General features: G+C 37.8%; 6 protein-coding genes, 2 long non-coding RNA genes and 1 other non-coding gene across 32 annotated transcripts; 3 read left to right on the top strand and 6 right to left on the bottom strand.

The window, feature by feature from the left end:
- Positions 1-616: 616 nt before the first annotated feature.
- RBM47 (RNA binding motif protein 47) lies at positions 617-163,101 on the bottom strand. 11 transcript variants are annotated; one of them, XM_007496534.3, is made up of 6 exons: positions 162,957-163,101; positions 95,013-95,105; positions 8,135-9,291; positions 6,841-7,047; positions 3,760-3,965; positions 617-1,183 (listed from the first exon to the last, which is right to left on the bottom strand). In XM_007496534.3, exons 3-6 carry the CDS (start codon positions 9,258-9,260, stop codon positions 944-946), a joined length of 1,779 nt encoding a protein of 592 aa, XP_007496596.1. In that variant the 5' UTR covers positions 9,261-9,291; positions 95,013-95,105; positions 162,957-163,101; the 3' UTR covers positions 617-943. The 11 variants fall into 11 exon arrangements, with proteins under 11 accessions (XP_007496596.1, XP_007496598.1, XP_056658534.1 ...); XM_007496536.3 differs by lacking the exon at positions 162,957-163,101 and adding an exon at positions 162,184-162,317; XM_056802556.1 differs by lacking the exon at positions 162,957-163,101 and adding an exon at positions 161,683-162,135 and having other exon boundaries at positions 6,841-7,044.
- Positions 163,102-221,298: 58,197 nt separating this feature from the next.
- Positions 221,299-271,122, bottom strand: LOC130455052 (uncharacterized). Of its 2 annotated transcripts, none has more exons than XR_008912862.1 (3): positions 270,837-271,122; positions 230,500-230,543; positions 221,299-221,774 (listed from the first exon to the last, which is right to left on the bottom strand). It is a non-coding gene; the product is annotated as an uncharacterized LOC130455052 (long non-coding RNA). The 2 variants fall into 2 exon arrangements; XR_008912861.1 differs by lacking the exons at positions 221,299-221,774; positions 230,500-230,543 and adding exons at positions 236,809-236,981; positions 246,055-246,152 and having other exon boundaries at positions 270,837-271,117.
- Positions 271,123-330,357: 59,235 nt separating this feature from the next.
- On the bottom strand, positions 330,358-335,229 carry LOC103096209 (uncharacterized). The gene is made up of 2 exons (XR_469013.2): positions 334,897-335,229; positions 330,358-330,778 (listed from the first exon to the last, which is right to left on the bottom strand). It is a non-coding gene; the product is annotated as an uncharacterized LOC103096209 (long non-coding RNA).
- A 67-nt stretch (positions 335,230-335,296) lies between these two features.
- NSUN7 (NOP2/Sun RNA methyltransferase family member 7) lies at positions 335,297-446,800 on the top strand. Its single transcript, XM_007496519.3, has 12 exons — positions 335,297-335,450; positions 335,887-336,298; positions 355,952-356,010; positions 356,393-356,520; positions 374,458-374,610; positions 375,169-375,352; positions 377,331-377,541; positions 386,975-387,118; positions 389,630-389,731; positions 405,157-405,277; positions 435,751-435,874; positions 439,045-446,800. Exons 2-12 carry the CDS (start codon positions 335,986-335,988, stop codon positions 439,678-439,680), a joined length of 2,175 nt encoding a protein of 724 aa, XP_007496581.1. The 5' UTR covers positions 335,297-335,450; positions 335,887-335,985; the 3' UTR covers positions 439,681-446,800.
- Positions 383,277-383,688, bottom strand: LOC103100060 (ubiquitin-fold modifier 1-like). Its single transcript, XM_056803550.1, has one exon. It carries the CDS (start codon positions 383,682-383,684, stop codon positions 383,277-383,279), a length of 408 nt encoding a protein of 135 aa, XP_056659528.1. The 5' UTR covers positions 383,685-383,688.
- Positions 409,101-410,437, bottom strand: LOC100616851 (ester hydrolase C11orf54 homolog). Its single transcript, XM_056802567.1, has one exon. The coding sequence runs from the start codon at positions 410,420-410,422 to the stop codon at positions 409,421-409,423; it is 1,002 nt and encodes a 333-aa protein (XP_056658545.1). The 5' UTR covers positions 410,423-410,437; the 3' UTR covers positions 409,101-409,420.
- APBB2 (amyloid beta precursor protein binding family B member 2) lies at positions 444,060-860,141 on the bottom strand. 13 transcript variants are annotated; one of them, XM_007496524.3, is made up of 17 exons: positions 859,675-860,141; positions 775,254-775,369; positions 736,861-736,970; positions 694,755-694,872; positions 652,435-653,253; positions 583,673-583,878; positions 578,782-578,844; positions 578,282-578,367; positions 578,124-578,184; positions 540,637-540,783; positions 529,922-530,049; positions 464,051-464,165; positions 460,371-460,458; positions 458,587-458,670; positions 456,441-456,556; positions 451,592-451,771; positions 444,060-448,234 (listed from the first exon to the last, which is right to left on the bottom strand). In XM_007496524.3, the coding sequence occupies exons 4-17, from the start codon at positions 694,798-694,800 to the stop codon at positions 448,067-448,069; spliced, it is 2,307 nt and encodes a 768-aa protein (XP_007496586.1). In that variant the 5' UTR covers positions 694,801-694,872; positions 736,861-736,970; positions 775,254-775,369; positions 859,675-860,141; the 3' UTR covers positions 444,060-448,066. The 13 variants fall into 13 exon arrangements, with proteins under 13 accessions (XP_007496586.1, XP_001373407.3, XP_056658541.1 ...); XM_001373370.5 differs by having other exon boundaries at positions 583,673-583,881; XM_056802563.1 differs by lacking the exon at positions 694,755-694,872 and adding an exon at positions 668,812-668,880 and having other exon boundaries at positions 859,675-860,068.
- On the top strand, positions 756,210-756,312 carry LOC130455321 (U6 spliceosomal RNA). The gene has a single exon (XR_008913235.1). It is a non-coding gene; the product is annotated as a U6 spliceosomal RNA (small nuclear RNA).
- A 67,678-nt stretch (positions 860,142-927,819) lies between the features above and the next one.
- On the top strand, positions 927,820-939,753 carry UCHL1 (ubiquitin C-terminal hydrolase L1). Its single transcript, XM_001365380.5, has 9 exons — positions 927,820-927,974; positions 928,097-928,108; positions 928,722-928,850; positions 932,414-932,564; positions 934,031-934,116; positions 934,194-934,241; positions 934,903-934,969; positions 935,376-935,434; positions 939,275-939,753. The coding sequence occupies exons 1-9, from the start codon at positions 927,942-927,944 to the stop codon at positions 939,359-939,361; spliced, it is 672 nt and encodes a 223-aa protein (XP_001365417.1). The 5' UTR covers positions 927,820-927,941; the 3' UTR covers positions 939,362-939,753.
- Positions 939,754-996,306: the final 56,553 nt, after the last annotated feature.

Consider the following 996,306-nt stretch of genomic DNA (forward strand, 5'->3'; position numbering starts at 1 on the left):
AAATTTCAGTTTTGGCCTGGAGGATGAATAAGCTAGGTAAAGGCACTCTCTTGCAGGCTGTCCAAGTCCTGCTTCATTTAGCACATGCTTTGAAGGCGAGCACCAAAGCACAGATAAAAAGATACCATCAAAAAAGTAGCAAAGTGGAATCATAAGCAATTTCTTCTTTGTCTCTAACAACTCCCTCACCAAACATCCAATGAGGAAGAGCAACAGTAGGTGGGAGAGGCAGAAATCTAAGAGACCTCTCGGGAAATCTCAGACCACTTCTTCCTCGAGGAAGGAGAGTCTGGAGGTTTCAATTTTTGTCAGAAAGAGAATGTATCCTAGATGGCTCCATCATCCCATTGGCCGGTACAAACACAGTGGCTTCACAAATCTTAAAATTGCACTTTCCAGGATTATTTTTTAAATAAGGTACTCAGGGTTGGTTTTCTCGTTTTTAAATAGCACTACCTTTTTTTGTATCTTTAAATATCGAATATATATTTTCAAAATATTACCTAGCTGCATGGATGTTCTGAACATATAGTCAATATATTTACTAAAGGCACTACAAAATAAACATCTCTGGAGTGCAGAAGTTAAGAAAATAACCTTCATACCGAAAATATAATTGCTAAAAAAAAAACCTTTATAAACATACTCTTGTATACACATAAGCAATGAATGGTATTAAGGCACAGCAAGTGGAACCCTCTGAGAAATGTAGGCATACAGGTGCATTCACCTTAAAAGTCACAAAAACTAGTGACTTCATGAGTAGAAAATATTTCAACATTAATATTTGATAATATTCTTCACTTTTAGGGTTTTATATATATATATAATTACTAAAAGTTCAAGCCTGCTCTTCTTCAGTAGGTTCTTTCTTCATAAATAGTAAAGTGTTCCTTCAGTGGTTTTCTGTTTGTTTTCATGACATCCCCCACCCCTACCAATCTCAGTATGTCTGGTAGACATCGTGTATGGGAACCTGAATGGTAGCCGTAGGGAATGGCTGAGGTATATAGCCACCATAACCTCCATAAACGGCAGCGGCGGCTGCGGCGCTCTTCTGTATTGTGGCTAATGTGGCTGAGGCAGGAGCAGCAAAGGGGACATAACTGGCACCGTAGATCCCAGCCGCAGGAATTCTCTGGACGTTCGGAGCCACTGTGTATACTGGAGTTATTGGGCGTCCCTAAAGAATGTGGAGGGGAAAAAAAAGATCCTGGTGTTAGTATCCATTGTGAACAGGTCTGTGGCACTGGGAGTAGAAACAAAACCAAAATGGAGTGAATTTTGAGCAGATTTCCAGTCAAAAATCTAGTTTTGAATATTTTGTTTGGGATTTTTTTTTCCTTCTGTTAATTTATAAACTGTGGGACCTTAGGCAAGTCACTTCCCAGTCTGATGCTCTTCATCTGGAAAATAGTACTGAATGAGGAGATAAGAGAATGTGTATCAAAGTTGATGCATTTCACAAATTTTAGGGACCAGTATTTTACTGTATTTTATAATCACTCCATTAAAAATGTATGTCTTTAAAACAGACCACAAAGAGCTGTAGAATATTGTGTATGCCTATATTATATATTGCATATAAACAATGTATGCATATACACATGTGTATATATATTCAATATTGTACATATTGTATCTATCAATACAAATCTAGTAAATCTAGAAACAGATACTATATATATATATGAATATATGATATATTACTGCAGTGTTTTAAAGGTTTTACTCTGTGTGTGTATATCATGTAGATACAGAGAAACAGAAAGAGAAATACTTCTAACAAGCAAAAAATTTTAACATGCATATTAAATGGTTTCAGTTTGCGGTAAACCACTATGTACACTTGCAACAACTTTTAAAATGTATATTCAGTTCTACAATAATGCTTATTGGTGTAATTATAAATTTCTCTTTTGCTTATGTGTTGGGATTGCAGAAATCTGTGTTGTGTCACAATACCTCAACCCTTCTGACCCATTTCCATTAGCAAACTTCAAGCATCTTTCAAAGTAAAATGACCATATTTGTTGTCTATCATCTGGTGCAGGAGGAGCTATAGTCAGAAGGCTGTCATTTCCCCCAGCTCCTACCATGGTCCTGTGTGCAGGAGTTTTGGCCTGCCCCCTTGCCTTGATCATTGTCAGCAAAAAAAACAGCAAGTAAGCCAAGCAATAGCCCAAGGCTATAGATACTGTCATTATTTCTTGTAACGTTTACATATTTCTTTACCGTTTAACAACAAGACAATTGTACATCATTTTTATTTGGTTACCTTTATTTTTTATTGTGACATTGGTGAAGTTTTTTGAGTGCTGCGCTATTTCCCCATAGGCTCTGTTTTTTAATTCCATGATTTTGCATAGTGTTCACTTTTTAGGGATTCATATTGAATTCTATACTGAAGCAATTGTACATTAGAAGACATTTAGAAATTTCTCATTAGAAACATCATCTTTCTGTTGGTAAATGGAAGTTGTCTATGTACACAGTGAAGTATAGACATAGCATTTCTAACACTTGTTATGCCAGACATTTTGCAATGAGACATGTTGATAAAAAACTTTTAAGTATGAGGATCCTTTTTAAAGGTTAAAAAAATAGAGGTTCTCTCCTGATAGCTGATAATCAATACTTTGCCAAGGTTTTGAAGTAGATAAAACAAAAACACAGACTCTTACAAGAGTCTCATAGTTCATCTGGCCTAATTTTGCCTATCATTAATCACTTCTACAATTTTTCAATAATTGTTCATCCCACCTCTGAGAAGTCCTTCAGTGAATAGAAGTTCCACTATCTTCTCAGGCATCCAATTTCACTTTTGGACAGCTCTAATATGATACAGGTTCTTTGGGTTTTTTAAAAAATATATATCAAGGTTAAATCTGCCTGTTGGCAACTTCCACCTCTGTCCTCAGTTCTTCCCTATGTGGTCAAATAGAAAAAGTCTAGCTTCTCTTCCACAGGATGGATCTTTAAATATCTGCTTTAAGTTTTCTCTTCTCCATGTTAAATGTCCCCAATTCATTCCATCAATTCTCATACGACACTTCTTTGCACCATGTTCATTGCTGTCTTCTGTACATTTTCTAATTTAATTTTTTCCCCTAAAATATGTCGCCTAGAGCTGAAGGACAAGGAATTGATATGACCCTCACTTTAGACATTATGCTTCCCTTAATAAAGTCTGGGATAGCATTAATTCTTAGCTACACAACCACACACACTCATTCTGAGACTATTGTCTATTGCAACTCTCAGATCTTTTGCACTGAAACTACTGACTTGTCAACCTCCATTTCCATCCTATACTTGTGAAAGTGATATTTTTTTAAGCCAACAACATTACATTAGTCTTTTATAAAATTTCATATTATTCAGCTTTTTATTTATCTAGCTCAAGATCTTTTGGGGGGTTTGGATTTTGCCCATTCAATATATTAGCTATACATTTAAACTTCATGCCACATGTTCCTATGTCTTCGTGTGCAACAAAAATAATGGGATACCCCATCGACAGGTCTTCTTTGAAGATGGTATCAACAACTTAATATTAAAGCTGTTATTCAGTATATCTATCAATGTCTGACAGCTTCCTAACAGCAGGAACCCGTGTTTAAAATGAATATGGCTTACTTTATCTTATTGTGGGCCACAGAGTTCTAGGCACATAAGGAACTCAGAACCTAACAATACACAGAGAAATAGTGGAAAGAAATACACTTCCCATAAATTTCCATGACATAAGAACCTTACCTGGAAAGGTGGAGGGGTGGAAACAGCAGGCATGACGGCAGCAGCAGCGGCGGCGGCAGCAGCAGCAGCGGCACTGGCTGGGTCTGGTTGTACTGCTATGGGGTTGATCATATGTTCCATTGTATGGATTTTGCCATCTTCCAGCATCTTGGGAGCAGGGGCAGTCTGAAACATGGAATACTGGGCCCCAATAGCAGGGATTGCCACTAAAACAAGATTCGGAATGGGGAAAACCAAACTGATTAAGATTAATATATTTGTTCTATGGCGCAAAATCAAATACACCAGCCAGAAGTTCCCACTAGATGAGAAATGATCCATCAATAGTAACATTCAGTATGGAGTAATTTCTTTCATCTCTATAGTTGGAGGGGGTCTCCTATGTTTTAACCAAATAGGGTCTAAATTGGAAACTGGTCAAGATCTTGAGATCTAGACCAGACCTTAGAAGAGTGAGCCAGTCCCCTGCATTATCACTTTATCACTAGTAGCCTTTCTTGGTTTTATTGTTTTTTAAGAGACAAGAAAGGCCAGGGTTTCATTACAAACTTAGAGGAATAGATTCATGCTCTTAGCTCTAAATTTGATATTTAACTCTAGACTACTGAAATACAATGGGAGAATACAATGTGTAAAATTAAAGATAGAGTAATTTTAAGGCAATGATTTCCAGGGTGCTTTCTGAATGCATCACCCAACTGGCAAGTCTTTTTACTGGGTGTAAAGATAAAGGCATTTCAATCAAAGTTTCAGAAAGCTAGCAATATTTCCTGAATGTTTACTTGGTGGAACCCTGTGGGGAGACAATAAGAAAACACAGGTGGAGATTACAGTATAGTATAGAATAGGGAATTGAAATGTATAAAGAAGTTATTTTATATGAATGATTATTTTCCCAATTATAAAAGTGTTTAAGATAATAAATTGATTTAAAAAAAGAATATGAATTTACTAAAGCATAGAAATTTGTAATTTATATATAATTTGCTAGAATTTGCTTCTATTTATTTACACACACACACACACACACACACACACACACACACACACACACACACACACACACACACAAAATGATAAAGAGCTTTGCAGTGCCTAAAGCTGTTAAAATGAATGGAGTAATAGACAAAAGAGTTCAGGGAAGTGTTCAAAGGTTAGTCACTGAAGGAGAAAGAAAGAAGAAACTATTTCCTATGAAAAAGTTTATAACTCTAAAGGCTGTTTCCCTTTCATATTATTGCAAACTAGAGAATCATCAAGAGGTCATGCTATGCCATTAAAGACATTCATCTTTCACAAGATACTAAATTCTTTTATCAAGCCTTGCCCCCAAATTAGATGTTGGCACTTAACTAGCTCACCTTTTATTAGGCAATTCTGCTCATCTTTATCATTTCCAGATCCCTAATGAAGGTTAGTCTTAAGAAGGTAGAAAAGAAGAGTCCTGGCTTGAATGCCATCTTTTCTAAGATGGACAGGTGGAACACATAAAGAGAGCACACCTTCTAAAATACAAAATGCTTTTCTTGATAAAAAGAAACACAGAAGATGAGAGAAAACTAAGGCTAACCAAGACCTAAAATAGTTTAGTTGGGACCTTTCAGTTCACTGTATTTTCTTCTGCAGGACTCTGAACATTTTATCTAGCTGGAGGCTATACTAAATCTCTCTATCCATTCAACAAATCATCCATCCATCCATCCATCCATCCATCCATCCATCCATGTACCTATCACTTTGTCTTTTCTATCATTGACCCTTACATTTTTGACAATTACAAACAGGAAGCTCCTTCCCAGGAAGTAGAAGACAGAACTTGTGAAACCTGGGTCAGTTTCATGCACATGGAGGAGAGACAAGAGAATCCTTAGATGAAAGGTTTAGTTTGACACTTGCTTCATAATGTGAATGATGGAGATCTGGTCAGAGAAGCTCTCTGTTGGCAGAAAGGATATCTCTTTGAAGAGAACCTCTAGAATTAGGCAAATACTTTCTTCTTCTATGGACCAATCCAAGACTATAATCAAAATGCAATGATCTCCTTGGGTCTATGATATTTGGGTAAAGTTTGTACAACTCTGACCCATGGATGGATTAAGACATGAAAGGTATAACTAGTTAATGTTGCCTCCTTTTGGAGGCAAATGCTTTAGTGGAAATAATCCTCTCAAGAAATCTTCAAGTTACACTTGTTGAGCCAAGTATGGCATCAAATAGAAATATGGAGCAACTTTGCTACTAACACCAAATCACTGACAAAGATGTGTGTGTGTGTATGCACGCATGCATAGATATACACACATGTACACATCTATGGTGAATGTACTGTTTTGATGTTTTTCCTATATTCACTTGGAATGTAAGCTTCTTGAGGGGACAGGGATGCTGATGTTTTCTCTTTCTCTAGAGTTTTCCACAGCACCCAAGGCCCAGTTCTGCAGATGGTAGTGGATTAATAAGTCACAAATACTGAGGACTATTTGAGAAAGAATGTTGTAGAGCTCCTGAGGAGTTGGCAGTTTTTATTGGGATCCAGTGGCTTGACTTTTTACCTGTATCCTCACTACTTGGCTGGATTTAAAAGAAGGGGGTGTTATAACTAAGACTGATACTTATTAGATGGTGATGCAGAAATTATAGTGTCTAATATTTCACTTCCATGCCATTTCTAGATCACCAATTCACTAAGGCCATAATTACAAAGGAGAGACAGTGGTCCTGACTACTGAAGTAAGAGCTTCCACCCTTCTCTACCAACTCTTCTAACAGATTTAAGGTGTCACAGGAGAGAAAGGAATTTCCCTTGGTCACATTCAGCCCAATCAACTCTTATTCAGCCTCTCTCTCTCTCTCCACAGAAGGCAAAAGGTCTCACCATTGGTGAGTCCATCAGGTTATCCGAAACTGGTAAACACAAAAGAGTCGAAGCATCTACCTCTGTTGGCTTTGTCTAAGAAACCCCAAAAGGTGAAGGCACCTATTTGCCTGTATCCAAGCCTGAGAAAGGCTTAGGTTCCATTTAAAGAGAAGTCTGTGGTTTTGGCTGAATGGACAAGGCCCATCCTTCAGATTTATACTGACCTGTACCGGGTTTAATAGGAACTGGATTGACAGCAGATAATTCCAAATTCGGTACAAGCTCATATCCTTTTTCTTGCTGCTTTCCTTTCCCTTCATGATATCGGCTATATATGCCACGGCCTGCAGAGTATCCCCCGAGGTAAGATCCCCTAGGGCCCGGTGCTCTGTTGCCAGCTGCACCTCGCCCTCGGCCTCTTACGCTCCCTGCTTATAGAAACAACACAAAACTGGGATGAATAATCACGAGTGACAGTGCCAGGAGGCAGAGCTTCACAAAGCTGAAGACTCCAAGTATCCTGACATTTGGCTATTTACAAAGAGTCAAAATTGCCCATGCTAAAACCTTCTCGTTTCAATGAAGTATTATAGATGCCCAAAGGAGCTTCCTATTCCTGAGTGAAATTACTATATACATTTTTCAATCCACCTGCAAAGTAAATACAATGTGTTTTAGTGCAGTTTAAAGCTACAGAAGTGTAAAAATGCACTAAGACTTTCGTTCATATATTCTCCCTATATGTAGTCACAATTCTTGGCCTATTAAGAACATACCATGTCAATGAATGACATTTCCATCATTGAGATGCCCATTTAAAATCACCACCTTTAAGACTTCTATTTTACAAATTGGAGAAATTTAGGCACCCAAATCTACAGTCATGGTGCAACAGGTAGACTTGGCATAAGATATCCTAAGAAAATGTGGTTTAAAATCTAGGTTAAACTCCTGGTTCTACTAACTAGCTGTGTGACCTTGAAGAAGTCATTTGATCTTTCTGAGCCTCAGTTTTTCCATCTATTATGTGCAATAATAATACCTGGATTACCTACTCTATATGATTGTGTTGTGAGAATCAAATTTAATGATGCTTGGCAAAGCATTTTGTGAAGTATCATGCAAAAAATGAATATAGGCAACATGACACAATGGATTGGCTCTGAAACCCCAGAATATGGGCTTAAAACCCACTTAATTTTCAGCAAATCATTAACTTTTTCTGGGCCTCAATTCTGGGTATGCTAGATTCCCTTTCAGCTCTTAAGATCACTGTATGATTTTACTTTTTAAGCAGATAGTAATGAGCTCTATGCTTTATAATGACTAAGACAGATGCAGACGGCTTCAATTCTGACAATGATTGATCAAAATTAGTATATTTTGAAAAAAAAGCACTCCATGCATATTACAACATACAATTGAAGCAAATTGATGGGCTAGAAAGTGATGATTAAGGGAAGGCAATGAATGATTCTTTAGGTTAATAAATAAAAACGCCCCAAAGAGCGAACCTACCTTTCACAAAATAATCTCTGTTGGGCCCAATGAGAGCATTGTAGGGATAGCTATAGTAGGCCAAGGTATAGGGATCGCATGAGTAAACATAGTTAGGCTGCTGGGGCGTCACTTCTGCCGTCGCACTTCCTTTGGCTGCCTTCTGATAGCGTGTGTATTGCTCTTTGTCTACCGGTTTGGCCAAAGTAACTTCCAGACACGAGCCTTCGAGCTCGGTGCCATTGAGGCTGTTCATCGCATGGACGGCATCTTCCCGGCTGGTGAAGTGAACAAAGGCGTAATCGCGGATCTTTTTGACTCGCTCCACACAGCCAGGATTAAACTGGCCAAAGCTCTTTTTGATGGTCTCCTCGGTGGTTTCGATCATCAGATTTCTCACGTACAGGATCTTCACGGTTTCCATGACATCTTCATCCACATCGATCTCCGGCTCTGCCCAGTCCACCGCGATCTGGTGTCCCCACAGCTGGATCCTTCCGGGCATGAGCTTCCTCCTGGCCATGGCCGCTGCCCGGTGGCTCTCGTACTCCACGAAGGCAAAGCCTCTGTTCTTCATCTTATCCGCGGCACTCGCGTACACGATAACATCCAGAACGCCTTCGGTCACCTTAGAGATCTCTTCCAGGATCTCCTCTCTCTTTTTCATCTTCGGGATGCCACCGATGAAGAGCCGGCAATTATCCACACTGCAGCAGACGCCGAGAAGTCGACCCGGTCTGATTTCGTAATTGTTCAGTTCCCTGACGGCCCGCTTGGCTTCGTGCTTGTGAGTATACATGACAAAAGCGTAGCCGCGGTTCTTCCCGTCGAAGTCCATCATCAACCGCATCTCGTAGATACGCCCGACGGACTCGAATACTGGCACCAGCTCGTCTTCATACACGTCTCGGGGAATTTTACCGACGAAGACCTCACAGCCGCGCGGGGGGTGCAGCCCTTCCCATCCAGGGGGAGGACCACCATACTTGCGCTGACCATTTTCCTGTATCATACTATAACCCGTACGCTCCATGAGAGCCAACAGGGCAGCCTCATTAGGCGCCCCGGCTATACCTTCAGGAACTTTGGCTGCCGACACATTGGTGGAATCGTTGCTCATGGTTGTAGTGGAATCTTCTGCTGTCATTATGTCAAAATCATTCAAAATTTGATGAAATCTGAAGGAGAATAGAAAAAGGATTTTAATGTATTCTTTTAGTTCTGTGCTTTAAAAAAAATTACTGTTCATCTTAGAATTAATAGCTAGGCAGTGAAGGTTGCCCAAGGTCATACAGCTAAAAAGTATCTGTGGGCAGATTTGAATTCAAGATCTCTTCTCTCTAGGTCTGGTTCTCAATCCACTGAGCACTTAGCGGCCCCTTTTTATTACATTCTTTTTTAAAAATCAATTTAGTCAATTTAGAACATTATTCATTGGTTAAAATAATCACATTATTTCCCTCCCTCCCCTCCACCCACCCTTCCTGCAGCCAACACACAATTTCATTGGATATTACATGTGTCCGTGATCAGAACCTATTTCCATGTTGTTGATGTTTGCATTAGGATGTTCATTTAGAATTTACATCCTCAATCATATTCCCCTTAACTCATGTGATCAAGCTATGGGAGGGGGTGGGAGGAGGGGAGGGAAAGAACATGAATCATGTAACCATGGGAAAATTTTCTTATTTAATCAATTAAGTTAATAAATAAATAAAAATAAGGTTAGGACTGCAATTTTATGTCTTAAATGAGTCGCATGTATCAATCTTAGTTGAAAACCAGAGTTTAACCCAGTGGAATCATGCGTCAGCTATGGGGGGGGGGGGGGGGGGGGGAGAATGATCTTTGTCTCCAATGAATAATGTTTTGAAATGACCAAATAAAATATTGTTAAAAAAAAAAAAGAAAACCAGAGTTTAAAATATTAAAAAACAGAAACAAGCAAACAAAACTAGGGGACACATTTATAAATACAATAGTTTCAAAGAGCCAAATTATTACATTAAAAATGGTTAATTATTTGATAAAAATTATAATATTTTAGCAACTGAAATTTTTTAAAAAAGAACAATTCTGGAACAGAACAATATCTATTCTAAATATTATTTCCCCACCCTCTAAATTCTGACCAGACCTAGAATTTCCTTGATGTATAGGCAGTTCCCAGAACTTCCTCTATTAGTGTAAATTGGCACCTTCTTTGAAAGTTTTAAGAGTTTCCTGGTAGACTGGTATGTTTAATGATTTACCCAGGATTAAATAACCAACACATATCAGAATACTGTCAAAGGGAAATATTCCTTCTACAAAAGCAAAAACAATTCTAATAATAAATAAGATATTGCCAACTTGGATTTTTTAAAAGCTTGCATCTTGACACTTCTTTATAAATGAACACAGACTTTTTGATTATAAGAATTTAAAAAGAAATTCTCCTACAAAGAAATGGTTACACGATGAATTCTCTGGCATTCAAAGTCCTTCATAACTTGTTTTTTTCCTCCCTAATCTGACAACTTTCCGGTTTTCTCACACTTTATACACTATCCCAACCCTACCTCCCATCATATTCTTCAGTTCAATGCAGCAGCTTCCTTGCAGTTTCTCAAATAAGAGTGACTTTGTATCATCTGACACCATGCTATACTAGACTTGAGAATATACTGAAGGAAAGTCAGGAATATTCATGGCAAATCTTTGTGGTAGCAAAAACAAAAGAAAACAAAACAAAACTGAAACAAAAGTGGGTGCTAACTGACTTGAATAATGGCTGGGCAAAGGGCAGTTTGTAAGTAAGGGGATGCTATGCTCCCTTAAAAGATGGATATAGAAATTTAAAGAAACTTGGGAGGATCTGTATGATATGATGGAGTGATGAAAGCAGAAACAAGAGAACACAATGATCCTGTAAAAGAAAACAGCACTAACATCCTCTAGCCCTCCGATCGATGCAGGAAGTAACCTTATTCTAGAAGGTTAGGATGACACATCTCTCCCCTTGCTGGAGAGGTGGAACGTGAGGGATGCTGTCAGGCAAGACAATGCATTGGCTCCTTTTGTGTAGTGGTACTTGTCTGTTACAATGGCAGGGGACACAGTAGAGGGGTGGAGTGCGAGGCATGAGTCTATTGTGGGTAATGAGAAACAAGAGCACTATTTAAAAAAGCACCAAAAACACTGGAAAAAAGATGGACATCTTCAATGTTTTTAAAAAGAAACCAGGAAAACAAATAAAAGCTGATAGGCGCAAATAGGGCAAAAGGAAAGAAATCACTTCAAAGTCCCAATTCCAGAGGAAGTCACCATAAAATGGCTGTATCCAGGCTGGAATCTGGTGGTGACTGTAACCTACCTTCTACTGATGACCGAATGAAAAAGTCATCACAAAGTGGCTAGTAGATCTTCTTGTACTTAAGGAGTTCAGTGTATTACTCACATTCCCAAATTACGAATATACTATCCTCCGGACTGCTGACCAGGCTTTGACATATTTTTAAAAATTCCATAAAAGTAGGGGCCATCACAAGAGGGCCCATTCTGAAAAAGGAATGCAACCCCCTCCCCCCATCATGATTGAAAATCCCTTTCTTCTCCCATCTGCCTACGTAATGCACGATTATATTACATATTATATTAAATATAGGAAATGAGGGAGCAGCTGGGTGGCTCAGTGGATTGAGATGGGAGGTCCTGGGTTAAATCTGGATCAGACATTTCCTAGCTGGGTGACCCTGGGCAAGTCACTTGACCTCCACTGCCTAGCCCTTAACACTCTTCTGCCTTGGAACCAATACAAGAGTATTATTTCTAAGACAGAAGTTAACAAACAAATAAATGAATTTTTAAGGATAGAATTCCCAAAGTCCTAGTGCAGTCTTAAGCTATTAAAGCTGAAAATAAGTATCCTGGTAGTACAGGTGTTCTCAGAAATACATATCTGGATGCCCTTGTAGACATACAAGTGATTTCTCTAATGTCATCCCTCAAATTGGTAGAATTGTTTACAAATCTATACACCAATGATGCCTTAGGCAAACATAAAAAAACTATTTATCACTAAATAAAATTCTAAAGATGAAAACTTTGCAAGACATTTTATACACAATTCTCTATAGCACCACAGATATTATTCTCCTTTTTCATAGAAATGATACTCAAGAGTTTAAATGACTCACCTATGATCAAAAAAGATACTAAGTGCCCAAGGTTGGACTTGAACCCAGATCTTAGTTTGGTCTAGCATTCTGCTCGCTACCTATGCTGTCTCAAGAGCAAGAGAGAAAATAATTGAAAGTTTAATTCGAGCTAATGTAATCGTACAGAACAATTACATGGAATGGTTTAAAATTTAATTGACTAGAAAAAAAATCAGAACCCTATCCACAACCCTTGTTTTTTAATCTTCCTACTCTTCAAATTTTAATTACATTGATCTTACCTCTTTCCTAGCATTTTGGATTTGAGAGACAAAAATATTTAATACTAAAAATGTCTTAAGGATACAAAAAAATTTTTTTTAATTTAATAAGCATATTCCCGTCTGATTTCTACCTAGTATGTGCTCAACCAATATTGGAATTAAATCATTTATTAAGTCCTTTCAAACGAGTGCCATATATCTACCTTCACTCTTTCCTCTCTAATCCTTCATCTGTCAATTCCAAGCCATCTGTTATACCTCCTTAATAAACTTATAATTCTCTGAATTATAGCTATCTGTGTTTTATTCCTTCATTTCTCTAGGTTGTGTCTTACCCCATTATTAGTCTGCCTTTTCTATGTCAAGCCCTATCTTCTGGACTCCAGGTCTCCATCCTTTTGCACTGGCTGGTTGTCCCTCATGCCTAAAAAGAAGTCCCTCCTCACCACAATCTCGCAGGATTTTTCTCTTCATTCAAGCTACAGCTTAAGCACCACCTTCTACATGAAGCCTTTCATGATTCACCCAACTGCTAATGTCCTTTCTCTATCCTTAGCATTCATTCATTTTATCCTGAACATTCTTATTTATATAAATGCAAGTTCCTTGCAAATAAGGATTGTTTCATTCTTTAGATTTCTGTGGATAGTCAAGAGTTATAAACTTCACGAGGTCAGGGATCATATCAATAGCAAAATAAAATTTTTGATAGCTATAGATTTGTTGTCTATTCTGTGTATGAATCCCCAGGAATTCTGAAATGCTCTCATGAAGATTCATGTCTCCTGTTTCATCTAGACTCCCCCAGTGTGCACAGAGTAGGGGTTTAATAAATGTTTATTGAATGGAATATAAGAACGATGGCACCCTGTAGATTTCGGTACTGGCCCACATGCTTTCTGGCATAGCAACCAGTCTTCCAAAAATATCTGTACGTGCCAACTTTCTAATGACAAAAGATAACATAGTTAATTTTAATTATATGCAATGAAAAAGCTTTATATCCGGTATCTCTTTCTAATAAGGAACTGGCATCCAAGATTCATTAATCAATAGATTACATCAATCATACATTAATAAAATATATTATATATGACAATATATAATAATACATTAATCAATGTTCCAGGCACTGTGGTCAAAATAAAATTAATTCTCAAAAGAAGATTTGAAAACTATTAAAAACGTTATGAAAATATAGTCCAGATCACTAATAAGTAAAATGCTAACCAAAAGACTTTTTTTTTTTAAACCCTGACCTTCCGTCTTGGAGTCAATACTCTGTATTGGCTCCAAGGCAGAAGAGTGGTAAGGGCTAGGCAATGGGGGTCAAGTGACTTGCCCAGGGTCACACAGCTAGGAAGTGTCTGAGGCCAGATTTGAACCTACTTGATGGTGTTTTTTTTTAAATTAAACCCTTACCTTCCGTCTTGGAGTCAATACTGAGTATTGGCTCCAAGGCAGAAGAGTGGTAAGGGCTAGGCAATGGGGGTCAAGTGACTTGCCCAGGGTCACACAGCTGGGAAGTGTCTGAGGTCAGATTTGAACCTAGGACCTCCTGTCTCTAGGCTTGGCTCTCAAGCCACTGAGCTACCCAGCTGCCCCCCAAAAGACTATTATTGGCAAAGGTGACAAAAGATGGGAAGAGTTCATGTTGGACCAGTGAGGCTGTAAATTGGTCAAATCATTCTGTTAAGTAATTTGGAATAATGCAAAGAAAATAACTAAAAAGTCCATATCCTTTTACCTAGAATCCACTGCCAAGCAAAAACCCCATGATAAATGTTAAAATGATAAAAAATAAAGGCGATATTTATAGTAAAGCCTTTTGTGATAGCAAACAACAAACAAACAAACAACCCCCCCCCCAAACTGGAAACAAAGTAGATTGTTGATTGGGAAAAGCTAAACAAGTTACAGAGGTAAATGTAATAGATTAATGTGCTTTAAGAACTAATGAATATGATGAATATTAAAAAGTGCATGGGAAGAATATGAACTGATGCAAAGTGAAGTAGGCAGAACTAGGAAAGAACCCCACAACTACTGTAATGATGTAAGTGGGAAGCACAATAACAATTAAGAAGATAACCCCTTCCCTTCTTTGTAGGTGGAACATAATTATGGTTATGGAACACTAGAGATATCAGAGAACTTTTAGATATATTGGTAAGTTTTGCTAAATTGTTTTGCCCCTTATGCTTTCTTTGTTAAAAAGAATGATTCTCTGTGTGACCCTGGGCAAGTCACTTGACCCCCATTGCCCAGCCCTTACCACTCTTCTGCCTTGGAGCCAATACACAGTATTGACTCCAAGACGGAAGGTAAGGGTTTAAAAAAAACGAATGATTCTTTGGGAGGAGAAGGATAGAAGGTTATGTTGGAAAATGTAGATGTAAAAACAAAAGATATTAATAAAAAAATTTTAAATATATTTCATAAGATTAATTTTTTAGAGAGTAAGCAAGATATCTGATCTTAATTTGTGAATGTACTCTAGGCAGATACACCCAAGGCTTTCTAAAAAAATCACTAACCCCAATAGAGTAGCTGGCAAATACTCTCATTATCTTTGCGTCTTCAGTGCCTAGCACAGTGCTGGCCACATAGTAGGGGCTTTGAAAAATGCCTGAATTGAGTTTCATGACTCAACTTGTTGTTTATTATGTAAGTGAGGGATCAGGGCCAAATCAGCTATAAGTATACATCACACCCAGGCAACAATTTAGTTTGAATGGACCTTCCCAACACATTTCTTGATTTAGGAGTTAAAAATGGCTCACCACGAGGCTGCTCAGATTAAACCACTGTTTGCCCAACAAAATCTTCTGAGAGCACTTCATTCTTGTCTTGTCATAGAAATATAAAAATATCAATATCCTTTCAAGTCAAACAATGATCTCGAACAAACAGCCAGATTTCTTTCTTTCATTTTAGTTCCAGTTAAGGTTTGCTTTATTAAAACAATAAATTAGTTTATATTTGAAAACCAGATCAAAAGTCTATGTTTTCCAGGTTGAACTAGCTTGCTATTTGCTTTTGATTAAAACTTCAACTTTAACAGCACTATGATATCTCAGAAGGGCATTCTGGCAATGGAAGAATTCCCAACATTTACCCCTCTTTGCATGCAGTCAGAAGACAGGGTGGCTTTCAGTTCTGGTATTATTCAAATGTGCCTATTATTACATAAAAACTAGTTTTTATTTCTTGGAAAAATCTGGGTTTCTAAGAGATAGTTCCTCATTTGTTACTTGACTGACAAAGCCTAAGGGGACATATTAATCTGGAAATACTGACCTCAACTAGATTGGCTTCTATTCTTCCGAGTGTCTTATGCTTTTGGTAAGAGGGGATTCTATTTTTTGGGTTTTTGTTTTGTTTTTTAACTTAACAGCTCTGCTTTGACATTCTGTATCAATACCATGAAATGTCAGTATTTTTCTAATACCATTAGCCTTTATGTAGAGCAATGCACAAATCACAACACTGTTTAGAAAACTGAACAGCGGACATCACCCCAAAATGCCAAAAAATCCATTTTATGTAGCTAGCTCTGGAAAAAAGGTAGAGTCAAAAGAGCAAAGCATCTCTTTATGTATAAACCACCAGAATTGGATCTTTTAGCCCCCTCCCAACTCTAGCTCTGTGATTCTATGATGTTGCGAATAAAGGGTGTCTTGTACAGAAAACGGAAATATTTTATGAAGCAATGAATACTGCCACAACCCCATAAAAGTTTCAAGGAACAACCTCGGCTGACCTAACCTTGCCCATTTATCTCACTGACTGGTGCCAAGCTGACACCGCCCATTAGAATAAACAGCTAAGTGAATACTCCCACAAATAGGCAGGCCTCTGGCACTGGGTCATTTTTATTACCTTAGGGTTTTCAAAGTGAAAAAGTACAGCTCAAAATGGAGGTAAGAAGGATTAAAGTACAGAACATTTTAGCTTACGTTCAAAATAGTTAAGAAAAAGGTCTTTCTTTTTCTGAGTAGAAATCTGGTTCAAATGTCACGCCAGCAATTTAATTCTCTCTCCTAAAAGTGCCTCCTAGGAATAAAGGACATCAGAGGGATGGCCTCTGGAGGTCGACAAAACCCAAATCAACTTTTATCAGAGGTTGTTAAAGGTTCGCATCTTTTCCAAAAGGATCTTAAAGGGTTTTTTGGACTCCTCTCTTCCCACAGTCCTAATTTAAGACTAATTCAAGAAAAAAATAATGCTTACACGGTTTGGCTTATACAGAATGTTATTCATTCAATAAGTTACGATGCTTGATGAACAAATGTGAAATTAAATAACTTAAATTTCCTAAATGCTATTTTATTTTTTTTTAGATACGTATCTAAAGATGATGGTCTCTGGTAGTTCCCTTACTGATTCCAAACATGTAAATTGGTTTACCATGGTGAGGGTAAAGGGCTGTCTGTCTTCCCCAATTATTAAGAGATTTTCAGGGGTAATAATAATAGTTCACATTTATAGAGAGCCTTAAAGAATACAAAGCCCTTTTGCCTAGATAATCTCATTGGATTCTGAGGATGACAGTGTTTTGTTTGGTGCTACATAATAGCCTACCTAGAGAAGAGGTAGGTCACACATCCAGGGCCTTTTGGTGTCAGGATTTCTACCCAGGTTTTTCTAACTCCAGGGACTTTGCTCTATTTACCAGACCACACTGCCTTTCATTCATACAAAGTACACAGGAGGTGGCACCTGAGTTCTGGTCTGGGGAATTCTAAGATGCAGAGGTGAGGAGGAAGTAGGTTTCAGGTACAGGGGACCACCCGAAATAAGGCACTTAAGCAGAAAATGAACTGTCCTTTATAAGGAAACAATCCTCTAAGATCCCACAAGGATGACGCTTTTCAATGGAGAAAGGAACAAACCTACGGTGATGAAATCATGGATTAAAAAAAAAATGCTTACACAATATCAGTTCCGAGATAGAAGAGTGGTAAGGGCTAGGCAATGGGAATTAAGTGACTTGCCCAGGGTCCCTCAGCTAGAAATGGCTTGCGGTCACGTTTGAACCCCGGACCCCCCTTATCTCGCTCCTGAGCCACCTCGCTGCCCCAAAATCTTGGACTCTTGAAGAATGAATACCTCAGTATTTCAGTACGTTCTAACCAGGACCTTCAACTTTTTTCTTCCTCTTTTTATCAGGATTGTTCTGGGAGGTAGATAGGAAGAATTAAAGAGAACATGGCCAGTATAATTCATAACTAGATTTTCAGCTCCTTAATAATCTAACAGTTGCTATTCTCCTATCGCAAGATGCCACATTGCTAATGGTGGTGGTGTTATCTGTATGCTGCAGCGTGGCTAGGTCTAATACATGACCTTTGTCATCTGTTATTGAGTTGTTTTCGCCACTGTGTCTTTTGGACCCGACTGTCTCTGTACTTTTCTTTTGTCATATTTTTATATCTACGAATGCCAAGGATAACCCAAAGGGTCTCCGAGGTCCAGACTGCATTATTACTTGAAAGGACACACTTGGCTCTCAGCAATATTACCAAATAGCCCCCCACACACACACACACACACCTTTTCTGAGGGGAAAAAAGGCAACAAAAAAAGATAAATAATATTCACAAATCAAAGGATTTAGAGCCAGAAGACGCCTTAGAGATACAATCCCTTCATTCTATAGAGGATGAAGCTCAAGCCTAGAGAAGTTAAGTGACTTATCACACAGACAGGAAATGATAGAGTTGGGATTTCAGCCTCGAACCTATTTAACTGACTTCTAAAAAACTACACAATACTTATTGAATAGAATTCTTCAATGATATCATTGAATCAGGCAGGCAGGACAGCTGCTCAACTTATTAGAGAACTGTTAAGTTAAAACCTGAGAATAAAGTTCCCATAAAAAAACTTGGCCATTGAGAACTAAAGGCTTTTTATTAAACAAGTCAAGGCACAATTGATCATGAACCAAACTGAGCCTGGTGTCAATAGTATTTGATCCTCTTCATAAAAACCTCCTCAAGGAAGGGAGACCACACGAATCATACAACCTTGGAAAACTTATGTATAGATTTGTTACTAGAATAAAATAAAGGAAATTAAAAATATAATAATAAAGACCTCCTCAAAGAGGGAGACCAAATGAATCATACAACCTTGGAAAACTTATGTATAGATTTGTTACTAGAATAAAATAAAGGAAATTAAAAATATAATAATAAAGACCTCCTCAAAGAGGGAGACCAAATGAATCATACAACCTTGGAAAACTTATGTATAGATTTGTTACTAGAATAAAATAAAGGAAATTAAAAATAATAATAATAAAGACTTCCTCAAAGAGGGAGACCAAATGAATCGTGCAACCTTGGAAAACTTATGTATAGATTTGTTACTAGAATAAAATAAAGGAAATTAAAATAATAATATATAATAATAATAAAATAAATAAATGATGATGATGATAATAATAATAATAACCTCCTCAAGTGATATCAGTGGTGGGACAGTGGATGGTTCTGTAAAATGCTCCAGCAACAGGCTGGTGGACAAGTGCCCTTTGAAAAAAAAAATCAAAAAAAGGAAGTAAGAACATCAATGAAACATTTAAAAAATGCACAAAAAGGGCAAAAGGAAGGTGGACTGGAGAAAGAGAAAAGCAGGGTGTTATGTTACTATGTTAAATGTATTCACTGCACAGTTTCATATACAATCATCTTTTTCTATTCTTTAAATACCCATGTGCTCATTCATACTTGTTGGCATTGGCTGAATTGATAATAAAAATAATTTTAAAGAGAAAAAAATTAGGAATGACGAGTGATATAGCTAAATAACTACCATCCACTTGAACATCTACTTAAATACATTTTAAACTGAATTGAAAATTCTGCCTATGAAGGAAGTTAACTCTTAATGAAGAATAATGTCCTAATGTAGGATTTCTTAACGTGTCACGGACTCCTTAGTAATATGGTAACATCTATGACCCTCTTCATGAAACAGTATTTTTAAATGCATAAAATAAAATACATAAAATTACAAAGGAAACAAATTACAATGAAATATAGTTAGCAAAGTATTTTTCTAAATAAGTTAAAAGGTCCCAAGGAAAGCTAGGTGGCACAAGGGGATAGAATGCCATGACTGGAGTCAGGAAGACTCATCTTCCTGAGTTCAAATGTGACCTTGGACACTTGCTAACTGTGTGAATCTGGGCAAATCACTGCGTCCTGTTAGCCTCAGTTTTCTCACCTGTAAAATGAGCTGGAGAAGGAAGTGGCAAACCACTCCAGTATCTTTGCCAAGAAAATCCTAAAGGGGGATCATTTCAGATACAATTGAAAAACAACATCAGCAAAGTTGAGAGCCCCTGCTCTATGCTCATTTTGATGCTAAATCAGTGGGGAAATGGAAGGGAGGAGGGATATAGTTTTCTTTTATTCTAGGAAGAAAGAGGGTCTAGGAGGGGATGAGGCTAAGAGGAACTGACGGTACTTTATATAGATGCAATGATTAACAACAGTAATAAATCATTATCAAACCATCAAGTCTTTTACAATCTTGTTAGAGCATGTTGCTTGATCCTAAAAATTGTCAGGTATTATATCCATTTTACAGATGAGGAATCTGAAGCTGCCAACCTCTCAAATCCTTTTAAGGAACAACCTTGTAATCGTATGAATTTCAAACTACATGCATGCTAATGCCAAGATTTAAACTAGCCGGGTGTATTAATTACACATGATGTATAGTATGTATTTTGCAATATTAACGTGTAAGGAGTATCACATGTCAGCTTATAAAATGGAATGCCACAGTGCCTGCTCTGAAACCAAAGGCTTGAATTACAAATGATACATTACCTTCCATTTTAGGCGTTACTTCCCAGTTTTGTTGAGATTGCTAGGTTCATCCTACCTCTGGAATTCAATTGTGACTATGAAAGCACACCTACCACCACAGAGAAAACCAGATCCTGTTCAGCAAGATTTCTTTGTATCATATTTACTTGAAGAAAAAAAAAAGTTACTAATGCCATATATCAGGTGACTTATCCAATGGGAAACTCGTCCATTACATCCTTGCACTGGTGCCCAAGCTGGTGTAAAAGGCATTTAAAAAGTAGAGCCATTTAAAAATGCTGCAGCCATGTTTAAAAATATAACTATTTATAGGATGTTTGGGGTGAGAATCTAAAAAGGAAGTGAAAACACTAGGAGACAGTTTGAAGGCAACATAAGTTTCAAGTGTAACATTTGCCCTGACTCAAAGAAAAAAAAAGTAAAACTATTTTCTCTTTGTTATACTTCTTTTATCGATTTTTGTTCTTTGCAGGGAGACATTTAGGCCTTCACTGCATACTGAGTGAAAGGAATGAATCCATCCTGCTATGCAATAAAAATGGCAGAAATCAGAAAGCTTTTGGCAAAGAATAATTTAATCCTTTTATGTGAAAACCTAGGTACAACAGCAGGCATCAAATGGAAAAAGAAGGGCTTGCCAGGGAGCTGGGGATAAGAGAAAACATGGGTATTTTTTTAGGGGGAAGGGAAGGGCAGAGGTCTGTGATCAGCATTATTTGCTAACAAAATGGTGAGCTTGATGCATCCTATTAGATTATTAATTACCATTCTGAATCTGAGGCAAATTACATTTACCACAAAGTAAACAGACATCTTGATTGTATTATAAGTGGAACCTTTCCAGGGTTTGGTAACGAGAAGAAGAAAAAAGTAAAATATGTTTTAACATGGAAATGTCACATTAGGTGCCTTTTAAAGGCAATCTTTTTAATTTCCTTTTAAATGGTACTTGAAATATGCTAGAAAAAAACTTCCCTACTATGATGTATAATATGTAATAAATTGGACTCAACAGGCATAAAACAATGTGCTTTTCTTCCACAAGGAAACTGGTAGGATAAACTCACAAATTTACTTCTCAGAAAGATGCTATTCACATACAGAGAAAGAACTGTGGGAGTAGAAATGCAGAAGAAAAACATATGATTGATCACATGGTTCAATGGGTACATGATTGGGGATTTTGGCTTTAAATGATCACTCTATTGCAAATATTAATAATAATATGGAAATAGGTTTTGAACAATGATACATGTAAAACCCAGTGAAATGGCTTGTCTGCTCTAGGAGGGAGAAGGGGAGGGAAAGAAAATGAATCATGTAACCATGGGGAAATATTCTAAATTAATTAATGTATTAAAATTTTTTTCTCTTCTCAGTTCAATTTCTTATCATTTATAATGATCATAAACTAGCTAGAGACATGTTTTCTCCCCCTCCCCTTTTTTTCCCAGTTTGATGATACACTTCACTACGCCTGTTTTGCAATGTAACTATTCTCTGGACATAATAGAAATAGACATGTAGAATATGATTTAATGGCGTGTCTTTATGTCCAAGGGCAACTCAGAGAGATAGACTAACAAAATGACTATTAAAAGGTATGGACAGCTTTTTAATGGTTTACTTCCCAGTCACTAAATTAGGATGATCCAAGAGTAACAGAATTATAATGATTTGCCTCTGCCCTCTTTTTAAATACACCCAGAAATCAACTATCCAAGAGATCATTATCCCTTGCATATTAGTGAGGAATCACTTTTGTTTTCTTCTCCTTTTTACTCTTTGTCTTCTTACTTGAAAAAGCTCATGATTTTGGTAAAGACTACTAATATTTCATGGGGATGGGGGGTGGGGAGGAGAGGCAGCTTGGTGGCCCAGTGGATAGAGTTAGCCCCGGAGAGAGGAGGTCCTGGGTTCAAATCTGATCTCAGATCTATCTTAGTTGTGTGACCCAGGGCAAGTCACTTAATTTTTTTTGACCCTGGTTTCCAAATCAAACATCATCAGTTCACAAGGTTGTTGTAATTACGGATGAAATAAAAGCCCAATGAAAGTGCTTTGAAAATCTTAAAGTGATATATAAAGGTAAATTATTATAATTACTATTGAAGTTAAGTGGCAATAACAATAATTCACATTTAAGTAATGCTTTCCAACATTAAAAAAGTTTTACTGGTAAATTTTACTATAAAATTTACTGGTAACAGTAATGCAAGGACTATTATCTCCATTGTTCAGTTGAGGAAATTGAGGCTCAGTGCAATTAAATTTAAATTAAATTAATTTCCCAGGTTTTCATGGTTAGAAGAAAACTGGGATATAATCAGGAGAAAGCCATTGTGGTAAGTAGGACTTTCTTCAGCTTTTCCCCCTTTCCCCTCTCTCTCTTTTGTTCTACTTCTTCCCTTTCCTCCTCTTTCCTTGGTTATGCCTATTCCTACCTTCCTTTTTATTTAATATCTCTGCATTTAGTGTCTAGTAAAGGGTACCCTAGAACTATCAACTTACAAAGATCTTAGTGTCTGTTCAGAGTTGTTTTGCTATTGAGCTTTGTAAAACGTAGACTTTTCAATGAATTTTCAATCTTTTGACTCCCATCTCCAATGATCTCAGTAAGCCACAAAACATCTCCAGTTTCCTACAACTATGTACAGCAGCAGATCTGAACAGGTAGAAGGACTCTCTCTCTCTCTCCCTCTCCTTCTCTCCCCCTCTCCCTCCCTCCCCTCTACCCCCCCAATCCACAATAAATATTAGTACCAATGGGGAAGAGCAGTAAGGGTTGGGCAACTAGGGTTCAGTGACTTACCTAGAGCTAGGAAGTATCTGCGGCCAAATTTGAACCCAGGACCTCCTGTCTCCAAGCCTTGGTCCCTATCCACCAAGTCAACATGAGCTGTGATTTATTTTTTATACAGTGGTTTAGTGAAAATACATGCTATATTCTGTTCATGATAATTTTTCTATGGCCAAGTTCCTAATGATGTAGAGCTAAATAAATTTCAGTATGATTGACAGAAGAAATAAAGCCTGGTTGTTTTCACCTTTGAAAAATAGCGTGGACCCTAACAAAACTGCCTTCTGGACACAACCTACAATGTTATCTACCATTCTTCTCTCCTAGGTGCTTTCATTAAGCATGTTTACATCAAAAGCTTCCTGGAGCTAGATGAGCTCTGTCTCCTGGTTACCAGAGCTGACGGTTCCCACCATCTCTTCCTCTTCGGCTTGCTTGTCTGTTGGGAAACCACCTGCTTAATAAATTGGCTTCCCTACCGAAGGCTTCACTATGATGATGAGCTCAGAATTACCAGTGAAGCTAGAAAAGGAGAAGACAACCGAAAGTGCAGAAATGCAGAAAATTAAAAAACAAGATAACCCCCTTTTTAACAAAGTTTTCACGGTTCCCTTTTGGAGTAAAAACGAAAAACTTAATTAGGGAAAAAAATTTAGGCAATTTGATTTACATATTTTTCTTTTAATATTGCCGATATAAATTAACGAAGCCAAAGGGTGCTTAAAAGGTGAACTACTTATTTTAATAAATACGTGAAATATATCGATCGACAAGTAAATCTGAAGCTTGGTTCCCAAGAATTAAAAAAAAGGACAAAAACCGAACTTCAAATGAGATATTTCTTCTCTGGTTTCACCATTAAGGAATTTTTCGAAGATCAACCAACTCCCATTTTTACAAAGTCCTTCTCCAAAACTTATTATAGCCCCGAGATGACTCTAAATTCTTATAGCTGGACACATGTAAAACCCAGTGGAATTGCAAGTTGGCTACGGGAGGGGGGAGGGGGAGGACAGGGAAAGAACATGAATCTTATAGCCAAGGGAAAATATTCTAAATTAATTAATTAAATAAAATTTCCCGAATAAAGGTACTGAACATGGTGACCACTGAGAGACATCACAACAATCAAAATTATTAATCAATTTACTAACAGGTAACATTCTTATAGTGCTTACTATGTGTCAGGTCCTGTGCTAAGCACTTTACAATTGTTATCTTATTGGAGCCTCACAACCACCTTGCAACGTGGGTGCTATTATTAACTTCATTTCACAGCTGAGGAAACGGAAGCAAACATAGGTGAAAGGACTTGCCCAGGGTCACACAGCTATTAAGTTGGTGAGATGGCATTTGATCACAGTCCCTTATGAATCTGGACTTGGCACTCTATCCATTATGTCACCTAGCTGCTTCATAGATTAGCAAAGGAATAAATTGGTTAAATATTCACAAATCAGTTTTCTAGATATAGTCACAGTACCAAATAGTTAGGATAAACCCGAAAATAATACAAAATTAGAAGAATAAAAATGGGCAAAAATATGGCTCAATCTTGACCTATTCAAACAACTGCTTTAATGAAAACTGGATGGGGGGGGGGGGCGCCATAGTAACACTTAACTATAATAATCTCACATGATTTCTAAGGATATTAAGCAATTACTATAATTAGTAGAACAATAACCTGATTGGCACCTACCTTAGTCGATTAACATATGATTTACTCAGTAGAAAGAGATGACTGCCAAAGGCTATATTGATTTAGAATACAAATTTGTTTGTAAAATTTTAATGAGAAGATGATGGGAGGCTATAATCAATATTATCTCCTAAAGTAGAGATATAGTACAAGATAAACCCAATTGAAGGAAGCCTTGGTGAGTGATTTTCAAACCACACCATGCTATTGAGGGCAGTTGCAGATAAAAATGGAAAGATGACAACCAACAGAAGAAAAATATCTATAAAGATGTTTATAATGGATTGTTTTCCAATGAAATCAAGATAAAGTAAGATAGTATTTTGTGACGTGTTTAGCACAGTGCCAGGAACATGGGAGGCATCATATAAATGTTCATCCCCATATTCTACTAACAAGGACTGCAATGCCACCACCCTGAGACTTTACCATCATAATCTCAAATGTATTTATGAAAAAAAGGTAGCAATGGAACTAAAGAGAAGAATAAAGAGATTGCCGAAGGGGGCAGCTGGGTGGTTCAGTGGATTGAGAGCCAGGTCTAGAGAGGGGAGGTCCTAGGTTCAAACCTGGCCTCAGACACTTCCTAGCTGTGTGACCCTGGGCACTTGACCCCCCCCCCACCCCCCCCCATTGCCTAGTCCTTACCACTCTTCTTTTGCCCTGGAACCAATATACAGTATTGACTCAAGACGGAAGGTAAGGGTTAAAAAAAAAAGAAGGAAAGAAATTGGTGAAGCTGGTGGGTTACACCTGTAAGCATCCAAAGCAGTGGGTTTGTCTACCCAGAAAAATCCAATCAGATCAAGAGTTATCTATTACCCATTTTATAATATGCAATTGGCTCTGTCCAAAGAACCTTTAGTACTGGTCTATCATGATATGGCTTATGCAATACAAAGGGACAATTGGTACCCAAAATTAAATAAGCAGGTAGAGTGCAAACTAGAATGCCTTTAGGAAATTATAAAGCTCCCTTACTGACCCAAGACTGCTCCCTAAAATCAAGGCTCCCTGTTAAATATTCACATCCTACTAGAGTTGTTCCAAATGGAACCCAACATTCACCATAGGGCCCAGAGAGAAGAGTGTTTTGTAGAAGCAGGTTGCAACACAGAACAAATAAGGAACTCTGAAGAAGAAAGATGTCATCAGGGAAACTTAGAGCCAAAAGAGAAGAGGATGCAGTCATAAGAGACAGGCAAGGAAGGAATAAAAGGTAGATAGACCAAGTAGCCCAATAGTGTCTGTGACATGAGGAGAAAATGGTACTAGGAATACCTCGTGTCAAAGGGATGGGAAAGGATATAAGGAAAAAAAATCAGCAGGCATGGAAAAGTTGCAATCTTCTATCCAAAATGATGTCATTACAGAATCATTCGAGCTAAACTCCTATATAAAACATGAAAAGGTAGAAAGCAGCCTAAGACTAACTGTCTTGCTGAGAAAATCCACCTAAATCTTTCTCCTGTGTACAGGCAGGGCAGATAACGTCAACACCAGACAAATAAGGAAATTGAGGTTACGAAGTTAAATACCTTGCGTTAGGTCTCACGGCTAGTTTGTGTCAGAGACGATGACAAGAATCCTAGATGGTATGAGGAGCTATTTATACAGTGAAGCATGAAAAAAGGCTCCAATCCTTTAGTATAAAATGTTCCTCTCAAATTCAATTGAATAAACATTAATTAAATTCCTGCTATGTGTAAGGTCCTGGGTTTAGCCTGAGTTGCTAAAATAAAATTGCAATAATCCTTTCCCTGAATCAGCTTACTTCCTTTTTTTTTAAAAAAAGCAAAAAAACAAACCCCTTACCTTCTGTTTTAGTATCATTGTAAGACAGAAGAACAGCAAGGGCTAAACAATTGGGGTTAAATAATTTGCCCAGAGTCACACAACAAGGAGACTAAATTTGAACTCAGTTTCCTCCTGACTATCCACTGTGCTTCCTAGCTACCCCTGAATTAATTTACTTTCTACTGTATAGTTAGAAATTCTTGAACCCCTAAAACTACATTACCCAAAGTTCCTTTCTGTATTACCTAGAATCCTTTTCCCTTTTCCTGAGTCCTTGCATTTTGCATGATTGTGTTTAAGTGGACTGTAATTATTCCTCCCACACCTTTTTTTGTCTCTCCACCCAGGCTGAGTTCAGGTACTTCCTTTTACGTTGGTTATTATTAATAAAGTGTTTAAAATATAATATTTAGTAATTGAATATTAATTTTAAAATCCACACTATGGAGGGGTAGAAGGGAGGGGTGGTGACAAAAGGTCAGGGGTAGGACAAGATGTTAACACATACTGATAGGTAAAAAGAAGTTTGAAGATAAAGGAGAAAATGTTTAAAAAATTAAATTTCGTGGAAAGAACAGCTTTTTTTTTGAGGGTATGTACTAGGACGGAAAAGTAGATATGGAAGGGAAAGAAATGGGACCCTTGAGGGAAATACTAACCACTAACAAGACAACCTTCATTTCAAAATTCTCCCTAGAAGCTGTTTCTGATCAATCTCATCCCATTGACCCATTCCCTGGTTTAAACTAGCTCAGCATTTATAGTTTATGTAATCTCCACAATGAGGTAACAGCAAGGTCCATGAATTTAGGTTTCAATTCAGGTTTTTCTAGATGATTTTGGGCAAGTCATTCTATTTCTCTAGAAAACAATTGCTTTATTTGTTGGACCAGGTTAAGAGCCTATCCAGGTCTAAGCATGTTAATGCCAGTGATCGCTCTTTGACAGTTGAGGAAACGGAGGTTAAGAGGAATCAAATGACTTACTCAAGATCATAACAAACTACGTAATAACAAAGGCCATCACTGGATTTCGCATCCCCTATCTCTTAGCTCAAATGGTCCAGTACTCTCCACAATAAACCCAACACTTCCCCAAATTTCTCCCCAAACCATTTTTTAATAGTTGAAATTCAGAAATTACAAAGAAATTTGGTTTACAGAACAATGAATGTTCCTGGTTCCTAACTTATCATTTACTAAAGCACTTATTATCCTTTAAATATATTCTCTAAACAGTGTGTTGTTAGTGATCTGAAAATGTTCCATTCTGATACGTGCCAGGTCAAAGTTTACAACAAATTTGAGAAATCAATTAGAATTCAGACCACAAATTCTTATTGACCTAAAAACAAACAAACAAAAAAAAAACACACCACCTTACCCCCTGCTTCATTAGAGTGGTTAGGGCAAGGCAATTGGGGCTAGGTGCCCAGGGTCACAGGGCTAGGAAGTCATATTTGAACCCAGGTTTTAAGAACTCTAGACCTGGCTCTCTATCCACTGAGCCACTTTTGAAGCTGGTCACATGAACAACATAAAAATGTATAATCCACTGATTAAGACTTGAACTTCTTGACTAATCAAAATGTAAAAATAAAATGTACTTGTTCATTAGATTCTACTGGGAAAGAAGTTAGAAAGATAGTGTTCTCATGACTGTCAAGGTTTATGATTTGTTTTTGTTTTTTTTTGGTGAATGATGTTTTTTTAAGTCAAATCTCAAAAGTAGGGCTGTGCACACAGGAAAAGCCACAATAAGGGTTCCAGTTCAGTCCTGTTTTCATATGTATGTTCAAAGATATCCTCATTTTAAACAAACAAACAAAAAAACCCCCATCCTTTACTCTGATATGTATCATGGCCTCTAGATGTCAAATGATAAGAAACGGTAATAGTCCATTGTCTACTGTTGGTGAGTAAGGAAAAAACTTCCCATCTATTTAGAGATCTAGATAGCCCTGACACAGGAGAGAGATGATGCCCCTGATAGCTTTCCAGACACCTGGCACTGTTCCTGACTTTGTGAGTAACTTGTTCCCTAATTTCTTCATTTTTCTTTTTTTCAAAGCCTGGTTGCCTCAGTTTGCTCATCTGTAAAGTGAGATGGAGAGGGAAATGGCAAACCACTCCAGTATCTTTGCCAAGAAAACCCCAAACAGGTGATGAAGAGTTGGACTAGACTAGAAACAACTACAGAACAACAAATAACATCCAAGGCCACTGGTTTTAATTCCTTATTTCTTGTTTCCAATGCTCATGATGTTGAAGTGTATATAGACAAACCTGGCAGCTAACCTCCTTTTTCTTTTTAAACCCTTACCTTTCATCTTGGAATTAATACTGTGTATTGGTTCCAAGGCAGAAGAGTGGTAAGGGCTGGGCAATGGGGGTTAAGTGACTTGCCCAGGGTCACACAGCTGGGAAGTATCTGAGGCCAGATTTGAACCTAGGACCTCCGGTCTATAGGCCTGACTCTCAACATACTGAGCTACCCAGCTGCCCCCTGGCAGCTAAACTTCTTAAGCCACTGTCAGTCTCTGAAAATACTTTCAAAAAAAGGAGTGGTGCCACAGGATTGGAGAAGAATTAACTGTTATGATTTTCAAAAAGAAGAAAAAACCTCAAACTTTAGGCTAGTGAGCTTGACACCTATTAATGGGAAAAAATCCAGAATGCATTATTAAAGTATTAGTTCGTGAGGCAGCATGGTTTAGTTGGGAAAACCCACTGGATCTAGTGGCAGAGAATTAAGGCTCTGATCTCAACTCTAATAACTAGTATACCAGAATTATCTTAAGAAAATTACCTAACTTTTCTGGGTCTTTGCTTTAGTCTATAAAACTGTGACTTTCCACTAGGCTAGTTCTCAATTCCCTTCTACTTCTGAAAAGGAAGTTGTAATCACTAAGAATAGTTATGGCTTCTTACCACCACTGGGTAAGAGATAATAAGGAAAAAGACTTGTACAAAAATATTCATAGTTTTACTCTTTGTGGTGGCAAAAAATTGGAAAATTGGGGGAGGGGAGGAGCCCTTCAATTGGGGAATGACTGAACAAATTGTCCTATCTGCTGGTAATGGAATACTATTGTGCTAAAAGGAATAATAAAGTGGAGGAATTCCATGGAGACTGGAAAGATCTCCAGGAAGTGATGCAAAGTAAAGGGAGCAGAACCAGGAGACCTTTGCACACAGAGACGCACGCACTGTGGCACAATCAAATGTAACGGGGGACTTCTCTACCAGCAGCAATGCAATGATCCAGGACAGTTCTAAGGGACTCCTGAGAAAGAACTCTCTCCATATCCAGAGAAAGAACTGTGGGAGTAGAAACACAGAAGAAAGAGTAAAAGACTGTCTGCCCTTTGATCCAGCCTTAGCACTGCTGGGTCTATATCCCAAAGAGATAATAAGGAAAAAGACTTGTACAAGAATATTCATAGCTGCACTCTTTGTGGTGGCAAAAAATTGGAAAATGAGGGGATGTCCTTCAATTGGGGAATGGCTGAACAAATTGTGGTATATGTTGGTGATGGAGTACTATTGTGCTCAAAGGAATAATAAAGTGGAGGAATTCCATGGAGACTGGAACAACCTCCAGGAAGTGATGCAGAGTGAGAGGAGCAGAACCAGGAAAACACTGTACACAGAGACTGATACACTGTGGTACAATCGAACGTAATGGACTTCTCTACTAGCAACAATGCAATGATCCAAGACCATTCTGAGGGACTGAAGAAAAAAAAACACTATCCACATCCAGAGGAAGAACTGTGGGAGTAGAAACACAGAAGAAAAACAACTGCTTGATCACATGGATTGATGGGGATAAGACTGGGGATGCAGACTCTAAGCGATCATTCTAGTATAAATAAGTCTTGATCAAGGACTTATGTAAAACCCAGTGGAATTGCTCATTGGCTACAGGAGGGGAGAGAAAGAACATGAATCCTGTAACCATGGAAAAATATTCTAAATTAATTAAAGGTTTTCAATCTGGAATACAAATAAATAAATGATTGAACAAACAAAGAAATAAAGATCCCTCATGAAGGCAATATATTCACAAGTAGCATGTGCCTAAGGATAAGACATTTGATGTTGCTAAACTATTCTGTGAGAGTTAACTTAATTTTAAATAAAGATTATCAAGAATAAAAAACAAGAATGAGCCAAATCCTCTTAAGACAAGTTTTACATTCCTAAATGTAAGTCTCTATACTTGGATCCAAAATATCAACTTGATGAATAAAAGACATGAGTACCTTAGATAAAAGACCGGAGGCAAATTTATACTTTAGTAAGATGGGAGCCATCAGTGAGATCTGACAACCACTAAGTGCTAATATTTTTTGAGGATGTAATGAGATGGTTAGATTATTCACAATGAAGGCGATAAGAGTACTGCTGAACTGTGCCCTGCTCAAAGAACATCTGGAATATTGTACTCAGTTCTAGAAATATACAGAAGGTCCAAAAAAGAAAAGGAAATAGAGGCCATGCCATATAATAATCAGGTTGAAATAATGTGGGACATTTAGCCAAAAGAAAAGACAAGGATGACATTATAATTCTCTTCAAACATTTGACATATCATTAAGGTGAATCAGGCTTACTCTCCTTGGTCCGAATTAGGAACCATGGACAGAAGTTTTAGAGAGGCAGATTTTGGCTCCATGCAAGAAAAAAACATATTTGGGGGCAGCTGGGTATCTCAGTGTATTGAGAGCCAGGCCTAGAGATGGTAGGTCCTAGGTTCAAATCTAACCTCAGACACTTCCCAGCTGTGTGACCCTGGGCAAGTCACCTGACCCCCATTGCCTAGCCCTTACCACTCTTTTGCCTTGGAGTCAATACACAGTATTGACTCTAAGATGGAAGGCAAGGGTTTAAAAAAAAAAAAGAAAAAACATTTAATAACAATGAGAGTGGAAGAGGCTAACTTATAAGGTAGTAAATTCCTCGATACTTGAGGTCTTCAAGTTAAGGTTAGATGATTATCAATGAATCAATATGCAATTAATTATTACTTCATTGAGAAAGTTGTAGATGAAATTCATGTAGGTTGGATTAGATTACCTTTGAGGTCCCTTCCATGATGTTGCCATCCCTGTAGAAATGGGCGATATTGATGGATATTACAAACAACATCAAACAATTTGCTCTACCTTCTGTAGATTCTTCCCCTACCATCTCCAGTGGCTATTCTCTCTTATGCTAGCTTTGTAGATGAGACCGGGTGAATCTACTGCTCAAGAAAAACCTGCTGGATTGGAGGTTAATGATAATAATAATATTAATCACATTTATTCAGCACTTTAACGTTTGCAAAGCACTTTACAAATATTATTTTATTTTATCCTCACAACAACCCTGGGAAGTTGGTGTTATTATCAACATCATTTGCCAGATGTAGAAACTGAGGCTGACAATGATTGAATGACTTGTCGAGGGTCACGGAGTTAGTAAATAACTAAGGCTATGTTTGAATTCAGGTCTTGCTGAGTCCAGGTCCAGTCTTCTCTGTACCGCAGGTGCCATGGAAGAATCAGAACGCCTCTAGCATGTATGGTGGAAGAATACCTTAATTGTAGTCTGTAAGGGAGGCTCTTTTGTAAAAATCTGACTTAATATGAATATGAATGAATAAATATTTTATATAATTTCTATTGCTCAGAGGAGATTTTAACCGAAAAGACCCAGGCTAGTTTATAGTGAGCATTTCTGTTCAAGCCAAGCCCAGTCCATCAATAAATGAGATGAGAAGATACAATATGAGGAATCAATAAACCCTCATCTATTTTTTTAAAAGTCTAGCAATATGATCATATTCTTGACTTAAAATCTGTTGTACAAGGTAGTCAGATATATCATCCATCCTTCTAAAGCAGCAGATAATTTATAATTCATAAGAAATCACAGAAAATAAAATCTACCTTAAATCTTCCTTTCAGCCAAGCAACCTTGCAAAAGCACCCATTATGACAGGAAATTTTACATTAACATTGTGTACAAATTGAACCGGGGTCTGTTTTTAATGTGTGTCTCTACACTGTCAACTTCTTTCTAAATACACTCTGAAACAAATCACAGTGAGAAAACAGGCTTCCTCTGAAAAGGTCCCAGCAATGCTCCACTGGAAAGTGTTCAAAGTGTTTGTTTCAATGTGTAGCATCTGGAATGAGCAAACTGTAGGAATGCATATGTGTGAAGTGAATTCTACAATGTGGCATCTTTTCCTCATCGCTCATTATAATAAAAATAGGCAACTTTTACAGTCAACCTTTCTGATGGATGTACTAACTTGCTGAAATAGAAGCAACTAGTAAAGATGTAAATGTTTCTTGTGAAGAGACTATGATTTGTATCCTGTAATCATTAATAAAGGGAAAAAAAGGAAGAATCCTGGCAGATTCTGCCACTTCTCACTACACAAATTTTACTCAATGAAATTCCTAGAACAAGTCATTGGAGACACCTTTTCCAAATCTATCACATCATAGATGAAAACCACAGAAATTACATGACTTTCCTGGGATTACAGTAGGCCAGCTAGCTAAGATACTGACAAAGACAAATGAGAGGAATTCATTTGGTCATTCAAAGGGAGGTTAGAGTCAAATTGAATTCCAGAAAAAGGGCTGGGATAATCATGGCCTTTGAAGGTTTGGTGGCAGCCCAATGATGTCGTTAGCTCTGTATTTCAAAAATTAATTTAGAAGTAATGCAAACAGCAAATTTTGGGGGGAAGCCAGTTAAAAGACTACTGTATTAGTTTAGGTGAGAAATAATGGAAATCTGGACTGGGATTCAGAGTGAGAATAGCTGTGGGGGAAAAAAGGTTTAGGAGTTGAATTAAGAGGTCATGAACACCAAGTGACTCATGAATGATGAAGGAGAGGTTAAAGTCAAGATTAACAATAAGATTTCAAGCACTGGTAGGTGGAAGATGCCATTATGGGTTTACAGAACATACTGATCATTTCCTCGATTTGACAAAATTTTATTAATTGGTCATTTAATTTCCCCATCAAAAGAGACTCCAACTTAACTTGAAAGTTTCTTTGACACTGCCCACTTTCCCTGTCTTGAAGTCACTATTCTGGACCAAAAAGACACTTAGAATGACCCTTACAAGTAAACATAGAATTTTGAAATTTCTACTGCTACACCCCCCAAAAAATCATTTCCGTATTCAGTGGCAATTGAAAGTATAAAAAAACAACAACTTTGTTTCTAAGTTTACTTGCTTTTTAGAAAAACATATGGTTAAGTACTATGTTTATTTTTCAAGGGTAGAATTTAGAAAAACATTAAGGACTGCAGTCCATAAGTCATGTTGACCTTCTTTTGTGATACCATTATGACTATCAATACCCAAAGAATAAAGATAAATTTATATTCATTTGTATTATAATTTTTACTAAACAGCACTTGAATCAGAGCATATTATGTTACAGTTAGACTTGAGACTGGGTGTTGTTTTTTTTTTTTTAATAGAAAAAAACTTATCAGAAAGTAGCACTGAGCCTTCTGTATTCAATTGCATATATTTAGAAATCCTGACATACTGAGAAAGAGAATATAACATTTTGTACATGTGCGAGGGGCAGACAGAAGCAGCAATGGCAGAAGGATACATAGATACTGCAGCAATATCTTAATCTCAGAAAACACTAAGCTTTATCCTTTTCATACATATGAACCGTTCACTGGACTGGACTTTGCTTTTTTTTGTCAGTTGTGAATTTTCATCTGATGCTTTCATGAATCAACAGAAACCGCAAGAAATGTTTAATAAACTACAGAGAGGTCATTGTGCTTTCTATCTCAACCAACAACCTTCTATCTATTACAGGACAGCACTGTGATGAATTGTGCCCCACAAAGCTTCTGGTTAATATACACGAATGGTTTATTTTTTAGGAGTACATCAAGTGAACATAAAATCACCTCCAAGAAGGACGACGATTTTTAAAACAAGCAAGCAGAGCAACAGAAACCCCTCATTCACTGTATTTGGAATCGTGGATAATGATTATGAGCTATTACTTTTTTCCTTTATGTGTTGACATTTGACCCTTTTTAGAATATGCGCCTAGTACCAGTGAAACTTAAGGCACCAGCTAGTTACTTATTAAGCTCAGGTACCAATGGCTGACTTGTACAAATCATGATGTTAACTACCCTGTGCCTGGCTTGTGTGCAAAAGTGGAAAGAAGCAATCATCAGAGCTGTGAAATTCTGTCATATCGGCAGAATTGGGCTGCAAAGTACAGCAATTTGTGTTTGACCTCTGATCTGCGAAGTTTGCCTAAACCTTTGAACCTCAGCTTGGAATTGAGAAATAGCATTTCCTAGCACTAGGAGGAGATGTGGCCAGCAGTTGCTCACCTTTCTGTAGTTAATACTGTGAATGACCACTTTCCTTCCCCAATGGTTAACCAACAAAGATTTGGGAGCAAGCCTACAAAGACAGACTTCTTATAAATCATTATTTTGAACGAACAACAGGGAGAAAAATTTCAGGGAGGGAACGTAAGGATAACTCGGACATCCCAGGCTTCTAAACTGTCCCAGATGGTACTTTTGATTCTTATTTTTCAAAATCTCATTAAATGGCATACTTTACTGAATTATAAAAATGGAGACATGTGGCTTTAACCCACATTTGATTTGGTGGATGTGACAGGAAAGAGTCTAACACAAAATGGTAAATTCTAGGACAAAATAAAGAGTTAACTACTATCTTTTTTGTTTCAAAGCTGCCCCACCTTTGATATATTTTTATTCAGTGTGTTATCTAATCTCTGTTATAAAGTACAAGGTTATATTAAGCCATAAATGGGATGAGGGTGAGGAAATGAATTAAATTGTGAGAGAAAAAATTTTTTTTTGCCTGAAATTTATTTCTCAGCACTGAATGTCATAGAATATAGGTTGAAATTTCTCTATTCTATTTCCTTAAAATATTGGTCATGGAAAATGAAAGTTAGCTTCTATTAAATATGCATTAGGAAAACAACTTTTTCTGCACAGGAACTTTCAAATCCAGCTTTGGATTCATCCAAACTGTGTGACGCTGGGAAAAGTCACTTAACCACCACTGCTTAACCCTTACCACTCTTCTGCCTTGGAACCAATAGTTACTATTGATTCTAAGGCTGACGGGAAGGAAGAAGAAAGAAGAGGACAGGAAGAAAATACTAGTTTTATTTCTCTAGTTTCTTTGAGTTGATATTATTATGGCACATAAAGCACAAATAAATTACACGTATAACTTAATTTAATTTTTTGTACTCTAACATGCATAAAAATCTCACTTTAACACAGAATATAAGCTCCCAGAGGTCTGGGACTAGTTTGTTTTGGTCTGTGTACCTATAATGTTTGGCATACTCTAGGTGTTTGTCAATTGACTGATTTCATTTTGTCAACAATCATTTTGAGGAAATATTATAATGGACTTTGCTAGGAAGAACTTCTATACTATTAGTAGAATATTTGAGGTACAAGTACTAATTCTAGCATATTTGTGTATTTTTAAAAGATCAAAAGTTTTAGAATTCTTGCATTAATTCTCCAAAGCCTAATTCTCAAATGACTTTAAGAAAACACAGACTGAGTGCATTAAGTAAATTCTTTTTCACACGCTACTGTTTTAAAATAGCAGCCAGGTATGGAAAATACTCATGGCATTTTGCAGAGGTTTTTTTAATAGGTGAAAAGGTGGTTAAGACACACAGATGTGGCTTTAAGTTTTCTGTTGTTATTGGCACATCCCCTTCACAGAATTTAGAGTAAATTTACACTGATCCCAGAGCCTAATGAATTATTTCCTTTCCAAGTACTGTTATTTCGTTCACTCGGTGAAAACGAAGATACCCTCCTCATTTACAGACTCACCAAATTTGATGTAAATCAGTGAAATAAAACATACCCACCCTCCCATCCTTCTTAAAACAAATGAGGGTTTCCCTACCTTTTCAGTCTCAGGACCCATGCACAACAACAGGTTAACAGTAACAACACTTTAGCTTAAGTAACCTTTCCTCTCAATCACAAGAGCTGTGTACCTCGGTTACACCTTGCACACATCTCTTTATTGGTCAATGAGCTTTGGCCATTTGAATTCCTTGGAAGTAATTTGCTAAGAGGACCTGAATGAGTCTGAATGGGTGGGACAGAAAGAAAAGGGGCTGTTAAATACTGCCAAATACAGAACTCTCATGGAAATTAATAGAAAACCAGCTGTAAGGAATGGATATCTAGAGAGTCGTTTTAAATCTGGAAAAAAAAAAAGTAGTCAAAAGGCTTTGACATTTTTACAGGGGAGAGAATTTAACTGATCTAGTTCATTCACACTCCGAAACTGGCCCAAAGAGAATGAATCATACACAAACACCACCATCCTGGCACAGGAGGGGTGGAGTAGATAAGGGAAGGGCAGATTTTACCCAGTAATGTTATATTTTCAACAAACCATTTCTCTCTCTCTCTCTCTCTCTCTCTCTCTCTCTCTCTCTCTCTCTCTCTCTCTCTCTCTCTCTCTCTCTCTCTCTTCTCTCTGTCTGTCTGTCTGTCTGTCTGTCTGTCTGTCTGTCTGTCTGTCTCTGTCTCTGTCTCTGTCTGTCTGTCTGTCTGTCTTCCTGGTGCTAGTGTAGGCGACTTTAGACATTGTATTTTATTTGTAATCAGTACTTACTAAAAGTAAGTCAAATAGGCAAGTTATTCAACACCGATGACAGAAATCATACTCATAAGCAACCCTCCAAGTATTATTTCTCTTTGCTTACAAAGGGGGCACCCAAAAGGATCTTGCCTGAAAGGAGAGGGGGAAAAGGGCAGGTACAGAAGAAATAAAAGCCAGCGGATAATAAAACATGATTCACGACAATAAAAATAGTCTGTACATAACAACGGAGCAGTAGGCCCTGAAGCTCTTAAGCAAAGTAAATAACACTCCTTTTCGAGCAGTTAAGAGAAGGAACCACACAAACTCTTTTCCTGTGTAGAATTTTTCAGTTCAGCTGGCATGATAGGATAACCAACTTGGAGCAAACAGGGGAGTGTGTTTCAGAATGTCATGATCAGTGTCTGAGACCCAACTACTTCTGAACCTCCTTTCAAACCAACAAAAATAAAAACTACAGCATTGACAGGCACAGAAATGTAGTTTCCAAGTCTTCCTAAAAACACATAGAAACACCCACAAAATATGGCTAGAGGGTTTCAGCTTCTCCTTAACAGTCATTCTGCAGAGTTCTGTCTTAACCACTTTATCAAAACCAGAAAACCTCACACTTTAGAATAATGGAAAATTGGGAATAGATAAAAAAAGATCAGGAAAATAAGGAAGATAAGAGTCTGGGATTCTGGTGGCCTCAGGCACTTTCTAGCAACATGACCCTGGGCAAGAGACTAGGCAAGCCTCCATGGCCTAGCCCTCACTGCTCTTCAATCTTGGAAACAATGCATAGCATTGATATTAAGATGGAAGGTCAATGTTTTAAAAAAAAAAGAGGGGGGGGGAGACTTAGGAAGAGTGATACACATTGACCTCTTCCAGGACACAGTTTTGAATCACTATTTTTAAGTTGCTAAAAAGTTACTGATTACATATTAAGACTCAAAATAAATAGTTCTGTATTCATAATAGAACAATGAACCAAAATGAACTCCTAGACTTCAAAGGTGAAGGCACTCTAAACTAATCTTCGTTTTACTATCCTAAGATTGTGAACTATATTAGCATTGTGTGTGTGTGTGTGTGTGTGTGTGTGTGTGTGTGTGTGCAAATTAATAGAAAACCAGCTGTAACTAATGGATTTGTGAAGGGCAAGTTTAAGAAAAAAAGTAGTCAAAGGGCTTTGACATTTTCACAATCTTTTATTTTTTAATCAGTCTCTACCTAGGAAAAGGGTTCTGCCTATTTGTCATGTGATGAAGTAAGCGTGACATGAAGACTTTTCTTTATAGAACCTCCCTCATCTCAAGGCCTAGTTCATTTACATTCTAAGTGACCCAAAGAGAATGAATCATATACAAAAATAGGTAAGTCACGTGGCCCTTCTGTGCTTCAGTCTCTTTTATAAATCAGTTTCCTCTTCTATAAATCAAGAGGGTGGACTAGTGATCTATCAGGTCTCTTAGAGGGGAAGGAGGAAGGGAGAGGGAGAGGGAGAGGGAGAGGGGAAGAGAGAGAGAGAGAGAGAGAGAGAGAGAGAGAGAGAGAGAGAGAGAGAGAGAGAGAGAGAGAGAGAGAGAGAGAGAGAGAGAGAGAGAGAGAGAGAGAGAGAGCGCTTTACTTTGGAAAACTAGATTTTAAAATACTGTAGCGATACTAGTTGTCTCTGAATAGATAGATCTATAGATAGCTATAGAGAGTTAAATATCTCTATCAAGCATAATATTTGCTTTAGAAAACTAGATTCAAAATGTTATGGTGATGCTATTTGTCTTTATATTACAACCATTAATTGGGAGGAGGGTAAAATTCTCATTTCCAAATGGAACCCTCCCTCAAGACCAAGAAAGCGTTAAAGAAAAAGATTTGGGGGAAAAAAATGACTGGATTCCATGATAGCACTGATAATGTTCACAACATTGTACCCTGATAACGCTTCATTCCCCCACCTCTGCCATGAGGGAAAAAGGTAACTGCTTAATGATCTGTTCTCTGGGATCATTGTTGAAAACCTATGGATTAATTAATTTTTCTTATCTACAAATAAGATCCCAAACGTTTCAGAAGGAAATTTTAAATGTTTGATGTAATAAGAATCTCATGTGATTTCTAGATGATATAGATGATTACAAGTTCAAAATGGTAGAGTCTGAGTTGACAGTATGTATGTTTCAAGGGCTAGAGTGAGTGAACGCCCTCATGGCACTTGTTTGTAATTCTCATACACTTTCTACTCGTTCGCCGTACTAATAAAATTTAAGCTCTGTGGGAGCAAACACTAAGTTTTCTTTATCTTCATATCTTCATTTTGTATATAGTAGATGCTGAATATCAAATTGAATTACTTTAGATTTCTCAAGGAAAACTAATAGAATTCCCCAAAATATGATGACTTAGAGATTATATTAAGTGAATAAATCTCTAAATTTCTAAAGATATGAATGGGATACTACATCACACTTAAAACAAGTGAGATATGATATACCCATATTGCTATGGCAGCAGACTAACCTAAACCAGTCTTATCAAATCCAAGCTCTGAATTCAGCCATCTTTCATCACTGAAAACTAGAATCTTCTTTTCTAATTTTTCCAACTGGCTCAAAAATCCAGTTCCTCTTCCTTTAAGTTGGGTTAAATCAATCTTTTATTTTTTAATCAGTCTCACTCTAAGAAAAGGGCTCTGCCTATTTCTCATGTGATGAAGTAAGCCTGGCATGATGGCTTTTCTTTATAGAACCTCCCTCATCTCAGAGTATAATTATTCAGGGAGAAAGAATCATATGCAAACTGAGGAAAGGCAAATCTGTGGCTTGTGAAGGGAGGGGAAGGAAAGAAACAAAAGCAGAAGCTTAGTTAGGGAAGAAAGGTGATAGCACATGGGACAGGTTGGCATGAAGGGAGAGGCCAGAAAGCAGACAGTGGTGATGTAGGTATGATTTCTCCCCTAAAAGGCTAACCACCCTGGAAGAAAACAGCATGAAAGTTGAAATACTGAGATGATTTAGTGACTTTGATGGTACTCATTGTTATAAACTTTTAACCTATCAGAACCTTCCCCAACAAGAATAATTAGAGAGTAATTTGTTCTTTATGTACATTACTAATTAATCACATTATAGCCACAACTCCAAATCCTGGCCATCACTATGACCTTGCTCAACTAAATCCTACTGTATTTCCATAGAGAAGTCTAAATATGTTCCTTTTATAGGTCTAAAGAAACATAGGTGTCCCCTAGAAAATTAAATAGTATTCATCTCTAAGCCTATGATCAAAAGATACTATTATCTGGCAAATAGTACTGCCACAGTACAACAGGCTACTACAGAGAGTTTAAAAAAAGTGCTAGGTGAAACCTGTCACATGTATAGTTAAACCAGCTACCATTTAATCAGCAAACATAGCATACAAAGTAAAACAACATTTAGGATGAACTTCATTGAAGATCCAGATTATTTATTAAGTTACTGTAAGTTACCAAACTTCCAATGGCCTATAGTTAATTCAAGAAGATCCATTTTAACCCTATACAAAACAAATTTTCTATTTAAAGTAGGACTTCTATGGTAGCAGAGAAGGAAATAAAGAAGTCCTATTGCCTAGGGAATGGCTAAACAAATTTTGGCACATTTATGTAATTGAACATCACTCCTTGGTAAGAAATGACGACTATGATAAATACAAACAACTCTTTCAAGATTTAGATGAATGTTTAAAAAAAAAAAAAGAAGAGTCAAATCAGGCCGTAACAACACAGACTGGAAAAAGCAATAACAACAAAAACAATTAAAATGAGATATTGTGAAATTATAATAACCAAGTTTGCCGCCAAAGAAGGGATAAAAGGAGACACTTCCCTGACAGATTTGCAGAACAGTTGTGGAACACACCATATAACGTGAGACATTTCTGATACATTGATTCATTTTGATGAACTTTTTAGAAATTATCTTAAGGGATGGCTCTCTCAGAGAGAGTAGAGAAGGCATAATATCAGCCATGTAGGTGATATGAAAATATAATCATAAATATTTTTTAAAACAAGCATATGGGAGGGGGGATTGGCAGAGAAATAAGTAAGGAAGGTTTAACCAACTTATATATGAGGAATCAGATGGATGGCATTCGGAGAATTATATAAAAGAACCTGGGGAGATTTTAATATGTCTTTAGGAAAGAAAGATTTAATCTAGGCTTAACTATTGTAGGATCTATCAACCCTTCCTTTTACCCTACTTCCATAATTCCTCTTTCCTAACAGCAATCTCCAATCCCACCCAAAATTTTCCTGATGAGTCTTTGTGTCTTTTAGAAATTTACAAGTCAGACAACAGTGACTCAAGGAAAGAAGGAGGCACTGTCTAATTTTTTTAAACTCATACCTTCCATCTTTGAATCAACACTATGTATTGGTTCCAAGGCAGAAGAGAAGTAAGGGTTAGGCAATGGGGATTGGTCAGATTTGAGCCCAGGACCTCCTCTCTCTGAGCCTAGCTGTAGCCTCCTCAACCCCCCCCCCCCCTCAGTTTTCTCGACACTACATTATGCTATACATGTAAACACAACCACAAACAACAGGAGTAGAAACAAAGGCCCAAGCAGCTCATGCTATCTAAGAGGCGTTCCAGTGTGTGTGGCAGGGGCACAAATTCATTAAGTGATACTGACATTAAAAAGCAGTCAAATTCTTACTAATTGGAAAGAACAATCTGGGTCCAGGAGAATTGATTTTCACTGTCATTTCCTTTTCAATTGGGTTCCCTTAATCTAAAGGCTTTAAGGAAACAAAAAGTTACCTTTCCTTCTTGGTATGCCTGTTCTTTACAACTAGATTCCAGTCTTCATGGAGTCTTAATTAATGGAATCATTTTGCAAATGTTTATTGAGTGTTTTACTGTGCACGAGGCGCTGCCTCTCAGATACTAAAGCACAAGGCAGAGCCCCTGCCCTTGAGGAACTTACATTCTATGAGTACAGCATGTTTGTAGCTATAAAGGCAGTACAGTGAAAATGGAGCCAAGGGAGAACAGTAATGGCGGAGAAAGAGAAGTCGCCTGACTTAAGCCTAAAAGGAAGACAGAGGGACAGAGGTGAAGAGAATGCATTCAAGATGGGGAATGCAAGACAGAGTATTGAGTTTGTAGTAATCCAATTTGGCTGGAACATGAGTTCAGAAAGGAGAATATTAGGAAATAAAGATGAAAAGGGGAGTGGGAGCCAGATTGAAGTAGAGCTTAAATGGCTGGCTAAGAAGATTAAGTTTTATCCCATAAGAATTAGGGCAAGGGTTTTTAACCCTAGGGTCCATAAACATTTTTAAAGTATCTATATCCACACAAACAACTATATCTTAATGATTGTTTTCCTTTGTAATTCTATGCATTTAAGTACATTATTCTAAGAAGGAATCCATTGGCTGAGCCAGACTGCCAAAGAAACCCATGACACACACCAAAAAAAAAAGGTTAACAATATCCTCATTAGGGTCACCATTGAACAGGAGAATGGCATGGTCAAACCTGTTTTTTAGAAAGATTAATTTGGCATATATAACAAAGATTGTAGATCCACTTATATACATTGGGTAAAACCAGAACTGTAATTTTAGACATAAATATACTAGAAAAGATAACGATAAATACATCTATCCAGCCCAGGGTGGAAATTTTTCACAGAGACCATTCAGAATATTTTCATATGGTAGCAATTTTGTTCATTCAAAAGCAAAGAAAACCCCAGGAAAAAGCAGAGCTGTCATGAGAGGTTATCATCTGCTTCCCTGGGTTTATGGATTCACTTGATATCTAAAGGCAAAAAAAACACACATAACTCAACATTTTCTGTTGCTTCTTTCTGCCTTTCTTACCCCCAAACCTGTTTTTCTTCCCTTTCTTTTGCTCTCTGTCCCTTCTGGAAGCGGCGCTATTTCTTAAAGTAATATAAACAATGAAATCAAGAAAAAGAAGGACGTGGCAAATTGCTGAATTCTCTGTGGAAAGATCTACTAGAGAATGTATATACTTCAAAGGCAGGAGGATATGGTTTACTACTGCCTTCTTGAAGTATCACCAGATTGTGAGTGTTTCCTGTGCTTTAGGAACTTTGACTTTACAGATCAGGGGGAGGAAGTTGACTGGGCTGCTTTTTGGCCCTGTGGTCACCATGGGTTGAAATCCATCCCCAATTGTGATGGCCCTACCCACACTAAATGGGGAAGCACTCTGCTCTAGAATTTTATTTAACAATAGCATGAAAAGAATCTTCAGCCAAGATAGACAACTGCTCTCCCTCCTTCACATTTGCCATGGTGGCATACCCAATCAAAAGGGTGCTTTAATTCATATTACTCAGAAGGAGTTCTGCCTACATACAGAGCTTTTTTATGCTTTAAGCAACTGGGAAGCTATTGAAATAAATGGTTTGATGGTTGGCCCCCCCTGGAAGAATTAAAGACGCCAGGATGAGTTCCATGACTTTTTAGGGGAAAAATAAGCTTCTGACTCCCTGGGTCTCAACCAGATTAGTAGTAGATGTTGTTCCTAACACAGATAACATGTCACCATGGTGACAAATAAGACAAAAGAGGAAAAAAGGAGAGGCAAGTCTAAGGAGGGAGACAACTGTTTTACACATGCTAAATTCAAGGTGCTGATAGAATATCCAGATAGAGATGCCCATTGTGCAGGCAGCTGGGTATACAAATCTAGGGAAATACAGATTTGTGGTTATCTTCTAGGTGATAATTGAAGTCATGGGGAGGAAGGTAACCATCAATAAAGAGACCTTATGGAAGAAAAAAAAAGCTAAGTATAAGATGAGAAGTAAAGCAATGAAGTTGCCAGGGAGGTACCCACTGGACTTCAATGTCCTTTGGGGGCAACTGCTTAGATCTGATGTGATTGAGGAATATACATATATATATAATCACAAAAGTAATTCATTTAGTCAAGAAAAACAGTTGTTAGTGGGAAAGATGGGGTGAGAGGGAAGAGAACAAAAAAGAAAGCAAAAAAGAACAATATGTGCAATTTGAGGAAAAGGAATTCTGGATCAGGGTAGAAGTTTCTTTGGTATTGGAAGCCAGGGCTAAATTATCCCCCAAAGTTAAGGAGACTGAATAAACCTGAACTTTTGGTGTTCTCAATTTAACCTCCGTCTGGTCATTTATTTGTTGATGGTTCCCCACCCCCCTAATTCTGAAAAATAGCATTGAGATATTATCAGTTATTTTCCTTTAAGTGTCTTATTTCATGGTTATCAAAGAAATTAAATGTCTCTGAAGGTCCCATACTGATGACCTCATATTTAATTAGGTATCAAAATACCCACACTATCAGACCCACAAGATGTACCTACTTTAAAAGGGATTACTAGAATGGTTCAAGGAGCTCCTAGGATATTTTTGAATAAATCAAAATATTTCAGGATCAAAATTCTTGAAATTATCTTTCTGATATCATAACAGTACATTTTATATATCTGGTAAAGACATTAGCTGGATAGTTTTTTGATATAAAATGTGCCTTTTCTACAATCTATGAATTATAATCTGGCATTAGGGCTCAAAAGAAGCTTTCTTTATGCATGGAGAAACAAATAATTTGTTATTGTCATTTTTCCATAACTTAAAACTGAGACCAAAAAAAGAAAGTCTAACATCTTTCTTTCTCTAGGTTAAAAACATTGGTAAGCTTGATTTCCCAAAGACCACCCCGAAAACTTGATTCTTTGAACCTGTTTATTTTGTTTGTAAATTGGGTTTTCATATCTTCCACCCTGCTCTTCATTTATTCATTATTATCTGTTTCCTCTCTATCTGTAAGGAACAGAGAAGGAAGGTAAAACTGGAATCCTTTTTCCTACTTAACTTATACTTAGTAGCAATTTTAGCAAAAGGTTTGGGGTGTAGGAAAATGGAAACAGTTTAGTATAGACAAAGTAGGGAACTGAGAGAAGATTTGTGTTTTTGGTCTTACCTCACAGTAAGATTAGGGGGGGTATATATGGGAAGTCTAACATGAACTGAGGCAGTTAAATAACTACGAAAACAATAATCTTAATGATTACAATGAAAACAAAAAGAGCAGAGCAAGTAAAACCAAAGGCTGTGTGTCACTATAATGACCTTGTTTGTTCCTGAAGAAGAGAGGAGAAAGCATACTTCCTCGCTTTAATGGAAGACAGGAGAGTGGGGAGGGGAAGAGACCATGGGTTTAAAATAACACATAGCCTCAGTTTATTTAAATTCACTACTCTTCTTTACTTCTCCTTCTCTCTCTTCCCCCCTTTCCCTCTTCCCCTTCTTTATTTGGAAATAAAAATGTTATAAAAAACAAAAAAAGATGTCATTAAATTTTTTTTTTATTTAAAAAGACTTAAAGGGCTGTTAGCAAGACCAAGAGACAGAACAATGGCACTATCATGACCAACTCACAGATGGAAGCCCCACAATTTAGAAATCATAAAAAGTAAATCACAAGCTGGACTTTATGGTTCAGAAAACCTACTGCTACTTCCAAGCCATGTTAATTAAGGCAGGTCACCTTATTTTGCCAAACCAGAGTCCTCTCATCTGCAAAAAGGGGAATATAAACACTTACATGATTTACCTCCCAAGACTATTGATGGAGAAAAAAATAAAGATGAGCAATATTATAAAATTATACCCGTGTATAAAAGTTTAAGGAATAAATAATAAGATATTACAAGGGGAATGTACAACTTAAGAAAACTGTTTCCATAAACTTTCTGATCCTAGAGCTTAGAGCTGGAAGGGACCTGAGAGGTCTTTTTTTTTAAAAAAAAAGGATTTGTTTTACTATTCTTCAAGGATCTGGAAATTTCAATCACTAGTATTATAAGACTTAAGAGGTAGATAGCACGGCTCAGTTACTTTAAAGAAAAAGGAAATAAGCTACAATTAGATACATGAAGCCCATGGATATAATAATATATCAAAGATGTTCATTCACATCATTTATTTCTTTGAGATAGTGAAGGAGGCAAGGACTAGAGCTGTCATGGCAAAATCTTGTGGAGATGGGACTGAGATCAGATGGATCCTAGGCATACGTTCCAAAAGCGGATGGAAATCTCCTGCCATCATTTCCCCACTTTTCTTTGGGTTGATTGGAGACAGTAGGAAATGAGACATAGACAGTGAGCAGCTGTCAGATGTCTTTGCTAGCTAACAGAGAAGGGGAAGAGTTGCTGGAGATGTAGAGGATCTATTTTTGAAAAAGGGAATGTTTACGGTAAGGAGAATAGAGTGTAATCTATAAACACAGACGAGTGAACTTGATGAGGATTCTGGTCAAAATTCTATTGGTAGGCGTCTAGAAAAGAAAGTAAAACCAGTATGGCTTTACAAGGAAGAAGTCATAGCAGATGGACCTCGTTTCTTATTTGTGACAATTACAAGAAAGGCACTATATGTAGCAGGGGGATATTTGTAGCTGTTATTTACCTTCATTTCAGCAGAGTATGATCAGTCTCTTGTGTTCTCCATGAGGACAAAATGGAGCAATATGGTAGAGGAATAGTACACTTGGGAGGATTCAGAACTGGTTGAATAACTGGGCCAAGAGAAATCAACTTTGACAATGGATCAATTTCCTCTTGAATTCCACAGGTACATGTCCTTCACCATGGGCTACTAGACACTGTTATCTATCAGTGGCTTTAATAGCATGCCTATTGAATCTGCCAAGGGCACAAAGCCAACAGGGAGTAGCTATTATGTTAAATAACTTTGGGATTCATCATGCTAGTGGGTTTGTTTGAATCTTATCAGGTGAATTTAAGTTCACAAAATTAAATTTGTTAAAAATAAAATTTTAAATTAATATTGTTAAAAGTATATTGAACTGAAAAACACCCCCAAAATAAACATGCTCATCATCAGATGACATTTAATGGGGAAAAATGTAGAGTAATCCTCAATGATTCTCTAGGAGATAGATAGTTATGATGGAACAAAACAGAAAGGCCTGGTTCTCAATCCACTGACTCACCTACCTGCCCCCCATTTATTGCTTTTTTGTATGTTATATTTGGGAGTAGTGGGCAGGGCAGAGCAGTCACAGGGCCAGTAGAACTGCCAGTTCCCTCTGAGTCTATCATCAGAAAGTCTTACCCCTGGGATCAAAAACAACAACAAAAACAACAAAACAAAAAAAACCAGCATCACAAATAAAAGATGGGGAAGAAGTAACAAGAAATCAGCTCAAAAAGATCTGGCAGTTTTAATAGATAATGTCCCAGAATCTTAGTGCAATTTTACGTCACAAAAGTCTAAAGCTACACTAAAGTGTAGCATCAACAGTGTGTGATACGCCAGCCCCAAACCTTAACATGATCTGTGGCTACATTTATTTAGGAAGCAGAGTGATACAAAGGAGACAGCATGGTGTAGCTAGATTCTGGAGTCTTGAAGACCAAGGTTCAAATCAATGATGTCAAATTCAAATAGAAATGGAGGCCACTAAAAAAAAGCTCCCCATTCTTGAATGTTGACTTAGAACACCACAAATTAGCATTATCTATGTCCTGTTGTATTATGTTTTATAAGTCAACAAATACTCAATAAACATTTATTAAGCACCTACTACATACCAGGCATGGTGCTAAGTGCACCTACATTTTAATCTGTTTCAAGCAACAGTTGAGAGGTTTGCAGGAAAATTGTCTCCTCTTTGACACCTCTGGCTCAAATCACACACATTTGATGCTTTATTATATATTTTCATTTTAAGCATGTAACAAACTCCCTGGATTTCTATTTCTTCTTTTAAAATAAAATCCTTTCCTTCCATCTTAAGATCAATACTGCATATTGGTTCCAAGGTAGAAGAGTGGTAAGGGCTACGCAATGGGAGTCAAGTGACTTGCCCAGGGTCACATAGGAAGCTTCTGAGGCCAAATTTGAACCCAGAATCTCCCGTTTTTAGGCCTGGCTCCCAATCTACTAAGTCACCCAGCTGCCCCCCGGACTTGTATTTCTTCAGCTGTAAAATGAGAGGAATGAACTAGCTGGTCCCTGAAGTCCCTTCCAGATCTCAATCTATTAGCCTAAGAAAGGCCAGAAGGAGGAACACGATAATCCTTTTGAGGAAGGATATTGTTAAGCTAGAAAGCATTCAGAAGATAGCAATCATAGTTTTGGAACTAGATGAAACCATAGAGATAATTTCGTTCAAAATCCTCATTTTACAGATGAGGAAAATGAGGCCATGGAGGTCATTCAGTAAGTCACAGTGCTGGGACACCAAATCCAGGGCTCCTTCCAGGATGCTGGTGACTCTGGACTCCTTACTGTTCCTCACACAAGACCCTCAGCTACCAACATTCAGGCATTTTCACTGCCTTCTCATCCTCAGCCCTTGTGTTCTTTCCCCCTTCAGCTAAAATCCCACCTTCTAGAAGAAGCATTTTCTGATCCCTTAATGCTCTGGAGCCTCTTCCTTCTGGGATTACCTCCATTTGGACTTGCATTAATCTTGTTCATACAGATGTTTGCATATTGTCTCTCCTGGGAACTCTTTGAGGGCAGGGATGGGGGAGGGGGGCACCCTATTTTTTTATTCCTAATGGTTAGCACAGTGCTTGCCATAGAGCAGACACCAAATACTGGCTTGTTGACTGATGCGTGGCTTCAAAATTATGCTATGAGAAGGGATTAAATTAAATAAATAAAATTACATTAAATAAGAGATATATAGTCTAAAGAGTGGAAAATGTAAGGAAAATGCCATTGCTATCTTCAAGCCTTTAAAGATTACTATGTGGAAGAAGACAGATTAAACTTGGTCTGTTTGGCCCCAGAGAGCAATGCTTATGGGGTCAGCTTGCATAGAGGCACAATTAGGTGGGATATAAGGGGAAGCTTCTTAATAATTAGAGGTGCCATTAAAAAAAAAAAGCTGGATGATTACCTGTCAGGAATGCCGGAGGGGAGGGAGTATGGATTCTTTAGTTAGGACTGGAGTTCTTTTACCACTCTGAAAATCCATGATTCTGGAGGATTTCCCTCTACTAGTACTTCAAGTCACCAGGCCAGCTAGGTGGTGTAGTAGAATGCTGGCCCTGGAGTCAGGAAGATCTGAGTTCAAATCTAGTCTCAGACACCTACTATCTGTGTCAGCTTGGGCAAGTCACTTAAACCATATTTGCCTCACTTCCCCATCTGTAAAATGGGGACACACTGGAAAAGGAAATGGCAAACTACTCCAGTATCTTTACCAAGAAAACCCCAAAGGGCTTACCACATAACTGGGCATCACTCTATAAGAATAAGAACTTTAGTTGGGCACCTTATTAAAAGGAAAATCCTACTAAATAGATTAAACTACAAAGCAGGGTTCTATATAACAAAGCCAGTCTCATTGAAGGTCCATTGTAATAGGGTCTCTCTCATTTCTTGAGGATGAATCAGTCTGGATGATAATTGCTCTGCTTTCTCTGGTCTTTGAACACAAAGTACCTGATTGTGTGCCTTGAAGTTGAAAGCTCTCCCTAGATGAGCTAAAGGGGACTTTTTGGTAACTAATAGCAACAATTACCATTTTTACCCCAAATATCCCAAACACCCCACCCAGAAAAACTCACCTAAAGTCCCAAAGCAGCCATCGACAACAAAAAAGTACGGGAAATGTCACAGCAATTAAAAAGAAAGAGGTGGAGGTGACCCTTGAAGCAATTCAGCACTAGATGTACAAAGTACACTTTTCATTTGTTAATTCATCACAGAAAGGCAAAGTAGCAGTTTTATTTTCGTCTGGAACCCTTTGGACTGGGAATGCATTTTTTAAAGCAATTATATTAAAATTACATAAATTATATTAAATTGGGAACAAATAAATTAAATAGGCAATTAGGATTCCCTAGGAGCTAAGGAAATTTGCACCTCCTATCTAGGAAATGTTAAGACAACAGAATCATGGTATTTAAGAGCAGGAAAGAAAACTGAATCTTTGGCTTAACCCCTATATTTTACATGAGAAAGCCAAAGGTGATAAGAGATTTATTAATAGAACTCACCCTTGGTCACACAGATAATAAACATCTACATCAAGATTTGAACTTGGGTCTCTGGATTCCAAATCCAGAGCTTTTTATGCTCTACTGCCCTGCTCTAATAGTTATATTTTGTTGTTGTTATTGAGTTGTAGCTAACTCTTCTTTTTCTCATTTGGGGTTTTCTTGGCAAAGATACTGGACTGGTTTGCTTTTTCCCTCTCCAGCTCCTTTTACAGATGAGGAAACCGAGGCAGGCAGGGTTAAGGGACTTGCCTAGGGTCACACAACTAATAAGTGTCTGAGGCTGGACTTGAATTCAGGTCTTCCTAAATCCAAGCCTGGTGCTCTATTCACTAGCTGTCCTAATAGTCCTATAAGCAAGTGTATCATCATCATTATTATTAACAATTCCAAATCATCTTACCACTCTTCTGCCTTGGAGCCAATACACAGTATTGACTCCTAGACAGAAGGTAAGGGCTTTAAAATTAAAAATTTAAAAAAAAAAACAATTCCAAATCATGGCTCAGAAAAGGTTAATGAACTTTTAGTTAAGGCAGCTAAAGGGGCACAGTGAAAAGTGCTAGACTTGAAGGCAGAAAAATCCGAGTTCAAATCCTATTTCTGGTTCTCACTCTAGCTGTGTGGTCTTTAATTTCTCTTAGCAAGGTCCCCTTCCAACTCTGAAACTGTGATTCTAAAGCATTCGCCTCAAATGCTCTTCTTTCTTCCTTTTTTACTTTAAAATTAGATTTCTTATCATAAATGTAAATCAGCAGTTTCTCAATCATGTCAGGTGAGATATTCATTCTGAGAACAATCTTGCCCAAATTACGAAACCTCAATAAGCTATCAAGCCGTGTAGCTGAGTCGACAAAAATAGCAATTTTTATGATCGTGAAGGGCTGTGGCGGTACAAAGTGCACACTGTCATTCAACATTTGGGGCCCAGGAATCAGGATCCAAGGAGAATACTGCCGAATAGGGTGGTTTCTCAGAACCCGAGATCAGATAAGCGTGGAAAGCTCCAGAGGGCTGGCTCAGGGTCCCTTATTTATCTTGCCACTATCACCTGAGCCCAGAAGTAATGACTGGTGTGAGGCAGTGAGAAGCCCACTGACATATCTGATCATTTCCCTCATGTCCCAGCTAGGGGAAGCTGCTTACCGTCCTCACAGAAAGGTGGAATCCAGGTCTGCTGGGACTTCCAAAATCTTGTCTCTTCCTGTTGCAAACACAGGACTCCCCCCTGATCCACGCTCACGAGGGGGGGGAGACTAATGCATGAACGCCAAGACCTCTTTCCCAAAGAGCAAGACAGAGGAGTTAACGCAGTTCAACAGCCATTTAACCACTGAGTGGCTGTGGAGGGCATGAGAGATAGAGGTCCAGTTTTTCTGCTTTGACCTTGTAGAGTCGCCGATAAGTCACAGCCTTTCTGGACTCCAATTTTCTTATTTGTTAAGTACAGAGATTGGAACAGTTGATCTTGAAAGCTCCTCCCTTCCAGCTCTAACTCTTGTGATCCTATGACCTACCAATTGCAATATGGGCTAAAAAGGCATGCAGTCAAACTGCTTTTTCCACCTCTGTCCTTGGGCCACTTCTGCTCCAATCAAAGTAACAGTCTATGCCTGTAGGGTAGCTCCATTGGAAGTGTCCTCTCTTAAATTCTGGTCTTCCAACCTGCTCTCCCATGGAGGTACTCTGAAAAAGCTAAGGCACCATCAGAAGACTCTCCTTGGTCCTTATCAATCCTTTCCTCCTGTTTGCCATAGCCGGAGGGCACTCCCTTTGGAATCCACCCAAAGGCCATAGAAGATCAGAACTCATAACTTATATGGATGACTCTACAATCTCAGCAATATGGATGATCCTTCCCCAGGACCCAGATAGCAATCCACATTAGAACTCATAACTTATATGGATGACTCTACAATCTCAGCAATATGGATGATCCTTCCCCAGGACCCAGATAGCAATCCACTCTCACTATTTGTAATGCTTGCCCATGTTCTATAAATCTCCCAAATTTTTTCTGCGTTCTCATTAATTTGTGGTATACATCCATACTCATGTATATACACATATAGCCATTACAAATTTCTAAATTCACTCAGGAATTCTGAATTCCCATGGATTCTCTAAGTATAAATGCATACACTGTCTAAAGAAAATGGTAGACCAGATTGAATTGCTTTTTAACTCTACGAGGGGGAAGGGGAGAAAGAAGGGAGACAACATGAATGATATCACTTTGGAAAACTTGGGTGGAAATTTGTTGTTAAAATAAAATTATGATATGAGGGGACATGACTGAGGAGAGACTCTAAATGGACCCCCTAATGCAAATACCAACAACATGAAAATGGGTTTGAATCAAGGACACATGTGATACCCAGTGGAACCGTGCGTCAGCTATGGGAGGGGTGGTGGGAGGGGGGGAGGAAAAGAAAATTATCTTTGTTTCCAATGAATAATGTGTGAAAATGACCAAATAAAATAATGTTTAAAAAAAAACACAACAAAATAAAATTATGACATTAAAAAAATAAAAGAAAATGGTAGAGAAAACACATTATTTGTGGTGTATTTCTTTACATGGAGAAAGGTATACTGAAAATCAGTGAGAGTTCAAAAATATTTCAGAAATTCAATTACATTCAACTTGCATAATAAAAAATACAAATTTTATATGTATATCTGTCTAATCATTCAGAGGAAAAACTGTGGGAGTGGAAACACAGAAGAAAAAACAACTGCTTGATTACATGGGTCGAGGGGATATGGCTAGAGAGGTAGACTCTAAATGATCATCCTAGTGCAAACATCAACAACATGGAAATAGGTTCTGATTAAGGACACATGTAATACCCAATGAAATTGCTGAGGGAAGGGTGGGGGGAGGGAGAGGGAAATAATATAATTCTTATAACCAAGGAATAATGTTCTAAATTGACTAAATAAACTTAAATTAAAAAAATAAAGGTATACAGTGAAGGAAAAAAACTATATGTCTATATTACGTGCATGTATATATTGTATTGTAATCTAGAAAGCATAGATGAGGGTGAAAAACAATTAGGTGCTCTTCTCATATCCTTCAGCATTATGTTGTCCCCTTGTTTTAACTAGTCTTCCTCAAATCAAGGACAATTTGTACCGCCTACCTACCTATGACCTTTAATGTTACCAAGTGAAAATATTAACAATAAGGATATAGATTAATTAAGATTTAAAAATACCTTCAGAGTAGATAATATGAATTTTGTAGGATCACGTTTTAGAAAAAATGAGGCCCAGATATTCAATTTTCTGAAATGTCTTCCCCATTATCTTACTCTCTGATCATATCCATTCCATAAGAAACTTGGACTGCATCCATACCTCCTTGAACTCTCAGAGGTGAGCTTCTGCCTTATCTCACCCAGGTCCCATGTCTCTAGGATATTTCCTACAGTTTCCTCCTCATGAGCCTTCTTGAGTGTGAACTGAACTCTCCTAATACCCCAATATATCTTGTCTACTCCTACAGATTCTCGAGGATAAGGATGTCTTGCTTTGCTTGTACCTGTGTGCCCCGTGCCCAGTGCTGATGCTCCTTTAGAGGCAGATAGTGAGCACTTACTAAACGTTCTACCTGTCCGCTGTTCTTGTGTTCATCATTTATCTCTGAGCCTGTGGGCACACTGCTATAAAGTATCAGATTTGGCTTTTGAACCTAGGGTCCATGACTTCAACTATCTCATTAACTACGGTTCTAATGTTGGAGCTTTCCAAGTCTTTGTGTGTATTCATTTGTTTGGGTATGTGTAGAGTCTACGTATGTGTACACACAAACATGTACACAGTGGTATAGGATCAAAAGGTAGAGTATATACAAGTAGGACTTACAGTCAAAAGTCTTTGGTTCTAATCCTTCCTTTTATACATTCTAGCTGTGTGATCCTGGGTAAATCACTTAATCTTTCATTGCATCAGAAAACTCTGAAGAGCACCAGTTAAGGGCTTTTTTCACCTAGAGTTCTCTGTAATTCAGGTCCATTAAAAATAATAACAATGAACTATATGCTTATATATGTACATGTGTGTCTGCTTACATGTGATGCATCATATGCAAATATGATTACTCTTTTCCCCTTCATTCCTTGCTACTAAATTGGGAAATTTCCCTCATGATCCCTGGGAAACAAACTATGATTCTGTGTTAAATTAGTTGTGTCTTAACTGATATAATACATTCCAGTTGCTAGAATACATAAGATTATGCTTTAGTTCTGGAAATAGAGGTTTTGAACTTCCAATAAAGCTAGAAGTGATTTTTCTGTCATTGGACCACAAAACCCTGGTTGATTCTTTAGGTAGCATGTATCCCTAGTCAGTGCCTAGCAGTGTGTGGTACACAGTAGGCATTCAAAAGATTGTTGGAGTGATATTGCAAAAATAACACTGATGGGGGGAAAGATTTGTGTAATGTACATCTGCACTCTATTTTTGTATTTATGCATGCCATGGGCAAAATTGGTTTTTATAAAAAAATTTTATAAAATGTATATAAATTTTATATAATTAACAAATTTTTTATTAAAATTTTATAAAAAATGTTTAAAGGGGCAAATTTTGTCTGTAGCACCCCCATTTTCTCTTCTGGCATTTCTCCCAATCAGAGGCTAGGTATCCTCACTGAAGAGTCATGGCTTTCCAGAGCCTCCTCATTCTTCCTAGGGAGCAGAAGGACACAATTCAATATTATTGGTCCCTCCACACCATTATCCAAATCCCCATTTCCTCAAGTGTCCCCATCCAGCTACCTGTTCTGAGGAAATAAACCTAGTAAACTAAGTCAGAAGCTCATATTGATTTCAGATTCAAAGTTGGTTTCTGGCTCAGAACTCTTCAGTGGTATCCTGCCCATCAGGGCAAGGTCAAATGCTCTTGCCTAGAATTCAAGGCCCTCTACCGTCTGGCACTACTATTACATTTCCAGCTTTGTCCCACATTGCTTTGTTCCATAGATGCTCTCTCCCTCCCCATATCTGTCTTTAGTGGACAGCACTTGACTTAAAAGTTTCAGGCACCCAAGTTCAAATCCTGCCTCAATCATCAATGGGCAAGTCACATAATTTGCCTTGGTTTCCTCAACTGTAAAATGTAGGCAAAAAGAGTAGCTCCTTTACAGGTTTTTTGTGTTTTTTTTTTTTGAGGATCAAATGAGGTAATATATGTAAAAGGCTTTTGTAAAACTTAAAACAACATTATAAATGTTGGCTCTTAAGTCTGTAATTTCTTTTGTCTCCCTTCTTTACCTGTAGAATTCCTAGATAGCATCCTCTAAAGCCCAATTCAAATGCCGATTGCTCCATGAATCTTTCTCTACTACCTTCTATCCCCACCTTTTTTTTTCCTAGATCTCTGGGAGAACTTCATTTTTTATGCTATAACCCACTTCTAGGACACTCAACAATGACCTCTGTTGGTTTTTTGGCTCCAAGGTGGCAGGACCTTCTTATCTAAACTGAATCTCCTTTAATGCTTACCACAGTGTTCTACACCTAGTAAATGTTGAGTAAGTGCTGAAATTAAAGCAATCTCTTCTCTGGTGGGGGAAAAGAGCAGAATATCTCCACTAGAAAGTACATATTATAGGCAAAATAACACCCAATTAATATTTAAAGATTTTTTCTCAATCTAATAATAATAATAATAATAATAATTTTAATACTGAGCCAAACAAGCATGGTAAGACAATAATTAGTCTTGCTAACAGGAATATTTGAAAAATGTATCCCTTTTTATTCAATATAAAAACATTTTTATTCCTTGTATTTTGCCTTTCCTTATCCTCAGTGCTTAGCACAGTTAAGTGTTTAATAAGTGCTTGTTGACTAACTAATAAAGGCACCAGTTGAATAAAGAAACCACTAGGGTAAGAGCAGAAGAATGAACATAAGCATAATCCGTCAGTAATTTGTTTTCATTAAAGCCCTACTTTGATACCATCAGTAGAAGAGCAAGGATGATATGAAAGTCTTTGAAGGGACAGTTTAATGGTCAGTCATTATCTTGCCTATGAAATGCTCTTTATTAAAAAGTGTTTTGGGGGTGGGAGAATAGCAGCTAAGTGGCTCAATGGTTGAGAATCAGGCCAGGAAATGGGAGGTCCTGGGTTCAAATCTGCCCTTACTTCTTAGCTGTGTGATCCTGGGCAAGTCACTTAACCCCCATTGCCTAGTCCTTACCACTCTTCTGCCTTAGAACTGACACACAGTATTGATTCTAAGATGGAAGGTAAAGGTCTAAAAAAAAAATATTGGGAATTTAGCTAACATGGTACCTGTACTTTGAGGTACTGGTGGTTACACATTAACCATACACATTTGTGTTTAACTTTCTACTAATTTTCATTCCCACACTCTAGAATTTAAAAAAAAAATGTGGACATCCCAGTTTTTGGAAAATAAGTAAAGCTTCAAATAAAAGCTTTAGAATAATAACAACTAAAGTGCTTCTAATTTATCTAAAAATGAAGTGTTAAGGATTAATACGATGGACTTTCAAAATCAGTGAATGTTGACCTAATGTCAGCCAGAGACCGCCAACCCCCTCAAAATTACACCACAGGCTTTGTTGAATATCACAATGCATCTCTTCCCTGCAAAAATTGCAGTGTGGCGCTTTCAAAAAAAAGATTTTAAAGATAACTAAATTGCATTCTCAAGCATTTTGAGGACGATTTCTTAACTCTTTGAAGTCAATCAGAAATACTCCAGATCATTATATAAATACTGAATCACTTCGGGTAAATTAAGAAATGAGAGGTAGCCTGAATTTATTCTGTGCCTACTACGTCTGCCCAAGTCAATTACCTCAGGGTGCCACGCTTACCTCTTTTGTCAATTTCCATAAAGTAAAGATGAAAAACTAAGAGAGCTTCTAAACAGTATTAACATTAACAAGAAGACGCTGAAAGGTATCTGTAGAATTCTAAAACAACTGGTGAGGCACAAAAAAATTCAACCAGTTATATTGGACTATTCAATACTAAGAAGCCAATTTGATTTGGGGGAGGCTGGATTGCAGTCACATAAAAACTACATGTCAGAAATTGCCCAAGAGATCAGTTTGGGAGCTTCTATGAAAACATTATGCCAAGCAACATTAATGAGCATGTCTTATGCACCAACTAGGAATACTGTGACAGTCAGTGGGGGCGCAAAGGCATGGATGAAAAAGGCAGGCCCTACCCTAAATCAAATGGGGTCCTAGAGCAGGAATGAAGGCCATATAAGTACAAATAAAATATATGCAAGGTAATTTGGAGAGGAGGTTGCCAGGATGTGTTACAGATAAAGGCTGAAACTGAAGTCAGAAAAATGTGAGTTTTAAAACTGGATTCAGAGCTATGTGAACCTGTGCAAATCACAACCTCTCTTGGCCTCAGTTCCTCATCTATAAAATGGGGATAAAATAGTCCATATCTCCTAATGGTGTTCAAATGAGGTTAAGTATTTGGAAAGTGTTTTGCAAATGTTAAAGCAAAGCACTCCACAGGTACTAACTAGAAAAGGCTGCACATAGACGGTGGTGTTTGAACTGAACTTTGAAGGTAATGATTCTAAGAGGCAGACATAAGGAGGAAACAGATTCTAAGATAGCTTGTGCCAAGAGAGCAAAAGAAAGGGAAAAAGGTGGGAAGGAGAGAAGGAAGAAAATAAACATTTATAATAGGGTTTTAATATGTTAAAAGCACCATGCTAAGAATTTTTATATGTATGATCTTATTTGGTCCTCTTCTACTCTTCTACCTCTAGGTAGTTGCTATTTTCTCTATATTACAGTTGTGGAAATTGAAGCAAACAAGGGTCCCACAGCTGCTAAGTGCTTGAGGCTGGATCTGAACTGAGGTCTTCTGGATTCAATCCCTATCCCTTCCCATCACCAAAGGACATCAAGAAGATTAGTTGTCTAGACCCACATAAAGGATTGCATAAAGGATTAAGTAATGTATAATAAGGCAGGAATGGCAGATTAGAGTCAGTGTGGAGCAATTTAAAAGCCAAATAGAAGACTTCTGGTTTGATCCCTAAGGCAATAGAGAGTCAACGGTTTTTCCTGAGCAGGAGACAATAAACATATACTGAGGGAAAGGCAACTCATGGAAAATCATTCTGACAGCTATGTGGAAGGCGGACTGGAGAGTGGAGAAGCTTGAAGGAGCCAGGAAAGAGATGTCTTGAGCGCAGGTAGTACCCTTGTGAATGCAGAGGAGACAGATTGCAAGAGATGTTAGAATGATGAAAGTTTGAAAATAATGTAGAGACTAAGGAGTGACGAGAAGCTGAAGATATCCCGAGACTGCAAACCTGGATGATTGCAAGATGGGATGTTGAGTGTGATGAAATAAATAAACAAATAAATGAATGAATGAATAAATAAATAAATGGATTCTGGTTTGGACATGTCGAGGTGCCAACAGGTGCCTACCAAGCAAGTCACACATCCAGCAAGAAACACAGCAGTATTAGGTGCAATAACTTACCAAGGGGCTAATTTTCCATAGAAATTCTATTCCCAATAGCTATTCAACTAATATCCTGAATGAGTTTTAATGATTTTACAGAGGGGTTAGGCATATAAAAGCACTTAGTGATGTGAATGTGAAAACATTGGGTCAGGACAAATTTATGCAAAGTTTGCTTATATTCGTTTCATAAAGGAATACCTATTGTAAAGAAACAGCTACTATAGAATAACAATGGAGTAGAAATCCAGAAGAAAACATGTGATTTATCACTTATTTGTAAGGGTATGTGATTTGAGGTTTGGGTTTTAAAGGATTACTTTTTACAAAAATGAATAATATGAAAATGGGTTCAGGTGGTAATATATATGTATAGCACAATGGAATTGCTTGTCAGTTGCAGGAAGAGTGAGAAAATATGAATTGTGCAATCATGGAAAAAAATTTAAATTTAAAAAGTAATAATAAACTAAAGCACACAGGATTTGCTTTAAAAATGGGAGGGATAACATTTCTATTCAACAATAACTTTTTATTAATAAAAATAATTTTTTATTAATAAAAAATATTGTGAGGCACAATAGAATGTAATGGACTTCTCTATTAGCAGCAATACAATGATCCAGGACAATTCTGAGGGACTTATGAGAAAGAATGTATCCACATCCAGAGGAAGAACTGTGGGAGCAGAAACACAGAAGAAAAACAATTGATTGATCACTATTCAATGGGGATATGATTGGGGATGTAGATGCTTAAGTGATCACTCTATTGCAAATATTGATAACATGGAAATAGGTTTTGAAAAATGATATATGTAAAACCCAGTGGAATTGCTTTTTGGCTCCAGGAAGAGGGAGGGAAAGAACATGAATCATGAAACCATGGAAAAATACTCCAAATTAACTAATTAAATTAAAAAAAAAATAAGCCCTCACTGAAAGCAAGCTACAAGTATTGTTCTCAGTATTATTTGACCCTATTTCATAGCTCTTATTCACCATTTAAGTGTTGATCTTTTGAAAGACAATATGGTGAAGTGAATAGAGTTATTGGGTCAAGGGAAATAGGTTGAAAACATGCTTCAGCTATACTAACCTTATGATTACAACCAACTCAATTAAATTCTCAGGCTAGGTTTTCTTAGTTGCAAAAGGGAGATGGAATTCTTAATATTCCACCAACTTGTGAGACTTGGTTATAAGGATTTACAAACTTTAAAGCCTCATAAAAACATGAGTTATTGGGGGTATCTGGGTGGATCAGTGGATTGAGAACCAGGCCTAGAGACAAGAGGTCCTGAGTTCAAATTTGATTTCAGATACTTCCTAGCTGTGAGATCCTGGGAAAGTCACTTAACCCCTATTTCCTACCCCTAACCACTCTTCTGCTTTGGAACCAATACATGGCAAAGACTCTAAGACAAAAGGTGAGAGTTTAAAAAAAAATTTTTAAGGAGTTATTATTGACATGTTTTACTAGGTTTTCAATAAGTTTAGTGGGCAGAGCAATATTTCGGCTGAACAAAGGATCAGCTATTTTATCTTTCATCTGTCCAAGACTACTAAATTTTGGCTACCTCAAAGTCCAAAAGTAGCCCTGAGGAGGTCAGCACTGGGTAAAGGTTTCTCACTTCTTTCTCAAACTCAGTGCAATATTCTGAGAACAGGTCATAGCCAGGGGAGAATTAGGTAGGCAGCATATGTGTCTGCACAACCCTGAGAGTGGACACACTGAACCTCACATCATGCATCCGAGTTGGGCAATTTCTTAAATCTGGTGCCTCCATCATGAGACCGGTCAGTCAGGTTAGAAGACCAGAAGATCATGGAGAAAGCTTAAGTTCAGAAGTCTTATAGACTCAGGATCTCTTCTGAGAAGTAGCAGTTTAAAGAAGAAAGAAGGAGATCTTTGTAGTAGTAAGAGCGTAGTTTAGGCGAGATTTGAATCCTTTGACGTCTTTAAAATGTGGAAATAACATTTTGTACCTAGCAAAACTGTTGTGAAGATTCAAGGAAACTATGTGTACAGAATAGTGATCCCTTCCACATCACTCATTTCCTTCCTCATCATGGTTTCACTATGTTGTGAGAATTTATATTCTATATTTAAGAAATAAAATGGGAATTCTGGGCAAAGTGTTGGGGAAGCTACAGATGACATGTGAAGGCCAGCTGACAACACAGAAAAAGTTCAGAAACTCAGAAATGCATACTTAGCCCAAAATTTTCATGGAAGAAAAAGAAAAAAATTCAGGCCTCTTCTCTGGTATGAAGAGAGGGCCAAAAAGTTTTACTTGGATTTTCTAGCTCTCTGGGGTATCATGCTCTTAACCCCTCCATGATGTGGAGGAAACAACTGAACAAGCAAATGAACTAGTAAGTATCAAATGAAACACTTAACTAAGAGAGACAATGGGTAACCTTTTTGGCCAGCATGGGAATGGATGGTTTAGATTTAGCACTTTTTTTTACTGGTCAAATTTCTCAAATTAACTGTGATTTAGTTGTTTTTTAATAGTGTATGCCTCTGTGACCCCATTTAAGATTTTCTTGACAAAGATACATTTCCTTTTCCAGCTCATTTTACAGATGAGGAAACTGAGGCAAACAGGGTGATGTGACCTTCCCAGTGGGATCACATACCTCTTGAGTGTCTGAAGCTAGATTTGAATTCAGGAAGAAGTCTTCTGGCTCTAAGACTCCAGCACTCTCTCCACTGTGCCATCTAGCTGCCCAAGCTCATAGTCAGTCAATAAAAGTTTATTAAGTACCTACTATATGTCAGCCATTATTCTGAGTGCTGGGAATACAAAGAAAGGATAGGAGACAGTGCCTGCTCTCAAGGAGCTCAGTTTAATGGGAGACAACCTACTAAAAACTATGTACAAATAAAATGTAGACAGGATAAATTTGAAATAGTCAGCAGAGTTAGTTTACCAAAGGACCTGATGAGAGTTCCCAAACCTCAGTAATTTAAGTGGCTTTTGCCCAGTCCTTCAGTTACTTCCACAGAAGCGAACTGGAATAGTGAGAAAAGTGCTCAATTAGCAGTCAGGGGACAGAATCAGAACCTGGATCTGCCAGTGACTAAACAACTCACTAAGACCTTTTGAGGTTGCTCAGTTTCTATAGTATAAACTGAAGAGGATGGACTAGATGACCTCTAAGTTCTTTTCTAACTATAAATCATGACTCAATGATCCATCCAGAAAAAGTAAATTTTAACACTCCTAATATGGGAAGAACTCCTTAATCTCTCATTTGACCTTTTTATATTGCCATGAAATTTCATTGATTGAGCATGCAGTTTACTAGATGTTAACAATGACCACATAACCATTCTCACCCATTGCTGCTCCCCTAAACTTCTAAATATAAATGAGAATCAAAACTAACCAAGCAGTTAGTCCAATTTGCTGATATTTCAATGTCTGATTCAGTGATTACATTAAAGAATCATCCAGAGAGAAGATGTTAAAGGGAGATGGGGAAGGAGAGGGAGGGAGGAGGAGGGGAGAGAGAGAACATTTAAACCCTTATCTTCTGTTTTAGAATCAGTTCTAACAGAAACACCGAATAAAAACAACTGCTTGGGGGCAGCTGGGTGGCTCAGTGGATTGAGAGTCAGGCTTAGAGACGGGAGGTCCTGGGTTCAAATCTGGCCTCAGACACTTCCCAGCTGTGTGATCCTGGACAAGTCACTTGAATCCCATTGTCTAGCCCTTACCACTCTTCTGCCTTGGAACCAATACACAGTATTGATTCCAAGACAGAAGGTAAGGGTTTAAAAAAAAAATCAAACAACAAAAAACAACTGCTATGATCACATGGGTTGATGGGGATGTGATTGAGGATGTAGACTCTAAAAGATCACCCTGGTGCAATTATTGTCAATAATATAGAAATGGATCTTGATCAAGGACACATGTAAAACCCAGTGGAGTTGCTCATCAGCTATGGGAGGGGGATGAGGGAAAGAACACGAATCTTCCAGAAGGTCAAATATGGTCATTTAAAAATTCTCTTGACACTGGTTTGGCTGTTTCACTTCGTGTCCCACTTTGGGCTACCTTATTGAACCAATCTACAAACCTCTCATCCAGCTGGCACATTCTTTTCAATATCTCCATTACCCTCTGGAAAGGGGGATAGAATCTCAGTCTGTGGATTGGGTCTTGGTGGAATAAAAAGCAAGTCAAGAATGAAAGTAGAAATGGACTTTCTGCAGTTCCCTGAATTCTGCCAAGAAATACCTTCTTCGGCTAAAATGGTGCCAATTCTCTCCTCTCCCAGGTGGGAAGTGGTTACAGACTGTGTGTAAATTCAACCACAGCCCATCTGAAAATGTGGCTTAATTTGTTAAGCCTGCAGAGACTCAGGGAAACGTCCTGACGTAGACTCGAGAGAACAGATGACTAATGCTTAATGTGTACACTCCCCACTTCCTTGGCTAATGATTTAAGAAGCAAGACAAGAGCTGCCTGAATCAAAGCTGATAACCCCAAATCACAGAACAGAGCTAATCAAAAGATTCTGAGTCTCAACAGCTTGAGTCGTGAGAACCTAGCAAAAAAGCCTGAGGGAAGCTTGGGATCTGCCCTCATTCTTGCAAGCACCAGCAGCTCACTATGGGCAGTGGTAGGTAAGGGCACAGCTTCAGGAGTCTGAGCTTCAGTGGCAGCTGGCTCTGAGACCAACTAGCTTTTATACCCTCAGACAGGTCACTTACCCTTTGGGGGACTCACTTCCTAATCTATAAAATGAGGATAAAACCCTGGTGCTTCCTACCTCACAGGCTTGGTGTGTCAGGAAAATAAAGGGAGGAGGTCTGGGAAGTTAGGTGGTTGAGCGGACAGTGGTGGACCTGGAATCAGGAAGATCCGAGTTCGAATTAGGACTCAAAACACTTACTAGGTGTGTGACCCTAGGCAAGTCATTTAATCTTGTTTGCCTCAGTTTCCTCATCTGTAAAAAGAGCTGGAGAAGGAAATGGTACACCACTCCAGTATTTCCAGCCCCCAGGGGTTACAGAGAGTTGGACAAGACAAAAAACAACTGAACAACAAAGGAAGAGTGTACGAATTAGTTTGTTTTCATTCCAGAATAAAGGCTTTTTGTAATACTGAGAGAAAGATAGAATGGTAAGTTTCCTTCTGGATTTGAGTAATACGGGTCATGGAGAACTTCCCTTGGGAATTCTGCAGATGCTCAGGAGATTAAACAACCTGAAAAAAAGTGAATTGAGCAGTATTCTGACAAGGCTACTTCGAGAGGCTGCGTACTTCTCCTCCCTGTTACTCCTATATACTATCCCTTACAATAGACACCCATATATGATTTTTATTGCTATTAGGTAGACAGCTGCAACTTTCATTTCTATAAGAGAATTTAGGTTGTATCATCATTTACATTAAAAGTCATTTTTATGATGAAAGATGAGATGTCAAGATACACAAACTTAAACTTGAAGTTATAAGTTCTGCCCTCTGGGGCAACTTGGTGGCTCAGTGGACTGAGAACCAGGCTTAGAGACAGGCCGTCCTGGGTTCAAATCTGGTCTCAGTTACTTCCTAGCTGTGTAACTCTGGGCAAGTCACTGAACTCCAATTCCCCAGCCCTTACTGCTCTTCTGCCTTGGAAGAGCATTTGGTTCCATACCTCAGTCAATTTATTCAAGTTTTGGATTTTATCTATTCAATAAAAATTCTTCATTTTTAAACATTGTCTTTGGGGGAGAAAAATTATATCCTGCACAATTTGTATGAACTTAATTTGTCCATGTCCTCTACAACTTCAGTTTTCAGTAGACCTTTAGCTCAGAAAGTAAACATTGGTAAAATATTGGTAGATATCTTTAGTAACTGGTAAAATTGGCAAAATATCTCTTAGTAATCATAACAGCTCCCATTACTATAATGCTTTAAGGATGACAAAGGGCTTTGAAAAGACTGTATTTATCCTTACGACCCTGGGAAGTAAGTGCTATTATTATCCTCATTTTACTAATGAGGAAAGGAAGGCAGAAAGTGGTTAAATGACCTGCCTGTGGGCACTCTGGCTGGATTTGAACTGAATTTGGGGCTCCCTACATACACGATAACACATGGCCGATGAGCAGTGCTAGGGAATCCTACAAGATATCTATATTTTAGCAAAGAAACTGATCTTCCAAATCAAATGCAAAATAAAAACCAGAGAAAGAAACCAGAGAATATGTACCCAAGAGAACAAAGATAGGGAAGGCTTCATGAATCAGCATGTCCTCCTTGTGCAGGGGGCATCATGCTAATTAATCTTTTGGCTATTAATGCAACTGTCATACCCTTGCAGGATACCTATATATTTTTAAAACACTGATTTAATTTTTACTTTTCAAAATCTTCCCTCTCAACTGATTTCTGTAAGAGTTCTATAGAAAGAGGGCAACTGATAACTCAGATTGCATGAGAAAGGTCATTTAATGCTTAAGTAACTTGCTGAAAGCACACAGCTAAATTAATGGCAATGCTGGGATTTGAACAAGTCCCTGGTCTCTTTCCACAACACTACATTCCCTCTTCATACTTATTTGAACCCCAGTATGCAAGAATAGTTTTCTCCATTTTGAAAAGTATAATAGATCCACAGAATAGTAACAATGATACTATCTAGCATTGGTATAACACTTTAAGGTTAGTGAAGCAAATCTCATTTGATCCAACTCTCCCCCGCCTCCGCCCCCCAAGAAGGTAGGTGCTATTACTAGCCCCGTTTTACAGATGAGGAAAGTGGTTACTTCCTAAATAGATATAGATCAAAATCTCTCCGAGTCCTTTCTTTTCCTGTACAATTCTTTCCCATATAGTTCCATAAGTCTTTCATAGAAACACGCCTTGCACAATCTAGATTGGTCTCTTTCCCAGGCAACTCCAATCTTCACAAATGAAGATTTTTCAAACAGAACAGAAGCTTCATTGAATTAATTTAATTTTACTAGTTAACACTGTAAATAGTCTTCAAGCATGACATAGCAAAAACATTCAACTCAACAAGCATTTAAATGTTTAGCAGAAATGTGAAAACTTCTCTGTTCTCTGAAATTAGAGATAAACTTCAGCAGGGACAATCGATTCACCTTATGATTATGATTCAAGAGTGAAAAACAGGTCCTACTGAGAGTTGCACTTAGGTTAAGAAATGTCTTCTTTCAAGCCCACAGAACAAAAGTCTTTGTTTCATATTTTTAAATGGAGCCAAAGGTTGCATTTGTGACTGACAAGGAGATCAGGATTGCTTAAACAATGGCTAGGTTAAATTCTGAGGTTTCACAATCCCTTAAAAAAAAAAAAAGGCATACATGGCACTGTTCAATCTATTGAATCTGTTATTAAGCAAGAGTTCAGTGACTGCCCAGTTCCTGTTACGTGTGCCAACTTCCTTCCAGGGAATCCTATTCAGGAGGGAGGGAGAAGGTAAAAGAGAAAGAAGGAAGAAGAGACAGACACAGAGAGGGTGGGGAGAGAGGGAGGGAAGGAGGAAGGGAAGGAGAGGGCGGGGGGGAGACAGAGAGACAGAGACAGAGACAGAGACAGAGAGACAGAGAGACAGAGAGAGAGAGAGAGAGAGAGAGAGAGAGAGAGAGAGAGAGAGAGAGAGAGAGAGAGAGACTGAGACTTAAAGTGATTCTCTCAGATGGAAATAATTCTGTTCTCTCTCTTACCTGAGAAGATGGATTCGCTTTGGTTGTCTATTTCAGGTTTGTTATCCTTGGGATTATTCCAATAATGGTGGCTCTTCCATGAAGTAAAGTTGCCCTGCTTTCAGTAGGGTGGCATTGTGGAATAATGAAAGAGAGCCCAACCAGAAGTCAGGAGGCTGGGTTTCTAGTCCCAGATCCAACACTAACCAGCTCGTGACTGTGGGCAAAATTACTTCACCTTCTCTGAAGTTCAGTTTCCTCATTTGCAAATGTGTGGGGGTTGGACTAGATGATTTCTACACTCTCATCTCTAATACTATAAAATGCTACATTTTTATCATCTCTGCATGGCCTGTCCCACAGTGTGGTGGTGAGGATTAGGTGACATAATGGTTATAAAGGTATTTTAAAAATATACAGGGGATTATTCATTTATTAGCCAGTCACCAGCATGCGTATGCACTCAGTTCCCTCCTCTGCCTTTTGGTGTTCCATTCAAAGGAACGCAACCATGTAAGACATGAGGATTTATGCTGCTATAGAGAAGTTTAATTTTTTCCTTTCTTTCCTTTTTTTCTCTTTTTTTCTTCCTTCCTTCCTATCTTCCTTTTTTCTTTCCCTCCCTTCCTTGCTTGCTTCCTTTAATTTTTTTTAAACCCTTTCCTCTCATCTTAGAATCAATACTATGTGTTGGTTCTAAGCCAGAAAAGCAGTAAGGGCTAAGCAATGGGGGTTAATTGATTTGTCCAGAATCACGCAGCTAGGAAGTGTCTGAGACCAAATTTGAACCCAGGACCTCCCATCTCTAGGTCTGGCTCCCAATCCCCTAAGCCACCCAGCTGCTCCCCTTACATCCTTTCAAACCTCTTACTTTCTATCTTAGTAGCAACTCTAAGACAAAAAGCCAAGGGCTAGGCAAACAGGGTTTAGTGACTTGCCCAGGATAATACAGCTAGGAAGTATCTGGGGCCAGATTTGAACCCTCATTCTCCTTAACTCCAGGCCTGGTGTTCTATCCACTAAGCCCCATAGCTCCTCTGGGAAGTATAACTTTTGGAGTAGGTAGAGAAAGAGAGGGCGGTTATCTTCCTGAATAGTAAGGTGGTGTGGATTTAAAGATCAGATATTAGAAGCAGAGCAGAGGCTGACCTCCCTCTGAAGTTGCCTCAATGATATGTCCAAGAAGACTAGGTAGTAACTTCATAGATTTCCAACTGGAAAGGATCTTAAAGGTCATCTAGTTCAACACTTATTTTACAGATGAGGAAACTGAGGGGAGGGAAATGAAAAAAGAGAAGAAAAAAGGGGGAATAGAGAGAGAAGGAATGAGGAGAGATGGAGGGAGAAAGAGAGAGGGAGAATGACATTGCATGACTTGTTTGAGGCTACACTGGCATAAAGTAACAGCCAAGATTCAAACTCAAGTCCTTTACTTCTATCACCAGCATTCAAAGATGGCGGACTCATGGATGCCCCAAGGATATACTATCTTCACAGTGAAGTTCACTAGATCATTTCCCATTTTCTTGTCCTACCACTGTGCCTATACTGTGTTACTATATGAGAAATCTGTAATATCATTACTTTGATCTTTGGGGAAAAGACTAATTTGGATATCTAGATCACTGTGGTTTGGGGGATTTTTCCCCAAAAAAGTGATGCCATGAATCAAAGGAGTGGGGCAGCTTGAGGGCTTCCTTTCCTTGGTATACTTCTTTCCTTTGGATCTAGAGAGGAAAGTCCTCTATTGTCAGGCATATGTTGAGACACACCAATATGTGGTACCTTCTCTGCCAACTGATTCTTTAAGGTGGTTTCCTCTACTTTCAGATACTTAGCAAATGTTTTTGAGACATAGCAAGATGAAATTCATGCACTTTAGATCATGATGAAAGCTGGAAATGGGGTACTGTTAATTTTTTCCATCCTTACTTTCCATCTCAGAATCAATACTGAATATCTGTTCCAAGGCAGAAGAGTGATAAGGACTAAATAATTGGCATTAAGTCACTTATTCAGGGCCACACAGCTAGGAAATGTCTGAGGCTAGATTTGAACCCAGAACTTCTTATCTCCAGGTCTGACTCTCTATCTACTGGAACACCTAGTTGCCCCAAGAGGGGCACTGTTAATTGCAAACACAGTTAAACACTATTTAGGAGGTCATGTTACCCAGCAGAAAGATTTACAGATTAGGAAGAAAGAGGCCCCAAATCCTTATCCTACTTCTGTTACTAACTTGTTTGTCTTTAACTTCTAAGACTCAGTTTCTCCATCTGTAAAAGGATGAAAATAATTGCCAGACCTATACATCTCCCTGGTATGTTTTTAGAAAATGAAATAACATTGAGATTGTCTGAGAGAATAAAAACCACTGCACAAACACAAGGTAGTTTTTGGTGTCCTTAATAAAAACTGAAAATAACCAATTCATAAATAACTTTGAGGACTTGTTTCCAAGAGCCTATCACAAAAGGGGCCTGACTCTTACCTGTGGAAAAAAATCTGGCCTTTTCACAAGAATATCAGAGTATTTCCGGATCTTTCTAATAATAGTTAAAAATGTCAAATTTCTACTGCAGAGGTATGTATACAAGTACTCTTGGAGGGGAAAAAAAGTTTGGTCATTGTAATTAGCTCACTCAAGGACAAGATCAAATGAGGAAGGGTCACAAGTGTCTTGACATTTTAATACAAAGCTAATTAATTAATTGTCATTTAAATTTAAATTAATTTAAAAATTAATAATTATTTTAATAATTTTAACAGCATTTTTAAAAAGTTGAATGCAGCATGATGTTATGTTATTTCCACAAGAAACAGGGTCTTGATATGTTTTTGCGATAGCTGACAAGGGAATATCTATTGTTCTTTTGGGGGAAGATATTACATTGGATGGAACATTTCTCCCATCCCACCGAAGAAGATAGAAATCAAAAAGTAACCTAAAAGAATTAAAAGGCTCTGAAAGACTTCAGTTAAATGGGTTCCAAAAGCTAGGCTGAATCCAAGACCTTGACCACCTACTGTCATCTTTCTGGGAACTTCAGTACACTGGGAACACAGTACACATTATTCCCCAGTCTCATACTCATGAGCCCTTGGCCACCCCTATATTTTCTTAGGCAATTCCTTCTTGAAACTCACTCAACTTTAGGGTGATTGGATATTTCTTTGGGAAAAGGTAGCAAAACCAGATCTTAAAAGAAACACAAGAGACTAAGTCAGAATAAACCAATTAACCTGAAAAGGGGGAGAGGGGGAAGCATCTCCAAATATAAATGATCTAGAAATAAAGATCATATTTTTTGGGGGGAAACCTCTCAAGAATAGAAATCCTTTAAGAAAATAAAAATAGTATGTTCTGAAGAAAGGAGATGAGGAAATGACATAAAGACACAGGTCCAAAGGAAAGCTATCTAATGAAGGACAGAATTCTATATTATATATAGCAAAAGCTGAATCTTGAGGGGAAAAAATTTTAAAAGCCTAATAGTTAACCCAGTGCTTTTCTTGATCAGGAAATGGTTCATTACAATTCATTTCTCTAATCTTTAGCTTAGTTTTAAACGTTTTAGTCAATTAAAAAAAATCAATCATCACCTTTGGAAAGCCAATTTATTTTTATGGAGAAGTCAGAGAGAGGAAAATTTCTCTGATATTTCATCACTATAACAATTTGTACACTTCAATGGACATCCCTGGTTTGGTCTTAAAAAAAAATACATGTTATTTTCCTCCTTCTGATATTTCTAAGAGGAGGAGAAAGAGAAGGAGGAACAAAGGGGGGAGCAAAGAGACAAAAAATAGTATATAACATGATTTATTTGGCATTGTTGGGAGTTGTCCTGAAGTTTTTTCTCTGTCACTCACACACACATAATCATTTTAGACAAATATTTGTACAATTTTACGCTTTCTTAAAGAAAATATAATGAGCATAACTAAATCTTGTAATGACTCGGTCATTATGAAAGTCATTCATTTTACTCTGGTGAACTGCATGCAACTGTAAGAAATATAAATGACATCTCTGAGCTTTACTCAGGGAATAATATACACCTATAATTTAGATGGCCACTTGATTTCTGTGCTTTTTGAGTTCTTATGTCAACTTCTTAGTTTTTCTACCTCTCTTCATTGTCAGTTAATCTTGCTTGCTACTACAAATGCTATTTCTAATCTGTTGTGCACTAGAAAACAAATAGCCAAACTTGTTATCATTCTGTGTCATAGTCAATAGGCTCTGAAAAAGGCAGAAATTATGCTCCTTACGATTAATAAATATTTGCTCGATTATCATAGCCTCCTATGAGCAAGGACTACTTGTTGTTTGTCTTTGTGTTTCCCACAAAGCCAGAACATTAACACAGGAAGAGCTAAATGAATTTGGTATCTATCATTGAATGCTGGCTACTGTGGGACCAATACCTGGATTTGGGGCTCTGCTCTGTATAGGTCAGGACAAGTGCCCTGCTGTATAGTTTCAGGGTTTCAATTATCACATGGATGAAGTTAAATTCAACATTTTTTAAGTACCTATTAGGTGAGGGACAGAGTCCGGACGATCTACGTTCAAGTCCCTCCTCCCTTTTCCAAGTAACATACATGACAAAAGAGCTACTGATCTGCAGAAATTGAGGGTGTAATCAACTCACTACAGACACCTCCAGATATTTTTTACAAATTGCCAATAGGTCTTAAGAGACTTTTACTTTCTTTAAAGGTCAACATCTATCCCCTCATGAATAACCACATTTTCTCTGAAATTATTCTGGGCAAAATCAAAACAATGTCAAATCTGGGTCATCTTGATCCAATTCTCTCATTTTAGAGAGGAATAAATGGCAGCTTAGAGGGAAATACTGATTTACTCTAGGTCAGAGAACAAATTGAGAGCAAAGGAGGGGCTGAAACACAGGTCTCCTCGGTGCACTATATCACAGTCATATATTTCTTTTCTGAACAAATCCCCTACACTAAGGATCACTAGAATCACCTACTGGTGCACCATGGGAAGACTGGCGAATCTGCATTTAAGAAACCCAAGTCTCAACTTCCTTAAACTTCAATCTGCTGAGCTAGCCCAGATACCTTCACAGGTCCCTTTCAGCTCTAAATACTTCCCTATATAACATCTGCCATCACCATTGGCCACACCTTGGTGTATATGTGTGGCCACATAAGCCAGAACAGTAGCTTGTCTTGTACTTTTATGTAAAATAAGCACAAAATTTAAAACACTAGATTCATTCCAAAATTTAATCCAGTAAACTTTGACAAGATCAAAAAGAATCTCTAAAAATTGATAGGAAAGTAGACCCATTTTCCAGATTTAAGAGATAATAAGACAAATAAAGAGATTAGAAATGCCTGGAAACCATCTTGTATTATTGTCCATTTACTGTAGTCCAAGCTCCTTTGTATTCTAATCATTAACCAAGAAATCGAGTTCCCTGGACATAAATGAAACAAAGCCATATTTGTTCACTCCTTGAACTTGATTTTCAACTTTTTGCCAATCAAACCCTTTTTTATCCAATAACATTTAAGATTTGTAATTCTATCAATTCACCCAAATGAAATCAGTATCTGAGTTTACCTTGTTTTTCTGAAAGATATTACTGGGTATAATTATTTTTTTCATGGGCTTAGCAGTCATTAGGTGATCAAAATGACACATCTTTGAGATTCATCCTCTCTTTGCAAGAGTTCTTAACCCAGGGATCATAAACTTAAACAAAATTTTGATCACTTTGTTTCAACAGAATTGGTTCCTTTTGCCATCCTTTGTATTTGTGCATTTAAAAATACTATTCTGAGAAGAAGTTTAGGCAAGTTTCAAAGGGATCCAGACGCACAAAAAGTTTTAAGAACTCCTACTTTAAGGGAGGAAACTGAAGGAAGGCAGAAAAACCAATTTATATCAAGTTTTAGTGGTCTGGGTATAAAATAACTCCTGGCTCCCACAACCTTGCCACTAAATAAATGATCCATATTTTCTGATGCAATAGTTAAGAAAAATAGTTCTTTGCAAATGGAATGGATGTCCCCTGGCAGGAGGAGGGAGGTCATTAGATTAACACTATTTGCCCGTGTACACATTAGTTACAGAGCTTTTCCTAAGCAAGTCCCAGGATTCAGCCTTCCCTGCCCTCACTCTTTGTATTATTTTTATTTATTTACTTTTAAACATTATTTCATTTGGTCATTTTCAAACATTAGTCATTGGAAACAAAATATATTATTTTTAAAAGCAATGCTAAGGCTTATAGGAAGTGAGACTTTGGGGAAAGGCTTTTCAGCCTTGCCTGAGATAGGAGAGAGAACCTTTATTTTTGCCATTGCCAAGGTCATCTGGCCAAATTGTATCCAAATCCCATACTTTATTTATTGGCCATCCAGTTGCTCAACTTTGGTAACATCCGTGTGTCTGTCCTGTGTACCTCCCATGTGGCTACAGTGAGTAATCAAATCCTTTTGCGTATCATATTGAAAAAATACTTCCTTGAACTTTGACCCGATCTAGTAAGGGGCTGAACTCTATATTTCAAGTCCTTTCTGCAGGAACTGGCCACATTTTACAAATGACAAGGCTAAGGACATAGAGATTCTAGCTTTAACCAAAAATAAAGTCAAATTTGATTAAGGCACATGGCAATTCACCATATGTATAAATCTAACAAAAAAAATTCATATCTCCTTTTTATGGTTTGTTAGGTTACTCCTCATTAATAATCTCAGCATATTATAATTCCTATTAAATTGGTTTCTGCCAGCACAAAGTAAGCCTGATATCTTTAAAGTCATTCCTAGCCTCTATACCTTAAACAGAGATAATGAAGATTAAACAGTCTTAACCCAAGCACTGTGGCAAACAGAATGAAAAAAAGGTTCCTAAAAGCACTAAAAAGGCATTTTCAGATTTACTAGTTAGTGAGCCTTTTTACTATAACAAGTCACTAATCGTAGCCTAAACACAGTTCACTATCTTATCAGAACCTCCTAGAACCTCGGCGGTGTGTTTTAAATTCTTCATTAAAGCAAAAATCTTGCTCAAATCATTGTAAAAACTCAACCACAAGTATGTTAGAAGTCTCTGTGTCACTTTTCTCTAGCAAAACTGAAAACCATCAATCAAAACTGACGGACACAAACAAGTCTGGAAAAATACAACACGAAGGAAAAGCAGGAGGATTTCCCCACACACACTCTTGCCCCTCCAACAGCCCCCCAACTGAATACAAATCACATTTTATCTCCCATTTTAAATATGATCAATATTAAAGCAAAAGTCGGTACCTGCCAAATACCTGTTGTTCTGCTTTCCCTGCCTTGTACTCTCCTCCTCCACTCTGGCAACGGAATGCCCTTCAAAACCATGGCTCACTGCTTTTGGTAAATGTTTTACGAGGCACTAAACAACCTTGTGTCCCACCCTCAGTGCAAACACCATTGAGAGAACACAATATAATGGTCACAAAGATATCCATGTGATGTACAGTAATGTAAATGAAAGAACAGGGTCCTATTTCCACACTTCCCCCTTAAAAGAATGCTAAGAAGAAGGGGAAAAGTCACCAAATATAACATCAAGACAGTAGAAATGGTAGATTTTTTTAAAGAAAAAGATGATTTATAAAGTTCTCATTGTTCCAAATCCCAAGCAAGCCTGGACAAGTCTAACTGGGGAAAAAAAACAACTGTGCACGGGAAGAGTTAATAAAGCATAGTGTTTATAAATAAATCCGAATAGGCAACACCAGACAGCTGCAAACGTGCAGCTGTGCTATGGATACATTTATTTATAAGAAGGAATTAAACCCAAATTTTGGAAAAGAGAAAATAAAGAACTTAAAACCTACAACCCACCGTCAGAGACCTATCACCCTCAGTAAGGAATGGTAAGGAGTCCCCTTTTCAGTAGCCTTCAAGTTAGCCTCAGCTCAAAGCCAATTTCTCCAAACCAGAAGTGTTGCATTCCATTCAAGTTAACAATTACAAATGGAGGATCACTGAAAATGGCTGGCGTTGGAGCACTATAGGTTCCAGAACGTCAGGCAAACGGAGATGCCACCATAGTTATTAATGAGATGGAGGGGAAGATGCTCTAAGTAAATTCTGCATGAATCTGGAGAAGCTACATGTGGAAATTGCTAAATACTATCAAGTACTTATACGGAAAAGATATACGTCCCTTCCCCAGTACTATGAAGAGGAAGGCTGGTGTGGCATTTCAAAGAGAGAAGAGTAAGGAAGTTTACTCAGCCTGGCTCGCCATTCAAAGGTGATAGGATGGTTCAGGTCTTCTTGAAACAAAGTAGGGTGGAAGCCTGTCTCACTTTGCCCCCACCACATATGCATGAAATATACCCAGAGGCAAGTTAGAAAAATGAGAAATGTCATGCTCCAGTACTCGATCTAAACCCATTAAGGAAACACTAATACAACTCTCAAAAATTTATATCCACTGTAGAATTTGTCTTTTTTCCTCCATTGGGTTGTATCTTATTTTGTTTCCTTACTTTACTTTTATCTTAGTAAGTAGGAAGAAGGTAAAAGGGCAATGTGAGAAGCCCGAGTTTCATTCCCACCTTCTCTGATTTGGGGCAAGTCAATTTCTCTTAGACTTCATTTTGACCTATTTGGAATAGCCGTGGTAAATGACTGGAAATCTCTGCCTCAAAAGGATGGAGTGAGAAGACTTTCAATATTTCATCCCCTTCTATCTAGTTAGTCAGCTCCTTCTGGCTACTTTTTGAAATGATCTGTCCTCTCCTCTCTAAAGTGACCGAATCCCTCCTCTGGAGTGTCTCCTGTTCTTCAGGTAACAATAAAATAATGACAACTTTTAGAATGCTTTACAATTTTCAAAATGTTCTTAAATCTACTTCATCCTAATAATGAATGTTAATGAGAGAGGACATTCTCATTCCCATTTCAGAGAAGAGAAATTTAATTTATTTATTTAGAAATTTAAAGAGAAAAATTAAACACAAAGAAGTTTAATGACTTACAGAAATGATACTATGAGGCAAAGCTGAAGCTAGAACCCACTAGATGGGGGGGGGGGGGTTCTAGCCAAAAATAATACTTGGCACATGTCAAACACTTATTAAATATTTACTGAATAAACCCAGAGATCCTGACTCCTATTTCTTTCTTTTCTACTGATCTCCTGCTACATTCATTATAATGTATAGATTTCACTAACTCTTGAATTCTTTTTTAGCTTGTTCCCTCTATATATTTTTTCTTTGATCATCTCCCTTTTACACTCCTCTATTTACCAGACACCAACAAATCTATGTCTTATCTTCAATTCTTCTTGACTAGTAAACCCAACACTATTTGGCTTCTTGTTCTTATTTTCAAGGTGGTTTCTTTCATTCTTTTCTCATATATGCTCATCCTTACATTGATCTCCAGAATAATAGTGGTGCAACGTGCTTTAAGCAAACCCAATCCAAATGAGTTCTGAACTCTTAAATAGGGTATGTGCAAAAGCTTGCTTATAAACCAATTGTTTGGAATTTGAAGCTAAAATTTCCCAGAGACCAGTCCACAAAAGACTGTTTAGCCTAGGATTTCCTCTAACACAGTGCTCTGCACTATTTTTTAAATTAACACTTATAAAGAGCCTACTATATTCCAGGTAGCATGCAAAGAATGATGGGGATATAAAAATAGGCAAAGACAGTCCCTCCGCAAGGAGTTCATACTCTAATGAGTTGCAAACAACTATTATAATTGAGATGGATACAGAATAAATCGGAGACATCAGCCAGACATAGCATCAAGGGGCATCAGGGAAGGCTTCTTATAGAAGGCTGGATTTTAACTAGGGCTTAAAGCCAGATGAAGGGGGAGAACAGCCAATGAAAATGCCCAGAGTAAGGAGATAGAATGTTTTATTCAAGGAACAAGAGCAGGGTTCCTGGATCACAGAGTATGTGGGAATGAGTAAACATGCAAGACTGGAATGTTAGGGGTGAGAGTGGAATAAGGTCAGGTTAGGAAAGTCTTTTAACTGCCAGAAGATTTTATATTTGATCCTGAAGGTGAAAGAGGTCACTGGAATTTATTAGTTCTATGGAATTGAACCATCATTATAATATTGTTTTGACATAGGTACATTCAATTTTCCAACATGTACATGCAAAAATAAATACAAAACATACAGATAATACCATGGAATTCAAGATGAAGTGAATGCTAAAAAGTTGGGGGGAGAGAGGGAGAAGGGTCCAAAAAGGCTTTGAATAGGAGGTAGCACCTGACCTGTACTTTAAGGAAGACTAGCTATTTAGTGTAAAATCCAACTCATTGTCTTGATTTAGCACAGCTTATGTTCCCAACTTCTGAGATCCCAGAATCACTTCCATACCTTGGAAGGAAGTGTGAAAGGGAATTCTTTATTCTCTTGTTTATTTTTAAATTATCAACCAAAAGCTTAAACACTCCTACTTAACACTAAGTAAGGGAGTTCACCTATCACTTACTTGGAGAATTCCACCCTTCTAACTAAATCAGTCAGAAACTTGTAAATCCTTTGATGAAGAGTTTACACCCTCAGAGGATGAGGTGGCAATCCCAGAGACTGTCCTGCCCCGCCCCTGGGCAGTATTAGGCAAATTTAAAGACTGCAATTGGTTCCTATAGAGTGGAGGAAGGGACAGGAAGAGATGGGGAAAAATTACTATAAATAAAGTCCTTCTTCAAGTTTGAAGCTTGGACTGGTGACCTGCCTTTTGGAGGTGACTTTGGACTTGGACCTCGGCTCTTGGATGGGTGAGGCCTTCCTTTCCTGGCTTCTGGAGAGATTAGTTCCAGAGAGGCCTTCCCCTCTTGGAGGAGGCTGCCTGGGTGGAACACGAGGTCCTCCTGTGGAGGGTTAACAAGCCCTGCCTGGCTGAGCAGACCACCAGAGCAATATTTAGTGTGATAGGCTAGACTTCTTCCTCTACTCTCTTTTACATTTCTCTACTTTCACTCTTTCCACCTCTTTGTAAATAAAGCTACTGAAAGTCAATTTGACTTGAGCTATAATATTTTTAAATTGGTGACCACAGTATTATCTTAGAATTCTCAGTCAAACCCTTAATTTTAATTCCTTACAGAGGCCAGTTATCACTATAATAATCTCTACCTACTCAACCTTTATTCATTCATTCAGCAAATAGTTGTCAGGCATCTACTAGGTTCAAACCTATCTGCAAAATTCATTTTTAAGAGGATCTTCCTTTAAAAACAATGAACCAGACTACCCATTCCATTGTTTCCCAATGGACCTCAATGTAAGAAAAAAAAAACAACCCAAACAAGTAGCACAGGTATATGTTTTTACATCTTCATGGTCTGATTGGTCACATTTTATTCTTTAAGATTAAATGCAATGTCTATACATGTTCTACATACAATACCTAATATACTGTTAGTATTTACATTGCATTACATTACAGCATTACCAGTAAGATGTTAGGTTTCTAGCATGGAATGTGCCTTCTCTTGTGTTTGTACAATATTGGAATTTTGTAATAATTGGTATTTAAATAAAAAATCAGAGATATTTTGTGGAAATAGTTAAGTGTTGTATATTGTTCTAGGAAGCATTATACACCCAGAGGCTAGTGCAGTGCTAAGCACCTAATAGATACTTATGGTCAAAATCCTATTCATTTTTTCAAAACAGCTCAACTGTTACTTTTTTTTGTAAGTTTCCCTTATCACTTTTGCTTAAAATGATCTTTCCCACTCAATATTTTTACTACTCATGTTTGACTTTATAACATCTTTATAGGTATGCACTGTCTAATTTCTTCTGTTCCACAATGCCAAGGCTTATCCACTGCATGGCAAAAAACACTGATGAAATACTATGCTTACTTTCGGTATTATACTGGTGCAATGGGAAGATGGCCAGATTTGGAGTTGGAGAACCCAGTTTCAAATCTTGACTCAAAAACTTACTCTCTCTGGAGCTACTCAGTATCTTGGAGGTTTTTTTGTTTTAATAACAAAATAAGGAGGTTGGATTGGAAGACCTTTAAGGTTCATTTTAGTTCTAAATGAAGGAATCATTTTTTTGTCATGGACTCCTCTGGAAGTCTGGTGAAAGTTTTCTCAAAATAAGGCTTTAAATACATAAAATGCATAAGACTACAAAGGAAACCAAATATTTTGATATATAGTTATAAAAAATGTTTAAATCAGATTTATGGACCTTAGGTTAAGAATCCATACCTAATTCTATGAACCTACGATTTATTTGTATTTGTTAACATGCCCTATTACCTGGCAAAATGTTATGCATACAGTATGGGCTTAATAAATACTTTTTAAATGTATGTATTTATTTAGAATATGTATCCATGGTCACAAGTTTCATGTTCTTCCCCCACCTCCTGGAGCTGACAAGCAATTCCACTGGGTTATACATGTATCATTGTTCTTAATAATTATTTGGGATGTATGGGGTGCTCAGGGAGAGGTAATATCTCTGGTATGGAGGGCTTGTCGTGCCCTTCTAGGGCAGCTCTCCAGCCACTGACCCTCACCTGACACCCAGCTCTCACTTGTGGCTCCTAGTAGCTGCTAGCATGTGGCAGCGGCCACACTCCGGGCAACGGCTTCGACAGGCCGGCTAAACCTTGTGTGGGTAGGGTCGACGTCGACCCCTGGTGAACCAGGCTTTGCTCACCCAGCATGTGAAGACTGCTTCGGTGGAATAGGCGGAAGAAACCAACAAGAAGGTTCAACGGCTGAGATGGCGATGCAGCAAGGCACTGTGGAGTGCTTAGGGCGTGATAGAGCACAAAAGACAACATGGTCATCCAATGCAGCTGAGGAAGTCTCCAGGTGTAACGACTTTTCGTGCCAATGGACCCAGGCTTCCAATGCCGAGAGAGTGGGACCGTCTCTGTGCATTGACTTTTCCACTTAAATCTTCATGCACAGGTGTCTTTGTGCACAAAAACGCACAAAGACAATCATCATCCTCGGTTCAAGACACAACCAACAATAATTATTTACTGAACTGATTTTAAGGGTAAGCAAAATTCCAGCTATGTAATTCCAGCTATGTAAAAGAATTCTTTCTATACAACTCTGTGTTCTATTGGACAACATAAAGAACTATGATCTATTTCTTAAGAATGGCATGACTAGTAATTAATATATAATCTATTAAATCTACTGTAATTAAACACATTTCACATTATTTCCTTATTTGTTCCCTCAAGAAGCCCTAAAAGTTGGCACAAATATCAGAAGACAATTAACTCTCATAGCACTGGGCAATGCCCACCACCCTTTCCTATCCCTCTGTAGAAGGACAATGGTAAATTCACAGTGTTTGAAGTCATCCAGGTTGCATGGGGGTTTGGGTGGGAGAAAGAGAAGCAGTGAGTGTAAGTAAGGATCAACCAGATAGGGGCTACATTCAGTCTACATCATCAAAGTCCACTTGACATGATTAATGAGTTGTTTGGTTAGAATGTATTAACAATGTTCTTGAAAAATGACTTTGGTTCAGACAACATCATTATCTGGGCCCTACCATAGGCACAGGTGCAGAGGATTAGTAGAGGATTAGCAGAGTTATTGAATGGGGTGGCACCTGAACATAAGAAGTGCCTCAAGACCAAGGTGTGCCCTCTCTATCACCAAAAGCTTTCTGGCAGAAAAAGAGACCACATCCTAATTCCTGCTGTTATTCCTCTGCGTCTTGAAGTCTTCACTCAAATTCCAATTTCATTCAGTAGTTCTCCCCTTTAATCAGACCTTCTCACTTTTCCCCTTGTTCTTCCTTGTCCCCAACCCCAATCACATGGCAGTTTTCCTTGAACTTCCAGCACCCTTTAATCTAAAGCTAAATTCCTAGAGTCTGTTCTATGTGGAGTATGGTTTAGTGGAGGTAAATTAACAACTGTAGCCCAAATCCAGTTTTACGTTTCTTTTCTACAAAACTCATACCTGTAGCAATTAACTATCAGACGAGGAATTCCACTGGGTGAGGTTTGTTTTTTCTGGAAGGACATGGGGATGGACACGGACATGGAGGCAGACAGACAGACAGACAGACAGACAGACACACACACACACACACACACACACACACACACACACACACACACACACACAAGATAGTGTATCCAATGAGATAAAAGAAAGGTTTTATTGAGCATCTGTAAGATGAAAGAGGGGTGGTAACCTGTTGAAATAACTGAAATTCACTTTCTGCCCATTGTGCTTGTGTCTGGCCTCTTTCTTTGTGCTGAAGAAAACCTTGCCCATTCCCCCCAAAGAGGCCAGACAGTTTAGCACATAGAAAAGTAAAAAATTTGAAGAATGAGATTGAAATGAGAAGGGTTGATTTTACTAGATAAGATTTCTGGGTTTCCCCTCTGCAATTTGTCATGGTGATTGGCCAAAAGGTTTAGGCAAAAGAGCTACCAAAAAGATGATCTGGGGAATGCTCGCCATGTAAATATATATATATATACACACACACACACACACAAGGCAAGGAGAAATTGGATACGAACTGCAGAAAGCAGGTTATTCTGCTGCTTCTGCCAAAATCTTGGTTAAGCTGTGTATAAACAGAGTCCTCATTAGGCTTTGGTAACACAAGCAGTATTTTCATCTCTACTAGCCACTAATAGTGTTCCAGATGAAGAAAGAAAATACAAGAAATTAATATCCAGTTTAAGATGGTCTCCAAGAGTCAGACTTGGATTGCTGGATCACAACTTAAAATACAGGAATGAAAGGCTCTTAACAAAGAATAGGATGTATCTATCTAACAAGGAGTTACAAAAGTATAGTTGTTTAGAATACTGCCAATATAATTAAAAAGTCTTACATTCTGTGCCATACCAATCAAATTACCAAAAAACTATTTCATAGAACTAGAAAATAATAACAAAATTCATCTGCAATAACAAAAAGTCAAGAATAACAAGAGAACGAATGAAAAAATGCAGATGGTAGTTATCAGATCTCAAACTGTGCTATAAAGCAGTAATCATTGAAATAATCTGGCACTGGCTAAGAAATAGAATGCTATTGTGCTCTGAGAAATGAGCAAAATGATTTCAGAAAAAAGTTGGAATGATCTGCAGGAACTGATACAGAGCAAAATAAGCAAAACCAGGAGAACACTGTACACAGGACACAGAAATATTGGACGATGATTATCTGTGAAAACTTGGCTACTCTGAGCAATGCAATGATCTGAGACAATCTTGAAAGACTTATGATAGGGAAGGCTATCCATTTCCAGAGAAAGAACTGTTGGAGTTGTCTTTCACATCACTGTATTTAAAGTTTTATTTGGGGGGTTTGGTTATGTATGAGTGTGCTCTTGCGATAATAACCAATATGGAAGTGTGTTTTGTATGACAAGGAAAAAAAATTAAAAAAAAAAAAAGGCCTTTCACACAATCAAATGTAATAGACTTCTCTATTAGCAGAAATGCAATGATCAAGGGGACAGCTGGGTGGATGGATCAGTGGATTGAGAGCCAGGCCTAGAGATGGAAGGTCCTAGGTTCAAATCTGACCTCAGACACTTCCCAGCTGTGTGATCCTGGACAAGTCACTTGACCCCCATTGCCTAGCCCTTACCACTCTTCTGCCTTGGAACCAATACACAGTATTGATTCCAAGATGGAAGGTAAGGGTTTAAAAAAAAAAAAGTGAAGGTATGTGTACAGTAACAGTGCAGGGACTCACTGGAGGCAGAAACAAGAGGTAATACTGCTATTAATGAATTTTTAGTATAGATCACAAGCCTGACATAAAGGCATGATATTATAGGGTAAGAGGAATTCATGCCACTACTACTCGAACATCTGCTGGAACTGTCCCTTTGCCCCTCTCCCCCCAAAAAAAGCATCAAACAAATTTGTAATTTGCCTAAATGGAAATTTCATTCTTTAAAAGTTAAGAGGAAGCAGCAAGGGGAACTGCTATTCTGGATTGTGTTCTCACTGAAAAGGAGGAACTAGTTGCTGAGGAAGAAACGTCAGAACTTTGGGGGAAAGTGACCGTTCTACCTTAGAGTTCATGAAAAAGGAAAGAAAAAGCCAATATAGCATCTATAATACACTATATATTTGGGTGAGCAGGTTTAAAAGGATTCAGAGAAAGGACAAATAGAATCCAATGTTTTAATGTTGTACTCTAAGAAATGTTGGCCCAGGAATTTCATTCTCAAGAAGTAAATTGAGACGTAAGCAGAAATAAATTGGAAGAAGAGGAATAAGAAGAATTGAGAGACCAACCAATATGAATACACATGGAAGTCAATGATAATTCAGATTTTTAAAAAGACATATAGACTTGAAGCAGAAGCACTGTTTAATTTTTCTACTGAATCAAAAGTTTATTTTGTGTCTTTTTTTTTGGGAGAGAGTTTATTTTGTAAAGAATACTTATAATTCAGGACTAAATTAATGGAGTTAATCTAAAGTTGGAAGGGAAACAGAGAGATGAATGGCCTGGGCACCCTCTATAAGGGAGTATTTGGTGGAACAATTTGCTCCACCCTCCATTCAAAGGGCTCCCTGGAGCAGAGGGTACTGATGAGGGTTGAATAATAAGAATGATGTGATGTGATGTGTGTGTGCTTGAGACACACACGATAAAAAATTTTGAATGAAGTCAGGTGGGAAATGATGAGGAGAATGAAACCAAAAAAGACCCAAGGTCACAGAACCAAAGAATTAGCACTGAAATATTAAGGTTATCTAGTCCAATTTCCTCATTCAGATAAGAATATTGTCAAGAGAAGTTAAGTAACGTGTGACAATGGGACAGTCTATTTAATCTCCCTTGGCTTGGGTTCCCCATCTAGACAGAGATAGACAGACAGGCAGATACATAGATGCAGATAGATATACAGAGTGAAAGAGATGGGCAGATAGAGATAGAAATATAATGACAGGTAGAGAGATCTAGAAAGGTAGAGACAAACCAAAAACAAAGAAATAGGCAGAAAGAAATGACCAGAAAGACAGGCAGACATAGACATTGACAGACAAAAAAGATAAGACATACAGACAATAGACTGACAGAAATGATAGTCAGATAGGAGAGACATACAGATATAGATATAGACAGAAAGGATAGACAGATAGGAGACAAGCAAACAGAAATTAGACAGATATCCAAAGGTAGAGACAGGAAGGTAGACAGATTTTAAAGGTATTATCCCTTTTGGACATGAACAGTTTGGTTGCTGCTAAAAAAAATAAACAAACAAACAAACAAACAAACAAGCAGAAAAAGAGCGTTTATGTCAAGAAGTGGATAAAAATCCACTTGTGACCAAACAGCCTTTATGACAAAATACTGAGAAGACGCACTCTGAGGGCTGGATAAGAACTGTCACTCAGGTGAATATACTAAGAGGTTCTGTTTGAAGGTAGAGCAATGACTTAAGGGAATGATGACTACAGACATTGTAGTCAATCAATTTATTTACATGTGACTATTGCCAATTTATTAACTGATGAAATTATAAATCAAATATTTAGTTTGTGGTGGCCAAAAATTGGAAAATGAGGGGATGCCCTCCAATTGGGGAATGGCAGAACAAATTGTGGTATCTGTTGGTGATGGAATACTGTTGTGCTCAAAGGAATAATAAAATGGAGGAATTCCATGGAGACTGGAACAACCTCCAGGAATTGATGCAGAGCAGAGACTGATACACCGTGGAACAATCGAATGTAATGAACTTCTCTACTAGCAGCAATGCAGTGATTCAGGACAATTCTGAGGGACTTCTGAGAAAGAAGACTATCCACATCCAGAGGAAGAACTGTGGGAGCAGAAACGCAGAAGAAAAACAACTGCTTGATCACATGGGGATGGGGCTATAACTGGGAAAGCGGACTAAAAGATCACCCTAGTGCAAATATCAATAATATGGAAATGGGTCTTGATTCATGTCGCGTGTTAAACCTAGTAGAATTGTGCGTCAGATATGGGAAGGGGGTGGGAGGAGGGGAGGGGAAGGAACATGATGGAAAAAAAATTTTAAATCATCTAATGAAATAAATTTTTTTTAAAAATCAAATATTTATTTGGGAGTACTCAGAAGTCATGAAGAGAAGAGACAAGAAGCCCACAGGAGGAGAAGCTTTGAGAAAAGGTATAGGGTTGCGTAGAAGAAGAAAGAGGAGGTAAGATGACTACAGGAAGAATCCAAAGAAGCTGGAGACAAAGGACAGAAAAGGCTTCTAGCATAGCCAGCTGATCTTTCAGTTGTGACTGGAAGATAAGGCATCCTTTTGCTGATTGGCTGGGGAAGGGTTGGAGCAGCTACTGGAAGCCTATTGGTTGATAGCTAAATATGCTGCTCTGTGAAGAGCTAGTGGGACCATTGCTTGAAAAGTGCTGAGATAGTGGGGTATGATACCTCTCAGGGGTGCCTATTCTCTCAGGTTTGAAAGGAAATTATGACTTGGGGAGACAGTCCAAGGCTTTGCATCTACTTTACCAGGAGCTGTGCTTTGCTATGAGAAGAGTCTTGGAACAAAGCAGCAACCACTACTATTTGCAGATGTGAGAAGGATGGAATTCTCTCCTGTCAATGAAATGATGAAATGCTTTTTTGAGATGCATCTGTGCAGGCTGCCCTGTTAAGGGGGACTACAAGCTCAAAGAACTTACCCTTGTTTCAATAGTTCAAGAGCAAAAGGTGAGTGATTTTGCCCAGAAAATGAACAATGAGGACCTAAAGGACAGCAGCTACCAGAAAAGTGGCTTCACAGGGCACAAACTGTCCCTGAAAGAATCGAGAACATCATATCCAGAAGCCCAAAGCTGGCAGTGTCCCTGGGCACATAGGTCTCTACAGGAATGTGGGTTCCCCCCTCATTTGCCACCCTGCTAAAAGTTTTCATAAGTGTGCACACTCTTCCCACCAGCACTGTGTACATTGGTCAGAGTATGACTTAAAGTTTATGAATGAATTCTTTTTTTATTGCTCCTACTTTTGCCTTCTGATGAATGTGCTTCTGCCATATTAAGTAAATGTGTTGAGTTTAAGAATTAATAGTGGGGGCAGCTGGGTAGCTCAGTGGATTGAGAGCCAGGTCTAGTGACAGGTGGTCCTAAGTTCAAATATGGCCTCAGACACTTCCTAGCTGTGTGACTCTGGGCAAGTCACTTAACCCCCATTGCCTAGACCTTACCACTCTTCTGCCTTGGAGCCAATACACAGTACTGATTCTAAGACGGAAGGTAAAGGTTAAAAAAAAAAAGAGAGAGAGACAGAGTTAATAGTGACAGAGTGACCTATTTTGTGTAAATGGGAAGTATTCCACAGAGGATTCCATCTACAATGGCAAGAAATAGGATTCTATCCCCACCTTTCCCTCATCTCCATCCACAGACACACAAGGACTCTGATCAGGGAGATGTGAGTAGTAACTGTGGTAGTGACCCTGCTCTCAGAGTCCCAGGCTTGCTACTCTTGAGTACAGGCTGAGGGGAACAAATTAGCCCAGAGCACATGGTGGGCTGTGCTTCAATAGGATATCCTTGCATAGGGACACGAAATACTTATATTACTTTCTCAACTCACAGAATTATTAGGAAGCGCAATGAGTATAAACCACTTTCCACAGGTCCTCACGGTTATACAATTAACTATTTCAGTTACTTCTATGGCTGAGGGGGGAATCTATCCTCTTCTTGCTACTATGAAACTTCTACCCTTTCCTGAAAACCATGGGATTCAAGTGATCCAACTGTCCCTGGCCTCACTAAGCTTAGGACAGAAGAAGCTCAGAGAATCCGTTTGGACCAGGAAATGAATAATGCAACTTTACAAAACTTAGCATCACATGTAATTTGTTTTCCGCCATGAGATCCAGGAGGATTTTAACTTTAAGGAATGTGAATTTGGAATCAGACAATACTAGAATAGTAGCTGGTTTACTTTGGTCTGATCACGAATGCATCTCACCTCTGAGATTCCTTGTGGAATCTCAGGCAAGTTCCCTCACTTCCCTAGACTTTGATTTCCTCGTGTGTAAAATGAGAGTTAGAGCTGATGGCATCCAAGATTCCTTCTGGTTCTAGCCCATTGGTTCAGCATTTCTCACTATTAACCAATGGTCTAATGTTGCTGTTGTTGGGAAGGGGCATGACTTCTCCCTTTACATCTTGAGGATCTCCATTTCCAAGGCTTCAATGATGCTTTCTACAGAGATGACTGACAAATCCTCATTGCCCAATCGGATTTCCCGCCTGAGTTCCAGGCCCACATTTTTAACTGCCTGCTAGACATTTACACCTGGAAGTCCTCTCAGACAATTCAAATCCAAAGCAAAATGTATTCTTTTCTTCCACAAGCCAGCAGACTCACATATTATTGAGAGGGAACAAATAGCATCCTTTAGTCACTAAAGATAACAACCTCTTGAGTCTTCTCAGTCCATCACCAACTATGTCTAGTCATTTTCCAGGTTTGTAGATTTCAGAGTTCCAAGAATCCATCCAATAGGGACCCAGTCCTCCTTTGCCTGCTTCACCTCCAATCTACCCAACACTGAATCCTTATACACCTTAGTGTAAATTACTTTCATCAAGAAGTGGCCAAAACTCTAAGTAAATTTAAATCCTGGTAAGTTTTCTGGACTGCCCTTTTCATTCCTGTTTGGATTGACAAAGAAGGGAAAGCTGGAGCTTAAAAGCAGGTCTGGCTGGACCAGGTGACTATGAAGCAAGGAAGAAGAAACAGGGGTTGAAAAGGGGTTCAAGAAGGGCAGCTACAAGGCACAGAGTATTTGCCAGAAAGTTTGAATCCTGCGGGACACTTCCTAGCCCCTTGACTCCAGGCTTAGCCATTCTCTGCTTGGACTTCCTTATCTCTCAAATGGAGATAGGAGGAGCCCTTTCCCTTTAGGTAAAGATAAATGCAAAGCACTTTGTAAAACCTTAAAGTACTATATAAATGCTAGAAGATTCCACATGAATTTGTATATGACCCTCCCACCAAACTGTGCTGATGCTGGAGTGAAGAAGACACTAGAACCAGTTCAGGAAACTAAAAACCTCAACTTCTCCCAATCTGTCCCAATCTCTGCATTTTAGTACATCTAGTCCCAGCTCCTCCCTCCAAGTAGCAGTTAGAGGAGGCGGCAACATGGTGTAGTAGAAAGAGTTTGGAGACAAAGGACTTGGATTCAAATCCTGACTCTGCTACTCTGTAACTGCATGCAAGCCAGTTTTAACTTCTCTGGGCTATAATATCTTTATCTATTAAATGAGGAGGCTGGCCAGTGGGAGCTCTGTCCGTGATCCCTATGTAATAGGCATAAGCCATTCTCTCACTCCTGCTTTCTTTAGTATCACCACAAAAATTATTCTCTGGATTTCCCTATTTTTAGAACCTTAAACATATTTCCCTTGTCTACCCAGGCTCTACAGAGGATGATGAAGTACAAAACACTGAGATTTTCTTAATTCCCAGAGCCAAGACCTGATCTCTGAAGGTAAATATTTGTCTCAGGTATCTGCTTGGTGGTTTGGCTTACCTATTTTCGGGGAATGTACTTTAATAAGCATCTGTTCAGTCAGAAAAAGATCTCTCAAAGAATCAAAACTAAATTCTTGATCGAAATGAATGTTGTTTCTATCACGCGATTTCTGCTTTCCTCAGTGGCATCTCCAGACACATACAGGATGAAAGAATTATACCAGGGAGTTGAAGCTAACGGCAAACTTCCCCTCTGGTCTATGCCAACATTAACAGGTGTGCACCTTTCAGATTCTTTGACATCCACTTAAGCCCAAAAAACATGGAGTTCTGTCCCTCTGCGCTAAAGTTATCAGTCCTGAGTGACTTTTCAGAAAGCCATTTGCTTCTAGCAGCTGGGACAGGATTTTCAGCTAAGCTGCACGAATTTGCCAGGTGTCAACAGCATCTACTAGCCTCCTCTGTATGACTCTAGTTAACTCAGCATTATAATCACCAGACAACCTCTTGAGAGAAAGCTAATGAATTCTCTACTTCAGAATAAATCTTAAATCTGGGAGATCTCAAAATTTCTGTCATTCCCTATTGTCTCTAGGAATAATTTATTTAGTTTTAATTTTTATTTATTTTAATTTTAATTATTACTATTATTTTTTAAACTCTTACATTCTGTCTCAGAATCAATTCAACTACCGGTTCCAAAACAGAAGAGTGGAAAGGGCTAGGCAAATGGGGTTGCCTAGGGTCACACAGCTGAGATGTGTCTAAGGCCAGATTTGAACCTGGGTCCTCCTGACTCCAGGCTTGGCATTCTATCCACTGAGCCACTTAGCTGCCCCTGCCTCTAGGATTTATAAAACAAACAAAAACTCATTTTGGCAGTTACATTCTTTTACAGTTTGGATCCTTAAATCATCAGCATTTCTATATATTTCCAACACAACTCAGCAGCAAGAGTTAAAGAGAAACTCCATTTAAAAATCACTTTAGACAATGTAAAATATTTAGGAATTCTATGTTCCAGACAAACACAGGAACTAAATAAGCACAACTACACAACACTTTTCACACAATTAAAACTAGATCTAAATAAGTGGAAAAATGTTAATTGTTCATGGGTAGGATGAGCTATTATAATAAAAATGACAATCCTACCCAAATTAATTTACTTATTTAGTGCCATACCTATCAAACTACCAAGAAAATTTTTTATAGAATTAGGAAAAACTATAAATGAAGTTTATCTGGAAAAAGAAAAGATCAAGAATATCAAGAGAACTAATGGAAAAAATGTGAAGGATGGAGGCCTAGTAATACCAGATCTCAAAAAAATACTATAAAGCAGTTGTAAACCTCAAAATTTCTCAGACTTATGAATGTTAGGGGTTTCCCCATTGGGGAATCTTCTACTTAAAAAAAATTCCCTAGAAGATGGTGAGAACTCTACTTGAGTGTGGGGGCTCCTTGCCTTGGGAATATCCCTACTCCACCCTACTTAGGACTGCTTTAGGACAGAGAGCTCCTTGAGAACAATGAAAAGTACTTTGATCCATGCTTATGGAAGGGACAGGAAGTTCTTTGAGTCATGACTGTTTTAGAATTGATACAATGGGATACTAAGTACCTATAAAGGTGAGGCAACTTGTAAACTACTTAAACCTAAAAGGGTGATAACTTATTCAGAGGTTTTTTCTAATGAAATTTGTCAACACAGCAGCATTTTTTCCCTGACTTACTAAAGAGATTAAAACTACTCAGCTGTGAATTCAAAATGGGCGGTCCTTTAGAAACATCTACAGTGATTGGTAGATGTAAGGACTTAGGGGAGGTGACAGAGAAAATTTTGCCCTTAAAAATAAGAGCTTGGATCTCATTCAAGAATCTCGATTTCTGACTCTCATTCTGGAGGAGAGCTCCTTGAGAAGCTCCTCTGAGGGGCTCTGTCCCTCTGGGGTAGGAGCTCTGGAGGCTCTTGAGAGAGGTACTTTGAAACAATCTCTAGCTGGAAGACTCTTTGAGGAAGGAAGCTGGCCTGGTGTCACTAGTATCCTTGTTTAGTCAGACCTTGTGGTGAATGCTAAAAAACTGACTAATTTCTCTTTTAAGACTCAGATCTAGGCCATATTGGCTTGAGGCCCTTCATACTTATTCCTTTCTTACTCTCTCTTTCTTTGATTACTCATTGTATTGTTAATTAAAATCTCTATAAAACCCAATTGACTTGGGTATTTGAATAATTGGGAATATTTCCCTGGCGACCATCTTATATTTGATTTTAAAACCCAAGACACTGTAGTGAAACATATTTCTGCGGTCAAATTTACTCACCCTCTCTTATATCTATCACAATCTATATCTTCCACTATTTTAATCACTACAGTTTAAGACCTCAACCATTTTAAATCTCACACAGTGGTCATCAAAACAGTATGGTATTGTCTAAGAGACAGAAGAGAGGATCAATGGAATAGACTAGGGGTAAATGACCTCAGCAAGACAGGGTACAATAAACCCAGAGATCCCAGCTTTTGGGACAAGAACTCATTATTTGACAAAAAATGCTGGGAAAATTGGAAAACAGTATGGGGAAAACTAAGTTTAGATCAACATCTTACACCCTACACCAAGATAAATTCAAAATGGAAAAATGACTTAAATATAAAAAGTGAAATCATAAATTAGGTGAACATAGAATAAATACTATATACCTGTCAGATCTATAGGAAAGGAAGGAATTTAAGACCAAGCAAGAGACAGAGAACAGTACAAAATATAAAATAATTATATTATACGAAAATTAAAAAGGTTTTGTACAAACAAAACCAATGCAACCGAAATTAGAAGGGAAGCAACAAATTGGGGGAAAAGTTTTTATAACAAAATTCTCTGACAGAGATCTAATTTCCCAAATATATAAGTCAAATGTACAAGAAATCAAGCCATTTCCCAATTGACAAATGGTCAAGGGAGATGAAGACAGTTTTCAGATGAATAAAAATAAAGTATAATAATCATGAAAATATATTCTAAAATCCTTCCAATTAGAGAAATGCAAATAAAAAATGCAATTTGCATCCTGTCTTTCTTTCCAGTTAAAGTGACCTACTACTATTATTTCTCAAATACAACACAGCATCTCCCATCTCCATGACCATGCCCAGGTCATTCCCCATAACTGTACTTCTGCACTACTTCTACATCTCACTTAGAGCTTTAGAATCTCTAGCTTCCTTCAAGGTGACAATGTGTCCCCTCATATAGATCTTTCATGATTTCCCCCAGCTATTACTCCCTCACTGCCCCTACAAAAACAATTTCCTTTGCATTTTTCTTGCCTTAATTTATAATAATCCCTCTACATACAGTCCTCTCAATAGAGTGTAACTCCTTGAAAGAGTCAAAAAATATTTATTAAGCACTTATGGTGTGCAATGCATTGTACCAAGTGCTAGGGACATAAAGGGTTAAAAAAAAAAGCCAATGAATGCCTCAGGGAGCTCCCATCTAACAAGGAAATGACAATAAGCAAGTAGATACAAGACTTATATTATGTAAATGGAAGGTAATCAAAGAAGGAAAGTATTATGGAGAGGGAGCAGAGGGAGGAAATGTTTCCTATAGAAAGTGAGATTTGAGCCAAGTCATGAAAAACCCAGGAAATCTAGGAGGCAGAAGTGAAGAGAGAATATTCAAGGCAAGGGGTTGGGGAGGCCAGTGAGTGAAAAAACAAGACAAAACATGGAATATCCAATGGAACATCAAGAAGGCCAATGTTATTAAATCATAGCATATATGAAAGAGAGCTAAGACAAAGAAGCCTAGAGAAATAGCCAGTACTAGATCTCAAACTATACTACAAAGCAGCAATCATCAAAATTATTAAGTACTGGCTGAAAAAGAAAGGTTGATCAATGGACTTAAGTGCATAACGTATAATCCAAGGAGCTGGGGGAAATCATGAAAAATAGATGGGGGGGGGGGGCACATTTTCACCTTGAAGGAAGCTAAAGATTCTAATGGTCTAAGTAAGGGTGAGGACTCAAAATTCTACAAAAATGTAAGGAAAATCGTAAAGCAATTTAGCAAAAATTAGGTTTAGATTAACATCTCCTAACACAAATCACAGATGGATACATGACTTAGAATAAGTGTTAATATAATTCAGTACAACTTTTACCATACTACACTAGATGCCTGCTCAATTTAATTCAATCCAACTATTTACTAAGCAATTTATCAATCTTTTTATTCTAAAACTCTTACCCTCTATCTTAGAATCAATACAGTATCAGTTATAAGGCCAAAGAGTGGTATGGGTTAGGTAACCAGGGTTAAATGACTTGCCCAGGGTCACATAGCTAGAAATTCTGAACTTTTGAACTCAGGACCTCCCATCTCCATAGCTAACTCTCTAGCCACAAAGTCACCTAGTTGCTCCATAGTACTTACTTTATGGCAGCCCGATAATTTAAGACATAGTTCCTGCTCTGAGACTGTTTATAATCTCATTAGAGGAAACAAAACATTCTGTACAAATGAATCAGATATAAGATATTGCATTATTAATGGCTAAGTGACAAATTTAATGGGAGAAGCACTAAGTGAAATGGGATTTCAGAAAAGACAATGAAAGTGGTCAGGAGCCACCTTCACTTGGGCTGCTTAAAATTGATGGAATTTGGGTGATTCATGTCTAAAGCAATTTATATTCTACTGGAGTTCTGGATCGCTTCTGGGCCTTTGGGCTAAGATCAAGTGTAGTACTGGAGTTCTGGAACTCAGGTTCAAAAGGGCCTGGACCACATTTTCAGAACTTCTGCCCTGAGGCAGTTTACCTCTCTGAGTTTAATTTCCTCATCTGTAAAACGAGAGAGTTGGGCTAGATGACCTCTAAGAGTCTCTCTACTCCCAATCATATGAGCCCATGAAATGCTTAATGAGGAGCAGCGGGCAGACACATCATCATTCTGACCTCTGGTGTCCACATTTCTATGGCAGTCAAGTGGCTTTCTTCACCTTGAGGAAGATCCAGTGCTGACATGGATGTTTATTTTTTTTTGAGAAGTAAAAGAAGCCTGCCAACCCTTTTCACACTGATGATGTTAATTAGAACTTAATAACTATATTCCTCCATGGCTCAGAAATATTTACTTTCTTTCAGTATAAAATTTCTCTTCTTCCTTCAAAAAATCCCACTGTCCTTCCTTCTGTGTTGCCAGAACGTGAAACAAGCTTTTCAATGCCAGCTTCTTCCCATCTCTAAGGAGATTTTAGGTCTGATGAAAAGAATCTAAGCGTTGAGTCATTTCTTGAAGTCCTTAAAGTTCAGGGAATTTTTTGGAATTTCATAGTTGAAAATCAGTCCTGGTTAAGGGCATCTGCAAAGTTTGGGACAACTAAACAGTGACAAGTGGAAATCCCTTTCTCACTTGTCAACGTACTCTAACGTCCAAAGCCAAACAAAACAATTCAGCTCTGCCTATGGGATATTTTCTATGTCATAGAAAATGACTCAATAGTGCAACAGGGTCCCATTTTATTCCCTATAGTAAGATTTTTATTGAAGTCCTTTATGTGCCAGTTACAATGCGAGAAGCCAATACAAAGGCAAAATAAAACCCAAATTTTTTTCCTGTTAAGGAACTAACTTCTCCTGGAGATTGGAATCACCAAATAGTCTATTGTCCCAACAGTTGGAAAAATTAGCAGATGACCTTCTCAAGTGGAGCTCTCCTCCTAGAACCCATTCAATTTATTTGTAATGCCTATACCAACTGGTACAAAACACACACACACACACGCACGCACGCACGCACACACACGCACACACACGCAAATTAACTTTCCAATTAAATTAAATGTAGGAAATGGAGAAAGAGTGGGAACATCTTCATGAAAATAACTAGATTTACACTTTAAAATCTGGACTACTTTTTTACAGTTATTGTAGCAGTTTCTTGTGTGAGCTTAGCAATGCATTAGATAACAAGTCTCACATACATAGGACCATGCTAGGACTTAAAGAAATATATAATCCAAACATTCTGGAGGGCAATTTGGAACTATGTGCTAAAAGACTGCCCTTTGATCCAGCCATAGCACCTCCAGGAATTGATGCAGAGTGAGAGGAGCAGAACCAGAGGAACATTATATGGAGACTGATACACTGTGGTACAATTGAACATAATGGACTTCTCCATTAGTGGCAATGCAGTGATCCTGAATAACCCTGAGGGAGGTATGAGAAAGAACGTTATCCACATTCAGAGGAAAAACTGTGGGAGTAGAAACTCAGAAGAAAAACAACTGCTTGAGTACATGGGTCGATGGGGATATGGTTGGGGAGGTAGACTCTAAATGAACATCCTGATGCAAACATCAACAACATGGAAATGGGTTCTGATCAAGGACACATGCAATAGCCAGTGGAATTGTGCATCGGCTACAGGAAGGGGAGGGGGAGGGGAGGGAGGGATAGAATATGATTCTTATAACCAAGGAATAATGTTTGAAATTGACCAAACCAAAGTAAAAAATAAAAATAAAGAAATATATAGCAAATCTCTCTCATGAAGTGAGTGGGGTGGGGGCGAATTTTCTAATTTTCGGATTAGATTCTATGCAACATAGACCCCCCCTATTCAGACATTTATATTCTTTCAGACCCAGGTGAATAGACGGTTAACTTGAGGAGACTTGAAAGATGCAAACAACATAAGATTTTACTCTCCTTGTTTGCTGATTACTCCTCTTTCCCGAAAAAGCCCTCAAATGAGGCTCCCTTTACAAGTTTTTTTACAGTAAGTTCTCTCTATACCATAACCTCAAGAACATTCAAAACTCTGTGGAGGATAGTAGCTAGAAACAGCTTCTGACAATAAACATAAGATGGAGCAGGACAAAGAGAAGCAGACTCACCAAAAGTATCTGCCTCTGAGACGGAGGAGAGCCAATGAAGATGGAAGGTCAAGCAGGGAGTGTCTGTGAATAGTGGAAGTCCTCCAGATGCTCCTGTGAGGGGGGACAACATTGTGTTGAGCAAATTGAACTTCACAGACTTTTATAGTCTCCAGGTAGAGACCTGCAATCCCACAAAGACTTTCAATGGCCCAGATTTCAATATGCATCCATTCCCCTCCCTTGCAGCCTCCGCAGAACTAAAGGTGAGCATCGCAAAGTGGGGCACAATGAGTATGAATTGACTACAACATATAACCAAAAGAGGCACTCCTTAGCAAAAAGCAAGAGTAAAGTGTCATGAAAAAGTTGTGTGGCACATGTAAAACCCAATGGAATTGCTATGAGGGGAGGGGGGGAAATAGGATTCTTGTAACCAAGGAATAATGATCTAAATTGACTAACTAAAATTTTCAAAGACTAAAAATAAAAAGTTGTGTGTCAGAAAGACAGGACTGGCTATTCAAGAGGCTACAACAAAAAATGTCTGGTGGGCAGCTAGAGTGCTTCACTGGTACCCTAAAGATTGTCATGAGAAATCATGGAAGGACCAACACTTTGGGTGGGCCAGCAGTGGTGCAATTTTGGGAGAAGGTGGAAGATCAACAGGGATGCCTGGATTGTAATCTGCATCTCTAAAGGTAATTCTCAAATCATGAAATTATAGGTCCGTCCACATGGCTCTTATAAAGGTTTGCTCATTCTGTGATATTAGCCCTGTAGCTAGATTCAAAGGTATTTGTTGTGACTGAGAATAAATGTGCAATAAAGTGAATAAGTGCATCTCAGAGAGCTCATCTTGGGCACAAACTATATAGCAGATAAAAGGACTCTTTCTATGGCCACTAGACATATTCTGTAAGAGAAGCAGGAAGACTTGGATTGAAATCTCACTGTTTGTTTTTTCCTTTTTGTTGGTTTTATTTGAAACTAGTTTCTAGAACTCTTTCCTCAAATTGGGCATTTTCCAGATCATAGGCCGTTCACCCCTGCTCTTCCCTTAAAAATGTTCTCATTCTCTACCGCCCTGTGCCCACGGTGCCTGAATTCTAGTTCTAATCAAGTTAGAAGACCCCAAGACAGGGCAGCTATGTGGTACAGTGGGTAGAGTCAAACCTGGAGTTGAGAAGACTCTTCCTGAGTTCAAATATGGCCTCAGACACTAACTAGCTTTGGCAAATCATTTCACTTTGCCTCAGTTTCCTCATCTATAAAATGAGCTGGAGAAGAAAATGACAAACAATTCTAATACCTCTGCCAAGAAAACCCCAAATGAGGTCACAAAGAGTGGGACACAACTGAAATGACCAAATAACAAGATAACTAATCTCAAGAAGAGTTTTTGCTACATGTTAAAGACTTCCAGCCCTCTTAGATACCCCAGTAACACCCCTGAGGAGGAAAGAAGGGGTACTCAGGCAGAGGAGAAAGTTTGGCCTTGGCTTTCTCTTTGGCTTAAGTCTCCCTTCCCTCCCTCCTCCTTCACCACCTGCAAGAGGGGATTTTGTGAGTTTCTACAGTTCCAGAAGTTATTGAACTTCTCATCTTCCCATCAGCACCCCTGGGTCAGCTGATAGCAATCTCAGCATTAGGAGCAAGGACAAACTGGACAGAGATTCATGAAGCCACAAAGCCCAACAGCATACCCAAGGAGAATTTCTCTCATTGCTTTATGTGTTCTCTTCTTTTCCCGCAGAAGTTCTGGAAGTTGTGGAAGTGCACCTCGAACAGCTCTTTTTCTCAAAGCTACTTGAACAATCTGAATAAATTGATCCAAATGATAATGTGGAGAACATCCCAGGAGGAGCTTGTGACAATGTCACTGAAGGCTCCTCAAGAGTCCTCCTAAAACCCTGACGGTTAAAACGTAGCCTTGCTCTAGGAGGCAAGGCTTACTGGCGAGAGTGGAACGTTGGACAGGGATGCTCAGAGCTCATCCAGGCTACAGAAACAGGACCATTTGATAAGAACAAGAGCTTAAAGCCCAAGCCATGTGGTATAGTCCCTATTTCTTTTCCCTAGATTTAACCCCCCCAATATGCTTTTTTAAAAAATCCTTACTTTCTGAATTAGTAACAACTCTAAGACAGAAGGATACAGATTAGACAAATAGTGTAAGGGACTTGTCCAGTGTCACACAGCTAGGAAGTAGGTGAGGCAACATTTGAACCCAGGTTCTCCCGACTCTTATCCCCTATTCCACCCTGATGGCCCTGCTCCCAATGCGCATTTTTGATGCTTCTATTAGCTCTTTTTTCTTTTAAGTTTAATTTTTTTTAATATATAACATCATATGCAACACAACAATAATATAGCACACATGATCTGTTATAAATATAATTATAATATACTTATTCAAAAGAAATTCTCACGCTAACCATGGCCAAAAAATCTGTCTCCTTCTTTTTCCCCCTCCCCAAGAAGGCAAATAATACGACAGAGGTTGTACAATTATTATCATATAAAATATATGCCCACATTCATCACATGAAATGTGTCGGAATTTCTCCAGGGGTATTTGTGCTTCATCAGAGATGCTTTTTTCTGCTACTTGAAAAACAAAACCCCAGAGTTGGTAACAATGTAATTAAAAAACCAAAACGGGATATTGTGCCTCTGTGGCTGCTGCTACCAAAAGTTTGGAGTGTGGATTCTATGGTGTCCGGTTTGCTAGCTTCTCACAACCTCTGGAATCGTTGTGTTGGAGCCTTCTCTGAAGAGGAGCCTGGGTTTAAATTACTGCACCAGCTGTTCAGGGAGCCAAGAACTCATTGGTGTGCTTTCTAGCTTGCCATAAGATGTTCTACTTGTACCTCAATTACCTGAACTGTGAAATGGAAAAGATAATAACGTTGACCCAGAGACAGGGTAATGAAGGGTAAGTAATTAATGACCACTAAGTAGATGGTGGGGGGAAAGCATGAGGCAGTAATATTACAATGTTTCATTATCATCACTACACTTTTTTTGTCTAGTTCCAAGAAGGAGCTGTAACCTCCATTGGGGAAAGGTACATTTTCACTGGTCCACATGGATAGACAGAGAAAATAGGTAACTTCCATTTTCCATTCATTTTCATGCAAGCTAAGAAACATTCTTTTTTGGGGGGCAACTCTCAAAGATATCTTGGGAAATGGATTAGTTATCGAAAATGTTTGTAGAGCTTTAAGTACCTTTAAATTGATTAAGATTTAAATTGATTTAAATAAGATTTGAAAAAGATTACTAGCTGTGTGACCCTGAGCAAGTCACTTAACCCCATTGCCTAGCCCTTACCACTCTTCTGCCTTGGAACCAATACACAGTTGGTTCCAAGACAGAAGGTAAAGGTTTAAAAAAAAAAGAGAGAGTAACTTTACTTCCTATTCCAAAGTATGGGACATAATCTGCTGAGAAAATTCTTAGCAAATGGTCAGTTCTATTTTCCAATCAATTAATAGGATTACGTAGAACCTGACTTTTAAAATTACTTTTCAGCAAGCCTTGTAAATTGTGAACTACCCAAGCCTGAATAAAAGGTAGTGATAGTAGTTAGCAGTGCCATAGATAAATTACTTGATAAAAGAAAAGGAGGCTTGGGAAAGAAAAACTCTTGACTGTCCTCCCCCATAATTCCCCTCCAGCCCAGGACAACCTAGAGCCTACATCCAGGTGGTAAATATGATTACACACACAGAGAAATGCTGCCAATTTCTGGAGCTACTCTTTGCAATCATCTGTTCCAAAGTTCTTCCCAATATACTTGCATAATTAACCAAGGTTGAGTTTTTGATTAACATACAGTGCTTGAAGGAACTGTGACCCATAGAAACTTGGCGTTTCACTCCCTCCTCCTTCTCCTCCTCCACCCTGTCACGAGTACAAATTTCAAGGGCAATAAAGGTCTTGGCTGTTTGCTTACAGCAAATGGAAGAGGTGCTGTGTCACAATAAAATTTCACCCTGTAATGTCCACCAGTCACCTGTCAAAGGCACTTGGAGATTTCTTTTTGGAAGAAAATAAAGGAGCAGACATTTTCCAACTGAAAAGCGCCTTAATTCTTCTAGCCTTTCAATAAAAGACGATTTATGGAAATACTAGTTATTTTAAGCAAGACAAATATCAACCTAAGACCAAAGTTACCAAAGAAGAGACAGGTGCTTAAAAAAAAGGCTTCAGCTTTTTCAGTCCTGATTAGCAAAATACTCTAATTGTTTTCAGGTTCCCCCTCAGTGCATGATTTATCCTCCCTGAGGCAACATCACAGGACCCCAGCAATCATTTAACAATGGGGAGCAGACACATACCCAGGAAGTTAACTCTAGGACCTGGAGTTCCCTGAGCAAAGATCCCTAGTAGTCTTCTTCCTTTGGGCAGCTCAGCATTAGGTTTTTAAAATGATTACTTCTAGACCTTTGTTTTATATTTAAACACTGCTGGGTAGTTCATGATGTTATTTCTTATTTTCTGGGTTTTTCCCAAGCCAAGATTTTTTTGTACAACCAACTTACATTTTCTGCCTTTGTGGATCATCTAGTTATGGCCTGGGCCAGATTTCCTGCTTCTCTTTTTCTTCCTTTCTGAATTTTTCCATATTTTGGCACATGTAGGAATAGGTGTGCACACAGACATAATGAAGAATTAAAAACTCAATCCACTCAATCAGGTTACTTCAGAAAGAAAATCTAAAGCTAGAATGAAGCTTAGAAATCCTCTAGGCAAAACTTCTCCTTTTCTACCCCCTACCCTTTATCTTACAGATGAGGACACTGAGGCCAGGAAGCCATCACTTATACTTACCTGAAGTTAAAGAAGTTAGAAGTGGCAACATTGGGATTCCAACCTAAGTCCTGTGTTCCAAATCTAGCACCCTCCATATTGGTCAGCAGATTGGGTAATAGGTTTCACTGGGGACAAGGTTAATGCTAATGATTAAAGCAAATTTTAAAATGGATTTGCCTTAGCTACCTCAAGAGACTTGTGGGTAAAACATGCTACATAAAGGAGTTTTCAAATAAGGAAACTGAGACAGAGCATTTAAGAGACACACTTGAAGTCTGAGTAAATCAGTTGCTTATTAAAGAATAAAAAGATTCAGTGGCTGAATCCTGAATTCACCGCCCAAAAGGCTCTCTCCCTTATTTGTGCTGAGCTAATTCAAGACCAGAAAATATTTACTGAGGTCTTGGAAATTGTCCCATAGCTATGTTTCATGCTTGATCAGTTAGACTAGTAAATTAAATCTATCAAGAGGCAAGCCAGTTCAGGGGAGGGGGTGGGAGCCAATTTAGAGTCCCACACTCCATTTCCACACTTAGATAGGTAAGAAGGCACAATGTTAATATCAGTAGTCTCTTGGTAAGGGCAAAAATTCTCCCAAAGCCCTCCTCACTGCAATAAATAGTACAGATAGCCATCAAAACAGTAAAAAAAAAGTTCATGGGCTGTGAGTTAAGAACTCCTGCTTATCAAGTCAAGGAAGATCAAATCAAAGCTTTATTAAGCACCTATTCTGCTCAAATATTCTGCAAAGCCCTGTGAATACAAAGAAAAGCAATCTTTGCTCTCAAGGGGCTCAGAATCCATTGGGGAAAGTAACATGCAAACAACTAGGTACCAACAAAATAACCTGAGATCATCACAGAGGGGAGGGGAGAGGGGTCTGGGAAAGGATTCTTGCAGATGGCATTTTAGGTGAGATTGGAAAGAAAGCGGGAAAGTAGGAAGGAAGACCACAATGATATGGTGAAATGCATGATCAGGGAGTTGGAGTGCCTGGTTGGAAGAACTGCAAGATGGCCATAGCCACTGGTTATTTCAGAGTTTATGAAGAGGAATAAGGTGTAAAGCTGATTGGAAAGGAAAGAGATAAAGGGTTTGAAAATCTGAACAAGGACAGACAGGTGGCTGCTCTGTAGATAGAGCGTCATTCCTAAAGAGGTCTGGGGTTCAAATTTGGCCTCAGATACTTCCTAGTGGTGTGACCCTGGGCAAGTCACTTAACCTCAATTGCCTAACCTTTACTTTTCTTCTGTTATGGAACCAATACTTAGGATTGATTATAAGATAGAAGTAAGGTTTAAAAAAAAAACCCTAAAAGGTGGGTTTTATATTTCATCCTAGCAGAAGTCACATTTACGAAGTTCTCCTACCAGGCACAAAGTACACCCAGGCACTGGGTGATAGAGAAGTTTACATAAAACACACACTTATCCCTGGCAGAACTGTAGTCCAAGAGGGGGATAATGACAGATACAAATAACAAGTTTTAAAAATACGCCCTCAGGAAAATGACAAAGTGCTTTATGAAATAGATGGAAAGTCCACTGTCGAGTGGAATATCAGGGTGGGATTTAATGTGGTCTTTAAAGAATAAACAGGTATTAATTAAATAGACTGGGGTGGGGACTCCAGTATGCCAGGCATAAGGCACAAAGGCACCAATACAGAAAAGTCAAGGGAAAGAGGAGGAGGAATATATGATTTCAGTTTCGTTTTGAGGAAGAATGTCAAATGAGGCTAGGATAGGGACAAATTCCTGCACCCCTCTCTTCCAGAACTGCACTAAAATGATTCTGAAGTCCATTTACCAGAAACCATAGGGCACGATCCCAGCCCACAGTTTATAACATAGTGGGAGAGATAAGGCACATATGGAAATAACCTCATCCATGGATAAGATATAAGAAAGTTCTATAATAATCATGAGCAGGGAGGGCTTAGGAAAGGAGTGATCTGGCCACAGCCCAGCTGTCCAATGCTCAACAGCTGGAAGAATGGAGTCAAGAAAAGATTCCCTCCAAACAACTATCATTTATTTAACACTTTTTAATCACCTGAATGTGAAAGTAGTGAAAGTACCCATATGGGTGGATCAGATTTGCTAAGGATATCCTTATCTCAAAAAACATTTAACAAAAAATTTCTATTTCATATTAGTATAATTAGAAAACCCAAATGAGTAATAGTTAAACTGCTAATAATATTTAGTAATGATGAATTATAACATCTGGAAAAAGTTGGTTACACAAGATGTGGCATTCCCCACCCATAGTGCTCCACCTCTGCAAGTCACTTAAACTCTGATTGCCTCAACTGTAAAATGGAGAAAATAATATCACCCACTTGCCAGGGCTGATATAAAGTAGTATTCAATAGCACTCAAGTTGTAAGTAGAATGGCTGAATCCAAATCCTGGCCGTCTGACCCCAAATTCAGCACAGTTTTTATTCTGCCACATTGTCTCTAGGGATGCTTTATATATCAGTGGAGTAGGGGGAAGGGGAAATGGAGAAAAAAAAGATTTTCACAGAAGGATGATTTATTAGAAAACTTTCTATTTCCATAAAACTGTCACTCTTAAAAATGATTTAGCAAGTGGTAAATGCTGGTACAAAGTGGTACAAAGCTGGCTAAGGATATAAGCATTCCTAATACAAAAAAAAAAGGAAAATTTAAAAATACTAAAAAGTATTTTATTCCTGTCACCCCTCAACAAATTCTAAAGCATACCAGTTTTCCCCTGACTCACTCAAAAGCTGCCCTCTCGTGGACTTAACAGGTATGTTCTGAGCAAAGTAGCCAGTTGTCACGTTATTTATGAAACAATGCTACACTACGCCTTACAAATATTTTCAGAAAAAACTAACCTGACTGAATTTTCAGCTTTCTTCTACCTGCTCCAGGCAGAATCTTAAGTGAATGAGAACATATGTTCAACATAAAATACAAGGGGCTCAAAACTGTCAATCTAGATTCTAACTTTTTTCCTTTTTAAATATACTTCCTCTTTCCTCATAATATAAAAGTAATGACAGATATAGTCTCAGATTCTAAATAAAGGAAGAGGAGGAAGGGCAGAACAAAAATCCCAATTATACTGTTTATGTATTTCCAATATTCATAAGAAATTTTCAATATTCATTAAGAAAAACAAAAACTTAAATACCTGATGGAGTCATGAAGAAATAGAAAGAAAACAGGACAGAATTTCCACCGGATATGTGGAAGAAATATAGCTACATGAATACAGGAATCAATCTCGTGGTTCAGTTATTCACTTGTTTCCTATTCTTTATGATTCCATGGACCACAGAATGCCAATATGATCTATGGCAGTGGTGGCAAAATTATGGCACAGGTTCCAAAGATGGCACACAGAGAGCTCAGAGGGTACTCACCCACCCCACCCCATCAAGACTAGGGTGGAGCTGATCCTCTCCCCCTCTCCAATGCCCCTGATGACATTTTTTCACATTTCCTGCCCCCTCTGACCAGAAGTCCAATGGGAGTGCTTTCTCCCTCCCCGGCGTGGGGTGTGGGGTAAGGGGTAGGAGGCGGGCACAACACTCTGGGGGGTTGGGAAGGGGGCAGGGGCCAGCACTTCATCTCTAAAAAGGTTCATTATCACTGGTCTATGTGATTTTTTTTGACAAAGATACTGAGGGGCTTTGCTATTTCCTTCTCCCGTAGATGAAGGCAAACAGAGATTAAGTGACTTACCCAGGGACCCAGTTAGTACATAAGGGCAGATTTGAATTTTGGTCTCATAGATCAGCAATATACAAACATATATTCAGCACCCAACAGTGCCAGACTTTGAAAATACAAAGACAAAAATCCAGCAGTTCCTGCCCTCAAGGAGCTTACATCCTATCAAAGGGAAATAACTTGTACATGTTTAAGCATAAAGGTTCACCCTTGACAATGTGGTTTACTCCCACAGAATTTAATAGCAGAAGGCACAATGAATCAAAAATATGAACAAAAGTTCTTAATTTGAAAAAAATGAAGGCTCTGGCAAAAGGATATTCAAAAAGTATACAAATTAAATTCTGTAGCTGCATATAATATTCTCTTGGTTCTACTCATTTTGCTTTTCATAATATCATGTAGGTTTTTTCCATTTTTTAAAATTAACTTGCTCATCATTTCTTACAGCACAATAGTATTCCATCACAATTATATGCCATAGCTTGTTTATTTATCACCAGTTGATGGGCATCCCCTCAATTTCTAGTTCTTTGCTATCACAAAATGGGATGCTTTTAATATTTTAGAACATATAGGTTCTTTTTTCTTTTTCCTTATCACCCTGGGAAAGAGACCCAGTAGTGGTACTGCTAAGGGTCTACGGGTAAGTTTCATAACTCTGGGCATTTGGTTTTTTGAAGAGGGGTTTGCCATGATAAAATCTTTGAATTAAGAAGTTCCCTTTGGCAGATATGTGAAGGATGGGATTATAGAATGGAAGTCAGGAGACCAGATTAGTAGGCTATTTATTACTACCCTTAAACAACTGACTTAACCATTCTAGAATTAAATTTTTTCTCCATTTGTATAATTGAAAATCTGTTACCCTAAAAAAAGAACTACATTTCCCACTGACTTCCTGTCATTCCGTACTTCCTGTAGACAAGAGGATATTAGAAGTGGGCAGTCCTCTTGGGCCTCTGGCACAATGAAGTTGAGCTTGGTGGTGGTGATAAGCTAAGCAAGGGGATTTTGAAATGGCTAATCAGCCATGGGCATGTGGTCTTTTATTTTGTATCCCTCTTATTCCTTTAATTCTAATGATCATTAATAAATCTCCTAAAATATAATATTTTATTATTGAGACTAAGTTTAATTTTTGCACATTTAAGTAAAGGGATTCAATTAGATCAGCAGTTCTCAATCTTTTTGGTTTCAGCATCCCTTTATATTCTTAAAAATTACTGAGGACCCCCAAAGAGTGTTGTTTATATAAAATTCATGATGATAATGAAGTAAATTGTTTTGACTTCATGTACCCCCAGAAAAGGAATGGGGGTGGGGCCTCCAGAGACCCAAACCTTGAGGACAATGGACTAAATGATCTTTAAGATCTTTCCCACCCTAAAAAATTTGTGATATCTATATCATTAAAGGGAGAACCCACAAGAAGAGTTCTCCACAATGATTAAATCACCAGATACTTCCCCAATACTCTTCTCTTCTCCCAAAGTGCTAATAATTTTTAAAGGCCCTGACAATACAAAGATAAAAAAAATCCATAGTTCCTGAATTTCAGGTGCTTCAGATTGAAAGGGAGGCAAGGTAAATAGAATATTAAGACTATGACTAAGGAAAAGTAAAGAGAAGCTCAGAAAAAAAAAAAACAATTTTATTCCTATTTCTCAGTCCCTCTGGATCAACATTGGTGAAGGTGAAATACTAGCACGAATGCAGAGTATGGGGGGGGGTCTCCGTTCCCCCTCTTCCCAGAGCCCAGAGGACATTTTTTGCATGCCCCACCCCCCTGCCCAGCCACCCAAAGGAAGCGCTTCCTCCCTCTGCTCTTTGGGGTAATGAGGGAGGCTCACAGGCAGCTTAAAGTTGAAGTATGGGCACACAAACTTTAAAACCTTCACCAATTCTTCCCTAGACTATGTGCCCCTTAACAAGCAGGTCTTACTCTTTTCTCTCTAAAAGTTACGTCATGTATGTATATATCTGTGTGTAAATTATATTGCATTATGTTAAATATAAAAATCTATCCAGCAAGTCTATTAGACATGGGATGATCATCAGCGAAGAATTGAATCAAACAATTCTTATAGTGACTCTGGTCTGAAGACAGAGCAGGTCTTATTGGAGTCCATTAAATTAAGTAAAAATTTAGCATTATCAAAAAGCCTGTCTACAAAAAAAATTTTTTCCAGGTTATAAGTGTGACTCAATTTCCCCCTTAACTCCAGATCCCAGTAAAATGTAAATATATATTTCTAGGGAGTGGTAACTCAAGAATTGGCATCCATGAGCAGATTAGTTTATCAGATTAGCCTCAGAGGATAAACCTGGCCCTGAGGCAATGAGATTTAAAAACAGGTAAATTTTGTATAGGAAAATCATAGGAAGACCAGATTCCAATCAAGTTGGGTGGAGTGGAAAGGATCTCCTTGGGGCAGGTGGGGAATAGGGTGAGGCAATTTATAACAGAGATGCTACCAAAGCTAGGGCTGGAGGCCAAGGTGTGTGGAGTGAGAAATTAAGTGCTATTCTCAAATAATATCTAAAAGTTAGTGCCATCGGGCTGCTCCCATATCCTTACAAAAGCTTTCCAGCTTTAAGTGTGACTGTCTAGGAACTGCCCTAGGCAGGAGTCTCTGGGGGATGGTCTTAGATCCTGAAGTCTGCATGCATTCAAATCTTAAGTAGCGATCTTGAGTACCCTTTTGTTTTAGAAGACCCTCCTAGTGTATGTTTGTATTGGGATTATTGAAGCTGCTTCAAGCCCAAAGAAGAGGTCAAGCCCAAAGGCTAGACTGATCCTCTCATCAACCCTTCCTAGGTAATCCAGTCCAGAATTACTCCCCTCTTGGCATCAGTCTCCAACTACCTGATCATTTCTTTAAAATATTGATTTGCTTGGATGCATCCATTGTGAAGTTATTTATTCTCCCAATTTCTTGAAGATGTTAATTAGCTCAAAATTTGTTCATTGTAAGCCAAAGTACAACTATTCCACACTACTGTAAAATGTTATAATCCCTTTTAGGAGACTTTATTACATCAGGATTCTCCTATAAATAGGAGATTCTTCTGTGACTAGTCTTGGGTCAACAACTGGAGGCAGTGCCCCTCCCCCCATCTTTTTCTTCTTCTACCACCCCCAATAAAGCATTTTATTTTTAAATTTTTTTTAATTTTATTTAGACGATTCCATGGTGCAAGACCCTTAGCCCCACCCATATATCATGCACAATTCTGCTGGGTTTAACATGTGTCATCGATCAAGACCCATTTCCTTATTATTAGTATTAAAGCATTTTATTTTAAATGATTGGTTTCCAAGGTCGTATATTTAATAAGTGGTAAAAGAGTGAATTTTGAAATTTCCAAAGCCCCTCAATTTCCACGCCACACAAAGGTAAGGAATACCTAACAAATTCTGCCTTGCTCAGACTAGCTTTGCCAGAAGGATGAGAGAGAGGAAAGATAAAGTTCAGATTCTTCCCCCTTTTAAATGTGAATTCAGAAATATTCCCAATGGTCTTCCAAAACTCATCTGACCCCATTTAGAATGGATTCCTTTTTCATGGGGATTATTATTCAAAGAACTATTCCTCGCTCACTCCCAATCAGCAAGCTTCTCTAGAAATGCCACAGCGGCCCAAACACTCGAAAGGTCAGGTCACGTGAGCATGTTAAAAAACACGCTTACATAACCTTGTGAGTTTCTTTCCAGACTTTTGCTCCTGATAGCCCAGACTGCATTAAGGCCCAAGGACCGCAGGAAACGGAATTCGACAATGTGAATGAATGGCTCTTCTGCCCGGTGCCCTCCTCACCCATGACAACTGGCGCAGACTGGAGTTGACCAAAGCACCATGGAACAGTACTAGTCTAGAGTGGACCACCCTAGGCTTATTCCAGTGAGTGCCAACTACTCTGCAAGCCCCTAAAGGGAGACAGCATAAAACGGTGAAGAAACACACATTTGCTTCAAGATTCAGTTTCTTATTGAAATACTAATAAAAATTCAAGGAAGTTTTTCTCCGACTTTCTCTGTATATACAGCCTTCCTATGGTTTAGTCACAGATCTGGGAGAGTATGCTGAGTGCTTTGTAGGATGAGACTAAATATCAAGATTTGGCTACGGTCAGCGGCAGAGAATATTTGGAAAATTACCCTTCTTGTTAAACTTTTTCTTTAAGTGTAAACTTCTCCAGTATCCACATCCAGAGAAAGAACTGTGGGAGTAGAAATGCAGAAGAAAAACAACTGCTTGATCACATGGATCAATGGGGATATAATTAGGGATTGACTTTTTTTTTTTTAAACCCTTACCTTCTGTCTTGGAGTCAATACTGGGTATTGGCTCCAAGGCAGAAGAGTGCTAAGGGCTAGGCAATGGGATTCAAGTGACTTGCCCAAGGTCACACAACTAGGAAGTGGCTGAGGCCAGATTTGAACCTAGGACCTCCCATCTCTAGGCCTGGCTCTCAGTCCACTGAGCCACCCAGCTGCCCCCAGGGATTGACTTTTAATGATCACTCTATTGCAAATACTAATAGTATGGAAATAAGTTTTAAACAATAACCCAGTGGAATTGTTTGTCCACTTCAGGAAGGAGGACTGGAGAGAAAGAACATGAATCATGTAACCATGGAAAAATATTCTAAATAAATAAATTTTTAAAAATCAATTAATTAAAAATTTAAAAAACAAGTATAAGTTTTATTTTATTGTGATCCTGGGTTATTAAAATAAAATCTATAAGGGAGGATATTGATAGATGCTTTCAAGCATTTGGAGCATCATCCTTTGGAAGAGGAGAGGGATTACAGTTGTTTTTGCTTGGCCCCAGAGGGCAGAACTAGAATAGTGCTCAACAAATTTAAGAAAGAACCACTTGGACTTGCTATACAAACTTTCTAAAATTGAGAGTGGTCAGACACAAGTAATACCCAATGAAATTGCACGTGGGCTGTGGGAAGGATGGGTGGAGGGGAGGGAGGGAAATAACATAATTATTGTAACCAAGGAATAATGTTCTAAATTGACTAAATAAATTCAGATTAAAAAAAAATAAAAATAAAAATGAGAGTGGTCCAAAGTGGCATGGCATGCCTTGAAGGGATCCATGAAAGTGATGACCACTTGTCAGAAATGTTATAAGGAGAATTTCTGTTCCTGGGATAAAATCCTTAATAAGATTTCCAGCTGAAAGGAATTTAAGGGATCAGATTACAAATCAGGGAAACTGAGGCCCAAAGAGAGTGACTACACGGAAGTCACACAAAAAGCAGATTAGACCAGCTCTCTAAGAGTCTCTTTTGAAGTATCATATTTCATGAAGTTTCTTAATAAATACTTAAAGCATAAGGAAAATAATAACCTCAGTAAAGAAAGAAAGCTCCCTGGGACCCAGGGAGAGCACAGAGCACCATTGGAAGAGAGAGAAAAGGCAGAGTTACACACAACTTATTTAACAAACGTGAGGATCCAATGTGGTTGAAGGGAAAAGGATTCTGGGAGATGAAGTTCAAAGGTTCAAGATTTCTAACTACACACTTTCCACTGAGAACTGATTTTATTAAAATGTGTTTATGCCTCTAGAAGCTTATTTGAATTGTCTTGTGTTTCACAATAGGGAACCAATAGTCATTATTACCTGGATGGACATCACAAAATGATCGCCAAATTTCTACAGCAATTATTTTGAGTATAAATTGTCATTTTGAGCATAAATGAGTACAAATTGTCTAAATCATGAACCTGTGTTTTGTGACCCCAACTAGAAGCAAACTTGAGTTTTTTATAGCATCTTTACCATAGCATAGAGTCCATTTTTATCTATATTTTTACCAGGGAAGATTAAAGGCCAGGCTAAGAGGATTGGGGGAAGAAGCATTTATTAAGCATATATTGTTTGACACTTTATAAATATCTGGGGGAGGGGGATAGTAGCTTGAGAGTCAGACCAGACAGAGATGAGGGATCCTGGGTTCAAATCTGACCTGACACTCCTAGTTGTGTGACCCTGGGCAAGTCACTTGACCTCCCCATTCTTCTGCCACGGAACCAATACACTGTACTGTTTCTAAGACTTGCTTGATCTTCACAAGAACCCTGAGGTACATGCCGAAATTATCTTTATTTTACAAATAAGAAAATTGAGGCAATCCGAGATTAAATGATTTACCCAGGGTCCCATGGCTACTAAGTATCTGACACTGTATTTGAACTCAATTCTGACTCATACAATTGAGTTGTGATACAACCTCAAATTGCTTAAGATTACAAATTATGAATTAATAGCACACTCTGACCACTTTGTATCAGGAAGCCTTGCCCAAACCTCTGCCTCCCAGCCAACCTGTCACTCCATCTTATCCACCCACCAACCCTGTGATTCACCAGACCAAAACACCCCCTCCCTGGCCACCACACCCCATTTATGTGTGCCCTTTCTTAGATGCGAGTGCCTTGAGGGCAAAGGGCTAATTGGCTTTCCTATTTCTGCCTCAGTTTTAGCACTGTATCTTCTGCACACCTTAGGTCAGTGCTTAATAAATACCTTTAAAATTTTTATTGTCAATTAACTCCTTCCTTCTCTCCCTCCCTTCTCCCCAAATGGCTCCTTGGGTAATCCTTAAACCCCAGTGGCCAAATGCCTCCTACGCGGATGAAACTGAAGTCTGTCCAGGCCCCCAAAAGAAAGCGATGTTGTTTGAAATCTGCAAAAAAAATGCAGTAATTATTCCTCATAAAGTATCTTTGAGTCCAATGCACCACGATCTCATAAAATGGATTTCTTTATTAGTTTCAGAATAAGCAAATTCGATTACAAATATACTGAGGGCAGAAACCTTATCTAATAAGTCTGCATTTTTCTCCTGGGTCCTCACAGAGTGGCTGCCTTGCAAAGGAGACAACAGTCATATAAAAGGTTTGCAAAGCACTTTGTGGAAACAGTAGGGACCCACCTCTATGGGGGACACAGTCCAAGACCTACCACAGATATAAGTAAGCCCCTGCTGCTCCCGATCTATACGTATTCTGTCTCCCCTCACCCTGTATCTCATCCGGTGCTTCTCTGCCTCTTGACACCCCTCCTCTAAAAAAATAAATAAATAAAAGTGGAAAAAAGTAAAAATGAAAGCAGAAGAGATAGATGAGTATCTGAAACCTCTGGGCATTCAAGGTAACTGAAACCAAACTGTGGAAAATGGAAGAGAAGGGGGCCCTACTGCATTCTCTCATTTGAACCTAAAAACAATAAAAAATAAAAAAAGAGATAGGCGTAATTATTGATCCCATATTTTTTTACAGATGAGCAAACCGAGGCATGACTTGCCCAGCTAGTAAGGGTTCAAAGCAGGATTTGAATCTCTCAAGTACAAGGGTTTATCTACTTTGCCACCTAGCTGCCACAAAAAGATCTGTGGTCAATGAACAGTTCGTCAAGAAATAACAACGCCCCTCAAAGCACATCTTTGTAAAATGAAAGCATGAAACATGGTTATTTTCTAATATGCAGATTAACTCTACCCTTTGACAATCATCATTGACCATTCATTCATGGTTACTCTTCATGCTCATTTTGCAGGTAAAGAAATTGAGAAAACTGGCTGTTTCTAGGATCTCCTGAAGCGACAGCATTTCAACACTCCTACAATTCTGGCTGCTGTGCGAGCTAACCCAAAACACTGTTATTTTGAAAAAGGGATTTCATTCTACGTTTAAGAAGCGCTTATGTTAGAGCCATCACATGGCTGCTGAACACTGGTGTTAGAAAACTGGATCGATGCCTGATGCCCCATCATCAGTACCAGAGAACATAATGGTTTGACTTCCAGGTAATCCAAATCCACATAACTAGAATGGGTTTCAGTCTTAGAATGGACAGAAAATGTTTGTGTTCTCTGTTTTTTGCTAAAATTCCAGAGTGCAGAACAAAGGTCAAATGAAACAAACCAAAGAGGGGATTTATTTGAACATGGAAAAAAAGATAAAAATTAGGATGAAGAGGGAAGAAAAGATCATCTATCTCTTGGCTCTAGGCATCTTCTCTGGCTGGCTTCCATACCCAGAATCCTCTCCTGCTCATGTCCACCTCCTTCAAGTCCCAAGAAGCCTTTCTTCACTCCTCTGAATTCCAGGGCTTTCCCTCTGTAAATTATTTTCTGTTTAGCCTGTCTATGGCTTGTTTGTACATATTCGCTTGTTGTTTCTTACATTAAATTGTGAGCTCCCTGAGGGTAGTCTTTTGACTCTTTATGTCCCTAGTGCTTGGCATCTATATAGTAGATGAGGAACAAATATTTATTGACTGACAGCATCTGTTTAAGGGCTTACTATGTGCCAGGCACTCTGCTATAAGCATTTAAGGAAGGCAAAAAACAGTCCTAGTTCTTAAGACGATCTAAAGAAAGTCTCAAATTGTTATTGGGTTTTTTTAAACTTGGAATACAAGTTCTGACTGTGGAATGGAAGTTCTGGTGTTAGCCAAAAGCCAGGCTCTGTCCTCCAGAAGTTTACAATCTAATAAAAATTGAGGTTTCAAAAAACTATCAGATTTTTGTAACCAAGGAACAATGTTTGAAATTGAAAAAATAATTTAAAAAAAACTTATCAAATGCAAGTTCTGGCTGTCTAAAATGATGGCTAAGTCCATTATAAAGAAATTCTTGATTCAGCAAAATTCTAGTTTTTTTGAAGCATTCCTTCCACCACCCTACAGTTTCTGCCGAGATCACAGAGACTCTCAGGCTATAAAAAAATGAAGATTTCGGGTCACTAACTAAAGACTTTTACTTGAGAGTTGAGTAAATGAAGGCAACTAGGTGGTACAGTAGATAACCAAGCCTGGAAATGGCAGGTCCTGGGCTCAAATCTTGTGTCAGACACTTCCTAGTTGTGTGGTCCTGGGTAAATCACTTAATCCTAACTGTCTAGCCCTTACTGTTCTTTGGCCTTTGAACTGATGCCTAGTATTGAATCTAAGACTGAAGGTAAGGGTTTTTAAAAAAGAATAGAGTAAGTGTTCTTTAGCCCTTGATTTTTTAATTCTTGTGTGAAGCACAAAAAAGCGACAAATCTACATTCCTTCAAATCAGTGCCCATAATAATTACCTTTTAAAATTCAAATTCTTCCCTTTCCTAATCCACCAGCTGCACAGCTAATCAAAGCTATTCCTAAACTACAAGTCACTCCCTAAAAATCTCCAATGGCTCCCTATTGCCTCTGGGATAAAATAAAAAAGTATCTGTTTGCCCTTTAAAGCCCTTCAAAATCTGGCTCCAAAGTACCTTATTAAGTCCTTCTGACTTTTCAGAATCCAGACAAATTGGCCTGTTTGCTCTTCCCCCCAGAGGGCATTCTAGCTCTCATTTCTAGACCTTTTTATAGGTTGTACCCTAGGCCTAGTTGGGTTGAGCCAGGTAGAAGCACTTGGTCTAGAGTCAAGAAGACTCATCCTTCTGAGTTCCAATCTAATCTCAGATACTTATTAGCTGTGCGACCCTCGGCAAGTCGCTCCATCCCATTTGCCTCAATTTCCCCATCTGTAAAATGAGCTGGAGAAAGAAATGGCAAATCACTTTGCCAAAAAAACTCCCAGGGACAGTATTGTTGTGTTATGGTCAGTTCACGGGACACCAATAATCATCAATCCATCAATGAGTGTTCATTAGGTACTTAATATATCCCAGGCACTGGGCTAAGTGGATACCCAGAAAAGGTAACTCACAAGGAGTCAGATGGGGGAGCAAAAGGTAGATAAGATATAGATAGTAGATAAGATATAGTAGGAAGCAGGCAATCTGGAAAGAAGGCACCTACAAAGCAGTTTTCCCAAATCTCCTTAGGCGGAAGACACTAATGAGTGAGTTTCCTGTTTGTTTATTTCTATTTGTTTATTTCTGTACATCTAGGATTTCAAATATAGTGGGAAGTTAATTATCACTCGCTGATTAATTTAGGAAATGATATAAATTAATAAATAGGGCTGTGAATCACTAAGAATGTAATTATTATTCAGACATTACACATTTCTTAAATATATATCCAGAACCCCTTAGAAGAGTCTACTACTCAACCAAGGCTGAAAATGGGATTATTCTAGAAGTCAAAACAAAAACCAGGGAGGCTTATCAGGAATGTCCCAGGGTCACTTGGGAACCAAAAGTTTCCCCTACATAATTTAGAGAATCTTAATCTGATCTTTGGAAAATGCAAGAAAAGCATCTACAAAGCTTTATCTGGTTCCAGAAAAAAGAGATTTCAGGTGACCCAAGCATAGAAATCCTCAGTTATGATTGTCTCAAATATCCCAAAGCTGCAGGTGCTTCAGAGAAGTAATTTCACAGACTCTACAGAATTTCCTTCCACAAATCAATGGTTCTCCACCCTCTTTCCCTCCTTAAGTGACTCACTGAGCTCCAAACTTGCAGTAATAAAACACTTTTCTGATAGGAGCTCAATGATACAGTTAACTCTCCAATTATCCAGAGGTTAATTGCCTAGGACCCTCGCTTTCTCTGATCTTTGATCCCATACCTGCTCCTCTGTCACTTCTTTACTGGTTAGACACTCCACTGGAAGCTATGCAGAGCAGGAAGAAAGCAAACTATATCCTTTTCTGCATTGTGGTTAGCTTTTCAGCCCTCATCCTCTTCAACAAATGGCTCAAACGGTGTTTGGGTATCCATGGAAACAAAAAATTATCTCTTTTGCCTTTTTTTCCTTACAAAAAAGTAATTCTTCCTCTCCCACAATCGGGCATCCTTCCGCTACCAGACAGCCTAAGGCTTCTCTCTGTGAGGATATAAAAGAGAAAAAGCAAGACTCCAGAGACCAAAGAATCTACTAGAGAATACATTTAGAAAACTCAAATCAGGGTTTTCATTGATTACCTAAATTTGTGTCAAGAGATTAAGGCCATTGTAGCTGAGTCTTCATGTTCCTATTTGGGATTATCTTGGCAAAGATATTGGGGGTGGTTTGCCATTTCTAAATTCCAGTTTATTTTATAGATGAGGAAACTGAGGCAAACAGAATTAAGTGACTAGTCCAGGGTCACACCACTAGTATGTTTGAGGCTATATTTGAATTCAAGTCTTCCTGGACCTCCCCTCGCCCAACTCCCGCCTGGAGCATCTCTCCCCACAAATCCCATTCAAATTCTCCTCAAGATACAGTCATTTTAGATTCCAAGCAAGCTGATCAAAATGTTCAGAATTCCCACTTTAAGGAATACTGGCATTAAAAAAAAATCAAATCAATCCCTAATTGGTAAAGTGTAGGTAAAGGAGTCCCTTTGGAGGAAAGGGGCTTTCCATGGTCCCCTGCAAGTCTAGCTCCGTCCTCTATTCACTCCCCTCGTAATAAAAGGTTAGAAACTCTTCCACCAACAGAAAGCCCGTGCTTCAACAAAAAGCAACATAACACCATGATGATACTGATGACTGCAGTTGGGTTATGGACTTGGAAGAAAGAGCTGGCCTTAAAATACCAACTGGACAAGTTACCGAGGCGCTCTCTTCATATTTAATGGGGAGCAGAAAATAATAAAATCATAAAATGCGAAGCAGGAAACAAGATAGCAGAGCTGGTGTGAGAATCAAATGAGAGTTATGTAAAACACTTTGTAAACTTTAACCTAAAATACAAATGTGAAATATTAAAAATGTGATATAAAATGAGCTGGTGTGAGAATCAAATGAGAGTTATGTAAAACACTTTGTAAACTTTAACCTAAAATACAAATGTGAAATATTAAAAATGTGATATAAAATGAGCTGGTGTGAGAATCAAATGAAAGAATTCTGTAAAACGCTTTGTAAACTTTAACCTAAAATACAAATGTGAAATATTAAAAATGTGAATTAAAAATGAGCTGGTGTGAGAATCAAATGAAAGAATTATGTAAAATGCTTTGTAAACTTTAACCTAAAATACAAATGTGAAATATTAAAAAATCTGAACAATGTGCATTTCTTGACCCATCTGATACGAATGGGTCCCATGAAAACGACTCCATGCTGGGAAAGGCTGGGAGACAATGTCATGGAAGAAGAGAGAGGGGAGGAGGTTCTGGGGAAGCAAAACAAACCTGTATGAAGAATGGAGAGCAAGAGGCTAAAGGTGAGTCCAATAGTCTTTGTGGAGTTCCTTGTGCTACTATAGAAACTTAAGGAGATACCTCCTGAAATCACCAGTCCAGACTCACACAACTCACCTAACTAGAGATGAAGCTATTGGTCTATCTCAACAGAAACCACCATCTTGTTTCATTGAGGATTGACGTTCCCCATTTGGTACAAAATTTCTCCACCATTTCTTCATCCCTTAACTCCTCCTCTCCACAGCTCCTAAACCCAGAAGAAATTTCTCTCTGTCCATCGATTCCAAGTTCAGAAATAGTAGGTGGCTGTCAATTTAGGAAATGATGTATTAGTTAAACAGTGTGTTTTTATTAGTTCTTATCATGTCAAGAGAAAATGAATAGGCTCTCTGACAATCTAGGTAGGTTATCCCTCCATCTGATTAATTTTGAGTATGTGAATGGGGTGGAATGGGGTTTTTTCAATGTTTTAAGAAATGAAGACATATAAGAATACTTAATAAAAAATTTGGGCACATCTTGCTTGCTTGGGGGGGGGGGGGGAGAGGGTGCTACACTTATCCCAAAACCCCAGGTAACAAACACAAGTGAAAGTGTAGAATGACTTCATGATCTTTAATAATTCATTTAGTGTCTCTAAGCCTTAGTTTACTCTATCTTAAAAAGGGAACATGAATACTTATATTACCTTCTTCATAAAGCTAAGAAGAGAGTAATTTATAAACTATAGAACATTTTATTTAAATTGTTATTATTACATATTTCATAAGTTGGCAGATAACATACTCTAAAAATAAAATCTTTCAAATATTCTAAAACTCCTATACTATAATGGTTGTGACCCAGCAGAGCACCATAAATTGATACATACTTAATAAAGCAGTCTTTGGTTGGTGATAAATATCTTCCCCTTCTTTTAGGCTATAAAATGTGAACACTGATACACTTTTAGTGGAAATGTGAATTCTGGAAACTATATACCCAAAGTGATTAAACTGTGCATACTTTTGAGCCTAGCAATACCAAGAGAAGGCCTATATCCCACAAGGATAAAAATGAAGGACATGATTAGAAGTGTCCATCCAGGCTGGCACTGTATCTTCTTTTGTAGCTTCCTCCCTTCCACTCCAGGGTATCTGCAAATATCACCACTGGTAATGATGGCCAAAGACTCTCTCCTCTAACCAGTTCGACCTTATTTACAGTAAACACCTTGAGATTTCAAATTGGAGAATGTATGTAAAGAATTTTGCAAACCTTAAAAAGGTACTAAATGGCACAATTATTGCTTCTCTTGTTTCAGTGGAACATGCAGAAGAAACCAATAGGAAGGTTCAACGGCTGAGATGGCGACGCAGCAAAGCACTGTGGAGTGCTTAGGGCGTGTTGGAGCACAAAAGACAACACGGCCATCCAATGCAGCTGAGGAAGTCTCCAGGTGTAACGACTTTTTGTACCACTGGACCCAGGCTTCCAAGAGAGAGTGGGACTGTCTCTGTGCATCGACTTTTCCACTTAAATCTCCTTCACACACAAGTTATCTTTGTGCACACTCATCTATCCTAACCCGCAAAGCCATATGAGGGTACATCAATAGATTAAAACGCACAAAGACAATTGTCATTCTCGGTCACCGAGAGACGACCACTACTGATGCTGCAACTGACAATGTGGGTAGAAACACTGCCCACCCAGCAAGGGCAAGGCCACTGGATGTTGAAAAATTCCTCCTGATAAGAAAAGAAGTGTCCGTGGGCTCACCTGTGTTTCCCGCTCCCACCACCCTTCATTCCTCTTCCGTTGCACCGCACCCGTCACCATGCAGTCTGGACCTTGAGGCCTTGGGTCCCAGGAGGGAACATGTTTTTTGCTATGTGAGCTCTCTCTGATGTTGTAAGGGGACAGGGTCAAGGTTGCAATTGCTACCAGTGCTTCTCTGCTTGCATATGATGAAGACAACCAGATAGTGAAGGAGGAGGGAACCCAAGGCCAGAGACAGTGTGTTTCAGGTGCATCCTGGTGCGGCCTCCTTGGGACAATAATAGCCAGTTCAATTCATAAGATTGATTAAATGCCTCCTATGTTCCAAATAATGGGCTAAGTCTTGGGAATTAATTAAAAAAAAAAAAAGGAAAACTACCTCCAAGGAGCTTATATTCTATTGGGGGATAGGAAGGAACATCTTTACATACAAAATATATTTGTTGTTGTTTTTTCAGTCACGTTCAGCTCTTTATGACCTCATTTGGGGGTTCCCTTGGCAAAGATATTGAAGTGCTTTGCCATTTCCTTCTTCATCTCATTTTATAGATGGGGAAACTGAGGCAAACGGAGTGAAGCAACTTGTCTAGGGTCACACAACTATTAAGTGTCTTTGAGACCAGATTTGAATTCAGGGAAATGGGACTTCCATTAATTTCTCATGGGAAGAGAAGCATTAATGATTCAGTGGTGATGGTGGTGGTATCAGTAGAGCTTCTTGACATAGATGATGCTTGAGCTTTAAATGGAGGTAGGGATGCCAAGGGGCAAAAGTGAGGAGGGAAAACTTTCTAGAGAGCATGAAGGACATCTGTACAACCATCCCAAGATAGGACATAAAACTGTCACACACAGGGAATGGCAGGTAAGTCAGTGTGACTAGAAGGGAAAGGACAGGATGGGAAATCGTGGAAAGGGACAGCTATGTGGCCCAGGGGTTAAGAGTGCCAGGTCTTGGGCTAGGAGGAGCTAGGTTCAAATCTGGCTTAGTCACTTAATCCTGTTTGCCCAACCACTGCCCTTCTGTTCCAAGGTTGTTATCAAGACACAAAGTATTTTTTTTTTAAGTAATGGGAAATATTTCCAGTTATCTGGATATAGGATTGGGAAAGACTTGGAATGCCAAATACAGAAGTTATATTTTTTCTGAGAAGCTTGTGAGTGGCACAGACAGACCTGTGGTTTAGGAATATTGATCTGTTAGCTAGAGGATGGATGGAAGGAAGGTAGTGGTGGGGATGGCCGTAAAACAAAAAAGGAAATGATTGTAATTATTCAGTTAAAGATCTGAACTAGTGGATTGGTGGGGGAGGGAGGGGAGAGATAGATGGGGAAGAATGGAGTTAGAATAGGCAAGTGTGACTGGAGATGGGAGGCAGGGAGGCCAAGGGGATGAGAAACAGGGAGATGAAGGTTGTGATCCTGACAGTCAGTCAAATCAGTGACCAAGTATTTATTAATCATCTACTCTTTACGTGCCAGGCACTATGCAAAGCAGCAGGGACACACAGAAAGGCGAAAGACAATTCCTGCCCTCAAGGACCTCATGGTCTAGTGGAGGAAACAACAAACAAGCAATTATGAACCAACAACTATATACAGGATAAATAGGAAATAATTAACCAAAAGGTGCTAAAATTGAGAGGTGTCAGGAAAGACTTGTAGTAGAAGGTAGGATTTTAGTTAGGACTTGAAGAAAAGTCAAGGAAGCTCTCAATTCACTGAGCCACCCAGCTGCCCCCTGTTTAGGGAATTTAATGTACATTTTCTCTATTATTTCATACAACTTTTAAGTTAAAAAAAAAAATAAAACAAAATCAACAGTCAGGTGATGCAACAGATCAGAGTTTGGGCCTTAAAAAGAACGGAATAATATCAAAGTTCAAACCCCACCTTAGAGAATATTGCATATTATTGTACCTCTTTGGGATCTCAATTCCCCCAAGTGTAAAATGAGCTAGTTGGATTCAATAACCTTCCAAATCCCTTCCAGTTCTACACTGATGCTTTAATAATGCCATGAAATTTCCATTAATTACCAAAGCATAAACAATCTATTAACAATGTTTTACAAAACACAGAATCCACTGAAGGCAAAGAGTCCATCAGCTTTTTATTTCCAAAACAAAATGCTGATAATATTTCAATGAAATTGGCTTCCTCTGCAATATTATATATTTTAATTTCTGCTTCTAAAAACATTATTCAGGAGAGGTCCACAGGTTTCATCAGACTCAAAAGGGAGCACGACACACAAAAGGGGTGAGAACTTCCGGCTAAAGGACCCCCTGAGAAAAGAAGTCCCCTTCCCTTTGCTCTTGCTGCACATACTGTACTTAGCTGGGCTACCCGTAGGTCCAAGTGTTAGAACAGCAAGTGCTGCCTATAACTCACTTATTACCACAGAGCTGTCTTTCTGTTCCTTCTGTAGTCACTTCCTGAAACCTGGCCCCATAGAATGGCAGGCCATTGAATTATGTGTCATTGAATAGGACCAGCTTCAGCTCTGGCTAAGATGCTAATCACAATCTCTGTCCTAGCTGTTTTCTCCAAGATAGGAATGACTGATGGCCTACAAGTAATCCCAGAGATAGGAGCTTCCTCAAATCCTGGGAATGCCTGAAATCCTAGAAGCTAGCAGTCATTCCGGAGAACACAGTCCTTGCAATGGTGAAAAACTAGAGATAAAAGAGTTATGCGAATGGGAATGTGGGTCCTCGTCAGAGCTCTGCTATGAACCACTGAATGAGGATCATATTTAGTTCTACAGAAACAGCTGGAGTGGCCACTCTAAAGGCTGGCCAGACCGGGCCCTCGTTTCTCCTTCTATCTCATTTCTTTTCTCTGTTGTTTATTAAAAAATGTGTTTTGCGTCAAGTGTTTGCCTCCTTTGGGTTTTTTTCCACATTAAAAAAAAAAAAAAGCAAGTGGAATAAGCTTCTCGACCAACAAGAAGCAGGAATGTGGCCAAACAAGAAACCAAATACTTCCCATTTCCTCTTTATCCCAAAGCCTTAGGAAGCTCTGGAATTTTTTTTCTCTTTTGGCAAAAAATAATTTTTGATTGGACGGGTCTAGCTCAACTTTGCTGTTACTGGATAAAAGACCTGACAGATACCTCAGACATGATTCTTTTGCACATTTGCTACACTTGTTTTATTAGCAGCCTTTCTAGATCTTCACTGATCTAAGTCCAGTCTCTGTATTTTTCACTATCTAGTTGTTTATAAATATTTTTATTTATTTAACATATATATTTTATACTAAAATATATATATATTTATTTAACATATATGTTATCTAAGTTATATATACTTATAAACTTAGATGTATATGTGTATATATACAAAACCAATTTATAAACATATATACATATTTTATATTAAAAATATATATATTTAACATGTTATCTAAGTTATATATATACTTATAAATTTAGATGTATATGTGTATATATACAAAACCAATTTATAAACATATATACATATATAAAACTAATTGATAAACTTATACAGTTTAATATAACCAATTATTATTCATTTCAATACTACTGTTCCATATGCAAATGGCCTGAAATACATACTAGGGTAACACACCAACACAAATTTGCAGATACACTCACAGACAGACACTCACAGACAGACACACATATGGAAAATGGCACTTAATGGACAGTTTCTTGAAGATAATGTTAAAGGAAAAATGATAATATTGTGTCTACGGACTTATATTCTTTTTTAGAGCATATGGATACTTCTCATCATCTCTAGGAGTTCCCTGAACCCTTCCCTGGAGTAAGGGGGTTGCAGAAAACTGCCATTCATAAAAATGCTTTTGCCTGGCTCTGGAATAAGAATTTGGTAGAGCTAGATTTGTGGAAGTCATCCATCTCTGAGGATCCCACTTGATACACTGGTGTAGCAACATTAAAAAGTAGCATGGGGTGGCAGGGAGGAATTCAAACAGGGAATAAACTAGGCAAAGTTCAAATCTGGCTTCAGACACCTATTAGCTAGGTGACCCTGGACAAGTCACCTCACCCTGTTTGCCTCAGTTTCCTCATCTGTAAAATGAGCTGGGGAAGGAAATGGCAAACCACTGGAGTATCTTTGCCAAGAAAACCCAAATGGAATAGCTGAACGAATTGTGGTACATACATGGTGATGGAATGCTATTATGCCACAAGAATTGGTAAGCAGGATGATTTCAGACAAAGCTGGAAAGATCTGCAGGAACAGATGCAGAGTGAAATAAGCAGAGCTGGGAGAACAGTGTACACGGTAACAGCTATAGTGGATGATTATCTAGAAAACTTGGCTATTCTCGGAGATGCAGTGATCTGGGACAACCCTCAAATATTTATGCTGGGAAATGCTATCCTCCTCCAGAGAAAGAACTGTTAAGAGTTGGATGGATGCGGATCAAAGCATACTATGTGTCCCATCCGTGTATTTATGGTTTTATTTGGGGTTTTGGTTATGTATGACTTTGCTCTTACAATAAGGACCAATATTGTGTTTTGTGTTTTGCATGACAAAAAAAGAAGGAAAAAAGCAACCAAATGAGGTCACGAAGGGTCGGAAATGAATAAAAAAATGACTGAACAATAATAACACTGTGGCTGCTCAAGTCCTCTACATGGAATCATATCACTCCAGTGCAATTATCAATAATATGGAAACAGGTCTTGATCAATGATACACGTAAAACCCAGTGGAATGCTACAGGGGGTGGAGAGGGGAGGGAACGAACATGAATCATGTAACCATGGGAAAATACTCTAAATTAATTAATTAAATAAAAATTTTCAGTTCTACATGGAATCATAAACTGTTGGCCCATCTGTGAAAAGGGCCTGATGCTCTGAATGTCATCCTATTTGATCCTTCTGTTAGCTTTTTTGGCATCAGATAAAATGACATCTTGCCTAGACGCTCATTTTGGTCTTAGTCATTTTTTTCTATCATAGCTCACTGACTATATTTCTTATGTTCATGTCTACTCCATACAATTTTAAATCAGTCAAGAGTGGGCAGCAAACTCTGGTGCTTCTCCTCTCTCCCCACAGCATCCGGAATAGTGCCAGTGGATAGTCACTAAATATGTATTCACACTTAAGGAGTAAATAAACCTACACCAAATGTTTGAATGAATGAATGTAGATTCCTCCAAACAGGGCTCTGTGCTGATTTTTTTCAAAACAAAACATTATTCTACCAACACTGAGAATTTTAAAAATGAGCACGATACCTCCTGACAAGTTCTTTCCCAATAACCATCTATCAATAGCTCATCCAATGTATTGGATACCACCTGAAAACCTGGCTTAACCAGTTGGGCTGCTTAAACTGTCAAATTCCCTTCAGTGGGAAATCCCCATGAAAAACAGAAGTGACTGTGTTTGCTTGGAAAGAATGTCCAGCGATCATATAGATTTTCCCCCTCAGGTTCATTTATTATGTCTTGATTGATTTGCTTCTCTACGTAATTCACAAGAGTGCATAATCATTCCCTACCCAAATTTTTACTTAGATTGATCTTTTCCAAATGGTCATCACCCCATGATTAATGCTCAATCTCATCTACAAAGTAGCCCCCCAACAAAAGCACATGAACTGTGTCACTTTACAGATCAAAAAGTTGGGAAGGTAAACAAGATCAAGAAATAGGAATAGGGGGCAGCTGGGTGGCTCAGTGGATTGAGAGCCAGGCCTAGAGACGGGAGGTCCTAGGTTCAAATCTGGCCTCAGACACTTCCCAGCTGTGTGACCCTGAGCAAGTCACTTGACCCCCATTGCCTAGCGCCCTTACCACTCTTCTGCCTTGCAGCTCCAAGACGGAAGGTAAGGGTTTTATTTAAGAAGAGAAGAGAAGAGAAGAGAAGAGAAGAGAAGAGAAGAGAAGAGAAGAGAAGAGAAGAGAAGAGAAGAGAAGAGAAGAGAAGAGAAGAGAAGAGAAGAGAAGAGAAGAGAAGAGAAGAGAAGAGAAGAGAAGAGAAGAGAAGAGAAGAGAAGAGAAGAGAAGAGAAGAGAAGAGAAGAGAAGAGAAGAGAAGAGAAGAGAAGAGAAGAGAAGAGAAGAGAAGAGAAGAGAAGAGAAGAGAAGAGAAGAGAAGAGAAGAGAAGAGAAGAGAAGAGAAGAGAAGAGAAGAGAAGAGAAGAGAAGAGAAGACAAGACAAGACAAGACAAGACAAGACAAGACAAGACAAGACAAGACAAGACAAGACAAGACAAGACAAGACAAGACAAGACAAGACAAGACAAGACAAGACAAGACAAGACAAGACAAGACAAGACAAGACAGAAAATAGGAATGGCTAATAAATTATCTCCTGAATGAGAATAAGAAGGTAGCTTGGTCGAGGAGAAAGTACACTGAATTTAAGTGAGAGGACCTACTTATTTCTATAATCTTTCATTGAAAAGTCCTAGAAAAGGACTACAATCGACACTGCTGGGCTAAACAACTTTGATGTCTCTACTTTTTTTTTTTTACTTGGGGTCATAAAATAAATACTTTTTCCACGTGACTAATCTAATTAAAAGATTTTATTCCAACAAACCTTTGTTTGCAACAGCAAATAAGTAAAGAGGATTAGGTGTTTCTCTGTTAGTCACACTAGGAAACAGAGAAGTTGCTGTTCATTTAAAAATTTGCTAACCAGTTGGAGGAGGTGAGAAGCTGGCAGGGGAAAGAAATTAATCTGCTATAAGAAAAAAGAAGTTAAGTTTTCTTTTAGCTAAATTCCATGGTATCCTTTTTTCATAACTGCTATCAACACAACGGGACAAAAGATACACTATTTTGACTAATCCTTTTAAAAAACATCATAGCTGTAGCAAGAAAGTAGCTCAAAGGCCACATACACACCACACTCCACAAATAGGGGTTTTTAACTGTCCTGTTAGACTTCAACAAGGAATCTTGATTTTTTTTAAGGATATACAAAATATAACCACACACAAGATCCAGTAACTAAGCGCCCCTTACCTGGCTCCAAGAACTAGCAGTCTTGATTTGCTGGAGGGACCTCAAGAGCTGGTGTGTTAATGTCTCCCAGTACAACTCCAGCCTGTTTCAGCCTTTGGATTTTTCAATCAAAACTAAAACAAAACCCCAGCAACACCCCAATATGGGGGGGGGGGGGGGGGGTTTCAGCACATGACCAGATCTAACAAATGTGCTCCTAATATTATTAGCAGAGACCAGGAGAGGTTTACACAACAGTTATCGGTAGCTCATACCTACTTAGAACAGCATAGGGTTATTAATTCTATTAAGCAAGGACAGAGCAGGCATTGCTTCACATGCTTAGAGATACAGCTGTGAGAGGCCCTGACCCAATGGAAGAAGTGCTTTGACTTCCTCGCTGATTCTTGTATTATTACTTCTCCCCTTTCCCTCAATTCATTTGTTGTCATGGCTCTATTTGGGGTTTTCTTGGCAAAGATACTGAAGGGGTTTGTCAATTCCTCTTCTGCAGCTCATTTTACAGATGGGCAAACTGAGGCAAATAGGGCCAAGTGACTTCGCCAGGGTCACACAGCTAGTACGTGTCAGGGGCTGGATTTGAACTCAGAAAGAGGAGTCTTCCTGACCCAGCTGCCCCTTCAAAGGAAAAACAAAACAAAACACTGGTTCTCAATTCAAATACTGGCTCCAACCCTAACTACCATTCCCTCAGAGGCAAAATGAGGACGTTTGGACTGAATAGCCTGGGGCAGCCTGTGAATTCAACTCAAGTATTTATGGTCCCCAGAAGGACCTATATTAGACCTTTAGGGGACACAAGACCTATTGGCCAGAGTCCAGAGCTACAGGGGAAAGTATATAAGTGAACTGATTAGAATGAGAAAACAGATTATCAACGTTTAAACAGATGCAACTAGGTTGGGGCAGTAGATAGAGGGGCAGATGGAGTAAAGGAAGACCTGACTTCCAAGGAAGCCTCAGATATTTACTTGCTACATAGCTCTAAGCAAGGCATTTCATTTCTGTCTGCCTCAGTTTCCTCATCTATAAAATGGAGATAATAATACGTGCCTCCAGAACATTTTTGTTAGCAGTCAATCAACACCTCTAGATTGAAATTATTCAGGAATATTTTTGTTTTTCATTTTTCATCCCCCTCTGTAAAATTCATGAAGCCTGTTGTTATTATTAGAGGCCCAAGAAGAAGAATATGGAAAGCACGTGGCGCTGTGCCTGGCATATAGCGATGCTGTATAAATGCTTATAATCATTACTATAATTAAATAATACATATTCTATTACTGTAATATAGTATAGATAAGTATAGAGAGGGAAGAGAGAAAGAAACATGTGCTGGAATAGTCCTGGAAGGCTTACAAACCTCCACGCTTGTAACAAGAAGTTGGGTCCTTTTGTTTATCCTTAATAAAACCATTCAATCCCCCTTTTCAGGCTTCTCAAAACCCCCTTCCTCTGCAGCAGACTTCCCCCTTCTTTACTGAAGGGTTCGAATCTATCACACATACGGATTTCTTCTCTCTCCCTCTGATTTCCTCTACATTTCTCTTTATTTCCCTCCCTTGGGTATGAGGTGCCCCTCCCCTTCCCAAGACTAGTGCCCTCGCTGCATCATCCATCCCATTCTCTTCTGTTTCCTCCAAGAGTTTGGTCCATTCACCATCTAGCTGTTTCTTTGCATGTGTTCTCCATCCTCCTCCACTGCTGGATCCTTCTGTTGTGCCTACAACCTTCTACCAAACCCTTCTCCTAGTATCCCTAACCTATTAAATCCATCTCTGACAACCTCTTAAAAATTAAAAAAAAAAAAACAAACAAAAAAACCTCACCTTATATTTTAGAATTCATATATCGGTTCTAAGGCAAAGGAGTGGTAAGGGCTAGGCAATAAGGGTTAAGTGACTTGCCCAGAGTCCTACAGCTTGGATGTGTCTGAAGTCAAATTTGAACCCAGGACCTTCCATCTCTAGACCTGGCTATCTGCTGAATCACCTAGCTGCCCCTCTGATGAATACTTAAGCTCCTTTATGTCTCCACTTCTTCCCCATTCATTTGCTCTCAAATCTTTACAGTATCATCTAGTAAGTAGCAAAGCTAAGATTTGAATCCCAGCCCTGACTCCAAACTAGCACTAGTTTGCAACCACTCTCTGCAACCACACTTATCCATTCCCCAATTTCATATTATCCAAATATTGATAATTTTGAAAACGTGACTAAGGAGTGGTTTGTACTACTTAGATATTTAGTGGTGCTGGGATCTCAGGAAAGTCATTTAACACCCCTGAGTCTCCATTTTCACCTGTGTAATCTAAGAGCATACACTGAATTTAAGAAAAGCGTGTAGAGTGGTAATTACAAATAGCAGGGGAGCAAGCTTCTAAAAGAAGCTTCTCTTCTCTTCTCCCTCTCCCTCTCTCTCTTCTCTCTCTCTTTTGTCTCCACCACTGCAGCTCTGTCTTCTCTCTATTTCTCTCTCTCCTCTCTCTCTCTCCCTCTCCTCTCTCTGCTCTCTCTCTTCTGTTTCCACCACTGCCTGTCTTCTCTCTCTCTCTCTCCCTCTCTCCCCTCTCCCTCTCCTCTCCCCCTCTCTCCTGTTCCTCTCTCTCCCCCCTCTCTCTCTCTCTCTCTTTCTGTCTCTCCCTCTGTCTCTCCTCCCTTTCTCTCTGTCTCTTCTCTCTCCCCCCTCTCTCTCCTGTTCCTCTCTCTCTCTCTCCCCTCTCTGTCTCTCTCCCTCTCTCCTGTTCCTCTCTCTGTCTCTGTCTCTCTCCCCCTCTCTTTCTCTCTCTCTGTCTCTCTCCTGTTCCTCTCTCTGTCTCTCTCTCCCCCTGTCTCTCCTCTCTCTCCCCCCCTTCTCTCTGTCTCTTCTCTCTCCCCCTCTCTCTCCTGTTCCTCTCTCTCCCTCTCTCTTTCTCTCTCTCCCTCTCTCCTGTTCCTCTCTGTCTCTGTCTCTCTCTGTCTTTCTCTCCCCCTCTCTCTTTCTCTCTCTCTCTCTCCTCTCTCTCTCCCCCCCCTTTCTCTCTGTCTCTCTCTCTCTCCCCCTCTCTCTTTCTCTCTCTCTCTCCTGTTCCGCTCTGTCTCTCTCCCCCTCTCTCTCTCCTGTTCCTCTCTCTGTCTCTGTCTCTCTCCCCCTCTCTTTCTCTCTGTCTCTCTCCTGTTCCTCTCTCTGTCTCTCTCTCCCCCTGTCTCTCCTCTCTCTCCCCCCTTCTCTCTGTCTCTTCTCTCTCCCCCTCTCTCTCCTGTTCCTCTCTCTCCCTCTCTCTTTCTCTCTCTCCCTCTCTCCTGTTCCTCTCTCTGTCTCTCTCCCCCTCTCTCTTTCTCTGTCTCTCTCTCTCCTGTTCCTCTCTGTCTTTCTCTCCCCCTCTCTCTTTCTCTCTCTCTCTCCTCTCTCTCTCCCCCCCCCCTTTCTCTCTGTCTCTCTCTCTCTCCCCCTCTCTCTTTCTCTCTCTCTCTCCTGTTCCGCTCTGTCTCTCTCTCCCCCTCTCTCTCTCTCCTGTTCCTCTCTGTCTCTCTCTCCCCCCCCTCTCTCTCTGTCTCTCTCTCTCCCTCTCCCCCTCCCTCTCTCCCCTTCCTGCAGAACTGTCTCTCTCCTTCATTAACTCCTCCAAAGTAACTCCCTCTTAATATTAGGTTATAGCTAAGCGCTGGGGGTTCCATTTGAAGAGTTCCCCATACTAAGGAAATCAAGTCTGTATGAAACAGTAAAACTTGCCCGTGTCTCACTGACTTGCTGTCCAGAGAAAGTTCTGCAACACGGGAGAGCACTTTGTAACATGCCGGCTGAATGTTGGCTACTGTGGCTATTCCTGCATATCTTACTCCATTCGGCTGTGAGTTCCTGGCGCTCAGGGGCTGTCTTTTAGCTTTCTTTGAACCCCTTGCATTTAGCACAGTGTCTGGCACGCAGTAAGGGCTTAGTACTCATTGACTAAATGAGAAGGCCCTGGAAAGGACCTTATAATCAGGGATCTGGGATCCTGTAAACCCCAGGGGAAGTGAGTTAATCTCTTCCTGCCCCAAGCAAGTTCTGCTGGTGAGCTAGCCACCCACACTGAAAGAATCCCAGGTCCAATTATGGAAGCTGACCTACATTAGGACAGACTGGTTTCCTCCTGAAGCTTCTTTATTCACATGAAATCACAGTTCCTAGTCCTATTTGACTCTTCTTTTTTTTTTTTGGACAGAAATTTATGTTCTCTCCCCAACTTGTTATCCTTCTAAGGCAGAGGATATAGGAGTCAAGAAGACCCAAGCTCCCTTCCCCACCACCCAAAGAACCATCTCAGTTCAAACCTGGTTTCAGATATAGCTGTATGACCCTGGACAAGTCACTTAAACTTTCTGTCTCCGTTTCTTCATCTTTAAAATAACAGCTGCACCTACCTGACAAGGTTGTTGGGAGCATCAAATGAGACAATATTTGTAAAGCACTTAGCACAGTGCCTGGCACATAGTTAGCACTTAATAAATGCTTGTTTTTCTTAAAGTGTCTTGGAGATAATAGGGAAAATACCTGTACAAGAATATTTATAGCCACCCTCTTTGTGGTGGCAAAAAACTGGAAAATGAGGGGATGCCCTTCAATTGGGGAATGGCTGAACAAATTGTGGTATATGTTGGTGATGGAATACTATTGTGCTCAAAGGAGTAATAAAGTGGAGGAATTCCATGGAGACTGGAACAACCTCCAGGAAGTGATGCAGAGCGAAAGGAGCAGAACCAGGAAAACATTGTACTCAGAGGCTGTGGCACAATTTAATGTAATGGACTTCTCTACTAGTAGCAACGCAATGATCCAAGACAGTTCTGAGGGACTTGGGGGTAAGGCTTTTAAATAAATAATAAACAAATAATAATAATAATAAAGGATCTCATAAAAAATTGAATTTAGGAAATGTGCAGTGAATATTTAAGGAAAAGGAAGTTTAGAGCTTTAGGTCAAGATAGTTGAAGTTTATGGTCAATCAGTGAAACTGAGCTATGCAGCAATACCTGTATTGGGGCAGCCAGGTGGCTTAGTGGGTAAGAGCACTAGGATTGGAGATGGGAGGTCCTGGGTTCAAATCTAGCCCTTGATACTTCCTAGCTATATAACCTTGGGCAAGTCTCAACCTCATTATCTAGCCCTAACCAAAATCCAGTATTGAGTCTAAGATGGAAGGTAAGGTTTTTTTAAAAAAGTAACTATTGCTATGACTAGGCCGCTGGGCAGTATCTATGGGGTTTTTAATACTGATTTCAGGGAAGCAACCCTGATGGAAGGAAGCAGTTTCCAGGTAGTCTGAAAAAAAGATTAGCCCATCAACCATCCCACCACAAACAGGTCTCTCCCCTGCTCACATACATCAAGCTACCTTTTTGCAATTCTGTTTTCCGTACAAGTTCATTTCATCTGACTTCCCCAATACAAATATTGGATATGGGCAGCAAGGTGGCCCAGAGGACAGCATCTTGAGCCTGGAGTCTGAATGACTCATCTTCATAAGATCCAATCTGGCCCCAGGCACTTACTAGCTGTGTGACCCTGGGCAAGTCACTTAACTGTTGGTCTCAGTTTCCTCATCTGTAAAATGTAAGATTAAAATGCATATCCAATAACTCCAAGTATTATATTTTATAAGATTTATTAATAATCACTTGAAGTAGAAGAAAAAAGAGAAGTAAGCCCTGAGTAAAAGTCTCCTGGCTCTCACCTCACCCCACCTCCATAAACCATGATCAGGGGAAAAGAGAGTGAGGGGTAGAGGTATGCAAAACTTACATCCTCCCTACCTTAGCGTGAAAGGGAACATGGGAAGCTGGGATTTAGAGTTCCGGGGAGCAAATCTCAATTACACAAAAATGAGCCTAAAAAGGAAATGAGTCCTTTCCAGTTATTTCGGCCAAGAAAACCCCAAATGGGAACATGAAGAGTCAGACGTGGAACCACAACAAAAAGATGATGAGAAAATGTAGACTCTTGGAAAAAGAAATGATTTACCTAAGACATCTAGATCTGAGATCTGAACTTGGCTCTTCTGACTCCAAATCCAGTGTTCATTCACTACACTGCCACCTCCTTTGCGCCTTAAAGCTTTAAGATCTATCAACAGAGAGCTTTACATACATGAACTGTGAATTTTAAATTTATTCCGCCCTGCTTAGTCTAACAAAACAGTTATGTCTACACCCCTACTTAAGGATTAAGGATGGCCTATGACAGACATGTGCTAGCAAAAGACAAATTAGAAACAACTGACAGACCCCTGGGCCACCCTAAGTCAAGCTTAAGCTACCATTGGTACATGTGAGACACAGGAAAGTGATGTAAAAATGGTCTATATATTTGGCGTCACTTCCTCTCTCCGGCCTCTAGCGGCAGCGTGCTGAGCTTCTTGGCATTTTTGGCATGGCAGCAGCTATTGTCCAGTTTGGCAGTGAGAGTCCTTGAGATACTACTGGAGGAAGCTTATTAACCTAGTTCAGGTGAGGTGTCTTCTCTGAGCTCTCTCGGAGTTTAGGCTGATTCTTTTCTCTTTTACCTTCCAAAACACTATTCTCTTAGGAAAGCCTCTAATCTTCTAAAAAGAAATAGTATTTCCATCACCAACACATACCACAATTTGTTCAGCCATTCGCCAATTGAAGGGCATCCCCTCATTTTCCAATTTTTTGCCACCACAAAGAGCGCAGCTATGAATATTCTTGTACATGTATTTTCCCTATTATCTCCCAAGATACTTTTAAAAAACAAGCATTTATTAAGTGCTAACTACTCCTCGTGGCAGAGGTCTTTGAACTCCCCCTGGCACAGGCCAGGAGGGAGAAATCCTGTACCCCTTCCCTCTCTCTTCTCCTTAATTCCTTCCCTCTATATTAATTAAACCACCATAAAATTTCCATTGGGTATTTTTATTTGGGATACTCCCTGGCAACCAATAAAAATTAGATTAAGTCACAACCCTAAAATTACCCCTTACAGAACAAAGATTTGGCAAAATAATGTAAAGGTAGGCCAATGAGCATTTATTCAATACCTTCTATATGCAAGGGAGGCAACTGGGTGGTACAGTGGATGCAGAGCACTAGGCTTAAATCAAGAAGACTCATCTTCCTGAGATCCAATTCAGCCTCATACACTTATTAGCAGTGGGAATCTGGATAAGTCGCTTATGCCTGTTTGCCTCAGTTTCCTCAGATGTAAAATGAACTGGAGAATTGCAAACCACTCCAGTGTCTTTGCAAGAAAAATCCGGAGACAGAAGGTTCGAATGTAACCACAGATACTTAACTCTTAACTATATGACTGGACAAGTCACTTAACCTCTATTGCCTAGCCTTTACCACTCTTCTGTATCGCAATCAATACTTGGTATGGATTCTAAAGACAAAAGGGCTTAAAAAATAACAGATAACATTTGTACATTGTTTACTAGGCACCAAGCACTGGGAAAACACTTTCCAATCATTGTCTCAAACCACTCTGGAAGACATTTTATTATTTATCATAAAATATTTATTTATTACATAGCATTATCTTCCTTTTATTGTTTATTATATATTTATTATATATTATTAATCTTCCTTTTACTATTTGTTATATATTTATTACATATCATTATCTTCCTTTTATTATTATAAAATATTTATTTATTACATAGTATTATCTTCCTTTTATTATTTATTATGTATTTGTTTATTATATATTATTAATCTTCCTTTTACTATTTGTTATATATTTATTACATATCATTATCTTCCTTTTATTATTTATTATATAATATTTATTTATTGCATATCATTATCTTCCTTTTATTATTTATTATATAATATTTATTTATTGCATATCATTATCTTCCTTTTATTATTTATTATATAATATTTATTTATTGCATATCATTATCTTCCTTTTATTATTTATTATATAATATTTATTTGTTACATATATCTTCCTTTTATTATTTATTATATAATATTTATTTATTACATATTATTAATCTTCCTTTTAACAGATGAGTGAGGAAGCTGAGGTAAGCAGAGATTAAGTGACTTGCCCAGGATCACACAGCCAGTCAGTGTCTTAGGCTAGATTGGAACTTGGGTTTTCCAGGACCCTTAATAGTTATTGAATGACCAACCAAGAAAGGAGGCGAGGAGGAAAAGCTGTCATATTCAGTAATAATATTAAATTGGTTTCAAAAGGTACCTCTCTTCCCAAATACTCACCGAGCAAGGAGAACCAGTTATCATTTGGTTTTTAATAGAGGGAGAGCAGAACCATAAAGCAATTCCTTGAACGGAAACAGAACCTAAAAAGAATGTCTGTTTTCAGAGAAAAGTAGTGATCGGGATGGTAGTGGTGGAGACGTGTCAAAATAGATCTTCTCTAAGAACAGCTGGAGAAGAAATGCAGATGAAAACATATGATTTATCACTTGTTTATTTGGGGATAAGATTTGGGGTTTGGGTTTTAAAAGATGACTCGATTACAAAAATGAATAATATGGAAACGGGTTTGGAGTGAAAATATATGTATAATCCAGTGGAATTGCTTGTCATCTCCAGGAAGGGGGAGGAAAGAGGGGACGGAGACAACAAGAATCATGGAATTATGGGTAAGTACATATAAATTTGTTAACTGGAATAAAATAAAGACAAAAACTGCGGAAAATTTTTTTTTTACTTCTCAACTATAGTCATTTACGTGGTTGAGCCTCCCCACAATTCTGGACCCTTTTAAGGTCCAATCCAGTTCCCACTCACTGATACCCAAGACCTGATTTCTCTAGGCAGCTTCCAGGAGTAGAAAATGCACAGATAATTCCATTAGGATAAATCCTACCTCTGCTATTGACCACCTGTGTGTCCCTGAGAGGCTGCAAAAAGAAGAGGTTGGATGAAAGGCTCCCTCAAACACTGTCTCTGGGACCCTGGGCAAGTCACTGGTTTAACCTCAGTTTCTCACCTATAAAATGGGATAGTTGGGCTCCATGGTCTCTAAGGTTCCTTCCAGCTCTAAATCTCTGACCCTATGCAATAAATTTCAGAGCCAGGATTTGAACCCAGGACTTCCTCATTGAAGGTCCTGCCCTCAGTCCAAAGTTTCTAGTTAAGGGTTTAAAACTTGGGGTGTCTGAACTTTTTAAGAAATATTTTCACAGGTATTCCAATAATTGTTTTCTTTCATAATCCTATGTATCCCACTGTGCCGCCCGGCTGCCCCCAATAAATCTGGCATCATCTCACAAATTTAATGCATACAACTCAATTTTCTATATTCCAAAAATCTTTGATTTTGTCAATGTGGTCAATTCCTCTGGAAATGCAGATCCCAAACCCTCAAGTGCCCCAAAAATTCAATCTGATGCTGAGCCTCTCCTTTAGGTAGTCTGGTCTTCAGAAGCCAGAAATAATCCATCACTGGGCCCAACTCAAAGATTTTCCAGCCCGGCAAGACCTGCAGAACTCGTACCATGTTGACACAGTCTTTGAGAACATTAAATAGTCGCTATCCAATAAATACACTTCATGAGTCAACACAGTAAATAGGTTCTGCCCTAAGACCTCCAAGCCAAAGGGAAAGCCTGAGATCTTCTTCCCTTCAGCCTTTCCTCTATCCTTCTGAAAATCCACATTTTACAACGTTCAAAATAGGAGCCATCCTTCTGCCAGAAAAGCTCTTTTTGGACAGGACGGCAAAATGGAAGAGGATGAAAAGTCGGCCAGTTGGTGAAATGACTCTTGATTGGAAGATGACAATGGCGGGGAGGCCCTCCCAGAATGCCTCTCTCCCTCTGGCTCATCCTACAGCATGGGCCATCATCTAGTTCATCTTTCCCACCAACTTCTCGTATCAGTGCGGAAATGGCATGGGATAAAGCCCACATAGCCAGTTGGGTCCGCCATTTATGAAAGGTGCTGCCATGCCGCCTGATCACAAGGCATTGAACTGAAATTGAAAATCACGGAATTGAAAAAAATTAAGAGACATTTCAGCTCATCACTAATGTGTTCAAAACACATGTTTGTAATATAAAGTATTCCTACAGGACTATAAAAATCTAGTTGGGGAGGTCATTGGGCTACATAAATGTAGTATGATAAACTACCTCAAGACAATAGGATTCTCTCTCTTTGTATACACATAAATACATATAAACACATGTGTATATACACATATGTATGTGTTTAAAACAATGAATCTTACAAGTTCAATTCAAAAGTAAAACTGTAAAAATAATCATTTTTATCCTAATTCCAAAACTGTGTGAGCAAAAGCCGAATCAAATCACTTCTCAGTGATCATAAAGCGAATATTAGAATCCCTGAGATTTCCTTATCAACAGCTACATTTTGTTAAGCCTAGAGCACTAGGGCAGGAGTCCAGAAGGCCTGAATTCAAGTCTGGCCTCAGACACTAGGCTTTGTGGCCCTGTGCTAGCCTCTCCCCCATCTTACCAAAATTCCTCATCTTTAAAATGAACTGGAGAAGGAAATGGCAAACCATTCCAGTATCTTTGCCAGGAAAACTCCAATGGAAGCCCCAAGAGGTGGACATGATTAAAGATGACTTAACGACATTTTCTTAGTATTCAATCAAAATTCGTACCTGTATTTAGATTGTCCAACATTACTTTAATACTTTAACCTATCATCCACTTCCATAAAATTCATTAAGACTTACAGATTACATTGCTGGTGGAGTTGTGAACTGACCCAAGCATTCTGGAGGGCAATTTGGAACTCTGCCCAAAGGGCTTTAAGAAACTGCCTGCCTTTTGATCCTGCCATAGCACTGCTGGGTTTGTACCCCAAAGAGATATGGGTAAAGACCTGTACAAAAAAGATTTATAGCCTCCTTCTTTGTGGTGGCAAAAAATTGGAAAATGAGGGGATGCCCTTCAATTGGGGAATGGCTGAACAAATTGTGGTACATGTTGGTGATGGAGTACTATTGTGCTCAAAGGAATAATGAACTGGAGGAATTCCATGGAGACTGGAACAACCTCCAGGAAGTGATGCAGAGTGAGAGGAGCAGAACCAGGAGAGGATTGTACACAGAGACTGATACACTGTGGTACAATCGAACATTAATGGGCTTCTCTACTAGCAGCAATACAATGATTTAGGAGAAAGAACGTTATCCACATTCAGAGGAAGAACTGTGGGAGTAGAAACACAGAAGAAAAACAACTGCTTGATCACATGGGTCAATGGGGATCTGACTGGGGATGTAGACTCTAAAGAATCACCCTACTGCAAATATCAATATGGAAATAGGTCTTGATCAATACACATGTAAAACCCAGTGGAATTGCTCGTTGGCTACAAGAGGGGGGTGGGAGGAGGGGAGGGAAAGAACATGAATCATGTAACCATGGAAAAATATTCTTAATTAATCAATAAAATAAAAAAACAATATATATCATTACTATAATATATATGATCATACATAAAAAATAGTTTTTTCCTATCACCAAAAAAAAAATGTAGTATAAGGCAGAGGAGAACAAAAGGGATAGAATGAAAAGTTCTGTGTAATAGGCTACTATTTGGGGAAAAGAACTTCTCATCTTGATGCTCTGGGTTTCTCATAATCAGGCTCCATTGTACCCATCCAGCTTCTATTTCTTCTTTATCCGTTCTACATTCCAGTGTAGCTGGACTATTAGCTATTCCCTAAACTCACTGTAATTTGCACTCTGAGAATTCTTAGCTTCCTTTAAGGCTCAACCCAGACACCATTTCTTTCTTGAAACCTGCCATGACCACCCCCTATGTTATTAGTGTTCTCTCCTTCCTCATATTACCTTATATTTTTTAATCTGGGTACATGCTGTATTTTTCTACCCAGCAGTCCATAAAATATAACTTCCTTGAGGGGAGGGACTCTATTTTTATAGGTATTCCAAGTGCCTAATTCAGAATATAATGTATATTTGTTGAATGTAATATTTGTTGTACTTTTCTACGATTACAAATAAACTTACTTGTAAACCTTTGCAAGATAGGTCCCTCTCCACAAAATCTGTTGAAATTAAATCAATATATATTTTAGATTGTCAGATATCCCATCCTGTTTTTCTAGAAACCAATGAATTCTCTATCAGTTTCATTAAACACTTCACTTTGCTCCTACTGAAAGCTACAAGTAGAAACAATTCAATGTGGTGTATTTTCAAATCTGGCCTCAGACACTTCCAAGCTGTGTGACCCTGGGCAAGTCACTTAACCCCCATTGCCTAGCCCTTATCCCTCTTCTGCCTTGGAGCCAATACACAGTATATTGACTCCAAGACGGAAGGTAAGGGTTTTATAAAAATAAAAAAAATAAAAAAATAAACTCACAAAGTGGTGTATTTTTTTTTCCTCTTTCTGCTAACTGGCCAGATATTTATGACAAGATTTTATGGGGCCTTTGATTCCCTATCTCACTCCCCACAGAGGCTCTTCTAAACCTCCTCTGCTCTGTTTAAGCAGCCCACAGTGCACCCCATTCCTCCTGCCCTGTGGTCCCCAGACTGAGAAAAAATTAAGACCATTCAAAGTGAGTGAGCTCCCTTTGATCTCTCACCTTCTCACTCCAAAACTACTAGACATTACCCTGACTCTTCCCCTCCTTTCCTCGAGTAGCTAATACACCAAATTCTTAGCTTCCTTTAAGACTTAACTCAGACACCATTTCTTTCTTCAAACCTGCCATGATTACAAGTTTGCCCAGGAAAACTCTTATTTATTTTCTCTTTATAATAATTTATCTAAAAATGTTCCTGTGATATTGATGATGAAATTGCTCTTTTCCCGCTATAGGTGCCTTTGATGTTGAATATCCAGCTTCTATCTTCTACCAAAGTCGGACAACCCTGCATCATTCCTCTCTAATCTTCAGTCTCTCTTTATCTACAAGTTCTTTCCCAATAGCCTTTGTTTTCTGTTGCATTTGACTCTTCATAACCTCATTTGGGATTTTCGCCTCTGGCTTGGAAACTGAGGCAAAAGGGGTTAATTGGTAAAAATTAACAAATTTTTTTAAAAATAAATGGGTTGGGAGAGGGAGAGGGAGAGGGAGAGGGAGAGAGAGAGGGAGAGAGAGAGAGAAAGGGAGAGGGAGAGGGGGGGAGAGAGAGGGGGGGAGAGAGAGAGAGACAGAGAGAGAGAGAGAGAGAGAGGGAGAGGGAGAGGGAGAGGGAGAGGGAGAGGGAGAGGGAGAGGGAGAGAGAGAGAGAGAGGGAGAGGGAGAGGGGGGGAGAGAGGGGGGGGGGAGAGAGAGAGAGACAGAGAGAGAGAGAGAGAGAGAGGGAGAGGGAGAGAGAAAGGGAGAGAGGGGGGGGGAGAGAGAGAGAGAGAAAGAGGGAGAGAGAGAGAGAGAGAGAGGGAGGGAGGGAGGGAGGGAGAGAGGGAGGGAGAGAGAGAGAGAGAGAGAGAGAGAGAGAGCGCGCACAAGCGCAAGGAAAAGGTGAAACACCTAGAGAGAAAGGAGCTAGAAGTAGAGCATGAGTTCCCTGGTCAGCTGCTCTTCTGAGGACACAAAAAAGGATAAGAGAGAACTCAAATCTTAAAGAGCTTTCAAGTCTTTTAATTCTTAATCCTAGTCTCACAGTGAAAACAAAAAACCAAAATGAATGTTTATTTTATTTTTGCAGCCTTACTTCTAAAATCAGAATTTACAGTAAATACTGCCAATAAAAGTTTGTCCCAAGAAAAGCCTCACATAGTTTTCCTTTTTTATCTTTAAATAATGTGTCCGAAAGTGTGCATTCATTAACTAAAAACAAGGCCATCAGAGAGAAAAAAAGGATTCATGTCTGTCAGCAAAAATGGAGGTGTTAAACAACGGGCAACTCCATGCAGCCAGCAATACACTCCTGAATGAATGCAGTCTGGACCAATCTGAAATCGAAGTGGGAACTATTTTAAAAAATAAATTAATAATAGCCAGCAGGGATCTGTGTCCGTACAGATTAATGGCCTCCAGTTTCTATCGAAGTTTGACATCACTGACCTAAAGCACCCCTAAATTCTTCTATATGTTTAAGCATTTTCAATCTCCAGATTTGCCAGGGATTCTCCATTAATTCTATGACCAAAGAGCAACATGGATTCCACACAATGTGAGCTTTTTTTCTTTTAAAGGCAGGAGCTGCTCTAAGTTCTCAACCTCTGCTTTCTGGAAATTCCTTAGTGTATTACCAGAGAGCAGAATGGTGTGACAAGGATAAAGAGATTAAAATTAATTTCAGTTAACTCCTTCTAGCTAAAATAGACAAAGAACAGCTCAACTAAAGGCTACCAGAATTCTTTATGGAAAATTTGGTACATCAAGGAGATTTATAGTGGCCAAAAGTTATAAGGATTAAAAAATTCTGTTTCGGGGTTAAGATACATTTTAATTGATTTTTTACATTACCTAAATTCCTCCTCTATAATCCTCCTTTCCCTCTCACAGTAATCCTAACAAGTTAAAAAAAAGAGAGAGAAAGAAGCCAAAAAAAAAACCCCAAAATCTGAAATATATTTAATGTTTCATACCCATAAACCTACTATCTCTGCCAAAAATGGGACAGAAAAGGGGTGTCTTCTCAAATCTCTTTCATGGGATTAAGTTTTTTAATTTTAAATTTCTTCACATTCATTTCTGATTGTTTTGTGGTGACTGTTCTTTCTCTAAAAATGATGGTTTTTAAAAATCAAGGTGATCACATGGTTCAATGGGGATATAAACTCTAAAAAAATCACCCTAGTGCAAATATTAATAATATGGAAATGGGTCTTGATCAATGACACATACAGTGGAACTGCTCATTGGCTGAGGGAAGAGGGGAGGGAAAGAACATGAATCTTGTAACCATGGAAAAATATTCTAAATTAAATAAGTAAATAAATTCAAAGCAAAAAAAAAAATCAAGAGAGACAGATAAAGACGATTTTACAAACTAACAAATATTAAAACAGTAAGAACACCATGAAAAGGGACGAAAACTTGAAATGTTTATCCCGCATCTAAGCTTCTGTGGGGCATTGATTTGGTCCTTTTTGAAGCTCTCTACTCCCTCTCTGTCAAAGCCTTCCTTAGTCTCTCTCATCCTCCCCAATATGTACCGGCATTCTTTAGGCTCCAAGTCTGTCCCAGGAGCGACTATTCTTTTATAGCTGTCAATCTAACTACTACAATGTCTGTACTTATAGGGCTATAACACTAATATGCTTATTATCTCTCATTAACAATATCATCAAATAATTAGTGCTGTTGTATAATTCAATGACTCACGATGAGAAGAATGTAATAGAGGAGGAAGATAATTGTGCGTATCCTCATAGGGTGCTTTTAATGGAGACACACACAGAGATGGGTACAAGGAGGCTTTCAAAACCTCCTTTAACCCAGAAAAAATGTCAGCAGGCCATGCTTTGCATCATTGAGACAGGCACGGCACCCCTGTCATTTTCAGGTATCTTACAAGCTGCCGTGCAAAAGAGGAAGCAAACGTCTTCTGCGTTGTCCCAAGGGCAGAGCTAGGACCAAATGAGTGGAAGTTACAAGGAAGTCATTTCAGCTCAGGAAAAACCTCATCACAAATGGAGCTGTCCCCAAATAAAGCTGGAAGTCATCCCTGAAATTCAACACAAGGTCCAGGTGACCTTTATTATTCCTTCCAGCTCAAAGATTCCAGTCATCTCTACGCATCCATACAAAAGTGTCATAGCCATGGGTTTAATATACAATAAAGTATTATATTTTATAAACTTTATTAATAACTACTAGAATAAAAGCTACCTAAACCACCCAGCCCGCTGGGGAAAGAAAAGAGGAGAGAGAGGGAGGAGCTCCAGAATTTATAACCAACCTTGAACAAAAGGAAACAGATTCTAAGTAATACAGAAAGGAATTTTGGGTAATGTAGTTTTAGGGGTTCAAACATTTCTAACTATACATATCTGTCAAAGTATAAAAAAATTGAAGTTATTCCAAAAGACAGAGGTCAAGATTTTAAATTGCAAAAACGGGGGGCAGCTGGGTAGCTCAGTGGATTGAGAGCCAGGCAGGAGGTCCTAGACACTTCCTAGCTGTGTGACCCTGGGCAAGTCACTTAACTTCCATTGCCTAGCTCTTACCACTCTTCTGCCTTGGAACCAATACACAATACTGATTTAAGACAGAAAGTAAGGATCTTAAATCAAAAAAGTATATTGGAGAAGCTGGGCATCTCAGTGGATAGAGAGCCAAGCCTAGAGATGGAAGGTCCAAATTTGACCTCCAGAACTTCCTAGCTGTGTGATCTGGAAAAATCATTTAACTGGATTTGCCTAGTCTTTTTTTTTTTTTTAAATAAACCCTTACCTTCCGTCTTGGAGTCAATACTGTGTATTGGCTCCAAGGCAGAAGAGTGGTATGGGCTAGGCAATGGGGGTCAAGTGACTTGCCCAGGGTCACACAGCTGGGAAGTGTCTGAGGCCAGATTTGAACCTAGGACCTCCCGTCTCTAGGCCTGGTTCTCAATCCATTGAGCCACCCAGCTGCCCCCTTGCCTAGTCTTTACCTTTTTGTTTTAAAAAATTTTACTAGAACAGAAATGGTTTAAAGAAATTGTTTTAAAGAATAGTAATAAAATTCCTATCTGTGTCCCCTTTTGAAATTTTTTTTTTATCACTACCTACAGAATTTTTTACCTTTTGCTCCTAAATTTACTCATGCTATCATCCTCTCCTTCTATCCAATGATATTAGCAGGTCCAAAGGTCCCTTGGAACGACAAAAAGATCCACCATAATTCCTCCAGGGTTAGTTATATCAAATTATTTGTATATATCAAATCAAATGATTAGTTCTATCAAAATGAAAGACAGCAGCACGGGAAAGAGAAGTCCATTAATTATGGCGTTAATCTAAATGACTCATTTTTAGCAAAGCTGCCTAATCTCTTACACAACTGGCATTTAGTTATCTTCGATGGTACAGTAACTGCATAATCACAACAGCAATAACTCCTGGTGTTTGCAAGCTGGTGAGCCCTGTAAAGCCCTTACTCTAGCTTGACAGAGAAGCCTTGACCCGAGAGGTTAATAACACAATCAAGAACATGTGCACAGCCACCAAGATTCTAAGGCAGGATTCTCACCCGGATCCCGGTCCAACCAAGCCATGCCTCTGGCCACCATGACACACTGACTCTTTTAAGACTCTGCTTTTCCTGGAGAGAAGCAGGTTGGAGAAGTATTTTGTCTTCATTCCTTTGACAGATCCCAGATTTAATCAATGTGGGTGAAGCCAAAATAGGCTTATCACAACAGATCCACACCCTTGCTCAAAGTAATAACCAAAAGTGAGAAGGTAAGACTTCATGCTTTTGCTCAGAGGCCAAATCCTTGTATAGTCTTAATGCCGGTTCGCTCATTTTCAGCATCCCCGGCTACGTCCAGTTTCATGTCTTTCAGCATTTTAAGGCTGCTCCAGGAGTTTCCAATTAGCAAAAGGCACTGGAGTGGTTTGCCATTTCTTTCTCCAGTTTTACACAGGCAGGTTAAGTGACTTCTCCAGGGTCACACAGCTAGGAAGTGTCTGAGGTCAGATTTTAATTCTGGTCTTTCTGATTCCAAGCCTAGTACTCTTATCCACAGAGCCACCTTGTAGTAATGCTAGTCACAGCAAGAAAAGCCCATTCTTTGCTATTCAAATGGAAACAAGCTTATTGATTCAGGTGTTTTTTTTTTCCTCCTGTCAAATAGACTAGTTCATGCCAAGCAAACATGCAAATCCTCAACTTTAGAGGTTGCTGGAACATTAATTATTCTAACTTTGAAAATCACCTCTTTGCCAAGCCACTTGTTAAAGCATTGGCTCTGGGAATTCCTGTCTGCAGTGTTAGTTAAGGGCACGTAAGATAATGACGAAAAGAAACATACAGCTCACAAACATAGGCACATTTTTAAAAAAACTTACTTTCTGTCTTAGAATCAATACTAAATATCTTCCCAGCTGTGTGCCCCTGGGCAAGTCACTTGACCCCCATTGCCTAGCCCTTACCACTCTTCTGCCTTGGAGCCAATACACAGTACTGATTCCAAGGCGGAAGATAAAGGTTAAAAAAAAAGGAAAAAGAAAAGAAAAAGCATCCTACTAGGGATGAGAAAGACAAGTGAAACATTCCCTTTTTTAGACCTACAAAACCATCCCCATTGAGGCCCGCAATATTGTGGGTGGGTATGTGTGTGCATGCGTGATCTTCCCCAGGATGCTCTCGTGGATCAGCCGTTCTTTTAGGTCAACAGAAACAGAAAACACAGAAGTCTCTAAATTTTAACCGACAAGAAAGGAGGCACAGTCAAAGGAATAATAAAGTGGAGGAACTCCATGTGAACTGGAAGACCTCCAGGAAGTGATGCAGAGCGAAAGGAGCAGAACCAGGAGAACATTGTACACAGAGACCCATACATTGTGGTACAATCAAATGTAATGGACTTCTCTACTAGCAGCAATGCAATGATCCAGGACAATTCTTATAAGAAAGAATGCTATCCACATCCAGAGAAAGAACTGTGGGAGTAGAAACGCAGAAGAAAAACAACTGCTTGATCACATGGGTTGAAGGGAATATGACTGAGGATGTAGACTCTAAATGAACATCCTAGCGCAAACACCAACAACATGGAAATAGGTTCTGATCAAGGACACAAGTAATAGCCAATGAAATTGCACATTGGCTGCAGGAAGAATGGGGGGAGGGAAGGGAGGGAAATAATGTGATTATTGTAACCAAGGAATAATGTTCTAAATTGACTAAATAAATTACTTTTTAAAAAATAAAGATAAAAAATAGAATGCAAAAAAATGATTTAAAGGATAAAAAAAAGAAAGGGGGCACAGAACAAAAATAGCTTTTGCTTAGTTGGTTTTGGTTAATTATTTGGTTCTATTGATTTAAATTGGAGTCTCACCTAAGATTACACTCCTTTTTATCTCCTTGTTTTTGTTGATGGCTATGAAGTTTTTCATTTGTCAGTACAAGCACTGGCAGGTCAGAACTAACTGGGAAGTTTTCCAAGCATGGGGCCTGACAGTGTGTCTGTCACTTGGGACTCAACCGGCTGAGGTGGAAGATACTCATCCCCAGAATCCTGCTGCCTAGTCAGAGTCGAGCCACAGTGCAAAATGGTCTCTTAAGGTGTGGAGACGGTGTCATCGGCACCAGTGGAGAGAACATAAATGCCAACGAGGTCATGGATTTCTTGACACATCTATGGAGAGTCATCACGGGGTTTGCGATAGAAAAGAAATTACTTGGAGATAGGAAGCAGAATGATAAAGACGTTCTTCCTTCCTTCTCTAGGTAGAAATATCAGCAGAGGGATCCCTTAGAAATTTAAGCCAATGCGGTTTTTATTAAGATATTTTTCCTCAAATGACCTTGAAAAGGACACACACAGTAATCTTCAAATATTGCTGAGAATAAACAAGAAGACTATTTCCCCAGGCTGGTTTGGTGAGCCAGAAGTTAAATGTGCACTTAAATTACAGGGGGAAGGGAGCAGCTGAGTGGCTCAGTGGAATGAGAGTCAGGCCTAGAGACAGGAGATCCTGGGTTCAAATCTGGAATCAGACATTTCTTAGCTGTGTGACTCTGGGCAAGTCACTTGACCTCCCATTGCCTAGCCCTTACCACTCTTAGACCCAATACACAGTAGCAATTCTAAGACTGCTGAAATATGGAATTGCTATAACATGGAGGAACTCCATGCGAACTGGAACAACCTCCAGGAAGTGATGCAGAGTGAAAGGAGCAGAACCAGGAAAACATTGTACACAGAGATGGATACACTGTGGTACAATCAAATGTAATAGACTTCTCCATTAGTGGCAATGCAGTGAAGATAAGGATGTTTTGTTTTGTTTTTAATTCCCGGTGGCAGGAGAATCCAAACTACATATACAGAAAGATAGTCTTCAAATTATAATCTCCAGTTCAATAAAAGGATTGTTAGTCTGAACCTGGAGTCCACAGAACTCCTACTCTGCCTCAATACCCCCTCCCAGGGGTCAGGAACAGATTTGAGGTAGGGAAGTCTGTGAAGTTAAATGAGAAAAAAATATTGCAAGTCACTTAACCCCAATTGCTAGGTCCTTCCTTCTCGGCTGCCTTCACACCTATACTTAGTGCTGATTCTAAGATGTAAAGGAAGGATTTAAAGGAAAAAAAAAACCTACTCAGAAGAAGCCTGTCCAGATCCCCCCTATTATCAGTGCTCACTCCCTTCTGAAATGGCCTCCCCATAAAAGGAAAGCTTCTTGAGGCCAGGTTTTCATTTCACCCCGTGTTATGCACAGTACAAAGCTTTGCATAATAAACAAGTTGGATGGTGTCCAGGTAGGCCTCACTTTGGCTACCAATTCATATCTATGGACACCCAAGTTGCCTTTGTAAGCATCATCCAGTGACTGGTTCCATTTGCCAGCTTCCCAAGGTGGGGGCTAATGTTCACTGAAGAGTAATGTCAACTTAGCCATGTCTCGATTTTGGAGCACTTCTCCCTCAAGAATTACTATGCACTCCCACCTGTAAAATTTAAATTATATCTCTAGTAATAAAAAATATTATATTATGAGGTTTATTAAGGATTATTAGAAATCAAGGAATAAAGAAGATACAAAATAAAACCTACGTGCCCATGGCTGATTAGCCCATTTAAATCCCCGAGCTTAGCTTACTTGCTACACTTGCTACATCATTGCAATGCCAGAGAGAGAGAGATCAAGTGAGGTGTTAATGCCAGTTAAATACCAATTGTGATCTCGTCACTCAGGTGAGATTATGGGGAATTCTGGGAAATGCCAGGGATCTCTGGGGATTGAAGTCTGTGGTTCAACATCTCCATTTTTACACATCGCCTAGCCATTCTGGCTCTTCTGCCTCAGAAATGATACACAGCATTGATTCTAAGATGGAAGGTGAGGGTTTAAAAAAAAAGATTACAAAGCCCTATTTAGGTATTTATTCTATGTAAAATTAATAAACAGAATTAAGCACAGGGCTCTCATTCTACACAATGTTCCGTTTTGGTTGAGTGTTTTCTGTGTTGAGTGGAGGGAGTTTCCTAGCAGTTTTCTTAGGGTTCTATTCTTGAGCTGGTTCCATTTAATATTTCAAAAAGTGATTTGGAGAAAAGTATTGACAGTAGATCAAATAACTACACTGGAGGAGAAGAAGATAAACACGCAAAAGATCTCAGAAACTAGAAAGTGTCAAAAAATTTTTAAAACTATATAAGCACAAAAGACGTGTTTTAATCATTTACAGGAAAAAAAGAGAGGTTTTCATTAAATGAAAAAAATGTATAGGATTACATGGCTCAGTGGATAGAGTAACCCATCCTGATGTCAGGAAAACTCACCTTGCCAACTTCAGAGAGTTAACTAGCTGTGTGACCCTGGGCAAGTTGCTTAACCCTGTTTGCCTCAGTTTCCTCATCTGTACAATGAGCTGGAGAAAGAAATGGCAAACCACTCCAGTACCTCTGCCAAGAAAACCCAAAATGGGGTCATGAAGAGTTGGACACGACAGAAATGACTGAACAATAGAGGATTGCGTGAAAATGAAAGCAACGAAACAAAACAACCAGCTATGCACAGATCTGGGCTAAAACAGGTCACACTGGGTATACGCTGTATTATGGGAGCATAGATTTAGAGTTGAGTGGGACCCAAGAAGCCATTGTGTTTGACCCATGAGGAAGCTGAGACTTGGGAGGGAAGGTGGTGGCTGACTCAGTCACAAAGCCTGTAACATAGGATCTGAAGTCAGGTGTTCCTAATTTCAGACCTCTTGGCTTTTTCAAATCTCAGAGTCCAGCACTCCTCTCCACTCTGCCCTGGGGGGAGGGGGCAATATCAATGACCTATGACTTCATTAGTAAAGGGAACTCCTGGGTGAGGAAACTCTTTCTACTAATTCAGATTGGCACCTTCCCTACAATTTAGAATCTAGGGAGCTGCCTAGAGCACTGAGAAGATAAGGGACCTGCCGCCCTGGGGCATACAGCTGGTATGTGTTAGGGACAGGATTTGAACTAATACCCAGTATTGATTCCAAAGCAGAATGTAAGGGTTAAAAAAAAAAATTCAATATACCCAATAGAATTGCGCATCAGATATGAAAGGGGTGGGGGAAAGGGAAAGAACATGAATCTTGTAACCATGGAAAAATAATCACCTGATTAAATAAAATTTTCAAAAAATAATTCAATATAAATATTGTGCTGAAAGGAACTGGAGGAATTCCATGTGAACTGGAATGATCCAGATGCAGAGTGAAAGGTGCAGAACCAAGAGAACATTGTATAGAGACTGATAGACACTGTGGTACAATCAAATGTAATAGACTTCTCTACTAGCAGCAATGCAATGATCCAGGACAATCCAGAGGAACTTATGAGTAAGAATACTATCCACATCCAAAGGAAGAACCGTGGGAGAAGAAAAGCATATGATCGATCATCCCATAGTTCGATGGGTATATGATAGGGCTTTTGATGTTAAAAGATCTACTGCAAATATGAATAACATGGAAATAAGCTTTGAACAATGATACATGGATTAACCCAGTAGAACTGCTTGTTGGATTCGGGAGGGGGTAGGAAAGAGCAGGGGGTGGGGATCCTGAATCATGTAACCATGGAAAAATATCCTAAATTTAAAAAAAGGGGAAAAAAGTATTCAATGAGAAAAACTATAAATTCAAAAGTCAATTCAATAGTCAGTCACAGAGCCACCTTATTTCTTGTACCCTTCAAGCGGTCCTTGAATTCTTACCAAAAAATAGGTAGACAAGTACCTATTCTCCAAAGTACCCTCTTTCCTAAAAACGGAAGCTAATTTTGAAGTCTTCGGGGCCCACAAAGCCTTTTGGAAACTAACCATTTATATTTAAACCGAAAGTGAACCCAACCTCTCATTTGGTCCAGTGCAGCCATTGCTTTGCACCTCTTACAATTCAATTGGGATGCTTAACTGGTTATATTCATAAAATAATTTCCAATGAAACTCCCCCTTCTTACCCAGCACGGTGGTGTGCTCCTACTCACTGAAATCACTTCTTTTAGCAAGCAAACTTTCCACTGTTTCTATTCAAAGTCCCTCCTCCCCCACCCCTGCCCAATGCGGAAGATCCTTGTTTTTGAGAATAAACACAGAAAATCTGAATGTAGATGGCACCAACCATTTCAAGAATATAAACTGAGTGGTTCTCCTTCGAAAATTCAAGTTCTGTACGGCGAGTCTCCTCTGGGGGAAAAGTCCCCATTCGGCTAACTACAAGTTGCTTATTAGTGGAATTTATTTATCATTTTTAATATCAGTGGAAATTTTCCTAACCTGTGGAGCATATCCTGATTGAGCAGGCTTGGAAGGCTTTGGAAGTGAGTGAGGTTGAAAGCATGTATGCTAGCAACATAAATCAGGATTCCCCCCCACCTTTTTTTAAATCCTTATTTTCTGTCTTAGAATTAATACTAAGTATCAGTTCCAAGGCAGAAAAGCAGTAAGGGCTGGGTAATTGGGGTTAAGTGACTTGCCCAGGGTCACACAGTTGGGAAGTGTCTGAAGTCACTTTTGATTCCACAGAGCCACTCAGCTGCCCTCGCTGGCTGTCAACTTTTTAGGGGCCACTAAAAAGCCAGTAATTCTGCACTAGGCAATGAATTGTCACCGTTTTTTGTTTTTTTTAAACCCTTACGTTCTGTCTTGGCATCAATGCTGTGTATTGGTTCCAAGGTGGAAGAGTGGTAAAGGCTAGGCAATGGGACTCAAGTGACTTGCCCAGGGTCATCCACTATTAAGTGTCTAAGGCCAGATTTGAACTACAGGTCTGGCTCAATCCACTGAGCCACCCAGCTGCACCCCCACCCCCAATTGGTTATCTTTTAACAATTAAGTGTGAACAAATCCAATACCAACCTGTGGCAATCTGGGTAATGACTTGACTATATATGTGGCCACATGCAAATGGATTTTATGTATAGCACCTACTTCTTCAACTTTGTGGAATCTTACTCATAGTTGAGAACAGTTCTATCAAACATCCTATTAGCTAAGCTACTGCCAGTTCTGAACTAAAACTTCTAAAGAAAGGAGTGAGGGGACAGCTGGGTGGCTCAGTGGATTGAAAGCCAGGCCTAGAGACGGGAGGTCCTGGGTTCAAATTTGACCTCAGACACTTCCCAGCTGTGTGACACTGGGCAAGTCACTTAACCCTCATTGCCCAGCCCTTACTGCTCATCTGCCTTGGAACCAATACACAGTATTGATTCTAAGACAGAAGGTAAGGGTTAAAAAAAAAAAAGTACAGTTCTCACTTCTCTTATCCTAGAAAGTCAGTTTTAAATTAAATTAATTTAATTTTTAATTAAATTAATTATTTATATTAATTCAATTAATTTTTATTGTATTGTATTATATTTCTATATAATATTATATTATATAATACATAAATATAATTAATTAATTTAAATTAATTAAATTAAATTAAATTAAAAGTTTTCAAATTAAGGGATAGAGCTTAGGCAGGATAGACTGAGGGGCTTTTTTGTGATTCAGGAAAGCTTCAGAAAAAGTGGTTTGTTTTTTAACCCCAGTTCTGGGAAATACTAAATACGCAGATATCATAACACCAACAATTGCATTTCATTATAGGCCAAGGCAAAACAGCTCTGTAACGGAAGGAAATTCAGAGGAATTTCTACAGCAATCCAGTTGGCATTTGGCAAATCCCCAGAGGTCGAAAGACACTAAGGAAACATCGAACTTGTCTTGACAGTTACTTTCGTGACAACCATTCATTCTCTCTCATTGAACGAAAATAAGAAAAGCCATAAGCCATCTGGTAAAGAGAGTTCCTAAACTTTCATCTTCTTTACGGCACAAAACACACCAGCCTGATTCAAAATAGAGGGCTGAAGGATTTCGATCAAACTTCTAAAAAGATTGCAAAAGATGAAGCTTTCATTTAGAAACAGGAAAGAGCTGAACTGATTACAACATCTCTCCTGCAGCAGAGCACGATGCTTCATTAGTCATCCAACCTCTATCAAGGACCATGGGGCAAACTGAAAAAAGGGACACCACAAGCCAACATGGAGTTCTCTGAACACTCATTTGTTTGCAGGGCAGGAAAAACAGTCCTTTACCAACACCAACACCAAACAGCACATCCGCACGCATCAAGAAGTGTGTGAACATGCATCAGAAGTACCTCCAGGTTATAAACTGTCATTCCACTCTAGTATAAACTTATTTTGCTGTCAAGTTAAAATGAAAAACTTTTAAGATGTTTACATTTAAATTTTTTTAATTTTATTTAATTTAAAAAATATTTAATATGATATATAACTGTAATGATTAGAATGGGTGGTCGCCAAAATTGTCATTAACCTTTAAGTCACGAGACTGTTAATAGCTAGATTTATTAGGAAGAAAAAGAAAATAAAGAGAGAAATCTAGGAAGGTGAAGAATTGCCTAGCCTAATAATTCAGTGTCTCCGAATCTCAGTCTCAGAAAACAAATGTTATATCATATAATACACACACACACACTCACTCACTCTCTCTCTCTTTGTACTTCTATATCTCAGTTCAATTCAATTTAGTCAACATTTATTAAGCCCTTACACTATGTGAAAGGCACCTGTGCAGACCAAGAAGAAGCCGTGTGCTGTCATGGAGAGAAAAGCTCATCTTAGAATTAGGAAGTCTCAAGTTCCATCCTAAATCTCTCAAGGTTCCTAGCAAAAAAAAAAAATTAAACCCTTCTTTTCTGACTTAAAACCAATACTCCGGTTCAAATCTGGCCTCAGACACTTCCCAGCTGTGTGACCCTGGGCAAGTCACTTGACCCCCATTGCCTAGCCCTTACCACTTTTCTGCCTTGGAGCCAATATATAGTATTGACTCCAAGACAAGGTAAGGGTCAAAAAAAAATACCAATGCTCCATGTTAGTTTCAAGGCAGAAGAGAGGTAAGGGCTAGGCAATGAGGGTTAAGTGACTTGCTCAAGCTCCCAAGGCTAGGAAGTATCTGAGGCCAGAATCTAGGACTTCTCAGCTATAGCCTGGGCTCTCAATCCACTGGGCCACATAGCTGCCCCATTCCCTTTTCCTTTTAACTTTTATTCCCTGTAAAATGAATGCCTATAAATGACCATAAATAAATTTCCTTTGTATTATCTTAGCCATTTAGGAGTTTAAACCCTAGTATTTAATTCCAAGACCTAGCTGTAAAGTACTATCTTTCCTGTTTCCATTAGAGAAGTCAGAATTTATTCAGTGCCTTTTTAGTAACAGACACTGTACTAGGCACTCGGGATACAAAGGCAAAAATGGAAAATGTCCCTGCCCTGGAGGAGCTTCCATTCTATGAAGGAAAGAGCAATGTGTGCATATAGAAAATGAAATACAACATAAAGAACCCCTGTGCTTTAAAGGATAATGGAAATCATTACAAGGAGGAGGTGAGAAGGGAGTACATTCCAGGTAGAGATTGCCTATGCCAAGGGGTGGAGCAGGAGATGGAACAGAACGTGGGAAGAAAGAGCCACAGGACAAGCTAGGCTGGGCCTTGGAATCTGGGAAGGAAAGAAATAGAGACTAAGGCTAGGAGAGCAGATTGGAGGCCGACTATGAAAACTTTAAATGAGAAACAGGAGTGTGCAGTTGAGCCTTAGAGATGAAAGGAAAGTTCTAAGACAGAAGGTAAAGGTTTAAAAAAAAGAGAGATGAGAGAGGGGACAATGAAGCTTCTGGGAAGCTGAGAGCTGGGAAGTGATCTGATTAGACTGAGCATATCAAGAGGGAAGTTGTGTGAAGGATGGATTAGAAATGGGAAAGACTTGGGGCAGGGAATCTAATTAGGACACTATTTTCAGGCAATGCCAATAAGGACCTAAACCAGAGAGGTAGCTGTGTGAGTGGAGAGGAGAAATGGATGTGATGGCACAAAGGTAAATGAACAAGACTTGGCAACTGAGTGGATACATCAGGAAGAGGAAGAAGATGGCGTGAGTGCCTTTTTAGGGGCAGATTTTAGGTGGAGAGAGATAATGAGTTTTGTTTTGAGCGTGCTGAATCCAACTGAAGACAAATCAATTGGCAATTGATGATGATTTGGGTAGACTAAGGCAGAATATAAAGATCCAGGACTCATCTGCATAGAGGTGATACTTGTCATCGTCATCAAAAACAGAAAGGTAATGGGGTGTGAACTGGAAAAGCTTCTAGGAATTGATGCAGAGTGAGAGGAGCAGAACCAGGAGAACAATGTACACAGAGACTGATACACTGGGGTGCAATCGAATGTAATGGACTTCTCTACTAGCAGCAATGCAATGATCCAGGACAATTTGGAGGGACTTCTGAGAAAGAACACTATCCACATCCAGAGGAAGAACTGTGGGAGCAGAAACACAGAAGAAAAACATGATCGCATGGGTCAGTGGGGCTATGAGTGGGAAAGTAGACTCTAAAAGATCACCCTAGTGCAAATATTAATAATAAGAAAATGGGTCTTGATCAATGGCACATGTTAAACCCAGTGGAATTGCGCATCAGATATGGGAGGGGGGTGGAAGGAGGGGAAGGAAAGAACATGAGTCGTGTAACCATGGAAAATTATTCTAAATCATCTAATTAAATAAAAAAAATTTTTAATGTTAAAAAAAAAGGTAACGGGGGCCCCAATGCATCCCAGAATATATCTATACTTTAGGGGTTGACAAAGCATAAGGATCCAGCAAAAGAAAGTGAGTAAATAGGAGAAAACATGTCATTAAACCCCAGGCATTCAAGGCTATCTTTAAAAATGTTCAACAATGTCACATACTCTTAAGAGGTCAAGAAGGGCAGAGGCTGAGAAAAAGAATGTTGGATTTGGTAATTAATATATAGATCACTGGTAATTTTGTAGAGTGCCATTTTAAATGAAAATCAAGCAAATGAACCTTAGAAGAAAATCATAGGAAAACTGAAGAGCTTCATTATGAAAGGGAAGAAATATAGGATGATAACTTGAGGGGATGGTAGAGTCAAATGCAAGTATTTTTTAAGGATGAGGGAGATCTGGGGAATGAATAATAGTAAAGAAGTTAGTACTTAAGGAGAGACTGAGAGAGTGCTGAGGAGAGAAGGGAGGAAGAGAAACAATTTGGATCATAGAATTTCAGAAAACTTATGTGGAAAATTGTTATTACATGTAATTGGCAAAATAAGATATCTTTACAAAAAAAAGGTTAGAGTGCAGTAAGAAATGACAAAAAGGATAGTTTAACCAAAACTTGGGATAACACATATGAACAGATGGCACAGGGAAGGGCACAGAACCAGGAAAATTTGTAGAGTAGCACAGGGGAACTCTGATGAATGCCATGATCAATGATGATTCCAGAGGACCAATGACCTCTGGGAACATACTATCTAGTTCCAAATACAAAATAAAATGCAATTTTTGGAAATGACCAATGAAAGAATGTGTTTTGCTTGATTAGGCATATTAGTTATAAGGTTTTCGTTTTTCTTTGTTCTTTTCCCCCAGTGGAGTAGAAATGGGAAGGAATAAAAGCAAATGATTGCAAAAAAAAAAACAAAAACTAAAAAAACTAAATAAGGGTTGGTTGTTTTTTTTTTTTTAAGTAGAGTAAGGGGATAAGTAAAGGTTGGCTTTTGCAAGTCTACTTTCAAATGTAGGTCAAGGGGGGGGGGGGGTTCAATAGATAAGACTCAAATTTCGAAGAAGTATTTGCAAAGCATTCTGCTGTCAAAGTATAGATGAAGGATGATATTGGTAGCCGGAGAGGTTAGACAGCTGCAAAGTAAAGATACTTTTTTTTTTTTTTAATTAAAACCCTTACCTTTTCACAGCAAGGGCCAGGCAATTGGGATTAAGTGATTTACCCAGGTCACACAGCCAATCTATATTTGAACTCAGGTCCTCTCAACTCCAGACCTGGTACTCCATCTAGCTGCTCCAAGTGTGGATACTTATAAACACCCTAGAAATCAACTCTTGGATGGGATCAGCCTGAAGTAGCAAGGCTATGTTACATATCCAGGAAAATCTTAAATTCCATCTTATTTGAGTTGGCAATTTTTGTTTGCTCCTTGAAAAATTATATATATATATACATATATATATATATATATATGTTAAGGGGGCAGCTGGGTGGCTCAGTGGATTGAGAGCCAAGCTGAGATAGGGGAAGTCCTAGGCTCAAATCTGGCCTCAGCCACTTCCTAGCTGTGTGACCCTGGGCAAGTCACTTGACCCCCATTGCCTAGCCCTTACCACTTTTCTGCCTTGAAACCAATACACAGTACCAATTCTAAGACAAAAGGTTAAGGGTTTTTATTTTTTTAAAAACTTAAGTAGCCAAGAGTGATATATTTGTGTTGGTAAAATTAGGGGGGCAAGTCTTAATTGTGGTTTACATTTAAGTAAGAAGGGCTAATTGAATGGCTTTCCAAATGTGATCTGTGGACCTCTGGGGCTCCCTAAAATCCTTTCAATGGGTTCTCTAGGTCAAAATTGTTTTCCTAATAATACTAAAACAATTTACCTATTAAAATACTCTTCCCTTTTCCAATTGCATCTGTGAAGCCAAATTTTCTTCATAAACTTCAATCAAAGCTACAGATTGCATTCAGGCGTTTATAAGAATCTCAATGTCTTTTAGTAAGCCAGATAATAGAAAAAGATTTGAAAAATATGTATAGCAAGGCCTTTCTTCTCACTATTTTCATGTTTTAGAAAATAGTTACTTTCATTAAGTAGTTAACATTTAATAATAGATGTGTGTATTATCTTTTAAAGTGAATTAATATGCTTTCAAATTTGTCAGTTTTAATATGGTCAATATTAACAGACATAAACAAAAAGTCTTTGGAGTCATCAATATTTTTAGAGTATAAAGTGGTACTCAATTAAATTTTTAGAAGTATAAATAGGTCCTGGGACTAAAAGTTTGAGAACACCTGGGCCAAACTGACCACATTTTTAGTATCTTAAAGAAAAGTTTACTTGGCCACATCTTGTTCACCACCTCTCCTCCATACCTTATGTCCTATGAAAAACAAACCAACTCCCAAAGTAAAATGGTTCTATAAACAACACTGTAAGTTCATAAATTTCTGTTATCCTAAGTACTAACTTGACTTGTCTTTCCTCACCAAACTATTTCTCATCTCATCCTTTCAAAATAAAAATCCTAAGGTCCCTTCCCATTAATAACGCCCTTCTCACACCCCCAACCTAAATAGGTATCCAGAATTCCTATGTGCTTGTTTAGATTGCTATGTTTAGCCAGCAAATGGAAAGTAAAATGAGGAAAAAGTTCGTACCTCTTTAAGTGCTGTTACCATACCTACATAAATTTTGCTTCAAAATTGACCCTGACTATAAAACCTCTGGTTAGGGTTCACCGTTATCCTCATATCATTTCTCCCTTGACAAATTTATTGGGAAAAGGGGGTAGGAGACAGAGGATGAATCCTGTCAGCAAGCTGCCCTGTCTTAATAGCTTTTCCATAAAAATTTATATTTGCTTTTTTTGAGATAAGTGAAGGTGTTTTGCCCTTTCTTTTTTATAATAAAGGTTATCTAATATTTGATCTAGATGCCTGCCAAGCATTTAGCTGCTTACAGAATTAACACAGCTGGCAGGAGGCACTGAGGTTAGGTGAGTCACACAGGTATTCAGTGTCAAACTTAGGATTTGAACCCAGAACCTCTAACTCCCAACCCAATACTCTTTCTACTATATAAAGCTAGAATGTGCAAACTCTCATTTGGCTTATTTTGCATGCTGAGGCTCTTTTTGAGCTCATTTTCAGAACTTTATATCAGAGTACTTTTTTTTAATAGTAAAAATTCAGCCGAGTTTAGGCATTCATCAAAACTCATAGCAATTTGTCAATCTAGAATAAAGTTTCCCCACAAGTAATATAAAACCTAGAAACAAAACCAAAGTAATTCTATAAAAATACTGATCGACTCCTTCAGTGGCAAAGATCATTTAATCAGAGCCAAGGTTTGTTAAAAGAATCCTGTGCTCCTACCACCAGGGTAGACTCAAATGGGTTGAGACTTTTAGTATGGAGTAAAATTACATAATAAAAATCCCAAACAGAAAATCAGTTAACTTTGAACTTTACTGGTAATTCTGATTCCGTTGATACATTCACCATCACACTCAAATTTTTCATTTCTAATATGGTCAATATTCATCTCTTTTCTCCCCATAGGACCAAGTTCTGTTGTTTGTCATCGGGCCAAACTCCCACAGACTTTAAGGCAGAGGGAAGGATAGCAGAACTGAGTCTGAGTCTTCAGTAGCAGCATACAGCTGCTTTTGTCTTTAACCACCTAACTGGGATCAAAGGTGAATCTGCAACTCTGCATTCTTCAGTGTGAAAGCTATATTCTAAAATAATAAGGTCATCTGTGTTGAGAAAGAACTCAATCATGGATTTTAGCAGATAAAATGTAAAAAACATCAGGCCATTGAGTTTTCAGTTAATAATAAGTTGTTGTGCTCCATTAAGTTTTCTGTGTCACCAAAACCTCCCAGTCATAGCTAACAAAGCCCACATTGTCTTTAGAAGGCTACTGAGAAGATGTGCCTAATCTTGGCAGGAGCTTGGTGTACCCAGAACCATGTTTTTTTTTTTAATACAATAATAAAAAGAAATATCCTTTAAATTGTCTTCTTTTCAAAGATAAGTAGCAGTGTCATTCTCAATTTTTAGAGGTATAAGAATTTCACCTGAAACTAGAATTCAGATCACATATATGTTCAAAAATAGGGTATCAAATGATTTTAAAACCATTCTGTGATAAGTTCATTTTGTTTTTATACAAAACTTTTTCCCCCATGGGAAGTGCTATAGAAAACATTTTATCCAATTCTCAGGACTCTGAGTATGTTGAAAGTACATTTTTAGAGGTTCACATTTCCTAGGTCAGGTAAGAGTAGCTTGCTAAGCCCAGTTTTTGATTTCACAATACTTTTGTATGCATTTACATGCCCACTGGCATGCAATTGATGCATATAGTTCACAGTTATCCCAGAGGAGACTGTCAATGTTGTATATTGAACAAGTGGACCAAACCAGTTTTAATCCTGGCTCTGTCACTTTTGGACCAAAGGCAATTTGCTTACCTCTGGGAGCCAGTTCCCTTAGGTCTAATGGGTATAATAGTTTTACATACCAACTGCCCATAGGTCAATCCTGCCTTCTCACTATACACATGAGGAGAGGCTGACACAGGGAGTCTGACCCAAAGTCACAAAAAAAATAAGAGCTAAATTTGAACCCAGGCCTTCAGATTCCCTCCATTGCACCAAACTGGAAAACAATTTCATCATCAGGTACTTAGTCCAACCCTTTCATTATTGAGATGAAAAAACTGGGCTACAGAATGAAAGCATGATTTTGACTCCCCATTTGACATTTCTCTGCCACTCAGCATGCCTGAACCTTCCTTCCCCTTAATATGCAAAGGATAAACAAAATTTTACATTAGTCTAATTTCTAATTAGAAAGGCTACATCTCCCTTCTCTCCCTTTCCATTTCTCCCCAAAATAATACAACCAAGTATCAACTTACTCACTCTGGATCTCAGTTTTCCTATGTGTCATGACATGATTGGACTAGACTGTCCAAAAAAGATCCCTTCTGAGGTTTAATCTATGACCTCATAACAGTCAAACTGCAAAATTAAGAGAATTCTTGGGGAAAATTGGTCTTTTTCCCTTAATTTCCACCATTTTGTGTGGTTGAGTGAATTATATTTTTAAAATGTAGATTTTTAAAGAACCGGGCATGGGAAGCTGGAAGGCTAAAATTGAAGAAACAACTTCCTGAAAAGTACGTATTTTTATTTAATTTTAAAACACTGCTAATTGTAAAGTCACTGGATACTTTCATCAAAAGGATAGTCATTGTAATCATGTTTTCTTTTATATATATATACATATATGAATAACAGACATAGAATCTAAAGTCACCTTTAAGAACTAAAGAGAAGTGATATTGGCCTCCTGGCTGTTTCCAAGAATAGGGTAACTCCATTTCTCTGCTCCAGGTATTTTCTCTGGTGGTACCTCACCAGGAAAGGTCTTCCTCTTCTGCTGATCACCTTTGTCTTCCCAACTGAAATCCCACCTTCTGCAAGAAACCTTCCTAAATAGCTCTTAATTCCCTTGCTTTCCTTCTGTTAAATATCTATTTGTCTTGTATAGTTTTCTTTATATCAATTTGTTTGCATGTTGTATTATTATATGGTAAGCTCCTGGAGGCCAAGGCCTCTTTTGCACCTTTTTTGTATTCCCCAGCATTGAGGTGTTGCAAAGGAGAGAGCATATCAGGTCTGGAGTCAGGACTTATCTCCCTAAATTCAAATCTGACTTGACACTAGCTGTGTGACCCTAGGTAGGTCATTTCACTCTGTTTGCCTCAATTTCCTCATCTGTAAAATGAGCTAGGGAAGGAAATGGCAAACTACTATAATATCTCTGCCAAGAAAAACCCAAGTGGAGTCACAAAGGGTGGGACAAAATTTGAACAACAAAACATTTAACACAGTACCTGACACATAGTAGGCACTTAATAGATGTTTATTAATTGATTATCTGGTCCTTATGTAAATAAGTAATCCAAGGATCTTGTTAGCTATCATTCTATAGATGAGGAAACTCAGGGAAGACCAGAGTTAGGTTTTAGATCCACTTGGATGGATCCAAGCCACTTAGATCTAAAGCTAGTATTCTTTTTGCAGCACAGCTGTCTCCTAGTCTTCTGGGAGGATTTAGGAACAATCCAGAACGTGTTTGTTACACATATATAAATAATTACACAAAACACATAACAGATAGTAACCCAATGTTTTTATAGTATACATACACCTAGCTTATCAGATAAAAGTCAAAACACTGAAAAAGAGACTGAAAAGAAAGGGAAAAAGGAGGAGTGGAATGGCTGGAGCTTTTTGTGATCAGTTTATTTCTGATACAACAGGAGATAGCATCTTCAAACATTCCAACTGGAAGTTCAAGGCAGAGTACTAGGAGAATCTGAATTATAAAAGGAAGTTAAACCTAGAATTATCCAAGTTGAGTTGCTTTAAAAAAAAAATCAATCCTCTCTAATAGCCAGGAAACATTTATGATCTCCACATGAGCTATATATAATGAAGCTGTACACCCTTATTTCCAACCTGGTCAGAATCACTTATTGGATGACCTCATAGCTCCCTTAACCTTCTCCTTCCACTGGAAGAGGAGATGTTCCCAAACTTTCCATTGATTTATACTCAGTAAACTTTAGTCATTAAGATTCTCTTTACTCTTCACACACACACACACACACACACACACACACACACACACACACACACACACACACACACACACACACACACACATATGCTGAGATGAGGGGAGATGGCAAACCAGGAACCAAATCCTGGCAGGAACCAACCAGGTGAACTGAAACCATACCAGTAGGATTTTAAGGGCTGGATGCCTATTCCCTTTGAATTCAAAGACTGTAACAATTCATAAGGTGGCAATGAGTGCTCAATCATCCCCATATTTCACTCTGAAAATTTCCAAAGGCCACTATTCACACAATCTTTGTAACCCAAGTTACTTGAATATTACTGAAAATCTTTTCCTTTCCACCACTGGTTATTTCAGCGAATAACCTCAACTATTATTAAAACAGGAAATCGACATCAAGATGCCATTATTTCTATTAAGCAGGAAAGTGAAAATTCTCATCAGATCAATATTAGCAAATTTCCAATGAAATCTTTAGTCAATTCTGACATACATACAATGTATGACGAACAAGAGGGCAAAATTTTAGTAATGGAAACTTGAATCCAAGGTAAAGCTTTTCTGGTTTCTGAATTTTGTTGTGAATTACCAACTTGAGTTGTTATTATTAGAAGAGAGGTTTCCCAAGCTTTCCATGTTTTCCTAGTGAACTTTAAAGTTTCAAGTAAGCTTAGACTGAGTTTGGGATGAACTTCCCCCTCCCTCTTAACTAGCCAAAGTGAGAGGAGGGACTTCAAAACCTTAGGTGGAAACTGTGTGAGGTTTCACCATCTCTTTAAAAATAGTCAAAGTCCAATCAGTGCTTTGCATCAAGTTTCATTTTTAAATTTTTGGAGTAAAAGTAAAATTTGAAAAGCAAATTTAACCACTGGTAGGAAAGTAAACTCAGCCATATAGTCTCATACCGCTAACATTTTTGTCCTTAAAAGTCTACTATTATTAAAAGCCCCTAAAAGCTGACTAAGTCTTTAACCAAAAAGAATTTCCCCCAAAATACACCCACTCAATCTTAATGTTCATAACATTAAAGAAAATATCATAAATTTTAGATAGGACCACGATTTACAAATAATAGCTTCCTTGTGTTCTCCCACTCTTTCAACTACAGTAGTATAAACTACTGGCTAAAGAATTCATCACAAGAAACAAATGATAATGACATTGTCTATAAAAGTGCTCCTCTCCCCAAACCCCATTTTAAAAAATGTTCAGGGCACAATGATATTTAAGTACCATTCCAACATACATCTGTAATCTCAGTATTCAGGGAAATGATAAAAAAAAAATAATGAACATATCTCTGATTATTAAAATATATTCACATGGTCCTTTAAAAAAGCTTAATTTATTTTTATTATTAATTTATTATTATATAATAATTGTTATTATTATAATTAATAATTAATGAGATCCCCTTCACAATGGCTAACTGATATCCAGAAATAGTTTAGAGAGGCACAGAATTTTAATAGCTCTTGACTACAGCTATAGTTATAAGTACTGGATTTTTATGGTAACTCATTTTTCCCATCTCATATTAAAAATCTAATAATGAAATCAACACTGTGTTGGAGTGACTGTGTCTTTTAACGTTCACCTAGTATATTTAGTAAGTCAAGAAAGCCAAATGAATGCTTGTATCTAAAAGGGAAGAGGACACGAGTAAATAAGCGAATCGTGTGAAAAAAAACAAAACTTTTTTTTAACGTTCTACCCTCCCTCCAACTCCTTCCCTTTGTAAACCTCCTGTTTAATTTGCCTCTGTTATCTTTTGTATTGTGAACTTTGCTAATAATTCCAAACTGGATTGCTCTTGAAGATAAACACAAAAAGTACTATCATATTTTCCTCTTTTTTGTTAGCCCGAGTTGCTTTAAGGTTTTTTCTTATGCCAGGCTCAGCTTGATACCACCCGATGACCTTTCACCTTTCGGATCTGGCACCTGCAATTCTCAAATGTGCTTAGAACAATTGCCAGCACACTGGTATTTGTGGTCTGGATTGTAGCTATTTCAACATACTTGTGCCTACTAGTGAAAAGCTTCCCCCCCCCCCCACCTCCTTCCTTAAAATCATGTGAGTTTGGCTTTAAAAGAAAACATTGTTGCTCTAAGTTATTCTTCAAGAAAACAGTGATTCATAAAAAATGAGAGTAAAAGTGGCTGGCTTTTTATTTCGTTTTGCTAATGTTCTTCTTAAGGACAAAACCTTTTTTATCAAGTTTCTCTGTCCTAGAAGCAAGGTCATACCCTAAAATGTCTCAGGGGGCTGCCTAGAATAAAATACAGAAAATCAGCTCTCTTAAAATCTTCACTTGGTCTTCTTTTCATTGACCCGCCCGCTAGCAGCGGAGAGACAATACGGGTAATATAATATTAATGCCACCACAGGCGTTCTGTAGAGATTCTTTTTTGTTTAAAACAAAATAGCCCACCTCCTTGAAGCTAAGGTGACCTCACCGGTAAGTCAGTCGCTCTAGAATAGGGTTTGATTCGGGACTGGCGAATATGTAAGGAGAATTCTTTAAGAGACACGCACGGAGCCACAACCTGGGCTGAATTACCTCATTTTATTCACCTGTGCCTCTTGACAGATCCAACCAAATCTTTTCCACGCATGAAAAAAAAAAAACTTGATTTCTTGCCCTGGAAATGAAATGATTGGGCATCACGAGAAAAGCGATACTTTGCCAAAGTTGCTAGGACTTTCTAGTTTTGTAGAAGCCGAAGCGTTTAAATCCTTTCCTAAATAATTTACTTCCTCTAAAAGGCCGATGCTCCTAGCAGGAGGAGATTGGGGGGGTGGGGAAGGGGGGCGCCGACGAAGCTAAAGAAAAGGGCTGGGGGTAGGGGGAGGCGTTAAAGAAAAACCCCTCAGGAAAAGGAAAACTAGTAAGAGAAAAGAGAGCAAAATAACCTCCCCCCCCTCCAACGGTCAAGAACAAAAACACCCACCTACCTGTATTAAGGGTTGGAAGTCAACCACCGGAGAAGTGAACCAGCATTCACAGCAGAGCAAAATACAGGAGTGGGAAGTAACCTACCGCGGCATCCTCCCCCCCTCCCTCCCTCTCCCTTTTTTCTAATGTAAAATCAAAATAAGGAGTGTCAGGCTACTCCTACAGTGCCTGCTTAAAGCAACAGATCTTTTTCAGGATTAGCTCCCTGGCGAGCGTGTGCGGAAGTTTTTTGAGTCCCTAGGAATGCTGAAAACCTGCAGAAAGCCACTCAGCAAGTCGCAGAACCAGGCGAAGTTCATTCAGCTCCTGGCTCCTCTCTGACCTAAGCCGCGCATTCCAGCGTTCTACAGGAGCACTAATCAGAAAAGGCAACTCTCCAACCAAATTCCTGCCCGGACGCAAAGCGCAGCAAAGTTCGGCTACGACCCTCTCCGAGGCTCCCGTTTCCTTCTGCCCCCCCCTCCCCCGCCCCCGGCTTGGGAGGCTGGGCGAGACCTCACCTAAAAACCCGCGAAGGTGAAGAGGGAAATGGTCAGTGGCCCATCTCGGGCTGCCTTTCCCTCGGCCGCGCTCCCCCCGCCCCCTTTCCTGGTTCTCTCCGTTCACAGTAGCAAGGTTGTCTCTTGTATACTCCCTTCCCTTAAACTCACCAAACCAGATTTTTACTCCCTAACACCAGCAACTTCCCGTAAATCTGAACTGAAATTTTATCCTCTTCACTGAGCCTCAGCTGGCTGAAGGCCAGCGCAGCATTCTTGTTGTTTTAGGAGCGCGGATACCTCTGCTGGACGTTGTCCTTCTTTGGTAAATAAATAAATAAGTAAACCGGCTCCGGTGGAAAGCCCGAGCCCCGCGGAGAAGCCTAGGCACCCGGGCCGGACTCCGACAAACTCTCCTCCCCACCCCACCCCCTCCCGCCTTGGAAAACCAAACACACATCCAGCCGGGGTAATTGACGCCTATTTACAAGAGAAATTAATAAAAATAACTGGGACGAGCTCATTACAGAAGCACCTGTCTCACCTGCTCACACGGGGTCAAACCTACCCCCCCGCCCCCGTCCCGAGGTTCTGAGAAACAAAACCAGAAGCACATTGGAGGAATAAGGAACCAGCTACTGAATGATCAGAGGTCAAGTCCAAACGCGAGCCTCTTCCCCCACCGCGGCCCCAGACCCGAAGGAAAGAAAAGATTTCAATTCTCCTTCTAAGATTAGGCTTCTCGGCTCGTGCTGCCCCTCCGAGCGAGAGGCAGGAAAACAGAGCTGACTCACCTGAAGCATAGTGTGTGTGGAAGCCACGCAGGAAGGTGCGTCACTGGGAGAAACCCATGACCTTTACTGATCCATTGTCAGCAGAGCGCGGCTGGGGCCCGCAGAAGAAGTGGCGCTTCATCTTAGCAGGCTCTGCCCCAAAGTGACATCTGCTTTCTAGAAGGGGAACAAAAACACTCATCCAAAAGCAAGGGCAGAACGCTCTCGACCGGGGGCCGGCTCTCTCAGGGTGTCTCCCTTTCGGGTCAGCTCAGGCTTCGGCCCCCACCCCCACGATCCAAAAGAAACAATGAAGCCAGACGATAAATGAGGCCGCCCCTTTTACATTACCTGTTTATTCAAAGGGTCAGGAGGCCGATGGGCTTCCACCACCCTTCAGCTGGTTTATTGTCAATAGGATTAGCCTACACGAATTTCATTTAGTGCTGGAGACCCGACTAGCTGGAAGGGGAACCGGGCAACTACAGAAACCTAAAAAAGAATCCTGATTTCGGGGTTCCACCGTCATGCAACTGAAACAATTTATAGGGTTTGGTTTTTTGTTGGGGGGTTTTTTCAACATTATTTTTCAGTAAAAAATAATTCCACTTATTTGCAGAGGAAGGGGAGATTAAATAGAAAGATCAAAGAGTGGGAATTTTTCGAGAAGATCCTAGGGACCTTAAAAGTCATCTAGCCCCAAGCCCATGTTTTACAAATGAAGAAACTGAGGCCCAGAATGATACCTAAAGTCTGCCAGTCAATAAATATTTACTAAACACCTACTAGATGGTGGACGTTCAAAGAAAAATAAAAGTCTGTCCCTGCTCTCCAGGAATTCACAATCTAAAGGAGGAGACATGAGTAAGAACACATTCGATAAAGGATAAATGAGAATCTTCCACAGGAGGCGCTTGAATAAAGTGGGATTAGTAAAGGATTCTGGGAGAAGGCGGGATTTTAGGGGAGACTTGAAGGAAGCCTGGAGGCAGATAAGAACCAGAGCTTTCTAGGCTTGGAGTCCAGCTAGTGACAATGCTGGGAGCCAAGAGATGGAGGGGCCGGTTTGCAGAGCTGCAAAGAGACCAGTGTCAATGGATCAAAGGTAGAGTGACTGGTCCTATGTCTCCCAGGTTGCAAGCATTCCTTCAGGGCTTTAAACCTAAATCCTATCTCTGCTCACCACCCTTTTCTAGTCTCCCTTCTGGCAACCGCCCTGGATGACCTTGAGAAAAATATTTGCCCTCTCTGGTCCCTACTCTGCTCATCCCTAAAACGAAGGGACTGATCTACATGCAGTTTATAGCATGTAAACTGTTTGCCATTAGGGATTTTTTCATTCTTTATATTTGCCCTGTTCCCCACTGCCTGCTACAGCACTAAGCACATAGTAGGTTCATCATACTTGCTTGTTGATGGATTTACTTTACGATTCTGATTATTTGACCTGTCATTTTACCAATTTTAAAGATTTTTAATGGATTGTAAGGTAAGTCCTAATGACAACTCCCACTTGGGAAGGAAAAGAACACTAAACTTCTTTCTTAAAATTCAGGAGCCATTGTTTGGGACCCAAGAAAGAAGCAAAATCATTCAATTAAGAACTTGTTACGTACCTACTATGTGCTTGGTACGGTGCAGACTTTGGGGTTACAAAGACAGAAGTGAAAGAGCCCCTGATCTCAAGGATGGGGGGGATCGGGTCCAGAACACACACACACACACACACACACACACACACACACACACACACACACGGAGGACTGTGCTAGAACCAGGTTTATGCAGGAGAGCTCATTGTTTGATTTTCAATACTAGCATTTATATTTCTGAAATCCTAGCTACAAATCAGGACTTGACTTAATTTGTTGATGGTCTGGACTTGCAAAAGTATTAATAATGCAGATTGAACTTAAAGGCATGTGTATACAGCCCAAGATCAATCTAATTTTTATTAAGTGCCTGCTATGTACAAGGCATTATGCTATGTATGGTGATCCCAAAAGAGGCCAAAAGATAATGCCTGCCCCCTTAAGGAGTTTATAAGCTAAGGGGGGGAAGCAACAAACAAACATACACAAAAGCAAGTTATATATAAAATAAACAGGAAATAATTAACAGAGATAGAGAAAGGCCTCTTAGAGAAGGTAGAAATTTAGCTGTGCCTTAAAGGAAGCCAATAAAGTAAGGAGGCAGAGTTGAGGAGGAAGTACTCCAGGTAGAGAGAGCAGATAAATGCCTAGAGAATACCTTGTTTGTGGAATAGCCAAAGGGCCAGGCCAGTGGATCATAGAGAACATGCCAAGGAGGAAGGTGCCAAAAGACTGGAAAGCAAGGCATATTGGTGGTTTAGTAGACAGAATGCCAGCCCCCGAGTTCAAATTTAGCCTCAGACACGTCCTCCCTGGGTCACTTCATCCTAGTTATGTACCTCTTACTGCTCTTCTGCCTTGGAATTGATGCTTAGTAACCATTCGAAGACAGAAAGATGGTAAGGCTTTTTCTTTGGGTGGGGGGAGACTAAAAAGGTAGGAAGTGGCTAGTTTATCAAGAAAGGGCTTTGAATGCCATACAGAGGTCTTGTACTTGATCTGGAGGCCAGAGAGTACCACTGGAGTCTACTGAATTGAAGGTGACATGTTTGGATCTGTATTTTAGGAAAATCTTTTTATCGGCTGAATGGGGAATGCATTGGAGAGGGGAGAGATAAGGGGAATGCAAATCCACCAGCAACCCTACTCTAGAACTGAGGAGGTGAAAATGGACCTAAAAAGGTAGCAGTATCAGAGGAGAGAAGGGGGCCTATTCAGTAGATGTTTCCAATGCAACAGGTCTTGGCTACAGTAGGAGTAGGGAGGTGAGAGATCATGAAGAGTTCAGGATGACCATGAGGTTGTGAGCCTGAGGGACTGGGAGGAAGGTGATACTCTCTATAATAAGAGAGAAGGTAGAAAAGGTGGAGGGAGTGTTATGGGGGAGAATAATGAGCTGTTTTGGACATATTCAGTTTAAGATGCCCACTGGATATCCAGTTTGAGATGTCTGAAAGGCGCTTGGAGATGCTCCATTTGAGGTCAGCAGAGAGCTTGGAACAGAATAGGTGAATGTAAAAATCATCAGCATAGGGAGGGTCATTAAATCCATGGGACCTGCTGTCCAAGTGAAATTGTATAGAGGGGGAAGAGATGTCCCAGGACATTCCCCTGCAGGACACCTATGATTCTTGGGCATGATCTGGATAAGGATCCAGCAAAATAGACAGAGAAGAAGCAGTCAGATAGGTAGGAGAAAAAAGAGGGGGGGGGAGGGAGAAAAAGAGAGGGGGGGAAGAGAGAGAGAGAGAAAGAGAGAGAGAGAGAGAGAGAGAGAGAGAGAGAGAGAGAGAGAGAGAGAGAGAGAGAGGAGGAGTATCCCCAAAGAGAGACAGAGACAGAGACAGAGAAACTGAGAGAGGAATAGTATCCCCAAGAGAGAGAGAGAGAGAGGAGAGAATATCCCCAGAGAGAGAGAGACAGACAGACAGACAGACAGACAGACAGACAGACAGACAATCAGAGACACAGAGAGAGAGGGAGAGAGAGGAGAGACAGAAACAGAGAGAGAGAGGAGTATCCCCAAAGAGAGAGAGAGAGAGAGAAATTGAGAGAGAGGAGGAGTATCCCCAAAGAGAGACAGAGACAGAGACAGAGAAACTGAGAGAGGAATAGTATCCCCAAGAGAGAGAGAGAGAGGAGAGAATATCCCCAGAGAGAGAGACAGACAGACAGACAGACAGACAGACAGACAGACAGACAGACAGACAATCAGAGACACAGAGAGAGAAGAAGAGAGAGGAGAGACAGAAACAGAGAGAGAGAGGAGTATCCCCAAAACCAAGAGAGAAGAAAATATCAAGGAGAGGATGATTAACAATCAAAGTATCAAGGAAAATGAGGATTGAGAAGGAAAATAAGGATTGAGAAAAGGCCATTAGTTTTGGCAACTAAGAAATCATTAGAAACTTTGGAGAAAGCCATGTGAGTGGAATGAAAAGGTTGGAAGGTAGATTATAATGGATGGAAGGATTAAATGAGAGATATTCTTAGAATGGAGGAGACAGGCATATTTGTAAGCAGTAAGGAATGAGTCAGTAGATGGGAAGAAATTAAAGATGAGTGATAGAATGGGGATGACAGATGGAGCAATCTATTGGAGGAGTTGGGATGAAATGGAATCACTTTTTTTTTTTTTGGTAAACCCTTACCTTCCATCTTAGAATCAATACGATATATTAGCTCCAAGGCAAAAGAGTGGTAAGGGCTAGGCAATGGAGAGAATGACGAGATATGCTTTAGGAAAATCATTTTGACTGCTGCCTGGAGTATTGGAATGATGTGGAGAGACTTGAGGCAGGGTGACTAATAAAGACTGTTTAATAGTCCTTGGGAGAAAAGATGGGAAGGGCTATCTCATCCTCAGAGACTAAAATGAAAGAGGAGATGGGAGTGGGATAGAAGACAGAAAGAGGACAGAAGTTCATGTTTAATTACCTCAATTTTTTTTCTATGAAGCAAGGTCTTCAGCAGAGGTACTGAAGGGAGATAGAAGCAAGGGAGGCTTGAGGAGAGAAGAAAATTGCTGCTCTGGTAAATGGATAAGGAACCAAGTAAAGAATACTATGATTACCTTCAACTTCTATCTGAATTTCATCAGCATAATTTGTGGGGACCCTGGTAAGCAAGCACTGTTTCATGGTTTCCTGCAGTTCCATTCAGCAACAGGTATGATCAGAGAAGGCAGAAGTAGATAATCCACCCCAGGATTGGGGTTTGACAAAATATGATTAGTGATTGGATGAGTGAATAATAGCAAGAAGAGTAGAGACTTGAGTTGACATGGTTTCACTAAGGACTTGAGACTGAGAAGCGAAGAAAGTATATTCAGAGCAGAGACCAAGAAATAAAATATGGAGAAATGTAAAGATTAAAATTTAGGGGAGACTGAGGCAGGTAGAAATTAGTTTCTCTCTGCAAGGAGTATTATATTTTTAGAGGTTTATTAAAAGTTAAGGATTAAAAGAAAATACAGGATAAGGAAAACGTGCCTAGGCCAGGGAGGCCTAGAAAAGACCTCACCTACATTATGGAAAAAGCTATGTCTGCCCCAAAATGGAAGTCCAAAAAAGCCAAAAGCTTTTGCAATCAGGTTAAATACCTTCTCGATCTTGGCCCAGGTGAGATTACAAAGCATTCTGGGGAAGTGGAGCAAAGGCTTGTGGGGATTGAAGTCCTGGATTCCAGTCCATTTTTACAGAAAGAAGAGAGCCCAGGACAGAGACTTGGGGGTACTGTCAATTACTATTATACACTAGTTAATTCAATTTTTAGCTTAGACATTTAAATTGATGTTTTCATCCCTTCCAATTATTATCCCATCTCTCTCCTGAATTTTGTGGCTAAACTCCTTGAGAAGACTGTCTACAATTATTACTCAACCAAAAGTATTTTCTCCACAGTTCCCAAAGATTTCTTAATTGCCAAATCCCACTGGATTTTTCTAAATCCATATCTTTCTTAACATCCACAGCTTCTAAAATGGTAAGTCACCCTCTTCTCTTTGATATTCTCTTCTCTCTCAGTGTTTCAGACACCAAAATATCACTACCAAAGTGATTTTTCTCAGAGATCCAACTATGTCCTCATCCAGTAGCTCCCGACACTGCCAGAATTAAGTATAAAATGTTCTGTTACACATTCAAAGCACCTTGGAACTTAACTCTCCCACCTTCTTTATTATAAATATGTTTTATTTTACCAAATACATGTAACAACAAATTTCAACATAAGTTTTCCAAAATTAAATGATCCAAATTGTCTCTTTACCTCTCCCCTCCCAGACATGGCAAGCAATTCACTCTGGGCTATACATGTTATGTATTCAAAACATTTCCATATTGTTCATTTTTGTAAGAGAATATGAAACCAAAACCTCAGAATAAAAATCCAAGTAAACTAACGTGCTTTGATCTGCATTCTGACTCCAACAATTCTTTCTCTGGAGGTGGATAGCATTTTTTGTGGCAAGTCCCTCAGAATTATCCTGGATCATCCTATTGCTGAGAGGAGCCAAGTCTTTCACAGTTGATCATTCCACTACATTTTATGTTACTATGTACAATGTTCTGGTTCTGCTTATTTCATTCTGCATCAATTCATGTAGGTCTTCCTAGCCCTATTGGAAGTCATCCTGTTCATCATTTCTTACAGCACAATAGTCATCATCATCATATTCTCCCACCTTTTAAAAAATTTCTTGCACTTTACAACCCATTTCTACTTTACTCTTCAATCCAGTGACACGGGTCTCTTTGCTATTCTTTGAAGAAAATACTGTCAGCTCCGGACATTTTTTGTGGCTATCCCCTCTGCTTGGTTTGCTTTCCCTTCTCACCTCCACCTCTTGGCTCCCTTCAAGTTCCAGCTAAAATATCTCCTACAGGAAGCCTTTCCAAATACTTTTCCTTCTTCTTTTCCTCCACCTCCTTCTCTTGCTTCCCTTACCTTCAATCTTAGAATCAAAACCAAGTGTTGGTTCCAAGGCAAAAGAGTGATAAGTGCTAGGAAATTAGAATTAAGTGACTTGTCCAGGGTCACAGAATGAGGAAGTGACTGAGGCCATATTTGAATCCAGGACTTCCTGTCTCTAAGCCTGCCTGCCTCTCTATCCACGAAGCCACTTAGCTGCCCTTTTCCCAATCCTTTTTAATTCAAGTGCCATCTTCTGTGGATTATTTCTTATTTATGTAGTACATAACTTTTTCATACATAATTGTTTGAGTGTTGTTTTCCCCATTTGATCATGAACTCCTCCAGAGCAGGAACTGTCTTTTGCCTTACTTTGTATCCCCATCATTTTACACTATGCTTGGTATAGAATAGGCCCTTAATAATTGCTTATTAACTGTTTAAATGACTGACTTGTTTTTGATCTATGACTCTTTAACAGCTATCTGTTTCCTTGTCAGTTATTGGTGGTAAACTACTAAACAAATCATCATCATCATCATCATCATCATCGTTAAAACATACAGGGGGGATTCCTCCTCTAATAAACCTTCTTTGGTATCTTACTCAGCCCTTCCTCAACCAAAAGTTGTCTTCCTTAAATTTTCCCAGATGAATTTTTCTATATCTTTCCACCTTCCTGTGATTGGGGGAAATAGCAAATTTCAGATAGTTTCAGATATTTGACTAGATCTAAATGTGGCACTTGTCACTTTTATGGAAAGAAATAATATTTAAATATGTACAAAGTTTTGCTAGTTTTATAATATAATGCAAGTATCAGGTATTTATTCTGAAAAAGGAGTTCTTTTCTTTTTTATCCTAGCTTATTATATCCAAGTTCTTCTGACCTTTCCTGTGAAATTGGCTCTAACCCAGGTTAAGTTAACATTTTTCAGTATCTACATTTATTCTTCAATGCTGCCTACACAGGTCATAGTAAATTGTTCATTTACAATGTGAAAAATTCCAAAATATCACTTCTAAAGTCAATCACTCAAAAAAGCATTTATTAAAAAGTCTACTAGGTACCATAGATTATGCTAGGCATTGGACAAAAATACAAAGAGATCAGAAATGCTAACTATGCCTTTTTATAATCCATAATGTAATTAAGATAGTAATCAGTTTAGGGAGCAAATAGAAAAGACACATATCTCAATGAAGATTTAACAATGAAGTCCAAAATAATAACAAAATCATTTTAAAAATCAATAAATCCATGGAGGACAATAATAATAATGAGACTATATTCCAAAATTTTGGGGATAGTGTTGGAAAGGTGAACACATTAACACATTTGTAGCAGTGCTATGAAATTATATAATTATTCTGGAAAGCAATTTGGAATTGTGGAAATAAAGTCACTCAAATATCTCTACCTATTAATCCAGAGATTCCCCTGTGAAACATTTGCCCCAAGGAAGCCAGTGACAAAAATAAATAAATAAATAAAATATGACAACATATTTGTAGCAGCATTTTTTGTAGTAGTAAAGAACTGAGCACAAAGGAGGTACCCACTGACTGGGCAATGGCCAAACAAACCATGGTGCATAAATATAATGAACAATTATTGTGTTATAAGAAAGGATGAATATGACGAATACAAAGAAGCAAGAAAAGACTGTATAAACCTATGCAAAACGAAACATTAAACCCAGAAAAAAACATTTACAATCACAATAATGAAAATAAAAACAACCAAACAATCAAAACTGAATGCTCTGAATTTAAAATAACTTATCTTGGCCCAAAGAAGATATATTAGAAGAAAGCTTTCTCTCCTTCTTTGCAAAAATGTGTTTGTGTATGTTGGAGGAATAGGGGGGTAGTCTGTGGAGCCAGCCCTGAGTGTGGAATACTAAATACACTGTCTGGTGGTTTGGGTATATTGCTTTAGTTTTAATAACATTCCTCCCCTCCCCCTTTCTTCCTAAAGAAGGCTCTTTGAGAAAGCTTAGGGAGGGATATAATGGAAAGTATACATTAAATAAAAACAAGGGATAACAACAACTTTTTAAAATGATGGTTGTCCTGTCACATTGTTGAACTTGTGGTTCACTAAAACTAACATCTTTTTCAGGTGAGTATTTATCTAAAAATCATGCCTCCCCTGTTTTATGCTTGTGCACTTCATTATTATTATTATTTTTAACCCAAAGGTAGAATTTAATATTTATCATTATTGAATTTCATCTTCTTTGATTCAAGTCCATCAATCTAAACTATTAAAATCTTTGAGGATCCTGATTGTCATCCATGTTATTACCTCACTTCAACTCAGCTTTGTGGCAGCCACAAATTTGATGAGCATACCACTTTTGTCTTCATTCAAGTCGTTGATTGATAAAAAAAAGTTGCTGATGGAAAAAAATTTGATTAATAATCATAGCACAAGAACAGATCCTAGGGACCCTCTACTACAGACCTCCCAAGTAAATACCAACCTTAATAACTACACTTTGGGTTTTAGGATTAAATTACTTCTGAATTGAGTCACTTTTTTTTTCATTTAGCCCACAAAATAGCCTCTATTTTGCTCACTGGGATAATATAAGAGACTTTGTCTAAGCTTTGTTAAAATCCAGATATGCTATGTCTGAAGTATTCACTGGATCAACTAGTCTAGTAACCCTGTCAAAAAAAGAAATGAGGTTAATCTGGCTTGACTTGTTCTTAATAAAGCCATGCTGGTTCTTGGGGTTTAGGAACAAAGATAGATACATTCAATTCAATTTAGATGCCTTTCAAGTCTTCATCACCTTTGCCTAGACCAACTGGTCTCCTGGCATCCATCCTCTCCCTTCTTTAATCCATCATTCACTTCCTTTGCACTTTACTACTTAAGTAGATTTGTGATCTCATCAATGTGGGCATTCCCTGCATTAATGAAGGTATTACAGACCTATATTATTAGATGCTTGCCTGCTTAGCTAGGATGTTGTGAGCAGGATGACTGGTATCATCCACCCACCAACAGGTGTTGGAGACGTGCCTTCTCAGTCAACTTTGCCAATACTGTAATTATCACCTGACTCCTTCTAGCTATTTGAAATGGCCAGGCATAATATCTGTACCTTCCTCTGCTCTGCTTCAGTCCAGAAAAAAAGTCTCTAATGAGTCAGGAAAATCGAATTGAGAAGGGGCTGAAAATCTGAGGGACTTCCCTCAGAAAAGGAGAGACACCTCCAGGGACCTCCTATCTGGCAGAGCTTGGAATGCAGAAGATAAGATATTGTCTCTAGCTTGAAAAAGGGAGGAGCTGAGGAAAAGGCCAGAAAATAGGAGCCTGTTCTCAGAATGAGCAGAAGTAATGAGTGAGGTGGGAGTAGAAACACCGAAGAAAAACGACTCCTTGACTGCGTGGGTGGAGGGGATATGGTTGGGGATGTAGACTCTAAATGAACATCCTAATGCAAACACCAACAACATGGAAATGGGTTCTGATCAAGGACACATGCAATACCCAGTGGAATTGCACTTCAGCTGTGGGAAAGGTGGGGATAGGAGAGGGAGGGAAATAATGTTCTAAATTGACTAAATAAATTAATTAAAAGGAGGGAAATAATGTTCTAAATTGACTAAATAAATAAATTTAATTTTAAAAAGACAAAAAAAAAGAAGTAATGAGTGAGGTTGGAAGACTTTCTGCTCTCTTTTCAACTCTCCTTTCATTTGAGCAGGAGACTTGAGATTTGGCTCTACTCTTCTCCCACTTTCTCCTTGATGGAGTGAGCTACTCTGTTAGCTCAATGGAAAATGCTGCTAAATCTAAGCTACAAACCAGTTGGTGATCCATTATTGTCCTCTCTCCAGGAACACCTATTTCTCAGAATTTTGAGATGACTATAAAGAATTCTGTTTCTGGGAGCAGCTAGGTGGCTAAGTAGATAGAAAGTTAGGTCCTGGGTTCAAATCTAAATTTAGACACTTCCTAGCTATGTGACCCTGGAGAAGTCACTTAACTGCCATTGCCTAGCCCTTATCACTGTTCTGCCCTGATCCCAATACAAAGTATTGACTCTAAGATAAAAAGTAAGGTGTTTTTTTTAAAGAATTGTTTCCATTATATATTATGTTTGATAAATATGCATGAACTAATAATTTCCTTCAACATGCTATAGCCTGCTTATGTCCATCATATCTCTCTCTATTGTCACTGGGTTTATGTACAATTAAGATTTTTCTGAAATGATGGTTTTCCAAATGCCTATAACTATATAGCTAGGGAACCATTTGGATTGAAAATGCATGTTTCCCCCCCTCAGTTTAGGATTATTAAACACACTGCCAAGTTTCCCAAATGCAATCCAATACATTCTCTTCTTCCTTCTAAATTCTGAGAACTCTTATCTATGCATAATCTGCCTGGAGCCCTTCTAAGCAAAGGTACTACTTCATTATTAGAAGTACATTCTACTACCTGGCATGATCTAAAGATTTTTTTCATCTATTTTGTTTTTCCTAGATAGATTGTAAGGCTAATATTTCCTTCTCTCTCTCTCTCTCTCTCTCTCTCTCTCTCTCTCTCTCTCTCTCTCTCTCTCTCTCTCTCTCCCTTCCTTCCTTCCTTCCTTCCTTCCTTCCTTCCTTTCTTTCTTCCTTCCTTTCTTTCTTCCTTTTTCCTTCTTTCTTTCTTTCTTTCTTTCTTTCTTTCTTTCTTTCTTTCTTTCTTTCTTTCTTTCTTTCTTTCTTTCTTTCTTTCTTTCTTTCTTTCTTCCTTCCTTCCTTCCTTCCTTCCTTCCTTCCTTCCTTCCTTCCTTCCTTCCTTCCTTCCTTCCTTTCTTCCTTTCTTTCTATAAACCCTTACCTTCCATCTTGGAGTCAATACTGTGTGTATTGGCTCCAAGGCAGAAGGGTGATAAGGGCTAGGCAATGGGGGTTAAGTGACTTGCCCAGGATCACACAGCTGGGAAGTGTCTAAGACCACACATTTGAACCTAGAATCTCCAGTCTCTGGGCCTGACTCTCAATCCACTGAGCCACCCAGCTGCCCCCTAGGCTGATATTTCTTGAATATTCATGAAGACATAGTGGTTCAGAAGAAGAAATAATGGATTTGGAGTCAAAGAATCTGGGTTCAAATTTTAGTATTACATAATTTCTCTGAGACTCAGTTTCATTATCTATAAAATAAAAGGGATTATACTAGATATTTTAAAAAATCTGTTCCAGCTCTAAATTTATAATGTGATAATTATGGATCAAACTGAGGAAGACCTGTAATAATTTTCAGCTTGGTGGAATTAGCTTCCTCTTATCCACATACAAAAGTAAGAGGCTGCCATTTATAAGAGGCTCTCTCTTATTTAGAACTCACAATATCCTCCCTAGCAATTGAAAATATATTTGTCTAGCATGTATCTCTCTATTCACATTAATAACCAGAGGGTCATTAAATAAAGTTATCTCTGTGATTGCATTTTTCGAGAAACTTTGTAGAATATGAATATATGCATGAGACTCTGCATTGGAGAAAAGCCTTTAAGGTGCACTTTGCACCAGCTGGTCAGCTGTTTGTATGTGTGTAGTACTCTGCAGCATTTTATAAATTCATTTTTATTCTGAATCATTATTATCCTTGACTGTCATCTTATTCTGCTTGGCACGGACATCAAGTATTTGCTGGCTAAATCAGTTAATAGACTTTTCAAGCCTCTTCATTGTAGTGATTGTCTTGCTTATTGTGTATGTGTGTGTGAGTGTTTGTGTAGATTATAAAATCACAATCAATACAACAAGATCTTCTTGTCTTTGATCCACTGATGAGAAGGGAAGGTGAATAGAGATACAGTCTTGGACAAGTTTTGGAACAATTGCCAGTCTACATTAGTAATGGGAGTTTCTTTTCCAAGATTTCCTTCTACCAATGACATAATAAGTAGATTTAGACCCACAATAGGGCAGCTATGTGGCACAGTAGATAGAATGCTTGGTCTAAAGTCAAGAAGACTCATCTTCCTGAGTTCAACTGTGGCTTCATACTTACAAACTACGTGACTCTGGGCAAGTCACTTAATCCTGTTTGCCTCAGTTTCCTCCTCCCTAAAATAGTCTGGAGAAGGAAAAAGCAAATCACTCCAGTGTCCAGTTTGTCAGGAAGACCCTGAATGGGGGGTCACAGAATCAGATACAACTGGAATGACTGAACAACAAAAGATCCCCCCAAAACGCTAATAAATTCATTCTGTTTTTCTCTCTTTATTCTCTTCCCATTTTCATGGGATGAGATAGCTCATTCAGATCTTGAGATAGGCAATCTGTAGGCTTTGCTTCATACTGTTTTTGCTATTTTATAAGGCAGTAATGCTTGTAATCTCCCACCATTCTCCTCTGTAGTATTTTACAAATTAGTTTATTTTTTATATCAGTGTTATCATTGATTGTCATCTTACTCTGTTTGGTGCAGACATCAACTATTTTCTGGCCAAGTCAGTTTATAGACTCTTTAAGCCACATCATTGTGGTAACTATCTTACATTGGTGAAACTGTTAACAAGGAATGGGGAGAACCCTGGTCAGTATTCTTTACCTTTTAAATGTCCCGTGTTTTGGCAGAGCCTTCTTAGAATACATCAGTTAGGTTGAAGCTATTGCCATCCTTTGCAGGGTTTCCTCATTTTTTAGACTGTTCTAATTTGATGGAGATTTTGGCTTTTGTCCTCACTAGTCTGTAGCCTGATGATCTGGTCAATTGATTTGGAAATGGCTCTCTCATCAATAACCAGTTATTTTCTGCCTCTTAACATCAAGTCAATTTCTTTCCTGAATTTATGAAGTCCTATTTGATGTTTTCCACGTCCATTGCCTTCTGACTTTCTTCCAGAACAAAGTATTCATGATTTAGAGCCTAGAATCTTCTGGTCTGTTTATTTATTTATTTATTTTTAGGGCTTAGAACATTTTTATTTAATTAATTAATTTAGAATATTTTCTCATGGTTACATGATTCATGTTCTTCCTGCCCCCTCCAATAGCCAAGGAGCAATTCCACTGGGTTTTTATGTGTATCATTGATCAAGACCTATTTCCATATTATTGATATTTGCACTAGAGTGATTGTTTCCTTCTGGGCAATTTATAAGTCTTTAACATCTTTGATTTTTCAGACCTGAACGACATTCCCCAAAATAGGATCATAGAATCAGAGATCTAAAGTTGGAAGAACCTCAGAAGTCATCTAGTTCAACTCTCTTATTTTACAGATGAGGAAATAGAGGCTGAGGGTGTCTGAGGTCATACATACATACACAGTTAAGGATCAGAGGAGAGAATTTAGCTCCAACTTGCCTGACTCTAGAGCTGGTCCCAGTCTGTATTCAAGGACACTATTCAGTATTCACTCTATGTCCATCTTCACTCTGAAGTCACCGAGTCTCAAGATGTAGGTTGACTTGGTTTGAAAGACCTAACCATGTTCTTTGTAGAGTCTTCAACCTCTGCAAGAGAGATTGGCCCATAAGCTTCAATTATCTTCCTGGTAGTTACAGGCACTCCTTGTGGAGATGATCCATCCTTTCTGGAAATGTCCAAATAATCTCACTAATGCACAAGTCTGACTGTCCACCCCTTGTTTGAAAAGGCAAGAAAAGAGGCATTTTGCCAAGTGCTGGGAATACAAAAACGAGCAAAAGCAAAATTGTCCCTATCCTCCAAGAGAAGGGAGACCACACACAAGAAGAAGGTGAAAAGCAGGGGAGGAGGCAGGAGGAAAGAGGGAGGGAGTACAGAAAATAGGGCCAAGAGGATAATTAAAGGTAGTCTGGCTGGCCTGGGTTCTTCCACAAAATGGAGGGTTCAAAAGGAACTCCCCAATGGGAATAGAGGGGTAGGTCTTGCCAAGGGATATTCCATGGTGAGTTGGCCACAGGGGAGAGGATGTTTCAGGGTCAGAAAGCTAGGAAGGGGCTGGGCTGGGTTGCTAGCTTGGACCCCTCCCCAAAATAGAAGTTTCTGGGAGGAATTCATCAGTGGAAAAGGGGGGCTGGAATTAAGCAAGGCATTCTGGGGCGTTCCAGGGTGAGGCAGCCCCAGGCATTTCCCTGAAGAGAAGTGGCCATTGAGGCAAAATAATAAAGCTCAGAAAGCCAGAAAACCTTCAGAGATCCCTTATTGGGTATGGGGGAGGGGGGGGAGACAAACTCCTTAGTCTGGCATTCAGGACCTTCTGCAATCTGAGTCTAATCTACTTTGCAGCCTTATTTCAAATAACTCCTCTCCATGTCCTGTTTTCCAACCAAACTGGCCTAACAGGTGTTCTCTGATCTCATCTGAACTCATCTACCTCTGTGAATTCATGCATTTTGTCCCCCAAGCCTAGGATGCATTCCCTTCTTATCTCTCTCTATTGAAATCCTTCTCTTTTTTCACGATTTCCTTCAGGAGCCACCTTCTCCAAGAAGCTCCCTGGGTTTCCCCCAGCTGAAGGCAAGAGCTTCACTCTCAAATTTTCCGAGAAAACTGCAAATCTTCCCTTTGCTCCTAATATTAAAACCTGTTTCATAAAGAAATATACATATATTCTGCTCCACCCCACCTCTAGCTTTTATGCTCTGTGAGGAGAGGAATGACATACTTTTATTTATTTTTATTTATTTTTTATGTCATTTATTTCCATTTATTTATTTATTTTTGTTTTATTTATTTATTTTAAAAATCTTTTGGGGGACAGTTGGGTGGCTCAATGGGATTGAGAGTCAGATCTAGAGGCCTGCAGGTCCTGGGTTCAAATCTAGCCTAAAGCACTTCCTAGCTGTATAACCCCCATTGCCTTGCCCTTAGTGCTCTTCTGCCTTAGAACCAATACACACTAGTGATTCTAAGATGGAGAGCTCTTAAATAAAGAAAGAAACAAATAAACAAACAAAATATATTTTTTTATTTTTGCCAGTTACATGTGATAACAAATTTCCACACAAGTTTTTCTAAGTTATATGATTGAACTTATCTTCCTCCCTCTCTTCCCTTTCCCCCTCCCAGTGCTGGCAGGAGATTCCATCTGGATTATACAGGTATTATTATATAAAGCAATTGTTGATTTTTGTGAGTAATCTTAGGACCCAAACCCCCAAACATAAGCCCAAATAAACACGTGATAAATCTCATGTTCCATCTGCATTCTGACTCCCACAGTTCCTTCTTTGTCCTAAGTCCCTCAGAATTGTTCTAGATCATTAGAATTCTGATAAGAGCCAAGTCTATCACCCTGGACCATCCCCCAATGTTGTCCTGTTTCTGTTCATTTCACTCTGCATCCGTTCATGCAGGTTTCTCCGGCTCTTTCTGAAATCCTCCAGTTCATCATTCCTTACAGCACAGGAGTGTTCCATCACCATCACATACCACGATTTGTTTTGCCGTTCCCCAAAGGATGTCCATCTCTTTAATTTCCAATTCTTTGCTACCAAGGAAGGGTATACTTTAAAAAAAAATTTTTTTTTTATCTTTAGCACTTAGCATAATGCACATAATAGGAGCTTAATAAAAGTTTGTTGAAAGAAATTTAGCGTCACTACTCTTGTCCTTTACCCCTCAGTTATAGTTCTTTTACCACACCATAGATCTATGAAGGCAGGGACTATCTCTTATCTAAACGCTATCTGTGTTCTCATCTAGAAAATAAGCTAGAGAAGGAAATGGCAAACCAAGCCAGTATCTTTGCAAAGAAAACCCCAAATACGATCATGAAGAGTCAAACAACTGAAACAGTGATTGTGTGACCTTGGGTAAGTCACTTATTAAGTCAATTTCCCTAGGCAACTCTCTAAGATCGAAAAATCACAGATGAATTGCTGATTTACAACGGTGGAGGTAGACTCTACACTAGGTATTTCTTATATCAGTGGAATATTAGATCCAGACATTCCCTCTTTCTATCCCTCCCTAAAAAACTCCAAAACAAAACAGCAAAAAATAAACCCTTTATCTACTTCATAGGATTGTTGTGAGGAAAGTAAATGCTTTGTAGAACATTAGTTAAAATACTATAAAAATGTGGTTCAATTTGGGCAGTAATGGCAAAAAGCAATTATTGTCATACTACTCTTAGGAATAATAAACATGTACTTCCTAATTCATATTAAATGTAATAAGATAAAGTTTAATTGGAATAAATATCTAGTGCTAAACTCGGTTTCAAAAATTCAGCTAAATGAATATAGGACGCCAGAGACATGGTTCCTAGGAAGAGATCAAGAGGTCTTAGTGGAATGCAAGCTCAGTGAATTAACAATTCAGTCCATCTCAAAAAGTTCTCATTAAGGGCCAGGTCTGTGCCAGAATTCCTATTAGGTATCAGTGACACAAAGTTTAAAAAAATGAGAAAATTCCATTGGATGCTGTTCCATGACGTGCTGTGGTAACCAAAGAAGCCAGCGAGGAAACAATTATTTTACAACTTTCTGTTTTAGGGAGTTGCCTGGGGAACCAAGAATGTGAAGTGACTTGTCCAGAGCAATACACATACAGGAAGTATCATGGAGAGGACTTAACCCCAGATCTCCCTGACTCAAGAGGCGGGGCTTCTGCTCTTCCTGCCATGTTTCCTCTCTGCCCTGTTAGGCTGCATTTATAAAACTATTTTAGATCTAAGATGGTATTAGCATGCTGGAACGCATCCAAAAGCAGCGATTGGACCATGCCATACCATGAGGAGATGAAAGAATTGGGGATATATATATTTTTTTTTTCTTAATTTTTTTTAAACCCCTACCTTCAGTCTTGGAGTCAATACTGTGTATTGGCTCCAAGGCAGAAGAGCAGTAAGGGCTAGGCAATGGGGGTCAAGTGACTTGCCCAGGGTCACACAGCTGGGAAGTGTCTGAGGGCAGATTTGAACCTAGGACCTCACATCTTTAGGCCTGACTCTCAATCCATTGAGTCACCCATAGCTGCCTCAATTGAGGATATTTAATCTGGAAATAAAAACCTTCAGGTCTTCCTGAAGTATTTACTGGGTTGCTATGTAGAAAAAGAAGTAAATTCTATTTTGCTCCAGGGGGTAGAAATTAAAAAAAAAATGGGTAGAAGTCATAGTTGGGGAAAGGAAAGGGGATAGGTATTTGTATAGCACCTACTGTGTGCTAGGCACTATCCCTGAGTGCTTTACAAATATTTCATCCCTGCAACAATTCTGCTATTAGGATCCTTGTTTTCAGTTGAGGAAACTGAGGCAAAGAGAGGTTAAGTGACTTGCCCAGGGTTAGGTGGCATTGTTTGAGTGAAGCAGACACTTAACTGATATTTTTCCTCTATGCTTCCTCTCTGGATCACCTCATCTGTCACCCTGGATTTAAAGACTACCCCTAGGCGAGTAAGTCCCCAAATCTATGCATAGCAGATCTACTATCTCACCCTGAAATCCAAGGGCAGATTGGAGCCTGTGATGATCTACTAGGGTTCCCTCCCACCTCCCCGAAAAGGAACAACTCAGCCCCTGGAAGGCCTTTTGCTGGAGTTCTCAAGATGTTCTCCTCAGTACAGTGTGGTTTTGTGACTGGATTTTTTCACGTCTAGTCTGTCCTTGGCTCCCAGCTCTGGCACACCATTTCCATACCTCACCCATCTAATCAACTGCCAGATCTTCTTGTTTCTACATCTACAACATCTTCATACATCCCTGTTATCTACTCTTTTTTTTTTTAACTCTTACTTACCTTCTGTCTTAGAATTGATAAGCATTGTTTCCATTCCAGGGCAGAAGAGTGATGAAGACTAGGTAGTTGGGGTTGAGTGACTCGCCCAGGGTCACACAGCTAGGACCTCTCCCAAGTCCTTCTCACCACTCTAATTCAGGCCCTCATTATCCCTTGCTTGGACTTCTTATTGGTCTCCCTAAATTTCAGAGAAGATGTCAACCTACATCTTTGGTAGAAGAGATTTCCTCATCTGAGAATTCCTGTATAAGTATAATTCCTTTTCCCTATATTTTGTATGTGTTAAGCATGTGCATGTTCTACAAGGAGCCCTTTCCTCTTTTTGGTATCCCCAGACTGGAACATACATAGCAGTTCTTCTCTGTCACACTGACAAATGGCTGCTGGTTGACATATGGAGAAAACAACCTAACAATTTGAGTTAGTTCAAAGTGGAAATGGGCCACCTAGACAGAGGAGCTTCAGACTGGGGCCAGATGTCTACTTGTTGGAGATAGTGTCAAAGGAATTTCTGTTCAGGTATAAGTTAGACCAGATGACCCTGGTGATATCAAAATGAGTCAAAGTATGAGAGTAGTGTGGCAAGTGATGCAAGGCAACCAGGGTTATGTCTAGGGCAGAGCTTACCTAGGGTGAGCAGGAGTTGGTTCTTGGCCATCCAGAAAGCAGGGTGATCTCATTTGGCCAGTCAGCTTTTTCCTCTTGTCTCCTCCTGGGCCTCTCTCTATTCTTCCTTCCTCTGAGGTGCTCATTTGGCCAGGACCTATTACATAAGTACATCTCTAATCCTTATGTGCCTTCCAAGATCTAAGTGAAGACAAATCAATGAACATGAATGCAAAAGACAAAATGATGATATCAGAAACCAACAAGTGCCAACTTTATCACTTCCCATGTGGCCAAAAGAACCTTCTTTCCCAAATCTATAACTAGTTTTCTTCTCCTTACTGGAAGCTCAATCATGAATTATCATTCATTGAAGTTGTACTGTGATAGCTGATCATGGCAGTGCTGATGTGAATTTTAGATTTTCTCCACCCTGATCAGTCTTTAAAATCCTAGCAACCAGGAATGTACACACCCCTACTTAAGGATTAGGTGCTGAGGAGGATGGCCTGGGACAGACATGTGCTAGCAAGTGACAAATCACAAACAACTGACAGACCCCTGGGCTGTCCTAAGTCAAGCTTAAGCTACCATTGGTACATGTGAGATGCAGGAAGTGATGTAAAGAATGGTCTATATATTTCGTGTCACTTTCTCTCTCCGGCCTCTCTCGAGGAGACGTTGGGCTCTTTCAGCATTGGGAGCTCGTGGCGGCATCCTTAGCGTGCTTAGTGAGTAGTTTAGGTTGATTCCTTTTTTCCTTTACCTCCTAAAAAGCTATCCTCCCAGGAGAGGGAGGAAGTGCTCCATTTGGGCTGCTTGGCAGAGGGGTGTGGGATGAGAGAAATGTCCTCAGGTGCAGTGGAGAGGGGGAAGGGAGTAGCCTCCTCCAACATGCTCTGGCACAGGTGCCATAGGTTCACCAATATGGTTATAGACAGGGAGTCTTGGATTCTAGTTTTGTCTCTGACAATAATTGTAATCTTTGTTTATTACATTTAACCTTAGTCTCAGTTTCCTTATCTATAAAATGGTCAGACTTACAGAATTGTTGTGATGATTAAGTAAGATCCTATATGTAAAAAAACTTTATAAAGCACTTTGCATTTATATTGCCTTCAAGTACTTTAAGTGGGAATGATTAATGTTCATAACAAGGGCAGCTAGGCGGCACAGAGGATAGAGTGCAGGGCCTGGAGTCAGGAAGATTCATCTTCATGAGTTCAAATTTGGCCTCTAATATTTACTAGCGGAGTGACCCTGGACAAGTCACTTCACCCTTTTGCTTTACTTCACCTGTTTGCTTTAGTACCTTATCTGTAAAATGATCTGGAGAAGGAAATGGCAAACTACTCCAGTATTTTTGCCAGGAAAACTCCAAATGGGGTCACAAAGAGTTGGACATGACTGAATAAAAGCAATTTTCATAATAAGTATTATCCAAAGCATAGGATCATTTCAACAAAGGGCTGGAATCTAAAGCAGTATTTAAATGAAAGTTGTTAGCTTTCTCCCAGGGTTGTTGTGAGAAAAGTTTTGTAAAGAAAGATAATCTCTCATTCTCCAAAATGTTCCTTGAAAGCAGACAGTCTGCTTAACTGATCACTAAATGTGAAAACACCCTGAAGTTCAGAAATGGCTGTAGCACTTCAGGGAAGAGAAATGCATTTTAGGACAACTTTAATGGAAAGGCAATGTAAGGATGTATAGCAGTGATGGCAAACCTTTTAGAGACTGAGTGCCCAAACTGCAACCCTCACACTGCAAGTGAGTCCCCCTCCTACATGGTTTTCTGAACTTAGTCATCTCTAACACATATACCTCACTGAAGACTAATAATCAATAGGGAAAATATTAGCATAACATATACTTCATAGAAGCATTTTTAGATGACTTAGAAGATAAATGTATTGACTGCCAATCGCAGATTTGCATTTTCTTTTTTTTTCATTATAAGTTATTTATTTAGTCAATGTAGAATATTATTCCTTGGTTATAGGAATCATATTCTTTCCCTCCCTCCCCTCCCCTCCACACTTCCCATAGCTGACATGCAATTCCACTGGGTATTACTTGTGTCCTTGATCAAAACCTATTTCCATGTTGTTGATGTTTGCACTAGGATGCTCATTTAGAGTCTACATCCCCAACCATATCCCCTTGACCCATGTGATCAAGCAGTTGTTTTTCTTCTGAGTTTCTGCTCCCACAGTTCTTCCTCTGGATGTGGATAGCATTCTTTCTCATAAGTCCCTCAGAATTGTCCTGGATCATTGCATTGCTGCTAGTAGAGAAGTTCATTACATTTGTTTGTGCCATGATGTATCCATTTCTGTGTACAATGTTTTTCTGGTTCTGCTCCTCTAGCTCTGCATCACTTCCTGGAGGATGTTCCAGTCTCCATGGAATTCCTCCACTTTATTATTCCTTTTAGCACAATACAATTCCATCACCAACATATACCACTATTTGTTCAGCCATTCCCCAATTGAAGGGCATCCCCTCATTTTCCAATTTTTTGCCACCACAAAGAGTGCAGCTATGAATATTCTTGTACAAATCTTTTTCCTTCAGATTTGCATTTTCTATTCAGCTCTGGGACTATTATCTCTGTTGAGTAATTAAGTAATGGTAAACCACCTATTAACAACTTGCCTGTGTCTTTGCCTCTGCATTGCCTTCTTGTGGAGAGAATAGAACCCAAATTTTATATTTTGGTGGAAACAAAACAGATTTCAAAATTGAATAAAGTTTGTGGTCTGGAACCAAAGTTCCACCATTTTAGGGATGGGGTAAAGAAGGGGGTATATTGCAAAAAACCCTTAAGAAGATGTTTTAAATCACATGTTTTGAAGAGAGGTTGGTCTAAATGATCTTTAAAAGTTTCCTCCATCATGTTATGAAATCCATAGTAGTCTATTATGTGAAGGATTGAAGACCATTTTATTCTTGGGGAGCCCTTTAAATTGAGAGAATTTAGCAAATTTGAAAAACCATTCATGAGGTCAAAAATGGCCAGGGGCCTTCAGTCCCCTGTGGAAGTCTAGTCCAGATTTCATGATTCCATGCTACACTTAGAAACGTTTCTAAGTAAAGAAAAAAAAATTAATTTACTTCATTGAAAAGTGAATGAAATCCATTAAAGTAAGCTTCATTGACATATCCTGCAATTACAGAAAGATTAAGGAATCCTTGGACCCTTCCTTATTTCCACCCAAGTGCTTTCATCAGCCTACTTTCCTTCTATCTCTAAAGTGGCTACAGAGGTAACACCCTGAAAACCAAGAGGTGGTTTTGTTTTTACAACAAATTTGGTTCTTCTTCTCTCTCACACTGACATATTTCTCACTGGAGGATTCTTGGGTTTGTTTTGATAATTTCACAATGTAAAATATTTTGACGTAATATAAACGAAGTAGGAAATAGCTTACTAGAAGTAGAATAAGATCATGTAAACCCAAATAAAATTGAATGTTCTTATTCCTATACTCTGTGTGTCTAGGAATGGATGCGGTTAGTTGAGAGGGTACAAAGTGGGCTCCCAGGCTTAGATAAGTTTAGAGAATGAACAAGTGTGTGTTTTCATATAGGTACATTCACACAATCTTTCAGCTGAGTGGCTCAGTGGATTGAGAGCCAGGTTTGAAGGATGGGCAGTCCTAGGTTCAAATGTGGCCTGAGATACTTCCTAGCTGTGTGACCCTGGGCAAGTCACTTAACCCCAACTACCTAACCTTTAACCCTCTTCTGCATTCTGCTAACAATATAAATAGAAAAAAAGAACAAGAATACAAATTGAACACCATAGGTGGTACAGTGGAAAGAACACCAGATCTGGAGTTAGGAAGACCTTAGTTCAAATCTGGCCTTAGACACTAACTAGATACCTTGGGCAAGTCACTTAACCTCCATTGCTTAGCCCTTCTGGCCCTTCTGCATTGGAACCAATACACAGTGTTGCTTCTAAGAGTTTAAAAAAAAAAGTTAAAGATAAGTATATGATCATGCCAGTTTGATCTGACAGCCCCCCTCTACCTCCACACTCCCAATACATATATGCAACAACCAGGTGTTTATAGGATCAGATCTTATTCATTCTGCTCTTCATCTAAACTTGAAATCATTAAAATTTGGAAATCTGTTCTTAAAATGGGGCTAGCATGTGAGTTTTGCTGTTGTTCAATTGTTTCTGCTGTGTCAAACTCTTTGTGACCCCATTTGGGGTTTTCTTGGTAAATACACTAATGGTTTGCTGTTTCCTTCTCCAGTTCATTTTAGAGATGAGGAAACTGAAGCAAACAGGATTAGGTGACTTGCCCAGGGTCACACAGCTAGGAAGTATCTGAGGCCGGATTTGAACTTAGGAAGATCAGTTTTCCTGCCTCTGCTCACTGCATCAATTGGCACTGGAGATGTTTCTGTTTTTCCCTTGTTTGCCAACAGGGTTATTAAGTGGATGCTTTACATGGGGATTTCTACAAAGGTCACATAGTCATTTCCAAGGACTGTGTCATGTTGGATGAAGTACCAAATTCTCCTGACTCTATGCACTGTGCTACCCAGCTGCTCCAGACAAAGCCTTACTTTTAACAAAAGCACCTGTTGTTGCCTTGTCACCAGCCTCTGTCTCTGCTCTAAAACCAAGAGTAGAAGCTGAAACTAGGCAACGTCAGGGAATCTGACAGCTTCATTTGACTAAAAGGGAACTTGGCAACAGGGGAAATCCATCATTGTAATATTTAATAAGACTGCTTCCATAGAAGAGAGTTGAGGCAGAAACTTCCTGACATCTTGTAAGAATTGCAAAGAGTGAATTCAGTTCCACAAAATGAAACGAAATTGAATTTAAATTAGTGAATATCCTTTATTGTCAGCTCTGTGAAATGCACTTGCTATGCTAGCTGCTGAATAGAAACATCTTGCTTCCCATAGAAAATGATGGGAGAAGAGCTCGAGTCCTGCTGGTCAGCAAGGATATACTTATATATTTACATTAAGAAATGGAAAATATTGAGACTTTTGATCAAAATTAATTTTACTATTGATCCCTTTATTTGTATGTTGCTGCATAGAGACTTACTGGGCAGTTAAGGTGGTACAATGGATTATGTTTAGGCCTGGAGTCAGGAAGATTCATCTTCTTGAGTTCAAATCTGACCTTAGACACTTACCAGCTGTGTGACCCTGGGCAAGACACTTCACTCTGTTTACCTCAGTTTCTTGTCTATAGAATGAGCTGGAGAAGTTAATGGCAAGTTACTTTTAACATCTTTGTCAATAAAATCCCAAAAAATAAATGAAATTATGTAGACTTTCTCTCTTCCTCTTTGTCTGTCTATGTCTCTCTGTCCCTACCTATCTATCACTATCTTCTATCTGTCTGTCTCTCTATCACAGTCTCTGTCTCTATTTATCTGTTTCTATCTGCTTCTATTTGTCTGTCTATCTATCTATCCATCTATCATCTACCTACCTACCTATCTCTCCATCCATCTATCATCTATCTATCTATCTGTCTATCTCAAACTGTTTTTATTTATCTGTCTCAATATGCCTCTATTTAATTGTCATTTACCTATCTATCTATCCATCCATCATCTATCTACCTACCTACCTATCTACCTCTCCATCCATCTATCATCTATCTCTCCATCCATCCATCTATCCATCTATCATCTATCTCTCCATCTCTCCATCTATATCTATCTCCCCATCCATCCATCTATCCATCTATCTATCTATCTCAAATTGTTTTTATTTATCTGCCTCAATATGCCTCTATTTAATTGTTATTATCTATCTATCTATCCATCCATTTATGATCTATCTATCTACCTACCTACCTATCCCATCCATCCATTCATCATCTTTCTGTCTCTTCATCCATCATCTATCTATCTATCCATCCATCATCTATCTATCTCTCCATCATCTATCTATCTCTCTATCCATCTATCTCTCCATCCATCATCCATCTATCATCTCTCCATCCATCCATCATCTATCTCTCCATCCATCTATCATCTATCTATCTCTCCACCCATCCATCATCCATCTATCTATCCATCTATCATCTATCTATCATCTCTCCACCCATCTATCATCCATCTATCTATCCATCTATCATCTATCTATCTATCATCTATCTCTCCATCCATCTATCATCTATCTATCTCTCCACCCATCCATCATCTATCTCTCCATCCATCATCTATCTATCTATCTATCCATCTATCCATCTATCTCTCCATCCATCTATCTATCTATCTATCCACAACCATGTGTTTATATGTGTATATACAAATTTGCCAATCTTTAAATGTTATGTAAAATATTATTACTATTATTTTAAAAAATTATTACTATTATTTAAAAATATTTTTTAAAAAATGGGGTCATGAAGAGTTGGACATGATTGAAACAACTTAACAACAACAACAAGCACAGAGATTTATTAGCAGTATGAACCCAAAGAAGTTAAAGAAAACAGAGAGCCTGGGCCACTCAGAAACTCAGGATTGGAATTGTAGCCTACTGGAGAGAGCTAAGGATGCCCGTGGGCATACCTGTTTAGCAGTTCATAGCAGAAAGGGCCAGCATAGTGGCACACCCAACAGAGAAGCCCATACCAGCAGAGTAACATGTTAGTAAGTGACTACTTGGACTGCAGTTTCCATAAAACCAGCAGAAACCTCTGGCCATAAAACTAGGGGTGATATCCTCAACCAGGAATAAGCCCAGGGGTGCCAGAAGGCATCAGGGACATTGCAATGTTAGAGGAGTGAGCTGCCCCTCCACAAGCTTACCCCATTGGTGGTTTCCTCACAGGTGATCCCTCTGCATGCTCACTTTCACCCCTGAAGGAATGTAGATTTATGGGAGAGGATACCTCTGATTTATGGGGAAGAGGGAATGTTCTATAACAGATCCTAGCGTGCTATTAAATTAAATGCCCTTTGCTTTGAATTAATTATATCCTGTGGCTGAGTAGAGAAAAAAAGTAAATATATTAGTAGAACACATGATTTATAATTGTGAGTTGCTATAGACCTAACAGAGTACCTCGAAGGTAGAATTGCTCCTCTAGAGGGTCCACCTATGAGTGAGGGCTGTCCTAGGTTCTACATCTAAGATCACATAGCAGCACAAGGCAGCCTGAAGGGAGCCAGCCCTAGGAAGGCAATGGAAAGAGTTCTGGAGTCATTGGACCTGAGTTCAAATACCATCTCTGAAGCTTACTGCGTGATCTTGGGTAAGTAACTTAAGCTCTCTGTGACTCAGTTTCCTTAACTGTAGAATAAGGGGATTAGATTAGATGGTTTCTAGAGTTCTCTAGAACTATAATCCCATGGCCTATTAAGCCAGTGACGAAATCTTCATAACGGCTATTGGAGAAATGGAAAAATTGGTTATTCGTGGAACCAGACAATACTGATGGATTGCCAAAGGGCAGCTAACGGATGCTCATATGCTATTGCTTTCATGACGTGCTATTATGCTTGTATCAATGCTCTCATGGGTGCCGTATTTTCCTGCACACACATGTACATACGCATGAGTCATACTTGGGCACAGAATTGTTTCCTGACCTTCCTAACATATGCTATACACATGTCATTCCCATGCACTAAGGCACTAACTGTTTATAATGAGAGAATCCCACATAGGTGCCTTGTGCCCACATCAGCTTGTCTTGTTGGCGATTTGCCCCTGGGGGCTGGACATTTTTCCTGAAGGGCAATGGAGGGTGACTGAGGCATTCATTGGCCAAAATACTGACCCCACCATGGACAGATATGCAGAATAAACAGAGGAATGTGGGTGGGGGACGCTGACCTTTCCTCTTCTTCTTTCAAAACTTCTTTTTGTTTGGGCTCAAATTCATTTGCAGCTGAGCCAAGAAGAAGCATCCAAACTGGTATCCACCCCTCTGTTAGATGATTATCTAGAAGAGAGCACTTTGATCTCTCCCCAGACCGAGGGGCAGGCGGGGAGAGGGCAGGAATCCTCATCTTAGCCCTAGAGCAAGCCCCCAGCCTGTTTTCTGCTGGGGATGGTGGCTCGGACTAAGGAAGGTCCCCAGCCTTATCAGAGAGGTCCTGGTCACTCCCCTCACCCAGCTCACTGAAGATGAGATAGATCACTTGGAGAAGAGGAGCCCAGAAGTGGTCAGAATCCCATTCAGCAGTCTAGCAAAGTGACCCACCCGAACAGAGAAGCCCACAGCAGCTGAACAACCGGCCTAACCAGAGGCTCGGGTGGTCTGCAGTCACCGCAAGGCCGGTGGACACCTGTAGAAACCCAGAGAAGACAATGCTTCCGGCTAGGAGCGGGCCCAGTGCAGCGTTGGAGGAGAGAGCTGCCTCTCCACAAGCTTTCCCCATGGGTGGCCTCCTCTGTGTGCTCACTTTCACAAGGATCTATGGGAAACGGTCCCCTACATTTGTGGGGAAGGAAATCTTGGTCTATTATTTAGTGAAATGTTCTTTGGCGTGAGCTCATTCTATCATCCGGCTGACCAGAGAAAAGAGAGTATTAAGAGAGAGTGAGTGTTTAAAAAATGTGTGCCCTAGGGACTTCATTTCCCAGAATTCTTTACTCTTCCCAGGATTCCCTCGTCTTGCTTCCCTGTGTTCTCTTTGGTGGTTGGGTGGAGAGCTTTTGACAAAGAGTTGAATTATAAAGTATCTTGAACCTAGAATGACCCATCTGGAGGTCCATGTGTGACTGGGGGCTGTCCCAGGTTCTACGTTTAAGATCACCTACACATCTTTCTTCAGTTTGATTGCAGAGATAGTGATTGACAAGAAGCACCTATTTTTTTGGCCTTGATGGGTGTCTGTCTGATCCCTTGTTCCAGGGGAATTGCTGGCTATTGGAGATCTTTTGTTAGTATTCCTCATTCCCCACCAAAATCAGTTTGTCAAAAAGCGGTGTGAGGAGCTGCAAGAGGGCTCCATATACAGAGAGCCAGGCTGGGAGATAAGAGGTCCTGGGTTCAAATTTGACCTCAGATACTTCCTAGCTATGTGATCCTTGACAAGTCACTTGCTCTTCTGTCTTGTAATCATTTTTTAGTATATATATATATATGTATATATATATATTAAAAAATGATATACTAAATATATATATATGTATATATATATATATATATATATATATATATATATATATATATATATATACTAAAAAAAAAATCTCATAACCTCAAAAGAACTGTGCCATTAGTCAATTCAATTCAACTGACATTTATGAAGAACCTTCTATGTGCCACTGTGTTAGGCACTTGGAATACCAAAAAAAAAGTTTTTACCTTCAGAGAGTTTATAGTCTACTGTGGGGTCACAACATACATGCAGAGAAGTAAAGATTAGTTTTGTACAAAGTGAGTGTTTAAAAAATGTGTACCCTGGAGACTTCATTTCCCAGCATTCTTTACTCTTCCCAGGGTTCCCTTGTCTAGCATCCCTGTGTTGTGCCCTGGGCTGGGTTTATTTATAAATTTGCTGAAACCCACATTGTGGGGCTTTTTTTTCTTTGGCTTGTGCGTGGCAGGATTCTGGGTCTCTGGCTCTTTGCTCTGATCACTAGGCTGAAGGAACCCCTTTCTCTCTCACTTTGTTGTTATCAAATCCTATAAATTTAAATACTTGGAGTATTCATTTTTAGTCTTATAAAAATATTTTTTTTTTGTTGTAGATAAAGAATTAGGACACAATGGAGAGAGCTCCAAGACTAGATTCACGAGACTCATCTTTCTGAGTTCAAATATGGCCCCAGACACTTAGTAATTGTGTGTCCCTGTGCAAGATACTCAACCCGGTTTGCCTCAGTTTCATCCTCTGTAAAATGAGCTAGAGAAGGAACTGGCAAACCATACCAGTATCTTTGCCAAGAAAACGCCAAATAGGGTCATGGAGAGTTAGCCGTGGCTAAAAAATGACCAAATAACAGCAAACCAAAATGGCAGATCCAGAATGGAACTTCAAGTTTGTGAGCCTTAGATTACTCCACCCTACTTAGTTGAACAAAAACAGGAATGTCTACACCCATACTTCAGGATTAAGGATTTAGGAGGATGGCCTATGACAGACATGTACTAGCAAATGACAAATCACAAACAACTGACAGACCCCAGGCTGTCCTAAGTCAAGTTTAAGCTACCATTGGTACATGTGAGACATAGGAAAGTGATGTAAAAACTGTCTATATATTTTGTGTCACTTCCTCTCTCCGGCCTCTTTGGTGGCAGAGAGGTGGCTGGCGTCAGCGTGCTGAGCGTTTTGGCATCTTGGCGTGGCAGCTGCTATTGTCTGAGTTTAGTGGTGAGTTTTCCTTGATACTATACAGGAGGAAGCTGAGTAGCCTAGTTCAGTTGAGGCATCTTACTGAGCTTTCTTGGAGTTTAGGCTGATTCTTTCTCCTTTACCTTCCAAACACTATCCTCTAGAAAGCCTCTAATCTTCTTCAAAACCCTCGTGGCAGAGGACTTTGAACTCCCCCTGGCACAGGCCAGGCGGGAGAAATCCTATACCCTTTCCCTTTCTCTTCTCTTTAATTCCTTCCCTCTATATTAATTAAACCACCATAAATTTCCAAACTGACTTGGGTATTTTATTTGGGATATTCCCTGGCGACAAAAATTAATTTAGATTAGGTCAGAAGACTAAAATTATCCTTACAAGTTCCAAGGGGCAAAGATGAAAAGGGAGAGCATTCCAGGCAGAGGGACTAGGCTATACAATGGCATGAAGGACATTTACGAAGAACAACAATGAGGTGATGAGGTCAGTTTGGCTAGAACATGGGACATATGACTGGGGGTTGGGGGTTAGGTCAGATACCCTTATGACAGGTTTCAAATGCTAAGCATGTATTTTAGCATAGCTAGGCAGGAGGGAATCATTCACACAGTCAGACCTATGTTTTTAGAATAGTAGTTTGGTAGCCATGAGAAGGCAGAGACAGAATGTGGAAATATAATAATTGTCTTCGACATCTGAAGACTTGGTATAGGGAAGAAAGATTAGGCTTTCCCCCAAACTGGCAGAACTAGAGACAGAAGGTAGCCACGATGGGGAGGCAGGTTTAAGCTCAACACAAAGATAAAATTCTGAACAATTCGATGTGTCCAAATGGGCTGCCTGAGGAAGTTGGGGAGTGAATTTCCCATTAGGGGAAAGTTTCAACGGAAAGCTCTATGACCACATACTTGACAGCAGTGCTGCAGAGCTTAGCACATAGTTGGCATGCCGTTTGTTGTAGTTGAATGGTTCCAGTCGTGTCCGACTTTGTGACCCTATTTGCGGTTTTCCAGGCAAAGATACTAGAGTGTTTGCCACGCCTGCGCCAGCTCATTTTACAGATGAGGAACTGATTCAAAAGGAGTTGAGTGACTTGCCCAGGGTCACACAGCCAGGTATCTTGACTGGACACAGCAGGTGCTTATTAATTTTAACAACAACAATAACTAACATTTATATAGCACTTATATCTTAAGAACTCTGTTTAGAGCTTTACAGTTATTATCTTATTTAATACTCACAATAACCCTTGGTGGTAGGTGCTATTATTATCCCTATTTTATTAATGAGGAAAATGAGGCAAACAAGTTAAATGACTTGATTAGGGTCACATTACTTATAGCTAGTAAGTGTATGAGGTCAAATTTGAATTCAAGTCTTTCGGATTCCAGGCCAAGTGCTCTATCCACTGAGCCACCGAGCGGCCCCTAATAAATGCTTATTGACTGATCGATTGACAGGACATTTCTGTTGAGGTCCTATTAGACAAGATGCCCTCTGAGGCATCTTTCAACCTGGAAATTACATGATTTTGTAATGTTTCCCATAAGAAGTACTATTCTATTGGACTCATCTGTTCTAAAACACAATATTACTGTTAACATTTGGCTTCCAGTAATGAACTCAGAATAATCAGGCAAGTGCTATCTCAATTCTATGACTAGATAGTATGCTGTCTTTCTACTTTTTAGCTTGCTAATGTCTTCATTTAAAAACAAAGACAAAAAAACTTTTTAAAACACTTATCTTCCATTATAGAATCAATATTGTATATTAGTTCCAAGGCGGAAGAGTAATAAGGACTAGACAATGGAGGTTAGGTGACTTGCCCAGGGTCACACAGCTAGGAAATGTCTTGAGGTCAGACTTGAACCCAGGACCTTCCATCTCTGAGCTTGGCTCTCAATTCTCTGGACCACCTACCTGCTTCCTGATAATGCTTTTATGAAAAGAATTTTGGTCATTGGCCTATGAATGGTTTATTCTTCATGCTTTATGAATAGTCATTGATTTATGAAGAAAATGTAGGTCTATTTTGAGATGGGACGATGAGATAAGAAGGTGAGAAGAGAAGGGAATAAGAATTGAAATATAACATCTGCTATGTGCCTGGCACCACACTAAGCATTTTTACAAATATTTTTGTTTCTCTTTTTTTGTTGTTTCTCATTTATTTTTTTCTTTTGTTTCTCCTTGACAGCAGTGCTATAGAGCTTAGCATAGTAGTCTCTTCTTAATTTTTCTTCTTTTTCGTTTCTCATTTAATTCTCACAATAATCCTGAGAGGTAGGTGATATTATTTTCATTTTATAACTCAGGGAAACTGAGGTAAGTAGAGGTTCAGTGACTTGCCCAGTGTTAAACAGCCAGTGAGTGTCTGAAGCTAGATTTGAACTCCAGGCCAAGTGCTCTATCCCCAGGGTTAGCCAGCTGCCTCTAATACAGAGATAAAACAGAGCTTAATGGATAATTCAAAAGTTTTGGTTTAAAAAGTTCTGACATTTGACTGACTTTTGAACCAGGGCTTGATAAAGCTTGTGAAACTTTTAAAAAGTGCTTGCCTGGGATCTGACTTTTCCCAGTTCCTAATATTGGTCAGAGCCAAAGGAGGAAATATAGAATCACCCTGGGAATGAGGAGAACTTCAGTACTTTCAACATTTCCAGAAGCAGGAAGTCTTAGGTATGTCATGAGAAAGCCTCTTGTTGCCACCCTAAGAGAAGAACAATGAAAACTGGGAGGAGAGTCACATTACTGTAGCTGTGGTTTCAAACAACCCTCACTAGTCTTATGACTGTTATAGCTCAAGTATCACAGTTGTGTAAACCCTGATATCAAAAATGATCTTCTCAACTCATTTCATTGTACCAGGAAAAAAGTCTGTGTTGAGTCATTTGGGTTTTTAAAAAAGTTTTTTACATATATGTTACTCTTCCAATCAGGAGACAGAGATTCTAGGCTCAGCTCCTGCCATCTGGGCAAGGTACCACTTTGGCCCTTAACATCCTCATTTGTAAAATTGTAAAATAAGGGGGTTGGATTCAGGATGATTCTGAGGGACTTATGAGAAAGAACATTATCCACATCCAGAGGAAGAACTGTGGGAGCAGAAACACAAGAAAAACAACTGCTTGATCACATGAGTTGATAAGGATATTATTGGGGATGTAGAATCTAAACTAGGGGTCCCCAAACTACGGCCTGTGGGCCACATGGGGCCCTCTGAGGCCATGTATCCAGCCCCCACCAAACTTCCGAAAGGGGCACCTCTTTCATTGGTGGTCAGTGAGAGGAGCACAGGATGCAGCGGCATCCTGTGCAAAGTGTGGTGTCGTTCATGTACATTACTATTTCCGGTGACATAATCCTTTGCATGGCGCCTTGTTCTGAGAGTAACTGAACAAGAACGAGGCACCACACAAAGGATTATGTGGCTGCACAATTGAAGATGTCAGTATGGTGAGCAGTGATCTGGGGGAGGGGATTCTTCACTGTGTACACTGCTGCCTGCTATAGTGGTGGAGGTGATGGGCCCGTGCAAAGAGTGAGAGGCCCATCACAGCCAGCACTGCAGCCTCCGCTATCCTAGACAGTGGTATACAGTGTCATAGACCCAGCACTGCCTCCAGTACTGTATATAGACATCAGATAGCAGTGATCTGGCCTGTGATATCAACAGTAGGCCTTTACTGTGAGAAGCCCACCACTGCCACTGGGTGTTTTATAAGACACCTCCTGTTTTTTTGGGTGAAATTAATATAAGACGGTGTCTTATTTTCGGGGCAACATGGTAGGACAATGCCTCTTTAATAGGGGTGTGCATCTGGGGGAGTATGGGAGCCATTGTACTATGTGGGGGAAGTGAGGCATGTATTTTTCATATTACGGTCTATAATTACAGATCCATAAATATGGACCACAAGAGGACACACACTAATGTCGTGCCTTCTTTTTTTTCTGCTGTGGAATCTGATCGCATGTGTGATACCCATGTGTGAGTTCACAGATCGCAATGTGGTTCACACAGGGTCGTGTGAACTGGAAAGGTGGTGGAGGAACCGGCTCTGTAATCGTGCTGGTTCCTGCACCGTATCAGTGTGAGCCTGAGATAAAAGTGGCGTTCCACCAATATGGCCACTGGTGAGGCTGAAATGATGTGGACTGGGAAGGCTGCGTTAATGGACACAGATCAGACTTTATTGATGGGCAGTGCAATCTATATGCCTCTGCATGGGCAAAATTATTGTTGATATATTGTTTGTGTAGGGCTGTATCTATCTATCTATCTATCTATCTATCTATCTATCTATCTATCTATCTATCTACCTATCTATTGATATTTTACTAATAGCAATTTGGAATCCCTAGGAAACAATGATGTCAAGAAAGAGAAAAATTGACTCGGAGTGTAGGATAGTCAAAGAACAGTGGACTTATGATTACTTTTTCATGCAGTACAAGGAAAGAGCTGTGTGTTTGATATGCCAGAATATAGTGTCTGTGTTCAAAGAATACAACTTGCGTCAACACTATCAAACTCAACATAAAGATAAATATGATTTTTTGGTTGGAGATGTGAGAAAAGATAAAATATTAAAACTTAAAAATACATTGACAACTCAGCAAAATACTTTTGTGAAGCAGAAGCAGCTAAATATTTCATCACTGCAAGCAAATAGCACGTACTGGCAGACCATTCATGGAGGGATAATTTGTTAAAGCATGCCTTCTTTCTGTTGTCAAAGAGATGTGTCCAGAAAGGCACATTTATTTAGTACAGTTAGTCTTTCAGGATCTACAATTACATGAAGGACTGAAGAAATGGGAGACAATTTGCATCAGCATTTGCAAAACTCCTACAGAAAACTTTCCTATTTTTCCTTGGCACTCGACAAGAGCAATGATGTTCATGATTCTGCACAACTTCTAATTTTTATTTGTGGGACGAATGACAATTTTGAAGTCACAGAAGAGCTTGCTGCACTGCAAAGCATTAAAAGAACAACTACAGGAGAGGAAATCTATGAAAAGGTTTCCCAAACTGTGAAGGATTTGGAGCTGGACTGGGCTAAACTAGCCAGTGTGACAACTGATGGTGCTCCTAGCATGGTGGGGTCTAAGAAAGGAGTAGTTGCTCGCCATTAACCAAGAGATGGACAAACGTAACCATTCTCATCCAATAGCCATACACTGCCTCATCCACCAACAAGCACTGCTATGTATGTAGTAAATCACTGAAGTGGGATTCTGTTATGAAAACTGTGGCATCTTGTATTAACTTCATTAGAGTTAATACACTAAACCACAGACAATTTCAGGAATTTGTCTGAGCTAAATGTTGCCTATGAAGATGTTCTATACCACACAGAAGTCTGTTGGCTGAGTCGAGGGAGAGTTTTGAGATATTTCTATGACTTATTTCCACAGCTTTTATGCTTTCAAAAAACAAAGAAGTACCAGAGCTCAATGATGCAGATGGCACTTTGCCTTTCTGACAGATGTAACAGAGTTATTCAACAGTTTCAATGTGCAACTTCAAGGAAAAAGGGAAGCTCATTTGTGATATGCAATCACATGTGAAAGCATCTGAAGTAAAATTAGGCCTCCTTATCAAGCAAGTGAAGGAGAAAAATTTCTGTCATTTCCCTTTAACTCAAAATCTGCTAGCAAAAAACCCTTGATTGCATTCCTAAAAGACACATGTGTGGATTCACTGGAAAAGTTGCAAAAGGAGTTCCAATTCAGATTTCAAGAGCTTCATCTCCATGAATAGGACATACAGCTTTTCCGTAACTATTGACATTAAAAATGTGGATACAATTTACCAAATGGAACTGGCTGAACTGCAGAATTGTGGCTCTCTGAAAGTCGCATTCAAGTCAAGCAGCTTGCCTAGTTTCTATGCATCTCTCCCCTCTGAGACATATCCTAATCTCAGGAACCATGCACTCAAAATGGCAACCATCTTTGGCAGCACTTATGTCTGTGAGCAGACTTTTTCCAGAATGAAGCATCTGAAATCTCCAACCAGATCTAGACTAGCTGATGCACACTTGCATCACTTGTTACGGCTAGCAGTGACAAATATGGAACCGGACATTGACCATCTCATTAGCCAAAAGCAGGCCCGTAGTTCCCATTGAAATACTGGTCAGTTCGTTGATTTAAATTTACTTGTTCTTTATTTTAAATATTGTATTTGTTCCTATTTTTTTTTTCTTTAAAATAAGATATGTACAATGGCTGAGGGGACATGACAGAGGAAAGACTCGGAGCGAACACTCTGATGCAAATACTAACAACATGGCAATGGGTTCAAGTCAAGAACACATATGATACCAGTGGAATCACACGTCGGCCACGGGGGGTGGGAGGGAGGAAAAGAAAATGATCTTTGTCTTTAATGAAAAATGCATGGAAATGATCAAATAAAATACTATAAAATTAAAAAAAAATAAGATATGTACAGTGTGTGTAGGGATTTGTTCATAGTTTTTTTTTTTTTTAATAGTCCAGCCTGAGGGACAGTGAACTGGCCCCCTGTGTAAAAAGTTTGGACCCCTGCTCTAAGCGATCACCCTAGTGCAAATATATATATATATATATATGTATATATATATATATTTTTTTTTTTTTAAACCCTTACCTTCAGTGGCTCCAAGGCAGAAGAGTGGTAAGGGCTAGGCAATGGGCATTAAGTGACTTGCCCAGGGTTACACATCTGGGAAGCATCTGAGGCCAGATTTGAACCTAGGACCTCTGGTCTCTAGGCCTGGCTCTCAATCCACTGAGCTACCCAGCTGCCCCCACTAGTGCAAATATGAATAATATGGAAATTGGTCTTGATCAATGACATATATTAAACCCAGTGGGTTGCTCCTTTGTTACAGGAGTGGGGTGGGAGGAGGGGAGGGAAAGAACATGAATCCTGTAACCATGGAAAAATATTCTAAATTAATTAATTAAACAAAAAAAGACCAAAAAAAAAGGGGGTTCGACTAGATCAGTTATGGGAAACCTTTAGGAACTTTTTAGGGACCATGCCATACCCAGACTATGTGCAGGAATGTGGCCATCAAGGATAACAGTATGTACCCTTAGAGCAGAGGTGGTTCTCAACCTGTGGGTTGTGACCCCGGTGGGGGTCGAACGACCAAAACACTGGGGTCGCCTAAAGCCATCGGAAAATACATATTTCCGATGGCTTTAGCCGCTGAGAAATCGGCTAATTTACAACAAGATCTTGGGAAGAACGGGGACCCTGCTGCCTGCACATTGTACTAATATTAGTTACCTATCAGCAGCCCTCCCCCTATGAGGGGAAATGGATTTACCCTGTTGCCTGGAGACCGGACTCAAACAGAGACCCAGAGAGAGCACCTGGGCACTGGCTCTGGAGGGGTTAAGAAGGAGTCCTGGAGCTGATAACTCCTGGAGCAGATAACCACCGACTACAGGAAGAAGAAGGCAGTGTCTGCAGACCCCCTCCCCAGGCAGGACTTACCTCCCACCCCAGTGCTCAGGCTGCCTCCTGCTGGATTAATATTTCTCAACATATAATTAAATATTGTTTTTGTGATTAATCACTATGTTTAAATTATGTTTGATTTGTAGCAATGAGAATACATAATGCATATCAGGTACTTACATTTTGAATCATAACTGTAGCAAAATTACAGTTTTGAAGTAGCCATTATTTTATATTATAAAATTATTTTTATTTTTTATTATTATAATATATATATAAATAAATATATAACATACATATATAAATAATATATATTATAAAAAAATTATTTTGAATTTTTTGGTTTGGGGTCACCGCAACATGAGGGTTGCAGGGTCACGGCATTAGAAAGGTTGAGAACCACTGCCTTAGAGGAATAGATCCTCATTCCTTTCCTGGAGCTGACAGAGTTCCTAGTGCAATTTCTACACAGCTTAGAAAAGTCTAAGCACTTATACCATGCACCTGGGGCAAAGTGAAAGGCTGCCTAGAATTTAGGGAGATACAAATGTCCTGGAAGCCTCAGGCATTTGGTGGCACTTTTTGAGTGCTTTTGAGGCACTGAGACTAGGGGCCCCAGATTTTCTTTTCTTTGAGGACCTGCTTCAGCTACTGCTAATTGAATTAGCTGGATGCACATAGTTCCAGACCCAGGAGGAACCCACCACCTGTTTCTTGGAGGATAAAGGGTTTCATGGGAGAGAGCCAAGCCCATGTTTTACAGGGGTGGGTGGATAGGATGGCTCCATGGGCTCCTTGGCTGGGGGATGACCCTTCTTTTGGGCGGGGTATGTGAGTTCTCCAGCCTCCTTGGAAGGAGGAGGGAAGATCAGATGAGTGTATTCCCTTAGGGCTCCGTGGGTGGGGCTCAGCCCTAGATTTGCTCCGGGTTATTTTAATTAGGATTCCAGCAATCAGGAGGGCCTGGACATCATTCTTTGCTTACAAAAGCAGGGCTGTTACCTGCTCTATTTACCCTGTAGGGGTCCACAAAGACTAAAAGGCCTTCTACCTTTTGCTGGGGGATAGGCATGGCCAATCTGAGACCTGCTGCTGGGCTCCTGGGGCCCTAGGGCCTGCCCGGGGCCTGGGGGTAGGGTGGGAGGGGGGTGGCCACAACTGAGGCTGAGCTGTGTTTGTTAGAATTCTTTGGAAATTCTCCACGTGGGTTCTATGGTAAGAAAGGAGAAGTGAAGGGTCTGGATAAGGGAAGAAAAAATATGTAAAATAATAAAATTCTCTAATACTGAGACGTTTTGCTAACAGAGGTGCTGTTTGACTATACACACTGGAAAATCAGGTGGAAAAACATGAGTCAATTACAAATTAATCATCAGGAATCAATGCAAGATCTCAGAAATTAATCAATTAACATCCATTTATTAAGCATCTACCATGTGCAAGATGCCATGCTAGGAGATGAGGATACAAAGACAAAAAGACAAACAACCAACCAGTCCTTGCCCTTGAATAGCTAACATTCTATCAGTTAATCAGTAAGACTATTGGACTGCCTCCAGAATGAAATTAAATGACAGCTAGGATTTTTACCAGGGAAGGAAGTAAAAATAAGTTGTAATACAAAAGATCAGTACTTAAAATGGCAAATCTAGAATGTTATATCCCTTTCCACAGTGGCGTGAGTTCCCAAGCCATCTTTCCCTTGATTAGCAGAAAAATATTTAAGATGTTATGTGAAAGCAATTAAAGAATTAAAGAAAGTTATTATCAATAAAGAGGGCATGGTAGAAGCCATGTCTGACATATAGGTTGTGCTTTCCTTTGTCCCCTTATCCCTGATGCTTGATTGGTTCAGGGGATCCAGGCTTCAGCCATGAATGCAGCTTCCTGGCCACTTGGAGAATAAAAGTCCGGACATGAAGGGTTAATAAGTACCCTTCAGGTTGTGGGAAGGGTGGGGGGGGGGGAGGGAGGGAAATATTGTGATTATTGTAACCAAGGAATAATGTTCTAAATTGACTAAATAAATTAATTCAAATTGGAAAAAAAAAGTGCCCTTCAGATCTCGTAGGGGCCCCATAAGTCATCATATAAGGATATGGCAGACCTCATCTACTGGAACCATTCACAATGATTTGCTTTGGAGGAACCCCACGCTATTAGAGACTGGGCAGTGAGAATTTTCCCAGTCCTCCAATATCCAGGAGTTGAGGAAACTGTATTTTCTGGGCTACAGCTAAATAAGCTTCTTTGGGTTAACTGTTGTTGGCCTATTATTTGTCTGATTTTTGGTACAATTCCAAAAGTGAAGAACTAGACAGATCTTAGTGAGGCTTGGCCTACAGCTGAGTCAAGGAAGACTTCTTGGAAGAGGTAGCATGAGTTAGGTTTTAAAGAATGGGTAGGTATTCAATAAATGTAGATCAAGAGAGAGAACATTCTCTCCATAAGGACTAGCTGAAATGAAGGCAGAAGGCAGGAGAGGGGTTGGGACAGGTTTGGGAGGGTAGCGCTGTTAGGTTGGAGCACAGAGTACACAGATTAGACGAATGAGAGGGATGAGAAGATAGTGTGGAACTAGATTGTAGAAGGCCATAGGAGTCAATCCGACCTTTACCAGGCAGGCAAAGGGCGATACTGAGCAGAGAAGTTAATTAATTAACTAATTAATTAATCTAACCACCTATGGGAGATCATATTCACCTTTTACACTTTTCTGAAATGACAGCAGGTAGCTGCAATGGATGGACACAAGGGAAAAACTGCCTAGTGTCCAAGCACATTGAAATGTTCTAGTAGAATTTACTATGCACACCTACGTTTTGGGGAGGATGGATTGCTGAAGCAATCTCAGGAAAATCCTGTCCATGGTCTGTCCATGATTTCTAAGTGGCTTAGTCACAGTTCTTGTATTGTATCTAGCAATAGAGCTTAGCATCTCTTCCTTGAGAGCATCTTTGCTCTTTTTCTCTCCAAAGGCTTATTCCCCATTTGCCATCAAACCAATGTAAGAAGTAGTATGGTATAGAAAATAGCAAGATCCAGAGTACTATTCCATACTACTTCTTATGTTGGCTTTATTCTTGCCAAAATCCTCTTTTTTTTCTTAGTCCTTATTCTCTTCCATGGTCTGCTCCATAGCCTTTGACCTTCTTGATCTCTGTCTTGGAACTCTCCTTTCTCCTTCCTTCCTTTCTTTCTTCCTTCTTCTTTTCTTCCTTCCTTCCTCTTTCCTTCCTCTTTTTCCTTCCTTCCTTCCTTCCTTCCTTCCTTCCTTCCTTCCTTCCTTCCTTCCTTCCTTCCTTCCTTCCTTCCTTCCTTCCTTCCTTCCTTCCTTCCTTCCTTCCTTCCTTCCTTCCTTCCTTCCTTCCTTCCTTCCTTCCTCTCTCCCTCCTTCCCTCCCTCCCTCCCTCCCTTCCTTCCTTTTCTTTTCTTTCTTTCCTTCCTTCTTTCTTGATTTGAACAAAGGACCTTTCATCTTCAGACATGGCTCTCTACCCACTGAACCACCTAGCTACCTCTCTAATAATTTTTAAAAATTAATTATTGCTAATATACCTCTAGTTCTTTTTACATCTAGGGAGGAAAAAAATCTAGCTAAAAACTCTGGGTCTTGCTAACCTGTTAACATTTATGTTAACATTATGTTAACTCTATGTTTCTTCCAGTTTTGTTTTGTTTTTCCAACTTCACTGGGACTTTAGAGTTTGGCTTAAATAGGTTTCTGCTTTTCCAGGGGAAAACCCTTAGTATAGATAGATTTTTTCTTCTCTTCTGCAAAAATGAATTTGTGCTTCCCTATATAGTCAAAGCATAAAAATCCCTCTTGGCAGCTAGGTGGGACCTTGGATAGAGTACCCACCCTGAAGTCAGGAAGACTCATCTTTATGAGTTCAAATCTGGCTTCAGACACTTACTAGACAAGTTGTGTGGCCCTGGTCAGGTCACTTAAGACTCTGTTTGCCTCAATTCTCTCATCTATAAAATGAGTTGAAGAAGGAAATGATAAAACACTCCAGTATTTTTGCCAAGAAAACCCCAAATGGAGTCATGGAGAGTCCAACACAACTAAAATGACTCAACAACAACATTCATTTGGTAGCTAGTTGGTTCACTAGCTAGAGTGTGAGCTTAGATTCTCTCTCAGAGTAGCTGCCTGATCTTGGTATTTAGATGGGCAGATGAAATAGAAATGATTCCCTCCATGGGATCCTTCTTCCCTCTAGGACAAACATCTAGACTCAACACTATGGAAGGCCATCTCTCAGCCTCAGTTTCCACATTGGGGATAATTTCACCTGCCTTTTTTATTGTTCTGAGGCTCTCAAGAGATAAAATTGAAATGCCAGCTATTATTTACTCTTCCTACTTATTAAAATAAAAACTGAAAGTGAAAAAACAGGATGACATGTGGCATAAGACAGATATTCTCTCTTAATAGGCTCCTTTTTTAAAAGTTTTATAAAATTTTATTTAATTAATTAATTTAGAATATTTTCCCATGGTTACATGATTCTTATTCTTTCCCAATCCTCCCCCTCACCTCCCTTCCATAGCCAACACATAATTCCATTGGGTTTTACATGTATCACTGATCAAGAATAATTTCCATATTATCGATATTTTCATTAGCATGATCATTTAGAGTCTATATCTCCAATCATATCTCCATCGACCCATGTGATCAAGCAGTTGTTTTTCTTCTGTGTTTCTACTCCCACAGTTCTTCCTCTGGGTGTGGATAGTGTTCTTTCTTTTAAGTCCCTCAGAATTGTCCTGGATCATTGCATTGCTGCTAGTGGAGAAGTCCTTTACATTTCGATTGTACCACAGTGTATCAGTCTCTGTGTACAATCCTCTCCTGGTTTTGCTCCTTTCACTCTGCATCACTTCCTGGAGGTCGTTCCAGTTCCCATGGAATGCCCCCACTTTATTGTTCCTTTGAGCACAATAGTATTCCATCACCAACATATACCACAACTTGTTCAGCCATTCCCCAATTAAAGGGCATCCCCTCATTTTCCAATTTTTTGCCACTTCAAAGAGCGCAGCTATGAATATTCTTGTACAAGTCTTTCCCCTTATTATCTCTTTGGGGTACAAACCCAGCAGTGCTGTGGCTGGATCAAAGGGCAGACAGTTTTTTAGTGCCCTTTGGGCATAGTTTCAAATTGCCATCCAGAATGGTTGGATCAGTTCACAACTCCACTTAATAGGCTCTTCCTGATCAGGAAATATATCCCTTGGTGATCTAATTTCTGCTTTCTCACTTCACTAAGGAGAGAATAAGGTGGCCCTTCTTCAGATTGACCATTAAGTGTCTTCTGTGATTGAATAAGACTTTTACCCTTGGATATCTCACATAGAAAAGGCAAGACTGTGCCTCAGTCAGGCAGATTTAAAGGCGGAGATAATCACAGCTATGCAGTCAATTGAAAGAGGCTGCATCCAACCATATGGTACTTAATACCTGCATGTACTGGTCAGAAACAGGCTCTGGCATTTCCTTTGAATCCATGTTAGGCGGTCTGGATATTGATCAAACTCTTGTTATAAGGGATTTTGCCTTTTTGTAGTTTTTGAACCTTTAAGCAAAAGTTTTAACAAAACCATTTAAGTACACAGTGGTACAATGGTACCTCAGGCTTTCTTTCCTCCATATTGCCTCTTATGTTCATATTCAGGAAAGTTTCTGCTTGAAATGTCTTGATGACTCACTAGTTAGGTGTGCACCCAAATTTAGCATAGGCTTAGTTTCTTTTGTGACCTCAGAAGACCTTGCTTTATAAGCCATGGATCATCAACTAACAAGCATTAAATATTTACCATGCATCAGTGAGTGTAAATGCAAAACAATTAAACAATATTTGCCCTTAAGGAGCTTACATTCTATGTGAATGGACGGATGATATAGAATTGGCTTCTACCCTAGGATCCCTGTTTCTGTCAAAACAAATGCATATTATTAACCCAAGTTCCTAACACTATGGAAGAAAATCTCAAGATATTGTAACAACTTACAGATGAGGATATGGAAGGAAGGAAGGAAGGGAAGGGAGGGAGGGAGGGAGGGAGAGAGAGAGGGAGGAAGGAAGGAAGGAAGGAAGGAAGGAAGGAAGGAAGGAAGGAAGGAAGGAAGGAAGGAAGGAAGGAAGGAAGGAAGGAAGAAATCCCAAGACTACCACTGGTGAAGGGGCACTCCTAGATCTGCTTCTTTTTCATAGTCTAAGTAGGTCTTAATCCACACTATGGCAAAGTAGAATTTCCCTGTCTTTCCTAGAACTAAGTGGACTAGTGTATCAGCACCAGTCCTTTTCCTAAGCTTGCTTTAATAGGCCTACTCCCCACAAATAATTATAGAGAATGATTAGAAACAGCTGCCCCAAGTGGCTGTCAGGATGCTACTATGCCTATTGTTCTAGCATCCTGTGTTTCAGTAGGTGTTCATCCTTGTGGAGGTATGCCAACTCTGACTTCTTTGCTGAACTATCTAAGGAGGATATAGAAGGAAGGAAGGAAGGAAGGAAGGAAGGAAGGAAGGAAGGAAGGAAGGAAGGAAGGAAGGAAGGAAGGAAGGAAGGAAGGAAGGAAGGAAGGAAGGAAGGAAGGAAGGAAGGAAGGAAGGAAGGAAGGTAGGTACAGGAAAATAGGTGCTCCTAGAAGACTCTCCCTCAACCTACATCTTCCTATTCCTTATGACATTATATAAAGCCTAAATTTTCCTCCTTGCTACTTCTAACAACTGCTTCTCATTATTGCCTCTGGGAGCAAGTGAGCAGATTTACTCTTTTATCTTACACAACAGCTCTTCAAATGTATCACAGCAGCCATCACATTCTCTTTACTTCAATACACAGGTTGTCTTTAGCTAATCCTCTTAAGGCAGGACCTTGAGACTTTTCACCATCTTGATTGCTCTCCTTTCCATGATCTCCAGCTTCCCAATATCCTTTCTAAAATATGGTGCCCAGAAATGGCCATAGTACTTTAGTTGTGATCTAACTAAGGCAGAGAAGAGCAGGATCATCTCATTTTAGGTCTTGGTCATTATACTCTCAATGCAGCCTAAGAGTCTATTAGTTTTCTTGACTGCCATGTCATAATACTAACCAATACCAAGCTTGTAGTATATAGTAAAACTCCTAGGTCATTTTAGGACCTCCCAACATTGTATTTGGGAAATTTAGCTGTTATTTTTAACCCATCCATAAGGTTTTATAAGCATCCCTGTTAAATTTCATCTTTTTCAATTTGATGCATTGTTCTAGATCTGTCAAGATTTTTTTGGATCCTGTCTGCCATCCCCCTAACGTTGTGTCTTCAAAATAGATAAACATGGCATAGAAATGTTTACTAAGTCATTGATAAAAATATTAACTAGCACAGGATCAGAAATCTCTTTGAAGTAATGCAGTGAATATTGTCTTCCAGACATCAAACTTTGGTTTTATTTGGAACCAGAAGGTATTTATTCCTTATTAAAGGAGAACCCAATAGATTCAGATCATGCTTCCCTACTGTACTGATAAATTGTCAGGCAGACCCTTAATGGGCTAAGGTTCCTGCAGTGCTTCCAAAGTACTGTCTTGTTGGTAATGGAGTCAGAAACATTCTATGGATTAGTTTTCTATGAAGCAGAAACAACCTGATTTTAACAGCCACAAAAGGGTGTAGGTCTTGGGACTGAGATGTGGATAGTGTTTCTACCCCAATGCTTTGACATTCCCCCCACCCCCTACAAAATGGTATCTGGAGGTTTTATGGTTCTAGAGTCAGTACCATTATGCATGTAAATTGACAGCATTTCCTAGCCTCTCAAGCAACTTGGGATTCAGTCAGGCAATCAGTTCCTAATCTATTTCATTGTATTGTTACTGAACCAACATTTTCCCATCTTATTCAGAAAGACAGCATAAGAAATTTGACCAAATATTTTGCTAAAATCTATGTAAGTTATATCTGCTGATCTGAGTTAGTGACTGCATCAAAAAAAAAAAAGGAAGTAAAGTTATTCTGGCATGACCTATTTTCTTTTTCATTTTTTTTAACCCTTATTTTCTACCTTAGAATTGATGCTAAGTATCCATTCCAAGGCAGAAAGGCATTTAAGAGCTAGGCAATTGGGGTTAAGTGATTTGCCCTGAGTCACAAAACTAGAAGTGTCTGAGGTCATATTTGAACCCAGGACTTCCTGTCTCTAGGCTTGGCTCCTTTTCTTTCCTTCTGGGTTATACATGTATTATCATATAAAACACATTTCCATATTATTCATTTTTGTAAGTGAATAATCTTATAAAACCCAAACCTCAAATAATATATCCAAATAAAGAAGTAATAAATCATATGTTTTCATGTGCATTTCTACTCCAACAGTTCTTTCTCTAGATGTGGATAGCATTCTTTTTTATAAGTCCCTCAGAATTATCTTGGATCATTGTATTGCTATTAGTATCAAAGTCTTTCACACAATCATTCCACAGTATTTCAATTACTATGTATAATGTTCTCTTGGTTCTTCTTATTTCATTCTGCATCAGTTCACATAAGTCTTTCCAGTTCTTTTTGAAATCACCCTGTTCATCATTCCTTACAGCACAGTAGTATTCCATTACCATTATGTACCACATTTTGTTCAGCCATTCTAACTGAAGGACGTCCCTTTAGTTTCCAATTCTTTGTCACCACAAAAAAAATGTAGCTATAAATATTTTTGTACAAACAGGTCCTTTTCCATTATTCTTGGCTCTTAATCCATTAAGTCATCTAGCTTTCCCTGGCATAATCTATTTTTTTTAAACCCTTATCTTCTGTCTTGGAACAATACATAGTATTGATTCCAAGGCAGAAGAGGGGTATAAGGGTTAAACTGGGATTTTGACTAAATAAGAGAGTTATAAAAAGTGGTCACTGATTATTATCTCTTAAGTCAGGAAAATTATTAGCAGCTTTTAACAATTTTGTTTAATTGGGATATTAGTAAAACAGAGGGAATTGTGGAAGGGAAAGAGGTAAGGAGGCTGCCTAGCTTACCCTAAATGCTGAACCAGTAAAATGAAAAGTTATGAAGGCATATTCCAAGCGCTCTGGCACATGGTCAAAATTTGAAAGATTAAGGCAGGAGGCAGGGAAAATACCAACAACATTTTTTGATAGACGGATAGGTTGTAGAGAGAAATGGCTAGAAATAGATATTTTATCTGATGATAACACAGACCATATTTGAAGACCATTTGTGAAGAATTCTTGTCCCTCTGTAAGAAACTGTTTTTTTAAATTTTATAGTATTTTATTTGATCATTTCCATTATTATTCAAAACAAAGATCTTTTTCTTTTCCTCCTCCCCCACCCCCATAGCCAACGCGTGATTCCACTGGGTATCACATGTGTTCTTGATTCGAACCCATTGCTACGTTGCTAATATTTGCATTAGAGTGTTCCTTTAGAGTCTCTCCTCTGTCATGTCCCCTCAACCGCTGTAGTCAGGCAGTTGCTTTTCCTTGGTGTTTCTATACCCACAGTTTGTCCTCTGCTTATGAATAGTGTTTTTTCTCCTAGATCCCTGCAGATTGTTCAGGGACATTGCATTGCCATTAATGGAGAAGTCCAATACGTTCAATTATACCACAGTGTATTAGTCTCTGTGTACAATGTTCTCCTGGTTCTGCTCCTCTCGCTCTGCATCACTTCCTGGAGGTCATTCCAGTCTCCATGGAATTCCTCCACTTTATTATTCCTTTTAGCACAATAGTATTTCATCACTAACATATACCACAATTTGTTCAGCCATTCCCCAATCGAGGGGCATCCCCTCGTTTTCCAGTTTTTGGCCACCACAAAGAGCGCAGCTATGAATATTTTTGTACAAGTCTTTTTGTCCATTATCTTTTTGGGATACAAGCCCAGCAGTGCTATGGCTGGATCAAAGGGCAGACATTCTTTTGTTGCCCTTTGGACATAGTTCCAAATTGCCCTCCAGAATGGTTGGATCAGTTCACAACTCCACCAGCAATGAATTAATGTCCCTACTTTGCCACATCCCCTCCAGCATTCATTACTTTCCTTTGCTGTCATGTTAGCCAGTCTGCTGGGTGTGAGGTGATACCTCACAGTTGTTTTGATTTGCATCTCTCTGATTATAAGAGATTTAGAACACTTCTTCATGTGCTTATTAATAGTTTTGATTTCTGTATCTGAAAACTGCCTATCCATGTCCCTTGCCCATTTGTCAATTGGAGAATGGCTTGATTTTTTTGTACAACTGATTTAGCTCTTTATAAATTTGAGTAATTAAAGCTTTGTCAGAGGTTTTTATGAAGATTTTCCCCCAATTTGTTGTTTCCCTTCTGATTTTAGTTACATTGGTTTTGTTTGTACAAAAGCTTTTTAATTTGATGTAGTTGAAATTATTTATTTTACATATTGTGATTCTTTCTACGTCTTGCTTGGTTTTAAAGTCTTTCCCCTCCCAAAGGTCTGACATGTATACTATTCTGTGTTTACCCAATTTACTTATGGTTTCCTTCTTTAGGTTTAAGTCTTTCACCCATTTTGAATTTATCTTGGTGTAGGGTATGAGGTGTTGATCAATTCCTAATCTCTCCCACACTGTCTTCCAATTTTCCCAGCAGTTTTTATCGAATAGTGGATTTTTGTCCCAAAAGCTGGGATCTTTGGGTTTATCGTATACTGTCTTGCCCCCAGTCTATTCCACTGATCCTCCTTTCTGTCTCTTAGCCAGTACCAAATTGTTTTGATGACTGCTGCTTTGTAATATAGTTTCAGGTCTGGGACTGCAAGGCCCCCCTCATTTGTGTTTTTTTTTCATTATTTCCCTGGATATCCTTGATCTTTTGTTATTCCAAATGAAATTTGTTATGTTTTTTTTCTAAATCAGTAAAGAAATTTTTTGGGAGTTCCATGGGTATGGCGCTAAATAGATAAATAAGTTTGGGTAGGATGGTCATTTTTATTATATTGGCTCGTCCTATCCATGAGCAGTTAATGTTCTTCCAATTGCTCAAGTCTAGTTTTAGTTGTGTGGAAAGTGTTTTGTAGTTGTGTTCATATAGTTCCTGTGTTTGTCTCAGGAGGTAGATTCCTAGGTATTTTATTTTGTCTAAGGTGATTTTGAATGGGATTTCTCTTTCTAGTTTTTGCTGCTGAGCTGTGTTGGAGATATATAGAAAAGCTGATGACTTATGTGGGTTTATTTTGTATCCTGCAACTTTGCTAAAGTTGTTGATTATTTCAATTAGCTTTTTGGTTGAATCTCTAGGATTCTTTAAGTAGACCATCATGTCATCTGCAAAGAGTGATAACTTGGTCTCCTCCTTGCCTATTTTGATGCCTTCAATTTCTTTTTCTTCTCTAATTGCTACTGCTAGTGTTTCTAGTACAATGTCAAATAGTAGAGGTGATAATGGGCATCCTTGTTTCACTCCTGATCTTATTGGGAATGCATCTAGTTTATCCCCATTGCAGATGATATTAGCTGATGGTTTTAGATATATACTGTTTATTATTTTTAGGAATGACCCTTCTATTCCTATGCTTTCTAGTGTTTTTAGTAGGAATGGGTGTTGTATTTTATCAAAGGCTTTTTCTGCATCTATTGAGATAATCATGTGGTTCTTGCTAGTTTGCTTGTTGATGTGGTCAATTATGTGGATGGTTTTCCTAATATTGAACCAGCCCTGCATCCCTGGTATAAATCCTACTTGATCATGGTGGATGACCCTTCTGATCACTTGCTGGCGTCTTTTTGATAGTATCCTATTTAAGATTTTTGCATCTATATTCATTAGGGAGATTGGTCTATAGTTTTCTTTCTCTGTTTTTGACCTGCCTGGTTTTGGAATCAGTACCATGTTTGTGTCATAAAAGGAGTTTGGTAGAACTCCCTCTTTGCTTATTATGTCAAATAGTTTGTATAGTATTGGGATTAACTGTTCTCTGAATGTTTGATAGAATTCACTGGTGCATCCATTAGGCCCTGGGGATTTTTTCTTAGGAAGTTCTTTGACGGCCTGTTGGATTTCATTTTCTGATATGGGATTATTTAAGAATTCTATTTCTTCTTCTGTTAGTTTAGGCAGTTTGTATTTTTGTATATATTCATCCACATCACCTAAATTGATGTATTTATTGCCATATAATTGGGCAAAGTAATTTTTAATGATTGCCTTAATTTCCTCTTCATCGGAGGTGATGTCCCCCTTTTCATCTTTGATGCTGTTAATTTGCTTTTCTTCCTTCCTTTTTTAAATTAGATTGACCAGTACTTTGTCTATTTTGTTTGTTTTTTCAAAGTACCAGCTTCTTGTCTTATTTATTAAATCAATAGTTCTATCACTTTCGATTTTATTAATTTCTCCCTTAATTTTTAGGATTTCTAGTTTGGTTTTCTGCTGGGGGTTTTTAATTTGGTCACTTTCGAGTTTTTTTATTTGCATTTCCAATTGATTGATCTCTGCTCTCCCTAGTTTGTTAATATATGCACTCAGGGATATGAATTTACCTCTGATTACCACTTTGACTACATCCCAAAAGGTTTGAAAGGATGTCTCACCATTGTCATTTTCCTCGATGAAATTATTAATTGTTTCTATGATTTCTTCTCTAACTAAACAATTTTGGAGTATCATATTGTTTAATTTCCAATTAGTTTTTGATTTGGTTTTCCATGTACCATTACTGATCATTATTTTTATTGCCTTGTGGTCTGAAAAGGCTGCATTTATTATTTCTGCTTTTCTGCATTTGTGTGCCATGTTTCTGTGACCTAATGTATGGTCAATCTTTGTGAATGTGCCATGTGGTGCTGAGAAGAAGGTGTATTCCTTTTTATCCCTATTTATTTTTCTCGATATGTCTATTAATTCTAATTTTTCTAAGATTTCATTCACTTCTTTTACCTCTTTCTTATTTATTTTTTGATTTGATAATGGTTGGTTCAAGTCTCCCACTAATATGGTTTTACTGTCTATTTCTTCCTTCAATTCTCCTAGTTTCTCCATTAGAAATTTGGGTGCTATATTATTTGGTGCATACATGTTGATTAGTGATGTTTCCTCATTATCTAAAGTCCCTTTTAACAAAATATAATTACCTTCCCTATCCCTTTTGATCAGGTCTATTTTTGCTTTGGCTTTATCAGATATCATGATTGCCACTCCTGCCTTCTTTCTGTCAGTTGAGGCCCAGAAGGTCTTACTCCATCCTTTAATTCTGACCTTGTAGGTGTCTACCCGCCTCATGTGTGTTTCTTGAAGACAACATATGGTAGGGTTTTGGATTCTAATCCATTCTGCTATTTGTCTACGTTTTATGGGTGAGTTCATCCCATTCACGTTCAAAGTTATGATTGTCATTTGTGGACTCCCTGGCATTTTGATATCCTTCCCTAATTCTAACCTTTCCTCTTCAGCTCTACCTTTTAGTTCAGCTATTTACTTTAAACCAGTCCCCCTTGTACTTCCCTTTCTACCCCCTCCCTTCTTATTCCCTCCCTTATTTTCCCCTGTAGTCTTTTAAAAATTCCCCCCCACCCTCTCCCTCCTTTGTATTGCTTCCCTCCCCACCAGTCTATTTTTTACCCTTCTACTCCCCTATAGGGAGCAAATCTATTCTCTTCCCCAATGGATTAGATTGTTCTTCCCTCTTTGGGTCAGTTTCAAAGTACGTAAGAGTTGAGTATTTCCTATCTCCAACCTCTTTACCCTTCCAGTGTATCGATGTTCTCCCCCCTCCCGCCATGAGCTTCTTTGTGACATATAAATTTACCCCCATTTGTTTCTTTTCTCATTTCTTTTGGTCATAACCTCTTTTCTTTTTTAGCTTTAGTCATGTATATATATATATACATATATATATACATATACATGTATATGTATTTATGCATGCATATATCTATATACCTTTTTATGTCTTGTCCTTTCATCCTATACAGTTTGTCACTGTTCCCTCTGAGTGTAGTTCTTCTAGTTGCTCAGGTGATAGCAACAGTTTTTAAGAGTTGCCAATGACCTCTTTTCTTATAGGGATACATATCATTTTAACTTATTGAGTCTCTTAAAAAATTTGTTGTTGTTGTTGTTGTTGTTTCTTCCCCTCTTTTTTAATTACCTTTTGATGATTCTCTTGAGTTCTGTGGTTGGACTTCAAATTTTCTGTTCAGGTCTGGTCTTTTATTTATGAATGCTTGGAACTCTTCTGTTGTGTTAAATGACCATACTTTCCCCTGTAAGAATATAGTCAGTTTTGATGGGTATTTTATTCTTGTCTGTAGACCTAGTTCCCTTGCTTTCCGGAATATCGTATTCCATGCCTTTTGGTCCTTCAGTGTGGATGCAGACAGATCCTGTGTTATCCTCACCGTGTTTCCATGGTATCTGAATGGCTTCTTCTTGGCAGCTTGTAATATCTGTTCTTTCATCTGATTGTTTTTGAATTTGGCTATAACATTTCTTGGTGTTGTCAGTTGGGGATTAAATACAGGGGGTGATCTGTGGATTCTTTCAATCTCCACTTTCCCCTCGTGTTCTAGGATCTCGGGACATTTTTCCTCTAGAAAAAGCCTAGACATAATACTAGAGGAAATTATCTAATTTCCTCTAGTATTATGTCTAGGCTTTTTCTTTTGTCGTGGTCTTCTGGTAGTCCAATTATTCTTAAATTGTCTCTTCTTGAACGATTTTCTAAAACATCTGTTTTGTGAATGAGATGCTTCACATTTTCCTCAATTTTTTCATTCTTTTTGTATTGTTTTATAGTGTCCTGCTGCCTTGTGAGGTCACTGTCCTGCTGCCTTGTGAGGTCACTTGATTCTAGTTGTTTTACTCTGGTTCTTAAAGATTGGATTTCATCTCTGGCTTTTTGGTCATCTTTTTCCTTCTGGTCTGATTTTCTTTGAAGATCATCTTTCATCCTCTTTACTTCGTCTTTCATCTCCTTTGCCTCATCTTTCATCTCCTTTGCCTCATTTTCCAGCTGGATGATTTTGGCTTTCAGGACACTATTTTCTTGTTTTAGTTCAAGTGTCTCTGTTTCCAGATGATTTATTTTAATTTTTAAGTTCTTTTCCCAATTGTCTTCAGCCTCTCTTAGTTGTGTTTTGAGTTCTTCCACAGCCTGTATCCAATTTGCTGGGATTTCTGGTTTATCATTTGCTGATCTCTCCCCCTCTGTTCCATTTGCTGAGTAGTAGCTGTCTATTGTAGTTTCTTTCTTCTGTTTCTGTTGTTTGTTCAAATTCACCCCTTCTTTACTCCCCGTATTTGTCTGTGCTCTTGTTCCTCTCATTTTTTTGTTTTTTGGGGACTTCTATTGGTCTCCCCTCATTCTTTTTGGTTTGATTTATCGAGTTCTTATAGAGGAAGGTTCAGGTTTCCCACTAGTATAGTTTTTCTATCTATTTCATCCTTGAGCTCCACCAGTTTCTCCCTTAGAAATTTGGATGCTTTGCCATTTGGTGCATACAAGTTGAGTACTGATATTTCCTCATTGTCTATATTGCCTTTTATCAGGATGTAGTGGCCTTCCCTATCTCTTTTAACTAGATTTATTTTTACTTTGGCTTTGTCAGATATCATGATTACAATTCCTGCCTTCTTTTTATCAGTTGATGCCCAATAGATTTGGCTCCATCCTCTTACTTTCACCCTATGTGTATCTACCCTCCTCATGTGTGTTTCTTGTAAGCAGCATATGGTAGGGTTTTGGATTCTAATCCACTCTGCAAATATGCTTGCATTTTATGGGTGAGTTCATTCCATTCATATTCAGAGTTATGATTACTAGCTGTGTATTTCCCAGCATTTTGATTTCTACTCCTGGTCCTGCCTTTTCTTCTTTCACAATTTTCTCATACACCAATGTTTGTTTTTAATCAGTCCCCCAAGTTCCCACCCTTATTTTACTTCCCTTTCTACCTCTCCCTTCTTATCCCCCCTTATTTTCCCTGTAGTCTTTCTAAAACTACCCTCCCACCCTCTCCCTACTTTGTATTGCTTCCCTCCCCACCAGTCCATTTGTTACCCTTCTACTCCCCTTTAGGGTGCAAATCTATTCTCTGCCCCAATGGATTGAATTGTTCTTCCTTCTTTGGGTCAATTTCAATGCACATAAGAGTTGAGTATTTCTTATCTCCAACCTCTTTACCCTTCCAGTGCATTGATGTTCTTCTCCCTCCCACCATGAGCTTCTTTGTGACATATCAATTTGCTCTCATTTGTTTCTTTTCCCATTTCTTTTAGTATTTTTTTTAGCTCCAGTTGTATGTATATATATATATACACACACATAGATGTATTTATGCATGCATATATCTATATACCTATTTATGTCTTGTCCTTTCCTCCTATATAGTTTGTCACTGTTCCCTCTAAGTGTAATTCTTCTAGCTGCCCAGGTGATAACAACTGTTTTTAAGAGTTACCAATGACCTCTTTTCTTATAGAGATACATAACATTTTAACTTATTGAGTTTCTTTAAAAAAAGGGTTTTGGTTTTTTTGTTTTGTTTTGTTTTTCTTTCCCCCCTCTTTTTAAAATTACCTTTTGATGATTCTCTTGAGTTCTGTGTTTGGGCATCAAATTTTTTGTTCAGGTCTGGTAGAATTCTTCTATTTTGTTGAATGACCATACTGTCCCCTGTAAGAATATAGTCAGTTTTGCTGAGTAGTTGATTCTTGGTTGTAGACCTAGTTCCCTTGCTTTCCAGAATATCCTATTCCATGCCTTTCGGTCCTTCAGTGTGGATGCAGCCAGATCCTGCATTATCCTCACTGTGGTTCCATGGTATCTGAATGACTTCTTCTTGGCAGCTTGTAATATCTTTTCTTTGGTCTGATAATTTTTGAGTTTGGCTATAACATTCCTGGGTGTTGCCAGTTGGGGATTAAATACAGGAGGTGATCTATGGATTCTTTCAACCTCCACTTTTCCCTCTTGTTCTAGAATATCGGGGCAGGTTTTTTGAATAATTTTCTGTAGTATTATGTCCAGGCTTTTTCTTTTGTCATGGTCTTCTGGTAGACCAATGATTCTTAAATTGTCTATCCTCAAATGATTTCCTAAATCCTCTGTTTTGTGAATGAGATGCTTCATATTTTCCTCAATTTTTTTCATTCTTTTGGTTTTGTTTTATAGTGTCCTGCTGCCTTGTGAGGTCACTTAATTCTAGCTGTTGTATTCTGGTTCTTAAATACTGGATTTCATTCCTGGCTTTTTGATCATTCTTCTCCTTCTGGTCTGATTTTCTTTGGAGATCATCTTTCATCCTCTTTACCTCATCTTTCATCTCCTTTTCATCTTCTTTGCCTCATCTTTTATCTCCTTTGTCTCATTTTCTAGCTGGTTGATTTTGGCTTTCAAGACACTATTTTCTCATTTTAGTTCAAGTGCCTCTGTTTCCAGATGACTTATCCTAGTTTTTAAGTTCTTTTCCCAATTGGCTTCAGGCTCTCTTAATTGTGTTTTGAATTGCATTTTGAATTCTTCCAAAGCCTGTATCCAATTCACTGGGATTTCTGATTTATCGTTTGCTGATTCCTCCCCCTCTGTTCCGGTTGCTGAATAGAAGCTGTCTTTTGTAATTTATGTCTTCTTTTTCTGTTGTTTGCTCATATTTACCCCTTCTTTGCTCTTCATAATTGTCTGTGCTCTTGCTCCTCTCATTTTTTTGGTTTGTGGAGCTTCTGTCAGTCTCCCCTCTTGGAGCTTTGACAGATCTCTCGGTGCAGTCTGTGGGGGAGGGTTGTTGGAGTTTGAGCTTCCCTGCCCTCTGGAGGCTTTTGATTGGATTAAAGTCCAGCAGTCAGTGAGGGAGGGGTGTGGAACCTCGCCTTCCCTAAGTTCCAAAGATTTGCGATGGGATTAAGTTGAACTGGGTTGGGCTGGATGTGTCCTGAGGCCAAAACCTCCTGGAAGGCTGGAGCAATATGGAGGATCTCCACAGCTCTGACCAGGCTGCCAGCTCTATGCTCCCTTTCCAGCTCCTTCCCTGTCGTCTGTGTTCAACACTCTGAGCTTGGCACAGCCCTACCTGCAAGGTATACCCTCCAGACCAGCACCTTTGTCCATTCAGAGGTTCCCGCTGCTGCTGGAGGCTCAGCGCTCTAGGTGTGTGTGGGGGAAGGGGTCCTGGGACTTTCTTTCTGCCTTCCCCTTAAACCCGAGTATTCTCAGATTCTGGCTCTTGGAGGAGGTGTACCTTTTGAATTGAGTCCAGCAGGAGGGTTTCTTGGCTCTGTCTTGTTAGGCTTGATTTTCAGTCCCCTAGGGGCATTGTTTGTGATCAGTAAGGAAAGATATTCAGAGGTCTGAACTTCTGCTCCTTCTAGGCCACCATATTGACTCCTCACATAATGTTTGAGAGGAGATCCCAGCAGTCAAGCATGCCACAGCGACAAGAAGACAAGTTTCTAGCCCAGAGGAAAAGATTTTAAAGCATCCCAGAGGAAAAGCATCAAGAAAAGCTGCTAGAGAGAAGAAACAAAGAAGAAAAGCCAAAATGAACAGCTAAGACTATGAACTTTGTAAATTGGTATATACAAAAAGAGGACATACTGAAAATGGGACTTATATGTAAGTCTGAGTGTGGCGAAAGCATAAACAAAATTAATTTCATATATTAGGAAAATAGCATGCAATACTACATAACTTGGAAGAAAGAAGAGAGCCATCAGTCAACATGAGAAGTGGAAATCTGAAGAAATTAGATAAGTATCCATTTAATACAACAGTACTAGACAAAATTACAAACTGATATATACATATACATATATATATGTGTATATATATATATTTGGAGTCCTTGTATAAATAAACGAGTGTCTGAAATTGCATTTATGCAAAATGTAAATATGTATATAGTTAGTTCCATAAGGTCTTAGACAAATAGAAAGATCAATAGATATTTCTATTTAACTAACATCAGGATGTGGGAACAATGTATATTATTGTACTATATGTAAATAATGTATATATTATAATTAGGTTATTAACATAGTGATACGGTCTATAAATATGTAGCATAGTATGTATATATGTTGTACATAAGATTAGGTTATAGATTAGACTAGGGACTTAGAGAATAGTTATAAGTAGGGAATGGATTAGGAGTAAGTAAAGTTAAGCATAGCATAGATAGTTAGTTGTACTTAGGAATAGACTTGAGCTGCATTTTCAGATAGATAGTCAACTTTTAATAGTTTATTGTAAAGCTGATGCTGAAATTGTGTTTAATGAAAATATAAGATATTTTAGATAAATATATAAGATATATAATATAAAATATATAATAAAATATAAGATATTTTAGATAAAATCATTTGCAAATAATTATAGATAAAGTAGGAAAACTATATTAGTTTTACTTATCAAGAGTAAGTAGTATTAGCATTAAGATTCACATTTCTTTGTAATGGTTTTGTTCAAACATTTATTGTACTGAATTGATTGTAAAATCTCAAAACTACAAGAATCCAAAACTTTCCTGCATAAAATTCCTTAGATTAGATAAGAGTAGCATAGAATAGAGATAGAGTAATTGAGGGAAGTGTATTATTTTGGGGGGAGTAGTTAGAAAGTAGATTTAGTAGTTTGGTAAATATAATAAATATAAGTGACCTTGGGAAGGTCACAACAAAAAAAGGGTACGATTGTGGAAAGGAAAACTGAATCAAGCTTTGGGCCTTTCTGCCACTCAGGTGGAACAGACAGCAGTTGGAATGTTGGAGTGAAGATTGATGGACAGTGATGACAGTTGGTGAATGGAGGGGAAAGTTGGAGAGTGACAGTTGCTCTTAAGGTCTCTCTTTCTTGGCCTTCAGACTGGATGGAGTCTCTCTCCCTATATCAGGATAGAAGTACTCTATTTCTGAATTTTTCCCAAATGTGTATTCTACCTGGATTCCTGTGATCGTGCCATCAAACTAAAGGATTTAAGGGGTGCAGCTTGAACTGTAAGGCCAGTATTTAGTACATTAGCCCAAAGATACAGGCCCAACCAGCTCTGAAAGTAAGAAACTTTTCTTCTTCTTGCTGTCTACTGCTAAGACTTTGAACTTAAGAAAGCTAGCATAGATTAGCATAGATAGGAATAAAAGAAACCCTCCACCAACTTGTGAGGCCTGGCCTCAGCTCAAAAGCTGAGAGAGACTCAAACCCAATCTATAGCAAAGTATAGGGAAATCCCCCTTCCCTCTACCCTGATATCTTCCTAATCCAAATTTGTTATTAAATTCATCTTGAGTTAAATAACCCACAATTAGATAAGAGGACTATCATTTCAGGGGACATAGAGGGAGCAGAACCTAAGGACAGTCATTCAACCATAAACAGTCCTTATTGGACCCCTGCTGGGGGACCTTGGTCTAGGAGGGAGCCTTGTCCCTCAGGAGGGTCCGTGCTTACCTGTTCTGGGGTATCTTCAACATCAATCAATAGAGAAGACATCCCCTCAGGCTATCATAGTTGGCCCATTTCTCAGGAACCCCATTTTTCAGAGACAGCGTCTCAGTAGGGGGTATCTCTCTCCTTTTACCTCACCTGTATCCATATTACCTCTGTCCCTGCAGCTCCTCCATTCCCTGTTACAAAACCTTCCTTATACCCTCTACCTCTTCAATTCTCTATAATTCCTTTAACTATTATACTCCCCAACAAGAGCTCCAATCTCCACATGGGAATCCTAGTCACTTACCAGCAAGCTGGGTAGGATCCAGGCAAAGCCCCAATGCAGAAAAAACATTGTGAGCTAAGCTCAGTAAGGCAGCAGTGAACCCAAGAAGCTCCAAAGCCGAAAGTCAAAATCCCAAAGCTGAAAATTCCAGTTGAAAGACCCAAAGCTCCAAGTCAAAGTCAAAGTAAACCTCAAAGAGAAGTCCCTTGGATAGAAAGTTCAGGACTTTTTATAGTCCTTTTTCTTCCTTTCACTTCCTGTCCCTTCCCCACTTTCCAGGAACCAATAACAGTCTTTCAATTTGCCTAGCACTGTGGGATGGGGGGGGGGGGGAGTAGTTGGGGGCAGTGGCCTCTGGAGTTGTCACCCACTCTAGCAAGTGACTTGTGAACTCTCTCATACTTAGTGACTTAGTGACTGGTAAAGGTACTAAGTGGAGGTACTTAAAATTTTGATTAACTTAAAAGTCCATGATTGATAGAGTTTGATTCACTTTTCACAGTGGTAAGGGCTAGGCAATGGAGGTCAAGTGACTTGCCCAGGGTCACATAGCTGGGAAGTATAAACTATTTTTTGATGATGTTGTGTGGGTTCTTTTTCTAGATGTTCACTAATGAGTATGTTAAAACATTTTAGACCTTCTCTAGGAACGGAATTCAAACACATTGGGCAATAATTTGCATGTTCTATTTTCTTCCTTTTTTTTAAAAAGCCAAAGAATATTTGTATTTCTGCAACTTGCAATACCACTTCTTTTCTCTACTATTTTTTAGACAATGGTTTGGAAATCACATCTGCCAGTTCTTGGATGTGTAATGTAATCTGAACTGATCTAGAGCAGCTATCTCTTGAAGGAATATTAATTAATATGAATATCAATTTCATATAAGTAATTTTTAAAAAACCCTTGCCTTCTGTCTTGGAGTCAATACTGTGTATTGGTTCCAAGGCAGAAGAGTGGTAAGGGCTAGGCAATGGGGGTCAAGTGACTTGCCCAGGGTCACACAGCTGGGAAGTGTCTGAGGCCAGGTTTCAACCTAGGACTTCCCGTCTCTAGACCTGACTCACAATTCACTGAGCTACCCAGCTGCCCCCTCATATAAGTCATTTTTGTTCTGCTCTTTCCAGAGCAAAGATTTTTCCACCCTTTGGTAGAAAAAACACAATTACAGATATAAGCAGTTTCTTGTTTTTGCTCTCATCTTAGCCACCCCAATAGTGATTCCTTTTTTTGTATTCCCTTTTTTCCCCAAAATAACTTTTAAAAAAAGTTGTTTTCCTTGTCAGTTTCAACTTTGAAATTTACATTTATTTATTCAGTTTATATTTAGGTGTACATAGAATACACGCACATTTTTTTTCTTTGTATCTTTGTGCCTAGCCAAAAGTCTGGTTGCTTGCTCATTGACAAAGGCACACATTTGCCATGTCCACAAATGCATGTTTCATTCTGTACCAGTGGTCCATCACCTCTCTGTTGGGAGGTAGGTAGTATTCTTCAACCTTGGTTTTTCTGGAGTCAAGTTGATGACTTCAGAATCTTCACTCCAATTCTCTCTTCCATGCTTCTCCCTTCTGGAGGAACATATGCACTTATTAACCCAGTGCTAATTCCCTCCCTCCTTTCTTTTCCCCCTATCCTGTTTTTGAGACATGATGCCCTTCCAGAGCCATATTCCAGTTTTGTCCTAGAATCTTATTTTATTGTTTACCTCCCTGTTAATAAGAACATGGCATTTTCTTTTGTACCTTTCTAATGACTTATCCTGCAACCATTTGTATCATATTATTTGAATTTGTTTCCGTTCCCTCCCTATGTGAGTTCCATGGGGGCAGGGATGATGTCTTATCTACATTATTTATTGTTGAAGTTTTAGAAGTATATTTTGTAAGAATAACTCATAATTAAAAAGTGCTTTAAAGCTGACAATTGATAGTCTCACAACAATGTTATGAAGTATTATTATTCTTTTTTGGCTGATAAAGAAGCTGAGCTTGAAAAAGGGTAAGAGACTTACCCATGCGTGGTCATAACCAGTAAGGATGTTCATTAGTGCTTTGTGACAGTGACTCTGTAACTTTTCCTTCAATGTAAATGTCTATAATAATAGCCTGCATTTACATAGTACTTTCAGGGTTTGCAGTGGGCTTTGTATACTTTTCTGCAAGTGTAAAGCATTGTAGAGTGAGACAACATGCTAGTAGAGACTATCATAGAAAAAGGAATCTTTAATATCATTTAGTTCCATTCTCTCTTCATACAGATGAGGATATGGGAGCAAAAGAGCTTCCATGATTTCCTAAAGTAAATAAAGCCCTAAAGCAGCATCCTTCAGTATAGAAAAGCTAGAGAGGAGGTAGGAAAGTAGATAGAGTGTCAGATGAATTCAAATCTGGCCTCAAATACTAACTATGTGACCCTGAGCAAATCATTTTGCCTTGTTTGCCTCAGTTTCCTTGTCTGTAAAATGAACTCGAGAAGGAAATGGCAAACCACTCAGTATCTTTGCCAAAAAACAAACAAAAAACAATGAAAACCCAAATGGGGTCACTAAGAGTCTGAAATGACTAAACAAGAGTTTCTGCTGTATAATTTTAGCCATCTAATCTTATCTTTAGTACATCATTATCATCCTGTTAAATCTCTTTTTTCTTTTTCATAATACTTTGAAGGTAAGGTTCTAACAATAGAATTACAAAGTGATATCAGCTTTGCTATTCTTATTATCCATTTCTATACTGATCTCCAAAAATTTTCCAGTTGTGTAGCATCAAAAGGAGCTAATTCCACAAAGATATAACAGTAACAGAAGATACTCCCCAATATTGACTACACTTAAATTCTTTTTCATGGTAGAAACAAGTATGGTTACATCTGATTTATTCTTCATTTTTATCCTTTGTGCTTTCAAGGTGCCCTTAGTGTGGCAAAGAGTGCTGAACACATATTAATCTTTTAAGTCTATTCTTCACTATTTAGAGAGATCTTCAGTCTGAATATTTGTTTTCCAAGTGCCCTACAAGCACTAATTAGTGAGATGTTACATCCATTTTAATTCTTAAAAACTGAAATATATTATGGAAATGGTTCTTACCAGTCTCACAATAAGAAAGAAGCAAACCAGAAACAAAGCATGGTGTTCTATGAAAAAAACCCTGCAGCTTTAGGAATGAGACTGGGATTCTAGTTTCTTTCTCTCTCTCTCTCTCTCTCTCTCTCTCTCTCTCTCTCTCTCTCTCTCTGTCTCTCTCTGTCTCTGTCTGTCTGTCTGTCTGTCTGTCTGTCTCTGTCTGTCTGTCTGTCTCTGTCTGTCTGTCTCTCTCTGTCTGTCTGTCTCTCTCTGTCTGTCTGTCTCTCACTGTCTCTCTGTCTCTCTGTCTCTCTGTCTCTCTCTGTCTGTCTCTCTCTGTCTGTCTGTCTGTCTCTCTCTCTCTCTCTCTGTCTCTCTCCCCCCCCCCCCAAACTTTGCTACTTATTATCTGTATAAAATTCAATAAGTTACTTAAATCTTTCTGGACCACAGTTGCCTTATCTATACGACGGAAATAACAATACTTGTCCTGCTTGAAAGAAAGAGGCTGGATCAGATAATCTCAGGGATTTGGACTATTAGATGCCTAATATATGAAAGTCCTGTGATTTCCTCAGTGCAGAAACCTTTTTCATGGATACAAGTTACAAACCATCTTTAATTTAAATCTTAGAAAGTTGCCTCTCTAAAGTTTAGTGATTTACCCATTGCTACCCTGCAAGTGAGAGTTAGAGGCAGGATTTAAACCCAGGTCTTCCTGAATCCAAGTCTAATCCTACCATTTTACCTGTCAAAATGTTAAAAAATAAATAAATATGGAAATATGGAAAACAAGGAAGCACAATGAAAAATGTGATCGGCAGAACTGTAATAGTACATATATTGTCTAAAATTATATGTGAATTTGAGTATTTGTATGTTATATATTAAAAACATATATGAGAGGGCAGCTAGATGGCTCAGTGGATTGAGAGCCAGGCCTGGAGACAGGATGGGTTCAAATATGGTTTCAGACACTTCCTAGCTGTGTGACCCTGGGAAAGTCCCTTAATGCCCATTTCTTAGCTCTCATCACTCTTCTGTCTTGGAACCAATACATAGTATTGATTCTAAGATGGAAGGTGAGGGTTTAAAAGAAAAGAGTATATGTACATACATACATACATATATACATGTATCTCCTAGAAGGGTGTTTCATGCCCCAATTCTAATTAATGTAACTTATATAATATTCTTCTATACCCTGATACCTTTATCAGATGATACTAATGTATACACTAGGTATGAATAATTCCTAGATGCCTCTATTGAATCAATTGATCAAAAGCATAAATTAAGTTTGGAAGAAATCTTTCATTAATTTAGAAGGAGTGAAATGCTTCCAGCCATTAAATGAATGGAATCACAGTGTTCTGGAATTAGTTGAAGACAATTAGTCAGGGCTTATGGCACTAATTAGCCATTTCAGAATCCAGCATTCCAACAGCAAACCAGCATAATGGTGTAGCTGTTCCTGTTAAATCCTTGGGAGGGTGGGAAAAGGGAATGAAGAGGAGAGAGTCTTCCTCCTCCCAACCAAAGGAATGTCTTGTAACTTTGAAGGATTGGAAGATCTGGAGTTCTCATAGGCAACAATATCAGTACTCCAGTAGAGGTGGCCCGAATACATCAAGCCTGCACCTTGGTGTAGATACACCAAGGAAATACAGCCTTAGGATCCTGTAAAGGTTCTGGCTAACAGAGGTCATGGAGCAAAAGTCTCTATCACTGGGGAACTTCATGAGGACTCCAGGAAGAGGGATTTCTGTCTTATCAAGGAACTATAAACTACCCCTTTGCCATATGTGCACTTTAAGCTTGAGACCATCATCCCTTGAACTTGATAGGTACTTTAGGAAAGTATATTCTAGATATTTTTTGGGAGGGGAGTGTGATGATGTATTTTCTTTAGTCTGTCTATATCTTCTTTGTAAATACAGTGATCCCTCACCTATTGCAGGAGCTACGTTCCAGAGACCCCTGCAATAGGGGAAAATCCATGAAGTAGTAGTATTATATTTATTTTTATTATTTATATATATTTTAAGCTTTATAAACCCTTCCCACTCTCCTATAAACCTTTCTTACACTCTTATTAACCTATAGTCACTGAACCAATCAGCACCCAGGATACAGAACACAGCACTGTGGTTGGTTGCCTTTCATTCCATCAGCCAATAGTGTGCACCAATAAGTGTAACTCTGTGATACAGAATTAGATAATATATATTTTTTAAAAAAACCGATACAGTGAAGCCCTAATAAGTGAACTTCAATATAGTGAGGGACGATTGTTTTCCTTTGTAAGAGCTAACTGATATTAACTAGTTAAATTATATTAGTTGATTGATACTAAAACTTCATCACTTCTAATCTTCTCACCTTTCTGCTAACTCAGATCTTGATTGACACCGTTTTCCTCAGGTTCCTCTACTCTATGATTGAGGGTGAGGACCAAACTCTTCCCAATGCCCTCCTTTTTAGAGAATAGAAGCTGTATATCCTGCTCACTCCATCATGCATCTTAAGCCCTGTTAAGATTCAATTCTATGAACAAAATATCCCCATATCAGGTACCCTCTGGTGTCTGACCCCCCCTTACCCTCAAACCTGCTTTCCCACCTCCTTTTGTGTGTAGTCTCCTCCTACTAGATTTTAAGCTACTTGAGGGCAGGGATTTTTGTTCCTTATTTTGAAAAAATTAATTGTAGCTTCCAGCACTTAGCACAGTGCCTGCCATATAGTAGGGGTTTAATAAATGTTTATTGGATTAGAATGGATATGGGGGCTCATGAGCAATAATATTAACTTCAGGGTTACTAGAATCCTGGGAGAAGTCAGTCACATGGGGCTCTGAACCATCAATGGGAATAGGAGTAAAGAACAATGAACCCAGAAGAGAGGTGTGTATGTGTGTGTGTGTGTGTGTGTGTTCAATTAATTATATACATATAACATATGTATGTGTGTGTATATATATATATATATATATATATATATATATATATATATATATAAAACAAAGACAAATAGAACTTTAGGCAGATTATAAAGGGGAAACAGAACAAACATACTTTTTTACCTGGTTTGACTTTGTTTAGATGTACGTTATAGTTTGAGCTTATGTATGATTTATTGCTTATTTTTTAATATTTATTTATTTTTTATTGATGGTGATATAATTTATAATAAATTTCTTTTAAAAAATGAAGTCAATATATTTCAAGAATTCCTCCTTTCAAAACTGACATTTAAAAATGCACTTTAATATTTGAAAAGCTATGTTGTGGAAAGGATATTCCCTCTCCCCTCCCTGCCCCCATTTTGTTAATGAGCACCATGGAATTTAATTTTGTTTTAGCTAACCACCTCTAGCTATTAGAATGTTAATCTGTTTAAACCCATTCAGCTTCACTGGTTTGCAAGTCAATCACCAGGGGCTTATATATCAAAGAGACTCCAGCTAATACAGTTTTGAGTGAATACATACACATATTTGTGTTATATATACACATATACAGATCTATGTGTCTGTCTATCTCTTTCTCTCTCTCTCTCTCTATCTCTCCATCCATCTATCTATCTGTCTATCTATCTATCTATCTATCTATCTATCTATCTATCTATCTATCTGTCTGTCTGTCTGTCTGTCTGTCTGTCTCTGTCTGTCTATCAATCAATCTATCAATCTATCTATCTATCTATCTATCTATCTATCTGTCTGTCTCTGTCTATCTGTCTGTCTATCAATCAATCTATCAATCTATCTATTCATCTATCTATCTATCTATCTATCTATCTATCTATCTATCTATCTGTCTGTCTATCAACCAATCTAGCAATCAATCTGTCTGTTTATCTATCCATCCATCCATCCATCCATCCATCCATCCATCCATCCATCTATCCGTCCATCCATCCGTCCGTCCGTCCATCCATCCATCCGTCCGTCCGTCTGTCCATCCGTCCGTCTGTCCATCTGTCCATCCGTCCGTCCGTCCGTCCGTCCGTCTGTCTGTCTGTCTGTCTATTTAACTTTCAGGGCTCAGGGTAATCACAGAAACTCAGGCAACCTTTTCATATCAGTGTCTAAAAGGAGCAAAACCCTGCCTCATTGTGTGTGTAAGAGACCTGGGAAGATGGGAAAGGATAAACCTGGCTCTGCCCAACATACTGAATAGAGAGAGTCCTCAGTGATCAGAGTAATGTTCGAGTGGCCCCGGGTCGCTGCCTTGCTCCCGAGTGTTTAGAATGGTGTCCCGAGGGTGGGGCCTGGTCTCCATGTGTGCAATGCAGATTTAGGAACCAGCTGCTGTGCAGAGGAGACACAAATGCAGTGTGTGTAGCCCTGAGCTTAGAACAGGTTGAGACGGATGCTTAGAGCAAATGACAACAAGAAGGTATTTTTTCCTTCTCTTTTCAAGTCTCTGGCTTGACGTAAAACAATGTGTACAAACGGCTGTCCGCCAGGACAGTGGCGTGCCAGGAGAGGGACTGATGGCCATCTCTGTAGAGGTTAGAGAAGCCGGATGGTCTTTTCAGGGACAATATAGAGGGCCTGTAATGCAGCTGCTCATTGGCCGAGATGGCCCCGAGGTCACTCCTCCCTCTGGATCTCTAAGGGATCAGTCTGGGCTTCTTCTGGAGGCGTGTCTGTAGGGCCCATGAAAATACATATGGTGGTCTTTTGTGCACAAAGTTGACCCAGAACTTTGCGCATAAAAAGGTGTTCTATAAACCCTTCCTCTGGAAAAAAAAAAGATATATCTGGTAGTATAGCTGAGTGTATAGGGTTAGCGGAATACATTCTAGGTACCATGGGGAAGACACTATGCACTAGACTCAGATCAAGACTTGGGTTTGACAATATGGAAATGTGTATTATGGAAAGTATGGCTATAACCTATATCAGACTATTCATCACCTCAGGATCAGAGAGGGTAAGGAGGGAGATAATCTGAATTTTAAAATGCCCCAAAAATTGTCAAAATTGCTTCTATGTGTAATCTTAAAAAATTGAGGGAAAAGGTGTGAATTTAATATAAAATTATACTCCTCTTTCCTTTTAAAAAGGAAAAGTTGTTTTTTTTTAAACCCTTACCTTCCATCTTGGAGTCAATACTGTGTGTTGGCTCCAAGGCAGAAGAGTGGTAAGGGCTAGGCAATGGGGGTCAAGTGACTTGCCCAGGGTCACACAGCTAGGAAGTGTCTGAGGCCAGATTTGAACCCAGGATTTCCCATCTCTAGGCCTGGCTCGCAATCCACTGAGCTACCTAGCTGCTCCCATGGGGGGAATTTTTTTTTTATTTTATTAAATTGTATTTTTTTAAACCCTTACTTTCCACCTTGGAATCAACTTGCTTGATGGAGCAGCTCCCCACGCAGTTGCTTTGTTAGTGAATAAAGACATGATGTGAGCAGCAAATTCATATTAGCTAAGCAACAGGCCATGTGATTATATGCCTTTTCTCTCACCAACCCCCTTTCATTATCTAATAAATAATTCTAAATTTGTATAGTCTTTAGAGAATTTTAATGCTAACTGAAAAAAAAAATAAAAAAACAAAATGACTTGGGTTTGAATCCTAACTCGGACACTTACTAATATCATGACTTCAGACAGGTCATTCATATCTCAGCCTTAGTTTCCCCATCTCCAAAATGGAAATCATATAGCATTTACTTCTCAGATGTTTCATGGATCAAATGAGATAATATACAGTTATAAATGGCATTATCACTCTACATTTATTTGACTTAACACGACCAAGAATGAATTCTTGCTTTTTTCTATGTGCATTGATCTCTCACTTCTTTATGAAACACTGTTGTCAAGGTGTTATTTTTTCCTCTTATCACTATCATCTTTTTTCACTTAAAACCCAGACCTCAGAGGTACAAGGAGGAGCAGAGCTCCATGCATTTGCTCTACTTCATCTAAGAATAAATCTTTTAAAAAGTGAAGGCATAATCTGGGGACTAGCATTATTTTGCTCACCCCATGAAGCTAAAAAAGCAAGAAATTAATGAAGGAAAGACAGGAAAGGGAAGAGAAGGGAGATTTTCAGTAGGAAAAAGACTCTACATAAGTTTCAGATGTGACTATTTTTGTGATTAAGTTGTGTTAAGGTAGATTGGGACCAGAAAGTTAGTCTGAGGATTTTACCTAAGCAAATGGTTTTAATGTTTTGGGTTTTTTTTTTTTTTTGTTTTTTTGCCATAGACCCCATATGAGTTATTAATGAGTAGCAAAAAATATCACTGGATTTCCTATCTTCTTTCCCAATTATATGTAATAACGAATTTCTACACCCATTCCTATTAAAAACACCAGAAAGCATAGGAATAAATGGGCCATTCCTTAGAATAAGCAGTATCTATCTTAGACTATCAGTAAATATCATCTGCAATGGAGATAAGTTAGAAACTTTCTCACTAAGATCAGGAGTGAAGCAAGGATGCCCATTAGCACCACTATTATTTAATGTTGTATTAGACTAGCTTCAGCAATAAAAAAAGAAAAAGAAATTGAAGGAATTTAAGTAGGCAACGAGGACTCTAAAAGATCACTTTGCAGAAGATGTGATGGTGTATACTTAGAGAATTCTAGAGAATCAACTAAAAAACTAGTAGAAAATAATTAATGACCATAGCAAAGTTGTAGGATACAAAATAAACCCATATAAATCATCAATATTTCTATATATTACCAAGAAAATTTAGCAGCAAGAGATAAAGAAATTCCACTTAAAAATAAATCTAGAAAATATAAAATACCTGGGAATGTACCTGCCAAGACAAAGAAGAGAAAGAGCATTAAACGAAGTAAAATGAATAATTTGTTGTTTCCCTTTTAATCTTGGTCACATCGGTTTTGTTTGTACTCCTACCTTTTTACTGATTAATATATTGTACTCTATAATGGATCTCATTAGCATGGACTTAAAATAAAGTTTGATTTTGTGGTGTCATTAACAAATCTAATTGTAAAAATAATTATTTATAGGTTGTTCTATAAGCCTCAACAATAACAAAAAAAAATCAACGACCATGTCATGAATGCCAGAAAAATATAGATGCAGGGCTTGGAGATTCAGGAGACAGGAAGTCACCAGCTCCACCAAGATAACATGGATACAGAGAATGGATCAGAAGATGTAAAGATACCTGAAGAAGTTTCTACCAAATCTGTATAAAGTTGATCCATAAATAAAATCTGGCTTCTTTACCTTTCTTGTCAATGAAGCCAGCCTATGGGAGCTTTCTGAGAAATCTGTGGATGAAAAAGAGAACCTTTTAAATTAAAATTAAATTTTAATTAATTAAATTAATTAATTTTAAAATTAAAATTTTTAATTAAAAAATTAAAAATTAAAATAATAACAACAGCTAGTATTTACATAGCATTTTAAGGTTTGTGAAGTTCCTTATACATATTATCTCTCAAAATAATCCCGGGAGATAAGTGCCATTATGATCCCCATTTTATTGATGAAGAAAGTGAGGCAGACAGAGGTTAGAAACTCACAGAGTCATACAGCTAGTAAGTGTCTGAGGCTGGATTTGAATTCAGGTCTTCCTGACTCTAAGTTTAACCATCTATCTCTTAATCCACCAAGGGCAAAAGCTTTCCACTGAAGGAACCCAAGACATACCTAAAGAAGAGTCTGTGTGTTGTTCCAGATGTGGAAATGGCCAAAAACATATCATTTTTGAACAAGAATTTTGATTCAAGATGTGACCTTTGATAGATATAATAGAGGCTTTTTATATTTCTCAGCCCCTCAATGACTCCAGGAAGGACTGCATAGTATAAGCCAAGTTCCTTGAGAATTTTCTATCAATAGCACACAGCATTCTCCAGATAAACGTTGTAATCAATGACTAACAACAGTCATTCACTGGTTTAAAAACATTTTTTTTGAATGGTTACATGATTCATGCTCTTTCCCTTCCCTTTTCTTCCCCACTCCCAGAGCTGACAAGCAATCCCCCTGGGTTTTACATGCATTATCACTCAATACCTATTTCTATATTATTCATTTTTATAATAAAGTAACCTTTTAAAAGCCAAAAACCCACATCCTATACCCATATAAACAAGTGATAAATCGAACGTTTTCCTTCTGCGTTTCTATCTCAATAGTTCTTTCTCTCAATGTGGATAGCACTTTCTCATAAGTTCCTCAGGAAAATCCTGCATCATTGCATTGCTGTTAGTAGCAAAGTTGGTTACATATGATCATTCCATAATGTCAGTTTCTGTGTACAATGTTCTCCTGGTTCTGCTCATTTCACTCGGCATCAACTCCGGAAGGTCTTTCTAGCTTGTATAGAAATCAAGTGGTTTAGGGTCCCTTATTGCACAATAGTATTCCATCACCATCATATACCACAATTTGTTCAGTTATTCCCCAATTGAAGGGCATCCCCTCATTTTCCAATTTTTTGCCACCTCAAAGAGCACAGCTATGAATATTTTTGTACAACTATTTCCCCTTATTATCTCTTTGGGGTACAAACTTAGTAGTGCTATGGCTGGATCAAAGGACATGCAGTCTTTTAAAGCCCTTTGGGCATAGTTCCAAATTGCCTTCCAGAATGGTTGGATCAATTCACAACTCCAGCAGCAGTTTATTAGTGTCCCAATTCCCAATTTTGCCACATCCCCTCCAACAATTTATTTTCCTTTACTGTCATATTGGCATATGTGTGTGTGAGGTGTAAGATGGTACCTCAGAATTATTCTGATTTTTGTTTCTCTAATCAGAAGGGATTTAGAACACTTTTTCATAGTAATAGTTTTTATTTCTTCATCTGAAATCTGCCTATTCATAACCTTTGAACATTTGTAAGTTGGGGAATGGCTTGATTTCTTGTAAATTTGACTTGGTTCCTCATGTATTTTTCTTGTAAATTTGACTTGGTTCCTCATGTATTTGGGAAATTAGATCTTTGTCAGAGAATTTTGTTATAAAATTTTTTCCCCAGTTTGTTGCTTCCCTTCTAATTTCGGTTACATTGGTTTTGTTTGTACAAAAACATTTTAATTTAATGTAATCAAAAGTATTCATTTAACATTTTAGAATGTTTTCTGTCTCTTGCTTGGTCTTAAATTCCTTCCTTTCTCATAGATCTGACAGGTATACTATTCTATGTTCACCTAATTTATTTATGATTTTACTCTTTATATTTAAGTCATTTACCCATTTTGGATTTATCTTGGTATAGGGTGTGAGATGTTGATCTAAATCTAAGTTTTCCTATACTGTTGTCTAATTTTCCCAACAGTTTTTGTCAAATAGTGAGTTCTTATTCTAAAAGTTGGGATTTGGGGGTTTATCAAACACTAGCTTGCTCAGGTTATTTACCCCTAGTCTATTCCATTGATCCATACCTCTATCTCTTAGCCAGTACCATATTGTTTTGATGATTGTGATTTAAGATTCATTTGTAAGAATCGTTCCAGAAAAAAGATGGCTCCAAGACAAGATTGGATGACTGAGAGAGAGCATGTTCCCATGGTTCAAAAAGGACATTGTCATTTGCCCTCATTTTTAGCTAGTGAAAAGTTTTATTTTATTAGTTTTTAGCATAACCAGTGAAAAGCAAATCTCATGACTAGTGATATTATCCTCATGGCCAATTTGCAACATGGATAAAGTGATTTTATATTCCAGGCAAACAAGTGCTATGTCTATTTATTTTGGCTTTATATAATGAAGAGAAGCTAGTAACATCGATGAAAATCTACTCCCTTTTAAACTTAGTGAGATTTGAATTATAGAAAAAAAATTCCACAGTAAGAAAAGGGCAGGGGAAAAAATCTAAAGAAATCTGTCTGGCTCTCTTATGAGATCATAGTATAAAAAGGGTCCTATAGTCAAAGATGAATAAAAAATACAGGAAGAATGATGACAGGAAGGCTAGAATTCAGAATATACTGAGTCTTGTGAAAAATTCTGATGAAAGGTTTTGAACAATAAAAAGGATTTAAAAAATTATGTTTGAAACAAGAAAATGTGCAAGGACGTAACACTTTTACTTCTTGGGGAAGATGTTATAATATTCACAGATGAGAGAAGGCAACTTCAACTCCTATTTTGTTTGCCTTCTCTTAGGTCATCAAATTTACTTAAGGGATCTTAGAAGTCATCTAGCCAATGTTTTAATGAGAATTGTAACAAACAAACATAAAGTGGGAACTAGAGATGAAGACAAGAGAGGAGTTAATAGGGAATTCTTGGTTACTTTGCATGAGTTCAAGTTTCTAGAATCAGATAAATTCTATGCCAGGGTGATAAGGGAAATTAATCCAGGCTGGATGATGACAACAAAAGTAATGATAATAAGGGGCATTTGTGTGGTACTTTAAACTTTACATAGCATTCTCTCCTTATAGTTTACTCTGTAAACTAAACAATGAAAATAATTAGTAACCCATTTTTAGAGGTCAAGAAACTGAGGCACAATGAGAACACTATTCAGGTGGATTTGCAATGGGCTGAACAATCCTATCTAGAGAGAGATGATTAATCTATCTTTTTCAATATCTAGAGAAGCCTCCAGTGCAGTGATGTTAAACTTAAATTTTAAAATGGTTTGTATTTTTATTTATTTTGTTCAACATATCCCCATTACACTTTGACCTGGGTCAGGGTACGCGGGCTGAATTGCCACCCGGAAGTCCATATTATTACACAATGCAAATCTTTTAAGCATGATCTAGTACAGGAGTTCTTAACTTTGTGTGTGTGTGTGTTATAGAAGCCCTCGGCAGTCTGGCAAATCCTGTGGATTCCTCCTCAGAAGAATATTTTTAAGTGTATGAAATAGGACACATGGGATTTCCAAGGAAATCAATTCTAGTGAAATACAGTTATGAAAAAGGTTTTTTTACAAATCCAATAGCCACAAGTTCAAAGACCCACCGGTAAGATGGGGAAAATGTCAGAGGAATCTCATGATAGTCTCCTGGATTTGTCCTTACTCTTGAAGTGATCCTGGCTGGCTCTAGATCCTCAAGCCAAGTCAGAGACAGTGCACGTAGGAGAAGGGTAACGCTGGCACGGGCTCCCCTGGCTCCCTGCCCAGAGAGCTGGCACACCAGTGGAACCTCCACAACCCCAATAAAGGGGAAACCCCCCCAGGTACCTAGCTAAGCACCGCCATATTTTTCATCGGGTACCAGGCTCTGACTGGACCAGACTCTCAGTTTTAGCAGGAAACTACATGCAAAGAAGAGTTTTTGGTGACTCCTCTGATACCCCAGCAAAAGTAATCCTTTCTTCAGCTTCCTAAATGCCCTCCGTGAAGCAGACCCCTGTCGCTTGGCTAAGAGTGGTAGAGGCACTCCTGAAGGGAGCTGGCATCTTCCCTTCTGCTACCACAGTGGTTGTGGTTTGCCCCCCCCCCCCTTTTTTATCATGCTAATAGGCACGAGGACATCCCGTCCAACATTTTCATCAGTTACTTAGATTAGGACTCAAAAGGCTTGTTTATCACATTTACAGATGATACAAGGCTAGAAGAAATTACTACATTGATGGATGGCAGAAACGAGATTTGAAATGACCTCAAGAGGCTGGAGTGCTGGACTGAAAACAGAAATATTAAACTGAACAGGGATAAAGCTTTAAAAAAAAAAGGCAATCGCCCTCGTCCGGAGTAGGAGAAACCTTGTTTGGAAGTCGTTTGTATGAAAAATATTGAAGGGTTTTGGTTGGTAATGAAGTTCACATGATCCAAGTCTGTTATAGCTCCTGAGAAAACAAATGCATGTTGAAGCTTCATTAAGGAATATGACATGAAGCAGTGAGGGTTCCAGAGAAATCCACCCTGATCAGATCACACCCAGAGCACCGCTTTCATTTCTGGGCATCACACGCTGACAGCAACACTGGCAAACTGAGGAGGGCAGACAAGATAATAAGGCCTTGGAGATGAAAATGTGTCCTACAAAGAGGAATGGCTGAAAGTACTGTGGATATTTAGCTAAGAAAAGGGAAGGCTGAGGGAAGAAATGAAAGCCATCTTCAAATACTGTCTGTGATGTAGGAGAAAAAAAACTGGTGCTTAAAAAAAATGGGAGCAATAGATGGAAGTTTCAGGGTGACCCATTCAACACTCTAGTTATTGGTTCAGGAAACTGGGGCAGGCAGAGGTTAAATGACTTACCTAGGAACACCTTGTAAGTATCTGAGGTCAGATTTGAACTTGGGTTTCCTAAACTCCAGGTCTAGTGCTCTAGCCAGTGTGTCAATTAGCTGCTTGTCCTCTGTGTGAACTTTAGATTACTCCACCCTACTTAGTCCAACAAAAACAGGAATGTCTACACCCATACTTGAGGATTAAGGATTTAGGAGGATGGCCTATGACAGACATGTGCTAGTAAATGACAAATCAGAAACAACTGACAGACCCCTGGGCTGTCCTAAGTCAAGCTTAAGCTACCATTGGTACATGTGAGACACAGGAAAGTGATGTAAAAACCGTCTATATATTTCGTGTCACTTCCTCTCTCTGGCCTCTTTCCGTGGAGAGGTGGCTCTGGCTGGCAGCATGCTGGGCGTTTTGGCATCTTGGCATGATGGCAGCTGTTGTCCAGTTGGGCGGTGAGTTTTCCTTAATACTATACTGGGAGAAGCTGAGTAGCCTAGTTTAAGTGTGGCATCTTACTGAGCTCTCTTGGAGTTTAGGCTGATTCTTTCTCCTTTACCTTCCAAACACTATCCTCTTAGAAAAGCCTCTAATCTTCAAAGACCTTGCGGCAGAGATCTTTGAACTTCCTTGGGCACAGGACAGGTGGGAGAAATCCTATACCCTCTTCTCTCTCTTCTTAATTCCTTCCCTCTATATTAATTAAAATCACCATAAATTTCCAAACTGACTTGGGTATTTTATTTGGAATTTTCTCTGGTGACCAAATTAATTTAGATTAGCTCACAACCCTAAAATTATCCTTACACCTGTCAAGGACTACATATTTGACTTTCTTTGTATTTCCAGTGTTTAATACAATGCCTGGCACATTCTTAGCACTTAATAAATATTTGCTGACTGATTGAGATGAAATCCCTGATCTTGAAGTCTACCTATACATTGAAAAAATAAAAGGACTTAATGACACCAATCTACTCCACTATGGTTTCTCTCACTGGACTTCAGCTTTTTCCACCTGCTAAATAACCATCTGGGACATTCAGATCCCCTGGGTCATCAGGTTTGGCCTCCCTGTTACCTCTCCCCAAATCTGGGAGGCTAGACCTGATGACCCAGGGGATCTGAATTTCCCATAGTAGGGGCATATGGGGTGTTCTGGGAGGATAAGAGCCTCTGCTGTTAGAGCTTGTCAAGTCTTTTCAGAGCTGCTCATACTCCTTTGGTGTCTACCTTTCACCTGTGGCTCCGAGAAGCTGTAGCAGTGCTACTGCTATATCCCAGTAAACCATCTTGGCAGATGGGCTGCACCAAGTTAAGGGTAACCAATGGTGACTTAGGGGGAATGTCTACCCCAAGCATACGAAGACTTGCCCTGGTGGAATGGCCAGATGAGGACAATTCGTTCCAATGGCCATGAAAGCAGCAGAAGCCAACTGTATGGAGGGAGGGCTTTGGCTTGGTCAGACATCAAAGAAGGCAAGGGTGTCCACTGCATTGGGACCATCATCAGTTGTCTTGACTTTTGTCTCGCCACTGAACTTTGATGACTCTGGAAAAGAGAATGAGGCTGACAATGTTGGGCAACTCTCTCTCATATAAATCCAATCCACACACAAGTCAAATCGTCACTCATGACATCACGGGACCTCTTTGAAATGAAGGATAAATAACAAGCACATATTAAGTGTTTAACAAATGCTTTTTCACTCATTCATTCATTTATTCAAAGAGCAAACTACAAAGGAGTGTAACTTCCTGTAGAATATACTGTTTGCTTCTTACTTTTGACATTTAAGCAGATAAAGCCAATCCTCAACATTTTCAGAGTATGGGTTCAAGGAGTAGGGAAATCTGAGAAATTTATAAAAATAGAAATAATAATACTTTTATATACTGATAGGTCTATGACTATCTATCTCTCTATCCATCTACCTTTGATGCTGCTTCTCCTTCATACTTCTTGATTGGTAATATTCGGCAGACTACTCATGCCTGTCATGCTCTTTTTATTATCCTTTAGTTGACCTGTACTCTGATCCCTAAGAGTGCGGTTTCTTCTATGTAGAAGAAATGGATTTAAATTGATTAAATTTAATGGGATTTAAATGGATATGCCTTTGTTTCAGGAAGAAACTTGGGGGGCAGCTGGGTAGCTCAGTGGATTGAGAGCCAGGACTAGAGATGGGAGGTCCTAGGTTCAGTCTGGACTCAGAAACTTCCCAGTTGTGTGACCCTGGACAAGTCACTTAATCGACATTGCCTAGTCCTAACCACTCTTCTGCCTTGGAACCAATACACAGTATTGATTCCAAGATGGAAGGTAAGGGTTTAAAATTAAAAAAAAAAAAGAGGAAGAAACTTGGCATTCAAAACACTACATCATAGCAGCACTCTTTGTGGTGGCAAAAAATTGGAAAATGAGGGGATGTTCAATTGAGGAATGGCTGAACAAATTGTGGTATATGTTGGTGATGGAATACTATTGTGCTAAAAGGAATAATGAACTGGAGGAATTCCATGGAGACTGGAAGGACCTCCAGGAATTGATGCAGAATGAAAGGAGCAGAACCAGGAGAGCATTGTACACAGAGACTGATACACTGTGGTACAGTCGAATGTAATGAACTCCCACATTGGTGGTAATGCAGTGATCCTGAACAACTCAGAGGGTTACAAGAGAAAAAACACTATCCATATCCAGAGGAAGAACTGTGGGAGTAGAAACACAGAAGAAAAACATCTGCTTGAATACATGGGTCGAGGGGATATGATTGGGGATGTAGACATCCTAGTGCAAATAACAACAGCATGGAAATAGGTTCTGATCAAGGACCCAAGTAATACCCAATGAAATAGCTCATCAGCTGCAGGAAGGGTAGGAGGAGGGGAGGGAGGGAAATAATGTGATTATTGTAACCAAGGAATAATGTTCTAAATTGACTAAATAATTTAATTTAAAAAATTAAAAATAAATAAAAATTTTAAACTACATAATTTTTTCAAATAGAAACTAGCCTTCTATTTTTTATCCTCTTCAATTCTGGGTACAGTTCATTGTCTATTTGTAGCCTCCCTCCAGGAGGCATTCTTTATCATAAATAATTGTTCAGGGGGAGCAGGTGGCTAGACTTGGAGTTGGGAAGACCTGGGTTTAAATTTGACCTGAGACACTTCGCACCTGTGTGACCTTAGGTGAGTTCCTGAACCCTGACCCTGACTGTTCTTCGGCCTTGGAACTGATACTTCTATCAATTCTAAGAGAAGGAAAGAGTTTAAGAAAATCAAAGAAAAACCTGTTCATCTCAGAATGCTGTACCTGTGATAAAGGAGCAGAGTGGAGGGATGCTTTCTCCTCCCTCCGTGCCCTTTTCTTCCTTTTCCTAGTTCCCTAATACCAGAGGGGCAGAGTTTGTTTAGGGAGACACTGGGTTGAAGTGAGAAGCTAGACAGAACTTGCCTAAGCTGGGGAGAGTGAGCAAAAGGCGGCTGCAGCAGGAAGCCTTCCAAATAGACTTTGATATCTTAACAGAAACCGTAACTCCGTACGTGTGCCAAAATTAGAGCATCGCGCTGATATTCAGTGACAAACGCACTGCTACCAGGGCCACAGGCAAAACGACAGCGAGGCGATGTTTGTCCTGGGCATCTTTCCATCTCCCGCTCCGAACCCGTGGGCTCCTCGCCTTGTTTCCCAGGTTCTCTCTGCCTTGGCGTTGTCCAGTTTCTACCTTCGTGTAAACCCGGCTTTCCAATCCAAGGGTGCTTTTCCTTCTACACTATCCCAATCTCAGGCTGGACTTTAAATCTGGTCCTAGACACTCTCCCTGTGTGATGCTGAGCAAACCATGCGATCTCTATCTCCATTTCCTTGTCTGTAAATTGGAAATAAGTGCGCAGGTCTCCCAGGGTTGTGAAGATAAAATGAGATCTTTGCAAAGTGCTTTGCAAACCTTAAATGCTATTGAAGTGGTAGTTTGTTTTTTTTTGGAAAAAATCTTTATTTAATGAATTAATTTAGAATATTTTTCCATGGTTACAAGATTCATTTCCTCCCTCCCCCCCCCCCCAGCTGATATATAGTTCCACTGGGTTTTACATGTGTCATTGATCAAGATCTATTTCCATATTATTGATATTTGCATGAGAGTAATTGTTTAGTCTATATCCCCAATCATATCTCCATCAAACCATGTGATCAAGCAGTTGTTTTTCTTCTGTGTTTCTGCTCCCACAGTTCTTCCTCTGGATGTGGATAGTGTTCTTTCTCATAAGTCCCTCAGAATTGTCTTGGATCACTGCATTGCTGCTAATAGAGAAGTCTATTACGTAGAAGTGGTAGATTTCCTTAAAATCTGATTATTTTGTTAAAGCAATGCAAACTCTAGTGCAAAATGTCAGATGTGGACACAGGTTCAAGACGTTAGATTCTGTGTTCATAGTCATACAGTTCATATCAAAGGTGAGATTTGATTCCAGGTCTCTCCTGAACCCAACTCTCTTTTATTGTTTGACTCAAACGCAATTATACAAACAGACCTTAGAGATCCATGGGAGAACTGTTCTTCGAAGTAGATCCTTTAGGAGACTGTGCAATCATTATAGCTCTGATAGTATTGTTTGAAGCATTTTAATAACTTTCCTCTTGGGACTGCCTTTGCAGCCAATTTATGAAAAAGCAGTCCCATTGTATCATAAAAGAGAAAGATTCTCTAGGTAGAAGTGTTTTGCTGGGCAAAAGGAGGAAGGATACAGCTCACTGAGGACTTCCCATTTCAGGTGTCTAATATACCTCAGAAAGAGTTACCAAGGTTTTAGTCATTGGCACTTGCCAGTATAATGGAAATTTTATTTGACTGTGGGTGTAAAAAAAAACCCGTTTAAAACAAAAATAAAATTTAAAAACCCCTGTTTGTTTTTTCCATCCCCACCTAGAACCAGACTTAACTGCTCTTAAGTTCTGTTGAAGTCCCTCTCTTGCTTTAATTCAAGTGCAATAGGTTCCTTGATGCTGTCCTGGTACCCCCCAGGGAGAAAATGATCTCTCCTTCAGTTCCTTCTAGCATTTTGCCTCCATTTCTCCTTTCCACTTATCTCACTCTTTTTTTGATACTTGTGTCCATATTTATTCCCTTCCATTTGGCTGGAAGGATTTGAAGAAGAGGGAATGTGTTATCTACATCTTGGTATACTCAGCACAATAATAAATAAATGTCTATTTAAAACACATATAGATTTTGTTTATGTAATCCATCATGCATTATTATTACCTATTTATTTTTATTTTAAAGGAAAATTCTGATGAGAATTAATGGTGATATGGTTATGTGGGTTTTTTTAAACATTCATTGACTAAGTAAAAATATCTTCTAGGAAAGACAGTGATTAACATTGTCCTTCCAGAAGCTTCAATGCATGTCCTCTAGGGCTGACTGTACACAGAATCAACATGAACATGATCCATCCTCTTGTAAGAGCCACTCCAGTAAATATGCAAGGGCAGACGCTATTACCTAACCATTGGAATGAAAGCAATACTACTCTCATGATTAATCAGGAGGAAATTCTCAGGAAAGTGGCACTCCTTGAACATTAAGGTGGAAATCATGTATGACTAGTAGTGAGAGAGTCAACCCAAGGTTTCTTCTTTTCTCTGAGCTTATGGTTTCTTAATTATGACTTGTGACAGTTCTTTTGACATTTCTCTTTATTAATTTTTACAGGGATGACATCTTCTAGAAAATAAAATTAAAAATTAAAACAATATACTGCTGAATAGGTAAAAAAACTTAGGCAATTCTGTTCATCTGAAAGAATCTTCTATCCATTTATATTCATATGCTTAATAGTTATTTCTTGGTCTTGTTAATCTGGTGACTCCCAGGGTTGGAATGCTATTAAGGCACAAGTTGAAAACTGACATTCATCTCTCTGATTTCTTACTTGCCCATGTGACATACTGAAAATGCTGTTCATATAGAATCCTAGATCAAATATTAGATATTCTTCTAGGAATCTATAAAAAAAATCACACTTCTCAATGGGGATTCTTTGCCCAAATATCTTTATTTTGGATAATTTTGCTTCAAGTCTGGATAACTTCCATCTTTTTCTGAAATGACTGAAGCTCTTTTATTCATAATTGGGAGGATGTGTGGAATCTGCTTTACCTGTTACTCTCACTGGTCTCATTGCCTTCATTTCCCTGGAAATTTCTCTCTTCTTCTTAGACTCAACCATGTTTATGAATCATGTCGTCTTATTACAAGTTATTAAAAACTAATAAATATTTATTTTGAAACCATAATCTTATCAATACATACCTCTGACTCAAACAAATCGCCTCCCCTCTTCCATGAACTCTTCCTCCAACCTCTCTCTCTCTCTCAATATCCTGGGGTTGAAATTTTGGTAGTCTGACCTCTCCCCCACCTATCTCCCACTGCTGAAGGAAGGGGGAATCAGGCAGCTCATGGTCTCTGCTCAGACCTCTCAACTTAGCAGGAAGAGAGAGATCATTAATTTACTCATAGCACTTTCTAGGAAAGTTGGTGACATGACATACAGTGGGATTAACCAAGTAAGTAGATGATGCTCGGGACTTTTTTTTCTAGCTTAGTCATCTTGAATGGAATGGTGGGCAGCGATCTTAGAACTTCTCATCTTCTTCCTTTCAGTGTCAGGGTACCATCAGTAGGACAAAGAGAATGGAGATTTTAACTGAAAACTGAGGCTAGAGAACTATGATGAGCAAAAATCTTTCAGCTCCATCTGGCCATTCTTTGAATGAACAGAGTCTTTTTGGTAGAGCTTCCTCTCTCCAATGGCCTATAAAAGTGAGACAACAACCCTTCTTTGCCTTCTTTCTTATTCAGATATTCTGTTTTGGTTGGCAGACTCCCTTTTCCCTTCTAAGAATCAATGCCTCAAGGAATTACATGTGCTCATCCATTATGTTTGTCCAGGGCAAGAACTGTAAACCTGATGGACTTTCAGTCCAAGAGATGGAAGTCATGGATATGACAGAGTTTTGGCTGAAGAATGTGGCCAATGCAAAATGGACTCGTTCACATGGCCCAAGAGATGAATTCATGGACGATGATCGTTGATCCTAAACCTCTCATGCAGAGGAGGGAAATTTTGATTTACTAGTAATCAAAATCCCCAAATCCAACCAACTAGTCAAGAAAAGGAAATTTGGGGGGTAGTGCCAGCCTTGGAATTTAATCTCATGAGAAAACCCCAAATCAAGTATAGATTTGATTTGTATAGATATATACATATATATGTATATATATATATAGAGAGAAAGAGTATAGATACAGATTTGGCCTTCTTGATTTCCAAGCTTGTCTTTTGGGGTTACCCTTCAAGATTGGCCCCAGTCTTTCTGAGAGTCTTGGGACCAGGGAAAGAGAGAGAACATGATTTACAGGAAAATATGAATTAAACAGCTATACTACACTCTGTAGTATCTTTACTAACAAAAAGACTTCTCAAAGTTTCCTATTACAAACTACCACAACTGTAATTTCTTTCATATACTTAAATGATGTAGTTGTGCAGACTCTACCAGAACAGAGCATATTCCCCTCCCTCCCCCTGTTAATATAGGGGAAATAGTATAAGAATGATTCTGACGATTTCTAAGTTTGATTTTTCCATGGTTGACCCTGATAAGACATGTTAATTAAACTCCACTTTTTGGTAATCAGGGAGGATTATTCTGAATAAATTTATTTCCTTGTTGAGATAGGGAGGATACTGAAGGAAGTATCATTAGTCTGAAGGAGAAAACATTTGAGAAAACAGCCAATGCTCTATGCTCACCATGTCGAGGATCACATAGACCAAAAGGGTTCCTGAGAAGTTTGTAATAGCTGACTTACATCTTCCCAAAGTCTGACGCTACACTTATCTCTTGATTAGCCTAGGTCTTATTTGATTTTTTTTAAACAAAGAACAAACTTGTAGAGGCATTTCTTAACTGAACTCATATTTCAACTTGCTCTGGGTGCCCTGAACTATGCCACTTACAGGTGTGTACAAGTCGATTTATGCTCAAGTTTCAACATTCCTCTTCCTGTTAATTACCAGCACTGGAGTCTGAATTTGCTCCCCACATGCTAGCCTCCCCCCCCCCAATACACACACACACACACACACACACACATGACTCATTTGATTCTTATGTATTTCTGAGGAAGCAGTATTTGGGATTTTATTATTCTTTTCTGTAGAAATTTTGCTATTGAGTTACATCAGATTAGCAGAGAGCTGCAAACAAACAGATATGGAGGCAGAGAAATGAATGAATAAATAAATGATCTGTTTTAGCAACCTAAAAAATATCTACCAGCCCAGGGTGACAGAAAGGATAGGTTACATGGGATCCTATACAGAACATATGAATTATTAAAGCACCACTGAAGAAAGTAATATTTTCCATTTTACTTTCCCCACACACTGATGTACTGTAGGTGAGACTAGCAGGTAATGCAAGCGAAACCTTCCAGGTAAAAGGCAAAAGACTAGGAGAAAGGGGAACAATGGAAGGGCTCAGATACTTCTAGCAATTCATTTCCAATTCATGTATCATACAAAAAAAAAGGTGATCTGAGAGCTTGTGCAACTCTGTTTTAAGCCACAGATCTAATTCTCTCTTTTTGCAAGACTCCACTAGTTGAGTTCCAACAACTTTTTCAATTTATTTGTAGTTAGCCAGGAGGGTTGGACACCAACAAGCCTTAATTACAGAAGAAAATTAGACTTTTAAAAAATGGTTCTCTGTTAAGGACAGTTGTCAATGGCTTGCTTTATTCTGTAAGCTGATCTGGAATGTATTTAATAAAATTCTTTTGCTTGCTGAAAACCGCTGACTAAAGGAAAATGGCTGGTTTAATAACGTTGATAGCTGCTCAAGTCCTGTTGTGTTAATCATGTACGTGAGTGTTGTGCCCTCAAACTGGGATGGACAAAGAAAAGAATGAGTAATGAAAAATGGTTCTTAAATATCTAGGTGGTTAGTCCTAAAAGATATAAATGCTTAAACCTTTCAGGGTCAGAATATTAGAGATTTAGTCCTAGACATATACAACATATTTCATTATACTTTACTCCCACCCCATCACATAAAGGCCAGACAGTCTAATTAGTTAATTAATTAGCTTTGAGACTAAAATTTGTTAAACATTCAACTTTAAATCATATTTTATTTATCAAACTAAAGAAATATAACAATCAACTAAATTTGTTAAAAGATATTGTATTTTCCAATTACATGTAATAATGATTTTCAACATCCATTTCTTGACATTATAAGATCTAAATTGTCTCCGTCTAGATGGGTTAATCATACAATGAAGAATTGCATTATCATGCAAAACATGTTTCCATAGTAATCATTGTTGTAAGAAAACACTCATATAAAACTAAAACCCCCAAATAAAAACATAAATAATGTGAAAAATACTATGCTTCTTCTGAATTCTAACTCCAATAGTTCTTTAGAACTTTCCTAGATCACTGTATTGCTGAGAGTAACTAAGTATTCTATAGTTTAATCAACTAAACTTTTTAAAAATTAGGAAGCAAATTTTATTTTTAGTTGCTAACTTAGTGGTGAAGCCAAGATGATGGAATAAAAGCAGGGACTCATCTGAGCTCTCTTCTAAACAACTTTAAAATAATGCTTCAAATTGAATTATAGAGTGGCAGAACCAACAAAAGGTTGAGGTGAAAGAATTTTCTACCCCAGAACAACTTAGGAGATGGGTCAGAAGATTATAGGGCACCCCTTGCTGGCACTGGGTGCATTACTCATATGCAATTTCAGGTCTCAATCCTAGAGTTGAGAGGAATACGAGTTTATTAGTGCTTGCTGTGGGTACAGAAGTTCTGGTCACAGTAACAGGGCATGGTGCTTGTGGTCAGTCATACACCAGGGCACAGGTCAGAGGAGCAGTAACACATCTGTCCTAAGATCATACCATCTTGGAAGAACTGAAAACATACAGAACCTCAGAACAAGCTTTGAAAAGAGCAGCAAGAATGACCTGAAGGTGGGCCCCAAAGGAATTCCTGAAAAAACCCTCCAAAAGCAGAATTGGAAAAATGGCAAAAGATATAAAAATTCAAGGAAGCTAGTGTTCCTCTCAACTCTATACAGTCCTACACCCAGTGCCAGCAAAGGTTGCCTTATAATCTGATCAATCTCTTAAATTGTTCTAGGCTAGAAAACTGTTTTACCTTTTGTTGGTTCTGCCACTCCACAATGAAGAAAAGAACTCCTCAAAAAAGCAGAATTGGACAAATGGAAAAGCTCAAAAAAGTCACTGAAATACAAAAATACAAAAACTCACTGAAGACAACAATTTCTTTTAAAAAAAAAGTATTGGGCAAGTCAAAGCTAATGTCTCCACGAAATAGCAAGAAACAATAAAACAAAATAAAAAAATGAAAAGAAAAAGAATAAAATGTTAAATAACTCTTTGGAAAAATAACTGATTTGAAATTAGATCAAGGAGAGATTATTTTTAAAAAGCCCTTTCTGTCTTAGAATCAATAATAGTAATTCTCAGGCAGAAGAATGGGAAAGATTAGGCAATTGAGGTCAAGTGACTTACCTAGTGTCACACAGCTAGGAAGTTTCTATGACCAGATTTGAAGCCAATATCTTTTGTCTCTAGGCTTGGCTCTCTATCCATTGAGATACTTCACTGCCCTACAGAGAGATAAATTAAGAATTTTTGAATTATCTGAAAACCATGATAAAAAAGAGCCTAAGTCTCATATTTCAAGTAATTATCAAAGAAAATTGCCCCAATATTCTAGAATCAGAGAGTAGAACAGAAACTGAAAGCTGATTGCCTCATGAAATAAATTCCCAAATTAAAACTCTCCCAAGAATATTAAAGCCAAATTCCAGAGATCCCAGATCTAGGAGAAAATATTTTGAGCATCCTGAAAGAAAAATTTCAAATATAATGTAACCATAGTCAGGATACATAAGATTTAATAGCTTTCACATTAAAGGATCAGAGGGTTTTGCCACACAGCAAAGGAGCTTTGATTACACCAAGAATTATCTACTCAGCAAAACTGATTATAATCTTTCAGAAGGAAAACAGATATTAAATGAAATAGAGGACTTTCAAGCATTCCTTATGAAAAGACCAGAGCTGAATAGAAAAAATGACTTTGAAATAAAAAGCTCAAGGGAAGCATAAAAAGGTAAACATAAAAGAGCAATCATTAGGGATTCAGTAAGGCTAAATTGTTTACAGCTCTCCTAGGAAGATGATACTTGTAACTCCTAAAAACTTTATCATTATTAGAACAATTAGAAGGAGTTTACATAGACAGAGGGCACAAATATGAGTTGGCTATGATGGGATGATTTTTTTAAAAATAGCATTCTGGAAGGGCAGCTTTGTGGCTCAGTGGATTGAAAGCCAGGCCTAGAGGCAGGAGGTGTTGGATTCAAATCTGGACTCAGACACTTCTTAGCTGTGTGATCCTGGGCAAGTCACTTAACCCCCATTGCCTACCCCTTACTGCTCTTCTGCCTTGGAACCAATACACAGTATTGATTCTAAGGCAGAAAGTAAGGATTTAAAAATAAAATAAAATTATGGAGTGAGAAAGAGGGAAGCATTGGGGACAAGGGAAAAGGGAAAGGTAGAATATGGAAAAATTACCTCACATGAAAGAGGAATGAAAGGTAAAGCTTTTAAAGTGGAGGGGAAGATGGATATGGGTATCAGTCATGATTTCAGACAAAGAAAAAGCAAAAATAGATCTAATTAAAAGAGAAAAACAGAGGAACTACATTTTGCTAAAAGATACCATAGATCAAGATGGGTATATGATTTGGATATAAAGGGTGATATTACAAGTAAATTAATGAAACATAATAGTTTACCTGTCAGATCTATGGAAAAGGGAAAAATTTATGACCAAAAAAGAGATAAAGGACAATACGAGAGGTTAAATGAATACTTTTGACTATATTAAATTTAAAAGGTTTTGGACAAACAAAACCAATGTAACCAAAATTAGAAAGGAAGGAATAAATTAGGAAAAAATTATTATAATTTTCTCTCATAAAGGTCTCGTTTCTCAAATATACAGAGAACTAAGTGAAATTTGTAAGAATACAACTCAATTGGCAAGTGGCCAAAGGATATAAAAAAGCAATTTTCAGATGAAGAAGTCAAAGCTATTAATAATCATATAAAGTGTTTTAAATCACTCTTGATTAAAGAAATGCAAATTAAAACAACTCTGAGGTACCACCTTACACCTATCAGATTGGCCAATATGACAGTTAAGGAAAGTGATAAATGTTGGACAGGATGTGGTAAAATTAGGACACTAATACATTGTTGGTGGAGTTGTAAACTGATCCAACCATTCTGAAGGGCAATTCAGAACTATGCCCAAAAAAACAATTTGATCCAGGAATACCACTACTAGGTTTATATCTCAAGGAGATTTTTAAAAAAGGAGGGAAAAGCCTGCTTGTACAAAAATATTTATAGCAGCTCTTTTCGTGGTGACAAATAATTGGAAATTAAAATTAATGTTCATCAGCTAAGGAAAGGCAGAACAAATTGTGGTATATATTGGAGCTGGAATACTATTGTGCTATAAGAAAGATGAACAGGATGATGTCAGTAAGAGATGGAAAGACCTACATAAAATGATACAGAGTGAAAAAAAGAGAACCAAGAAAACACTGTACACAGTAATAGCAATATTGTGGAATGATCAACAGCAATACAATGATCTGGGACAATTTTGTGGGTCTTATGACAAAAAATGAATATCTACCTCCAGAGAAAGAACTATTAGAGTTGGAATGCAGATCAAAACATGATTTTTCATTTTAGCTTATTTGTATTTTTATTTTGGGCTTTTGGTTTTATATGAGTATTCTCTTACAAAAATGAACAATATGGAAATATGTTTTGCATGATAATATATGCCTAACCCAGATCAAATTGCTTACCAGCTCTTGGAGAAAGGAGGGAGAGAGGGAGACATATAACTTCAGAATTATATGACTTTAGCATCATATAACTTCAGAAAACTTATGTGGAAAATTGTTTTTACATGTAATGGGTAAAATAAAATATCTTTACAAAAAAGGACAATAGGCAATGAAGTAATACCAATACCAAACACATATGCATCCAATGGTATAGCATCCAAATTCTTAAAGGAAAAAAAATGAGTTATAGGATGAAATAGATAGTAAAACTATATCACTAGGAGACCTTAACTTTCCACTCTCAGAGCCAGATAAATCTAACCAAAATATAAACAAGAAAGAATTTAAGGAGATGAACAAATTTTTAGAAAAGTTAAATATGATAGAAAATTGAATGGGAATGGAAAAGAATATACTTCTTTCAGTGGTATATGGCATTGACACAAAAATGAGTCATGTATTAGGGCATAAAAACTTCACAATCAAATGCAGAAAATCAAAAATACTAATGCATCCTTTTCAGATTATAACGCAATATAAATTACATTCAATAAGGGGTCATGGAAACAGAGATGAAAATAATTGGAAAATAACTCATCTAATTCTAAAGAATGAGTTAGTAAAATAACAAATCCTAGTTATAATCAATACACTAGAATTAAAGAAAAGTCCTCCAACACAGAGGTGTAAGCACTGAGACGAAGCTCAAAGTGTACAATGCAGTGGTCCTCAGTTTGCTCTTGTACGGTTGCAAGACATGGACACTGTACCGGAAGCACAGGAAACAGCTGGAGCAATTCCACCAACGCTCCCTCCGATCAATCATGAGGATCCGATGGCAGGACCGAATCATCAATCAGGAAGTCCTCGACAGAGCCAACTCCACCAGCATCGAAGTCATGGTCCTCCAAACCCAGCTACGATGGTCTGGACACGTCATCCGCATGGACTCACAGCGAATACCAAGACAGGTATTCTATGGTGAACTGTCAGCTGGACTCAGGAAACCAGGCCGACCAAAGAAAAGATTCAAGGATCAGCTAAAGTCCAACTTGAAGTGGGCTGGCATCACACCAAAACAACTAGAACTCGCTGCCTCTGACAGAAGCAGCTGGCGAACCCACATTCACCAGGCCGCCACCACCTTTGAAGATGAGTGACGTCGACGTCTTGCCACTGCGTGTGAACACCGACACCAGGCCACAGCTGCCCGTCCCGTAACAACTGGAGTCCCAGGCCCCATGTGCCACAAACTCTGAGCCTCAGCCTTTGGACTCCAAAGCCACATGAGGGTACACCAATAGATGATAATGCACAAAGACAATTGTCATTCTCGATCACCAAGAGACTACCACTAACTAGAATTAATGAAATGTTGCCAAAGCAGTACTTAGGGAGAAATTTCTCTATCAACAAAATAGAAAAAGACTAAATCAATGAGTCATGCATGGAACTGAAAAAAAAACAAACCAAACAACTAAAAAAAATTGAAAGCCCTCAATTAAACACCAAATTGGAAATCTTGAAAATCAAAAGAGAGATTACTAAAATTGAAGTTAAAAAACCATTGAACTAATAAATAGAACTAAAAGCTGGTTTTGTTTTTCAAAAACCCACACACAATAAAAAATAGAAATCATTGATTAATTTGATGAAATAAAAAGAGGAAAATCAAATTACCAATACCAAAAATGAAAAGAATAGGGGAAGCTACGTGGTTCAGTGGATTAAGAGCCAGTCCTAAAGAAAGGATGCCCCACATTCAAATGTGGCCTCAGATACTTCCTGGCTCTGTGATCCTGGGCAATTCACTTAACCTCCATTGCTTAACCCTTACCACTCACACATAGTATTGGTTCTGTCAGAAGGAAAAGGTTTTTTAAAAAATGAAAAGAATCAATTCATCACTAATGAAGAGGAAATTAAAATTACTATTAACAGATATTTAATCAATTATATGTCATTAAATCTGACAACCTAAGTGAAATAGATGAATATTTACAAAAATATAAATTGCACAGGTTAATAGAGGAAGAAATAGAATACTTCTATGGCCCTATTTTGGAAAAAAGAAATTGAGCAGTTCTTCAATGAGCTCCCTAAAAAAAATTGACCAGGACTAGATAGATTCACAAATGAATTCTACCAGGGCAGTTGGGTGGCTCAGTAGATTGAGAGCCAGTTCTAGAGACAGGAGAGGTCCTGGGTTCAAATGTGACCTCAGACACTTCCTAGCTGTGTGACCCTGGCCAAATCACTCAACTCCCCATTGCCTAGCTCTTACTGCTCTTCTGCCTTGGAACCAATACACATTATTGATTCTAAGATGAAAGTTAAGGATTTCAAACAAACAAACAAGTGAATTCTAACAAAAATTTAAAGAACAATTCATTTTAATCCTATGTAATCTATTTGGAAAATAGGCAAAGATTCAGACCTACAGATTCTTTTATGACACAAATGTGGTATTGATACCTAAATCAAGAAGAATGAAAACAGAGAAAGAAAACTATTGAACAACTTCCTTCATGGATATTGATACAAAATTTTAAAATACTAGCAAAGAGATTATAGCAATTTATCACAAATATCATACAACATGACCAGGTGGAACTTATACCAGGAATGCAGGGCTATTTAATATCAGGAAAACTATCAGCATAACTGACTATATCAATAATTAAAACAACAAAAACCATCTGATTATCTCAATAGATGCAGAAAAACTTGCTGAAACACAACACTCATTCATACTAAAATCACTGGAAAGCATAGGAATAAATGGAGCTTTCCTTAAGTGACAAACAGTTTCTATTGAAATCTACCATCAAACATTATCTATAATGTGGATAAACTAGAAGCCTTCTCAATAAGATTTGGGGAGAAGCAAGGAAGCCCTTTATCACTATTATTCAATATTGTACTAAAAATTAAAGTTGTAGCAATTAGATTAGAAATTTTGTTGAGTAATAGAATAGGCAATAAGGAAAAAAAATAGCACTCTTTGCAGAGATATGATAGTATATACTTAGAGAATCTTAGAGAATCAACTAAAAAGCTATTTGAAATAATGTCAACTTCAGCAAAGTTGTAGGATATAAAATAAACCCACACAATTCATCAATATTTCTGTATATTACCAATGAAGTCCAGCAGCAAGAGAAAGGGAAATTCCATTTAAGATAACTCTAGACAGTAGAAAATACTTGGGAGTCTTCTTACCAAGATAAACCCAGGAATTATATGAACACAATTATAAAACACTTATCACACAAATACATTTAGAGATAAGTTACTGGAGAAATATTAATTGCTCATGTGTAGCCAAGTCAATATAATACAATTTGTAATTCTAACTAAATTAATTGACTTATTCAATGCCACACCAATTAGACTTCCAAAAATTATTTTATAGAGATAGAAAAAAATAACAAAATTCATCTGTCAGAACAAAAGATAAAAAATATCAAGGGAATTAATGGGAAAAAATGTGAAGGAAGACTATCTAGCCTTACAAGATGTCAAACTATTAAAAAATGGTAATAATTACAATAAATCTTATACTGATTAAGAAATAGAGAAGTCAACTGGTAGAATAAATTAGGTATACAATGCACACTAGTACATGACCATAATTATCTTATATTTGATAAGCCCAAAGATCCAAATTCTAGGAGAGAAGAAGTCACTATTTGGCAAAAATTGCTGGGAAAACTGAAGAATAGTTTGGCATAAACAAAGTATAGACCAACATCTCATACAGTATTCCAAGGAATGGTCAAAATGGATCCACGATTTAGACATAAAGGGTGATATCATAAGCAAATTAGGGGAACATAGAATATTTTACCTGTAAGATCCATGGGTAGTGTGAACTTTCCCTTTGTCTATTTTTAGATAATCCAATCAAGAACTTAAAGTACCCCTACTTACCATTAAGTATGAGAGTTCACATGTCACTTACTAGAATTACAACTCCAAAGTCCACTACCTCCCACTCTCACCCTCCCCCCCCCCCCCCCACCTTGGGCAGTGCTAGGCAAATGGAAAGACTGCCATTGGTTTCTGTGAAGAAGGGGGAGTGACAGGAAGTGATGTGGAAAAAGGGGGTATAAAAGAGACCAGCATGGTCTAGTATTCATTCCTTTCCTGGTTTCTGGAGAGATTGGTTCTGAAGATTCATTCCCTTCCTGGCATTTGGAGAGATTGGTTCCAGAGATTTCTTTCCTGACTGAAAAGAGACCTTTTCCCTGGATCCTACATTGGCTTGCTGGGTGAGTGACTGGGATTCCTGCTTTGGCTTTGGAGGAGGCTGTATAGATGGAACCCTGGCTAAAGACACCACCAGGACTTTTGACTGAGGGTTACTGGGAAATCCATGTGGAGACAGAGTCTTGAGGAAGCCCCGCTGGGGCTGAGGTTGGCTTCTCAGGAGAAGGCTGACAGGCTTATTAGAATCTTTCTCTTTATCTACATTTTTCCACTTTCACTCTTTCCAACTCTTTGTAAATAAAGCTGCTAAAAGTCATTTGGCTTAAGTGATAATATTTTTAAATAGGCAATAACAATATTACTTTAGAATTTTCATATTTAGCATAAAACCTAAATTTAAACTCTTACAGTTGTAAAGAATTTATTATAAAACAAGAGATAGAAAGCATTATAGGAAGTAAAATGGATAATTTTGATTACATTAAGTTAAAAACTTTTTATACAAATAAAACCAAATGCAGCCAAGATTAGAGGGAAAGCAGAAAACTGGGAAAACATTTTTTTCCAGCAAGTATCTCTGACAAAGGCCTCATTTCTCAAAGGTATAGAGGGAATAGAGTCAACTTTGTATGAGCATTTAATTCTCCAAATGGTAAATGATCAAAGGATATCAATAGGCAGTTTTCAGAAGAAGAAATCAAGGCTATCTATAGTCATGTGGAAAAATGCTCTAACTCACTACCCATTAGAGAAATGCAAATTAAAAGTAACTCTGAAGTAATCCCTCATACCTATCATATTGGTTAACACGACAGCAATATTTATGATGATCAGCTATTAATGACAGCTATTTCCAGCAATATAATGATCCAAGACAATTCCAAAGTGCTTATGATAAAAAAAATGCTACCCACCTCCAGAAAAAGAACTGATAGAGTCTGAATGCAGACCAAAGAATATATATGTGGATATACACAGATCCACAAAAAATTACATACATATAGTTTAACTTTCTTTTTGGTCTGAGTTTTCTTTTGCAACCTATCTAATATGGAAATACATTTTACTTGACTACACATGTATAGTCTATATCAAATTGCTTGCTTTCTAAAGGAGGTGGAAGATGAAAGGAGGGAGAGAATTTGGAATGCAAAAGTTTTTTAAAGTGTTAAAATTTGTTTTTAAATGTAATTGGATAAAAAAAATATTTTTTTTTAAAAATGCAAACTTAAAAAGTGACACAGATCATCACCAGAATGTCAAATACTTAATTTTTTTTTTTAAACCCTTACCTTACCTTCTGTCTTGGAGTCAATACTGTGTATTGGCTCCAAGGCAGAAGAGTGGTAAGGGCTAGGCAATGGGGGTCAAGTGACTTGCCCAGGGTCACACAGCTAGGAAGTGGCTGAAGCCAGATTTGAACCTAGGACCTCCCATCTTCAAATACTTAATTAAAAAAAAATTTACCAGGAGTACCATAGCAAACCTTGAAACAGATTAAAATGCAGGTTCACTTTTAATCACATGTCCTTCTCTTATCAAATGTGGCAGAAGAGCAAGAAAGACAGTATGGAGATCTTGAATCATAAAGTTCTTTCTTTTTTATGTATTTTTTAGCATAAACCCTTACCTTCTGTCTTAGAATCTACGCTAAGTATCGGCTCTAAGGCAGAAGAGTGGAAATGATTAAGCAGTTGGGGTTAAGTGACTTGCCCAAGGTTATACAGCTAAAAAGTTTTGAGGCCAATTTGAACCCAAGACCTCCCATCTCCAGATCTGGCTCTCCAACCACTGAGTGCCACGTGCCTTCCCTAGAATCAAAAGGTTCTTAAACTATTTAGGAACATTAATTTTACCACTCTTTTTCTGAAAGAGTAATATTGGTCCAGCAAACACTGAATAAACACACTATCTGAACCACATCCATGTTGACATTTCTTGATATGAATGAAACTGAAAGACATAAAGGAGTTGCAAAAAATTAAGTAGAAAGATGGCTTACCAAATTCCTTTGGAGAACACATGAAAAATTGGTGGTAGAGGCAGGTAGGTGGCTCAGTGGATTGAGAGCCAAGACCACAGATGGGATCAAATTTGATCTTAGACACTTCCTTAGCTATGTGAACCTGGGCAAATCACTTAACACTAATTGTCTAATTAAGGGTTTACAAAAAAGAATTGGTGATGTTGATTTTATTGTGGGTCTGAAGACAAAAAACCCACATAAGACTCCCAGTCCTTTCTAATTGTAGTGCATATAATAAATAGAAACCAACACATCACCAGTAGCTAGGTGGTACAATAGATAGAGAGCTGGCCCTGGAGTCAGGAAGATCTGAGTTCAAATTTGACCTCAGGTCCTTGCCAGCTGTGTCCTGTATCTTGGCGAAGAAAACCCCAAATGGCTGCATGAAGAACTGGACACGTCTGAAAAACCACTCAACAATCAACAACACATCACCAGGAAGGTAAATTGCAGTCAGTTTGCCAATATCTTTGAATGAGAACAAAGAAGTAGTATGGTACCATGGCAAGGTTCTAGCTTTGGGACTGAAGGACTTTAATTCAAACCCCACTTCCAACTCTGTCAGGGTGATCCTAAGCAAGTCACTCGAATTCCTAGGGCTTTAGTTTCTTCTCTAAAATATGGTTGGACGAGATAATCTCTGAAAGCCTTCCCAAATCTAACCCGTGATCAAAACTTTTTGGAGACATAAAGATTTGCCTGAGGACAACTGAAAAACCCTACATACAGTGGACAACCCATTTTTAGGCTTTCCCTTATAAAAACTGAAATTCACTTTGATGAACTTCTTTTTCTCAGAGAGTTACAAATGCCCAGTTAACAGGAATTTCTCAAATGTCTCTTCTGTTTCAAGTACTTGCTAATTTATTATTTCACTTTTTTCTCATTACAGACATGTGAGGAAATTTAGGAAAGATATACTTTATTAGATTCATTCTACAAAAGAGGAAGCTAAGGAGCAGAGTTAGAATAGATCACCAAAGTCCTTTAGTCCAACCAATGCCTGAAACATAAATCCCTTTATACCATTATCAGTGAAGGTTCATGCAGCCTTTGCTTGAAGACTTCAAGAAACTGAAGAATTAATTGTCTTTCAAGGTAACCCTTGGGATATTAGATCCTTCTAATTAGATTAGATACTTCAAAGTTATGAAAATTTCCTTAAATGATGACAACACCCACCTCTTGAAAACTTCTAACCACTTCTAGTACTAACTTCTGGTTTTAACATTGATTTTTCTTCTTAATTGCCAGTACCGTAGTCTGTGTAGCATACCAGGTATGTTAACGTCATGGAAGTATTATTGATGTATTGATATTGTATCCTATGTGTTCATATACCAGACTCATGGTCATGTTACTTATTGATTACTGTATTGCCAAATCTTCAGTCCAAAGGATAAAAAGAATTCCTGAGCAGGACATTATTTGCCACAGGGTCCTAGCTCACACCTTGTTAGACCACATTCCTTTCTAAGTCACATGTTTGATTAATCTCCTCCTCTTTTGATCACGTGATTGTCAATTGAGCCAATGTTAAAGCCTATGCCATGTCACATGTTCATTAGTTACCTCCCACTCCACATTCCTAAACTCTCCAATAAAAGTTTGAGGGAGCGTGTGGAGCATCCTCTCAATTCCATCTGAGGAGCACGGCAACATGTAGCCCATATTTTTTAACTCCTTGTCTCTGAGTTTAATTTAATTAAAAAAAATAAGTTTAATTCCTATGTCTCTTTCTCTCCTCTCTCCATTTTCCCTCAGTTTCCAATTTCCTTCTCAAATGTCCATCCATGAGAATTTTAAGATGTAACTACAAGAGGTTACAGTCTGAATTTTCAAAAGGAAACTAGAATCTCACCTGATAATCAAAGAGAAATATTCTTGTCCTCTTCAGTAAGACATCCCTAGTGTCTTAATAGTTTCCTACAATACAGTCTCTCACTATCTTGTTTTTTCTTAATCTGGGCATAATTTTGCCAATGTACTTCCTAAAATTCAATAGACATTAAGCAGCTGTCAGAGTCCTGTGCTAGACATTAGAGATAAAAAGATAAAATAAAATAATCCCTGTCCTCAAGCCGCTTACATTTCTACTGACAGGCTTATATTTGACTATAAAATAGGGTGCCTAGAAATGGATACAATTCAGATGTTTGCCCATGACAGAACACGGAAAGACCCTTTTATCCACGTAGCCTGAGTAATTTTTTCTTTAAATTGTTGTTCCAGATATTACACACTATTAACTTTTGTTAAACTTGTTCAGTAACTCCACCTGGTTCTTTTCACATGAACTTTTGCTGAGTCACATTTCTCCTAGCATATCTATATCTATGTAGCTAAATGTTGAGTTGATGTAAAGCTTTAGACTTATCCCTATCAAATTTAATCCCACTAGATTAAGCCTAGGATTCTATTTCATTGAGCTATTTTTGTATCCTAATTCTGTTATCCAAAGTATTTGTTAGCCTCAGTTTTTGTGTAATCTAAAAATCTGATATGTAAGCCATCTAGGTCTTTATCCAAATCACTGATAAAGGTCAAGGATAGAGATTTCTGTGGTATGCCACTGGAGATGCCCACCTAGATTGACATTACAATCTTTATTATGGTCATTTCATCGGTTTTGAGAATTTTATCTAAGTGTATCATTATCCAGCCATGACTCCATCTTGTTCACAAGAATATTGTGAAGGATTTGCAAATACTTTACTGAGTTTCAGATACACTATGTCAATGGCTTTCTTCTGATCTATCAATTTAGTTAATTTGTCAAAGAAGGAAATGAGTTCGTTTATAGCAAGGCTTTTAACCTAGGGCCCATTTACACTTAAAATATTTTGATAAGTGGATTTTGATATAATTGGCTGCCTTTGCAATCCTATTTATTTTATTCTTAATATTTAAAAACATTCTGAGGAAGGTTTTCAAAAGGCTTCATTAGTCTTTTAGAGGGGTCTATGACATAAAACACAAAAATTAAGAACTTCAAATTAGAACTATTACTTATTTATGGATTTATGCTGACTTTTTGTGATCACTGCCTCAATTTTCAAGTGCTCACAAAATATCCTTTTAATAATTCTATAAATTTGCCAACAATGGGAGTCAAGTTCACTAGACTACAGCTTGAAGAATTAATCTTTTACCTCTAGGACAACCTGTAACCATCTTCAAAAACATCCCTCCCATTTGATATGACTTCTAATAGATGACTAATAAATAGTTAATCACATCACTGAGTTCTTTCTGAGCTCTGGGCTATAGTTAATCTGGTTCTTAGTTCTGAACTTTTACAGGATTTTGCTAGTTTTTTGTTTTTTAACTGGGCACACCTGGTAAAACCTCCTCTGCTAATGGACTAAATCGGGTTGAAGGTAATTGACAGATTAGTGACTTACAGAGATGTCTACCCCAAGCATGTGAAGACTTCCCCTTGCAGAATGGGTAGATGAGAACAATTTGTTCTAGCATCCATGAAGGTGGCTGAAGCAATTGCTGTGTAATGCCTTGAGTCTGGTCAGACATTAAAGTTGCCAAGGTCTTATATAAATGGAGATTTTGAGCCTTTGGACTTCATCCCCCAGAAGTCCCTTAGAATTTCCCAAAATTCCACTTTTCCTGTGTCCCCACGTTTTGCATGATTGTATTTAAGTGGCTGTAACTCCTCCCTGCAGTTCTTTTGCTTTAGTTATCATTAATAAGACTTTATAAAATATATTATTTAGTTATTGATTATGAATTAATTTTAAAACCCACAGTTTTCCACCGTCATCACCAGTCATCCTGACTTTTGTATTACCATTGGATTTCCATGACTCTGGAAGAGAGGGTGAGAATGATCACTTCATGCAGCTCTGCCTCACTTAAATACAATGCACATCTAAGTAAAGAAATGACTCTATGATGTCACTGGTTCTCTTTTTCCCCCAAAGATTTTACTTTCCCCATCATATAAATGACAATTTCCAACACACATTTTCCAAAATTATAAGATCCAAACTGTCTTCCTCCATCTCTTCCTTCCCCCTGATCAGAGATGTTAAGCAATTTGATCTGGATTATACATGTATTATCATGCATAACATACTTCTATATTGGTCACTGTTATAAGAGAATATTCAGCTACATTGGTCCTCTTTAAAGTAAGGACAAATGAATCTTTATTTTTTAAAAAACTCTTAGCTTCCATCTTGGAATCAACACTGTGAATTGGTTCCAAGGCAGAAGAGTGGTAAGGGCTAGGCAATGGGAGTTAAGTGACTTGCCCAGGGTCACACAGCTGGGAAGTGTCTGAGGCCAGATTTGAACCCAGGACCTCCCGTCTCTAGGCCTGTGGAGTGTTTCATAAAGCCGTATTATATTATGTAGTGATCAGTTTTACTGAATGTAAAACTCTTCTCTTAAAAAAATTGTTATAAATGATGTATCTCTACCAAAGAAAACCCAGAAACTACATGAAAACAATTATAAAACACTTTTTGTACAAATAAAGTCAGACCAACTATTGGGGAAATATTAATTGCTCATGGATAGGCAGAATATAATAAAAATGACATTGTTACCTAAATTAATTTACCTATTTAATGCCATACCAATTAAACTAACCAAAAATTATTTCCTAGAATTAGAAAAAAATAATATTTCATCTGGAAGAACAAAAGGTCAAGAATATTAAGAGAATTAATATAAAAACCATGAAGGAAGGAGGATTAGTCATACCAAATTTCAAACTTTACTGTAAAGTGATAATAATCAAAACAATCTGTTACTGGCTAAGAAATAGAGTAATGGATCAATGGAAACTAACACAAAGCAGTTAATGACCATAGTAAGCTAAGTGTTTGATAAACCCAAAGGTCAAGCTATTGGTGGAGGAACTCACTATTTGCCAAAAATTACTAAGAAAACTGGAAAACAATATGTCAGAAACTGGACATAGACCAACATCTCACACTATATATCAAGATAAAGTCAAAATGGATACTTGGTTTACAAATAAAGAGGGATACCAAAAACAAATTAGCAGAACATAGAACAGTGTACTTGCCAGACTTATGGATAAGGGAAGAATTTATGAGCAAACAAGGCATAGAGAACATTACAAAAATGAAATGGATAATGTTGATTACACTATTTAAAAAAGTTTCTGCACAAACAAAAACAATGCAACCAAGATTGGAAGGGAAACAACAAATTGAGGGGGAAAAACTATAGCAAGTCTTTCTGACAAAGGCCTTATTTCTCAAATACATAGAGAATTGAGCCAAATTTATAAAAATACAAAGCATTTCCCAATTGAAAAATGGTTAAAGGATATGAGTAGGCAGTTCTCAGATGAAGAAATTAAAACTATCTATGGTCATGAGGAAATGTTCCAAATCACTATTGATCGAAGAAATGCAAATTAAAACAACATTGAGCTCCATCTTACACTTATCAGATTGGCTAATATGACCAAAAAAGAAAATGATAAATGTGGGAAAGTTGGGATACCAATGCCGAGTTGGTGGAACTGTGAACTGATGCAACCATTCTGGAGAGCAATATGGAATCACGTCTAAAGCACCATAAAACTATGCATACCCTTTGATCCAGCAAAACCACAACTGGGTCTACATCTCAAAAAGACTGGACTATATTTGTAGTGGTAAAGAACTGGAAACTGAGGGGGTGTCCATCAACTGTATTGAAGGAGGAAAGTCCGACATCCTCTGTGTTTGGAAGGACTCTTTCTTTGGCATGGAGTCAGAAGATTATAATCACTTGCTACCTTCCTCTAGGTTCCTGTCAGGAAGTTGGGACACCTAAACTTTAGACCTGGTTTACTACTGGTTGGCTATATGGCCCTACAGCCTTCATCAAGTAACTTTACATTTTGGGGTCTCAGTTTCCCCATCTGTAAAATTAGAAATTGCTCTTCCTTTCAAGTCATATAACCCCCGATGCCTAGCCCTTACTGCTCTTCTGCCTTGGAACCAGTATTTAGTATTGATTTTCCAAGACAGAAGTTAAGGGTTATTAAAAAAAAAAAGACTGTCAGATCTGGCCAATGTTTTGGTTTATTTTATTTAGTCATACTTTCTTATTAGGGAGGCTTCTATTGAACAAGGAAAGGCTAAGTCATAAGGAAGTGATACTGATGTAAGAAAAAAGTGTCAGTAAAACATTTATTTAAAAAGACAAAAAATTCTAATTTGAAGACAGAGAGGAAAAATAGTTTCAGAATCTGGTTCATGGCCTTTTATCACATTATTTATCATTGTACCCAGATGATTTTAAGATATTTGGGTCAGAAATTTCTCTTCAGTACAACAGAACAGTCAGAACACTGAAGGAAAGAGTTACAAAAGAGAAATAAATAGATTGAAATAGAGGTGATAATCCCTGTCCTCAAATAACATCTTGGACTATATGGGAAGATAGCACATCCAGCCGCCCGTCTCTCCCCCAGTCCTTGAACCCAATGAGAGAGCACTTAATGGTTTTCACTTAAAAAATATGTTTTGTGGATACTGGTTGACTTCACATCACCTCCTTTATATTCACTTCTTCAAGTCTTATTAGGATCGACATAGAAGGGAGAGGGGATTTTTACTGAGACATTGTTTGGATTAGAGGGCCACCGAAGACCCACAACCCATAGTTGTGATTCTGTGATTCTCTTCTTCCTAATTTTCTACCAAAGTGCAAAAAATTCCAAATCCTTGACTACGTATACACTCTATGTCTCCTTCAAAACAGGAGTTTGTACATTATGTAAGCATGGGATGAAAGGCCTGTGTTTGCTAAACTGGATTCAAATGGAACTAAGTCGGTAGGGCACAGGCTGGAGGCATAGGCCTTTTGGACTCCTCTAGGCCACAAAGTCATTTCATGACTTTAGTAACAATCTCTTTGGTGCAGATGATGGATGCAGAACTGGCAGAAATCACCTAGGTCATCTTGTTCAACTCCCTTATTCTAGAAATGGAAAATTGAGGCCTGACAAGGTCAAGAAATGAATCCAAAGTCAAAGAGAGAGTAAATATCAGTGTGAGGTCTCAAACCTACTCTGACTGGGGCAACTAGATGGTGCAGTGGGTAGTGTGCTGGGCCAAGAGTCGAGAAGACGCCTCTTCCGGAGTTCAAATCTGGCCTCAGATACTTCTTCCCCCCGCGCTCCCCCCAATGGTTTGCCCAGATTCATGCATCTTTATTTTTTTTCCTCTTTCTTTCTCTGTCTTTATTTATTTTTTATTAAATTAATTTATTTAGTCATTTAGAACATCTCAGATACTTCTTATTGTGTGACCCTAGCAAATCATTTCATGTTTGCCTCTGTTTCCTAATCTGTAAAATGAGCTGGAGAAGAACATGGCAAATCATTCCAGTACCATTGCCAAGAAGACTACAATTGGGGTAATGAAGAATTGGACAAAATTGAAAAATGACAACAACAACTGCTGTGTCTGGATTAGAGGCACAGGATTGGATTCCTTCCATCTACAAAATTTTATTCTTCATGATAGGGCATTGACTAGATATACGTCATTCCCTATGTATCCACTAGGATCTGATAAGAAACAAAGCATTTTTGTTTCCTTCGATTATTTATTTTTGAGGCTCAGATAGGCTGTTACCTGTCTTTGATGACCCAAGTCCAATTGTGTCTGTTCTGGAGCCAACGATTCTTTCTAGATGATTTTCTGCCTATGAATCATCCTACATGCATGAATGCATCAGCCGAGTACAAAGTGTGACTTTGAAAGAATAAAACAGACTTGTCATGGGGCACGCATAGAGAAAGCTTCATCTCTTTAGAACCTCAGTGCCTAGGCAGCTTGATTATGTGAGTCTCTGAGTGAACAGGACTATTATTTGATTCCTGATAGTGTGGTTTAGGAGAGAAAACATTGGAGGATGGAGAGGTCTAGGTTGGTAGTGTTGTGAAAAGCTGGTTGGATTTAGAGTTGGAACCTGGGTAGTGGGAACCCAGTGACTTGTAAGGCTCCTTCTAGACTAAATCTAGAATTTAGAGTTGGAACCTGGGTAGTGGGGAAGCCAATGACTTATATTTCCTTATAGTACTCAATCTAGGATTTAGAGTTGGGACCCAGTGACTTGTGAGGCTCCTTCTAGTACTCAATCTATGATCTCAGTGCCTCCTGTGACACTGGTTGGCTGTGCAACCATGGGCAAGTCACTGAGCCTCAGATGATCTGTAAAATAGGGATAATAATAACTATACTACCTGCCTCGCATTGTTATGGCCAGGTTCAAGCAAGCTGATGTATATATGGCTTAATATAATAGTCATGAAAGTGAACTTTTTCTCCATGTCAACAGGATTTCAATGAGTGAAGCCAATACAGGAGGAGGGGCACTCAGCCAATGCCCACTGGCAGATCCTGGATAAGGAAGGCTCTGTGGCAGAAAGAAAGAACAGTTAGACTGCCAAAAAATCAAAGCTTAACAAATAAACGTCATCCTGCCTTAGGACACCTAGTAATGATAGCTCTACCATTGCCAATGTCAGCAGCAAAACAGGTGCAGAACCCCCTGAACAGTTCTTTCTCAAACAGAATTGCATTCAGAGAGGAGCAATGGCCCAGGAAGCTGCATTTCTTGAAACTCTGGATTGAATCTGGAGAATTCCCAGGTAAACATTGTGTTGTTAGAAGAGCAACATCCTGGGGAGTGTACCAAGCAGTTTCATAGGCAGACTTTAGGATCAGGTATGGAAAATCTCAGAAAATGTTCCAGCTGGAAGGGACATAGAGATTACCTTGTCTAACTACCTCATTTCATAGATGAATTATCTTTACACAGAAATTGTCTTTGGCCATTGGAGTCTCTTATCAATAAACATGTGCTTTTGAACAGATAAGCCAAGCCGAGACATTTTTACTGGGGACTCAGAGCACTCCATAATAAATAAATATGGGAACTGCTTATATGTACTGTCTTCTATGGTTAAGTTTGCTTAACCTTGGGAGCATGTAACAGATTTGTCCCCAATTCTCTCACTTTTATTTTATCCCCTGATATAGAATTGAATGTCAATGTAGATTTAAATATTTTCCCCTAGGACAAGGTATTTTAAGTGTCTGACATCACTCCACCAAAATATCATTTAGTTTAGCTGTGTTAGAACTTTTTGGAGATGCTACAGAAATACTGACGATATCCATAGTCTATCCTATGGACCATTCAAACTTGCCATATACCTGCCTCCAGTATCCTCTGGATCAGAGAATATTGCCTCAGACACTTAAGTCTTTTGGTTCTGGAATTATGGCTCTGAGACTTACTCTCTTCTGACTGGTGAAAGCTCTCCATGGCTCATTATATCCAGCTAGCTTTAGTCATCCCACATTCCACCCTGGCTGCATTTTTATTATCTATTTTGCTACCATAATTCCTTGTTCTCCTGCTACCTCCCCTCTTCCTCATTTCTACTATTTCCAAACTAGTTTTCCAAATCTGAAAGTATAATCAAATCAGAGCTGCCATTGTTACTGGAAAGAAGCCAACAAACTTCTCTTTTATTCCATTCACCATTCCTGTGACTTCTCAAAGCAAAATATCCTTCATCTCTATGTGTTGTCTACCTCTTTTAGAAAGCAAGTTCCTTGAGAACCAGGACTGCCTTCCTTTTATATTTGTATCCCTAACACTTAGTACAGTGATTGGCACATAGTGATTTCTTAAATACATTTTCATATCATTTGTTCATTCATCAAATAGATATAAACAGAAAGGAAAAGCAGGAAAAGAGCTCTCTGAAGGCAGCACCTACACAATTAGAAATGGCAACAACAGCTTATCTTGCTAAAGAGAAGGACATTTAATCATCACCTCTTCTATGGATTCAATATACTCTGGCTGACATTTTAAGGTCTTTCAGAAATTTGGGCTTCTTCCAAGCACATGCAACACTAGAATGGAGAAATCATATAGATTGCTATCTTCTCTCTCCTTCACTCCCCCGGAGACACTGACAATGATTCTTTGTAAGATGTCTCAGTACATTTGAGGAAGTTATACACAATATTTTGCAGGAATCTGTCAAAATCTGATTACTGCAGTTTATATAATGTGGATATTCTATTTCATAAGAATCATGTGTCATACACTTAAAATTTACAGAAAGCCAGCATGATTTACTAGCTGCAGGTTGTATTAATGGTGAAGATTTTAAGGCTTGGCTTCTAAGGCTGGTGCCCTTTAATCATAGAGAAGAAGAGAGAAAGAGAGACACAGAGAGAGAAACAGAGAAACAGAGAGACAAGGAGAGACAGGGAGAAAGAAACAGAGAGGGAGAGACAGAGACAGGGAGGTAGAGAGAGAGAGAAAGTGAGAGAGAGAGAGAGAGAGAGAGAGAGAGAGAGAGAGAGAGAGAGAGAGAGAGACAGAGAGACAGAGAGAGAAAGAGAGAGAGACAGAGAGAGACAGAGAGAGACAGAGAGAGGCAGAGAGAGAGACAGAGAGAGAGACGGAGAGAGAGAAACAGAGAGAGAGACAGACAGAGAGACAGAGAAAGGAATAGACAACTGTGGTGATTGGTAGATTCAGACTGGAAAAGGAGATGCAAAAGTAGAGTAGCTAGAAATCATGTGCCCAATATGATATCAGGCACCAGGAAATAAGCCCAGAACAGGGGTAGAATACTTATATTTTCATCTAGTACCTCACCTTTCATTATAGTGCATCTTAGAATTCTTGAGTATGCACCAAAGATGACAATAAAAGATTACCATGACATAACAACATTTGATTATCCATAGTAGGGAGCCAGCAAAAATCACTGAAATCCAAAGGTTTGCCTTGTTCTAATTTTAATCAATAGTTGAAACTTCTATCCCCACCAAATATTTTATCTCAGGTAATATAATGACTAAATGGGATATTATCCTTTTTTTCCTTGTCCACTTTCTGCTAAGAGTTATACTGAGTAAAGACATGGCCTAAAGAAGAAGAAAGGAAGTCAGGACTCCTGATAATCTCCAAGCCACAAAAAAAGATTCTGGAGAACATCTGAGTATACCACCAGTACCTTGCGATAATGTCATTGCAGCATATCAGACTTCCCAGATTAATTCTCAGAATCAACTGCTTCAGACAAATTTAGATTTTCCTTTCAGAACTCATAGCTATAGCTTATGTTCCGTACTTGCTACAATTTTTACTTGGGAATTCAATTAGTACCAACCCTTAATTTTCTCAGAAATTGAGCTATCAATTAGTTCTATCCTTTACCTTATTTATTGAAGATTGCATTTCTTCATATCCTAATTTCAGGCTCCCTCAAGAAACATTATTTTCTTTTAAAATTTGTTGTTCTGAATTTAAAACAAAAAGCCCACAAAACATTTCCACATAATAGTAGAAATCAATAATAATAATAGCTAGCATTTATATAATACTCTAAGGTTTACAAAGCATTTTGTAAATATTATCTCATTTTATCCTTAAAACCACTCTGGGAGATGGGTGCCATTTTTATCATCATTTTTACAGATGAGGAAACTGTAGGCAGACAGAGATTAAGAGATCAACCCAGGGTTACATAATTAGGACATATCCGAGACTGGATTTGAACACTAGACTTCCTGATTTCAGGTCTAGTGCTCTACCCACTTTGACAACAATGAAAATGCAAATCTCCTTTTCATACTACTTGCTAAAAAAATTATATAATTAGCACCATACACCCGTGGGTGATTAATGTCTTTGATGATGATGTTATTCTCTCTCATATGGGGAGGGAGGACACTGAACTCACCAAATCTAAAAGCTTCAAGTTACCAAAAAAAAAAAAAAATATATATATATATATATACCCACATATATGTATGTATATTAAATAAATTCCACATTATTTTAAAACTGTCTTGCTTGTCTTTGTTTTCTTCCTTCTGTTCTCTTCTGTAGCAGATACAGGAAGTGGGGGAAGGGGGTACAGGTTATTTCCTGATACTTACACCAGCCAATTTTTGCCCTAAATTACGGAACACATAGTATCTACCCTGATTTCCCAGAATCCTAGTCAATAAAGGAAAAAGGAATTTTGACAAGTCATCTTGTTAGACTTGGGAATTCCAACCAAGTCTTCAGGTGGAGCCATCAAGCTAGATGAGAATCTCACCTGTGTTTTACAGACTTCTTATGAAAGCAAAGATTTCCTCATATTTTCCGAATTGGTTTCCAACCAGTCTCCCTAAACAGGTTTCAACCCACTCTCTTTCATGTAGGTTTTATTTCCAAGCCTAACATAACTTTCTTCTCTAGCTTCATTACTTGTCAGCATAAGCCAACATCAACTCCACCCGACCTGGCATCATTCCATTTGTTTGGGGGTACATTTAGCATTTCTTTTTAGTAAACCAACATTTCAGCAGCTTATTAAGAATAGTATAAAAACGACTAACCAGCTACAGGATATTTTATGAGAACTTTTCTAGATCATGTCCCTTGTGACTAATTAGATTTTCAAGTAAAATAAACTGTTAAATGTAAATTTAATTCTTAGAAATTCAAGTCATATCCAATGGACATTTTGCCCCTTTCCGATTTATCCTTTGGGAATCTTATTGTTGACCTTAGAGTGGTTCTCTTATTTATGTCATTAGACTCATCTTGTTAACGGATTCTTCTATTGTTCTTTTTTTTGGCCATTAGCATTTACTAATCAAAGGAACTGAGAAAATTCCCATGTAAATTAGCAAAGAGGGAAAAGAGAAGAAGAGGGTCTAGGACAGAGCCCCATGGGACACTGATCTTTGGTGGGCATGACCAGGACAAAGATCTAATAAAGGAGTCTAAGAGGAAATGATCAGCTGGGTAGGTCACAAAAGCTTAGCACATTTTGTTTCTGTTTCCAGTGGAAGACCTTCAACCAAGTCTTCATCTTTCATGCTAACTCTGCCAGGTAAAATTCAGATTTCTTTGGTTTATTTGTCTGTAGAACTTTTTAATATATTGCATCAATGGATCTCATGGGATAGTGGATAGAGGGCTGACTTTAGAGTCAGGAGGACTCTGATTCAAATTCTGCCTCAGACACATACATGGAACACTTCACTTCTATCTCGGATTTCTTATGTTTATTGTGAGGATTCAAATAACCAACTGATAACCATGATTAGGCGTCTACTATGTACCACGAGGGGACAGTTAGGTGACACAGTGTATAGATTGCCAGGCCAGGAGTAGAAATTCATCTTTCTAAGTTCAAATCTGGCCTCAGACACTTACACAAGTCACTTACTCTGTTTGGTTCAGTTCCCTCATTTGTAAAATAACCTGGAGAAAGAAATGGTAAACCACTCTTTTTGTTGTGAAAAGTCCAAATGGGGTCATGAAGAGTCAAAATGAAAAACGACTGACCTGATGTATAGGGATGGATGGAAGATAAATCTTAGAGTCAAAAAGACCAGAGTTCAAGTCCCACATCTGACACACTTGGAATCTCATTTGGATTATTACATTAGGCTACTTCCTATTTTTAGGTCCTTCCTGCCCAAATCTTTCCCTACTCCAACGGATGCTCCATTCGTTCACCAAAGTGATTTTCCTAAAGTAGCATTTCCCCTACTCAATAAACTCCAGTGGTTCTCTATAGCCTCCTTGAATGAAATACAAAATCTTGCATTTGGTTTTAAAAGCCTTTCGTAAGCTAGCACCATTTCTACCTTTCCAACTTTCTTATACTTTACTCCTTGCCATATACCTTTTCCCCCATTTGAATTAATTTATTTAGTCAATTTAGAACATTATTCCTTGGATACAATAATCATATTATTTCCCTCCCTCCCCTCCACCCACTCTTCCTGCAGCCAACGGCAATTTCATTGGGTATTACTTGTGTCCTTGATCAGAACCCATTTCCATGTTGGTGTTTGCACTAGGATGTTCATTTAGAGTCTACGTCCCCAACCATATCCCCTCGACCCATGTAGTCAAGCAGTCGTTTTCCTTCTGTGTTTCTACTCCAACAATTTTTCCTCTGAATGTGGATAGAGTTGTTTTGTTTTGTTTTGTTTTTTCTTGTAGATCCCTCCAGGTTGTTCAGGATCATTGCATTGCCACTAATGAAGAAGTCCATTGCATTCGATTGCCATCCACTTTTTGATCCAGTGATACTGGCCTCCTTGCAATTCCACAGATGCAGACACTCCATTTCTAGGCTCCTGGCATTTTCACCGGCTGCCCTCCATGCCTATAATTGCACCTCTCCTAAACTCCACCTCTAGTCTTCCTTTAAGAGGCAACCAAAATCCCATCTTCTGTAGAAAGTTTTCCCCAATTGTTCTTAATTCTAATGTCTTCCCTCATGAATTCTTTCCTTTTTTTTCCTGTATGTTGCTTGCTTGTATATATTTGTTGCTTATTTTCTCCTCTATTAGACTGTGGGCTCCTGGGGCACTTGTCTCCCAGTGCTCAACTCAGTGTTTGGCAGAGAAGGTGCTTAATAAATAATTATTGATTGAGTGACTGACACATATCCTAGCCAAGGTCAAGTTGATGAACCCTTCAGTGCCCAAGCAACTTTCTAAGACTTATACAAATTATACAACAGTTACTATATCATAACCAACAGTATATAATAATTATACTAATTGCATAACAATTGCTGGATCTTCTTTGGCAGAAAATATTAGTTTTAGCTCTGGGACCTCCCAATAGCCATTAAATTCCAGATCTCAGCAATGATAACATCAACAAGCAGGAGGCATTTGGCTAGGCATGGGGGATGCTAAATGAAAAGTAAAATAGCTCCTGTTCTTGAGAACTTTACGTTCTACTTGGGGGAATATAACATATTCATAGTTAAGTAAATATAAGATAAATAAAAATACGTAGTGATTAGGGAAGAGCACTAATAAATAAGATCATGTATGCAAAGCACTTCGTAGACTTTAAAGTACTAATGCTATTATTTTGTTGGATATTAATCTCAATCCATAATTCATACTTATTTTTCTTTTATTCACAAGACAGATGCACATATGATATTTTACTTAACATAATAAAGGGAAATAGTCAAGAAGTGATCAAACATCAAGGACACATGTAATACCCAGTGGAATTGCTCTAGGGCTATGGGAGGGGCAGGGGAAGGGGAGGGAGGAATAGAATATGATTTTTGTAACCAAGGAATAATGTTTGAAATTGACCAAATTAAAAAAAAAAAAGAAGGGATTAAACAACCAAAACCATTATCCATTCTTCACCTTATTATGAGCGTTGGAAGCTTCTATGGTGCCCAAAGGGCTTTAACAGAATGCCTGCCCTTTGATCCAGCAATACTACTACTAGGTGTGTACCCCAAAGAGAAAATAAGGAAAAAGGATTGCACAAAAATATTCATAGCAGCAGTCTTTGGGGGGAGGGAATCAGAAAATGAGGGGGCGTCCCTGATTGGGGAATGGCTGAACAAATTGTGGCATATGAGAGTTGGAAGCTTCTCATATAGGAATTGAAAAAATGGGATTCCACAAATATAATATTTAAATTATTCGCAAGAAAGAGACCAATTACCACTAGAACCCAAGACTGTTCCAGAAGTCTTAATAAAAGCAAAGCCCTAAAGAGTTTCATTACTGCTCCAGTCTAGTTATAATAATGAAAATAAAGCACATTCTTTCTCCATTAGAAAATTTTTCCTCTTCTTTACAAAAGGGGGGAGCAACTAGGTCAACCCCGGGGGTAAGATGTGGCGAGGAAGAGTTTTCAGGGGCCATTTTGAGCAATTCAAACTATTTTTTAAAATTGCTTTCATGGAGTATAAATATTAAAAAAAATAAAAATATATAAATATAAATATAAAAATAAACAAAGGACGCTCGTTTTAATCTTCTCATTTGAAACATCAGAAAAGGTGAGAAGAATGGCTAATTATAGTTCTCTAGCACAGAGCGGGCACTCCGTTTATTCTGGACCATGGACACACCATGCTCCAGCTAGAATCTTCTCCGGAGATGAACTTTAGCTGCTATACTCAAAACGATCGGCGCTAATTGGCCAATCGGAAAAATGGGCATACAAACCCAGACCACAGAATGTATTCCTATTACAAAGTTCTTTTTAAAAAATGAAGCAATATTCTAATCCAAAGCAAATGAAACGATTTTGGCTACCCATTACATGCGGTATTTGCCAGGAATGGTGACCACCAAAGTTAGTACCTTGAATTGCTGTAATGCCTTCTTTCCGCGAAGATCCAAGCTCTTCCCCAAAATAATCTCACTGATCTGCACAATCCCCCTGCAGAATGCACGAGGAACACGTTTTACCAAGTGGAAAACCAAAGGACAGAGAGCCAAAGATTTATCTAGGAATACGATGGATGGATGTAGTGCAAAAGTCAGGGCTGAGCTCCCGGGCTCCCTTCAAGGTCGCCTCTCACGCCCTGGCCTCCTCCGCACTCGTTTGGACGGAGTTGCCTCCTACAGCACGCCAGATCTGCCCCAGTCTGTTTTAGGGGGCGGGATTTCGGGGGAACCTTTGCACGCGATGTTGCCTTGTTTTCACTTATTCCAGGTAAACATTTGAAAAAGAAAACAAAACAGAAGAAACAGCAGGTCTCTAAGCTAACTAATGAACACCGGACTGATTTTTAAATAGGCAAGATCCCATGGGGATGGGGGGGGGGGGGAGAGGCAAATTATTGAAATGAGAGATGGTAGCAGGGCTGCTTATTTATTGCACGGGGGCTGGTTTTTTCTGGGTGCTAATGAACAGTTTGTTGCCACTGCTGCTTTTGTCATCTTCTGGTTACAATACTAAAATGTAATTTATGTGAAAATCTTTTCAATTATCATGCATCACTGAGAAAGAAGGAGAGGGACAGAGATGGAGAGACAAAGAGAGAGAAATGGAGGAAAGAAGGAAAGAAGGAAGGGATGAAGGAAAGAAGGAAGAAAGGAGGGAGGGAGGGAGGAAGGAAGGAAGAAGGAAGAAAGGGAGGAAGGGAAGAAGGAAGAAAGGAAGGAGGGAGGAAGGAAGGAAGGGATGAAGGAAGAAAGGGAGAAAGGGAAGAAGGAAGGAAGGGAAGAAGGAAGGGAGGAAGGAAGGAAGGGATGAAGGAAAGAAGGAAGAAAGGAGGGAGGGAGGAAGGAAGGGATGAAGGGAGAAAGGGAGAAAGGGAAGAAGGAAGGGAAGAAGGAAGGGAGGAAGGAAGGAAGGGATGAAGGAAGGAAGGGATGAAGGAAGGAAGGAAGAAAGGAGGGAGGAAGGAAGGAAAGAAGGAAGGAAGGAAGGGAGGGAAGGAGGAAGGAAGGGAAGAAGAAAGAAAGAAGGGAGGAACAGAAGCAGGTAGGGAAGGAAAGAAAGAAGAAGGAGGGAGAGAGATGAGAGAAGGAAAAAGAGAGGGAGAGATGGAATGGAGAAGAAAGAATGAAAGAGAAGGAAAGATAATTTAAATAAGCACTATCACCTGCAAAGGTACCTTGATAGACTCTCCAGCTTTAAATATAAAAGTGAAATAGTCTTTACTTACAAAGGGCTAAGATTCTAGTGGGAGATAGCATAAATAAGGGGGTGGTAGGTAAGAAAGGGAGTTTTTGTCTGGGAAGTCACAGGAATGGTGACTCACCAATAATTTATATTCCAAGAAAACTTGGAAGTTTTTTTTGTAGTAGCGTTTGTCAAAGAATGAAAACACCAGAATTCTGTTTTGGCATGTTTCATGTTTAAAAAGGCTCTTCTGGGCCTGATGATAATTTTTGTTGTATCCTACATTAAAGTTTAAATTATTTTAAAATATCATTTGCTGTGTTAGCAGTACAAATAATCTAGAGTGTGTTGATACTTATTGTCTTTGCATTTTATAGTGGCCTGCTTTTTGAAACCCAGAGTTACTATAATTCTTCCTTAAAATTAAACTAATATACAAATATATCAAAATTATAATTTAAAAACCAAATGAAACATAAGTTATTACATTTCAGCTTCTAGTACACACAAATAGCTATATTTTCATATTAAAATTACACTATTGCCCATGACAGTTTAAAAACACAAAATCAAAAAGTACAAAAACTAAAAAATTTTGAGGCAATATATACAAACCATTCAGCCTTTAACTTCTCTTTATGTAAAACACCATCCTACCCAATGTGAGTTAGTGTGCCTCCATCTGCCTTGCCTATATTTATTTATCAAATTGAAAAATTTTATTTAAATTAATTAATTTAGAATATTTTTCTATGGTTACATGATTCATGTTCTTTCCCTCCCCTCCTTCCTAACCCCTCCATAGCCAATGTGCAATTCCACTGGAATTTACATGTGTCATTGATCAAGATCTATTTCCATATTATTAATATTTGCACTAGGGTGATCATTTAGGGTCCACATCCCCAATCATATCCCCATTGACCCATGTGATCAAGCAGTTTTTTTTCTTCTGTTTCTACTTCCACAGTTCTTTTTCTGGATGTGAAGAGCATTTTTTCTCATAAATCCCTCAGAACTGCCTTGCCTTTAGAAGGAAGACATTTTCAGTTTAAGTTTGTTACAGTTTCTGTCATAATATCAATGGTGGATATATATTAAAAGCAAATTTGAAGAAATAGTGACCCATTTTGTGAATTACTTAGAATTTAGGTGAAGCATGCAGAATTTTTAAACAACCAATGTTGAACATGTAAATTCTAAGAAGCAAATATAGGACGTCCAGTGAAATTAACTGCTCAGAACACAGAGTACGCTACTAATAGCAATACTTAAATTATTTTAAATTAATATTTTAGTGAGTAAGGGTGTTTTCACCAGTAATAAATAAACTATTTTAAATTATTTATTTTACATTTATCTTCTTTTCATATCTATTTTTTGTTTCTACATCCTGAAGAAACATATTAGTATAATAGTACATTCATATGATTTATAAATAAATAAGATTGAGAAAATAGTGTATTGTCAAAATAATTTGGAGAACATTGACCTAAGGCTTCTAGAGTTTAAAGTGATCACACAGTTAGGACAGGAGAGCTGCTGTCCTGTTCTGAGCCAAGCTGCCTCTTGACAGCTCCTTCCATCGAGGTAAAATCTGCCTCTGCAGATCATCCTCACTACTTCCAGCCCCCTATCTCCCAAGCAATACAGAACAAAAAAGTACATGGCCAAATCCAAATGCTCCATTTCTGAGGTTTAAAGCTAGTGAATGAGCGGTCTAGCCTAGGGGACAGAGTAGGGGGAGTCCTGAACTAGGAGTCTGGAAGACCTAAATTCCAATCCTGTTTCAGATAATTACTGGCAGGGTGAACCTAAACAAATTACTTAGCCTTCTTAATTTCAGTCCACTTCCCAGGGTTGGGGGCATTAAACGAAATATATAAAACTCTCTGCAAATCTTAAAACACCGAGTAAGTCAATACATAACCAGTTATGTAAATGCTAGCAACTATTATGTTTCCACAGGAGCATTTGGAGCATGACATCAATGAGTCACTTTTGCGCTTCCTGGCCTCATCCTGCTGTTGGAGAGAAGATGGTATTATTGATTTTGGCCAAGTCATTTGTCTCTGCCTTCCGGAAATCTTTGGGGATCCTGGAGAAGACCCCCCCTACCCTGTAGTGTCTTGGGTAAGAAATTCAAGGATGGAATGGAGGACTTCAGAGAGGATTAGAAAAAATCAAGCCATGGTATCTGGATTGAGAGGAGAAGCAGCCATCTATGACCCTGTTTCCAGTATGTGATCCCACCCTGGATTCAGAGCCCCTTAACCAACTGCTCATACAACCTGATGGGGGATTTGGGGGGGCCCTAAATTCAGTCCAGCTGGGCCAAAGTGTTTTGGAATAGCTTGAGGACTTGTTACAGACCTCAGCTCTGAATCCAGAGCTTTTACCTTTAGTACAGGTGATTCAGAATTATTTGTGTTTTATTCTGCATTTTTACCTTAATTTTTTGTGCCTGTCATCTCAAGATGTGAGGCTCAGAGAAAGGGACAGCTTGTTTGGGTCTAAGTGTTGTGCCACCACCCAGGGATGAGGATTTTGGGAAAATGAAGGTCCCTAGAGTTACAGTCTAGGATACGGTTCCAGTTGGGGCTAAAGGGAACACTGGTGGGGTACCTATCAAGATGGTCAATGTGGATGGCTGGATGATTCTCCTCTTGAAATTTTTACTTGTTTCAGAAGCTCTAAGACTTTTTCAAGGGTAAAAGTCTGAAATGATGTTGGGGGGGGGGCGGCGAGAGGAAGATCAAGAGATACCCTGGTAGGTCTAGTCTTGTTCTTGGAAGTTGCTAGTGAGCTAGAGTTCAAGTCTGCTTAAAGGTAAATCCAAGGGGTACTCTCGGGATCCATCTCTGGAGTAGGGCCAATAAGTCATATAATAAGTCAATAAATACATATTTATTAAGCATTTACCATGTGCCAGACATTGTGCCCTGAAGTTACAAAGCAAGGCAAAACCATTATTACATATGTAGTCCTGGGGGTACGACACCCCACAGAGTTCCTTAGAGTGAATCAACTAGTTGATAAGCAGTAATGTAAAAAATAGACTCGAGTACAGGACTACAATCCCCATGAGCCTTTGCTCCACTTCCCCAGAATGCCTTGTAATCTCACCTGGGCCGAGATGACAAGGTATTTAAGCGGATTCAAAGGCTGTTGAAGGGGGTCTTGTCTTGGCTCTTGGCTTTTTTTGGACTTCCGTTTTGGAGCAGAGGCGTCTCTTCCATGATGTGAGGTTATTTTGTCTAGGCCTCTGGCCTAGGCACATGTTTCTTACTTGTATATTCTTAATCTTTAACCTTTAATAAACCTCTAAAAAATATAATACTCCTTGCAGAGAGAAACTCATTTCTACCTACCTCAGATGCCTCAGTCTCCCCCTCTCCCCTAAATTTTAATCTTTACAGTAAGTATCTCCTATGAGCCAGGGACTACAAAAGATCTGCCTTCAAGGAGCTCACAGTCTAATGGAGGAAAAAGCAAGCAAACAAATATGCACACACAAGCTATAAACAACACAAACGGGAAATAACTAATGGAGGAAAGGTACTAGAGTTAGGAAGGGGATGGAGAAGGCTTCCAGTAAAGCAAGGGGTTTTGGTTGGAACTTAAGAGAGGCTAAAGAGTCAGGAGGTAGAGTGGAGAAGGGATTGCATTCCAGGCATAGGGAATAGTTAGAGTAAATGCCTAGAGCTGAGAGATAGAGCATCTTGCTTGGAATAGCAAGGCAGGTGTTGACCTCATCACAACCCATTTGCTTCTGTTTGGGTTCATTTGCACAAAGTATGCCATGCCTCCTGTTTTTACTTCCTTTTTCTTCTAGGTCTAGCCTGGAGCTAGCCAATATTATCACTTCTGTCAACTTAAAGACTATATGATGTGGCCCTTTGTTTTGGAAGTTTAGGAAGTATATCCTCCCTACTCCCCTTCCTTTGCCCCTGACCATCAGAGTGTCTGGCTGAGAGAAATCAAGATGACTGGTTGACTGAAGCTCAATGGGGCAGACTCCTGCCAGAGGAGCTGACCTCTAGCTAAACAGACTCATTTACATTCATCTTCCAGCCTTGGTTGGTACCTTTGATAGACAGACCAACATATATAGCATAGCAGAACTGCATTAAAGGGGAGAAAAAAACTGTATTCATGTACAACTTCCCCCTTTTACACAGGAGCAGTAATGGTAACCTGGGGCAGAAGTCCACAGAAATGGTAGATATGTGCTTACTTATAGCCTAAGGGAGATACTTTGGGGTAGGAGATAGAATATTGGACCTGGAATCAGAAATATCTGAGTTTGAGTCTTGTCTCAGATATTTGCTAGCTGGGCAGCTTATTTAACCTTCTTAGTCACAATGATCTTGTCTGTAAAATGGTGATGATAATGTTAATAATAATAATACCTCATAAGGCTGTTGTGAAGATCAAATGAGATATTATATGAAAAATATCCTACAAATTTTTAAGTGACACATAAATGGTAGCTATTATTCAAAGTGATCCTGAGGCTGACTTATGTGAACTTTAGATTACTCCACCCTACTTAGTCGAACAAAAACAGGAATGTTTACACCCACATTTAAGGATTAAGTATTTAGGAGGATGGCCTATGACAGACATGTGCTAGCAAATGACAAATCAGAAAAAACTGACAGACCCTTGGGCTGTCCTAAGTTAAGCTTAAGCTACCATTGGTACATGTGAGACACAGGAAAGTGATGTAAAAACTGTCTATATATTTTGTGTCACTTCCTCACTTGGGCCTCTTTGGTGGTGGAGAGGTGGCTGGCGGAGCATGTTGAACGTTTTGGCATCTTAGTTGGTGGCTGGTATTGTCTGGGTTTAGCGGTAAGTTTTCCTTGATACCATACTGGAGGAAACTGAGTAGCCTAGTTCAGTCGAGGCATCTTTACTGAGCCCTCTCGGAGTTTAGGCTGATTCTTTCTCCTTTACCTTCCAAACACTACTTCCTTACTTTCTCCTTTACTTCCAAACTCTTTTCCTCTTAGAAAGCCACAAATCTTCTTCAGAGACCTCATGGCAGAGGACTTTGAACTCCCCCTGGCACAGGCCAGGCAGGAGAAATCCTATACCTTTTCCCTCTCCCTTCTCCTTAATTCCTTCCCTCTATATTAATTAAACCACCATAAATTTGCAAACTGACTTGGGTATTTTATTTGGGATATTCCCTGGCAACCAAAATTAATTTAGATTAGGTCACAATCCTAAAATTATCCTTACACTTACCAATTTTCTACAGAAGCACAAATAGCAGAAGATAGGTTTATTTAATTTGTCTGAAAGGACATGGCATGGATGATGTTTGTGACTCCCCCCCCCCCCCCCCCCCCCACCAATTTCCACGTGAAGGAAAAGGGGTTTTGAATTCCTTAGGCAGTGTGATCCTGGAATCCAGCCTTCCAGCCAGGAAAGGAAGACTCTCTAGACAGCAATAGTCTTGGTTGGAGAGTTCCCAAAGTTGAGATTTCAGGCAATGGCATTCTAAAGATGTAATATTTCCTTAACAGCCTACTTCTTAGAGAAAGAACACTGGCAATGTAGTCCTTATAGCTGTTAGGATAAAGTCATGTGGAAGAACAAGAGATGGGACCCTGACATCTTTGCTATTATTAAGAACTTGGACAGTGCTGGTCTGATGGAAAGGGGATTCAACATTTCTCAAAGTATGTATACCTTAAAGCAGATGGTAGTACCATGAGTCTTAGGGGGTAGTTTGAAGCCCTGGGTGGGAAGGGATTCATCAGAATATCAAAGAATTGTCCTGATAGTACTCAAGTTCAGTTCCCTTCTTGAGACATCTGGAGTTCTTTTCATTTCTTTTGTATTTTCTAGGAGGTGAAAGAAAGGCTGTTCCATACTCTGTTTGCATTTGATACCTTGAAGAACTAGGAACTTAATTATCCACCTTTCCTGAAACCCTCCCTTATAACAAAGAAAAGCAGTAAAACAAAACCAACTAATACAGCAGTCATGTCTCTCTCAATCAAATGTGTGACATTTGGAATAGAAATAGAACCACTTCCCCCACTAACTTGAGTCCATCATCATTTGTTTCCTATGACCAATATTGATAATTGTCTTTAATTTGAGTCTAGCTGCCTCATATTGTGGATTTCCTTAATGTTATTCTAGTAAGCAAGGGAGTTCTAGAAAAACATCTACTTCTATTTCATTAAGCACACTAAAGCTTTTGGTTGTAAGGATCAAGACAAAATGAGGCAAGTCCTCAAAGAGATGGGAGTATCAATTCCTATCACTTGTCTCCTGAGGAACCTGTATGCAGACTAAGAAACAGTTCAAACTAAACATTGGAAAAGAAGTATGAAAAGGCTCTGTGTCATCACCACGCGTATTTCGCTTATATGCAGAGCATATCATGAAAAATGCTGGATGAATGACTCAAAGCCAGAATTAAGGTCACTGGGATAAACATCAGCTCAGGTATACAGACAATACCATTATGATGGCAGAAAGTGAAGAATAAAAACAAAGTTTCTTAGGAGGATGAAAAAGGAGAGTGTAAAAGCTGACTTTAAGCTTAACATTAAAAAACCTCTGATCTTGGCAACCCGTCCCACCACTTCCCAGCAAACAGAGCCGGAAGAAATGGAGGCAGTCTGTCAAATTTTATATTCTTAGTCTCAAAAATCACTGTAGTGGCAACTGTAGACACAACATTCAAACACTTGCTCCTTAGAAGGAAAGCTATGGCAAATCTGGACAGCATACAAAAAAGCAGAGACAAAGGTTGACAAAGGTTCATATAGTCAAAGTCATGCTTTTTCCAGTAGCAATGCATGGCTTTGAGGTCTGACTCTGTGAAAAGATTAAATGACTGAACAAAAACACTCTTTAACTGCTATTGACTCATTTTCCTTATCAGTTCTTATTTGGACTTCTAAAGCAATCTTTTTTTTTTGTATTTGAAAAAAAAAATTAATTAATTAATTTAGGATATTTTTCCATGGTTAGTTACATGATTCATGTTCTTTCCTTGCCCTCTTCCAACTCTCCTCCCATAACCAACAAGCAAATCCACTGGGTTTTACATGTCATTGATCAAGTCCTATTTCCATATTATTAATATTTGCATTAGGGTGATCATTTAGAGTCTACATCCCCAACCACATCCCCATAGACTCATGTGATCAAGCAGTTGTTTTTCTTCTGTGTTTCTACTCCCACAGTTCTTTCTCTGCTTGTGGATAGTTTCTTTCTCATAAGTCCCTCAGGACTGTCCTGGGTCATTGCATTGCTGCTAGTAGCAAAGTCAGTTATATTCGATCGTACCACAGTATATCAGTCTCTGTGTACAATGTTCTCCTGGTTCTGCTCCTCTCACTCTGCATAGTTCCTGGAGGTCATTCCAGTTCCCATGGAATTCCTCCAGTTCATTATTCCTTTGAGCACAATAGTATTTCATCACCAACATATACTACAATTTGTTCAGCCATTCCCCAATTGAGGGGCATCCCTTCAGTTTCCAATTTTTTGCCACCACAAAGAGCGCAGCTAGAAATATTCTTGTACATGTCTTTTTCCTTATTATCTCTTTGGAGTATAAACCCAGCAGTGGTATGGATGGATCAAAAGCAGACAGTCATTTAAAGCCCTTTGGGCATAGTTTCTAAAGCAATCTATTGGAATGCTTTGATATTTTTCTTATAAGTTAATTAAAATGTGCAAACTCTCATTACCCAATTAGCTATGAGCTCACCTCAGTTTATTAAATATTAAATAAGCCCGAGAAACCTCTGAGCTTTTACTTAACTTTATGTCAAATTATACATCAAAATTATTAGCTATATAATTAATTACCAGTTTAATATATGTATAGTTAGCACTTATGTAGCACTTTAAGATTCACAAAATATTTTACATGTTGTAGAATTTCATCCTCATAACAACTCTTTGGGATTGGTGTTTTTATTATGCTTATTTTATAGATGAGGAAACTGAGGCTTGGAGAAATTAAATGACTCGTCAAGAGTCACATAGCTAATGAGTGTTTGTGATAGGATTTGTGAAAATAGAATTATCAAGAATATTCCTAATTATCTTGGTTTGGTGGGGTTTCATTTTTATCCAGAAAATGAAATTAACAGGGAAACAGAGGTAGTCAAACAGTCCACAGAGATAGCTCCAGCTCAGGCCTGACTTACTGATGACTTTTTGTTCTCCCTGCTACTAGCAAATCAGGGGCCCTCAGACTACTGGAACCTTCTGATAACAAGCAATTCTGAAGACCTATCTTGAGCCTTTGCTTCCTGCCTTGAGATTTGCAATGTTCCCTGCCATTTTGTCTGAATGACCCAATCCCACATGCTTTGTTGGAATGTTCCAATCTCTACACACTCCAGTGTTAATGCACTTCCCCAAGAACTCTTCAAAGAGGCAGACAAGCAATAGGCTTACTGCTCCATATATATGCTCCTTTACTCAATAAAAGGGTTTGTTCCTGACTCCTTTTTCACATTTACGGATGGTATCAGAAGTGGGGTTGAATTGAAGATCTCTATGAGCCTGGTCTAACTTGTGCATATGAGCAAGGTACTACTTGCTGAATCTCATTGAGCCCCATTGTTGCCATGGAGGTTTTGACTAGTTAAGTGGAATTTCAGTTTCAATCCCTGGATCCCCAGCTCTTAAGGTAGTATTCTCTACCTTCTTTTCCTTTTATTGAGTGGAGTCTGGACCAGTCTTGATCGTTGGTAGCAATGAAGATCCTGGGTAAGTCTCCACTGTGGTAACTCTAAGCAAACTCAAAGAGTGACTCCAGCTATGAGGAAGGCCCTATAGGGACCAAAAGATCCTGGTTTTGTCCAGATAAGTTTGAGGAAGTGATTTCCTACCTATGGAGTAGGTACTCAAATGTCTGGCATTCTCCTACAGGTAAAAGGACCTAGCAGTTTGGATAAGGCACCTCTGTTCTATATTTTTCCATCGGTGACTCAATGATCCAATCTCCTCTCTAAAAACCTTATAGTCCCTTGTACTAGCCCATGCAAGCCCCTTTTTCCAGTCTGAGAGTCCAGTGGATATGGAGGTGCCTTCTCCATGATCCAAGAGCAATAAAAGCCATTGTTATTCCCTGTGTTCCAGTGGTTGCTGACCTCCATACTGTACTTAATCTGGTTTCCTCTGAAGACCAATTTGTCACCTTTGTAGTATATTCTTCTCAGTAAGAATCTCTTCTGACAGCCTTACCTGGGTAGGTAGCCAGTATACCTGGATGGTCCTATCACAGGATTATACTGAATCTCTCTCTTATTGTTCCCAAGTATTATGTTATGGCTTGGCAGATCTCGCCTTTTCTAGGGGCTCCACTCTGCGACAGTCCCTGAGGAATCCTGTAACTTCTTTAGAGATTGGATTGTTTCCAAAAACAACTCTTAGAAGATTCCCACTGATGCTAAGACCAAGGACTCAGAACTCTGGGCTCTGGGACGTTGCCCGAGGGCCCATCCCACTGATGGCACCAGAAGGACATCCACTCCCTGTGTTCAGATCCCTGGAATCTCCTTTTGGCTTGACAACAGCATGAACCTGATCTTCTCCAACAGTAAGATCCAGCAAACAGCCATGAGCAGTCACTCTCAGGACGTTAGATGTTCCAGTTCAGTTGGGACTCTCACAGGGTCACCAACAATTTGGATGATGCCAAATGACTTAATTCTGTGTGGAGATCAAGCATCCTGGACCTTCCATAGTACTGGATTGGCAGATATGGATTTGTTTACCTAGCTCCTGCTGTCGGGATGCTCCGAGCCCCACCACACTCATCCAATTTGTATTTGCCCCCCCAACCATGCTGTGTGCAACATGCCATTTGGCAGGTTGAATGAAACTTTGGTTGGTGGGTTGTACTTGTCACATATTTTTAGGAGCCAATTTTCTTAACCTTGAGAAAATCATGGCCAACGTGTCCACTGAGATCTGAAACTCCCTCAACACCTCCTCTTTGGTCCTCTCAAAACTCCATCAAGAAGTCGACTCACTCTCTAGGGTTGTCCTACAACATCACTGGGTCCTGGACGCCCTCACAGGAGCCCAAGCCAGGGTCTGCAAGTACATTGGTAGAAAATGTTGTTTCTATGTCAATGAGTCCAGTTCATTCTTTTATTTATTTTTATTTTTTATTAAAACCCTTACCTTCCATCTTGGAGTCAATAGTGTGTATTGGTTCCAAGGCAGGAGAGTGGTAAGGGCTAGGCAATGGGGGGTTAAGTGACTTGCCCAGGGTCACACAGCTGGGAAGAGTCTGAGGCCAGATTTGAGCCTAGGACTTCCCATCTCTAGGCCTGACTCTCAATCCACTGCCCCCAGTCCAGTTCAGTCTTAAGGGACCTGTCTCATATCTGGTACCCTCAGTGACTGGGCCTCTGTCCTTGATATAGATTTCTTTAATTGGCTTCTTGATGGCTTCGATTCAATTATTAGGTCCATTTGGGGCTGGAATTATTAGCCCTCTACATATTTGACCACTTTAAGTGGTTTAATGCCATCCTGCCCTGCCACTCTTATCACATTGGTAGCAAAGTTGTTCCAAGCAACAATAACTCCTTGGTCTTTAGGGGGAGCCTGAGCGCTCCCTGGACCAGAAGGAGAGAATGTGAAATTGGAATTATCAAGAATATTTCTAATCATTTTGTTTGAATGGAGCTCTGTTTTTATACCGAAAGCAATGAAAGTACCTGGGAAACAGAGGTGCTCAAAGAGGGCACAGAGATATCCCCAGCTCAGGCCTGACATATTGATGGCATCTTGTCCTCTGACTAGCAAGTCAGAGAGCTGCAGATAGCTGGAACCTCCTGATGACAAGCAATCTGAAGACCCACCTTGAGATCTCCAATGGTCCTTCCCACCCTCTGTTTCTTGCCATGTTATCTGAATGGTCCAAACCTCACAGGCTCCAGTGTTAATGTGTCACCCCAAGAACCACATATGAAGCTTCTGTGGGGTCTCCTCAGAGAGTCAGTCAAGCAATTGGCTTCCTGCTCCACATATATGTTCCTTCACTCAATAAAAGGTTTTGTACCTGACTTTTTTGTGCCTCAGTTTACAGATTCAAAACTGAGTCTTCCTGACTCTAAGACCAGTGTCTATGTACTGCCACCTGGTTGCTTCAATAAACAATAAAATGAAATATTTCAATAGCTCAACAACGTTTCCAAGTAAAAAATATTATAGTCCAAAATCCAACAATTCGGCTTCCTTAATATTCTAGTTAAAGTCTCTTTTCAAGAATTTTTTTCATAATAGAAGATAAAAATTAAACTCATTTATTTCAGGAAATGCCACTTCCAGCTCTTTCTCCTAGACAGTTAAATTGCTCAGTTTCCCAAGAAAGAGTTTTCTTATTCCTTTTTCTCAGTCTTTCTTTAATTGCGATAATTAAACTGTCAGTATTTCATAGACTCTTCTCAGATAAATGTTGTCATATCTTCCCATGATCCTATTCCTTCTTAAAGATTCAGTAACATTACTCCATTGTCATGCATTCATTTGCTAAAGTTTTTAGCTGTTTTCCAATCAATAGGCATCCACTTATTTCTATTTTTTTGCAACCACAGAAAGTGCTACTCTATATTCTTTGGTATATATCCTATATTTCCAGTGCTGTGCTGCTAAATGTTTAACAACCAGTCCTCCACGGAAAAAAAAAAAATTATACATGACATACTTTTAAGTTTAATCTGCATTATTAACATTTTCTTTATCACTTTCATAAGTTTAGAAAACAACAAAAATGATAAATCAAGCCTTGATTTTCAAGATTTGTGAATTTCTGGGATATAAATTTTCACACTGAAAAATCATCAACAGGCAAACCCTCAACATATCCCCATCTGAGTTAGGGTTCCATACAATGATTCAACCATCCATTTAATAAGAATAGACTTAAATATTCCCAGGTAAAAGCAGTCTTCAAGGCAGCTAATAAGCAATTCACAAGAAGGTTAAAAATAAGTAAAAGCTGGTGGCAAAGAGGTGAAAAGCAAAGAGCAGCAAGTTTACTGGGTTTAAGAGCTCCCTGTCACAAGTATTTGGCTGATTTTATCAACTCCTTGCCCAAAGAGCCCAGAGATGGATCCCAGATCAATTTGCCTGGAGGCAAATTTAACTTCAACTATCTAAAATCTGCTCCATAGTGTCTCTACTTATAGTAATCTTGAATATTGTTGGGTTCCACCAGTATCCTGAATTATAGCCATCCCTGTTACCTGTCCAGCAAGGGCACAACCATCTTTCTTTCTTTTTCATTTTTAAACCCTTGCCTTTCATCTTAAAATCAACAATGTGTATTGGTTCAAAGGCAGGAGATCTTGCCCAAAGGTCACACAGCTAGGAAATGTCTGAGGCTGGATTTGAACTCGGGACCTCCATCTCCAAGCTTGGCTCTCAATCCATGGAGTGACCTGGCTGTGTAGGGTTGAGTTGTTCTTCATCATGACCCGTTTTGAGATTTTCTTGGCAAAAATACTGGTTGGGTTGTTTTTCACTCATTTTCTCACTCTTAGTGTTCCCCTTCCCAAACTACCTTGTATTACTTTTGTATATATTCTGTATATATTTATATGTTGTCTTCCCCACTAGAATGTGAGCTCCTTAAAAACAGGGACTATTTTCATTGCTGTTCTGTATTTCCAGAACTTAGCACAGTGCCTGACACATAATCAATATTAATAAATGTTGAATTGCTGGAAACAGGGCTTTTCCTTTTGTCTTTGTTCTCCTTGGAATATATGTTCAGAAGTAGGGTTACTGGGTTAAAGGATATGAATGGCAGTATCACTTGACTTGCACAATTCCAGTTTTTTAGAAGGTTTGGATCAGAGATTTGCTGAAACCAATTTACAACCCCACCAAGGACATTTTAGTGAGTCTACATTCTCAGTGCCCTGAGGAGGACCTTCCTAAGAGTAAGAGATTTTAGTTGAGATTATTGGAATTTGTGATTTCTCTAGGGATCCCCAAAAGTAAGAGAGACTATCATTGCACAGAATGATTTAAATCTCATTCTGCCTTAAGGGAGAAAGATGATTCAAAGATCCCTTATCAAGGTACAGATTCCACCCTGAGATTGCTCAAGATTCCAGGGCTAATGATGTTTCATAAATATGAAACTTTTCATCAAGATTTGGCTTTGACTCACTTTCAGAAATGGGCTTACCTATTTTTCACATTTTTCCTGTATGCAAAAATAGGCCACTTCCCAAGCAGTAAATTAATAAGAGAATTGAAACAGAAATGTCTCAACTCTTATTAATATAAAAATACTTAATAATTCATGATGTTACTTAATTTGTTCTAATTTTACGTCAAATACTGAGGTTAAAGGAGATTAATGTTAACAATAATAATGGCATTAATTAAGTGATCATTCTCACTAATCCTTCCATTCCTGAAGTTAAAAATCAATGGCTTTCTGCAAAATCAATGACCTTCTGCAAAATAAGAACAAAATCAACTTCTATGGTTAATAAGGAAAGAGTGACCATTCATTGTCCTTGTTTGGAATCAGGGTACTCTACAGTACCAGGCAAGAAGTAGAAATCGTGGTTCTTGGTTAAAAAGAAATGTGGAAGGGCAATGTGTAACCACTTCAATCAGGTTAGCTATACATGTTAGCAGAGGAACATTTCTACAAGAAAACTCATGAGTAATGCTGCAAAGAATGTGTAAATTACTTTTCCTAGCTTTCAAGGACACAGTGGTACCTGGGTAGACAAAGAGAATATTGTGTCCACTAGAGTAAAACAGGGTTCAAATTCATACAATGAAGAGGCTATCTATGAAGACTACTTCCATAGTGAGCACTTTTGAGAACTTGGTAAAAAACTGGCACAGAGGTAAGCGAGATCTTTTTATCTGAAAATGATATCTTGTTTAACTTGAAAACTTTAGGAAACCATAACAAAATTTTAACATAGAAAAGTTGCTATTTGGTTGGTAGAAATCTGAATTTTTCTTGTTGTGACCTAGCCAGAATCAAGAGCAAAGAAGTTATGCAATGAATGGAAGTCTGTTTTTAGATTCAGTTTATTTTGACACTTGATTTTCATAGATAACGGAGCCAAAAGACACCTTAACAAGATATGTCCATCAAAATAGAAGCATTGGATCATCGGTTGTGCTTACTCCTTTTTTCAGTACTGACCAACAATTATGCAATGGTTTTTGATGAAATTCAGCTGGTAAAGGGGTAGTGAGGTAACTCAGTGGATTGAGAGCCAAGTCTGGAGTCCATAGGACCTGGGTTCTGACCTAATCTCAGACACTTACTAGCTGTGTGACCCTGAGCAAGTCACGTAACCCCTATTTGCCTTGTCCTTGACCTTTTGTCTTAGAGTTATTACTAGAAGAGAATCTGGTAAGGGATTAAAAGAAAATTCAGCTAGTAAATTTCCATATTCCCTAATATAATCAATTATTCTTTCAAACTAATCAGAATGTGCTGAATATTTGTATTTTTAACAATCCGACTCAAAACCTACCGTAACTCTGCAGAATTAAAAACCCTTTTGAAAATCTTATTCCCATGTTTTTTTTCTCTAAGAGCATAGATGTGAGAATAATCTCATCTCAGATACTTAATAGCTGTGTGACCCTGAGCAAGTCACTTAACCCTATTTGCCTAGTCCTTGACCTTTTGCCTTAGAGTTATTACTAGAACAGAATCTGGTGAGGGTTTTTTAAAAAAAATTCAGCTAGTAAATTTCTATATTCCCTAATATAATCAATTATTCTTTCAAACTAATCAGAATGTGCTGAATATTTGTATTTTTAACAATCCGACTCAAAAACCTACCGTAACTCTGCAGAATTAAAAACCCTTTTGAAAATCTTATTCCCATGTTTTTTTTCTCTAAGAGCATAGATGTGAGAATAATCTCATCTCAGATACTTAATAGCTGTGTGACCCTGAGCAAGTCACTTAATGTGTTTGCTTTAGTTTCTTCACCTGTAAAATGGGAATAGTAATAGTCTCTACCTCTGAGTGTTCTTGTGAGGATCACATGAGAGAATTATTTGTAAACTTCAAAGCTCTGTACAAAGGCTGGCTATCATTGTTATATTCTTTTTAGCAACCTACCAAGTATTTACTTTGTACCAGGCACTGTGCCATGCACTAGAGCTATAGTATAAAGAGTGAAACAATCCCTAGTGTTAAGGACCTCACATTCGAATGAAAGAGATAACATACCATAACATTAAGTACACATAAAAATATAAACAGCTTAAATAGGAAGTTAATGAATCCAAATAGAGCATAGTTAAATATCCCTCCCACCCCCTGAAAGAAAGAAAAATGTGTTTGGTGGGTTATCTTACTCCTGGCCACTTTTCTTGAGCACAGAATCTACTCCCTACAGGGTGTTTGCAGCAGTCATTATGCACCTGGAGGAGTGTGGGGGAAGGAATTTTGCCTAAATAGCTAGAGTAGATATCAGGGTGTATGATTAGGTTGTAACCACCCTCAGGGCTGACATTCTAGGTGTAGTTATAGTAGCAGTAGATAAGCAAAGGAAAGAATAAAGAGTAGGGAGTATTGAACTATATCATGGGTGAAGAGGGTGCTGTGGTTGTTATGGAAATAAACCCATAAATGGCTCTCTATCACAGAGAGTGGGATGCAACCCATCTTCTCATTGTCTGACTAGTTCATAACTCCCTCCTTGGAGTTGGGTAATCTCCCTACTTTGGAAGCCATTGATCTAAAGGATCCTGAAAAACAAAACCATTGAAAAACTGCTCCATGTATTTGTTTTGGCAGCCAGTGTAAGAAAGAGGTGCTAGTGTAAAAGAATGTGGGTCAAAAGAAATTCCTTAACCAACTACATATGATTTTTGGGCATTTTTATTATTTGAACTCCCTTTCTTGAAACTAACTAAAGGCCACTGAACACATTTTGTAAATGTGTTGGTAAGAACATAAATGAAATCGTGTGTGAAATCAAACTTAATAATTAAATCTATAACTAGCCCATGAATTGTTCAGTATATGAGAAGTTTGAATCCTGTTTCAAACTCTTCTTAGTTGTGTGTAAGGTTCACAACCTCTTGGGACCTCAGTTTTTTCATCCATAAAATGGAATTCTTTTGGTGATGATATATGGTTATCAGTTATGTAATTCTCCATGAATTAAACTTTGGGTCAACCTAAAAAATAATGGAGAGTTGGATAGTAGACATGAGGAGACTGTTCAAGAAAAGCCACATGAAAAATATCAGTGTAGGAATGTAGAAGATGAGGTGGGCTGGTCATGAAGCAAGAGTAAGAGACAATCAAAGTATTGCCTAGGTGTTTCAATGGAATCAAAACACCATGAAGAGGTCTAGAAGGAGACCTCCAGAATGTTGGGTAAAAATACTATGTAGGATTTATAGGAAGACATGAAAAAAAATCACAGAAAACAAGACAATATGAATGGGCTGTGATGCACACCAAACAGGAGTTCTCACATAAATTAAATGAAAGATAAATTGAAGTTTTAAAGAAGTATTTACTTTATAGGTTTGTTACAAGGAAAACGCTCTTCAGAACTTAAAATCCTATAGACTAGCTAACCAACAATGCTTATTGTATTCTTCGTCCTCCCCATATGATCAGATCACCTCGCTTTCAGATCATATATTTAGGGATGTTCCTTTTGCTATTTCTTACCTTCTTACCTTCTGTCTTAGAATCAATATGGTGTATTGGTTCCAAGGCAGAAGAGTGGCACAGGCTAGGCAATGGGGATTAAGTGACTTGCCCAGGGTCACACAGTAAGGAAGTGTCTGAGACCAGATTTTAACCCAGAACACCCCATCCCTAGGCCTGGCTCTCAATCTACTGAGGAACCTACCTGCCACCCAGAGCACAGGTTAGTAATAGAAATGCTTCAAGCTACTTAAACTCATGAAGCACACTTCCATTATCCTCTGGTTCCCAGAAAACTTTGATTCTTTAGAGACTATTATGTAACAATAATAGAGATTAACCAAATGAATGCTTATAATGAAAAAACAGATTATTCATTTATTCAGTTATATATTATATATGAATATTGCACATATTTGTATATGTGTGTGTATATTTGATATCAAAGTGGTCTTTCCTGATGGGTTTTTTTTTTCCTTGTTTACATAATGGTGATCTGGTGTATCCTTAGGGCACCTCAGATGGTGTCTCCACATGAAGGATATTGGGCAGAAGATGGCCTCTCTCCATATGGATGGTGTTAGGGAGCTATTTTCAGGAGGATCCTGTGGTTGTATAAGGGAGGTGAGACAGGTTATGGAGCCAATGTAGACATTCTGTAACTGACTCTGGTTGGCTAACCATGTATTGAAGAGGAAACTCTGGTTGTGGAAGCATTCAAAAAGGCTTATTAGCTTCAGCTAGAGTTTCTTTACTCCAGCATTCTTGGGGAAGCTTGGCAATCAGTGAGAGGAGTAGAGCCTTATGAATACAAAATATCAGAGGGCTCCTTGGCATTTCATCTTTCCAGTTTGTGTGTGTATTCAAAGCAGCACTGATCACTCTGAGGTGTGAAGGAAGGGAAGCCTACGTTGGCTCAGTGTCCTTTGGGAATAACTTTTGGGACCCCAGCCTAGAGGTAGCCAGGCTCATCCAGCAGACATATTCCAAGTGGATGTGAACTTAGTAGGAATAATGCCATATAGGAATTGGGATTATGATTATTCCTTTTTTTTTTACTTCTCCAGAGACTGAGGTAGGACAGGAAAGAATATACCACTAAGGTGTTAGAAGGAGGAAAACGTCTGCATATTTGCTCAATCTATTTTTAATAGAAAATGGCTTTTTTTTAAGCAAATACAATATTAAGTAGTTAACACTAGTCAGAAGTGGTCTGATTAGGTAAACCAGAAATTTATGCTTAATATTCATTTTTTTAAAGCAGAGAAATAAAAATTCTTCATCTAGTTGGTAGTAAAAACAAATGATATTTCTATATCATCCTAAAGATTTCAGAACATTTTACATACATCATATCTTTGAACCTCACAATCACTCTTTAAGTTGTATACAACAGAATTTATAATATGCATTTTATATGAGGAAACCAGGGCTCAACTAAGTTAAGTAACTTGTCAATGGTCACATAGTTATTAAAAATCACAATCAAGATATGACTACAGTTATTACTAACTCAATGCTCAACATTTTATCCACTGTCATAAAATTAATTAGAATGAGTATAATAGATTTGCTGAATTTACTAGTATTACTAATTAGAGAAATAAGAAAGAAAAACAGTATTTTTAGTTCATCCACAACAAAGTAGACTTGTCAGGAAATTACTCCATATAAAGCTAACTTTAAGTATATTCTTTTTCAGCATCTGTAGGATAAAATTTTAAGTCCAGTTGTAAAAAAGGAAAATTAGGGACCTAGGCTGGAACACTTTAACATCAAGAAATCAATGATCAGTGTGGGATGATGACACCTGAAGAATTTTAGGACTCTGGGCTCTACTATCCAGCTGTGAGCTCCTCAACAGCAGGGACTGTTTTTTATCTCCTCCCGGCCCCATCCAATATCTCAAGAACTTAGCACATTAGGAGTCATCAAGTACAATTACCTCATTTTTCAAATATAGATATCAAAGTTCAGAGAAATCAAATGATTTGCCCAAGGTCACTCGGGTAATTAGTGGTACAGCTGGAAAGAGAACCTAAATTTTCTGACTTCTAGCATTCTGTTACAACATACCTTTTTTCAGTATGCCTATAAACAGAAAATATAGTGAGTATGTGAAATAGTCATCCAGGCAACAAATAGAATATAACAAAACACTCAAATTTTGGCTTACCCTGGAAAGCCAAAATATCTGATGATTATGCCAACTTCTTCAGTAAGTTCTCAACTAATAAAACATCATAGTCAGTCCACAAGAGAGCAATGCAAAAAGCCTATTAGGAATGCAGAGATAAATAATCATTAATGTGCACAGAATAAATACTTGTTGACCTTAGTCCAATCCCAGTGAATTAAGTGAAAATTTGGTTTTTTAGCAGTTACTAGTAAATTAAATATTACTGTGACAAAACCTTAGTGAAGGCACTCAAATGAGTCTTGGAATAGTCCAGAAGTCAGCGTTTTGTGACAAGCATTGTCATAGAAGCATAGAATGTCAAAGCTAGAAGGGGCCTTACAGATTATTCAGTTCAGCTGAGGTCCAGAGAGCTGAAGGGATCTACTCAAGGTCCCCATTTAGATAGGGGTAGGGGCAAAACCCAGACTCAGTTTTCCTGAATTTTTAAGTAACATGATCATCGCCACACACAAGACAATTGTCCAGTTAATGGAATGGAGGATGAATGAATGAAAGGAACAGGGGAGGAGATAAGCCTACTCTGTAACTCTTCTCTTAGCATCTGCTTCCATCTTGGAATTTTCCAGGTAGTGTAGTTAAGTCTTTGGAATGTTCCTAACATTACATCTACTAATTTATAATACGTAAACTCACACCTGTGTAGGAACTAGAATCAATCCTCAGTGAACAAGTATTTATTGAGCACCAGCTTGGTCCCAGGCAATGTTCTAGGTAGGGAGGATACATATCCTGAGAGAAATTACATTATTCTGAGGGCTACATGTTCATAGATAAGTAAATACAGAATATACACAAAATACACAGGGATCTGGGGGGCACTAACAACTGGAGGAATCAACAGGAGTTTCTTGAAGGAAGTGGCATTTGAACTTATTTGGGAGGGAGCTCCTAGCATGGGGGCAGGGAGCATAGTCTAAGCAAAGGCTCCGCAAAAGATGATAAAATGTCATATATGGGGAAAAATAAGAAGGTCAATTTGGCTGTGTCTAGAGGATGAGTGTGTGGGGAAGTAATGTATAATCAGCTTAGAAGGATAGACTAGAAACTGATTGTGAAGGACATTAAATGTCAAACCCAAAAGAATGTCCTTTATTAGAAAGGCAATGGGGAATCCAGTTAAGTAATGTGCAAGGGAAGGATACGGTGAGATTTGTACTTTAGGAATATCTGGTAGCTACAAGGGGGACAGGTTGGAGAGGGGAGAGAGTGGATGCAGGGACGCCAATTAAGAAGCTGTTATAGTCATCCAGGCAAGAAGTGATGAGGGCATAAGCCAAAGTGCTTGTGGAATGGATGAGAGATGGTGAGGACATGGAATCCAAAAGATTTGATATAGGTGGGGTGAGAGGAAAGAGTTGAGGATGCCTCCTGGATTACAAACCTAGGTGACTAGAAGTGCTGGTGATCTTCATAGAAACAGACAAGTTTGAATGAAAGGTGGGGGCAAATCTAGGGGAGAAAGATGATAAATTCTGCTTTTGACAGAAATTTTATAGCTTGAAATGCTTATGGAACATCCCGGTGGAAACATCTAGCATGCAGGACTGGCATTAAAGAGAGGGGAGGCTGCTGTATATATAAATTTCGAGTATTTGTATAGAGATGGCAGTTGAACTAGTGGTCAATGAGAATATCTTGAAAAGAGAAGAGAGAAGATTCAGAACAGAGTCCTGGGGTGCAGGCAAAGTCATAGTGGAAGGAAGGTCTATTTGGGGTGGGTCTGCCTCATGCCAGTATCTTGTTAGTTCAGGTTCAATGTTGGAACAAGATGGGGCTCTTGTAGGCTAATTCAGTAGTTTATAAGAGGAGATTTACTTACCATAGCATACTATGGAAATATATCTGGCCAGCAGGCCAAGGTGTGGTGACTTCTCTAGTTCTGGGACACACACCCCGTGTGAAGAACTTGAATTCCATGTTGGTTGGCCTTTTTATTCCATATCAATACATCCAGAGGCTCCCTAGAAGTAGGCTTAGCCTCCTAGGCCAGTCAAGTCCAGGGTACAACTTTGTTGCCTTTCAGGTAAAAGTAGCTTAAACTTCCTTGGGGGAAGAGCTTAGGCTATTCCTCTCACCGCATCATCAATTATATTCTAGTACAAGAGACAAAGAAAGATGGTGGGAAAAGCAGGAAGAAAACCATGGCAGAGAAGTACCTTGAAAATCTGGAGAGAAGGGAGTAACCAGAAGGAAGGGATAGTCAATAATTTAAATTAAATTAAATTTTAAAAAATAAAAAATTAAATTAAATTACAGGGAGGTGAAGAAGGATGAAACCAAGGGGGGAAATCTGGATTTTGCAATAAAAAGATCATTGCTGACAGTGGAGAACAATTTGGTAGAATAGTGGAGTCAGCAGCCAGATTGCAAGGATTTGAGAAGTGGGTAAGAGGAGAGGAATTGGAAGCCATGAGTATAAACAGCTTTTCTGGGGAATTGTGAAAGGAAGGAGACAGGAGGCTAATTTGAGAGGATAGTAGGGTCAAGATTTTTTTTTTTTAAATTAAGGGTGAAAGAGATCTGAGTATGTTTGAAGGTAGCCAGTTGCTATAAAGAGATAGAACATCAGTGAGAGAAGAAATGTTCAAAAGGAGTGACTGGGTTCAAAAGGCACTAGTAAAGATTACTTTGGAAAGATTGCTTTTCCCCAGTCCAAATAAGAGATGGATAATTTTAGGGTTCTCAATATAATGGTTAGACCCAATAGGGAAAGGATTTACTTTTCCATGGCATCCTGCATCCAGAGAATGAGAATTGTTTGGAGAAGAGCAAGGACTCACTTTTCCATGATGTCTTGAGTTCAGGAAATCCAGGCTGCCTGGAGGACAGCAGAAACTACTCAAAACAAGGAATCCAGACACACAGAAAATTGAGAGACCTGTAGGAAAAGGCATAGCAGTTAGCAAGTGGATGACCCAGGTTCAGTGACCAGTGACTACTCCTGAAGAAAAGTGAAAAGTACCAGAGATAAGCAGATGATGGGTGAACTGAAAAAATACTGGCTCTCATAGCCAACAGAAGCAATCAGGATCACAGCTAAATAGATGCAGACTATGTCTATGGAAACTGGAGACAACTGGGATGGTGCTGAGATCCGATACAAACAACTGTCTTTAACAAACTTCTCCAATTCTATCTACTTTATGGGGACTTCACCTATTAGTGTTCTGAGTTTTATAGAGTTCTATAAGACTTAGGCCTGAGTTCCATTTTGTCCTTTTTTCATTTGTTATAAATATTTTTATTTGAATAAGAAAGGAATTTAATTGAAAAGTTGCCAAATTGACTACCTCTATGTGGCTACAACACAAACTACAGAAAATATTAATTATTTTTAAAATGTTGTGTTGTTAACTTTTGTGTTTACAATATTCATTATCCCTTAACCTTGTTCCCCAAATGAATCCTTCAGAGCAGCAAAACAATAACGAAAAAAAAATAATCAAAATCAAACCAGAACATGAACCATGTCTGCCAGCAATTAGAGGAAGGAGGTATGTTTCATTATTAGTTTTCTAGTGCTAAGACTATTTGTCAGAGTCTGACTGCCATTAGTCATGGTTAGACATATAAATTGTTCTCTCGTTTATGTTTTCATTGTCCTTTCCCTTTGAATAGATCTTCCCATTTTTCTTCGAATTTCTCTTATACCTCAATAATATTCCATTAACTCACGTACCATGGTGTGTAGTCATTTACTGATGAATGAGTAATCATTTAATTTCTTCTTTTTTTTTTTACCACAGAATGCTTCTAAGCTTTCATATATATAGGATCTTTCTGGCATTGACATCCTTGGTGTGTTTGGGCATGTATACACCCTCCCACATTATTTTTGCTAGCTTTATATGTATATACATGGGTAGTATCTTTGGTATGGAGGGCTTGTTGTGCCCTCCTAGGGCAGCTCTCCAGCCTCTGACTCTCACCTGACACCCAGCTCTCACTTGTGGCTCCTAGTAGCTGCTAGCATGTGGCAGTGGCCACACCCCGGGCAAAGGCTTCAACAGGCCAGCTAAACCTTGTGAGGGTAGCCATCGGGTCGTCATGGACCCCTGGTGAACCAGGGCTTTGCTCACCCAGCATGTGAAGACTGTTTCGGCGGAACAGGTGGAAGAAACCAACAAGAAGGTTCAACGGCTGAGAGGGCGACGCAGCAAAGCACTGTGGAGTGCTTAGGGCGTGTTGGAGCACAAAAGACAACACGGCCATCCAATGCAGCTGAGGAAGTCTCCAGGTGTAACAACTTTTCTTATCACTGGACCCAGGCTTCCAATGCCGAGAGAGTGGGACTGTCTCTGTGCATCGACTTTTCCACTTAAATCTCCTTCACGCACAAGTGTCTTTGTCTTTGTGCACACTCATCTATACACCATAGATGAAAATGCACAATCGTCATCCTCGGTTACTGAGAGACTACTACTATATGCATATATACACATGTATGTATGGACACATGTACATATACATACCCAGTAGTAGAATTTATGAGTAAAAACATACAAATGATTTAGTGATTTTTCTCACACAATTCCAAATTTTCCTAAATGGTTAGACCACTTCATAAGGCCCTGCCAATGGTATATTAGTGCAAGTGTCTTCCCACCCACTCTCCAATATCAATTGCTTCTCTTTAAGAATACTTTTTATTGCCTGCCCTTTGATCCAGTCATACTAATGCTGGGTTTATACTCTAAAGAGATCATAAGGAAAAAGACTCGTACAAGAATATTCATAGCTGTGCTCTTTGTGGTGGCAAAAATTTGGAAAATGAGGGGATGCCCTTCAATTGGGGAATGGCTGAACAGATTGTGGTATATGTTGGTGATGGAATACTATTGTGCCCAAAGGAATAATAAAGTGGAGGAATTCCATGGAGACTGGAATGACCTCTAGGAATTAATGCAGAGTGAGAGGAGCAGAACCAGGAAAACATTGTACACAGAGACAGATACACTGTGGTACAATTGAATGTAATGGACTTCTCTACTATGCAATGCAATGATCCAGGGCAGTCCTGAGGGACTTATGAGAAAGTACACTATCCACATCCAGAGAAAGAACTGTGGGAGTAGAAACACAGAAGAAAAACATAACATTGCTCTCATGGCTCAATGGGGATATGATTGTGGATATAGACTCTAAATGATCACCTTAGTGCAAATATCAATAATATGGAAATAGGTCTTGATCAATGACACATGTAAATCCCAGTGGAAATACTCATTGGATATGGGAGGGGGCTGGAAGGAGGGGAGGGAAAGAATCATGTAATCACAGTAAAATATTCTAAATTAATTAATTAAATAAAAATTTCCAAAATAAAAATACTTTTTGCCAATTTAGGGAGCAGGAGATGGAGAGTGTTAATTGCTGACAAAAAGTCCTCACCATTGACACTGGGTCTCCATCTGCCTAGATACTTTTTAAATGTATGATGTGCTACCATTTTAGGGTCTACATAGCAGGAACTACCTGTTTATAGCTGGCAGGGTCTGATTACACTACTGAATGAAATGAAACCTTCTTCCTATTTTAACCTGAAGCCCCTTTCAACTATTGCAGAAAATCTGTTTCTAGCTCACAAGTCAGTCTCTCATCAATCTCCTTAAGCTCCTTGAGTCTTGAAAACAACTTTTTTAAGCCCACAAGATCACTGGAGAGTATTTTATTGTACTTCTTCAAGGCCACCCACCTTCTATTTGTCTATCTTTATTGAAACCAGCTGGATGCTGACAACATAAAACTACTTGAACTTCCCTCTATTGCAACAGTATTTTTTGCACGTCATGATCACAGGAAGAACCACCCAATTTTTTGTGGCCCTTTCTATCAGTCATAGTTGAAATTTGAATAGCATTTCTATCTTAGACTCCAACTATTCATTTTTAACCAGAAACACATATAAATGGCAAAAGAATGGCAAGCCAAATCAGAACATTTTTGGTGGTGTCTCACAGAAAAGATAGTTCAGGGGACATTTTAGGTACTAACCAGGTAAGAGTAGACTGAAGCTTCTAAAAACAACTCTAACTGTCCCTCTAACTCCCCTTGCTGGCCAGTTTGAAGAGTGACACCAGAGTTGTTTTGTTAAGCATCTACTCTGCTTAATAGGATGTGGTTGCCTCAGATTCCAAAGGGGAAATACATTATTTGAAAAAGTCAACAGATTGGATTTAAAATGAAGAACCTAATTTATTGCCTCATTTTAAAACTGTGAGTAAATGAAGCAGGATATATCCTGAGCTGTGTTATCTAGTGAAAGTCATTTCATTTTTTCTTCTGTTCTCTTCCCTCCATTCTCCCAGGCCAGATTACAGCCCCTGTCCAAACTAGACTGATCTGGAATCATTTAGGTCTCATCTAGTCCAAATCACACTGCTTCAATTTACAGGTTAGGCTGGGGTCAGAGAAAGCAAGGAAGATATAGCCTCCAATAGAATGCCATCTGTGCTTCTGAGAATGAATGTCCAAGGTGCCATAGAAGTCAATTGATGGAACTATATTCCCTAACTTGATTCCTCAAGTAAATCTAGAAAGCGCCTTTATGACCTATAGGGCTTTCTGAATCTCAGAAGATACAGGATAGGATGGGACCTTGAAGGAGGCTTTGGTGTGTTGAAGGACAACATCACAGATTCCATTCTTCTGAGCCAAAGAACTTGACTGTTGTTTTATAGCGGGGCCTGCATTCACCCTCAAACCTTAATCAGTAGTCTTTCAGATAGAGCCATTGGTTACAAAAAGATGAGAGAATATTCCTAGATCAATGCAAATTCACCACAGCAACAGATACAATTATTTAAAAGCTACTAACAGCATTGCCAAGGGAAATTTTGACTTGGGTTAAAACATTTGTTCTGCTCTCCAAGCACAGGGAGAAAAGAGGGAAGAGGAGAAGAGGGGGGGGGAGAAAAAAAGGAAAGGGAATGAGATTCATTTATTGATTAAAAATCTTTATAGGAAATTTTTATTGAGATATGACCCCTACCCAAAAACACAACCCAATACATTTGCCTACCCGTAAGCATTTCTTTAAACCATAACCTTATGTCTTAGAATCAGTACTAAATATAAATTCCAGAGCTAGATAATTGGGGTTAAGTGATTTGCCCAGGGTCAGATAGCCAGGAAATACTGGGGTCAAATTTGAACCTAGGTCCTCCCAACTCCAGAACTGGTTCTTTATTCACTGAGCCACCTAGCTGCCCCTTCCTTAAATATATTCTTGAGGAATATATTTAAAAATCAGTCACATAATATTCATATTTCAGCAAAATGAAACATCAGGTAGGGTGTATTAACTTCCATTTATACAGTACTGGACATATATCTTGTGTATAGTTATCTGTATTCCATTGAAATGTGAATTCCTTGAATACAGAGGGTTTTGTTTATTTGTTTTTGCACACCCAACACTTTAGCCTGATACATAGTAAGAGCTTTACTGTACATCTTTGTCCCTCAGTCATTTTAATTCAGTCAATAAATCAAAGATTTCAATGAAGTCTAGATTTTTCTACTGAATCAATCATTCTACTTTTAAAGTATTTACCTTAAATTAACCAAGCAAGAATCAATCCATGATCGTAGACTAGATGAAATAGAATCATGCTGAAGAAGGGGAATTTAGACTGGTCAAAGAAGCTTGGGCATTGCCTGTGGGTCCTTCTATAAAAGTCATTCCAAGTCAGTAGGAAAACTAGGATTTGAATGTCTAGCAAGAGAAGAATCAAGAGACATTCCAGCCAAGTCGCTGAGGGGGGACCTAAACCTTGGTCTCTCCATCTATCCCCATCCTCGATCAAAGGAGGACCTTGTGAACTCTGAAAGTCCAGAACATTCTGGTCCTCTGAACAGCACTCTAATAACATCCTTGGTATAGTTGATAGCAGTGTCTGCAATGAGAAGTGAGGACAACATTAGACAGTCTAAGGAAAGGTAGCTTCAGGACTCAATGAGGAGTTGAGAAAGCTGTACCAGAACTAAGGGGAACACCATGTCCAGGACAATTCTGAACTTTGGACAAAGGACTTATGACAAAGAATGCTATCTGTCTCCAGAGAAGGAACTGTTGGAGTCAGATGCAGATCAAAGCTTACTATCTTTCACATTAGTTTATTTATGTTTTTATTTTGGAGTTTTGGTTTCATAAGAGTATTCTCTTACAACAATGACCAATATAGATGTATGTTTTGCAAAAAAAAAAAATACTTGTATACCCCAGATCAAAGTGCTTACTATCTCTGAGAGGGGGAGAAAGGAAGGGGGGCGGGGAAGAAGACAATTTGGGTCTTATAATTTCGGGAAATGTGGAAAATCATTATTACATGTAATTGGAAAAAAATCTTTTTTAAAAAGTTGGGGGAGACATCACGATGACTCTAGGAAAATGACTTTCTCTAGGAGCTGTGAATTACTTCCTTTGCCTATTTGTGGGAGAATGTGGTACAGATTACTAGAGGGATGTTCCCAACTGTTTTTGAAATAGTACTTTAATGAATACCCCTAAACAAGAATTAATTAAGTATGGCTGATTAACTAGTTAACCAATAACAATGTGGGAAAATATACAAGTAAGGGCTCATAATTCTTTCCCTTCCCCAACTTTTCAGGGTCCCCCAGAAGCCTGAGGGGAGAGGTAGTAGTTAGTCTCTGGGGACCCAACCTGCAAGTAGAAGTGATGGTTGGGAGAGTAGCTTCAGAGCATGTGCTACACTTGCAAACTTTCACACATTGCAGCACTATAATATAATACAATAATATACAATACATAATATAATATGTACACAAAACAATATACAATATAATACAATATACAACTATGATAATTATATATAATCCTATTATACAATATTTATAGGATTAATTTCTTTGCAAAATGCATCTTATTTTTGTCTTTTACTAAAATGTTTTATTTATAAAATTTTGGTATGAGATCTTATTTATTTGAAAATTAAGAGAAAATATAGTTAGAAATAATTCGAAGTTGTATTTTTGTAAAATATATATGTAGAACATATATCCTTTTGTAATCCAATTTTAAAAATTGTAAACAACTACTGTGCTTTATCATAATAGAATGAAATTATGCCCCCAAATTTCCAGATTGTAACTTATTCATAAAAAGTTACATTTAGAAAAAAATAGCTCTTACCTTCTATCTTAGAAACAATACTAAGTATCAGTTCCAAGAGAGGAGCGTGGTAAGGGCTAGGCAATAGGAGTTAAATGACTTATCCAGGGTCACACAGTTAGGAAGTATCTGAAATCTAGATTGGAACCTAGGACTTCCCATGTCTAGGCCTGGCTCTCTTCCTTTGGAGTCACCAAGTTGCCCCTGCAAAGTAACATTTTAAATGCAATTCAGGAAAGATGCAATTTCACATAGTTTATTTATTAAGCACCTACTATGTACATGGCACTAAGTACTGGGGATTCAAAGAAAGTCAAAAGACAACCCCTATACTTAAGGAGCTTACACTCTAGTGGAGGAGACCACAGTCTAATGGCAGAGGCAGCATGCAAACAACTCTACGCACACAAGACATATATAAGATAAATTGGAAATAATCACTTATCAGTTTCCTTTTGTGCATTGTCTCACCCATTAGTTTGCAAACTCCTCAAGGACAGAGACTTTCTTTTTCTTATTTGTATTCCCAGGGCTTAGTACAGTGCCTGACAATTAATAAATCTTTTTCATATTATGCAGCAGGGGAATTAGCATTAAAGAAGATCAAAAAAGGCTTCTTGTAGAAATTGTATTTTAACTGGAACTTGAGTTAGTTCAGAGGAGCCAGCGGGAGAAGAGCATAACAAGATGAGACTGTATTATCTATCACATTGTCAAAATGCAGAAGTGAATACCCAGAGTTGAAAAAAATCGTAAACCATCAGTTTAAGGCAGAAGTTTAAGAACCATTATGCATAAATGCATACATCTAATATAAATATTTTTGTTAATAATTATATCAAATATAATTATATTTTGTTCTAATGTATATTTAGTATTTTTTTTAGTTGAATAGAGTCTGTATTGGCCATATGTGAACAGAATTGTTTATAGAGGGTAGGCCACTGAACCAGAAGTTTAGAAAGACTAGAGTTTGAATCCTACCTCAGACTTTTACTAACTATATAATCCTGAGCAAGTACGTTAACCATTCTCAGTCTTAGTTTCCTCATTTATAAAATGAGGAGGAGAATCAAATCAGATAATACATATAAAACACTTTTTAAACCTTAAAGAATGATACAAATTTTAGTTATTATCCTTACTGTCATTTTCTTTGAAATTCATAGATTTTAGAATGGATGTAAAAAACAATATCAAAGACAGTAAGAGAACCATTGAACTAATAAATAAGACTAGGATTTAGTTTTATGAAAAAATAAATAAAATAGAGCATTAGTGAATTTTGATTAGAAAAGGGAAGAAGAAAGTGAAATAATCACTATCAAAAATGAAAAGGGTGAACTCACCACCAATTAAGAGGAAATTAAAGCCATTCTTAGGAGCTATTCTGCCCAATTATATGACAATAAATCTGACAATCTAAGCAAAATGAATATTTACAAAAACATAAATTGTCCAGGATCACAAATGAGGAAATAGAATAGTTAAATAATCTCATCTCAGAAAAAGAAATTGAATGAACCATCAATGAACTCCCTAAGAAAAAATCCCCAGGGCCAGATGGATTCATAAGAGAATTCTATCAAACATTTAAAGAACAACTAATCCCAATACTATATGAGCTATATGGGAAAATAAGCAGAGAAGAAATCCTACCAAATTCTTTTCTATGACACAAATATGGTGCTGTTACCTAAGCCAGGAAGAGCAAAAACAGAGAAAGAAAATTATAGTCCAATTTAATCAATGAATACAGATGCAAAAAATTTAAATAAAGTATTAGCAAAGAGACTACAGCCATATATCACAAAGATTATTCAGTATGACCAGGTGGGATTTATACCAGGAATGCAGGATAGTTTAACATTAGGAAAATTATCATAATTGACTATATCAACAATCAAACTAGGAGAAGTTCAATGATTATCTCAAGGGATGCAGAAAAAAGCCTTTGGCAAAATGCAATGCCCATTCCTATTAAAATAATAATAATAATAATATAATAATAATAATAATAATATAATAATAATAAAATCATAAAAAAACTAGAAAATATAGGAATAAAAGGGCTTTTCCTTAAAATAAAAAAAAAACAGTATATATCTAAAACCATTAGCAAGCATCATCTGCAATGGAGATAAGTTGGAAGTCTACCCAATAAGATCAGGAGTGCAGCAGGGATGCCCATTATCACCACTACTATTTAATATTGTACTAGAAATGTTTGTTTAGGTGTGCAGCCCTCTTCTGGACTATAGGGTCCCCGTAATTTAAACTGGCATTCCTTCCCCTTTTGTCAGTCCTGCCTACCAATGCTAGATGAACAGAATACCCTCCCCTCCTATAGGAAAGATATAACATGAATAAAATGCCTTCTTGTCATAAATAGCAGATTGTTTCAGACAGGCTGGGTAGCAAAAATCTGTGTTGTCCCTTGCCCTAACTTCAGGTAGCTTAATTTATATTACCAGAGTAAAGTCTGACTTTTTAGAGTATAGTTTTGACACCTTCATGAAGCAAATAATCCTCACTCTTAAAAAATTTCTCTTATTGAAACCGCATGACATTCACCTTAATTCCCTCCTGAGGAGGAGAAATGAGTTAATATGGACAAGATTTGAAACTAAGGCTCCATGAAATCTAGATAATTATGGACCAATATTTAAAGGGATAATCCAGCTTGCCCAATTGATCAAATTGGTGGATTAAAGTCAATTAAAAAAATTTAAACCGTGAGACGAATTATGCTGAATCACAAATATATGCATGCACATAGGCACATATCATCAGTTCAGTAGCTAGGAAAACCACATTTTAAAATTCCTCAGGAAGACAATTCTTCATTATTCTGTGATATACAAATAAAAATGGCATTATACTTACTACACCTAATCTTATAAAAATATAGTCCTGGAAAATGAGGTTCCCCAATAGGCAAACTAACAGAAGCTGACATTTCTATAGTGTGTTTAAAAAAAAAACAACCCTTATCTTCCATCTTAGAATCAATTTTGGGTTCCAAGGTAGAAGAGCTCTAAAGACTAAGCAATGGGGGTTAAATGACTCACCCAGGGTCACACAGCTAGGAAGTATCTAAGGCTAGCTATGAACCCAGGACGTCAATCTCCAGATCTGCCTCTCTAACCACCAATCCACCTAGCTGCCCCATGTAGTATTTTAAGGTTTTATTATATGTTAATAACATTCATTGTCACAACCTTGTTAGATATATACAAGTCTTATAGATGAGAGAAATGGAGGCTCAGGGAAGAGTGAATCTTAAAATTCCTTAGACTATACCTTAGAAGATTTGGTTAAGCAAATTCCCCTATTGTAACGATACAGGTACTAGGTCAGGAATGTATTGAGAACTTTAAAATTACTCCACCAATACTTGGGCATACTTTAGGGAAAGATAAAGTTGTAAAATTCCTTACTGAACAATGAAAAGTCCCCAACTCATGCTTATAGTGAAGCAAAAACCCTAAGCTAAGTCTATTTTTAGATCTAATACAAAAGGGTGCTAAGTACCTATGAAGGTCAAATTAATCACTAAAAAGGTCAAGCAACTTACAAAAGGCAAGAGGTGTGAAGTTTTAGTCTACTCAGAGAAGGTGATAACAAAAGAAGATGTGAACTAAGAATGGTCAGTCCTGGGGAAACTTCTACTGTCATTGGTAGATGTGAAAATTTAGGGGAGGTGACATAAGAGAAATTTCTCTTTAAAAGGAGCTGGCTCTCTGAATTTAGGGGGAAGTTTGGAGGAGCTGGCTCTCTGAATGGAGTTGGAATTTGGAGTTAATTTGGAGGAGCTGGGTCTCTGAACTCAGTTCAGGAGTTGAGGATTTTAGTGAAGGACTGGAGTTTTGCCTGGGACCATCTTGTCGTGAGTGATTAAAGACTGACTAGTCTCTCTTAAGGCTCAGGCCTAGGCCATTTGGCCTAGGCCCTTCATACTATTTTCTCTTATTCTCTCTCTCTCTCCCTTTCCTTAATTCTTTCATTTGTATTAATTAAAATCTCCATAAAACTCAGCTGACTTGGCTATTTTCATATTTGGGAATTTTTCCCATGGCGACCATATATGGCGATCTATACAGTTTGGCAATTCATAGTCTTTTTTTTTTTAACATTATTTTATTTGGTCATTTTCATACATTATTCATTGGAAACAGATCATTTTCTTTTCCTTCCCTCCCTCTTCCCGCCCCCCCTCCCCTAGCCAACTCGCCATTCCACTGGGTATCACATGTGTCCTTGCTCCGAACCCATTTCCTTGTTGTTGGTATTTGCATTAGAGTGTTCATTTAGAGTCTCTCCTCAATCATATCCCCTCCACCCCTGTAGTCAAACAGTTGCTTTTCCTCGGTGTTTTTACTCCCACAGTTTGTCCTCTGCTTGAGGATAGTTTGTTTTTTTCTCATAGATCCCTGCAGATTGTTCAGGGACATTGCATTGAGACTAATGGAGAAGTCCATTACAGTCAATTGTACCACAGTGTATCAGTCTCTGTGTACAATGTTTTCCTGGTTCTGCTCCTTTCACTCTGCATCACTTCTTGGAGGTTGTTCCAGTCTCCATGGAACTCCTCCACTTTATTATTCCTTTTAGCACAATAGTATTCCATCACCAACATATATCATAATCTGTTCAGCCATTCCCCAATTGGAGGGCATCCCCTCATTTTCCAATTTTTGGCCACCACAAAGAGCGCAGCTATGAATATTCTTGTACAAGTCTTTTTCCTTATTATCTCTTTGGGGTACAAATCCAGCAGTGCTATGGCTGGATCAAAGGGCAGATAGTTTTTTATCGCCCTTTGGGCATACTTCCAGATTGCCCTCCAGAATGGTTGGAGCAATTCAAACCTCCACCAGCAATGCATTGTTGCCACATCCCCTCCAGCATTCATTACTTTCCTTTGCTGTCATGTTGGCTAATCTGATAGGTGTGAGGTGATACCTCAGAGTTGTTTTAATTTGCATCTCTCTGATTATAAGAGATTTAGAGCATTTTTTCATGTGCTTATTAATAGTTTTGATTTCTTTAACTGAAAACTGTCTATTCATGTCCCTTGCCCATTTTTCAATTGGAGAATGGCTTCATTTTTTGTACAACTGGTTTAACTCTTTATAAATTTGAGTAATTAGACCTTTGTCAGAGGTTTTTGTAATGAAGATTTTTCCCAATTTGTTGCCTCCCTTCTAATTTTAGTTACATTGGTTTTGTTTGAACAGAAACTTTTTAATTTGATGTAGTCAAAATTATTTCTTTTACATTTTGTGACTCTTTCTAAGACTTGCTTGGTTTTAAAATCTTTCCCTTCCCAAAGGTCTGACCTGTATACTATTCTGTGTTCACCTAATTTACTTATAGTTTCCTTCTTTATTTTCAGGTCATTCACCCATTCTGAGTTTATCTTGGTGTAGGGTATGAGGTTTTAATCCAAACCTAATCTCTCCCACACTGTCTTCCAATTTTCCCAGCAGTTTCCAAGCCTAGAGGTGGGAGGTCCTAGGTTCGAATCCAGCCTCAGCCACTTCCCAGCTGTGTGAACCTGGGCAAGTCACTTGACCCCCATTGCCTAGCCCTTACCACTCTTCTGCCTTGGAGCCAATACACAGTATATATATATATATATATATATACATACATACATATACATATACATATACATATACATATACATATATATAATATACAGTATATAATATACAGTATATATATATAAGGGTTTAAAAAAAAGAAATAACTTGACTGGCATCGATGAATAGAATTAACATTTTTGTCTCAAAAGCTGGGGTCTTTGGGTTTGTCATAAACTGTCTTGCTGAGGTCATTTACCCCAAGTCTATTCCACTGATCCTCCTTTCTGTCTCTTAGGCAGTACCAAATTGTTTTGATGACCGCTGCTTTGTAATATAGTTTGAGATCTGGGACTGCAAGGCCACCTTCCTTTGTATTTTTTTTTTCATTATTTCCCTGGATATCCTTGATCCTTTGTTCTTTCAAATGAACTTTGTTATGGTTTTTTCTAATTCAGTAAAATAGTTTTTTGGAAGTTCAATGGGAATGGCACTAAATAGATAAGTTTGGGTAGGATGGTCATTTTTATTATGTTAGCTCATCCCACCCATGAGCAATCAATGTTTTTCCAATCATTTAGATCTAGTTTTAATTGTGTGGAGAGTGTTTTGTAGTTGTGTTCATATAGTTCCTGTGTTTGTCTTGGCAGATAGATTCCTAAGTATTTTATATTGTCTCGGGTGACTTTAAATGGAATTTCTCTTTCTAATTCTTGTTGCTGAAATGGGTTGGAGATATATAGAAATGCTGATGACTTATGCGGGCTTATTTTGTATCCTGCAACTTTGCTAAAGTTGTTGATTGTTTCAACTAGCTTTTTGGTTGATTCTCTAGGATTCTTTAAGTAAATCATCATATGATCCACAAATAGTGACAGCTTGGTCTCCTCATTGCCAATTTTAATACCTTCACTTTCTTTTTCTTCTCTAATTGCTACTGCTAGTGTTTCTAGTACAATATTAAATAATAAAGGTGATAATGGGCATCCTTGTTTTACTCCTGATCTTATTGGGAAGGCTTCGAGTTTATCCCCATTGCAGATGATGTTTGCTGATGGTTTTAGATATATACTGTTTATTATTTTTAGGAAAGACCCTTCTATTCCTATACTTTCTAGTGTTTTCAATAGGAATGGGTGTTGTATTTTATCAAAGGCTTTTTCTGCATCTATTAAGATAATCATGTGATTTTTGTCAGTTTGCTTGTTAATATGGTCAATTATGTGGATGGTTTTCCTAATATTGAACCATCCTTGCATTCCTGGTATGAACCCTACCTGATCATAGTGGATAACCCTTGTGATGACTTGCTGGAGTCTTTTTGCTAGTATCCTATTTAAGATTTTTGCGTCTATATTCATTAGGGAGATTGGCCTATAGCTTTCTTTCTCTGTTTTTAATCTGCCTGGCTTTGGGTTCAGTATCATGTTTGTGTCATAAAAAGAATTTGGTAGAACCTCTTCTTGGCTTATTCTGTCAAATAGTTTGTATAATATTGGGATAGAACAATAGAACGTAATGGACTTTTCTACTAGCAGCAATGCAATGATCCAGGACAATTCTGAGGGACTTATGAGAAAGAATGCTATCCACATCCAGAGAAAGAACTGTGGGAGTAGAAACACAGAAGAAAAATAACTGCTGGATCACATGGGTCGATGGGGATATGATTGGGGATGTAGACTCTAAACAATCACCCTAATGCAAATATCAATAATATAGAGCTAGAACTTGATCAATGACACATGTAAATCCCAGTGGAATTGCTTCTTGACTATGGGAGAGGGTTGGGGGAAGGAAAGAACATGATTATGTAACCATGGAAAAATAGTCAAAATTAATTAAATAAATAAATGAACTTTTTAAAGAAGTATGGTGAGGGGGATGAAGAACTGAGTTTGGGGAATAGTAAGGAAGCTAGTTTGGATATGGAATTATATTTCTGATAAACTGGAGCCAAGACCTAAGGGACTTTGATTTCAAAATACAAAGTTTCTACTTGATCCTAGAAATAATAGGGTGACAATGGAATTTATTGAGTAGAGTGACATGGAAGGCTATGTTCTTTGGGATGGATTGTCAAGTGAGAAACCTCAGGCAGGGAGATCAATTAAGAGGCTATTACAATAATCCCTCTAGAGGATTATTAGGGTGGTAGCTATGTGATACAAGAGACGTGCATATTAATATTAAAAAAAAAAAGAAAGATGGAGAAAAAAAGAGTGAGGCATTGATTGGCTATGTGGGATGAAAGTGGGACCTTTACAGAAGGATTAAGTTGTGCCCATGACAGAAACTGGGAAGTTTGTTAGAGGGATATCTATCTATAAGGTTTTGGATGTGTTGAGTTTGAAATGCTTATGGACATACAATTTGAAATGTCAAATAGATAGTTTGTAATGTGGACTGTAGCTGTACTAACGAATGTGGAGGGTAGTAAAAGACATTCAGGAATATTTTTCCTCCTTTCTAAATTCCAAGAGCACTTATTTCTCTGACATGCTGCTTCACCATAAATGAAGACATTGTGGTGTAGCAGAAGTTCTTTAGATCTGTAGCAAAGGGACTTCCAACTCTTATACTTATGACCTGCATAATCTTGAACAAGTCACTTTAACTCCCCTTTCTCACTCACCTCAATTTCTTTTGGAAAATTCTAGGAGGTCACTTTGTGGTTTCTAAGTTCCATGATTCTATCACCATCACAGCACCAGCAACTGATTGTGTGGCAAGGAGGATAGAGTGCTGAACCTAAAGTCAGAAAGAACTAAAGTTGAATCCTGTCTTCAACACTTCCTGGCTGAGTGACTATGAAGAAGAAACTTCTCTCATCTATAACGTTTCCTCACCTGCAAAACAGACAATAATACCTATAGAAATTACCTCACAAGGTAATTGCAACTCATGTGATATGATTTCAGACTTCAAAACACTGTAGAAATGCTGGTTATCATAATAAATAATTTATAATATTTAATATCTTAATATACAAGAATTTAATAATAAATAATCTTTATTTCATGTAGTTTCACTTTCTCCATATACAAAACAAACTTGGTTCATTCAATAAATGTCTGAGTCCTTATTTCATACAATGTGCTATTATACATTCTAATTCTTTTCTCCCCAAATGCTGAGCATATAACAGTAGATGTTTATGACATAAGTCAGATCAGTGACTTGTATTGTCATTGCTGTTTAACAAATATTTGATTTGACTAATAGATCATGAAAAACAATTTCAATTTCAACCCACTTTTTAGATAATGACAGAACAGCTCTCACCCAGTTGTCATAAAATGCATTTTTACATGTTGACCACAGGTGTGAAAAGCAAGCTATAATTTTACAATTAAATGGCTAAGGCAGGTAATTATATCCTAAGTAACAGATTATATTACAATGGATTATTTTAATAGCCTCTGTAATTACTTACCAGAAAAGAAATTACAGGCTATTCCACAGTCTCTATGTACTGACCACAGTATTTATATACTTGAGAGTTTTAAATTTCAGTTTGTACATTAATTATCCCATTGATAACATTTTATGTGGTTACCATTCTCCTTTAGAGATTCAAAGAGTGAGAGGGTAGTTTTTGTGACCCATTTTGTGAACATATCTACAGCCATCAATTTAGTAATAACATCTCGATCTTCAGGCTACTAGTCTTACCACCCAAACCAGCAAATAATCTAAATATCTATATGAATACATACTGCATAAAAATAATTGTAATCATGAAGTACCATCTGTTCGTGCCTTACCAGCATTCGTTCTTTCTGCAAATTTTGACTAGGCAATGAAGAATTTCAACAAACCTGTGAGGTTATGGGTTATTCTTCTGGGAAAAAAAAGACAATTATAAGTTGTTTTCTTCACATGAAGAAGAAGCAATGGGCAGAATACAGAGACATTCCCCTCCAGTCCATTAACTTAGTTTTTCTTGATTAAAAAAAAAAAACCATACAGTTCCTTGAAGCTAAGCCATGTCAAAAGTATCTATTCATCAGATTGCCTGCTATCTTTCAGGACCATGCATTATTTCCTTTTAAAAGCACTTTGACAACAGTATAAAGAACATCAGAGAAGCACAACAGACAGGAACAGGCTCTCAACAGAAGAGCTACAACAGAAGGGAAGATCACGCTAACACTGTCTAACAGTGTCTAACAATGGGGCTGTGTATTTGAAACAGCTGGTGCCCTCTGTAGTGAATTCACTCGTGTATATTTTCTGTACATCAGTCTTTAAGGTTCGCTCTTTTGTAAAAAGGCATAAAAGTCATTTCAGGTATGAATTCAACTTTAATTACTGAATATGGGTTTTTATCCAGACTCAGAACTTCTCCAATTAGCAGGGCTCATTCTTGGTATAATAGAGTATATTTTTAGTCTTATGTTATCACCAAGATTCCCAGATAAATGAGAAGGATAGATGAGCAAGTTTCACAGAATGTGAATTTTGATGAATAAACTGAGTTACAGAGTTACTCCGTGGAGATTCAATGATGTATTTCTTAGGAAACAAAGTTGGAAAGAGAGGAATATTCTTTCAGTAATTTAGTATGCTTGTCCTGAAAAGTCAATCTCCTGTGATTCAGTGGAGGGGAGGGAAGAACATTTTGATAGGACACAAGCACAATATCAAAATGAGGAGAAAGTGGTTAGAATAAAGCCTTATAACACTGCGTCTTACTGGTTTCTCTCACCAACCTTAAAGTAGATTCCAATGAAGTTTGGTGACCTAAAGAAGTCCTAGACTGCTCATCCCACCCTATGTATCCTATAATTCTAGAGAAGGAGCTGAAATGGTGAAGGCCACCTATGGAAAGTTGGTGATCAGAGATGCTCCACTCCCATCCCTTTGGTTTTGATACTGTAGTTACTTGCCTGTAATCACCCTGCAACAAGAATCCTTTTTTGTAACAAAGAAAAGCATTTAAACCAAACCCAGAGAACACAGTAACTGCATATGACAGTATGTTCCATAGTCTGACTCTGTAATCTGATCTTTCTTTGGAAAAGAGGAAGAGAGTTACTTATCAATTCACTAAGACTCAGATTGATCCATAAATTTATCAGTTTTTACTGTTTGAGGTATGTTGTGATTGTTGTTGTTTTTTTACATTATTGATTCTGCTTTCTTCACTTTATTTCACATGCATCTTCTCATATTTCTGATTTTCTTATATTTATTGTTTCTTATAGTGTAACTATGCTACCCTATTCTTATATTATCATTTGTTCCAACAGCCCTCAGTAAAAGGTACTCCCCATTTTTCATTTTTTTGCTACAACAAAAAAAGTCTAGGTATTTTATTATATATAGAAACTTGCTTTCAGTCACTGACCTCTTGGGTTTATACACTTGATCAAAAAGTAGGAAGTTTAGTGACTTTTCTTGCACAATTTTTTCCCCCAGAATGGTTGGTCCAATTTACAGCTCCAACAGATGTGTCCAAAAGATGGAGTATATGATTCCAATGTCTTTGTTTATAGACTATCAAAAACAGCTGATTCAGTTAAGCAAAACATCTCAGTAGCTTTCTTCCAACAAGATGTCTCCCATGATCATGTCAATATTATACACAATTTCTTGAAAGATGTAACAACATATCTTGTTTGATGATTTTCTTACCATCAATAGCAAATGAAGCATAAAACAGGGAGACATATGCTTACCAAGATGTTTGTCCCTGTCATGGAGGAGTTACAGCAGAATCTAAAATGAGGAGCATTTACAATACATAATGAATCCTTTTGGATATTCTTATTTAATATAATGCTTATTGCATCAAGCCTCTGGAACATCCTAGAGCTTTCTGAATAAGACCTAAGTACTCAGTGGAGTTTGACCCTATTATAAACATGCTATATTAAGAGCATAATCCCCTCTTCCCTCCCATTCCCCTATATGAGTTGTTAAAAAAAAGGTGACAAAGTAAGTAGTTGATTGGCCCAGGGGTGGGACAAAGTTCAAACTGTGCTTCTCTTAATTTCCAGGTGACTTATGGCTATGCTGACCTAATTTCTGGTTGGCTGACCCAGGGGCATAACAAGTTTCCATCCATGCATGAACAGGCTCCCTCCCATCTGATGGATATCTGAAGATCACACGAGTTACCATTTCTTGACCTGCTGGCCAGATGAGTTTTCATATGGAGACAAGGAGGAACAGCATCTATAGAAAATAAATGCCAGTGTAACCTTGCTGCATATTTTACTGGGTTACAGCTAAGTAAACCTCCTTTAGTTCCCTGTCCAATAGCTTATGAGTACCTCATTTTGTCCTGGCATCAAACCTGAAATAATAGGGTGCCACTAACAGGGTGGGGTCAATATGTATACAGAAAGAGAAATATAAGGTCATTTGAGGAGGAGGAGGCTATTAACAACTAAGGAAAGAGAAAAGGTGCTACCTGAGTTGAATCATGAAGAAGATAAAACAATTTTAAATAAAATAGAAGCATTATGTTAAAAGATACCATGGATAACAAATCAATATCAAATTATATATATATGCATAAAACATATATACATACATGCACACATATACATACATGTATATACATATACATACATTCATGCATGCATCCAAATACTCAAAGGGAAAATCAATTAAATTGCAGGGAGAAATAGTTACAAGTTTGGACTAGATGACCGCTATGGTCTCTTCCAACTTTGAGAAGCTGTGATTTGATCTTGTGTGGTTAGGATTCTCCTTTGCTGGTTGAAAGTCCCAAGGAGCATCAGTCTACTTCATTAGTAAGGGAAAGAGTGATTGCTTTGCTAAAGATTTGTGGGAAAGGAATTCACACGTTAGAATACATTTCTACAACTTCTGTTTTCATCACTGATAACAATGTTACTGACCCTAAAGTATTTTGGGAATGTGTGCTGTTAGTCAAAAAGCTTTTTGCTGTAATATATTTTATGTTAGTGTAATGACTAAAACAAATACCTATTTTTTCTAATGATTTCAAATATAGTTTTTCACTTATCAAACTAGAATTTCAGAACATTGGAGGGTAGGAACAATACTGTGTACTTTTCCTGTCTCTTAGCTAGGTGGTACAGTAGATAAGCACAGGGACTATAATTAGTTCAAATTCAGCTGCAGACATTTAGTAGCTGTATGACCCTAGACAAAGCCACTTGGTTTGATTTAGTTTCCTCATTTGTAAAATGAGCTGGAGAAGGAAATGACAAACCATTCCAGCATCTTTTCCAAGAAAACCTCAAATGGGGTCACAAAGAGACTGACAGAAGTGAAAAGCAATTCAATAATCACTCCCAGCCAAGTAATTTAACCTCTTTTTGTCTCAATTTCCTCAACTGTAAAATGGGAATAATGAGTAGCACCAACCTCCTAGGGTTATCATGAGTATTAAAGGAAATAATATTTGTAAAGTACTTAGCTTAGCATCTGGTACATAGCAGGAATTTTATAAATGCTTATTTAGTTCCCTTCTTTTTTCTCCAAAATATTTAGGACAATTTCGAGGCATATTAAAGATAATTCACGTGCGAATTCTGTGCAAGAGAATACAAAGATAAAACCCTCAATACTTACCCTCAAAGAGGGCCTTACTCAACCTCAAATCTATCTTCCCTTACAGCAGTCTCCATTCTAATGAAGAATACGACATAGACAGATAGATAGAAAGAGAGACAGATACATGCAAGAGAATTTGAAGAGGGAAGGAAGAAAAAGAATTTAGGGAAAGGAAGGAATCTGGGCTGAGCCTTGAAGTGTGATATGGATTAAGAGAGACCGATATGAGTCAGTGAACTACAGGATTGTGTTGGGGAAGGGGCATTATTAATGCAAATAATTAAAAGCAAGAGTTGAAATGATGAGTTTGGGAAACAGCTTATAGTCTAGTTTGTCTAGAATGTGGAATGTGTAAAAGAGAGTAACATGAAACAAGACTGAAAATGAAGGTTGGAGCCTTTAAATATCTGGCTAAAGTCTGTGCTCCTCGCCCGTGTTATACTCAACAGACTCCTGTCATCTGTTTCAGAGCAGAACCTGCCTGAATCACAATGTAGCTTCCGACCAGATCGCAGCACCATCGACATGGTCTTCACGGTGAGGCAAATGCAGGAAAAATGCCTTGAGCAGAACCTGAGTCTCTACATTGTCTTCATAGACCTGACATAGACTGCATTCGACACAGTAAACAGGGATGCATTGTGGGTAATCCTTAGCAAGCTCGGTTGCCCAGCAAAATTCGTCAAACTGATCCAGCTCTTTCATGTCGACATGACTGGGGAAGTCCTATCTGGTGGAGAGACTTCCAATCGCTTCAACATCTCCAATGGCGTGAAACAAGGCTGTGTCCTTGCTCCAGTACTATTCAACCTATTTTTTACCCAAGTATTACGACATGCTGTGATGGATCTAGACCTGGGCGTCTACATCAAATACCGACTGGATGGCTCACTATTCGACCTTCGCCGCCTGACTGCAAAAAGAAAGACAACAGAGAGACTCATCCTGGAAGCTCTCTTTGCAGATGACTGTGCTCTCATGGCCCACCAAGAAAATCATCTTCAAACCATTGTGGACAGGTTCTCCACCGCAACAAAACTGTTTGGCCTGACCATCAGCCTCAGCAAAACAGAGGTGCTGTTCCAACCTGCACCAGGGAGGCCAACGAACCAGCCGTGCATCATAATCGATGGCACGCAGCTTTCTAATGTCAACACTTTCAAGTACCTGGGCAGCACCATCACCAACGACAGGTCCCTAGACCACAAGATTAATGCCAGGATCCAAAAGGCCAGCCAGGCACTTGGGCGGCTGCGCTCCAAAGTCCTCCAACACAGCGGTGTAAGCACTGCGACGAAGCTCAAAGTGTACAACACAGTGGTCCTCAGCTCGCTCCTGTACGGTTGTGAGACATGGACACTGTACCGGAAGCACATGAAACAGCTGGAGCAATTCCACCAACGCTCCCTCTGGTCAATCATGAGGATCCGATGGCAGGACCGAATCACCAATCAGGAAGTCCTCGACAGAGCCAGCTCCACCAGCATCGAAGTCCTGGTCCTCCAAACCCAGCTACGATGGTCTGGACACGTCATCCGCATGGACCCACAGCGAATACCAAGACAGGTATTGTATGGTGAACTGTCAGCTGGACTCAGGAAACAAGGCCAACCATAGAAAAGATTCAAGGATCAGCTAAAGTCCAACTTGAAGTGGGCTGGCAATACACCAAAGCAACTAGAACTCGCTGCCTCTGACAGAAGCAGCTGGCGAACCCACATTCACCATGCCGCCACCACCTTTGAAGATGAATGACGACGATGTCTTGCCGCTGCGCGTGAACGCCGACACCAGGCCACAACCGCACCTCCCGTAACAACTGGTGTCCCAGGCCCCATGTGCCACAAACTGTGCGCCTCAGCCTTTGGACTCCAAAGCCACAGGAGGGTACATCAATAGATGATAATGCACAAAGACAATCGTCATTCTCGGTCACCGAGAGGCTACTACTAATTTTGGCAATAATTTTTAAAAATAATGCCATTTTCTCATGAAAGGTAACAATGATCTAAAATAGAATAGTAGAATAGCAACCATTAGGGTGAAGAGAAGGGAAAGAATGTGAGAGATGTGATGGTAGAACTAAAGGGATGTAGCCATTAGATAGGTGGGTGTGAAAGAAAAAGAGTTAGGGTAATATCAGAGTTTTAAAAAATAGTGATCCTTTGATACAGCAATACTACTACGAGGTCTATATAGCAAAGAGATAAAAAAAAAGGAAAAGGGCCTATATGTACAAAATATTTATAGCCGCTCTTCTTGTGGTGGCAGAGAATTGGAAATTGAAGAGATGCCCATCATTTGAGGAATGGCTAAACAAGTCATGGTATAAGGAATACTATTGTGCTATAAGAAATGACAGGCAGGATAATTTTGGAAAAACTTGGAAAGATTTACATAAACTGATGCAAAGTATAATGAGTGGGATCAGGAGAACATTGTACATAGTAACAATAATATATGATGATCAATAGTGAATGACTTAGGGGGCAGCTTGGTAACTCAGTGGATTGAGAGCCAGGACTAGAGATGGGAGGTCCTAGGTTCAAATCTGGCCTCAGACACTTCCCAGCTGTGTGACCCTGGGCAAGTCACTTAACCCCCATTGCCTAGCCCTTACCACTCTTCTGCCTTGGAACCAATGCACAGTATTGATTCCAAAATAGAAGGTAAGGGTTAAAAAAAATTAGTGAATGACTTAGTTTTCTTCAGCAATATGATGACCTAAGACAATTCCAAATCACTTATGATGAAAAATGCTATTCACCTCCAGAGAAAGAACTGATAGAATCTGAATGCAGATAGAAGGATACTTTTAAACACTATTTTCCTTGGTTTTACATTTTTCTTGGTCTGCATTTTCTTTTACAACATAACTAATTCAGAAATATGTTTCACATAACTATATATGTAATTTGGAACTTAAAGTTTTTTTGAATGACCTTTAAAATTGTTTTTGTGTATAATTTTTTTAGTGTTTTTTAAATTTTATTTTTTAATTAATTATTTGTTTGTCACATTAAAATACACAGTTAAATCCCACACTCCCCTTCCTCCATTGGAGAAGGTATCATCTGACAAAAAGTTACATGTATATTTAAATCTATGTCTTATTTCTATTTATCAGTTCTTTTTCAGGAGGTCTACATACACAAGCACAAACTCTTAGAGTTTGGCATTTAAAGACCTTCACAATTTGACTCCAAAGTACCTTTGCCACCTTATACCTGCTTTCCCTTCTTGCACTCTACAGTCTACCCAAACTAATGTTTTTGCTCTCACTTGTGGCTCCCAGTAGCTGCTAGCATGTGGCAGTGGCCACACCCCAGGCAACAGCGGCTAAACCTTGTGAGGGTAGCCATCGGGTCCTTGACCCCTGGTGAACCAGGGCTTTGCTCACCCAGCATGTGAAGACTGTTTTGGCCGAACAGGCAGAAGAAACCAATAAGAAGGTTCAATGGCTGAGAGGGCGACGCAGCAAAGCACTGTGGAGTGCTTAGGGCGTGTTGGAGCACAAAAGACAACACGGCCATCCAATGCAGCTGAGGAAGTCTCCAGGTGTAATGACTTTTTGTGCCACTGGACCCAGGCTTCCAATGCCGAGAGAGTGGGACTGTCTCTGTGCATTGACTTTTCCACTTAAATCTTCATGCACAGATGCCTTTGTGCACAAAAACGCACAAAGACAATCTTCATCCTTGGTTACCGAGAGACTTCTACTACTACTACTAATAATAATGTACTCTATTTCTTGTCTCTGTGATTTTACACAGGCTATCCCTTATGCCTATAATACAGCTCGTCCTCAATTTCTACCTGTTAGATACTCTACTTTCCTTCAGAGCTAAATCAAGTATCATCTTCTATTTGAGTCATCTGCATAGAGATAATCACTGAACCCAGAGGATCAAAGAGGAGAATTCTACAAAACAAAACTTTGGGAGATAGAAGATGGATTATGAATTAGCAGAGCTGACAGTGAACCTGGAGAGAACATTGTCAAAGAAACCAAAAGGAGGAGAGAGGATATGGGAGGAAACAGAAAATTTTGTGCAAGTGACAAGAAAGATGCCTATCTTGGAGGTAGGTGAGGAAGGGCAAAAGGGGAAAGCAAAAACCAGACTCATGAAGGTAAGATATTAGGGAAGGAGCTCAGCTTTTTTTTTTTTTTTTAAATCATCTGGAAGCTTACAAACCAATCCAACTTACTAGAGTATGAGTTTGGTGCTGTAATTACCAAGACAAAATGAGAAGCAGTCCATGACCCTAAGGAGCTAGTATTCCACAAGGGGGCAGACACTGCTTGTAAACAGATAAGGATATATGTGATATCATTTGAGGAAGGTGATTCAATTATGATGAACAAGAAAGGTTTCCCATAAAAGACAGTTCCTGAATTTTGCCTTGAAGGAACTTGAATTTCTGGCATTGGAGACAACTTATGCAAAGGCATAATTGGCCATTTTGGCTTCTGGGTTAAAGCATACAGGGGAATTAATGTGAAATAAGACTGGAAAGGTAGGCTGAAACCAGGTTGGTTTTAAAATGCCAATTTGAAGAGTGTCTAGTCTATTCTAGAGGCAAATAGGAGCCATGAAGCTTCTAAAACAGCAAGAGATCCTGGTTAGCCTTGAGCCTTAGAAAAGCTATTTTATTGGAAAATGAGGGGATGCCCTTCGATTGGGAAATGGTTGAACAAATTGTGGGTTATGTTGGTGATGGAATACTATTGTGCCCAAAGGAATAATGAACTGGGAGGAATTCCATGGGAACTGGAACAACCTCCAGGAAGTGATGAATAGTGAAAAGAGCAAAACCAAGAGAACCTTATACACAGAGACAGATACACTGTGGCACAATCTAATATAGTGGACTTTTCTACTAGGAGCAATGCAATGATCCAGGACAATTCTGAAGGACTCATAAGAAAGAACACTATCCACATCCAGAGGAAGAACTGTAGGAGTAGAAACACAGAAGAAAAACAACTGTTTAATCACATGGGTCAATGGGGATACGATGAGGACTCTAAAGGATCACTCTAGTGCAAATATCAATAATATGGAAATAGGTCTGATCAATGACACATGTAAAACCCAGTGGAATTGCTCATTGGCTACAGGAGAGGGATGGAAGGAGGGGAGGGAAAGAACATGAATCATGTAACCATGGAAAAATATTCTAAATTAATTAAATAACGATTTTCAAATAAAAAAAGAAAAACTATTTTAGGAGCCATGTGAAGAGAAAAAAAAGACTAGATGTTCTGAGGCTAATTAGGAGGCTATTACAATAGTCCAAAGAGAGCTGATGAGGCCCTGAACTGAGATGAAATATTGTAGGTAGAAAGGTTGTATGCAAGAGATGTATAGGGAGAGAGAAGTTGTGTAGGTAGAACCAATGAGGCTTCATAACGAATTGGATATGGAATGGAGAGATAAAGGAGGGAGAAGTATCTAAGCTGTTGAAAACCTGAATGATTGAAAGAACTGATACCCTCAAAAATTGTGAAGTTTAGAGGCAGGGTAGAGGTCTAAGTAGAAAAGAGAAATTTTCACTTAGATATGTTAAATTTGAGGTATCTATAGGACATGTTGGTATTATTATTCAGTTGTGTCTGAATCTTCACGACTCCATTTAGGGTTTTCTATAGCTCATTTTAAGATAAGGAACAGAGGCAAACAAGGTTAAGTGAGTAGTTCAGTGTCACAAAATCACTAAGTAGCAGAGGACAGATTTGGAATCAGGAAGATGATTCTTCAAGACAGCACTTTATCTATTTTGCCACTAGCTGCACTAGGGAATGTGTAGTTGGAGCTGTCCAGTTTAGGCAGTCCATATGCACACACATACATATATGTACATATACATATATATATATTTATATATTGCTGTATAGAGATAGTATATATACATATTATAGGAATGCCACTTCCTGTCCTGAACTGGGACAGGAAGGCTGCTGCTGTCTTCTGAGTTTTTCCTACCGTAACCTTTTGCGGGAGAAGGAAACTTTAAACTGTCTTTGGAGGTTCCTTTTTCACTGGAGAGACATCTTACAGAAGATCTATCTATACCTACTGTTTTTACCAACACTGCCCGAGAGAAGGTTTACCTGAAGATCCTGTTTGTTGGGCTCTGAGACAACTTCTGAGATAAATAACTAAACCAACAACTGAGAATTGTAGTTAGGTAGATTAGAAAGGTTTGGTGGGAAACTGGCTAAAGCCAGGAAGAAATATAGTAGCTGGAAGACCTGAAGAGTCCATCGTGAGATGCACATAGATTGAAGGGTTGGAGTATTAGGACTTAGAACTAGGGCATCCTTGTACTTAATCCTCATATTCTACTCTTGGTTTCTAAATAAACATAGTTACTTTTTATACAAATTAGTATCCAAGGCTTGTGCGCACTGGCCCAGTGAAGGAAGACTCACTTTGCCTTCCCTTCACAAAAGGCAACTGAGATACTAACAGACAGCCAATTAAGTATCTAACCCAGTTTCCTATTGTGGATATCATCATCTATCCACATTATTTCTTCAATATGCATATTTCCATAAGGATACATATATTACATAGATAATAATATAGATACATAGATAATATTATATATATATATATAAACATATACAAATTTACTGTGGAAGTAAGTATATAAATAAGTCATCTTTAAAAAGATTCTTGAACCCATGGGAGCTAAAGCCCCTTGAAGGCAGCACCAGGAACCACTGGTTGAGTTGTAAAGAAGCCAAATGAAGTTTTCTGGAAAACTTTCTGATATTTATACAGGGCTCAAAGTAGAATGGGATGCCTCAAGAGACTCCCTGTGTTTGGGAAAAACATTTTTTTAAACTCTTACCTCCCATCTTAGAATCAATGTTGTGTATTGCATCTAAGGCTTTTAAAGAGCAGTAAGGGTTAAGCAACTTGCTCAGGGTCATACAACTAAGAAGTGTCTAAGGTTAGATTTGAACCCAGGACCTACCTCCTGGCTCTAGGCCTGTCTCTCAATCCACTGAACCACCTAGCTGCCCCCCTCCCATTTCCTCTTCCTCTTCCCCTTCTCCATTTGGAAATCTTAAAGCAGAGGCTGCATAGACACTTATGAGGATATCATAGTGAAGATTTCTTTCAAGTAATGATGGGCTAAAAGGCTGATAAGATCTGTAACAACTTCCAGATTCTGCCATCACTCTGCGAGAGTATAGAAAAAGAGGGCCCAGCAAAATCGAATGTAATGAACTTCTCTACTAGCAGCAATGCAATGACCCGGGATAATCCAGAGGAACTTAGGAGAAAGAATGCTATCCACATCCAGAGAAAGAACTGTGGGAGCAGAAACACTGAAGAAAAACATGATGGATCACATGGTTCCTTGGGGATATGATTGAGATTTTGTTGCCAAAAGATCACTCTATTGGAAAAATGAAAAATATGGAAATAGGTTTTGAACAATTATACCCTTATAACTCAGTGGAACTGCTTGTCAGCTTCGGAAGTGGGGCTCGAGAAGAGGGGTGGGAAAAATCAGGAATCATGTGACCACGGAAAAATATTCTAAATAAACTAAAAAAAAGAGAGAGGGCAGGACAGAAGTAGGGGAGACAGAAGGAGGTGGTTCAATAATAAGGAAAGGAGGCCAAGGAGGGAGTGGTCAAACAGGTAGGAGGAGAACCTGGAGGGGCCAATTTCTGGAAAGCTACTGGATGAGAAAGTACAGGAATGCAGGGGCACACACGCGCAATTGGAGCGGCTAACCATGTTCATGTGGCGAGAGAATAAGCCATGGAATTTCACCTTTCAGATATTTAGTAATCTTGGAGAAAGACACTTCCATTTGAACGTGGAGCTGGGAACCAAACGATAAGGCTCAGAGAAGTGAGGGGGAGGGGAGGAAGTGGATGCAAGAACAGACTACCTTTTCTAGGATTTCGATTGTAAAAGGTTTGAGAACAATAGGTTGACATGATAGGTTTTTTTTTTTTAATTCTATTACTAAATAAGTGCTAGAGTGGCCAGCCTAGGCTGTGGGGAAGGAAGAGACTTGGGTCTGACGCCTTTTCTCCCCGACTCCAATCAGAACATAACCTGTGCAAAGGCACCTAACATGTCTCCCTCCTCCTGTTGATGGCTGGCCTTGGATGATAGGACCCAGAAAGAGAGGGGCAAAAGGCCTGAACTCTCCCGACCCCCTTTCCCAAGCAGCCCCCAGGTAACGTGAAGGGGAAGAGGTTCGCGGAGGAGTGAAAGCTTTAGGAGTGGGGGTTTCCCAGGCCCTTTAGGGAAAAGGAGGGGGAGCTCCAGGCTCAAGGTGGACCGGGCTCTGGAGAAGGGGCGGGGTGGTCCTCTCTCCAACTAGGTGCGGCCAACCTTTCCCCAATAGGGAAAGGTTTAAAAAAAAAAAAAGCCCGGGGAGGGCCCTCCTCCGGGACTAGTAACTCCGACAGCGGAGGGTTCGTGGAGATGCGAAGCTGGATGTCCGAGGCTTGTCAAGTGAAGACTGGGAGGGTAGATGACTTCACAAGGAAGGTGGTTTCGGCTGGGAGGAGAGGTGAGAGTCTCAGGATCACAGCTCTGCCCATCCCTGATCTCATCTTACATTAGAGGAATTTACGACCTTCCCCTACCCGCTCCCCTCCCCTTCTCTCCCCCCCCCCCCCCCACCGAAAGGGAATTTACACGTGGGAAGGGGCCAGATAAAGTGGCACTGAGATAGGGTAGGACCACTAAGAATGTATATGTACTTTGTAGAGAGGGTGAGCCCTCTGATATGAGAGGACCGGACTATCCCTCCCTTGATACCGCCCAGGTCTCTCCCCTGATTCCCATGCTGAATTTACTTAAAAAACTGAGCCTCTTTCTTGTGAGACTTCCTTCCAGTTTCTAACTTTTCTCTAGCAACTTATTGGCATAGACTAATAGGAGAAATATATAGTTAAATACAAAAGCTGGGCAACACTGAGTCACAGAGCTATTGGGTATTTATTATAGGACGAATAACTTTTGCCTGGTTGTGGCCCTCCTGCAGAGATGGAAATTTGGGAAATGTATTGGACAGATAGTATTTATAAATTAGAGTTGTTGCTTCCTCAGGCAACTCAAGTCCTCTATGTGGAAGAATTGTCAAAAGGTAAAAGGTCTTCTCTTTTGGGAATGTGGCAAACCTCAATGCCTGGTGGAGGGGGTTATGGGGGAGAAGCAGAACTAAACAGGATTCTACCTATCCTGGGCTAAGGGTTTCTGTTGTTGTCATGTCTGACCAGGACCCCATTTGAGGTTTTCTTGGCAGAGATACTGGAGTGGTTTGTCATTTCCTTCTCCAGCTTATTTTACACATGAGGAAACGGAGGCAAGCAAGGTTAAGCAACTTGCCTAGGATCATCCAGCTAGTACCCATTTGAACTCAAGTCTTCTTGACTCCAGATCTAGAGCTCTATCCACTTCCTCAACTAGCTGCCCTAAAGGTTTCTACTCTTTTTGAAAGAGTACAGTAGTACCCTGGCTGGGAACTGCAGCCGAGCCAGAAGTTGTGGGTATTAAGGATATATAGCTGTTCATATAGAAGTGAAGCCAGATGACTGATCAGTCCAACAGAGATTATTGTCTTTTTTTCTTTTTAAAATATTTTATTTCCCCCCAATTTCATGTAAAAACAATTTTTTAATATTTATTTTTTAAAATGTTGAGTTCTAAATTCTCTCCCTCCTTAGCCTCTCTCATTTCCTCCCACCTTTCTCCCATCCCTAAGTTAGTAAGCAATCTGATATCATTTTACAAGTGCAATAATATAAAATATTTTTCAATATTAATCATTTTGTGGAAGAAAGTGAAATATAGTATGTTCCAGTCTGCATTCAGACTCCGTCAGTTCTCTCTTGGAGGGCAGATGACATTTTTAAAAATTATGAGTCTCTGGGATGTCTTGGATCACGGCATTGCTGAGAATAACTTGGTCATTCACAGTTGTTTAACAAAAAAAAAAATGCTGCCACTGTTTGTTCTTCTGGTTCTGCTCACTTTGGTTTACCGCAGTTCATGTTCTCTTTCCAGATTTTTCTGAAATCATCTTGTCATTTCTTATAGCATAATAGTATTCTATCACAATCATATACTACAACTTGTTCAGCAATTCCTTGATTAATGGATAAACACTTCAGTTTCCAAGTTTTTGCTTCCACAAAAAGAGCTGCAGTAAATATTTTTGTACAAATAGGTCCTTTTCCCTTTTAAGAGATGCCTTTGAGAGAAGACCAGCTAAGCAATTTCTCCTAGTATTGATACCCTGTATAAAAAGAGGGAAGACACATGTGTGCCTCACAAATGCTATACTCTTATGAGGCTTCTCTTTCATGTATGATTGTTGTATTTGTGAGAGAGTGTGCTCCAGGCTTATGGATAGGAAAGCCTTGTTAAGTTCTGTTTTTACTCATGCTCTTTACCAAGAATAATTGAGTTTATTGACAGATTGTTAATGGGAAAAATGTCTAGGTTTGTGAGCACCATTCTCCCCTAGAACGTATAATAGTAGTAGCTACCCATTAGGGTGCATAGCACCCTATGCTATGAATGCACTTATTTGTCTGAACAATTCAATTAATAGGTCTTTCTGAAGCAATATGTATATGTATACATATATAATATCTTGAAACTAGACTGATACTATCTTAAAATGCAACATTTCAGTTTGAGACTACATGGCCAAGAGCTTATAGAAGTGTAGAAGAGAAGGAATTCACTAAATGGGAGAATAGAGAAATGACAAGCGAGAAAAAAGAGGACAGTATAAGGAGAAAAACACACAGAAGGCAGGATGAGATTGCTCATGCTTTCTACAATTGCTGTTATGTAGACTTTCAATTCATGTCTATTCATAGTTTATATAAACCATTCACTTCTATTTGGAGACTGCCAGGTTCATAGAAAACATTTTTGAGTTACTTAACACCCTGTCAGACAAAATATAGAGAATATTGTCCTAAACTTATAGCAAGAAAAGCCTTTGTGTGCAGTCTGTATCAAAGTTTCCCTCAAATCAAAATGAAAATGGCTAACATTGACATATCATGAACTTACCAGAAGATGGCTCCCCAAAACTAATTTAGAAAACAGCCTATTACTCTTTTGTACAACTGTACAAATAATCCTTTGATATTTTTTGCAATTTAAATACACATTTAGCTTTTCTTTTTCTTATAAATTAACAAACAAGATCCCAAGATTTAGTTATTTATAATTTCTAACTTCTTATGAATCAAGTGGAAAGAAGCCCCCTTTCAAAATCTAGTATTTCTCTTCTACTTTTCCTCAAGCATTGAAGTTCTGGTAGATCATAAACTCAGAAAGCTACTTTTGGTGTAATACTGCTTTCTTAAAGAATGGATTCTTGGTGGTAACAGCCAGGGAGGAGGAGATAGCCATGTCAGAGTTCATATCCTTGCCAATGAGGCAATGGATCCAAGACTAATACTTAGGGAAATGGCACATCTCCCCTCTCTTTACATAAAACACAACTAAAATGACTAATAGAGAATCATAGAATTATTTGGAAGGGACTTTAGAGGCCAATCTAGTCCAACCCATACTCAAATAAAAGAATCCTTTATATGATGTCTTCAGCAAGTTGCCTGGAAATCTTTAGAGAGGAATCCCACAACTCTCCTCAGGTAGCTCATTCCATTTTTGGATAATTCTTTTTTTTTAATTGAAAATTTTTATTTAATTAATTTAGAATATTTTTCCATGGTTACATGATTCATGTTCTCCCCCCCACCCCCCAGCCGATGTACAATTCCACTGGGTTTTACATGTGTCGTTGATCAAGACCTATTTCCATATTATTGATAATTGCACTAGGGAGATTGTATAGAGTCTATATCCCCAATTGTATCCCCATTGACCCATGTGATCAAGCAGTTGTTTCTCTTCTGTGTTTCTACTTCTACAGTTCTTTATCTGGCTGTGGATAGTGTTCTTTCTCATAAATTCCTCAAAATTGTCCTGGATTGATCCTAGCATTGCTGCTAGTAGAGAATTTCATTACATTACATTCGATTGTGCCACAGTGTATCAGTCTCTGTGTACAATGTTCTCCTGGTTCTGCTCCTCTCGCTCTGCATCACTTCCTGGAGGTTGTTCCAGTCTCCATGGAACTCCTCCACTTTATTATTCCTTTTAGCACAATAGTATTCCATCACCAACATATACCACAATTTGTTCAGCCATTCCCCAATTGATGGGCATTTGGCTAGTTCTGATGATTAGGATGTTTTCCTAAATTTGCCACTTTTGTCATTAGTCCCATCCTCTGGTGTCAGTTCCTCAGCTAAAGGTCTGTATGATTATGCAGGCATTTAGTGATGACATTCAAATCATAGATTTGGCAACATGTTGAGAAGAACTAACTATAACTCTATCAAATCTTTTGTTGGACAATGCCAAAATAATGCAGCTGATAACCCAGGAAGAAACAAGACTATTTTTGCTGATAAATATTGCAAAGGAAAGAATTATTTTTTGATTCCATTTCTATTTTAGAAGTCAGGCTTTTTAAAACTGCAGGTCTTCATTGCAGATTCATAGTCAGCTGTAAAACTTTTTAGGCAGAACATAAGAATAGAAACAAAAGACTTTTTTTTCATAGATATTTTCATCCTTGGACAGTTAGGTGGGGAAATGGATAGAGGGTGGGAGGAGTCAGAAAGATTTATTTTTTAAAAAGTTTAAATCTGGCCTCAGACACTTAATTAATTGTGTGACCCTGGGCAAGTCATTTAACCTTGTTTGCTTTAGTTTCTTTATCTGTAAAATGAGCTGGAGAAGGAAATGGCAAACCACTCCAATATCTGTTGACACAGCTAAAACAACTGAACAAGAACAAAAATTCTCTACCTCATATAAATTAGGCATAATTATTTTAATAGCATATTCATTACAAAAAATAGATGATAAAATATCTATTACTTTATTATTTTCTTCACCTTCTTGTGTGAATAAGTTTAAAAAGGTAGTGGATCTTAAAAATAAACATGGAAACAAATTGCTTATTGTTTGGAAATCTAGGATCCTATGTGTTTTTGCCCAAATTAAATACAGTATTTCTCTTATGTAAAGTGATAAATAAGCTAATTTTTAAAAAAGGTCACAACCAGATTATCCTTCCCTATTTGTTTTTTGCCCTTATTTTCAGTAGTTTATTTTTAGTAATAAGCTTCTGTTACCTAAGTCCATAGAACAATGTGCCCTGGGCATGTTTGTACCTGAAGAGCTAGTTTGTTTACTTACTTGGAGCTCTTTGTATTTATATATATATATATATATATATATATATATATATATATATATATATATATATATATATTCTTTTTGAGAAAAAAACACTTCTCCCTCAGGTCAAAAAATTAACAAATTTCTTGAGATAAGGATCAATTATCCTTGAGATAGCCTAAAATATGATATCAGTACTATTCTAGCAATGACTACTCCCCAAAAGTAAAGATATGACATTTACTCATTTGATTTGATCATAACTTAAAAGTCAATCTGGATAATTCCAGCCAAAAAAAAATCACCATGGAGTTTAAATTATATAAATTGACACTTAATACTGATCAGATTAATGCAATAAGACTTCTTAACTTCATTAAAACATGTGTAGACATAGCCACAGGGAAAGAATATAAGCTGCGACTTAATACTATTAGTTACCTACTTATGCTTTGTATAGTAGGGATAACATTTAGTTCTTAAAATAATCTTATAGATGGGAACTATGAACCCAAATTAAAGCTTCCCTTTCTAGCTCCTTGGTAACTCATTGTACTATTTAAAGGAGTAGAATCCAATATCTTGTTTTTTATTTGCTTTTCAAGTAGTATTGGGCATGGACTGTTGTCTGAGGACTAGTCTGGTTAAAGTTGGGAAGGCTCATGGTTAGGTTGGCTCTTACAAGGTGATGAAATCTGTCCTTAACACGTAACAAAGGATAAAGGAGGGGCACCAGCAAAATGACACATCCATGAAGCATGAAAACATTTGCTTTCTACACAAATGATTCTTTTAATGTTGATGTAGCTGGGTATTTTATTCCAAATCCACTGTATAATCAAAATGCAGAAAAATAACTTTTCACCTATTCTCTATCCACCATTCCTTTTTGCCTTTTGGAACTAGGGATTACAGAGACAAAAAGGAAACTGTCCAAATTCATACAAGGGAATCTAAGGAAGGAAAGATCATGAAGAAAAGGGACATCAAGGGAGGCTTCACAGAGGAGATGATACTCTAGTTGAGCCTTGAAGATAAGGATTTTGACTAGTGGAGATGAAGTGAGAGCACATTCCAGGAATCATATTAACTACAGAGACTGGAAATGAAATATCAAAGTCAGGGAACAGCTAGTATTCCAATTTGCCTGAACTGTAAAATATCTGAAGGTAAGTAATGTGAAATATGGTCAGGAAGGCAGGATGGAGCCAGATGATGGAGAGGCTTTTATGCTAGGCTGAGGAATTAATATTTTATCCTAGAGGTAATAAGGAGTTAGTTAAGTGTCTTGAACCTTTAAAAAATTTTGTAACTACATGATACAAGCATCAGGGCATATAGTGCCTTGTAAGTTATATTATTGAGGTGGGAGTGATTGATTCATTTGAGAAACCTGGGCCTTCTGTGCTTGATTGGAGTAGGACAGTTGACCCCCACCTGGTAAATAATAGTTGGGACAAATAGGAAAACACAACTCAAGAAAAAATTAATTTTTTTGGATATATTCAACTCATTTAAAAAAGTATCCCTCTTGTATCATCTAATATATTAGGAAAGAAAGAAGCATTTTATTAAGTGCCTACTACTAAGTGGCCTAGCAGGGCCAGGCATTGTGCTAAGCACATTATAAATATTACCTCATTTGATCCTCACAACAATCCTGTGTGGAAAGGAAACTAGAACAAGTTCTGGACTTTCTGCCACTGTGTTGGCAGGAATATTAGAGAGAGAAGAAAGTGACAAGACTGACAGTTGGTGGGGGAAGGGGCAACTGGGAGTGGCAGTTGGTCTTGTGAAGAGAGCACTTCCTGCTGGCATGGGAAGTGGGAGGGGCTTTGGCTTCCCAGTCTGGATAGAGCGCCTCTATTTTCTTCAGCCAGAAGAAACAGGCCCAACCAGCTCTGAAAGTCTTAACTTTTCTTGTTGCTTGCTGTCTACTGCTATGATTTTAAATTAAGAAAACTAGCACAGATATAGTATAGAGAGGAATAAGAGAAACCCTCCACCAGTCTGTGAGGCCTGGCCTCAGCTCCAAAGATAAGAAAGACTCCAACCTTATTTAGGGACATCCCTCTTCCCTTTTCCCTGATACCTCTCCAATCTGAACTGGTTATTAAAATTTATCTTATTTCAATATCACAGTCAGATAACTGGACTATCTTTTCTGGGGCATAGAGGGAGCTGAACCTCAGTTTAGTTATCCAATTACAAATGTTCCTTATCAGACCCCTGCTGGGTGACCAAATTCTGGGGAAAGGCTTGTCCCTCAGGAGGGTCCGTGTTTACCTGCTCTGGGGCAACTTCGGCAGAAATCCAGCGAGAAGACATCCCCGCAGGCTATCATAAGTGGCTCATTTCTTTGACACTCCATTTTGTTCAAAATATAGCCTCTTGGCAGGGGCATCTCTCTCCTTTGCCTCACCGGCAGCCATATTCCCTCTCACCCTTCAACTCATCCATTCCCTGCTACAAACCTTCTGTATTCCCTGTTTTTTCAATCCCCCATATTTCTGCTATAAATATTACACCTGGGAGGTAGGTGCAATTATTCTTTCCATTTTATAGGCAAGGAAACTGAGGGGGACTGAGTTAAGTGACTTGTCCAAGGTCATATAGCTAGTAAGTGTCCGAGGCCAAATTTGAATTTAGGATGTGCTCATGCCAGGCCCAGTGCTCTATGCACTGTGCCACTAAGCTATCCATTAGCTTTCCTTCCTTCCTTCCTCCTTCTTGTTATGAACAAATTTGACATTCAAATAATCTAAATTATTGATTAAACTATTTAATAAAAACAGTATTAATAGATCCCTGTGGCACTTGGTGCTAAGCACGTTGGATAAACAAATGGTTCCAGATCTTGAGGAACTTACATTCTACTAGTTAGATACCACAAATACACCGATAAATAAATGCAAAGTACAGTGTACAAATTAAACTTAACTTTAGTTGGGGGAGAGGGGATGTCATAAAAGGAGGTTATTCCTGAGCTGAGCTTTGAAAGAAGCTAGAAATTCTAAGAGGCCTCAGAGGTGTGTAAGGAAGGCATGACAGGTAAGGAGGACATCCTGGACCAACACAAGAGGCTGGAGATGAAATTACATTAGAAGAACAAGTAGAGCTCTTTTGTATGGGCCACAGAGATAAGTGGGAGCAATGCAAAATAAGTTGGGAAAAATGGACTGATGTATAATCTACTGATAATTTGGTGGTAGCAAAAACTGGAAATGATATCAATTGGAGAATTGGTGAACAAATTTTGATGTATGCAGAAAATGCAATATAAAATCATCAAGTAATTAGATAGTACTTAAAGGTTTTCAAAGTACTTCATATATATTATTTCATTTGATACAAAAACCCTGAGTGAAATGGCTATTATTCTTCCCTCTTAACAGATAAGAACTGACTGAGACAAGTTGAGTTGGCCAAAGACAAATACCTAGTTGAGTTCTTGATGCCAAATCTTGGGTCTGTTTACTATGCCACCTAGCAGCCTTCAGTATTGCTGCCCAAGAAAAAATGACCACTGTGAAGAATTCAGGGAAACAAGGGAGTCTGACTTGGGTAAATCAGTGTGGAGCAAAGAAAGCAGATGTAAGGGAATCGATATATATAATGACTATACTAACATATGGGAACAGCATAAAAAACAGTTCAATTCAAACTAGCAATTGTCTCATTGAACTTCCAGGGATCAGGCCCTGAGACTAGGCTATCCAAATTGGTTAGGCTGTACCCTATCTATCTAGTCCCAGACCCAACTATGTTCTTTCCCTGCCATCATTTCCAACCTGCCATTGCAAAATTCACATACCCCCTCTCAACTCTTTCCATTTCTTACTCTGGGAAATTTTAATCAAATAGATATTAACATTGATTCTTATGAGGGCACATCAAAGAACTATTGTTTCACCATCTACACCTAGAGGGCAGACTATAGATGATGATGATCCAGTAAGGTGACTAAGAGTGGTCAAACAGGTAGGAAACCAGGAATAGAAGAATTGGGAAAAGTCAGGGAAGACCAAGTGTCTGGGTGTCCTAGGGTGTAATCAGCTGTGTCAAATAAAGGTAGGTCAAAAAAGAAAAGTCCTTTGGATTTAGCAGTCATGAGATCCTTTGAGAGAGCACTATTTATCCAGGAGTGGGGTTGAATTATTATGAATAAATTGCACAAATTCTCATGTCATGTAGTTCTAGGATGATAAGAACTCTGGCGTAGTCCACCCTAATAATTGTGTTTTTCACCTGGAAATAAAAAAAAGAGAGAGAAAAAGGATGTGTGTTAGTCTGAGAATTTCATTGATAATAGGGAACTCTCCTTTGAGAAAACTTTCCTCTGTTAAAGGTTGATCATTATATTCTTCTCAATTTTAGAATCTTAGAAATTTACTAATATCCATTTTAGTACTCTATTTTTGGATGAATTTGGCCAATGAAGTTGGATTAACTGTAACTACTGAATTATTTAATTTTATCTATTGTTATTATACCTTATATTTAGTTGGCATATATAATAATCCAGTTGCATAAGAGAGTAAATTGAGTATTCTGTACAGAACAATACTGTTTCCATAACATTATAGAGGAGACTACTAAACAAAACATGAAACTTAATTCTAGTTTATATGAATGGAAGTTGAAAGGCTAGGAAAATAAGTTTTGTCTTTCTACTATCAGCAGTTACAAAAAATTATAGACATGAAAAATGAATCTATTACTATGTAGCTTTTTTATTCTAAAAGTTTTCATTTAAAAGATTGAGTTCAAGTAAATTTGGTTATTTCATCTTAGTCTAAATCTGAAACTTTATATTAAAGTTTTTTTTTTTTAAATACCCTTACCTTCTGTCTTAGAATCAGTACTAAGTATTGGTCCCAAGACAGAAAAAGATAAGGTCTAGGCGATAGGAATTAAATGACCTGCCAGGATCACACAGCTAGGAAGTGTCTGAGACCAAATTTGAATTCTGTCTCCTGGTCTGGCTTTCTATCCACTGAGATACCTAGCTGCCCTACTTTGTAGTAAATTTATAGAACATATATTCAGTCTCTATTTATTGAAACATACTTAGCACTGTTCCAGAGTCAGGAAGATCTGAGTTCAAATCCAGCTTTAGATACTTCTTAGCTATGTGGCCCTACTCAAGTCATTTAAGCTCTACCTCAGTTTCCTTAACTGTAGAATTAGGATAATAGCAACTTCCTCCCAAGGTTGTTATGAGGATTAGGTGAGATAATGTTTGCAAAGCACTTAGCAATTCTTTGGCATGTAGTTGGTTCTTAATAAATGCTTATTTCTTTCTCCTTCCTTTCTAGATACTTTTTTTGATGGCCAAAATGAAGTTGCCAAATTACTATGGATATTTATTTATGTAATATGCATATGTATGTACAGTATATAATTATTTGTGTATTTGGTTATTTAGAAACTGGGTCTCTCTACCTCACCCAGAATGGAAGTACAGAGTCTTTAATGGATAGTTTCCATAGCTCTGAATCTTTGACCTGCTCAGTTTTTGAACTGGACCAATTTTTTCTTTCTTAGGTAGCTTCTTGACTTGGGGCTCACAATATTGGTGCCAGGTATAGCACAGACACCTAATAGGCCCAGGCTCAAGTGCTCCACCAGCCTAAATCTCTCCAATAGTAGGCAGGGACTATGGGCATGTACCACCTCTAGACCCCCACCCCCCCATGACCTCCCCTTTCATTAAAAAACAACAACAACAAAAACTATAACATATTTTCTTTGTAATTGATTTTAGCTTGATAAATGTTAATCTTGACATTAAAAATACATTTTAGAAAAAGCCTTAATAGCTAAGTCAAAAAGTGTTATTTTTTAACTCACTTTTCATATTACTTTAACATTTTTTTCATCTATTTTTCAGTATGTAATCTAGTACATTTTCATGGTGTATGATTGAAAATCTGTTACCCTAAAAAAGAACTACATATCCCAAGAGCCCACTGACTTCTTGTCATTATGTACTTCCTGTAGACAGAGGATAAAGGGCGTGGGCTTTGGAGGCTCCTGCTTTCTGGGATGTAGAATCAGCATTGATGGTGGTGAGTGGGGTTGACTAAAAAAATGGCTAACCAACCATGGACACGTGATCTTTATTTTGTATCTTCTTTATTCCTTGATCCTTAATAAATCTCTTAAAATATAATATTATTATTGAGATTTAATTTTAATTTTTACAATGGCTACACAGATGGAAGACAAGAGAAAATAAGGAAGATCTATAAGATTAGGTAGAGTATTCCAACTGACATGAAAGTCAGTTCAAAAGACTTTATGGTTCCTGCTGCTGAAGTTCAGGGATTTAGAGGCCATTGGAAATAGATAAAATTGATATGGTAAAAGATAAAAAGGTAATTTTTCAATATTTGAACATCCAACTTGGAGATTAAAAACTATAAGTCCTTAACTTCCACATTCAGTTTACAAAATGCCCCAACCTTGTTTCATTTGATTTTCAAAGACTGGTTTATATAATTGTTCAGTAAGGATACACATATACTTAAATATCTGTATCAGTTCCAGACTTCCTTTGATGGCATTAAGAAACTCAGATTTGGATCAAGAGTTCTCAAAAATTAGATATACAGTTAAAACCTGTAGTCCTCTTCAATGCCCATAGCACCATCCCAGTGTTGAGAAAACATTTAACCTATAAGTGTGGTTCCAGAAGAATGTAAGCTCCTTGAAGTCAGGGATTGGTTTCATTTTAGTCTTTGGATATCCCTTGAACCCCTTAAAACCTGGTGGATAAGCGGCTTAGTTCTATAAATCTCTAGGCTTTTATATACTTGCAATGATATGAGTTGGCCAACCAAATATTTATTAATTTCCTTTTATTTTCCAGATATTGAATTAGCTACCCAAGACACAAAGATAAAAATATATTAAGCCATCACTGCCCTCAAGGAGTTTACATTTTATGTGGGAGAAAACATGTAAATAATTTATACATAAACATTTTTAAAAACAAGGTGGTTTCAGAGAACGGGCTCTTGTAATTCGGTGGTGGGATCTGGAAAGACTGCTAGAGTTGTGTCTATGTGATGGAAAAGGGGGGGGGGGGAAGTACATTCCAAGTATGGGAGAGGACCAGAGCAAAAGGTGGCAAGGAATGGAGATGTGATGAGGAACTGGGGAGGACAATTTGACTAGACTATAGCGTGCTGGATAGAGAGTAATTTATAATGTGATTGGGAAGATAGATTGATAGTGGGTTATGAAGGGCATGAAAAAGCCAAACAGGGACGATAGGGAACTACTATAATTTGTCGATTTCTCAAGCCTCATGGTCAGATCCGAATTACTAAATACACTTTGGCAGCTTTTCAGGGAGGATGCATTGCAGTGTGGAGATGAAGTCTAGGATACAACTAAGAAGCTGAGACAATAATAAGGTGAGAGATGAGGAGGACACCTCCCCTAAGAGTGAGTTAAGAAAAGGGTTCATATTAGGGAGTTGTTACAGAGGAAGAAAAGGCAGCTGATGGGCTACCCAGAAATAAGAAAGGATTATTAGAAGGTAGGGTTTGGAATACACATTTAATACTTTACATTATATTAATATTTTACATATATTACATTGGGGGCGGGGAAGAATGAACAATAGATCATTTTTATCCACCTCAACTTTTTTTTTTTAATTGGTGCTCATTTATTCAACAAATATTACCTCAACCCCTATTCTGCTATCAGGAATTTTTTTTTTTTGATGATTCTAAAACTTTATTTCCACAAGTATTTCTTCCAGATCTGAAATTCACAAAGGATCATATACATAAGGTAGTCCTCAAACAGATAAAATTAAGATATAAATATTAACACCTTAAATGAATAGTCAAATAAGATTCTAGTATCAGAAGATACTAGGAAAAAAAGTTATAACACCAACAGCAACAAAAGTTTTCACCCCATGATACAATATCCATTGCTATCAGGAATTTTTAAGACTTGGTCCAGCTGTCCAGGAGATTTTTAAACATTACCGTGGACACTCCACAGGGGCAGGAAGTGGGTTAAGATTGATGATGGAGCTTGTACTTTGGGCCAGAGAATGAGGGACTCACGAGTCTATCTTATATGTGTGAAAGAAGGTTAAGGGTCACTACGTAAGGGCTTAGGCTTCTGGTATTTCCCTAGAAGTATCTAAATATCTTATTAGGGGAGAAAGGAGCGAAGGAAGGATGGAGGAATGGAGAGAATTGTGGGATAAGGAAAGGAAAGAGGAAAGGGAAGTGGGGGAAGCCGACATGTAGCAGAAACGCTAGCACTCCGAAGAAGGAAGAAGACAGCGTGAAGAACTCCACCAGCTTCGGTCATCCCAGCCCAGGAGAGCTCACCCGCCCCGCCTCGTTACTATGGAGATCCAGGCGTCAGACCGTACGATTTCCTCTGAGAAGGGGGAACCTAGTCCTTGAGACAGTCTGTCCTCTGCTGTATTCCCTTATTCTTCCGTTTCCTTCAGCTTCTCGAGACGCAAAGGTACCATGATATAGTACGAGGTCTCCAGAGTTTGGAGGTTCACCCAGCAGAGGGACTAGCAGACCAAAGCGTGGGCGCTTTGCTCCTGGGCAGAAGAACGCATTGGCACCTTCTATATTTGAATGAAACGGACTCCCCGGGTCCCTCTCGCCGGGGTCTGAGGGGTGGGGCGGAGGGATTGTGGGGCCGCGCGCAATGCGGGGGAGGGGCTGGGGCCCCGCCTCTTCCGTGTCCCGAGGCAATTGAGGCAGGGGAGCGGCCCTAGCTACTGTGACTGTGATTGTCTTCGCCCTCCACCTGTTGTAGTATCCTCCTGCCCTTACCCGGAGTAGAGTTAGTACCTCACCCCTCTTTGGGGTAAAACACCATCTACCCCGCTAGCTGGGGAAGCCTCGCCATCTACCCCCTGTGGGTAAGGGTAGCTCTTCTCATTTTTATCCACCTCAACTTTTATCCACTTTCAACCGGAAAGGACGTTCCCCACTTCCTGGGCAACCCTCATCCGACCCCTTGGAGAGCCCAGCCTGGGGGCAAGAGGGCAGGCTGGCGGCTGGGCTCTGGGAGTAAAGAGGCTCCGAATGGGTTGGGCTCCTCGTCCCCTCCGTTTGATCCCCTCTTTTATCCTTCCACGCCGTGAAATTGGGGAAGAAGGCTTGGGTTGCACCTCCTAGTTTTAATAACTGACTACCACTTGCTACCCTCATATGCTCGAGAGAAAAGGTCCTTTTTTCCAGAGAAAGCCCTAGATGAGAGCCAAGCAACCCCCACCCCCGCCCCCGCCCCGAACCCCGTCCAATGGGGCATAGAGGGCGGTTTGACTGACGGATATCCCTTTTCTTCCTCCGCAGAGACCATGATCAGCATGCGGGGAAAAACCATCACTCATGGATTCATAAATTAATCATAAGTCATTCAAGCTTATTTTACTTATTTAATTACGGGGAAGTATGCTGAACTCTACAAATGAACTGGAGTTTTCCGAAGAAGAAATAAAAAATGAAATATCAAAAATCACTTCCCTAGAACAGACGGAAGATTTGGGATCCAAAGAAAAGAGTGGAATAAGTTTAAATGAAAAAAATGGCTATCAGGATACTGTTTATATAAAGGCAGCTAATATTTTTCAGGGCATTAAAATTGAAAAGGCACCGGACAAAGTTTTGGTAAGGTATGGCAATGAGCCAGTGCTGTCCTTGCCGGATTTTGAAGATGAGCAATCCCAGCGTTTATCCTATGAACTAGCTTTCAGTGCTCTGAAATGTAAGTAGAAACAGGATTTCAAGGTGTTGGAGAAATGGATAACAGATTTTTAGGAGTGTGAATGATGACCTCCTTTGACTGAAGTGTGTCTTAAGTCAGTTTGCAAGTTTTCAAGAGAATTCTTGGCAGTTCCACTGAAATGGGAAATAAGGGCAATTCCAGGGGACAATAGTTTTCTCGATGAAGCATGTCTGTATTTTAAAATATTGCTTACTTCCCCTAAGTGTACTTCTCCCTTTTCTCTGTATTTTTGTATCATTTCTCATCTTACTTGTGAAATTCTATGCTAGGAACTTACATATATGATGTAGTTATAAAGTTGACTAACAATTAATAGTAAGTAACTGCATCCATTCCAGGGAAATTTTCCCCCCTTCAGAGCTCATAATGTATATACAAAGGACTAGGGTATGTATATGTGTGTGTGTACATACATAGATTCACATACATATATCTATCACATATATTTACATAATGCTACTTTTTAAAATAACATACTTTTTAGAATGGCTTTCAGAGTGTGCTCTTTTAAATATCATTTGTAGATAAAAATCTTTAAAGTCTTTGAAGGTGAATTTGATTTTTCAAAATGCTATATTCTTAGACCCTAGAAAGTCTGGTTGTATTTAGATGGAAATGTGATTAGAAAAGTTTTAAAATTGATTTTTGAGGCTAGTAAATTGATATTCTCTTTTTTAAAACTCTTAGCTTTAGTCTTAGAATCAATACTGTGCATTGGATCTAAGGCAGAAGAGTTGTAAGGACTAGAGGCAATAGGGGTTAAGTAATTTGCCCAGGGTCACACAGCTAGGAAGTGTATGAGGTGGGGTTTGAACCCCCATCACTGGGCCTGGTTCTCATTCCACTGAACCATCTAATTGCCACCTAGCTGTCCCTAGCAAATTGACATTCTAAAATACTTTGAGCAATGATAATATTGTTGGAGTAATACATGTAAGCTCTGATATGTTTATTTTTTAAAATCTGTCATTACAATTTTGTTTCTCTGAATATTTTCTAAGACATTGATGGTACTGTTTCCTTAATCCCAGTGTTTTACTAATCTTACTGATTGCTTAAACATCACCAAATAGCTTTAGTGGTCTACAGACATAATATAGCCCAAATTTGAACACAAATTTAATATATTTTTATAGGAAAAATGCCATGGCATTAATTTTAGCATTTGTAATTTCCCTTTAGTTTTTATATATTATTTTATATATCTTAAGCCTATGTCTTCCTGAAATCTACATTAGTTCTTTTTTTCCATTTAAATTTTTTTCAGTTTTTTTTTAATGATATTCTTGTGTTGCCCAGCCCTGGACTCCTAGGGAAGAATTGAGTCCCACTGACTGTGTCCCTGGGGATGGATGGCAGGGCTAACTTTGACCTATACTCCCTTGAGCTCCCAGAGTGTATTTTATATTTTGTATTGGGGCTCTAACTCCTCTTTCCCCTACCACACTCCATCCCAAATTCCTGGGGCAGGTGGAGGGGTGGGGTGGTTGTACTCTGGTCCTGTTGGTAGTAGACTGGACTCTGGGCACAGCCTTCACCTTGTGGTGCTAGGAGTAGGGCAGAACTAGTTCCATGCCCAAGGCCCTTCCTACTTCAGCCCAGCCCTGAAGAGCAGCCAATATGCGCTCAGGGATCACTTTGCCACAGCTCTGTGTTTGTCTCCAATAAAATTTCTGTGACTTAAAAAAAATAGATATGGAGATATTTGGACTAGATAATAATACAGTTAAATTTATCTCTAGTGCAAAGCCACAGGACACTTTTCTTGATCTTTTAACATAAAAGATAACCAATATGACTTGGATGAAGGCATAATTGGCATATTAAAGTTGCAGTTAAGAGTAAACAGGTTTAGTGACACAAACAGGATCCAAAATTATGCAGAATTAACCAAATCTAATAAGATGAAACTGTACAATTAGAATTTTGAACCCCAGGGCTCTCTCTCCCAGCATTCCATGTTTCTTCTCATGTTATGTGCTAATGTAGGAAGTATATGTTTTGTGTAGCTCTGGCCTCTCGAGCTTTTTTTCTGGATCATGGTTTGTGGAGGTGGGGTGAGTCCCAGGCAGGAGAATTTTTCTCGTGTCTTTACTCAGGTTTTTACTTTTGTTCTTGTGTTTTTTCTGCTTCAAGTGATTATTAATAAATCTTATAAAATATAATACTTTGATTTATTGGATATTAATTTAAATCTTTCAAAACTTAATAAGGATGTAGATCTGCTTAGGTGTAGATATTCCTGAATCCTATTTGTCAGGGAAAATGTGAATCTTATTGACTTTTTGCTAAGGTATGAACTGATCCTACCCTGGGAAACTGTGTGATAATTTATTTTGTTAGCCTGGGTGCTTACATAAGAACTAAAGACACTTTGTCCTCTCTCTAGAAACAAAGATGAAAATGAAATTCTTATATTACTAGAGACACTTTAAAAAAGTTCTTTTTGCTAGAAGTTTCTAAAATTGAACCCTATTCCATTTAAACTCAGAGATATACTGGACTGTAGATTGTAGGGATAAATGCACTGTTTTGTTCATGGATTCAGAAAATAAAGTAGGGGCTGGAAAAAGCTTGGCCAGAAAGCATTTAATCTGATTTTACTAAATTGTAAGCTTAGTATAAACCAACAGTATCAAAAAGTCAGCAGAAAAGCTAATAATAGGTGGAATTGAAGGGCCTTTTTTAGGACTAGTGATTCTGCTCTTGTCAGACCATATTCAGAATATTGTATTCAGTTCCTGGTTCTGCCACTTTTTAGGAAGAACACTAATAAGTTCGGTAAAGTCTAGAGGAGAGCAACAGGAAATATGAAGACTTTTGATATCATGCCATAAAGAGGAGCAGTTGAAAGAATTGGACATCTTTAGGAGGCTAAAGAAGGGGAGCCTGGAAGTGGGAGAACATGATAGGCTATCTCCATGTCTTTTGAAGGCTGTCTTAAGGAACGATTAGATATGAAATTAGACATTCAGAACTATTAGACAGTTCTGGACTTAGATGGCAGAACTAGAAAGAATGAGTAGAGACTATAGAGAAGATGATTTTGGCTTTTTTTTGGGAAAAAATTTTTATTCTGAATTTAAACACTAAAAGTATTTCTATCATGCAGCAGAACATAAAAGAGTATTTGATATGCCTCATACTGTATACTTTTAAAAAATAATAAATTATTTATGTTACTTTCAAAACTATTCTGTTTGTCTGTGCTTTCTTAACTTCTTTGCATTTTACAAAATATTATCATGGACCTCTTTTTTTAAAAATTGCTATTGCTAACCCCACCTCCTACAAATAAAAATCAAGAGGAAAATAAAAGCTCTGCAATAAAAAACAACAACCCATAGTCAAGAAAAAAAACACATTAAAAAATGTATCTCTTTCTGTACATTTTTTCCAACCCCTCTCTGTTGGGAGTGAGAAACATGTTTCATCATAGGTTTTTCTGGAGACATAGGTGGTAAATTGCCTTAATCAAAGTTTTAAGCTTTTCAAGGTGGTTTTTCTGTACAATAAGGCTGGCCTTGTAGAAATTGTTGTGGTTCCACTGACTTCACTCTGTATCAGTTTATACTATTCGAAAGAGTTTCTCTCTGAATTCACCTCTTTGTTGTCATTTCTTTTTCTTTTTCTGTCTTTTTTTTGCTCATATTTGCCCCTTCTTTCCCCCCTGTAGTTGCCTGCACTCTTGCTCCTTTCATAATGTGTTGGATCTGTGGGTTTGGGCTTTTCTGTCAACCTTCACCCTTGGAGTTTAGCAAGGCTCTCAGAGAAGTCTATGGGGGAGGGGTGTTGGAGCTTGAGCTTCCTGGCCCTCTGAAAGCTGGATCAGATTAAGCCATGCAGAGTTGAACTTGAAGGGCTTGGAGGTGCCCTGAGTCCAAAACCTCAGGAAAGAGGAGGGGCAATATGGAGTGTCTCAGCTGCAATTCTTGGAGTTTGCCTTCTTGGAGGTTTTCCTCCAGCTGCCCTCCCCTCCCCACTGTGATCAAAGCCCTGAGTCTGTCACTGCTTCGCCCACAAAGTACTCCCTCTAGACTGGTGCCCTTGCCTGCCCAGAGATTCTAGCCACTGCTGGAGGCTCAGTACTGTGGGTGGGGGAGAGGTCCTTCATTCTTCCTTCAGGCTTTCTGGGGACGAACCTTTTAAGCTGAGTCCAACAGGAGGGTTCCTTAGCTCTGTACTGTTGTTAGATTTGGTTTTTCAGTCCCCTAGGAGCATTTGATTTTTAATTGGTTAGGAAGGGTTTTCAGAGGTCTGAACTTTTGCTGCCTCTACACCTCCATCTTGACTCCGCCCTCAGTTGTCTCTTTGTTGTCATTTCTTATAGCATCATACTGTTATATTCCATTTCCCAATTGTGTAAGAGATAATGTATGTCTCTACCCTTCCCCCCTCAGTTGTTAGTTTTTTTGCTTTTCTTCCTCCTTTCCTTCTATCTTTTAATTCCTTAACTCAGGAAATTGGTTTTGCCAATGGTTATTCACTTCCCTCTTAAGGACTACCCCCTCCCATCCCTGCTTGTTTCGCTTTGAGTCTGATGTATCATTTCTACACCAAACTGTATGCATGTGTTCAATCTTCCTTTATTGTTTTCTGTTACAGGTTTCTTTTATGTTCACTCCTTGAACCCCTAATCCTTTTCAAATGTTATTCATTCTTCCTTTAGATTTCTATATTTGCAATAATTTTTGATACTGTGAAGTGTTTTCTTTGATTTATTCTATAGGTTGATGCAGTTTTGGGTAAAGCAATTGACCCTTTTTATTATTCTTTCCTATGGCTCTTGGTGCCAACTTCCATGACCTCCCCAGGTTTGGCCTTCTTGGATCTTTGAGGCTCAGAGTGCTAGAATTTGAGGGTACTCTCTGATATCTCAAGAAAGCCTAGGCAGTCCTGGGTTCACTTCCTGTTGCCACTTGGTGGAGATTCCAAGATCATTAACCTGGGTGTTTCTGACTAACTTGGGGCTTTCTCAGGGGTAGTCTTCCACTGTGGAGACAGTACTTTCTGAATGAATTCCAGGCTATCTCTAGGAGGCTGGGCAGCTATCCTTGCTATCCATAGTTTTGGTAGATCAGCTCCCTTTCCTACTGCCCTTGAACTTCTGGCTGACCTCTTCTGCAATTCTGGGGCAGAAGCTCATTTCTACTGGAGATCTAGATAATTATTTGATGTGCTGTGAACTTCAGAGGTTGCTTGGAACAAGAATATGAGTGCTGGTCAGTCAGTATGTCTTCCTTGTGAATGGAAGCCTCAAGGAAACACTAACTCTGATTCTTAAATCTTTTTTTTTTCTGTCGTGGACCCCCTTTGGCAGTACTTCCACACAGACTAATGATTGTTGAACCTGCATTCATAATTGAAAGAAATGTAAATTTCAGTTAGAAGTTAGCAAAAAATAAAGGTGTCATTTTTTTTTCCCATTCAAGGTCACATATCCAAGTTAAGAACTCCATTTCTAGAGTTATTCCAAAATGAAATGGGTTGCTTCAGGAGGGAGTGAATTTTTCCTTACTGGGAATTTTCAAGCAAAGACTCATGACTTCTTGTATGTGTAGTAGAAGGGGGTTCTTGTTGCAATGGATGGCCTCCAAATTTCTGCCAATGCTATGACTTATGATATTGCCTTATTTCCTTATTATCCCTGTTTTTGTTAACTAAAAGCTGGAACTTAAATAGAAGAGCTATGACTTCAAGCAAGTCAGCATTTTTACTGTTTTCAGTAATATATAACAAAATTTAAACTTAGATTTTAATTTATTTATTTAATTTATTTTTATTTTCCGGTTACAACAATCACTTTATTTCCCTCGCTCCCCTCCACCCACCCTTTCTGCAGCCAACAGGCAATTTCATTGGGTATTACTTGTGTCTTTCATCAGAACCAATTTCCATGTTGTTTGCACTAGGATGTTCGTTTAAGAGTCTACATCCCCAACCATATCCCTTCAACCCATGTAATCAAGCAGTTGTTTTTCTTTGGTGTTTTTACTCCCACAGTGTTTCCTCTGAATGTGGATAGTGGTTTTTCTTGTAGATTCCTCCAAGTTGTTTAGGATCACTGCATTGCCATTAATGGGGAAGTCCATTACATTCGATTGTACCACAGTGTATCAGTCTTTGTGTACAATGTTTTCCTGGTTCTGCTCCTCTCACTCTGCATCAATTCTTGGAGGCTGTTCCAATTCCCATGGAATTCCTCCAGTTCATTATTCCTTTTAGCACAATAGTATTCCATCACCAACATATACCACAAGTTGTTCAGCCATTCCCCAATTGAAGGGCATCCCCTCATTTTCCAATTTTTGGCCACCACAAAGAGTACATCTATGAATATTCTTGTACATGTCTTTTTCCTTATTATCTCTTTGGGGTACAATCCCAGCAGTGCTATGGCTGGATCAAAGGGCAGACAGTCTTTTAGTGCCCTTTGGGCATAGTTCCAAATTGTCCTCCAGAATGGTTGGATCAATTCACAACTCCACCAGCAATGAATTAATGTCGCAATTTTGCCACATCCTCTCCAACATTTATTACTTTCCTTTGCTGTGTGAGGTGTGAGGTGATACCTCAGAGTTGTTTTGATTTGCATTTTTCTGATTATAAGATATTTAGAACACTTTTTCATGTGCTTATTAATAGTTTTGATTTCTTTGACAGAAAATTGCCTATTCATGTCCCTTGCCCATTTATCAATTGGTGAATGGCTTGATTTTTTTTTGTTTTTAAAACATTATTTTATTTGGTCATTTTCATACATTGTTCATTGGAAACAGATCATTTTCTTTTCTTCCCCCCACCCCCCGCCCTTCCCTAGCCGAGGCATGATTGGTCTGGGTATCACATGTGTCCTTGCTCTGAACCCATTTCCTTGTTGTTGGTATTTGCATTAGGGTGCTCATTTAGAGTCTCTCCTCGATCATGTCCCCTCAACCTCTGTAGTCAGGCAGTTGCTTTTCCTCAGTGTTTTTACTCCCTCAGTTTGTCCTCTGTTTGAGGATAGTTTTGTTTTTTTTTTCCTCGTAGATCGCTGCAGGTTGTTCAGGGACATTGTAAATCGAATGGCTTGATTTTTTTGTACAATTGGTTTAGCTCTTTATAAATTTGAGTAATTAGACCTTGGTCAGATGTTTTTGTAATGAAGATTGTTTCCCTATTTATTGCTTCCCTTCCAATTTTGGATGCATTAGTTTTGTTTGCACAAAAACTTTTAAATTTGTGTAATCAAAATTATTGATTTTACATTTTGTGATTTTTTTTCTAGCTCTTGCTTGGTTTTAAAGTCTTTCCTTTATCAATGATCTGACAAGTATACTATTCTGTGTTTGCCTAATTTACTTATAGTTTCCTTCTTTATATTCAGGTCATTCTCCCATTCTGAGTTAATCTTGGTGTAGGGTGTGAGATGTTGATCCAAAACTAATCTCTCCCACACTGTCTTCCAATTTTCCCAGCAGTTTTTATCAAATAGTGGGTTTTTGTCCCAAAAGCTTGGATCTTTGGGCTTGTCATAAACTGTCTTGCTGAGATAATTTACGCCAAGTCTATTCCACTGATCCTCTTGTCTCTTAGCCAGTACCAAATTGTTTTGATAACCACTGCTTTATAGTATAGTTTGAGATCTGGGACTGCAAGTCCTCCTTCCTTTGCATTTTTTTTCATGATTTCCCTGGATATCCTTGATCTTTTGTTCTTCCAAATGAACTTAGTTATTGTTTTTTCTAATTCAGTAAAGAAATTTTTTTGGTAGTTCAATGGGTATGGCACTAAATAAGTAAATTAATTTGGGCAGGATTGCATTTTTATTATGTTAGCTCGTCCCACCCATGAGCAATCAATGTTTTTCCAATTGTTTAGATCTAGTTTTAGCTGTGTGGAAAGTATTTTGTAGTTGAGTTCATATAGTTCCTGTGTTTGTCTCTGCAGATAGATTCCTAAGTATTTTATATTGTCTAAGGTGATTTTGAATGGTATTTCATTTTCTAATTCTTGCTGCTGAAATGGGTTAGAGATATATAGAAATGCTGATGACTTTTGCGGGTTTATTTTGTATCCTGCAACTTTGCTAAAGTTGTTGATTATTTCGAGTAACTTTTTGGTTGATTCTCTAGGATTCCTTAAGTAAACCATCATATCATCTGCAAAGAGTGATAGCTTGGTCTCCTCATTGCCAATTTTAATACCTTCAATTTCTTTTTCTTCTCTAATTGCTATTGCTAGTGTTTCTCTTACAATGTTAAAGAATAGAGGTGATAATGGGCATTCTTATTTCACTTCTGATCTTATTGAGAAGGCTTCGAGTTTATCCCCATCACAGATGATGTTTGCTGATGGTTTACATATATATATATATACATATATATATATTTTTTTTAACGAAAGGCCTTTCTATTCCTATACTTTCTAGTGTTTTCAATAGGAATGGGTGTTGTATTTTATCAAAGACTTTTTCTGCATCTATTGAGATAATCATGTGATTTTTGTCAGTTTGCTTGTTAATATGGTCAATTATGTGGATGGTTTTCCTAATATTGAATCATCCTTGCATTCCTGGTATGAATCCTGCCTGGTTATAGTGGATGACCCTTGTGATGACTTGCTGGAGTCTTTTTGCTAGTATCCTATTTAAGATTTTTGCATCTATATTCATTAGGGAGATTGGTCTATAGTTTCCTTTCTCTGTTTTTGACCTGCCTGGCTTTGGGATCAGTACCATGTTTGTGTCGTAGAATGAATTTGGTAGAACTCCTTCTTTGCTTATTCTGTCAAATAGTTTGTATAATATTGGGATTAGTTGTTCTTTGAATGTTTTATAGAATTTATTTGTGAATCCATCAGGCCCTGGGGATTTTTCTTAGGGAGTTCTTTGATGGCTTGTTCAATTTCTTTTTCTGATATGGGGTTGTTTAGGTAATCTATTTCTTCTTCTGTTAGTCTAGGCAATTTATATTTTTGTAAATATTTATCCATATCACCTAGACTGGCATATTTGTTGCCATATAATTGGGCATAATAGTTTTTAATGATTGCCTTAATTTCCTCTTCATTAGAGGTGAGGTCTCCCTTTTCATCTTGGATACTGTCAATTTGGTTTTCTTCTTTCCTTTTTAAAATTAGACCGACCAGTTCTTTGTTTATTTGTTTTTTCAAGTACCAGCTTCTATTATTAAATTATTAATAAATAAATAAAATAAATAAATAAATAAAATAATAAATAATTAAAACTATTAAATCAATAGTTCTTTGACTTTCAATTTTATTAATTTCTCCTTTGATTTTAGGATCTCTAATTTAGTCTTCATCTGAGGATTTTTAATTTGTTTGCTTTCTAGTTTTTTAATTTGCCTGCCCAATTCACTGACCTCTGTCCTCCTTTAATTTGTTAATATATGAACTAAAGAATATAAATTTCCCCCAAGTACTGCTTTGGCTGCATCCCATAGGTTTTTGAAAGGAAGTCTCATCATTGTCATTTTCGTCAATGAAATTGTTTCTATGATTTGTTTTTTGACCAACCGGTTTTGGCGAATCGTATTGTTCAATCTCCAATTAATTTTTGATTTACCTCTCCATGTACCCTTGCTAATTATTATTTTCATTGCATTGTGATCTGAGAAAGTTGCATTTATTTATTTCTCCTCTTTTGCACTTGTTTGCAATGTTTTTATGCCCTAATACATGGTCAATTTTTGTGAATGTGCCATATGCTACTGAAAAGAAGGTATATTACTTTTTGTCCCTATTTATTTTTCTCCATATATCTATTAACTCTAATTTTTCTAAGATTTCATTCACTTCTCTTACCTCTTTCTTATTTATTTTTTGGTTTGATTTATCTAGTTCTGATAGAGGAAGGTTCATGTCTCCCACTAGTATAGTTTTTCTATCTATTTCATCCTTGAGCTCCACTAGTTTCTCCTTTAGAAATTTGGATGCTATGCCATTTGGTGCATACATGTTGAGTATTGATATTTCCTCATTGTCTATACTGCTTTTTATCAGGATGTAATTACCTTCCCTATCTCTTTTCATTAGATGTATTTTAACTTTGGATTTGTCAGATATCATGATTGAGATTCCTGCCTTCTTTTTATCAGTTGATGCCCAATAGATTTGGCTCCATCCTTTTACTTTTACCCTATGCATATCTACCTTCCTCATGTGTGTTTCTTGTAGATAGCATATGTTAGGGTTTTGGATTCTAATCCACTCTGCTATTTTCTTGCGTTTTATGGATGAGTTCATTCCATTCACATTCAGAGTTATGATTACCAGCTGTGTATTTCCCAGCATTTTGATTTCTACTCCTAGTCCTGCCTTTTCTTCTTTCACTATTTTCTCCTGCACCAATGTTTGTTTTTAATTAGTCCCCCTAGTTCTCACCCTTATTTTACTTCCCTTTCTACCCCTCCCTTCTTATTCCCCCCCTTATTTTCTTTGCAGTCTTTTTAAAACTACCCCCCCCTTGTACTGCTTTCTTCCCCACCAGTCCATTGGTTACCCTTCTACTCCCATATAGGGTGTGAATCTATTCTCTGCCCCAATGGATTGGATTGTTCTTCCCTCTTTGGGTCAATTTCGATGCATATAAGAGTTGAATATTTCCTATCTCCAACCTCTTTACCCTTTCAGTGTATTGATGTTCTCCTCCCCCCCACACCACCACCACCATGAGCTTCTTTGTGACATATAAATTTACCCCCTTTTGTTTCTTTTCCCTTTTCTTTTAGTATTAACCTCTTTTTTTTAGCTCTAGTTGTATATACACACACACACACACACAAACACACACACATATATGTATTTATGTATACATATATCTATATACCTATTTATGTCTTGTCCTTTCATCCTATACAGTTTGTCACTGTTTCCCTCTAAGTGTAATTCTTTTAGCTGCCCAGGTGATAACAATAGTTTTTAAGAGTTACCAATGACCTCTTTTCTTATAGGGATACATATTTTATTGAGTCCTTTAAAAAAAGACTTTTTTTGTTCTTTTGTTTTGTTTTTTTTCTTTTTTCCCTCTTTTTTAAATTACCTTTTGATTATTCTCTTGAGTTCTGTGCATGCACATCAAATTTTCTGTTCAGGTCTGGTCTTTTCTTTATAAATTCTTGGAATTCTTCTATTTTGTTGAATGAACATACTTTCCCCTGTAAGAATATAGTCAGTTTTGCTGGGTAGTTGATTCTTGGTTGTAGATCTAGTTCCCTTGCTTTCCAGAATATCCTATTCCATGACTTTTGGTCCTTCGTTGTAGATACAGTCAGATCCTGTGTTATCCTCACTGTGGTTCCATGGTATCTGAATGACTTCTTGGCAGCTTGTAATATCTTTTATTTGGTCTGATAGTTCTTGAATTTGGCTTTAACATTCCTGGGTGTTGTCAGTTGAGGATTAAGTACAGGAAGTGATCTGTGGATTCTTTCAATCTCTACTTTTCCCTCTTGTTCTAGAATATCGGGGCAGTTTTCCTGAATAATTTCCTGTAGTATTATGTCCAGGATTTTTCTTTTGTCATTGTCTTCTGGTAGACCAATGATTCTTAAATTATCTCTCCTTGAACGATTTTCTAAATATTCTATTTTGTGAATGAGATGCTTCATATTTTCCTCAATTTTTTCATTCTTTTGGTTTTGTTTTATAGTGTCCTGCTGCCTTGTGAGGTCACTTAATTCTAGTTGTTATTCTGTTATTCTGGTTCTTAAATACTGGATTTCATCCCTGGCTTTTTGGTAATCCTTCTCCTTCTGGTCTGATTTTCTTTGGAGGTCATCTTTCATTCTCTTTACCTCATCTCTCATCTCTTTTGCTTCATCTTTCATCTTCTTTGCCTCATCTTTCATCTCCTTTGTCTCATTTTCAAGGTGGTTGATTTTGGCTTTCAAGACACTATTTTCTGTTTCCAGATGACTTATCTTAGTTTTTAAGTTCTTTTCCCCATTGTCTTCAGTCTCTCTTAATTGTGTTTTGAACTGCATTTTGAGTTCTTCCAAAGCCTGTATCCAATTCGCTGGGATTGCTGATTTATAGTTTGATGATCCCTCCTCTTCTGTTCCATTTGCTCTTTGTTCATTGCCTGTATAGAAGCTGTCTATTGTAATTTCTTTCTTCTTTTTTTGTTGTTTGCTCATATTTACCCCTTTACTCCCCTTATTTGTCTGTGCTTTTGCTCCTCTCATTTTTTTTTTTTTGGTTTTGGGGTTTTCTGTCAGTCTCCCTTCTTGGAGCTTTGACAGAAGATCTCTCTGTACAGTCTGTGGGGGAGATTTGTTGGGGTTTGAGCTTCCCTGTCCTCTGGAGGCTTTTGATTGGATTAAAGTCTAGCAGTCTGTGGGGGAGGGGTGTTGGAGCTTGGGCTTCCCTGACCTCTGAAGGCTTTTGATGGGATTAAGTTCAGCTGGGTTGGGCTGGATGTGTCCTGAGGCCAAAACCTCCTGGATGGCTGGAGCAATATGGAGGGTCTCCACCTCTGTGACCAGGCTTGCCCACTCTTTGCTCCCTTTCCAGTTCCTTCCCCACTGCCTGTGTTAGACGCTCTGGGCCTGGCACAGCCTTGCCCGCAAGGTAGACCCTCCAGACAAATGCCTTTGCCTGCCCAGAGGTTTCTGCTGCCGTTGGAGGCTTAATGCTCGGGGGTGGGGGGCAAGGGGTCCTGGGACCTTCCTTCTTCCTTCCCCTAAACCCAAGTGTTCTCATATTCTGGCTTTTGGAGGGTGTACTTTTTGGATTGGGTCTAGCAGGAGGGTTCCTTGGCTCTGTCTTGTTAGGTTTGCTTTTCAGTTCCCTAGGAGCATTTAGTTTGTGAATGGTAAGGAAGCGTATTCAGAGGTCTGAACTTTTGCTGCTTCTATGCCGCCATCTTGACTCCACCTGAAGGTCAAACTTAGATTTTTAGAATAAAAGTCCAAAGGATCTTCAGCAGTGAAGCTAATGCTTATTAATCTGATAAGCACATTATCTTTATCCCTGTAGTCTGTGTACATTCTTTTTTAAAATCTACTACAGTTATTTTTAATTTTTATAATTGAATATCTTTATTTAATTAGTTAAGAATATTTTTCCATGGTTACATGATTCATGTTCTTTCCCTCCCCCCCACCCCCAGCTAATGAGCATTTCCTCTGTGTACATTCTAATGGAGAAAGACAATATAGAAATAACTAGTTGCATACAAGATATAGAAGAGGTAGAAAGTAATCTGAAAAGGAAGGATATTAGCTGCTAGGGGAACTGAGAAGAGCCTCCTACAGAGCTTGGTCTTTGAACTGAGCCTTGAAAGAATCTAAGGAAACTAAAAGCCAGAGGTGAAGGGAGCAGAACATTCTATTAGAGAATGTGCTGCAGATACTCATATGTACTAGACAGAGCCAATTATTACATTTTCAAGGTGTGAGCAACTATACCTTGACAATTGGTAGACACTACATCAGAGCTTGATTTATTATTTTGTTGATTGTCTAGACTTATGAAAGTGATGAAGAGGTTGTTACTGATACAGATAAAATTTTAAGGTATGTTGTACAAGGGGCAGCTGGGTGGCTCAGTGCATAGAATGTGAGGCCTGGAGGAGGTCCTGGGTTCAAATCTGGCCTCAGACTTTTCCTAGCTGTGTGACCTTGGGCAAGTCTTTTAATCCTAGTTATCTAGCCCTTACCAATCTTCTGCCTCAAGATAGAAGGTAGAAGGTAAGGTTTGTTGATTTTTTTTTAAAGCTGTACATACATATTTGTTTGTTTCTTTCTGGACAGCTGGTTGTTAACCATTTGCCAAGGCACTTGATTCCAGGCATGGAGAACAGGCAGGGCAATGGCATGGAAATGAGATCAATGTGCCATGTCCCAGGAACTGTCAGTAGGCCAGTAGCACTGTGTGGAGGGGAAAGGAGGAAGAACCATGAATATAGAAAGCTGAGAAAGGTAGGAAGGGGCCAGACTGGGAAGAGCTTTTATTGCCAAACAGAGGTTCAGCTTTGAATCCTGGAAGCTGCAGGAAGCAGTGAGCATTCATCAGGGCATAAAATAGTCAGGCCTGGGCTTTAAAAAAAAACCCAGAGCCTGGGGAGCAGAGGATGGATGAGCACGCTGTAGTGCTCTGAAGCAATTAGAAGGGCAAGGTGGTATTCCAGGAAGAGTTGGTGGGGGCCTACACCCAGGGTCCTGACTACATGAAGGAATAGAAGAAGAGAAGAGACATATCATATAGGAGAGATATTGGGAAGGGCAAAATTTGGAAACAAATTGATTACATGGGGTGACTGAGAGTGAGGAGAACACTGAGACTGTGAATTGGTGTGACTGAGAGAGATTTAGGGGAGTGCCTGTGACAATAGGGGGAGTTTAGAAAGTATAGAATGCTGGGCCAAAAGTCAGATGGACTAATCTTCCTGAGTTCAAAACTGGTCTCAGATGCTAGCTATGTGACTTTGGGCGAGTCACTTCATTCTGTTTGCCTCAGTTTCCTCATCTATAAAATTAGTTGGAGAAGGAAATGGCAAATCACTCCAGTATCTCTGCCAAGACCCCTTAAATGGGGTCATGAAGAGTCAGACAGAACTGAAATGACTAAATAAGTCTGCAGTTTCCATTTTGCTCTTTTTAACAGCAGCTAGCATGTATATGGCCCTTATCATGTGCCAGATTCAATACAAATATTACTTTATTTGATCTTCTGAACAATTTAGGAAGTAGGTGCTATTATTATCCCCATTTTATAGTGAAGGAAACTACTTCAAACAATTGTGACATTTGGGTCTTCCTGATTCCAGGCTCAGTGCTCTCTCCACTATGCCATCTAATTGCATCTAGTATTTAGATTATTTCTTTCCTTTTTCTATATTGTTTTATGTGTTCCACTTACTTCAGTGGCATCTATCAGTTGATGAGCCTTCCCAGGTTTCTTTGGCTAATAGACTAATAATCATTTATTAAGCACCTACTATGTGCTAGACCCTGTGCTAAATGTTGGGGATGCAAAGAAAGGATAAGACAATCCCTGCCCTTACGAAGCTTATTGTCTAATGGAGGAGACAACAATAAAAAGTAGCTGAAAAAGGAGGTGGGTGGGGTTACTCAAGATTGGGGAATGATGAAGCTGTCTGGGGTGGGCAATAATCTGATCTGAGAAGGTGTGCGTTTCTAAGTTGATTTCATCCTGTAGAATTAGTTTCTGGAGATGATGAAGACCAGGAAAATAGCCAGGTGGGAAATGATTATATTCTTCATATTCACCGGTATTTAATTCTCACCTAAAATTTTACCTGTGGCTTCAAGAAGCTGTAGCATGCATAGCAGCCACACCCCTGTAAACCATCTTGACAGATGGGCCAAACTAGGTTGAGGGTAACAGTTGGTCCACAAGCTTGCCCTGGTGGAATGAATGGATGAAGACAATTTGTTCCAATGGCCATGAAGGCTGTAGAAGCAGACACTTAAAGCCTGGTCAGAAATTGAAGACACCAAAGTCATCTCCTACATCCTGGGCCATCACCAGTTGTCTTGACTTTTGTCTTACCATTGGACTTGGATGAATCTGGAAGGGAGAGTCAGGCTGATGACTTTGTGCTACTCTGCCTCACTTAAATCCTATTCATGTATAAGTCAAGACATCAACCTGTGGTGTCATCTGTTCTCTTCAAAAATGAAGGACAAGCAATAATTTCTTAAAGTACTATGATACCACTACTCCTATCTAATCATTTTTCCTTTGTGGTAGTTTTTTCTTATTTTCTTGACATATTCTCCTGGTACCTCTTCCCCCATTTGGACTTAAATTCACCGAAGATCTCTTAGGTTAGCATTGGTCTAATTAAACTTATTTAAACTTAAACACACACACACACATACAGAGTAAAAGTTCAACCAACATTATTTGGTAACTAGATGCCCCTTACTCATTCACCTTTGTAAATGGTTCACTGCATTCCATCTGGGAGGATAGGAGTAGGAGAGAAAGGGATGGTAGAGAGCATTTTGATTCAGCATTATGGAATGCAGAGCTTTTAGATTTACAAAGCACCTTGGGTATGTTATTTTATTTGATTCTCACAACCCTATGAAGTAGGTGTTATTTTACATTTTACAGATGAGGAAACTGAGGCAGACAGCAGTTAAATGACTTGCTCAGGGTCACAGAACTAGTAAGTGGCTGAGGCAGATTTGTTTTCCTGACCTTAAGTCCCTGAGAGATTATCCTAGGAAGTGGACATGTGTTGAAAATGACTGGATGAATCTGACTGAGATCAGGCTCTTAACAGAGAAACAGCATTATCCTTGGTGGAGAATTTGCCTTGTTCTGCTACTGGACCTTTTGAATTCATTTTCTCTTATCCCCTACTTTATACAGCGACTAAAGTTAGACCTTGGACCAGAGATAGACTTTATCATGCATCCTCACCAAGTTTGAGGTATCCATGTCTAAAGGAGGCTGCATGCTTTGTAAGCCGCTCTCCATTTCTCCCCTGTCTCATCCCTACCTGGCTCACATTTTGTAACTGTATAGTTGATGTGAATCTGTGTGATATTTTAATATATTAAATTAGAGGGAGTTACCTAGAGAATGCCTGAAGCCTTCTGGTAAGGGGAACAGTGATTTGGGAAAAGAGGAAAAGAATCTGAGAAAATGTCAATCTATTGATACCTCTGTATACAGGAGGGTTACGCTACTGAATAATTTTCCTAAAATGTAGGTTTGACCATATTGCTCCCTTGCTTAATAAACTCCAGAGGTTTCATCTTGCTTTTAAAGATCAAATATGACGTTTGGGGGGGAGTGCGGAGGGGTTATTTAAAGGCCTTCAGAGTCTAGACCCTTTTTACTTTTCTGATCTTTTTATATCCTTTTGTCCTCCATTCTCTCTATGTCCTGTCATTTTGGGCTGCTTGTTGCTTATACTCAACAGTGCATCTCATAGCTCCCCCAGCCCAGAATGTTCTCCTAACCTACTCTTAGAGCCTTTGACTGCAAGATTCACACCTTCTCCAGGGAGCCTTTCTAAATGTCCTTTGAATTCCATCTTTTTTGGATTACCTCTTATCTTCTCTTTATTTACTTTGTTCTGTTTGTATATGTTGTCTTCCCCACTATAATGCAAACTCCTGGATGGCAAATACTCTTTTTGCTTTTTCTGAGGTCTAGATTTAGATTCAAGTATTGGTTCTGCTCCTTGTTACCTTCTTGTAAATGGTCAAGTCACTTACGCTGTCTGCACAGATTATATGATATCAGAGCACTGGATTTGGAGTCAGGGGCACATCTCTGGGTCTCACTTTCCCCTTTTGTAAAAAAGGAGGTTGGGGGGGCATCTGGGTGGCTCAGTGGATTGAGAGCCAGGGCTAGAGACAGGAGGTCCTGGGTTCAAATTTGGCATCAGACACTTCCCAGCTGTGTGACCCTGGGAAAGTCACTTAATCCCCATTGCCTAGCCCTTATCACTCTTCTGCCTTGGAGCCAAAAGACAGCATTGACTCCAAGATGGAAGTGTAAGGGTTTAAAAATAAAAATAAAAAAAAATAAAATAAGGAGGTTGTATTAAATGTCTTCTAAGGTTCCTTTCACCTCAAAATCTATGACCATTTTAGGCCAGAGCTTCTTTAGCTGAAAAATGAAGGAATTGCAGTAGATGATCTGAATTCCTATCCAGATTAGAAGTCTATGAAATTTATATAATATCATATTATAATTTACAAATTACTTTATATATACTTATATATATATTGCATCATTTTGATTCTCACAAAACCTTATGAGTTATCTAAGGCATGTATTATTAGCTCCACTTTTCAGATGAGGAAAATGAAGCTGAGGTTATGAGACCAGTGGGGTCACAGATAGTAAATGGTAAAGTCAGACTGAAACCTGAGTTGTATGGATCCTGGATTGTCAAATCCATTGCACTTTACATTCTACCAGAATGCCTACTATAAAGACTTGGAGAAAATGAATGCCAATTAACCAAGTAGTTACTCTTATAAAAGTCCTGTGTTATTTCATGATTGTACTGGCCAGTCATTTCATGAGATTCTTAACAAAGTCACCAAGTTGAAAGACATTCATGTTCAAATTGAATTGAATTCAGAATAACTTGTGTGCAGTAGAATTTACACATTAAGATTATAGGGTTTGATCTCAAATATGAAAATGTAGGCAATGTGTGGAGTTGCCTAGTTTTTCTACTCCTAACCCTACTCACTATCTCTGACTTGAATATACTTGTTGGTTCTGCATTGTTGCTGCTGACTGAGGTTTCAGGTCTGGTAAATAAGAACCATGGAGTCATAGTGAGATCAGGGGAGAACAGGGATAGAAGGAGGTAAAAAATCCAAGAACTTCAGCTTCCAGCTTCTGTCCAGAATATTCTAGATCATTTAGCACTCTGCCTATGTCAGCAAAGGGAGAGGAATGCCAGAGTGAGCTGCACAGTGCTCCAAGAAGAATTACCTGATAATTCTCCAGGAAGGTGGGCTCTTTAAGGGATTCTACATCAGTAAGCCAATTTTGAAGACATTATTTAAGAAAGGCAAATACAATTTAATTTTAAGAGACCTGGAAAAGTTCTTTGTGAAAGTCTAGTCTTGGTGGGCCTGAATTCTTTTTCTTCTATATGTCTGTTTGCTAAGTTGTAGTCTCTTGGCTGGAGAAAGTATTCAAGGGTGTAATTTGTCTTATCTTGTTTTCCTGGGAAATGATCAGGGAAGAATTATTTAGCTATTTGTAGGTAAGAAGCATCTCCTTTCACCCATTTACTCATGGGAGAAATGGGATCTCAGCAAGTAGACCCAGAGGAGCTTATCCAGAGATAAATATACAAAGACAAAGTCAGACTCAGAAGTTGACTTTTCAGAAGCTTCCCCTTTCTGTGAAGACATGCCTACTTTAGAGTAGAAACTGAAAGATGGGTCTAATATACTTGATTTTGTGGAAATTTTAAAAAACTTATTCATTTATTTAGAATATTTTCCCATGGTTACATGATTTATGAGTTTTTCCCAACCCTCTTCCCTTCCCCTTCCTGGAACTGATAAGCAATTCCACTCATTGTTCCAAACTAATTAAAAAAAAATGTGATCAAGAATTCGTAATATACCGCAGCAATTTAGTTTTTTGCTTTCTTCTGAAATAATTGAGGTTCATAATAGATTGTTAAATAATTATACACTATTAAGGGACTTTAAGGTTTGCAAAAAGATTATTACAAAAACCCTATGAGATGCATAGTACAGATATTATGTACTCATTTTAAAGATGAAGAAAACATCAGAATTTCTGAATTACTCATGAATAACATGTTGGTTCATCAAGTATATTCTAGTTTAAATTATTTACCCTGTTCAAAGGATAAATACAGTTTTGATTTTATCTCTGGGTTCTTAAATTGTTATGGAGAAATGGAGTAATTTTTAAAAAAATTTAAAACCCTTACCTTCCGTCTTGGAATCAATATCTCCTGTCTCTAGACCTGGCTCTCAATCCACTGAGCTACCTAGTTGCTCCCAGTGGAGTAATTTTTGAAGGAAAAAAAATCAATAATAAATGCTTTTAATGAGATTACTTGAAATATTATAAGTTTGTTATTTTAAAAGTTTCAGAGATATTCATATTAAAGACTAATATTTCTTTGTCTTTTAGATCAAGATATTTTGGAAAGTATATTAATAGACAGCTGTTTCTACCCAAATGTATCAATAGTAAGTAGATAATTTTTATATAATTTGGGATATCTTTGTACTTTCTGAGGTTTTTTTAAGTCATCTATAACTATTAATCATTGATTGCTTAATACTAGAAAAGTCAATAAAAATTTTAACAAGGTGGTGACACCGAGAAATAGTTGCTAAAAATTGTGGTTTTTTACCACTTCTAATATTGACTCCATGCTCATTCTTCTTGGATCCATACAAATAGCTGTAGTGAAAAGATGAATTTATAAGTTCTTTTTTAGTAAGTAAAAACTATTAAATGACATTCTGCTTTTTTCAGATTAACTGATTACCAAAGAATAGAAAATAATTGCTATCATATATCACTTTATGTACTTTATTTTCTTTGTGTGCATTTCATTTTTGGTAGCCAGATGCTTTGACCAGCCTTGTTGTTGTGATGCTGTATGACTTCCAAGACAGAAAATTTCAAAGTCGACTCATTTCTAATGAACAAGCAATTTCAGAAGTTCAAGAAGTAGAGAATCTTCTTAACAGGTATTATTAACATCAAAAAGGAAAAACAAAATTTCTTTAAAGTTAGTATTTTCATTGACAAGAGAGAGAACACATGATGTTCTTTTTAGATAGGTGTCAGAAACCTGTAGGGAATGTTACTGAGTGATGGATAGCTTCAGCAATTTACCAAGTTTTGTTTCAGAAATTGCCTTAGGACCAAGTTCATTAAAAAGAACTATTTTAAAACTGAACAGATTTTAAAAGTTTAGTTTGAAAGGCAGATCTTGTATACATAATGGGAATAGTGAAAATTTTCCTAAATTTGTTTTTATTAGAAAGCATGACAATTGGATGTATTTTTCAGTCTATTATGAGCAAATTAAAACACAGCAATACATGTATGTGTGGGTTCCTATGTTCAGGTTTTTTCTAAGGTTACTTATTGCTTTAGAAACATCTGTCTGGGTTGAACAAGAAAAAAAATTAGTTATATTTGTTATGATTTAGAATATACTATGATTTGAACTAAGAAGTTATTATAAACATTAATATAGTTTAAATATTATTTTTCTGTTCATAGTTTGTTTACTAAAGATAGCAAATTATACAACCAGGGAGAATTTTTAAAAATTACAGTGGCAGGTATAAGATTTTAATTAGTTTTCCTTAAGGCATAATATATCTATAGAAATACTGTTATTCAACTGCTAAATTTCAAGTCACTCAAATATTTTCCTTTGTAACACAAAGATGCCAGAGATATTTTAACAGTTATGAACATAGTCCTGATATTTTTTCTTCATGAACATTTTTGTATGATTTAAAGATACTATTTAGAATATCACCTTTTTAGGGTACTGGTCTTTACATGTGAAATATATTTTCACTGTGATTAAAGAAATGCATGAAGATTTATGGGAAATTAAAAAAATATCAAAGTCTTGAAGTTTGAAGATTTATTTTAACATCTGCTATGAATGATCCGACATATCTTGAGGGTTTTTTTTCCATTCAAATATGTTGTTATATCTTTCAAAAAATCTTTTCACTTGTGTGGAAGGCAACCTTTTGAAGGGGGAGAAAGAATATTTAATGTGGTGTTTTGCTCTGATGGTTCAAGTGCTTTTTAATGTTGATTAAACAATAAGCACAGTGGGATCTTATTATCCACATCTCTTAGTCAGTTGTGTGATTACAAATATATGATCTGTTGTGGAATATCACTGATGAAAGTGACTATTTCTTTTTAATACTCTCAAGTATGCCCTCAATGCCTTGTGTAGACTCTTCTCATGAAAATTTGATATAGATGGGAAGTTAGGCATATGGGTTGGTAATTATTGTTATTCTCCAGGTCATGTATTATTATTATTATCATTCTAATAAAGTCTGAGACTTTTTTTACACTATTTATTAGTAATTTCCCCTTCTGAACTGATCTCTCAAACCATTAAAAATTGGGTTTGTTCCAGCAAGATTTTCCTCTGTGTATAATTGATCTAGTCTAGATGTTTTTACCATCTTCTTTTCAGTGCTAGTTAAATCTTTCTTGAAGTTTATCCAGAACTGTGATATTAATAATCTTAAACATGATGATTTCAGTGTACTCAATGAAAAGCCATATCATAAAATCTTTGCAGATCTTTTTATGTTTCATTTGTTCTCCTTTTAGATTGATTCTCAAATGTCCTCAGGATGTCTTTGCTTAGGTTTCTTGCCAAGTTTTCTTTAAACTTTTTTTTTCCTTCACTGTAGCTCTGTTCTGTTGCTGTTATGAGGTGAAACTGCTGATAATCACTTAAACACTAGGGATACCAAAAAAAAAAAGCACCCAAAATAGGCTTTGTCCTCAAAGAACTTTTTTTCTGCCACACTTTTTGGTGAGATTTTATAAATAGGTATGTATTCAAAAGACATAGTGATGGGGGAGCTGGTCTCAAAGCCAGAGGGACCTGGGATTCAACTCCCTCTTCTGACATATAATAACCATACGGCCCTAGACAAATCACTTAGGCCTTTGGTGTCCTAGGCAACTCTTTAGACTATAAGTTGCAGGGAAGATGCTGACTAGTATTGGGAAAGGTTGTTTCTTCACTTAGGTGCACTTAGATGACTGAAATCACAGGCCTAGTTTTTAATCTCCATATGTTTTAAACTGGTCTTATTTTTGTTTGCCATGTTTTTCTGTTTGACAAGTAAGTTAAGCATCTGATGACCAAGTGGGTCTTTAAGCTTTTCTGGCCTCCTAATTATGGTATTGATTTGTATTGGTCAAACTCATGTATTCAATTATTTTATTCTATGACAATGCCTTGTATCTCTTCTCTACTTTTAGCATCAATAACATATTTAACTAGGTCAGATTAGAGTTGTTTTTTTTTAAGACCCTTATCTTCCATATTGGAATCAATACTGTATATTGGCAGACGAGTAGTAAGGGGTAGGCAATGGGGGTTAAGTGACTTGCCTAGGGTCACACAGCTAGGAAGTGTCTGAGGCCAGATTTGAACCTAGGACCTCCCATCTCTGGGCCCGCTGTCTATCCACTGAGCCACCCAGCTGCCCCCTAAATGAAATTGTATTCTTTATAGTTTTTCTTAATTTTTATTCTTTTAACATTATATTAATTTTTATCTTTGTTCTAACAAAGTAGTCTGACTGTACAAATATGATTGATTCAGGAATAATTCCCCCATCACTAGAAAGTGGTTTTCTGTCTCTTAAAATGTAATTAATTACAGTTTTGTGGGAATATTCAATATATATCATGTTCAATGACTTCTTTGTTTCTCAAAGAAAATGTTTATTATGGATAGGTATAAGCCCTTGGTATAGTCTACAAGTTTTTGTCTTCTCCAATTCCTTACTACTGAACCATATTCTTTAACATAATTTTTAACATTTTTTTTGCCAAATGTGATAGGACCAGCATTTTCTTCCCCACGGTAGCTTTTCCTCTACATATTAGTTTTTAATTTTTTGTTTTTGTTCCTTCATTTTCTGCTAGGAAAATTGCCCAGTACTTGGCTATCATTTTTGTTTTTGTTGTTAAGGGTTTTATTTCCTCTGCATTTTTATTTTTATTTCTAGTTTTTTTAATTTTGTGTTCTTGTCCTTGTTCTTGCCCACTTAAAGACTTGGGATTTGTTGCTCATTTTGTTTTTTGTTTTGTGTTGCATTTCCTTTCCTTGGTACTCCTTATGATTAGAGAACTGTTGAGTGAAAGCCCTATAAGTATTTAAGTGAAGGAAGCCCTATAAGCATTTAAATGATTGAAGATCCTCTAGAACAGCGGTTCTCAACCTCTCAATTTGTAGCAATGAGAATACAGGTATTTACATTCCGAATCATAACTGTAGCAAAATTACAGTTTTGAAGCAGCCACCAAAATAATTTTTTGGTTTGGGGTTACTGCAACATGAGGAACTGTATTGTGGGGTCACGGCATTAGAAAGGTTGAGAACCACTGCTCTAGAAGATACTCAGATCCTTGCTTCCAAGAGGCAGAACGTAATAGGACCAGCATTTTCTTCCCTTTCATAGTTCCTGTTTTCTTTGCATAGCTTCCTTCCCACTACAATTTTGTGACCAACATAAGGGGTCTTTGATCCTGTTGGTTGGCATTCTACCAATATCCTTCTACAGACCTCAGTGTTCTGTCATTTGAAACCTCTATAGAAATTGGGGTTCCCCATGGTCTTCATTTGGAATCCTCTGGGATTATTGTAACTTGCCTGTCAATATCTGGAGCCCTTTATATATTTGGTGTCCCCTTCTTTCCAGGCCACCTTCATATGGCCTCAAGTCCCCTTGAGTTTCTACAGCTAGAATTTGGACCTCAGTATAATCTCAGCCTTGACCCCAGGCAGTTTCATCCTCAAAATCCCTCATATCTGAATGAGGCATCTGAGTTTAGGGCTTTCAAGCAGGGTGAGAGCATTAGGGGATAACTTGGAGAGGAGCCGAAGGACCATAGTTGCCCATTTTCCAGGATTTCTGGGCATAATTTCACTAGTAGCCCATAGATTGCTGATCAGCTACTTTCTTATCCATTGTTTCAAAAGCCCTTTTCTGGGAAAGGGTTTCATCATCTCCCCACTTGGCAGAGTGGCAAATATGGGGTCTTTTCCTACTACTCTCAGGGTACTTGTTTAAACCCACAGCTATATTTTCCCTGATGGCCACTAGCATCCTAATTTCCTACTCAAATTTTATCAGTTAATCTGCTCAGACCTCTTTTGGATAGAGGAAGACTTATAACTAAAGCTTTCTTTCATTCTGGTGGTTGTTAAAACTATTTCAGCCCTATACAATTCTTTGTGACCCCATTTGGGGTTTTCTTGGAAAACTGGAGTAGTTTGCCATTTCCTTCTCCAACTCATTTTACAGATGAGGAAACTGAGGCACACAGGGTTAAGTGACCTGATTAGAGGATGTGGCTGGGCTTGGAGGAACTGGACAAATTCAGTTTATTAAATTAATTTCCTTTAGGAGCTTCACTTCCTCCTTTATAGATCTCTAGGGAGAGCTGTCTGAAATGAGAATTCATATTTATGGGTAGGAGTGACTCCTTATTTCAACAGCCTAGTGTCAAAGAATATCCTCATCTGGAACCTGTAATTCACTTAAGTGACTCTGTAGAAGTTAGTTTCCAGAAAGCTCCCAAATCTGAAAGTTGGCAACAAAAAGAATCCCTTCATTGGTTCCATTAGAACATGCCCTCAGGAACCATCCTTCTTTTGACTCATGGGGTAGTTGTTTGAACTTCTCTCTATCCTAAAAGGTTCCTTTGTAGTGAAAACTGATCCAACCTTTGTTCCTCTAGTGAAAGAAATCCCATTCTGAGGTGTAGTAATACCATAAACCTAGGGCTATTCTCATATAGGTTTTCAAGTCCCTTTCTTACTATGACTATCATCTTCTATCTTATGACTGATTTCAGCCAGATCCAATGCGACCTCTTCTTCTGAGATCATCCACTTGTTTCTTTCTAGGTCTGTGGGTTTTCAGCTGGGAATTATGTTTCTAGTCCCTTCAGGAGACCAGAGAGCTCTGCCTTCAGTAGCTGGATAACTTTTGCCCAGTCCTATTATGCTGGCAGTTGGGCTTTTGTAGAATGGATTATAATAACCAGGCATCGCTAGACTTTACCTTCCCTTTCAGCACCTTGCTCTGGATTGAAGGGAATCTATTCCCCATCTCGTTGAAAGGATTCTACACATATATCTAGAAAGGCTTTAGCAACTTAAGATGTCTCATCATTGGATCATCCCATCCACCCTCTAGATTTGCAGTGCTGGCTTAACCAAGATATGGGTCATGAGGTCAATTGATCCTTCTGGCCAAATATTGGTTCAGGTTCAGTGTTGGGCTGAAATGAGGCACTACTGAGTCACTGATCATTTAACAAAGGAGGTTTAATTTGCCCCAATTGTAGGGATATTCAGCAAGGACACAGTGGCACTTGTCTTTAGCTTTTGCAGATGACACCTCCCTTTCACAAAGACTATGGGATATGATCATCTTGTATTGCCCAATACCAAGTCTTGAAAGGCCATAGTTCATGTGGCTTGCACTTTTTATTGGCTCTAGTCCAGGAAACTGGAGCCTGAGTTAGAGAAACTGGAGCCAATCATGTTTTGGGGATAAGGGGAAAGATGTTATACTGGCGAAGCCACTAGAGAAGTTGGGGTGGAAGGAAATAAGTTATGGGGAGGAAGCTTTAGCAGGGAGGCAAAGGCTGAAGGATATTGTGTGCAGGGAGGAAGCCTTGCAGGGAAGCCAGGCAGAAGAAAGTGCTAGTTCTATCACTGTGATAGTGAACCTATGGCACGGGTGCCAAAAAGGGCACAGAGAGCCCTATCTGGGGGCATGCCTGCTGTTGCCCCCCACAGTTTGTTACTAGAAAGCCAGAGGGTTTCAGGGCAGAGCTGTTCCCCTCCCCCTCTCCACATGTCTGAAGACATTCCTCATTTCCCCTGCCCCTCTGCCTAGCAGCTTCCTCTTCCCCATCTGGGTAAGATGTTGGATGGGTATGTGGGGGTCACATGAGGATGAACTGTAGAAGGCCTTTTAAGTCTATGGGGAAGGTGAGTCCTGTAGTGGGTTTGGAGAGAGGAGCTAGGTTTGAGGGGAGCATAGCTCTCAGCATGGCACATAGCTGGAGGGGAATAGAGCACTGGGGCTGTTCTCCTCTCCCTCTACACATGCACCTCTCATCACCTGCCCCTCTGCCCAGCAGCCCAGTGGGAGTGCTTCTTTCCTCCACTGGGGTAAAGGGGAAGCTGGGGATATGGTGATTAGGGGGCTGCACTCAGTCTCTGATGGGTCAGGGCATGGTACTCTGTCTCTGGGGGGCACAGAACTCAGTTGGGGGCAGGGCCTGGCACTCCATCTCTAAAAGTTGCACCATCACTGTCTTATCACAACATATAACTATGTTTACTCATAAAATGCTTGGCATATTCAGTTTTAGAATGCATTATACACTAAGTGAATTTTAATTTTAATGTGGACACATAAATGTGTTCTCCCTCCCTTCAGTAAACTCTGGTGGCTCCCAATTACTTCCAGGATCAAATTTTAGGTATTCTTTTTGGCTTTTAAAGCTCTTCACAATCTGGCTTCTTTCTACTTTTCCAATTTTCTTACTCCTTACTCCCATCTCAGAGACACTGGGTTTTTGGATGTTTCTTGAATAGGACATTGAATTTCTCAACTAGGTGCCATTTCACTGACTATCCTCCTACCTCTATCAATCCCCTTACCTCTATCTCCTGGTTCTTTTGGTCCTTAAGATTCAGCATAACTCCCACCTTTTGCTGGAAGTCTTTCTCTTCCCCTCTCCTACCTTATTAGTGCTTTTCCCTCTGAGCTTACAGTTTGACCACACTGAATAAATCTTGTATGTACATCATTGTTTTCATTTTACCCCTCCCATTAGATTGAGCTGATTGATGGTAACAACTGTGTTCTGCCATTCTTTGAATTCCCAGTGTTTAGCACATAGTCAGTGCTTTTTGGCCAAGTGGAAGACTGCTAAATTTTAAGATATTTGGCATTGTAGTTTTTGCTAGCATATCAGAAACAAGAACAAATTTTAGAACAGGAAAAAACGAATATAAAATCAAGGAAGTTATTATACTTTCTGTCCCTAACTCATCATGAAACCATGGATTATAGTCTAGTAAAATGAAATAACAGTGCACTTAAATTCTTAAATTTATGTATGCGAATCTTCAATTCAAGAGATATTCTGTAATATGAATGAGTTGACAAAATTCTTCCTGTTTCTTTGTCTTTATTTTCTTTGGTCTTCATAAATGGAAACATACTTATTCTCAAAAAAGTTTGATTTCTTAAAAGTCAATAAGAGATGTTTGTTAAGAATGTAATTTCTCATTTTCATAGTGTTATTGAAGAAATTTGCCTTAGCATATTCAGAGAGTTCTGCATTTTCATTCAGTAGGCATGTCCTGTTAGTACAGTATTCCTTATACTTCTGGGTATCTTAACATTCAACTATTATTCTCATGAAGAATGTCCATGTTTTTTAGTAAAATTTCAGAGTATCACCATTCATATGCCCAGACAGTGCTTTGTTTATTACCCTTGTGCAGATTGCATTACCTATTCACAACTTAACCCTAAAAGGTTTTTTGTTCAATTAATGTTTGCTAGGCAAATGACTGTCTTAATAATTTGGAGACTGCTTGCCAGTATGCTCTGACAATTATTGAAAAATGTTGTTGAAAAAGAAGAATGCTTTGCTTTTGCAAGATTTCATTCAATTATTCTTAATTTTTTAGATGTCTTTTCAATGATGAAGTCATTGAAGGTTTTTATTTGGGTATATAGTAGCTTACTATAAATTGGCTGCTTGAGAATATTATCAAGAAAACTTTAGTGATAATTTGATGTTCTAGAAGCAATAGCAGTAAGAACACTTTCTTTTGAAAATTTAATTTATTTAAAGTAAAAAAAATTGACTCCTTCCTACATTCCTTCCATTGGAAAAAAAAAAGAAAACTCTTGTAACAAACATGGATAGTTAGGCAAAACAAATTCTTGAATTGGTATGTTCAAAAATAAATTTAAATTTTTACCTCTCAAGTTGAAATAAGGAAAATATTTGAACCTGTACTAATGACAGAGGTTTGTCCAGTACTGTACTCTGTCTCAATGATAACAGACTGTAGGCCAGTATAGTAGGTCTCACCTGCAGATGTTGAAGGGTTTAATGCAATCTGACTGCTTCTTGATCTCATAAACAGTAACTTGGTTTATTAACTATTTTCAACACAGGGAAGGGAAGGAGGGCCAGGGAATGGTTTTCCTAATCTATTTCCTCTAATTATCCTCCCTCCAGTCTATGGATTTCTCATGAAATCCTCTTCTTTTTTTTCCTATTTCCTATGCTTTTCCATTTCCTATACTCTGTCTTGAAACCCCAAAACCCTATCTAGCTTCCTGACCAATTTGCCCTCCAAACCTTGATGGTGGTAGAGTTTATAGTTCATCAGGAACTGATAGGGTGAGGTAAATGATGGAGTCACCTTAGTGGGCCTGAGACAAATATGGCTACAGCCTCACTTCCAGACAGACAGGTCAATAGCCTCTTGTTGGCTTCTTCTTGTCTAGGATGAAATCTATTTTGATACCGGAACACACGAACTCCATTGATGGAAACAATTGAAATCAGATTGGACAGGATCTCTCTCTTGAAGACACGATGGTTGGGTGGATGATTCACAGAACAGGGCAAATGGCTTCCCAAAGTAAGTCAGGTCACCAGCACAGGAAGTGATCTCTCCAAACTCTTGAAGAGACAGGAACACTTTCCTCCAACTCCCTCTGTGAATTTCCTTTTATATGTTCCTCACACTCCATGGAATCTCTCCTGCTTAGTTACATATGTGAGCCAGCCCTTCTTCTGCAAAGCCATGCATCAGACTTCTGCAAAAGATACAACCTGTCTTCTTTCCCTCTTAAAAAGTGGATAGAATAGCCTTCTGAAATTATGGTTGGTTATTCTAGTCTTTCAAAGTTGTTTTGTCTTTATAGTGTTGCTGTTATTATATAAAATTTCTTTCTGTTTGTATTGATTTAGAATCTTGAACCCTAGAGACTACATTTCCCGCAATTCTCTTTCCCTTTTCCTGTTTGTATGTCTCCTTTTGTGGATTGAGTTTTTGAGTTTCTGTTTCCAGCCCATGTGGTCTCTCTTGCTTGAACCAGTGTGGAGGAGGGAGTGGTTTTATGCCTTTCTCTGTTTTTTAAAAATTTCTCTGGTTGTTTTTGATTTCTCTCTGCTCTAAGTGGATTTTAATAAATAGTATTAAAATAATACACTCACATTGTTTGGTCTACCTCATTTGCATTCACATTGTTTTATCTACCTTATTTGCACTCACACTGAGGATCATGGTAAGTCAAAGAGGAAATGAATCTTATTTTTTGAAAACTAGTCTCTACCTCTGTAATTATGAAATAAACACATTTTAACATTTTGTTTTCTTCCTATATGTTTCATACAGTATTTGATTCGTTCCCTTCTTTTCTCATTTTTTGCCTTTGAAACATGTCACTAGTATTGAAAAGGATTTTTAAAAACTATTTTTACTTTTTGCAACAGAATAAGCTAAGATATCCATTTACCTAACATATAAAGAGCATACCCAAAAAGGCTTTGGACTATGGCAATCTGCCACTAGTTATTTAAATTTTCTGAGACTTTTGCTTGATGACTATGTCTAATCAAAGGAGAAACGGACCACAAAGGAGCACAGAATTTGACCTACAAATTGCCAAACGAGCACAAAAAGGTAAAAGAAACTAAACCAATCCTGTGGGGGATTGATGAAATTCTGCACAAAAAGCAAAATGACTTGATCATGTGTGAGACCCAAGGTTGTGGCTATTTAACATGTTAAATGCGGGACTTCCTTGTACCACACTCCATATCAAGCATATAACATCGATTGTTCTGGTTCCATTATCCCAAAAAGGCGAAAGAAAGGTTGAATCAGGGAATTCTATTTCCCATTTGTTTCGAGATCTAGTCCCTTTTTCTATGTTCTCTCATGATGTGACAACTTACTGTAGTTTAGACTGCTAAATTGGGTTAGTGACTGATTGTTGTTGTACACTCATGGGATCACTACAAGAACCTGTTGTGAGTTGTGATAGTTTTTCTGTTTTCCTTCTTCCCAGAATTTTTTTCAAGTTTTCTTTTTATATTTTTTATCTGACTCAGAGGTTATTTTTAAAATTCCTTTGACTTCGTATAATTAAAAATCTGTTACCCTAAAAAAGATCTACATTTCCCAGGAGCCCACTGACTTCCTGTCATTACATACTTCCTGTAGATAGGGGATATTAGGCGGGGATGTGGAAGGTCCCACCTCTTTACTTCCTATCCTGAGCTTGGTGGTAGTAAGGTGGGTGTTTGAACTGGCTGATCAGCCATGGATATGTGGTCTTTATTTTGTATCTTCTTTATTCCTTGATTTCTAAAGATCATTAATAAATGTCTTAAAATATAATATTTTTATTATTGAGATTTAATTTTAACTTTTACACTTTTTGGATATTTTTTGATACTTGATTCTTGTGCCTTATGACTTGGCCATGTATCCCTGTGTAATTCCTATGTGTATCCCTGTATCCTCCTCAGGGGGGTAATATATTATTATTTTCCTTAGGGGGGACTATATTATTGTTGTGAACCTTGACTTGAATTTGAGCCTAATTTAGAACAAGAGACTACCTCCCAGGATCTAGAAGGCACCATGAAAAGGCCTGCAGAGCCCACATACTGCACCAGAAGATCCAGATTGAACTTTGAGATATGGCGAATTTGAACTTTGGTGGGGTTGAATGCTTTTGTTTTGAATGTATACTCTCATGCCAAAGGGGACTGCCCCCTAATTGGCTTTTTGTCAATGCACCTGTTTTTTATTTTGTTCCTTTTCTCTTTGTATTTTCCTCTTATTGTATTTTCCCTTTAAAAACTGTATTTGTATATACTTCTAGTTCAAGTTATAAGTTAGTTATGTTTTCATGGTCCTTTGGGGAAACTGGTCTCCCAAAGGATCATGCGGAGATGTATTGATTTAGAATCTTGAACCCTAGAGACTACATTTCCCACAATCCTCTTTCCCTTTTCCTGTTTGTGCATCTCCTTACATGGATTGAGTTTTTCAGTTTCTGTTTCCAGCCCACGTGGGCTCTCTGGCTTGTACCAGCATGGAGGAGGGAGTGTTTTTTTGCCTTTCTCTGGTTTTTTTAAATTTCACTGGTTGTTTTTAATTTCTCTCTGCAATAAGTGGATTTCAATAAATAGTATTAAAATAATACTTGGAGTATTGAATATTAATTTTAATCTTTACACGGTTCTGTTCACTTCATTCTGCATCTATTCATGCAAGTCTTCCCAGGTTACTCTGAAATTATCATTTCTGTCATTAACCAATGATGTTCAATTATATTCATATACCATAATTTGTTTACCTAGTTGATGCCTTCAACTGGAATTGATTTCTAGTTCTTTCCCACTATTTAAAGGACTGCTAAAAATATTATTTATAGAGACATGTCCTTTTCTTCTTTCTTTACTCTCTTTGGCAGTACAGGCCTAATTATGGTATTGCTATGGACAATTTGGTAACTTTTTTGGCTTAGTTCCAAATTGTTTTCCGGAATAGCCAGACCATTTTATAGCTCTTTCTTGTTATTCAGTCATTTTTCAGTTATGTCTGACTCTTTATGACCCTACTTGGGATTTTCTTGGCAAGGATACTGGAGTATTTTGCCAGTTTCCTCTGCCAGCTCATTTTACAAATGAGGAAGCAGGCAGAGGGTTAAGTGACTTGCTGGATTTTCATAGCTAAGAAGCATCTAAGACCAGATTTAAACTCAAGAAGATGAATTTTCCTGATTCTAGGCCTGGCTATCTACTTGTTGTATCACCTTGCTGCCCCAATTCACAGCTCTACCAATAGTGAATTTGTATGAATGTTTTTTCAAAGGTCCTCCAACATTTGTAATACTTTGCTATTCTAATGGATGTAAGGTGGAACCTCAGAGTTGTTTTAAATTATATTTCTCTCATTACTAGTGATTTGCATCATTTTCTCATATGGCTATTGGAATCTTGGTTTTCTTCCTTTGAAAACTATCTAGAATGACCACTTTAATAGTATCATAGAATGGAACTTTGGAAGTCATTGAGTTTGTGTCTATCTAAAATTATCTAACACTATCTAAACTCCTTGCCTCATCCAATCTTTTGCCAAGACCAGTCAATTTTCACCTCTGTAACATCAGAAATATGCCCCCTTCTCCTTTGACTGAGCCAGTACTTTAAAACAGGAACTCATCACCTCATGCTTGGACTATTGTAATAAGCTAACCATAGGACTGCCTTCCTCAGTTCACTCCCCACTCTAATCCATCCTCTATTCACTCACTAAAGTGATTTTCCTAAAACAAAAATCTGACCAAACCCCAATGGCTCCCTATTGCCTCCAGGATCAAACACAAAACAGTTCTGTTTGATATTCAAAGCCCTTCATAAACTAACCCCCATCTATTTTTCCAGACTTCTTATATCTTAAACTTCAAGAACACTGGCCTCCTCTCTATTCCAGGAACAAAATACTCTATCTCTTGACTTTGGAGAGAATACTCTTTCTCCCCTATCTTACCTACTTGACACTTCCCTTGCTTCCTAACTAAAATCCTTTCTTTTCTGGAAGCTTTCTCCAACCCCTCTTAATTCCATGCTTTCCCTTTCCTAATCACTTCTATTTATCCTGTATATAGCTTGCTTTATATATATAGTATGTTTGTTTGCATGTTGTTTTCCCCATTAGATTATAAGCTTCTTGAGGTCAGGGACTATCTTTTGCCTCTTTTTATATTCTTAATTTTTAGCTCTGTTATTAGCTCATGGTAGTGTGAGAAATTAAAATTAAGGTCTAAATATATGAAAATTATAAATAATATGGTGGTTGCTGATTTAAAATATTATAGGTCAAGTCAAAATGACTTTTGACAGTTTTTATTTACAAAATAGGTAGAGAGAATGAAAGTTGAGAAATGCAAACAGAGGATAGAGAAGATATTTAGCCTATCACACTAAACATTGCTTGACTCAGCCTAGCAAGACATGTTAACTCTTGACCAGAATTAATCTCTCTCCAGAAGTCAGGAAAGGAAAGCCAGCTATTCCTTCACTCAAGTTCCCTCCAAGAGGCAGTTTGAGCTAAAGACAATGACCTGTTGAGGATGACTCCTGAAGCTGACCTCTAGCTCCAGAAATTCAGGGCTTTTATAGTAACTTCTTGTCCTTTCCCCTCTTCACAGGGGCCAGTCACAACTTCCAAATTATCTAGCATTGCCTAGGGGGTCAGAGTCTTATGGAATCCACTTCTCATCCTCTGGAGGTATTAACTTTATCAAATGGTTTCACAACTTCCTGACTGATTGAGTTGTTACCCACTTTAGCAAATGTCTTGCAAACACTCTTCTTAGTATCTGGTGAGGTACCAAGTAGGGATACTAAAAGAAAGTCTGATTCACACTTCATAGTCTGGTGAGGTATTAAGTAGGATAATGTTATTAAGGAGGTATTAAGTTAGTGTTACAAGTGTGTTAACTCAAAATAGACAAAGAGAATAAAGAATTGCCTTTCACAATAGGCACTTATTATAAGTTGATTGATTAATTAATTCCATCATTTTACTAATGAAGAAATTGAGCCCCACAAAGGTTAAGTGATTTGCTAAGGGATATGCAACTTCTGATGTGAGATAAAAACCCAAGTCTTCCTGACAAAACAATGTGTTTTATCTACTATGCCATGCCACCTTTAAGATCAAGAATAATGGAAAACAATTTTTAATACTTGTAGTTCTACTTAGGAATTATTTTTTTTGTTTGTAGCATATTACTTTTATATAAGGATATGTTTGTTTATCCTAATGGCATTTGGAAGTGTATGTTTCATTTGACAGTATTTAATTTTTTTCTTTTCAAAATAACTTGTGTTAGAAAATGTTAACATATGCTTTTTTTAAGTTGGTCTCATAATTTTGTTGAGGGGAAAATTTTTAAATGTTTAGTATATATAAAACAAATCATAGTATATGCAAATTTAGTAATGGAATTACCTTTAAGTTTGAGCAATAAGTAATTCCTGTGCCTGATTGTTAAAGCTATGTATAGCTTTAATAATACATTAAATTAATGGGAATTCAGTTATAACTTAAGCCTTTTGATAGAGCTATAACCCCATTGATATGAACCTTCCTTGTATCCACTGGTGCACTTTGTAGCCTAATCATGCTCTCTCATTCTGCATTGATGATTCTGCATTTTGTTATAGATCTTCCATTAAGGAGGTACCTATATGATGGAATTAGTTTGCTAGTTCTTTCATTATTTCATGGATATCAATGTTAGTGCTTAGGCTTACCATTTTCCTTTACACTATTAATTAGTCTACTTCCTTTTAAAATAATACATGGCCTTGATGTCTTTCATACATTTCTCAAGTGCTAGTTATTATTTGTTTTATACTGCTTCCTAAATAACACTTATCATGCCCCTTTTTGTTGCAATTGATTCTTAGATTATGGTGTTCTCTGTTGGGTAGATATTTAGATCACATTAAGAATGAGTGAGTGTCTGGTGTCCCAGAGATGAGCTTTTGTGACATCGAGTAGCTTGGGATTCTTTGAAGATGTAACTAAATTTCCCAAATGTTATACTGCTTTCATCTTTTCCTTCTTTTCAATTCAGTGAGTCTTGCTCATTGAAACATATTTTTAAAAATAAGATAGTGTCCCCTCTGGCTTGCTCCTAACTTTCACCTGAAGGTTGGTGCACCGAAGAAGGTGTCTGTTATATCAGGTTATACTTTATGGGCAGCCGCTTCTACTAGTGTTCTTCATTAGCTTTTACTCCTATGCTTCCCATTAAGTCAGCCAATTGGCACAATTTGTTCTTTACAAAGTCTTTTCCTATCATGGCATGGTAAAAAATAGTAGCTACAAAAGATTGTCTCCCCTCACCTCCAAATACCTTAGTTATACCCCCCCACAAATATACAGTACTCATAGGAAAAGAGAGCGCAGACTCAGAGGGCAATGGTTGAAACACCACATGTAGGAAATTAGGGTATAAAGGTGATAGCTGTGAATCTCTTCAGAGAGTCTTCTTTTGGGTGTTTCTGGGTGAATTGTGGTTAGTTCCTAGTCTGGCTCTCTTCTTTGCTTCAAGTTATTCTCCTTGAAAAGGTTATGTGCGTTCTTTCTGTATCTATCATGGCAGGTGTGCTTTCTGCTGGTTACAATGCTTTTTATAGGTTGAATAATTTCCTTCCCTGATACATAGCTTAGGAAAATACTCTTAATTCATTCTAAAACATCTGTAATATCTATTTGGGAAAGGAAATAGGATTGGGAAAAATGGGATAAATGGGGAATAATGGGAGGTTTGTTTAGGGGTAAGGAGGAGTTAAAGGGAGAGAGGGAATATTGCTTGGTGAGGCAAGGGAGGGAGATGCCCCCTGCTGAGAGGAAACAGCAGGGGTCCTATAAGGATGGTTTGTCTTTGAATGACTGAAACTGAAGTTCAGCTCCCTCTATGACCAGAAAAGCTAGTCCACTCATCTGACTGTGAATTCAAATAACATAAAGTTTAATAATGCAGTTGGAATTGGAGTTTTCCTTACCTTCAGAGTATAGGGCCAGGCCCTAGAGGCTGGCAGAGAGTTTGTCCCACTCCCGTCTACTCTCGTTGTTCTAATTCAGAATCTTAGCAGTACACAGAAAGCAAACAAGAACAATTCTAACCTTTAGAAGCCTGTGTCTTTGGGCTGAACCAAGAAGAGCATGCCACTCCAGACTGGGCTGAACAAGCTCCTCTCTCCTCCGATACCCGGAAGCCAGTCCCCCGCCGGCAGGAAGCCAGTGCTAGTCACAAGACCCCACTGCCACTCCCAGTTGGCCCCTTCCCCCACAAACTGTCAGCCTTGTTTCCTTTCCACACATAGTTGCATGTTCTGAATTTAGACAAATTTGCAATAGGATAGAAAGGGACTTTAGAGCCACTGGTTCAATTTCTTAACCTTGCAAATTAAGGAAATGCAGCCTCCTGGAAGTTGAGATTGTGTTAAAGTCATATTCCTAGTAAATGGACTGAGCTAGGGCTTAACTCTTAGATCCTAAAAGACTAAATATAATTATTTACACTGTATTGTGTTGCTCTAGTTCTGTATTACTCTTGGTCCTTGGGAGAGAGGAATTATAAAAAGCTCATATTGCTGAGAATTACATAAAAGACTCAATTTTCCTAATTTAATTAATTATTTGAAGGATTTAAGGCCAGCAAACAACATCTGAATACTTTATCATAGAAATATTTTATTTACCAGTGTTTTAAAATATAGACTCTAAACTTTAAAAATTTTCAGGAAGAAAAAAAATTACTCAGACAAAACCTGGAAAAAAGTGTTTACAGTTTTCCCCCCCTATAATTCCCCACTATAATGAGGTGATATACAATTACCTGGGGTTAGTAATGGATGTTTTTTCTCAGGACTTAACATTTCCAGTGACTTGACATACAGTAAAAATTAAATATGGGCTCTGCCCAGCAGGAGGAGCACTCTATGTAAAATACACAGTAGCAGCTCACCTTTATGAATTAGAAATCCTGACCAGTTATCATTATTCTTTGAATTAACAGCAGTTTAATATGCACATATGTAGCATCTTTTACTGTGGTATTATATAACTCTTAGACAAAGGAACCAAAACAATCTAATTTTGTTGTGGTAGAAGCTTTTTCCAGAAGTGGCAGCCTTTGATCTCATGTTTTTGGAGGATTTTATGCTTCAGGGTGGGGGATTGGGTATCTTTAGTGGTATATTGAATTAAACTTAGGGAGGCATTTGGTAGGAGAAAGAGGAATTGAGACAAATAATTGATAAAAATGAACACCTTCTGAATTCATTTATAACCTCTTTATCATTCTTCTTACTATCTATTTTCCATCCTTGAAGAACCTCAGGTAGGACTATGACAGATGCCTAGCAACAACTCTTCTCACTCCATCCCCTTTCTGTGAACACTCAGGGCTTATTGCTCCCTTTGTGATTTTTTTCCCTTCGAGGGAAAAAAAAAGTATTCGAGGGTGTCTTTATTATTCATCTAAACCATATTTCAACTATAAAAAAATCAGAGGGGTGCTGTCTAATATTTACCGAATATGTGTAATTTGTCCTGGACAGACCTCCATCACTTTAGAAATACATAGATTAGGTCTGTGTTGCATTGTGAAGCAATGGCCCATGTGCCCAGGCATGCAGGAGAGGACTGCTCCGAGTTCCCTCTTCACTGTGCCTGAGGACATTTTTCATATGCCCTGACCCTCCGTCCAGCTGCTGAATGCAAGCCCTTCCTCCCCCCACTGTCTGGAGTTAACAGGTGGGTGGAGAGGTGACTCACAGGCAGCTTGAAAGTGAAGTTTGGGCACGTGATCTCAAAAATGTTCACCAATGCTGGCCTAGGTTATATCATCATAATTTGGGTTTTTATAATAAGACATCCTTTTTTTAGGTTTGGAATTTTTAGGATACTGTCTAAACTTTTTTTGTTTCTTTGTCTAGAGGCATTGTTATTTAGGGGATTGTTAGGAGAAGGGAAGGCCAGAATTAGGTACATGTAAGTTATTAAGCCTTAAGACTATAATGTTGATGTTTATAACAGCAATTAACAGTGAAAAAGAGACTTAGGGAGATGCAGAGAGACACAAGGCAAAGGAGTAGATATTGTAAGAGGGGAGAACAAGAAAATGAATAGGTTACTAGATTTTCCATTTCAAAATTTAGAGTGGAATTTATTAACCTTTTTAGTGGGAGGTTGCTAGCCCTGTGTCTTCAGTAAAAAGTGGATTTTATATTTTTAGTTTTAAAACAAAATTGGCTGCAGCTCTGGCAAGATGTCGAATTAAACATGATGCTCTTTCAATTTACCACATTCTACCAGAAACTGTTAGAAAACAGGAACAAAGAGCTTCTACTTTGCCACTTTATGCTTGGATAAATACTTGCAAAATCAGGTGAGTAATTCAGATAATATACTTTCCTCACATGCATGTCATTTAACTTCTCCTTGTAACTCTCTAAGACTAAGTTTCAGAGAAAGTGGCAACCTGTGTTGGTAGAGGGAAATTTCCTCTTATGGTAGTTGCCCATACCAATGAAATCACAGATCCAGCCAGTACCAATCCCCCATATACTTTCTTTATGGTAAAACATAAAAAGTAAACTAAGTTTAAATTTGAGATAATCTTCAACCTTTGCTGATGGTGAATATTTGTATAAAATAAATGTAATCTTAATTTGTATTTTAAATCTTATTCCTGGTTAATTTAAGATTTTAATTCTAAATTAAAGTTAATTATATCAATCCTTTTATAACCTAAAGCAGGCTAAACTCTGCAAAATTGTAATAGTTACCTATAAGAATATTTTTTATGTTGTCCAAATTAGGCTTCTTGAGTGATATTGACTATTTTTCATATTAATAAAGTAAAAACGAGGTAATATACATTTTATGTTTAATTTCACCTATTGTAATTGTGATCAGAATAAATAACTGAATGTTTTATCAACAGTCCCGAAGATATTTGTGATGATTTGATGAAAGAAGGATTCATTAGAGTCAAATCCGCATTTGACCTTGACTGTAAATCTTTTTGTATGGACCAACATTGCAGTGATGTCTTAATTTTCCCATCTCATCTTAAAAGCGAACTTCTTAATATAGAACTTTGCACAGAGTATAAACTTTTATTTCAGGTGAGCTAACTTTTGCTTTTAAAGGTTCTCCTTATTAATAAGTTGAATAGTCCTAATTTTTTCCCTTAATATAACCTCCTCACGGGCTTGCATGCCTCAACATTATATCCTATCAAAATAGTAAATGTGAAATGCTGACTTTCTATTCTTCCTTCTTATGGATCATTAGAGAGATTTACAGATTTCTCTCATAATTTCAACATAATTTAACCAAGCACCTCCAAAACTTATTAAAACTTGTGAAGCAGGATAGAAATGACTTTTCCTTCTTTGCCAGTATTGACTTGACTTATTCTTGTGTTACTGGTGTCAACTCTGAAAAGCATAGAACCACTAAAGTAGTCATAAAACCAAATCTTTAATGAGGAAAAGAGACAAGTCCTTAATATTTGGCTACCACACAGAGTCAAAACTTTGGGGCCCTGGGGACAGTCCCTCTGAGAGAATCACCACCAAAGATGATTTTCCCAATAATAATAGAACTTGGGGACTTAAATACCTTTTGGGAATATAGAACAGCAAACATACACTGGTGGGTTACAAGCAGACTTGGGAAAGAGGCTGTAGCTAGAGGCTGGTAGATTAGGGTGTGGCCTAATTTACAATGGATACAAAAAGTATGGTTCCTGCCAGGTGTTGGTTTTTTTTGGGGGAAAGGATTTCTGATACCATGGGGAAACTTCTAAGAGAAAAAGGGTAACTGAGGATTTGAGCATTTCTATCACTCCTATCCAGGACACTTAATGGACATTTGGTGATCCCTTGTTCAGTCTAAGACAAGGTCAGTTTCGGACATTCCCTAAAGGCAAGTTTCCAAGGGACAAAGGCAAACTTGGGGCTCCCAAAAACTCATTTGACACTGGCATCTGGGAATGGGCTAATTTCATCTGGGTTAAGAAGCGTATCTTGGGAAATCTGTATATTAAGTGATCTCTGAATGTCCAAAGATCACAGCTTCCTGGAAAAGACATTGAAGCCTAAATGCCATTTATGCCGCAACTAACAACTGAATTCTGGAGGAAATTAAATTCCAAAACTTAACTTTAACATTTAGATTAACATTTCATCATCAAAAGATTAAGTAAGAATTAAATAAGGCAGAATGAGAGTACTTAGAAAGCTGGTCTTAGAGGCAAGAAGACCAAAGTCAAACTCTGTCTCTGACACAAAGGTTTGGGGCCTGGAAAAGTAATTTAACCTCTGCTTTCTAGGCAACTCTCTAACACTATAAGTTGCAGAGAATATCCTGACTTGCATTGCTTTCTTCATCTGGGAATTGCCTATAATAATGTAATTATAGGTAATGTAATTATAGGCCTTGTCCTTATTGCTATCCTTATCTTTATATTATAGCCAAAAGTAACCCCAACTTATAAATGATTTGTGTTCCAAAAGTTCATTTGCAAGTCAGTGTTTTGAAACTCAGAATATATTTTTCCTATGGAAACAACAATGTTAACCAAGTATTAAGCATCTATTTTTGCCAGGCACTGTGGTAGCCCCTCGTTAAATCCTCAGGCTTGCAAGCAAAAGCCTCCTTAAGGCATCCTTAGGACTTATTATTTCTGAGCCCCAATTCCCTTGCTCTGTGCTCCTTGAACCTGGGCATCCCTGAGCTGTGGCACCAAAGATGACAATAGAGTGTGACTGGGATATGGGCTCCTGTGGTTGATCAGTTCCTATAGCAATGAAGATGACTCTTTTTATAACGATTGGGCATTTTTATAATAAGTCAACTCCTACATATTTTGTCTTATTTTACAATGTGAAAGACAAAACACAACATGCATATTTTAAGTAAATTAAGTTCAGTGTTCTATATTTATCAACTAGATTTGCTACCTATTTAGGCTACTTTGGCTAAAAACAAACTAAAATACTTAAAAAGTTAATAGTATTTCTACTAATGTAGAATTCAAATAAATAATTTGAATAAAAATTTTTGTGACTTCTAATAGCCCTATTTGTTCCTATGTAGGATAAATCTCGAAGTCTTGCTGTCCATTCTGTAAAGACCTTACTGAATATGGATGATGACATCTTACTGGTTAACATGGGTTCCTGGTACACTGTTGCTCATATGTCAACATTGACGAATCAAAGTACCTCAAAAATATATGTATGCGGAGTAAAATCACAAGCTAAGGAATCAGAAATGAAGGAGCTTTTTACAAATATGGGATGTAAAAGTAGGTATCAGATATCAATTTGTTTGGAGTTTAGCACTTTCTTACATTTTGGACATGATTTATTTTAATGTATTTTAATTTTATTTTTCTTCATAAAACAATCTTAGAATCTTTCATCTGTATGTTGGTATATAAGAGTTTCTGTAGTAGAATTTTGTTAATTTTGGTTGAATTGCAGATTAGAATTTTTATGCTTTGACATGAGAAGCAACATGAATAAATGCCTTATATTTATATATAACATTAAAAAATTAAATGCCTGCCTTTTTAAATCTATGTTGATTCTCACCACAAGCTATTAAAGTAGGTTGGTTGGCATTCTTACTACTAAATGAATGAAGAAACAGAAAAACTGAGATTAAGTGATTGGGTCACAAGTAACACAATCAACAGTAGAACCAAAGCTTTTAGATTACAAATAATAAGAAAACTAATTCAATTGTACACTGCATTGAAAGAGGTATAGTTTTCAAAATAAGGGAGGCAATGTTCTTCTACTTCTAGAAATTATATTTTAGGAAAGACATTGAGAAGCTGACACAGATCCAGAAAAGGGTAAATAGGTTGTTGGAGGGACTGTAGAGGGTTAATTGAAAGAACTGGGAATATTTATCCTGGAGAAGAGAAAATTTCAGGAGGATATGATATATGTTTTCAAATATTTGTTATCTGAGAGAAGAAAAATTATAAGACTATTTCTGCTTGGTCCAAGTTGGCAGAAGCAGGAGAAATTGAAGAGAGGCAGGTTTTGTTTTTTTTTTAATGTAAAGAGAAACTTCCTAACAATCAGAGCTATTCAAAGATAGAATAGATAACTCTATTTTTTTTAAACCCTTACCTTCGGTCTTGGAGTCAATCCTGTGTATTGGCTCCAAGGCAGAAGAGTGGTAAGGGCTAGGCAATGGGGGTCAAGTGACCTGCCCAGGGTCACACGAGGTGTCTGAGGCCAGATTTGAACCTAGGACCTCCCATCTCTAGGCCTGGCTCTCAAACCACTGAGCTACCCAGCTGCCCCCAAATAGATAACTTCTGCAGGAGGTAATGAATATAAGACTCTCTAGGGCAGTTACAGTGAACCTTTTAGAACCTTTTAGACACTGAGTGCTTTGCCCTGCCTCTCCCACCCCCTCACTGGGTGCCTTGCCCTGCACCTCCTTACCCTAGACAGGGGAGGGAAAAAGGGAGAGGAATGGCCTGAGCACTCTACTCAGGTAAGGGAATAAGTGCTTCCATTGGGCTGCTGGGCAGAGGGGTAGCTCTGCCCAAATCCCTCTACCTTTCTAGTAACTAACTCTGGTGGCAGTAGCACCTGTGCCCACAGAGAGGTCTTTGCATGCCAGAAGTTCACCTTCACAGTTCTAGGGGGTCTTCAAGTGGAAGTTGTTTGATTAGTCTTTGGGCATCTTGTTACAGATTGGACTAAGTGACCTATTATGTACCTTTCAATGCATAGTTTCTATGAAAAATTAATTACTGCTTGGTTTCTGCTTTTTTTGAAGAGAATTTTATATCTTTATCTCTAAAAAGCAAATGCTTCTAAAAATCCTTACTTATTTCCAAATATAAAAGTATCTTGTTTTTCCCTTCTCTTTCATCCTTATCTATATGGAAACAAGTTAGTTAACAGATCTCTTGTGGTCAAAATAATGTTTATCTTGCCCCAAGAACAAAAACAATAATTAAACCTCAATAAACCAATTAATTTGAGAGCTGGAACAGATTTCAGAGATTACCTAGAATCAAGTATAAGGTAGAATAGTATTAAAATGGAAAACATACTGGATTTAGAGTCAAGAGGACCTGGGTGCAAATTCTTGGTTATTTACTAGCCATGTGATTTAATATCATCACTTCATGTTTCTGGGCCTGATTCTTCAAATGTAAACTGAGGAGGTAAGAGCATTGAAAAAAAAATAACAAGTACCTCCAACATTTGTCATTTTATTTTATTTCTTTTTTTTTTGTCAAGTTTGCCAATCCATGGGTGTGAGGTGGAACTTCAGAATTGCTTTAATTTGCATTTCTCTATTAGTGATTTAGAGCCCTAAAAGAAAAATATAGATACAAATTGCCTTTTCATATCCTTTGTTTACTTTATCAATTGGTTAAATGACTCACTCTTATTCATTTGAATCAATTCTTTATAAATCTGGAAATAAGACCTTTGTTAGAGAAATTTGTTGCAAAGATTTTTTTTAGTCAACTTTTTACCTTTTAAGCTTAGTTATGTTCAGTCTACACCTTTATTAAAAAAAAAACAAACCTTTTATTTAATTTTTTCAGTTGACCAAAATTCTCCCTTCTCATTTGAAAAAGAAATTAAAAACAAAATCCTTTCAACAAATATGCATTGTAAAACATTCTGAATTCCAAACATTGTAAAACATTGTAAAAATTTCTCACACAGGGCATATCCAAAAATAGGTATATCTAAGTTTTTATTCTTTGTCCATCAACTTTTTCTATGGAGGTGTGTTGTATGTTTCATTATGAGCTTTCTGGAATCATGGCTGGACATTGGGTTTATCAGTTTTCTGTTCCCTCTATATGAAGAAGAGTGTGGTGAGAGATGAGTATGCTGAACACCATTTCTCCAAGTGTAATACAATCTCCTTCTGCTCCCCTGCCCCCTCTTTCATTTCTTTTTGACCAGAGCCCAATGACAGATTCATATTTTCTCTTTTTCCTTAGTTATCTATATATTTTAGATAATTAGAATTTGTTTTGATTAGGATAAATCTCTCCTTTAATCTATACTTCCTTTTATTCCCTCTTTCCCCTTTCCCTCATGTTGCTTTTTTGAGTGAAATGTATTTCTTTAGCCAACTTTGTCTGTATTCTTTCTTTCTTCAACCAGTTTAAATGAAAATGAAGTTTAAGTGTCTCCAACTCATCTCAACTTTTCACCTTGTTTGTATAGTCTTCCTTCTTCTTCCCTCATTCTACCATCTATTTTTTGCACATCCTGTTTCTTTTAAAAAATTACCAAAAAAATTAAAAAACACTCCCAGTCCCCGTGTCTATCTCTTCATACTCATTCTATGATCCTTGATAATTATAGAGTTCTGAGAGGACACTTGTAAAATTTTTCCTTATTAAAATGTAAACATGTCATTCTTGCTTATTCCCTTATGATTATTTCCACATTTTTAACTTTTTATTTTTCTCTTATTTTGTGGTTTCTATTTAGCCTTTGCATTTTCATCAGGACTGCTTGGAAATCCTTTATTTTATTATTTATTATTTTTATTTTTTACCAATAACATGTAATAAATTTCCACATAACTTTTCTGAAGTAATATGATCCAAATTGTCTCCCTTCTTCCTTCCCACCCCCTCCCTGAGCAGAAATCTTTATTTCATTAAAGACCTCATTTCCCCCTGTAAAGTTATTATACTCAGCTATTCTGGATAAATTATGGCTGGTTGTAAATCTCTATCTTTTGCCTTCTGCAGTGTTGTACTCCAAGCTCTCTGCTCCTCCCAGAATCTTTATTATAAGGAAGGCATCCAGATCAGCCATCTCTTCATTTCCTACCTGGTTGCCTCTTAATCCTGTCCCTAGTGATATGGGAGTATAGGCTTCCCATAAACACCCCAACCTCCCAGATTGTGGGTCCAGTTAGAGAGTACATGAAAGACTCATTTTTCCTTGTATTTCTGCGGTATTAAGGGAAGGTGATTTTGATTAAGAGGAAGATCCTCTTTGGCTTATCCATTCTTTTTTTGCTGTTGTTGTTAGAGATAGATATAATTTATTTTCAGAAGACCAATGGGATTAATTCAAAATTGGGAATTTACAAATAGTCATTACAAGAATTCTACTTAAAGTTTTAAATTACACCTTATTAAAAAGCACACATGTAATTGAATTGAAAAACACAAATTTTGATGTAATTTACCTTTAATGAATTTGATTCCCAAATATTAACAAAATAAAGCTTAATGTCAGTCATTTCATTGCACCATTTTATTTTTCTGTAGTATATAAATACAATCATATTTTGACCTATAAACAGTATTAAAGTATAACTTAATTAATTGGAATGCTTAGGGTAAACTGTGAAACTATTGGCTAACCTTTTCTGGTTTAATTCTTCTAGTTAAAAAAATATAATAGTCCATTTTTCTGTCCTAATTTTACTGCCTTTTGTTAAGCTTACTACAATGTGATGGTTAAGAATCTTGCCATGCCCTAGTCTTCATTAAAATCAAGCAAATCTAGCATTTTAATGTCAAATATAACCTCAAAATACCAAAAACATCCATTAGAAAATACCCATGGCTAGATAAGTTGCAATTTTTCATATGAATCTTTTGCCTTTTCAATGAATATCAGGCCAGAAACAAAATAATCATGGGATATCATTAAAAATAATTAATATAAAACTTGGTTTAGGGATAACTAATTTATGCATTTGCCAAACACAGCTGTTCTCACCAGCTACATTTGACTACAAAGAAACAAAGAATTTAAACTGCTTTTCTTTCTAAGCATTGATTTCATTAACCACATACAAGAGCCAACATACTACAAATATCATGTTCGTGCTTTAACATTTTCCTATTTTAACCTAGTATTTCTTTTTTTCCTTATAGTTTTTTTGGGAGGCATAGCTGTTTTATTCTCTATAGTAGTTTAAAAAGTATACATTTGGCTTTCCTCTGCTGCTTGTTTAAATAATAGTATTCTTTTCCTTCTCCATTCTGTTCCTGCTCCTTTATTCCCCTTTGACTTCTTTGGCACCTGTTCTCATTCCTTCTGGATTTTTTCAGTCATTTTGATGTTATTTCTAATCTCTTGTATGACTTATTCCTTTCGTTCTTACCATTTCAGTTTTGACTTGACTTTTCTGTTTTCAATGATCAAGATGCTTAAACAAACTCCTTTCTCCCCACCAGCCTACTTGAATTTTGGGTTCAGCTCTCTAAACGATAGATAAAAGCACTTTCTTGAGCTTTTCATGATTTCAAGTCTTGTCAAAGGTATCTTCTTCTTTTCAAACTTTAATACAGAATAATTCACATAAAAATCATGATTAAATTAGAATTCTTAGAATATAATCATAAAGGGATAAAATTCAGCAACAGAAATATTAAATATTCTTTAAGTCCCCTCTACTATGTATATTCAACTATATAGGGATATCCATAGACTAGCTCACTGGAGATATTATTTTCCCTAATTGGGATAAGTTCATAATGTTCAACAGATAGATGGTACTTTCAATTTTACTGAAAATCCAAATAAAAAACTGGAACCAACTGAGACCTAGGAAACCTAAATAGAAATAAATACAAATATTTAAGTGTTAATCAGTTCATGTTATTCTTCTCTTAAATTGTATATAAAATATACATATTTATTCACCTATAGGTTTTCAGACAATTATCATTTGTAACTCAGAAACAAATGATTTAATCTATAGTTGACATATGGTTTGAAATACAAGAAATTTTAATATTCTTATTTCATGGGAAAATTTTGTTCTTAGTAATATCTTTCTATTACAGAATTAAATTGAAACTCCTTTCATAATGAATTAGCAGTGGAGAGGTTTGCTTCTTTCTTAAGGCAGTTGTTTTATACATGGGATATATTCCTTCTTTAATGGAAAGGGCCAATGTCCTTATAGGAGTGGGTACATAAAATTGTAGATAGTCCGAATGCAATGTTATGAAATAAATATCAATGTTTATTCTCAAAGATCATGGTAAGTTCCATTTAGAAGACATTAAAAACTCCCAACTTGACCTCGAGGAATTATGCTGAGTTCTGAGCCATGCTTTAGGAAAACATTCCCAGCAGTCTTTGCAGGATTTATTCCTATTCCATCATTTGTAATTAGAGCACTTGTTGCTGCAGGAACTTTAAATTCTTCTGCAGTGAACTTTAAGACTGCTGTGAGAGGAGTATTTTCAGGAACACTAAGCACTTTGTAGGGCTGTCGCAGATCCGAGGTCAGTGTGATCTTAAAAGAAACTAGGCAAGCCTGACGGCGATGCTCTGATCTTTCCTTCCATTCCACTTTTTGCTGAACCCTCAGCCAAAGCTGCTGCCTTTCTTCCTCTCTCTCAGAGCCTTCTCCCTTCATTCTTGATGAGCACAGATAGGCAAAGCCCAGCTTGCTCCTGATAAGCATCTCTTTTATATCCCAGATATCTGATTATCCTCTAAACTGGACAGGTTGACTTTGAGGCATAGGGCATCACCACATGACCCATCTTGGGTTTCAGAGACCTGGTAACATGCCATCATCATCCTTTCTCTAGTCACATTGGCCCTGTTATCAAAAGGATATAAAAATCCCAAACCCCATCTCCTTGGGGAGGCAGTTTTCCACCTGTACACTGTCTCCCAGCCTTTCAACATGGCTTCCAAATTAATACATTTCCTTTTTGTTTTTAAGCTAAGTTTTGAAGTCTTACCGGCTTGAAAAGGGCAACAACCTGTCCTGAACCTGGGGTTTCACCTCACAACTCTCCCACATGTTATGGTCAAAAGAGTGGTTGCCATAAACTGTGACCCTGAAAATATGGATTCAAGCCTTTGAATTGCCAAAAGCATAAAGATAATTTTTAGTGTCTTGATTTACATCAAAAATAAGTGGTCGCCATGGGAAAAATTCCTAAATATGAAATACTCAAGTCAGCTGGGTTTTATGGAGATTTTAATTAATACAAATGAAGGAATTAAGGAAAGGGAGAGAGACAGAGTAAGAGGAAATAATAGGAAGGCTAGGGCCTAGGCAAATGGCCTAGGCCTTTCTTTTAAGAGAGAAAACTAAGTCAGTCTTTAATCACTCACCACAAGATTGTCTCAAGCAAAACCCTAGTGTTCAGAGAGTCCAGTTCAGAGACTCCAGCTCTCAGTTTCTGACCTCCTTTTAAAGAGAATTTTCTCCTATGTCACCTCCCCTAAATTTTCACATCTACCAATCACAGTAGACATTTTCCAAAGGACTGACCATTCTTAATTCACATCTTGTTATCACCTTCTTAATTCACATCTTGTTATCATCTTCTCTGAATAGACTAAAACTTCCGAGTATTTCACATCTCTTTGCTAAGCTTGCCCTTTTAGTGATTAATTTGACCTTCATAGGTACTTAGCACCCTTTTGTATTAGATCTAAAAATAGACCTAGTTTAAGGGCCTGGCCTCACTATAAGTATGGGTTGGGGACTTTTTCATTGTTCAGTAAGGAGTTTTACAACTTTATCTTCCCCTAAAGTATGCCCAAGTATTGGTGGAGTAATGTAAAGTTCTCACATACATTCCTCATTAAGTACCTTCATTGTTTAAAATGGGGAATAACCTTAACCAAATGTTCTAAGGTAGAGTCTGAGAAATTTTAAGATTCACACACACCACTAGGAGGACCTAATTTATCTTGTAAAATCACATCTGCCCTGGTTCTCACAACTCACTAGTTCCCCCTGTCCCTGGGGCCTATCTGATTGGAGGGTGGAATGGAGAACTTAAGGAAGGCATCCTGGCCAGTCTTGTCTTTATTTCTCACCTGACTTCACTCCTTTGAACTTCTCCATAAAGCCCTAATACTGGGAACCTTTCTTTTCTCCTTCCACTAATTTTCAGCTCCCAATATTATTTTCTCATTAGATAACAAACTCCTTCAGGGCAAAGATTAGCTTTCTTTTTTGTATTTGTTTCCCCTGTGTTTAGCATAGTGCCTGGCACTTAGTAGATGCTTAACAAATGTTGACTGACTATTGAGGGACTACTAAGGTTTTTTTTTTAAATTAAAAATTTTTTTTTATTGTGGCTCCTTGGTACTTGAATTCTTTCAGCCTGGTTGTTGTCAGGAAGTAGTTGGTAGATTGTTACTCTACTTTGCCCTCTGGTTCTAAGAGATCTGGACGGTTTTCTTCTATAATTTTTTGAAATATGTTGTCTAAGCTCTCTTTTTTTTTTTTTAAATCATGGATTTCAGAGAGTACAGTGATTATTGAATTGTCTTTCTTTGATCTCTTTTTCAGGTCAGTTTAGAAAAAAACCTGAATTACTTTATACTTCTACTTTTTTTTTTTTAGTCTTGACTGTTTTGAATGTTTTCTTGTCTTATGGAGTCATTCATTTATATTTAATCCTTTCTAATTTTTTTCTTCCTTTTTCACATTTATGATTTATTTAACATTCATGTTTTCCTTTTCTGTCAGATAAGCAAATGAAGAGGTATGAAGTGGTACCTCAGAATTGACTTAATATGCATTTATTTAATAAATAGTGATTTAGAGTATTTTTCATATGACTGTTTATATCTTCTGACCCTTTATTAATTAGAGAATGGCTCTTATTTTATATATTTGTGTACCTAATCTATTCTACTTATCCACCACTTTGTTTTTTCACCAGTACCTGATTGCTTTTGTGATTACCACTTTGCAATATAATTTGAAATCTGGTACTACAAAGCTGCCTTTTTCACATTTTTTTTTAGAAAGAGTGTTGGTCTTGTTTCCTATTACTGCTATAATTAGCTTTTTCTGTATCTTTTGAAATGATCATAATTTTTGTTGTTTTTGTTGTTGATATGGTCAATTATGCTAATAGTTTTCCTAATATTCAACCAGCTCTGTATTCCTGGTTTAATCCCACCTGGCCATTTGGTATAATCTTTGGTGATATATTGCTATAATCTCCTTGCTAGCATTTTATTAAAAATTTTTGAATAAATACTCAATAGGGAAATTGGTTTATAGTTTTCTTTCTCTATTTGGGTCATTAAAAAGAATTTGGTTGGATTTCTTTACTTATTTTTAAAAAATAATTTACATATTAGAATTGATTGTTCTTTAAATGTTTGGTAGAATTTCAATCTGCCCCTGGAGATGTTTTCCTTAAGGATATAACATGTTCAATTTCTTAATCTAAAATTAGGGTTATTTAAGAAGGAGGTGGGATGAGGAGATCTTTTAAATATTTCTTTATTTTGATTTTCTAGTCATTAAAATAAGATGAAAAATTTAGAAGTCAGAGCAGAATTTTAGTGCTAATGTTCTATCTTGGCATTCTTTAACATGCAGTGTTATGCAGTGTTAAAACTTGACTAAAGAGGTTGCTATTGACAGAGTAGCTAGGAAATTGGACCTGGAATCAGGAAGGTGAGCTCAAATCCAACCTCAAGCACAAAATGGGTATTGGAACTTTTCCCTCCCAGGGTTGTCACAAGGTCAGATAAGATAATATTTGTAATGCACACTATTCATACCCAATATGGGCAGCAGATATCTAAAAATATGTGTATTAATAATGATAATATACAACTAATTTAAATTTATTTAACAATGTTAAAATAAGGATTTGGTAGATGGAGTACAAAAAATAGCAGCTAAATGGGCAAAATTGAATGCCAACTTTGTAATTGCCATGGTCTTATAACCATTTTCTTTATGTTTTCCATTTCTATTAGATATTGAGCTGCTTCATGAAAATTTTATTGACATTGAAACAAAAGATCAAAGGTTACAAAAAGTTAAAGTTATTCTTCTACTACCTCGGTGCTCAGGACTGGGTGTTAGCAATCCAATAGAATTTATTTTAAATGAGAATGAAGGTAATTGTTTTTAATATTAAAATTTAAATTATTGATATTATAACAAGGGATCAGTTTAAAAAATGTTTACCTTAAATATATTTTAAATGTTTAAATTATGTATTATGAGCTAAATCATTGTTAATTTGATACTTTAAGAATTTTTTCCCATATATGTGTGGTATGTTTGTGTGGGACCTATTTTAAAATATGATAGATAAGGAAGTTAGGTGCCAAAATGGCTAGAGTGCTGGGCATGGAGTCAGGAGTAACTGAGTTCAGATGTAGCTTTAGATACTGTAAATATTTACTAGTCATGTGACTCTGTGCAAGTCACTAAACCACTGCCTCAGTTGCCTCAATTTGTAAAAATGAGAATAAAAATAGTACCTTTCTTACAGGGTTGTCAGGGTAACAAGATAATATATGTGAAGTACTTATACTTAGCACACTGCCTGGCATATACTATTAACAAATACTTGTTCTTTTCCCCTTTCTTTCCCCTTATATAATCTTATGGGTAAATATAATCTTACATAATCTTATGGGTAAATGAGAGAAAGATATCAGCAATTTATGCTCTCATAAAATAATGAAAAGTAGTAGAAAGAAGCAAGTTTATTAAAATATTGTCTAGAGACCCAGCTAAATCAGATTGCCCTCAGAGATTTAAGGATGACCCTAGAAAGAAGATAGCAAACAAAGAAAAAATAATGGAAAAGATCTGTCAGGTTACCATGACAAACTTCACCATCAGAGATCCATTGGAATCATGACTTCTGTATGCTAACAGTTATCACACACAAGGAAGTAAAAGCATGACACTGAATAAAGCACAAAAAGAATATTTCATAGCAGACTATATCTTCACAGTCATAAAATTGTCTGAAAAGTGCATATGACACAATCCTTTTTTTTTTTTAAACCCTTACCTTCCGTCTTGGAGTCAATACTGTGTATTGGCTCCAAGGCAGAAGAGTGGTAAGGGCTAGGCAATGGGGGTCAAGTGACTTGCCCAGGGTCACACAGCTAGGGAGTGGCTGAGGCCGGATTTGAACCTAGGACCTCCCGTCTCTAGGCCTGGTTCTCAATCCACTGAGCTACCCAGCTGCCCCCTATATGGTACAATTCTACTGTGCTGCTTATTGGATATAAAAAAGAATTTAATTTGTTGGATCAAAATGTTGCCTTCAATGCTTGCTTATCTCTAAAGTATTTCATTGTTAAGATTTTACAATTTCCTTGACAGAATTTATAGCATAAGTATCTTTGATAAGTAACCCAGTGATTATAATATGAGGCATAAAATAGGGAAGATGTACATAATTGCCATTGTCATGGAAGAGATCAAGAACAGAGTCCAAATGAAAAATGGGTTCCCTAGAAAAGATGAGGTCCTTCAGATGTTCATTTTGCTGACTCTATTGTGCTAACTTCATCAAACCCCAAAACACTGCAGAGCCTCTTAAATGAGATCTATAATCACGCAAAAAAAAATTTGCCCTGATTATCCACACAGAAAAAAATCAAAAAGATGGATAAAGAATGTCTATTATTTTGACTATGATATGCCATTGAAAGGAAAGCCTTAGAGATTGTCATTTAGTACATATAACTTAGATATTCTATAACTGAGAGGTATCGAAAACCATAGTCTCAAAGAATTAAAGCAACAGATCACAGAAAGATCATGAGACATGGTATATAAAAGATATTAACAGAGAAATATATGATTAGGAAAGGAATTGGGCAAGTTGTGTAGCAAGAGCAAACTGATGGACATCTTATGTGCTCTCTGGATATTGATGTAAAGTTAAGAGATCTACAGGATCATTGGGAAAATTCTATTTTACTTACACTAAGTGAGCCATTGATGAAAATTTGAAATTATTTAGGAATACAACTGAAGCAATAGGTGATATAGTTAAAGAAAAATTTCTAGTCCTGTGTTGATAGGTGGATTTGGGATGTGGATAGGATACAGCATAGATAAAAAAAAATGGGATTTGGGGAGGAAAAATGATCATTGATTGATTAAGTACCCAAGGTTACATGAAAAGTAGTAGTGCCTCTAGTGGTCTGTATTTCACACCAGGATGCTGAAACAATGCAAAGAAAGTGAGCAGGCCTCCTGAATATGGAGGGCAGGTGTTATATGTTTGAGGAGCCAGCTGAAGTAGACCACAGCAGGACATTTCACCTCTCTGAGCTTTGAGGTCATCATCTGTGACATGGAGATGACAGAGTTGTGAGGAACACATTGAAAAAAGGATGGGAAACATCTTTAAATCACAAAGTGCAATCATTTTACATTATTATTATTATTATACTGTTTACCTGGGGGTAATTTCTTAGGATCTCAAAGGAAGAATTATTTACTAAGGAATGAGAAGAACTAAAACTTTGGACAGATATTCTACCTGAAAAACTTTCATTTGTAAAAGAAATGATATAAGCACTGGCAAGAATTAAGTAATTAAATGCTGATAAGATCCAAAATGTATTAAATTATTGTTTCCTTTTCTGATTTAGATGCAGACTTGCTTAAAGATCATTCTCAAGGATCTATTGCAGAAGATAAACTTCATATTCTTGTGGAACAGCAATATGAACAGCTAAAACATGCAATGAAGTGTGAGTTAGCTTTCATTTCAGTCTTGGTCTGCCCCCAGGTATATGCCTCATTACCTTGTACCCAGTGCCTCATTCATGTATATCATCAAGGTGCTTCACATAAATGAATTTCCCTGATTATTGAGCTTATCTCTTTAAATGATATGTTTTATATTGAATCATTTTGATAAAAATATTCTAAAATGTAATTACATATACACATATGTATAAATCTGTACATATATGTGTATATATATGCATATATATATCTGCCCTTTAAAACACAGGATACTTAATTTTCTTTTTTTTTAAAAGCCTTACCTTCCATCTTAGAATCAGTACTATATATTGAATCCAAGGCAGAAGAGTGTAAGGGATAGGCATTTGGGGGCAAAGTGACTTGCCCAGGGTCACACAAGTAGGAAGTGGTAAAATTTGAACCCAGGGTTTCCTATCTCCAGGCCTGGATTTCTACCCACTGAGCCACCTAGCTGTCCCTACCAAATTACATATTTATGACTAAGGATTTATCATGATGAAATACTTATTTTTATACTACATAATTAATAACTATTCTGATTGCTATTAGCTCTTGCTTCTTTTGCAGTTTTTTGCCTGTCTCTAACAAACTTCTTTCTACACTATCCTTTGTCTAGTTTGCCACTCAAATCTTCTGGGAAGCTCAGTTTGTTAAAATAAACAAGTGTGTTAAGTTAAAATGACCATATTAAATAACCATGAAGATCCAAATTGGGGGAGGAGGGGCAGATGGGTGGTTCAGTGTTTTGAGAGCCAGGCCCAGAGATGGGAGGTCCTGGGTTCAAATATAAGCTCAAAGACTTCCCAGCTATGTGACCCTGTGCAAGTCACTTGACCCCCATTGCCTAGCTCTTATCACTTTTCTGCCTTGGAACCAATACACAGTATTAATTCTAAAATGGAAGATAAGGGTTAAAAAAAAAAAGGATCTGAACTGAAAGATTTAGTAATAAAGCACATGATTTAGTGTAGGGATATTTAGACACCTATCTTGTTTAATTATGTTTCTTTTGGGGGGCCTACTTACAAGTTTGGGGCTATCTTTAAAAGGGTTGAGGTTGCTGTTAAGAGTGAACTCCAGATTGTTACTATTAATTTTGCGTAAAAGTGCTAACTCCACAACTCATCACAAAATCTTTTTGCTTTCAGATTTTTTGTCTTTGAGCTTAACTTCCTTTTCTAATTGATTATTACATTCTTGATTTTAATGAAATCATTAGATGACTTTTGTTCTCACTTAATACCATTTATTAAAGAGTAATAACAGATTTAAGATCAATACATATATATATATAATCAAGATAAAAATCAAAATACTATATTTTCTAAGGAAAAAAAATTTTCTTTATCAGGTCAATTAAAGATTTATAGTAAATGACTCATAAGTAAATAGAGAGCTGGACTTGAAACCAGTAAGCTCTCAGTACTCTGTCCCAGAATTCATTCCAAATCAAATTAAAATGTTGTTGGGGAGTGTTTAACAAAATAAATAAAAATACAATACAAAACACCAGTGCTAACTTCTGGTTTTCTAAATCAGTATGTAGGAGCTAGGAATGTTTTTTTTTTCTTTTTTAAACCATATCTTCTGTTTTAGACAATTGGGATTGAGTGATTTGCTCAAGGTCACACAGCTAGGAAGTATTTGAGGTCAAATTTGAACTGAAGACTTCCCATCTCCAGGCTTGCTTTCTATTTACTGAATCACCTAACTGCCCTTTTCTTTTTGAGTTTAACATCATTGCTAGGCAACTCTCTCAATGTACATTGCAAAGAAGGTACTAATTGACCTACATTAGGAGGAGTTTCCTTAAGAGGGAATTCCTTCTGCTAGTGAAATCACAGGTATAGTTCCAATTCATTTATCCTATATTTGACTAGACTAGACTCTTCCAGATTTGAAGAAAATTAGGATTGCTATATTTGAAGAATTATACAGGGTTCAGCTATGTTTATTCAAATGATAGCTTTTCTTTGATATCAAAATTAAGCAAGTTGAATTTAATTTAATGATTATAATTTATCTATAATCTCACCAGTTATAGCACAAATCATCTTTGATATAATATATTGACCCCTATTCTATGCTGACTTGCAATTGAAGCCTTCTATATATGTTATCCAAACCTGAGAGTATGAACTCCTTGAGAGCACTTTTTCTGACACTTTTTCAGAATAAAAATGATGTATATAGATTGAATCTCATTCTATAGAAGCAATATTATAGTGGGAGGATTGCAGAGTAGGTAGGACATGAAGATTCCTTAAGCTTTTAATGCCTCCCAAAACAACCAAAAATAACTCCACAAGATCAGTGCTAGAAGTGACAGAAACAGACAGGAATTGGGAGTGAAGTTGAACATCCAGGGTCAAGTAGCGAGGAAGGTTTCTTACTTCCCTGGCCTCAATCTCACAGGCCCTGGGGGCAGGTACAGAGTGAATAGAGTAGAATCAACAAGGTAGACCCTGGGGGCTATACCAGTAACTTTACCTTGTTTGCTGAGCTTGCATCCCTAAGGATACTACAAGAACCTGCAGGCAGGTTGAGGGCCCTGGGAGCATCTGTGTGTACTATGGCTTCAGCTTTAGAGACACCTTCCCTCCCCCACCCCCCCATTGGCCCATAGCTAGAGATTGAAGGAGTGGATCATAGAGGGGCACCAAGCCCTAAGGGCAGGAACTCAGGCCTCTTTACTAACAAATGAGGGATTCTGGAGGTCCAAGGAACCCAGACTAGCTACCTGCTTTTTCCCAGGCAGCCACAGTAGGAAAGAAGGAATGAGGAAAGGAGTACATACTGCTGAGTGTAGTTACTGAGGGACTGAGGTCCTATCAGCTGTGGTCATTCCTAGGGGTGTGGAGTCCCTGGTTACTGCTATAGGGAGTGGCAAACTGACTGCTTGCAGTTGCAGTGGCAGAATTGTCTGCTGGCTATAGTTGGAACACCTGAGGTCAATCACAGCCTGGGACTTGTAGTGAGTGACATCGGATTACATCATTTCTTGGACTATAAAAACTGGAATAAATAAATAGGACCCAGGGGGAAAAAATCCTGAAACCTGAGGTAACATACCCCAGTACACAAGGAACTCTAGCAAAAAGCTAATAATTAAGTTTATTGGCCTCACTGCTTAAATTTAAAAAAAATCAATGAGCAAGTAAAGGAGAAAGAACTCAATTATTGATAGCTATTTTGGGAGTTTAAACTCAGAGGACAGTGAAATAAAACTTAACTACTTAAAAATCAGCAAAGAAATAGCACCAAGCTAAAAAAGAGCCTTTGGAAGACCTTTAAAAAGACCTCCAAAACCAAATGAAATAGGTTGAAGAAAAATTAGAGAGAGAGAAGAAAAAGCAATGCAAGAAAACTATGAAAGAAAGATCACCGAAGTGGAAAAAGAGATCCAGAAACTCATAGAAGAAAATAATGTATTAAGAACTAGAATTAAATCAGAGAAAGCTATCAATTTCCTAATACAACAAGAAATAATAAAGCAAAACCAAAAGAATGGAATAATAGAAGAGGATATGAAAAATCTTATCACAATAACAACTTATCTGGAAAATAGATCAAGGAGACAGACAACATAAGAATTGTTGGACTAAGTTATGATTTAAAAAAGTTTAGACACCATCAAGGAAAACTGCTCGGAAATTCTAGAATTAGAGGGTAGAAATTGGAAGAATCTACTGATCACCACCTCAAAGAGACCCAAAGATGAAAATGCACTGGAACATCATTGCTAAGTTTCATAGCTCCCAGGTTAAGGAGAGAATTCTACAAGCAACAAGACAAAAACAATTTAAATATTGTGGACCAACAGTCAGAGTAACACAAGACTTATTAGCAGTCATAACATCAAAAGAACACAGAGCATGGAGCATAATATTTCATAGCACAAATGAACTGGGCTTATTACTAAGAAACATATATCCAGCAAAGCTGAGCATAATTATAAAATGTAAAAAATGGATATTTAACAAACTAGTAATAAATACAAATAAAATAGTCTTAACTATTCCTGGGGGAAAACCCAGAACTCTGCAGAAATTTGATTTATAAGAAACATCTAAAAGCAATGATGAATGACTAATCATAAGAAACCCAACATGTATAGATCCAGGGAATGGATTCTTTGCCTGGGTATTTAAAAAAAAAAGTACACGTTGCATATAATGGAATGAGTCAAAATGGTAGTGGAGTAGCCTATGAGAAGATAGGGTAGAATGGCTATCTTATATGGAGGATGAATGAGTGGAGGAATTGCCATAGAGAAGGGAAGGAAGGAATGGAGGGCTGGTAATTCTGGGACCCTGCTCTTATCAGACCTGGGATAAATAGAAAAGAACACACACAATCAGAAGGGTAAGGATCTTCTTAATGTACAGAGAAACAGGAAGGGAATGGGGGAATGGGACAAGGAAGGGATGTGGAATCCCCTTGGGGGCCTGAGGGAATAAAATAAGAAAGGGTAGGTTAAGAGAAAGGAGGGCAAAAGAGGATAAGAAAAGGGAGAGAAGGTAGGGATACCTAGAGGGGAGTAAACATATCAAGAGACAAGGTAAGGGGATAAGGGAGGAACTCTTAAGATAAGATAGGGGAAGGAGTTTTTGAATTGAAATTATATCAAGAAGTATGGTTGCCATGGGAAGGGATTTTTGGAAAAGTGAATAGAATAAGAAAAGGTAAGGGGAAAGGGACAAAGGAAAGACCTTTAGAATGATGGAACAATTTGGAACTAGGAAGGCAGGAGAGAGGATAAGTGAGGATTTTGGGGAATGGGTATGAATTGGAGAGGTATTGGTCAAAGGAGATTGTACATCTGAGGAGGGTTATGGCAGAAAGGAAGGAAGAGGGGGACAAACAGTGAGGAAGAAAAGAATAAATGGAAATGAATAGCTAATTACTATGACATTGAGTGTAAATGGGCTGAATTCACCCATGGAAAGAAAAGAGATAGAAGAAAGGATCAAAATCCAGTACCTGACAATGTTTACAAGAAACATACTGGAAATGAGAGACATACATAGAGTGAAAGTGAGGGGCTGGCATAGAATATACTATGCCTTAGCTTATCCAGAGAAGGTAGGGTAGTAGTCATGATCTTTGACAGAACTGGGGCTAAGATAGATATAATCAAAAGGGATGATTAGAGTAATTATATTTTGTTGGGGGTACAATGGATAATGAAGCATTACCAATATTGGACCTATATACACTAAGTGTTATAGCATTCAGATTTTTAAAGGAAAAACTAAATGAGATACAGATGGAAAAGGATAATAAAATAATAATAGGGGAGGATTTTAATTTTCTCCTCTCAGAACTAGATAAATCTAATAAAATAAATGAGAAAGAAATTAATGAGAAAAATAGAATCTTGGATAAGTTAAATATGATATCTGTAGAGCCCCCACATACTTGCCTGAAGCTAGCAGTAGTTTATGGCTCAACATATACGTAATTCAAACATTGTTTCTGGTGGGACAATAATGGTTTAGAGAGCATAAATATACTGCAAAAGTCTGACTTTACACACTCATACTATGGAGATAATCATGCATTCCTGAGAGGTTGTAGCATTGGAACAAAAGTTCCACTGTAACTGACTGGAAAGCTGGAAAGACTTAGTTTTGGAAAGAATATGGTCCTGGCAATTGATTGTGTCTGTTGCCTGAGAACCAACTTAGCTAATTATTATCCTGGTAATATGTGTTAACTGAGAACCAGATGGGTTAAGTTTACCAAATTAAATGTTGATAGGAATATGGAGAAATAGTCCTAAATTACATTGCTAGAACAACTGTGAATTGTTTTTTTAGAAAAGAAGATAGAAATATACATTAAGAACTGTAAAGCTGTTTGTGCTTATTGTCCTAGGGATCCCATAACTAGGATTGGACCCAAAGGGTATTATTGAGAGGGTAAAAAGTTGTGTATGTGTGAAAATATTCATAGAAGCTTTGTTTGTAATGACAAAATAATTGGTAATAACAAATGCAATGATTTGGGAGAAATGGATGAATTGATTGTGATATTTGAATGTAAATGGATTGTTTTATGTTAATAGAAATGACATATTGAAAATATAAAGAAAATAAGAGAAATATATGAAGAAAATGAAAAGAGAAGAAAAGATAGTAAGAAAAATACATACTATGAATATATTTTAAAAATAGCCACAAAATCAAGAGAAAAAATTTAAAATAAATCTGAAGGAAACTCAAAAGCAGAAGATGTCTCTATTAGCACACATCTATAATTTCTAGATTTTTAAACAAATTGCAAACAGAGTTTGTGGATTTTCACATAATTTTTAAATTTGTTTATTAAAATTTTTTTGTTGGTGCTGGCTACTAAATACATAATAAAAAAGAAGCAATATTATAATGGGAGTTTTACTTCTAATAAAAGGTTTGAATTCTAACTTAATAAGTTGGAATAAAAATGGTATTTAATCAATCATAAGTAAAGCTTTCTAAATTATAAATCAGTGAAGTTAATATAGTAGTCAATCACAAATTTAACTTAATGTTTTAAAGTGATTTTTGAATCTCTTATGGGATCATGAGAAAATAGCTGGATTATCACCAAATCAGTGGGCTAAGTTTGGGACTATATGAGTGGTTTGGCCGCTTAAAGCATTCAGTCAGAGGGTTTGATCCCATTTTCAGAAGTAAAATAGGGAACAAATTGTGTAGGCTACTTAATTTGTGTGTTGCTTGCTTTAAATGCTGTTTAGCAATTAGCAGTTTTAAAATATCGTTCAAGCAGGTCATCAGTAAATGGGTATCAGGCACTTGTGATAGATACTATAGCATGATGCTGGGGTCAGGGTACAGTGTATTTGACTGTGGCTGATCACTCCAGTACAAGTTCTGAAGGCTCTACCACAGTTTGACCACAAATAGTTCATTAAGATATTTAGGCTGGAGATGTCTCTGGATTTGCACATCTCACATTTCCTTTGTGCTACTGCCATTTTTTGTTGTTTATGAAGTACATCTTTGATGTGTTCATGCCATGCTGAATGGTCCTGTCCAAATATCTCCTATATCTCACAATCAATACTAAAATTCTTCAGGGAAACCTTGAGAATGTACTTGTACTGCTTCTTCTCTCCTCCATGTGATTGTTTGCCTTATGTGAGTTCTCTGTAAAATAGCCTTAGATAAATCTGCATTTGGATTTGGGCTTTGTGGTCAGCCTATCTGAGATTGGGGTCACACCCTTTACAGTAGAGTTTGAATGATTGGCAGTTCAGCTCAAGAGAGGATCTCAGAGTCTGGTACCTATCTTGCTAGGTGATCCTCAGAATCTTCCTAAAATAATCCAAATGGAAGCAGTTCAGTTTTCTGGCATAATTCTTGTAGACTGTCCAGATTTTGCAATCATAAAGCCATGCAATCAGAACTGTAGATCTTCAGTAATACTTTTCTCCCACAGTTTCTTTTGGAGCCTTGCAATGCTAGTTAGCTCTGGCAATGCATGCATCAACCTTATCATCCATGTGGACATCCTTGGAAAGTATATAGATCTAGTTGTGAGAAAACTCAGTACATATTGCATCCAGATAACAAACCTGAATGAAATAAGGCTGATGACTGAAGGCCATTTTACTGAAGTCAGAGCTGGATACATGTTTTTCTGGAGTGGATGCTGTAATGAGAAGCACTATGAAGCTCGTCCTAGTTTTTCAATCAGATCTAATCTGGTCAGCAAGATTGTATGCTTTCAAATAGGAGTGAATGATGGACTCGTGACAATCCAGTTGCCACTCACAGGAAAATGCTACATCACTATCATCAGTGGGTATGCTCCACCACGATGAGGTCAAAGAAAATTTTATGTGATACTTCTGGTGATGGAAGATGGGATGTTCAATTCAACAAGCATTTATTGAGTGCCTTATGTTCCTACTACTATGGAGAACACAAAAAGAAACATCAAAATATTCCTAAATTTGCTTCTAATATATTTGAGGAAATGATACGTCTGAACTACATGAAAGTTAAATTTGACATATATAAATGCCAGAAATTGTGCTGTAGTGTTTTAGGAGTTGAGAAAAGAGAGCCAAAGTTACCAATGAAGACCTCATTGGGCTTGCGTTGGATCTTAAAGTGATATAATTTGGAGAGACATCTAGGTGGCATAAATGTAATATTTTGGAATAAAGTGTTATAGCTGGGGATAATAATTTTCTAGTTAAGATTTAAAAATTGGACTCCAACCTGCCTAATGTCTAAAAATGTGGTTAAAAGTGAACAAATTTAAACTTCGTTGGTGTAAACAAGGTCTTATATAGTCTTAGGATTTCCTCCCTAAGATATGGCTATTTACTCTTTGTACTCATTATGTACCTTGCCCGTAACATTGTCTTATTGTAGCAGAGGGGCTTGCATAGCTTAATTAAACTATGAAATATGCCATGCAGGGTTGCCCAAGATGGACAGATCATTGTGAGGAGTTCTGACAAAAAGCGACCCACTGGAGAAGACAATGGCAAATCACTCTAGAATCTTTGCCAAGAAAAACCCCAAGGACAGTATTAAAATGATATAAGATATGACACTTGGAAGATGAACCATTCAGGTCAGGTGGTGTCCAACACACTATTGGGGGAGGGTGGGAGGACTACTAAATGTAGCTCCAGTACAAATGAAATGGCTGGGCCAAAGCTGAAAGGAAGCTCAGCTTCAGATTCTTGGTGACAAAAAGCAAAATCCAATGATGTAAAGATCAGTATTGCATAGGAACCCAGAATGTAAGATTTAGAAACCAAAGTAAGCTGGATGGGATCAAAGAGGAGATGGAAAGTTTAAACATTGACATCATGGGTTTCAATAACTTAAATGGATGGGGATGAGTTAATTCAGATGATCATTACATATACTACTGTGAACAAGAATCCCTTTGAAGAAATGGAGTAGCCCTCATAGTGAATAAAAAGTTGAGAAAATCAGTAAAGTGGTGTTGTCTCAAAAATTACAGAATATCTGTTTGAATCCAAAACAAACTATTCAACACCATACTGATACAAGTCTATGCTTCAACCACTGATGCCATAGTGGCCAAAGTTGATCATTCTCTGAATACCTACAACATGTTCTAGAAATAACATTCAGAAAAGATGTTGTAGGTCTTCATAGAACTGTTTGGAATTGGAATATTAACCAGGAAATCAAAAGATAATTGAAATAGCAAGACAAGTTTGGCCCTGGAATACAAAATGAAGCAGGGCAGAGACTAAAGAGAACTTGTTAAGTTTTGTCAAATATTTTGTCAATACTCTATCGACAACCCAAAAGGTGACTCTACACATGGATATCACCAGATGGTCAATATTAAAGTCAGATTGATTATATACATTGTAACTAATGGTGAAAAAGTCCTATATAGTCAGTTAAAACAAGACCTAGAGCTGACCATGACTCGGATTATGAAAACTATCAGTCTGGATAGGTATGACCTAAGTAACATGAAGCAGAAATGACAAATAGATTTAAGGGATTAGATCTGACACAAAAGTGCCTGAAAACTTATAAACAGAGGTTTGAATTTTTTTTTTAAATCCCAAAGAAAAAGAAGAGCAAGAAAGCAAAATAATTGATAAGGCTTTACAAATAACTGAGGAAAAAAGGAAAGCAAAAGGAAAAGGAGAGAGGCACTTTATTGAATGCAGTATTCCAGAGAATAGCAAGGGGAAATGAAAAGATTTTCTTCAATGAGCAATGCAAAGAAATACAAGAAAGTAATAGAATAGGAAAGAAAAGAGATCTCTTCAAGATAATTAGAGATATCAAGGGAACATTTCATGCAAAAATGGGCATGATAAAAGACAAAAATGATAGGAACTTAACAGAAGTAGAAGAGATTAAGAAGGAGCAGGAATATATATAATTATACAAGAAAGATCTCAACATCACTGATTTACTTACTGATCTAGTGCCATATATTTTGGAAGTGAAGTCAAGTGAATCTTAAGAAGTATTATTAATAGTAAGGCTAGTGAAGGTGATAGAATACCAGTTGAGCTACTTAAAATCCTAAAAGATGATGCTGTTAAATTGCTGTACTCAACGTGACAGCAAATTTAGAAAACTCAGCAGTGGGAACTAGATTGGAAAAGATGATCTTGGGTCCCAAACCTAAAGATGAATAATGGTAAAGAATGCTCAAATTACCAAACAATTGTTCTAATTTCACACACAGGTAAGGTTATGCTTAAGATTCTGCAAGCTAGGCTTCAGCAATATGTGAACCAAGAATGATCAGAAGAGTAGGATAGTTTTTGAAGAAACAGAGGAACTAGAGACCAAATTGCCAATATTCACTGGATTATGGAGAATGTGTATGTGGGCCAAGGCCCAACATTTAGAACTGAACATGGAACCAATGGATTGGTTTAAGATTGGAAAAGGAGTATGCCAAAAGCTATATATTGTCACCTTATTTATTTAAATCATATGTTGAGTACATCACACAAAATGTCAGCCTGGATGAATCAAAAGTCATAATTAAGGTTGCCAAGAGAAATATCAACAGTATCAGGCATGCAAGTGATACTACTCTGATGGCAGGAAGTGAAGAATTAAGAAACATTTTAATGGGGGTAAGAGAGGAGTTTGTAAAACCTGGCTTGAAGCTTAACATAAAAACAAAACAAAATACAACCTACTGTTCTTATCACTTCTTGCCAAATAGAAGGAGAAGAAATAGAAGTGTTGTTAGAAAAATCACTGCAGATGATGACTGTCATGTAATTAAAAGAAGTTTGATCCTTGGAAGGAAAGCTGTGGTAAATCAGGGGACATCATGATAAAAAGCAGAGATACCACTTTACCAACAAAGAAAGGTCTGTATAGTCAAAGCTATGTCTGGTTTTTCCAAAAGTATGTATCACAGAGTTGGAGTATAAGTAAAGTTGAATGCCACAGAATTGACACTTTTGAATTGTGGTGGTAGAAAAGACTGAGAGTGCCTTGGACAGCAAGGCGATCAAGTCAGTTAATACTTAAAGAAATTAACTCAGATTATTCATTGGAAGGTCAAATACTGAGGCAGAAGCTTAAATAGCTGGGCCACACAATGAGAAGAAAGACTCATCAGAAAAGGCCCATATGTTAGTAAAAATTGTATGCAAAAGGAGAAGATGACAGCAGAGGGTAAGATGGATAGATAGTGTCATGAAAGCAATGAACATGAAATTAGACAGACTTTTGGGAGATAATGGAGGGTAGAAGGGCTTGGCATGCTATGGGTCATGGAATCACAAACAACTAAATAACAACTTATTATGTTTTTGTAAACTTCATCCTCATATTTCCTACCTTGGGATTTCCAGGTGGGAGCAGTATCTCAGGGCCCACTAAGATCTTGCAATCTGCAAAGGATTGATTAGAAGGTTTACTTGAAAATGCAAGGGCTATATAGGGCCTTAAAAGAACAGATCTCTTGTTACACAGTAAGAGAAAGCAGCAAAATAGCTGAAGAACTGAAGCAATCTTTTAAAAAACCAGATGCACTGAAAGAACTAAAGGAAGAACTAAGATCATTTCATTAAAATCAGAAAATGTAAAAATATAACTGAAAACAGATATTTAAGCTTAGGCAAAATTCAAGCAAAAAACATTGCAGTTAGAATTTTGGGAGGAGATTATGATAGAACTCTGCAAATTGCATAATGAAAAAACAACAGAAAGTGAACCTGAAAATGCTAATGGATACAACCAAAATGATTAATACAGCAGAAGATAAATAGATAATAGTTGAAACAAGTTTCAAATAAATGGAAAAAAGATTAGGAGGATTCAAAATGATATATTTGGTAGATGGAACAAAGAAAAGAAACCTTAGAATTTAGTGGAGTCCTAGAAATTGTAAAGACAAAATAAAAACAAATCAATCTGTTGTATTTTCAGAAATTATATCACAAAACTTATCTGAAACCTTAAAAAACTAAATAACGTTCTGCAAACAGAATCCACATAATTTCTGACAAAAAATTAAATTTGTACATCATTCATTAGACTTTAAAAATGCTGAAAAAAAACCCCTCCCAACTCCCAGAAGGAAAGGTATTTTCTTATGAACTCATTGAGTGCAGAGATGGGTTGTTTTTTTTGTTTTGTTTTTGTTTTGTTTTTGTTTTGTTTGTTTTTTGCTTTTTATCCCCAGCACCTAGGAGAGTGCTTGGCATGTATGTTAGGCACTTAATACATGTCTTTAGGTAGATTTTTAAAAAATCTGTTGGGGAATTACAAGATTTTCCTCAAAGAAAAATAATCCAAGAATTGGAAACAATACATACAAAAATTAAAAACATGGACATTTTTCTTTATTCATGTTTACCAGAAAACCTGAATATATTTAAAGATATTTAAAAAGCAAGAAGAGTTTAAATAATTCCTGGAGTAAAAAAAAAGCCATATTCTAAAAAGTCTTTGGAACTGAGCTGGAGAGAACTTAAAGAATTTTTAGATCTAAATTTTAATCTAAAACACATTTAGAACAATTACTTTTTATCTGGGATGAAATAATTATTAAAATGTAAGAGCCTATATATAAGATGATCACACTTTTTTACAGTATTAGCTTGGCTAAATTATTGAATGATATAATTGGAATTGAAAAAAGAATTAGCAACAAACAAAAAAAATAAAAATCAGATTTTTACAAGTAAGAGAATGGTATAAATTAAAAAAGAAGGTCAAGGATTGTGAAGAGGAGAAAAAAGTGAAGACTTTTTATAAAAGTGGGGGTTAAGTTTTAAAGATGGATATGTTTTACTGTAAAATTTGGTTATTTGTGTATTCTTTGACTTACAAATAGAATGAATAAAACAAGAATGCTTGTATTCTCATCTAAAAATGGAATAATAATTTAATAAGGAATGGTATAAGTTTTATGTGTCATATGCAGTAAGAAATATAAATGACATGAGTTCCAGTGTGAGCAAGAAAAGAATTTTGTAATAAACTCAAACCATTATTTAAACCATTAATTTTCTTTTCAATTTTTAATTAAATTAAAACATTTTTTTCATTTCCAAATTTTCTCTCTCCTGCAACAAATCCTGTCCATTGAGAAGGCAAGATATACAAACCCCATACAAATTAAGAAGTCATGTGAAACAAGTTTCTGCATTTGCCATGTTAAAACAAAAACAAAAACAATTTTTTTTTGTATTTGATCCCCAACATTTTTTATTCCAAAAAATCTCATGGATCGTAATTATTGTACCTGTTAGGAAAATTTATAATGACAAAAGGCTAATATGAATTTAATGACACTTACATGAAATGCATATTTTATTAATAATAGCATCTACATACATTTGAAAAATAATTTTCTCTATATGTATTCAAATATATGTTTAAGACATTACCAAAAGCACGTTGGCTTATTTATGGATTTACATATAAAATCAGGAGCTCCTTGCTTGATTCTGTTGCCCTTTAGAGTTCATTGGATTCCAGAAGGAGAATCACTGACCTATATGAAAATCATCTAATGCAAAAAAATATACATAAATTGAAATTCCCACAGTGGGCTAAAATTTTGTCATGTTACAGCTAGTTTAAGAAAATTTGTAGTAGCATTTCTCTTATCCTTTTTTTGAGTCATGTCCAACTCTTCATGACCTCCATTTGGGGTTTTCTTGGTAAAGATGAAATGGCTCTCTATTTCCTTTTCCAGCTTTTATTACAGACTAGGAAACTGGGACAAATGAGGTTAGCAATTTGCTCAAGGTCTCACAAGTAGGTGTCTGAGGCCAGATTTAATATTAAGTCTTCCTGACTTTAGAGCTGGCATTATATCCACTGAACTATTTGGCTGTTCTTATATTGTCTACCAGGATTAAATTAAAGGGAGAAACCACCAAAAAGACAATTAAGGACATTATATTAATAAATAAAGATATTGAAAATTAAAGCATATTGACTACTAGTATGCATATATAAAAATAAAATATCAGGTAAATTTATAAAGGAAAAACCTTCATTTTGCAAGATGAATTAGAACAATTAAAAATATAATTACATATATAGGATATATTTTAATACAAAAAATGTTGAAAAGAATGGATCTAATAGATATTTGGAGATAATATAAAAAGGAAGGAAATTTCATTTATTTCAAATCTTTATGGAAGATATATTTTTTAATTTATCTTTTCCATAGAGAAACAAACAGACATAACTTTAAGTATCACATTTATTGATAATTATAACAAAGCTAAAAGCAAATGTAGTAACCTGTTCAGAAAGGTGGTCAAAATAGAGCAGAAAACCCAATTTATTAAATGATGTCTGGATTAAAGAAGAAATTATAAACTTAACAGGTTACCTCAAGAATAATGATAACAAAAATCTATTAATTTTATGGAATACAGCCAAAGTATTACTTAAAGATAAATTTAGATAAATTTATGTCACACACATTGATTATCATTATGCAAATAAAAATACCACAGCAAGCAAACATAATAAGAAGACAGGAAACAAAAGAAAGAACAGATTAGTTATTATTTTATGTTCATATTCTTACTATAAAATGAGAATAGGTTAGGTATGGCTTTATTTTGGATTTGATTCTTAATTTTATTCACCCATACTTGATATTTTTTATTACATAAAATATTTTTAAAAAATGCATATTGGTCCTATGAGCAATCAGGCAAGAGTGTACATATGGATCATCTTGGATCTATCACCACTACTAGAAAAATATGAACTCATATTCAACTAATAATAGATCTAGATCCAGTGCCACCTTCTCCTTGAAGTCTTCCCTCATCCTGCCCTATTTTGTAATCTCTCATGCTCCTCTGAACCTTTGGATGTATTTATATTAATTATAGTTAAGTGCTTGTCTCAAACTTCCTACTAAATTATAAGCTTCTTGGAGACAGGAACTTTGTTGGCTTTCATTTTTGTGTCCTCCATACCCAGGATAATGCTTTCTCTATAAATACCATCTCCAGGGTGACCTTATCAGTCCCTATGTATTCATTTATTCTTATGCAGATTCAAGTTTTATGCCTTTCCTGATCCAATTAATCTGTATACATTTTGTATTTAATTATATGTATTTGTACTATATCTCTGGATAGAATATAAACTCCTTGAGGGCAAGGATTGTTTTGTTTTTTTAAACCCTGCTCTGGATTATCTGGCACATAGTAGTTACTTACTAAATGCTTGTTGATTTATCATATTTAGTAAGTATTTCAAAATATGCTTATTGAATTAAATTTAATAGCATACCAACAATTATTTTTATATGCAAAGAACAATGTTACTATTCTAGATAAGATAGAAAATGAAGATATTTTGAGCTGTAGCAGATTTGTATAGGATTGTTAACATGAAGAGTAACCACATTTTTCCATTAAATACAGTTACCAAAGCACAAGCAATTGTTTACTGCACATGTTCAGTTTATCCAGAAGAAAATGAAGCTGTTGTTAAAAAAGCCCTGGAACTTGGAGTTGAAGGGAATAATAAAGTGCAGCCTTATAGGTAAGGGAAAAGAACATTCTCCTAATGTACCCAAGTAATTAAATGTCTTTATAAAGTAAAAAAAATCTGATTTTTGTAGTAAATTGTAAAAGACAAAGACCTCAGTATGATGTAGTATACTTATAACTTGGTCTCTAAAAGCTATTACCTTCTAGGGAGAGATGTGCTAGTAAATGTTTAATCTCCATTATTAATGTTTTTTCCATCACTTAAAGTGTAGAAAATCAGTGAAACTATAAATCAAGCCTTATTTGTAATATTTGCGAATTTCCAAGGTGTAAATGCTGATGGTGAAAATTTAACAGTTGGTTCTTAAAAGACTGTTGAAACTGACTCTAATATGTCTCTTGTTCTAAGGCTTTTTCCCATTGTATCACTTTTGCAATACAGTATTGTTAGGTAACAAACTTTTGTTTTTCTGATAAGGATTCTATAACTTTCATTTGCATAGTAGAAGTTAATAAGATGGATCAAAAAAGTTCTATGTACGTTTCAGAAATTTTCATTAGATATAACATTTAAAATAATCTTTTTTTAACTGAATTTAAAATTCCAACAAATATGAACATTTCCACATACAAAAGAACACCAGAAAGGGAATTTCATTTGCAACCATGAATCTGCTAAATTCTTTTTTTTAAGCATATAATTAATCAAAGATGTTAGTTTCAAAGCTGTTCTACATGCCTTTCCCTCTGAATTTTGTTTTGTATCTTTCTGTCTTTAAGTTATTCTCTTTCATTATTTTTTCATCTGTATTTATTAAAGAAATTGGCCTATAATTTTCTTTCCCTGTTTTTGGTCTTCCTAGTTTAGGCATCAGCACCATATTTGTGTCATAAAAATAATTTTGTAGGACTCTTTGCCTATTTTGCCAAATAGTTTATATAGTATTGAGATGAATTGTTCTTTCACTTGTGAATCCATCTGGTCCTGAGCATTTTTTCTTAGGGAGTTCATTGATGACTTGTTCAATTTCTTTTTCTGCGATGAGATTATTTAAGTTTTCTCTTTCCTCTTTTGTTTATCTGGGCAATTTATATTTTTGTAAATAATCTTTTCACCTAGATTGTCAGATTTATTGTCATATAATTGGGCTAAATAGCTTCTAATGATTGCTTTAATTTCCTCTTAAAAAAATCAAATTAAACAATGCTCTATCTACTCCCTCCCCCACCCCCCATAAAACCAGCTCTTGGTCTTATTTTTAGCCCCAAAGGTCTCTTACTTTCAATTTTATTAATTTCTCCTTTGATTTTCAAGATTTCCATTTCATTCTTTAATTGAGGATTTTTAATTTGTTCTTTTTTTAGTTTTTTTAGTTGTATGCCCAATTCATCAATATGCCTTTTCTCCACTTTATTGACATAAGCATTTAGAGATATAAGTTTCTCCTTAAGTATTGCTTTGGCTATGTCCCATAAATTGTGATATGTTGTATCCTTGTCATTCTCTTTAATAAAATCATTTATTATTTCTATTTTTTCTTTGACCCACCCCTTTTTTAGAATTAGATTATTGTTTCCAATTAATTTCTAATCCCCCCATGAACCTTGATTAAATTTTTATTGTATTATGATCTGAAAAGAATGCATTCATTATTTCTGTTTTTCTGCACTTGATGGTGGAGTTTTTATGTCCTAGTGCAGTGATGGTGAACCTATGGCACAAGTGCCAAAGATGGCATGCAGAGCACTCCTTGTGGGCATGTGGTTTCCCCTCTCCCCTCCAGAGTTCATTACTAGAAAGGCTGAGGTACTTGGGCAGAACTGCTCCCCTCCTCTTCTCCACTATGCCTGATGGCATTTTTTAAAAAATATTACCCATCCCTCTGCTTAGCAGCCAAATGGGAGCACACAGAGAGTAAGGTGGGTGGTTCACAGGTGGCAGAGCTAGAGGAGAGTGGAGCCCTTGGGCCACTCTCCTCCCCCATACTTGCTGAGGGCATTTCTCACTTTATCTGCTCGTTTTCCCAGCAGGCCAATGCAAGTGCTTTCTCCCTCGCCTGTGTGGGATAAAGGGGGTGTGTGCATGCCTGGCACTTGGTGGGGTAGAGGGTCTCTGGGCGAGGTGGGCACAGCACTTGAGGGGGGGTGCTGACACACCATCTCTAAAAGGTTTTTTTTATCATGGTCCAATTGCATGGTCAATTTTTGTTTATGTACTATTTGCTGCTGAAAAGAAAGCATATTCCTTTTTATCCCTATTCAATTTTCTTTAAAGATCTATTAAATCTAAATCTTCTAAAATTCCATTCCTTTCCTTTACTTCTCTCTTTATTTATTTATTTATTTATTTATTTTTGTTAGATTTATCTAGTTCTGAGAAGGGAAAGTTGAAGTCGTCCCCCAGTTATATAGTTTTAGTTTCTAGTCCTCCTTAAGCTCATTTCATTTCTCCTTAAAAAAATTGGAAGCTATACCATTTGATGCATATGATATTATTTCATTGTCGATAGTACCTTTTATCAAGATGTAATTTCCTTTCTTATCTGTTTTAATTAGATCTGGGTTTGCTTCAACTTTGTTTAAGATCATGATGGCTACTCCTGCTTTTTAATTTTTTTTTTTTACCTCAGTTGAAGGCCAATAGATTCTGCTCCATCCCCTTACCTTTACATTCTGTATGTCTACCTGCCTCAAATTGTGTTTCTTATGAACAGCATATCATAGGAGTCTTGTTTTTAATCCACTTTGCTCTCCACTTCTGTTTTATGGGTGAGTTAATCTCATTTACATTCAGCACTATGATTACCATCTATGTATTCTTCTACATCTTGTTTTCCCCTTTTGATCCTACTTTTTTCCTTTCACTCTGTCCCTCAACACTAGTGTTTTGCTTTTAATTACCACCCCCCCATTTTCCCTCCTTTATATTATTACCTATCCCATACACACACCCCTTCTTATTCCCCTCCTACTTCTCTGTAGGGTAAGATAAGATTCTATACCCCAATGAGTCTGGTTATTTTACCTTTTTTGAGCCAATTTTGATGAGAATAAGGTTTAAGCATTGCCCACCACCATGCTCATCCTTCCCTCCACTCCAAAAAATAGTTTTTTTTGTGCCTTTTTAGGTGATATAATTTACCCCATTTTGTATCTCTCTTCTATTTTCTCTCAGTGCAATTGTCTTTTTCACCTGTTGGGGCATTTTTGCAATGTCATCCTAAACAACTTACTCCCACATCTCTGTCTAGGTATACTTCTTCTAACTACTATGATAATGAAAAACATTAAGAGTTATAAATATCATCTTTCCATGTAGGAATATAAGTAATTAGACCTTATTGAGTCCTTTAAATTTTCTTTTTCTTATTTAATAACCTTTTTATGCTTTTCTTGAATCTTATATTTGGACATTAGATTTTCTCTTTAGATATGCTTTTTTCATCAGGAATGACTAGAAATCTTCTATTTTGTTAAATGACCATTTTTTCCTCTGAAAGAATATAGCCAGTTTTGATAGGTAGATGATTCTTTTTTTTGTAAACCTCGTTCCTTTGACTTCTGGAATATCATCATATTCCAAGTGTTCTGATTCTTTAATGTAGAAGCTGCTAAATCCTATGTAATCCTGATTGTAGCTCCATGATATTAGAATTTCTTCTTTCTGATTACTTGCAGTATTTTTTCTCTTTTCTTCTTGAATTTGGCTATAATATTCCTGGGAATTGTCTTTTGGGGATTTATTGCTGGAGGCAATCTATGGATTCGTTCAATTTCTATTTTATCCTCATTTCAAAAATATCAGGGCACTTTTCTTTGATCATTTCTTTTTTTCTTTTTTGAGATACACAATATTTTATATCATTCTTAGACAACAAGAAGTCACATGATTCCTGATGTATACCCTAAATAAGGTTACAAGCATATTAATCACTTTAACAAAAAGCAACTGAATTTCCCAACAACAATTTTTTTCCTCTTTTAATTTTTCTAAAATGGAGGAGTATTTAATGGAAGTTAAATATTAAAACAAAAGAGATCATTATATGCTATCATTACACAGGAGAAAGGAGTTGCTCCTGGGTAATTTTTTGTTGGATTGCAATGCAGAGCAACACTATTTATAAACTTAAAGATTTTTACATTTTAAAGCATAATTTATTCCCCTGCCTCAGCAAAATATTTCCTGATTGAATTAATCTCGCCCAAATGTATGGGTGTCCTTTGGTTTATCAATTTGATAGAGAACCTCAGCAGGTAGGAAATACCCAAGATACTCCACTGTATCTGGAGTGGTGTCATAATGATAGTGTCCTCCTTCTCCATGATGACTAAAACAGTGTGTATGCTCTAATTGTAAATCAAACCCCGGGTCTCGAGAAACAAAAACTGGCTGACAAACCAAAGGAGCCTTAATTTCAAAAAAATGCAACCAATTATTCACATCCTCATCAGAGTTCAGTGGGCAAGAAGAAAATTCTGGGGGCATGATATGAATCTTTACTTTTCCTTTTTGAACAACAAATGTTCCTCCCATCGCTACAGGTTTATCTCCATAATGCTTTTCAAGAGTTTGTCTCATACAAGTCACAAAATTGTACTTTCCAGTTCTTCCTTTGGCTTTTACTTCAATGACCTTGCCAGGCTGGCCTTCACTAGCAAAGAGATTAGCCAGTAAGGCAAATCCAAAGTCATTGCATTTCCCACTATATTTCTCTAGCAGGTACCCTCCATCTGCAGGGTTAATCTGGGCAAAGTAGCTTCCATTCATAGCAGGCTTGTGATCACTTTGAGTCTGGACAATTGGCTTAAACTCAGCATTGATCCCAAGAGTCTGAAATGGGGATTCTCCTGCTCCAATAATGAAAGCCCCAGGAAGATCAATTTGCTTTGCAACAGTATTCATATCATAAACCTTTTCTTGATTCACAAGAGGCATGAGGTAAGGAACCCCACCTACTTCTGCAATTCTCGGTTTCCCACAGATTCCTTTAACAGGAAATGTATATGGTTCCTTAGACAGATCAGGGCAATCAACTACGGAGACCTGGACATCAGCAAAATTATTTTTAAGTTCATTCTGTAGAACTCCAGCAAGCTCTTCTAAATGTGGCACATGAAAAGGAAATTTCTCAACACTTGCCATTTTGGGAATCTCGGCCGTAGCCTCCGTGTCAGCTGCTAGTTCTCTGATCATTTCTTATAATATGATGTTTAGGCTTTTTTTGGGGGGGGGTCATGGCTTTTAGGTAATCCAATATAATTCTTAAATTGTCTCTTTTGTATTTATTTTCCAGGTCAACTATTTTTTCAAATAAGATATTTCATAGTTTCTTCTATTTTTTCATTCTTTTGATTTTGTTTTATTGTTTCTTGATGTCTCATGAAAGCATTAGCTTCTATTTGCCCAATTCTAGTTTTCAAAAATGATTTTCTTCCATAAGTTTTTGAACCTCTTTTTCCATTTGGTCAATTATACTTTTTATGCTGTTATTTTATTTTTTCATTATTTTAATTTCTTTTCTCCATTTTCCTCCTGCCTCTCTTATTTGATGAATTCCTTTTTGAGTTCTTCTAGAGCCTGAGACCAATTCCCATTTTTCTTTGAAGTTTTGCATGTGGCTGCTTTGATCTCATTGAGTCTGGCCCTTGCTCTTCTTTATCTCCATAAAAATTTTCTATAAGTAGGTTTTTTTTTTACTATTTGCTCATTTTTCCAAGTTTTTTTTTAACTTTTTTTTAAAGGTAGGCTCTGTTCTTAGGGTAGAGATTACATGATCTTAAACTTCTATTTTCCCTTCCTATTACCCTCAACTCTAGTTCTGGTTTTCTGCAAGTTTCAGTTCTTCCAAGGGAGTATGATGGATTGTGGGCTGGGATCTCTGAGAGCCACCTCCCACTGCTGAATCGTTTCCTGAAGGGGCTGCTGATGGCTTGCAATGCTCAGAGCACTGTGAGCTATCTTGCCCTGGGGCCTGGGAATTCCCCACAGGGTTAGCACCATGTATTTGGGGCCTCAAGACAGCCTTGAGACTTCAAGGAGTGTTCATGGGATGCTCTGCCATTGGCTTAGGCAGGGTCTTGGAGTCTTGAAGTGGGCTTTTGCCCAAGTTCAGAACCTGGAGCAGTAGGTAGGGGATGGGCAGCATGCACTCCTCTGTGGTTTTACTTCCAGCTCCTCTCTCACCCCAGTGAAACAGACACCTCCTGCCTACCTTTCAAGTTCTCTGCCTGAGAGTTAACTCACTCCATCCCCTTATTGGATCTGTCACTCCAGTATTTGTTTTGAGGAACTATTTTAAAGTTGGCTTGAGAGGATTTTCAGAGCAGTTCAAGCTTTCCATGCTGTAGCACTGTTGGCTTGCCTCTGCCCTGTTTTGCTTTGATTTATAGTGTTGTAACTGAATACGTTGTTCTCCTTGTTCTATTCACTCTGTATCAATTCATACAAGTCTTCTCAGTTCTCTTTAAACCCATTCCCTTGGTCACTTCTTGTAGCACCATTATATTCCATTATATTCATACCCTGTATAATGTACTTATCTGCTTCTTGACTGTTGGGTGCCACTTTAGTTTCCAGTTCTTTGCTACAAGAAATGTTGCTGTAAACATGCCCATATATATTTATCCTCCTTTGTTTCTCTGATCTTTGGGGTGTATACCTCATACAGTCAGAAGCCATGCATGGTTAGCAGCTTTGGGGGCTTCATTCTAAATGCCTTCCAGAATGGTGATAAGGATGTACAGCTCCTTCAATAGGGCATTTATATTCCTGGCCTCATATAGATCCTCCAACAGTCATGATTCGACTTTTTTACTCTTTTTACCAAACTGATAGGTAGGAGGTAGAGCTGTAAAGCTGTTTGAATTTACATTTTCTTCTATTCTGAATTATGTGGAGCATTACTTCATATGGTTGATTGTTCAGATCTCTTCCCTTGGACCATCTGTCTGTCATTCTTATATATTTCAATCAGTCCTCTATATATACAAGTTCTTTATCAAAAACTTTCTGGTTTATTTGGCCTCAGAGGCTTCAATTAAAGCATATCCCTGGATGCAGGATTTCTAGAAAAATGTTACAAGGAGAAATGAGTCAAGAGCTTTATTGTTACATGATGCAGAAAGTAGGCAAAAAAGAGTATATACATGATATACCTATAAAAATAGTTTTGTCCCCATGTGCAAGAAAATCACCCCAAATGGAGGGGGGGGCATGCTGGAGAGGAACCATGCTCAAAGTTGGAGATCAGATGGCAAGATTGTGTACTCTAAGAATGGATTTGCTTGAGGACACGTGGTAGAAAAGTTCTCAGGAGTTGCTTATTGATAATCAGGCTTGAGTGAAGCTCAGGTAGGGAGAATTTCTTTATTGGGACTACAAATTGGAGGAATGATTTAATGTTAACCAAGGTAGTACTGGGACAGTGACTCAGAGTCCCTGCAACAGGTCAGGAGTTTATCTAGTCAAAAAATGACAACATTACCTGCTGACTCAGAGTTAGCAGTGAAAAAGTAGACTGTCTGCTTTGCCTATCTGTTTCTATGGGCATTAGAACCACTTAGCCCAAGTGACTCCATCTTGGAATCCTATCATTCTAATATAACATCAAATTATACCCATAACATTAATATTGCACTTACTTAAAAAGCAAGGGGAGAAGCAAATTTAGGTTCTCTGATTTCAAATCTAATGTTCTTTCTTTGTTATATGCTATGGTCAGTATATATAATATTTATTTGTTTACTTCTCTGCAACACTACACGTGGTTTTTAAAAAAATAGATTTTTAATTCTTCATATTCATCATTAGTCTCTGGCTGCTAGGAAGTTCTTCACTAATACTGCTGCTATACTGCATTCTTGCCTATCTCCCACCTGACTGTCTGCAGATCTCTGACTGCCTTCCTAAGCATCTCTGGGATGGAAAAATGATTCTCTGTGACTTTTTCTTGGATTTTGCATTGTTCCACAATGTTTTACTTTCTGTGTACAATGTTCTCCTGGTTCTGCTCATTTCACTCTGCATCAGCTCATTGAGGTTCTCTCAGATCATATAGAAATCCTCCAGATCATTATAGCACAATAATATTCCATCACCATCATATACCACAATTTGTGGCTATTCCCCAATTGAGTGACAAACCTTCATTTTCCAGTTTTATGCCACCACAAAGAATGTGGCTATGAATATTTTTGTACAAGTATTTTCCCTTATTATCTCTTTGGGGTATAAACCTAGTAGTGGTATTGCTGGAGCAAAAGGTATTCATTCTTTTAAAGCTCTTTGTGCAGAATTCCAAATTGCCTTCCAGAATGGCTAGATCAATTCACAACTCCACCAGCAAGGCATTAGTGTCCTAATTTTGCCACATCCCCTCCAACATTTATTATTTTCTTTTACTGCCATATTAGCCAGTCTGCTAGGTATGAGGTCATACCTTAGCATTATTTTTTGATTTGCATTTCTCTAATTATGAGGGATTTAGAACACTTTTTCATGTGCTTATTGATAGTTTTGATTTCTTTGTCCATTGCCCATTTGTCAATTGGGGAATGGCTTGATTTTTGGTACAATTGATTTAGCTCCTTATAAATTTGAGAAATGAAACCGTTGTCAGAGGTTTTTGTTGTAAATTTGTTTTCCCTAATTGGTTGTTTCCCTTCTAATTTTGGTTGCATTGGTTTTGTTTGTACAGAAACTTTTAAATTTAATATAATCAAAATTATTCATTTTACATTTTGTAGTGTTCTCTACCTCCTACTTGGTCTTAAATACCTTCCTTTCTCATAGATCTGACAGGTATACTATTCAATGTTCACCTAATTTGTAAGATTTCCTGATATATATTTAAGTAATTTGCCTACTCTGAGTTAATCTTGGCATAGGGTGTAAAATACTGATCTAAACCTAATTTTTCCCCTACAGTTTTCTAATACTCCCAGCAGTTTTTGTCAAATAGTGGGTTATTTGGGCTTATCATAGACTATCTTTCTGAGGTCACTTACCCCAAGTCTATTCCATTGATCTACCCTTCTATCTCTAAGCCAGTACCATATAGTTGTTTTTTTTTTTTAACATTATTTTATTTGGTCATTTCCAAATATTATTCACTGGAAACAAAGATCATTTTCTTTTCCTCCCTCCCACCACCCTTCCCTCTCCCATAGCTGACGCACAATTCCACTGGTTATCACATGTGTTCCTGTGTCTAACCCATTTCCATGTTGTTGGTATTTGCATTAGAGTGTTCATTTAGAGTCTCTCCTCAGTCCTATCACCTCCACCCCTGTAATCAGGCAGTTGCTTTTCCTCGTTGTTTTTTACTCCCACAGTTTATCCTCTGCTTGTGGATAGTATTTTTTAGATCCCTGCAAATTGTTCAGGGACATTGCATTGAAACCAATGGAGAAGTCCACTACCCTCGATTGTACCACAGTGTATCAGTCTCTGTGTATAATGATTTCCTGGTTCTGCTCCTTTCACTCTGCATCACTTCCTGGAGGTTGTTCCAGTTTCCATGGAATTCCTCTACTTTATTATTCCTTTTAGCACAATAGTATTCCATCACCAATATATGCCACAATTTGTTCAGCCATTCCCCAATTGAAGGGCATCCCCTCATTTTCCAATTTTTGGCCACAACAAAGAGTGCAGCTATGAATAATCTTGTACAAGTCTTTTTCCTTATTATCTCTTTGGGGTACAAACCCAGCCGTGCTATAGCTGGATCAAAGGGCAGACAGTCTTTTATCACCCTTTGGGCATAGTTCCAAATTGCCCCCCAGAATGGTTGGATCAATTCACAACTCCCTCAGCAATGAATTAGTGTCCCTACTTTGCCACATCCACTCCAGCATTCATTACTTTCCATAGATGTCATGTTAGCCAATCTGCTAGGTGTGAGGTGATACCTCAGAGTTGTTTTGATTTGCCTCTCTCTGATTATAAGAGATGTAGAGCACTTTTTCATGTGGTTATTAATAGTTTTGATTTCTTTGGCTGAGAACTGCCTGTTCATGTCCCTTGCCCATTTATCAATTGGAGAATGGCTTGATTTTTTTGTACAATTGATTTAGTTCTTTGTAAATTTGAGTAATTAAACCTTTGTCAGAGGTTTTTATGAAGATTGTTTCCCAATTTGTTGCCTTGCTTCTGATTTTAGTTACATTGGTTTTGTTTGTACAAAACCTTTTTAATTTGATGTATTCCAGATTATTTATTTTGCATTTTGTAACTCTAAGTCTTGCTTGGTTTTGAAGTCTTTCCCTTCCCAAAGGTTTGACATGTGTACTATTCTGTGTTCGCCTAATTTTCTTAGTTTCCTTCTTTATGTTCAAGTCATTCACCCATTTTGAATTTATCTTGGTGTAGGGTGTGAGGTGTTGATCTAAACCTAATCTTTCCCACACTATCTTCCAATTTTCCCAGCAGTTTTTATGAAATAGTGGATTTTTGTCCCAAAAGCTGGGATCTTTGGGTTTGTCATATACTGTCTTGCTGAGGTCACTTATCCCGAGTCTATTCCACTGATCCTCCTTTCTGTCTCCTAGCCAGTACCAGATTGTTTTGGTGACCGCTGCTTTATAATATAGTCTGAGATCTGGGACTGCAAGGCCCCCTTCCTTTGTATTTTTTTTCCCATTATTTCCCTGGATATCCTTGATCTTTTGTTCTTCCAAACGAACTTAGTTATGGTTTTTTCTAAATCAGTAAGAATTTTTTTTGGAAGTTCCATGGGCATGGCACTAAATAGATAGATGAGTTTGGGTAGGATGGTAATTTTTTTTATATTGGCTTGTCCTACCCATGAGCAGTTAATGTTCTTCCAATTGTTCAAGTCTAGTTTTAGTTGTGTGGAGAGTGTTTTGTAGTTGTGTTCATATAGTTCCTGTGTTTGTCTCGGGAGAATGATTCCTAAGTATTTTATTTTGTCTAAGTAATTTTGAATGGGATTTCTCTTTCTAGTTCTTGCTGCTGAGCTGTGTTGGAATTATATAGAAATGCTGATGATTTATGTGGGTTTATTTTGTATCCTGCAACTTTGCTAAAGTTGTTGATTATTTCGATTAGCTTTTTGGTTGAATCTCTTGGATTCTTTAAGTAGACCATCATGTCATCTGCAAAGAGCGATTATTTGGTCTCCTCCTTGCCTATTTTAATGCCTTCAATTTCTTTTTCTTCTCTAATTGCTACTGCTAGTGTTTCTAATACAATGTCAAATAAGAGAGGTGATAATGGGCTTCCTTGTTTCACTCCTGATCTTAATGGGAATGGATTTAGTTTATCCCCATTGCAGATGATATTAGTTGATGGTTTTAGATATATACTGTTTATTATTTTTAGGAATGACCCTTCTATTCCTATGCTTTCTAGTGTTTTTAGTAGGAATGGGTGTTGTATTTTATCAAAGGCTTTTTCTGCATCTATTGAGATAATCATGTGGTTCTTGTTGGTTTGCTTGTTGATGTGGTCAATTATGTGGATAGTTTTCCTAATGTTGAACCAACCCTGCATCCCTGGTATAAATCCTACTTGATCATGGTGGATGACCCTTCTGATCACTTGCTGGAGTCTTTTTGCTAGTATTGTATTTAAGATTTTGCATCTATATTCATTAGGGAGAATGGTCTATAATTTTCTTTCTCTGTTTTTGGCCTGCCTGGCTTTGGAATTAGTACCATGTTTGTGTCATAAAAGGAGTTTGGTAGAACTCCCTCTTTGCTTATTATGTCAAATAGTTTGTATAGTATTGGAGTTAGCTGTTCTTTGAATGTTTAATAGAATTCACTGGTGAATCCATCAGGCCCTGGGGATTTTTTCTTCGGAAGTTCTTTGATGGCCTGTTGGATTTCTTTTTCTGGTATGGAATTATTTAAGAAATCTATTTCTTCTTCTGTTAGTCTAGCCAATTTATATTTTTGTAAATATTCATCCATATCACCTAGGTTGGTATATTTATTGCCATATAGTTGGGCAAAGTAGTTTTTAATGATTGCCTTAATTTCCTCTTCATTGGAGGTGAGATCCCCTTTTCATCCTTGATGCTGTTAATTTGCCTTTCTTCTTTCCTTTTTTTAATTAGATTGACCAGTACTTTGTCTATTTTGTCTGTTTTTTCAAAGAACCAGCTTCTAGTCTTGTTTATTAGCTCAATAGTTCTGTCACTTTCAATTTTATTAATTTCTCCCTTAATTTTTAGGATCTCTAGTTTGGTTTTCTTCTGGGGTTTTTTAATTTGTTTGTTCTCAAGTTTTTTGATTTGCATTTCCAATTCCTTGATCTCTGTCCTCCCTAATTTGTTAATATATGCAGTCAGGGATATGAATTTTCCTCTTAAGTACTGCCTTGGCTGCATCCCATAAGGTTTGAAAGGATGTCTTGCCGTTGTCATTTTCCTCAATGAAATTATTGTTTTTATGATTTCTTCTCTAACTAACCGATTTTGGAGTATCATATTATTTAATTTCCAATTAATTTTTGATTTGGCTCTCCATGTACCCTTACCGATCAATATTTTTATTGCCTTGTGATCTGAAAAGGCTTCATTTATTATTTCTGCTTTTCTGCATTTGAGTGCCATGTTTCTGTGACCTAGTGTATGATCTATTTTTGTGAATGTGCCATGTGGTGCTGAAAAGGTGTATTCCTTTTTGTCCCTATTTATTTTTCTCCATATGTCTATTAACTCTAATTTTTCCAAGATTTCATTCATCTCTTTTACCTCTTTCTTGTTTATTTTTTGGTTTGATTTATCTAAATTTGATAGTAGTTGGTTCAAGTCTCCCACTAATATGGCTTTACTGTCTATTTCCTCCTTCAATTCTCCTAGTTTCTCCATTAAACAGTTGGATGCTATACCATTTGGTGCATACATGTTGATTAGTGATATTTCCTCATTGTCTATACTCCATTTTAACAGAATATATTTACCTTCCCTATCCCTTTTGATCAGGTCTATTTTTGCTTTGGCTTTGTTAGATATCATGATTGCAACTCCTGCCTTCTTTCTATCAGTTGAGGCCCAAAAGGTCTTACTCCAACCTTTAATTCTAACCTTGTGAGTATCGACCCACCTCATATGTGTTTCTTGAAGACAAGAGATGGTAGGGTTTTGGGTTCTAATCCAGTCTGCTATTTATCTACGTTTTATGGGTTCATCCCATTCATGTTCAAAGTTATGATTGTCACTTGTGGATTCGCTGGCATTTTGATATCTTCCCCTAGTTCTGACCTTTCTTCTTTAGCTATATCCTTTTGAACCAGTGATTTACTTTGGGTCAGTCCCCCTAGTCCCTTCCCTTGATATGCTTCCCTTTCTAGCCCCTCCCTTTTTATGCACCCTTTCCCTCTCCTTCCCTGCCTTTTTATACTCCCTCCCCCCACCCCTCCTTAATTTTCCTTTCTTTCTTGCCCTGTTGGATAAGATAGAATTCAGGATCCCACTGGATCTAGATGTTCTTCCCTCTCAGATTTGATTTTACTGAGAGTAAGGTTTAAGTAATTCCACTTCACGCTCTCTTCCTCTCCTTCTCATATGAGAGTTCTTCCCCTCCCCTTCCCATGTGTATCTTTATATGGGAAAGATTATTCTATTAAGTCCCCCCCCCATTTCTTGAAGTAAATCTTAGTATTATCGACAGTTCCCCCCTCCCTTTTCCTTTCTTTGCCCCCACTTTCCCTAAATCTTCTTAATGCCCCAATCTTTCCCTATGCATGTTTCTTCTAACTACTCTTATGATGCATACAATTTTTGAGAGTTACACAAACATTTTCCCCACATATTAATATATATAATTTGATGTAAATGTAGTCCTTATAGAAGAGAGTTTGACTTAAAGAAAAAGATAAGATTTATCTCCTTTTCCCTTTCTTTCATATTTACCTTTTCATGTTTCTCTTGCTTTCTGTGCTTGGATATCAAATTTTCCACTAAGTTCTGGTCTTTTCTTAGCAAATGCTTGGAAGTCTTCTATTTTGTTGAATGCCCATACTTTCCCCTGGAAGTATATAGTCAGTTTTGCTGGGTAGTTGATTCTTGGTTGGAGACCCAGCTCTCTTGCCTTTCTAAATATCGTGTTCCATGCTTTGCGGTCTCTTAGTGTGTTAGCCTCTAAGTCCTCTGTGATCCTTATGGGAGCCCTCCTATATCTGAAGCATCTCTTGGCTTCTTATAGGCTTTTATCCTTTTCTTGGAAGCTCTTGAATTTGGCAATTACATTCCTGGGGGTTGTCTTTTGGGGATTTAGTATAGAGGGTGTTCTATGAACCCTTTCTATTTCTATTTTGCCCCCTTGCTCCACAATGTGTGGACAATTTTCTTCAATAATCTCCTGTAGAATAACATTGAGGTTATTGTTTATCTCTGGTTTTTCTGGGAGACCGATAATTCGGAGGTTGTCTCTTCTTCCTCTGTTTTCCAAGTCTGTGACCTTTTCAGTGAGATATTTTATGTTTTCTTCTAGTTCATTAATTTTTTGGCTTTGCTTTATTGATTCTTGCTGTTTTATGATCTCACTTTCTTCGAGTTGCTTAATTCAGGTCATTAGGGACTGGTTTGGTTTTCAGCTTTGTCTGCCCTTCTTCTATTGGATGCTTCCCGCTCTTTCTCCAATTGTGCAGTCTTATCTATCAGACTGCTGATCTCTTTCTCCTATTTTTCTTTCCAGGTTTCCATCTTTTGGGTAAGCTCCAGTTTGAGATCTTCCAGAGCTTGTTGATAGTTTCCTTTTTGGGAGGCATGTTCTGATTTTTTTTGGATTTCATCCTCATTCTCTTCTTTTCCTTGGGTACTCCCACCATAAAAGTTTTCAGTAGTCACCTTTTTCCCTTTCTTCCTGGAGGCTTGATTTTGGGTCATATGAGCCATCCCTTTGGTGGTTTTATTCCACTTTTTTTTTTGTTCTGAGGTCTGGGTGATGTGGGCAGGTTTTCTGTGAATTTAGGTTGCCTCAGACTAGTTCTTCCCAGCCTCCGAGGTTTCTTAGAGTACTGGGGCCCTGATCACAGCCAAACTGCCCAGGTGTTCAGCTCCACCCAGATAATCAGTGCGTTGTCTGCCCCTGGTGTTTAGCTCCACCCAGATACTCAGCCCAACCACCCTGAGTACTGCTCTGTGGCCCCTGTGCTCAGCGCAGGATTCTCCCGTGAAACCGCCCTGAGATGTTGTTTCCTGGCAGCCCCCAGATCCCAAGGACCCTAGAGTGCCCCCCCCCCCCCCAGACAGAGACGTTCCCCTCTCACTTGCTGTCCCAGTGAGCGCTCTGGTAGCTCACTCTGGTTTGGTGGGGGAGGTGTAGGGGGGGAAGGGCGGCTCAGTCCACATTTCTGTGCAAGCTTTTCCTCCTTTTTATAGTGTGGAAATGTTCAAACCCCACGTACCTTCGCCTCTTTGAGGTACTGGGGAGTCCTTCTGTTCCTCCAAAGGTGATTTTTATGCTCCTTTGATGTAGTCTATTTCGTTCGGTGCTGGGGAGAGGAAGCCTGTGGCGTCTAGATTGCAGCCATGTTTCCCGGAAGTCGTACCATATAGTTTTGATGATCACTGCTTTATAGTACAGTTTGAGATCTGGTAATGCTAGGCCTCCATCATTCACATATTTTCATTATTTCCCTTGATATTCTTGATTTTTTGTTCTTCCAGATGAACTTTGTAAGATTTTTTTCTAATTCTATAAAAAAGTGTTTTGATAGGTATAGCATTATGCAACTAGGAATATTTTCTGAGCAGAGAGATCGCCTTTTCTTTGTCATTATCTTACTTAAAGGATAAATCCTATTTTGGGATCATTGAGTAGTCAGTGAATACAAACATTTTGCAGTTCTTATTATGTAATTCTTTATTGCATTCTCAAAAAGTTGGAACAAGTCACAAATACTCAGCAGTGTTTTACCATAGAGAAAACTTTAAATTGAAAAGTTTTGCTCAACAATCATAAAATAATTTAAGACAATTTCAATATACAAAGAAAAAAAAGAGGATTGTATATGAGAACATGAATTTCTGTTAGGTTTTATTTTAAAGTATATTAAACTTACAAAGGCAATAACTAATATGCCCTATTTGTGTCCTGTTATTTACTATCTTATTTTATTCTATATATTTAAAATGTTTTATTGATATTTTCATCTTGATAGCAAACTTTTTTGAGGTAGCCTGGGGTATGGGAGAGAAAGTGGGCTTCAGTTTCAAGAAAACCTAGGTTCACGTGCTCCCTTGACATAGAAAGGTTCTTTAGCTGTGGGCAAGTCACTTAAACTCTGACTCTTGGCAACTCTCTGAGGCTCTTAATGACTGAATAGTTGCTATGTTAATTTGCATTGATAGAGGGATTTTTAAATGAGGAGTCCTCTACACCAAAGAGCCTCCTCTTCCCTTCCAAATTCTTTTCAACTTTCAACTTTGATATCCTGATTGTTAGATTTAAAATGGTTGAGGTCTTAAATTGTAGTGAGTTAAAATGGTGGAAGATATAAAGTGTGATAGATATAAGAGAGGGTGAGTAATTTTGACCACAGAAAATATGTTTCACTACAGTGTCTTGGTTCTTAAATCAAATATAAGGTGGTCGCCAGGGAAATATTCCCAATTATTCAAATACCCAAGTCAACTGGATTTTATAGAGATTTTAATTAATATAAATGTGGAATTAAAGAAAAGAGAGAAAGAGAGAAAAAGGAAATAAGTATGAAGGGCCTTAAGCCAACATGGCTTACCCCTGAGGCTTAAGAGAGAGAGATCAGTCAGTCAGTCTTTTAACACCTACCACAAGGTCTGTCTAAGCAAGGATTCTAGTGACACCAGGCCAGCATCATTTCAGCTGCTTTCACCAGCTCCCTCCTCCATCTGAATGTTTCAGAATCAGTCCTTCCTCAATCTGAATGTTTCAGAATGACCTCTTCAATCTGAATGTTTCAGAATGACTTCCAGCTCTTCTCTGAGCTCTTATTTTTAAGGGCAAAATCTCCTATGTCACCTCCTCTAAGTTATTCCATCTACCAATCACTGTAGATGTTTTCCAAAAGACAGCCCATTTTGAATTCACAGCTGAGTAGATTAATCTCTTTAGTAAGTCAGAAAAAAAATGCTGCTGTGTCGACTAATTTCATTAAGAGAAAACCTCTGAGTAAGTTTTCACCTTTTAGGTCCAAGTAGTTTACAAGTTGCCCCACCTTTATAGGCACTTAGCATCCCATTGTATCAATTCCAAAAACAGGCCTGGCTCAAAGAACTCCTTTATTTTATAAGTATGGTTTTCAAGTACTTTCATTGTTTAGCAAGGAGTTTTCTGCCCTACAGCATTCTTAAGTACGGGTGGAATAGAGGTCCTCCCATAGCAAGGAGTTTTCACATTCAAGTAGAGTTCTCACTATCTGGTAGGGAATTATTTCAAGTAGGGAATTGGAGGATTCCTCAATGTGGAGTAAAATTTTTAACATTCATAAGTCTGTGAAATTTTAAGGTTTACATGATAGAATAATTGTGATCGATTACCAGTCTCTGTAAATGCTTTTGAGCATAGCTATTTGTGACTTAGAACTTCTTCCCATCTTATAGAGACTTGTAGCTTGTCTTCTAATGAGTAGTTATAGCAATGTATCTTTTATTCATTTATTTAAAATTTAAATTTAAATTATCACCCAATTTTGCAGGGTTGGGAAATTTAACCTGAAAAAGAAAGGTTCATTTGAGGTTTTTTTGTATGTAAATTACCATTATGACTACATTATTTAAAATGTCTTTAGTGTTGTAAAACTTACATGGTAAACATTTAACTCTTATTCTTGTTCAATGGAAAACAAAACAGCATGAGGTACTTTATGTATAGAAAGACATGCAGAAAATGCTGAGGTGTATTATAGTAATTTAATGTTATGACTATTTAATTGCTATTCCTTTCTAATAAAATCAAATTTATTACACGAAAATGCTTTCAATGCATTGTTTTGCTTAACATATATATGCTTCTATATCATAGGCTTGTTAAAATCAGATGAGGCATATTAATGTATAAGAACTTTACAGAACTCTGCAAACAGGTATAACTATAAGTAAGAATGAATGAAGTTTAATATCTGGCCAACAGGTTATACTTTCAAGGTTTTTGATTAGTTTATATTCTTTGCAATTCTACAAGCTATTCATCTTAGTTCTTCAAGGAAAACATATAGTTACTATTTGTTTTGGCTAAAATTTGATGCAAATATTCCTTTGGTTATATATAAAACTACTTGGCTGTCTAATGACACTCTAGTGACAATTACTCATAGGGTGCATACAATTAATGACATCTCCTTTATGTTTTGTAGTGTTTTTTAAAAGGGCTACTGTGTAGTGGTGGTGACTTAGTATAGTGAAAAGAGTGGAGAACTTGGTCATAATACCTCCTTTCCAGCCCCCAGTACTGAAAATAATAATGCTTTGCAAACCTTAAAGTATATAAATTTGAGCTATGAGTATTATTATTCCTAAATTCATGATCTTAGTTGAGATCCTTAATCTCTCTGAACCTTAATTTCTTCATCAATGAAATGAAGATAAAAATACTTATACTTCAACTTATAGGGGGTTTTATGAAGGAAAGTCTTTGTAAACTGCAAGTGCCAAATACATTTTGATGTTTCCACTGTCTAGTAAATATATAATGCTTTTCTTCATGAGCCCCTAAGTTTTGAAATTCATCTCTGGAAACCCCTAGAGCAAAGGAACTTAGGTCCTGTTGTTAGGAGCTTTCTTCTAACACTTAGAACTTACGTTATCTGAGTGTATTTGACCAAGAGGTATTTTTGACATTTTTGCCAAACTTGATGGAAAGGCAATGGAAATTCAAAGTTACTTTAAAATGGATTTTTTCTAATTACGAGTGATTTGGGGGGCATTTTTTCATGTAGTTGATAGTTTGTATTTCTTGCTTTTAAAACTGCCCATTCATGCCCTTTGACCATTTATTTGAGGAATGGACACTAATGCTTAAAAATTTAAATCAGTTTCATATATCCATATATCTTAGATATAGACATTTATATATTCATATATGACAGTCTCTAAATAAATTTACTAATTTAGTACCATGATTTAACTTATAGATATAATTAATGTATAGTTTATAATAATATTTACTTATAAAGATGAAAGATCAAGAAAAATAATAGGAAAAAAGTGGCATAGAAAGTGGCTTAGCAGTACCAGATTTTAAGCTATAAGACAGGAATCATTTGATCAAAAAGTAAGGGTCATCTTACCCTAAAGGAAAGTTGGAGAAGAAAGGGATAAGAAAAGGGAGGGGGCTGATAGAAAAGAGTGAAAATTGTAGGAGGTGGTGGTCAGAAGCTAAATACTTTTGAGGAATGACAATGAAAGGAGGGAGAAAAAGGATAAATGGGGATGAGAATAGGGTGGAGAGTAATACATAATAATTATAATGGTGAAAAAAATTTTTGTAAGTTCCTCTGAAAGAGGCCTCATTTCTCTAAGAAATAAGTCAAATGTTTAGGAATAGAAGTAATTCCCAATTGATAAATGGTTAAAAGTTATGAATTGGCAGTTTTTAGACAAAGTAATTAAAGCTATAGTCATGTGGGGAAATGCTCTATTAGAAAAGTACTATTAGAGAAATGCAAATTAGGACCACTCTAAGGTATCACTCACATCTATCAGATTGACTGTTATTACAGAAAAGGAAAATAACAAAGCCTTGGAGGGGATGTGGAGAAAATGAGACTACTGAATTGTTGGGTGGGAGGGGGGGAGATTGTGAACTGATTCAACCATTTTGGAGAACTATTTGGATCTATGCCCAAAGGGCTATAAAACAGTATATACCCTTTTATACAGCAATACCATTACAAAATTTGTATCTCAATTAGATAAAAAATAAAAAGGAAAAGGTTGTATATATACAAAATATTTAAAGCTGCCCTTTTTGTGGGGGCACAGAATTTTGAAGTGAGAAGGATACCCATAAATTGGGGAATGTTAGAAGGAAGAGATAAAGTTTGCAAGGGACAGTGGCATGAGACCAGCAGAGAAAGATTCTGGAATGCTGCAGGATGGGGTGAAGCTGAAAAATTCAGAGACTGTTGGAGGCTGTCTGTCTCTCTCTCTCTGGATTTGAACCTGGAGGATGTGGATGTTGAGTCCTGAGGGTTTGACCCTATCCTTTATTGCTGCCTGTGTTGCTGGGTTTTGTGCTGTGTGTCCTGAAGATTTGAAGAAGCTGTCTCTGTCCTGTGTCAACCTCAATCTGTCAGTAAGCTGAAGTCCAAGTCCATCTAGTCTTGGAACCTTTCCCTGGATCCCTGCCTGATCTGTTATTGACCAGTATCTCTAATAAAACCAAGAGAGGGTTTAGTGCAGGATAGACAGGGACTAGGGTTTTACAGTTTAGCATGATAAGTAGATAGAGTAGAAAATCAACTCTATAAAGATCCTTCATGCGAAGGCTTTAGATTTGGGGGTACTTTAGTTAGTAAAATTAGTGTTAGGGATTTTCCCCTTCAACCTCTCTCTTGAAATAAAATACACTCCCAGTTACTGAGCTTTTGCTATCTGTGTACTGGTCCAGGCTGTCTGTTGGCCCTTACACTCACAGTATAGAACTTCTTACTGGCCCAAAGTACATACTTAATACCATTTCTTCTCATCTCCCAAAATACCCCATTACAGGAATGACTAAGTTATAATATATGACTAGGGACTATAGTATATTTAGAGTTATATATGACAAAGGAAAGAGGGAAAGAATTCAAGACTCAAAAAATTTTTTTAATGTTAGAAAAAAAAATTTTAATCCTTACTTTCCATCTTAGAATCAATATGAAGTATTGGTTCCAAAATGGAAGAGAGGTAAGGTCTAAGCAACTGGGATTAAATGACTTGCACAGGGTCACATAGGTAGGAAGTATCTGATTTCAGATTTGAACCCAGAACCTGTAGGCCCAGTTGTCTATTCACTGAGCACTTAGATACTCTGGAAAAAGTAAGGGTCAACAGGGCAGGTAGGTAGCATAGTAGATAGAGTGCCAGGGCTGCAGCTTGGAGGGCCTGGGTTCACTTGTAACATTTACTTTGCAAAATTATTTGAAGATCAGATCAGATATTTGAAGATCGGATCATATATTTGTGAAGTGATCAGCACAGTGCCTAGCACATACTAGATGCTATATGAATGTTTATTCCCTTCCCCTTTCTGCATGTTTTTTTTTTCTGATAATTTATTTTGTATATATACTGTCTTATTCCTTTGTCAGGGTCCAGGATTAGGGAGAATTCCTGTGTCAGAATTCTGGATTAGAGACTTCAATCAGTTTGTTGTCCTTTTCATTTCCTTTGTTTTTAGGAACTCCTAGGAATGTCCCCTACCTCCCCTAAAACCTGGTTAATCAATAAAGGTTCTTCCTGCTTACATGACCATTACCTATGGGGGTGGAGAGGGTTTGTGAGAGTCCTATTGAACAACTTCCTCTCTAACTGTTCACCAGTGAGAAATATCTTGAGATGTCCTAGAGAGATGCTGAAAAATGCATTCCCAAACTGTATGTATAGATCTTCCTGAAAGACCTTCTTGGGCTTAAGATCATCAAGAAGGTGACTAACCTATTAATTTATTGGTTAAATTCTAGCCTAATTAATAAACTGATATTCTTCTCCAAAAACCAGTTTCTCAAATATTTTAATCTTCAAGTTTCTTTAGTTGTTTTTATTTCACCTTTTATATCTGTATGATATATTCATTGGGAGTTTATTTGGAATGCTGTGGTAGTCTACTTCATTTCTGCCAGATTGCTTTCTAGTTTTTGTCAAATAGTGAGCTCTTACTCTAATAACTGGGACCTTTGGGTTTATCAAACAGCTTACCATGCTCCTTTTCTTCTCTCTTTTATATGCCTGTTTTTTCCCACTGATTGAACCTTACTTTTAAACCAGTCCCCAAATTATTTTGATGGTTCTTGCCTTATCATTTATCTGGTACTGATGATCCACCTTCATTTCCCCCATTATTTTTCTTGATATACTTGACCTTTTGTTTCTCCAAATGAATTTTGTAATTCTAGCTCTATAAATCAAATCTTTTGTACTTTGATTGGTATGGCATTCTGTAAGTAAATTGACTTAGGCACTGTAATTTGTATTATATTGGCACAGCTACCCATTAACAGTTAATATTTCTCCACTTATTTAGGTGTGTATTTCTATAAAGTATACTTTCTAGCTACATTCATACAGTGCTTGGGTCTATGCAATAGATATTGTATATATTCTGTATTTATTTTGAATAGAATTTATCTTTATGGATTTTGAATTTTTTTGTGTAAGATGGCAGTGTAGTAGCAAGTAAATCTTGAAATCACTCAGATTTTCTTCCAATGCAGTCATTACAAAGCATCTCAAAAGGACAGAAGTTAAAACAGGATGAGTAAAGGGGCTCTTACACTGGATACAGTGTGAAAGGTAGGCAGTGAGAGGGGATTCCCTTGCTATAAGGGAGCAAAGCTGCACAAGGAAAAGCACAAGATGACCACCACCACCCTCACCTATTGCACCAGGAAAGACCCAGGGAAATCTCCAAATTCCAAGGGGCTGGCTGAAAGCACCATAGACTCACCTCTGAGGACTGTGCAAGGCCTGGACAGTGAGTGGACAGAGTAATAAAGTTAGAAGAAAAATGGGAAGAAAAGTGGGAAAAAGAAATGAAAGTAATACAAGAAGAAGATAATTGCTTAATTAAAAGACAAAATTGCCCAAATGGAAAAAGAGGCACAAAAATCAAATGAAGTAATAAGCAAATTGGAGACCAGAATTGAGCTGCTAGAAGCCATGAAAAGCAGGATAGATCAAACTGAAAAGAAAAATCAAAAGATCATAGTTGAAAATCAGTCTTTAAAGACTAGAATTGGGTAAGCAGAAGTTAATGATTTCATGAGACAGCAAAAAATAATAAAACAGAATCAAAAGAATGAAAAAAATAGAAGGAAACTTGAAATATCTCACTGAAAAAACAACTGGCTTGAAAAACAGATCCAGGAGAGATAATTTGAGAATTATTGGACTATCTGAAAGCCTGGAACAACAACAATAAAAAGAAATAGAAGGAATAAACATGGGCAAAGAGGAAACAAAACAACTACATTCTGCAAGTGATAAGAATCCTAAAGAGTGACCTAAAAAGTAACTGAATTTAAGGTTTCCAATAATGTCAATTTGATTATATTCCTATATGGAAACATGTTATCATGTTATAACGCTTAAAAATTGTTTTCATTATCATAGTAGACAGAAGAAATAAAATTGGCAGAAGTTGTAGTATTAAGCTGTTTAAGTTGCTGTGTAAAAAAAGGGGGGGAAACAGGATTATACTAAGAGTAACATGAAGGAAGAGCTAAAATAGGGTAAATTATACTATGTAGACAGATGCATGTGGTGGGGTGGGGAGCAGTGAATACTATTATAAGAAGGGCAAGAAGAGAGTGGTGACAGGTAATACTTAAACCTTACTCTCAATGGAAATGGTTCTGAGAGGGAAGAACAGCCAGATTTATTGGGGTATATAATTCTATCTTACTCTACAGAGAAGTAGAAAGGGAATAAGGAGGGAGGGAGTGGGAAGGAGAGTGCAATAAGGGTTGTGAAGAGGAGGACTGATTAAAAGCAAAACATTGGTGTGGAGGGAAGTAGTGAAAGAAGAAAGGGCAGGATTAAAAGAGGAAATCAAAATGATGGGGAATACATAGATGGTGGTTATAATTCTTAATGTGACTGAGATGAACTCTCACATGAAATTGAAGTAGGAGTGGATTAAAAACCAAAATCCAACCAAATGTTGTCTACAAGAAACACATATTAGGTAGTTTGACATACACAGGGTAAAAGTAAGAGGCTGGAGCAGAATTTATTGGGCATTAACTGAGAAAAAGAAGCAAGAGTAGCAATCGTGATCTCTGACAAAGGTAAAGCAAAAATAGATTTGATTAAAAGAGATAATGAAGGTAATTTGTAAGGGGGAAAAAGGGCTTTTTTATAAAATGGTTGGACTGGATTATTCAAGAATATGGTTGCCAGGAATTTTATGAAATTCGAAAGAGATTTTATTTACAATTTATTTACAAAATATAGAGTGAAGTAGGAAATCAAAGAGAAGATAGGGTAAGATATCTAGCCTAAGCTCTAACTATTTTTCTCTGGCCCCTGGCTCAACTTAGGCAGGGGAGTTTTAGTCCTTAGCCAGAGAGGCCTTGGCTTTGAGCTGAGGACCTGGGGATTCACGGAGCCTCTCTCAAGAGGATAGTCTCTTCAGAAAATCCAGGAAAGGAGTCAGCTCTTTTTCACTCACCATGTGTCAGTCCAGAAGGAGAGATTTAAGAATAGTCACACCAAGTTCAAGGACTCAGGTCCAGTCAGCAGATTCTTCACCAGCCTCCAATTCGAACTCAGAATTCCAGAAGAAGACAAACTCTCCGAATATCTCCTCACAGGAAGTTGTAACTCCCTTTTAAAGACTCGTTTCTTTTGCGTCATTTCCTGTGCCTTCCTTCACATTCACATCTATCAATTACAGCTGAAGCTTTTCTTAGGACTGCCCAGGAAGCAGTCGGTTTGATTCTGATTTGTCACCCACTATTGCATACACAGACCTTCCCTTACTCAATGATTAAGTGGGATGTTTACACTTGGTGATTAAATCTAAAAATGGGCAGGGGAGTTAATTTCATTTTCATAATCAGGGGAGAGATTTAATTTAATCTTCTCAAATTACATCCTGATAAAAGGCAGTATAGATTTTCTAGGTATCTGCATAATTTACCATATCAACAACCGAACTAAAAGAAATTGTATTATTATATCAAAAGATGCAGAAAAAGCCTTTAACAAAATATAACACCCATTGCTATTTCAAACACTAGAAAGTATAGGAATAAAAGATCCTTTCCTCAAAATAATAAGCTGTATTTATTTAAAACCATCAGCAAGGGGGCAGCTGGGTGGCTCAGTGGATTGAGAGTCAGGCCTAGAGACGGGAGGTCCTAGGTTCAAATCTGGCCTCAGACACTTCCTAGATGTGTGACCCTGGGCAAGTCACTTAACCCCCATTGCCTACCCTTACCACTCTTCTGCCTTGGAGCCAATACATAGTATTGACTCCAAGATGGAAGATGGAAGGTAAGGGTTTAAAAAAAAAAACCCAAACCATCAGCAAGTATCATCTGTATCGGGGATAAGTTAGAAGCCTTCCCAATAAGATCAGGAAAGAAGTAGGGATGCCCATTATCACCACTACAATTTAATATTATACTAGAAATGCTAAGAAAAAGAAATTGAAGGGATCAAAAGCAGGCAATGAGGTAACTAAACTATCACTCTTTTCAGATTAAATGATTATATACCTAGAGAATCCAAGAAAATCAACGAAAAAACTAGTAGAAACAATAACGTTAGCAAAATAAACCCACACAAATCATTAGCATTCCTATATATTTCCAAAAAAACCCAGCAACAAGAGTTAGAAAGAGAAACTCCATTTAAAATCACTCTAGACAATATAAGATATCTGGAAATCTACTTGCCAAGACAAATTTAGGAGTTACATGAACATAACTACAAAACACTCCACACAAATAAAACTAGATCTATATAATTGGGAAAATATCAATTGCTCATGGGTAGGATGAGTTAATATAATGAAAATGACAATCCTACCTAAATTAATTTACTTGTTCAGTGCTATACCTATCTAACTACCAAAATACTTTTTAAAAAATAGAATTAGAAAAAAAATTAATCAAATGTAATAGACTTTTTTATTGGCAGCAATGCAATGACCCAGGACAATCCAGAGGAATTTATGAGAAAAAAACACTATCTACATCCAGAGAAAGAACTGTGGAAATAGAAATGCATTAGAAAAATGTGTGACCAATCATGTAGTGCAATAGGGATATGATTGGGGTTTTTGATGTTAAAGGATCCCTCTACTGCAGATATGAATAACACAGAAATAGGTTTTGAACAAATGATACATGTATAACCCAATGGAACTGTTTGTCAACTTCAGGAAGGGGGTTGGGGGAGATCATAAATCATGTAACCATGGAAAATATTCTAAATATAAAAAAAGAAAAAATTATTGTAAAGGTCATCTGAAAGAACAAAAGATCAAGAACATCAAGGGAACTAATGGGAAAAATGTGAAGGATAGTGGGGCTTAGCAGTACCAGATCTCAAGTTATACTGTAAAGTAGTTATCATCAAAACAATATGGTACTGGCTAAGAGATAGAAGGGTGGCTCATGGAATAGACTTGGGGTAAGTGGGGTGAATCACAAGAACTCATTATTTGACAAAAACTGCTGGGAGAAATGGAAAATAGTATGGGAGAGATTAGGTTTAGATCAACATCTCAAATCCTATACCAAGATAAATTCAAAATGGATAAATGACTTGAATTTTTTGGGTATTATACAGGAATGCTAACAATTATGTGAATTTTTTTGTCCTGCAACTTTGTTGAATTTATTGTTGCAGTTAGTTTTTCGGTCATTCTTTAGGATTATCACTTGCAGAATGCAGTTGTTTTGTTTCCTCTTTGCCCCTGTTTATTCCATTTCTTTTTCTTGTTTGATTGCTATACTTAGCATTTCTTAGAACTGTGTTAAATAATTGGGGTCATAATGTATATTCCTTCTTTACCTGTGATCTTACTGGAAAAATCTCCTATTTTTCTCTATTACATATAATACTATCTTTTGTTAGATAATGCTATTTGCTATATTAAGAAAAGTCTTCTTGAGGGGGCAGCTGGGTAGCTCAGTGAATTGAGAGCTAGCCCTAGAGACGGGAGGTCCTAGGTTCAAATCTGGCCTCAGACACTTCCCAGCTGTGTGACCCTGGGCAAGTCACTTGACCCCCATTGCCTACCCTTACCACTCTTTTGCCTTGGAGCCAATACACAGTATTGACTCCAAGACGGAAGGTAAGGGTTTAAAAAAAAATAAAATAAAAAAAAAAAGAAAAGTCAAGGTGTAGCTAGGTGGTTCAGTGGGTTGAGAGCCAGACTCACAGATGGAAGGACCTGGGTTCAAATCTAGATTTAGACACTAATTTTAAAAATGTGAAGGATAGTGGCCTAGTGTGGTACTAGATCTTAAACTGTACTATAAAGCAGTAATCATAAATAATCTGGTATAGGCTAAAAAAATAGAAGGGTGGATCAATGAAATAGAGTAGGGGTAAATGATCTCAGCAGTCTGTTGTTTGATAACCCAAAGATCCCAGGTTTTGGGATAAGAATTCAATAGTTGACAAAAACTACTGGGAAAATTGTTAAATAGTATGGCAAAAATTAGGTTTAGATCACTATCTCACACACGGTACCAAAATAAGGTCAAAAAGTGCATATGATTTAAACAGAAAGAGTGATATTATAAGTAAATTAGGGGAACATAGAATAGTTTACCTGTCATATCTGTGGAGAAGCGAAGTATTTGTGACCAAATGAGACAGAGAATATTACAAGATGTAAAATGAATAATTTTGATTATATTAAATTAAAAAGTTTCTGTACAAACAAAATGAATGCAACCAAAATTAGAAGAAAAGCAGCATATTGGGGAAAATTTTTTACAACAAATTTCTCTGATAAGTCTCATTTCTCAAATATATAAAAGAACTAAGTAAAATTTATAAGAATCCATGTCATTCCCCAATTGATAAAAGGTCAAAGGCAATTTTCAGGTGAAGAAATTAAAGCATCAATAATCATATGAAAAAAATGTTCTAAATCACTCTCGATTAGAGAAATGCAAGTTAAAACAACTCTCAGGTTCCACCTCACACCTATCAGATTGGCCAATATGACAGTAAAGGAAAATGATAAATGTTGGAGGGAATGTGGCAAAATTGGGACATTATGGCATTGCTGATGTAGTTGTGAACTGATCGAGCCATTCTGGAGGGCAATTACTCTTTAATCCATTAATACCAGTATTAGGTATATATCCCAAAGAGAAAAAAAAAAGAGAAAGGACCTGTTTATAGCTGCTCTCTTTGTGGTGGCAAAGAACTGGAAAGAAAAGGGGGATGTCCCTCAGTTCAGTCCCTGAACAAATTGTGGTAGATGATGGTGATGGAATTCTATTGTGCTGTTAAGGAATGATGAACTGGAGGAATGCAGAAAGAGCTGGAAAGACCTATATGAATTGATGCAGAGTGAAATAAGCAGAGCCAGGAGAACATTGTACACAGTAACTGAAATATTGTGGAACAATCAAATATGATAGACTTTGCTACTAATAGCAACACAATGATCCAGAACAATTCTGAGGGACTTATGAAAACAGTGCTATTACCATCCAGAGAAAGAACCTTAGGAGTAGAAATATAAATGAAAACACGATTTATTACTTTTTTGGGGGGTTATATGTTTCAGGGTTTTGGTTTTATAAGATTATTCACTTATAAAAATGAACAATATGGAAACACATTTTGTGTGATAGTACATGTATAACCCAGACTGAATTGCTTGCCAGCTCCAGGAGAGGCAAGGGAAGAAGGGAGGGAGACAATTCGGATCATATAACTTTGGAAAACTCATGTGGAAATTTGTTATTAAAAGTAAAAAATAAAAAAAGAAATACACGAAACAATGAACATAGAGATGATGTACTCCAAAAGCCCCTTAAAAAAGAGAGGTTAAATGGTTTATGCAAAGTTGCCTGTGTTTGCTAGTTTCACACAGCTAATTATTAGAAGAGTTGGCACTAGAAATAAAGTTTCCCTGACAACTGCTATGCTGAAAGTCCAGTACTTTCCCCCTATACCATGTTATAAAGACAATGTATGATTATAGAGTAGGACATAGTCAATAGGAGATAAAGCTATAGTAGGTTTCTAGGACAAGGAAGTCAACATGGGCTGGAGAAAGTGGGTCTACAGCCAGAAATTAAACACAAGTTTGGAATTTACTTAAATTTTGAAAAGTTAACATATAAAAATATTTGCACCAAAATTCTGATTCCATCAGGATTACTTGCTTTGATTTATTAGTCTTATTAATTTATCTATTAAACCCATTAAATTATATTTATTAAATATTCTAATTCTAAAGGCAAAGTACACTCCAGTAATTATTTTGATTGATTGATAAAATGATGCATTTTATATAAAAGGCAATAAAAATGAAAAATAGGTTTTATTTGGAAGTATTATTCTTTAAAAAAAAATGGTCCAGTGATTTTAACATGTAGCAAAGAAGCTCTCTCTGCCAAGGCAGATTAGCAGACATTATGTAGTACAATTTTAGAGTTGCCAGGAGCACTGGTAGACTAAGCCCATGTTGGCGAACCTATGGCACATGTGCCAGAGGGGGCCGTGTCCCCTCCTCCTCTCCACATGTACCTGAGAACATTTTCCATATGACCTGCCCCTCTGCCCAGCAGCCCAATGGGAGTGCTTCTATCCTCACATCTGGGGTAAGGCAGGGAAGGGCTCACATGTGAAGTGAGGGTGCATTTTGGGCACATGGTCTCTAAAAGGTGTCACCATCATTGACCTAAGTCCAGGCCTACATACATCCAGTGCGTGTCAGAGGTAGGACCTGAATGGACCCTAGACCATGCTCCCTAGAGTTTATTCCAACTTCGGTATTTGCATTTTTATGTAAAACCCCATGCAGAAAAACACACAGCACACGGTGAACATTCACATATCATTTGAGAGGACCACTTTCTTATTTAAAAGACTAATATTGTAGAAGTTGTATTTATAACCACTTTTGACTTTGGGAGCATGTGCTTGGAAAATAAGACTGGGAAAGAAGGCTGGAACTCTTTAAGTATATTCTTCTATAAATTAGTTCCTTATATTTGCCTCTGGTAATTATTTTGCAAAAAAGGGTAATTTTAATATTTAGATATGAAAAGCTACATAAATATTATATAGTATGTTACATTTATAAGGCTGTTTGTAACATGTAGGAATTTTTAGATGACTTTTTTGCTTGATTAGTAAAGAATGGAATTATTTTTATTTTACATTGAAAATTTAGTTGAGAGTAGCATACTATAGATGAATAACTGTTGGGGCAGAAGGTTTGATTTTTAATTTTGATTCACCCCGATAATCTACTTTGTGTCCACAGACTAGGCTCTGTGAGCCTCATTTGCAAAAAAAGGGATAACTATGTTTCATGTTAGCTCCCACTGAGGACAGGTGTGAGTAAAGTGTTAAAGTACAATGGCAGGGGCATCTAGATGGCTCAATGGAAGGCCTGGAGACAGGAGGTTCTGGTTTCAATCTGGCCCCAGACACTTTGTAGCTGTATGACCCTGGGCAAGTCACTTAACCCCCAATGCTTAGCCCATACTGCTCTTCTTCTGCCTTGGAACTAGTAAACAGTAGTGATTCTAAGATGGAAGGGTTAGGGTTTTTTTTAAAATGTAATGGCTTTATTACTCTTATTGATAGCATATTAATTTCCTTCTCAAATTTCAAGTTTTCCTGACTACAGACTGTTTTTGTTAATCTACTTCAGGCTCAGTCCTCCTGTACTTCCACTATGTTCCGTAAAAGAAATACATTCATCTACTGATAAATTTTTCAAAGTAGAACCATCTGAAATTACCAACGGTTGTTTCCTTGCTGTCTTAACAAGAGAGGTAAGTCTCAAAAAGACTCCAACCCACATGTTACTGTGCAAGTTTCCTCCAACAACTAAATTAAGCTTTCATATATCAATTATACCTGAATTTATGCACTGACTACTAATTATATTCTTTTTTCCCTTGGTCTGCTATTGGAGGGCCAGGTCTTTTTTTGAGTTATCAGGAATGATTGACTTTTAGAATTAGCATTAAATTGGGCTCCATACATACTGGCCCAGGCCATCATTTCCCAGCGTGCCCCCTGCCCTTTCATACCTTTGCTGAAGTGGTGGCTAGTATTTAGAATTAATGCTGTTCCTACATTTCTGCCAGTTATTTTATTTACACCTTAAGAGTCAGTTCCGTTATAGGGAAGAGAGGGTTTTAACAAGAGAGATGGTCTGCAGGGGAGAGATGCAGGATAAGATGCTAGAATGTGGAAGTAGGGGGTTGAGACTATTAGCTGGGGTTTGGCCGTCTCTCTGGATTTACCTGGGTAGACTGGCTGCCTTTTCTGTAGTTGCTGATCTACCCTGATTTCCCATCCTACCTGCTGCCTTGCTGTTATCTGCTGTGTTTCCTGGTGATCCTGAACATCTGCCTATCTGACTGTAAGAGCAGGTTCTGGGGTCCTTTGGGATCCAGGACCTTTCCTTGGGCCCTGCCCAACTGCCATGGACCACTACCTCTAATACCACCTGGGGGGGGGGCTGTTAGTGCAGATTTAGGTAGAGCAGGGACTGACTGGAGTTTTCTTTTGGTCAGAGAGGTGAGGATCAGTGTAGATCAAACTCTATGAAGATTCCCTGTGAAGGGACTATTAGATCTGGGAAATTTGAGTTAGCTGCTATTAGTATTAGGTCACCCTAATTCCCCTTTATCTGTTTCTTTTAGAATAGACACATCTTCCCTGTTGAGTAGTCTGTGTATTGGTCTCAGGACTAGGTTTCTATTGGCCTTCCCAAACCACAGTTATCAATCTGATATTGGCCCAAATCTATCCATCAGACCCCATTCCTAATGCCATCCGATTACACTTCAAATTCTATTTCATCCATCCATGAAGACTTTTTTATCCCTCTCCTCAAGAGACACCCCGAGAGCCTCAGAGGTCACATACTTTCTATCTCCCCTCACTCTCACACTCTTGAGCTTGTATTAGATTTGTGTGCATACTTACCTTGGCTAGATTCTAACTCCTAAAGCCAGAGGCCTGCTTTATTCTTAGGGTCACTGATCTAGAGCTGGAAGGGAACTCAGGACCCTCTCCTAGGTTGACAGACGGGCCGGCAGTTTGGGATTCGACCAAGGTCACCCGGGGAGTAGAAATCAGACCCTGTGACTCCCAGGGCTGCCGCCTCTCACTTCCAGGCCTGTTGCTTAGTCTGTATCTTGCACACGGCAGCTACTCAATGCACTGGACTGAATTTTGCTGTTGTGCTTTAATAAAATGAAGTTATAAGCTTGGGAGTCAATGCCTCCGTGTAAGGGTCACCATTTCATTTTCCTTATCACTCAGTCTCTTTAGAGAGCGGAATTAGGCGTCAGTGGAGTGGTAACAATGGTGTATTACAAAGTAGCATTCAGACACGCTTACCACGAGGAGTCAGTTCCCTGTTGATGGTTCCCATAAAAATACTTGTACCTCTTGTGAATGCTCACTACACAGAACTGATCACTTTTAGAATGGCTGTGCTTTCCTGTGCTTAACCTGTGTTACTTAGCGTTGTTGTGTCCCAGGCTTTTAGGGCATAAATGCTTTATGGCAAGGACGGTGCCATTTCTTTACCTTAAATGTGGTGCATTTATATTCAATAGGGATCCAAGTGTCTGGGGAGCTCCTTAGTCCTTAAGGCCAAAGACAGATACCAAAGAAATACTGTCCAATGTGCTTTACATTAGTCCACTCATCTTTTAAGAAACAAAGTAGAAAAAGAAACAACTGGAGATGCACGCCACACACTTGTGTACAGGACAGAATGGATTTACAAATCTGTGTCCATCGCACGTCTGGAATGTGCTCCTTCCAGCTCAGAAGCCTCCCTAGCTTGCTTCTACACGAGGCCTTTCTTCTTCCTTCTAGTTACTAGTTTCTCCCTCTTGAAGTTGGTTTTTTTTTTTTTTTTTGCATATACAGTATGTCCCAAAGTCTTGGGGCAGTTTTGTATTGACTTATGTGTATGTGCTATATGCCCGCCCCCCTGTAAACAACCCCACCACCTAGAATAGCAGCCTGCTGGCTCTTGGCAAGCTCTTATTAAAGTGCTTAATCCCTACCTAATCTGACTCTACAGTGTAATCTATGGAGTCTCTTCTTAGCTTTATGCCTTTTTTTTCTTCCCTTTTTGGTGTCGTGCCTTTAACCTTGAAGAGTTTCAGTGTCCATTTCTTCTCACATTTAAAAGCCATCTTCATGAACCCTGTCTAGAGGATGTAGTCAGTGCAGTATTTTATATCCTCACCACTAAACCTCCCATAAACTATAAACACTGTCTGAGTAACAGGAGCTTTTGTGACTATTGATACTTTTGTATAGGATGTCTTAAGGAGTCTTGTAGGAAATAGCTAGGATTTAGTAGATGAAGATACTTCGGTTTAGAGAGCCAGTAAGTGATGGAGCCAGGACTGGAATTTAGTTCTGCCTTTTAATTCTCACATTGCTTTTCTTTCTATTAAACAATGCCCTTCCTTAAATGGACCACATCTTGTGGATGACCCAGTTTAATGCTGCTTTCTAATAAAACAAATTCTATACCTCTCTCTTAATACAATCAATATACTTTATAAACATTTGGGAAACTTCCCAGATCCATGAATAAAGCTGTATGCTGTAGACAGCAAAATACCAGCAGAAAAAGATGAATGCTCCATTGCAATGAATCTTTTTCATCCATTAGTGATCTAAAACACTTTGCTACCCACCATTCATTACATTTTGCAGCACAGCATTAAATGGGATTGGGATTCCCATTAAATGGGATTGGGAAACGGAGAAGAGTCCGAGTCACTTGCCGAGGAGTACTCTTAAGGCAAGAGCTGTGAATAGGTAGAATCCACTCCACTCATCCGCTTCTCTTGACCGTGTAGTAAAATAAAGATACTGATTTTTAAGATTGCTGCTGAAATGATACCTTTACAATATTAGACGGACACCATTTAATAGAACGCTTCTTTTAACATTTCAGCGGGATCCATCTGAGACAGTATCTGTCAAAGACGTTTTGGCACGTGCTGCGGCAAAAGGATTGCTAGATGGTATTGAGTTAGCCAAAACCTCAAAAAGGGAGAAGAAGAAAAAGAAGTCCAAAACAACACTGACAAAAGCTTCTGTTAATGAGAACATGAGTACACAAATAAAAATTGCAGAGTTTCTGAACCGAGAATTGAGACCGCATGTTAATCGTTCAGTGGAGACATTAACGACCAAACCGTGTGCTCCCCAGAAAAACGCAACTCAAACGAGTACTGCTCCTGTACAGAAAAAAGCTGTCAAGATGCCCCCCTATGCTTTGATGCCCACTACACTAATGAAGAACATGCCTTCCACGTCCAAGATGTCCGAGAGACAGATGAGCACCGTGAGGCCACGGCCTGAGGATAAAATGGTGGCGCTGAAACCTGTGGAGATTGTTTTGCCTCCAGTAATGATGCCGTACGCAGGTGCCCAAATCAACAAGAACCAGATTCCAGCACATTTCTATTACCGGTGGATTGGAGGCAAGGCCAGCAGCTTCGTTACGCCTGCAACAGCCAAAAAATTGGAAAAACCTAAAGAAAACTTACCTTCCTCTGCAGTGAGGCATTCTCAACCATGGCTTTGATCATCATCTGTTATTTTCCCGGGGTCAGAGGGCAGAACGCTTATCTACCAAATTTGATCCTTCTCTAAAGGTTAAATATCCTAGCATAGATATTTATCCTTTAGGTCTTCGAGCCCAAATCTAAATGGGACACTACAGTCAGAGAATTAAGATAAGTGACAATAATGTAGTCCAGGAAATTAAGCAAAGCGTGCACCACACTGGGTAACTCAGTGCGTTTCCCCTTAGAACACAGCAGCTCTAGATTCGATAGCAGTTGTTAGACTTTTATTACTTCTGTAACTTGGTCATTAGGACATCAATTTTAAAAAGAAACTTGAGAAGTAGTATCTTACCTGAAGATAATTATTTTTTATCCTACCCACCAAGTTTATTTAAGAGCTTAACTTTTAAGGAGACAGTTATAGAAGCAGTTACAGGAAAGATGCTGACCCTCTCACACGAAATTTAGACTCTTAATTCAGCATACTTTGCGTCTTGCTGTAACTTTACGAGACAGCATGTCCGGCCTTTCAGCTGAACTGTTGTCTGGAAGGGAGCGAGATCGCTTTGTACTGATATTGAGAATGATTATATGCAGGAAAAACAAGAGGTTCCCACAACCCTATGGGCTGTATAGAATCATATTCATATTCAACACTTCTTATAAGGTGAACTTTCCAGGGTCCTGAGCAGGGTAAAATAGGCATAGCTCTCTTGACCACTTAAGCCAAATGCTGTTTTAAATAATGACTGAAAGCAAGTTTACTCCTAACTATTATCAATTCTAAGAAGATGTAAAATCGTTGGATCCAAGTAACACCAGTGGTTGAAGAAACCCCTAAAGATTCCTAGTTCCACATAAGAGATCAGGTGAAATGTGAAAAGCTACAAGTCATTTCAAATTGAAAACAGTAATCACACTTTGGCAAATCATTTCTGTTGCACAATCTGCTAAAATGTAGCATTTTTTAAATGATATTAAATGCCAATTCATCTTCTAAGAAGATGAATGCCCACTAAGAATGTCAATTCTGGATCTACTGACTTTTTTCATCATGGCAACAGAAATTGTTTGACAGTAAGTAGAACAAATTATAACTTTAGTGGCTTTTAAAAAAATACTGTTCAAAAAACAGTTTCATAAAGTCTGAATTTAAATGATGTTCTATACTCAGAGTTCAGTAGTGTTGAACAGTGTTGTGTAAATTACTCATTTCTAAATATTTAATTCAGGTGGATACTATAGTTTTAAAATACCTTAGATGGTATAATTGTAGTAGCATGTAAATGTGTTAAAAATGAAATCTTAGCTATATATTTGGAAAAAAAGGAATTGTGATTTTTCATTTTAACTAATAAATTATTTTCTATTTTAGTTGGAGGTTTACATTGTTTCATAGGTTAAATATTAATGAAAAAATAAAAGGGCTCTTCTTTTTTTACATGGGAAAACAGTATGTTATCTGGAATCTTCAAAGGAAGAGCTCTTTTGTACCAATTATGATTTTTAAATTTTGTCAAGGAGTATAGCGGTATTCTTTTATCTTAACATCATGAATGTATAAATCATGAACCACAAATACCAGAGTCTATCCAAGTACCATATGTGTTCATCCTCCCCCTTAACCTAGAACTTTAGAATTCTCAATGCTTCCATGAACATGTTTTACTTAACAATTTTGTTTCATCTTGGCAACAAAAAGCCCACTATTTCCCATAGCTCTAGTATTCCATTTTCCACGGGTAGTTCTAAGACTTTATGTCTGCTTGCTCTGTTGAAAAAAAATTAGGGCCCTTTTCCCAACTTCTACTGCATCTGGTTTTTGAAGTTCTGTTAGAACTTTTAGCTGTTTGTTTTTAGTATTTTGATTAATATTTAAATCATTGCACTAAGTTATTTCAAACTTTTCTCTTTACATTTAGCATTATATGAACTTTCTATATTAAACAATTGTCTAATTAAACCTGCAAGCTTTTTTTTTTTACTGTAAAGCTTTTAATAAGAACATGATAGAGCTTTTATGATAAAGCAGTGATATATTTTTAAAAATTAAAGAAAAGAAAATACCACAAAGAAGTGTTTCCTACCTGGAGGCTAAGCCAGAAGCTTAGACATTGAGACACTGAATCTTGTTGGTCTGGAGATGAGCAGCATTATCAGAATTTTGTATCAGCTCTTATATTGTGGAGATAGCAATGCATTGCTATCTTCACTCAATCTATGTAAGATCTCTTGGACCTTCGGGAGACTTGTGCCATCCAACCTCAGGCACTCCTGTGTTCGATTTCAGAGTGACGTAGGTGTCCACATCCCTCAAGTGAAAGAGTTTTGATTGAGTGGTTCTATAATCTGGATTTGATGTTACATCAGATTATCTCTTTGTAGTCCCTGAACCAAGACTATTTTAAAAAGCTAAATGTGAAAGCATTTAAAATGACAGAGTGCTGGTCACACACAACCAGTTAATTCTTTTGGAAAGTGAAAATACAAGTTTTCTTCTTATGTTTTTGGGACGTGAAGTACATTTCAATATCCTTGAGAAAAAAAGCTGAATATTATGGCCAAACTTGATGTGTTGCTCTAGAAATCAGGAGGAGATCTGCAGAGGACATGTTGTGGAATGAGTACTTGTGAGTTATAAAGATAAAGAAAGGTGAAAAGACACAAGGAGGACAAACTGATTGTGTTAATGACTGTCCTGGTTAATAGGAAGGGACCAGTTGGTCTCTTAGTTCTTTCATGTTATGGTATATCATCACCTAAGTGAGAAATCAGATAGTTGTTTTTTTTTTATCAAAAAATTCCATTTGTGTTTAGTGCTTAGAAAAGACTACCATCTCAGGTTGTCATGGTAAATTTAAGATAACACTTCCTTTCCCTTCTCAACCAGACTATGCTAGACTAACCCTTCTTTAGTGAGACCAGTTCAACTGCATTTAAAAAAAAAACTTTTTATTTGTACCTACTAACTGTGTGGCCCTATTGTTAGAAGCTGGAGATACAAAGATGAGGAATAACAAAGAGCTGCTCCCGTAAGGAGGTGACAGTCTAAGAAGATCTAGGAAAGGACTGTAAGAAATACCAAGGTGAATTCCCTTTCAGCCAAGGTAGGGCACATACTTCGGGGAGTCTGAATTAGACCTTGAAGGGAAATATTTCAGCAGATGGAGAGTCGGAGGGACAAATTCCAAACATGAAGGAAAGACAGCTTATGGGAGTGTGCTAAGATGGGAGAGGGCCAAGAAGAGCTCAGACAATAGCTAGTTCTTCAATTTGTATTTTATCAGATAGGCAACAAGAAACCACCAGAGGTTTTTGAGGAGGATTATGACATGATCATACCTGGAAATTACACTGATTATTTTGGCAACTGGTGAAGAATGGATCAAAGAGGGGAGAGATGAGGCCAGTTAAGAGGCTATTATTAAATTTAAGAAAAAGGCAAGGCAAGGTGGCAATTTGAGAGGAAAGAAGAGGTCAGCTATTTGAGTTACTGAGGAAGTAAAAAACAGGGACTGAGGGAGTGGGAAAAATCAAAGATGACAATTTAAGCCTGGAGAATGCTATTGCCAACAGCAAAAATAGAGATCAACTGAAAATTCAGACCCGGAGCTCAATAGCGAAACCAGGATTGGTTAGCTAGATGTTGTAGTTGTCTACATAAAGGTGATGATTGAACATCAAGATGAGATTGCCAAGGGACAAAATGTATAGAACAGAAAAGAGGCCAAGGGCAGAACCTCTGTGGGACACTCACACTTAAGGCTCGAAAGATGATGAACCAGTGAAGGAGACTGAGAAGGCGTAAGCTGGAGGATCAGAAAATGGTACTGTCATTGAAACCAAGATAGAAAAGATGGCATGTTCAAGAGTTGCATAGGTTACAGAAGGAGTCAAAGAAAATAAGAATTTAGACTGTTGGTCTTTAGCAATTAAAAGATGACCAGACTCCTTGTAGATGGCTGCTGCATTAAAGTACTTGTAGTTGGATTGAGGGGGAATGGGAGGGAAGCAAGTATAGACTAAACTTAATAGAATTTGAACAGAAGAGTTAACTTTTGCTTCTCTGTCCAAACAAGATCTGTCCCTTTTCTGGCTGCTCAGAGTGTACTATCCTGGCATTTTATTCAGAATTTGAATACACCATTAATGTTTAATTAATTAAAGTTTTGTCTGGGAGAAGTGGCAAGAACCAATTTAATCAAGGCCTTCATCTATAATTAAATATGGAAAAAGATAACAGCAGACATCTTAGATGACTAAATGGATGTTTCAAAACAGCTCAATTTTGGAAAAGAAACCCAAACAAAAAAGCCAACATAGACTAAACGTGCTTAAATTTCTTCCCTCCCCCCTAAATATGACTTCCATTTTTTGGAGATAAATGAGTCAAACATTTTATGCAGCTAAGTTTATTCTCACAACAAATTACATTTAAATGTGTAAAAGTGATCAACAGCAAAAGGAATAAAATAAAGCAAAACAAACGTTTCTTTTTGGAGTAAGCTGCTTTGATTAGAAGTGAGGTCTTTAACATGATAAACAGTGAGCCAGAGTCCTTCCCCAAAGCTCCAGCTTCCTTTTGCTGACTGCACAGCACAAGTTTGAGCCACATATTAAGATAACTAAGCTTGCAGAATACAGAACTAATAACATTTTTAATAGTAAAGCTGAACTACCATCAGCTTTGGAAGTAAAAAACTTCAAAAAAGGCTTTCATCCAGGTTGCAGTGCAGAAGAAACAATTTGTTTGCTACTACACAGGAGAAGGAAGAAAGGTTTAGGGTTTGTAGCAAATTAGTGCAGAATAGTCTTAGAACTTTCCATTTTGAAAGCAGAGCAGAATTTTTTTGTTGTGAAGCTTGAGGTTGCTGTGCCCACAGTTTATCATCTAAGAACTCATTAGAATGGAAGTGGGATTAATAACCCATCATGCATTTTAAAATAGTATTCTAATTAGTTGTAGATGGTCTTCTGTTGAATGGGGGGGGAGGGGGCATGTATACAGTTTAAAAAGAAACAGCAATATTTTAAAGAACACTAAAAAGTAACAATTTAGTGTTTCAGTCTGCAAAGTAAAAGCTTAAGCTAAAGACGGTGTTGGCTACATTTTCCTTGTTCCCAAGGAGCGTATTATGAGGTGGTATGTCTGCATCTATCTTTCTAATTGCTTTTTAAAAAATAAAAGAAATGAACTTTACACATTTTGCCATTTCTTCTACATACTCCAATAAAAATATGACTACAAATCATTACAAAACCACCTTTTAGGTAACCTATAATACACGGAGATTACTTAGAACTGGATACATTGTGAAATAATGTCCAGTAAAGATAATACATTAACATAATAATGCAGTATATTTCAGTAAAAATAGAATAAATAAAATAAAAATATTTTAAGCTGTATTTAACAGGTTAATTCAAAAATGACACAAGACATACAAGGCATAGTGCACATGGCTGCCTGCTTACAGAATCACTAGATAGAAAGAATGCATAGATAACTGAAGTGTCACTACAACATTGGGTAAAACATTGGTATTCTCTCGCTCAATCTCACACTCGCACACACACACATCCAAGCACCCAAGCATCTACTTCATACATCCTTTTTGGCCATGGCAGAAAGTGTCAGAACATACTGTTTAAAATAATCAGTTTTATAAAATTAATTAGCATTTAGGTAAATATGCAAAGCTATTTTAAAAGCAAAATATCTGCAAATATGTTTCATATGTAATGTCTATTATTTGTCTTAATGCTTCCTATAATTGCATATATATATATATATAAATCAGTTTGTTGCTCAAAGCTAAGCTCAGTGTTCTTGATCCTGACAACACAACAAAAGCCTTGAAAAATAAAGATAAACTTGTAGTTCTGATGGAATTTTTCTAAATGAAAGTGGCTTATTTGATTTTTTAAAAAAAGTTTATACTGAATGTCATTTTGCCTTGGAAATCACTGAGTTGGAATGTCAACATGATGGAGTCCTGGGTGGAATTCTGAACGGTAATTTCTTAAAAGGACAGAGGGTTTCCATAATTTTGAATTTCCTTCTTGACACACCACTGGCCATTTCAGTTGGGGGACGCCAGTAGTGGCCAGAATTATTAAGTGTAAACTACCCAACTAGTGATCTGGAACTCAGTGAGCCCTGTTAGTTAGTTAGGGGATCTGGAAGAAAATTACATTAATGACTAACATTAGGAGACCAACCACCAATTGCCTTAAAAACTAATCAAAATGTGCTAAATAGCAGAATGAAGTCCTACTAACTTCAATTTACTGACAAAGTTACATAGATTGAAATAAGTCACATAGACAGAAACATCCTTAGGATCCCCAAATATATTTTTCCAGAAGAGATATGTGAATGAGTTGGGAAATTCATGTAGCTCTTGCTTCTCTATGGAAACTCTTATTTTCGTGGGGTGGGAAACTGACTCTACAGGAAATTCTTCTGCACAAATATACTCAGTATCACCTGGACATCTTTTGTTTTCCTGTTTGTTTAATATGAATTCCAGAATTGCCTGAAAACTAATCTTTCCATCGTGGTGGTTTTTATTATTATACTTTTTTTTTGCATTTGTCCTCAGGCTTTTGAAAGGACTCTTATGACTGCTATGGAGTCCTCCTGGTAGAGTAGAAAGGACACTGGGATAAGGGTCAGGAGGGCCTGGGTTGGCATCCAGGCTCTCTCATGTCCTGGCCTCAGGCAAGTCACAACTTATCTGGGATTCAGAGTTTTTATTTTTCCCAATTTGTCACCAGCTTTGTCAAACTCACATGAGATAATGATGGAAAAAAATGCTTTGAAAGGTGTTAGGTATGTAAGGGGATGATGATACTGCTGTAATCAGAAATGAAAAAAAAATGAAATTTCATGTTCTAAACCAAACACATATGACCAATTTCATCACCTTAATAATGCTGCCTTTTGAAATAAGAGCATCAGTAAGTCTAGATTTTTCTATCAGTTGGGTCATATGTTTAGATAGAAACAAATAGGCAGAAAATTTTGGGTAAAGTACTCTGTTCTATCTAGGAATATTTTGTTCTGATCTGAAATAAAAAAGAATATTTCAAAATTTAAGAACAATTAGAAACCAAAAAAAAAAAAGAGGAAAAGCACCTATTAATGGCACAGAAATCTATATAGTCTGGTCTTCAATGCACAAATTTGATAGGATGTTACTGCTATGTGGAATCTGTCCCCATGAAAAAATGTGAGACAAAACTCGAGCAGAAATTTCTAAGCAACACTGTAGTCGACTAGACCGAGCCAGGTGCAGAATCCCAGCATCACACCGGTAAAAGGTGGCCCATGCGGATAAGATTGTACCACGTGAGTGGTGAAATCTAAATGTACATGAATGAAGCTGTGTGAAGGGCATTCCTTCCATGATCATTTGCATAACAGATCCACATCAGACTCTTGGGGATGAAAGGTGGAGGGAGGTGGATTTCCCTTTAACGGTGTTTACGCAGAGAAAGACTCCAGCGAGCCACCGCGAATAGCTTACAGTCTCTAGTTGCATTGTTCAACGTAAGGCAGAGTATTGGAATACGACCCACCCAAAATGCATCACTGCACTTTCCTGTGACTATTCTCATTTTCGAGAGTTAGTTTGAAAATCATCCAATGGAAGTACTTGTCTGAAATGAAAGGCTGACTTTTCTGATTGCTCAAAAGGGTGCCATCAGACGGTGTTCAAGCTCAGTTTCCCCTCCCCTCCGACATCACAAGAGATAAACAGTAGTCGACACAAAAGGGTGTCCATGGTTCAAAAGCATGTCAAACAAAGCTGTCAGGGGCTTTCTAGACCAACAATTTTGTCAACAAACAGATGTTATTTCGTAAAACAAACAAAAAACCCCTAAACCGAACAACAACAACAACAAAAAACAAAAACCAACCTCATCATTCTATCCTACAGGGATTCAATGCTAACTATCATGTAGTATCTACTCCAGTGTTGCAACAGGGCAAAGTGCTGAAGGTCTTACAAGTTGCTCATGACAAATCTCGCTCCAAAAGACGGTGAAACAAGGAGCGCGTCCCCAGGACAGCCTTTAGTTCAGAGGGAGCAGCGCGGCCACCTTCTTCTCTGGGTGTGAACGGAGGTCCCGTTTCAGACTATGTACAACAACAGACCTTCCACCTCTCATGGTGTCACTCACTGACAGCAAAAAAAGGATTCATGCTTCTTTTCATATCACACGATGGTGGCAAGGACGAGAGAACATGCTTGTCTAACGCTGTTTTGTTAAGGATTTATTTTTCTGAAGACAAAGCATCAGCAACTGAATGGAAGGCAAAATTGTTCCCGTTTCTGTAGTATCTGTAGCTACTGGATCTTCAGGTAAGTGGGACAGAATCCTGGCACGGGGGAGCTATGGCGTTTCGGTCACAGGACGTTTCTGTTTCAAAGTGTCAATGAGAGACAAGACACCCCGTTTGACGTTGGTCGTGACTCTTCTGGTCACTGAGTCTGCTGGAGGAGGGGGGGGACGAACTTTCTGGGAAGGAGGCCGGGCCACCAAGCACTTTTGATACCGTAACTGTCGGGAAAGAGAAAGGACATGTTCTGTAACAGTTAGTCACTGAGAGACATTCCTTGTGTTCCTCTCCTTGATGTATTTTAAATGATTCATTCGCAAATAGCCAGCCGCATCTAGTCCAATTCAATCAATATTTATTAAATGCTTGCTATTGTATAATTGAAAATTTGCTACCCTAAAAAAGAACTACATTTCCCAGGAGCCCACTGACTTCCTGTCCTTACGTGCTTCCTGTAGACAAGGGGGTATTAGGCAAGGACATGAAGGGTCCCATGTCTTTACTTCCTGTCCTGAGCTTGGTGGTAGTAAGGGGAATGTCTGAACTGGCTGATCAGCTATGGGCATGTGGTCTTTATTTTGTATCTTCTTTATTCCTTGATTTCTAATGATCATTAATAAATCTCTTAAAATATAATATTTTTATTATTGAGATTTAATTTTAACTTTTAGACTATTTATGGTCAAAGTATTTGCTAGGGATCCTTCCTTATCAAGAGTGGGACTGCCTGGGCAAGTCATGTAACCTTGATTGCCTCAGTTTCCTGATCTGTAAAATGAGATGGAAAAGGAAATAGCAAATAAGAAAACACCAAAAAGGGGAGGTTGTATTGTTAGAAATTCCTGAAACCCTAAAAACTACATTACCCAAAATTCCTTTCTGTATTACCTAGAATTCTTTTCCCTTTTCCTGTGTCCTTGTGTTTGCGTGATGGTATTTATGTTGGCTGTAACCCCTCCCACGCTTGCATCTGGGCTGAGTTTCAGGTAGTTCTTTTACTTTAGTTATTATTAATAATACTATTAAAATATAATAGTTATTAAATATTAATTTTAAAACTCACAGGGTCATGGAGAGTCAGACATGACTGAACAACAACAAAATTAGGCACAATGGACCAGAGAGAATAAAAATGAATTTTGTTGATAAATTTCAATACGCTCTTCCACTAGCAAATTCTATAACCAAAGAGATACGTCATAAGATGTGTTTGATAATCGAGGTTGCTTTGCTTATTTTTAGCTTGCAGCTATAGAATACTGCATGTATTGTCACATGTGGTTGATGTGTTGGCTGGTTTTGCCAGGCTGCTATTTTTAACCTCTTTTTACTTTTTTTTTTTTGTCAAAACAGATGACTCACTGGGCAAGAGAGAAAGGTAGGGCATATATTTGGAAATGAATATGATATAAAAACTAAAGATGCAAAAAAAAAAAAAAAGAATGCAGTTAAAGCTGCTTCACAGAGTATGTTAAGTCCACACACGCGTTTCCAGAATCTATGCTACAGATGCTGGGCTTAGTTTCATTCATTCTTTTACAAGAATTGGACATTCAGCTGGATGGTTTCACATTTGCATCATTAGGAAAATGGCTGGCTTGATGCTGTGGTGAAAGGAGGAAAACGGTCCTCAATAGTGGATAAATCTTCCCAGGAGGGCTTACACTGAGCTGATTCTCAACAGCTACAGTTGGTGGAATAAATGTGATGAAACTGTTCAGTAAGTAACTGCAAATACTCTGTCTAAAATCAAACAAAAACTACTTTGCTTCTAGAAGAGGGAAAAATTGGATTTGGTAATCTGAAAAAGCAAATTGATGAAATCAATAATGATTTTAACTTCCATAACTATGACAGAGCTAGAATCAAGGGTGATAACTTTTAAGACTAGTGTGGTCTGTTTCATTCATCTTAATCCCAATTAAGTATTTCAATATGGCACTCAGCATCCATCAGCCCTCAGTGGTGCCTTGTGGAGTCATCCCAGTTATCCTTGTGCTTTCTTTCTAATAAGCTCTTCATTTTCTTCTGCCTAGTCATTTTGGTTCTTTGAGGTCTCCTCTTTCCCCTCTTCCCAAACCATTCTTGAAGTTAATTCTTTTTTTAGAGTAAGAAAGAGAAAACCAGTGTTTTCAACCATGACTAGAACCTGGTCAGATGGGACAATAGCTATAGAGAACAGGGTAGAAACCCCAGGTTTTGACCTTGTCCCAGGAGAGGTTTCCCCCCGAGGGAAGGCCCCTCTTCATCAGACAATAGACATACACTTCAGCTTTGGTGCAGTGGTAGCGAATCAGGTCAGAAGTAGGGTGTGATATACTGGGAAAGGCTTCTGGAGACAAAAGAGCTACTTGACTTCAGATGGGGTCTACCTACCACCTGATGTGGGTGTCTATTGTCTGGGGAAGTGGGACCTTCCCTCAGGGGGAAACCTCTCCTGGGACAAAGTCAAAACCTGGGGTTTCTACCCTCAAACTAAATAAACTGGGGATTTCTAGTTTTCCATGTTGACAACAGCAAGAAGGAAAGTGGGCCAAAGTCTTACATGACTCCCGTCCCTTCTCACTTTGCACATTTCCTGGTTTGCACTTGAATTTACTTCTACATAATTTAAATACTAATTCTATCCCTACCAATTAATTACACAGATGCCTTTTGGGAAAAAAAACAAAAACAAAAACCTCAAGACAGCACTGACCAAAAGTGAAGAATTGAAAAAAAAACCAAGCAATTGGGACAAGAAATGGTTGTTAGCAGTTTTTGTATCACACAACTTAACACATTCAATTTAATATGCACTTTTGTTCTCTTAAATAAGATCCATAAAAATTAAGGACTAAAATAAAATCTCTAACCAGAAATGCCAAACATCAGGGAAGGAAAGAAGAGAGAGATAGAGAAATAAATAAAAGTAGAAAAGATCTGGATCTAGAGCATTATATTATCTTTTAGTAATAAAAACTTTATATATTAATGACTGAAGTAGTTCCCCATTTTTGTTCTGTTTAATGCCAGTTAAATTATTCAATTTCTGATCTTTCAGGCCCTTAGGTTCTGCTGCCTCAAGCATTTTGCTATCAATTTGAAACAACACAAGTTGTTTAACACCAGAAATAATAGCAGTAAAATTTAAATCTGTAAATTTGGCTTTGTTTAATTAGCCCTTGTTGAGGCATCTGATGGAAGCCAAAGTTAAGATCACTGAAATAAAGTTTAGGATTTTTACTGATAAGCATTCATTTATGACCCTCCTTTTGTTCTTTGCTACAGAACTGTTGTTAATCATCTTTTCATATATGTTTTGAGGATACACTTAAAAATAAACAATAATTTAAATATATATGTAAATATTTAAATGTAACTAAATAAAATAAAATATGTATTTGTGTTAATTTTGCTTGGATGAATGGAGAAGCCATGCTATAAATTCACTTTGAGAAACGTAAAGTAGCAAAGGGGAGTAGTTTTGCATCACTTTAGAGATGAATATTTGGATACAGTTTTAATTTTTTAGTTTTGAGAGAAAATGGTTGGGAAGGAGAAGAGAGAAGCCCACTCACAGTGCTGGGAGTACTCACCATGCAGGCAGCCTGTACGGCTTCTGATACATTGCCTGCGTTAGGCTCGCACCAGAAGACATGGCACTCGAAACGCTGATTTCCCGTGTCCATGATGAAGGCAAAAGTATGGACGTCCTTGCCAACTCCCATGAAAGACAAGAATCGAACGCGGCACTCCACCAGAACTTCCTCTTCATTCTGGAAGAAAGGACTATCATGGAGTGTCTGTGATCTGCTTATTGTGAAGCGGACGCGCACGAACTACCACTTTCCCCAAAAGGCTTCTCAGCAGAACACAGCCAAAGAAAGCCGCCCCTCTGAGGAACACTCTGGAGCCAAAGGGGAATAAAAAGCCCGCTTTGCTTTGTCTTTTTAAGTGTAAATTTAAAAAAATTTAAAGTGTAAAAAAAAAATTAGCCTGATCAGTACATCCTTATTTTCACAAATTTGGGGGAAGGAGAGAGCCAAGGGTGGAAAAAAGTGGCAGCCACTGGATGGAAAGATCTTGATTATCTAGATTTCCTTTCCCCTCTCATTTTCAATGATGTAGAAAATCAACAAGCAAGAAGTTGCTGTTTTAGCCAACAACAGAGCTTCCCAGCAATCCCGAGCACAATCACAAGGACTGTTAAATAGAATTTAGAATGGAGGCTCCCTGAGAAGGGAGACACTTCATTCTCTGTTGGAGCATCTCTAGAAGGCTTCTGAGAGCAACATTGTAAGGGCTTGCCGATGGGTGACCGATTAATCCAACAGTCTGGACATTGCTGTCACACGGATCCCATTCATGGTCCCAGATTCATCCCATGTTTACATCAGCTCTGAGAAGCATCAATCCTCCTTTCTTGAGCACCGATGGTCTCTACCACTTTAACTGGTATGTAGTTTTTTTTGGATGCTGCATTATGGTACCTATTTCACCGTGTCAAATCAGTCTCGTTGCTCTAAAATAGGTTCAATGAGGGCAGAACTTGTGTGACTGACCTCTTGGGCAGCGCCCACTTCACCCGGTGCAGACAAGTTCAGTTATTCATTAAAGAATGACTAGAACCTCCAGGAAGGTTCGCCTTTCAAATTCCAAAGCCCAGCAACCATTTGAGAGCCAAAAGGCAAGGCGGCTACCATAATTAGTCAAAAGCCAATTTTCATGGAAACTTCAGAGCAGTTTGACAACTGGTAATTTCTCTTAAAAAAAAATCTTATCACTGAAATAAGTAAATCAGCCAAAACTTTAATAAGAAAAGGAAATCTCAAAGTTTTATTATTTATATATTTAAAAACCCCGTCCCTTCCGTCTTGAAATCAATACTATGTGTTGGCTCCAAGGCAGAAGGAGTGGTAAGGGTTAGGCAATGGGGGTCAAGTGACTTGCCCAGGGTCACACAGCTGGGAAGTGTCTGAGGCCAGATTTGAATCTAGGTACTCCCGTCTCTAGGCCTGGCTCTCCATCCACTGAACCACCCAGCTGCCCTCCTCAAAGCTTTAAACTGAGGTACATTTCAACTTATAATAGGCACACAAATAGCCAAACTAAAATATTATTCCAGTTTATATTTTTCTTTATTAAAGCAGATCTTGAAATAAGAATATGAACAATGGATTGCCTGGGAGCAGGGAAGAATGATAAAATCTGAAAGAAATGCTACTTTGTAAGGCAGAAGGATCTCCTGGGAGAGAAGGTGGTTGGGCAGGCATAGATGCCAGAATTTCAGGGACTCTAGAAACCCTTCCTGATTGTGACTAGGGGCTGTGCCCCAGAATGTGCCGGAGGTATATTAGGAATTATATTGAGTAAGAAACTAATTTTGATAAGTTACCCATTACCTGGTATCAAGGGTTATCTGATGAACAACAGCAATCACATACTGAATTTAATATTTCTAACAGGCATTAGTGTCATCACTGCTCCCCCCAAAGAGACTCAGGCACACCTTAACTGGTGTCCTTTCTAGGAAAAAAAAATTGTAAGCATAAAAGTACTCAAAAGCAGATAAAAAATGGCTCTGTCAAAAAACTCTGAAAGACTCAATAGCTTGGGTTAACATGATGGCCCACTGACCACTGAAGCTACTCGGAACAGAAAGGCGATTCATTCAAGATGAAGCACAAGACAATTTTTGACCTACACAGTCAATCCAAAATTGTTTTCCTTGACTATTGTAATAGATGATATTGGAGGGTATATTTGATGGATAATAGGTAACTAATAGATCAGGTAGTTATCTTCCTTTACCTACCCTCCTCCCTTTCTCCCTCTTCCAATCTCCCTTCCTCCCCTCTTCTTCCCTTCAGTTTCCTCTTCCCCCTTCTTCTTCAGCCTCCTTCTAAGTCACTCAAGGTGAGCTATGATGTTTCAGAGGAAATACTCTTTTCTTTATCTCAAGTAAGGGTTTATTGGGAAAAATAGAACAAGACAAAGGATAAGGTAAGAGGGGTGGGATTTCCCTATTATCTACAGTGAGTCTTAGGTTGGAGGATATTGAGAGAAATGGCAATTCAGTCACTACCATGAAACAGAGCTAGTGAGAGAGAGATATATGGACTATTGTCCTTCTTCTGCCTTCAAATCAGCCAGGCCACCTCCAACTCGATTATCCCAAGTCCCAGAGATAAAACCAGCTTCTTCCTTCAAAGTCACCACCATCAGCCCAAAGCCCTCAAAAACAGTCAGCAGTTGGCTTTTGCCTCCAACTGTTTCCCAGTCACATTCCACATGGAATTTTCCTTTGATTGACAGCTGATCAATCTCCAGCTTCTTGTCCTTTTGCATGCCTTATAATTTCTCTCCTCATTATGTAGATTTGTTACGAGGTTTCCCGCCCCTCTTTTCCATAAAGGGAGGAGCTGGGTAGGAGAGATGTTAAATAAATTCTTACTAATTAAAAACACAAAACATTGGCTTGTAGATCTGAAATATCAGTGACCTTTGAGAAGTCCTGGAGGATAGGAGAGATGCTAGCATAGGTGAATAGACACCAGCCAAATATTGACCCAGTTTTCAAAGAGGAGAATAAGGTAGATAATTCAAGGCTGAGAACCTACTTAACCAAAACCCATTTCGCTTAAAAAAAAAAAAACAAACCAAAAAACAAAAAAAAACAGAACCTTTTTTTTTTATTAGTATAGTCTAGTAGATAGAAGGGAAATACCATGACAACCTAATATCTGAACTTCAGCAAAGCAGACGACAGCCGTGCTATCCTTGGGAACAACATGGAGATAGATGGGATGACAGCACAGGAGGTGACTGACAGAGCAGGACCAACAAATGGTGATGAATGGATGGCAGAGAATCTAGGGAGGTCTCTACCATAGGCAGGAGATGCCATCTTTGGCTTGGAGTTCCTGTTCACCTTTTAATCAGTGAATTGAATCTGAATATGCCATGCTTTTGGCAGATGCCTCAAAGCCAGAAGGAACACCATTGGTCCAGGGACTGAGGGATGCTCTCCCCCCCACTCCCCCCAGCATTACATTGGGAGGAGGACATTAACAAGACAAAGCAGGTCTAGAGGCAGGCAGCTAGGATGAGCAAGCTGCAAAGCATGCCATAGGAGGGTTGTTGGAAAGAGCTGGGGCTTATTTAGCTTGGAGAAATGTGGGACACACCAGTGATCTCCAAGGATCTGGAAGGTCTTTATCTCCTCATCAAGGACCAATGGTGGGGGAGAGGGCAGTGAGGTGACTCAGTGGTCCAAGATTGAGGTCCGGGGACAGGAGGTTCTGGGCTCAAATCTGGCCTGAGACACTTCCTAATTGTGGAAGCCTGGCCAAGCCACTTAACCCTCTTCTGTCTTGGAACCAGTGCCTAGTATGAATTCTAAGACAGAAGGGAAGGGCTTTAAAAAAGGGCCAGAGGTAAGAAGTTACAAAGAATCAACTTTTGCTTTAATAGAAGGGAAAAAAAAAAACTTGCTCATAATTAGAGATATTCACAGTGTAAGATTAAAATTAATATCCCCAAACTCCAAGTATTATATTTTATAAGATTTATTAATGATCACTTGAAGTAGAGGAAAGTAAAAACTGTGAGTAAAGAGAAGATTATCCTGACCTTGGTCAGGGGAGAGGAGAATCGAGAGAGTCCTGATAGAGGAGAAAGTGGACTGCCTGAAACTTTCTGTACAAAAGTAATGTGGGGATGAAAGAGGAATTCTGGGAAATGTAGTTTTTAGGGTAACAAAATTCTAATGACACAACAGAACAGATTGGCTTAAAAGATCTCCATTGGTAGAGGTCTAGAAACAGAGCCTATAAAATTATGTGTGCTACTAGCAGGCGGGATACCATCCTTGGGGAAGGGTTGAACTCTAGTTCCATGACTTGGTCTATAAAAAGTAGTAAAAACAAACAAACAAACAAAAAAAAATGTATCCGGCCCATGAAAGAAGTTCTTAGTGTACAATCCAATCTCAAGGACACAAATAGGCAGAATATAGCACTTTGTATAGAAGTGGGTCTGGAAAACATGGTAAAGAAACATATAGAATTTAGCCGATTTTGGGCAAAAAACAAACCAACAGCCTAGAATGGCTTCTGTAGCACCTATCAGTGTTTGACTGCAGAAGCAGGCTCTCAGCTTTCTACCCCGGGCATCCATGATTCCATAATCATGAATTTAGGGTTGGTGGTTCTCTCCTCCATCATGGCAGACCTCAGCTGATTCACAGCTCATCTGGCGCCATTCTCGTCCATGAGCTCCCCCTGATCTACCCAGCATCCTGCCGGTCTTCTTCACTACGACACTTGGCCAACCGATCTGCTGTCTCTCACTCCCACCAAAGGACCAGGCCGCCTCCTCTTTCAATGAACACAAGTACTATGGAATCGTAAATACCGTTGTGCCTAGGCACGCGTGCTTCTTTACCTTTTCACTGATGACAGTCACGGTGGCATCAGCGACATTCATGGTGACTGGAAGCCAATCCTCTTTGTTCGACGAGGTCATAAGACTTTCTATGGCACTATTCAGGGTATCCATACCTGTGGAAGAAAACAGCGTAAAGGCACAGGCGACGAGGAAAAGCTCCATCATCGCCAATGGCCGTCTGTAGGGGATACCCTGGCACGGCCACCGACAGAAGACACCGGACTGAGCCAGAGGGGAGGGAAAGCTCAGGAAAGCTGTTTCTCAACCATTTTCTCAGAATATGGAGACAATAGCTGTTTCTTTGAAAGACGCAGCTCCCTCTTACCAGGCCTACACCACAGCTGCTTTCTACCATCTAGAGGCACACAAATTCCCTCCAAGATTCTGAACTAGGAAACGAGATAACTATTGTAATCCAAAGGAAAGGCAATTACTGTTATCTACCTTTCCCAAATTCATCTTGCTCCAAACAGACAAAGAAGTCTTGCAAGTCACAGCCTGGGCCTGACTAACAAGGGGACACTGGAAAAATAAGTATTGATAAGAGATTTTTCACCTTCATTTAACTTTATAGAGATCTGTTATTTCACACTGGTCAACTGTAGCAACACCTAGAGCATTTTATTATCTGCCTCTGTCTTATCTAAACACTATCTTATTAATACATTAGCACATTGTCCCGTAAAGCAGGGATCACATAATGAATCATTCCTTTTACATGGACGTGGAAGGACAAGAAAAAAAAATTTATTTTAAGTATAGGCAAAGAAAAGGCTCAGAAAACGTGCTTTGTGATTATTTTGTTTTAATTGTTTTTCTAATTATCAAGGATTTTTTCTCCCAATCTTATCTAATGCCACCAACACAGTCAAGTAAATCAGATTTCAATACCGGTCACCTCCAAAAATGTGTCTCTTATTCCACATATTAGTCTATCATCCATCACAAAGTAGGAAGAGTTCTTTATCAGTCCTCTAGAATCATAGTTGATTTAGTTAACTAGAATTGGGCTTTTTTTTTTTAATACCCATAGAATCAATACTATATATTGGTTTTAAGTCAGAGGAACAGGAAAGGCTAGCCTATGAGGGGTTAAGTGACTTGTCCAGGGGTCACTCATCTAGAAAGAATCTGAGGCCCTATTTAAACCCAAGACCTCCTGTCCCTAGGCCTGACTTAGCTGCCCTCTAAAGTTCTTATTTTTAAAGGGCTATTCCTTCTCTCTTAGAAAAAGTTTCAGAAATCATCTGGCCTAACAAAAATAATTTTTATAGAAAAATAAGAGTAGCAAGAACATCATTAGTCCCCTAGTTCAATCTGTCCCTTAACCAAGAATCTCATTTACAACATACCTGACAAAGCATCCAGGCTTTCCCTGAAGATCTCTAGGAAGGGGGAAATCACTACCAGACTAGGAAGTCTATTCCACTTTGGGGAAGCTCTGCTGGTGAGGAAGTTTTGCAACATCTAACAACTGCTCTCAGTTCTGCCCTCTGAGATGGCAGAGAACAGATGGGAGCTCACTTCAACTCAATGAAGATCACTATCTCTTCCCACCCAAGTCTTCTCTTTTCCAGTCTACACACCTGAGGATCTTTCATCGAGTCCTTCTTTGGTATTATGTCAAGACTCTCCTGACCACTCCGCTTTGGACCTCTTCCAACATTGTCTTTAAAACATAATATCCCAAACAAAACACAACATCCCAGAGGGGATGAGCCAGCCAGACAGCCCAGCTGCCTCTGTCCAAAAGCAGACCAAGAGGGGCAGCTCTCTTATGCTTTGTCCATTTCAGAAATGACCAGGTTTTCAGATAAACCCTCATCTGGCTAGTGAAGACTTTGTTGTTTTTATTCAGATGAATCAAAATAATAAGATGATGAAAGTAAAAAAAAAACAAACCAGAGGAAAAAGAGGTAAAAACCAAGAAAGGATGGTTTATGAGACTTGGCTAAGGGCAAGAGGACAAAGGGGATCAAATGGAATAAAAGAATTAGAAGAAAGAGAACAACAGAAGATAAAGGAATCCTCCCTAATGCCTGACAGCTATCCCATCCTCCTCCCCCTTCTATTTCCAACCAACACCTCCCTAGAACTCCCAAAAACATCTATAAGAGGAAGAGCCTAGAATGGTATTACATACCTACTGGTTTGTCTACAGGTAACATGCCCAAGTACTGCACATGGAACTTCTGTACCAGCTCGGTCTTTGGTGTTGGAAAATCTACTACATGGGAACAAAAAAGAATGGCTCTTTATTAGCACTTAGAGACCCACATTAAAATAAAAAAGATAAAAAACTCCTTTGTCAGATCATTGCCAAAAATACAGACGGCTTCCTCGCTACTTGTTATTCTAAGGGCAGAGATGGATGATAATTCTTCTGTAACTACTTCATCCCTCACATCTGCCTTTGGGGCACAGTGTAAGTCGTAGCCTTTTAAATTGGCCTTCCCCAATGGGGCAGCATTTAAAGACGGTAATTTTACTTGGCACTGTTAAAATTGCCATTATCTGCTAGCTTGCTGTCCTCAGGTTCTACGTGGGTCCAGAGGCTACTTAATCACGAAAAGCAGAATCTTAGATGGGAAATAAATAACGACAACCCACGCTTTCCCTTTTTATGCAGGAAGCCATCTCTGAACTAAAACATGATTCATAAAGCAAGAAAATCAACATTTTTCACTATGAGTCTGGCAAAAAAAAAAAATCATTCCTAGCCCAATCCCACCGACACAGAAAAACTCAAACCACGTACCCCCGAGGCACAGCGTTGAAATGCCTCTGAGTAGACATTCCATAAAGGTTTGTTGAGTTGAATTAAATTGAACATCATTTTTAGGGGAAAATGAAATACTATGAAGAAGCAGCAGGCTTTGTAGTTGCAGCCCGAGGCTAATGTTGGCATCCATAAAATCAAGCAGTTATTAACTAGTCTGTGCTGGGCACGGGGTCCTAAAAAGCCCTCACAGGAGCTAACATTTTAACAAAGGGCACAACCCACAAGCATATAGTTACAAACCAAAAACACATACAGCAAACACAAGGTAACTCTGCAGAGGGAGGCACGCGGAGCTGGAGGGACCAGGATGATCCCATAGAGAAAGGGGTGCTTGAGCCAAATTCTGAAGTTTTGGAATAGGGACACAAAAAAGAGGAGGTGATGGGCCTGGGGACCTGCTTGGAGGTTCCAGAAATGGGGGAGAAAGAGTTCTGTGCGAGGGACATAAAGGTCAGTTTGGCTGGACAATATAATGGGGGAATAAAGCCAGAAAGGTAAAATGGGTTTGGGCTGTAAAAAGCTTTAAATGCAAAACTGAGTCTAGACTTGATCTTAGAAATAATGGGGAGCTGCTGGAATTTACTGAGTAGGAAAATGCTTCAGGTCTCTTCTCTTTCTAATCCATCTTCCAACCAGGGATCCAGGATCCCTGGTTGGAAGATGGATTAGAAAGAGAAGGGACCTGAAGCAGCGAAACAATTAGGAGGCTGCTCCACCGGTCCAGGTGAGATGGGAGAATGTGCTGGAACTCCAGCAGCAATCGTGTAAATGGAGAGAAGATGGCACAGCGGAGAGACACCAAAGCAGAAATAACAACATTTGGCCACGGGCTGGAAATCGGGGGTAAGCGGGAATGAGAAATTGAGGCTGTCCCCAAGCTGGAAAGAACCTGGACCACAGGAAGCGTGGTGGTGCCTCCAGCAGAGACAGAGAGGTCCCAGAAGGGTAGGCTTGAGGGGACAGATAATGGGTTCCATTTTGGACACGTTGGGTTTGAGATGCCCGTGCAACATCCAATTGGAAATGTCACAGGAAAGGCTATTTTAGCGGCTCTAAGCAGCAAACATGGCTAGAAGAGATGCTCTTTCTCCTGGCTTAAGGAGAGGATTATTAATGAGAACGAGAACCCAGGCCTCCTGACCTACCTTGCAAAGGAACATCAAGATTCCCGTTAGTTCTTTCCTGTAATGAGCTGCAGGCAACAGCTTTGGCATTCTTCCGTTCAGCCATAATCTAAGAGACAAGAGAAAAAACATAGTATGGCTTCCATTACACACTTCATGTGCTTGCGTATCAGCTGGGTCATCCCATAAGTGGGTTCCATTTCATTTCATTTCCAATTTAATACGACTCTTCTCTATTGCTTATTTTTATATTCCAACTCTGCTATATATTTTGATGGAAATTTGTACTCATTGTCCCTGGGGACAGTGTGCAAATGAATATTTCCATGGATAATAGTCTCCTAATTCTTTCAAAGCGGCATCCCCCCAGCTTGCCTTCAACCCATCTCTAATAGGAGCAGTGTCCTCAACCAATGTATCTGCGTCATGGGTGGGTTGGTCAGCAACCTCAGGCTTGTGCCAGTGGGGGCCAAAAATAACCATCTTCATCAAAGTGACTGTTAAATTTCTGAGGGACTGAGAGTCGTCTGCATATCCAAAAGGTTTATGTTCACACAGATTAAGTCTGTCAGGCTACTCTATTCATGGATGATTTCCAAACAAAATACATTCTCTTTCTTGAGAGTTGATCAGCGTTTCTTCCTGTTTTATCTCGTCCTTATGAGTTCAAATGTAGCCTTAGACATTTACTAGCTGTGTGACCCTGGGCAAGTCACTTAACTCCCATCACTTTACCCGTACCATTCTTCTGCCTTGGGATCAGTATCGATCCCAAGGCAGAAGGTAAATTAAAAACAAACAAACAAACAAACAAAAAAATGTCATTATTAACCCTTCCATCCAGGTAGGGGACTCCAAACTCCAGGCCATAAGAGATTAAGGAGTGCATAGTGTTGTTTTTATGAAAATAATTTTAATGCCTGGACTTCATTTAATCAGTATTGATTCAGGTCATTGTGATTTAATGAGTATCAGTAGCAAATTAAGCAGAATAGAATTAACTATGATTTAGTTGTATGGGTTAAGGCTATAAGAATAAGAGTTATTATTAGGTTAGAATTGCCTGTTTTTATTTTTATATATTTATTATATATTAATTATTAATTAATATATATTATTTATATATATATAATTTTATAATATAATATAATTATTATTAGGTTAGAAAATGCCTGTACTAGTGGCATTTTTCATGTATCAATAATTATATTAATTGTATCTGATTATTAAGTGAGGCTTTTGCTGTATTAGTTAGGCCTATTAGAAGGCTTGATCTCAGCTTGTGTTGATGTAGTAGCGTTGCAGGTGTTCAATACTTAAAATAATGTTCCTATGCCTTGGAAAAACTCCGCACACCTCCGAGTCACTAAGTGCCCTTGGCTTGACAACCACAACTTCCTAACGACTCCCATCCCAGGGTTTTTTGAACCTTAGAAATGTTGCTGATCAAACCTCTGCTGAGATGGCCAGATGGTTGGCCAACGGCCCAAGAACTCGCTAATAAAGTGTCACGGCCTATGGAAGGCCCAAGAATGCGGCTGCAAAAGCAGTAACGATTGATGGACATTTCCCTTGGCCAAGTCTGGGAGCTCCTTCCTTTAACCAAACAGAGTTCTACTTGCCCTTCTTTACCAATCATGTGGCTTTCTCCCTTTTGAAACGGACAACCTGTACTGCCTCATTCTAGTTCTGCCCTCCCCTCGATGGTGAGAAAAGAAATTCTTGCTCAAAGAAGGGGCGCTTGACTGTGAGAAAGGTCTTCAATCTAATTTCTTAGGGACTACCGGTTTCCCTAATAAACTGAAACTGCTGGGGAGGGGTCTACCTCATTTTTTTTTGCTGAGAATTGGAATTTTGGGATCACATTTAAAAAAACCAGAACATTCTGTCACTTTTACTGAAGGACAGGCTTTGTGTGATGTGTTGGGCTTCAAACTCCTGTCACATGCCTGAAAAGTTAGCCACTGGCCATTAGCAATGAAAGAGAGATTCTCTTCCCAGTTCTTTGCAGAGCCTGGGAGAAACTCCAAGCCAGGATGCATCTGGTGCTTCCTTGCAAAGTGCCATATTTATTTATTAAGATCAAATAGAGTGGAGCAGCAGAGAACTTGGTTATTCTGATTTGTTTTCTAACCTTAAGTTTCTTGTCCCTTCCCGTTGCTGCTGTTGCTTTGGGTGCCTGAAGCTGTTTAGTTTGAATGGTCAGAGCACTAATAATAAGGCCATGGTCACCGTTCCAGGGCCTTCTCTCCAGCCAAGCATTCTGGAAATAACTGCTATTGTTCAAAAAAGGGGCACAAAATGAGAGTGGCCTCAGTGCTGATGGCCGCCTTTATGCAACCCTGCAGAACACCTTGAATAACAGGACCCACTTGGGGGACTGTTGTCGCTTAGAAGCAATGACCAAGAGGCCAAAAGATGCCAAACAATCTATGGATCAAAGTTATCTTCCCTGTCTACACCTAAAATGCCAATCTAGACTTGGCTTAAGCAAATGGTAACTAGCCTTGGAGATCATCCAATCAAAGACAGGGGAGACTTGGTGTGAAATGAATTCATGTAAAAAAGCCCCAAGGAGTGGTGCTGGCCATTAGCAGGATGTAGATAGAATGCAGTTGGGTCAGTGAAGCATCCTTCCTGGGTCCTGCTCTGTGAGGAGCAGGAGGAATGTACGCTCTCTCTGGGTACCATGTTTTAGGAGGGATATTGCCAGGCTGGCACATATCAAGGAAAAGGTGATCAGAGACGGGGGATTTGAAACTGGCTCCCATTTGGGTGGGATGAAGGAATGAGGCAGGTTGAATCTGGAGGGGAAAAGATTTGAAGGAAACATGCCACCTCTTCTCAAATATCAGAAGGGCTAGCTCTGATGCTCCACAGCAATGGGTTCAAGGTAGATTTCAGTTCAATTGCTATAAAGGGGAGCATCCTAATTTGAGCACCCTGTCAGTGCTCTGGGCTATCTAACAGGCCTGGGAACTCTTTGTCCCTGGAAGTTCTCAAAGGGAAGGGCACAATGGCAGTTAGGGAGGCAGGAAAAGGCATTATGGTGCTTAGGGGATGGAGGGAGATGCGGTGGGCAGGCTGAAGCCTCTTGGGATCTGTCTGCCTCTCCAGGGATGGACCAGACTATGATGTACCTGATGGACCTCCTCTGGCCACTTTCTCTCCTTATGCCCTTTCATTTGCACCTCAGTTGCCTGGCCTGATCATTGAAGGAACATGTCTACGTGCTCTATTCCCCAAGCAGATAGCAAGCTCCTCAAGGGCAGGAAGAACTTGCCATTTCCCCCATCTAAAGGATACGCGATGCTTCATATACAGCCTGCACAGGGGAAATGCTTCTGGGGTGGGCAAGGTGGTGTAAAAATGGAGATTTGGACCCTAGACTTCAATCCCCAGAAGTCCTTGGCACTTCCCAGAATGCCCTATAATCTCACCTGAGATCCCCACCTGGACCGAGAACAAAATGGGTATTTAAACTGACTGTACTGCGGACTTGGGCTCTCTGCTTCTGCTTCTAAGCACACGCGTCTCAAGATGTAGAGTAAGTGGCTGTAAATGGGTTATTCAGCCCTAGACACGTGCTTTTCTTATTTCCTTGATTTCTAATAATCTTTAATAAACCTCTAAAATAGGATACTTTTAGTAGAGAAACTAATTTAACTGTTACAGCGGTGAGCTGAGGGTGACAAACGTACCTTAGAACAGATTTCGTGGAGACTTGTGGCAATGGCCTTTGCTGGTGTGTCACATCGAAAAACGTGACATTTCAAAATTCTCGTGTCTTTATCTCTTGCCACATAAGCAAAATCTCTGTGCAAACAAAATTTATCAATACATTAGAATGTCATTCCTTAGCAAAGTGAACTTTAAGAGTTAATGGAGCAAGCGCCCAGCACGTCGGAGTCATTAGTGAACAGATGGATATGTCTTAGTTAGAAAAAGCATTTTTGAACTGGTTCCTTGAAGCAGAAGGACAGTCTAAGGAATCATGTTATGAGCAGATTTAGGAATCAAATGATGGCACTTCCCGCGTGTCAAAGCCAACGAGCTTAGAACCACTAACAACTGGGAATGAAGGTGGAAATTTAAAATGATTCTTTACTTAGCGTAGGCACAGATAGGATCGTTAAATGGAAGAAACAGACTTGAGCATGATTTGGCCTGTGTGATGAGACAGACAAGCTGGTATAGACGAAACGAAACAACAGCCATCGGGGCATCCCAGGGAGAAAAGAGAGGCACGATTGCTCTAGGATGCTGACCGAAGTCACCGCCTAGAGGGACACAAAGCACACAGCAGAGGCAGGAATTCTCCCGAAGGGCTTCTGTCTTACAAACATTCCTCTTGCTGAAAGATCTCCCAGCAAAGGAGGCTGCCTCAAGCAGTGTGTGCTGGGCACAGATACCCCGGCGAGCACGAGACAGATGCTTGGTTTTAGCACGTGCCCTACTGATTACAGCAGTGCCAACCAGGCTCCTTCTGTGGGGGAACACAATGATGCCATTTAATTTCCGCTAGAGTTTCCAGACTAGCAGTTAAAAGATCAAACTTTTCTACTCTCTTTCTAGGAAGCTAAAAGCACAGAGATATTCACTTGTTAACCTCGGGTACCGAATGCCTGGAAAACATTAGAGGCACAATCACAAGAAGACTTAATTCTATTAAAAGAAAATTAACTGGTGGACTTTTTGTGATCCAGCATTAAGAATGACCCAATGATAATAGCCATAATACCAAAAAGGGCCATCTTCAGGGTTATGAGGTTTCCTGCTGCTGCTGTAAAGTGAGTGATGATGGGCTCTTGCTGTCCAAGAGGGAGCCACACAGAAGCCTCAGGGGTAAAATGGAAATATATAGAAAAGCTGATGATTTATGTGGGTTTATTTTGTATCCTGCAACTTTGCTAAAGTTGTTGATTATTTCCACTAGCTTTTTGGTTGAATCTCTAGGATTCTTTAAGTAGACCATCATGTCATCTGCAAAGAGTGATAACTTGGTCTCCTCCTTGCCTATTTTGATGCCTTCAATTTCTTTTTCTTCTCTAATTGCTACTGCTAGTGTTTCTAGTACAATGTCAAATAATAGAGGTGATAATGGGCATCCTTGTTTCACTCCTGATCTTGTTGGGAATGCATCTAGTTTATCCCCATTGCAGATGATGTTAGCTGATGGTTTTAGATAAATACTGTTTATTATTTTTAGGAATGACCCTTCTATTCCTTTGCTTTCTAGTGTTTTCAATAAGAATGGGTGTTATATTTTATCAATGGCTTTTTCTGCATCTATTGAGATAATCATGCGCTTTTTGTTGGTTTGCTTGTTGATATAGTCAATTATGTGGATGGTTTTCCTAATATTGAACCATCCTTACATTCCTGGTATAAATCTCAGGGGTAAAATGGAGCACGTGGCTCAGGACAGAAGCACGCTTGGGACACCGCTTGGGCCTGATTAAGGGGTTGAGGAGGGGGCCCTCTGGAACCTGTCAATAAGCAAGAGAGCAATTTCCGCCATTTTCCCAAGGTTTTCATTGGGACTAGGTCAACTTCCTTTAAATGTGAACCTCACACAGTTGTTCCTGTTCCACTATGGTACAACTGATTCCAAAGAGAATCCCAAGTTTCTCTGTAAGCTGCTTTAAAATCCTTTTCTTTGTTCTTATTTTCCCACACCAGGTTCCATGATTATTTTGCCTCCCTGAAGGTAAGCCTTTCCAATAGTCTCCTTTATAAGGATGATGCATGAGAATAGCAGCAGCATGCGTGTACACGGTACTCAGAATGTGCCATCGCTTCCCAAATATTCTCTCATTTATCCCTCACAACCACTCTGGGGAGAAGGCTATAGAGTCGAAGGACCTGAGTTAGAGAGGTTAAACATGCAGCTTTTACTTAGAAATCCTGCTTATAAAGAGTCAGAGGAAGATTAAGGAAATTCCTTTAACACCCCAGGCTACACTTCTGTGCTGAATAATATAAATCCCTCTGTAATTGGCCATATCTCCATCCAAAGATAACTGGGCTCTTCACTATACCTGGAAGGAGCCATCCATCCTTGCTCCTATTGTTCCTCGATAAGTCTTGCCAATTTCTTCATTTTTTAAAAAATTAAACTTTTAACTTCTTTTTTTCATCAATATTAAGTATTGGTTCCAAGGCAGAGGAGCAGTATGGGCTAGGTAATGGGGTGTTAAGTGACTTGCCCAGGGTCACACAGCTAGGAAGTATCTGAGGTCACATTAGAACCCAGGACTTCCCATCTCCAGGAGTGGCTTTCCATCCACTGAGACACCCAGCTGCTCTCTGTTCATTCTATAAAGTCCTGACAATTCCAACCTTCAATCATATCCCTCACCATGAAATTCCATAAAATTCCAAGCATATTTATGGCACAATCTGACAACTGTGTTCTGTTTGCACTGCTTGCTCTATGCTAGCCTTCTTTGGAGAAAACGGTGGTTGGGGAAATAATATCAGATGGATCTAGTAACTAGCCAAGGGTCCTTGAGCGAATGAGGAAATTTCTTTGGGCCTTGACTTTTCAAGTAAAAATATGGAGGTTGAAAAAGAGGATCTGTGACTCCAAGGGGTCCCTTCTTGTTCTGAAACTACATAATACTCCATCAAAATTGTAATTCTTTGAGGGTAGGAACCCTTTGTTGTATGTCCATACAATGTCCCAGAACATCTACTACTGATTTACTTACATAGTCAATCTTCAATCCATCCTTGTTGGTTACTGACCAGCTAAGCCCCAGCCTCCAGCTCTGGCAGCTTGCCCCACTGCTCTTCTCTCCTACTGACCTCCCCTGGCCTTAGACTCCTGGAGATCTTCCCTTAGACAATAAACATGTGTATGTGGGGACACCTCACAGATGACCTGGTTGAACAACCTGATTTTACATATTAGGACACTGAGGCACAGCGGTGTTCTAGGAATTATCCGAGATCATTACAGCTAGTTAGTGGCAGAACCAGAATTCAAACCCTGGTCTTTGAGGACTAATTCAAGGTTTCTTCCACTAAAATAGGATTTCTTAACCTGGGGGCCATGAACTTTGTTTTTAAGAAAATGTGCATTTCAACATACAAGTATCCCTTCTACATCACAACTATCCCCACAGTGGCTTTGATATCTCACAGGTCAGCCTAAGAAATTAAATGGGAACTTTGGGGGAGTTTTGTGGCAGCTACAGACGATACGTGAAGGTCCAAAGATGACACAGAAAAAGTTTAGAAACGATTCTGCCTACGACCAAGTAGTTAACCCAAATTTTACAAGGTGTTTGCTATAAATGCCCCACAAAAGAATAAATTCTTCTCCAGTATGAAGGGAGGGCCAAAAATTTTTATGTAGATTTTCTAGATTTTGATGAGCTTGTCTTTAACCCCTGCGATGTGGAAGGGATACCTGTATTTGATTTCTTTTGTAATCTTGTGCATTTTATCTTACATACTTTAAAATATGGTTTTGAGAAGGGATATATAGGTTTCACTGTATAGCCAAAGGGACCCAGGGTACCAAAAAAGGAAAAAAAAAGCCTGATACTATTGCTGGGCAGGGCCACTACCAGATATCCTGACCTCCACATTGATGACTGGCTGCAGAATGTAAGGGAGATAAAGGTAAAGTTTTCATTTCTTCTTGCTCCCTGGTACTCAGCACTGCATCTTTACAATACCTGGGACTCACTGATCTGCCCTCCACTTCTCTAGAATGTGGGGAAATACAACCAGGACCAGCCTAGACTTTACAAATGTACTACTGTTAAAAAAATGTTTAAGAAAATTAACTATATAAACAATATTTGAGGGGCATGTCTTATTTGCTTAACTGAATAATCTATTTAAAAGAACTTTGAAATAAAAATATTTGTAATCCAAATAATTCTTGCTAATTGCATTGATGTAGAGAATTCCCACCATGTTGACTCTTCCACAACAGTGAGTGAGGATACTGAAAAGTTAAATGATTTTTTGAAAGGTCAAGTGATGACTATGTCAGAGGCAAGATCTGAACCCAGGTCTTCCTCATTCCATTAGTCCAAACTTCTGTGACATGCTGTCTCTCCTTTGGTTCATTACAATTATGATGCTAGTAGTAATTTTTCATTAAAGCAGACCTGGGTTGAAGGAGATTCCATTGGAAAATCTTATCTTTCAGTTAAATGACAATATTTACTGGACAACTCTAATAAATACAGACACTTCCTAGCTATGTGACCCTGGGCAAGTCACTTAACTCCCATTGCCTAGCCCTTACCACTCTTCTGCCTTAGAACTGTGTAAATGGAGATTTCGAATCTTTGGACTTCATACCCCAGAAGTCCCTTAGTATTTCCCAAAATTCCCTTTAATCTCTCCTGTGCCTCCTTGTTTGCGTGATCACGTTATTGTTTTATAAGTGGTTGTAACTCCTCCCTCTCCCTCTTTGACCTGCAACTGGGCTGAGTTCAGGCAGTTATTTTGATTTAGTTATTATTAATAAAACTTAATAAAATATAAGTTATTGATTATTATTTTTGAAACCCACAGAACCAAAACAGAAAGTAAGGGTTTGGTCAAAAATGAAATTAATACACACAAAGCATTGTTAGGTGGGGATTCAAAAGTGATCTCTATTTCTGAGCCATGACTCCTTTAGATGCTGATGTTTACTCAATAGAAGGATATCTAATTTCTAACACAACTTAAATGTTTCATGTGGGGGGCACCAGAAATGATGTAAAGTTCCCATTCTGTTTTCCTCACCATTACTGTTGGCAAGCTTACAAATGCAATAATGGCAAAGTTATACAATGGAGGATAAAATTTCCTGGAATACTATCTGTTCAATAAACAACAGATCAGAGCTATCACAGTTCAACTTTATGCCCTTCATTCTTACAGATGGCATCCCTTTGGAGTAATTTCTTTTATTAATCTTAAATTTTTTTCTTCCTCAGGGAAACATGATTAATGTTTAAAGTTTAACCATCTGGAACTTGCTCCTTCTCAAATGAGAAAATTCAGCAGTCACATGCCTCATTTTGGGAGAGTGTGACAAAATTTCAGGCTCAATTTTCTCCATTTCCTCACAGGTGAAAAGAAAACACAGGGAAGGCTTAAACAAATCAATCACCTAAACAATAGTGAGCAAGTTTATTTATCTCAGGGATTTAACTCCTTCCTCACAAGAAAACTGTTCCCCCCCACCCTAAAGATTAAGACATTTGCATATCTGTTAATTTCTCTTAGACAGACTATTGAACTATCACCTAAAATAGTTGGAAACCCAGAACATGTGGATTTGCAAAAAGATAGACAGGTCACAAATATGAATTTCCAAATTTTAGACAAGTTGACTAGCTTCCTGTGAGAGTGTGAAAACATATGGCTGATTTCCATCAATTATTATTCAGAACAGAATCCAAAAATCTCTCAACTGAATTTCTTAAAACAAAGCCTGGATTCTTACCATTTACCTTTGGCTCCAGACTTGTGTATTTTATCATTAAATAGCAAGTACAATTAGTAATAGGTTGTAAAGATTTAAATTGTGTTAAATATTCCGATGAAATCAGTATTATACCATTAAGAGATTTTTAGAGAAGCATTTGAGAGGAATTTTTAATTTTCTTTAAAGTTCCTTATTGATTTCTATTAAATTCACCCCCCTGCCCAATAGTCACACAATCATGTAGAATAAACAGGAATCTTCCCACCTCTTTTTTTTTTTAAATGAGCATGAAGAGTGAACCAAAAATAATGCCCATATTGGCCATGTTTACATGTCCTATCTTGCTTATTGAGATCATCACCTTGATAAGGTGATGGATAGCATCCTTTGTCATCTATCCTCTTGGATTAATTATAATTAGCCATTTTGTTCAGTTAGGTCTTTAAAAATTGTTCGTTTTTTACAGTGTTGTTATTGTATAAAGTGCTCTTTCTGGTCTTGCTTATTTCACTTCATATTAGTTCATGCACGTCATCCCAGGTTTCTCTGAAACAATCCTTTTTATCATTTTTTTTTGCTGCACAAAAGCATTCCATTCCATTAATTTACCACATTCTGTGCAGTCATTATTTCCCTAATGAATGGGATCTCCCCCAAGTTTTCAGTTCTTTGCCACCATGCACAAAGCACCACTCTTGATGCTTTTGTATATGTGTGGTTCTTTTCCTCTTTCTTTGATCTCTTTGGAGGGGGGCAGGTATAGTAGTGGTCCTTCTGGGTCAAATGGTATTCAGAAATGAGTCACTTTTGAGGCATGGCCCCAAATTGTTTTCCAGAACTGCTAGACTAACTCTAACATGGATTTTCTTCATAAATAAGAAAAGGGTCTTTGATCACTGGAACTTCTTATTTCTCTTCACTAAGCCACCCTTGTAGTTGATTTGGTTCATTCATCTAGCTGTACATCTGTCCCTCCTTATCTTGGTGCTTTGGTGTCCTGTGCTCACAGCTTTTCTAGAAGTTGTTCTGCCTGAGCTTGTGGAAAGCACTGCTGGCCAAAGGATTCTTCCTTGACAGATGAAATCTCTTAATGTGAACTCACGATTGAGGAAAACTCTTATATCTGCCACCTCACAGCATTACCTATTGGAATGGCAAATTGGAAATTTGGATTCCAGCTTCAATGGTCATGAAAGAATTGTTTGCCTTTTCTCTTAAGTCTTTCCCTGCTCTCAGCGTTGTTCAGCTTTTTTATTGGATAATTCTAATATTTATCTACCACCAAATTGGTGCTCTCCCTGAATTAGCTTATATTAATTTTGTATATATTTCTCCTCACATGTATTGTCTTTCCCTGATTGAATGGAAGCTCCTTGAGGACAGGGGCAATTTCATTTTAAGTTTGTATCCCCAGTGCCAGGCACAGTGCCTAGAAATAGCAGGTAAAATTTATTAAATGTTTATTGATTAAAGTAAGAAATTGGAGTTATTATACACACCCTATACACATCTTTCCTCAACTAGCCTCTTACTCAATTTGACCTGCACAAATTACTACATCTATTTCCCTCTGTCTCTAATATGATACTATTTGTAAAAGTGTCAACATAGTGTCTGGCACACAGCAGGTGCTATATAAATGCTTATTCCCTTTCCCTTTTCTTCTCCTTCCCTTCCTTATACTATATGAACCTTATACTAAGTTAGTCAAATTTGTTCTAATTTAATGAATTCTTTACTTATAAATATAACAAATAAAATTTATTTATTCTAATTTATTAAAATTAGCATGCTTCTTATAATGGACATTTTCTCAAGGTGTTACTTTGACAGCAGTGAAAGACACCCTGAAATTTTATATGCATATTATAGCTAAAGAGGGTCTTCCCTGCACTGGTTCTCTAACTGCCTTATGCCCAAGGTTCAAGATCAAAATCTTTTTAAATCTTTTAAAAGAATACTGAAACTAATGAGCATGTACTTTATAAACTAGCCTTAATTTATGGATTACTTTGGTCCACTTCCATAATCACAGACCTTCTGACTAGATGAAATCTTAGATCATCTAGTCCAAATCTAATCTAATCAATTAATTCTTTGTAAAAGGAATTTAGGATGTTAAAAAAGTTGTCATCTGCATGACAATCTAATAATGTTCAACTCCAGTCTAATATTCTTTCTACGACATATTACCTCTGAAAGAACCTTTCAGAAGATGCTATTTCCAACTTCTGATCAATTTCTAGCTTTTCAAATCATTTCAGTAATTCTGCATCGTACCTTTCTTACCTAAATTGACTGATACAAAAAGAATAGTTTCCCTGGGTGTCTTGCCTAACACAATTTTCTGCTCAGGAATGATGCTGCTGTCCATGGTGCTGTTGCCCCAAGAAAAGGGTGGAAAGTAATCATTGAATGACTTCTCTAATCAAAACCCATCTATATAAAAATAAACTAACTGGGGTGGGATGGGGTCTTTAGGTGTTTTTGAAAGCAATTAATTTCTCTACCTCACTGACAAAGTTGAAATAGGGCCAGTAGATGACTCAATTCCTGCAGGTTTCCTCCTTGTTAGTGCTGTATCTAGTTTTTACAGCATGCAGGAGACAAGATGAGGAATTAGGAAGACTATCTTCCACTAAGGTGAAAAGTGTTTTATTAAAGAAAGAAAAGCAAATTTTAAAATGTCAAGTTCAGAGGACTCATCTTCAGTTCCCACAGCCTTATTCCTTGTCTGGGGTCTGTTGTTGGCTCAAAGGCAGTATTAATCTGAAATAGATCTTATAGTGATCAATGAAAAAGATAACAGAGCACATGTCTGCCTTATGGAATTCACACCAGAGATGGATGTGGAAAAGAGAGTTATGTAGAAGGAGAAAAGACTTAAAGATATCTTCAATATATACGTGTACGTATAAGTATAGACAAGAGTAGTGTTAGTGTGTATATATACATACATATATATATATACATATGAGAGAGAGAGAGAGAGAGAGAGAGAGAGAGAGAGAGAGAGAGAGAGAGAGAGAGAGAGAGAGAAAGCGAGAGCATATATAGAGCAAGAAAACATTCAAGCAATGGGTTGGAATGAAGTAGGGAGGTTCCCCTTGATGAAATGATCTTGAAGCAAGGCTTTGAAACAAAGGATTACTCCCTCTATTGCCTCTATTCTCTCCCTTGTCTTCAATCTTTCCCTTTCTACTGGATCCTTCCTTAACTACCTATAAACATGTCCATGTTTTCTCCATCATCAAAAAACCATTACTTGTGGAGCAATTGTATTTCTCATCCCTTTTGTGGCTTTTCTCCTTTAGGCCACCTGCAATCAATGCTTTTTCAATTTCTTTCCTCTTACCTTTTACCAAACCTCTTGATGTTTCTTCTCCATATAGCTGGGCTTCTGAGCTAATCCAAAACTTCTCTCTCCAAAGTTACCAATGATCTAACTGCAGAATCTAATGGACTCTTACTGTTCATCCTTCTCGACCTCTCTGAAGCCTCTGACACTGTCACTTCCCACTGTCTCCTTAATAGGCTCTATTCTCTAGGTTTCCACCACACTACACTCTCCTGGTTCTCATTCTACCTGTCAAATTGCTCTTGTGATTGGTTTTCTTAGCTGGTTTTTTATCCAGGTCCAATCTTCAGGGCTCTGTCCTAGATTCTCTTTTCTTCATCCTATTTTGCTTGGTGGTCTTATTGGCTCCTGTGGATTCAATCCTCATCTCTACACTTACTTCTCTAGCCCCAAACTCCCTCTTAAAACTCCAGTCTCCTATCTCCATCTGCCCCATGGGACAAGTCAAACTGGAGGTTGTATAAGGCATCTTAAGCTCAAAAAATGTCCCAAACTGAACTCATTATCTTCCCTCCCAAGCCTTTCATTCTCTTAATCATCCAGGCTCAACATCTTGGCATCATCCTCAATTCTTCACTCTCTCTGACCCTAATGTCCAAAAAGCTTGTTGATTTTTATTCTCCCAACTTTTACTATATATTCTCTCTTCTGAGACTTCCATCACACTGGTACCGTCCCTCATTACCTCATGCTTGGAATATTACAATAGCCTGCTGGGCTGATCTTTATGCTTCAAGCCTGTCCCCCATTCCAGTTCATCCTCCACTCAACTATCCAATTCATCTTCTTAAAAAAATCTTCTGTTGGTCACTCAACACTTTTTCTACCCCTCTTACCTTTTCGGTCTTCTCACACCCGATTCCCTCCCTCCCACATTGCTATATATCACAGAAGACACTCTATTACCCACTTCTATTCATTTTCATTGGCTGACTGCCTCCCATGCCAGGAAATCTCTTCTCCATCCCTATCTCCCTGGTTCCTTCAAGTGGCAGCTTCTAGGAGACATCTTTCCAGTCCCCTCATGATTCTAGTTCCTTCCCTCTGGTGATTATTTCCAATTTAGTCTTTATAGCATATCCTGTTTGAACATGGTTGTTCATATGATATCTTCTCCATTAAATTGTGAATTCCATGAAAGCAGATTTTTATTTTTGTCTCTCTTGCTATCCCCAGTGCCTAGCACAGTGTTTGGCACATAGAAGGTGATTAGGAAATGCTTGTTGATCTGACTTAAAGGAGAGAGGATGGAATTCTGTGTGGGAGGCCATATGCAGAGCAATGAGGGGAGAATCACTGTGTAATCATCAGTATTCAGCTTTTAAATTACACGAAGAAGAGGAAAGTAAGTGGTAGAGAGGAAGAGGAAAGGGAAGAAGGAAGGAAACAAGCTTTTAGTAAGTTTCCACAAAGTACCAGGCATGGTGCTTTACAAATCTTCTCTCAGCTGATCCTGATAACAATCCTGAGAAGTGGGTACAATCATATTATCCCCATTTTAAATATGAGGAAACTAAAATGGATGATAAGTGACTTGCCCGGGGTCACAGAGCTAGAGAATGAGGCAGGACTGAAACTTCCTTACTGTATTCACTGCACCCATTAGGAAGAGAAAAGAAACTGGTGAAGGAGGAAGGTAGCCCTCTAAAAGCCTATCCTCTTCCCAGAAAGTGGTAGAATAGAAGCAGCATTTTTTAAACTTTTGCCTTTTTAATTCTCTACCCATAGCACAGTGTCTGCAATATAGCAGGCACTTAATATGTTTATTGACTGACTGTCTGAAAATTAGGGCATTTAGAAATAATCAGAGTTAAGTCTGACTTAGCCATAGGGCTGTAGAGCATTTGCTGCTATGGCAATTTCAGTCAGAGGAGTAGCATCTCACAGTGTGATCTAGAGGGAGAAGGAGCAAAATGCTTGGGCCCAACTCTCAATTTCTAGTCTTTTGTGACCAACTTAATGGATTAGCCTGAAGATGGGATGACTGACTGCAAAGCACCTGTGTAAGGCATGGCTGAGGAGCAGAAACAGATTAAACCTGGGGGGAAAACCATAGAGAAAGAGAACCATAATTAAGGCAAATGTAAGGATCTCCCTGAAATGCTTTATTTCGGAAATAGGAAATCAAATGAGACTAACTTCCAGAGGCACAAACTATGGACTACAGAAGCAGAAGGGTAGTAATGAACCTGTCTGGGCGGTAACGCCTCTGAGAAATGAACATTCCCCTCCAAGAGCAACTCTCCTCTGTAGCAGGAAGGCAGCAGAGGCTCCGAGAGGAAGCAATTTCCATCCCTCCCCCAGCAGTGGACCCCTCGCTCGCTCCTCCTCCTCCTTGTCTTTGTTTGGGAAAATGTTCCCCAATAGCAGGACTGGAGATTTTCTTCTCCCCACCTTCCACAAACACATAAGGCTGCCTTTGTTTTCTTCTGGTTTTTAAGAATCTTATCCCACAGGCTGTGTTCCCTGGGTACACTTGAACACTTCTCCAAGTTCTCTTTTCTGCTCTGTGGTTTCACAAGTGTGCTTTCTGGTCTATAAACCTAGAAAGGGGATCGTCACCTTAGAGGGGAAGAGGGGGCCTGTGGGGTCACCTTGGTAAATATATATTAAGCTACGTAAATTCCCATCAAAGTATTTTCAGTGTATGAAACATGTACATTAAAGATGAAGGATGCTGCCACTTGGAAATACTTGAGGCTCAGGTGGGAGGGAAGAAAGTGTGGTGATTCAGTGCCAACTTTGCCCTAGTTAGAACAATTAAACAAAGCCATTCAGTGTATACTTGCTAGCCTAACCAGCAAGTCTGAGCAGAGGGTGTCATCTTTGATTTCTGAAACCTCTGCTCCTGGGGGCGTGAAGGGGGTATTACAACTGCTCTGTGACAATCACTGAGAACCACCACTTCACCTCTCGGGTCACAGATTCTTCACGATTTGATTAAAAAGTAGTAAAGTTTGTATACTCCCCTCCCTTCCAGGAACTGCCCACACTTCCTTTCAGCCCTGTCAGAACTACAGAGCCTCAAAATTCAAGGCAAAAGAGGCTGGGCAGAGGGATGCTAGAAATACAGCATAACACCAGGGAAAGGACTATCGTTTTGGATAGGTGCTGTATAGGCAGCTCTCTTTCAACCATACAGGGGAAAAAAAATCTCATGATTTGATGTGTGATCATCTCCAAAGCAGAGGAAGGTTTAGAAATATATCTGATCTTTCTCATTTCTCTCCCTGCCTGCCCCACTGAGAGACAGAGAGAAAGGGGAAGTGAGAAAGGTGGAGATAGAATAAGAAAGAGGGAGGGGGGAAGGGGGAGAGAGATAGAGGGAGAGAGGTAGAGGGGGGAAGATGTAAAGAGACAGAGGAGAAAGTGAGAAAGAGGAAGGGGAGAGAAGGGGGAGGGGAAAGAGAGAGAGAGAGAGAGAGAGAGAGAGAGAGAGAGAGAGAGAGAGAGAGAGAGAGAGAGAGAGAGAGAGAGAGAGAGAGAGAGAGAGAGAGAGAGATATGGAGGAGGCAAAATGTAAAGAGAGAGAGGAGAAAGTGTGAAAGAGGAAGGGGAGGAGGGAGAGAATGCTTTATTCAACAAGTCTAGAATAGTTTAATAGTCTAATCAGGGATTAGGAAACTAATGCCTGTTTTTAGTGGGAACTAAGAATGGTTATAAAATTTGTAAAAGTTTTATTATATTAAAAATGTAAAAGCCATTGTTCACTTTATAGATGTACAAAAAAAAAGGCAGTCAGAATTGGCATAGTTTGCAACAATTTGCAGATCTCAGGATTCTAAATGGTACAAAAGAGACTAATGTACAATGCAGCCCAAAGGGCTGGCTAGTCAATGCCAAATGAAAAATTTCTTTGAGTGTAAACATATCAGCGACTTAATGGTTGCAGTTTTAAAGAAAACTAAACTTTTCACCAGAAATGGAGAGAGGGAAAAATTAGAGGAGAAGGGGGAAGGGGAAGAAGTAGGGAAAGGGAGAAGAAAGTGGATAAAGGAAGGAAGGGAAAGGGAGAAGGTGGAGAGGAAAAGTGAATTGGGGAGGAGGAAGAAGGAAGGAAGGGGAAAGAGAAAGGGAGAAGGGGAGGAAAAAGGGAAGGAGACAGGGGAGAAGGGGAAGGAAGATTAGAGAGAAAGATTTACCAAAACTTTGCCTTATACTACATGGACTGAACTCGCAGATAACAAGGGGATCAGGGGCAGAGGGTACTGCCACGATCTCCTCATTTTAAATGATGATCCCAGATGACTTGTATAATGACTTAAGTGTTAATGATAATATTTCAAGCAAGAAAGATTTTGCTCCATAAGGGGCACTGCCTAAGCATTTCTGCCACATTTTTTCACTAACTTGTTAATTGGATCCTCCTCCTAGTCATTAGCATGAATTAGCAAGTTCCTCTACATGCTTAATCATTCAGTCCACTGCTGCCAAATAGGCTGAAGTACTGTGGAGAATTAAGACCCTCCAAAGCATTTCTTTCCATACACTGGTCAACAATGGGGCACATACAAGGACAGCCTGGGAGGAAAACCCACCATGTCCTGCTTTGAGAAGACAAAGATGATTGTGATCATGGCATGACTTTATGGAGAAAGCAAGTGAGCATTGCCAGACAAATAAACACTGAGGATGAAAAAAAAGAGTATCATTTACCTCTCTCTGAATCCAGGACAGCATGATGGAACAGAGCAAAAACAGCAGTTAGCATTCACAGGAGGGCAGGATTTTGGCAAACAATGAAATAGCATTTACCACCCAGTCTTTCTCACCCATCTAATTACCGCCATCATATTCCTTTCCAGGAGTTATTTCAGCTGAACTCAATCACACCTAAGTGTGTATTTTGGGCAGCATACAACGAAGCCAAGAGAGATCAGCTAAATTTATGAGGCAGCATACCAACGTGGGAAAGTAATCCAGCCTAAAATATCGTGGACAAATAGGGGGAAAGTCTTGCAGTAAACATTCCCATACCAGATACACATCTTCATTCTTCTTACTCCCCTACCCCTGCCCTCAAAAAAAGGGCAGCTGATATTTTAAAAAACCTTGTGAGATGAAAAGTTACCTTTTGTTTTAATAATAACAATAATAGTGTAATAATAGTATAGAGTGCCCATTATATGCTGTGCTAATTGCTTCACAAATATTTTCCCATTTGATCCTCACCACAACCCTGGGAGGTAGGTCCTGTTATTATTGTCATTGCGTAGGTGCAGAATTGTGTAAGGTCACACAACTGAGACTGGATCTAAATTCAGATCTTCCTGGCTCCTAGCTCAGAGCTCTCTCCACTGTGCCATCTAGCTGTCACCAGCAGCTGAGAGGATTTTGTTACCATTTCAGCCATTAAACAAGTTACTTCCTTTATGAATCTTTATTTTTCATTCTTTTTGCTGGTGTTGTGTACAGATAAAGAAAGGGTCCATGGTGACATTCTCAGAATGGGGGACTGGAGACAAGGCAGGGTTAGACAAAGTAATGGAGAGACAAGAAGGACAGACATGAGGCTTGGAGGAAAGAACTGCAAACAGAGGGACAAAACAGACTGATCAAGGAAACAGGAAGAGGGAAAGGGGAAAGGTAAAATGAGAAAGGAAGAGAAATCGTTATGGAGTTGGGGCAGTAGCTCCCTGCACTCCACTGAGTTTTATTCCCAGGATTGCACCAGAGACACACTGCATAACCCTGGGAAGTCTTTTAACCTGCCAATCTATAATAAAGCCAATATCCTGTTCTTGTCTGCCATTAAATAAAGTCTAAGACTGGAGATCCAAAGTATGTTTCATAAATGTATTAAACAGAGAGCAACTAAGAGGATGGCCAATCACCAATAAGCATGAGAAAAAGGCAAAGTCATTTTCTTCCACACCAAACTTTTACTTCAGAGACTGTATGCACTAGTGGCTACCATGCTAGATTGTTAAGCTCTAAATAGAATGGTTTAAAACAGAAGTTAATGATAGCCCATCATAATCTTAATTCCATAAGGCCGTTCTTCAAATGGGTTTCTCAACCATTCCACAAGGACTGGGCAAGATCCCTGAATGGGTTCTCCTCTATGGTGGGTTTTTTTTTTAAATTGAATTTTATTTAATTATTTTAGAATATTTTCCCATGGTTACATAATTCATGTTCTTCCCCCCCACCCCAATAGTGAACGCACAATTCCATTGGGTTTTACATGTGTCATTGATCAAAACCCATTTCCATATTATTGATAATTGCACTAGGGTGAACATTTAGAGTCTATATCTCAATCATATCCCCATCGACCATGTGGTCAAGCAGTTGTTTTTCTTCTGTGTTTCTGCTCCCACAGTTCTTCCTCTGGATGTGGATACATTCTTTCTCATAAGTCCCCCAGAATTGTCCTGGATCATTGCATTGCTGCTAGTAGAGAAGTCATGGTGGGGGTTCTTAACTTGTTTTCTGAGAACTTTTTTATTTCTAAAAATATCTTGATAATGATATTAAAAATAGTTTCCTTTGTAATCCTATGTATTTGATTTTATGAATTTAAAAATATGATTCTGAGAAAAGGCACATAAGCTTTACTAGATTATCAAATGGGACCATGGCACCCAAACTGTTAAGGACCCCTGTTCTATGGGATTTACTGGAAAGCATGTTGGCTCTGTGTCTCTAGGGGAAGAGAGACTATAGGAAAAGGCAGCTCAAGGGGTAACAAGAGTTGAGAATTCCAGATTATGAACTGAGGCTCTGATGACTGCTAACTGTGGGATGATGGGCAAGCCAAATAATTGCTCTCAGCCTCAGCTTCCTCATTATGGGCATATAAATATTTATATTTATACTTATATATTTATATTCATTTACACTAAATATCTATCAAGGTTAAAAGGAAAATGCTTTAAAAACTCCATGTAAATGTGAGCTGTTACTGTTGTTACTAATGTCATAATATCCACCTCTTTCACTGATCCACCAAACTGTCTTTTCATGTTATTTTAATGACCAGTTTATTATAGATTCATGAAAACACTATTTTCATAGGAGCATAGTATTTGAACTAGTAGGGACCTTTAAGACCACCCAGTCTGGGCCCCCGCCATGTTTTTCAAGTGAGGAAACTGAAGCCTGGTGACGTTAAGAGACTCATCCAGCAGGATTTAAACCCAGATCTTTCTGATTTCAAATCCACCACCCTATCTTCTACAGTATGGCCAGGTTGGTGGATGGGAGCACATACATCTGTTGGGAGTATTCCCCTCCAATGATGTTGTCCATGGGGCTGGGGCATCCTCTCCACTCTCTGTACTGTCTGCATGGCTTGAAGGGCTCCCTCCTGGCTGGAGCTGAACAGATGGTGACTTGTTTAGAGATGGTGGTCTATAGGAGGACCATGAAAGTGATTTTGTTTTTAAGTTCTTAAAGGGCATGGCCCAACAGCTGTCACCAGCTACCAGGAGAGTTCTTGGAGAGTTACTTGACCTCCTGCAGCTAGCTAACTGTACTATATATAGTCCTCTTATTTGCCACTTGGCAGCTACCCCACAATTTAACACAACTCCAAAAGTCATGCTTTGTACTCTGATCATTTCCCATGGAATAATCTCTTCATTGGGTGGATGGGTGTCTACTGTCTCTCCAATTGGATGGTCACTCTCTTAGGGCCTTTGGGGTAGACCCACTTTCATCAGCCAGGGTCAAAGATTAAGTGCTGGGGAAGAGGGAGAGTGAAGAAAAGGTCAACATGAGATCTCAGAGCAGAGGTTTTTAAATCATGTGTTTGATAGACCTTTTTGGCAATCTGGTGTCTCTTATGGACTCCTTGGGAAAGTTTTAAAATGCACAAAATAAAATATATTGAATTACAAAGGAAATCAATTCTATTGAAACACACCTAAAAGAATTAAAAAAAAGAGAGAGATTAAGTTCATGGACCCCCTGAATGAGTGGTTATTCAGGCCAATCATTTCCTTTTACAGATGAGGAAACAGAGGCAGAGAGAAATGAAGAGAGATGGATTCAAGGTACCAGAGATACTAGTGGCAGAATAGAAATTGGGTCCTAGGTCCTCATGCTCTAAATCTGGAATTTCCAGTAGTTTCTATCAACCAAGACCAAGTTGAGGAGTCATTATAAGATGACCTGAAGGGATGAAGTCAAGAGCTCAAGGTGCTAGAGAGCATTAGAACATCTGGTTAAAATTAAGACTCTCAGATGGTAGACCTCCTTGGGGTCTAAAGGGTATGCTGGAGAGGCTTTTGCAGGCTATCAGAGCTGGGCTAGAAACCTCATTAGGAAAGTTTTGGAGAATGGAACTGAAGGTACCCCGAGGGGTTTGGACCATTCAGTCACTGATGATTCAACAAGTATTGATCAAGGGACTATTTGTTATATATAAGACACTGTGCCAAGTAACTTCTGATCCCTGCTCTCGAGCACTTTACAGTGTACACAGAGGAAAACAAAATTCATTTAGTCCTGCATTTTCTCTTGAGAGGAAAAAGTAAAAACAGAGCTTCCAATTCTTCCTCTCCTACTGCCACAGAATAATGACATTATTTTCTTCTTGGTGCTAAAGTAGAGGTGATTAGAGTGTTGATTGGCCTGACTATCCACTAAGCTTTTGGCTAATACTATTTAAGATAGTATGATCTTCACCTAAGCACAATGAGGAGAACTGTTACCCATGGTGCCCTGCACACAGAGTAAAGAGGTATTTGGTAAATTCTTGTGGAATGAATGATGCTTGTGACCTTTACACTGGATTTATTTTGTCTCTAAGGTTCAGTCCCAGGGGGCCATAGATTGGAAAAGGTACTGAACTGGGTGGGAATCAAGAGAACCAGGTTCCAGCCTAGCCTGCTATTAATTAGCAGAAAGATTTTGGCCCTGTCATTGAAGTCTCTTGGGCTTCCTCATGTATAAAATAAGGTAATGAAACTAAATCAGCAGTTTTCAGTGTCTAAGACTCCCTTTTCAGGAAAAACAAAACAAAACTATTCTCAGTGAGATATTTAAATTTCAAACACAGTAAATATCAATAGACTTTGGCCACATAAAAGTTCCTGGGGTACAGAGGAGTCCTCAATAATTTTTAAGAGTATAAAGGATTAGATCATTTCTGGCGATTCATCCAATGCTGCCAATCCTTTAAGTCCATGACTTCCAGAGTTCCCAGACTCTTCACAGTCACAGCCTTGGGTAGATAACACCATATAGCCAAACTTTTGGTTTCCTGATGGCATTCTTTCAAAGTTCATCATGAAAATCCTTAAGACTAACAAAAAGAAAAAGTGATCTATTATACCACAAAAATGCCTTTTGTTTTTTCAGCTAATAATCTTAACACCAAAGAAGTGACAAGACATCATGGGCTCCCAGTTAGTGAGTTGAAAGGGTCTTCTCAAATCATCTAATCCAACCTGCTCACTTTTCAACGAAGGAAAACTACAATCCAGAAGGGATGTTGACTTCCTCAAGGTCACAGAAGCAAGCAGAAAGGATCTGAACCGAAAGCCAATATCTCCAAACCCAGCACTCTTATCAAAGAAGCCACAAAAAAAGCAAGTAGGAAGGATCTTGGTATTGCTACAAACCTACATTCAAGATGACTGAGACATCTATATGCCTTTTTGGAGTTTGTAACTGATACAGATTCTTTTCCTAATACCGTGGAAAACTTTTTCCAAGTTTCTTTCATTTTTAGGGAAGAAAAAAAAAACTATTGATGAGTATTTTAAATTGGAGTGAGCACAAATTCACTGATTTAACATAACTGATACATAAGCAAAATCTTTTCCTGAAGGCAAACCTTACAAAAGTAAAACAAGAAGCTTCCAATACTCTTAAATGCCAAACTTATCCAGGGAGATGCTCTTTTGGTTAAAGGTGATGCTTGATTTCTGTGTCCAGGAGAACAATTGCCATTAATAAAGATTTCTCCAAGTGGGACTCAAAGAAATCATTCAAAGCCATCAGGATCACAACTGTTTTACATAATTTGCTCCCCGTGTATATTTACCAGAGAAATTCCTCAACCCAAACCTGCCCATGCAAATGCTGAGACTCAAGGAGGTTAAATTTAGAGCTAGACATATGCTTATTTTTTCTTGTAAGAATCCAGCAGGAAAAATTGAAGAAATGGATGCTATGCCAGCCTGAAAAACTCATGATTGTCTCATCGGTATGTTCCTAGTAGCCATGTGCTTTGCTGAATGTACATATAATTTGTAATGTTTCCACTGAAATAAGCCAACTCCCTTACCTGAAAGAAGAGAAATGCTTGGCATTTGTAACCATACACTCAAATTAGTAGGAAATTCCACATAAAAACATCCAAACGATAATGAACTTCATCAGCCAACTGTGAACAAAGAGAACACAGATGGCCTGTCCCTCCACGCCACTTGGGCGTCCAAGCTCCCCACTAATCGTGTTCTGTGACTCCTACCAAACGCGTTGCTTTTATGGCGGCCCATAAGGAGAAACATCTCGAGTTCTTTGTCTGCACAACCCTTTATGGACTGATGACTTCTGCGTGTGGATGTTGGTCTGGATCACAGCCGACTTCTTTAGTGACAACCTCTCGGAGTGCCGAGGAGCCTGGCCACATCTGACAGGAATTGTCACTTTTTATCAGAGTTCAGAGGAACCTCAGAAGTCCGACCCTATGAGCTCCCCAAGGAGAACTCTAGCCCAGTGTCTGCTTGAGGACTTCTAGCCTACTAATCCCACTGCTAGCGACAGGGACCCCAAGGGCTCCCAAAGACGGTTCATTCCATTTGGGGATGGCTCTAATCGGTAGGGAATTTTTTGTTACTTTTATTTTAGCTTTAGAAGCTCCACAGTGATGAAGTTGATGTCTAGACAGAGCTTAGCCCAGGATCGCATGTGCACATTTTAATGGTGATGATGAGAATGAAAACGACATGAAATGAACATTCTAAGGTGTATCTACCTGAAGGGCAAACGTGAAATTTCCCAGCTTAGGGATTCTCAACCTGGGATCCATGAACTTCAAGAAGAAGTTTTTGTAAAGGTATTTCAGTATAATTGGTTTCCTTTGTAATCCTTTGCATTTTATTTTCCGTATCTAATAACGTTCTGAGAAGAAAGAGGTCCTTGGGTTCCCCAGAGCCAAGGGGGCTCCTGACCAAAAAAAGGCACAGAATGCCCGTTTGGAGAGATTTCTTTTCCTGGAGCTTTCCCATAGAAATATCACTTATAACCACGACTGAGAAGAGTCCAAGAGGGACAGGTAAACATCGAGATGAGTGCTTTAAGGAAGTATTAGAACATGACCGCGAGGAGGAGAGGAGAGAAACAGCACAAATAGCTCACCCTTGATATGCTACCGTCTACTTTCCTAATCCCTGTCCTACGTTTTATATCCTGCTGTCCTTTGACTGTGTCAGGGAACAGGCTGCCACATCATGCCCAAACAGCGGAAATTCTAAGGAAAACAAAAACCACTGAGAAACTAAGGATTTAAAGCCAACTTTTTTGACTATAGAGGGGCAGCTATTTGTGGCTGGGTAACAAACGTACACCTCTAAACAGAGGATTTTGTCACAGAATTTTCTGAGGAACCAGGACAGCTGGGAGGGAGAGAAGGGCATCCCAAAGCTACCAGGAAATAGAAAGTCTTTGAAAGGAATGGAATTTATGGAGGTTTCAGCTTTCAATTATGCCAAATTAGAAAGCTGTTGTTCTGGCTATCAGAGAAGAAAGAAAACACACATTTCTTATTTAGTTCTCAGTAGGTAAGTATACACTTCTAAACAAGGAAAAGGAAGGTAAAAGGGGTAAATTAAGCCCTCTGTGGAACTGTGGGAGAGTATGCTTCCTGAAAGCAGAGAAGATAAAAACACGAGAGACACCAAGTAAACTTGTACTGACAGTTCTCATTTTACATAAAATTGCATCACACAAATTCAACTTTACATGAAGAATTATGAAACAAATTCAAATTGAAAAGAAAAATCTTTTAATTTTACTGTGCAGTTCTCTCCCTCTTTCCCTCCCTCTCCAGCTCTGGCTCTTATGCACTCCTCTGGCCCTCAGCAGTCCTCTGGGGCATCCTCTCCTAAAAAATCCCATCCAAGGAAAAGCAGAAGAACTGCCACTGCCACTGTGAGGTCCTGGTGTGAGATCTCAAAAGAGGAGAGCTATGTCCCACTCCAGCCCCCAGCCCTCATGTCTATCTCTATGTGCCCATCTTCTGTCTGGCTTCCTATTTCATTATCCTACTCAGTGGCACTACTAGAGTAAGGCACACAAAGTTGGCCTTTGAAGCCAAGAAGACCTAGGTTCAAATCCTGTCTCTGCCACATATAGGTGGGCAAGTCATTTAACCTCTTAGTGCTCTAGGCAACTCTCAAAGACTATAATTGGCAAAAAGGTGCCAACTTGCAAAAGCGCATTGATGGAGAGTTTCCTCATCTTGAACTTCCTGACAGCATGGTCCCCATTTCTTCTCATAACATTTCCCTACTTCCCATTCTGTACAGCAAATTCAATTAGATTAGGAACTTCTTGCCTGAGCTGAATGCACATATTTGCTCCCTCAAACTTCCTATTTTTTGATTTGGAGATAAAAATGAAGTCATAGAGTCTCTGCATGAAACGGAACCTCCGAGGTTCTCTAGTCCCACCTGTAAGTGACCAAGAATCCATCCTATACTATGCCTGAAAAGTGGACATCCAGTATTTGCTTGAAGATATTAAGCAAGCTAGGGTGGTTCATTTTATATTAGCATCATTAAATACCTTTCCCTGTTTGATATGAAATTACAAATCTTTAGTGACTGAAACAAACAACCATTTGCTTAAACAATTTTAGAGAGTGAAAAACTACATTAAAAAACTACATTTAAGTACTATAGTAGACACAGAGTACTAGAAAATAAAGGAGTTTTCACCTGTTCAATTTGGTTAGGATAACAGAAACTTGAAAGCACATTCAATTTTGGATAAATGTGAGTTGATTATGTTTCTTCTCTCCAACTGCATTAAGAGATTTGCTCTGGCACTTTAAAATGATTTTTAGTTATCATGCGATCTGAAACAATGCTACATATTTCCTCTCTCTGGACAGCAATGGAGCTCAGTGAACATTATTAATCCCTTGAGGGTCTATTTGAAAGCAGTGCAAATCCAGATCTCCCCCACTGTCTCCTTTGGAAAATAACATTAACTTTTCTTGGGCTTTTGGTTGATGTTTTTTACAAAACATTCATCAAAGTGAAAAACAGCTTCTCTCCTCCTCAAGAAAATGCTCTATAAATTTCTTCAGTATGCAGCTCAGTAATATGACTGACTTCTGAGATAATCTTCTTGACTTCCACTCTGAGAAATCAGCTTTTTGCTTACCTCTTTGGACATCTGATGCACCAGACTAGTTGGTAAGACTGTGAAATAAAAAGCTTCATGTAATACAGACACCAAAGGTCAGGGTTATAACATCTTAGAACTTGATCTCCTCCATGCTCAGCAATTTAACTTTCTTCCAGCCATTCTCTTCCCATACAATCTTAAAGAAATTCACGAAAATTTAAATGCTGTGGGCATAAGCTTTCAACCAGACAACTAAAAGGAAAACTTCAGGAGAAGGGAAGCACATGTTACATTTGTGCCTAATCTATTCTTGCAATCCAATTTCTGAGACTCTTTCCAGGCTTTCTGGAAGATGACTGGATAGTTTAAAGATAGTGGATGGAGCTGAAGCCCCTTGGATTGTAGCCAAACCCAAGCAAATTACTTTTTGTTCCAAGTGTTCTGTTTTAACAAAAAACAAAGACATGAAAATTCAGCTCCATTTACGTTATTGGTAGGCTTTAAGAATAGTCTTTACTGGTGTCCTAACAGGTATGGACTAGCATCACAATCCCTAAATTCCTCCAACAAAATCATATTGATCTGTAAAAGTTCTCAAAAAAAAATCCTTTCTTCTTTTAGGACACAACCTAAACATCTTAAAAATTCAAACAATGACGGATGACTCTTCTTCCTCTCAAGTACTCTTTGAGCACCCAAGTCCTACTTCTTGAGCTTCCTGGGAGCTGAGGCTGCAGAGAGCTGGCTGATCAGTCCATGGGAGAGAATTTGGAGTATGATTTGGTTGGGTCGGGAAACCACAAACTATTCGATATCATAAAGCCCATTTCAAAACTCAATAGTACTTAACTGTAACTAGAAAGAAGGAAACCTAGACATCTAGAAAATAGAGCATTTTCAGGTAACCAAGCAAAGAGATCTGAACCTGGAAATGACAGAATCAGGCTAAGTGAAGGCACATATGTCCTGTGGCTGCTCTTGTTTCCCTGCAATTTTCTAGGTCATCATAATTTATTCATCCTTGCACATACATGAATATCCTAAGAGAACTGGGCAAGGCCTCCAGAAGTCTAGCAAGTGCAGTCACCTCAGTTTCTCCCCATCTGCTTATGACCCCAGTTATAGAACTTTTAATGTGCTACCCTGATGGGTCTTTCTAAGAAAGGAAAACACAACACTATAAGCCCAACATTCTCAACATTTGCAAGCGCTCAACACTTAAGTTTTAGGACCAAGGTTCCCCAACAATAAGGAAAGCATTTCAACATTTTGAAGCTTGTAAGCCTAAAGGAAGTATAGAATGAAGCAATTCTGAATGGTGAAAGGAAGAAGACGCAACAAAAACTAAAGGACTTATAATTTGATCTTTTCTAGGCAAAAGGAAAACAGCGTACACAATTCAAAAATGGCGGCCAGCAAATAAAGAAAGTTGTAAAGAAATATTAGGGACATTACAATTAAATCAAAGAACAAGTTGCCACACAATCTTTGATGTTACTCTGACAGTCTAGCACAGTTTTCACATCATCCTAAGGAACAGCGGTACTTAAAGGAAAATAATTTAAATGCAATTACAAAGGATTGGTCATCCAACCGGGCAATGCAAGTACTGATTTCACACAATTTAAGTCAGGAATCTATTACATTTTTCCATTTCCATTGATTCAATAGAGGAGGTGCAATGAGACACAGTGTAAAGGGTATCAGAATTTGAGCCAGGACATCTGAGTCTTGGCTTGGCTTACTGTGGGACCCTGGGCAAGTCATCTCACCTCTTGGTTCCTTGGTGTCTTCTTCGGCTATGAAATGAAGAGAGTGAATTTACTGTTCTCTGCCCAGTATTGTTGTGAAGATTCAAAGACATCCAGTGCTTTTGTAAAATGTGAGGCTCTGCCACCTAAACTGGGATGGCCACACAGTGGGGAAAATGCTCCTTCATTCTAGCTATGGCCCTAAGCTGAGTTAAATAAGCTTTCAAAATAATGTCAGTAAACCCCCAGAGAAAGAACTGTTTGGAGTTGGAATGCAAATAAAAGCATTCAATCTTTCACTTGTTTATTTGGGTATATGTTTTGGGATTTTGGTTCAATAAGATTAGTCACTTACAAAAATGAATAACATGGAAATATGTTTTGTGTGATAATACATGTACAATCCAGATTGAATCACCTGCCAGCACTGGGAAAGGGAAGGGAAAGGAGGGAGGGAGGGAGGGAGATAAATTCAGACACGTAACTTAGGGAAACTTATGTGGAAAAAGCCAGCAGCTATCAGAGGCGGACCTTGAATCCAATTCTGATTCCCAAATCATCCTTTATCGCTCTACCAAAATGCCTCTTCCTAATAGCAATAAAACAAGTAAATAAAGGGACAGTGTTGGGAAGAAATCTTGTACTAAAATACCCAACTCCTATGTTAGACTGTTCCTTATCCCCTGGCACAGTAAAACAAATGCAATCAATTTTCTGCCTGGAGGTGGCATCCTTGGTATGCTTCACTTTTTGGTACACTGGAATGAACAAGCTGCTCTAAGGTGAATATAAGAATGTAATGTGCATATAGAAAAGGGAAAAAAAAGGAATTGGAATCAGAAATAAAATCTTAACAAGTGGAAAATGACAAATCTAATTTCACGCATATAGAAATTGATAGTATAGTCTAGGAGTTGATATTGTTTTAAGGGAGAAGAGCCATTTTTGGGGGGTAGTTTTGGAATTTAAAAAAAGTACACCTGCAAATCTTAATTGATGACAGACAAAATTCATGCCAAACTCACATATTCTAATGGATGTATTTTAATTATTCAATTCATGTGAGTTAATATAATTCAATAAAAAAAGAGCCTATGATGTTCAAGGCATTAAACTAAATCCTGGGGACAGAAAAACAAACAGAAAAGGAACTGTTCTCAAGAAGCTCAAGTTTTACTTTCAACTAAGGAAAAGAAGCCCAAGAGAGGCAAATCAGTGCTACCCCCTCACCTGCTACTTTGTGGCATGCTTTATGCGGGCTTGAAATTTCTAAACTCCAAAAATATTTCAGAGACATTACAAAAATACTTCCTGTCTTCTGGCTGAACTGAGTTTCTAACTATATATTTTTAAGTCCTTTTAGTCAAAAGAAAGGACTTAAAAATATATCGTTTGAGAGCTGGACATCAGGTTAATTCCTGGTCTAGCACTTCTTATTAAATAGCTTATAAATCCACTTTTTTTGAGCACCTTCCTTTTATAAGTACAGAAGCAGTCTTAGTTTTTTTTATGTCCCTGGAACTACCCAGAACAATGTTTAGCACTTTAGGAGCACTCAATAAATTTTCTTGTGTAGCTTTTTTCAACATTCAATACTTTTTTCAAGTATTCAAATAGGCATCTGACCAAGTATTTTATACTTAGAAGATGGAGAGAAGTAGACCGGATGACGGTATAGAGAATGGTGGTGAAAAGGATAAATGTCAGCCTGGAGAGAAGGAAGGGGAAGGAAAGGGGGAGGGAATCTGGTGGAACGCCACAGGATTCTATCTTTGGCTCTCTTCTGTTCAGCATTTGTATCCGTGACACAGATGAAGGCATAGATGGCAATCTCTGTTGACACACAAAAGAGGGAGAAACAACCAGGGTCCTGGGTTGGAAGGATGGACCAAAGCTAATAAAATACATTGAGGAGATTGATTAAAGAAATGAAATAGAAAGTTCTTAGGTTCAAATAAATTAACTGCAAGAGTACAGGCCTGAGGAAGCATGTTAAAAATACTTTTTAAAAACCTATTTATGAGGAAAAAAGCCTGGAAGTCTTAAAGGCCTGTAGTTTGGCATGGCAGACAGACTGATGGAATTTTAGGCCGCAGTAATACAAGGTGGCTAAGGGGACAGAGCCCTGGGTCTGGAGTCAGGAAGACTGGAATTCAAATCTGTCTTCAATCACTCAGTGTGTGACCCTGGGCAAATCACTTAAGCTCCCTTTGCCTGGAGAAGGAATTGGCAAACTCCAATTGGAAATTGGAAAAATTGGAAAACCCCGAATGCAGCCATGAAAAGTCAGACACCATTGAACCCCCAAAGCATGGGGCACAGGACTGGGAAGATTAGGGCTCTGCTGTCTTTTGTTCTGGGCAGGTCATATCTGGAAGAGTGTGTTCAGTTCTGAATTCCAGGAGGCCGACAAGCATTTCTTTAGGGATCTCCTAGGCGCCAGAGACTGTGCTAAATGCTGGAGGTGTCCAGAAAGGCAAAGGACTGCCCCTGCCTTCGAGGAGCATCCACCCTAACCGGGTAGACACACACAGGATAAAACGGGGGAAGAGTCGTAGGAGAAAGGTACTAAAATTAAGAAGGCATTTCCGAGACTCTGGGAAGGATATTCATAAGCAAGGGGGCATTGAAACATTTTATTTACCAGAATTTGGTGAGGGAGGCCTGGCTCGACGGCGGCTCATCTGAAAAAGACTCGGGGGTGTAAGAGGACCATAAGCACCCTCCCGGATGAGGCCAGAATGGTCTTGAGCCACATTCTCAGAGCAAGGGGCTGGGGGCAGCGAGGAGCCTGGAGGGCTCACAGTTTGGAGCATTCTGTCCGATGTGGTGGAGCACATTCTGGGACGGCCAAGGGCCTTGAATGCAGAGGAGAAAGCCTTCAGAGGCCCTCTGCTCGAGCCCTGTTACTCCCCAGAAGAGAGAAGCGAGGCCAGGGAGGTGAAGGAGGTGCTTCAGGTCACCCGAGCAGTAGGAAGCCCTCAGGACAGGCTTTGAGCCTGGATCCACTGACTCTGGACACAGCTTTTCTCACGGTACCCCAATGCCATAGGAAGCCCCACTAGAGGAACCTGGGGGCGTTTAACTCTAAGACAAGGCTGCAGGACCTGAAGGACGATCCCATGGAAAGGCAGTTAGACGCATTCTCTTTAGCCTTCAAGGGCAGAACGGGGAACAACGGATAGAACTGGCACTGAGGCGAGCAGCCCCACAACGAGGATGGTCCAAGAATAGACAGAACTGCCCTTTGATTTAGGGGTGCTGTCTGTGGCCGTGCGGATTCTCTCTCCGAGGCCCACCATCAGCTCCCCGCCCCTCCCCACCTTCCCACCAAAAAGAAAACAAAAAATTGAAAAACAAAACAAAATGAGGCATGTTTTAGCTTGGAAAAGAGAAAATTAAGAGCCTATAGGATGGCGATCTTCAAATACGTGCCAAAGAGCTGTCCTAGAGAGACTGCCTTCCCCTGCTGTACCCCGGCCTAAAAGTCAGAACCCGGCACAAGGGGTGTCGGACAGAGAAGCCAAGTTCAGCTTGACCAAAGGAAAAACTTAGAACGAGCCTAAAATGTAGCCACCTAAGGCTGGAGAATGAGGGGTATCACCACTGTGGAAGGTTTTTAAAGTAGAAACTGGGTATAGGCTGGGGGTTTCGGTAATGGGGGCTCTTCCCAGGGACTGCCTGGGATCTCTGAGGGCTTCTCCAATACTGAGATTAGGAGATGGAGCAGCCCCATGGTCGGGGACTTGTGGGAATGGCAAGTAAACAGGAGAGATGTGATTCGGGTTCGAGTGGAGGACTAAGGCTGCTCCAGACATGCCGGTGGCTAACAAGACTTGGCGGGGGTCTCTGAGTAGCCAGAGGGGTTAGGATACAAAGGGGAGCAAGCACGTTTCTGTGCTCGTCAAAGGCAACCAATAAATGACATGATTTGGCCTTTTCTCTATGGAAAGACTCCATTTAATCTCTTGATACAAATCACTTTGACCACAAAAGCTTCATTGTTTATGCTGTCCAGTGAATGCTCTGACACTCTTCACAAACAGTCATTTACAGCAATTTTCTAAATAAAAATTTTGGAAATGACTGAAGTGTCCAGGAATTCCTTCTAACTGAAAACAGCAACTAAAAGGAACACAGAAAAGCTTACGAACTGCTTTTTTAATAATCCAAGATCAAAGCTGTTTGATAGTGGAGGACTAAGAAAACAGAAATGAGTAGAGGCATCAGGAAAGCGGGCAGAAACTCGCCATTCACGTTACAAATCACACCCAAACGTGCAGCTGCAGTTATAAAAAGAAAAGATTAATGGGATTGCCTCTTCCGCCTTCTCTCATCCAGTGCAGTAATGAAGATTCACGGCTAGACATCAATTAGTGAATCAATGTGTGCACCGGGTTGTAATTATCAGTAGAGGGATACCGAGATGAGAGAAAAGGGGCAGTTCCCTGGGGACCTGATCCAGTGTTTTAAGCAATGGTTAAATCTTGAAGTTTCTTTTCCAATTAGAAGAACTACACTGGTTCATGTACATTGAAAATACAAGCAACACTATAAAATTAAATCAAATAGTTTATCTTGGTTATTGTTTTATAGAACTGTATCAAACATCATTTAATATTACTAAATACATAACAAAAAAAAAAAGAATTACAAAGCTTAAGAATGGATTGCCAAAATAATGCATTTTTCCCACTCCTGTACCTGAAAAACCCCACATTTATCCTCAGCGGTCATCTCCGGTATATTTCCATCGATGTATCTATTTGCCCAGATGCAAAGGTCTAACCATAAATAATAAGAAAATACCCCAAGGCTCTTTGAAATGCCCATTTTGAATCAATCAACAATAAAACCAGTAACCACAGCTTCCTGGGGAGCTGGAGAATTGGAAGGAAAGATTAATACTTCTATCAGCAGTGCTCCTGTGAAGATTCCAACTACTTCTGCCATTCTTGTACCACTTAAAAAAGTAGTATCTTGAGATGATGAAACAGAGAAGCTGCCATGTGCTGGTGCCCACTCTCGTTCTCTCTCTCCCTCTGTCTGTTTTCCTCTCTCTCTCTCTCTCTCTCTCTCTCTCTCTCTCTCTCTCTCTCTCTCTCTCTCTCTCTCTCTGTGTCTCTGTCTGTCTGTCTCTTTTCTCTCCCTCTCTCTGTCTCTGTCTCTGTCTCTGTCTCTGTCTCTGTCTCTGTCTCTCTCTCTCTCTCTCTCCCTCCCTCTCTGTGTCTCTGCCTGTCTGTCTCTTTTCCTCTCTCTCTCTCTCTCTCTCTCTCTCTCTCTCTCTCTCTCTCTCTCTCTCTCTCTCTGTGTCTCTATCTGTCTGTCTCTTTTCCTCTCTCTCTCTCTCTCTCTCTCTCTCTCTCTCTCTCTCTCTCTCTCTCTCTCTCTCTCTCTCTCTCTGTGTCTCTATCTGTCTGTCTCTTTTCCTCTCTCTCTCTCTCTCTCTCTCTCTCTCTCTCATTCTCTCTCTCTCTCGTCTTCCTCTGTCTCTCGCTTGGTCTCTCTCTCTCACACACACTCTTCTGCTAGCACTGCCTTGCTGAAGGTAGTTAAGGTGTCAAAAGCCCAAGACGCCCTTTGTCACACAAGGAACTCCCATCGCTTAGCAGCAGCCCCCAGATCTTCCCATTAATTTCCTCTGCCTTGCAAAACACAGTAGACAAAGGCGATTACTCTACAGAAGTGGTGGGTTGCCTTTTCTTTCAAAAGACTTACCTTTTAATTGCAGCAAATGCAGAAACTGCATAGCAAGCCCAGCAGATCTGAAGGCTTAACTCCACAGTTCTGTCACTCTGAAGCGTGCGGCACCGGCAGGTGAGGATGCCAAATGCTCATGCTTCCCCGCTGTTCCAGGGACTCAGATGACCCATTCTGAATCCCCCCAGAGAACAGCGCCTCATTCATTTTGTATCAAGTTAAACAAAACCGTGTCAGCTCCAGCTCTCCTCCCGGGGGTTCTCCCGCCCTGCCCTGCCCTACCCACTCAGTGTAGAGGGGGGCCGTGCTGATTGGGCGCAGCTGGGAGCCACCAGAGGCATGTTTTCCTCAGCCGTACTTGGTTAGGCAGAGGAGAACTCTGGCTCTTTCGTGGTTCTGGGAGGGGGAAAGGCAGGGAGACTAGAGAGTTCAGGAAAATGATGTGGATTTTCCTGTGATGCTTGACACTATCGGGCACCCCCTTTTGAGTTCTGGGAGGCTTAAAATGTGCACTTTAGCCATATCAAAAATGCGGTATCCTCTTTTGGAAAGTTGAGCCCAGAGGGGTCAGGTTCCTAAAATACACAACCGCCACTTCAAAGGAAATGGTAGGGAACCAGTATCAGAATATCTTTGTGCTAAACAATTGAAAGTGAATTGCAATAAGTTTAATAATTTCTTAAAAAAACAAAAAACAAAACAGCCTTTACCTTCTGTCTTAGAGCCAATACTGAGTAAGGGCTAGGCAATGGGACCACACAGGTCCCATTATATCCGAGGCCAGATTTGAACCTGGGATCTCTCGTCTCTAGGTCTGGCTCTCAACCCACTGAGCCACCTAGCTGCCATCTGATTTAATAAATTCTAATGAACTAGATTCGAATAACAAGCAAATTTAGGCTCATACTGAGTGGGATTTTTCAAATAAAGGATTCTGCTTGGATCTCACATCTTGTACTCGTCTGCCAAGCCCATTCTTTCATGAAGGCATCCTTTGTTTCCAGGGGAATCCAACCCCTCTCCCCAACACCTCTCCCTCAATTCTATGTGGCTGCTGAGCAGCACCCTTCCCCCCTCCCTTCCCCCCCCAGGGCCTATAGTGACAAAACTGGCCAAGGGAGAACACTTAAAATGCTTAGCCAGGGCCAGGAGGGCTAAAAAGGAAATCCCAGGGCTCTGCTTCTCATAGGGAGTCTTTTCCCTTTCTTGTTCTTTTCTCCTCTCTTCATTTGTTTCTGTGCAAGAATTAGCTATTCAACCGTTCATTTCTAAATCCCAGGGAGCTTCTACAGGCCAACAGAACCATTCTGAATAACTGGCAAAGCAGGATTTGAATTTTGTTTTTCTTGTAAAGAAGAAACAAAAGCAGACACTGGTAGCCAAAGGGAGAGTTTCTTATTTCAAGTATCTGTACTTTAAACAAGGCAAGTACCTCTCTACACAGTGCCACCCAGTGTAGTAGATAGGGGATGTGCCCCTGGGTGAGTTACTTAGCTAAGCCTCCCTGTGCTCACAGAGTCTAAAGATACCTAAACTACTAATCTCAGAGGGCTGTTGTGAGGATCAAATGAAATTAAGTATGGGGAATACTTTGCAAATCTTTAAGCTATTATCATTATGGAGAGAACAACCTTTCCATAACTGGACAGAGTTCCTGGGTCCCAAAACAAAAGTATCCATTGTGGCCTCCCCATGGTCATCCTGGAAATGAGCCTGTCCAAATGGAGCCAGGTTCTTCATCTCAGAGGAAAGATAGGAGTCCAGACCTTTTTGAGCTCAGAAGGATTTGCCTGAGCTAGTAAACCAATATAGGAATAGACTTCATGAACCCAGTCTGACTTGTGCACAATGAGGAAGTTTTGTGAAAGGGAATTTTTTGTTCTCTTTGTCTATTCTGATTTCAGACTTATGAAAGGGAATCCTTTATTTCCTTTGTCTATTTTGAGTTAAGTACCCCTATATAGTACCTCACTAGATTGTGAAAGACAGGATTAATCCTCCTTTGCCTACCTTTTTATTGAATCAACACAAGCTTGAACTAGGTGGAAGAGCTCGAAACCCTCTTAGAGAATTCACACCCTCAAAAACTCAATCAGCCAGTAAACTGTGAACCCTTTTGATGAGAATTTACCCCTCCAGAATGTGAGAAGTGGATCCCACAGATACTGCTCCCCCTGGGCAGTGTCTAGGCAGTTTGGAAACTGTGATTGGCCCCTGTGAAGAAGGGAAGGGATAAGAAGCTACCATAAAAGGCCCTGAATTTCTAGGGCTGAGAGAAGTCAGTTTCAAGAAGGAAGTCAGCTTCAAGAAGGAAGTGGGCTTCAAGAAGAAAGTTGGCTTCAGGAGTCATCTTCAGCTCAAATCATCATCTTGACCTACCTCTTAGAGAGAACTTGGGTTAGTGAATAGCTGGCTTTCCTTTCCTGTCTTCTGGAGAGAGTTTAATCCCAGCTGAAGGCCAACAAGTCCTGGCTGAGTCAAGCACTAGAGAAATATTAGATAGACAGGCTAATGTCTACTCTACCTTTCTGTATTTCTCTACTTTCACTTTCCACTTCTTTTGTAAATAAAAGCTATTAAAAGTCATTTAGACTTTGAGCAATAATTTAAAGTATTATGAAATTGGTGACTACCATATTATTTGTAATTTTCATATATTTCAGTCAAATCATTACAATTTAATTCCTAACGTTTCAGAAGATGACTTTAGTGGAAGAATTCTGATCATGGGAAACTTCTGCCAAATTGAACCCACCAGAAGCTTGCTGAAGGCATACTAAACCTCCCTTTTAAATTCTCGTATTGTGAGAGGTGACTAACCCTTACCTTATAATTGTGATATTGGCAGCTTTTGCATGGGCAGTTGTACTGGCTAGGAGAAACATGATTTGATTAGTTGTTGGCAAAACGTATTAGAGAAAGTGCCTTGACTCTGGTGTCTAAAGATCTGGCTGGACCCCAGTCTTGCTCCAGCATTTCATTAGCTGGGTGATTCTGGCCAGCTTGGCCCTCCTGAGATTTGTCTTCCCCATTTGCAAAATGGGGTAATAGTCATAGCTCTACCTTTCATAATATCATGGATTTAAAGCAAGAAGGAATTTTAAAGGTCATCCTGACTAATCCTCTAACTTTATCAGTGAGGAAGCTCAAAAGGTTGGTATGAACAAAGTTTTTGGTGATCCTTCCCATGCTCCACAAATAGGAATGAGTACTATCGATTGATGGGATGTTTTTCTCCATATATAGCAACATCTCACTTGTCCAGAAGTGACCTCAACTATCTAGAAAACAATCCAAATCTCAGAAGTAATAAAAAATATCCCACCGGACAAAGCAGATGTCTCAAAAATCCATGTGCTTTAAGCTTATGAACTTTACATGTGGGCCAGATTTATAGCCACTGAACTTACTTGAATTTTGTTTAAAATAAGATACAACATATGAGTGGTTTTCAAAAGAACTGCAAACTATTAACTGCATCAAAGTTTGTTCTAAATTACTAAAAATAAAAAGAATTGCAAATCAGAACAACTCACATCCAACAAATCGGCAGATAGCAAAAGATGGAAAGAGTCAGTGTTGACAGGAATGTACAACTGGTCCATTGTGAATGGAATTGTGAACTGGTCCAAATACTCCCAGAAAGCAATTCAGAATTACAATAAAAGTTGCTAAACTGCCTGTATCCTTTGGCTAAGAGATCCTTCTGCCAGGCTCATATCCCAAGGAAGTCAAAGTCAGAAAGAAAAGTCTTACACAGAAACTACTCAGAGCAGCCCTTCCTGTGTCTGCAGAGCTGGAAACAATGCAGATGTCCACTCCCTGATGAACAGCTGAACTAACTAGGGGTCCATAAATAAGGAATATCACACATAACATTGCCAGAAATTATGAATATAAAAAATTCAGAGCTATATGGAATGACCTAGAAACTGAGGCAGCATGAAAATAGGCAGAATCAGGAAAACAATCTATTGAAGTGATTACAACAATGTCAACAACAACAACAAAAAGGAAAATGAGCTCTGTGTAAATATAATGACCAAAAAGGTTGGCCCTAGAGAATAGCTGAAAGAAAAAAAAAAGAAAGGTATATCCTGTTCTCCTTCATGCCTTTGCAGAGATTGGGGACTACAGAATGGGGTGCTTGGGAATGGGGTGCACTGGTTTGCCAGACTCAGGTGAGGTGATGATGGTTTTGCTAAATTGCTTCTCTCTTTTTTTTCCTTAAATCTTTGTTAGAAGGGATGGCTTTGCTATATAGGAAAAACAGGAACAAATATTTTCAGAAAGGAAGTGAAATAGAAAAAATTAATAAAACTGTTTTAAACCACACTCAAAATTGAAAAGAACAACCAATGAGCTTGGTTATCTCCTTCCCCAGGAAAAAGCACATTTAGAAAATGCAGACTGGGAGAAGGATGAGGCTGACAGAGGCAGGCACATTGACAGCAGTGAGTAGTGACAGCTGTCAGTGAGGGGGAAACTATAAAAAGCACCAAGTTAAAGTACAGTTAATTTCAGACAGGGAAGACCTTATTGCAGGGTCAAACAGACCTGCATGCTTCAATGGCTTATGAGACTTATCATATGATTCAGCACAGCTGCTGTTAAAAATCAAGGAAAAATTAAATTATGTTCAGTATTCTCTGTTAATCCTTCCAGCATCTTATCACAGCAGAGAAGTGACCCTGGGTTTGCAAAGATGGTGGCAGTGATGTCCAAGCCCCGAATGGTCCTTCATCAAGCTGGAAAGGCTTCCAGGACAGGCCAGTGACAGACTGTCTACTGTCTACTGCCCAAGCCCTTGTCTAACCAAGTTTAGAGAGACTCATCCCCCGGAGGATGAATGTTTTAACCAGTCAGATTCATGGAGAGATTCTACCCAAAATATGGAGAGACTGTCTTCTGTTGTTTCAAAGACCACAATGAATAATGACTTGATTTACCCATGAATGAAGCACAAAACCATCAGCCTTCCTCTTTCTTCCAGAGTCCTTGAAGTCCAGTGGCAAGACAAGATAAAAAGTCAGGACAACTGGTGATGGCCCAGGATGTAGGGAATGACTGTGGCATCTCTGTCTGATGCCTGGTCAAACTCTACATGCTCAGCTGCCTTCATGGCCCTTGGAACAAATTGTTCTCATTCATCCATTTGGCCAAGAGAAGTCCTCACACGCTTTGGAGAGATATCTTTAACAGGTTTAAAGCCCGTTGACTGCCCTCACCTTGGTTTGGCCACAGACTTTCTAGACAGTAAGGCCAAGATGTGGCCTCTGAGAGTCACAGGTGGGAGAACTGGGTGTTAATGGATATTACAACTCTGAAACACCTTAAGAAGCTGCCACAGTCCCAGGAACTTATGATTACAAATTTGACAGCCCAGCCACCCAAAACACCTCTCGCGCTCTCATCCACATTAGGAAAGACAAGAAATAAACACGGATGTGTGCAGAAGTGGGGGATTATGGGTATGGAACATGGCAGATGCTATTAGATTCACATGGTGTGACCTCTTAAAGCAAAATAATTGACATCTAAGAGGGGAGTAGAACATGTAATACATTTTAGAAAGACTTTTATCAGAACTGGATAAAATGAGAGTAATGGCACTTGAAAGAAAAAATCCTCAGTTATCTGGAAAATTCAGTTACAGTAAAAATATTATTCCCTGAAGATACAGGATTAGTGGAGCCTTTGCTATAAAAACAACTTATGTTATAATAGGATTGTACTTAATTATTATCCCTCTCCCCACTAAATTGTCAACTGCTTTCAGGTTTGTGATAATTTCAAGTAAATTATGAACCAATGAATGAACAAAAAAAAACAATATATAAAAGTATATGAAGTTCTAATAAGGGTGAAATATGTTTGTAGCAACATCAACAAATAAGTAAATAAAGCCCTTTCCCCTCCTCCATGAAAACCTAAATGAAAATTCAATCAGCATACAATGTCTCCAAAATAGCTTAGAAAAATCAATTTTATCTCAGCCAGACCTGCATTTTAACTGGATAATAACAGCTACATTATGTTTCCTTATGCATGTACAACAGCTACAATCCAATTTCAATTTGTTTGATTAGATGGGTATAAACATTAAGCAAGGAAGTCACGGTGCCTTAACAAAATAATGTTCACACTGCTAGCTCATTACAGAACAAAAAAAACACTGTGATCTACACTGAATATACAAATATGAATGAGAAGGGATATAAAATGCAACCATAAAAACTCCTTTGAGCTTATAATGAACAACCTTAATGGCTATTCTATGAAGTCGCTGGCCAGCCACACTGGACGGAGGACCAGGCTTCCAATCCTGGCTCAGGCACTGATTATCTAGGCGGTGACTCTGCTCCTTTTGACTGCAGGGCTCATTTGTAACACAAACACAAAGCCATTGGACACGATGGCTCCCGACTTCCCTTTCAGTTCAACATATTGGATCCTATGAATACTTTTTCCACTTTAGCTCAAAGGAAGTTTGGATCAAGTCAAACATTTGTCTCATGACTCCAGAATCAGGATCCAGATGACTTATTTAAACATTGACGATTTATTATCTATCAATGGTCCTGTTATTGTTCAGCCATGTCCAACTCAACATGACCCCATTTGGAATTTTCTTGGGGAAGATACTGGGTGGTTTGCCATTTCCTTCTCTACCTCATTTTATAGATGAGGAAACTGAGGCAAATTGGGCAAATTGACTTGTCGAGGGTCACAAAACTATTGTCTGGGGCTGCATTTGAACTCATTTCTTCCTCATTCCAGGTCTCATGCTCTATCTACTGTGCCATCTAGCTGCCCTGCCAATGGTCCTAGTCCCTTGTAGAACACTTAGTTCTCCAATTCCCAAATTTCCAATAATGTCATGTATGGACAGCTGGCTCTTAGGGTACTGATTATTCCTGTAAATTCCATGAAGCAGGTCCCAGTCCTGGCTTTGCCTATAGCAGGCACCAAATAACTATGAAGTAAATGCATCTTTCTTGTAATTACAAATGATAACACTTAGTGTTTTGATTCCACGATCAGAGCAATTTCCAGGAGAAGAACATAGTGGAGGATGGTCAATGGTGGGGCCAGTCCCACTGCAAGCTAAGAGAGAGAAATGCAAAGATAGTGATACACATCCACCCTTTCTGGCATGTTTGCTCATTCATTCATTCATTCATTCATTCATTTATTCATTCATTCATTCAGTTGGTTGGTTAGTTTATCTTTCTGATAAATTGTGCTTATTTCTGAAAGTTATAACAAAGAAACAGAGAAGTAGACAGAATTCTAGGCTATGTGTGGTATAAGGCTGTCCTTAGGAAATTGTCTTCCTGGTCAGAACAATAAACAATAAATGAACTGAATGCAGAAGATTTGAGGCTTATAAAGATACATAGCAATGGAAAAACAAAGGATACTCAAAGCAGATTGTAGATCACACTTACTAGAATTCTTATATTCTTATATACAGGTGAGATATGGAGAGCTGTTATTCTAAATATTGATCTATTAGTTGTTTTTTAAAATATTTATAACATTCCTCCATATCTTTTCCTCAGGTAAGTCTGGTAGGATCAATATTTTCTACCAGAGGTTCTCTACATCCTGACACCCTTGGAGCTGGGCTAGGGTTTCCTAATACTGTGTACCACCCCCTCCCCTATTCAATTCCGGCTAATTTTCTCTTAAAAGACATTGAAATTGTCTTTAAGCAAGTCTTAGAGGTTTCTTTGGCTCAGAGGACTAAGGATCTGGTCAGTTATCTGCAGATTCCTGGTCACACAAAAGCATCAAAGAAGTCCTTCCATTCAGAGTTGGCTGTGTCAGGTGAGTTACCTGCCGACCAGACTCATTTCTGCATGGACACATAGGATAGAGCACCATCAAAGAAGGAGAGAATATCCAGGAGAAAAAGGCAATCGACAGTCTCAGAAGCTGGAGAGAGCTAAAAATAGGACGATTATTAGGACATCTCAATAGTTTACAGAGAGCCCTTTAAGGTGTGCAGAGTATTTTCTATACATTTTCACATCAGAGCCTTTCTACAGCTCTGTGAGAAGATGTCCATTTTATAGATGAAGAAACGCATCCTCAGAGAAGTTAGGTGATTCATCCAGGACCACAGAGCTGTCAGGTGGCCTGACACAAGTCCTACAGAATTCCAATCTAGGGCTTCCTGACTTTGAGTCAATCCACTATACTTGGTCATCAGTTATTATTAGTTGAGCTCACTCCTAACTTTTGAGAGAAGTTTCAGTAGAGCGATGGGATTGAACAGATCTATTTATCCAACCGTCATCTTTCTGCTCCCCTCCATCTCCATCTTCACATCTCCAAATGCTTAGCAGGAATTCCAAACTGGATCTTAAACTCAACACGTCCAAACTGTATCTCTTCCTCCAAAGTCTCTCCTCCTTTTTGAACTTCACCTTGTGGCCTAGATAACACCCTCTACCTTTCATTCTCACCTCCTAAATCCATATTCAATCTGTTGCCAAGTTCTGTCAACTCTACTTTCTCAAGTCTTCCCAGTACCTTCCCATCTCCCCTCGGAGACTGTCACCACCCCCATGTAAGGTGCTCATCACCTCGTACTAGGACCACTGCACTAGCCTGTCATGACTGAGTCTACCTGTCTCAGATCTCTCCTCCACACTCCAGGTTGTCTTTCATCCCTGCCAAAGTGACCTTCCTAAAGCCCAGTCTGAACCACATCACACTCTATTCAGTGAATTCAGTGGTACCCCTTTATATTTAGAATCCTGATTTCTCTTGGTGCCTTGCCAATTGAGCATCGCTGGCTCTAAGATATCTTCTAAGGGTTTTTCCTTGCCAATGGAAAAGGCGTCATGACATAGGGTTTCCCTTTAGTCCCTAAATTAAACCCCACTCCCTTCTCATTCATTTTTAAGCAAGTTGGGGGGAAAACATCAAGTACACCAGGAGGTATGGTCATGGGGGAGTCTTTGGCTATCCAAAGGGCTCAGGTAAGATGTAGCAGCATTCCAGAGAGGCACTCAGGCTATCCAGGACATTTTATCATAAAAATTAGATGGAAGTTGGGATAAAATGGTACCTTTCCCCTCTATATATTTAGTGATAATCTATTTTGTTGTCACATCAAACTTTAAACTTCTAGTTATGAGACACTGTCACTGTGAATTAACTCTTGCATACCATTTATATTATATTTAAATTAAATATTATCATATCTAAATATTACATATATTTCTATTAATGCAGGTATCTGCATTAGAAACTTCAGCAGCTGAGATGATTTCAAAGGGTCTTTAAATGGAATCGATTCAGGGTTTTTTTTTTCTATTATAGAAAAATAGCGTAATGTAGAAAAAATATGTGCAATATAGGAAAAGAAAGCAAGAGTTACCACCTCTAAACTTTCTTTAAGTGGCACAAAAGTCATTAATAATAGTCATTGATAGCTGTATTTCTATAGTGCTATAAAATTTGCAAAGCACTATAAATGTTACCTCATTTTCTTCTTCCAATAATCTTGTGGGGTAGGTGCTAGTATAGTATATTCTCCACTGAATAGATGAGGATAATGAGGCAGACTGAAGTTAAGTGACTTTCCCAAGGTCACACAGCAAGGAATGGTCTGAAATAGGATTTGAACTCATGTCTACCTGACTCCAAGTCCAAAGTTCTTACTATAATTCATTGTTTCCTAATATTTCTTTTGAAAAACAGCTTTCATTAAGGTCTTTTATTTTTTTAAAATAAGTTATTTCTTACTACTTTAACCAAAGTAATCTGATCTTTTTCCTTACATAAGACTTTAAACTTCTAGATGTGTGAGTGCTACTCCGAATTCCAACTTTAAAAATGCCAAGTGGGGAAATGCAAGTGGAAAATGCATTAGAGAGAGGCTGGAGATGGGCTTTCTATTTATTCCTTGAGTTACCACCAACCAATCACAAATTGCAAACGCCAGGACCCACTTCCTCTTAGATGCCTTCGTTGACTGACTTTATATTGTTTTCTCTCCATTTTTCATTCTCTAGATTTTTTTTTAATGTATCTACACTTTATAACACGTTCAGCGCAACAAACATCCATTGAACACCTTTAAGGCGATGAAGGAGAGAGAATGATAAATAAGCCCTAGCTTAACCTGGCCCTAATGGTGCTTATGATCAATAAGTTTGTAAAATCCCAGAAGAAAAAGGGAGCTACAAAAATAGAGAAACCACAAGTCCTGGATTTTCTTGCCTTCAAGAAAAGGAAATGAGCTTTGACAAAGGGATATACTTCATCAAATCACTGGAATGCCCAAATGCAGCTGCAACCTCATAGATATGGCTATTGCCTCCAGCCATCTAGATCCCAGCCTGCCCATATTCATCTCATATATCTATATCTATATCTATCTATCTAAAAACTCTTGTCCACGTCTTTCCATAATTTCACCCCAGCAGATACACCCAACATTGCTCAATTTTTGCTTTAGAAAATAAAGGGCACCAAGCTACCAGAGTAGATGAGTGTTTGTTGAATGAACTTGGTCAAAGACAACCAAATCTCCTTCAACCAGTTTCTCTAATAGCTACTCTCACAACGTGGGAGTCAATTTACCAATGGATTTTCCCAACCTTGGTTTGAATCTGATCCTTCCAGTGTGATCTTAGCCAAGACTCTTGACCTCTCTGGCCCCTTTCCCTCATATTTAAGATGAAGAAGTTGGGCCAGATTACCCTCAAGATCCCTTTTATTTCTATGTCTACGAATTCCATCACTATGGAAAGACTTACATGACTTCTCAGGGGCAGATACTCATTTAATTCAAGCAATTTTTTTTTTTTTTTTTGCTGGGAGCATTATAATGAACAAAGAAATAACAAAGAAATATGTAAGAGAACTCCATTTATGAATTTTAAGAAATTTTCAGTTGAGCAAATACAGAAGTAACCAAAAGGAGAAGAATCACCACACATACAACTTCAGACCTGCTTTGTTAATTAGTGAGTGTGAAGCTATGATATAATTTCTTTAATTTATTCCTCATTAATTAAATGAAAACACACTTAAAGACCTCTGAAAAAAGCTCAGGAGATAGACTTAGTAATTTAAAATGCAGATAATCTTAGAGCTTTGGGAAACATCAAAAGTCACCATAGTGGAAGATTTTCTGAATACACAATAGTTCTCACTGGGATCAGAATTCTGGTACCAGGAAAAAACAGAGATTATTTTAACTTTAATAAAAAAAAGATGAAGAAATTACCCTCCACCTCGGATTGATTCAATAAATATTCACTAAAAATCTGTGCCAAGTAATAGGGAAGATAGACCTAACCAGTAGTAGACCCAAGAAAACTCAAATCTCTTGCCTCTCCATCTACTTCTTATTAGCAAAATCCCAATGGCAATTGTGGGGAAAATGCTACACATTTGGGGTCTGTTCCTAGTCAGGGAGCTGCTGTGTGTGCCACTTGGATGGCTCAAGATTTTAAATTCAGAAATGAGATTCATGAATGCTAGATAGAGCAGTGATCCCAATGCCACTGAGAGAACAATAAGATTATTGGTGGGCTTGGGAGCTGATGTGCTATCTAACATCACCCCAGCTAGAACACTACCTTCCTTTTGGAAATAAATAGGGTATACGAAGAACATGCACACACACACACACACACACACACACACACACACACACACACACACACACACACACACACCTCAAAGCTCCTAATAGAGAAGCAGGCATAGAGCAAACAAATATTCAGTGAATATTGGCACCACCTAGAAGGGGAGTTTTAACAAATAATTATATCCATTCATTAGGAAAGCCTTTATGGAGTACTTATTGGGTACAGAGCTTATTCTCTGTTATACTCATCTGGGATGGATGTGACTATAGGTAAGCTAGATTATGAAGGACGAGCCAAGAAGCTGCTAGCATTAATAGAATATTAATTAGTTTAAACAAGAATGAATGTTTAAGAGCTGGGGGAAAAGATAAAATTTACAAACAAAACAGCTCCCCTCTTCCTATAAAACTTAGTCTGCATAATATTCCAAGATAACATTAGAGAGGAGCGGAACCAAATTCAGCGTGGAGTCAGAAGGGAAAGGAAATCATTCATGGAAAAGGGGCCATTGGTGTCGGGCATTAAAGGATGGATGAGAATTTGTTATGTGAAGAGCGGGAGAGAGAACATTCCACAGGGAAGAACAAAACATGAGAAAATGTTTAAAGGAAGGTTATGGGAAGGAAAGGGAAATCCACAGTGGGTGCACAAAGGAATGCTTCTGGAGTATTTGAAAGCTTCTGAAGATGAATTCTCTTCAATAATTTAGATAGCTCTCTTCTCCTTCCTTGAATCTTATTCATGCTGTGATTTTGCTTAAAAAACTTTCTTCATCCATAATTCTTGCTAAAAGTAAATTTGGTCTCTCACCTGAAATGATCACAGACTTCAAATTAGTGGCATCCAAATGAATGAGGCTTTACAGCTTCTTAAAGGACAATCATGAATGTAAAACAACACACAGGGAAGCAGTATATTCTCCCAAGGTGCTAAATAGTTGTTTTGTTGACTAAGCCCCAGAAGTCAACAATTGAGGGCCTCCAAGCAAAACAAAGTACCTCCCCTATCCATACATCAAGCTCTCAAGCAGCAGAGACCCTATAATCACTTCTAGTATAATATGAGGATTTAACAGAACGATTTATATGGTGCCAGGACAGGCAGTGGGCAAACCAGACATTTTCATGTGTCTAGTGAACTCTAAGATAAAGAGTTTTAAAATCTATAGAGGACCAAATCCAATGAATATTTTTGCTATTTAATTACACATTTTGGAAGTCAGATATTTTGTTTATAAAGTAAAAACTGACCTTCCACATATAAATCCCATTATTCTTAACTATTTGGTGTGGGTGTGAGTTTCTCTATGGGTCTATTAGATGGATGACTTGGATTGATGATTCAAAAACACTCCTGGCTTGACCAATTTAAAAAAAAAATAGATTGCTGGACCATCTAGGTAACTCAGGGGATAGAGAGGCAGGCCTAGAGATGGGAAGTCCTGGGTTCAAATGTGACCTTGGTCACTTCCTGGTTCCATGAGTTTGTGTAAATCACTTAATCCCAATTGTGTAGCCCTTATTACTCTTCTGTCTTGGAACCAATACTGAGTATCCATTCTAAGACAGAAGGTAAGGGTTTAAAAAAATGAATCATCCTGGTTCAAGACTGAACCAATTGTTAAATATATTATTATTCTTTGTGGCCCAGAGAACTATCTCCCTCCCTCCCCCTCTACCCCATTTCCTCCCCCATTCTTCCTGGTGTGGGATTGGTCTTGAATTGGACCAATCCTGTCCTAGGGAGGGGACACGTCCCTTACTTCCAGGACAAGGATTGGTCTATATAAGGGCCAATCCCCTAGGAGGGAACTTTGAATCTTAGGAGGGGGAAGTTGTGTGTGTGTTCATTTCAGCCTAGGGAACTCAGGTGGATTTTTTCTTTTAATAGAGTTTTTAAAAGATCAAAGTCAGATAAGTTTTCTTTCACCTCTTTCAACACCATAGTTATTCCTTGCAGACTTACAAATCACTTTCCTTGTAGCAACTGGGTGAGGTACATAGTACAACAGTATTCTCCCCATTTTACAGATAAGGAAATTGAGGCCCAAAGAAGTCAAGTGATTTGTGCAGTTTGGTCTTTAACTTAGTTCTCCCTGCAAAATCAGTGCTCCTTCTACTACATGGAGCTATTTTAATCAGAATAGTCCAACCTCTTTGTCTGAACCCACCCCCAAAGATTACAGCTCTCCAAACTATGAATTTTTTTTAAACCCTTGCTTTCTGTCTTGGAATCAATTCTATGTATTGGTTCTAAGGCAGGAGAGTAGTAAGAACTAGGCAATGGGGGTTAAGTGACTTGCTCAGGGTTACACAGTTGGGAAGTGACTGAGGCCAGATTTGAACCCAGGGCCTCCTGTCTCCAGGTCTGGCCCCCAATCCACTGAGCTACCCAGCTGTACCCCCTGCATTCTTTTTTTTTTTTAAATGCTACTTATCTATCTGTACTTCCTTGATGTGCCTGTGAATGGTGTACACATTATGACTTCTGCAATTGCCACCAATGAGGAAAAAAAGCAAGGGGTGGGGGTGGGGATGTAGCTGGATTTTTTGGATTGTGAAGGTAAAAAAGGATGGAGTAATGGAGTAGGATTATTTCCTTTATTTGACTATTGTAGGTATGAATAAGCCAACATTTATACGGTGCTTTAAAGTATGCAAAACACTTTAAAAAATCATTTCATTTTATCCCTATAAAAACTTGAGGTAGGTATTATTTGATCTCCATTTTATAGAGGAGGAAACCGAGGTTAAATAAGTTGACAAGGGTCACAAAGCCAACGAGAATCTAAGATTGGGCTTGGACTCGGGTCTTCCCTACTTTAGGTCCAGCATTGCACTATCTAGCTGCCTCAAACATCTTCAGATTGCATTTCTGACTCCCAGACTTTCTCTCTAATGCCCCAGAAAATCTATTCTTCCTGGAAACTCTCCCTTGGATTTCATACATTGGAAATACCTTCCACGTCAGTGACTTTCTCTCTGACTGGCTGGTTCCTCCCAGAACATCCATGTCCTCATTCCTCTTCAGGAGACGTTCCTATTCCCTCAGACTTTCTCTACAGTGTCTGAGTGCTGGTATCTTCATCTCATTTCCTTTTTAGTCTCCTTTTATATGTTATTTCCCCTCTTAGACCATAAGATCCTTGAGGGCAGGGACTCTCCTCTTTGTGGATATTTGTCATTCCCAGGGTGTAGTACAGTGATTACCCAGCACAAATGTTTAATAAGTGCTTGTAGATCAGGCTTCTCAAAAAAGAAGAGTGGGCATTCAGGAACACCCAGCCAACATTTACGAAGAGCTTACATAGCTTATATTCATGCTAAGCATTCATAGAGAGAATAAAAAGATCAAGTCCCTAACAGTAAGGAACCCAGAATCTTAGAAAGATAAACAGAGTATAAATTAATTCAGAATCTATGGGCAGAGGAAAAATGGAAAGTTTTGTTCAAATGGATGAATTGTTTCCCAAGTTTGTTTGGTTTTCTTTTTAGTGGGGAGAAATCAGAGGCTTTTTGCAGAAGGGGGCATTTTGAGCCATTCCTTCAGAAGATGGGCATATTTGGTACATGGTTCTTTGTTAATGTTTGTTTTGGTGAGGGAGTTTTGAATAAGAAGGAAAGAAAATAAATGCTTGTAAATTGAAAAAAGAAAATGAAAAAGATGAGTAGAAGAGTTAGATACGAGGGCGAGAGAGCATAGTATCCCTAACATTTGTGAACTAAGGGGGAATGTGGGAAAAGAGAGGGTACATTCTGGATATGGCGGCTAAAGCACAGAGTATATGGGGTTGAAGGTGGGAAGTGGGAAAGCAGGTTACAAAGGCAGGCTGGAACGAGATTTTAAGGAGAAGGAGGCACAGACAAAGCCTGAGATGCTTAAAGAACGAGGTCAATAGGGAATAAATAATGGAGGGGCCAGGGCAGTAGGGTCCAGAAAACTGGGCAACTGCTAAGGAAGAAAGGAGAACATGGCAACTGACAGCTTCCAAAGGGAAAGCTATTAATGCTTGTGAACCGTACCAGCCCCGCTGGCTGCCTCTCAGAGACACAAGAACTCAATGCTCTTTGAACAGTCGATATTAACAATACAAAGGAATACTAACAGATAATTTCTGCTGTGCAATGTGTATAAAGTGATAATAAATTCATTTGTGAAATATACTAACTACTCTGACAGAGGAATGCGAATGCCTAAGAATTATTGCAGAACTCTTCTGATAGGTGGCATTACTAAGCTAAAGTTTAGGTTAATTTTTCAGCCTTCAGTAATTATTCCTTACTTAGATAGTCTGAACTTATTTCCTATGTTGTGATATTGTAGAAGGCGGCTTTACCGAAAAACCTTCATGGAAAGATTCACGGATCTAGCCACAGTTCATGGATTTTGTGAGCAAACTAACTTTAGCCATTGGATTTGTGAATCGGTTTATACAATTTTTAATATTTGATAAATGTGTTTGATATAACTGATTTCTTTTGAAATCCAATATATTATATTTTATGGATTTGAGAACGTAATTCTGAAAAGAGGTCCATATGCTTCACCAAGCTGTCAAAGGGGTCCATGACCCAAAAAAGATTAAGCGCCCTTGCTTTATCCAAAGGATTATCCAAAGCAGGATTTGTCACGCTTCATAGAAAAGAAATATCTGTTTTCCAGACCAGTACAAACATTACCGGTACACCCAATAACACTGATTATAAAACCTGCAAATGCCAATGGTCATTTATCAACGAACCACTCTAAATGATATTTTAATTTTGAAATTGAGATGCTAAAACTGGCATGGGGCCAGGAGACTTCGGTTCAAGCACGAGCTTGCTTGCCTGTCAGAAGACAAGCTCTGCTGAGCACAAATGAGAAGTAATTGCCTTTTTCTCTCAGACAACAGGCTTGGAAATGTGAGGAGACATTGTTGTTAGCACCATAAGCCTATTGTTAGAAATGCCAATATTTTAAAGCTTCAGTACTCTAGCACATGGAATTTACACTGTTTACATAGAAACGAGAATGTTCTTCATTCTTCCGAATAACTTGATGTGCCAGTGACAGGAGCTGCCACCGACGACTAAAAGAGCTCCCAAATTAGGACCATAAATATCTGAATCTATCTTTCCTTAAAACTAGTATACCTTACAGAGGAAAATTCATTCCACTGCTATTACCTCCTACGTGCCTGGCCCTGTTCTAGGTGCTAGAAATAAAGATAGGCTTCTGAGCAGGAAAATGGCATCATCAGACCAGCTCATTCCAAAGATCCATTTGGTGGTTGTGTGAAGGATGGCTGAGAGAGGAGAAACATGAGTTAGAGAAACCAATGAGAAAGTCATTACATTTTTTGAACCTGGGCAAGTCACTTAACCCCCCCATTGCCACTTTTTTTTTTTACCACTTTTCTGCCTTACATCCAGTGCATTGGAGTTAAAAGAAAGAATAGAGGAGACAAAAAGAAAATTCAGGATAGGATATACTCATACAAAGAAGCAGGACAAAGAAAGTGTAACTTTTTCTACTGAAATGAGAATTAATTTATTCGTTCATTCAACAAATGCTCAATGAGCAAGGAACTACTCTGCATAGAACAGGTGCTGGTTGGCCCCGAGGGAAGATATCTAAGAGGCCACTTTTGACACCATTTCCTTCATTGTGGCAATGCTTTTTATGATGATGATTATAACAAATGCATATGATATAACCTTACTGGGAAAGTCCCAGGCTAAGCTAAATGAATTCCAAAAATCTATGGTTAGGATTCAACATTTCCTTGAATTCTTGGCAACTCTCTAGATGAACTGCTTTCTGAATTATTGCCAAACAATGGTTCCCTGGGCCTTTGGACGGCTAATGAATGTGTACGGAATCACTCTAGTTCTTGGGATAACAGGCTTTACTTTGATATCTCTTGGTTTCCATATGGGCTTGGCTTTGCTGCCAGAGAGACATAATTAATTATTACAATTATATTTCCCTATTGTTTATTGAGCACTAACATGCCAGATGCCATAACTATTTCTCAGAAGGAAAAAACAATAGGATCCAAAGAGTTTAAGTAACATTCTATTCTGTGCAAGAGTTCAGGAAAACTCATGTTCTGATAGAACTAATTTCTAGAACCCTATATATGACTAGCACAGAGCTTATGGTTATTCTCATTGAGTCATTATGAGTGATAATTTTAAAAATCATGGAACATAGGAGAAGTATGAAAGAAATGGAGAAAGAGCAAATGCTCTGATTTTCAAAAAAGGGAAGAGAACGAACTATACAAACTTATCAAAGGAGTTTTAATTTAATTCATTGTAAAATTCTAGAGCGTATTAATGAAGAAACGAGTAGTGGCCATGAAGCAATGGCTTCAATACCTTCATGAAAAACAGATCATGCCAGACTAATCAGCAAAGTAAATTGGGAGCCAAGAAAGCCAATGTGTTCTTGGGATGCTTTAAGACAGAAATGCAGAAATAAGAAGGGGATAGTGCTGCTACAGTGCTCTGCCTTTATCAAGCCAAAATAGGAATATATTTTTTAACCAGATTTTAGGAAGGATATCCATATCCTGGGCGGGGGGGGGGGGTCAGCAGAGGGTAGTTAAAAGCTTCAAGTTAATACTTAGTGAAATAAATGAGAGGATGGGGGAAGTTTAGTCTAGAAATTTGGGAGGACAGGATAGCTGTGTTCAAGTATTTGAAGGGCTGTCATTTGGATTAGAATTATCTTGCTTGGTCTCAAGAGGGCAGATTTAGAAGCAATGGGTCAAAGCTGTAGAGACACATTTATTTTTATTTCTAAAAATATTTTCCCATGGTTACACAATTCATTTTCTTGTAGAGACAAATTTAAGCTGGAAAGAAGGGAAAACTTTCCAACTCATTGAAGCTATCCTGAAATGAAACAGATGGTGGGTCTCCCCTTATTTGAAATATCAGAGCAAAGTGATCTCTTTTAAGGAATGTTTGAGAGGATTTTTTTTTTTTAAGGAATGACAAGATGTCTCCTGAGGTCCCTTCCAATTCTGAAATTGTCATTCCACATGATTCTCTTGGGTTTAGTGTCAGAAAGAAGTTGGTTCAAATCTTGTTTCAGATTACTTCTCTGCTTGTGATCCTGGACAAGTCATTCAACATCCATGAATCGGTTTCCTCACCCACATAAAAGAAATAACATCTGTAGTTTCCACTTCATAGGGTTATTGTAGAAGAGATGGGTCTTAGCCTTAAGGCTATTCCAGTCTCAGGGGGAAGCAGGGGAAGGGGAAAGATTCATATCACGTCTTCATGAAAAGTCAAATAAAAAGAAAGGGCAATAGATGAGTTAGTGGCAGAGGGATGGCTCTGCCTGTTAGCATCATATCTGCCCAAAGAAGGGAGAGATCACTGAGGATCAGAATGATTAGTGACAATTTTGTGGAGGAAGTTGGGCTAAGACCTTGAAGAATGGCCAATATTTAGATAAGCACAGAAGAAGAAAAAGGAAATATTCATCAGGAAACACGGCATGAAGAAAAGTTAAAAGAGAGGGATAAGCAAGGGACTAGAAGCAACCTGATCAGCTAGTTTGGTATCAAAGGACCCAGATTCATGGATTAAAAAACTTAGTGATCTTGGTTAAATTACTTAACCTATCTGAGCTTTAGTTTCTTCATGTATAAAAGGAGATAAAATGTTTATCATTTATTTCACAGGATGATAGATTTAAAGCTGGAAAGGACCTTATAGGCCACTGAGTCCACTGAGCACTCTCATTTTAGAGATGATGAAGCTAAGGCCAGGGTGGTTAAGTCACATTTTTTTTTCACATCACAGTTAGTAAGAACCAAAGGTGGGATTAGAAGCCAACTCTAGGCAGTTCCCTTTCCACTAGACAATGCTACCTCCACTGAGTTGTGGGGGGGATTAAATGGGCTGTTGTATATAAAGTACTTTGGAAACTACAAAGTGATAGAATCAAAGGACTACCATTACTATTACCAATATTCACTCTGTTTATCAATTATCACTCTATCAGGGACCTGTGACTTCATGGGCAGTGTGGGAGATTTCTCCCTCTCTCCTCCAATTCCCTCAAATGAGGCAGACCCAAAGAGGTTCATTGTCTTATACAAGGCAACACAATCAGGGTTGGGAAATAGAACCTCAGTCCAAGTCTTCTTGACTCTAAGTGTTTCATTCCATCCTTAATGCTGCACAGCTTCTCCATATCCTGCATCCTGACCCAATGATTCATCACCAAGTTGCCTCCTGGTGATCAGAGACTCCATGTTCAACCTAGTGAAGTTGTTTCTCAGAAAACAGGTAGCATGAGTAAGTTGGGTGGCACCCTTTTCCTTCCCACATTGCTTCCTCCTGGCTCAATGAACAATTTCTGGATGTAGTCTGCTTCAAGAGCAAGTAAATGATTATTCATGGTTTGGAGAAAGGCAGCTCACTATTTGAAGACTCAAACTAAATTATATCCTTTAAGGAACACTATAATATAAAATGATATTGAAATCCTTTTTTACTTTCAGCCCTTGTCTTAGTGTATTTAACAAATAGTACCAGGTTTTATCTTTCTTAATAAATATCTTCTAGAGCTTCTTTTATGTCACCAAAACAGACAAAGCAACTCTGAAGCAATCAGCTACATAATGTAAAATTTAAAATTAATGTGCAATAATAAAAATAATATATTTTAGGAGGTTTATTAATGATCATTAAAAATCAAGGAATAAAGAGGATATAAAATAAAGACCATGTGCCCATGGCTGATTAGCCATTTCAAAATCCCCACATTTAGCTTTCCACCGCCACCATGCTGGCTGCAAGCCCAAGGAGGAGCCCCAAGAGAACCGCCCACTTGCTAATATCCTCTGTCTACAGGAAGTATGTAACGACAGGAAATCAGTGGGCTCCTGGGAAATATAGTTTTCAATTATACAGTAGGCATAAATCAGTTTTTCTTTTAGGTAGGAACATGTCATAATCAATTGTTCCAGGCTATATTTGTGCTAAAAATATATGACAAGATGCCATTAGGTTTGAAGCCTTTTGTAATTGCTGCTAAAGTACCACAGCTGGATCAGCACACTTAGGGCGCCATACACTATTTCTTTTATTTCCATTTGAACATTGTGGTTTCTGACATAGTGCTACTGAAACTTTTTAGCCGGTTAATATCAATTTATTGAAATTATTTGTATTTCAAATGATGTTTCTCTTCCAGAGGTTCAGATATTTTGAAGGAGGGAATTCTCATGGCATAACTCTGGCAGAAGACAATGTAACTTACAGATCAATGAAAAAGTCTACATTTAGACTTATTATTTCATTTATGCTTTTATCTTTTAGTTTGATTTAATCTGTCTGTATTAGAACCTCTTGTTTCTATTTTTCCAGGTACCTCTCTTGAATACACAATGTGTAATAATATCTTGCATTCTTGAGTACACTTAGGTTTTCCAAAGTATTTTCATCATGAGTACCCTGTAAGGTAGGGAGGGCAAATATGATCACCTCCTCTAATAGAAAAGGCAATGGAGAAGCAGAGAGGTGAAGACCTTTGACTGTGGTTGTCTCCACTAGATGATAAGCACCTTCAGAAAAGAGACTGGATTTTTGGCTTTGCCTTTGTTTCCCTGGAGCTTAACACTGTGCCCTGAACAGAATAGGGGGCTAATAACTGCCTGGATGTCAAAGGTAATGAAGGGCCATGGTTGTGATTGGAGTCCAAGTATTCTAATTCCAAAAGCAAACCTTTTCTTTCCCCTGAGCAGTCCTATGACCTTCCATGTAGCAGGTTCTGAGTTATTGTAAGGGCTGATGTGGAAACATTCTATTTTATTGAGCTACACGCTGAAGGACCTTTTCTATTTGCTTCATTTCTCACACATCTGTACCTTATATCGTGCCTTTAAAAATGAGTAGATTGGAGAGATTATATAAGAGGAGAAACAAGTCCATCCAAACAAACTACATCTTTAAGATGTGCCATGGTGGAAGCATAGTTCTGATCTGAGCTTGGTTTGGTGGTAATGAAGCCAAGATTAAGAATGATCATTCAACTCGCTAGTTTACTTTACCAAGAGAAAAACCATTTTCAATCTTCACTAAATTCTCTCCCAGATCTAATAGTTGAAAATTATATGATGCTTTTCAGTTTAAGTGTTGTTTTTTCTTCTTTGTTCTGAGATCCATTCTGGTTCTGACATTTTATAAAATAGTTAATGGAAACAGCATTCTTGCCCTTGTCCTTTTTCATATAGTAGGGTACATTACCCAATAGTCAGATAAAATTAATAGAACAGTCAGACTTAGGAAAGAGTTCTTGAGCTTTTCTTGAGCTCTTCATCTAACAAATGGTGGACTGGTGCTACCAGTAAAAATGGGGAACTAGGTAAGCAAGAGAAAGCCGGGCTCTGGGGAAATACATAGCTACTATTCAGATAAATAACTCAAAGCAGATCTACAATGATGGGTCATGAGGTTCATGGTTATACATGAAAGATAGAACATTCTTCTGGGCTGTTAAACTCAAAGAGAAATGAGGGCCTCTGGGGGGAGGGATGGAGACAAGATGGTAGATTAGAGGCAACAAGCCAAATGAATTCTCTAAAATACCCTTCCAAACAACTTAAACTGAATGCCTTAAATTGAATTCTGGGCATGCAGAGCCAACAAAAGGTCAATGTGAGACATTTTTTACAGCCTAAGACAACTAAGCAGGTCAGCAGGAAAGGTCTGTGAAACCAGGGTTGGGGCTGGCCCAGAGCACATGCAGCCACACCAGCAGTAGGGCTGGGAGGCAGCTCAATAGCAATAGTAACAGCTTTGAGAACTTTCAGTCCAAAGATGGTAAGGAAGCTAGAAAATTGATTAGAAAGAGAATATGGAGGACCCTTTGCTGACACTGGACAAAGAATCCTGTTCCTCTGCCGATATGCAGTTCTTGGTTGCAATTCTAGAGGGGAAAGGAATCCATTTGGCTGGTCACAAGGAATCAGGAGCCTGGGTTGCAGTTCCAAGGCAAAGAGGAGCACTACAACTTGCATCTGTAGGATAGCAGGTACAAATTTCAAGATAAATTTAACCAAAAAAAGTTACTATGGTGAAAAAAAAGACCAAAACATTAATCTAGAAGACAACAATGAGAAAAGAGCTATGAGTAAAGCTTCCAAAAAATGAATCTGACACAAGTACAAGAATTCCTAGAAGATCTAAAGTCAGAGATAAGAGTGGTATAGAAAAAATTGGGAAAGGAAATGAAAATGATACAAAAAATTATGAAATGAGAATTAACAGTTTGTTAAAAGAGAGGTAAGATTCACTCAAGAAAAGAAATTCTTAAAAAAGCTGATTGGCCAAATGGGGGAAAAAAGCATAAAAAGTTCACTGAAGAAAATAATTCCTTAAAAATTAGAATGAGGCAATAGAAGCTAATAACTCCATGAAATATAAATTATAAAACAAAATGAAAAGAATGAAAAGATAAGAAATACAACTTTAATATCTCATTGGGAAACACAACTGACCCGGAAAATATATCAAGAAGATATAATTTAAGGATTTTGGGGTTATCTGAAGGCTGTGATTTAAAAAAAGAGCATGGACAAGATATTTGAAGAAATTATGAAGGAAAACTGCCCTGCTATTTTGGATTCAGAGGGCAAAACAGAAAAAGTATCAATTTGCCAACTTCCTCCTGAGATTCTGAAATGAAAATTCCCAGGAAAATTCTGGCTAAATTCCAGAGCTCCCAGGTCAAGGAGAAAATACTACAAAAGGCCAAAGTGAAAGCACTCAAATATCATGCAGTCAGTCAGGATGACACAAGATGAGGCAACTTCCACGTGAAAGGAGCAGAGGATTTGGAATATAATATTCCAGAAGGCAAAGGAGCTAGGATTACAACCAAGAATAACGTACCCCCCAAAACTCAGTCTCATCCTACAAGGAGAAAAATTGACACTTTAGGAATATAGGACTTTCAAGCATTCCTAATGAAAAGAACAGACCTGAATAGGAAATTTTTACATTTAAACACAAGCCCCAAGAGACTTGGTAAAAATGAAAGAGAAATCATAAGAGGTTCCATAAAGTTAAACAGTTTACTATCTTATATGGGAAAATGATACATGGAACTTAAAAGAACTTTATTATTATTAGGGCACAGAGAATCAATTTACATAGAGGGAATGCATGGGAGGTAATTATGTTAGAATGACCTAAAAATGAAGGAATGAGATAGGCAGAGGCATTGGGAGAAGGGAGAAGGGAGAGATTGAATGGGGAAAATGACTTCACATAGAATAAGCACTAAAGGAAAGGGAAAATGAAGGGGAGGTGATAGCCTATGTTTGACTCTCACTCTTATTAGAAAGGGAGGAATATATACACACTCTGTTGAGTTTAGAAATCATATTCAACCAAGAGGGAAATAGGAGGTGAAGGAAAAAAGAACAAGGGGAAGATAATAAAGGGGAGGGCAGATTAAGGGAGGCAGTAGTCGGAAGCAAAACACACTTTTGAGGAGGGACAGGCTAAAAAGAGAGAAGGATAAATAGAAGAAAATAAGATGGAAGGAAAATAACCTAGTTAATAATTATGAGTGTGAATGGGAATGGGATGAACTCAAACATAAAATGGAAATGGATAGAATAATGGATTAGAAATTAGAATTAGCATACAACAATATGTTCTTTACAAGAGCCATATTTGAAACAGAAAGACACATGTGGAGTTAAAATAAGGAGTTGGAGCAGAATCTATTATGTTTTAGTTGAAATAAAAAGACAGTGGAAGCAATTATGATCTCAGGCAAAGCAAATGCAAAAATAGATCTAATTAAAAGAAATAATCAGAGAAACATCATTTTGTTGAAAAATACCAAAGACAATGAAGTAATAGCAAATATTTTTAATAGCAATGTTCTCTGATAAAAGCCTTATTTCTCAAATATTTATGGACCTGAGTCAAACTTACAAAAATAAAATCCATTCCCCAAACCTGATGAATGGTTAAGAAATAGAAACAGGCAGTTTGAGAAGAAGAAATCAAAACTATCTATAGTTATATGAAAAAGTGGCATAAATTACTATTAATTAGAGAAATGTAAATCAAAATGATTCCAAGGTATCACTTTCACATCTATTCACAATGAAAAATCTGGAGAGGATGAGGGATAATAGGCATACTAATGAAGTGTCAGTGAAGTGGTGAACTGGTCCAACTATTATAGAGAAAAATGTGGAACTATGCCCAAAGGATTACAAAACTGGGCATACTTGTTGGTGTGGCAATACCACCAGTAGCTAGGTCTCTATCCCAAAGATATCAAAGAAAAATGATGAGGATCTTTTTGCAAAAAAAAAAAAATCTATAGCAGCTCTTTTTAGGGAGGAAAAGAATTGGAAATTGAGGGGAAGTCCATCAGTTGGGAAAAGACTGAACAAGATGTTGATGGAGTACTATTGTACTATAAGAAATGAATGGTATTAGAAAAATCTGTGAAATAATGCAAAGTGAGCAGAACCAGGTCAATCATTGCACAAAGGCAGTATTATAATTATTATCAACTGTATAAGACTTGTGTATTCTGATCCAAGACAATTCCAAAGAACTCATGATGAGAAATGCTATTCACTTCCAGAGAAAGGACTGATGACTCTGAATGCATCCTCAAGTATAATTTTCTCACTTTATGTTTCTTCCTTTTTTTTTGATATGGCTAATATGGAAATAGATTTTGCATGGCTTCACATGCACAATTGATATCATATTGTTTGCCTTTTCAGTCGAGGGAAGGGGAAAAAGAATTTGGAACTCAAAATTTAAGGGAAAATGGTCTAAAATGAATAAATAATAAATATAAAAAAGAAAAAAGAGAAATGGGGGACACTAATCCATATTCAAGGATCCCTGCAGGCCACATTGCATTTAGTTTTTAAATGCAATTTTATCTATTTTTGTTGTATTTTTATTATTTTGATGAAAAATTTCCAGTTATATTATACCCTGGTTTGAATCATACTTGAGAGTTATGAGTTGTGAGTTTGATTCCTCTGAGAAAGATTGTTTCTTCAATCTTGCCAGAAAGCTTGACCACTCTCTCAGAAATTATCTGAATCTCTTCCTTTTCCCTTTCCGTCTATCTTCTTTTATCTCTGGGTAAATGAACATATTTTCTCCTTTTCCTACCTTGTTTTGAATGTAAATTGTCTGCCTAAATCAAGATTTTCATGTTTTTCTCTTATTCTTCACTTCATTTTCATAGTATGCATGTTGATGCAGTTTAGTCTCTCACCCACTCCTCTTTCTTTTATTTATATCCTAAATTACTCTTGGTGGGGTTTATGAGATTTAATGTTTCCATTTAAAAATAACTATCTGGTTTACTTATTGATGTTTGGAACATATGTCTGATTCTGAATTTCTTTAACTGCACTGCCAAAGCATGCATAATTCTCTTACCACCATTTTCTTCCTTCTTTTAATGGTTTAATCTTTATTCTGATGTCCTGAGTTTAAATCTTTGAATCTTTCCTCTAATTTCCTTTCTCCTTTTTCCTGCCACTTCTAATGCGCACTTCTTTCTGAGCTCACCTTGGGGTTAGAAGGGAGGAAGGACAGCCCACAAGAGAATAAATCTTAGCTGAAATTAAAACAAAAAAATGTAGAAAAATATGTATGTCTAAGCACGACTGAATCCAAGGGCTTTGTGCCACTGAGAGATAGCATGGAAAACACTAATCTATTCCTTCTTCTCTAAGAAAAGAGACCAATGGGGAAGAGAAAGATTTGTGTGAAAATATTGATCCCAGTAGGAAAGTTTCTCCCCTTCAGTCCTAAACCTCACACATTCTGATTGTTGTCTGCCAGGTGGATGTTGGCAACAGGGTCTTTGTATCCATGCCCACGGCAGGGACATAGTGAACACAAATCAAATTCTGAGCATGGGTTTTTTCTCTTAATCGTGTTGCTTAAAGTTAAGAGAAAGTAATTTCAAGCTCTAAATTCATAAAAACAATATCAAAAGGTGAATTTATTTAAAAGCTAAGGGGAAAATGTTTCTTGGAGTTTTAATCACTTTTTTAAAAAAGTCACCATGGTTAGGGAAGACTCGGTGTTTTGATGGGTGAGGGTGGGGGAAAGAACTGGAAGAAGCTATAAGCAATTTCACTGACAATCAACATCATCGTCTCCTAGTAGGTTTCTGACCAAATAATTATCATTAAATAAACACTTTTCTATAAAAATAATAAAAGATCAAACCCAAGTATTTAATGTTATGTTGCTCTTATCTTTACATCTTTGCCAGTATATCAGCAATATCTAGGGAGACCCCAAACTTAAGAAATATTATTAGGGTAATAATGATGCTACTACTGAGTTATTAGAAGTCATTTCTATTCCCATGGCATTACCAGATCTATTTGGGTATTTTTATCTCTCACTATTCTTGGATCTGAGAAATACAGATATTACTTCCCCCATTTGGAAACATCGAGGGCATAACTGACTCTAAGTTAATGTACCAGCAGTATGGTGTAAGGTGATCCTCAGAGGCAAGAAGAATTGGGTTCAAATTCCATCTCTTCCATCATACAAGCTTTGTGACCACAGCCAAATCACATGTCCTCTCAGCACCTCCCTTGATGCTCTGGAGTGATCAGTTACAAAGCAAATACATGCATGAACTGCATGGGTAAAGGGATTTCCTGGTACTAATGAAATGACAGATCCAAGAGTTTGGGGAAAAATACTTTGATTTTATCTAGGCGCTCAACATCTACCCTCCCCAGCCCAACTACCATCTCATTTTTTCTCATTGTCACTGTATCACCAACCTGGTTTTATATTGTAGGCTGTTCAGACAAACTACTTGAGGAATGAGGAAGAAAAGGGAAGAAAGGGAAGGCAGAAGTAAAGAAATAATCATTTATTAGCTGTCAGGCAGGCTGCTAAAGTACTGGGAATACAAAACAAAGCAGAAAAAAAAAACAAACCAAAAGGTCCCTGCCCTCAAAGACCTTACATTCTTTTTTATTTTTAAACCCTTACCTTCCATCTTAGAATCAATACTAGGTATTGGTTCCAAGGAAGAAGAGTAGTAAGGGCTAGGCAATGGGGGTCAAGTGACTTGCCCAGGGTCACACAGCTGGGAGGTGTCTGAGGTCACATTTAAACTAAGGATCTCCTGTCTCTAGGCCTGACTCTCAATCCACTGAGCCACCCAGCTGCCCCCAGAGACCTTACATTCTAATAGGGGAAGATAATATACAAAAATGGGGCTGAAAATGTTGATTATGGAAATCAGCATTTGATGGAAATGTTGTTTGAAGTATTTCCTAAACAGACAATCACAACAAGGTTATAATCAATCTTTTTAAAAAAGGCCCACGCTCTTCTCACGGGAAATTTCTTTGGACAATCACTTATAATGTCATCCTTTAAAGGTTATTCTATGCCAAAAAAGTAGTAGAGAGCATCAAAGCATGATTAATAGAGGACAAGAAAGTCACTTTTAAAGATATAAAATATAACCACAGTTTAAGTCAGCAAAATGGTCAAGTAAATTTTGAAGACTTTGCTTATCACGGTAGTGCATTAAAAAGAAATTAACTCTAGAGGTCAAGATAATAGTGTAGCGTATGGAGAGAATTATTGCTATCTCCCAGAAGGCTCTTTCGCCTGAGGTGAACTAGCAGACATATCTGAAGATTAAACTTTCATCAGCAGATCTCAGTATTTCATCAATCTTTTATTATTGCATAGCTTAAAGAATCATCTGGCCAGGTACCATTAAGAAACTTTCTATCTTCCAAACTTAGACCCCACCAAATTACCCAAAGAAAAAGACAGCTTAAAAACGGGCAATGCAAAAATAGTAATGACTTTAGGATTTGCTCAGCAATTCAGACAGGCATCACCCTTTCCTGATTATTCAAGGCTCTCCCCACCCTCCCTGGATCCCTGACAGCGGGATCTATCAATACACAAAGTGAGTTCAAAAGCACAAGACCCATGAAGGCCAATGGACCTTGAATTAGGGTCTCAGGAAAGTGAATGAAAACAGCATATGGGAAAAAAAAAGATGGCACTAAAATTTTACTGGTGCTGGTGATTGCTTTAAAATGGTGGTCTTTCTAAATGAACACTCTAATGCAAATACTATCAACAAAGCAATGGGTTCAAATCAAGAAAACATCTAATGCCCAGTGGACTTACGCGTCGGCTATGGGGGGTGGGGGGGAGGAAAAGAAAATGATCTATGTCTTTAACAAATAATGCTTGGAAATGATCAAATAAAATATATTTTAAAAAAAATAAAATGGTGGTCTTGTCCTGACAAAGTTACAGCATGATGTGACGTGGCTGGGTTTCATTTTACAAATGTCAAGTTGATAAAAAGGTCAAGGACTTGGGGTCCCATCTATGGTTTCTGATTTCCATTCCTCCATTGCTTTGTCTGAACTTGGCTCTTTTAGGTGGAATTCGGACGTTAGGGTGTGTCTCCAAAAGCAGAGATGTCCAGAGAGATTTTGGTGGTCTCTTTCAGTAAAGGGAATGAGTAGCCAACAGGATCTGGGTCAATTAGGTCATAACAGAAATTTGCATTTAATGAAATCTGGCCCATAGTAAGTGCTTAATAAATTTCTCCCTCCCTCTTTCCATCTTCCTTCCATCCATTCCTCAAAATGGAGTTCTTGCCAATCACATGCATCGCAACCTCTCCGTGACTCCCTCTTCTGTTTAGCTCTCACCCACATGGTCCTAAAAGTTCTCTACGGTGGGTCTACTCAGCATGCTGGAGACCGTCTCTCCTGACCTAGCTAGGAGACCACTTTAGCCATGACTACCTTCCCTTTCTGGCCTGCAATTCCTTGACAAGCTTTACTCCTCTGATGCAGTATTTGGTCAATATTAATAAGAAACAGAAGCAAGCTCTCAAAAGTTCAGTAAGATGAAGTTAACAGTCAGCCACCTTCTGTAGCTCTGAAAACACAATTGATAGGACTAAGCAATACACTTAGCTTAACCATCATGCAATTCTGGTGCATTAGACATGAGTAGGAATTTTTTTTTTAAGGAAAAGAATAAAAATAAAGTCCTTTAGACCCTGGCCATCTCACCCTTCTCTGAACCACTATTAATATAAATAACTTCTGGCATGTTAGCACATACTGCCTGGCACTGTTATATGTGGGTACTTCTGGTCTCATCATCCATATTGGGGAGAGCCCTGAAGGCAGGGGCTGAATCTTATGTTTCTCTGTATCCTCTGCAGGTGCAAGAACAAAGGTAAGCACATCACAGCGCTCAAATGGAAAAAAATGTCTATCTAAACCTATTTATCCTTTAGTGCCTAGTTCAAACCTTAAGTAGCTTCCATTTTAATGTGGGAAGAAAAGACGTACTGAGGAATAGTGGCTATGGGAGGAGGTTTCAGTTTGGGGATTATGAATGAAATCACAGAACAGTCATACATTCGTGTCTCGTGTCATGCTCCTTTCAGGAGTCATGGTCATACTGATTTAATTTCTGTTCCCACAACAAGAGATGGACAGCTACTGGTGGAGAGGGAGGGTAGATACATGGTGGCCAGGCAGATGGCAAGTTGCCAAGGTACACCTGGATTTGATTTTGCTTTTCTATAAACTCTACTTTTAAAATTATAGCTGTTTCTGTGCCAGAGCTCACACACTAAAGGGTGCAGGCATATTTTGATTACTATTTTGTTTGCATTCTTATTATCAAAATCTGTTTGCCTTTTCAGAAATTCACATTCACCCAACTATTGAGGTGGCCAAACAAAGGGTAAGTTAGTTGATAGGCAGGGAAGGGGAGCAAGGATTTGAGACCTGTGCTCTATACATCATATTCTACTTAATCAGCTGAACAGGGAAGCTGTTGGATCAGACTAGGTCATTTGCCCCAGACGTTTAAAGAGAAATTGTTAAAATGATGGATGAGGCCATGGAAACTCCTGAGCACCAAAAATAATTTTGCCACTTTCTTTGTGCATATTGCTTACTCATGGTTGGCGTTTTCAAAGGTCCTTGGGGTCTGCTTGCCCAAGATTGGTGCATTTGTAAAGGGCACCTGCTCCATTTGTATTCCTAAGGATAAAACAAGGTTCAGGAACAACACAGGCAAATATGTTGTGTTTGTAAAACTGACCAGGTTCCTCTATGGATTGTACATATGTTGTTGTACATCTCGGATCAGAATACCAGATGGTTAAGAACAAAGTATTTTAAAAGGCTGGCTGGCTGGTCTTGCATTAGAAAAGGAAATACTGAAATGACCAGAATTTGCTTCTATGTAAACAATGAACATCCTCAAGTAAATATAACATTTCTTCCTATGGATTTAAGGTTTTCTATTTCCTAGGCACCAATATGTGTGTATGAGAAGTCTGCTTAAGAAATTCTTTCTTCATAGGGATGCACATGAATTAGTGAGGTCCGAATGGGTAAGATTTTACTAGTCTAAGAAAACTGCTTATATGTTTTCAAATATCTATCATTTTCTCACATTAGGAGTTCAATGGCCTTAAAGGCAATAGTGTTAAGTTTAAAAAGACAATGTCTCATTTTCTAGTAACCCTTTTTTCTTTTTGTTTCTACCTGGAATTCACAATTCAAATATGATTTTTTATACATAAAGTCCATGTTGCTGTAAATTTCACAATTTAGACTCTTTTACTACAAATCTGGGGAAATATTCATGAAAAGTTAAACCAATGTCCAGGGCAGAGGAGCCAAATCCAAGCTGCATAAAGTCACTGAGGGGATTGTCATATTTAAAAATATTTTACATTTCATTTTGGGGATTACCTCTCTTCAAAACCACAGCCCCATCTCACCTTCTGGATATGGTGAATTGGTGGGAAGGGAAGGTATGCACATGGCAGGCAAGCAGATCCCAAGTTGCCCGGCAAGGTCTGTATTTGATCTTTTTCTTCTAAAATGGGTCACCCCCTAATGAAACATCAGTCCCCATGTCCAGGTTATGGGTGACAAAGGCCTTCAGCACTTATAGATTCACAAAAGCCCAAAGATCCCCCAATTCTCTCTTCTCGTAGTGCTTTCCATGAGAGGATCGATTAATCAATTGAACTCAAGAAGAGTCTCCATCATCAAGAGGTTACTCTCTTGAACAAACCAAGCACTTTCTTATCCACTCTCTCATTGGAAACTCGAAAGTCCTAGAGAGTAAGTCAAGCAAGTATTTATCAACCTCATCTTAAGCATAAGAAAACCTTGAGGGTCAGGCAGGGAGGCTAAGTTACGCCTTCTCATGAAGTCACACAAATGAGAGATGGAGCCAGGACTTGAACCCAAGCTACTAAGACAAGGGATCTTTCCCTACATGCAAGACTTTTTTTTTTTTTAACTACAGAGGAGGGTAGGAATAGAAAATGATATACCCAGCATCTCGAATGACACTTTCCACTAGATGAGGGTTAGGAGTTTTTAGAAATGGTAACAAATAACACATTTTTAAAAATTTGAACTTATTGGTAGTTTGCAAAATTCAGGTTTCATTCAAACACACTGAGTCCATCTGTTTTCATTATTTCAGCTAGTCATACTTATGATTATTCTGTTGGCTCTTAAGATTTGGGAACTGACTTTTTGTAGAGAACTTTGTGTTGTTTTTTTTAAATGAACAAGGTAGCAGGTTAAGTCCTAGCTGATATGAATAATGTGTTCCATTCAAAAGTGATGTGTATTCAAATTCTTCCTATTTGAAGTTATATTTATGTAAAAAAAAGGTTAATTGGTTCCATCCCCACTGGAAAAATGCAATGTAAATCTGAATGGCATGAACACTTCCCACGATTTGTTATCCTCACTAATAGGGACCTAGATGGAGAAAAAAAAAATCCACTGACAATAATTATTAACTGTTCCTGTAATTGATCTTGTCATTCACAATGAAAGATCATTGAGATCACTGGATTCCCAGATGTGGTAATACTGAACTAACTACATAAAGAATTTCCATTAAGATCATATGACTCCCTTGGAGGAAAAAATAAAGGTAACTGCCAAGCCTAAACTTTCTTTGCTAATTTTGAAACTATGCTATTAAGTGAACCATTCTGAATTTTGAAAAAGCTTTTCTTGTCCTTCTAGCCCTGGATGCAGCAGACTTTTTTACAATTCCCTTTAACTATATGAAGAAGTCCCCAAAGATACTCCATTTGCTCAGCAAGGAAAACTACTAAAGAAAATGGAAAATGGGGCTCATTTCTAGAGCAAAATGAAACACTTTTATGTTTTATTCATGCAAAGTTAAAACCTCTTTCCTTTCCAGCATTTCAAATTGCATTTGCTCTTAAAAGAAAAATAAAAACTGGAAGCAGAGAAAGTAAAAACAGTCATTTCAGAGACACATTCTTCGAGGGAGCCCAAAACTCAGGGGACTAATAAGGAGACAGAACTTGTTTTCTCCTCTCCTACTTCTTAATTCATTGCTTCAAAAGGTAGCTCAACATAGAAATTTCCAACATTTAAATGACGTGCTACCTATTTTGATGGCCAGTATGGAAAGAGTTATAAAGGGAGCAGTGTGCTGGTGAATGGTTAACAACTGACTCTCCCAAAAAAATGATGTATGACACACTTTTAAATTTAATTTGCATCATTAACACGTTCTCCAACACTTTCTTAAGTGTGGGCACTCAACCAAACAATAAATCAAATCTTGATTTGTACCATTTGTTGATTTCCAAAGTGTAAATGCTCATAGGGCTCACCATGAGAAGTTAACTATTGGTTCACAGTTCAAATTGGCCCTAATACACCCCTGAATACTGGAGGTTTCCATTTTGTTCTAATGCACAAGCTCTTTAATCATCCAAGAGCAATTCCCATGACCACCAATATACTTGTTTGTAAGGTTGGAGCAACAGTAAGGAGTAAATGATTATACAGAGAAGGCCAAACCCATTCACTTGTAGAGGGAATCTAGGTTATAAAATCACAGAATCTTAGAATCTCCACTCCATCCCCAGGTAGGAGTCCATGCTCCGCCATCACCCGAAGAATGGTCATCCAGTGTCTGCTCAAAGACCCAGAGTGAGACAGGATGGCTTATTTTACACTGGTGCCATTTAAGGCTACTCTCTGTTTCACAATTGGAAATCTTCAGTGGCTGGAATATGCAAGCCTGTGTCTCTGAAGCTGGTGAAACCTCTTCCTATGAGAGTCAACTCAAGGCATGCTATATCTTTGTTTTCTTTTTAAACCTTATCTTCTATCTTAGAATCCATATTCACACAGTTAGGAAGCATCTGAGGCCAAATTTGATTCCAGAACCTTCCATCTCCAGACTTGGTTCTCTATTCCCTGAACCATCTAGCTGCCTCCAAGGCATGCAATTTGATTAATTATCCCCAGGCATCAACTTATAAATAATTTGAAAATGACAGTTTCTTCTCTATAGATACACATATCTACTTTATATATACATATTCATACACACATAATATTCACACGCACATAAAATAATTTTTATATTTATAAGTATTTATATTATAAGTATAAATATTTATATTTATAAGTATTTCATATATTCATTAATCTGAATGTGGCACTCAATTCCCTCATATTCTCCCACTATTTAATGCTACATCTGCAACCAGAATATCCAACAAAAGTTAAAAGTTACAACAAGGTTCTAATATACTATTATCCAACCACTAGTCCACAGAAAATCGTACCAGCAAATTAAAAACCACCACCTACTCCTTCCCTATGTCTTCTCCCTGTTCCACTGGTCCTTTCTTCTCCCTGGGTTCTGGCCCATGCCTTCTGAGTTCTTCCTAAAAACCAGCCACACGGATGTATTAGAGAGTTGAAGGTAAAGTTTAGGTTGGAAAAATCTGTTTAATCAACTAGTGTCTTATTAAATTAATTCCCCTACTCAAGTCTAATAGTGTCCATCCTACTGAATCAACGCTTGTTTAAAGTGCCCAGCATCCCTGGCTCACTTCCCAGTTCACCCATGACAGTTCAAAGAATTAATCAGCTGTCCAAGAAAATTTATCTAATTAGCAGGCAGAGAACACATTTCCGCCCTCTCCTCTATAGAGCCCTTCTCCATCCTCACCATCATTTGGAGCGTTGCCAAATCACCTCTCTCTAACCTCAAATCCTTCCTCCCCCCAAAGAGATCTGTTTGTGTCAATGCCCAGCATGACTTCAAGCACAGCCAAAAGCCAGGGCTAGCACCTTGTAGGATGGCTGCAATAAAAGAAGGTCAGGGAACGGAGCAAGTACTTTGTCTATTCAATGAAACATCCTGTGAACCCACCAGTGATGGACACGTATTCACATTTATGCCACGTTGGGGATTTTAAGACCATCAACATCAACTCTGAGGCACTGAGAAATTTGGATTTCTCAAACCAAATCAAATATTAAAATAAGTTTAATATTTTTACTACTAAGTACAATGAATTGTGCATTCATTTATTGATGAGTGATAACGCATGTAAGGAATATATGGACAATTAGCGAGAATACCTAAAAAAATAGTAAACAGAAAAACTCAAACCCCAATCAGAGAACTTCCATTCTAGCCAGAAAATAGATTACAATAGAATTTGTTCAGAAATACATATGAAAGGAATTTGGACAGACTTTAGCATGTGAAGGTTTAGGAAGAGAAACTGATAGCCTATACATTTTTAATTGAAAGTTTCCATTTAATTTCTCTTGTTTAATTATAATTTAATTATAATCATAAACCTAATTTATGGATACAGGAGCTATTAGTATCTATTGTACAGACTGCTATTTTTGAGCCCCCTCGTTAGACTGTAATAACAATGGGGACCAAAGTAAGACTGAAGAAAAGGGGTGGAAGGAAAGGAGAAGATGTAGAGAAAGTCTAGGTGAGCATCAAACTAGGCATACATTATAGATCCAGATAACAGGAGGATTTGCAGAACAGAAACACAGAAGACTGAGTAGGCTTTTGACCTGGGAAGTAAAAAACCTAGAAGATTCATCAGGCAGGGACAGGATATATATACACATAAATACTTGTATATATATATATATATATATATATATATATATATACAAAATAGATGTATGTGTGTGTGTGTGAATGCACGTAAGTATCTCTACACAATATATGCACACATATGTACATGCATGTGTGTCTAGATCTACAAGCACTTGCACAGACATATTTGAGTGTATTTTCATTTTTATAGATTCTAAATTTAGAATACTGCCAAATTTCATTTGTGAGTACAGAAACAACCAGGATAGAACTGATGTGTTCTATAAAACCTCACCAAAAACAAGGGCACTGAGTACATTGATGACTGGCACAAATCAGAAGTCAATTCAAGACTTGAAACAGAAAGGAACAATTGGCTTAACTCACCGGCCGTTGTCTCGGCCCACGCCCCACACACGGATGCTCACAATAGGTTGAGAATGAAGGACAGTCCGATCCATGGGGTCAACCAGATTGAGCATATCGTTCTCCAGAATGAGATACATGTCTTTCCCCTAAAATTCAACAAGAAAACAAGGCGTATTCTTCATGCTTGTTGGATGACTTGATCTTTTGGGGTGGAGGGGAGGGAGAATAAGCAGATTTATTTTTTAATAAATCTGCAGAAAATAGTTAGGCAAGAACCATTGAATTGCATAAACATGTATGAAGAACCCAGTATGAACAGAATGCTGAGCTAGGTGTTGGAAGAGATACAAAATTTAAATAAGTATAATATTTATATTATTATATTATATATTATTATTATATTATATATTATTATATTGTATATATAATATATTATTATATTATATATTATATATATATTATAAATAAATAAGTGAGATAAGTAATGGTCCCTGACCATTTCAACTTTTGACCAATTTAAATAATTGAATTTAATTCAAATTGAAAATAATTGAAATTCATAATAATTGAAATTAAATTATATGATACACAGACAATTTTATGGCAATATAAATATCACAGAATAAGCATAGGAGAAACCACAATTCTACAAGTGGAGAGATCAGGAAGTCTTTCTGGTAGAGGAGGCATTTAGGTTTAGCTTTAAAGCTTGGGTTGGAATTCAAAAAGCCAATGGCAGAATAAAGGCATTTGAAGCAAGGGGAATATAGTGAGAAAGGAAGAGGAGGAGGTGGGAAAACATGGGTCATGAAAGAGGGCACCAAGTATTTCAATCTGGCTAGGGGTGCAGTGTGAGGAGAATTTTATGAAAAAAGCTTCAAATACAAAGCTAATACTTTCAGGTCTTCAGACTGAGGGTTTCAAATACTGGGTTGGATTTACTTTCAGTAGGTAACAGAGAGGCATTGAAGGACTCAGAGTAGAGGAAGGTTTAAAGGATGGATTAATGATGGGCAGAGATGGGCAGATCAGATAGGAGGCTAGAAGGTTTAAGTAGATGGTAATGAGTGTTTGTACCATGCTGGTGGCAATAGAAAGAGAAAAGAAAATGGGATCTGAGAGAAGGAAGACAGAATTGGGCTGGTAATTGGACTGTGGTATAAAGCAGGAAAGAAAACAAGCATTATAGATTCAGACATGCAAAAGACCTTAGAAGATGTCTAGTTCAATCCTTTGGTAAGCGCAGAAACTGGAGTCAAGGGAAATTAATCACCCAAGGTTTCATGGGTAATAAGTTACAGAGCCAAGGTTGGGAAATGGGTTCTTGGACTCCAAGTTCTGGGTTTTGGCAATTGCACCACATTAGAAGTCCACCGTTGGCTAGTATTTCTTTGACTCAATTGCTACTCATTTAATGATTGGACAGAACAATGGTTAAGTACTAGAAGAAACACACAAAAAAAGTGTCGTGTGTCCTGTGGCGTGCACAAACAAGCAAGAAGGATGTGAACACACGTTTGTACCATTAAGAATAACTTACACTGACATAGCACTTCCCACAATACTCTAAGACATTCAAAAAGCAAGGAGAAGGAAAGGTCTTCAGGACTAATGAGCAGGTGTGCCAGCTTTGTATAACAAGCCTGGCAAGAAGATAACACAAGTATTTTCCTCTTTATTTCAGAGAAGAGGGATCAAATCAAATGAGTGTAATAATGACATAAAACTAGTGAAAGACAGAATAGATGGGAATAACAGTATAAGAGTGATTTGGAGAAAGGAAACATTATTTCTAGTTCTAAAGTGGTTTTTGTTTATTATTTTGTTTTTTAGATTGAATTACAATTTTTAAAGTATTTTTCATGTATTTTAAGATTTTTAGCATTTCTTCCCTTAATCCCCACTCTTAATTCCTGTGGGGAAAAATGCTATATTAGGAATGAGATGCCCTGAGTTCAAATCCTAGCTCAATTCCTTATGTGATCTTGGGCAAATCACTTCTCTATGGGCACCAGGTCTTCATCTGTAGAATGAGGAGGTGGCACTAGACTGACCCCAAGGTTCCTTCTGGCTTGCACTAGATAGGCTCTGATGTTTCTTCTAGCTCTAAATTCTTGGTCCTGTAACAGGCTACGAAATTCTTCTTTTGACTGAAGGATTCTCCCAAAGCAAAATCTACTTTAGAACTGAGAATCAGCAAACAAACAGCTTTACAAGTTACTAACAGACAAAGAACGCTACACATCCAGCAGGAAATGAAAAAGATAAATGATGGCAGCTGATTCACTCACATATTTATTGTGTGCCTACTACACTTGAGGCACTGTCCTATGATGGGACTATGGGGATGCAATGCTAAAAGAGACTTATCTACCATCTCCTTCCCTTGGGACCTTCCCATATAGTTGGGAAAATGAGCATATTCAAATGAATAAATACAAGGCAGTCCACAAATGCTGTGAGCAGCTTAATAAAACAAATACTAAATATTCTCTTGCTACAGAAAGGACACTGCGCTTGGGTCAGGGATTTTTCTTACAAAGATGAAAGATAACAAAGGGCTGTACTTAAGCAGTTTATATTCTGTAGAAATTTAGAAACATGGATACGGATTAGGAAATCTGAGGTAATTTGAGGAAGGAAAGAACAATGACAATCAAAATTGGGGAAATAGTTCTGTAAGGGTAATGGAGAGGGAGAGAGGGAGAGAAGGAGAGAGGGAGAGGGAGAGGGGGAGAAGGAGAGGGGGAGAGGGAGAAGGAGAGGGAGAGGGGGAGAGAACGAGCTGAGCCTAGCATGAAAAGCAAAGGATAACAAAAAAGAATATTTTTAAAAAAGCCATATTGGAGAAAAGGAGAGTCAAAGAAGGGACAAGACTGATGCTCTGGATGAACGAGATGGCTATAAATAATTCTGGAGGGAAGCTATTGCTGCTCAACTTTACTATTTCTTCTCTTTTTTCCACACCAAGGAGAATGATTTTTGGCCTAGAAAGGGCAAACTGGTGGTTCACAATGAGGTGAAAACCCAAGATGAGCAAAGCATAAGAGAATACCATTTCTATTATACACAAAATATGAGTACAACAGCTGTTCTTAAAGAGTTCAAAACACGAGGCTCAGATGTATTAATTACATCCCAGGATACTGAAAGAACTGAAAGATGTGATTGCTAAATTACACCAGGGACCTTTAAAAGAGCATGGAGATGACATTTAGAATACTGTGTTCCCTTTCTGGGCATCTTATTTTAGGACAGATATTAATAAGCTGGGAAGACTCCAGAAGAGGTGACACTGAGACGCTGAAGGGATTACAGGACAAAAGGATCCAAGATTCAGTTGAAAGGGATCTCAGAGGTAATCTAGTCCAATGACATCATTTTACAGACGAGGAAGACAAGTCCTTAAGAGGTTTAATCACTCACCCAAGATCATACAAGTAACAAAAATAACAGAACCAAGATTAGAATCCATGCCCTGTGATTCCAAATCCAAACTCTGCTTTGCTACACCAGGCTCAATATCCCGCCATAAGAAGATAGAGAAAAGAATTGGGGATGATTGGTGTTGAGAAGAGCTGGAAGGAGGAATGACTTGTAATTGCCCTTAAATGTTAGAAATATTAAAAGAGCTACCAAGGATAAGACTTTATAAGGCTTTCTTCTCATGAGCCAACACGTAATGATACAGATTCTGAAAGGCAGAGATGAGAGGAGAATGCATTTCAGGAATGGAGCCTAGTTCAAGTTATTGCACCGAGCAAGAGTTGAAAAGGAATTAGAGGAGATTTTACTTGTCCAGGTTAGCTGGTCCTGAGGGCATGTGAAGAAAGAGGGGCAAAGGCAGAAAACCTAGAAAGGACAGTTGGAGCCCAGCTGTTGAAAGCTTTAAATGCCAGCCTGTCAGAGAACTAGTTGGGGGTTTTTGTGGTCAGAATTATACCATAGGATTATTTTTGATGGTAGAAGATGGCTGAAGAGAGGGGTGACTGGAAATAGGAAGACGAATGAGAAAACTAATACAAAAATAATAATTCAGGAGTAAGACAATAGGTAAGCCTACTTTGAAAATTCAGTGGAGGAAGGAATCATTTCTTGTTGGAGCAAGATCAGGCAGGCACCATCTGAGATGGGAGATTTGAGCTAGTGCCTGGAGGATGGGTTATTTTTTTCAATATGCAGGAAGACTGGGACTGGGGATCCTGGGGTGTATAGAAGGATGTGAACAAGGCTTTAGACTGCAAATAGTCAATGAGGTCAAGCTGAGTGGCTTGTGTAGCGGGAAAGTGGAACACAAGGAAAGAAAAATACGTTGAGGCCCCATTTCGGAGGGCCTTCAAAGCTGAGATAAGCAAATAGCAATTTTATCTTCTTGGGAGTAAGAAGTCACTGGAGGTTTCAGAGCACCATTTGTGGCGTGAATTAAAGGGAGGATCTGAAGATGCTCCTGAGGCTGTAAGCCTGGGTACCTTCAAGAGAAATGGGGTGCTCTAAGAAATGATAAACAAGAGGATTCCAGAAAAAGCTGGAGAGATCTGCAGGAACTGATGCAGAGTGAAATAAGCAGAGCTGGGAGAACGTGGTACACAGTTACAGCAAAATGGTACATGATTTTCTATGAAAACATGGCCACGCTCAGCAATGCAATGATCTGAGACAATCCTGAAAGTCTTATGATGGAGGATGTTATTCACCTCCGGAGAAAGAACTATTGGAGGTGTCTTTCACATCAGTGTTTTTTTTTGTTGCTTTTTTGTTGTTTTGCTTTATTTGGGGTTTTGGTTATGTTTGACTTTGCTCTTATGACAACCAATATGGAAGTGTTTTTGCATGACAATAAAAAATGAAAAAAATAAAGATATAGGGAAAAAATGGGGAAACTGGCAAGAGGAAAAGGTTTTGGGGGAAAGATAATGTGTCCATCACTTTTGTTTGGCAAGGTATGACCAGTCATGGGGCAAGGAAGGGATGCAAAGGACTGAAGAGACAAGTAGAGTATAGAGTTGAATTGGCTCTCCAAGGGGGTTAAAAGGAAGAAGGGGTTAGCCAGTGAAGTAACAGCCTGGGAAAGAAGTGAGGGCCAGAGGATTTGGAAAACATGGTGAGGACAAAGGAAAGATCATGGGTCATAAGGCAGATGGAAACCCAGGAGGAGAGGCTTTGATCAATGATAAAAGAATTTCAGAGTTTATCAAAATGGAAAAAAAAACAAACTTGTGGATGAGGGTAAGATGATGAAAATCACCACCTCTGTGTGTAGTTGAGGTGGACTAGAAGAGTAACTTCTGTAGCCTAATTTTTTTAAAGGAATATTTGCATGGTTGTCTCATTCTTTTCATTTTTAGCATCAGGATCATATAAGAACTTGTATGTTGTCCGTGTGCACTGCAGAGCAAACTTCCTAAACCTCTCTGATCACCAAAAAATGTACTTCCCTCTTCTTGTGATCTGGAAAAATAAAATTCACTGATGGGTCTATTTGGTAGACACATCTACATGCTCTTTACTAGAAAGATGAGAGACGTTTATAAGATATTAGTTCGAGGAAAATCCAGAACAAAGTCTAAACAAATGTGGCAAACCTTTATTTAAACTAAGCAAAACTAAGGCTATTCTAAATTCCTGGAAATGTTGAAATGCAGAATTTTGCAATTAGTCTATCAAGTGTTTGAACATAGATAGATTCTTGAAAGGGCATAGAAATACACCATGATCTCTTGAGAATTTGCAGTTATGGCCCCTGAAATGTTTTGAATGCTATCAGTTTGTTCTATGAATCACCCCTTCCTGACAGCTGATCTTTCCACTGCATGACCTGACACCATCTCAAACTTGACATTTCTGAAAATAAACTCCTATGTGGATTCCAATGATAAAAGACCTTCAGGGGCCTGGTATTAATCTGAATTTTATTTATATAGATTTTCTGTAGCTTTTTAACAGGGATTTGGGGTGTTTGGGAGAATATAATTGTGGCAGCAGAGGGTGTGAATGATGAACTAGAATGGGGTGAGATGAAGGCAAGAAAACCAGGAAAGAGGATATTTCAATAGTTCAGTTCAGAGGTAATAAGAACCTGAACCTGAGTGGTGGCCATGGAAACAGAAAGAACAGCATGAATTCCAGAGACATTTTTTAAGGTAGAATTGACAGTACTTGGCAACTAATTGGGTGTTGAGGGAGAAAGAGTTAAAAATGGATATGAGATTTCAAGTCTGGATAACCAGGAAGACAGTTTTGCCATTAACAGGAAAAGGAAAGTCAAAAGAATGGTGGCAGGGGAAGGGAAGGAGCTGATAAAAATACACTGAACTTGCCTTGACAGTGGGATATTCATAAGCAGATGCTCCCCATGCAGCTGGAAATACAGTCCTGGGGAGTTCAGGGCTAGAGACACAGATTTGGGAGTCGCCTTTAGAGGGATGATAACTGTAGCCTTGAGAGTAAGTAATGGGAGTCTAGAGAGAGAAAATGGAAGAGAGCCAAGGATAGAACTGGGAATTTCCATAGCTGGAGGAAAGTTGAAGCAGAATTTGAGGACAAAAGCAAAGCAATGATTAGAGAGGTTGAGGGACACAAGGAGCGTTCAGTGTCAAGGAGTAGAGTTACAAGACAGAGAAAGTCATGAATAAATAATAATAATAGGTAGCACTTATATAGGGTGTTCCAAAAGCTTTAGTGCCATTTTAAGCTATGGATGAACAATAGCTATTAAGCTATTAAAGGTTAAAACTGTACTAAGACTTTGGGGGTAACTGTGTAGAGTGTTTAGGGTTTACAAAGTGCTTGTTCATACAGGATCTCATTTGATCTCCATGACAACCCTGGGACATAGGGGGCATTATCATTGCCATTTTACAAATGAGGAAACTGAGCCTGAGAGACTTTAAGAGATGTGTCCAGGGTTGCACAGTTACTAGATTGGAAGTAAGGTCTTCCTGACTCCTAGTTTAACACATCATCCAATGGACAGGGGAAAATTCTAAAGAGATTAGGTGAAGGAGGATGACAACTGAGAAAATGAAATGCAATTTGGTTATAGGTCAAGATGGCAAAGAGAAGGGGACTGCAAGCCTAAAGAAAAGGTTGTTTGGGTTTTGTTTTTTTTTTCCCAGAATGAAAAGCTTTTGTAAGCAAAGATAGTAAAGCAGCAGTAGAGAAAGGGCTAATGATGCAGGAGAAAAATAGGGAATGGGAGCTGGGAGTACAAATAGAGAGGAAAGCTTGATAATGAGTAATAACTGCAACTCAGGCAGGATGGATAATAATAGTATCTATCTCATAGGGTTGTTGTGAGAGGCAAAGGGTATAAAGTATTTTCCACAAAAGTGCTACGCAAACAGTAGCAGAAACTTGTTGTGCCTGTTGCTATCATTACACAGTACATCAAGATGATCACACTGTTTTTCCTCCCAACAACTTTAACATGTACATGGTGATCATATTATCGTCATCATTTTAGAAATGAGGAAAATGAGGCATTGAGAAACTAAATATCTTGCCCATAGTCTGGCAGCAAGTACGTGTCTGAGGTGGACCTTGAACTCAGGTTTCTTGATTCCAAACATATCTCCACAATTTGAAATTATTCTCCTCTAAAACTTGACTAAGGGGTTCCCTTCTCCAAGAAGTCTTCCCTGATTGCCCTTCTTTCTCAAATGCCCTTTGAGAGCTTTGTCTGGATTATTCTTATTAGGTTCTATTTGGCTTCATCCTCATTTGTGTATCCTTCATCCCTGCATTCTAATTCTTCATGAGCAGAGACTAAGTCATTTTTCATTTGTGTGTTGGCTGCATTTGGCAAGATAACTTGCAAAGAGGAGGTGCTTAATAAATGTTCACTGTTGCATTTGTTGAATATTCACAGCAAAGTGGGAGGCTGAGCCATGGATTGCGAATGAGAGGCTACAGGAAGGGTCAGGGACAGAGGTTTGATATAACTGCTATGGGGACTGGAGCAGGGCATCAACTAACGTCGAAATAAAGGATTCGTGGGCAGGACTGAGGGCTGCGGCTCAAAGGCTGGGTGATGCTTCTAGCCCTTACACCGTATGCAGGCAACAATGAGGGACAAAGCCAATTAAAATAAGAGTTTCAATCTCTTGGCACCAAATGTTTGCTGAAACAGGGGTTTCATCCACAAGAGTTTTGTAAAACTCTCTCACTAATGTAAATCACAATATTGTAGACATTTTTAATCAAGGCAACAAATATTAACTGAATGCACATTCTGGGAATATATAGCCAGAGGCTAGGGACTCTGGAGATAACAATTTATGGTTCTAGTATGAACAAAATGCTTTCCATTTCGGCCAAGAGCTTTTTTTTAACCCTTTATTTTCCATCCTGGAATCAATTTTCTGTATTGGTCACGAAGCAGAAGAGTGGTAAGAGCTACACAAGGTGACTTGCCCAAGGTCAAAGAGCTAGGACTTGTCTGAGCTCAAATTTGAACCCAGGACCTCCTGGTTCTCAATTCACTGAGTCACCTAGTTGGCAAAGATCTCTGCTGAGATCTTCTGAAATTCCTTCTTTTGACTGTATAAAGAAATCCAATAAACTTGAAAGCATTTTTTTAAAGTACCCATCTAATAAAATCTTTCCCTATATAATATATAATTAAGATAATAATGTCATATCTACATATACTTAATAAAAAATAGATATGTTTTGGCAATGAACTCATACAGAGGAAGGCAAGGAATCTCCTAGGGTGGGCATTTGGTTATGACATTTAAAATTTTCACTCTGTATCTGCATCAAGATCAACCATTCCCTCATCTTCATCCCATATCCCTTCCCATCTCCACTCCACAGACCTCTCCAATAATGTGGAGTTTTTTCAAAGCACTGAAAATCTACATCGCTAGTTAGAGAAAGCCCACAGTCTAGATGGCACTGAATGTACCCATAAGCTCTGGCAATCATCTTTGGATAGAAAATATTTGTAAGTACATTGAGTGAAAGCCAGCATAGATGAGTACATACTCCTCAGACTTTCCAGCCTGTCTCCCACCTTCTGTCTCCTGTAAATGGAATGTACTCTTTCCATATCTCTCCATATTTTAAAAACAATTTTAATTAGTTAATTAATTAATTTTTAAATTTAATTTTATTGATTAAGACATTTTTTCCATGGTTACATGACTCATGTTTTCCCTTCCCTCCTCTCATAGTCAACATGCAGTTCCACTGGGTTTTACATGTGTCATTGATCAAGTCTTATTTCCATATTATTGATATTTGCACTAGGGTGATCATTTAGAGTCTACATTCCCGATCATATCCCCATCGACCTATGTGATCCAGCAGTTGTTGTTCTTTTGTGTTTCTGCTCCTGCGGTTCTTTCTCTGGTCTGTTCATCTTTTGAACACACACATACACACAATCTTTCTCTACCTAAACAGTGGAAGGGAGTTTGTTTGCTTGTTTTAAATACTCATGTAAAAGAGAGAAAACATACTATTGCTTCTAAGTCAATTAACAGGCTTATTTCTGTCAGTCAATCTCTAAAGATTTACATTTCAGATTTTAAAGGAAAGATTTTATTTCAGAATGAAACCTTCACTCTGAATTTAAGGCCAGTGCTTTAACAGGGCATTCCTATTCATACAATCTCAACAGAAGTAGTTTCTTCAAAGTTAGCACCATGGAGAGGGCCTGTGGACTATCCAGTCTATGGAATTGGGAAAAGAACATTGGGGGATGCTTTTAAGTCTTATTCCATTTGGCCAGAGCAATGTGAAGAGCATGGGCTGGGGAGGGCAAGGGAGCTTGCTTTTTAAATTGTATTCTATGAACTTTCATAAAACTTTAAGAATGTAACCTATTAAAATCCTTTCTCAAATAGTACTAACCAGTGAGTTAAAATATAGTTTCTGAGGGGGCTAAATTCAAGAATATGGGGGCAAAGTCTGAAAAATTATGGGATTAATGAATTAGAATGACTATCATTTATGAGATTGCTATCCATGTAGGCACCGGCTGAGCCCTTTAATCAGCTCATTTGTTCTTCACAATAAGGAAGTAGGTGCTGCTGTTGTCATTCAGTCATTCCCCACTCTTCTTGACCTCGGGAACTATACTGTTCATGGGATTTTCTTGGCAAAGACACTAGAGTAGTTTGCCATTTCCTTCTCCAGTGGATTAAACAGAGCTTAAACAACTTGCTTCAGTCACACATTTACTGTTCTGAGGCTAGATTTGTACTCAGGTCTTCCTGGTTCTAAGCCCAGGGCTCTCTATCCACCGACCCACCTAGCTGCCCCAATCTATATTCTACAGTTGAAGAAACTGAGACAAACAGAGGTTAAGAGACTTGCTCATGGTCACATAACTATTTTAGTCTCTAAGGCTGTATTTGAACTCAGGTCTTCCTGATGTGTGCCCAATGGAGGCCCAAGACTCTATCCAATGTGCTTGAATAAGGTAATGGGAGGGATTAAGTAAAAGAAGGAAGTTTTTAAGTTTCTGGGAACTGTAGAAGTGTTAGCCCTCCCCTCAAGTACAGCTTGAATATGAAAGCTCCGACAAACGCCATAGACAGAACACGAGCTAATCATTGAAGGCAAACCCTGAAAACAGAATCTTATGAGGATTTCCTATAAATGCATGTGAGAAACACTTTTAAAATCCCCAGAGATGGAATCAAAATACGCATTCTTATTCTGCCTTCTGGAAGCCTGGGGTTAGCAGGGAGGCTTTGGAATCTTCTGCTGGGAAATGAGCTCACCTCTCCCCAAATGCCGACTGTGTCTCTGATGTCATTTTTGCAGTATGAAAGCTGTCGGATGCAGTTATTCACGGCCACACTGCTCTTACCAGGGGCAAGGTCCTCTTCTGCCATCTCTACCCATCCCAGAGAGCGGACAGCAAAACACTAGAAGACAGAGGGAGACAACACAGACTCACACATATCAGCACATGGTCAAAACTTTTACATCTCCATAAAACTCAAAATTCCAATGGACAAACTGGTATTTATCCATTTCTGTCAATCCCTGAAGATTGCATGTAATAATTAGTTCTTTATCAAATTAAGCTCTAGGACTTAAAAAACCCCAAAACTATACAAACATACTATTTCCTGGAATGACACCATATCTGGAAGTGAGAAAGAGCAATAGATATACAATGTCAGGAAAGGTGACTCACAAACATCTGTCTTCCCAGATATAGCCTAAATTCCAGAGGCTACCATCAGAGTGTCTATATTCTAAAATATTTACTCTGTTTTCAAACTTTGGAATTCAGAACACCTCACCTGATACTTCAAATCTAGAGAATGACAAACTTAATTTTCTAGAAGTTTATCAAAGTGAATTTTAATAAGTAAATTCAAGAAATTTAGGAAACTCATATAAATGCTCAAATTTGCCCAGCCATTCTCTTTTCCTTCTAAGATACCAACCAGAGATATAGCTTCCCAGAAACAAATAATGTATCAATCAAATTAGTATTTAACCAACCAGAGCATCCATTTGATAGAAAATGTTGTGTGTGTATATGTATAAATAAATATGGTGCCTTTTACAAAGAAAACAAAAGAAAAAATTCTGATCGCTGCAAAAATTATCCCTATGTTCTATGATCAATGGGAGTCTACTATACAATTTATAAGTCCCATATATGCGTACCCGGAGAAGTCGAAAACTCCTTGGTATTATGATATCCATAAGGCTTACGTGTAACAGAATATCTCTACTCCAGAGAGCCCTCTCCTACACTGTCTACACACCACACATGGTTCTGTCCCTTTTCTGGAATGCTCCCATTCTGGAATCTTTCATACTAGAATTTTCTCTGTCAGAAACTTCTACAGCGGAAGGCTTCAATGGTTCATATTTATTAATGGTGTGGCCATGGGCAACATACTTAACCTCTCTGAATATGCTTCCTCATTGGCCAAATGCGAATTATAATAATAGCACCTATTTTACAGGGTTGCTGTGAGTGTTGAATGAGATCAGAATTATGGATCTGGAGCTAGAGGACTTAGAGGACTTGTGGTCTAATGCCTACATTTTTACAGATGAAGAACTGAGGTCCAGAAGGGTTGAACTGGCATCTCATAGGTAGTGAGTAGCGGGGATAGGATTTGAAATGAAGTCCTTTAATTTAAGAACTAGTCCTCGTTCCACTGAACTACATCCATGAAAAGTTATGTTAGATACTCTTCAAAGCTGTTTATGTTATATGGCGGACCAGTGGAGAACCTGAGCCATCCCATCAGTTTCTTTCTTACTCTTGCTGCATGTGACAAATCAATTTCCTTTCCCCTCTCTTGGATGATATATTTGGAGGTTTTCATAATTTTATTTGTGGCCTCAGATTATGGACTTTTAGAAGTCAAGCCACTATCCCAGTTGATTACTTGATACCAATGGGCTTTCAATAGTCTCTCATACTATACCACAATGGGAATTTGGTTCCCTAAAGTGGGGAAGGTAGAGGAAAGGCCAGGTGTTAGTATATTGTGATAAATATAATGTGAAACATTAAAAGAGATAACCAAATGTGCTCTAAATAGCTCTGTGAGCTCAGTGGAAGTTCTGGTCAGCATAGGACACAACAGATTCTTCCTGAGGCTTTGAAATTTCACTGAAACACTAGAATTGATTTACCCTCTCCTCAATACCATTTGCCAGAGAGAAAAGAACTTTCTGGCATTAAAAATAGATGCACTTATGAAAAGGAATATTAAAAGGTATCTCTCTCTGCTACTCCCTGGTTGTACCCATACTGTTGCCTACCCTTAATCCCAGCTCTGCTCCAAAGTATTAACTGATAAAGAAAATGAAAAAAGTATGTTGGCTTCTCATTCTCTGCCCTACTCCCAAAAGATTTCATTAGCTTTCATATGTAAAACCTCATTTGGAATCAGAATATATTTTCCCTGGCAAGATGTCTACTTATTAAAGATTCAATATATAAGATGTAATAAATTGCTATATTATACCAAGAGAAGATATAGAAAGATTCTAGGACTGAAGAGAAGAGAATCTGGCTGGAAATCTTGGCTCTACTTATAAATAATAATAGTTAGCATTTATGTAGCATTTGAAGGTTAACTTGAAGAAAATTACTTAACTGAGCTTTAATTTTCTTATTTGTAAAATGAAGGTGTTAAAATTAATATGTTTATGATTCCCTTCTAGCTCCTTGGCAATGTTCTCCGTATTGTTCCAAGAAGCTGCTATAATTTCAAAGGACTTGTGTTTTTTCTTTAAATCACTGCATATTCCATCGTGGCCTAGAGAACAAAGCTTTTCAAATTGCCTGAATTTACCTAGAGAAGGACAGGGCCACAAGTGATAGCACAGTGCCAAAGCTAGAAGCCTCTTTGTCTTTTTTGATTGATACGCACACACACAAATGGACATGGCAAGTTCCCTTTGCCTGGGCTACTGTTTTGATTTTTCATTGATTTGAAAAACCTCATTGCTATCCTGCTTGGTCAAATCAAAAGGAAGATGTCACACCCTACCATTTCTCACTATGGAAGCTGAACTCAAAAAGGAAAAATGCATTGTTCAGTGCTGCCCTCCTGTGTCAAAAAAGTTTCATTCTCAAGTGATAATGAAGAATATCTCAAAATCTACAGCTTTTGAAGATAGGTACTGTGTTGAGGAGAGAGCACCCTGCCATATTTATGTGAGCAAAGTATAGCACCACATAGGCCTGCCCAAAAAAGAGTTTCAGGATGAACAATAGGATCTTTCTTGATGCTTCTTCAAAAAGGCTGAAGGCAACAGTCTGCTATGGCCAAATTTGATGACTGTGTGATTGGGATAGAAAAAGGGTTCATGCAAGCTCTCAGTCGACTCAATGGAAACAATAATAAGCATCCATCTTCACAACAGTTCTATAAGGTAAGTAGCATTCTAACATTTACATTTTACAAATGAGAAAACTGAGGCACAGAGGTGCTCTCTCTCTCTCTCCTCTCTCTCTCTCTCTGTCTCTCTGTCTCTCTGTCTCTCTCTGTCTCTCTCTCTCCCTCTCTCTGTCTCTCTCCCTTTCTCTCTCTCTCTGTCTCTGTCTCTCTGTCTCTCTCTCTCTCTCTCTCTCTGTCTCTCTCTGTCTCTCTCTCTGTCTCTGTCTCTCTGTCTCTGTCTCTGTCTCTGTCTCTGTCTCTGTCTCTGTCTCTCTCTCTCTCTCTGTCTCTGTCTCTCTCTGTCTCTCTCTCTCTCTCCCTCCCCCATTCCCAAAGTCATACAATGAAGTAGCTTTAACACATAGCTTGTCTAGGAAAAAAATGGCCCAGAGAAAAGTTAGTAAGATCACAAAGGGTATCCTATCTCCTTTTCCTCCCCTCCACCACCCAGGCACTGGAATCCACCCGAGAGCCACTGTCTTCCAGTTTTCTAATCCCTAATCCTTATCAAAAATAATTGGACTGATATCATTAAATTCTATAAAAGTTATAAATGTCATTGTGTTGATGCCCACATATTTGCATTTTAAGCCTTTTATCTCTAATTCAGGAATGAAAGGCTTTCAAAGCTAAAAGAACTTTAGGTAATAACAACAGGCAGAAGACTTCCTCTTTTCCTGGAAATCACATATTCAGATGAGCTCCTTTTTTTAGGCATTATAGTATGGGGGAGCAAGGGGGATAAGAGGCACTGTGGCTGTCCTCCTGAGCCCCTTCCCTTAATCCTGACTTCCTGCTCCAAGATTCCTAGATGCCAGAGATTCAGAGTGCCCAGCCTGGGTCTTAGCTCCTCTATTATGGAAGGAGCATAACTCTTGAACTCCAGGCAAACAAATCAGTCTCATGCCTCAGGGGTTTCTGTTGGTCTCCAACTTTCCAGCATTAGAAACCCAGAAAAACCCAGTGTGCAAGGGCAGGTCTCCAAGCACTGACCCCTCAGATGTCTGACTGTGTCCAATTGTGAGAGAATAGCAGAGAAAAGGGCTGAAGAACAAGAGATGATGATAGACAGGTGAGAGGACATCTCAGCACGAGAGCTCTAGGCACTGGGTGGGCAGCAAGTCCTTCCATGAGTAAAAATGTCAGTGTGTTTGTAAGTGATGACGACGAAGAGGAGGATGAGGAAGAGTAGGAAATTAATGGTTTGGACATTTGGGGAAAGCGGATTATACAGTTACCTCGATTGAGAATGGTATAAAGGGAAAAGCTAAAATCTGGTTTGGGTAAAAGTAACACTAATTACAGTCATTGGAGGGAGCTGCTTACAATTTATTTCTAATTACTCTGCAATACAATAGCCATTATGATTAAATGTGTAGGCTTCACTTTCTTTAATTTGGTGCAATTCAATAAGCATTTATCACGTGTCTGCCTCACAGGGGAGCTAACAAACGAGGCAGCATATGGAAAGTGCTTTGCAAATCTCAAAGTTATAGAAATTCTAGTAATTATTGTTGTTGTTTGTTTGTTGTTGTTGTTGTTAGGTGCCAGGCTTTGGGGTTTCAAAGAGAAAACCAGAGAAGGCAGCGGCAAGGAGAGGGGAAAAAAGGATGTCTGCAGAGAAGCAAAAATAAGACCTCCACAAAGTAATCAGGGGGAAGAAGGGCAGGCGGGTATTGCCACCTGGGGACAGAGATCAGGCAAGTGTTCCAGGAGGAGATGGCAGTGAAGCTGAGCCAGTAAGACAGCTGCAGATGGCAAGAGACAGGTAAGAAGAAAAGCAGAGAGGCTAGTTTGCATCACCTGTGAACTGAGTGAGAGAGAACAATGTGAAATCAGTCCAGGACAGGGAGTTCTCAGACTGGGAAGGATTTAAATGCCAAACAGAAAAGTCTGTATTTGAAGAGGGCAGATAAGCAGCTTTTGTGTATAGGCAGTTAGTTGGCATCACAGTATACAGAATTCCAGGTCTGGAGTCAAGTAGACTCCCGAGTTCAAATTTAGCCTTAGCCATGTACTAGCTGTGTGACCTTGGGCAAGTCATCTAATCTCTGTCTTAGTTTCTACAACTGTAAAATAATAGCATCTACCTCCCAGGCTTCTGAGAATCAAACAAGGGCTTGCATGTAATAACTGTATGAATATTTTTGAAGTTGTTGAGTCTTTTCAGTCATGCCCAACTCTTTATGACCCCATTTGGGCAAAGATACTAGAATGGTTTACCATTTCCTTCTTCAGATCATTTTACATATAGAGAAACCAAGGCAAACAGAGTTAAGTGACTTGTCCAGGCTCACACAGCTGGTAAGTGTCTGAGGCCAGGGTTGAACTCAGAATGAGGAATCTTCCTGGCTCCAGGTCTGGCACTCTATCCATTGCACCACCTAGTAGGAACTATATAAATAAAACTAAATAAATATAAATAAACTATATAAAGTAGGAATTATATAAATTATATAAATATATAAAATATAAATTAAGAAACTATATATTTGATCATGCTATATAAAATTAAATCAAGAATGGGCATCATAAAAATTGAAATTGTTTAGATCTTAATATTTCTGGTCTTCAATTTGCTATTTGTTTGTTTTCAATGTTGGGGCATACATTTTTGGGTTGAGTTCATTACTTTTATACTCAAAATGCCAAACTCTGAAATCATTCCTATTCTAGAAGATTATATATATATATATATATATATATATATATAAATACACACACACACACACACACACACATATATGTAAGAATAGAATGCAGAGCCAGGGATAGCCCTTTACTTAAGTTTCTGCCATATATGGGAGAGTATTATGTGCTTTAACAATGGAAACTTATGGATATGATTGGGGATGTAGACTCTAAAGGATCACTCTATTGCAAATATTAATAATATGGAAATGGGTTTTAATCAATGATACACATAAAACCCAGCTGAATTGCTCATTGGCTCTGGGAGGAGGGAGGGAAAGAACATGAATTAGGTAACCATGGGAAAATATTCCGAATTGATTTATTAAATAAATAAAATTTAGGAAAAAAAAAACAATGGAGACTCATTTCCAACTAGAAGATGGGATCCTCTGAGTCTGGTGGCTTGAATCAGAGGATCATAGATGTCTCATGAACTGAGAAGCTACTTCCTGAACAGTGTTTTCCATTTCCAAGTCTGAGATAATAATGTGGTCCAGGGTGAGATGGAATGTATGGGATTTTTAAGAAGTCACTCCATCTCTAGGTCACCATCAATGCACACAAAGCAGGATGGGGTGGGCACATCCTTCACTGGACACCCATAGATTGTAGGGCTCTTTGTCTAAACTCCAGCCTATTTGGAAGAACCTCACAGGGAGTCACCTGGGGAATCTCAAACTGCGGTTGACCCAATTCTCAAATCAGGCTGAAGTAGAAGAATAAAACTGATTAATTATTCACTGTTTTAATGACCTCTGTGGTAAGACACCCCCTCCCTAGCCTCCCTGCTACCGAAGAAAGCAAAGATAGCATGAGTACATTGACCTCAATGGGCTACTGTACATCTGTTCATGCTGTTTTCACTCAAACTGCCTGTAATATAATGGGCAGCCATGCTGAAAACGAGGCATGGAGCCCTGCAGGAGGGCCCCTGGTTTGGCAGCATGATTATATCTACACCCACTAGTGCCATCTAGTTAAGTTTTTCCACTACTAATTATCTTTGGAGTTGGGCGATTCAAGTATAAACTAAACAATGGACTAACGTCTAATGTGTTTTACCACAAGAGAGATGAATAAAAATAAAGCAAAAAGCACTGAATTCCTTTTGTCTGTTAAAGATTCATTAGGAAGAATGCCATGCTTCGTGGCAGATGACTAGGTTTCAAGTCCATTCTTTTCTATTTGTGGGATCTTCATTCTGAGTTCCAGTTAATTTCCCTGACAACATAGGACTAATAGTACCTTCCTTACCCAACCAATTTCTGTAAACATTTATCACCTGTGTACCATGTGCAAGGTACTGTCTCAGGTGCTGAAGGCACAAGGATAAGTCAAAAAGTCAAGAGTTATGGGGACTATCAAATGAGAGAAATGATATAAAAAGACAAAACTACATGTACATCCTTAAATAACTGTGAGAAGATTATAATCTGCTGGGGATGCAATAGGTAAACAGAGCCTCCCAGGCCCATGATCTCTGAAGCTAACTAGTATAGTGCTTTTATTTTACAGATGAGGAAACTGAGGTCCAGGGGAAAATGTTACTTATCAGTGGTAAGCAGAAGAGCCCAGTTCTTCTGACCCCAAAGTTGGCGAATTTTTTGCTACACTCTTTAGTTAATTAAAATATTTTTGTTGTTCAGTCAAGACCCTATTTGGGGTTTTCTTGACAAAGATACTGTAGTGATTTGCCATTTCCTGCTTCAACTCATTTTATGGATGAAGAAACTGAGGTCAACAGGGAGTCACATAGCTGGTGTCTGAGGCTGTTTTTAAACTCAGGAAGAAGAGTCTTCTTGACTTCAGGCACAATACTGCACTACCTGGCTGTCTAATGAAAAATATACTTTCCTGAGTTTTGAGATGTAGCCTTCATCCTTCACCCCTCATATTTAGTGATAGAAATTAGCCAAAGATCGTAAGCACCCCCCAAAAAGAAGAGCTAACACTGCAGTCAGTCCCAATCCTCTCCTATGTAGTAAACCAAGACATGAAAGTCAAATGGCTAAACAGCAATCTCTATCTTGCTAAATATACTGTTAGCAAAAGGAGAGTGATGGATGTGGCTTAGGGTGAGGAAGCACAAACATCCCCCACTACTATAAAAAGGCATCAAGTACACATTTTTCTTCTGATTGAATAAAAGAAGTTCAGATAAGGGATAGGTAAAAAGGAAAAATGCCCATTAAATAAGTACTTACTGTGTGCCAGGCACTGTGCTAAGAACTTCACAATCATTACCTCATTTGATCTTCAAAACAACCCTCAGAGGTAGATGCTATCATTATTCCTATTTTACAGTCAAGGAAACAGAGGCAGACAGAGGTAAGACTTGTCCAGGGTCACACAGCTAGTAAGTAATTGATGTGAATTTGGGTCTTCCCAACTCTAGGACCAGTGTTCTACCCAGGGGGCTATCTAGCTGATTCGAAGAATAGGAGCCGAGTCCAAGAAATATATTATCAATGAACACATGTTTAGGACAGAGACTATTTAATTTTCCCTTTGTATTCTCCTGGCCTACTATGTATATAGTGCCTAGCACACAGCAATCACTTAGCAAATGTTGGTTGGGGGATAACTGTTAAAGATTTTAATTAGACTGATAATCATCCATTTTAACAAATTCCCACTTACAGAAATTCTTCATCCTCCCACCAGTTAGTCAAAGCAAATTTATCTAATGCAATGAAGGGAAAGGAAAAACCAATGCCATTGAAAGCAGGCAAATGCTCTGACATGCACAGATAATGGCACTGGCCTAGTTTCACAGTGTTGTCTTCAGGGATTTAAAAGTCAAGTTCATCACCAAATGAAAATGTCAGCCCTTCTAAAGTCTGTCATTGCTTTTTTCCCATGCTACTCCTATGCTAAGGAGAATGTTCTAAATTCATGCCATTAGTCTGTAGAAGGTGCTCAGTGGGTCCCTGTACTCGCTGAGCAGCTTGGAATAAGCAGGCAGTACTGATGGTGTTGCCAATTTCTAAAACTTGGTTTTGAACCAGAGCACCATGAGCTGTATGCACAAGGAAAGTTACTCTGAAAGGAAGAGAGGTGCGGACTCTGGCCTGATACATTAATGAAGGAACCCTCTCTGGGGGCTCTTCAGTTTCCTGTTTTCATCAGGGTTACTGTAAACTCGTTTATCATACTTTACTGAGAGATCTATGCAAGTAAACACTCAAAAAGACTAAAAGTCTTCAGTTTCTAGAACAGCCCTTTGTTTTCCTTTATCCCTGATTCCCTAAGGATGGGCAGAGGCCAGAGACCATTGGATTCCCTATGCCAAAGCTGGAGAATATTACAGTTTTTGCTTGTGCTTTCTCTCTCTCTCTCTCTCTCTCTCTCTCTCTCTCTCTCTCTCTCTCTCTCTCTCTCTCTCTCTCTCTCTCTCCCTCCCTCCCTCCCCCCCTTTCTTCTCTTCTTTCCCCCATTTCTCTCCTTCCTTCTTTGTCTTCTCCTCTTCCTCCTTTTCCTTCTAAATTTGATATACATATTTTTGGATTACAGCATTAAAGTAATCAAGTAAAAATCATGATAGCCAAAATGTAAGTAGTGCTTTAGGTAGGATTTGGAAAATATTTTATCTTATCTCAGCTGGTCAGTGCATCTTCAGGAGAGATCCTATACAAACCACTGTTCTGAAACCAAGCACAGTGGTTGCATTTCCCCAATCACTCAAAGAAAGAAAGAAAGACTTTTTGAGCTAGAAGGCTCCTAGTTAGACAACTAGCTCAAGGTATTGATGCATCTATTGGTCACAAGCTAGGCAGAGGCAGGACTAAGCTTCACTCCAGATTTCGACCTTCATCTCTCTTTCTACCATACCATTCTCTACCTCTCTTCTTCCCTGGCACTCAGTTAAATGTTGAGAAAGGTGTCTTAAGGAAGGTAGAGAGACTCAAACTTTTTGAAGTCAAGGTGTGTGTGTGTGTGTGTGTGTGTGTGTGTGTGTGTATTTACTTAAAAGAGAACATTGTGTATTAATGTTAAAACACATACATTTCATAGTCTTGAAGTTGGGGAGAAGTGTAGAGGTCATCTGGCCAGTCCAACCTCCCACCAGGTAGAGGATTTCTCCCTATAATACTTTCCATGAGTAGTTCTACATGTTTTTTAATTTTTAATTTCAGTTTTCCAGTTACATATAAAAACAATTTTTACCATTCCTATTTTCAAATTTTAAACTCCAAATTCTCTTCCTTTTTCCTTCTCTCTTCTCCCTCCCTGAGAAGGCAAGCACTTTGATAGTGCTACTTCTGTCATAGGTATACAAACTCAGTATTTTATAACCTATGCCTCCAATTATGGCACTAATAAAATATTAAAAAGGCGAGACTAAGGATAAAGACTGTGCTTCTAAAGCACTCCTCCAAGGATTACATCAATTCATTAACCAACATTTTTTGGATGTTGACTACGAATTCACCTAAATTTTACACAGCCTAGGGGGTCTTTTTTTGGCTTCAACTATGTCATGAGAGGCAGCCTCACTGAAATAAAGATACAGTACATCTCTGGTCTAAGTCTTTATTAGAAACTCTATCAAAAAAAGGAAATGAGATTAGCCTGAAATGACTTGGAAAATGTTCAAATTGAAATAACTCTTTGCAAATAAGAAAACCACAGCCCAGAGAAGGGAAGTCACTTACTCATTACTGCACAAATCAGGGAGATCTGAGCCAAGGGGTCCTGATCTCAAGCCAATTTCCTTTCCACTAAAACCCATGCTGCTTTTCCTATACTGAGTGAATCCACCCTACATTCTAGTAACCACTACATCCTTTTCTAAATGCTCAAAAAGCATCCTAGAATGTCCTAGAATTATGCCAGGAATTAAGATCATGTTCATCATTCTATAATTCAAAGAATACACCCTTTCCTTTATTTTTTTTAAATTGAAACATTTGACCAGCATTCTGGCCTCTTTCCCATTCTCTATGATTCCTCAACAACTACAGACTTCATGAGGAAGCTCTTTCAGCACCCTAAGATGCCATTTATCCAGGCTAGAATAATTAAATTCATTTGAAATTAGTTACTTCATTTCAAATATCTCTTTAAAAGCAACAATACTAATAGCTAGCATTTATATAGTGTTTTAAGATTTGCAAAGAACTTTGCAAATAGGATCTCATTGATCCTCATAATGACCCTAGGAAGAAAGACATTACTATGATCCTCATTTTATAGTCAAGGAAATTGAGGCAGATCGAGGTTAAGTAACTTGCCCAGTTTCATCCACCTAGTAAGGAGGGGTGGGATTTGAACTCATGTCTTCCTAATTCCAGGACTAGTCATCTATCCTCTGTACCACCCAATTGCTTCTGTCTATAACTACATTTCTTTGTATACTTTCTGGTTTAAGATCACATTCTTCAATAGAGAAAATGGAAGAATTGCTTGCTTTCTGTCATGTGTTTGTACAATATTCACTCCAAGAAATAATCCTGTTTCTCCTTATTCCTTTTGCTCTGAAGAAAGCATGAGATGTCCTTTTTTATTGTCTTTAACTTTGTCATAAGCCTTGGCTCATTCTGGGCCCCAGGTTTCCTGATCCTAATCTTTCAGGCTTGTACAATGTATATTTTTGCTTACATTTTCTTTCTTCCACCTTTTAGATATAACAATGTGAACTCATCTGAGACATCCCTAGGCAGGGAAGTTGTCATTTCAGTGGTTTTTCATTGGCATCACTCACAATTACAGAGGCAGAAATAAAATTCCGAGTGTTGTCCCTTCCTCTTTAGCCACTTTCCTTTTTAGAATCCTGAACCACGAGATCATGCTTATCAAGTGTCTCTGAACATTTAAAAATATCCCCTCATTTCTAGGGAACATAGCTGGTTAAGTCCAGTGTTCTTCTGTTTGGACCCTTTCTGTTTAAAAGGCTATTTTCTTCCAAGGTTACCATCTTTTTCATTTACCAACAAGTCACAATTTGCTCATCCAAATTAAGTTGTGAGGTACACTTCCCCCGATTGCATTGCTTTTCCTTTAGAGAGGAGACTGTTAGGCAAGACAAACAAATAACCAGATTCTCTGCTCTTAGCAGGGTAGGACTTATACCAAAGTCCACCAAATAGAAATCCTTCAAAGTAGCTTTTCATGGTGCCATCAGGGAAGCATTATCCATTCCTTCCCTGGGGATTAATTGTCTGTAGTACATTTTCCCAATGATATATTTGACTGAGGGTGAGTTCTTTTTAATTCTCAGAATCTCAGTTTCCATATCTGTAAAATCGGGGTAATCCTACTTCAGATTATCTACCTCACAAAGCTCTTGTGGGGAAAGCATTCTGCAAACCTTAAAGTATGATCAGCATTCTTCCTTTTGCTCCTCTCTCCTCTTACTCTCATCCAAGTATAGACTATTATTAAATCCTAGAAAGGTTCCACAAAAGTCTGGGGTTCCATGGAACAAAGGTTGAAAAACACTGCATTAGGGTGTGACTTAACAAGTGGTGAAGTCTCCTATTAGAGGCTGAGCACATGATTTGGAACCACGCTAAAAATGTGATGGTACCTAAATAGGTGAGAGCTGGGTTTCATTCTGGCCCCTAAGGCTCTTATTTATTCCTTGCATGACCTTGGATAAGTCACTAAACCTCTCTGAGACTCAATGTTCTCATGAAAAATGGAGGGATAGAAACATAAATTAAAAAATGAAACTGAATGCTGCAAAAGAATAATGATGACGCTTAGCCCTAGAAGAGGATGGGGGAAAAAATGTGTCATCCTTCCCTCATTACAAAGGATGACACTAATGATGTGAACTGAGCCTCTATTGTCAGGCTCAGTTAATGTGTTGGTTAGTTTTGCTGAACTGCCTCCTCTCCCACTCACCCCATTCCCACTATTTTTAGTCTCTTGTAAGGGATGGCTCCCTGAGGATGGGAAGGTCCTATGAAAGGACACCTGTAGAAGTCCTCCTCAAAGGAACCCCCTGGGAAAGACCCTCCAACAAAGAGTAAAGTTACTTAGCAGTCATCTGGATCTCACTTTATAGCCTTGGGGTGGTCTGAAGGTGTTTATGGCCATGAAGAGTCATCAAGTGTGGGTACAGAACCTTCAAAAGGCAGTGCCAACCTGATGGGCACCAGCACCCTTTAGCTTCAGAGCAATACCAATCATCAGTCCAAGGTTTGCTGGCTCTGCTCATTTTTTCATTCCTGACTACTCCCTTTCATTTTATCCTCACTTCTAAGTGGTGGGAGTAGTCAGGTGTCACCAGGGGAAACCTTACCACCAGTAGCATCTTAAAACTTGCCCACCAGCCCCTCATTCTGCCTTCACTGGCATCAAAATGATATTGTTAAAGTCAGATTTACAGCCAGCCTCCAACTCATGGAAAGAGTTGATTCATCTCAATATCATAAGTAATTTACTCTCCAGAAGATAGTTCTTCATTCATCTCAGCATCAAGCCCAGGGTTCTATTTTAGCACTTAAATAGCACTTTGAAAAGCACTTCATATTCATTTGATTAGTTATTTGCCACACTGGAAGCCTCCTCGCATCTCTGTGCCTATTGATGAGAAATTAAAGCAGAATGGGCATCATCAGTGAGTGAGCTATGGAAAGAGGACTCTAATTTACGCTGTTACTGGACCAACTAAAGTGCCTATTGGAAAATGTTCCTACCTACGTAGTTTGAAGGAAAATCACTGATCTCAGTGTAACAGGCAGCTAATAAGCATTTATTAAACACCAACTGTGTGCCAGGCACTGAACTAAGTGTTGGGGATACTGAGAAAGGCAAAAGACAATCCCTGTCTTCAAGGAGCTCACAATCTAATAAGGGAGACAACAAGCAAACAACCTAGATTTAATACAGGTTTAATTAATTAAAATTAATTACATAATTAATACAGATACAAAAACAAGCTAGAAACAGAATGATTAGGAGATTATCAGCAGAGGAAAGGAGTTTCAGGAAAGACTAAATGTAGAAGATGGGATTTTGGCCAGGACCTGAAGAAAGCCAAGAAAAGGAGATGAGGAGGGAGAGCCTTTCTGGCATGGGAGAAAATGAGAGAAAATACCCGGAGTTGAGATGTCTTGTTCATAGAACCATAAGGAGCCCAGTGTCCCTGGATCACAGAGTGAATGGTAGAGTATGAGGTTTAAGAAATCCAAGTCTTGGAGCCATTGGCAAATCACTTAACCTCCCTAACCTCAGTTTCCTTATCTTTACAACATGTATAATAATAATGGTAATCCTTTTTTCTCTCTAGTGGTTTTTTCTAGTTGGCTCTAATGAGAGAGGGTATAAAAGAAATTTGTAAATCTTCAAAAGGCAGTGCCAACCTGATGGGCACCAGCACCCTTTAGCTTCAGAGCAAGGTCAATCATCAGTCCAAGGTTTGCTGGCTCTGCTCATTTTTTCATTCCTGACTACTCCCTTTCATTTTATCCTCACTTCTAAGTAGTGAGAGCATTACATAAATCTGAGTAATTATTACTTGACTTTGCTCATATGCTAGATATTCTTAAATGTCTGAAAAACCACCCAGAAAAAGTAATGTTGGCCAGAAAAGTGTCAACATGTTGCCTGCTTCCTTCAGTGACTTCCTCTGAGCTTACCTCCCTTTCCAATTACCCCAAATAAATCTTGGATATATTATCATGTCTGTCTATCTCTATCTATCCACCTATAGATATAGCTATACCTATTTATAAATCTATCCATTTTTTATCTATCTATTTCTATCTAAAAATATAGCTATATCAATCTGGCTATATATCTATTTACGTAACCATCTATAAATATGTCTATATCTATCTACCTATCCATGGATCTATCTAGCTCTACTTCTAGAGAGCTACCATTTTTTTGGTCTTCCAATTCCACAAAATTATCGGGCATCTATTATGAAGGCAACATGCTAAGCCATGGCCATACAAAGATAAGTAACAAATGGATCCCTGCCCTCAAGGAGTTTAAAGCCCACACGGAGAAGATATGCCACATAGATGGATACAAGATGGAAGATGATGGGGTAATGGAGAAATGCATTTAAAATTCCTTAGGAAAATCTGTGGGCTAAGGGGAGACAAGGGAAGACATCACAGAGGAATTAGGACTTGAACTAAGCACCAAAGGACAGAAGCCTTCTGATTGGTAGAGATGGGAGAGGGATGCTTTCCAGGTGGGTGTGGATGAATGGAGAAGCCATGTTAATCTGGGGAATGGAAGTCTAGTTTGGCTGGAAAGGCTAGTGTATTAATGGGATAAATGGGAAATAAAATTATAAAGGTAAGTGGGAGCCAGATGGTAAATGGCCATAATGATAATGGGAAGGAGCTTATTTTTAATATTTATTTTGTATTTATATATGACACATATACAAAATGCATGTTTCTATTTTATGTTAATAAATATTCAAATCACAATACTTTTGTCTTACCAAGATACTCTAGAAAAATGTAACTGCTATTAAATAAAAAACAGGAACTTAATTCATACAACAGTGAATACCTCTCAATCTTTGACAGATGTTTCTCAATGTTCTTCCAGGCCTTCAAAATCTACATGGACAAAATCAAGCACTTTCCTTTTAACCTGTTCAAGGAGCTTATTTTTAAATAAGGAATGGGGAGTAACTGCAGATTTTTAAACAAGGATGGTCCTGCATTAGAAAGATTATTCTGAAAGCTATGAGAAGGATGGACCAGAGAGGGAAAGACTAGAAGGGGAGAGACCAGGAAAGCTATTGCAATAGCCCATGTGAGAGGAGAAGGAGGGTCTGAAGAAGGGTGGTGGCGGCATGAGTAGAGAGCAGAGACACATAGCCGATGGACAAGCAGCAGGATTTATCAATTGACTGGTTATGGAAAGTGAGGGAGAGGAAAGGTCCTAGATGATCCTGAGGTCTGAAGCCTGGGCAGTTAGGGAGATTCTGGTGACAACAGCAAAAGTCAGGAGTCCCTGATTCATAACCGGACCATGGACATTCACTCCAGTTTGGTTTTAGTCATTTCAAATTCTCTGAGAAGTCAATAATCATCCCATCTCACTGCTGTCCCTTTACAGCTTTGGCAAGCCCAAATGATTAATTACTTAAGTTCTTCGTTGGGATGACTTTCTTAGGTTGGTTCTCTCTGCAGTTGTTGATGCACCATCCCACCCCTACTCCCTTTTTCCCCTTCCCTAGTTTTTTTAGTTTTTTTTTTTCTTAGAATCAGTACTATGTATTGTTTCTAAAGCAGAAGAGTGGTAAGGGCTAGGCAATGGGGGTTAAATGACTTGTCTAGGGTCACCCAGCTAGGAAATGTCCGAGGTCACGTTTGAACCTAGGACCTTCCTTGAATCCATTGAGTCGCCGAGCTGCCCCCTGCTCCAACTTTAAACAAAGATTAGACCAGGTTCCACACTCCTATGCCCACAGCTCTACAGTGTCGGGAAGGAGGACAAAGCAAGTGCTTCATTCTACCAGAAGATCTTTCTGAGCAGGTGAGTCAGCTACTGCCTAAGCCTGAATCCAATCTAAGGCAAACTGGAACAAATGACCTTTGTAGTTGTATAATTGAAAATCTGTTACCCTAAAAAAGAACTACATTTCCCAGGAGCCCACTGACTTCCTGTCATTACGTACTTCCTGTGGACAGGGGACAAATATTGAGTGGGCAGTTCTGCCCCTCTCTCTTTGGCATGATGACATTGAGCTTGGTGGTGGTGGTAAGCTAAGAATGGGGATTTTAAATGGGTTGATCAGCCATGGGCACATGGCCTTTATTTTGTATCCTCTTTATTCCTTGATTTCTAATGATCATTAATAAATCTCCTAAAATATAATATTTTTATTATTGAGATTTAATTTTAATTTTTACATAGTTACCATTCTAGAGGGAATCACAGAGCACTAAGAGACCCCAGAGATGCAGTTCTAGGATTCTGTTTCACAAAAATGTGCTGGAGACCCGAGAGTCCCTCTTTGAAAATTATGTTTCTAATATCGTCTTTGTCTTGTGGGAAAAGATGGCGTTTCGCATCTTGCCATATGTAGTCTAAAAATATTTGCATCTGCATGATGCAAGACCAGAATTTTCTGCCTTTAGCCTGCACATGTCTATTGACAGTCTGACAAGACACAATGCTGACTGAACAGAATGGTCTTTACTTCATGCCTGTTGTTGCATTGAGACAATGACTTCATATTTTTCTTTGACTCCTTTAAGAAAATCTGGAGCCTGGCTTGGACTTGATGGGTTTAATGGTAAGCCAAAGGTTGTTTATGTGCCATTCTGGAATGCCTAACTACATGTTTAAGTACCATTGCTCCCTTTTTAGTAATAATACAGTTTTTTTGGGGGGAGGAAAGAATGCTTTCTAGAGGCTGCATTATTTATCTGCAGTCTGCCTCTTCAACAGGGAAAGTGCCTTAATGTTGTTAATGGCAGTCCACCAATTCTGCTCCAGCTCCTGTAGGCAGTCCCCACCAGTCCCTGAGAGCCACCAAGACTGATGGCTAGAAGAGACACACACGCCTCCCTCTCTCCTGCACTTAAATGGTCTGCATGACCAACAGTGATTTCAATCAATCATCAATCGCTTTGACATGACCCAAGAGTAATAAAAGCTCTGAAAAAAGGCCTGCATATCCAGATCTATGCTGTTTTCAGATTCAACTTTGGGAACTGCTACCCTGGCTTAGAATGTGAGCAGAAGGAAAACCTCCATTATGGGAAATATCCTTTAATATTCCTACTCAAGGTAATTCTAAAGACATCATCACTTTTGTACATTTCTTAAGAAGCAAAGGAGAAATTGTCCTTCCTTCTTGATGAAAGGAAATGCAAATTTATTTCTATGGAAAAAATGAAAATGCCTTTCAGAAATTTAGTCCAAGGTTCATTATGTTTAAGATGAGGCAACACACAGCAACATACAAGTTCTTATTATAATGGCCTACTAATTGGTTTCTTGCTTTATTCATTCTTCATTTTACAGCCTGGTAGGATTCTATCCTTCATCTCCATCACATAACATATCAAATCAGTTACCAAGTCTCTACATCTTGCACAGCCAGTTCCCTTTCTTTAATTACACAGCCACCACCGCTGGTTCCGGCTCTTACTGCCTCTTGCTCAACTCATTAGATGGTATCTTATTGGTCTCTTTTACCTCCTATCTCTCACTATTCCAATTTATCTTCTCCACTACAAAGTGATTTTCCATAAGTTCAGATCTGACATCTCTTCCCTTCTTCATAAACTCCAGAGGCTACCCATTATTTCCAGGATCAAACAGACCCTCCCAAAGCAATCCCTCCCACTTTGGGTCAGTTCTAATAATTACGAAATGTTTCTTTATATTGGGTTAGCATTGCTTTTACAAGCAAAACAAGCTTAATCATTCATCCACAAAAGGGCCCTTCAATAAATAAAGATGATTACAATGTCTACTTTGAGTCTTTACAAAGGTTCCCCTTCTGGCATGGTTTTATCCCTGCACCATCTTTTGGATATATTCTGTTTTACTGATCTAGTTCTTAAAATGCAAATATCCAGTACCATAAGTATGACCTCACCAGGGAGGACTTCCCTTGGTATGAGAGTTACTTTGAGGTATATTAATACTGCAACCTCCTTGGGATCAGGTTCTGTGTCACCTCAATCTTTATAGACCCAGCACTTAAGGCTTTGAGTCAGAAACTTCTTTCCTCATATATATCCTCACCTTTTTATTTATTTACTTTTTAAATAATTTAAAAATATTTTTCCATATTTACATGATTCATTGTCTTTCCCTTCCCTCTTCCCTCCCTACTCCCAGAGCCAACAAGCAATTCCACTGGGTTGTACAAATGTTATCACTTGATACCCATTTTTCCACATTATTCATTTTTGCTATAGGGTGATTTTTAAAAACTTAAACCCCAAATCACATGCCCATATATTCATGTGAAAATTCCTTACCTTTTTTTAATTAGATAAGGACTTTCCTACATCATTCTCTTTAAAGTCAATTCTGAATCGTGCTCCACAAACAATTCTTCTGGCCATTTCTCTGTTATCAATAAGCGTTATGCTCTACTTTTCTATGTATCCATTATATATGGCCAGGAGAATGGAAGTTCCTTGAGGACACAGACTGTTGACTCTGTTGTATTGCTAGCATGGGATACACATGTTAGGCTCTTACTAAATATTTATTATCAAGCCTACCTTGCTAGATCCTGCCTCCTCGATCCCTAACAACCACAGTCACCACACCAGAAACAAATCTTTGCCTTCAGCATCTCTTCCTTTCTCCTGCAGCTCAGCCTAACTTTCTCCATGCTCCTTCCACCTCTCTGCTACTCGTTTAGTCACTGTCCTTATGCACTTTGACCTTGACATGCACAAAAAGATCAAAAAGGATTTCCACAATGTGGCGAGGATCCTACAAAGGTTGCCTAGGTAAATCTGGGGTTGAGCCATCACCTCACCTAACATAATGCCTAGTCTACAAAAGGCATTCAGCATAGTCATCATTGACACCAAAGGGCCATGACAGGGGAATGGCTGATTCTGCAGAGGTCCACCCTTGGCAGCGGTCTGCCCCTCAGTGATGTTCTCTTCTGCTTTTACTTTCTGGATTTTTTTGGGGGGGGGTTTAAGAGGCTGTGAAATACCAAGCACGGAGAGAGTACAAAAATATGGAGTCAGCAGGTGTTTGTTTCTGTCCATGGTTTCAGTCATCCACTTGGTAGAACTTGGAATGTATCTCCTGTGGGGATGGGGGTCCTACTGTATAGAATACTAATAAAGCAGAATGTTATGGTGCCTTGGAAAGGAATTATAAAAAAAACCCACAAGAAACTACCAAAAAATTGTATGAATTGATATAAATTAAGAACATCAAAACCATAACTATATTTAAGAAAAAAAGACAGAAAACAAAGCAACTGTTTCCAAACTTTCCCACTGAGACTTTCCACTTGATTTTATCCTTAACATCCTTTCTGAATGACCTAAACTCCTACTTTGCTAAAAATATTGAGGCTAATATGTAGGAGATTTTCTCCTTCTCTCCTCTCTCCACCCAAAAACTTGAATATCACTAGTCATCATTGTCTACTTTTTTTCTCCTCTCACACAGGAAGAAATATTCTTCCTTTCTAAAGTAAACTTTTACCTTTGAACTTTACACTGTATTTCTCTCTTCTCTCACTTTGAAGCATCAGTTATCCCATTTTCCTCTAGTTTATAACCAAGGACCTGTGAATCCCCCCCACCAATATTTTGATTAATTATTGAACAATAAATTCAGTAATCAGTACAAAGCAACAATAGGAGCAGACTTTCTGACAAAGGAAGTGATGGTGGATGACAGGCTAGTGACAATGCAGATCTGGGACAAGCAGGGCAAGAAAGATTTTAATCCTTCGATGTGGCCTACAGAAAAGCAGACTGCTGTGTCCTGGTCTTTGATGTGACTGCCCCTAACACATTCAAAACTCTTGACAACTGGAGAGATGAATTTCTCATCCAAGCCAGTCCAAGGGATCCCAAAAACTTGCCCTTTGTTCTATTGAGAAACTTGTACTATCTTCATTTATAATCTTATATATTTTATACATTTAAAAATATTATTCTGAAAAGGGATCTAGAGATTTAACCAAACTATCAAAGGGGTCCATGACTCAAAAAAAAAAGAACATCAGATTTACATTCTCTCCTTCAATTGGCTTTCCTCTATGCCTACCAAAATATGTAGGTCTCTCTGACTTAGAAAACACTTTGGAAAATCTATCTATTCTCCAGTCCTTTGAGCTGTTAGCCATTCTCCTTTCTTTTAACACAGAACTTCTGAGTCTATACTTAATGTCTCTACTTCCACATTACCAATTCATTCCTCCTTCTTTTGCAATTTATCATCTCCTACATGCTACTGCAACTCTTCTATTAAAGGTCACCAGTGCTTCCCAAATTCAAGTTTCTTTTTTATTTTTTTCAGTCCTCATCTGGTTCAATATTTTTGCAGAATTAATGCTTTTGAATACTCCTTCCTTCTTTAAACCTTTTGTTTCATGACAATTTCTGGTTTCTTTTTTTTCTGGGCAATCCTCTGTCTCTGCTGGCTATTCTTCCTCCCTTAAACATTACCTTTCCCTAATGATCTATGCTTTGCTATCTATCATCTTTTCTCTTTTTATAAGCTTCATTTTGATGATTTCATATACTCTCATTAATTCAACCATTATTTCTATGCAAATGTTTATCATAACCATCTACATCTTCCCAGGACGTTAGACTTACATTTCCAAGTGCCTGTTGGATTTCTCCAACTAGATGCTAGGTCAGAATTTCCAACTTAATATATCCAAATAAGAAGTCTTCTCTTCCTCTCCTAAACTTATTCTCTTTCTAACTTTCCTATTTTTTGTTCAGATCCCATGTTAAGGGGATGTATAAAGAGGAGAAAGAACACACCTAAGAGAAACTTTCTCATTTGCTTTGGTTCTAAATGCACTGGAGCCCTGGATTTAGATGTCAGGAAGACTCCTAAATCCTAATTCAGGCACTTATAAACTATGGTGCCCTGAGCAAGCCACTTTTCTCTGCCTCAGCTTCCTTAACTGTAGATACCTCATGGTGTTGTTGTGAAGATCAAATGAAATAACATATATAAACCTAAAATTTTGGCAAACCTTAGACACTAATGCTAGTTATTATTTGTTTTTGTTTTTAATGGCAACATGATGGTAATTAATACTCAAAATTTTTAGTAACATTATCTTTAGTAAATGGAATAAATCCCACAAAATCATAAAGGTAGTCTTAAAAATAAACATATATTTGTGGAACCATAGAGTCCCGAGATAATTCTAAAAACCCTGGATATGAATTCACTTTAATAGTGTCTTAAAAAAATCTCTCGAGATTCCTTTACCCTCTCAGGTTCTAAGCTGACAGGCTGCAGGGATGGTTTCTAAGCAAAAGATTAGAAGTACATTATTAGGCAAACTGAAAGAAACAACAAAACTATTCATTAATAAATGGAAAGGGATAAACATCACACCTCTCACTCTCCCCTTGCTAAATAAACATATGAATTTGGCTGCAATGTCCAAATTTCATCTTTATAAAGAATGAGGGAAAGAGATTATCCAGCTTTTCTCCTCTGTTTATAAGTCAGAGTGAATCCTTGTCTGGAATAGCTCCGCATTTAAGGGAGGCAAGGGAATACCGATAAACTCCAAGCTCTACAAATCAGTAGATCCAAGGTGTCATATGCTAAATTATTAGGGGAATTAGTGAACACATTTCCTGTACAAGTGACTGTAGTTTTGAAGAGCTGCTTATTCATTTATGCAAATTTGTGGCACCCGTGGAGATACCAGCTGGGCTACCTCACATTACTCAAATGAAAATAACTTAAAATTCCATTTTGGAAAGAACAGGAAGGCACAGCTGCATTACCTCTCCTGATGCCTTAGAAAAGCCACCCAAACCATGGGCTGAATCAACTTTTCTACCCATGTTCTCTAAGAACTGGGACACCAACTGTTTGTGTGACTGAGGGAAAGTTTTGGGTGGTTTTTAATTTCTTCCTAGCTCTTTGCAACTCCCAACTCTCAAAATGACAAATGTTGGAGGGAATGAGGGAAAACTGGGACATTAATGGAACTGTGAACTGATCCAACTATTTTGGAGAACAATTTGGAACTGTGCCCAAAGGGCTTTTAAAACCTATGCATGCCCTTTGACGGGGCAATACTATTACTAGGTCTGTCTCCCAAACAGATTTTTTAAAAAAGAAAAAGGACCTACATGTATAACAATATATATATATAGTAGCACTTTTTGTAGTGGCAAGGAATTGGAAATTTAGAAGATGCCCATCAATTGGGAAATGGTTGAACAAGTTGTGGTATATGATAGTGATGGAATACTATTGTGCTATGAGAAATGGTGAGCAAGAGGCTTTCAGAAAAACCTGGAAAGACTTAAATGAACTAATACAAAGTGAAGTGAGCAAAAACTAGTAGAACACTGTACATAGTAATAGCAATATTTTACAATGATCAGCTGTGAATGACTTAGCTATCCTAAACAATACAATCATCTAAGACAGTTTCAAAGGACTCATGATAAAAATTGCTATCCACCTTCAGAGAAAGAACTGATGGAGAACTGAATGCAGATCAAAGCATACTTTATTTCTTTTTTTGGGGAGAGGGGGTTCATTTCTTTTTCCAACATGGCTAATGTAGAAAAATGTTTTGTAAAACCTATATCAAACTGCTTGCCTTCTCAATAGGGTGAGAGAAGAAGAAGGGAAAAAATTTGGAGCTCAAAAACTCAAAAAGTGAATATTAACATTTTTATATGTAATTGGGAAAAAATTTGAAAAAAGAATCTCCTTCCTCTCTGCCACACTCTCTAAGATGGTAAAAAACTGCATCAGGCCAATAATGAAGTGCTGATATAAAATCATCTATGAAAACCTCACAGTCTCAAGTGCTCTATGTGTTTAAGAGATTCAGAAGTTGAAAACCTGGGTTCAGATACTAGCTTTATTTTTTTATTTCCACTCTAACTAGGGGAAAGTCCCTTAACTTCTGTAAAAATGGAGTGGCTGGACTACATGATCTCGAAGATTTTGTCAACCTCTAAATTTAATTATCTTATGAATATGTATGTTTCCTATCTTCTTCAGAGTCCTGGATAAGGTCCACTGAGAAATCCTAGTGCTGACTACTACTTTATAATACATGCAATTCAACATTTCTACAGTTATTCAAAAGCCAGCCAAAATCAATATAATGATTAGCTTCCTTCTGAAGAAGGAAGGTAGAGAAAGCACCTACCTCATCAATAAACACGTATTAATCACTTCATTTTTCAGACTATACAAAAATCTGTCCAGACCTGGTCCTTCTTCAGGGGCTACTTTCCTAGGCATTTATTATTCCAAGTGGTACGGCAATATTTAGATCAAAGATGACACCAATAGTTACGACCACTAAATTTATGATTTATGTATTTTTGGGCAGCGAATTATTGCAAAATATTTGGTTCAAGAGTACTTAAGCAAGGAAGCAGCCAACACAGAGGCATAATTGGTATGTGAATCTAAGAAAATACACAGGTCAGTTCTAATCTGAGAACATGATGTCATAACAGAAAGAGCACAGACCTGGAAGGCACTGCTAGTCACTGTCATGTGGCTATGTGACATTGGACAAATTATTTCACTTTCTCTGGGCTCAAGTGCTCTCATAAGTCAAATGAGACAGTTGCAAGAAATGATCTTGAAATTCCCCTTCAACTTTGTCAACCTATAATTATTTTATTTCAAGCATATTTATTTTTAAATTGTATGATGATGTATAGCAACAGAAAAAATCTAGTGTAAACAAAAAGGAACATAGAGTCACAGAACTCAGAAATATCATTTGAGAAATCATGGCCACCTTGATATAAGTAGCTCAAGAGATGATTCAGAGAGTTAATTTTTATAACTGGCACTTCTTCCTACGGTGGATGATGTGCGGTAAGGTGAAAAATTACTGCACCGTTTCCCGTAATTCCAGTGCCCAAATTCTAAAAGTTCCTTCTAGCTGAGTATTAAAAAAAAATAGCACAAAAATAAAAATCAAGCCAAATATCTTAATGAAATATATGCAAAAGAATTATTTAGATTCTTTTCACTTCCTCCACTGGGACAAGAATGTACAAGATGAATAATAAAAAGGGAATGATTCAACTCTTCCTTATCTTCCTTCTTCCTCTTGCCAAAAGTCACCATTATTAGCATAAATCATCTTTTAGTAAATCATTTCCCTCAGCTGGGTTTTTTTTTTTGGTGATCAATGAAAAAGTTAACATTCTGACTACTTCTCCATTGCTTACCAAATAAATTCCAAACTCATTAGCCAGACATTTAAGGATCTGTATGACCTGGCTAGACCTACCTTTCCCATTTTATTTCACACTAATAAAATACTGTAGGCTCTGAAGTTGGCCCATTTATCATTCCCTGAACTCAACATGTGCCTTGAGTATCCCCCAATTTTTGATCTAGACCTGCTGAAATCTTACTCTGAGGTTCAGCTCAGGTGCCACCTTCTCAGTAGAATCTTCCCTGAGACCTCTCAAAGAGACAACAATATTTTTGTCTTTTGATCTCTTGCTGAGTTTTGTTTGACTCTATGCTTTCCTCACCTACTTGCAAGCTTTTCAAGGATCAGGAATTCCTTAGGTAACAGGGTTTATTTGTAATAGCTAGCGTGCATATTGTGCTTTTGGGCTTACAAAGCACATTACAAGTATCTCACTTGATCCTCACAACAACTTTGGGGAGTAGACAATATTACTAACTATTTTACAGATGGGGAAACTGGGGCAAAGAGTCTTCCCCAGAGTCCCCAACTAATAAAGTATCTAAGAAAGGATTTGAGCTCAGTTCTTCCCAACTCCAAGTCCATCACTGTGCATTATGACACCTAATTGCTACATTCATTTTTCTGTTATACACAGAGTATTCAATAGAGGATGGTTAAATGAATTCAAAATCACAAAGATAAAAATATAGATAGATATAGATATAGATAGATATTTCCTCTATTAGGACCTTAGATACCAACAATCCAGTAGAATGTAAGTTCTTTGAAGGCAGGGGCTGTTTCATTTTTGCTTTTGAATTCACAATTGCTGGCACACAAGAGTCACTTTATAAATACTTGTTGGGGTAGCTAGGTGGCTCAGGGGATAGAGAGCCAGGTCTGGAGATGAGTGGTCCTAGGTTTGAATCTGGCCTCAGATACCTCCTAGCTCTGTGACCCTGAGGGCAAATCACTTAACCCCCACTGCCTGATTACTTGGTGACAATCCTAAAACAGAAGATAAGGGTTTCCATTAAAATAGACAGACAGATAGGCAGATAGACAGACAGATAAATAGATAGATATACAAATAGGCAGATAGTTAGATAGACAGACAGACAGATAGGCAGATAGATAGATAGACAGATAAATAGATAGACAGATAGGCAGATAGATAGATAAATAGATAGACAGATAGATAGACAGATAGACAGATAGGCAGATAGATAGACAGATAGATAAATAAATAGATAGACAGACAGACAGATAGGCAGATAGATAGACAGACAGATAGATAAATAAATAGATAGACAGACAGACAGATAGGCAGATAGATAGACAGACAGACAGATAGATAAATAGACAGACAGACAGATAGGCAGATAGGCAGATAGACAGATAAATAGATAGAAGATAGACAGACAGACAGATAGATAAGTAGATAGACAGATAAACAGACAAATAGACAGGTAGACAAGTAGACAGATAAGTAGACAGACAAACAGATAGATATTTATTGAATGGTACAGGCTGCTCTGGCAATAAATAACAACCCTACAGAATATTATCTACACTTTTTGCTGGCTTTTTTTTTTCTATGCCTGCCTCTGTGCATCTGTGTGTGTTGTGGCAGTGGTGGCATCAAGCCTTGTTGCAGCTTGGAGCAGGGCCCAGTGTGACAGGTTCCTGGTCCAAGCTGACACCAGCTGGCCATACCAGTGTTAGAGACTTGGTTTACTGCTGCTCCCGCCTGTTCCTGGAGTCTGCTCAGCTTTCAGTTTGTATAGGCATATGATGTGCCCTAGTAATAATGCCTCTCTCTTACCAGTAGCCTGAGCCACTGCGGATGCCAATATCAAACTGTGTCCCTTTCATGCACCTGCTGCCACAGACTTTCACCACTGCTGTTGCCACTGGTTGCCAACCCATTGTCTCGACTATTTCCTATGGTGCATTTCTTCAGGGGAAGAGAGAATTTTTGAATTTCTCCAATTAACCATCTAAGGCATTTGCCCACTAAAGGTTATAGCTTTTACACGGGATAACAGGGCATTGGGTGATCAGTAAGGTTATAAAGATTTACTAAGCACCTACTAGAGGCTACACACATCATTGCCTTACAAAGCTACTCTCCAAAAACCAGGCACTTGTCTTTGACTCATTGAGGGCTGGAAACAGAAGTTACCAAAGGGGACAAAAACAGTGCAATTTCCACTGACTTACCAATCAAAGGGCAACAACAGCTTTGGAAAGGTCAAAGCTGTAATCAGTGCTAAATGGCAAAGCTGGCTTCTGAAAGCTCTGCTTTGCACTGGCTTTATGTCAGTCAGGAAGCAGGATACTTGGTACACTGGAGTAAATGCTAGCCTAAAGCCCAAGCATTTAGGGTCATAAGCCTCTTTCTGCCAAGACTTTCAGTGTCAACTCTGGGAAATTAATTGAGCTCTGTTAGCTTCATAGTCCCTTAACTAAATGAGGTTAACAATAATTGCTTCCCAATAAGGTAAAAAAAGGATGGATTTTTCCCTTTTTCTTTAAAATAAATGATTAATAAGGGATGTTCTTGATAATTATTATTTTAAAGTGATCCATTATTATAATGATAACATTATTACACTTGATTTTATTCATTAATTCATTAATTCAAGTAGATTTTATTTTATATAAAAAATATCTTCTTGGAAAGTAGGGTGCAACCCGGATGGCTATATTCAAATCACATCTGAAATGCAAGAATTGATTTTTTAAAGTTCTCTAAGAAGCATTCTTTCCTCCCTTCTTTCCTTCCTTCCATCTTTTTTCCATTCTTCCTTCCTTCCCCATTCTTCCTTCCTTCCTTCCTTCCTTCCTTCCTTCCTTCCTTCCTTCCTTCCTTCCTTCCTTCCTTCCTTCCTTCCTTCCTTCCTTCCTTCCTTCCTTCCTTCCTTCCTTCCTTCCTTCTTTCCTCCCTTCCTTCCTTCCTTCCTTTCTCATGCATCAAATTTTCTTAAGCATTTTGACATATAGATAGTGACTGGATGTATCTTACAATCTCTGAAATTTGCCTGAGATTCCCAAGAAGCTGTGAGGAGACCAGTCATAAAGACTATGTGTGTCAGAAGGGAGACTTGAACTCAAGGTCAGCCATTGCTTCTCATATCAAGAGAAACCTCCAAATACTTCTAAGACAGATCTCAATAAGTAATCACTACAAGACCTCTAAGAATGATAAATTTGCGCCTTGGACCAGCATCCCCTTCCTTTTTTTAACTCCTTCACTTAATCCAGCATACCAGGGCCCTTTGCGGCTCTGGTTCACTTCACATGCACAAGCATAGCCCTTTCCTAGAAAGAGCCACATTCATTTTGGTTGATATTTACATTCATGCTTTGGAAAACGCTAGAGGAAGACCCTCTTTCAATGCAGATTGTAGCAGGTTGCCAAGGTTCACTTCTCAAGAACTTACATCAACCTGGAGAACAGTAGACTCTATACAGTGGGACCTTGAAGGGTTCAAGGCTAGTGGCAGACAATGGCACAGTAACAGGACTTGAATGAAAATGGTTAGACAACTCTGATTCTGTTTTGAATGGACCATTGAACCAATTTAGTCACAGGAGAACAGACTTGTGGATTTTAGATGTGGCTGGAACCTTAGAGGACAGAGATTCCACCCCCTTCTTTTATAGATCAGAAAGCTGGGATATGGGGAGCTTGAGCGACTTGCACTGGGACTTCAGGTCAGTGGACTAGAGGTCCTTTAAAGTTATTTCCACCCTCTGTAGGGGCTCTCTGCAGGCTCTCATTACCACAGGACTAGGCTAGTGTGACTACCTCCCTCAAGTCTCTCCCTACTCTATCTAGCCTTCATTCAGCCACTAAAAGGATTTTCTAAGGCACAAAGTCTGATCGTGTCCTCCCTGCTTCCCTTCAGTATTTCCCTATAGCATCCTGACCAAATACAAAATTCTCTGTTTGGCATTCAAAGCCCTTTATAACCCAATCCCCTCCCACCTTTCCATTTTTCTTACACCTTACTCTTCGGCAGGTACTTTTCAATCCAGAGGTCCTGGCCTCCTTGCTATTCCTCCAACAATCCACCCATCTCTTGGCTGGGCATCTTTTCTGGCTGTCCCCCTTCCCTGGAATTCTCTCCCTTTTCATCTCTGTTTCCTGGCTTCCTTGGCTTCTTCATATCCCAATTAAAATCTCATCCTTTATAGGAAATCTCTCCTTACCCCTCCTAAAAGTCTTTCTACTTCTCTGTATATAGCCTGTTTGTCTATATTTATTTGCTTGTTTTCCCAGTGAGCACCTTGAGGGTAGGGACTGTCTTCTGCTTCTTTTGGTAGCCTTGGTACTTAGCACAGCGAAAAGAAATGTAAAGAGATCTCGTGACTTGAATACCATTCACTGAGGGAATTTCTAAATACTAAACATACTTCCTGGACTTTTTCAACATTTAATATAGAAAGTGGATTATTATGTGTTATTGTTCATTCTTCAAGGCACACCAAGAAATATTTTCATGAATGTCCTTAGGGTGAAATACCTAGTACTACTACTAAAAGCTACACCCAATATTCCTCTGGGATTTAACAATTTATGAAACCCTTTCACATCCATCATCTCATCTGACACTAATAACCCTACAAAGATAGTTGGGCAGAATTTATTGTCCCCATTTTTCAGAAGAGAAAATTAAGGCTCAAATAAGTTCTATAAATCACAAAGCTTATAAATGTTGGAGCCAGGACCTCAAATTCAAATTAATTTACCCCAATTCTAGTACTCTGATTCTCAACATCACAGGGAGGTTTTTCTTTGTCTATCTGGTTTGCTTATGTTTTATAACATTCTTTCAATACAACTCCGACAGCCCCTCTCCAAACATCTAAAAATAACAATTTATTACAATATTTTAAGAAGTGATCTAAAAGGGTGTAGTGCAGAGAAGGCAAACCTTGGCATCACAAATGGCTGGATCCAAGTTCTGCCTGAAAAAACTAGATATGGACCTATAATCAAATCAATTAATTCCTACATTCCATGCAATTCCCCGAGGCTCTAAAGTATCCATGAATTATAAATCAGCATTAATGAAAGGAATTCCCAATCAATTAAATCACAGAAAAATAAAACAAAACTATATAAATAAATTAAATAATATCTAAATAAATATATAGAAATAGAAAATAGAAATTAAAGACATTTTAAAATAAAATGAAATAAAATAAAACTAAAACAAATGTAATTTTCAAAATAGTCCACAAGGTGGCAGGCCACTGCTTTTACAGAAAAAGTGCCACTTCCTCAAAACTCAATCCATTTCTTTAAAAAGTCTATTTTATTCAACTCAGCAAACCTTTATTAGGAAACTACTATATGTGTAGCTCATCTAGTCCCATGGACAATACAAAAAAAATTTAGAGACAACTCCCTGAGTTACAGATATTTAATATTTTTAAGCCTATAGGTTTTCACAGTTTTTACTTCATTATTTTCCCAAGAGACTTATTTTTAACAATATGAACTGATTGGGCATCATTGTAGGCTGTGCTAGGTACGGCAAAAGATTAATCCCTGTGCACAAATCACACCCTATAGGACTAAATTAGGAAATGACACAGTCCCTACCCACAAAGTGATTGATTTGGGTCACTCAAGCCAAAATAAAAAAAATGAAAAATTTTTTTTTTGGTAGGCAAAAAAAAAAATTGTTTTGCTATTTAGGCTGAACTATTAAGTATAGGAAGCAAGGCAAATGGACAGAGAGAAAAAAATCAGAGATTTGAGTGAAATGCCGAGGGAGCCTGGCAATGGGAATAAAATATTGAAATTTGTATCAGGGGAGAAATAGGAGGCATTGTAAAAAGTGCTGGGATAGGATTCCCTGAAGAAGTGGGTTTAAATCCTAACCCCATCACTTACGACCTGTTTGACTGCTGAGAAATCCCTTCATCTCTTTGGGCTGTAGTTTCTTCCCCCTCTTAAATGAGGGACCTGGACTGGATCAGGAATCAACACACATGGGCTACACGTGGCTCCCAACTCTCCCAAATCCAGCCCAAACCAGATATATTTCCTAGCTAATTTTAATGTGTCTATGCATTAATGGGAAAAAAAATCAACATGTGAGGTTTTCTAAGTCAATATAAAGCCTACAGGGAGGCTCATCTGCAGGGTAGAGTCTCCACTTTTTTTTTTGAGTTGCGGGTTCCTTCAGTTTCTAAATCCACAAACAAGACACATTCCAGAAAGAGGAAATGTGTGAACAAAGACTGCAGGGGAGGTATTTATGGGACGGTGAGGAGAACAACCTGGCCAAGAGCAGAGGTTTCCTGACAGATCACCCTAGATTGGAGCTGGAGTTTCCTTTGAGAACTGTTACGTTTTTCCTTTCTCTGGATGGACAGCACACGTAGAGCCCAGTGCCTGGCATGTTGTAAATATTTAGTCAAAGCTTGGTGACTTGACTTGACTAACAGCATAGAGAGTGGGACTAAGCCTAGTCTAAGGAGTTTCGGAAACAGGTGCGAGTCACCGAAGCAGTGGGAAAATGTAATGAAAATCATGTGTTTTATAACTTAGTCTAGCTACAGTTCTGAAGGCTGCATGGAAAGGAGAAGGAAAGACAGTGAGGAAACCAGCTGGGAGCTATTGCAATAATCAGGCATGTAAGACAACAAGGATATGGATGGAGAGCACTGTCAGTGGGAAAGGTGTAATCCTGAGTCTTAAGCCTTGCTGATCTTGACCAGATTCCCAGAAATTCCTTGGAATTGGTTTGGGACAGAGGTGTCAAACAAGCTGCTGAGAACACTCCCTCCAGGTGCTCAGAAAGCAGATTAAAATGAAATTGGGAAATAGTTTACAAAATAAAAACAAAACAGAACACAGATGATGTTCAATAGGCCACTTATAGGGATCATTAGGGGGCTCAATTTCCATTGGAGTTTCACACCACTGGTTTAGGAGACTAGCCTTCTTAGCCCTGAGACTTTTACTTTTTATCACTTTTTAAACCTGATTGCTTTTGTTGTTGTTAGAGTCATTTCAGGCAAGTCCAACTCTTCATCAATCCCATTTGAGGTTTTCTTACTGGAGTGATTTGCCATTTCCTTCTCCAGATCATTTTACAGATAAGGAAACTGAGGCAGAGTGAAGTGATTTGAATGTTTGTTACTAAAGCTCAACTTGAGTCACATAATATCCTGATCTTATTAGTGCCCTAGGTCTGCTTGACTCTCTGGATTCAGCGACCTGTAAAACCTGATCCCTAATTAGTTTTACCCTCCATCTGCCGCTGCTCTCACTACCATAAATGAATACCTGATTCTAACAAACTTTCTCTCAATCTCTTCTTTCCCCCTTCATCCACCTTTTTTATCCTGCCCAGTCTCTGAGTCATTTTGGAAACCTCCTGGTAAAAAGGCTGAGTGGAAAAGAGCATTGGGGTTGGATCCAGAGGACTTAGGTTCAAATCTTAAATTTCACCTAATACTCAAGGGACCTTTCTGGTCTTGGTTCCATTAAAACAGCCATTTTAAAGTTCCATCTTACACCCAACTTACAGTTCATCTGTATATAAAAATGGAAGGGAAATTTTCATGAGAGGACCTTGTAACCCTTTCAGTTCTAAACCTATGATACTAAGATCTTTATTTCATATCGTTTTCCCTTCACAAATTCCAAGTCCCAAACTAGAAAATGAGCCATTACTCTAAGTAAGCACTCCATGGTCTCCTGTCTCTTCAGTACAAGTCCTTGACCCTGCCTGAAATAAATTTCATTCTTATATCTATTCTTAGAATCTTTATCTTCCTTCAAGGTTTAATTTGAGTACCTCCCTCCTCCTTGAAGGCTTCTCTGACATTCCCCAATAATTTTTACCATTTTGCCATTTCCCTTTTCAATTTTCCTTGTAAATAGAAGCACTTGTGTACATGTGTCTTAGTACATATCTCACTTCTTTTTTAAAAAATTAAATTTATTTGATTAATTGATCTAGAATATTTTTCCATGGTTACATGATTCATGTTCTTTCCCTCCCTTCCACCCACCCCACTCCTGTAGCCATCATGCAATTCCACTGGGTTTTACTTGTGTCATTGATCAAGATCCATTTCCATATTATTGATATTTGTACTAGGATGATCGTTTAGAGTCTACATCCCCAATCATATCCCCATCGACCCTTGTGATCAAGTAGTTGTTTTTCTTCTGGTACACACATCACATTTCTATCTAACTGATGGCCAATTCCTCAAAGTCAAGGCATTTTAAAAAAATCTTCATCCCTGGGACCTAGTTTTGTACCTTGCATGGAGAAATCTGTTAATAAATGTTCAGTGAAATTCAATTCATTTAAAATCTATTAAGTGTTTGCTATGATCAAGGACTACTGCCCTCACAGCATCCACTCTATTTGGAAAGGCAATGCGGCACAGTTTCTAACCCAAAATGGCTCACTTAATCTCTCAGTGCTTTAGGCAAGACCCTGAGAATCTAAGCTGCAGGGAAAAATCCTCCCTTGCATCAAAAGGGAGTTTTGTTTTTCAATGAAATCCCAGGTTCCCTATTCTGATATGCAAGGCATCCAGTGAGCTGCTCCCAGAAATAAAAACAAAACAATGCAATTAAGCTATTTTAGTAATGTTTCCTAGGTGCCAAAATTTAGAATTTAATATCTACTCACTTGCTTGGTTTTTAATTTATTGGTCAACTAATCAATTAGCATTTATTCAGAATCTACTTTGTGCCAGGCATTTTGACAAATATTATCTCATTTGATTCTTTTTTTTTTTTTAATTTAAAGACAAAGCTTTATAAAGCAATGAGTCGACATGAACTTAGAATGTATTTAGTCACAGTATCCAAAATAAAACCGGATAATCATACTAAATGCAATCGTGATTATCTCATTTGATTCTTGCAACCACCCTGGGATGTTGGTGCTATTATTGTCTACATTTTTTTGTTAAGGAAACGGAGGTAGGCAAGTTTTAAGTAATTTGCCTCACCACAGAGCTCTTAAGTGTCTTGGGTAGGATTTGAATTTAGATCTTCCTAACTTCAGATGCAGTACTCAATCCACCGTACCACCAGCTAGCATAAAAAAGCAAGAGAGGGAAGACTCCTTGGCTGGTAGGATCTCTTCCTTCAGCGCCCACAGCAGGGCTGATCCCTGATTATCTGACCCAGAAGTGATTCTCCTGTCCCCAAATCATAACTGAGCCTCTCCCATATATTTCTTTTCTGTACTGAATCTCCTTGTAGTTTCAGTCTACCACATCAGCTCCACTGGCCTAGAAGCAGCTTGAGGGCAGGGAGGAGGCAAGTCTTCATCTTTTTCTCTCCATCTCCTAGCATCATGCCTAGCCTACAGAAAGCTTTCAGCATACTTATTACTGACACCGAAGGGCAATGCTTGGGGAATGGCCGATTCAGCAGGGGTGTTCCCCTCAACAGTGGTCTCCTGCTTTCACTTTCTGGATTTTGGGGGGGTGGGGGTTAAGAGGCTGTGAAACACCAAGCAGAGAAAGAGAGCACATACATATGAAGGAAGCAGGGGTTCGCTTATATCCATGGTTTCAGCCATCCACTTGGTAGAACTTGGACGGTATCTCCTAAGGGTTGGAGGTTCCCACTGTATAGCATACTAATAAAGCAGAAGGTTATGGTGCCTCAGAAAGAAAGTGTAAAAAAAAAAACACAAGGAACTACCAAAAAATTGTATGAATTGATGCAAATTAAAAACACCCAAATCATCATTCTATCTGAGAAAAAAAAAAGAAAGAAAACAAAGCCAGAGAAGATCTCAGGGGCACTTGGAAAAAGGGATGAATCAATCACATTTTACAAACACATTCCTTGTTTGCTCATCGTTGATTGGTTTGGTTTTAAATGTTAAATAGGAATGCTTTTATGTAAGATTGTATTCCCCGTTTCATAAATTTGCAAGTTTGTATTGGTGGCTCTTAAGTTTATAAGATAAAAGAAGACTTGAATTGGAGTCCTCAAATTTTCGTGGAAAAAACTACATCTAAAAAAATTTTAGCAATTAAATTTTAAAAGGAATGACACGCAGAACTGGCCATGAATTCAGTCTGGTTTCAACACTGCATATATATATGTATATATATATGTATATATACATATATATATACACACACACATACAGAGCTGTTCCCCCCCCCCACTGCCACCCCCCACTTCAGAAGAAGGTTTGTCTAATACTGAGTAGTTCACAAAAGGCTAAAGATAGTCATTGGTACATAGGAGAAAACCTGGAGGACAAAAAGCCCAAATGTACAGAGCTTAGGGGACAGGCCAACTGCTCCTCCTATTCCTGTTTCCCCTTCTATCTCTATCCCTCCCGTCACCCTCCCTTATCACCCCTGACAGTTCTCCTTTGTCTTTTTTTTCCCTTCTTTTTAACAGATGCCTCTGGCCCAGCAGGTAGTGGTACAGACAGATTCTGCTGCAGGTCCTTCCTCCTGCAGCCCTTGCTGAAAACCCTTGTAAAACACCTGGTAGCAAAACAGATTATTCACCCTCAGCCTTCCTGTTTTATGCATCTCTTCCTTGCCATAAATTTTATCTTTTAAAGCCCAGCATGCTCGCGGGAGTGCAAGGACTTGTTCAGAATGCCACCTGCTTTCTGGAGTAGCTGTCCTCCCTCCGCTGAGCTAGAAATTTCATTGTGGTCAACAGGATCAGGAGAGGTTTTCATCATATTCTTCTTTAGGAGAATCTCAGAAATATGAAGAACACTAAATTTTGACTTCAATAAAGAATCAAGGGAACATAAATCAGGGTGCTAAGACATTTCAAGTCTGCTCCACTCAGCCTATTGCTTTTTAAGGCTCTTTGGATATGAAGATGCTATACTTGTGCAGGGTTTGAGGGAGGGGGGAGGAAATCTATAATTGTCTGCCCTTCCATCCCAAATCTAAGCCAGTCGTCATCTTTAACTTAAGAGATAGCTAAATGGCACAGGAGAGAGAGCTCTGAGACAAGTCAGAAAGACCAAAATTCAAATCCTCAGACAATGACTAATTGAGTGACTCTGGACAAGTCAGTCTCCATTTCTTCAACTTTAAAATGAAGATAATAAGAGCAACTATCATTCAGAGTTGTTGTGAGGAACATAGTATTTGAATACTAACTGGCACATACTAGGCATTTAATCCATCTTTCCATCCTTCTAGAAAGAAGGAAAGAAAAAATAAGGGAAGAGAAGAAAAGTGGGAAGAGAGAAGATAAGTATTTTAGAAATTCTCAAGTATAATCAAATCTAATCCTCTGAAAAAGGACCCGCTCTGACTCAAGGGCTATTCTATTGATTTGTATTTACCATTTAAGAACTGAAAGCTCTTCCTACCTTCTCCATTAAGAGAGTATGATAATTAGTCAAGCTAAAAAAAAGGCTATTAGGGCAATCATTTTAAAATTCCTAAATCACACAAAGTGGGCTGAATACTTGTAAGCACTGAGTGGTAAGTGGTAGGTGGTTAAAGAACAATTCTTTGCAATAAGATTTGGGGGTTTTAAAGGGCCCTCTAACTCATCAGGAGTCAACAGCGTGACACAAGAGCCCCAAAACCTAAATATAATCATGAAGTGCATTTGTGAAGCATGATGAACCATAATACAGGAAGTGATAACCCAGCAACACTTTGCTAATGAGATTCCATCTGGTTCTCAGTTCCTCAGTTTTAAGCATCCAAAGGAAACTGACAAGCTATATCACCAAAATGGTGACAGGTATTGCAACCATAAGGACCAACTGGAGAAACCAAGGAAGGTCTGCCTGGAGAAAAGATGACTTTGTGAAGATGTGAGGGTTATTTACAGATTAGAGAGTCTATCACAACAAAGAGAGACTTAATCTACTGATTCCAAGACTACTTGTGATCAATAGGTAGCTAGGCAATGCAGGGGATAGAATGCCAGGTCTGGAGTCAGGAAGACTCATCTTCTCAAATTCAAATCTGAACTCAGATACTTACTAGCTGTATGATCCTGGGTATATCCCTTAACTCTGTCTATCTCAGTTTGCTCATTTATCTTGCTAGAGAAGGAAATGGCAAACCACTCTAGTATCTTTGTCCAGAAAACCTCAAATGGGGTCATGAAGAATCTGATAGAACTGAACCAATTGAACAATAATAAAACCACAGAAGTACTCAATAGACATTTCCCAAAGATGTAGATTTATGGTCACTGATCAGAGCTATTCGAAAGTGGAAAGAGGCTCTCTGAAGAGGTAAAAGATTCCTTCCCCACTAGACTAGGAGTCCCTCAGGGAAACCACGAATGACTATTGGCTCTGTATGTCAGAGAGAGATTCCTGCATCAGGACAGCTCGGAATGGTTGGCCTTTGGTGTCCTCTCCAATTTTAAGATTCTGTGAATCTGTGTTACTCATTGAGATGCTGCCATCCCCAATGTGGGCATAGACATCAAGCAGGACATGCACATGAAAGGCATACTGAAAGCAAACAGTCACCTTCTGGGAAGACTGGAGGAAGCAGCTATGGTTACTACTTTGCACCATGTAACTATTCCTTGAGGGTAGAGAGGATACAATTCATTTTTTTTCTCCAGTTCTTCTAGCATCATACCTACCTGACATTATTGCTCTCACCTGTGTGCAATGACTGGGGAATGGCTAATTCAGCAGCCATCTGTCTTTCTCCCTTCCCCGTAGTGGTCTCTTTTGCCTTCATTTTCACTTTTCTGGGTTTTGTGTTTTAAGAAACCATCAAGAGTAGAAATTCAACTTGAGAAAGGACTAAGACCCCGACTGTAGAAATGTTGATGAAAGTAGGTTTTCCTACTCACCTTGGCTTCTGGGTCACTGTTAATACTACAGGAATCATCATCATCAGCTTGTGGGGCATGTCTATAAAGAAAACAGAAGCACATTGAGTTCACCACCAAAAGCTGTAGCTCTGGACAGAGCTAAAATGTGGTTGGAATCAAAATTTCCAATACTCTACCTGAGTTTCAAAGATGCATAGCGTAAGGTTGCTCCTTCAAACTCTTTTAAACTGGGGTCTGGGTTAACTGTGGCTGCATGCAAATCCTAGGGGGGAAAGCTGAAATTTATTATTAAAGAATTAAGTTCCCTTTCTACTACAGATACCTCTAATATCAAATGGAGAAAACATCATCCCTGCATAGAAGCATATAGTATATGCTGAGCTGAGGTAGGAAAAGGCATGCAGAGGGTAGTCGGACTATTAGATAGTGCAAGCACCTTGTTCTTAGAACACATTTATTCTGAAGAATTCAGACTGAATTTAATCAAAGAGGAAAAAATCAGACAAAGGCAACATGTTTGTGAGCTGGACATCCCTAACAAGAACCCCAATCATTCTCTCTCTGTAATATGAATGGTATTCATGAAGAAGAAAAATATACAGCCACAGCCATGCAAAAAACAAAAAGGAAAAAAATATACAGTATTAAATGTTCTAAAATCTGACAATATACTTGCCTTCCAAATGTCACTATTAATCTTTCCCCCATTCAGAACAGCAAAATCACTCCATGGCTGTTTCTAGACATGTAATTATTCACATAGGAAGAAGCACATTGATAAAATAAAAATAAAAAAGAACAAAAAAAAACACAAGACACCGTTGTTAGCATTGATATTCACGGGATGAGTTAGGGAACAGATTAACTCTACTTTTAACTAGTTAGTCAATTCTAGAATGGCATCTGGAGAGGAATTTAACTAGAATGGGGGGAGGAGAAGGGGAACAGGAGGGGAAAATGGTTCTACAACTACTTACCAAAACAAATGATTGAAACAAGGAAAAAGTCCACATGTATTAGAAACAGACAATGAGGATATTTTCTAAATGTGATCTCAAAATCAAACACGATGTTTCTGAGTATGAATGCTATACATGTCTAAGCCTCTATCAAACTTACTCTTTATAAAACAGAATTTTATTTGGAGAAGAGGGTAGGCATAAATGATGAGCCTGCTAAATACACTGTCAGGAGATTTGGCAACACTCAAATAAAAGGAAACAACACTAAAGTCAACTTATTTTCACATTAACAGAAGAAAAAAAGACAGAATGAAGGGGAAAAGGTGATTAGTAAGGAACACGGACTTCTCACTGAAACTCAGTGCAACAAAAATAGCTGTAAATAATGTAATGCAGCTTTCTTCAACTGATAAAAAGCACTATTCTCATGCAATACAACAATCTCTCAGGTTTTCAAAAAATTTGGGTTATGAAATTATTTCCTTAGAGTACAGTACAAAGAAATAAGCAATGGTTTGTCAGAACTGTTACAACAGCTGCTTAAATCCAAATAGCTCCTTCCTTCCCAAACTGCAGAAACACCCAATGTTTTTGCCTCCCACAAAACTGAACAAATACCCAGATGTTTTCCTCAAGTCTTAACAGAAATAGTAGGAAATAATAAAACTTGGGGACACTTTGATGAAGCCGTGCCTTTTAAAATCCCCAGAACTGGGGCAGCTAGGTGGCTCAGTAGATTTTAAGCCAGGGAGATGGGAGGTCCTAGGTTCAAATCTGGCTTCAGACACTTTTATCTGTGTAACCCTGGACAAGTCACTTAACTCTCATTCCCTAATTCTTACTGCTTTTCTGTCTTACAACCAATACATAGTATCGATTCTAAGATGGAAGGTAAGGGTTTAAAAAAATTCCTGGTACCAGATTTGTAGGAAAAAATCTACCCTACTGACTATTCAATAGAATGAAAAGGGAATTTCTTTTCTTTATAGTACGGAAAATTAATGTGATTACAAATTTTCAGCATCACAAAGGGAAAAAAACCATGATTTTAAAAAAGGCATTGAAAGTTAAAACCACTAAAATCATCATTCCTTAATCTGAAGAACTGCTCTTTAAATAAGGTAATATTAAGATGTCAAAGATAGCATCGGTTTTCAAATATGAAAATTATTCCAATCACTTAAGCTGAATGTTGAAAAAAGATATGAAATGATTAATTGGACTTAGAAAGTAATGTGATTTTGCAGAGGCAAAAATGAATGCAGTAATGGTCATTTCAAAGACTAATATGAAAAGCAAGAGGGAACAAGATAGAATGGAGAAAGAAAATTTGAACAGACAAAAAAAATTTGGGAAATTAAGGTACATGTTCAAAGTCACACAGATAGCTTCAGAGGCAGAATTTTCACAAACTCCAGAGCCAGAGCTCTTAGATCTAAGAGTGTTTTGGGGTGGGAGAGGTCTTCTTGGAATATGTGAATCATTAGAAATAATTTCAAAGCCCTTTTTCTAAAAGAGGGATGGGAAGAGAAAAATCATTTATTGTTAAGCTTCTTTTATGTGGTGGGCACTGTGCTAAGTATTTTACAAATATCTTATTTGATTCTCATAACAACTCCAGGGAGGTAGTACTATTATGAATTCATTTTAGAGATAAGGAAACTGAAGTAAAGAGAAGTTAAGTGACTCGCCCAGGGTCACACATCTATGTGAGGCTCAATTTGCATCCAAGTCTTCTTTTTACTAGGTCCAGTGCTCTATCATTATATCATGTAGTTGCCTAATAATATAATTTATGATTTTTAAAATATTGATTTGCATATAAAAGTTTTTTTATTTATATATGCACACACACATATACACATACACTAGAACCTTTCTATAATTCTAATCACTAAAGAATCAGGGCTATGGTTAAATGTGTCCATATACTGGATTCCCATCTGCTGCCATAGACAGTGTTCTAATGGAACTCTTGGGTAATCTTTTACTAAGATTAAAATTTTTTTTCTTTTTAAGTCTTGGAAGGGATTTCCATGAACAAAATATTCTCTCTATTGGCACAATTCAAGACTATGATACAAAAAATATTGTTGTACTGATCTGGTAAACAAATTTGCTACATGTAGAGAATGACTCTAAATGTCTCTTCTGTTACAAGGGCTAAGGCTTGAGATGAAGCTACAGTCTCGATGGCATACAATAATATTTTTTGAATGCCAGGCTCAGCCATTACAAATATTTACCCTATACACAAATCTATGGGGCATTTCACTCATGCTGATAATATGCAGCCTCCTTGACACCCTTTAGATTCCTCACCTTTTGTTGGGTGAACAAGGAACAGAGGAGTAGAAACATAATTCAGAGAAGAAGTAAGACCAGAGAAGAAGCAGACCAGTGAACAGTATAACAATTTCAATTCATTTCATTTATTCTCAACAAGAAAGGTAGCCAGTAAGGAAGAGAAGAATGAACTCTGAATTGGGAGGCAGAAGCCCTGCATTCTAGTCTTGCTATTCCTACTTATGAAGTATAAAAGTCTGAGTATGCCGTTTTCCAAATCTCAGTTTCCTCATCTGAAAAGTGAGGTAGACTGAATTAGCTGTTTTCTTAGATCCTACCAGTTCTAAGATTCTAAAATTTCCAAGTAAGTTGCCACTCTCCTCTGGGCCATTCATCCTCTCAAAAGGATGAAACAGTAGTCCCTTAGGATGTCTCATTCATACTGGAGTTTCATGTGCTATATCAAAAGGCACCATCCATGTCTCATGGAAGAAATAAAAAACTTCCATCTTTTCTAGTGCCTAGATAAGAGCACTTCCTAAGAGTACTTTGGAAATTCACTGAGTCACAATTTCAGGCTGCTGGAATACCATTATAATAATATAATTATACAGAAACCCAATACCAAGTAGTGCTTATGGTACTGAGGAAAATGGAGACAGCTGCCCTCCTAAGTAACATAAAGCAGATGACCTTTCTCTTCAAAATCTTCTACTTCATAAATCAAAGAATCATTTCCTATTCAACAATTAAATGTCAGGACTAAAAAAAAAAAGGCAAAGTTAAAAAACATTTTGCGTGATTTTCTTTCTTCTTAGTTTCTAAAATTCAGGGTCCAAGAGATTTAGGGAATGATTTCCCTATAAATGGCTTAGGGAAGAAATTGTATGCCAGGTTTCAGTGGCAAACATTTTGTATCAAGTTTATAAATTTCCCAAAATGCTTTTTGACTGTGCAGTAGAAAAATCATCAACACTTCCAAAATAAACTTCTGAATGTGAAATGTGGAGCTATCATATTGGCAAGGAATCCTTCTGTCCTGTTTTTCACTGAACTTCAAAAACTCATGGAAATGCTGAATGGAAGATGTATTACCAATGTGGGCTTGTTTTTAGAATTCAGCTTCCCTCTTGACTTTTCCTGCATAGCTATGTGCTGGATCTGGGGTCAGGAAGACATGAATTCAAATCAGACCTCAGACACTTATCAGCTTTGTGACTAAACAAGTCACTAAACCTCAACAACATGAGTTTCCTCGTTAAAATAGGAATAATAGTGTCTAGCTCACAAGGTTAAGAGGATCAAATAGGAATATATTCAATGCATTTTATGAACCTTAAAGTACTATATAAATGCTAGCCTTCATTATTTCCTTCAAGTGACTGAATTTCCCAACAAATTGTACTATGATACAACTTAGAGATGAAACAAATTAAGAAGAGAAAGTCCAATATCCAATTGTCATCACAATATAAATCTTGTTGCCAAGGGAAATCAGGAGATATCCCCTTTGAGAGATCTTCTGAAGGATGACAATATTGTTTGTAATGATTGTAAAAAAGGCAGATTTAAGATTGTCAGTCAAATTTAAAAATGTGGTGGTAGTGATTGCAAGCATTTACCTACTCTGTGCCAGGTGCTGTCCAAGGTTCTGGGAAATGATGAAACATTCCTGCCCTCAAGGTCTTCTTGATTCCAAAAGTATTTTTCTATTCATGATCATGTACTACCTCTCATAGTGTGGGTTTTTTAGTAGTTTTTCATGTATGTATCATTTTTAATTTAAAAAATTCTTCACACCATTTCACTAAAGATCAAACTGAAGTTGAACACTAAAAGGTTATGCAACTAAACATAACTGTCAAAGTATTTTCACTTCTACAACGCTGAAAACCTTAGGATTTTTAATATTGATAAAAATTAGGTCTTCAAAGAATCTTAAATATTATCTCATTGACTGAGTCTACCTACTACTTCTACCAACCAAAGGTTAATAAGGGTCACAATATTTATACAATATCTAGTCAAGAAACTTTAGTTGGCATGTAAAGATTGACTATAATTTGTATCTACAGAATAAAATAATACTCTTCACTTTATTCATTGTATCTATTACCCTATTTCATAAGACTAAGAGTTATTAAGAACAAAAACTGTGGGAAATGGACATGAATTCTACTGACAAAATGAAACACTATTCACACTTTAAATCCAATGAATACTATAACTAAAGCTTACCTCATTGACCTGTTTGAATAGGAGTGGTTAAAAGAAGTGTGACACATTATTGCCAACCAAACAAATATTAAAAAAATTTACCTCATTCTCTGGGGTGGGAGATGGAGTTACAGAACTAAAGGACCCTTTTCTAGAACCCTGAAGATCTGCTGGGATCGACACTGGACGTTCCCACTGGGTGGTTCCTGTTGGTATATGCCAGTAATAGATCCCGGCAATGTCACAAATTTTTTTCCATCCAGGTGGCAAATCTGGATCCGTCTGAAATGAATGATCACTCCATATGTCTGCTAGGAAGTAGAAGAAAAAAGTAGGTTTTATTAAAAGGTAAAAATACTTTATATCCTTCTAGTTTTAGTAATGGCTGTGATCATTCTCTATACCACATTTATGTTTGGTTAACTATAGACCAGATATCCCAAACAGGAAGACCTTAGAAGTCATCCCAGGAAGACAAGTCGAGTCAGAGAAAACATCTGAAGACAGAAGGCAAACATGGAGAAAGAAGATGTGAACAGCCATAAAATGACACTTAAGATCTAGAAACATCTGTCTTAAGCCCTCTTCATTTTATATACAATTGGAACCATGAAAAACTCAAGGTTTTCCAAGTACAGGTAACATATCAATCCATATGAACCTTGTTAGTTAGAATTTTAACTGAAGAATTCTGCAAAGCATGAGTCTCAAACACACACTCACTTACTCACTTCAACTTGGCATTGAACGTAGAGACATAAAACCAAAAGGGAGGTTTTCATAATTTAGGATTTAAAATCAGAATCTTGTTGGATGTGATGAAGCTATAATGTAACTATGCCAGTACTGTGGGAAGCAGCTGAAATGTAAACAATTTATAAGCCTTTACTTATTTTTGATGCAAGTGATAAATTGAACACATTAAACCTTTAGGTTGATTAAATCATTTTGAGTGTTGACAACCATTCTAAGATATTCAGCTGGTGATGCATTTCTTCACCCTCCATTCAACTACATATTAGTTGGCAAATGTTCAGATGGAAAGCCAGGGCTGTGTGTGGGCAAATCACAGTCACCTCGGGAGAAACAGGCAAAGGGCTACAAGGAGGAACACTCACATTTCTGTAAAGGATGCTGGAGTTGGATTCAGATGAGCTGGGTTTGAATTCCAGCATTACAAGTCACTACCTGGCTGACCTTAGGCAGATCATTTCACTTTTGTGACCTTGTTTCCTCCTCAGAAAAATCACCACCACCACCAAAGAGATCAGTTAGTCAACTAGTGTTTATTAAGTGCCTACCATGTGTTGGGCACTCTGCTAAGCACTGAGAATATAAAGGAGGAAAAAGGACAGTTCTGACTTCGTAAAGATGGACAAGATGACCCCTTAGCATTATTCTAGCTCTTAATCTATAATCCTACAAACCTAAATGCACCATTTCATACCAGAAAACTACTTTTCACAGCACATTTATTTTGCGATATATCAAAATTATATAAACTTCAGAAAAGCCTCAAAATCCCTAATCAAGAGTTTTTAACCTGAGTTCCGAGAATTAAAAAAAAACCCAAAACCTTTTAAATCTCAATATAATTGCTTTCTTTTGTAATGTTTCATATTTTATTTTATATATTTAAAAAGTTGATTCTGACAATGGGTCAGTTGACTTCACCAAGCCCCCAGAGGGTTCTATCACTCAATAAAGGTTAAGAAGCCCTGTCCTGGTGGGCAGTAACACAGACAGGGCATGCATCCTAGTCAAATACAAGAAGAGGTGATTTTTCAAATCTTGCCTCCAGCACATGAATGCATTATCTTGGTTCTATTTACACATCTCTATCTATTTTGTTTTTCCAAAAGCTCTTTTATTGGTATTTGTTTTATCTTTCCCATTCATCTTTAAAGTCCTCTCAGAGATGATGTCTTTTTGCTTCTTCTGTCCTGGAGCCCCCAGGAGTCGCTCAATAAATGGAGCCTCCCAATTTGGTCTGAGGCAGTTGTAGACCCTTGGTTACATTTGAAAGTTGTTCTTCCTTATTTTAAAAAGGTGCTGCATGTACATTGCTGTCCACTGGCAGATTTGAATCTCTTTAGTAATAATAGAAGTAAATTGAAGTTTTTGCAAAAAGGCAAAATGTTGAAATTCAGGATAGCTTTATATAAAAGATTCCAGTTCACCACACACTGATAAGGAGTCAGATACACTTGTTGAATCTTTTTTTTTTTTTTAACTATGTTCATAGGGATGGGTAGGTGGCTCAGTGGATAGAAAGTCAGGGATAGAGACAGTTCAAATCTGGCCTGAGACACTTTCTAGTTGTGTGACCTCATGTGAATCCCTTAACATCAATTGCCTGGCCCTTCCTGCCCTTCTGCCTTGGAACTTTGTAGTGATTTCAAGATGTAAGGTGAAGGGTTTTTATTGTTGTTTTTGTTTTTAATATTGTCTTCTTGGTCTTTTAGAGGCATTATAAGTTAAATGCCAAACAATGCAGAGGGCACTACTCTCTTTCCAATCACTTCTATTTCAATTTATCAATTCATCTAATATTTATGAGGTACCTGGTATTGCAAGGTACAATTCTAAGGACTGAGATACTCTTATAAACAGATATTCTGTCCTCATGAAGCATTTGTTCTACTGGGAGGACACAAGGTGGCATCACCATCTATAGGAAGCCTTGGTCAATAATTCTAGTGTCTTCCCTCTGTTGATTATGACCTATTTATTCTGAATTGAAAAAGATACTTTAACAGGAAAGGTCAAAGTGGAATTGGGGGACTTTCTCTGAAGGCAGGTGGAAGAATTTCAATAGCCAGTGCAACTGAGAAGACTGAACTGTTAACTGTGGGAATCACTTCCCTTTAAGTACAAGGTGCAAGGACATGCAGCAAAAGCCTGCAACCAATTTGAAAATGCAATAGAAATTAAAATGTGTTTATGTTCCTTTATCTTCATGTGCAAATGCCATCACATTATGTGGGCAGGCAACACTGGAACTATTACAGCAGCAAAACAAGGAAAGGAAAAAAAAAAGAACCAAACAAAGATGTTGATTAAACTTCCCCAAGACTATGGGCACAGATGTGTATTCATGCAATCACTTGACATCAGCATTCAGTTTTCTAGTTTAAACTTGGCAACAGCCGAACTGCCATGTGTCTCAAATTATCATGGAAGTTTTTTCCTCAGGAAATTAAGCAAGATTAAATAATTTTAAGTCACCCAAAATTTGCAGAAACAACTTGAAACAAACATGTGGTTATGTTCATTAGGTTTTTTTTGTTTATTAGATCAGTTGGGGATTTTCTTGGAGTTCCAAATGGGGGAGGGAAGGAAAAATGGAGACCTTCCAGGAAAAGCTTCAGAGAATCTTATCACCCTGGGATCTGAACCCTATTCCTTTTTAGGTTTAATACAGCTACCCAACCTGGGCACAAAACAGAATGCAATCATGTAAAAACCTCTGAAGTTACTCAAGTCTCCAATATCTTTCCATTTATTCCTGTTGTATAAAACAGCTGGAGAATTAGCATGTGTGCATAACAGCTGGATGTTCCTGCTCAGAGTAAGAAATCATTAGGAACTAAGGGAAAAGGCCAAAGACAATTCACTAACTAGGACTAAAGTTTGCAGAGTATTATTTTAAAAACAGGTCTACCCTAAAATGGTTAACTCTTTCCTCATCCAAAAATTGAAATCCATCGTACTTACTTCATAGGGGTTTTTTACAGTCCCAAATATGAAAATATATGTAATGTGCTTCAAAAGCCCTACATAAGACAATATCCCAGGCAGTTTCAAAGGACCACTGATGAAAAATGCTATCCACCTCCAGGGAGGGAACTGATGAACTCCAAGTACAGAGTGAAGCACACGTTTTTTTACCTGCTTTGTTTTTCTTCTGTTTTCTTTTGATTTCACATGATATACTGTTTATCTTCTCAATGGGTGGAGGATGGATGGGAGGGAAGAGAGAATTTGTAACTCAAAAATTTTTTTAATGAATGTTAAAGTTTTCTGAAAAATGCAGGTGGAAAATACTTAATGAAATAAATGAAAACATTTTAAAGAGCCCGATATAAATGAGATAATTTTTGTATTCAGCACAGTGCCCATCATATAGTAGGCACTACTATATAAAGACATTCCTCCCCAGCAAAAATTATTATTATCATTATTATTATTATTTATAGATCTTTGATATTCACTTTTCAGTCCTATTATCTATAAACTAAAGAAGGGTTTTCAATTCTAAAAGCTAAACCAGAATATCTTTAAACATTCACTAAATGTTACTTCAACATGTGTTAGGTGACACAGTTGAAAGAATACTTCAGGAAAACTCATATTCATTAGTTAAAATCCAGTCTCAGACCCTTAACTAGCTGTATGATCCTGGGCAAGTCACTTAACCCTGTTTGCCTCAGTTTCTTATCTGTAACATGAGCTGGAGAAGAAAATGGCAGGACTCTCCAGTTCCTTTGCCAAGAAAACCTCAAATGGGGTCACAAAGAATCAGACAAAGCAGAACAACACCAATTAGGATTTTAAAAATAGTATACCGAGTCAAATCAACAATTATTTATTTAGTGCCTTCTATAAGCCAAGAACTATGATAAATGGTAGTGACAAAAAGATTTAAAAAATTAATCCCTGCCCCCAAAGGGGGGCATTCTAAAGGCAACGACAAATAATAACAGGTAAATAAATTTGCATAATCAAGAGATGGAAGCTACTCTCAGAGGAAAGTTACTAGCATTAATTAACAAGGTCTGGAAAAGATTTTTCCTTGCTTAGGAGAGTCAGAAGCTGAGCAGTTTAGCCTTTGGGAATTTATAAGAGCAGGAAAAATCAGCACACAGAAATCAAAACAATATTTATCCACAAATCAAAGCTACTATTTGCTGGCCTGCCTCTTATAAAGTCTGCTCTACTGAATCCTGATTCCTTCCAAATTTTAGGGATGGAGCAGTTGCCACTTCCTGGATCCTGGCACTACAACTACAAAGTAAAGATGGCAACACCACCTCAGAATCCCAGCAAAAGGGTGGGTGGGTGGGTGAAATGGAGAGGGATTAAGAGTACAAATTAACTGTACATATTGTCATTTTTAAAATATATTGATTTTGTTCTTTTCTCCCCTCTTCTCCCTCTTTCTCTTTAAAAAACAAACAAACAACAACTTTGTTATAAGTAATAGTCCTCTGAGAGAGATACAGGAGAAAAGTTGGGCAGGTAAAAACAAAAGACATCAATAAAGTTTTGTTTGAAAGAAATAGTAGGGTTCACACCCTAGATAAGAGGAGGGTCCTCTCTTCCTCTAATAAAAAAGAAAGACAAGAAAGATAAAGACAAAGAGACTTTGAAGAGAGAAGGAGGATATGGATGCTTTCCTTCTTTAAAAAAAATCTTTTTAATTCAATCTGTGATTTTATGACTATAAGATATAGAATATTAATTGATGCAGGATGACTACCTCTACCAAGGCAGCCTGTGGGAGTTCATGGGGGCCCCGGGAGGCTGGATGATCTTGCCCAGGGTATGTAACAGGGATGGGATTTAAACCCAGCCTCTTCCAGACTTGAACTCTCCATATTCTATACTGCGGTGTCTCTTGAGGCATTTTCCTTCTCTCACCTAAATGGTTAAATTATTAGAAGTAGGAGAATATTACTAACGAGTTTTCTTAGTGGAAAGCTCAAGAAGTGAGGGGAGGGAGTAGAAAGGGAAAGGAAAGGAGGGGTAGGAAGAAAAGGAAATAAGCAGCCTTGGTGGGAGCCATCCTATCCTTGGGCAAACAGAAGAGGAACTGCATTGCCCAGCTGTTCTTTATCTCTAGGTCTAAGGCTCTATGGATGTGCTATTCTGAACGAATTTCCTTCCCAGACTCCAAGGTTAAGTCCCCAAAGATTTCCTTTAATATTCCCAGGTGTGAAGAATGAATAGGGCATCTGCTTAAGGCACCAAGCCCTCAGACTCAAAAGGGAAGAAGTCATGCCCCACACCAGGCTGAATCTTTTACTCACTACATCCCTAATTTGCTTCAATATGCCCGGCGAGTCTCTAGATATAAGCATTGATAATTCATAAGCTCCTTGGTCAAGTTAAAAGCTTTGGCAAGTTAAGTAATGGACAAAGAAAGAAGTGTAAGGATTTCTAAGTAAAAGACTAAAAGGCCACAGTGCCCTAAATCAAATTAAATGGTCCTTGGATGGGATGGTTTGAATAGCAGATGGAAAAACAAGCTCTTTTGGAGTAGAAAAGCACCCCAAAGCCAATTGCATAATGAAATTTAAATCTCCAGATAAGAGGAATAACCAGAGACCAATATGAATTAGAAATCATTCTCCTATTCTGTATCTCAGCATATTATAGATGGCCAAATAGGATAACACTGAAAAATAGGTTAGAAACTTACATTAAATAGACAAAAAGAATGTATTGCTAAATAAACTACCAGCATATTAAAATAGATGAACAATCCTTTTTAATTTTACATGTCAGTTTTTAAAAGGACTCCATGCCAGTTTCTAGAAGCACACATATACTCTTAGCACTTATTATACTAAATATAAAAACAATGTACATTAATAGAGGACATGCTTTCCCGCTCTGAAATGACCTCACCTCCTATTGCGCTGACAAGATAGAAGCCATCTGGTGTAAACTTTTTCATTTTCCTTCATTTCCTCTTCAAAATGTTTGTCTGGAGACTCCTTACCACTTCAAAATATCACTGCATCTTCATCTATCCTCTTTTCCATTTGTCATGTATTGGAGGAGGAAGAGTCCCACCTCCTTTATTCAAGGCTAATCTGCTTTCTTGGACCTATTCCACCCACCCTTTTTGGGATCTTGCTACATCAGTTACTTCAAAGGACTCAAAAAGGTGGGTAAGGGGAGGGGGAAAATGAATTTTGTTTGACATACTCTGGCATGGAAGTCCATATTTTAATTAAAATAATTTTTCTTGCAATAGTTAAAAATAAAGTTTTTATGCTTCACTTATTCAACAGTCAAGAAAAATATTTACTGATCATGAACTACATAGGGATTATAATACCTGTCTTTGTTTTTGAATCTCCAGTGCACAGGGCTTGGTACACATTCAGTGCTTAATAAATGTTTATTCAATCATTTTATTGCCTATCCACCTGGGATTTTTTTTTTGTGAGGATAGTGCTTTGTAAACCTTAAAGCACTATATAAGTGTACATAGTTGTTTTTTTTTTGTTTGTTTTTTTTTAAATCCTTACCTTCTGTCTTAGAATTGATATTCAGTAGTGGTTCCAAGGCAGAAGAATGGCAAGGAATACACAACTGGGGTTACTTGGTGGTTAGGGTCATAGAGCTAGGATATGTCTGAGGCCAAATTTGAACCCAGGTCCTCCCGACTCCAGGCGTGCGCTTTCTATTTACTAAGCTACCCAGCTGCTCTTATTATTCTTGTTTTTAGGAAGGCAGCCTGATAGAGTAGTAAAGACAATCTCTTCAGAAGATGAGCAGAAATCTGACACATACTAGCTTTGCAACTCTTGCTAAGTTAAAACCTCTTTGATTCCAGTTTTCCTCATCTATATAATGAGAATAATAAAATGCTCTCATAGGGGTATTGTGAGCAAAGTATTTTAAAATTGTAAAGCTCAACGTTATACACAGAAATGGATCCACTGTGGTACAATCGAACGTAATGGACTTCTCCAAGAATAGCAATGCCATGATTCAGGACAACTCTGAGGGACTGATGAGAAAGAACACTATCCACATTCAAAGGAAGAACTGTGGGAGCAGAAACATGGAAGAAAAACAACTGCTGGATCACATGGTTTGATGGGGATGTGATTGGGGATCTAGACTGTAAACGATCACCCCAGTGCAAATATCAATAATACGGAAATAGGTCTTGATCAATGACACATATAAAACCTGGTGGAATTGTGCATCAGTTATGGGGGTGGGAGGGAAGAGGGGAGGGGAAGAACATGAATCATGTAACCATGGAAAATATTCTAAATTAATTAAATAAAATTTTCCAACCCCCTCAAAAATAAATAAATAAAATTGTAAAGCTCAGAACGGATGGAGACAGCATGGGAAATAGATCTGTGATTTCATTAGTATAGGAAACTATTAAGTGAATAAACTCCCAGTCATGCAGATCACCATCTTCTCAACAACAAATACTTTTACACAGTTGCTTCGAGACCTTAGAGGTTAACTGACTTGTCCAGGATAACAAAGATAGAATGGACCGGAACTGAACTACTAACCACCTAAGTGTAAAAGCACATTAAAAACCTCATTTTAAGTTAAAGTAAAACCAGCCAGCATTTATTAAGTGCCTTCTATGTTTTAGGCTCTCTGCCAATCCCTAGGGATGAAAAGACACACCAAAATAGTTCCTGTTCTCAAAGGGCTCACAATCTAATGGGTAGAGGCAACATGCAAACCACTATATTCAGACAAGATAACAGACATAATAAAGGGGAGGCAATTGGAGAGGGAAGGCTTTAGGATAAAGGAGATCCAAGAAAAGGCTTCTTGTGGAAGGTGGAATTTTACCTGCAAATTGAAGGCAGCCAGAAGGCAGAGGTAAGAAGAGAACATTCTGGGTACAGGGAATAAACATGGTACAAGAGATGGAGTGTGAAAGGCACAGCAAGGGCCAATGCCACTGGATTATAGGGGGTGAAGAGTGGAGTGAGCTGTAAGCAGAATGGAAAGTTAGCAAAGGGCCAAGTTTAAAAGCTTTAAAAACCAAACAGAGGATTTTATCCTTGATCCTGAAGATCATGAGGAGTTAGGGAAGTTCACTGAATGGGGGATTAATGCAGTCAGGCTGATGGTCTAGAAAGCTCAGTCTGATAGGCTAGTAGAGGATAGACTGAGGCAGGGAGACTTCAGGTAGGGAAATGAGCCAGAAAGCTGTTACAGTGGTCTAATCATGGGGTCATGAGGACCTACACTACCTACATGAGGTGGAGACGGTGTCAGAAGATAGAAGAGAACATACGTGAAACATGTTTTGAAGGCAGAATGGATAGGACTTGGCAACAGATTTCAGATGGGTGGGGACCATGATGAGAAAAAAGGAAGATGGCACCCAGGTTGCAAGCCTGAGTGACTGAGAGGGATATTGGTGCTCTCTAATGAAAGAGGGAGGTTAGCAAGTTGGGGAGTGTTGGGGGTGGAGGGGAAATGAGGAGCTAAATTTTGGACATAATGAGTTTAAGATCTATGAGATAGTCACTTGGAGATGTAAGACTGAAGGAGAGAAAGAGGTTAAGGCTGGATAAAGAGATTGGGGAATCATCAACATAGGGATAATTGAATCTCTGGGAGATGCCAATGAGATCCCCAAGCAAAGAGTCCAGAGAGAGAAGAAAAGAACACTGAAGACTGAGGCTTGGGGGGATGCCTATGTCATATTCACAACCTAGATTCAGACTGAACAAATAAGGCTGAGAAGGAATAGTTATATTGGCAGGAGAAGCAGGAGAGAGCAAGGAGAAAGGTGATTAAAAATTTCAGAGGCTGCAGAGAGCTGAGCAAGAAGGATAAGAATTGAGAAAAGGCTAGACAATTAAGAGGTCATTGGTCCAAGACAATCCCAAAGAACTCAGGATGGAAAATTTTTTCTGCCTTTTTTTTTTGCAACATGGCTAATATAGAAAAATATTTTATATGATTTCATAGTTATAATTAATATCAAGTTGCTTGCCTTCTCAGTGGGTGGAGGAAGGGACTGGAGGGAGGGAGAGAATTCAGGAATTCAACATTTTAAAAATGAATGTCAACAATAAAGAAACATCTTTTAAAGAAGAGATCATTGATAACTAGAATGAGCAGCTTCAGCTGAGTGATGAAGTTGGAAGTCAGACTACTTGGGAACGGATGGATGAAGTCAAAGTTGGAGGTTTTTTTTTTTGAGAATGAGAGAGACATGGATATTACCTCCTCTTTTGCCCTGGAACCAAAACTTAGTGCTGATTCTAAGACAAGGCAAAGATAAGGTTTTTTTTTTAAAAAGTAAGCCAAGGGGCGGGGGGGGGGGGGGGGGCGGCTTGCGACCCCATGTAAAGGAGTATTATAGAAGGACCATCTCTTCTAATGAGACAGGGGTCAACAGAATGGTGGGAGATATCTGAAGATGAGGAAAAAGGGAGAAGAGGCAAATGGCTTCAATTTTCTCAGTGAAATGTGAGGCAACTGAAAATACTAAGAAATAAATATTATCTCTGGTCTAAAGCCTTTTCCAGACTTTTCCCTTTAGAAAAATGTGTTAAATGTCAAGATTAAAAGCTAAAGCCCCTGGAAAATGGATTGAGGGTAAACCAAATTTAAGAGACATACTGTAGTAAAGATCACAACTTCCCCATTCCCTGAAGGAATCACCAAAGGCCTTCGATGTGATGGAGAAAACACTGACACAAGTTTACAGGTTAATTCCAAAATTGTGAAATCCATGCATATATTCTGAGAAGCATTCCCTTTTTTTGGTGGCTCTTTTCAGAAGGAGCAGGAAACAGTGGTTAGGAAGTCGGAGTGTATAAATAGCACTGCTGGGAGCATAACAAAGTCCCCCTTGTGCTACAGCATTCTTGAGCCAAAAGCAATACTTGGCCTTAAACCAAAAACACATCTATGAAGACCCACAGAACAGAAAGAACATTTGTCCTGCCCTTTCTAATCACCCCACCGGCAGGGATGTGCTACTGGGACAGCCCTGGGGTAGCTATTCAAGGGGCTAGCAGCTGAAATATGCAACAGGGTGAGGTAGGGGCCCTGGGTACCATTATAGCCAATGAACTCCATTGCCTTCATCCCAAAGGGTCAGCAAAAAATCCAGTTAACATTGAAAAGCAGCTGTCATTTTCCACCCAGCTGTGGAGGCCAGAGGGAAAGAAGGAACACGTGGTACAAGGTTGTGGATGTAGTAATGCCTGTGGCACAAAACTCAGATTTCCCCATAGGCTTTCAAGTCTGTATGCATTCATTGATTAAATAAAAAGTATACCGAACACTGACAATGTATAAGACTCTGTCTGTGGTAGATGCTGGGGGGGGGGGATACCAGGATTTGTAAGATAGGGTCCCTGCCCTCAGCAGCAGTGTACCCCAATTAACAAGTGCTTTCTGACAAACCATGGGGTCCGGGGAAAAGAAACTTGTTCTGAGCAGACTTCCAGACCACATACTGCTATGGCTCTCTGGAGGTTTTGCCTTCTTCTTTGATAAGATGGAAGAACAATAACCAGGACTAAGTGCCCTATTTATATTAAACAGCAAGTAGTGGATGCCCAACTTATTAAAATTAAAACTTATTAAAATAAATTTCAAAAATTCCTTTTTCTGATATGCTAGGTTATCCTTTTCTCCCACCTCTTCCTCTTATTATATCCTTGATTCTATATCTTCTTTGCTTTTTAAAAATCTTTACCTTCCATCTTAGAATCAATCCTTTGTTTCCAAGACAGAAGAGCAGTAAAGGTTAGGCAATGGGGATTAGACGACTTGCCCAGAGTCACAGAGTTAGGAAGCGTAGGGTCACACAGTTAGGAAATGCAATTTTTCAAAGTGTTACTGATTTTTCCTGTTTTCACAGCCATCTTATTACTAGAAATACAGTCTTATTTGCCCCTCCAATTCTGCCTGGCTCCCCAACAATGTCTTCTCTTGTAACTGTGAAGATTGGATTTAGCTATTTCCTGATTTTAACAATGAAGATACTTAGTCTAACAAAATCAGGGGGGATTGTGAATGTTAAATTACTACACCCTACTTAGACTGTACTTTAGGGGAAGATAAAGTTGTAATCTCCTGATTGAACAATGAAGGTACTTAACTCTTATCTTATAGTGAAGCTAGAACTTAAGTTAGAAGTTAAGTTTATTTTAAGATCTTAATACAAAAAGATGTTAAGTAACTATTAAGGTTAAATTAATCACAAAAAGGTCAAGTAACTAAAAAAAGGTGAACTTAACAAAGAAGTGTTAAATAACACTAAAGATACAATCTAATCAAAGGAGATGAGAACTAAGGAATGGGCATTTAGAGGAGGGGACACAAGGGTGAAAGGTCTATATATTGGCTCATTTCCTCTCTCTGGTACCTTGGCGGTGGAGAATTGGCTGATAGTAGTGTGCTAGGCCTTTCAGCATCTTAGAATGGCTTCAAGCTATTGTCCGGTTCCGTGGTGAGTTTCTGGCTGAGTTTCCCTCCTTTACTTTTCCAACTTTATCCTCTTAGAAGACTCTAATCTTATTCAGAGACCTAGAGGTGGGAATTTCAACTGAGGTGCAAGCAGGCAACTCTGATTTTATAAGAGCTTTTCCCCCTTGACCTTATAGCTAATAAACCTATCTATCTATATCTATATCTATATCTATATCTATATCTATATCTATATCTATCTATCTATCTATAGCTTTTGAAAACTTGATATTTATTGGTGAAAACTTATTGAAATTTCAGTTATCTAGACAATAAAAAGTAAAATGCTTTACTCAATGAGCGCTTTCCTGGTATTAGGCTGCGTGAACAATTGTGACAAAATTCTAGTGGCATTTCCAATGTTGATGCTTTTTCAAACATTTTCATCATCTTTAAAAAGGAATATTGATATTAAATGCTGTTAAAATGAATTTACTTACAGCTAAACTTTCTATTAAAAATCTTCAAAGTTTCTATCAGAAAAAATGTTAGACATTTTAGATCATAAGGTAATCAACAATTATGCCTATTTTATGCTTTTAAATACATTAGTCCCAAATCAATTTCCTTTCTCTCCTCCCCTTTTTACTTCCTCCTCCTCCTCTTCCCCAATACACACAAACAAATGTTACACTAAAATCACTGAAAGACATTCTTTTTTATTTTTTTTTGCTCTTTTCTCCATTTCAGTATCTTTTCATTTGGCTCATTAAAATGAGACTTCCAGCAAATTTATGTGACGAAAACATTGACGAAATTTCATTAACAAAAAAAGAGTTTTCTGTAAAAGGGTTTCATTTATCTGGTGGTTTGAGATGCCAAAATAAGTTAATCAAAAGGGTAATTTCCAGGATGTAGCAAAACTGGTTGGAAGGAATGGTCACATATCATTTTGAAAACAAAGTATTATGGGAAAAGAGCTCACATTCATATAGTATTTTATGGTTACAAAGTGTTTTACATACATTATCTCATTTGAACAAACTCATTTGTGGAAATAGCTTCATTCAAATGGTTTCTGGGTACTTTATGTGAAAACACTTAACAATTAAATGGAAAAGGACTGAAGTACAAGCTGAAGTAGCTACTAAATGTGCTGCATTATTCAACACATTTCTCTACAATAGTCTGGAGACTATTTTTGCATTACCCAATGTTCACTAAATGATATGCAAATATAAAATGATCCACTATTGGAGGGGAAGAAGAAAGTTATATATGGTTGTCCATGTAACATTCACCAAAATTAGAATGAAATAAAAGATCCTGAGGGGGAAAAAGGTGTCTACAACAATAGGAAATTTGGAAACCAAAAACCATACAATAGTTAGAAAATACAGAACAAGAATTAATTTCATTCATTCCCGAGGGTCAATCATGCACCATGATTGCACCATTCAACCTACCCATTCCCACACACACACACATACATACATGCATACACACATAAGCCCTAGAAAGTAGTACATTTTGTTATTAATGAGGAAGATGATGATAGACATTCATAAGGTGCTTTAAATTTTGCAACGTGTTTTATATAAATTTTTACATGGGGACCTATCTTGTAGATGAGTGAGTTTAAGTGACTTGTCCAAGGTCACACAGCAAGTAAAAGTCAAAAGTAGGATTCTAATCTAAGTCCAATATTCTATCCTCTGCTATAAGATATAGTATAATACTCATTTTTACATGGGTTAGTAAAGTAGGTATTTTGTATAGGTTAGTAAAGAACACGAAATACTATTAGTGATATTTATTTTATAGATCAGGGGTAATAGCAACAGAAGATTTAAAAAACAGTTTATTACATACATTTAAAATGATTAATTTCTAAAAAGGCAACAAAGCATAATATATGAAAATCCAACCTCTTGTTCAGTTCATAATGGCTGTGTGATCCTGGGCAAGTCACAGACCTGTTACTATCCTAGTCAACTTTCTACTACTGTAAATTACAAAGCAAGAGCACATCTGCATTGATAGAGGACCTTTCCTCACATGGAGTTCCCTATCCCAAAGAAATCACATGAGCTGCCTACCCAAAAAAGTCTTTACTATGACTTCAAAGTTAAATCATTAAGGAAAAGGATGTAATTTAAGGAGGGTACAGCCATGCTTAAAACCCTAACCCTAACCCTAAAAGTTTCTTAGTAAAGGCAATGTCTGAGAAAAATATGACAAATTTCAAAATTCTACATTTTAAAATGTAGCAAGTGTTTTCCAACTTTCAGGAAATCTGTAATTATAATCAGCTAGATTGTAGAGGATGAGGAGTCTATCTTAGTCATCTTTCTAGCCTCCATAATTGATACTTTGTGAGGCACAGAAGATGCTGGCACAGACCTGCCCAGCATGGCATGCCCACATTCAAGAAGGCACTGTGCTCCAGGAGCAAAGCAGAATTGCAGTAGCATAAAGGAAATGAGAAATGTGCAAATCTAGAGACATCTCCTTCCCAACTATTGCAGCAAACTATTTGTGCCTGACCTATGGCAGAGCTTTCTGAGTTTGGTTTGATCATCCACAGTCAAACGTGGTGTCCTGACCCCAACATCATGATGTCATGGGTCCTTTTCAAGTAAGAAGGATGAACAACAGCCTTCACAGTATGTTGCACAGTGCATTAAGTCCTCAAAAATCTGTTGAATCAATCAACACATTTGGGAGAATTCTTACTTTTCTTTGTTTGAAATCTGAACAATAAAGATCTACAATATATTTCAGACCCAAAGATGAATTAGTGATCTCTCATTAGTAGGATCTACGCTATGAATTAGTTTTCCAGTGAATTTTCCAACTGAAATATATCAAAGACCACCTTGATCACATTAATGCTTTTTGAAGGAAGATAAAATGAAATATTAGGGAAACAGTTTTGAAAACTTTCTAATATGAAGAAGGTGAAAGATCATGAATTCATCAATGGTTCCCAATTCATATCTCCAGAATAGAATTTTGCTTTAGGCTATTTTTAACTATCATAAATTTCTTCACTGGGGGAGTTGGGGGGGCAGAGTCAAGATGGTGACTAAGAAGCAGCAGAAGTCCAGATCTCTGTGAAAACTCGTCCACACCAATCAAAAAATATGCTTCAGGTATGATAGCAATGAAATCTTAATGTACTAAATAATTATAGGTGTTAAATAGAGACATTGGCATATTATAAACATAAACAAAACTATATAGATATTTTTGTTTTTTTTTCAAAAAACTTTCACAAATATACATATGTGTATATATACATAATAAAGAATTATTCTGTAAAAAACATTCTTCTCCACTTTAATGTTCCTCAATTGTTTTCAAATAAAATGATTATGTGAAAAGCTATAGAGAAATCCAGTTCTCCCACAGAAAGCACAATGGACATTTAAAAAAATAGACCCAGAAAGAACAAGGTTAAAGAAATACAAAAAACTCTCAGAAAGCAAGCTCCCTCCATCTAGTTTTGAACTGCATGAAGGAGACCAGGAAAGGGCAGAGAAAAAGCCAAGATAGCCAATACCTGAAAAGGTAAACATGGCAGACTCATGAGGATTAGTGTGCTGGAAACCAGCTAAAACTCCATTATTTTTTCTAGAAGCCAACAGAGGCAAGAAAAAGGAGGAGATCTAGTGCAAATCCCTACAAGTGGCTCTGAAGTCTTGTAGCCCTCTGAATAGGCACACTACAGAGCAGCCTCGGCTCCATCTCCAATGATTTGAAATCTAGAGCCAGATCTCAGTATTGGCTTGTCAGAGAAGCAAGGGCTAGTGGCAGAAGGATATGAGAATAAAGTAGTGGAAGAGGCCAAACATTCATCATTCCATTCATATCAACAACCCAATGACTGACAAAATGCACATAAGGTTATAACACAGAAAGGCAACAGAACTCTGGTCACTTGCAATGGACAACACACCCTAAATACTAAACTGCCCAAAGTCAAAGGGTACATCTCTCTGTTTTGCTATTAACTGTTCATGTTTCGGTTTTCTTAGGAAATGCACTGTGCTAAAGGAGTTCACATTCTAATGAGGGAGATAATGAGAAAACAACTATATACAAACAAAATTCATTCGATAAATGGAGGACAGACTAAGGATGGGCACTCTCATTAAAAGATGGTCAGAAAAGGCTTCCAGTAGAAGTGATTTTATCTGGGAACTTAAGGAAGACAGGGAAGCAAGGGGGGCAGAGATGAGAAGGAAGAGAGTTCCAGGCATGGCGTACAGCCAGAAATAATGTCTGGTGTCAGGAGATGGAACATTGTGTGCAAAAACACCAACGGAACAGAGTCACTGTAACATAAAGAGGGGAATAAGGTATACAAAGACTGGAAAGGTAGGAATGGGTCTGGTTATAAGAGGCTTTAAAAATCAAATATTATTTTGTATTTTTTTCTGGATTGGAATCCATTATACTATTTAGAATATTAACATGTTGACATATTTGTATTTTGGTTATCAGATTTGGGGCTATGAGTCAAAGGACATATAATAAAAGTTAATTTTTATTTCACTTCCAATTAGGACTCCTGCTTTATAAGGATGATCTGAGGAGAGAGATAGTTTTTTTTTAACTTGGCAAATTTTATTTAATTAATTAATTTACATGATTCATGCTCTTTCCCTCCCCTCTTCTCTCCCTGCTCCCCATAGCTGATGCACAATTCCACTGGGTTTACATGTGTCATTGATCAAGACCTATTTCCATATTATTGATATTTGCACTAGGGTGATTGTTTAGAGTCTACATCCCCAATCATATCCCCATCAACCCAAGTGATCAAGCACTTGTTTTTCTTCTGTGTTTCTACCCCCACAGTTCTTCCTCTGAATGTGAATAGCGTTCTTTCTCATAAATCCCTCAGAAGAGAGAGAGATGTTCTTAAAGAACACAAGGCAAAAGGAAAAGCTAATCCCCAACAACCCAAGTGATCAAGCACTTGTTTTTCTTCTGTGTTTCTACTCCGACAGTTCTTCCTCTGAATGTGAATAGCGTTCTTTCTCATAAATCCCTCAGAAGAGAGAGATATGTTCTTAAAGAACACAAGGCAAAAGGAAAAGCTAATCCCCAACAACTCTGATGGAAGTCTTCATTTTGATATTACTTTAATTATTATTTATATTTTTTGTCCATGGTTACATGAGTCTTGTCTCCCTCCTTTCTCCCTACCCCCAGAGTTGACAAGCATTTGATATTATTTTAAAAGCAAGAATTATCAGTGTTGGACACACATGTATATCTATCTTAACTCTAAAAGTCTAATCAAATTATTTATACCTTCTAAAAGGTACCTTGTAGAAAGATGCCCATCTTTGTCTTCCTCACTTCTAATTACCTGGCCAAGTCTAAGACTGCTGCTTTTCTGAGTATGTGACGCTTAAGGGACTTCTACCTCAAAAGAAGCAACCATTGAACCCCAAGCCACATACTCATGATTGAAATGGATGATGATGGAACATATGGAACCATTTTTCTTAATTGAAAAATTTTATTTAATTAATTTAGAACATTTTCCCATGGTTACATGATTTATGTTCTTCCCCCCTCCCCACTCCTGTAGCCTATGCACAATTCCACTGGGTTTTTCTTGTGTTATTGATCAAGCCCTATTTCCATATTAATGATAATAATTGCACTAAGGTGATAAGAGTCTATATCCCCCATTTTATCCCCATCAACCCATGTGATCAAGCAGTTGTTTTTCTACTGTGTTTCTATTCCCATAGTTTGGAACCATTTTTAAGACAAAGGATTATTAGGGAGTTAAGAGGTGGAAACAAGGAAAAGCTTCAGATTATATAAGTAATACTCATCAAAAACAAGGGTCTAAACTCTGCTGCTTCCAGGCTTTTCATGGAACATGGAGGCTTACTGGTTTGGTTAATCAAATCCAACTGCTTTGTTTATCTTAACTCATTTCTCTCCTTTGGCTCCAATCTGGACAGACCATCTTCCCTGTCATTATCCTACAAACTATGAAAATGGCAGTCATCTTTACTGCTAATGGAATCAATTAACTCCAATAGTAACTAGCTTTTTAAAAAAACTATCAAAAATTTCCAAGATATAAGTGCAGGGATTAAGAATAGAATATTTCCTTAGGATGGAGTGTCTCTGAACAAATAATTTTGTACTTTTCAAGTGTGGTTCATAATAAAGTCTATATAAAGCAATGTGTTAAAGGTTTTATAACATTCTCCTCCAGCTGTCGATCTCTATTGCTAACTGGATATATTATAGCAATAAATTCCGTTCAATACCATGTGCTATAATTTAGATGCTGAATTTGGCAAGAAGATTAGCAAATTCAGAAATTAAATTTTCATTCAATTTCATGTATCTCAGTACCTGATCCTCAGCTGACAATTCTATCAAAGTCCAAGTTAAGATGGAAATGAACTAGAGTATAACTGTGCCATACTATAAAAAGCAAAATGTGCCCAGCCAACAGATCCTTAGCAAGCCTACTATTCTTACTCCCTGATTTTTTTTTTATTGCTTCACAAAGATACAGGAGAAGGGGAACAAGCAAAATATAACCATAGCATGAATCTTTCTTTTATTCTTATCTAATTAAATGAGAGCAAGTACAATTGGCATGAGTGGCCAGACTTCATGGTGGACTACATGGAACCAATTTACCTTTCAATTATTTTTTCAGGGCCATGACTATAATTTTTCCTTAGAGCTTTGGGCACAAGATCAAGGATCACAAAATGGGCATTATTTTACAAGTTATTCCAACTCTCCCAAAGGTCATACATAATTTTGGATAAGGTAATTTGACTGGTAATTGGTTAAGCTAGTTAAAGATGATTAAATTAAAGGTTGGTGGAATGAGAAATAAACATGCTAATAAAAAGTAGAGTATTATTAAAACTAGGAATTAGCACAATTTCTTTGGAAAGAAACATAATTTTCAGTTGGTTACAAATTGTTTATTTAACCTAATCACTTAACTTCTGTGGCAGCATCTGAAGGTCTATTTTTCCTGTTAGCAAAATACTTGCTATATCAAAATATTCATAGCACCTTTATTCATAATAAAAAAATCAGAATATCTCATGTGCCTAACAATTGGGGAATGGATGAATGAACTGTGTAATATCAACATAATAGAATATTTTTCTGCCATAAGAAATGATAACTCTGAAGACTTCTAAGAAATATTGAAAGGCATATAAAGTGATGCCAAGTGAAGAAAGCTAAATAAGAAAAATGTTATAAATGACAACTATAACTGTAATAAAAAATAACAATAGCACTAATGAAATCTGGAAAAAAGGGAAGAGGACAGGAGGACATTTGTTCAAATTTGTATGGATAGTTCTGGAAAAAAGGGCAAACAATTCTACAGCAATATGTGCTATTATCCATACTTGGAACAAAGAGAGATGGAAAAAAAAGGAAGGAAGAAGCACATGCTTGACTAGCTGCACATCTAAAGGTTGACCTGGGACTTATGAGTCAGAGAAAGCAACAAGAATGTTTATCAGGGAGAGAAGAGAGATGCAAAGCTCAGAATTTTCTAATGAGGATGGGACTATTTGCAAAGCAGGGAGAGAGATATTTAGAGACTCCATCTGCCCAGGTTACATATATATACTGTCCTTATTTTTAAGATTCCTAAAAAAAGGATTTGGCATCAGGCAATATTAGGGAGTTAAAAGGCTTCAAAATGAAATTCTAGGAAAGAGGAAGTACATGGAATGATCATTCCATTTGTAAGCTTCAGAACAACAAACACATCCTAGAATTTGTAAGGATTTCTTGCCATTGAAAGTTGAAAACAGGAAAATTTAAAAAGGCGCTCTTTGTATTCTGACTCCTAAAGCAAAGGCTTCAAAAAAGAATTTTGAATAGAAAATCAACAGATGATTCAACTAGAAAGCATCCCTATTTTACCATTTTCCCTTATCCTATGTTGAGGCTACACATATAGGTAAGAAAAAGACAAACAGATAGACAGAAAGATAGCTAGATGATAGCTAGAAAGAATATACACACAAACAAATACACAAACAATATACATGTTTGCATTTGCTCATGACAAAAATATGCATAATTAAAGCCAACAGGGATTTAGGAAACAGTACTATGTTAAATTGCTGGAGACATATAAATTTAATTAAATATTTTTCTGATATTTAAAAAAATTTTTAAATTTAATTAAAAAGATTTTTTACCATTGTGACATGGTTCTAGTTGTCTCCCTCCCTTATTCCCACCCCCTTCCCAGAGCTGACAAACAATTTCAATGGGTTATACTTATATTATCACTTGAATTCTATTTTTGTATTATTTATTTTTGTAATAAACTAGTCTTTTAAAACCAAAACCCCAAATAATATACCCATATCAGGAAGTGATAAATCATATGTAGAAATGTGAATTTTTAGATAACATGCAGAGCATACATGATAAATATGTGCTTTACTGGGCAAAGATGACCAAAGATAAGAATAATTGAATTGAAAGGGATGCTGGGAGAAAACACTAATAGATTGTTGGTGGAGCTGATGAGTATGACTATTCAATTTTGAATTAAGCAGATAAAATGACTTATAAAATGTCCATAACCTCTGACATAAATATTCCACTGGTAGGATTACAAATTCCATAGGTGATGATAAGGAAAGGGAGACATTCCAAGCACAGGTTTGAACAAAAATATGGAAGATGAAAAATTAAGGATTTGTTCAAGAAAGAAATTATAAGTTTCAGGTTGCCTGGAGTGTCCAATACATGGAAGGGAATAAGAAGAAAAAGACTGGAAAAGTAAGATGACATCAGGTTTGAGAAGATATTGAATGTCGAGTTAAAAAGTGGGATGGTCACCTGTTGAATTGAGGGTTCTATTTGTAGTGGACTGTAAGCTCTATAATGGCAGGCTTCCATATTTTCTTTGTGATTCCCAAAGTACCTCAGCACTCAAATAAATTATGAAAGGTTGAAAGCAGAGGTTAATTTGATAAGCTTCTGGGATAGGTCAGACACCAATTTATTGATTAAGTGACAAATGTTTCAAATACTACTTTGATATGATAAAAATTATTGTCTTGGAGAAAAATGCTTTTAAAGCCTCAGATGCAGTGTCTCAGAAGAATTTTACAAGTGTGTTGCACCTCAGAAATGTCTTTTTGTGTTTCAAAATATAGGTTTTCCACTTTTATAAGATGTATTTTTGCCATGTGCTGAGTCAACTCATTCTTCACAAATATGTTGGTTTTCCATTAAAAATATTTTTCATTGGAAAATGATGGACTGATGTGGTTCTTTGTATTGTTAAGGGGAGTAAAGTACGCTTTATTTTTGCCCATGTCCTTGATTATTTCTTTAAGTTAAAGAAATACAATACTTTTAAAAGCCACTTGAAATGATACTGCTAAAACTATATAAATGATGCTTATATCTTACAGGTGGGTGCTGGGGAAATGCTTTGGAAGGAAATTAAATAGGATACCACATCAAAGTCTTACTTGATAGAGATGAAATATAATGGAATAGCAGTGGGAACTGGGGTTATATCCAAGGAAAGAATTTGGCCCAACACTAAGAGGCAGAATGATATCAAGGTTTATTTGTGTTCCCTGCTTTGTGGAAGAGAACTTATTCATCTCAGTAGATCACAGATGTGTTGTGACAAATGAAATAACACTTCATTCATCACAACTCTCTCTGAAGATATATACAAAGAAAAAAGAATTTGGTTAAGAAGGGTAATGATGTTTAAATGGCATATTAATTTAGAATTCTTCATAGGTATGGTCAATTTATTTTCTGAAGCATAATTGGGCTACATGGTCTAACAAGAGTACTTTTTACAAAATCTCACTAAAAAGTACATTTAAAAAATTAGGTCTGCCCTGAGAATTTTGGGATATGTGGCTTTGGTATTTAGGACTTTTTTAGAGGGGCAAGGGACAAAAGCATATCTGTGATTTCATCAGTCCATGGAATTCTCCCAGTGGAAACGTCCTCTACCAAGAACTGCTCTGTAAAGAAAGTTGCTCACAGCCCTCAGAGGCTTAATAATTTTGTCACCATCACACAGCAAGTCCTTGGACCTTTAATTATTGACTGTAAGGCTACTCACTGAGTCACACAGTTGTTTTATACAAACGAGGGGGGGGGGGAAGAGAATTTTAAGATAACAAAACTGAACAGTTCAAGTTTAATCTCGGGGGTGGGGGGGATTTTTTTTGTTCTCACTTTGATGTTTTATTTAGAAAGAGTAGATTCTAAGCCAACTAGGTCATGACCCTGACAAATTCCATATGCCATAGCAAATCTGTACTTTGATCATTCAATCAAGGACCATCTTTAAGTGATCACATTGGGAAAAACAAACATACACTGGAAATTAGTACCGTAGAAGTGTCTATGGAGACTAAAATAGGATGTTACTCCAAGAAATGAGAAATAGGGGAATAGGTACAATTAGGTATAGCAAAAGATTTATCCTTCATAACCAAAACTGGTGATATGAAAGAAAAATGTGATATGTAGCATAAACATTAAGTAGTTCTTTTTTAAAAATTTACATTCCTTCCTTAAACATAAAAGCACAAGGTATACTAAGAATTCTGAAATATATACCCTGAAATATATTTGAGATCCACAAAAAGGTTTGAAGAAAGAAGAGGGAATATTTAAAGTCTATAACAATAGTCTTTCCAGTGATAATGAATGGTGATCCTTAAGCTAAGTTTTCCTTAGAACATTGAAGATCAAATTTAGATAATTTAAAAATATCAAAAATAAGTAAAATTACAAGGTAATTTGGAAGTAAACATTGGGTAATTCATTAGAGACTTAATTTCTTTTTGAGTTATAACACCCTTTTTCTTCAATTTGAATATCAGAACACCTTCACATCCAGACTATATCTGAAAACTACTGACTGATAGATTTTATTTTTAAACTAAAATAAATTGAATTTTGAGAAGTCCCCCCAAATCCTTTGAAATAATTGGAAATCACTCTAGAATGGTCTAAACCAAGGCTGGAACACATTATAATTTTTTAACATTGTGATATCTATTCTTACCTTAGTCTACTGTAGCATCAATCAATATGATCAATAAGCCCATTTAAAACAATCCCAAGAGAAAGGACCTTCCATTTGTTGCTTGTCTGATTTTTTTTGGTGAAAATTTGTTGTAATGATTCCATTGGAAATGACAGTTCTAGTCTTTGAGTTTGACAGAGTTGATAGATAGATAGATAATCCTACTGTGTTCCATACGCTTTATAGAGTTTATGGTGCCATCCTTGAAACACAGTGAAGGAAAACATTCCACTAAAATTTGTACTGTAGCTGAGATAAAGATGTAACATCCTTTATAACACTTAGTATAAAATCACAGAATCTGAGAGTTGGAATGGACTAGCAGAAGAAGGGACAAAGCATTTTTATGATCTCACTTGATTCTCACAACGATCCTGAAAGGTAGTTGGTATTAATATCATCATTTTATAGAGGAGGAAACTGAAGCAGACAGAGGTTAAGTGACTTATCCAAGTTACACAACTAGTGTCTGTGACTAGATTTCAACTCAGATCTCATGGACGCCAAGCCCAATGGACTCTGTCTATTAAGCAACCTGGCTGACTCTATTCCAAACCCTTACACAAAAGGAATCTCTGCTGAAACATAACTGAGAAGTGGTCCTTCATTTAGCTTCTGTTTGGAGACCTCCAACGTAGGAAAACTTACCATTTCATGAGTCTACTTGTTCTACTTAGGGAAAACCCTGTCAGATTTTCCTGACACTAATTGGCCTCTCTACAATTTCCACCATTATGACAGTTTCTGTGCTCTGGGGCCCAAATGGAACAAATCAAAAACGTTCTCCAGATGACAATCCTTCAGATGCTTGAAGACAATTTGCACATCCCCCAAAAGCTGCCTGTCCTCTCTTGGCCAAGAGACACGAGAATGAATATTCTATCCAGCCAGACATAGAACAAAATGAAACTAGAAGATGGTGCCATGTACAAACCTCTTTTTACCATGGCTTGTCAAGGGAATGATGCCCGTTTGTGGATGTTTGTCGAGTTCACAATAATAATACAGAAACCTAGGTAAATGAATCAAGTATGAACCATTTAGGCAGAAATATTCACCAGAGTCCTGTCAAAAAATACTTGAGACTTCTGACCCCCTTGAACAGGATGGGTAGCCTTCCTCTAAAGAGGGAGAACTGATAATCTATTTTCTCAGTAGGAAATTATTGTTCAGAAAACAAAAGAAAGGTTTCACATTTCTTTCCTCTACTATTATCCATTCATTTTTTATATTTAGTTTTTGGAGCACTCATGAATACAAAGAAACATAGGAAAAGCTGCTAATTAGGAATTTGCCAATGGGAAAAATTCTAAACTCATTATGCCCGATATTACCTCACACAAAACCCTGATCTAGTTATTTCCACTAAAATTATAATACTTGCTAGAAGGTTATTTACTTTTCTGGTTGGCATTTTTTTTCTTGGCGGGAACAAGAAGAATTAAAATCTCTGAAACACAGGGATATTTGCACATTTTATAAAGCAGTGATTTTTCCTTCACTCAGTTCAAAGTTTTAGGAGGAAACCAAAAAGAACCTTAGGAGAGAATCCACCTAACAACAATATGAATTATTTCCTCTTTAACCTGAATATTTCTCTGTTGAGTATTCTCAGTTCTAGACACTGTAACCAAATGCCTCTTTGAATTGATCTTAAGTATGGAGAGAATTTACACATGGCATTCCAGGCTGACGAGTTCATATTGATTTATAACCTTGTTTACCCTTCCCCCTGCCAATTAACAATTACCCAGGATTATAGTTCTGAGTTGTACACAATCTTGTATCCAGCAGTGAATTTGTACATTATTTCAAAAGGCATGGTTTGTGATCCAGAAATGACAGTTCTGAAAAGACAGACTTGGGATACTATTTGAGAATTAGGCATCCTTGTTTAATTTCAGTATCATTACACATCAATGATAAAAGGCCAGAAGCTGGTCATTTTAGAGTTTTTCCTCACAGTATGCAACTGTTGTCATGACAACCTGATGATCTTCCTTACAATATTTCAGGGAAAAAAACCACATGCATGTTTAAAGGAAGAGGAGCGGAGACTCAATCAGGATGCAGAACATATTATCAAGTTTGAAATGTTACTGGGAAGTACGTTTAAATCAAGGTCACCATAGTAATCTTTTACAAATCCCCTGAAGAAAGAAAGACCAGCCAATCAAAAAAGCAAGCACCATTACTGCCCTTTATCATCAACAAATGGAAACCCCACAAAGCCCAGCTGCTTTCTGTCTATAAATGATAGAAATACATAATTATCTATTTGGAAGGTACTTCAGAGTCAATGTTCAATGCATACCTGGGAAAGGGATTCACTACAACACCCCCACCCCACAAAGTTCACAGCTTTTGCCTGAAGATTTCCAGTGATGGAAAACCTATTATAAATCTAAACATATACAAAGGAGACCTTTCACAAGTATTTTTCAATGGCAATTAAAATTACATGTAATTGAAATGCAGATACTAGCACAGAAAGATAAGGAATTCATTTATATATTTGCTGCTATTACTTTTGTTGATGCAGGAATTTATTTTAAATACCAATAATCCAACTATCTGTAATTTCATCTAGCCAGGAACTCCTGAAAATTCCCTTTCTCTAAGCATACCAGAATTGAGCTATGTCTTCAGAGGGGTTTGAATCCAAGTTGTCCTGACTCTCAATTTGGCATTCTATTCTCTTGCTGCCTTTCACTAATTATTTAAAACATGATCACTTATATTTGAGTCCTTTTCAGTTTGCATTTGTAGAGTCTTTTAAAGAAGCCATAAACAAGAACTAGAAATATTATAGGAGATGAGAATTTGGGTAAATGCCCATAAGTAGTTTTAAATTTCCTTTTATATTATTATATATAATGTTATAATATAAAATGTACTTTATATTATTTTGTGTATAATATTTTGTGTATAATATAATATGTTCTATTTTATATTAATTGTCTGTCTGCCCAACCTCCTCAATATAGCATATAACCATGGTGTGGGCTAGGATTGGAATCAACCAGATTGATCTAAATTTTGGTCCCTCTTTTCCATTTCATTCCCATTTCAGTTCTCATTGACCCACTCTGCCTACTCCATTCCACACACATTAAACAACCTTCTTTTTACTACTTAATATATGGCAAGATCTATACTTATTTGAAAAATTCCTCCTGATTTACTCAATAGGTTTTCACATACCAACTCAACTTCCACCATTGCCTGCTATATGATTATAACTATGTTTCTCCTTTGTCTACCTTATTAACCCATTGGTTCCTTTACCTACTTTACTACTTAAAGGTAGACTCCCATTACATTTAGGTGCACAGCTAAACAGGATGACAACATTACAGATCTGCTTAAAAAGATACTAAAGTTAGGGAACCCACACTTAGATTAGCATACACGGCAAAAGCTCCTCAATCAAGGTCAAGAACAGAGTCACCTAATGCAAAAAAGGTTTCAAGGAGAAATGAGCTTGATCAGAGTGCAACAGTAGGTAGCTATTAACACTCAATTCTCTACACCACAGGAAGCATGAAAATTATAATAAAGGAAAGAGAGAAAACTGTCACCCTAAAAATTTATGCCTATACTCAGAAAATGACCGGTTATTTTGTAACTCTCTCCTTCCAAGAAATTTCATTGCTCAGACTGTCTTGTCATTAATTTCTCCTCCTTCCTTTTAATCTCAGAAAATATTTGGGACTTCTGACAAAGATACAAATTAGCATTCTCTATTTATTATTCCTTATGTTTGAAGGGTTAAAAAAAATCACCATGGGACAAATATTCAGGAATCAGAAACACATCTTAGCCACAAATTTGAGTAAGCTTCCTCTAAGATTTTTGTTTTGTTTTGTTTTGTTTAAAGCTTTCCCATCTACACTATTGAAAATTGTAACCAAAGCTGCTAATTGGAAATAAGGATGAGTTTTCTGATAGCTATTTCCTCCCATTTTCCATAGAAAGCCACCAAAACCTTGCTCAGTAAAAGGTACTTACTTTAAGGATTTGGAGAAGATAACATCAGTAAGTTAATATCACGGAATGTTTTAAGCAGAGGGAAAAAGAAGCTCTATCACATAATTGCTTCTTTTGATTACTAATGAAACAGTATAGAGTCAAACCAAAGACTTTCAAAACAGAAATGCTACACGATACATTATAAATCTTTTCACATTTCTTTTTCCACCTGTGTTTGAATTTCAGTCCATTTTCTTTTTGGTTATTCAGTCATAGAACATTGGCAAAAAATAAAGGAGGGGAAAGAAACAAGAAGATCCTGTTTTGTTCATGAAAAATTATATTCAGATGAGCTCCAATAAAAAAAAAGGGCCAATCTGCAAAAATTCAGAGTTATAAAAAGGATAAATTAGGGAAAGATTAGTTTGCATTATAAAAGTTTTCATTACAAAGTTTCTTTAATGATTTTCGTATATGTTGGTGATGGAATACTATTGTGCTGAAAGGAATAATAAACTGGAGGAATTCCATGTGAACTGGACTGACCTCCAGGAATTGATGCAAAGCAAAAGGAGCAGAACCAGGAGAACATTGTACACAGAGACCGATACACTGTGGTACAATCGAGTGTAATGGACTTCTCCAATAGTGGCAATGCAGTGATCCTGAACAACTGGGAGGGATCTATGAGAAAAACCACTATTCACATTCAGAGGAAAAACTGTGGGAGTAGAAAAACAACTGCTAGATTACATGGGTCGAGGGGGTACGATTGGGGATGTAGACTCTAAATGATCATCCTAGTGCAAACATCAACAACATGAAAAAAGTTTTTGACCAAGGACACATGTAAAACCCAGTGGAATTATGAGTTGGTCACAGGAAGGAGGGGAGGGGAGGGAGGGAAAGAAGATGATTCTTGTAACCAAGGAATAATGTTCTAAATTGACCAATTAAATAAAACTATAAATAATAAAATAATTAATAAAATAAGGATTTCCCCTAACATTTATATATACATCTATAATTTTTTAAAAGAATACACATATCTATATTCTACAAAGTAAATGACTGCAGTGGAAAAGACATGCAGACAGGCTTGTGTGTTAGAAATGGAAGCAACTCCAGTGAAGAACTTCAGCTCTTCAAGCCTTAGGCTGGAAGGCATAGGCAGGAAGGAATGGGATGTCTACTGCTGGGGTTTGTCATTATTCAGTAACACCAGAACAAATGTGTGCAATGGATAAGGTTAGAGGCAGGATGCCAGGTGCTGCAGGTCATCTGAAGTAGAATGGCTTTTTATCCCAATGATCCTGCCCTTCTCCCTCTGGGTTACTATGTTCTGCTCATAGACTCTAGTGCAGGAGTTTTCAATTCCTACATTAAAAATTAGAAGGTCCAGACTTAAATGTCATATTTAAGATCAGAAGTTCTTAATAAGGGCCCAGAAAATTTTTTGTCCCTTTGAAATATCTTGATAATATATTTTAACATTACTTGCTTCATTTATAATCTTGAGTACTTGATTTTTAAAAATAAACCTTACCTTCTGTCTTAGAATTAACACTAGGTATTAGTTCCAAGGCAGGAGTGGTAAAAGTTAGGCAATTAGGGTTAAGTGGCTCGCCAAGAGTCAAACAGCTTGGAAGTGCATGAGGTCACATTTGAACCCATGACCTCCCATCTCTAGGCGTGGCTCTCTATGCATCTAGCTACCACCTGAATATTTGATTTTAAGCATTTAAAGGCATTTTTTTTTCCTGAGAAGACGTCTATAGATTGAAATCTGATTGCTGAAAGAGTCCATTACATAGAAAAGGTTAAGAATCTTTGCTCTAAATATTGTCTGACCAGGGCAAAGAACAATGGGACCATCATTTCCTTATTTCTGGGTTTCCTTAATACAGGAAAAGATGGCATTAGCTTTTTTATTTTTTTGACTGCCATACACATCACTGACTTACATGAAATATCCAGTTCACTAAAATATTCATATCTTTCTTATAAAACCTAGTTGAATTGCATGTTGGCTATGGGAGGGAGGAGGGAAGAGAGGAGGGAAAGAACATGAATTGTGGAACCATGGAAAAATAATCTAAATTAATTAATTAAATAAAAAATAAAAATAAAATACCCGTATCTTTTTCAGGCAAACTACCATCTAGCCAGTCTGATGATTCTCAATGGTATAGGTCGAAGCTTTACTGGCTGGGGGGCAAGGAATGTCTGCCAGAAACATCATATAAGCCAGAGTCACTAAACAGTGTCTGGATCAGAAGAGACACAGCATGAAGATGAAAAAAAAAAAAAGAGTTGGAAGAGAAGAGAGATATGCTCCAGGGTCAGATAGCAATGTTCCATCAGCAAATAATAGCAATGGTCTGGAGTCCCACATGTTCTCCTAATGACTTTCTTTGGGGACTGCTGTCATTTTTTTAAAAGTCTGGCCTTGTGATGATGGCCTTGCCCTCCATCTCCTTCCAAATTCAGTGGGAGGGAGGGAGGAAGAAAAGAAGAGGAAAAGAAGAAGGGAGGGAAGAAAGTCAGAAATAATGAATTTTTCCAAATGATCTAATTAAAGTTGAGTAATTAAAGGTCATTTTGACTTCACATAAAATAAGGATTTTTTTATCCTGTGCAGGAAAAATAAATACATCAAATAAAAATTTCTCAAAAACAATACTAGAGCATCTTGAAAAAAAAATTATTATGGGGAAAGAATTTAAAAAATTTACAGTAAAGTTAGTAGCAAATCTGAAATAGAGGCTAACTATATCATTACCTAATTTCTCTGTGAGGTGGATGACTTGCTATAAATACCTAAGCAAAAGAAAATCAGTGCTTTTGTTTCCTATGGGCTGCTAACTTGTCCAGTCAGCTGATTGTCTTCTGATCTATCCACTAGGTGGCATGCATTTTCACTTTAAAAGAAATTCTATACTTCATTTATTTCCCAAACTTAAAGACTCTTGTGACTGGAGGAAAGGATACAATTGTAACATAGAACCCAATTTTCCAATGGGAACAATCTTTCATGACAGCCTTATGGATATGGTGGGGGAAAGTGGCACAACCACAGGCACTCATAGACTCATAGCTAAACAACAACAGTAGAAGAGTTGTCAACTGGCTCAGGGGAATCTGAAAGGATCCCTCTAGTGCTCTGTCACAGTCTAGGTCTTACCCTGTCCAGATCGACCTTTTTATAAATGACAGTAATTAACACTTCAGGAAAACAATGCCTATTCTAAAAGTAAATAATAGAAATAAGGAAAGGGAATAACTACTAAATTGGATGACAGAATCAGACAAAAGTATATTAAGAGGCTAAAATAATTGGTCAAAATGAATGAGATAAAATGCAAAGGATAAATATGAAGTCTTGCATTTAAATTAAAAAATCAATTGCATCTAAGACAGCATCTAAATGTTTGTTACCTATGACTCAGAAATTCTGCTGCTAGGCATATATTCAAAGAGTTACTGATAAAGAAAAAATTCTCAAATACAACAAAATGTTCATACCATTATTTTTTTAGGTTGATGGAAATATTTATTTATTTTTATTAATTGTAAAAATATTTTATTTTACCAATTACATGTAATAACAAATTTCCACATAAATTTTCTGAATTTATATAATCCAAATTAATTATCTCTTCTTTCCTTTTCCTCCCCCTTCCCAAAGCTGGCAAATAATTCAATCTGGGTTATACATGTACATTTAAAACACATTTCCACACTGCTCATTTTTGTAAGAGAATAATCATATGAAACCAAAAACCCAAAATAAAAATACAAACAAACTAAAATAAAAAAAATTATAGGCTTTGGTCTGAATTCCAACTCCAACAGATCTTTCTCTGGAGGTGATAGCATTCTTTGTCATAAATTCCTCATAATTGTCCTCAACCACTGTATTGCTGAGAAACAGCTGACCATTCCACAATACTGTTGTTCCTATACAATGTTCTCCAGGTTTTGCTACTCAATTATCCTTCACGACACAGCTACTAGACCCCTTAGCATTCTGGTCCTTCCTTTGGGGAAACCAGCTCTCCAGACAGGTGACTCCTTAGCCAGGATGGCCATTTCATGAAGGATTCAGCTGGGCTCATTCATCCTCCAACTCCACTCTTACCTCTGTCTATACTCCCTTCTCTTCTTCAGCTATGCTCCCTCAGGAACCTCATCAAGCCTGTCTTGTCCTGAATCAGTCATTGTCAATTAGACATTTTAAACTAGATGTCCTGAAGACACCTTAAATTCAAAGTCAATATGTCCAAAGCTTAGTTCATTATCTTTCCCAGAAAACCTTTTTCAAGCCTTCCTATTTCTGTCAAAGGCACTACACCACACTTTCCTCTAGTCTCCTGGAATTATAACCTCAGCATTATTCTTGACTCCCAATCCTCTGTTATCCCACATATTCATTTGGTAGAAATGGGAGAAATCTTCACCTTTAAAATGAGAGAGCTGAAAGATGTCTATCAATTCTACTCAATCAATCAATCAATATATTCCTTAAGCACCTATGCAGCAGGCACTGTGCTAAGCACTGGGGATACAAAACCAACAATAACTCTCACATCTGACCCCATCTCTTAGCACACCCAGATGAGGTCCCCATCTCCTCCTCTCTAGATTCCAGCCATCATCTCCTAATTGGTCTCCTTTCTCAAGCCTTTGACCACTCTAGATCACTCCACACACTGCACCAATTTCCTTCAGTTGCTGTCCTGGCCACATGACTCCTCTATTCAATAATAATTGAATTCAATTCAATAATCCATTGGCTCTTGAGGTACCACCTCACACCTAGAAGATTGGTTAACATGACAGCAAAGGAAAGTAATGAATGCTGGAGGAGATGCGGCAAAGTCAGGACACTAATTCACTGCTGGTGGAGTTGTGAATTGATAAAACCATTCTGGAGGGCAATTTGAAACTATGCCCAAAGGGTGATAAAAGACTGTCTGCCCTTTGATCCTTTGATCCAGCCATAGCACTGCTGGGATTGTACCCCCAAAGAGATAATAAGGAAAAAGACTTGTACAACAATATTCATAGCTGCGCTCTTTGTGGTGGCCAAAAAAAAAAAGGAAAATGAGGGGATGCCCTTCAATGGGGGAATGGCTGAACAAATTGTAGTGTATGTTGGTGATGGAATACTATTGTGTTCAAAGAAATAATGAACTGGAGGAATTTCAAGTGAACTGGAACAACCTCTAGGAATTGATGCAGAGTGAGAGGAGCAGAACCAGGAGAACATTGTACACGGAGGCTGATACACTGTGGTACAATCAAATGTAATAGACTTCTCCATTAGTGGCAATGCAGTGATCCTGAACAACTGGGAGGGATCTATAAGAAAGAGCACTATCTACATTGAGAGGAAGAACTGTGGGAGTAGAAACACCAAAGAAAAACAACTGCTTGTTGACAAGGGTTGAGGGGGATATGATTGGAGATAGAGATTCTAAATGAACATCCTAGTGCAATCATCAACAACATGGAAATAGGTTCTGATCAAGGACACGTGTAAAACCTAGTGGAATTGCGCATTGGCTACGGGAAGGGGTGGGGGTAGAGGAGGGAGGGAAAGAATATGATTCTTGTTACCAAGGAATAATGTTCTAAATTGACTAAATAAAATTTTCAAAAAAAAAAATCCATTGGCTCTCTGTTACCTCCAGGGTACAATATTAGTGACTCTGTTTAGACCTGTCTGACCACAGCATGGCCTATCTTTCCACCCTTCATGGACATTACTGTCCTATCATTCCTGCTCCATTCTGGGATTTAACCAAACTGAACTTTTCTTTATTGCTCACACATGACACTCCAGTTCCTACCTCTCTATCCTTCTACTAGCCTCCATCCAGGCTTGGAATATATCCTTTCTCACCTCCACTTCATGGAGCCCTTCTCTTCCTTCAAGCTCAGGCACCATCTTCTTTTGGAAAAAAGCAAAAAGTGGCTTGATCACATGGATTGATGGGGACATGATTGTGGATGTACTCTAAATGATCATCCTAGTGCAAATATTAATAATATGGAAATAGGTCTTGATCAATGACACATGTAAATTCCAGTGGAACTGTGCATTGACTATGGGACAGGAGTGGGAAGTCAGGAGGGAAAGAACATGTTTCATGTAACTATGAAAAAACATTCAAAATTAATTAAATAAATGAACTTTTTAAAAAAGGTAAAAGGTGGATCTCAGGGTGATCGCTTCTAGTGCTAATCCTGACTAAGTATCTTATCATAAACTATTCTGCACTGGTTAATTTTATACCCATTCTTTATGTATTTATGTCATATAAATAGACACCCCAACCCCTCTATCTCCCTCATTAGTAAGCTCTGTGAGAGTATTCATTCTTCACCTTTGTAGCCTAGCCCCATGCTTGGTATTTTGTAGGCAACTATTATGGGAGAAACACACCCAAGTCTGTACTAGGGTCTCACCCCAAGAATGGAAGTCCTTTAATTCCGAAATTAAAAAAAAATTCATTTGAATTAGAAGAGGTTTATGGTGATATAATAACCAAATAGTGGATAGAAGCGTCTGGGGCTAATCAGTAGCCTACATGCTGATGGATAAGCCCAGGGGCTAGCAGAGGAGCCTCTCTGGGGCTGATGGAATCACTATCCAGGTATGGAGTTGCAGCCCCAGGTGAGAAGTAGCAGCTTCCAGACATCTGTGGATCAGGGTTGCTCTAGCCCCAGGTGAGGAGTAGCAGCTTCCAGACATCTGTGGATCAGGGTTGCTCTAGCCATCTAGACTAGTCATCTCCCATTCCAGAGAGATCTTTGTCTCTCCTGAAAGCCCTGGAAAAATGGGCATGGCAAAATTTAGGTGAGGGTGTGTTTCAGGGTTTGACGTGCATGTCATAGGAAATAAGGAGCATGCACAGGTTTGGGGATTCTTCTGGAATGCTAGAGTCCCTGGTATGAAGGTCCCTTGTTCCCCCCATTGCCCATTTTGTCATTATTTGTCGATGTGGGAGAGGTCTCGATGTCCTTCTAAAATAAAAATATGGCAGGGGGGGGGGCTGGGAGATAATTAATTATGTCTTACAGTTCTGAACTAAAGTAAATATAGAACAATATCAGTAATTAATAAGACAGATTGCCCAGTATAGAATATTACATATCTAATACAGATGACTGATGATAACTGACCAACAATACAGATTTTACAGTTGATGCTTGACTAATGCTGCCTTTGATGTTTACCTAGTGCTAGCTGGTGAGAAATGCAAGATTTCAGAGGATGAGGGTCCCTTTCTTATTACTACCCTTCACTGCCTGCTATCTGCCCCCATCACAACGGATCATATCTTATTGTTCAATTGGAGAAAATATAGGAAGCTAATAGCAAATATTGGATTCAGAGTTAGAATACTCTGGTCAAGTCCTGGCTCCAAAATTCACTAGCTGTGGAACCAAGTATAAATTAATTTTGAGCCTCAGTTTCCTCATCATCCAAATTCTATGTTGAGATTTCTGGGAGAGGCTCAAATGAAGAAAGGTAACCATGAGGCTTTCAATATGCAAAAGAACTATATAATGACAAGTGTCCTAAAGCTTGGGGCAGCTTTCAAGGGTGCAGTGGCTCAAGAAGACCCGAGTTCAAATTTTAACTCAGATACTTACTATGGAAGCTATGAGACTTTGAACAAATACTTAATCCCCAGTTGTCTCGATTTAGATAATAATAGCACTAATGTGAGGATAAAATGAAACAATATCTATAAAGCCTTTGGTATAGTGTCTAGAGTACCGAAGGTGGCATAGAAATTCTAGCAATTCTATTATTGTTATTATTAGCTAAGGGAGGGATTATGTTAAAGGCAGACTGCAGTACCGAGAAAGTAAGACTGAAATTGGAAGATGCTGTAAAACCCCCCAAGTGCCATCTATAAATGTAAGGCACTACTATTGGTTCCTAGAATTGATCACAACCTACCTGATAGAGTCTGCTCTACTCCTTTATACCCTAATTGCTATGCTTTAGGTCAGAGTGTAGGAAAACAAAAAGATTACATGACTAGGTCTTTCTTTAAATGCAACCTCTGTTTTGGGTTTTTTTTTTTTTTTGGTGACAGCTTTTTTTTAAACTTCCCTGTAATACTGTCACTTCTGATGGAACTTGTGGTCAACTAGAAGCTAATCTTGATCATTTGATACCCTAAATAGAAACTGACTTTTCTGAAGCAAGAAACATAATATGTTACTTTAAAATTTATAATAGATCTAGGGTTTCAGGCATCCCCCAAAAATGTTAAGTGATACATTAAGGTAGTGTTTCCTTGAAAAATGTTTTTTTTTTCTTCAAGCAAGTGAATGATAACCAAGATTTGATGTAAAGAACTCCAATCAGTTCACATGGTTGTTGCTCCAAAACAGGCTGACTTTTGGCTAGCTTTCTGCTGCTCCTCTATTTACAGGGCAGCTGATAGCCATTTGAAATTTCCTCTTCCTATGCCAAAAATAACACAACAGCCAGTTAGCATTTCCTCAGGATCGATTGGGTCTCCAACAGTTGCAGTCATTACAGGGAAGAGATAAAAACTAAACATACACAGGAGATCAATACAGTTGGTGGAAATGGAAGCAACTTCATGATAGCATCTTAACAAGGAAAAACCAAAACAAACACATTCCGATAAAACTGTGGGAAGAGATCCCTTTCAGGCTACAATGATACCACACTGAGTATCAGTAATGTGACTGCCTCTTATTACTCTCTGAGGTTAAAGGCAAGGGAACCAGAACAGCTTCTGTGAGCACCATGCTTGGCTTTTCCAGATTGGGCCATTTTTAGAGTAAAAAGTAGGTAATTACATATATGGAGACCACAAAGCCACCCCTTGGCTGTCACAACTCTACATCATTTTGAGGGGGACTTAATATTTCCAAAGTTCTTTTTTACCTTGTTCAGTAGACAACCAATGGAATTGTTCTCCTCTTCATCATTTTGGAGAGAGCAAATGAAATTATGAGGAATTAAATGACTTAAGGAAGCAGGATAGAACAGTAAGTAGACAGTTGAAGGATTAAAGTCTTAGGACCTGAGTTTGAATCCAGACTTCTATTTAGCAAGTCCTTGAAAATCTCTGGGGCTCAGTTTCATCATCTTCAAAATGAAACGGTTGGACTAAATGCCCTCTAATGATGTATTGTTTCCTTCTCAAAATCTACAGTTCCTTTACTTTCTTAGGATCCTGCAAGGTCAGAGCCTAGAATTTTTTTTTAAAGGACTCTCCTGAATCCAAGCAATTGTTTTTCCTTCTACATTACAGGCAAGAAGTGCCATCTGGAAGTGAAGAGTCTAAACATTATCTTGGCTTTTAATTTTATAATAATAATGATGATAGTAACTAATGTCTGCATAAAACTTAAGGTTGACCAAGTGACTTCTATAAAAATCATTTGATTACTAGCACTTATAGTACTATTTCATTTGATCCTCACAACAACCCTATAATGTAAGTTCTATTGTTATCCCCACTTTACAGATAGGAAACTGAGGTTTAGTGACTTGCCGAGGGTCACAAAGCTAATAAGGAGCTAAAATAGGATTCAAACCCAGGTCTTTGTGACTCCAAATACTGTGCTCTATCCACCCCACAGTGGCAAGTAGGCAGGCAAGTGAGAGAGGTCAATCTTCTGCTTCTCTGTCTAGAAGAGCCAATAATGGCCATGGAAAAGAGTGCTTAAAAGTATTCCATCAATTATAAACTACTTCCCCCATCTCAATGTTCCACAGGAACAAAGAAATATCATTTCTAGCAAAGAAATGAAATGAGTATTTCTATAATTATATCTGGTGAACTCAAAGTACTTTCCAGAAATAATTCTCATTACAGCCCTGAGAGATAGCTAAATGATCTCTCTCTGTCTCTCTCTGTCTCTCTCTCTCTGTCTCTCTCTCTCTCTGTCTCTCTCTGTCTCTGTCTCTCTCTCTCTGTCTCTCTCTCTGTCTGTCTCTCTCTCTGTCTGTCTCTCTCTCTCTCTCTCCCCCCCCCCCCATAAAATCATACAACATAAGAATCACACTGGGTCCAAATGGTACCAGTCTATAACAGAGAGAGAATGCTTTAACCCCTACTCCCACTCATTTTGGACTCTTGATCACTTTATCATGTGGTCTCTAGAGAAGATTTGATTGTTACAAATACTGCTAGAGAGTGCAATCACTAATAACAATAAAAACTACAGAATCAGCAATCACCTAGTTAAAAGGAATACACAAGTACCTAGATTAATAATTCAATCTTCATCCCTCGGAGAAGGAACTGAGTAGTATGTGATTAACAGTAGAAAAGGCCTTAAAATGAGATAAGATTTTAAAACTATTGTCTAGTACAGACCAAAAAAAAAAAAAAAGAATACAACAAACCAACACTGGGCATTTAGAGACAGTTAGGGTAACTTTCACCAATCATAAGGTTTTCCTCCTACAGGTTAATTTTTCCTACTGAGAATAAATTTCCAAGACTTTGGAAGTTGAAAGCCTTTAGTCAGATAACTCAAATTTATTAAAAGCTTCTTATGGGCCAGGCACTATGCTAAGTGCTAGGGATCAAAGAATAACAAAAACAAAACATGAAAACCACTAGCAGCACCAGCACCAAAACCAGTTCCTGCTCTCTAGAAGCAGACAGTCTTTACTCTTGTGTGATGCTGTGGAAAGAGCTGAGAGTGGTGGGATCTAAAGTACAACTTTGTTACTGAATGGAGATGGCCACTTCCTTCCTCTGATGTCAGTTTTTCTTACCTCTAAAATAAGGATAGTGGACTCGATATAGACAAGGAGATCAAATAGTCCCTTTTCCCACAGAGGGAAAGAGATCTAGAGATAGATACAGGGAAGATTATAAACAAGTATCTACAAATATAGAAGGGAACTGGAGAATATGACCAGGACACAGAGTGCCTGGATTTGAATGTGGTATTGACCACTTATTAATTCTATATCTTTTGGTTTCTTCTTCTATAAAAGGAAAATGTTAGACTAAATAACCTTCCTTCCAGCTCTAAATCTGACTCTATGAGTCATGACAAAGGAATTCTACCAACCCTTAACCTTAATCTTATTTGATTTATTTGTGGTTGGAATCTTTAAAGAGTATTCAACATGAAGAGTTCTGGCATTTGCAAAAGGAGTGCAAGAGGGGAATCAGTCAATTGGGGAGAAAAATCTTTGCAGCAAATTTCCCTGATAATGATCTGATACTTAAAATTTATAGAAGATGAGCACAATTACATATAAGACTAAAAGCAATTCTCTGATAGAGTAACCGAAGGACAAAAATCATTTTTTCTCAAAAAGAAAAATGGCAAACTATAAACAGCTATTTAAAAGACTGCTCAAATCACTGATAATTAAGGAAATGTACAGATTCAAACAATTCTAAAGTTTTACATCTAACCCAGAAAATTGGTAAAGGTAACAAAATATAGAAACAGTATTGTAGGGGAAAAGACAGACATTCTACTGAAGATGGACTCAATTATCTTAATACAGAGTATTCCCAGATTTCCAACCTAATCTCTCTCCTGAACTCCAATCCCAAACACGTCTTGAACTGGATGTTCCCTGGTCATCTAATATTCAAAATGCCCCAAAATTAAACTCATTAACTTCACCACCATCACAAGCCTTCCCTCAGCCCAACTTCCCTATTACTGTCCTGGGCACCACCATCCTTCTGATCACCCAGGCTTGGTATCATCCCTGACTAGTCCCTGCTCACGCTCATCCTACATCATATCCATCTATTGCCAAGTCTTGTCATTTCTACCTTCACAATCAATCTTATGTCTGTCCCCTTCTCTCCACTCACATTTTCCAGATGTTGATATGCAGGTTATCATTCTCTTATGCTTGATTTACTGAAACAATCATCAAAACTGACCCTACTTGGATCCATTCTTCACTCAACTGCCAAAGAGATCTGACCATGTCACCTCTCTATTCAATTTCCTATTATCAGATTACAAAATTCTCTTTTTGGCTTTTTAAGAGTTTCAATAACTGGCCCCTTCCTACTTTTCCAGGCTTCTCACATGCTGTTCCTTTCCACATATTCTGCAATCCAAAACAATGGCCTCCTGGTTGTTCCTCTTGCAAGACCTTCCATCTCCCAACACTTTACTTCCCTCCACATACTCTATGATTAAGCAGCATTGACCTTTTTTTCCATTCTTTACCCCTGGGGTTTTCCACTATACTCCAAGCTGAAGATGTCTTCCCTTCTCACTTAACCCTTCTAGCTTACTTCAAAACATGTTCAATCCCTTTTTTTGCAAGAAAATTTTCCAAATCACCCCTGCTCCCATCCCAATAATGCCTTTTCCCTGAGATTACTTTCTTGGTACACTGTTTTTATCTTGTACATACAATTGTTTTGCTTATTCTCTCCTCTCATTAGAATGTGAAGATAGAGGCTACACTTCTTTATAATATTCCTATCACTTAATATAGAGCCTGACACATTATAAGTACCTAGAAAATAACTGCTGAATGATTGATATACACTTTTCAGGATTGTGGAGTGATTCAATCATTATGGAAACAACTCAAAATTATGCTGTGACTAAAATATCCACTTCCCACCTTGACCCACAGATTTCATTGCTTAACACAAATAAAAAACAAAAAGGTTTCAAAAACACCAAAATATTCTTAGCAGCCTTTTTTTTTTGTGATACCAAAGAACTGGAAACAAAGTCAATAATGATCAGATGGGAAATGGTTACATAAAAAGAGGGCTATGAATATAATGGGATGTTATTATGCCATAAAAAATTATGAATATGAAGAAAACAGAGAAGCACAAAAAGCCATGAACTGATGTAGAAGTAAAATCAGAAGAACTAAGAAAATGTAATAGACAATGACTCTAAAGTTGTAAATGGAAAGAAGATGAAGCCAAAAGTTGGGTAATGAGAATGATAAATCTTGACCTAAGAAAAGAAAAATGTGAATATTTATTCCTCTTCGCAAAGGAGGGAAACTGTGGGTGTAAAATAACTGCGTGTACTATTAAAAGTTTGTTAATTTGTTGGTCTGTTTTGCAAAAAATATTTTTCTTTTGTCTTTTTATTTCTTTGTTATATGAGATGGTTTGTTGAGGAGGGAAGGGAGAAGAGATATTTAGAAATCAAGGTCATATTAAAATAAAAAGAATCAATAATCTTTTTTAATGATTGTTGAATTGAATCAGTTGTGTTCAGTTGGACTAAACTGAATTTCCTTGGAAGCAATATTTTTAATGGGAAACTGACCTCTTTAGGTTACATGAAGTGGAATAAGATGCAAATGTCTGGTACCTGGAGGACAGTGTCAAAATAATGTATTTGTAGGGCTGAATCAGGCCATTTCAGGTTAATATTGATTTCATTATGTTACAAAATCTACTTCAGTAACATTGCATTTCATGACCAACAAACTGATTGATCCACAAAGTATAATTTGGGGAAGACAAAAACAGGAAAAAAATTCAGTCCCTATTAAAAACAGATTTCTTTTCAGATATGTCAAAATTAAAGCAATCTTTTTCATGCCATCATAGTTTCACTACATTAATTTCTAAAACCTAAGCAAGAAAATAATATTATAGCAAAAATAATTAATTTGAGGTAAGGCAAGACAAGGAAGGATATGGGCCATTCCTGGCAAGTTGAGCCCAGCACTATTTTTAGATATCAGCCAAAGTCTGGGACAAGAGCCCTGTCAGTGCTAAGTCTAACTTTTTAGATCCAGCTTCTATTTCATTATATTAAAAAATTACTTTACCTTGAACTCTGAGATTTGGCCGGAATGGACTTGCTGGATCATATGATCTAGAGCAAAGACTTTTTCTATTTGAATGGCTTACTAAGTTGTTCCAGAGGAGAAATTAGTGACACGTGAAGGAGAAAACAGAAAAGGAGAAAGCTCTCTAATAGATTCTAGTTCTTTATGAAAACCTTTAAGCTTCAGGGATCACGAGTTCCAAACCCTGGCCCCAGTCACCGTACTATCTAACAGCATGACACATCTTTACAGCCAAGTATTTATTTCACCACTCCCAAGCCAGATTTCAAAGTACTCCATGCTTATTATTACCTTTGTGATTCTACTAGGAAGGCTACAACAACTCAGAAGAGTGAGAGGCCAACAAAGATGCAGCAGACAATAAGTACACAAACCCAATGAAAATATGCAATTTGGAATTACTTACAACCTCCAGGTGATTCCGAACACTCTACTCTCCACTGATCTGCTACCAGCATCCTCTGAATTTTTCAGATACATTTCCCAAAGGCTTCTTGTTCTTCTCCTACAGTACCTCCAAATCAGTTTCCCAATCAAAGCAAGGCAAATAGCCTCATTTGTAAACAAGCACTTACTTAATTAGTTTAACTGGAAATGAATTTTGTGGGGGAGAAAGTAGTCAACTCAACCACACACACACACACACACATCTGCTTGTGCACCACTGCAGAGCTGATGCTCCACATGTTGGTCATACAAATGACTGCCCATCCTAAAGAAGCTGAAAACAAGCTCTTGGATAATAGGATGAAGGCAGTGTGTGCATTCTCTATTGAGCTGATTCTTCTTTGCAAGACACTGATGCATATTCTGATCAAATCCACCCAAGAGACAAGATCTGGACATGGTATGTTCAGGCAAAAGCTTGTAGGTATCAATCATGCTTTGACTTAACCAATCCAAATCCTTCCCTCACTCTTTCCAACCAAAGGAAAAAGAAAATATTCCAAGAAAAGAAATTTGTTTTATTACTAATGGCTTGCCCAAACATGGAAGGGATTGGGTAGGTAGTGTCAAGGGGGTGAAAAAATATGAAAATTTTATTACAAAGATCTAGTCTTTGAAGGCAAAATTCTTCTCGAGACTACCAACTAACCTTCAATTCCCCACAGGGGCACTGCAGCAATAAGAGACATTGATTTAGTGAAAGGCTATTATTGAGAGTGCTGTTCTCATCACAAAGTCCCTCCCTTTAACCGTAATCAATAACTTAAAGCAAAGCCAAAAATCATGTCAGCCAAAATGACCCAGGAAACAGATTTTTCTTTTTTTCACAGAGTAGGAGTAAAATTAAATTAACATCTCACGAATGAATTATTGTGATTAAGAAATATATTCATGAGATGGAAATGTTCTCTATATGCCATAACTTGTCTTTTGGATCATGTTAAGAAGCAGAGCTCAGATTTAAAGAAAATGAAAGAATGGAAGCAAGGTTATGTCCAGAAACTACATGGTGATTTCTTATCGCCTGTGCTTTCCTATCTCACTGCTATGGAAACACTGGCAGGCAAAAGGGCTGGCTCTCTCGAGGTGCTGACAGCCACACTGTGGAAAGCTCTTCAACTTCTATCTGTGAATGAACAGGTTATCAGGAAGTCTGTTTTAAAGGCATGGCTAAAAAATGGCCAAGCCAAGATCTTCCAAATACACTGTCAGGTGCTACCATTTTGATTGTAAAAAGCTGTTTTCAAATCCTTGTCAAAGAGTTCACAGGGAATGGAAGAGCCAGCTTTAAAAAGCATGGCAGGAATTACAGAGGCTGGACCTCCCTAATGTGGAATCTGTGCAGCAGATAGGAAGGTGCTTCTCCCCTTCTTCACAGTTGGCTTATTTCTGACCAGAGACTTTACACAAACCTGATGAAAGTTCAGTTAATATTTGATTAGGTTTTGTTGAATTGGGGGGAGGGGGGTTGACATTTTAAAACTCAAGTTTAAGTCCTCAAAACAATTTTAATTTTAAATGAAATAATTGAAAATTAGGGGAGAGTCCATTTTTCATAATAAATGGACTGAACACAATCAGGGTGGGACTGGTTCCATTAAGCAGGTCAGGAGAATTCCTATAAGGTCACAGACCACTTCTGACCCAGAGCACTCTGTCCCTACTTCTATTATAGATGATAGCTCTTACCCTGTTTTGTATTATATATATATATATATATATATATATATATATATATATATATATATATATATATATATATCATCATTAAGGATAACAACTCCCACTCATCTATCGCTCCAATTTTGGAAAACAATTTTTCCCCTTCCAATTACTCTGTGAGATGCATAAGATAATTAATATTGTTTATTAATTAATATAATTAATTATTAGTTAATATAATTCCAACTTGCCAAATACTTGGAGAGTACGCAGGGTCACCCATTCCTAAGGGCCAGGACCAGCATTCCAACCTCAAGCTTTTGAGTTACAAAAGGTTGGCAGAGGAGAGGGCACTGGAACTGGAGGTAGAGAGGTCTGTGTTCAAACTGATCTTGAACAAGTTATAATCTCTTTCAGCTTCAGTTTTCTTCTCTGTAAAATGGGGATAATAAATGGCACCTCCCTTCCAGAGTTGTTGTGAGGATCAAATGAGATATTGATAAAATGCTTTGAAAATTTTAATGTACTATAGTAGTACTGCAGTAGTATAGAAGTTCTGGCTACAGGACTCCTTCTAATATATCATATTTAGCATTATAGTTCATCTCTGTAGCTCTAAGGGTTATTAGAAAAGCATCAGTTTCTAACCAGAATAATTAAGTATCTGTTGGATTAAAAAGTAAGAACTATTTGTGTTTCTTCTCTACTAGACTAAAAGACCTATGAGGACAAAGACTAGGACTTTTTTTTTTTTTGATCTGGGTTCTTTTTTGATGGGTCTTTAATCTCCATGAAAGAGATCACAACTTCTTCCATGCCTTCTCATCCTATCCAAGTTCTCCTGTTGTCTATGTTCCATCATAAATCCTCCATAGGGAGGTAGTGCTGTTAAATTGTTTCAGTTATGTCTGATTCTTTCTGGCCCTATATTTGGGGTTTTCTTGGCAAAGATACTGGAGTGGTTTGCCATTTCTCTCTCCAGTTCATTTTACAGATGAGGAAATTGAGGGATTAAGTGAATTGCTCAGGGCCAATTAGAGGCTGAGACCAGATTTGAATTCAAGAAGATGGATTTGGCACTCTCTCCACTGCACCTCCTATCTGCTGATACTGGAGACTTCACTCTCAAACTTTGGAAATTGGGTGAATACCTGGGGAGCAAATAGATTATCTAGTGTTCATTCCTTATTCTCACTACAGGATTGGTCTAACTTCTTTTCTAGTGAAACATTTATCTAATGGCTCACTTTTCTTGCACCATTATCCCTTTGTAATATGTTGGAGACTGCTCATAACCATCATGTTCCTCCAAATAACCCACTGTCCATTCACTTTTCCTTCTTCAAGAGACCATGGTATATTTTAAAACTAGAAGCCACAGAACACCTGCAGAAAAATACTGGTGGGCCTTCATTTAAGGAAGAGATTTGGGTTCTGTTAAATTTATGGTTGGACTGAATATTTAATTGGTCACCGGGGATTTAATTTTGAAATCCCCAAAATAAATTACTATTTTTATTGTATTACTATGTATTATATGTATTACTATAATACAAAATAAAGTCAAATGGAATTTATGATAGTTTATTTTACAATAGAGGGAAGATAATAGGGAAGAGAAAAAGAGGAGAGAGAGAAAGAACTCCGGCTTCCTCTGAGCCAGGTAGAGATTCTAAGGCCCCAGCCAGGGAAAAGGAGTCTCAAGACAATGGACCTTTGAGCAGAGGCTGACGCCTTCAGAAGGCCAAGGAAGGAAGTCAGCCTTTACACTCAACACATGTCAATTCAATCAGCAGATTATCAGCCTCAACTCCAGCAGGTTCTACTCTAAGTGTGTCTCTTTCAAACTCCAAGTGTCCCTCTTCACTCCAAGTCTCTCTCTGTGTGTCTGTTTCCACTTTTAAAGACCTTTAAAGATCTTGTGTCACTTCCCCTAAATTTTACATCTACCAATCACAGTCGAGGCTCCATCCCAGGACTGTCCACTCTTTCACACACAGGTCACAGACCTCCCACTCAATGTATGAAATGGGTGTTCATACCTTTTTATGGTTAAAATCCAAAATCGGTAGATCTCCTACTCAACTTTAAGTACTGTGCTACATTTTTGGGGATCAAAATCTAAAAATAGACAGGGGATTACAATTTAATCTTCACAATCAAGCAAGAGCTAAGTACCTTCATTGTTACAATCAGGGGAGAGCCAGATCCAATATTCACAGTTCATTAAAAGCATCGCACATTTTCCCAAAGACAATCCAGCCTCCTCAACTCCTATGTAGCCCTTTCAAAACTGTGCCCAGCCCATTAACAACTGTTCACATTAGCTATCTAATAGGTGTTCTAGATTTCCGATCCAGGATGGTCTACTGAATCAAATGTTTTCATAGTCAATAAATAAGGGCAATGGTATTATGTATGTTCTTCATCTATCAGTCAATATGACCCTGCACACCAGAATGAATTTAAATTATTTTTTTGCAGTGGGGCAAAAGCTTCTCCTGGAGAAAGGTTGCATTTAATGTTGTGTATAGGGAACCCTCTCCCCCAGGAATCACATACTGGGGTCCTACCTACATTCCTTCGCAGCATGCACTACCTCACATGACTGTGACATAGGTCACAGGTGAAATGCCCTGGGGACAATGACCTGAGAAGACCTGGGGTAAAGGGAAAGAAATAAAAGAGGGGTGCCAGGAAGTGCTCGCATTCTATTTCCCTGGACAGCAGCAGCAGAACTCTGGCTGGGAGCAATGAGGCAGATCGCCATGTGGCAAGATTAGACATAGGCTTTAATCTCTATCTATCTGCTTTCTTTATTCAAGTAATATTAATAAACTCTTTGGAAACTTAAGAATCAGTATTTTTTAATTTAACTTTTAACACTGTGGGCAAAACTAATATTTTTGAATATGGAATTTATGGTTTCTAAAAACATTGGCTCCTGTTACTGCTTAGCTTTTATTAAAAACAAACAAACAAAAAAATATGCCAAGATGAGCTTAGTGGAAATCAGTGAAACATATTGGTTGTTTTATTTCATTTTTTCCCCATTTACCTTGAATATTAGAGAAAAAGGTATTTATAAAATACATTTTAAAATTTTCTAAATTTCAAAGATTTTGGGCACTGTTACAGTCTCAAAGGTTTTCCAACTTGCAACTTAATCCTGTTCTATTTTATGCTGAATTGACACCAAAGAGATACTTAAGCCCATCCCAAGGTGTATCTGTACCCTGAGATGATGTCCATTGGTTACAGAGGTGACTTTGGGTTTCTTAGAATTGTAGAAGACTTATCGTAACATACTATAGAGTTTGTTTTGGACTCCCCTGCTGACTCCAGAAACCAGCTTCATGGAGTGCTCTTTAAAACCAGGTATTCTAAGCTCATTCCTAGAGAACCAAGTAATTCAGTGGATAGAGCAAGGGGCACAGAATAAAGAAGACCAGAGTTCAAATCTGGTCTCAGCTACTTACTAGTAATGTGACCTTGGGCAAGTCACTTCACCCTTTTTGCCTCAGTTTCCTCATCTGCAAAATGAGCTGGAGAATGAAATGGCAAATCACTCCAGTATCTTTAGCAAGAAAACCCAAAATGGCGTCTGAAAGAGTCAGACATGCCTGAAATGACTCAACAACAATAACAAAACTCTCAAAGAAATTATGTGCTTTCAGGAAGATTTACCATTGACATGGACTACAAACTTGGCCATTGGAAGGGGGGAAGAGAGCTTTAGGAACTAAGAAAACTAGGGAATGCTTCAGAAGCACTACCTGACATTGGAAAGAAGAGAATGTAGAGAGACACAGGAGCAAGGGCTAAGTTCAGGAAAGAGAACTCAAATGGGATCAGAAGTCTTATTAAAAGGAAAGGGTTCTCCAACGTTGTGTGTGTGTATGTGTACTATGGACTTCTCTGGTGAAATCTATGGACACTTTCTTAGAATAATGTTTTTGAAAACATAAAAAAACAGTAATATAAAGGAAACTAATATGTTTAAATAGCTATCAAAATACTTTAAAAAACTCAGACATGTTAGATTAATACTTGTTTCTTTCCCCTAAGAAAGAATGAGTCGACGACTCTAGGAAGGAGCCAATAGAAAAGAACTAAATCTGCAAAATAAAAGGATAATTTTAAGATCCAAACACAAAAACTGATCTCATTCTATTCATTTAAAAGCAATATATTCCACTGAGAGGCACTATTCTACCAAAATAATTTTTTAATGAAATGATATTTGCTTTTGAGGATATTATGTTCTTGGGGGAAGGAGGGAAGGAAGGAGGATGTGATAGGATCACAGGAAGTTCCTAAACAAAAGATTCTAAAACAAATTTGAAGGCTTAAGGTTAGTAGAAAGGTCTCAGGGAAAGTTCCTTTCAGCTGAGCTTTCAAAGAAGAGAGGATTCTGCAGGAAAAAGATGGAAAGAAAGGATGTTTTGAGGATGGAAGAGAGATATCTGTTTATCTCTAGGTAAAAGGCCTAGAACAAGTATGAAGCTTGAGTACATTCAGGTTTGCAAAGGAAGAAACATGGCCCCAGGAGAGTCATTACAGGGTGAGAGGAAAGGCTCTGGCTTTAAAGACAGGTGACCAAGCTTCACCTCCTGACTTTGCTACCTACCTATGGTGCTCTGGGTAAAGCATCTGAGCTCTCTGGGTCTCTGCTTTCTTGTGTATAAAATAAGAAACTTAAGACTTGGGGATCTCTAAGACCACTTCCTGCCTTGATGCTAAGGCCAGTAATTAAGGTTCAATTCTCTCCACATTCCTTTAACATCTACTTAAACAATGCACCAGGTCATTTGTCCAGGAGCTCTTTCTTTTTAGGGCCACAAAACATTCTGCTTTACAATCAAAATACTCTGCTCAGAATGTATGATTCTCTGAGAGCAACTTGGCAAAAGATCTTGCAGTGACATAAAAGTTTGGTGACTGGGCACAAGAGAAGGGGATAGAGCACAATGGCCAGCTCAGGCTCTTCCAACTCAGATGGATGGATGGATGGATGGATGGATGAATAGATAGATATGGACAGACAGTCAGACATTTAGACAGATAGACAAATACCTATACAAATATACATACATATGCAACCATATATAATGTTATAGATATATATTACATCATGTTTAAATATGATACAAAAAGGCATCAAATGAGACAATAATTGTAAAGCATTTAGCATAATGCTGTGTACAGAATAAACATTATATAAATGTTAGCTATTATTAATATTATGAAATTTCCATGATGCTATATCTCTATCTATATAATGTATAATTGGAAATCTGTTACCCTAAAAACTGCATTTCCTAGGAACCCATGGACTTCCTATCATTACGTACTTCCTGTAGACAGAGGGATAAATTCAGTGGGAAATCCTGGTCTTACCTCTTTGCTTCCTGTTGGCAACTATGGTGGTAATTTTTTTTAAGCGGGGATTTTGAATAGGTTGATGAGCTATGGGAATGTGGTTTTTTTTATTTTGTTACCTTTTTATTCCTTTATTCTAATGATCATTAATAAATCTCTTAAACTATAATATTTTAAAATTATTATAGATTAATTTTAATTTTTCAATACAGACAGATGAAAATTTGACTTTCATACATGAGAGACAATGTAATTTGAGTTCAGTCATCCACTTGACCAGTAGAGTACTAGACTCAGTGTCAGAAAGATGTAGGATCAAATTCTGCCCTGGATATACATTAACAATGAGATCATGGGCACATCAGTTTGCTCACTGATACTCTAGGAACAAAAATAGCTTCAGACCCTACTCCACAAGGCTATTCTTGAGTGAAATAATTTGGGCCAAATGCTTTCCAAAAATTTTAAAGCACTATATAAGTGCCAATTATTATTGCTATAATTTTTACCATCTTTTCCTCTTGTTTAACAGAAATCAGATGGAAATAGTCCTAGGACAAGTTAGTATTGATTCTTCTTTTATATCTAAAGTTTATAGACTATTGAATATGTGAATAAAATAATCATTCATCTTTCTTTTTTGATAGTAGAATATAAGGATTTGGATGTAAGTTTCTCTTCACTGAGGCGTAATATTATGATTCCAATGCCTCTTCCTCCCCCTACTTCTATTTTTCCTCTTCCTAATATTCCTTCTCCTCCTCTCTTAATACCTTCCTCTTTTTAGTTCTCCCCCTCCTCCTCCCTATGTGGTCTTAGAAAAGCCACTTCATCTGAGTTTTTCTGTGAAATGGAGAAAGTAGCCCCCCTACTCTCTATTCTCAGAGTTTTAAGCAAAGAGCTCTGAAAACTGTAAAGTGCTCTCCAATGTGAGTTAGTCACACAGCCATGAAAGAATCAGCATTGAGAAGATTCTTCCCCAAATCCCTGACATATGGCCATCTGGTTCCTGCTTGAATACCTTGGGCAACTGACCTCTTTCTAAAGCATCCCCTTCCATGATTACAAAGTCCTTCCCTCTTGGAAAGTGAACCAATCCCTCTTAACTTTCAACACTGGTTCTGTTCTCCAGAACAATACAAAAGTAGGATTTTCTCATCTCTATGTGGCAGCACTTTTAAAATGGCCGAAAACAAATTTTAAACCACCTACAAATCTTCTCTTGTCCTGGCTAACCATCTTCTGTTATTCCAATTGCTCCCCAAATGCCAGTATCCAAACTTTTCACTGTTCGCACTGCTTTGCTTTGGAGACAGACTAGCCACAAAGCTAATCAGAGTTGTCTGAGAGAAAGAAAGTATTACACAGAGCAGAGCTAAGAAGGAGGATTACAGGATCAATACTCCAGATCTGGAAATTACCTTACCTTATAAATTACTCAATTTATAGAGGGGGAAACCGAGGCTGTAGGAACTTATATGACTTGCTTAAAGTGACACAGGTTATGAGTGAAGCAAGTGGCAGAAGCAGAATTTGAACTAAGGTCTTGATTCCAAATTCAATATTCTTTCACTATATGACAAATACTTCTCAGGAATGGTAAGATACTTGTCCTGACCACAATTTTAGAACTTCGAGGAAATGCAAAACACACATTGGAATTTGCAAAGCCTATTATTCTGAATTTCACATACTTCCAGAAAACCTAACAATATTTATGAAGAGATTTTGTGGGAATCTCATCATTACTCTGGAATCCAGACCAAAAACATCATCATTCAGGAATTGTTCAGAAGATTTAAGTGTGTCCACATGGGCACAAAGACAAGAAATTAAATAACAATTTAATTCATTCCAAACCACCACCGCCATCACCATTTCAGCATGCTCTACTTCTAACAGCACATTAGGCATTTCAGTTCCTCATGTGCAAGAAATTAGACGTAAAAGCTGTAACCACAATGGCAATGTGCCACAGTGGAAGGATACAATCAGAGGACCTGGATTCAAATCCAACATCTCCTACTTAGTGCCTATTTTATCTTAGGCAAGTTACTTACCTCCTTGGACTTTCTTTCTATAAAAGGTCCTCCCTGCCCTACCACCCAGAGATCTAAGTTCCTTTTCACTTCTAAATCTATGAATAGACATATATGTCAGGAGGGGGAACGAAGAGGAAAAGCAGGAAGAAGCTTTAGCTTAAAAAAAATTTAACCACATTATTTAACAATTAAAGAAAAATGAAAGATTGTATCATTTATAACTACAGGTAAAGAACAATTCACACAAAGTAAGTAGAACTAAAATCATCTAGTTTATCTCATATAATTCAGAATATATGGTTGTTTTCAAGTATTTAAAGGAAGGTCATATGGTTAGATTTATTTTGCTTGCCTACAAACATGTTTTAAGTGTGTCCACATAGGCATAAAACATATTTTATTTAACTATTTTCACAGAAACTTTAGCTTTGTATGTCTTGGGCTATTTCTTGTTTTTAAAACTCACCATTCGATTTTCCTAGTAGTTGCTGTTTACCTTTAAGAGAGAATATCTTAAAATTCAAATTCTATGCACATTAAGCTATTCTATTTTTAAACAACACATAAAAATCCACTTCCCGAATACTTTAGGTAGTTACACGTGGTCTAAGGAGCAAATACCCAGACTAAACAGCAAACCTGGAATCAAATCTAAGAAATTTCCTTAAAGGTATTCTTTTGAAAATGTCTGTGGAAAATCTAGAAGACAACATATGAAGCTCTGCTTATAATATAATTATATAATTAGAGATTTAAAGAAGGGCAGGTGCCCTCCAGGCCATCTCATCCAACTCTCCCATTTTGACAATGGGGGAAGTAAAGATCAGAAAGGTTAACAGACTTGTTAATTAATATTTGTATTAATATATAAATATTAAATGAAGGAAGCAAGAATTGAGCCTAGGTCCTCTGACCCTGGATCTAATGCTCTTTCAACTGTACCATGTGAAAATCATGTCATTTCCTTTAATCCACCACTGTATATTTGTTTATATTGGGGGATATGAGGAGAAACTTAAGCTATAAGTCCCGAGAGCATCTAATTTCAGAATTGGAAGGAATCTTAGTTCCTCCTATCAGCAAGTGGTTAATACCATTTAAAGATTCCTGAAAATTGGTCATTCAAACTCAGTGTAGAGACTGCCCATGAAGGAGAACTCAATCGCCTCTCATTAAAGAGTTTGTTCTAATTGTCAGATGTATATAAATAATTCTACCTTGCTGCCACTTCCACTTAATGTTCTTAATTCTGGGTTCTGGAAGCAAGCAAAATAAATCTAACTATATGACTTGCCTTTAAATATTTGAAGACAACAATATATTCTGGAAGTAATCAATTATGAGAGATAAACTAGATGATTTTGGTTCTATATACTTTATATGAATTGTTCCTCTATTTGTATTTGTGAATGAGTTATGTCAATGAAACAATGAAAAAAAATGAGTCATTTTTTCATTGTTAAATGGTATGGTTTAAAAAATTAGTTTTCTAATTAATTTGGAAACGGCATATTTTGCAAGGTGTTTGTTTAAACTTACTTTCCTACCAAACGGTTAATCCAATTTTCGTTGGCTCTTGTTGAAAAAATGAATTCCTCCAATATTTTCAATTGACTTGCTCATCGTGTTAGGGAAGCTCCATTTAAATGGACAGCCTTCCCAAGAAGGTGGCCCAGAAGCAGCTTTTTCATTTCAGGTGCAGACTTTTAAGTAAGGAATGCAATACAATTGAAAAAAGGTTAGATTTTGATGCTGTTGGTTCAAAATTCATTTTTAGAAAAAGATGGGAGAAAATGTTTCCTTCCTACTTCGTTCTTCTTTCCCTTTTTAACAAGGAAGGGAAAGGTGAAATGTTTCTGGATGTTTTGTTATACTACATAAGTAAGACCATTTGTTCATTCACAGCTCTGATTATTTCCTAGTCTGGTTTTCTTCCTAAATCCTGTAAAGCTCTAGTTTTCAAGGTTTTCTTAGTGTTGGCTAAAGTGGATGGGTTTTCCCCTTGGGATGTTACCACTAATTTTAATCTTAGGCATTCAGAGAGTGTGTATATTATCCCAATAAGTCTTTCAGAAGCAGGAAGCAGATCTCAGGGAATTAGTGAATGTTCAGAATTGCCTACAATTCGAAGCTATCAAGGGCAACCCTAGTGACAAGGTCTTACTTTGAGTAGAGCATTCAAGCATAGGCCATCTCTTTCTCACATGCTTCAATCCACACCACCAGCAGAATAAAGAAAAAAGTGGAAATTCAAATTAAGGGAGAAAAATATCCAAAAGGCACACTGACTACATTTTGTCATTAATGCATATGGTTAAAAAATAAAATAAGCAATAAACCCTACCAAAAAAAAACCAAACAAGCAAAAAACCCCAACACCAAACCCTTGGATTCCTTTACTCTGAACATATAGGAAAGAGAAGGCAGCTAATTTAATAGATATTATTACTAAAAAATCTATCTCCACAAAGATTAAGCTAATTTTAACATGGAGATTATTTGACTTGTACCCATTCATGTCTAGGATAAGGAAACACCATCATTACACACTTCACAATGACTTAGTGCTCCCATGGACAGTAACACTCATCAACTTGTTCAATACTAATTGGAAATTTGGGTTCATTTTGTGTGCACAATAAGACAAGGATATGCTTAGCCAGTAGTAAAAGCTAGATTATGGTGCCTGGAGGCAAGGAGTTTTATATCTAGTCTACTGGAGACCACATATCATTTTCAAAATGTTTTAGAAGCACTGCTTGCAATGCCAGGCACATAGTGGGCAGGAAATAATGCTTATGGAATGAACTGATACCAACCAGTCACTATGTGTTCATTAAGGTAGGCTCCAAGGGAACACTTACTGCTCAATAGTTATATATGATCAAATGAAAACCTGCAGTTCTTTCAAACTGCTCAGATCTTCATTAATTCCCTGATTTGTTCATTCTCTCAATGATAACTATAATGGAATATTACTGTGCCTTAAGAAATGACAAACAGGTTAATTTTTTTTAAAACCTGGAAAGATCTATATGAAGTTAGGAAGAGTGAAATGAGCAGAACCAAGAGAACATTACAAATGATAGCAGATATATTGTTTACAGAATGACTTATGTATGTCTATCTTGAGAGAAAAGAATTGACTAACAGAAATAAGCAAGACAGTTTATATCTATATCTACATCTTCTGGTCAAATGATGCTTCTTTAATGGGGGGTGGGTGGGGAAGAGACAGTTAGCTGGGTATTTTAATGTAAGAAATTAATTAAAAAAATTTTTAAAGTTGCTATTTTATTTAGGAGAATAACCTTATCCTTGCAAAGTCTGTGGGAAAAGATTAAGCAAACTGGACCATCAGAGGAGCCATTTTAGAATAATTTCTCAGGCATGAACCTGCTGAAAATGTGAGGGTCCAGTGACTGATCCAAGTGGATAAGTGGTAGAGAAGGGACTGAGGCACTGTAGACTGTTGCTGATGTTGACATCCATGGCATCCCTATTGATTTGGAAGCTGCATCTTCTCAAGATGGAGATAAGATGCTGGCATTCATGGCATCCCTATTGATTTGGAAGCTGCATCCTCTCAAGATGGAGATAAGATGCTGGCATCCATGGCATCCCTATTGATTTGGAAGCTGCATCCTCTCAAGATGGAGATAAGATGCTGGCATCCATGGCATCCCTATTGATTTGGAAGCTGCATCCTCTCAAGATGGAGATAAGATGCTGGCATTCATGGCATCCCTATTGATTTGGAAGCTGCATCCTCTCAAGATGGAGATAAGATGCTGGCATCCATGGCATCCCTATTGATTTGGAAGCTGCATCCTCTCAAGATGGAGATAAGACATCATCCAAATGGCAAGTGGGAGAAGGACAAGAAAAATCTTCTGTGGAGACTATAGAGGAAGGGTCTGCATATCTGGTCATAGGACAAGCTGACGGCAGTGAGAATGAGCAAGAAAAAAAGGAAATCAAATCTAACATTTGGGAGCTGAGAAACAAATGCCCTGGGATCTTTTATTTGAATTCTGGTGCTTCTTTCTTCCCTTGGCAAGAGTCTGGCTTACACATCCACAGAGCGACATTTTTTTAAAAAATGATCTGATCTAACTTGCATGCATTTACTGACAGCCCATTAAGTTCACAATCTGAACCATGTTGTTCTGGGGGAGCCAATATGTTTACACTGGAAAAGGGAGCCTAGTTTGGGTTGGTATGGCAGATGAACAACTTATTTCTGAACTAGTCTTAATACTTTTTATTTATTAGATCAATTTGAGAAAATTTTCAGTGCTAATTTATTTTAAATAAATTAACTGTAGCCTATCATGAAACTTTGTAAGACTTTCCAGATATTGTTTAAAAAATGGTTAAAGTATGCTATGTTACATATTTCTGGGGAAATAAGGTGAGTGCATTTCAGGGGACGCTAGGTGGCTCAGTGGATCTAGGCCCAGAGATGGGGGGTCCTGGCTTTAAATCTGGCCTCAAACACTTCTAGCATGGGACCATGAGAAAGTCAATTAATCCCAATGTCCTAGCCCTTACCACTTTTCTGCCTTGGATACAATACTTAGTCTCAATTCTACGACAGAAGGTAAGGGTTTTAAAAAAAGAACACATCTCAGAGTTTTCCTGCCCACCTCAATGTATTAATAAGATATCAATTATAATGATTTTTTAAAAAAAAGTGATCGCTATTCTGAAGAATTATTTTTTATAGCTTATTAAGTCTTACTAGAGCTTAGTTAATCCGTCCTCCCCAAAAGATAGCTTTTACATATCATTAGTTTTGCAGAGATTCTGTTCCTTTTTAATGAGGTGTGATCCAGACTCTTCAAAGATCCTCAATGGTACTTCCAAAGAGGTGCAGTCTAAAGCTGGATAGCATTAATTACTGCAGCTGATGAGACCCAAGGTGACCTGGGGCACAGAGAGCTGGCCTGGGAGCCCAGAAGGTCCCTCTCAATGTCTGGCCTCTGACACATGCTGGCTGGGAGGCCCTAGACAAGTCCCCTAACTCATTACTCTCTGTTCCAGGCAACTGAGGCTCCAGTGGGACAGCCAGAGGCCAGCCAGCCTGGGGAGCAGAATCCTGGGGAGATAGATCTGCTTCTGGCTTTTAACCAATCATTCTCCACCAGGGGAGTTCTTTGCTAATTTTAGGATGCATCTTCTGCCATCCATTGTTCTTTGAACCAGACTTAATAATAATCACTGTGTCACCTCTGGACACGAAGGTACTTCTTGAACCCAGATTGGTCTCTTGTTAAAATATTCCAAGCAAAATTCTTCTAAACAACCCATCTGCCACAAGGGATTAAATGGAGAGAGGTAACTAGGTGATGCAGAGGCTACATTACTAGATTTTGAGTCAGGAAGACTTGAATTCAAATCCAACCTCATGTTTATTAAAACTGTGATTCTGGGTAAGCCATGATCTGCCTCAGTTTCCTCATCTGTAAATGGGGATGATTATATAAAATGGGGGCAATAATAGCATCCACCTTTCAGGGTTATCGTGAAGACCAAATGAAATAATCTTTATAAAGAATTTTGCCAATCTTACAGCAATATAAATGATAACAATTATTATAGGAAATCAAAAGCATGTGAGTCCCCCTTCCAGATTCTTCTGCCAAGGAATAAGGAGATGACAGAGGGAAAGGAGAGGAAGCCTGGTGTGTATAAGCTTGTCAATGTTGTGGGTACAAAGTATCCCAGAGACTACCTGGAAAGAAATCTTAAGGAAAAAAAAATAAACAAAACAACTTTTTGGAAAGGATGAGGAGAGGAATAGAAAGTCGGATTTCTACCCAGCAGCCAACTAATGATGCTCTCTTTTCTTCAGCTTTTCTCTTATTTTCTTCCTTCTCCCCATGCCACTGATGCACCATCATATACATATAGCACATGATTCTCGTTCAATCTAGACCTTGTAAGAGTTTAAATTTAGGTTTTATGCTAAATATGATAGTTATAAAGTAATATTGTGGTTGCCAAATTTAAAATAGCTGAAGTTAAAATGACTTTTAGTAAATACAAAGAGATAGAAGGAGTGAAAGTGGGAAAATGTAGTTAAAGAGACAGATTTTAACAAGCCTACCAGCCCTGCCTTGGTGAAGTGAGGCTCAGCCCTATAGGGGCTTCTCTACGTCCCTTGCCCCCATGTGGATTTCCTGGTAATCCTCAGCCAAGACACCAGGTGGTGTCTTAAGCCAGAGTTCCACTTACTCAGCAAGCCAATGCAGGATCCAGGAAAAAGATCTCCTCCAAGCCAAGGCAGAGATCTCTGGAATCAATCTCTCCAAATGCCAGGAAGGGAATGAAATTCTAGACCCTGTTGGTCTCTTTTTATACCCCTTTTTTCCATGTCACTTCCTGTCACTTCCTATCACTCTTCCTTCTTCACAGAAACCAAGGGCAGACTTTCAATTTGCCTAACACTGCCCAAGGGGGAAGAGAACAGTGGCCTTTAGAGTTGTCACTTACTCTAGTGACTTGTGAACTCTCATACTTAATGGTAAGTAGGGTACTTTAAGTTCTTGATTTGATTGGCTAAAAATAGACAAGGGGAGTTAATCATATTTTCACAAACTCAACCCAGCTTTAGATGTGACCTATGCCATTTGGATTCCTGCAGAATTTTACTGCTGGGACATAATAAATGTGCTGTGACACAGGCTTGATGCAAGAAGCAATCTGCCCCAAAATGGTTAAGTTCAGTGTATGCTTCAAAGGGGCAAATGGTCAAAGCAAGGAACCTTATTTCAAAGAGGGCACACATTAGGGCATCTGAAAGCAGTGTGGTAGAAAGGGCTTGTGATGCTGATGCTCTCTAGAAGCTCTGTAGAAGGGGGAAGTCAGCTTTAGATCATAATCTCTGATTATATTTAAATAACACCAATTGAACAATTAGCAAATCCCAGGTGAATTTTACCAGGGGCTGTCCTCTGGAATGTACAATGAGGTATAAAAAAAATATGGGAACACTCAAAAACTCTTCAACAGAGACATCTGGGAGGTATTTATTCTGTATATTTATTTCTATCTTATATATTACCCCACCTTGGAGATTTTTCTAAAAGGGGAAATTACAATGTAGAACATCTTTCCTTCATGGTAAAAGTTCTATTGGATTGACATTGCTGATATGGTCAGTGCTTTGATGGTTTTAGTCACAGCATCATAGGCGAGAAGAAAACTGAAGGGTTTTTCCTTGTTTTACTCTATACCAAGAATGTCTTCTTGTTCCCAACCTCCCCTGTTAATTGAAATTTTAAGTTCTCCATCCCTTTCCCTCTCTTCTTCCTCATTCCATCCTTTCTCTGTTTCTCTCCCTCTTTCACGTAGATGCGTGTGCGCACACACACACACACACACATACATACAATAGAATGTCTAGGGCAAGTTAACTTTCTCTAGAATGAATGAGATTTGTATTTCAATGTTCAGCTAAGCCAGTGTTTCTGATTCCTGTGCTGTTTTGTCTTTTAAAGACAAGTTACTAGTCATTCCGATTATGTGGCATATTCCAATATACATATGAGAACTCTGTCCCTCCAAAGATTCAGAATTATATAATTAGTTAATTTTTTTCACAAGCAGAAAATGCATGCATCACACAGGGTTGTTTTTTTTTTTTTATCACTAGGACTGTAGTTCTGATTACTTTAGCTACTAACTTAATAATCCCCACAAAGGAGTGATAGAAAAAGCCAAAGTCTTTACTCAATGAAAAGTCATTCTTCTCATTACCAAAGGAAAGAGAAAGAGAAGAGGGGAAAAAGGCTCACTGAATTTCTATTCAAATTAAGGATGGAGGAGCCAGCTCTCAGCCATACCTATAGTAACTTTAGGAATAGGGACCAGAGGTTTAAGTACAATAGATTTCACTTTATTATTATCATTATTTATTATTTTTACTATATTATAATTTTATAATTACTATATAACATGTTATATAATAATTATTCATTTAAAGTTTATAATTATATTATATAACATCTAATACATTATGTAATTATATAACATCTAACATTGTATAGTTCTTATTTAATTATATAATTTAAAATTTTATTAACAACTAGGAGGAACATGAACCATTCTAATTAGCCTCTGCAAATTTAAAGTAAATACATATCTGTGACCACTTGAAATAGGAATATTGATTTCTTGATCTTTGCCTTTTGGGCATTTTTATAAGAAAGATGCTAAAAAACAAGGAGCCAGGCACCACTACCTCTCCTTTAAATACAGGAAAGGGGCAGCAGAACAGGAATTGGAATGTCTGTCTCCATCATTAAACATTTTGCAACCTAACTGGTCAGAATATTCCTTGGTACATAAAAGCGCACAGGATTAAAATCTGTTCCAAATAAAACTGAATAAATAGCAGTCTTGCACTAATTGAGCAAATAAGGAAACAGAGCCATCCCTATCTCACTCTCCCCTCCACCCCTCCCACTCAAGCCCTGTGCAACATTTTGGCTTACAGACAAGGAGCTCTTTAAGAAGAGGTACTTTTATTCTTCAAATATTATTTAAGAGGAAAAAATTATAGAATGTTCCTTTCAAAAGCAAGTAAAACAGCATCATTGATATTCTCAAATGGAATCATGTTCAAGAGTAAGCCTAATGAAAACTAAACCAGCATAAATGAAACATGAATGCCCATATGGAATGAATAATATATTACTTTAATAAGTCAAATAATTCCTTCCTTCAGTTAAATCTTTTAAAAATTAAACTTCTGCTTTACAGTATTACAATCTAGAATTTTGAAAAGAGAAAAAAGCAACATATGAGCAATACATGAATATATGAATCAATTGCAAGCTGACTTTATAAAGTTTATGAATTCTGACTGTGTATATGGCCACGGTCCTCACTGACAAACTAGGGTTATGTGGCATTCACTTTTTAGATTAAGAGGCAGAGAAGTAAGGAGGGAGCATATTCCAAATAAAAACAAAGAGATGGAAGATAGAATATACTGTATATAATGTACATTTAAAGCATGACAGTTTGTCTGGAAGATAATTTGTATGAAGGAGAGAAAACTTTAATAAACTTGGATTGTCACCTAGAAGTTTAATGGCTCCTATGATACCTGCTATAGTCAGCCTTTCCACTTTTTCCTCTTATTAAAGGTGAGCATATACAGTCCCTTAAGTTAATCAGTGGTGGTGTTTTGGTTTTCTTTTTTTTCCGTGGTCCATGCATTGGGGGGAAAAAATAGTTTTAAGCCTGTGAAGGTATGTAAACATCTATTTCTAATTGAAAATCTCAACTGTGAGGAATGGGAGTTATATCACATTTATTTCCTTTGTTCAAGTGGTAACTTCTTTATAGGGGGGAATCAAGGCTATGACATCACATCTCAGTAAATCCTTAATATCAGTCTTTGTTGTGATGTCATTCAAAAGGAAGGAAAATGTGCTGAGAAAATTGCTGAAGGGTTGGTGCTAGTGGATGAGGGCTGCCTCCTGACTTGGAGATAGGACAATATGGGGATGAGGCTAAGATTCTGTTCAGGGATAGGGCTGTTCCTAAGCTTTTAAAACTTCAAAGACTTTTGGGAAATCCTGTACACAGAGTTTACATGTATTAATTGTCAGTCCTGGATCTCTTTGGATTTTGCATTTACTACTTACATATGCTTCTTAATGCAAACAACATGTCTTCCACCAGCTTTTTTTGTCAAGATAATGAGAAGCAGCAAGCAATTGATAATGAAAGCCTTCAATGTTTAAAAAGATAATTGTGCCAGAAGCAGTTCTGAAAGTTGAAAGTTGATATATTATCATCTATGATCTCAAAGAATATATTTCCTCTCAAAGTGTTTAATTCAAAGATATCTATTACCTGCCCTGTTCCTTTTAAGTTCTGAATTAGAGCAACCATTCCCAGTGGTAGCACTTATATTATTTGTTGATTCTTATATTGCTCTTCTTCATTAAAAAAAAAGACAAAAGTATTTTACTCTGGTCAGCTATGAGCCTGGACTTCCTTCTAGATGAACCATGCCATACCAATGGGAATGACTTGGTAGCATGTACTAAATTACTTTAATCTAGCACCCAGCAGGGACTTAATAAATGTTTGTTTAAATTTATTAATTCTCAATATACCAAAAATACTTTGAAAGAGAAGATAGTTTCTGCCACGGGGTCATTCTATGGCCTATTTATTCCCTATGATGGAAAAGAACTAGCAACAAATATCTTTAATAAAAGAAATAGAGAGCTTTTTTTTTTTTTTGTATTTCATACAGATTTTTATGGCTCTATACTGACTGCTTGAGAATTCTTGAGAATTTTCCAAAAGGAAATACCAATTTAGCAAAATAATGCCATCCTCATGTTCTCAGAGGGCGCCATTTTTAAAAGCACCACACTATACATCTTACCCTTAAGGTATAAAAATTCATTTGAGAAAACATTCTGTCTTGTACCACACAAGTACACTGTGTGTAGGAGCTATTTTAAGGAACTAACACATCTGTCTTCTTCAGCTCCTTCTGTCATGTCAGGGAACTATCCACTGTGATGGCATGAAGGCAAATGATTCTATAGCAGCATTCTGAAGATAAAATAAACATAGCAGGGGGCATTAGTAGAAACCAAATTTGCTCAATATCAAAGAATCTGAGAGGGAAAGGAATTTTTCTTAAAGACTATTCCACATTGAGTTTTTTTTCCCCTTAATTATTTTTTTTTTTAGTGGAGAATCCTTATTAGGAAAACAAAAATCAATTCAAAGTAGTAACACAATTACAAGACTAAAAATGCAGAGAGCTCTACTAGCCATATAGTCAGGACTCTGCTTTTGAGAACGGGGAGTGGACTTGTGATTTCACTGCAGGTAATGACTAATGAGGAAACTCCCCACTACCAAAACAAGGTACCAATTCCTCTACATTTTATAAAGTCAGAGAGTTTTGCCTAAGGCACTAATGGGGTCAAATAGCTTGTTTTGGATCATATAGTGTGTGTGTCACAGACAAAACTTGAACTCGCTTCCCAACCCTGAGATCCATACTCCCAAGTCCCACTTTACCACCTAACCAACATGTGATAGAGCCAAGCCTAGAACCCAAGCCTTCCCATTCCAGTTCCAGGGCTCTTTCTACCAGGGAGTCTGCCCTGATGAAGTACCGGTGAATGCCACGTTTACAAATTTGGTTTATGCAGACAATTGAGTCCAGAGAGATGGATGAAACCGTGGCAAAGAGGAAGAGTCCCTTCGGGGAAGGTTTCTTTGATTCAGTGCTGGGAGCTTTAAATGCCACCCCTTTATTATTACCTTCAAGTTCAAAATGATTTCCTCTCCTTAAAATGTTCAAAGGGTATTTTGCCTGGGCTTAGACTTCATCCTTAATTATATAGTATGTCATTTATGTCTAGGAATATACACCCTGTTGGACAGTAAACACGGATGGGGTCTTTTTTCTTGTTAGCTGCATAATAGGGTTTCAATGATAACTAAATTGCAAATAATGGAATTCACAATCTGGAACGACTTTTTAAAACAACCCATACCTTCTGTTCTAGCATCAGTTCTAAGTGTAGATTTTTAAATTAATTATTAAATTAATAAAAATTAAAATAAAAAATAATAATAAAATTAAAATTAATACCCAATACTCCAAGTATTATATTTATAAGATTTTATTAATAATAAACATGAAGCAAGAGAAGAAAAAACCTCAGTAAAGAAAACCCACTTTCCCAGCCTCGCACATGGGAAAAAGAGAGGGAGAGGGAGGAGTTACAAAAACATATACAAAAGTGAACAGGCAATGTGGTGGAGAAAGGAGAGGAATTCTGGGCAATCTAAAAGGAATTCTGGGGAACGTAGTTCAAAGGTAGAAAATTTTCACTTATACATAAGACTGAAGAGCAGCTGGGTCACACAGTGTGCGTGTCATTGGGTGATTGGGCTAAATGACTTGTCCAGGGTCATTCAGTTAGGAAATGGCTGAGACCAGCTATAAACTCAGGTCTACTCCAGACCTGGTGCTACCTAGCTATTTCTGAAGCAGCTTCTCATGAATTTGTCCATTTTTATGCTGCCAAGTGGGAGGCATTGTAATAGGCAAAATTCTGGACCAAGAGTTCTTGTGAATTATTCATTTTTATTTCAAGTACACAGGGACCATGGAAAATAACAGAATAGGATATCTGGACCTCTGCTCCAAAGACATCAAAGAAAGAGGAAAAGAACCTATACATATATAAATATTTTATAGCAATTCTTTTTGTAGTGACCAAGAACTGGAAACTACAGGGGTTCCCATCAATGGGTGAATGGCTTTACCAAATAAGATATATGAATGCAATGAAACACTATCATGCTATAAGAAATGATGAACAGGGGGAAGAGGGGGGAGTTTGGGAGAGACCTGGAAAAACTTGCATGAATTGCTGCATGAGGTAAATAAGAACCAGAACAATTTATGGTATTATAATAATGATGCAAAAATCAACAACTTTGAGAGACTTGAGAATTCCACTCAACCTAATGACCCATTATGATTCTGGAGCACCAAGGATGAAAACAACAGAGAGAAGATGGACTATGTGTGCAGAATGAAAGACACTGATGGACATAACCAAAGTGGGAATTTTTTTTGCTTAACTACATTACAACAGTTTTTTTTTTTGTCTCAGTTTCGTTTATAAAATAGGGGTTTGGTCTAGATGATTTCTAAGGCCCCTGAGTTCTTAAGTAAAAATCCTCTGATCCTACCACTTGAGCAAATTAGTTGGGACTGTATTAATTTCTGGTTGTAATTTATTAAACTCCAATATCCCAATCAATCTGTAATCTCATCAATAAGAGTATTACCATCCCCAGTGATTCAGATGACAACTCATCAATGTCTGCCCATCAGATATTGATGGTGTCCTATAAATTTACCACAGAGGGTATACTCATCACGTGGGTCAGGGGGAAGGTTCCTCTGGGTAGCTGAGACCGAACTCTGATGTCACACTGTTGAGTGGACATGACCTTGAGTTCTGGAAAGCTAGGATGTGGGGAGGGGGAGGGAGAGGAGGGCAGAAGCAATGCCCAATTCTACCAGGTCAGAAAGGCTTCCAATGGGATTTTGGCAAAAGTCAAGGTCATCCCTTCATCTACTGGCTGTTTGGGGATGAATTCTATGGTCCCCGCAATGCATTTAGGAAGTTCTTCAGCTCTCTTTCCTCTTAATTTCATTTGTAATAAAAGTTATTTTTACTTTCTTCTATTTCTACTGATATACTAATATATTGTTATATGAAATATACAAACTCTTTATGCAACTAGATAGGAATAATGAACTGCATGCATTTAAATGGGAAAAGATTCTCTCATATAATCAATGAGATATACTTTGAATTTCCCAGCCACATTGGGTAATATGGTCAGTGGAGTCAATTAAAATCAAATGTATTTTGCTTTTAGCTTTACATATGCCTCCTTATGACAACTGATGGATGCTCTGTGCGGTACTTCTCTAGTAATAGCTGCATTTACATAGCATTTTAAGTTTTATAATATGTTTTACAAATATCATCTCATTTAATCCTCACAACAACCCTGGGTTGTTATTATTTTCCCCATTTTAAAGATGAGGAATGAGGTTGAGTGACTTGCTCAGGTATACACAGCGTGTCTGAGGCCACATTTTAACTTGGGACTTCAGGACTAGACGGCCATTGCTATCCACCTCATTGACTAATGCACTTACTATAGTTAATTACCTGGGTCTGAGTTCTAACATTAATATAATATAATATAATATAATATAATATAATATAATATAATATAATATAATATAATATAATATAATATAATATAATATAATATAATATAATATAATATAATTATAATATAATTATAATATAATACAATATAATATATAAATTCTTGGAGGGAAGAGAAATGAAAGTCTTGTCTAACCCATGAGCCTAGAGAGAGTGCGTCACACGAGTATTTACCTAATAAACCCTGAAAATCTGGAGGCATGCAGGCACTAGTGTCCATCTAAAAGAAGTCATGACAAAATTGGAAAATGAAAGAATCATGAACATCAGAACTGCCATCTTTCTGCTGGAGCACACTAGTTTTAATTGCGTTGATCTGGTTGTAACCTTTGGAAATTCCAATAGTCTAATGGCTCCAGGACCTCATCAATCAGAGTATTATTTGGGGAGTTTAAGCAAAAGATCAAAGGGCTTGCAATCATCAACCAAAAGACCAAAGGATTGGCAGATTTCACTCTTTATCAGTTGTCTTAGCTATGCAACAAATCTATTAGAGTACAATATCTCAAATGAAAACAAATACAGTGGGCATATGTTGTATGATCAGAAGAAAATATATCTTTAAATCACACAGATGTGTTAGTGGCCTTTCAATTTCCAAGGGCAGGTCTGAATTTGTTGCCCTTTAGCTCTATATACCCCACTGGTTTAGTACCCAGGCTTACAACATTGTTTTCTTTTGCCTATTGAAATCCTATCTCTCCTCCTTCCACTCAGGTGACACTTTTTCCATGAGCCCCCTACCCTTTTATCCTTTGATTTAATTTTTAAATTATTTTTAATTTTACCAATTACACATTATAACAAATGTCCACACAAGTTTTCCTACGTTATATGGCCAAACTTATCTTCCTTCCTTCCCTTTCTCTCCTGGTGCTGGGCAAGTGATTCAATTTGTGTTATACATGTATTATCATGCAAAGCATATTTCTACATTGCTTATTTTTGTGAGAAATCTTATAAAACCCAAACCCTCCAAACATAAGCCCAAATAATCACTGAAAAAGCATATGCTTCCATCTGCATTTTGCTTCCAAAAGTTCCTTCTCTGGGGGTGGATAGAATTCTTTGTCATAAATTCCTCAGAATTGTCCTGGATAATCATATTACCAAAAATAGCTGTCTATCACGGTTGATCATTCCACAATATTGCTTTTATTGCGTACAGTGCTCACCTAGTTCTGCATCAGTTCACATAGTTCTTTATAGCTCTTTCCATCACTATCATACACCATAATTTGTTCAGTCATTCTCCAGTTGATGTTCATCCCTTTAATTTCCAATTCTTTGCCACCACAAAAAGAGCAACTATAAATATTTTTGAACAAGTAGTCCTTTCCCCCTTTTTAAAATCTCTCTAGGACATGAACCCTTTCTTGATACTACCAGACAGAAGAGTACTTACTTACCGCCTTCCTCAAAACTGCTATTGTCTCTGAACTTCCCTGGGCACTCAGTCACATTCTAACTTTGGATTAGAATATTTGAACTCATCTAATATCTAATCAGAAGGTTCTTAACCTCTTTTTTGTGTCATAGACCCCTTTGTCAGTCTGGTAGGGCATTCAGACCTCTGATGCTTTTAAATGAACAAAAAATATATCTTGGGTTACAAAGAAAACCAATTATAGTGAAATACAGTTATAAAAACAAAATTAAATTCATAGATCCAGCTGGAGAATTCTTGAACTATAGGAGTATAAACTTCTTCATGAGATCAATTTTATTATATTTTTATCTCCATTAATATTTCACACACAGAAGGAACTCAGTATAAAAATAATAATAGTAATAATAGTTAACATTTATGCAATGCCTACTATGTGACAGTAAATGTTTACTGACTCAAATTCAACTTCTGTATAACATCTCTGTTATGTTACCTCAAATCACAGAATAACCTTTTCTGGAATTTGTGGCTAGTTCAAAAGTAAAAATGGGGCACATGCCCAACAGTCAAGTTGAAACACAAACCTCACCTAAATCTAATCAACAATTGTTAATCTGATACATTCTATGCTAGAATATTACTAAAACCAACCAGGAAATCTCTGGCAAAGTCACTACTCTCATAGCAAAGAGATACAAATGATGACTATTTTAGGGGGAGGGGAATGCTCTAAATTCTTTTGAAGTTGACAGTATATTTGCTACTTTATAACTATATATAATAGTACTTTCTTTTTCAAAACTTACTTTTTATCTTAGAATCAGTACTATTATATTGGTTCCAAGGAAGCAGGGTGGCAAGGGCTAGGCAATGGGAGTTAAGTGACTTACCCAAGATCACACAGCTAGGAAAAATCCATAGATTTCTAAAGCCTAGTTAAGGATAGGCATTGATACTGTGATTTCATGTGTATACACTCCCAAATAAAGAAATTTTTTTCTACCAAATATGATAAGAGTCTATAGGGCTGAGAGCCACTCGCCAGGGTTCAATAAGCAAGATGTGACTAAAGAACTTGAACACAGATCTTCCACACTTCAAAACTCTCTGTCTACCACACAACACTACCTTTCTAGACCACAGAAAGGACGTTAAGATCATCTAAGTCCAACCCTTCCCTCATTTTACAGATAGGGTAATATAAAGCTTAAATAGTAAATGATTTGTTCATAGTCATAGTCATGGATAAACATCTGCCCAGGGAATAGAACCCTAGGACTCAGGATTGCCAATTCAGTGATTTTCTTTTCTACTCCATCAGAGTGCTTCCTATTTCCATCTTCTAGTACTCCTTTCCTGTATCCTTCAATGATCCAACAAAGACTACCTAAAACAAGCTTATAGAAAGAGATAATATATTAAATGTATGATGGGTTAAAAAAAAGTGTTGAAAAAGCTAGAAGAGAAAATAGCCAATCTCCCCTGCTATGCCCTCCATTTTTATTAGAAATAGCCTTGTACCTGGGAATGAATGAGCCCGGGGCACATAACCTCTCTTCTAAGTCAGACCACAAGAAGTCAGTATAAAAATGCCTTTTGAAAAGCAGACACAAACACTCTTGTGGTATAATACGTAACATATACCTGAAAATAGCATTTTAAAAGCACTATTCTTTAAGAATAATTTGTTATAAAACACCAGCATGTTCCACCTATTACCTGATAGTACAAATTTACCCTTTAACTTTCTGTCTGAGCCTTTTCTGAATTACTAGATTCTATGATCAGTCCTTCAAAAAGCAAGAAATGGAAGACAGTTCCTACCTGGAACAAGATGCCTGTTCCTTCAAGGTACAGTTTTGCCAATTTACTCATAAATAGTAGAACTATTCTAAATACTGTGAAGGGCCACTTCACATAAGGGGTTTTCTTTTCATTTAAATTATTAAATATTTTCATAAATGGAACCATATTACTTCAGATTATATACTATAACTTGAACAGGTTTAATGAGTCTAATAATGACTAGAGGTCATTATAAGAACTACTCCAAAGTCATCCTTAAGGAACAAAATGATTTGAAATGGACATAGTAATGTGTTTAAAGATCAAAGAGTTTCTGGAGGATTTTATAATTATCTGCTCTCATAAACAGGTTAAACCTTGCCATTATAAATTTAATTAATAATTAGATATTATTATAATAAAATAATTCTATAAATATAAATATATGTATAAATATAAATAAATAGTTCTGATTAATTAGATGAATATGGTATAAAAATCTATAAATATAAATATATGTATAACCACTCATTCAAATTAATAATTAATTAGATAAGTATGGTATAAGTAATTATAAATACAAATATATGTATAAAATGACTAACCACTCAAAATTCAAATAATTGTATGATAATTGCCATATAAATAATAATTCTTTATTATTATCTATAATTTATAATTTATGTAAATGGTAAATTCTAAAAATTCTAAAAATGTAAATATAAAATTAAAATAAATAGTAATTATTAAAGTATTTAGCAAATCCCATCTTTGAGTGAGCACCAAAATAAACCTTATCCCATTCCCCATCCAAAACATGACAAATATAAAATTAAGGTTTTGCTATATTTAGTGTTTTGAGGATTTGTTTCTTTTACCTACATACCAAACAAATGGTTCAAAGATAAAAAGTCAGAATGAAGACTGTGCAATACATATTTTTAACACGTATCATTTCACCCAATTTTAGCTTGGTAAAACCAGGAAATAAATTTCTCTGTTGGGCTAAGGCACTAGAACTTAAAGATATTATTAGGGGACAGCAAAGAGGCTCACTGGAGACAAGAAGGTCCTGGCCTCAGACACTTTCTGTCTGGATCACTTCACACCCATTGCCTAGCCCATAACCACCTTTCTGTCTTGGAACCAATACACAATATTGATTTTAAGATGATTGAAAAAAACAAAACAAAAATGAGAAAGATGTTACTATAATAACCCCATCCCGCCCCGCTCCCTGCAGTGGTACCTGCTTCATCTGGGGAGCTGGGTGATGCGCTGTCCTGGGATAACGTGGTCCAGCTGGATTCCTCGTCGCTGGGGGCAAGGTTCTGGATCCGGTGGAGAGCACAATCAGTCTTAGCCCCTGTTTTTGGATGGTCCTTCTTGGTCTCTGGGCTGGATGACACAGTGGCCACCTGACCGTCCTCCGGACTGGACTGATGCTTATTTGGTTTCCGTGGCAGCGCATCCCCGTTCCCAATCACGGTGGAAGCCTGGTCCTGGCTGCCCCCAGACTTCTCTTCCATCACCACATGGCTCTTCCCCAGGTTCTGTTCCAGTTCCCGGGCTGAGGTTTCCAGGTCTGCATAGTAATTGAGGAAGCTCTTGGTTCTCCTGGGCCGGGAAGGAAGGATTTCACACCCTGAGGAATCCTGGGGATTTGGCTCTTTCCCCTCTAACTTCTCAGAAGTGATGTTGATGACCGCGGTGGGGGAGACATTTTTGTTGGGATCCTGCGGTCCCTGTTGCTCGGCCGCCTTGCGGAGCTGGTTCTCCCCGTTCTTCACGAGCTTGATGTTGGCAGAACCATTTCCCAGGAGGGGCTGTGCGGCGGGATCGGAGAGCCCCATGGCTGTCTGAATATTAGTTAGTGCATATTTTTTCCGGCATTTGGGAGGTGTGCTGTTCTTGGTTTCGGTGTGTTTTATTTCAGCATTCAACAGTTCGTTATGGGAGGAGCGAAGATTAAGGGTGTTGGGTGGCGTGGCGGGGTTGTTTCTATTCACAACGTCTGTCGTGTTGCTGCTGGCCATAAACACTGCCAAGGTGTCTGCACTGGAGTCAACTAGAAAAGAGAGGGGAGAATGAATATCCATGAGGGGCTATGTTTAGGCTACTTAGCATATAGAGTGAACAAATGTTTCCATATATTAACTCATAAGAATTAACACTTCTCTCCAAGATAGATCTTTATTACATACAGCTGACTCATGTTCTCCCTCTCCTCCCCACCATTCATACTTCAAGTAGATCTAAGTAGGATGGAGGAACTACATAAATTCAATTCACACACAGAAATATGGGGATCGGGGCTCCAAGATTTTACATACGGCTAAAGCTATTTCTTCTACTCAAACATTGTTATCTCAGTCAAATAACAAACACTGCGATTTTATTGAAGCATTTTTTCCAAGACACTGAAATCTCTTTATAATCTTGAAAATTGCTCCTCACCTTTCAAAAAATGGACTTGGCTTCCCCTTTCTTTTGATGCTCCAGGGCATAAGAAAATTGTCAAGAAATCTTCTGGGACTCCTATTCCCTAATTAGCCTGAGAGGTCATTACTCAATGATATAGCCGAAGTAATTTTCTCAACTCTGCTTTGGAAGGACCTTATGAATGAGTGAGAAATAAAATACCCAGCAGAGCTCTTTGTGATTGTGTATACTCCTTTAACATTTTGCTTATGTGTTTCTGAGTCATATTTGTATTCATAAGTATTTTGAAGTAACTGCTTAAATTTATGTGGGGTTAAAAAAAAGACTAACACAAAAATCCACACAAGCACACACACAAACACACACAAGTCATTCATACCATGTATTTTGTGCCCTTGGCTATGTATGATATATTAGATTCTCAAACAGAATTTGAATATACTCCTGAAATGAAATACAGACTCAGCTGTTTGCCAGCATCATATGCCCTCTCAGAACTCCTAGGAAACAACTTGACAGCTGCATTTATCTCAAATATGGCTTTTGCTTTATGTGATTTATTCCATGTGTTTTACAAGGATAGAAGATAATAAAATGGGCTACTGAAGAATTACTAAGTACCAAGCTTTTTGCAGCCTGTTGGGAATTACTTTTCCCTTAATTCTTATCTGATCCATTGTGGATCCTTTTTTTAGATTGTTCCTATTAACAGGAAACCAGAAACAGAATGGAGCCTTGGCATTCCTGAAATACCTGTGAGAGACCAGACTACCCTTTCCTTTCCTCAGGCAAAAGAGAAGCACAAAGCCATGACAAAGTGGGGAAGGAACTTTCTCAGTGTAGGCAGATGCAATTTTGTTTATCTATTGCCATTCTGAGGAAGGTTTTCCTTATACTTAAGGTAGAATATCTATTCCCCCCCCCACAAAAAATCTATTTTGAATTTCATCCAGTGGAGGTCAAGGTTTTACTGAAATGCATGGACCATCAGGGTAGAGTGTTAAGAATATTACAGTTACAAAGCCACAGTTTACAATACAGTTAGAAATTCCTCCAGAGACTGCCTTTTTCGAAAACAAATTTTTTTTCAATTAAAAATCTGTATTCTGTATCTCCTGTCTTCCTCGCCTTTAAGAAAAAAAGATGAAATCCTTATAATAAATATGCATAATCAAGTAAAACCAACTCATGAACTAGCCAAGTCTAAAAAAATAAATTATCTGTACCCTGAGTCTAGCATTTCTGGATATTACTGCATTTTTTTTTATCACTCAGAAATTTTAATGACATTAAAGCAATACTATGATCTCAAGAATTGTTTTCTATCTAGTTGTTATTAAGGAGAAGTTTTGCTTACTTTATTAGTAATCACATTTGTTTTCCTCCAGGATATTATTTCCCTTCCTAAGTTTTCTACAATGTTTTTAAAAATGATTTTATATGCTGGTAACTGATATCCTCTTTTATACCCAAGCTGTCAGTAATTCATATTGCCTTTATCACATTTCTAAAAGTTCTTTTGGTTGTAAATTATAGTTTTAGAAATTGACTACTTTGTTACTCAAATGAAAAAGCTCCATATGAAGCCTTTCCACAATGAAAGCATGAAAACAATCTGGCTACTAATACTTCATAAAGAAATCACTTACTGGATAAATGAAGATTAATTCTCAAGGGAAAGGCCATTGAGGAAACTAAACTGTGGTATAGCTTAGGACCTCAAAAGACAACAATGAACTCAAAACAATTACAAGGAAAACCTCAAAGAAAAATGTTAATTGGATACTAGCCCAACAAGAATTCCTGGTATTTTCAAAATCAAGTAAGAGTGATAGAAGAAATATTAGGTAAAGAAATTACAGTAAAAGAAGAAACTTATGAAAAAGCAATTAATACTTTGGTAAAAAGGAGCACAAAAATACTGAAGAAATTAATATTTTTTAAAATATGGAACTAGCAGCCTAGAGTTAGGAGCATCTGGGTTCAAATCTGACCTCTGACACTTCCTAGTTATTTGTGCTTAACACCACTTGCCTAGTTCTTGCCCTTCTTTTCTAGAATTGTCACTAGGACAGAAAGTAAGGGTTTCTTTTAAAAAAAAAAACAAGAGAATTAGTCAAATGGAAAAAGAGATCCAGAATTTCACTGAGGAAAAATAACATCTTTTTAAAAAGATGAAATTTTAAAAATGGAAAATGAGGTTCAGAAATTCACTGAAGAAAAGAATTACTTAAAAATTAGAATTGGGCAAGTGAAACTTAATGACTCAATAAGACATCAAGAAAAGCTAAAACAAAGTTAAAAAATGAAAAAAAAACAGAAGAAAATGTGAAATAACTCATTGGAAAAATAACTGAACTGGAAAATAGGTCAAGGAGAAATAATTTAAGAATTATTAGACTACTTGAAAGTTATAATAAAGAAAGTCTAGCATTATATTTAAAGAAATTATCAATTATCAAAATATACAGGTGTGAATAAAGAGGTAAAATAGTAATTAAAAGAATCCATCTATCACTATCTGAAAAAGACCCCAAAGTGAAAATTCCCAGATATATAATAGTCAAATTCTGAAGATCTAAGTCAAAGAGAATATATTTCAAGCAGCCAGACAGAAAATTATTCAAATATCATGGAGCCACAGTCAGGATCACAAAAGATTAAATAGCTACCACATTAAAGGAGTCAAGGGATTATAATATGATATTACAGAAGGAAAAAGAGCTGGGATTACAACCAGGAATGCCTACTCAACAAAACTAAGGATAACTGTTTAAGGAAAGAGAAATGGACATTTAATAAAATAGAAGACCTAAAAGCATTTCTATTGAAAAGGCTAGACTGAATGGACAATTTGACTTCCAAATATAAGACTCAAGAAAAGTATAAAAAGGTAAATGGGAAATAGAAATCATAAGGGTATAATAAATTTATACTGTTTAGCTTTGTATCTGGCAAAATGACATATGTAACTCCTAAGAATTTTATTATTATTGGGGCAATTAGAAGGATTCTACTTAGAAGGTGGGGAAGCAAATCAGTTATGATGGGACAATTTTAAAAAATGGATAGATGAGAAAGGGGTGTGCTCTTGAAGAAGGGGAAAGGGAGAGGAAGTATGATGGCAATTATCTCACAAAGAAGAGTTAGACAAGGAAGAATTTTTCAGTGAAAGGGAAAATTATTGAGGGTTGGGGGAAAGGGAGAAGATGGCAATTCTTGAATTTCATTCACATCTAAACTGGATCAAAAAGGGGAAAATGTATATACATATTCAATTGTTAAATGGAAACTATCTTAACCATCAAGGAAGAAAGAAGGAAAGGAGATAAGACAAAGGGGTTAATGATAAAAGAGAGGACAGATAATAGAAAGCAATAGTCAGAAGCAAGACAGAGTTTAGATAAGGGACAGGATAAAAAGAGAGAGGATAATCAGAAGAAAACAGGATGAAGAAAATGGGCAGTTCACAATCATAACTGTGAATGTTAATGGGATGAACTCACCTATAAAACAAACAAATAGCAGCATGGATCAGAAACTAGAATCCAATAATAGCAATCATGATTTTGGACAAAACAAAAGCAAAAATAGACCTAATTAAAAAAGATATATAAGGAAAATACATCTTGTAAAAGACACTAGAGAAAATGAATTGGGCATGCAACTATGTAAACTCGAAAAAGAAAAGATTAGAAATCCTCAATTAAACACCAGAGTGGTAATCTTCAAAATGAAAGGAGAGATTTTAAAAAATAACTAATAAATAAATTAGAAGTTGGTTTTATGGGAAAAAAAGATAGCCCACTGATTAATTTTATTTAAAAAAGAAATAAGAAAATCAAATTACTAGTATAAAGATTGAAAAGGGTTAATGCATCACTAATGAAGATGAGATAGAGCAATTATTAGTTTTTTTACTCAGTTATATATGCCAGTAAACTGACAGTCTAAGTAAAATTAAATATTTACTCAAATGTAAGCTATTCGGGTTAACAGAAGAAATAGAAGACTTAAATAACCCTATCTTAGAAAAACATTTACCATCTATTGATCTATGCTTCATTTATCTCATATGTAATAATTTAAGTCATCTTTCCAGTTCAATTGCAAATTCATTGAGAACAGGATATGACTTTACTTTCATTAATATCCCCAGCATTTAGCACATACCTGGTGTAAGTACTCAATAAATACTTTTTGATTAATTGTTTGGAGTAGCCCCAATAGCAATTTGAGCAACCTAAGTGATAGAAATAGTCATCTTTTTAAGGAGTGATTAAGTGATTTTTTTGTTTTAAAAAGGACTAAGGTCATGAGAAGGGAATATGGATTCTGGAGTAATATAGATAAAAATATTTGGGAATTTGGATTTGGATACTTTTACAGATATAAAGTAAATTCTTAGGATTTCTACCTTATAATATCCTTCTAACCTAGACAATAATTTGTCACCAATTCTCTGAAACCAAAAAACCTACAAATAAGAAACAAGTGTTTTGTTTAGTTCCATCAAATGTTTTAATAGAATAACCTGACAACATATTATTATAGATTAGAAAACCACAGTTTATACTGCTAAAATATTAAAATCTGATGACAATTTTATTTTTTCCTCCATAAAAATTAAATGTCTGAAAACAAGTTCTAAAAGAGAAGTTTGATGGAAATTTACCTGCAAAATTTCAAAGGTGACCAATGAACTCATTCTAAAATAGACACAAATTGTTCTTGAAAAGAAGCATATTTATAACACTGGAATCATGTGCCTTCATTTAGATGTCATCCTCAGACTGAAAAAAACACTTCCTTTGATATCTTAGCTTAAAAAAGAGGCTGATACTAAAGATTTCTGATAACCATGTTTTTGACATACAAGAATAAAAATAGGGAAACCCAATTTGCCCTGGATTTTCCTTTCAGTATCATACAATTGAAACCTGTTTTTAACACAAAAATGAGAACCCAAAATGAGAGGAATTGTCATGATGTGATATTATTAGGTCTTGTTTCTTTTGTCTTTCCTATAGCAAAAGTAAATCCTAAGATTCTATTTTATCCACATCACATATCTTTTTTTTTATGACCTTAGTCCTCATTTTTTTTCTTTTTTTTTTAACTGCTGTATGTCAACTTTAAAAAAGAGAGCTACTTTTATCCCGTAGGACCATGTCAGCATCCCAGTGGAGAGATGGTTGTTGGAATTACATTAATCAGTAAGATCCTAAAATGAGACAAATTATTTAAAATCCCCAATTCATAAGCACTCTCCATTCTTGGATCATACTGCCCTCCTTACCTCTGCCCTGTAGAATCCCTTACTTCCTTCAAGATTCATCTTGAAATACCATATCTGATCTTTCTTATCTCTTCAACTACTAGAACCTTCATTCCCTGAAGTATCTTATATTTATTTAGTATTTGTTTTGTGTATACTTCTATATGGTCAAGCTATCCTTTATAATATACTATATACTTCTTGAGAGCAAAAGCTGTTAAAATTTTGCTTCTTATTTCCAGTACTCAACTAAGTGTGCCTCACACATTGTAGGCACCTAGTAAATTCTTGATGATTCGGGGGAAAAAATTCAAAGATATGTAATTATATGACTTTTAAAAAACCTTTGTCTTCCATCTTTGAATCAAAATTGTGTATTGGTTTCAAGGCAGAAGAGTGGTAAGAACTAGGCAACAAAATGGATTAAGTGACTTGTTCAGGGAAACACAGGAAATATCTGAGGCCAAATTTGAATCCAAGACCACTAATCTCTAGGCCTGGCTCTCAATGGACTAAGCCACCCAGCTTCCCCCATTAATTAATTAAATAATTATTTATTTAATTATACTTAATTAAAATATAATATATTTCACATATATTATAAATATATATATTTATGTTATAAATAAAATCAAAATTAATATCTTAATGCTAGAAACATTGCAACAGTTTTGGGAAACACATAAACATGGACCCAGGACACAACAAAAGACTTAGGGGAAAGACTCCAGGGTCCTAGATGAGTTCTTTATGAGAAATGTTTAACAGAAATTACACAAGAAAAGGCATGGAGGAATTGGAATCTTTACTGATAGAGGGAATAAATAGTTATAAATCTAAGCCTTCCCAAATGCTCAACTTTAGGAGCTTGGACCAGCTTAGTTCATGAACCTTAGCTCAGAATTTGTATTTGGTTTTGCTAACAGAGACACAATCTTGAGAAAGAGAAGGAACTTCAGAGGTGAGTAATTGAGATATTGTTAACTCACACCAGAATTAGAATCTACCCTGTCCTAATCCTAAGAACTGATTATCTAGCCTTTGTTTGAAGAACTCTTATGAGAAGTCAAGTCACTCACCAAGCATTTCTACGTGCTAAGTCTGGAGATCAAAGAAACACAAAGACGGTCTGTGCTCTCAAGGAGCTCCCATTATTTTGAGGGAGAAAACAATTAAATAACTATGTTCATACATTCAAAATATAAGGAGAAGGGTAAGAATATAATTTCAAAGGAGGAGTCACTATGTCAAAAGAGGAGGATCTGGAGAAGAGCCTTTTACAGAAGGTAGGCTTTGAGGGAAGCCAGGGATTTAAAGTAGAAATAAAGATGGCGGGTGGGCCAAGCTGGAATGGAGTGGAGCAGTGGCAATCAGAGCAAAGGTAAGGAGATGGGAGTCGAGGTATTGTATGTAAACAAGCAGATGTTGGATGCTGGATTATAGTAAATGCAGAGGAGGATCAAGTATAAGAAACCTGGAAAGATTGGAAGGAAACAAGCTGGGAAGAGCTTTGGATGCCAGAAGACTTTATACTCAAGTGAAGAGATAATTAAGAGTTAAAAGGAGGATGACAAGGATAGACACATGCTTTGGCACTTGAATGAAGGGTGTTCCTGGCACAGTGCCAGGCACATAGTAGGCACAATAAATGCACGTTGGTTGAGTGAGATTAGAGTGGGACCAGAATTCAGGCAGGGATGCCAATCTGTAAGCTACCAAAATAGTTCACCAGAGACATGAAGAGAGCCTGAAGAAGGAAGTAACTGCGCAAGGGCAAAGAAAGAGACCCTGCCACTATCTTAAAGCAGCCCATTCTGCTTTAAAGTACTTCTAATTGTTAGGAAGTTTTCCCATATATCAAGTCTAAATCTATCTCTAGATAACTTTCACCAACTATTTTTACCCTAGGGTGCCAAGAATAAACCCAATCCTAATACAACTAGATTAGCTAATCAAGCTAGACACCCCAAACTCCTTCAATTAAAATGACTCCGAGGCAATGCCCAACTACTCAACACTCTATGGCATATCCACCTCCCTTCTAAAACATGGTCTCCAGAGCTCAGCAGAGCACTCCGTGTATGGTGTGAGAAGGGCAGCATACCCTGGGACTTCTAACTCCTTCACCCCGGATACGATGCAATCTAAGGTCATGCTAGCTATTTTTGGCTGCTGTGTCATACTACTGAATCATATGGAGCTTACATGTTCATTAAATCTCCAGATCTTTTAAAGTTGAACCGCCATCTGGTCATACTATGCCCATCTTGTGCTTGTGATTTTGATTTTCTGAAACCAAATGTAAGACTTTATACTTAGCCTTCCTAAATTTTATCTTATTACCTCTGTCAAGCTGTTTTTTGAACCTAACTTTGCCATGAAACATGTCAGCCATCCTTCCTAAATTTGTATCCTCTGCAAAATTTGATAAGTATGCCACCTTCGATGCCTTTTCTTCCAATGTATGTGTAAAAAATGTTAAATGAACTAGGACCAAGGAGACATCTGAGATCAAATTGAACCAGTCATGATTACTCTTCCATGATTATTATTCAAACAATTACAAATCCATCTAATTTTTTTTCTTCATAAAAATAGTATGAGAGTCTTTGTCATATATCTTGGTAAAATCTTGGTAAACTTTAATCTGTAATCTTCTTGGACAACTATTCTAGCCACCCTGTCAAGAAGGGAAGGGAAATCTGGCATAATCTATTTTTTTATGGATGTGTGTAATACTGAATCACAAGATCATAAAGATGTTTGATAACTCTTAACTTACTGTCAATATATTCTAAAATGGTTGAAGAAATTGTAGTTATACCTTTAGGTATTGCAGAACACTCTCTCCCCTTTTCTTTTCTTTTCTTTTCTTTTCTTAGCTTTTTAACTCTTGCTTTCCATCTTAGAAACATTACTGTGTATTGGTTCCAAGGCAGGAGAGTAGTAAGGTCTAGGCAATGGGCATTAAGTGACTTACCCAGGGTCAGAAAGCTAGGAATATCTGAGGCCAAATTTAAACCCAGGACATCTTGTCTCTAGGCTCTCAATACACTGAGCCACATAGGTACTATCAGAAGGTTTTCTAAGGACTTTTCTCCATTTCTGCAGTATACATTTAGTTCTCTAATAAAAGATCCCTGACTCTTTCAAAATTCTGGAATATAGTTCTGTTCTCCTGGATTCTCACCTTCCTCTTCAGCTACTGTTTCTAGTCCCTGTTAACCATCTTCTATTCTGTTCTTTCTAGTCTAAAGACCATTCTCTTTAGTAAAACAAAACAAAAAACAAAGCTAAATAGTTCTACTTTCTTTCAATCATCTGCTGGACCAATGACTGGTCCATCAACTAATTCTGAATAGCAAACTCATCCTTTTCTTTAATCTTAGTCATTTTATCAATTTGGAGAAAAAAAAAATCTACCACCACACTATTACCATTCCTTCTGATGATTTGGCTCATTTTAAGTTTTAGCACAACACAGAATTCTTAAAGAACCTCATCACGTTTCTGTATTAATTCTCAAATTATCTGCCTTTGCTTACTTAGTTTGTATATTGTCTTTTTAAAAATTTAAATGGACTGATAGCATTAGTTTAAGTTTCCTTTCTACTTTGGGCAAAGGGACACTAGTAACCTTGTGACCTACTAATTTGATACTTTTCTCATCTTTCTTTTAACTTCTGGTCACCCATAATGTAGTGGATTTTGGGCCCCAGACTATACTGGTAGAGTCCTTAGACTCAGTTGTAAAGAGTTTATATGAGTTATTTTATAATACTAAAGATCTCTAAAGTCAGGTTTAGCTCTAGATTCAAGAAAAGAGAAAAATCAGGAGTATATGGGCAAAAGAAGGCTAAAACCACAAAACATACTTTTGAATAAAAAAGAAGAAAAGTCACACTAAGTAACACTAAATTAGCCAAGGTCTTCTTATATGCTAGGAACCTATAATATTTTCCAGCCAATCTATCACATGAAAACTTCACTGGCATATTGGAATATAACCAGGCTTAGATTCCCCCTTTACATGAAACACCATGACCATCAAATCCATCTCAATTTCTCTTTGTTTTTCATTAGAACTAAAAAAAATATTCCTTTAGAAGATCTTATATCTTTTCCAATAATATTGTGACTCTCAGCATTTGTATTAGGCTTGTGGTTGAACTATATTTTGCAGAGCCCCACCTATTCACACGTCTTAATATTTTCTTTGTTTTGGCTAACTTCCACTTAAAAAAAAAAATGTTTTACTGTCTTACTGTTGTATAAAGTCCTGGGAATGAAGGGTTTGGAACTAGGTCTCACAGTTTTAAGGAAGTAAAGTGAATTGAAGTTTTTCCTCTTAGGAAGGAGAGGTGAAATGTGTCTGGTTTCCTGAAGTTATTCAGGAAAGCAAATGCCAAGTGGTCACACCCTCTCCATTGGAAAAATGGTCTAAAACTATGACTTTATGGCTTTAAACATTAGAAAATTATCAAAGCATTTTGATAAAAGATTTTTTTATAAAAAGAATTTAATTTGATAAAAGAAAAATGCTAGAAAGAAAGCAAATTTCTATCTGCTGGGGAATGCCTCAACAAGTTGTGGTACATGAATGTAATATAATATTACTGTTCTTTAAGAAAGGATGACAATGATGAATACAAAAAAACCTAGGAAGAACCACAAAAGCTGATCCCAAATAAAGTAAGCAGAATTAGGAAAACAATATCTATGGCTACAAAAATATAAATAGAAAAGATAACTATTAAATAATCCAAACTAAATACTGTAATTATTATAATCAACAAAGAATATACCTCCTTCCTTCTCTATAGCAGTAAGGGAAGATGGATATGGAACACTGTATACAATAACAGATTTGGTTAATCTGTTGGTTATTTTTTTCTGGATTTTTTTCCTTCATCTTTTTATTCTTTGTTAGAAGAGATGGCTCTTTGGGAGGTAAAAAAAAGGAAGAGGCATATACTAGGAAATGATATCAGTATTGATAAATTGATTTATATCAGTATTGATGAACATTTAAAAAAATAGTCATAGGGGGCTGCTGGGTGGCTCAGCGGAATGAGATCCAGGCCTAGAGACAGGAGTTCCTGGGTTCAAATCTGGCCTCAGACACTTTCCAACTGTGTGAACCTGGGCAAGTCACTTAACCCCCATTGCCTTACCATTCTTCTGCCTTGGAGCCAATACACAGTATTAACTCCCAAGACAGAAGGTAAGGGTTTTTAAAAATGATCATAACATTAGCTTTGGTCATGAACCAAAGGCTACATGAGATTGAAATCAAAGAATTTATATGCTCAGAAGGGGGTGTGATATCCCTTCCACCCTTTAACCCTTCCTAAAACTAGATTATATAAATGATTTCAGCATCTTACTGTATACTCCTTTTACCCCATCCTGGATACCTCAGTTTGGACTTCTGAGGAAGGTCGTACAGTAGATATATTCATAATGGCATTTTTTGTTGTTGGCCTGTTTTATTATAACAAAATGTCCAAATGAATGTTACTCCCACTTCAAAATAGTAACTGTCCTTGATAAGTTAGCCTTGGTAATAATGCTACCAATACTAAAAAGATATCCATAAATCCTCCTTTCAAAGTTCCATTTGATCTTCTAATAATTGTCTTTTGCCATTCCTCAATATTGAAATGGATTTTATTTTTGGAAAAAATGGGGAAAAAAAAACACCCCAAAACATCTGAATAAAGCCTACAATAAGGGGGATAATAAAGCTGAGGGATTATCTTTTCAATAAAAAAAAAATGAAGCATGAAGATAAAACTTGACTTGGCCAAGCTATTTTACTTCCAAGACAAAAAACAAAAGAAATAATCTAAGTTCTACACGAAGAGATAGAAAAGAGAAACTGTGGGAATCATTGAAGAAATATTAGTAGAGACATTCTGGAAAGCAATTTGAACTATTCTGACAAAAGTTATCACATCTTTTGCCCCACCAATGTCACCACTAATCCTAGAGTCTAAAGGAAATTTGACTGATTTTCTTATATAAATTCCTTGAGACTATCCTGCTTTTTCTTCACATCCTCAACCCTACGGTAGTGTCTAGTATCCTTAATGCTTATTGTTTGACTAATTCATTGTGTGTCTCAAACTGGATCCTGAGGCCATTCCAAATAAGCTCCTAAAATATTACTTTAAAGTGGTATTATCATTGGAATGGATGGATAATGTCTTAAGACAACTAAAGAGAGAACATCCATTTAATGTTCCAGTATACTTATCTATTTATTTAGATAGATAGATAGATATAGATATAGAGATAGAGATAGATATAGATACAGACACACACTTTATGTCCTTTATAGTTAACAAGCCTACAAGCATGGTGACCCTTGGTAAAAAGTTGCCCTCCTGATTTTCATTCTTGACCTCTCCATGGCTTAAGGTTTATCAATCTTTATGTAAGCAGGAGAGATCCAGCAGGGGCTTCCTTTTTCCTGGTTAAAGAATCAGACTTTTGGGTGCTACACATAAAGAAAAAAAATATGATTACCATTTTTTATCTTGTATGTTTCTTTAAACTATAAATCAGGGTCCTGGAACCCTATTATTATTGTTATTTTTAAATTTTATTTAATTGATTAATTAAGAAAACTTTTCCATGGTTACATAATTCATGTTCTTTCCCTCTCTTCCTCCCTCCCACCTCCTGAAGCCAATGTGCAATTCCACTGGGTTTTACATGTCATTGATCAAGACCTATTTAATATTTGCACTAGGGTGATCTTTTAGAGTCTACATCCCCGATCATATCCCCATCAAATCATGTGATCAAACAGTTATATTTCTTCTGTGTTTCTACTCCCACAGTTCTTTCTCTGGATGTGGATGAACCCTATTATTATTAACTGTAAACCTATTAAAACAAATTAAAAAAAAAACCTCTGGGTTATTAGAAGAGAATCACAGGGAATAGCAAACAGTAATTTTTCCATAATCAAAGTCTCTACCTATCACAGTTTAAAATCTGCCTTAGATATTTCCTCACCATATGATACTGGATGAATCTTAACCTCTTTGAATCTCATTTTCCTCATCTTTACAATAAACAAGTTGGAGTTGGTGTCTTTAAGGTCTCCTCAAGGGCCCAATCAATGATCCTATAATTCTATCTTCACTAAAGCCCTATTCTGGGGTCTCATCATGGTATGTGGGTGACCCTGGGTCCTTGAAGGCTATGCCAATGGAATTATAGGTAGAAAATCTGTAAGCATGGGACCAGAGAGGAACTATAGGTCTTCTATCTAAGGATAAATCAATTCAGAGAAACTTCTTATAAATTATAAATTAGGTCACAGGATTTTGAATATTTTGCTCACAGTAACATTCAAAAAAACTTTCCACTAAATCATAGTAGAGTATTGAGCTATCGGTGAAGAGAGTACCCATGCTGGTGAAATGAAAGGCTCTTAAAGAACTGACCCAATGAAGTATGTGTTTTTAAATGGCACCATTTTGTATCTCCAAAAGAAAACACAAAATATAAGGGAAACTTTGTTTCAATGTTATGTAAGGTAGAGAAAGAATAACATTGATGTTGTAGCAAAGAAAGTCTACTATAAATCATATGATTTGACCTAAAGTGTAACTAGATCTTGGAGCAAAAGAATCCATTGGGAAGGATGTAATATAGAAAATCTCTTTAACAAATACACATAATGATACTGATAAAAGCATTTGAAAGTTTTTCTCTTTAAAAAATTTTTTTGAAATATACCATACTATATACAGCCATCTTTCTAAAGAATGAAATAGAATAGCAAAGATAGCACAGTGTATACTGAGTTTTGTCCACATGCTAATAATACCCTTCTGTCTTCATTGCCATAGTAACACAAAAAATGATGTAATAAGAAATACTTGATGTAGTTAGCACAAAAATAGGGCCATGCATTCAAGGTGACCAGACATACATAGACCCCACATATGTGCCTTCTAAGACAAGTAATAGTAGTTTTCCTTTAAGGAAGGTGAATAATAAAAACCGAAGTGTCTTAGAATCACAGAGCTAGAAAGCTTCATCAAAAGGTCTGGCCATCCTACCTCCAAGTAGGTCTACACTGAAACCACCAAAGACAGATGGATACTCAGCCTATTTTTGAAGATCTGCCAAGATGGAGGCTGAAGAACATCCTCTCCTAATCTGTTCAAGTTTTCGTGCTAACAAGATGTGCAAAAGGAATAACTCCATGGTAATACAAATGATCTGGCTTTTATTTTCAAAGGAACACTGACAAATGAGATATGCAATTTAAAAAAAGAATTGCATTGTCTAATTACTAGTGAAACAACAGGGTCCCGGAATATAGTGCTAGATAATTGTTTTTAATATCTTTTCTACAACTACCAGGGGATTCAGTGAGTCAAAGAGAGCTAAATGAAATGAATATATTATAGAATCAGAAACTATCAACAGTAGTCTCTGGTTGGTCTAACTGGCTTCTAGGAAAGACTAAGTTAAAGCATTTCAGATGTCAATTTCCAAAAATAAGTCCATATCCTGAAGTTTATTTTAGTCTCTTTTAATATTTGAAACTAGAGTCCTAGATTCTGTTCCTAGATAAACTCAAATGTCTCTCTACTGAGGCACAATTGCTTCAATAGAACCCTTTAAAAATACATTATAGAGACATAACATTAAAAAAAAAAGATTCACAAAATTATTCTTGACTTTTAAAGACCTTTTACCTATTTGGGAATACACAGTACCCAAGTGCTCATCATGCCAAATGTTTATTTATTTGATTTCAAGCAACAAAACACTATGATCTAATCATCTCAGCAGAGTCATCTCTCTGAAACTAATCTTGGTACATCATTTCATGCTTTCTCTTCTCTACTATTTAAAAAAAAGGCTGTTACTTGTTACTTAGATATGCTGCTAAATGGTTTATTATGGTCCTATTATTTATATAGTCATTATATTGTTATTTAAATATATACTCATATTTATTCATATATAGACTCTTATTTTTTATATAGTCTTTTATCTTTAAAGGAAATATAGTGATGAAGGCATCATGATGGGGAATATAATTGGCCTCCTTTCAAAGTCAGTCAGCCATACTGTAATAGCTTTAAGTCAACAAATTTAAGCACCTTTAATAGGATAAGCTCACCCTAACTGAGACTTTAAACATGCAGTATAGCATATCTCTGTGCCAACCCAAAGGGAAAGAACCAACCTAGAGCCCTCTGGTTACCATCATCAGTCATCCATGATATCCACCATGGTTCTTTGAATTTTTATCAGAAATATTTTTTATTTAATAGTAGCTTTAACTAAAATTTAATTCTAATTTTAAAACCTTATACATTATCCTTTCCAAGAACCTAAAAAATGAGAATGCTCTATAGAGGTCAAAGATTTGCCAAAAGAATTAAATGAAAAGCACCCCAGGAAGAAACAGGATTTCCTCGCAGCATCTCTTTAGCAACTCATCTTGTGACAGAGCAACAGAATTCTCAGAACTGTTAGAGATAAATAAGTTTGAGAAATTCAAAGCTGACTCTTACACTAATAACCTGCATAAATAAAGCCTCACAACATTAAATAATAATCTCTAAAATCATTTCATATTTTCTGTTTCACTCACCTTAAGTTTTGTTATGATTTAATATAGGCTCAAGTATTTTATTTTTGGACCATCTAGCACTGGTGCTTCTTTTTTTGTACATTAGTTTGGGGGTCAAACAGTTGAAGGAAATGAATTAGTATATTAGGTAAGTTTATCTCAGAATGGCCACAGTCAAAAACAAACACTGTTTTCAAATCACAAGGGTAAGCCTGAAACACACAGAGGTCAGATAATAAAATTTAAAGAGGCAAATGTTTCTCTGCATTGAAACACGTGAAAGGATGTCTGACCTGGAAGTACTTCTGACATGGGTCACTGGGCGCCAGCAATGGATCAGGAAATAGGTTATAATTTGAAATCTGAAAAGAGGGATCATTTGAGAAATTAAAAACCCAATAACCAAAAACATGAAAGGAAAAAAAAGCATCTCATTAAAAACCTTTCTGAATATAATTAAACATTCTAAATAAACCCTCACATATATGCTCTTTCAGTCTTCATAGCATGCCAATATTAAATAATAACCCCAAAGCCTGTTCTCCACATTTTTCCAATTCCACACACATAAATCATATTGTATAATGGCATTTATATTTTTAAAAATAGTTTCAAGTTTTTTATTAGGACCCCCCAATCCTAAACCAGTCTGCAAAATTGGATTTTTGTAATTTTTTTTTAATTTGAGAGCACGATAAGACTAGTTAGAAATTGTCCTCATTTCACCTCCCTCCCCACCAAGAGTTAACAACAAAGATGTTATTTAGCACAGTAATTATAACAGAGTAAAAAAAATTGGGCACAGTTCTTCAATTATATTCAAATCTAAAAACCACACACCTGGAAAGATTATGTTTCTAAAAATCTAGTCTAAGACTTTCCAAATTGGCAATTTTTTAATGAGTATTGTTTCCTACTTTACAATTCAGATAACAGCCTGACAATCTGGTCTATTGACCCACAATATATTTTTAATTATATTTTCATACACTGAGGGTAAGGCTCATTGCTCTGATATAATTAAAAGGACAGGCTTATTCCAAGCTGCTTAGAAACAGCAAACAGCAACGAATTGCTCTTCCATGATGATTTCTGGGCTTGCCTCTTTCCTTGCTTGGTACCATTTTCTGGAGGATTAAAGCGATGTAGTAATTTTTAAAAGTTCACCTTTTAGCAGTCCCTGTTATCAGTCTACTTCTAATTATGCACAGGAACCAGAGAGGTAGAAAAGATTTTAAAAGAGGAGCATGTAAATGAATTGTGTTTGTATGGGAAATGTTTAAAGGTTAGAACACTCAAATTCTGATGACTCTAAAATATACAATTCCCATAAGAAACTGAGTTAATTGAGAAATTCTCCTTACAAAAGCTTTTTTTTTAAGTGGGATGAAAATAAAAATTCATTTTCTTTCATTTTCACTTTTCATCGTTGTTTTGTTGATTTAGTTGTCTTTGACTCTTCATGACCCCATTTGGGGTATTCTTGGCAAAGATACTGGAGTGATTTGCCATTTCCTTCTCCAGCTTACCTTGTAGAGGAAGACCTGAGGCAAATGGGGATAAGGGATCACAGAGCTGTTAACAAACACATTTTAACTTAAGGCAATAACATTCTATCTCTTCTGTCTTAGACATACTCGGCAATGCACTGTGAAACAGAGAGACACAGGATGAGATATACTTGGCTAGCCCTCGATCACTTTTTACTTTGTAAGGAACAAGTATCTAAAACAAGTTTGGAGAAGATCTTAATATTTTAAAATAATTTATATGCTCATTCTACAATTTCTACAACTGAGTCTAAGGACTGTTAGAGTGCAACACCCACATTCATAAATTGTACCTTCTATTCAAAACAGTCCCTCATTTTCTTCATTATGAAAACTTGGAATGTGATTCTAATTCAGCATTTCTGACACTTATGGAATACATGCATCCATGTTACTTTAAAAATAATAATAATACCCATAGCTGAGCTCAGAGAAAGGATTAATGGCCAACCACTGTCCACATTATGTTAAAAATCCAGTTGTAATTTTAAAGCAAAACATAAAACCATTTAAGTGCAAACAGTATGGCCACAACTATTCTCCTTCCAGCCAGACTCTCAAAAGGCTTATTAATGAAAATCCATATTTTTGATATGCCCCATGATGATGCTATTAGGGCTAAATAAACTTCCAATCTGGCTAGAGATGAGAGCATTCATGTGAAAACATGAGGACATTTAGATCAAAACAAAACAAAGGAACAAAAGCACACATTCTAAGTCAGGAAAAGCAGCTCTCTCCTCTTGATGAAGGTAAACAAGGAGAAGCAGGGATTTTATATAGGAAAAAACCTCTTCCATTTAACTAGACAATAAGCTTTTTATTAAGCACCCACTATGTGCCAGGCACTGTGCTAAGTGCATTTACCTGGGAAGAGGACCAGAGATAAAAATACACTGGCCATTCAAAACTTTCCTTACAACCCAATCAAAATCCTTTTCCCAACGGAGATATACCAACTCCTTCCTCTTTTCCATATGCAGTAATCTTTTTTATTGCTGCCACTCTAATCTGGGCTCTTATTCTCTCAAGTCTAGGATTCTTGAACAGGATCCCAATTTGTCTCATTACCTCCTATTTGTCTCTGTACCAACTCAACCTACACAACCCTTCCAGAAGGTGACTTTTCCTAAAATATGATTTGGCACCATGTGCTCTTCAATGGGTATATCTGATCAAAAATTTTCAATGGCTCCCCACGGGCTACAGAAATAAGTTCCTTAGATTTAAGCCTCTAAGAGACTCCACAATCTGGCCCCTCTTTATCTCAATGACACCAGTTGGTACCTCATCCCTAACATATAGTATTTAGACTTGAAGGCAGAGGTTCAAACACCAGCCCAAAGTTCCTGGGCAATTTACTCTGTCTGAATCTTTGTAAAACACAAAATTATCCCTTAAGCTACCCATCTCACAGAGTTTATAATAATAATATAAATATTATCTACTCTACATAATGTCATTGCATTTGATAATAATACACTACTCTGCATAATGTCATTGTGTTTATTATTAATAATTATATTTATTATATAATTAATTATATATATTTCTATTAAATAGAAATATTAAATATTATTATTATATGCAATGGCATTATGTAGAGTAGATAATAAAAACAAGAGACATAGCACTATAAATCTGGCAGAGCACTTTATAAATGTTATCTCATTTGAATCTCACAATAATCTGTGAGGTAAGCAATACAGATATTATCTTCCTTTTATATATAAGAATCTGAGCTGATATTCAAAGAGGTTAGCTAGGATCACACAGTTAGGAAATGTAGGAGGTAGACTTTGAACCAAGACCTTCTTGACTCAAAATCTAGTCCTCTATCCTCTAAGCTGCTATCAACCATGTGGATTCTCTAAATCCTAAAAGTTTATATAAATATAAGCTATTATCATTACACAAATCTCTAGGATACCTTCTTTTTTTTCTTTCTTTCTTTCTTTTTTTGTTTTTATTCTTTTTTGTTCCCTGTGCTTATAGTGCTCTCCCTACTATGATCCACTTACATCCACCCTTCCAGAGTCCTTTCCCATTCTATCGAGCATTCAGACACAATACTTTCTATTCCAACTGCCAATACACTACAGTGGATTCTCACTCTCCCCTATACATCATTTATCCTTTAATGTCTATGGATTGTCTTCCCAACTAAACTGTAAGATTTTTTAAGGACAAGGACCAACTTAAAGTCTCTTCTCAACACCAGCACCCAAGTAAACACTCAATAAACATTGTCTGATGATATTGAGAAATCTCCTCTTCTCTCCCTTCTCTCCAGTGAAGCTGTTTATTAAGGATATCTGAACATAAGTAGATTGGACCCAGAATAAATCAGGATTCAGGCCAATAAAGTTTTTGCTCAGACAAAAATATGCACCCCAAGATTAGGTATTGTCTTTCATGTTGCTGAAACACACAGCTAACACAAGGACACCAGGGCTAGGCACACAAAAGCTAAGGGGAATAAAAAATATGAATCTGCTCTTCCAAGGGGAGGTGACTTTGGCTACCATTATATATATGCTGACCTAGGTCCAGCGTTGCCCAGTTATGGTCCTGAGATGTACCATGACCAGACAGATTGCTACTATTGAAAAAGGCTCACGATAGGTGTAATTCATGAAGTAAACAGAACATCTTCTTTGTGTTTTATCAAAAAGAGGAGAAACGCATCATGACAAAGAAATATTGATGGCAGCCATTCAAAAGCTCCCAATGAAAATGGTCACAAACAAGAATGAGATGAAGCCTTAATTTGCTTAACAGGGCCTCTTATATATCTATTAGAGAAAACATAAGAAATGAACTGCCTCATAAAGCAGATGGTCTTCTCTAGTTTCTTAACAAGATAATTAAAGGAAACTAAAGAGAGAGGATCTGCTAAATTGACCACGGAAAATGATTTAATCTGAACCACACTGTAGGAGTTTTTGAAAAAGGGATTTCCAGTTTCCCCATAAAGCTGACACAGGTCATTTGACAAAATCTAAATCAAGAAGGAGAGCCATTCCGAGGGCAATTACTTCCTAGGCAAGATGAACCAATCTGGCAAGCTCTACTAATGAACCAGGGTGGGAGGTGAGGGGATAACATGGCCTCATGGAAAGAGGACTGAAAAGGAGAAGTCAGGCATGGGTTGGAATTCTTTCTGGTTTTGCTATGAAATGGCTCTGTGACCTTGATTAATTTCTCTTATTTTCCTATCTGGAAAAAAAAAACAACAGAAAAAAAAGACCCACCATTTTTCCTTTCTACAAAAGAAAGATCACATGAGAATAATTAGTGCTTGGGAAGGGAACAAGGAAGGAGAATAAAACTCAACTAAACTCATGTCTCTTTACCTTACTTACAGTGGAATTCAAGGATATGATCAAGATCTTTCATTATAAGACAGTTGTGATTAAATGGCAACTGAATGGATAAGAGCTCCTTGCAGGCAAGGATAGTATCGTTTTTTCCCATAATTATATTCCCCTCTTCTAGTGAAAGTCCCTGGCATTCAACAGATACTTAATAAATGCTTGCTGAATTTAAACGAATAAAAACTACTTGCCATAAAGATTTACTCTTCAGAGAAAAACATTTTAAAATGATGTTTCCATGAGTCTAGCAAAGATAGAAATAGGATCTTCAAAAGTGGGCAGCATGCCAACTTGTAGGAATAATGTTAAAAGAATTCTTAATGAGAGATGAATTGGACTAGAGAGTCTCGACCAAATCTTCTGACTTTGCATCTTTGACTATTCCTGTACTATATCGCATAGTGGCCAGAAGGTTAAAATTGTTTGTAAAGTCCTGGGTTCAAATTTCACTTTTGTTGTTTGTTTACCTCTACAATCTTAGGCAAGTTAACTTCTCAGAGCCTCTGTTTCTTTATATTTAAATGGGATGATAATACCTGCATATGTCACAGTACTATTTTGAGACTCAATGAACTTTTATAGTTTCACTAAATGTGGATATTCTCTCAAATAAAATAGACTGTAACCTTTCTGTAAATGGCTATGTAAATGGAGGTTATTATTCCATTTTTTCTTGAATAAACCTGTAATTATGTTACTAATTGGGGAATGAAATACAAAATAATTTGATGTTGATTGGGTATTTTTTACACCTAAATATTCTTTAGGAATGATACCATTCTGGAGCATTGTGAATCCCAAGACCCAGACTATAGGACATTTATTCTTAGTATAGATCAAATCAATTAATCAATAAACAAGTTATTAAGACCCTACTATGTGCCAGGTGCTGTACTAACTGTTGTTACCATGAAGCATGGAACATCTTAAAGTATTAAGCTTAATACTCTGAATTTTATAATATCCTTAAGGGAAATAAAACCTCTTCAAAGCTGTAAAATAAGTCCATAGTACAAATTCTTAAAGTAATTTGTGTTGTGTTTATTTTCTATACTTTCTATTTTGCTAACCTGGGCTAACCTGGAACTACATTAATTATTATAAGCATTTGTTACATTTAATAAGCAATACTGTTTTTCACAAGTTTTTACCTTAGATAATGGAAGGGATATAGCCCTTGGTTTATAAAATAAGCTATTTCTGAAATGCAATTCAATTTCTTAAAATAACTAGGGTTTCATACTTGAGCACAACTTCATTTGCATTACCTTTATTATTTGGCAAGCATCTTACATTTAGTTATTAAATGTCATTTAACAATAAACACTTGTTTCATTTTCATATCAAATGAAACCCTCTGTCCAAAAAATATTTTAAGAAATAAGCTCAAAGCACAATTACTTTATTATTTTCAGGGTACTTTAACACAAATTAGCTTTAACCTAATGACTTAATGACAAATCTTACATTTAATTGGTTATTTCATAGTTTAAATACAATGAAAACAATAAGATACTACAAATTCATTTTTTGTTTGTTTATTTAATGTCATCTTTCACATTTCAGTACTCAAAGAATCTATGCTTTCTTGGTGTGGAGCACTTCTACCACTCTCTAACTGGTCAGATGTTCTTGTCAGAGATCAAAAAATTCATCCCCTCCATGACTAATTTAGTGATAAGATCCTCTAAATTTAGCTAAATTCATTACTGAACTACATAAACATAGTCTCTCATTTGGCAATAATGAAGTCTTTGTATCCCTCTCATGTCGTCAAGAGCTTGTACTCCTCCTTTGGCAAGATCTTGGTGAAGCAGGGTCTCCTCTATACCAGGATGAGAAAGAAGATTACTCTTCCAAGAAAAAGAATACTAAATAAGTGAATTTTCATACCAAGTCATTGTCTGATCAAAAGTAGAGCTATTCTGGTTATGATAGTTCAATGGCACCACTAGTCAATTTTCAGTCTAGGACTGAATATTTCATGGTGTGAAGCGAAATACTATTTGGGTCATTCCAACACATAGCCATTGAAGCATCCCATTAGATTAGGCTGGTAGGGAGGGGGAAAGGGAAAATGGTGTGGAAGTGATGGTGGAGATATTCTTACTGATATGTAGTTATGACTTGTTTTTATTTGTGTAACTATACTCATATAAACATCTCAGCTCCTTAAAAGAATCATAATACATAAAAACCAAAGCGGGACTGCCATCAGGAATAGAGGAAGGAACAATGAATTGAAAGTCAGAAGACTTAACTGCTTGTCCATATTCAATAATTTATTAGTTGTGGCACCTAATCTATAAAATCACATTTTTCTGCTGATCTCACAGGGTTGATGTAATAATAAAAGGGCATAAATCCATGTGAAACAGAATTGAAAACCATTTGTTGCTCTTGTCATTCAGTTGTGTTTGATTCTTTGACCCCGTAGACAACAGCACACCAAACCATACATATAACAGTTAGGATTTAGGGTCAACATGGTATTATAGAAAGCCACTGCTTTTGTATTTATGTGTCTGGATGTCCAATTCTGGCTCTGCTGCTTACTACGTCTATGACCTTGCTATCTATCACCTAACCCTTCTCTTTCTTGGTTGGTAAATCGAAGGCTGAAGGATATGATCTCCAAGGTGTCTGACAGCTCTAAATCTCTGATCTTATAATATTGTTATGGTTAGGCATCATCAGTAGTTTCTTTCTAAGAGCCAAGAAAGGTTTCTTTCTGGGATTCCAGATCCTAAAAATACTGGCACTGTCCTTACTTTTAAAGCCCTGTTTCATTTTGTTTTTTCCTATGCTTTTCCATTCTCTAAACTTATACAATTCTTCCTTTCTTCTTCACCTGTTGAATTTTACCTATACATTAAAGTACAAACACATTCATGAAAATCCTCTTATTTTCTTGTTCATAATCTCGTGTAGTTGCTTTGCTTTGTAACAAATGACCTCATGCAAATATTGTATATTGGTTATCTGGGTTTGTATCTTCTCTCCTTACAGGAGTAGAAGTTCCTTGAAGTCAAGGAACATGTATTATTTAGTTTTCATGTCTCAGCATAATTCGTTGGAAGATTATTAATTCATTGAATAACACCTTTCACTTCAGATTTGAAGGCTTTGCCAAAGGAAATTTGGGAGGTGCCCATCAATTGGGGGAATGGATGAACAAGTTCTGGTAAAGATTGTGATGGAATACTATTGTGCTATATGAAATGATAAGAAAGATGGTTTTGGGGGGAAAAAAAACTAGGAAGAATAATATGAACTGATGCAAATTGAAGTAAGCAGAATCCAGAGATCAACTAATGATGATCAACTGTAAAAGATTTAGCTACTCTGATCAATACAATAATCCAAGATGATTCTGAAGCACTCACAATGAGAAACACTATCCACTTACAGAGAGAGAACTGATCAGCTCTCAGTGCAAATTAAAGTATACTTTTCTCTTTTTAGTTTTCCTTTTTTTGTGGCATGACTAATATGTAAATATGCTGTGCATGATTTCTCATGTATGATTGGTATATTGCTTGCCTTTTCACTGGGTGTGTTGACAGGCTAAAGGGAAGGGAAGGATTTGAATCTCAGTTTTTTAAAGAACATTAAAAATAAATAAGTAACATATTTTTAAATGCTCTGAACAGAAAAGAAAGAAATACAGAAGAGAACAAAGACAAATGGGCCAACACTGAAAGTTAACAGTAGAAATTTATTATATACTTAAAAAGAAACAAACTGAACAGGTTAGAATTTGTAGGTTCACATACAATTCTTTTTCTCTGTCCTATTTTGTATGGGAAAATATGTAGTTTAATTGGTGTTTCTTAAGTTTAGAATTTTTTTAAATGGCAGCAATATAACAACAAATAAAGAACTAATGGGCATTCTTTCAGGGAAATTGTTTTCTGTATTTGGGCTCTTATTCTCATGAGCTCTGGGACCATGTGGCAAGTCAAAGAATCATGAGATCTGAGATGGAAGCCATTTCTGAAGCCTCTATCACCACTTGTGCCCAAATGAGAATCCCTTTTCTAAAACCAATCTATGAAATGTTCCTGGAACTACTTTTGTTTAATGACTTCTACTGAGGGGGAAACCCACTCCTGCCCTGGGCAGCTCTCATTGTCAAAATTTTTTTCCTTTCAGGAAAAGTCTAATCTTCCTTCCAGAAGGCATTTTGAAATACTTGAAAAAAGCAATCAGATATTCCTTAAGGCTTCTCTCAGACAGGAAGAACATTCCTGAGTTGTTCAATCAATTCCCAAATGGCATGACCTTAACCTGATCCATTTTCTATGGCTGCTGTCCAACTGATCAATCTCCCTTCTAAAATAAATCACTGAAAGCTGACCACAACAATCCAGACTGTTCTGATTAGAGAAAAATACATTGGCATTGACCTTTTACACACACATACACATATCTTGGGCACCATGCCTCCTTTATCTTATGCCTGTGGTGCTGATTTTTCCATTTAACATTAAGATTTTCTATTTCCCTCAGTGAAGTTTCATCTTTTTTTTTGTAAACCTTTTTGGGATCCTGTCTGGCATCCAATGGTGTTAGTTGGGATTGCATTATCTGCAAATTCAATTATCACAATAGTCCAGGTCTGGGCACAGATGCTCATTCTGCCTGAAATCTGTACAAGGAAGGGTATGGACCCTAGAGTCAGACTCCTGATTACTGGAGTAATAACCTCATCCCAGGTCAAACATTCTCCTCTACTCAGTTACTATAACCTCTGGAAATATCCCCAGTGCCTGGGCTTTCTCACCCTGGAACTCTCTCACTCCTCTAACTAACTCACTAACTCTCTCTAACTCTCTCTCTCTAACTCTGTCTGTCTGTCTGTCTCCCTTTTTTTTTTTGCCCCCTTCCTTCTGGCTTTTTCTCTCTATGAAAATGGACAATGCTTGAAGGCAGGGGTGACTTTTGCTTCTCTTTGTACCCCCAGGGGTCAGCACAGAGCCTGACATGTAATGAGAGCTTAATAAAAATCGGATGCCTGCTATCTGTGTGGGCTAAGTCACTTAACATCCCAAGGCTCAAGTTTTCTCACCTGTAAAATAAGAGATGGTTGTAAGAGATGAGCTCTGAAGTCCTTTCTGGATCTATGATCCTAAGAACCTTTTCAGCTGACAAACTATTAAAAAATATCCTTATCTAACAACTTAGAATCAATTCTGTATATTGGTTCCAAGGCAGAAAGGTGGTATGGTCTAGGCTACTGGGGTGAAGTGACTTTCCCAGGGTCACTCAGCTAAGAGTATCTGAGGCCACATTTGAACCCAAGACCTCTTGTCTCTAGGTCTGACTTTCAATCCACTGAGCTCCCTAGCTGCCCCAGACAACAAACTATTAATAAATAACTTTCAAGATTTAGGTACTCAACTAGTTCCAAATTCACTTGATTACTACTATCTACTTCATCTCTCTCCATCTTTTTTTCAAATCTGGTCTCAAACACACTTGCTAGCTATGTGACTCAGGGACAATCCCTTAACTGTTTGTTTCAATTTTTTTTATCTGTAAAATGGGGCTAATAATAGCACTTACCTCCAGAAGTTGTTATGAAAATAATATTTGTAAAGAATGTTACAAATCTTTGAAAATTCTATAAATGCTAGCTTCTATTGTTATTAGGAATTATTTTCACAAAAATAGCATTAGAAACTTTGATTAAAAAACCTGTTAAATTCTAGTTAAACTGTTTCTGTAGCATTCCCTTAAGCTACCAGTCATAATCATTCTGAGCCTCAGTTTTTCCCATCATTAAACAGGGAAGAATAATATTTGTATGATCCCTACTCTCTTGGGGATTTTGCAAGGAAAGACTTGAAGCCTTAGAGTACTATATAAATATGAATTATCAGTTATTATTATTTATTATTACTATTAATCAAGCAATGCAGGAAGTGCAGAATCTGTTACGGGAAGTATTTCTCATCTTCTTTTTCTCTAAACCATAGCTGAAATTTAGCATTTCCTTCAATTATGATTTTTTAAAAAATATTCTGAGGAAGGATCTCTATGTTTCACCAGACTGAACACACACACACACACACACACACACACACACACACACACACACACACACAATATTAAGAACTTCCTATTTAATAGTCAATATTAATCCCTTCTGAGAGCTCTTCTATATTCCAGTTAATGATGAAAAGAACAAATGTCCCATTGAATTAAAGGAGCAAGTCAAAGGGGGAAAAAAAGCATATTTAGTACTCACTGCGAGAGACCTCCTGCCTAACAAACCTGCCCTTATTGGGACTTTCCATCCATCCAGTACCAAAAAATTCAGGGCTGTCATTGACCCCCCCCAATACCTTGTCCTCCCATAGCATATCATGACAACAAGCATTTATTAAACATATATATATATATACTGTGGACCAGTTACTGTGGTAAGCAGTTCCCCTCCAAAAAAGCTACTGCTCTTAAGGAGCTAACAGACTTAAGGAGTTTGGTGAAGGGGAATATTAATACTTAGGATCTAGAACTGAGTAATTCATGTCTAAAGTATTGCAACAGCTTCCTTGCTTGTCTCCATGCCTCCACAGTTGCTCACTACTCAATAAATCCTCATACTTCTTCCAGATTAAATTTCCTAAAGTTTCAGTCATATCTTTCCACACAAAATACTTGTGGTTATGTGGAACAATGGACCCTAGCAGTCTACCAAATTCCATCAAAATTTCTCAACCTGGTATTCAGGATCCTTTAAATATGGTTTTGTCCTGTTATCTCCCTTAAATATATCATATGATTTTGACAAACTGGAGCTAAGCATTATGACTTCAACACTCCCACTGTTTATTCTCCTCTGAGCTTTTACTTATACCACTCCCTCTGACTGACATTCCTTCCCTTCCCATCTTTCCTTGTGGCCATGCTTTGAAAGATATGGTCATTTCCCTGCTATCCCCTTAGTCACCATCAAAAATTTCTCTCTCAAGACAACTCAGTTCTATTGAGGTTCAGGGCCAATCGTCTAATCCTTCTCCAACATATCCCTTAACTCTAACACTGTTTCGGAGATATGACCTTCCTTTTACAATATGTCTCCCCAAAGATCATGATTTAATGATCTTGAAATTATAGGGCATGGATGTAATTAATGATAGTTCGTCTAGTGGACAGACTAAAATTTCTTAAACATCTTCAAATTTTTTATCTAAGCTCTAAGTTACAAAATACTTTTCCTCCCTGAAGATGGGATGGTACAGTGGAAAGAATATTGGATATAAGGTAGAGGATCTTGGTTCAAATCCTAGCTCTGCCACTTATTTTCTATGTGACTTTGGCCATCTATTGTTTCATCTTTTATGGAACTGGATTAGATGATCTCTAAACCTCCTTCCTGCTCTTTATACTGATTTCCTCTGACCCTAATAGTACAGGAATATCCACAAAGTTTTCTAAAATTACAAGCTTGGAAATTTAGAATCAGAAAATTTAATACTACCATCATCCTCACATCTAATAAAGTCCTTTGAAGCTTTAAGTTTTCAAGATTCCAGGCTATTTTCATTATCTCCTGCCAGTAATGCTATCGTTTCTTATAAAGTCATAAATATACACAGCATATTTCATCAGTAACCTGACTAAGGCTACCATAAAAATAGCAATGAAGAAGATACTATCCATGAAGTATGGTTCATCTGAACTTTTTTCCCAATGAGTGCACACGAATGACTTCATTTACACTAAGGATTAAACTTCAGGTCCACAACTCATCACCATCATTTATGAAAATCGTTTGGTATAAGTAAGATATTCTTTTAACAGCCTATATTGGACCTTCCCAGAAGCTGTTTTTTATACACTTCAGGAAGTGATTCCAGATATAAATGTACATTAAAGTGTTGAAAACTGCAGAGAATGAAGATAATCACCACTTTTATATAGATGCTCTAAAACTCTATCACAGTAGCTTATGTATTAGAGTACATTCTCCTTGCCACCAAATTCCAGTATCCTGCATCAATTAACTTGGGATGTTTTTATTATAAAGGCTGAAACTCCCATGTCCACACTTCCATTTTTAAAACATCTATCACTTTTTCTTTTGTACCCAAGTATAAACTAGGAGAGGCACCATATTGCTTAAGATAACTGACTCAGAGCCCTCAGAGGTAGAGAGGAGTTTAATGGTTTGCTTGTGGTAGGATTCAGGACATTCTAGTATCAGGTCTAACCTGGACAATACCAGACAGCAGGGAAATATGTTTCCTTAAGTTTCTCAACTTCCTGCCTGATCTACCTTCTTTGCTCATTTTCTAGGGCTCACTAATGGCTATTCCAGCACAAGAATCAGACCATATCCATTGGGAGCATCTGGCCCAACAGAGTATATCTAGCTGGCCATACCGTACTGACCGTACCCAGTTTATCTACCTCAGTAAACCTAGTCTCTTGTACCACTCTTCCCCAGGATTAATAGTTACCCTGCTTTCCAAGTTATTTCCCATTCAGCCCCTAGTACATATCTTAAGCTAACTGCCTCTCATTTCAATGAATTTCCATTCTCTACAACTGACCTCAAATCTCACACTCATTTTGCCTCCATCAAACTCTCTACCTTGTTGTTATCATGCCTATGCCCATACTTCTTCAGTCATATTCCCTCCTTTTCTTATCAACTAAGCTCTGCAGAACTGTACACATACTTCTCTTCCACCCTATTGCACAATTTAATACCTAATTGTACTTCTCTTGGTGTTCATGGCTATTTATTGTCTGTTAATTTTATAACCATAAACAGGAAGACTGTAAATTGACTGTGTACAGGGACTCTCTTTTTGACTTATTTTGCATCCTTCTGCATAATTTTTACCATGAATATGGTTCTCAGTGATTGCTTGTTGACTGACTCCTAATAAATGTATTTTGGACTTTTGACCCTCAGGAGAAAAAGGGAAAATTTCTATAAGTACTGTGCCTCTCCACTGGTTATAGAGCATGAGAATAAGAGTTTCAATCATTAGCACATATAGCTTCCTCTATGCATGGATTTTCAAGAAGATGTAGGGGACAAGGCACTCCTAACCAACTCCTCCTCCTCCTTCCTTCCTTCCTTCCTCCCTCTCCCTCTCCTCCCTCCCTCTCCCCCCTCTCCTCCTCCTCCTCCTCTCTCTCTCTCTCTCTCTCTCTCTCTCTCTCTCTCTCTCTCTCTCTCTCTCTCTCTCTCTCTCTCTCTCTCTCTCTCTCTCTCTCTCTCCTCCTTTATCCCCATCTCTCTCCCTCTCCCTCTCTCTCTCTCTCTCACCCTTTCTCTCCCCATCTCTCCCTCTCCCTCTCTCACCCTTTCTCCCCATCTCTCTCACTCTCTCTCCCTTCCTCCCTCTCTCCCTCCCCTTGTCTTTTCTCCTTTCTTCTCTCTGCTCTCCTTCTGTTCTGTCTCTGTCTTTTTCTTGCTCTAACTCAAGCCTAGTGATAGAGAAGAAAAGAGGCAAAAAATTAGTTGTAACAGAAAAAAAAACCTGCCCAAGTCCCACTGAGATCCTTGCCAGTTGCCAGATTAATAGTATGAAATTTGGATTGTTTTTCACACACAAACTAAAAATAATTGGGGGGAGAGGGAGATTTGGCATATACCACAAAGGGGGGGTGACTTGAATGTAAATAATTCCTTTAACATGTCACCATTCTCCAACAGACTAACTGCACAGCAGTATAGCTTTGCCATGCAAGCAAATATACTGTATATATTGCCTATAAAAACAATTTATTTCTGCTGCAAGACTTGGGCAGGGATGGGAAGGGCTAATTCATGGGCCTCATGCATGCTTCTAATTGTGCAAAGTCATTCCTCTCAAGATTTTGCTGGACTTATTTGGCAAGGATCTGAATGAATTTACTTCAGATCATCAAGAGTTCACATCCCCAAGGACAGCTTTGAATTTCAGGCTTGCAAAAATGAGAAAATGTCCAGAATAGCTGGTGAGACAAGTTGATCTGGTCCATTTTCAAAAAGTAAGCCAACATTCTCCAGTAAACAAGTGAGCAGAGGATAAGACAGTTTTCAAAAGAAGAAATACAAAATACCAACCACCATATGGAAAACCTGCTCCATACTACTAACAAGAGAAACGAAATTCAAACAGCTCATTGTTTCACCCCACACCCATCAAAGTGGTAAAGACAATAAAAGATGGAAACAGTCCATGGAGGAGACACTGTGGGAAGACTGGCACAGTGATACCCTGAGGATGGAATTCTGAATTGATCCAACACTTCTGGAGAACAATTCAGAATCATATGAAAAAACTTACTGCTTCTACACTTAAACACAGAAATAAAGTCAAAGACAAAAAGAAAATTTTATACACACACACACACACACACACACACACACACACACACTAAAATATTCATAACAAGCCTTTATAGATATTAGCAAGAAAAATAGGAAACAAAGTGGATGCCTATGGATGGGAATATGGTTGAAGAAATGACAGAATATTTCAATGTCAAGGAATAATCATAGATTGTAATATATTTTATATGTATCGTCTCATTTGAATTTCACAACCATTACCCCCATTTTATAGACTTTTTGCCCAGAGTCATGCAGCTGGTAAGGATATGAGACAGGATTCAAACTAGGGTCTTCCTGACTCCAAGCCCTGGACTTTACACAAACACCTCCTACTAGCTCAGTATTGGATTATGGGAAGCTATGCAGATGAAGGATTTTGAGAAATAAGGGAAGATTTTTATGAACTGAAGCAGAAGGAAGAAGGGAGAGCAGAATAATGATATACACAATGAGGAAGCACTCCTACCATCGATTTGGAAGGCAACAAAAAAAAAATTCATGCTAGTGACCAAAAGATGGGTAGCTATGTGAAGCAGGGGATAGAGCATGAGTCAGATTCAAGAAGGGAAGAGTTCAAATCTGGATTCACACACTTAACTAGCTGTGTGACACAGGGTGAGTCTCTTAACCCTATTTGCCTCAGTTTACTCATGGGATAAATTAAGATGGAGAAGGAAATGGTAAACCATTGTAGTAGCTTTGCTAACAAAACCCTAAAGAGGATCATGCAGAGTTGAATACCAATGAAATTACTGAATAACAACAATAAACTAAGGTCTAGAAAAAGGAAGGAATTTATCCAAAGTCACAAAACCAAGATGAAAAAGGAGTTCCTCTGAATCAAATCCAATGTTCTCTGTACTATTTTACTCTCTCTCCTTGGGGGTTCATTTTCTTTCATGGTTATATGTGAAAATAGTGGGAGTTTTATCAAATTGCTTACCATCTCCAAAAAGGATGAGAAGGGGAACAGTTTGGATCTTATAATTTTAGAAACCCATGATGAAAATTGTTATTACATATAAATAGAAAAATAAAATATCTTTAACAATTTTTTTAAAGAAAATAGTGGAAGATGAGGTTTTCAGGCCCCTATCCTTATCACAAACAAAAGCCTGATGTGACAAGAGGGTCAAGAAGTTCTCAGCAGGTACCCAGAGCACAAAACTTCATTTCTGACACAGCTAGGATTCAAGCAGGCGTCTTTTTCAAGCTACAGATCCCTAATGTAGAAACACATTGGGTAAAACAACATGGATTCACTGGGAAAACACAGAGCTAATGAATTTGTGTTTGTTAATCTATTTGGTTTTACTCTGCCAAATGCCAAGGGGTTTAAAAAAAGTTCTGACTACATACTGTGTATGTTTATTTCATTATTTTTCTTCACTGATGGTTATTAAACTTCATATTAAAATTTTTAAATTAAAAAATTCCTACTGCTTAAGAACTTTTACATGACATTGTTTTATTCTCTTTTCTTCTATTTCATTAAAGGGGTGTGCTGAATTAAGATGAAACCAAACAGGAAAGAAACTTTTCTATAAGAAGAGAATTTATCAACCAAAGAAAGGAACCAATCGATAATCATTTACTCAGCTCCCATGAGCTAGACACAGTGCTAATCCCTAGAGATACAAAGAAAAAGTACAAATGGTTCCTCCTCATAGGAAGCTTGAATTCTAATGGGGTGAGAGATGACCATAAATAGGAATGTACAAGATATAAGTGGGGCAAATACAAAGTAAATTTAGAAGAGAAGGAATAACTAAGGCAATGTGGGGGAATAGACTGGAAAAGGCATCTTTATCTTTCCTTTACAAAAGCTATACCCAAGACAAGGTAAAAAGGAAAAAGAGACAAAGGCTAAACTGCAGAGGTTGATTGTTCTGGACAGTGAAGTTTAAATTTACCTTTAATAAAAAGAAGACAAATGAAAGTGATCTTTTTTTTAATTGCTGCTCGAGACAAGATGTCACCTGAGCATGTAAATGAAGCAAAAGTCATTCTGGGTGGGTGCCCCCAAAGGAAAGGGTCAAATCCCAGATAAACACCCCCATGTATAACACCACAAAAAAGTTATTTCTTCCTTGTTTGTTCCTAGAAATGGGGAAGGGAACAAGCAGTTATTAAGCACCTACTATGTGCCAGACCTTGTGCCAAGAGCTTTACAAATATTATCTCATTTGGTCCTCACAACATTGTCATCTCAGGCTGATTTGATCTTAGGTCTTCCTGACTCCAAGCTCAACACTCCATCCAATGTGCCACCTGGGGTTGGTTTGGTTGATTTTGTCATGTCCTGTTCTTTGTGCCCCTCTATGGAGTCTTGGCAAAGACACTAGAATGGTTTGCCTTTTCCTTCTCAAGCTCATTTTACAGATGAGGAAACTGAGGCAAAGAAGATTGAGTGACTTTCCCAGGGTTGCACAGCTAATGTCTAAGGCCCACCTTGAACTCAAGGCCTCCTGACTCCAGGACTACGTCACCCTTTAGCTGCCTCAATGTACCACCTAGATTCCAGTAAATGGACAATTATCTCTCTTGAATGTTTAGAGCACTGACAAATATTTTCATCTAGCTCTTCCAACTCTTTAAAGTATTTTACATGAAAGGTCTAATTACTCAATGTATAAAGTACTAAATCAAATGTATAAGACAAGTCATTTCCCAAGTGACAAATGGTCAAAGGATGTGAACAAGCAGTGTTCAGATGAAGAAATCAAAGCTATCAATAATCATATGAAAAAATGTTTTAAAATCCCTTTTGATTAGAGAAATGTAAATTCAACAACTGTGAGGTACCCGTTTCTGGCTTGTATCAAGAATTGGTGCCAGTAATATGTGCAAATATGCTTCACTAAAATAGGGAATTTTCTCATCGTTGAGTCCATAAAGAAATCAGCAGTACAACTATAGGACATTCTCATCACTTTGTGTCCAAAGGATTTCTTTATCTCTTTCCCTTACAATGTCTTTGTTTCCTATTCTCTGTGGCCAGGTCCTTTGTAACATCACCCATCTAGTAAATGATGTCTAAGTAGCCAGCATAGCAGTATAAACATGGACCTTTATGATCAGAATCCTCAGAAGACCCAGGGCAGGATTTCCCAACCCAGTTTTGATCATAGAACATTCACTTAATTGAGGTATTTTGACAGACCCCATAAAAGTTGCTCCAAAGGGAACCAAAAGATATCAACTGCCCTCTGAAATAAAGACTGGACAATGAGGGTAAATTGTAGAAAAAAATAGATGAGAAATTAAGCCTATTTTCAGACTGAAAAATTTTCTGTGTAATAATTTCCAATATGTAGTTTCAATATTTTGTTTCATTTTACAACAAAAGCATTTCTTACATTACTATTCTCTTCCCCATGAAATTCCTATTTCCATAGTGTAAAACCCCATGGCTTAGAGAACATGGCCCTAAGAGTGCCCAAAGTGATTTGCAAAGTGAGTTTCTTAAAGTTTAGGTGTGTCAACTCCTTTGTCAATAAACTCCAGTGGGTCTCTGTTATCTCTTTGAGGTTGTTCAGCCTTGTCTGACTCTTTGTGAGCCCACTTGGGTGTTTTTTTGGCACAGATACTGGGATGGTCCGCCATTTCCTTCTCCAGCTCACTTGACAGATAAGGAAATGGAGGCAAAGAGGGTTAAGTGACTTGCTCTGGGTCACACAACTAGTAAGCATCTGAGGTTGGATTTGAACTCACATATCCTTGACTCCAGGCCCAGCATTCTATGCTCTGAATCACCTAGCTGCCTCCTAGGATCAAATGTAAAATTCTCAAACGTTTTAAAAACTCTTTAAAAAGCTGGACCCTTTCTTTGACTCTCCTTCTTATTTATACTCGGCAATTTAGACAAAGTGGGCTACTTAGTTGTTCCACAGGTATAATACTCAATCTCCCACCTCCCTGTCTTTTCCCTGGCTGTACCACCAAAACCCTCACCCTCTACCCCATGGCCTGTGCATATGCTTTCATTTTTACCTCTTGGAATCCCTACTTTCCTTCAAGCAATACTTTCCACTTTCCTGGCTTCTTGGATCAGATACATTTCTCATCTTAAGGGGGCAGCTGTGTAGCTCAATGGATTGAGAACCAGGCCTAGACAGGAGGTCCTAGGTTCAAATCTGGCCTCAGACACTTCCCAGCTGTGTGACCCTGGGCAAGTCACTTGACCCCCATTGCCCTTACCACTCTTCTGCCTTGGAACCAATATTGACACCAAGATGGAAGGTAAGGGTTTAAAAAAATAATTCTCATCTTATACATGGAGGAGGGGGGTGTCCAGATTGATCCAGTCACTTGCTGAAGGCAACCCCAGTAATTAGAGGCTGAGCCAAGACTAGAATGTAGGTCTTCTGACACCAAGTCCATTTCACATCCATTTTCTTACTCCCTCCTTCAAATGGAGCATCTGAACCAAAAGCCCCTGATGAAGCTACTCTGCCTGGGCTGTTTTCAATTACCATCTTCCCACACCCCCTCATACTGGGGGAGCGATTCAGCCAGCTGAGTTTTCAAGAATCAGACTCATCTGTACAACCAATACTGGCCAAACACAGTCAGACTTTTCTGCAAAACCATCACAAGTCAAACACGTTGGTGATTGCCCACATAGTCATGTAGGTCATTCTGATCGCTATTCCCTGGTGCAATTTTCCCTCTTTATTCACTCCATTCTGGCATCTCCCTTATTCATTCATTTATAGAAGGACAACCCCAGGCAACCTTCTGCTACAATCATAGCATCTCTCTGTAGATAAGAGTTCTTCCCTTTTTTGTGCCACAGATTTCTTAACCCCTCTGACATTCTGCTAAAGCCCTTTCTAGAATCATGTTTTTAAACCTACATAATAAAATACATAGAATTATAAAGGAAATCAAGTATAATAAAATAATAGTTATTGGGAGGAGGGGGCAACTGGGTGGTTCAGTGAAGAGAGGACAAGAAGTCCTGGGTTTAAATCTGGCCTCGTATACTTCCTATCTGTATAACCCTAGGCAAGTCACTTAACCCCCACTGCCTTGTCTTTTCTGCTCTTCTGCTGTAGAACCAATACACAATATTGATTCTAAGAGAGAAGATAAAAGTTTTAAAAAGAGAAGAAATGAAGTAAAATTATCAAAATATGTAGGTGGTTTTACTTTTTGATTTACAGACCTCAGATTAAGAATTCTTGTTTTATAGAAGCCTGCTCCTAAGTAGTGATCCTCTGCTCACCTCATCAGGAAAGCTGTGTTTCAGCCAGGATAAGAGGCCAACTGTCTCTATATTGAGATAAACCAGTCATATCCTGGTTATGCTGTTGTTTGGACTTGCCTGCCTCCTTCCAGATCCCAAGATGCAGGACTCAGTCTCCTGGCTCAAATTCCATCCCCTGCATGTTCCCTCTTGTCCAGCTTGACCTCTGCCAATACCTCAACTCCATTTCTGTTTTTGTTTTTGTTTCTTTTTGACTAGGGTGGACATCAGACCCATGAGCTCAAATTGTGCTGCTTCTCAGGGTAGCACACAACCTCTGAACTCCAGCTCCAGGTCTGCTGCTCCTGACCATATGTTCCAGATCTCAGAAAAAATGTCCTTTGCCCACTTCTAAAGCCTTTGAGCCACCCCTGTTCTCCAGTGTAGCCTAGCATGTGTGATACAGCTTTGGCTTTTGGCATGTATATCCTACCTATTCTCTTGCTTTAAATAGACATCTCAGTTGGGTCGCTTAATGCCCACTGCCACCTTAATACTCCCTCCTGCATTTGGTGTCTTTCCATGTCTAAGGATCTGCTAGAGTTTCAGTTCTGGCTTTATCTTGCCACCATCTAGGTCTTGCTCACATATATACAAGAATAACCATGGAAGTGAGCAGGTCTAATCTCCTTCCCAATGCAGTTATGACCTCCTATTTTAAAAAGGAACCCAAACATGCTCTACCTTTCTCTTGTCTCAATTCCCTCCAAAATAATCTCCTCGGTGATTGTCAAACTACCAACTAGGGGACCTTCTCCACTCATGGGTGACTCCTTGCCTGGAACCTTGCCAGTGTGAGAGAGATGCCACCATTCAACTCATCTTTGCCTTGACTCTCCCCTGATGCTACCTCCTTCTCCTTGACTGCTGCATCTCCCCGTTTCTCCCCTCCTCTCCAAATTGTTGTCTTCTCCTATTAGAATGCAAGACCTTTGAGAGTAGAAACTTAGACAACACTTCTATCAATATCCAGATGCAACACTGACAAAGTTACAAAATAAATGAGACCAGCTAGATAATGCGGTCTAGTGCAATATGATCCCAGAGAGGTAAAATCATTCCATCTGTATTTTTACTAACCTCTAACTGAAATTTAACACCTCCTTTAATTATATAAAAGCATTATTATGCGAAGTAATCCATGGCATAAAAAAGTGAAGAACTTCTTGTCTAGTGGAAAGAGGCCAGGGCTTGGAGATAGGAGAGTCTTGGGTTCAAATTCTATTTCTGACTAGTACTCGGTGTGAGTTCCTGGACAATTCCATTTTAAGTGCTAAGTCAGTGGTGCCAGAATCAAAAAATAGAAACAGGGACCTTTCAGACCCAGAGAAGGATCCCTGAGGACAAAATATTAACTTAGTTTTAAAAATGTGATATTATCTATGTTGTATTGGATTGTTATTTATTTTGTAACATCATTTTAATCTAGGGTTCTCAGGCCACATGGCTGATGCCTTGGGGCTAAGTTATGGATGAATTACTGCTCTTGCACTAAGGGGAGGAGTTTCTTCACTTAGACTGATAGCATTTCAGATAAGAAAATGACAGTGATGGATAAGATACTATTTTCTTTCCAAAGAGAAGAGTTGAATTGTGTGTTGGCAGGGGGGTTTGGGCATTACTAACTAAGGTCTTCAGATCATCTCCAATCTCTTGCCTTAGGGGATGGGAGAATTGAGTAGCACAGCTCCATCTTACCCTCCCCCTCCACTAGCACAACTCAATATTTCAATAAGCAAACATTATTTACAAATGCTTACCCATGAATCCACAATCCCCTCTCCTCTCCCCTAAACCAAATCAACTCACAAAAAGAAAGTCTCAATCTTCTCCATCTGTCTGTCTCTGGCTCTGTGTCTGTCTCTCTCTCTCTCTCTCTCACACACACACACACACACACACACACACACACACACACACACAATTACTACTGTCACTCCAATCCCTTAAGGGATCTACAAAATTCAAGAAGATTGACAGTATTGGAGGAAGTCACCAAATGACCCCAATGCACAACTACCTTCTACTTCCAGGAAAAACTCTTTGAGAGACTAGATATCACAGCCACTCTAGGGGCTAAGGCAACATCCTTTATTCAACATGGCGGAAAGGCATCAACTTACTCATCTTCCCCAGATGAAAGGCAGAAGTGGAGGCACACTTTCCGGGGAGGTTATTAAACTTGCAAGCCCACTGGACAATGACTAAGTCAAGTCCTATTTTATACAAAGTCTAGTATGATACTGGCCTACCCTATTAGATAAGAAGACATTCTCTTTGATAAGAACCCTGGGTAGGAGATAACTTAAGTGAGAAAGAATAGATACCTTTCAATTCCTTTTCTGTGCCAAGAAAACTGCCTCTAAAACTTTTGGGCAGACATAGAGATAAAGGGTAAGATATAATTTGTCCAACTTTGTTAGGAAATAAGCTACTCCACAGAAATTAATCAGAGCCACGCAAACATCCCCCTCTACATGCCCCAAACTTTAAAAACTTTGATTATTTATGGAAATTATTCTAAATTGTATTATGCATTTTCTGCTGTTCTTAAAATCAAATCCAAATGTGTATTAGCTAGGTGACCTTAGGCAAGTCACTTATTCTGTTTTCCTCAGTTTCCTCAACTGCAATATAAGGATAATGACTACCTATTTCACAGGAGTATTGTAGATCAAATAAGCTAACATCAGTAAAGCACTTAGCATAGTGCTTGGCACATAGTAGGTCCTATCCAAATGCTAGCTACCATTATCATCACCATTATAAAAAGAATAATAAGCAATTTAACATCTTTTAGATGATGAAGAATCATCACTATGGAAATTAAACATGGTACTAGGCTTTAATTTGGTCCTGCCTTCTGAGGACATTGTGAATATACTGGCTCCTAACCTGCATAATTAAATATTTTATACATAATTGTCTAGAAGGGGTCAGAGGACAGTAACTGGGTTTTACAGTAACAAGGATAGGACCCCTGGACATCTTTTTTCCCCTCTTAGAATAAGTATTTTAAGGTCATGCATCAGATAGGAGAAATTACTGGAAGTTCCAGATGAGTGGTAGTATCAGTATAAAAATCTATATGTTTACATATGTATATAGTAGAACTCCAGATAATAGGGCTTGAGACACACGTTAACTTAACAAGTGAGACAGGAATATGGGGGAAGAAAAAGGGGGAGAAATTATGTAAAGTAATAAAGTGACAGGAATTATTCTCTTACTACCATTTTCATAATAGTTCCAAAAAGCCATTATTCATAAGGATAAGAAATTCTTTTCAAGAGAAAAAATCTTCACAAACATAAAAGATAGGCCAGAACTACCTTGGTATAATGAACTTTGAGAGATCTTTAATTCATAGAAGACCAAAAGCTTAATGCAATCTACGTTTAGTTCTTTTTATAGGCAAAGATAAACAGTATGGATAAACTGCAATGAGGGTATCTAGAAAGTCATTTTAATTCAAATTTGAAACACACTATGATTTTTTTCCAAACAAATTTAATATTTATATTTTGCTTTGGGCTAACTTAAAATTAGCCTGCCTTTCCCTAAGCATAGATCAACTGATAATGAGTGAAGGAGAGAGGAAAAAAAGGATGAAAACTTTTAAAATGTGCTATAAATAATCTAAAAAGAAGAAAATGCATATGCAGTTAAACTGGCATTGAGGGGGCAGCTGGGTGGCTCAGTGGATTGAGAGTCAGGCCCAGAGATGGGAGGTCCTAGGTTCAAATCTGGCCTCAGATGCTTTCCAGCTGTGTGACCCTGGACAAGTCACTTAACCCCCATTGCCTAGCTCTTACTACTCTTCTGCCTTAGAACCAAAACCCAGTATTGATTCTAGGATAGAAGGTAAAGGTTTTTATTTAAATGAATGAATGAATGAGTAAGACAGGGTTGACTCATAGCCTACTCAGAGCCATCATTTTTATTTATCTTATTCATGTTAAAATCCTATTTCATAAACAAAGAATAAGAGGCAGTCTAGTATAGTAGCCAGAAAACTGGTCTCAAGTCAGGAAACCTGATCTAGTCTACCCACCTCTGACATTTATTTGCTGTGTGACCACAAATACCTGTGTGTGTGTGTGTGTGTGTGTGTGTGTGTGTGTGTGTGTGTGTGTGTGTAAATAATCACTAGCTCACCGACCAGAAAAGTGATTTTTCTTTGGGGACAGAGGGTAAGAAAAGATCCAGAAAGACTCTGTTGGGCAACCAATAATCAAACATTTATTAAGTGGCTATGCTATGACAGAGGTACTGGGGATATGAAGACAAAAACGAAATGGTTCCTACCCTCAGGGAGTTTCCAATCTATTCTGTGCAGATATAAACAAATGCACACAAGTTAATTTTACATAGGGAGGCACCAGCATTTGCAGGGGGGAGGAGGATAGGGCATGCTATAAAAACTTCATTTGGGTGTCATTTGAGCTGAGTTTTTAAGAAAAATAGATATTCTAAGACGAAGAGATGGAGGTGAAAGGGAGCATGTTCTAGAGATGGAGGTCACCATGGAAATGAATAGAGTTCCAGGTGGGAGGAACAATTGGCTGGCTAGTTTGGCTGAGCCATGGAGTACATGGAGGCAGCACTGTTATTGCAAGCATGGGAAGGGGAGGCTAAGCCTGGGCACAAAGGGTTCAAATGTCAAATTGAAAACTTTGTATTTGACCCAACAAGCCCTGGAACTTATCAATCTGGGTAGCAACACGATACTTTAGCGCCTGCATCACAGAAATATCACTTTGGCCACCATGCAGAAATAGAAGAAAGAGAGGAAGGAACTGATCCATTAGGATGCTGCTGTAGTTGTCTAGAGAAGAGGTATCAGGGGTCCAAAAGAGGGTGCTGGGTCTCTAAGGACAATGAAAGTGACACATAAAGGAGATCAATGAGAACATCAAGAAACAGATTGGATATGGAAGTGAATGTAAGGAATCCCAGGTTTTGAACATAGGTAACTAGATAGATGGTGATGCCTGAGGCAGAGAGAGAAAGGAAGGCTCTGGATAAAAAAGAGTGATGCAAGACCAGACAGCAGAGTGGAGAGAGATGGGCAGCTAGGATCACTGACTTGGGGGAACCAAGAATAATACCCCACAGGGCAAGAATGATTCTGGTAAAGACATTTGGAAGGACTCGAGAATGAGTCCTATGAGATACTACTACATTCCAGTCTCTGTGTTTGGAAAATCTAAGGAGTTAAGAGTCTCAAGTTCTTTCCCTGGGGAGGTGTGAGCACCGTTCTGCCCAGAGTCTAGAGGTGAGACTAAATGACCTTTTTCCTAGACTCAAGGCTGTATGATTTTATAATCCATAAAGGGCAGAAATAAACCTGGTGAAATGCCCTAAAAAAATAAAATGTTCTGAAATGGAGTTCATCGTATTCTCCCTGTCTGATTGTTTTTTTCTGGAGAACCCAAATGCCTCATCAAAAATGACTCTATATGTATATGGGCAGATAAGAGGAGAGGTGATTGCTAATACCACAGCTAATCTTAAAGGAGCACTTAAATATACTAACCCAATTTAGGCAGTTTCTTCATCTAAAATTGATTTTAAAAATTAAAAAGTGCCCCAGGATAAGCCGATCTCTGCATTTCAAAGTCATTTAGCACTCACAACCTTTAGATCTCACAACACAAGTAGTTAAATTCAGAATACTACAAGTTTCTAATTTAAAAAAAAAGGTACATACATGAACTGCTTGGATGACAGTGAGCCCCTGGGTATCGCCTGCCCATAGTGGCCAGTCAGCACATTACCCGAAATTGTCAGCGTTTTCCAAGTACTTAGGAAAGACTGAGGATGTTTAGCTGGAAAGGAGAGGAGGGAAAAGGAGAAACAAAACGGAGATTTAGGATAATGACTGCATTTTTTTTTCATTAAAATGCTAATGACTACTACAAATTTCACCATAACTATGTTTATAAATTATTCAGTCACATCAGCAGAGATGAAGCCTTTCTATAGCTTCAGGCAAGAAAGGGAACAAACGTTTATAATTAATATGTGGCCCCTGTAAAGAATTGTGCTGGACACCGAAAGTCCTCAATCAGTGTTTCTATTTAGAACATGGCACTGACCAACCAAGCTGACCTAGCCTCACTACTTTAATATAGCACACATTTCCTTTTTTCCTTAAAAGATGGCATCAACCCAGAGTTTACAGTATCAATGACAATAATCTGGCAGGCTTACAAAGCCTGAATGGTTTCTTAAAGAAGGAAAAAAAAATCCTCTATATCATAGATGGCTGACATCAAGTACACTTAAAGACAAATACTGCCCTTGAAGTCCCAGGGTCTCTGCTAGTTCATTAAATATGGTCAAAGCTGCCCTTTAAAATTAATGATGTAAATAAACAAACCTGAACAGAGGAAGGTGAAAGAAAAAGATCTGTGGAAGAGGAAGCCCACAACTGAATACTAAAGGTTCTGAATATTAAAGAAGCAAAAAAATCTGGTCTCTACTTTTGGTTAAATCTTGGGTGTAGAATGAAAGAAAAAAATATTCAAAGCATTAGCAAAAAAAATTCAAAAACCATTCTAGCTCATACAAATTATATTTATAATTAGTCTCTCATAGGCATAGTATCGTGAGCCCAGAGCAATATGATGGGGAAAGATGAGGAGAAAAAGAGCATCTTCTACAAAGATTAACAATTTACCCACTATGCTTTTTTCCACTGTGTGTTGAACAAGAATAACATCGTGATTTACAGGATTTACTGGTCTTGTTTAGGAAGAACTGGGTTCAAACCTCAACTTTAACCTGAGGATTCATGACTATAGACAAGTCATTTACACTCTATGAGTCTCAAGCAATACTCTATTAGGAAGTTAAAGACAGGTTACTGGTATGCAATTACACAATCTTCATCACACTGAGAGGTCTTCCCTAGCCAAAGTAGCCTTCTTGCTACTTTAATCTCCAGTCTGCATTACAGGAGTATTAGTATTTTAACAAGGCATTTAAAAAAGGGCACAGATCCCTGGGGTACAGCTAGACAAATTGTGATAAAGTAATGGAATGGAATATTGCTGAACTGTGAGAAATTAGAAATCTGAAGCATTCTGAGAAGCATGGGAAGACTTAAATGAATTGATGCAGGATAAGGCAAAAAGAACCCTGAAAACAATATACCCAATGACTATAACCCGAAGGAAGATGTATAAATGGAGATTTTGAACCTTTAACTTCATTCCCCAGAAGTCCTTAGTATTTCCAAAATTTCCCTATAATCTCTCCTGTGTCTCCACGTTGGCAAGATCACTTTATTGGTATTTAAGTGGATGTATGCTCCTCCCAGGCTCTCTCTTTGACCTGCGACTGGGCTGAATTCAGGCAGTTCTTTTGCTTTAGTTATTATTAATAAAACTTTATAAAATAAAATATTTAGTTATTGTATATTAATTTTAATCTTTACAAAGAAAAACAATCAAACAAAACTGACAATTGTGCAATTTTAGTGAACAAGCTTGGGTCCAGAAAAGTGTGTGTGTTTTATGTGCCTTTTTTATAGAGGTGAAGGGACAAAGGGTGTGGAATATCAAGTATCCCATCCGACAGAGCTGATGTTGTAGCAGACTTAATGGAATTGCTTTTTTTTTTAATCTTTGTTACAAGAGAGAGTTTGGGGGGTAGGAAAGGAGGAAAGAATTCAGAAATGAAGATGATATTATAAGAGTTATGAAAAAAACAAGGTTAAAAATATACAGGGAATTGGGGCTTCTCCACTGAAAATAAAGAGCCTTTGCACTTCTTTCCAGTAGCCCAAGTTATAAGTATGGCTCCTTTCAACTGTACCCAAATGCTCTAGCTTACTTAACAGCGTTTAGATCCAATGTCAACTTCTCATTCCTTGGCTCTTGTGAGACTGATGGAATTCTCTAATTGAGCCTTCCTTAGTGAGGTGAACCAGAAGACTGTGGATGGTCAGAAGCTAACTGCCTACACTGAAGATATACATTGAATAAACAGCTTCTCTCCATGCCTGTGAGTGGTAAAAGTGATCTTAACCTCCTTCTCAGCAGGCTTCAAAATGAACCAAACTTATTCACTTCCCTCCAAGTGGGAGAAAATACTTAAGCAGATGGATCACAAATGACTTATTTGTTGACAAGAAGTCTTAAAATTATAAAATCTTAAGTAAACAAGCTCTATTTAAATAGAGAAATAAGTGGACGTGACTTTTAAACATAAAACAAATTTAATAGTTTTCTTCTGTTTTCCCAGACAACCCAATCTAACAGTGCCATGTTTCTTGTCACAAAAACCAATAAAGTGTAGCTCTAAATATTAGATAAACAAAGCCATCAGAAGATTTTTTTTATTCTCCCTTATAGCAAACTGAAGTTTCCATCTACTTAAATACAAAAATAATTGCAGAAGGAGTAAAAATTTGTCTATTATCTTTGCACAATAAAATCCTTTCCTTCATGTTCAGATATAAGATCAAATTTCATAAGATGGAGGGAAAGGAAAGGTGGAATTACAGGGACTAAATTCCACAAAAAGTCAGCTGAAGAGATAAAGGAAATTGTCAAACATAAAATTTTGAAGATTCAAAGAAGTGTTTCTGATAAAAAATAGGAGAAAGCTACCTAGAGACCTCGACATAGAAGGACGAGGATCCCAATGACCCACTTAAAATTTTAAAATATGTATAAAAAGGTTGGAAACAAGGAAGAAGGAAAAAGCCCCCATTCAGATCTATAAGAATAATATTCAGAGCAGTGAAAAGTCAAAATGAATCAAAACTTATAAGGAAGGCTAAAAGATAATCAAAAGGAGGCTGTTTTGTTATTATTTGTTTTATCTATAAAGTGGACTTAGAGAGGGATAGACCACAAAATTAGAGAATGACATTTTAAAACAGACAAGGTAAGAAAATTAATGAAAGGAACAAAACAAAGAAATTCTTGTTAGAAGAGGGAGCCCAATGCAAATTAAAAAACTAGAAAGTGAACAAATTAAAAACCCTCAGATGAAGACTAAATTAGAAATCCTAAAAATCAAAGGAGAAATTAATAAAATTGAAAGTCAAGGAACTATTGATTTAATAAATAAGACTAGAAGATGGTACTTTGAAAAAACAAATAAAAATGAAAAAGTACTAGTCAAATTAAAAAAAGGAAAGACAAAAACCAAATTGACAGTATCCAAGATGAAAAGGGAGACCTCACCTCTAATGAAGAGGAAATCAAGGCAATCATTAAAAACTACTATGCCCAATTATATGGCAACAAATATGGCAATCTAAGTGATATGGATGAATACTTACAAAAATATAAACTGCCTAGACTAAAAGAAGATGAAATAAATTACCTAAACAACCCCATATCAGAAAAAGAAATTGAACAAGCCATCAAAGAATTCCCTAAGAAAAAATTCCCAGGTCCAGACGGATTAACAAATGAATTTTATCAAACATTCAAAGAACAGCTAACCCCAATACTATGCAAACTATTTGACAGAATAAGCCAAGAAGGGGTTCTACCAAATTCTTTTTACGATACAAACATGGTACTGATCCCAAAGCCAGGCAGGTTAAAAACAGAGAAAGAAAACTATAGGCCAATCTCCCTAATGAATATAGATGCAAAAAATCTTAAATAGGATACTAGCAAAAAGACTCCAGCAAGTCATCACCAGGGTTATCCACTATGATCAGGTAGGATTCATACCAGGAATGCAAGGATGGTTCAATATTAGGAAAACCATCCACATAATTGACCATATAAACAAGCAAACCGACAAAAATCGCATGATTATCTCAATAAATGCAGAAAAAGCCTTTGACCAAATACAAGGGTCTTTACTAAAAATAATAAACAGTATATACCTAAAATCATCAGCAAATATCATCTGCAATGGAGAAAAATTCAAAGCCTTCCCAATAAGATCAGGAGTCAAACAAGGATGCCCATTATCACCTTTATTATTTAATATTGTACTAGAAACACTAGCAGTAGCAATTGGAGAAGAAAAAGAAGTTGAAGGTATTAAAATTGGCAATGAGGAGACCAAGCTGTCACTCTTTGCAGATGATATGATGATTTACTTAAAGAATCCTAGGGAATCAACCAAAAAGCTAATAGAAATAATCAACAACTTTAGCAAAGTTGCAGGATACAAAATAAACCCATGTAAGTCATCAGCATTTCTATATATCTCCAACCCATTTCAGCAGCAAGAATTAGAAAAAGAAATTCCATTTAAAGTCACCCAAGACAATATAAAATACTTAGGAATCTATCTGCCGAGACAAACACGGAAACTACATGAACACAACTACAAAACACTCTCTACACAATTAAAACTAGATCTAAACAATTGGAAAAACATTGATTGCTCATGGGTGGGACAAGCTAACATAATAAAAATGACCATCCTACCCAAACTTATATATCTATTTAGTGCCATACCCATTTAACTACCAAAAACTATTTTACTGAATTAGAGAAAACCTTTAACAAAGTTCATTTGGAAGAATAAAGGATCAAGGATATCCAGGGAAATAATGAAAAAAATACAAAGGAAGGTGGCCTTGCAGTCCCAGATCTCAAACTATATTACAAAGCAGTGGTCATCAAAACAATTTGGTACTGGCTAAGAGACAGAAAGGAGGATCAGTGAATAGACTTGGGGTAAATGACCTCAGTAAGACAGTCTTTGACAAACCCAAAGACCCCAGCTTTTGGGACAAAAATCCACTATTTGATAAAAACTGCTGGGAAAATTGGAAGACAGTGTGGGAGCGATTAGGTTTGGATCAACACCTCACACCCTACACCAAGATAAACTCAGAATGGGCGAATGACTTGAATATAAAGAAGGAAACTATAAGTAAATTAGGTGAACACAGAATAGTATACATGTCAGACTTTTGGGAAGGGAAAAATTTTAAAACCAAGCAAAACTTAGAAAGAGTCACAAAATGCAAAATAAATAATTTTGACTACATCAAATTAAAAAGTTTTTGTACAAACAAAACCAATGTAACTAAAATTAGAAGGAAAGCAACAAATTGGGAAACAATCTTCATAACAAAAACCTCTGACAAAGGTCTAATTACTCAAATCTATAAAGAGCTAAGTCAATTGTACAAAAAATCAAGCCATTCTCCAATTGAAAAATGGGCAAGGGACATGAATAGGCAATTCTCAGTTAAAGAAATCAAGACTATTAATAAGCACATGAAAAAGTGTTCTAGATCTCTTATAATCAGAGAGATGCAAATCAAAACAACTCTGAGGTATCACCTCACAGCTAGCAGATTGTTCAACATGACAGCAAAGGAAAGTAATGAATGCTGGAGGGGATGTGGCAAAGTAGGGACACTAATTCATTGCTGGTGGAGTTGTGAAATGATCCAACCATTCTGGAGGGCAATTTGGAACTATGCCCAAAGGGCGATAAAAGACTGTCTGCCCTCTGATCCAGCCATAGCACTTCTGGGTTTGTACCCCAAAGAGATAATAAGGAAAAAGACTTGTACAAGAATATTCATTGCTGCACTCTTTGTGGTGGCCAAAAATTGGAAAATGAGGGGATGCCCTTCAATTGGAGAATGGCTGAACAAATTGTGGTATCTGTTGGTGATATTTTGTGCTAAATTGTGCTATTGTGCTAAAAGGAATAATAAAGTGGAAGAATTCCATGGAGACTGGAACAACCTCCAGGAAGTGATGCAGAGTCAGAGGAGCAGAACCAGGAGAACATTGTACACAGAGACTGACACATTGTGGTACAAGAGAATGTAATGGACTTCTCCAGTAATGGCTTTACAATGTCCCTGAACAACCTGCAGAGATATATGAGAAAAACAAACAAACAAACAAAACTATCCTCTGCTTGAGGACAAACTGAGGGAGTAAAAACACCAAGGAAAAGCAACTGCTTGACTACAGAGGTTGAGGGGACATGATCAAGGAGAGACACTAAATGAGCACCCTAATGCAAATACCAACAACAAGGAAATGGGGTCAGAGCAAGGACACATGTGATACTCAGATGAATTGCGGGTCGGCTAGGGAAGGGGTGGCAGGAGGTTGGAGGGAGGAAAAGAAAATGATCTGTTTCCAATGAACAATGTATGAAAATGACCAAATAAAATAATGTTTTAAAAACTAAAAAAAAAAAGAAGAAGAAGAAGAGGGAGCCCAAAACGATATACGGATATATCCCGTCCACACTGTGGAGGCAATCTGGAAAATCAAAGTAAAAATTTTTGGCCCTCCCTTCTAGAGAAGAAATTGGAATTTTTTTCTTTTTCTCTTTTTGGGGTATTACAGTACCTTGTTGTAAAACTTGGGTTAAATATTTGGTCAAAGGCTATATGTGGGTCAATGTTAATATTTCTAGTCTTTGTGTGTCATCTGTTATCTTCTGCATTCTTTTCACAAATGATATTTCACTTATTTTAACTTTTAAAAAATTGTATATATTTATGGTATTAAAAATAAAATAGGTTGATATTATACACCATTATTTAAAATTTTATTTCTGAGTTTCTAAACATTTTCTCTATTGTCTGCTGGCCTTTGCTTGTTGTCTAAGGCTTCTGCAATACTCCTTCAAAATCTATATTTAATTTCTCAAAAGTGGAATAGGGAAAGTTGCATCTATAATCCTCATCATTCCAATTCTAAGATTAAGTGTGTTTATTAACTGAATGAGAGACAATATGGTAGAATGCTTAAAAGATTAACAGTGGAGAGTCAGAAAGACCTAGGTTCAAATCTACCCTCAGATGCAAATTAGCTGTGGACACTAGGAAAACTCAATTAAATTCTCAGGATCGCAGGCAATGCTCTAAGACTACAGCTAAGGGGCACTTAGGTGATTCAGTGAAAAGAGATCCAGACCTTGAATAGGGAGGACCTGGGTTCAAATTTGATCTCAAACACTTCCTAACTTTGTGATCCTAGGCAAGTCATTTAACCACAATTGCCTAGTTCTTACTACTCTTCTACCTTGGAATCAACCAGTGTATCAAATCTAAAAATAGCAGATAAGGTTTTAAAAAAATACTTTAAGCTGAAAAACTGCCAATTTTGGTTAATGAAAAAAGTTTCCTAGTACAGACTAAATCATGGAGCAAAGAAATCCAAATCTATTTTTGATGTAGAACACACTGGAAAGATTATTTTCTGACTTTTCAAGTTCTTTTATAACTCAATGTCAGAATTATACTAACAAACTTTTAAAAACCATGAAATCAGTCCAATATAAGTGGAATAACTATCAATATAGCCAATTACATCCTAATTCATGTGAGACTACATTACTAAGCACCCTTGCACTAAGAGAGAAATTTCTAGGCAGTACTGATCAGGTGCAACTTATCTCATATAGCATCTATGCTGAGGACCTCAATAAATATTATTTGACAAGAATGGAGATGAGAAAGATTTCTATTCATTAGTGAAATATCAAAGTGAATTTTCCAACTGTTAAAAGAATATAAAAATGAATGATCTTTGTTTTGGCATTTTTTAAAAATAAAATCTCTGTAAAACTAATACTATCAAAATAGGATTAAAAAAATAACAACTACTATTTCTGTCCATTCCAGCTGCATGGAATCTACAAGAAGAAACAAATCATTTAGAGAAGAGAGGGAAGCTCCATTGTGCTCCTAGACCAGGCATTTGAAGATATTAAGTTAAACAGGAGACTCGCTGCCTTTGGTACCGGGCAAGGGATGTATTTATGAGGTCTTAAAGTGTTTATCTTGCAACTTTGTATTACTATACTTATGGGGCTAGGGATAATATATTCAAGACCAGAAATACTTTATAAGGACAATTATCCTTAACAAATCCATTAACACCTCTTCCACAAATCCTCAGCATGCTTCTCTGGATAAAAGTGAAGAGAAACCTCTCGAAACAAACATCAAACAGCAACCACCCTCGCAGATCTACCATCTTCTTTTTAAGTCTTTTACTGTCATGACCCCAGAGTATCTTAAATTCTAATATTTACTACTCTTGGATTCATTGTTGGTATTCTCAAATGGAAAACCATAAGGAGGTCCTGGGTTCAAATATGGCCTCAGACACTTCCCAGCTGTGTGACCCTGGGCAAGTCACTTGACCCCCATTGCCTAGCTCTTACCACTCTTCTGCCTTGGAACCAATACACAGTATTGATTCCAAGACAGAAGGTAAGGGTTTAAAAAAAAATTAGGTATTAATCTGTGCTCATTGTGGTGGCAGAAAATTGGAAAGTAAGGGGATGCCCTCCAATTGTGGAATGACTAAACAAATTGTGATATCTGATGGTGATGGAATACTATCGTGCTCAAAGGAATAAAGAAACGGAGGGATTCCGTGTGCACTGGAAAGACATTTAAGAATTGATGCAGAGTGAAAGGAGCAGAACCAGGAGAACATTGTATAGAGACTGATAGGCTCGAATACTGATATAATCGAATGTAAAAGACTTCTCTAATAGCAGCAATGCAATGATCCAGGACCATCCAGAGGGACTGATGAGGAAGAACGCTATCCACATCCAGAGAAAGAACTGTGGGAGCATAAATTTTTGAGATCCATCCAGCGGTCTCTCTGAGGGTCCCGGCTTACTCTGCCCAGGTGTGACAATTTCAGTTGAATAATGGCATGAGACATACTATGTGTTCAGTCCCACATGCATAGGCGTCACATACTGTTCTGTCATGGCACAGAGGTTCATTTATTATATAGGTTAGTGAGTACATGCTTCTTTGGCACCCAATCAATTTTCTACATACATGATATTCTACATTTAATGGGATATGTCACACATTAACAAATCACTTTATCAACAATCATGATGTTACTACAATAAAGGATTCTGTGATCATTTACCATGTTACTACAACAGAAACTCTGTGATGGAGATGAATGACATGGATAGGGTAGTTTGGAGGTTAGTACTCCCTGACCTTCTTGGAGGATCATTGTGCTTTTGATCAGCTTTCACAATCAATCACAATTTACTTAGGAGATGAATAACAAAACATTTCATATCTAAGAACAGGATTAAAAGGTAACTTCTTCTTCCTCAATTTACTAGTTCTGTTTTCCTTGTGTTACTTTAAAGCACCTGGCAACGTTGCCTGGTTTCTGCCCACCAACAAATTCATTGGAGTATGTTAACTGTAAGGAAAGCTTTATTACGATGTTCAAGCATTTGGTCAGTGTTAGGTATTAGGCCTTGAAGAGTAAGAGCATCTCTGCTTGAGAGAGAAAGGAGGGGTAATGGGTAATGATCTTTAGGCTTTAATTCTGAATGCAATCTTTTTAGGGTAATAATCTAGGGGGATTGAAGTGGGATATATGTGAGCTAACCCTATAAGTATTTGCTCTCATATTATTTCTCCTGTATTGTGGAGAGAGCAATAATCATAACAAGTCCATTAGTAAGGGAAGTTAGAGAGAGAGAGAGAGAGAGAGAGAGAGAGAGAGAGAGAGAGAGAGAGAGAGAGAGAGAGAGAGAGAGAGAGAGAGAGAGAGAAGTCATAGAGGGGGAATCAGTGGGGACCCAATTTTCAGGGGGCTGCATCTCCCAAACTGTGACTTTGTCAGCCAGTGGGGATTTGTCGGCTTCCCACAATAAATACCAAAGAAAAACATATGATTGATCACATAGTGTGATGGTGATATGATTGGGCTATTATTTGAATAACATGGAAATGAGTTTTGAACAATGATACATGTATAACCCAGTGGAACTGCTTGTTAGGTATGGGAGGGGGGACAAAAGAGGAGAGGGGGAGTCATGAATCATGTAGCCATGGAAAATATTCTAAATAAATTAATTTGAAAAAAAATAGGTGCTCACACATGCATACATGTGCTCGCAACAGAAAAGTGCAAAATTGGGATTACATTTATTCAGAAAATAACATAAATTTGTTTTTTAAAAAGGCAGGGGTAGAGACTTGAACCTGATACTTCAGGATCTTTAATTCCATGAGGAAAATAAAAAAATATTAAAAGAAAGAACAAATAAGGATACCAACAACCCATCAGAGAAAAAATTTTAGAAGACAAAAAATAAGATGAGAATTAATGAGGGGATGAAAACAAATATTTTTCTTAGAAGGGAGAGCCCTAAACAAAAAGAAATCCTAATTTAAACTCCCTCCCCAATCACCTCCTCCTTCTTTTCCTCCCCCTTTCCAAACTTTCCCTCACTTCTCCCATTGGTTTAGAAACCAAACATAAAAATTTCTTTAAATTGTATATGGAGAAAAATAAACTTAAACAAATACACACTGAATAAAAGCCCATCCAAAGAATAAGTATATGAATCTTGGGGAATGGGCTTTGAGGTAGCAACATCAACATCTTCCAGCAGAAATATCCTTTTAAAAAAAACCTTACTTTCTCTTAGAGTCAATACTAAGTATCAGTTCTAAGGCAGAAGAGTCACTCTCAATATAATACTTTGAATTACAAAGTCTGTTTAAAATATTATTTCATTTTATCTTTACATTAACCCTAGAAGGTAGGTACTATTATTAATCCCATTTTACAGATGAAAGAAATGAAGCAAACTGAGGCTAAAAGACTTGCTCTAATGTGTGTCTGAAGTTCAACACACTTCATGATTCAGATCTTCCTGATTCCATGTCCATGGCTCTAGCCACCACTGTTCCATCTAGCTGCTAGATTGCTCATTTAGTAAAAAAAAAAAAAAGCCTTTTCCTTCCCTTCTTTTTTGCCTAGATGTCAGTAAGCTGAAGTTGCCAGAGTCCCTGGCTCCTGATAGCAGAACAACAAAGTATTACTGTAGTAAAGATACAGGTCTAGAAGGATCTAGCACCAAGACCAGCAAGTCTGACAATTAAGCTATGAAATTTTATTTGAAACTAAAAAGATGGAAAACAAGTAGAGGACACGTCAAATTAACCAGAAGTAGTGGCATATCTAAAGAATTCATCTGTAGGCTCTTTGTGGGATTCTTTACATTTATGGGAATAATAATCCACCTAGGCAGTAGACCTGTGGATGGCGGAAAAATCGCTGATGTCAAATAATTGAAATTATTTAACTAAGAAGGTAGGTCAAGAGACAAAATAGAACTATGCTGAGAATGTGGTTAGAAGGATAAAGTCTTCTCCATTGCTCTTTGGAAAATGTAAACTTACTCAGGACCAGGGAGGCTGTTGGATCCTCTGCTTTCTGTCTGTCAAACACATTGCTCACCCCAGATAGAAGACTTTTGCTTTCATATATTTTTGCAGAGCTTTTCTTTCTGAATATACAAAAAGCTTCAACTCAAGCAGCTTAAATCTGAAATATTCTCTCCAGGAGACTTCATAAATCAAAAGCCAGACTTCAAAAATTCCCTTAAGCAGTTTTCCAATTTTTAAAACTCATTACTTTTCTCTCTCCATTCTTCTTCACTTCTATTTTCAATTTTAATTTCTTTATTTTCTATAACTTTCTCTTCTATTGTCTTTTTTGACAATTTACAAACTTTTTTATTTGATATAAACATAGAGGAATATCTTTTTTTTGACCTACTACTTTCCAAAGTGTGTGTTTGTACATCTATTTTTTAGAAATTTATTTGATTAAGAGAATTTTTCCATGGTTACATAATTCATGCTCTTTCCCTCTACTCCTACCACCCCCCTCCCATATCTTCTAGTCTTATTCCTATTCTCTGATCCTATCCCAATACATTATTTCTCCTCTCTCGGCTACTTCAAGGTAAGGAGCAGAAATTTTCCTTAAGTCACCAGAGATATCTTCTTATTCAGATTTGTCATCAGATAAATAAGCCACATCAAGCTAAAAAATAATAACAGTAATTGCTAACATTTCTATACCTCTTTAAGGTTTGCAAAGCATTTTATATACATGATCTCACATTTCCTTGGTGCTACCACAATTCTGCTTTGCTCACAGAATACAACATTTTCTTTGATATGGGATGCCATGCTAGGCAGTTCTGCACCAGTTTCCCATGTCTCACCATTGTTACTAAAGTTCTTCAGAGAGACCTTGGGAGTATTTTTGTACATTTCTGACCTCTGGGGTAGCATTAGTCATGTGTGAGTCTTCTGTAAAATAGACTTTTATTTATTTATTTGTTTGTTTGTTTATGTTTATTTTTAACCCTTACCTTCCTTCTTGGAGTCAATATTGTGTATTGGCTCCAAGGCAGAAGAGTGGTAAGGACTAGACAATGGGGGTCAAGTGACTTGCCCAGGGTCACACAGCTAGGAAGTATCTGAGGCCAGATTTGAACCTAGGACCTCCCATCTCTAGGCCTGACTCTCAATCCACTGAGTCCCCCAGATGCCTCCTGTAAATAGTCTTTTAGATAAATGTACGTTTGGCATTGAGAATGGCCAGCTCATTGGAGTTAGACTCTCTGCGGTAGAAGACCTTGGTATCTTGGCTCTGGTATGTGATCCGGGGTTCACAGGGATACAACAATAGGGTCAACACAATGGCCCTCTCGGCTTTTAGTCTGGTAGGCAGCCTGTTCTTTTCTCTCCCGTGCTTTCTTATTATACTACATGATATTTTATATGATATTATGAAACTACACATGTATATTAAAAGATATATTCATATATAGGAATATATAAATTAAAGAGAAAACAGAGTAGGAAGTATTTGCATGAAGAATAATGGAGGTTTAAAAAAAATATTGTCATTGAACTATACTACAGACCACCTGTAAGGGGGAAAAAGACATACACATAGATGGGAAGTTTGGAAAAGAGATCATAAGTCTAGCATAGACACATGAAAGAGTAGCTATGGGAGATTTTAATTATCTTAACATCTGCTCAAGGCCTTTGTCTAAAGCAGAGCAATCAATAATTTCCTGGCTTGCCTAACTAATAATTTCACCCTTCAAAAGGTAGAACCCACCTATGCAATGGAAGATAATGGCAAAAGTGCAACTTGTGCTTATAAGCATAGCTCACAACCAACTAGAGCTGGCAAGAGAAACTTGGGACAAAAACAACGGTTGGTTGATTGGTTGTTTTTAACTTTGCTAGTACATAGAAGGAACTAAGTGAAAAGAGTTGCTAATTGGGTTGTATGGGATGACGAAATGAACAACACAAAAAAGGTGTCAAAGACTTTTCTTATACAAGGAAGCACCTATTTGTCTTAGAAGAGTCAAATTTAATGTGCTAAATCACTCAATATGGTTCAGGGTCATGATCAAATCAATTTAGTTTGAGAGACATAATCTGGACCAAGCTTAGGGTATCACAATCGTTTTTCCTCTTTTGTTTTTTCTTCTTTTATTTGCTTTTTTCCCTCACCCTACTAAGATTATCTCTAGAAGTTCAGACTCAGGACAAAATGTGGAATTTTATTAACATAAGGGGGAAAGACCATGGGTTAATTCTTTCAAAAATAAAGTACTAAATAGGGTTAGAAAAATTCAGGAAGGATGAAAAACGAAGTTAGCCCTTTGGAGCCTTAGTAAAAGTTGCCAATCCTTTCTCTTTCAAAATATTTTCCCCAACCTATGATTTGAGGAATCTAATTGGTTGCCTATGGAAACCCTAAGGGAAGGCATATGTCTTCCTCATTAAAGAGATGATCCTTCCAGCCATAGCAATCAGAGCAGCACCTAATAATGGGTTTTAAATCCACAAGTAGTTCATTGCTTATTACTCACAAGTGACTGGATTTCTGCCTTTACTTTGTCACAAAGCAAAAGCATTCTAATTCTAGAACACACACAAAGAACACAAAGCCTGAATAGCTTCAGAGTAAGAAATGCTACCTTTGAGATAATTTTACATTGTTAAATTTTGATTTACAAGTATAGGATATGAATTATCTTAAAATAAAAATAGATTTTTGCCAGAGTATTAGAAAATTTAAACCTCTTTAAATGATACATCTTATTTTATTCTGGGGTTCTATGCTGCTGTAATGCAAATATACACATATATGTGTGTTTCATATATACACATATATGAAAGTTCATTGAAATCAGTTTACTATTTTAGGAGATATGATCTTTGGAAAAAATTTAATCAGCATTTACCAATCACATATCTAAGGCTATAATAATAAAGCAATGGAACCCAAGCTCCATTAGTTCCTATTATATTATCTAGAAAGAATTTGAGGACATATGCAGTAATAAATTGAAGAACTATAACTAGGGTAGGGTCATAAGGACTTTACTCCTTCATATCCTTCCCTTTCACATATCCCCATCTTCCACCAATATGCTAATTCACCCAATCCTGGGCCACCAACTACAGGATCCCATCATAGTGGTGATATTTTTCTCCCAGGACTCATGTTTCTTCTCAAACCCCAGGAGATCACTGGCCAAACTACCAAAGGATGGACCATCCCTTCTCCCTGTAAGATTGTACTAGGAGTCCTATGGGGTCTCTCCATCAACTATTTTTTTTTTAATGCATTGGTGTGTGTATCTAGATAAATTTAGAGAAATTCATCACCTGTTGGACCTAGGATGAAAACTTTTCCAAGCTATGGCAACTCTCAGAGAATCTAAGCAAGTATGGTATTAAATGGGTACTTGATTGGCACCTGGGTCAGTGCACAGAATAACCAGAATGATGAAATCTTTCCCAGAATATTTATAAAATTATGTATGTAATATCATTATGCAGAGAATTATGGCATATAAGAGACTTGTGACAAAAAAGGCTACTTTTCTTCCCTTAATTTCATCCATGAATTCTTCTTTAGTGGAAGTGATAGGTCTTCTTTCACAATAGGATGAAAATGGAAATATATATTACATCATAACACATATATGACCTATATCATATTATCTGCCATCCTGGGGAAAGAGGAGAGATGGGAAGGAGAGAGCATGGATCCCAACATATTAGGAAATGATTATTGAAACTTATGCCAACATATAATCCAGGAAAAAAAAAAAACTCTTAAAAAAAGAGAGAGAATGCGCTAGCAGTTAGGCTAACTAGCTGTGTAACTTTGCAACACAGTGTAAGATCCTAGAAGGCAGAGACTGTGTCACTTTTATTTTTGTATCCCTAGCATCTAACAGTGTATAACATAGAGCAAGTGCTTAATAAGAATGTTAGATGAATGGCTATGCAAATTACATAATTTCTTGGCCAGATTTCTTCCTCTGTAAAATAAAGAGGGTGGACCCAAATGATCTTCCAGCTCCCTTTCTCCTCTAACACTGTGATTCTCTAAGTGACATTACTAGGATATGTGGGACCAGGGAAGGGAGTAAGGGTCGAGAGCCTTTATTATTGGCTGGAAGTTTTATCCTAATTATAGGTAGGTTCTTTATTCTTACCAATCAACTCTGCTAGGATGAGCTTTATCCAGTTTACTATCTAGTACCATATTTCATACATAAGATTACAAAACAAGAAATAACTTCTTTTAAAAAATAACAATTTTAAATGAGTGAGTCTGAGACCACCTCAACAGACCTAAAATTTTGAGAAAACATACCATAAAAATCCTTCTTTCTCCTTTAGGAGAAAAAATACAAAACTAATCAGTATTTGGCCACAAAATAGCACTGGGGGAAAGTGTTCATCATATATTCTTGTAGGGGATTTTTTAAATGACATCTCCCCCATCCCAAATGAGTTTAAAACATGCAATTTGAGGAAAATGTGACACCATGCACAATGAATGATTATCTTATACAGCATGTTAATTTAAAAAAGGTTTAAGAGCTCATAAGAATTCCTTAAGTTTTGTGCAATAACCTATTTTTGGTAAAGGTTTTCATATTTATTATTTGGGGATTCATTATAATATTTAAGTACAATCTGTCTCTTTTATTGAAGTGTGTTTTCACCCACTCATAAAAAAAAAAGATCAATGCTCTATGGAAATTCATTAATTTCAGTAAGTTTTGCTGTCATTCTATCAGTTTTCAAAATGTTTTTAAATCTAATTTTTTGTTTAATTTAAATGACTGAAACAAGAAAAAAAAAGATTAAAATTGATACCACTACAAGGTTTACAACCCAAGGAGATCAAAGAAAGTAGAAAAGAATGTACATCTACACACAAAAATGTTTATGGCAGTTCTTTGAGTGGTGGTTGTCCATTTTCAAAGAGGACCAGTGACATCATGGGTGATGTCTTAATTGTGAGTAAACTGGATTTAAGTGAGGCAAACTTGCACAAAGTCATTAGCCTCACTCTCTCTTCCAGAGTCATCAAAGTCCAACAGCAAGACAAAAGTCAGGATCAGTGGCAATGGCCTGAGATGCAGAGCATGACCTTGGCTTCTTCAATGTCTGACCAAGATTAGTGGCTGTTTCAGCTGCCTTCATGGCCACCAGAACAAATTGCTCTCATCCTTTCCTTCCCAGGGGATTGTGGGGGTAGTCCTTCTTTCCTAGGGTAGACACTCCCCCTAACTCACACACAGGTTTGTGGCCTCTCAAGGTTTCTTTCAACATGGTTTAGCTCACCTGGTGAGATGGTGTTTTAGTGGTAACAAAGAGTTAGAAACTAAAGGAAAGAACATCAACTGAGGAATGGCTGAACAAGATATGGTACATGAAGGTAACAGAATACTACTGTACTGTAAAGAATGAAGGGGATGATTTCAAAGATACCTAGGAAATTTTGTGTGAACTGAGTCAGTATCAAGTGAGCAGAACCACGAGAATAATTTCTACAAAATTGTGAAGATAAACAACTTTGTAACCCCCGAGAGTCTGTAAGGACAGCCCAACACTTTAACATAATAAGCCACTTCAATTCCACAGAACTCCCAGTGAGCTAGCCTCTTGACAATGAGATGATAAACTCTTGTTCATGGCCCATGTTGGAATTAATTTTGCTTAACAATGCATTTTTGTAACAAGGGTTACATTTTTCTTTTTTTTTTTCCCAAGGGAGAGAAGAGAAATGATTTTTGTGAATTAAAAAAATATATTTCTTAAAAAACCAGAACATTAGACTGAAAGCATATTGCTTTCTGCAGGCTTACTGAAGATGTCAGGAAAGGCACTGGGAACCTAAGCATTTATATTTGTTTGAATGTGAAATGTGGAATCTATTATTACAGCAACACAAGAGATAGTTTGGGTTGATTCTGGATAAATATTATGGCCAACGTTAATGGGAGAGTCTATTCCCCCCCCCCCCCGATAAACAGGTTTTCTAATTATGTACAGCAGGGAGGAGTTGTTTGATTATTTAGTTGGTTTTTATTTCTCTGATCTGGAAAGTGCCTGGCAAAGAATTCTTAACCACAGCAGATATGCGCTTATAATTCTTTAATTTCTGCCTGGGGAACTAAGGGACTAAGTGCCTTGCCCAGAGAGATATGGTCAGTATAGACTAGAAAAGGGACCTAAGCAGTATTACTGACTCAGGTCAGCTGCCTATTCATTATGCATGTTACATTGGCTCTCATTTATTTTCCTATATGCTCTAAAACTATTTTGTAACAGCATTTTAATAAATATAAACGCAATAATCCAACTAATCAATAAGCACTTATTAAACACATACTAGGATCTATGCTATGTGCTGGGAGAACAAATATAAAGATCAAGAAACTTTCATTTTTAAGGGGAGAACCACATAATACATGAGTACAGATGCAGAAAGAAAAAAAAAAGACTAGAGCATCAGACTCAGAATCAAGAAGACCTGAGTTTAAATTCAGTCCTTCAAATTTGGTCTAGGTACTTACTAGCTATATGACCCTGGGAAAGTACCTTACCCCTATTTGCCTCAGTTTACTTCACTTGTAAAATGAACTGGAGAAGAAAATGGAAACAACCCTAATACCTCTGCCAAGAAAACCCAAGTGGGATAGAGAAGAGTCAGCCATGACTGAAAAACAATAAAAATTTGCTGGGAGTAGTGGTGGTGGTGGTGAAGAATAAATTAGGAATGGCTTGAAGTAGAAAATGGCACTTGAACAAAGCCATAAAGAAAACTAAAGAAAAGTAAAAGTGAGAAGGAAGCACATTCCAGGCACCCAGGTACAACAACATTCATATTCCTTCCCTGCTTTAATTGAAAGCAGACACTTCAGTCTTGTCCTTCCTACCCCAGAGGTAACCCTTCTGCTTCCACCGCTTCCTTTCATTCCTTCCTCTCGTTTCTAGCTCTTTTGAATTAAAAGAACCCCTGCCTCTAACACAGCAAACATAAATACTTCTGTGAACATGCCAGACTGAAATGGCCCATCCATCTGCAGAAAGCAGCATGTTTGCAAAGTGATTTGAGGTGCAAGACAAGGTTCAGCGTCTGCTAAGGTGCCAACTGACCTTTCAACTGGTCTAAAATTCTCCTGCCTCTTGTTACTCCTTTGCATTAAGGATAAGGCTATTTTCAGAAGGCAACTCTGCAAATACATGGTTAACTGTAAAAGTGACTGGGGGAGCTACATCTCTCTAACACTTCCAACGAGATTCCCTGGATTCCCTAGCTCCAATAGGAGAAAGGGGAAGCTTGAGGAAACAGAGATCTCTTTTGAGGTCTGTTTTTGTAAGTGGTGAGAGAGGAAGAAAAAGCTGAGAACACAAGGCACTCCCTATCCAAAGAGAGCAGAAGCAGGAAGGGAGCAGAATGAGAGAGCATCCTGTGAATGCGTACGTGGGAAATGAGGAGTTAAGGGCCAGCAGAGGCAAAGAAAGGAACCTGGATGGCTTCTGTTGCCAGAGGAATCCAAAAAAGGAGTGCTCAGGAGGTCAGCAGGATATAAAAAGCCAATGATGAACAAGGTCAGAACTCAGACAAATGGAAGGGCCAAAGCAGCATCCTGTCCTTGGAAACCTCCTGAAAGCTCCTCAAAGCATCAGGAACGGTGACCAGGAAAGGAAAGTGACCGTCACACGCCAAGGCAGCTGTCCTGGAAAAGGCAGGACCAGAGACATCAATGCACTTAGGCAGTCACTTCCCCAAACACACACCGAAAAGGCCAGGAGCAACATAACTTACAGAGAATTTTGAAAACCTTAAAACACCTTGGAAGGAAGGAAGCCTCTTTATATCCCTTTTTAGGTGAAGGAACTGACGTTTAAAAAGAGACTCAATGACATGCCCATGGTTACCCAGTTGCCTTTAGGGACCTGATAAGCATCCCTCTACTATAATGTCATGGGAAGCCTGTCTCTCTAAAAAAATCTCCATAGGTACTTCCCAAAGCCAGCAATTCCTTTAACCTTTCATTCCATAATTAGTAGTAAAAAGCTGAAAGGGCTACATGAGACAGAAGATGTATTCAGAAAACCCAACTTGGAATCTCTGATCTAACCTTTAAGGGTTACCCAAGTCTCTTAGTGACCTCATAGACTATACTGCCCAGGGGATTTTCTTGGCAAGATAATGGAACAGTTTGCCATTTTTTTTCTCCAGTGATTAAGGAAAACTGTGACTAAGTGACTTCCTCAGGGTCACACTGCAAATAAATGTCTGAGGTCAGAATGGAACTCGTGTCTTCCTGCCTCCAAGCCGAGCACTCTATCCGATGAGCCAGCTAGTTGCTTCTTGCAGCATGGTGGTTTGGGATAAATCCCTTCCCAAAATTCTGTCTGGAAAACCAAAGCTACCATTTTGTTTCAATGGGGAAAATGGGTCAAATATAATTAACTCATAAACTTCAGAACCCAATCTGTGTGCAAATTAAGTGGTACCTCAATTTATGTATTGTATCTGTGTTTCTTATGTTAGGAATAGATAAATGAGGAAGGGATATTGAAATATAATTGAAAAAAGATAAAAAGAAAAAAATTCAAAAACTGTTAGTGCCTAACTAAAAGTAGGTATGAAAAAACAAAAAAAAATTCTATTTATTAAGTACTATATGTAAAACATTTTGCTACAGGATGAGAACACAAAATGAAACGGGCCCTATCCTCAAGGAACTTACAGTCTACTAAAGGGATACACCATTTATACAAATAGCAAACACAAGGTAATTGAAGGAGGGATGGAATAACAAGGCTTATAACCCTTTAAGAACTGTCTACATGTCAGTAATTACTATTACTCTAATTAATATGACTCATCTTTTCAGCAGAGTTCCTGCCAAAACAAACTAAGGGCAAGTCACATTTATATTTAATGTTCTCAGAACTATTTTAAGGATAGATAAAAATAAATGCTTTTTGTAGTTGAATAAAAGTATTATGTAAACTCATATTCTGTGGGCTCACTGAAAGCATCTTTGGTATGACTCCAGGAGCCAATAAGACAATAGGGATGATATGTACCTCATCCTTTTCCCAAATGATTGTGGCTCCTTCTACTAGATATCTATAATTTAAAAACTCTTTTTGCCATGTAGTTTGTAGAGTATATTTGGTAAAGATAGCTTCTCCTAGAAATGCCATTCTTAAACTTTTGTGATTTCATTTTCTATCCAGGCATTTATGATCAACACTGGCTGCTGTTGCTGCTCCAGTTACAGGAGTTAATTGACTTTTCAAAAACAGTCTAAGTCCTATATAGATAGGATGGGAGATTTGTCATCTGTCAGTCCATGAAAGAAAATGAATTTTTAAAATTTCATTCTACCCATGTCTTGCTAGGTATTCAAAAAGTGCTAACTTTTAAAACTGACAGCACTTCATCATATTATTTCTACCATGTTCACCAAGTCCAGGCTCTTTAAACAATAACCATTCTGTTAATTACTGATTCTGATGACCTAATATCAAATTGTAATCATAAACCCTTCTGTTTTCATAAGTAACTCTGAATGATGCCATTTTTATAAATTATTTTTGTTGCTGTTAACTGAAGAAATCAAGGAAGACTTACAGAGGAAGTGATCCCTGGGCTAAGTACTCAAAGAAGATAAAGATTCTGAGAGGCAGGCACAAGGAAGGAATGAAATCCAGACATGGGAACTGGTTTCTACAGATATGCAGAAGTGGGAAATCAAATAGCGATTTTGGTTGGTAGTCCCATTTTACGGGAATGTAGTGTGTGTGTGTGTGTGTGTGTGTGTGTGTGTGTGTGTGTGTCTGTGTGTGTGTCTGTGTCTGTGTCTGTGTCTGTGTCTGTGTGTCTGTATCTGTGTGTGATTAGAAAGAAGGAGGAAGGAAGTCATGCAAAATCAGGCTGGAACAGAATCCAAAGGCATTTAAAAGTTTGCACATAGATGAAGGAAAATATCAATATTGTAGGAAAGCTATATCAATCAGTTCTATGTATTGCAGTAATTAGATTTCAGGTTTGAGCGATGGGTAATTTATCTGCATATATCTCTCTCCGACTCTCCACACACATTTTGCAGATGTGGATGGTAGCTAAGATAGATAGTGTTGGTTGGACTCTGGATATGACTAGGTTTTCCAGACAAGAGTCAAGCACAGTAAAAATGCGAATCAGAGACAAATCTCTAACCTGGACACTACTGTCATCAGTAATGGACAAAGGTTTTCATGACAAAAGCACAGATAATTTTTTTAAGCTGCACTTTAAGAGCACTTTGAATTTCCCCAACATCAAGAATGCCTACAAGGGCAGTTAGGTGGCTCAGTGCATAGAGACAGACCTACCAATGGGAGGTCCTGGGTTCAAATCTGACCTCAGATACTTTTTAGCTGTGTGACTCTGGACAAGTCATTTAACCCCAAATACCTAGACTTTATCACTCTTCTGCCTTGGAACTGATGATGCTCAGAATAAATTCTAAGATAGAAGGTAAGGGTTAAAAAAAAAAGAGAATGCCAACAAACAAATGCTAAGCAAGATCAGAGGATGCAAACCTTTTGAGTTCCTGGTGGGGTTATTTCATAAAGTCTAACAGAGAGATCAATCATCCAACCTTAGCTTTCTTGTGAGAATATAAATCACCCTGAAAAAAATTCATCACTTTGGAGATAGCAGCTCTGCTTCAAATTCTATCAACTCCCCAAGCTTGCTCTTCCAGCTAAGCCCCCAGATTCTTCTTTGTTCTACTGAATCTCATGAAAAAAAAAATCAAAGAGCAGTTAAAATAAGAGTTTTATTTCCGAGTTGTACAAGTGAATTATACTGTGATCACATTATGTTTTGAAAAGCAGAGTATAAATATATGTCAGCCAATCCAACAATTCCCTACCCCCAACTCCTGCACCCTGCTCTGTTTCATCTGGAGATCACAATAGGACTCTGCTTCCTATAAAGCAATGCTGGCATATGTGTCAAAGAAAATAGGCCATTTAATCATCATATCACTAGAGAAACCAAGATGTAATATGGCAACCTAAATTATGGGAATGCAAAAAATGAAAGAAGAGGCAGCCAAGCTATATCTGCCTTTCTGATAATATGTCCCTTTAGAAAGATAGAGTCCCTTTAGGTCAGTCACCATTGGGCATGAAAACGGCAAGTTCATAAGCAAACTGCCCATGCACTTCTGAATGAATGACACCCCAGAGAACATACTCCAACTACCGACTGGCAAATTAATATTTCTAGACTAAAAACTGTGGGGTTTTTTTTAGCACTCTCTATCCCCTTTTTCTACCATTCACTTTAAAAACCTAAGTTAGTTATATAAGGCTAAGGCACCTTTGGGGTTTCTGCCAATTTCATGGATTGATACGGGCAAATATCAACATTTAAATACAGATTTAGAGTTCACTGAGTCCAATCCTCATTCAGGCAGTTAATGGACAGAGCCATCCAACTTCACATCCATCATGTTTCCTCCTAAGTATCCTGCCTCTCTTTCATTAACCTAGGCTGCTTTCTCCTTACCGTCCATATCGTACTTCTGGAGGAGTTCCAATCTAACTTCACTAATCTATTTTCATTCGTTTATAGACTCTCATGTGCTTTAGAACCACCTGGTACAAATCATACCTACAACATATGGGACAAGGAGTTATCTAGCCTTATGAGAAAGGAACCCACCCCCTCCATAATCAGTCAGTAAATATTTATTAAGCACCCATTCTGTGCTAGGCACTAAGCTATGGGCTGGAGAAATGAAAAGTAAAGGAGATTCTCTGCTCTCAAGGAGCTCACAAGTAGTCTAATGAAGGGGGAAAACAGGGCAAACAACTACTAGCCTTATGAGTCTCTGAATATTTATCTAAATTGATCCTTGTATAAGACACTTTCTGTTGCCATGTTTACATTCGAGGCCTTTCCAATCAGATAGCATCTGCCAAAGCTTGTGGTTTGGTAAAGTAGTCTGAGAAAATTCAGGACTAATTACTAGGTCTGTGCTCCAAACACATCCCAGGAAGAGATGCAAAAATATTCAGAGGAACTCTTTTTTTTAACACTGGCAAAGAATTGGAACTTAAGGGGATACTCATAAATTAGGGAATGAATGAATAAATTATGTATGTGAATGTAATGGAAAAAAAAGGATAGATTTAGAGAAACCTAAGAAGAATGCCATGAACTGATGCACTGTGAAATGAGCAAAACCAGAAGAAAAATTTCTACAAGAATAATGTAAAAGATAAACAATTCTGAAGGTTTTGGCCATGATTCTGGGACTGAGGAAGAAACAATATATCCACTTCCAGAGAAAAGAATCAAGAACTCAAGTTCCATAAGATACATGTTTTGAATTTAGCTAATTGTTTTACTCAATGATACATATTTGTTAAAAGTTACTTATCCTTTTTCTTTTCTTTTTTTTTCATTTGGGGGCATGGAGTAGGATAAAGAATTTTAAAAAGAAGAAAAAAAGAAGTTTAGGTACACCCCCTAATCTACAGCAAGAAATTAGAATGGGTATTTAGGATTCTCTTATAAAAGTGACATTCTCCAAATGTTCCAGTTCACAAATGGTGAACTTAGTAGAAGTATGTTCACTGAAGAGTTTGTATAAATGAAGCTGAGATTTTCTGGCATGGACAATTGGCAGATGTTGATGAGTTAAATGGGTTGATTTTATATAATATAACCTAAAGATATACAACCAACTCAACAAGAAGCATTTATTAGGCTCTGTACTACTAGGAATATACAGAAAAGCATAAACTATCCCTGCCCTTCAAGAGCTCACAATTTAATGGCAGGAAACAATATGCAAACAGCTATGTACAAACAAGATAACTAGGGATAAGATGGAGATAATTTCAGAAGGATCACTTAAACTCTATTTGATAAGCACCTAATATTTTATATATTTAGGACAATACAGTTTTTCTGAGCACCCACCAGCAATATTTCCCAGCTAATTAAGTTCAATAAGTGACCCTTTAATTGGCAAACCAATAGTTAATCATTTTTTATGGTCACACACACACACACACACACACACACACACACACACACACACACAAAGAACGCCATGCTTTCTACAAGCACAAAAATAAACCTCAATACAAAAATTAGATCTTAATCAAACATTCTAGGTTTTGGCTGCTCCTTTAAAACCCTAAGGTTTTCCAATGCTTCAGATTATTTTTTAAAATGCATCATCTCATCCCTATTATTTGGCAGTGGCAGTTTAGTCTTGAAGAAATGATGAGAAATTATTTATTCAGGGGTAAAAACAATAACACAAGACTGCTTTAACTTTATGTGAACAATTAAAACCTGACACAACTAAAAATTAATGATGGAAAACAGAGAAGGTAAAATCATTCCCTTTAATATTATTATAAAATGCTGATTCTTCAAACCCTGCATTCTTTTACACATCCAACTGGAAAATCTATTTTCCCTTGCCAAGCTGCAATTATAGAACTTAGAAAGTCCATGCTAAAATGGCACATAATTGGACAGCTTGACAGTTTTGTTCATAAAAAAAGCAAACTACCTAAAAAGGTACATTTTCAATGGGAATTTGTCTAGAGAGGAATATTATTGACAGTAATTGCCCAGATATTATCACATTATTATGGTCTCCAGATAACATTTCTTCATTTTCATCCTTTTTTCTTTTACGCACCTACATAATCCAAAATTATGTTTTACACTGAGCCATGAAATACTTGTCTAAAATACTTTTACAACTGGATTCTAGTAGGTTGTTAAATCATAAATCAACTCTTCAAAACCAAAAACAATATATCAGCCATTTCACTTCTGAGTATCTATTAACCTGCCCATGTTCTTGATTTCTCCTCCATATAAGAGATCAATGGATTTGGAACAAAGAGGACTCAGGGATACAGACCCAAAATGTGTGAATAAAACAATACTTATTTTGGCAGAAAAGGGAAAATGCAAACTTTCTTTAATTAGCACCAGGGTCACTAAAGGGCAATTGGGGTGTTTCATACAAAATATTCTTTCTTCCAAAGCCTTTCTCACTACAGTGACAATGAGACGTCATTACAGTGATCCCTTACTCAGAGAAGGGGAACATAGGGGAGAAGGAAAGACACAATGGAGAAGACACTTCAATGATATCAAGGACAGAAAAGTTAGGGAGAGAAAAGATATAGCAACAAAATGAGAAGAATGTTGGCCTGGAGAGATAGCAGAGAGCTAAAAGGGAGTTCCAAGAAAGATTACAGGAGAAAAAATGCATTTGCATGTAGGTCCTTTCCTCAACAAATCGTAGGAAGTGAATGGAATGGAATATTATTGCACCATAAGAAAGGATGAATATGAGGAATTCATAAAAACATGAAGACTTGTATTAGCAAAAAAAAAGTTATATGTGAACATATATAGAAATGTGTCTACACAACACTGTCAAATTTTATTTGTGTTTTATTTTCATTTCCATTATTCCTTTTGTCCCTCCATTTTTTACAAGAAATAGTTTGCCTGGGGGGGGGGGGGGGGAGAAGAGTACATTCAGAAGTGAAAATGATGCAAAACCAAAATGTTTCAATAAAAATTTAAAAATAAAAATACTCGCCCTCACTCTACCTGACACTGTCATAATAATCATCTTTGAATACTAGCAATACAATAAATTACACAACTTTGAATGGTAAAGTAACATTTCAATTCATCTTTTAGGTTAATTTATATGAAAGACACCAGTAAAGTTTGTTCTAATAATGTTTCCTACCATTAATCAAAAATGGAAACCTATGTGAATATTTCCTTTAGATTAAAAACACCAAGAATAAAGACATAATTTATGAACAGGTCTGTCACCTGGATGATGCCTTCTGTGATGAAGGAAGGAGGGAAGGACTAGGATACTTGTGGATAAATTCTACAACTAATAATTTTTTTTAAATCACCAAGAATGTCTTTTAGAAGACATTATTTAATAAAGTTAATATCAATTTTTTTTCTCTGGCATCAGTGGGTGGTAGAGTGGCTAATGTGCCAGGCTTGGAGTCAGGAAGACTTATCTTCCTAAGTATCAATCTGGGCTATGACAATTAATAGTTGTTTGACCCTGGGCAAGTCATTTCACCCTGTTTGCCTCCATTTCCTCATCTGTCAAATGGGCTGGAGAAGGAAATAGCAAAATACTCCAGTACCTTTGCCAAGAAAACCCCAAATGAGTTAACAAAGAATCAGACATAATTAAAATGACTGAACAAAAAATATCAAATTTTACCTCTCATAAATCCCCCCAAGCCATTTCTTCCTTATGCTAAAATTTTGTTTTAAAAAATAATGTATTTTCTCTCTCTACTTACAGATTAAATGGAAATGAATTTGAATTAAATTGCTATTGCCATAGAAACGCTGATATTTTAGATCAAAATTACTGATGATGCTATGAATGCTTTGAAAGCTGTTGGGTTCTATAAACATGCACATTATCACATTTATCTATGATTACCCATTCTAAGCCACCACTATATGGGCCATCACTTGTGATTAACAAAGTTTATTTTGTTGAAGCAAATTATTAAATGCCTACTTATCTGTCTTTCTAAATAGCTAGTGAGCATTTCCCCCTCTTTCTGTTTATTACAAGATGTACAACAGACTAATAGATAATTTCTGTGGCAACAAATCCATAATAATTAAATTATTTATTAGTTTAATCAGGATGTTTGGTGAGATAGTTTATAACATTATCAACCTCCAGTGAAAAGAGCCTAAAATTGTACATAATATTCAGAGGAAATAGAAACTGGGTTAAATGATATATTAGTAGGATACCATTTTTGTTGTGTAATAATATTAGTCTTGGAATCTATTACTAAAGAGATAGATATTGCATCTATAATTTCAGTAGTATGGGGAACTCCCAGGGGCAAGCATGCCCCTTACCCATTGTAGGTCACTATCTCCTTTCTTATGTATACAGTCTTGGAGAGTTCCTGAGACCTTAACTGGTTTGCCCAGGGGTCACACAGCCAGTAGGTATCAAAGATAGAACTTGAACCCAAGGCTTCCTGCCCTTCAGCTTTTCATCCACTATACCATGACACCTCTCCAATATATTAACAATTATATATCAAATTATAAGACTATTACATATAAAAGGCAATATTATATTGTACCAAAAATATAGCTAATGAAATTCTTTAATACAAAGCACTTAAAATATATTATCTTAATTTGATCCTCAAAAAAATAAGCATTTTTTTGTTATCCTAAGATTTAGAGGTACAAGGGACCTTAAAGATGACCTGACCCAAATCCCTAACTTTACAGTTTAAGAACCCAAGAAGATCAAGACAAAATGAAAGTCAAAGAGGGCAGTAAATAGCAGAGGTGGGACTAAACCCTAGATTATCAGAGTAGAGTCAAAATTATGAGGATATGAGAGAAGGGCAATCTTTCAAATGCAACAAAAAATTCCACTCTATTGGCCAAAAGATGGGCAGCTAGGTGGTGCAGAGGACAGAGCACCAGTCAGTCAGAAAGGCATGAGTTCAAATTTGACCTCGACCCTTATGTCTGTGTAATTCCAGGCAAATCACTTCACCCTGTTTGCCCCAGTTTCCTCATCTGTCAGATGAGCTAGAGAAGGAAATGGCAAACTAGCTGTGTGACCAGGGGCAAGTCACTTCATCCTGTTTGACTCAGTTTCCTCATCTGTCAGATGGGCTAAAGAAGGAAATGTCAAACTAGTTGTGTGACCAGGGGCAAGTCACTTCACCCTGTTTGCCTCAGTTTCCCCATGTCAGATGAGCTAAAGAAGGAAATGACAAATCACTCCAGTATATTTGCCAAGAAATGCCCAAATAGACTTACCAAAAGTCAGATACATGGATGACCCAAACAGCAATGGTGACTGAAAGAGTCAAATAAAAAATGTAACTACTTGTGTCAGAATGATTTATTAAAACATAGAGCCTTGGGCTCTTAAATACTTGCTGAGGAATGGAACACAATATGAGGACCGACTCTCCAGACTTTCCTCTGTTCCTTCTTTTGTTTTCTTCCCCCTTGGTACCATTAAAACTCATCCCTCTTTCATTTCTCTCTCTTCCCTTCTCCTTCCATTTAATATACAATCTTCTATTGATTATCCTGTCCCCACCCTTTCCCTTTTATTGGAAGCATCACAAGGATAATAACTGGCTGGCAGAGTACTCTATATTCCTGGGAAAACTCAATCAATATGTCAGTAAATATTTATTGGGTGATTAGTAAGTACAAGAGCCCGTGTGTTAGATGAATCATGCTCTATTAATACTAGAAATAATGATTGACATTATATAGCATATTACAGTTTGGAAAGTATTGGTGAGTTAGATGTGGCAGATATCATTATCACCATTTTACAGAGAAAAAAACTGAGGCTCAGACAGGTCAGTGATATGGCTGTGGTCACAATGCCCGTGAGTGACCGAGCAGGGTTAGAACCCAGGTATTCCTAGCTCACTTCACCAGGCTGCCTCAAAAAAAGTAAAGGGCAGCTGGGCTTTTAATCAATAGAAGCCCCAAACCAAATTCAACCTCAGACTCCTCACAGGTCATGGGAAAATCACCAGCTTCATTTCCTCATCTGCAGAATGGAAATCATAAATGCCTGTAGCACCTCCCTTGCAAAACTGTTGTAAGGTAACTATGAAAAATATTCTAAATTAATTAAATAAATAAAATTTTTCTATTAAAAAAAAAAGCTGTTGTAAGGGTTAAATAAAAGACTGTACATAGCAGTGCTTAGTAAATGTTAAGGCACTTTAGGAATAGCAAGCATTATTTCAAGCTACGTTCCTAAAAGGTAGAGACTGAAAAGAAAGAGCCAGATGTGATTCTTGTCCCTAAGGACCTGCCATTCCAGCTTGGAATATTACAGAAAAGACTAAAAGAGAGGTGTAAGGAAAGTGTCAAATGAATGGTACGACAGTAATTGCTGTCGAGTTCAGAAGTCCCAGAGATGCACGGAGTGCTGAAACCATCAAGAAGGGCTTCGAGGAAAAAGGGGAGTCAGAGTTTGGAATTTGTGACATAAATCACAAGTGTGCTGGGTCCAGACGCCACCTGAGATGCTCTCATAGCAACAGCAGCCTGTACCCAGCTAGTACCTGGTCTTCAGCAAAACAATCAACCTACCACTGATAAGCCTGATGGTAGAGTTTATCATTTTACTACTCCATCAAAAAGGCCAGTGTTCCCATCATCCTTGACCCCTACACACAAGGTCCTTTCTCTGTACATACGAAAGCTGCCCAACTCCACTCAGCCAGGAGACTTCTGAATTGGGCAGAGAGAAAAAGTCAATGAACCAGGTACTGAATGAATCTAGGGTATGTGAGATATGGGTCAGGATTATTAAAATAGGCTTTAATCCCCATCCCATCTCTGAAAAATTTCCTATTTTCTGCTGATGCTCTGCAGATCTGATGATTTTAGTCAGTTAATTATCTGCAGTCACATAATTTAGCAAACATACTAAAATTGCAGAGAGACTATCAAGAATTCCATTCACATAAAGTTCTTTTTCCCAATCATCTGCAAATTCTCCCTCACTTTTATAGGGTGCCCTGGATGGCATTAATGTATGGAAGAGCAGAGATTTTTAAGGTCATTAGCTCCTCGGAGGAAAAAAGAAAAATCAACTTAACTTTAATTGGCAGTCCTGGGGTGGTGGTAGTTCCAGATCCTAGTTCTGAGACAAGAGGCTCTAGATGGAAGATATCAGTTCTTGTGGGCAACAGAAAAAGAGAAGAAATTGAAGCAAATGTTCTTATGTAGAGATTTTTTTTAAATTGAATGTTTAAAAGTAAGGGACAGTCAACCTTTGAAACCATCAAAACCTCACAAGCTAGGGGATTGGGAATAAATTATAAACTGAAGTATCTGAAAAATTTCTCAGAAATTTGGCTAAGCATATAGCTGCTCTAGAAATAGGACCTCAGAAGTTCTTGCAAAAGCAATGCAATGATCCAGGGCAGTTCTGAGGGACTTATGAGAAATAATGCCATCCACATCCAGAGAAAGAACTGTGGGAGTAGAAACACAGAAGAAAAACATTTGATTGATCACATGGGTCTATAGGAATATGATTGGGGATCTAGACTCTAAACAATCACTCTATTGCAAATATTAAGAACATGAAAATAGATCTTGATCAATAATACGTGTAAAACCCAATAAAATTGCTTGTTGGCTATGGTAAGAGGGGAGGGAGGACGAAGGAAAGAACATGACTCGTAACCAAGGCAAAATATTCTAAATTAATTAATTTTTTTTTAGATAAAGTTCTTCCAAAAAAGAAAATATCTGGCTTTTCATTTGAGTAGTTTACCATTTGGTGATTCTAAATCAAAATATAATGACTAAAATACTTTGACTTTTCTGATTTTCATTTATTCATTGGTCTTCATTCATTCAACAAACATTTGCTGGATGCCTTCTATGGTCAACAGGGCTTGACTATCCACTTCACAAAGACAGTACTATAAAAAGAATGTTTGAAATTTGTCTTTAAATTCTGCACCAAAGAAGTGCTTTATCATCCTGGGGGTCATGGATGAAATAACTAAGGTAATGCAGACTTACAACAAAGTTAATGATCTTTGCCCAGAGAATGCATTAAAAAAAACTCAAACCAAAGAGTTCAGAAAAAAGTTTAACTCGGTTTTTTGCTCCCATTCTTCCACTATCAGAAAAGTGTAGTCACAATTTTTCCCAGTAAGCAAGCAAGCTTCATTATGATAAAAAAACATTTGGCCAGGAAAGGGCTTTACTTACTGATATTTTGCTAACACCTTAAATCGTAATACCTTCCAAGGGATAAACCAAAAGAGTTTTGCATTAAAGTTTCAAACAGAAAATACATAACTTGTGACAGACAAAAGCTGGTGATTCAATGAATAATATCAGCTTGAAAAACTCATTCTTATTCCTCGTTGGCTCTGGTGCATTACAAATATTTCTTAGTGATTGTCTTTTCCTTGCACTTGGAGGGAGGCTATACAGAATGGAAATAAGAAAGTCTCATAAACCTGAACCAATGCATTCAATGAAGGATTATGCAAGCAAGGTTTATTTATATTGTCCTTTTTTCCAGCCACAGCAACAAATGCAAGTTAAGAAATCAAACCCCAAGGGAACCTTCAGTTCTCAGACTGGGAACACAGTGTTGTAACACCCCAGAGAATTTCAAAGCCCAAAAGTAATGTAGCTGTTGAATAATAATTTCCATTTTTTAAAAATTCCAATTTTGATCAATCATTTAACATAAATATCAAAACCAAAACTTCTTTTAACGATCTACAAAAGCTGGTAAACTGATAACAACAGAACCTAAAAGTCTTTATTGATCCTCGAATCAGGGTCATCCTTGGCACATCATTCCAGTTCTCTATTAATGAAGTTTCTATGGCCAATTTCATCTTTTAAATGCTTCAAAAATTAGGGTTTCTCCAGAATGACTCTTCAAAAGATGATCCAGCGTATCTTTAAGCTGTTTTTAAAAGTTTGAATTTCTAGTGACACATCACCTTCATTTCCCAATAATTAAAATTCCTCTCCCCTTCTACCCTCTTGTAGGCTTAGCGATGCTTTCTAGAATGGTTGGAAATTTTCACATTTCCACCAAAAGAAGTCTTGACCTAGAGAGTTTATAAGTACTAACTCCACACCTCAACCTCTATTCCTTGGAATGAGCTCCATCTTCACCTCCACATCTTTGTTTCCTCCAAAACTTAATTCAAATACCACCTTCTCCCTGAAGCTCTTATGATCTCTACCAGCTCTCCCCCAGCTGCTAGTGCCTTCTTCCCTCCCAAATTACCTTGTTTTTGTTTTTTCCATGCCTATTTATATTTAGTCTCCCCTGATAGAATGAAAGCCCCTTGAGGGGAAAAACTTTTTCCATTGTGTCATTGGATCCCCAAAATGTAGCACAGTGTCTGCCCTGCAAGAGGCAATGTTGATTTATTGAATGAACTATGCCATTTGAAAGTAACCCCTCGGCCAAACTCATAGTCTCATATAAATATCTCCAAGCAGTTTGACCCCCTAGCAGTAGAGTCTGGCACCAATTAATCCAAAAAGAATTAGCAGTATGCTGCTGATCCATGGACCTTATGGCTCACTCATCTGTCCTGGCTATTATAGCTCATCAACTTGGCAACCTCTCTCTCTCACAGTCATTAACATGAGTTTGAGGAAAGAATCCATCCATGGAGAATCTGAATGAAAGTCCTGGACCTGTAATTTCTTCCTTCTCCAACACATTTGACATTTCTTTCAGTACTAACTAGAATCTCCCATTCTTCACATCCCACCCCTCTTAATTCCTTCCTCTGTTAATTATTTCCCATTTATTCTGCATAGACTAGCTCCCTTGTATATAATTTGTTTGCATGCTGTCTCTCCATTTAGATTGAAAGCTCCTTGAGGGAGCCTGTCCTTGGGGCTATCTTTTGCCTCTTTTTATGTACCCAGTACTTAGCACAGAGTCGGCACTTGGTGCTTACTGATTGAAAGAATGTTTGATTGAAGATGTCTATTGCATCTAAGCAGCATTCACTGGTGTGGGGTCAGAAACCCCTATTGATTGTTCCCAGTTATGCGATATAAGCCAATTCCCTTCTCAAAACTTCAATTTAATTGATCATCTCTAACATAGGAAGAAGAGCACTGGTACAAGAAGATTCCCTGGTGGAGTAGAAAGAGCCCTGAATTTGGAGGGAGAAGGCCTGGACTTGAATCCCAGCTCTGCCATTTCTTAACTGGGCATTAATAAATTACTTAACCTTTATGAGTGTCAGTTTTATCATCTGGAAAATGAGGAAATCAGGTTGGATTAGATGATTTCTAAGGTCTCTCTACCTCTAATTCTATGATCCTACTGTTTATTTCACAGAACAAAGGTAAGAAAAATTCTTTGAAAATCTTAAAACCATGTCAATCTCAATAAATATAGACTCATCATAATCCTATAGGACGGACGTGCTATCTCATCCAATGAAAGGAAGTAGTAGAATATGGTACAGAGATGTCAAACACAGGTCTGCCTAGGTCCTCCCAAATGCTGCCCAAACCAAATTAAAATGTACCTGGACCTGCTATACCAGATCTCAAACTATTCTATAAAGCAGTAATCATCAAAACAATCTGGTATTGGCTAAGAAACAGAGTGGTAAATCAATAGAATAGAGTAGGCCACCAATACATGGCAGTCAATGTCCATAGCAACTACGTGTTCAATAAACCCCAAAATCCAAGCTTTTGGGGAAAGAATTCACTATCAGGAAAAAAAAAAACTACCAGGAAAACTAGAAAGCAGTATGGCAGGGGCTAGGCATGAATCAACATCTCACATCATGAATTAAGATAAACTCAAAATGGATACTTGATGAAGAAATAATGGATGACACCATAAACAAATTAGGGGAACATGGAAAAGTTCACCTGTCAGACTTATGATCAAAGAAAACATAGAGAACATTGCAAAAAAAATGAAATTGATCATTTTGATTATATTAAATTTAAAAGGTTTTGTACCAAAAAATCCAATGCAAACAAGATTAGAAAGGAAACAGCAAACTTGGGGGGGGGGAATCTTGTAGCAAGTGATCTCTGACAAAAGACCCATTTCTCAAATACATAGAGAACTGAGTCAAACTTATAAGAATACAAAGCATTCCCCTAATGAAAAGTGGTCGAAGGATATAAAGAGGAAGTTCTCAGAGGAAAAAATTAAAACTATCCAATCATGTGAAAAAACGCTCCAAAAATTACTATTAATTAGTAAAATGCATATTAAAACAATTCTGAGATACCACCTCAGACTTATTAGATTGACTAACATGACCAAAAAGAAAATTAACTGTTGGAGGGGATGTGGGGAAATTTGGACACTAATACACTGTCAGTGAACTGCAAACTATTAAAACTATTCCAGAAAGCAATATGGAATCAGGCTCAAAAGGACACAAAACTATGCATACCCTTTGACTCAGAAATACCTATTGAGTCTGTATCCAAAAGAGATAATAAAAAAGGGAAAAATAACCTACTTGTACCAAAATATTTTAGCAGCTCTTTTTGTAGTGGCAAAGAATTGGAAACTGAAGGACTGTCCATCACTTGGGAAATGGATGAACAAGTTGTGGTATGGGGTTGTAATGGATTTTGTGCCATCAGTAACAATGAACAAGATGAGCTTAGAAAATCCTAGAAAGGGGGCAGCTGGGTGGCTCAGTGGATTGAGAGTCAGGCCTAGAGATGGGAGGTCCTAGGTTCAAATCTGGCCTCAGACACTTCCCAGCTGTGTGACCCTGGGCAAGTCACTTGACCCCCATTGCCTAGCCCTTACCGCTCTTCTGCCTTGGAGCCAATACACAGTATTGACTCCAAGATGGAAGGTAAGGGTTTAAAAAAAAAAATCCTAGAAAAACTTATATGAACTGACATAAAGTGAAGTGAGCAGAACCAAAACAATGAATATAGTAACAGAATATTACAATGATCAGCTATGAACGACTAAAGCATTATAAGCAAAGAGAATGCCACAAGGGACTCATGATAAAAATGCTACCTGTAGCCCAAGAAAGAACTGTTGGAGTCTGAATGCAGATCAAAGCATGCCAACTTCCACTCTATTTCTTTTGTGAGATTTCTATTATATGTGTGCTATGTGATCTCCATCATGACATAAGCAATACGGAAATATGTACTGACTGAAAGTCAGATATAACTTACATCAGAGTATCACCTCAGGGAGAGGGAAGGAAAACATTTAAATTCTAAAATGTCAAAAAATAATTGTCAAGAATTATTTCTACATGTAACTAAAAAAAGAAAAAGGATAATGCAATTGGGGAGCATTTAACAAAACAAATAAAAACATAGATAACTTTACAATTAAAATTAAATCAATATACAGTTTAATTAATATTTATATGCATTATCCCTCCACCCTTCTGGTTCCCCAAAGAAGCCCTATAAATAAATAGTCTAAAGATTTTTGCAATTACTAAGACCAAAAATGGACATTTGAGCACTTTGTCCCACAGACTTCTTCAATATATTGGGTCTAGGAATGGGTAGTACAGGTATCTTTCCCCATTTTGAAGAATGGGAGAGATAGGAGATGCTTTATTCTCTTAGAGAATACCTGAACTGTAACTAATCAAGCAAAAAGAGAGTCCAGCTGGTAAAGGTAAATTAATGAAAAGGGGTTATCTGAGCTGAAATCTGCTAAACAGCTTGAGAAAGCAAACTTTTTTGTAAGTCACTGGCTTTGGTTAAGAACATATGCTAAAATTATAAAAGAAAAATTCAGTGGAATGATGATAGAATCTAAGATGCTAATGAAATATAGACTTTAGGAATTGAGCAGGTAAAAGGAAGTATTAAAAAATTTACAGAAAGGCTTGAGTTTTCATTGAAATAATGACATTTTATAACCCTTGGCAAGTCTTGGTTTTATAATCTGTAAAGTACCCAAGGCAACTGTAAGGATCAAATGAAATAATATTTATAAAGCATTCTACAAATCTTAAAACATTATATAAATGCTAGCTCCTATCATTATTACTATTATTTTTATCACCTATTATTATTGTTTATTACTTGTATCACTTTATTATTACTTTATTTATATTATTACTTATACTATTACTATTATTACTTAATCTGTCTGCTTCAGTTTCTTCATCTAAAAATAGAGATAATAACATCTACCACCTATGGCTGCTATATGGGGATCAAATGAGATAATATTTAGAAAGTGCTTTGCAATTCTTAAAATGCCATATAAATGCTATTATCACTGTGATTATTACTTATTTATATTATTGTTGTTACTTGTTTAGTACTTAACATTTCTCATTCATCACTTATTATGGTTTTTATTACTTAACCTCTGTCAGTCTCAGTTTCTTTATCTGTAAAGATGAAGATAATAATAATCCTCTTTTCCAGGGTTGTTGTGAGGATAAAATGAGGTACTCTGCAAAATTTAAATCTCTGTGTGTGTGTGTGTGTGTGTGTGTGTGTGTGTGTGTGTACACGTGCAATTGTTAGCTATTAGTATTATTATAATTAGCATAGCAAACCTAGTGTTCTGCTTGGCAATTTGAGCATCTGAATTTGGGAAACATTTGCTTTACCTCTTACTGATATAGTTGCTTGTGATTTGGGGGAGAGGGGAAGAAATTACACAGCAGGAGATTGGGTTATGTTATGCCACAGTAACTAACAAAAATAACACTTTCCATCTCTCAAAACTGCCAGCAAGAGGCTAATTTTAACTTTAGTTTTAGTTATTCAATGTAGCAATTAGGTATTTCCTGAAACTGATCAATCTGGCAATCTCCCTAAAATTAAGGAGTCATTTATAAAAGTCCACTTGATTGTAAATGAAAGGGAAATTTTGTGCATATCATATGGTCATATTATTTCAGAACCAAAAAGGACATGAGAGATCCCCATCTAGTCTAACTTCTTTTATTTTACAAATGGGAAAGCTGAACCCCTGCTTAGGATTTACAATGACAACACAGGGGAGGAGCAGTATTTTTTATACAGAGTGCTGAGATTGGATCTAGGAAGATCCCCCCTGCCCAGTTTGAATTCACCTAAAACCCCTAGATAGATCTCTTTTGCCTGAAATTCTGTCAAGCCCTTTCCATCCTGTACTTATATATTTGATTCTTTTTTAAGTACAAGACATCTTAGTTTGAATTTATAACAGTGTTTCACCATAAAACAAAAAATGATAATGGACAAGTTTGCAAATGGTCATATCTTTTGCCATTTTTATGGTTTTTTAAATTTATCCATGGAAAGAAGGTATAAATAAATGTGATTGTTTTAGTCTGGTTCATGGTAGACCAGTACTACCATGGATAGCAATAAATTGTGTAGAAAGGAATACTTTCAAGGACCATAGTAGCTTAGCAATTGAGTTGAAGATAATCAAATGTACTCTAATGAAAAGAGAAAAAAAATCAATGCTTCGTGCTAATTCTGGCAGTGATTATTCTAAAATAATGTTCTATTTCAATAAGTGAAATGCTATTTGTGGCATAAACTCAATTAAATGAAAACAAATATTTACAAAAACTTGACCACACACATAAATGGACTAAAAAGCCAAGAAGAACAGACCTGCCCCCATAACAATTGTAATTTATACAGCATTTTGAGGTTTGCAAAGTACTTTGCATACATTACCTCACTTGACCTTTATACACTGGTGAAGTGGAGAGTACAGCCATTTTTATTATTTTTATTCTGTAGCTACTGTTCCCTAAATACAACATTCCAGCATCAATAATTCATCTGTACCTTAAAAGTCTCAAAGAATTGCCTGGGGCACAGAGGGGTTAATTTGCTCACCCAGAGTCAAATAGGCACTGTATCCAAGGCTAGCTTTTCTTCCAGACATCTTTAGTCCCTCCATCCACTAAGCTGCACTACCTCTCTTCAAAGATTATACTTTAAAAACAAAATACCTGGAAAGCTCTAGAAAATATCTCTTATCTTCAAATTAATTTGGATTTAAATTTGCTTCATTGGTAAAGAATAGGCTGATGCCCTCAAAAGCTCTTTTTTTTTTTTCAGACACTCTTCCACTGATGCCATTTTTTGGTGGGTCAAGGATGAAAGCCCATTTACTCAAGATAGAAACACACAAGCCTGATCACCCTAATAGCACAAAATAAGCAGGATGATGATGATACGGTCTATTCAGTAGATGGAATGTGTCGTTGGAATACTACTAAGGACCCAAGGAAAACACAATAAAGTCTTACACACTAAGTGACCTTTGACAGCCATCGGATATTCCTAATGGTCAACTTGAATCCAGGACTATGGAGCCTAGTGAACTTTATGAAGCCTTTATGAACACTTGAAGGGATGGAGAAGAGTTCCACTTGACCCTTTTTTCAGACTGGAAGTGGACTCCCAGAACAGCAGACTGGACAAAGGGAGCCAGAAAAATTTAGGTGAGGTGCCAATTCTGGCATTCATCAGTCACTTAATCTCTGGGTCTGATGGTAGGTTGCAATCTCTATTAGTTTCACGGAGGATGTTCAGCTGTATCTGACTCTTCATGGTGCCATGAGCCAATTGTCCACAGAGCTTTCTTGGCAAAGACACTGGAGTGGTTTCCCTCTCCAATGGATTGGGTCACAGTGATGATAAGTGTCTGAAACCAAATTTGAACTCATATCTTCCTGACTCCGAGATCAGCTCTCTATATACAGAGCCACCTCTCTGCCTCTCTTTGTTAAGTTTAGAAGGTCTCTTATGGGAAGACTGCTGAGATTGGAGTCAGAAAGACGAGTTCAAATCTGGCTTCAGATACTTACTAGTTGGGTTACTTCACCTGTTTCCCTAAGTTTATTTGACTATAAAATGGGGATAATGATAGAGTCAGTCTCTCTCTCTCTCTCTCTCTCTCTCTCTCTCTCTCTCTCTCTCTCTCTCTCTCTCTCTCATTTTGAGGATGAAATAAGATGTCTGGAAAAGTGCTTAGCATAGTATGTACTATATAAATGTTTATTCCCTCCTCCTTCCCCAAGGAATGCTTGCTAACTGAATTTACCTCAAATAACCCCACCTGTGTGTGTGAGAAAAAAATTTGAAGGTATTTCTTGGAAGAGGTTGAAGGGGAACATGGGAAGAAGTATTCAATTAAGTGAAGGAAATTATTTGGGGGGCCAAGTTATAGAGGGGTTCATTTTTCCTCTAATAAACAGGGAAGACAGATCAGATGACTGATTGCTTTTGAAAATTCTGGGCCACTAAACAAAAATTTCAGAAAAGGCCTTTGTTACCCTTTGTAAACTGCCAAATAAACAGCTTCTCAGCAGAGGGGAGCCCTTCTTTTACAGAAGTTTCTTGGGTATATTGGTTACTTGGGCTCCATTTGTTCACAACAACCAAGCAGCTCTCATACCCATGCAGGATTTTGTTTTTTTTTTTTCTTCAAAAGGAGAAGAGTTGAAGAAGGCTAAATTTCACATAGTAAAGACAACATCCCCATAACCACCAACCAAAGGGATTTTTATTTAATATAATTAATCATCTCATTATGGACAATTTTTTTTTCTTGAGGATAGTAAATTAAAGACATTTCATTTTTGTCACTGAATTTGCAGTCTTATGAGACTCTGTAATAGTCTACTTCAGCTTCATCCCAAAGGAAGGGCAAACAAAAAAGGAATAAAAATGGTAATTTAACCATATATAGAATAAGGGACTGACAAAGACCTAATTGGGGACTTAGAATGGCAGGCACTGGGCAAGTCACATACATATATGCATAAGATCACAGATCTGAAGCTAGGAAAAGACCCTCAAAGGCAATTTAGACCAAACCCTTCATTTGACAGTTGAGGAAACTGAGGTCCAAGGAGATTAAGTGAATGACTCTCAATCACGCAGGCAGTAAGTCCACTCCAAATGCTCAAGACATTCTTGACAGCTTGAGAGCAACACATTCACCACCTATATACTTTTTAGAAGAAAGGCGAGGGGACTTATAACAACCAACTTATTCCTAGTTCAAACCAAACACATCAAAGACAAAATAGCAAATTACAAAGTTGTTTTTTTTTTACAAATCTGTACTTTCTATCTTAGTAATAACTTTAAGACAGAAGGGCAAAGGCTATACAGAGCTAGGAAGTACCTGAGTCCAGATTTGAACCCAGGTTGTCCTGACTCCCCTGTGCTCCATAATTGCCCCTAAAAGTTTTCTTTATGGAATTTTGTTTTAACTACACAATCGTCATCATCTCAAGATTCTAAAAGATATTTCCTTGAAGTCATTTTTTATTTCTCAGACAAAAGTTTGAGCGGCTCCCATTTGGGTGGCTCTAGACAACAATGTTATTGATTGGAAAAGGGACTGAAGTTGTAGGGAGGATTTCCAAAGGGCTTGTTATCCCTGGAACAAATGGACAAAATCTAAGGAGTTGCAGTACTGCTTGGAGCAAATCTGACTACCCATGAATCTCTTTCAGTGTTGTTATGTTCCAAAATGCCTAGCAATATAAATCTAGCTTCATTTATGCTTTCATTTGCATTCATTACATGTGGATGTATTTTTACCTTCAAAGATATTTCAGAACTCAAAACGCTTACCTCTTTATAATTATTACAAACTGACTTAACACAAGACCCGTGCAAAAACAATGCATCAGGTACAAAAATGCAACCCAGAAAAAATGATGTTACCTACTATTTGGTCAGTGCACCGGCTCAACTTTTATAGCAAAAGCATATGTGGTTATTTTTTTTAAAACCCTTACTTACCTTACCTTCTGTCTTAGAATTGATAGCATTTGTTCTAAGGCAGAAGAAGAGTGGTAAGGGCTAGGCAAACAGGGTTAAGTGACTTGTCCAATGGTCACACAATTAGGAAATATCTGAGACCACATTTGAACCCAAGTCCTTCCAATTCCAGGTCTCACTCTGCACCTACTGCGCTCATCTAGCTTCCCCAAAGGCATATCTATATGCTTTCAATTTCTTCTTCTATATGTTGTCATTACAAGATCACAGCCGGCCGCAAAATGAACCATCTGGATCACAAATAGGGGCACTCTTTTCAATAAAGGTATTAAATAAAAGTCTGGATGACAAATAGCCTGTTAGGGACCTTGCAAAAAGGAATTCCTATATTGACAAGATAGTTGGAACTTCCGAAGACCCTTCTGGATCTGAAAAGCTGTGGCTGAAGTGACGTGTACCCTCTTAAAACACAAGGGAGATATTATGTAATTTAGTTAATTATCTAGTATTTTTATGCAGGAAATAATACAGATTCTCCATAACTAATTCTTTGGGAAATGACGGAAATGATTTTTACATTTTCTCCTGCATTTGGCTATGTTTCAGTCATAGATTGTGTAAATTAAGACTTTCAAACTGCATAAGTTATTTTATAATTTTTTCTTTCATGTTCACTTGTTATTCAAACACTCAGTTGGCAGAACTGAAACTTCTCCTAGTAAAATGTTTGTTTTTTTTTCTTCAGGAGAGCAAAAAACATTTATGCATTCACTTTAAAGTGAATTTAAAATACCAGAAGCTCCATGCAAAAACCTTTAGTCTGAATGGCTCATCAATTTCCCCCAAGATTAAACCAATTGATTAATCTGTGAATCAGCAATTCATGTTCTATTCTTGTTCTTTCTCAATTAAGCAGAATCAATTGCAACTGCTATATTTTTCTTAGAAATTCAAAACCTGATCCTGCATCCTGAGGCTGAGAAAAGCAGCTTACTTTCTGTTCTGTCTTGCACCACAGGATAGCAGCTTGCCTGGGATGTATAATCCATCCATTTCAAACCAGATAAAGGTTTGATCACAACCTGAAGAGTCCAATGTGTGAAACCCAGCAGAAATGGCAGAATGTAAAAGGTTATCCAATTTCTTGGAGGTTCTTTATAGAACAGATCCACCTTGGCTTTGAAAATTCACAGAGTGGGCGAAAAGTACCACCCTAGGAGTCGACTGAACCACAGATGTCACAGTCACAGTGTTCACCCTAAACTTTGAAGAAAAAAGAACAGTTTTTTTTTTTTTACAAAGAGAAGTTAGAAAATAACTTACTTTTCTCAGGTCTTTGGTACAAAGTACAGACAGTAAAGTTCCTTTTGTCCCTCCAAGATGTTGTCAATTAATAGCACTCACTCAAGTAGGTCAGACAGACCAAAAGGAGCCTGGAAATAGAAAAGAAACAAAAATTAAAACCTCAAAATCAGTGCAAAAACCCAAATAAACTATTGGTTATTCATCATAATCCAGGGCAAGTGAAATAAAATTATCTTTGAAATACTGAAGTGACCAGACACCCAGGTTTAAAACTAGGTCAATAACCTCTGCTCATATTTGGACAGCAGTTTGCTCTGTTGCCTGAATAAGGCGTCAAAGGCCAGGGTCTAGCTTCTTGGAAACTTTCCACAGTAAAAATGTATACCCAAGGGTCAGGGAAAAAAAAAAAAGGACTGAGATGGAGCGATCTAGGCTTCTAATTATACTGTAGCTTGAGGATGAAGGGTTTCTGAAATTGAATGTGTCAGTCCTCTCTTCCAAAGATGAGCTCATTCCACAAAGACAGATATAGTTGTAAATGGAAATAAAGAATAAATTTTATACAATCTGTAAGCGTGTAGCAATTTTATTCCTGTTTTTTTTAATTATTTCTTTTAAAAATATTGAAGACAAACTAAGTACATGCTATAGTGACAGCTTATTTATTCAGAAGTCATTTATTAAGCAACTTCAACAATTCAGAAGCCCGCCCCTGTGCCAAAGGGTGCAATAAAAGGATTCTGAGGAGTCAAAATACATATTAAAGTCCACATGCTAAGGAGTCTCTCAGAAACTAACTTGGAGCTAAATTACAATAATTTTAAATATAATCCAAACAAGTATAGTTATCTATTTTCTTAGTATTCAACAGATGAGAAATTTCAAATTAGAAGGGAAGATTCTAGTACAGGAAGACATGGTGATAGCTTACACTGAAGAAAACAGGAGAACTATCAAATAATAGAAACTACAAAAACAGTGGTTTGAAGGCATTAAGGAAAAAATAAAAAAGTTCTGTCTCAACTGTCTTTGAAAGCACCTAAATATAAAAGTACAATATAATTATTGACAATTCTCATGACGGAAACTTACTAGTGATTTTTCATTCTTATTTTTTAAATTATTCTTTAGTTATTTACACACGATCTTTCACCATCTCTTTAAGAGGCCGTATACTACTGTCAAAAGTTGAGTAGAATTATAGGCAGGGTTGTGAGTACCTGGAGATAGGGAAATATCCTACACATCATCTCATCAGCCTTAGCAAGGTGCTTTGCATAAAGCAGTCAACTAACAAATGAACGGAATGGTAACCCTGAATCATCTAGAAACAAGTGGATTGTGTTAAATTTGCTTTAAAACAAGAAAGTATACAGGGCATTTTAGAGCAAATGTCTGATACATAGTAGACACAAATTTGTTCATGATTTCATATAGTTTTAAAAGTGTTAATATTTAAAATATCACTATTTAATATTAACATTTTAGTGAGTTTAAAAAAAAGTGATTATCAATATCCCATTTCCCATTGATGCCTGACAAAATGGCGACATGATAGAGGAGTTACAAAGATAAATAATCAGTACTTCAATTCAATATCCTCATCTGTAAAATGAAGAAGTTGTCCTCTCAGATCTTTTTCAATTCTAAATCATGGAAAAAATAGACAATGATCATCTGGAGCTTAGAAACCACTCTTCCAGGAAGTTTTCCCTTGACTCTCTACCCATCTCCTACTTCTCCCTTCTCTTTCCTTGTTTCCTTTAAATCCCAACTAAAATTCTACCTTCTACAGGTATCAATGGTTTTCCCATCCCCCACCCTTTCCTATTTATCCTATATATAGTTTGTGCTCTGGGTATGTGTTATTTTCCCCTTTAGGTTGTAAACTTTTTTTTTTTGTATCCCCAGAGTTTAACATAATATCTGGCACATAGCAAGCCATAAGTGTTTACAGAATTGAATTGATTTTGACCCTCAGACAATCAAGAGAAATAGATGCTATGATTATGTCCATTTTTCAAATGAGGAAACTGAAGTTGAGACAGGCTAAGTGGTGCACTAGTAAGGGTCTGAGACAGAATTCCAACTTATTTCTTGGTCAAATGCTTTAACCATCAAACCATCTATCTTACAGACATCATCTAATTCGAATGCCTATCATTTTATACCCAAGAAAACCAACTTCAGATTCGTAATAACTTCCTCAAGGTGTCATAAGTCTTAAAAGAACAGTTAGGATCTGAATACAGGTCCAGAGACTTTAAATCTATCATTCTTTCCATTGTGCTAAACTGCTTCCCAAATCCAGATTTTGAATTAGTGACATTTTGATTTTGTTTATTAGATGGTAATGTTCCACCTACTATATATTATATGAAAAAATTGAAGTTCTGAGCAAATCAGATGGTTAAACTTCTTTCAGACATCAACATTAAGTTAAAGGCAAAAGGACTCAAGAAAAGAGTAATTATTGTTTTTCCTTGATACAAGAGGCCTCACTTGGGAATTTGTATTAGAAAACAACAACAAGCCAAGACTTTATATATGCCTTATTTTTTAAATTTCTCAGTTGAGAAAAATCTGTAGAAATGAAATCAGAGCAATAGGACAAAGACTTTAATGTAATTCCTCATTTCCAAGTATTTGTTCTGAATTCAGATTAAAAGCCACAGAAGAATTTTAGGTTGGAAAAAACTACACACTGGTGACACTCAAGATACATCCTACTTTAAATGTGAGGATCAGAATAACCACATTTCTTTTCTTTTTTTTTGCTGTATACAAAGTAAATTTACTGGTCTTTCTTAACCTCAGGGATGAATACCAAGCAAAAGCATAAAAACCTTGGGTTCTAAATTGGAATTCATATTTCTAGCTCTTTTCTTTTCTCTCCAAATGGAAATACTGTCAAGAGTTTAGCTACTCTCAATAAAGGCAAAATGAGGAACCCAATCTACCATGTTATTAAAATAAATGGTTTCAATATTAATCATCAAAAGGAAGCTTATATGGCTAACCATAAATAGCACTGGTATGAGCTCTGGCCCTTACTCAATGAATAAGTCACTTAACTTTTCTTAGTGTCAAGTTTTCTCATCTGGAAAATAGGGACACTTCTATTTATACTACCTACAAAATTACAAGGAGGGTATTTGTTATAACATAATAGACTTGATGTACAAACTCTGAACCCTCAAATTTAATATTCCTTTGGCAAACCAAAGTCTATTACATTGCCATATATTACTAAAGAGTAAAATTACTGGGGACTCAACTGCTATTGAGTTATCGTCTCCTTTGGCACTGTGGTGAAAACTGTGGAGTCCTCCCTGTGAAGAGGGATTAAAAGGAAGCTATACTGAAATAAAGATGCCACTTATTTCCCATCTAAGTTCAAAGATCCCTTGAATTCTGTCCTTGAATCCCAGTCCTGCTTCAATGACTAAGAGTCTTAGGTACTTGTACTTTTAAAATTTCTGCCTAAAATATTTCAAGAATGTAAAATCTATTATACTATGTCTTTTCAATACTTTTATAATAAAAATATTTTAATAGATGTCTAAATATTATGATCAGTAAGCTAAGAGACTACATACAATTATGGTTGAAGTCCAAATATTGAGTTAAATCCCTTATTAAAGACAGATCTAGCAGACAACAGTACATGAGACTAAGTACTAGTTTTAGAGTCAAAGACCCTGGATTCAAATCCTGGATTGACATTTACAACTATGCTTTGGAGCAAATTCTCTAACTCCTCCAAGGCCTGAGTTATCTTGGGACTCTGGAAAACAATTTAGAATAATAACAAAAAGAAAAAAGTCACTCAGTTCTTATATTCTTGAATTAAGTGATCTTACTGCTAGACAGAAGAGGAGGTCCAAAGACAGAAAGAAATATTTCACATATCAAAATACTCATGGGAATTTTTTCTTAATGTAGCAATTAAGAACTAGAAACAAGCCTGGTACCCAGTGGTTAAAGAAATGGATGAACAAACTATTGTTCATAGACCCAGTGGAATATTATTATGGTACAAGAAACGAAGATTACGAGAAACTCAGAAAAACATAGAGTTTAATAAACTAACTAATGCAGAGTTAAATAAGAACCAGAAAAACAAACACCATAAACCACAGCAGAGCAAATGAAAAGAGTGAAACTGAACTCTATGCAATAGTGTCCACTAAAAAACTGTGGAAATATTCCTGTCTCTTTCTTTGATGAGGAGGGGGAGCTGGGTGTGGAATGATGTCTATGATGTCAGATTCAGCAAAATATGTCCTCTGGTTTTGCTTAACTGTTTTTTCTTCTTTGTTCTAAGGAAAGCAGCACTGACTAGGGGAATGGGGAGAGTCATATAATGTGCCTGGTACATAATAAGGACCTAATCGATGTTTACTGATTTATATTTGGAAACAACTATGATGTAAAAGCAAAAGGAATCCATCTAAGGAAAGCAGCACTGAGTAGGGGAAGGGAGGGAGCCATATATCGTGTCTGGTACATTGTAAGAACCTAATAAATGTTTACTGATTTATATTTGGAAACAATTGATATAAAAGCAAAAAGAATCCAAAATCTTTTTACAGATGAGGAAATTGAGGGAAATAGAGGGTAAGTGACTAGCCTAGGTTCACATAGCTAATAATAACAACAACAACAATAATAAAAATAGCTAAAATGTTTGTAGTGCTTACTATGTGCCAGGTACTCTGCCAAGCACTTTACAATATACAATGATTTCATTTGATCCTCACAATAACTCTTGGAGGTAGGGGCTATTATAATACCCATTTTAAGAACTCCACTGATAGTGTCCCTTAAAGCGCCTCTATAAGGGATGAATTTTCCCAACATAGTCAGCATATAGAGTACAGACACTTAGTAGATAAATATAGAGAAGATTTTCAGAGGCATCCCAGAAGGACAACCTAAAGCCAGATTTCAAGTCTGACCCTTTCTTTTCTGAACCTCTTTCACATCTCCTATTTTCATTTCCCCAAGAAGCCACTGCTCTTTTGCTACCTTCTGGGTATCCAAAGTCACACTCAGCACCACCTAGCTACTTCTCTAAATGAAATCCCCAGTCCTTTGGTCCACCTAATATAAAACTTTTTTTTAATTTTATGATTTAATAATAATTTAGTCTACCTAAAGGAAAAATCTCAGCTAAATAAATTCACATAAAGTTGCATAAGACTGATAGTCTCCTTCCCAGGTGACTCTGACTTTTTAAAAGTAGAAGTGAGTTTATCCTTTCAAATCTCTAGTCAGTAGAAAGGAAGGAAGGGCATTTTTAAGGTAGAAAAGCCTTGCTATCTCAGCGGAGCACAAACCAAACCGAAAACACTTTGAGTCTGGCCCAGGTCACAAACAATGTCTACTTTTCAAAGACGAGCCTCACTAAATACTAAGTAGCTCACTACTAGCAGGCTGGCCACATAATAACAAATTCTTAGTCCATGGTTACCCGTGAAACAAAGTGGTCTAGTGCAGTGAGAGATACATGGACAGGACAACAAACCACTCATGGATTTGGCGACCCTGGGCAGGTATAAACTTTGTACACCGCCTTTGGCTTCCTCAACTGTAAAATGAATGCAAAGATGCTGGCATCACTAAAGAGGGCTGGGAGAACCAAATACCATGCAGAAGGTCCTAAGTAAATATGAAGAGAATCATAGAAGATGAGTGGAAGCTCTGAAGGCATTGGGTCAAACCCCTCATTTTAGAGAGGAAGAAACTGAGAACTTGTGTAAAGAATAATTTAATCATGTAACTTTAGTTTCTATCATTGTTTAAAGTCTCCCCCGAGCTGTATCCTCTCATGTAATCCCATCAAATAATCAGTATTTTAGTGATACATCATAAAGAATAATATTAGTAACTGACTGAATAATTGTACATGAGAATTAGTAATCAATAATCATTTTGTGAGTAAAATAACAAGGAAATTCCCCTGAAGTGCCTTGGCAAGATATCCCTGCCAAGAGAAGTTGTGCACATGCCTTTGGAATCATGGAATGTGTCCAGATGCTCCTCTGGCTGGAGATTTAGGACATCTCAGGTACAGAATGACCATGGCTGTTTAGCATATGTGGAAGAAAGATTATATAACTGGACCCCATAAGAAAATAAACGCTTTACTCTCTTGAAGAAGGAAATCTTCTAAAAGATGAAACTCTGGTTGCCCCAAGAAAAGACACTCACCTGCTCCCCCCACAAACCTTTTGGGGGGGGGGTGAGTTTGTATAATCTGACTCTTTTGCATAAACTATAAAGTAGATGACCAATGAAGATAGTTTTTCAGGGTCTTGGGCTATAATGTGAGGGTCTCTGATCCTGATGTTATAATTTATTGGTATAACAAAATATCAGTTTGAGCTCAGAAAATTTCTTTCCTAGGATTTATTTTTTCTTTTACACTAGGAGGGAAGTGACTTACCCAAGATCACAAAGATTCAGACAAGATTCAAACCCAGATCAAATCTTGGCTCACTAGCTTGGGAATCAAATAGTTATTATTGTTCTTACTCTTGAGACAGAAATCAATCAGCAACAACCTCAGCCAAAAGAAAATGGGGAGCCTCCCCACTTCTGAAAGGTTACCTATTCTGTAATTTATCATGGGAAGCCAGAGCATCTGATAGTAATGTAAAACGCACTGCATGTAGAGCCAGAGTACCTAGAATTGAACCCCAGCTCTGTCACTTACATCTGTGTGACCTTAGCCAAGGTACTCCTCCTCCTCCTTGGGCTTGTTTCCTCATCTGCAGGAAAAGGGTTTCATTGGATGACTCCCAACAAGCTCTAGTCCTTCCATCTCTAAATCTATGAGCCTACAAATAGATGGTTATTTCCAGGGTCTCCGCCAGCTCTAAGTAGCAGGACCCTAATTCCAGGGAAGGGGTCTTTTTTTTTTTAGTAACTGATTCTTATTTCTTCAAAAAACAACAGGTTGTCTCACATTTAGAAACACATGAAACTTTAAAATTAATTTCTTTCAAAAAGTAAAATTCTTGTGGGCAGGAGCTGTTATTTTTCTTTTTTGTTTACATTCCTAATACAGTGCCCAACATAAGATAAAAGCTCAATAAATGTTTATTGACTGATTAAAGAAAATGTCTAGATTGTCAAAAAAAAAAAACAAACCTCCGAGTCTCACAGAATTGGGATTCAAAGATATCAAAAAAGGGAGGCAAAAGGGAGGAGGCAAAAGGGAATCATACTTTGATTAGAAAGAGACAAAGACATCTTTAAATCAGTAGCTTCTGCTTTTACTGAGTAAAACTTTAAAAGAAAAGAGAGATGGCAAGTAGAACTGTTCTCAGATCCTGAAAAAATGTCCTGTCATTTCTATTATCATTAAGGCAAGGAAAAAATTCCTTGGGACTGGGCCTGCCCAAACACAGAGCAACATTTAAACACGCAGTTTAAAATGCATACTTGTGTATTTATTCAGAATGCTGAAGGAGAGCTTTAACTCAAGAAATTCTCATATTTATTTTGTCAAATACCAGTACCTGAAATGAAGCTTTTATTTACTCTGAAGTCCTGTTCTAAAGTTAAATAAAGACAGTTCTTAAAATAGTGTCTTGGAAGACTGAAGGCATATCTGAACAGGCCCTTTAAAAGTTATTAAAAGTCTCTCTGTGCTATAAAACATGGGCTTTTTTAAGCCCCATGGCTATTTCCTTCCCCCCCCCCCCAATCATAATTATACTGCTGTCAGTGCCACATGAGTTAGAAGCAGGTAATTTAGCAGGATATCATGCTAGGCTATACAAAGAGTGGAAACAGAAGCAAGGCTATGCTATTGCAACTACAGAGAGTTTTCAACAACAGGAAAAAAGTACCAAATAATAGAATAATTGAGAGGATCTAGGAACCATCTGTGTGGGTCCAGCAGTGCAAATTTCCAAATGCCTCCTCACTCTGTGCTTATCTTCTTGGGGCGTGTCCTCCCCTAAAATTAGTAACCAATGCATGAGAATCAGAAAGTGACCTGTGCGTGGTCACTTAGTGTCAAAGACATTATTCCAAACCTTGTCCTCCTGACTTAAAAGTCCAGAACTATCAGTTATACTGCTTCTCATCCAAAGAATGCCATCTCTTGAAATGAAATTAATCATCAAGGTTAACTGGACACTGGACACATTATCAACATAGATCTGATAAGAACATGGGAAATTAAGGGAAAAGTATACAAATGTTGAAACGGCTACTCTGGCTACTGTAAGGCACTTTGTCAAAATCTTTGATTTCAGAACTTTTCTTAAAAAGATAAATAGTATCTATTTAAAACCAAGAGCATGCATTATCTTTAATTGAAATAAAATAGAAGTCTTTCTAATAAGATCAGAGGTAAAGCAAGGATATCCATGATCATCATTATTATTCAATATTGCACTAAAAAGCTAGCTATAGCAATAAAGTCTCATTTCTCAAATATATACAGAACTAAGTCAAATATGTAAGAATTCAAGTCATTCCACAATTGATAAGTGGTCAAAAGATATGAATAGGTAATTTTCAGATGAAGAAATCAAAGCTATCAATAATCATATGAAAAAATGTTTCTAAATCCCTCTTGATTAGAGAAATTCAAATGAAAACAATTCTGAGGTACCATCTCATACCTATCAGAATGGCTAATATGACAGAAAAGGAAAGGGGAAAATACAAGAGGCAATCTGGAAAAATAGAGACACTAATAAAATGTTGACAGAGTTGTAAACTGGTCTAATCATTCTAGAGAACAATTTGAATTGAATATGCCCAAAGGGCTATAAAACAGTGACTATCCTTTGATTCAATGATGCCACTACTAAATCTGTATCCCACAGAGACCACAGAAAAGGACATATATGTATAAAAATATTTATAGCAGCTTTCTTTGGGATGGCAAAGAATTGGAAATTGAGGTAAGATTGACCAAGTTGTGATATATGATTATGATGGAATACTGTTGTGCTATAAGAAATAATAAAGGAAAAACCGGAGAAGATTCACATAAAATGAAGTGAGAAGAATGAGGAGAACATCATTAGAAGATTGTAGCAATGATTAAAGGCTTAATTATTCTGGTCAAGACAATGATCCAAGACAATTCTGAAGGACTCATTATGACAAATTCAATCCGTCTCCAAAGAGAGAAATGATGAAATCTGAATACAGAATGATGCACTTTTTAAAATTTGCTTTATTTTTCATGTTTTTTTTGCAACGTGGCTAATATGCAAATATGTTCTGCCTCACTTGTATAATGATTATCAGATTGCTTGCCTTCTCAATAGATGGGGGAGGAGTAGGAAGGAGGGATAAAATTTGGAACTCAAAAATTTTTAAATGAATGTTAAAAATAAAAACGTAGCTAGGAAATAGTTAATGAAATGAATTAAAATATAATCTAAAAACACAATTAAGAAATATTTGACAAAATAAATTTAAAAACAGTAAAAAACAAAATCTATTTCTCCTAATCTTCTTCTTGGCAGTTAGGTGTGACAAATATAGAAAAAAAAAACGGGACAGATATTAATGAGTGGGCAGAAGCTGATGTCATAAAAGCCTCTTTCTTTCCTCCTGCCATTTTGGGGGGAAACAAATGTACTATGTAGCCAAGAAAATCAGATCTAGATCTCAATTTCAAGCAAGACACACAATATCCTGATAGCTGAAGCATGGAAAAGTAGAGAGCTTAGCAATCATCAGAGTCAGGAGACCTGGTTTTGAATTCTACCTCAGAAATTTAGTTGTATGATCACAGGCAAGTCACCCATTTCTCTATGTCTGTTTCCTCCCAAAATCATTGTGAGAATCAAGTGAAAATGTACATAAAGTCCTTTGCAAATCATCAAAATCATCTTGTTTCCTAGCTAAGAAATAGAAGAGTGGATCAAAGGAATAGACTAGAGGTAAATAACCTCAGCAATCTAGTTTTAAAACCAAAGATCTCAGCTATTGGGATAAGAACACACTATCTGACCAAAAAAAAAAAAAACTGTTCAGAAAATTAGAAAATAGTATGGCAAAAATTAGGTGTAGATCAATATCTCACATGCTATACCAAGATAAGGTCAAAATCGGTATATGATTTATATGTAAAGGGTGATACAGTAAGTCAATCAGGGGAACACAGAATAGTTTATCTGTCATATCTATGGAGAAGGAAAGAATTTATGAACAAACAAAAGAGAGAGAACATTACAAAGTATGAAATAAATAATTTTGATTATATTAAATTAAGAAGCTTTTGTGCAAAGAAAATCAATACAACCAAGATTAGAAAGGAGGCAACTGGAAAAAAAATGTATAACAAATTTCTCTGATACAGGTTTTATATCTAAAAAACATAAAAAAACTAAGTCAAATTTATAAGAATCCAAGTCATTCCCCAATTGATAAATGATCAAAGGATAAGAATAGACAGTTTTCAGATGAAGAAATCAAAGCTATCAATAATCATATGAAAAAATTGTTCTAAATCCATCTTGATTAGAGAAATGCAAAATGAAACAACTCTGAGGTACCACTTCACATCTATCAGATTGGCCAAAATGACATTAAAGGAAAATGATAACTGCTAGGAGGAATATGGCAAAATTGGGACACCAATGCATTGCCTATAGAATTGTGAACTGATCCAAACATTCTGGAGGGCAATTTGGAATTATGCCCAAAGTGCTATAAAAAAATGTATACCTTTTAACCCAGTAATACCACTACTGGGTCTGTATCCCAAAAAGTTAAAAAAAAATGATGGGAAAGGCCTTTTTTGTACAAAAATATTTATACTCTTTTATTGTGGTGGCAAAGAATTGAAAACTAAAGGGCTGTCCCTCAATTGGGAAAAGGTTGAACAAATTATAGAAAATTATGGTAATGAAATAGTACTGTGTTGTAAGAAATGATGAACAGGATGATTTCAGCTGGAAAGATCTATGTAAATTGATGCAGAGTGAAATAAGCAGAACCAGGAGAACATTATACACATAGTAACTGAAATACTGTGGAATGATCAAATGTGATAGACTTTACTACCATACAATGATCCAGGATAATTCTGAGGGACTTATAAAAAAGAATGCTATCCACCTCTGTTAGAAAGAAGTGTTGGAGTAGAAATGCAGATGAAAATATATGATTTATCACTTGTTTATTTGGATATATTTTGTGGCGTTTCAGTTTTATAAGATTATTCACTTACAAAAATGAAAAACTATGGAAATGTATTCTGCATGATGACACATGTATAATGCAGACTGAATTGCTTGTCAGCTCTAGGAGGGGGAGAGAAGAAAGTAGGGAGAGAATATGGATCATATAACATTGGAAATTTATTTTTTTAAGAATGTAAAAAAAAATCTTACACTTACAGAATTACAAAAACAAAGAATTGGAGGTTGGAAGAAACCTCAGTGGCCATCTAGTCCAACCCATACCCCTTGATCCATGGATTACAATATATTCAGTAACAGATTATCCATCATCTGCCTCAAGTCCTCCAGTGAGGAAGTACCCACCCATCTCCTACAGTAAATCACTTTACTTCTGGAGATCTTCTAACTACTGGGAAGCTTTCCCCTGACAAGACAAAATTTTCCTTTATGCAATTTTTACCCAAATGTTTTCCCTCTGAGGTCAAACAGGACAAATCTAATCCCCTTTCCACATGACAAATATTTGATAGCCATTATCCTCTGACTCTTCTTTTCCCCAGGCTTCCCAGATCCTTCAAACAATCCACATGTGGCATGGATTTCAAGCCACTCACCATCTTCTCTCTACACCCTCCGACTTTTCAATGTCCTTAAATTATGGCACCCTAAACTGAACATAATATTCCACCCTAGAAGAAAGGCTAAAGTAAGCCCATAAATAATGATTACATAAGGGAGAATATAGTCAGTGCCACATGGGAAGAAAGAAAAGGATTACAAGATTAAGCAGCTGGAAGATGAACCTTCTCTCTTTCCCCTAAACTCCTATATTAGTCAGGCTTAGATATATGTATGAACAGCCAGAAAGGAGAGGTTAATGTCACAGGAAGGAGGTTTCTCTCTCCTTGACCATCTTCTACTCAATGATTTTTAGCAGTAATTGATTTTTTAAAATCAGTTAGCTGGAAGGGCTAGCTAATCTGAATATGTCAGATAAGTCTCTCAACAGGCATTAATAAGGGGCCAAATCAAGAATAGGATTAGGGGCTAGATCTGTGACTTCAATGGTTTAAGAAAAGCCCTTTGGCTGATACCTTCTCTACCAAATCAAAGATGATTAAATTGAATAGGGTAGGTAATTACAGATCTGAATCCAGATTTTAAAAATCAGCTATACAATTATAAGAGGGAAGAAATATGCCTGGATATCAGTTTATTTGGGAAAAAAGAGGTGGTAGGTCTTGTGGCTCTTAAGTTTAGCATGGTTCAAGAGTGACATGTGATCGAAAAAGCAGTATAACCAGAGATGGTGCTATTAGAAGCAGAACATCTAGAACCAAAAGGAAGGTGATAGCATCACTGAATTCTTCCCTTTGATGTGAGCATATCTCAGGAACTGTGCCTCATTCTGGGGACATTTTAGAAATACTATCTTCCTCTGAATGAATATCAATCAGAAGGGGATGAAACTTAAAACTAGACCATACAAATATTTGGGAGAGAATAGCATGAAAGAATTCAGGAGTCCCGTGGTATAATGCAGAATAATGAGAGTCCAGGGTTCGTGCCTCTTGATACTAGCTGTATGGTCCTAGACAAGTCACTTATATCACTCTGAATCTTGGTTTATCTAGTCATGAAATGGGATACCAATACTAACAACAGCTACATCATAGGTTGTTCTGAGTAGCACATGAGATCACATGTGTGAAGAATTCTGCAAACTTTAAAATGTATTACAAAGCATTATTATTTGTTATCTATACTCAAAAATTAAAAAGTCATTATCCTTCACAAATAAATGTTTATCACAAATATACTAGGAGTCCAACCCAGAAACCCTTTCTTTCAGGTTCCTTAAGTGGAATGCCAAAAGAATTGTTGGCAGAGGAAAAATGGCAAGGATATAATGGGAATCTCGGTCCAAGTGGGTCAGAAGAACTGTGCCAATACTTCAGCAGTGACAAATTTCTTCTCCTACTTTGAAAAGTAACCAGAGATCTAATTGGCTAAGATCTGGTCCAACAAGAGAAAGAAAAGCAGGCCTTACTATGCACTTGGCAAAAAGAGAAAAGGAAAAAATAATCCTTTGAGGATTTACCTCCCTAAAATATATCAGAGAAAGTTAATTAGGGAAAGGTAATTAAGGGATGTACATTTGCAAGGAATACATTCATTAATAGTATAACACCTTCCATCGAATTATAAATTGGAGGACACCTTATCTCTTTGGGCCTCCATTTTCTCATCTGTAAAATGAGACTGTCAAACTGAAAAATTACAGAAGCTCCACTTTGGTCCAAAACCTTGTGGTGCTATGATACCAGGTGACATTTGATTGAATTTTTGGTGGAAAGAGGCACTGGGAAATAAGTATTCAGGTCACACTCATCTTTTCTGCTACAGGCCAACAATGGAAGGTATCCTGCATGGGATGAGCACATACACATCACAGAAAAAGAGGATGGTGATGAATAATGCAGGATTCTTGCAGCTGCTAAAGACCTGACCCTTGGGACCCCTAAGCCACACCTCATTTTAAAATTATAGAAATGTAAACGTGTCCTTCCCTCTTTGTCACATCTGCCAAAAGTAGAGGTACATCTGAGCTCTGGTTTTTGTATAGTGTTTATGATCATATTTATATAATTTTTCTATTGGAAACATTGAATGATTTTCCATTTAATTAAATTTGAAAGGAGAGTTGTAACCACTACAAGGTAACATGCAAAAAACTTAGGACTTATTAAACAATGGAGCCAAGCATGATATCAATACAGATGAAGGATGACCATTTTTATGATAACTATTCTAGACGGTCTCTAAAGTCTCTTCCTTTGTCGAAATTTTCTTATTTCAGAATTTCCTAACGGTAGAATTTTTACATACTTGCAAATAATATAACATACATTGTTGAAAGATGTTTTCCCCATGATCCTATTTAGTCCATTAATAATTTTGGGGGGGCCTCTGTTGAACACTGAACTTGGTAGTAGGAGAGGATACAAAAAAGAATCACAAATAGGTGTTTTATCCCCAAAGTATGTGCAATCCATATAGAAAAAAACAAACCTGCCCTCAAGAAAAATAAAATTGCTACTAAAAGCAATGCAATGAACCAGGGCAACTCTAAGGGACTTATGAGAAAGAATGCTATCCACAGCTAGAAAAAGAATGGTGGGAGTAGAAATGCTGAAGAAAACAGAGGATTATCACTTGTTCATAAGGGCATATGATTTGGGGTTTGGGTTTTTAAAGATTACTCTATTAAAAATGAATAATGTGGAAATAGGATTTGAGTGATAATATATGTATAACCCAGTGGAATTGCTTGCCAACTCCAGGGGGGGCGAGGGGAAGGGAAGAGGAAGAGGGGACAGAAACAAGAAGAACCATGGGAAAAAGATAGAAAAGCAATTTTTAAAAAAGAAAGAAAAATAAAAGTATCAACTGTTTTTAACTGATAAACTGCTTCTTTATATCACAATCATTTCTGAATGTCACCCCTATAGAACTCAAGACTGAAACAAAGAAAAGTAGCAAATAATTCCTAATATTTATAAAGCATATTAGGTTTTGCAAAGCAACTCCTTTGCGGTCTCATTTGATCCCCACCAGTTAGAGAGGTTAAATGCTATTATTATCCCCATTTTACAGATGAGACAACTTAGGTTAAGCAAGGACAAGTGAGGAAACCTAGGATTTAAACAGCTAGTGACTGAAATGGAATTGAAACGCAGGTCTTCCTGACTTCAAAAGCAGTGCTCCATCCACTCTGCCAAGTTTCTCAGTTAAACAAGACTGATGGAAGAAAATGACCATTTGTGATACCATATGCCACACTCTCCTTCCTTAGTTATCCACCCCTCCCCACCGAGAATAAGGAAATGCATTGCATCATCTTTCTTTGTAAGACCAGAGTTGGTAGATTGAAATAAATAAAGTTCAGCTACATTTTAGTGTTGCTTACTTTCACATAATTGTAAGGAATATGTCTCTTTCTCTATTGGATTAATTTAATTCACTCTATACCAGTTTATACAATTCTCCCCATGTTCCTAGGAACTACTCATTTTAATTTGCTCTTCCAAATGACATTCAAATACCACAATTTGTTCAAATTCAATTTAGTAGTCACATACCTTGAGTATGGCTTTTCTACTACCACAGAGACAACCACTAGGGATACTGTGACATATATTGGTTCCTTCTTTCTGTCTTTGAAAAGTATTTATTTAATTATGGCATATGAATATAGCAGAATACTATTAGACTACAAGAAATGATGGAGACAACTTCACAGAAATCTGGGGACAGTATCAGGAGAACAATTTACCCAATAATATTTGTCTTGAAAAAGATAACCTTGAAAGCTCTAAGTATTCTGATCAATGAAATAGCCAATTATTCCAGAAGACCTATGATGAAACAAGCTGTCTATCTCTAGAAGAGAGGTAATGAATTCAGGGTGCAGAAGAATGCACATTTCTTTTTGGATATAGCTAGTGGAAGAATCTGGTTTTCTTTACTACATAGTACCTAACTGCTAGCAGAGTTTTGTTTTTCTTTCTTTTTCAAGGGGGATAGGAAGTTAGAAAGGGGAAAAATATCTTTGTTAATTGAAAGAAAGCATTAATTTTTAAAATTATATGTTTTTAGTTAATATATTCCTACACATGATCATTTAGATATTTCCTGAAACTAGGATTATATGGATAAATGTGGCAAAAACAATAAAAAAGCTCAGTAATAAATCACACTGACATCTTCAGAAAAGAAATTCTTCAGAAAAGTATAAAATCAAAGGGACAGAGGGAAGGCAGTTGTTTTCTCTCTTCCTTTTTCTTAATTTTTCTAATACAATATACAAGAAGCACATTTTTCCACCTAGGTTTATCTGGTCTATGATGAACAATACATCCTGAAGGGCAGAAACTCTCATTTCTATATTATAGTCTGAACTTCAGGCAATATCAGGTAGCTTGGGGGTGTTCAATTTAAACTCCCTGAACTAAATAAAGAAGAGCAAAGGGCATTAAATTCCTCCACATGACTTATTTAAAGGCATCTGCAAGTTGACATGAGGTAAGGTGGGGAGGTCTGATTATAAAATCAAGGTGAATGACTGGATTTAAAAAAAAAAACATACTAAAATTTATATCTCCAAATGATTGTCTCTGCCTTCAGAGACCAGCTGGGCATTTAGTCCAAGAATGTTGCCATTGCTCAAACATTTAGCAATCCTCTAAGCATTGCCTTCAGAGGCTGGGGAACATTCTTTTGAACCTCCCCAAACATGGCAAATCTTTGTCCTTTGAGAGTATGTTTGATTATTTTGGAAATTCCCCAGAGCCACTTTAAGTCAATGGGGAATCTGGGGGATCAGGGTGAGAAGTGCCATTTAGAGGAAAGCAAACCATGCCTAAGTATGACTGTGGGGGAGGCATTTTCTCATCTAATTCCTAAACTGGCTCTTAAGGTTAAAATAGTAATCATAGTAACAACAACAATAATGATGATGATGATAAAAAATAGTAATAATCATAGCTAGCATTTATATAGGGCTTTAAGGTTTACAGAGCACTTTGTAAGCTTTATTTCATTTGATTTACACAACAACCCTAGGAGGAAGTTTCTATTATGCCCATTTTTACAGAAGAATAAATTGAAGCAAACAAATTAAATCAATAATTGGGCTAGTAAATACCTGAGGCAAAATTTGAACTCAAGCATTCTTGATTCCAGGTTCATCAATATCTAGTGTATTACCTACCTGACTAAAAAAAAAAAAGAGATAGACAGGTAGATAGACAGAATCTCTCTCTCTCTCTCTCTCTCTCTCTCTCTCTCTCTCTCTCTCTCTCTCTCTCTCTCTCTCTCTCTCTCTCTCTCTCTCTCTCTCTCTCTCTCTCTCTCTCTCTCTCTCTCTCTCTCCCCAACTGAACCTGAAACCAGAATCAGAGATTTACAAAACTTAAAATGTCCAAAACTTAAAATGTCCAATAAAGGATATCCCAGAAATCTTGGATTTTGGGGCCATCCAAAATAAATGTTATAAATGTTAGTTCTTATTAGCTAGGTGTTATTATGTGCTAGAAAAAGGGCTTCATCATGCATTCATATTTGTTTTTTCCTGAGGGGAACAAGTCCTATGAAAAAGGACCAGTGACAGAAGCCAAAAATTAAATCAGTTTTCCAGAAGTCAGTAAGAATAACCTCAAAATTCATTACTTGTTTCTCTAAGCAAGTCCACCATCTTCCTTGTCTCTAAGACACAAGTGATAATGGGACCATAGACTTAATTTGAAGAGAACTTAGAGGCCATCTTGTCTAATCTTTTTTTTTTTTTTAATTCTTGGCACATTATGTTATGGTATTATGGGAACCAACTAATGTAAACATTCACAAGTGAAAAAAATGAAGTTGTAAATATAGAACAGAGGCTAATAAATACCGAAATAGCAGCAAATACAAAAGCATTATATATCTTTTTTATATGGAGCCACTGATTTCAACCTTGTGAAAATAAATTTTACTTCTAAAACAAAGTAATTTAAGTCTTGATTTTTATTTTTTAAAATTACAATTATATTTTTACATTAAAAAGTTGCAAAAAAAAGGTTGCAAATTCTAAAATCTCCAGAACAAATAACATTCAGATTCATTATCAAAAGTTCTTCTGACCTGCAAAGGCCTGAATATCTGCATTAGTTCTGAAGTCTAGAATCCTATCTCCTTTATTTTTCTTTTCATTTCCAAATTCTTTCCCACATTCTACACTTCTTCCAACCTCTTGAGAAGACAAGAAGTAGGATACCCTTACATGTATGAAGTTATGCAAAACATATTTCCACATTAGTCATGCTGAGTAAGAAAAAAATGAGGAAAAAGAAAAAAAAATGTTTCAATCATCATTCAGATTCCATCAGTTCTCCCTCTGGAGTAGGCTAACATTTTTTGTCATAAGTCTTTTGGCATTGTCATGATGACTATAGGGTAGCTAAGTCTTTCACAATTGATTATCTTTCCACCATTGTTTTTACTGTGTACAATATTCTCTGGTTCTGCTCATTTCAATTTTCATCAGCTCATATAAGTCTTCCCAAGTTTTTCTGAAATCATTCTCCCCTCATCATTTCTTATACCACAACAGTATTCCATCATAATTACATACTATGACTAGTTCAGCCACTCCCCAGTAGATGGACATTCTCTCAATTCCCAATTTCGGGCTACCACAAAAAATGCTCTTATAAATATTTTTGGACAAATAGGTCCATTTTACTTTTCTTTGATCTCTTTGGGATACAGACCTACTAATATATTGTTGAGTCAAAGATTATGTCCAGCTTTGTAGCCCTTTGGGCATAGATCCAAATTGGTCTTCAGAATAGCTGGACCGGTTCACAGTACCACCAATAGTCCCTATTTTTCCACATCCCTTTAAGCAATTTTCTTTTCTATTATGTTAGCCAATTTGGTAGATGTGAAATAATATCTCCTGATGCCCTAATTTTATGGATAAGGAAACTGAGACAGAGAGTTTAAGCGGCTTCCCCAAGGTTCCAGAACTAGTATGTAACAGAGATGAGATTTGAACCCTCATCCTCCAATTCCAAAGTATAGTTCCTTCTCCAACTAAACTACACCATCTTGTTTGGAGTTTGAGAGCTCAAAATCATCTTTGAATGCTGATACTACCAAAAAAAAAAACCACCACATAAAAAAGATCTAAATCACAAGCTACTGATTACCTTTCAATTTGTAGGACTCCAGGACAAGTTTCTTCTTGGTACACTGTCCAGTACAGTGCTATACATGTCTGAGAACTTAATAACTATATTTCATAGGAATGATGCCTTGTTCCATCTAACTTATAACACTTTCACTTTTATTTCTATTCTACACAACAGAAGTCATAAACATACAAGGTATATATATTAAAAATGTCTAGCTTAAAAACAAAAGATAATCTCTTTGTCTATGTTATAACTTAAAGATATTCCAAAATTAGCTTTATAAAAGATATATTTAAGTGAATCATATTAATATGTAAAGTACAAAAACAATGTTGATGATTGCATTAACTATACAGAAAGTAAGTGCATGATCTTCTTAGCATTTTCTAGATTGCCACTATAAACTAAAAATAAATAATGATTAATAAATTCTTTCTAGCTAATACAGGGACAGGAAAAAATACTTCAGTAGCACATATAATACAATTGGAACAATACAGAGAAGATTAGTATGGCCTCTGCACAAGGATGGCATGCACATTTGTAAAGTGTTCCATATTTTAAAAAAATACTTTAGACACAAAAATAAATAGTCTTTACTTGTTAAGAACCAATAGATTAAGAACTCAATCTCAGAGCAAACACATATGAGGAAAATGAACTACTGTGAAAATATCAGGAATGTTAAAAGAAGCAATTTATTTTGAAGTACCTTTGTGTCTTGAAAGAATTAAAAATTCCTGGCATACAGGGAAAGTGGTGTAGGAAAAAAAGTAAAAGAGAAAGCCCCATGATGACCACTGAAATGGGGGAGCACAGCATATAATTCTGAATGCCTTTTCCTACAGAAATAAAATGTTACAAACAATGGCTAAAGTCTCTAATATTATTTGGAGAACAGCGTGCTATTTCAGATATATTCTAGGCTAAAAAGGCTTATGAACCAAACCATCCATCATATATCCATATACACACACATTGTATATGTATGTGTGTATGTATATGGTTATTCTGTTAATAACAATATATGTAATATACAACTTTATAAAATAACATTTTGAATGGGAAATTTTGTTTTAGTTCCAAACAAGTGGCTTACAAATACACTTATTGAACACAAATAGAAGATTTCCCCAACCTGAAACCTTTACTTAAGAGTTAGGGTTCACATGCTGTAAGGTCTGCATCCTAGAGGAATACAGTAAGTCAGGAATCATCCATATATTTAGAGTCTAAGGCTGCAAGTTATTCAAGCTTTTGAGGGAAAAAATATGGGAATTTGGGTAGGTTTTTGCGACATTTTTCTTGATCTTCAAGTAAAATAAATAACTTTAAATTTTTTAAAAATCAATAACTTTAAACTTAAATAGATTGATAAACAAAGATATAAATAGGTTTATATTTTTAACCATGTGTAGAAAACAAGGAGGAGAAAGGGCATCTTTCTAGACACACACACACACACAATACTTCAAAACAACCTGGATAAAATACTTCTGAAAAGAAAAGACTCAAAGGTCAGATTGACCACGGTGAGTACAGATTTCCTCTGAACTTAGGAGTCTTAAGAGACTCAAGCAATCTAAAGCAAAGGAAAAGTCAAACATCAAAAAGATCAAATATTTAATAAACTGATCTATCCCCTCAGGTCTTTCAACAAAAAGGCTCCACTCTACAGGGAATGAATTATCCTCTGGGAATAAACTTTTCATGCAGTGAGAAAAATAAACCTTCCAAGAACATCGGTGGGGCAGAAAGCAGTTGACTAAATGGCACTTATGTGTCTTCAAAGAATTAAAGTGAGTTTTGCAAAGGCAAGAGTGATTTATTTAATAGGTAATTCAACCTTTTAATTTTTTTCAGGAGGGAGAGGAGAAAGCAATTAATTATCCTCTTTTCTCACATGTTTGTGTTTTTAAAAAATAGAACAAATGAAATGGAACATATTCTACCAAGGTTGTATGATACTCTCCTTTCCTCTTAAGTCAACAAATGATTCTTGAGCAACTACTGCACACCAGTCAGTGTGCTCCAGCACTGGGAACTGATACAAAGAAGTAAATACAAAATAAAACTGGAAATGTGGGGAGGTAGGGACCAGATCATGGAGGGTTTTAAATGCCAGACTGAGAGGCAACTAGAAGATTTTTGAGAAAGCTCAACATGGAGAAATGAGTGTTAAATGCTCAAAACGAAATGCTAGAGGAACTGAATCAGTGAATAGGACCTGGACTCAGAAAGATGAGTTCAAATCCAGCCTCACGCACTTACTAGCTATGTGACCCAGCAAGTCACTTAACTTCTGCCTCTGTTTCCTCATCTGTAAAAAAGGGATAATAAGAGTACCTACACCTAGCAGGGTATTGTGAGGATCAGATGAGATAATGTTTATGAAAGGCTATGAAAATGCTACCTGCTATTACTATAAATGCAAGGGGGAAAGGAGAGAATATTTCTCTTCATTATTTTTGAAAACCTATATGTGCTAATAAAGACAAGAGCTTTTTGGTTTTTTAAGCCCTTGCTTTCCATCTAGGAATCAATACTGTATATTGTGCCCAGGAGCACAGAGCTAGGAATTGTCTGAGGTCAGATTCCAACCTAGAATCTCTCATCTCTGGGGTTAGCTTTCAATGCACTGAGCCACTTAGCTATAACCCGCCCCCAAGACGAGAGCTTTCAGAATATTTCTGATTTTTCCATCATGCTATGCAATTTATTTTAAATGTCTGGACAAATATCTCTATTTTCAAGTAAAATATACTATTTTTATACAGAATGCATCCTATTAAACTTCTGTTAAGTCAGATGCATGCTTTGAATTGGGGGCTGTCTTGGGAACCAGTCATACTTTGCTGGTCCTCTTTGTGATGAAGGACACGTAGTGGGTTTGATCAGTACATTATTAGTCCATTAGGAAGGTGAAGAAAATATGCCTGTGCACAAAACCCCTTCCCACCTTCCATAGTTGAAGAACATGTCCCTCTTTCATGATCACAGAACTGCCAAAAGAGGATCTGGTGGCCATAGAAGAGAGAAATCTTTGAAGGTGAAGAACATCAGAGGGCAAAGGACAAAAAAGGGCAAAAAGCCAAAGAGACTGACTCTCAGACTGAAGATCCTCTCTCAAAGTATAAGCTCGCTTTGATGATAACAGATTTGACTTTCATATTTTAATATGAAATAAGTTAAGACAAATAGTGCCTCTAAAATCCTGACTGCAGAGTTTTTTCAACTGGAATAGCTATTGCTGCCAATGTAGTGACAAGTTTTATAGAAAAACCACAAATTCCATCATCTACCACAAACCACACAGTGGAAAATTGTTCTCTCTCTCTCTCTCTCTCTCTCTCTCTCTCTCTCTCTCTCTCTCTCTCTCTCTCTCTCTCTCTCTCTCTCTCTCTCTCTCCTTGCTGATTCAGCTAGGAAAAAAATGACTTCTGCTCCAGTTTTTAATGAATGCAGCAAATCCAATGATCTAAATAGCCACCTTGATCTAACTACCTCCTTGAAAGAATATTTTTCTCACTACAAATCATAGCTGCAGCCATTTCCAAGGTGGGCTGTCTCATTGCAACAGAAAATATGTCCCATCCCATCCATCTGCTGGGTGTTTTAGGACTATCGGATTGGAAGCCACCCTATTTGCTAAACATTGCAAACCAGCTATAAACCAAGTTTATTTGGAGTGAATGTCATCACCCTCAAAATTCCCTACTTACCCTTCACTGTTCCCTCGTGCTTCCTTTACTGCTCTTTGCATGTCCCACTCAGCACTTTCTCATTTCAGATTCATCTTCCATCCCAAGCCAAGGCAATCTGCACAACCTTAACCCTTCAGAGAAGTCTGACTTTCCAACCTTATGGCCCTGGGACAAAGCTCATTCCAGTATGGTGCTTTGCTATGAAGTACCATGCACTACTATGAACACAACTGTGTTGCTTAATTTTTTCCTTTCTAGGGCTTTCCAACACACCCTATTATAGTAGGCTTGGAATGAGAACTATTTTGATTGCAGATGCAGTTGGAATTCAAGGTCACTTGTCCCCAGGAGCTATAAAATTTGCTCCAAAAAGAGCTGGCAAAATAACCAAACAGCCAAAACATTTGAGTTCCCAATTTGAGGTAGGAGCTTCCAAGCCCTTCAGCTCCACGGCTAGTCTGGTTCATAGGATAAAACACAAGTGGACAATTTGAAGGAGGACTCTTCTGGGATTGAAGTGCTTTGAACGCTCACTACCACACACATCTTAGATGCTTTCTTTCTGAGGAAGATAAAATTGGCTGGCAGGACACAGAACTTAAGTCCCTCAAAATGGGAAATCAGTGACCGAATGGATGAAGGAATCACAGAATGAGCCAAAGGACACTTAGCTAAATGAGCCCTCAAGCAAAGTCTGGATGGCCACTTGTGGAACAGAAGGGCTTCTTAGACTGCTGCTGAGACCTCTTCTCCACAATGAGGGGCTGGGATTTTGAGTCATGTGGGCTATGTACAGAGGGAGCTGAGCAGAAGGAGAGCAGTTTGAATGCCTGAACAAGTCTTTCTTGCACTGGAGGAGTGAACCCGGAGGGTTCTATGTATTGGCAATTCTCATGGCCCCTGGAATAGGTGCAGTTGTCCAGAGGGAAGAATTATAGTGAATTATATATGATATCATAAAATTTATATATATTATATTATATAGAATTATATTAGCTGGAACATAAGGTTGATCAGTCATTATAGTTTTCTGTCATGTTTCTTAAAAAAAAAAAAAGAAAGAAAGAAAAAAGCAAACAAAGCCCACCAACAACCACCATTTTCTCTAAACAGTGTTTTGTTCACCTGCATGATCATCAAGACCTGAGGGCACTCTTAGAGCCACATTCTGATTTTCCCAGAGAAAGTATTACATTGGGTCATAGGCAATATACCTTGATAATTGTTATTATAGGTCTTTCAAGTTTATAGGATCATAGGACAATTCTGAGGACTTATGTAAAAGAATACTATCCACATCTGGAGAAAACTTGGGAGTAGAAATGCAGATGAAAACATATGATTTGTCACTTGTTTATTTGGGTATAAGACTTGGGGGGTTTGGGTCTTATAAGACTGTTCTATTTCAAAAATGAATAATATGGAAATTGGTTTTCAGTGATGATAATATATGTATGACCAGCAGAATTGCTTGTCAACTCTGGGAGTGGGGAGGGAAAAAAGGAGGGAAACAACATGAATCATGTAACTTTGGAAAACTTATGTGCACATTTATTATGGGAATAAAATTAAGATAAAATTTTAAAAAATAAAAGTTTTTTAAAATGATTATAGGATCATCATTTGTTGCTGAGAGGGACCCCTAAAGGTTACTGAAACAAATCCCTTTATTTTATTATGGAGAAAATTGAGATCAAGAAAGATTAGGAGATTTGTCCATCATCACATGGACATTCATTGTTTTACGTGGCATTGGAACCTATATTGGAACCTTCTGCCCCCAAGTCCAACACTCTATCCACTGTGCTGTAACATCTCACACAATTGAACCTGGGTTCCTCCTTCACCAGATAAAGTCTTTACATAAGCCCAGATGAACACTTGTCAGATATGTTGTAAAGGGGGATCCTGTTCAAGTTGGTGCTGGACTAGATGATCTCTGAAGTCCTTCCCACTCTGAAGTTCTGTGATTCTATGACAGAAAATTCAAATGGAGTCACTACTTATAAGTTTACTTTGATGGATGTTACAACAGGGAAAAAATTTAGCCATAATCTCTTTTCTTTTGACAAAGGAATACACAAAATTGCCAAGAGAATGCAAAAAAGAGAAAAAGATCTAAGTTAGAATCTCTCTCAAATTGCATATTTCTGCTAACAACATGACTACTTTTCTCATAATTCTGGATCCAAACAATGAAGTCATTTTGCGTTGCCCTCTTCACTAAATCTTTAATTCATCTTCAAATCTTCTTTTTTTTGATCTTGGAAGCAAATATATCCATTTTGACCACTGGCTTTGTCTTTGTGTATTTTCAGATTAAGGTAATGCAGAAATCCTTAATTATATGTCATACTTTGATTTTATCCCTCATTTTGGATTGCACAGAAATGTGGGAGGGCTGGCTACATCCACCAAACTTTCCTCAAGGCAACTAAAAATCTTCCAAAATGATTGTAAATAGGATTTATCAAGGTATAGAGAACCCAGATTGGATAAACCCCTCTCGTGGGAGGGAAGCAAAAATAGAAAAGATCATAAGCCTGATATACTGTTTCTAGAAAAGTTAATAACATGTAGGACTTAGCTTGATTCTTTAACAAGCTTCCTTTTACAAGCACTTCCAATTATCTTAATCTTTTTTTTTTCTAAATTCTTTTCCTTTGTTAATAAGCCTTACTAAATGGATTCCTGTGGTCTGAGTGTGGAACAGCAGAGGGAAGAGAAGAAACAGGTAAAAGATACTAGAATCAGGTATTTGGTTGAGGGCCGCCAGCGGCAGCAGCAGCAGATGGGAGAAAGGTAATTAAAGATCAAGTCTGTCAGATTTCTGAGCCCAGGAAGTCAAGCAGGCTGGAGCACCAAGAAGATCAAGCTGGGATTTAGCAATCAATGAGGTTTGGAAGGTGAAAAGTAAAAGCCCAGGACCAATGGCAAAGCCCCCTGAACCAATTCCAAGGAGGTGATGGAATTTCTGGGAAATCGACCAAGACCAGCAAGGTCTAAGTCTTTCACGGTTATGCCATTCCCACTGGCAATCCCACACATCTAGCTAGGTCTCTGGTACTGTACATGTCTCGATTACTGTGGCTAGTCTCCTCATATCCAGGCTCTCTCCTCTCTGATAAACCTGGAAAACTGGGGGTAAATTAAGCTTTCTAACACAACTCTACCATGTGCATCCTTTGTTCTTCACTCTTCGGTGACTAACCCCTGTTTGTAGGAGAAAGTCCCAAATCTTAGACTTTGGCATTCATAGCTTGGTCCTACTCATCACATCCAATGTGCTTTTCTTGAATGAAACCATCTCCAATTCAGACAATCTCTTCATCCCCTCATAAATTCCCCATGCACATTCCCATGCTTTTCATCCTATCTGGTTTGCCCTTCTTTTTCCATTGCCTACTACCATATAAGTTCCAACTTTTTTTTTTTTTAAAGAGCAGGATAGTATGGCCATCAGAGCATTGGGATAAGTCCTAATTCCATTACTTACTAATTGTGTTGTCATTGGCAGGGCACACACCTACTCAATATCTGTTTGTTCATTTACAAAAGCTCTTGGACTCTTACAAACTTTAAGATATGATGGATCTTCTCTAACTTACACTGACATCTCCCTTCTCTGAAAATTTACGTCACTCATTTTAGCATTTACATATCTTTTGTACCATTCAGAGAATTAAAGAGAGGGATAACCTCATGCAATGAATGTGTTTTCAGTTGAATTACCAAAAAGCATATCTCACAGACTATAGACTTTACAATTTATTTGAGGCTGCCACATGACACAATGCAGAGAGTGCTTTTGAATGAGGAAGACCTGAGTTTAAACCTTGTCTTTTACTAGCTGGGTGACCTTGGCAAGTCACTTAAATCCTTTTTGCTTCAGATTCCTTGTTTGTAAAATGGCAACAGTAATAACACCTTTTTTTTAAGGTTTTTTAAGGTTTACACCTCCCAAAATTGTTGTAGAACTCAAATGATAATATATACTTTGTGAAACGTAAGTACACTATAAATGTGGTTTTTATATGTAAAATAGCTGTTTTACTTTACTTTTATATATAAAATAGCTATTATTATTACTATAAATAGAAGCTATTACTATGAATCAGTTCTTTAGAATTATTATTTCATCAAGTATTCACATCGCAAACACAGTTTATCCCACATTCAAGATGAATCAATATTTTCAGATTTAACTAAAATGTCAGAAAGCAGCAATAGCCACACCCAATTTATTATATATTGAGCTTGGAAACCAACACAGCAGATTCCATTAAGGATTAGTCTGCACACACTCTGTCCAAAAAACTTAAGACATGGGAGTTATAAAATTCAGTCTTACTGAAGTTTTAGAGTCAGGAATTAGAATAAATCCCATGAGGAAAAGGAGGGAAAAGAGGGTGAGAAGTACAGTAGAAGAATGGAAAGAGTCTTTTTTTTTAATCCCACATGGCCAACATCTGTCCAAACAAAAGACCATTACAAAACTCTGAAAAGCTATCACACTATTAGCCCTGCAGAGCTTTTAATAGCTATTTTATTGAAGTTATTTTAAACTGCAGATGTTTTCTAAAGATGGTTATCTAAGCATCTCAAGGCCATCTTGCTGAAAAAAAAATTTTTTTAATAGAAAACAAGATGCATTCTTCCCCCCGCCCCATTTTCAGAACAAATGCCATGATCACTGAAGTCCCTGTACTTTTATTACAACTATATAGGCTCTCCTCACTCCCCATTCCCACTCCCAAAAAAAGGCACTATCATGGATGGATCCTATTAAATTTCAAAAACTACAACTAAATCTAAAATATATTAACGTGTGTATTGACAAAACCGAAACAATATTTTTTTCAGATTAAGTCTGCCAAGAGGTAAAGAGTTAAATGAATAATGCTCTTGGAGGATATTAGAGAGATTTTCATCTCTGCTGGACCCTCAGTTCCCATGAATTCTGATGAAAAGCAAAGCAAAATTGATGTACAGAATTTTAAAGTTACTGAAAGACCACAGAGAATTTTCTTGAGTACCTAATGCTATTACTTCAAGTCTAAGCAGGCCTTTCTTAGCAAACAACTTCCCTGATTGGTGATCAGCTTCTGGGGATTTTTATGGCCACTCTCAGTTATGTGGTTTGCTAAGCAAACAGTAAAGGAACTAAGCAGAAAGATACACACCCTCACATTGCAGCAAGTAGGAGTTTCTACTTTCAGATGGATGAGGATAGATGGATCTTTTTCTTATTTTTACTATTTATCAATATAATAATTTAATAAATTACTTAATGAACACCTGAGAGAGTAATGCTTCCATTTTGCTCCTGACATATTTAATTCTTCGTTTTAAGAGGTGTCAAAACTGAAGGACCCCTATATCTGAATCTAGGCGTGAAATGGCCAATTTGCCAAAGGTGGCACCCAAACTTCACCTGGAGGAGCTATTGGATTAGTCATAGGGATACCTCCACCTATTTCAGAGTTTAGATAAGATAAAGCTATGAAAAAGCCATCAAAGATGTTAAGATTGCCTCAAGAGAAGAGTATTTTTTTTTTAATTTTTATTTTAAACCCTTACCTTCCATCTTGGAGTCAATACTGTGTATTGGCTCCAAGGCAGAAGAGTGGTAAGGGCTAGGCAATGGGGGTCAAGTGACTTGCCCAGGGTCACACAGCTGGGAAGTGGCTGAGGCCAGATTTGAACCTAGGATCTCCCATCTCTAGGCTTGGTTCTCAATCCACTGAGCTACCCAGCTGCCCTCTAGAAGAGTATTTTTTAAGACCAGGGAAGTGATGATCCTTTTAAACTCCATTCTGCTCAGACCATATCTGGAATGTTGGGATCAGTCCTAGGCATCACCTTACCACTCTTCTGCCCTGGAACCCATACACAGTGTTGATTCCAAGATAGAAGGTAAGGGGGTGGATATATATATATATATATGACATAGATAAAGCTATAGGGTTTGACCGGAAAGGGAAACTAGGAAGGTCAAGGGTCTGAAATCAGACCATACGAAAAGTGATGAAATTGATGAAATGAAACTGAGATATTTAGACTGGAGAAAAGATGTTTTAGGGAGAATGGGACTGCTGACTGTCTTTAAGTACTTGGAAGATTATCAGGTGGAAAAGGAACAAGACTTATTTTGTTTGGCCCTAATGGGTAGAGTTAGGAGTAAGAGTAAGGCTAGTGGCTACAGAGATTCAGTTTGGGGTTTAAGGAAGGCAAGATTTCCTGTCAATTGTCCCTAAATAAAATGCCCCCCCCCAAAGAGCTTTAAGCAAATGTCCGATGATCCCTGGTTGACTATGTTGTAGGAGGAATTCTTGTTTGAGGATAGGATAGGTGAAGTAACAACTTCAGTCTTGAAATTGCCTAGCTAAGGAGCACATCATTTCATTTCTCAGCTTCCTCATCTTGAGAACCAAAGGGCTAGCTCTGATAATCTCCAAGTTCCTCTCCAATGCTAAAAGTTCCATGCTTCTAAGGAAGTTTTTTTTTTTATTAAAACCAAGTGTTTTACAATTATAAGGACATTTGAAAAAGTATGACCAAGTGAAATGACTTTAACTGCATATCATTCACTTTTCCCAGCCTTCAGGAATCTGTGATTACGTCAAAGTGGGAATCCCTTCTGCTGACACAGGATACAGTTGTCTTATGAATTAGTCCACTAACATTCATTAAGCACCTCTCATGGCCCAGTCATTGTTCTACATGGTCCTCTCGGGGAGGCAAGACTGAAAAATTCGTCATCCTGTGGGCAACCTCATGACTCAAGAATGCTAAGCTTAGGTAGGCTGGTTGCCAGTCAACCCACATCCCTGTGCCCCAACTCGAAACCTGTCCAGTTTGTTAAGCACTGGCCAACCAATTGGGCCAGTCTTTGAGCATTCAGTTCACCACTGGGCCACCATTAAATATCTGAACAGAACTTTTGTGAAAGGCATATCAATTACCCAAAAGATTCTTAAACAAGTAAATAGCAAACTCAAGGAAAGTAGGTTAGGTATACAAGTTATACTGACTGGTATTTATACTAATTTCTCATGAGCTTCTGGCTTGACTATATTCTACACAAAAAGCTATTTTTGTTGTTGTTTTCTTTTTTGGTCAACAGTGATTTGATAGTGAAATTTTGCTCATGAATAAAGTAAAGCATTGATTCTTATTTGAATAGATGCTTAAAGTCATTTGGCAGCTGAAAATTACCCAAATTCTGAACAGCTGCCCTATTATGAATATAGATGCTATTTAAGACATTATAAATATGAATGTTTTATTACAGGACATGAAAAGGACAAAGGTGGACAGAGCTTGTTAATATTCTGTAATTATATTAAAATAAAGACCATTTGGCTGTATGTCACCCAACTGCTATGTCTTTGAGAACATTTAAATGAAACTAGACAATTTAATAGGTACCGAGGTATGAATAAAAATGTTAGGAATCAAAACATGTAATATTTCAAACTTAATATATTTGCTAGGAGCATGTTTAATAAATATTAAATGTGACTAATGTCATTTCTGCTGAAGAAAATAATTGCCAAAGATACTTCTTAGTTTTTATTTCTGGTATTGCTACTCACTTATATTTTGTTCTAGTTGAATTTAGCTTCATTTCCCAATAGAAGTTGACATTTGTCATAAATTTCACTGTAACCCTTACTTAATACTTGTATCTTCTGGACCCCAATATCTCAGCCATAATGGCTCTCTTTAGACACAAATATTTTAAAGGAATTTTTATTTCAATTCTCAAAGCATAAACTAGGTTATATATCTTTCTGGTATATAACACCCTATTTCTCACATAATTTTTTTTTTTGGTCACAAAGATTTTAAAGGAGCAGTACTAAAAACAAACACAAAAAAACCACACCACCAGAGGATAGCTGAGGAAGTGACAAGGACACCAGCTTCTGATCTGTTAAAAATAGAGAAAAAAATTTTAAATGGAGAAAATGCTTCCAGGTAACTCTATACAAATATTTCCATGTTGTTCTCACTATAAGAACACCATCAAGAACATGGGTAACCAATATATTCATTTTCAAATTGCTACATTTAAAACACAGGAAAACCTGGCAGTAATCATGCCTTTTGGCAAGTCAAGTTCAAATAAGAAGATTAAAAAGAAGGGCTAGAAAATACAAGAATTGAACTCTCCAGGATGTTAACAGGCAAAAATGAGAAAAAGGAGGCTAGGAATAACCTGAACTATCAGAGAAAGGTAGAAGGTATTCCAAATTGTAACAGTTTGATTTTAATCACAGATTAAAGACATAGGAGGCATCAGTTGTTAGCTAGGTGTAGGGAAAAAGAAAATGCCTCTAACTCTCATGACTGCTGTCTTTTTTTTTTTTAATGATTTCTCAGGTGTCCCACAAAGGTCACAGCTACATCAAAGGCAGGGTCTGCATTCACAGTTACATCAAAGGCAGGGTCTGCATTCTGTACATGCTATCATGAAAAATTCCCAAAGGAAAAAAAAATGGTTGGCAAGATATCACACAAAAAAAGGGCCTGCAAATTGTCTCACTCCATTCATTTGCTCCCAGTACTCATCATTTTATCTCACTTTTTGCCTCACTTTCTAATTAAATAATACTTCTGTGAGAACTCTGAAGCTCCACACAGATGTTAAACTCTTGACAGGGGTGGCATGATATAATGGAAAGATTGCTTAGTCAGAAGAAACCCCAGTTCCAAGATTGCTAGCACTAAGTGATACAGACAAATAGTGTTACCTTTCTAAGCTTCTCAACTGGAAAAAAAAAAGGACAATATTACATCTGGAGTATTGTTGTGTGGCTCAAACGAGGCTCAAACATGTATGTAGAGTGTACCCCAAAATGTCAGACTGGGGGTGGGGGGTGGGAGTTCATTTTTTGTTGTTAAATACATGCTAGTAAAAATTCTGCATTAAACAAACTCATGATACTTTGGGACTGTGTTATAATTATAACAGGATCATTGATTTGGAAAGGATAGGGGACCTTAGGAGCCACCAAGTCCAACCCCCTTCATTTGAAAAATCAGCATTCTTCCTAATAAAAATCAAGTCTATTCTGCCTAAGTGGAGAATTACAGAGCTTAGATCCTTACTCCTCCCTGATGAGTTTGGCTCTAGGAATCTAGAAAAGGGATCAAGAGAAGGGAATTGAATTTTCTAGAGTCCACTCCACAATGCATTCTTGGGTAGTTTTCTCTCAAAAATCAAAGATAGCTCTTCTCCCAGTAGGACCTGGCAGAGAAATAATAGGTGAGCTATCATCAAATTCTTGACAAACAAATGTTAGAGTAGCTAGGTGGGGCAGCTAGTTGGCACAGTAGATACAGTACCAGGTGTGAAGTCAGGAAGACTCATCTTCCTGAGTTAAAATCTATCCCTGACTACCTCAATTTCCTCATCTGTAAAATGAGCTAGAGAAGGAAATAGCAAATGTAGTTGAGGTTCTGAATTTTTTAAACAAAGAATATAAGATTTAAATCACATATGCATGCATATATACATGAACATCTATGTGTCTCACATATAGATGAATATACTTATAATAATGTATTTCAGCCTATAATATATTCATATCTCTGCATGATGTACATTATACCATGAGATGTACTTACATAATTAATAAAAAAAAATATTTCTTCTTTTGTATTATTTTCTTATTCCCAATTTTTCATTGTATATCTTAAAGTAAAGCAGGACTTCCAAAGACCATGATGATTAAAGCAAATTCTTCAGGACCCTTTTTATTTTCTGCTCACATTCTGAGTAGTCTTATCAGTTTTCATGGGTTCAACTCTATCAAGATGACTCTAAAATTTAGATTTTTAATATCAATCTCTCTCCTAAACTTGAGTTCCATATCACCAATAGTCCACTGGACCTCTCTGTCTGGATGTCTCATAGATATCCAAAACACAAATGGTAGCGTAGAAAGTGAGAAGACCTGAATTCAAATACTATCTTTGGGGGCAAACCTATGTGGTCCCTGTGGGATCTTGGGCAAGGCTACCTGGACCTTATATATAAAATAAGAGGAAGGGAGGACATATGGAAGGGAGGACTAGATAGAACTCTGAAGTCCTTCTGGCTCTAGATCTATGATTGATTCCCAGTGCTACACAGAATATTTGTATTTTCTTCCATCCCAAACCCTCCTTCCCCCCCCCCCCCAACTTTACTATTTCTGTTTAAAATCCTTCTAGGAGTTCAGGTTAGAAACCTTAGAGTTATGCTTAACTTTTGCATCTTCCTCACCATCACATCCAATTATTTACAAAATCGCAGAATTCTATCTCCACAATATGTTTCAAATACATCCCTTTGTTGGCAACTCATATAACTTCCACTATAGTTTGAGCCTTTATTACCTCTCGTTTTGATGATTTTCAGAAGCTTCCTAATTGGTCACCCAGGCTCTAGTTGACATTATAGACAAAATTCCCTTTATAGAACTGTTTATTTCTCAATCTATGGGCAGGTTTTCCTGTCCCCCCCCACCAAGCCTGGAATATCACATCCTCATCATCAACTGTTAGAATGGTTGGGTTCCTTCAATTCAAGAGCCATCTACAAGAACTAGCCCTTCCCTCATCCCTGAAATTATTTCATATAATTTTATATTTACTTATGTGCATTTCCCTCAATAGAACATATTTTTTTTGAGGGCAAGACTACTTTATTTTGGTCTTTGCACTCCCAGCACCTAGCACAGTGCCTAGAACATAGCAAAATTTAACAAATGCAAAAATAATGGCAGAGCTTTGTACTGACTACAAACACAATTGTTAGAAAAGTCCACCAACAGGGAAGTTATCAGACAGATGTACAAAGTTTGTTTGACCACCAACAGCAAAAGAGAGTTAAATGGATGTTCCCATGAGCTGAGGCTGCCAAAATGCTAAGATGAATAATTATTTTCTGTGTACAGATGTAGCTGCTAGGGCTGGTAGGTGGTGAAGTGAAAAGAGAGCCAGGTCTGAAGTGTATAATTAGAAATTTTGGACTCCATCTCCCAGAATTCTTTTCCTGTCCCAAGAATCCTTTTCCTTTTGTTCATGTTAGCATCAGTTCGTCACTGTTTTTAAATGGAATGTTATCCATACCCTCCCTCTCTTCTATCGCAACAGTGACTTAGTGCCTTTTTTACTTTAGATTTTATTTTAGTTATTTTATAAATATTATTAAATATAATATTTGAAGTTATTGTATATTCATTTTAATTCTCACAGAAGTCAGAAGACCGGAGTTCAAATCTGGCTTTAAATAATTACTAGCTGTGTGACCCTGGGCAAACCACTTCATCCTGTTGGTCTCAGTTTCCTCATTTGTAAAATGAGCTGGAGAAGAAAATGGCAAACGACGACAATATCTTTGCCAAGAAAGCCCAAGAGGAGGTCAGAGTCAGACAGGACAGAAATGACTGAATAACAACAATACAGATATAGCTGAAAATTCTGGTTCTTAACAAAGAAGTCTGTCTTTGCCAGGTATGATCTTTGGATCATCAATACTATGTCTAATCTGTAATTCCGTCTCTGATTTTTAGTTGCCCTGAGAACTTCTATCCCAAAGTTATTCTTTCAAACTGATGCATGGCACACTGGTATGTCTGTCTGCCCACTGATAGAATTTTCCCAATGATTATATCTATGGAATAAGCTGGTGGATGGAAAAACAACCCTTTCAGACTTGCCTTCTTACTGATTCCTATCTATGGCTTTCTAGAAATCCCCCACTGAAGATCCATACAATGATTCTCCCTGGGCAATGATTCTTGATTCTCAATCTTTGAAAATCTCAGCACATCAAGGAACCATTCAGGCTTTTTGTTATCTCTGATTCCCATAACATGACCAGCCCACTTCCTTTTCTGGTTATGCACATCTCTGATGGGGTCTCTGAAGCCACTTCAGATTCTAAAGATATGCTGGGGATATGCAGCAGTCTGCTCCCACTCACCCTGTATCTTTCAATAGTATTTCACTCTATTCTTGAATTTACAGCATTTAACAGCAATGAGAAATTACTGGTCTCCAACAGATGGATTTTTAGGGCAAAGAGCAATTTGGGGCCAGAGAAAACACAATCCAGTATTGACCCAAATAATAAGCAATAATAATCTCCTAAATCCTCTATAAAATTGTCAATTATCAAGATGTATATGTGTGTGTATCCACTACTAGTAAGACACATGGTCAATGTCTCCAAAATCCATTTTTGAGAAAGGAGAATTCCGTTTTAGAATGCAATGATTTTTTTAACTATTAGGGAATTTATATTAATGATATCATCAATGTTTTGTTTTTGTTGTAATTTTTTTTAAACCCTTACCTTCTTAGAATCAATACTGTGCCCAAAGTCACACACCGAGAGGAAGTGTCTGAAGCCACATTTGAACCTAGGACCTCCCATCTCTAGACCTTGCTCTCAATACAATGAGCCACCCAGCTGTCCCCTTATTGTCATTTTTAAATTCAGGAGTGGACAGAAAATGGAAAATCTCTAGATATTTGTTCACTGGTATAATCAATTTTAAAAAACCCAGTTCCATGTAAAAACTGGGGTAAAAATACACAAGCTGTATGGCTTTTCTCACAAAAGAAACTACGCACTCTAAGCAATCACCCTAATGCAAATATTAATAATATGGAAATAGGTCTTGATCATGTAATGAACATGACATATGTGAAACCCATTGGAATTGCTCATTGGCAACAGAGGGAAGGGAAGGAAGGAAAGAACATGAATCATGTAACCATGGACAAATATTCTAAATTAATTAATTAATTAAAATTTTCAATTAAAAAAAGAAACTACACTACACAAACTAAAACTAAAAATTAGACTTAGAACTTTAAGAACCATGATTTCAATATACATAATTTCTAAAAACACAAGTTTTAGAATCACTATAAAAATCAGTAGGTAAGACTGGAGAGAAACTTTAAAGTTTACCTACATGAAATTCACCTTCCTCCCCCTTAGCAAGGAAATGGGATTTTCCAAGGAAGAATGAGGCACACACTGTCAGACACTCCCTTAATCACTGCTTTTGCTTCACTATTTTTCTTTGTTAAAATAAAGAGTTCAATTACATGTATATCTATATTGTGGTGAAAGGCAACTAAGGAGTGCAATGGATGGAGTGTTGGGCTTAGGGTCAGGAAACCTGGAGTTCAAAGCTAGCCTCAGATATCTACTAGCTGTGTGCTCTTGGGCAAGTCTGTTTGCCTCAGTTTCCTCAACTGTCAAATGAATTGGAGTAAGAAATGGCAAACCATTCCATTATCTTTGCCAAGAAAACCCCAAATAGGGTCCAGAAGAGTCAGACAAGACTGAACAACAAAAATATGTTGAGGTGGGGTGATATTCTAAAATAACTAGATCTTAAAAACAAAAAGCATCCATTAATGATGATGACAGCTATGGCATTATCAAAATGGATCTGTTCTTAAAAGTTTCTGAAGGTATCTCATCTATCTGCCACATTCCTGAAATACCATGACCATTTATTTTACTCAAATTAGAATCTACTTAAAAGTCTTCCAGGAGGACATTTAGAATCTGTCTTTCAGGGTGAAGGTCACTTTGCTCCCCTCCATGCACAAAAGACTTTTTTTTTGGGGGGGGGGGGTCTTTATCCACAAGCCAGTGCTAGTCTCATTTAGTTGTTCTCCTTTCCTGATGAGCCTTAAATCTCCAAATACCAAAGAATCTAGGTTATCCCAGTGTATTCCATTTGGTACTGATGTTTTCTATCACTTGCTATTTAAAGATCACTTAATCATAAAGGAACCTAGCAAGAGATAAGAGGAAACAAAGGCTTATTCATCTTACACTCCTGATTCAGCAGCTGAGTAGTGCCTGAGTAAACCAGTCTGCAAGCTGAAGGTGAGGCTAGCCAAGGGGCACTGGCTTCACCTGTGGAAACCCATAAGCCCTTTCCACACAGAATTAAGGAACTAAGAAATGTCCTTTGCCTGAGGTAACCTGTGTGGAAGCTCCAAGAGGACAGCATTCTTAGTAGGTTGGGAGCCACAGCAAATGCACAGAGACTTCTATCACTTACAACATGGAAGGTTGGTCCCTCAAGGGGTTCTTTCCCCCAGTCCACAGAAGTGCTGCTTTTTGTCTGCTCAGTCTGTGTCCTGAGAACATCTCCTCTGCCTGTCTCGTGTGTACCTCCCAAAACATTAACAAAAACAAAAAACAAAAGCCCACCTCCCTAAAAATATCAAAACTGTGCTATTCTGGGTAGAGCAAGAAGGGTAAGAAATCTTCCTAATCAAAACTAAGGGAGCAAGGTCAGGTGTCCTTCAAGAGTTTCAGGTGCATCTCTCAACAACCCACTCTATAGGCTCAGACTCTTACTCTTGCTTCTTTTCACAATGTGGAAACAGAGTGGGGGGGGAAACTCCTAGACGTGTTTCAGCCTTGGTTGAAATTTATGAGTTGAGACATTGAGTATTTTTTTTTCCCCAAAGACAAGGAAGTCATATTTCACTGTGATGGGTCTAATTTTTTCTCCTGGACTACCTAGAATCCTAGAATATAGACTATTAGGAGTCAATTTATTTTTGTAAAGAATGTACCATATTGGAATATAGGTTGATCCTCAATATAAACCAAAGTCCCAAAATGGGATCTTCCCCAAAAGAAGAAAATGTAACAAGTCACATTCATATAGCTCTCAAAGGTTTCTGCCTTCCACAAAGCAAGTTAAGGAGAAGAAAAGGGTCTATGAGTATCATTATTATATGTATTATATCTCCACCATTATAACATGATTGCATGAATACATGAACAAATAAATGAATTAAAAAGCATTTATGAATTTACTATATGCAAAGCATTGTGTATTAAGAGCAGGGTCAGTCTTGGCTTTATTCTTCTACCCTAGCACTTAACACAATATTTTGCACATAGTAAATTCATAAATGCTTTTTAATTCATTCATTTGTTCATGTATTCATTCACAAGTATTTAGTGAAAGTTGAGAGGCAGTGAGACGAAGGCGAAAGCCTGCTAGACTTGATAGACTTGAGGTCAGAGAACCTGGTTTAAATCTCAGTTTCGTTATTAACTACCTATATGACTTTGAGCAAGTCCTTAACTTGACTGGACTAAAAGACCATTGAGATTCCATCCTGATTAAAAACTAGGCATCTAGGATCTCATGGACTTATGTCAGATTGCATTAGCCCCGTTTTACAAATGAAGACTATTGGGCCCAGAGGGAGTTACCCTGCAATATGTGCAAGAAGAAGAGGGGAAGGAAGGAAGGGAAGGAGAAAAGGAAGGAGGGAGGGAGGGAGGGAGGAAGGAAGGGAGCAAGGAAGGAAAAAAAGAAAGGAAAAAAGAAAAGAAGGAAGGGAAGGATGGAAGGAGGAAAGGAGGGAGGAAGGAAGGAAAGAAGGAAGGGAGCAAGGAAAGAAAAAAGAAAGGAAGGAAGGGAAGGAGGGAAGAAGGAAAGGAGGGAGGGAGGAAGAGAGGAAAGAAGGAAAGGAACAAGGAAGGAAGGGAGCAAGGAAGGAAAGGAAGGATGGAAGAAGGAAAGGAGGGAGGGAGGGAGGAAGGAGGGAAGTAAGGAGAAAGGGAGCAAGGAAGGGAGACAGAAGAAAAGGAAGGAAGGAGGGCACTAGGAAAATCTTTCACCTGTGGAAACAAATGAAGATCACTTCAGAAGTATTCGGTAGCAATGATTAAAAATATAACTCTTCTATACTTCAACATATATATTTTATCTAGTCACATATTTAGATTTCCTTCACTCACATACTTTTTCAGTAGCTTTTTCCTATGGACTTCCCATTCAGCCTCTTTGTCCCACAGCTAGGCAGGTCCAACCACAGTACGCTGGCCTTCAAACAGGAGCAGCTCATCCATAGCTCTGACCTGAGGATGAAAGGTCAGAATCAAGTACATAAATTCATATTTAGGGATAACAGAAAAATACACACATGGATTATAGAAACATGTGGCTCAGCAACTTGAAAAATTTTTTTTCAATAAAAAGTAGGTGATTAAGGAACAACAGCAATTGCCTTGAAAAATATTACCCTGAAATTCTACATTCTGGCCCAATCCTGAAGAAGGGGCTGAGGTCATTACTTATTCACTATTGAAAAGAAATTCTATGTTCCCAGAAAATGTAAGCCAGATGTTTTAATTAGCCATGGAAAACAGCAGCTACAATGAAAAATTCATGAACACACAGATCTGCCCCATGGAAAACCACAAGAATGCTTTGGCAAAGAGCTTGTTCTGAATTCTTTGGACATGGCAAGCGAGGCTCATCACCCACAGGAACGCAGGCTGAATATCAACTTGCTCCATGTGTTTCAAAAACAAAATAAAATTCAGATAGCATCTCAAATGTGAAATTATATTTCACAACTTCAAAGGAGCCCATGAAAAGATATGGAAGAACAGTCACCAAAAAAAATATTCATGTGACTTGGGGCTAAGAAATTCTGAATGTGGCAGTTTCCTTCTACATAGGGGATGAATCCACTGAAGCCAGCCCCCTGCCAAGGTGGTATCTCTGTTGCAGTATTGGGGGTGGAGGGGAGATGGGAGGGGAGAGGGAGAGGAAGCAACCTTTATTGCACCGTGTCACTGTGGTCCTGGGGAGACCTGGGTTCTCATCTCCTTGTCAGTGTGGCTTTGTTGGGATGGGGTTGGTCAAGTTTCAGCTTGTTTAGATACCAGAGGGCATATTCTGTGCTGGAGTTTTCCTAGAGAATGTAGCATCCAGTAAAATGTAAGCACTCCAAAGACAACTGTTCTCTTTTTACCTTAAATGTCCAGGGCTTAACGCGGTGCCTCATATTAGTAGGCATTTAACAAAAAGGGGGTTGGAGGGAGAAGGGAATCTGAGATCGATCCACTGAGTACATTAGTATAGGAACCTCCAAGTCAGAGAATTCCTTCTAGCAATGCAGATCAAAACCTCATAGCACTAAAAGATCAAAGTCAGGATCCCTGAACCAATACATGTCAAAGGCAGGACTTAACCACAGTTCTTCCAGACCATGGAGTCAACTGTCTCTCTGCTGCCCCTAGAAAACATCATATATACTCTGAATGAGAAAGAAGAGTAAATGACGTAAAAAGTTAATATAAATTTGTACCCCTTTTTGGTCCCCTCAAAAACCTTTTACATATTTTATTTTAAAACTAAAAAACATTTGATTTTAGGACTAGAGCTCAAACTGCATCTCCCTGAAGCCAAGGATAGTCTTCCCTCCTTCTACTACATCTTTTGTAAAAACTGGCAGGATGGAGACAACTTCTTTGCTTTATTTGTAAAGAAGAATTCTCTTAGGTAGCCGCCATACTGGGAAATACATACACTGTGAAGCCATTTTAAACTCTGCATGGTTATTCCTGATGTCTGGAAGCTCCAGCTCTTGTCCTAATTGAGGTCTGTGTCCTTCAACGAGAGAGGCTTGGGAAAGGGACACCACAGCATAAATCACTGGAGAGGAGAGTAAGTCAGCCTCTTTTTTTTCCCTGAAACCAGGGACTCAGGAGACCGTGAGGTCTGGCTCTGCCTGCTCATGGAGGAGGTAGTTGGTGCTTTTCTCTCTCTCTCTCTCTTTGAACCATTTTTTGCTATTTAAGAAATAATTACAAAATTAAGATATGGAGACCAGGAAATAGTAATCAGAATAGTGGGAGACACTATTAGAGAGGGAGAATGAAAAAAAAAGAAAGAACAGAAAGGAGACAGGAGAAGAGAAAGAATAGAGAGCAAACGATGAGAATGGAGAAAGATCAAAAGAAAGAACGAGGTGTACATGGGGAAATACTCTAAGTGAAATCATGGGGAATACTCTAAGTGAAATCATCAAAAGGTAAAACAGATATCCATTTTCTGGGCAGATGACTAGACATGAATGCAGGATACGAGTAGCAAGAGCACTTTTTAGATAACTGGTGTTTTCAAACCAGGCAAAGAACATCTCAGCACCTAGTTTACTGATTACAACTACATCTTCAGTGCATTCTGTGCACCTGGGTGAATCCCAGAAGTACCAGGGAATATATAATGGTAAAGGAAGTGCATTCTCCAGACCTTCAAAACTCAAGTTCTTGATACAGAAGGTTAGTTACTCAAAAAAAAAAATGGAGGGAGGATGGTAGGGGGGGGCTAATGAACAATCACTCTTATTTTCATATTTTGTTAAAGCCATCAGTGCAAAATAGGGACTAACTAGCCTGAAGCCTTAATTTAATAAACTGCCTACTGCATATTATAAGCCTCTTTGAAGCAAACTAAATGAAATAGATGATGTGATTTTCAGACACTAAGTCCACAAAACTATCAGAGTTTCAATAACTCAAAATAGTCCCAGATACAATAGTGCCATGCCTACTATTGGCATAGAAGAATGGAAACTGCACTAGCCTGGAACCAAGAGAGATCCTACTCCCACAGGCTGGCTCCATCCCTCCCTATCTAGGTAACTTTGGGCAAATCACTTGATTCCTTTGGGTCTCAATTTCTTAGAGCTATAATCTACTACAAGGGAATCCTCAGGTGATCTATAGATCAGAGATTCTTAAACTTTTCTTTTTGCCTTTCTGCAGTGTAATACAGCCAATGGACTCCTTCATACAGTGTTTTTCTTAAACGAACCCTTGCTTTCTGTCTTCTTATCAATAGTAGGTATCAGTTTCAAGTTAGAGGAGCAGCAAGAGCCAGGCAACTGGAGTTAAGTGACTTGCCCAGGGTCACATAGCTAGGAAGCATCTGAGGTCAGATTTGAACCTAGGATGTCCAAGCCTGGCTCTCTATTCACTAAGCCACTTAGCTGCCCCATATGTTTTTTAAATAATTGAAAGAAATACTAAATTCCACTGAAAGGTTAGTGAAAATAAAGATGTCGTTTTTCGCCCTTTCAAGTTCAATGCATTCCTCCACACTTGGGAATCCTGAGGGAGGAAGGGAAGAGAGAAAGAAGGGAAGGAAGAAAGGAAGGGACTTGTGTCCACTTCAATGCCAAGCATCATAGCAAATAATTTTTAAACATTTCATTTCATCCTCACAACCACCTTGGGAGGTAGGTAATATTATTATCTCCATTTTACAGTTGGGGAAACTGAGGAAGGGGTTAAATTATTTGATTGGGATCATATAGCTAAGTATCTGAAGTTAGATTATAATTCATATCTTTCTGAATCCAAGTCCAGTACTCTAACCACTGTACCATAAACATGCCTCTGGGAGGTTACAAACCCCTGGACTAGATTACCTCCAAGGTGCCTTTCCAATTGTAACATTCTATCTAAGTTTGGCCATAAGTTGAAAGCTTAAAATAAAATTTCTTTATATGACAAAATGATTTTCTAGGTATACACTGAAAAATAATTATAGGGCATGAGTTTTATATAAGCAATTTTTTTTCAGGGAAACAGGGAAGAGGGGAAAAAATACGGTCTACTTTCAGATCAATATAGTACACACATGTCTATTTAATGTAATTAAAAATCTTAGAAGAAAAAAAAAACCTTAAAAGAAAAAAAACTCTCAGAAAAAAGGGGGAAAAAACCAGACTCAGAACTGGGAATATATGGATTCAGTTCTGCCTCTGACATATACTGACTGTGTGACCCTGGACAAGTCATTTCAGCTCTAAGACCAGGACTTGCATAGAAGGGGCCCTTCTATATCAATAAGTTTCCTTGTTGGTGGGCTCCCTCTACCAATGAAATAACTGGTCCAGTACTTGCCTCCTTTCTAGCACTAAAAGACATGACCTTTGTCTACTTCTTTTCTATTAAAGAAAGCCTGGGAGCTAAAAACCCAAAACTATTCAATCTAATTGAAACCAAAGAGAAATAACTCCCAGTGCTGAAGGAAGATATGGTAAGAAGGCAGTAGATATCTGTCTTCCTGAGACTCCCTATCGTTTTCCTCTCTTGGATCTCATTTTAGAATTTAATCATCAACTGTCTGGTACTGCTATTTAAGGCAGTGAGGTGGGGCAGGGGACAGTTTTAGCTTGGAGTCAGGAAAACGCCTTCCCAAGTTGAAAAATGGACTCAGACACAAACTGTGTGACCCTGAGCAAGTCATTTAACCCTGTTTGTCTCAGTTTCCTCATCTGTCAAATGAGCTAGAGAAGGAAATGGCCAAATGCTTCAGTATCTCTGCTAAGAAAACCCCAGCTGGGACCATGAAGAGTATGATATGACTCGAAAAACAAATGAACAACAATTGCTATTTAATTGATGTTTCTAAGTCTTGTATTCCCGATTGGACTCCCAAACTTCTTTACCCTCAGCCTCAAACATAATAAAAATCATGGCATTTGAAAGCTAGAAAAAAAAATCTTTGAGATCTAGTCTAGTCCCTTATTTCAGAGAGGAACAAGCTGAAATGAGAGCAGTTCCGTGAGAGCCAGGACTACAATTCAGTCCTTCCATTCCCTCTTTCTCCCACAAGATATTGGCTTCACGAATAAATACCTGTGGAATGGACCTGTGGTTTCTTACAAAGTCTACTGCAGTACTTTTATTTAGACTAATGTTAACACTCTCAATACCCCAGGGTTTGGGTTTGTTTGTTTTTTCCTTCTAAATACATCCATAAAACCTATTGGGAGAAACGTGAAGGGACAGTCCAATCACAATGCAGGTGTCGTCTGCCAAAAGCATTTGAACCCTCAGTCACAATGCTTTGCCCTGTGGCAGCTCGGCAGTGGACATCTTGAATGGAAACTACCCATCATGCCAAAGACTTCCTGGGTTTCCCATACACCTTTTAGGTAACAGGCTTGTCCTGCAATCATTTTTCAAATTACAGATACTGAGCTAGGGACCAAGAGCACCAGAGTCCTGGGGTAACGAAGTGCATGAAGATCAGACAAATGCACTGCCCAAAGTGAAATATTTGATCCCCCATATGGGAACAGAAAAAGCGAAGCTTCTCTCTCCTTCCACATTTGACACCCCTCTCCACATTTAAATCACATAGTTTTCAAGAACAACAGAGGGAAGAAAATGGAGTCTGATGGGAGCAGAAAGGGTCGAATTTTTAGCCAGATAAAATGACACCTGCTGTCTGGTCACCACAGGGACAAGGGAAAAAAAAAATACATTCCCATCTGTAATTAGGTGCCACCGAATCATGCCTTCAAGCCTTGACTTGTCCCTTCCCCAAACACTCAAGTCTTCAGGGAAAGATGGGAGGTTAAGAAAGCTCCACACATTTTTGGCAAACATCAAAAGGGAGGGCTGGTTTTCATTTACAATAAAAAGAAATATCCCCAATCTGGTGTTTGAGCCAGAGTTGTGTGTTTCCTGTTCTGCTTTCTGATTCTCTTTTTATAAACCTCTCTTGCCCATCCTCAGGACCTCACCCCCAGCATCCCCCCAAAACCCAGCCAGAGCCCCCCAATTCCTCCAGATCAAGATGTGAACTGGCTAAAAAAAGCAGCAGGAAAGAAGAGAGAAACTCAGACCCAGGAAAGCAAACACAGATGACTGAGACAAACCCAGCCACTACCACCCCCAGAGAAAGGGTTCACTCTGCCTGCTCGGCTTGTCGTGTTTCCATGCCCCTGAACAACCTCCTCCTGTTTCCCCACTGTGGAGCAGAGAGAAGCAGGAGTAACAATGGTGTGAATTATAAGCCTGCTCATGACAAAAGGCCACATTTCATGATGCTGTGACCACATTTGGCGAGTGCCCTGACAAAGAAAATAACAATGGCCCTAGACCATCGGGAGACACACATGCTATTAAAGGGAGGGGGAAAAACACCCCTCCAAGAATTCTGCTCGGAGTATTCTTCGAGGCTTCAAGGATCTGAGATTTTATAAGTACAGTTATTTTGCCTCCTTTGCAGAGAAGGAACCCTCTGTGACTTGGACGGCAGACTTCAGGAGCTGCTGTGGCCAAACAATTCTTCACTTGGTGGCCAGCCTTCAAATGATTCAGAACTTGGCCAGCTGGGTTATCTGATGACAGACATTGTCTATTCATAGGCCAGCACCCAAAGCGTGTTAGAAAAGGCCAGGGTTTACATTCCATCCAAACCGAAGTCTCCTCAAGATGCTATTACAGGGTGCAAGGACAGAATGCTGGACCTGGAGTCAGGAAGAGCTGACTTCCAATCTGGCCTCACACACTTCTAGCTCGGTTTCCTCATCTGTTAATGGGAGATAATAAATAGCTATCTCCCAGCGTTGTTAGGAGGATCAAATGAGATGAGAGTTATAAAATACCAGGCACAAAAAAACTGGCACCTAGTAGGATGCTTAATAAATATGTTGCCTTCCTTCCATAATGAGACACATAGGGCAAGGTCAGTCATGGGAATTCTAGCTATTTTTGTAGATCTCTTTATTAGAGAAAACAAAAACAAAACTCTCTTTTTTATGTATGTATGGGAGCCATATTTTAGGAAGGCCAGTGACAAGCTGGAGGGGCTTGGGCTCCCAAAAAAGGATAATCCAGATGGCAAAGGGTCTTGAAACCAGGCTATTTATCCTGTGCAAAAAGAAAGTTGGGAGGTAGAAGAAAGAGAAAACATGGTAACTACCTTCAAAGATTAGATATGGCTTTGCTTATCCCAAAAAGGCAGAACCAGGTTCAATAGGTAGAAGTCACAGAAAAGTAAATTTAGGATTGATATAAAGAAAAATTTCCTAAAAACCAGAGCTATTCAAAAGTGAAATAAATGGCGGCTCCAAAAAACATTGGGTTCCTTCTCAATAGTTTTTAAGCCAATGCAAGGTAGGTGACCATTTTCTGTTCCAAGTATGAGTTGGACTAGATGGATCTCTTTCAATTATGAGAGTATATGGCTTTTTTTTTCTTCTGAGAAAACATTAATTAGATTTTTAATAACGTTGTGCTTATTGCCTTCAATTTGGTTCAACAGATCAGTTGTCTTCACTGGGAAAAAGCATTGCCCAAGGCTGCTGAGAACACTAAGAAGAAATTTTGATTCCTGCCCCTCAAGGAGTCTACTACTTGTTCAATAAGCAATTATTAATTGCTTCTGTATACAGAGTAAAATGCTTTAACCTTTTTAGAGTCACTTTCTCATATATAAAATGTGGGGGAAGTAAAAATTGTACTCTCGCAGGGTTATAAGGAAAAAGCTTCAGCAACATTAAAGGGGTATAGTATTATATTATTATTATAGAAATTAGAATTGAAATAGATATGAAAGTACAGAGTGCTCTAAGATATCCTCTGAGAGAATAATTCTTGCTAGTGAGGGAAGATAAAGGAAAAATCTCATGAAGGAGGTATTCTCTGAGCTTCATTTTGAAGAATGGGAAGTATTTTAATAGGCAGAATGAGAAAAGAAAGGGGAAAGAACATTCCAAGAATGTGGAAATAGTTCAGGAAGCTGAAAGTAAATGAATTAACTGGAAAATGGGGTACATAATGTCAGTCAAATGTGAATTTTAATTTTACTCCACCCTACTTAGTCTTTAGAATTTTGGCAACCAGAAATGTATACACCCCCACTAAAGGATTAAGTGTAGGGGAGGAACATCTATCAACCATGTGGGCAAGCAAGTGACAAATCAGAAATAACTGACTGACCCCTGGGCTGTCCAAAGCCAAGTTTAAGCCACCATTGGTACATGTAAGACACAGGAAGTGACATAAAGAACTGCTTTTATATTTTGTGTCACTTCCTGTAAGAGGGACTGGGGAAGCTCTAGCGTGAGACCTCAGACTGCTTCCCTTTAGACAATTATGTGGTGAGGGATATAGCTGACTCCCCTTTTCCTTGGCTTTCTGGAGAGGCCCTTGGCTAAGGCCTCTGAACTCCTACAGATCGTTTCCCTTTTCCTTCTCTCTCTCTCTCTCTCTCTCTCTCTCTCTCTCTCTCTCTCTCTCTCTCTCTCTCTCTCTCTCTCTCTCTCTCTCTCTCATTCTCAATTTCTTCCTTCTATTGTAAATAAACCACCATAAAATTCCATTCTGACTTGAATATTTCATTGGGATTTAGAATTTAAGTCGCTGGTGACCAAATGAAATATATATTCAGTCTCAACCATAAAATTTACACCCCTTACACAAACAACTAATAAGCATTTACTAAGCAACTACTATGTTCTAGGCCCTGAACTGAGTGCTACAGATGGGGAGAATGGCAAAGGTCAAACCAATACTCAAGGATCTCACAATCTCCCAACAGAGACAACACACCAACAAATATTTACAAATAAGCTATGTATAGAATAAAGAGGAAATTATCAATAGAGGGAAGGCACAAGACTTAAGGATTGGGAAAGGCCTCCCGTAAAAGGGGGGATTTTTTGCTGAGACTTGAAGGAAGCCAAGGAAGTCAGGAAGTGAAGATGAGGAGAGAGGGAGCATTCTAGGGATGCTGGGCAGCCAGTGGGATGGTAGAGAGCCAAGAGATGGAGTGTCTTGTTCCAGGATCAGCAAGGAAACCAGTGTCCCTGGATGGACGAGTTTGGGGGAGAGAAGGGGTAGGGAATGTAAGATGAAATGGTAAAACTAGAAAAGTATAGGAGGAAGAGAATAGATTGTGAAGGACTTTGAATTAAAGTTTTCTATTTAATCCTAGAGGTGATAGGGAGCCAGTGGAGATTATTAAGAGTATGGGGGGTGGGGGGTGACCTAGTGAGTCTTGTGTTTAGGAAAATCATTTTGTTGGCTGTGTGGAGGTAAAGTGGAAGACAGGCTAGAGTAGAGGGAGACTTATATGGCAAGTGGAGGTCCCAGCAGTAGTCTAGGGATAAAAAGAGACCCTGTCTGCACTATAGGGTGATTGCAGTGTCAGAGCAGAACAGCTAAAAAGCTATTCTGGAGCCTGATGGTGAAGGACTTTGACTGCCATGGTAAATCATTAGTTTGTAAGTGATCATGTGTTTGAATTAACTAGAAGGAATTTAGGTTATCAACATCTATAATCAAGACAAAATCTCACTAAAGTTACCAAATGATTATCTTTCCTAGTAGAAGCTTGAACAGAATCTATATTCATGAACTTTCTGATTGTTCTTTACTGCTGGAGACTGGAGCTAATTCCTTTTTGGTCTTTAGTTTAATATCTTTGTTAGAAAAAGAAAATACAGACCCCCAAAGTTTATGAAAACCTGGCCATCCTCTGAAAGTCCTCAGTATTTGGCCAACTTTTTACTATTGTCCAAGGGCCAAAATGTTCCATTCTAACCAGCTTCATGGAATTCTGGCCTGGCTGTTGATGGGTTTAAAAAATCTGAATAAGGTAACTAGAATGATGAATTCAAAAATTTAGGCATACAGTTATCATTAAGTAGAGGATATTCTGAAAGTTACTGGGAATCTTGAAGCCTGAATCTCTACAACTGGATAAATGTCCAAAATCATTGCAGTTAAAAGGATTTTTCATGAGGAGTTGCAGTATTCCAGGCTTCCTCTACCATGCCCTAGCTCTTTATCCTGAAGCTTCGTTTCAGTCCTGGAATTCACCCTCTGATGGAAGTACCTGATGCCCCTGAGCCTTCCCTTCTGGCTGGATGGTTCCTCTCTAAGTTGTACTCCCAATTTCATATTGCATGACCACCCACCCAGTATTTCCATATGTTCTCTTCTCTCAAAAGACTATAAGTTTCTTGAGGTCAGAGACTATCTTTCTCCTTGTATTTGTATCCCCAGAATTTAGGGCATAGTAAATGCTGAATAAATGCTTGTTGACTTGACTTAAATAAACTTGCATGCAAAAGAATACAGAAAGTAGGTTTTTAATTATTTGAAACACAGTCAAAAGATATAACTTTGGGGTTTGTTTCCAGAATATCTGAAACTAACTACTTTGATTGTTTTTTGTCACTATTGAAGGGAAGGAGAGGGCACATTTGGAAATGACATGTAAAAACAAAAAGCATCAACAAACCTTAAATTCAATTAATTTTTAAAAATAACTTTATAGTCTAGGAATCACTCCTAACTAATTAAATTATAAACTTTAGAGACAGAAGTGACATTAGATATCATCGAGTTCAAATACTTCATTTTAGAGATGAGAATTATGCAATCTGCACTTGCCTGGGGCCATACTCATTGAATAATGGCAAAGTTTACAACAACCTCAAAACTCTAGTCTAGAACATTTTGTATTATATCACCATGCATTACTTTTTTTTTTTAAGCCCTTCCCATCTGCCATAGAATCAATACAAAGTATTGGTTCCAAGACAAAAGAGCCATAAGGGTTATATATTTGGGGTCAAGTGATTTGCCAATGGTCATACAGCTAGGACATGTCTGAGGCCATATTTGAACCCAGAGTCTCCTGTCTCTAGAACTGGCTCTCCATTCACTGTGCCACCTCTTTGCCCCTCTGCATTAATGCTGAATATGATTAAAATGGGAAAGGACTTTGTAGATACCAATGTTTTACAACAGGGGGTTTTAACCTGGGTTCTAAGAGTATCTGTTCATAGACTTCAGAGGATCTGTAATGTTGGATGGGAAAAAATTACACCTTTATTTTCACTAACATTCAACTGAAATTTAGCATTTCCTTCAACAATTAAGTTGGCAACAAATCATGGTAGGATTAGGCTTTACTCAATCCCTTTAAGAGACTATTACACACCAAGAAAGATTAAGACCTAGAGATTTAGAACTGTTTTGTTGGTTGTCACTGCAATAGAACTTCTAAGGAACTGGAGCAAAGAGAAAAACAAATACCTCTGTTAGAGAAAAACAAATACTTCTGTTTTTAAGTTACTTTTCAACTGATGACAACTTCAGGTTTAAAGAAAGTATAGAAGAAAGAAGTGAATTAGGAGTGAGTTGGATGATCTGTGTCCTGATCTTGGATCTAACTGGGTTAACTTTCATAAAGTATTGAATGACTGATTACAGCTCCTCCTAGTTTTCTAATCTATAAAACGAAGAGGTTGCGTTAAATCGCAGTCATCAAAGAAATGTGTTATGCTTGATAATACATGTATAACCCAGGCTGAATTGCTTATCAGATCTGGGAAGGGAAAAGGGAAGAAGGGAGAGAGCCAGCATGAATCATATAACTTTGGAAAACTTATGTGTAAATTTGTTATTAAAGTAAAATAAAGAAAGAAAATTTAAAGGTAAATAAAAAAGTAAATCATAGTCATCAAGAAATTCTAGATTTAGCCCTGGTAGGTACCTTAAGAACCATTTAGCCCAACCCTCTCACATTACAGAGGAAAAGATGGAGCCCCAGAGAGGCTGCCCAAGATGGCCCAGACAGTAAGAGGCAGTCAGGTCTTGACCATGAATTTGGGCTTCCTTCTACCACAAAAGAGCTCAAAGATCTCTTTTAGTTCTAAAATTCTATTCTATTTATAAAGTTTACTCTTCTCCATGAATCAACATCACATAATTTTTTCATATTAACCAAATCACTTTAAAATAGCAAAGTTTTAAGTAAATTCTGATTTCTAAAAATGTGATTAAATTTATAGTTTCTATTTTAATCCTCGTACAGGCCATAATGTTCAAGGAAAGGTAACGGTACACTTTGCACTGAATAAAATGAAACACTGCAGCTCAAGTTGTTTTTTTTTTTTATTTTAAGTCCTTGTTCTGGGTTTGAATGGATTATATCTGTGTATATTCTGGCAGAGAGCAGAATACTTTCTTAAAAATAAGGAAAAGAACACATACTGGAATCTGTCCAATAACAACATAGTTTTAACAAGGGGAATATCAATTACATTAGAAGCATTTCCTGCACACATTCACTTTTTTTCCCCCCAAGTTGGAAAAACAGAATTTTTTATTTTTTAAGCTAAAACCAGGTTTTCCTTTAACAAGTCAAATAGGTGCCTTAACAAAGTTTATTTTTCAAAAACTCCTTAAAGAAATTCAGAAAGCTTGACCAATTATCCCAACGGTCAACAGAATGATGTGCAGAAATATATGAAAACATGCCAGGGATGTAGAGACAGCAACCCCACAGCCCAATCTCCTCATCTCTCTCTCTCTCTCTCTCTCTCTCTGGACACAAATAATTAGAAAACCATATCATAAGAGAAGAATAAGATGCCCAACATTCAAAATGTCAAATGAGAGCAAGGAAGGAATAATTCAGGTGGTAGGGACTCAAATGGCTCACAGTCCTGAAGAGAGAATCTGCTCATTTTAAAAGAGCTTAGGTTGGCTAGTCTTAAACGAGAGAACATTAATTAGTAGAAATTGCTGGCTATCTCACTTTTACGACATAGACTAAAGAGGGCAAATAAATGGCTATCTTCCTAACTCTTACGAGTTTCTCAAGTTTTTAAATGCAGGTCTGGAACCTGATGGAGCACTTCCAGTTTGGGGTTATTGGGGAAACTGTGCAGTAAATGTAGAACGCGCACTGGTCCAGATGCTGTGACTGCATGTGGGTATAGCATTCCCAGACAGTAAAGTAAGCTCTTTGGGAGGTATACTGTCAGGCCAACAGGGCGATGTTAATTAAATTACTGCTTCAGATCACTAAAAGGTGGTCGCAGAAAGTAAAAAGCTCCTTCACAAATCCTTAATTTTTACCCAGGGATAGGTTGAACCTTGTGAGATCTGGCCCATTAAGGATTATTGCCAGTTGGGAACAGAATGCAGAAGGTGCTATTTAAGTCTATACATCCCATAATGCTTTGAATTTGTTAGTGAGTTATTTTTATTGTCTAATAGAAAAATTAAATAGGTACATTTCTATCAATTCTTCCTTTATTTAATTAATGGACACTGATATGTCTATTAAATATTTCTGAATTATTATAAGCTGAATTACATACAAACTATTAGAATAGTTCTGCAAATGGCTGAAATGAAGTTCATATAGCCATTCACACTTTAAAAATGTAGAGGAAAGGGGCAGGGATGGTTCAGTGGACTGAGAGCCAAGGTCCTGAGCTCAAATTTGATCTCAAGACACATTCTAGCTGTGTGACCCTGTCTGAATCATTTAACCTCCACTGCCCTAGTCCTTACACTTTTCTGCCTTGGAACCAAAACTCAGTATTGATTCTAAGAACATAAAGTTTGGGGTTTTGTTTTTGTTTTTTAAAGAAGAAAACAGAGGAAGACAGAATATGGAATAAGCCTATATAGTTATATTTTTTAACCTCCATTACTTATTTAATCCATTCACCCTATAATGTGAAAATTCAATAAACCCATGGAAGAATTTATTTAAAAGTTGTACATCATAGCATTTTAGAGCTGGAAAAGATCTGAGGGAATATTTAGTCTGTAATGAATGAAATTCCCTAAAGGCTATTTTTTTTTATTTTAAAATATGAATTTATCATTCAGCCACTCAACCCTGGACTCAGATGCCAAAAGAAAAAGTGGCCAAGTAGGAGAGCTAGGGCAGAAAGAGGGTGGGCAACCAAGCAGAGAGGCTGGGCAAGCAAAGAGAGGACAATTTTCTGTAGCACATGCCCATGCCCATCCCTTCCCTTCTGATGTCATCATCTAGCCCCACCCCTGGACATCTCTGATTGGAAAATAGACATGCAGAAAATGGCCTCAGAGACCTCAACTCTCCCCTCCCTGGGGGATCTCAGGAGGATGCCCACACCTTTTTCTCTTCCCCATCTGGTGGACCACCATGACAGCTAAAGCTGGCTGGCTTCCTAGTCCCTTGTTTACAGTTTTTATTTACCGATAAATAAAAAGCAGCTCTCCACCCAGTCTGTAACAAAAGCCAGCCCAGTTAGATGCCTTTAACCTTGTTATCCTTAACAAAGCAAAAAGGGAGGAAGAAACCCACTTTTCATAACTTGGGAGAAAAACCCTTTGAGCATTAAAAGCAAACTATTTTGGAGGGTCAATGGGAACCACTTCTCAAAAAATATCCCAATTCAATATTAATTTTTCACAAGTCAAACCAGATAAAACACCTGTGATCCAAAGAGGTTAAATGTGCCCTCCCACCCCAACAAATAACTAGTCCCAGGACTAGAACCCAAGATTAATGATTCACTAGGCACTTTCCCACCTTGGAGAGTCTAGTGTGGGCTGCCATTGTGGGAAACCAGGTACCATCTCCTCCACTTGGCTCAGGATCTGCTTGCCCCTATGGACCAATCTAGGCACCTGTGGCCAGCAGGAACAGGTCCCAGGCAGCCTTTCTCCTCTTCCACCAGTCTCTAAGGCCCAATTCTCATAAAGTCCTTGTTAGCCCTTGGCCATCTGGATACCAGTCACCACCCCCATCCCTTACTCCTCTCTGAGATCACCCAGAGTCCTCAGCCCGTATTAACCCTTAGTTTCATTATATATATATATTAACTGCTTTCCTAAAGGTCAGAGTTGATCTGCCCTGCAACTGAACTGTGTTCTTTCCCTGTTATTATAACTGGAGCTCTTTGAAAGAGGGCCCTCTTGCTTAGCATGGTACTTGGCACATAAGACATATTTAATAAACGATTTTCCCTCCTAATTCCACTGTAGTATATCCCAGTTGTCTCTTCTCTGCAAACAGATACACAGCAGTACAGGAACTAGACTAAGTCACAATCAATAAACAGTCATTTATTAAGAACCTACAAGAATATAAGTTCCTTGAGGGCAAGAACTACTTAATTTTTGTCTTTCTTTTTTTATTTTTCCTTTGTTTTAATTTCTTGTCTTTCTATTCCAGTTAAAGTTCCAGTTAAAAAGTACCTCAGATGGGGCAGAGGATCAATACATGCGATCTTTCAAATTAAATGGGGAAAAAAGTGAATATTCTCTTCATCGGCAGCCCCATCTAGTTGCAACTTACAAGATGCCCCTCCTAGGATAAGTTCATCACTTCTACACTACTACCTGAAGCCCTGATGGATGCCACCTACTCTCCCTCTCTGACTGGAAGCGCCCAACTCTTCCTTTCCAAGGGGAGAGAAACTGGCTACTCCACCTGTTTCTCTGCCCAGTCTCAACTCCAGGAAAAAAATGACACCTTCTGGCGTCTCCCCTCTCCCTCCTCTTTCTTCCTTCCTTTTGTGTTTCCTTTTCCTTGCCCTCCTTCCCATGAAATTTAAATTCTTTGAGGGCAGGACTGTTTTTCTTTATATCAGTTGCATCCCCAGCATTTAATATGGCATATGGTACACAGTAGATGCTTAATCAATGTTTACTGATTAACTTATCTTTTCCTTTTCCACAATGTATTCATAACTTTTTGAATGTGTAAATTAATCTTTTTTAAGTATTATAAAATTGGAACTGTATGTTTCCTAATAACTAGAGATACTACATGAGATTCCTGTGACTTCACGTAAACTTTTACTTTAGGAACTTAACTACTGTAACTTTTTTACTATCTTAAGATGCCATCTGTGGTCAATAGGAATAGCAACAATACACCTCCTTGAACAAACACACCCACCATTCTCTTCCTCCTGTTTCAGCAGGGTCAGGCATCATAACATGGCAAGTAAATTATCATCCATTAGAGATGAGGCTTTCCATAGACAGTAGAGAAAGAACTGGGCTCAGAGTCAGAAACAACTGGATCTCAATGTAGCTTCTAAAACACACTGGCTGTGTGACTCTGGATGAACCATTTAACCCTGCCACGATGCCCCAGGCAACTTGTACAGATGGTATCTAGTAAAAGTGAGTGTTGATCTTTTTTGGTAAAAGGAACTTCCTTACTGGGAAATTCCTATCCAAGAGAAGTCACCAATCTGGTTAAAAAAAAGTCATCTATTCAATTCCAATTTCTTGATGTTTGTGCATTATCTTCAGGACCTGACACCCTTTGGTGCAATCTTATTCTTTGTGTTCTGACAGACTGGCTTTCACATACTTCAGATACGAAATAAAATATTGTTCTGCCCAGATTCCACCAAAAATCTGCTTTTAATTCTAATTTGTAAAGTTGCACAAACATACTTGGCACAGGAAAACAAACGAAATGTGTCAAACAAAAAAATCTTTGCCAAGAGGAAGTTTATTTCCAGGATATGGTTTTAATAGCTGGAGCCATTTTGAGGTACAGTATTGTTTATTTCTGGAAAACTCTTTAGAAACTCCCATATCCTTTTGTTACTGTATTCTGAATTAATTCAGTAATTCAAGAAACGTTTGTTCTGGGCTTCCTCTGAGTGGGCAATGGGAAGTTCCACACAATCACAAAGCAGGCTTTGCTTTCATCCCAGGAGCTTCCAGTTCACTTCTCCAAGTGTCACAGATATTGCCTCCAATCTTCCTGTGTTTCTCAAGATGTTTAGTTTTCTTGAATGTTCACCACTATAAGCATGAATGGGATTGTCAAATCCTACTAAGTGACTTAAGAAGTCTTGAGCCAGAGGTTAACCACTCCTTTTCTAAATTAGAAACCTCTCTTACCACAGAATGGCAGGAGTTGAATGAATCTGTAATTAAGGAAGCCCCATCACCGGCCTTCACATCATATATGTTTTTCTTTTCCCAACTTGGTGGCTGCTACAGATCCCTTAGGAAACTGAAAAAGACCAACCAGCGCCTCAATTCTATTTGCCATTTATTAAGTGCCTACTATATGCCAGTCATTGTCCTAGACATGGGCTATACAAAGATAAAAGGAAAAAAGCACAAACCTTGCCCTCAAATAGATTTTAATTTAAAAAGGAAGGATCTGAACCTATGGGACACATATTGAATTGAAACCCATTAAATGGCCTCTTCTTGGGCGGAGGAAAAAAAAAGCTCATCCCTGAAACTATATTCTACCTAATGGTTTCAGATTATAATCTACCCCCAACCCCCAATGGCCACACTATGCCCCTGTCTATCTATCATTCACCTGATTCCATCTTTTTAAGAAATTCTTTTTTTCTTTTCATCTTAAGACCATTGCGGTTGTCATTTTTTAAACTGCTTTAGAAAAGAAACGACTCATTAGCAACATAATGTTCTAGTGAAATGCTGATTCTATCATTACACACAGAGCAGAAACTGGGCATTGCTGCAGTTTTCCAGTTTGATCCATGACCCTCTACCTCCCCTTCTTAAGACTGAAAAGGGAACAGGCATTAAAACCCCTCCACTACCACCATGAAATCAAAGAGAGCACCCAGATGCCTTCTCATACATTTGTTTTGGAATGGTGGAGAAAGCATGGGACTTGGAATCCAAAGAAATGGCTGGGCTCAAGTTACAGCCAAACCATCACTATGACCAATGAGCTAAGTTCTCAGAGGGTCCCCAGTAACACACAGTTAAAATCTGTACAAATAGGTCTCAGAAATATCAGAGTTTGGTTCCAGACCCCCGTAATAAAGCAAATATCACAATAAAGCAAGTCACAGAAATGTTTGGTTTCCCAGTGCATAAAAAAGTTCCGTGTACCCTATTCTGTAGTCTATTACATGTGTGATAGTATTGTGTCTAAAAAAACAATCTTCAGACCTTAATTTAAAATTATTTTATTGCTAAAAAAGATGGTAACCATCACCTGAGCCTTCAGAAAGGTATTATCTTTCTGCTGGTAGAGTCTCTTGCCTTACTCTTGCTAACTGATCAGGGTAGTGGTGGATGGCTTTGGGGTGGCTGTGGCAATTTCTTATAATAAGACAGTGACGTTTGCCATATCCAGCGACTTCCTTTTTCACTTGAATATTTAAAGGTCATTTGTTGTAGAATTATCAGTTGTCCTAATTTCAGTATTGCTGTATCTCAGGGAATAAAGAGAACAGAGGAGAGGGGGAGCAGTCAAAATGTATACAATATTTATTAAATTCACTGACTTCTATGGGCACAATTTGTGGGACCCCAAAAAAATTAAATAGCAATATCAAAGATCACTGACCACAGGCCACCATAACAATAAAACACTAATGAAAAGGTTTGAAATATTACAAAAATTACCAAAATGAGACACAATGTGAGCACATGCTGTCAGGAAAATGGCACTGACAAACTTGTTTGACATAGAATTGTGACAGATTTTCAATTTTTAAAAAATTCAATATCTACAAAGTGCACCACAGCAAAGCTCCATAAAACAGAGTATGCTTGTACTATTAACCTACATTAGATCATTGTGTTTGTCCTGAGTAATATACAGTTAAAATCTGTACTCTCAACCCACATCAGGTGAGGAAAGTGACTTACAAATTCATAAGGTCAAAGACCTCAACTTGGAAGACACCTCAGAAGCCATCTAGTCCAACCCCTTTATTTTATAAATGAAGAAACTGAGGCATAAGGAACATGAGTGATTGGGTAGGATTTGAACCTAGGTCACCTTCCCCTATATCACATTGCTTCATAAAAGTTTAAGAATTTTATTAATTCCTTAGTATTCTTAATTCTTCCTTTAAATAATTAATTCTTAATTAAAACCTATTATTGGTGCTGCCTTAGCTTGATTTTCAGGTAAGACCAGTTGTATAGTGGGAAAAGTTAGCCAGAGTGGTTTGCTGTTTCCCTCTCCAGTTTATTTTATAGATGAGGAAACTGAGGCAAACAGAATTAAGTGACTTGCCCAGGATCACATAGCGAGTAAGTGCCTGAGATCAGATTTGAACTCTAGGAAAAGGATTCTTCCTAACTTCAGGTCTGTCCCTCTATCTATTGTGCCAATTCGCTGCCCTTCAAATTAGGATAATTACCCATGGTGACCTTGAACAAGTTATATAACCTCTCTGGACCTCCAATTCCATCCCTTTTTGTTTAATGAGGAAACTGGGCTTAAAGGTCCCTACTGACTCTAAATCCTTTTCTCGTGCTATGTGGTTATGATTATGTTTTGCCTTAAGTGTGTGAATAGAGTCAAGAGAAATACACCTCATATTATCTGAGAGCACTACCAATTCCAGACAACCTCTAGAAGGTACAGTAGATACACTTGAAAGTCTTTTGTTCCGCCATGAAAGCATAATAAATGCAAATGTACCTGGAAAATGTAACACTTCAATTAAATTCACATAGTCAATCCTTCCTAAATGAGTTTTGAAGAAAACAGGAAGCCACCATGAGGGAGAGGATAAAAGAAAAGACAGGGGAGGTTCAAGACACTCAAGTCTTCATCTTATGTAATTGGAAATCTTGTGCCTCTGAACTACATTTCCCAGGAGCCCACTGACTTCCTGTCGTTATGTGCAGACTGTAGACAGAAGATAAATTGGGGGGGAGTTCCATGTCTAGGCTTTCTTTTCTTCCTGGGTTGTGGCTTTGGTGAAGTGGGCTGTTTGAACAGGTTAATTAGCCATGGGCACATGGTTTTCTTTTATTACCTTTTTATTTTGTTAATTCTAGTGATTATTAATAAATCTTATAAAATATAATATTTGGAGTTATCAATTTTTTACAATCTCCTTCAGTCTTGCTAGAGACACACCTCTTCATGAAGAACACAAATATTGGGCATCCACAAACAATGCAAAAGCTTCCATTTTAATATCATTGTAGCATTCTGTGGCTCCACCTAATACTTGCTAGATCAATGGTGAGATTCTGCCTTTTTGCCTCTTTTTTAAAGCACCTCTAATAAAAATAGCCCACACTTATACGGTGCTCTACAATTTATAAAACACCTTATAGACATTATCTCACATGATCCCTTTAACAACTTAGTAAGGTAGAAGTATCATCCTTCTTGTTTAAGAGATGAAACTGAGCCTCACAGAGTTTATAAGACTTTCATAAGGCCACATGTCTTTTGGTTCCATGTCCTTTGAGGTTCCTCTACATCTCCCTAGAGAGCCGTCACAAGGGCCCTAAAATGGGCAGGGTGATATAGCAAGGTGAAAAGCAAAGGATACAGATATTCTATGAGCTTAAGGACTGTCTGTAAATCTATTTCTAGCTCAATAAAAAGAAATAATTGTTAGAAATAAAAACAAATACAGACAAAGAAATAACAACATTACAGAGTAAAGAAGACTAGACTGGCAAAAAAAATAAGTGATTACTGTAGGCAAGGCTGAGACAATAGATAGAATGCTTGATGCCCCAGGGAAGCTTTAATAAAAACAGGGTGGTTCAGTCAACAGCCATAAAATGAAAAATGATTAAGCCTAGAGGCTGCTAAGTTAGAGGAGTAGTGAAATAACTTAACAGGTGTGGCCTGCCTAGACAATGAATAAGATGGCCCAAAAAGCAAGATTAGACTATGATATCATCCCCAGGGCTCCACCCTGGGCACTCTTCTCTCTTTTCTCTCTATGCCCTCTTTTCTTTTTTTCTTTTTTTTCAAATTTCATTTAAGAGAATTTTTCCATGGTTACATGATTTATATTCTTTCCCTCCCTTTCTCCCAACCCCTCCCATAGCCAACAAGCAATTCCACTGGGTTTTACATGTGTCATTGATCAAGACCTATTTCCATTTTATTGATATTTACACTAGGGTGATCGTTTAGAGTCTATATCCCCAATCAGATCCATGTGATCAAGCAGTTGTTTTTCTTCTGTGTTTCTATTCTCACAGTTCTTTCCCTGGATGTGGATAGAGTTCTTTCTCATAAATCCCTCAGAATTGTCCTGTATCACTGCATTGATGCTAGTAGAGAAGTCCATTACATTTGATTATACCACAGTGTATCAGTCTCTGTGTACAATGTTCTCTTGGTTCTGGCTCCTTTCACTCTGCATCAGTTCCTGGAGGTCATTCCAGTTCACATGGAATTCCTCCAGTTCATTATTCCTTTGAGCACAATAGTATTCCATCACCAACAGATATCACAGTGTGTTCAGCCATTTCCCAATTGAAGGGCATCCCCTCATATTCCAATTTTTTGCTGCCACAAAGAGCACAGCTATGAATATTCTTGTACAAGTATTTTCCCCTATTATCTTTTTGGGGTATAAACCCAGCAGTGCTATGGCTGGATCAAAGGGCAGACAGTTTTTTAAAGCCTTTTATTTGGTCTTATGCCCTCTTTTCATAAACCCATCAGTTCTGTGAAGATTCCCAGAGTGAGACATCAAGTTCCATTCTCTTTATGGAATCCCAGTCCTGCACCACCAATTGCCTATTTAAACTGTTGAACCAGATCTCCCAGAGACATGCTGAGAGAACGTAAGCTCCCTGAGGGCAAGATCTGCTTCATTTGGGGCCGTTTTATGCCCAGTACCTAATAATAGCTTGTGGCATATAATAAACTGATAATGGGTTGATGCATCTGTAACTCAGTATGTCTTATAGCGAACTCTTCTTTCCTCCCCAAATTTCCCTTCTTCCTAACTTCTTTATTTATATTAAGAAAGCTACCATCTTTCTAGTCAAAGATGCACTACCTCAGTTCTTCCTTTCCCTGAGAACCAATCAGTTGCCAATTCTTACAGATTCAGACTTCATAATGTATTTTATATCTGTTCTCTCTTCTCTGTTCCTAGCCATCCCTCTAGTTCAGACCATTCACTTGAACCATTGCAAAAGCCTCTTAGTTATCATGCATTAGTGTATCCCCTTTCCAGTTCAACCTTTACAGAGCCAACCAGTATTACTCTCTGACCATTTCACTCTTACTAAATTAATTCTAGTAGCTCCCTCTTGCTTCTGGAAAAAAAATACACAATTCTGCGTTAAGTATTTAAAACTTTTTATTATCTGGCTTCTGCCTCCTTCTCCTAGGATCAATTGAATATCACTCTCATTCACAAGCTCTATGATTTAACCAAACTTGGTCTAGGCCTCCCAAGACATTCCATCTTCCATCTTCTGACTTCAGCACAAACTTCTTCCCAATCCTGGGATGCAGCTGTCTCTCACTACCAATAAAGAGAATTTCAAGCTTCCTTCAAAGTTTAATCCAAGTTCATCTCTTTCAGGAAGTCTACCTGATACCCCATGTGCTGGTGCCATTCCCCCTGGAAATTACTTTAAATATATATTGTATTGGGGCAGTGAGGTGGCACAGTGGATAGAGCCCCAGGCCTGGAGTCAGGAGGTCCTGGGTTTAAATCTAGCTCCAGATACTTCTTAGCTATGTGACCCTGGGGAAATCACTTAATCCTGTTTGCCTAGCCTTTGTCCTTCAGTCTTAAGAGTTGTTATAGAGGTTTTAAAATAAATAAATAAATAAATGTTGTTTTTAATCTTCTGTGTGCTCTCCCCACCCTCCTCATAATGGAGTGACATGGGGAGCAATTTTAGAGTAAATAAATTTATTAGGATAAATGTCACAGAATAAAATATGCAGAGCTGATGAATAAGGGTAGAAACAAATGAATAACAATTTTTTTTCCTGTGGTTTTAAAAGTATTATAGGTAAAAAAGCAAAGGAACAATTACATTATTCTAAAATAATTCATTTTAATGAATTTCCAATTAAACCTACATAAAAATATTTTAATGAGGCTAACATAAGAATAAGAACAAAAGAAAAAAAATTTCTTTAACTCTCTGCCTCTGATACAATGTGGGATAATGAATGGAGAGAGGGTTGACAAATCAGAAGGACTTCGGTTCCCATTCAGCCTCATATACTTACCACTCTGTGAGGCAATGAGCCAGGTGCAATTTCCCTAAACCTCAGTTTTTTCATTTGTAAAATGGGAGTAACAATAGCACTTCTCACAATTGTTAGGAAGAACCAAATGAGATAATATATGCATAAGGCTCTTTTCTAGCCTTAAAGCAATATGAAAAACATATATACATATGGGGATGGGGAGAAAGAGAGAGAGGCAGAGGGAGAGAGAGTATTCTATTCCTATTTTTATTATTATGTTGGGGTTGCATAGATGTGCAAAAAACAAAAGTCTTGGTCTCTACCTTTACTTTTCATTCTGAATACAAATATACATGAAAATTATCATCAGTTTTCTAGTACAATTTTCTAAGACTAAATGAGGGGAGGTTTATTTTTTTCCAAAAGAGCAAAAATCATCTCATTTCCTATCATCAAAAAGATAGAATGAAATGGTTTCTCTTTGTAGCATGCAAATGCAAGTCTGTATATAATTAAGAGCTTTATAATGGTGTCCTTATGATCATTTCTTTTAAGAAAAGAGATGATTGCATATTAAAAGCCCTATAACTCAGACTCTCTAAAAAAAGTCCAAGTTAATAATATCATATATCTTTTAAATGTTATATTCTAAGCACCTAAGAAGGTATCTTTTCCTCTTGGCATTTCAAGTTTGCCATCAAACTCGTTTTAATATCCACAAAACACATGACAAACAACAGCAAAATGTTAGAGTTCAGCACTAACTCAGGGCAATCACTAACTATTCTTTAAACTTTACAGTACCTTTAAATGATATCTGAATACAAGTTGTTAGGGTCGGGTTGTTTTGTCTTGCTTTGTTTTTGATTTAAAATACTGGTCTTCAGAGGCAGCTAGCATAATAAACTTTTGGATTAGAACTGGAGGGCCAGTAAGAGATCATTCAGCCGAGAATGTCTTATAACCTTTATTTTAATTTTTGTCATTTTGGTAGTCTGATGAAGCCCATGAATCTCTCAGAATGTCTTAAATACATTAAATGAAATAGGATCACATAGAAAACCAATTATATTGAAAGTTATCCAAATCATTTCTTTAAAGGACAAGTTAATGAACCTTCAAGTTAAAGACCTTGTCCAGCCATTTCCTTTACATATAAGGAAACCAAGGCCAAAGGTAAAGAAGCAAAACAACTCTCTAAAGGTCATATAAGACAGACATGTATGAGGAAATAAAGTAATTGGGAACAAGGAGATGGAGATAATCCAGAGTTGTGTGTTTTTCCTTTTCATTTCCAATTAGGATTCAATTCATGTAGGTTTTTAGCTTGTTTTCTGCAATTTTTTTTTTTTACAAATCTCAATAGGAATAGTTCTACAAACTTTAAAATAAATATTTTCCTTTCCATTGAATTTTGAATGTTATTTCTTTATATCAAAGCTCCTACGAAGTCTTCTGTTTAACATTTAAAGCCCTTTCTTACCTTTGTAGTCTTCTTACACTTCACTCCCCTCAACAAATCCTACATGCCAGCCTACCTGCTCTTTTTACCTCAGTGCCTGAAATATTGCCTTCCTCATCTCTACCTATCAGTTTCCCTGGCTTCCTTCAAGCCTTCAAGAACCCCATCTGAAAAGAGGTCCTTTCCTTATTCTCTCTGGCTGCTAACTGCTCTCATTTCTGATATTATTTCCCATTTAATCTCTATACACTTTGTATTTTGTTGCCATTGTCATTTTTCAGTCATATATCTGACTCTGTTGCCCCATTTGGTATTTTCTTGGAAAAGATACTGGAGTGAGTTGCCATTTTCCTTCTTCCTGCCTTTACAGATGAGGAAACTGAGGCAAACAGCATTAAATCACTTGCCCAGGGTCACATAACTAATGTCTGTGGCCAGATTTAAATTCAGGTCTTCTTGACTCAAGCCCTCCACTCTATATCTACCATACCAACTTCCCAGACTTATTCTATCTCAGACAAATGGTAGTGACTCTGGGCAATCAGCCTACATCCTTATCTATGAAATAGGGATATTAATAGCACCTCCCTCAGAGGAATTTTTTACAGGCAAAGTGAGATAACAGGTAAAGTGTTTTGTTAACTTTAAAGCATTATATAAATGCTAGTTACTACTACTACAACTACTACTACTACTACTACTACTACTACTAGTACTACTACTACTACTACTACTACTACAATTGATAATAATAGCCATCAGTTAGTGGGAAAAAAGGGTTCAATGGGATATGATGAGTCAAAGAGAAGAAATATATCAATAATGGTTGGTACTAAATCATAATAACTTTCCGAAAGTTTTGGTTAAAATTCAGCTAATTATTCTCTTACAATGACCAATATAGAAGTATATTTTATACGATAATACATGTACAATCCAGATCCAACTGCTTACTATTTGAGAAGATGGAGAGAAGGAAGGGTGACAATTTGGATCTTATAATTTGGGAAAGTCTATATTGAAAAATATCACATGTAATTGGGAAAATAAAATATCTTTGAATAAAAAAAATCAAACTAAATTCAGCTAATAAATTTCCATCTTCCTTAACATTAATCTGTTGTTCTTACAAGCCATGGATTCATAAACTGAGGTCCATGGACTTGTTTTATTTTTTAACTTTTTGACAACTGTAATTTAACATAATTTACTTCCTCTATAATTCTATGTATTTTATTTTATGCATTTAAATTTTTTTGTTATGAAAAGGGAACTCTGGGTTTCTCTACAGTGCCAAAAGCATCTTGACACACAGAAAGGCCAAAAATAACCACATGTAAATTAATAGGAAGGTTTTGCTTTTTAAAATTATTAACAAATTGATTGGAGAAAAAAAAACATTTAACAGGTTAGACAAATTTTCCCCAAGTTATGCAGATAAGGTTTTTTAAGACAAATTATTTTTGACAAGAACTTATTTTTAAATAAAAATAATCATAACTTCAAACTATAATTAGCTAATATTTCAAGGCACCACATACACTTAAGGAAAGATTCATTGTTAATGATAGCAGATATAAGGCCATTTAAATAATCTTCTTGATAATTTCAGGTTTGGGAGTCCAACTTATTGTCAGATCTGATTAGATCAAAATTGTTTTTGCCTAGTGATATAGGTGGCAAAGAGCTTGCACTAGCAGTATAAGTCAGTTCAGTTATTTTGTTTATTTTTGCTCATATTATTAGTACTATCTTTAATTTACATTTTCTTTGAAGTCATCTTTTTAAGCCACTTGTCCTTTTGTGAGGGTTCAGTTTAGTTAATGTTAGGAAGTAAAATTTGCATTCCCACTTAACCAGGCACGCATAAATTGGAGTGCTTCAATATGCTTAAAGCAAGCAATTAAGGCAGTCACTGCTGCCACTCAGAGAGACATGTGGCTATTTGACACACGAACCTATTGAGTAGGTCCACGTCAATCCATATAACTGTTAATAAAGCTTAATTGCTTTCTTTAAAAAATACATGCAATTTTATAGTTATGATTTATTGATTCCAACTGACTTATACACATGAATGTGATTCTTTAGGGTGAGAAAAAAATGTTAGGATATGCCTCTGTGTGTGTGTATATATATGTCTGTCTGTGTGCATTTATGTAAATCCTACCATTTTTCCCTCCCCAGTGAATTATTACTCCATTATAAAGATCACTAATCTATAGCAACCTTGAGTAAGTGTCGATAAAGAATCAAGAAAGTACCTGAGAGTTTATAATAAAAGGAAGGAAATTACAGTACATAATAAATATCCTATGCCTTAGACAACAGAGAAGGGAGAGATATGCCTCAGTGATTTGAGATGTTTTTTAAAAAGGTACTAAAAGAGATGAGAAATCCTAAAAAGCTAAACCTAACAATAAAACCGCAAATGATCCCGGGTGGCATAGTACAATGGGAAAAGCAGCTGGATTTGGAGTGAGGAGACACACATGTTAGTCCAAGTTCTACTGCTTACTTTGTGGCCCTAGGCAAATCACTTAGCCTTTCAGAGCCTATGATTCTTTATGCCTACAATGAGGGAACTAGGCTAGATGATCTCTAAGCCTACTTCTACCTCTGACACTTAATTCTGGAAGATAACATATTCAAAAGCATTGAGGTTAACATCAGTTTTCCCATTTGGTAACTACTCTGAATTAGCTATGTAGCTTTTTTGTCAGTTTCACTTAGTATGAGAAAATCAGCCAATCCACAAGCATTTTATTGGGTGCCTATCATAAACTTGTTATTATGTTAGGCACTGGGAATACAAAGATAATTAACAAACTCTACCTTCAAAGAGCACAACAGAGGAGAGAACACACAAAAAGAAGTTTCTATAAGATACAGAAAGTAGATACAAAGAATCAGGTCTGGGGCTGGGCTGAAGCAGGAAAGTCTTTAAAAATGTGGTGGTCCTTGAACAGAGGGAGTTTGAAGTAAACTGGGGAGTCTGGGATCTTTTTTTTTTCGTATTTGGCACAGTGCCTGGCACACGGTAGCACCTAACAAAAATGTCTGTCGGAAGGAAGGAGGGGGTACACTGGAGATTTGAGAGACAGCAGGCGTAAAAGCAAGGAGATGGGAGACAAAGGATCAAGTCTGAGAAAGAGCAATGAGGCCAGTCTGGCCTTTCCTTTCTCCCTTCAGTCTTGACTCCATGGTCTACTTTTCATTTCTCCAGTCACTCTCTCAAAGCCAAGGGGACAGAAGTGTAGATCTTCTAATGCTCTACAGTCCCTCTTGTGAACAATGACCACACGGTACAATGGAAACACCACAGGTCTTAGGAGTCAGAGAAACTGGACTTGAAGTGGCTCTGTTACCTACTCTACTACCTGGGGGTCTCCAGTAAGGAGCCTTACTTCTCTAGCCTTGTGTTTTCTCATCTTAAAAATGAAATTGAACTTCAAAACTTGCTAAAACTTCAAGCTCTGACTGTATGAGCCTGACATATTTTACCTTTCCTCAAGACACTGGCAATATAGTCCAGGAGGCAAGACCAGAACCAGGACAGGTAAATACGATTCAGCTGACATTTATGCAGCAACGAGTATGTGCACAAGGCACAGAGCTAGCAGGAACATACAAAGACAAGAAACAGTAGCCACTGCCTATCAGGAGTTTGTATCCCATTCGAGTAATACAATGTGTATACAGATAAGTAGATTTAAAGCATATACAACATAAAACAAAATAAATATAAGCATTCAGAAGAACTAATATTAGAGGAGAAAAGGACTTGAGTGAGAAGTATCACCTGAGTTAAGCCTTAAAGGCAGAAAACATGAAAAACAAACAGAAGCTCAAGAAATATAGTTGTCTTATACGTTATAAGATCTCAAAAGTTTAGAGCAAGAGCAATTATTAATCAAGAAGGCTTCATGGAGAAGGTGGAAATTTAGAATTGCAATTTAGGATCATAGGGTTATACATGTAGAGCAGGTAGGGAACTTGGAGAATATCAAGTTCAGTACCTTATTTTTATTGTTGTTTAGTTGTTTTTCAGTTGTGTCTGACTTTGTGAATCCACTTGGGGTTTTCTTGGTAAAGATACAGGAGTGGTTTGCCATTTTCTTCTCCAGTTTATTTTACAGATGAAGAACTGAGGCAAAGAGTTGAGTGACTTGCCCAGGCTCATACAGCTAGTAAGTTGTCTGAAACTAGATTTGAACTCATGGATTCCTGACTCCCCTCTATCCACTGTGCCACCTAGCTATTTTACAGATGAATAGACCCAAATCTGTGCAGTGATGTGCAGATCATACAGGTAATGACAAAGCTGAAATCTAAACACAGTTCCTCTGATTCAGAATCTTTTCACTATATCATCCTGTCATGATTGAAAAGATTTGGGCTCCTGAAGGGGATCTGTGGTGAGGGATGTGGGGTTGTGGGGGTGGAACAGAAGCACATTCAAGACATGGCCAACAGTATGAGTGAATAAAAAGCTCAGCAACTGGATCCTGTACAAAGGAACCTTGAATGGGGTTCCAAACATTACATCATAACAGATATGTACTCTAGATGAGACATTTTTAAAAATCAACCTATTCAAACCAGTACAACCAGAGAAAGAGGTATTTCACAGCTCTCTACTTAAACTGTAACCTTGAAGGATTTCCTCCCTTTAAACAATGAAAGCATGCAAACAGGACATTTGTTCCACTAGGCTTAACTGCAGCCTATTTTGATTACAAACAATTATCTTCAAGCAAATGTTGCATGGTCGTTAGTGATTTCATTTCCCAAAATCATTCTTTAAAGTGTTGCTTTTTAAAAAAAGTTGTTCTTTTCCAAAAGGTAAGCTGGAAAGGAAAGGCAAATTAAATCTCAAATAAACAGGGGTTGTTTTATTTAAAGCAGTCAGAGATCTGGTTCAATCTTCCAACCATTAGTCTCATACTTGGCATTTCCTATATTCTAATCCATAGAAAGACAGACTGGATTCCATTGCATTTAAACTGAATATAGATAATGAGTGACTGTATCCTGTCATATTTATTATATTTGTTGATTTGGTTGCTTTAAGATTTAATTTTGTTCATAAAGAAGGAAACTATAAGAAAATTAGGCGAACACAGAATAGTATACATGTCAGACCTTTGGGAAGGGAAATACTTCAAAACCAAGCAAGAATTAGAAAGAGTTACAAAATGCAAAATAAATAATCTGGATTACATCAAATTAAAAAGGTTTTGTACAAACAAAACCAATGTAACCAAAATCAGAAGGGTAGCAACAAATTGGGAAACAATCTTCATAAAAACCTCTGACAAAGGTTTAATTACTCAAATTTATAAAGAACTAAATCAATTGTACAAAAAATCAAGCCATTCTCCAATTGACAAATGGGCAAGGGACATGAACAGGCAATTCTCAGCCAAAGAAATCAAAACTATTAATAAGCACATGAAAAAGTGCTCTACATCTCTTATAATCAGAGAGCTGCAAATCAAAACAACTCTGAGGTATCACCTCACACCTAGCAGATTGGCTAACATGACAGCTATGCAAAGTAATGAATGCTGGAGGGGATGTGGCAAAGTAGGGACATTAATTCATTGCTGGTGGAGTTGTGAATTGATCCAACCATTCTGGAGGGCAATTTGGAACTATGTCCAAAGGGCGATAAAAGACTGTCTGCCCTTTGATCCAGCCATAGCACTACTGGGCTTGTACCCCAAAGAGATAATGGACAAAAAGACTTGTACAAGAATGTTCATAGCTGCGCTCTTTGTGGTGGCCAAAAATTGGAAAATGAGGGGATGCCCTTCAATTGGGGAATGGCTGAACAAATTGTGGTATATGTTGGTGATGGAATACTATTGTGCTAAAAGGAATAATAAAGTGGAGGAATTCCATGGAGACTGGAACAACCTCCACGAAGTGATGCAGAGCGAAAGGAGCAGAACCAGGAAAACATTATACACAGAGACTGATACATTGTGGTACAATCGAAGGTGATGGACCTCTCCATTAGTATCAATGCAATTTCCCTGAACAATCTGCAGGGATCTAAAAAAAAATACTACCCACAAGCAGAGGATAAACTGTGGGAGTAAAAACACCGATGAAAAGCAACTGCTTGACTACAGGGTTGGAGGAGATAAGACTGAGGAGAGACTCTAAATGAACACTATAATGCAAATTCCAACAACAGGGAAATGGGTTCGAGTCAAGAACACATGTGATAACCAGTGGAATCATGCGTCGGCTATGGGAGAGGGAAAGGCGGGGGGAAGGGGAGGGGAGGAAAAGAAAACGATCTTTGTTTCCAGTGAATAATGTATGAAAACGACCAAATAAAATAATGTTTAAAAAAAAAAGATTTAATTTTGGTTTTGAGTTTACATATTAAGTTAATCTATAAAATTCTATTATACTGTGTCACTTTCTGCTACTATGTTTTGGCTATTAGCTATATTCTGTTGCATTGTCTTTATTTGTACCATCCTATGCCTGGACTGGAGAAAATACCATTATACAAGTCCATTAACTAGTTGGACAAAATCTATAATAGTAACCTTTGGAGAAGTTGATGTGCTCTTATGATTTTGGTGATTTTGATACTTTTTTGAATGTGCAATACTGTTTTAAAAAGCTGTTACTTGGTAAAAATTATGTGCACTCATACTATGGATCATGGCCAAGTTAAAAAGGAAATGGATCTCATTTTTGGGTGAGAAACTTTTGTACTGTGTGTCTACTTGGCAGACACCTTCTCATGGAATGTGAACTATATATACATTTTTATTTTATTATTGTTTTTCCTTGTATGTGCAATAGAGTATTTGAGTTTTCTTTTTTCTCTCATTTTTGGATTTGAAGCACATATTACTAGTACTAATGGTTTTTTGATTTTGCATTAGGATAACTTTTTAATGTCCATTAGCCCTAATGCCAATGCATACCCAAAACCTTTAGACTATGGAAATCTGCCAGTGATTGTTAACTACTATGGGACTTTGATTGATGATTGTGGCTGATTCCAGGAGAAGGAATCACAAAAGAGCCACTGCACAGTGCCAAGAAGCACAGAGTTAGCCTGCACAGTGCTTAAGAGCACAAGATCAAGGAGACCAACCAAACCCAGTGGGATTAATGAGATTCTGTGCCAAGACAGGGGACTTGAACTTATTTGGGGGTTTGAGGAAATAGATGTTTGCAAAGTCACACACAAGATTCCCTCATGCAAGATCCAGACTTCTACTAAGTACCTCAGTTTGGTGGCCATTTTGGCTGAGAGCAAAGGAAAATCAGACCAGGGAATGCTATTTCCCCTTTTTGCTTCTAAGTCTATTCTTACTACAAGATTATGGGGCATAAATCACTTTAATCGGGCCCTGATTCTAGGACCTGTTATGGGTTCTCCTTTCTTACTTGGAATTTTTACACACGAGACTTCGATATTTTATATTTCATCCAGAAGTTATTTTTTTCTCTTTTCTTTGGGTTTTTTTTTTGGCGGGGGTTGATTTTCTTTTGACAAGTGATTCATATACCTCAAAACTGAGCCATGTATCCCTGGGTGATCTGTATGTTGGTCAATACCCTCCTCAGGGGGGACTGTATTATTGTCATAAAATTCTAGATTTATAAAAATTTTTCTTGTTTGAGGGTAATTTTAGGATAAGAAACTTGCTATCTTCCCAAATCAAGAAAGTGAACTTTTTGGAGAAGGCGTCATGAAGATGCCTGCAAAAACCACATATTGGACCAAAAGATCCAGAATGAACTTTGGAATGTAATGAATTGAACTGTGAGATAGTTGTGTGACAGATTTTATTTTGAATGTACACTCTTATGCCAACAGGGACTGCCCCCAATTGGCTTTTTGTCAATGTGCCTAATAATCTTTGCTTTAGTTCTTTTTCTCTTTTATTTCCCTCTTATCCCCAAATTATTGTAATTTCCCCTTAGAAACTGCAATATTTTATGTACCTCTAGTTAAAGATTTTTAGAAATATAAGTTGGTTATGTCTACTGATTTATTAGGGAAACTAGACATGTAAATTTGGGAGATTTCTACTTGCTTATTTCCTAAAGGAATCACAGGATGGGTTGTGTAATTAGGATTTTGCTCTCCAGGCATTCTCTTTCCCAGCATCCCAGTTACATATCTATATAACATACTAATGTAGGGAAGACATAAGTTTTGTGTAGCTCTGCCCTTTCTCTCTTCTCCCAGAAATGCAGCTGGGAAACTAGGCTTTATGCCAGGCCGGAGAATCTTCATATATGGTCATACTTTAGTTAGAAAAATTAGGCTTTTAACTTCTATTTTTTTTATTTCTTCTACTTCAAGTGATTATTAATAAACTTTATAAAATACAATACTTGGAGTTAGTGGATATTAATTTAACTTTTACACTACTTATCGTACCCTGGATACTCTTCATTTGTCGATGCCCTTCTAAAATGTGGCATCCCAAACTGGGTATGGTATAAAGAGACAGTGATACAAAAGAAAAACAACTCCTTGATCACATGGGTTGATGGGGATATGACTGGGGATATAGACTCTAAATGATCACACTAGTGCGAATATCAATAATATGGAAATAGTTCTTGATCAATGACACATGTAAAACCCAGTGGAACTGTGTGTCAGCTATGGGAGGGAGGCGGGGATAGAGAAGAGAAAGAACAGGAATCTTGTAATCATGGAAAAATATTTTAAATTAATTAAATAAAATTTTCCAAAACTTTAAAAAAATTAAAAAGATAGGGATAATTCAAGAATGGCCTAAATAGACAATAATCATATGAAATATTTGTAGAGAGTCTTATGGTGTGAGAGCATTTTATAACTATTATTTAACAACAATAACAATGAAAACAACAATAAAAATAATTCTTATCTTCCAGGATTGCTGTGAGAATAAAATGAGTTATTTTTGGTAAGGGCAGCTAGGAGGCACAATGGATAAGAGTGCCAGACCTGGAGTTAGGAAGACTCATCTTCTTGAGTTCAAATTTGGCCTCAGACACTAGCTGGATGACTCTGGGCAAGTCACTTAATGCTGTTTGCCTCAGTTCCTCATTTTTGAAAAATGAACTGGAGAAGGAAATGGTAAACCACTCTAGTATCTTTGCCAAGAAAATCCCTAATGGGATTTTCACAGAGTTGGACACAACTGAAAATGCCTGAATCACAAAATTATTTGTAAAATGCTTAGCTCAGTGCCTAGCACTTTGTAAATGCTCTCTTTCTTCTTCTCTTTCCAGAGCTAAGACCAATTACTATAGCAGAAAAATCAGAAGAGTTCAACAACTCTGCCTTCTCTGAGGCTGATCACCTTTCTCCCAATATAGTTAAATATTAGATAATTCACATAAAGCACTTTGTAAGGGTTAGGTGCTATATATTTGCCATTACTATTATTTTAAAAAGCTTTTAAAATTGTTCTTAGGGGGAAGCTGGGTGACTCCATGGATTGAGAGCCAGACCTAGAGACGGGAGATCCTGGGTTCAAATCTGGCCTCAGATACTTCCCAGCTGTGTGACCCTCGGCAAGTCACTTAACCCCCATTGCCTAGCCCTTACCATTTACCAATACATCGTACTGGCTCCAAGGCAGAAAGTAAGGGTTGTTTTTTTTGTTTTTGTTTGTTTTTAGCTTTCTTTACCATCCTCGGGTTGATCTGAACTTTAGCATTCCTGATACTATTCTTACAGAACTAGAGAAAGCTTATGAATTGATCCTGCTACTTGTTCTTGCTTACTAATTTGGGTTGGTTGGTGAATTTCCTAAGCAGCACTGGTCTCTTTAGAATTGTTCTCCCACGTTTGAATTCTCCTTGTGTCTTCAACATTTTATTTTTGAGTTTTCTCTATTCCCTCCCAGGCTGAATTCCTCTGTAGAATTTTAGTCTGTAGGATACTACCTAATCCTTATTTGAAACTCTTAAATCTGATCTGCAAAATCTTAAGAACTTTTCCTAGGTTTCTTCTCTTTCAATATTACAAATTCTAAGATGGAGTGACTAAAGTTTCCATAACTGTCAGCACAGTAACTAGTTCTTCCTTGTAAGACTCAGATCTAAAATAGAAATTTCTCTCACTGATTCTTCTACTTTTGGATAGAAGAAATTATTGTTAAGGGAAGTCAAGAAATTTAGAGAGACAGAGACAAACACAGAAGCAGAGACAGCCTTAGCATCTGTCCAGATAATAGAAATTCCTCATTCCTAGTATATAATGATTATGCCAGGCTTGTGACTGTTTCCCAAAATTGTACATTTCCTCTTTCTAACCAGGTGGCCTGTGATAGATTCCAATGATAGTAGCCCTTCTTTTTATATCTCCATTCATCTAAATCCAAATGCTTTTCCCCATGTTTCCGCTCCATTTCCAGGATTTCCTCATGACTATATCTTACCATAGGATTTTACTCTTCTCCCTTGCTTTTTGACCTTGGGATTTTTTGTTTGTTTGTTTTAATAAAGTATAGCCTTCCAGAGTTACAGATCCAGTCCCACCAAGCCAAAGTTGACTAAATGCAATATAATTTCTGGTGGAAGGGTCAGCAGACTATGGCCTCTGAACCAAATCTGGCCAACAATCACTTTTTATGCAGCCCAGGAGCCAAGATTAATTTTCATGTCTTAAAAATAAAGTTGTATTCAAAATTTCATTTAAACAAAGTTATATTTTAAACATAAAAAATCATTCTTAGATTCCAAGCCATAAAAAAATAGTAGATAGACTGGATTGGGCTTGCTGATCTCTGACCAATTCATCTTGTTTATGCCTATATACTTTATGCATTTGTATGGAGCTATTTAAGGCTACAAGTTTTGCTGATGACCCTTTTCTTAAATTTATCTCCAAGGGAATTTCTTTTCTTTTATCTTCATTTAAAAAGGGGGGGAGGGGAAGCTGGGTAGCTCAGTGGATTGAGAGCCAGACCTAGAGACAGGAGGTCCTGGGTTCAAATCTGACCTCAGACACTTCCCAGCTGTGTGACCCTGAGCAAGTCACTTAATCCCCATTGCCTAGCTCTTACCACTCTTCTGCCTTGGAACCAATATACAGTATTGATTCCAAGACATTAGGTAAGGGTTTAAACCCCCCCTCCCCAAAAAAAAACAACCTTACCTTCTGTCTTAGAATCAATACAAGTTTTGTTTCCAAGGCAGACGAGTTGTAGGGGCTGAGCAATGGGAGTTAAGTCACTTGCCCAAGGTCACATAGCTAGGAAATGTCTGAGACCAAATCTAAACCCAGGACCTTCATTTTCAGGCCCAGCAATCTATCCACTGAGCCACTTAGAGGCCCCTTTGAAAGGAATTTCTGAGTGTCACTTTAGCAGTCTCTGTTCATTATACTCCATCCCTGACCAAGGACTAGTCATTGCTATGTTTTAGCTATGGTCCATATTTTTAAAATGCAAACTAGATTTTAGCCCAACTTAAAAAGCTTATAAAAGAAGCATATGACTACTACTTGGAAGACTTCTATATAGGAACTTTAATTCAAGGGCCATATCATGTAAAACAACATTATGACTAATTTTATTCACATTTTTATTTTAATAAATGTCCACATGAGTTTTCTGAATTATATAATCCAAATTGTCTTCCTTCCTTCTTCCTTCCCCCATCCAGAGCTGACAAGCAATTCACTCTAGATTATTCATGTATTATCACCCAAAACAGGTTTCCATATTATTGATTTTTGTAAGTGAATAATCTTATAAAACCAAAACCCCAAAACATATACCCAAGTAAATAAGTGATAAGTCATATGTTTTCATCTGCATTCTCACTCCAACAGTTCTTTCTCTGGAGGTGGATAGCCTTCTTTTTCATAATGACAAATATTTTTGCAAGAAGTTTGGCTCAACAGAAAATACAAGTTTGATACCTGGATCAAACAAGAACAACAAAAATTTCAACTTATTCAAAGATTTCCCCAGTTTCATAAATACAGAGATTCCTTCTCCATACCTTACTAAAAATAATTTAATCATCAACTTTTTGATGACCTCAACTCTGCTGATTCTCTGAAAAGAGCCACATTGTCTGTCTGTCGTAAAGTCCATACTTGAGCTTTGTTAAGTTTCATAGAACGTGCTAATGCTTGGGCTCCACGGGTAATAATATTCTCCCAAAACTCAGGGTCACCTCCAAGCCATGATGAAACATCAGGATGGGACTTTAGCAGAGGAATTTGATACTTATGGTCAACAAAGCAATTACTAGGAAAAATCAGAACAGCCTAAGATTCACATAATGTATTTCACAAGACCAATACAATTGATTTTTCTTTCATCTCTAGTTTTAGATTCTCTGCACCACTGTTGTTACTCCTTCGGACTGATCGTCAAAAGCTGTTCATACTTGTGTGTGTATAAAAATTCAGCTTCATAATATCATCGGCTCACTGGAAAGGCATGAAATCCAATAATTCAATTCATCAGCAGTACAGATAACTGGCAGTTCTTGGTGGAATTTGTGTCAGTACAAGAGGTCTAAATTCTGGATCATAGATCCCTAAAAGAAATTTGAATTATAACGACTCCCAATACAGTTCATATTGTCTGCCTTTCCCAAAAGTTCAAAGTACTCCAAAGATTTAATATTGTCATTATTTTACATTAAGACACAGTGGTCACTGGAACCTTTTTGGAGGCACACTTAGATGAGGAAATGGCAAAAGTTTTATAAAGCTCTTTCAAGGCATTGATTTCAGTTTTTATCAGTTAAATGGAACAAAAGACAGAGCTTTGGACTTGGAGTCAGAAAGACTCGAGTGGAAATTCCGATTCAGACACTAGCTATAACTCACTAAGAGCAATCTTTGTGATACGGTATGCCTTAACAAAAATACAGTCTTCATGAGGAGCCATAGAAATCAGCTGCCCTCTGCCCACTTTCTAGGGATGAGCCTCTCCAAACCAAGCCAGTTCTCAGAATAGACACTCAATCCATCACAAAGCCTTGGACTAGAAGCCTTTCCAGTTTGACAATCCCTACCCATAGTGGCACAGGCTTCAATAAATTAATCATATCCATGTCATGAGAAAGCTTTGGAGCATGATAATAAGAATATTATAATAACTGACATTCATATAGTATTTTTTATGATGATGTACAAAGTGCATTACATTCATCATCTCGTTCAAGGTTCACTAACAATTCTGAGAGTTGGCAACAGAAGTATTCTTACCTCTCCCTGGTTTGCAGATGGGGAAAGTGAGGATCAGAAAGGTTAAGTGATTTGGCCAAGGTCTTACACAATTAATAAGTGGCAGAATTAGGATTCTAACTCAGGTTTGACTCTAAAGTCAATAATCAGAAAAGCAAAAAAGCATTTAAATATATTTTCACATTTTAAGATTTTTTTCATTTTAATTTTTATTATATATACTTAATAACCACCACCAAGAACAAAAAACATTAAACAAGAAGATAAAAAATGTGCAAAATAGCAAATTTCACATTGTTTACAATTGGTTTAAAAAAATGTAACATATATGTGTGCTAATATAAACATTCTCTTCTTTTGAGTTCCCTTTTGGATTTGTTTCATTTGGATATTTTTTCCCTTGACTTTATGGATGTTAATTTTTAAATGTAATTATAGTATGTATTATTCCCATTCTCTTTTCTTCTCTTCATATATTTCCATTCATTTCTTTTTATTTCCAATATTTATAATTTCTAATAATACAATATAATACATTACATTCAAATAGCAAAATCTAATCAGTTATTTCTCCCAGTCATTGTATTTGTATTTAAATATATTTTGTACATTTAAAATTATTTAGGAATTAGGTAAACAAAATTTATGAGAGCAAATTCTGTTTAATTGAAATTCTTAAAGAATAAATAATGAGCAATATAGCCGCAGATAACATCAACAAGGCAATTTTTAGGAGGAAAATAAACACCTTGTTGATTCTTTGTCATTATCTTACAGGGCTTTTTTTTTTTTTTAATCTGAGTCTTATGTACAGATTTTGTCAGCAGTCAATGGTCCCAAGCAGATCAGAACAAAGTGCTAAATTCAGGAAAGAAAATAGCAGTTGAATCACTAGAGCCCACAGCCCATAAGTAAAAGAAAATATATCAGAAACTAATATATAAAAGGTCACAAAGTCAACCATGCGATATTGCAAAATGTTTTCACTGGCTCATCTTCAGGGATTCTGAAGCTAAAGTAAATCACAGCAGAGCTAAGTGTTTAGTTCAATTCAGACTTTCTCAGTTTGCCCATTTTAAATCAACAGCTTGAACTCAAAAAACATTATTTTATACTTCAAAAAAGGAACCATGCAAAAGCCAACAACTAAAGGCTACCAACCACAGGCAGGCTCAATTTAGAAGAATGCTTGTTGCTTCACGAGAAAAAATTGACAAGGAGCTAATTTGAAAGGTTTTCGCAAATATTTAACTAGTTTCTGAGCACTCACAAATTTTATAGATAGCATTATGACACAGAATCAGACCTTACTCTTTAGTTAATACATTATTTTTTTATAAGCTGATTGCACAGATTGGGCATAGTTTAATGAACAAAATCACCAAATTTGAATTCAGAGGACCTAAGTCTAAATTGTGATTCTGCTACTTAATACATGCCATTAAAACAAATCACTTCAGGGGGCAGCTGGGTAGCTCAGTGGATTGAGAGCTAGGCCTAGAGATGGGAGGTCCTAGGTTCAAATCTGGCCTCAGCCACTTCCCAGCTGTGTGACCCTGGGCAAGTCACTTGACCCCCATTGCCTAGCCCTTACCACTCTTCTGCCTTGGAGCCAATACACAGTATTGACTCCAAGACGGAAGGTAAGGGTTAAAAAAAAAAAATCACTTCTATGAAAGCCTCATTTTTCTCATCTATAAACTGGGGGGGGGGGGATTACACTAGATGATCTCTCAGGTCCCTTCTCCCTTTGATAACACAGATGAAATAGAACGCAAGTACAATAATATCAGAGGATATAAAGTCATAAGTCATGAACAGATCCATTCCATTTTGTGTTGGGCTATGTAATGGAAAGAACACTGAATTGGAAACCAAAAAACCTGAGCATCACTGAGTAGCATGATGCTGGCCAAGTTACTTAATAATTCTGTACCTCTGGAATCCTATCTGTCAAATGGGCATAAAGGCATCACTTTCTGTCCTCAGTGCTTTTTCTCATTCAGTTCTGTTCTCTTTCTTGCCCCATTCTTATATTCACTAAATATTTACTTTTCATATTCATCTCTTCCTCTGCAAAAAGCAACCAGATTCTCCCTCTACAGTAAAACAATTCCTATCCAGCCCACCAATGGATGATCCCTTCTTCGCCTCAGCTTCCCTATACTTAGCAGGCTTCACTACTCACTTACCATCAGCTACTACCTAGGGACACATCTTCTCTGGAAGTTTTTTAGAAATATTTCAATTTTGCCTTATTAAGTATATGAGAATCTCAAGTCAAGGTATGAGAAGACACACCCAGTCGTACTTTGCAAAGGTGGAGGGAGGATCTATCTACAGGTGGGAACACTGCATATATTTTCTGATTTTTTTGAAGTATTGATCAATTTGGCTGATGTATTTTTTCTCTTCTTCCAGTTTTTTCCTTTAAAAATATTATTATATGAGCTATGTCCCTGGAATAGAGAATGAGAGAAATTCTGGTGGTATAAAACATAAAAAATTTCAATCTAAATTTATTTTTTCCTTAAATTTCAATTAAATTATTTTTAATATAAAATATTTATTTTTTTTAATTGTTAAACAAAAAGAAAATTTATTTTTTCAAAGGGGAAGAAAAATCTGTTATTCTTCCAACCACATTGGACCTGAAAGGCTAGACCTAAGCTATCCTTATTTTTCCCACAGCACTTAGCGCATAAAGCAGTTTAATGAATGGCATAATTTGATTCTACCTTCATCTACCAGTGTATGTCATATAACAGTGACTTGAGTCAAGTCAGTTCTTAATAAAGGTCTTAATACGTTAGAAACAAATTTCACCATCACTGGAAAAAACACAGAATCATCATCCTCTTGTCCATTTATAGCCCTGAGCCTAAGAAACGGAACCTTCTTAAAGCTAAATTCTGTTTCCACAGAACCAATTAATGATCTATTAGAACAATAATGACTGTACAATACATCTCATGGAGGGCTCATCTTATAAACAGTGAATTCAGTTCCGAGAGCAATTGTTATTGCTTGCTACAATATAATATAAAGAAAAGCAGTGTGGTGTACCCCTCCCCTGTACCTTGGAGTAGAATCTCCTGGACTCTGTCACTTGCTTCCTCATGGACAAGTGACTCAGGGTTCTACTCTGTATGAGTCATGGGACCCCTGAGTCCAGAATATTGTAATAACTGGCATTCATGTAGTCCTTTTAACCATAACTCAAAGCCCTTTCCATTCCTCATTTTTTTTGATATTCACTAACAGTTCTTTAAGGCAGACAACAGAAGTACTGCTGTCTCTCCATTTTACAGATGGGGAAACTGAGGCTTGGAACAATTAAGTGATTTAGTCCACTGCTTCCTTTTATGAAAATGAGGAAACTAAGTCTAAAGGAGACAAACCACTCACCAGGGTGACACAGGTAGGGAGTTGCCTGAGGCATTCGAACACAGTGACTGCCACCCATCCATTTCACAAAGTACGTACCCTATTCACTAAGCCAAGATGATCACTAAGGTTGCTTCCAGTTCTAAACCTATGACCCTGTGACACAGATTTGGCTCTTAACTCTTAAAAAACGAAGCTGAGTCAAAGGAAAACAAAATCTTTTACGTGCAATTAGAAAACACCAAAAAGTTCAAGTTTATTCTGACTACGAGGGAGGATCTTAGCCCATCCTATGAAAGCAAGGATGGCCCGGTGCCATTTCTTATCTGAACTTCCAAGTAAATTATTTCACCACAGGTTCTCAATCTATGTTTAATACTATGTTCACAGGTAGGTGGCACAGCAGATAAAGACAGACTCATCTTTATGAGTTCAAATCTGACCTCAGACACTTACCAGCTTTGTGACTCTGGCCAAATCACTTAATCCCATTTACCTTAGCTTCCTCATCTGTAAAAAGAGCTGAAGAAGGAAATGACAAACCACTCTGGCATCTTTGCTAAGAGAACTCCAAACGGAGTTACCAAGAGTCAGATATAATGACAACAACTTATTTTTCAACAAGGGCAGGGTCCTGTGATCTTTTGGGGATGTTACATGTTAGCTTTGGAGAAATGAGCTAAAAGTTTCTGGGAGAAAAAGCCAATGTCAATCTTCCACCTTTAAAATCAGTATATTTACTTCCATTTACACAGAGTAGAAAATTGCAGAATCAGCCATTCAGTCTTCTGTGTTGGCTCAGATAACTCAAAAAAGGAGAAAGGAAGGAACTATACAAATCAATAGCCACTGATAAAATCTGGTTCATCTTAAAAAAAAAAGAGATACCAAGACAAGAGGCCATCCAACTTATGCATGAGTCACAGTCTGATAAATTACCTTATAAACCTGCCAAAAAGAAATCTGAATGCATTTGCCCGTAGAAAAAGCACTACAGTAAAAATATCCACAATATAATAACTCACATCTGTATGGTACAACTTCAAAGCTTCCAAAACATTTTACACACAGTATACCTTTTAAATTTCACAACAGCTTGATCACATGGGTTGATGGGGATACAACTGGGGACATAGACTCTAAACGATCACCCGAATGCAAATATCAATAATATGGAAATAGGTTGTGATCAGTGACACATGTAAAATGCAGCTGAATTGGTCGGGTACAGTGGGGAGGGGGAAGGGAAAGAACATGAATCATGTAACCATGGAAAAATATTCTAAATTAATTAAATAATAATTTTCAACTTAAAAATAAATAAATAAATTTCATAGTAATGGGGTTCAAATGTGGCCTTAGACACCTCCTAGCTGTGTGAACTGGGCAAGTCCAAAGCCCCACTGCCTAGCCCTTACCATTCTTCTGCCTTAGAACTGATAGAGAATGTTGATTCTAATACAGAAAGGAAGGATTTTTTAAAATTTACAACAATCTTGTCTTTGCCAAAGGCACTCTGAACCTTTTTATACCCATTTTATCAATGAGTTAACAGAGGCTGTAAGAGTTTAAGTCTATGGTTACATAGAATGAGAAGCAAGTTTCAAACACAGATCTTTTCTCCACACCACGTAGCTTTCCAGCTAACTATGTAATACATATAAAGTGATTTCCAAGCCTCAAAGGGCTACGTAAAAGTAGCTCACGTTGATGTTTATTATTCCCAGGCAAAAGCCTATTTTAAAACCTGACTTCTGGAGAGGGGATATTAATAGCACATTGAACTTAACTCCTCCCACTTTGACTCTCTGGCCATAACTGCCTTATCCTGGGGCTGGAAAATGTAGCAGGACAGATTCTCTTGACTCTTTCTGTGCGTGCTGAAGGCACAAGCCCTTTGGACATTGTCTAAGGTTTTTTCCTATATGTTTCTAGAATCAGGGATCCTGCTCAAATGTCTCCCCATAGTTTGATTTCTTGAAGGCACCTGTGAAGACCAAGCTTTGCAGGCTCTAATCAGGTCCCAAAGTCTTTGTGTACAGATCCAAAAAACCAGTCTAGCATCCACAGACCCGTCTCCCTGTATTTGGAAAGGCAAAGCAGGATGGCCACCAAGTGATAGAGCTGCTTAAATACAGAAATGGTGAAGACTCCAACAAAGATAATTGGTGGTAAAAAAAAAAGTGTAATTACAATAAGGAGGGCACATACCAATGAAGCCCTGGATCTATGAATTACATTGAAAAAAACTGGAAGACACAGAGGAAAAAGATTCACTCTTGCCTCACCAGTCTACTCTTTCTTCTTGCCTTTCTGTCTACAATAACATGTCAGATCCCTTGCTAAAATCTCAACAAACCCTGTCCAGCTATTTCCTCATCCACTAGCTGTAATCAAAAAAGGAAACAAGGTTAGTCTGGCATTACTTGTTCTTTAGGTATAACAAAAATAATAGTAACTAACATTATGTGGCAAAGTGCTTTACAAATATTGTCTCCAGGGAGATGGGTATTAGCTTCATTTTCATAGATGAGCAAACTAAGGCAAGTGACTTGACAGCTGGACTTGAACTGGTCTTCCCGACTCTAGGTCCCTTGCTCTACCCACCACACCAACAATTAGCTGCCTTAGGAAAGGCTGGATATGGTCACTATGTTGTAGAATATTTTTATTTGCTCTTATATGGACCAGATAGCCTCTAAGGTACTTCCTGACATTCACATTCTGTGGTTCTGTGGAATCAGAATTAAGATTCCATTGCTAAGTTTTTACATATTTGGGAGAGGAATAAATCTGCTATTGGAAATTTTAAATAAAAGCAATATTGTTCAAATATTTATTGAATTTATTTTAACTTGCTTCAAAGTCTTATTTTGTCTTCAGGGAGTAATAAAACTGCAATAATTCTGTATTGCACTTACTGTACCAAAACTTAATTGATGTCATTATTTCACGAGAAATAACCAATATTTTTTGGAATCATGGTCTTATGATATTAATTGGGAGGAATCAAGTCTCCAAATCTATTGTTTGTATTTCAATATCTCGGAAACTGGAGTTTTTATTCTTGAAAAGAACTATCAACTTGGGTCTATTGTTAAACTGACCCATTTTATGGAGAAGATACAATTTTCCTTATAGAATTCTACCATCTCATGACTTGTTAAATTCATTTCAACAGAGAGATCTTGACAACCTACATTGGGAGAACATATAGAAAAAGTAATTGGTGATCACAAATGTGAAGATGGATTCAGGCATCTCAGTGGCATAGGGAATAGAGCAGTAGCCCTGGAGATGGTAAGATCTGAGTTCAAATCTAAGCACACACACGCTATTGTGAATCTTAAGCGAGGTAGAAGAGGACATTATTGGCCAACTGAAGATCCACATTGGAACCCAAATGTTGAATTAGATCACACAAAACTAAACCAGGCCAGAGAAGCATTATTGACAGCCATGAGAGCTTGAAGCTCTGATAGACCTGAAAAATGGTCAAAATTTGAAAAAACCCGACAACATATTGATGAAACACCCTCCCAGTTTATGGACAGACTTATTGACGTAGGGAATACATATATGGACCTTGATTTATCCGGAGAAAGAGACATTAGACAAATACATAGGCAATTTGTTAAGAATTGTTATTCAGTGGTAAAAGACTACTTTAGAACTAGCTGTCCTAATTGGAACTCTATGGACCTTGAAGAATTGAGAAGAATAGCAACCTATGTTTATAAAGGTCGTATAAAAAGACCTGAGGAAGATGATACATTAGTGGAAGATTTAAAAAAAGAAATTGAAATGTTGAAGAGACAATTGAAAAATAAGGGAGAGACTATAGCCCCTTTGCGGAAATTCACGAATAAATCAGTAACTTGCCACTTCTGTGAGAAGAAGGGCCACAAAATGATGGAATGTAGAACCTTTCTTAAGATGATTGGAAGGAATACACAATTTAATAATAACAATTTTAGAAATAACTATAGAAGTGATGATAATGGTCATAGAAACCAGAACAACTATAGAAATGATGATAATGGTCATAGAAACCAGAATTTTAGGAATTTTAGAAATTATAATAATGATTATGGAAATAACTATAATGAATATAGAAATAAGAACTTTAGAAACCAGAATTATAGAAATAGGAATTGGGAAAATGATGACAATGCTCAAAATGAAGAAAATGATAATACCCAACAACAAAATATGAGAAATGGAGCTCGTCCAAAACATACTCGAGGTGCTAATGACCCTCAGAGAGGTGCCCTTCAGGAGGGTGCCCAAGGAGCTTCCCAAATATAATGAAGGTGATTCTTCTTAGACTCTATTGATATTGTTGACATTAATTAACCTTTTTCAGTTTTGTCTCCACTCCAAATAGTAGGAAAGAATGAACAAAGAACTTAAAACGATGATTGGAAAATTATGCACTGAGACACATTTAAAATGGCCTGAAATTCTACCTCTGGCCCTATTTTATCTTAGAAGCAGGCCTAGAGGAGACCTACACATCTCACCATTTGAGATGCTTTTTGGACATCCGCCTATACAGGCTAAGCCTTTCTCCCTGGCATATACATCACTATTAGGGGGAGATACTTCTATTGCTTCCTATATACAGGAATTACAGCATAAACTACATGAACTTCATGAATCCGGAGCTGCAGTACAAGCCGGACCACTAGATTTTTCTCTGCATGACCTGAACACAGGACACAAAGTTTATATTAAGAATTTCAAGCGTACTGGAGCAACTCAGCCTTCATGGGAAGGACCATTCCAAATATTGTTAACTATTCCAACATCCATAAAGATTGGAGAAAAAGAATCTTGGATTCATTGCTCACATGTGAAGAAAGCATCTTCTGCTGAGACTGATTGACTGTATCCTATCAAAGGAATTGTAGATAATAATCCATTGACAAATGGATGCTGTTTTTTGAGAACACATTGAATTACTGATTTTTTCTTACTTTAATTATTGCTTTTCTTTATTTTGATTAGAATATTTGATTTTTTCTCATTTCTTGTACTAAAGGTACACATAATTAATATTAATGTTTTTTCTGCAGTAATACAAGTTAATATATATAGATATATACTTGCTATAATGTCAATGCAAAAGCTTTAAACTATGGGAACCTGTCATTTATTGATAAAATATTATAGGATTATGATTAATGTTTGTATCTGATTCCAGAAAAAGGGATAAAAAACAAGGAGCACAGACTTAACCTGAAAAGTGCCAAAAAGAGCACACATGAAATACTAATGTGAGACTCGAGGTTGCGATGCTTGACATACGTTAAGTCGTAGGACTTCCTTGTATCTATACTCTTTGCAAAGTACTCATACAAGTACAAAATTTGACTACCATGCTGGCTCCCTCTAACCCCGAGAATGACAAAAAGGTCAGACAAGGGAATGACATTTCACTATCAAATTAGAATTCTAATTCTTTTCTTCTTATATTATGGCAACTTCCTGTAGTCTTGGCTACGAATGGCTAAATGAAATATTACTGCATTCTGTTCTACAGACTTGTGGGATAGAAATTACTTTAAATTGGACCTATACAAAGGCCTATTTTGAATTTTTTCTTATGTTTTTGATTGTGCTTTTCTCTTCTTTTGATAATTGACTCATACACCCCCATAATTCAACATTGCATTCTGAGTTGAACTGAATGTTTTTTAACACCTACTTCAGGGGGGATTGTATTTTCATTTAAAATCCAAGAATTTTTGAATTTTTTTCCTTGAGATTGTATTTTTATGAAATTCCAAGATTTTGATTTGTTCGAGAAAAGATCTTCAAGAAAGATGCTTGAAACTCCTAAATCCAGAGAATGGATTGTTGCAGAAAGATGCAGAAAACCTACACTACAATAAGAAGATCAAGAATGAACTTTGGATATGATTGATTGAACTGAACTTTGATTGAACATTTATTGTAAATGTACACATTTATGCCAAAAGGGACTGCCCCTAAGTTGGCTTTCTGTCAATGCGCCCAGCAAAACATTGGTTTTGCTTTCTTTTCTTTTCTATTTCCTCCCTCACTATTTTATTTTTCTCTTAGACATTTGAATATTGTGTATATCCATAGTTAGAAGTGCATTTAGAACTACAAAATGATTGTGTTAAATGATCAATGGGGAGACTAGTCTCCCAATGATCATCAGGGGGGATTGTGAATCTTGAAATTTCTCAGACTTGTGAATGTTAAAAATTTCCCCATTGGGGAATCCTCCATTGGAACAATTCCCTACTGGGAACATTCCACATTTGGACAGTGAGAACTCTACTTAGATTAGAAATGGGAAGACCTCTACTCCACCGTTACTTAAGACTGCTTTAGGGGAGAAAACTCCTTGCTAAACAATGAAGGTACTTAAACCCATACTTATAATGAGGCAAAAAGTTCTTTAAGCCATGCCTATTTTTAGAATTAATACAATGGGGTGCTAAGTACCTATTAAAAGTCAGGCAACTTGTGAATTTACAAGGAGCAAAGAGGTGAAAACTTATTCAGAAGTTTTTTCTGGTTCAAACTTACTAAAGGGATTAGTCGATTCAGCTGTGAATTCAGAATGGGCTGTCCTTTGGAAAACATCTACTGTGATTGGTAGATGGAAGAACTTAGGGGAGGTGACATAGGAGAAAACCCCCTATATAAGAAAAAGAGCTCTTGAGAGACAGACTCTAAGGAGGGTCTCTTGAGAAGAATCTCTTGAAGGACAATCTCTAAGGAGGTCTCTCAAGGGAGACTGACTCTGGCTGAATTGAAGGAGGCAGCTGGCCAAGGCTGCCTTGAAGGGTCTCTCTCTCGGGGACACTGGACACACTCAGATTCAGGCATTGAGCTGGTGGAGTCAGCTGAGATGGAGCTGGCCTGGTGTCACTAGAATCCTTGCTTAGACAGATCTTATGGTGAGTGATAAAAGACTGACTGATCTCTCTCTCTTAAGACTCAGGTCTAGGCCATGTTGGCTTAAGGCCCTTTATACTTATTCCTTTCTTTCTCTCTTTCTTTAATTCCTCATTGTATTATTAATTAAAATCTCTATAAACCCAGTTGACTTGGGTATATTCATAATTGGGAATATTTCCCTGGCGACCACCTTATATTTTGATTTAAAACAAACACTGTAGTGAAAACATATTGTCTGCAGTCACAATTTACTCATCCATTCTTATATATCACAATTTAGTTCTTCCACTATTTTAATTATTACACTATGGAACCCTCACTTAGGGTTAAATGACAAAGAAGTCACTTAACCTCTTTTTGTCCCAATTTCTTCATCTTTAAAATGAGGGAATAAGAGTGTCTATTCCACCCCAATCCAGTTTATTATAAGGATCAAATAAAATAATATTTGTAAAGAACATCAAGAAGACTCATCTCCCCAAGTTCAAATCTGGCCTCAGACTTACTAGTTGTGTGATCCTAGACAAGTCACTAAACCCTATTTGCTCAATTCCTCATCTATAAAATAAGCTGGAGAAGGAAATAGCAAGTAGCTTTGTCAAGAAAAGTCCAAATGGGATCACAATGGGTAAAACATGAATTAAAAAGGACTGAACACACACACACATATGTATTATAAACCTAATAAACGTTTATTATTATTGAAAATCTTAGGAGAGAGGGGATGTACTGACTCTTCAGGCTGCCCATTTCATCTATGAACAGCTCTAACTACTGGAGAGCTTTTCTAAGAGTAAGCCTAAATTTTCCCCTTTTGTGATTCTCACCCATTGCTGCTACTTCTATTTTCCAAAGCCAAGTAAAACAAATGATTCCCTCTTCCATACCATAATTGCCTTCACATACTTAATGACATCTGTCATGTCTCCTCAGCCTGCCACTCCCATTCTTCTCCTCTCCAGGCTAAACAGCCTCAGTTCTTTCCACTGATTCTCAAATGACATGTTTTCTTTCGACAACTACCACCATGTTAGTGGTCCCTTTCTGGGACACCAATTGGTTTAACCATGTCCTTTCTGAAACATCAGAACTGAACATGATACTCCCAGAGTACTTATTAGGATTCTTCAATTTGGCTTTTTTAAAACATTCTTTTCATTTACATCAATAGTCATTGGGTATATATTGTTCCCTGATAGGTTTTCTTAATCAATTCTCACTGAGGAAGAACCCAACATGCCTTCCTGAGATTCATATAATACCTCAAGGATACTCAAGAATTCCTCAGGTTATTCATTTATTGTCTCTGTTACAAATGGGTTGCTAAATGTGGGAGTGGATTCCCAGGGAATCACCGTCTCTGGAAGGCTCTAAAAAGTCTCAATTTTCACCTATCTTGGATAATGAATAAATAAGTGAGAAAAAGAGCCTCTGTTATAGGCTTACTATGTACAAAGCACTAATCTAAGTGTGCTGGGGACCCAAACAAACAAGGCAGACAGTCCTTGCCCTCAAGGACTCACATTCTAATGGGGGAGGCAACAACACAAAAGGAAAGTTTCAGTTGCAGGTCGGATGGCAAGGTCCCAGGGTCCTTAGGATGCACCATACTTATGGCCCCTTTTCTGGGTCACTAATTATTTTAACCATATCCAGCAAAGCAGATGGTAAGACCTCTTCTCTTTTTAAACCCTTACCTCCCATCTTAGATTCAATACTGTGCATTGGTTCCAAGGCACAAGAATGGTAAGGGTTAAGGCAAATGGAGTTAAGTAACCTGGCTATGGTCACACAGCTAGGAAATGTCTAAGGTCAGATCTAAACTCACTCAGGAGTTCCTGTCTCTAGGCTTGGCTCTCAATCCACTGAGCCATCTAGCTGCCCCCAGTAATACCTCCTCTTTCACATCATTCTCACCAATAAAATCATATCAGTTTCTGATTTGGCAATGCCAACGGTTTTGGTAAAAGTCTTCCTTTTCTGGGTCTTCAGTAGCTGTGGCAGTAGCATCTATAGGAACAAAATTGCCAGACTATGCCTGTCACCACAAGATGATAGCTATTATTAGCACCAGGATAGAAGCATTGTTCTTGGGTTCAGCATCCTGAGATGTCTCCATTAAGGTCCGAGGAGAGATGATGGTTAAGGTAGTGGCAGTGATGTGCTCACAACACACTTCCTTCCTTTCTCTACTACAGGGTGCTCTGTTGGTTCAGCTAGGCTGGCTCGCCTGCCTTGTGGGTAGGAATTGGTTGGCAAGTAGAGGGAATGGCTGGCACCCTACAAAGGAGCTGCTGCTTCCTAGGATGATGACTGTGAGAAGCAGGATTGCTGGTGTAGTGGATACTGCCGCTCCCAGACTTTATATTCGTGTCTTAAAATAGTACTCTCAAACTCAGTTAGAAAGGGAAGCCGAGGGATCACTACACCATGCCTATTGACTGTGAAAATCACATGTTAACATTATCTATCTTTATTTTTATTTATTTTGTTAAACGTTTCCCAATTATATTTTAACATGGTTCAGGCAGCACTCCCAGAGTGTTGTGGGCTACCCACTGTGGGGGTCACTGCTCTGACATCTCTGTCCTAAAAGAATATATTTCCCTAAAAGCTTGACTTTTCCTTTAAAATGCCTTAATGATAATTCCTATTTATGAGCACACATATTTTATGTTTATAATTTTTCTTATATTATTTATAAATTATAAATGTTTAGAAATAGGGAAAAACTAGGTTAAATGTCTGTTATCTCTCTCAATTAAGCATCAGAGATAGGTCTTGAACCTTAGTGTTCTGACATCTGGTCAAGTGCTCCTTCCATCACAAGAACAGTGACTCATTCCTGCAAGCAAGCATTCCATACAAAGGAGCGCAGCTGGCCAGTGGCCTCAGACCATGACCTTCTGATACCAAGTCCAGAATGATTTCTCCAGTGCCATGATGCTTCCAATCAAGAATACATCGTTTGTACTGGAGCTTTCCTTCCTTAGCCTGGATTCCAAGTATGTGTTTGTGGAAAAAGACTTTTAGTTTCTTTTGTTTGCATGGCACATAGTATAAACCCTAAATGGCAGTATTTCATGCTTTCAACCTACTTTGACAAGAAAGTACCTGAGGGGAGAAAGGAAGGTAGACAGATCTAGGGACCCAGTGTCCCTAGAACAGAACCAGCACTGGAGCACCTGGAAGCTGGAAGGCATAGAACCAAGTCCAGACTTTCAAGGTTTATCTGCTTTCCTGATTTGTAAATGGTTATTATAATACTTCTGTTAATGACTCTCCTGAAGTAGTGAGTGAGGAAAGCACTTTATAAATGGCAATGGGAAGCTTCTATTAATGAGAGGTTGCTATTAAATCATTTAAAGTCATGTTTTATTTTTGTAACTATGGCCACCAAAGAGGATAAGTGCTTTTTTGTATTCATCCTGAGGGTGGGATGAATTGAGTCCAGCCCTGAATTCTGGCTCCAAATTCCCTCTCTAAACCTCCCAGTTGTTCAGTATTGGGTTGGATTGTTTAAACTTCTATTATAGGACTTTTTTTTGTTGTTTTAAAATCCTTACCTTCCATTTTAGAATCAATACTGTGTATTGATTCAAAGGCAGAAAAAATGGTAAGGGCTAGGCAATAGCGGTTAAGTGACTTGCCCAGGGTCACACAGCTAAGAAGGGTCTGAGGGCAGATTTGAACCAAAAGTCTACCTCTCTAGGCCTGGTTCTCAATCCACAGAGCCATGTAGCTTCCCTACTATGAGATTTCAAATAAAAAATTCTAAGGAATCTACAAGAAAAAGCACTATCCACATTCAGAGGAAAAACAGAGAAACACAGAAGAAAAACGACTGCTTAAATACATGGGTGGAGGGGATATGGTTGGGGATGTAGACTCTAAATGAACATCCTAATGCAAACACCAACAACATGGAAATAGGTTCTAATCAAGGACACATGTAATACCCAATGAAATTGCATGTTGGCTGTGGAAAGGGTGGGTGGAGGGGAGGGAGGGAAATAATGTGATTCTTGTAACCAAGGAATAATGTTCTAAATTGACTAAATAAATTAATTTAAATTAAAAATAAAATAAAAATAATAACAGAATTTTTTAAAAATTCTAGATTTCTATCCTAAGATCCTACCACTCACCACATGAACCCAGGATCAAAAATATGTGTGTATACAAATATATATGTATGTGTATATTTATATATGTGCTATATATATTTTGTATATATTCATATATAAAATATGTTTGTATATAATCTATTTTGTTTATATATAACCTATTTCATGTCTGTATATTATATATATTATATACATGTTTATATGTAACACTTTATGTTTATATAGCACATTAAATATATTTTATGTTTATATGTTTCGTGTTATATGTCTTATGTGTTTACTATAATATATACATATTATGTATATGTATATGTTGTATGTATTTTTATATGTATAATATGTAGCCACATACATATACAATCTGAAGCTCAATATCCTTAACTGAAAAGTGACAGCAATCCTCATTGAGGACTATGGGTAGTAATTCTAAAGCTTGGCTAACTGCAGCCCCTATAATGATGTCTCTGTTTCTCCAACTCAAGGAAGACAAATGCTACTCTCTGCTAAAGCTATATTTTCTTTTATTATACACATGGAAAAAAAACCCCATAAGTCGCTGACTCCCAGTGGCTCAGAGATAGGTTGTTCAGTTTGCATATCATTCAGGTCTTTTTGCTTCTTTTTATTAAAATAGTTTTGGGGGAGAAGGGAGGCATAGGAGGGACAGAGAAAACATGGCTCACAAAACGTCAGAAAAATGATCACTAAAATTAATTAAATTAAATGCAATTAAAAATTGCATCAGGGGGCAGCTGAGTAGCTCAGTAGATTGAGAGCCAGCCCTAGAGATGGGAGGTCCTGGGTTCAAATCTGACCTCAGACACTTCCCAGCTGTGTGACCCTGGGCAAGTCACTTGACCCCCATTGCCTAGCCCTTACCACTCTTCTGCCTTGGAGCCAATACACAGTATTGACTCCAAGACGGAAGGTAAGGGTTTTAATTTTTTAAAAAAATTGCATCTACATCTAAGCCTGGAAAAAGATTAACAAAAATAAATTAAAGAGTTCGTAAAGGTCTGCTGTTTGGCAAAACTCTGTTAACTTCTCAATTATCATGCCAGGTATTGCAAATGTTTTAATGTAGTTTTAAATCACTAAAGCTTGGGCTATTAAAGCTTGAAATTGTACTAAGACTTCAAGGATACCTTATATGTATTCAGGAAATGATATAGTTTTCCTTTAAAAAGGATTATAAAATTCAAGCTTTTCATCAATTTAGAGATCCTTCCCAAAACTGTTTCAAATGAGTAAGCTATTGCTATGTACTATATTCTTCTGTTATCTTATATGCAAGATCCCTGAAAGCAGAGAATATGTATGTCTTCACTACAGCCTTCTCCCCTCCCCCTCGCCCTTTTAAACTGAGCTAAGTATGGTGAGCAATTATCCAAGTAAATCATTTCATGTTGCTATGGCTGCCAGGATTCGTGTTCTCTCCTCCCCAGTCCCAGAGGTGAACCTTGAAGGGCCACCAGCTCTATTTTTATTGTCAGCAATTTCCATCTTTAAGGCCTCAGTACAATTTAGGTGCAAACATCACTTGGCATGCTGTGCTTTCCTTTCAGTGAATGGCATCCAATCACATTTACATCTCTTCTACTGCTCTTACCAAGCCTTCAAAGTCTCCTCTGCCATTTTGTACAACTGTTATTCACAAGGCGCATGGTAGAGAAATTATGTGACTGAGGAATAATGTGATTACAGATTGAGGGCTGGAAGAGACCTTGAGGTCATCTAGTCCATTCTTTCTCATTTTATAGAAAAGGAAATTAAGGCCCAGGGAGGTTAAGTTTGAGAAATATGCTAGACTAGAGTAGGGAAGACCTGAGTTCAAATCCCACTTTGGATTCCTACTAGCTGTGTGAAACTTTGGCCAATTTCTCAGCTTCTTCGTCCATAAAAAGAAAGGGGTAGGCTAGATGACCTCTAAGGTCCTACACAACTCTATAGTAATAATCCTAAATGACTTGCCCAAGATGCCATGGCTAAGAAGTACCCAAGGCAGGTTTCAACCCCAAGACCTTAGACTCCAAACCTCTACCATGCTCCCTTCCCCATAAACACTCAAGAAATGATTGCAGACTTGAATGAATTAAATACTATGACAGAATTTGCATGCTCCTGAGAAGGGAAATGTTAAAACTATATTTAATTGACTTACAGGTTTACTTGCAGATGAAAAAATTATGTTTCAGGAATGAATTCATAAGTAAACAGTGGTTGAGTCAATGGTAAAAATAAGTCTATGGAAATAGGGAAGGTTTGGGTTTTTTTTGTTTGGTTTTTTAAAGAAAAGTCTGTTTTCTGCTCTTCTTTAGGATTATCCCCTGACTCCCAATTAAAAACAAAACAAAACAAAACAAACCACTACTCTAGGCTCAGTATGTGAAACCGCCAACATCTTTCCACTTCACTGACTTGCTCACTTCATACTAGTCAAAATTTTATCTATTCTTTCTTCCTAGAGGATTATCTTTCAGAATTTAAAAATGGAATGGCCGTACATTAGGCCACACTTTGATATAAGCTATCTCAAGTTAAGTGGAATCTCACCTAGATAGGCTCCAATCAATTCAAACAAATAGATTTAAAGTAGAGCTACAAAGCAAAAGGACAATTTTTTTTTTAGTGTAGCTGACAGAATCATCAGATTCTAAAAGGAGGAGTTGAGACAGGTCAATTTAAATCTATTCTCCAAATAATTGATTTCATAAATTAACAGAAATGTTGCCAACTTTCTGCTGCAAAAACTTCTTCATTCATTCAATTCACCCAGTACGTATTAATGACATCACAAGGGGTACTAGGCATTGGAGACACAAAGACAAAAATGGGAACAGTCACAGACTTCAAGAAGCGTATGTTCTCCTGGAAGAATACAATATAAGTAAGGTAGAGGAATTAGACCTGTGATTTCATTACTAGAGGGAATTTGGGGGTGACCAAATTCCTTCTCCCAAAGCATCTTTTCTGCACTTTAGAGTTGCTAGAAAGCACTAAGAAAATTACTTGCCCAACATCACATAATCAATATATGTCTCAGAGACAGGATTCTAGTATGTAGAACAGTTATCTACCATATCACACTGCCCCTCAGTATATATTACAAGTGAATAATATTCACTTAAATTTGTGTATGCATATATATTATATGCCCACATGCATTATATTATATGGCATATAATATAAAATAACATTATATATATATATATATATATATATATATATATGCATGTGTGTGTGTGTGCAGCTAGAGTTACAGAAACTGGGAAGTCTCCTTTTTGAGAATTCAAATCTGGCCTCAGACACTTAACTAGCTGTATGACCCTGAGCAAGTCACTTAACCCTTTATGCCTGGGTTTCCTCATCTACAAAATGAGCTGGAGAAGAAAATGGCAAACCACCCCAGTGTCTTTCCCAAGAAAACCCCAAATGGGGTCACAAAAAGTCAGACATGACTAAAAGGACTGAACACACACATATTCTCCTTACTTCTTGACTCCACATAATTTATAATAAGCAGAAAACATTTTCCTGCCAAATGAAATATCTTGTAGATGTTTTACGGCACCAGTCCTTGTGTGATAACAGCCAGTTGAACTACTGAAAAGCAGGGATTCAAAATGTTTTCTGTACAATTCACTGCCCAGGAATGTTTTACATGGATGTTCCTGAATATTTTGTAACCATAAATGTGATTAATGGGGTTTTCCCACACCAGAGCTATTTTATTTATTGGGCTTCTGAAATTACACCTTTCACTAAGGCAGCCCCAGGGCCCAAGCATAACAAGATAACATTAATTAAAATAGGTAAAAACCATCCAGGAGTAGCAATGAGAGAACTGCAGAAAATCACATAAAAAGAGAACTAAAAACAGCAGTCACCATTTTGCCAGCTTTTGAAGCTAAGTCTTAACCCTGTGCCCAAAGCTATGGTTGTGAAACTTTTCCTAAAGAAAAGTTGTTATTATTAGTGCATTATTCCCCAGTCTGGTATCCACCTCGGGTTGCCCAGGTTGTACATTTCTGCTTAATGGAGCTTCTGTTCTTTAAAATGTGTTTGTTCTGAAGTAGTCCTAGCGGAGCCAAATTGGTGGTTTCCCAGTATACAACATACACTCTCAACAATCTCAAGTTCCAAAAAAATTTAATCCTATCATAACCCCAAAAGGAAATCATATGCTCTTCTGAGTGGAAGCCGCAGGTCTCAGTCACTGAGATAAAGCATAAAGTGATCACCAATAGTCTTTTAAAAATTCAATCGAAAAGCAGATCTTGGTGACTTATAAATGTGAGTCAATACATATATTTGGGGCTTCTTTGAAGAAAGAATATCACAAAGCAAAGAGAAAATGCAAACATTTTATCACTTGTCTTGCTATTAATGCTTTGCATGAGATTGCCTCAACTGTCTGGGTAGTTTTCCATCTGTCCCTTACTTCACTAGGTTTCTTTCAGAACTATTTATTGGAAAATGTACTACAGACAGAAGTTGACATAAAAATGTTCAATCAGAACAGAGTAAAGCTTGAGGTAGAATTTTATTTCGTAATAAATGTAGATTTTGTATAGTAAAAGGAGAAAATAATTTTTAGTAAGGAAGAAATTCTTCCTCATTCAAGTTAGGGGGAATATCCTGGATTGTCATAAAGAAATTTCTATGCAAAGTGTTCCCTTAGCACAACCAGACTAATTTAAGGTATTTAACAGGGACAAACTACAGATAGGAATCACATCTTTGGAATCTTAAGCTCAAAGCCCTTCTCCACCCTGCCCCAGGACAGGAAGATGTAGCATCTGCCAAATAGCCAGAAAACACCAAACTGCTTAGGAAATGTTCTTTCCAATCAAATGCACAGAAGAAGAAAAAAATGGACAAAATGTAATCACTAGAGATAAGAAAGACCTGTGGTGACAGTGCATTGAGAGTCAGAGAGCATGAATTTTGAGTCACAGTGCTGACATGATAATCTGTGTGACCCTGACCTCTCAAGCTTCCTCAACTACAAAACAGGGAATGGACACACCTGAGTTCATTAGGACAGGAAATTCCAGGGTAAGTCAACTCCTACTTCTATTAAAGTGGCCCAAGGCACTGAGTGTTAGGTGACTCATCCAGGGCCTTAAGAGATTGATCCCTGTTATCTTTCCTCTTACCTCTTTTGCTATCTGCAAAATAAGAATAATGACACTGACAAAGCTATAACTTTGGGACTCCCACCATGCCATGACTTTCTCGTCCCAACCCATCTTCCTCTCCTATCGAGATTGCACCCACACTCCCATTGCCACTGAGAATGCTGGCTTTGGATGGCAGTGCTGCTTGCTTCCCACTCTTCCCTCCACTTCTCCCCCACAGATTTTTCCCAAGATGCCAAAATTCCCAGGTATGGCTCAGAATACTTTAAGTACTTATCATTGCTTTTTGAAAAGCACTAGAAGTTTAGATGGATTATTGATCATTCATCAGAACAAATATTTATTGAGCACTTGGTGCAAGGAACTTAACTTTGGGTGGGAGAATTTTAATAATTGCAAAATATTGGGGTTTCTTTCCTCTATCTAATGAAAAAGTCAAGAAGTCAGGAAGCTCTGAAATAAAATCCTGTCTCTAATAGCCTCCCTAGCTATGAAATCATGGACAAGAGATTATTTAACCTCTTAGTTTGCTCATCAGTAAATAAAGAGAGTTGGGGGTTGGGAGTAGGCTAGATGGCCTCTAAGGTCCCTTCTGGCTCTAAATCAAGAGCTATTTAATCCTTCAAGATACAATACTCCTGTCCTTCCATATTTTTTGTTCTGGCAGTAAAAAAAAAAAATAAACCTCCAGTATTTCTATCCAATACAAAGTCACCTTCTCCCTATAGGCTATTTAGCATATACATAGCAATTCATGCTTAAAATATGCTTCACGGTAATTTATAAATAATTCTTTACAACTGTCCACGAAACCTTCCCAATTATAGAAATGCCACAAGCAATCATAACTCCAATACTTGCCTCTGCAAAAGATTTCTAAGCTGATAATAGGGATTTGAAATTTTCAACATTAGCATAAGACCTCTTTTCTTATTTGCTCCAACAATAGAGCCATTATCAACTCTATGAATACTTCTTAATCACCCTATTTATCAAATGTCAAATTGGATAAAATAGAACACAGGATAAGGGCATTTAACAATAAGCACAAAAAGATGACCAAATTCATCACTACTTCTTGGTTGCTCAGTTGAACAGTGAAATTAACTTTGGTATATTCAATTCAATGTCTCATGGCTGGCGGCGGTGGCTAAAGCCAGGTCTATTAAAAATCAAGTTTTCTTGACAGGCATAAAGGAGAAGAGAGTTCAAGCTGTATCCTGTTGATATTGAAGTTTAATGACAGATTAGTTATGCAGCTTGCAAAATACACTGAGCTAAAAGTTATAATTCTCAAAAAGTCCCTTCTCTCTCTTCTTAAAAAAAATCTGATTGTTCATTTCCTACTAATGCAAGATTGCAAATTTCTTGAGGAAAATCCATGTTTTGTCCACTTGTGACTACATCAGCCCTTTCTTGAGGTAGTAAAAGCACAGCAGTAATAACAAATTGCTTCATAATTTGAGATTCATGAGCCTGTGGGACAGGCAAGTCAAATGTAAAAATTTAATGACTCCATAATGGTGGATTTTGTGTTCATTTGTTTAAGTTGTAAAAGCAAAGTTAACCAAGCATCCTTTTTCATTAGCACTAGAAATTTCGCCCTTGGTCCCCTTTATGTGGCCATATTCCTGGTTGATGCCATTTGTGCAAAACCACTTAACCTGAGGATGTCAAAGAACAAGCAGCTGGCCACCTGAGGACAATAAAATCTTGATTAAACTAGAATCCAACTAACTGGAGCCTATGACCTATCAGTATTTTTTTAAAGGAATTTAAGGATTCCAATTTAAGAAATTAGACTGGCATCACTGAGAAAATGTAAATTTAAAGCACAAAGAAGTTGGATGAAATCCCTGTGATTGGACTGACCTAAGAATAACCAAAGTCCAAGTTGACATTTGAATGAACTGGTTATAAATATTAAGGTGGTGTGGGAGTCAGACACATTCAATCCCACTTTGGATGTCTAATATACTTAGGGGTTAGGATGAGGGCATTGAGATGGAAGGTGGCAGAGAAGCTGGCATGAATCTTGAAATCAGCTCTTGATCCCCCACCACCCCCAAGCTACCTTAGAGGGAAAAAGCAAGTATAATACATTTTAAGAGAGGGGAAAGAGTCCAATAACAGTGGATACAAAAATGTAACTCTAGTTAACTAAATGGTTCAAACTTTTTAAGGTCAGAGAAATGGACAGAAACCTGGTGACTAGACTAAATAGAACTGTATGAGTACTGTACTCAAGGGTAACCTCTCGTCTCTAATTGTTACACCTGTACATTAATGTCAATTCTGGGTCCTGCGAAACCTACTTTAGGAAACAGAATCTTCTTCCTGGCACTTCCCATACATCTTACCCAGTCCCACTGAGCCAAAGATCCTCCCCAAATATGCTTAGTGTTGCTATCTCAGTTAATAAAATGCCCTTTTCTCTGAAATGTCCAATAAAAATATAGGAATAATGATCAAACAAAGCACTTAGGACAACACAACATATACTGAATTTAAAAATTTTTTGTTTTAGGACTATGAGACCAGAGTTCCTTGAATGGTGAATTCACATAAAATACCAGCCTCAAGTCTTTAATATACTTTTATAGGGCAGCTAAGTAGCTCATTGGGTTGAGAACCAGGCCTAGAGCCAGACAGACAGGGACACCTGGGTTCAAATGTGAACTCGGACCCTTCTTAGTTGTGTGACCCTGAGCAAGTCACTGTTGCCTAACCCTTACTCGTTTCTGCCTTGGACCCCAATCCTTAGTATTGCTGCTAAGTTAGAAGGTAAGGATTTTTTAAAAAATATATTCTTTTAGGAATAATGAACTAGAGGGATTCCATGTGAACTAGAATGACCTCCAGGAATTGATGCAAAGTGAGAGGAGCAGAACCAGGAGAACACTGTATACAGAGACTGATACACTGTGGTACAATTGAATATTATGGACTTCTCTACTACCATCAATACAATGATCCAGGACAATACAGAAGAACTTATGAGAAAAACGCTATTCACATCTAGAAAGAAATGTGGGAGTAGAAACACAGAAGAAAAATATATGATCAATTACATGGTTCGATGGGAACATGATTGGGGATATAGACTCCAAATGAGCACCCTGGTGCAATTATCAATAATATGGAAAAAGGTCTTGATCAATGACACATGTAAAACCCAGTGGAGTTGCTCGTTGGTTACCGGAAGGGATCGGGAGGAGGGAAGGGAAAGAACATGATTCATGTAACCATGGAAAAAATTATAAATTAATTAGATAAAAATTTTCAAATCAAAAAAAGAAAAAATATTCTTTTATAAATTGCATCTAATTCTTTCATCATTTTTGTCATTAGATTGCAAGTTCCCCAAAGGCAAGATTCATTTTTGAATCTCAAGCAAGCAGTATGCTTCATTGTGCTAATTGTGTTGAATTGAACTAAATCTCCAGTGTGACACTGGGGAACAACAATGACAATAACATTATTAACAACAATAATAATAATTACAAGCATCTGTCTAAAGCTTAAGGTTTGCAAGGCCCTTTCCTTACAAATATCAATTAATTTTAATATCATCACAACTTTAGGAGGTGCTATTCTTATCCTCATTTCAAAGATCAAGGCAGGCAGAGGTTAAGTGACTTACTCAAGAGTAAAACAGCTAGTAAGTATGTGAGGCAATATTTGAACTGAGTCTTCCTGACTCAGTATCCAACAGTCTGCACAGTTCTTTGGGCCTCAGTTTCCTCTTCTGTAATTTGATGTTGAATTAGCTTGCCTCGGAGGCACCCACAATCCCATGAATCTAAAACTATCTTTTACAAGTGGAGGTATTGCTCAACTTGCCCAACATCCTACAGCTGCTCAGCATGATTCACTTGGAAGATCCCAAGAATGCAGTCATTTCCCATTACTAAAAGAATTTCCTTGGGATTTCCTTCCTTCCTAGTTCCCCGGCTCCCCCCTCAGCAAAGCTAAAGACAAAAGAAAAGTCCCTTGCCAGAAGCAAAAAGAGGGAAGGAAGGCAGCAGGAGTGACACACACACTAGCTGACTGACAGAGAGCTTTGAGCAGTCTGGAGCACCCTCACACAGGGCCACTGGAATGCCTCCCAATTTGGAGTCAATGACCTAATTACTTTAGTTCCCTTATCTGCTGAAGGGAGTGTCCAAAGCCTCACTCTAGATGACTAGCAAACAGCCTAAGGGTTAAGGTTGCTCCACCATGACTCAAAACGAAGGAAGAGATTTTTCCTCCTTCCAGCCAGTCCATTTCAGTAACCACAGTTACTAACCTGCTCCCCCAAGTCCCATCCAGCAACAACGGCCATGTTATCCAATAATGACAACAGGAACCGCACACACCACTTAAGATCTAAGCCAAGGTTCTTAACCTTTTGTGTCATGAAATTCTTGGGCCATCTGGTGAGCCAGGCTATGAATTCTCCCTCAGAATATGGTTTTTAAACGCCTAAGAGAAAACACAATGCAGGTTTCAATATGTAATAAATAAATAAATAAACAAGTTAGCAGACTGCAAGTTAAGAACTCAGGATGTCCCAGCATCTTGTGGAGAAAGAGTGCTGGATTTGCCATCACAGGGCACGAATTCAAACCCCACATCCTCTTGCACTTCATTTAACTCTTCTGAGGCTGTTTCTTTATCTGTAAAAATGAAGGTATTGAACTAGATCTTCCAGCTCTCCATTTGTAACTTTATGATCACCTTTCAATTAAACAATCAACAAAGCCAACATTGTACGGAGCTGCCAGGTGGCTCAGTCTTGTGGTCAAACCTGGCCTCAGACACCTCCTATGTGTTTGTGACCCTGGGCAAGTCACTTAATCCCAATTGCCTAGTCTTTACCATTCTTGTCTTGGAATGATTACACAGTATTCTTGTCCTCATTTCACAGAAGAGGAACCAAAGCAGGCAGAGGTTAAGTGACTTACTCAAGGTAACACAGTATTACACAGTAATATACACTACTCATTCTAAGACAGAAGCTAAGAGTTTAAAAAATAAAAAAATAGATACTATACCAGTTCATGGGACTACAACAATGAAAGGAATGTAACAGAGGAGCTGACATCCTATGGGGAAAACATGTACAGATGAGAATGTGCAGATTAGACACAAAGTAATTTCTAGAGGAAAGCATTAGCAGCTTGCTTGGGGTAGAAAGGAGTAGGAAAGACTAAAAGATTCTAAAGAAACCATAGATTCCAAGAGACAGGGGTGAGTATCCCAGAGCCAAGCTGAGTGACTCCAGGATGGTGCGCACTTAATAGATTGAATAAATTGAATTAATGTTCACAAGGCAAATGAGAAATTTATTTTTAAAGGTCAAATTAGTATCCTCTCCATTTTCACTCTTCTCCAGTAACAAAACTAAATGCTAGAAGAAAGGAAGTCAGTTTAGGAAAAACCACACTGGCATCTTGATGGAGGATGGATTGGAGAGGGGAGAAATGAGGCAGGGAGACCAATGAGATGGCTTCTTTAATAGTGTAGCTGAGAGCTGATGAGGCCAGAACTAATGGGGTGACCATATAAATTGAAAGATGAAGACAAATGCAAAAAAAAAATGGATAAAGAAATGACAAGATTTGGCAACTGATTAATTGAGATACTCAGCGTCTCAGCTTCTCTCAATCTCTTCTAAACTCTCTGTACTTTATCCTCTGACCTCATCATTCAACTGATTATCATCCTGTTTACCAGTGATCTCTTAATTGCCAAATTTAATGGCCCGTTCTCAATCATTCTTCTTGAGCTCTTATTCTCCTCCTGGACATTCTCAAGGGTTTTTTTGTTTTTTTTTTGTTTTTTTTTTGTTTTGGTTGGTTTTTGTTTTTTTAAACTCTCACCTTCTATCTTGGAGTCAATACTGTGTATTGGCTCCAAGGTAGATGTAGCAGTCCACACCTAGCTATGGACAAGGGAGACAGTTAGAATGTACAGAGTGGCTTAGAAGAGAGCATGCTCAGTCTTGGCTAGTAAAGCCTCTAACCCTTGATCCCAGCTTCCCCCAGGTTAGGCCAGAAAACAAGTTTCTTTGTGTTCACCTGGATAAGATAAACCACACCTATATCTTGTCGTAATTTACAATTACCCAATGGCAATACACTATGTAATTCATCAATATGTATTGGGTATATTTGCATGTCAAAGACATTAAAAGAAGCCACAGCAGTCACCTCCCCTCTCTTGGATCTTACCTCTCTCCTATGTCTGTCCATCTTTGATTCCTTTCCTTCTCTATCTCTCTCACCTGGGACCTGGCCTTCAGCCAGGCACTTTCTTTTCTCTATTATGTCTCCGACCTGTGTGGTATTAAATTTGGATCTCTGGATGGATCATGCCTTTGTGTCATCCAAAGATCGGAGTTCTGCTGTGGCTCCATTGTAATCAATTCGGCCTGGTTTCTGACTCATTTCTGCCATCTCATACCTGGCTCCATCACACCCCTCGCAGAATCCAATCTACTATCTTTTCTTTCTCTCTCTCTCTCTCTCTCTCTCTCTCTCCTTGAGGCATTCACAGAGACTGCCTCAGTAGAAGAGTAGTAAGGGCTAGGCAATGGGGGTGAAGTGACTTGCCCAGGGTCACACAGCTAGCATTCTCAAGGTTTTTGTGACACTGTTCTCTCCCAATTCCGCTTCTAGCCATCCAACCTTTATATCAATTTCCTTTGCTGGATCTTTATCTCCATTATAGCCAGCAACTGTGGGTTTATGTCAAGCCTCTCCTGTTAGCCTTCTCTCTCTCTATGCTTTCTCACTTAGTGATGGTATCTGCTCCCATGGATTCAATTCTCTTATTGAAGCAAATGATTCCACAGAGACCTATATTATCCAGCCCCAGTCTCTCTCCTGGGCTCCAGTCCTATATTACAGGGGGCACTGGACATTCCAAGTCTGAGGCATCAGGTCTGAAGCATCAGTAATTTGGATGTCATCTTCAATTCCTCACTCTCATCTCCTCCTCCTGAGTCAATCCTTTGCCAAATTGAACTCCCCAACATCTGTGAACATCCCTTCCCTCCACACACAGAGGACTTCATCACCATTGTTAAGAGTACCGAAATAGCATCCTCACTGGCCATCCTCCACACAGACTTGCCTCCCTCCTACTCAGTATACTCCAGAAGCTCCCTACTATCTCTAGGTTCAATTGTGAAATACTCTGGCCTCAAAAGATCTTACTAACCTGATCCCTTTCTACATTTTCTATCTTTTTGTACATTAGTTCCCTCCAGGAACTCTATGGTCCAGCCACACTGCCCTCCTGCTCTGCATACAGGATTCATCTCCTATGCCTTGGCTCTCACTGTCCCCCATGCGGGACATTGAATCATATATATATATATATATATATATATATATATATATATATATATATATATATATATATATATATATATATATATGTCAGCATGTGTTTATATATACACATGGTGCCCCCCACTAGAATATAAGGTCCTCAAGGGTAGGGAATGATTTGTTGTTGTTGCTGGCTTTTTCTCCATATCCCCAAGGTTCAGAATGCCCAACAAGAGAAAACACTCAAAAAATGCTTGTTGGTTTATTGATTCCCCAAAATTAAATGCTTTCTTCAACCTGAAATTATCATGTATTAGACTTATCTGCTTAGATATAAAAGTAGAATATAAGCTTCTTGAAAGAAGAAACAGGATACGGCTAGGTAGCTCAAGTGGATTGAGAGCCAGGCCCAGAGACAGGAGGTCCTGGGTTCAAATATGACCTCAGATACTTCCCAGCTGTGTGATCCTGGGCAAGCCACTTCACCCCCATTGCCTAGCCCTTACCACTCTTCTGCGTTGGAGCTAATACACAGTATTGACTCCAAGATGGATGGTAAGGGTTTAAAAAAAAAATAAGAAGAAACAGTTTCCTTTTTGTCATGGCATCCCAAAGCCAAGCTTGGTAACTTGAGAATGGTGGGCACTTAACAGATTTAATAAATTGAATTAATGTTCACAAGGCAAATGAGAAATTTATTTTTAAAGGTCAAATTAGTATCCTCTCCATTTTCACTCTTCTCCAGTAACAAAACTAAATGCAATAAGAAAAGGAGTCTGTTAGCTACAGGACTTTTACATATATTAGCTGCAAAACCTATCAGAAAAACTAGGGTTGGATAGCAGAATTAAATTACAGTCCCAGGTCAACCACAGCATTCCATGAATATCTCCTAGTTTTCCCTTTTAAGCACAGAGGATACTATATTTATCCACATAATTTCCTCCACCCTCATTTTTCAACCAGTTTTAACACTAAAACAGGCCAAGGGTCTCCTGACAGTGACAGATCTAGTCTCTTTAATAATATACTAGAATTCTTCATAGTTTTAAACAATTAAAGCTTTAAAAAAAAACTTTCAAGTTTAGAGTTTAGTTTAGAATAAGTCAGATAGGGTTTATATAGTGGTTTAAAGAATTTAGATTTCACCTTTTCCCCTTTCCCTTTCCTTCATCCCTTTTATGTTAAAATAAATTCAATATTTATATGTTTTTCCCTCTGATTTACTTTCCCTCCCCCATCCGAATTATATTTTCTTATAACAAAAAGTTTTAATCACTTAAAACTGCCCCAAGACCTCTGGGACATCTTGGATGAATCTCTTTCCTCCCCAAACTATTTGCTGCCATGTGGTAAATTCCTTGTGGAGGGGTTCTGCTGATCTGTTGTCTGTGATGACTTTTATACCCGGTGCAATTCAGAGCCTCCATTTTCTATAGCCACAGTCCTTTTCTGAAGACTGCTACAGGCTCAGCATCCCTAAAAGGTAGTGTGGGAGGTATGTGTGGGAGAGGAGGAGATGATTTACTTCCTCATCCAAGTTGAGAGAGGGGGAAATTACACAAGGAAATATGGCATTGCCAAATACAGAGAAACTCTGTAAGTGGAATTTTATTTTTTAATGAAATATCCTTTGAACTCCTCAAAGAAATATAACTCAAAGCTATATATAGTAACATTCAAATGATATTCCAATAACAATAAAGGCTGGTAAATTCAGTCTGATGTATGTGCATTATATCAATGTATATAATATACTCTTACACACATTTATTGGGGACTTCCTCTCCATTACTTTTAACATTCAATGTCCCCTCCCCCAAACCCTTACCTTCCATCTTAGAATCAATAGGGAAAAGAGTGGTAAAGGCTAGGCAATTGGAATTAAGTGACTTGCCCAGGGTCACACAGCTAGAAAGTATCTGAAGTCATATTTGAACCCAGGATCTTCTGACTCTCAATCCACCGAGCCACCCAGCTGTATCCTCTGAAAGATCTTTTGATCACACTGAAATGGATATTCCCCCCCTAACCTCCACCCTAGGGAAATGGCAACCCTCCATACCTTCTCATCCCATGCAACTCTTCATGTTTGCCCATAAATCCTCCTTGGAAAAATCTACTCAGTGTACTCAAGCCTCCCTCTCCATTCTTTTGGTATCAAGGGGATAGCAATGTCCCACTTGGGTTGCCCATTTTATTTTATTATTATTTTTTTTTATAAAAACCCTTATCTTCCGTCTTGATTGACTCCAAGGCAGAAGAGTGGTAAGGGCTAGGTAATGGGGGTCAAGTGACTTGCCCAGGGTCACACAGCTAGGAAGTGGCTGAGGCTGGATTTGAACCTAGGACCTCCTGTCTCTAGGCCTGGCTCTCAATCCACTGAGCTACCCAGCTGCCCCCAGGGTTGCCCATTTTTACTTTTTTTTAATGTTTTATTGTCATGCAAAACACTTCCATATTGGTCATTGCTGTAAAAGCAAAGTCATCTATAACCAAAATCCCAAAATAAAACCATAAATACACTGATGTGAAAGATGACTCCAACAGTTCTTTTTCTAGAGGTGGATAGCCTCCCTATCATATCTTTCAAAATTGTCTCAGATCATTGCATTGGTGAGAGTAGCCAAGTTTTCACAGATTATCCAATATTGCTGTATCTGTGTACAATGTTCTCCCAGTTCTGCTTATTTCGCTCTGTTTCAGTTCCTGCAGATCTTTCCTGCTTTTTCTGAAATCATCCTGCTTGTCATTTCTTATAGCACAATCCATTACCAACATGGACCACAATTTGTTCAGCCATTTCCCAACTGATGGACATGAGTTGCCCATTTTTAAACTACATTAACAAGATTTCATCCTATTAAATGAAAAAAAGTAATTTACAGCATTTGGATATTTGAGTTTAATATTTTTTTAAGTGGCAGACTGAATTGGAGGTGGAGGCAAGTCTTTTGGAAAAACCCCAATAACCCATCATCCCCTCCAGGTTCTCCACTACTCCACTAGTAACACTTGGTTCTCCAATTAAGAAAGAGCTGGTTGGAATATTCCACTTGTATGTTACAGCTCTGAGCTTTGCTTGGAAAGCAGTCATGCGAGCCATCCTTTTTAACCTCAGAGCACTCAGGAGAAGCAGACTGCTGTTTTAACTAAGATCTCCTGCATGCCAGCCAACAGTACTACTCATGAAAGCCCATGATGGCTTTCAAGCATTTTTTAAAGACTATAATTGGGCAGGCTGTTGGTTCAAAACATATATTGATGTCACTAGATAATCTGGAGACAATTACCTTTCAAACCAAAATGGTCTTTAAATTGATTGCTTAAAGATACAGGTGGTTTACCAGATTTACAAACAAGACCATGTTGGCTCAACATGTTTATTATTTATTTTTCTTAATCAGCAATCTGTATGCAGCTATGTGCCAATTTTAACCTACTTTAATGATTTTCCCTATATCTAAAAAATTGGTTGGTTTTTTTGTTACTTTACAATATTACTACCTCATTTATATGGTAATTTGCAGTGTAATTAAATTTAATTCAATGAACATTTGTTCACTGCCCATGATGTGTAAGGCACTGCGCTGGTTTACAAAAGTCTGTACAATTATTTTATCCCTATTTTAGAGAAGATGAAACTGAGGCACACTATTCTTAGTAACGGGTCCCATGCTTAAAGCAAGATTCTAAGTGGGCAGTAATAAGTAACAACAAGCAAATCAAACTTGGGAACTGGGTGAGATTTTTTAAAAATCATTTTTTCTAAAGACTAGCATTTAGTTTGATTATTTCACTATATGGTGACCTGAACAGGCATCAAATAAACCACAGATTTAAAACTTACTCCCTTCTTATTTAAGCAAATAGCATCCCTTGAAGCAAGGCACTTAATCAAATGAAAAAAACAGTCCTGTTAATTGCAAGTCCTTAAAGGGGCTCTTACACTTTTCCACAGTAGTAGGTAAGAATCCTTCAGTTTAAACTAAACTCTGGCAGAGTCCTTATAGTAAAATACTCTAAACACTTGTTTTAATGTGTTTTAAAACAAAACACAGGGGCAGCTAGGTGGCTCAATGGATAGAGATCCATGACCTCAGATACTTCCTAATTGTGTGACCCTAAGCAAGTCACTTAATCTCAATTGCCCAGCCCTTACTGCTCTTCTGCTGTGGAACTTATACTTACTATTAATTCTAAGATGGAAGGTAAGAATTTAAAAAACACACACACTATAAATATAAAGTTCATTTAGAAAGGATAAATGTGGGGCATTTAAGGATTCCTTGTATCACTGAGAAATAGTGATCTTACTTGTAGAGTGCATTCCCAAAGCACCCAGAGCAATGGTTAGACATTTCAAAAAGGACTAATGTAAGGAACAACTTCCTAAGACTGACAGCCTTCGAAAGAATGACAGGGTGACCTCTAAAGGGAGTGGGTTCCTCTTCACTGGAAATCTTCAAGCAGAGATTGGGTGACTGACATGTAGGTCACAGGAGGGTTGAGTCCTTTCAATCTAGGCTGAACCAGATCATTGCTGAGATCTCTTCCAATTCTCAGATGCCATGATCATAAACTCAATGGCAAATTTCAGGGGAAATGGCTCTTTCTTTTATCGTAGGCTCATAGCTCAGTGCTAAAAGCGATCCTTCATGTCTATAAAATTCAACCCAGTGAGGCTAAGTTACTTGGACAAGGTCACACAAGTAATAAGCAGCAAAGCCAGGATTCAAAGTCAAGTCTTTTGACTCTAGAGGTAATACTACTTCCACCCTGCTACAGTAAATCCCTGACATCCCTCTGACAGTCTCACTGCAGGTTATTATTGATGACAAGCATTTGATAAGCACCTACCAAATTATATCAGTCACCTACATGGCACAGTGGAAAGGGCAATGGATTTGGGAGTCAGAAAGACCTGAGTTCATATCCTGTCTCTGACACTAACTATATGACCCTTAGCAAGTCACTTAACCTCTCAGCCTTGGTTTCCCCATCAGCAAAATGGGGATAATAATAGCACTATTTCCTGGGATAGTTGTGATAATCAAATGAGACAACCTATGTAATATGCTTTGTAAATATTAAAGCACTATCTATACATATGTTTATAAATATATATAAATCTATTTATAACCATTTAAATCTATAACTATTTTTGTTGCTATTGTTACTATGTGCCCAATTTTACATTACCTATGGGAGTTACAAATTCAAAAAGGAGATAGTTTCCATCCTGAAGAAGTTTACATTCTAAAGGGCAGATAAGTAAGGATGAGGTAGATTAAAAAATAATCACTCAATGACTGGACCTAAAAGAAACCAGAAACTAGAGGAATCAAGAAAAGTTTCTTTTTTGTAAATACATCATTATTTATTTCATTAAATATTTCTCAATTACATGTTGGTGCTGGTATACCATTGCGCTATAAGAAATGATAAGGAAATAAGGAATAATGAATCAATGGATTTCAATAAGAACTGGGAAAATCTACATGAACTGATGTGAAGTGAAATAAGCAGAACCAGGAAAACATTATACACAGTAACTGAAATATTATGGGACAATCAAAAATGGTTGACTTTGCTACTAAAAGCAATGCAATGATCCAGGACAATGCTGAGGGATTTATGAAAAAGAATGCTATCTACATCTACAGAAAGAACTGTGGGAGTAGAAAACATATGATTTTATCACTTGGTTATACAGGTATATGATTTGGGGTTTTGGTTTTAAAAGATTACTCTATAACAAAAATGAATAATAAGGAAATAGTTTTGAACCAGGGGAATTGCTTGTCAACTCTGGGAGGGGGGGAGAGAAGGGCGAGAAGACAACAAAAATCAAGTTACCATGGAAAAAATTTTAAATTAAATTAAAAATTATAATCAAAAAAGAAATAATCAAGATGGTTTTATAAAAAGATGGAAAGATCTGCAGGAATTAATGCAAAGTAAAATAAGCAGAACCAAGAGAACATTGTACACGGTAACAGCAATATTGGATAATGATCAAATGTGAAAACGTGGCTATTCTCAGCAATGCAGTGACCTGGGACAACTGACTTATGATGAGGAATACCATCCACCTCCGGAGAAAGAACAGTTGAGTGGCATGGATGCAGATCAAAACATACTACCTTTCATATCAATGTATTTACAGTTTTGGTTTGAGGTTTTGGTTTTGTATGAATGTGCTCTTACAACAATGACCAATATTGAAGTATGTTGCATGATAATAAAAATAAAATTGTTTTTAAAAGAGATGTCATTGATTCAAAGAAATTATTTTCCCCTCCTATTTCAACAGAGTTATAATTATTAAATCCCATATTAAGAGCAGAAGTGTCCTTAGAGGATACTCTCATTTTACAGTTAAGGAAACTCAAGTCCAGGTGAAATGACCTTCTAAAGGTAACAGGTAGAAAATGAAAGAGGTGGGATTTGAACCAAGCTCCTTTGACTTCAATTGCAATATTGTCTCCTTATGCACTAAGTACCATTTGCAGCTATGTACAGTGATACAGAAAATTCAAGTGGCGAATCCAGATCATTCAAAATCCAAATTTTTCTCCCAAGAAGAGTCAAATCCAAATTTTTGCATTATGTCAGGTTAAAAATGTGACTCAGTTTTCTAAAACCCATAGACAATTACAACATAACTGCATGATGAATACCTCCTTGGGATCAGCTGACTCCTCTGCAGAGCCCAGCAACTGGATCAGATGATCTTCATAGGAACATAAGATCATAGATTTAAAACTGGAAGGAAATCTAATCCAATCCCCTTATTTTACAGATCAGGAAATATGCTCAGAGGAGTTAAGTGACTTGTCTGTAGTCACACATAGCTAGTAAACGACAGAGATAGGATTTGAACCCAGGGCATCTTCTTCCAAGAGCCAACACTCTATTGCTTCTCTTCAAAGTCCCTTCCTGCACTGTATCCAACAACCCTAGATTACAATCAATCATCAATAAAAAACACCTTCCCTTCTGTTTCAGTTACAACTCTAAGACAGAAGGGCAAGAGGGCTAGGCAAATGGGATTAAGAGACTTATCTAGGGTTTCAAAAGGAGGAAGTGACTGATGCAGATTTGAACCCAAGTCATGCCAATTCTGCTGCTCTGTCCACTGTGCCACCTAGCTGCCCCTAGATTACAATTAATTAAAGTGGAGCTAAACAAATTCGTTTTGGATCTAGGAGCCAGTCCAAAAAATCCAGGACACGATAAATTTTTCAGCTTTCAAAAAAAAAAGAAAAGAAAAAAAGGTAGTATCTTGCCAAAAGGTTACTAGTTCTGAACCGTGGATAGAAATTTAAATTAACATCAATAATGTTCTGCAAATCGATCTAAAATAATTATCTGTCAAGGAGCACAAAGAAAGATGGCAAACCTGACCAGGACATCTCTTGGGCCATATAACGGTCAGGCAGAAGCCCTGATGCTCCTCTTCCCGCTTTCCCCATAACTAGATCCCTTCTCCTCCCAAGCTTCCCCCCTGGGGCAGTCGCTTGATTCCATCACAAGTCTTTGAATTTCTTTTCAGGTTATCATTAATGAAAGTAGAACACAAATGTGCATCATCCAAAAGGAATAAGTAAACTTTTATAATGTAAGGTAAAATTGATCAAAACATAATGGGTACATGAATCAAATATTCTAAATTAATTAATTAAACTTTCAATTAAAAAAAACATAATTGGTACAAGAGGCAGCAAGATAGCTCAGTGGACTGAGAGCCAGATGGGAGATTCTGGGGTCAGATCTGGACTCAGACACTTCCTAGCTGTGTGACCCTGGGCAAATCACTTAACCCCCATTGCCTAGTCCTTACCACTCTTCTTAGAACCAATACAAATTATTCAGTTCTAAGACAGAAGGATTAAAAAAAAAACAATAATGACTATACATTGGAATTACAAAGGCTTATAAATTACTAACTTAATAGAATCATAGATTCAAAGCTAGAAGAAACCTTCAAAAAGATTCTAGTCCAACAGTTTTTTATGTCACAGACCCCATTAGCAGTCTGATGAAGTATATGGACCCCTTCTCAGAATACTGTCTATTTGTTTATTTACTGTCTATTCATAAAAGGAAATGTTGAATTTCAATTAGGTCAGTGAAAATGAATATTCAATTTTTTTTCCTATCTATGTTAACAGATCCCCTCAGATTTTTCCACAAAGTGCTTCATGGATCCAAAGTTAAGAACATCTCATCCTGTTCAAGCCCTTGAATTTAAAGATGAGGAAATTAAGGTCTAGAGAAGGTAACTGATCTGCCCAAGGTCGCGTAAGATAGCAAGGACTCCAGCAAATATATCCATCCTCTTCTGTAACCCTGGGAGCCTTCCCTTGTAACAAAGAATGAAAAATAAATTTTTAAAAAGCAGTTCAGCAAAAGGTGATTTTCTTCTTGATGGGAAATATTCATTGTCTGGGAGATTCGGGAGTCACTGTAGTCTCTGAAATGAATAAATCCTAGAGGTTAGGAATGAGCTCCTTAGATGATTTATTAGTTTCACAGAATTCCATCCAGAATTTTCTCCCAAAATTCTCAAGCTGGACTACATTGGGAAGCCTCTTATGGACAATGTGAAAAGACTAATTTTAGGCCAATTTTCAAAAAGTATCTGAATAGACCATTCTAGCCTATCTTGTGATTTTATAAAAGAGTAAACTAAGGGCCCAAGAAGTGACACGATTTTCCCTTGGGCATGCAGAAAGTAAATAGCAGAGCCTAGATTTGAATCTAGGGACAACTAGATGGTATAATAGATAGAGTACCAGACCTGGAGTCAGGAGTTCAAATCCAATCTCTGACCCTTACTAGCTTGATGTTCTTAAGCAAGTCCTTAACCCTGATGTCAAATACTCTCTACTTGACACTCTACTAACTGTGTGACTTTGGACAAGTCATTTAACTGTTGGAAGAGAATTTCTCTCTCCATTATATCGCTTTGTTTAACATCACTCAGAGACATAATGGGAAAAAAATTATCTTCCAACAATTCTGAAGTCAAATCTAGCCTCAGACCCTTTACTAGCTATGTGACCATGGACAAGTCACTTAACCCTATTTGCCTCAGTTTCCTCATGTGTAAAATGAGCTGGAGAAGGAAATGGCAAAGTGCTCCAGTATCTTTGCCAAGAAAATCCCAAATGGGATCACAAAAAGTTGGATACAAATTTAAAAAAATCTGAATCTAGTTTTTTTAGACTCCAAAATAAATGTGTTTTATACTGCCTTGGTCTCTAGGCTATTAACACGTTATGTGTTGGTATAGTGGTTTGTTTTTTTTAAAGTCTAAAACCAGTTTTTTAAATTTTGCTACCTTTGACAAACAAAAGTCACAATCAAAAGAAACAATAACAAATACATGAAGTAACCTCAGGTTATCCATCTAGTTTACCCCTATCATTGCAAGGTGGACCATGTTTATACACCATTCTCAGTTCCCTGGCTCTGGCTTTATGAGCATTTCCTAGAATCACAAGCCCAAAAGTCTTGTCTCTGGGATGTTTTGAGCAAGAAAAAGTAGCCATTGACTGCCAAAAATGAAAAAGTGCCAGGATCTATCATTCCATGGATCCTGACTCTTGTAGAATCCTCATTCACATTTCAATCGCTTCCCATTCTTAATACTGAAGACCTTCTGAGTTGTCCTTGGCCAGCCATCTCATCGTGCTCTATGCCTAATTGCTCTCTTGTTCCCAAAGCACTTAGTAAATTAGTCCATCCTGAAGCAAATTCTTCCTTCACTCCCAAACATTCCTATTCAGCTCTTTAAATTATGAGTCTATTCCAATGATCTTTCCATTTTTCAATACCTTTAGAGCTGCAAATAGTCTGCCCAGGCACCTTACAAGTCCCAATCTGCTGTCAAGAACACCAGAGAGACTTCTGACTACTGGGAAGGAACTATATGATGACAAGGGAACCCAAGAATAAGATTCTAAAGCCTCAAACTTTACTTCCCAGTCGTCCTCTTTTATTCCTCTCTTCTCTCAATCCATTAAGCCCACAATTTAAGGCTCAAAATCATCTTTGTATTTCGACCTGAAACCTTTGCCTTGCCTTTGACCAAATAAGAGACAACTACAGGTGAAATGGAGAGAGTGTTGATTCTAGAATCAGGAGACCTGATTTCCCATCTAGTCTCAAAACTTGCTAGTTATGTGACTTTGGGCAAATCACTTAACATTTTTCATCTCAGTTTCCTCATCTGTAAAATGAGCTAGAGAAGGAAATGGCCAACTACTCCAGTACCTTTGCCAAGAAAAACCTAAATGGGGTCACTGAGAATTGTATACGACTAATGAAATCAACAATCACATAACTGCCTCCAGGAAGTGATGCAGAGCGAGAGGAGCAGAACCAGGAGAACATTGTACACAGAGACTAACACACTGTGGTATAATCGAATATAATGGACTTCTCCATTAGTGGTGGTGTAATGTCCCTGCACAATCTGCAGGGATCAAGGAGAAAAAAACACTATCCAAAAGCAGAGGACAAACTGAGGGAATAGAAACACCGAGGAAAAGCAACTGCCTGACTACAATGGCTGAGGGGACATGACAGAGGAAAGACTCGGAGCGAACACTCTGATGCAAATACTAACAACATGGCAATGGGTTCAAGTCAAGAACACATATGATACCAGTGGAATCACGCGTCGGCCACGGGGGGTGGGAGGGAGGAAAAGAAAATGATCTTTGTCTTTAATGAAAAATGCATGGAAATGAACAAATAAAATACTATAAAATTAAAAAAATAAATAAATAAATAAATAGAATAAGTTAGACCAGAGATCCCCCCCCAAAAAAAAAACAATCACATAACTGATCAAATAGTCCCTGGCTTACTTCCTCTGTCCCCCATACACAATGCTCCATCTCCCATTTCCCCATCTTAGGGCAGCGAGGTGCTTCCTCTCTTCACCTCTACATCATAGAATTTCTGTGTTTCTTGAAGACTCAACTCAAGTGCCACCAGCCACCTGGGACCTGGCTTGATTCTCATTCATGTCTACTCCAAAATTACTTTGAAGTCTATTTTTACTTACTCATCGATGTAGTTGTTTCCTCCAACCAGGATGCCGGGTCCTTGAGGGCAGGGGATATTTCATCTTTGTCTCTAGATAAAGCACAGTACTGGGAACAGAACGAGGCCTCTTGAATAAATGAATCATCTCAATCTTAACATTCCTCAGGAAAAACCATGGGCAGTATTATACTTCAAAAGCCTGAGTCTGATATGCTAAAGAGTACAGAATTCCACAAAACAATCCAATTCAACAAATGTGTTAAAAATAAAATAAGAAGAATTATATTATTTAAGTGTGTCTGAGAAGAGATTTGAACTCATGTCTTCCTGAGATCAAGTCCTGAGCACTACCCACTATGTGCTAGGCTCTGAGGATACAGGGATGAAAAATTACGTAATCTTTTCCTTCTAGGAGTTTATAATCTTATAAAGATAAGGACATGACATACTATACACACACGGAAAAAAAAAAGCCCAGAATTAGGTAGACTGTACAAGGGTCGAAAGGAGCCTAAGATTTCAAAGCACAGGATGGCAGCCAGAGAATGCATCCTGAATGCATGTGGATGTTAGGAGGAGGGAGAAGGCAGGCTGGAGAACTGCTAGAAATCCCGTCTGGGATGAAGTGTTAGAATGACCAGAAAGGAAGGGCTGACTGGGGATGCTGGCTGATGCCAGAATTAAGGGACTTTTTAATTTTATCCCAGAAGCAACAGGACCTTGTCTGAGTTTTTCACCAAGCTAGCTAGCCGTGAGCACACCAATGAGTTAGGGAGAGAAGAAGGGAAAGATTAGGAGTGGAGAAGAGGGTTGAGAAACAATTAAAATAATCCAGGTGAATAAAGAAGGCCTGAATTCTCCAACTGGTCCTCCACATAGCTGCCAGGCTCTTGAAACACAGATGGGGTAGAAGTCTATTATAGAGTCCTCTCACACATGGGCTAAGCTAACTCTTTTGCCTTAAAAGGTACTCAAATGTCCCTCGGTCTTGATTGGCTCAGAAGTTGAGGATTCAATCCTTTGGCTCCTTGGTTTTCCAGAGCACAGAAAAGCCAAAGGAGTTTAGGATGATAGGACTGTGGATGGCCGGGCTGGCAGCATGACCAAGAATGAGAAGTGATATAACACTGACTCAATCCTGGGTCCATAGTGAATATTCTTGATGGATATTCTTTCCCCATTAGAGCTAAATAAATCACTTTGGGGAACTGCTCAGTGTTCCATGGCTGTCATTTCCATTTAAAATATCTAAGTGTCTAACTACCTAAATATCTAAAGAGTCTAAATATATTAAATATCAAAGAAACTAGCCTTTCCTACAACAAATATGAACAGAGACTCCAAACTAAAAAATACACATTTCTAAGTCTAGTCCTGAGGTCCAGTGGCTTAATGACTTGCCCAAGGTCAAGCAGCTAAGGAATTTTCTGAGAAAGGATTTGAACTCAAGTCCTTCCGATGGCTCAGTCATCTAACGTTTATCAGACATCTACTATGTGCTAGGAACTGTAAGGAATGCAAAGAGCAGCAAAAAATGGCCTCTACTATCAAGAAGCCTAATGGGAGAAGGGATACTCAATTATGTACAAGTAAGATGTGTAGAGGATAAACTGGGAGTAGTCACTGAAGGAAGGTACTAAGATGAAGAAGGACTAGGAAAAGTTTCTGGTAGAAGGTGGAACTTTGGCTGAGATTAAAAGGAAGGCAGGAAAGCCAAGAGGTGGAGAGGAGGAGGAAGACCTCTTCAGGCATGGGGGACAGCCAGCCAGTGAAAATGCAGGGAGTCAGAAGACTCTTGCGTGAGAAACAACAAGGAGGCCACTGTCTCTGGACAGTTGGGAGCGAACCAGTGTAAGAAGGTTGGAAAGGGGGTGGGGGGTGGGAGGGCAAATCACAAAAAGGTTTAAAAACCAAACAGGCTTTTGTATCTGATCCTGAAGGCAATAGCAAGCCACTTAAGTTTATTAAATAGGAAAATGACACGGTCAGACCTGCACTTTGGGAAGATTAATTTGACAGCTAGGCAGACTTAGTCAGAAAAGTCCGATGGCAGGCAGACCAGCCATGGGGCTATTACAATAATATAGGATGAGGAGGGCCTGGCACAGGGTGGTGGTAGTGCCAGAGGAGAAAAGGGAGCATATACCAGAGATGTCATGAAGATAGAAATGGCAAAACCTGACAACTGATTGGATAACCAGTTGGTAATGGGAGTGGGGGCAGTGATGAAAGAGAAGATTCCAAGATGGCACCTACGTTAGCTTGGGTGACTAGGAAAATAGTGGTATCCTCAATATTAACAGAAGTTAGGAAGAGGGGAAGGTTTGGGGGAGAAGGAAAGTAATAAGAGGCAAGCTTCGGCTTTGGAGTTTAAGATGTCTACAGGACATCCAGTTCCAGATGTTTCTTGGATGGTTGGAAAGGAAAGACTGGATGTTGGGGAAAAGATTACAATTAGGTGAGTAGATCTAAGAATGACTGACACACAAATGGTATTTGAAATCATGACAGCTGATGAGATCACTAAGGGAAATAACAGAGAAAGAGCATGAGGGAGCTTTAGGGGAATACCCATCATTAATGGGCAGGACCCAAACTAAGATCAAGCAAGGAGTCAGAGAAGGAGCAGTGTCACAAAAATCTAGAGAGAAAAGAGTCTTGAGGAGAAGAGAGTGATCAATAAGATCTAAGGCTGTAGAGAACTTAGGGAAAATGATCATTGAGAGAAAGCCATTTGCTTTGACAATTAAAAGAACCTTAGTAATATTAGAGAGAGAATTGAATGATGAGGTTGGAAACTGAATAGCAAAGAGTTAAGAAGAGAGTCAGAGAAAAGTAAGTGATGAATATAGCCACAAATGGAAAGATAAAGGATGATAGCTAGCAAGGATGGATATGTCAATGAAAGTTCTCATGTTTTGTTTTTTAATTCTCCAAGTTAGAAGAGACATGGGCACATTTGTAGGCAATCCTTCCCAATCTGATTCCCAACAGACCTTTCTAGTCTTACTCTCTTTTTCTCATATTCTCTGTACCAGTTATACTGGGTTGCTTGCAAGTTTCTGATAGAAGATATTTCATCTCCAGCCTTTAGATTTTTGCACATGTGTTACCAAAGGTTTTGGATGCACTGTCTCCTCAGTTCCACATTGCAAAAACCCAATTTCCTCCCAAGCACAGCTGAAGTACCACCTCTTCCTACCCAAGGCATTTCATGATGTTCCCACTTATTAGTATTTTCTCCCTTTGGAAACTCTACCAATATAAAAATTATGGATTCAGAGCCAGAGGGGACTCTAGAACCCAGAGGTTCAACCCATTCATTTTACAGGTGTTCAACTCAAGGCCCAGTATGATTCAATTATTTGCCCAGAATCAAACAGCTATGGAAGTTTTGAGAGAAGATTTGAACTCCAGTCCTCTTGATCTACAGATTTAGCATTTTAACCATTGCTCCAGCCATGTATTTTGTATATTCTTTATATTTATTACTATATTTGTACACAATTTGATTCCTCACTTGCCACCTCTCAGAATGTAAGGACGATGAAGGCAGGAACTATTTTGTTATTTATCTTTTTAGTCCTATCAGTCACTAGCCCAGTGCTTCTGTATTATGGTGTTGAGAGTTCTTTACCTGAATTCAGGTAATGGAATAATTAGAGAAGGGAAGTGGAAGTAAGAAATGTTATTGTGGTGGAACCCAGAGGATTTAACTACTTGGTTGAGTTCAACAAGCATTAACTCTAGTTTGTTGGAAGTAGGGAGAGAATTCGAGATGCTAGATGAAGATCCACATAGAGACATCCACCAATCAAAGGCACAGTCACAGCTAATGGAATCTCTTCTAGATCTCTAGCTTTTGGGGGCAGTGAATTTCTCTCTCAAAGTCTTAACTCTCTCCATGTTTATTTCTCAGCACCTTTTCCCTGTCAATGAAGACTTTTCCATGCCCTTCTCCTTACAAAGAGACCTGTAACCTAAGTTCCACCTCCTGTCAGAAGCTCAAAATATTACCTTACCTACTGTTTGTATATTTTTGGTGGGTTCAAGAACTTTTTGCCATTAGCCTGTCTCATTGAAGGTTAATGAAGTAAAAGAGCATGCACTTCTTGAAAGCAAAGTGCTCTAAAAATATTAAGTAGGATCACTTTCCTTTACTCTGCCCCATCATCAAACCTCCCCACCCACCCAAAAAAGGGCATTCTTTTTCCTGCCAATGATGAGTAGGCAAATTCCTAGGGCCAGCACTCTTACCACTGCAGCAGCTGAATGCAGTAAAACAGTCTCCTTTAGTGAGGGAAGCCCTATAAACAATGGGTAAAAAATTTGTGCTAAACAATATGAATAATTGCACTTCAGAAGTTAATATCTGCATTTCCATATATGAAGGGAAAAGGAGAAGAATGAAAGGAAGAGATGGTCTTTTAAAGTTTTCTATGTCCTAAAACAACCTACATAGAAACTCCTCTGCATTCTCAGTAGAATTGTCTTTTTCCATATTAGAACATCTCTAATAGTAGAAAATTGTCTCTTTTGCTATGATCCCCAAAAAAAAACAAAAACAAGGAGAATATTCATTCAACCAATGGAATCCAACCATTTCAGAACACTAAAAATTAATTTTGGAAATATCATTTTGCTAATAATAATAATAAAGGTAATAAAAAAAATAAAGCCAAAAAGAGGGCATTTGCTAAGGCAGATGAGGTCAGAGATATGGTTCAATGAAAAATAGCCATCAGAGAATTTATACTCAAATTTTGTCTCTGTCACTTCTAACTTGTGTGACCTCACATGAATTATTTGGTCTCTTTGGGCCTCAGTTGCCTCATTTTTAAGTTGAATGGGTGGGCTAGATAATCTCTAAGGTTCTTTGAATCAAAGAGTTTATCAATCCAATGTGGAGATCTGAAATATTTCTTCATTTCCTTCAAAAATATCTCTAATCTACCATGTTTGAGCTCTTAATTTTGCTTCCTTCTCACCTACTGGGAAAATCACAGATTTAGAGCTAAAAAGAAGCTTAGAGATAAGCTATTCTAATTCCTATTTTTTAGGTATGACAATTGAGGTCTAGATAGAATTAGTGACTTGCCATAGGTTCCATAAGCAGTAAATGATAGAATCCTGATCTGAACCCAGGACCTCTGATTTCAGATGAAGTCTCTATCAACACACAACATTAAAATTCAAAACACCCAAAATTCAATTCTATCCAACCAACATTTGTCACCTAATCCATACAAAACACTGTCCTAGGCACAAGGGTGATAGGAAGATTAAAATGACTTTGTTCTTACCCTCAAGACTCTTACAATCTAATAAGAGCAACATCTGAAAGAATCTCCTGAATTTACTTTAAGTATTTTTCCTTGTTGGTAGTAAAATAGTGTTGCTAAGCAATTGAAAACTAAATAGTTTCCTTGTTTGAAATGTAGCTTTTTTTCAAAGAATTCAAATCCTTTTGAAGACCTGATGTTTCAGTTTTAATCCTAAACAGAGGAAATCAAACCAAACTGTTTTAAAGAGAGAGGGGGGGAACTTGTTGAAAGACAGTAAAATCTGTTTAGAATATTTTCATATATCCTTGATATATGAATAATAATAACTGATAATAATAATAACTTGATATACGAATAATAAAAATAACTGATTTAAAACACACACAGATATACACACAGAGAGAGCATCTAAACGAAGGCTAACCTCTATGGAAGAGTCAATTTTCCCCTTATCCAAATGTTATTACCATTGCTCAAAACATTTCTGGATCTAATTCCTCTTTGAGAATTACTATCAGAACCCAAGGCACATTTATCTGAACACCCTCAGTAGCAGCAAATCTTTTTTCCTTTGAGAGTGGGTCATTGGGGAGAAAGAACAGCCAAAAGGCTTCTAAAAATCTTATGAGATAAAAAGTGAGCTGGATAATACCAATTTGGAGTTGTTGTTTTCTAGCCAGACTAATGAGACTAATTTTTCTCATGTTTCTTGTGAAATTGTAGACAATTCCAAATGAACTCCAAAAACTGTTTTGAGCAATAGAATAAGTATATAGCCTCCCACAGTGATTGCTTTGAATTATAACATCTTTCTTAATAAGCTCTGGAATTTTTGTTTTTTTTTAAGTAGTTATTACTTTATAAGTACACTGAGTACCTCTTTGTATAACAGACCCTGGAATGTTATTTTCTTGAGTTTTTCCTAGGATCCAGGAAAGCAATGTTATAGCAAATGTTCACTGTCTTCATTTAAAGGGATTCACATTTTTTTAAAAAGCAATCTTTTTACACAATCCATGATCAATGTAATCAATGCAATACAGTCAGAAAATAGTTAGGGTTTCAGTATTATTTGCTGAAAGGACAAGAAAAAGATTAAATATTAATGTGTGTGTGTGTGTACATATATACATATACTATATATAGTTAGGGGAAAGAACTCCATCAACATAAGCCAACATAAATAAAAGGTATTACTATAGATTAAGTTTGTTTTTATCTATGTAATTTGTTCTGAAGGGTTCTGCAATGAAAATACTAAGCCCTTCTTAAACAGTTTTGTAGGGTGAAGGTTAGAATAACTTTAATTTAATTATATTTCAATTAAATGTAGTAACTTTGTTTTGACCGACCGTAAAACTTGGTACAGTAAAATGCACAAAGGACCAGGAGTCAGAGGACCAAAATTTGAATCCCAAATCATTTGAATCATTTGCTAAAAACATTATTTTGTGGAAATCACTTCACATTTTGGGTCTCTGTAAAATGAGGGGCTTAAACACTAGATTATTACTAACTTTCCTTATGGCTCTAAATATTGAAATCCAATAGGGACACTGTTGAAGCTGAAAAAGGCTGTAGAGGTCATTATGTCCACCCTCCTCCTTTCAGATGAAGAACCTGAGACCAGGAGAGTTTAAGTGACTTGCCCAAGGTCACACAGCTAGGAAAAAGCAGGGACCAAATTTAAAATCAGATCTGTCTTCCTTCCAAGTCCAACATTCTATTCTGGGCCCCATCTATGCAACTGTCAAGACTGTGTACTTCCTCAACAGAAAGCAAGGGAACCAAAGGCTACGATAAGCATTATTTGTTAAAATGAAAACAAATGTAGTGAGGGAAAAATAAAGCTTCCTTTGGGGGAAAAAAAAGCACACCATTTTGAAACCCCTTGCAAAAGCTGAAAGCAAATATGATTTTAAGGTATGCCTCTTCAGCAATTTCATCCTCAGTTTATGTAGAGATTAAATTATTTTCTCAGGGTCACAAAGCAAATGACTAAAAACAATGATAAAGACAATAATAATGGAGGAATAGAAGTCAAGCCTCCTGACTCCCTGTGAAGTTCTTGCTAAATACTACTAGACCTTTGTATTCTACTGCCACCTGTGTTTCCTCAGAGTTTCCCAACACCTGAATTCTACAATCTTTCCTTGTGTTTATGACAAGTTTCATCTAATAGAAAAACAGCACCTTTTCCTAATCTTTATCAAGGTTGGTCAACAATTTATAAACACTGCTTTGGAGTTACAGGCTAAAAGCCCAGCAATACTGAAAAGCCCAATTCATGAAGAGCTCCAGGATCAATCTTTTAAATATTGCATTCCTGAAAGTCTGGCTACACCATATATCTTGACCAGCCTCAAATAGCATGCATCCTAGGCATTTAGGGAAGGATGCAAACTAAGATTACCAATTACCAAGAAAAATAACGAACCACACAAATCCCAAATCCAGTAGCAGTCACTATCGATTTAAAATCAGTCCCTATGAAAAAGGAAGTGGCTACAAATCAATGCCAGCTGGCATGAATAGTTGCCCCATTTCTGGGAAGTGACACTTCTGGCATCATTCTGGGGTAATGCTTTGGGTAGCTGAGCTAATGCATCTCCAAGAAATGTATCATCATGGCTAGGATCTTTCTCTCAAGCAAATTCTTTCTGATGCCTAAACCACTGTTCCCTTCTCAGAACTCCCTACATCTATGCCACACACACTTCATTTTTTTATATTTTTACCAACAAGCCGAAAATATTTGTGGCAGCCCCAGCTCCAAAATGACTTAACACTTGACTATTAAGCTGTCACAACTTTAAACGATAATTCCCCATCCCCATCAAAATCATTGAAAAAGATTAAAGAACAAGCTCTTTCCCGCTTTCTATGGGCATCAAGGCTATCTTGTATTGTCAGGGGCGGGCCCTCCATTCGGACAGAAATTATCTCCCTTCACCAGATAGATCAGATCACCCAAATGTCATACCTAGACTTCCACTCCCCCAACCCCCCTCCTCATCTTCCCCGATGAGGAGCAAAAGGTAATTCCAGCCCAGGTGGTGGCTTCTCCTAATCTGATCCCTTTCACACGGCCATTTTCTAGTTATAAATGCCTCTGAGGGGAGGATGAACTTTACCCCTCAGCATTTCGGATTGCCTAGGGTCAAGGCTGTAGGTATCCGGCACATTCATTTCCTTCAAACACAGCCGAGCCCAGCCCCGCAATCCAACTCTCAGCAAGGGCAGCGCAGCTGTGCGCACGGAGAGAGGTGGCATCCAGGCGCACAGCAGAGGCCGGGACTGGAGGGGAAATGGGGGGCATGCGGGGGGCAGGGCTGCGCTCTTTCCATCTCTGGCACACCATCACTTTTCCATTCCCCAGCCCCCACCTCCCAGAGCATTCTTTCCCCTTTCTGCCCAGCTCTCTGCCGAGCCCTCCCCCCAACCTCCACCGCCCCATCTCTCCGCAAAGCCCAAGCTGCCGAGGGGAAAGAGGAAAGCGGGTGGGGAGGCAGCCAGGAAACCCGATGGATCTCAATCCAGGAGCTATATGTGTCTGTGTATGTGTGTGTATGTGTGTGTGTGTGCGCCCACCCCAAGCCTTCAGGCTCTGCAGTGGCGCCGGCGGCAACAGAAAAGAGGTAAAAGGAACCAGGCACGTAGAGATCCCCAACTCCGTGGCCGGGGTAGGTAGCCTCGTTGCAGATGCAGCAGCAGCTGCTGCAGCTGTGACTGCGGCTGTGGTTCCCCCTGGCAGCAGTGCCAGAGCGGAGGAGTAGCCACCAGCCCCTCCGGGCATGAGCGCATACGTACAGGCAGCTTTCCTGGGTCTCTTCCCTCCCAAGCACTCACTCCTTCTTCAACCCCCTACTCAGAAAAAGGGAGGGAGGACCCTGGGGGACTAGGAAAGCAGAGAAAGGAAGAGAAGAAGAAAGTGGGGCTTACCCAGCTCGGCATGTGGTTGCAGCCTTTTGCTTCGGTACCCCAGTGGCTACTCTCTAGCCGGGCTCCAGAACGAGAAGCACCAAGATCAGCTGCGGGGTGTAGCGCAAAAGCTTCCTACTTGCGACCAAAACGGGCTCTGCCGACTGAGCATGCCCGGTTCCGCTCCCGGAGTCACATTTAGGGAGATTCAAGGCCGAAATTCCACTTCTCCAGGATTTGGCGGTTGCAGGGAAAGGGGAGGATAGAGCGAGCCGGACAGAGCTGGGATGGAACTGGAGAAAGGCGGAGGCAGAGAGCACGGAAGAGGGAGGGGCCAGAAGGCGAGTGGGAAGGCACTAAAGAAAAGTATCTGGGGCTCAGATCACCATTCATCCATTCCCAGCTGCGCTGGATGATTATTTTGGCTTGAAGGATTTCCTCTGGGCTAGTGGAATTGGAAGGCCATAGACTCCAGTCACAGCACAGACAACCGCTTTGAAATACAAAAAAAGAAAAAGTGATTTTCCTTCCTATTTTATAGTCCAGGTGGCTGCATAACAAAACGTTTTTGGGTGCTTTTTAATTTTCACCAATCTTCTTTCCCTTATGCCTATTCTTTCTAAGAGAAATCATCCCGAGACTGTAGATCTGAACGCCCCTAAATTTCTTTTCCACTACTCCCTTCACCTCTTATAACAGATCAGTTACCAAACATTTTTCTTCTTTGGTATCTCCCATCCTTCCCCTACCTACCTCAGCATATTTTCTTTTTTCCTTCTGCAGCCAATCACAAAACAAAGAAAGAAAAAAGACTATCAGAAGAATGAAGAACAAAATATGAAAACTTATTCAAACAACCTTTTCTCATCATTTAAGTTCTCAGTTTTTAACCATAAGAGAGCATTTTTGTAATATACATTAGCTTTTAATAGCTGGCATTTGTAGAAGAGTTGAAAATTTGTAAAAGCATTGGGTAAATATGATCTTATTTTATCCTCACAGCAATCCTAGGAGATAGGTACTATTACTATTCCTAGATTGCAGAAAAGGAAAATGAAGCTGAGGGGTAAGTGATTTTGCCTTGGTAACAGAGCTAATAAATTATACCAGGAATTTGAACTCGGGTCTTGAATCTCAGGCCCAATATTTTACCTGCTGTATCACCTAACTACTGAACCAATTCCATTTTTAAAAAATCATCAGGCAACAGCTATGTACACTGTGCCAGTATAAGCCAATATTTTAATAAATACCAATAGTAAGTAGATATCTATCAATTTTACTTCAGATAGCTGTAAATTGTTGAACTTGGAATTAAGACCTGAGTTTAAATCCTGCCTCACTTAGTGGCTGTGACTTAACCCTTCAAATCAAATAACTCCTCCACCTCAGGGAATAATGATAACACCTATGTCAGTGGGTTGTTGTATGAAATAACATACTTATAGTACTTTGCCACAAATTGCTATATGTTTGCTAGCTATTATTATGTTGCACTCTGAGTTTTATTAATTTATTTTTTTAAACCCTTACCTTCCATCTTGGAATCAATACTGTGTATTAGCTCCAAGGCAGAAGAGTGGTAAGGGCTAGGCAATGGGAGTGAAGTGACTTGCCCAGGATCACACAGTTGGGAAGTGTCTGAGGTCATATTTGAACCCAGGACCTCCTGTCTCTAGGCCTGGCTCTCAATCCACTTAGCTACCCAGCTGCCCCCCCAACACTCTGTATTTTATAAAGCCCTTCCCTCAGAACAACTCAAGGAGCTAAACCACATAGGTATTATATTCTATTTCATAGATGAAGAAATTAAGATTCAGAATAATTAAATGATTTGCCTAGGGTCACACAGCTAATAAGCATCAGAACTAGAGTTGAAACTCACATCTTTAGATTCTCACACCAGGCTTGGTTTTCATTTTTTGACCAACTATGCCATTGGGATTTCCAGTGCTCTTACTTATTAAGACATTTTCTAAGGAGGCAGTATCCCTATCAAGTCTCTGATAGAGCTCTCACTACAAAGGGAATCCTACTTATGGTAGCCTCTCAGTATACCTCCTAGAAATAAGTGGATAAGACATTTTTAAAAATTAGTGCCCAGGACAGGTAGGTGGCTCAGTGAATGGAAAGCTCAGATTAAAGAGGACATAGTTTCAAATCTGACCTTGACACTTGGTACCTGTGTGACCCTGGGCAAGTCCTTAAGCCCAATTGTTTATCCTTACTACTTCTGCCTTAGAACCTATACACCTATACCTAAAATTCAAAGACAGAAGGTAAGGTTTAAAAAAAATGACTAATGTTCTGTTCCATTGTGACATTAAAGAGCAGTTGGAGAAGCAAGCCTGCCAAGTCTTGGCAGAGAGCTAGTGGACTATCAAATAAGACCAATGTGTTGATTTGTTTGGCTTAAATGCTTTTGTTGCAAGGGAGAGTTCCAAGGATATATGGGCATACTGGGGTCTGTGGGGAAGACCTCCGTGTCTGCTCCACTGCCCAGTCAGTGGCAAGTGACAGTGATGTTAAAAAAAATGACAATCAATATAACATTTAAAGGCAGGGAGAAGGGTGGAGACTAAGAAAAAGTTGAAAAATGAACAACTAAGAAGCATATAATAGTGGATAAAGAGCCTGTGTGGCTCTTTATCTGTGGATAAAGAGACTTTTATATTTAGAAGAGCTAGGAAAGGACCTTAGAGGTCATGGGGTCCAAACCCCTTCATTTTCAGATGAAGAAATACTTGCCCATGGTCACAAAGTTAGTAAAAAGTAGGATTGTTCGAACGCTCCTGGTACTGACTTACTGTCATATCTGGCAACACATGGGTTCAAGTCCAGCCTCAGCTATCCTGGCTATTTGACTCTGGGCAAGTCACTTGAACTTCTCAGTGCCCACAGACACATCTATCTAAGGCTATAAAATTCTGAGCAACTGCTGATTTGCATTAATTTAAGAGACTAACCCCCTCCCCACCAAAAAAAAAAAAAGCGCATCTGAATAAATATTTATAACTGGATTGTCATTCCCTGCCCCGCTCCCCAGCTAAGAACCATATGCTTGCTGTATACTTCTTTCCCACTTTAAATATATATATACTAATTAAATATATATATATATATACATATATATATATACTATTCTTTCCCACTATGAGGCAAAAGTTGGGTATTCTTTTTTGAAATGTCTTTATTCACTTATTTTAGGAGGCATGCTAGGAAGCTACCATAAGCAGGGTTCTCTTCGTAGAGAAAATCATATCGGAGGCTGTAGTTGTTAGGGATGCTGCTGGCCCCTAACAAAATGTCTTAACAACAACAAATACAAGTCTCAGATCTGACTGGTTAGTGTGGATGACAGAGGCTGGCATCCCTCATCCTGAATACTTCCTGTTCTCCCTCCCGTCATTTTCCGAGTAAATTTCCAGTCTTGTAGTGGACGCAGTGCGGTTGCGGTGCAAACAACGCTGGGTTCAGAAGCCTAACACCCGGGTTCTGATCTTGGCTCTGTGAACAACTACCTGGATGGACCCAGGCATCAGTTTCTTCTTCAGTGAAGTGGGAGGGTAGGAAGGGCGAGGAGGTCTCCAAGGTCCTTGAATCTTTGGCTCTGGAATGCTCGGTGGTGAGGAGATGCTCTCCTCTCTCCGGCTGCCTTCTTCCTCCCAGACCACCGCTAAAACCTGAAGTGGAGCTCTCCGCCGTCAGATCTACGGAGCTCCCTCCTTGCACACTGGGCATGCTCCGTGGGCAGCGCAGGTTTGGTCGCGACTAGGAAGCTTTGGCTTCTACACCTGATGCAATCAGCCTTCCGGAAACGCTTTCCCACATTGTTACGTTTACCCCAGGAAACAATTCCTGACTCCCACTACCCCTCCTCCAGCATGTCTTCCTCCAGCTCCCCCCTACCCTAGCCCAAAGCGGAGCAAGACAGAGCCGGGGTGAACCAGGCGTGGCGGCGGTGCCTGGAGAGCTCGCCCAGGAGGGAGAGCGACGTCCTGTGTTCACTTGAAGTTTTGCAAGGGGACGGTGGGGAGGAGACCAGGTCCAACCTCCACTGCCAAGGCCACCTTTAGAACCTCTGCATACCAGATTAGTGCTGAAGCTGTCTTCAGTGGCTGGAGATGAATAAGAGGAAATTCCTTTTTCTGCTTTTAACGTGTGCATAAGGACGGGGAAAGAGGGAGGGAGAGAGACTGAGACAGAGATTTGACTTAATCACCCAGTCTTTCGTTCCTTCTTTCTCCTACCATCCAAAGCGTATTTTCTCTTCCCCTTTCATTGATAAAGATCCATAATAATAGGTGTTACATCTAAGAAAGAGTCCCAGGCTACTCCCTGTACAGGGATGAAGACCACTTAGTCAGGGAATTTATATATCTTTTATTCTCATTTGCTAAAAAACATTAATTTTTTAGCAGTTCAACCTACCCCCACCACCACCCCCAGTCACATACTAGCGATGAATCGTTGGGTTCTCTTTGCTTCGTCATTTAATGTTACAAAGTAACTGATCCTCATTTCCCACGTCATGAACATCCCCTTTTTTCTGTCCCAGATCCATTAAAGGATAGTATTTTGACCACTACCATAAACTAAAGCCCACCTATAATGCAGTTCCTAAGAACCTTTATTGGGAATTAGTGGGTGATAACGGAAAGGAAAACAGAATTGAAAGACATCAGGACTCAGATCAATGCAGTGTCTAACTGTGACTTTAGCATGTGACAAGTGTAATGCTTGTCCTTCAATGTTGAAGTTCCTCTACATTTTCCATAGCCTAACTCCGGTATTATTTTACTATGGAATATAGCAAATTCTAGTAGGAAATGAAATGGGATATAAGAATAACAATAGCCAGCATTTCTATAATGCTTTAATCACTTGCTTTGTGCTCCAAGGAAAAGCACTTAACCACGTACCCTCAATATTTTGAGGGGTTGTTGTAATTACCTCTTAAGGTAGGTACTATTATCACTCTTATTTTATAGATAAGGACCTTGTAGCTGGCTGCTTTATTTAGTACCTTGCCCAAGACCGCACAACTAATTGGCCTGTAGGGCAGAATGTAAACTCTGGTCTTTCGCACTCCAAGTCTCTCACTTTAACCTAAAGCTTCTTTAAAAAAGAGATAACCTAGTTTCTCTCTACCCTTTGAGCCCTGAAATTCTGTGAAAAAGGTAGTCGTGCACTATCTCACTCTTATTGTACTTTACAAATCAAAGGTACTTAATAGGTTCTGTTCCTACTCTTTAAATCATTTGTGGTCACTTGAGATTTTATTAGACATGTAACATGCAAATTATCATTTAAAACTGCTTTGTGATTCAGGAGAATTGTGAACCATGAAGGAAAACCTTTCAGTATATGAAATTAGATTTTTTTTTAAACTACATTTCCCCCTCTCCATATCACCTGGTACAGAACCTTTTCAGCTTAATATTCTATGAGTAGAGAGACTGAATAAATGTAAGAAAATTATTTCAATGTTGACTTAATTCATATTTACAAAACAGGAGCCACAAAAATATGAATAGCTAACTTTTATGAAGAACGTTGAAATTTGCAAAGTGTTTTATATATATGTAATATGTATATACATATATATGTATATACACTTTCTCATTTGATAAAACAGTGGGGTAAGTGCTAATATTATCCACATTTCACTGATAAGAAAATGGGTTTCAAAGAAGTTAAGTGACTTGCTTAGTTCCACACATCTAGGTAAGTGTCAAAGGCTCCCAGTACTGGTCCTGATCCCAAGTCTAGCACTCTTTCAATTATACCACAAAGGCTCCCAATGAATAATTAATGAGAAATCATATTTCTGATGAGATATTTTTCCCAAGTATGACAATGACACGATGTCAGTTTTGTGCAGGTTTTCCCAAGGTCAGAGGGTTTTTTTTTAACATAATCTATTCCTAGAACTGCATTTTTTTTTCTGGCATGGCAACTGAAGGATACTTTCTACCAAATTGTGAAAGGGTTCTGTGCTTCATCAATGGGAAGAATGCCCACTCCAAGGAAATCATGAATCCTTGAAGAATTCAAGTATCCTAACAAAAGTGTGAAGCAGCATATCATAAAGGAAGGCACACTGGATGAGAGGAAAAACATTTGCCTTTGAATTCCCTGGCACTAAGAGGATATTTTAAGTTATCTAGCACAGTTCTAAACCAAAATGTATACATATAATAATATATACATAAGTATATATGTATATGCATATGTGTGTGTGTGTGTGTGTGTGTGTGTGTGTTTGTGGCTAGGGGAAAGAGAAGAGATGAACTTCATTCCTTTACCTCTTAGCTCTGAAGGAGGAAGTTTCATTTTTTTTCTGTCAAGAACCAGTCCTTTGTGCCACTTTTTAACCATTTCCACACCATGCCACTGTAGGTATATCACATTCCAATTCTCCTTTATGTACTATCTTCTATAGTTAGAGGAGGGCAAGAACTATCTAGGTTTTTTATCTGTATCCCCAGGGCTTAGCACAGTCCTGGCACATAGTAAATGTTCTAATTTTCTATCTTCTATCTACCTCTCTCTCTCTCTCTCTCTCTCTCTCTCTCTCTCTCTCTCTCTCTCTCTCTCTCTCTGTCTCTCTCTGTCTCTGTCTCTCTCTGTCTCTCTGTCTCTCTCACTCTGTCTCTGTCTCTGTCTCTGTCTCTCTCTCTCTCTATCTATCTAAGGCATTCTATTCCACTCTTAGACAGTTTTATTGTTAGGAAACATTTCCTTACACAGAGTCCTCTGAAGTTTCCATTCATTGTTCTTAATTCTGACCTTTAAAATGAAATAATTTTCAACTGTCTATTTGGCTTTATGTTTGGGGGTTTTAATTTTATAAGATTACTCCCCAAAATGAACAATATGGAAATATGTTTCTCATGATAGTGCATGTATAACCCAGATGGAATTGCCTGCCTGCACCAGGAAGGGGAAGGGGAGGGAAGGAGGGAGATAATTTGAGCACATAACTTAGGAAAACTTGTGTGGAGATTTATTATGTGTATTGGTAATAAAAATTAAAGTTAAAATGACCTGAAAAAATAAAATAAAATAATTATTCTGAAAAGGTGTTCATAGGCTTCATCAGACAGCTCAGGGAGTCTATGACACTCAAAAGTTGTGAACTTTTTTCTAAATCATTCATTACAATGTTAACTTTTTAAAAACACTGCCATAGAGGAATAGTTACTCAATCCCTAAAGAACTTAGTCTATCAATCCAGATTCAAGCAGTTCTAAATCCTCCAAATTATCCAGTTCAAATTTATCCACGTTGTCTCCAAGAATATTGCCAGTGCCAAATATCAAGATGAAATGTGGATAGAATGTGAGGATGCTTTTGTCCAGTGACTTGCGGTAAGTCAGCAGACTTCTATACAGCCCTGAAAACACATCCCAATCCTGTCTAATGAATCCAATGGTTTGGATACTTCAATATTTTAGAAGTCCTGATGCAGCAGTGCCCCCACCAGTGAGCTTGGGAGGGATGATATACACATTGTTGATAGGCTTAACCTTCACGAAATTAGTTTGCTTAGGGAATGGGAGAGGACTGTCCTCAGTATGTAGTTTTGGCTAAAGTTACAGAGTGATGAAAGGGCCTTTGTTCATAATATATTAATTTAGGGAAGTGGGATGGAATTGGAGTGTGAAAGCTAGTAGGAATAAGTAAAGAAAGTATAATATAAAAAATGGAGGGAAGCATTAAGAGAATCCCAGCTTACCACTGGAAAAAAAAAATAAGTGTCTGTCTCAGTACCAGTTTCTAGCCTGTCTTTCTAATAGTTACTAATACACAAAAGCCAGACCTTTATTCTACACAGGGCAGCTATATGATTTAAGCTTAGAAAGACTACCTTTATTGTTGACTTTTACCAGCCTAAAAAGATTCTGGATGTTTGTAAGCCGCAATTCACAGAGTCCTAGTTCTCAGATTTATAGAAGAGAGTGATATTTGGCTTGACCACTCTGTGTAAAGGTTAGGATGCACAGCACTTTCTCTTGGTTATTTTCTGCTGTGTTTTCTAAAAGGCTTTTAAAAATCCAAATACATTGCTTTTCAAAAAAAATAAAGAGGGGAAGAATTAGGTTGGGTCCTCAGAAACAAAACATTTTAAAATCATTTTATTAGCAATTAAGGGAAAGAGATATAAATATAATGAGTTTACAGAGAATAAAGCCATGGCTTCATTACAGGATACAAAAGTTTTAAGATCTCCTTAGTCTGGGAAAGAATGATTACAAACTGTAGGGCCTCATTCATTTTTTACTCCTTTCTTAGCAGAATGTGGCATTTGTTTCACTTGGAACCATTATCTTGCCTTGGGAACAACCTTATCTAGCATCCATTTCTTAGTCCAATCTTAAGATAAGCCCTGGTTTTCATTTCATGAAATTTCATCCATGTTCTCATCACCTTCCAGGGTGAAAAAAATCTTGATTTCCATTATGAATAAAAATAATTTTCATTCTTGAGATTTAAGAGAAAAAACTTCTCAATACTTGAGTCTTGAAAAAAGAAAGATATTAATAAGTTGCTCCTTATCCTTCCAAAATGTCAAGACTTTCAAGTCTATTTTTGTCCAATGGATCATATATCACAAGCAAATACTTTCTAATATCCATGGCAAGGAAAAATAGCGTTCAGATTCATACATGTTTTTAATCCAGATTTCTATTCACAAAATATAGGACTAAGCTTATGAATAACTGAAAAAGGCAGCCACCTACATGGTATTTGTTCAAGGCACCAGGAGGGCTTTTAGTTCCTTTTTTCCCCCATCCCACTAAAAATAAATAAATTATTTTTAAATAAATGTCACATATATCATTAAAATCTTTTTTTGACTTTTTATTTTTTCATTAGCCTTTCTCTGCCAATACCACCTACAGAACACATTTTTAAAAATAAAGTACTTAATACATAGCTCCTAGTCTAGTGAAACAAATTTCCACATTGGTAATGTTCAAAGAATATAAGTCTTCATCTATCTGTTAGGTGAGTGGCACATTCAATATTTTTTCTTTGGATCCTACAGTTTATCTTTGGAGAGCTCAGATTTCTGAAGTCTTTCAAAATGATTTTTTTCTGATGTTATCATTATATGATTCATTCTTGGAGTTTCTTTTATTCTGCTCTGCATCAATACATATAGATCTTGAGAGTTTCCTTTAAAATTGTCCATTTCATCATTTCTTATAGCACAATATTCCATTATGTTCACATATCACAGTTTTTTAGTTAATTCCTAATAGGTGAGTACCCCCACATTTCCAATTTTGAGCCACCACTAAAAGAGCTGCTATTAATGTTTTTTGTAAATAAAGGTTACTTTATTCTTTTTATTTTATAAATTTATAAGTGTATAGACCTGGTGGTGGTATAGCTAGGCAAGGATAGAGACAGAGTTCCAAATTGCTTTCCAGAATGGCTAAATCAATTGACAGTTCCACCAACAGTGTACTTTAGTACCTATTTAACTCTAGCCCCTCCAACATTTGTCATTTTCCCCTTTTATCATCTTTTCAACCTGACAGATATGGGGTAGAACTTTTTCACTTTTTAGATGGACAGTCATAATAGAATTTATACTACACTTACTACATACCAGGAACTGTGCTAAATGCTTTACAACTATTATCTCATTTGATTCTCACAATAACCCCTGGGAGGTAAGTGTTATTATCCCCCTTTTTTAGGTAGGGAAACTCAGACAAACTGATGTTAAATGAACTGATCCAGGGTCACACAACTAATAAGTGAATGAAGCTGGATTTGAACTCAGGTTTTCCTAACTCCAGGTCCCATGTTTTATTCCTTTTACTACTTAACAGCCCAATAACTTTCCTTCCCTTTTATCTGGTTAGTTGTTTATTTTTTTTCAAAAATATATCTAGTAGTTTTATTTATTAAAACAATGGTCTTTTTTATTCCAATTTTATTAATCTTTAATTTTTAGAATTTCTATTTTGTCACTTATTTGAGGATTTTTGGTTTGTTATTGTTCACATTTTTAACTGACTTGAAGTTTTACATTTCTAAAACTATCTCTTTTCTGTTAATGATGTTAGAATTTTTATCCTCGAAAACACATGCTTCAATTGAAATTTTGGCCCTTCTTAAAAAATGGAAAGAGCAATAGAATGAGAAAAAAAAAGCTTGCCATTGAGTTAAACAGGTCTTATACAGTGGTATGCTGAAGTTGGTACATAGTGGCTTGGAGAGGCAATTATTAGATTCTCAGTGTGTAAAAATACATCAGAAACCACCAAATGCTATAAATCAACACCTGATTTATTATTCTGTTGATTATTCAGACTTATGAAATTGATGGAGAAAATGTTAACAATGAAAATTAAATTTAAAAAGTGTGCCGTACATTGTGTTTTAGAGCGCTAGTTGTTAAACATTTATCAAAATATCATTGGTTCTAGGTAATGACATCATCAGTCATTTTCTTATTTAAAGTTTGTCTTCTTCCTTTGATTTCAAAAGGTATCATCACCAATAATGACTCATCTTTGCTCTAGGAGACATAGTTAATTTAGGTGGATGACATCTTTTTATAGACTTGGTTCTCTTTTCTTATTTATCTTCTGATTTATCAAGAGTAGTTTTGAGTAAAATCTGAGTTAAAATTCTGTTATAAACATTTATTAATTAATTATTCCAAGTCATTTGACCTCTCTGAATTTGTTTCTTCATCTGCAAAATGGGGATAATAACAGCACACAAGGTATAAAGGAGTTGTTAAAATTAACTGAGATTATATGTATAAAACACTTTACAAATCTTAAAATAGTTATAGAAATGTTATTCTTTTGTTTAAACAATATATTGCCATCATACTTAGCATAGAAAATAGTTAATGGGGAAAATTTTGCAGCAAACATTTCTGATAAAAGTTTGATATCCAAAATATATGGGGAACTGATACAAATATATGAGGAAAATGAGCTATTTCCAAATAGATAAATGGCAAAGGGGTATGAAGTTATTGTTTAAATGAAGAAATTAAAATCATCAACAACCACATCAAAGTGTTAAATCATTAATAACAGGCAAATGCAAATTAAGGTAACACTTAAGTTTTACTTAGTATCCATCAGATTGACAAAGATATCAAAATATTAGAAGGGCAAATACTAGAGAATCTATAGGAGTGCAGGTACACTGATGAACTATTAGAAGAACTGTAAAATACTCTGCTTATCCTAGAAAACTGTTTGAAAATGGGGGAAGCTAAATGGTACAGTAGATAGAGTGCCAGGTGTGTAGTCAGGAGGACCTGGGTTCAAATTTGGCAAGACACAGTGAGTTGTTACTAAGACAGAAAGTAAGGGTTATAATAATAATAAATAAATAAATAAATAAATAATAATAAATAATAATTTAATATATACCCTCAAAATCACTAAAGTGAGTATAGAGGTAGCACTAATATATATATGTATATATACACATATATATTCCAAAGAGATCAAAGAAAAAGAGTAAAGACCCATATAGATTAAAATATTTAGGATAACATTTTTGCTACAGTAAAAAACTAAAAACAAAGTGGGTTCCTAGTCATTGGAGAATGTCTAAACAATTTGTAATATGTGAATCTAACAAAATATTGTTTTGCCATAAAATGTAATGAAAGGAAAAAATTTAGATGAACTTAAGAAGACTTGGATGAACTGATTCAGAATGAAATGAGCAGAACCAGTGGAATAACATATATGATGACCACAATAATACCAAGGAAAACAACTCTGAAAGACTAATGGACTTTGATTAACACTGAGAAATTATGAGTCAATAAAACTGGTAACAAAACATGCCTCCCACATTTTCATATATGACCAACATTTTTAAAAAATTTGACTCTACTTGTTGTAAGGGAAGGTCTCTATTGAGGAAAAGGGGAAGTTAGTGTTTAGTGATAGAAATGGAAAAGAAAGACCAGAGTATCAAAATTCATTTAAAAACACACAAAAAATCACAAAAATTCAGAACATCAACAGGACAATTTTGTTACTACCTTGTTGAATTTAATGAAAACTGTTAAAAACACAAGTTCTGTATTAGAAGTTCATGGTTTCATATGCATGCCTCTTTTTTGATCTCTGCATATTGAAATATTAATGTTTTAATGACTGTTGAATTTATAATGAAAAGAAAGATATTCTAAGCTATTATTGTCCTTCCCATCAGAGAAATTAAAGAAGAATCTAATAGCAAATAGTAATCCAGCCTTTCCTGATCTTTAAAGAAAGGCTTTAACTTACTACACTTAGTCAGTCACAGCCTGTCAGTCTATGGATCTTGACTTCATTGAGCCCCCATTCCCAATTTTGTGCCAGTTTCTGTAGGGAGATTTGTTTATCGATTAAAGCCTTTGCTAAAATAAAAAGGGAATGTAAATCCTAAAAGTATTGCAGATTATGTTATCAGTCATTTACACCTTGAGGTATGGATAAGCCCAGTCTTTCTTGATAGCAAGTTTTGATGGGGTTAAGAGAAGACTACTTTGGGATAAAGAATATCAAAAGCACAGGAAGCAACTCTACTGAGGAGCTAAAAATGGGCAGGCACCAAAAATAAATCGTCGTAAATGCTAAGGGTATATGGTTCTACCTTTAATACTGAGAATAGTAAATTATTTCACTTATTCCTCTGTCGCTTAAAGCTCTTCCCAATCTGACTAATCTTTCTCGGATGAGTAAGCTTTACTCATTCTCATACACTAGGTGTTCCAGCCAAAACAACCTTCTTTGCAAAGGTAACTGTAAGCCTTTTGAGAGCAGGAACTCTTTTACATCTTTTTGTATAGTCAGAGCTCAGCACAGTAGCTGGAATATAGTAGGTATTTAAGTGATGGACTGATTGCCTGGCTAGCTGTCTCCTTCTCTTCTGCCTCTTATTTCTATTAAATCTCAGGTCAAGTGCCCAACCCTCTCCATCCTCATATATTACCAAGATATGTGTCTTCCTTCCTCTAGTTGTTCATGCTATTTCCTAACTCTGTCCTCCAAGAAATCATGATAGTTATTTTGCACATATTTTGTATTTACCTTATCTGCAGTGCTGTTTTCCCCCCAAAAGAACCTATGCTCCCTAAAGAAAGAATTTTATTTATTTATTTTTTTATTTTTTTATTTTGGTCACAGTATCTCAAGGCTAGGCATCTACTAATCAATTATTATTGAATTGAATTATAGTTAGATTCAGATGCCTTGTATTTTGAAACAGGAAACTGAAATTATTCTGCACCTCTGGAAAGTTATTTTCCAAGTATCAATTCATAAAAGGACTCTTCTTTCCACAATTTTTTTGTGAAGTCCCATTCTTGATAGAGGGACAAAAACAAACACCAACGTTTTCAACAATAAGCCAAAACTTCAATGCAATGCAACATATATATCAGTGGAATTCAAATTAATTTACTCCTAGATTCTTGAGCAACTATAACAGATGAAGATTAGAAAGGAACTTGGGTTAATTCAATATATTAAATTTAAAATTATAAAATAAAATTTATCACATTTTTCTTCTTAGCACTTCCATTTCCCAGCGTTGTTACTATAGATACTGATGTTTTATAAAATTCGCCATAACTAAACAACTAATCTATAATGGAAAAAAATCTATTCTAAAACACTTGGGAAAATCATCATGCATGACCACAGCTTACACTCAACCCCCTTTCATATTTCTTACTTTTTGCTCATCATGAGACCACAGAGATTTATAGATCATTTGGATGGTGTCTCACAAACAATTACTACTACGAGCAGCTACTCTAATTTTTGTAATCAGCAGCATGACCTTCAAATAAAAGAGTACAACATAGAATGAAGAAATTCAATCTGGAAAAATACATGGATATAAAAATACTGTGGCAATAATTAAAAGAAGAGAACAAACCTAAAGTGAAACCATACTAAAAGAATATGGCTAAAAAGAACTGAAAATTAGGATGCTTAATTCCCTACCAAAATCAGGCACAAATTATACTGGCTAATTATGTATATGCATAGAACAGAGTCTCCTTATTCTTTATCAGTAATCTAACAGAGATCTTGCAACTCATTTTGGGTACCTTGTTACTAGTATAATGTAGGTAATTGTTGTCTCCCCTCATCTGCTCTTGTTAGACCACACCTTCATTAGAGCATTTGTGGAAATGAGCTAAGCCAGTGATGGTGAATTTTTTAGAGATCAAGTGTTCAAGCTGCAACCCTCATACCTCATGTGAGCCCCCTGCCTTGCCCCAGACAGGAGAGGGAGGAAGCACTCCCACTGGGCTGATGGGCAGAGGAATGGGTGATGTGAAAAATGTCCTCAGGTGTGTGTGGAGAAAGAGAAGGGAGCATCCCCTTTGATATGTGTGCCACAAGTTCACCAACACAGAACTAAGCTCTTCCTTTGCCTTCTTCCAGGGACACATGCTCAGTGCTGAATGACTTTGGAATGGCACAATATTTCCTTGGTCCCAAGAGAAAACAACAAAGAGAAGAGGCTATATCTTAGAGGACTAAGCATTGAGTCAGAAAGAACAGTCCACTTAGACACTAAAAGATGTGACTTCCTTCCTTTAGGCTTTTTTTTTTTTTGGTCTAATTGAGTCCCAAGAATGGAGTTCTTCCCTTTCAGAGAAAACCAACCTCCATTGCATGGGAGAATGGGGTAGGATATTTCTTCTACCACACAATAGTCATTGATAGAAAGATTGGTAAGATATTTCTGGAGGATTTTTCAACACTTAAATGACCTCAGGGTTTCTGAGGGACTTGTGAAAAAGAACACTATCCACAGCCAGAGAAAGAACTGTGGGAGTAGAAACACATAAGAAAAACAACTGCTTGATCACATAGGTTGATGGGGATATGATTGGAGATGTAGACTCTAAAAGATCACCGTAGTACAAATATCAATAATAAGGAAATAGGCCTTGATCAATGACACATGTAAAACCCAGTGGAACTGCTTGTTGGCTCTGGGAGGGGTGTGGGAGAAGGGGAGGGAAAGAACATGAATCATGTAAACCATGGAAAATTTTTCTTAATTAATAATAATAACAAAATTTAAAAATTAAATAAATGACCCCAGGGCTGTTTCTGAGCAACCCTAATCTTTCAGGTACAAGGAGCCAGTGAGCAGTACTGGGAGAGGGGCAGGGAAGAAAACTAAACTAAAAAGATAGGAGAAGATAAATTCAAAATGGGTGAATGACTTGAACATAAAGAAGGAAACTAAGTAAATTAGGCAAACACAGAATAGTATACATGTCAGACCTTTGGGAAGGGAAAGACTTTAAAACCAAGCAAGACTTAGAAAGAGTTACAAAATGTAAAATAAATAATTTTGACTACATCAAATTAAAAAGTCTTTATACAAACAAAACCAATGTAACTAAAATCAGAAGGGAAGCAACAAATTGGGAAACAATCTTCATAAAAACCTCTGACAAAGGTTTAATTACTCAAATTTACAAAGAGCTTAATCAATTGTACAAAAAAATCAAGCCATTCTCCAATTGATAAATGGGTAAGGGACATGAATAGGCAGTTTTCAGATAAATCAAAACTTTTAATAAGCACATGAAAAAGTGTTCTAAATCTCTTATAATCAGAGAGATGCAAATCAAAACAACTCTGAGGTATCACCTCACACCTAGCAGATTGGCTAACATGACAGCAGAGGAAAGTAGTGAATGCTGGAGGGGATGTGGCAAAGTGGGGACATTAATTCATTGTTGGTAGAGTTGTGAATTGATCCAACCATTCTGGAGGGCAATTTGGAACTATGCCCAAAGGGTGACAAAAGACTGTCTGCCCTTTGATCCAGCCATAGCACTGCTGGGTTTGTACCCCAAAGAGATAATAAGGAAAAAGACTTGTACAAGAATATTCATAGCTGCGCTCTTTGTGGTGGCCAAAAATTGGAAAATGAGGGGATGCCCTTCAATTGGAGAATGGCTGAAAAAATTGTGGTATATGTTGGTGATGGAATACTATTGTGCTAAAAGGAATAATAAAGTGGAGAAGTTCCATGGAGACTGGAACAACCTCCAGGAATTGATGCAGAGTGAGAGGAGCAGAACCAGGAAAACATTGTACACAGAGACTAATACACTGTGGTATAATCGAACGTAATGGACTTCTCCATTAGTGGCAATGCAATGTCCCTGAACAATCTGCAGGGATCTAGGAGAAAAACACTATCCACAAGCAGAGGACAAACTGTGGGAGTAAAAACACCAAGGAAAAGCAACTGCTTGACTACAGGGGTTGAGGGGACAGGTCAGAGGAGAGACTCTAAATGAACACTCTAATGCAAATATCAACAACATGGAAATGGGTTCGAATCAAGAACACATGTGATACCCAGTGGAATCGTGTGTCAGCTATGGGAGAGGTGGGGTGGGGAGGGGAAGAAAAGAAAATGATCTTTGTCTCCAATGAATAATGTTTGGAAATGATCAAAGAAAAAAGATAGGAGAAACAAAACAGACACACAACAGAAAAATGTAATATTCTCTTCCTAAAAGAAGTGGACAAAAAAAATGCAGCAGAGAACAAAACCCAGAAATCTCAATCAGTTGCAATGGTCTGATGATTGGTTTCCTTACCATAAAGTCTTTCTCCACTCCATTCCAATTTATCCTCTACTCATCTGTCAAATTGATCTTCCTAAAGTACAGATTTGACCACATCTCTTCTATTCAATACACTCCAATGAATCCCCATTATCTCTAAGATTGAAAATAAAATCTTCTTTGTAGTTCAAAACCCTTTACAATCTGGTCCTCCCCTATCTTTCCTGGTTTCCTGGCTGTTCTTCCCACAAGACACTCCATTTCTAGATTCCGGGTATTTTCCTTGGCTGTGCCCCATGCCTGGAATTCTTTCTCTTTCATCATCTTTGCCTTTTAGGCTTTCCTGATTGCCTTTGGGTCCCAGGCAAAATTCCATCTTCTAAAAGAAGTCTTTCTGATTCCCTTTAATTCTAGTATCTTCTCTCTCTTGATTATCTCTAGTTTGTCCTGTATATAATTCATCTGTACATAGTTGGTTTTGTGTTGTTTTCTCCATTAGATTGTGAACTTCCAGAAAATAGTGACTGTCTTCTGCCTTTCTTCTGATTCTCCAGTACTTAGCACAATGCCTGGCACATAAGCATATAGTAAATGCTGACTGACAATGAGAGCCTAACCTCTCTCTTTAGAGACCAAGTTCCCCCAGATTTAACCTACTCTTCTTATGAGGTCAGAACACAGGCACCTTTCATGGGGAGAGGGAATCCAATGTGCCTTGGATTAGTGCCTAGTCATTACATTAAAACAATGTAAGAAAAAGTATAGTTCAGAGATAACTCTCTCTCTAATGGGTAAATAGTCAAAGCATAAGAGAGGGGAGATGTGAACAAGCATTTATTAAGTAGCTCCTGTGTTCTAAGCATTGTGCAAAGCACTTTACAAAGATCTCAATTTCATAAGATGAAACACAAATTATAAACAATCACATCAAAATGCTATCCTCACTAATATTCAAATAAATGGAAATTAAAACAGCTCCGAGGCACTTCATACCTATCAAATTGGTAAAAATGATTAAAAGCAACAAAACTCAATTCTAGTAGGGGTTGTGGAAGAAAAGATTCATGTGCTCATTACCAGTGAAGTTGCAAAGTGGCAGAATCTGACTGGAGAAAAAGCTGATAGTATACAGTAAAAGTTATAAACACAGTCATACCCTTTAACCTGATTGTTCCATTGTTCAGAATATACTCTGAAAATGTCATTGAAAGAGCTAAGGTTATCTGTTCAAAGACATTCCAAGTAGCACAATATGAAACCACAACCAACTAGAAATATCCTAAATGTCCAACAAGAAGGGAATGGGCAAATGAATTGGGGATCAGGAATCTAACAAATATAACACCATGGATAAAGGACTGGGCTTGGAATCAGTAACCCCAATTCAAGACACACACTTGATAGTTTCTAGCTGTGTGTCTCTGGACCAGACACTGAATTTTTCAATGCTCGCAGGTAATGTTCTTGGCCAGCTAGGGAAATTGCTATTCTTCCTTAGCAAAGGAAGTTTTCCTCAATGGGAGTTCTATACACAAATGAAAGCATAGGTCTAGAATAGAAAAAAATAAAATACAATACTTCAGTGAAGATTTATGAGTATGACAAATACAAATAAATCTGGAAAGAATTTTATGACAATGAAAATTTTTTTAAAAATTGCATCTGTGAAAGAGAATTCTTTACTCTATTGTCTATCCTGAGTTAATATTAAATCAAATACCCCTACTTAGTACTTTACTAGACTGAAGACAGGTTTAAATCCTCCTTGTCTACATTTAAATTGAATCAACAAAATATTAAACACCCTATGTACTGGTGAGAAGCTAGCAAGGTACTTAGAGAATTCACACCTTTAGAAATTCAGTCAAATTAGGAAATTGTGAACCTTTTTGATTCAATCAACCTGGGAATCTATGAATCTTTTTGATAAGAACTTAACCTTCAGAAGCTGAGAAGTTGATTCTAGAGACACTGTCCCCCCTGGGCAGTGATAGACAATTTGGAAACTGCGATTGGCCCATGTGAAGAGGGAAGGGGACAAGAAGTCACTATAAAAAGCAAACCCCAAACTCCTTCAGGGCAGATTGTCTTTGAGAAGATAGTTTGAAGAGACTGTCTTCTGGAAATAGTCTTAGATAGTCTTCAAGGGAGCTTCTCTGGAGACTACAGCTTGGATAATGGGCTGGGAGCTCAGCTTCTACTTGGACTCTGACTCTTGGATTGCTTTGTTGGCTGACCCCTTTTCTAGCTTTTGGAAAGACTAGCTTCCATCTTGGAGGAAGTTGCATGGTGACTCACTACCAGCCTTCCTGGTTGAGAGCTAATTAATCTCTGCCTGTATTAAGCAGATCTGGAGCAAAACATTTAGGTTAATGGGATAAATAACTTCTCTATCCCCCTCACATTTCTCTTCTTTATTGTTTCCTCTGTATTTATAAATAAATTTCTGACTCAAGATATAATAATAAATATTGGTAATCACATAATTTCATATAATCATCATCCAACCATTAATTTTAACCTTTACAAATAACAAGAATTAAATTCATAGCAAATGTAAACATACAAGAGGAAAAGTGAATGACAATATACATATGGACAAAGAATCCTGACTAACAGCATGAGAATGACTAATGCTCTGCTGCTTCATACTTTGATATTAATTAATTAAAATATAATTAGTTACTTAGCAAGTTTAGTTGGTTGTATGCATGCTCCCTATAAAGGTTTTTTGAAAAAATATTTGCCCATTTAAAAACGAATGTAATTTTTGAAGGCAAGTATTAAGGTACAAGGTGGTAACAAGGGAATGACATAAGGTTATTATCAGAATCAAATATATATATATACATATATATATATATAGCTTCATTATATAATAGCTAACTTCTTTAAAAATACTTCAGAGTATAAATCCAGCAGTCAGAAAAAGAATTATTTAGTATGGAAAGGGAAGCCTGATTAAAAGTAATGGTACAGATTTAAGAAAGACAGAATGAAGGCTCAGCATGACAAAAAAAGAATTCAGAAGAGGTTAATTAGATTAAAGGAGAGACTTCAATGGGATGTAACTTTGACTCTATCCCCTGAGACATTTAAAATTAAAGTGGACAAAAAACTAGAAAATATTCCATAGAAAGCAATCCCTTTCTGACAAGGTACTAGATTAGCTCTAATTGATTTCTTCCACCTCTAATTTCTTTGATTCTCTGAAATGCTATTCTTAGAAGACAAATTAGTTTCCTGTATAAAATGAATTTTCTGTCTATATTTCGACCAAATGAGATATGAGTGCCTTCTCTTGGAAGCAGTTTCCAAACCAGTGACTTTGCAAGTCATATTTCTAACTCTGATATATTCTATAAAATTAAAAATCAATGCCCCTACATTAGTAAACATGATAAATCACAAAGTGTTTTAGCACTGCTAAGATATTTTAGGATTAAATTTTACAACAGAACACAAGAGTAATGACATATTCTAAAACTAAATATACGGGAAAAGTTGGATCAGCAAATAGCTTGCAAACTTTTACCCCAAGCATCTTGTTTTTCAAAGACAAAAACCCATCACAAGGATGAAGAATGTAAAAGTCAATTAAAGTCTTCAAGTGAGAGAAGTCAGTTAAGGAGCAGAGGAAAGTGAGTCATATTATTTTGCAATGAAAAAAATCTTGAAGCTCAATGGGTCACCTTGAGAAGCACAAGATTCATTTGTAGCTGGTGTCTCTGCTCCAGACGCTGGATTCTTCCTGCCTAATACTCACATCCTACCATTTTCTGGAAACTTCCATATCCCATATTTGCACTCACTTTCAGCTGGTTTTTCCCTGCCAGTGTCTGGTAGATACCTACCCAAGCTACCAGAGATAGGAAACCAACCATGCTAGCCAAAGATTGAACCAATCTTTCCTGTAAAGTCCATGACCTACATCTGGCTTACTGACCTGCCTTGATGTTAAGGTAAATATAAGTTAGGAAGTCAGCTAGCAGGAGAAACTGAGCCCTTGTGAGAGTACCACTGAAGGAACATAGATGACTGCCATCCTCTTATCACTGAAAACCATCACATGCAGAACTCTGGCAACTGACTCTTAGCTGCATACTTTCCCCTAAAAACCTCTTTCCTCATTGGTCCTGGTCTGTATCTTCCTCTGAGCCTCCCCTTTGGTAAATTAAATTTATCAAAATGAAAGAATTATTGAGAGTGGATTAAGAGAACAATTTACAATATAATGTCAACATTATTATTTTTTACAGAAGAACTATGGTAGTCTTAAAAACTCTGATTGATGCAAATAATATTTACCAGAATTCCAGAGACCAATGGTGAAGAACATTAAATACTTCCTGAAAGAAAATTGATAGACTGATAGGTTGAGTCACATTTTTGGACAAGACCAATATGTAAATATATGGCTATATGTGCCACAAATTAATCTTATGGATCTCAAGGACACCCAATGAGCTTTAAGATTTTTTTTTTTGTCACAAAATATGACTCATTTCTGTCTGCTCCCTAAGTAACTCCTCTTACTTGGAGACTTTAATTGACTTAATATACCTGCATGCCATTAACATTCTTCATCCTTGAGGTGAAAATTTGCATGCTATTTGCTGATCCTACTTTTCCCATGTAGTGGTAGCTAAATGGAGCAGTGGATAAAGTGCCAGACCTAGAGTCAGGAAGACTCAAATTCCTAAATTCAAATCTGGCCTCAGATACATACTAACTGTGTGACCCTAAGCAAGTCATTTCACTCTGATTGCCTGAGTTTTCTTATGTGTAAAATGAGTTGGAGAAGGAAATGGCAAACCTCTCCAGTATCTTTATCAAGAAAATTCCAAAAGGGGGTCACAAAGAGTTAGACACAATGAAATGATTGAACAACAGAATGCAGACATGTTTCATATAATTATGCATATTTGCTATGTTTTGTTTTTCTTTCTTTTTTAGTGGAGTGGAAGAAAAAATCAATGCTTCATAATTGAAAAAATAAATATTTTTTAATTAAAAAAGACCTATCACTTTTTAATCTTGTTTTTATTGATGTATTCTATTTTTAATGTCACCTTCAGTTCTAAATATATCCCGACCCCTTCCCTACCATTGTAGAAAATATCTGAAGCTAAAAATGTTCAGGGGCAGCTAGGTGGTTCAGTGGATTGAGAGCCAGGTCTAGAGATGGGAGGTTTTAGGTTTAAATCTGGCTTCAGACACTTCCCAGCTGTGTGACCCTGGAGAAATCACTTGACCCCCATTGCCTAGCCCTTAATGCTCTTCTGCCTTAGAACCAATACACAGTATTAATTCTAAGACAGAAGATAAAGGTTTTTATTTTTTTAAAAAGGTTTAAAAAAGTTCACCAAAACCATGATACATCAGTAATGTGTAATATTATATACTTATAGTTATCTATTTCTGCAAAGAAGAAAGGCTGTTAATTTTCTCCATATTACCCTAAAGCCAAATCTGGTTCTTATAAATTTAAATCTTTTTTAAAATTCATTTGTGACTCTCCTTCTAAGTCCCCTAATGGCTTTTAAGCACTGGAATATATTTAAGGACATCTTATTTCATCACATGAAGAAGACTAGAGAAATGTGAAGTTTGTCCAATGCCCTTGAATTTCGTGGAAAAAATCATCATGTAGAATGTGCCTTTACACAGAGGAATGTTCTCTCTCCTCCTTTCCACTTCCTGGCTTCTTTAAGATTCAGCTCAATCCACCCTTTGTAGGAGACCTTTCCAGGTGTCCTCTCCTCCCAACCTCCACCATGAAGATTCTTCCCTCTAAAATTACCTTTTATCTACACTGAATATAAATGGTGTGCCCACAGTTGTTTGCATGTTGCCTTTCTCATTAGAAAGAATGTGAGTTTCCTGTTGTTGCCTTTTTTGTATTTGTAGAGCTTAGTACTGTGGCTAGCACACAGTAGGTACTTAATAAAGCTTGTTGTCTGATTAATAGATAGTATTTGTAAAGTGTTTTAGTAAGCGTTAGGTAAAGGCTTATTTCCTTCCTTTCCCCTTAATAGCATTAATAACACCTTTTATCTATATAGTGTTTTACAGTTTACATAATACTTTCACAAATATTATCTGATATGATCTTTATAACAACCCTTGGAAATAAGTAAGTCAGGTACAGAAATACAATTTGCCCAACCGTGAAGCCAGAGGGAAAGGCAAGTAGTTGAGGCAGGGAATAAAGGTAATTGATCCAAAAGAGGGTAAATTAAAGGAGAGATTAATCCTTAAAAAAAAAAAACTCCAAGGAGAATCACTAATGAAGAGGAGTTTAAAGCTAATGAAAGAAAGGATAAGAAACTGTGACTGGGCTCTTGAAAGGGAAAGAGAAAAAAGGCAGGAGAACAGATTGAACCCCAAACCTAGAGCACTGTTGCTGAGCACACTCCTCTCATTGCCCTCTTTTTCCTTATAAAGAGAGGGAAGGAAATGAAGAGAAAGAAAAATATTTAAAAATAGCATGGAAGGAAATATACAACTCATGACCATAACTGAGAGTATAAAAGGGATGAACTTACCCAAAAGAAGAGAGCAGAATAGATTAGAAAATTGAATCCAATGATACGTTATTTACAAGAAACATACTTGAAACATAAAGATTACCAAAGAGTTAAAAAGAAGAGGCGGGAGCAAAATGCTTCAGCTGCAGTAAAGGCTTAGAATGCTGATCAGTGGTGATCAACCCCAATTCCAAAGGTATGACAATGAAGCACGCTACTTGAACCCTGACAGAAAAGTGAGGGATTCTGAGAGCAAAATTCAACATATACTTTTGGACATGGCCACTTCTAGAAATTCTTCTGCATGAAGATGCATATGTGACAAAAGTTTTTTTTTCTTTTTTTTTTCAATGGGGGTATGGAAAAGTGTTATGAATAAAAATTATGGAAAATTCATACTAAGTTTATAAGTATTGATAAGTAAAGAGAAATAAAGAGAGAAATGAGATTTGCAGCCCATTTAACTCAAAGTCCCCAGCCACTTTACTTGTGCTTCATCAGGTCCTAGATTCCCCATGGTCCCAGCTAACCACATGGTTGAGCCAGACAAATTAAGGCTAGCCTTAGAATGGCTTGAGTTCAGAAAGGGGCCAGAGCTCAAGAGATCTAGTTCCTGGATTCCCAGCCCAGTTTGGTCCCCAATGGGCAGCCACCATTTGCCAGAGATGGCTTACCTAGATATGTGCCTGACTGGCTATGGGAGAGCTCCTTTTACAAGCCCCCAAAATGGCAGAGTAAGAGAGAGCCTGCTTCAAGAGTTGGCTTTTTAATCTTAGTCTAAACTCTCCTCTAAGACTGTCTAATTGGCCAGGGTTTCACTTCAGTCCTCCAAGAGTGCATTCCCTGACTTCTATGGGTCAGGAATCTTTCGATCTCTCCTGCCATGATGGCAAATTAAGACACTCTGTGACCTCTATTATGGAAAACTGGGATCTGATAGTCTCCTAGATATTTAATTCATACAAAAGAGAATATGAATGCTTCTTAACTAACAAAAGTCAAATAAAACTTACATTTTTTTGAAAAAGTAGGTGCCAGCCCATCTTCATCACTACTAGTTTGTTCTGTGTTCCTAAGCTTAATAGAATTAGTATGCCATTCTCAAATGAGTTGCGATTGTTGTTCAATCATTTCAGTCATATCTGACTCTTCATGCCCCATTTGGGATTTTCTTGGCAAAGGCACTGGAGTGGTTTGCCATTTCCTTCTCCAGCTCATTTTACAGATAAGAAACTGAGGCAAACAAGGTTAAGTCATTTGAACTTGGTTCTTTCTGACTCCAGACCCAGTACTCTTTCCACTGAACTACCTACTTGCCCCTAACCATATGTAGGACCATTGAGACTGTGTGCTGCATGCTACTCTCCAGAGTGGAAAATGTCTTTGGCCATTACTTTTTTCCCTATCCCATTACTCAATTAACATTATATCAATATTAATTATCATTTATTATTTAATTAATAATCAAAATTAATCATTAGAATATCATTGAATATTTATAATTTTAAGATAATCAAGAATGTTATCTACTTTTCAACATCACAACTTGAATTTACAAAGCACTTTAATGTATACATAGTGCTTGCCTCCTTAATGACTCTGTGGGACTAATACTATAAAAATCATCGTCCCTCTTTTATAGGTGGGAAAACGAAGGACCAAAGAATTTAAGTGACTTGCCTAAGGTCATGTTACTAGAAAACTGACAAGCTTAGTTCTTCCACTACTCAAATCCAAAGTTTTCCTACATTATTCTTCCATGTCTATTTATTCATGCATTCATTTATTTATTCATTAATTTATTTGTTTATTGTTTTATAGCAATAAACAGGCACTATTATTCAACAGAAAGGAATAATTCCCAATTTATTAGGTGCCATGAAAATACATGAGTAAGGCAAGATGAAGAGAGGACTTTTCCTTCCATCTTATCCTAAATATACTACTAAGTTGGCTGTGATTACAATTCTTAATAGAGTGCTATAATCCACCCAACCCCATCCCTAGCAGTTACTAGTCAGACCTCCAAAAAGTCAGTAACTTGAGCAGACAGTGAAGCATAGGGCTATTGTCAGAGTGGCTGTTTATTTTAGTGGCAATGAAATTTTGTGGTATCAGGCTGGAACTTTGGAACCTAATATAAATGAATTCATCTTGGCTTTTGCAAAAGAAAATATTATATACAAACAGGGACCTTTACTACTATACTAAGTCTATTAACTAAAGGAGTAATACCCTGGAAGTCAACCAGAGAATTAATTTAAGATTGCTGCTAATCAAATATACCTCATTTTACTAAGATATCAAGCAGTGGGGGAGCGAAGAGGGGAGGTAGAGAAAATGAATCATGTAATCATAGAAAAATATTAAAAAATAAATAGATTTTTAAAGATTTTTAAATCCTCCAAATATTAGGCAGACTACTTCTTCTATTAGGAGGAACTTCACTAAAGTCATATAAGAAAATAAAGAGCACATTTTATAATTGGTACCAATTAGCATCAACATCATTTCCCATCTAGCACTCTTTTGAGGTTCTCCATTATGCCCCTGAGAATTCTTCTTGAAAGTTCACTTCAGTCTTGAAATCACATCTCCTTAATACTCTTCCCCTAAGACATCTGCCCATCCCTGATTAGAGGGTGAAGCACTAGAACTTTCCCAAAGTGCCTATTTAAGGAAGGTGCCCAGGCTTCCCATCTCTTCATCTGCCTGTATTCCTCTAGATTCTCCATCACACACTTGCAACAGCTACCTTCTCTGCTTTGCTTTTCAGCATCTTTTTGCGTGCTGTTTTCTTCCAGAAGACTCTCAGGTCCTTGAGAACAAGAACTTTCTTTGTATCCCCAGCATTTGGCAAAGTGCCTAGAACATAGTAGGCACCTAATAAATGTTTATTTACTAACTGATATGCAAAGAGATGCCATATTTTAGGGGCAAAAAAAAAAAACCCTTGTCTTATGGGAAGTGAGGGGATGACCTGTCCCATTTTTTGTCTGAACTTCCAACTCATTCAGAGATTCAGTTTTGTTTTTGTTTCTTGCTTGCCTGCTCATAAAGGGTGTACTTGTACATTGTTTATATGTAATAAGCCAGCTTCTCCCATTTGGGTTTAAAAAGCATGTTACTCGCACCTTCTTAATCATAGAGAAAAGAAAGACTTCTTTCTTCTCTTTCCTGGATTCTTCCCAGAAATCCAGGTCTCCAGTATGCAGACTCACGTGCTTGTGTAAACGAGCACCAGAAGATCTGTAAGGATAACAAAAGTGAATACTGTGCAATTGGGTCAGGCCTTCCTGCCCCAGTCATACTATTTTTCAGAGAGATATACCTATAAGTGGGATCAAGTATAGGGCCACTGGCTTGAGCATGGGGAGGGGACTTCTTCCTATAGGAAGTTAGACTTCTGCTCTGGAAAGCAAGGGGAAAATACCACTTACTTGGAAACACTTTTGCCTAACGCATATATCTTATTTAACTTTGTTTCACTGTTTGGAAAGTTGTCCAGGCATCTGTATTTCTTTTGAATGCTTGTCAAAGTTCTTTTACTGCCTTAGATTATAGACTCCAAGTATAACATGGGACTGGCTAATAAGAACCAAGTCCTGGAAACATTTGCAAAGGACCTCTGGGAGAAGCCAGTACGAGAGTTGGTTTTGACTGACTTTACACATCAGTTACAATGTCTTTATTTTTCATCTGAAAGTGGGGAGGATGATTTTGGTTAAATGAAAAAAAAATGAGAGGCAGCTAAAGTAGCATGGTGGATAGAGCTCAAGGCCTGGAATGGAGAGGAACTAGGTTCAAATCTGACCTTAAACACTTAAGCTGTGTGACCCTGGACAAGTCATTTAACCCCAATTGCCTAGTTCTCGCTACTACTCTGTCTAAGAATTGGTACTAAGACAGAAGGCAAAGGTTCTAAAAAAAGAAAGGAAAGGAAAATTTAAAAATATGAGTGATTTGGAAATTGTAATGATGATATATTATTGTGGGGGGTTAGATGAAATCTGTATGTAAAGTTTTTTAAATCTTAAAATACTATGTAAATGTCAATTATTAAGATTTTGGTGAAATGGAGACACTTAATAACTAGTAAAATTCCAAGTTAACACACATATCTGAGAAAAATAAAATTAAATATCTATACCTTAGGGTAAGGATGGGAAGAGGAGGAATCATGAAATCAACTTGTAAATACTTAACAGAGTACAAAGTATTCATTTAAATTTAACAAATATTTGTCAAACACGTACCCTATGCAAGGCACAGTGCTAAGTGTCAAGGTTTGTAGACAAAACCTAATATGGTGTATATAGTACAGCCCTAAAATTAATCTAATATTCTTCTATGATAGATTGAGGAGATCTATAAAATGTAATAAATCTTGTGTGTAAAAAAGTAAATGAAAGTAATGAATATTGACTTAAGCAAGACTTTCTTTTCTGTAATGGATGACACTGATAAACTGGGAAAATGTGGTCTAGCATAGACCACACAACCATTAGGAGACTATACAACTTGTTGTAGGATTATGCTTAAAATTGTGTCCACAGTGGCTCAATAAATTTAATTCAACCAATCAATAATTAAAGAAATATCTATTTAATATGTGCTGCATGTGGTATCCCCAGGAGTCACATCTGGGCCTCATGTTATTTAATATTTTTGTTAATGACTAGAAAGATGAAATAAATTGCATATCCTATGTGACTACAAGTATACAAATCACTATACTTCTCTGGGCACAGCTGTAAAAGAGGGCCAATATTACTGTGTGAATTGTAAGAAAGGTATTAAGTAATGCACTAAATTGACATTGACAACCTGGGAATCTGAGCTAGAGTCTATTTTATAAATATGAATTGAATTTAAATGTTTAAATACCTTTGGTGATTTGAAGTTATTATTTTTTTTTTGTAAAACCCTTATACAATACAATACTATGTATTGACTCTAAGGCAGAAGAGTGGTAAGGACTGGGCAATGGGGGTCAAGTGACTTGCCCAGGGTCACACAGCTGGGAAGTGTCTGAGGTCAGATTTGAACCCAGGACCTCCATCTCTAGGCCTGGCTCTCAATCCACTGAGCTACCCAGATGCCCCCAGTGATTTGAAGTTATAAAAAAGGAAAAGCCATGAAAAATTAAAAAGCGATAAACATAGGTCCAATATAAACAACCACTGTGGTACTCTTGTTTAAAAATAATGCTTAATGTATAGCTAGAGATATAGAATGAATAATAGGAAACACAGAGATATCCTTCCTCTTGATCAACAGTACTTTGAATATTTTCTGAAAGAAAAAAAATGGTCCATTTAAAAATAATAATGACTATGGCTTAGCATGGAAGAGAAAAGACACTGAAAGGGAGATCATGGCTGTCTTTAAGTATTTAATGAGTAGTCATATAAATCAGGAATTACACTTGCTCTGTCTAGCCTGAAGTGCAGAAGTAAGAACAAGAAGGGGCAGCTGGGTAGCACAGTGGATTGAGAACCAGTCCTAGAGACGGGAGGTCCTAGGTTCAAATCTGGCCTCAGACATTTCCCAGCTGTGTGACCCTGGGCAAGTCACTTGACCCCCATTGCCTAGCCTTTACCACTCTTCTGCCTTGGAGCCAATACACAGTATTGACTCCAAGACGGAAGAGGGTAAGGGTTTAAAAAAAAAAAAAGAAGTAAGAACAAGATTTGAAAGTTGCAAAAAAGCAAATTTCAACATCAGGAAAAATTATAATAATTAAAATTGTCCCAAAGTTGAATGGGCTAGTTCAGGGGGGTGGTGAGTTTTCACTCACTGAAGATATGCAAGCAGAGGCAAGATAATCATTTGGTAAAATACATATACACACAGAGTTTATGTCTGTGTATACAAACGCATTTTATAGTAGTACTTCTTTGTTCAGGTGGAAAACTATTTTGAATTAGACTAGACAGATGTTAAGTTTCTTCCAATTAAAATTCCTATGATTGAGCAATTTAAAGAAAAGATAGTCAGGGGCAGCTAGATGGCTCAGAATGAAAGCCAAGGCAAGAGATGTGAGATACTGGATTCATTTATGGTCTCAGACACTTCATAGCTGTATGACCCTGGACAAGTCTTTCAACCCTCACTGTCTAGCCCTTACCACTCTTCTGCCCAAAGCACCAATACACAGTACTGATTCTAAGATGCAAGGTAAGGGTTTAAAAAAAAAAGAACAAGCCATCTAACCTTTATTTTTAGACAGAGGAAATGAAGTTAGAAATAAAAGCAATGTGAACACATTTTTAATAGTGAAACTACAGCATAATTTAAGCTTCTATAAAGCTTGTCAACACAAGGGATTTTTCAGAAATAACTTTAAAAAGCCACTATTGACACTAGGAAAATTTTTACAGCACTGACTGATGAAATGACAAATCATAACATTATCCTTATAGGAAATGTCAATATAATACATCAGCAGGCAGGAAATATGTCAGGAATGCAAGAAGAAAAAAAGACAGAACTGATAGTTCTGGGAGATCACAGCCAACATCCAAAATGTGCCCAACTAACATGAAGGATTCAGCCAGTGGTGTTTAATTGAAGTATTTTCAACTGTGAATTGCTTGGCATTGTCACTTAAAAGTTTTAAAATACTCATTTGCTACAGATGGTAGCCTTGCCCTTAATCATGGGGGGAAAACTACTGAAACAAGAAATCTTGAAATTAAGAACATGTTTTTATTTGCTTTCATTAGCTGTAACTGGTATTTGCCAACTCTACTTAAATTTATTGTTTGGCAGGTTGAATACAGGCTTGGAGCTTTCCCTGGTCCTGAAATCATTCTTCAGCTGTGGGATAAATTGAAAGCCAAACCTGAGGAAATTGGGAAATATTACCAGAAAGGTCCAAAACAAAAGCAACAATGCACCTCCCCCCCAAAAAATTAGGAGAAAAACAGTGAATTGTAAAATAAATATTAAACTGGTGTCACCAGAAGGTTAATACTCTGTCTTCATTGTTTTGTTTTTGCATACAGTAGTCAGAACTCTATTGGTCAACAAAACATATGTTTGTCTATACATTTGTGTATATACATACATACACATCACAAATATGTGTTATCCAATTAGATGGGACAGCTATATCAGTCATCTTTATCACCTAAGCAATATTTCAATTGACCTTGAGAATCTGTATTATCCATTAAATATATAAATAAAATGTGTGCTCCTCAAAAAAAAATTATGTATGAAACACAATATAATACAAATGTAATTTAATTAGGGGAAATAGAGAAGTAAGTGCTATGTGATGGAGAGAAGAAATGAGGAAGGAATACTTTATATAAAGAATAATCAGTAGTGTAAGAATTAAATTAATATTTCTTCCCAGACATATATTTTATAAAAGTTTATTAGAAAGGGTAGACAATCATAGTTTTAAATCTCATCATTCCTCTAAGTAACCTGACCACAGGTTGCCTAGCCTGACAGTCCCTTCCTCTTTCCTCCATACCTACCTGCTCTGTTCCCACATTTGTTCAAAAGCCAAAAGCCCTGGTCAGTCACTGCCCCCTCACTTTTATTAATGTACAGCATGTACATGGACACAAAACCTGGCATGTCTGTGTTATGTGAGGAATGTTGATGGACAGGTCAGGCTACTCAGGAGGGGAAGGGAATGAACTTCCTTGACACCATTCCCTCTATGATCCTTTGGGAGACCAGTCTCCCCAATGGTTCATTTAAATATAATTATCTTATAACTCTAAATACCTTCTAGCTAACAGTACATACAATATTGCATTTTTCTAAGAGGAAGTTGGAATAGTTAGAGATGAGAGGGAAATATGAGCGGAAAAATACAAAAACTGATTGATAGATGCATTAGGAAAATGCCAATTGGGGGCAGACCCCTTTGGCATAAGAGTTTACATTCAGAACAAGTATGTTCAACCCCTTTTGATTTAGTTCATTATATCACAAAGTTCATACTGGATCTTTTGATACAGCATGTGGCTTCTTCAGGCATCTTTTCAGCACCTTCTCCAAAGGGATCTGCTTTCTTGATTCAGGGTGTTGGCAAGTTTCTTTTCCTGAAATTTCTCCAAAAAATTTTAAATCTTGCATTTTAAGATAATAACAAAATCCCCCCTGAAAAGGGTGTTGACCAACACCAGAATCCCACTGGGATACATGACTGAGTCATGAGGTACATGAAACAATTGACAAAAAAAAACCACCCAAAAATTCCCAAATAAAAGAGTAAAAAATTGAAATTCTGTATAAAAATAATAAGTAGAGAATTGATAAAAATTAAAATGAAAATCTTACATGTATAAAATTCTGAGTAAAAAAAAAATAAATCTATAACAGGTTCTTGAATCACATAAAGGACCAATTAAAGTTACTTATGTCCCACAAGCCTGTAGGACAATAGCAGCAATATAGCACTTTACCCATTTGCAGCCAGGACTACAGAAAATTGCCAAACTATAAGAAAGAAGGGACTAGGTTTCAACAGTAAATGTGTTGAGTGAAATGAAAATGAAAAAAAAATCATTCCCTGGTCTCATTGTACCTTCACTGTCAGAGGGGGAGCCAGGATGATAAGCCAACCTGAGGTACTTGACTCAGAATATTGCACAAGGAGTGTGGTATGAGGAGTCCTGCATCTTAATATATGTGAAGTGCTGCAATCTCAATTCTCACACTAGGTTCAAGCCCTTTCGTATTGGCATAGAAGTTCTAAAGCCCCAGTCAGTCACTACTCTCTCACTTTTATCGATGTACAGCATGTACACAGATGCAAAACCTGGTGTAACTGTGTTATGTGAGAAATGGTGATGGACAGGTCAGGCTACTCAGGAGGGGGAGGGAATGAACTTCTTTGACCCAAAAGGAAAAATCATTCAATTTTACATCATAAGAAAATTCTAAAAAAAAGAAAATTTATTTTCCATTCTAGTCATTCATATATATGTGCACACACACATATTGTGTTTTATATTACCTTAATTTCTCAATATCTCCCCTCACTTGTGAGATTTTAAGAAAAAGAAAAGAAATTCAGCAAAGCAAGACACCACATCAACCACATCTGACCTGTATAATTAGAATCTGCTCCCCAGGACTATAATTCTGTGAATTTTAAAAAACTACTCAGACTGTACCTTAGAAGATTTGGTTTAGCTATTTCCGTATTGTAACAATGGAGATACTTGGTCTAACGAGAATTAGGAATGTATTGGGAACTTTTAAAATTACTCCACCCTACTCAGACAGTGCCTTAGGGGAAGATAAAGTTGTAAACTCCTGATTGAACAATGAAAGTCCCTAACTCATACCTTATAGTAAAGCTAGAACTTTAAGCTAGGTCTATTTTTAGATCTAATAAAAAAAAGTGTTAAGTACCTGTAAAGGTTAAATTAATCACAAAAAGGTCAAGTAACTTACAAAAGGCAAGCTTAACAAAGAGGTGTGAAATACTCAGAAGATATAATCTAACCAGAGAAGGTGAGAACCAAAGAAGATGAGAACTAAGAATGGGCAGTCCTGGAAAAAAGTGTCTACTGTGATTGGTAGACGTGAAAATTTAGGGGAGGTGACATAAGAGAAAATTTTCTTTAAAAGGAAGGGTAAAAAGTCAGTTCAGGGAATTGGAGTTCAGGAGATTCAGTGGAGGACTGGAGCTTGCTTGGAGATGGTCTTGTGGTGAGTAATAAGACTGACTTGCTCTCCCTTAGGCTCAGGGAGGCCACTTTGGCCTAGGCCTTTAACTACTTCTTGGCTCAGCCTGAGCCAGAGCAGTTTAAATTAATTCTCTCTCTCTCCCTCTCCCTCTTTCTCTCTCTCTCTCTCTCTCTCTCTCTCCTTCCCTTAATTCCTTCTCTCTTTATTAATTAAAATGTCCATAAATCCCCAGCTGACTTGGGTATTTTCATATTTGGGAATTTCCCATGGCTACCACTTATTTAGATTTTAAGTCAAAACACTTAAATTACCCTTACAATTCCTAGGATCCCACTTTTGCTCTCATATTATGTTCTTAAGTTTTGGAAATAAAGTTTGTGTGTAACCCCACCCCTCTCTCTTTTTGCATGAATGGGACTGGTAAAACTTCTCTTCACTCAGGCTTTTACTTTTGACTTTTATTTCTTTTACATCAAGTGATTATTAATAATTCTTATAAAATATAATAATTGGAGCTATTGAATATACATTTTAATCTTATATTGTTAGTGAGCCACTACAGGATAGAATCCTTGATCTTCTTTTAAGATAGCCTTTAAATAAAAATAGTTTTCTTGATGGTAAGGACCCACCCACCACGAGAACTGCTGCTCTTGGCTGCTGCCTCCCACAACTGATTCCCTGAGTCTCTGCAGAAAAGGTAAAGTATATATATTTCCCCTATATTGCTAACAGCTGAGTGGCTGGTACTGCCCATGTGGGTCTCAAGCATGGGGTAGCTGCCTGAAGTTGCAACTTACAAATGAGGAGGTTTTTAGATCAGCAGTTCAATGAGTAGGAGAACAGCCCCTTATATGCTGCCCACCCTAATCCGTTCCTAACTTCCAAGCTGATTTTTAAGCTGACCCTGGGGGTTTTCACAATCCTGGCTGAGAGGGTGGAAACTAAATGGTTAGCCCTCAGGGGGGTATCCTTTGCCACCCTCTACACTATAAAACCCAGCGCAACAGGGGGAGGGCAGATATCAGGTCAGTGGATTTGAAGCCAGAATTTTTGAAATTAGCCTCTGGGTTTTCCTGACCCAAAACATTAGGGGTGGTCTGTATTCCATATTCAAATACCCCTTTGTTCTCCCTGGTGGGGGAAAACCCTAGGGAGGAGGGAAAGGAAAAATACTCTTCCAAATCTCTTAGTTAACTCCTGAGAATATTTTTCCTTGCAGTAAGTGTCTTTTGTTTTCCCTGTAATCAAAAAGCCATAGAGCTTATCTGAGGAGTAATGATGCTATCAAGCATGTTAAAACTCTAAGGGAACAGGTTTTATTCCCAGAGAATTTTACTGAGTTAGAAAAGCTTACAAATTCAGATTGGCTCTGTTTAATTCTGTTCCTGGGAGTCTTTATTTTTATTGGACATTTCCAACTTTATTTACTTCTCCTCAAGGATAAACAACAGAAAGCTAGCCTGCTTAAATTACAGACCCAAATGGACAATTTTGAAAAAATCTTAAGTCATCTCTCTCCCCATCTATCCCTCAGGTGGAATGCCTCCTCTCTCACCTTGTTCAGTTCCTGGCAACCCCACCCTCCTCTGTCCCACTCTCCATCCTCAGCCCTCCCCATCCTCAGACCAACCCCTCCTTCACCCCTCCCCTCCCCCTCCTATTACTTACTCTGTAGCAACACAAACATCCAGTCAAGAGATAATAACCAGAAATAATTCAGTTAAATTCCTTTTCCACTTAAAGGAAGTACCCACCTTAAATAAGGATGGAGAAATGGTGACCTTAAGGCACCAGACATCTTTTACCCCCCAAGATATTAAAAGATTCAAGCAAAATACCCCATTTTCTGAAGATGAGCCTATTGTAATTATTAAGAAGCTTAATAACATTTTTCATACATATGATCCTGCATATTAAGATGGTGAAAATTTGCTCCAAGCCTTCTTGACAGAAGGAGAAAAAATAAAATTGTTTCTCTTGTTAATAAAGCCCAGGGAAAGAATGTGGTCCACTGGCCTGAGCAAGACTCTAAATCAGATGTTAATGAGGAAGGGGATTATTTACAACTATGCCAGGCTAAATAGCTATTACTAAAAGCGATGACAGATTGTTCTGATAGGCCGCAAACATAGACCAAGTTTGAGAGTCTTAAGCAATCAGAGCAGGAAAGTACCTTCCAGTTTATGGATAGACTTATTGAGCTGTGAGTTAAATACATAGATCTATATCTCTCCAAAAGGAGATGTCAGGCAAATTAGGAAATAGTTTGCAAATAACTGCTGCAAAGTGGTCAAAGAGTATTTTAAGACAAACTGTCCAAACTGGCCTAATATGGACCTTGAAGAAATGGGGAGAGTCACAGTTTATGTATCTAAAGGCCATGAATAGAAAAATGATTAGATCAAATAATTAGTAGAGACATTAAGGAAGGAAATAAAAGCTTTAACTGAAAGATTTGAAAAAGAAAAAGCAGGTCAAGCAGTGGCCATTGCCCCTTTGCAGGAATCCAAAAGTCAATCATTTACATGCCACTTCTGTGCAAAAAGGGGTCACATAATGATGAACTATAAGAAATGGAATAAGGTGAATAGAAATAATGATTTGGGGAATAATAACAATTATAGAAATAATAATCCAAATGAGGCAAACAATGACTCATACCAAAATTCCCAACAAAAATATATCAAAAGTGGGGTTTATCCAAGCTATAATCAGGGTAAAAATGCCCCTCAGCATGAGGGATACCAGAAAAATAGCCAAGGATCTTTATGAAGGTGGGAGGGGGGGAATAAGGGTGCTGGAATCAAAGAGTGAAACCATTGATTTCCCAGACCCTGATATTTTAATGTCACTTATCCCTATCCATTCCCCATGCCAGTGATGAACCTCATGTAACTCTGAAAGTTGGAAATTTATGATTGCCTCTTGGACACTGGAAGCTCCAGATTGGTACTGATGACTACACCTGATTCTGATTGTGATTCCATTTGCTCACTAAATGTAGAGGGAGTTTCAGGGCCATCCCTAAAGTTCCCTAAGGTTTCCCCTTGAATGGTGTTTGTGGTACCCCTATCAGTAGAACATTCTTCCCTTCTAATGCTTAGATCCCCTATAAATTTGCTAGGGAGAGATCTTTTATGAAAGCTTAAATCCACAATAACTTGCCCTTCAGGTGGCTTTATGTGACTAGAATTGCCTGAGGAATCCTTAAATTTTCTCTCTGTACTTCTTTCAGACAGTCAGGAGATGAAGGAGCCGCCCACCTTTGAAATCCCAGCTGATATACCCAAGTCTCTCTGGGCCACTTATGTACTTGAATCAGCTGTTCCTGTTCAAATCAAAACAAAAGGTGGTCTACCTCCTTCCATTCCTCAGTATCCTCTATCAAAAGAAGCAATTGAGGGAATCACCCCAGTGATAGATTCATTAATTGAGCAAGGAATAATAATGCAATTCAAATATGAATATAATATGCCCATCCTACCTGTAAAAAAGCTAAAATCAAGCCTTGATTGGAAAACTGTCTATAGATTTGTCCAGGATTTATGGGCTGTAAATAATCATGACATAAAGAGACATCCTGTGGTTCCAAACACAGACACAATTATCTCCTCTATTCCCAGTACAGCAAATTATTTTACTGTGGTAGATTTGTGTTCAGCTTCCTTCTCAAGCCCTATATATGAGAATTCCAGAATTATATTTGCCTTCACCTCAAAAGGTTCCCAATGGACCTTGTGTTGTTTTCCACAAGGGTACATGGACATTCCCACCTTGTTCTCACAGATTTTTAACACAAGATTAAAGCAAATATTAAGTTTAAGAAGAGTTGTTTGATACACTTTGTAGATGATTTGCTCTCTTGGCCTCACCAAATGTCATAGTATGCCAGGAAGATAGCAAACATCTCCTTTTAGAGCTTCATAAGAGAGGTCACAAGGTTCAGTGGTGTCTTCCCAAAGTCAAATATTTACAATATTTTAACTGCTGGTGCCCACTCCATTTCCCCTAAGCACATTAAAGATATTCAGAAATTGAGTGCACCCTCCACTAAGAAATAGTTGAGGGAAATTCTTGGAGCAACAGGAGTTTATAGGCAGCTTGATACAGGGAAATCACTAAACCCCTTATAGCACTGACAAAAAATTCAGTCCTTGAACTGCTAAAATTAGAGGAGGAACACTTTTCAGCTCTTTGTAAATTAAAACAGGCTATCCTGTCTGCCCCTGCTCTAGATATCCCAGATCACAACAAGTCATTTAATTTGTATATAATTGTGTACATAATTATAAGTACACAAACAGAGAGGGGTAGCTTCAGGTGTTCTAACTCAAACTTTGGGATGTGCTCAGTGCCCAGTTGCTTATTATTCATCCCAACTAGACACAGTAGCTTCAGAAGCACCACCATGTCTTAGAGGCATAGCTGCCATAGCTTTGCTAGTAACTAAATCTGCTGATTTATTTAATCACTACAGTTTAAAACCTCAATCATTTTAAATCTCACAGTATTGGGATGCCCTTTAACCATAATATGTCCACATGAAGTGGAAGCATAGTTGCTAAGATTAGAACACAAGCATTTTCTGATCAGAGACTTGCAAGCTATGAGGTAACCTTGTTAGGTAATGAAAATATTACCTTAAAACACTGTATAGTTCTTAATACTGCAACCTTGTTTCCTGTTTTACCAGTTTCAGAAGACCATTTGCACAGTTGTGAATCTTTAGTGTCCATGGCAGAAAAACCTTGAGATAATCTCCTGGACACTATCTGCACAGTGCCTAGAAGCACAAGGACAGGAAGAACAACCAATCCCAGTGAGATTGATGAGATTTTTTGCCAAGACAGGGGACTTGAATTTATTTTGGGGTTCGAGGAAGTGGCTATTTGCAAAGTCAGACACAGGATTCCCTTGTGCCAGATTCAGACTTCTACCAAGTACCTCAGTTTGACAGCCATTTTTTCTCCCCTATCCTTGAAAGCAAAGGTAAAATCAGACTAGAGAATATTATTTCTATTTCTACTTCAAAATCTAGTCCTTTTTCTTTCTTTTATGGTATGGCAATTTTTTTTTGTAGGCTGCTGATTGGGTAAGTGAATAATTACTATGACAGGCTTATGGAACATAAATCACTTTAATAGGGCCCTGATTCAAGGATTTGTTATAGGCTTATTTTTCCTTAGAAATTTTAAACATGAAACTTTGATATTTTATGTTTATCCTATAATTCAGTTTAAATTCTGATTTGAGAGTAATTTTAGGATAAGAAACTTGCCACTTTCCCAAATCCAGAAAATGAACTGTTTGGAGAAGGCACCATGAAGATGCCTGTAGAAACCACACACTGCTCCAGAAGATCCAAAGTGAACTTTGGGATGTGGTGATTTGAACTGTGGGAAGGTGAATGCATTTATTTGGAATATAAACTATTATGCCAAAAGGAGACTGCCCCCAACTGGATTTTTGTCAATGTACCTAGCAATCATTAGTTTTGTTCTTTTTCTCTTTTATTTCCCTCTTATCCCCAAATTATTGTAATTTCTCCTTCCAGAGTACAATGTTGTATGTACCTATAGTTAAATATCTTTAGAGATATAAGTTGGTTATATGTATTGATTCATTGGGGAAACTAGACATTGTGATAGAGGTAAGCTAGAAAGAGAGAACATCAGGCTTGCAAACCAAGCTGGGGGCCTGATCTGCAAAATCAAGGTGAAGATTCCAAATTCCTCCTCCCAGGAGGAGGCAGTTGATCTGACCAGCGGGAGGAGCTGATTCTGTCTCTTTCTCTGGGGTGGACTGACCAAGAAAGAAGACTTTGGCTCTCTGGGTTTTTTCTGATCAAAGGAGGCAAGCCTGACTGTAGGGGGAAGAAGCCAAGAACTAATCTTATTAACTTCTGTCCCAGGCTGAAGGACCCTTGGGGGGGGGGGGCTTCTGAAATTAGGCTGAGAGACCTTGGTGGCTTTGTGAAGAAGAAAAGAAGATTTTAAACAGTTGTCCTTCTCTCTGGCTGTCTTGGAGTCATAGCTGTGACTGGACTGATTTCCCAAATTCCTCTTATCCTTCATTATAGATTAGGGAAAACCTCATCCCTCTTACCTCAGTTTCCCATCCTGTTGTTTCCCAATAAACCCCTTACCTGAGAAAGAAAACAAGAGTATTTTATAGACCACTCAGGGGGGAGGGAAGAAGCCAAAAGGCTTCAAGAAGTGGGTGGTTAAGGGAGGGAGTGAGGGAGGAAGAGGGTAGGAGGAGGTTAGGAAATAGATTGATCTACTAGTCATCAATAGTGATCAGTAGGCAGACCCCAGAGCCCTCCTCTGTAGCAGCATCCCTCTCTCTCAGGCAGCATCTCTCAGTGTCTCTCAAAGTAGTTCTATCTCTATTGCCAATAGGCAGGTGTGTCCCCATATTAGTAGCACCTCTCTCTAAGTCTCAAGCCAGAGTACATCAGTCATAGCAACAAGAAATAGTCACTCACATTATTTATTACAACATGTAAACCTGGGAGATTTCTACATGTTTGTTGTCCATTAGAATCATGGGGGGGGTTGTATAATTAGGATCTGTTCCCCAGGACTCTAATTCCCAGTATCCAACTTTCATTCTCACATTACATCCTTAAATTTTGGAGATAAAATTTGTGTGTAATCCTGCCCTTTTCTCGTTTCCCACGAAAGCAGCTGGTAAAACTTCTCTTTACTCAGGTTTTTCCTTTCTGACTTTTATTTCTTTTACTTCAAGTAATTATTAATAAATCTTATAAATATAATACTTAGAGTTATTGGATATTAATTTTAATCTTACAGACCATAAAAACAATATCCCATAATCATATTCCCCCACCATTTCAGAAAAGAGGAAATGGAGATTATTATCTGAGATCTTCTCTGGGGCCAACCTTTGGCTTCATATCCTAACATTTTGCCTGGCATGTTGAAAGTATTTAATAAATGGTTGATATTTGCCTGCTTGCTCAACCACTCTTTTGCTTTACTTTAGTTATGTAGTAGTTCTGGGGTTTTGAACATTAAGCAATGAAAAACTATCTCTAGTAGTCCTACAAATATGGAAAATTCACCAATCTAGCTATTAATGGTATTTTCTTAATCTTTCTCTGTGTCTCCTTAAGAGGCAAGAGAGCAGGGTTTCTAAGTAGATCATAACTGACAGGTGTCAATGAGCCAGAGCTGAAGATTCTGTTACCAAGGAGTCCAGGAAAATGAAAAGAAAGCAGCGCTGATAGGGCTTTTGCCTCTGGATCTCGAGAGAGCAGAAGATCTGTTTCTGAGTCAAGGGCTACTGGCAGTTGGGTGATAGAAACTGATTGAAGAAGTGAGTGGGTGGTGGCTGTTGATTATTTAGGAAGTTAGGTAGTTAGTGAATCATTTATAGATAGACTAGGTTAGAGTAGGCCTGGTGTTTGCCAGGCAAGAAGAAACTTTCTTCAGAAGACAGTTAGAGTTAGATTAGACCTATATAAAGACCACCTACTAAGACATATAAAGAAGTATGTGATCTGGATTAGTCACAATAAGGAAATCATATATCCTAGAAATATTGAAGTTCCACAGAACTACAAGAGTGAAAATAATGAGTAACAACTGATAGTGTTATTCAATGGATCAGTGATCTCATTAATATCTATATTCCTTCCACAAATGCAGATTTTTCTCATTGTATCTTGAGAGAGTTTCTGCTTCAAGGAATTTCTATTTTTCCAGAGAGAAAGGCATACAACATATTCACAAGTAAGTAAATACTGGATAAATACCAATATACCATCTAAATACAAAAATTTTTTTTTGGAAGGTGTGAACCTTAAAATTTCTCAGACTTGTGAATTCTCAGACTCTACCTTGGAACATTTGGTTAAGACCATTCCCCATTTTAAACAATGAAGGTACTTGATCAGGAATGTGAGAACTCTAACCTTACTCCACCCATACTTGGGCATACTTTAGGGGAAGATAAAGTTGTAAACTCTTTACTGAACAATGAAAAGTACTTAACCCATACTTAAAGTAAAGCTAAAAAACCTTAAGCTGGGTCTATTTTTAGATCTAATACAAAAAGGTGCTAAGTACCTATAAAACTTGCAAGAGACAAGCTTAACCAAAGAGGTATGAAGTTTTAGTCTACTGAGGTGTGAATTACTCAAAAGTTTTGTCTACTCAGGTGTGAATTAAGAATGGTCAGTCCTGTGAAAACGTCTACTGTGATTGGTAGATGTGAAAACTTAGGGGAGGTGACATAGGAGAAAATTCTCTTTAAAAGGAGGTCAGAAGAGGTCTCTGAGGAGGCAGCTTGCCAAAGCTGAATTGGAGGGTTCAGTGGCTGAACTTAGTTGAGCTGAGGAGTTGAACTGGTGGGTCTCTCTGAACACTAGAATCTTGCTTGGGACAAATCTTGTGGTGAGTGGATTAAAGACTGACTGATCTCTCTCTTAAGGCTTAAGTGTAGGCTGGCCTAGCCCTTTCTCATTATTTCCTCTTATTCTCTCTCTCCCTTTCATTAATTCTTTAATTTGTATTAATTAAAATCTCCATAAAACCCAGCTGACTTGGGTATATTTAATATTTGGGAATTTTCCCATGGCGACCATTATATTTTTTATTTAACTCAAGACACTGTCTTGAAACCATATTTCCGTGGTCACAGTTTATGCCAACTACTCTTTTAACTGTTAGAAAGGTGACTAACCACTGAGGAAAGTCAGGAAAGGCCTCCCACAAATACCACTAATACAATCAGGCTATTCATCTGTTTATCTATCACTCTCATCCCATTACTGGACCATCTTCTTTTCTAGATATACTTGGAAACTTGCTTAAATCATAGGTTTAGAAATAAAGCGACCTTAGAGATTACTTATTTCAAATCCTTCCTTCAAAAAATAAGGAAACTGAGGAACAGAGGATTCTCTTCTTCCAGACCAGGGTCCTTTCCACTAGACCATAACATATGGCTTCAGGGATGTCGTTCCTGTTGCTTCTCATGAACTCATCACTAGCAATACAGTAAGACTACTAATGTAGTCTTAGAGCCCCCTACAATTATGGTTCTTTTTTTTTTTAAACCCTTACCTTCCGTCTTGGAGTCAATACTGTGTATTGGCTCCAAGGCAGAAGAGTGGTAAGGGCTAGGCAATGGGGGTCAAGTGATTTGCCCAGGGTCACACAGCTGGGAAGTGTCTGAGGTCAGATTTGAACCTATGACCTCCCGTCTCTAGGCCTGACTCTCAATCCACTGAGCTACCCAGATGCCCCCAATTATGGTTCTTTTGAGATTATAGTTGTTCTAGATTTCCAACCTTATAGCATCATCACTTGGATAATGTCATTATTTTAAAAAAGGTGAATTTACAATTTTAAATTTTACAAAGTGTTTCCCAATCTCTTTCCATTAAACTCGGTGCTTAGCTCACTGTCCAAATGTAACATCTGCCCAAGGTACTCACTGAAAGGGTTATCCATTCAACTCTCTCTTCTCATCTGAGCAATATTTTTTCTTTGGCGTTTTCCTGTACTAGTCCAATCTTTTTTGAGTGATGGAATCTTACCAATGAGTTCCAATAGTATGCTGAGACTTGAGGCTATAAACACAATGCTATCTTCAAAAAACAACTGGAGGACATAAACAGCTATATATGAAATCAGCCTTCTATTTGGACTTTTTACACTTTAATCTCCATGATGTCAGACACTTTTGGAAAGCTTCCTTGTTATATACCTTTTGTAAGGCTAATATTCAGAAGATAATTAAATATTTCTGTAGTTTTATCTGTTATGGATTGTGCTATGTTCCTAATATTTGGATGAGAGACACTTTGAAAAGAACCATAAGGTGGAGGGTTTTGTTTTGTTTTTTTAACCAAGTCAAATGATTTTTAAGTCAATAAATAATAAACACATTCTGATATGTTCTCTATATTTCTCATTCAACTGTATGACTGTGAAAGAATGACCCACTGTAGAAAAATGTATATAAGAGTATGCCTGTCACCTCCTCTAATTAATGAAACCTTTGTTAAATGAATGATAAGGCACTTATTAAGAGATTACTATGTGCCAGGCACTATGCTAAGCACCATAAATAGAAATACAAGAAAGCAAGAAAGGTCCTCCCCTCAGGGTGTTCATGTTCTATTGGGAAGTACAATATATGAAGGGAACTTGTAAAGGGTGTAGTGGCAAGACAGAGAGCATAGTTTAGAAGTGATGATCAGGATATGGAAACCTCATATCAGGAAATATAAAGCCAAAATGAGTTTATCATAGCCTAAGATAGTTCCAGGGGCAGGGTCAAGATTACAGTTGTAGGGGAATGAGAGATATAAACACAATAGTTCAACTGCAGGCAGCCTAATTTCATGCACACAGAGATCATTTTCATAAAGATTTTATAGAAATGAGAACATAGGTATATGGATCAATAGTTACTGATGTCTTCTCAATTATCTTTGAAAATATTTATTTATGCTTTGGGTTTTTTTAAGCACTATCACTCCCCAATACTTGACCGTCTTCCTCCTGACGTAGAATTCCCTCTTTCGACAAGGAAGTACAGTTAAGTAATAGAAACCAATATATTGGTCATATTTGACAGCATATTATTCATTGTGCACTTGTAGTCCACCATCTCTCACCCAGAGTTGGAGATTTGCCTTGTAATTATTGTGGTCATCTTCTATATTCTCTCTGTTGTGTTTCCATTGCCCTGCCATTTCACACAAGTATTCCTATTAATATTACATGGTATGAATATCTGAGTAGCCTATAAACCTTTGGTTGTTTGCATTTCATAAGGTAATTTGGCATAGTGGATACAGATTTGGCCTTAGAGTTAGGAAGATGTGGGTTCAAATACTACCTAGGACACACTCTATTTTCATGACTTCTGGGCAAGTAACTTAATCTCTTCACATCCAGATAATTCCTTTAAGACCATAAGTTGAAGAAATGTTGCCAGTCTGCATGGATAGCATTGGTGGATAGATTTTCCTCATTGTGGAAATAGTTCCCTCTCCAGTTCCAATAATGAAAAAAATCTTGAATTCCATTTTCACCATATTGTCTTCCTGACTTCTCTTTTGCTCACCTTCATATTAAAGTCACAGAACATTAAGATACAAGTTGATTTAGGTTGATGAATCTTGGCAAGTTCAAAATAAAAATTCTCTACTCCTTTACCCTCTGCAACAGATGTTAGTACATAAGCTGCACTTATCTACACAGTAGTCTTTTGTTCATACTCCTCATGAGCATAACAAAGTGAGATGACATAATATTCTGTGAATTTATATTTCTAGCTTCCTTTGGACATGTGAAACCAATTCATCATGGAATGGATGTCCTTTTTGAGAAACATACTTACCTGCATTGATTTTGATTTGTCTTATATAAAAAAATAAATTCTCGGTATAAAGAGCCCTATTTTAATATATTTTATTTGATCATTTCCAAGCATTATTCGTTAAAGACATAGATCATTTTCTTTTCCTCCCCCCCACCCCCCATAGCCGACGCGTAAGTCCACTGGGCATTAGATGTTTTCTTGATTTGAACCCATTGCTTTGTTGATAGTATTTGCATTAGAGTGTTCATTTAAAGTCTATCCTCTGTCATGTCCCCTCAACCTCTGTATTCAGGCAGTTGCTTTTTCTCGGTGTTTCCACTCCCATAGTTTATCCTTTGCTTATGAATGGTGTTTTTTTTTCTCCTGGATCCCTGAAAGTTGTTCAGGGACATTACACCGCCCCTAATGGAGAAGTCCATTACGTTCGATTATACCACAGTGTATTAGTCTCTGTGTACAATGTTCTCCTGGTTCTGCTCCTCTCGCTCTGCATCACTTCCTGGAGGTTGTTCCAGTCTCCATGGAACTTCTCCACTTTATTATTCCTTTGAGCACAATAGTATTCCATCACCAACATATACCACAGTTTGTTCAGCCATTCCCCAATTGATGGGCATCCCCTCGTTTTCCAGTTTTGGGCCACCACAAAGAGTGCAGCTATGAATATTTTTGTACAAGTCTTTGTGTCCATTATCTTAAAGAGCCCTATTTTAATAGAGTCTCATAGCTTCTATTTTGTAACCAGCTATGTTTTTCAGGCCGAGATACTCATGTGGCAAAGTTGACATTTAGCTTGCTGCCTCAAAGAGATCATGCTGTGAGACATGGTTCTATTTCAGGCTCATTTTCCCTGAAAGTAAGCATATCCTATAATAAGGGAGATATTATATATGAAATTCCTGTTAAATGTAAATATTTTAAGCATCATTTGATTCTGAGTCATTTTATCAAGCTTAAATGAGTGTAGCAAAGGTAAAAAGTCGATGAAATCCAAAAGAATTGTAGGCAATATCATCTATTAGTTTTTACTACCTAATGACATTTTGATGACACTGGGGAAACTCCTTAGTTATGAACAGAGGCTTATTTCATCCCACTTTAGTTTAGTATTGATTTTGTCATATATGCAGAATGCTAAGCAAATTTGATGAATGAAGCCTACAAATATGATTTGTAGTAGCAAAAAGCACAGTAAATATCTCAAGGTTTGTTGAATGTCATCTCTCAATGGTATAAGAAGCATATTGCAGTCTATGTTTATAGCGTAATCCATGTTCTTTCACTGGAGTAGGAAATCAGTTCAATATTATTGAAGGTGAACTGCTAACTATATAGTTTTTTAAATAAATTAGGGATAATTAAATATTACCCAAATGCAGAATTACTGAATCTATATCCTGTGCCAAGGAAGATTATCCCCCCCCCCCCCCAGGAGCTTTACCTGTCTATCAAACATTCCTGAGATAATACAGTTGGGCCAGTTTTGTGTCCCTCTACTTACTGTGTATCAGTAAAGGTCAAGGTTTGGGACTTCTGAGCATAAGAATTGAGAGAGAATCGGTGGAGAACTGAAAAGGGAACAGAGGAGGCAGGTGAGGGGAGGAAAGAGGAAAGAGAATGGCAGGCTAGGCACCACATGGTCAGGTTACTTATAGGAATAGTTGTCTACCCTTTCCAATAAACTTTATAAAGTATATATTTGGGTAGAATGTAATTCTTAAAGAATGGTGACCACATTGGTTTAAGAAAAACCCCTCATTTTCTTCTGAGAGAAGTTTTGAGTAGGTATAGCTTAGGTAAGACAGAAATTATTTCAGTTTGCTTGCTTGCCTTCATATGCAAAAGGAACCTTGGTAGAGAGAGGGAACAGGCTGCTGTTTTTCCTGGATCAGATCACATTGAATTGGTGAGAAAAGCTCCTTCCCTGGTGGTATTCCCCCCTCCACCAATCCCCACCTAACCCCACTTTGCCCATACAGAATCTGGTGGGTTTTAAGACCCAACAGAAACTCCTGCTCTTTTATTTTCCATAGTACACAAGATCCTAGTGTTCCTTCTTTCAGCCTAGTGCAGTACAGGATGGGGGGAACCCCTTGAATGGATCCTGGGGGTCCTTCCAGGCTGTGAATTAGAGTTAAAGGCTAGAGAAAGGAAAAGGACTGGTTCCCCACCCCACCTCACCCCACCGTACCCAACCAATTTTGGATGAGAATGGGGCAGCAGAGGATGGGGCAGAATCCCATGTGCCCCCTGACAGTTTGACTTTTCCGGGTGTGAAAAATGCAGATTCCTGTTTCTTCCCAGCCTCTGCACTCTCCCTAGGTGCTCAATCAGCACAGAACAGCGAATAGGAGCACCCCTCCCCCAATTCCAAACAGGACCGAGTTGTTGTTTTTTTTTTAAACCAAGGGGCACTAGAACCCAGTAGGTCTTTCCCAGCCCAGTGTCTGCCTGACTTTCCCTGCATGCCACTGCAGCAGAGACCTGCTTGGAGACACCCATTAAATTAATCTTGGGGATCCTTCCAGGCTGTGCACTAGGGTTAGGAACTCCATGCCCTTCCCAACTTTGAAAACACGTGACCTTTCACCTCCTAAGCAAGTTGCTTGAGACTGCGTTTTTCTGTCTCCCTCCCCCACCCTCAAACTTCTCCTGCAGAGTGCCTGCCTCCTTTAGCATATAAAAAGACACTCTAACCTTGCTTGAAGACTTCCTGCCTTCTTTAGCATATCAAAAACCAATCCCCCCCTTCCTTTATCTGCCTGCTTGCTTAAATAGGTCTACTCACTCTAAATGCAATTATAGCACAACCTACTGTTGAGAATTAAAACTGCAGGAAAATAAAAAGAATTCCTTTGCTACAGCTACTAGTGATCTAAAATAATGCTATTAAATTGAATACATTTAAATAAAATGGTTATTAATAGGAAATATTAACAATATTAAAAGTAAATTAAAACCAAATTCTAAAATTGAACAAGCCAACATTAAATCAAATTAATTACATGCAATATTAAGGAATAATTTTGAAACACAATAGTATTAATAATGCTATCAATAACAATAATTATTAATTTTCAATAACTATTATTAATCAGTATTATTTATTACTAATGGTTATTGATGATTGATACTTGTTTATGGTTGTTAATTATTAATAACAATAACTATAATGAATGCATATTATTAATTATAGATAACATTATTATAATAAATGAATATTGGTAATTATTAATGACATCATTAATAATGATAAGGAATGCATATTGTTATTAATTATTAATAACAACAATAATTATACTGAATATACATTCATTGATACTATTGCTGTGCAACAATAATGGTTTCCTTACATTAGCTTTTGTTTTAAACCTCCTCTTATTGCCTTCCACAATAACATTGAAGAACTTTGTGTCTCCATTTTTTTTTTTTTATGTTTTAGGAACTTTTCATTGTTTAAGCTGACTATTTAACAATATTCAAACTAGCTTACATATGACATACAGACTAGACAATATGGGAAATACTGCAACACATCAAGGGAAATCAGGAACTATTCCTTCTGATTCACCCCTGTATAAATTTCTAAAATCCTGGAGTGATTCTAATTTCCTAAAGGAGAATTGGATAACAAAGAAAGAAGCTAAAAGCTTTGTAAGACATGGATGGACATATCTTTTACCTGGACAAAATATGGCTCTTTTGACTTCAAGATCTTAAAAAATTTGAAGTTGGCCATTAAAAACAAAGAGTTTAAAGATTATAAATACTGGTACTTATGGGCATATCATGTTGATAAATTGACCATTCCCTCCAGTGAGGAAACCTTTCTTTGGAACCAAACCATTCTAGCTTAACTCCTTCAGTGAAATCTTACAAGAAACATGCTCTATCATCCCACCTGGCCTGTGAGGAGTTTTTCCTCATACTGACCCAGAAAAGGACTTGAACCCCTCAGCTCCTCTCCCTGTCAGATCTCACTCCTCCCCTACTCCTCCCACCCCCTTCCCCCCATCTACCTTTCTACTCTATCTACGCAGTGCCCACCTATCTCCCATATCTCCACCCATACCATCCCTACTTCAATCCTTTCCTGTATTATCCTTCCTACTCACCTTACTGTGACACCTCTAGACCTCACCCATCTTATTTCTCTCCATTCTGTACCTGGTTCCACCCCCCTTTCTCTCCACTCTGCCCCAGCCCCTCCCCCATTCCTCTCCACCCTGCCCCCAGGCCTGCCCCATATCTTTTCACTCTGCCTCCCCACCTTCTAACCAGCTCCATTCTACCACCCCACCCCCTTCCCCTACCAGTCTCACTACAATCCATTCCATTGAACTCCAAAACACAGGCCAAGCAGCAGTTGCCACAGATGATTCAAATAAAGGTTCTTTTCCTCTAAGAGTTGTCCCTACATATAACAGACGTGGATATTAAACACTAGACATCAAACACCCTTTTCTCCACAGGACATTGAGAGATTAAAAGAAAAAAACACCTTCATATGAAGCTGATCCTGTGGTGGTGATAAATAAGTTTGAAAGCATTTTTCACATATATAATCCCACATGTCTTAATGTAGAAGATTTGCTCCAGGTCTTGCTAACAGAAAAGGAAAGAAATTAGATTCTTTCTCTTGTTAATCATGGAACAGCTCATTGGCCAACTGAAGATCCCAAATGGGCCCCAAATTCAGAGCAAGATTACTTACAACTATGCCAGGCTAGAAATGCATTGATAAAAGCTATGTGATACACTGTGGTACAATCGAATGTAATGGACTTCTCTACTAGCAGCAATGCAATGATCCAGGACAATTCTGAGGGACTTCTGAGAAAGAACACCATCCACATCCAGAGGAAGAACTGTGGGAGCAGAAACACAGAAGAAAAACAACTGCTTGATCACATGGGTCAATGGGGATATGACTGGGGATGTAGATTCTAAATGATCACCCTAGAGAAAATATCAATAATATGGAAATAAGTCTTGATCAATGACATTTAAAACCCATTGGAATTGCACATTATCTATGGAAGGGGGTGAGAGGAGGGGTGGGAAAGAATATGAACCATATAACCATGGACAATTTTTCTTAATTAATCAATAAAATATAATAAAATAACCTTGGGGTATATGCTCAGTAGTGGTATTTCTGGGGTTAAAGTATCTGGCTCAGAGGTGCAGAATGAGACACTTTCAGAAATGGTCAACATCTAGATCTGTTTTTTTTCAATATGCTTACTTGTTAGAAGGTAGCTAGAAAGCGCCTCTATTTTGTTGTGAGATAAATGAGTAAGAAGTAATAGAGAAATAAAGAAAAAAATAAAAATTCACCAACAAAACATTAAAAATACATAGACAAGAACAAAAACTCACAAAACAAAAATAGTTTTTACTTGTTAAATTTAAATTTAATATAAACTTTTTAAAATATACTGTATTTTTTTACAATACAAACTTTTATAAAACTCTGTTTACAGAACAAAAGTTGAGTTTCATATATATATAAACATTTTTGTTCTTTGTAATATTGACTGTTAAATTCATATTAAATAGAAATAAAATGTAATTTAATAAAAATAAAAAACAAATTGTAATATATGAATATGATGAAATATTATTATGCCACAAAATAATAAGAAATAAACCATACTAACATAAAGGAAAACACTAAAAGACAACATAAACTTTAATAAACTTTTTATCTATTAAAAACATCTACTTTTTTCTCCCTCCCACCCCAAATCTCCAACATGTTCCACAACCAATTAAAAAAGACTAGCCAAATTGTTAGAGCAAATTTACATAGTCAAGTAAAATACATTTCTGCCTTGTAATGTCCTATCTATTTATTTCTACCTCTATCTCTATGTTAATATGTACCCTGTGTCCATCATTTCTATGTCTTGAAATGGGCAACATGTTTTGTTCTGAGTTCTCTGGAATCCTGGTTGGTCACTATATTGGTTTAGGGTGAATATAATGATTAGTATCCAAAGACTGATGATGAAATATTCTTCCCTCCTTTGGACATATGTCTACATATTTAGAATGCTACACACACCATCAGTCAACAAACCTTGAATAAGTTTGTTCTGTTTTGATACAAGTTAGGGTTTAGTTGTGAGAAGGAACATTGGATCATGGCAGGAATATATTAAATAAAACCTGGACAAGACACTGGAAATGGCCAAGCAGTTACTGATCTGGCTTTGGGGAGGGAGTTTCCATACCAGGAGTTCCTTATATGAATGGAATCATGCCTCATTAATATAAACGCAAACCTATCTGGAAAAAAAAACAGAGCCTGAAAGAACATCTATAGGGGAAATCATATCTTGAATCAAAAGATGCTAGATCTGAAATCTAAGAAAATTCTAATTGTACCCATTGCATTCATTTTGTATTTTCACTTTTCTTAATTTTATCTAATTTTCAATTAGGCATATTACTCAGAAAACTTTTCTGCCACCTGGTAAAAAATTCTTTCTTGATTATAACTAGTATTGCATGACTAAAGAAAATGACATGACATAATTAGGAATGACAATAAAAAATTAAAGGATGAGGTTGAAACACTGTAGAACTTAATAGACAATATTTAACAGAATAAAAATTCAGAAAGGCTTGATTTAAAACTTGCCTTTTCCTAGAAGAAGGAAAAAAATCTCACATCTGGGTCAATAGTTATTTAGACCTTTATTATTAGACCTAAAGAGAAATTGAACTACTGTTTCAGTGCTTTAAGAAAAGGAGAAAAAACAACTACTCAGACTCTATTACCATTAACTTCACTGAGAATAGATTATAGCAGACTCATCCTCTGTTGATATTACTCTGTACATTGTTCATTGGTTAGTATTTCTCGTCTGCTGAGTTGCTAGGTACAAATCCAGAAATATGATATATATATAGTCAGACTCTAGAAATTATTTCCATTTTTATTTTGTAATTTTATAAGATTATGTCTCTTACATTAATTAATGCACTCATTAACATTCTATCCTTCTCTTCCTGCCTTGCCCATACCCAGCGTTACAGCCTGCATTATAACTGTAGTCAATGGTTTCCTGTATTTTCTTATGGACTTTTTCCTAGTAGATAGAGAATTTTATTTTTCATTGTTTAATTCTGTATAGAGTGATCAGAGAACCTTTAGGAATATATTGAAAAAAAGACTTTAGTTTAAAATAATATATGAATTCTCAGGGAAAAGGTTCTACATAGGCCAAGAAAATATATTCACAAGAAGAAAAAGGTGCTTCTAATGGGCATGTATACACTCCAAGGATTTCAAGTGGAGAAATATCTCACATCTGCCAAAATAGACATTGCGTTGTGGAAGCAAAAAACTGGGAGGAAAAAGTGTGCCCATCAACTGAGGAATTGTTGTTCAAATTGTTGTTCAAATAGGAGTATATGAACTTAATCTAAGAATATTATCCAGCCATAAGAAAAAATGAATATGAAGAATTCTAAGAAAAATAGGAAGACTTGGATGAACTGAAGCTAAGTGACGTAAACAGAACCAAGATAATAATATATATTGACTACAACAGTAAAAAAGAAAACAATAAAAGGTAGATTGGCAAAGATTAACGGCAATTATTGAGACAGAGCTTGGAAAATAGAAGATCAAATATTTCTTTTTCTCAGTAGAAAAATTAAAAACTATGGGTTTCACTATATGCAATATTGCATTGTATTCAATGTAGCCTATACTGCCCCAAGTGGTCAGTTTTGTTGATGTTTATTGACAATGAGGAGTCATTGGGGAGGGAAATATTAGGCAATTACTGAGATTAAGGAAATTTTTTTAAAAAGCATCAAGATAAACATTTTAAAAAATTAAAAAGGTATTACAAGACTTTTCTCTCATTATTACACTTATGCATGATTAGTCACAAACCAGGAATTTTGGGCTCTAACAGTGAGAATCTAACTTTTATTTCCCATGTAAAATTAAAAGAGAATTGGAATCAAGGGAGAAAGTATATACGGTTGTTGCTTTGTTTCTTCTTTTGGAGGTAAATTACCTTTTGAAAGGTAAGAAACTCATTACCAGCGCTCTTCTACATCATATATTACAATGTATTACAATTGCTATTCTGCAGCTATCTAGACTACTATAGTAGATATTGCTACTAGGGGAATTGTGGTAATGGGGAATATTAGAGATGTAACACCAGGAAGCAAGTCAGGGAAAGACTGGATCTTGAGTCCCTCTTCCTACACTACTTCCTGTCCCCTTTCAGCTGACTCAGAAATATTCTCCTTCACTGAGGTAAGCTTGAAGATTTCCCCTAATAACCAAATGCCACAGTCAAATCCTTGGGTAAAAGAGAGAAGGAGAGGAGAAGGGTGAGAGGAAATTATGTCTCCCTGAATTTCTAAGTTATCCCTGTTAATTGAAGATTTCAAGATATATTCAAATTCAGGAAACAAAGTTATTTTTCTTAATGTTGACAGATTTCTTCTGAGCTAAAACCCAAAAGTCTTTTTCAGCACACAGTCTTATGGATAAGCAATGACTAGAGAAAGAGTTTGTCTTCCACCTTCTTGTCCAACAACAAGAGAAGGAAGTGAAGCTCAAGCAGCTGGACTTTCTTTCAAGATTCCATTGGGACACAGTCTCTCCTCCTCTGCCCCTCCTCCGATGACTGGTGGTCCAAGAGTTCTGAGCTGCTTGCTTTTTCTGCAAATCCATTTTGTATTTCCATCTCTTCATTAAGATAAAAATAAAAGATGCTTTTCTAAAGATCAGAGCTTTCTCTTTAAAAATTGAATCAAATGCCAAAATTGTCGTAAAAGGTAAAAAGATGGTACTTTTTCTTAGCACTCGGTTTAAAGAAATCAAAACTCCCTATATTCCAAATAACTTTGTGTATCTATGGAAAATACTTTTGGGGAATGCTATACTTAGCACTGGATCAATATGAAAGAATTGCCATCTTCTACCATTTAACAAGAAGAGAAAATTAATCATATTGTTATTATTGGCAAACCAAGGCTGATATTTCAAGATCTAGTTCCCTCCTTAAATCGTCTCTTTTCCTTTCCTAACTTGGATAATATCAGGATGTAAACAAGCACATGAACTTTAGGAGAGCACATCTTAAGCTTTAAGAAATAATAAACAATTGTACTAGAAATGTTAGCTTTCGCAAAAAGAGAAGAAAAAGAAATTAATGGAGTTAAAGTAGGCAAAGAGAAAACTAAACTATCATTCTTTGTGGATGATATGATGGTATGCTTAGAAAACCTTAGAAAATCAACTAAAAACTAGTTAGAATAATAACTTTAGCAAAACACACATAAATTATCAGCATTTCTATATATTTCCAACAATGTCCTGCAGCAAGAGTTAGAAAGAGAAATTCCATTTAAAACCACTCTGGACAATATAAAATACTTGAGAATATTTTTGCTAAAACAAACACAGGAATTATATGAACAAAATTACAAAACTCTTGATACACAAATAAGTTATATCTAAACAATTGGTAACACATTAATTATTAATGGGTAGGCCAAGCTAATATTATAAAAATTACAATCCTAAATAAATTAATTTACTTATTCAGTGCTAACCAATCAAACTATCAAAAAATTATTTTATAGAACTAGAAAAAATAACAAAATTCATCTGGAAGAACAAAAGGTAAAGAATATCAAGGAACTAATGAAAAAAATGTGAAGGATGGTGGCCTAGTAGTACCAAATATTAAACTATATTAAAAAGTAGTAACTATCAAAACAATGTGGTACTGGCTAAGAAATAGAAGGGTAGATCAATAGAATAGAGTAGGAGTAAATGACCTTAGAAATGTAGTGTTTGGTAAACCCAAAGATCCCAGCTTTTAGGATAAGAACTCAGTATGTGACAAAAATTGCTTGGAAAACTGGAAAATAGCATGGCAAAATTATATATATATATATATATATATGTACATGTATATATACACATTCACACACATTTATAAATACATACACACATAAACACACCAAGGTACAGTCAAAATGGGTATATGATTTAGATATAAAGGGTGATATCATAAGTAAATTAGGGGAACATAGAGTAGTTTACCTGTCAGATCTATGGGAAAGGGAAGAATTTATGATAAAACAAGAGATAGAGCATTACAAGATATAAAATGAATAATTTTTATAATGTTAAATTTAAAAGATTTTGTAGAAACAAAAGCAATGTAACCAAGATTAGAATAAAATCCAATAAATTTGGAGGGAAATTCTAGCAAATATCTCTGACAAAAGATTAATCTCTCAAAAATATAGAGAACTGAGGCAAATTTATAAGAATTCAAAGCATTCTACAATTGAAAAATGGTCAAGGGATATAAACAGGCAGTTCTCAAAGGAAGAAATTAAGACTATCCATAGACCTATGGAAAAAAGCTCCAAATCACTATTAATTAGAGAAAGGCCAATTAAAACTGTTACCACGATACCACCTCACACCTACAAGATTGACTAACATGACCAAAAAGGAAAATGATAAATCCTGAAGGGGATATGGGAAAATTGGAACACAAATACACTGGATAGAAGTGTGAACTGATAGATAGAACTGTTCTGGAGAGCAATATGAAGCCAGGCTCCAAGGGTCACAGAATTATATATACTCTTTGACCCAGCAATACCACTGCTGGGTCTGAATCCCAAAGAGATCAAAGATAAAGGAGAAGGACCAACCTGAACCTAAATATTTTTAGCAGCTTTTTTTGTGGTGGCAAAGAATTAGAAACTGAGGGGGGTGTCTATCATTTGGAGAATGGAAAAACAAATTATGGTATGTGGTTCTAAATGAATACTATTGTGCCATAAGGAACAATGAAGAGAATAAATTCAGAAAAAAACTGGGAAGACTTCTATGAACTGATGGAAAGTGGAGGAAGCAAAACCAGAACAATGTATATAATAACAGAAATATTGTCCAATGATCAACTATGAAGGACTAAATATTATCAGGGAAGCAAGTCTCATGATGAAAATGCTTCTATGGCCAAAGAAGGAACTTTTGGAGTCTGAGCACAGATCAAAACATACCATCTTCCACTATATTTCCGTCATGAGATTTCTATTATATGTGTGACATGTGATTTCCATCACAATAAAAGTAATATGTAAATATTTACCACATGAAAGTATGGATATAATCTATATCAGATTATTCATTGCCTTGGGGAAGAGGAAGGGAAGAGGGAGAAAACTTGAATTCTAAAATGTCAAAAAACTATTGTTGGGGGCAGCTGGGTAGCTCAGTGGATTGAGAACCAGTCCTAGAGACGGGAGGTCCTAGGTTCAAATCTGGCCTCAGACACTTCCCAGTTGTGTGACCCTGGGCAAGTCACTTGACCCCCATTGCCTAGCCCTTACCACTCTTCTGCCTTGGAGCCAATACACAGTATTGACTCTAAGATGGAAGGTAAGGGTTTAAAAAAAAAAACTATTGTCAAAAATTTTTTCAACATGTAACTGAAAAAAATTTTTTTTCAAAAATTGAGAAAAAATTTAAATGGTTTAATATATGATATTGATTATACATATGAAGTTTATGGATTATGCATGATAACCATCTTGTTAAAAAAGAAACCCTCATACCCACATAGTGAAAGAAAAGTAAAGAAAGTATGCCTCAATTTGCACTCTTGAGGTCACCAGTTCTCTCTGGATGTAAATAGCATTTTTTCATCATGGGTCCTTTTAAATTATCTTTGATCACTGTCTTGATCAGTGGCCAAGTCTTTTATATTTGATTTTCATTACAAAGTTGTTGTTACTATGTACAATGTTCTCCTGGTTCTGCTCACTTCATTTTGTATCAGTTCTTATATATCTTCAGGGGTTTTTCTGAAGCCATTCTGCTTGTCATTTTTTATACCATTATATTACTTCATCACAATAATTTATCCCCATTTGGTTGACCATTCCCCAATTTATGGACCTTCATTCAATTTCCAATTCTTTCCCATCACAAAAAGAACAGCAATAAATATTTTTGTTTATATAGTTCCTTTTCCCTTTTCTTTGGTCTCTTTGGATATAGACCTAGGAGCTGAGTCAAAGGGTATGCATAGTTTTATAGCCCTTTGGGATGGTTCCAAATTGTTTCCCAGAATGATTGAACTGGTTCACAACTTCACCAACAGTAGCAATACTTTTTGTGAAAAGAACTGCAGACAATGAAGATGCCCATTGGTTGGCCCTTGACTGAACAGGTTGTGCTTTATGAACAAAATATAATATTTCTATGCTGTAAGAAATTACAAATATGATGAATACAAAGAAGCATGGGATGACTTATATGAACGGATGCAAAGTAAATAAGAACCGATATGTACATGGAATAAACAACCAAGAAACAATCAAAACCAAATGTTGCAAAATTAAGATGACCAATTTGACCCTAAAGAAGAATTATGAGAACTCACCTCCTCCCTTCTTTACACAGATGGATGAGGGATTATGGGACTGTATCTCTCTACATCATGTCATCTCCTTTTTCAAGACCTTGTTTGGTTTTGCTCACTTTTTTTTCTTCTTTGTCATAGGGGCAGGGAAGTAGGGAAGGATCCATTATGTAATATAGGTGAGGTAAAGCCAAAAGATGTCAATAAAAGTTTTTATTAAAAGTAAGAAAAGCAATAGATTAAATTAAAAAGGATTATTGCTACTCATTTCAATAACCCTCAAATTGGCCCACTGCCACAAAATCGCAATCTATTTTATCTTCTTTTAACTAATATTTCTTCAAACACCTTAGCTAAGAGTAATATTACTATCACTATATGGGCTGAGTGTGACCACTTATGGCCAAAAAGTATTAGAAAAATTACAACTCACCCACTAAACCTATCAATGATGCTCTTCTTGCCTGTGATTGACTCAATTCTGGATTTCCATCTCCCTGCTTAAAACTAGGGCAGTAGTTTCAGTTTTCTTCTTGGATTTGAACCCTGAAGCTTTTGCCAGCCTAGATCTTAGTTATTAGACTCTCCCTCCTTCTCTTGCCCTGTAGAGCTCCCAAATGCTTGCTTCCTAGAGATTCCAATTGCTTGTTGATTGATTTCCTGGCCAGTTCTATCCTGTTGCTGGCCATATTCCATAAGGAAAGAAGGCAAAAGTAGCTATTTTCTTCTGCTCTAGCTTTCAGTTTCACCCAACCTCTCTTGTTCTATTTCTTTAGCTCTAAAAGGAAAGGATTGGAGGAGCTGATCCTGAAACCTAGTTTAAGTCATGTTATTCCTGCTCTTTAGATGGTCATACATTAAGCATAGTTCATTTTACTTAAAACGAATACTGTTTTGTACTACCAAATGTTTCTCATTCAAAGACTTTGGAACACCTGATACACACTATTTCCTTAATTTTTCAAATATTTCTAAAGAATGAACACATAATAGGAAACTTATTTTTTAAATTCAGGAAGAAACATAGAGTGACTTTCACAGTATTATACCCAGTTGAGTCAAAAGCAAAATTCAGTGTGTAGGAAAATAAATACACATTAATTACGTTAACTGCCTAAGACAAGCAATGTGCATATTATTCCTGAAAGAAAGTTACAGGAAAATCTTGGCCACCAGCCTTATATGACCATTACAGGCAGACCCATAGATTTCAGGACACAGAGATGGCAAAGTAGATAGAGCACTGGGTGTGGAGTTAGGAAGATGTGAGTTCAAATACAGCCTGAGATACTTGATAACGACACTGGGCAAGTGATTCAATCCTATAAGTCTCAGTTTCTTCAACTATAAAATGAGTTGGAGAAGAAAATGCCAAACTACTCCAGTATCTCTGCCAAGTAAGTCACTTTACCCTGTTCACCTCAGTTTCCTCATCTATAAAATGAGCTGGAGAAGGAAATGGCAAACTAGCTGTGTAATCCTGGACAAGTCACTTCACCCTGTTTACCTCAGTTTCCTCATCTATAAAATGAGCTGGAGAAGGAAATGGCAAACTGCTCCAATATCTTTGCCAAGAAAACCCCAAATGGGGTCACAGAAGTCAGACATGACTGAAACATTGCAAAAAAAACAACCATTGCTTTCAAGGAAACTTCCATGATGTTTGATAGTATTCACAAAAACAAAGAAATAAGTAAGAAGTTAGTCATCTTCCAATATTGCCTCTAATCTGTTGGTATTTGGATAGTTCCAAAGAGGAAAAAAATTTGTCTGGAGCGGAAATTTCATTAATGTAGAGAATCTATACTGTGAAAAGAGTCTTAGAAAACTTTCCAAAAAAGAAAAAAACAAAAACAAAAACAAATAACTTTCCAGGTTATCAAGAGGTTAAATGACTTGCCTGCAGCCATTCAGGCAATTTCTGTCAAGGGTGGATCTTCCTGACTTCTAAGCTAATCCTAGGTCCATTTAGCTGATACAAAAATAACTGGCTTCAGATGAGGAGAAATCAATCATTATATTGCCTACATGGGCCAAAGATTGACTTTTTCCCCCTTCCTGAACAGATGAACTGAAAGTTTAGTGAAACCCCTCTAAGACTAAGACCTGAAGTCTTTTTTTAAAAATGTGAACATAATTCTGCTAGCTTTATTCTTCCATCAAGAAGTCTTCCTAGAATTGAAAGACAAAACTCCAATCATTATCAGCTGGGCCACTTGAAAGGACCCAAGACACCAGGTATCTGAAGGTTGTCCTGTTTATACTCAGGTCCCCCATCTACTAAGGATGGACTTTGTCACATTTAGCTAGTCTTGTTCCTTATCTACTGTAAAAATGGAAATTTGAGACCCAGACGTCAATTCCTAGAAGTCCTTGGTAGTTCCCAGAATTCCCTAAAATCTCACCTGAGTCCTCACCTGGGCCAAGAACACAATTTGTATTTAAACTGACTCTCCACCTACTTTGGGTCTCTCTGCTTCTGTTTCTAAGCACATGCATCTCTGAAGATGTTACTAATGGACTTACCAGTCCTAGGCTTTTATTTTGTATTTCTTTATCCTTGATTTCTAATAATCTTTAATAAACTTCTAAAATACAATACTTTTAGTAGAGAAACTAATTTAAATGTTACACTACACCAACTGTGAAATATCAGTTTATATTTTGCTGGCATAGCCTTTGAAAATCCAGGCTCATCTCTTAGCCCTGAGGAAGCATCAGTAGATTCCTGTGGGAGGATTCCCTCTAAGGCAGGAATTCCCAACCATGCTTGTATTTTGAACCTCTTTGGCAGTCTGGTGAAGCCTATAGACCATTTTTAAGACCCTTAGCTTCATCTTAGAATCCATACAAGTATCAGTTCCAAGGCAGAAGAGCAATAAGGGCAAGGCAATTGGGGTTAAGTGACTTCTCCAGGGTCACACAGCTGGGAAGTGTCCGAGGCCAGGGCTTCCTGTCTTCAAGCCTGGCTCTCTAGCTACCCAGTCACTCAGCTGCTCCTAAGACATGTGTGTGTTTTAAATTTCCATGTGAAGGGAATGATAAATTTTGGTTAAAGATATAATTTCCCTCCCCAATCCAAATGCACAAACTGTCTGAAATAATTTCTGGTTAAGAACCCCTGCATATTCTATTATTTTCTATTAATTTTTCATATTTTACTCTATTAATTGCTTTGGAAAGTCTCGGGATTCAGAAGATTTCACTGGAAACCACTTCCTTGCAGCATATTTATTACTTAAAGAAGGTTCCCTTATGCAGTATTTCTCACACAGCAACAGCCTTGTAGCTGACCTCCATCCCTAGCAAGCTTCCTTCTTGCTTGTTTCAAAGATATGACAGGACTGTAACCAACACTGAGGGAAATCTTCCTATTGGCTCTTTAAAGAGCTGCCAGGTTGGGACAATGGCTAAGCTTTTGATGGCCTCAGCTGGTTAGTGTGGCACTGCCCCCCCGGAAGAGCCCTCCCTGGGCACCATTTCTGCAGCATCAGCAGGGGACACGCAGCCTGGAACAGTTCACTGACGTGCAATATTGATTCTGCATAGCTTTGCTGGGGGAGGGAAAATGAGCCACCGCTAGAACGGTGGTTGGAATTTATCTAATTCAGACAATGAATCAGGAAATCTCTTCCAAAATCTCAGATCCAAGACTTCATGTTGGCAAGCTGTGAAAAAACAGACTGTGGAAGGTATTCCGAATTCTGATCTGGTGAGAGGTTGTAAATCATGCAATTCTTTGGTACAGGAGTATAACATGCTTGGAGAATATTCAAGACAAATCGACAAACCTAAATTGGGGTGATGCCTCCTCTTTACCACCACAATCATCCATTAAGTGCTGGAAGGGTCTTTCGAAGTCATCGTACAACCCTCTCGCTGTACCGATGAAGAAACGGGGGCACAGCCAGGATGGGCTGTACCAAGGTCACCCCATTGCTGCTTATGGTACAGGACAAAAAGTCCTAGATTTGGAGTCAGAAGGTCCTAATTCTTAGTAATTGCATGGCTTGGGGCAGGCTCACTTTCTATTTCTGGGCTGAACTTTCCTCATCTGTAAAATCACAGAGTGGACTAGGTGGGGGCCCTCTGTGAAACCCCTTCCAGAGCTAAATATATGATCTTATAACTATGTAATCAAACAAGTCTACCAATCAATTAATAAACATTTATTTCTTGCTCTTTGTATTATAGGAAGAGTGATAAGTCCTGGGGATAGACTTTAAAAAAAAGTATCTGCCCGCAAGAGCTCCTTTCCTTAAAGAAGGAGACAATGAAGTCTATACAGGATGTATACAATCATATATACACAAGAAGAAAGGCACTAACAAGGGGGTTGGAGGGAGAACATACAGATTTTTAACATCTATGACTAAGCCATGAATATTTTAACAGATATTTTGTTGTGGCTTAGTTGTTTGGTCATGCCCAACTCTTCATAACCTCATTTGGAGTTTCCTTGGCAAAGATATTGAAATAGTTTGCCGTTTCCTTCTCCAGCTCATTTTACAGATGAGGAAACTGAGGCAAACATGGGGAAGTGACTTGACCAGGGTCACACAGCTCATGTCTTAGATCATATTTCAACCCTGACTCTAGGACCAGTGCTCTACACACCACACCACCTAGCTGCCAACAGATATATTGAATTTGGGTGAAACCCAGTTGAATTAAAGTCTGGGAAATAGCTTTTCTTCTATGTCCCACAGAAGAAGAGAAATTAGGGGTTTTTTACTAGTTGTTGGATAGGAAACTGTGTGTGACTCAGCTTTACTACTGGGATTTTTTTTTTTAGTTGATAAACTTTGCTTGAATATATGTCACTTCCCAGTCAATATCTAATCTTCCCATAAAACAAAACCAAAAAAGAGTTACACAAAACCCTAGATCTGCAGAAATTATCATTATTTCATGAATGCAAAGATATCCTGGGTACAATGCTGATCTTGCTATCATCTTTGGGTAGGCTGGAGAACAGGAAATATCATGGTCTGGAATTAGGGTTCCCACATGTGAAACTTCTTGAATCAGGAACAAGAAAAAACACAGCCTAGACATTCCTACCCAAGGCAGTGCCAAGGACACGGTAATGCAGATTGCGGAGTAAGTTATCCAAAATATGGATTGCCATGCAGAGGAAATAGAGGTAGGCCATAGGGTCCAGATGAGAAGCATGATTTGGACCCAGAAGATTATAGCATTTGGGAAATAAATTAAACAGACTTGTTCCAAGGAATTGGGAGAAACTTAAGGAATTGGATTCTAGCTCTGCAAAAAGTTGAAGCCCTGAGGGCAGCTGGGTAGCTCAGTGGATTGAGAGCCAGTCCTAGAGACAGGAGGTCCTGGGTTCAAATCTGGCCTCAGATATTTCCCAGTGTGTGACCCTGGGCAAGTCACTTGACCCCCATTGCCTAGCCCTTACCACTCTTCTGCCTTGGAGCCAATACACAGTATTGACTCCACAAGGGAAGGTGAGGAGGAAGAGAAGAAGTTGTTGAAGGCCATTTGGGGAAGTTTCATTAGATGTATAGATTTGTTTAATGGCTCAACTCAAGAAGTCAGTCCTACTTTTGAGTTTTCACTGATTTCTCCCCCCCGCCTTTAATAGATTTCTGCTGCTGCCACCATAATTACTCTAAGAAGAAAGCACTTTCTTTAAGCCATAATGGACAAAGAGGCTTCTTTGAATGTCTGCCAGAAATTAATATACCTGGTCAATGGAACTCTTTGAATTTATTAATTTATTATATTATCAAAAAAGGGAAAGTAAGTTAGTTTCATGTGATTTGCAGCTTTTACAGGATAACTGTTTTGTTAGTTTGACAATTTATTAAATATACTATATGGGTACCTTTTCCATAATCTTTTAAATCACTCACACATGGACTTGCTTTAAAATGTATTTCATAGGAAAAAAATCTGCAAAATTAAGATTAAAATAGGAAAATATATATCTCCTACATTCCTGACTAATCTGTTGAAATGTTAGCAAGAATTCCTTTTATTCTGTACGTGTGATTAATGAAGATACTTGTGAAATATTATGTGACTTGGTCTTTTTGAATCTGGCACCTGGCTGCAGTTAAAAGTGCTCATGTCAGCTAAAGCAAAGATGATGCAAAAGTGTCTAATCACTACAACAGTGTTTCAAATACAGGACAAAAACAGATACTTTCTTTAACCCCTCTCTACGATAGTACTCAGAGAATTAGTACAGTCTGTTCTCATGAAGGCAAGAGAAACAAATCCTCTCAAACACCAATTTGGGCCTATTTACAAAACATGCAAAGGGAGGTTCTTAAAGTAGGCGTTTTTGCAAATCTGATTTAAAATAAATACAACTGAGCAATAGGACAACCCTTCAGTTCTAGAATTCAAGGTCCTTTGTTCTTTATGGAAGAAATATATTTTCAGTGCATGGACTATAAAATGGCACGCAATGCAGAGATAGAAACAAAGAAGTATGCAAATTCTTTATATTTCCTGCTGGTTTGACTAGTATGCTAGATAGTGGAGGTTACCTCTAATGGAGAAACCAAAGCTAGCTCTTAAGCAACCAGAGTGCCAGGGCTAACAGGAACCTGAGACCAAGTCAAATCCTCCACTTTACTGTTGAAGAAACTAAAGCTGAGATAGAAGTTATTTGAAAAGGTTTCAAAGACATGGAAGTAACATGTAACAAGCTGGGCGGTTAACCTAGGCTTTCTGTTTCTCTTGGAGGCTTTGTAATTCCCTTTTTAGGGAAGTTATTTTCCAATATAGTTCCCTATTTCACTACACATACTGGATTCTACTGATTAAGTGCTTACAACTTGTTTAAGAATCAGTTAATTTGCCAAGGGTTTGATGTCCATATACTAGATCCAGGTCAATGACAGAATAGCCACAGCTGACTAAAGAAGTCTAGAATCCTAGAAATGGATGTTATTTTCAATGAAGATTGTGAAAGAGAATTTATCACCAACCAATGCCTAGTCCTTTTTCTTACATGGTCCTTCCATATCTTTTTTCTTTATAGACCTTCCAACCCCACTCTAGTTTTAGATCTCCAGTTCTGTGACACTCAAGAAAACACTTTCTCCATAGTCCTTTCCATATCTTTTTTCCCCCTCTAGACCTTCCAACCCCACTCTAGTTTTAGATCTCCAGTTCTGTGACACTCAAGAAAACACTTTCTCCATAGTCCTTTCCATATCTTTTTTCCCCCTCTAGACCTTCCAACCCCACTCTAGTTTTAGATCTCCAGTTCTGTGACACTCAGGAAAACACTTTCTCCATAGTCCTTTCCATATCTTTTTTCCCCCTCTAGACCTTCCAACCCCACTCTAGTTTTAGATCTCCAGTTCTGTGACACTCAAGAAAACACTTTCTCCATAGTCCTTTCCATATCTTTTTTCCCCCTCTAGACCTTCCAACCCCACTCTAGTTTTAGATCTCCAGTTCTGTGACACTCAAGAAAACACTTTCTCCATAGTCCTTTCCATATCTTTTTTCCCCCTCTAGACCTTCCAACCCCACTCTAGTTTTAGATCTCCAGTTCTGTGACACTCAAGAAAACACTTTCTCCATAGTCCTTTCCATATCTTTTTTCCCCCTCTAGACCTTCCAACCCCACTCTAGTTTTAGATCTCCAGTTCTGTGACACTCAAGAAAACACTTTCTCCATAGTCCTTTCCATATCTTTTTTCCCCCTCTAGACCTTCCAACCCCACTCTAGTTTTAGATCTCCAGTTCTGTGACACTCAGCAAAACACTTTCTCCATAGTCCTTTCCATATCTTTTTCCCCCTTTAGACCTTCCAACCCCACTCTATTTTAGTATTTCCAGGTCTGTGACACTCAGCAAAACACTTGTTTGGAAAAATACAGTTTCCTCATCTATAAAACGAGGAGAACAATAGCACCTGCCTCCTAGGATTGTTGCAAAAATAAAATGAGATATTTGTAAAAACATTATGTAAATGCTATTAACATTATCCCAAGCCATCAGAAAATGTTTTCCCTTTCTGCAGAGAATCAAACAATCTGATGAGTACTAGTTCAGACCTGCAGTTGCACTGAAGGACCGTATCTCGGTTATTTGTTCCCACAAATGCCTACTGATTATTCAGTCGTTTTAGTCATATCCAACTCTCTATGATTCCATTTGGGGTTTTCATGGCAAAGATACTGGAATGGTTTGCCATTTCCTTCTCCAGCTCATTTTAAAGATGAGAAACCAAGGCAAACCAGGTTAAGTGACTTACTCAGGATCATATGGGAAGTAAGACTGAGGCTGGATTTGAACCTATGATAGGTCTTCTTGATTCCAAGCCCAGTGCTCTATCCACTGCATTATTAGCTCCCCATGAATGACTACTACATAGATTTATTTGTGAAGGCAAATTGGGGAGAATATGATTTTATACCTTTTTTTTTTAACTCTTACCTTCTGTCTTGGAACCAATACTGTGTATTGGTTCCAAGACAGAAGAGTGGTAAGGGCTAGGCAATGGGGGTCAAGTGACTTGCCCAGGGTCACACAGCTGGGAAGTGTCTGAGGCCGGATTTGAACCTAGGACCTCCTGTCTCTAGGCCTGGTTCTCAATCCACTGAGCTACCCAGCCGCCCCGAGAATATGATTTTTAAAAGATAGCAATAATTGTAAGAGTGTATTGTTGGGGGAGATGTTGTTAAAGCCACCTGCATGAGCAAAAAAGTATTTTAGTAGTACCTAAAGTTTGACTTCTGTCAGATATGCTGGGTATCAATTCTTGCTCTAGGTAGTTTCCTAAAAGAGTCAATGGGGAAGATAGGTGACTTAGTGGATAGAGAGTCAAGTGTGGAGATGAGGTTCAAATCTTACCTCAGACACTTCCTAGCTGTATAACTCTGGAGAAGTCATTTAATCCCAACTGCCTAGCCCTTACCATTCTTCTGCCTTGGAACAATACTTATTCTGGTTACTAAGACAGGAAGTAAGGGCTTTTTAGAAGAAAAAAAGAGTCAATGAACCTCTCTCTTTACCTAGCATGCTCCTGAAAAACTACCTGGACAGTAGAGAATGAAAGTCACCATTTCCTCATTTCTTTATTTGGGGAAAAATTACAGGATTAAAGCTAGAAGAGAATTTAGATTTCATCTAGTCCAACCCATTTGTTTTATAGACGAGGAAGAAAGTAATAGAGCAATCCAATTTAGTGGTAAAATTACTTACTCAAAAGTCACAAATAACAAAAAGAGCTGAGATTTAAATCCAGGTCTTTTGACTCCTGGATATACTAGGGAGGTTAGAAATGCCCATGGATTCCAAGTCAAACAATTTGTATTAAGATCACTATGGTGTTACTACCTAGACAATAATACTGTTGTACTCATAGAATGTTTTTAATATTTTTAAAACTTTTTTGCATCTATCACTTTATTTGATAGGCCTGAGTAGTGAGAAAAGGAAAATATTGTTTGTCACTAAAATAAAAACATTTCCCCATTAATTACTGGTCTAGAGACACAATATTTAGATCTGATAAGTTACTAGGCTCTTAACAGATTTTGACTAGAATCTCTTCTATTCAGTCATCTACAGCATTAAATCTGTCAGCATTAGGAATGAACTAATAGGCTGATTCTGTTTCTTCCTTCACTTTAACATCAGTACATCTGTCATTGAGTAAACAGCAAGACATTAGATTCATGAAGAATTATAAAAAGGTACAAAAGAATTCCTGTTCTGAAAAAAATCTTATGGGCTAAAGTGAAAAGTAGACTTAGAAAACTTTTACCTTGAAGGATTTTTCTTGTGGTTAAAAGTAAAAGTACAGATATCAAAAGCTATGGACTTCCCTCCCACTTTCCATCAATGATTCTACTATTTCTCCAGAGATTCAGATTAAAAAAACTTAATCATCTTTTACTACTCTGTCACCCCCATCCCCAGTATCCAGCCATCAAATCCTATCGATTCTTCTTTCTCACTGTCTCTTGAATCTGCCCTTTTCTATTTCCACTGTGATTGCCCTAATAAAGGCTCTTAGTACCTCAGTTGGACAATTTCAATTGCATCCTCCCTTTTCCTGATGTATTTTATTTCTCCTACAACCCATCTTACACAACACTATCAAATTAATCTTCCTGAAACATCATTGTGATGATGTTACTCTCTGCTCAGAAATCTTTAAGGGCTTTCCAACTATCTGGAGGGGAAAATATTACAGACATTAGGAACACAAGTCCCTTCACAGTCTTTCCCAAACCTATCTTTCTGATCTCATTTCCCACTATTCCCCCCAGCATAAATTGCTCTATTCAAGTAAGTCTATTGCCATCTGGAATCCATCATAAATTTTCCCTTCTCTACACCTTTATCTATGACATTTTCTCTTGGTAGAATGCTCTTCATCCCAGGGGATCACAAAAGAAGTAAAGAAGCACAGGCTTTAAGGTCTTCTCCCTCCAATCATCAATACTAAGAGCTTCTTAAAATCAGGAAGACCCCAGGGTATACATTTTAGCATCTGCCTGTTCTCTTGTTCCACATGTAAAATCGGTCCATTAATATTCATCACCAAATGGCACTTGTGGGGAGCACTTTGAGATCTTTTGGTTTGGTTGTAATTTAAATGCTAAAACAGAAATGTACTTTTCATCTGTTCTTCAAAACAGAATTGAGGGATTTAAATATTATTATCAGTTTACTTAGGAAATACAGTGGAAGAGGCATCAGGTTCAACTGTGATTCAACTGTGGGAATAGATCCAAACATTATCTTTGAGATATATAAGATTATGAGAATTTATTTAGTAAATTAAGAGCACTTTAGGCTCAAACCAGGAGGCACTAGGGTGCTTTTTTTTTTTTTTAACAGAGTAATAGAGATGATTTTAAAATTGGAAGGGTAGGAAAAGAAAGTATGGAATAACAACAACAGTAATAATATTAGCTGCCAGTATTTATAGAGCACTTAGTATGTGCCAAGTGCTTTACATCAATTATCTTATTTGATGCATACATTAACTCTGAGAGGGTTGCTATTATTGTCTTTATTTTACAGTTGAGGGAACTGAGGCAAGATCAAATGACTTGCCCAAGGTCACCCAGCTGAGACGTATCTGAGGCTGGATTTAAACTTGAATGTTCCAGACTTCAGGTCCAGTGTTCCATCCATTGCAACACCCAAGTGCCCTGAACGTCGTCATTAAAAAATAATCATTATTATTAAACAAATACCTGTTGAATTTGAGTCTTTAATGGAAGCATCAGGGAATCTGATCGTTCGTTCTCATATTTGGGATGACGGATAATGGACTTATTCATGTCTTTCTCAGGGATTAAAGGAGGGAAGGCACACACTGAAAATGCCTCACCCATAACACCTAAGCACCTCTAGGGTGCTCATCAGCTTTCACATTATCTCACCATTGGAAATGGACTCCGCACGGGTTTTTTTGGGGAGGGGGGTCCGGCTGTACCACTCCGCTGCAGGTGGCGGGGATGTAGAATCTCGATCCGCCGCGGCTCGTCTATATTCCCTTAAACTGAACTGCCCTGTTCCCCCCTCTGCAAACGCCCTCAGTGAGTCCGACCAGCAGTATATATAAAGGCGCAGCCGGGCGAGTCCACTAGCTAGTTCGCTCGCTTGCTCTTTCTTGGTTAATTTTCGCCTTTGCTCACCTTGCGATCAAGACTCCGGCCGGAACGTGCAAAGATGCAGCTGAAGCCGATGGAGATTAACCCCGAGGTTAGCGGCTGGTGCACAATTTCCCGGTCTGGGGGAGGGGGACGTGCCGGGAGAGGGGCGCCCAGCTTACTGTACCATTTCTCCTTCCCTTCTTCCTTTCCTATTCTCCTTGTATGTTTCAGATGCTGAACAAAGTGAGTGGTGGCTCCCGTTATGATTCCTCCTCCTCCATCTTGGGCAGTCTCTTTCCCGGTACCCCGAATTTGCCTATTTTGCAGGATAGCCGCAATCCGCCCCACCCAGGCCGTTCTGGGGGTGGACTATGGGGGGCGCCTTTCTACTGCCATACCCCCTCCCCCCGCCGTGGATCTTGAATCTCAGGTCCATTCCTATCCCTCTTGCCCTGCTCTCCGTGACCCCAGGTGTTAACCGAGATGCCGCGGCCTAGGATAGGGGTGTGGGAAGGGTAGGGATCCTAAGTGGGTGGAGGGGTTCATTGGGGTCACTGCAGGAGGCTGGCCGACACCCCCCCAAGATGTCCAGAATATTCTAATGTACTTAGAATGCAACAGCTTGAAGCTAAACACGTGTGGGCAGCGAGCAGCTTTGTGCTGTGTCATTGCGCCCCGAGAGTGGAGCAGGGCGGGGCTCTCCTTCCAGCTTGGACTGGGGGGCAGCAGCGGCGGGTGGAGGAAGGCAGTGGTGGGTTAGATGGAAATATAGAAGAGGGAGGGGGACTCCGACTCCCCTTCAGCCCCTTAAGCAGGTGCGGTCGGTTGGGCTGGTCTCTGGTCTTGCCTCCCACAGGTGCTGACCCGCCTCGGGGTTGGGGGTGATTGGAAATTCGTGGATGTGCTGGGGTTGGAGGAGGATGTTTTGGGCACCGTGCCAGCCCCAGCCTGTGCTCTTCTTCTGCTCTTTCCCCTCACTGCCCAGGTAGGAAATCGGGGATGTGCAAGAGCCGGTTTTCCCACAATAGATGAATTTTCTTCAGAATGTTGGGGGTGGGGGGTGGCAGGTGGCGGGGATCCTAGCTAAATGAAAAAAATGGTTATTTTGTTTCGAAATTGAGGCGAGTAGAAGCTGTTCTTTCCAGGATGGGGAAAACAAAGGGTGTGCCCTGGGGGGTGGGGTAGGGGAGGTGGAGCCTGGCCTGCCTTTCCCTGTGAACATTTATTTAGCTAGCTTTTCTGAAGGGGGGATGAGGTCAAACTTAATTAGCTGCTAATAAGGAGCTCTTAGGGAGAATGTAAGAGGATACAAGACATTGTGGGCCTCAGTTTCCTTCTCTATAATACAAAAAGATTGGTTAGATCAAAACCCTCTCATACCAGTTTCTAAAATCCTATCATTCATCAACAATAAAATGTTAGGGCAATTCAGAAAAAGAACCACCAAAGGGGAACCCCACCCCCATTCTTTCCCCTCCCATCCCCTCCCCTCTTCAGCTTCATCAACACTCAAGTTTTTTCTTAATTTTTCTTAACACTCTTGGGGATGGAAAGGGAACCATCTTCTTTAATATCGATGGCCCAATGAATAAAGGGAACTCTAATTCTAAAATAACCACTGGTTGGCTCAGTAAATGGAATTTCTTTCTGTTTTTACAAAATGGAAGGTCATCAATTGGCAACATCAAGACAGGTGAATTACATGGCAGAATCTCAAACAGCTTGGAAGGGAGGTTTTTAATCTGAGGTCCATGATTATTAAAAAAAAATAATTTGGCAGTGGTATTTCACTTTGTAATTTTTCGTATTTTATGGCTATAAAAACATTTGCAAAAGGGGTCCACAGTTTCACTAGACTTTTCTAAGTTGGGCTCTCAGGACCCTTTTGTGCTTGGAATTATTTTGCTTTCTCTGAGGTGAGGTCTCAAGTATGACTTTGCCTTCTTTCCCACATAAACTTGTCATCTGGCAGTTTAGTCTGAAAGAGCACTTTTTGAATATATTATATATTTTTATAGCATAGGAAAATACTCTTCCCAAAATTTATCATGTTACAGACCACTCCTTTGAAGCCCACGTAATGGAATAAAAAGTTTGACAATAAACCCCACCACCACCACCAAATAGGATGAACTAGTTTGCAGGACAGCCCTCATTTGCCTCTTGTTGATATATAGCATCAGCTGCTATACAGGAGTGGATGAAACTTTTAAGGATGCATAAGTTTCATCAGTTTGAATACTGATTGCCTGATTGTTTTAAGGCAATCCTCAGATGAGATCCTTTTGTTGGGACCACACTAGGTCCCACACACTTTTTAGCTTGATAAAAAGTGTAAACTTGCAAAATCTTTAAAAATGCACTTATCAAACTTGCTGTACCAACTGCCTGAGAAGTGGTCAATGTGTCTAATTTTGTGCTCTAGGCAGGAATACAAAGTTACTATTCTGGGTACATCGAGAAGATAAGATAGCCTTTTGGAGCATTTTTGTGGAATGCTAAAATGAGGGGGTTTTTTGGTGCTTTTTTTTTTTTGCCAGATGCTAACATAAGCAAGAAAAGAGGTTGCCAAGTCCAAATGCAACTTTCAAGCTGGCATCTAAAAGCACAGCACTTCAGCTGGCCCATTCAATATGGTGGTCTGGCTTTTAGGTCTTGGATCAATGATACCATAATGACTCATGGCTTTTGATAAGTACTTGAGAGCAAACCTTGGAGATGCAGCAATATAGATTTTCTCTTCCAAGGCATGAACTCCTCATCTATTTCTCAAAAGCTTTTAAACAAAACCTTCCGTTCAGTAGAAAGAGAACCCTTGAAGCAAGGATCATATCTGTGATCTTAGATGAGTTACATTCTACCCGTTGGCCTTGGTTTCCTGTCCATAATGAGGTCAGATTTTTAATAAGGTTCATTTCAATTCTTAAAAAAAATTCTTGTTATGAGATACGATAGCCATTTAGTCTTGGACTTAGCTGAATCACTTATAAGTCTTGGGATGTTAGTGCACACACATCTTTGGATGTCTCCTTGGAAAGTGGATCTACCACTGCATATATAGTCCCTGAGCAATACTGTTGGCTTCAAGACTTCACAAAGCATAAAAGAAAAACAGGATGGTGCTATTGAGACTCCTTTAAATTAATTTGAATTTCCTGTGAAACAATGACAAAATATTAACTGCTGGTATACTCTTGGACTTCCAGATTACGGAGTTATTGAGAGTTTTTAAGCCTGAACCTATTCCTTAAAAAGCTTTCTTTTTAGGTGGAGTTCTAAAGCCAACTTCTCTTCTAATTGTGTGATTTAGCCAAGAGTCAGACCAGACCAACAAATGTTAACTTGGTTGCAGGAGTAGCTTGTCCTTATCTCACAAAAGCTTGATTCTGGCACATTATAAAGTGCCAGAATAAATATATAATATAAAATAAATATAATAAAAACATTAGAAGGGAGATTTATTGTAGGAAAATTCATTGTGATATGAGTTTGACCATTACTAACTTAGTGAAATACATATGTACACATGTATATTAAGCATGTATATATACATATAGACAAAATTCAGTGCATCTTTTTATCTTTTATAGATTTAAACTGCACTAAATTTTTTGGGACGAGTGATGTCTGTTTATCTGAGAGATAACCAGGACATGGTAGATAGCTGGCTCAGGTAGATTTGAGTTCAAGTGCTGCCACTGCTATATGCTAGGTGTTTGAGGCCCTAGGTAAATCACCTTCTTGATGCCTCCAGAAACCTCTCTGAGACTATAGAGAGGCACCTTCTCGCCAAGAGCTCCCTAAATCAAAGAAAACACAAATCCAGACAATAAGAAAATCTAACGTGTTGATAAGGAATTAAAAATAATATTTATTTAAAGAAGTAGATGTCCTTCACTTTAGAGTTCTACATGGAGGTGGAGTAAATCTCTTCATTCTATATTTTACTACCCCCCCACAAAATCAAAGTTTAATTCTGAATTCAAACGGTATAATGGTAAATCCAAACAAGAAATAAATTGATATTAAATCAAAGATTTTAATTGAAAAAAATATTCATGGGCTACAATCTCATATAGTATTGTCTTCTTAGAATCAGCATATTTCTATTTGCCTAAATTAGTAAATGTATAGCAAATGGAAATATCTTAAATATATTTCAAATGGAAATGCAGATGCACTTAATATTATAATTATAAAGTATTATATCTTCAGAAATGTAGCCAAATTCCTCCCTTCTAAGTTCATGATGCAGCTAATATTCCAGGCCAAAGGTGGCAGTGATGTCTAGACAAATCCTTGGGCTTCTGTGTAATGCAGAGGCTGCACTGCAGCATCTGGGTGGGGCTCTGAGGGATGCTGTCAGACCTGAGCTGGAGGAAGGGGCAATGATGGGATTATTTTGAGATAATCTATTCCCAAGGCTTTAAAACTAAGGCTTTTGAGTAAAATTCCCATTTTGAATTTCAACACTAGTTGTCATTACTGATGATTTAACTTGTAAATATTTCATGCACAAAGAACAGGTGTTGATTTTGATGTTTACAGCATGAGAACTTCAGGAAAAAACAGATTGAAGAGCTGAAGGGACAAGAAGTTAGCCCCAAGGTGTACTTCATGAAGCAGACTGTAGGCAACTCCTGTGGCACCATTGGCCTCATACACGCAGTTGCTAATAATCAAGACAAATTGAACTTTGGTAAGTGTAAGTCTCCCTCAAAATAGTTCTTCCTTAGTCTAGAGCATCCAGGTATTTTAAAAAAAGTTTGATAACAATTTCAATATAATTGCTTTTATTTGCAATCCTGTATTTTATTCATTTAAAAACAGTTTGGAAAAGGTTGGTCCATAGATTCACTAGATTCTCAGAAAGATCCATAATATTAAAAAGAGTCAAGAACTGCACATCCAAAAATCAAAAGCATATTTTATTTACATATTTTAGTTCTATCACATTGACCAGAAACCTTGTGCTAGCACTGCCAGGGTTGATTTATGAACACCTACAGCTTAATAATTACCTCTCCATGGGGCATTTGATGAGTCAATAGGTACAGGAACGATGCTTGGCATTGGAGATAGAGTTAGAAAAGCCAGCAATCCTATTTTGGATTATGTGTGCATGTTGCTGCCAGCTGCCCTACTCTTGATTATTCTCTGGTTTATTTTGTTTGTATGTTATCTTCTCCTTTAAATTATAAACTCAAGATAAGGACTATTTTTATGTCTTTCTTTTTTAACCCTAGTTCTTAATTCGTTTTGGTGGAATAAAAGTCACAGTTTGGCACCCTATGTCTTTTAGACTCAGCCCTTTATGTTTGATGTTTGCTCTAACCTTCTCTGGTTCTGCTTTTCAGCACATAGTTTTCAGGTAGTGAGTTCCTCATTGGTAGAGATGCTTAAGATGAGATCTGGGGGAGGATCAGAGATGTGTCCTAATAAAGGAATTTCTTTAGGGAGTGAGAAAAAAAGAGATCCTTTTAATTCCAAGGTCTTGGTAGTCAGTAAATGAAATTTCCAAGACATTATTCTGGAAGGGGTGATAAAAAGAATTTTAATTAAACTAGAATGCTTGAGGTAACTAGGTGGCTCAGTGGATAAAGAACCAGATCTCAAGATGGAAGGGGTCCTGGGTTCAAATTTGGCCTCCACTATTTTCTACTTGGGTGACCCTCGGCAAGTCACTTAATTCCAATTACTGAGCCTTTGCCACTCTTCTGCCTTGGAAACAATACTTAGTGATTCTAAGATAGAAGGTCAGAGGAAGGAAGGAAGGAAAAGTTGCTTTGAAGTGGCAAGCCTCATTTCTCAAGTTGCAGGGTTAATCTGTTATAATATGAAATAAGTCCTAGGTCAGGGAAGACATCTGAGCTAATTAACTGGACTTGCCATTGAATGATTTTATTATCAGTGAAGAAAATCCAGTCTGTCATCTTAACAATGGTTAAGCAATGGTCCTTGCTCCTCTCTGCAACCCCTGACCTGACAGTACTTGAGTAATTACTGTTCTCAAGCCTCTTGCAACTACATTAAGTCCATCTAAAGCCAGGTTAGCATCATGTGGCATGATTTTGCTACACCGATTAAAAAAAAAAAAGATTGTGCTTCTACGAAGACTATCCCTTTTCCTGGTCTCCTACTAAGAGCCAACATGTATCATTACAGATGATGGGTCAGTTCTGAAACAGTTCATTTCTGAAACGGCAAAGCTTTCTCCTGAAGACAGAGCAAAGTGCTTTGAAAAGAATGAGGTAGGAGACACTAAAAAATATTTGTGTGTGTGAATTTTGATTATTTGCTGGACTAATAGAACTTTTCCATTTTACAGGCTATTCAAGCAGCCCATGATGCTGTTGCCCAGGAAGGCCAATGTCGGGTAAACTCAGATCTGCAAATCAAGAATCTCTAGGCTATCCAGATTCTCCTTATGTTTCTAAACTATAATATGTAATTCATGGGAATCTGTATAAAAACATTTTTCCAAGTCTCCTAGGCAGTTTTAATATTCCTCTAAGTCCATCTAAAAGAACAAAAAACCAATCTGAAAAAAATATCCTTGGTTCATTTTTCTTTATGAGAACTTGTATCCGAAGTCTAACTGATGAGTGATAACATTTCCTTGGAAAGGAACTTAACAAGATCATCCTCTAATTTACTTAGAATATTTTGCTTAGAACTTAATCCCTCAGTATCAGTACTGATGTGATATTCAACAACATTGCCCCTTAAATAAAGTAATTACAGTTTAAAAGGAAATACACCTTTCTAAAGAGATTAGACATAGGATCACCTGAAAACATCAAGTAAAAATTTAATTCAGTCCTAGGATTTTCTTGGCAAAAGCATGCCTTTGACACTAACAGTTGGTCCTTTGCTAAAAACAAAGATACCCTTAAATATTGGTGCTACTAAAATTCCTGAAATTTGCAGTTGTTTGGACCAAAAATTCTATCTGGTGATCTAGAAAACTTATTAGTTCAAAGTTAAGACTTGTGCCTAAATTGTGAAATTCTCATATTTATCTGTTACTTCTTTAGGTAGATGATGAAGTGAACTTCCATTTCATTCTTTTCAACAATGTGGATGGTCATCTCTATGAGCTTGGTATGTCTTACACAAGAATACACTACTTTTTTAAAATTTTTATGCAGAGCTAAATGTTGACTATAGACTGACCACTGAAATGAAGCTTCAGTTGTTGTGGACCAATTCAGTCCTGTATAGTATTAGTATACTATGCTTACTATTAATGAAGATAAGGTGTTTTTGTTGTTGTTTTTTAGAGGAGTGTGTGTATGTATACACACACACACACACACACACATATATACATACACTGTGTAACTTCATTGGTATAGTCAGCTCCTGTCTACTGATGAGATGGTAACTAACGGTTTAACATTTTAGTGATGCCAGGCAACAAGACTAAGTAATTTAATTTGCCTCTGGTTATTATAAGTTACTATGTTATGCTATGTTACACAGTAACCTTCCTGGGTTTTTTCTTTAGATGGACGAATGCCATTTCCTATAAACCATGGGTCCAATTCAGATGAATCAGTCCTGAAGGTATGACCTAAGCCAAGATCAATATCCGTGTATAAAAGGTCACTTTGCAAAACTCCAAAATTAGTTCCCCCTCCTTCCCTTCATTAGAACTTTTCAGATGGAAAAGAGAATAACTTTTCTGTGGCTTAGGGACCACCTGAGGGAGGGTAATTGTCTAGAAGAGCAGTTATTTTATGTCAGATCTTATTTTAAAGTTCTATTGCATTTTTTCTGCCCGAGTCATTTCTTAATATACCTTCCCTTGTCTGAAAGAAACAGTATCACCCTAGAGACCCTGTCAGTGAGCATGGATGCAACATTCACATTGGATAGTCAGTTCCACTTCCTTCCCTTCTCTCTTAACTTTTGGAAAGTATTCTTGGTCTTCTGGCCTTGGAGACTGTAGAGTATTCATTTATAGAAGTCTTGCAGGAACTCTGCAGCTCTCCAGACAGAACCATGCCACAGTGGTGGAACTATGGCATCACTCAAATATTTATAAAGATGAGCATTTATTAAATGGCCAGCAACTTCAATGAATATATCCACAAACTAAAGGCAGTGTGAATGTGAAAACCTATGGCTGCTTCCCTGTAGGATTAATAGGATTATTTAAAGTTATAACAAGTTGTAAAAGTTTAAAACTTGTGGTATAGACTAATACGTCATAATTATGGTATGGGTCCAGTATGTTGAAATTTATACTTCTAAATCTACCACAAACTTAAGGAGTTATACTAAATTCATAGACGATCTAAGAGCATTGACTCCTCCCAGTCACTAAGACTATTTTAATATTTTTATGATATACCTAACAAATACTAAAAGAAACCAAACAGTAATTCTTAAGTAAATTCCTCAAATTAAATCTATTTACATTTTAATAACATCACCATTAATTTAAGATACTTCTAGGTGAGTCTACTTTTGATATGTTTTTGTTATGTTGATTAGTGTCCAACTCCCCATCTGGGGATTTCTTGGCAGAGATAGTGGAGTGGTTTGCTATTTTTCTCCAGCTCATTTTACAGATGAGGAAACTGAGGCAAACAGGGTCACACATCTAGTAAGTGCCCAAGGTCAGATTATAACTTGAGTCCTCCTGGTTTCTAGGGGTGTATTCTTTGAAATACACTTTATTAAATGCTTCATTTTTAGTAGGAAAAAAGCAGATTAAATATGACCTCTTTTCTAGTTTTTATCCTATTCATTCTTATCCTCACTAAAAATATTTCGTACTTTGTCAAGTCATTGTTATAATTTGAGATCAGAGTGGATATTAAGTTATAAAAAGTTATTAAAACTTCTATCATTTGTACTACACTGAATACTTATGAACTGGTATCCCAGTGCTAGAAAGACATATTCAGATTTCATTGTAATAGGCTTTTTATGAATAAATCTCTTGCCTATACGTCAGCTGAAACATTAATACAATTTATGGAGCGGAAAGGTATTTCATTTAAAGACTTAGCTGTTGAATTGTATAGGATGTCTCCTAGTTTAATAATCACTCCTTAGTAATAGTATAACAAATGCTGCCCATGTCATAATGATGACATCATAGAATAGTTTATTACAAAAATGGCTGGTCTAGGATTTGGGGGGACCCCAAATTCTCTCCTTAGTAAAATTATTCATTGTAAAGAAGAGATAGATCTGTAATTAGTAAAAAAAAAAGTTTATTTAACAAGTTAGGTACTACTTCATTTCTCAGTCTAATCCCTGAATTCACATTTTAGAACACTTGTGTTTTGGCTCATTAAGAAGCTGACCATTTAATTAAAAAGTCAGCCTTAAATGAATTTAGTCATCAAAGTAAACCAATCCAAGGTGGAATGTGGGGAATTGGTTGGAATTTAATTACAAATTATAACAAATTATAAATTAGTTATATAAAATGGAATACCCAGACTTGTGATACATCCAAGGACCAAATTAAGTTAATCTAGTCATTGATTCTTAACCACTTTGGTGTTTATGTCAGCTAGCAATATTTTATTAGTTTTAGAGCCGAAAGGGATCTTGTAAACAATTCAAGGACCTTGTTTTAGAGATGAGAAAACAGGCTCAGAAAAGTAGAATAATCGGGTTTCAATATATTGTACTTGTTCTGCTTGGCCCGCAAGTTTAGAACTAAGAAGTTTTTAGAGCAGGGGGAGAAGATGATTTTAACTTTAGAAATAACTTCCTAACAGAATTGTCCTTCAGTAGACACTTGTTTTCCTTCCACCTACTTACTGGTCATCTATAAGATACAAAATGTTATTGCTAATTAATGCTTCCTTAGAGCTATGATATCTTATTTGTGACTATGATTTCAAAGTATAGTAATAACAATATATATTTTTTAAACCCTTACCTCCCATCTTAGAATTAATACTGGGTATTAGTTCCAAGACAGATGATCAGTAAGGGCTAGGCAATGGGAGTTAAATCAACTTGCCCCTAAGGTCACACAGGTAGAAAGTGTCTAAGATGAGATCTGAATCCAAGATCTCCTATCTCTAGGTGTTGGCTCTTCATCCTTCGAGCCACTTGGCTGCCTCCAAAAATATCTTTTAATAGAATAATTTTAAATCGGTTCATTAAAGTTTTTTAATTAATATATTAATAATAATATACTGCCATCTGGTTACTTGAAAGTTATAACAACAGCAAGTGTTTCTATAAAGCTTAAAGTTTACAAAGCTCTTTACATGTTATTTCATTCAATCCTCTCTGTGAGGTGGATGCTATTGTCATCCCATTTTGCAGATGAGGAAACAGGCTGAGAAAGGATGTGATTTGTTCAAGTTCATATGGCTAGTCAGTGTTTGAGGTAGAACTCAAATTCAAGTCTTCCTGACTCCAGCCAGAATAATTGATCAGCTCACATCCAGATTGGTTAGGGAGTAAGCAGTAAGTTTTCCACAATGACACTTCAAAGAATACAGTGAAGAAACAAGAGCAATGGACTATGTCTTTAACTTAAATCTTTTCTTACTATGCTGAAATCCTGCCCATGCCTATTTCCAGGTAGAGCCCAACTACCACTTCTACCCTCCCTAAGTCCCCAAGTAAGTTTTCCTTCTGAATTACTCACGTTGCCCCATGTCTTGTATTACAAGCTTTGGCATGCTTCTCTCTCCTACTGGTTGAGGGCATTGAAACAGAGGGACCTTGTCTTGTTTATCCTGGTAGGTCCTCTACAAGGTCCAGCCCATCCGTTACCCAGGGACTTAATTGAATGAATGACAACCTGGCTAGTCTTCTGTTTCCTCATCTTTTAAGTGTCACGTTCTATTGCTCAGGTCCCTGCTAGCTTTAAATCTCAGTTTGATCTCAATTGACTAAATAAACTTATTCAAATGGAAAAAAAAACCTCCATTTGAGGTACTTGGAAAACTTGGAACTTGAGATAATTGGAGAAATCTTGATGGAGATAAACTGGGAAACTCAAGAGTATGTAGTTGTTGTCTTCTAAGCCCCCTATGAATTAGCATCTCCCCAGAAGACATCTGGAAAGACTTTGCTGCCTTATAAACAAAGCTGGAAGGTGGAATTATTCCTACTCTTCTCTTCCTGTAAAAACACTACAAAAAAAGCTTCCAAATATAAATATAGATGCCGGTGTAAATACAGGGCAGATAGGGCGTAGAGGCAGAAATCTTTTACCTTTAACAAGCAATATAAAGCTGCTTCTACTGTGTAGCCTTACCCTCTTCCTTTGAGCTTGGGCTAGAAGTCTGGATGGAAAGCAATCCAAATTTCCAATTGGTGGGAAATCTGAGATATTCGTCAATCCTGTTACTATTGTGTTTTCTCCCCCTGCTTTGATTTATCTGCTGCCGAATCTCAACTCTGAACTGTTTGTTGCAGGGGGCTGCTGAGATCTGTCGGCAGTTCACAGAACGTGAGGAAGGAGAAGTTCGTTTTTCGGCTGTGGCTCTCTGCAAGTGTGCCTAATTTCCTCACGGGAAGGATCTCACTCATTTCTTTCCTCAGCTTTAAAAGCACATTCCTAACAGTGCAAAGATGCTTCAATACTTAGGACACAGCTGTTGTATCCTTTTGGTTCTGCAGAATTGCTCCTGCCCCAACCACATCCAAGTAATGTCAGAGCTTCACTTTTAAGTTTTGAGCAAAGTTTGATAGGAACTCTTTTAAGACATGTCGTATGTCTGAGGGAACTTCCACTCCCCCCTTCCCTGGGCTCAATATTGTGATGTCTTGTGCCCTGAGGAATATCTAATGCTTTCTCTAGCTAGTTTAACGTGTGCCTGTTATCTTAAGCCCCTGGTTGTGGTTTACATTTACCTGATAGAAAAGAATAAAAGTTTTCTGCTGATTAAAAAAAATGTCTCTTCATCATTCTGTTTAAAACTAGCACAATGGATAGCAATGAGAATAAGGATCCTTATTGGATAAATGAAAAGCTGGTAGGATCCAAAACTAGGTATGTTAGAGTTTAAGTGTTCAATTGCCAATTCTGGTCAGTTTAGATAAAATCTGTGTTCTTGGGAATTCCCTTGTTGAAGTTGACCACTTTTTTTCATAAACATCTTATTCTTCCATTGGACTTGGAGCAGACTGAACTGTCAAATGAGTGGTTCCCGATTGGGATAAGAAAATCCCCCCCCCCCATTGTAGTTTAAAGTTAAGAGAGCATTCAGACCCTTTTGACACTTGTTAATTGACCCATGGGCTTGATTCTTTGTGGCCTCAGTTACTTCGTTCATAAAAAGGGACTAGACTAGATAACCTTCAAGGTTCCTCCTAAGCCCATATTCATATGTTCTAAGAAAATAGTGGAGATACATCTAAGTGGCCCTCCTCCCACCCTATTTTCATTTTCTGGTTCATTTACCTCTTGCCAATTTAATGTTCATGGGGCAGCTGGGTGCCTCTGGATTGAGAGCCAGGCCTAAAGACAGGTGGTCCTAGGTTCAAATGTGGCCTCAGACACTTCCTAGCTGTGTGACCCTGGGCAAGTCACTTAACCTCCATTGCCTAGCCCTTACCACTCCTCTGCCTTAAAACCAATTCACAGTATTGATTCCAAGACAGGATGTGAGAATTAAAAAAAAATACCTGTTAATATACAAATAGTTTCTCATTCTAAAACTTTTCATTTAGTATGAACTGAAATCTTATTTTCTCTATTGGAGCTTATTTGTGATGCAGCAAGGGGAATTTGTACTACTTCACTCCCCAGGATAGTTCATGGGATGGCTTGGGGTGTTTATGACATTTTGATTCTTAAATACTTTTACGTTTATTCCACTTTCTCCCCATTCTACTTTCAGAGGATTTCCCCAACTGCCTTTGGGGTTTTAGTTTTAAATTTATGTTCTTAACCTGATCATACCATCAGGCTCATGACTCCCTCTACATCGTGTTCATATTCACAAACTCTAGTGATCTCTTCTTGATCACATGTGGGCAATTACTTGGAATCTCATCTCATAGTGCTATACCACTTTAATGATCCTTCTCTGAAAACCCATTGTCCATCTTCCTATATATATATTCAACCTTGACCCAACCGTTGCCTTCATTTCACTGGCCACTATCCTAGAATGCCTGATGCTGCCATATTAACCTGCCAATCTTTGTTCCTGTGCCAGTGCTTGCATTTAGTCAAAGTTTAATCCATGCTTGTTGATGTGACAAGGAAATCACTTTAAAAGACTGATATATATTAATTTAAGATCGCCAAGGAATTCAGCTATGTAATTCCTAAATGAAAACTCAAGTCAGCCGTCAACCTTTTATGGAGTTTAATTACAAACAGGAGGGAGAGAGAGAGAGAGAGAGAGAAAGAAAGGGGAGAGAAGGGAATAGGGCTTAAATACCCCTTCTGTTTAGGCTGGGCCTAAAGGCCCAAGCCCTTAGATAGCTGAGGCAAAGAAAAGAGATCAGTCTATCACTCATGTGACCAAAATGGAGAAACAGTCTCGGGGGCCTCCACCTCCAGCTTCCTTCAGAGCCAACTCTCAAAGCACCACCTCTCAGAGCAAAAACCTCTCCAACCAACCACCCCTCAGTCCTCAGACCCCTCTATCTTTAAGGAAACCATTCAAGTTCCCTCCCCTCAGTCCTCCCATATACCAATCACTGTCCATGTCTTCCCTGTGCCAATGGTGGCTCTAGCTTAACCCAGGACTGCCCAGAGGTCTGTGGCTTTGCACATGTCTGTTGAAGGTCATATTCTCAAATAATTAAATCTTGATCCTTTGCTGCAGCCCTTCCTAAATCCTGTTAGGACTGAGTGGGGTAGAAATTGTATTTTTCAAGACCTGGTTCTGTCATTCCAAGTATCTCTATTGTATCAATTATAAAATCAATCATGACTCAAAGAACTTCCTGTTCTATGCTTAAGCATAGGTCAAAGCCCTAAGAAGGGAGGAGGAGGAACCTCCCATGCCAATGGGGTTCACAGTCCAATAGAGTTCTTACTATCAATAGGAAATTTTTCAAGTATGAAATTTCCCAATGGTGAAATTTCCAACATTTATAAATCTAAGAAATTTTAAGGTTTACATTGATTAGTCCCTAGATATTCTGTCCCATTTAATTTCTCTCCAATATCCTAGATTTCCAGACTCCTGATGAAAAGCACTTACTTGAATTGATCTGTAAGATGGGGGCAATACAATACCTACAGTAACTACCAAGGTCATAAAACTCGAATAATAATGGGTTTAAAGTATTTTGAAAAACTTAATACAAATGTTACATTATTTTTTAAGTAATAGGGCAGATTAGAGATGAGGTGGGAAGATTGTGAAGGAACTATTACAAAAATCCTGATGGGTAGGAGAGCACCTCTGCTGCTCTTGTAGCAGTGGAAATGAAAAGGAAGATAAGAGGCTGGTACAAGAAATTGTAGAACTAAAGTAATTAGCATACTAGCTAATGACAACTCACATTTATTTACTACTTGCTATTTATTTCACCCTCCATTGGTTCATTTTAAGTTTTTCTCTGCTTTTCTGAATTCATAGGGGGTTTTTTGTTTGTTTGTTAACAGTAATATAATACCATATCTTATTTTCAGATCTTTGCTACCAGGAAAGTGCTGCTAGACATCTATCCCAATGAGGTCAACAGGAAAAAAAAGGTGGGGCCTTTCTGTTGACTTCTTTGGGATATATGCCTAACAGGAAGATCTCTGGGTCAGAGTATGATCCTACTAATCACTCTATTTGATGGGATAATTCCAAATTTCTCTTAAGAATAGTCAGACTAGCTAACAAACTAACTCTGGAGATTTATATGTTGATACTTTAATGACTAAGGTCTGATAAATATAGATTATTTGACCAAGAGGCAGATCACAGTCCATCCATGGTTACCCATTCTCTACAACACTAGTCCATGTCCTCTCCTAATTTATCCACAAGAAGTCCACTCAATCCGGGCACCTTTGCTAAATGAAAATACACCTTCCTATATGCTTTTGCTACTAGTTAAGTATCAACAGCACACAGAAGATTATCTATCTACAATCCCTTATGTTATAGGCATGACCAGTCCACCAACTTTTCCAGTCCTTCACCTCCCTGACTTTTCATGATGGTTTCTGTGTCCATTCTTCTTTGGTAATATGCTACTACAAACTCTTTCTGTATCATCATTCATCTTTGCCTTGCTCTTTTGATGAATTATAATTACATTTCAGAAATAGTGGTAATTCTATGAATTACAGCCACACAATATTGCTTAAGAATAATGTCATTAGGCCTTTTTTTTTTTTCAAACGTCAGCTTGGAGAGCATTGGAAATGCTGTGCAATTATATCAAAACACCCTAGCTAGCACACTCTTCCTCCTATTGAATTTTGGTTCCAATATGTTTTTCAGATGCTATGTGTATCCAAGAGACAAGACAGGCAGATATATATATATTTTTTTAACATATATATATATTTATATATATATTTGTATAAGTAATAGGACATTTCAGAGGTGAGATGGGAAGATTGTTAAGAAACTATTGCAAAAATCCTGGATTAATGGATGGAAACGTATATAGACAGACAGGAAGTGATGGACCTGCCTTATGATTTGTGTCTCTGACTATATTTCATGGTCTGCCGTAAACATTCATATACTTGGTAATTTCTTTGTGGATAGTTGGGCCAATCTCTTTTAAGTGATTGTAGATCCCATTTAGAAGCCCTCCTATGTTCTTGGTGTTTGACACATTCAACAATGCCATCTACCAACTGGAGAATCTTAAGGACTTTCTAAGGAATTCCTCTTCCAACTGAATGAGTTCAGTGACCGTGGCAAGCTCCTTAAAGAAGCATATACATTCTTGATTTGTGCCTTATTTGATGCAATTATCAAAGGATAATTGAACATAGTTTTCTTTCAAGGAACCTTTGGTTTTACCATATCTAGGACACTTTGTTGAAAGAAAACATTTAAGAGAGGAGAATGAGATGGGTAACATGAACAACTTGGGCGCTATGGGAAACAAACCCTTCTTGGCTATTAAGCAGGAAGAACAGCTAACTCGGGAGACTGAGCCTCAGTCTATCTTTTCTCTTCCAGACTATAGATTATTTCAAGAAATATACTATAATTTAGTATACTTTATATACTAATTTTTATATACTATATATACAATATATATATATACAATTTATATACTATATATTAGTATAAAATACAAATATACTACAAAAATATACTACAATCACTACAATATTTCTCCTTTGTCTTCACTTTTGTCTTAATTCACTACAGTCTGGCTTCCAACCGCTGCTCCTTCCAAAGGAATTGATGATCTCTTAATTGCCAAGTCTAATGGCCTTTTTTTTTTCTGTCTCACTGCTCTTGACCTCTCTGTAGCAGCTGACATTTGGTCCTTGGTCCTTTCTTCTCTTTACATTCACATGGCACTACTCTTTTGGTTCTCCTCCTACCTATTTGGCCAATCCTCAGCCTCCTCTGTATACTCTTCATTCAGGTCATGTCCACTAACCAAGGGGATCCCAGAGGGGTTTCTCCTGAGCCCTCTTCTCTCTTTTTCACTTATTGATCTCCAGTCTCCATGGATTCAATTATCAGCTCTATGTTAATGACTTTCTTTTTTTAAAAATTTATCTTTTTTTATTTATAACATTTTTTATTTGATCAATTTCAAACATTATTCCTTGGATACAAAAATCATTTTCTATTCCTCCTCCCCTCCCGCTACCCCTCCCATAGCTGATGCACAATTCCACTGGGTATTACATGTGTCCTTGATCCGAACCCATTTCCATGTTGTTGGTATTTTATGCTAATGACTTTCAAATCTACTTATGCAGCCCTAACCTTTGCCAATTTCCAGTCTTGCATCTCCAGCTGCCTAGTAGACATCTTAATCTGTTTGTCCCTTAGTTATCTCAAATTTATTGTGTCTGGAGCTGAAATAATTTTCTTGGTCTCCCTTCCCTCTTTCTAACTTCTCTTTAACAAACATAACACAATCTAGGTGTCATCTTTAGCTCCTTACTCACTCCCCTAGTATCTTACCTATTCCTAGGGCCTGTTGATTTTACTTTTTAATATCTTTCACATATATCCCCTTCTCTCCTCTGATTTGATTCCCAATTTAGTGCAAGCCCTTATCACCTCACATCTAGACTATTACAATAGCCTGCCGATTGGTTTGCCTGCCACAAGTTTCTCCATTCCAATCAACTTCACTCAGATGTCAGTCACTGCCCTATTGAATAAATTCCAGAGACTCCTCATTATCTCCGGGATCAAATAGAAAATCCTCTCTTTGGAATTCAAAGTCTTTTATAACCTGACCTTCTCCCAACTCTAACCCTCCTTCCCTGTCGTCTTAGACTTGCTCCCCAAAATTCACTGTAATCCAGTGACACTGGCCTCAAAACAAGACGCTCACTACATCTCCCAATTCCAGGAAATTTCACTGATGGTCCCTAGGTCTAGAATTCCGTCTTCATCTCCTCCACCTGGTTTTCATGGCTCCCTGCAAATTTCAGATAAACTCACCATTTATAAGAAGCCTTTTCTTAATTCCCCCTTACTCCCATTCATTATAGCGTCTTACTTCTGTTAATTATTTTGATTTTACCTTAGTGCTATATCTTCTATACGGTGTTTGCAGGTTGTCTCCCCCTTTCACCTTTTGTCTTTCTTTGACTGTCCAATGCTTAGCACAGTGTTTGGCATACAGTAGGAGTTTAAAAGGTTATTATTTGAACCTCTCCCATGAGGGAAGGAGCCACCCTTCTCCTGACCCTGGCTCCGCAGCATCTGTGAGGATATGGTAGTCGCATCACTGTGACTGTATTTCAGAGTCCTACCTGCCTGCCATAAATAACAGCCAAGATCCTGAGATGGATGTTTCCAAACATGGAGTCTCTGTCAGTGTGAGAGGCTAGCAAATCCTGGGTTCCTTGTTTGGAGCCACCTTATGCAATATTACATCCAGGCCAGGACCAGGGTTAAGATTATTGACAAAAAGTACTACATCTTTCTGGAGAGAAACTTCCATATAAACAAACCCTTGTGTGATGTATTGACCATCATCCCCAGCAAGAAGCTCTGGAACAAGATTGTGAGATGTTACTCATCTGAAGAGAGAATTATAGCCACTGAATCTCAGGAAAAAGCAATGTTTCTGGGTTCTCACCTCTGGGTCAGGAGATCATTGAAGTGAATCCTGATGTTAAAAAATGGCCAAATTTCTGGACTTTGGAAGTTTTTCTACTCTGAAAGAAATCTAGCCTACTGATGGGATGAACTTCAAAGTACCATGAAGAACTGTTAATCTATGCTATTGCTATCTCTAATACTTTAGAGAATCACTTCCCCCTACCTCTTAAAAAAAAATAAAGATTGACTCTTTCCCTTCTCGTCCTTTTTTCAAACATGCCCTTGATGTGCATGTAGATTATTCTCATAAAGATTTTATTTTTTCTAAAAGTCATCTTTTATTGTCCTCAAACCCTCCTTACTTTCTAATTTCTTTTTAAAAATTTTATCTTTGTTATCATGCAAAACTTTTTTTCTATGTTGGTCATTGTTGTAAGAGCGCACTCATAAATAACCAACATAAAACCATAAATACACTGATGTGAAAGATAGCATGCTTTGATTCACATACATCCTATTCCAGCAGTTCTTTCTCTGGAGATAGTCTTTCAGAATTGTCCCAGGTCATTGCATTGCTGAGAGTAGCCAAGTTTTCACAGTTAATCATCATATAATATTGCTGTAACTGTACAGGGTTCTCTGGATTCTGCTTGTTTCACTGTGCATCAGTTCCTGCAGATCTTTCCAGCTTTTTCTGAAATCATCCTGCTTATCATAAAGATTTTATAGAAATTGACTGGGGGTGGGGAATCAAAAATGTTTAGAACTTTCCCCAAGTGTTTGATAGTCTTCCTTTCTTTTAGTTATCTTGAGAGCTGATCCCTCAGTGTCCTTAAAATCGTGTATCTCCAGCAAAGACCCCCTCTATGTATACTTGGGTTAACAAAGCTGCTCTTCTAATCCTTTTTAAAAGCCATTCCTAATTCCTCATGTAGCCTATGGGGATTTGTGATGCCATAGTCCAAATGTGTTGGCCAAATGTTTTGATGTAGAAAATAATTTGCTTGGATTCACTGCATTTGGAAGCATATTTTTTCTTCTTTTCCTTATATTTGTTTTTCAGAACATAGTGCAATTAAAAATATGTTTCACATGACTTCATGTGGATAATGGCTATTGGATTTCTTGCCTTCTCAGTGGTTGGGGAGGGGTGGAGAAAGGGAGAATTTAGAAGTGAAAATAAAATAAAACTACATATTAAAAGGGAAGTAATTTGTTATAGTTTTCTCCACAAATCTTTTTTTCATTTTTCATCTATGTGTTGTCCTCTTTCCATTTTTATTTTTAAATGCTCCCAATACGATATGATTGGCATTCTTGCCAGACTTTAAGTAAAAATGCTTTCCCCCCTCTTCATTGCTTCATGCTGATTTTTGAGATGATATTGCTTATGATCTTCTACCATTCTCCTCTAGAAGATTTTACAAATGAATTTACATGCTAAACCAGAGTTTGTCCTTGACTTCCATCTCTATACACTTTGTAAGGCAGTCAAGTTTTTGCTTTATGAATTGATTTCTAGATTTTTTTTTTTAGTTTTCTCAATGTATAGAATGATTTGCATTAGTTCAACTTCCTTGGAAAATGGTGATGGTCTTTGTGGATGTTTATTTCTTCATCTGGTTTCCTTTTCTATGAAAATAACATACTTTAATATGTGATACAACTATTTTAATTTCATGTCATATCTTTTTCTCATTTTTTCTTTCTCCTAATTTAATGTAGATTTTCACCTTCAATCTTAAAAGCTGATTTTTCTGGCTGTATATGGTTAGCTGATTTGGAAATGATGCCACATTGGTATCTAGTAATTTCCTTTCTTATAAGAACTTCTTGATTTCATTTCGTGTGATATTATATTATATATATTGTTTCCTTTCCTTCCAAACTGTCTTCCTGAAGAAAGTATTAATGATGTATAAATATGAGATTTTGTTTTGTTTCTTAATCCTTAGCCATCATTCCAACATATTTGGGGGGTCATTTTCCCTATATCCTCCCTTTCATTAAAGTCATCTACTGTTATATCATATTATGCTTAAATTTTGATAGTCTTCTTATGTTTTTCATAGAATGTTTCACTCTCTTGAGCATACACAAGTTGCTCTAATCTCTCTTCTGAGCTCCAGTCCTATGTAAATAATTTATTAATACAATTTTGAGCTAGATATTTTCTAATCCCCTCAAACTCAATATGTCCAAAGCAGAATTCATTATCTTTTCCCAAGAGCACATTCTTCTAAACTTCTCTGTTTCTGTCCAGAGTACCACCATCCTTCCAGTCATCCTGGTTCATAACCTTATAATCATTCTTGACTCTTCATTCTTCCTCACTCCACATATCCAATCAGGTGCCAAGTCTTGTTGATTCTACATCCATGACATTTCTGGCATCTATTCCCTCCTCTCTGCCAATGACTCTCATTCAGGTTTTTTCCTTCTCTCCAAATTATTACAACAGCATGTTAAATGGCATCCCTTCCTCAGGTCTTTTCAGTCTAACCACACTAATGACAAATTTATATTCCTAAAGCAGAAGTCTGAACATGTCATTCTCCTGATCAATAAATGCCAGGAGCTTCTTGTTTCACAGAGGATCAAATAGAAAATGCGTTGTCTTTTTAATCCCTTCCCAATCTGATTGCAATCTACCTTTCAGGGTTTTTATGTACCACTCCCCTTCACCTACTCTATTAGGGAGTCAAATTAGCCTTCTTCCTGTTCCTCACAGATGACATTCCATCTCCAGTCTCCATGCATTTGCATTGGATGTTCCACAAGCTTGGAATTGACTCTTTCCTTACCTCTGCTTCTCAGAATCCTTAGTTTCCTTCAAAATTCATTTCAAGTGCCACATTCTACATTAGCCATCTTCTGATACCCCAAGTTGCTAGTGCACCTTCCCCCAAAATTACCTTATATTTCTTTTCCATGTGTTTGGTATATTCTTATCATTGCACATCATATGTTGTCTCCTTTGAGTTGCATGAGGGCATGAACTGTTTCATTTCTATTGTTTTATCTCCAGTCCCCAGCACAGTGCCTGGTACATAATAGCTGATTAATATCTGCTTTTAAAAATTGATTTAAGTTACAATTGTAGACATGGCGTTCTTTTTTGGTACCTGCTTATTGTGAGCAATATTCAATACGATATGACCAGGTTTCCCTCAAAATAACGTCTTTACAACCTTTGGACATGCAATAAAACAATAACATGCAATTCTGCCAATTTCCTCCTCTTCTTTTTCAAGCAGGAGCTCTGTGGCATCCTACCATTTAGCTCCAACTCTCTTTTGTCTTCTGGTTTCATATTGATAATGTTGACATTGCCATGATTTTTTTGCTTACAGAATTTTTGAACATTATCTATATTAATAAATTGTGTTTTCCAAATTTCATTCTTCCAAACATCCCATCCCTCTACGGTCTATGGCAATGGAAGTCTACGATCTTTTCTATGGATGCTGAGATTCATAATGAGCCTCCGAACCTTTGTCCAGATAACTAATGCCTTCTCTTTGTCTCAGTTTTGAGGGTGTTTGACTCTCTGAGGCAGTGGCTGAATCTTCCACTACATTGAGTAAATGTGGCCAAAGTACAGATGTTGTAATGTTTTTAACAATTTACTAAAAATGTTACTTAAAATATTCTCATGGTATTCTGTAGGTGGCAGCATTGGGAAACTTTTGGTAGCTTTTTAGCTTGTAGGTAAAAAGCCATAGACCTGAAATACATGTTGATATTAGAATAGGTTATTTGGAGATTAGATTGATTTTAGCTTTATCTACTTTAGGAAGCCAACTCCTTTTTATTGGCTAATTTTAGACACCTGAACGAAATACGACTGATTTATATCCTGTCAGAAATAGGAAAAAGTCAATAGCAATGGATCGAAATCCCATATCAGAACCAATGCAAACATATGTTCCCTCTGCTGATATGCAGTTTCTAGACATAGTCCCTGATATGGATAAAAGGATTAAGATATCCAAATACTGTCCAGGTAAATTTTGCTTTCAAGTTCTTGTTACACAAAACAGAGTAGGTCAAATTCATTTTCTATGCATTTCTGATGCTAGAGTTGCCTCAGATATTAGAAAAATATTTTATTAACATTTAGTACTCTTTTGTGCTAGTATTCCTATGACGTAAGAAGAACAAAATAAATTAAAAAACAAACAAACAAGGAGCCCGATGAGTCTTGGGTCAAATCTTTTGAATGAGAATGTGTAGGAATATGTTAGGGAGAAAACTGGTTTTCTAGGGTTAGTGGAAAGAAGGGAATTTTGAAATAAATCCTGGGAAGGGATTCTGGGTAAGAAAGGAATTGTGGGAGTCTAAACTGAAAATAACCGAACTAAACTTCCTTCTTGGATTTTATCTGAGCTGGGAGTGGGTTTTGTCTCTCTGCCTATAATTTCAAGCTGAAGGGGGAGTTTTGCTCTAAGAGATTCTCCTTGGAAAGTCGGGATTTCGTGGAGAAATCTTTGACATCCAGGTAGAGGGTTTACTTGGAGAAAGCTAATTTCCCCAAGTCCAGCCTTCATCTGCCAGTGTTCCACCTACCAGAATTCCTATTGGTTAAGGTAATTCAAAGCTCTCCATCTATAACTCTGAGTTACTTAGTACAGCAGCCAAACCCAGAGGTTTCCGCTTTCTTTCTTTAATTACTAGTGTTTATTTTTTTATACAGAGATTGGCATTTTTAATTTTGTAAAGATACACATCTTTTTCAGATGGGAATAGCTGTGAAACAAACACCTTGAAAAGGCACCTATTTAAGATAAAGATGATCTGAATGTCCTATATCCAGCATCTAATTTACCTATGATTGCTACAAGGACTTTGAAGGTAATAGGCAAGAAACCTTGTATCTAGTTTGATGATCACCTATTTGGTTTCAACTACTTTGGTGACATTGGGATAATTTTATATTGCCTACTGATAGTATTGATGGCAGAAATGCAGATTTTGGTTTATCCTCATGTGATAGAAGTGATTTTAATGAAGAGAACCTGCTTCTTCTGGACCAGCAGAATTTAGACAAAGATTTCTGGTTGGGTCTAGGAAGAGAGATTAGAGCTGGTACTGTCATCTTAGATTCCATTAGAATGCAAGCTCTGGGAGAGCAGAGGCTATCTTAAATTTTCTATTTGTATTACTGATGCTTAGCACAGTGCTTTGCATATTGTATTTAATAAATGCTTCATTCATTCATTCATTTATTTATTTACTGAATGGAAGAACTAAACGGAGGAAGAAAGACTGTCTGTCAGATAGGCTGGGAAAGGGTTTTAGATAGCATAAGGAGGTGGAGGTATGGCCTAAAGAAGAACAGAAGGCTCTCCTTAAGCAGGAGACTTAGGAGCTGGGTGGGTAGCTTGAAGAGGATCAGGGTCAGACCTACCAGTTTCCCTTATCCCTTTTGTTAAAATAAACTTTGTTTCACAATCAAAGAGTCTGGTGTTTAATTGACCCTGAGGAGTTATTAGGTAGGCTATATATCTATATCTATATCTATATCTATATCTATATCTATATCTATATCTATATCTATATCTATATCTATATCTTACTTCCCTCTAGGATACTTCCCCATTACAAATGCATGGATGGATTATGCTCTCCACCAGTAGAGGGAGTATCCACTCCGATAAGTATCCTCATCAGAAAAAAAAAATACATTTCCTGAAATAGTCCTGTGCATCATAAAACCGACATAATACAAACAAGAAAGGAAAAGCAGTTATTACTTAGATATCTTAAAACTAGACAAATGGGTTCTGATCCCACTGTTAAAAGAGCTGTTCATTCATCTGGGGGAATATGCATGAGTTCTTTCAAACAAGGAAGAGTGAAATGAAAAAGGTCACTGAAACCTGGATTCCTTATTCGAGCTAGACTGGGCCTTGGAGATCATGTGAATCCAACACCCTTAATTGTTTTTTCATATGAGGACATTATAGCCCAGAAAGGTGAAGAGGTTTGTCCAAAGGCAACAGTGACTTGAAATTTAATTCATGTATTGATTCTGTTATTCTCTCCCCCAATTCATTTTGTAGCAGCTCCTACTAGAAACTAAAGGGATACCTATCAATTTGAGAATAGTTGAACCAATTACAATATAGTAATATAATGGAATACTTTTGTGTTGTAGGAAATAAAGAAAGAGATGATTTCAAAGAGACCTCAGAAAACTTGTATGAACCAATGCAGAATGAAATGAGCAGACAAAGGAGAGCAATTTCTACTATAGCAATTCATCCTTCCTCAAACTTCCTATGACTCCCCTTTCCCCATCCCTCTCAGTGGAGAACCTTGTTTCTTAAAGAAAAAAATCAAAGTCCTTCAGGATGAGCTCTCTCTTCTCCCTTCTTCCTCCTCTCACATCACCCAAATGTCTTTTGCACTATCTCCTCCTTCACTTCTTTCTCACATAAAGAAGTAGCATTACTCCTTACCAAGGCTAACCTCTCTATCTGCATGAGGGATCTCATTTCATCTTGTCTCCTCCAACAGTGTGCCCCCTCTGGTATCCCTACTTCATCACTTTTCTTCAGCCTTTTCTCTATTCTCTTGTCTGTGACTTGAGCACCCCTGGTTTGTGTTCCTATTTCTTAAGACTAATGATCAGAACCATTTCCATTGAACTACTTGACATCATTAGATTGGATTTTACAAAGAAATATTTATTTCAAAAGTTTAGCAAGAACAAACATATAAATATTTTCCCAATAGCCTTTGGGGAGAGGAGGGTACCAGCCTCACGGTTTGGACCAGTTCCTACATAGCATTAGTCTCATTAAGTCTTAAGTCCAAAGCCCCACTGGACTAGCATCCTTGCTCCTTGCTCCTTGGGGCTTCCCTGCTACTCTGGCTACAATATTATTAGGTCTAGATTCCTGGATTCAGGGATCCCCAGGGCTCAAGTTCCTGGACAGAAATTACCCTCCTTTTAATAAAAAAAAGGACAAACAGCATAAGACCAAAACCCCAAGCTTATTTTGACATGGTCTAAATAGAGAGGGTTAGATGGAGATAACCTTTTGAATCTGTAAGAAAGAAATTACAAAAGGAGAGGAAAAAAATCAGATCCAGCAATGCAAAGGAATAGCCCAAGTGGGGAAAGGTCAAGGAAGACTCAAGATTCCAGGAAGGAATAGATGAGCTGGGAGAATTCAAAACTGCCAGCTTACTTCTGGTCAGCTCTACTGGAGTGGATGGTCTGAGAGGAGGACTTCTGAGGCGGAGGATCACAATGGGCATTGATTACCTTCCATTGAACCCCCAAATCTCTCTGGTTCAAGTTGAAGACAAGAGTAGACTGGGACTCTATAGAAAGCCGTCTACTGAGAAGATCTCTTTCCCCAAATTGTCCTGAACTTCAACTCATAGCCAGATTAGTTTAGGACAAACCCAACAACTAACCAAAAGGAGGGTCTGCCTGAACCCCTCAGGATTTTGGGGGGGAGGTCAGTTGCTAATCTGTAGAGATTCCTATTCCCCACTTTCCTCACCCAACACCCTCACTCTCCCTGCCCTGTGTGTTCTCAAGAATAAAGTGTCACCATTTAGATCAGGTCTGCCTGCTTGCTGATATCAAAGAAGGAGACTGAAGATTTGGAGAGAATCATACTGTTCCCCAAAAGGGAGAGCTAGTTCATGACCAGGGCTGGGAATGACCTAAGTCTCAAGGGGAAAGGTGACAGTTGGAATATTGGGAGGATCCAGAGGCAGGAAATTTATCTGCCTCTCAACAAAGTCTAAGATCAAGAAGGGAGGCAGTGAGTCATTTCTCTAAGACTTTCTCCTCCAGTCCTTAGACTCTGTCTCTCAAACCCAATCTCTGAGGAGGCATATTCTGTCCCTCTGGAAGACACGTTGTGCTATCATCCCCCAGGGGAAGAGAAGAGAGGACCAATATCTTCCCTCTCTCCATTCTTCAGTTGTCTCATCCTTTCTCTCCAGTCCCCCAGTGTGTGTGTGTGACCTCCTTCTGGTCATATATTATAGACCTCCACTTTGACTGCATGGTATCATTTGCTTTGAGTGAATGAGTCCTTCATTCTTGGATATGAGTGCCAGAAATTGAGACTCTGCTCAATAAATTAAAAGATTCAAACAATTCTGGCCACATGGCCAATGGTAAGAAGCTTCTCGTAACCCTGTGTAAGGCTAGTGCCCATGAATGCACCACTTCTGTCGCCTAGAAACAGATCTTCAGTATCTCCCATGGGATTGACTCCTTCTTAGGTGATCTGGGAATGTACCAAATCCCCATTATACCATAATAAGACCCAATGGGTATGCAAATGAGTACTCATCCTTTTAACTCATCTCCTGATTATCTTCCTCTACTCAGAAAGGTGTCTAGTGTTTTTTATGATGATCCTTGGCTACTTAGAACCCCATTCACTAGGGCACCTACCTGAACTTTGCCCATTCTCTGGGCATTCCTGATCCTGGATTCCTTTCACAAAAATATGCCTTTTCTGTGTCCCATTCTCTTCAAGATCTATCTTCTGTTATAAAACTGACAAACCAATACTAAGGTGTTTATGGTGGTTCATGTATTAATCCACCAACGTTAAATATTTATATTATTATAAAGATATTTTATTTTACCAATTACATGTAATAAATTTCCACATGTTTTCCAAAGTTATAAATCCAAATTTTCTCTTCTCCCTTTCTCCTTCCTGAAACTAGCAAGCAATTTGACCTGGATTGTACACGTATTATCATATAAAACTTATTTCCATATTGTTCATTTTTATAAGAGAATAATCATATAAAACCAAACCTCAAGATAAAATTAAAGTGAAAAATTGTATACTTTGATCTGCATTCTGTCTCCAACAGTTCTTCCTTTGGAGGTGGATACCATTCTTTGTTATGAGTCCCTCAGAATTGTTCTGGATCACTGCATTGCTGCTAGTAGAGAAGTCCATTACCTCCGATTGTACCACAGTGTATTAGTCTCTGTGTACAATGTTCTCCTGGTTCTGCTCCTCTCGCTCTGCATAACTTCCTGGAGGTTGTTCCAGACTCCATGGAATTCCTCCACTTTATTATTCCTTTTAGCACAATAGTATTCCATCACCAACATATACCACAATTTGTTCAGCCATTCCCCAATTGAAGGGCATCCCCTCATTTTCCAATTCTTTGCCACCACAAAAGAGCAGCTATAAATATTTTTAAACAAGTAGGCCCTTTCCCTCCTCCCCCTTTTTTAACCTTTACCTTCCATCTTGGAGTCAATACTGTGTATTGGCTCCAAGGCAGAAGAGTGGTAAGGACTAGGCAATGGGGGTCAAGTGACTTGCCCAAGGTCACACATCTGGGAAGTGTCTGAGGCCAGATTTGAACCTAGGACCTCCCATCTCTATGCCTGGCTATCAATCCACTGAGCCACCCTGATGCTCCCCCTTCCCCCTTTTTTAATCACTTTGGGATACAGACCTAGTACTAATATTACTGGGTCAAAGGGAATGCATTGTTTTGTAGCCCTTTGGGCATAGTTCCAAATTCCCCTCCAGAATGACTGGATCAGTTCACAGCTCCACCAGCAATGCATTAGTGTCCCAATTTTGTCACCCCCCCCCCCCAGCATTTATCATTTTCCTTTTTTGTCATATTGGCCAGTCTGATAGGGTGAGGTGGTACCTCAGAGTTGTTTTAATTTGCATTCCTCTAGTTAAGAATGATTTAGGATTTTTATATGATTTTTTATTATTTTTACAAATTTTATTGAATTATTGATATTGAATTATGATATTGATATGATATTGAATAAATATTGAATTATGAATTTTATATGATTATGGATAACTTTGATTTCTTTGTCTGAGAACTACTTATTCATCCTTTTATCATTTGTCATTTGGGGAATGGCCTATATTCTTATAAATTTGACTTAGTTCTTTATAGATTTGAGAAATGAGACCTTTATATTTTAACTAGTGCCTTCTTTATATTTCTGTAGGTTTTTCTGGTGCCCGTCCTATGTCTGGATAATACTGAAATTGGTTTCTATAATCCAAAGTCATAAAGCAATCTAAATACTTTACAGTAGACAGCTAAATGGAACAGTGGATAGAGCACTGGGTCTAGAGTCAGGAAGTTTCATCTTCCTAAATTCAAATCTGGCCTCAGACTCTAATTAGTTGTATGACCTTGGGCAAGTCACTTAATGCTGCTTGCCTCAGTTTCCTCATCTGTAAAATGAACTAGAGAAGGAAATGAAAAAAATACTCTAGTTTGTTCGTTTATTTGTTTTTGCCAGGAAACCCCCAAATGGGGCAATGGAGATGACTGAACAATAAAACAACACTTCATAGTTGTGTTTAGGTAATAGTTTATATGAGAAACTATGAAAACTGAGGTCTTGGTATAGGAAATGAACTAATTTCCTTTACAGAATTAAATCAATTTAAATCAAAGCTTTCTTACAGAAGGCACAATCCTCAGATTCTCATCAATTAAGCATTAAATATTTATGAAGTTCCTACTATGTGCCTGGCATTGTGCTAGTCAAAAATTAGATAATCCTTGCCCTCAAGAAACTTCCATTTAAATGGAATGTTCATCCTCCTGCACTTGCCACAAGTCACTTAACATAGGCTTAGCTGAGGCCTTTCCTTAGTCATATCTGCTGTTCATGTGAAACATAAACAGGAAGAATACATGAAAAAACAAAAATTTATTGAAGTCTGACCTGAGTTCAGCAGTTTCTGAGGCTGAAATGAGGAACATTTTACTTAGTGCTACAGTGGGTCATAGAAATAATTTCTGAATGACTGAGCTTAGCAAAATAACATTTGTAACTTGTTTGGCTTCCTTGGACCCCTGTCCTTCCCAGAAATGCTACCCCCAGAGCAAATCCCCTCTAGAAGTTTCCCTTGTTCTTCTAATTGAGAAAGTTATATTTAGGCATTTTATAATTTCCATTATTTTAAGAAAGCTTAAAGCCCATTTTCCACCTCTGAAGGAAATAAAAGAAAAATAGACAGTGCATGGAATATGCCTCAACTCAAAGCTCCTAGCATGCAGCAGCGTCCGACAGTCCATCATTCTTCAGCATTTTCCTTTCCTGTCTTCTGTGAGATTTAAAATGGTTGAGGTCTTAAACTGTAGTGGTTAAAATAGTGGAAGGTATAAATTGTGATAGATATAAGAGAGGGTGAGTAAATTTGACCACAGAAATGTTTCACTACAGTGTCTTGGGTTTAAAATCAAATATAAGGTGGTCGCCAGGGAAATATTCCCAATTATTCAAATACCCAAGTCAATTGGGTTTTATAGAGAGTTTAATTAACGATACAATGAGTAATCAAAGAAAGAGAGAGAGAGTAAGAAAAGGAATAAGTATGAAGGTCCTCAAGCCAATATGGCCTAGACCTGAGTCTTAAAAGAGAAATCAGTCAGTTTTTTAACACTCACCACAAGGTCTGACTAAACAAGGATTCTAGTAACACCAGGCCAGCTTCCTTCCTCAAAGTCTTCCAACCAGAGATTGTTTCAAAGGGCCTCTCTCAAGAGCCTCCAGAGCTCCTACCCCAGAGGGACAGAGCCCCTCAGAGGAGCTCCTCAAAGAACTCTCCTTCAGGATGAGAGTCAGAAATCAAGATCCCTGAAGGATCTTCTCAAAATGAGCTCCCTCAGAATCAGATCCAGCTCTTCTCTGAGCTCTTATTTTTAAGGGCAAAATTTCCTCTGTCACCTCCCCTAAGTCCTTACATCTACCAATCACTGTAGATGTTTCTAAAGGACCGCCCATTTTGAATTCACAGCTGAGTAGTTTTAATCTCTTTAGTAAGTCAGAAAAAAATGCTGCTGTGTCGACAAATTTCATTAAGGAAAAACCTCTGAATAAGTTATCACCCTTTTAGGTTTAAGTAGTTTACAAGTTGCCCCACCTTTATAGGTACTTAGTATCCCATTGTATCAATTCTAAAATAGTCATGACTCAAAGAACTTCCTGTCCTTTCCATAAGCATGGGTCAAAGCACTTTTCATTGTTCTCAAGGAGCTCTCTGTCCTAAAGCAGTCCTAAGTAGGGTGGAGTAGGGATATTCCCAAGGCAAGGAGCCCTCACATTCAAGTAGAATTCTCACTATCTGCTAGGGAATTTTTTTAAGTAGAAGATTCCCCAATGGGGGAAACCCCTAACATTTATAAGTCTGAGAAATGTTGAGGTTTACACTTCAGATCTCGGACCAATACAGAACTCTAAAAGCTTAAGGTGACTTCATTCAGTTTACAAACTTACTTACAAAACACCATGGAGTTTCCATAGGAGTAGCAACCATGTATTGTTGAAACTTCGTCTTTTCCCCAAAACCTAATATTGTGCTCTGTATGTACTTATCAAACCTGTGTAGAATGAATGAGAATGATAGAAGACCAAGAAGAGTACTATCTCACAGAACATCTAAAGACAGTTAAAGAGAAAATGAGCCTGTAGAGAAAATGGCTTGGCATCTAGCTACAGAAAGTTACCCTGAGAGCAACTGTAGTCAGTCAGTTAATAAATATTTATTAAGCACCTACTATGTGCTAGGCATTGTGCTAAGGACTGGGGATACAAAGAAAGGTGCAATAAAAAGTCTCTTCTCAAGTTGCTCAGTCTAAATGGGGAGATACCAAGTAAAAAAATATATACAAGCAAGCCACACACAGGATAAAAAAAGAAACGGTTGAGAGAGCAGCAGAACTAGGATTAAGATGGGTTGGGAAAGATTTCCTGTAGAAGATGGGATTTTAGTTGAGACTTGATAGGCAGAGATAGGGAAGAAAAAAATAATAGGCATGGGAGACAGTCAGGAAATAAGCCCAGAACCACAAGATGGAGTGTCTTGTTCATAGAGAAGGGAGGCCAGTGTCTTTAGATGAAAGAGTAGGCAGGAGACATGGTCTGACCTGCTGTTGGACAATCATTTTGATAGCTGAATGGGGTATGGATTTGAGAGGAGAGAGACTTGTGTCTGGAAAGGGTGACTGATCAGATCACCAGCATTAGAGAGATCCTGAATGCTGGTAAATATAATCTCAAGCTACTTACTTCCAACAGGGGCAACAGTTAATGAGAACATAATTTGAATTGTGCCCACTTGGTGGCCACTTTTCTCCAGTGTATTGCATTTGTGATCCTTATTGGTTTTGTTGGATAATGACTAGTTCTGTTTCCCGAGTCTGCCTTCTAGGCACTTGTATCTCAGAGCCCTAGAACATTTCCTTATTGTTCACTGTAATGAATTTATATTGCTGATGCTAATTTTTATGGGTTTTTTTTTTTTAATGCTTACCTTATGTATTGGTTCCGAGGCAGAAGAGCAATGAGGGCTGGCAATGGGGGTTAAGTGACTTGCCCAGGGTCACACAGCTAGGAAGTGTCTGAGGTTATATTTGAACCCAGGACTGGCTCTCAATCCACTGAGCTACCCAGCTGCCCCTAATTTTATGATTTTTAGCAAGTCTTTTAATCTAGACTTCAATTTCCTCATAGAAAAGTCTATTCTACATAGTTCATAAAGTTACCACAAAGAGAAAATTAGGTAATTGATATAAATTGCTTTAAAAAATTAAATTACTACATTGAAAACAAATTCAGTAATTGACAACTGTGGGATTTTACAAATATAAGTTATATTATTATTATAAATGCACCTATGGTTAAACTACATTCATTCATTCATACAATAAGCACTTACTATCCGATGAGCATTGCATTAGGCATATGGAAATCATTGGTGTGGTCCCTGTCTTTGAGGAATTCACAATTTATTTGAAGTCCACCCCCAACCTGATGTAACTGCCACCATTCAGGAGATGGTAATAGTCTGCAGGAGCTGTCTGCAGCTGCAGCTCATCTGGCAGAACTAGGTCAGGAAGGTAGAGAAAAGGAGGGGACTAGTCCTACACATGCTAGTTTAAAATTTCCCAGGTGCACTCATATCACTGAGCAAGCCACTTTGTAGACATTCATCACTTAAACTGAGTTCCAGTCCTTTGATCTTTCTAGCATCCAACTTTTGCGGACTTTCAATTTGACTTCAGATCCTCAACTCTGCTTGCTCCCTTGGATCCCAAACCTCCTTATTAGCAATTATACTTACCTGGTCTCCAGACAAGCTTCTTGCTTCTGGTCCTCTTTATTTGGTCTATACCACCACAGATGCCTGAAATCCCAAGGACACTTACACTGTGCCATTGAAGGATAAAATTAAAGTATTGTTAAATGCCTCTATTAAAAGTTCTATTCTGGTGCCTTATTGTGGCATGGAGGTAACTCAGGGTTATTAAAAGCTCTGCTAGCTAAGTGCAGGTGCAGGTAGGTCTTTCAAGGATGACCCTGAGGATGAATTATGTCAATCATTTGAGACTGACAACCTAGATAGATATGGAGATGTGTTGGTGGTCAGGTGGTAAATGTTCTTCCCTGTCAATTCTTAAGAAGTTGCATTTTATATCAATTGAAGGAGGATATTAGGAACTCATTGATTTTTCAAAGCATTAACAAATGAAAATCATATTTAAAATTATCACAGAATCTCAAAGTTGGAAGGCATCTCAGAGATAGTTTAGTCTAATTTTAAAATTCACTTTTGCAAGCATCTCTGTTAAAGATCTTGTCTCTAGAGAGCAGCTAGGTAGACACTTCCTAGCTGTGTGATCCTGGGCATGTCACTTACCCCCTATTGCCTAGCCCTTGCTGCTCTTTTGCCTTGGCACGAATATACAGTCTCAATTCTAAGATGGAAGGTAAGGGTTTTTTTTTTAAAAAGATCTTGTCTCTAAGATATATAAGGAACCGATTCAAATTTATGAGATTAGGAGTAATGTCCTAATTGATTTAATGATCAAAGGATGGGTATAGACAATTTTCAAAGGATGAAATCTTAGCTATCACTAGCCACATGAAAGATGCTTCAACTCACTAATAATTAGAAAAATTTAAGTTGAAAAAATTCTAAGGTCCTACCTTTTAACCATCAGACTGACAAAGTTGACAAAAAAGAAAATGACAAATGTTGGGGCTGTAAGAAAATAGGAAAGTTACTGAGTTACTGTACTGCTGTTAAAAATTATTTTTTATATTATATTTTAATTTCATTTTAATTTTAATAACTTCTAGGCTGAAGTTCCAAATTGTTTTCCAGAATAATACTCTTAGTTTAGTGATACCATTACTAGGTCTATATCCCAAAGAGATCAATGAAAGAGGAAAAGCACCCACATGGACAAAAATATTAACAGAAGTTCTTTTTGGCATGGAAAAAAATGGAAATTAATAAATATTCATTTTGGGGGGAATAATTGAAGAAAAAATGGTAAAATACTTGTATTTCTTTGAAAAAATAACTTCCCATTTTCTGAGAGAAACCTCAGATACTAGATATGTGATGCTGGGCAAGTCATTTAACTCTGTTTACCTCAGTTTCCTCATCTACAGATGGCTGGGGAAAAAATAAAGGGCTGGGGAAAGAAATAGCAAACTACTCCAACATTTTTGCTAAAGAAATCTCAAATGAGATCATGATACAAGTGAACAATAGTAACGAGTAGAGAAGAGCATTTGCCTAATTGAAAAGTGATGAGGACCAAGAGTCAAGCAGTGAGCAAAGAGAGAAGCCATTGGATATAGTACAGATGTTCCAAATGGGATAATAACATCAAAGCCTGACATTGAGGGTTGTGAGTTACCCTAAACACATTGCTTTTCCTTCCTCATGTGCTTTTCCTTCCAAGTTCTTGTGAGAATATTCCCAGGCTTCACTTCAAATATTGGATGCATTAGTGAGAAAAGGTACTTCAGGTTTATGGGTAACTTAGGATATATTTTATAACTTATGCATTGATTTTAATGTATAATATCCATGATGCTGTTTTTCTTTTCTTTTTTGTCATTGTTAAGTAAATACTTATGGTTAAAATCTAAAAATATCATTATTTAGGTGCCTTATTATACAAATAGAAAATGTATCAGATGGGGGCTCTGTGATTGGGGTAGGGCATATTTTTTTCTCAATGGTTACTCTAGTGATCTTGAGAATATTTTAGCTTAAAGTGTGATAGTGATCTGTTTGGGGGAATTTAGACCTACCACCATGATGGTAAATTGAAATGAGCCAATATAGAGAAGAATGGATGGCAAGACACATATGGGGTATCTCCCCCTACAACAGGGGAAAGATCTATCCTGAAATCTCCTAGTAGACTCTACCACTCTTTTCTAAGCACTCAGTTTAATTAACGGCACTACTTTGCTTCAAGGATTCCTACTCTGTGTGTGTGTGTGTGTGTGTGTGTGTGTGTGTGTGTGTGTGTGTGTGTGTGTGTAAGACAGACACAGAGAAAGAAGCTAAGAACTTTACAAATAGTATATCATTTGACCCTTATAAGAACCCTGGCAGGTATGGGGACAATAATAGTATAGTATCGAGTATCGAGTATAGTTATAGTATAGGAAATCGAGGCAGCAGAGATTAAGAGATGTACACAGTCACCCAGCCAGTAAGTGTCTGAAGCCAGATCTGAGTTGAGTTCTCCCTGTCTCTGGTCCCAGTGCGCTATCTACTGTACCACTAAGCTGCCTAACATCATCTGGGTCTAGAGGGAAACTGTGAGGAGGGGGCAGAGCATTCCAGGCGTGAGAGCAAACAGACCAATGTCACAGGGTTAGGAGATAAAAATGAGGAATTCAGGCAAACATGGAAAGACTCATGAAGTGAGGCAGGCAGCTCAAATCCCACTCTGCAGGAAGCTTTTCCCAATTCTCCCCCACCCCACTCAGCTGCTAATGCCTCCCCCTTTGCAATTCTCTTTATCTAGTCTGTAGAGATTGCTGATGCACCTACTTATTTACCTGTTCTCCTTGCCATTAGAATATGCTCTCCTTTGAAGTAGGTAGACTTTTTTTTTTTTGGTGACCCCAGTGCTTAGCACAGTACCTAGAACATCTTACCCATTTAATAAATGTTAACTTAGTGACTGCCACTCCACATTAGTTTATACAGGTTTCCTGATGTTTGCCTGCATTGCTCATTGTCCTTGTTTCTTATGTCACAATAATATTCCTTTATTTTTATGTGCCATACTTTGTTCAACCATTATCTAGTCAATGTGTATCTAATCTGATTCTAATTCCTTTGCTACTACATAAAGAACTGCGATGTAAATATTTTAGTATATAAAAGAATGATCTTTCTGTCTTTGACTTCCTTCCAGAAAATGCCTATTAACCGCTAAAGAGTTTGAAGAGCTTAGTGAATTTTCTTCCATGATTCTAAATTGTTTTCCAGAATGGTTGGCCCAATACACAATTCCACTAACAGTCTAATCATGTACCTATCTTCCCACAGACCCTCCAACACCAAAATGTCCTTTACTGTATCATACTCGATTTATATGCAAGTATCAGTTTCTATTTATCCTTGTGGTTATTTAAAATTTTTCATCAAACATGCCATTGTAATCATTACACTGACTTTGGACTCTTTGACTTGTGAATTTCTCTACTTGGCAAATGAAAGAGCCATTTCTTTAGCACTGTGATTTACTCAAACAGAAATATGTGGTATTCCTCGGTACAAAAACTTTAAAATTTTTATGTAATTGGAACTGTCCATTTCATCTTGTTATCCTTTCCATCCCTTTTTGGGTCATGAACTCTTCCCCAGCCATAGATCCAAAATGTAATTTCTTCCTTGCTCTTCTAATATGAATAGAATATGCCCTTTCATGGGACTTCCAATGAGCCTATGTACCATATAACATCTTTTTGCATCTAAAACTATGTCTTGAAGAAAATTATACAACCCCATAATATGATCAGGTTGAATGCAAACACAGTTCTTTGTACACAAGAGGGGAAAAAATCAGTTGAAAATGTTAGTACCCATTAGAATTACAATCTGTGACCTAGTTAATGCAGAGGCAGGCCATTGTGTGCCTGCATGCTTCTGACAGAGCACCTGAGTCAGCATTCTACAGAAATGCTCATTTTCAAAGGAAGCTTGTACTGGAGTGACTTCTGTTTCACCAGGTCCATCTTGGCTGCCCTTTCCTCCCCAACCCCCAGGACTTGCAGCAATTTAATTTTGGTAGGGGCAGGAGAGAGCAGTGTTGAGGTCCTATCTCTAAACCATAACAAAATAAACAAGCCCAGATTCTGTATTTCACTTAAAATACCCAACATCTCCCAAAATGCCAGGGCATGAAGAGATCTTGGTCTGATTTTATGTAATATCCCCACAGATGTCTCACCTTGCATCTTCTTTGAACATGAAGGGCTTTTCAACTGAAGAAGCTTTAGAGATAAAAAAAATAAAGCCTAGAAAACTATCTGAAGTTGCTAATTTAAGTCAGCTTTGTGATGGAAAAGGCGATTCTCTTTCCACAGCTGTTGGAGTTGAAAAGAAAAAAAAATACCCAAAAACACATCATTTACATTATTTAAGAGACCTATAGATTAGAGACCCCTCTGCTGCTTAGAATACCAAATAGGTAGTCAGAATAGTAAGAATCAGCATCCCTGGTCAGAAGTGTTGAAATTGTTGAAATGACTCAAAAGATGCTGAAGGGCAAGACTTCCTTTGAACAGCACTCCCTGGGTGGTTTGTTCTAGAGCCCAAGGGCATCCAAAGGTCCAATCAACCTAAAAGCTGTAGGCTTCAGTCCCAGGACCTTTTAGCTTCTAAGTATTGGCTCCTTCTACTACTTTGATAGAGCAGAGTGGTTCGTTTTCATCAGAGTTGCTTGCTCTCAGGCTTCACTCTAGGAGGCTCATGTCTTCATCTGTAGAATGACGATTCTAATGAATGGTGGACACAGGACTTGTGTTAAGATGACCTCTCTCAGTTTAAGTTCTTCTTCAATTGATCTTGAGATTCTGGGTGAGTCCCTTCACTGCTTGGTCACTAGGCTGCTCTCTAAGCTGCTGATTTTTAATGGTAAAGGAATTTACGTCTTCCCAGAACTTTCTACACCAAAGTTTGGAAATAGATGGAGGGATGTTGGGAGGTAAATACTTGGTAAGCCTTAAACCACTAGGCAAAGAAGTGCTGTAATTCATGCTTTATTGACATCATATGTGGGTTTGTCCTTGGTTTCTGGCTTGTGTTCTCTATTTCCTCCCACCCCCAAATTCCACAAATACTACTACTACTACTAATTTTTTTTTTTTTTTGCCTAGTTCATCTCTTGTATTTCCCAGTAGAATGTTTCTTGTGATTGGGGGGCTACTTTCAGTTTTTGTTTTTATAATCTATGTGTAGCAAGAGCTTTGTACTTAGTAGGCACTCAATAAATACTTACTGAAAGGCAGCTAGATGCTCAGTGGATAGAGCACCAAGGCTGGAGTCAGGAGGACCTCGGTTCAAATATGACCTCAGACACTTTGTATCTGTGCAACTGCAGAAAGTCACTTGATCCTGTTTGCCTAGCCCTTGCTCTTCCATCTTGGACTTGTTATTAAGGCAAAAAGTAAGAGGTTTTTGTTTTGTTTTTTAATACTCATTGGGTGGGGAAAATCATGAATCATGTAACCATGGAAAGATATTCTAAATAAATAAATAAAATTTAAAAATACTCACTGAGTAGATTCAACTGAATCTGTGATCAAAAGGTATTTTCTGATTTGATTTCTTCATGATCATTTCAAAGGACAGGGCAGTGTATGGGAAATCTGTCCTTCATATATAGATATGATGATTTTGATGCATTTTGGTATGTTAGTTGAGGCACAGGATCATAGGACTAGATCTGAACCTGGACAAGACCTCAAGGGCCATCCAGCCTAATGCTCTCAGAAACTGAGGTCAAGAGAGGTTAAGTGATTGGACCCAGGCCACACAAGTGGTAGGTACTAGTAGCTGTACAAACATCAGTACCTTCTTACCTAGTCTGCTTGCTAGCTAATGGCAAAATTTATTACAAATCAGATCTAGCCATACTCTGGAACAAATTCTCATATAAAGATACAACTCATGATCGTGGTTTTATTTTCACTATTTTCCATCAAAATGCTTTAAAAGACCAGAAGAACAAAATCATCCAGGAAACTTGGCTTGCCTCTTTAGCTTTTTTAAAAAATTCTATATCACATCAAATGATTTGTGGATGCCTTTTGCTTTTAAACATCATGGTCATTACTATAAATATACTTCCTCCCTCTTCTAACACTGAAAGTCTCTCTTGTAAAAAACAAAAAATAGTTAAATCCAATGAGGTAGCCATATTTGACAATATATACAATATTCTGCCCTAGGAGTCCTCACCTTTCGACCACAAAGAGGGAGATGAGTTTCACTATCTGGTTTCTTGGATTAATATTGATTTTTTAATAATTCAATACAATTTTGTATTTACATGGCCATGTCAGATATTGTTTCTCTATCTAGTTCTTTGCTTTCATTGATTAACACATATGGAAACACATTTAAAATTTTATTTTCAATTCTAGTGAAAATATTAAGAAATAATACTTGCCCAATCAAGAATCTTTTTCAGGAATTTCACTTTATAAGGGAAAGTGGGTAGAACAAAAGCTAAGGCCTCTCTTAGGAAATTGGATTAAGGAGGCTAACCAAACTCAGTTCTTATCTTGTAATAATATGACAATATAATTAATTCTTGAGTTGATGAGTTCATTGCTTCTCCTCCCATCTGAAATGATTGACACCAAGACTCACCCAAGGGCTGTGTGTCCTCTTTGGCCTTCAAGGTTCAGATATTGATGGGAATGAGAGATGGGGGTGGGTGAGAAGGGAACCTTTTCAGTCCTAAAGTGGAGTGGTCCAGGAAGAATTGAGTACTGCCTGTTCCCAAAATGTACATTAACATATTTTAATCTTTCCTTATTCAAGATTTCCACAAATGTTACCCCTAAGCAGCTTAGGCTAGAATCATGTAGGAGGGCATGAGAGGGACTAGAGGCATTTCTTTCTCTGTGCTAAATGTTCTTAGAAAGAGAATAATATTAAATAAAAAGTGTTCTTGAGAGATATGCTTAAAAACCAAATATATTAATATTGTTCTTTGTCATGCAGAGAAGTAATTACCTCAAAAAAGATATTGACAGTCATTTCTCTAGTTTGGGGTACAAATGACTCTCTTTTATTAGACATGGCTGGAAGCAGAGTATTCTAATGACTAAAGTATTTCACATCTCTGGTGCCTCTCCTCACCTAGCCATTCCTTCTCCCCTCCATTCTACTCCCTGCCTCTTGTTTTCCCCCAATTCCTTTTCCACAAGTTCCTTCTCTGTTAAGAAGTTTTTCTCAGTTCTAGGATGCATGTGGATGTTGCCCTTCTCTGAACTTCTATTGTACTTAAAGTCAGTGGCATACAACATAACCTTTAACTGTTCTCTCATGGTTTTTCTTTTCCCAGTAAAACAGGGTGCAAGTCATGTGGGCAAGAGCTACATGTCTTCTGATCTGCTGCATGGCTTAATACAGTGAGTGAGCACATAAATGAATGGATGAATGGATGGATGAAGGTAAAAGCATTTGTTAATGGCACCATGCCAACTGTCAGTGATACACAAGTCAGTCCCTGCCCTCAAGATACTTAAATTCTAATGGAAAAGGCAGCTCCAAATGGGAAGCCAGAAAAAGGAGAGGGGACAGAGGATCTATACCCAAACAGCAGCATGGCTTGGATAGAGTCACAGGGGCCTGTTTTCAGGTAAGACAAGAAGAAAGCTCACTTGTCAGAGTCTGTGATGCTAGAAACAAAGTCGAGGCTCTAGTGGGAGAAAAAGGAGGAGGAGGAGGAGGAGGAAGAAAAGAAAGCTGCCAGAAGTGGTTGTTCATTCAGATAGGAGAAAGCTATTTTCCTCTTGGAGAATAAAGTAGGATTTGAATTTGGGTCTGAGCAAAGATAAACAAAAGGGCAAGTCATGTTAGTATTGAGATTCCTATGCAGTACCAGAATTCAAGAGGTTGGGTTGGAGTGGGGAAATAGTTTTAGGAAAGAAAGAAATTCAGCCTAGGAGGTCAATATTTGATCAGGGCAAGATATAAGATTTATATAAGATATAAGACAAGATATAAGATTAGACTTCAATGGCCTCTGAGAACCTTTCTTGCCTTTTCTTCTCTCATTACCTTAGTAAGCCCTTTTTCCTACCACACATGTAAGTAGCCAGTGGTAGGTAAAAATGGTAACCATGACTAGGGCATGTTATCAGGAAGGTAGGGCTGGGAGAAATTTAGAAGTTAGTGGGGTATCTGTATAGCACAGTGGTTAGAGAGACAGACCTGGAGTTGGGAGGACATGGATTCAAAGCCAGCCTCAGATACAGAATGGATATCCATTCTAAGACAGAAGGTAAAGGTTTAAAAAAAAAAGAGAAGAGAGTAAGCAGAAATGAAAAGATGTGTTAGATTCTACTCATTGTAGATCTTAGCACAAAGTTATATACAAGGAATAAAGAAAAGTAAAGTAAAGAGTAGTAAAGTAAAGAGAGCCTGACATTATTTCTCCTGGATGTCTTGCTCTTCTGTGATCAACCAATGCTGTCTTTCTTCTTGATTTTTATCAAGATAAGTCTTAGGAAAACTTAATTATCTAGTGATAGTTAAAGTGAAATGCGGTTAAAAGCCAGCTCACTGATAATCAATGAAAGACATTTGGAGAGTGATGGATGGAATGAACTTAGTAACTTCATGGGTATGTGGAGAGTACTGAGGTACAATTATCAAGAGAGAAAAGAGTGAGTTTTTGTTTACTTATCTTTTTAGTGATGCATATAATTCCTGCTGCCTTCAGGCTGATTCAGTGGGTCAGAGTCAAGGCAGGGTTCCACATGACCTCCTGAGGTCAATGACAGGACCCAGGCTATAGACAAAGTCTTTATAGGCAGAGGTTGCAGCAGGGATGGCAGATCAATGAACAAGACTCAGGGGCTCGAGTTGCAGATTGAACAAGCTAGAAGAGCAATTTTCAGTTGGTGAGGGAGGATGAACAAGCTAGTCAGCGGCAGCATACTACAGACATAAGAGCAATCCCTGACTATTGGAGTTGAGAGGACCTACATTCAAAAATCCTGCTTCTGATGCTCATTATCTGTATAATATTGGGCAAGACATTTAACCTTCGGGTGCCTCAGTTTCCTCCTCTCTAAAATGAGAGGAGATGATTTTCTAAATCTATTTAGTTATGAATTGAAATAGGTCTATTGGGAATTATAGTCTACATCAATTTTCCCTACTGACATAATCATAGATATGAGTTTACCCTGCCTAAGATTCATCATGGTGAGTATCTATGGGTAATATATTATCTTCTATGTAGATTTGTCTTTTATCTGGAACTTTTAGGTCACCTCTCAACTGGGTGGATTCTCTTTTATTAGCACTTTTTTCCAGAGGGGCCCCAAAATTCCTTGCAGATCAAAACTCAGGAAGAGGAATCTTTAGGGAAGACATTGACTCTTTCCATTACATATAACATCCTAACAAAAAAGATCAAAAAGAAAGTATTTGAGGAGTTTTGGCCAAGGAAAACACAGAAATCCTGGGAATAGCATCAGCTGCCAGCCTCCACCATAAACACATATATTCTCCTAGTCTTTAGAAAATGGCTCCAGTTTATCATTGGAGATAAGGATGCTTGTTGCTATGGCATTGAAAACATTAGTCATAGCAAGGCTGCTGCCTGACCTGGCACTTCCACACTCAAGTATAATCTCTCAATCTGGCATTGCTGCCAGAGTCTGAGAAAATCAGTGATATTGGGCAAGTATTACATCAAAGAACTTCTGTCTTTTTCTTCTCTATTAAATCTTAAGGGTTGTGTGAAAAATGAGTCAGAGGGATGGCCTGAGAACTAAACAAAACAATTAGCAGAAAGATGCCTCCATCCTGAGCTTAATTCCAACTTTATCTTGGTAATGTCTCTGCGTCTTATAACTGCCTTTCTCACCTAACCTTGGTTCTCTTCTTATTCACTCATTTTTTCAGTCCTCTGTTTCCCTTCATTCCTTTAAATCCATGCTTCTTTAGTCCACTCCCCACAACCTCTTTCCCTTTGGGTTCCTTAGTCTTCCTTCTTTCATCCTTCTATTTTTATTCCATTGATTAGTACAGTGCTTGGCTCATATTAAGTACTTAATAAATGCTTTTTTTCCTTCCTTCCTTCCTTCCTTCCTTCCTTCCTTCCTTCCTTCCTTCCTTCCTTCCTTCCTTCCTTCCTTCCTTCCTTCCTTCCGAATTAAAGTTTTTTTCCCCATATATTTTCTACTATTTCTTCCCCTACTATGTGGTTTCAGTAAACAACTTTCTCATAAGAATGTGCCAATATTCACATAAATTAGTTTGGGGACATTCACTTCCTTTTTGGAAGAGCTATTTAAATTACAGCTAGAAAAAAATCTGCAAACCATTTGCCCTCCCACTAGCATCAACATCTCAACATCACCCTCTGAAAATTCCTTCTTTGGTGAATAGCATTCTTTATCTTCTGACCTCCTTTACCATGTAAAACAGACTTTTAAGGAATGTGAAGAAAACAGGCTTTCAAACCTCAGGGACATCATCATTTTTAATGTAAGACTTAGATATTGATTTCAATGAATCAAGGGTTTCAGAAACGGAGCCCCAGGAACACACATACACACACAGAGCTCGAGGTAGCACTGTAGCCTGCTGAGATGAAAGGCAAAGACATGATGAATAATTCTCCCAGTTCAGTCCTAGTCTTCAAAGCAAGTAAAGTAAAGGACTTTGGACAAAGCAACTGAAAAAATCTCAGCTATGGGAAAGAAGACAATAGATGTCTGGCTCTGGATGGATCGATCACCTGTTAATGGTTGTGAATCTACCCAGAAACTAAACTCATTTCTTTTTTTCTTCCCCCAAAAATCGATAGCATCTTTATACAGATGTGTCTTGCAAACATATAGGTTAATGATAGGAGAGTCTGCAGATTAATCATCTTCTAGAAATTCAGTTATTAGCTTGCCTGACTCAATTCATTGCAATGATACTTAATGAATCCTCTGAGGGGGAGAAACAAAACCCAATAACTCCTTTTAATACTATTGTCCTGAGTGTGAAGAGGGTTCGGAAAAATTCCCGTCTCTCAACTGCTGGGTTGGCAAAAGAAGGAAGAAGGGGTAGCAGGAGAACTGACTGAACAAGAGGTCTCTTGTGGGTGGTCCTGGGCCCTGATTCAGCTGAGAAGAGGGATTCTCTATTCCCAAGGATGTAATGACTCTATTACCTGGGGATGAAGAGGGTACAGGAGCAAATAGGACATGTAGTGGATAAAGCCTGAGCCTGGAGTCAGGAAGACTCATCGTTTTGAGTTCAAATCTGGCCTCAGACACTTTCTAGCTAGGTGACCTTGGGAAAGTCACTTAACCTTGTTTGCCTCAGTTTCCTCATTGGTAAAATGACCTGGAGAAGGAAATAGCAAACCTACTCCAGTATCTTTGCCAAGAAAATTCCAAAGGGGGCTACAAAGAGTCAGACATGAATGAAAATGACTGAACAACAACAAAAGGAGATGCTTTTTAGGTTGGGGCCATTTATGGCCTCCACATCAATGAATAGAAGTTGGTCCCAAAGACATGGAAGCACTCTGGCAATCAACAAGAGGGCCTGGGAACCACAGTCTGCTTTGTCTGAAGTCAAAGCTATAAGGAGCATGGAATAAGTCACAGAAAGAGGGAGGGATATTGCCCATAGGATGGGATGGGAAGGAGCTGAGAGCCCATGACCTGGGGTGAAGAAGTTTCTAAGCTATTTAACTAATTATTCTTGCCTAACTAGGTGTTAAATGCTGTTGTTTCTATCAGCACACTTGAAATTATAGCCCTGAGACAAAGCCAGAACCCTTCCCCCACATCCCACCCAAGTTATGACCAATTTTTGCCCTTTAATGCATCCCAATAGTTGCTGTGTGATTTTTACTTCTAGCTACAACCTTTCTGGAAATGAGTAAGTCATCAGGATGCATCCCTTCCATTAATAGCATTTCAGGACTTTAATTAAGCAACTAGGGGAGTGAAAGAAAAGCTTAAAACTGCCCAATTTATCTGGCTTTCATTCTAGACACTGTCCAGGCTAATTGATGGATTCAATGACCATGAGCACTTTCAGAGTGTAAAGTGATGAAACATTGCATAGAAAGACTAAATGGGCTACAAATAAAAATCAGTCCAAGACAGCTTTAAATTAATTCGTGAGTGACTGATCCAGGTTTACTGAAGAAAATTAGAAATACCTAGGGAAGTGTTCTTAACTGTTCAGTGTTGGTATTTTCAAGGGCAATTCTGCCTTTCTGTACATTTTTTTGGTGTCCGTGTCAGAAGCAGAATATCTGGTTTGGTACAATTAATCTGATTCAATATGGTACTTCTTAAGTTCTTGGGAATTTTTTAAATGGACTTTGGGACCTGGAATAAGTTCTATGAGGATTTCTTAGTCGAAACTTTTAGCCATTTGATATGAAATGTAGACAATGATTCTTGCTCAAGGACTTCTGCAAAACAGTACCTGTGTGTGTGTGTGTGTGTGTGTGTGATATGATATTGCAGTTGATCCAAAGCAAAATACTAGCTAGCCTATTATTCTTTAAATAAGAGTGAGATCAGACGCAAAATTTTCAACTTCATATGACTAGTGTTTTGGCACCAGAATCTGGGTCTTGGCATGGAGCTCTGTTTCCTGGCACAGGAACCTCGAGAAGTTGCTTTCCTGTTCTGTTTCAACAGTCTAATTCTCCTATCTTTCCCCCAAGGGCACCCAGGGTGGTAGAGAAAGCTTTAGACCTCGGATGTGGGGAACTCCACCCAGCTGTTTCAGCTGATAGGCAGGGTTTCCCATAGTACCAGTCCTGTGTGCCTGGCAGGACTGAGGTTCTGGAAGGGCTGAAATTGTGGTCAGCCCATAACTATGCTGTGGGTCAATTTTCCTATTGTTGGTTTTTCCTGGTGTAGCCAAAGCTCTTGGTTTAGAATCAAATCTTACATTTAAATGGTACCAGAATATAGATTACTCATGGAATAACCTAAAAGCATACATTCTAAATGCCATCATAGTGGGATTATTAAACTGATTAAATTTGGGAGAGGGGAGGTTTATCAAACATGTCATAAATTCACAACATTTCCATTTGATTGAGGCAAAGGAATCAGGGTATAAATGATCCTCAGAGGACTGATTATGAAGCCTGCTTCCCACTTTCTGACACTCAGGGTGAATAGGGAGACATGCTTTTTGTACATAACCAAAAACAGTGGCTCGAATGCCAGCCCTAGAATCAGGAGGACTGAGCTCTATGACCTCAGATATTAACTGAGTTCCTGGGCAAGTCACTTCACTATGTTTGCCTCAGTTTCCTCATCTATAAAATGAGCTAGAGAAGGAAATGGCAAACCACTCTATAACCTAAGAGTCAGACAGGACTATATTGACAAAGCAAGAACAAAGTAGGAATTTTATATGCTGGACTATACATATTGTTGCATGGGTTTTATTTTGCTTTTTTTTTTCCATTGGGGAGAGTAGGGAGGTAAAGAAAATAGATTCTGGTTAATTAAAAATAAATTTAATTAACAAAAGAAATATTTTCAGTTTAAACCCACATGTTGAAAAAAACGTGTCACAAAAGAAGGTTGCCATTTTCAAAATAGAAAAGAGTTTCTTGGTTGGTTTTAATATGGCTTTGACTAGATGGGCAGATTTTTATTGATTTTGAAAAGCTGAGAAAGTGGGTGAGATTTTGGGGACTACAGCTAGAATCCTTGTGTTATTTGTTCTAATATCTCTCCTTCTGGCTGCTGGCCAAAGCCTTGTGGGGGTATAAAGCTGTTTGCAGGAGTGGAGTTATCTTTCATTCTTCCTTACTTTTAAAGTATTATTTGTAGATCTTAGGTGTGTGCATATTTGGTTAAAGGAATTATGATGTTGGCTTGTTTTCTTAAGATTTAGTACATAGGAAGCTCATGCAGTGCTGATTTTGTAGACAAATTATATCTACCTGAATGTAACCTGGGTCACATTCTTGAATGAATCACATCAACATTGGCAAAAAGTTTAAAATAACATGGTAGAGAGGAGTTCCAGAGGGTCAGCACAATTTATTCTCTGCGTTAGAGAGCAGCCTATTCCACAGGTGTTTCAAAGTATAATTTGAAAAAATTTGAAATTTCATTGTTAATGTTAGCTTTTAAATCACAGATAGTTCTGAATTCAATCCTTTTCTCTCCCCACCCAATCCTCTTACAAATAAGTCTGCTCTTGTAGCAAGATCAGTTTTAAGAGAAGGGAATGGCAAATAAGCCTAGCCCTTGAGAGCCTAACTCATTGTATTTTTGTGATGCTTCTGAGCAAGCACCAGTATTATTTCCAGTAGCTTTATCAAGTGAAGAAGAGGAGTTTTTAATTGGCTTCTAAGCAGGAACTGAAAAGTATCCTCAAAAAGCACTAACCATGGACAGTTGGGTGGCTCAATGAATTGAGAATCAGGCCTAGAGATGGGAGATCCTGGGTTCAAATGTGACCTCAGACATTGCCTAGCTGTGTGACCTTGGGCAAGTCACATAACCCCCATTGTCTAGCCCTTACCACTCTTCTGCCTTGGAACTGATGTTTGGTATAGATTCTAAGACAGAAAGTAAGGGACAAAAAAAAAAAGAATAGATACAGCAGAGACAGAAGCAATAGCAAGACTTTCTCAGGGCTGCAAACCTGGGCTATTGTCACTAACTCTCCCCACCTGGAGGCTTACATCAGAATTTGCCTCCTCACTCAAATGCAGGTAGGAAGGAAAATGATCCTGGTTAGTGCTTAAAAAAAATAATGAACATAACCAAAGGAGCCAGTGCACAGGTAAATTTACTATTTTATTCAACAAAGATGTTAAAGATTTTCACTAGATGATACTTTGAAAATTACCTGAACCAACCGATATCAAGGCAATATGTATACTCTCATTTGTTTTACATATTTATTTTTAAAAATTTTAAGTTCTAAATTTCCTCTTTTCCTTCTGTCATTGAGAGGGTAAGCAATATAATATCAACTTTACACATGAAGTCATGCAGAATACATTTCTATATTAGCCATGTTGCCCCCCAAAAGCAAATTTTTAAAAATAAACAAATGCTTATGCATTTTGAGCCCATCAGTTCTCTCTGAAGGCAGATGGCATTTTCCAGCATAAGTTCTTTGGGCCTGTCATGGATCAGTGTATTGATCAGAGTAGCTAAATCTTTCACAGTTGATTATTGTTACAATATTGATGTTACTGAATCCAGTTTTCTCCTCCTGGGTCTGCTCACTTCACTCTGAATCACTTCCTATAATTCTTTCCAGGTTCTTCTGAGATCATCCTGCTCATCATTTCTTATAGCATAGTCATATTCCATCATAAACATATAACACAATGTGCTTAGTCATTTCCTAATTTGTGGAATCCATATAAGCACTAATTATAAGGAAATATAATTTTATACTTATACTGTGAAAGCATTTCCTTCAAGTGCAAAATATCATGTTCAGTTAATATCTTGAGTAGCTATGAATCATAGAGGGACCATCTCCAAAGAAGTAAAATTACACATCATGAAAAAGACAAGAGGAATGCCATTAGGTACAGCATATCACCATTGTAGCATACCAAGTATATTAGTATCTTGAAAGTATTATTGGTGTATTGATATTGTATCTTATGTGTTCATATATCAGACTCATGGTCATGTTACTTTTTGATTATCATATTTCCAAATCTAGGACAAAAGAATTCCTGAGCAGGACATTATTTGCCACAGGATCCTAGCTCCCACCTTGTTAGACCCCATTCCATACCAAGTGACATGTTCAATTAAGGTCTTCCTCTTTGATTACGTGATTGTCAATTGAGCCAATGTTAAAGCCTATGCCATGTCACATGTTCATTAGCTACCTCCCACTCCACATTCCTAAACTCTCCAATAAAAGTTCAGGGACACATGCAAATCACTCTCTTTGAGAAGCATCACCGGAGCATGCTGGATCTCTTGTGCTTCAACTCTTTGTCTCTGAGTTGTTATTCCTTTCTCTCTCTGTGTCTGTCTCTGTCTTTGTCTCTGTCTCTCTCTGTCTCTGTCTTTGTCTCTGTCTCTCTGTCTCTCTCTCTCTCTACCTCACTCTCACCTCTTCATCCATTTTTCCTCAGTCTCCATTCTCAGGTGTCCACCCACAAAGAAGATATTAAGTAGGAACTGCAGGCAGTTCCCACATATGGCGCCCAACAGATTATAAATCACCTGAGGTTCAAGATTGGAGACGGAGCAGCAGACCTACTCATTGGTCAGTGAGATGAGTTGCTGTTCCATTCTGGAATATGGGTCAAAACTATCTTCTCATACCTGTTATATTAGATTATTGAAGTCTTTATTACAAAAGTGAGGAATTAAAATATTAGCGACTAAGCTCTAAATATTAATTAAGAGTTTCCTAAATTTTTATCCTGATTTTCCATCAAAAGGGGTAGTTAATGCACAAATCAAATAGGTCAGATAATGAAACAAAATCAGGAAGAGGGATGAAAACTATCCCAAGATATATGGAACACTTGGAAAATTGTACAAATGGGCATTAGCAGTGGAGTCATTACAAGATTCCATGGACCAATTGGAAACATCTTTAGAATTTCCAGAAGCTGAATGAACCTCATTCCTCCCCACCCATATCCCCAAACACTTCCCTCTCTCCTCTAACTCCAGACCCTACATTGATCTCACAAGCAAACTCTAAACATGAACATTCCTCTACACCACCCCCACCCTTTAGTCCTACACAGATCCTTCCTTTTCAAATACACCCCCTTCACCAATGGTGCCTGCAAAAAAAGAAGCCTCAACTGGGCCAGCACTCTACCCTAACTTATTTCCACTAACCCATCCAGTCTTACAGAATGACTCAAATACTATCCCATCAGAGACTACATTTATTCCTCCCCCCTTCCCACTCCAATAAGATGCTTCTTTTCAAATTCAACCTACTCCTCCACACACACCTCTACCTCCAGAAGCTACCAGAATTGTCTCTGTCTGGAAGGCAATACAAAGAGCCCTCCAGGAGGAAAGAGCAGAATTCCTAGCATGCCCTGTAGTCCTGAGAGACAACCCCAATAATCCCAAGGAACAACTAGCAGAACACAGGATTTTTTAATTCAAAACTCTTAAAGCTCTCAGAGACAGTGTAGCACAAGATGGAAACACAGCTCCATTCACTATAGCACTGATTAGGAATATTAGTCAGCAGTTTCTTACACCAGATGATTGGCATGTCTTAGCAGAATCTACACTTAATGGTGGGGACTATTTAAATTGGAAATTAAAATTTCAAGATGTATGTCAAAAACAGGCTAGAGCAAACAGATGAGCTGGATGAAATATTTCTTATGATCAATTGGTAGGACAAGCAGAATTTGCAGTCCTTGATAGACAAATTTTATATACAGAATAGATCTATGGTCAAATTGCTCTAGTGGCAAAAAGGGCATGGCAATCTTTACCAGCAAAAGAAAAGGTGGCAAATTCATATACAGAAATAATATAAAAGCCCATGGAAAGTTTTGCAGATTTTGTAGACAGATTGTCCACTGCCATTAAACACCAAATTCCTCACAAAGGAGATGCAGAAATTCTTTTAAAAGATCTTGCCTATAGAAATTCTAATTTGGATTCAAAAAGGGCATTGGCTCCCATTAAGGCAACTGGTTCATTAACATATTTCATAAGGGCTTGCCAGGACATGGGCACCTTTGAACATAAGATTGGCAGCACAACTTAAAAGACCTAAAGGTCCCTGTTTCTCATGTGGCCATACAGGTCATTTTCAAAAGTCTTGCCCTAAATTCCAATTAAAAAACGCTCCCAGTCTTTGCCCAAAATGTAACAAAGGATATCACTGGGCATCTTTATGCAGAAACAGGGCCCCACATAATCATAACCACCAAAATCTTAGATACATTCCAAAAATTTGATCTCCAGGCAGGTCTCAGGCCCAGGACAAACTCAAGACAGAAAACAGACCACCCATCCTAGAAACTTTGAAGAGGCCATAAATTCTTCTCCACAGCAAGAGCAGACCAGTTTTTCTGTCAAGGCAGATTCAGATTTAGTGATTACAGCTCAAATGAGAATCTGCCCTGTTCCTACAAACTTTGATTTCATGGTTTCTCAAGAATCCATAGGTTTTAACATTGGCTCACTTGACAATCACGTAATCAAAGAGGAGGAGGTTAATTGAACATGTGACTTGGTATGGAATGGGGTCTAACAAGGTGGGAGCTAGGACCCTGTGGCAAATAATGCCCTGCTCAGGAATTCTTTTGTCCTTTGGACTGAAGATTTGGAAATATGATAATCAAAAAGTAACATGACCATGAGTCTGATATATGAACACATAAGATATAATATCAATATACCAATAATACTTTCAAGATGCTAATATACCTGGTATGCTACACATCTTTTAGTGGAAGCCTTCCCAAACTCTTAATTCTAGTGCATTCCTTCTTTAAATTATTTCCTATTTATATTGTAGATGGTTTCCTTTATATTTATTTGTTTGCATAGTATTCTCCCCCCCCCCCATTAGATTGGAAGTTCCTTGAGGATAGGGACTATCTTTTGCCTATTTTTCTATCCTCAGTGCTTAGCACAATGACTGTGTGAAAGGGAATTTTTTATGCCCTTTGTCTATTTTAAGTTAATCAATCAGGAACTTGAAGAACCCCTACTTAACACTTAGTAAGTCACTAAGGAAGAGAGCTCACACTTACTTAGTCATTATCACTTAGTCCTAAAGGATCACAAGCACTTCCCCCCCCCCCCCCAGTGCTAGGCAAATTGAGAGACTTTGATTGGTTCCTGAGATGAGATAGACCAGCCCACAGTGAAAGGAAGGTCAAACCAGAGAGACAGGAAGTGGAATTCTGCTGCCTTGTTGGTTCTTGCTGAGGGAAGACTTCTACGTTGGTATCTTCTGCATTGGAGGAATTGTTCTGCCTTTGACTTCTGCATTGGAGATTGATTCTGCTTGCCTTGGTGGCTCTTGCTAAAAGAGGACTTCTGCATTGGAGGTACCACTTCTGCATTGGAGGACTTCTACTTTGAAGGCGGAGACTCTCCCACTCTTCTGGCCAGAGACTGGAACTTTGTCAGGGATAGAGCTAGATTTCTTCAGAGCAGACTTTGAGTGGCAGGCTAGACAATTCCCCTATCACCTTTCTACATACTCACATACTCAGAGTTTAATTTTTTAGATTTTTATAAATGGCGACCACAACTTTTAAAAATTATCATATTTGTCAAACTCATTTTAATTATTAAAACTGCTACATAGTGGAAGCTTAAATAAATGTTTATTGATGATGAAATAGCAAGAGCAAGGCATAATCAAAAGGCAACGTATGTATTGATATCCATGAACTATTAGGAGAAGTAAAGGAAGAGGACTGCCCAGTATTTTGCAATAGCTCTCTATGGAAAGTTTATGTGAGAGGTCTGGAGTTGAGAGGATTTAGGTTCAAATCTGGCCTCACACACTTCCTAGCTGTGTCATCCTGGATAAGTCATGTAACCCCAAATATCTAGCCTTAACTGCCTTAGAATTGATACTAAGAGAGAAGTTAAGGATTTTATTTTTATTTATTTTTTGGAGTCAGAAGACACAATTAATTTATTAGTAAAGACTTTCAGTAAAATGGCATATCAAGAAGATTGGAGATAGAACATTCCTTCATTAGCCTATAATACACTATCTCAAAAATATTAACAACATCATTAAGGAGAGTGAGCAAGCTTAGAGATCGCACATGAAGAACCCATGCATGAGGAATATGTGCAGAAGGGCAACACAAACCTCCAATGTTGGAAGAATCCCAATGTTTTCTGGTGATGTCTGTAGTGGTTGAATTAGTCCACTGGGCAGAGGGTTTCTGATGAGAATGTTGTTAGAAGTTGTAGCAGTCCAGCCCATAGGTATTATAAAGAGACAAGGTTTGTGAATGGGCACATGGCCATTCTACGCATGGCAATGAACTCTTTCCCATCTTGGCTGAAGTTAGGGCTTGAAAACCCTGCTTCCTTTTGTCTCACTCACCTGAGGATAAAAACTCCACCTTCACCTTGTCGTAATTTGCAATTATCCAATGGCAATGCACTATGTAACTCATCTATATGTATTGAGGCATTATGTAACTTATCAATATGTATTGAGTTCATTTGCGTATCAAAGAGAATAAATTGTGAAGCCGTGGCCAGCTCCTCCCTCTTCTTCTCCTTCTTCTTCTTCTTCAGCTCCTCCTTCAGCTACAGGTTTGCTATCTCCACCTTTCTCTCTTCTATCTTCACCTGAGGCCTGGCTTTCGGCCAGGCATCTCTCTTTCTTTTCCAATGCTAATACCTAGCATTCTCTAATTCTTTTAGTCTCTATTCATTCTCCCAGCTGAGCTATATCATCCTCTGACCAGTGTAGTGTTAAATGGGATCTCTAGGCAGAATATAGCCTGTCAGTAAAGTCCATTGATCAGAGCTTGGCTGCGGCTCCCAAATATTAATAATAATTGATTACTGACTCATTATTGACATCTCAAAGGTTGGCTCCTTCACGCCCTTCGCAGGATCAAAAACTTCTATCCCTTTTCTATTTTCCTACCATAAAGCTTCTCGCTGGCAGGAGGCTTTAGAAGTTAAAGATTTTAAAAGAAAAGAAAGAAAAGAAAATTTGTGGGAGGACATGGACAAGAATTGATCTGGATTGGAAGGCATGGATGGGATCTGATCTGTACCTTTGGAAGGAATCAACTAGGCAGTGCTCAGCAGTTGGAATTCCCACATTAATGGGATCCTAGGTCCATTGAAATATGCAGAATGAGAGGGGAAGAATTTTGTGATAAGTCACAGTTCTAATTCTATAAAATATGAACCCCACCAACATTTTGTATATCAGTGTATAGTATAATAAATTGAACTTAATTGTATTAACTGTGGCATATCTTCTAGGAATGCTTTGAGAACATATCAGGTATCTCAGAGAAAAATTGTCAAACCATTTTTTTCTTTACCATTGGGTCAAGAAAATGTGTAGATATAGTTAGTATATAAGCTCCTATTATTTGCTCAACAATTTGGGTTTAGAGCTAGAGATTTCAGAGGTTTTCTCAGGCAATGCCCTCATTTGTGAAACAGTGGGCTCATTTAGGTAGCAAAAAGTTTACACCTAATTTGCTTATCTGGTGAATAACACCTGTTTTTATTAGAGGCTGTAAGACTCAAGAAAGTGTTTTTGAATTGGTTAAAGGGAGAGATCAAGCTTAGATTTACTCCTCCATTCATATGGTGGAACTCCCTTCACTTTGATCTCCAGTGATTCAGATCTTTTCCATCAATTAAACATCCAGTCAAATTCCACCAAGCCCCACTTCCTCCATGAAATCTTTGATTCCTCTGCCTTGGACTGGTCTTTCTCTGTTATGAAAGCCTAGCCTGCTTATTATTTATACCAAAGATGGTGGTGCTTACTTATCGAGGAGATCTGAATCTGGACAGGTAGAAACCTAGAGGGATCTTGTCCAGTTGTTCTGCTTTGGAAATGAGCATAAAATGTCAGGATCACCTATTTATGAGGAGCATGGATCCTCAGAAAGGATTGTTGACTTGGGAAACATTGAAGAACTGTATCATGGACCCTCCTCTTTAGGGGAATGTAATGTCTTGGTAAGGTGTTTAGAAGAAGTGAGATGCACAACATTAAGAAGCTTTCCAGGTCCCCAGAGAAATGCTTGTACTTGGGGATACAGAATACGTTGCCTGAATCTCTCCTTGGTGAGATTTTTTTACTGGGGATTGGCATAGGGACTGAACCTGCGATTTCACTGATATAGAATAAAAAGCTCATTCTACTCATGCAAGTGAGCAACTTCTATATACCTTAGTCTTAAAGGACAGTGTTGATAGCACTGAGACTTGCTCAAGGTCATACAGCCAGCAACTAGAAAAGATAGGTCTTGAACTCAGGACTTTTTGGCTTCTAGTCATTCTCTATAGATTATATCACATTGCTTCTTATGATTGGCACAGATTTCATGATTTTTTTGGGAGAGAGATTTAAACTGGGGAGCAGTTTGGTAGCTCAGTGGACAGAGCACCAGATCTGTAGCCAGGAGGTCCTGGGTTTAAATCTAGCTCAGGTATTTTCTGGCTGTGCCATCCTGGGAATGTAATTTAACCCCAGCCCTTTCTGCTCTTCTGTCCTAGAATGAATACTTAGCACTTAGTATTCATTCTAGGATAGAAGATATATTGGGTTTTTTTTAAAGATTACCAAACCTTTGGGATTTTGCATTTTTGCATTGAAGGTATAGACATGCCCATTCACACCTCCTTGAAAAGGCTGAGAATTTCTCTTGGTATTGGGTAATTGTCAGCTTATTCATATCTCATTGAAAAATAGTAATTAGGGGAAATTAAGTGGCTGAGTGGATAGAGAGTCAAGCCTAGGATTTCTTAATACCACCCTCCACTAATAATAATAAAGTCAGTATTTTAGAGAAATTTATAAATGCAATTATATAGAATTGGTAAAATCCTGCTGGTTTTTTAAAGATAGAAACCATAATAGCACAGAACTGCTTAATCATTACCATGCCATAAATAAATTCTCACAATTGAACCCTTCCCTCCAAAAAAAAGTCAAGCCTAGGGATGGGAAATCCTGGGTTCAAATTGGCCTCAGACACTTCCTATCTGTGTGACAGTGAGCAAGTCACTTAACCCCACTTGCTTAACCCTTACTACTCTTCTGCCTTGGAATCAATACTTAGTATTGATTTTCAAGAAAAGGTTGTTTGTTTGTTTGTTTAAGAAAAAGGAAAATAGTGATTAACTTTCATCGTAAAAAGAGGTTGATTTCTTTGACTCAAACTGTATTAAGGATCATTCTTGTTGCTTCTGTTATAATATTACATTATATTGTTATTATCTATTGATTAATTAGAGCCATACTTCTGGATCATTTAAAAGGGATTGGTAAGTCTTCAACTTTGAGTCAAGGATAGTTAGAGATAAAATGGTAGAAATAAGAGTAGAATTTATACCCTATGCAAGGCCTCTTCCTCTTCTTCTCATCCAATAACCTGGGAGCCACTAATCACCATTATCTTAGAGTAGCATGTCCAGAGGGACATTCAAATGGACAGGCTCACACATATATATACACACACACACACATACACATAGCCTGAGAGGTGGAAGCAAGAGTCAGGAATAGGGTCTACCACCTACTTGGCTCCAGGAAAAAACAGAGACATAGAACCCAGCTTCTTGGATAGAAGAAAAGGAATTAATCCTTACATTCACCTAAGGAGAAGTCATAGCAGAACTTTTCAGCAGGAGTGGAGAAAAGACCACATGACCTATTCCAGCAAGTGCACAAAGCAGCAGCAGAGAGGTTTAAGGTACCAGCCATACCCTTGCCCATCATCCCAGAGATGGCACCGGGCTTATGTGTCAAAGAGGAAAGTGAAGAGGAGAAGGTGGATAAGACCAGGCTGGTGGTGTGTGACATTGAGTTGGTGATGGCTCAGACCAATGGTTTTGAGCAAAGGCTGTCTTGGCTCCAAGATTCAACATTAATGAGGTTATCAGTGCCATCGTGGAACTGACCATGTAGCCACTGCCCTGCCTGGCCAGCTGGAGCCCAGTGTTATGGGGAAATGTCAAGTGATTCTAAATTGAGGATTGTGAGTCTAGCTTCATAGATGGAAGAGTAGCAAAGGGCAGAGTTATACTGGAGAAGTAAAAACCTATATATTACCTTCCCCTTTTAGTAGGAATTATTTCAACCGTGGAAGTCAGATAGGGAAAGTGGTTGCTGCTCTAGCAACTTCAAGCTCATTTCTACTTTGGGGGTTTCCTTATGACAGTACTATAAGTCTGGATGCTTGTAGAGATCTCACCACACCAGTAGAAGCAAAACTCATTGGAACGTGAGGACATTCTTGTCTAGTAATCCCATATTAGGCTTCCTTCCAGAAAGTATCTAAGTTTAAGGGTAGTACTCTGAAGCTTGGATAGGATCTAGGCCCCTGAGATAGGGGTAGATTGGATTTACTGGATAGGAAAGGGAAGGGTGAGAACTGAGGGTGCTATTTATGGATTATTGACATTTTTCTTGCGAGATAAATAAAGGCTGTCTTTTACTTGCTATGCTTTCTTATTTTAAGGGAATATGATGGAGTCAATTTTTTTCCTTGTATTGGGGGACACCTAAACAAAAAGTTATATACTGGGGTTCCTAGAGGAAACTGTGTAGGGAAAGATTGAATCCCATGTAAATAAAACCAGAGTGTCAGGTCATAGGTTACATAATATAGTCTAGTTTTATTTTCTGCTTCATGTGAATTTCTCTATTAGAGTGTAAAATTCTTGATCAGGAACCTTATATTGTTCAACTTTTGAAACCTCCATGTATAATTGAAATTATGTTACCCTAAAAAAGAATTACATTTCCTGGGAACCCATTGACTTCCTGTCATTTCATACTTCCTGTAGATAGGGAATAAATATTCAATGGGCGGTCCTGCTCTCTTGGGCTTGAAGGCAAGGATGATAAGTGTGGGAGGGGGGTGTGTGGTTTGAACTGGCTGATCAGCCATGATCATGTGGTCTTTTTATTTTGTATCCCTTTTTTATTCCTTTACTTCTAATGATCATTAATAAATATCTTAAAATATAATATTTTAATTATTGAGACTAATTTTAACTTTTACATCCACAACTAATTGTTGAATTGAATTGAATTACATTTGATGAATGAGGACAGCCAACGATACCCATTGAGAACAAAACTTTCAATGAATGTCTATGTATTGTAGCTTTTAAAATAACTACTTGCCTTAGGCATTTTTGATAGAGAGTAGAAAAGAATTTTATTAATATTAATTCTATTCCTGTGTGTCTTCTGGAATGAGAACTGGTTAACATAAAACATTTTATTTTATCTTGTTTTTTTAAATTCTTACCTTCTGACAATCCTGAGGGATTTATGAGAAGAAATGCCATCCACATCAAGAGAAAGAACTTTAGGAATAGAAACACAGAAGGAAAACATTTGATTTTTCACTTGTTTATATGGGTATAAGATTCAGGGTTTTGGTTTTTAAAAGATGATTACAAAAATGAGGTATTGAGTGATAATACATGTTTAACTCAGTGGAATTGCATGTTGACTCTGGGAGAGGGAAGGGGAAGAGTAGAGGAAAAGGATAAGAATCATGTAACTGTGGAAAAATACTTCAATTAAAAAAATAAATTCTTATCTTCTGTCAATATCGATTTTAAGACAAAAGAACAGCAAACCCTGGGCAATGAGGTTAAGTGATTTGCCCAGGGTCACACAGTTAGGGCCATAAAATATTTTGTAAGGCATACTTTGAATATTTGTATTATTCTTCAGAAGAAAACCTATAAACAATTTAAACATTAAACATTTCAAGTAATGCATGGACATTCGGTTAATTTCATCATGTTAAAGTAATGAAAATGATGCAAATTTGAGGATTGTGCAACATGAACTATTTAAAATAACCTTTTGCATAAACTTGTCCTAAAAGGTTAATAGCAAAGCACATATAATATTTAACAATGCTCCCCATGCTGTAAGATATTCAAAACAAAGAAATCCAATTGAATCTGTTTTCAATCTCTCTGTCTTGAGTATGTAGCCTAGTGAGACCCTAAATAAACTTTATTCTCCCAATAGAACACTACATGGTTTCAACTTAAAGAAATCTCAGTAGCTCAACAGGCAGATGGCAGTAAGAAATTAGCTTGAACTACATCTGGGACAATGTTTCCATGGGAACGGGAAACAGAGAGAATGTCTGGCCCTGCATCAGCAAAGAGGAGCAAGAAAATGCTTGCACAATTTCACCTCTTTCCCCAGATCTGCTTAGGTTTGCATTAACTTTAGTTTATACAGGTTGAATGATAATCCTCTGCATTCTAAAATAAGGTTTTGAAGTCTCTGATTGTTATTATTGGGCTGGATCTGTGATTTCCTCAGTCTAGGGAACTCCCAAGTTCCCCGACTCACACTGGGGCACTTAGAAGTTAGGTCACTTGCTTGTGGTCACACAGCTGGGATGTGTCAGAGTCTGGCCTTGAATTCAGCTCTTCCTGACATGAAGGCTGGCTTTCTAACTGTAGCACCAACCTGTCTCATAAAATAAAAGGTAGAAAACTAAAGGAAGGGTAGGTGTAAATCTTCTAAAGTTGGAATTCATGTAACATTGACCAGCCCTGAATTTAGTGGTAAGCAATTTTGTATACCCCAGCAGAATTATTACTGTATTTTCTTTACCAGAGGATCCATTACAAAAGGAAACATTTCAATTACTTTTCATTTTACATAAATGACAAGGAAAGGCAATGGACATTCAAATGTTCTATTACAACCTGCTTTCTTTTTAGGAACACAGAGTATTGTCTATTTGAATTTTTGCAACTTTTAGGTACCAAAAAATTGTGAGCAAATAATTATTAAGTATTATGAGAAAATAATATTGTATAAAGTATTGTGAGCAAACAATAATGAAGTGTTATTGTGTTTTATTGTTTTCCTTTCAAAATCTTAACCTGGCAAAAGTTCCAACATAGTAATCATATCCATTTATATCCATATTTAGATATTTTCTCCAGATCTGTGGATTCATCAGTTTGGGAAACTTCTCTTATGGAAATTCCCTTCATAGTGTATAACCTTAGTTTGTCACTATTATTAAATATGATATTGGAATGCTAGCTATAGCAATATGGCAAAAAAAAGAAATTAAAGGAATAAACATAGGCAAGGAAGAAATAAAAATATCAGTTTTCTTGGACTATCTATAGGAACCTAAAGAATCAACTAAAAACTAGCTGAAACAACACATTCGGCAAAGTTGCAGGATATAAACTAAATCCACATAAATCATCTATATTTCAGCATATTACAGAAAGAGCTAAAAAGAGAAATGCTCTTTAAAATAACTGTAAATTTGTACAAAAATATTTATTGCTGCTCTTTTTGTGGTGGCAGAGAAGTGGAAATGGAGGGGATGTCCATCAATTGAGGAATGGATGAACAAATTGTGGTACATGTTGGTAATGGAACAGTATTGTGCTAATTTAAGAGATGATAAGCAAGATGATTTCAGAAAAAGTGGGAACGATCTGCAGGAACTGATGCAGAATGAAATAAGCAGAACTGGGAGAGCATTGTATATAATAATAGCAATATTGGACAATGATTATCTCTGAAAACTTGGCTACTCTCAGCAAAGCAATGATGTGGGACAATCCTGAAGGACTTACAATGGGGAATGCTATCCATCTCCAGAGAAAAAACTTGGAGTAATTTTTCACATCAGTGTATTTATAGTTTTATTTTGGGTTTTGGTTATGTATGGGTGTGCTCTTATAACAATGACCAGTATGGAATTGTGCTTTATAGGACAATAAAAATAAAATATAATTATCAATGATTTTTAAAAAGAAAAAAATAACTATAAATTATATGAAGTACTTGAGAATACTTACTAAGATGCACAGGGGGGATGTTATGGATGCAGCTAACAAACATTTTACAGAAAGAAAGGCAGACCTAAATGATTAGAAAAATATTAATTGCTTATATTAGAAAAATAATAATTGTTCATAGGTAGGCTGGGTCAATATAACAAAAATGATACTACCTAAATTCATTTATTTATTCAGTGCCATATCAATTGAGCTGTTAAATGATCATTATATGGAGATAGAAAAAAGAAGCAACAAAATGCACTTGGAAAAACAAGAGGTCAAGAATCTCAAGGTCAATAATGACTAAAAAGTGGGAAAGAAAGAAGCCTGGTAATAGCCGATCTCAAACTATGCTGCAAAGTAGTACAGAGTTACCAAAAATGGTTTGGCACTGATTGAAAAATGGAGATGGTTGATCATTGCAACAGTTTAGGGATACAACGGGTTTCTACTATGTGTTAGGTATTGTGCTAAGGACTGGGGATTTATTAAAAAGGCAAAAAATAGTCTCTGCCCTTATGGAGCTCATAGTCTAAGGGGGAAGACAATATGCAAACAACTGTACACACAAGATCTATACTGGATAAATTGAGGTTAATCTCAGAAGGAAGGCACTAAGATTAAGGATAATTTGCAAAAGTCTTCATATGAAAGGCTAGACTTTAGCTGAGACTTGAATAAAGAAGCCAGAGAAGCCAGGAGGCAGAGATTACATGATTTCAGAGGACTGATGACCCTCTGACAGAGAGGTGATGGATTCAAGATTGCAGAATGAGACATGCATTTTTTAGACATAACTAATGTGGGAATTTGTTTTGCTTGACTATATATTTGTTACTAGGAAGGGCTTTGATTTTATTTTTGTTTTCTAAATGGAGGGTGAATGAGAAGGCAAGGGGAGATAAGAACATGGTAGCTAGAAAAGAGAAAGAAAAAAGAGAAAAGAAAAGAGGGTAATTGAAGTACTTTTTAAATAGAAAGAAAAGAAGAAAGGCCAAACAGGATAGCTTTTGAAAGCTATAAATTAGTCTTATCACACCCCTAAAAAGAACAGCAGCCTATATAATAGAAACCCACAGTTTCATGTACAACCCTTTTCCTGTTCTATTATGTACATGAAAATGATCATTCTATTTGGTATTTGTTAAATTCTGAACAAACATTATAAACAATTTTTAGTCTTAGAGAACTTCCTGGTGGCACAGAGGGATAAAGTACCATTTCCATGGGAGTCAGAAGTGGACTTCAAACCTTCCTGACTAGCTACCTTCTCCCACAAAAGTAGTCAAGTCAAAATAAATCATAGAATAAAGAAATATGAAATGGGAAATTTGTTTAAATTAAGCCATTTCCATTTCCTAAAATGTCTGCATTTAAGGATACAGTATTCAGTGTTAAAAATTCCTGGGCATTTGCAGTGTAAAAAAAGGCTTTGTGAAATAAAAACAAATATAAATTTTGAAATAGACATACTGATACCTACAATTTATATAGTACTTAAGGGGTTACAAAGTGCTTTATATATGTATAGTGTCTTTTGGAGCTATCAACTGTAAAGATTAAAATTTTGGGGGGGAACTGAAGAGACTGAGGCGGATAGAAATTAGTTTCTCTCTGCAAGGAGTATTATATTTTTATGAGGTTTATTAAAGGTTAAGGATTAAAGAAAATACAGAATAAGAAAGCACATGTCTAGGCCAGAGAGGCCTAGACAAGATAACCTCACATCATGAAAGAGACACATCTGCTCCAAAAAGGAAGTTGAAAAGAGCCCAAGCCTATTCACAACCAGGTTTAAATACCCCATCTCGCTCTCAGCCCAGGTGAGAATTCAGTGAGATTAGAGGGCATTCTGGGGAGGTGAAGCAAGGATTTCTGGGGATTGAACTCCTGGATTTGAGTCTATTTTTACATTCCCCTGTTTGATCCTGTGGGGAGGACTTCCCCAAAGGATCATGAAAACATAATCAATTTAAAGATTACAATAATTTGAGGATAAGAGAAAAATAAAAAAACAAAACCAATAACTGCTGGACGCATTGACAAAAAGCCAGTTAGGGGGAAGTCCCCTTTGGCATGAAAGTATACATACAAATAAATGTTCAATCAACTACACCCAAAGTTCATTTTTGTGCAGCTTGTGGTCTGGAGGCTTCTTCATGGTGTCTTCTCCAATAGTTCAGTTTCTGGATTCAGAGAGGTATTATCTTTCTTTACCTAAAATTCTTCTAAAAAGGAATTTAAACTTTGCAATTTAAAATAATGATATTTTTTACATTCCCCCATTAAGAGGGTGATTAAAGAATCACTTAGGGATGCATGGCTGAAGTATGAGGTATATGAATCAATTGGTAAGAGAAATTTAAAAGATATTAGAAAAATCCAAATTATAAAAAATTTCTGGATGAAAATATAGACTATCAAAGTCTTATGTGTAAAAATTCTAAGTAAAAAGAAAAATAAATCTATAACAGGTCCTTGAATCAGGGTCCAATCAAAATGATCTAAGCAATGATGCATTTACCCAGTCAATAGCCAGGACTACAGAAAGGTACCACACAGGCAGAAAACGGGACCAGATTATATGAGCCAAAAAATGGGGAAGTGGAGCAAGGATTTCTGGGGATTGAAGTCCTGGATTCAAGTCTATTTTTACATTTACCAATTTACACTTATAGACTGGATTCGCAAAGGGATTACTACTCCAAGTTCAAAGCATTCTGTGGGTCTGCTAGGTGCTGTAAAAGATGGAAACAAGGTCAGTAGACATTGTAGGAGGAAGATTTGAGTTTTAATACTGCCTCAAATACTGTGGGCCCTAGGCAAATCACTTAACTTTTCTTAGTCTGGGACTTAATGTTTTCTAGATCTAAGTCTATGACCCTATGGTCTTATGAACAATAAGTTGTGGAGTGCCCCTCTTCTAATGTGATTTCCTTGACTCTAGCCAAGAAGCTAGAGGACACATTTATCTCAAAGGTGTTTAATGAAATGGTATACTAAGAATAGTAGCAAAAAAACCTCTCCCCCCATAAACCTGGAACATAGTCTTGCATAAATACCTACAGTGCCACTGGAAGAATGGGAATACATAGGGTTCACAAGTGGAGAGGCACACATGCAGAAAATATATTTGGCCAACACATGTTGGGGCACCTTGTGCCTTTGGTGCCTCAGGGATCTCATTACACTGCTCTTCATAGTCCCGGTCTATGCTGAGTTTCTGCTGGGCACATTCTTTAGAAGATCTGATTTAGCTATTTCCTGGTCAGTAACAATAAAGATACTTGGAATAACAGAATCAGGTCTTGGGAAGTTCACATTTCTCCACCCTACTCAGTTTAACAAGGTCAGGATGCCTGCACCATACTCAAGATTAAGTATCTGGGAAAAAAGGCAACAGACATGTGCAGAAAACAGCTGACAGACTTGTGGGCTGTCCTAAGTCAAGCTAAGTCATCATTGGTACAAATGAGATGCAGGAAAGTGATGTAAAACTGTCTATATAAGGCAGGTCACTTCCTGTCTCTTCCTCTTTCCCTGGAGAGACGACTCTGGCTGGCATTGTGCTAGGTGTTCTGACATCTTGGTGTGGTGGTGGCTATTGTTTGAGTTCAGTGGTGAGTTTTGCCCTGGAGCTGATTTCAGGTTTGGGAATCTTAGCTGAGCCCCTTTGGAGGTCAGGCTGATTCTTTCCTCCTTCATACTCCAAAACCTTATCTCCTAATCTCTCCGCTCGGTACCAGCCAGGTTGGGGGGTGGGGAGGGGAGAAAACCTACTCCTTTCCTTCTTCCTTCTCCTTAATCTCCTCCACTATCAATTAAAACAACATAAAATTTCCAGCTGACTTGGTTTTTTCATTAGGATTTTATAAATTAAATCATTGGCGACAAAAATAATTATGACATCCAGTCTCAGCCATAATTTTACCCTTTACACTGGACAGATGCTGCATTACTATTTGTTGATAGTCACTACCTCCTCCAGCTTTGGGCTCAACTGATATCCTGGTTTATGATATTGTTATGCACTTTTGGAAAGATTAGGAGTCCATATCCTAGGAGCAGCAGGGAGTATCATCCTTGGTTTCTACCATTTCTAGATTTTCTGATTTTCTCACTGACTTGCTTCCATAGCTATACATGATTCTACTGCATATGTCTCAGCTGAAAAATGAAATTATTAATGGGGGTGGGAAGAGAGAGAAATCCCCTCTGACCCCATCTTGGTGCATTCTCTAAGAAGTTCAAGGGAAATGGTGAAGATTAATAATATCTCATTTGATCCTCACCACAACCCTATGAGGTAGGACCTAACATTATCCACATTTTACAGACAAGGAAATTGAGACAAACAGGGTTAAGTGATTTGCCTAGGGTTATCCCAGGTAGTATTCTGAGGCCATATTTGAATTCACAAAGATGAGTCTTCTGACCCTGGCCCTGGTACTCTCTCCAATGCTATTCCTAACTGAACATCAAGTGAATTAGGAACCTCAACAATTTGCCCCATCTCTTCCTGACTTTGAGTGCACCGCTCCATTCATGTTATTTTCATAGGCAATAAATATCTGTTGTCAGTGGTGATAACAAAAGAGGGTCACCTCAACACCCAACTCCAGATGCCCTATTTCATTTGAGCCTTACAACAGCCCTATGAAGTGGGTATTATAGCCATCATTAGCCTCATTTTAGAGGAGGAAATGGGCTCAGAGACTTGCCCACTATCTTATAGCTAGACATTTTAGAGGTAAGATTTGACCCGGGATTCCAAGTCCAACACTGTCTTTCACATCCTATTATTACTCTGTGTTACAGTTATGTTTGTTCCTTGGATGTAAGTGTTCCAAAGTCCTTGCCCAGTTCCCACTTTCACTAGCTAAAAATGACTGAACTACTAATGAAAATGGCTTGACATCTATCCAGCATGACCAAAATCTACACCAAAAGCTAGCTGAAGGAATTGACCAGAGATTGCATGACCTTCCATCACTTTCTGTTAGTTAAACACAGTCTGGTGCTTGGTCAGGTGCTTCACCTATGATGGTGCAAGAAGAAATATGATGGAGTGGAAAGAGGGGAGGTATAGATGCTCAGCCCAGCTCTGTGTGACCATGGGCAAGGCAATTGCTCTACTCGTTAGTTGTAAAATGGAAACAATAATACTTGCACACATAGAGCTGTTTTGAGGAAAGAGTTTATAAACTTTAATGCGCCCATGAATTGTGAGGAGTCATTATCATTATGGACCATTCATTTTTCACTTAGCACGTAAGAATATAAGAGTTGTTTGGGGGCTCAGTGGATTGTGAATCAGTCTTAGAAACAGGAGATCCTCAGTTCAAATCTGGCCTCAGACACTTCCGAGCTGTGTGAACCTATGCAAATCATTTAACCCTCATTGCCTAGCTCTTACCACTTTTCTGTTTTGGAACCTGTATTAATTCTAAGATGGAAGGTAGAGTTGTTGGTTTTTAAATGTCCTTTTATGCTTTTTTATTTTTTTGAAAATTTTATTTAATTAGATGATTTAGAATATTTTTCCATGGTTACAAGACTCATGTTCTTTCCCTCTCCTCTCCCAACCCCCTCCCATATCTCTCATATAACTTGCAATTCCACTGGGTTTAACATGTGTCATTGATCAAGACCTATTTCCATATTATTAATATTTGCACAAGGGTGATCATTTAGAATCTACATCCCCAATCATATCCCCATCGACCCATGTGATCAAGCAGTTGTTTTTCTTTGTGTTTCTACTCCCACAGTTCTTCCTCTGAATGTGGATAGCATTCTTTCTCATAAGTTCCTCCAAATAGTTCTGGATCACTGCATTGCTGCTATTAGAGAAGTTAATTACATTTGATTTTACCACAGTGTATTAGTCTCTGTGTACAATGTTCTCCTGGTTCTGTTCCTTTCACTCTGCATCAATTCCTGGAGGTCATTCCAGTTCCCATGGAATTCCTCCACTTTATTATTCCTTTTAGCACAATAGTATTCCATCACCAACAGATACCATAATTTGTCCAGCCATTCCCTAATTGAAGGGCATCCCCTCATTTTCCAATTTTTTTCCCACAACAAAGCACATTCTTGTACAAGTCTTGTTCCTTATTATCTCTTTGGGGTACAAACCCAGCAGTGCTGTATCAAAGGGCAGATAGTCTTTTAGTGCCCTTTGGGCATAGATCCAAATTGTTTTCCAGAATGGTTGGATCAATTCACAACTCCACCAGCAATGCATTAGTGTACAAATTTTGTGTTGTTTTTTTTTTTTAAGTCCATGTTTTAATGTCCTAACTGATCTGTGAATTCATGGAAGGCAAGGATCACATGGTATATTTTGTATCTTTCACATCCCCAGCCGAGTGTGGGTTATAGCACTTTAAGTCTTGCCAAGTACTTGATATATTTTCTCACTTGCTTCTCCTCTGAAAGTAGGAGTAGTTATTATTATTCCCATGCTACAGATGAAGAAACCGAGACTGAGAAGTTATGTGTCTTGACTAAGGTCAAATAGTGTATGAAGAAGAATTAGCACTCATGTCTTCCTGACTTTGAGGGCACTGTTCCATTCATGTTACTTTCATAGACAATAAACATCTGTTGTCAGTGGTCATAATAATGATTCTTTGTCATTGTTTTTTAAGTCATTGCTTTTAAAGGTAGTTTAGTTAAAATTGTTTAAAAAAACCACTTGCTATTTAAAGCCTCTGCACATCTTTTTTCCCCTTTAAACTCTTACCTTCTGTCTTAGAATCAATACAGAGTATTGATTCCAAGGCAGAAGAACAATAAGGGCTAGGCAATGGGGGTTAAGTGACTTGCCTAGGGTCAAAAGTTACCTATTTCAAAGACAAGTCCACTGATGCAGATGAAATTCCTAGCATACCTTAGTAGGCAGCTTTGGGGAATTGTCCTAGCCAGAATGTTATTGATCAACTTTATAGCAATGGCCCTTCCATACTTAGGTGCGCTGGTCCTTAGGCAACTGACACACAGTCTTTTGCTTATTTGGCACAAAAAACTCTTTTTAGGTTCTGTTTCATTCAATGAAAAGCCAAACATGAGGTTTTTCTGGGTTTGATTTTCACAATTCATACACTTTCTGCTGGATTATCTCCACTGCCTATCTTTTCTACATGAATGCTGAGGGAAGGGGGCATACCAACTGTACAATCCCATATTACATAATCTCACTGAAAGGGAGTGTTGCATTGTGCAGAGAGCTGGCCTTGGAATTAACAAAGACCTGGGTTCAAGTTCTACCTCTGATTATTATTATTGTTTAGTTGTTTTCAATCATGAAGGCTCTTTATAATGCCATGTGGGGTTTTCTCTGCCAAGATACTAGACTGATTTGTCATTTCTTCTCTAGTGGATTAAGGCAAACAGAAGTTAAGTGACTTGCTGAAGATTTCCAAATTTGAACTCAGGTCTTCCTGACTCTAGGCCCAACACTCCATCCACTGAGCTACCTAGCTAACTCCACTACCTCTGAATCATACTGGCTTTATGAGCAGGGCAAATAATATAATACCTTAGTTTCCCAGGCTATTCTCTAACACTATAATTTGCACAGGTCATGCTCTTCATTATCTACCTACAATGATGAAATCATAGGACTCATTAAAAAATCTTACTCAAGTGGACCTTCACTGCTGCATGTCCATTCTTTTATTATTTCATGACTGATACTCTATAGCATCCTGCCCAGTATCAGTTACAAACCTTTTCTTGTTTCTCTAATCCACCTCTATTACCACCTTCTTTCCCTTTCAGTAGAGGACCTAACCTTATACTTTACCAAGAAAATAGTGGCCATCTGTCATGAGGTCCTTCTACACAATTATCAAATCCTCTCAAAATCTCTCATTTATTCCTTCCTTATTCCAGTCTCTAAAAAAGAGGTGACCCTTCATCTTATTAGAACCTGTCCCTCTACTCCTGCCTTTGATCCTCTCTCTTCTATCTCCCTTTTTAATCTTTTTCTAATCTTCAACTTTATCTTATCTGATGTTTCTTTCCATAATGCCTACATATATATATATATATGTACAAATTCCTCCTAAGCTTAAAACAATAAAAAACCTTTACTTGTTTTTCTTCCCTTTCAAATTATTATCCTCTCTCTTTTTTTTTCAAAATTCAATAAGAAAAGTCTGCTGTTGCCTTCATTTATTTACCTCCCTTTCATTTCTTGACCCTTTATAATTTAGTTTCAGTCCCTACCACCTCACTAAAATGGCTCTTTGCAAGGTAATCAACACTAAATCCAGTGACCTTCACTTTGATTTTATCTTCCTGGATCTCACTGTAGTGTTTAACACTGTTGACCAGTGTATACTGGTGGCCTAACATTCTCTGCTCTCCAGAATTTCCTGTCACTGCTCTCTTCTGGTTTTCCTTCTTTTTCAGCCTCTTTGGCAAGGTCATATCATTCAAGTCCTGTGCCCAATGTAGATATGCCCCAGGGATCTGTCCTCAGTCTTCTCTTCTATTTAGACTTTTCTTGATATTACTAGTTTACATGGATTTAGCTTACATCTCTCCACAAATGGCTCCTCAATTTATATATCTAGTCTGCATCTAGTCTGATGCTGGTCATCCCCACTTGGTTGTCCCATATGCATTCCAAACCCAACAAGTCCCCAAACAGAGCTAATTATCTTTCCTTCCCTCTTTCTACCTTTCCTAATTCTGTC

The sequence above is a fragment of the Monodelphis domestica genome, chromosome 6 (assembly GCF_027887165.1).
Source record: "Monodelphis domestica isolate mMonDom1 chromosome 6, mMonDom1.pri, whole genome shotgun sequence".
Classification (NCBI taxonomy): Eukaryota; Metazoa; Chordata; class Mammalia; order Didelphimorphia; family Didelphidae; genus Monodelphis; species Monodelphis domestica.

Excerpts from the sequence above, each read along its gene's own strand:
- RBM47 (XM_007496534.3), bottom strand. The coding sequence starts at position 9,260 with ATGACAGCAGAAGATTCCACTACAACCATGAGCAACGATTCCACCAAT. Across the intron at positions 7,048-8,134 it reads CAGAGATTATTTTGTGAAAG|CAGGGAGCGTAAGAGGCCGA; the intron begins GTAGGTTCGCTC and ends TGTTTCTATAAG. Across the intron at positions 1,184-3,759 it reads CCACCCCTCCACCTTTCCAG|GGACGCCCAATAACTCCAGT; the intron begins GTAAGGTTCTTA and ends CACATTCTTTAG.
- NSUN7 (XM_007496519.3), top strand. The coding sequence starts at position 335,986 with ATGCTGAACTCTACAAATGAACTGGAGTTTTCCGAAGAAGAAATAAAA. Across the intron at positions 336,299-355,951 it reads AGCTTTCAGTGCTCTGAAAT|ATCAAGATATTTTGGAAAGT; the intron begins GTAAGTAGAAAC and ends TTTGTCTTTTAG. Across the intron at positions 389,732-405,156 it reads GCTAAAACATGCAATGAAGT|TTACCAAAGCACAAGCAATT; the intron begins GTGAGTTAGCTT and ends CATTAAATACAG.
- LOC103100060 (XM_056803550.1), bottom strand. The coding sequence starts at position 383,684 with ATGCTTATCAGGAGCAAGCTGGGCTTTGCCTATCTGTGCTCATCAAGA.
- LOC100616851 (XM_056802567.1), bottom strand. The coding sequence starts at position 410,422 with ATGATCAGAGAACTAGCAGCTGACACGGAGGCTACGGCCGAGATTCCC.
- APBB2 (XM_001373370.5), bottom strand. The coding sequence starts at position 694,800 with ATGGGCAGGCGATACCCAGGGGCTCACTGTCATCCAAGCAGTTCAT. Across the intron at positions 540,784-578,123 it reads ACAGTGACCCAGAAGCCAAG|TGTTTTGCTGTCCGCTCTCT; the intron begins GTGAGTAGGAAA and ends TCTGTCTTCTAG. Across the intron at positions 464,166-529,921 it reads GTGGGCCGAGACAACGGCCG|AGATTTTGCTTATGTGGCAA; the intron begins GTGAGTTAAGCC and ends TTGTTTGCACAG.
- UCHL1 (XM_001365380.5), top strand. The coding sequence starts at position 927,942 with ATGCAGCTGAAGCCGATGGAGATTAACCCCGAG. Across the intron at positions 928,851-932,413 it reads TCTTTCCCCTCACTGCCCAG|CATGAGAACTTCAGGAAAAA; the intron begins GTAGGAAATCGG and ends TGATGTTTACAG. Across the intron at positions 932,565-934,030 it reads TCAAGACAAATTGAACTTTG|ATGATGGGTCAGTTCTGAAA; the intron begins GTAAGTGTAAGT and ends GTATCATTACAG.